Below are 1,153,433 nucleotides of genomic sequence, written 5' to 3' on the forward strand. Positions count from 1 at the left end.
AACGCAAATAATATTCTGTGTTGCGTTAAATTAGCATGAACCTGATAAAGGGTAAAACCTATCAGCTGTATCATTCTAAATTTTGCTGTTCACTGCTAGTGCGAGCAGTTGCAGCAGCAAGTTCAGAATGATAAACCTGATGAAGAAGTCCTTTAATAGAAGCTCTATATCTAAGAATAATCATGTCATGCCAGAAAACAAAGAAAACTTAAATAATTGAAGAAGTCACTTATGTGTTCATCTTGATGAAATGAAATATTAAATGTGGAAAAAATGTCAACCTTTAAAGGCATGTCTAAGTTTGGTTGGCTTTTGTAGAACTACTGATTTTGGGGTATTTTTGCATAGTGTTGGGGTTTTTTTGTTTTTTTGTTTATTCTTCTGTTTTAAGATGAGTTGTAGCAGATCAGGTATACTAAAGGACATCCTTAGACGAAACAAAATTATGGGTATGGATCATGACCAGGGTAGCACCTGAATCACAACTAAATAAAATTACATATGTTGTCACCCAGTTATTCTCAACTAATCTTGACTAATCATGAACTAGTTGTTCAAGTAGGCCTTTTGTTTGTAGATTTTAGCTTTACCATCTGCCTGGAATAAAGTACTGTGCATTGTTCTTCATAGTTTTCCCACATGTTTTGGGTAGGAATAAATGAGGTTGTACTTTCTGGGACTAGTTAACTTTCTTTGACTGTTGTACCAGCTACACCTTCTAACATTTGCAAAGGTGGTTCCTGGCCCCTTCTCATCCATTCTGTGTCAAACTTACATCACCTTCCTTACAGTGGAAACAGCAGAACTCCTTTCTCAATATTTCAGACCAAGCAGAGGAGCATTAACAAGCCCTCCTTTCCTTAAATATCTATGAGAGAGTGTGTGTTTATTCCTACATGCTTTCATAAAGGTAAATTATATTACTAATTTCACCTATAACCACCATCAGAATTCTCGCAGGCATTTTCACTTTAAGCTCTCTTATAAGGTCTGAGTTCTTTCCTTCTTTTCAGCATCCTCAATGTTTGCTATATCTCTCTGCTTCATCGAATACACTTTCCTCAATCTTTGCGAAGAAATAACCTATTCAGAAAGTTTTCTTTTGAACCACCATGCTAGCATATTGCCTGCAATAGCAGGTGACTGGAATATCCCTGTCTTATATTCTTATCTAATGAGAGAATTGATAATATGATGGATGAATGAAAGAGACACATCCTTTACTTATAAAATGGGATTATCAAATAAATCCCTCTTGGATTTTGCATTTAGTTCCTGTAATGATTTTGCCTTGTTTTTTTTTAATTCTACTAATTTTATTTACCACTCAAAAAATACATTTTAAATATTTCACATGTTTTTGTTAAAAGGATGCTGAAGTTACAAAACCAAAAACTCAAGAAGATACAAATGGTTAGAATTAAAGCTGCCTGTGGATCATCATTTGGTCCTCTACATTGAGATATATACTTTAACTGCTGGATCACACAGCGAGTCTTCTATTATTCAGAAATTTACTGCTCAAAAAGATGCTTAAGGTGAAATATGGGAATTAAAAGTGGAATTTAATGCCTGAATTCCAATCCAAAACACCACTGAAAATCCACGAATCCTCATTTTCAGGTACTAGATCTTGAAATTATTTGAAGAAATATGCTTATAGGCTTGAACATGCATGGTAGGCAGAGATTTGGTCTATGCTTCTGAGGTATAACTGTATTGTATGCAGTGATGGTCTACTATAAAATATGTAGCAACCTTGGGGGAAGGACCAAGATACACAGTGAGAATCAGTTGCTTTCTGGATCTGGATTTTATTCTGTGCTTATAAATCTTGCACTCCTGACTCCAACATGATTCAACCTCAGTAGTAGAGGTGGCAGAGGATGTAGAATAAAACTGAAGTCTGGGAGAAAGAGTAATCTCCTCAAATTTCTGGAATGATTTCTCCAGTCTTATGAAGTTAATCGCTATCCCTTAATCCTTCTTCATTGTCCAAGTTTTCAGAGAAAATTAATGAGTTAGGCTAGGAAATTAACTTTTACAAATGTGTTTATGCCAGTCCTGTGGGTAAGCACCTGTAAAGTTTTCACTGTGCTTGGCACTTCCTCTCAGCTGTCATAGTCATAATAATATTGTATAACTGCAACAGGACCAAACTTTCTGCACACCTCTAATGACCATTTGATAATTTATCTTACTCTCACTGTTCTTCAGGGTGTGCCCTAGGCCTCCTTTGCTTCTTACTTAAAACTTGTTCTGAAAACAGGACTTTCTGGTAGAATTTATTTCTGTGATTGTTTCATTATCAGTCTGTCAGTTTGGATATTACAATCTCTGTCTCAAAATGCAGAACTAAAAAACACTGGCTGAGGGTCAGCATTGTCTAGTTCTGTGGAACAGCCACGATGAACCCTAAAGAGGTGCAAGAAGAAGTGGGGTTGTTTTCCTGCTCCCTTGTCCTGTGTAGCAATGTCAGTTACTGATGCAGAAAAGCAAAACCTACATAATCTGATAAAATTGTTCAAACACTGCTCTTGCCATAGGTGGATGAAAGTCTGGGATGAAATCTCGTGTTGATCTACAGAGGTGTTCTCTTTCATCAGAAACCAGCTCCAGTCTTTATCTGATTTAGCTCATTGATTGCAAGCTTCTTAGACCATGAATTGTGCTCTTTTTCACACATAGCTAAGGAGAGAGTCAATATGTAACAAATGATAATGCTTTATTTACATTCTACTCTTTTAGCTTAAAACTAGAGTTTTAAACAGAGTTCAGAAAATGCGTGTGCAGGTACCACACAGGTGAAGTTTTCTCACTGGCATCATCACATTTTAACCTTATTTTAAATATTGGAAGTGAAAATTAGACTTTGTTGTGAAGCATGAAAGATAAAGCATTATAGATGTCAGAAAACATATCTTTCTCTTGCCAATGAATCTAAAGAACATACGAAAAAAGATTGTAAAAGCACATTTATAAGTTTGGCTGTCTCTAGTTTCAGCATTCCATGATCTCAGACATTTCCTCTTCACATTCAAAACCAAATCGCATAATATGTTAAATCTCTTGACAGTTGCCTAATAAAATAATGGAATGAATGAGAGTTGTTTGCAAATGGCGAGTGGACTATGTCTCACCTAGTCAGTCTGACAATATAATATAAAAATATTCCATCTGCTTCCAAAACTGAATGAACAGTTTGGCAGAAGGTATATCTAATTTATCTGATACCAACACTGTTTCAAATAAAATCAACTGAAATGTGTCCTTCCTTTCATGTAACTTGCAAGCTTTAAAATCTGTCTCTTTTATTATTTCATTATTTTCTGCTTATATAGCCTGACAATCACTGAGTTATTTATTATCCACTTAATACTTCTCAGTTGCTGGAACCAGTCTACTTTTTGTAAGAAAATGGAAAAGTGTATTAGATTGGTTTAGATGAGATAGATGGCATGTACCTGACTGCGTACAGAATAATCAAGTGGTGACGTTTGCTTGTGGCTTTGCTTGATCTAAATGAAGTTAATACTTTCTTGATCAATCAGACTGAATAATAATGATGTGCTTTTCAGTGACTAAAATCAGTGTTCCCAGGACAGCACCGTGTGATTTAACTCTCCAAACCAGACTACCAAAATGCTTTTACACCTGGCAACTTTATTTGCACATGTTCAAAAGGAATTCTGAACGTTGTCTGTCTCATAAAATGTTAAGTATGTCTCTCTCCAGGAAAACTCTTCCACCATAATGTTTCAAAAGAGTGTAAAATAAAATGGACAAAGAAAACACAGTGATTTGAATAAATGCTCTTATTCACTAGAGGTTGCTTATAGGCACACATAGGACAAGAAATTATACCTTACATTCAATTTAAATAAACGATTGCTGTTGTAAATGAGGAATAAACTGTGTCATGGTATTGACCGTATACTTAAGCCTGACCTTAAATTGTTCCGAAGTTAAGTACAGTTAAATTCGGGGCTTACTTTAAATTATATTACAACAAAACATCAAAGAAAATCACTTATTCTTGTAAGACGGTCTTCAAGGAAGGATTGTTTACCTGATGCCAGTCAAAGCCTTATTGAAACATGCATGGAAACAAGCAAAACCATAACATAAACCTTTCCCCAAAATGCACTTATAAGAATTTCTAAATATTAAAAAGTGATGGCCATACGTTAGGAATAGAGACCAAGCACAACTTGTCTTTATTTTGTAGACAATTCTAGATGATGTAAGTAGAAATTGTTATAGTTATGACTATGATTAAATCACTTGTTTAAGTAATTATTTACTTATTGAACAGTTTCACTAAACAACTATTCTTTCCCCTTACTCTTTTTTTCTCCTTTTAGTCTTCTCCTGATGAACACCTCTCTTTTTCATGGAGTAACATTACAAACAGTAGCACTTACGGTAATGCCACCAGTACTAACACTTAAAATAATAGCATCACTTCAATGAGGAGCTGAAAAGACCCAGTGGTACCGGGCTTGTATATCAAGAAGATGCTTCACTTTTTCAGAAACAGTTCTCTTCCAAAGTGGCTGCTGTTAACTTGTCTGACATTAAATTTTATCATCAATCATTCTTACTAGCCATGCAGCACTTTTTCTTATTCCAAGACCTTTACAAACCTCCTTCAAGTTCAACTCTTTCTTTAACAGGGTTTCATTCAAATGTGGAGAGAAACCTTCCCTTTCCTTCTCTCCTACTGAGATGACCTACCCCTACTACATTGGTGACAGGCCCAGTGTTTAAAAGCACATTGAGTGCAAATGTCATATCTAAAAGACAAAGTCGCTGTTCATGAAAACTCAATGTAGGGCCCCAATTCAAAGCCCATTGAAACACAAATCCCTAGAGAGAAAAAGAAGTACGGATTTCAGTGACCATGAATAAAGTCAAGAAATGCAAAAAATGTGTTAATTACAGTACTGCTGTATACAACATTAAGGTACATTCATTGCAATGAATGCAAGTAATGGACAAAGGAAATCCATAACAATGTACTTAGCAGTGAGGACAGCTCTCACAGTGCAAGCGTGGTTGAGGGAGCAATTTGACAAAGAAGAAGGTCATATAGCAGATGATTATTGGCTTGCTCTTGCAACACAGGGGGTTTCTTAATAGAAAGTGCATAGTGGATTGTGTCATGAAGAAGATTTTCTACTGCTAATAGAAAGAAACAAAATGAGAAATAGCAGAGAAGGTGGAGCTGTAGACTACTTTAAAGAGGGTGAATGTGAAATTAAATTAGTGGAGTCAGTGATCACGTTGTAGAAATATAGAAAATGAGTTCCAAATGATAAAACAGAAAATAATTTTAGCGGCAGCATGTCAGACCTCTGAATATAGATACTGATGAAAAGACGACAATTCTTAAGACAGAAAATAGCTATAACATCATAATCGAGAGCTTTAGCTGTGATGCTTTTTCTTCCCTCAGGTTTTGAAGGAACTCTGAAAGAAAATTGTATCACATTCTAGTAAGAGACTGATCTGAAGAATAACGCATGAAACAAGTCACACCATAACACCAAGCTCTTGAGCCTTGCAGTAAAACATTCAATTAAAAGTTCTCTATAAGGCCTGACATTTGAGACCATGGGTTTTACTGAGTAGCTCATTTCCCCACACATGAAGACCTCAGATCCCACACAGTGTGCAAGGAACTGCCTGGTATGCATGACGAAGGTAGAGATATATCAGGAATCCCAGTGTCCAGTAGGGCTGTAGTTGCACTTGTTTGTGTATGTGCACTTTTACCTCTTCATGAGCCATAGGTGACAGATGCATTTTGGGCACCACTTGACTAAACAGTCTGTGGTGATGGCAGACTTGTTCATTCATGTGACGGTGAAGTGGCAAGAATGGCTGATCAGGGAAGGATCCTTGCCTTTACAGGCCAAGAAGGTTAAATGTCACATCTTTTAAAGTATGGAAGAGTGTCCTCATCACTCTAATTTTCAAGCTACAGCCACTTCTAAGATGAGGATACTGTGCATTTCTTGATCTGAAGCTGTGCTCCTGCAAGCAGTTGCTGCTAGAGCAAGTGGCACTGAGACTGAAAACAAATGTTGATTTTTTGCTGGATAAATTTCCAGCAGGATCGACAGATTGATCTGCCTCACTGCATGGTTAACTGAACTGTGGGAGACAGTGGGAATATGTGGTTACAGACATGAGGGGAGGGTGGCAACCTCAGCATAGCACTGTCCCACATGGGACTGAGGCGCTCAAAAAGTCTCACTGCCAGGGGGAACAGGGAGAGAACAGAGCATGTTTTATCATGTTGAACAAGTAGGGAAAGGAAAAAGAACAAATGAGCTGAATAGCAAAACTGAAGTAAAACAACAAAGCAAATGCTAGAAGTTGGTGCATTTTGAACAACATATTTAACAAAAAAAAAATGTGCTTTACTGAAGAGTAACAGAACTACACGAGGGAGCACACGTGGGATGGTGTGGATAGTTACCAGGAACAACTGGTATGACTGCAAATAGAGGTAAGCACAGAAGATAGTGTCACACAGTTTGAAATCTTTCACTAAGGAAGCCTTACAGAAAAAATGAACATCAACAACAAAAAATCTGGAAGTTTTAATGTTTCTTCATCAGAAACTGAGAAATATATGCAGAAATATACCTTACTGTATTCCAATACGTGAATAAAAGCCAGAGAATAGAGATTTTCTTTTACAATGAAACAGACACATCCAGAATGAGAGTGCAGGGAAATCTATGAATATGAAGATATGCAAGTGTGTGGCAGTATTTGTACCAGACCCATGGACTCTTACTACTGGAGACCCTTGTGTTCCATTATTTGAAAATAAATTTTATTTTACTGTGCTTGGTTTGTCTTCTATTAGAGAGTAAAATCACATAGTGCTCATTTTGCATATTGTTCTGATATCATTTATTTTTTAAATTCCAAAGAAATAAAGGTTAACTTGTAGCAACAGAAGTGTTGAGCTATAGTTTTTCTGTATAAGATGGACATTATGTGACTTCCTAGAGGCCATTTAGTTTTTATGAAATGAGTGCATGCACACCATTTGAATATATGACAAATTTGAAGTCATATAAAAACCCCAATTTTTCAATTGTTATGTGAAAGGGCTGCTGTCCTGGAAATCCTAAGTATGACTATGTTTAGTTTTGATGGAAGACTTAGTGTATATCCTGTCTCATAATCCTTTTCTTTTTAATTTGTCACTTGCTTTTAACTTCTGGCTTTATAATCAGAAAGCAAATTTTCCTCCTGAATGACACTTGAAAGAGAAAAGATCAAAACAAAAAGGAAGAAAAGCAAACAAACACTACATACCTTCATTGTTTACCAATACCACATATTGCTTTACATTTCAATTTTTCAGGATCTTATAAAGACAGATGTGCATCATCAGAAAAATATAGTTCCTTACACTGAAAATCAATGATGCAGATAATAAAGATTCAGAATCTGTTTCAAAATGTATTCTGTCTTCATTGTCAGACCTAGATGTTTGCAAACCAGGAAACTGCGCTATAAAACAAACAACCAACTTGAAGGAAAGGTCTCCTTAGCTAGATTTATTAAGCAAGTTCTTTAATATGCCATGTGGTGGCTTGGCTCTTCCAAGAAGCACAGATCTGTGGATGAATGTACTGGAGTGTGCTGACCAGTGCCAGTGGAAGAATTGATGCCACCCAGGAGAAAGAATTGCTTTCAGCAGTATTTTTCACTAGTGTCACTTGTGATACATTTCCAGGTAGGCCGTTTTGCTCCAACATGCTTTCAATCAAACCAGTGATCTCCATTTAGCCTGCTGTTTAGAGGAATCTCTAGACATCTTGGTTACAAGGAATGGAGGGCATTTGTAACATTCATCATGTTACCTAACACAGCTTGCTTGTATCAGAATATTCCATGCACAAAACCCAAATAAAAGGATTTACAAAGGTTTTAAAAGCCATTATTCAAGTAAACTGAAAATAAGCAAAGCGCACTTTGTTTAAAGTGTTTAGCAACTTAACATATTTTTTCTTTTACCTGAAAATAAGTGAATATAGTTGATTTTTGCCTATCATCCAGAGGTAAATGCTTTTATTGCAGTGATTCCTAGCGGAGTTTTGTGCTTCCCTTTCATTAGCAATTTTACAGTTGCTTTTTACTGGAGTTTAGAATATACACTCTAATACACATGCTAAGTTCATCCTCAGTAATATGAAATACAGTCTTACCTTCTCTCTCCAAACTGCTGGATCTTATTTTGTATTATTTAAATGCCTTTTTTATTATGACAGTGGCAGAGTAAAAATGAAAAGTTACTGTTACCTCTCTCCTCTCCTCTCCTCTCCTCTCCTCTCCTCTCCTCTCCTCTCCTCTCCTCTCACCCGCTGCCCTCCCCTCCCTTCTCCCTTCCTTCTTTTCCTCCCTTCTCTTCCTCCTTTTCCTCCCTTCTCTTCATTCTTTTTCTCCCTTCATTCCTCTCTTTGCCTCTTCTCAGCCCCATCCTTTCTCTCAGTCTTCCTATCTCTCCTCCCATCCCCTCCTGGCCCTGCCCCCACCTCTCTTTCATTTGCCAACAGCTGTTAATGCATGTTACTAGTACAATATCCCTTGAGATATGGTAACTTTTATAGTAAGGAAGAAAATAAACACATTGTCAAGTGTACTTTTTGGCAGAGATGTTTCTCTTGATTTAGACTGAAAACAAGCTGTTTTGATAAATTCTATACCTGACTAGGTATCATTAAATTCACATCATGGTTGTTATCCAAGTGGATCTTGACTGTTTTCAGAGAAAACTTTTTGGAGATAGAACATAAGCTAATGCAAATAGCTATGAGACTCCCTTTGCTCACTTCTACACTGTCATAATAAAACTACAATTATTTGATATAGTCAAAACTTCCTGCCATTAACTTTTATATTATTTTTAAGAGGGCTTCTCCATCAATAAAGATAATGCTACTTGACAAAAATACGCCAAACAGAAATAAATATTTTATTTACCCTTTGAGCATTATTAAAGGTTATTTGTAGAGCAGTATTTTCAGGAAAGCTGTTGTGTTTACAAGTTGGCAAGCCATTAGCTCTTCTTCTTCTCAAGCAACTAAACTAGAAATCACTTGAAGATACTACAACAATCCTGGATTGTTTATTGCCATTTAGACCTCATTATGGTTAATTTCTAAATCCAAGCCAACACATTTTCTTGACTCAATATTTTAGAAAGTTTAACTTTCATCAGTGATATATGTGAATTTCAAATATTAATAATCCTGTCACAAAAGCACTTAAAGTTATGACATATTTACTTGCCTTTTTCATAGCAATTGATATTTGCCTAGAAGCAACTCTGTTGGAATTTATGAGCTAGTGAATGAAGAAAAATAGCCAGCAAATTAGTGGTAATATAGACTTGCTGTTAGTTTTGCCACTGGCAAATAGCGTTTTCAGTAAAGGCAACAGGCTCATTAGCCTTTTTATAAGGCTTTTGTGATACTGAGTCATATCCAGAGGCAACACTACTCTGTAGCCTTGCCTTCATCAGAGCTTTACCAACAAAAGCCTTTTTTTTTTTCCCATTTTGTTGTTGCTGTTGTCATCATTTGAGGTGGATTTGGTGCCTTTTATATTTTGTTTTTGTAAACAAAACCAGAGATGTTCAGCTCATCAGATTGCTGGCCAGTCTTGTCAGTTTTAAATATCATCTGAAACAGGCAAGGAACTCATAAATCCTTTGCAAATAGGCTGCTAATGTAATATTTAATCCATTAGACATTATGGCTTTGTTCATAAATTTCATTATCAAAGATCTAAAATGCAACAACCTTTTCTTTTAGGTCCAGATCATCTCCATTAATATCCCTTGGAAATGACTTCGTTGTTTTTGAAGATTACAGCTAGTAGCAGAAAGCTGAATTTATGTGTGCTCTTGCTAAACTGAGTTTGTAGCAATGCTGATTGTTAGATGGAAGGCTAGGTTATGATACTTTCTGCTCTCTAAGAAACTTTTTTTCTTTGCCTCATCTAATCATGTCCCTATGAATATAATCAATCCAAAGTCTTATTACCAGTTCATTTCTGCCACAGGGCTGATCCAGCTGCAGTATTGGTTGGAATCAGCACACTGGAAAAATAACTGTATTGACAGATGCAGTTAAGTCTATGCTTTTTATTTTGTCTCTAGACCTTGGAAAGGCATCAATATTTTTAATCTGTATTTGACATCAGTTTAATTTCCTAACATAATAATAATAATCAACCTTCTAATAAAGATTTTCATAATCATAACTGTATTTAGAATTCCTTTAGTTGAAAGAAAGTGTTGATTAAGGCAGTGTTGCTTTTCTCGCTCTGCTGGAAACCTGAGGTGGGGATGAGACTTGTTATTTGGCATCTAAAAACTTAGGTTACTTATATAATTTAGTCATCTAAGCTCTTTTTAGAGATAGTTGAGGAAGACATGCATCTCCAGAGGGCAATTCATTTTTTCCTGTCATAGAAGCTTATATTAAAATGACATGTACTGCAAATGTCTCACAGATGACTAAGACAGTGTCTGGACAGCCTTGGACCAGACACGTTTAGAAGACTGGGCTTAGGTGACATGACTTCTATCTCTTCCTTCTAATGGCTCAACTTATTTTACATTCCCATCAAGGTCTTTGACTGGGTATTCATTCAAACATTTCTAAATACAAGGGTTTTTGTAGTAGTTTTTCATGAACTGGTATGCTTCCTTTGAGCACACATGTATCCTAAAAGAAAAAAAGAAAAAAAATCCAAAGTACATTTAATCTTATTTGGTGGGAAAAAAGATGACTTTTCCTTTTAGAATTGATTTCTCAAAATTTTTTGTTCAATAGCTCAATTTTTTGTCCAGGGAATGGTACTTGTCTGCCAAGATACTACCAGATTTCAAGATACTACTTAGATTTTGATGAAAACCTCATAGAGTTTAATTAGGTTTGTTTTCTCACAGATGATTTTTGACAGAACAGATGACAAAGGCTTGGATATCTACACTAGAAGTTCCCTGCAAGGGAAGCAAGGACTACTGTTACTTCTAGAATTAACTACAAAATACGTAATTTGATCTTAAATAATACTGTTATTCCTGTATAGTTTTGGGGAAAAAATGTCATTGAAAATTAAGAATTATTTCCTTTATGTGGGAACTTTTACCTGTCAGGACCTCTGGAAGTGCAACAGGTGAGTCCTTAAGGTTACAGTGGAATATGAGTATCTGTGTGTTTTGTGTCTTACATATTCATTTTGTATTATGATTGCATCTCTTAAATTAAGATTTAACAACTGGAGAAAACACATTAGAAGAATTCCAAGATCTATGCTTACCTCTTCTGATATAGTCTTAGGGATCTGCTTGTGAATGCAATGTGCTCCATTTCATAGCACTACGCTACTGCATGCACTTGGAGATATAGACTTTCATTCATGGCCATTTCCATTTTTTTAAGATTAAATTTAGCCAGAAGAATAAAAAGCTTTTGCTTAATCCTCCCCGCCTCATCTTTTTTGAGCTTATTATCCTAGACTTAGGCATTTCGTCGATGCTAGAGGCTGAGATTTATTTTTTTCCCTAGGAACTCAAAATTAAGAGTCTTCTTAACTCCAATTTTAGCTAGGGCATTACTCCCTCTTTGAGAAAAAAGGAGAGAAGACAGGAAAAAGCCATCATTTAAGTTGACATTTCTTGATTGTGACTATGGATCTGTTCAGTCATTCATTTTTCAGGTGTTTTGGTGCAAACTCATATGCCTTTGATAGTTTGTACACACTACTAGTAAAACAGATAGAAGGTTCACAGTGAGCAGGGCTCCACCTTGTGCACTGGAGGAAGTCTGGATTTAATTATTTCTAGAAAGATTTAGAGTAGTATGACCTAGTGCACAAAGGCGTGGAAACTAGAAGCTTTTTACATTGATTCTGTTACTGTACATTATTTATAAAGTTGTTTTTCAAAGGAAGTAGTGAATAAAGTGTTTTTTAAAATAATTTTTTATTTTTAAAAAACACCTTTAATTGTAGCTGGGAGTAGGGGAATAATCTGATATTCTAAGGTGCGCATTCATTCACAATGTCCTAATATAAATGTAAATTAGTATGCAAAGGTAGAGAGAATTCTTATCATACTTTCAAAATTTTAATTAAAATGTGAAAAATAAAATAGATCAGGAGGTATGGTACATATCCTGAGTGCTGACCACATTCATTCAGTGTTAAGGATTAAATATGCTGTCCACCTCAGAGGGACAAATAACACATTTTCATCTCTCTATGGGAGGAAACAACATCTAAAGGCTTAATCTGTTAAGTAAAATCCCACGTCCCACAGGTAATATTTCAGTAACTTTGTACTTCCTGGAATTAATAGGTCCTTATACAAGGCATTGCAAGTTATTGGTACATCCACTTTCAATCTGTGGGGAAAAAAAAATGCTGTAACACTCTGTGTGGCATCCTGGATGCATGATTGGAGTAATTTCCTAAATAAGCCTTTTCATCATCTAAACCTGGACCATCTACCTGTGGTGGCACCAAGGAGTGAACCTCTGATAGTTTTTTCTCTTATTGGGGTATAAGATGGAATCTTTTAGGAATTTTTGTCTACCAGAGGTTCTCTGCCCATGAATCTGGTCATTGCTTACACTGTGCTGTGGATTTTCTATTTCAAGTTGAGTCTTGCTATGAAAGAAATAATATAAGATCTCACAATGTACTTACTGCATCATAAAGAGTAGGGCAACATTTATATGGGACATTTGAATTTGGTAAATTCCATTTCATTCAGACTGTTTTGAAGGTTTTTGGATAAATGAGATACAGCTTGAAGTGTAGAGAAATAAAGGGCAGAGCTAGGTCTGCAAGCAAGAGTTTTGTTTTTAACCTCACAATTTGAGAGACTCTCCATGAACATACATCATGTAGCAAAGATATAATTTGGTGAAAAGCCAGTGTCATGCTTTGATGTAAAGCTCTTTGAATACAATGCACTGTAGATCACAAATCCTGAAGGACATTTTATTTAAACCAGCTAACAATGTTTGAAAAATGATAACTACCAACCTTCATGAAATGCAGATTTAATTTTGCTTTAACATTTGATAGCTTTATGGGTCTTTCCTACAAGTCATTTTTGTGTTTCTGAAATGTGTCAGAGTGACAGTGCAAGAAACGAACATCTTTTATCTAGACACTGAACAAATAACACCCCCAGCAGCACTGCAGGCTTCCTGATATTGCCCTGTCAAAGCATCATCTTCAGCTCCATTTTGGAAGAATCAGTGATAGAGGCTGGTGCAGTTCAGCTTCTGCTTGTTCAAACCTCAGCCTCTTTTCCAAAACTGCCAATCAAATGTACTAGTTGCAATGTGCCTAAAACCACAGTGTTCTTTCACATAGTCCAGCAAAAACCTAGCGAATAAAGCAAATGGTGTTGTTGCTAATTTGCCTAAAACTGTACCACCAGTCTAAAACTGAAACACAGGAGTTATTGAACAAAAACCTTATCAGTTCCTTGGCTTATCCAGCTCCTGTGATAAATGGGCTGATTTCCCTGGAAAAAGCTGGTATATCATAGAAGTAAATATGTCCATCTGGATGGTAGGGTCTCCGATAAGACATGTTTTATCACCCTAATAAATGAAAGTAGAGGGAAAGTGGAAAAGGTGACTGTGATGAAGAAGATAGATGTAAACAGAAAGGCCAAACATTAGAATTATAGAATCATTTAGGTTGGAAAAGACCTTTAAAATCATCGAGTCCAACCATTAACCTAACACTGCCAAGTCCACCACTAAACCATGTCCCTAAGCACCACATCTACACGTCTTTTAAACACCTTCAGGGATGGTGACTCAATCACTTCCTTAGGCAGCCTGTTCCATGGCTTGACCACCCTTTCCGTGAAGTTTTTCCTAATATCCCGTTTAAATCTCCTCTGGCGCCAACTTGAAGCCATTTTGACAGTGGGTCTGTGGTGTTTCCTAGGATTTGAAATTGCATGGATACTTATAGTTTTCCATAAAGCTGGTCTTTTTTATTATTATTATTTTTCTTTTATTCTCTTTTATTCATAGAACACCATAACTAATCTTATATAGTTTAGAAACCTTTTTGTCTATCAAGAGTATACGTCAACATTTCTCATAGGAATTCCATTGCCACCAGCTACCCTTGGTCTTAGTGGTTTTCTAAAGTGTTATAGAAAAATAGGATTTTCAGGGCAAAAGATTGAAATAAAAGAAATTAAGACAGTATTTCAGAATATTCATTTAACCAGGCATTAGTGTGCAAGTCTACTTACATATTTGAGCACAAGGAGTTTCCTCTCACCCTTGCTGTTTAGATTACTAAATGCTGAAAATTTTAACATTTAAGTTACATATTTCATAGGAAAATACATTATTTTTTTCCTCAGAGCCGTATAGGTAAGAGTTCACAATACACATTTTTATTTGCTAAATTAAATTTTTATTTGTCATGGTATACAGGTAACCAGTATAGAGAAGAGATCTATGAACTGCTATTACCTGTAATGTTGTGATGCCTTTCTAAAATGTATTAAATGTATCAGTTCAGTGTGCATGCAGATAACACAAAGCCAAGCTATGCTTGCAGTTATATCCATGGCATTCAGTAGTATCACAAATGTTTAAAAGAACCTGGTCCATGCACTAATTATCAGTCCTACCGATGCTCTGAAACTACATATACAGTATTTTTTATAACCTACTAAAGATATACATGACAAGCAACATTTATTCTTCAGGATCATGTTGCTTTTTACCATTTTGAAGGCCTGGTATCCCATATTTTGTTTTAATTGATAAACCTCTGATCTTTTACAAATAAAAAGCTGAAAGAGAAGTATTTCACAAACACCTCTGTTGGCCAAAAAACCAGGAGTGTGAACAGACATGAAAAATATTTTTTAAGAGTCAGCACAAAGGTGTGAGCTACATATATAAATAAAGTACAAGTAAACAGGAAAACACTTTATCCTACTATACAATACCAATCTCCTATAGACACAGCTGTAAGGGACAAAGAAAGGGAAGAGGCTCAGGGTGAGGTATACTGGTATATATGTTGGGCAGTAAGTTTTTGCCCATCAGTGAAAGAGATCTGTTCTAGTATTTCAAGTGTGGCATGTATACGAATAAAATCAGACTTCGCTATGACTTTTTTTTAATGGCCGTATCCTGCTTTAGATACTGGAGTATGAATCCTTGCACAAGGGGCAACAAAAGGCGATTTTTTGCAGTATGTGTTTATGCTGTTAACATGTTTTGTTGTACCTACCATTGTGTCCACTTGCTATAAATGTGTGACTGGACTGCCACAAGCACTATGGCCACCCCATCTGCTGTACCAGTGCCACTGGCTGTGCACATGCAAGGTGAACTGGATCAAGGAGGTACTTTGGGTCAGTAACACCCCAACCAGTTTCACTTCATAGTCCTGTAAACTCCTGTACCAGCACAAATGAGAGAGACAGTGACACTGAGAGAAGCAGGAAGACCAGAAACTGCCACTGAGAAAAACCTCCATGTGACTTAAATTCAAGAGACTAACAATTGATTTAGACTGGCTGACAAACCTGGAGGGACACAGTTGTGACACCTAAATTAGGCATGCACAGCAGGTGATCCCAGCACAGCTCTCTGTGCTGTAAGGGGTGATGAGATGCATCGACCGAGTCCTCCCAGCCACAGAAGCTCAGCATGTTATTCCTCTTCGATGTGAGCTGGTAAAAGAGCTTCCTGGGGTACTAGGTATATTGTCTCTAGCATTTCACATTTACAAGTTCCAAAATAAAGTAAAAGATAAGGTTTCCAACTGCCAGACATGCAAATTTTGTCTGGCAAAATCTGTCAAGCCAGATTTTTTGTTCATATATCACCAGGAAGAAAGAATTATGAGTTAGAACTTTATAAATAACTTGCTGACATTTGCAAGAGTAGAATCTTAGGTTTTACTGGAGCTTTTTCGTCTAATGTATTTAGAAACAACTTTTTTTTTTAATCCCTATTATAATCAGTTGTGATTCAGAGCACATATAAAAAGTCATCCTTTGCTGAATAAGGTTAACATTTACACAACTATTTCAGAGTAGAACTGAAGTTAAAAAGAAACCCATAGCAGATATAGCTTCAACCTCTTATTTTAATTCATGCTCCTGAGGAGATGCTATGGAAATATTAAGATTAATCTTCAATCTTTCATAGGTTAATCTAAACCCTGTTACAATCTGAACGAGAATATATTTGAGTAAACATATAAAAATATAGCTATAGAGAAATAAATGATGCATCTGTGTATCTACCTATCTACAGAAAGAAAGCCAAAGATAACCTGTTACATGGCTATAGGTATGCTTCATCTTTTACTAGCAATGAAAGGAATAATGTTATTTGCTTCTCAAGGAAGTAAATGCTTTTTGTTCTCTTTCACCAGCTACACTGCAGAAAGTTGTCACCTTAAAATATTTATTTGAAGTGCTAGGACATTATTAATGAGAAAAAAAGTACCTCAGTACCTTTTTCCTAGAAGGTACAAACTACATTTAAATACAAAAGGTACATTTAAACACACAAGGTACATTTAAACATACAGGTACATCTAAAGAAAATAAAAAATAGACATTCAAGAATAATAGCTCAATCTTACCAATACAAATAACACGGATTTTTGAAATGTTGTATTTCTAGGATTGTTCTTTTACTAAAATATTTTTTACAAGTAACTACACTGTCCTGTAATAAGTTAATCCCTACAAATCTCTCTCACCTTATTCTTTCTGAATTTTTAATTGCACTGAGACCAGTTACACAATTTTAATAGTGATATCCATTGCAATTTTAGTATAAACAACATTTGAATGAGTGCCTGTTTGAAAAACGGTACATGTTGAGTAAAGCATTCCTACTTTAAACCATAATCGCTGAAATACATAAAAAGGTTATACACAAGAAAGAAAAGCAAAACAAAAATCTCTTTCAACAAATGTTTTGTGACATATGGAGAAGTTTTAGACTATGAAAAATGGCTGAGTACAAACAAATGAAAGCACTCAGAGCAACCTAGACCCAGATGTCATTTCTCAGGTCATCTGAGGAGCGCAGTGGCAGCCCTGTGCAGCCTGTATGACCTGCTGTTGGGAAAAGACTCTGCATCTCAAGGCAATTGACCCGGAGTGGCTCGTGTACACACTGCATATGGTCCGCTATTCAACATGGGTACACATGTTTTTACACTGTATTGTCACAATCTCCAGTTTAGATTCTTTTTTTCTTTTTCTTTCTCTCTTCCTGGCTTCTCTAACACACTCCGCATTTTTCTGCACAGTACTATTCCTCATTTCATTGCTGGCTTTAACACAGGCAATGTTGATTTTTTTTTTTTTCTTCCAGTTCCCAAATTTGGAGCTACACTTCAGCATCCTGCCATGTTGCCACAGTTTCTTGCAAGGGTGTCTCCCTTGCAAAGGAACCTTGAGACAAATTGCAAACCAGCCTTGGCTTCCTATCAGGCAAGTGTCCTCTCCTTGCTCTGAGACATTTTAATGGGTTTTTTACAGTTCTTTAAGAAACATGAATACTTCTTTATAGCATGTCAGATATGATGAAAGGGCCATGATGCAGCCTAGCAGATGTATGAGTCTAGGTAATGATGTAGAGTGCGTGGTGATGCTTAGAGACTGATGGGACAGGAGGGTGAATGAGATCTTGTGCCTGAGGGTCGAGTGAGGGAACTCCAGACCTGCCACTGTTGTATTCATATTGCGTGTAGTAGCAACGCCCAAACCTACATTGTTCATATGTGTCTGGGAGGAAAAGACTTGATTTTTCACTCCAGAAGGAATCTTAGAAATGAGTTTTCATAGGAGCAGTGTAGAAAATAAGGGGAACAGGCCATGAAAAAAAATGAGGAGTAACACAGACTTATGAACATATATTTGAAGAGGCCTTAGGACCTAATTACTATCACTATTTAAAAATGGGGCTTTTGTTTCCAAGGTGCTATAGAATAAACTGTTATCTCCTTGACTACCTGGTGCCATCAGTAAGGTCTTGAACTACACACAAAAGTGAGGAATGAAAACAAAGTGCTTTAGGATATAAATCAAATTCTAAATAATGGATATTGGTAGATTTTTTTCTCTATTTCTGATTCTCCTGTTCAAAGCTTTATTCTGTTTTTCTTGAAGGGACTGGTAATGGTCATTGTTGAAAAAAACATTGCTGGACTAGATTGATCATGGTTTGTGCTGGTATGAAAATGGAAAAGAACAAAATCAGATTTTCTTTCCCTGAATTACCAATGTTCTAATTTCAGTGTGTGCTGAGACAACAAGACAAGTGAATTTGAAGGACTGGTTTACAAAACCTGCAAAAGAAAAAAGATGTCAAATAAAATGTACACACTAGCATACATTCCTACTAATGATGTTTATCTGGGCATGGAATTGCTCTTAGGAATGTTCACTTGCTTTTTTAAATTTTATATCTGTTTACCTCTGTTATACTGTGCACACTAATAACTAATGCATGCATTGGGGAATAAAAATATTTACATATGTTTCCTTATATTAGACTCATATAAGATTATTTATTGCAGTCTAAGAAGAGTTCTAGGTACAGTATGAGTGAATACAACACTGCACAACAGTTTTTCTCCCCTCTTGTAAAGGACTGCAAAGGATAAATAACTACAAAATATTCTTAAATAATTTCTGCTTAAAATGACATGGGAATTAGTCCTGGCAGGATAATAAAATCTTATAATAATAATAATATATGATATACCATTAGTAGTGTGGAACACTTTAGCTTACCTTATTGTATAAAGCATGAGAACTTGAGCTGAGTTTTAAGCTGTGATTCAGATTTGCATTCATGTGTCACCACTTCGCTAGGTGTCTAACCTCCTAATATTACTGATGGAGACCTGGCGTATAACTCATGGGCCCACTTATCCATGTCTAGATCCATTTGAGATACACACCAGCTGCCACTCTGGATGGCTTCCATTAAAGGAAGCCTCTGGAATTTCCCACAAGTCCTGCACCATGTATGCGGGTCCCACGAGGATATCTTGGATACTCCAAGAAATCTTAGGTGGCATCAGACACTTACTTTTGGTTAATGTGGTTGCTTTTTTACATGTCTTTCTTCATATGAGCTGAATAACTCACTGAGTTTCATTAACTGTATTGACAAAGAGCTCGGGTCACTTGCCCACCAAAAGACCTTGGCCCCTTCATAGCAGCAGCTGGACACCAAGTGAGTTTTTTTACAGCATCTCAACTGGCACTTGTTGCTGGTCTTTTAGCAGCTGAATGTTACCCTGTATTTCCATTGATTGCAGTGACAGCTTACATGTGTAACACATACGCAGTAGATAAACAGCACATATGTAAATATCTGTATGTAGACATATAGATTGAGATATCTCAACTAAATACTGAATCCTAACCTTGCTGTTGTCTCTGGATAAAATGCAGTTGTATGTATATCTGTGTATACATATACTGTATTTAATGTGTAGTTTTTATGAACTATGAAAAGTAATTCCTACTAAAATTTGCTAACTTTACACTGTGTGGTTGGTTTTGTTTGGTTGGGGTTTTTTTTATTTTTTATTTTATTTTGGTTTTTGTTTGTTTGTTTTTCTTTTTGGAGAGAGAAGGGCAAATTCAACATTTTCTGTTTTACAGGGATCATGTCCCAGAAGGCAGGACTTCAAACACAAAACTCATAAAGTGCTGAGCAACTGTTTCATCAGTTGCTATCAGTTGTATGTAGGGTTGTGAATAACAGCACAAATTGCACATGGAGACCAGTTACTCTTGGTTTACCCCAGGAGTTAATACTGTTTGACTTCATTAATGACTTGGACAATGCGAGTACACTCTCAGCAAGTTCTCACAGAAGGTGCAAAAATGGGAGGAGTGGCTGATACACTAGATAGTTGTTCTGCCATTCAGAGGGACCCTGGCAGGCTGAAGAAATGGCTTGATAGGAACCTCATGAAGTTCAAGAGAAGGAAATGCCAAGTCCTGCATCTGGGCAGGAATAACCCCATGTACCAGAGCATGCTGGTGCTGACCAGCTGGAAAGCAGTTCTGCAGAGAAGGACCCGGGGGATCCAGATGGACACCAAGTTGAACATAAGCCAGCAATGTGCTCTGGCAGCAGAAACAACCAACAGCATCTTGGTCTGAATTAGGAAAAACATTGCCAGCAGGTTGAAGGGGGTGATCTTCCTGCTCTGTTCAGCACTAGTCAGACCATATCAGAGAGACATGGACATACTGGACAGAGTCCTGCAAAGGGTCACGAAGATCTTTAAGGGACAGGAACATGTCTCATACAAGGAGAGGCTGAGAGAGCTGAGACTGTTCAGCCTGGAGAAGAGAAGATGCAGAGGAGATCTCATCAACATGTATACATACCTGATAAGGGAAGTAAAGAAGATCGAGCCAAACTCTTCTCATCTGTGCCCAGCGGCAGGAGAATAGACAACGGGCACAAACAGAAAAGCATTATATAACATTTAAATGTAAGAAAAAAACTTTTTTGCTATGAGTGTTCAAGCACTGGAACAGGTTGCCCAAAGAGGCTACAGAGCCTCCGTTGTTGGAGACATTCAAATACCAACCGGACTTGGCCCTGGGCAGCTTGCTCTGTACAGGGTTGGTCTAGATGATCTCCAGGGGCCCCTTCCAGGACTCAGTGATTCTGTGATCTCTTTTTTACAAATTGCTTTTAAGAGAAAGATTATCATATTCAACTTATTTTTAACATGAAATATTATAAAAGGAAACCTGATTTCGCATAGCCATATAGATGTTAAAAAAATACCAAAACAAAACAACAACAACAAAACCAGAACACTAGAAAAATGTTACACAAACAACTTTGTTAATATTCAGGCCTAAGATCAGAGAGGCTGATATTACACAAGCTATCATAAATACTGCTATATCCACTGGATCTCTCATTCCAAGCTTGTGAGTGGGGATAAGCAGATGACAATGAGACACGTATATCAAGCCAGAGCTAAACAGTTACCAAAGACTGAGAAATAGTGTTACCAAACTAATCAGCATAAATGTCATGTAATCAGCCACTGTTGTACATCCTGCTCCAGTTGTGTCTAAAGTGCTGCCATCCTTGGTTTGATGGATTTGCTTTACGTCACTGAGGTTCGTCTTGTCTGGCATCCCTGCTGAGACAAATAAGAAAATACAGTTTGATGCATGCCTTGACACTACTGCCAACATGTTATAGCTAGAACAAATTTAAATATCCTCAGCACAGAGACTGCCACAGTTCAGTTTCTATTAATATATCTCATGTTACTGCCAAATTCAAAATCCTTTATAATTGCATCTAGAAACATACACTATACTATATGGCTATTCATCGTTGAAAGTAGATCAGAAGTCTGCCAGCTCTGAACAAAGTTGTTCTTGTAGAAATACAGCTCAACAAATATTTGCAGACTGAACAGTTTTGCAAGTCTGAGTAGTACCTAAAAGTCCACTACTCACATCTTTCTTGGATTTCTAGGAAAAGGAAAATAATCTAATGTGAAATTGCTTGTGTCTGGGTCCCAATATTATTCCAAAATAATGTATACCCGATGGAAGGTATACAGCAAAGTACACTTGTTGTTATATAAAACCTCAATTTTGGCACAATTTAAACAGACTTTACAACACTGTAAAGCAAAATTGTAAAGCTAACTTTAAACAGGAACCCATTTCCTGAGTTCCCAGCTGAATATTTGTACTTTTTTTGGACCAGGGTAAATATTTATCCATCTCAAAACAGTGCTTTCTATGCAAAAAGGATGTAATCACCCATTATATTTCCTCTGCCTGGTTAAACAATCGGAAACAGAAGGTCTTGCAGACACATTCAGATTTGGTGGCATTGTTAGCTGCTCGTACTTGCTATGAATGCTTCTAGACTAACTGTCTCATTCCATATAATAACTTGTGGCACGCCACTATCAATCAAAATTAACAAGTCTAAATTCAGTGTTATTACACTCAACAAATATTGACATTGTAATTACACTGAGACTGAAAAAGGCTTCATATAAAGCAAAGTCAATATTTATGTAATTAGGTCAATACATATATAATTCAGAAGGTAAGCTCTACTGTTGGAACAGCAGCATTAGAAAGAAGCTCAGCTCTACTGAGCTGACATATTGATTTTACAGTATGAGTTTCTGCATTATTATTCATTGTGTAGGTACTTCTTTTCTCTCTACCTGTATCATTAGGAAAGATGGACAAACTGTTTTTTGTTTGCTTGTTTGTTTTTTAATTATTTTTATGCAAAGAGACTGTGATGAAGTATAAATGGTCTAATGGAAGCTATAGAGGAGCCCCATTTTTAAAAGGAACAACTTTTTTGGTGCTTGTGTTAAAAATACTCTTTCTCTAAAAGCTGTTTGAAAGCTGCTCTTTGTGAACTTGCTGTATGTACTCAAATCTCCTTCCTGTAGCTTCGAAAAAATGCATTAAGGGAAGATCCAGCTAAAATCAGTCATACTGCCTGAAAAACCTGCTAGAATGAATTTGTCTTCTTTGCTGCTGTACTTAGAATATACTGCTGTTTTGTGTGGATTTATTGATCTAGTGCTCTTGCCCGGAATTTGTGAAAATTAGCTCTGTGACCACAATGCAAGAGGACATACAAAGAGGAGGAGTGACAATAGATGTTGCGAAGGAGGGGAATACAACTTCTCCTTATCACACACATTCAATAACCTGTCCAGAAAAAGATCAGTCACTCAACGCTTCACCAAATGGATGTTTGGTGGATCATCAAACAGAATATGTCAAGGTGCTTTTTTCAGGGAAGTTTTGGAACTAGAACAACAATAAAAAAAAGGGTTTGTGTCATTTCTCCAGAGAGTTAGTGAAGATTTCCCATATTTAAAAAGACTGACTTCAATAGACAGTGAAAAATTCAACTCTCACCTATACAACAAAGCATTTCACAGAGTGCTATACATATAACTAAGCAGATTTTTCCCCAAGTATATACAAACACACCATCACAGTAGTGAAAGATATGGCCTTAGCTTAAACATCCAGGATATCACTTATTACAAAATATAATTATAATATAAAGAAAAATATTCCTAGATCTGCAGCTAAAGAAATAACTGGCTTCAGTTAGAGTATGTGATCTGAATCCGAAGGCAACATGACTAGATATTAATTACTGGCTGGAGAGTGAGGTTTAATTTCTATTGAAAATTTCAATGACAATATTATGAAAATTAGGAAAAGAATATACTTCATTTTATGGGAAATGTTGGCAAATGTTGGCTCTTTTTTTTTTTTTTCTTTTCTTTCCAGCCTTAAATGAAAACCTCAGACTTTGGAAGTTTCCATGAAAAAATGAGTTTCAAAAAACTGTTAAAAACTACCAGTACATTTTCCTTCTATCAATCAAAATGCCATAAAGTATTGAATATAATCTCTGGTGTTACATGCATATACTGTAAACATACCACAAACGGTTCACTTACTCAGACTCACAGGTCTATGACACAACTTAGACTTCATTGACATGAGAAGTTCAAAAAATATACTTAGACAGGGTCTTGTGCAAAAAATCACTGAACAGAAGGACAATCCTTAAAATAGGCTATTTTAACAGAACTTGGGGTTTTATTATTTGTTTTGTTTGTACTTTTTTAGCTACTTCGAGTAAGTACAAATGTAAATTTAATTCCTACATCTAGGCTATGCTTTATATTTAAACGAGTAGTTTCTATTGTCCATTATGCATCAAGATTTAAACATATATCTTGTCTATCATATATCATAATCAGTAATGGAAGTGATCTTTTCCTCTAAATAAATTCAAATTTTGCAGTTGAAAGCAAACTTGAAATGAGAGCTATTCAAACCTTTATGGCAGAAAACTACTATTAAATGTTTCACAATTCTGCACGAGTTGTAAATGAACAAGCAAACAAAACTACCAACAAGTAGTACAGAGGGAAGTAACCTACACTGCTTTACCAGTCTTTCATTGTATTGCTTTTGAAGATGTGAGCAGCGATTATGAGTCAGGAATCAACGTAGTCAAAAAGATATGTCTGCTTTATTTTATTTTTTTTTTTTTAGTTTTCATTTTATGAAGGAGAGATTAACAGCTGATCCATGGAGGCTAAAGAAATATGAAAATTTTCAAGCATTTTTCAATTACTTTTTGGGAGCTTTTTAGGCTTTAATTTTTAAAAAAATAAATTATCTAGCATTGCACATTGGTTTGCCATATCTGAGTTGTAAATCAGCTTCCTCAGCTGAATTTCTTAATACTTCAAAATTGTTATCTTTCAGTGAAGCTCCATTTGCTGTAAGGTTCATGAGAAAAGAACAGAAGAGTAAACATTATTCATCTAGAAAGAAGGCTTTTCTATTATGGAACTTATTGTCACATAACCAGACATATAACTGCTGCCCTATCAATGAAACTAATGAATTAGCACAGAAAAGAGGCTTCGCTGGTACTAAAATTGTATGTTGTTGTCCTGGTTTCTGTTGGGACAGAGTTAATTTTCTTCCTAGTAGCTGGTATAGTGCTGTGCTTTGGATTTAGTATGAGAAGAATGTTGATAATATACTGATGTTTTGGTTGTTGCCAGGTAATCAAGGACTTTTCAGCTTTCCACGCTCTACCAGGTGCACAAGAAGCTGAGAGGGAGCAAAGCCAGAACAGCTGACCCAAACTGGCCAAAGGGATATTCCTTACCATATGACATCCTGCTCCATAAACTGGAGTTGGCCAGGGGGAAAATACTGCTGCTTGGGAACGAATGAGTTATCGGTGTCATAGGCAGCGAGCAATCACATTGTGCATCACTTGTTTTGTATGTTCTATTATTATCTTCCCTTGTTGTCCTGTTAAATTGTTATCTCAATACAGAGAGTTTTTTTTCCCCTTTCTGATTCTCTCACACATTTCACTGTGTGTGGGGGGAGTGAGAAAGTGGCTACATGGTCTTACTTGCCAGCTGGGGTTAAACCACAACAGTTGTGAAATCCTTTTTATTCCTATCCCCTTGTGTCCTTATTTGAAGTCTAAAATTTTAATGTGGGTGCAACAAATTATTGTGTCACTTCCAGCAGCTTGTCAGTAAAGGTGAAAGAGAAAAGAAGGTCCAAAACCAAAATGAATAGATTTTACCAAAACAGCAAATCTCTGTTTTACTATTTAAAACTGCCTGTGACCATTGCCTGATGCTTTTGAGGTGGGAGAAACAGTAAGATATACTGAAAAGTTTAAATAGTCAGTCCATTGGGACCCTTAACTTCTGGTATTTAGCGATTAATGTGTGCCTTGGAGCATAGGGATGCATATTTATTATGCTTGTAGAGTGAATGATTCTCATAATTCTCATGAATTAATGCTGTGTTTTCTACAGCCACTTTGCCTTGTGCAAGAAGCCAAACCAAAAGCAATGAAAAGCCAAAATAAAAAATAACAAGCCAAAAATGTGCTTGCACCTTCTCAGTTGTATGACATAATTTTAAAATATGAAGGCCAGAGTCCTTAAAATACATCCATGAAAAACAATTCAGTAGAGGGTTTTTTTGGTTTTTTTTGTTTTTTTTTTTTTAAATCACAGACAAGCTCATATTTTGGCAGAACAGAATTTCATATGCTTTGCTATAGTGGTTATGTGGGTCAGCTTATGTCAGCAATGATAAGCTTAATTGCGAGCACCATCCTGAATTTAGCATAAAGTAGCACTACGCCGATGCTGAAGTGGTGAGCTTAAGAAGATAATAACAGACGATATGCAAGGCGTGATTAATTCCACTTAGTTTTTCATATCTGTAGGGTCTACATCTACAGCTAGGGTTCAGTTGGTTAAACATAGCCATCTACAGACATTTTAGATGCAGGGGAGGAGGGTATTGCTGTTGTCATATAGCTGCCAATCTAAAAGCAGCCTGATTCTTATAAAACACTTTAAGGATGTCTTGGACATCCTAGAGCATCTCCAGTGGCTTTTGGCACTTCTGTTTAGACAAACTAATCCTGCCCTGCATCAAAGTTAGATACTGCAGCTCCCATTATAGTGAATGTAGAGAAATAAGTAAATGCAGAAGCACATGGAGTATTCAGATGTAGATACTTAAGACTGAATTTGGACAGATGAATCCTACACTTAGTCACATAACAGGTTCACCACTAAGTGAACAGTGAATATTTTCTGAAATATTCCCTGTCATTATGTTTTATATCTTTGGTGGGAAAAAAAAAAAAAAACAAACCAAGAACCAAATACTGAATCATGTAGCTCTGGCAAATGGATTGCATTTTAGAAATTCTAGAAGGGACAACAAAAGTGAAGTATTGATTGAGTTCATATTTGTTTCAGCTGTGGTCTGCTATTTTCACTTCTATAACTAAACTGCTGCCTTTAAACATCATTGGTTTCAGCATCTGGTGTTGAAAGGCAAGACGAAGGGCTGCCATATTGCCATGAAAATAGTGAATGTCCGATGTGTGCAAACACTTCGTTAAAGTGTTTCCTGCTAAAGTACAGAAAGAATCGTTGCAGCTCTATTTACGTAACTAAATACACATCTCAGAAGAAGATCCTTCAGGCAAAGTGGTGAGTGGCTTATGTCTACTGTGCTCAGAAATTGCAATGCCCAGAAGAAAGTGCAAAACAAATCTCTGCTATATAGTACAATGCCTTGCATCTCTTATAAGCCACACACAGTGGTCTTCTTGCCTCATTTTGTTTGCTTTGAGTTCAAAGTGCCTGAAAAAAACCATGAGGGCTGTGCTGCAACCCCCCAGGTGGTATTTTTATAACACAAAGCTGAAGGAGCACATTACAGGCTCTGGGATATGATATCCAGGCATGGGAAAGTGTTCTGAAAATAAAAAAGCCTGCTGTTCAGGAACTTTGTAGGGCAGAGAAATCCAAGCCTTTGGTCATCTGGTTGGTGTTGCTTTTTGGAAGCAGTTACTGGAGTGAAGTACCCAGAGAACTTGAAGTTTATTTTGGAGGGATGGAGATGGTTTTCTTTAACACCGAGCTATGGAGTGAACTAACATTTATGCAATATGGACGACAATAACTGAAACCAGGAGACAACTCACAAGCTAAGTTACTTGACAGTGCAGACATAGCCAGTGAAATCACTGAAATTTGGAGAATTTCTTAGTATCATAGGAAGGTTCTGTACTGTGATACAAATACTAGCAACAAATTCTTAATGTCCTCATGAGTCTCAACTCTGTAATTGGCTGGTCCTTTCTTTCAGTGAAATGCAATCATCTGGATTTTCATGGCTGCTCCTAAGAAAAGCAGCTCAGGAAACCTGAACGAGATCCAAGGCAGGACCTTGAGTAGGAGTACCAAAGGACTGAACCTGATCTATATGCCACAAGACAATGTGAAACAGGGAGATGATGCTCACTTAGGAGCCATGGCAACTGAAAATCTATGTTTAGCTTGCCTCCACAAAGCGAGATCATTAATGACTGGATTTTTGTATCCATATGTGAAGTGTAGTGATAATCAAGCCATAATTAGATTTGGTTGTCTCTCAGAGTAACCTGTGCTTTATCCACTCTCTTCTTAAGTGATCGAGCTTTGACCAGTTTCCCCAGGGAAAACTATGTCACTGTCCATACAATGTAGAATGCTGTAGCATGATGCAAGTAACGGCTCTTTGAAACACAGTGTATTGAGCTGTTGTCAGTTTTTGCTCTTTGTCTATGCACTAAACATACTGTTTATGCAGAAAGATACTGTTATGCAGAAAGTTTCTGGAATGGGTAACTGGTGCTTAATTGGAGGAAATAATTTGATCTAAAATCCTCCTTTTTGACTTCATATATTCTAATAATCATTGTAATAATACACGAATCAACACAAATAGCAATTATAATTGCACAGGGAATATCAAGATGCAAGTAATCTCACCTACAAAGAAAGGAATAGTATTACTGTTATTGTCAGAAAGCAACTGAGTAGTCTGCTTAATGGCATTAGCTAAGAGAATTCTGCATGGTTAACCATATATTAGGAAATGAATCAAACATATCATGTTTAACTGCATGTATTTTAAGAAATCTGTATATATGAGAAACAGAGTGTAACCAACGACCTTAACATTAAGTCTGGCAAGTCATTTTAACTACGACAAGCAGACATTAGGTCTCTGTTCTAGTATTTGAAAGTTTTCTTTCAAAGTTGACAGTAGCATTTGTTTCACATTATACATGAATGAACTCAGTATTTCCATTTAGAAAACAAAGCTTTTATGAGTTAATGTAACACAAACAAATGGTGTCACAAACCAAAACATTTCCATTTATTTCACATTCTTAAGAATTAGAAAGAGATAACATTATTTGTTGAAATGCTTAATGTATACTTTTATACTTGTAGGTTGGTTTTAGCATGTAGTAAAGTCTTAAATGTCTAAAAGACTTGGTTGTATTTTGCATACAGAGACTAAACCAACTATTTTTCATCTGGGGAGAGAGAACCACAGTAACCTTCATTAGATCTATTCTTATTGCTTTCTTATGCAATAGCTTATAAATACATGTTCATTATAACTTCAGTGCTCCAGTGCTGGAATCAGCATTGTCAATAATGCCTGTTTTAAAAGAAAAAATCCATCTGTTCAATCCTTTTCACTATTGAGGAACTTTTAACCTTTATCATTAACCTATGCAAAAGCTTCCTGATCAATACAAAATTAAAACAGGGCTAAAGTCCCATAAATTAGACTGGAAAAAAGTAAGCAAATTTTTAATTCTCTGAATTTTTATCTGATCAGTACTGATTTCTGCCCTCTGAGTCAGGTGTCCCACAGAAATTACTGTCCTTTGAAACAACTTATCCACGTGATTTTAAAACTCTTTTTGTTTTTCAATTTGCTGTAGGAGATTTATAAGCAATAGTTCTAATTCATACAAAACTACCATCTAGAAGAGAGCAGTGAATTTGAACTGAAACTCCTGAAAGTAGTGTGTGAACTTGGGTTGTAGCAGAATGTTACCTATTAGGCCCATTAAGAAAATGAAGTATTTTTGAGGGTTTTTTTAATATCATTCAGATTCCCAAGATTTATGGCCCAACTTAACTGTAGCAGTTCATTATTTCACTGTTTGTCTGGATGCTGTTTTAAAAACGAAGCTATAAAATCAGTCTTTTCCAGAAGAGAAATCTGAACTAAACAAATTTGCATTGTTAAGATCATGAAGTAATTTTGGAAATTTTTTTCAGGTCAGTTCACCTAGAATTCTGGTCTTTCCACTCTCTGTTAAAAGAAACATAGCCTGTAGATTAGCTTAATCCCCCCAAACACTGATACATTAAACTGTCCTTCTTAATTTTTGCTGCAAAGCATACATAATGGCATATTTCCACAATTTAAGCTGATTTAAGGCAGGACTGCTTGCAGTCATTTCCTCATCATGTCTGCGAGGTGGGGGCTATAAAGCCACCTGTTGCCACGCACTGGCATGTGCAAGATCTGGAGTGAAACCAGTCCCAGAGGTGAGCCATCAAATCTGTGATTTTTCTTGCTGAGTTAGTTTTACTGCAGCTTGAGTTTACTTTTAGAACCACCCCACAGTGGGATCAGATAAGTGCTGGCAAGAGGAAGAAGGATCATGCTGTTATAATCCAGGAAAGGACTTAAGCTGTCAGCTAACAATAACATCGTAAAGCACCCAGAAACAGACTGAGAAAAATGTATAATCCAATGTTGATATCTGACCTGAACCCACATCAAAGACTGGATTACTGACAAAAAAGGAAGTGTGGAGCAGTAAAGAAGGTAGATGTCCTTGTCTCTGTTCCTTCCCTGTAAACAAACGCACAGGTTTTCTCCTTATAAATAAGAATGCAACACAGAGATTCTCTTTGGTTGCTGATTTCTTTTCCTTTCTGGGATAACTATTGGTTCCCCACATTTTAGTTCAGCTATTATGTTGAGATATGTATCAAAAGCATGTGACCTAAAAGAATCTAGTTCCTGATGTCATCTTAGAAATGCATTTTCTAATCAGATTATGAGGTTTAAAAATACATTTTTTCAGATAAATTTTTGCTCTCCAATTTTCATTTCAGAGATGGTCCTTTCTGGCAGAGCATTTCAATTTATTTCTGGCTAGATGAATGTCTGCAATAAATACTGCGGTGCTTGCTGATGAATATTGGTCTTCATCCCTCAGTGTATTCAGTGCTATGAAATGCCATAGGAAGTATTGTGTATCCACAAGTACAAGATCTTTGATCTAAACTCACTAAAACTGGACAGTTAAACATCAAAGTAAGTGCATTAAGTTCAGAGGTAACCATCAGATGATTCAAAGACTAAACCTAGGAATTGTAGCAGTTTTACCTCTCCCTAGGATAGCTGACCTTGCAGAATTCATATCAATATGCATGTTTCACTCAAATATATGTTCCCATTCAGCAACACACAAAGAGTGCTGCTTCTGTTTGGCTCCTGAGAATCTGTCCGTGAACAGGAAAAACTGCTCTCCCTTTCATGCCCCCACAGCCTAAGAAGACTGGCCATTGACTTGATTTGCTCTGGTCAACTGACTGGGGAAAGCAGTTTCTAACAAAAGCAAGATACCAGTCTCCAGGCTTGTAAGAGAAAAAAAAAAAAAAAAAAAAGAGTAATGTACTAACAGGTCTCAAGATAACATGTGGGAAAAAGGAAAAGAAAGATTGAGGAAAAAAGATTATTTGTTTTCAAGACTGGTAGTGTTGATATGAGGAAAGCCAAAATAAAACCTATATGGTTTCAAGAGTTCCTTCTTCAAAATATATAAGCAGTGCTTGCTCCTTCTGACTGAAGGGGAAGGCCCATCTAACTTAATTTACTTAACTAAGAATAAAGAAAGAAACTGAACTGCTGTTTCAGTTTAATTTGATAATTTAGATATATTTTCAAAACAGTTTTTTAGTTACAATGCAGCTCTTCAAAGAGAACAGGAGGACAGATAGATGAGATAGAGCTGAAATTTCACAGTTTAGGTTTTTAGCCTGAAGATATCGATCTAAGAGAGAAAAAATTGAGTAAACAATGAATGACGGGTGAAAAGTGAAGAGCGCAGAAAAAGGTGACCTCTATTTAAAGTAACTCTCTGTGGACCTGTAAGCTAAAGACACAAGTTTTTGGTTTGGTTTTGGGCTTTTTTGGTTGGAAGGCACTAAATTTGGCTTTAGAGCTACTTCCAGTGGGGCACAGTAAGTTGAGCTATACCATAGTCAGTGGAGAGGCATGTGAAAATGTTAGAGACATTAGTTTTTTGTGCATGGCTGAGTCATGGGAACTAAGAGGATACACTGTGGAATCATTCTGTGAGCGTTCTTTTCATTTTAAGCTTCTGAATTCTTCTTCAGCATGTGTATGGGATGACGGATTGGAGTGCCTGGGTCTTAAAACAAAAAAAAGTTCACTACATAGTGGACAAAGCCTACATCTTAGGAAAACGTGAGGAATTTACTTAGATCTTCTCTTACACACTAAATGTCAAAATAACTTCTTATTACTTTAAAGCAGCTGATTTTGGAAACTATATCCAAGTTGGTTTATTTTTATTTTACTACTGATATACATCTTTTAAAGGTTTATAGCAAAATTGGCAGATAGGGTCAAGCCTTAAGGTAAGGCAGCAATGGAGATGTTAAGAAAAGTAGACTACTGAACTAGTACTATCAAAATCTACAACTAGTGTAAGGAGACCAAGACTGAAGTTACACAAACTAGAAATTGAGCATGAAAAGACAGAAATTCTTACACAATAAAAAGGCAGAATTGGAGCAGAATGAATGAATGCATTCAAAAGCTAATGTAAGTGAAATGACAAAGGAAAGTCTCCAAAAATAGTTCAGCAGAATAAGCAGATGAACTAAACTGCTGAAAAGGCAGACTCTAGGTTTTTAATAAATCAATAAAAATACAAGTCTGGGAAAGTCATGTAAGCTTAAGTGGTAGTCATGACAGCTCTTTCCTCCTTGTGGTGTGCCCTCCTTCTGTGTGCCCTCTCCTTCAGGCTTATGGATGAGTCATATCATGTCAAGCCTCCCCTTCACACAGTCCCAGGACATATTCAGTACACTCTGGTCATGCTCCAGCAGTTTCCACAGCCAGCAGGGAACTAGGGAGCAGCAGAGATGCTCAAGGTATGTAGCAGCAGAAGAGTATCAAACTCACAACACCCTCTTGGACATGAGATCAAGATGGTTCCTACTCACTTTGCCAGGAAAACTGTCAAGAAACATAGCTATGAGTTTGGGAGCAGGGTTACAGAAGGTTGAGAGGTGAGATGAATTCTCCCAGGGGTTGCTGCTGTGTCTATCTGGGCAGTGAGGATGACCCTAGCACAGGCCATGCTTTTGCTGGTGGGGTACAGTAATGCAAGACCCGAGTAGGCCTGGGTTGGTGACAGTAACAGCTTCTGTCACCTGTCCAATGATCCCCAGGCAAGGTGAGGTGCTGAATAAGGCCCAGATACATCCAGAAGACAAGTCAGGAATAACAGCAGGAAATGGGGCCAGAGACAGAAGGTGTCTTTCCACATTGGTCTGAGGCCATCCAGGAGGCAGTACTGGAGATAATTATATCCACAGAACATCTCAGGCAAGGCCTGAACTGAATGGGGCTCTCGGGTCCATGGCCAAGAAGGCAAGGGTGGAAGCCTGGGTAGGGTTCTTAGGGGCACTAAGGCTTAAAATAAGGGACATGCGTACACCTCTGTGGCAACTGTCTGAAAATAGTCCTTAATTTGTGTTTCTCAGCACTCTCAGGCAGCACTCTAAGACCTCATCCACTTCCGAGAAGGGTGTCTAAAGCTGCGAAAGGTTCTTGTTCTGCTTGAGTATGGCACAGGCACAGACAGATGTGACGAGTGACTGGTTCGGTGTCCCTCACAGCACAAGTGTCTCTTCATTCCTCATGTTGCAGGCACCTATCTCAGCACTCTCCTGCTGCAGTACCAGCTATGGGCTTTAGAAGAGACAGGCAGGTTGTCAGAGCCAGCTCCAGGCTGTTCCTGATGACCTTGGGGGTACATGAGACTAGTAGGGCACTATCTGGGGATTATCTCCAACATGTTTTTCTAAAATACAATCTGCCTGCGAAAGACTGTGGTCCACTCATCTATATATATATTGCTGTGAACTTTATCCCTCAGATAAACATACTGGCATGAAAGTGAGAAAGCATCTGGGGACAGCAGTACCGTAGTCAGTCACTCTGAAGGACTTACATGCTGCTTTTAATTCTTCAAATATATGTGGAGAGATCCTACATCCAGCTGTTCCTGGACTGCAACTGTATTCCCAGCCAACATTCAACAGAAGAGTCTGAGGAACACAATCCTCCCAAAGAAATGGAGGCCTTTGAGATACTTGTCTGCTGTCAACATGCAGTGAGTCAGTATCTCTTTCCAGGCAAGGCTGGTGGGTAGGAGGAGGGAAACTAAGAATTATTTCCAGACTCCTTCTGAAAGCTATTGTCTATGAACTCTTCCTAAGAACTTATCGGTGGTTCTCCGTCCGCCCTTCCTTGTTCCCAAATAACTTCTGTCCATGTTCTCCCATGGAAGTGAAGCCCAAGCACCATCCCTCAGTCTTCTAGGTGTCAGCCTTACAGCAGGCTGGCTGTATTTGGACTACACAGCTTTGAAAGAGGAAAAGGGACTAGTCAAGGCCTTTCTTTTAAGTGGATGGCAAGGTTTTTATTTTTAGTTCTAAATTATCCATTGCATATGTAAAACATCCTAGGAATTTCAGGGTTGCATGACTTTTCCTCAATGGCAATGGAGTGGGGCACTTTCTGTGTGGCTCTGTTCCCTGCTATATAGACCGAGTGTGTGGGAAAAAGGATAACAGTGTTAGCTACTGGAGAGGACCAGGACTGGAAATTACCTGAGGTTAGGAATGTAGCAAGTGAATGCAGCCAGGTCCTCCAAGAAGGACCTGGACATGACCCTCTGCCTTTCGGAGTCTTACGCAGACTTGCTGATTCCACCAAATGGGCAGAAGAACACAATCCTATCAGAAGATGCTAATCCCTCTGAGCAATACCACTGAAATTCCTTAGATTTACACGTAACAAAAGATTATTTCAATAGCCTAACAATTTAGCCAAATGTGTGCTGATATTGTCACTGTAATGTACATCTGCCACTTGATCCCATAATCCCATGCTGTAGTCTTTCCATTCCCCAAGTCTCTCTTTAGATTACTCAGTCTAGAGCTGATTTAAAGAGTAATATTTCTTTGGTGGAGATTAAGGGCAGATAAAAATATTGCAAATAATATCATGTTTCTTGCCATATTAATCACACTATTTTCCATGGCAACCTATTTCTTTGTTCAGTCTAAACTTTGAATTTCATATTGAAATATAAGGAACTGAGATCAGCCAAGACTATCTGGACTTGGACAAGCTTTGTTATGTATATACTACTATCAAGTAGAAAGTTGCTGTAAGCCAAAGAAAACAAAAAATCTCACTTATCGGCATAATCAAGAATTACATCACTGTCACAATTTTTGGTTTATGAAAAGAATTATAAATATGATAGAAAAAATTATGTACTAAATGGCTTTAAAAATAATTTTCTTGAAAAAATAATGTCTGAAAGACAATTTTAAGCAAGTTGTGTACATTCTCTGCATTCCCAGTGATGGCTTTTGCTTCCCATAAAACATTACCTTTACAAATTTAGTAATAATATTGTCGATTTTCAAGAGTAAGAAAAGAAAGGTGTGGCATTCATAATGTTTGAAAACGTTGAATGATGTACACATATTGAACAAAAGAGATCCTCTGTATGGCTAGGCATTACTGAAAGCAGAGAGGTATCTTGCTGTTTAATCCTTTTATTGTCACAGTGATCAACCTGCCAGATGCAAACTATTTTTAGTGGCTTTCTCTGCATATGGACTATGAAAGCATAAATAAATCAGACAATAAAACAGTTTTCTCCGCACAGGTGGTCTGATTTATAAATAGACAGTGGATAACTAACATATTTTACACCCTATATCAATCAAAATCCTAAGAAAATATGATTAGCCATTGTTACAAAATTGGGACTTTAAGGACTAATTTAATTCTGAAGGTAAAAAAAAAAAATCTTTCACTTTTATATTCAGTGAATTGCAACCCTAGCATTCTTTTAAAATGCATTAGTAAACCAGATTTTTTTTTAATCTGGCACATAGGAAAATAAAGAAAAAAGTATTATAGATGTATTGTATTTTGACTTTTTGGAAGAAGACTAAGTGCTATTTAAAACTGCCTATTGTTTTACACTTGAACTGTAATACCCAAAATAGCATGTTAGGGACAGTTAGTAATCTCATTCAAATTTTTGTCTGACATGAAAAGAAATTGTAAGCAGGAAAATGAAGATGCACAGACCTAAATAATTATACACTCCCAAGCATATTTTTAGATGATATATCTGGAATGTGCGTGGATATCTTAACACAGTGTGAAGCTGGGGAAATTTAGTGGCCTGTGTTATGCACAACATCAGATTAAATGACCAAAATGGAATCCGTCTGGCTGTAGATCTGTTAATCTATGTGCAGACTGAAATCCTCTTGAACTGGAATTAATAACTTATTAGCCAGGCTTCCACATTATCTCTTCAACTGAGAACTCTCTAATTATATGAAATGAGATCTAAGTGCTCACAAATGGGATAGCCTGACCTGATGAGCTTGTCTTGAGCTCATGGAGCTGATTTTTAATTCACAGAGTACTTTGAAACAGTTTTGGGGGGTTTTTGGGGGGTTTTTTTGTTGGTTTTTCTTTTTTTTTTAAAAAAGAAAGCAATTCAGACATTTCAAATACTCAATGTTTACCATTAAATTCTTATGTTTACTGACTTTGCCATATTTTGTTGAACTTTTACAATTTGCAAATGACAATCATTTTTCAAAGCCACACAAAATTAGAAATAAATTAAAACTATTCCTATAATGAGCACTTTTGTATCAAAATGAATTAATAAGTTCTAAAGAGAAATTCCTGAAAATAGGGCTTTACTAGGTAACACTTACTTGAAGCACTGCACTCAACACTGTCATAGGCGAGTCCCCAAGCACAATCTAGCCGCTAGAAATTCTGTACCTGCCTCCTGCCAATGCTTTGTATTCAGATGACATTTTTCAAAGTGTTCCTCTGTGCAAATACTTTCCCTAGAAAGATATTGTACCTCTGGGAGTGTAGGTGATTTCTGTGGGTTCTTTACTGGTGCTAAGAACCTGAGAAACAGATGATTAAATACGAGTAACCTTTCTCCATGCCCATTGTGTAACTGTTCTGTATCTTTCTCCCTATTTTTAAAGGACTATTTTAAAATAGTTCATGGTCTAAATGTTCAATAACAGTATTAAGACTACAGCTAGTCTGTGCTTAGCATTTTGGCCCTGTGGAGTGAGTATGAAGGAAAAACTAGGTCTGCCCAAATCTGCATCTCCTAGACCAAACTTTCAGCTTGTATAACAGAACATATGTGATTTTTTTTTTTTAATCTTTTCCATTTTACTGTGCTCTCAGCATAATACTGTGATTTAGAATCTGGCCCAGGTTTTCTGAAATGTTTGGCTCAAATTGAAATGCAACTAAAGATGATCATTCGGCTTAAGGAGTTTCATTATCTAAATACATTATTATTTTAGAATTCCCAGACATATTTCCAGATATGTTCCTTGTTTTTATGGGGGACTTCAACCTAGCAGATGACTGCTGAAAATACAACACAGCAGAGAGGAAGCAGTCTAGGAGGCTCCTGGAGTGCATGGAAGACAACTTCCTAGCACAGCTGGTTAGTGAGCCCATAAGGGAAGGCACTCCACTGGATCTGTTGTTTGTAAGCAGAGAAGGACTCATAGGCAACATGTTGGTTGGAGGTTGCCTTGGGCATAGTGATCATGAAATGAAAGAGTTTTCTACTCTTGGAGAAGTAAGAAGGCTGGTCAGCAGAACTGCCACTTTGGACTTCCGAAGGGCAGACTTTGATCTGTTTAAGATGCTGGTTGGCAGAGTCCCTTAGGAGGCAGCCCTGAAGGACAAAGGAGTCCAAGAAGGCTGGTCTCTCTTCAAGAAGGTGATCTTAGAAGTGCAGGAGCAGGCTGTCCCTGTGTGCCAGAAGGTGAGATCCGGGGAACTACAGGCCTGTTAGTCTAATCTCAGTGCCGGGGAAGGTCATGGAGCAGATCATCCTGAGTGACACCACATGGCACATATAAGAAAAGAATGCGATCAGGCCTAGTCAGCATGGTTTTATGAAAGGCAGGTCCTGTTTGACCAACCTCATCTCCTTCTACGACAAGGTAACCCACCTAGTTGATGAGGTAAAGGCTATGGATGGTGTGTACTTAGATTTCAGCAAGGCCTTTGACACCATATCCCACAGCATTCTCCTGGAGAAGCTGCAGCTCATGGCCTGGATGGGTGCACTCTGATGGATAAAGAACTGGCTGGAGGGCCGAACCCAAAGAGTTGTTGTGAACAGAGCAAAATCCAGTTGGCAGCCGGTCACAAGTGGCGTCCCCCAGGGCTCAGTATTTGGGCCAGTTCAGTTTAGTCTTTTTATCAATGATCTGGATGAGGGGATTGAGTGCACACTTAGTAAGTTTGCAGACGACACCAGATGGGTGGGAGTATTGACCTGCTGGAGGGTAGGAAGGCCATACAGAGGGACCTGGACTGGCTGGATCATTGGGTTGAGGCCAATTGTATGAGGTTTAACAAGGCAAAGTACTGGGTCCTGCGCTTGGGTCACAACAACCCCAGGCAGTGCTACAGGCTTGGGGCAGAGTGGCTGGAAAGCTGCCTGGCAGAGAGGGATCTGAGGGTGTTGGTTGACAGCCGGCTGAAATGAGCCAGCAGGGTGCCCAGGTGGCCAAAAAGGTCAACAGCATCCTGGCTCGTATCAGGAATAGTGTGGCCAGCAGGACAAGAGAAGTGATTGTGCCACTGTACTCAACACTGGTGAGGCCGCACCTCAAATACTGTGTTCAGTTTTGGGCCTCTCATCATAAGAAGGACATTGAAGTACTAGAGACAGTGCAGAGGAGGGCGACGAAGCTGGTGAGGGGCCTGGAGCACAAGTCTGATGAGGAGCGGCTGAGGGAGCTGGGGCTGTTTAGCCTGGAGAAAAGGAGTCTGAGGGGAGACCTTCTCACTGTCTACAACCACCTGAAAGGAGGCGGTAGCAAGCTGGGTGTCAGTCTCTTCTCCCAAGTAACAAGTGATAGGACAAGATTAAATGGCCTCAAGTTGTGCCAGGGGAGGTTTAGACTGGATATTAGGAAAAAATTATTCACAGAAAGGGTTGTCAGGCACTGGAACAGTCTGCCCAGGGAAGTGGTAGAGTCATCATCCCTGAAGGTGTTTGAAAGGCGTATAGATGAGGTTCTTGTGGACACGTTTTAGTGCTAGAGTTAGGTTATGGTTGGGACTAGATGATTCTGAAGGTGTCTTCCAACCAAAATGATTCTATGATTCTGTATTTTGCAAGAGAAATACGGAGCCATCTTCCTTATTTAACAACAACAAAAAAAAAGTCTACAACTGTCAAGTTAGGAATGTTTACATAAAGTCAAGATTAATATTAAGGATGGTATGTGTTGGAAAGGTGCAAGATCTGTTCACATCTCTTAAGTTTAATTATGGCTATTCACTACAACACTGTCCCCATAGAGAAGCAGTACAGACATTTATAGACATACTGCCTCTAACACTTTTGCATGACATTCAAGAGACTGAAAACCCAGAAAACCTATCACAGTGGTTACTCTGCATCAACAGAAAGTCAAAGAAAGCAGAACATGTGCCATTAGGTCTACCATAATATTCATTGTATCCACTTTTGAGTCTACCAGTGACGGTGAAAATGCTGATATTTCAGCTTGCTCTTAAGAGAAATATATAATTACTCTTTGGTGAGGTGCACTGACATTCGTTCCCTGAGCAAAACTGTAAATTTGCCATGGGGCTGAAACATAATATATTTAAAATTTTTTTAATGCACATATTTAGTCAAAGATGTATCAGTAACAGATGCCTTTTTGTGCCTGGATATATACTTTTATTACATTCCCTTCTGTAACTATTGAAATATTAACATTAAAAAGTCTTGATTATGGAGCCCTTTCTGTGCACAGTACAGCTTTCTATGTATCTGTATTTATTGGATTAACTTTCTTATAAGCTCTGTAAACAATGAAAAAAAGAGAACGATATAATCTTTTCACCATAAAACACGCTAGAAAGTCAACATCTAAGTAGTGTTGTTATAAATTATTTAAGTAGGAAATATTTTACTATTTTGACTCTTTCTTTATCCATAGAAATTGTTACTCTCCATTTTAAAAATATTGTACTGCAAAATATAACAAGATCTATTCTTATTTATGTTCTTCTAATACATGTAACAATGTGTGCAGTGTTGTTAGAGGTCTCAGCCTGAGACATCTCCATATGTATGTTGCTGCATTTCAGTGTTACAGAAGTGATGTTCTGTGCCAGTTCTTAATAGATACCAAAAAAGCTAGTAAGATAAATAGTTCAATTAAAACAATACATGTAAGGTATCATGGACAATTTTCTTGAAGTTGGTTGGTGGTTTTGTTGTTTGTTTGCTTTTGTTGTTGTTTGTTTGTTTAGAAAACCAATGTAATGTTAACATTAACACCTTTCATTGTGGATTCATTGTAATTAAGAAATTCCATAATGTACCATATAACTCTCCATTATATTAAATCTGAAAAATCGGAATTATTTAATTCTATTAGGGATAATGAATTTCTCACATTACCTGATGAAACTTGAACCAACTTCTCCTTTCCATGCCAAATGGGAAGACAAATACTGCTTATGGAAACTTTACAGCACAAATATTTCAGTGCTATTTGTAACGACATTTTTTAAATGACCCCTTCATCTACAGAATGAAATTAATATCAAGACCTAAACCTAGAGCAAACATGACACTTGAAGAATTCTCTTCAGCCTTCTAGACAGACTTGCTGTGAAACTGCCAAAATACAGCTTAGTGAAACAGAAAACTCACTTTTTTTCAAGTAAGTTTTGTTTAAAACTTTTCTGTATTAAATAGACTCCATAGTTCCCTGCCAAAAATTATTTTTGGTTTACACAACAATGACTAGCTGATGTGCAAGAATTATTAACAGCTGGTATTTATTTATTGATGTAGTGACTGGGCGACTGCTTTTTGTCTTGTATTGAAATTGAAACAAGAGAATTTCCTGACTACAATATTTCAGTTAGATGCCAATAAAAGCTGGAAAGTTACTTTTAAGAAGACTTTCATTTATATGTAGCATTTATGTAATTATGAATTGACAACGTTGAAAAGTATTGTATTCGCCGCAAATAACTGCTGCTCTCCAAATATTTTCAATTGCAGTACAAAGCTGTCTACTCTCCAAGACTGGAACTCTTTTGTAGTATTTTAAAAAATGTGAAGTGTAGTGAAAATCAGTAATGTTTGGACATTTTTAGAATCCCCTTAATTATTCAGAGAACCACTGTTTCAGAAATGTTTAGATTTTATCAAGTCTGCAGTAATAATATCTTGCTTGAGACAGTACTTTGTTTCTCTCTTACTAATGCTATCCAAACCACTAAACTATCCCAAAGGGAGAAGAATTGGAAGAATAGAAAACTGTCATGAAGCAATTATTACTGGACAAACTGCTTCATTTCCATGTGTTCAGCACATCTATTTCAATTTGTTTCTGGCATGGAGTAATATAAAATCAAGGATTCACACAAAGGAGGAAACAAGAATAGTATTCAATGACTTCACAGTATGCAATAAACGAATTTAGCTAACAAAATAACTATGGATATTTTCAGTTGAATGTAATGTCAGAACATCTGGATAAAAATTCTGGGGGCAAGAGGGATTTCTAATATTTAATCCAGTTAACCGTGTAGATCTATGTATACCTTGCCTTCTGGGAGTATAGATGTACATTAGGTAAATTATGTGTCTGGCTGACAGACAAATATATTTGAGGAAATTTTTTTATATTTATTTCAACACTAAGTGAAGCTGGATGTAAACCCCCATTCAACTGAAATACAAATTTCATAATTTTTCAACTCAAAAAAACGCTGCGTGTTGGGTTTTTCTTGTTGTTGTTGGGGTTTTGTTTGTTTGTTTGTTGTTTTTTTTTTCCCCTTGAGGAAGATAGTATATCAAGTACTTAAAATCAGTGATAAGCTGCCTGTGAGCTTGCTGCCGAGCACCTCCATGCAGAGATAATTAGATGAGAATGCTGGGAGCTGGGTAGCCAGGAAGAACATGAGCAGCCCCATTGCACTCTGCTGCCTGTGCCAGGTTTATGGTGGGGACAGGAGTTCATCCACACTACAAAAATTGTACAAACCAGGGAGACAGGTTCAAAACTTTGGACCTTCAAAGATATATAGAATGATGGGATCAATTGTGCCCTGAGATCCTGGGTATTGAAGGCATCTTAACAATTGACGATAAAGGGATGTCTGTATGGTAGTATTGCTTTGGAGACTTGGCTACAGACCACTGTTTTCTAAAGCAATTTCTGAATAAACTGCAGATATTGCAGTCTAAGGTGGACGAGCTTCCAACAGAATGTCATCTGACAGAAGAAAAACAGTAAATTTAAGCTTTATGGTATTTAACTGGAAGATGTGTTCAGCTGCAAAGAACCCCAACACTATCTACGTCATTCCCAGGCAGCAAGAATGGATTCAGCCTCTTGTGCCCACACGTCTCCCTGTGGATTTACTGGGAAAGTCTGGCACAGGCTAAACACATTTTGGGTACTGTTCAATTTACTAACACTGATCTACAAATTCCAGTGCCCAGCAATGTTCCTGGTTACTGCTGAATTTTTTGGTAGACAAAGAATCCAGATAACAAAACACAGCCTTGAGGCATTTCTCCTCAGTGTATGAGGTACCTTTTGTCATGTCTGAGACCTGTAGAGGCAGTATGGAAAGATCACACTGATCAGTCAATGCTATAAGAATCACAGAATCACAGAATGTAGAAATGAAGTATCAGCATATGCAGAAGTAAAGCAAAGTACCTAGATAAGAAGAAAAGCCTCATTTAAGCAAACACATTTGTGAGCACATCTGGGGCTGAACAAAGGGAAATAATAGTTCAGAGCAAAGGGAAGTAATTGCCAAGTGGGGTTGGTTTGGGATGAGAATATTTTAGATGAATAGGATCTTCAGAAATTATTTCAAACTTTTACTACCAGTCTGGCTGTTCTCACACCTTGATGCAAATAGCACTCTGTACCTTTCTGCCAGACCTCTCTAGCAGTGGAAGCTTTCAGCTCTTGAAATTCTTGAACAAAGACACTAGATTTAGTGCTTTTAAGCAATATTCTTGATGATCCATCCATTTTAACTTGGACATGATGCATGCTTCAGATGTATAAATGCCTTTATATCTGCTCCAGCTGTACTTGGTTTCCCTGAGATTCATTGCTAGGTGGTTTTTTTGTTTGTTTTGTTTTGTTTCTATTACATCTGCTTGTGCACTTACCCTCTGCCATTTCCTTAGTGAGTATTCTAATTTCATAAGCTGCACTTTAAATTTCCCAAGCAGCTTGTTGTGTTTAGAAGGAATGGTGATGGAGCTGATGGGACATGGATTCTGAATGGAGCTCAGAATGGAAATGAACAGAATATGGATTCCCACATTTCCTCATGTGCTTGTGCAATAGAGACCAGCAACCTACAGAGGGAGACCTTTCATATAATACCATAGAAAGTACCTGGCATGCTGAACCACACAGCGGGGCAGAAACTATGGTAAAGGGATGAGCCCCACATGGGAATGAAAAAGGGGCTGGGGCCTTTCTGGTGTTGTGTGCATCCCAGCTATGGAATCACTCATCTGGTAAGGTAGCAGCAGCACTCATCTGAATGTAGACACACACTATGTGATTCAATTGCCTACACAGAGACACTAAGGGCTATTTCAGGCACTGTCAGGTGTCCAGCTTAGCTACTTATTGTGAATCTAGAAGAATGCTGATTTCCTTTAAGACTTCTGTTAGTTACAGCCTCATATCTTGGATGCTCTTGTAAACATTGGATTATGCTAGGTATCTATGAATATAGACATAGAATGATCCTAATCTAGTTGTCTTCTACTCTGGTGTTAACCAAAATTGGTCTGAATCAGCACTATGACAATGTTAGCATTTAACATGCATTTTCTGCATGGTCCATCTCTGGTTACCAAAGTTTATGGATTTCATAGACATTTCTGCTCTTTGACATGATTAGTTTGTAATTGGGTTTGCTCTTTGCCTGTGGACAAAGCAATTTCATCAAATGACAATTAAGTTGAAATGAAGAGATGTCTCATCCAGATGAGCATCCAAATGAACATTTATCAGAAACAAAATGTTTCTAAATTTCTTCCAAGTCTGACTATTAGATCCAGTATCTGTCTGGGAGAATGTGCAGTTCTGTTGATTATCTGACTGCTTGCTGTCCTTGGCTTTCATCAATGGGATGATGATGGATACTGATGAAACACCCATGAAGTCATGAGAGAAAATAATATACTGGTTGTCTGAAAGAGCTAAGATGAGTTCCTATTTTTCTTAATTTCATAGATTGTGTAATAATTTGAAGACATTAACTTGTATCCATATGGAATTGTGTACAAGAGGACTCTGAATTTCTAGTGTTTCGTACATAACAAAGCTATTCTCATATTTTCTTATTCTTGGATTGCATTATATTTATATATTATCTAGAGTTTGTGATCAGTTGCTGTAAATCACACATCACATAGTTACAGTTATGATCATATAAGTTCAGAAAAAGCATTGATAATAGAAACTCAGGTTTTGTTGGTGTTTTATGATAATACAATGAAAAATGACATTCTGAAGTACATATGTTACTGACACTGGATTTTAGCCCAATACCTGTAACTTACTAAATAATTCTAGTTTTTTTCTAGACAGCTATATTGTGCATATTACAGTTAGCCCAGAAGTACATGAGGATATGTGTTTAGGATTGCAGATCCAACTGTAACTGAAATTAATCCTACCTAAAAGGTCTGTTAAAAAAGAATGACATACCTGAAATGATTCCTTTACTTTTTATGCAAATCAAAATAGAGTGATATATGATGGAATTGGAACGAAAAGAAATTCCAGGAACTGTTGAAACCTGTATCTGGGTCATAATGACCTTCAGTCAAAGTGACTTTCAGTTGCAGAGAGCTGGTTAATGGTTGCTTATTTATCAGTCCACCTCTACAATTCAATTGGCACATTAATGCTACATTCATCCCCTTCTGCAGGTTGTACCTTTCAGAACATAAAGAGAACACTTCTTTTGCAGGTGCTTTCTATCTCCTTGTTTTCATGAATACATGTTTAGCGTTATACAATCTTATCTTATAAAAGTTCAGAACATATGTTGTAACAACAAGACTGTACTCTTTAATCTACACTTCATTACTCATTCTTTGATAGTTTTATAATCCTTTTGAATTTTATACCTGCACAGGAAACATCTGTTTCTTCTTTTATTTTGAAGTACATTGTGATGCATATATTACAGTAACTGATTTACTTCTTGCTTTCTCCCTCTATAGTGCATGTAAAAATATTGTGCACATCAAGAGCAGTGGATAGTAGGACTACTAGGAGCAAAGTCAACATCTAAGGGTCTTGTTTTATTTCTGCTCCAATTGTTTTCACATACAGGTCAAACCTATGTTTATAGTATTTTCTTCAATATTTCCTGTAAATTTAATCTCTGTGGGGGGGTAAAAGTTATTTCATTTTCCACTGTCTTAGAGTCATGGAATCACTGAATAGTTTAGGTTGGAAAAGGCCTTTAAAATCATTGGGTTCAACCATTAAGCAAACACTGCCAAGTCCACCCCCAGACCATGTCCTTAAGTGCCACATATATGCATTTTTTAAACACCTCCAGGAATGGTGACTCCACCACTTCCCTGGGCAGCTTGTTCCAATGCCTGACAACCCTTTCCGTGAAGAGATTTTTCCTAATATCCAATCTAAACTTCCCTGGGTGCAACCTGAGGCCATTTCCTCTTATCACTTGTTGTATGTGAGAAAAGACTGACACCCACCTCACTACAACCTCCTTTGAGGTAGCTGTAGAGAGCAATAAGGTCTTGCACATTATTTTTCTGGAATCACGGGCTGATTTTAAGCATATACGACATCTGAAGTTTAATAGAACTCCCTTATTGAGATATCAAATTTCACATAGTTATTAAAACTGTGTAAAATACCTTTCTTGAATATATATAAAATAAGATTATGCATCCTGAATAATTCTTGAAAATACGTGTCTTGAAAGGAGCTTAATATTTCCTGCCATCGGATGATCACCAGTGTTGGCAATATCCCCTGTAATTAAGGCTGTCCGGAGTTTCCATTAATGATGATAAATTTCATTCTTGCCAAAACTGAGTTATTTAGACTCAAAAATCTCTGAGTATCAGCTGTAGAGTGAATTCCAATTCAATTATTTATTTGGAAATGGTCATAATGATTCAACTATATCTGAAAGACAGATTAGAGAAAATACACGTTCATTCCCAAACATTTACATTTTTTGTATTTACATCTCCTGAGGGATCGTTAGTCAAGTTTTGTTATGAAAGGGTTCCACTGGCTGAAAAAACTGCACTTTCAATGACTTGCAATGTTGTTTGGTTTTTTTTTCCCCCTCCAGTGCAAATCTATAACTATGCCCAACTGCCTAATTTTGAGTATGCTTATGTATTGATTTTGTCACTTAACGTTTCTGAAGAATCCATGTCTTCAGGTTCTCCTTGTTATGACTAAACTCTGCTCTCACCATCAGTCAGTTAATTGACCATGCTTCCTGCAGAACATGGGTGCAAGTTCAAAACTTTCCTCAAGACTTTCTTCCAAAACTGCTATTCTTAGATGTCCTTTGCTGAGCTGGAATTCATACCATAGTCTGAGCACCATCAGTGAAAACAAGGGTGGTCTTCCCTCTACAAGAGTAGTGGCATCGTACAGGACAGATTTGTGTCAGAGAAATAATCTGATTCAAGTGCAGTAGAAACAAATATCTTGTTGAGAAGGGAATTCACTAGTTAAAAGCATTAACTGAAACTAGGGAAGAGTAAAGAAGAACTTGGAACCTGAAGGAAATATGGAGAAGACTGGAAACAGCTTAGCTGGAAAAGGCCATTCAGTTCAAAGGAAGAAAGTGAAAAGGAAGGTGGTGGGACTGACAGGAAAATCAGACTATTGAATGAAGAAAGTAATGGAGCAAAAAGTGATAGAGCGAAATCCCATGAAAGGGAGTAGATCAACTGGTGGGGCAAATTGACTTTGACATGAATCTAGAAAGGAAAAGGTGAAGGAGTGGGAATAAGGTGGAAACTGAAAGAGAAGTACATTAGAAGTGTTAATTTTTGAAACCAATGGGAAATGGCTGAAAAGAGAGATCAAAGAAAATAAATTACCACTGGGTTAAATAAGTAGCAAAATCAGCACTAGAAAGAGAATCATCTTCCAGAATGGGAGGACAGTGTGATTGTCTAACTGCTGCTGTAGAGAATGTGTTGATTTCCTTCTGATGTTGTTATCTTTTAGTTCAAACAACAGTGTCTTTGCAGTAGATCTGAAACTTCAAGACCCACTGATAGCCAGTGTAAGCAGCTGTATGAAAAAATGAGGGAAAAAAACACATGGGATTTCTTTTTGTTCTGGGGTGGTTTTCCAGTTGTTTTTTTTTAGATTAAAAAAAATGCTCAAAGCTTAAGAGTAAAAATGTGTCAGAACATTATTTTCTGACTGAAAAGCCAACCAGTTAAAGAAATAAAATGTAAGAATCCAAGTGGCTTCTACAGAATTGGCTTGGATCTTTTATTACATCTTTGTTACTATTTAAGCACTCTGCTGGAGTGTTCTGAGCTGCGGCGAAGAGACCATTTGCAATTATACATCATCAGAATGGCCCCTGGCAATTTTTGCTCTGAGCTGATCAGAACTCTCTAGATCCACTTCCAGTCCCAGGCTGTATGGACCAGAGACATGTAAGCAAATAGTAATTTTGGAAATGGCCATCCTGTCCTGGAGAGCAAGAGGGTTTAAATTTTCCATGCCAGTTGGCTCCAGTGGTACATAAGAGTCCTACACATGTTTAGTTTATAGGTATAGACAAGCCTTATTATCTAGCCAAAGAGTTTTTAAAGTTCAAATTCACATACTACTATTTCTCTCTGCCCAAATTCAGTTAGAATTGTCCATTATTGCAATGATAAGTAACATTACCTATCCTGAATAAGTAATCTGTTGTACAGTCTACTACAAAATTGTTTCTAGAATTTTCATTGCAAACAAAGTAATTCAAGTTTAATGATGAAGCATACTTAGAAAAACAAGAAACAGTATATTTGCAGTAGTACTGATCAGACTAGTATGTCAGATGTACATGACAATTATGAAGAATCTTGAAGACTTAGATGTCAGATAAGATTTGGAATTTGGAAGTTCCTTTATAGCACTTAGAATAAATCTGCTCCTCTGTTATATGCCTTTTGTAACAGCCCTCTGTGCACCAGTACAAGGTGACAATCAATGACATCAATCTGCCTGAAAAAAACTGCACCCAGTTTGAATATGCCTGTAATAGTGACAGAAAGCGTGGATTGGACATTCTCTGGAAATGGCAGAAATTGGATGAGAGCCTTTTTCTAAACTCAGCAAGGAATAATTGCTCATAGCTATCCAACTGAGTTTGTACTTTAGGAGAAAAGAAATCTAAGAATAGGTTTATAAAACACACAATAACCCCCCTACAGGCATAACTGAGTTCAGGCATCTAAACGCCTTTAAAAATCTGGCTATAAGCTCAAGGGAACAAAAAAAATGCAGGGCAGTCTCTACAACCAGAACTTTAAAAAGAGTTCCAAGTTTAACATCGTTTTCTAACTGTGCGACGAAAGAAATAGACAAGCTTTGCGGATCTGGGCAGACTGGATTATTGGGCTGAGGCCAATTGTATGAGGTTTAACAAGGCCAAGTGTCAGGTCCTGCACTTGGGTCACAACCCCAGGCAGCGCTACAGGCTTGGGGCAGAGTGGCTGGAAAGCTGCCTGGCAGAGAGGGATCTAGGGGCGTTGATTGACAGCTGGCTGAACATGAGCCAGCAGTGTGCCCAGGTGGCCAAAAAGGCCAACAGCATCCTGGCTCGTATCAGGAATTGTGTGGCCAGCAGGACTGAGAAAGTGATTGTCCCTCTGTACTCGGCACTGGTGAGGCCGCACCTTGAATCCTGTGTTCAGTTTTGGGCCCCTCACTGCAAGAAAGACATTGAGGTGCTGGAGAGAGTTCAGAGAAGGGCCATGAAACTGGTGAGGGGCCTGGAGCACAAGTCTGATGAGGAGCGGCTGAGGGAACTGGGGCTGTTCGGCCTGGAGAAAAGGAGACTGAGGGGAGACCTTATTGCCCTCTAAAACCACCTGAAAGGAGGGGGTAGCAAGGTGGGTGTCAGTCTCTTTTCCAAAGTAACAAGCAAAAGGACAAAAGGAAATGGCCTCAAGTTGTGTCAGTGGAAGTTTAGATTTGGTATCAGGAAAAATTCCTTCACTGAAAGGGTTATCAAGCATTGGAACAGTCTGCCGAGGGAAATGGTTGAGCTGCCATCCCTGGAGGTGTTTAAAAGACATATAGATGGGATACTTGGGGACATGGTTTATTGATGGACCTGGTGCTATTAGGTTAAGGGTCAGACTTGAAGACCTTAAAGGTCTTTTCCAACCTAAATGATTCTATAATTCGATGATTCTATGCTTTGTGGGCTTTTTTCCCACAAAAAGTAGCAAAGTCATAAATGCCAGGATAAATATAGGTAGGCAGATTACTTGAAGAGAAGGAAACCCAAGTTCAATTATCTGCCACAGATACCACAGGGATTTGAAGCTTAGCATCTGTCAGCCCATAGAGAGTCCTGATATATAGGCTGTTTTTCTTCACATTTCTGTCTCCTTAACCATTATGAAAACTCCAAAACTACAAAACTATCATGTTTTCATTCATAACAATAGCATTTACTATGGAGAATAATTTCATCACAACCAAGACAACACAGAAAATCTTAAACAACTTTTGTCAAAAAGTAACAGGGATGATAGGCCTAAATCTCCCATAAGATAGTCACTGATAACAACTTTTTATAAACAAATCACCTTGTTTCTGCTATTCATTACAGCTTGAGGAATACTTAATTTCTTACATAAATAATTAAGAATAGATACGTATGTTTCAGAAAAGTAAACGGTGTTCTTCATGCCCATTTTAATGTTTGTATTGTTTTTACACTGGCCTTCAAAAGTCATGTTGTGACATCTGCCTTGACGTAGAATAAAGTAACCTTTCATGCACACTACCATTTCCCCTGTTGCACTGAATGATATTGATCCAAAATGAGGAGTAATGATTTTTCATCTTACTAACTGGTCAGCTTGAATTGCAAGCAAGTCACAGGCTGAAATATCAAGGCATTTGGAAGAAATCAGACTACTAGTACTTTTTCCTGAGGAACAGAGTGGCAAAACACTCAACATGAACAATATTGTTGCAGCTAAACCCCAGAGAGCAACAGATTACCATGGCCATGACATCTTAAAAATCATAATCAATTATCAGGGACTAATTCTCATTGTCTCACTGTTTCTGAGAAGGTTTATAATCTGAAAGAAATCCACTAAAAACTGGTGACTCATTAAACCAAGCATATAGTAAATGTAAGTGGATGTGCTACTAAAACATATTTTAATGCAGAGATTTAAGAAATAACAACAAACTACACAGCAGCAGTAGATTGATGTGATGACAACATTCACAAGCCTAGATCCTCAGCACAAAACCTAGAATCACAAAAACATCTTTCATTATCAGCCACTGAGGTGAGTTAATCAATGCAGCTTTCTTTTCCATTGCTTTTAGAATGATAGAGTTATACTTTATCTCTAAGGCTACAGGAATGAAAAAAGACAAAGAGTGTCCCAGATGGGGAATTAGAAAAAAAATAATGTTGCACAAAACTTCTTTCGCTGTACTCTAGTCCACCTCATGGAAGAGTAATAATAAGTGTTCAAAGATTCAGTATAGTTTGATGCATTGCGCTCAATAACATAACTTTGTCTCTGGTGAGAATGAATCGTAGAATGCACTTTCATGAAAGGAATCTTGTGTACTTGGAATGAAAGCTTCCTTAATTTTGTGTGGGTTTTCTTCTAGTTATTGTTTTATTATTCGGAAGACGAAATAGGAGGCTATAGGAGAAATAGAAGTCTGGAAGAACTCCTAAGCTTTTTATATGCTTGATGGCTAGAATTCTGGAAAAGTACATTATTTTTTGACTCATTCTTTTTTGTTCTGAGAGTCTCTAATACTTCTCATTCTGCCACAGTCATATTCTTGAATGAAGGAACCTCTACTATTTATGAAATATTTCAAGCTGTTGCTGTAATCTTTTTCTACTCATTTACTGAGTCTGCTCTTCAAAAATATGGCTAATATAGAAATAATAGAAAAAATATTCAAAATGAACATTGAAGACAGGTTTTTATATCCAGTAAAAGATATTTTTCAGCTGTGCAGAGATTCTATGATTTCTTATTTTTTAATCTTTTGTTAGACATACAAAAATACATTTAGTATCAATTAATTTTACTCGTCAGGAAGAATTGAATTTGCATGTGGAAATTTAAAGCAAAGTATTTACAGTTCAAGATGTACAGTTCTCTAGGTAAATTTAGACATTTATATGAAAGAAAAGTGTTTCTATTGATTTCAGTGCTACAACAAACAGAATGTTAGGTGAGAAACAAATCCAGCATTGGTCAAGAGAATATCTTGTTCCAAACTAGAGGACTTATTCATCACACTTCGCTGTAGGTTTTTTTCTGAAATCTTTCCGTACAAAATGTCAATCAAGATACATCTCAAAGGAGCTAGGTATAGGTGTGGTTTACGCCTTTTCATGGTCAACAATGCTCCTTGTTAAGGCGCCTTAGAATTCTCCGAATTTTTGTGCTACAGAGGAAGGCGAATGAAAAAAATACCCTGATTTAATAAACAAAGCCTCTCTGTCTCTCTTAGTAATGACATTGGTTTTGTATTTACCTACCTACCTACACGTATACATACATCTATATGTATGTATGTACATGTATACACATATGTGCATATGTTATATATGCTATTTATTCTGTATGTTTCATTTGGTTTTTGCTTTAGGCAACACACTGTTTCATAATTTCGTAAGGTATTTTTCATTTTAAAACATTTTATTCTTATTACATATTTCTTTTATTATTTTTTTAAATCTATGCACAAGAACGTGAACGCAATGGCCCTGTTCTCATTGCAAAATTTTAGCTATTTAATGAGGCTGATGCAAAATAGAAAACACGTGTCCTGGCAGCCGAGAGGGCAAAACACATCCTGGGGTGCATCAAGCATGGCATAACCAGCTGGCCAGAAGAGGTGATTGTCTCTCTGTATTCAGCATTGGTGCAGCCTCACCTGGAGCACTGTGTGCAGTTCCGGGCCCCACAATCTAAGAAGGATGTGAAGGTCCCTTAATGCATCCAGCAGAAAGAAACAAAGCTGATGAAAGGAATGGAAGAAATATCCTGTGAGGAGCAGCTGAGGATTTTAAGTTTGCTTAGTTCGCAGAAAAGGAGGCTGAGGGGTGACCTTATTGCTCTCCATAGCTTCCTGAAGAGAGGAACTGGAAAGGGAGGTGCTGAACTCTTCTCCCTGGGATCCAGTGACAGGATGTATGGAGATGGTTGAAAGCTGCAGCAGGGGAAGCTCAGACTATATGCTAGGAAACATTTCTTTATCAAAAGGGTGGTCAAACATTGGAACAGTCTTCCTAGAGAGGTGGTCAATCCTCCATGCCTGTCAGTGTTTAAGAGGCATCTGGACAATGTCCTTAATAAAATGCTTTAACTTGGTCAGCCCTGAAGTGGTCATGCAGTTGGACTGGATGATCATTGTAGGTCCCTTCCAACTGAAATAGCCTATTCTAAAAATATTTTTGGAGTTCGAGCTATAGCCATCCAAAGGGCCATCAGCATGAATTCGTACTAGATCTATGCAAACCTTAGCAGGTGTAATTTTCTGAGTTTTAAACCTCCTAATCACAGGTTCTATGGTCTTAGAGTTAAACTTTTGATTTAAATTTTCTAACTGACTGAATACAAGACTTCACGAGAGTGCCTAATTATTTGCCTGGGTTAATTTCATTAAGTTTTGCTGGCTAGTTTTTTTGTTTCAGGGAAGTCAAGGTCTTGTTTTCAAAATATATGCTCATTTAAAGAGACAGAAAAAATGTTTTGCTTAGTTTTATTTTCTATAAAAGATGCATAAGCTCCAAAATTTTTGTTTAAACTGTGTCCCATAGCTAACCCACATCTTAGTCAAAGTTGAGTTTTAAATGATTTCCACTTTCATTTAAATGTCTTTCTAGCTTTAATATTTGTGATTATAATGATGATTTTATTAAAATAAATAAATTAATAATGTAAAACTAGAAAAAGAAAGTATGCTAGTTGAGAACACTAGCAGTTTGGGCATCATTTCAGAAAAGCACTTAAATGTGTGCTTGAAAGGAAACTTACTTCATTCAAGACAGACAGTAGACAGTGCGTGAGACAATGTAGAAGACTGTCTCAAAAAGTAAAAGATCCCATGGCAGTTAGAATTTGGCAAGATAACAAAGCCTCAAAAATCAAGCAGACGGAATTTGGCCAAGACTGAATGAACAGAGTTTTTGGGCAACTAAGTTTGTACTTGAACCTATAAGATGTGTTTCAAAGTTTACAAAAAAATTACATCTGGGATATCCTAGATGTGGTCATCAGTGTAGAGTCCTAGTAGCTGGAGAGGTGACCAGATAATCAGGCAGTCTACAAAACAGTGATTAATTTAATAGAAAATGATTGTTCAATCTTCCTGCTAAAAAAAAGAATCAGAATGAAATGAAGTGAGCCATTGTTAGTCGCAAAGCATAGTAAGATGGAACAAAAACAAAGGAAAAAAGAAAAGTAAGCATGTCCTCATAAAAACATACATGAGCTGTGTGAAACACCTTGCCACAAGTTGTTGTGGACTTGATGTATTACTGAAGTTTGAGAAGCAGCTGCGTAAACCTGCTGCAGGACAAGTTCAGCTGGAAATATTAAATAACAAATGCTCAGCTTATTTGCTTTAATTTTGGCATTGAGTGTCATTTCAGACACCCTAGAAACTTGCAGATGGATGTTAAACCTGAAAAAGACCTTTACTTTTTTGACCGGAGCTGGTGAGATAAACTTGGGTACTTCAAATGACACTGGGCACTCATGCTTATGCATCTGAGCTCTGGATGTTTACTTTAGCATGAACTGAATCTCTCTTGAGGTTCTATTGACTGTCTCGACTAGACAGTTCATTAGCTATATGTCAGTCCATTAACTATAATTAAAGCTTAGACATCTAGCTCACATCTAAGAAGTTGCATGGAGACATCCAAATGAAAGTGTATTTATGTTTTGCTAAATACCAAAAGCAACTACTTCTGGCTCAAGAAATCCCTGAGTTGCAGACTGACAAGAACCGGGAAAATATTCCAGGAAAAGATCAATGATCATTGTATTCTTGTTGCTTTTGTAAACCCTTACCTAGGCAGCTACTATTAGCCAGCGGAGATAGATGACAAGTAAAGCAGATGAGACTGATGGACCCTGAACTGGTTTAGGATTATCAAGCAATCCAATGCAATTCAGGTGAGATGAGGAGAAAAGAAAAGTTTTCAAGTGTGTGCTGTATGACTGAAACTGTTTCTTCTAAAACGGTTGGAGGCTTGTTGAAATAGAAGACCTACTTGCTCCAGGTAGTGCCTTGAATTTTTTGGTCTGCTTTATATGAAGGTATGACACATGCAAAATATCAAGCAACTACTAAGTCTACATATCTGAAACAGATTATTTTTCCCATTATGTCTAATAAGTTACTTCTGTGCTGAAAACCTTTGTGCCTTTACCTCACAGCTATTTCCAACACTTTTGTGTTCCCTTGAGCTCCATTTCTAGCAAAATTTACACAGACCAAGTGCACAGGTTTGATCACTGACATATGGCTATCTGTACTCGGTAATGGCTAGCATACTCCTGGCATGATTTTGATCTGCTTTTCCAGACGGAGATTAAGCGTCATTTGAAAAAGAGAATACATCAATGACTGTTCTCAGCAGACAGGAAGAATAACACCTTTTTCTTCTTGAGGTGAAAAGGAGGAGTTTAAAATGACTTTTAAAATGCCTTGACATTAATTTTCTAATAAGGATGTATCATGTTTTGTTTACTAATACAGATGTAACTGAGTGGTGTGGTGGTTTAGTTTTGTTTGTTTGTTTGTTTGGTTGGTTGGTTTTTTTCCCCAGAAATTGTTTAAACCACTCCTCAAGCAAAGTTCCAAGCTACCCTGGGCTACCAGAACACATCAGAGGTTTATTATCCTTCTCTCTCTTTTCTCTGTGCTTTCCTTGTGCTTATTTTCACATTTACGTTTTAACTATCCTCTGTGGTTGATCCTACCATGAGCTTCAGGTGGTTAGGTCAATCATGGTGTTCATACAAAACCTCACTGCATTTTTCGTGAAGCAACTAGTTCAGATGTAAATCCTATGAATTCTGCTGCTGCAAGCCTCTCTCCCCACAAGGGTACATGGTTTTTAATAAGAGCTGCATCACAATGCAGTACAAAGACAAGGTATTTCCTGTAAATAATGCATGGATTCTTAGAAAAGTGTGCACCAAGGAAAGTTACAGCTTTATCTCTAGAAATATAGAGAACGAACTCTTTGGGGAAACAACATATTTTGATTTTTTTCTCACAAATTTCCTAACCCGCTGATGTCCACTGGAATGCAGATGAAACAAGTCAATCCAGTTACTGCATTACAGCACCAATATGTACTAAGATATATGCTACAGTTATATATCTGATCATTAATCTGTTAAGTAGACTGCCACTGCCTGTGAATATTTTCATTTTTGCAATCATTATGAGCATATTTGATAGTAGCAAAGAAAACTTTACATTTCCAACAAATTTTCAAGTGCAAAGAATAGGTTAAAATCTTAAAAACCTGACATAATGGAAATAATTTCTCAGATTACTACTGAGAACACTCTCAAAGCAACAGGTTGTTCACTGAAAAAACTTGAGAATTTGTGACTGGGAGATCTAAGATTATTATATTTAAATTCACACTAAGGGACCTATCATGTGGTCATTTCTTTTTTTCATAAATTGTTTTTCAAAAATTCCCAGCTACATGTGACAGTTTCTATGGCCTATGTGCCCTTAAAGAGAAATGTTATCAGGGTCTCTGGTTGACCCTGTGTGATAAGTAACTTGAACTATATCTCACATGATTGATTGTAGCAAATATTTTAGGAAGTATTATACACACAGGAAGCCACAATCCATTTTCTGTTTTTGCGAATAGTTACTTAAACTACATGCCATTTTTAATTCAGCAAGGTCTACAAGCCCATGCAAAGAAAAAATTGCAAGCAGATATAACTGAAATTCTGAGATATAAAATCTTAAGTGAACTGCAATTTGACCTTCATTTACACTGCTGGAATAACGATTTTCTTTGAGAAATTATGTGGTCAGACTAATTAAATGCACTTTTAGATCCACAGGGATCTTGGGTTACTTTTGCTTTCAAGGAACCAAACATTTTCAGAGCAGCTTAACATTTCTTTCTTTGTGAAAGTCATGTTATGGAAAAAGATATTTCAAAAAAAAAAAAAAGCTAAATGGTATTTCCTCTAAACAATATCAAGTCCAAAGTAAAATAACAGGAAATTTAGAGTTAAGGAGCGTTGCTTCTAACATTCAGTTGTATTACTGGCATAGCTGACAGGTAGGTTACAGGGCAGTAAAGTGCCCTTTAAAGTAAGTTGCATTTAAATAATGATATCTAGTGATTTAATTCCTTTGTGTGCTGGTTCCTGGTAACAGACCACCTATTAAGTCAAGAGATGAGTAGACCTAAAATGAGCTAGAGATGAATTCCAAAGGAAACAGAAAGCTTTAATTTACAACAAAGCTTAGCAGACTATATGCAAAATTGCTTTCATTTTTTTTCACTGCGAAATATAAACAGGCAAAATAAAAGACATTATAGATGAAATTACATTAATTAATCTGGTGTATGTTAGTTTACATAAAGATCTGGATGTTAATCATAGAAAACAGATTTTGAGGATGAAAGTAATCAGTGAAAAATGATGGCATGTATGTATGTACCATATTAATAGAGAGGGTGGTAAGCTTATTGTTCTTTTATATGTATCAGCAATATTTAAAAAGTCTAAATGTCCCCAATTTAAAAAATAGATTTACTCAATTTGATATAGCAGGAAATACCTAATTTTAGATTGTACTGCATATTATTTTTTTCTATGTGCTGTACTGGTTGTCCTATTCATTATGTGCAGTTAGGACATTTTAGAAACATTAACAGTCTGAACCTCTCTTATCAAACAGAACTGTTTGATGTGCACAATAGATAAAATATTTAGAATAGGTTTAAGTTTAATTCCTCCCCAAACATCACAAAAAATGAGTAGATCAAAAAAAAAACCCCACCCACTTAAACAACCACTGTGTAATTATCATCTCATATCAGATGGATGGAGGTGACTTCTTCCCTACCTTTCCCAGATATATGTCAATACCACCTGCAGAATGCACAAAGGTACAGACATGCACAAGGCATTCTGTGTCATACTCTTTGCTTCCATGAAAACTTGTTCAGGAACATGTAAAATTACTTATTCTTTGTTTCCCATAACACTGAAAAGCGAAAGTTTTCTGCTCTGTTTTTTTTTTTGGTTTTTTTTTTTTTCAGAATAAGTAATTGTTTCTGGAATAGTATTTCACTTCACGTGTCACCACTGGAAAATTTACCATAGTATTAAAGATAAAGACTTTACTTCTGAAAAAAGAACAACTAATCAGAGGACACAATCTGCAAATCATTAATGCTCTATATTTATAGAAAAATGGCTTGGGAGGAACTTTGAAGATGTGTCCATACAAATAAGTAAAAGGCCTAGTTCCTGACTATTCATAATGTTTAATTCCTAACACGGTTCCTATTAATGGTGTTGGTCTTTACCAGTGTGCTGGTTTGACTGAAAATGAGTTAATTTTTTACATGTAGTTAGAAACCTTTCTTTTTCATAGCTAGCATGGTCATTATTTGGACTTAGTTTGAGAACAAGAGATAACACCCCAGCACAGAGTTAATGTTTTTAATTGCTCTGCTCTGAGAGCCAAGGACATTCTGAGCTTTGCCCACAGGTGTGAGGCATCGAGGAAGGGGGGCATGGATGGGGCAGAGCTTGACTGACATCCAGACTGATCAATAAGTGTATTCCGGCCCGTTAGCATCATGCTTTGTATTTAAGGAGGTTCAGGATCTTCTGATCTTGTTCTCTTGCGTTCTCTCTTTGCTCTCAGACACCTGTTTGGGGGGGGGTTCTGTTCAGGAACCTGTTCTGTTCTGTTAGTTTGGCCTTTTGCCATCCTGCCGTTTTGCAGAGGCCTCTGGGCCTTTCTGCCTTTTTCCTCTATTTTCTCTCTCTGGGATCGGGTGTTGGGACCAGGTATTGTTTCCTGGGACTGGCTGCTCAGTGTGGATAGAGTTTGTGAGGAATTGCATTGAGTAGCTTTTATTTTACATTCTATTTCTATTATATATATATATATCTTATAGTAGTGTATTAGTATTTTGTTATTTTATTAAACCGTGTTTATCTCAATCCAAGTTTCTCCCTTCCCTTTCGATTCTCTCCCCTATTTGGGGGTGGGAGGAGGGGAGTGAGCAAGCGGCTATCGTGGTTGTATTGTTAGCTTAGGTTAAATCACAACAACCAGCTGCTACAGTTCCAGATGATGCCTGGGCGTAGCTCCTGAGATAATTTATGCCAGAAATATTTCCCATAAGTTTAAGTACAGTCATTGTCTCTTTTGGGTGCAAGAAGGTTTAGCTGCGTGTATATGAGCCAAGCTGTACCTGTGATTTTATGCTTTCCTCTTACTCTGTGTCAATTTACAGCATAAACATAGCTAGAGGGGTGGTCGTCTCATCCATCTTTGCACCTCAAAGTACGAACAGCTAAATCTAAAACATCTCTTAAATATATTTGTGTAGCGTACTGGGTCTGGCTGGGATGAAGTTAAGTTCCTTCATTGCAGCCCGTATGATGCTGTGGTTTAGATTCATGACCAAAAGTGTGTTGATAACACACCAGTGTTTTAACTATTGCTGAACAGCATCTGCACAGCATCGATGCTTTCTTTGTTTGGTACTCTGTCCCCACAACGAGCAGGCTGAGGTTGGGCAAGAGGCTGGTAGGGGACACAGCCGGGACAGCTGATCCCAACTGACCGAAGGGATATCCCATACTGTATGATATTGTCCTCAGAAACAAAACTGTGTGGGTATGGGGTCGGGGAGTATTTCTGAAGTAGCCATTGCTCAGAGACAGGGTGGGCATCAATCTGCTGGTGGGAGATGGTGAGTTTGGGAGGTGGTGAATGATTGCCCTTGCATCATTTGTTGTTTTGTGAGGTATTTTAGTTGTGGGCTTGTTTTTTTGCAGCATATCATATACATCAGTCCTTTTCTTTTTAGTCCCTCAGAAATTCTTGGTATATCAATGAAGGAAAAAACTACCATGGGCAGCAAAGTGGCCTAAGATTTAGGGAAGCTGAGTTAAGCAAGATTCTGGGACAACCACCTAGCTGGTGACTCCTAGAGTATATGAAAGATCTGTCAAAAAATCACTTTATTGCCACCAATCAGAGAAAAACAGAGGCAGAACAAGGACTTGTCCCTTGTTCTCTGTCTTGTGCACAAGTGATCCTGAAGAGATGACTTAGAGCATGTATGTTGAGTGAATGAAATCTACGAGAGTATAAGTGTGAAAAATCAGTATATTATATACACTGTGACGAAAAAAAAATCACCTTCCTTTTCTAGAAGACCTTGCTTTGCATTTGATTACACTAATTTTGCTACAATTCCTCTGTGAGCTACCAAAACATAACTGAAAGTTGTTATCACAGCATCTTCAGGCTTTCCTTCTTTGACTCTGCAGTCCAAATGTTTTATTCTTTTCTGCAGGTCATGTTTTCTAGAGCTTGTTGGTTCCTTTTGGACAGTTACCAATATGCCCATGTGCTGTCCACCTCCTGCCCATTCATGGAATCACACCACATTGGACTCAGAATAGTGGAAGGCCAAGTGGATAAAAATCCATCTGGATGATTGGGCTAATGGGTCACACCCTTCCTGGAGGCTGCTAGCAAGTGGAGTTCTGCAGAGCAGGAGGTTTGATTACAGATAGATCCCTTCTAATCTGAATTATTCTGTGTTTCTTTGGCTCAGTGCTCTAAGTAAGGACTTGGAAGGGAAGGAAATAAGGTGAAAACTCTTTTAAAAATAATCTATATGCCACTGTGGTTTCTGTGTCCCAACAGAGAAGCTGTTTCTTCACAATACCGAAATGAGTGTTGGCAAATGTTCATTTTGCAGCCCATAATAACCTTCAGGTCTTTTTCTGCAGAACCTATTATTTCCCATTTTGCATTTGTATCATAGTTTGTCCCTGCCTAACTACAAGCCTTTCTTGCTACTGAGTTATACTTTACCTAGATATATTACTACAACAGGTCATCTTTTTTTTATCTTCCAAAGTGCATGCAGACCTAGAGTTTCAGAACATTTGAAAATTTAATAAAGATGCTCTGTCCTCCAGTGTCATGAGTGAAAAATACTGCTTAGACTTTTGTGATATCACGCAATAACCATATTTTTACTCTGACAATGAGCCATGGTTAATCCTTTCCTAAAAGAGTTTTCCACCAGTTTTGTGTCCATATTACAGTTGTTTAATCTGGACAGTATTTCCCTTGACTGTTTATAAGGCTGTCATATGATAACTTCCAAATCCCTTTTAAAATAAAGATATACCATGATACTATTCCTCTATTCACAGGATGCATAAAAATGGACGTTTAATTGGAGAGTTCTAGTTTCTGCCCATATCTATACTGCTGACAATTACAGAATGGCAGAGTTCAGTATTTCTGGAAATTCATGCTTTCTGCTGGCATTTAATGGAATTCTAAATTTCACCATTATTTGATACGGTAAAGATTAATTGAAAGTACTGTGTGTCTCTTTGAATTAAAAGCAATTTAGCAGTACAGAGTGCTGACACCACTTTAATCACTTCATATTTAGTTTTCACTTGCAACTAACTGGATTTTTCTCCATAAAATAGTTTTAATCTAACATATAATGTGAATCAGTACTGAGATGTAACTCAACCTAAGTGATATTTTTGTTATGATGCATGCTTTCCTTAGCAGTGAAAATGTTTGGTTGTGCAGAGTGCTGGAAGTAAAGAATAGCAATAATTTCTACTGACACTATGTTGATATTAGCACCCAAGGATAAACTACCATTTATATAAGAGATATCCTAAGAAAAGTAAATATACAAGATACAGACTTCCCATAAACTCATTTAACTGTAGAATCTTTGGCTAAAGGCCTGAAACAACTTCCTTCTGTTACAGTAAAGTCTGAATTATTTCACCATACAATGCAATGTCATATTCTGTTAATGATGAACTCCTGTGTGTCATTCGTATTCCTGAAGATTCAAAGACAACACATGTCATAGCACTTGATGTCCATTTTCACCACTAGCTGCAATGCAAGTTTGCACTTTGAAGGTGCTGGAAGGAAGACCACGAGTTTCACCTTCCGTCTTTTACTTTACTATTCATGCAGCACTGAAGGTAACCTCAGTAGTAACAGAGAAAAGGGAAGCTGGTTGCAGCTCAAAGCAACATTTTACTTTAAAAAAATCCTTAATCTTTAAAGGACACAGAATAGAAGCTGTAAAGCTAGGTGTTGACTCTAAGCAGAGTCACAGATAGCGAGTAAACTGCATTACTGATGCAGCTATACTTCAGAGGTACGTTCCTGAGGCTTTTTCTTTTCCCAGGGAAAGGCACAAGGAAACTTTTTGCTGTTGAAGTAAAAGGCAGAAGGAACAGAACCTGATTATTCTCTGTTCTTTCTTCCCCCGATTCCCTGGCCTTCCCCATGTCACTTTGGTCGGGATTTAAGGACATCACGCCTACAGCCCAGCGCTACACTCCCAGATAAGGATGCGATAATGAGCTGACCCCCACGGGCCAGCAAGGTTGCTAGTATGTTTTCCCAGAGCTCCAGCTCTGCTGAAGCCATCTGCAGACTACGAGCTCTGTGTCCTACCCTATTTTGCTAGAAATTCAAATACTGCACAGACTGGCAAAGGATACCTGCAGGTAAGGTAAAATTCCTTACCTTCCTGCCTAGGCATAACCAAATGAGAATTTAATGCCTTCAAAAAGGCTTTCTGGGGAAAACTGCCATCATAGAAAGAACAGGATGAAAATGTTACACGATAACCTACCTTATCTGATAACACAGGATTTCCCAGGCTTTGCATAGGGAATAGATTTGTCCCTGCGGTAACGAAAAAATATGAGAAGCTGAACCCTAAACAGAAGCATTATTTAGAAGAATGCTGGGAGTTCCGCTGTTAAAAATACCAAAACGAATGGTTTATTTTGGGAGGTTGTTAAAAAACATGTGAGGAGAACAGATTAATTTTTCTTCTTGTTTTCAGTCTGTTTCTATTTAAGAGTTGGCAAGCACAGAACTACAATTATTTCTTTTTATTCAAAGAATGTAGATACGTCTGTGTTTGCTTCCTCTTAAGTAAAAGTGATCCCATAAGAAAGAAAAAGATGTTCCTTTCACTTCATTTTCAATGAACGGATTGCTTATACCTTGCTAGGAAGAGGTCAATGCCTGCCCCAGGGAGCCTCGTCTCACAGTGCAAGAAACATGAATCTGAACAAGGTGCGTAACAAGGGCAAAGGTACCTGAAAGAATGTACTTTTCTGGTGCCCATGGGATGCATTTTGCAACTCAGCATTCACACACCACAGGGTGCTGACACCTTAGAAATTCAGTTACTGATTTTTTTAATCTTATTACTGGTAGAGACAATGATATACTCAGTGAACAAAGGGAGAATTATTATTAAAAGCCTATTATCGATGTAAAGTTAAAAGAAAAAAAAAAAGAAAAAATGAGGTAGAGATATAGATCTGCTTTGTACTGTTCAGTTTCCCTATTAACAAGAAAATGGAGAATGCTCTCATTTCATCTTTCTTAGGACTTCACTGATCAGCTGCAACAGCTGTGTTTCATAGTGTAACTTGTAAATAATCACTCAGATCCATTTACTTTTTTCTACAAAGCTATTTGAGAAGGTGAGGACAGAAAAAATGCACATCACTGCATTTTCTCTAGTTGTTTGGGGAACCACAATGAAGTTTGTTACCCCCTTATTCTCCTTCCATCCCACTCTTTGCTCTATTTCTGACACATCAGAACTGGAAAACTTCTGAAATCCATGTCAAGATCTGAAATGAGATCTGCTCAGTGGTCAGGTGCTTCTGCGCATTCCTTCCATAGGAGCCTCATTCAGCTCTAAGGTTCATGGGCAAGATGCAGCTGAGGATTGTACTGTCTTCCTGCCCCATAGGAGTGGAAAAGCAAGTTCAATAGCGCAAAACCACTAGAGCTGTGGCACTGTATTGCACCACAGGGTGGTTTTGGTAACTGGTTTTAAATTCAGGCTTGAATCTTCAGAGCCAGCTGGTGCAACAGAGTTCTGTCCTGACAACATTTAAAGACAGAGCATTAGTCCATCGCATGCCTCAGTATCCTTACCAAAAGAGCTACTTGACTCAGAACAGATACAGGCAGTGCAACTGACCCCAAAGTAATGTTTGATTTGAGCCTAAATGCTTACTGCATCCAGTCCTGGGGTCTGCAGTATAAGAAAGGCATAGACTTGTCGGAATGGGTCCAGACGAGGGCCACAGAAATGATCAGAGGGATGGAACACCTCTCCTGTGGAAAAAGGCTGAGAGAGTTGGGGTCATTCATCCTCGAGAAGCCTCCTGGGAGACTTTATTGTGGCTTTTCAATACTTAAAGGGAGCCTATAAGAAAGATGGATAGTGACTTTTTATCAAGGCCTGTACTAATAGGACAGGAAGAAATGTTATTAAACTGAAATAGGGTAGATTTAAATTGGGCATAAGGATGAAATTTTTAGAATGAAGGTGGCAAAATGCTGGGACAGGTTGCCCAGAGAAGTTGTGGAAGCATTCAAGGTCAGGTTGGATGGGGCTTTAAGCAACCTGATCTAGTGAAAGATGTCCCTGCCTATGGCTAGGGGAGTGGACTAGATGATCTTTAAAGGTTCCTTCCAACCCAAACCATTTGATTCTATCATTCTATGACTCTATAAACACGATGCCATAGACATTCTCCAATAATGCAATAAGAAATAAGCATAAATAGAGTAGAATAGAGTAGAGTAGAGTAGAGTAGAGTAGAGTAGAGTAGAGTAGAGTAGAGTAGAGTAGAGTAGAGTAGAATAGAATAGAACAGAACAGAACAGAACAGAACAGAACAGAACAGAACAGAACAGAATAGAATAGAATAGAATAGAATAGAATAGAATAGAATAGGACTTCCAGTTGGAAGGGATCTACAGTGATCATCTAGTCCTACTGCAAACAATATTTTCCTGGATTCCAGTGTCAGTTACATGCAGAAAAAAGGCCATGTAACCCAGACTCTATTTCCAGTAGCCATTGGATAAAATGCTAATATTGCAATGAGAGAAGGAAAGTCTTCCTACAGTAGCTTGTTGTCCTTACTGCTAATCCCTCACCTCTCCATCTGCTCCTCTGAGCCATTTTGCTCTGTGCCTTCTTATAGAACTTCAGCAAGCAAGTGCTGAAGCACTTTGAGCGCATGTCTTTTAAGTCCCACAGGCAGAAGAGGGAATGACCTCCTGGACTTCCATTCAGCGTTCATCCCTCCAGGTTAGTATTCAGAGGGACTGCTACTAATATTTTTAAGACCTTGCCATTGGTCACCTTTTAAATACAGGCCCCAAACCAGGGGTGAAAAATTTTGTCAGTAAACACACATGTGACTTAAGTTCTGGTGCCTGTGTTAGGAAACACAACCCACTCCTCATTGTTCTTGCTGCTGTCATCTGCAGTTCATCTTGCAGCAACCTAGTTTCTTCAAGGCTGCTAGAAAAGGCACAATTCCTCCCATTCCCTTTATTAGGAACCCTGGTGTCTAAAATGGGCCTAAGAGAAGACAGATGCTAAAAGGCCTGATATTCAGAAAAGCCCCCAGCTCACTTTCAGCTGGATAAAAGTTACACATTTAAGTAAAAGCCACGAGCATAACCTAGGACAGATAAGAAAAAAACGAAGCATCCTTAGATATCACATTAAGTATGTGGCATGAGTCACTCTGTGGCTCCATCTCAATTTTTTCTATAACCAGTGGCTTATCAGTGTAGACTGAGGTTACTAACATTAGAAGACTAAAAGTGGGTGAGGTGAATCTCTTATCAATGTCACAGAGCCAGCCTTTCTCTGTGGATCTCACCCTAACTGTTTAATGCTTTAACCATCCAATTAAACTTGATTTAGATAGTAAAGACTTCTCCTATTTAAGGGCATCACTTGCAAATTCTGAATTGTTATTAATTTCTGTTTAAAGACATGCTTAATATGGCATGTACACAAAACACAGATGCAAATACAGAAATACAGCAGTATCCTGTTATCTCTCCAGAAGTTCCCTGCCACCAGAGCTCTACTATACTATACTATACTAGTATATAGTTCTAATATATACTATACTAGTATATAGTTCTACTATATACTATACTAGTATATAGTTCTACTATACTATATATATACACTATATTCACTCATACCATTTTAAGCTCACAGAAAATAAACTGTTTTGAAATAACATCTGATAAAGGCCTAAGGAAGGGCAATAAAGCAGAGTTTGCAGGTGACAGTTAATGGGGAAACACTGAAAAAGCTAATAGGTGTTATAAATGAATAGAAAAAACCCACAAACTTATCTAGTGATATTTACAGGAAAAAACCAAAAACAAAAAACAAAACAACAACAAAACAACAAAACAACAAAAAAAACCCCAAACCCGCCACAACTATTAGATTTCTATATATACTTCAACACTAAAGAAGGTTACATAGCAAAGTAAACCTTTAAAGTGCAAAGACCTTGGATTATTGATAATGAGATGTCAGGATAAACTGGTTTAATACCATGGAAAAGCTTCCTTACTCATGGAAAGGTGGAAAGGGCAGAACAATGGATATAATGGAAGTGTCATCTCTAGTTCCATTTAAAAACCAGATGCAACCTTCTTGTAGGCAGATGTGGCAGAAAGATGCCAGGTGGGTAGTCCCGAGTGTTGCCAACACTCGGGGTGCTGCGTAACTGAGGCTTGATTCCTTCTTTCAATTATAGAAGTGTAAGCACACAATAATTCCAGAAAAGTTCACAGCTGCTGTTAACTCAATTTAGCTGAATCAGGCTATATTTACTGAAACAAAGGCCAGCAATATTGTACTGCTAGTTCTCCTTCTCTACTAGAATTTTCAGCTTTTTCCCACACGTGTCTCAAAATCATAGAATATTTTTTCAGATAACAGAGAACTCTGTGGGTTAGAAGTCTAAGGAATTAACACTTGCTCCCACAAAATAAGTCATAAAACCTTCCAAAAAGACTGACTCCTAAGAGGAAGTGGTTGCACCTTGGAAATTATTTGTCATTTATCTATTCACTCCTTTGGATTTCAGTCCTAGAATATCCTTTTCGCACTAGCAGACCTTTGAAAGGACTGTTAGTTCAGATTGTATAAACTGATTAATTTAATCTAGGATGGTTAAATTTGGATATTGTAAAAGTGAGACCATAGATATACTTTGAAAGACGAGATTTTCCTTCAGTAACATAATATTTTTGGTCCAGGAAATTGTTCAGAATGTGAAGAGCTTTACCCTGATGTTTCAAGAAAACCTGCCCACATATTTTTAAATAACAAATGATCCTTTGGAAAATTTGATATCCCGGAAACTTTTATTTATCATTTAACAGTCAAATGGCATCTGAAACAGCTAAGAAAGAGCTTTAACCTGTCTACCAAAGTTATTTAAAAATTATAGATGTTTTATTCAATCAAGATGAATTATCCTTTTTTTTTTAACCTTTCATCCTCTACTTTTGTGTCTAGTCTGCTGAAAACTGTTTATTTTAAAGTAAACCTTGAAGTGATTACTCAAGATTCAGATCAATTACTTTTAATTTCAAAGCCAGTACAAAGCTTCTTTCAGCACTGTGAGACAAAATTGAGTTTTGCTTTCTCCAACATGAAGGCAAAATAAGCTTTTTTCTCCTTTTCTTGGAAACAAAGTACTAATCTGTGGCTGCAGATCAGGCGTAGAGCTGAAGGGGGTGGGCAATGTGAAAGATGGATGAAAGGAATCAGCCAGATTTCAAGAGGTGCTTGGCCAGGCTGGGAAGCTGCTGTGAAGACTGAAGATGTTCATGGCAGGGAAAGTGGACATTGGGTCCCTGAGGGCATCAAGTCTCCTGAGACGTCTGTGCATAGCCCAGGGGCTCCTTTAAGCTCAGCCTGGGCCCCTGATCCTTCCAGTCCACCAAGACACTTCTGTATTGCCCTTGGCAGCACCAGCAATAGCAAAGGATGGTGCCAATGGGAGAGATCAGTTCTTCAGGCAGTGCACCGTGTTAAAGCATCTGATACCCGAAGCTTCTGGCAAAGGCAAAAAGGGCAACTTTGGGGCAAGATTCCTGCTGTTGACCACACGTATGTTTCAGTATCAGCTACATGAATGTAAATAGGGGGAAGTCAACACTTTCAAAAGATTGTTGTTTCCAGTGTTCATATGTGAAACAGAGGCTGGCAGCAGGAAAGAGCAGACTCAGAACTTCTAAAAAAACGTGTATAACATCTTATTTTTAGTGATGACTCATTCATTTGATGGTAGAACACTTTTATGTATTCTACTTTTTTCGTAAGTATACTTACCTAAAGGTAAAATATTTATACCTATATTCCCTGTAAACAGTGTTTTCTTAATCAGCCTCAGCTGAGGGGTGGGGTTGGGGAGGGTGGCCCATGTTGCTTTAACACAAACAGCAAAATATCTGAAAGTATGAAAAAAGAAACACCAACCCAATCCATACTAGCAATTCGAACCAAGAAGTCATGCCTGAAGTCAGAAGGAGTTAAATCTTCACAATCTCAAATGGAATCCACTCATAGTGTTCTTAACTGCACATTGTACCCCGGAGCTGTTAGTTCAGAAAGAAAATGTGATGAAGTAGGTATGTTATATTGCAAGTAATGCCCTTTGCACAACATACAATATTGTCTTACACAATACAGTCCTCAAATTGTAGTGATAAAAACATTTCTACAAATATAGCGCTTCTGTAGGAAGCTCAGTCCCAGGTACTGCTTCTTTAAGGTGGGACTTGAAGAACTCCCTTTGGTATTTACATTTACTTACCACTGAGGACAGTGCTAAAAGGTTAGAACATGCAACCTTTTCCCAGTCACTGCTGGCATCTCCTCTGAAGGTTCCTGCCAGTTCCTTACTGACTGCACTTGTGAAGGAATCTTGTGTCACAGATCGGGCTACCGCACTTCTCATGGACTTCTATCAATGTGGGCTGTGTTTGTCTCTGAATCTATAATTTCTGCCCACTTCAAAATTAACTAAAGTAATAATACTAAACATTTCCTTGGGTGTTCGGGCACGTTCTGCAGCATTTTGATATTTGCTTTTCTTCCTCACATATTGACGTCAATTCCACCATGTTAATACTTGTTCTGGCACTCAAGTATTCACTGGACAAATTTGCTCTTATGACACTTTCATCCTACTGCTCTGGTCTCTGCCTTATTTTCTAGCACTTGCCAAAAACTTGTAAGACACCATGGACTAATCTGCTTGCCCGCCTGCTTTCGGTGTTCTCAAAAATCCATATATAAGTGCTTTATATATGTTATATTCTCAGAGATTTCAACACATACTACCTCTTTCAGGTACTTGACTCTTTTGATCTGATTCATTCCATCTTTTTGTGGCATCTAACACAGATCCATAAGGCAGGAATATAAGTCACCCACAGCTCCATATATAGTTAATGAGTGGCAGTAAAGACCTCACCAGAGCAAATGAGGATGCTGTACAAAATGTTTCAGGCAACAGTGCATTTTGTTTCTACATTGCTTATCTAAGAAGCCAATGTGACTGCAATTCTAAGTGAAAACCCTATAGTAAAGGGGTATGAACACAATAGTTACTGCTTGATTTGGCTTTTCTTCTCAGGAAGGAAAGACCTTTATATCGCTAGACCTAAGCTATATCTATGAGGGAGGACTATGCTTATTTGCTTGTCAGGGATTTTGTTTGCAGATGTCATCCCATATGCCATAAAATATTCGAAGTATATCATATCTTGTTTGAGCCATCTCAAGGAGATTTCTATAATCTGTCCTGATAATGCATCGGTACATGAATAATAAGAATACAGTATAACACACACAACAGTATATTCACACACGTATTACTTGTTTCTACTTGCATTAGTATTAGTATCCCTATTTTTCTTAGCATTAAAAATTAAAAAACTGCAAATAAGAACATGGGAATTTTATACTGTTACATAATGGGAGAAAAATAAGCATCTATCATGGATGTATGGTATATTTTTGCACTGCCAATGTCTTTTAGCAGAAGCTGATTCAATCTAAAGTGTAACACTTTCAGGTACATTAATGCCAGATATGAAAGTCTCAATAGTTTATACAATATTCCTAGTGGAGATTTTGATGAAACTGTATCTTCTTGAACACTGCTGGAAGAATTTACCTGAATATATACTTCCTGAAACAATCTCACCATATTACTATATTTTTATAATGTGTGAATACACCAAGACACTCAAGTGTCTGAGATGTATTTAATAGTGTGTAATGCCATTGTTTTTCAAAACAATGAGGTTTGACAGAAGAGGATAATGAGTTCCTTGGTTCATATTCACAGAAAGACTTTAAAATAATACAATAATCTAATCTATACACCTATGAATAAATGCATATGTATGCACAGGGATACTCTTTGAATTTCCTTCTTTTTTTTTCAATTCCATTTATGAATTTATGCTTTATTTTGCTAAAAGCAAGACAGCTATCATAAACTGCCAGGCTAAATACAAATTGTCATTGGACATCTGCTTTGTTTCATTGTCTGACTGCCAGTGTGTCTGGAAGCCCACCCTCTCTTATCCAAAGCATTGATTTACATTTGGGAAGTGTATGAATCATCCTAGGCTGTTAGACTTAGGAACTTTGCTCTTCCTTTCTTTTCTAAATAGATATGTTTGGTAAGTTATAAGCAGCCTAGAAATATCTTGTTAGTAGAAAATAGTTGGCAAATGTACGTTCAGATCCCCAGCCAGAATCTCATTAATGCTGTTCAGTGAGAGTAGCAGAGACTCACAAAGAAATGATCAGTCCAGCAAAATGTGGAGCATCTTCAGGTCCTTTTGAACATGGTGGAAAATCAAGTTACTCATCAGATCACTAGAAATACTCAACACATAACAGATAAATCTCAAATGGAGGAATTTGCAATGGTCTTGTGACCCATTTTACTTGTGCTAAGATTGTTTGTTTCTTGGTACTCCTCAAATGAGCTTCCAAAAAAGTAGAGAACAATCCCAGTTTAATTAGTAAGTCAGTGCCACAAAGGAGTAAGCTTTCTAGAAAATGTATAAAATAAGTACTTCTGATCCTTTTGCCAATCTATTAATTCCCCAATTAAAAGAAAAAAAAAGAAAGAAAAAAATCCAGGTTGATACTTCATTAGAGCTTAAAAGCAGCTGAGAAAAAAACTGCAAAAGAAAAAAAAATGCCTGGAAAATCAAAGACAAAACATTAAAGTAGTTTTGTAAAATAACATTAATGTTCATGAAATATGCTTAAAGTGGAAATTGCTTTGGGAAGCTGGGAAATGTTCACATAGTGCTAGATGTCACACACAAGATGCAAAGCACAACATGGTTTAAAAAGACGCAATTCAAGAGCACAATTAAAGTGAGCACACTATTAAAAGAATGTGGAAAGAAACTCTAAAAAGCCCTAAAAAAAGATATTTCACTTGGTAACTGCAAGATCTTTTTCCATGTTCAGTACTGCTTTTGGTTACAATCCCCCTTGACCTTTTTCAAAACAAACAACAAAAGAAGCATTTTATTCTGGGATTACTCATATTGGTTTATTGGCTTCTTTCAAGACTAGTGTTTTCTGCTTAGTTTGTTTGGGGAAGGAGGATGTTTCAGTAGGATTTTCAAAATGAAAAATATAATTTAAAAGCCTCTTTTTTGGCGAAGAAAAATTTCAAACATTTTCCCTTTTGCATTAGTTATAGTAACTTGAAATTCATATAATGGACAAGCAACATTGTTTGGATGTCCAGACTCACTAGGATTCTGTGAAATAATTAAAACTCACTGATCGAGGGCAGCCTCTGTGTTTCAACTATTTTTTTTTTTAACTGCAGCAGCTGGCATAATAATAGATATTCTCCCTACAGCCTTTCCTGCATTCATGTTTATATTATCACAGCTAAAACAACACGATTATAATGTTACTCAGATCCTCACTGTTGTATGCTATGTAGGCAGGAGAAAAAAAACAGGCACTGGTGTAACTTCACCAACTGAGCATCTCTTTTAGCTATTAAGATCAGGGGCAAAATGGGGCCTCAGGGTCCCCAGGGAGCACCTGACCTACCAGCCCCTCTTGAGCTGCACCAGTTCCACAGTGGAGGTGCTGGAGGACATCGGCTGTCTCACAGAGGTACCCCAAAAGTCTATTTAGGCAGGCAATAAGCTCCAAGCAGACCTTATTCTAATTAGAACTGTTTAGCAGAAAAACAATTAGAAACAGGGTTTATTCAGAATTATTCAACACTCTGACGACATTATGAAACACAGACTTAGATATGTGTTAGGAGTTCAGTTACTGCACAGCTGATTAAAACTCAAGGGATCAGATCTCAGACTCTAGAGTGATGATTCCAAATGCGTGTCTTCCCACTTTTATAAAGTGAAGACTCTCAAGCGTACCTGGATGCTTGCTTACCAAGTTGGTAAGGTGTCTCAGCCCTCAAAGAATGTTTCTTACATGGCCAGCCTAATGAGGAAAGTTTTTGACCGCACCCCTACTACTCCCAGAAAAACCAACTCAATGAGCATTCCCAATGGGCTCCATTTATACCATAATTGAATCTGAGGTGTGGTCATTTATGGTAGTACTCCAGAAACTTCTCTCAACTGAGGTATTTCATCAGTCAAGGGCCCTGTCTGTCAACCAAGGGGTGTGTGCATGACCATAATGGTATATCAGCCTAGAAGTTTCTGTTGCTTTTGGGGTGGGGATAGGGACAGTGTATCTGGCACAGGTAGGAAAGAACATGCGATGGCCTGAGGGTCATATTGGAGCTTGCTACAGCTCCTTCTCCTTTCAGAGCATCCAACCTCCTGCTCCTACAGACCTGCAGCCCCACCTTCTCAGTTGGGCAAGTGCACCCAGGTCCTGCTCCTCCTGCCTTGCACCAGGGCAGAGACCGGAACTGGTGCATGGGTTTGAGTATGGGAGTGGGACTGTCAACAGTCATCATTGTTTACTGATAAATTGTTAATTACTGCTAAATTATGAATCATTGACCAATCCTCTTTTAATTATTGGTAGATTCCCTGGCACAGTTTTGGCCCATGAGACTAGCTATCCCTCACGAATGCCAGCCATGGGGAAAGCTCTAGTTGACTGTTCCTGTTAGCAGTTTGGGTGCAGCGATCCTCTTCCAATGAAGAGCTCTATGGGATGTGAGACACCATGGCACTTAACTCAGATATGATCCTGGTGTAGTCTAGGTGCAGCCAAAGCAAAGATGGGTCTATCTAGGACTATGGCTGGGTGAAGAGGCTCCAGGTTTCCATAAAAATAATAAAAACCCCTCGCCTCACACCTGAAAACCCATGCTGAATTAACACATGCTGTTTTCAGAATAACAATCTTTCTCCCATGCGTACAGCACATTATGCTGTGTGACAAACTTCTGAAATGTATTTGTATATGGTTATACTGTGCCACCTGGAGTTTTAATAAACAAAACCAAATTATTTTCTCTCCATCTCGTATCGTTTTATTTATGAATAAAGTATTCATATTTTGAGCAAGTGTTTACTTCCATGAATCATGGATAAGGAATTCATGAATACATTTGCAAGTGTTCTGAGGAAGGCTCATCAGCTATCCAGAAAGCACTATTAACTGTGTAATTTGTTAGTATATTTTGGATACTGAAAAAAGGGGAAAAAAATGAGGTAGAGATGGGTGTGAGAGCATTACAGAAGTGGTCTTCCCGAATATCTTAGAATGCTAATATTGTAAGAGTCATGAGAACTACCACGGCAGAGAAATCCACAACAATGACATTCACCAAGTTAAAATACTTGTTCTTTTACAACATAGAGATGTAGCAAGTACAAAAATGTCGGTATAAATCACATTCATTTCCTTAATAACAAACAGAATGTTTCAATTTTAGTCACTTGAAGAAAATTCCCACTTTAGCAATATGAACAGCTCTTGAAATTGATAAAGGCTTTCCAAGATAAGAAAGTTTCCAGCTGAATCTGGAAGAAATCCAGCTATTCAGAAAATGAATATGGTTTTCAGCTTTGGCTATCTAGTAAACAAAGAAAAAGAACTACACAATCTGCAGAGATCTACAAGCAAAAAGCAATATATTCTTGCCAGTGCTGTGGAAATAAAAAAATTCTCACTTGAACTGTCAGTTTACATATTCTAATCCTTTTTCTCCTTGTGAAGCCAAATTACTACTAGTATCAGTAGTTTCAGAAAAAACTTCAAAATCCCCACTAGATGGGTTTTCAGTTCTTCCTAGAAAAATAGTAGGTTAATTTATGTGAAGTAAAAGGGAACAAAACTTACGCAAACAAGATTTTTAAATATAGAAGGTTTTTGAAGTCTACCACTTAATAGTCTAACCAAACCACATATTCCTGCATGTGGATGAAAGTTTTGAACACCAGCACCTGCTTGCAATATGGCTCAGTATCAAATGAGGCCATTGAGTCAGCTGTGTGGATTGCCATATGGAGTCTCACATATTTACTGACATGGATATAAAAGAAGAAATACTACCGTATCCACTATATGCCTCGATTCGAGTTGTTCTTTTTGTGCAACGCTGTACAGTTTTAGTCCTTGGCCATGAGTCTATCTCATCTTTCTTGGTCTATGGTCCCTAATGAGTTGGTGTAGCAAGGCAAAGGTACCCCATAGGGCAACAGTTTGTATCTTATACCAAGTAGTGAAGCCTGGGTATTGGGGTCAGAGCACCAGTTTTTTCTCACAAGGTGACCACAGCCTGCTTTCCTAATGGAAACACTTGCAAGAATGCATGGCTAGCTGAAATAATTTTCAATAAAGCTGAAGATTTATTTTTGCTTTGGAATTTGCTTTTATTTTGTTTGAATTGCAGCTTAAATGGAAATCATTAAAAGGAGTGTAGGCTGCAAGAAAGAAGAGTTAGACACAGGCCAGGAGAAGTGTCCCATGGCTCCTATCACCATCTTTGTAGATGATTGTCTGGGAAACGTAAGAAGAAACGCTACTTCACCCATTAAAAATTATCAAAGTGTACCTGGAAGCCTAGAAAGGGTATGAAACTTCACAGGTGATCAAAAGACGTGCATAGATTCAAGATGACTCTGCAGAACAATGAAGAAGAGGTGTTGCTTCATTACTAGCTATTGAAGAATTACTCTCTGATCATACTGAGGATAAAGCTCATCGGTGTTACATAGTAGAGAAGTTCTGGCTCACATGGACAACAAAGGAACAGCAAAGCCTATGGGATATGAAGAGGATCCAGTGAATCACAAGGATGCCAAGCTATCCTTCCCAGTACATGCGCATCTGAAGCAATCCCTGAGCCAGCTAGCACATGCTGCTATAAATGCAGAAAAGAGAAACAAAAAGATATATCTGAAAAAAGCTGAGGAATTCAGAGTGAAAGTACCAGTCCTAAAATCTTACATTCCTCCGATATACCCCCAGACACCATGAAGTGACTTTGGAAGAGGTGTAAGAGTAGTAACCAGTCAAAGTCAGTAGCCCTTAGCATTTGGGTAAGTAACCTCCCACACACGCAGAGGGCATCTTCATAGACTGTGGTGGTCATGAGCTGAACGTACTGGAAGGGAGTGGCTCAAATAGCCCTTCCATATGTGCTGCATCATGGGGCAGGATGAGCAAAAGCCCTTAGAAAATACCAGAATGAAGCCACTGTTAAGGGCCTGTGAGCTGCTCCAGCACTCGTCACTGGGACTGAAGAATCATAGAATCATAGAATTGCTAAGGTTGGAAAAGACCTTTAAGATCATCAAGTCCAATTATAAACCTAACACTGCTAAATCCACCATGAAACCATGTCCCTAAGTGCAACATCTATAAGTCCTTTAAACACCTCCCTGGGTGGTGACTCAACCACTTCCCTGGGCAGCCTGTTCCAATGCCTGACAACCCTTTCCATTAAGAAATTTTTACTATTATCCAGTCTAAATTCCCCCTGGTGCAACTTGAGGCCATTTCTTCTTGTCCAATCACTTTTTACTTGGGAGAAGAGACCTACACCCTCCATGCTACAATCTCCTTTCAGGTAGTTGTAAAGAGCAAGAAGATCTTCCCTCAGCCTCCTTTATTTTTCAGGCTAAACAGCCCCAGTTCCCTCAGGTGCTCCTCATCAGACTTGTGCTCCAGACCTTTCACCAGCTTCACTGCCCTTCTCTGAACTCACTCCAGCATCTCAGTGTCTTTCTTGCAGTGAGGGGCCCAAAACTGAACACAGTGTTTGAGGTACAGCCTCATCAGTGCTGAGTACAGGGGGATGATCACTTCCCTAGTCCTGGTTGCATGGTCTGTAACAGACTCCCATCATGATATCTGCCATGTTGGCCTTCCATCTGAATCTTACCCATAAACACTCAACCATCATCAAGCTCTAGACAGTTAAAACGCTCCCTAACAGACAGGGCTACCACACCACCTCTTCTTCCTTGCCTATCCCTTCGGAAGAGTTTATAGCCATCCAGTGCAGCACTCCAGTTGTGCGAGTCCTCCCACCATGTTTCCCTAATGGCAACTACATCGCAGTTTTCCTGCTGCACAATGGCTTCCAGCTCCTCCTGTTTGTTGCCCATGCTGCATACAATGCTCTAGATGCACTGGAGTTGGACAATTGGTCCTGCCACCTTTTTTAGGGGAGAAGCTCTAATTCCTTCTTGGCCATTCTCAGGAGCTTCCATGATTTCTACTACATCAATAATCCTTCTATCTTTGCTACCGCAAGGACCTCCGTCCCCCATCTCCACTGAGATGGCAAACTGAAGGATCTCACTGGCAGATCTTCCCTCAAACATTGGTGTGCTGCCCCCAGGCTTATCTCTAGTGAGACTGGTTTCATCCATTTCCCTCTTGAAATCTAGTTGAAAGCTCTTTCAAGGAGCCCTGCTAACTCCTGTGCAAGGATCCTTCTCCCTCTTTGAGACGGGTGTACCCCATCTGCCACCAGCAGGCCTGCAGTCGGAGGGACAGACATCAGGGAAGTCAGCACTGATGGCAGAAATGCTGCACACACCATCATTTCTTCCATGGCGTTAAACTGCTGTCTTTGCAGAACAAGGGGAAAGTCTGACTATGTCACAGTAAATTCATGCCTTTGATACAGGACAGGCAATCCAGCAAAGCCTCTAGCAAGCAGAAGTTCAGGGCTGGTCAAATTGCTGGGAGCGAGTGCCACAGGAGATGAGGGTTGATGGATGTGTACAAGATCAGACTTGGCTAAAAAGGTGCTGAGGAGAAATCTCATTGGATTCAAGAGCAGGCAGCTGCATTTCAGGTGGAAGGCAGGCTGTTTCTACTGGTGAGCAGTGAGTGAGGTGTTTTGGGATCTGCCAAGATTACAGGCACATGAGCTTTGGTTCATTTATATTTGAGAGAGGCAAGGTGAGGAAGCAGGAAGGAGCCCGCTCTGTGCCCAGTTATTGCAAGCATCTTCCAGTAGTCCAGACCACCGCATTTTGGAGCTGCACAGGCTGGCGGCTCCCCCTTCCTTTGGTTTCTCCCCTTATTCTTTACTTCCTTGTGCCCGGATCCTGCTAAACCACCCAGAGCTGGTGGGGAGGGATGACTCTCACTTGTCTTCACCTGGGACCACCTGTGCTGCTGGTGCCACAGGTCAAAGCTGCTGTCCCTGCAGAGACATGGCCCGCAGTAAGGCCTGGCGACCCTGATTTAAGCACTGCTGTTGCTGTTTTCTGACAGTAGTCCCCCAAATAGTTTCTGTGTTTCCAAGAAAACATACACAATTTTAAAATCTCCATCTGTAGACACAAATCCATGGATCAATCAACTTAATGGTTAGGCATCCCGGGTGGAAAGCCACGTTTATCTCTGTTATGCTAACTTCTATTTCCTCCTGTCAGAAAGCAGCAATAAAAATATTTTACTGCAAAGAACTTCAATTAACTTTTTCAGCTGAAAAAAATATTTTCATCAGGTACGTTTAACAGAAAACAATGTTTCTGACAATAAGTCAAGCAAGATATTTTTGTCTTCATTTTAAACACTAACTATTACCTATAGAGGTTAGTGGTTTCAAACATAGAAGTATCATTTAAATTCTCATTGCCTCCTCATCTTCATTTTGTGCTATTTTCTCTGGTGTAAGATTGGAAAACTGTTTAGCAATCAGTAAATGACTTGGTTTTACTTTAAAAATAAAAGCAAGTTCATGAATGTGAAAATATGAGAAGTCTCACCCATATTTTATTAATGAATGTGTTAATACACCTTCTCTAGGGAGTTTCTCAGTGTGAAAACATGCAAATGCCATTATTTTTAAAAGCACAAAGAGAACCTGATTTACACTGATAACAAAATAAAGCCTTTCAGAAAATAACAAGCAACTCACAGGGGCATCACTGACCTATTCCTTTCTCATTTATTAAACGAATCTGAGGATGGTTTCTGGATTGTATTGATTGTGGTTTTAAAATGACAGGTGACCTCCAAATCAGTTCACACACCAGTGTCTCTTAGTGGAGCACAGAGCTGCTTGTCAGTGGTGCCCTCAGAATTAAAGTAGACATTGATAGACAAGACCTTCAACTGGCTATTTAAAACATGCATATTTCCCTCGTGAAACTGATTTTTTTTTTCTGGATTTTTGCTGTTATTTTTTTAATGAGCTTTTATTGATTGTTTACTTCTACAGTAAATTAAAGGAATGTTTGCAGTGCCATAGTTAAAAGTTTGTAATCACTGACATTATAATACAAAGATTTTGCTGCAGGTTTATAGAAAGGTTTATTTTATTAGTTATAAATATATCCTTCTCTAGTACAGTACTAAGTGTACAAGCTTTATTTTTAATTCTGTTTTGAAAAAAAAACATATGAAATTTCTAATAGTTAAGCAAGGTATTCTATTAAAATATAATTAGTATTTTGCTACTTCTAACACAATTCGACAAAATTAGTTTAAGAGGTGTCAGTATAGTAGTAGTACCTCAAAACTTACTGAGTATTTTTAGTGAAAGATACAAACAAAAAAATATTATCTCTCTTTTAGGCTACATCTATGATATTGTTACATGTGCATGCATGTTTTATTTTAAACAGAGCAACAGTGCAAAATGAGTGCTTGCTTTAGAAATGGTGAGTATTACATTCATTTTCTCAGAGCCCAGTTTTGCCTTTATGGTATCCACTGTTTACATACTACTTCACCATGAATTGCTATTCAAAAAATGAAATCTTTATCACAATTACAGCAAATGCTTATTACGTATGAGTGAAGGAAGAAACAAACAGCTTATTTATAATCATTCCTTGTTTCCTGAGTTGCTCTGCTATTAAGTTTTCCTGGCTTTGTTTTTCCTTTAAGACAAAATGAATGCTAGAAAACTGTAATCAAATCTAGGTTGAACCACATTAGCAATTCCTCCAGCTTACCAAGATAATACTTTTCTGAAGTTCTGTCATCAAAAGCATTTTCTTCAAAGGTACTTGCATTTTCTCTCAGCTTTTTTCCCCTTCGAATTAGATTACTCTGTGTTTCACCCCAAAAAGCTGTTAATGAAAATGGTACTGGACCCAAAGCAGACTCCTGTGTGAGGTTATAGCACAGCACTTTCTGACTTGATAATTTTTCTGTAACACTAATTCTCTGGGTAATTCTGCCTCATGTCAGTTACACATACCTAGTCTTTCACACTGTAGGAAAATCTGAACTATTTCAGTACTTTTTTCCTCATTTTAAAGTTCGACTCTCATGATTTCTGAGTGAAATTTTCCACACCATTTCACATGAATGCCATTTATCCTTTCCCATATTTTTAAAAGTTTAAGTGAAGCCATGAATATTGTCTATTAATTCCTATGAAGGAATGAATTTCATCCCAAAACTCTGGAGATGACATTTAGACTATGATATTCTGCCCGAGTCTAGTGCAGACAGACTATGGACACATTTGCCTCAGCTACAGATGGGTTAGGGTGGACACACGCTTCTGTCTCTGCAATTTGAGCTGAACAACCATGTCCCAGCCCAGCAGCCGTACAGTTGCTTTTTTCCTGCCCCCGAGCTAATGCATCTTGCCTGTCAGTAAAGAATATCCACCCTGTGTCAGCATACTGTTAATGTGTGTGGAGCATAAACCAGACCCTGTTTAAGTCCAGCCAGCTCAGAAAACAGACAAAGTAAATTCAGAGCTGCAGAAGGCAATTCAGACTATTTATTTTTCAAATGTCACCATCAAAAATATGTAAATCAGGTGTTACAACTGCCCTTGGAAAAATCTGTTCAGGTGAGCACTCTAGAAACAGAAAATCTGTGTTCTGCCTCACCTTCTTTTAGCTTGAGAGAATTTGTATTCACAGTCACTGAGAGCACATCGAACTGCATGTGCAGAGACCAAATGCTTTCCTTTTCTTATTCCAGACAGACAGCACTTCAGCCCAGGAAAAGTGGGTGACCATAAATAAGGAGCCTGATTCTGTCACTTGATGATTAAGACATGCTATTTGGAGGAGGACAGCACCTGTTCCTGGCCCATTGCTCCAGGTACTGTTGTGCGTTTTCCATTGCCATCAGTATGTAAAAGAGATTTTGAACAGGACTGGGAAACACGATATTCATTTTCCTTACTGCTTTAGAAAATATGGTCATTTCTGGGTGACCTGAGCAGTTTACATCCTGATTAACTGAAAGAAACAAAATCACAAACGTATCAGAAACCAAATGCTTCTGTAAACTCAAGGATTCATTACCTTAATGTTATTTGTGGTGCATAGTTGCATCATTAGCAATCTGTAAATTTCTTGCTAATCTCATAAGGAAAACACAGAAGTAACTTTTGGAATTCAGAGAGAGGCCCTGAAGTCCAAACTGCTCACAACTCAGCAATATTAAAAAAAGAAAATGTGCAAGAAATAAGCCATTTCAGAAACCTGTGAACAGTATTCACAGTGTTGGAAAAGAATTCTGTGTCATCAGGGTGCCAAAATGCTTGTCCAGCATAAGTCCTTTAACAAAGTTCTTTAAAAACATGCATTTTTTAAACCTTTCCAGTTATGAGAAAACAATACTTTAGAATTTTAAGGTAGGTGAACCAATTGACAGATTTCTTTCTGTTCTTTTCAGGGCTTGGAATAGTTGGAAAATTGGTTGGAAAAATGTTGGTTTTAGTTTTTAAAAAAGAATATCAAGTTTTCATGGCTATGTTTATTTTTATGACCTTTCCATATACAGTTTTTGAATTTTTAATATATAATCTCTACATCTTTTCTTGAGCAAACAGCTTCATCCAAGGTCTTGGCAATGGTTGAAAAAATTATGTTATCTTCTGCTTCATACTAAGATGATGACCAAAGAGTAAAGGCACTTTAACATAAAAAATGAAATTCACAATGGAATTTTGTAAGTAAATTACTTTTACTTATCTCTTATTATAAGTTATTCCCACACTAGTTTTACATCTCTTTGTGGGATTCATAAGATATTTTCATGTACCTTGGAGTTTTGACTATCATGGGACGGAGAGGTGTTAAATGACATTCATACAGTCATTCTCATGAGTTTTAAGTGTTAATCAAAAGCTCCTGTGTCTAGTGACATAATCACTTCATTCTAATTAATCTGCAAGTGAAAGGATGCTATCCATTGAAATGCTAAAAGGTTTAGGAAAAGTAGGATTCAGAAAAGTTCATATCAAAGTACTGATGTTATCCAAATAGGTCTCAGATGTATTTCCAAGATCACAATGAAAGTAGAGACAAAGAGATTTCCTAGTTGCTTTCATTGTGTATCTATGAATAAAATTTTAAAGGGCTCACTAGCCAGGAGTACAATAAATACAACAGGACTTGGGGAAAAAGCTAATCCATGGCAAGGGCAAGTTTTCTGGGGTAACTATGGCTTCACAAGCTGACAGAGTGACCTTTCATCTAAGGTGAAAATAATAATTATTCAATTTTTAATTTTGGAAGAAAATTCATTTAAATACTCCTTTCCTTAGATTGTTTCTTAACACAGGCATGTATCTATGGAAAAACAAAGCAAAACTAAGGAGGCTAACCAAAATTTGTAGCTTCTGAGGCAACATACTCATACTCTTCATAGAATATAGTGACATGTTGTACCTGTTAGAGTTTACCTTCTGATTGCAACTGTCATATTTACTAATCTAATGCACATTTGTAATGGAAACGTGTTTCATTGAACTGTTCATTATCTTCATTGGTTCATTTCCATTAGTAAAACATTTGGGATGAAATTCTGCTCCTATATACACAACAGTAAAATTTCCATTAATCATAAAGCTGCTAGTATTTCATTCTTTCTTATTGACCTTTTAAAAATCTCGTATTATGAAAGCAGAATGAGAAGCTAGTATACCTGTACCATTAGCAATATAAGCCTAATCAGAGCTTTATGCTAATGCCAGGCTTTGTGTTGACATCACTCTAGAGGTTTCCTCACATTTCAGTGAAATAGAATATTCCACTGATAATAATATAACTTATCCTAATTAGGACAGTGCAAAATGAAACATGTTTCTGTTATTTCAAGGACCAAGCACCTTTTAATTATTCTATAAATACAGTGAGTACATGATATAAACAGAATCTGACTGTATAACATAGTGTGCTAAGCTTTACATACCACTTTCTGCCTTCAAACTCTTGAGCAAACACTGACTAAGTACACTAGGTATGCTGATAAATTTGCATTAAGTGAAATAATAGTTTTTCTGGCAAGGACTAGGAAGGAAAATTGCCATGATAGCGTGAGCTACATATAATGGCCAAAAATGGAGGCTCTAAAAAAGTAAGATGGAGAAGTTGACTATGGAAGGGGAAAGAAAAAAATTCCAGATTATACTTTTCAGCTAGCACAGGGTTTATGACTTTAAACAGTAAAAAATGAATGAATATATAAGTGTGAGACAAGTAGTTTGAGCAAACAGGAGAAAAAAAGTACTATTTAGAATTTCAACTATTATGTTCATAACAAACTCTGCTAAACATCTGAGTGCATTAACTTCAATTCCCCTGCTTCGTTTACACTTCTAGCTCCTAATGTTTGTTTGTTTGGTTTATTTTTATTTGGCACACCAAATGTCATGGGTCTCATCAGGAAAATCTTTAATCACAGCTTTATTTCAGCTGCATACTGACAATCTCAAGCACTCAAAAATAAGGAATCTGGCACAAAAAAATCATAGCATTGTCTTTAAATAGTAAAGAAATGATAAATAAATTTGAGGTCTCTTTGTAGGTTGCTATCTCATTTCTGAGCTGTTACATTACGCTTGCTTTATACATTATATTACACTTGCTTTATACATTAGGCTTTTTTTCATAATCAAGAGAGCTATACATGTATTTGAAAAACAAATAAAGAGATAAAAGATGAGGTTCTCAGATTACCGTGTCAGCACCTGGGGTTTGAAGAAAAATAGTTAATTTTATTGAGACCTTAAAATTATGAGTGTGGATAATACAGATTACTGAAAGAATTATCTTTATTCCTAAGTAGTTTTTTTAAGGTGTAGAAGGTTTTTAAAGATCAAGAAAATGTGAAGACTTTTGCTAACTGCTGGCTGAGCGTATTGGTTTGAAAGAACCAAGGTCAACATGTGCTGCTAAAAGTATCTTGTCCTGTATAATTAAATTCTAGTTATTATTGTATATTAATATAGTATTCTTGAAAATTATATACAAAGATTGATTATTTTAGAAAGAAATACCAGAATAATATCCATTATGATACATGTTCTAACTACCTCTTCCAAAAGAATTTGAACAAGCTGTGCTAAGTGATTTAGTGATTTCCCCAATGTCCTAGTGTGCATTTCATTTACAGCTAAGGACTGCAACAATCAAAGCTTTTCTTCTTTTTTTTTTTTTCCTTATACAAAACCACTAGAAATATCGAGCTTTTAGAGAAGATCAGAAAACATCCTGCAGTCCAGGTTATAAAATATCTTCATCCATTTACATTTTATAGATTTTAATAAAATTGGTTGTAGATAGTAAAACATAAGTCCTGAACCCTCTTCCAGTGAAAAGTGCATAGTTATGCAATGATAATATGGATCCATGTTAAGCATTTATTTATTTATTTAAATGGCTATACACATGGATTCAGGCAACTAGTTATACAATGTGTGGTGGCCAAGGAGTACTCCACAGAAGTCCTTCTGCAGACCCGGGGTGTTGCATGCAGCAGCAGCCTTACAGAAATCTACATTCCATGAAAAAACAGTGGTTTCCACTGGACAGTAGTTTCCTGAGTGGAGCTAAAATTTTGGGGTTTGCTCCATGAAGCTCCAAGTGGAGTGGTATTTGTCATGTCAGAACGTGCTCATTGGCACTGGTGAAAATGCCAGAGATGGATGAAGCAATCACAGCCAAGCTGCTTCTACTTGCAATAAAAGCATGTTCTGTGCACAGGACTGCTTCATTCAGCATGTGTGTTACCATGGTCTGTAATTTTTTTCCAACCAAAACCAAGAAAAGCTTTTGGGTTTGAGTGACTGTGCAGGCAACTGAATGTGGGGATTTCTGTTTACTAGGGAAACAAAAATAACAATTATAAACTACGCTCAAATTCTCAGTGGATAGACCAACAAAAAAAAGTATTCTCATCTCTTTTTTAATACACTCATCTCTTTAACGTTTTTTCCATGTCGAAAGTACCAAATGTTCCCAGTAGCACTGTGGCAGCACACTTTGAAATGTATCTGAAGCCAGAATCTAAACAAATAGATGTAGTTTATAAGCATCTTTAGTGTATTTTTGAATTTATATCTTAGCTTACACAATTTATATCTTATGTAAGATGGTCAGTAAACCACTAGTTCTGAGCAATATCACATCTGTTTACCTATAGTAAAACCTTAGTTGTACCATTAACTGCAGTGGAACATCTTTCTGTAATATACTTCTATTTTTAGCCATTCTTTGTAGTACTATATGGTTACTCAGTTTAGCAGTACAGAAGACGACTACTGTAAACACCACAATCCATTTAAGTAAAGATAATTCATGGAGTTTCTAATCCAAGAAAGAAAGCTGTGAGTGACCAAATGGAACTGCAGGCTGAGACTTAGTTACTATAGGTCATGCTGTGTTAAATATTTACTGGAAAAAAAAAAAAAAGGATCTAAAAAAAGTGGTTTAAATATTAGTTACTGATCTTCTCAAACATTCTGCCTGCCAGGAAATTTCTCTGGGGAAGCTGAACACTTTCCCAGTTAAGCTATATGGGCACAATTCCTATCTTTTGAAATAAATCATCTATAGGAGTGTCTTTGCAGAAAAAATCTTTACAGTGATTAAAATGTAATTGCTCACTGGGAACTTGTTGCATAATTCAGTATCTGTCTCTATAATGGGAACAAACTGTATGGTTTGAGCATGCTTTTAGATGCAGATTGAGCTTTTTTCTACATCCAAGATGAAAAGCAGCCTTGGACTTGCCTGATAACTGCATTTGATTTTAGAATGAAAGTAGACAGACAAATTGGGAAAGTAAAATTCCAAGATCAAAGCTCCATCACAGAATATTTTACAAGCCTGAGAAACAGAATACAATGGTTAGGTTGCTTTTATTCAAAGGTGTATCAAAAGCGAATGCTTGATTTGAGAGATAGTTTCTCTTTATTCTTGGGCTAGCATAGAGCAGATGCAACCTAGAAGTCAAAAAAATAGATGAGAGAAGTAACTGTGCTTAGAGAAACTTTTTGCTTGCCCATTCCTGAGGTCATTGATGTAAACTTCAAAGGAAGGTATTTATATCCCTTATACTTTAATATATTTATGTTATCTTTGTAATCTATCTGTCAAGGGTCATTAAGAGGTAAGGCCCAGCAATGCTCAAAGCAGCTCCTTTTAAAAAAATAAAAGAAAAAAAGAAAAAAATTCCACATTTTATTAGGCCCAGTCTAACTTTTTTTTTTTTTTTTTCCTATTCCAAGGCTTTAGAAAAGTAAAAAAAAGTGAAAAAGAAAGGGAAAGGTAAGGGAGCTCCAATAAGCCCTTTTCACCTAGCCGATCCATATCATGATTAAATCATTGTTTAGATAACCTCAACCACTCACTATTACTGCTGCTATTCCCTTGTTAGACAGTCCTAGTGAACATGAACAAAAATTATTTTACTCATATAAAAATGAAACTGAGAAATAAAATTTCAGAGAAAGAAATGCTCAAGATCCTAAGCACATACCTGCCATATGTTTATGCAAATCACAGCCCATTGGACCCAGTGCTCTTACAAAATTCCCAGCTTCTCAGAAATGCTGTCAGAATCACTAATACATAGACTAAAACACACAACTTTGCATCCACAATAACACCTTTGTCACCTAAGCTTTATTCACCATCAGTCACAGTGTTTTCCCAAAAAAATAGTTCATGAGGTGCAGTGTCTCTCCTGGAGCTCTGGGTGTTACTGCTTGTGAAAGTCAAGATAGATGGCTGTGTTTGCAGTTGCTGATGCATTTGGTGAGAGGTTGTGCCATAAATTGTGAAGCAGCTGAAGTTTCCAACAGGCTGATGGTTTCATGCCCAGGTATGTTGTGTTGTCTTAGAGCCCAGGTGGTAAACCACATATATCTGAGAGCAGGTCATAGCCTGTTAGGCTTTGAGTAACGGGATGCAGTGCATTCTTATAACTGCCGATCTCTCTTGGAAAGCAATGCAGAAGCCCTCCCAACCTAATTATTTGTGGCCATGACGCATCCAGCTGTATCTGCAAGCACACCCAAGTATTTGCTGCACTAGACAGAACCTGTGCCCTGTTTGCGTTCAGTATCAGTTGTTTGGTGTTTTAACCAGGGGCTGGTAACTGGTAAGGACTAGTTTATTTCAGTGGTGTTGGTTATGTTTGGTAAAGAACAGAGAGAGGGGTATGCGTGGTGTGTGAGAAGCGCTCATGCTGGAGTCCATAGTACTTCACAATACAAATTTTGTTAGATGTTGTATAGATGTAGACCTGCTCACTGCCCAACAGTGCTGTCTCTGTTGCCATGCTGTGTGTTTTCATGCTTGTGAATACAAATGTACACAGGTACAGAGAGCCTTTAAGATGATGAAGCTTATATGCAACCCCTGCTGCCTCCTCCACAGAAAACATTTGAATTTCAGCTTCCAAAGGGAAGTTGCTGAGCATATGAAATAGGATGGGAAGAAAGAAAGCAGGGAAATCAGTTCCCTTAACCTCTTTGATCTCAGATGGAGAAGTTTAGCAATTGAATATATAGCCTCAGCGTAGGAAACATGATTCAAGCCAGCCTGAGGGAAAAGAAAAATAAAAGATATGTGGAACAATAGTGATCAGCTTCTTCCCTGAGGATTTATTTGTTCTGCTACATGTTTTCAAGGCAATTGGTGGCTAGCTGTTCAGGCCACCTAGTGGCAATTTTTTACATCTTGGAAAAAATCTCTGATGTAACTATTCCATGACTTTGCAAATGTCAGTTGTGTTAAGGAACTGCTGGAGCTAGGGGCATTTCAGATAATTGATCATAGTTAATTTTGGCTTAATAAAATGAACGATTTATTTAATCAAACAGAAAATGTGGTTTAGACAATAAAGAGTGCATGGCAAACAATATAAGAAATCAGAGGGATTTTTCCTAGAGCAAAACTTTCATTACTTGGTTTTTTTTACAAATCTCAGTTTGAAGTGTACCACTTACTCCAATCTCTCCTCTCGGTTTTACTCCTTTCTATGTAAAAATCACAGAGTCGCAGCTGTTTCACTGGAAAAATCTCCTCCATTTCAATGCAAAGAAGTAAATCTGTTTAAAATGGCTTAGGTGGTAGATTAAACTAATGTATTTCACTTTGCACAGAAATGGACTGGAAATTACCATGATCAGTTATGGCATCTCAGCTGCGAGGCTGGTAACAAGCAGCTGTGAGGGATAATTTCATAAACTATTTCAGCTAGAGGCAGAAGAGCATTTCTGCTTGTGCCCTGACATATTGAAGAGTCCTGTAAACTCTTAGTGTGTGGGCTAGTTACAGCACGGCGAATTTATATATGTCTGCCTATAATTAATTATCAAATTGCCACAAACCTATTGTGAAAGCGGATTGCACTTTGCAAATGACTATGGATGTTTAGATACCTAAGGAGAGTTTCTGCAATAACATGCAGCTGGCCACAATTGAAGAACAAGTCAAGAAAGAAGAGTGTAAGTGGCAGAGAACATGATTTGTTAATAAAAAATGCAAAAACACTTCCAGCAAGGCAAAAACTCTTAGCACAAGGAGTGTGATGGCATGAATGAAGAAAAGCAAAAATCAGTGAGTGATCTGTCAGCTGTTGAATTTGCCATTTGACTGCTGTTTACCAACTTTATGGTAAAATGAAGACCCAAAGGGTGTGTCTCAGTTATCATCAGATAATCGATGCCTAACCGCAGATGTCTAATGATTCGAGATGCCCTAAGATATCCTCCCTGGCTTTTCAGCTGCTGCTTCTAAAGGGTGCAGAACTCCCATGGCTCATGTGTCATTTTTGCCAGCCTGGCGTAGATATCTTAGAAACACCATGACATCTAAAGTGGTACAAGGCACATCTGTCTAGGTAACTGAGTTTAGGTATCTGAGCTGAATTCTACCCATATGCCTCTGCAGGGGAGAAATACTAGATGAAACCGGTAGGGAGAAATGCAAAGTAAAAGACTTCTGGACCTCTGATCCTGGCAATGGTTTAACTCTGGTAAATGTTTCACATGGGTGACAACTTGGTGCTCAGCAAAATGACCTGAACCAGATTTTGGATTGTCTTCTCTGTGGAAACAGTACAGGAGTCTACAGTCTATGGTCATGAGGAAAGACTGCAAAATACGCAAAACTAAAATGAGTCTATGAATTTCCAGCTGTGTGATAAAACTCTTGTTTGGCTTGCTTAATACATACACACAACAAGACTCTCTAAAAACTTGGTGTATGCAGTTTGAAACAAATGCTAAAACATTGAACTTCACAACAAATAGAAGATCTGACATAATCACAGCTTTCTTGCAGATAAAAGCAGAAGCAGTGACATGCGCATGGTCCCTATTAACATGCTACTAAAATGTTTATCTTAAGGCGATAGTTCTACTTTTACGATCAAAAAATAGAGCTCACTGGTGGTGACTAAAAGTTACATTAGAATCAGAAAAAACTGAGTTGGCAGGAAATGTAAGTAATCATATAGTCCATTCCCTCTCTTCACAGTAGGCTCAGATGTGCTTAAATCGTTCCTGACAGACTTGCCTAGCCTGCTTCCTAACGATGGAGACTGTACAACCTTCCCAGTCACCTATTCCAGTGCTTCACTGGTCTTACAACTCAAAAATGTGTTTGGTTGTTTTTTGTAATACACCTTTCTTCTTTTCTGTTTGATTTGCCAGTTAAATGGGAACAAAATATTTCCTCCCTCTTACCTTGTTCCCTCCTCCTTGAGATCAGTATTTTTTTCCAATAGTTCATTGCTTACTAAGCAAACATGAGTTTGTCAGGCAAAGATTACCATTTGCTTAGAAGAGAAGTATGCTGTATCTACACAAATTCAGTCTTTCCTTCACTGCAAACACTGAACACATTCCACCACTAAGGCTGTAAGAGAACTAGTACAGGTACAGAGGAATTTAGTAGTAATACTCTCCTAGGGTGCATGACTACCTGTACCTATTTGTGGTGTTCGTGAATTATTTTGTCAGTAAGTAAATCATAACTTTATACAATCTTGTGATACAGTTTTCTTGTATTCAGTAGTTGTACCAGTGGATATCTACATTAAATGACTTTTGCGTAAGTTACCATCCCTCAAATTTGATGAGCAACCTTTGAAAGAAATTCCTATACTTACAGGATTTCTGTACAATCTTAGAAAGTAGTCATCTTGAAACCGAATAATTCAATATATATATTTTAAACTAGTTGAGACCCATTGGAATGAAGCCTTGGATGCTGCATAGTTATTAACTATTATTATGCAACACTTCTTCTTGAAAATTGAAGGTTCAGCTGCCTTGAAAAGTTGCTATAACAGCAGGACATTGCATAGAAAAAACAGCATTATCCCAGAACATAAAGCATTGTTTGGAGCCAAGTATCTGTTGTGGGATTTATCTCCATGGTTGATGTTATGTGAGCGATTGAATCAAGCTGAGCACCTTCCCCAAATTTGGGGAATTTGGTAAGCTAACTCATCGGGTACTAGTGCTTATTTTAATTAGACAACCATTAACTACAAGGGCATTCAGTTGTCTCACAGATAGGAACCTACATTTAGGTGCCCACAATTTGGAACGGCATCTTATGTATAAAGGATGAATATGTACATCAAAGCTAGTTGCTAGATTCTTCATGGCATTCGTGGAAATAATTATGTAAAGAAGACTATGACAAGTTAAAAACAAACCAAACCAAACCAAAACCACAAAAACAACACGAAACAACAGAAAGTAAGGCAAGCCAAAAATGACTTTGAGGAACACCTTGTTAAAAGCCTGAAGCTCATAATTTGAATTTTCCACATACAGTAATTAATCCTTTAAAGAACATCAAAACTAGGTAGTGGGTCTGGAGACACAATAGATGATTAAGTTGTAAAAGCAGCACTCAGAGAAAAGAAGGCAGTAGCTGAGAAGTGACAAACAGAAGAAGTTGGCCAAACTGGAGAATCAGGAGAAAAATTTTAGGAAAAAAAATAAAAAAAATAAACACTAAGAAATAGCCAGGACCCCAGAACGTTAATCCACTTACTGATTGCAGTGTATAACCTAAACCTTTGGGATTAGAAGGATGGAAGGTGATAAATGTAATGCCACTTTTTTTTTTTTTTTTTTTTTTTTTTTTTTAAACCAGAGATGATTCACAGTTACAAATCAGTACGGCTGAATACTCTTCCAGGCTACTAATAAAAATCATGGTAAAAACCATGGTTGAATAAAGATAAGTCAACAAAGCTTTCCTAGGAGGACATCTTGCATAAAAATTCCTACAAACAAAGACTGGTATCATATATTTTAAATTTTCAAAGAGAAATTTCAGGGTATCCTAGAAAGGCTATTAAAAACCAAACCAAACCAAACCAAAAAAAACCCCAACGAACACAAAATAACTTATTATGTCAGTCACAACAGATAAAATGTTAGGAAACAAACCATAAAAGAAGCAGTCTTTTTCCCCATTAGAAGGCATTCAAATTAGGTCCCTCTTTCTCCTAGTATGTGTTGTTCAGCATACTCATTAATTACCTGAAAGAGAAGGTAAGTAGTGAGAATAAAATTTGCTGATAATCCTAAATTATTCAAGATAATAAAAGTAAAAAGTTACTGTGAAGATGTGCAAAAGGATGTCAAAATATTGACTGACTAGGCAATAAAGTGGCAAATGAAATTCAGTGTTGATTAGTGCAAATTAGTACACATAGGAAAACAAGCCAAACATATACAATGACTGATTCTAAACAGCTATTGCCACACAGGTATGAGAGCTGTGATTTACTAAAGATAGTTCTATGAACATTTTGATTAAATGTTCATTGTTTAAAAAAAGCAATTTTGTAAGAAATATTAGGCAATGAATGGAAAAAAAAAAAAGCTGAAAGCATCCTTATATCATAATGTGCTGAATACTGAATGTATGGACTTCTGATTCCCCTTTGTAAAAAGAGTACAGTAAAACTAGAAGAGAGACAGAGAAAGTAAACCAGTTTTATTGAAGATTTCTATACAATTATTTCTGTGTGAGGAGAAATTAAATATACTAGAACTCGTTAAAAAGAGAGAGCTGAAGGAGAACATGAAATAGAATTGCCTGTATGAGAAATTATATTGGAAATGCTTATTCTGTTGCTTATAGTGCAAGAAGTGGGGTCAATGTGATTTTTCGGGGATACCTGACATTTTTTTTAAAAGTATACGTAATGAAACCATCGCACACATCATTCTAGGATGCTAATAAATGGTTAACCTCGTGAAAGACAATGAATTACTGGAGTCCAGCAGCAGGCTACAAAGATGATTGGAGCCTAGAGCATCTTTCTTATCCGGAGAGACTGAGAGATCTGAGTCTGTTCAGCCTGGAGAAGGCTGAGAGGGGATCTCATCAATGTTTATAAGTATCTCAAGGGTGGGTGTCAAGAGGATGGGACCAGACTCCTTTCAATGGTGCCCAATGATAGGATGAGGGGCAATGGGCACAGACTGAAGCACAGGAGGTTCCATCTAAACATGAGGAGAAACTTCTTTACTGTGAGGGTGCCAGAGCACTGGAACAGGCTGCCCAGAGAGGCTGTGGAGTCTCCTTCTCTGGAGACATTCAAGACCCACCTGGACACATTCCTGTGCGATCTGCTCTGGGTGAACCTGCTATAGCAGGTGCGTTGGATCGGATCATCTCCAGAGGTCCCTTCCAACCCCAACCATTCTGTGATTCTGTGATTAAGATACAACACTGGACTCTACTGCAGATCACCAGAAGTGGGAACTGTTTCATGCAATTGAACATCGTTGTATGTTCTCCTTTACATCTACTTAAACTTCACATAGGAGACCCTCTTAGGAGGTGAGTTACTGAATTAGGTGGGTCAGGCTATGAACTTGGTGAAACTACTGTAGAAGTTCTTATATTCTCATATCTGCATTCAGAGGATAATTCAATGATGGCGAGAGCAGGGTTAGAACAAAGATCCATCACCACAACATCCTGTCTTTGGGGAAGAAGTTTCAGGAGAGGGGAAGAATGCTGGTGATGAAGCAGTCACTCCTGGTTCATGTGTTTTGTCAAATATCTGGGCAGATCCAGCCCCCTGGAGGCCTTAGGGGAGTGAAGGGCTGTCAAGGGCAGCTGTGCTTGGTGGCAGCCTCAGCCTTCCTGTTTTATACTTTTCATTGCTTGAGCCTCATCCCTTTTCCATTTGTGAAAACTGTAGTGCTTTTGGTTGAAGAAGGAAAAATACAGTTGCTGTTAGAGGGAGGAAGCCTGGCTGGGCCTGTCATCTGCTGCTCAATGAGTGGGATTTCTGACTAAAACAGACGAAGGGCCTTCTGGTTTCCTTCCACCATCTTCCAGTTTCTCCAGCCCCCAGAAGAAGAATCAGAAGATGTTAGCAGAAAGCAGATGCCTAAAGAAGAATCAAATAGCAAGGAAAGAATTTAGTGATACTACTTCCCTGGAATAACCTGTAAGCCTCAAGCAATCTGGGTTTTCATGACTTCTGAGCAAAAGTAATGTCTTTCCACTTAATAGTCCTGACAGATTTTACTTCTCTAAATATGTCCACAGCCCAGACCGAATCAGATCTGTACTCAGAACAGGGAAAGAAGGAAGGCACAAGTGGTTTTAAGCTGCCTTCATTTCCCAATACCCTGATCTGAAGCATCTCTAGCACATCTAAGGGCAGCTGTAGAGCATTAGGATGTCCTCCAACATCCATGCCAATGCTGAGGCTCAGAGTGTCGTGCAGCCTCACACTGCCGGCTGTGTGCTGTGAGAGCAGAGCTCTCATTACTGGGCTTCACTAGCCCTCTTTATGAACACAAAGAAAAATACCAAAGTGCTTTGGCTATCATAGTTTCCTCCTTTTACAAAAGATATCAGAACCCATGGTAGAGATTGGATGTAATGACCTCCTCTTCCTTCTTTGGAGGATGACGGGGTTTGCAGAAAGCAGTCAAAAACAGTCTGCCCAGTGGATGCCTCCCAAATTACAGGAGCAGTGATTTTGGAGCAAACACAACAGAAATCAGGCTGCAAACATGATGAGAAGGTGCTTGTGTTTGCAGTATTGGCTTTTTCATGAAAAGCCAGTTTTCTTTCAGAAAGTGTGAGTCCTCTCACATTGTTAACCAGGAGGCAGTACATACAGCGAAACTACAGACCAGGAATGGGGAGACAAAAGACGCCTTTCTTGCTTTATAAGAAAAACTGGTGGCTCTTCCTTTCTGCCTGAATTTAAACTGGAAAAATATCTTAATACAAAATTACTTTAGCTGTAGTTATTACAGGCAGAAACCAGAGCAGGAAGCCTTACTTTTGCTTCTGTTTTAAATCTAGCAATTAATTCCTCTACTTCACTAACTCGATTTTGTTATGTTTATTACACAAACACTGTTTTACTTCAACATTAATCGTGTTCGGTTTTCCTACTTTTCCATTTTAGGATTTTTTTTCTCTATGGTTGAAATAAATATATGGATATATAAAGTGAAACAAAAGCAAATAAAGCTCCAGATAGTGAATCCATGCTCATATTATATATAAATGCTCTACTTTGGAGTACTTCTGCAACAGACTTGTGATAGAGGGTTGGTCTTACATGTTTCTAGGCTGAGCTGAGTTTGGAGACTAAATTCTATTACTTGTCTGTTTCACAGATGGAAATTGCTGGGAAAGTACCTAAGAAATCGCTTTCTTTGGAGTACATCTACTTTGGTAGCTGAAAACATCTGCTGCAACTTGGGATTTATGTCCGTTCGAGACAAACAGTTCTTTAAAGACCTCACAGTAATTTTGCACTGAAGTTTGATGCAAAGTTTTCACATGCTGTTTCAGTTTGGACCAATCAGTTTACAGTCTTAGTAGCGAAAAGTGGAGAAAGGTACCCCAGACTGGAAGTATAAAACTGGATATCTAAACCCCAAACTGTTAGCATGTGAGCCAGTGTTCATCCAAATACAAGCTGTACATGCATCCCACTCATGAACATGTTTAGTAGCCTGGTGTAGTGCCCAGGTAATAACGAATTCAGCGTGTTTGCCAGGATGCAGCAATAGGCTGGTACAGCCAGGGTGTATTTAAGGTGCATGCTGCTGGGTCCCCCTGGTGTAACACTGAGCCCAAGAACTTCAGTCAGCCGCTGTTGTGCTGTACTCTGTTATGCGGTGTAAGCATGGCTGATGTTTTTTTCCCAACAAACAAGTATTACTTGTTTTTAAAATCAAAGGTAAGGTACTTTCACATGCTTGGTTTTTTGCACCATCTTGCATTTATGTTTATATTCCTGCTTTATGTACAACCATAAACCCTTTTAGTGTTATGAACTATTTTTATGCACTGAATTCCTTGTTTATACATCATTGATGATGTCCAAGTAATAGCAAAATGTTTTACTTTTTTTCAGTTTTTTAAATGTTACAATATAAAACTGAGAGTCAGATATTTTATGCTTTATATACGCTTAGTTGAGCTATGCATCCAATATTTCTGTAACTGAATCTTCTATACTGATATGGCAGTAGCAAATCACACCCTTTAGAGTATAATACAACAATACTGTGTCAAACAGATACTGCAGGCAAATGTTCATATCATATCACAGAAAAAAAAGGGAGACTTATTACTTAAATATTAAGAAGAAAATCAATATACCTTCAACACTAAATGCCAATTATAAGAGGAAAGCAATACTTCATGTAGTTAATCCTTTATCCGTGCTCTTCTATTACATCTATTTGGGCAATATTACAGATTCCTGAGAAAAATTTAAGCCCAGGGAGGTGTACAAACTCTTATCCTTTATGCCTCTTATTTCAAAAGTGCTTTCACTCTGAAATGAGCAAGTTGGTGTACCCAAAGATAGGATCAGGAACATTGATCACATACAACCTCTATTCTAGGCATAGCGACACTATGTCCAAATATCAAGAGGCTGATATTTGCTATCTCCTTAGTGCTCCAGATTCCATAATCATGACAACCTCATCTTTCATTAAAATAAATAGCTGACTTTCATTTGACATCAGAGGGATTATTTAATGAGGGGTTTTTTCGTTCTAAAAGCTTATGAGAATCCAATCCACGGTTATTGTATGCTGTCAGGATAACAGTTTCTGTATGTTCCCATTGTTCTCTATTTAGCTTTTCAGTTTGTCATTAGTCATTACAAACTAAAGCTACTGCTGTGTTTTAATTTGAATACAACTCCCTGTGCTGACACTGTTTTTGGAAGCCAAACTTTGTCTCAAGAGAAATTTTACAGCTGAGTTGTTTGCAAAGCTCTCAAATAATAATTTCTAGATGAAACAGAATGGTAGATTCATTAAAAATTAACAAACTTACAATAACGGAAAAAGAAAGAATAATCTTGTGACAAAGTTAATTTAAATTAATGAAGTGGAAAACTCCTAGTTAATGAGCTACTGTTCTTACAAAATGGCAGATATTCCGTTGGTTTGTGAAGCTCCCGAATACTCAGATAATTCTTAATTCAAACATAGAAAGAAAAAGGGTAGGACATTCTTCACATAAGAAAGAAAGAGGATTGACCGTTCTCTGTCAAAAAGGCACAGAAACTCAGACGATGAATCTGCTGCTGTTTTAACATGACTGAACCAAATGCAGAGTAGATGGCGTGTATCTATGCCTTGTCAAATTCTCTAGTAAAGCTTTTCAAAAGGTCTGAAAACAAAAGATATCCCTTCTCAGAATACTGACAGCTGGAAAGTAGAATTTTTAGGAAATAATGCATCAAAAGAAGATCAGATTTTTTGAACAAGATGTAAATGTATGTAGTTTTTCCCTCTTTAAAGATTTGACAGTATTCAGTGGTGCACTATAGCCAACCAATAAAAGCAATTGGAGTCTGAATAAACATACCAATAAACTTTGAGTCTAATCCATTCTCAGAGAACTGTACTTCCTTTTAAAGAGCAACTAGTGAATTCCATATGCTAGTCTTTTCTAGTATTTTCCGTGCTATCTATTTACAGTGAACATTAATTTTCTGAGAAACAGTATGGTGCTTTTCTCTCTGTCTTACTCTAGCTGACTGTGAACTATTAAAACATGCTTATCAGAGTTTTATGGAGAATAGCCCTGGAGGTTAACTTCATGTAATGCTTCTGATAAGCCCTGAAAAGACAGAATTTTGGCTTGGCTTTCAACCAAGAATTAAGTAAGCTGGCATTAGAAAACAGGATTTAAAGAGAGCTATACCCAAGTCTGACTCATAATTGACCTTACCCATATATGAGCAGCAGAGAGTGAGTAAACATGATTATAGCCTCCCATTCTGGTTGTGCAGCATATATTTCAAATGGCAGCATCTTGGTGTGATATATTATTGTTTGTTTGCAGAAGAAAAAATTTGGAATAGAAAATCTGCTCACAATGCAATATTTTTCCTTAGTCCACAGGAGAGTCACAAAAGGGTGTCAGGCTTCTCTGCAGCATGAATTCCCCTTTCCAGTGCTCAAGGTGTTCCAGCAGAGAGTGTGGCATGCAGACCTGGAATAACTTTCTCTTGTAAACTGTATTTCCTCAATCACAGTGAGATGCCTGACTGTTTTATGTCCATTAAGCTGTGACACAATCTCCTTCTTTTATTCATCAATGTGATAAAAGATTTTCATAAGGCACCACATAGTGTTAGCGCAGTCTCTACCACTGTGTTCTGTATTTTGCATCCCAGAATGGACTCTGGGAAATGTAAACAAAGCAAACAAGCAAACAAAAACCTCCCTTTATCTTCTGGCCTTTTCCTTTCAATAGAACATGAATGCCACCTTTTATTCAAGCAAAACTGAAAACAGCATTGTCACTAAAAGATGCTGTCTGCTGTAAAGATCATGGTGTTTTGAGCTAAGCAAAAAGACAATTAAAACCAATAAAATAGTAATGGAAACCATGGGGAAATTTAACATGAAAGTAAAAAGCAATGCAGAATCCTGAATATCAGATTTGTAATGGAGTTCACTTTCTCCTCAGGGGTATAGAGTTAGCTATACAAAACTTTTACACAATGTGCTGAAGTTCCTCTCTATAAAGATGCATGCATTGCAAGAGTCTTATTCAGTATAGACATATCTGAGGCTATCAAAAGTTTCTAAAATGTGCTTAGCTTTGGCAGCATAATAATGCCAGCATTCCCATCTTTTAACAGACGCAAAAATAGTCAAAATTTATGATTGATAACATGATCAGTGTCATCTCCTCTAATACAAATACACAACTCCAGCAAAGATGGTCCTTCTTTGAAACAGCTACAGGCAAAAATGAATGTTTTCAGGACTGCAGGTTATTGCAGTTGCCATGGAGAATAAAATAGCAATATGCAGTACTCTTGTTGAAATAACCTGTGGACATGATAACAGAAGGATATAAGTGGGGTGAGGTTTGTTGGGAAGAGTAATAGTAAATTAATGAAGCTAAAAAAAACCCAGAAGAACATTTAAATTTGCAAGACCTAGCTCAGGTAAAAACTACTTAGTGGCAGATTGCAGAGCAAAGCTCCAACTTCATTGTGATCAATGAGCAAAAAGAGGTGCTGTACCAACATAAAGATACTAAAGGCTCAGTTGCATTGCCTAACCAAACGTGCCTACTGCTATTTGGGCTATGCTGGGCTATCCTCCCTCACCCTGGACTGCAACTCCAGAAGGACACAGGCGTCCTCCTATATCATATCTGCCAGCTCCTTGCAGGGTCCTGGATGCCTTATGAAATGCCAAACAGCACCAGATTCCAACTGTGTTCACAGCTTCATTGTTTGGTGTACATTTTAATATGTGCAGTGTAAATTAGTATTTCTTAGTCTTTCATCATATCATAGAAAATTTGTATTTACTCTTCCTGGACTGACTGTAATTCCGACCTGTCTTCCCCACCCCCTGCTGCGATGCTGCATTAATTATTAAATAATACAGGAACAGGAGCCTGAAAACAGAACAAATCACTCAGCAAACAGCGTAAGTAAAGTAGGTCAGACCAAAGTTCATGTAGCATGGGACCTTTCATCTAATAATGGCTTGTAGATGATGTTTAATGAAAAGTATGGGAAGTGTGATACTTTTCAGTCTATTTTCCGAGATTTAAACAATCTACAGTTCAGGGACTTCCCCAGGCATAAGTGATGTCTCTGTGTTGATAGATTTTTCTCACACAACTATCAGAGGTCAACCAATCATTTATTTCAAGTGAGTGACTCGATGGTTTGCAAGGAGTTTATTGACAAGAAAGTAAATGTGCTATTCTGATTAAGAATGAACTAATTGAGCAGTGCATGTGATCTAATCAGTTTCTGGATAGTTCTTTTGGAGGAAAAAATATCGGTTTCTGAACGCAACACCACAGTGTGACTTGGAATGTGTAGTTTCAAATATCAGGATGCAATGGTGGCAAAATGTGCTTTATGTTGGTTTCACTCTCCAAACTAAGATGTATTGCATTTTAACGAAAAGGACACTAACGTCAGCAAGATGAATGACAATATCTGTTCAAGTATGGCCCAGCAGAGAAAGAACTTCAAAAAAGAATTTGACGGTGCTATACAATTTAGTTGAAAGATAAATTGGTAGTGACAGACAGCTTCTTTTTTACATGATGTCAGAATAAAGTTGCTATCTATTAAGAAAAAAGCACACCAAAAGAGGATCAAAATCCAGGACCAGCTCTGCCCCACAGATTATATCAGTAACTTTAAGCTCATATGTAAATAGAATGGTATTTGCTCTTTGTTTACATACAATTTATAGAATCATCTAATGAAATCATACCATAACCTTTCTTTTTCTTCTTCATGTACTACGGGGTTTGTTTATGCCTACACACATTTTTCACATTGGAAATCTTAAATCCTTAAGATCACATGCTATAAAAACACTGAGACATCATACTTAAACATTGATATTTGACTGCCATGTAAGTCAGGGTAAAACTTTGCTTGGTTGATTTTAGATGAATCGTTTGTTCATGTAGAACATCTCACTTTTCCACTTCTTTCCTGAAGGAGAAGCCTGAAATGTAACTCTTATCAATCTAGCTCACTCACGCTCATTAAAGCTGAAAGAAAAAGTAAGAGAAAGAAGATGTGCTATGCTTTTCCATAATCATCAGCTAGCATATTGTTTCATCCATATGGCTTATAGCCTTATCTCAGGAACATATACCTTAGTTTGACCTCTGGATGACCTAAGATTAAACTGTTATAGGAAAAAATAGGTAACAAGAGACAACTAAAACGAACCATACTCCAGGCAGGGAGATATAATAGAAAGCCTGGTAACACATGCAGTGGAAATAGGCTGGCTGAATAAACCTCTCATGGAAAAAAAATGACGGCAGCTTTCCCTCCCCTTACAAAAAAATCCCACAGAAACTTTCATCAGTCCTGCAGACATTTTACTTGTAAGCAAATGAGCTATTGAAATGTTTCAGAGTTTTTACTGATAGAAAATTTGAAACATATTTATGCAATGTATAAACACTCTGTTTTAAACATGATGAGGCTGCTCTCCTGGAGAACAGCACAGTACCAGCATGGGATTTGCTACCAGACCTTCCTTCCAGTGACCAGTGAGTAAGAAGACATGACGACTCCTTGAAAGTCTCACCGAAGAACAATGATTACATTTCAGGATCTCTATGCTTAAAATACGTGTCACAGAAAGAAAACCATGACGAATATACTTTTACTGTTGGATTTCAGTGCATAAAAAATCATGCCCCAGCACATTTTGGTGAACAATAGAGTGGTGTCTGAGTGCCTAGATGTATCTCAGAGTTATAGCTCAAGACAAGTTAGAGAGTTTCATTGTGGTCTGGGTTTTTCTTTTTAATTTATAAACTTAGTTTCTTCAAGGTTTGAATTATTTTTTATTGATCTATTTATTTTTAATATTTTCCTGGTTTTTCCTTTTTTTTTTTTTTCTTTCTTCCTAGATTCCTACTCTCCTTTTCTCTGTTTCTGCTTTGTGTTTTCTTTTGTCATTGAAAAAGGAACAGGAAATAACACTGGTGAAGAAAAACCAAAAAAGTGTTTTCTGGTTTAAAATAATTATTTTAATGTTTTATTTTTGGTAATTTTTATTCCTGGTTTATCCTGCATCTTATTTTTGCAGGAAGCTATACTAGCCCTCCCACATTTTCCACCTCATACCATGTGGAATTTGTAGTGTGCTAGAATGTCTTTAGAAATAAAGTTCTTGAGCCCATGTCTCTCAAAAGAGCTGACACACCCCATCTGAAATACAGCGGGTGTTGAATCTTTAAGTGAAATGCTGGTATCACACAAAAGAATGGCAAAGCTCTCTCTGATATCAGCAGAGTGTGAATTTCATCACTGCTTTAATGAGACAACTAAAGAGCATTACATTAAACACATCTTTTGCTCTTCACAGGCACAGGCTTCAGACTTGGTTTTACTCATCAATATTTAACCTATCCTTGTTTTATCATCGCAGAATATGTTTCGCTGAATGTAGCACTAAAAAGGAGTCTAAGATATAGGGTGGATCATAAAAGCAAATGCCAGGGAGAAAAGTAATATTTAAATTTTTTAAAACTTTATTTTTTTAACAAAGCGCTATTCACTTCTTTTCTTGCATCTCTGGTTGTGATACCACACATTGTTTAACCATGATAGTAGTAGCAAATAAGGGTGAGTGACCGTGAGTTTAAGGAACACTATTCTGTATCACTTGATTTTCATATTACAGCAGCAAAGGGACCCTAGCAACTCATACATATAATTTTCCTTTTGTTCCTTGTTTTTAACAAACTTGCATAGACAGCATTGTCAGGTCTCATGCTGTTGTCATCAATCTTTTAATAGCAAATGTTTTACATAAATATCTAGCTCTTAAAAGAATTGACTATATAAATATTTCAGGTTTAATTAAAGAGAAAAAACCCCATGTCTAGTGTCTAATCTTTACAGCTCTGAAGACCTAAGTAGGCCCCACCTTACAAGGAAGAATTAGACCCGTTTGCTGCCTCTCAGATCTCATGATTTGTAGACATTTGGGATCAGGAATGCTGTATGTTAGGGCAGTCTTATCCTATATCATAAGGTTTATTTCAGTAGAACTCTGACTTAATTCTTCTTTCTTGGATGCCTTCTTTCTCTGCCAATACTTTTTTTTTTTTTTTCTTCCCTCCATGTACAGTTTTCCTTCAGCAACACTTCAGAAACTTGACTGGCTGCCAGTATCCACTTCCACAGAATTATTCATCTTACATTCACACTGGTGTTACTAAGATATGGATCATATTATGAGAGATGACAGTTCAGAGAGGATGGGGAAACCGAAACAACTTCTTGTCCCTGTCTTTTTGTCAGCTTACTGGTACCCCAACTCCATTGGTCCAAGGAGATACTTTTTCTAATTTGCAGGATGTCTCATACTTCAAAAGTGACGAAAGCTTCTGTAACTAATAAGCTAATAAGCTGTCTTCTGGTCTTTAAAATTCATGGTAGTAGACTTTATCCCCTATAGAAATTTGTTTGAAATTTACATGGTAAATTTTAAAGGTGAACAGGTAACTTTTTAACATTTAGGCCTTACATCTTATAACAACAATAAAAAGTCTAACAAATTAAGAAAAAACCCCAAACTATTGTACCCTGTTCTCAGATGTGTCTGTATATAGATCAACTGAAAGAAAAAAAGCAATTCAGTTGCAGGGAATTTGCAACACACACTATTACACCAGAATCATCTTACTATAGATTGTTATTGGCAGTAAAAGAGAATAGAACTCAATAAAAAGGAAAACGTGATAAAAAAAAAATCTTATGAGGTTTTTTTGTGTGTGCTATCTTATCCAGTACCATTAGAATTTTCATTTTTTTGACAACTAGAATGACTAAGGAAAACTTCATTTTCACATGGGTCAATGCTTTTTTGTCATGTTCTTCTGGTTTTATACAAAATTTTCTAGCCATTTTATTAGACACAATATCTAAACCATGATGCAGAAAGGTCTTCTGTTTTGTCCAGTAATGCATTTAAGCTAACAAAGGAATAATATCTCATTTTTGTATTCATAGGAATAGCAATAGTGTTATAAATGCATGCATACATGTAGATGCACACACACGTGTGTGTATATATACACATGATCTTCTTTCAATGGCATTTCAAGGCGCTGTTCTGTGAAGATTGTTTTCTTTACCCTTAACTTATGTTAAGTATTCCACTCAGGTTAGGGGAGATAGTTGTCTGATTGCCTGTCCTGTTTTTCTTCGCCAGAGCGCACAGAGTGTGCTTATCTATTAAAGGCACTCCAGAGCTACATTAAGCCTGGATACCTGTGGAGCTTGTCAGCACAGGTTCTCAGGCAGGTCACTGGTTGCTGGGGCAGCCTCAAGAACTGAATAACAAGCACTATTTGATATGGGAAACACACATCTCTCTGTCTTTTTCTTACCAGCATACTTATATTAAAAAATCCTTTGGATAATGAAATAGAAAAAGTCTCTAGACAAATTTAGGAGTGTGTGAAGTTTTTGGGGTTTTTTTCCACTTTTAAAAATTTTATTGTCTTTGACACAATTATTTTTATTCTTGAATCACAGAAATATATAAAATCTTTGTAGTGGTTTGGATATTGATGTATCACCTCTAGTTCTTCTTGGAGAGATGCCTCCATTCAGAAAAGAAAGCTCATAGACACAAATAAGTAATTGACCACATGAAATAAAGAGGAGTGGAAATAAGAGCCAGCAGAGATGATATGTCATCAAATCATAGTATGACTACAGGGTTTTAGGGGTTGTATTCAGCTGTGTAAGCATAGGTGTCTTCTGACTTAAGGCATCTGAGAAGGCTCTTTAGGTATCTACTACAGATCTGAGCTGAGAGCTACAGGAGACCTACGTTTTTTGAGAGATGGAAGCTAGGTGGGAGAACTGTCAATACCTAAAAGTGCATTACATATATACCCAGGAGACAAAATTGCTCCCTGCCAAGTTTTGCTTTTCATTATTGTATTGTTATTTAATGGCATAACCCTAGGCTCAATTCAGGTGCCCATGCAGGGATGATAGTAAAAGTTGAGATTCCCAGTGATAGCCTGCATAGCCCAAGATGGTCCTGTGGTGCTGGCGGGTTCTTCTACAGATCCTGTGTCACAACTGATAATAAACTCATGCTGTCTCATCTTCTCTGGAGCATCTCAGATAATACCAGATGCTTACATATGGACAGCCATGTCAAGCTTCTGTGTACGCCTATCCATAAAATGAAGTCCATAAAGAAAGCAAATATTGTGAAGATACAGGTAATTTTTTTCAGTATCGTGTAAGAAGATACTCCCTACCATTCTGAGCCACTCTTCATAATAGTGGGTGCAGGATATTGCACTAATTTTCCACAATTCTGGAACTTCCAGATTCCTTTTTAACTGAATGCTTTTATTACCCTTTCATACAGAAATTCTACCAGGACAAGAAGAATCCTATTATCATGTAAGGATCAGTGTATACATGTTTCTATTTTCAGGATATTCTTGAAATACCCAAATGTTTTTGTTTCATATATGCCTGCTGTTTTAAAACCTTGACCTTTTAAAGCAAAAAATAGCTATAAATTTACCCATTAATGTATTTTCTGGCACTTTCCTTTTAACATAAAACTCTTACTTCCACATTGTTCAAGTTTCAGAGTGTACCAGAATGTAGTTGTAGATAAATATTTATCCATACAGCTATAAACCATAGCAGATGTGCTATTAGTCTATGCTGCATAACCCTGGTCTCAGACAATCACCTAAAACAGATTCAGTAACTTGTCAGTGTACATCGTGCAGTGCCTGGTTATCATCTGAATGACCATCCCTCATTTTATATGTCTGTTTCTTGATTCATTAAAAATATTTTAGAAAGCTTTTCACAAAGTACAATTCCATTAAGCAGAAAATGGAAAAAATATGGTAAAAGACAAGCAAGTAAATCTTCATTATCAAAATTTTGAACCAATTTAATTTTTATTTATGTTTTTAAATTTTCTTATTTTAAAGAACTAGCCAGTTTGAATCCTTTCTTCTCACCCTTACAAACTGAGCTTCTTTTAAGCACTGGCACTACTGCTAAATTTTTAGTCTAAATGCATGAATTGTATGGCTGTTCCATCTCATTTTAGGCACTAAATTTGTCCCATCTTGTTTTATATGCTAAATTAGAGATATTTTCAGGTAAGACTCATCAGTAATTGAATATATTGCCTTCTGCAGGTGCTTGTCTCTGTAAGATGAATAGGTGACTAAGATTATCTAGCCTTCAAAGTGTTGGTTTCAAACTGGTACTGCACTTAGAAATCTAGGTAGAGAGGGCGATTATGTCTGGCCCATTAAATCAAAAAAAAAGGGGCCAGACATCAGTCTTGAGGCTTGGAGTCAAGTGGAACAGGCTTGACCCATCTGTACAACTATCTTATACCAATGTTGCTTAGACCTGTTTTCTTCTATAACAATTTTTTCTTCCGAAGTTAGGTCAGAGTGGTCCAAAATATAGTCAAAGAGGGAGCTAAGAGTTAAGCAGCCAGTATGACCAAGTATCCAGCACTCAAGTTCGCTCCCTGACTCTCTTTAGTTAGAAGTATAGGTGTGTGCATCCATGAGGAAGCTGAAAGTGCCACAAAGTGCCACATATTTGTGTTAATGCTTTAAGAAAAAAAAAAAAAGACCCTAATTTATTTGCATATGCTTCCCCTATATCTCCATATTTTTCTACCGGAAAGTTGTGTTGGGAATAGCTGGTTGTTGATCTTCTTGTGGAAAGTAATGATTTAGGGGACCACTTGGTTTCCTGCCTACTCTTAACTTTTGTGAAGATATTTAAATTTAAGGTTCACAACAAAGTTTCATTACTTCATATTAAGCAGTGACCATGTGCTGGACATAGTATCAGGAGAAACAAAGGAAGAACTCTATCACACTAATACTTATGATCAACTTTGTAATAAACTAATAGAGAATTAAAAGAGAACTACTAACTAGTACAAAAAACGCTGACATCTCCAGAACTTGAGTAACGCACTGTATAACATAGAACACAAGCATTAGGGGCACATTGTTACTTTCTCCCAGACTAAAGATTCTTGCCATACTTCATGTCGTTGTTGTTGTATTCTTCCATTTCTCTATAGTTTTTCCTCCTAGCCAGCAGACTTGAAGGGCAGCTGGAGGCAACTAACTTTCTAAACAGTATGTAAAGCAGCTTCTGTGGAACAGTATTTACTATGGTGAATTAAAGACATCTAATGTTTTTCCTGTACAATAATATTATACATTATTTTACTAAAGATCACTTGATATTCATTTCAAATATAAGCCAAAATGAACATATTAAAACATGTTTAAGAAAGCCGGTCGCATAACCTTAGTTTGGGAAGGAAATTTCAAGCCTTCAGGTCATCACGTCACCATAGGCTTTTCAGCTCATCAAGTCATTAGGTCACCATGGAATTTTAAAATTCCATTTCTTATTTCATAATTGGATTTTGACAACAGTGGCTTACTTTTTTTTTTAGTTGTAGCTTTTTTTTTTTTTACTTTTTCTCCCATGCCAACACTTACAACACTTACTATTACATTATCAGTCTGGAAAGGGAGATCTGTGAGAGCTGAATCTATTTGAATCAGCAAAGGAGCTTGCAAAGTGTGCAGTATGAAACGTTGAAGTTTCTAGAGTAGTCATAGGACAATAATGTTTTATCCAATTAGGACCTTCATTAAGTGACATTAAATATTTAACTTTGGGAAATGTAGCTACTGTAACAATCCACAGGTATAAAGAGCAGCAGCCAACTTCACTGTTTTTCCCCCCGAGCATATGCATCCTCAGCAAAGTAGAGGCAAAGTGCTACCAAACCTGAGCAGCAGCAACAATTGCTCTAGGAATATTCACAGAAGGAAGAGGTTAGTCTTCTAAAGGGCACATGCAAAACAGGGTATGTACGTTAACTCTGAAGACACAATTGAAAAAATTGGTTTTGGAAGAGTGGAGAGACATTATGTATTAAGAAATTCCTAACATTATTTTTGAGAGTCTTAATCCCTTGTAAATGCATTTGATCTGGAATATGTAAATATTTATATGACCCTGTTAACAAAGTCTGTCTTTAGTTGTGTGTTTGCTTCTTCTCCTGAAGTAATCTTCTTGATTCTTTCCGACCTGTATTTTATAAATGTCAGGTCATAGTTTCTGGTATTGTCAGAAAAGTGTTCACCTTCTATGATACTGTTTAAAAGTACTTAACACTCAACTAGAACAGGGTTCATATTGAATTGGAAATGATGAATAATTCATACAGTCCAATTTAACTTTTTTTCTTGGCATTAGATGATAATTTAGCACAGGGCATAATTAATGATTTCTAAGAAATTGTCATTCAAGGTTATGCTTGGTAACATCTAGAAAACATACAAAACCATGCTTTCACGGTTAATTTAATGCAGTAGGTACTCTTTGTCACTCTTGTGGTATATCAAATTGTACTTCATGTTTTTATAGTTTCCCTGGGTACTTAGAAGACACTCAGTAATGCTAGCATGGAAATATAAGATGAAAGATTTCTTAATATTCTATGGACAGGTTTTGACAACCTTGGCATTTCCACATTGGCTTTGGGAAGAATTCCAGACTGGCAATTTCATTTTATGTCTGAGTACACTGCCTTTTCCTTTTTTGCACAAAGATTATATATATTGTGTTATATACAATATACAACCAAGACCCAGGAATGAACTGAAGGAGATCTGTTACGAAATACTAATAACAATCCTATTAAAGATGATTGATCTTTGCCACTGTTTTAAAATGAGTCAAGATTTCACTCCTTTGTTCTGTCCCAGATTCTGCCATAGATTTTGTACATAACCTTGGGAAAGCAACTTGAGATCAATATTTCCATACTGGGTATGTGGATATGTGCCTAGCGTGCTGATTTGTTTTGAGTGAAATAGCTGTAATTCCTTGTACCCTAGAAGGTGTGAGACTTTGGGTGTTTAACAGCCATTGACATCAGACTGAGCTAGGGCATCAGAATTGGTCAGTCCAAGTTATGTTGGTTCCTCTTCTCTTCAGGAAGTAGAAAATCCTGTAGCAAGGACAAAACCTGATCAAGTTTATGTAGGTTGCTGTGAGATTGTGTTTTCAGCTTCAGTTTGATTGTCCCTGCCACAGAGACAACAGTCACTTAGTGTGTGTGTGGAGAGAAGCAATGTGGGTGGTAACTGCTTCAGGTGGCCTAACATTTTTATGATGCTGAATGTATGTTAGCTAGCCTGTGTTGCCATGTGTACTGAATATAAAATTTTATTCTGTTTGGTTTTGTTTTGTTTTGTTTTCTCACAATACTCAGAACAAGCTTAGCAGTAGAGACTCAGAAAAATCAGATTAAGATTCCTGTAGAATACCTGTCGTCAGCAAGTTCAGACAACCTTGAGGTTTCATGATAATACTCAAGACAGCTTTACTTCCACAGTTTTAAACCCATTTCAGTTACCTGATTTTCATGTTGCTGCTAATGAATCTGAGTGGCGGAGTTAAGAATTGTGTCCTAAAATATGTTCATTATTATTCTCTAAAGCTTTCTACTCTGGGAGGTGGCAGTGGACAGCAAATTTTCTTGAAGAACAATGCCTGTTGTGTTGTATAGGTCAGACAATCATATTGGTTTAGGGAATGCCACCGATGCTCATTTTTTCTTTCTGGAGACCCATTTATCTTCTAGGAGTCAACCCTTTTCTGAGCTAGAGTCAACCCATTAGTGATTGTCGTCAGAATGCTGCTGAGCTAGCTGAGGTCTGCTATCTTCTTGTTTTATGAACTATGATGAATGAAATGTACTTCATGACAGTCAGTCTAACGATTTAGGGCTGGAACTGCTTTGGAGGTTTCCAAAATAATTTATTTTCAAGTTGACTTACACTATTATAAACTACAGAATCTCAGAATTTATTTGGTGACAAATCCTTCAGTCTTTATTCTACTCTCAAGCAAAATACTGAAATGCCACACTATTTCTTACTTCTCACTTTGCATGGAAAACACAGTTTATTGGAATAGAATAATTTGTATTAAAATGGGGTCTAAGAAGGAAACTGCTTAGAAACTGTGTTACAGTTTAGACAATAAATGAAAATCAAAGGTGTTATCCTGGGAATCATCACTGTGCTTGATATATCAACACTTTCTTTCAAAGGAAAGTTGAAACCCTGCAGAGAAAATAAACATATTATTCCTGCATAGAAATATGTTTGGTTAGATTTTGCATTATTCATTAATAATGCTTTTTCCTCCATTTTGATAAATTTCTCATCCTGGCCTACTGTTCAGAATAACAACATTTTAAAAATGTAACATGTAGCATTTTTTTTTTAATCAAATAAACATTAGGCTGGGTGGGAAACACCAAAATTAACCTTAAAATATGTACAGTGCATTTTCTGGCATTTTTTGAATCTAAGATGCAATTTGCAGATTGACATAGGAGTAACATAGTGAAAATCACAGTGCTGTACGTAGTGCTCATATGTGATTTGCTGCTATGGCAATACACTGATAGTTACTTGTGCTATAGACAAATACCTCTAGACTAGTATAGGTAAAGAGAAAGACAACTTGGATGATCCAGAAGAATGAATGTCTGAATGAGGGGTATCTTTAAATGGACTAAAATGATTTTGTTCATACAGACTAACAAAAAAGAAGATGAGGTATATTTGCTGTCTATAGATACATTGGAATGTAAAAGAGGTAGACGCTTCAGATAAGATTTACTTTGGTTGAAGAACATGAGAAAACTGGCCTATGCATAAGACATTTTTCAACAGGAAATTAGAAAAAGGTTTTTAACCACTACAGTACTGTGACTGTTACAACTTTCCTGTAAACTTTATACTGTTTTTCAGCAGTGAAATACATGCAAATATTCATGTAACTGTATTTGAAGCCATATGTACATTATTGTGACACAATTTCAGTACCATCTGCCCTATAATCCAAAAAACTATAACTTCATGTTACACTGGATATTTAACAAAACAAATTTTTTTTCTACTGAAAAATTAATTTGTGATTTAAAATGTAGTCATTAGACTGCATACGAATATATTTTATTAATTTCATTTTATAATTTATGTATTGTATATTGTTAATCACAAAATTATAATATAAAATAATCATGTTTTTCATATAGCATATATACATTTTTTCTGAAATGTTAGAAAAGCTACTCTCCAGATTTTTTTGAGAGGGTCACTTATACATATATGTATATATACACACATACAGATAATAAACTTATTTTTTACAAAAAAATCCTCAACCTTCCTCATTTTAGTTTCTGTAATTTTAGAACATGGCACCAGCACAGCAAAAATAATTTTTTTTTCCCTGTTTTTCCACTCTGTATGTTGCCTGCCAAACAATAACAGAACAGCTGGAAAAACAGGAAAGACAACTGATTACTGGAGAGCAGAAGATCCTTAAGTAGGAAGATCAAGTTTAACTTGAAAGGAATTCTGAAAGAATTCTACTTTTTTCATGAATCATCAGGAATTTGTAATTTCTGAGTTATCAAAGGCAGGCTGAAGTTTATAATGTAGGTAACTAATACAACAGTGAAAATGAAGGGACAGAATGAATGATGTCAAAAGCAACCAAAAATTAATTAAAAAATTAAATTGGTCAAACTATTTAGTAGTTGAAGTTTTTGAAGCATTTGTTGATATTCTGTGTCTCCAATGATGTGCTGGATCTTCAGACAGTTTTAAAATTTCAGTTTTGGCCCAACCTAACTTTGATCCCATTTAACTGTTAAGGAGTTACAGTGTCAAAGTCTTTTAAGTGCAGAGAGGAAATGATTTGGGAGGAGATAATATTAATAAATTTGACTTTGTTTAACAATAAAAATCAGAGCTCATGTAGGGATTCATTGTATTAAATAGCACCATGTGGAGCTATCTTGACTTACACAAGTGGATAGAGAAAATAATTGCTGTTTGTTTTTATGACTTACTTATAAAGCCAATAGTCATGCCCTAAACTGCAGGTCAGAAATACAGTTGGGCTAAAATTTTGAATCTGTGAGGTTTTGATGACATCATCCCCATGTACTTTAACGGGATTTGGGCAGTGACAACCCAACAGACGTCCTGTAGACAATGGTAAGAGGTGGACTGTATAGAGAATTTCCTTTATAACTTGTCTTCTTGTATTTTAGCTGAAAGTCAAATAGCATAACTAAAATAGCTCAGTGGGTATAATGAAGAACATTTCACACGTTGGTGAGCTTCATGCATTCCAAAGTCTAATGAAAGGTATAAGAGAGGATAAAATGTATTATAGATAAGGAAGTCTGATCAAACTAGAAGTGATGGGTTCATTTCTGTGAGGCACACTCCCTGCCTACTGCAGACAATATTTTTGGTTACTCTATACTTTTAAAATTATAAAATACTTTCTACTACTGTTTTTCAGTCAACAAAGGTCTCAAAACAAAAGTTTTGTAGACCCACTCAGGAGGCCATTCTTGCTGTTCTAGCAAGATCCTAGTATAGCTACTTTTTTCCTAATGGAGAGGAAGAAGGTGTAGGCAAAAATACAGCAAAAGTTCTTGAAGACATGTCTCATAACAATACAGATTGACAGCGAGAAAGGATAATGACGCAAAGGAATTCCCCAGACCATTAGAAATCTTTCTAAGCAACCTGCTCTATTTGAACCTAGCTACTGAATGAAGTCTGCCTAAAATTATCTCTACTGTAACAACAGGAGAAGCGAATTGTAGAAATCTGTGGCTTTGCTCTAAGGAGGATGTGTCATCAGCCCCATGACATTTAAATTAAATATAGAGGCTGTCAGTTTCAATGTCCCAGCTGTTCTCAACTACTGATGTAAAGCAAAGAGACAGAACAGGTCTCTGAGATACCTAGGAGTCAAATGTTAAAAGGTTTTATGGGCAAAATACAGTACCTTGAACTGTAGTTGGAAAAAAATTGGAAGACACAGAAAACGTTGTAGGACTAGCACAACAGTTCTTTGAAGGTAAAACACTGCTAGTAGCAGAGCAAGTGTATTTTATCATAAATGTACTTTCTGCATGGTTTTCAGATGCAGATTTAACTTCAGTCATATGTATCTGTAAGTGTTCCACAAGTCACTCTGGTAAGATTTCGTAAACAAAAAAATACCCAACACATACTTGCAACAAGACCACATGCATTCTGATAAAAGCTGATTCAAACATTGAAGGTACTTCAAGGAATAACACAAATTGAGTAGAATAACAGACTTTTGAAAAGGTGCTTTCTTATTGTAATGTAATTAGACTGCTCTTTCTTTCTGGAACAAGACTCAGGTATATTTATTATATCTATATAAATCTCATGTCTGTTGCATTTGTGTTACTTCAGACATATTCTCATGCTGTAATGAGTGCACAGATGCACAGAAAACTCTGATGTGCAAATATCTAGATAAAAATGTATCCATTCACCTCTCTAAAAATCTATGACAAATGTCACACATATGCCACAAAAGTCTAAATGCCACAAAAATGTTTATTTAAAAATTCAAAGAAAGAGACAGCAAATGCATAACTCATCCTTCAGGACTTTGTACATCCTAAATATTATTATTATAACCTGCTGCTGATTAGCTGCAAAAATTTCTTCTTTTTAAATAACTATTAAAAAAATCCACTGTACTGTTTAGTGCATATTCATCTGTTAGAAAAAAAGTCTGTTTTTCTGCAACAACATTTTTACACAACACCTAAATTTTAGAAACAAAACAAAACAACCCCTAGCTATTCTTTAGGTGGCCAAACACTGGTATCAACTAGTGCACTAGAAAGAGTTGTCTTGGAATTTCTAAAAATCCATCAAGTACTTTCTTTAAAAACTGCAACTTTTTGACTCTAGCCCTTGTTTGAATGGCAGAAGTGCCCATTTTTTCCACATATATATAGCATTCTTAATTACTATGTGCTCAATAAAGCTGCTTATGAATGAACATCTTCACTTTTCAGATGAGAAACCTAAAACACAGAAAAATCTGAAGTCTCACATGTCATTAGCAGGAAAAGTAAAACAAAAATTCCTACAGGCAGGTTGATTTCTTTTCTCCTGGCCCAAATAAAAAGGAATCTCTCTTTCTCCTTCACAAATACATTGGCGAATACTAAGTGATAACTAAAATGAAATGACAGATCTCTTCAAATTTCTGTGCCCTGAAGTATCTACTTAAGAAGACACTCAGGTTTAAGCATTACTTTGAAGTGTATTTAAATTTCCTAATCTGTTAATTAGTGAGTCCTGGTTGTTGATTATATCTGCTCATTTTACTTAGGTGATTAGAGGTCATTGAAATGTTTCTTTCCTCAAAAAAATAATATTGTCTCCATAGAGTAATTCATGTTAATTCATGATCATATGGCCTTTCAATCCGTTAATTAAATTAATGAGACTTCACTGCTTTCACCTATGCGCCTTTAATTAAAAGTGCTGAGAGGGTGAGGGGCACAAAGAAATAACATATGGCATTATCAGTGTTGTGCCCAAGAGAACTATTTAATAACCGTTCAAGCTAATTTATTATTATAAAACCTAGTCACTCTCTCAAAATGCATATCATACTATGGACAATCTGTGAATATTTTAACTTATGAAATTTGTCCACTATTCTCTGCATCAGCCTTGGTGATTAATAATTCATTCCTCTCCGTAGCAGTAAGGTAGAATATTCAAAAGCCACAACTAAGAATCTGAATTTGATTGCAGCAGAACATACTTTGATTGGAAGCCTAGCTGCTGTTCATTACTGCCAATGAGTTTTGGGTAGCAAAAACTCTGTGCAGAATGAGTTAAGGATGTATTCTTGACAGATCTGCCTGAAGTCTGTTGAAGAAGATATTTACTCAATATATGATATACTTTGTTTCTTACTGGATCATTTTCTGAGGCTGTTGATGTAGCCTAAATAAAATAATAAATCTTAAAGACCAAAGGAAAGAGCCGAAACTGAAAAATAGACACTTCCCTCTGTCATGTAAACAATACACAAGTGAAGGTATCTGTAATAAAACAAATAGTGCCTGAAGATTCTGGGAAAGTGAAATGAATGGCTTCTCTTAAATTAATGGCTTATTCCCTTGCAATTTCCTGAGACTTACGAGAAATGAGTGTTCTGCAGAAACACTACTATAGTCTGTAATATGCACTCGCCACCATCCCGAATAGCTCCTGCTGGGCATCTCCGCAGAGGCTGTTGCCAAAGCCATGCCCGAGGTGCCCTTCAAGGCGCCTGGGGCACAGCAGCAGGGAGAAGCCAGCAGTGGCACAACCGTGGAGGTTCTTAGATAGATAATGGAACAGGGATAGAAAAAGAACAGCCAGAAACGGCAAGGCTTTTATTTACAAACATCTAAATTATCTGCGCTTGCCAGTGGTTCCCTGCATGCCACTGCAGCTAAAGAAATGTTCAAATTTCATTCACAAGAAAAACTCTTAATTCTTGCTATCTTGAAGCTGTATAATAGAGCTGTAAGTCTTCCCTTTCAAGGACAGCACAATCAATCATTTCTCAGTTGTCTTCGCTCACACAGAACCATGTAACTCTCTCTTGGTAGGATTTTGCAGGTTTCCCCTTTAGGAACCAAACTAATGCTCTGCAGATGGATTTTAGTGGCTGAATTCCAAGCTTTTTGTGTTCATTGGCAATCCATTATATCAGCGTATATCCAGAATAACTTCACTCAACTTCATGACTAGTTTTCATTGAATGCTTTAAAAACTCAGTGCTGTATTAGATTTTTACTAATATGAAAAAGGTGCAAGCTGTTCACACAAAATAAATATATTAATGCGTGTAATCGAGGAGGCTTATTTTAATTAAATGAATCTCTATACAAAGGCAAATAACAACAGTTCCAATAATTAATAATCAATGCAACTGGCTCTGTGGTGGATATATTGCAGGACGTTTTATAAATTTTTTCCTTCAGGTTTTTAAAAATTTCTTTATTATTAACAGAAAAATTAAAGTTAATGGCAATTTTTAGAACTGAATGATGGAACACTTCTCCTCACTTTCAATTCCTTCATAAAGTTTTTAGTGGTGGGAAATATCTAAGTCTTGTTTACTCTTTTACATCTTTTTAAATAATAAAAGCATGGGTTTTTTTTTTTCACAACCAGTGTGGGATTTTTCTGCTTGTCATGTTTATTTTATCTTAATTGTTCCAGTTTAATGTACCCTGGATGAGGAGACTTCCTGAAGATAATCTGTATCATTACTTAATCGTAAGTGTTTTAAAACTAAATCATAATTTATTTCATTAGATTATTCTGAGGTGATCTTCCTCCTTCTCAACACTTCATTTATGGTTCTGGACTTTCAGAGTGTGCCCCTTTGTCACCCACACAGACTGACTTTCTTCTGCTTTAGTTCTCTGAAATAACCACAAGTAAAGAAGAGTGCCAGTTGCTGCAAAGGAGGAGTCAGAAGTGCACAAACTACTACAGGAAGGGAGAAACAATTGCAGCAGCACCACTTTAAATCACCTTAAACTGTTGTAGAGCTGTACTTTAAGTTCCTTCAAATACCTGGATTATACATACTTTACATCCACTTTTAATTAGCATCCGGAGAAGCTAGACACATTAAGCCATTTTATGTATTTGTTCTACATTCATTTCTTTCAAAGTCTTAACCAAGTTGCGATTCTTCTTGAAACTTCATTTGACTTTTTTTAAGCAGTATTGATTCCATTAGAAATGTGCACAAGTAGGGAATTTCCTCTACAGAAACTTACTAATACATATCCAACCCCTGCCTAATTTGCATGACATGAAGAACACGCCACCTCATTCACTTGTGGCTTTAGGACGAATTGTTTGAATTACATTAAAAAAGCAAACAAGAGAATGAGAACACAATTGAATCTTTTCTCAGGTTTTTTTGATCCAGAAAGGGAGTCAAATTATGCCTACAATACTTCTGATTTTTTTATCTGATCACTTTCCTGGCACAAAGGATTTTAGCTACACCAACTCATAACATTTCAATGTGATCTTTTTAGCTCCCTTTTTCAAACATCTACTTTGAAATAGTATTTATTGCTTAATATAAAACACAGTTAGAGTCCACAAATAAAACTTTTAATAAATTGAGACCATCTGCTTTGGAGACCTAGGACAGTTGTTTTAGGAAAGAGCGTGTGCTGCACTGTGAAAACCCAGAATAATCTTTCTGACAAATACACACAGTAAATGTTCATGCCATGAAATATATGGGTAAGACAGCAGCCATTTACAGCAAACACCTTGAGCAAATCAATTGGACAGTACCAAAATTACCTCCTGCTTTACCATGGAAGAAAGCCAGGATCCTGCTACTTGGCCACTTCCCTTTCCGCCCTTGTAAAACACGCACACACATACCCAGCAGCTCGCTGTCACCACGACTTCCACTAACATAATATATTTGCCAAATAAACTGGAAGATTCCATCCAAATTCTAGCATCTTGAAACATTGTCTCTTATTTGGCTGGAGATGTTTGGTCTCACGTAGTATACAGTAAAAAAAGAAGACAAAGAAAGAGACTCTAACGGTTTGCTCACAAAGAGACAAAACACAGTCAATCATATGGAATACAAAGACAAGGGGATAAAATAACAAAGTTCTCCCTTTTCTGACCTATGAGAAGTGTCCATTCTGTTGTCTATGTGACAGTAATCAAAAGCATTTCAAGTCAGCTTTCAAAATCTGCTTCAAGGCAGCTGTTCAAACTACAAAGTACCTGTGTTTGACTGGCCTGACTAGTTCAGATCACTAAAGACAGGTTTCTAAGATGCTTTATCGATTATTAAAGAGGCATAATAAATGTGTCTGAGGAGGAGAAGAAACAAAGAGGAATAAAGTTTAGTGCTAATCGACATGTGGGAAAACCTGTGCTTCAGGTATTTCTCAGCTTAAGCAGGTTGAGGTCCCCTGCTCTTTGGTATGAACAAGTCTAGGCCAAGATGGAGACCCAAAAGAGGTGATTCTTTAGCCGTTCACTAAAGCTGAAAGACTGCACAAAATAAAAACAATATGAACAAATCCAGGGTTATAAAAACCAAGTGCAACTTTGCTTCTACATCTCAGTAAAAAAAAAAAAAAAAAAAAAAAAAAAAAAATCTGTTTTCTGATGTGTTCCAAAAGCTCTCTGTTTTATTTGATAACAAATACTAAACTCATAAACAGTACTTACAGCACAGATCAGTATATAAAGAAAAAAATACATTGCAAGGACAGATCAACAAATCTCTTTTCCACTGTTTTTTTTTTTTCTGAGATTTTGAGCAAGACCCCCCAAAAATGATTCAGAATCTGTGCACTTATCATCTCAGAATTTGAATGATTCTCAGTGTTCAGATCACAAGATACTGCAGTATAGCTTGATAAATTGATAATTTTGCTCTTCTAAATTTATAAGCGCATGATTTTATGTTCTTTTTCCAAATGCTGGCCTTAAACTGAGACACTTATGTAGTCTTTCACTTGAACTTTTATAAGGATCTGTTTGGTTTTCAATCTATTCAGGTGTTATTTTTGTATTTAAAAGGTAATTATTATATTCCTAATCCCAGATGCATTGTTTTCTCTTAGCTGAGGATCATAAAAATGGGAGAGTGGGGGACAGCAGAATTTTATTTTTTAAATGAAAAACTTAGCAGGTCACCTTTTAATTGATTTATCTATGCACAGGGATTTATACATATTCAGTAAAGACATAAAAGTAGAGATAGCAATTAAGAATTTTCCTATGGGATATTATTATGTGCAGCCTTCCCTCCCCATCTGTAAAAAGCAAGCGTTTCCTATTGGATGTCAAACACCCCAAGCACCACTGTCAATAGGCGTTAAAGGAGTAATCAGTTTGTAGGGCATGCACACCTCCATACAGGATTGGATCCTAGATACAATGAATAACCTTCTCATGTTTCAAGTTATATTTGAAATCGTACAAAGAAACAAAAGATGAAAATAATTTTACTGTTTGTCTACATGTGAGCAAAAGACAGAAGTGCTGGTAAAGCCATGAAAATTCAGTCCTGGAACATCCCTGTCCAGGGAGCTGGGTAGAAGGGGAGAACTGATCAAAAATGTATCTGGTCGAGCTAGCCTGGGATAAGTGATTCAGCAAAACGAGATGTTCAAAACAGCAAATCCTTTTGTTTCTTAAAATACAGCTGGAAGACTGTAAAGTTTTAAGGAAGGTGTCTAGGATAGAGGATGAGAATCGTATATCATGTCAGAACAGATGACCAGATTTTATATTGAGGCTAGGTGAGGCAAAATCTGCCTCAGAACAAGGCAGGACAAAACCTTCCTTTTATTGCATCTTTAGCTTTTTAAATCAGTCCTTTAATTTTCCCTTTGTAAGCATTCTGCACGGTACATCAGAGAAGGAAAGATGACCAGTGACTTTTGGAACAATGCTGATTTCAAGAATCCTAAGTGAAGATTTCCAGTAGAGCATTAGTATAATATTGGTGCTCTTAAGCTGCCAATTACTCTGACCTTTACGAAAATTGCCACGGCCAAGCCTTTAGTCTTGTAATTACAGGAGCAGTTGAAGAATTGGCCCTTATGACAAAACTCATAATTCCTTTAATCACTAGTCTCCGAAATCAATAGTGTTCTTCAGACTTCAGAGGAAAAACAAAATAGTTGAAACACAGGTTTATTATTAAAATGCTAAAGAACTCAAAATAGGGACAATCACAAGTAATGAAAAGTTTTCACATGTTTTTTTTCTTTAATTTTGTTGTTTTAGGAGTCAATGTTATTATTAATTTAGGAATATTTAAATGCTTACTTTCAGTGATTTATATCTCTATAATAATGTGTTTGATATGTCAGTCACCTTAGTATCTTTTTTTAAAGTGCCTTACACAAACGACAACCTTATTTAACTTTTTTTTTTTAATTAGAGTCAGGATACTTGTATTCAGAAAGGCACCTGAAGTAACTCTTTACAGTAAATAGTTGTACAGGGAATTAATAAAGAACTGTGAAGTGGAGCACAGATATAATAAAAGATTATATCACAATAGATAAAAGGTATGATGGTGCTTTTCTCACTGGGATTTTGAAAAGGAGTTGAGTTCAATTGCAGTGTTAAGTACTTTAATCCTCATTCCTATTTGCTATAAATAAATCAGGGACAAATTTACCAAGTCAACTGATGAACAATATTATTTATTTTAGGCTAACCCTCAAACTTCTACAGGGGTAGGTTTGATTCACCTGGATATGTCGTGTCTGACTGAGGCCATTTCTAAGAGCTTCAGAGCAACATAAAAGGGAAACACGTGCCTACACATGGATATTTTCTGTTTATTCCTGTATTACACAGACGAGAGAGAACAAAGCACCTTTTCTTTGCTCAATGTTTCTTTCTTCAAAATGTAATCTTTTATACTTTAACGACAAAGGATTTTATTGTTCATGTCTTATCAGATTCACCATCATCCCTTTCAGTATTTATCTAAGATAATGAGGTTTGGAGTCTAGAGTTGTCTTAGAGTACTCCTTTGGTCTCTGAGGCAAATACAGGCACAATATTGAGTATCGTCTTGCATTTCCCTATAGAGATATCGTTCTAATAATGTCAGTGTCTGGTGCATAAATAAAGTGAAATGAGTCTATGTGAGAGTAGTTAACATATCTATTTGTTTTGAATCTTCAAAAGCACTTGGCCTCCACACCCTTGTGACTTGAAGTGAGGGATTCCACAGGTTCTTAGTGTGCAAGACCACGTCACACCACCTGTGAGGGAAAGGCAAGCACGTTGTCTTAACCCTTCCTTTATGATCAATGAGGGCAGAACACTTCTCCAGGATTTCTGAGCACCAATGAGCAGTAGGTGCAGCTTTGATCAGTGGCCAAGTATTTAAATGTTCTCAGTAACAGACTGGTGAGCATATGCAACCAATACAATGCATCTAGAACATGTAAAGCATACTGTATATGTTCTGGCCATCTGTGCAGCTCACGGGCAAGTGCTCAAGTGCATCCCAATGTGTCAGGCTAACTGTATATGCCTTGTACATCACATACCCCCAGCTTCCCTGAAAGCAACAGTCACAGAAATGGAAAAGATGTATTTCATATCATTTGACGTAGTTACACAGATGTTAAAACCCCCTTTCCTTGATCAGACTGGGCATTACCAGTTACTTGTTTTACCACCATGAGAAAGGGTCATACTGCAAAGACTGTCATATAACCTAAAATTTATCTTCTGAGTAATTCGCACATCTAGCAAGTTTTTTTTTCTTCTCCAAAATTAAACAGCCCAAATAACTTAAATATTTCCTCTCTTGGAATCCTTTGTATTTTTTCTAAATATTTCTATAGATTATTTCTGGAAGCACGACCTCCAGGGGGCTGTAGGAAGCTGGATTGCCATGGACCGAGATCTTGCTTTTCAGGACATGCTACTGAGAACATTTGTCTTGTTCTCAGCAGTGTCATTTGCACCCAGACCTTTGTGATTTTCTCCCTGATTACTAGGACAACCATTTCAATGAGGAGGTTGTGAACAGCCTGAGAATAAGATGATATATCAGAGGGTTGCATTAGTTTCTGGATTCATTCAGAATGAGGCCTCTGAGTGTGATAGTAGATAATTTGTGTGACAATTCATCTTCTCCCCTCAGAAAGACCCCCTGCTAGACTCACATCCAGAGCAGTGCTAGAAATGTGGTGTATGAATACTGCTACAACAAGGCATGGGAGGGTAAATACTCCCCTCAGAGCAAGATGTGGATACTCCATGCACTGCAATCAGTGATAAGATGCTGGTCACACATATTCAGCTGATGAAAGCTAATTTATTAAACAATACATGAAAACAAGCTCTTAAAACTAGTACGCCACACATAAAAGAAGAATTATTTCTCACCTCACGCCTTTTCCTTCCTGTATGACTGAATTTTTTGTTTTCTTTCAGGTCTAACTTTTGCTGGTCACCAGAAGTTTATAAAATAAGAAGGCTTTGTCTACAAATTCTGTATAAGAAATGAATGTAGCTTGCAAAACAAAATGACTCTCTATAATTCCATGCTTATTGCTTACCAGGACTTCACTATCTTGCAGCTAGCTACTTGTGATTCTTGCTCTAAGGTATTGGTTCTAGTATCGCTGGAATGGGAGTCACATGTGTGGGACACTGCCCACTGTGTTTACATATTCCTCTTTTTAAAAAGAAAAAGCAAAAAATAAGACTACCTCTGCATTTAGTTTGCTGCTACTGCTCCTCATTATGCATGACTCCTCAGAAACAGCATCATAGAATTATACAGCAGCTTAGGTTGGAAGGGACATTGAAAGATCATCTGGTCCAACTTTTCATGGAAAAGTGGGCCTACAGGAGATTATTTGCATCCCATCCAGTTGTATCTTGAAAACCCACGGTGATGGGGACTTCACCACATCCTTGGGGAAGTTGTTCCAGTAGTTGATTGTTGTTACTGTAAAAAATTTCCATATTATATCAAGATGAAACCCCTCCTGGTGGAACTTGTACCCATTGCCCCTTGTCCTCTCCATGTGGCTTCTTGTGAAAAGAGAGCCTCTGTCCTCTTTGTAGCTAACCTTTAAGTACTAGAAAACTATGATAAGATCCCCCTGAGCTTTCTCTTCTCTAAGGTGAAAAGACCTAACTGGTGTCTTTGTTTAGTAGGTATAGCAAAATATACAGTCATTGGGCTCTTGACTATCACTGGCTTGCAGAGAGTAGGACACCATTTGTCCTTCATACCTTTGAAAATCTCTTCTACTTATTAAGCAGAACCATTGACATCTTGGGACACACAACATCTCAGCTGGCTGATTTGTACATCTTCAAGAGAATTTTCAGATGAAAATAGCATTTCAACTATTTTAAAATTACCATTTGTTTCATTGCCTGAACTATTTATTCTTTTAATAGATCTACTTTCTCTCTAGTAATTCATTTGCCACTGATGTATTTGTATAAGACTGTCTCTTTCACATTGACCTCTATGGTTAGCCTCAACACGTTTTGGTTTTTTTTCTGCTTTTATCTTATCCTCAACACCAATAATATGCATAATATTACCTGGAAATCCAGATAGCATTATTACCATTACAAGTCAATGAACGCTTTCACCTTAGATAATAGTTTTTGCTGGGGAGTAAATTCAAAGATAAGTGTGTTAAGAATGAATAAATGATTTTTCTTGAAGCCTCAGCAGGTACTGAGTCACAACCCATTAATCTTTTCATATACTCCTCAGCACGAACAATTAATATCCCACTATAATGACTCTATAAAAATTAGTCTAGTGATGTCAAATATTGAAACTTAAAACAAGCAGACAAACAAAACTTTAGAGAGTATTCACTGAATTTTAAGTATTGCGAGCCAGAACTAAAATCGGTTCAATATAGATACACAGAAGCATAGCATTAATAGGAGATAATGCATTTTCAACTATGAATACTGTCCCATAAGATCTAAATTACAAATGTGACTGTAGTTCGTGCAGGTGATAAACCAGATCTATACTGATGTAATTTCATTGACAGCAGCAAGGGCACATCTGCATAAACCTGGAGCGATGGAGCATTATTTGGTTCATTTTACTATCAATGGATGCAGCTACTGATGTAGCCACTGGTTCAGTCATAGAAAACAGAACAATGGAAGAATCATATTCAGAAAGATGATTTAATATTAAAAAGCATAAGCACTATCTTGTAAAATCTCATGATAGCCATTGCTGCATTTTTCTTAAAAATCTAAGTCCAGTGTGGGTCAACAAACCCTGTTCCATAAAATATTGTTGGATAATTTGGGTTAGCTGCTGTCAAAAAAATAAAGTTAAATACTGTGAACCGTTTCTGGATTTACAAACCTTAGTGAAGACTTTATTTAATTATGTCTATAAAAATCAGCCTCTGTCACTGTTTTAAATTGGAACATAAATCTATCTACAGCAGGTGCACAGCAGCAGAGACATTGGAAAACTTGCTCTGGAATTAAAGGTTGCCATTTGCACTTATGATATTGCAATATATTAAATTTTTGGAAAACAGGAAATTGGGTCTTGTCTTATCTAATTTTGTCTTGTTAATTGAACTTGCAATAAATAGATATAGTATCGACATGAACAAGGATTCCAATTGCTTGGAGGCTGATTTGTTTCAATTTGGAGATCATGGTTATTTCAACAACTGTAAGAAGCTCGGTAGTGATAGCACTCACTGTTCAAAGGCAGCAGGAGATCCTTGAAGAAAATCTCCATCCCTTTTTCATGAGAAGAGTCAATCCCTGAAATTCATTTCTTAATGTTCATTACTTTTTCAATTATAGTAGAAAGGCTATAGCAAATAAAATGAGGACTAAATACTAATAAAGTCAAACAATGCTTTCAGTTGAGATAAATTTATACTTCAGGCCTTTTATCTTCTCTATGAGTTCTTGCTGTGTAGGAAAATGTAAGCTGAGTTCCAGTTCAATGAGTTTTCTTCCATTACGTCTGGATTGTCATTAAACTCATATTAAAAGCTTCAATATAGCTTCATAAGGCTTTAGATCAGGTCTACATTAAGGAGTGAAAGACTGCTTTTTTCTCTCATATAGTTTCCTGAAGTTATCTCTCTCCTATGATTCAGAGATTAATATATGTAGCCTTTGGACTATACATTTGTCGTCCTACCTGGCACTCCTGAATGGCCCAGCTTCTGTTTAATCTTTATGAAAGCCACACTGCAGGAGCCATCTCTATTGCAGCAGTATGAAAACAGATCTTACATTTGAATGTAGATGAACTCTCCTAGAATGGGCAAGGAAAATAAGTTTATCTTGTCTATTATGGGGATAGGAAAAGGGCAGGAGAATCAAACACAGCATGGATATTACTCATCCTACTCTTGCCATGTCAAACAACTGAGACTATGCTAAGCCTTTCTGCAGAAAAAAAAATAAATAAATCTTTCATTACTTTCACAGGAATTGACTTGAACTGCAGCTGAGAATAAAATTTAACTCAGGTGTCTACAAGTGAGATATCTGAGTCAATTCGTCTAGGCTCATAGAGACCTTTACCTCAATGTAAAGTGTTTCCCAAAACAATCAATCTCCTTTTGAGAAGTACGCGTAAGATAGGTTAGATATATTAGATGCATTGGAATCACCCTATCCACTGGCTATAGAATCTTAGGTTAATGAATCTAGACATCTAAATTTAGGTGAAATGAATCGCAACATAGATCAACCACCTCTGGTAATTTGTATAATTTTATTCTTCAAAGTAAAACATACTTGCAGAAAAAAAAATAGCAAGAGATTGCATTAAAAATGTGTGGTTTGCTAGGTTTCCTTTTCCTAACAATAAAGTTGTTTTAGCAGTCTGGGAACATATGACTTTAGTCAAATGGCATATTAAGTTAGGACAGATGACAAATTTCTGAAACATATTTAGCAAATGTCACCATTTTGCTACATGAATCATCTGCATTTTTTTAAGATATTAGAATCACTACCCAAAGAATTTAGAATACAATTCTTACTTTGTTGTTTGTGGGAATTTCAGCAAGTTTCTAAGTTATTTTGGATACATTAGATAGGTCTCATGGAATATTTCTCTTCTCTGATGAGATGAATGTAAATCCTGAGATCTGATATGTTACAATATCTGAATATGAATTGGAAACTCACTTCTTTCTTGATTCATATGAAAAAAGTCATTGACAGAATATGTCTGAAAATGTTTGCTAAAATAGAGAAATAAAATTCAATGCATTCCTGCTTTCAGATTTCCTTCAGTGAGCTAGGCTGAAGTTATTTTTCCTTGCATGCTTCACAAGAAAGTAGCAAAAAAAGAGAAATAATCTATGGTTCAGAATAGATGCAGTATTATGGGAAGAAACATGCTGCAGAGTAAATACTGTCTGACCTCTGCTCTTATTCTCCCTTTTTGCCTCCATAACTTTTGGATTCTTTGCTATGTGCAACTCAGCTGCCACCCAGCCAGTGGTTGCAGCATCCCTCTGGGAGACTGAAACATCCAGTCTTCTCCTCCTGAACCCATGCTCTCACCGCAGCAGGTTGGCATGAGGAGAGCTTTTCACATCTGTCCCAAAAAGGATGAGCTGAAAACTTGTCTTCAGCTCCATGGGCCCCAGAAGGATGGCACCAGGTGTTGTGAAGACCCCAGACCAGACCCCAGTCAGACATGCTCCTGTTCTTACTGTTTGCTATTGGTAAGCTTATGGCAGCCGTACACAAGTGAACGAGGTGCCCGTTTGTCTCCATTAATTGTACCATGATAACCACATTCCAGCCCTGTGCTGGGTCAGATCCTGCTATTTACAGAGGCTATTATATTTAACAAGTCACTTCAGCAATGTGGTTACAGCCATATGATTGCATTGGCAATTTCAAGGCTGGATTTTTTTCAGTCCCACAATTGAATACCCTGCCGAGAAGCCACATCTTAAGAAAATCTTCTATAAAAAAAGAGATGAGAGGTGAACAGAACCACCCTCAGCACAGGAAAGACCTGGACCTGTTGGAGAGGGGCCAGAGGAGGCCACAGAAATGATCAGAGGGCTGGAACAGCTCTGCTGTGAGGACAGGCTGAGAGAGTTGGGTTGTTCAGCCTGGAGAAGAGAAGGCTCCGGGGAGACCTTATTGCGGCCTTTCAGTACTTAAAAAGGGCCTGTAAGAAAGATGAGGACAGACTTTTTAGCAGGTCCTGTTGTGACAGGACAAGGGGTGATGGTTTTAAACTAAAGGAGGAGAGATTCAGGCTAGACATGAGGAACAGATTTTTTACAATGAGGGTGGTGAAACACTGGCCCAGGTTGCCCAGAGAGGTGGTAGATGCCCCATCCCTGGAGACATTCCAGGCCAGGCTGGACGGGGCTCTGAGCAACCTGATCTAGCTGAAGATGTCCCTGCTCATTGCAGGGGGTTGGGCTGGATGACCTTTGCAGGTCCTTTCCAGCCCAAACTATTCTATGATTCTATGACATAAAGCAGCAAGACAAAGAGAGACTCTATAACAAGCATCAGTCCTCTCTATGCGCAGCATTTTCTTTCTCTCAGTTACAGAAAGCCAAACCATCTCATCAGTGGAAGTCAATCAAAATTAATTTCAATAGAATATTTTGTGTACATTGGAGGTGAGACACTGAGTCACATAGTTTTATTTTCTTATAACTTTTCTTTTGGCCAACAAAAATTAATTCATTTTAAAGCTAAATTATGTTTTAAAGCTAAATTATATTTTTAGATTAAAAACAACCAAGGATTTTATGCTAATAAAAAATGATTCATCCAGAAGTAAGTAGAACTGTAACTAATTAGTTTTATAAAACATGTTTAAATTTTATAAGTTTATTTAGCACAGAAATGAACTGGAAACAGTTAATTTATTTTTTAAAATTATTTATACTCATTTAACTTCTGCCTATTCATCTATGTTTTAGCTGTCATTTCCACAATATTTTCTATAAGATTTCTTTCACCTTAAAGCAGAATTAAAATCAATATTAGGGGTTAACTAATGACTGTATATATAGCATAAAGCTCATGAAATAAAATAAGGAGTGAATATAAAAAATGTTCAAGACATTCAAACAAAAAACTTTTTTATATGAAATCACATTTCAGAAATATTCTGTCACTTGAACTGACAGCTGCTTTTAAATGCTATATTTACCAATAACAATATATCTTTATTGTTCTGTCCTTTTGAACTCTTATGAGTTGTAATTCAAAACAAGAATACACAAATAAAGATCATGACATGCCAATGGTCACTTAGCAGAATTTGGATTAGCCTTTGGAAAAAACAAGAACAGATTAATCCTGGGTTGGGCAGGGAACCTGCCCGTGAAACAGAAAGGGTAGCACAGAGTCAAGGCAGAGAAGAAACAAACAAGAATACGCATTATGGGCAGAATGTTTAAACAGAAATAGTTCCTGGTAATTTCATAATGAGGATACACAGCTAATATGGAGCTTTTCTTTAATGAAAGCTCAGAATGACTTTGCCAAGAAGGAGAGGGAATGCGAAGAGGTTAATTACTATTTCCCAACATGATGGGTAGAAAGGTTGGGCTGATGTTTAGGTCTTCTGAATCACTGTCCAGTGGTCATACTAGATTGTGCTGGCAATGGCAAAGAAAAGACCTATACACTAATTGGTGCTTAGCTGGAATTTATCCCCAGGAGCTAACTTCACTACCTTTAAACTAAGGGTAATAATAATGGCTGCTCACTACTGACATATGTAACAGCATTGCTCTTAAGAGAGATACATTTGGCTGGTGTTATCCTGTTAATGGTGTGTGGCCATTGGTAAACAGATGTAAAATTTCCAGCCTTTCAGCTGGAAAATGAAAAGGGAGAAATAAAGACAAAATTAAGTAAACAGGATTTTTACTCCTGTGTCCTTATTTCTAAAGTGATGTAAATGCAAGATATATTTAAACTTTGCAAATCTGAACACTCCATTAGTTGGAAACAATGAGTGTGGGGAATCTACTGTACAGTGACATAAAATTTAATACCAGATAACACAACACCAATACAAACCTCAAGAATTTTCATTTAAAATATGCTCCCAGTATAAGGCCTGTGACAAACAGGAAAAAAGTAGAGGACATATTAAACTGCCTTTTGAATATGGTAAAAATACATTGAGGAAATTTAGGACTAAGTGATGACAAAAGTTCTATTTTTATCCAGTGGCACTTACACTTATTTCTAAGAACAGTGAGAAGCCAGGAGTTTTCATTCCTTGTTTTACCGTTTTTCTCTGCCCGTTGCTTTGGCCTGAGGTGCATCATGTATATGAACTATATGAGAGTTTCTTTAGTACAACGACTCTGAAAGATGTTTTTATACTGCCAAAATGAGAAAGTCCAACAGAGAAAAAAGCTGAAAACCTGAAGTTCCCATAGAAAGGAGGCTGCAGTTTGTAAATACCTTTGTTGACAGAAGTATCGTGTTAATTCAATAAACAAATTGCACAAGAAATACTCTGACTTTGTGGCATCATTTTTTCCCCAACAGAAATATTCTCACACAAGAAGAAACAACTGTGTTTAGCACATGGAGTTCAGATGCTGGAATTTACATATAGATGGTGTCAGCTTGTTTTCATGACAGAAAATGGCAGCAGAACAGGCCATTTTATGTGGTATTGTTAGAACAATTGAATACAAGCAGGCAACGCGAAGCCTCTTTGAGGGCTTAGTAAGGGCTCACCAGTTGCACCTGCTTTCTAGTTTTCCAAGAAACAAATATGGATACGTTTTAGCATATGCAGAGGCATCCAAAGCATATATACTTACATATGGACCAATACAATAGGAAAAATAAATACTCTTGATTGTGACTACATCCGGAGCCTTTGTCAAGTACGGCACTTTTATTCCCTCTTATTCACTCCTTGGATGAACAGATATATTTTCAGATCACTGTTCTAATCATTCCCATTGAGGAAAGAAACAGATTAAGTTAAAACCAGGCAGCTTATCTACACTTAGGATTTTTACTGCGTTCAGAAATATATAAGTACTCTACTTGATCAAGCAGAAGCAGTGAAGGTAGTATTGAAAAAGGACAATTCCTTTTTCCTGAACTATTCTTCATTATTTCCTTAAAATGTTTTCTGAGTAAAGCAAAAATAAGCTGTAAGAAAACAAGTCCAGATTTATCTAAAGAAACCATGTGAGAACCATGATGTCTTCTGTGGAAAGTGTCGTACTGTTCTAACTGCTTTGATAAGTGAAACAAAAAACCAAAAAAACCCCTCACAATAACAAAGACCTTCCAAATTAAAATGAATGCTGTGACCTCAGTAAAAAATATTAGGAAAAATATATTCTGTGCGGTTGGCTTACACTCTAAGCAGCTGCTCTTGAGTCTGTCGGCTGCAAAGGCTGTAATAAAGTTATGATATATACAGTTTATCTACTGCAAAGAGCTTTGTACAAGTCTCCATTAACCCTATATAAATGGAATTTGTAGTGAAAAAGTCAAGTGCTCTACCTCACCTTTAAAAAACCCCAGGCATTAGTGAAGTCACTAAATACCTTTTCTTCAGTGTTTTTGATGGTATTTTTAGAAAACAAAGTTGGTTCTACAGTTTGCTGCAAAATTTCCTTATAACCAGATGCTCTTTTGAGACCAGCATCCTGCTGATTGGCACAAGAAGCATCTGGCCAGCTGTCAGGCTTGATTTGGCTCAGTAGAAACTGGCAGCAATAGTGGAATGGAGTAAGGCTGTAATTACACTAGGCAGTAACCCTTCCAATTCCAATAGCTGGGAGAATAACTAAATACCCTTGACACCCGATAAAAAAAGAGCTGTTACAATGCTTGGTTCCCACGTTAGCTAAACCAGATTTCATATAGTTGCACCAGCGCTATGTTTTCAGTACACTACAAAAGTCCTGCAAGAGTAAAAAGTGGAAATCTGAGAATTATATTGAGAGAAAAAAAAAAAAAAAGCTGCACTCCATCCTTGATCCTTTTCACTAGCTGCCCTATGTTTTGTGTGCCTCCACGTTTTGTGTGTCTACCAACAGCTCAGATTTGCAGTGTCCTTGTAAGATGGTCTTCTGGAACTTTTTGGACTTTGTCCTCACAGGACGGAAAACCCAGAATCTGAAGAGAAAAAGGCTGGAAGGAATCTTTCTGCTGCCTGCAGTGTGAGCTGGCATGAACTGCAGCCAGCTGGCATGTGAAAGACTCCGTGGCAGTTTGTATGTGTCACTTGTGTGTTGTCAGCTCACGCTGACATTAACCAGACTGCAAGGTGAGAAGATGGAAGGGGCGAGTGGGAAGACGAACATATCTATAATACCTCTGTCTGTCACCTTGTTCAGCTCCTTCTATTTGTAGGCCATTCTACACTCTGATACTGAGAAAGCCTGGATAAGTAGATGGCTATTTCATTTGTAAGACTGAAAGATGTTGGGAGGATTTTAAAGTAAGAACAGAGCTGCTGCAGACAGCAGGGATGTAAAATACCACTAAATTATCTTTCAGAAATCTAGCTCCGTGACCCAAGCCAAAGTGGACTATTTAATACTTATCCAGGTTTCAGTCTGTTGCAGAGCCAATAGCAGCATAATAACCTCATTGAGAGTATGTGCTGAAGTGCAAGAGACTGCAAACTTCCTCTTGTCCTACAGGAAGGGAGTATTACTCTTTCAGTAGAAAAACTACACTTTTTTTCTGAGTAATGTAACCTGGAGGACATTAAATTCCTTATAGAACAAACAGAATTTTAAAACTCCTGGAAAACTTAGCTAAATATGCAGCTTGGGTAAAGAACAAGATTTTCCCCTCTACATAGCAAGTTTATCTCTTAAAAAAATAGATAGCTTTCAAAGCACAGATGTTTCACAGTAGAAATATTTCCCTACTGCTATGTATGTGGACTGTTTTTAATAGATGTCTGTTATACAAACAACCACACATCCTCATACATCTCCGCTGAATGTGTAAATAGCACACTAGTATTTTTCTTTGCCACTATTGAATATTGCTTTTCATTAGAACAGCCTGGACTCTTCTAAAAACTCTTCCTTTACACATATACATGCATCATTCTTTGACAGTCATGCTGGAACAAGTGTTTAAAAAGTCATCAAGCAAGGTGGTGAACCAGCCTGTATCCCTGAGGTCATGTTAATGGAGATGGTGTGCTTTGCTGGTTCCACTGCCATTGTCATAAAGACTTGGTGTTTTCCGTGGCTAAACATGCAAGTGCTTTGATACTACTCTAAACCTCATTACTTTTATTTATTGGTATTAAAAAGTCAAAGAAAAATTACTCCTGTCTTCTTTACTGCCATCTCTTACTATGCTTATTTACTTTAGCTGCTAAAATGCTTATGGCAGGAAGTTATCATTGCATTTCTTTCTAGGGCAGCACACACTATGAGTTCGGATTGACTCTGCTATATATCATAACTCAAGTGTAAAGTATGCATGAAAGACTTCCCCAGACTGACAAAAATCAGCATTATCTTGAATGAATGGGACCTCTGAGCTTTCTCCAAGTAGTGATTAGTAATACATGTTCAGAATTACCTAAGACTGAATTTTCATTAATTCCTTCACAGAATCACAGAATTTAAAAAAAAAAAAAAATGTAAGGCTGGAGGGCACTTCTGGAGGTCATGTGGTCCACCCATTGTTGCGCAGTCAGATTCACCTAGAGCCGGTGGCCCAGGGCTGTGTTCAGATGGCTTTTGAATAACTCCAATGATGGAGACACCACAACCTCTCCAGGCTACCTGTGGCAGTGCTCAGTCACCCTCACAGTCAGAAAGTGATTTCTGATGTTCAGAGGGAACCTTCTGTGTTTCAGTTTGTGCCCATTGCCTCTGGTCCTGTCACTTGTCACCACTGAACAGAGCCTGGCTCCCTCCTTTCTGCACCCTCCCTTCAGGATTTTATATACATTGATGACACTTCCCTGAGCCTTCTCTTCTCCAGACTAAACAGCCCCAGATCTCTCAACCTTTCCTCATATGTGAGAAGCTCCTGACCCTCAATCACCTTTGTCACTCTCTTTACTGCAGTCTCTCCAGTATGTCCGTGTCTGTCTTGTACTGGGGAGCCCAGAACTGGACCCAGCACTCCACATGTGGCCCCATCAGTGCTGAGTAGAGGGGATCGATCACCTCCTTTGACCTGCTGGCAACACTCCTCCTAATGCAGCCCAGGATACCATTAACCCCCTTTGCAACAAGGGCACATTACTGGCTCATGTTCACCTTGGTGTCCAACCAGTACCACCACATCTTTTTCAGCAAAGCTGCTTTCTAGCTGGTTGGCTCCCAGCCCATGCTGGTAGCTAGGGTCGTTCCTTTCCAGGTGCAGGACTTTGCAGTTCCCCCTGTTGAACTTCATGAGGTTCCTGTCAGACCATTTCTCCAGCCTGTCAAGTTCCATCTGGTTGGCAATACAATCTTCTGGCATATCAAGCAGTCCTCCCAATTTGGTGTCATCAGCAAACTTTCTGAAGGTACACTCTGCCCCATCATCCAAATTATCCTTAATATCCTCATACAGAACATGCTATGTATTTGAAAAGCACTATCATAGGATTACTGCAAATGTTACCACTGTTTTATTGTTGTCTTGAAACACAAGGATCCAGTATAAAATATAGCCCATATGAAAACTTCAGGAGATTTTGAGTATGTAGTTGTCTTTAGAATATTAAAATTATTACAAAAATGTAATACATGAATTTAAAAAATCTGAATAAATCTCTTAAAGATTAACAGACAAAAAAATGTGTCAACCAAAATTACATAGCAGCTGGATGTTCTGTAATCTGTTATTGGTCTCAGGTTTTACAGAACAACATAAACATGTAGAGAGGACAGAATACTATGACCTCTCTTTTCTAGAGTGGATTCTATTAAGCAAAGAATAGAGTGTCTGTTCGCACCCTCTTAATGGATTTAAACCATTGGATCAATAGTAAAGAATAAAACTAAACCAGTTAAGAAGGTATTGCATTAATAAAATCCCTTGCACCTGTCTCTGTAAAAGAGGATAAACAGAGCAGAGTTTCAGGGGGTGATTAAAAGAGCATCAGGTTGCAGTGAAAGGCTTAAAGGGGACAAATTAGCCTTTGCTGTACATGGAGATAAGGCAAAGGGCTGCAAGGCTGAGCTACACATTACAAGCTTTTACAGGCAGATTAAAAGGTTTTGGTTTTTTTTTAAAGATGCCATGGGGATATCTTATGACAAAATATCTTGAGGCTGTTTATATAACTAATAAAAAAGATGGTAAACTGCTGTGCTGGAGCTACCCTTAGGGCTGCTTGTTGATCTTATTTATTGGAGCCAGAATTATACTTGATTCATAGTTGTTCTTGTATTCATTCTGTAGAATGCCTACTGGGATATGTGAGGAAAAATATGAAGATTCAGTATGATTTTATTGCATTTTAATAATAAAATGTACAAGTAATACTTTTACGAGCTTGTTAGTCTATAAATGTGATCCTCCCTTTCTCAGGCCTCAGTGACTGAATCTCTTATATTCATGCCCTTCACACTCTAATTCATTCTCAGATGGCAGCTGTCCTCAGTTTTCACAGAGCTCTGGGCCTAAGAGGCCATTATGTCACCTACCCTCACTTCTTGGAGGTGGATGTCCACACAGTTTCCCTCTTGTGCTGTCACGATAGACTAATTTTCTGTAGTTATAGCAAGTGAGTGCTGAAGAAGGTCTTGTTGACTATGTCTGTCACCAAGGGTTATTAGGCAAACTACAGAGTAACAGGTCTTTACAAGTATTTAAAGATGGTTATAAAAGAGAAACAGAAAGCCGGAGTAAACCGTCAGTTTACACTGTGGATGGAGGATATCAGTGAAGTTCCATAAGAGTTTGTGTTGGGCCTCACATCATTCAACATATTAGTAAATGACCTGGAAAAGAGGGTGAGTATGACCTGGAAAAGAGGTGAAAAGTGAAGCGAAAATGTTGCTGACAATACTAAGCCATCTGAAGTAGCAAAGACCAGAGCCAAGTATGAAGGACACACCAAAGGACTTCATGGGATTGGGAAAGAAAATAGCTAACAAAATACAGTGTAGGTGAATATGAAGTGATGTCCATGAACAGAAGGCAAAGAATCATCTTCCATGCTGAGCTCTGAGTCAACCACTATCAATCATAGGAAAGATCTTGAAGTTATAACAGAGAAAATCATGAAAATATTAGGTGAATCTCAGTAAAAATAACAACTGAGTTATGAAACAGAGTATAAATGGAGAATGTCATTATAAAGCTGTATAAATCATTTTGCTTACTGCGTGTGGTCCAGGTCCACAGAAAACAAAAGTATAGGAGAACTGGATAAGGTTAAGAGAAGGGCAACAAAGAATATGAAAAGTATGAATCAGTGTCTGTACAAGGAATAAATAAGTAGTCTGGGACTCTTCTGCTTGAAAAAGAAATGACTGAGGGGGAAATGATAGAGCATGTAGAGAACTGATCTATTGTTCTCTGCCCCTTGACAGCAAAAGAACTAGCAGGCATCAAATGAAGCTGTCAGCTGTCAGGTTCAAAACACAGTTACAGATAGACTGTGCAGCACCTAGACACAGAGTGTTTTGGATGATAAAAATGTAAATGGGCTCGTAGGAAGACTAGACAAATTCATGTCAGAAAAATCTATACAAACCATTTCTGCCTCAGGTAGTCTTGTAGGCTAGAAGTATTACCATATGCTGTTGTGTTTTTTCTCTGGACATTTACTTTTAGTTGCTGTTGGAAACAAGATCTGGTGCTAGCTTAACCTTTGGTTAATCTTGTTTGATGTCCTGGTATCAATTGCCCCAGTGATGCCAAAATCTACAAAATCTTACAAGACAGCTACCAACGAAGAATGACGACAAAGAAGGCATTTATCAAAACCAAAATAACACTCATCTTTTTCTTCCCTTCTGAACTATCTTCAGTGAGGTGTTTCAGCTAAAGCTATCTTCAATTCGATTTATTCCTATAGGATTGCTATAAGGATAGAAGTTTGTGATAGAATGTAGGTAATTACTATTACCCAGACAAATTTTTCAGTCAACTACATTGTATTGTAGGAATTTGAGGGATTAATGATAACATGGGACAAAGAAATCAAACATCTTCTAACTTCAACTGTAGGTAACATGGGAGAGCACAACCCTAGAAAAATGACTAAGTGGCAAGCAGAAGCTATGAGATTCAACCTGCTCTAACACTAAAGGTGCAGATCTTTACATGTAAGCTATATTTGTCTAAATTACCATTATAGTCAACAGAGATTCAATACCTCCATGAGGAGTAAGGGAATGATTCAACCAATGGGAGTTTTCTTCAGATACAGAAGCAAAAGCGTCTCATGCCATTTGAAGTTCCCAAAAGAATTAGCTCAGAGATGACAGCTGTCACACTAGACCTACAACAGAACTGTATTCTTCTGGACTCAGCAGGAGGCCTGGCAGCATGCATGAAAGAATCTCAAAACTTTAAGCAACTTAATCACATCCTGTGTGCTTCCCTGAGGATGAGGTGGTCAGTCTCTACAATCCATCAACGATATGAACTAGAGTGCAATGGGGTCTCCCCTCAGTCCTCTTTACTGCAAACAAGGCAAATCCATGGTCCTCAGCTGCCTATCATAGGATATTTCTTCCAGTCCTTTCACTGGCTTTGTTGCCCTCTTCTGGATGCATTCAGGGACCTTCCCATCCTTCTTAGATTGTGGGGTCCAGAACTGCACACAGTGCTCCAGCTGAGGCCACACCAATGCTGAATACAGAGGGACAGTCACCTCTTCTGACCAGCTGGTTACTCAGTGTTTGTACTCCAGGATGCAGGTTGCCCTCTTGGCTTCCAGGGCACACACTGCTGACTCACATTGAGCTGCTGCCAACCAGCACCCCCAGGTTCCTTTCTGCAGGGCTGCTCTCCAGCCACTCCTCTCGCAGTTCATACTTGTGCCTAGTGTTACTCCACCCTAGGTGCAGAATCCAGCATTTGGACTTGTTAAATTTCATGTCATTGATAATTACCCAGTGCTCCAATCTATCTAGGTCCCTCTGCAAGGCATCTTGTCCCTCAAGACAGTGAACAGCACCTTCCAGTTTGGTTTCATCAGCAAACTAGCTAATGGTGCCTTCACCCGCTGTGTCCAGATCACTGATAAATATATCAAACAGAACTGGCCCTAGGATGGAGCCCTGAGGAACATCACTGGTAACCACTCCCCAGTCAGATGTAGCCCTATTCACTACAACAACCCTTTGAGCCCTGCCATTCAGCCAGTTCTTCACACAGCAGTTACAGTATTAGTAACATGTAAACATTTGCAAATAAATGCAAAAATAGATAAAAAACTAAAAGCTATAAGTCTAAACATCTACAGTGCACTTATGATTAGCATAAAATTCTACTGTGATAACATAAAATGCATTTTCATATTTCAAAATTCATTGTAAATACTTTAAATGTACTAGAAGCTACATGTAATCGAAATGGCATTTCCTGAAATTGAAGTAAGGAGAGTTGGAGTGGTTGCTGGCAGGTTAGAATAAACCATAACACGTTCAAAATGAAATAAAGACAGATATAAAAGCCATTTCATAATTCAGTAAGCCATTTGTAATGAAATATGCATCTTTTAAATAAAAATAATGCATTAACAGTAGTTAATATGTTAAAATTATTCCTGTCTGTAAATCTATTCTGTTATGCATGTTTATAAATGTACTAAATTTTCATAAGTCACTAACAGACAATCCTTTAAGACACTTTGACAAATGTATTTCTGATTTAAGTGTATTATCTTCTGCAGTTAAAGCAAGATTGTTTCTTGTGTAACACTTTAAAATGGCATGATTACTTGGAACTAATACTCCTTATTTTAAAAATCTATGAAATATGAAACTTAGAACACCTTTTTGAATTATTTGTAACAAGGACGATAATGCAGTTGTAATTTGAAAACAAATAATTTTTCTGTCATAATTTTCATTGTCTGAATCCCATTTGTAACTTCTGAAGGATATATAGAATAATGATAAATTTTGAGATTCTGATCTCAGGATACACTGGAATATCTCCTGCTAATTCCTTATAAAAATACAGACTGTTTGCAATGTTCTTTATTTGGACATACTATCTTCCCTTGCCAAAGTAATAAACCCACAATATTTATAAAGCTGCCCTGAGAACCTTGGGAAATGATATAGAAATCTGGAATATGTCACATTTTATTAGGTGTCTTTGCTGAATATACCCTCAAGTTCCTGTCTCTTTTTATGGCACATTATAATTTATGGCTTTTAGACTTCTTTACTATAGATACTGTATATTAGTAGGCCTGGAGAAGTGTTTTGTGGATTACAGAGGATGCAGAATTTCGGGAACTGGATGCTGTGCAAATGCTTCAGGACTAAATTTCTATTACATGTTTGCCTGCTGTGGGAAATAGATCTTTGTTCTGACCAAGCCCTTGAAGTGTTGAAATGCTGTTTGCAAAACCCCACGTGTGGAGCTCTGCAGACAAAGAAGGTTGCCTGCCAGAGCCTCTAACCAACACAAGCATCTCAGAATTAAGACCAAGGAACTTGCAGGAGTTTAGGGACAGAAAACCATTATAGATCATGCTACCAAAAGGTAGCATACCTTATGTTTTTGCACATAAGATATAACGTTACCTCGTGAGCTGCTTTCTCCTGTCATTTTCCATCTTCTACTTTCTTTCTAGAATCCTTTTTATCCTTGTCTCTGGGACTGTGAGATAAAGGCCACAATAAGGCAAAGAAGACTAAAGGAAAGGAAGGAAAGGGTATACATTTTGAGAAAGGTGTTGCTTCTGTTTTATAGAATAACAGTCAGAAGTTTTGTTTTGTTTTTGTCTTTGGGTTTTTTTTAAGGAACATTTCATCAAACATGGCAGAAAAAACTATATTTTTTTTTCCATTGTGCTTGTACTTTCAGCTCTTTTCCTTGCTAAACTGTCATAACCCAGACCTGGTATAGTACTGGGTTTATATATTTAAGTAATTTTTAATAACAGGATTTACTTGTTGCAGGAGCACCTTTTTTGTTCTGTACTTCTAGTTTCCTTTAATAAATTGCACCTCTGATCTTGTTTCCATATATTAGGTCAAAATTATCTCTTCCTGATTTCCTTCCTCAAAGGCCACTGAAGAAAATGTAGAGGGTTCATAGCTTTCCTGTTGTCCTCTGAAAAGTGTACAGGGACTAACACTAGTATTTATATCTGTAATATATTGAACAATCAGAGAAGTAACTTTCCTTTCAGCCTTCCCTCAGTAGAGACTGAAAATTAAATGACAGCACAGGAATACCCAAGAATTTTATTACCAGTTTCACCAGTACAAAATTAGCATAAGGACTTCTCATTTATTTTCACTATGACAGCAATTTGGTAAAATAATTCCATACTTCTATCTCTCTTTAGACAGCTTGGACTGGCTATGTATCTCTGAGTTGCGAACAATGGGGGTTTTACTTACAGTGCTCTTTCCAATGGGAAGATATAATAAATGACAAAAATGCACATTTGTCTTAGCATGATCTGTAGCTACTTGAATCCTAGAGAAGGAGGGGAATTAATGTTGTTTTGTAGAGTCTTAACTATGGCATAATTTCATGTTCAACTCCTACAGCATCAGGCACTGCCATAACTATATACATGGCAGCCGTTTTATGGAAGGAAGGTGAAAGGTGGAAAAAAAGACTCAGATACTGCTTTTTTTGAAGTGATTATTTTTTTTAGGGAAGCAGACATTAGAAAATTTCAGATTGACTAAGCTCCTCTTTAATGTAGATGTTCAAGAATAATTTGAAGCATATGCAGGGTGTTCATCTCTAAAGACCATATGTACCCTAATAAGACTTAGAGAATAAAAGTAGAAGCTAAGAAGGTCAGGATTCATCTCATCCACCCTCAGAATATCTGTTATAGACATAATATACATCATTGGCATCTACATGTGAAGTGATTGTTTTGATTCCATCTATATTCAGTGAAAGAAATTCTTCTGGTCACAGTTCATGCCATGCTAAGATAATGAAGTCTCCTGACATCTCCAGCTAGATGATGTGAATCCCATCCAGCCAGTCTCATTAAAAACGTTGGTGCTTGATGCATCTAGTTTAAGAGGAAGACAAATTAATGTGAAGAACAAGTAAGTAAAACAGTAAATAAAATTTTAAAATAATCTAAATTACTCTCAGGAACATTCTTTACATGTTTTGCCTCAGCATGTGTGAAAGCATGCGAGCTGGTGGGGGTCAAAGCTGTTGAGGAGCAGGGAAACAATTTAATTATGCAGACAATCAGTGGACAGCGCTTGAGCCTGTTCTCAGGCCCTGATTTATATACTAGCACAGATGTAGCTAAAGATTCTTCCAGACTAGAGCTAGATTCCATAGCATTTCCAAACCCATTGACAAAACAAGACTTTGAAGTTAGGACACTGAGTGGATCTACTGATACCTCTTTCCTTTGAATGCAACAAACTGCAGCTAATACCGCTATGGAGCAGCCTGTACCCCATCTCCAGGGTATGGACTATTCCCTAAAGTCCATACAAAATTCCTTTTGCAATGTCCCATTACTTGGGTTTTCACAGTATGTTATGGAGGATGACAGTTTAAAAGATCTCCACACATTTTCTATTACAGATTAATTCTTCTTGATTATCTGAGGTACAGATCAGTATAATCATAGACTAATATGAGGGAAAAACACAATTGCAACATACAGACAGATTCAGTCTTGTCCTGTGTACCACCTCACAAGTAGACTAGAAAAGGATAATGACCTATGGCAATGTTATATTGTTTCCTGACCCTCAAACATGCGCTGGAGAGAAAAAAAGAAGTTTTCATTTCATGATGAATATATGCCAATGGCTTCTTTTTGGCAGTTGGACTCTCTTATTGTTAGTGACGTGGCCTTTCTTTTCAGGAATGGACTTAGGCTAAATCCAGATATTTGAATAACATGGTCTTAATACATTCTTTTGGATGCCTCTCATACAAAGATATTTCACTCCATTTCATTGACCTTATTTTGCAACTTACTTTCTCTACTTAAGCACTCTAATTAAAAAGAAACCAGATATGTATTTGGAAAATATTAATGACTAAATAATATTTCTATTTGCTCAATGCCAAAAAGTAGATAAGGAAGAAATAGTGCTAGAGATAATTACCAAATTTCAATATTTATAGAAACCAGGCACTTATGTAGATAATAAGACAATTCTCAATGTGCTTTGATGATGATGAAGTGCCAGTTTTCTGTAAATATTGAAATAAGGTAATTATCACTTGAACTATTCATTATTTATCTGGTTTCAGATCGTAATGAATACAGTAAAATTGCCATTTTTTCGTAGGGATGTGAAGTTAAAAATAGATATTGTATTAACCTTTTATATACTTTTTTTTCCCTGCAAGTAGCTTGAGAAGTATCTTACAAAATGTAATGAGAGAGAATCTACATACACAATCAAGGAGAAATTTGTCAGTTTATTCTTGAAGATAGTAGGTTTCCTATAACATGAACAATCCAATAACTCTTTAATCTCTGATCCTGCAAATACTGACATCCAAAGATAAATCTATTTGCCATTTATGTACATAAGCCTAGCAAAATAATTGCAGAGGACATGTCCTGAGTCACTGATTTCTGCACTTTACACACCTGTGCAATTACATTACTCAGTCTGAAAAACATCTACACTCTTTCTAAAACCAACTGCCTTTGTTAACTCTGCTAATTTGATGAGAAGGCTGTTTCACAACCTACTTGTTCAGAAAGGAATCTTCTAATTTACCCTTAAAATTAAGCCTGAGTAGTTGATAAATGTTTGTTCTCGTGCAAGTATTGCTAAACACATATGCAGATATTCGCAAGAAAAAGTCTCGGCTTGTATCGTGCAAGGACTATGTATTTTCTATGTTCTTTATATGGTTTTAAACACAAAATTACTTAAATACAGCATAGTTTTCACAGATACTAAGACACTACATCACTCTCTAATTGTACGTATTTTCAGGGTAATACATTTTCTGATAATACGTCCAATGATACACAGAACTGCTTGCACAAGAAATCTGAAAATAATTTGGAAACATAGGGACAAGAGAAACATTGAAATGCAAGTTACCACACCAAACAAAAATTTGACTTGTGATGAAGTGATGTCTACAAAACATTAAGCTTTGTAGTATTATAGTGTCTAAGCTTACAGCCCCAGCTCCCTCTGCAGGGGCTGTACATGGGTAGACCTTGCGGACTTTCCTACACTCAGAGACATTCCTTATTTTCTCAATCATATGTTGCCCCTCCTCTGTTTCTCAAGCACATCAGTGTGGGATTCTCATTTTGCTATCAGTAGGTCCCTCGGAAACACTGCGCAGTTTGGATGTGGCTACGTGAGAGCTGGACATTGAACAGTCTTGATTAGCATTTTATTAAAGCAAAGATGAGTTACTGTCAGTCTAATATGCATAAAGATGACTTGAGATGAAAATATTCTTTTTTGTTTCCTATGAAAGCAACAAAGCTTTATAAGAGAATCTTTCAGAAATAGAAAAAGACTAAATTGCCATACAAAACCTTTCAAGACAGATATTTTATTGAAGAACACTTAAAAGTAAATAAAATATGCCCACATGCTCAGGGTTATAAGCTTGATTCCTTTTGAAGAAAAACTATGTTAATGTGTAAATTAACAAACCGGGGACACTGCAGCTTCTATAAAATTCTTTGGACACAAGCTCTTTTGTTTTCTTGCTAAACAGGGCAACAGTTTTGATGACAGAGATGGGGTTTATGCATCTAAACGCAGGCCACTAACCACACAGCAACCAAAGCATCTGCCCAAAGCTGGCAGATGTCACACAGGTCTCATGGCAGGGCCATGCTCTGCTGACACTGCAGCTAGAAACCTGGCCCGCAGGCTCCAAAAACATGAATGAATTTAAGCAACTGCTTCTAAACCTGATAGGCATCATCTGCTATTGGCAGCTGTAACTGGAGAGACATCAAATGCATGTATATACTTCAACCTACAGTGGGCAGGATGTTCTGCTTTTTGGTTTGTTAGAGGTACATGATATCAAAATAAAACCCTACGGTTATTATATGCAAGTGGTGGCAGCTTTCTTGTAAAAGAAAAAAAAAAGGCAAGAAACAGAATGCAAGAATAACATTACTACATCTTCAGCACTTAAAAACCTGAGAGCTTCAACCTAATTATTCTAAGCATTACCATTTTATATTTTTAGACAATAATTACCAGATTTTTAATACATATCACAAAGTAAAAATTATTAGTTAGTATAAGGACTTTGTCGGATGATGTACAAAATGTTTACAAAATAATTTCTACTTCACTTCTCTGGTCTCACACACTACAGTTCTTCTAAGGATATGTGGCTGCTTCATAGTTTTTCCATTCGCATCCTGTAAATGTATGTGCCATGGCTCGTAGTCACTCTTGTATTTGTTGGTGTGAGTAAGGGTATGTACACCCATTTAAAATTGCATGGGGAAAAAAAAAATTATGAGTATGTATGGTTGGCATAACAATATTGCAAGGATGTGTGCCTTAAATCCAGAAACAAAGAGTAAGGACAGTGGCTCAGTATGGATGAAGATGTGTAACAACCAAATGCATATCAGTGTTAACTCTGCAGTGCTACAGATGGGCAGTTCTTACTCCTGTTTAAATGGTTAAAATCTTGATTCCATGTGGGCTGCCTGCAGCTGGTATTTGTACCGAATCCTACCAACTTCAGACAAGTATCATAACTGTTCACAGTATATTTGTAGCACTATAGTTTGCTCCAATGTGTGTATTATTAAAGCACACATAAAGCATACCATGCATCCAACAGATTAAGAATCATTATTTTAACAGCATATTGGCTTTTAGTATGACAAATAGTAGCTTTTGGAAATGTATAAATAACTACATTTAGCTGACAGGTAGCTGTGACTTACTCTTGCCTGTGCTGCTTTCATAGTTATTAAAATAAAATTTTATTTCATATAACCTCTCAAATTATTTCAATCCCTACAGGTGCCTACCTGCTTTTCTAACTCAGAAATGCAAGTCTTAAGAGTCTGTAGAATAGTACCATACCGTGACTTGGGAATTCGCATAACAGTGAGCAGAAAGGATTTTTTTTTTTTTTTACAGAGTATCCCCAAGATACATATTATTTAGATGGATCCAAGCTGCTTAATTTGCATCACTGTCACTTGCCAGATGCAAGTGCCAGATGCATTTGACCTTTTGGGTTTGTACATGTGCGTATGCTACAGTCAAAAATATGAATTTTCTAAGCATGTACCAGAGGCAAGACTAATAGACAGTGTTTCTCTGGGCTCACTCATGGGCACCAGAGAAATTGTCTGGCTCAGTTCCATCCTTTCTACATTACCAGATCTAGACACCACCATACATATTGACCAAAAAAGCAAAAGCCTCCATCTCTCTCCTCTGTTTCTAGATAAGGAACCTAGCAACATGAGGTAGGTTCAATGTGCACCATTTGCTGGAGCTGACTGAGCATGCAGTCTTGCTACATGCAGACTTCAGAAGAGATATCGATATGATCTGTACATTAAATTGCTTTGTCTCTATAGTAACACCTATCTGAAAAATAAAGTGTAGCTATAGATAATCAAATCTTAAATCAATTTTTTCTGCATCTAATTTATCGCAGCAGAAATGTCGTAAGAGTTATATCATACATTTGTAATATACAACAGATTATACCTATTGATTTGTCAAGGTTAATTTTTAATCCTGGTTTCTTTTTTAAGAATAAGTGTATGGTAAGGAATGAGAAATTTTCTCATTGCTTACTCTACTGAAGACACGTGAAGTTGAACAGCTTGTGCCTGGATATTTTTTCTGACTAATAACTCACTGAATCAACAGAATAATCTTTAGTGAGAATTAAAAGATTAGGTTCCACTGAATCAGGCAATCTATTCTCCATGTCCTTCCCTTTAGTCTGTGCATACTGTGACAGTTACAGGTCACACTACCTATTTACCTATTAAGACCACGCTGTCTAAATAGGGAGTATAATACATACAAAAGGGAGTATAATTATTTCTGAAATAGTTACACATGTTTTCCAGGACTGTTGTAGCAAAACTTCAAGCTGACTTTTAAAACTGGTCAGTAAAAGCAGAAAGGTAATTTGTGGATTCTTACAGGTAAAGAGCCACAGCTAATGACCAAAAAAATCCAACTGTTTAGAAAGCTGAAGGAGGAAACAGTAAAAAGAATAAACTAAGTAAGTTAAGGCAGAAATGAATAGCATGGCAAAGAATTCAGGAAGCAAAATTTTTTCTGTTGTTAATATTATAAAATGAAAAACAATAGAGTTCTGTGTGACTTGACAGCTTTCATTTTATTATGAGGCCAAAGACATTCGCAATCTGGTTTGGAAAGTTACATACATGGCCAAGAGGTTGCAACCAAAACTTTTCCCTTGGAAATGCATGTACATGAAAAAGGATCAATAGAGATGTATAGCTCATTTTCTGAGCTAGAGCTTGCTGTAGTCTGTTTGGCACCTCCTGTAAAATTCTAATTGTGAATAAAATGAATCCAAGAGTGGGATCAGTTGCCTAAGAATAGGTTTTGAGTGCCATTTTAGATGCCCTGGGGTGTCCACATGGCCTCCAGCTGTGTCTCTGGAAGGACATAAAAGGGAAGTTCATAGTCACCACAGAGGAACATTAAAAAGAAAATTGCCTATTTTCAGGCTTATATAGCATTATTTAATGTTTAAAAAAGAAACGAAATACCAGGAGGTTCTCAAATACACACAGGCATCTATCATGTTTAAGTTGTGTGAAGCATGTTCTATTTCTACATGTCTTGGATTTACATAAAATGCCAGAGTCATCACACTCAGATTCAAGACCGTGCCTAATAACTCAGGCCATCTCCTATTCAGAATTGCCCAAAGCATTATAGCTGTAGAGACAATATAGACAGAGTTTTTAAAACATGGTATAAAAAATTGACTGTTTCCTTGAACTTTAGCCTGCTAGTTGAGATGGGTGAATTAGCTGAAAGTGTAAATATGACCCTCTGTGCATTTGCTTCCCTCATGGTAAAACAGGATATTATAAAACCTACCTGTCTCATCCGATTGCAACTGCAAAATTAAGTTTGTTACTATCATAATGTTGGTTTTTACATTTATTATTTACATATATCTTGAGGCCACTTTACAGAGGTGGAAAAATATAAGCGAATGTCGTTCCTTACAGTCAATGGAGAAAGACAGACACTTCTGGAGACTGAGAACAGAAACCCATTGCAAAAATTCTGAACTGTTTCTTCTTTAATCTAAGGAGGAGCCTAGGTAATTAGCTGCTGGAGAGTAGCCCTAGCCTCTTTAGTCCTGTCTGTACTTATACATAAAAGAGGAAGGAGGAACCTCAAGCAGGCATTGCCCATACTGACTCTCATCAGATTTCCTGGCATAGTCCTGGCACTTCTGGTGAACACGCTTCTGGGCAATGCTCAGGCACAGTTCAAGGGGTAGTGGGTAGTTTTGGTCAAGACTGCTCCAGACTGGCATCCTGTTACCTTTGCCAGTCCTCCAACAATAGGTAGCATGGAATCACAGACTGTCCTGTCCTGAGTTGGAAGGGACCCCCGAAGATCAAGCGTTGAAAAATCACAGAGAGAGGTCTCACTATGACATCAACTAGCTTTTTAAGCACCCTTGGATGAATCCCATCAGACCCCATTGACTTGTAGGGATCTAGATGGAGTAGCAAATCCTGCACACCTTTCTGGATTGATTGGGAGTTTGTCATTCTCATGGCCGTGGTTCTCTAACCAAGAGCTATGGGGGCCCCCAAGTCCATCTTCGGTGTTGAAGAGCGAGGTGAAGAAAGCATTAAACATCTTGGCTTTGTCTATGTTCCTCTTTATAAGGTGACCATGCTCATCAACGAATGGGCCAATTTTATTTCTAGCTTGCCTTTTGCCATTAACATATTTTAAAAAGCCCTTTTGGTTGTCCCTCACAGCTTCGTTTCTAATTGATCACGAATTTCCTCACTGCAGTGGTGAACAGCATCTCTGTAGTCCTCCCATGATGTCTGACCTTGCTTCCATTGACCATACAGTTTCCTTTTTCACTGTAGTTCAAGAAGAAGATCCCTGCTCAGCCAAGCTGTCTTTTTGCCTCGCCTGCTAGATTTTCAACATTTTGAAATTGGCTGGTCCTGCACTTTTAGGAGGTGGTGCTTAAAAATCAACCAATACAATGGACCCCAGCACCTTCAAAAGCCTCTTCCTGAGGGATCTTACTAAGTAGTTCTCTGAGCAACCTGAAGTTTGCAGGCTTTGCACCTTCAGCTGTTCCAGCCTGCCTCATGCTATAACCAAGACATCTGACACATGCCTATCCTCAGTCTCATACTATGAAAAAGCTCATTGTGATGAGCTACAAGTCAGTCTTTATACTATTATACCCTAGAAAAGACATTAGGAGCAAAAGATAATTGTCTTTTTCAAGGTCAGAGGAGGTCAAGGGCTAGATGCTATGAAGGGAGGACACAGCAAGTCTGTTTTCCCTCTGACTTTAAGGCCAGAAAATAGTTCATTGGCCTTAGCAGCAGTACGCTCAAATGCTGTCAATCCTCTCCTTTAGCTTCCAGTACACTCTACTCTTGAAATAACAGCAACATTTATATCATGTTTGTGTCTGCTCTGTTTATAATGCATATTAAAACACTCATGCTGCACTGTTTTCAGATCTTGTGAAGGTGTTTGTAGGACCATGTCCAAAAATACTTCTATCAGTACTTTCTAAATAATTCAACTGAAGCTACCTTCTTCTGAAGGTTTGTTTGGTGCCCAAACTATTTCAGATATGAACATGTATATTTATAATATCTCAGGTTTCTGTTTTGAGAATAAGTGTATATATATCTATTAAAAATAAGTAACAGAAATAGTATAGGTTATCAAGATGATTTTTAAAAGCTCAACAGACATGCGCTTCTCCCTCTCGCCCATAATATCTCTTTTCCTGTTAGACTATTTATTTCTGTAAAACACAGAACCTTTTTTGAAGTTTCATATATTTACTGCCACAATAAGTCTATCAGGAGGCAACATTGACACACATCCTTGATGGATTTTAATGAAGGAATAAACATACTACACTAGAAAGAGACGAGACCCACATTGTACCCTGCAGTTCTTCCAACCCCCACTTGATTCTCTCGGTTTCCCCTGAAATTTTTTCTTCACAGCTTGAGCATATAATTATTGGTAATCCTGTTAAACTGAGTATACTTCATGCATGACAATCTCTTCAGTGTCTGCCTTTCATCTGGGATTTCTTAATCTGGATTTATTTGAAACTCAGTTTCAGTTCGTAGTTTAAGAGCATGTTTCATCTGTAGTATCTGTCACCTAATACCAAACATTACTTTTCTTGTTGTTTTTTTCTTTTCAAAAAAATTGACCGAACAAAAAAAGATGTATTTTTCTTTTTTTTTTTTTTTTAGGTGAAATGCATTGCGTTTACTAAATTTCGAAGATAGAATTGTAAGTTCTTTATGCATACACAGGCACGTTTGACTGGAAAAGCCTTGTTTTCAGCAAGCTCCTAATAGAATGAAATAACATTTATCCTTATTGCAGACAAAAGTGAAGATGGGATGAAGAGATAAGCTAGTCACTTTGCTTTGTTGATCAAAAATCAGATAAGATATATAATTTCTTCTTTGGAAGTTTTGTGCATTTTGAAGTGTTGGAGTTGTTGCTATGCTCCTTCATTGTCACAATGGTGCGGTTTTGTAAAACTTTACATTTAGCAGAGATCCAACTGCTCATTTGTTTTGCAACTCTTTTTGATAAGAAGAGGGTTCTGCAGGATAAGTAACAGCAGGAATTGTATTTTTACTATTTGTGAAGTAACATTGCCTTGCCAGAACAGATTGAACTTCAAAGCCTGACTGAAAACACCATACATAGTTTATTTGTTTGGAAGATGCAAAAATAAAAGCCAGAGCTGGGGTTGCTACAATGGTATTTCAAATAAACTATTGTGACAGCCAAGTATTTGTCAAGGGCTGAATAAGCTTTTCATCAGCCAAACTATTTCTCTGTTCCTGAAGTTAGTAATTGATCGCTAACTTAACTGCTTTATTGCTGCTCAAACTGTCATACTCTATCCAGAGCACAGAAATAAATAATTCGTGTAGATGAATCTATTCCATCTTTTTATTTTTCTTTAATAAGCAGTGTTTTGAATGGTTGCCTAATCATATATTCTAGTCAGACTCTTTTAATTGGTTTTTGACCTACATACTATTGTGGGCCTGATTAACAATTCCCTAATCAAAGTTGCAAAACATTCTTCTTTGTGTTCAATAATTTAGAGATCCATGTGGGAGATGTGTTGTTGCTTATAGTCTCAATGTGAATTTAGTTCATTCTATGCCTGTAGTCTCAAGATTCAGTCGAGCAAAACCAATTTCAAATTAAGAAAAAAACCCTAGTACATCCAAGAATGCAATGAGTCTGTAAACTGTATTTCTTCTTCATTGTTATAGACACCTACAAATTCAATTCCCACGTATTTGGCTAATTAGCAAAATGGCATATTTGTTCTACCAGAGGCTCCTAGGACCAAGTCTTAGCATGATTACTTTGAACCATGAGGCCAGAGTGCTTTTGGGTTATCAAGCTGTAACAGGCATGTTCAGGAAGAGCATTCCCATTCATGAACGAGGCACAAAAGATGACGTATGATCCCCATTCACCATCCTCCTTCCCTAGTGTCAGGAAAACAGGAGCAAGATGCAGACATGTCCTGGCCACCAAATACTGAAGCATTGTGATTAAAGGTTTTTAAGGCTAAAGTTCTGTCTAAGCCCCACTGACCCACAAATTACATTGTTTCTGTAGCCTCCAGAAAATAAAAGAGGGATGTGCACAATTTAAAGGCCACTCAGTCTTTTCCCAGAGGAAGAAATGTCCCTCTAGAGAAGGTATAGCCTACAGTACGGGTGAGGAGCAAACCTGGGAAGCAAATAATCTGCCTTATAGGCTTTGATGACTTCTGCTCTCTTGTGTAGTTCTTTGGTCATCCTAAAGCTCTTCCTAAATCAGGGACCCTACCATGGCAAGAACCTCCTGCTTTCCCTCCAGCCTTTTTTCTTTCCCATTAATCCACACGGAAAAATTCTGGGTTGGTTTCAGAAGCATTTTAAATTTAGGGAACTCTTTCAGATTGCATCTTGGTTGTGTTGCAGTTTATGCCCTGTTCATTATAAACACAGGCAAGTATTATGTATCTGATCACTGTCCTTTTACACACTTCCAGCAATTCATTCAAACAGTTGGACAAGGTCTTTCACAACTTACCGGAAAAACAAAACAAAACACAAACCCCCAAAAAACTACCAAAACTCAAGAGTATTGTAGCTCAAACTACCCCTAAGTACACTGGAAAATAAATAATTTGGAGGAAAATGTGATACTGTGGACAAAGCTTTCCTCAGAAGATCCATACAGAAGGCTGAAGCCAAGGTATTTCAACTAATTTGCTGATGTTCTTAGTTAGCTACTTGGTGAGTTAAAATAGAACTCAAAATTTAGAATTCCTTAATGAGCATTTTGAAGACTGAAGGTGAGGGAACAAGCTCACTTGTTGATAAACCTGTGATATATTCTTCACAGCCAGGAAATTTTATGTATCAGAACAGACTTGTTAAGGAACAGAAAATATACCTTACATGCATATTCAGCCTGATGCCTAACGCTTTGCAAGGCAGTTTTTCCTCACGGAATTATGTTGAAATCCATTATAAATATTCAGTTTCTGACATGTCTGCAGACAAGTTAATAAAATCCAGTAGGTAATTCCTTTTTGCAAGAACCAGGCAAACTGTTTTCATCACCAAGAAGACATGCAACTATTTTTAAAATGTAAGCCTCCTGAATACTGTGAGTGGCAACACAATGTGATTTAAGTTCTTTTGAACATTGTTTTATATTCTTAGTTTTCTGCAAAGTTTAGTAGTGTAATGAATTTCTTCTCATTGTGTACTTTTGTACAAAAATGTACACACTTACTATTACAAAAGTGCATTTGGTCCTTAGTGTTATTTCCCTACACTGTGACAGAAGTAAACTTTACCACATTTTTAACAAACCTAAAACTCACATCTTGCATGGGTATAGGGATTCTAATGCTATTTATAGAATCAACAGGGATTCAAAATAAATATGATATGAAATTCAGAGCCAATCCTAAAATCAGCAGAAAGACTACACTAAAAAAATTTATACCCTGGCAGATAGGCATTATCAACACAAAGGTTATCAGGATGCTATTTGAATGTTTATATTAAAATCCCCAAACTTCATGCAAATGGTAGAAACTGTTAGAGAAAACAAGTGAAAAACCCAGCATGAAATGTTCTTTTATGTCAAGGTTATAAAAGCGACCCATTTATGTCCAATATTCATGATGTATCTGCAGTAAATTATATGCCATATAATTTAATCTAAAACACACATTATAATTTCTGAAGTTAATGAAAGATCTGGAAAAAAAAAAAACTTCAGAGAGCACACATGGAAATTGCCAAGAAATCACTAGGGGTCTCAGACTGCAGAAGAAAGTGAACTGTAATTGCTTAAAATCTTTATCTAAATGTTTAGTCAAGATAAATGATGAAGACTACTAACTCAAAGGACATTTCTCCCTGTTGGGTTTAAAGGCAGTTTTAGATAGCAACAGTGCAGGGTATGATCACTTTTGAATAGCAACAGTAATAATACATTCTATTAAATTACATACTGAGAAAACACTCCCATATGTGTCAGGTTTTGGTTAATGTTCTGCACACAAATGTTATTGAGCTCTTCACAATATAACCTTTCATCAGAAAAAAACCCAGAATTTTCAGACTATATAAAGATAAAATAGAATTAAATATTAATTGAAGAGAAAGATGGGTGTCTGAATTAAAACCACAGAATGTGACTTTATAAGATCAAATGTTGAGAAAGAAAAAATAAACAAGTAGGAAAACAAACAAACAAATGCACAACAGAAAAAGTACTTATTTTCTTATGATTGTGCTAAAATAACCAAGAGCTCTCATTCTATCATTTGCTTATGTATTCTTCCATAAGCACCTAAATGACAAAGCATTCAGAATTTTGAAGGAAGAATAGCTGCTGCTTAGAATGAATACACTAAGTAAAGAATATATATCTTCATGAGGTTCGCACAGGCCGACCTCTCTAGCCTAAGTCCCTCTGGATGGCATCCCCTTCCTCTAGAGCATCAACCACACCATTGAGCTTGGTGTCATCTGCAAACTTGCTGAGGGTGTACTCAATCCCACTGTCCATGCTGCCGACAAAGATCTTAAATAATACTGATCCCTTCTGAGGGACACCACTCATCTCTGCCTTCCATCATATAATGCAGTACACATGGTGGACCTTGTGTTTGCATCAAGATACTTTCTTCTGGAAAAAAAAAATCATACCTGCTGGAATTTATGTTAAACATGAGGTCTATTGTGATGAAACTTTTACCTCTCTTCATCTTTTTTTCACAAAGAGGAAACAACCTTTGCTCTTTCCTTTCTGTTCATCTTCAGATGTTCAAAATCTGTTCTGAGGATTTCTTATTAACAAAAAAACCGAAAACAACAACAAGAACAAAAAGTTTATTCTAAATGGTAGAAATCTAGGTTTAAGAATGCTGGATGTAAAAGTTAATTTAATATTTATCTTTAAGCTTTGGTGACTAGTGTTCTCTGGAAATCAGTCTTCGAATAGAAATAACATTGAAATATAATAGAACTAGTGCTCAAGGAAATGTGGATTTGTAAATGTTTTGCTGTTGTTTTGGTTTTAAAATCTATAACTGGGCTTTCATCTCACAAAAACTGAAGGAAACAAAATATTTACTGCTCAGTCCAGCTATACCATTTTTGCCCTGGTACTGTAATTCCCATTGATTTAGCAAGTAATGCTGTCAAATTTCACATAAGTACAGAAATGATGAATAGAAAATCTTCTAGCTTTCAGGAAGATTAAATCATAACTCTACTTGGACTGTTCTTTAGTTCCTGCTATTTCACGCTAATGGCTACATTTTATTAACTCCCAATAGTCCAGATGCGATACCTCATACCACTGGGATGAAATTGAAGATGGAGTGTATGTTTTCTGCTAGGGATTGGTAGATACTACATTTATCACAAACCATACACAGGCCGCACTAAAAGTTTTTCTATGCTTCAGCTATTTTCCATACAGTTTTACACATCTTGAACTCTGAAAAGAAAACATCATGTTCCATATGTTTAAGTGGAAAAAAAAAAAAAAGAAGAGATGCCATGAGAGTTCTAGACTAACAGTTAAAAGGTCTGCTTATACTCTGATAAAAAGCATATTGGATTTAGTATGACACAATGAGAGCATTTCCCATTTAACTATCAGAGTTTACATCATAAAGTGATCAAATAGCGCAAATAGGAAAAAAAATGTAAGAGAATTACCTGATCAATTTAACTAATTTTACATATTTTTTTAATATAAATGTTATAGCAGATTGAGCAGTTGTGGAAAAGCCATTTATATTAAGGGTGTTTGGGTGCACAGAAAAGATCTCCTACATACCCAAGTTCAATTCCTTGCTGTTAAAAGCAAATGTTTAGGTAATTGTTTTTCAAAACTGGTAAATATCCTTCTTACAATTGCTAAACACTAATTCTGTAAGAAAATGTCTGTTTTCAAATCTAATATACATGAATTAAAATCAGCATGCTCTTTTTTAATTTCCACACTTATTTAAGTAAATAGGAAAGGTATGCTTTCTTACACAGTTTAATAAACTTTTCTCATTTTTTAATGTTAGTGCATACAAACTTTTTGAGACCAAGATATGAGTCTTCCATGTTAGATGTGCTCGATGGGTAAATGGAAAAGCGTCTGAAGCAATGTCTTACCTGATTAGAGTTGAAGATAAGAAGCACATTTCAAATGCTGTGGAACTAGTGAAGAAGCATGGGTTACAAAGGTTAATTCTTTAAACATTAAGTGAAAAGATGTTCAATTTCACATTTTGACATTTGATCATAAAGTGTATTAACAGCTGGAGTATTAAAGAACTGGGAACACGTCTCGTGATATGCAATGGTACCTTCAGTAATACATTCCATAACAAAAAGAGCTCTGAATGTCAGAAAGCTTCACATTCAGTGAGCATTTCATGGACAGATTTATTAACAGCAAATCTTTCTATTTATTGAGAGAACTGTCAATAGTTTGTGAGCAGAAGACAGAGTGGGAACGCAACTCATTGAAAGGCACACATATTTCCTGCAGAAAAAGAAAATAATAAAAAGGTCTTCTTCAAAATTCTTCGTACAGAAACAATTTCTGTTTTCCCCTTCTACCCAGTGTTACATCTCAGACCTCAAACTGGAGTGAGATGGTATAGCAGTCGTCATGAATTTAGCCTGATCAACCTAACTGTTAGCATAAAGACTCTGAAATTTAACAAACTTTTTGGTGTAGCAGAGGTAAACAAAATATGATCAACCATCTGTCCCAAACAACAGAATGTTGGTTTTGTGAGCCCAAGGAGATAGATAGCCAAACTATAAATACAACCTGCCGATCATCATGTGCAAACATGTCCTGGGGTGTCCAGAACAAGTAGACTGAGAATGCAAATTGGGAAAAGACAGTACAATTTGATCAGACTAATCAACAATGAGTTGTTCTCTATCCAACCCTATAAATGAGAATGCTTAAGAATACTCAGAGATGTCAGAGGAACAGACTCCAGAGGCAACCCAGAAAACAGAGAAACTGTGAGACTTTGATGGAAATCCATGACCCTGCACCAGGATTTGGGACCGTCTCTCCAACACGCCTGTAGACCCTGTGGCCCAGCCCCAGAAAGGTACACGGCACAGCTGGGACTGCTGCACTAAACCTTTGACACTGTTTCCAACATCATTCTCCTTGAGAAACTGTCTGCTCATGGCTTGGATGACTGTACTCTTTGTAGTGTGAAAAACCATCTGGATGGTCGGGCCCAAAGAGTTGTGGTGAATGGAGTTAACTCCATCAGGCAGACCGTCATCAGTGGTGTTCTGCAGGGCTCAGTACTGGGGACAGTTCTCTGTAGTATCTTTGTCAATGACCTGGATGAGGGGATCAAGTGCATCCTTAGTAAGTTTTCAGGTGAAACCAAGTTGGGCGGGAGTGTTGATTTGCTGGAGGGTAGGAAGGACATACAGAGGGATCTGGACAGGCTGGTTAGATAGGATGAGGCCAATTGTATGAGGTTCAACAAGGCCAAGTGCTGGGTTCTGCACTTGGGTCACAACCCCAGGCAGTGCTACAGGCTCGGGGAAGAGCGGCTGGAAAGCTGCCTGGCAGAAAAGGATCTGGGGGTGTTGGTCAGCAGTGTGCCCAGGTGGCCAAGAAGGCCAATAACATCTTGGCTTGCGTCAGAAATAGTGTGGCCAGAAGGATTAGGAAAGTGTTTAGCCTGTTTAGCCTGGAGAAAAGGGGGGCTGAGGGGAGACCTTATTGCTGTCTACAACTACCTGAAAGAAGGCTGAAGTGAGGTGGATGTCTGTCTCCTCCCCTAAGTAACAAGCATTTGGACAAGAGGAAACAGCCTCAAGTTGCACCAGGAGGAGTTTAGATTGGATAACAGTGACATTTTCTTCATGGAAAGAGTTGTCAAGCCCTGGAACAGGCTGCCCAGGGAAGTGGTTGAATAACTATCCCTGGAGATATTTAAAAGATGTGTAGATGTGGCATTTATGTACATGGTTTAGTGGTTGACTCGGCAGTGCTAGGTTAATGGTTTGACTCGATAATCTTAAAGATCTTTTCCAACCTAAATGATTCTATTATTCTATGAAAGGCATAGCCTTGTGCCAATGAGTTTGGATTGATAGCTACAAAAATATCAGTGCTGGAATACAATTATTTTGGATGCTGGAAGTTTATTTTCTATTTAACCACCAAGCAATAAAAATAAATAAAGCAGTTGTATGAAAAAGCATAAGTCACAGAAGTCTTCTGTTCCATAGTGTGATTTGCACTTAAATGCAAAATTTCTCTATAATGGGAGAACAAAGGACTATCTGTTAATTCTTTGAAAGCTGAAAACACAAACCACATTTCTGAAACACTGTTTTCTCTTTCTTAATTTCTCAATCAAGATACAAGACTTGTGTAGAATAGAAAAACTTCAGGCTGAAGAAACTGCCTTCACCTATAGCAGAGGTAAAGTGCTTTGAACCAGAAATGTTTTGACCTAATTGGACATGTTGATGCAGCATCCACTTAAATTTTTCAAATAGATATGCACTCACTGGTAGTGAAGGTGACTTCGTTTTTTTCTTTCGGTTTTCCCCCACCCCTTACCTTCTACATATCCAACAAAAAATAAGTGGTACTTTAGAGAGTGGAGACATTACAGCGACCCAGTGAAAATGCAAACGAAAGCTTATGCCAACTGTGCAAAGATTCTGTGCTGACCTTTTAAGCTTGTTATGAGAACTTGCTGCGTGAACTAATGCTTGGTACCAGGTGTCTCTTGTAATGATGTAGAGTTTAAGCATGGGATAATAGCAAGTGGCTTGAAAATACAGTGGGAAACAGAGGACCTAGACCTATAAACAACCCACAGATGGTCAATTAATTACTGGTCATTGAATAAGTACAACCTTGACAGTGGGAAAAAGACTGCTTTCAGCATACCAAAGAAAAGAAGCAGGTGAGCAAGAAAAAACAGCTGAGCAACAGGATAAGGCACCTGCCTGACAAACTATGTAATACTCTAATTGTGCAGTGCATAGTCTAAGGTGTAGAGGTTAAAGGCTAAAACTGCCTAAGAATGCAAACATCATATAAAATGACAGGATTTGGAAGGGAGTGGAGAGGGGGAGAAGAAGAAGTAGTTGTCACAGGATCTGTTTTGCAAGATTTGGTGTGAGATTCCTGGAGCAGTGAGGGAGCTGCTTGCTTTCCCTGCCTGGTCCAAGAACAGCAGCTCTCCCTCTCTGCCCGCTTCAGGAGCCCTTCATTCCTCAAGGATCTTTTGACCTGCTAAGACCAGGATTGTGCATGGAGACAAGTGGCGGGGGGGAGGAGCGCACATGCACACGTGTATATGTCTGTCTTTCCCTGCAAATGCTGTGTATTTCTCCTATGGAGCACTAACTTGTTAGTAAACCTTAGTACACGTAAACGTAAGTATGGTTTTATTGTTTTCTCCCTTGCCATTTATTGACTCAGTTCTCTTCAGGTAGCTTTATATTATATAGTTTGGCAGTGACTATGCTATTTTACATCCCAGAATATATATCTTTTTGAGCCTGAGCACCAGTCAAAATGTTCTACACACCGTATGCCAGGAACGTATTAGGAACAGGTGACTATATATATCTGTCAGTCAGGCTGGTGTCTTCTAGCCAGTGGTCTAGTTGTGTGTAACCACTAACCTCATGTCTGTCCCCGACGGATCACTTTGAAAAATAGCCTTACTTCCTAAACCCTCCTTTGCAAGTCACAGGTCAGTTAGAGCCAGGACTTGTTCTGTTGCTTATGGAAGTTTATTGCCTCCTTGGGGGCTAAGAAGATATTGCCTCATTAAGGTTATGACTTTTTGAGACACTTAACAAGCCTCTTTATTTGTCTTAAATCCATCTTCTCTGTTTTTAATAAATCTGACTTGAAGAAATTTGACGGTTATGAGGATATATCAGCAATTCATTTTCAAGGGCAAGACAATCTTGCAACTACAAAGAAGAAATGTAGAATGAGAACTAAATGACACAGTCAAAGGGAATATGTAGGATTTGCCTTTACCTCAGGAAAATGTGATGAAAAATGCAACACCAGATTTCATACTACAGGAGATTAAGACAGTATCATAGAAGGAATGAAATTTTAAAAGAAGGAACATCTCTGGTTTGTAGTAAACTCTCCTGCTAACTTCTAGCCAATAAATATTTTTGCTTTTGTTATGTTTTTCCTCTTTCCTGTTTCTAAGAAGGTGAAATATCTTACCATGATCGAATAGGGTAAAGATTCCCAATAGTGAAATCTATTACATGGTGACATAGTCTCAGAGGGAAGTAGTATAAGCTTTATTGCTAAGTACATTTAAATCTAGATGAGACAAAGCACCGGAAAATATTCTTTAGGGAACAATCAAGTGACTATATGAAACAGAAGACCAAATAGATATTTTCAACTCTAATTTCTGCCATTAACATCCATGTTTCAGTATGAATTGAAAGTTATTCAGAGATGAATGTGTTACAGAGCTGCTAGATGAGATATTAATTATGTAAAAATTCTGTATTTCACAACATTTTGTTCATTATTACAGATTTCAGGGTTAGTAATATAAACATACTGAAAAGAAAGCATACATTAATAAGGACTGAGCTGCAGCCAAAAATACCCACCTGATTCTAAGTGGTTGCTTTTCACATAGCAACTAGAAAATCACATTACTAATGTGGCCTGTCCTCATAATCATAGATGTTGCCTAGGAATAGCAATTCAAATAGCATGTCAATGAATACATCTACTGATGTTCTAATAGGCTGGAAATGGACAACGGAGACAGAAACAAAGAGAAATAGATGATGGCTGATGAATATCTACCTCACAAAGGCTATTTTTGAAGGCTTGTGTAGCTGAAATAACTTTTATGGCTGTAGGCTATAATTAAGCAATATAAAAAGGGTGATATGGTATAGATTTTCTTTTTTACATTTCTGCTCACAAATGCAGCCATTTCAGATAGAATTGAGTACTCCTGAGACAACTGAAGGAATTTCCCAAATAACTTTCTACAATAAACAAAAAGCCTATCTCCCCTTCCCTAACACTTAGAACAGGATTAAATGGTCTTCAGTCTTACATTTCAGTTTCAGATCCAGAAACTAATTTCCTCAGTGTTTGGAAGACACTTTATGTTGTTTCTTCATTTGTAGTTAAGAGGGTTGGGCAGCTGGGATCTGCTTCTGAGCCTGTTTTGGCACTAGGCTTTCCCTTTAATCCATCTGCACATAAAAGATGTAACCTTATACATGAAAAGTGGGAACAAAAAAATCAGTCTTGCCTTTTTGGTGATATGTAGTCAGAATTATTATAGCTTCAGGTAAGTAGTAATTCTTGAGCATGTTATAGGAAGAGACAGATGGGTAAAAATCAGTACAATGCAGTACCATTATACTGACTCTGGCAGTGAAAGGAGAGTGTGAAACCATAGTAACAGCCACCTATAGCCTTTCTAACATTAGAGAAGATCCATCGTATATAAACGCTCCTCTAAATCACATAGGAATGTTTTAATGTTTAATATAGAACACCGCTGGCACAATGTTGAAGATAGGACTAGAAAAGATGTGGCCACATGCTCACCCCTGTGACAGCATGAAAAGTAATTCAGTAATATGGTGTGGAACAGGTGAAGGGGGGGAGTAAGGAAAGGACAAGGTTAATTCTTCCTCTGAGCTGCTGTCTTCTTGACGTCTGAAATGAGGTCAACACTGCAGAAAGAAAGTGCTGTTCTTACAGGATGGAGAAGGCAGAAAATTTTGCATGGCCTTGAATTCGCACTTTGAGGCTCTCAGGCATATGTTGACCTGCTGTAGTCCCATGTATTATCCTCACTGCTGATCATTTGGCAGGATAGCCCGTGTCTCTGCCTTTAGCCTTTGCCTACACCTCCTTCCCCTTTGCATATTCCTGCAACACCATATACATAGCAAAACAAAAAATACCTACAAGGAGAAAGAAATACAAGTTACAGTGTAGCTTACAAGCTGTCTAATTCATGTTGCCTAAAAACACAGATGGTGCATGAGGTGAAATATCTGTCAAGAACATTTTCTTAAACTAGCAATCAAATTATTTAAACTATGATTAAATTTTATCTTTCACTTGCCATTATTTTTCTTACAGTGTGAATCTTATTCCTTTTTAATGTTTAATTTGCAGTTTTTAACTTCAAAGAAAGTATAAAAGGAATATTCTGCACCTTTTGTAAAAAACCACTTCAGTCATTCTGAAGTTCCCACACATTCTCATTTGTAAAACTCTGTCCATTTACAGGCAGCTTATGACTCCTATAGGGAGCAAGCAAAAATATTTATATTTAAATAAGGTTCTTACTGAAGGCTAAACCTAAAAGTGCCCTACTAAAAAAGAGGTTCTGTTATCAGTCTCTCTGTCCCTGGATGGCCTCTGCTTTCAAATAAACCATGTTGATTTACCAACCTAATCCTTTGCTGGCAGAAATATAATGCTAATCTATACTAACTGCAGGGGTGGTGGTGGTAAAAGCACTGTCAGAAAACGTGCAGATCTCATCCAGAGGGAACAATGTTTAAAATTTACCTCACAATGGGGACTTTAACCTTTTTATTGTTCTGGGGTTTTTGCTTTCCTTTTCTTTTTCCTTGTGGTTGCCAGCTGGTTTTGAGACTGGAGCTGAAGTTACTATAGCGATTCATCTGTGCTTATAAACAATAAAGCTAAGTTACACATAATAAATGAAAAAGTGGGGGAGCTTAGCACTGGAAGTTTGGTAGCTTTAATGTCCTGAAACATAGAAGGATGCCTGACACTCACCCAGATGCTCTCTTACTCCCCCTTCTCAAGAGGACAGCGGGAGAAAATAGGATGAAGAAGCTTGTCGGTTGATATAAACAAAGGGAGATCGCTTACCAGTTACTGTCATGAACTAAACAGAATTCACTTGAGGAAAGGCCCATGAAAATTATCATAGGGCTAAAACACTTCTTTGAAGAAAGGCTGAGAGAGTTGGGGTTGTTCAGCTTGGAGAAGTGAAGGCTCCAGGGAGACCTTATTGTGGCCTTTCAACACTTAAGAAGGGCCTTATGAGAAAGATGGAGGGATTTTTTATCAAGGCCTGTAGTGACAGGACAAGGGGCAGTGTTTTTAAACTTAAAGAGGGTAGATTTAGATTGGACATAAGGAAAACGTTTTTTACAGTGAGAGTGGTGGGACATGTGGATGCCCCATCATCACAAAAGTTCAAGGTCAGGTTGGATGGGGCTTTGAGTAACCTGGTTTAGTGAAGGATGTCCCCGCCCATGGCAGGAGGGTCAAATAATATAATCTTTGAAGGTAATTTCTAACCCAGATCATTCTATGATTTTATGAATATGAATGGAATTTATTGTCAGTTAAAATAGATTTGAGTACTGAGAAATAAAGGCAAAATTTAAAACATCTTCCCCACCCCCTTTTTCTCAGATTCAACTTCAATCCCAACTCTTCTACCTCCCTCTGCCTCAAGTGGCACAGGAGATGGGGAACTGGGGGTCATTCATGATCAGTCCATAGCAGCTCTTCTCTGCTGCTCCTTCATCCTCACTCTTTTCCCCTCCTCCTGAGTGGAGTCTCCAGGGGCTGACGTCCTTCAGGAAATATCATTATATTCTGGCATGAGGTCATCCACTGGCCACAGTGTGGATATCTGGTCCAACGTGGTTCTCCACGGGTTGCAGGGGGACAGCCTGCTTCACCATTTTCTCCTCCATGTGCTGCAGGAGAATGTCTGGTCTGGCACCGGGGGTACCTCCTCCCCCTGCTCCTTCTCTGACCTTGGTGTTTGCACTGCTGTTTCTCCCTTTCAACACCCCCCTCACTCTGCTCTCTGCCTGGTATTCTTTTTCTTTCTTAAATATCCTTTCGCAGAGGCACCACGCACTTGGCTGATGGGGTCAGCTGTGTCCTGCAGTGGGTCTGTTGTGGAACCAGCTGGAAACAACTGTATCTGGCATAGCGCAGCCCCCAGTCTCACAGACACTACTCTGCAGCCCACTCACTACCAAAACCTTGCCACCCACACTCAACACAAAGCTACATGAAATGGGACAACCAGTCTGGCCACCTGGCCGACTATACTTTTTAAAGATCTATCTAAACAAGTTTTTTTTTTTTCCTTCAGATCATCCTCTACAGGTCAGAATAAGTCACCTTGTGAAAGGGTACCACAGTGTTTCAAGGCCTATTGGCTCCTCAGAGCTATGCTTCTCATAATACATGTTTGTGATCCTGCCTTGCATATGGGGTAGACAGAGTTTCAAGGAAGGCAACTGCTGATATTTGTGGTATTCCCAGCATTATTTGTTTAAACACTGGTCATGCAAGTATACCTGACTTTTTCTAAAAAGGAAGGACTAGACAACTGAAAGACATCTCTATATAGATTTTTTTGCCCCATATTTCTGAGTTACATAATGCACCAGGACCCAAAAATATTCCTGAACAAAATGTAATATTCAAGTCCACAACTTGAGATACCAGGGAATCTCTCTATCCAATACTGCTAGTAAGAATTTTGTATTTTCCTGGTTATTGTTATGAAGGAAAAGCAGAACAAATATAATTCAGCCAGAAGCTTGTAATATTCCTCATCATGAGATGGAGAAGAGACAGTAAAAGTAAATTTTCTGTCTGTTCTCTACCTAAATTTTTTTTATGTGTGTGTGTGTGTGTGTTTGTGTGTGTTCGGATAGCTAAGGCTTTTTTGAATTCAGAAAATAACTCAAAACAGGATGTTATCTTGCAAGACATTTACAAATATAACATCATAAAAAAAATGTTGGCTTCTAGCTCTCAAGGACAATGCAATAACAGAAGTAAAAGTCATCATCCAAAAATTCAAGAGTTTGTATGTGCATAAATTATGATGCCATTCCCCATCATACTCTGAATAATTTTGCTTCACCTTTCATAGAATGCCACTGTAGGGTTATTTGGCTCCTTAAATTATTATTATTAAGATAACCATTCATCTTTTTGGCATAATGAAAGATATTAAGAAGAGTTGTTTAATGTTAAATGTTTAGGGAAATAGATGTTGCTTGGGAACATGTAGTTCTTTTGAAGTAATTTCAAAATGTACCATCAAGTGCCGTATTTTCCAGCTAAGATTTATGTTGAAACTGATCTTTCTACAGGATAATGAAAGGATGAGCTAAAACACTGAGATATTCTTTTAGAAGGAAAATATTCTCTCTGTATCAGTTTAGCAAGACAGCTGTAAAACAAAATGCTCATTTAGAGTGCTTTTTCACTGTCTTGACTTTAGCTTCGTGTGACCATGGGTTTAGTGTGAGAAATTTTTACTGAGCCTTATATAATTTTTAATTTACATTATAGGATATATGGTCCAGGCACTTTCAGAGTACACAGATTTGTTCTTTGACACCAAGGGAAAGTCAGTTTATTTGCTGGTTACCCAAATATAACTGGAACCCAGAAAATATAATGTATGTGGTGGTGTTTTGTGTTGTTTTGCTGTTGTTGCTGTTGTTTTAAGAAAGCCATTCATCCATATTTCTGGAAGAGATCTGGATTAAAAAATCATTATTAACCTTAACATGAATACTTCAGAAACAATTTTTTTATAAATTTAAATCACTACATGGTAACTCATAAGACAGGAATAACCTCTATTGAGTACCTAAGTCTTTCACAGTCCTTGGAATATTTGCAAATGTACATTTAAATCTTCCTAGGAATTATAGGAACACTGTGCTATAAATTCCTCTAATACTAGAACTATAAATATGACTTTATTAAGCCTGCTTCTGCCTGTGTTTTATAGCTTGCCCTGGTTTGGCTCTTCTTTTAGAGACTTCAGATTTTACCTGTGAAAGACATTAGGCTTTTCCTTCCTAAAATATGTACTGAGAATCATTCCAAACATACAAACATAATTGCTAATAAAAAGGGTTTAAACATGAGATCAGTCACTGCTGAAACAGAGTTAATTTTAAGTCAAAACAGGAACAGAATTAAATCAGAAATCAATGAGAAAAACTTCCTGTAGTAGGAAAAAATAAAAGAAAAAAAATTTGTACCAGAAAAATGTCATCTGTGAAATAAAGATATGTTATTTCCAAAATAAATTATTTCTCAGATTCTGGACTGCCTAAGCTTTACCAAGAGCTTAAAGCGATAAGAGCAGGCACAGTAAAGTACAACACCTCTAATAGCAGGCTGTAACTTACATGTATAGAAGAGTATAAAACAGGATGTCTATAGGGCTGGCCTTGCTCTTCTGCTTCCAGAAATCAAGAGTATGGGACTTTTATAGTTGGAACTTGTGTCTGAAATGTGATGTCTGATGGCCACAGATAGACCATTCCTTCATGAACTTGTTGAATTCTTTCTTGACTTTTTGGAAGGTAATATCTCGTGCTGGGTGAAAAAGTATTAAAGTTGCTTATTTTAAACCTATTATGTAAGAATATTTTTAGATCCTTCCAGGTTCTCATATGGTATGACATAGTGATAATATTCCTTATTCACCTCCATGATTTATAGCACTCTTATATACCACCCAGGGTCATGCAATGCTTTCTAAAGGAGAGAGAGAAGATAAATATAGTCTAATAGTTGCAAAAATGAGGCTTTAAAATCAACCGAATGGAGAAGGCTTTGCCACATGTCATTTTTACACTTCCTGGGTGGAAGCCAGCTCAACAAAGAATAAGTAGAAGCTATTCCTTGCCAGCATTCTTCACTAAATTTTAATTGTATGATTGTAGAATTGTCCCTTTAAGAACAAAACAGAACAAAACAAAACAAAACAACCAACCAAACAAGCAACAACATCCCTCCTTCCCCAGCTGCCTAGTATGTAATCTCTTCAAGTACTTGTAAAATATTAAAATTCTTATTCTTTCTGCTTACTATCACTCCATGAACTCTCAGCTCCCGAGTCCATTTTCCATTATCCCCTATTCTGTTTAGTGTTAGGTAAAGCAGTTTTTGCCAAGAAAACACATCCTCCAGTATTCTCTCTTCCATCTCTGTTATCAGCTTGATAAGGGTATATTGACATCCACCTGCATTTGTCTTCACTGCAGTCACCATCAAAATTTTCATCATTACTCCCATGCATCTCAGGTGCTTTTGGAGATATGTGACATGCCTCCTGCAACCTCTTCTTGATTTCTCATCTGTTTCCTAGTTTCTAGTTCCTGGAAAACCCATGACTTCTATCCACATCCTTTTGCACTATACCATCTCTCCTTTGTCAAGTACTTTGCTCATTTATTTAAGCAGTGTAATGATACTCTTAGATATTTTTAAATCATAATGCCTACTTTATTCTCAAGCTCCAGAGATAGTAAATATTATCCTGCAACTCATTCTTTTAGAAGCCGTGTCAAAAGTATCTTAACAAAAGGAACAGAACAAAGGTATTTCATTTTTTATGACAGGTTTCAGGGTCACCCTTCAATTTCTAATACTAACCAAATCACTTCATTTTATATACTCAATTGCTTGTCGTTTTGCGTTGTGAAAGAGTCAGTGTAACAGAGCAACATGTTATTATTCCTTTGTTACAAAAGTTAAAGTACTGAAGGAAAGCATGCAGTTGAAAAAGCCAATAATAAATATTAAAATTGAAAATTATGTTTGATGGTGTGTAGTATTTGGAGGTTTGCTTTGGAATAATGTTTGAGACATACCGGTACAACAACCACAAGAAGCTTCCTTAAAGAGATTTTCTCTTCGAGCAAAACATGTCTCCATTTGCTAGGAAACCTAGCTGCAGACTATTGGACAGGTGCTTTCTCTCTCCTCTACAGTTCCGCAGACTGGCAGTTTTTTTCTTTGGTGGGTTTGAGATTTTTCCCTAAAGACAACTAGAATAAATACAGAGCTTTGGTTCTGCATAGTCATAGTTCCTTGAAATACTCATATAACTCACAATAACAGTGCAAGAGTATCCCTCCTCTGTCACTCTCCCTTTTGTGATTTCATGTTTGTCTACTCAGTTGCAGGTCACAATTTTTCAAACAGCAGTTGAATTATTTCAAGTTTTACTCTAACTTTTTCTAGACTGCCTGTAAAATCTTGTTCTTCTGGTTGTGAAAAGCATGGGGTACATTATCATATAGTTCAACAACTTGGGAAAAAAAATGTATCTCCTATATTTTACATCTAAACATGAGAAAAGAATAATCACTTGTACAATTTACTGAATAAAAGACCTCATCCTGCTATTCCCATTTTCCTTTGTCTGCCAATGAGACCTAGTAGTGTCATTAGCACACCTCATGGCAACAGCATTGAACTAGATGCACTTCTTATAAATTGGCCACAAAGACCACCTTATTGTCACCACAAGTAAAGAACAAAATACCTACTTGAAGAACCATCTGGGAGTCTGAAGCAGAGTGTAGAAAAAGATTACTCTGCACTGACTTTCTTTATTTCCCTTTGTGAATAGTTATTTTTTTGAACAGTAAGGGATTTGTTCCCTCTGAGGAAGATTTTGATGTTTTCCAATATACTGAAACACTCAGTGTATCAGAGGATCCTCAACAACATGGATTCACTTAATTAATACTGAATTACTCTGGAAATCCTACCAAAGTACTTACAACAATTACAGTTATACCAAATGAACTCATCAAGAATAATGTTATCACAACACATACTAAAGAAATTAATAGTGGTTGGACACTCTTTTTCTGGAAATGTTGAACCCACTGAAGGATCTTTCAGCTGAATTTAAAAAAGGTAACATCTAGAATGTTCATTTAACTTATGGAGGGATTAAATACCAATTTCAGTTATCACCTATGGACAAGTGTACAAATTAAAACATATAGCACATAAGTGGTAAACTGCACCCATATATCTCAGAAAAGACAGAACAGGGTTTTTGGTAAAACATTAGCAATGCTACAGAGAAAGATGAGTTAGAAATGTCGCCTTGACATTTTCCCTAACCTAGGAGTGCTTGAGAAAATAGGAATTTCTCATTAGTCTACTTCTATTGATTATAGGTGTGACCATAAGAACAGCTGGAACCTTATGGAGTAAGAACGCCAAGCTTTCCAGAAATGCTTTGAAGTTGGAGACAGCTAATCTACTTTTGGTTTGTAGTAAAAAAGTTTGTGTAGGTCAGTTTTCTTTCCCTGTCTGTAGCGTTTAGGAATAATAAAGCAGAAGGCCAACCATAATTAAGTGGTCCAGAATATAACATCCTTCACGCAGAGCCACAATAAGGGAAGATAAAGTGTCAAGTCACCTAAGAACACATTTTTTTAGTGCTTCACATATAGGCACAGATATTTGTGATGATTCAAATCTTGTCTGCAATTGCCCATGTATAAAAGTTACTCATACCTGAAAGCAGACATGCTATGCTATTTCAACTTTCTACAAGGAAATTTTACCAGACTTTTCTTTCTTTCCTTTTTACCTCCACCTTAGTAATACGATATTTAGCACAGCACTCAGCTATATAGGAAGAGGACAATTTGCCAAAGGGCTGTAGCAGAAGCAAGCTGTTTGGAGCCCATCATCAACAAGGGACCAAATAATAGTCAAGCTGTGTATTGCAATGTTTATATTGTACAATATTAATGGTAGGGGTGAAAAATAAGGTGTGGGTTTTTAACGTCTGACTCCCTCAAAAAGATTAGTATGAAGAAGGAATAAAAATAATTCTAAATGTTCTTAAAATCAAACAAAAAAAATCTCATCAGATGCCTCAGAGGAATCTTTTCTAACACTGTTTTGCATAGGGGTTGTATGGTTTTATTGGTAAGCAAAATAAGGAGGGAAAAAACTACACCTAAATTTAAATACTGGAAACTGAAAACACAGAATACGAAAAAATATACAGTCCAAAGCCAGATAAAAAAGCCTGTTATGGAAGTTCAGACAAAGTAGTTGTCAGAATTCCTCAATTTAAGCCCATTGTAGCATGATGTGCTATCCAGTCAGTAATTGTATATGTTGAGAAAAATAATTTTGTTAGGTACTCAAACACAAATTATTTACCTAAATGTAAATTATTCATTGGAATAATATATTAAAATCTGATATTTCTACTTTTTTAAAAGGTTCAATATGACGTATATAATGAATATTTTCAAGAAAGCTGGATTTGATATATAACGTGAATATTTGATACCATTTAATGTAAAAGATTGTTAAAGTAAAATTACATTTCCCTATTTATTTTTTACTACTACAATTACCACTAAAACACGAGCCAGATAGAGGAGAGTAATAATACAATATCTTTGGCCAGAACAAAACATTAGAAAAGTTTCAATCCTATATCTTTGCTGAGTTGATTAAACATTCACTATGTATTTCATGCTGTTTAGATGCCAAATGAATTCCAGGCTTACCATAGCACTTTTTATCATGGGAACTTCTACTTATCTTGCAGTATAACATAATTTAATAAAATTATATGTTCTTCTAAGTCATCTAACAGAAACACATAGCTTAATAAGAATATACCATTACCAATTAAATAGGCAACACAATACTAAAACACCAGGTATTTCTCAATAATGAAGACACCCAAGAATTTTCCAGGTCATTTGTGACACAAAGTACTTTTCTCATCGAACAAGCAGGGAATCTATTTCACTCAAATTGATTGGCCCTGCTCAAAGGGGAGATATTGACTTTTATTAACCTCTTTTTGCTTTTAGTTTTTTCTTTCACTCTCAAAGTCTTCAAATAAATTGTTTCAATTGACACACACAAAAAGAAATAAAACTACTTCGCCTTGTGATAGAACCTTTGCTACAAACAATATTCAGTGCAGTCATAATGTGAAAAACTCCAACAGAGGAATAATTCACATTGAAGTATTAATTTCACAGTGCCCAGAGAAATGAAAAAATACAAATGACAAATATAAAAAGAAACAGTGAAAAAATGCAGTGGCCAAATGGAGCCTTCGCTAGAGATTACAAAATTTTCAATACCATTTCCACATTCCTCCTAACACAAAACCAAAAAGCCTTTTTTTTTTTTCCTAAAGCAGATAGTTTAGTGGAGGTGTTTATAAACATTAAAGAACTGAAGAAGTGACATTCAAGTAGCTGATCTTCTCAAGCTGCACTTGGCTTGCTGCTGATGTCATTTTTATGGTGCTGTGTGAGTATGTGATCGGCAATGACGGAGTCCTGTATGCTTTCTGACTATTCAGAATCAATTCCTTAAAAATTAAAAGACTACAAAAAAGGTTAATGTTTAATCTTTTGTTATACTAATTAAGTGTACCAAGTAACTTAAAAACAAATGCCAGATGTGTAAGAACCAGATTTTTATACTGTTACCGACAGTGAAAACTATCTTTACTTTAGCAGTCATTTCATTGACACTCTTTACCAAGAGTGATGCTCCTCAATATGAAAAAAATGTTAATGGCTCAAATGAGTCTCTAAAATATACAGAATTATGAGGGATATTTGGAATAATTTTGTTTGGTTTAAATACTTTTGTTTTATCCTACATGTATTAAACCCTACACCCGAAGGTTTAGTAGAAATGAACATAATGTTAGGAAGCAAAAACCATGACTAATTATCTTTTATTAATTAAAGCAATCTGAAAAAGTTAGAATGTGACCTTGGATGATTTGTAACAGGAAAAAAGAATGTGATGTATTTCTTGCTAATTTTTTGTATCCATTTGAATCCTTTCCTGGTCAGTGTAAAAATCTCTGATAAAATTATGAGCATATGAATGACTGCAGAAGAGGTGACCTAGTGCTCTGATGTGTCTTGGCTAAAGAGCTCACATTCAGTTCTAGTTACCTTTTCTTTCTAGAATCTCCTGAAATGAGAAAGTTCCAAAAAGAAATCATGACATTCTTTAGTCTAAAGTATGGGTAAAATCTCTTTTCTCTCTCTCTCTTTTTTTTTTTTTCCTTCCTCCTGGAGAAATAGAAGACATAACACTAAGAATTTACTAAAAATGCAGGGTCTGTGAAATAAAAATTAATATCTGATGATTCCTATGCTGTCCTTTTGAACATCTCATTTTTAAGAAAAAAAGATAATTTCCTTCCTACATTAGAGAACATTATTGTTTCCGATAGTCAAATGCAGACATAATACACAAAATATGAAATTCATATACTCCCTTATAAAATAAATGTTATTTATTGTAACAATCCTAATATCTATAGAAATCCTTTGTGAATCTTACTGTATTCTCCCATAACAATGCATTTCATAGTCTAACTAGAAACTGAGGTATGTATTAATAAGAACTCAAAAAATAACAATTTCCGATGACAGTGTTCCTCCTATCAAAATATTGCATGAAACTGATGCAACTCTGTTCTAACTCAAAGAAAAAATGTCTAGCGGTGTTTTCTTTCCTTTTGAATTACTTCTCTATGTTTTTGCATTAAAAATTTATCCTTTCTTAAGACAGTAACTTCTGATTTTTATTACTAACTTATTTATAGGATTTAAAGCTATAAAACAGGGTTAAAAGTGCTTGCCAGATTCTGGCATATGTGATAAATTGTAGTTATTTCTATTTTCTAAACATATTTTTTTCAGCATTGAGAAGAGTTGGAGCTTCTGTTTCATTGGATGTTAGAGCCTCCTTCTGGGTAATTTCAGCCTGTCATCAGAGCACCATGAGGCTCCAAAAATATTGTTGTATGACTTCCTTTGTAGTATAATAAGTATCTCACCACTGTAAAAGAGATAGAAACGCACATATTAGAGTAGAAGGCTGATAACACTCAGAATGATCACAGGAACAAGGAAAGCAGCAGCTATGGTACTGCCAATGCAAATATAAATTAAAATAACTAAGCTTTAGGTCAAGCCAAAGGAAGCAGTGCAGGCAGTACTCTGCGACTGTTTTAAGAACAACTCTTCTGAAACAAAGAAAAGAATTCCCACCAGGAGTTGTTTTTACTATTTATTTTTGTAAAACCTTGCGTTATTTATCTTCTTCGTAGCTTTTCAGCTGTCCTAGCCTCATCACTTCCTCTTTCATACGACTCTTATTCTGAAATGTTGAACGTCAGGGCCGGGTTCACCTACTGTACTAGTGTAATTTTTTCCTTTGCTCCAACTCTCCCCATGAGTTTTTAAACCAGTTCAAGCCAAAACCCAACCTCACCAATCAATGAAACCAGTATTGATCATCATCATCAACAGATGCGTGTTTTTTAAAATGAGATCACAGATTTAGTCCAGGCACATAAAAGGAGAAACAAAATTCAAAGTAAAGACAAGCAAATATTTTATGTCCTCCTTGTATGGTATAGGACAGTTTTGAATCAGGTTCTAGCCTACGAAATATCTGATTCAACAGCCTTATCAACCAACACCGGAAATGGCTGATTTTTGGTGAAAATTCTTTGCCCTTCTCACCCCATAATCAGAAAAACTGATATTACAATGACAAGGAAGTCACAGATATCATTTGTAAACTAACGCAGTTTTTTGGTGACAGACACAAAACTATCATGAAAAAAAGGTTTGTCATTCAAACTCTACTTTTAGTTCTTTTCAGTATTGAGATCAATCTTATTTAAAAATGCATAACTAAACCTCCAAACTATTAGTTTCAAAATAAGGAGGTAATATTATTAGAAAAATGTGCTTAGTTTTACACATCGTAAAGCTGTGCCTGTTCAACAGATAATAGAGTTTCTTGTGGATGTATAGAGCCGTTGACACAACTGACCTCTTCCAGAGCTGTCACAGCTTGCAATGTAAATATGCATGAGATCCACATTTTTAAGCTGATAAAAGGCAAATTCAACGTATTTGAAAAGTAAGGCTCACAGGTAAGTGCTGAATCAATGAAAAGCCAAAGATCATCACAAAGCACAATGAGAATGAAGATGCCTGGAATTTGTTCAAGGACAGACTTTTAGATAGAATAGGGGACATTATACTGTCAGTGGCTAATTAAAAAAAGCCATAAAGACCACACAGTCCCATCTAATTTTGTAAATTCACAAAATATTTCCCAAAAATCATCCTAGCAGAGAGGCTGAACACATGAACAGGAAATAATCCCAACACTGACAGCGCAATAATAAAGGTGTCGTAATCAGAGAAATAAACAATATTAAACTCATCAAGATTAACCTCATTACTACCACTTCCCGCTGAATTTTATGCATTGTGACAATTCTTTTTCAAAGTGTCATCTGAGTAGAATCTCAGTGACATAACAGATGAAAAGGGCAGTACAATCATGGGGTTTTTATTAGTGTAGTTTTGCTAATCTAGAAACTGCAATAGGGAAGGTAAAACTTCAAGCATGTTGTTATGAACATTAACAGCATTAGCAAACCAAGCACAGTCACTGCCCTAAAAACACATGAGAAATATAAATAGATGAAGAAAAAGAGCAGTGAGAATATTACAAAAACACAGCAATCCAAACAAAAAGTGGAAATAATTTTCTGTATACTTGTCTTATTTTCCTTTATCTGTGAAACAAAACGAAGGACAGGTAACAGGAAAAAGGGAAACTGCATAATATAATCAATTGGTAGAGGAAAGGTAAAAAATAGCAAAGAATTAGGAAAGGTATTTAGTGATAGAAGGGAAGACAAGAAGATGTTAAGGAATGCAATAGATAAAGATTCTGATTTTTGCCATGGAGAAATTAATGAGACAAAATTAAGTGATCATTAAAACAAATGTATAATGTAACAATACAAGATCCATGATATTGGATCGAAACAAAAATCTTTGTCAGTTGCAAATGTGTAGGTAAAGAACATAAGACACAGGAAAAGTATAAATTAACCCTTCCCTAGACTGCCTCTCAAAATCTAGCAAATGGTAGTTTAAGAACTTGCTAGGCAGAAGAGTATGTGTAAGGGTTTCATGTAACGAACTATATTCCTGACATCACTGCTGTGCAAGATGCTGCTGCTTTTGTGATCCCAAACAATGGGGAGACAATGAGAAGGAAAAGGGAAAAATGAAAATATTTTCCTCTAACTTTCATTCCTTCTATACCTGCCATGTAGGAACTAAATTTTAAATCAGAAAGTGCAATCAGCAACTGGCTGTGGGAGAACGATCAAAGGTGATGTGCAAGCTTTTTCCTGGCAAGGACAGTGAGAGTATGAGAAGAAACCAATTAGCTTGGGATCCACAAGAATACAGAACCCAGGAAACATTGACCCATTTTTTTTCTTAACCTGTTAATCAGTCCAATTGCTTAATGAAAAATAAGCTTCTTTCCCACAGTACTTTTGATGTACATTATTACATCACTTTGCTGAATCCATGACTACAGGATGATATTCCCTGAATTTCTGTGGTACTGAATGAAACTCAGGCTCAAAGCTGGATTTGGCAGAACCCACACAATTAGCACTATGTCTACCCATATGTTTTATGATAATTCTGAATGTGAAATTCCATGAATTTTTCACTTGAGTGTCATATTGGCAGTTTAACCTGGTAGAAATCTGCTTTCTATTTTCAAAATCCATGTCCTTTATTGTAAAGATAGCATATTCATGGTATATGCAGATCCAAGATGTGGTACAATTTGGCAAAATGAGAAAAAAAAAAATCCATAAGGGTGACAGAGTTCTAGCTCCTATGGCTCAATAAGAGAGTTTTAGTAAGTAGAGTTGTTATAGCCCATTGAGAAAACTGAAGATGTGATAGCATTCTTAATGTATGTAAAATGCCTCTGTTCTCACAGTCCACAGTGGAGAAGACAAAAAGTATCAGACTTAAAATAAAACAAGAAAAAATTAGGCTAGACTTTAAGAAAGATTTTCTGTCAGAAGGGCTTCTAAGAACTAAATAGGTTACTGAGCTAGATTGTAGAAACTCAGGACTGGCAGCCCTTAAGAACAGGTTTAACAAAATCTGTCCAGAATGACCTTCCTAGAGATGATAAAGATTAAGTCAATGAAGTGGAAGGATACCCCTTCAACAGCTGTAACGCTGTCTGTAGCTTATTATTTCACCTGGGAGTAGATTTCACTTGCCTATTAAGCAAGAGGAAAAAATGGTGTTAAGCATAGCTTGAAAGTCATTAATGCTCAAATACTGCCAGACATGCAGCTTTCACAAAACAGAATGAATTTATTTACAGAGGGATAACCTTTGTATCTCATTTACATTAAAAAAATCGATCTCTTTGAAAAGAAATTACTACTCGTAAACAGGCTGACCCTCTAGCAAAATTTATGTAATGAAAGTTATAATTATTGTATAACGAGGAAATTCAAGTTATAATTCAGGAGTAGTTGAGTGTCAGGGCTGTGCCTGTGCACATATCCAGCACAGTCAGTCATCAATTCCCTCATGAGCAAACATGAGACAAGGGACTAATTGTCACTGGACCTCTTCGGGTGGGAATTTCAGACAGTCCTGGCATCATATCCTTCCTCTAGTCAGCTCCTGCTGGACTTGGACCAATAGATAGGCACCGTTTGTATGGATAGATGTGCTGATAATCATCCTTAGTACAGTGTCAGTCTGTCGCAGAGACTCTCCCAGACAGGCCTGGCTCCATGTGTCTAAGATATTTCTAAACAGTCAGTGGAATTTTTTCCTGCAGATAAGGAAATGTTCATTTAGGACACGATTTTTTACTTAGTGGAGATGACTGACATGTTTTTAACACTGTTTAAGATATTCAATAGAAATGGATCATGTATATCCTAGATTGATCATGTAGGACCTCTGACCAGCTCGATTATAAGAATTCAGCAAAACTGGGGAATGTCATTCAGTCAAGATAAAAGTCTGGTTATGGAGACCCTTGCAATGGAGGTTGCTGTCACGTCCGGACAGCAGCTGAATATCCTGTTCCAGAGATTAGATACCCCATATGAGCATTACCTTCTGGAAAGGTTGCTAATAAATTAATTTTCTTTCAGCAAACATTCTGTCAATAAGTGTCTGTGCAACTGACTTGTTAATCTAAAATTTGCAGAGAAAATGGCAGGTTTTGTTACAGTTTAGTTAAACCCTTCCACTGATATTGTGATATAATGGGCAAGAAGAAGACAAGATTTGTTCTCTAAAGAACTTCCACATGTGAGCTGTTTCAAAAAACAATAATAAATCTTCCTTTAGCAATGCTCCAGAAGACATTTTAAGTTGTCTTTAAATACATCATTGAGAGATGGAAAAAAAAAAAAAAAGAAATATAGGTAATTTTTACTTTTGGACAATATATCCTGTTTTGTTCTGCTTTGTTTGTTTGTTTTAAAAACACACACACAAACAAAACAAACCAAGAAAAAAAACCAAAACAAAACACTTTCATCTTTCAATGACTCATTCTTGAAAGTCTTCCCCCACTGAAATAAAGGCAAATGCAGTTTGGCAGCAATGCCTTTTGATACTTCAGTTACAAAAAGCAGAGCTGACACCAAATCCTGTCACACAACCATGCCAAAAGAAATTATGAGTTTGACAATACTTTGGAAGATCGTAGTTTTGCTACCAAAAGAAGAAAGTAAATTTGTTTAGTCTGCAAAGCAAACCTAGAAACAAATCCATACCCCAATATAGCACAAAAGAATCAGCTCTGCTGACCTCAGACTTCAAGGATCAAAGAGAAATTTATGTATAGCAAGTAATACAGGAATGAATGTGAATCCATTAGACAACAACTGTGAAAACACCTTTTAACAGTCCCTAGCAATGTACTAGACTACTTCATACCCCTAAAAATTCAACAGGCTACCCCTGGAAATGAAAACAAACTCTTAGGTACCGTCACCCAAGCAACAAAGAAATAATTTGAGAAGATGAAAGCAACACACCATTAATTACCTGCCACTACCCATACATACACTATCGTTCCTTTCTCTTGCTCTCCGTGTCACTTACGTGAACTGCAAGCCCTTGCTACTGTCACACTCTTATTACATGTTTGCATTTCACTTCAACGTGCAGACAAACTGTATGATGGAAGGTGAGGGAACATGAGCTCTCCCTCTGGAGGCAGACATCTCCCTCCTTCCTTCCTCTCTGGTTCTGGGGCTGGGGAATTCCATGGAAACATTGCGAGGACACGTGTAGTCTCAGAGTGCCGAGGGCAGCACCCAGACTTGCTGTCCCTGATAGGCCTCACCTGGGACCTCTTGACCCCACAGACTCAATTTTGGTTACGCTGGGCTCCATCCCAGCCCATGGGAATGCCTGTGCCCAGCCTCCCCTCTGTGCTGCCTCTAGCCAGGCCTGGGCTTGATGCTGTGGGAAGCTCATCTGCCACTTGGGCCCTTACCACGGCTCATCTCCAGCCTCATAGAATCAAAGAATTGTTTTGCTTGGAAAAGACCATTAAGATCATTGAGTCCAACTGTTGACCTAGCACTGCTAAGTCCACCTCTAAACCATGTCCCTAAGAATCTCATCTACACGTCTTTTAAACACCTCCAGGGATGGTGACTCAACCACTTCCCTGAGCAACCTGTTCTAATTCCTGGCAACCCTTTCTGTGAAGAAGTTTTTCCTAATATCTAATCTAAACCTCCTCTCACACAACTTGAGGCCATTTCCTCTCATGCTGTCCCTTGCTACTTAAGAAAAGAGATTGTCACTGTCTCCCTGCATGGTGGGCCAGTGTCAGCAGCTGTTGGTGGCCCCATTACTGTCCCCAGCTTTGCCCACTGAGCTCAGGCCCTGCGGGATGGTGCTTGCTGGCGAGGGCTTGGCCATCCCTGGGAACCCTCATGGTGCTGTGGACAGGCACTGCTTGACCACATAGCTGGCCCTCCTGGCTGCAAAGCTCAAGTTGGAACCGTTTCCTAGATCACACTGACTTTGTGCCTTCTTCACAGAGAAATGCCATGAGCGGTTAGAAAGGAAAAGGCTGCCTTGCACTGGTGCTGTCTCCAACAGCTCCCATCCACCACATGGACAGTCTGCTGACTGCTGAAGGCAGTCTTTGCAAGATGGGCACACACCTGGTTATATGCTGCACTATCATTGCCTTGGGGACAGCAGGATTCCCTATTCACGTGTTGTGGAGAGTCACATCCAGCCTCAGCTGGGGCTGTGTCACTAGGATGCACAGGGCAGGCAGCAGGTCTCATGAAGCCTCTCTGATATCTCTTTGGATGCTCCTCATCGGTAGCTTCAGGAATAAATGAGTTTCAAATCGAAATGCTATGGAAGAAAAGAACCATGACTGGGTAGTTGTCTGACAGCCAGCTTCGTGTTAATGGAGTCACCCCTCTTTGTGCATTGTAGTCCTATTGAGACTTTATATTTTATGGCATACTTTAAGTGAAAACATGATTGCTCTCTTAAAGTAGCATGCACTGCCAGATTCCTAGATTTAGTATTGTACTAGTTTCTTCTGAGATAGGGTTAATTTTCTTCATAGTACCTGGTACGCTGCTGTGGTTTGGATTTGTACTGAAAACACTGTTGATAACATACCCATGTTTTAGTTATTGCTGAACAATGCTTGTGAAGTGGAAAGGTTTTTTCTGTTTCTTACACTACCCCTCCAGTGAGTAGACTGGGGGTGGGCAAGAAGCTGGAAGGGGACACAACTGGGACAGCTGATCCCAACTGACCAGAGGGATATTCCATACCATATCATGTCATGGTCAGTATATATTTTGAAGGAAGAAGAAGGAAGTGGGGGATGTTTGGAGTGATGGCGTTTGTCTTCCCAAGTAACAGTTATGTGTAATGGAGCCCTGCTTTCCTGGAGATGACTGAACACCTGCCTGCCCATGGAAAGTAGTGAATGAATTCCTTGTTTTGCTTTGCTGACATACGCAGCTTTTGCTTTTCCTATTAAACTGCCTTTATCTCAGCCCATGAGTTTTCTCACTTCTACTCTTCCAATTCTCTCCCAGATCCCACTGTGAGGGAGTGAGTGAGCAGCTATGTTGGGCTTAGCTGACTATGGGGTTAAACCTACAAGAAGTGTAATGAAAAAAACCAAGTAATAAAAGTAAATAAAATGTTCAGTTTTATGACACATCTATATATGTCTAACTATACATATACACACTTTAGAACAAACCTTGTTTTGACCTAAAGAATGTTGGAGAAATTATTGGGTTCTTAGGATCATCTGATAACCTCATTTGTTTATATGCATTATCTTCAACACTTTAACACCCATAGTTTATATATTTATACTTACATTTTAATTTCTTGATTAATTTTGTAAATAGTGAAAACATAACTTTTCCACTTCTAAAAAAAAATAATATTATTTCCAATTACTTCAAATAGTAAAGTAACCTAATGTACTGCAGCTTTTGTACTGTAGCTCTTGCAACTGTTATATTTTAAACTTTTTTTATTATTTAACCCTGTTAGGCTGTAGTAAGTCATGGCCTTGCTCTTACATAAAATATTCACATGCTTAACTTTGAGTACAAGTAACCTCATAAAAATCAATGAGCTAAGCAGATGTTTAAAATTAATCATGACAATAAATCTCCGGAAATTTGAGGACTTTAAATTATATGTACCAGAAGTATTATAGTAACTTTCAAGGAATGACAAGAATTTTCATTTAAAAATGCAGCAACACCAAATTACAGAACAATTCTGTATACATTACCGAATAATAACTTCGGACATTTACTTTTTTCCCTTAAAAATCCAAGCCCTAGGAAAAAACAAGTGGAGATTGGAACTTTTAGAAGGAAGAGCTCTAATTAAGAAGCATCTGTGGTGGACAAGGGAAAAAGGGGGGGATTAGTACTCAGAAAGTCATAAATAACTTAAAAATAATTTCTCAGCTCAGTTTTCTTCAGAAGAATTTTAGGGCTAGATTCGAAGCCATGTTATAATCATGAAGTGCAACTCGTGAAATTTAACACTTAAAAATGTGATCCAGACTCCTTCATCTTACATTTTGTTTGAGTTTTTCCAGGTGCCTCAGTCCTACTGTGTCAAATTACTTACATACTTTGCACAAAAGAGCCATCAGATAAAATTCATAAATGGATTAAAAGAACCAGTCACAACACAGGACCTTTTCTTGCTCCTGGTATGCCCATAAGATCTGTTTACAATGTAATACTTATGCTTTCCTACTTTTCTCCCTGGTCCAGACCTTCCTGTTGTTCTTGGCTGTGTAATATGGCCCAGCTTCAACCTGAGTTGTTTATCTGTCCCAGCCTGTGTTCCAGCTGGTAAGGCAGGAATTGTATGTGTTCAGGTTAAAGAAGGCATTAGACCCAGATCTTTCAATCCCCCAGAAAGCCTGGTAATATAGAAGGTGAGAAGTAGAGGCAGTTTGCCTTGTGCACAAGGTCCTCCCCCTCTGTGGGCCATATAGTGAATGCAGAGAACCAACTGTCAATATCTGAAGGCACTATCTGAAGTACATCAGTATGGGTCAAGCTGAGGTAAGATGATAGCTGCCTAAACTGTTAGAGGACAAACTAGCTTCAGTATGAAAACGCTGTAGCTGCACTCTTTCAGGTGACAGCCAAAACAGTGACCTATTAAGGTCAATCTGATGGACCTATATGCAGGCACAAACTTGGAGTAATATATATACCTATTTTTGGACTGAGTCTGTCTTCTATCCTGCCTCCTCGAAGTGTAGGTAGAGACCATGTGTGATGTCTGTGCCTCTCTGTACTAACACGTCATTAGGTGCCAGAGTTAAATAGTAACAATAAGTTTTCTTGAGCAAGGATTTTGGGAAACTTATCTGGTTTCATGGATTTCACTCCGAGGTGCTAAGTACTGTTAATACATGTGGGTACACTATTTTGTTATACATAAACCCTCAGGGCCTCATTTTCTTATGATTTAAAAAAAGGTATTTTTCCTGTTCACACTAGGAATTAGAGATTTTTATTGAGGTCACATACATAAGACCAAGTTTTCACTCTTTCATACATTGAAAATTCTTCTAAATAAACCATCCTAGAGGAAACAAGAGAAAATAGCCTAGTAATCAAAATTAGAGAGGTGAACAAGTCCTGAATTCTTAAAGAACTGCTGATCCTGGAAAGACAATTTTTTCCTTTAACCTTGGACAACAACAACTATTACAGCAATTACTGTAGTACCTCTAAGATTACTTTGCTATGACTTTGAGGATGGCAAGTCTTTCCTCTATTCCCCTACCTCCTCCTTTTATGGCAAAAGACATAGTAACAATGGCCTTGATACCTCAAATAAATCAACAGGTCAGCCTTCACTATTAACTAGTGTGGTGTTAATTCCTACAGTCAGGAGATAAACAGGTACATTTGCAAAGTAACATTAGGAAAGTAATTCCAAATTCATGGAGTGCTATTTGTTCTTTTCCATTGTCAAGGCAATCCTGATAATGTGAAGATGTTTGCTGCTGCACTATTAATCTGTTTTTACAAAGAGCTGTCCTTTCTCTAATCTTGCTCAATTTAGTGAAGACATTCTGCTTCTTCACCACAAGAATTGCATTATGTACAGACCTTGTAGGTCAAAGCAAAGTTCTTGGTGCTTTACTTCTACCTTTTCAGTGATTTCTGGTCATAATCATACCTACATGGTTGTACACAAAGCTAATACTAATTGATTGGAGCATTAGCATTACTTGACTAATTCATTTGCCATATTCACAGTCAGTTTCCTTATTGTTGAATATATGTATCCATATGGAAAGCATACAAAATAACTTTCATAACATGTTCAAAATCAGAGAAAACTTTTGATGTCGCAGTTCCCTGTGACAGAACCTGGAGCCAAGCTTAATTCTGTAAAGTACTTCAAGTTCTCATCTCCATCAGAAAAAATGCTCTGATATTCCTGGCTGTATTAGACATATTTGCTTCTGTCATGCTATAAGCAGTTCATCTGGCATACTTACCCAAAATTATCTTGCTAGGTGGTCAGCCCTAAAGTTACAGGTCCAAAATTTTTACATTGACAAATCAGGGACTTGTAACCGGACACATCCCAAACCTAAAAAGGTGTTGAGTCTCTGGCTCTAGGGTAGCTGGTCAAGAATGTAACCTAGAAGTACTTCATAGGATTATTATAAGATCCACAGAAGTAAATATAGTAATAAAATCTAGAAACAAAAATAAAACATCTTGAGCTCAGCAAATAGATTTTCTGCTGCAAGCTGTCTCAGAAGCTATCCATTTAGTTCTGTTTGTTATGAAAATCATCATGAAGCTGTATGCCTCCCAGCCATAGGACATGTAGCAGATAAGTCTATGTATATGTATGCAGTTATGTGATATATGTATCAGACACATTTAACCTTTTATGACAATTTCCTGTGCCCTTTAAATGTGACAGAACTTGCCCCAAGTACGGAATTCTCAAAGTCAGTATGAATACAAGCACACACAAAAAGGTGAATACAAGGAAGTGGTATGTTCAATGAGGAATGAAAATAACAAATAAATCAGAACTCCAAAACAGATCTTGCATCTTCAGAAAAGCAATGATGTTCAAACTGACAAAAGGTATTGAGATACTTGGTCCTGCTTGCCCAGCATTAATCCATTAATCCACGAGTTTAGTCCTGAAATAAGCACTGTCCTACAAGGCTCATGGTTCTAAAAGGGCCTGCATATTCTCAAGATGAAATTGCAAGGCACAGGGGAAATCTCTGGAGTAATCAGACGTGTTCTAAGGAAGTACATTATGGCATAGAAAATAAGATGAAAAGAAAAAATATTAGTCGCTTATGGAACTTATATTCAAATATTCCTCTGGAATTAAGATGATCAGCTCTAAGAATGACTGACTGCAATTTCTGACCCATTAGCTAAGTCTTGTGCAGACTGACACAAGCTGAACAACGGAACTGGCACAGTGTGAAGGCTGCAATTGGCAGAGAAGACAATTCAGAGCACATTCTGGCTGTTTACATTAAAAGTCTGATGCAAAGCACAAACACAGTGTTCAAAAACACTGTGTGTGAGAGGTGCAACATGGACCACCGAACTGCTGAGACATTTTGGAAGGGCACAGTGGACAAGTGTCCTTGCCTCATCTGACATGGTGATATCATGATCCCAGGATCCTGACCATGACTTTGTTTAACCCCTAATCAAGCAGGGCAGCAGTGAAGACATATTTCCTTGAGCTGTCTACCTGAACTTTACTACCTTGTGGCTAGATAGTTGCAATCTCAATAATTGATAAGTAATAACTTCAAAGCTACTGGCAAACAATATACTTGACATTTAATAGCTATCCAGTGTCTATAACTCAGACAATGACAACGTGATTATAAAAACATTTGCATTTTCTTAAAAGACCCAGCTCTTGAATTTAAATAAGTATGGAATAATGTTATTTGCTTTCATTTAAAAAGTAGTAGTAGTAGTAATAATAATAATAATAAATGGATGCTGTTTCAGGTTTTCATTGCAGACACAACAACTTGAATGTACCACAAATCCTGACAATTAGTGATAATCATCTGAAGGAACCTCTCAATCTAAAGAGCTATTAATCACTAGATCTAAAAGAACTACAGAAAAACAACTGTGTTATCTCTGGACAGGGCAACTACAGCCATATTTTCGTATTTGGTTTCTTCTATTACTGCATTTGAAAGGCCACCTCAGTTTAGTAGGCATTACTGTTTGTGACAACATCCTCTACAGTGAATTAGTATCAGGTAACCAAAGTATTTTAGTTTAAAAGTGTATCTGACGGGGAAAAAAAAAAGGTTAGATTCACTCCTCATGTAACAGCAGAAGCCTCCCACATTTGTACTGGTTCAAATGAAACTGGGAAAAGGTATCTAAGAATGGTAGAGGAAATGAACTCTGTAAGCTACTGAGAAAGTGGAATAAATGCCTGATGCATTGAGTGGTGAAATGCCTACCTTAAAGTTATCCTGAAAAAAAGGATCATAAATGGTAGTGGATCCCACAGCTTCAGAGACTACTTTTTCTCTTAGTTGCTCAAAAACAACATGCAAGAAACAGATCCCTACTTTAAGAAAACAAAAAAGACAGTGATTTAGGCTAATCTCTTAAATGTTAATGTTTGCATGTGATGATATTACTAGTGCTCTGTCAGAAATACCTGCCACAGACTTCATTAGAGAAAATTAAATCAGTGACCTCCTTATTCAGTTTTAGAAAGGAAGACAGGTGTACTTTATGATGTATTAATTTCTTTAAATTACAGACTGCCAGATATACTAGCTTGTTACTTGACTATAGTGCTCTCTAGAAAATGTTTCAAGCAGAAATGCCATTCATTTATATAATCACTATTAGACCCTTCCTCTTTGCCTCTTTCAGGAAGGAAGTACAGTGAGTTTGCTCTCCATCGGTTTGGCACAACATAGAACATGTGGGAAATCTGCCAGCATTCAAGTTACTTGTGCCCCAGGACATACACTGATATACAGATCCAGAGTGGAAAGGCACATATATTCTTAGACTTCCTGTTAGTGCCCTGCTGCACACACGAGGGTTTATCCAATACATTTTAAACCACAATGTCAGCAAATTTGAAACACGAGATCTCAGCTGGAAAATCTTCTGAGTAGCCATTTAAAACATGTAATGGTAGCAAGCACAAAAGCACAGATTCCACAATTAATATAAACCATTAACAATAGGTATAGAATAGAAAATCTTACCTGGGTTAATCTAAGAAAGAAAAGCATCCAGTTCAAGTATCAGCTAAAATCCAGACTGATACCTACTTTGTTCGTGTAAGTTCAGCCAAGCATAATAAATCCTTCAAAAACTGTAAAAGCATGTATAAGCTCAATTTAGTGAGAAGAAATAGCATTGCTACTTGTTGTCATAATAGAAGATCATCATAGATTAATTTTCTTTTGAAGACTTCATAAGTGCTTTGTTGCCAAACCTTTGGATGTTTAATGACACGATGAAGAGCTTATAGTGAGTTACAATGCCTGCAATTGGTAGAGAATTTTTAAAACAGTATGATTTGATTCTATTAAACTAAATATCTAACATCTACTAAAATCTGTTTCAGTTCTGTTAAGTAATTAGAAAATTATTTTTAAGGAATTATAATGCACTGTTTTCTAAGCTCTCAGAATGAAGATTTTCAGCATTGTCTACAGTCTGGAAAACTTTTTTTACTAAACTGACATTTTCAAGATTTTGTGCAACAATAGTAAACTGTTCCCTTAAGCCATAATACAGATAGTAGATAACAAAACCCTTTTTTTCTTACCATAACTTTCCCTCAGCTATAGAAATCAGTGTTTCCCTTTAGGGTGCTCTACATGAATTACGTTTTAGACTTCAGTGTGTGTTTATGTAAGGAGAAATAATAATAGAAAATGTTATTCCTCATTTAGTTCTTATGTCACATAATTGTGATTTCTATAACTCCTCCACATAGTCATTACAAAGTGCAAACTTAAGTGCTCTATCTGCAGGATAAGTTAAGAACATATAATGCAATAATTAATGGAGTGTAGGTAGGTACTACAAGTATAATGTTTTAACCACCTATTTTTTCTGCAAAATGGTTATGAAGTGAAATGGTTCCAAACGCCAGTGCACTGTATTGGGACTAGCACTGTTTAATATCCTCATCCATCTGTCTCCATAGACAGTGGGATCGTGTGCATCCTCAGCATATTTGCAGATGATGCCAAGCTGAGTGGTGCAGTTGACACCCCTGAGGGAAGTGTGCCATGGACAAGCTTGAGAAGTGGGCCTACGCGAACCTCATGAGGTTCAAAAAGGCCAAGTGCAAGGTCCTGCACTTGGGACAGGGCAACCCTCAGTATGAATACAGGCTAGGGGATGAAGGGATTGAGAGCAGTGCTGCGGAGAAGGACTTGGGGGTACTGGTGGATGAAAAACTGGACATGAGCCAGCGATGTGCACTTTCAGCTCAGAAAGCCAATTGTATCTTGGACTGCACCAAAAGGAGCGTGGCCAGTAGGTCAAGGGAGGGGATTCTGTACCTCTGCTCTGATGAGACCCCACTTGGAGTCCTGCATCCAGCTCTGGAGCCCTCAGTACAGGAAAGACATAGACCTGTTGGAGAGGGTCCAGAGGAAGCCACAAATATGATCAGAGGTGGAACACCTCTCCTGTGATGACAGGCTGAGAGAGTTGGGTTGTTCAGCCTGGAGAAGAGAGGGCTCTGGGGAGACCTTACTGTGGCCTTTCAGTACTTAAAAGGGGCCTGTAAGAAAGATGAGGACAGACTTTTAAGCAGAGTTGTGATAAGACAAGGGGTTATGGTTTTAAACTAAAAGAGGGTAGATTCAGACTAGAGATAAGGAAGAAATTTTTTTACAGTGAGGATGGTGAAACACTAAAATAGGTTGCTCAGAGAGGTGGTAAATGCCCCATCCTTGGAAACATTCAATGTCAGGCTGGACCTGATCTAGTTGAAGATGTCCCTACTCATTACAGGGGATCAAACTAGATGAGCATTGAAGGTCCTCTCCAACCCAAACTATTCTATGATCATAGGAATGTAACTTCCTTATTATGGCATTCAAAGAGTAAACTGTTCTGCTCATGTGCATGCTCTTTTGTAAAACAGCTTTCAGGTATCTCTAGAAATCTGGGATTGACACTCAAAGCCATGGGCAGTAACTAAAGTCAAAGTTATGAAGTAGGAATACCAAGTCTGAGGTGATTATTATTTATAGAGCTCTCTCATTTTGATGTTCAGAAGACAACAGAGTTTCAGAACACCATAAATTGCCTGCTAATATTTTTTTGTCCTTTATACATAAAGGGACAGCTTGATCCAATGAAGAACTCGCTTTGCTTTGGTCATGTGGAAAAATTCACTACAAGCAAAATGGAAAGCCAATTTTAAGAAACAAGAAAAAATATTTGAACACGTAAGTTTTCTATTAAATATTCACTAGGACTATTAGTCAGAATAACTTGGTTGTTTTAGGCAAATGTACAAGGATGAAATAGTAGTCTGACCATTTGAAGAGGTAAGCTGGGCAAGAATGTACCAAACATGATCAAAGCAGTGAATGGATCTGTTACAAGCATCTGTTAGAAGTCTAGATCAAGGTGCTTTCTTTTTTCTGTCTCTTTACTTTTCCTACTAGTAGACACCTGCTCCCAGATAATATTTCCTTGCCGGCTGATTTTGCTGCACCCAGAGTAGGCTTACATACTTCCTTCCAACTCTTTGGAATTTATAGCCTAGGTGACTGTTGAACCTCTTTTTCCAAGGAAAAACTGCCTACAAGTCTTCTGAGAACAGTCATGGTCAGGTTAAAAGCTATGCTTAGGCACTATGAATGATCTTCTAGAATGATCTGCTTCCCTCCCAACTATTAAATGCAGGTGCACTGAACTAGCCTTGTAGCTAGAACTGTACAAGCAGAGTAAATTAATTATTAAAACAATCAGTTTATTAATGGAAGGTATAGCTCATTTGTAGTGAAGAAAGTTGTATATCCAGTATCTCCCAAATTAAATTATTCAAATGTATGCACCTTTAAAGACAATCTACAAAATGATCTTTAAGCCTTTTCCATATTTTGTGCTTGCAGAAGACTACAACAAGGTCACAGAGTCTACAGTGTGCCTTAAAAAACTACTTCCTGCCTCCTTTCTTCAGAATATTTCTGAAATTGCATACTCTTCTCGACATCCTAATGTAGCCACTAGTGCTTTATATACATTTCTATGGTATAGCTAGTGTATACAACTTTAGGCTTCTGTTTTGATATTAGATTGCTTGCACATCTGCAAAGCCTGTCTATAAACATTACAAACAGTGTTAGAACAGAAGTAGATCCAGGCAAAATATGTTAGTTCATTTCACTAGACTGTTCTTATCAAAAAGTACTTAAAGTGCTTCATTGAACAAAGAGGGCTTTCACCTTCACACAATTTCTAAGATTTTATAAGAAGGAGCAGGTTTTCCAACAGAAACAGACTGGCAGTCCTGTGGTTGGGGCACCTTTTAGCACGCAGAAGCTGTGAAAGCAGACTTTGTCAAGATTTTTATCCACAGATCTTTAATACATTTTTCTTCAGTTCTTTGGCTCTGTTCTGCCTTCTCTCTATCCTAACAGCAGCTAACAGAGTACAGCTGCCTCCTGGCTCTTTCCTTGGCTTGTAATTACATACTGCCCCCTGTGTCTTCTAATCTGTTTACTGACTGAGAGTATGTGTTGGCATTTTGTGGCTTTTGGATAGAATTTGTGAAAATATTTGCAAATATGCCTGCATTAGTGTTGCATAACCAACTGTATGAGGAACTATTTGAATTTATAGGCAGAAAAATGATTTAACTTGTAACCTTTCCAGCTCTCCTGTTCTACATATTCATTAAGATCATTAATCATCTCTCCCACCTCATTTCTTTTTTTTAAAGGTCACATTTGGTTTCATATCAAAAAAGACCCTTTCTTTAATATATTTCTATATTTACATATATAAAATTTGTCAAAATCTGTAAGTAACACGTTTCATGTCATCAGCTTCACTAGAAAAGACCAAGCAGTACTTATTTACCTTTCTACTCTCTCTCAGACCATAACCCTTTTAAGACTGATTTCATGGTCTGTATAGCCCAACTCACAGTGATAGGAAAGAATGCCTAGAATAACCAGTAGCAAGTATTTTGCAAATCAGATGAAAAATTAGGTATATGTAACATATATACATTCAAAACTTTTGGCAACCTGAGAGATCTCTAAAATATACTACGAAAAAACTTCTCCATCAGGAAGAAAAGAATTCCAATTGATGTGTATTTTTTCATATACTGTATTAATACCTTCTCTGTGATGTAATGTTTTATACTTTTTTTTTTTTTTATGTCCTTAGCTTGCATTCAATCTTAGTAACTAAAGTGTCTAATTCAGAATCTTAATCAGCAATGTTTTCCTCTCTAGACAGTCACCCCTCCAGGGAATAATTTAGCCCACCTAAAATCTCTGGAGTGGTTTATCACTTCCAATTAACTGTTGAGGGAGCTGAAAGAGGAAACTTTTCTAAATTACATGCACTGTACAAGGAGTAGCATGAATTCATTCTGTCATACAAAAAGGAAAACGTGAATCAGCTTGTCTGCTCTGTTTGAAAGAGCTTTGTGCTACAGTGTTCAACTTATATTTTCACTTCCCAGCTGGAGAAAGGCAGCTTCCTGTTGTCAATAATCTTTCTCTTTATTCTTACCATAGTAGCTGTTAAAATTTTGCTCAAGAGAGTCAGAACAGAGCAATTCAGGGTACTTAAGCTAGACTTCCAAATCACCTTCTGGTGGTGCTTCTCTCTTTTCCCATTGACTGGAGCCTACATATACAAATCTTGTGTCTGAGACACCTGTAGTGAGATTCAACTTCTGACAACTAAATTTCAGTGTGAATCTAGCCCTGAGTACTTCACTGTCTTAACAGAATGTCAGCTTTTTGCATGTACCCGATGCTGTCAACCACCACATGTGGTCCTCCTGTTTTGGGCAGAGATCTTCCAGATTTCTAGATGTTCAAAGGATGTCCAGAAATCTAGGTTTCCGTTGGAAACCAGGTAAGCAGGTTTCCAGTAACATCAAGTGAATGGACATGGTGCACAGCTGGAAGAGGTACCTCATGTTCTTCAGGGACACTGAAGTTCATCCTCACTGCAAATTCAATACAAGTCCTGCTATAGGATCTTCTGGGTTTACTGTACTTGTGCAGACACTAAGTCTGATTGATGAAGATGCAGCAGTTCTACTGTGTTTCCACTTGCCAGTGGTGGCAGGACAGAAGTAAATTCTGGAAGTTATCCTCTTCGTATTGTTTGAACACCAAGGGGTCCTTGTCTGACTTAGATAAACACATCACTGAAATCTGGTTAATCATTACTGTGCTTTAGAAGCTCTCGCACTGAAAACCCTTCTGTCATTTGACATGTTTTTAAACTTAGTTGTGTTGTTTCAGAATACAAAGTTATTATTTCAGATTTACTATATGCTCAGAAGTCTCTTTTTAATTAAAATGTTAAATTAGAAAACGGCATGTTAGAATATGTTCAATAAAATATTTCGTGCTCTGTGCTGGGCTAAGCAAGCCAGCTCATGTGAAATAAGAATATGTTTTCTATGTTCCTATTGAAAAAAATAAAGTAACAAAAGATCAATATTTAAAAAATTTGTAGATATTTAACCTCTTTCTATGATTTTTTCTAGTTTTTTGTTATAGCTCTTCTCAGTTCTAAGCCAGACTGGAAGCAAGAAGTTGCACTAGAAATTTTACAGGCTAGACAGTTGTCATGAGGGTTTTAGGTCAACTGTGAAATCTCAAAGGATTGGATTTTCAAATGTGCTTAGAACTGTCAACTAGGTAAAATCTCCAGTGTCCCTCATCCCATCATTTTTGTTGGGCATGATGTGTACTGAAGCCCAAGGAAAAGCTTCCAGTTTCAATTAAGAGAATAAAAAGGAAAAAGAAGGGAGCTTCTGTCTTTGAAAATACATCCAAAGAAGTTTTAGAAATTGCTATTGCGCTTGAAGTCTGGCCTATGGGACGTTTTGCAATTTTATTACAAAGATAGATGCTACTATGGAAAAATATTAAAAATTAACCCAGTGTAAAAAACGTGGCTTCTAATCATGAAGTTGGCCATTATCACTTTTTTATCCTTGAGAAATGACTCACATATGGTGATAACTAGAATCAATTGCTACCCACTGTCTTGTGCTGACAGATAGCCACTCTGCTCTGGAGGGCACTTGCACAGAGTAGAATTATTTTTAGTTGCAGATCCTTGGGAGCTTCAGGTCGTTACTATGAATCATGTGACATTAAACATCTGTGGCAAACTGCCACCTCTGACAAACTCTTTACTGTGACCCATGAGTATATGCACAATTAATATCAGATTGTACATCATTAAATTTTCCTGTCTGACTTATGAATGAGTTCTGCCCTACAGGCATGGAAAGAAGAAACAACAATGATCCTGCTTACTAACCCAGGAACAGCTAACCTACTTTTGATATGTCTTCCCCCTAGACTTATAAAAAGACTGTTAATTACACTGATGATATATCACCATTTTTTTTTCCTAACAGGGATTTCAGTAAAAACTTACAGCTATTTATATCAATTATTGCTTCTTCCATCACTGACTGAAATTTATGTAATTTAATTAACTTATACCTCAGTGATATTTTGGAAATGAAGTAGCTCTGAAGTAGGCATTGAATGAAATCTACTTAATATTCCATCAGAGTATACTGCAGCATAAACCTAATTCTCTCAATAAGATGACACTCTGAATATAAAAAAGTAGGAAAATTGGACCTTTTTACTTAGCGTGAAAATGATGAACATGCAGTTCAGATACACTTGGCAAAGTAATTGTGCTGGACAATAAAGACTGATCGAAAACTAAAGTTTACTTGAGAGAAAGTGGCTTCCAGAGAGGGTGCTCTCCCTGGCAGTGGTGATGCAGCATGTTTTACATATTCTTTCAGAACTGATGGGTGCTACTATTAATTCTCATTATTTTTTGGCACATGTTCAACACAGCCTTCTCATCCAACTGCAGACAGAGCTCAAAATATTCTTGGTTTTCATGTTTCATTATAATTTACTCTTTTATTTCTCTAAACTTGGACCTAGTTGTCCAGGGTACATCTGCACTATTTCCACTAGATTGTGATCTCAACTTCCTTTTCATTCACCCAGTGAAATCATATGCAACTTTTCTCTGAATTTACAAGCGGCTGTGTATGACTTTAGATAATGACTGTAGGATCAATGCTTATAAAAAATTAAATATCAAAAGTTCCTTTTTTCTCTCTCTCTCTTTTTTTTTTTTTTAAGATAAAGTAACTCCTGTATTACATTAAACAAATTTTCTGTAAATTTAAACGGACATTTTTCGGAGTAGAATTTTGCAAATAGAAACATGAAGACTTTTATAGCAGGGGAAGCAAATTATGTTATCTTTTGTAAAGGTAATTAGATATTTCCCATGTAAAGATAATTTTTAATATTGACAGAACACACTATGAGAACCTGAACAGGTAGACACGTACATAAGCAAAGACAATATTTTTTTCTTCTCAGATGAAGATATCAAAATATTTCAGGGAAGAAAGGGTATTAATTAGCATTATAGTGTCAATTTGTGAGATGGACAAAGCATGTAGTTTTTTCACTTAGAAAAAAATATTGGTCAGTGCAGATTTCTGTATTGATAGTAATATTCAATATGGGCCTCCTAATTAATGCAAATAAATGTAACATATGCACTACATATAAAGTAAAGCCCCTCTTTGATCTCTCTTATTATTAAACACCTACAGACTACCATTAAAGCATGCAAGTTCCACTGAGAGTCAAATGCTAGTCTTAATTTAATTTCTGTGATTTCAAGTATTTATCGTAGAAACCTAGAATAGCAGTTTGGAAGGGACCACAAGGAGCATCTGCTCCAACATTTTTTGGCAAAAGTACCGTCTAGACAAGATGGCCCACCACCCTGTCCAGCAGAATCTTGAAAGTGTCGAATGCTGGGGAATCCACCACTTCCCTGGGGAGATTACTCCAATGGCTGATCTCATTGTGAAAAATTGCCCCTTGTTTATTTAAAACCAATGTATATCCATGAAGAATCAGGCATTTTGAATGTTCCTACAGTGTATCCATTCTACTTGACCAACATCAACATGAGATGTGAAACAGATACTCAGTCTGCTTACAGACAACATACAGTGTGGACTGATCCAGCACGAGCCTTCTGCTGCCGTGATTCAGAGCTGTGCTATTTCTCTTTCTCTTAGAAAATAATAGGAAACTAAGTGCATTTGTAAAACTGCAAGTGCTCTGTGATTAAAAAAAAAAAAAGTTTTTTTGCAATTATTATGTACTTTCTTGCATCACGTCTCATGGTCTGTGAGAGAATCAGGGCAGCAAAAGTAGTTATGATCATTACAATAACTGCATATATTGTTGTTTGTTTCTCCAGTGAGAATTGTTCCGTGCCATTTTTCCATCTAAATAGTATAAATACATAGAAATAGTTAACACAAGAGGAGTCTGCTTTTTATCCCTTCCACACCAGGGAGCAAAAATACTGCTCCCTTTAACCTCTGTTACAGGAATTTCTTGTGCTTTTTGAAACACTAATATTGTTGCATATAAATTACCAATGGCTGAATTTTCAGACCGTATGGAATAAGGCATTAAAGAGATTCTTCAAAACAGACGTGAGCAGGAGATAAGTTGTGCACGAGCCAAGTGTGGGCCATATGCACCAGGCAGAACATCACCCGGTGTGAACAGGCCACGGTGTAACTCTGCTTCTTGGCACTGACTTTGCAATGATCCCTGTTGAGGTCATTCCAGTCCATTTGGTAACTGGGAAAGGGTGGCTTCCCTTCAAATCAGGGAGCACAGTTAATGAAGTCTGTTGCAAAGGTATCAGAGCCAGCTTGGCCATGGGATCAAATAAAACATTAAGTCATTTCTGATATGACTCAGTTTTCGGGTAATTGGTAGTTACCCTCTAAACTACCTGGCACTCAAAAGGCAACATATTCTAAATTTCTGGCAGCCGTTAGAATGCTAATGTTTAAGGTTGGCATAAATTGTGCCTACCTGAGCCAATCTATTACATGTTACTCTTACACACTTTGGCTGAATGGTTCATCTTTTTGTTACTGTTTGCTGTGGATTGCCACTTTTTTCTTTATTGCTGCACTCTGATACAGATGAATTTTGTTTTAATTTAGTCATTACTGTTATCTTGCAAATTCGCTTAGCACTTTCAATGTTTAGCTGTTATCTACATCTGTAATCTTCATCTCTATAACTAATGTTATTTTTATGTTATTTTAATGTGAAATCAGTTTGAGAAAGACATCTTTTAGCTACTAATATAAGCTCTAAAGAGATAAAGCCCTGAAGGCCAGAAATGGCTTTGATCTTCAAGGCTTATTAATGAGAGCAACACACTTAGAGTTGTGCTTACATACTCAAATATTTTCAGATAATCTGAATCACATCCTGAGGCTGTACAAATTTGTCTAAGTGGTTCAGATTTCCAAAAGCTCTTAATAAACTGGCAATGTTACAGAATAACTTGAACTTAAAACGACACATGAGAGGCGACACTGAAGTTTTAATAATTTGAAACAACACTTTTTCATTTTTTGACCAATAAAATGAATAAAACATGGGCAAGCTTAGATTTTTGAACAGAGTAAAACAGAGCATGGAGACAAACAGCTGGCATAGGATCTGCAAAAAAATAAAAGATAACGTCTCATTTTGAAAAGGACCTTTTGCCTCCATAACCAATTCAAAGCTGCCCTGCTTCAACCACCAAATCACTTTCTTCATTCAGTTATATCTGATTCACACTTACATTGTAACTATGCAGCTGAAATTTGCTCAGGGAGAAGGTATGTATAAAATGGCAAGAAATGAGATAAACTGCGTACATGCTCACTGCCCACAGGCATAAATGATGCAAAAAGGTGCCCAACTTTTGTGACTACTTCTTTCGACTCCTTTATGATTCTTCACAACAGTCATTTTCACTTTCATTTGCTTAGCATCATATGCCTGGGGATCTTTTCCATCCCCTCTGAGCTGCCGTAAATTTCTTTTTAAAATATACTGTGGCTCCCTTACCTTTTGATTAGATTAACTATAAACCAGATTGAGCATTAAACTTGGTCTATAACAACTGAATTCATTATGTATGTTATGTTGCAATGAAATTTCAATTGAGTTTATATTGTAGCTGCCCTAGAAATTTTAATCAGATTTCTCTCTTCCATTTCTAATATAAACCTGTCTATTAATAAATAAGAGAAGACAAAAATACAGCAACTTAAGATCATGCATGGAAGCTCTTTGGAACCAACATATTATTTTTGAAAGAATAGAAAGGTATCTTATATTATACAAGATTTATTTTTCTTTCCTGCTGGCAGTTGTTGGAGTTTATATTAAATTGCGACTCCCTGTAAGTAAGAGCCCTTGAACAGAGAAATGTAGAGTGTTTTCTTCTGAGATTAAAGGAGGCATCTTCTAGGCCACTGCACAACCAAATATTAATACACATTCATTTAAAAGCTTTATATTCCTGTCTGCTTGTTAATCATTATTTTATTAATATATTTTTTTCTCTAGAATTTAAACATAATGATTAAGTAGACAACAGTTCTTAATATATCACTGAAGGTGAAACTGTTCCAAGTTAGAATGGAAATGTAAGCTTTGAAAAAAAGGAGTCTTCTTATTCAATACTATAAAAACTAATTTGATTCCAAAAATTGTTTAGACTGATAGAATTTACAATTGATTGTAAAATTAAATTTTAAATTTATTAGACTAATTTACAAAACTACAAACAAAAAATTTGAGTTGTATCTCCATAAATGTTGAGAAGAGCTTATATAAATCATATTTTTGGATTTTTTTAATGACTGCTTTGTCAATACATAAGAAAGGAAAACTGTCCACAATGGAACAAAAGAATAGCTTGGCACCACTTAATTTCTCTACTAAGATTTCAAAATAACAGCTAAGTAATGCAAAAGTTTTGCAATTGTTCTCTATACAATAATGAAGACATATTACCATTTGTTACTCAGATAGGTTGTAATAATAATATATTCCTTTGGCATACAAAACCCCCCAGATATCCTACATTTCTTCATAAGAAATCAAAATGAGGTTTGTTTGACTGATGTGCACTATTGAAAGAAAGTTTAACAATTTTTGCTATCACAAAAGCAATTTACCAGCATGAGAGACTAGTTCACTGTATTAATCAGTAATAACCATGTAACTGTTCTGTACTATTACTTAACTGTTTTCATTTTGAGTATTTATAGTAAGAAAGAGCTGGTGTTTTGAAAGTTAGGTGGCTCAGTCTGCTTGACATACATTCAGATGGATAGACCTATTTTAGTCTATTTGAACAGGAAGCCAGGTCACTCAGTAAAGAATGGTCAATAAAAATAGTGAAATAGGTTTTCTCCTGAGGACTGATAGCTGGATAATTTGAGAAAAGGATGGAGAAGAATCACGAAATACCTCTGGATCGATGGCTATTAATTTAAGAGCAGCACATTTCCTGGAATGAAACAGTTGATGTTGTTATGTGGAACAATTACCATTTTCAATTAACTGACATTTCACATAGCTCTGAGACTGGAGAAAGACAATAACCCTCAGCACCTAATCTCAGCTCTACTGTTAGGTGAGCCTTTTGTCAATAGTTTTGTGGTATTATTTCAAAGGCAAACCCAATACACTGTGAGGAGTTACTTTCTTTGTCCTCAAACACTAAGAACCACACAGACACAGTTCAAGCAGAGTTCAGATGCAATGAGCACTTCGACAACAACAGTCTTCCATACTAATGTGTATATATATATGTGGGTATATAGCTATATATATATATGTAAAAATACATGTATGTGTACGTGGTTTTAAATACCTATATATGTGCTGGATTTTTTGTGCCATGGATTAATCTTTCTGGTACTCTTCTCTCCATACCTTGTCACTAGCACAAGCAGTTCGGTGAGTTTTTATGCTTGTTATGGTATGCACAATAAAATGGTAAAATAAATATCAGTGATACAGCAAGCTATTCCATTAGAATGAAATGAAGTTATCTGCTCGTCCACACTATGTTTTAGATCCTGCTGTACAAACTACTATTTAATTTCCTCAAATCACTAAATACAATCATTGGGACAATTCAATGAAATTGTCTCAAATGCCTTTCTTTTTCTTTTATATATATGGATCACAGTTTAAAACTAAAACAAAACCAAAACTAAACCAAAAGCAAAACAAAACAAACTTGTGGCTCAAACTGTAAAATGTATGGAAAAAGACATTAGAGAGAAGATTGAAAGCAAACTGTACAAAAATATCAACTAAACTGTCAACATCGTGCTAGTAAGGTATTTAATACTGGTATCCTATACAGCTATTCTGTACTACACCAAGGGAGCAGGAAACTATTGGTAATTCAAAGATTTATATATTTGGTAATTCCAGTGTGCTCACTTTAAGCCTTTAATAAAGTTCATAATAAAGTAATTTGGTATAATGTCTGCTAAAATTCCCTCCCCCCGCCAACCTGTGCCTGAATGAGTCATGAAAGCAAAGGATCGGCTGTTTTATACCAATGTTTTCAGCCAGAGTGCAGAGCAGCACTGGGCAAAGCATTCACACAGCCAATGGCTCTCACTCCAAAGAGTCTCGACCTGCAGCTGCAGCCTGTCCCAAATCCAGGACTGTTTGCTTTGTCTGTTTGGTTTGAGAAAGCATAGGGAAGATTCAGATACTTAGGCTGAATTAGGTACCTAAGTCAGAGAGATATTCGGAGAATTTACTGTCTGGTTTCACACAGTCGTGGAGGAGATTATGTCCAACCTGTGCCAACTTCATTTGGCAGCAAAACTGAGCATCAGGCATTTATATAAATGAGCTCCATAATGTCTGAGAAGAGGGGTGCTCTCATGTGAGCCACGATGATGTTTAGGCCCAAAGCATGGCTAGAGATCTAAGTAGTCTCTGAAGGGACGTAATCCACTTAGCATGCTCTGAACAAGCTTAGCAAATCTGACAGCACAGAGTTCAGAACAAGATATAGCCCTTCTCATTTAAAAACTTGGTGGGAAAACAAAATAAATCATCAGCCTTTTAGATGATAAAACAGACTAAAAGTAGTCACCGACAAGAGGAAAACCTAGGCTAAATTTTTACCTCACTTTGGGGAGATTCTGGTAATTCTCATCACATAGAAGATTGTCCTTTTTGGCTGAATTTAGGTCCCCATAGAATAAAAAATTTCAAAGAGAGAGAAGAAAAATCAGGAAGTAAGAGCCTAATGCAGGCTAGGAGTCCATAGCTGCCAGCTGGTGTAATTTTGCACTAACCCGAATCTCAACTGTGGGCTGATGTATCTTTCTTGGTAGTCAATTCCATTATTGTTGGTTGTGCCTGAGATTCAAATAGTGATATGTGTGGCATTAAACAGGTGAGTGGGGGACCCAGCAACCCCCAAAGCCAGCTTGAGAAATGGCGTGGAACACACGAATGAGAGATGCAGCAGGGGATGGGACTGCAGCAGCCAGTATTTACATCAGTTTAGGCTGCTGTGGAAACCCAGGCTTAGTAATGTAATATTTAAACAACTCATCTAGAAAAATGCAGCACTGTGTTAAATTCCTTGTGCTTTCCGTTATTTCTGCTTTTTATCAAGTGACTGTTTAGAATGAAAAGGATAAATACTGCAAGGATCAAGACAAGAACACAGAGTGGTTCATGCTTCTTAGCCTCATCCACTTTGAGAAGCAGTGTAGGCTTTAATTTTGATCTAAAAAAGTTATATAACATTTTAGATCAAAATAAAAGTTAAAACATTTAAGACATTTATGTGAAATGAGTCACGATGTAGGAAAAAAAATAAACTCACAACTCAACAAATTCTAATATATTATAAAATGACTAATGAGCTCAACTTTTCAGCTTCTGAATAGAGTTGTGGAGAATTCAGGTATCCACTGATACAAGGTTTGACTACCAACAGATAAGCATTTTTTCCTATGATGTAACTGAACAGCTTAAATGTCTTTTTAATATTTTGGGCTCACCTACAACTTGTAAAAGCATTGGCCCTTGGTGAAGTGTAGAAATCATAATTGGTGAAGAATGTCATCAGGAAATTAATAAAATAAAAAGATTAAATAATAAAAAGTAATAAAACCAAACATACCACTACTTCACTAACAGGTGGAAATGTTCTCAGTTTTAACCTATTTCCCTGTGTGAGACCAAATTATAATCCTAACCACAGATGTTAGTTCTTCCTAAAGAAACCCTCCAAGCATTGTTAATTTCTTTACGTGTAAAATAGATTTTAGAAGCAACTGTTAGATACAAAACTGTCAGAAGGTATTGGAAGTATTTATTTAGCCTAGATTTACAGCTTGAAGGAAATTTTGTGAATAACAAGCTAATTTTCGTGTATGTCCTTTAACCAGCATTATCTTAAATTTTAAACATGTGGCCATTGATTGTAAAAAAAACATATATTTGCAGAGTAGTAACAACAGCAGCATTTTTTCTATACTGTAGAAATTCCTATTTTATATTATTTTTCATTGTATGTGTATTAATGTGTATTGAGTATTTCCAATAGTATTCTAAACAATGGTACTAACATCTGTCACAAATGTGTTCACAGATGTGCTCTCTTTTCCGCTCTTTGAGGAGAACACACATGCCACTTCATTTTGACATTTCTAGTTTTGCTCTAAAATCAGCAGACAAACACTGAGAGAAGTCATGGTGGTAGGCAAGTGCCTTTCATTTTCAGGAAGGGGTGGCAGGGTTTGTGACGACTCCTAGATCCGTCAGATGTTAAATCCGGAATGTTTGGAAATTCTATGGCCAACAGAAACAATTTCCCTTTCTGAAAGGCTTCTGAATATTAGAATTGTGGAAATATCAGTCCTGGTTTTCAGCCTGGAACTCTTAGATACCATTGTCCTGGTCCACTGAACAAAATTTGATTATCATTCAATATTTGTAAAAGAAAATGGTTTCAGGAAGTAAAAGACGTGTTAGATATCGTGTAATCCACATGCAGTACAAGCATCATGTAATCAAGTCTTGTGCAGCTGTATCTTGCTGCAGTTAACGAAAAAGAATAATGATCTTAAGGTTATTGGCTTCTCACAAAGAGTGGAGTGATGTTCTTAGGAACTGGGTACAATTTATAGGCTTTCGTATTAAAATCAGGATGTCAGATGCCTGAGAATTAGAAGACCTCTCTTTGGAGGTCAAGACAACATCTAAACTGCTATATAATAAATATTGAGCACTAAGCTGGCAATCTGTTCCTGCATATTAATCTTCATCCTAGTATTTCCATCTTCTATGTTCCATTTCTCTAAATTTGAGAAAGAAAAATATAGCCTGTTGCAAATTGCCAGAGGATCCCTTGGTTTCAAATGTACAGTGCAACATCTCCCATACTACATACCATTCTGTTTTCTTAGTTATTGCTGGTCTTCTGACCTTCCAGATTTCTATAATGGCAGCTATCCAACTGGCTGATGCAAAGGAAATGGGGGAATACTCTTTGAGAACTCTTAGAGTTCTGTGGAAACTCTACTAAATAAAAATGCTTGTTTCATGTTAAAGTTATTTGTTTAACTAACTTATGCTTCAGTTACTTGTTAAAATGTCCAAGAAGCATCATTTATATATTTGTCAGATTCCTGTTATTAAGTAATTACAGTAAAATTATTCCAAATTCAAACTAAATTAATATCGAATGTAATTTAAAGTAGTTATCCATAGCATCAAAAATACGTCAGATATAAATGAAAAAAATAGAAGATTAATAAAATTGACCTATGTACACTCTGTCTCCTGCCTATCTATCTGATTTTCTACCAGTTTTCATGGCTTTGAGGTATTCTCTCTTTCTGCACACTTTGCATTAACTATAGATTAGATTTTCTTGCTGAATTGTGGTAACTAATCTCCCTTCTGAAATCCTCCAAGGTCCAGATAAATTTAATCTTTCTTCCTGAAACTTTTATTTTCTCTGTCCAGGAGATGGTTTGCTTATTCTTCTTAATTGAAGTAAGCACAGTTTTACTAGCTTAGGGATATCTGTTAGATTAGATAAGATCTCCTGTAATGCACTGACTAATTAACATTTCCTTAATGTGTTGTACAAAATCTCTTTTCTCTCTACTTTGCCATTGGAAACTAAGTTCATAAAGCCTATGACTTGATGTGCATTTGATCCAGTCATGCAGGTTATCAATGCCCTGTTCCTCCTCCTTGAACCCAGCTCCTTCCTTTTCTCTGATCCTCACCCTTCTCTCTCCCATTCTGCTCTCTCCTCCTTGTCTCCTGCCAAACAATATTTTTCCTTCTTTTATCTTTCATAGGCTCTCATCAGACCCTTCACTGAGCTGATTTAACTCACTAAAACTGTAGGAAACTTCTGGAATAGTTTTAGGAAACTAGATAAGGTCATAATGTGGTCAAATGAGAAAGTGAAAATGAGCAGAGTGGAAGGGAAGGGCAAAACTTCTTTTTGGGAAACCAGGGAACCAGGTATCCTTGCTAAAAATCAGATTCCCTTCCCCCTTGTCCATCTCTCCTTTCTTTTTCACCTAAGCTGCTGTGTCTGACACTTTTTGAACTCCTCTCTGAATTTGTTCACCACACTACATCAATGGAAAACTAAATTGTAAAGTCAAAACTGTATTGTGTTCAGCTGAATTAGCAACTTTAACCAAATCCTGGCAATGTCTGGATGTAGCTGGCATGGAGGAACAAGTGAAACTGCACAGCCAGAAGTGGGAGGACAAAGGAACAAGGAAAGAGACAGGAGAAACAAGAAACCCTGCTGTCAGCAGCAGCAAGCCATTAGATTGACCCATGGAAGCACAGCATTATTTTTTCTGTTTCAGGGGTAAGTGGCTTGTGCACTGAATCTTACTTTCTGTATCATCTGGACATTAACAATACATATTGTATAAACATCTAAGTAGGATAAACATACGTAACGTGGGTGGCTCTTGCTTAAGATCACCCACAACTAATTTGAGGTGATTATTCCTCATTGTCTTTCTTCTGAATTTGCTATAACTGTGAGTGGGATTTGCCTTAATTTACATGCCCACAGTGTAGGTGCCTACATGTAGTAATGAGATTAGTTCAGCCAGCTAATCATAGGTATTTAGTACAGTTTGAGATATATCACAGAATCACAGAATCACAGAATGTTAGGGATTGGAAGGCACCTCAAATGATCATCTAGTCCAATCCCCCTGCTGGAGCAGGAACACCGAGATGAGGCTACACAGGAATGTGTCCAGGTGGGTTTTGAATGTCTCCAGAGAAGGAGACTCCACAACCTCCCTGGGCAGCCTGTTCCAGTGTTCCGTCACCCTCACTGAGAAGAAGTTTCTTCTCAAATTTAAGTGGAGCTTCCTGCGTTCCAGTTTGAATCCATTACCCCTTGTCCTATCACTGGTTGCTACCAAGAAGAGCCTGGCTCCATCCTCCTGACACTCACTCTTTATATATTTATAAACATTGATGAGGTCTCCCCTCAGTCTCCTCCAAACTAAAGAGACCCAGCTCCCTCTGCTGTTCCTCATAAGGGAAATGCTCCACTCCCTTAGTCATCTTTGTGGCCCTGTGCTGGACTCTCTCCAGCTGTTCCCTGTCCTTCTTGAACTGAGGGGCCCAGAACTGGACACAATATTCCAGATGTGGTCTCACCAGGGCAGAGTAGAGGGGAAGGAGAACCTCTCTCGACCTACTAACCACCCCCCTTCTAATACACCCCAGGATGCCATTGGCCTTCTTGGCCACAAGGGCACAGTGCTGGCTCATGGTCATCCTGCTGTCCACCAGGACCCCCAGGTCCCTTTCCCCTACACTGCTCTCTAATAGGTTGTTGTGATATACTAAAATTTTACTCCTCTTAGCATTGAGTGTCAGTGTAAATTCCATGAGACAAAAACAGTTACCTATTCTGTTTCTTGCTATAGATTTTCATTTCATATATTCTGTAATTATGTGAAGTAAGCTTAAAAACTAATATGTTTTCAAATTTTCTCCATATTTTAAAAGGCATGAATCAGTTTCTCAATAAGTTACACACCCAGTGGGTTGGTTTGTCAGGATAATCTGATATTCTTTGTAAGACATCATTTTTGTGAAGATGAATAATAATCTGTCTTCCTACTATGATACTTAAATTCTTCCATATTTCTGTAACTAAACAGTCTTTTAACATTCTAATTGTTTGCATGAATGTTCCTTTGAAACGTTGCCTTTTTATTGAGACTCATACTCTGAGTCTGTCATGAAATTGCTACTTAAAGACTATATATTGCCATTAATGTTATGTCACAAAGGTCCTGATTCTATCAGGAATCCCTCACAGAGTTTACATAGTCACAAATGTTCTACATTATTTAATTTCCTTTTTCTCCAAGTTATTCTGCGAGGTATTTGCAGGCACAGATGTTATCTTTTCCAAGTATACACTTTGGGCTAAGTCTTCCATTGGGGCCAAATCAACTGAAAAGTTATTACATAGTGTGAAAGGAAACATTTCCAAAGCCCTAAATAATCTGAACATAAGCAGAATTGAATGTTGTATACACAAATGGTTCCAATGAAAACGTAGAGGCATTTTTTATTATCAGACACAGTCACATTTAGCTGCATGAACTTCTCTAAGATGATGTAGTTGTACTGTTGGAACAAAGCCATATCTAATGTTACAAATGAACTCCAGGTGTTAGAAGGAAAATTCATCTCAGGAATTTACCCAGAACTATTAGAAACAAGATGACATGGATAATTTCCTCTGTTACTTGGACAGTTGTTTAGGTCTGTCTGTTCTGGAAGCCTGCATTTTTCATTCTTGCCACCACAAAGGATATATCCTCAAGGGTACACAAGGAATTACCAGCCAAAAACTACGCGAAATTAATTTATTAGGTCAGTGTTCCATACTGAGAATTAAGAGAAAAATGTGTGGATCTAATGTATAGGACCCTTTACAGAAGAGATCAGCTACTACAAAGAGCCTACTCACTGCAAAATTACTTGGAGAAAAAAAATTGCAAACTTGAGCCAAAACCACAATCAGTTCCATCTATTATTTTAACACACTTGTGATCTCGGGAAATGGACTCTTTCCTTCTTTTTGTACAACTGTGGTGGGCGTTTTGGTAAACAAGATGCGATATTTGCAGAATAAAATGATGCAAGTCAAGTCTTATTTTAGCAATGTACAAGTGGGTGGGAGGTGGCAAAACAAATATTAATTGATCATCAGCTGCTCCATATGGCACACTGTATTACAAAAATAGCCACCCCGTAGCAATAACAGCCTCAAATCTACACTGTAACTCCAGTTCGTAATGATTATTAAATACAATAGGCAGAAAAATCGTATAGGGTTCAGCTTATTGTATGTGTATACATATAAGGCATACTATCACAGAAAAAGAGCGGCATGGCAGCTATAATTTATTGCAAGTCTTGGTACCCTTACAAGCAACTGAACCTTTCAAGAAACCATGCAAAAGAGTGTTATGTATAAACAGTCACTGTTCTATCATCAAACCCATGAGTTACTTCTAGAGGAAGAAACTAACACCCTAGTTCATATTTTGAGAGGACAAAACACCCTATGTACTGTGATAATAAAAATTATAGTTAAAGCTATACTTATACCAACCTCCCATTTTTATTTGTATGTAACAGTCTCATGTTTTATTCTTCACTGGCTGAGACTTTTCCTATCAATCTCCTGCTATTGGAAATACAGCCGGTCAAAGACATCAGTACCTAAAATCAGCATCTCGTATTTTAGGCTGTCAGTCACTGGGACAGAATCTAGAATCCTGCATTATGCAGTAAACTCCATCTATATTGTATTGGGAGAGTAAGGTGGTAGCTAATAAAAGCCTTAGAGAAAAATTAGTCCAAAACCAAAGTCCAAAAACTGTATCCAAAACATTTCTCACACGAAAACCTCTCCATTTACTAAATACCTTCCTATTTCACAGAATTTCCAAGGAAACTTAGAGTTATGCTTCTGAACATGCCCTGAGCTTTCCCAGTTTAAAATTTACAATATTTATTTCCCATCTAAATGGCTTCCATTATGATGCAGCAATGGAGAGTCGAATACTGCCTAACTGGTGCCTTGATTTTAGGCACCTAATGAAGACAATTATTACAGGAACTTTTTATCTTCCTCGTGCAGTCAGTCTAATAGCTTCCCTTTAAAGCTTCCAGAAGAAGGTTCTATTTTCCTAACTTAGGTTTCTAAAAGTAGGTGGTTTGGCTACTTTAAGGGAAAAAAATGGGAACTGTAACATTTTGTGGAACCTGATCCTGCCGATTTTCCTTAGACGCTCTCAGCATAAGCAACATGCAAGGCATTTGTGTGGAAAAGATGCTGATTCAGACCCTAAATTTAGCTTTCAACAGGTTGCCCAGATGTCATACTCCTGTTCTGTCAATGGCTGTTGCATAAATATAGTGTTACCTGAGATGCCTGTGGGTTTTCGAGAAATCCACATAAGGCTGCCATGTTTCTTGAGGACCTATGGAGGAATCTGAATTTTTCTGAGGTGAGAACTGGAGGTTACCTTAGATCAACCTAAGGTCTAAGAGGTTGCCTTAGGTTACCTCAAAATGAACTAGCTGCCTAAACTGTATAGGCTACTGTATTAAACTGTAGATCTCCATTGATCTGGGCACCTGGTTTACATGTAGACACCTAAATATGAACATCTTAATATGACAGGTTAATCTCTCTCTAGGTTCTGAAGCAAAGCAAAGAAGTAATGAGTTTGTTTTCAAATTCAGGTAATATCCATAAGTCCAATCCTAGATTCTTGTAAACTAAATGAAAGCTTTCTTTATAGTTTAATTATGTACTGAGATACAGTTTATGGTCCTTTCTAATTAGAACTATGGATTGTTACATAATGTTAATATTTGATTTGCCTGCAAAGGTGATGCAGTGTAGCAGTGTTTATGGATGGGGTACATATAGAACTTGAATGTACATACTTGTGATTGCAGACTTGATCCAAAATATCATCTCTATCTAAGATCACTCTTCAAAAAAGCTTCCACATTCTTTTCGGTCACTATCAATAGATCAGTCTAAACAAGAATATTGAGGGGAATATTATAGAAGGGGTAAAAGGAATTCAGTTGCAGACATGAGTATCACTGACAGAACTGTTTAAAAAGCTAGAAACATTTATAACTTTTGTTGGATAGCCATTTAAAAGGCCGAAAAAATTATATCCCATGAACGTCACTGGAATTTATTGAGGCTTAACTATACTTGGCCTTAGTACCACACAGATTGTGTGAATTCATTAAGAAAACAATATAAAAGAAGCTGGACAGTCACAGATTATAATTCTAAGTGGAGAAGCTTCCTCTAAAATATATGGCCTTGGCACATTCTTCCTGCTTTTGGCATCTTCATAGGGGCTTTCTATCAAATTGGTTAGGATTTCAATTTACCATACTTTCCCTAACTCAGCTTTTGTACTGTCCTTTGAGAGAAATGAATCTATCATGACCTATATAAACACATTCCCTGTGTTTTTCTCAAGGTTACCTCCACAGAAATTTGGTGAGAACTTGGCTATGGCAATGTATTGCCCATTGAAGATAAAGAAATATTTTCCTTATTTTCATGGGAATTGACAAATTTCCTTTCCTTTCCTTCTGACTTTAATGTTTTTCTATGGAGAAACATCTTTTCTGCCCCAGACTTTAACTGTTGTTCCCCTAAGCGGAAAGAACAACATCAACATTGAAAACAGTGTTAAAGCACTCTACTGCAATGCTTAATGTATTTGGCATTCCACTCCCCTGCTTTCCACTAAAATTAATTAGAATTTGGCAATGTTTCTTAGATTAGGAGAATGTAGAACACTTTTCACATCTCACTTTTGAACACTTTTGTTATTCTTCCACTTTATATTCTGCTTTAAATTATGTGGACCCAATCCTGGTTGTAGGCTCAAATACACCTGTCAAAAGCTCCCTCTGACAGTAATAAAATCTAACTGCATTTACCAGAGTAAAATATCAGGACTAGAGTCAAAATAGCAGAATTCACATGTGGAACTCCAGATGTGCACCTTCTCAGAGAACTTACTCCTAATCTTCTTATTGTGGACATGAGCATTTACAAGATTTTATCATTAATAATTTCTACAGTTGCAGTACAATGGTGAAGAAGGCTCACATTTTATGTAAAATAATTTTGTTTGTCTATCTTCTTGAGAATTCTTGTCAAATAATTAGTCCTGTGTGGGACTAATTATTTGACAAGGACAAGGACAAGGAATACTCCTAAGAAATTATGAACCAGCAGGAAATTCTTGTCTCATTGGTAGGCCTCTATGACAAACATGAGACTGCTATAGTTTCAACAACATCAACATCTGCTTCTAAAGACTCTGTCCATCTTGCATGGAATTGCATTACTCTATCACTTGTCTTTCCCAGTTCACTCTTATTTATCTGAGTATTTGATTTAGAAATCACAGCTGTCATTTTAAATAGAAAGATCTGCATCTCAGTAATAAATGGTAAAATAGAACAAATATACACAATATGCACTCCACCACTACAGTCAATATCATAAGCATCTGTAATTTAAACATAATCAAGTGTTTCTTTTGTAATCTTTGTGTTATAAAACCTAAAATCAATTTTATCCATCAATGAGACAGTGAAGAATTTCATCTGAACCATTTCACAGATGCTTTTTTGAGTTTGTTTTTTTTGAATTAGTTTAATTAAAATCTATCTCTAGACTCAATGCTTCCTGCAAGAACTTTCTTTGCCATGGATAACTATGTACCCATACTTTTATCATGCAATAAGGTACTTGCATTTGCATGTTCCATTGAACTTCATTTCTTTGTATTGCTCAGTTGTATGACCAGTTTTCTGGCTGGAGTTACATGGAGCTTTATGGTTGCAGAAGATTTTTAGACCTATATGTGGAGTTTTCCACCCCACAAATGTCAGGGTTAGTAGAAAAAGGAAGGTATTTGATAACAGTGATATGTATTCTGGTTTTTTTTCATTCACTATCAAGCTTTTCAGACTGATGTCATACAGAAACTCTGTTCATGCAGTTATGTTGTACATGTGTGTGTGTACCACACTTTTAACTGTGTTGACCCCCAAAAAATTTTAATCCAATTCTAGCTTCAACAAAAAGAGGTTGAAAAAGTTTTTTAAAAATGTATTGGTTACGTGTTTTGTGAAAGCAGCAAATGAAAAGAGGAGGAGGAGCCTACAGCTGCCCTGGCAGAGAAGCTGGGGCATGCACAAATACCTTACTCATGAGTTCACACTTTAGGATACATCTCAGTTAACCTTTGATGCACCCTGGCATATACCCCTGGAATTCTGATTCCCTGGTCATTCATGATGGAAGCTCTTTGGGATGTGTAACAAGATTTCATCTGTGTGCTTAACAGAAGGAAGAAAGGATGCAGCCCTGATGGAGACAGATGAGGAACCTGGGTCTGCAATCTTGGTAGACCTCCTAGCTGCTGGACCAGATGCCATCTAAACACAGCTGGAGACACCTTGTAAATACTTCAGCCAAAAATGGAAACTTCAGTCAGAAAGTGCAATCAACCACAAGACACAGAACTGTAGGAAATAGGCTTCTCTGTTTCTAATGTACATGGAAAAGAAAGTTGCCTGTATTTTAGTATTTTTGCTTTTACAGAAGCATAGGGTGTTTCTCTCTGGACTGTTCAGGCCTTTGTCACGGGAAAGCAACAACTTCACTTGAAATGTGTAGCAAGCATTGTTATGTTGGGATTATGTCTTTGCTAAAAATGTGGCTCGGTGCTACAACTTTTGCGTAAAACTTTTATCCCTCTTAAATGTCCAGTCCTTAAAACCGTCCCTGTTTTTTGCTGTTTGTAGCAATAAGCTTTAGCAAGTATCCCCTCAAAGATTTATGTCTAACGTTTGCATATGAGGAAAGATTTTAATTCTCTCCAGGATCCTTTGTTTTTACCTCCTTAAAGAAATACCAGGTTTCTATCCCTGTGCTAAAATTGTTAGGCCAGTTAAGGAGCTTGATTGTTAACGTCATTGTTATACAAAACAAAGGCAGCTCATTTTCTCTGTAGTAGATATAACAAAAGATCGTAATAGCTATAGACTCTGTGATAAAAATATAAAACCAAACTAACTCCATCTATGTTGTCTATATTCTTTAGACCATACACAAAACATTTTGAATTTTTTATTTCCTGGGCTTTGTGTAGATATTTATTTTGATTAGAGCTAAATTATTTTCTAACAAACTGACATTCTATTTAGTACTTTGCATGAACACCATCAATGCAGTATTTCTATGTTTCACAAACATTAGTCCATTTATTATTACAAAGTCCCATGGAGACAGGGAAGTATCATCTCCATTTCTACAGATGTGGCCAAAGACCACACAGTTAAGGCTACATCAGACCCTGGAACTGAACCAAAGACTCTGAGTCCCAGCCCAATGCCTTCCTGGTAAGACTATCTGTACAAATTTCCTTGCAGACTGTGTTTTCAGTTGCCATTTCAAGCAACACTCTACAGTATGAAGTGATAATTATGTAACCTTATTTACAGCTCATCAAGAGTTTCCACAACTTGAAACACAGAACAACGTTTTCTTTAGCATGAAGGAAGTCAGTCAGATGTTTTCATCTTTCCTTAGAGGTTAAAAGTCCAAGAAAAAATACTTTCAGTATTTCCATGTGATACTAATGCAACATTGCTGATTTTTTGGAGTGTGTATAGCACAATGACTTCTAATAGAAAGAGAAGAGAGCATTTTAATGGCTGTACTCTTTGGTACAGTCACCAGTGCTCTCAGTTCTCAAAATCCTTCATACTTATCTTCTTGTGTTTGCCAGATTGTTAAGGAAAGGTCTTTGTTAATGAAAAGAAATGTAAGAAATCTCACCCATAATACAGTCTTTTGTTATTAATGTTTATAAATATGTAAAGGGTGAGTGTCAGGAGGACGGAGCCAGGCTCTTCTCGGTGACAACCAATGATAGGACAAGGGGCAATGGCTACAAACTGGAACACAGGAGGTTCCACTTAAATATGAGAAGAAACTTCTTCACAGTGAGGGCAACAGAACACTGGAACAGGCTGCCCAGGGAGGTCGTGGAGTCTCCTTCTCTGGAGACATTCAAAACCCGCCTGGACACATTCCTGTGTAACCTCATCTCGGTGTTCCTGCTCCAGCAGGGGGATTGGACTAGATGATCTTTTGAGGTTCCTTCCAATCCCTAACATTCTGTGATTCTGTGATTCTGTAGTTTTCTTCTGTATCTAAAGTTCATGTTTTTTAATGGAATAATTACATTTTTATCTATTAGGAATTTGCTAGCTTTTAGATACCTAGTATTAGGTGTTTAAATCTGAGCAAGTTAATAATATCCCCTTTCAGTCAATGGAGAAGAATCAGCAGTAGATTGTTCATCTGACCCACCTTGGAATGAAATTCACTCTGGAAATGGCTGTATATTTCTACTGAACATATAAATATATTTTGGAAGACTCCGAATTTGACATCTAACTTTTGGATACCTAAATTAGGACAGATTAATTCTATCACTACCTGTAAAAATAGATATGTCTGATCTGACAGCAACATCCTCATGTTTTTCCACTTCACTGGTATTTTGCAGAGCAATGTGTATCTTGATACTGAATAGAAATACTGGTTTTGAACTGTAGTGCTTGGTAGTACAAACGCGGTTTATTTTAGAGGAAAATTAGAGATCGTTTTTAGCTATTTCAACTCTTTTTGTCCATTATGTATAATGCTTTAAGTATTTATTCTGTTTGTAAACTGAGAACTAACATTCTTTTTATTCTATCCAAAAGATCATACCACTTCACAAGAAAGATGGTCCTCCAAACTACATCTATCATATAATGTATATAACTTCACAGTTCACATCTCTTTCAACAAAAATAAAAAGAGAAACTCTTTAAAGAATGCACTTTCAGAGCAACACCAGGTTTCTAGATTTCATTTTCTTTCTGTGAGAATAAGAAACACTTTGTATTTCATGACTTGGGTCCATTTTTCAGGTAGTACTGAAAAAATGCTTTCCATGGTGAGCAGCTAAGACCATGGGGACACTTCACTGTGCAAAGATGCAAGATGCACAAATGCAAGTCATCCAAGGAGATATGGCTTATACCTCAAATTTGATCTGGAACCCCGTGAATTTGTCAGTAATTCCTGATAGAAAATGATTTTTAGAACATTATCAATAGGACTGGTGTTGTACTATAGTTTAGAGTGATTCTAAGGGATGATCAGAGCACTACCAAGGTAATTTATAAATGCGTTTTATTTGCAAAGCAATATACCAGTAAGAGACCCACATTTAGTAACTGCTTTCAGAAACAGTAGTAATCAGAAAATGTTATTAAATCATATTAACAAAACCGTTAACAGTAATCTGACCACAGCCTAAGCTGAGGAAGCATGTACATCAGGATGTAAACTGGAAACTCAGTCCCATAGGACTGTTTCTGGGCATTGCCACAGGAATAAGAAGTATCTATGATAATCCCTTGAGTAGTACATCTTCGGTGGTGTAGAGCAGTCAGTATGTTGGGCTCCCAAGACTGAATAATATAAACAGAAAGCATCCGTCAGTTGTCAGTCTCACCTCATTTTGGGCTGGTGCAGATACTGCAATACTCTAGTGGGAGGAACAAGAGGGAAAAACATAAAGAGGATAATTTTCTTTCTTGAAGGCAAATCTGAGTATAATGGCTCCCATGAAAAATATGTCCACTATTCACAGGCATTATATGAAGCTGTGGCAAGTATTTCACCTTGCCACTTTCTACTGTAAAACCGATTTGTTCTTACTCTACTGTATGTGGATATAATGATGCCTTTTAGCTACTAAAGGAAAATATTTATTTTGGGACAAAAGTGACCAAAATATTGAATGGTCAGCTGGTTGATGGGTATTTTCTTTACTAAGCTACTGCTGGGGTACCACATGCCCTATCAGTAATACGTCTAGTGTTACCTTACATCAGTATTTAGATATACTGCATTTACTATTTGATCAGCTTCCAAGATGTTATTTTATAGAAAGTCTGAATTGTATTTTCAGGCTTTCCCTACATTTAATATACAATTATGCCTGTGTTCAACATTTGGAAGCTGGTTTAGTTTAATATCTTATTTAATTACCACTTCGAGGTTTTTTTTCCTATGACTAACCAGCTCTTAGAAATGAGTAAACAATCTACTTCTCAGGTGTAATTAAAAATAATATTGTGTCTGGTAAAAGCCAGCTTCTTCCAGCTATCACCTTTCCTACACATGCTATGAGCATACACCTCTAAACTGATTTTATAAATTATATTCTTACTTGTGTTATGCTTTCTGCGTGTCACTACCAAGTAAATTATTGAATGAGTTCATTAAATTGTGATTGGGTAACTGATTCCTACTCTCTTGAATAAAGACTTCTGAGTAGGTTTACCAAACACTGAACTTTTTATTTTAAATTATATTCTAAAAAAGCGTATTAGAATGCATTCTCGAAAGCATATTGACTACCAAAAAAAAAAAAAAGTTTAGTTGACTGCTTTAAATCTGTGGTGTTTTTCAAATGTCTAAATACACAGGATCTGCCCTGGTGTACCTGCAACCTTTTTTCTGTAAAAGATATTAATTCACGAGTTCTCTAAACCCACGTATGTAAAGGAGCTTTATAGATCTGTTCCATTCTTGACCCACACAACTTGAAGGCACTTCAGCCCTATGTTAAAGTCTTTTATCTCTTTGCAAGATCTGTCATGAGACAAGGCAGAGCTCCACAAAAGAAAGTGACTGTGTAATTCTCAGGAATTTCAAGGGCTTTTAACATTCTAAATAAATTCAGGCACCTGGGCATTATTTGTTAAACCATTTGGGGATGTACTTCAGCATTCTGTTGAATGCACACCTAAAGTCTGAGTTTTTGGCATTCATTTTTTGCCACTTGTGAAAGGAAAGAATGAGTAAAGTAATCCCAGTTTTAAGCAAGTCTGATTACGTTTTAGTTAAATAAGTATAGCACAGAAGGAGACTGAGTTCCTAAAGTCAGTGGTCGTTTAAGTGTCAAAAATTAGGTAGGATGAACTGGCTCTCAAGAATGTCAAGCAATAGGGAACTACTGAATTTGGTACACTTTTAAGTAACCCCTTCATCATTAGAAGTAGGTAATTTTGTTTTGACAAAAGCAAATAATTGACTCTTTTTAAATATATATACACAAAACAAAGCTATCCTTTAGGTAGAGAAACAAAGAAGCAGCAAAAATAATTTAGAAATATTCGGTTTCCGTAATGAAAAATTTAGTCAGAGCCATTTCTCTCCAGAATACTTTCAAAGGTTTTAATATCAGTACAGAATTACTTTGAATAGGTAAATATATCCTTTTCTGCTAAGTGCTCTTATTTAACACATTCATTTATCCTCTCCAGTTTCCTCATCCTACAGAGTAATTAATACAAGATTATTTTTCCACAGCATAGCATACATGTAATTATTTTTCATTCACAGTTTACAAATTATATAGTTTTTTGATATAGCCTCTAAAGAACAATCTTGGCTGTTTATCTAGGAAAATCAGTTTATGTGGCTCATGACAATAATCTTAGTTATTTTAAAATTAACTCTTCACTCTGAAAAGTTAAATTCCTGCAAGCAACATGCATTAAGAACATTTTAGCATAATTCATGTTAATTTAAATGCTGATGAGGCAAGGACTGCAGACATACTGGAATACTACAAAATAAATATTAAGGTTTACTGTCTTCTTAGAATAAGAAATCAAAGAATCTTTTATAAAATATTAAAGGGGTCATTATTTGGTTTAAAACACAACATTACACTCAGCAAAGGTTTTATCTTCCAGTATCTGAATTGTGATGAAATCATTGTGGTACTGTTAACATCAATATTTATTATGCCACACTTCTAAGGAAATATCATGTAAAATTTAATAGAAAGGGGTAATTTTTCTATATGCTCATCGCAATTACAGGGTTTAAAGGATCTTATGGACTGCTGAATCAGGTCCCTTTATTTTACAGGTAACTCCATCAAAAAGTTGGCAGGCCTTACAAGGCAACGAATTAGATTTCCAGTCGCTCCTGCTTCTATTGCAAGGATATACTGGAATTTTGCTTACACACTGACAAAACATCTCCTAAAATTCCAGGCTAAATTTATTCACGATCAGGGCAAATGCTTGTTCTCATTCAACACCATCCTTCAGCTTAACATCTTCCTCTCTTCCCAGTGTTTACTCCCCCGATGTCTTTGTAATGTAACTATATCTCTTTGTCTAACCTTAATTTTGGTAGGCTAAGTAAATTAAATTCTTTTATTCTCCTTTTGTAAAATAAAATGCTCTTAATTCTCCTGATTGTATTAAGAGCCATTTTTGCATGTGTTCCTTCTTAAATTAACCTTTTTTGAATGTGAATGACCAGAAGTACACACAGGGCTCTAGATGATGTTTTATGAGTACAATGCCTTATACCACGGTATTGAAGTTTTTAATACAAACACTTCATCTAATAACTTAAAGATTGCACTTTGCTTTTCATCAGATGCATCACTTCAGTCATATGTCTCAGGTTAACCATCATAACAAATCTTTGTTGGATTTTTTTTCATTTCCAGCTGACAAACTCTCAGTTTATAGCAGAACATCTTCCTTGAAGATATATCTTAGTTCTGTGTCCAACATCAATAGATTTCATGATATTGTCACTGCTCCACTCCTCAAGGACAGTGATATTCTTATTGTCTTACATATAAATGGTGCTTCCAACTTAGCCTACAGTGAATTTCTTCAGAGTTTTCCTGTAACTCCTGTTTAAAGTCTGACTGAAAATGTTACGTAAGATAAATTGCAAGCGTAATCCTAAGAAACTCCACTGCTAACTTTCCATCGCTGTATTTCTCCTGATGGACCATTTGCTATCACTCATTTTCTCAGCCCTTCACCCATTTTATAACACGCAAATTAATCCCCAGATTTTCCACCTTGAGATATGAAATCTCATGTGGCACCAATAAAATGTGTTGCTGAAACTCAGATGATAAAGTTTGCCGTATTTTCTTGTTCTGGAGAGTCAGGTGATACAAAAAAGAAAAAATATTAGATTATTCTGGCATTATTTATATTTGTAAATAGATGTAGTATTTTATTTTATTTTATTTTTATTTTCCAGGTCTTTGATTATTCTTTTATTCCCAATGTAATCTAAATCTTACACAGGACAGCCTAGTGAGATTGCCTGGATTGCTTTTCCCAACTTTTAAAGCGTTTACAATTCTTCAGACATATGATAATATTTCAGATTTAAAAATAAGTATATTTAAACTGCTTTGGTTTCAAATGCCTTTTTTTCCCCAGAATAGTCAGTAAGATATAATTCAGTTTTCTTTAGAAAAGTGAATTTTAGTGCATTGCATGTTTTCAGTTTTATTTCTGTGTTAGAAGTGGTAGCTTTCATTTCTATACATTTATTCCTCTTAACAATCCTGCCTTTGTCTTCACATTTAACATCAATTCCTTGGTGAGAACTGAGGTAGGAGTAAATGGGCACTGATTTCCAGGTTATACAGCATGTGTCAGATTCAAGTCACCAAATTCATAGGAAAAAGAAAATCGCATAAGTGAAAAGTGGAGAATCCTGATGGATTTAGGGCAGTGACCTGAGGGAGAACATGAGGGAAGGATGAAATCAACAGGAAGGAATGCATGAAGAAACATGCCTATAGGAAAGATGAAAATTGTTCAGCTGATATAAAGACAAACATAGAAATTTGATTGGCTGATACAAGGAGGAGAGATTTGCAGATGTTAAGAAAAATCTTGCAAAGACCTATTTCTGGATTTGATCTTGGTTATAGCAAATAGCCTTTTACTGATGAGTGAGAAACTTTACTTTAGGTGAGAAACTTCAAAAGGAAATAGCAGAAATAGCATCAAACAAATTACTCTGAAAGTAAAGATAATATCTCTATTAGCACCTAGCGACAATAACAGGGCAAAACTACTTTCAGATTTTATTTTCTTTAATACTTAACAATGTTTGGCACACTGTATCCTCTGAATAACAACTTGAAAAATTATTTGTTTTAAATATTCATCCTGAGATATTTTTACTTCAGAAATTGAATGGTTATTGTGCACTGCAGGTATTATGTTTACTTGCTTGTTTTTTTCCTTTGCCTTGTAATAATATTGTGCTTCGAGCATTAGAAAGTATATTTTGTACAGTACGTGCTTCCTTGTAGATTATTTGTCACATGACTTTTTACCTAAGTATCATACAATGGCCATTCAGCTTTGTAGATTTTCAGAGAGGATGTTTGTAGCTGAGCTAGCTCCCTACAGGGAATATAGAGTGCATTTTTGAGATGCATTTTCCTGACACATCCCAGATATCTTATTTTTAAGGATGAAACAGATTTTTTCATATCTTCTTATTGCCTATACAGCTTATAGGGGTAGTTTAGTCCCATATTTTCAACACACCTGTTTATGTATGTATGTACAGGCATTTTGTGTGAACTAGATGTCTGATCTTCCATTACAGTAAATGGAGATTTTCCCAGGAATTTCAATGCAGCCTCAACATTGTTGAGCTGACAAAATCTACATGTTTACTTTAGGATGAACTGAATGACTTCTGCTTTAGGCTGAGTTGCAAGGTGTTTGCAATCTGGAGCAGAAGCTCTCCCTAAATCACAGAATCACAGAATCACAGAATGTCAGGGATTGGAAAGGACCTCGAAAGATCATCTAGTCCAAGCCCCCGCTGGAGCAGGAACACCTAGACGAGGTTACACAGGAATGTGTCCAGGCGGGTTCTGAATGTCTCCAGAGAAGGAGACTCCACAACCTGCCTGGGCAGCCTGTTCCAGTGCTCTGGCACCCTCACTGAGAAGAAGTTTCTTCTCAAATTTAAGTGGAACTTCGTGTGTTCCAGCTTGAACCTATTACCCCTTGCTCTATCACTGGTTGTCACCGAGAAGAGCCTGGCTCCATTCTCCTGACACTCACCCTTTATATATTTATAAACATTAATGAGGTCACCCCTCAGTTTCCTCCAAGCTAAAGAGACCCAGCTCCCTCAGCCTTTCCTCATAAGGGAGATGCTCCACTCCCTTAATCATCTTTGTGGCTCTGCACTGGACTTTCCCTGTCCTTCTTGAACTGAGGGGCCCAGAACTGGACACAATAATCCAGACGTGGTCTCACCAGGGCAGAGTAGAGGGGGAGGAGAATCTCTCTCGACCTACTAACCACTCCCCTTCTAATACACCCCAGGATGCCATTGGCCTTCTTGGCCACAAGGGCACAGTGCTGGCTCATGGTCATCCTGCTGTCCGCCAGGACCCCCAGGTCCCTTTCCCCTACACTGCTCACTAGCAGGTTGTTCCCCAACTTATACTGGAACCTGAGGTTGTTCCTGCCCAGATGCAAGACTCTACACTTGCCCTTGTTATATTTCATTAAATTTATCCCCACCCAACTCTCCAGCCTGTCCAGGTCTCGCTGGATGGCAGCACAGCCTTCTGGCGTGTCAGCCACTCCTCCCAGCTTGGTGTCATCAGCAAACTTGCTGACAGTGCACTCAATTCCCTCATCCAAGTCATTGATACTGAATAGTACTGGTCCCAGTATTGACTCTTGAGGCACTCCACTAGATACAGGCCTCCAACCAGACTCTGCCCCGTTGACCATGACTCTCTGGCTTCTCTCCTTCAGCCAGTTCACAGTCCACCTCACTACCCGATCATCCAGACCACATTTCAGTTTAGCAGCAAGGATGCTGTGAGAGACTGTGTCAAATGCTTTACTGAAATCAAGGTAGACCACATCCACTGCTCTGCCATCATCTATCCAGGTGGTTATGTCCTCATAAAAGGCTATGAGGTTTGTTAAGCATGACTTCCCTTTGGTGAAGCCATGTTGACTGCCCTTAATGACCCTCTTATCCTTGATATGCCTTGAGATGGCACCAAGGATAAGTTGTTCCATCACCTTTCCGGGGATGGAGGTGAGGCTGACCGGTCCATAGTTACCCGGGTCCTCCTTCTTGCCCTTGTATATCCAATGAGGTACCTTCATGTAGAATTTCATCATTGTTTTGTTTAATATATTAATCTTGTCCAGTCACGCTCATGTCAATTTGCTGCAGAAAGAACAAGATGGGAGCAGAAAATGAAATATTATTATCAGCAGGTTAAAAAGTGTGGAGTGCCTATGACAAACCCTTAGTGTCAGTGTCAAGCCTGAATTACAGAGTCTGATATTTATTTTTATTCCCTGAGTGGATGAATGTGAACTGTAAATCTGGACTGACAGGAATGAAGCTCGATCACAGAATCACGGAATCACAGAATCGCAAAATCACAGAATGGTTAAGGTTGGACGGGACCTCTGAAGGCCATCGGGCCAACCCCTCTGCTCAGGCAGGGCCCAGAACCATGTTCAGATGGGGTTTTTTTAATAGAATCATAGAATCGTAATAGGGGGTTTTTTGAATATTTTTAACTTTTATAGTGCTCTGACTGCTTTCAAAACATACTCTAAGATGGCATTTTGAATTAATCTTTCAGATTTTATACTATCTTTTTCAATACACAACTACTAACCGAGATAATTTTTTATTATTTTATCTAAACCGGGCAATGTGTTGAAGCTTGTGCACATGCTCTGGGTGTAAATGAATGACTTATAAAGGAAGATCAGTTGGAATATCAAGAAGGAATGATGACCAACTACAGAGAAATGGCAAAAGAGCTTTCTAAACCAATGCATTAACAAGTATGTACTGAAATTGAATTATACATAATAGCACTCAGAAAGTAGTTGTAATGAGAACCCATGAGGAAAAGTGTATGCAGTGCTTTAGATAAAAGGATTGATGTTTGGTCTTTTGGGGGTTTTGGGGGGTTTTTTGGGGTTTTGGGGGGCTTTGGGGGGGGTTTTTTGGGGTTTTTTTGTTTGTGTTTTTGTTTTGTTTGGTTTGGTTTTTTTGGTTTTGTTTGGGGTTTTGTTTTATTTGGTTTTGGTTTTTCTTGTTTGTTTTGGGTTTTTTTGGGGAGGTGTGTTTTTTTCCTATTGAATAATGATCATATCATGGAATTCTGGAAATTCATCTTTTTTTGTTTGTTTGTTTGTGAATTTTATGCAGGTGCTTTCTTAGAATCATAGTATCATAGAATAATTTGGGTTGGAAGAGACCTTCAAAGTTCATCTAGTCCAATGCCCCTGCAATGAACAGGGACATCTTCAACCAGATCAGGTTGCTCAGAGCCCCATCCAGCCTGGCCTGGAATGTCTCCAGGGATGGGGCATCTACCATCTCTCTGGGCAACCTGTGCCAGTGTTTCAGCACCCTCATTGTAAAAGCTTTCTTCCTCATGTCTTGCCTGAATCTCACCTCCTTTAGTTTAAAACCATTACACGTTGTTCTATTGTAACAGGCATGGAGAGTGGCTTGGCAACTACATCAGCCAGTTCCTTCAGGGCTCTGGGATGCGCCTTACAAAATCATAGAGTAATTTAGGTTGGAAAAGGCCCTTAAGATCATGGAGTCAAACCATAAAATCTTGTCAGGTCCTACAGACTTATGTATGTTCATGTTCCTCAGGTGGTCTTGAACCTGATCTTCTCTTACAGTGGAGGAGATTTGCTCCCCCAGTCACTGCCTTGAGGTTCTGGCAGCCCAGAATATCATTAGCCTTCTTTGTAGCAAGGGTACATTTCTGTCTCATGTTCAACAAGCTCCTCAGTCACCTTAGCGAAATTAGATCTTTTAAACAGGTAGATCAGGTGCTGATAATGGACGTAGGAATGATCAATGGGATACTAGCTAGATGAAGTCAGTAAAGAAGATCAGGAACACCATGAGTAAGGTAAGTAGGCTGGCACTGAGCAGGATAACTGGAAGGGATGGTATGACTTCTGTGAGGTGTTAAGATCAGGATGTTGTGAGGCCAATGTACATTTTGGAGAGTTGGTAAAGGGTATGGGGACACGTAGTGGGAGAAGGAAGCTGTAAAGTGTCAGCAGATTTTGGGGTATGTGAGAGTAGAAGTATGGCATTACAATGGGAAAGCACAGATCCTGCCATATATGTGCTTTTAGAGGACTCCAGAGCACTGGGAACATTCATGTCCTTCAATTTATCTTTCCTCAAAACCCCTTTCAGTGGCTCACTGTAGGTGTTGGAATGACTCCCTGTCTTGGTACTGGAAGACTACTTCATCCCATACACACTGTAAAAAGCAATTTCCTTTCCCTTCTGTCTCCTTCCATGCTACACCTATGTGAGATACTCAGACAAGAAAGAAGCAGTTATCCCCAGTGCACTTCATGAGCAAATAATGGGAAAGAATTTCTATTTAGTTGGATAAACTTAAAAAAAAAGGCCTGAAAAATGGTGCCTTCTATTTGAAAGGTTACCTCTTGTAGTAGTATTTGTCACCCTGTTTGCCCAACGCCTTCCTCAGAACCGAAGGAGAAGACCATGTTATCGAGAGCTAAAAGTCATCTATTAATTTTTATGGTGGTAGGCGAATGTGCTCTGGCAGCAAAGATCTGGGAGGACAGTGGAATCCTGGGTAGCATAGCTGATCTCCAGCTCCTCAGACACATAGAGCAGGCAATCTTAGTTTTTATTTTAGTATTTTCCCTTCTGCACAGCTATGACCAAGCTCTAAGGAGTGAAGCAAAAAGTAACACAAAAAATCCAGGCTCAGTTTCTGGAATTGCTTTCTATTGTTTTATGTTTCTTCAGAAAAAAAAAAAAATCTTTCAATAGAGCATAATCTCCCCATGTATTTGACTCTCAGGTTATCAATAGTAAAAAAAAACATTAAACAGCAGGGTGGGTTATTTATGTCTCATTATCAGAGGGATTTATTTATTTGATATTTATTTATTTGGGATTGATTTATTCAAGAGCTCTCTTTCCCACCTAGCATTCTTACTTCTACTTTCCACAGCATAGATGCGTCATATAAATCCCTATTTTAGTACACTTCAGCCTGGTGTAATCCAGTAACTCTCAATCTCTGATTTTGTCTGGGTTCCTGAACAAGGTATTGTCAAGCACTGATTCTCTGAAAGAGAGCTAGGCTATCTTAGCTTAAAGGTATATGCACAGTTGTTAAAGACAAATATAACATTAAAATCCAAAGTACAAGTAAATAATACTGAACTCTTCTAGAAACAGCAGCCAAAGCAACTTTACAAGAATATAAATGAAAACTCCAAGATGATTTAGTTTGGGGTTTTTTTTCCCTTGTTTTGCTTCATTTTCCAGTACAGGAAGCATCCCCCTATGACAAAATCATTTAGTAATAGTCAAACAGAAATTCTCATCAAAGGCCATGGATTTTTAAGCTATATAGGGATTAAATAAGTGTTGCACTTGGCCCTCTTAGAGGAGTGAATTAATACAAAAATAGATAGATGATATGGTATATGATATATGAGAGATACTAAGACGAAACAGGGTCTAGGAAGATAAGATTATTAAAAAATACTTTGTATTTATGATTTGACTATATTGTGTTCTTATAAGATTATGAAATTATTTCATTTAGTTTGGGTCTAAGTACATTAATTCTTTTTTGAGAGATTAGAAAGTCTTCTTGAAATAAGTACAAAACACAGCTTGTTCATGCTGAAAATAATTTCATGGTTATAGAAAAATAAAATAACTACAGAGCTCCTAGAACCAATTCCTCAAAGATCATGACACACCATTTTATCAGTTCCTTGAGAATTGAGGAAAAAGCACGAAAAAACAAAATACGTGTTTTGATACTTTCTGGTATCAGAAGAATCACATTCTAAAAGACAGGTCAAATACACTTTGGATAAGGCTAAGAAGTGCCAATAAAAGCTGTCCTAATACGCCCAACATAAAGGCAAGTCATGTCTGCTCTGGTTCGGTGCTCTCTTGGTCCACAGCATATTGCCAGAATAGATACTTTTCTTCAGAAATAGCAAGTTGTCAGAAAAACATTACTGAAGAATAGCTAAGTGTACATGGTACATAAATGACAGGCAGACAACTCTCCAACCTTGTAGATATTTACAGAACATTTTATTTGGAAAACCAACAACACTTTACCAGACTGTATAAAGATGTAAAAAATAAAACAGGGAAATATACAGTGGAGGAAGCGTATAACAGCTCAAGTTCTGCAAGACCCACATGGGCTTTAAGGATTTTTCCCCCAAGGAAAACTATTGCTTGCCTCTACATTCAACTAATGGAAATTTTTCCCTGATAGGAAAAGAAAGTTGTCTTCAATTTACTTCAATAAATACAATTCCCTTGATCTCTAGCATTTCAGAAAGAAGCAACTGTACCTGTTTCAGAAAGTAAATTAATCACAACAATTTATATGTATAATCATCCTTTAGTGCATTTCAGAACAACATTGCCATTTTTGGGTTGGTGTGTCTGTAGTTTTCACTGTCCTTCATGTTAAGCTGCACCACAGAAAGTATTATCAAGAAACTGACTCCAAAAATATTTCATGTTGGTTAGATAGTACTTGCTGTTCAGCAGTTCATTTATTTGGTAGCTCACTGTCAGGATGCTGATTAGAAAATGCATATCCTGCTTGGTATATGTATTGTTTCATCTAGGAATACATTCCAAGTTAACCTCTTTCAGTTTTACTGCATTTACAAGCAATTTTGAATGTGAAAAGATAATCAGATGATTGACAATGTGTGTTTCTTGCCACAGTAATATGTAGCTAGTGTATTCCAGCTTTTTTTTTCCCTTTTGAAGACATATGACTAAAACAGTGGAATGGAATGGAATGGAATGGAATAGAATAGTTCCAGTTGGAAGGGACCTACAATGATCATCCAGTCCAACTGCCTGACCACTTCACAGCTGATCAAAAGTTAAAGCATGTTATTAAGGGCATTGTCCAAACACTGTCAGGCTTGGGACATTGACCACCTCTCTAGGAAGCCTGTTCCAGTGTTTGACCAACTTCTCGGTAAAGAAACGCTTCTTAAACCTGCCCTGATACAGCTTTGAACCATTCCCACATGTCCTATCACTGGATACCAGGGAGAAGAGATCAGCACCTCCCTCTCCATTTCCCTCCTCAGGAACCTGTAGACAGCAATGAAGTTGCCCCTGAGTCTCCTTTTCTCCAAACTAGACAAACCCAAAGCCCTTAGCCACTATTAAAATAGCCTGAGAGTATTTTTGAGAAAACTACAACCTTTCACATTCTTGTCACCCCATGTTCAAAGCTGAATAACCAAATTACTTGATTTTAGCTGACATAAATAGTTGCTTTAATATTGAAAAGTTGAGGTGTTCTGTTTGTTTGTTTTCTTTTTTTTAATGTTTTCACTCTTTCTCTGGTTAGAGTGATCATAAGCACCATAATGGTCATTTAGAAGTCAACATAAATTACAATATACTTCAATGTAACTGGGTAATTTAAGCTTGCAATAGACCCAGAAATTTCATTAACAGTAATGTATTTTGTGAAAGGGACAGAAACCTCCTCAGATTTTCAGTCTTTCTCATTCTCTCCTTTTGTTAGTTCATGTCGTGGTTTAACCTGAGCTAGCAATATAACCACGACAGCTGCTCGCTCACTCCCCCTACACACACCCCCAAACAGGGGAGAGAATTGAAAGGGAAGGGAGAAATTTGTGGGTTGAGAAAAACACAGTTTAATAAAATAACAAAATAACACTAATATACTACTACTAACATGTATAAAATGGGAATAGAATATAAAATACTCAATGCAATTCCTCATGAACTCCATCCACACCGAGCAGCAAGTCCCAGGAAGCAGCACCCTGGTACTGAACAGTCAATCCCAGAGACAGAAGAGAGAAAAAGGCAGAATGGCCCAGAATGGCACATTTGGAAGAATCATGAATACTTTGAAATGCTGTCAAAACATTTATGTATCCCAGTCTGATGCTGAATCTCATGTAATAAAGATTATATTTCATTAGGCACTAGATCTACATTCATTCTTCCTAGTTCTAGATATATGATTCAGGTGACTGAGGAGATAAGTTATCTGAATTATCTTTAGAGAGAGACTGTACTCTTTCTTAAAAAGGAACACCCTTCAAAAGGGTTCAAAAGTACAAGGAATATACACATATGCACAGGTTGCTTACATATAGTGCCTCAAGTGAGATGAGTTGAATCTCTACTCTCAGTATCATGATGCACAGAGATAAAGACTTGTTTTAAAATATAGATTGATTTTAATGTAGCTTCCAAAAATTACTCATGCACTAAAGACTTTCAATTTAAATTAACATGTAAATGTAAGGTATGATATTGTAAAGTGAGCAAGCCAAACATGTTTTACACTTGTATATAAAAATAAAATATATTCCAGCTCTAAAATGAAGTATTTAAATAGACATTTAATCAGAGCAGTTAACCAGTAATGACACCAATTAATCAAGAAGTGAAAGCACATTCACCTCGTAACCCCTCCCCCATACCAAACCCATTACATTTTGAAAGAGATTGATTGTGTTTATAAAAAAACCAACATTGTAATTTAATTATTATAAGACAATGTCAAATAGCTTGTAAAATCTGTGAGTATCAGAGCTGCAGTCCTTGCTCAGAATAAAGTGTTGTACAGTCAGTAGAGATTTTGCTGTATGAGAAGTGCAGGATTGGGCACTACTTGAATAAACAGGAGCTACAAATTATCTTAGAAAGACAGGAGGAGAAAACAAACAACAACAAAAAAAACACATCAAAAACCACCATAGACTTTTTTCAGCAAAGAAAATGGGAAAGTAATGGACTTAAAATTTTCTTTTTTAAGTGTTCTAAAAACAGATTATACTAAACTTGAACATGTATATTTGCCAAGACACAATTTCATCCTGGGATTCATTTTTATACAGATAATCAAAAGGGGTTTTACAGCAAGGTAGGAACTTTTCTGAGTCAAATATGAGAGAGAGAAAGCTGGAATTCTACAAAAACAAAAGAAGAGTTGACTTGACTAATGAGTCAGCTGAGAAAATAGGCATACCTATAGAAAATACAATAGCAACACTTGTCTCTGACAGAAAGTATTAAGCCATGTTAGTAAGAAACTTAATCCTTAGGTTTCAATTTATTGCTACAGTGACTAATTGGCTGATGTTATTTAATTATTTTTCTCTTCTATACAACTTAATTGTATCAGGATTATGTATTTATGTGCACATATCTCTCTTGTTACAGAAACACTTTGATGACTGCTCAGCTCCTTTCTCAGTGTTTTAATTTTTTTTACAACCACTTATGATCACAATATGATCACTGTGTAGCCCTGCTATGCCAGCAAGAACAACCAAAAAATAGACACACGCAGGATTCTGACAGATGCAAGTAAACAGGAAGGGTCAAGAAAGAGAAAACACTTACATCTGGGTTACATTAGACTGACTTACTGATATGAGAAAAAAGACCAGTGCTAATGAACACAAGGAATGCTAAAATCCTTTTCCCACAGGTAAATTTCCCACCAGTAAATTTTGAATTCTCAGCTCATATATGTAAATTGGACATAAATTACTACGTTCCCTTGATGGCCTCTCTGCTTTCACATTTAATGCCTTCTTTGCCTCTGTCTTTAACAACGATGAGGGGCCTGGAACCCCTCAGAGCCCCATTTTGGAAGACCATGGCTGGGGGGATGATAAACTCGCAGCTGACCCTGAACTTGTTTGAGATGTGCTTTTTCAGCTGGACACATATAAATCTATGGGGCCCAATGAGATTCATTCCAGAGTACTGAAGAAGCTGGCTGATGTCATCGCAGGTTCTCTCTGCATTATTTTTCAATGGTCTTGGGAGTCTGAAGAGTTCCCGGTCAACTGGAAGCTGGCAAGTGTCATGTCAATTTTCAATAAGGGTAAGAAGGAAGACACAGGTCTGCCAGTATCACTTCAGTGCCTGGTAAAATTATGGAGAAAGTTATTCTGGGAGTTATTGAAAAACACTTGAAAGACAACACAGTCATTGGTTATAGCCAGCATGGGTTCATGAGGGGAAAGTCCCGCTTAGTTTCCTTTTACGACAAGGTCATCCATCCAGTTGACTAAGGGAAGCCAGTAGATGTTGTGCAAAACAAAGTAAATCATTTGATACTGTGTCTCATAGTATCCTTCTGGACAAAATGTCCAGCATACAGCTAGACAAGTCCATTGACTGATGGATCAGGCTCAAAGAGTTACAGTAAATAGAGTTACATCAGACTGGCAGCCAGTCACCAGTGGAGTTCCCCAGGGCTCTATTTTAGGACCAGGGCTCTTTAAGGTTTTTATAAATGATCTGGACACAGGAATCAAATGTACATTAAGTAAATTGGCTGATAATGCTAAATTAGGAGGAGCTGTGGACTCCCTTAGGGGTAGAGAGGCCTTACAGAGAGATACGGGTAGACTAGAGAGCTGGGCAATCACCAATCGCATGAAATTTAACAAGAGAAAATGTTGAATTCTCTACCTGGGATGGGGTAATCTTGGTTATACATACAAATTGGGGGACAAGAGGCTGGAGAGTAGCCCCATGGAAAGAGACCTGGGCATTTGGGTTGATGGTAAGTTGAATATGAGTCAACAGTGTGCACTGGCAGCCAAAAGGGCCAACCGTGTCCTGGGGTGCATCAAGCACAGCATCACTGGCCAGTTGCAGGAGGTGATCGTCTCACTCTACACTGCACTGCTGAGGCCCCACCTTGAGAACTGTGTGCTGTTTTGGGCACCTCAGTATAAGAAGGATATCAAACTATTAGATTGTGTCTAGAGGAGGGTGACCAAGATAGTGAAAGGTCTTGAAGGCAAGACTTTTGAAGAGCAGCTGAGGTCACTTGGTTTGTTCAACGAGGAGAAAAGAAGGTTGAGGCAGAGGGGGAGGTGCTGTTCTCCTCTGTCTGGTGACCAGCAATAGGACAGGAGGAAAGGGAATGAAGCTGAGTCAGGGGAAGTTCAGATTGGACATTAGGAAAAGGTTCTTCACTGAGGGGGTGGCTGGTCACTGAAACAGGCTCCCCAGGGAAGTGGTCATGGCACCAAGTCTGTCAGAATTCAAGAAGTATCTGGACAATGTTCTTAATCATATGACTCAGTTTTAGATAGTCCTGCAAGGGAGCAGGGAGTTGAACACGATTATCCTCAAGGGTCCTTTCCAACTTGTCATATTCTATGACCTGACTTTGCACAATTTTAGATTCTAATTTTTCTGGGGAATAAAATGTGTTTCTTATTCCATCTAGCTGAACAGATACTATTGCACACTGCAAAACTAACTCTTGATTGCTAAGGATGCAGTCAGCCCTTTGAATACAGGATGACATAGACTAAGCTCTAAAACTGTCTCAAAAAAAAACTTAGAAAAGACACTGAGCAGGCAGGCTGGCTCTCTCAACCCTTAAAACAACTGGACTGCTGCTAAATTTAAGATCATTTGAAGCCTAATAGCTCTTGGCAAGAAGCTTGACATATTCTCCAGCAATTACAGTAATTTAATTGTAGTTATCTTACAGTATGAAAGTGTAATAGGCAATTTCCTGTAATAAGCTTGATTAAGATACCTCTCGTACATCTACCATCAGAGTTTTAAGTCTGCTTTAGAAAAAGATGAATCATGCCCCATCGAACCTGTTTCTTTTCATTGCCTGTAAAGAGTGTCCAGATCATTAACTAATAGGCAAAAGACTACTTTGTGCACACATATACTTGGCCAGTTGAAGATTATCCTTCATGTCTACTATACATGTTTAGACAAGAATGATTCTCAGCCTTTGAACACATATTTTGCCTTTTTCTCCATGTAAGAAAAATCAGTGTTGCACTGCAATACGATTTCCTGAAATAGGACTTTCTCTGTTTACAGACATACCACTTTAAGTCCCAGCCATCAGAAGGTATAAAAGCAGTCTTAAACAACAAACAAAGAAAGATAAAGGCGGGATGTGAGTCATACGGCACACACAGGTAGTAGTAGTAGGCATCAAGTCATATCAGAAAAGATCTCTTCTGAGCATTAGGTACTTGAGCTCCTGGTTTATCTAGCGTGTTTCCAAAGAGTAAATTATGGTACTAAATTAAGCACAGAACCATTAGGTAAGTCCTAAGTAATTTATTTAAATAACCCAAGTCTTCAGAGGCCAGTTCTTTTTAGTTGTAGTGAAGTACTAAGTCTTGTATTGTGTGACTGAAAGTCAGATCTTTCTAGTGATTTTACTTATTAGCTGAACCACAGCAAAATTCCAGTCTTGACATTAAAGAATATCTCTGTATACAAATGCACATATGCAGAAAGCTTAATGAATGCAGATTTTTATGTTCTTACAAACCCCTTCATCTACCTATCAGTCACAGTCATCAGTTAGAGCCTATACAGCAACCAGAATCTCTTTTTTGAGATTATTCTTGAGTTTTGTGTTGATGCTTTTTTTTTTTCAGCTCTGGGAGTTGTAAATCACTAGACAGCCTTATTTAGAAATTTCCAGGCTCTTTGTTATTAAGGTCTTAAGATGAGTATCTTAAGGTGCTCTCTTTTCATTGATTTAGACTGAATGAAAAAGCTGTGTATTGAATCCTTGAAAAACACTTCCTCTCTTAAACCAGTCATGAGTACAGGAAGCAGGTTTTTGTTAGAATTGTCTCAGGTTTTAATATCCTTGAGCCTGAGCTGAAACATGACTTTGTTAAAGGTCACTTTCCTGTCCATCAAGTCATGAAGTTACCTGGAAATTCCTGAATTTCTATTTGTCTTGTTTCTCACATTGTTATCAACTTTATGAGTTTTCTGATTGTAATGGTTTTGTTTCACATTTTCTTTCCAAAAAGATAATGCATTGACAAAAGTGTGGATATCTTTAATATGTGGGATGAGGGTATATAAATGAGGCAGAGGTTGGGTTTTATGCTTATACCATTTGTACTTCACATTCATTATGACAAAGGCTAAAACACCGAAAGGCTAGAAATATGCATTGTTGCTGTTGAGAAAAACGTAGCACACAAGAAACAGTGAAGTAAAAGAACTAAGAAGGAGTTATAGGCAATAATTCAAAAAATAATATGGTTCACAGATATCCATGTCAAATAGCATTACTCTAGCTAATAATGCTGGTTGCTTTCTTCAGGTGTCTAACACACATGGAACCTTGTTTTCTCTATGATAGTTGTTCAGTCTTCTCTAGAAATAAAATGATCTAACAAAGGCCAGAAATCACTGTGACACAGCTACTCCAAAACTATATCGAGAACTTGTCTGCTCCAGCATGAAACTGACAGAAAATCATGAAAGAAGAAAAAAAATCTAAAAAAACCCAATTAAACACTAATCATTTTATCTTTCAGCAATTAAAGCTGGCCTATCAGTTCTGTTAGTGAAATACGTTTGGTCTACCCTTATAGTTCAAGCCGAGCTAGCAATACAACCATGATAGCCGCTCACTCACCCCCCGCCCCTTGCCCCCGAAATAGGGGAGAGAATCGAAGGGGAAGGGAGAAACTTGGATTGAGATAAACACAGTTTAATAAAATAACAAAATACTAATACACTACTAGTAAATATATATATATAAAATAGAAACAGAATATAAAATAAAAGATACTTGAGGCAATTCCTCACGAACTCCATCCACACCAAGCAGCCAGTCCCAGGAAACAGCACCCTGGTCCCGAACAGCCAATCCCATTGGAGAGAAAAGAGAAAAAAGGCAGAAAGGCCCAAAGCCCTCTGCAAATGGCAGGATGGCAAAAGGCCGAATTACGCATCCTGAACAGAACTCCCCTGAACAGGTCTCTGAAAGCAAAGAGAATGTGAGAGAGCAACCAGAAGATCCCAACTCTCCTTAAATCTAAAGTATGATGCTAACGGGGAGGAATACTCTTATTGATCAGTCTGGATGTCAGTCAAGCTCTGCCCCATCCATGCCCCCCTTCATCGATGCCTCACACCTGTGGGCAGAATTCTCAGAATGTCCCTGGCTCCCAGACCAGAGCAATTAAAAACATTAAGTCTGTTCTGGGATGTTATCTCTTGTTCTCAGACTAAGTCCAAATAATGACCATGTTAACTATGAAAAAGAAAGGTTTCTAACTGCATGAAAAAAATTAACTCATTTTCAGTGAAACCAGCACTCCTACCAAAGCTTTGTCAACCTAGGACTATGCATTATTTGTGTAAATTGTAAAATCTAGGCTGAGACCTCTTTGGAGCTTGCTAAGAAGCTAAGGAAACTGATCTTTTACAAATTAACTACCTTATTAGCTAAAATAATTTTATTCCTTGGGCTAGAAAGATTTCTATTTATCACTTGAGCCTTGCAGCTGATTGTTTAAAGCATGTTTGCATTGCAGATGAAAGCAGGAACTATAAAATAATTATCATAAGATATTTGAAAAAGAAGAGCAAATGAATTAACTTTAAGGGAAACATAGCATGTTTTTCCTTTGAGAAATGCTTCCTTTTACTATAGGTCAGCCTCATATTTCATCTCAGATGTGCTTTTGTTAAAAGAAGAAAGATACTACTTTTACTTTAGTGCCTACAAGTCTGTGTGCAGTATGGTAGAATATGTCATGTATATTATAGTAAATGTTCAAATCACTAGTGGTCTCATTTTATATTCCCTACAAAAAAAATTTATAGAATCGGAATTTTAGAAATTCAAAGCAATCTCAGTCTCCAGGTTTCCTCTTAGCTCTTGGTTTCTGTCTGAGTGCAGAAATCAAAGAGGACTTAATATTTTTATTGATTTTGTGATCAATTGGTCATTTGTAATAAAGATAAAAGAGGGAAGGGAAGGGAAGGGAAGGGAAGGGAAGGGAAGGGAAGGGAAGGGAAGGGAAGGGAAGGGAAGGGAAACAATGTAGTATATATGAATCCAGTAAATATGAATACAACACATTTATATATACCAATAAAATATTATCACTTATACAAGGAATCCACAGAAAATAAGCAAGATAAATTAAAAGAAATAGAAACATGATTACAGAATCTTTGAAAGTTTAAGATTACTCTCTGTAGCATTTAAATAAAACAACATTTTTAATGACGACTCTTATACCCACTGTTAATTGAATTCATAAGTGTACAACACCCCCAGCATTATGAGATATCTTTCCGTATTTGGTATCATGATTCCTGCCTGGTTGTGATGCAGTTGTACTTTAATATAGAGAAAGTAATAGCTGGTGAAAGAACCTTTTGTATAGCAGGCAGAAACATCATTTTCTTTGTGTAGGTGTTTAGCTATTATTAAGGGAACTGGTAGATTCTCCACTCCTTGAATTCTTCAGATTACAAGTTCAAGCCTCCTTGGAATGTATGCTTTAGGCAAACAAAGTTAAGAGTTAATATGTTAATTACTATAAGAGTTAATAGTTAATTTACATTATATGGAAAAATAGAATCGTAGAATCATTTTGGTTGGAAGAGACCCTCAAGATCGATGAGTCCAAACATTAACTCTGACACTAAACCATGTCCCTAGGAACCTCATCTATATATCTTTCAAATACCTCCAGGGACAGTGAATCAACCACTTCCCTGGGCAGCCTGTTCCAATGTGTGACAACCACTTCCATGAAGAAATTCTTCCTAATATTCAATCTAAACCTCCTCTGGTGCAACTTCAGGCCATTTCCTCTTGTCCTATCACTTGCTACACGGGAGAAGAGACCAACACCCTCCACGCTACAACCTCCTTTCAGGTAGTCGTAGACAGCGATAAGGTCTCCCCTCAGCCTCCTCTTCTCCAGGCTAAACAGCCTCAGTTGCCTCAAACACTCCTCATATTATTGTGCTCCAGACCCCTCACCAGCCTCGTTTCCATTCTGTAAACTCTATCTAGTACCTCAATGTCTTGTAATGAGAGGATCAAAACTGAACACAGAATTCAAGGTAGGGCCTCACCAGTGTCGAGTACAGGGGACAGTTACTTCCCTAGTCCTGCAGGCCACACTATTTTTGATGCATGCCAGGATGCTGTTGGCCTTTTTGGCCACCTGGGCACACTGCTGACTCATGTTCAGCCGGCTGTCAATAAACACCCCCAGATCCTTTTCTGCCAGGCAGCTTTCCAGCCACTCTGCCCCAAGCCTGTAGCGCTGCCTGGGGTTGTGACCCAAGTGCAGAACCCGGCACTTGGCCTTGTTGAACCTCATACAATTGGCCTCATCCTGTCTATCCAGCCAGTCCAGTTCCCTCTGTAGAGCCTTCCTACTGTTGAGCAGATCAACACTCCCACCCAGCTTGGTGTCACCTGCAAACTTACTGAGGATGTACTTGATTCCCTTGTCCAGATCTTCGATAAAGATATTAAACAGAACTGGCCACAGTACTGAGCCCTGGGGAACACAACTTGTGTCTGGCTGCCATCTGGATTTGACTCCATTCACCACAACTCTTTGTGCCTGGCCATCCAGCCAGTTCTTTACTCAGTGAAGAGTACTGCCATCCAGGCCACGAGCTGCCCCTTTCTCCAGGAGAATGCTGTGGGAAACAGTGTCAAAGCCTTTACTGAAGTTTAAATACACAACATCCACAGCCTTTCCCTCATCTACTAAGTGGGTCACCTTGTCATAGAAGGAGATCAGGTTAGTCAAGCAGGACCTTGTATGTATATGTCATATATATGAGAGAAATGAACAATTATGTCCTCATATTTTCAATGCCACTCATTATTTTAGAGAGACCTATTTTAGTCTTTTTTCCTCTCTCCCTTTTCTTCCTCTCCATTATCTAGTGTATTTACTGATTGACTATGCAGAAGGCACACCGCAGCTTTCATCACTTGCCTGTCTTTACGAACCTTATCTAGACCTTCTGCAATGAGAAGGTGGGGAGAAATTCCCTAACTACACTCAGTCATCCAATGGGTTTACACAATACCTTCAAGGATATTTTCTACTCTGTTTTCTATTCACTTCCTAATTATTCTTAGTATTCAGGTTACTTTCCTGTTTTACAGAATTACCTATCAAAGTGTTAAGATCTAATTTCTGAGTAATATTACCAGTAACTTGTTGCCGTGTAGTCCTTTTGCATCTGCCAGGTGGGAGAATCATTTGGCATTGTTAATAAATGTGTTCACATCAACAGTCGTGCTTTTTTCCAAACCTTTTATTAAGATGCTAAACGCCATGGAATATCTACTTCCAAATCCATAATGACCTCATCTTGAAGAACTAATAATTTGTTCCCCATGTTTTTTGTTGTTGTTCTCGTAACTTCATTCCAAGAGTTTTTACAAGTCTTTAGTGGGGACTTGGTCAATTGTTTCTAAAAATCCAAGAACACCATAGTAGACATTATGAGTCATGGGTTTCCTCTGCAAAAGGCATTTCAACTCTTTCTCAGTTTATCACATTAGTTTGTGTGCTGGTTAATCCATTCTTTTGAACAGTCTCTGCATTTTCCTTAACAAACATGTCAGGCTTTTTTGTCCATAGATCTCAGGATTTCCTTTGAAGCTCTCTTTAAAAATTGGTGTTTGCCACCTTTATGGCAGTGTCTTGGCTACTGCCAGGATAGTTTCAAGCAAAAGTGTCTGTCCCTATTTTATCCCTGAAATGCTTCAAAACTCTTAGGTGACTACCATGTGGACCTGGTAATTTGCTATAGTTCTTTTTGTCAATCTGTTCTGTAATATCTTCCAGCAATATTTTCCAATTTGAAACAAAATCTCTAATACATTTCACATCTCATTTGGGACTCCCTCCAAGCTTCTCGGTGAGGACCAAGGATTAAAAGAAACCATACTTTTTTATACGGTGGTCATGGATTTCTTAAATGCTCGCTCATGCTTGTATATTGATCCTAAAAAATGTGGATGCAATTTTAATGGCCCAAAGCTATTTGCAAGTGAATTTTGTAACTCTTTGGTTTAGAAAAGATAAAAAATATATGAAAATGAGGGCCAGAATTATTATTTTACAAAAGACATGTAGGATACTGGTATACTGTTATAACATAATTGTTTCTATAAGGCATGTACTTGTTTCACCATCGAAGTTGAAAATGGGACATTTTCTATTGAATTATATGTAATACCTCATATTGGCAGTTAACATTGCAGTCCAATACACACAAACTAGCATTTTGTGATTTAAACACTTCTAGTGGAGAGGAAGAAAACGTATATATCTCAACATTTCACACCCATCCCTGAGGAACCTACCAAACTGAAATCAGTTGTCAAAAATGCATTAAAAGCAAATTCTCAGAGACCAAAATTCACTGGAGTATTCAAAGAAAATAAAACATCAGAGCAAGCCCTCTGATATTTTGACCCACATTTGCTCCTGTCTAGTGTAAACAAAACTTGATGTAGGTCAAAACACTGAAAATTCTATCCTGAGTAAGCTTGCCTTAGGTAAACAGGATGTTTGCTTTGAATATTTGTATTTTTTCCCTTGTGTAGTATACTCTCTAAACATGCAAATATATATATATATTTTCTAAACATAATATGGATACTTTTATTTTAGCTAAAATTGTTCTGGTGTTATTTTAATACCCAAGCTCTTCAAGGTAATAACAAGAACCTCCTCTCTTCTCTTTATTATTGTGAAAATGGCTTTTCTAGTAATTTTGCCCCTTTCACATTATGAGCAAAGCTGAGACTAGATTCCAGCAACAGATATGTGTCAGCTCTTTTATCTTGCCAGAGTAACATAAAAATCTCTATGCACAAATGTGTCAAACCTTGCTATTTTTAATAATGTAATGGAAAAAAAGAACAAGCAGTCTCCAGTGAATTTGTATATTTATAAGCCAATTTATATAAGTGCTAGCCCTAAGAACTGAAGATGGACAGACCTACTTATCTGAATCAAATAAATATTTATTTATCAAAGATAAATTGTGAATATGTGATTCCTGACAACGGAAGTGTTACGGTTCAAAAACAATTTCCCACAGGATCTTTTTCACTGCATTCAGACTAATGAACACCTTCACAGAATTACTTCTTTCTACCTGAGGCAGTAGAAAAGATGGTAAAAATAGAGATTGCACTGTATTTTAGAAGTACTATTTGTGACTACAATACAAGACCATCTTTAATTCACAGAACTATGGCACAGATACATAAGATTTTTTAAAATTTAAATGAGATTTTAAAGATCTTACTGGAAGTCAATTAATTTAAAACAATTCTAATTAAAATTTGATTTGTTGTGGTATGCAAGTGGAAAGTCAATTTTTCATCTCCACGATTTTTCCTCAGAGACTATAGTAATTCTGCTATACATCATTATAACTTGAAACACTGCTGTAGTTTGATGAGATCAAACAGAAGACTCTGAGATGTGATGTGGCTCAATAAAACAGCAAAATATTTCACTAATTTTCAAACTCTTTGAAAAGTGAATGAGAAATCTTGTTTGGAAAGCTCTCAAGTGGTTCTTCAAGATTTTTTTTAAAAGCATTGATATATTTTTTTAAGTATTCAACTCTTTTTACATATAGAGTTTTACATAGAGAAAAAAAGTGCTAAAGACTAAATATTTTTCCTGAGATTCCCTAGAAGTGTAGAAGTAGGTTTTACCTTGACAAATAAGTGTTTTGTAAGTAAGTAGATTAATGTACAACATGAAAATGACCCTGCTAGTATATTAAACTGATAAATTGTAGTGAGCCAATATTTGAGGTTCATCCCACCTAATCTTAGACAACTAATTAACTGGCCTACTTTATTTACTGACCACAGAGAGACTTAGACCTTTTACCTTCATATGAATGTCAAGGACAAAGCTCTGAGCATCCTTGTCCAACCTCATGGCTGGCTCTGCTTTGAGCAGAAGGTTGGACTGGAGAGCAACTGAAGTCCTTCGAAACTGAATGATTCCATTATTCTAAGAAAAGAATGATAGTCTAAATCACATTATGTAAGGTTCTTTTTCCACTTTGGTATTTATTTTCTTCTGTTTAGATATTTCTACCCTGAGGATGGTCCTGTTGCAACACAGCCACATGACTATCAATATGAAAGGCGGCTCATTTAAAACTAATGTTATTACACAGCAATGAGTATAATGGAAACAAACACTGAGAATGGAATCATAGAATCACAGAATGTTAGGGATTGGAAGGCACCTCAAAAGATCATCTAGTCCAATCCCCCCACTGGAGCAGGAACACCTAGATGAGGTTACACAGGAAGGCATCCAGGTGAGTTTTGAATGTATCTGGAGAAGGAGACTCCACAACCTCCCTGGGCAGCCTGTTCCAGTGTTCTGTTACCCTCACTGAGAAGAAGTTTCTTCTCATATTTAAGTGGAACCTCCTGTGTTCCACTTTGCACCCATTACCCCTTGTCCTATCATTGGTTGTCACCGAGAAGAGCCTGGCTCCATCCTCCTGACACTCACCCTTTACATATTTATAAACATTAATGAGGTCACCCCTCAGTCTCCTCTTCTCCAGGCTAAAGAGCCCCAGCTCCCTCAGCCTTTCCTCATAAGGGAGATGCTCCACTCCCTTAATCATCTTTGTGGCTCCACGCTGGACTCTCTCAAGCAGTTCCCTGTCCTTGAACTGAGGGGCCCAATGGGAGGGGTTTCAAGCGAAACAGCTTTTAAACCATTGCACATTTGGAACATACAGGAAATTATTACAAGTAGAGGTTTCGAGTGCATTTTTCTCATCTATATATTGTGCAGTTGAAATTACCCTTAAGTTTAAATAGTTTCATTCCTTCAATACAGAAAAGGTAAATATCATAGAGGTTATTTATGAACTAATTAAAAATATCTAAAAGTATTTTGTTCACTGCTTAGTAATACGTTAATCAGTTTTTAACAAATGTGTAGCTATTCTGTTGCTACTTACTGACACGTATCACTTTGGTTCTCAGAAGATATATTAAAATCTTATAATGTCTGTTTAAATGAATGTCTGTGTACAAAACCATGTAATGCACTATATGACAATTTTTTTCCCTGCTAGGCAATAATGCATTGTGTCTGTTCATTTAATAAAAAATACCTCTGAAGGAAATGAGTGATAAACAATTTATGTGAAGAGTTCCTGATAGATATCATGGTCATCTGTAAAACATGCTTTAATCATAGGTGTGTTTAATGCTTGTAGTTTGTAAGTTCATAAAATGAAAGTAAACTATGCTAAAACAGAATAAAATGCTATTATATAAGAGAATATATATTGTAATTCACATTTTTAAATAAAAAAGTAAATGCTATTTGTCCTGTCAATTTTGGTCTTGGACAGGGATGGGTGTGTGTACACGCATGTGTGTGACAGAGCCTGAACTAGTAACAGTAGTAAACTCTGAAATCTGGAATCACAGATGTACATATAGGCCATGGAATCTTCATGCACAAAATTTTGGGGGAATTATGCATGCATATAAAGAAGAATATATATTTTTTTATATTTCAGCAGTAGAATGTTTTCAGCCTGTGTCAAGTTTTAAGGTTGCTGTTAACCTAAATATTGCATGTCTCTTTAGTGTTTATTTGCCATCTATTCATTTAATAGCTCATCCACTTATAACTGTAAAATACTGCAAGAAGGGGTGTGTGTGTATGTATCAATGAATATTATATAGTGGAAGAACAAAGTCAGAAAAATTAATTTAAATAAATTGTAAGAAATACATATAAGTAATTAAATAATAATAAAAACATCTTAACTTACTATTGGATTTCTACACAGACTGAATATTGAAAACAAAAGATTTTTTTTTTTTTTTTACCATTATTTTTCAGTTCTTCCCACTGTGCTGGGGAAGGGATCTTACAAAGCACGGGACAGAAAATAAGTTTTTGTCCTCATTAAAATTTACTAGGTTTAGTGAATTTTGTGTATCGTAGTTTGATCTTTCCAAAGATTTTTCCCCATTTTTTTCCATTATATGTAGAAAACTGTATGACTAGCATGAATAAACATGGGAGTAAACACCCATCCTATAGATAGGTGGTAAAATCTTGTGTATTGTTATGAAGAAAATGCAGAATATCCAGATAAATGTCCAAAAGCCTTCTGTTACTCAAGAAATTGCAGTTGTGTAAAATGTCTTTGGCGTTGTGATTCAGTGAAGATTTTTCATAGGTGAATTACCAATAATCTTCAGTGTGTACACACAGAGCATATATAAATGATTTTTTTTTTTCCCAGCAGGTTCTGCTGTGTTTTAGTCTATATTACAAAGTTTTATATTTCTAATGCTGGGTACTGAAATCCATTTCAATCGGAGCATTAACTGAAAATTCAATGTTGCAGCAGCCTTTGCCTGCAGTGACAAGCTCCAGCTGGGATCCAGTGCTGCTGGATGCTTTTCGGTGTGCGTGTGTGGGTGCAACATCTGGTGGAGTGTGGGGCAGAAGTGAGCAACCAGGAGGACTAGGGGAAGCCCATCTATTTTATTTTGATAAAACTATTAGCTTATGCAAGTTTAAATAGATTATGAGTTTAAAACTCTTAAGTTCCTGAATACCCCTGCTATATTCAGTGGGAAGAAATAGCACTTCCAAATGTGTCAGGCCTAGACATATATAATTTCTTCATTGACTGGGAGACAAAGGTTCCTCTTTTTGTATAATACTTCATATAACTACTGAAGTTAGCTGAAACTGAGCATATGTAACTGACAGAATTTTACTTCTGAATGCCCAGTTTTATTTTTCTCTTAAGAAAGGGTAGCTAACTTGTTGATAGACATAGTCATCACTTGAATTACAGCATAGTGCAAATATTATTCACATTCAGTTAGATTTCAAAGATTATAATGCACTGCCAGATTTTAACTGTTTTGGATCCACAAAAAAAATTAGTTTATTTCTAAAAGTCTGGACAATAATAATAATTTGAGTGATAGCTTTTTTTCCAAATACTCCTCATTATTTGTAATCGCTCAGCCATTGCCTCAATTCCCAGCTAACGAGATTGTGTTTATGTCAACAACAGACGTCATGCGCTATTAATTATTGCAAATTACCATATTAGTAACTTTAACAATTTCATATATTCTGTAGTGCCAAATGATCATTAACCTTAAAGGATGCTCCAGCTGTCTATGGCCTCCTTTTTTGCTTTAGCAAAATAGAATCATCTGAAGAAAAATAGACTATATCATACTATGTAATAGGCATTCTAAAGAAGTTTGAAGCACAGGATAGGAACTTTCCCAAAGCTACATGAAACCCATATCTGAGTTTCACTATGGTTAATGATAAAGGAAAATTCAGATAATTCCAAAATGTATAGTTCGTGGCATCTGAAAATTCTCAAATTTTCTCCCCAAAATTACAGCATAACTTTAGGAAAAAAACCTTTTTCCTCCCATCTACCCAGAGATCCACCTTCTTAAAACTGTGCCAAAGAGAAACTACAAATCTTTTTGTCTTTCCAGAGTTCCTTTTCCCCCAAAACCTATCTCACAAACAGCTTCTTCTCCAGTCTCCCCAGTGAGACTCTCAGCTTCCTTCTCACTCAATCCTTCCCTGACAGAGCAGACACTAAAACTGAGTCTTCTTCCCCTAAGACAGAGAAAAAACCAGACTTCGTTCTTTGAATGGGTGATGGAGAGAAGAAAAATCATTTAAAAAAAAAAATACAAAATGTTTAAAAAATGAAAATGATGCAAATAACTTATATCTAACACCTTCAATATCAGTAGTGGCACAAATCATCAATGTCACAGACATACTTAATTGTATTGGCACTTGATTTTTGTGGCTGACTTTTAAGTAACTTATTTTCTGGAACTCCTTTTGTCCTGTTCCCCCAGATCTTAAAATAAATAAACAAATGAATCCTGTCTCTGTATTTTTTACTGTTATGCACAATACTATCTAACGAGAGGATGAGATAGAGCAGGAGATGACTACAGTGGAAATTTTACAGGTGTTACAGAAATGAAAGTCTATCATGATGGTTCATTTAAGCTCCATTTATGCTCAAAGTACTTACCAAGAAACTAAAAGTGAACAAGCCCTGCAGGGCCTATTCAAAAGCATTAGTAATAAATCAGCCCCCACTGCGTCACTTAAAACTTACAAGTTCTAATTTCACGTGGGAGTTATGGGAAAAGTTTGTCTCTACTACAATTATATCAAACGGATTTTATCCCCCTCGTCATATGAAGTCTCCATTTTTTTCATGCATAATTGGCACACATCATGGATATGTCTCTAATCTGTACAATTATCTACCCACACTGCTTTTCAATTAAAGGATCACAGTACTCACTGCAATAGCATATTCTTGAAAAGCCACAGTTTCTGTATGCAAGCTAAGAGTTCTGCTAACAGGAAAAGGGTATGCACTGATTTTTGCCTGACATTTCATCTTTGGTATAGCTCAGCATGTACAAGAAGTATGAAAGAAGCAATCTTCAGTCTCTTTCACTGACAATTTTTAATAGAACAGCTGTAGCTGTGTTAGTGGCCTTAGCTCTGAATTGAAATGTCAGCAGTAGCACTATAAGGCAGTGTCTATCTGTTCAAATACTTCAGAGAAAAAAAAAAAATCTGAGTGCTATCCTTATAACAAGACACTTTAATATTTATCAATGCACACAGGGATGCACCAAAGAAACTAATGGCACAAAAATGTTTGATTTATTGCAAGAGGTTCTGTGATATATTAGTAGCTACATTTTCAAAGGTCAAAAAGTTATACATACTGAACATGGAACCACAGACTGCAATGTACTACATGTTAACCAAATTAAAGCATATTTAATAGTATATACTTTGTCCCTCCACAGATGAAGACTATATTCCAGAAAGTCAGTAATTACATTCTGGAGAAAAAGATAATGAATTCTGCTTAATTTTTTTTTTGGGGGGGAAGGCTTCTAGATTTTTGTAAATCTAGAAAAATAAAGCATTCCAAACCAGCAGAAGTTAAGTACCATCTTGCTTTTTGCGGGAATCTTCATCTTGAAGGCAAATTACATTTTTCCCTATGATGTCCAGATCAAGAGTTAATTCCTGTTGATTTCTCCTGCCTCATCAGACCAAGAAGGCAGGATCTTACCCACAGTTCAGCATGTCAAAGTCCAGTCTGAACAAACTCCATACGAATTCAGAGGAAAGAGTTTCTGGCAGCCCATCTAGTCTGTCATTTGGATTATGAGAGAGACACAAGTGCTGTCTCCTGTGCCCTTGTCTCTGTTTCCACAACTAATCTACATGGTAATTTGCTTTCCCAGTTCACTCTTGTGTATATGCAAGTATGAACTTCTCAGTTTCTGCTTTTCATTAAAAAAAACCCCAACATGCCATTGCGTAATTTCATTGTTTCCCTGTACATTCGCCGCACACTTATGTGTTTTATGTCTCACTTCAGTTTCTGTTATCTAATTTATCAGACTTTTTCACTTTTCATCTGAGCTTTAATATATTTAATATATTCTGCTTCACCAGTAAAAACCTCTTTCTCCTCCTTTCTGGGTTATCTGCATCAAAATCAAGTGCTCTTTTCAATAAATTCATTTCATGAATAAATAAATAAATTTTTTCATGTTATCTTCTCCAGAGTATTATTTATATGCACGTCTTAACTAGGTCTGGATGTTTTTAGACCTCAAAGAGCTGTAGGTAGTCTGGGATGTCGATATCACACTACCCATGTACAGATTGGACTACTATGTGACAAAAAGTTTTAGGATCCTACTGTCTCACCCCTACTTGGTTTATTTGTCTTGAAGATATGAGTTAACTCTGCCATGGTCACTCTTCTACCCACTTCTTTATTCAGCTGTGCTATTGTGATCGTTTAATAACTGAGTGTATTTTCTCTGCCTGCTTTCTCACCTTCTCTGATAAATTTCCTACCTATATGTTTAGTGTGGACATTCTCTAGGAAAAGGACATGAAGCAGTCCAGCAAATTTTACTTTCCCATTATAACCCCTTCGCCTATTACCAATGTCAATGCTTCTTATCTGACCTTGTAAAGAGGTTTTATTTTGTTTAACTGCATTAAAGTAAAAGATTTCAATGCACTGTTAAACAAAGGGCAGATGCTATGGATATTCTTCCATTTTGAATCTTGGTAGTAAAATCTAACGTATTAATTTAACACCACTCTATGTCCCAGAGAATAGACATAGATTACGTAGATAAAATGTGTAGCTGTCATGCCATCCTCTGCTTTTTTTTTCTCCAATTTATTATGCTGTATATGTTGTCATATATCAGCGTGCAATGAAGAAAGAGTCCTGTAAGTTTTCCCCCACGTAGAGGCCTTAGCAAAGTAGATTTTAAACCTTACAGACAATTCTAACTACTACCTCCTTAAAACTAGCATTAAATAATACAAATAAATACAAAGCCTATTCTTTGGCCCAGAAAAACAGTGATTATATACAAGGTTAGATTCTATTCTGTGCTGTCAACATCTAACTGCCTGGAGGCTGACTATACACAAACTATCTATGCATCTATCACAGTCAAAGGATGTCTGAGGATCTATTCCATTTCTTAAATATGGGCACACAGTGTAATTTGACATGCTTGGTCATCACCACAGCTTTTTTTTCATGTCTAATATGTGGTGCTGGACCACAATATCCAGGCTCATTGGCTCAGTGGACTCTAAAGACTCCAGATTTAGGTGACCTATTTTAGTGATGGAAGAGTACCTCTTCAAACTCTGTTGTGCCCATCTGGTAATATTTTCTTAGGCTCAACCAAAAAAAAAAAAAACACCAACAAAGGAAGAGGAGGAATGGATAAGGTCAGCAGGGTATGACAGATAAGACAGCAGGGGTGTAGCATGTGTATATCCTTCTGGAGAGCCAGCAGAGTCTAGGCAGGATAGCTTATCACAGAATCACAGAATCACAGAATGTTAGGGATTGGAAGGGACCTCAAAAGATCATCTAGTCCAATCCCCCTGCCAGAGCAGGAAAACTTAGGTGAGGTTACACAGGAAGGCGTCCAGGCGGGTTTTGAATGTCTCCAGAGAAGGAGAATCCACAACCCCCCTGGGCAGCCTGTTCCAGTGTTCTGTCACCCTCACTGAGAAGAAGTTTCTTCTCACATTTAAGTGGAACCTCTTGTGTTCCAGCTTGAACCCATTACCCCTTGTCTTACTGTTGGTTGTCACCGAGAAGAGCCTAGCTCCATCCTCGTGACACCCACCCTTTATATATTTATAAACATTAATGAGGTCACCCCTCAGTCTCCTCTTCTCCAAGCTAAAGAGCCCCAGCTCCCTCAGCCTTTCCTCATAAGGGAGATGCTCCACTCCCTTAATCATCTTTGTGGCCCTGCGCTGGACTCTCTCCAGCAGTTCCCTGTCCTTCTTGAACTGAGGGGCCCAGAACTGGACACAATATTCCAGATGAGGTCTCACCAGGGCAGAGTAGAGGGGAAGGAGAACCTCTCTGGACCTACTAACCACCCCCCTTCTAATACACCCCAGGATGCCATTGGCCTTCTTGGCCACAAGGGCACAGTGCTGGCTCATGGTCATCCTGCTGTCCACCAGGACCCCCAGGTCCCTTTCCCCTACACTGCTCTCTAATAGGTCATTCCCCAACCTGTACTGGAACCTGGGGTTGTTCCTGCCCAGATGCAAGACTCTACATTTCCCCTTGTTATATTTCATTAAATTTTTCCCCGCCCAACTCTCTAGCCTGTCCAGATCTCGCTGGATGGCAGCACAGCCTTCTGGCGTGTCAGCCACTCCTCCCAGCTTGGTGTCATCAGCAAACTTGCTGATAGTACACTCAATTCCCTCATCCAAGTCATTGATGAATATATTGAACAGTATTGGTCCCAGAACTGACCCTTGAGGCACTCCACTAGATACAGGCCTCCAACCAGACTCCGCCCCATTGATCACAACTCTCTGGCTTCTCTCCTTCAGCCAGTTTGCAGTCCACCTCACTACCCGATCATCCAGTCCACACTTCCTCAGTTTTGCCGTGAGGATGCTGTGGGAGACGGTGTCAAATGCTTTGCTGAAGTCAAGGTAGACCACATCCACTGCTCTGCCATCGTCAATCCACCTTGTTACGTCTTCATAAAAGGCTATGAGGTTGGTCAAACACGACTTCCCCTTGGTGAAGCCATGTTGACTGTCCCTGATGACCCTCTTATCCTTGATATGTCTTAAGATGGCACCAAGGATAAGGTGTTCCATCACTTTCCCAGGGATGGAGGTGAGGCTGACCGGTCTATAGTTGCCCGGGTCCTCCTTCTTGCCCTTTTTGAAGACCGGAGTGACATTTGCTTTCCTCCAGTCCTCAGGCACCTCTCCCGTTTCCCAAGACTTGGCAAAGATGATGGAGAGCGGTCCAGCAATGACTTCAGCCAGCTCCCTCAGCACCCGCGGGTGCATCCCATCTGGACCCATGGATTTATGGATGTCCAGATTGCTTAATTGTTCCCTAACCCAGTCCTCATCAACTGAGGCAGACTCCTCCATTGCCCTGCCTTCCTCTGGGGCCTCAGGGGTACGGGGCTCCTCAGGACAGCCTCCGGCAGAGTAGACAGAGACAAAGAAGGCATTCAGTAATTCTGTCTTCTCTGTATCTTCTGTCACCAGGGCACCCACCCCGTTCATCAGTGGGCCTACATTGCCTCTGGTGTTAGTTTTATCTGCCATGTATTTGAAGAACCTCTTCCTGTTGTCCTTGACCCCTCTCGCCAGGTTTAACTCTAAGGAGGCCTTAGCTTTCCTAGTTGCCTCCCTACATCCTCTGACAACAGCCTTATATTCTTCCCAAGTGGCCAGCCCCTCCTTCCATGATTTGTAAACCCTCCTCTTCCACTTGAGTTTGCCCAGCAGTTCCCTGTTTAACCACGCAGGTCTCCTGGCTCCCTTCCTTGACTTCCTGCGCATCGGGATGCACTGATCTTGAGCTTGGTAGAAGCAGTCCCTGAATGTTAACCAACTATCTTGGGCGCCTTTACCTTCAAGCAGCCTTGCCCACGGGATTTCCTCCAGCAACTGTTTGAAAAGGCCAAAGTCGGCCCTGCTGAAGTCCAGGGTTGCAATTCTGCTCGGTATTCTGCTCCCACCACAGGAGATTCTGAACTCCACCATCTCATGGTCACTGCAACCAAGGCAGCCCCCCACCTTTACTGCTTCAACCAGACCCTCCTTGTTAGCGAGGACGAGATCCAGCAGCGCACCTCTTCTAGTCGGCTCCTCCACCATTTGCATCAGAAAGTTATCATCAATGCACTGGAGGAACCTCCTAGACTGAGGCTGGCTGGCTGAGTAGTCCTTCCAGCAAACATCAGGGTAGTTAAAATCCCCCATAACAACCAGAGCCTGTGACTGTGAGGCCACGCTCAGCTGCCCATAGAAGGCCTCATCAACTTCCTCACCCTGATCTGGTGGCCTGTAATAGACTCCCACAACAGTGTCACCCCTGCCAGCCTGCCCCTTAATTCTCACCCACAGACTCTCAACTCGCTCCTCAACCGCACCTGGACAGTACTCTATACATTGCAGTTGCTCTCTCACATAAAGAGCAACTCCACCACCTCGCCTGGCTGGCCTGTCTTTCCTGAAAAGGGCATAGCCATCCATGACCACATTCCAGTCATGTGAGCTGTCCCACCATGTCTCTGTAATTGCCACCAGATCATAATCTCCTGACCGAACGCAGGTTTCTAACTCCTCCTGCTTATTCCCCATGCTGCGCGCATTGGTGTACAGGCACTTCAGGGAGCGAGCCGAGTACACCGATTTCACCCTAGGGGCCTGGGGGGCCTCCTGGTCTTTATTGATTCCAGCATATTGCCCCACTGATGCAAGCCCAGCTACAACCCCATCCCCCTTCAAATCTAGTTTAAAGCCCTGCAAATGAGCCCTGCTAATTCCTGTCCCAGCATCTTTTTACCCCTGTGGGATAAACCTTTCCCACATATCACTGACCGGACTGGTGTCTTATAAAACCAGCCGTTATCAAAGAACCCAATGGCATCTTAAATATTACATTTAGGTGTCCCCTAAGTCCCACCCTACACTGTTGATATTCATTGACTATAGTAGGATGAGGTGGGTTGACCCTGGCAGCTTGCTCAGTCCCCCCTGTCCCCAGCTGAATGAGGAACAGAATCAGAAGAGCAAAAGAGAGAGAAAAATTAATGGGATGAGATAAAGACGGTTCAGTTGGAGAAGGAAGGTGCGGGAAGGGAAGGTGCGGGAAGGGAAGGGAAGGGAAGGGAAGGGAAGGACGGAAGGGAGGAAGGGAGGAACGCAGGAAGGGAAAGGAAGGAAGGAAGGAAGGAAGGAAGGAAGGAAGGAAGGAAGGAAGGAAGGAAGGAAGGAAGGAAGGGAAGGAAGGAAGGGAGGAAGGCAGGAAGGAAGGAAGGGAAAGGAAGGAAGGAAGGGAGGGGAAGGAAGGAAGGAAGGGAGGGGAAGGAAGGAAGGAAGGAAGGAAGGAAGGAAGGAAGGAAGGAAGGAAGGAAGGAAGGAAGGAAGGAAGGAAGGAAGGAAGGAAGGGAGGGGAAGGAAGGAAGGAAGGAAGGAAGGAAGGAAGGAAGGAAGGGAGGGGAAGGAAGGAAGGAAGGAAGGAAGGAAGGAAGGAAGGAAGGAAGGAAGGAAGGAAGGAAGGAAGGGAAAGGAAGGAAAGAAGGGAGAGGAAGGAAGGAAGGAAGGAAGGAGGGAAGGGAAGGAAGGAAGGAAGGGAAGGAAGGGAGGAAGGCAGGAAGGAAGGAAGGAAGGAAGGAAGGGAAAGGAAGGAAGGAAGGGAGGGGAAGGAAGGAAGGAAGGGAGGGGAAGGAAGGAAGGAAGGAAGGAAGGAAGGAAGGGAGGGAGGGAGGAAGGAAGGAAGGAAGGAAGGAAGGAAGGAAGGAAGGGAGGGAGGGGAAGGAAGGAAGGAAGGAAGGAAGGAAGGAAGGAAGGAAGGAAGGAAGGGAAAGGAAGGAAAGAAGGGAGGGGAAGGAAGGAAGGGAGGGGAAGGAAGGAAGGAAGGAAGGGAGGAAGGAAGGAAGGAAGGAAGGAAGGAAGGAAGGAAGGAAGGAAGGGAGGAAGGAAGGAAGGGAGGAAGGAAGGAAGGAACGGAAAGGAAGGAAAGAAGGGAGGGGAAGGAAGGAAAGAAGGGAGGGGAAGGAAGGAAGGGAGGGGAAGGAAGGAAGGAAGGAGGAAGGAAGGAAGGAAGGAAGGAAGGAAGGAAGGAAGGAAGGAAGGAAGGGAAAGGAAGGAAGGAAGGGAAAGGAAGGAAAGAAGGGAGGGGAAGGAAGGAAGGGAGGGGAAGGAAGGAAGGAAGGAAGGAAGGAAGGAAGGAAGGAAGGAAGGAAGGAAGGAAGGAAGGAAGGAAGGGAGAAGGAAGGAAGGAAGGAAGGAAGAAGGAGGAAGAAGGAAGGAAGGAAGGAAGGAAGGAAGGAAGGAAGGAAGGAAGGAAGGGAGGGAGGGAGGGAGGGAGGGAGGGAGGGGAAGGAAGGAAGGAAGGGAGAAGGAAGGAAGGAAGGAAGGAAGGAAGGAAGGGAAGGAAGGAAGGAAGGAAGGATGGAAGGATGGAAGGATGGAAGGAAGGAAGGAAGGAAGGAAGAAGGAAGAAAGAAAGAAAAACAAGTGATCCCAAGGCAATGACCACCTCACACCAAACAGAGCAATGCCCAGCTGATCTCTGAGGAACTGGTACCTTGAAAGACTACCCCCAGCTTTTATTGCTGAGCATCATGTCATACAGTATGGGATGTCCCTTTGGTTATTTGGGGTCAGCTCTCCCAGCTGTGTCCCCTCCCAATTTCTTGCCCACCCCCAGCCTACTCACTGGGAGGCAATGTGAGAAACAGCCTTGGAGCTGTGCAGGCACTGCTCGGCAACTGCTAAAATATTGGTGTGTTATTAACATTCTTTTAGTCACATATGTAAAACACAGAACCATATGGGTTGCTATGAAGAAAATTAACTCCCTCCCAGCCAGATCTAGTACACAGAAGTTCAGACAAATCTTGCGTCTAAAATCTGGAGTTAAATCCCACATGCATAAACTTTGTTTCTTCCTTTCTTTTTTTTTTTTTTTTTCTTTTTTCCTCCAGATCTTACTAAGTAAGATATTTTACTGATTTTTGATAGACAAGTGAACTGTGGGCCTTTTCAGAAAAAAATGTGGTGGTGTGTATTCTGTCAGAAAGCAATATGTATCTCTAATGTTTTACCAATCCATATCAAATGCAGTCTACATAAAATACGTGTTTTAATGGTTCTTTCACCAGAGAAAATTTTTTAAAAGGGGGAAAGGGGAGAGATAAATGAATTCTAAGCTGATTAATTTAAGATATCCGTATAAACAGAGGTAAAATGATAAGATTTAGAAGAATAATTAGCCAAGTGAGCTGGGAAAGAAATGAAAGCTGTACCTGCCATACATTTCATCAGTTTCTGATGATTACATCAAAAGAATAATAATCAATATTACATTTTAAAAGAGAAATCAGTTATTTTAATTCCAGGTCATTGTCAGAGTGTGGCTATGGTGGTCAGAATTACGTAATTGCAAACAGGAGATAACTGGGAAGAAAAAGAGTTAGATTCTCAGGACAGAAACGTATTATTCTCAGAAAACTTCAGATCCTTCTATGCCTTTTTCTGTACTTTAAGAACTCTGAATTTTATCCCAGAGCGAAGATTATGGTCAGATTGATAAATAGTACTAAAGCAATCTATTCTCCTGACAAAAAATGATTGCAATAAGAACAGAGAAAAACAACCTTTATTTGTCCTTGTAGCTGGAGTACTATATTCCAAAAGAAGTCTTGTTAAAAAGACCTGTTATAAAGACCATAATGAGAGTGAAAAATGTTAAGGAATCAACCAATTTATCTAGCAACCTTTATATCCTTGTCTCATGGTGCTTTTCTTTGACTCTGGACATGTGATTTTCATGACTACTGCAAGTTATCTTGCTTTTTGGTCTGGTTAAACATGAAAGACAAGAGCTTGTTGAGCAAATCTATGCTGTTCCATTTCAAGGGTGAATTTGAGGAAAAAGCCAGCATACACTTCACAGAGCCATTAATCAACATTTACTTTGAGACATTCTAGGAGATTTAAAAACTCAGCAAGAATAGTGAAGAAGAGGCCAAAGTGGGAAGGGAAAGCCATTATTTATATAACTGAGTGAAATATGAACACATTATTGTTTTGGTTTGGATTTTTTTTCATCTCCAGAAAACTTTGTATGTTACTTGTCTTTGATAGGACTTATCTCAGAAAACTTTAGCTGTCTAAAAGTAAATCACTGTGTTAGCATTTGCCTCAGGCTCCTTGTAGATTCAGTGGAAAACGTAGATGTTTCCAGCTGAAAGAGACTATTCCTAACTCAGTAGGAACTCAATAGTATTCCATTTGTCTGTAGTATATGGCTACCTATATAATTCACACAATTAGTGCTTTCAGAGTGTAGCTTACACTTCTGTCCCTTCCATGTGCCTTTCACATATGTTTCCTTGGTAAGCACTGCTTCAACCTCCAGGAATTATTTTAAATTAAATAGTTCTTTAGTTTTTGTTTATAAGTGTCATAGCTTTATGTCTTAATTTCCCAGTGTGATTGCAGCTCACTGTCTATCTCATAGCTTAGTTTTGTCTCAGATGTGGATCTATAGCAAATGTGAATAATGATCACTTGGCAAAACTATCCGGGTTAGTGAACTTGAGTTTTTTGTAAAATGCCACTTTTACATATGATAAATATATATTCAATATAATAACATAACTAGGTTTAAGTGTATTTTAAGGGTTTATTTACATATTTCAATATTATGACTGCCACACAGAGAACTGTCAATATAGAAACATTCTTATTTCAGGTTAAAAGTACATGATAAAAAATAAACATGCAATTTACAGGAGAAGTTGTCCCAAAAGCAATGTGCACAAAATAAGTACTCAAAGGTACATAAATACAGCAATGAAGAGGCCTGGGTCGTGAACCTACAGCTTTTGCTATTTTTGACGTGTCTCAAGAAATAACTGGTGACTGTAAATTTTTAAGGCTAGTATAAAACTGTTGTGACTAGTTGAGAAATTGGAAATCAAGAGGAATCAGACAGTATTGTTACAAGTATCTGTAGACAATATAATTTGCAACTAAATATAATATTTTTGAAAACAAAAGTTTCTGCTTCTTAGCAAGGAATTTATCATCAGATCTTAACAGAAAGATGCCATCTTCATCTTTTCACCTGATGAAGCTGGCAAAAGTTGTATGTTTTAATCATCACCAGAACTCTAAAAAAAATATTTATTGATAGTTAGGAATCTCTTTTAGCATTCATGTTTTTTTGCAGAGTGTGGTCTTTGAGTCCATTTTGACTCCCACCTGTCATCTGGTGTCACAAGTAATCTTTCCATCTACAGGTAAAAATGAGGTTGCATACAGATTTTAGATACTGACCCTTATTCAGGCCTATTTCACCTTGACTGGAATTAATCACAAATATATTTAGCTGTCAAAGAATTAGTAACCGTACTTTAAACCTATAATTTGGCTTTTTTCTTTTATAGAAAGGCAGAGAAGAACCTCCAGAGGTTCATCCCATCTAAGATAAATGTCTAAAATAGTTGGGAGGAATCATGCTCTGAAAGGGTGTATTTCTTCCTTATGACTACAGAGCAAGTCTGTATGACTGTGAAAGGAATGAAACAGATAGTGAAAGGAATGTTACCCATTGACAACTGAGTGTAAGAGCAGAACATAACTCAAGGAAGAAAATGCTGAAATACCTGAGCAGCACAGGATGGGATTTATGTACACATCTAACCATCTGTTCTAAACTAGTCATCCTGGTTTTCTCTATAGACAAAGCCACTAATGCTTTCAGTGGCTCACTTCTGAGGTGGTGTTTCAGGATGTGAAAATACTAAACCCAGTGATGGTCTCCAAGTAATTTTGAAATTTGGGTATACAAAACCATACTAGTGTGGCCTTAACACCTAGAAGACTGCTTCACTTGCTGGAATGAACAGCTAACATCTAATGAGTACCAATGGTAAACTGTTCTTGGCATGGATCAATTTCCTTCTTCCTCAAGTCAGTAGCAATCTGTTTTTCTCCTTCGGCTCAGTGGTGCAGTATTCCAAAGAAATTGCATCAATTAATACCTACACTGATGTTACTTTTCAGTTACTTAAGGAACATAATATCAGTTCCCCTTTATTATAAATTTCAAATAGAAGAGTGAAAAATGAGCCAGTCGTCATTTTCTATGGTAAAATAGGTCTAGGTCTAGGTCTAGGTATGTAAGGCTTTTTCTTGTATGACTCATCCTTAAGTAAGTACTTAATTTTACACACATACACACACATACCCACACTCAATATTCAAGTCCCAGTGTAGTATTATCTTGAACTCGGACCTGAATATTAAAAGGTTATCCATGTGAATAGCTTCTGTACTAGATTGTTGAAAACAAAGACTGCCATTAAAACACCTCCAAACATGACTCAGTCTAAAGAATTTTGGCACAGTTTCAAAAAAAACCCCAAAAAATCTGCCCGATAATTTAACATAACCAAGACTGATTCCTTTTTTCACTCACATTAGCTAATCTAATTTCTTCAAATAGTCAGCTGAGTGGGAAGCAAAAGGAAATCTCAAAAATGTGTACTTTTATATAATCAGGGTCCTTTATTCATGGAAAATCATTGTACTTAATGGAAAATTTACTATGTATTTATAATTCCAGATAGTAGAACAAAACATCAAGAGAAAAAAAAAAATAAAGTTAAATGCTATATGTTCCATCATCATACTTTAGAAAATATCTAGACAAGATGAGAGTTTGTGAAGTCAGTATTTGTTTGTGGACTATGAAGAACCACTGCATCCAAGAGAAACATAGCCAGGCAAAAAAATTCATTTGAAGCTTATGCAGTGTGGCATCCATCTAGAAGATAGACCACATGGCAATGTAAAGAGGGACAACATTCACAACATCAATGAAAGTTAAATGGTCATACTAAATCCCTGGTCTGATCCACTCTGCTCATAGGAATATGGGAAAAGCATTTTCGTGTAAAGGTCAATTTCTATTGATTTTACCTAGCCTATGGATACTGCTATATTACTGCAAGAGTAGTAAGTCAGCAACCCCCAGCAACAGCTGAGCCCATCTGAGTTATGGGATCCTACCTACTATGAGCCTTTTCTCACTTCTTGCAGAGCATCTTGTGTTGAAGACAGACAAGAAGGGAAATTTCCTGGCCTGTTATTGTTGAGATGCTTCTGATAGGGAACTTCCGAACATACATGTTAGGGGCACTAAGAACAAAGCAATATTTAGTCCCAGTTGTTCGTTAAGACAACACAAATGCAACAAGCACTAAATAGAAAAAAGCCTGATAATGCAGGCATCACAGAAAGCATTCCATATAATACTTGACATTTCGATGTGTTAAGTATCTGCCATTTGTCAGATACTTTAACAAACCTAATAAACTCAGCCCTATTTGTATAAATTTTGGTGATGAGCTTACCAACAAGGAGGGAGACATTTCAGAGACCAATTCATCTCGTCCCAAGATTTGTCCATTTTTCTCATTGTTTATACAGGAGGTAACATAAGTATTGAGACTGCCGGTCTGTCCCTGTGATTATTAGTCAAGCACTAAATCCATAACAAGCCGTGTTCAACATTCACCTTCCTCCTTCTTTCACAACAGGCGTTTCAGTGTGCTTTTGAGTACCACTGTGTATATTCTATTTGAGCATTTAAAAAATAAAAAATAAAAAACCAAAACAAACGAAACCCCACACAAAACAAAGCAAGCAAACAAACAAACACACAAACACACACAAAATAGCTTTTGCAAAGCTAGTCAGCTGTTAATTTTGTTATTTGTATCACAGTATCAGTATCAGCTATATGCTTCTCTGTAGACAGAGGGTAGAATATAGTCTCTAGCCCAGAGCCTTTTAGTGCTTTTTATTAGTGATTTGGTAGACCCAGATATTGAGCTCGCAGAAACGCTTCATTTTCAGAATTTTTTTCTCACATAACTTCTTCTAATCTTCTGGAACAAAAGGTTTTGCAGTTCTGATGCTGTGCTGTAAGCACTTGAATTTATAGGAGGCAACATGACATGAAACCCATTTTTGTATATATTATATCAATAAATTCACACTTGAGTCAAAATATGCCCCAGCTACAAAGTTTAAATCATAATCTTGATCTTCCCCATGTTCAAAAGGTTCTGATACAGTCTTTCAGGTCAGTGTCACCTCCATCCTTAATAACAGTGTGATCGATCTGGAAGCATTAAGAAAGCTGAAATTGCTTTACATGAAAGAGTGAAAAACCAAAAAGTAGCAGAGCTAGTCAGAATCTATTCATCTGTCAATCATCTGCTAGGAAATATGAACTTAAATTCATAGTATTACTAGACTAAAATGATACAGAAATAAATTTGGCACAAAGTTCTTGCTATAAACTTAAGATACAAAAGAAAGATTTCTTAATGTTCAGAAAAATTGTTATCTCATAAACGTTCATAAAATAATCACCTACCCAGTTTAGGAATTTTCCAGTTCTAATTTAAAATTCCTAAGAACCAGACATCATTTCTGCATATGGAACTTTTTTATCCTTTCTGCAAAAAATTGTGCAACTGTAATATGAATAATATTTAATTTTTTTAACAAAGGCATTATATGAGTTTTTAACAGAAAAAACAGCATAGGATGGAAGCTTATTAACAGAAAATAATTATAAATATGAAAAAGAAATGAGGAAAATTTAGTCTGCAGAAGAAAAATATGTGGATGCTCTATTTCATTTTTTATTATGGAGTAGTTTATCTGAAGAGACTTCAAAACCAGGAAAATACTATATGGCTACTTCTCTCTCACTGTTTCCCCCGACTAAGCTCAAATTGTGTGTGGTTTTTGTCTGTTGTTTTGGGGGTTTTTTTTGGTTTTTTTTAATATTTCTTTTTTGTAGATACAGAACAGAGTCATAGAATTATTTTGGTTGGCGGAGACCCTTAAGGTCATCAAGTCCAACCATAACCTAGCTCTGGCACTAAACCATGTCTCTAAGAACCTCATCTATACATCTTTTAAACACCTCCAGAGATGGTTTCCTTTTATAAAGCTGGGTAGCCAACAGTTTCAACAAGTCAATACATTCTTTTGTTTCATTTCATATTCTGTTGTATTCATATTAGAACTTTTCACAACCACAAAAAAAGGAATCACTGACTGCCTTAAACATACTTGCAACATTATTAAGAAAATACTAAAAATAAGTTAGAGATTATGCACACTGTATCCTGTTACATTTTGTTCTCTTTTTCCCTCACTAATGTTTTTATTTTAAAGTAGATTATTTAGTAGTTTAGAAAAACTACTTTTAACAGTAATAAGTTGCAGCAGATATATAACTTACAGGTAATAAAACATATCCTTGGTAAGCCTTTCCTCATTTACCAACTTATTTTTAAAAATATTAAAAAACCAGAGATTACCAACAAAAAGCTGGTTTTGAAAATGCGTATATAAAATACACATGGATACAAAATGCACTGGTTTTACACAATAACACTGCTACTCTTTGGGGTTCCAGTGCTTTCCCAAGAGACAAGAAAATAATTTTGCGCGTCTTCATTTTACTAGTTCACCTTTTTCTTCCTCATTTCATTTATTTTCTCTTTTTTATTATGGTGTAGAAAAAAGTAATTCCCTTTGTACTATGTGTCCAGAACATTTACAGATACATTCAGAACTCTTTTTATAGCATTTTAAGGATTAGACAGTGTTTTATTTCCTCTATTTTAAAAACAATTCTTTCAATATCTGGCAGATATTCTGCTGATCAGATTCAAATAAGATAAATAAAAATCTTCCCTCTGTTGCACTGACTTAAAAGTTTTATTGCCTAAATCAATAAACTCAGAATATATCCTGTATGATATTAGACATTGGTGAGCTGTATGATATGAAGTGTTTTCTACTAGCTAGTTATATATTATTCAGTTTAGAGACAAGAAAAGTCCAATTTTACCATCCTGGTGATTTTTACTTTATTTAAACTAAACAGTGTACTTGAAAAGTGTAATGCTGGAAAAATTCGAGACCTACTTTTAAAGATGAACAGTTATCTGCAAGGGTAATAAGTAAAGTGGGAAAGAGCACTGACATACCAAAAATGCTTTATTTTCCATATGTCACTCTACAGTGGGTCCTAAACCTAATCACAGAATACCATTTTAATTCCGAATTAGGCCCCCTTGAACACTTGCTTAGAATGTAACATATAATGCTAATTCAGTATGTTAAGCTGGTTTACAAAATGATGGATTTTTCACCTTGGCACATTTTTTTAATGCAATTCTGTTCACTAGGCATCTGTATTAAAGTAATTAACTTATTCAGCCTTACCTATAAAATACTTGCTACTATTCCTGAGAAGTGTATCTTAACAAAAACCTGACAGTTATATAAGTACCTGGAAATCTGTCTGCCTATACTTCAGTTTCTGATTTTGTCTAGTCTGTAAAGTTGCTTACTGTGTTTTTGTACATCATGCAACCATTAAAAAAAAAAAAAGTTCAATAAACTCACTACTTTCCTATTTCAAACAGAGCAATGATGTCAGTAAGAATTATAGGCTGGTAAGCCCCAACTTGATCCTTGAGGAGGTGATGGAGCAACTAATCCTGGAAACCACTTCTAGGCATATGAAGGACAAGAAAATCATCAGGAGTAGTCAGCATGGATTCACTCAGGGAAAACCATGTTTGACCAACCTGATAACTGTCTATGATGAAGTTACTGGCTTCATAGATGAGGAGAGAGCAGTGGGTACTGTTTACTTTGACTTAAGTAAGGTTTTTGATACTGTCTCCCATAAGACGCTCATAGAAATGTTGATATAGTATAGAGAACTGGAACTGTTCAGCCCAGAGAAGAGGAGGCTTAGGAGGATCTCATCAATAGGTACATATATCTGAAGGGAGAGTGTAAAGAACAGGGAGCCAGACTTTTTTGTGGTGCCCTGTGACAGGACCAGAGGCAACTGGCAAAACTGGAAACACAGGTTTCCTCTGAACATGAGGACACACTTTTTCATAGTGAAGGTGATGAAGCACTAGTAGAGGCTGCCCAGGGAGGTTGTGAAGTCTTGATCCTTGGAGATACTAAAAATCTGTCTGGATATCATCCTGGGCAACTGGCTCTAGGTGGCCCTGCTTGAGCGGAGGAGTTGGATAAGATGACCACCAGAGGTCCCTTCCAACCTTGACCATTCTGTGATAAAACTGATCAGTTTAGCAGTAGGAAAAAGTTCTATTTGTATTCATTTATTTCTCTCTATCCAGCTGATCTTGTTAATCCAGCCCTACTTCAGTCCATCAAGATTTCTATAAAGGTACTTGTAGAAAACGTGGTGATTATATCACAAAATGCATTCGGAAGTCTTCCTTTCATTCAGGTTTTTCCATTTTTACAATTAGATTTTATCAGAAACTTGATAGTCTTTGTACCCTTTCCAGTTAAAGGTCAGCAGAAAAGTTCTGGCTTCTAGTATATCTCCGTTAGACTGCAGTTTTTCCTTCTTACTCTTTCACTGTGAGATGAATAGTGAAATGATACTACAGATATCTGATGGATAGATTACCCTTAGCGCTTTTTTTTTTTCCAAACCCAGAGTGCCCTTTTGAAGGGAATTTTCCAGTCATCAACTTTTCCTTGGCTTCAGTTCAGTTGGGTGAAATTGAACTGGAAGAGTCACTCCAACAGCTAATCATCATTCAGTCCACAGAACCAGAGTGGAGCTAGACTGCACTAAAATCCCTCAAATACGTATCATGCTAGTCCTCCAAAACATTTTTCTCTACAAATGTCCATGGGACATTTGGGAAGGAGGGGATAGTGCATTTTGATCTCATCTCTACTATTGAAATATTTTTGCTCCCATTTTTTGTATTATTTTACATCTCAGGATTCAATGACTGCTGAAATACAGACCATAAAAATATTTCAACACTTCACCTCTCTGTTTCATCTGATTTACTGTGCTCCACAATCTACCTTGCTCCACTTCATACTATGTTTTCACCTCCTAGAGTTAGACCTTCCTACTTCTTCCTGCTGATCCTCTCTCATATTTGTTAAGCAACACATTTTTTTCAGAGTTCACATTCCATAGACTTACAGCATAGAATCATAGAATCATTTTGGTTGGAAGAGATGCTCAGGATCATTGAGTCCAACCATAAGATCATCAAGTCCAACCATATGACATGGAAAAAAAAAATAGAAGATCTTATCTTTACAATTACAAAGTATCCCTTTCTCACTGTCTCTTTTGATACTGTCATTTCTAAAATTTTATGTAAAATCTTCTGATGAGATCAAACCTTCTTACTCTGTAAAGCACGCAAACTACCTGTGAAATTTTTACTGAGATCTAAATGGTTAGAGGACAAATAAAAACTAGGATATTCAACATTTCTCTGTGTTTTTCAGAGGTTTCCTTTTGGTAAGGTCTGATATAAAAACATGGATAGTATAACAAAAAGCTGAAACCACATTTTAGGTAAATTCTTTTGCCTTAATTTTAAAATTAATTTTTAAAATATATATAAATAAAGGGCTAAAAAAATATTTTGCTTCTGCTTCTTAAGCTTTCGGAATGTTTCCATAACCACAGGGTATTGCAAATTAATTTGATTTTTGACTTCAAATCTTACAGTTTATAATAACTCTGAGAATAGTACATTATTATATGTCCAGCATTCTTCAGGTCTTGTAGTACAAATATATACATATATGTACGTAAGTGTGTATATATATAAAAAATAACTCCACGGTTTGTAACTACACTGTTTACTCCTACATTTTATGATTATTTTTATATACTTTCTGGATGTTTCGTATTTATGTATATGTTGAAATTTACTATTCGACCTTAGTGTCATATGTCAGTCCATTCTATAACAAATAATGTATAAATATACCGTTAATTTTAGGTTTTGTTTTAGAAAGATGAGTTCCCTTTGTAGTTGCAGTCTAGTGTTACTATGAATTCTACTTTACTTTCAGTTTAGAACTAAAAATACATTGATCATTTTTGCAAGTATTTTGCCTCCTCCTATTTAATACCTCTGATTTAAATATTATGCCAGAGTCTACACATAAAATAACTAAATAAAGATCATACTGAAGTTCTCATACTACAGTGTTGCCCTATTTCTGAAACTAGGTTTACAGATTTCAAAATAAAGGCTATATAGCTCCTTTCATTTAAAAAAAAAAAAAAGTATCTCACTATTCTTTCTAGTGGATAACTGAACTGCATGTAATATACTTTTCATTCATAGATGACTTTCTGGGAACAAGTGACTGTAACAAATTCTAGATAAGTGCTCAACCTGCTAAGCATTCCTGTTGTTATCTCATTCCCATTTCCATCTTTATTTACAAAAATCGGAGGAGAGTTGCATCCTACTATTTGGTAAAAGATACACGATCTCTGCACTCTATTAAATTCTCATCATTGTCACAAGCTTGTTCATTCCACTGAAAGACAATACACAACTTCGTAATTTTTCCTCTGTGTGCAATAAGATGTAATCTGTGTCACACAGCAAATGCTTTTCCTAAATCTCAACGGAAACTCCCAGAACTAACTCTAACAAATTTGCAAAAGAATAGTGCATAAAAAAATCACTTCCTGAATCTGCTTTTTGTCTTGTTATTGTTCTACTCCCTTAAGCAATGACTAGTGGCATCACGTCTTAGTATGAAACTCTAGCAGAAAATATTCACCCACATTCAACTGTGCATTGTTGATCATCTCAGGGATCCTTTTCCCAGTCCTTTGGATGGCCCTGAAGAACAGGAAAAATTTAGTTCTTGAAGAGGCTGAGTAGAGCAGGTTACAAAGTATCCTTCTTCTCCTTCCACAGGCACTGAACAGTAATTCATGTGTAATTCATTTTTTGTTTTACTGAAAAGCAGCACCCAAAATGGCCAACTGTAGAGAATGGTATGTTTTTGTAAATATCTGTTACCAAAAATACTCCCAAACCTCAAAAGACTTGAAAAAATCCTTTGGACTGGGTTTGGCAGGGGCGACGTGCTTCACACTGGCAAGAAGGAAGCCCATCTGGGGAGGGGTTCTTCAGGGATTCCTCAGGGCCTGGAAGAGGTCATAGAATGGTAGAATAGTTTGGGTAGGAAGGGACCTTCAAAAGTCATCTAGTCCACCCCCCTGCAATGAGCAGGGACATCTTCAACTAGATCAGGTTGCTCAGAGACCTGTCCAGCCTGGCCTTGAATGTTTCCAGGGATGGGGCATCTACCACCTCTCTGGGCAACGTGTTCCAGTGTTTCACCACCTTCATTGTAAAAAATTTCTTCTCCAGGTCTAGGCCCTGGTTTTAGTTCCAAAAAGAAAATGGGAGTAGTGAGCTGTAGTCTCCCAAAGACTGAGTTGCACTAAGTTTTAAGGTTAAGGGAGTGGAGCATCTCCCTTATGAGGAAAGGGTGAGGGAGCTGGGGCTCTTTAGCTTGGAGAAGAGGAGACTGAGGGGTGACCTCATCAATGTTTATAAGTATATAAAGGGTGGGTATCACGAGGATGGAGCCAGGCTCTTCTCGGTGACAACCAACAGTAAGACAAGGGGTAATGGGTTCAAGCTGGAACACAAGAGGTTCCACTTAAATTTGAGAAGAAACTTCTTCTCAGTGAGGGTGACAGAACACTGGAACAGGCTGCCCAGGGAGGTTGTGGATTCTCCTTCTCTGCAGACGTTCAAAACCCGCCTGGACGCCTTCCTGTGTAACCTCACCTAGGTGTTCCTGCCCTGGCAGGGGGATTGGACTAGATGATCTTTCGAGGTCCCTTCCAAACCCTAACATTCTGTGATTCTGTGATTCTGTGAAGTCTCATGCTTAGTCTTAAGAATGTAGGAATCAAGTGATTTCATGGCCTGTGTAAAACTGCTCAACAGGACACTTACAAGTGGAACATTAAGAGCATTAAGCACTGTCAGCCAAGAAAATGGGTGCTACAAGATATTAGCTGACAAATTCAATGTGCCATGGAAGCTGCACAATGACTGCCTAGACTTGAGGAGGGTTTTTAGTATTCCTTCCATTGGTGGTCCCTATAACAGAGGGACAATAAAGAACCCAGGGATATGTTGCAGGCCTGAAAATGAGGAATGAATTTGGCAAAAAGTAGGATGGGGGAGAGAATCAAAAGAGGAAAAAAAACCAGCCTCATGGGTTGAGAAAAGAGCAGCTTAATAGGACAGCAAAGGAGGATAAATTAATAATAATAACTGAATATACAAAACAAGTTGTGCACAATGCAATTGCTCACCACCCATAGCACCAATAGCCCACAGTGGTATTTGCCCCCCAGGACAGCTCCAGTTTATATACTGAGCATGATGCCACATGGTAAGGAATAGCCCTTTGGTGAACTTGGGTCAGCTGTCCTGACTTTGCTCCCTCTCAGCTGCACCTGGCAGAGCATGGGAAGCTGAAAAGTCCTTGACTACCGAGCAACAATCAAAACATCAGTGTATTATCAACATTCTTCTCATGCTAAATCCAAAACGCTGCACTATATCAGCTACTAGGAAGAAAATTAACTCTGTATCAGCCAGAGCCAGGACAGGAAATTACTAGCTCTTACTATCATTTTTTCAAATAACTCAATTGCTCCAAGTAGCACGTGTATAATAAAATGTGAATCTGCTGACTTATACTAACTTTGACAATCAGTCTATGATATTTACCTGCAATATCAACTTTTATGTCTAATAAATAACTTCTAAGGTTATGCAAACTGTTAAATATTACTAAAAAGTAGTACAGAAATGATACGTACTTATCCAAAATTTAAAAAAAAAGTCCTGCCAACCACTAAAAGCTCCCCAATATTGAGTATCTTTATATATAAATTTGTGTAGCTTGTTCAAATTTATTAGCTGGCACTTCTCTGAAATCACAGTTTCATTTTCCTGTTTCGAATGTGTATGATTATGTGGGAGGAAGCTAATGTGGAAAGACAGAGCAGTATTTCCCTGCTACACATAAGCCTTGATCTGCATACTATTATGAAAGCTGTATGAAGAGAATCTGAGTAATACTAGATTAAGTTATTATTTTGCAAAATGAACAGAAAGTGCAAATGCTATAGCTGTATTGCAATTAGCAATAGTTACCAAATACATGCTGCTCTTATGTAGTTCACACAACCATAGAATTTTAAAATGTCACTTGGATTTCCCAGTAAATAAATATAACTCAATAAATGCTGTTATCTTGAAGTAAGACATTGTCTTTCCACTAGATTTCAGACTTCTGTTCCAACTCTGTGAATTAAATTGCACAGAATATCTGGTCAGTAAGTGGTGCTTCATTTTTACTACCTACTAAATATAGAAGTGAAATGTAAAGAATAATACTTCATTTAAAAATGTTTTATAGACACGTGTAATAATAACAATTAGTATCATCAAAGAATATTGAACTCAGCAGAATTTTCATGAAAATACATAAGGCACAGGAAATAGTATTATGGGAAAAATGCTGATTCAAAATCTACTGCATAGTTGCTTGTATGATGTTATACTAATAAAAGCAAAACATACAATGGTCACCCAAATTCACCATGTGTTACCTCAGTTTTACTCTGAATGTATGAGATATATTGCAATTAGTAGAGGGATTAGCTGGGGTTTAGTGTTAAGTCAGCTAATAATAAAACAGTTACCTTGTGTACTTATACCAAGGTAATGAGGATGGCATGTGAGCTAAACTATTGTGATTGTGAGGTGGCTTTTAAGAGCACGTATCTTGACTTCAGGTGTTCTCTTATATAAGGTCATAGAATCATACAATCACAGAACCATAGAATGGTTTGGGTTAGAAGGGACCTTTAAAGGTCATCCAGTCGAACCTCCCTGCCATGGGCAGGAGCATCTATCACTAGAACAGATTGTTCAAAGTCCCATCCAACTTGACCTTGAACAATTTCAGGGATGGGGCATCCACAACTTCCCTAGGCAACCTGTTCCTACCCTCATTGTAAAACATTTCTTCCTTATATCAAACCCAAATCTACCTGTTTTCAGTTTAAAACTGTTACCCCTTGTCCTGTCACTACAGGCCCTAGGAAAAAGTCTTTCTCCGTCTCTCTTTTAAGCCTTGTTTTAGTATTGAAAGACTGCAATGAGGCGTCTTGCAAGCCTTCTCTTCTCCAGGCTGAACAACCCCAACTCTCTCAATCTTTCCTCATAGGAGAGGTATTTCAGCTCTCCGATCACTTTTGTGGCTTCCTCTGGCCCCTCTCCAACAGGTCCGTGTCTTTCCTGTGCTGAGGGCTCCAGAGCTGGACACAGGACTCTGGAGAAGAGGGGCAGAACCACCTCCCTCAACCTGCTGGCCAGACTTCTTTTTTATGCAGCCCAGTATACAATTGCCTTCCTGGGCTGCGAGCACAAATTGCTGGCTCATGTCAAGTTTTTCACGTACCAATATCCTTCTCTACAGGGCTGCTCTCAATACATTTTTCCCTCAGTCTGTACTGATATTAGTGATTACCCCAGCTCATATTTACACTGTCAGTTTTGCAGACTGTCAAACCCAGGAAAACATTTTAAGGCAGTATCTACATTAGCAAAGACTGTAGACCGTTATAAGGGGGATTTGTACAGTGCAGATTTGTGGAATTGGTACTGTGTAGCCAAAGTACACATTACATATATTTCAGAGTGTTTTATTTTGGATTAGGCCTGGTTTGCTCTATATTCCTTACAGTTGCTGGAGTGTATTAGGTGTTCTCTTGGTGGGTATCTTCCAATTCAATTTCTTCTGAAAGGAATCCAGTTCGTGTATTGTAAGACAGCTCATATATGAGAAAAAAAGCGCACCGGCTGGGGCAGTCTAGAGATATGTTTTAAATGTGCATTCCTGATCCAAACTGCAATATTAATGTGGGTGAATGCTTATGACACCTTGCACATTAAAATACATTGCTTTAGTGCAGGAGAAGGCTGAAACTTTGGCAGAAGTAAAGTAAAAGAAAATCAAAGCTTGAGTCCTATTACCTACTAGTTAAAGTCCACTTTGCAGCTGCATTTCTTCTACCCCAGCACAAATTTGAAACCTGTATATCTGAATGCTGCAGCGTGTGCCAGGGCAAAACCAACGCCAGCAAGAGCATCTAGGTTAACTGCTTGGCTTAACTGGGAAACAGATAAAAAGTACTCATGACAGCTGAGGCTGAGAACCCAGTGCCTCTCTGCTGTTAGTGAGAGTCTCTCAGCCTAGAGGAGGCAAATGACTACATAAGTATTTCTAGTCTGCATCAGGATGAAAACAGGTGTATCTACTTAAACCAGTAAGTGAACCTTGCCTTCGCATGAGCTAAGAGAGCTCATCTCCTAGCTGAAGTGCAGTATCTGAATATAACATTGCAAATGGTTTTTTTGCAAACAGTAATATATTAAATAGCAATATAAAATAGTGCACTAGCAATAAGCTAACATAAAAAAGAGCAAAGATCATGGTCTCACACATGCTCAGATTTATTTTCAACAATTCACAAATGTAACTTAATTAACAATGTGCCTAAATTGCAGATGTTGTTCTCTTGAGAGCATAAGAAATCTTGCTAGTGACATTTTTTGTACAACAGTAAAGAGAAATAGCCTTTTTGTAAGATTTCTTGATGACAATGCAACCACATTGCTAGGAATCTCCTCCTACGTACTAACCATATAAGGAAAAGTAAAAACGTCCTACCTTTAATCAAGATTTAAATCTTAAACTGAGGGTCAGTAACCAATAAATCAGGGCTGGATCCTTTAGAAAGACGAGAGAGCAGCAATGTTATCTCTCCACAACGCTGCAAAGCTATTGACACATTCACTCCAGAAGTGGGCTGCCAGGTCCTCCTTGGCCTCAAGAAGCTAAAACTGACCTCTGAAGAGACGTCTAGCATGGAGCACTCACCAACCCTTTTGTTGATATGGCCAGCCAAGGGACCAGAAGAAGAGCAACCAAAAAGTATTTGTGACTTTCTACAAAAGAATACACAGAAGTGTGATTCTAGTCTTTGCTCCTTGGAGTGTGGATGCGACACTATTGTAGCAGAAAGAAATTGTTGATTTCAACCAGTCTTTGTGTTTATTCATACTTCAGCAACTCAAGACTTGGACTCTTCTCACAGTGTCTCTGCTATAATTACTGTAGCAGATATTTTGGTGGCCCACTGGGGACCCTTACTTAAACCTGGACTGAAAAGAATCCGGTTATATCTGCACTCCTCGATAGTGTTTGAAAGTTGTTTTTTGGGACACTTTCAGGCCAATGAGGTAGGTGACTTCTGATCCGGGTGCTTAAAGGGTTGGGTGCTGCTAGAAAGTAAAGGGAATGAAGTGGTGGCTGAGACCTGAATGGAAATTTAACTACCCAGTGTACAGGATAGGCAGGATTTAAAGGGGCCGGATTTAGTCCTTCCTGCCTGTAAACAAGTAGAACAAGCACCCCACAACCTGGATATCTCACTTTAATTTCAACGCTTAAAATCAGTTTGGGCTGCCTTGGGGCTTGTGCGTGTGTGTGTGCACGTGTGAGTGGCAGTCTCTAGAGTAAGAAGTTCTTTGATGGAGGCCAAACATTTAAGACCATCTGTCTAATGCACTGGCTTCAGGCTAATCTGGCTGCTGATCACATACAATTATTTGGTGAATGACTGGATGAGGAGGCTTCTACTGTGATTAAAGAGAGATTCAAGACAATGTGGTTTTGTGTGTGTCAAGGGTCAATATACAAGAAAAAGTTTCTTACAGCACTAAAGCTGGAATTCATTACAACCCTAGTAAAATACTTATGAGGGGAAAAAAAATCTATTCAAGTAAAGAGCACATTTCCAGTCTTTTCAGTAACTAAGCTAACACATGCAATACAGTCTAAAGGTAATATGGGGGAAATACTAAAGAAGGAAAATTAGCTAGGAAAACCACATACACAAAATTTAGCATTATTCCACAAAGCATATCTACAGAGATTTAAGGCAACAAAAATGTACCATATTACAGGTAACATACTTAGTGAATGCTCATATTTAAGCTAATTTCTGTATTTGTGTTTTTCATGTATCAATAATATTTCCTGTTCTATAGAAAAAGAACATGCTAAAATTGTCCACTGTATTAGAACATAAGGTCTTTAAAAGCTCTTTTCCTGTTAGCAGTTTGGAGAAGAAAAATAATACCGTGACATATCAGGCTTGTCTCATACCTGGAATGAATCGCTTTGAGTCACAGCAAGGAAAAGTCTAAATGATTCTGACTCTAATCTAGGTGTAATCAAGTTCATTCACTCTATATAGTCTTGACTTGGAGGAACATTTTTCTGCTGAAGAGCAGAATACAGCTAACTAGATTGAAAAGAAAGCTTTGTGTTTTCATCTGCTGGAGAAGAAATGTAACTCAAACTGATGTGAGAAAAACTGGCAGGGTAAGTCAAATATCATATCCCAGGGATATGATATAAATGGTATTAGTGAAACCTGGTGGGATGAGTCCTGTGACTGGTGTGCCATGACAGATAGTTACAGGCTCTTCAGAACAAATAGGCAGAGCAGAAGGAGATGGCGTTGTGTGTAGTGGAGGGACTATATTACATGGAGCTATCATTTGGTGATGGCAAAGTTGAGAGCCTCTGGGTAAGGATTAAGGGACAGACAAATAAAGTGGATGTCATTGTGGGAGTCGACTATAGGCCACCCAGCCAGGATAATGACACTGGTGAGTTATTCTTTAAGGAACTAAGGGGAGCCTCTAAATCATCTGCCCTTGTCCTTATGGGGGACTTCAACTTGCCAGATGTCAACTGGGAATATCACACAGCTGGTACAAACAAGTCCAGAAGATTCCTAAAGCATCTAGGCAGTAACTTCTTGGTACAGGTACTAAGGGAACTGACCAGGAAAGGTGCCTTCCTAGATCTGATACTTACTAACAGAAAGGATCATGCGGGAGAAGAGGCAATAGGTGGCTGCCTTGACCACAACAAGCATGGAGCAGTCAGGTTTAAAATCTATGCTAACAGGAGGAAAACTGACAGAAGACCTCAACTATGGATATGAGGAGACCAGACTTCTGGTTGCTCAGATAACTACTTAGTAAGGTCCCCTAGGAAGAAGCTTTTGAAGGTACTGGGGTCTATCAGTGTTGGTCACTTTTTAAGTACCACCTTCTAAAAGCACAGGACCAGGCAATACCAAAATGTCAAAAATCTAATAGGCAAGGAAAAAGCCAGCTTGGCTGAACAAGGATCTTCTTCTTGAACTATGGTGAAAAAAGAAAGTAATGGAAGCAATGTCAGGCATCATGGGAGAACTACAGAGATGCTGCTCAGTACTGCAGGGAATAAATTTGTGTGGCCAAACTCAACTAGAATTGAAGCTGGCCAGTACTGTGAGGGACAACAAAAAGGGCTTTTTAAAATATGTTAATGGCAAAAGACAAGCCAGAAATAACATTGGCCCTTTACTTGATGAGCATGGTCACCTCATAAACAGGGACATAAGCAAAGCTGAGAGGTTTAATGCTTTCTTCGCCTCAGTCTTCAACACTGAAGATGTGCTTGGGGGGGCCCATAGCCCTGGGCTAGAGAACTGTGGCTGTGATAACAATAAACTCCCAATGAATCTGGAAGTTGTGCAGGATTTCCTGCTCCAGATATATCCCTATAAGTCAATGGGACCTGATGGGATTCATCCAAGGGTAGTTAAAGAGCTGGCTGATGCCATGGTAAGACCTCTCTCCATGATTTTTCATCACTCCTGGGAATCTGGAGACGTACTGGAAGACTGAAAGCTGGCGAACATTGCCCCAGTCTTCAACCCTGGCAACTACAGGCCTGTCAGCCTCACTTCTGTGCCTGGCAAAATCATGGAGAAGATTGTTCTGGGAGTTATTGAAAAACATCTGAATGACAATGCAGTCATCGGTCCTAGCCAGCATGAGTTCATGAGGGGAAAGTCCTGCTTAACAAACTTAATTTCATCCTACGACAAGGCTACCCAGCTAGTTGACCAAAGGAAGCATGTCAATGTGATCTTTTTGGATATCAGTAAAGCCTTTGATACTGTCTGTCACAGTATCCTCCTGGACAAGATGTCCAGCATACAGCTGGATAAACACATAATGCAGGGGGTGAACAATTGGCTGACGAGCACGTCTCAAAGGGTTATAGAAAATGGGGTTATGTAGGGCTGGTGACCAGTCACTAGCAGGGTTCCACAGGGATCCATCTTAGGGCCAGCACTCTTCAATGTCTTCATAAATGACTTGGACATATGACTTGAGGGAACACTAAGTAAGTTTGCCAATGACACTAAATTGGAAGAAGCTGTTGACACTCTTGAGGGCAGAGAAGCCCTGCAGAGGTATCTGGACAAATTGGAGAACTGGGCAATATCCAGCCACATGAAGTTTAACAAGGGCAAGTGCTGGATTTTGCACTTGGGACACGGCAACCCTGGCTGTACATGCAGACTGGGGAACAAGATGCTGGAAAGCAGCTCCATGAAGAGGGATCTGGGGGTTCTGGCAAGTTGTACATGAGCCAAAAGAGTGCCCTGGCAGCCAAGAGGGCCAACTGGGGTGCATCCAGCACAGCATTGCCAGCTGGGTGAGGGAGGTGACTGTCCCGCTCTGCTCTGCACTGGTGCGGCCTCACCTGGATCTCTGTGTGCAGTTCTGGGTGACACAGGATAAAAAGGATATAAAGCTACTGGAGAGTGTCCAGGAGTGGGCCACAAAGTTGGTGAAGGATTTGCAGAGGAAACTGTATGAGGAGCAGCTGAAGTCACTTGGTCTGTTCAGCCTGGAGAAGAAGAGACTGAGGGGAGACCTCATCACGGTCTACAGCTTCGTCACAAGGGGAGGAGGAGGGGCAGGCACTGATCTCTTCTCTCTGGTGACCAACGACAGGACCCAATGAAATGGCAGGAAGATGTGCCAGGGTACGTTTAGGTTGGACATTAGGAAAAGTTTCTTCCCCCAGAGGGTGGTGGAGCTCTGGAACAGGCTCCCCAGGGAGGTGTCACGGCCTCAAGCCTGATAGTGTTCAAGGAGTGATTGGACAACACCCTCAGATGCATGGTGTGAATTTTGGGATTGTCCTACGCAGGGACAGGAGTTGGACTCAATGATCCTTGTGGGTCCCTTCCAAGTCAGGACATTCTATGATTCTATGAAACAATATGGTTCTGTGGGCTAAGCAGCAGAACATCAAGAGACAACTATGATCACTTTTTAACACATGGACATTCATTGTAGAAAGGGTAATCCCTTATAACTCATTTTGTAACTAGCTATGTTCCAAACATGAGAAAGTGATTATTTTAAGACAAAACAAGCACTGTAGTTTTAATAGGATGTGCTCCTGGCATTTCAAAAAGTAGGAAAACAAGGAGAATCTTCGTTAGTTATATGCAGGACACTGACAATTGCTATGATGTCTATAAAGACGTGGAAAGATTGGTAAATTGAAAGATAAATAAATTTATTTACAACAATAATTTAAGAGTACCATTACAACTTTAACTGAGGAAATAAGGTCTTTAATTTATTTACTATATATGTGGTCTTATCTCACAGGGGAACTGCATCTCATGCAAAAGAAATTGTGATGTAAGAAGTTTTCTCTTCTTTTCCCAATACTTGATGTTCTATTTCATTATTTGGAACATAGAATAAAGTCAGTTAGACACTGAAAAAGCAGGATGGGCTTTGAGAATAAACATTTATCAGCCATTTAGTTGGCAAGCTGAATGAAAGTTTATGTTCAACAATTTTTTAACGTCATATATTGAGGAAACCTTGTACTTCAACTTCTATATAATGTTTTTTTTACAGCTCTACTTAAAGAAAACAAAATGAAATTGTTTATAAATCTGTCATTACCCCAGATTTTCTTGTAACGATCTACTTTGAATTCCCATTTAAACTGGTATATTTGTTCAAACATTATTTAGTTCTGTATGTTCTGTTTCTCACACATAAACACTTTTTTTTTCCTCCAAGTTTGATATTTTCTATCTCCAAACTAACAAATGAGGAATGTTCTTGTCCCCTGTGCTTTGACAACTATTCAGTATGAAGCCCAATTTCATGAACTTCAACAACATCCAAAATCTGAGAATTTTGGCTGAATTTCTGAGACTTAATTTCAAGACTTATTTTTTCTCTTTCTGGAAAGCCAGTTATCTGCAAGTAAAAGCAAACAGGTTACGAAAGTCTTGCCTTGCTATATTAAGAGTTCTAATGAAGAGTACAAGAAGAGAATAAAATCAGAAGAAATTAATCTCTTAAATTTTTCAAAGTTAGAATAAGTATTGAAGGAAAATCTCTGAAGCTATAGTAAGGCCATATATGCTAAGATACAATATATATGAATGAAAAGTAACATATGAATTTCCAATGCAGTATCACAACAAATGGTTACATTGTATGAAGTATTAAAAAGTAGATCGATGGTATATGGGGGGGGGAATTGAATCAATACCAATTTTTCAGTGGTAAATAAAGGACTAATTGTCATGTCTTTCGCCTCTCTTACTTCTGCAGCCTGTGTACAGAGAAAGTCAGAAACTACGTTTAAAACAGTCAAAATATTATATTATAGCCAAATCTTTTTCAATTTTTTTCCCACATGCTGATAGACTATGAATTTCAGTGAGAAATGATGGGAGGAAAAAGTCTACCTAACTAAATTGTTATGGACCTTTTTTTCTTTACTGCAGTAACTAAGAAAAAAAACCCTAAAAATATTAAGAAGTTATTAAATCATGTGTCTTGACATTTAATAAGCTCTAAGTATGACATGAAAATCAAGGTTTTATGAAACATTTGCAACTCAAGCTCTGTTGTGAATAGTGCACTCCTATTTCTTAGAGAAAGAAAAACAGACAGTGGTCAGTAAAAGAAGTATTGTATTACAATAATGATCTGGCTTTGAATGCCTAGCAAACTTACTTGTAGTTGGAAAATGCTGAGTTTGCTAGGCCTGGGAGGAAAGTCTAGTTAAAACTAATGAAGGTAGAATAGGAAGGGCAAAAGAGTGAGGCTAGCACGTTCTCCTGAGAGCTGGAAGATTCAGCTCTTGGACCTTTGGTCTCTCATGTTTCCAGCAGCTGCTGTACAAACAAGGGTGCTTCCAGCACTGCCTGCCTCGCCTACTCTTTTGAGAGTCTATTTTACAACAAACCATTGGTCTCCTCCTGCGAAGGACTCAAATGTTTACACTAAGGCAAGAAAAAAGAGTTATATTTGACTTGCTGACTCAGGTCCCTGGAGAGGAGCTGCAAATACTTCTGTCACCAGCCTCACAATTTCTAATAAACTAGTTTCAGCAGCTCACTGTTCTGTGCTGGATGTTGTTAATATTATTCTAACACCTTCCAAAGGCACAGGCTATTCGGTAACTGCTGAACCCTTCTGGTTTGCATGTGTGGGTCAAAGCAGTCTTATATCTGCTCAGCTTTGGTCCAGAGTAGCCACATACCATTCAAAGACAGAGATGCGAGACCCAGATAGAACATCAATGATTCTTTCTAATGCAATTGCTGATGGCTATTCTCAGGCTTTTCCTGCAGTGGTGACAGTGCATCTCTAAATTATAGGAAGGTCCTGTTTGGTTATAAAATGGGACTTTAAGGAACACTACTTTTAAAGGGAAAGTCTTAAATACTAACTACTCTATAGAAGAAGTTAAAAAACTTCTTACAACTTCTAAATAAAAAATTTTCTATGATGTTTTGAAAGTCATGAAAAAATGTTTTAATTTATCTTACAGAATTCTATAGCAAGAAAACAAGTTTTATTTGAAAAGTCAGTTTTCTCTTGCAACGCACTTTTCAACAAGCTTATTGTTGATTAGGCAATATCAGTTGCCCATTAACAAGCATTTTATGATAAACTGAGCTGCACTGAAAAACTGAGCTGGATTGGAAACCACATTAGTGACATTACTACACTCAGTGCACAGAAAATAAAAAGGAATACTGCTGTGTTTTCTGTGGTAAGATGTTGAGACAACTTATCATTCTTCGCCCAGAATTAGTAAGTGAATGCAGATAGTTCAACTCATCTCAGCAAGGACAGATCAGATTTTTCATCCTTCTCAAATCATTTTACAGTTGTTTGCATTTATACTGGAATACTAAGACTCCCTGATTAATTCAAAACAAGAAATATAAACTATAATGGTAATTTTTAATAGAAGCTTGCATAAAAATTTATTGAAGGGTTGCCAGCCAAAGGCAACAGTACCATTATATCACAATTTGAAGTTTGTTTTTTTGATTTTGATTAATTCTGATATGGATTAATGAAGGCACTTCAAAAATTAAATTACAAAGCAAATCACAAACGCCTTCTGTCATAGTCCTTCTATCACTTAGACTTTATCAGATCTAGAGGAGTGCAAAGGGGAATGAACCTTGCTTTTTGGAACCTGGAATACATTTGGCTTGTGTTCAGTTTGGAAGCCAAATAAAGATTTTGGTTTTGAAACTGTTCCAAAATGTTGAGAATTTATAACTGTGTCCATCTTGAAAGTATTATTATATTGACAACTGAATAATGTTGATCCAAGTTAGATTTCAGACCGCTTTTACACTGGGGCAAATCTGCAGATATTAAATATAATTGTTAAAGAATATACTTAAATAAGAACATCATTAGATATCTCCATAGACTCATTTAATGGAATTGATCCATTCCATGCTGGAAAAATATTAAAAAGTATCAGCCACTGGAGAAAATGAAAAAAAATAGCCTCACTATATTGCTGGCAGCTTTATGGATTTTACCAGTTTAAACTTGTAAGCAGAGAAGCCACAACATTTTTTTTATCAATTCATGAATGTGCTTAATGTTTATATAATGATTTGTCTCCAAAGATGAAAGAATGCTTGAACAAGAAGTAAATTGTGACCTTCCTGCAAAATGACCTTACCTTTAAAGATGGATCATGTAGGGTGATGCTTGGCTGCATCCAATACATTAATATTTATTAAGCTGACAGAAAGTCAATTTCACCATAACTTGTTCTGTACCAGAACAACAGTAAAAGATATGCCAAGATTTAAAAAAAAAAAAAAAAAAAAAAAAAGCAGACATTCAATTAATGCTTTCTGTAAATATCATTGGATATTTTAATAGGAAAAAATTCCATAGACTTTAATGAACAAGCTGCACATAAAATGAAAAAAAAGTATATATATTCTTATCATACACTGATTCAGGAGTTCACTGATTTCCAAGTTCAATGATAGTCAAGCAGGTCAAGTGTCTTCAATAGTCAACAATACCTGACAGCAGTATATTTTCTGCAACTCCTAAAGCAGTACTGGCTGAATGTGAAATCATACCGTCTTCACTACTAAACAGGCATTTAGAAATAACTGATAATAAAGGGCAGCTGATATAATTTGTCATGCCAGTAAGTTACTGGATACTTGCAAGTGTTCACAAAATAAATAACATTTGACAGAAAGCAAAACGGTCATAGATGCATTCCCTAAAGACAGTGAAAGTATGCAAATTAATGTGATAAGAGAGATAACCCAAAAATGCAGAAAACAGGATATTTTGGACTCTGAAAATGAAAAATACTATCTAGATTTTACACAAGCATTGCTTTCTCATATTTTCACTGTGCTAAGATTAATGAATATATTTCCAGCTGCTCAGCTATGTTAGCTGGAGGCACACATGTGGTGCAAAAATAAACTGTTACATGACATGGTCAAATAATTATCTGGTTTATTATATTATTCAGTTCCAATTGATAGAAAATATAAAACCTAAACTTACTCCTTAGGCTGCAGTCAGATATTATGAAGGCATCAAAATTAAACAAATGATGGCAAGAATCAGGCACTGAAATTCAGATCCTGCTTTAGCTGTTCCTAAAACCATAATCTAAAACTCATCGTATGTTTCTGGTCTTGAAACACCAGTGTTTTCACAATTCAGCCATCGTAGAGTTGTTTTCTTCTAATGAAATGAGTAACACAAGCCATTCACAGAGGTTGTGAGAGCTGAGCTTTTCTATAAGATAACTCTAATGTGCAATCTAAAGGCACCTTGATGCACATTGGTGTTCCAAGGGGTCTAGAAATTCCTGATAAAGAAAAGAGAGAGAAATATTTCCCAATTCAGTATGATTAAGCACTCCATAAAGCTTTTTTGTTCACAGAGAACAGGCATTTTTTAGAGTTTAAGCTAAAGTGATAAACACTATCCCAAATATGGTATTTATAACTGCTACTTAAAAATTTAGTCTTTCAAGATGGCTTTTCTTGGTGCGGACTTTTAAACACGTGATTTATTAAAGGTATACCCTTATATGGTGAATATTACATTAAACGAAGATTGATAAATTTGTAGGCAAAAGCACAGTGCAAAGGGGTGATATCTGACTTGCAAACAGAACAATACAGGATATTATAATAAAAAAGCTAAATAGCAGAAAGCCACCTGAGGTAAGTGGCACCAAAATTCTGCAAAGACTCCTGTGGAAAATGACAAATCCTCTGGCATTTATATCTACGACAAAAAAGGGCCAAACTGAAATATTCTAAACAAATTACCAAACAGCTGTTAATTATTGATACAATATTATAAAGTTATATTAGGAATGAGAACCGTTAGAATAGGAAAGACTATAGAAGAAACCTGTTCTAACAGAGTTTCCATGAAAGTGCCTCAAAAGACAGATTAATCTAAAAGTACCATAAGAGATGCAATTCACCTTTATTTTAGGAAACACTTTAGTAAAGTGTCCAATATGAATCAAAGAAGTTCAAAGGTTTATACAGCATTGCCAGTGTGCAGCTTTGAATACAAACCTGTTTGATGTGACCCCCAGAAAAAGACTGAAATGGGTATAGCTAAAACTAACCCTTTGTAAGCTTAATAAAAGCACAACATATTGTGATAGCAATTAAGTGCTGTGTATCTGAACTTGTGGTTCTTCATTATACTTGAACAGGAGAACTGCATACATGCAGCACCCCAGCATTTTTCTGTGTTTTCACCTCCTCCTTGATATAATGAAGTTGTGATGCTGAAAAATGTTATTTAAAGTACATCCTTACTGTGGCCTCAATTTTTCAGCCTATAGCTGGAGTTAATTAAAAATCCATTATCAGTGGCTTATTGAAAATATTCATACATACCAGTTTTCTTCTTCTTTTTATCTGGTCTGTCCAAACAAGTAGATAATACATCAAGAAGAAGACTTGGTACCATATGTATGCAAAGTTTTCCCCATAGGGAAGTGTTTGGTGAAGTTTCTCAGTGATCATTCTTGGGATTGAAGACATTAAATATCTTTGATTATATGACCTTGGTACCAAGACCAGGACTATACTTTTCATATCTGATGATGACATTCTTATCAGTACAGAGAATGATTGGAACATTTCGCAGGAATAACTGGATGTTTCTGGTGACTGAATAATAGTAACAGGATGAAAACCATCAATAGTATAGACTGACAGAAATACTTAGGGAGTGAAAAGAAAAAATAAACAAACATTGCATGTATTAGCTAACTGCGAGTTGACTATGAGACCTGAAGATAAGGCAATGGTGGATAATAGCAAGTATAATTCTGGATGCATCATATTATTACCATTATGGGTGAGAATCAAGGGGAAGTGCAACAAGGTGGACATCCTGGTGGGGGTCTGTTATAGACCACCCAACCAGCATGAAGAGGCAGATGAAATATTTTGCAGGCAGCTGGGAGAAGTCTCCTGATTACTAGCCTTTGTTCTTATGGGGGACTTTTCTTGGTGCAGACTTTTAAACACGTGATTTATTATACCTACCAGATGTCTGCTGGAAATATAACACAGCAGAGAAGAAGCAGTCTAGGAGGCTCCTGGAGTGCACGGAAGACAACTTCCTGACACAGCTGGTTAGTAAGCCCGCTAGGGGAGATGCCCACTGCATCTGTGAAGGACTCGTGGGCAATGTGTTGGCTGGAGGTCGCCTTAGGCATTGTAATCATGAAATGATTGAGTTTTATAACCTTAGAGAAGTTAGAAGGGTGGTTAGAACTGCTGCTTTAGACCAGTAGGGCTGGGGAAGTGATTGCGCCACTGTACTTGGTGCTGGTGAGGCCCCACTTTGAATCCTGTGTTCAGTTTTGGGCCCCTCACTACTAGAAAGACATTGAGGTGCTGGAGAGAGTGCAGAGAAGGGCAACGAAGCTGGTGAGGGGTCTGGAGCACAAGTCTGATGAGGAGCGGCTGAGGGAACTGGGGCTGTTCGGCCTGGAGAAAAGGAGGCTGAGGGGAGACATGATCGCTGTCTGCAACCACCTGAAAGGAGGGTGTAGCATGGAGGGGGTTGGTCTCTTCTCCCAAGTAACAAGTGATAGGACGAGAGGAAATGGTCTCAAGTTGTGCCAGGGGAGGTTCAGATTGGATATTAGGAAAAATTTCTTCACAGAAAGGGTTGTCAGGCATTGGAACAGGCTGCCCAGGGAAGTGGTGGAGTCACCAACCCTGGAGGCATTTAAAAGGCATTTAGACGAGGTTCTTATGGACATGGTTTAGTACTAGAGTTAAGTTATGTTGGACTCAATGATCCTGAGGGTCTTTTCCAACTGAAATGATTCTACAATTCTATGATTCCATATGAACCATTTTTAGTATAGTTCTACAGGGTTTCTGTAAAACAAGATATTATAACTTCTCATTTGACTTAGTACATAAAAGGTACTTCGCTGAGGAGGAAATTAAAGAACTTATTTTACATAAAGAGATAAGAAGAGTTTGACTTCTTAAGTCAGCTGAAAGACAGGTCTATATAAAATATCATTGTTTTCTAGAAGCACATCTAGTGGATAAAAAACAGTTAAAGGCAAAAATCTAATTAAGCTAAAAATCAGTTTTCTTACAGGAACAGCTGATTAGTAACTGATCATCATTTTGGCATCAAATGCTTCTAGCAAAGCAAAAAAATCCTGGTATAACCTTCTACTATAGGTGATGGATGCCAACCTGCATTACAAAACCAATACATCATCGAGTGGAACATAAGATAGCCTTTGACTGACACCAGTGTCCCTAAGTAATACCCTACTTACACATTTGGAAATAGTTAGACAGAAGTTCATTCTGACTACAGCAGGCATGGCACAGCTCACCTACACACAGTGAAATTCTCTTCCCTTCTCCCAAAAATACTTACGTGTACATGGCCTATTCAGACTCACTCCGCATTTGTGTTAACATGCAAAACATGCCCAGAGTATTGATTGTTTCAGGCCAAAATTGTGCCGTCCCCATGCTAGCAATTCAGTATCACAGACCATCAAGTGACAGTGCCCTGGCCTGAGCTTTGACTTCATTTAGTGTAATGAAGTCACATAGAAACAATGAATAGAGATCATGAAGCTTTATAATTAACACTGCAAAACTAAAGGGGGCTGCTACATCATCAGTGACCTTCCCAATGGAGCAGTTGTAAGACAACACTGTATGTCTGTTGGGAAACTTATTAAACCTTTTCAGTTAAGCAAGAAACTCCCAGGCTCTAAAACTCAAGCAAACCAAGTGAAAAACAAATTAGAATTTGCTCATATAAACCACCAAAATTATAGATCCATACCTTCAAGCTATCTTTACTAGACACATGATTCAATAACACCGAATCCACTCCGTGGTGACCTACTGTTATGTTACTGCAAGTTTCTTGAATGCATTACAGACATTTGACCTATGCTCTTCAGTAGTCATTACTTGAAGTTTATCATGCGTGGAGTTCCTTTTGTTAGTTAAAATAATGTAAAGTACACACTTCCAGATTTGATTATGGAAATTTACTGTGACTGACCCTACTTCTAGTGTTTCTTTGGCACAGGAAGTTGCTCTTTGAAATTGTTTCCCTAATATTCTAGGGGTGGTGTTAGGAAAAATATTATCTGTGGTAGAGAAAGTAATACTGTTAAGCTAACTTTCATAAATGTGAATGCTAATTATAGCTGTTAATCCAATGAGACACATTTCAGAGGTGTGGATAATCACCATAAATTTCACCTTTCTGTGAATACATAATGAAGCATCAGAGATTTATTTCTAAGCTTGTCAACTTTTGTCAAGAGATTTTCATTACATCAAACATTGATTAAGCTAAACTTAAGTCTACCCTGCAATAGATGGCTTTGAAGTCCTTGTAGGCATCATTTAAAATGTACCTTTGTAGAGACCTCTACTACAGTGTGTGAAAAAAAAAAAAGGAAATATTTCCAACTTGCATAACGTACTTGGAGAAATCTTTTGTGCTCTTTCCTAAGTTAAATCTGGAGACTGGGAAGAAGTAAAGCATAAAGAAGTACGGAGATGTTTTCCCTACTAATGAAGAAATGTTAACAAACTGGGAAAAACTTGTCATGCTATTGATATCTATGTCGGATCTTGTGCGTGGGGACAAGAGCTGGTAGATGTACATAAACTGTATATACAGGGGAATGTATATACACTATACATATACATACACTGCTACATGGGAATACTTCTCTTGAAAGAGAAGGTTTTCATCATTTTATGCAAGTTTTATCTATTGCAGATATGGACGAATGCTACCCTAGTAATCTAGTCTTGAAGCATATATATATAACACATATATACATTTATATATTTGTGTGTGTGTGCATTTCTGTTTTCAAAATATTTTGTCTACATTTCAGTAACTCTACAGGAACATGAAGAACTATTATTCTGCTCCATGAGCAGCCTAGTGAATTCTCCCTTCATCCATCAGTCATATGAAGTGAATACATCTCTCTTAACCTCTGTGCCATAGCATGTACATTTCTGTCACAGCAATTTCTGCTTATTCATTTACTGAATAAAATATATAAATACATATATTCCAAGATGCTGTGTTGTATCTTCATCTGGTTCTTGCTGAAATCAATAAGAATGGAAGTACATTCTCAGTACTCTGCTATGCTATACATGTAATTCCATTTTTCTATTTTTACATCACTCAGTTTACTGTGGATTTCACTATTGCATTCAGTATAAATGAGAAATCCAAAGTACACAAAAATCCTACTCAATATTTCATTAATGCCTAGAGAACCTCCCGTCTTCGAATGCAATAAATCTTTTGGAAGAAAACAGAAGAATGATCCTTCAGTTTGTAGGAGGATCCTGTAGTGAGTTAAACTCATTTCACATAGCACTGAGAGACCCTCTTCTTTCACTAATTCCAGTAGCAGTTCAGAGCTTTACATCTTGCAGGAGTCATTCTTGCGATGTTTATTAACAACTTTTTTTGACGCAGTACTGTGCTCTGAGGAATCTTACACCTCTCAGTATGGTCAAGGAAAAACTGAGGGACTCAAAATAAGGTCTTTATTGCAGTTATTACCAGACTGTGTCCTCATGCATTATTTTTTATATAGAATAAGATTACTATTTTCTAGCCCTGTCCTGTCACCATCCTGCTGAACAGCCACAACACCACTTTATAACTAGAGAAATTTTATAGTACTTGTTTCTCATCAGGTTCCTGTTGTGGTCTGGCCACTGGTACTTTTACAGTCCAGATCAACTGTCAGGGACAAATGCAAAGGGAGCTCTGAGGAATACAAGGCCTGTAACTGGGGAGTTGCATACTCCAGGTTAAAGCTAAGTCCAACAGTGTTAAGGAAGGCCATTTTGCAACTTCCAAGGAGCATTCATCTGATCACATCCAAGCTAAGTGCAAAGGGTTCTTCCACAGACAATGGAGAGAAATGGGCTCATCTAGAAAATGACTCACCTCAGTTCCGGGGCCTCAATTAAATTGCCTAAACATGTTTAGTGACATCTGAGGTGATCTATCATATCCTACATGGTCTTCTGCTGATGTGTCAGAAGGGCAAATAATCTACTGCAGAACCTTTAATATCTGGATTTTTTTTCAAACATCAGGAAAGCAGTTTCAAACATCTGCTAGTCCCCAAGTTTTGGATGTCTTAAAGCACCTCAAATGGTTTTAAGTCCTTGAACTTAGGCAACTGAGATGTCTATATTAGAATGAGATGTGGCCTAGTAATGCCTATTTCTTTCCTTGGTGAAGACATTCAAGGGTAATTAGATCAGATGCAGATGACTGCTGTTAAGTGAGATGAATACCACTCTCAGTGGTAGTTAGATACTGCTTTGAAGAATACTGACCACAAATGTTATGGGAGCACTTCTGTCTTTACTCTCCTACCCTGCCTGTAGCTACATTGTAGAGACTGAAACTGCAGAACTTCCAGGTCTTTATACTGGAGAAATCATGCGGTGTCTGAATAAACTGGCTTGGGGGCAATTTGCTTCTGATATGCTGTATTTTATGATAACCATATCTTAAGATGTGTAATTACTGCACATTGTTCTATTTTAAGGAAAGGTTTTATCAAGCAAACTATATTTGTGGATATACAAGAATAGCAATAACAAAGTTATAAACATTTCAGTCAAAGCATCGCTTTTTTACCCCTTCCTGACCTTTTCTAATTTAACTATAAATCAGCAGTAAATGCAATGCTTCTCGCTATTGCTTTGAATCAGTGTTGTATTTTAATGCAATTCTGCTGATCTAATAAGATTGTCTGGCTGGCCATCTACAAACAATACAGACAGGAGAAAAAAGGGAAATGAACTCAAACAGATGCAGTTTAGTGTGGGCTGATTATAGATAATGGTGGATTTTTTTGTTTTCTGGTATATTTAAGATTATATGAAAACATGTAAAGGACCTTTGCTGTCTAGAAAAACATTAGTGGGTGACCTGGAGTGGTACATTTATTGAGTCTCCTTGTGCAGCTCTACAATACAGGAATCCATAACACATGCCCTTCAGAAATCGAAACATGACAATTGAGCATTGTAATGGAATTCCACAATCTCTATTATGTTTTAGGGATGTAATTTCATGTTGTGAAGTCTGAATGGCAGAACAGATTACTGGGGAGGTCATGTCTGCTCCATGAAATGTTGCTACAGCTGCAAGAGAGTGGATTGTTCAAACTGAACACTAAGGTAGCAGAGCTCCTGTTTGGCAAGAGCTTCAGAACTGTTGCACTTAAACCACAAAGGCGAAATCAAGAATCTTTCAAAGGAAATTCTCAAAACATATTTGTTTCTTTGGATGTTTTGGAACTGAGATACCCATGAAAAAAGGCTATACAAAGGCTATTCTTTTTAAAGTTTTGTTTATTTTTAATTATGCCCCTAATGTGGGGAGGTTGCAACCACATTCTTACATGCTAACCTTGGTTCAAGTTTTGCTGATGAATTGCTTGCTTTTTTCTTTCTTCAGTCCTGCCAATCACAATCTGGAATAAGCAAGTTTACATTTTTATGTAAACCTAAACACATAATGTACAACTAAAATGAATAATTTCCTCTAGTAAATCAATAATGCACTGTTTTACTGGGATTCACATTACAATTAAACTCTTGAAAAGCCTCCTAAACAGTAAAATGGATTTTTTTTTCCACTGACAGCCAATACCTTAGAGGATAATATCTCTGTTAACAAGAAAAGGGAGATAATTAAAATCTTTACAAAGCATCTGCCATCCACCTATATTGACTGGGGATTATAAAAGAACACAGATTATAAGAATAAAAAATAAATTTTAAAAAAGGAGAAGTTCACACACAAAAATAAAACAGAAACTTTAGAGGAAAAAAAAGGCAACGTTCTAACCTTCACACAAATGCACAGATGAACTAAATGAAAAAAAAAGCACCCTAACTTTGAGTACAATTTTGATGTGTAAACAAAACAATCACCATGTAGCATTTGCTGAGAAAAATCAGAATGATGAGATGCAGTGTGGATCACAGATTATTGCACTTTAATTTCTAAATGAGCTTAGACATCTGTGAAATTAAAACCCCAGGGTGGACAATTTATGTGACACTATGTTGAGAAAGGAACAAAGCTTTGAGATGCAAATTCCAGCTTTCCATTGCGTCAGAGCAGGTAACCTTGCAAACAACCTTCACAAGGACCAGTCCTCTCCTCTCTGACTGATGTCTCCCATATGTATCTATTTCTCCTCTCTGTTTTCCAATCAAGTTGACAGCAATTCCCAGTTCATTTTCTAAAGAGACCGGTAGAAGTCAGGCTGGACCTGTACCTGTTATTAACCTCTCTTGTACCATTGTTACTTATTTTTCTCCTTTGAGATAAGCAGTTACATTGCACTTGCTGATCTTTGCATGTGATGTGTTATTACATAAAAATGGTACTGCAAATGTCAGCCTGTTACTGAGTCATTAAAGTCAGGTCATGATATTTGAAAATTTGATGTTCTTAACCTTTTCAGGAGTTAACCAACATATATTATGGGTTTGTCTTTGTTTGTTATTTTTGTCATTGCTGTTGTTGTTGCTATATTAATTATTCATGAATACAAGGGCATATATTGTGCTATAAAAAGCCATGAAATTTAATTGATTTATTCATGTTATTGAATAAACTATGATTTAATCATTAACACTATTTACATAATCATTTTCACTGGCCAGTTTGAGACTCCTTCATTATTTTGAAGGAATTAATTTGAACTCTGTATATGCACAGGTAATTAGTTATTTCCCTTCCATGTGTATACTAAAGGACAAGATGGGATGAGATAGCAAATGGCATGAAGTTGGCCAGGGGAGGTTTAGGTTGGATATTAAGAAAAATTTCTTCACCAAAAGGGTTATTAAATACTGGAATATGTTTGAGTCACCATCCCTGGAGGTGTTTAAAAGATGTGTAGATGTGGTGCTTAGGCACGTGGTTTAGTGGTGGACTTCGTAGTTTTATGTAAACAGTTGGACTCGTGATCTTAAGAGTCTTTTCCAATCTAAATGATTCTATGATACACAAACAGAAATGGCACTTTTTTCTATATGGAAATAGGGTTTTCCTGCCCATCAGTAGCGCAACTGAATATACTTTTCGGTTGTGTGCACTTTTATACTGGTTTCAAAATAAGGCTAACGAATGCTGAGTTAGGCAGAAAATGGATATTTCTCATTTTCCATTACAAATGAAAATATTTGATAAAATGTATATATAAAAGTGAACCTGCATGATATTTTGCATATATGAATTAACTGCAAATCTCAGCTAATGTCTGAAACCTATCATATGTCAGAGAAACATTCTAAGATGTCAAAAATCGTGATGCTTTCTCATATAACTGCAGTCCCAAGAGACAAATATCTCAGAAGTTCATTAATTTTTGAAAGACTAGAATCACTTCGCCCCAACAGCTGGGGAAAAAAAATAAATAAAAAGGTGGGGTCCAAATACTTGCCATGTTTGATTTGAAATGGAACCAAAATTATTCTGGGAAACCATTCAGAACAAAGTTTATGAACCCAAACTCCATCACATACTCAAAGTCAGATTCTCTAAATAAATCAATCCAAGTAGTATTATTTTTTTAAAATTTCTTGGCTTCTCTATATACCATAGCAGTCTATGGTTTCTGCAGACAACATATTAATATGAGTTATCAGATGCCTTCTTTGAGGTATCACATTCAAATTATTCTTATGTAAACAACATATTGATAATATGTTTTCTAAACATATACCTAAAATAAATTAATTTAAATGTATATATTTTAAAATATATAAGTTTTATTCATCTGCTCAATATACTTGATGAAAAGAGGTCATTTAGAAAGTCTTCTGTAAAAACCTTCTTTGGTTGCTAGTATAAGTTTCAGGAAGTTACTGAAGAACCCTCCGTATATGTATTTTTACTAGATTTTTTTAATGGATGCTTTTATAGAGGAATAATACCAATGGCATGCTGGCCATCTGCTGTCCGGCTTTAAGAAGTGAATTTTCATTCCTCAACACTGAGAAGATATCACTGTTTTCCTAATATATCATTCATGGACAAATGCTCTTGATATCTCAAAAGAACTCCCATAGGCACAAGTCATTTTTTACAGTGACGATATTCAAACTCACTTAAAACATGCAGTTGACAATACCATGCTAGAGAAAATGGTTTGTGTATCTTTTTCACACTGGTGAGAACAACTACTGAAACAAAATCTTGACAGATGGAACAATAAAAAAGGGCAGTTTTACAAACTAATGGTTAAAACAATCAAGCAGTTTTTAAACTCAAAATACGAACTGCATAAAATTGTCATATTACTATGCAGTCACTCTCATTTATGAGAAAAATAGCACAAAGCTATCATAACTTCTAAGCAAAATAAAGTGTAAAAAAAATCACATAGTAATGACTCTAGCACTCAGGAAGATCTAAGCTCCAGAGGGGTTTTATTATCTTCTTGGGAAAGCAAATGAGCACCATGTGATGATAAACTAATTCTTAGTATGAATATTTTTATGGAAAGATTTTGCTTCGTATCATTGCAATAAGCTGTTACCTCAGTTGCTGGATGTGATGCAACCAACCAGCAACAGTTAGATCTGCATCAGAAGGTCATTTACATGGTGAAACATACTATTCTTCCTGATAGTACTGGAGTGGTGATGTTGTGTCCAAAATGCAAGCAGTATGGCTCCTTATAGAAGGCAGATGATGCTGTCACTCATTTCTCATTTTTTCTGGGGCATTTTCCATATTAAGCTTCTTTTGTCTTTTTTTTTCTTTTTTAATTGTGTTATTTCTACCAATGAAATCCAATATCAGTAGAGTGCTAAAGACAGAGACTCTGATGTTTGAACTGTGAGGTTTGTTTGTTTATTTTTCCTTCAAGAAATCCTCATCTTTTTTGTATTGACCTTAGACCTGTGGACCAAGGCTATATAGTACATTGGTGGCTTGTTCTCACCCACCTACAAAATCTTTGAGATCTTTGAATTTTTTATAAAGATGGTGTATATTCAGTTTAACTTTACTAGGGCAAAGCTGCATAATCTACCTTTACTTTTGAAATAAACAATTCTCCAGAGTTTTGACCCTTCCTTCAGGGAAATATTTCCCTGCCACACTTGAGACATAAATTGTCTAAATGAACTTTTTAATAACTTTTTACACAGTATCTAACTGTGGACTAGCTTAGCAGGAAGCCTCAGCAGGTGCATTTCTATCAAAAATAATTTCACTGCATCTTGTATATAATTGAATTGACTAAGTTCTGCTGCATCATGATGTTTTCTTTGATTATAATGACAGCTGTGATATATTGCAGGCTAGTTGCCTGAGTAGAAGAAAAAAGTGAGAAGAAAAATATATATTTCAACCATAATTCTTCTAAATCAAGCATCTGAGGGGAAAAGAAAAAAAAATCATTAACCCCAAGCTAAGTGGCAAATAATCTCGAATATTAAATATTTGTATTTGGAAAGTACCTAAACTGGTTTTGGAACATTCACCATATTAGGAGTAAAAAAATTCTTTCAACGTTACTACCTGCCCTCAAAGTATTATTCCTTGTGGGAAAAGAAAAAAATACTAATGCCTTAAAAATACTCAGTGTTCTTCAGTTTCTTAGCAGTGACATGAGTTCTGCCTTTCACTTTTCTCACGAGGAACACCCTTTTCAAAACATTCAGTTAATATAAATAGAAAATATCATATGAATCATCTGAGTGTCATACTGTAAATGCAATTTGCAGCAATTTAGAAAATGTCCTAAGAATAACTTACTCTTTAAAAAAGGGACCTTATTCACTAAAAAAAAAAAAAAAAGGAAAATAACTCTGTCTCTACATTTGTTTTCAGAAAAATACAAGGACTGATTTACTGCCATTGAGAAGATTGACTACTGAATTAAAGCAGCTCCATATAGTCCCAAAATTACAAGTAGTTTTTATACTCAGCTGTATTACAGTGTGTTCAATTTTCTGATAATCAGAAATAACCTTCCTGAAATTGGACTTATTATACTACCATAATTGTGATTTCTTAGTCTGGATATTACTTTCTCTATTTGTAAGCATATGTGGCACAAGATATATACAGTTAATAAAACTACTGGGCTATTGAGTAACATTTGTCATTACCAGTTCTCAAAGATTTCACCAGAACTGAGAAATTTCTGTTGTTCTAAACATCTTTTTAATGTTTATCAGAAGAAGCATTTCTATGATTCTATTATAACTGCTCCCCCACAACATGTTGCCTTTGTCAAAATCTTTTAGGTACACAGAAATACTATTTTTCACTACTCAATGCAGTACTTCTCAGAAACAGAAAGAATGATGAGGCTAGATACTTAAGGAAAACATTTAGTCTTTACAGAAAGGCAGGCCCAAAGGAGAAAAATGTAAATTAGTAGTGTGCAGCCTATGTGAGACCTTTCACATACACGTGGTCGGGGGGAAGGAGCAGGACTTTTATAGTCCTTCATATGAATGTCATACAGAGCACATGGTGGTCAGAGCTCAGTGGTCAGCAGCCTGCTCCCGGCTGCCCAGTGCTCCTCTTTGCTGCTAACACCAGCTGAAGGTTCAGGCATGTGCTGGTGGAAGGCTAGAGAAAGCTCTCAGGAAATAAAAATCCATTCTTGTAGGGAGATTGCTGCCTAATTGAACAGATTTACTGCTTATTCACTGCACAGACTGATTTTTTTTTTTGGGAAAAGATGACAAGCAGGAATAGACTTAAACATTTAGGATGTAACACTGGCTTTAGTGGCAAAGCCCTCTACGAACTGAACTTCCCTCTTGATCTCCATTGACTTCGCTAAAAGTTTATAAACCTAACTCATATGTAGACACAAGCACCAAGTGTCATTTGAGAAGCCAGAAGTATCCAAAACCTCCATTTGGGTTGCAATGTATTGCACATTTCTTACAAGAGATGTGCACTTCTGGACCAGCAGGAGGGGATACTCCAAGAAACCTAACTGAATTTCAAAGTGCAGTCAAGCAACTGAACTATGTCATAGCTGTCTATAGGCAAGTTAAGTATAATAACTGACATGGCCAGTGGACCCCCAGAACTCAGTTTAGTTGCTCACAGACACTATGCGTGGGCACTACCTGATTATCTTGGGACAACTGAATCAAGCTATTGCATTTAGTTACTTCATTGTAAAAGTCTGCAATCTGGAGTTTTACTTGAGGTTTGGCATAGTCAATTACTTGACTGATAAATGATCTTACTTTCAGAAAACATTAATTCTAGCTAATCTTTCTTAGAATTAATTGAAAAGAAAATTGCAATAATATGAAGATGAAGGTAGTTATAATGAAGGAAATGTATTGAGAATAGTGTTTTCATAGAATCATAGAATTATGGAATCGTTTAGGTTGGAAAAGACACTTAAGATATCAAGTCCAATCGTTAACCTAACACTGCCAAGCCAACAACTAAACTTTGTCCCTAAGCACCATATCTACACGTCTTTTAAACACCTCCAGGGAAGGTGACTCAATCACTTTCCTGGGCAGCCTGTTCCAACGCCTGACAACTCTTTCCATGAAGGAATGTTCAATAATATCCAACCTAAGCCTCTCCTGGCACAATTTAGGCCACTTCTTCTTGTCCTGTCACTTCTAACCTGAGAGAAGAGACTGACACCCTCCTCCCTACAACCTCACTTCAGGTAGTTGTAGAGAGCAATAAGGTTTCCCCTCAGCCTCCTTGTCTCCAGGCTGAGCAACCCCAGTTCCCTCAGCTGCTTCTCATAAGACTTGTGCTCCAGACCCTTCATACAATTATAGAATCATTACAGTTGGAAGAGACCCTAAGATCTTTGAGTCCAACCATAACCTAACTCTAGCGCTAAACCACGTCCCTAAGAACCTCGTCAATACACCGTTTAAACACCTCCAGGGATGTTGACTCCACCACTTCCCTAGGCAACCTGTTCCACTTCTCCCAGCTGCTTATAGAACATTTTGTCTGTGTCTTCAACCTGGTTGGGTGGTCTGTAACAGAATCCCACCAGGATATTTGCCTTGTTGGCCTTTCCGCTGAATCTTACCCATAAACACTCAGCCCTATTGTCACCATTATCAAGCTCTAGAGAGTTAAAACACTCCAGCCAGGTATTGATCTACTGGGTCTTCCTGTTTCTTCCCCCATCATTCCCTGCAACTGGAAGTACAGAGAACACTCCTCGTGCTCCTGATCTCTTAACCAGTTGTTCCAATGCCCTGAAGCCTCTCTGTATTGCCTCCAGATTCTCTGTTCCAAATTCATTGCTGCATACCTGAAAAATCAATAATGGATAATAATCTGAAGACCATACCAGGGTAGGAAGTTTTCTCTTCACATTTTTAACCCTGCCCTCAGGGAGGCAGCAGACTTCCCTAAGAAATGGGTCTCGTCTGCATGTTGGGCCTCTGTTCCCCTCAGGAGAGAATCTCCTATGACAATGACCCATATTTTTTTTTCTTTTTAGAAGTGGTTTTGATGCGGGGCATAGTCCGACTTAACTTTGGCGGCACCTCCAAGCTAGATGAACCACCGTCCTTGCTATTGTTCAGTTGCACTTGCAAAGCCTCATACCTATTATGCAAGGGCACCTGGGAAGGTGGGGTAGTCTCAGAAGAGATGTACCATTGCCACCTATCCCTTAAGTCACCGTGTTCAGCCAGGTGGAGACAGGACAGGTAATCCTTCATATCTCTCACTCCCATTCCCTGATACTCCTCAAAGATTCAAAGGTTTTAGCATGTATTTCTTTAGGTAGGTAGCCATTAGTTTCCAAGCGCAGATGAAATGTTTTCACAGATTTGTGGAAGGACATTGCATAGGAATCAGTGTAAGCTTGAGGTTGTTCCTCACAGGAATCATTCTTTACAGACAAAAGAATTTATAAAAGTCGCTCATCAGCACTTACTCTAGCAGAAATTTAATGCACTCCAGAAGCAGAAAAATGCATTTAAGTGATAACGCAAATTTGATTTAATAAAGCTTTGGTTGAAACCTTAGCATTATACATAAAATTTACTAGATAAAATATAGAATAATTCAAACTCCCTATTTTATGACATTGGACAGGCTACTAATATGGTAGAAAATGAATTATCAGATTCTGAAGCTGTTCTGGTCTGCGCTATTTTTGTTGAATCTTGTAAAGGAAACTATTGTTCTTTCATTTTCGTCTTTGCCACTAACACTCTTGCTGTCTCCATTTCTACCTATGACCACAAGTAAATTGTTATAATCTCAATCAATATTTAGAATATTTTGTATTAGTTCCATTTCATATTAAATAATCTCAGTTAAAAATAAACATTTATTTAAAGACAGTATTTTATTTCTAGTATCTCAGCACCTAATTTTGCTTCTTAGACAATAAAATCAATATCTGAAATATATCTGCTAGGTGCACATCATCTTGGAGGATATTACGTCAAAAAATGTGTGAACATTTACCACTTTTCTCAAAAGTATTTACGTATTAGCAGTCCTATTCCATATATGCCTTTATCTATGTTTTATGCAAATTCTAGTTCCATATCTTATGAGGATTTCCAGAGTTGAATAATCACTGAAAAACAGCAATTCCACTTTACATTAAAATCTCTGACTTCACTTAAGACCACAGTTTTACATGTCCTGAAACTTACTCAAGACCTAAGGAAGCTGAAGGATTGTGGGAACCGGTTAGGCTCTAAGAGACCTATAATAATCTTAAATTGGAAATGGGTTTATGTAAAATTCAGTAGACTAGAGACCAAAAGTTCACCTAACCTCTCAGACAGCGAGCATGTGGTTCATCATGTAATTGTCTACATCTGTTTTTATGTGCTGTATTGGGGAGCTTTTGGATGAACAAGATACAGAAGTCATCATGGGAACAGAAACAAAACCCTAGCTTTTCCTTTTCCTATGGAAACACCTACTTTATCCAGATGAAGCGTCTGGACTTTTATTTCTTGATTTCAGTTTTGCCCCTTCTGTCTAACACTGCTGGCTGTGCAGTGACACAACTTTAACAGAAAAGACACCATGTACCTGTGTAGTCTGTAGCTTGAGAACTGCCAGACTCTCACGTGGATGTAGGAAGAAAAAAATTCCAGATACTCCAGTTCCGAAGCTCTATTCCACCCCTCAGATAACAACTGTTTGTTGAGCAAATTTTGGCATGTCAGCATACATTATAATGCCTCCTAAAATGCAAATTATACCATAAAAAGTGAGATGCTGATGAAACTCCCTGAGTAGAGACAGGAACAAGCTGATCTATGTGACCCTATCAACCTGTCTTAAAAGTTGATGTGCCATTTCTTTACACATTTTGCCACAGACCAGATGTGCTTTGATATACAACATGTTTGAACAGCTATTTAATATTTAAAAGTGTCATTCTGGCATATTCTTTATAAACATACATTTGGAATACACAACATCCTGTCAAATACAATTTAAAAAAAAATCCAGCTAACTGGGTCATGTTCAGTGAAATGGCTATGAAGGCCTATAAGACTATATACGATGCAAATACGTCCAGCTTTATTGAAGAAAACACATTTTTCTGTCATTTTTGCTATTTCCTCCCTCAGAAAATTACATTCACCTTTAAGCATTTAAATATAGTGAAAACATATTTCTAATTAACAGTTTTTGGAAAAATATTGGTTACACCTATTTTCTTTAAAATAGTAAATTTCTTCTTCAAAGGCAAAAGTCATGCATAAAAACTTCCTTAGACTATTTTCAATGTTTTAATTTATATATAATTTTAAATATTAAGCAAACTGCCTCCCACTGAAGAACAGGAATGCAGTCATAATTTAACTTTGTAGAAAAGAAAAACAAATTTATATTTTCAATTCTGAAATAGCAGTCAGTTTGAATAAATATTTAGCATTTATATAATCATATTTTGAGTAAACTATAGTTAAATGAGGAATTTATAAAGTTATCACCTCAATGGTACTATTTTCTTCAAGTGTTTGCCACAAGTGTTCCATTTTCCCATTTTATTAATACTTCTTCAGGAATGAATTTAAATTTCACGTTATTTTGGTGTAGCCGCAAAAATTGGGCCACCTGCAATGAAGTCTTTCAAGTAGTTCAGTTACAGACAAACTTTACAAATCAGAACCATTCAGCTGCTCTACAATTGCAAAACAGCAGCCTTTAATCATAGCTGCAGCTTTGATTACAGAAGCACAAAGCATCAAGGAACTAGGCAGGATCTTCTCTAAAGCTGAAGCTGATATTGTTTTTATCTGAAATTGCAAAAGGGTAGTTAATGGCATAATGCTTAGTGGTTAGTTGGCATTCTATTTTTACCAGTTATTTGAGTTTTAACAATTCACTGAATAGAAGAATGTGGATGTTCAATAACATCTTAACTTTTATAGGTAAAGTCTTCAAGAGCTTTTCCGCAACACTGGTTATGGCACAGCTACAATCAAAGAAGATCAACCATAACATTTCCTTTTTAATTAATTAGCTAACCTTGAATATGATAAGCCATTTCCTCCTTTGTAACTTTTCTCAGACAGTTATATAAAAATTTCAGAATATATAAGAAATATTTACGTACCTGCATGAGTAAGCGTAATCACGAACAACTTTGCGAGCAGTAACTAAGTTGAAATTTTTTTTTTTTTTAATCCAAACGTACCAATTAATAGTATCAGTAAATTACAAAATGTGAAAGATAAGCCCCTCTGAAGCTTTTAAGTAAATTAGGATAGTTTGTGGAGCTGCACATATTGAAAAGATACTTTGTAATAAACAGATCAATGATGCGGGAAATAGGGGGTGGTCTGGCTATTTTAATCATAGATCGATCCCTCATATTCAGATCATGGGCACTGGCACTGTAGCTCACTGGAGGAATAGCTGAATAGTTTTGTAAGCTAGATATTTTCTACAAAATACCATAAAAAAGGCACCGACAAAGCAGAGTGAACAGAAAATAAATATAAATCCAAGATAAACAGTTGCATTTTAACAACTTATCCTAATAACAAACCCACACTTTATTATAGTATTTAATAGTACAGTAGTAATAAACAGCACAATTTACAAAAATACTAAATGGCAAGTAGTGATGGGATCCATCTTAGGGCCACAGCTTTTCAATGTCTTCATAAATGACTTGGACACAGGACTTGAGGGATTGCTTAGTAAGTTTGCCAATGACACAAAACTGGGAGGAGCTGTTGACAGTCTCGAGGGCAGAGGGGCTCTGCAGAGGGATCTGGACAAATTGGAGAACTGGGCAATCACCAACCACATGAAGTTCAACAAGGGCAAGTGCCGGATTTTGCACCTGGGACACGGCAACCCTGGCTGTACAGACAGACTGGGGAGCGAGATGCTGGAGACCAGCTCTGTGGAGAGGGATCTTGGGGGTTCCAGCAAATTGAACATGAGCCAACAGTGTGCCCTGGCAGCCAAGAGGGCCAACTGTGTCCTGAACTCTTCTCTCAGTGACAGAACTGGAGGGAATGTCAGGAAGATGTGCCAGGAGAGGTTTAGGTTGGACATGAGGAAAAGGTTCTTCCCCCAGAGGGTGGTGGAGCACTGGAACAGGCTCCCCAGGGAGGTGTCACGGCCCCAAGCCTGACAGTGTTCAAGAAGAGACTGGACAAGCCCTCAGACACATGGTGTGACCTGTGGGGTTGTCCTGTGCAGGGACAGGAGTTGGACTCGATGATCCTTGTGGGTCCCTTCCAATTCAGGACATTCTATGATTCTATGTATGCTATATTTTACATGAGAAAAACTAAGGATACCAGTAATTTGCTCTATATCACACAGTGTGTAGGAATTTCAGATCTTTGTTTCCAAGTAACCTGCTAAAACTTTGTCTTTCTCTTAAGATGTTGAATAGGTCAGATGAAGCATTGTCTAAATTGCTTATTCCTGTCTATAGATTACAAAATAATCTAGTTTAGTTAAAATATAGACATTCTATATCGCAGACAGTAGCTTAAGGAACTAAACTGCAATCAATTTTCTAAGTTAGTGAGTCTTATGTAGCCAAACCTCCCCGTTTTACTTTGGTTGGAGTTACCTGTGCAATCAGATATTCCGTAAGAAGATCTTAAAATCAAACACATATCCTCATTAGCATAATTGCAGTACTTTCTAAAGCCCTGCTTGGAGCTGGTCAACTAGTTTTAGTTTTGTAAAGGTACTGAAAGATATGCTGTTGGGTCTTTTTCCAAGTATATTTCTAAACCAGTACTATTCTACCCAAGGTGTACTGTATCTAAGCAACTTTGCGTTACTTCTGTATTTAATACAGAAGCAGTTATGTACTGAACATAGTGGTCAGCAGCAATGTGTTGATTCATTAGGAATCACACAGTATTGCTGCCTTTCAGAGATGCATTTGGTTAGGTATCATTCATTAAACATTTGATAAAGTTTCTGCCATAGGCATTTCGTTATTTATCGAGTCACAGTTTAAAATATATTTTTTTATGATGAAGTAGCTATCCTGCCAATTATGGGGGTTTTAACTATTTTTCTTAATAGTCTTTTAAAACTCACAGAGTACTTTTGCAAAAATAAGCTTCACATCCCTGATTACCAATTGCTTGTTCATGTGAGCTTCATATTCAGCAATTAGTGTCTTTCTAATTTTTTTCAGTAAGGAAGAAAAGGAATGTGGGTAACTACTGATATATAGGGTCTGGGGGGATTTTTTGAGATGTTTGTTGAAGCAAACAGCATCAGTAAACAAAATTCTCCTAAGTGGCACAACTCTATTTTCCTGCTGAATCCAGGAACTCCAGGTACAAAATGGCTCTGAACTATAAATAAAGAAATAACGTTGAATCACATCTTTCATAGAAAATGCACGATAAAGGAAGACAAGTTGATATTCAGCAGACTCTTTTCTCTCTGAATCTGCTATCACAGCAATGTGAAGCATAACATTAGATCATGAACTATTTTGATAGCCTTTCAAAACGGATCACTTGTGTGTATTAAGGACATTGACACTGTTCTCAAAATATTGTTTGCCCCACCGAATTATGCTTTAAGTAGTTTTGTCATTGAAATAACTGTGTGTTTTCTGTAGTAAACAGTTATGTATTGCTGGATTGTTATGTTGAAAAGTTTATACCTTTTATCTTTGATGCACTTCCATTTCAAAGAAACATGAACTCTGTTTATTATGTGAAGTTTCTAAAGTACTTCTCTGTGGAATACAGGTTGCACATAAAAATTAGATGCTACGTTATAAAACAGGAGAATTTTTCCATTGAGCAAATTCAGCTCATATTTCTGGGCAAAATCCTGACTCCAAATGAGGTAAATAGGAATGTTACCATTGACTTTGTTAGAGCTGGAATTTGACTCCTCAAATGTCTCCTTTTATCTTCAATAATCTCAAAAGGTTCTTCTTCCTTTTTCTGAGAGTCCTACTTATTGTTTACTGTCCTTCCTTTACAAATTGCCCTTCAGGCAGAAAGAAGGCAGTGTATCTGCAAACTCATTTTGCTTTTCCATTAAGGATGAGAGCACAAAGACACCTGGTAATGTCGCTGGTTGTCTGTATCACATCTAACTTTCAAGCTCCTGCCCTCAGTAACTTATAGCCCTTAGCTAGCATTTGAGTTAAAACTTTTTCTTTGATTTTATGCCTAAATTGCTCCTTTGGGGAAAGAATTAGCTCACTCTATTCTGATAAAAAATAGGTGGAAGAACATTATCATTTTTTTTATGTCATCACTTTGCAAAGGCAAAGTCTGAGCAACTATGGCCATATTACACTGTAGACAGTTCTATGATAATCCCTTGTACAGTCCATGTGCAGAATCAGGTATTTCTAGAGGCCAATTCATTCTTCAACAGATGTCTAAACTGGGTCACAACAGTCGAGGAGGCTGTATCAGACTGAATAAGGAATGGTTGTATACACCAAACAGTAGAACAGGGATGTGGTTTGCTCAGTCGTGTTACTTTAGAGCTTCTGTAGCCGTCACTTGCAGATTTGTAGCTTCTCTGAAGCAAAGTTTTAAATATGCTTGTATTAGTATGAAGAGCAAGCATCGTCAGAATATCTGGAATATGTCACATATACTAACATGACAAGATTACCTATCACTTTATCAAGAGAAGTGCAATAAGTAGGCACGTGGCAGAGCTCAGCCAGAACTCAATTTCCTTTTGTATCTTCAGTTTTCAAATATTACTGTAGCTAAATATAATACGAAGTTAAGTTTCATATTAAATTTTAGTTAATCTGTTGGTCTCTAATTTCATGTTATAAAAATTCCTGGGATACTTCAGATGAAGATCAAGAGGTCAGACTTCACAGAACCACAGAATGTTAGGGATTGGAAGGGACCTCAGAAGATCATCTAGTCCAATCCCCCTGCCAGAGCAGGAACACCTACATGAGGCTACACAGGAAGGCATCCAGGTGGGTTTTGAATGTCTCCAGAGAAGGAGACTCCACAACCTCCCTGGGCAGCCTGTCCCAGTGCTCTGGCACCCTCACTGAGAAGAAGTTTCTTCTCAAATTTAAGTGGAACCTCTTGTGTTCCAGTTTGAACCCATTACCCCTTGTCCTATCACTGGTTGTCACCGAGAAGAGCCTGGCTCCATCCTCGTGATACTCACCCTTTATATATTTATAAACAATTTACTGTATGTATTTGGTAACTTGAGAAAGCCTATGAGTGATAGGGGCTGATGAACCCTTAACAATGAAAAGAAAAAGGAAATAATCTGTGTTCCTCTGTCACCCGACATGTTCTGGATGCCTGGCTATGGTATTCAGATATTGTGAACCTTAATTGACAATGAATTCTGACATGAGATATTATTTAAGGAACACGTGTTGAATAGTATAGGTAATGAACTTCCAGCTCCAAAGAACATGAACCACTTCTACCTCTTCCATTACAGATGAGATCACTTCTGCTGTAAAGAACAATCCCTTTTTAATTTCATGCAGCCTATGAATTCTACCTGCATTATTAATATTTGCCCTTTTTCTGTTAGAGCAAGTACTCCCAGTAAGGATTTGAGTTGCTATAATAAAATCCTTATTAAAAGAAGTATGGAGTAATGAACAAACTGAGTCAGATAAAATGCACCCTGAAAGAAGATGCTGGATAAAATATATGCTTGATATCCTTCCTCCCATTATGTGCTCTGCTACATTTTGCAATGCAATTAACCTAAGAATATATGAGTAAATCCCACGCTCCAGTGTACTATTCTACTAGATAAATATGAAAACTTGATTTTTTTATAAATATTGTAAACCAGACCTGTAACTGCTATAAAGACATTAATGAGGATTTTTTAATAAATATGTATTAAAAACAAAGCCAAATTTTGCAGTATGAATTGTTTCTAAATTCTACCCATTACCCATTTATTTTCACCCTTTTTTTCACTGCAAATTTTCCCTTTTCATACTTCCATAGGGTTCATTATTTTCATGCAAATTCATAGTAAGTGTTTTCCCCTCAAGAAACAATAGTCTTCCAATCCTAAATTCTGTAACGTACATCTTGATGCAGTTTATCTGCTCACTCTCACCTTGGGTCATCTCAGGTCACTACTGCTCACCGGCCCATCTACCCTGACTGTGGGGTACTGCAAAAGCCTTACAGAATCACAGAATCACAGAATATTAGGAATTGGAAGGGACCTCGAAAGATCATCTAGTCCAATCCCCCTGCTGGAGCAGGAACACCTGGATGAGGTTTCACAGGAAGGCGTCCAGGCGGGTTTTGAATGTCTCCAGAGAAGGAGACTCCACAACCTCCCTGGGCAGCCTGTTCCAGTGTTCTGTTACCCTCACTGAGAAGAAGTTTCTTCTCATATTTAAGTGGAACCTCCTGTGTTCCAGTTTGCACCCATTGCCCCTTGTCTTATCATTGGTTGTCACCGAGAAGAACCTGGCTCCATCCTCCTGACACTCACCCTTTACATATTTATAAACATTAATGAGGTCACCCCTCAGTCTCCTCTTCTCCAAACTAAAGAGCCCCAGCTCCCTCAGCCTTTCCTCATAAGGGAGATGCTCCACGCCCTTAATCATCTTTGTGGTTCTGCGCTGGACTCTCTCAAGCAGTTCCCTGTCCTTCTTGAACTGAGGGTCACCTTACTGGTTATGCTTGCGTTGCTACATGGACACGGTCCATTTTCTAATTCTGAGGACAAATAAATGGCCTAACTGGGACATATACACACTATAATTGATCCTGCCTGTGCTATGCGTCCCCCTCTTATTTATCACATAATTCAAACTTTGCACCTTGTCTGGAAGTAGATGGTTCTAAAATGACCTCAAATTCTGCCTGTAAGATAAGAGCTTAACTCGTTGTTCTGTTCAGGCAAAATACAATTTGGTCAACTTTATAAATCACAGGACAACACATTCTCTTTAGGTCTCTCCACTCCACATATCATTAAAGCACTTTCAGATACAAATTAATAAAAAGTAGTGCAATATATTAATAGCCAGAATCTACAAGATATCACATTAGAAAGCAGAGGTCTACCCCAATTTAAGACAGAATTGTTTCTGCTGTGTTCTACATGGGTTAATCACAACAAATCTCACAGATATACTTTTTTTTTTCAGGTAAGCTGAGATAAACCAGGTTGATGTTAAGTGATTCTGTAAATCTCTTGGAAGTATCGGGGTTATTGATTTTCACATTTTTTCAAAACCAGATATTAATGGTGGTCCATTTTTTTAAGGTCTATAAAGCACATATACAAACCTTTAAACACAAATCATAATCCTGAAATTTCACTGGCCTCCTTTGTTCCTTTAGCATGCTCCTCCATGTCTAAATAGCCATTGGTATCTGGTAAACAAGTCAGACTGCAGAACTGGAGCTGAAATTGCTATGAAATCACAGTAGTGAGGACATAATTTAATGCTGGCATATGCACAATCTGGTATGCAGGTTTTGCTTGTTCTTTAAAAAAATCATCACCATATCACATGTGGATGGAAATATTTATCAAGATTGTTGTTGCTTTTAATCTCAGCAGCCTCTTTTTTCTTTTCTAGTTTTTGCTTATCTAGCTTCTATTTTCAAGTATTCAAGTGTAATATACCTCACTAATTTAACTGATACATACAAAAAGATTTAGTGAGAAGGAAAATAAATTCTTCCAATTTCAACTTGCACAGCATATCTGTTTTATTAATAGGTGAGAAATTATTAGAAGATATATACTCATCATTTATTCAGGGACCTATAAACATATATATATCACAGACAGAGGAAGTGATATAGTTTCCATTTCCACATTTTCAATATAGAGAATACTTTATCATGTTTTATTTTCCATGTTTTATTTCTGTTCAACTGCTCATATTTTCCTGGAATTAAGTTTTTATTTTTATACGAACCTCACAGAAAGTTTTGTTAACTTAAAAAATAAGGGTCTAGTCACTCTTGTATTTGTTTTTATTAGTTTGCTGCATCAAGACAGAGAAGATTATTTTTGAAAAGTACAGTTTCATATTGCCAAAGAAGCTCCAGAGAAGAATATATCATTTCAAAATGTAAGTCCATTTCATAAGGAGCTATTCATTGAAAGAAGTTTGATTATACAGGGCCAACTGCAAAGTTGAGACTACAATCTAGAAAATGCTGGAGCTCTTTTATTACCCTTTTTAATATTTTAATAGTATAACCAGAAAAAGATGCATGTATTATAGCAATAAGCATATTGAAAATTATAGTAACAAGTATACTGAACTATATACTCTTTACCTGTTTCCTTCTCTGTTGCTATACTTTTTATTTGCAATATATTAAACACTGAGCTCAAGCTCCCGGTATACCGAAAGCTGTGGAAAGTTGCTCAATACAGTATCAAGATAGACAAAAGTATATGCATTTTAAATGGATATTTCTAACAACTAGATTAGATTTTCAGTGATCTCACCTCCATTTAACTGTCTATTCAGAATGCAAGAAATCATAAAATGAAACAGCTTTAGTGGTGTTTGGATTAATAACCATTCTAGTCTCTTTCTTGCAGGTAAAAGGTGATAAATATAAACTGTTAATGCCATTCAGCATTCTGAATTGCTAATTTCAATTTCTTTGCCAGTATGTACGGTAATACTTTATTATTTTTGCTTCTTTGCATAACATAATTTTGGTTAATAACAGCAAAGTAATTCAAACTTGAATGAGGAAGATATGATATGCCTTATTATCATTCCCCATAAAATCTTACCATTTACATAAATTTCTAAGTTGCTTAAAACACTCATGGAAGAGTTATGCTTTTTTATTTTTTTAAGTAATCATAAAATTAGAGTACTGAAGTGAGAATGTTTAAAGCTCAGGGATAATTATATTTGTTATGCTGGCTGCATTGGTATAGAAGTACTATGAAAAATCACAAGTAAAACAGTTTTAAACATTCTTGATACATACGAATTAAACTGAAGCAAGACTGTTTAACAGACTATTCAGTAAAACATCCTTACAGAAAAGGAATATTCGCATCATACCATTATCACAGAGAATAAACTATACACCAGATGCTGAAAATTTTAGTATTGTCAGTTAATGAAAAAATAAGAATTAGTGTACCAAATCTTTTACAATTAAGATGAATTAATTTAAAAATCAGTGGTGAAAACTAATGGAATAAACTTGAAATGTAGTGGAAAATGGCTTTTTCTAACCTGAGATTTTATGAATTAGCATTTTCTGAACATTTAACAAAAGAGTGTTTAGGGAGTTTAAAGATATATATGTAATACTAAACAAAATGTTGGTCTTAATTTAAAAAGACAAATTACCAATTTTCAATTTCTAAAATGAAGTTTTAGGCATTACACCATATTGAGAGTTAGTGAAAATACAAATAATTTGTGTGTAAAAAAAAATTAATAATATTTTTTACTGACCCTCTAGAAGTGATATCAAGAACAATGAAATATACAATGAGTGCTAATAACAGACATTCATGATTATATTGGCACATTTTAACTTCACAAACCCAGCGTTCTCTGGATATATCCTAGGTGCTGAAAAATGTAGGTTTACACTTCAGTGCTAGTTTAAATGGTTGTCCCTTACTCTCATCTGCTTACTTTGGTGAAGTGTCCTGTGTTCACCTCGAAAAGCTGTTTGTGTGACTGCACAGAAAATATTTTTTTTTCATGGTCTTCATTTCAAATAAATCAGTTTCCCAGTCTAGATTTTCTCATGTATTGTCAGCAGAGAGAAACTAAGAAAAGTCTGAAACTCTGTGAGACCTGGAATAAAATCCACAAAAGCAATGACTGGTCTTTTTCAGTGGCAGACTACCAAGCTATATAGACACATTTGGGGCAATTAGCTGGTTCTCTGACAGAAAATACAATAAACACGTGACTTCTGGATGGACACTGATCCAGCACAAGTGAATCATTAAGCAAAATAAAGTCTTCACTTGACTCGCATATTCAGCTTGCTCGCTCAGTTATCTGAATGTAAGACAGACACACTCCAAATGGGGAAAAAAACCCCAACAAACCAAAACACCACACAAAACACACCCACAGCTAGAAGTAAGATGGACCTCCATCTTACCATAGGTATGTGAAGAAGAAAACTTTTTGTCATCACCAAGTAAGATAGTACCAAGGTCTGGCTACATATTAGATTCAACAAACCTGAAACTACGAGGCTTTGGAAATCCAGTAGGTCACAAGGCGAGTCCTTGCTTTTATGTTACCACCCATGTGCAAACTAATTCATAACTTACAAAATTGATCTAATTAAATACATTATATATGCCCACAAATCTTTCTTACACCCTTAGATCATTACAGTTGTAACAATACTACACCTACAGAGATAATTTTTCATTGAATTTAGACTGGATTGCAGTGCTTAAGCAGGTTATCATCTGGGCCCAAGTATTTTGGGGAAAAAAATAACCTGGAAGAGTCATTCAGAAACAGTGTGTGGGTTTTTTTTTAAATTTTTTGTTCCACCACCCCTCCATCCACCCAATCTAATCAAGTAATATTTGATTTACGTTTATTTCTCCCTATGTCTGGAGGAAGGCTGCAGGATCTGCCTGAAGTCTGGATATTGCAGAAGAGGAAGTAAGAATATGCAATGATCAATGTATGGTCAATGCTATGTATTCCTTTAAGACAGATTTTTCATTTTGAGGAACATCTTGTTCTTCAAATCCTTTAAAATATTTCCATGGGGTTATGGTGGATTAAGTGGCTGTTCAGGGCAAAACTGGCAGAATTAGCTCCTAAGAGATTTCCTGTACTATGCTGCGATCCCTGAAGAGAAGGATTAGGAATTACACTGCTAAAATTATTAAAACCGAACAGGATTTATCATTTAATATATACTTTAAGAAACATGCCCACGTCGGTGTGGGGCCAGACACAAGTTAGAACTACATATTTTTTCTCATGTCTAATTCATTCGATGCTTTAAACTTGATCTTTGTCAAAGTTATTGCTGTTTAATTTCATTTTTAAATCCAAGAACATATAATTATTTCTGTTACTGGAATATATTAAAATTAACAGCTCAAACAATAGACTGATTTACAGACAGGTTGGGTTTTTTTGATTACTTATTGTCATTTGAACTTTTTTGGGGGGAGTTGTTGTTGGGGGATGGGGGAGAGATGGGAGGGTATAAAACCATGGACCATGTGATGGGAAAAAGTAGAAACTGGAAAATTATACTGTGATTTATTTCATGAAAAGAAAATATAACTCTTCATAATATACTGAAAATCAGACATTTTAGACACTGAACGAAGTGAGTTTGCTTAATACATCACATCGATAGAGAAATACAGAAGAAATAGCTTGATATCCCATCCACTGTAAATATTTTCAGTGTTCACTAACTTTCATTTTATCTTATCTGCTTGTGCAGTACACAGTTTCTTACTGAAATGTTACAGTATTCAAAAATTATTCGAATTGCTTTCTTTAAGAATTTTTTAGGAGAACAAGTAAAGCATTGTAAGTTTGCATCAAGAACATTGTAGGGACCTTTGAAACTATAAATATTCTACCAAATTGTCTGTGGTCCTGATTTCTTTCATATTTCTTCATGACTGTAGTTAAAAGACAGAACAAAATATACCTCGCAACCTGAGATATTTGCAAAAAACAAGTTTATGAATGTAGGTGACCTAGAATTCACTTATTGTTTTCTTCTCTTACTTACTTTTCCGTTATGTTACTGCTTTTTTTTTTTTTTTTCTTCGTTTGGGGTTTTTTTGTTGTTGCTGTTTAAATTACCGTGTTCATGTTTGGGACTCTATTATGGTTTTTGTCTGTCAGATGGTTACATCTGATATAATCTATAAAAACATGCATAATCTATAACAACATACTCAACCACATTTAAATGTGAGATGGTATTGAAGGGCAGCATTTCTGGAACCACTGTAAGCTGGAGGGTGTTACTTACTGAGTTCAGTGGTGTGACTGAAGAAGTGGAATCTGCCAGTAAGGAGTGAGAAGACTGGAATGCTTAAGGGCAGATGCTTATTCAAGGAATAAAATCACCATGAAGAAGCACAAAGATGAGTAACTAGGATAAGCTAACTTCAAATCACTTTTGCTTTTACTTCCATTTTCTTCATTAACCTTGGTCCAGCTCTGTTTTCCAAAAAATCATAATAATTATATCTAATTGAAGGAGATTTTTATGATACAGGTATAAAACATGATGTATAAAATCGTTTCCCCTTGCACAAGAAGAAAATGTTCAAAAAAACCCAAGAGTTAGTGCATCATCCAACTAGTAATATAGGTAAAATATTGCCTACAATCACAAGTGTATGCCACCTGGTATGTGTTCAGAAACACTGTTACTGCATGCAAATCAGTCGTTATCATATAAACACACTCTTGAGTATGCAGTTTCCTCATCTGCATAGACAAAGTGAGGTGTCGAACGTATAAAGCATTTTTTTTTTTCAAAATGCAAATGGAACTCTCACACCTGCTTGAATCCCTGACCTTCTTTAGAGACCTATTCCTTTCTTTGTGTAGCCTCTGCATTTATTCTTTTTATTCTCACTGCTCATTATTTATATTCTTTCTCTAGGCCTCTGTTTCCTGTTTTTGTTTTTCTCTCCTTGTCTCTCTTGCTTGCTTATTTTTGCATCTCCTTTGTAAGAGCTCTGCCATCCCATGTAGCTTCTACTGATTATGCTTCCTACTTTCCATTAAGTATTTCTTGAGGCAAGTGAGATATCATGTGGCTATGAGACTTTTCAGAGGCATTAGCCAGATCTCAGGATATGGGAGTTCTTTCCCCAGGATGCCTTTTCCCAGGGCTTATTCTGTCTCCTCCTGCATCTCCAAGGCATGTGATTCTCTCATCCTCTCCTGAGATTCATTTCCTCTCAAAAGCCTACTCTTATTCTCCAAAACCTGACATTCTCCAAAACCTGCCCAACAGATGATACTGACTTTTTTTAGTTTGGTTTCCCAGTACAAAGCTGCTCAAATGGGGTAGGCACAGAAGCAAGGTCTTGGTTCAAGCTGTTCTACTCAAGGAAATGAGAAGGAAGAATAGGCTGGATCAAAGACCTCGTGGAAGGATTTACGAAAGCCATGCAGGGCTGAGAAACTGTGACCATAGTAGCATCAACCAGTCACCCATCTGCCCACGTATTTAGTTGCTTATGCAGAAGGTATATGGCTTTTTTTGGATTACAAATGCTTTGATCGCCTTTCCTTGGCTAAAGTCCTCAAAATAGGCACAGAATTATCTCTACTTTATGCTAGATCCATCTTGTCCCTATAGACATGAGCACATTATGCCTATACTTATGGGGGCCCTGACTGCACCAGTAAAGGTTTACAACAGCAGCAAAAGAGGGTTTTTTTACCGTTAATTAATCTATTTATGTGGCAGCAATAGAAATAAGAAGAGCGGATAGTTGTTCCACTGACATATACATGTTTACACAGAAAAAAGTTGTTATTGTTTCTGCAATCTATTATTATGCTTTTACTTTTCAAATTATGTTAAACAAACTATACCTAAAATATTTTTTGCATAGGTTAACGAACTACAAACAAGTATGAAGTGGCCTAAGTTGTAATTTAACATATTACTATTTTACCTATAACATTAAAATCCTGGCAAAGTGAAGGATGAGTAACGGCAAAAATTATCTTTGGTGAAATTATGCAGAAATTGGGGAGAAAAGCCAATTTTAAAACCTGCAGAGTGTCACTAAGTAGATGTGAATTGCCTATATCTTATATTTACCTTTTTCTATATATCTGTGTCTTTCTGTCATTCTGATTATCAGTGTCCCTTGGACTGTACTTTGAAATATGTAGACAGAAACAGTAATGAAGTATTACTGAGAGGAATTAACTGGACTAATAGGATATCCAAAATCTCCCACCCAGTATCCGACAGATTTGCATCTTTATGGCTCATTTCCCCTCATCTTTCTTTCCTTCACCCATTCAAACACCTTACTGACCACACAATTCCCTTCAGAACTATTCTGGCACTGTTCTCATTTTTCTTTTCTTTCTAATTTTAGTTTTATTTGCCTTTAGAGTATCTATTTTGAACCAGTACAGATTGATTAATATAATAACATGCCTTCCAGAAACCAGAAAACAAAACAAAACAAAACAAAAACAGAGAGAAAACCAGAGTAGTTAGGAGTAGTAGTAGCAGTAGTAGTAGTAGTAGTTAGGGTTGGAAACAGCTGGCAATGTATGATTAGCATGTACCACATTCTAGAACCAAGCAGGTTATTAACTCTGTAACTTACTAAAGTACTTAACATAATTCTGAAGTACTAAGCATGGGTAGTGATAGGATAGGACAGGATAGGACAGGACAGGACAGGACAGGACAGGACAGGACAGGATAGGACAGGATAGGATAGGATAGGATAATATTTTGCATTTAGGCATTGAGAATACAAATCACTACCTCTCTGTTATGTAGCTTCACCCTTGTCCAAATGAAAAGATCAGCCAAGTTTTGATAATATATCATCCAGAATGATATAAATGCACATCTCATGTTAAAATAGCCTTTCTTACCATGACAACATAAATTAAATTAGCCAAGTTACTATCTATAAAAAGTTTTCTTCTTATGTCCCATAAAGGTAAAAACTACAGACATACATGTTATGGTATTCTGACAAAGCAAGCAGATGTAAAGCCTTCTAAGAAATCTCACATAGGATAAAAAATGTACTTGCGGTCAAAACATACAAGAATGTTAATGATTAGGAAAAATAATTATCAGGAAACAATGTAAAGAACGTCATCATTTAAGCGAAGGTGTTGCTGCCATTTGCAAGAACATTAAGTTCATAGCCTTGGCCCACAGTCCTTGGTCTGCTACCTTTCTAAATGTCTTAGGAATTCCTCTAAAGAATTTTCATCATGAATAGAATTATAATGAAACTGTTCACACTGTTGTAGTTAACATTGCATTGGCAGTTTTACTGTTATCCTTGGTTTCATGAGTTCATAACTCTATGGTAAACACGAGCTTTGGACTGAAACTTGGCATACCAAAGAGTAATTATGAAAATAGTAATTCAAATATTAAGAAAAAATTGTTCATTCAGTTTAAAGTTTTGAACGGAAAGGAGTTCAGGTAAATATGGTAGTCTAAAAATTATTTTAATACTTGAAAACAAAGAAACATGTTAAGCTTTAGTGTACCTTTTTAGAGTTGTCCTGGTTTTTAATGAAAATAGGTTCATAATGACATACTGACAGTACTTCAAAAATTTCAGAAGTATTTAAAGTTGTCCATAGTCCTCCACACACATCTACAACTTTGTGTCAGCAAATATTCTACAGTGATTTTTAGCCTACTAATAAATGCCCATGTGTACAAAGAGTATTTTGCCAAGGTTGACCACAACGGTTTAAAGCCTCTATTGGATGCTTTGTTCCATTATCCATAGAATAAGATGAATAGCACTAAGTAAAGGCAGAGATAATGATGTAATGCTTTATACAAAGAATAATGGCTTTTCAAAATTAATACTATTGTTTTGCCGTATTGATCCTCACACAGCTGTTAAAGCTTCATTATATAATAACTGCACTGTATACCAAAACACAGATGAGGAGTCAACATAAAGTCAATAATTGCCTTAAAAGAGTTAGATATGGCCTTGAACACTCACTGAGTCCAAGGAGTGGATGCCTTGACTGCGCTAGAAGGCTTCCACTGGGCAGGAGGTGAAGATAAAGGGTCTGGTCCTATTCCATATTTTCTGACAACTATTACGGGACCTTTTCTGTGTCAACACAATTTGCCAAAGCAAAATGCATAGTAACTTTTCTGTTGTGGTCAGTAGCACTGGGGATCTTCTTTCAGAGTGATGCACCTCTATCCTCCTGTTAATGTCAAAGCTGATTGAGCCTTTTATTTAAGTACTTGCTAAAACAGACCTATGTCTGCTGCAGGACATCAGATGATCTGCAAGATTTTTTTGCCCACAAAGTCCCACATCCTGTATGGAGGACAATCTCATTTCTGTTGAGATGCCATATCACAATACACTCGTCATTGCATCCTCAACTAATTTTACATTGCACTGTCCCCAAATATATAAGGGGCTTCACAATTATAACCTGGCTCCATTTAGTTTATTTATTTGTTATATAAGGGCAAATAATATTTTAAGGGCCTCACAAATGTTGAAGAAGGCACATTGTTTAGAGTAATTCTTAATGTAGGGCTACTTTATAAGTTTCCATTTGAACTGTTGCATTAAACTAACTGTTCAAAAATCACCCAAAAGAAAAGCCACAAGACTTTCTTTCTGCTAGCAATACAGAAAAAAAAAAAAAAAAGTTATAAAATACAAAGTTAAATAGACAGTGGCAGGATAAATGTCATATTTTTACAGTGGATGTCGCTTCCTCTGTTGCTAATAACATTAGATTACAAGACTGAAAAAGGAAAAAATTGAATTTTCACCATTCGTGTTGTCCATTGGCAAAGGTCAGTCTCTTCACAGTGCAGTCTCTACCTGCATCTATCTGATAGTATGTGAATCAGCTCACAGTCAGCTCCACTCAAAGAAGCAAAGTAATATAACATAAAAAAAAATCTAATGACACAATTTATAAGTGATAGGAAAGATGCAGTTCTGCGAAGCACTGAGCTTTGGAGTGATATTAAGCAAACATACTGATTACAGGGCACATATCCACAAGGAACTAGCAGAGTTACGTATTTAGCAATAACAAAATAAGGCAAATTGCCAAATTTTCCATCTCAGCAGAGCTACTACAGTAAAAGAACTATTACAGCAAAAGAACTCTTCCTCTTTCCCACAGCAGCTGGAGGTCTCCAGACAGTTTAGAAATCCAGGATTAATGTTTACTGGCTACTTGTCATTTTTAGTGTTATGGTATGTAGATGATAAACTTAATACAAAGAAAACAGTTCACTTTGTTGTTCATTGCTTCCATAGTAATCCTGAAGAGAGCAATTAAAATCTATTATAGCAACCAATAAACGTGTCTTTTGCCTCAGATCATTGTCCAGAAGTGTCAGGCTACTATAACATTAAATATTGCTTTCTCCCCTGAAGAGTTAAGGCAATCACTACAAGTAGCAGGAAAGATGACAGCATGACAAGACAGTTGTGAGAGCTCTTGGCAGCAGGTGCACTTGGCTACAAAATGGAAAAAATTAATATAGAGAGACCAATGCTGTTGGGCTGCAGTGAGAGTATAAATAAAATAAAGCTTCTATCCAAATAAACCACTCCCATTCTAAACATGGAGTTGAATTGCTGGTTACAGAGCAACAGCTAAAGACAGCTGACTATAGTGGTGATGATACCTATGAATGTTCTTTATCTCCTAATCTCATAGTATGAAATTATTGTGTGACAGTTTCCTTTTAGATAGAGATTTCAGCAGGAAAGGAATTTCTAAATAGAAAAATACTATAGTGCTGCTTTGCAAAACTTAATACAAAAAATTTTCAAGACATTAGAAGTTCGTCATGTCTATGCAACAAGAGGAACAATTTCACTACAGGCTAAATTTTACATTCAATAAAAACTAAGTTGAAAAAATACATGAAAGTAAATTAAATTATATGGAAAAATAAACACATTTTAAAAGATTATTTATTTTATAGTTCAATTCATGTTACTCACAGAAGGCATGTTTCTTTTCACTGTCTCTATTGGGCTTCCTAACTCTTAAGTAGAAACAGATGTTTTTCTTTGAGGAACTCTTTCGGATAGTAAACAGTCTGCAGGTAATTGACAGGTCAAGTCTGCAGGAGCCCCTCAGAGGCTGGAAACATTCTTCTACATTTGTAGTATTAATGACTGGTTTATCCTTGCAAAGAAGCAAAGACTATGTTTCCTGTTTAAGTTAGAAATCTCTTTTTCAATCAATTATGCGAGCACATTGAGTTCCGAGCATGTACTGGCAGTGTCCAGGATAAGAAATGGAACAGACTGGATTTGATTTATTAGGTTCTTGTAGTAGTGTCATACTTACTGGAACAGACAGAACATGTGCATCTTTAGACTGCGAAACCAGCCATGAAAATGTATACTAAAAGTATTTAAATAAAATGACATGCAGTAATTGCCATATTACATGAAACAGTCTCAAGATATTAATAATATTCCATCTGTTTATTTATGTTCTTAGAATTTTTCTCGGGAATGTCCTAAAGATTCAGGTCTCCAGTGCTGCTAAGAAAATTTACATAAACAGTGAGTTCTCAAAGGACCTGTCAGATGTTATTAATGAAAACTTGGCAAGAAAGCCCACTATCACAGTTTAGTAAAATAAATACAAACAGGATTGTTTTTTTCAAAAAGACTGAAATGTCATGCAGTTATGTAATGCACTGCATGCAAGGTATTAGAGTTATTATTTTTTAAAAAATAAGAGTTTGACCAAAAAGCATAGATTATTATTAGCTGTATAATTTTCACTGACCCAGTAGACAGAGCGTTAAAAAATCAGGTAGTTTTCACCAACATCAGCTTCTTTGACCAAAAAAAAAAAAAAAGTTACATGTATTGCTCACCTCATCAAACATTTGGAAGTCCAAGTCTCCCATGTCTTTTCTAAAAATGCATTTCTATTTTACATATCTATAATCCGTATTTGTCAGTCAAACTCAACCTTTTTACAGGTTAAACTTTTATTAAATTCCTTTGGTTCATCAGAAATTAAAAAAGTATTGTTTCCAGTGCTTTCTATTATTTTGCTATGCAGTACCTGTTATTTCACCAAAAAGTATTCAGAAATAAATTAGATTCCTTTTCTGGAAAGTAAATAATGTTTAAGCACAAAATTGTCTCTGAGGATTCAGTCTGCAAGAATCCTAATTTCTGTGAAGAAAACAAAAAACGTTGGCAGTTAGGAATCAAGATAAGTTTGGTTAAATTACCCAAGTTATTTTTTGAAAATGAGATTTTTTCTTGAGACTGGACTTTCATCTGAATATATTTAGATATCTATTAGTTTTCTGAGTCATCTAGAATCTCGCTTTTGTCATCATAGAAAAATAGCCACATGTGGAGAAAAATTCATCCCAGTTTTTTTTAATTACATAACTTTTAATCAAGAAAATTTTATTTGGAGTTATCCTATTTTCTTGATAGAATACAAAGTGAATATAGATTACTCTAGATTTAGAAAATAACTTTTAAAGTGAGACAAATCACACTTTGTATCAGTTATATTAATTGCTTGAACATCAATAGAATAAAAAACACCCATATTTGTACATCTTTCATATTTGAACTGAAAGTTAATTATATATAAACCAGTGAATAATAAAACTTGGAGCAGATGTTTCAGTTATATCTTTGGATAAATAAAATGTTTGGTAAATGAAAAAAACCAAATTTATCTCTGAGCACAAAGACTTTGGAGGGTTTATAGTGTGATGCATTGCAGCTTTGGACTTTATTTCTTCACCAAAGGGAAAAGATCTTTCACTATATTGTAGGTATTTATAAGGCCATAGTATCTTAAATCCATGACTGCACACAGTTAAAACTCAAGATTGATATGGCACACGGCCTTATTTACTTAACAAGCTGAACAAAAACTGCAAGAAAATTATCTTTTCCCTGTACCCAAAGACATAGCATAACATTAGATGGGATCTTAATTCACTATTTAATAACTCACGCTTCATTATTAATAAAAAAGTAACATAATAAGAATGGGTTGAGCTCATGTAAAGCAGGTCAAAATTTTTCTTGTGAGATAAATGGCCTTACAAGTTACGTAGCAGATTAAAAATTTGATCAGAAATGCCATTGAATTGGATTTTAGATATTAAATGTGTAGTATTTGTAACTAGTGTGTATAGGTACAAATATTTATATATGTTTATATGGTGGGTTGACCTCAGCCAACAGCCAAACACTCTCCAAGCCTCCCACTCACTCTCCTCTCACACAGGATGGAGAGAAAGGCAAGAAGACTCAGGGTTCAAGGCAATGACAATATATAATACTGGTTTCTTTCAACGCAGTTCCTGGACAAGTCTACATGAGCATCTAGTTAGTAAACCCTTTTTTTAATTTCAGGTTCTAGGCAACCCACTCATTATTGACAGGAATGACAGCAAATAATTACTGGAAAAGCCATCAGTGAGACCAATATAACACAGTGGCAAATACTAAGCTATTTGACAGTCAGAAAATTCTGTTCTAGGAATGATTTTTATTTTATTCAGAAAAAATTATTTTACATGAAACGTGGATTTACAAATATATTATTTTGGTTTCTTTGCAAGTTAATGGTGCTTTAAGACCTTGGTAAAAAATAATAATAAAAAAAAAAAGTAACCAGTTTTCTCAAAGACAAGGATTTAGAAAACAATCCTGACATATTAAACAGCAAATAGAAAACTCTCTATAATAGAATCTGAAACAATTAGCATAACAGTGATTAAATAACTTATTCATTTACACTTTTGAAGGATAAAAAGAAAATAATTATACAAACTGAACACTCTTTGATATGAAATGTAGCATACTAAGGAAATATCTCCCCTTTCAGACTCCAAAATGCTCTATAGCAAATGCTCCCTCTCATTCATATTTAAATTATATGGATTCATAGCAACCTCAGAAAAATCAGAATTAAGGTTTTTTTCAATGTTCACAAAATACAGAACATATCAGGGGCCTTACGTCTACTAAGTCTACAGATCAGCGTTTATTTACACCAAACTTTGCAAGGGAAAATATATGATTCTGTCAGTAACTTCAGTTTTTCATTTATTTCTAAGTCTGCTAGTACGTAATCTTTCTTTGTACCAGCACCTGTAGCTAATGCACATTATGCTATAATCCATTATGCTATAATCCAGGCAAAATGGAAACAAATACAAACAAAATATGAACCTGTATTCAAAACGCCTACAAAAAAATTTCTTGAACTGTATTTTTGGAATGAACTCATTTTTAAGAATGAAACACAGAATTTATAAAGTCTTCTACAATAATAATGGGCTGAGAGTACTGTTTGTCACATAATATTTCTATAATCTAATACATAGAACGTAAAAACAGTAGTAGAAAAATCCTACACATAAAAATATGAACATTACAGAAATAAAATCCTACTGAAGTTCACTATATGTTTCTTTTAGAGTGTTAGAATTCAGTTCATCTGATCAAGTAAATTTGAAAGATAGGGTGTTTTTTAGCAGTGGTTCTATTTCTTTAGATGTTCCTTCCCAGGATTTTCTAACCAACCATGTTTTGGCGAAAGAGAAATAGCAGAATGCCAAAAGCATGCCAATCAGCACGAATGCAAGATAAAACAAATGGGAACTAAGGTTGAGCAGAAGTCTTTCAATTGTATTTAAGAATAAGGGCTGGTTTATTAAGAGTAAGTTGGGACATAGGAAAGGAGGTTATCGACAAGGAAGATAGACAAGGAAAAGTTTGGAAAACGGAGTCCTTTATTAAGGATAAGGCAGAGTAAGATAGTATAAAGAATACAAGATTTGGAAGCATTAGGTGATTCACAGAAGTTTAAAGTAGAAAAATGTTATTTAGTACTGTGAGAGTACAAGATTGGCACTGATCTAATGTACTTGAAAGAAAATGAGGGGGTAACAGAGAAAGAAGTATGTTTATTACATTTTTAGTTTGAATGTGTTCATGTGTGCATGCACAACAGTCTCTGAAGAAAAAACATGACTATATTCACAGATATTGGAATTACAGATGAGATGGTGAGATCCCTAAAGTGATTTACTAGCTGCTATAGCCTATGTTCTGACTAGAATGTCATTCATATCATTGACATACATTGCCTCACTTGCACCAGTTCCATGTTGCACATTCTGTGTTAAAAAAAAATGAACTGGAAAAGCCCAAATAAAGAAAACAATAAATAAAAAAAGAAAGGGTAAGCGACCTGATAATGCTGCCTTTTTAATTTTTGAAGACGTTTTCTTATAGGATAGGGCAGAAAAAAGTTATTGCACTCTCCAGAAAAAGTGAAGATTCCGCCTGAAAAGCCAGAATTTGGAAGCATTCCTGATGGGTAGCAGATTCACCTGGAAGATATCTTCTTGTGTTATAAAAGATGATGTGACAAAGGAGGGACATTTCTGAAACTAGTCTTGGTTCAAAACAAGTTATGGTATTTTGCAATTGGGAAGGGTTTAGAGCCTACACTGACAAATACCTGCTGAGTCTCAGTTGGGAAGTGATAACATGTCAAGCACCTAAAACTCTGCTATGGCTTATAAATTCCAGTAAAGGAAAAGATGTGCACTGATTTGGTTAAAAAATCCACCACTTACTTAATTCAACCTCATTTTCTTTTGTAGGCATTTCATTTCAGTTATTCACCAAGGAAAGATCAGATTGTTGCCCTTAATTTCACAGGCAACAAATGTTAACACTTGTGCAAGTGAAGATTTGAAAATCTCTCCAGATCTGCACAGAAAAGATAAACATAAATCTAGAATATGTTATTCAAGACTGTATTTCTTTAATTATGTAGGTTATGGAAGCATATACCACACTGCATTTGAGGGATTTGGTTGGGTTTGGTTTTGAGTAGGAAACTCACTGGCAGGAGCAGTCATTTAACTGAAATAAAAAATTATGTGGCCTTAGTATTTCCTCATATCCATTTTTACACATTCTCATTTATAATGATCTCATTTGAATGTCATTTTTTTCTCTAATCATCTTTCTGCTATGGGACAGTTTAAAAACATATGGGTATCTTCTTTTTGGAAGCTAAAATATATACTGGGATTTTTAGGGTCCTGTGAAGAGGTAATGGATAGCATGCCTTAGTATACTTCAAGTATTTTATTTTAAGTGTTGCGGACATACACTGAGGATAAGTATAATTTTATCTTCAACTGAGAGAACTGCGCTGAGCACATACTCCAATTGAAAAGTTCTCTTTAATGACAACCCAGAGCAAAATTACAAACCATGCATTCATTCCTATCGATCGTAGAGCTTTCAAATTATCCATATAAATGTTGTAGTTAACTGGGGAAGATAAGCAAAGATCATTATATCCACTAAGGGAAGTAAAGAGCTGAAATTTCATATAGGTGTTGTGGTCTAACCCTGGCCAGCAGACAGACACAGCCCCACAGAGACATTCACTCATTCCTTCCCAGTGGGACAAGGGACAGAATGGGAAGGGTAAAAGTGAGAATACTCCTGGCTTGAGATAAAGACAATTTATTAGGGAAAGCAAAAGCTGTGTGCTTGGGTAAAGCAATACAAGCGATTCATTATCTACTTTCCATGGGCAGGCAGGTGCTCAGCTATCTCCAGGAAAGCCAGGCTTCACCACATGTAACAGTTATTGGGAAGACAAATACCATCACTCCAAATGTCCCCTCCTTTCCTTCTTCTTCCCCCAGTTTTCACTGCTGAGCATGACGTCAGGTGGTATGGGATATCCTTTTGGTCAGTTGGGATCAGCTGTCCCAGCTGTGTCCCCTCCCACCCTCTTCTGCACCCCCAGTCTACTCACTGGCAGGGCAGGGTGAGGAGCAGGAAAGGCCTTGACGATGCACAAGTGTTATTCAGCAAGAGCTAAAACATGGGTGTGCTGTCAACACTGTTTTGGTCACAAATCCAAAACATAGCCCCATACAAGCTCCTATGAAGAAAATGAACTCTTATCCAAAACCACTACAGTGGTTAATTTTTTTTTTATTCTGGTCAGGAGAGAGAGATGTTAGAGGGAAACATGCAGTTGAAGTTTTATCCCTCCGTAGCATAGGTCTTATTGACGTCCTTATCCAACATGGATAAAGATCATCAGAAGCACAGCTTCTTGCACTTCAGATGTAAGATGTAGTTCTTTGACCTTGGTTTGTAGTGAATTAAAAATTCCAGTGCACACATACTTTTTCTATGAGGAGAGAAGGGGAAAAGAAATGTGATGCAACAGACTATCGGTCATGTTGCTTAAGGTAACTAGTGACCCTGTGGTGATAACCACGATACAGAAAACTTCGTGGGAGATAAAATCATAGCAAGCTCTCCTTTCATTAATCAGCTAGTAGAACAGAATTTTCTTTTTATCTATTTTTAACATCAGTTTCCTCTCACACATCTTCTTCAGACACTGTGCATTTCTAGATGATCAAAACAGGTCCACATAATTTTTACAGTACAGAAAAAGCTACTCTCTTTTTCAGTCTTTGCCTTCCCTTACAAAATACATTCCTATTCAGTCTGGGTGTATTTTGCTTAGCAAATCAAAGCATTGTATTATTTTATTATAAGGCTTCATCTTATTTTATTATAAGGCATCACACCAACTACTTCTGTGTGTTTCCCTACACTATATAAAGCAAAAAGAAGGGTGAATGTAGTTAGTCAGTGTATGCTATTGTATATATGCTGCAAAAACACTATATAAATAGGACATACATTTCAATATAAATAATAACATAATTCCAATAAATATAATTTATTTAATTAAGTCTTTAGTAGTTTATTTATATTTTTATTGGGCCTTATAATCAAAGAATCAAAACCTGGTAGTTGGAATGATTTTAGCAGAGATATTAAATGTGCTAAAATTTCATCTGATTGCTTTTTATACAAATAAGTGTACCCAGAGAAAACAATATAACTATGTTTATTCTTCACACTGTATGGCTCACAGCCAAATACTCTACTAATAAAAGAAAAATACAAGAACTGGTCATTTTTACAAAAACAGAGCCAGGCCTTTGACTGCTTTTTCACTCTTCATTGCCTCAGAAAAGCAAGAAAAAAAGGAGCAGCAATCCATTTGTTATTTCTTTGGTTCTTGAACTGTTGTCTGAAACCTGTTGTTTTGTTTATACAGATTAAGAGAAGGAAGACAGTAGATGTGTGTGTTCTATAGCCATTGAATTCATCAATATGATCGATATAAGTTAACTTTTTAAACCAATATTTACTGAAGCTGGAGATGGTTTATTAGGAATGGGGCTTGTTGCCCACATATGAATGCATTGCAATATCACAGTATGTAATATCTCCTTCTACCTTTCTTGCCCTGACTCTCACTCATTCTAAAAGGAAGCTTGGGAATGGGAATAAATACAGTAAGGCTTATGGTTAGGACTATATTTTGCTATGATCCCAAAGTCTGAAATCTGTTGAAAGGATTAGGTAGCTAAAATTGTGTCAGCTGTCTCAATTTATTAGAGTTTCTGAATATTTCCTGCCCTTGTAGAGGCAGAGCTCCATAAATCATACGATTACATGAAAATGTCCTTTAATACATTTTTAGCAGTGCTTATAGTTGTGGAGAAACTTTGGAAAATTTAACAGCTTAAAACAATAAAAGTGGAATAAGAAGAAACAAAACGCATTAAAATACTCAAGAGGAAATTCAAACCTATTAGAAATTTGATTTTTGAGCTGTTAATTTTTGCAACGGATATTCAGTGAAACCTCGTTAAAGCAACATGAGGGACTCCTTGTTCAAAACACAACAGCAGTGAGATTAGGTCCAAAGAAAGGAGCTAGTAGCTGGCTTCTGTGAAACTGAAATGTTTTGTGCTAACAACAGTCAAAGAAGGAAGCAGGAAAGCAAAGAACATGGTGAGAAAAAATACTGCTAATATACTCCAGAAAAAGTACCAAGGGATAGAGTACTTTTAAGACAGATATTCTGAAATATGAACAAAACAAACAAAGAAATCTGCTGTTTACTTCTTACTATACTCAGGAAAACAACAAGACGTACTTCTATTAATCAAAACAAGTTAGTTGATTTAAGTATCAAGTTAGATCCTTGTAAAAATGAACTAACACGAATCGGAAGACTCACTAAATGCTTAGGTCACAGTGAGAAATGAAGCACAGATAACATAACAAAAATTGACATTTCAAAGATTGCAAGACAAATTTTCCAGTTTTCCATGATAAGAAAAAAATAAAAGATTCACATTACAAGCAAACTTTATATATATATATATATTTTAATATGAGAAGAGCCATTCTCAATACTGAGGATCACAAGACCCACTAATTGCTAAATTTGCTAGTATACTAAATATACTATTCAATCATTTAATTGATATTTACAATTTTTAATCTTGCTTTAGTTAATTCCTGGATTACAAAGACTGGATACAATCTAAGTACATGCTAATAGGATATCTTTCAATGAATACAAAAGTTCCAGGGAAAAAAGACATTATGGATGACAACTGAATCCTTTGTAAACCAATAGTCCAAACGAATGAGGAGGAATACAGTCTGAAAAAAAACCCATCAACAGTGGTAACGCCTCTGGGTTAACATAGTTAAGAAGGGAAAAAAACGCTGTATAACAGCAGCTGGAGAGAGGAGAGAGAATACGTGAGAGAAAGAGCCCTGCAGACACCCAGGTCAGTGAAGAAGGAGGGCAGGAGGTGCTCCAGGCACCAAAGCAGAGATTCCCCTGCGGCCCGTGGTGCAGCCCATGGTGAGGCCACCTGTCCCCTGCAGCCCATGGAGGTCCATGCTGGAGCAGAGATCTACCTGCAGCCCATGGAGGTCCATGGTGAACTAGGGATCTACTTGCACCTCATGGAAGACCCCACACCGGAGCAGGAGGATGCCTGAAGGTGGCTGTGACCCTGTGGGAAGCTCATGCTGGAGCAGGCTTCTAGCAGGACCTGTGTCCCAGTGGAGAGAGAGCCCACATTGGAGCACGTTTGCTGGCAGGACTTGTGACCCCGTGGCGGACCCACGCTGGAGCAGTCTGTTCCTGAAGGACTGCACTCTGTGGAAGGGACCTACACTGGAGCAGTTTGAGGAGAACTGCAGGCTGTGGGAAGAACTCACATCGGATTAGTTTGTGGAGGAGTGTCTCCCATGGGAGGGGAAGCATGTGAGGAGTCCTCCCCCTCAGGAGGAAGGAGCAGCAGAGACAACGTGTTATGAACTGACTAGAACCTCCATTCCCCATCCCCCTGCACCACTTGGGGGAGGAGGCAGAGTATTCAGCAGTGAAATTGAGCCCAGGAAGATGAGAGTGATAGAGAGGGGAAGGTGTTTTAAGCTAGGTTTTACTTCTCATTACCATACTTTGATTTGATTGGTAATAAATTAAATTAATTTCCCCAAGTCAAGTCTGTTTTGCCCCTGACGGTCCTTGCTTAGTGATCTCCCTGTTCTTATCTTGACCCATGAGCCTTTCCTCGTGTTTTTTCCTTCTGTCCAGCTGAGAAAGGGGAGTAATAGAGTGGCTTGGTGGGCACTTGGCATTCGGCCAAGGTCAACCCATTACATAGTGAAATGTAGATAATTTCATAAAAAGGAATATTCAGTAGTAGTCCATCAAAGTGTTTAATTTGAATTACTTTCAACTTTTTATCACTATATTTACTAGTGCTGTTTTCCAAAATGAGAAAAGACTGAGAACTGGGCACATCTGTGACTTAATGCTTCATCACAAATGATTTTGGATCCATTACACTTTTTTATAGATAAGCATAAAGATGAAACCAATGCATTAAATGCAGAAATAAGCAGTTTATCATTGCAAAATTGATATACACAGTGACATAATATTCACTAGCCATATCACTTACTGTACCTATGATTCATCAAAACATTCTCTATTGCATACTACATGCCTCTAGCTACACGGTACTCTGACTCATAGGTACCCAATATTTTGCACTTCTGAATAATACATGGGTCACTGAACACCAGTAAACATGGAACCCATAGACTATGGTAGAAACCCGTAGACTATGGTGAGGAGTTTGCTAGGATCTTTTTTTTTGGGGGGTGGGAGGGTGGGCGGCGGTGGTCTCTTTTATTTCCAAATATACCTTTTTTCATAGACATTTTTAGCTGTATATAGGGTAGATATATTTTGAATAATTGCTATTTTCCAGGTAAAATTGTTGTGGTTACTGGTAAGGAGATCATATGTTTGAAACAGATGGCCTACACAATATATTTACTTTAGCACCTTTGCCAAAATGCAATGATGTTTTGTGCATAAAAAAATTTCTGCTGGTGTATTTATGCTATAATTTTACCTTTTAATTATATAAATATAACTTAGAAATGTGGTTTTTGTAGTCTTGGCTTCAGGGCATATGCTTAGTATTCAGGAAACCAAAAGATGAAAAGATGAAATGCTATGGAGAAGTAATGAACAAGGAGTTACCATGATAGTTAGCAAAACAAAAAGTCTCAATGTGTAATTATGATATAACATTTTCATGGTGAGTCTGGTAAGAAGGCTAAAGTTCAGTCCATAGGACTTCCATCATATAAGACCATTAGACCAATTTCCTAAGTGTATTAAAGCCATTTGACTGTTCCAGCAAAACCATTTGATATAAGAATATTTAATGAAAATTAAAACAGGCAGATAATATGTGAATTGTAGTTGTGTCTCATAGTAATCTACTGTTCAATATTCTGTCACTTAATTTAATATCTTTTTGGATTCCTCCCTATGTACTCCTTCACTAGTCTGAAAGACAGGACAGAGTGATTGGCTGGTGTTTCATGAAGATAACTAAGAAGGTATAAATTTCAGTGATATAAAGGACATCTCCTGTTTCCCCACCACCTGGCAGTGCTCAATGTGCCTTTCAAAACCCTGGCACAGAGACCAGGCTTTTATTCCACATGGTAACTTCTGAATTCTCATGACAAATTCTGTCATCACAGCTAAAGAGATGAAAGGTATTTCTGACCACGGAACTACTAAGCACCTTACCAAGCTGAATAGACGTGCTGGATGTGGAAACATTTATCATCATTTTTGATTAGCGGACAAAGAGGAGGCAGTGGACATCTTTGGTGGTTTTTTGTGGTTTTGTTTTTTTGTTTTGTTTTGTTTGTGGTTGGTTTGTTGTTTTTTTTTTTTTTAAGCAAAGCTTTTGATACTGTCTTTCACAGAATCCTTGTGCATAAAATGTCCAGCATACAGCTAGACATGCACACAATATGATGGATGAACAACTGAGTGAAGGCTCGGCCTCAAAGAGTTGCAGTAAATGGGGTAACACCTGGCTGGTGCCCAGTCATTAGTGGTGTTTCCCGGGGCTCAGTTTTAGGGACTGTTCTCTTCAACATTTTTATCGATGACTATGACACAAGAGTAGAGTGCACACTAAGTAAGTTTGCTGATGATGCTAAATTAGGAGGAGCCATTGATTCTCTCAAGGGTAGGGAGGCATCACAGAGAGATCTTTTAGAATAAATTGCTGGGAAATCGCCAACTGTAAGAAATTTAATGACAAATGTCAGATTCTGCACCAGGGATGGTGTATTCCTCTATGGACATATAGAATCAGGAACAAGAGGCTGGAGTGCAGCCCCGAAGAAAGGGATCTGGGAATTTCGGTTGATGATAAGCTCAATATGAGTCCACAACGTGGGCCAACTGTATTCTGGGTTGCATTAAGCACAGTGTAGCTAACCAAGCTAAAGAAGCAATTGATACACTGTACTCAGCATTGGTGCAGCCTCACCCCAAGTACTGTGTGAAGTTTTGGGATCCAGAAGGATATAAAATATTATAATGTGTCCAAAGGAGGGAAACAAAGACAATGAAAGGACTAGAGGGCATGACTTATGAGGAGTGGCTGAGGATATGAGGATACTAGGTTTGTTCAACTTATAGAAGAGACTGAGGGGTGACCTTGTTGCTGTGTACAACTTCCTCATGAGGGAGAGCTGAGAGGGAGGTACTGATCTCCTCTCTCTGGTTTCCAGAAACAGGATGCAAGGGAATAGCTTAAAACTGCATCCGGGGAAGTTCAGACTGGATATTAGCAAAAAGCTCTTCTCTGAGAGGGTGGTCAAGTGCTGGAACAAGCTCCCAAGGGAAGTGGTCACGGCCTCAAGACTATCAGTGTTCAAGAAGCATTTGGATAATGCTCTTCAATATATGGTGTAACTTTTAGGTTGCCCTGTGCGGAGTCAGGAGTTGGATTCCGTGATCCTCATGGGTGTCTTCCAATTCAGGATATTGTATGATTCTGTGACTGACTGAAAAACCCTTCCTCTTTTACCCCCAGCCCCATACAGAGTTAAGTTGGGCCTGCTTCTAATCAGGCAGGAGTATCATGAACTCTAAACATTAGCTGATAAACATGCTTGACCTCAAGATATGAAGTCTGTATATAATAACAAAAAAACCACCAAAAACAAATTTAAAAAAAAAAAAACAAAACAAAAAACCCCACAACAAAATAATATTGAAAATATAAGGCATAGAATTCGCATTATACATTGCCTGTGATTTTTTTTTTTTTTCACATTTCATAGAAGAAAACCCTGCACAGCTTAAATTTCAAGAATGCAATCTGGTCATCCATTTGGTGACACTCATATTTGACAGCGGATTGCAGCATCCCACTGAAAAGCATAAGAGCACACGCACTTAATATTTTTGCTTGCTTTCTTATGTAGGCACCCCCCTTTGTCTGAGGGCAAACAATTAATAGAGAGCTTGTTCAAATGAAATGCTTTTAAAATGCTTCCTTATATTGTATTTCTTTATAGATTACCAATTTGAGCTTTTTTGACCCTCAATGGAGCTCCACAGTAACCTTCCTCCCTCTTCTCCCCTGTAGCCAGCAAGTAGCATAGCTGTCAAGAGGTAAAATGCTCAAATTGGTCCTGAAATAAAACAAAATAGAGCACCTTTTCAGATAGACCTTTTGGGGAAGTATTTTTTGGCTGTCCTGTTTCTTTATTGCCTGGGGAAAACCCTAATTTCTAAAGCTAGTGATGGACTGCTCACTACCAGCATTTTTTTTAAAGAAAGAAAGAAAAAAAAAAGAGAACCATGACACTGTAGTAGATAGATGATATCAAACCTCTTTGCGATTAACTGGATGTAGAAGAAAATGAAATAGTGACCTAAGGAGACTATTTTTTTAACTGATTTATATAGCATATTAAACAGAGGGGAAATCCTTTCTAGAAAAACCCTTTGGAGAAAGAACATATACTCATATTGATGTTTGTTACGGTGTTGTAGCACATAAATATCCAAGCTGGTAAATACTGTACTAGTATTTCAGTTAATGAAATTATGCCATAAAATGGCTATTTCCTTTAATTCTCAATATCTAGATGCTCTATTTCTTTTCTGTAAAAAATGAAACATATTGCAGAATCTCATTCTCCTACCAAATTAAGACCCCATTCTTTTAGGATACTCATAGTAATATCTGCTCAGGAACAAACAATCAGATGCTGTACCTGATAATATTCATAGTCTTCTCCCCTGCCATCAGTCTTTGTTGTTTGTCAGCGAGTGCTACAGTGGCATCTTCTGGCACACAGAAGAATTAATTGCCTTCCGGCTGTGAAATAGCATTGTTATTAAAAGGGAAAGTTAAGAAACAAGCTTAAAGAACCGAAATAAAAATCTCCTGCTTTTCTTCAATTATTCTGTTCAGACCAATCGAAACAGTAATGAATGAAGAGAAATTAAAATCTAGTTATTTGCTAAGTGGCCATTTGGGCATGAGAGTTTATGTGTGAGGCAACTGCTTCTAGGGCTATTATTATCTTAAATAATGACTTATGATTGTGTCAGTTGACATAAGATGAAAAATGGTAGTTAATTAGAAAAAGGAGGAGCAATAAAAAAGGAGGAAAAAAGAGAACAAGGAGGACTGTCTAGAAGAGAAAAAAAATTCTGATTATTCCTCTTTTGAATCCATATCTCTAAACACTTGCTTTTATGGTTTATGTCTTACATTTTGTAGAAATTGCTGCACAGTAAAATAAATTAATGTTTATGTATTTGGGGATAAGGAGAGTTGTTGATGAACTGAATACTATATTGGATATTTTACTAGAAAACTATAACTTCATTAAAATGTTAGAGCTTTCACAGATCTTATCACAATATTTTAATTATATATTTTCCTTTTTATGATATATGCCATGACATTATACATCACACATCTTGCTCAGCACATTAAAAGAAGTGAATCTGGAGATACGGAAGCAGCAGCTTCCTCAGTCCACAAACAAGAGCCTCAGTGTGATCACTGGCAGCTCGGTCCTGGGGCACTGTTGCTCAGAACAGGTCATGAGAAATTACCATATATTTCTAGCATCTGTGGAATTTTTCCTTTTTCTGTAGAAGTGGTTAACAAAGGTATCAGTCGCAGGACTATTTTTCACAATGTGAAGCTACTGGGATTTTGGTAGTTGGTGACTGTCTCCAAAGATGCAGTCCTGAATCTATCAAAAATACTTGACATGGGAATGGAACAGCTGAAGTCCTGACTGTACATAAGCAGATATACAAGCAAAATATTCTCTCCGATTTTTACTTTTAAAAATCTGATCAAAGTAAATTAAAATAGGAATTAAAGGAGCAATAGACTTGTTAATTTACTGCAGGCAAAGCTGAAAAAAATAACAGCTTTTGCCTTCTGACAGGCCAAACCTTCCAAATTTTGCCCTTTCTGCAGTGTGAGTACAGCAGTAGACTCACAGTTGGGCCCACAGGGCTGTCCAGAGCTCCAGCTCATGACCAGGGATTGATTAAGCAGCAATTAAGCTGAGCTGATTACTTCCTCAACCTGTCCACCTGGCCCCACTTCCAAAGTGATTCCCCCTTGATAAGGACAGAGGAGTCCTGCGTGGCACTGGGCCCACTAGTGCCCAGTGCGCACTGGTTTACGTGGCCAGGTGCTGGCAGTGGGGGCTCTAGGGGCAACCTCTGTGAGGAGAGACCGAGGCTGCCTCATGCCAGACACAGTTAGTTCTGGTTGGATCCAGTGGAGCCACCACAGGACACAGATGGGCCCCATCAGTCAAGATGGTGGCACCTCTTGTAAAATGTATTTAAGAAAGGGCAAAATGCTGCCTGGCAGTGTGACGACCAAGGGGCTGGGGGCGGGGGGAAGTGAAACAACCACGTTAGCATCAAGGTGAGAGAAGAAGGAAAGGGAGGAGGTGCTCCAGGCGCCAGAGCAGAAAGTCCCTTGCAGCCCATGGAGAGGACCAAAATGGAGCAGGTTGTCCCGCTGCAGCCCATGCAGAGCATCACACTGGACCACACTACAGCCTGGGGAGGACCCCATGCTGGAGAAGGTGGCTGTGACCTGAAGGAAGCTGCAGCCTGTGGAGAGGAGCCCATGCTGGAGCAGTCTTATCCTGAAGGACTGCAGCCCATGGAGAGGACCCCCATTGGAGCAGGGAACAAAATGTGAGGAGGAAGGAGCAGCACGGATGAGCTGTTATGAACTGATTGCAACCACCATTCCCTGTCATCCCTGCAGCATTTGGTGGCAGGAGGAGGTAAAGGAGCTGGGAATGAAGCACCGAAGCTGAGTGAAAAAGTGTGGGTGATGTGGGGAAGGTGATTTTAGTTTTGTGTTTGCTTCTCACCATCTTCCTGGATTTTAATTGGCAAGAAATTCAATTACTTTTCCCCAAATCGAGCCTTCTTTTGTTCATCATGGTAACTGGTAAGTGATCTGCCTGTCTTTATCTCAACACATAAAATTTTTCATCTTATCATATTTTTTTTTTTTTAATCATTTGTTGAGGAGGGGCAGTGAGAGAGCAGCTGGGTGGGTATCTGGCAGCCAGCCAAATAAACCCACCACAGCCATATCGACATATAGCAGAAGCACATTGTTTGCCTTAAAAAGTTGGTATCTAAACAGCGGTTCAGCTCTACTGGCCAGAGGAGATATAGCTCCACAGGGTGGGCAAGATGGGCAGCAGAGGCCACCTTCTCAGCTAAATCAATTTGCAAATAATAGTCAGAGCTCTTAGTTTGCCTGTATTTAAGGCATGTCTAAGTGTCTTATGTGTCTAAGTCTTGGAATTATCAGAGACTAGCATATCATAAACTGGAAACCTATTCAAGTTCCTTATTGTCTTCATTTAAATATATGAGCACGCAAGTTTAATTGTTGAATATAAAATCCCTGATGTGCACTTTTAACCAGCTAACATTTAACAAACAATAAATGCTTTAATAAATCTCAACTACTTCTGCAAGTCACAATGTATGATCAATATTTTTGCCTATACCTAGCTTCTGCTGAACAATTTGATTAGGAAACCTTCACCTTAATTAATAGTTCCTTCTTTTTTTCTGGTAAATGACTGAATATATCTATGTAAGGTATGAACACAATATGTACTAAGTGATTATCTTGGAGCTACTTAGCTCATTCTTAGCTGCTTCTTTTAAGAACAATTGCCATTTTATTTCAGAAATAGTATTTTTTATCAGCCAGCTGTCTCTTTCTAACTGACATATTTTCCAAATTTCACTGTAAGACACTCTTAAGGGTGTTATGCTTTCTATATAGATATCACCTGTGTAAATGTCCCAAGCTGTCTTTCTCATATCCTAAAGCTGGTCACGGGATCCACCCTTTGGCCTTGGAGCTGGAGTCTTACACACATCAGCATTTCTATTTAAGCCTATAAACATTGAAAAAAAAAAAAAAGAAAAATGGTGGAACAGACATATTTCTCATATATCCTTCTCTATTCAGACTTGTTCTCACTCAGACATCTCAATCAGACTTTTTCTTCAAAAAAAATTTCTTCCTTCAGGCACTTTATTTCAGTCTTCCACCTTTTGTCAAGGCTATGTTTTTGCTCCTTCAGTTTGGGTCTCAGAGACATTTTGGCCCTGAATTAAAATGGCATAAAGTTTAGGGCATTATTGATAATAAAATAAAAACAAGAAGTCCATGCCCTTTCTGGAAACCTGGAACACCTTGACATATGATCTGTCCATGCTCACAATGTTCATAACAAGCTCAAATGATATGTCTGGATGAGAAACATACCAGCTACTCAGGGGACCCTTAATTTAAGCTTGTGCTATAAAAGCAGTTCCCCAAGAATGGCTGCATGCAACATATACTTAAGAAAGGAAGCCAAATGGGCTAAAAGATCCATGTTTCAGAGACCTAATGGATTTGACATTAAAAATACTAGTGACTATATGGTGCCTCAAAGGATGCCTTTGATGAACTCTGTGTCTATTGAGCTGTGGCATAACCCTCTGTTTCTGCAACTGAGTAAATCACAATGAAGCAGGAGATTTTCCCTTCCTTAAGCATGTCTACTGGCCCTGAGCAGAATCTGCTTAATGGGCCTCCAAGTAAGAAAAATGACCCATGTTTAGCCTGTCTGATTTCACAGCTACTGGCCAACATCTGGCAGAGAGTTGTTCTAGTTAGTTTGAAAACATAGAGTGGAATTTATCTCCAGATTCACTTATTTAAAAGTAGGTATCTACAGTGCAATGTTTAATCTGAGCTGCCTCCTGCTATAGTCACAGGAAACATAGCTCATCTTGTGCCTATTAGTAGACTTATTCTAGAAAAGAAGCATCACATTCGTAGGCCAGATTGGAATTCTACAGATGTCTAACCACATCCTTTTAGAAGAACAGAAAAAAAGGAAACTCGGTTGCTGCCTTGCAATTACAGAGAATACAGGTACTCAGGATACTGGGTATTTTAGAATATGTTCACTCTATTTGGGAAACTTTTGCTCATTTTTTTTGTTGTTGTTGTTATATTTGGAGACGTTTTGCAGATTATAAGAACTAGGTCTTGCAAAGTCACATCTCCCATATAGATTATTTCTAGGAAAAAAAAAATAGTGCCAAGTTTCTGTAACAAACAGAAATTAATTGATTCTTTTTTATTTAAAAGTTAAAAAATGGTCTGAAGATGAATTACTGAGAAGCAGATTATTCAAGGAATTGGAGTTATAATAATTAATAGTGGAAGATGCAAATATGAAATTAATTTAAGACTCTGCACAGGTTGCAAAGACAACTCTCAGGAGATCATACACTTTGATTTTTTTAAAGGATATAATAAAGACTGGAGACACACGACAGGCAGAGTGACTACCTTTGATTATAAACTACCTTTGAATATGTAGAAATATGACATTTATCATGGTTATAATCTGTTTAAAGAATAGATTGAAAGATAAAGGTCTGATGTGATTCACAGCTTTGAAAAAGAAGTAGATTCTTTCATAAACATTTAAAAATTTTTTACAGTTCCTTTTTAATTAAATGAAATAATTCATTTTTAATATAATGGTCATGGCAGTTTTGTTTTGTTGTAGTTTTAAGATTTATTTTTCTGTTTTCTAAATCTAGAAAAAATAAATGGGTAAAACAGATACCAAGAGAATTTGATAAGTGAACACACTATGAAATTCACTGCCATTCCCACCTCCTTTCGCACTACTAACCATATTCTCCATAATCTATGATGGGAAAAAGGAATTATTTCTTCTCCTAGCAAATGCAACTTTTCAGACAATGTGAATTCCATTTACAGGTCTTATTGGCTGTATTTGCAAGTAGCCCTTCTATTTTATGTTGCAACAAATCCTTTGTGATCTTGACAATAAGACTGTAAAGGACATTGGAAAATATTTAACGCTTACTTAAAAATAAGCAAAATTAAATCAAAACCAGAGCAAAAGCAAAAGTACCTAACTTAGAGAAGGATTGTGCAACTAGCTTTAGATATCTTTACTTGAGCTACTGAATTTTGAGTCCTTTTACAATCCGTAGAGAGAAATAAGGATCGTGGGGCACAATTCTCATCCTAACAGAGGTGCTCAATATATGCCTAATGAATTGTGTCTTCATATGTTTATTCATTTCCAGTGTTACATGTTTATTTGTTTACAGCGACTATAAAAAGGAGTCTAAATTTCTTAGTTCAACCGCAGATACTTACATTATAAAGAGCTACCAGGAAGAAAAATCCTGTCCCTGTATTTATTGTTATGAAAGTAAAACCAAAGTCTGAGGAAAATAAAGAACTGAACAGTAGTGTATAGCTGTTTTCCAACATTCATGTTTACATTTTGGGTAGTAAAAAGGTAGGTTTCCTACTGTAACATTAAAGTAGCTTAACCTTGTAACCTCATGTAGGTGTTCCTGCTCTGGCAGGGGGATTGGACTAGATGATCTTTCGAGGTCCCTTCCAATCCCTAACATTCTGTGATTCTGTGACCATTTGAGGAAATGGTTACCAGAATACGATAATCCTTTCAAACTGCATGGAGGTTAGCTTTTTATTTTTTTCCTCTCAAAGTAATAAGAGACCATTTCTACTAAAAAAAAATGTTTTCTATTTTCTTTGAGGTTTTATGTGAGTAGAGTAGAAATACACTGGAAGAGTAAAAGAATCATCAAAAGTGGATAATAAAAGCTATCACAGTATAAGAAATGAGACACCCACTGTGGGACGCCACTCTTTTTTTTTTTTCCTCCAAATAAAATTATATTAAAATATGGAATAAAAATACAGAACAGGCCAAATTCCCAAAGCAGATATTCAGATCTTTGCTTATTTTGTCTCCAACTCCAGCCTCTCCAAAACATGAACAAGAGTTTAAAGATCAATTGACTTGTGACAGACTTAAGAAGTAAAATTCAAAATTATGCGTTAAACAAAGATCTCTTAGAGATAATAAAATCATACATGAGGCCAACTGGAGATGAAAGTGACTTTTCAGAAGGTCTTTTTTTCAAAAATGCTTTGACTTTTGAATTGTTATCTAGAGTGAAACCTTATAACTTTTTGAGGATTAGACATCATCACTTAGAGAAAGAGATTGATTTAAACATAATTGCTTGAAAGGAACATATTTTTGCGGGAAAACTCATGCTCATTTTTCTTTTGTGTAAAGGAAAACAATATAACTTCTCATCCACTGAATTCATGAAAGAATTTGATAAAACAGGAAAGGTGGTTCAAACAGTGATCACAAGATTATGAAAAAAGTCTTATTTTCAGATCCTAAATACATTATTATAAAGTACATCTCAAACAATACATTAAAATAATAAAAATATTGATTGAATTATAATAAATGAATAATTAGAAATTATTAGAAGTATAATTATAATATTAGACATGGATTCATTGAAATAATACATGCAGGAAGAGGCTCAAATTTTTGGGTAGCTTCAGAATTAGTGGTATTATTATAAGTTAATTCATTTAAAATATAATTAGAACTTTGAAACTCCTACTAAAGTCATTATGTGGTCTCTGGAAAATACAAGCTCCTATGAAGTCAGTGAAATCATACTGACTTCAGAAAGAATTTGATCAGAACTCATTTAAAATGTAACATATATTAGCCTTATTATTTTCTAACTAGACAGACTTTGCATAACCAAGCAGTGTATTTTGACTTGTTTTTCCCTATCTCAGATGCACATGCAAAAATAAATAATACATAACTTAATCTAGAGTAGATAAGGAATTTTAATGTTTTGTGTGAAAAAAATGCATGCAGGTGCACTTCTTTTTTTAGGAGTTGGACATAACATCTTCTTTTCCTTTGATAAAATTTTCAAAGTTCTTATGTGTTAACAGGACAAAATATAAACCTTTTAAATGTTGTTTTAGGAAAACAAAGACCTAAATGCAGGTCAAACACTAGTGAAGTGGTTAATCTATTTTTCCCCCATATGCTAGCTGAATGGCTTTAACCACAGCTCCAGAGACTTAGCCTGATTACTATCTCCCTCTGTTTTTTCTTATTCTATCCAAATAACTAAAGGTAAAGACAGGAGACAATGTAATTGGGCATAATCTGCTTCTTTTCAAAGGGCTAACAACCAATTTTCCACTGGCTCATTTGGGGGGATTGGATTAGTAAATCACACAATTGTGTTGATATCACATAACATGTCAATAATGTTCTCATATGCTAATACTAACTGCGAGGCTAGGGGAATCACACTCTTCCTTCTCACAGGAACACTGTCACAATCTGAGCTATTTTCTCTCTTTCCTTTGCCTTTTGGAGAACTGAAAATCTTTTGAAAAGAAAGATTTACTGTAAGCAGTACATTTCTTGTGGAAAATCTACATTTCGATAAATCAGTATTTTCTTTCAGCAAGAAGATACATATCGTCAGCACATATGAAGTTCAGAGATTTTTCTATATGCATTATCAAGGCTGGCCACAGAAATACATAATGATATAAACTATTGAAGCATAAACAAAACCACAGTGATACACAGGTTTCAATGATTTGCACGAAAACTCCCAAATAACAAGCAAACTTGTGGAGTCCTATGCATAGATCTTTTACTAGCCTATGAAGTTTACACAGGTAAAGTTGTTAGTTTACACAGGTAAAGTTGTTGAAAGGATGACATGAAGCAGTGAAAGAAAAAACAATGCAATTCCATTTGCAGTGGCATGTAAAAACTGAGAAAAGTTACAAGACAACTTCCTTTTGTCTTATTTTGCAAAAAAAGTGTGACCTTCATATTCATATTATGCATTGGAAAAAAATATGACATTTCAATTTTAAGTTGTTCCCTATTTAAAGAATATCAAGTCTCTCTCTTGAACACAGTCTTTTTTCAGGAGTCAATATTTGTACTTCCTTAGTGATGAATTTAACCTGAGTAATGGATTAAAGCTGTACTGTCAGGTTGGATAGTTAATTCAAAAACAAATAAGGGGAAGAGTTACATAAAATTTGCTGAGAGAATTTACACAGAGGCAGAAATAAAGTCAGCTAATATAAAACTTTGTGCTTTTCAACAGTGCACTGCCTGGGATTAATGTGTTGCACTCAACAGGAAGATTGTTATGACAGACTCTACCACAAACACAAACAAAGAAGCACAATTACTCCTCAAAGGGTTCAAGTTATCGAAAAGCATTTAATGAGTGTACTCACTAGTCTAAAACATGGCACATAGAGCAGTGTAATTATTAGAAATTACCTGCATTAATAACGTGAGGTTATATTTTGATGGGAATTACCCTACAATAATACCACTAATTCTGAAGTTACCAGAAAATTGGAGCCTTTTACTGCATGTATTATTTAACTGAATTAATGTATAAATATTCACACTCACAGTTACCAGTAAAGAAACAAACTTTCCAGCAAAGTATCAATGTATATTGCTTTTGCATGCATTCTTCTATATTTGCTGAGGAAAAGGAATAAAATAATAGATGTTATAGCTATTTATCTGTCCTAAATGCTTTCTTATTTCCACAGCAGTAGAAGGAAAGTAGCCAGTGCCACTCTTACAAAACTGTTAGTTTATGCCACATGCCTGTTGAATGAATTTGAACTTACTACTTTTCAGGTTTTAGCAACTTTCAAAAAAAAAAATGAAAAAAGAACTGCCTACTGCTTTATACCTCCTGAACTTGAGCACACAAAATATACTCTGATATGTCCTATTCTGATCTGGATTCTCCTGTGAAGGTTACAGCTCTTCAGGAGCTCCGTTTTGGAATAATCAGAGAAATAGAAGATACGGTATTGCATGGTTAAGGTATGATGCAGCTTGTGTATCACCTGAACTACCTTTAAACTAATTTGCTGTACATAGATAAGAAAGGAATAAAGTTGGCATCCTGGACGAGATAGTCGTTTTATGTGGTACTGGAGTAATAAATGGGTAATTTATCAGTCTGGAGGATACTGGGGCTTCAATTAGCATGGAGGGAAGGAAAGATCACTCCTTTCCATGGATTCATTCACTTCCTTCTAAACTTTTCCTTCTCACCACCAGGGCCACCCTTCGAGCTGCTTCCTTGGATAGAGAGGGGAAAAAACACAAACTCTACTGATTGGCCTTCCGGATATGTAGGTACTTTTGAGCTGTTTGAACCAACAAGTGACAAACTGAATGAAGAAGTAATATGCCATTTGCTTGTTTTACCCAATTTTAGGTCAAAAAACACAGAAGCAATTACAGAAGACCAGAAAGAAAATTACGATACAGTACTTGCTCAAATAGACTTGACAGTGAATAATATGTCAAGTCTCTCACTTTGGACTATAAAATTAGTTCTGAATAGTACTCTTCTTAAACATGGTGAGTAAAAACATCTTCTGTGTGAAAGCATGTTTTTGTCTGGAATTAGTACAGAAGTCACAGCGGATGCTAATGGGGCAATGCACTCTCTTCTTGCATTTCAAAATAAGGTGGATTGTCCTGTAAGATCTCTCTTTCCTGCTCCTCCTCCACAATCATCTTTTAAATCTGTTCTTTCAAAGACAAACCACCAACTATAGACAGAATTATGAGATGAGGAACACACACAGCCTATTTCTGGAGAGTTTCATAAGGTTAAAGAAAGTCTGCAATTGATTCCATTAAAATACGTTAAGCATCATCATTAAATGTCAGTTCTTCTATCTAAAGAATAAATGGCTAATGATACCCCTTCCACAAAACACAACATAACATCTGGGTATAAAAGCAAGTATTAAAAGTTAGTGCAATATTTAGATCAAGACTGGGATTCACGGCAAGAACTTTTTTTTCTTTAAATTCATTTTTAAGAGAGTTGAGACATTCTGAACTGAGTGAACATAGAAACAGTGGAGTCATGTAGCCCTTCCAAAGACACCTGAATAAGAACAGTTCACATCAACAATGGGGGATTAGGAAGAATACTGTTGTATGTAAACAAAATAAAGCCTAAAATCCTGCTCAGGCCTAAGGCATTTTTCCTTTACTGAGGTAATAGAGAATGCAGTTGAGAGTTTAGAACAATATAACAGAGGGCATACATCATAAGCGAAATTTTATTGATTTCACTATCTGGCAGACACTCACAGACAGCAGAAATCTTATGAGAAGCCCTTCACATCACTTCCATGATGGTTTGGACCCTAATGCTTTACTTTTGGAGCTGAGGATGATGACTGGCATAGAAATAGTGGAAGAAGTTGCCCAGAGCATATAGGAAGAAATTAACTGTGTTACCTGATACCATGTGAAAATTTATAAGACTGTATAACATTTAGTTCCCCACTTATTAATCTTTATCTTCTTCGTTTGATTAGACATTAAATGTTTAAGTAAAGGGGCAGAGAATCATGCAAGAGACCCTAGTTTTGGACCATTTTTCTATTACTTTAATATGATTTACTTTCTGAGACAAAAAGCCTTCTAGTGCACCAGGATAGAGATGAACTCAAAACCACTGGTCAATAACAAGCCTATTGTTAAATAGCTGTGGTAGAAGCATTGAAGTATTTTGAAGCAAATCAGCAGATCCAGATTGGACTTTTCAAATTCAAAACCCTAAAAAATCCTTTGGAATCCATAAAAGCAATTGTTCATTAGAATGTTTAATTTATTTTATTTGTATAGATATATTTTTAAGTTTGCTTCCTAATGAGTTAAAATAGAGATTAAGACTGTTTTAAGGGTAAAAGATAATTTTTTTTAAGATGTCTTAAAGGAAGCCGGGGGGTCTTCATTCAGCATTTAACAGTTTGTGTAGTTATATATGGCTTCAACCCCAGACCGTGAACCCTCATTCTTCATATTCAGTCCCTTCAGTGAATTTATCTCAGTCTAGTCATGTGATTATTCATTTAAGTCCTATGCACCTAATGACAGATGGCTTTTTATAATAATCACAGTTCAAGATAAATACAATAATTTTGTCACATTTGGCTTTGCTGCCTAAAACAGTCTTTTTGTCTTCTTTGTGTCCCAGTCAAGTACTTTGAATGATCATTACTTCAGTGAAACCATGTGTTATGGCATAGCTAAGATTTGTACCCACACTAGTTCTTCTGTTCAGTGAACAGTAACTGCTCAATTCCAGCACATATAGGAGAGGAACGGTTGATGAAGCAACTGAGGCATCTGTACAAATGAGCAATACCATGATCACTGTTGCCATTGCACTTTCTTCGAATTCCACCTGCTCACGTGAATTGGTATTACTGAATTGATGTTGGTGTTCTTATTCTTATTCTGATTTAGGAAAAGATTGTGGCCTCCCCTGAGTAGACTTGACAGTGATGAGAAGCAAGATGGAAAAGCCTCTACAGAATTTGCACAGTTCCAAGCACAGCAGATAGTGACATTTGCTCTTCTTGAGTTAGAGAGGTTAAATGAATTTTCACATGTGCTAGCTTTAAGTAGCTTTGGTCACAGAAGAAGGCATCAGAAACAGATTAAAAAAAAAAAAAAAAAAAAAAAAAGAAAAAAGCAACTATGCTGAAGTGGGTGAAGGAGCAGAAAGAGGAGAAAGGTTGTTTGAGACTTGAGAATGCAGTATAACATCAGATAAGTGACAGAGACTACTTTATATACAGAGATCACAACATAAACCCTTTTCAGAGTTCTTTTCCCTCTACAGCATAGACTGAACAAGAAAATAATAATCTACAGATTAAGTAGACCTAGGAATAAAACATTTTGGGGACTTTTATCCCTCAGACAGAATGAATATCAGGTGAGATAAAAATCAAACAAGTGAGAGACAAGGCTTGCCTGTATATAAGTTAAGCAAAAAGATACCCTTGATATTTCTACATATATGAGCCCTGCACTAGGAGATCTCTAAAGAAACACCCATGTTGCATGTTAAAATGAGAAAAGAAAGACGAAGCAGTGGTAGAACGCTTTTCAGAAAATTAGTGGTCTTGCTAAAAGTCTTACGAGAATTTTGACAGATGGTATTAAGCACCTCAGAGGAGTGATATCAAGATTAGTCTTTCCCCACAGAGCTATTTAAAAAAAAGATTCAAATCAATATATAGGTGATAAGTATTTGTTGTTATTACCTCTTGCATTCTGTAGGGGGTTTTGAGGAGGTAATTCATTGTGACGCATGAAAGAGTCCTGTGGGAACTCCTGGGTTAGAGTAGAATAAAACTAGCAAATGAAGTGTCAAGACTTTATACTACTGTTTATTTTATGAATTTAAAGTGCACAATCCTTTCTTGTACCATTTCTTCAAATAAGAGCACCAATTTGCTATATTTTAAAGAGACTTAGGAAGAGCAAAGCATTCAGAATAATTGTAGGGCTTTGAAATATCTAATGTAATGTAAGGATTGACTGTTTGGTATGAAAACCAGAATTTTTCAAAATACAACATGTTTTGAACACTAGTGCAGTGCTAGGGATATAATTTCTGAGTCATAAATATCAAATTTCTTCATTGGCCTTCCAAAGACTAAACCCTGTCATCACACATTTGTCAGTCTCCAACACTGAGTGAAAAAATTCTTACATCTGTAGCACTGAGTGTAGAAATAAGTCATCTTTGACTTCAGAGGCTATGTTCTCACATAAAATAGCTGGAGGTTTGTCTTGGGAGAAATATATCTCCTCCCTTCCTCTCTGTTCCTTGCAGGTCTGAGGATTATACACATGTTCAGAAGACAACTACATGGTGTCAAATAAAAGGCAGATGTGTCTTTACACTTTATTTTAAACAAAGCAATGTACTTAAAAGGGCTACTTCGGCATCATGCTTTATCAGCTTATTAAGATTATGCATTTTTTTGTAGTCAGGATCATTTTCTTGGTGAAAATGTCTGGAACAACTAAGAAAAAAGAGGGCCAAGCTTTGGCTAGGACCTCCAGATCCTATCATAGTATGGAATAGGTATAATGTCCCTTTATTTCCTGGACAATTATGAGAAAATGCAAAATTGGCCAGAAGAAAAAGACTGTAAAAAGTGTATTTGATGAGGAAAAAATAATACTATTGGTATGTTTTTGGTTTTGTGTGTTTTGTTTTTTTTGTGTGTGTGCTGTTTTTGGTTTTGTTGGTGGTGAGTTTTTTATTTGCTTTGTTTTGTGCTTTTTGTTTGTTTGTTGGTGGGTTGTTTTGGTTTGGATTTCTTTTGTTTGATTTTTTTGGTTTCTTTTATTTGTGTTTGGTTTTGGTTTTGGTTTTTGTTGGTTGGTTGGTTGGCTGGGGTTTTTTTTCTCTTTTTTATAACAGTATGTTTAAGACTAAAAATATAAGTTTCTACACAACAAATCAAGTTTGATTGGTCTTCCACGGCATATATGATAAATATAATCCATATATAAACACAGAGGAGTACTCAGACATTTCTGTCTCTTTGTATACAAGCAAAAAGAAATCAGAATGGACAAAAAAGCACTAGAACTAACAAGCTGACATTGAGGATCAAATATACTGTACTCAACCTCTAGGTTTAGTTAACGTTCAGTCATGCTTTTCAAAGATCAGTAAGCAATATTGCCAGAGTAAATCTAGATTTCAGTTTAAAAACAGGGAGTTCAGGATCTAACTTAGCTTGAAATTGATACCAGTCACCTGAAGCTAAGAAAAGTTCACTAGATTAAATCATGATAACGTTCATATTTTATTTTTTTAATCCTAGTTTCACATGTAAAATCATAAATCTTGAGAACATAATTTTGTTTGCTTACTAAAATGTACTTATTATACCTCTTTTCCCTTTCAATTTCACTTTTAATTCCCAAAGTCCTACTCGCATATCACAATTATTCAAAAGAAGAATTGTTCAAGGTTTTGTTTCATTTATCTTAAATATACACTGAAGTTATTTCTGAAGAAAAATATTTTCCTGATGTATATTGTAACAAAATTCTTACTAATTGGAACGGTTTAACAGTTTTATTCAATGGAAAGTCCATGTCAGTAAGCATGTGCGATACCCTGGAACAAAGTAATGTTGTCTAAGACTCTTTCTGGTAGGCATTCAAGACACCTTGTAAGGTACATTTCAAATATTAAATGCATGTCAGCATAAATCCAGAAAATCACCACAGCTCATCAAAGGTACGAGTAACTCAAGATATATGCACAAGTCATAATATTGAACAGCATGAACTCCTATTTTTGTTAAGTAATGTCTTAGAAAAGGTTCAAATGAAACAGCATTACATGCAAACTTCAGTATGCCTAATACATAGTTTATAATTCTTGCGATTTATAATAGTGTAGTATAAAGAGAATATGAAGGCTAATTATATTTTTGACATTTTGAAAAGATTACACTAAATATATCAATATGAAGAAAATTCTAATGTGGTTGAAGAGGGTGAAAGAAAATGTACTATTCTTGTGATTCTTTTGTCATTTAATATTTGCTTAATAGCACTAGTCATATTCTAAGACTATTTTACAGTCTTTTCATATCATAGGGTGTCATTATCAAATAGATATAATATATCCAGTATTCCAAAGTACATCTGTTCTTAAATATTTGATCTCTAACTTATTTTTTTCAAAGTTAAATCTTCAAAGGCACTCTCAGAAGTCAGTGTCCAAACCATTTTGCAGGTCTCTTAAAATCCCATCTTGAAAATTAATAGACTAGGTTTCAGTGCAATAGCATCTTAGGCTGAATCCAAACTGACCTGAAAAGTCAGTCAGGATGCTCAGACTCTCATTTCTCCACTTGTTTAAATCAGAATTGGGCAAGCATACTGTAGAGCTACATTTCTAAATTGTCTTTTCACTGTCAGGTCAAGAAGGACCTGAAGTTCTCACCTAAGCTTGGAAGTTTGGAGTACACTTAAATTCAGTAAATATAGGTAAATTCAGGGATTGACACCAACCTTGACTTCTTATCTACTAGTATTACAGAGAATGCAGAAAAAAAACATTTTAAAAAAGGCAAAAAAATGCAGTAAAAAAAATGCAAAAAAATTTGCAAAATCAAGAAATGCAATTTTAATGATACCAGGCATCTAATCCCATCATTTCTACTTAAATTTCTACACTGAGAAGGGAAGCAAGACATGCAGTATAACTTCCTGATGCAGAGAAGTAGTTAACCTACTTGTGCTTCAGTCCAATTGCTCATGCTCACAGTTCCATACCACTGAAGTGCACAATTTTTTTTTTTGAAGGAAATTGTTACAAATGTGGTTCAGAAAAGAAACAAACAAACAAACATCCCCTTGTCACACACACCCCCCCTAAAAAAAGTTGAGAAAAGCAGGAAAAAGTGTAAGAAGTAATAATAGCATTGACGCTGACTGGGCTACAGTTCATCGGTTCCAATATTTCTCTGTGAAATTCAGCTACCACAACCAAACCTTATATTTTCCCATAGTTTCATGAACAATTAGAACAATTTCTCTATTTAATTGCCAAACCTTTTATGTTTAAGTAGTAACTCACAGGGACGTGTCATTATAACAACTTTTATTTGACTAAAATACTGTCTTGAGGTCTGTCTACTTTATGCCAAATATATATTAACGTGTCATGATGAAACTGATACTCGTGTTCATTCCATGCTCATAGAAATCATATAATTGCAGTTCTATTCCTGTAAATCTTGGAAACATTATACGGACAACTTTCCCACACCTTTGCCAAGATAATTCAGTGATATTTCTTAGTGGAAAATATGTCAATTCGGTGTTTAAGTGCATGAAGGAAACAGAATCATGGACTTACAGTCTGTAATTTTCAGGACTCTTCTAACTTCTCCACTTCCTGATCCTCCACAGCCATCTTCATCATCACAATCTCCACTGATTTGTTCATCCACACCTCCACCACTGCCTGTTTGTCGGAGATTCCATTTATCATATTTAGGAAATGACTTACCCCGTAACAGCTGAAGACAAGATAGGATATGCAAGTTAGTAGTACATATGGAAAACTTCAGTCAGTACCCAAAATTTCATATATGTCTCGCTAGCAATTACCTGATTTAAAAAGAAAATTCCAGGATCTGCGGAATGAGAATTATGTTTGGGGTTTTTTTGGTTTGGTTTGGTTTGGTTTGGTTTGGTTTGCTTGGGCTTTTTTTGTGTGTTTTTTTAATTGTTGTTGTTTTGGTTTGCTTTGGGATTTTTGTGAGTTTCGTTTGTTTGTTGTTGGTTGGGAGTTTTTTATTTGTTTGTTTTCTGGCTTACAGCCAGATTTTTAAAAGTGGTACTTGGAGAAGTAGACTGAATTTTTAATTTCAAAAAATTAATCCAAAACACACAAGCTAGTACAGGTGGAGCAAGTGCTAGCCTGGAGAGAACTATTTCCCAAATCACATCCAGGTATTGTTCAGTGAGAACTAATAAGAGAGGCCTCCTTTTTATTTATTACTATAGACATGGCTAATAATGCCAGCAGGGTCTACAAGACAGTAGGCAGAGATTTCAAAGTTTAACTCATTTCTCCATTCTGTTGAGCAGAGCTGAGCAATCACCTGAATGATGTTTATTTCTTTCATTTAGCAAATATACAAATGCTCTCATCCATCTTTTTAACTAGTAAGTGGTAGGATTGACATACATAGGTACATACACAATATGCCCTCTGCTCCATCCAGATTCAATTAATTTTATATGTTAGATACACAGAAATTTCATAATTTCTAAAGAAACAGATTCTTACAAATGTTAAGAATTCTTATAACTTTATTTAGTCCAAAATATTACCTGGTGCAGGCTCATGCATTGCACCTGCTTCAATCTAGCAAGATTTCTTTAAAGTAGTCAAAGCTTCGCTGAATCAAATTCTCTAATTTAATAATCAGATGCTTTTTTTCTTCTACAAGTAGCTACTAATTGGTCTGAAACAGACTCAATTTTTTTATACCTTCAAAAATTTTGCTGCTTTGTGGTTTAAGCAAGATGCCGGGTTCATGTTTCCACATAATATACTCAGTTTATTTATGGAGTATGGAGCCACTTCTCAGACTACTTGATCTGATAAGTGCTATACAGTGCACAGCAAAAATATTTTAATCACTACTACAAAGCCATCACTCAGAAAAATCTCAGTAGCCTAATAAAAGCCAGTTGCAACAAACCCCGTGTAAGAACAGGAGAATGCCATTCACCACTGAATCAGCAGAACCAATATATGAAGCACTTTTGATTTAAAAGTTTTATGAGACAGTAATATTCTACCTGAAAGAAAAAATACCTAGATAAAAGAAAAAAGTTCCTTTGTATAGCTGCCCTACTGTCTGCTCATCGTGTAGTCCATGCCATACTTCTGCCAACATAGTATTGATGGAAAGAAAACACAGCCAGTTTAATGAAATACGCCCAGTTAAACAGGACACTTTTTTTTTTTTTTTGGCCAAGTTCAAATCATGACACAGCTCCATAGCCAGCTGTATGATAGGGTATTCTTTATCCCTGAGCTCTGTGGTATAAATGTGGGAATGAACCTCCAGCAAGACAGTTTTTCTAACAAGAGTTGCTGCCAAATTTTCCATAGTATGGTGTGTGTATATATATATTTATACACATTTTTTCAGCCTGAGAACATGCATCCCCCTCTACATTCTGTATCTCTGTGTCAGTCTTAAAAATGTATTGGGTCCATAAGGTCTTTATATTTTGCTGCTTCTCTAAATTTCAGCCCAGAGTAGTTATGTTCTCTTTCCTGTTTTTCCCCCTGCTTATGTCTAGAGATCTGAAAACCCAGACATTCTCACTACATTGGGCTCTAGAAGGGCTCTAGAAGGTAGGGGGGGTCCAAGAGAGCTGGCTAATATTCAAGTATCACTTCCTCCAAGCTCAAGACGGATGCATCCCTATGAGGAAGAAATCAAGTAAAGGGAGTAAGAGGCCAGCATGGATGAGTAAGGAACTCCAGTCAAAATTCAGGTGGAAGAAGGATGTATATGTAACATGGAAAGAGGGACAGACGACCTGGGAGGGATACAAGGAGGCCATTAGAGTATGCAGGGATGCAGTGACGAAGGCCACGCTCCACTTGGAAGCAAATCTGGCCATGGATGTCAAGGGCAACTAGAAGCCAGAGTTACTAAATGCCTTCTTCACTTCCATCTTTACTGCTAAGACTGGCCCTCAGGTATCCCAGACCCTAGAGATAGGAAAGTCTGGCAAAAGGAAGGCTTTCCCTTGGTTGAGGAAGATCCGGTTAAAGATTGTTTAGACAAGCTGAACATCCACAAATCCATGGGCTCTGATGCGATGCACCCATGAGTGCTGAGAGAGTTTGCAGATGTTAGTGCAAAGTCACTCTCCATTATCTTTGAAAGGTCTTGAAGAACAGGAGAGGTGCCTGAGGACTGGAGGAAAGTCAATGTCATTCCAGTCTTCAAAAAGGGCAAGAAGGATGACTCAGGAAACTACAGGCCAGTCAGCCTCACCTGCTTCCCTGGAAAGGTGATGGAAAAGCTCATTCTGGATGTCATCTCCAAGCATGTGGAGGAAAACAAGGTTATCAGGAGTAGTCAGCATGGGTTTACCAAAGGGAAATCATGTTTGACCAACCTGATAGCCTTCTATGATGGTATGACTGGATGGGTAGATGATGGAAGAGCAGTGGATGTTGTCCACCTTGACTTCAGCAAGGCTTTTGACACCGTCCCTCACAACATCCTCGTAGGCAAGCTCAGGAAGTGCAGGTGGGATGAATGAATGGTGAGATGGATCGAGAACTGGTTGGATGGCAGACCTCAGAGGGTTGTGATCAATGGTGCAAAGTCTTATTGGAGGCCTGTTGTTAGTCAGGTTCCCCAGGGGTCAGTGTTAGGTCCAGTTCTCTTCAACCTGTTCATCAATGACCTGGATGAAGAGACTGAGTGCACCCTCAGCAAGTTTGCTGATACCAAACTGGGAGGAAGGGCTGACACACCAGAAGGCTGTGCTGCCATTCAGTGAGATCTGGACAGGCTGGAGGACCGGGCAGGGAAGAACCTGATGAAATTCAACAAGGGCAAGTGTAGGGTCCTGCATCTGGGGAAGAATAACCCCAGGCACCAGTACAGGGTAGGGGCGGACCTGCTGGAAAGCAGCATTGCAGAGAAGGACTTGGGAGTTCTGGCTGACAACAGGTTGACCATGAGTCAGCAATGTGCTCTTGTGGACAAGAAGGCCAATGGTATCCTGGGGTGCGTTAAGAAAAGTGTGAACAGTAGGTCGAGGAAGGTTATCCTCCCCCTCTACTCTGCCCTGGCGAGGCTGCATCTGGAGTACTGCATCCAGTTCTGGACTCCCCAGTTTAAGAAGCGCAACGAATTACTGGAGGGAGTCCAGTGGTAGGCTACAAAGATGATTAGGGGCCTAGAGCACCTTTCTTACGAGGAGACACTCAGAGAGCTGGGTCTGTTCAGCTTGGAGAAGGCTGAGAGGCGATCTCGTCAATGTTTATAAATATCTCAAGGTTGGGTGTCAAGAGGATGGGACCAGACTCCTTTCAGTAGAGCCCAACAATAGGACAAGGGGCAACGGGCACAGACTGAAGCATAGGAGGTTCCATCTGGATATGGGGAAAAACTTATTTACTTTGAGGGTGACAGAGCACTGGAACAGGCTGCCCAGAGAGGTTCTGGAGTCTCCTTCTCTGGAGACATTCAAAACCCACCTGGACACATTCCTGTGCAACCTACTCTAGGTGTACCTGCTTTAGCAGGTGGGTTTGACTAGATGATCTCCAGAGGTCCCTTCCAACCCTAACCATTCTGTGATTCTGTAATTGTTTTAAATGTAGGTTCAAGGTTGAAAAAGTGTTCTTCAACTTTTTCAAAACTTTTCACTGTACTTGAAAGAGCAGAGAATTAGGAATGAACTAGTTCATTTGTAATTTGTGTTTTGTTATTCTCTTCAGGCTCCTTAATTGTACAAGGAGAACTATTGTCTCCGTATTAGTTCATAAATCTCAGTGCTGGTTCTCTACTATGCATGCCTTAGATCTAATATAAATTCATTATTAAATTTATACATTCCATGTACTTCACCAAAGCTAGCTTGATTCACATTAGAAAGACAGATAAAGTGTATTTAAAATTATTATTCTGTTGTGCTGCAATTTTTTATAAAGCTATTATTTAAGAGGAAAAAAACCCACACTACTGACTAGACAATTTTGTTGTATACACTTACTGGGTCTTCCAGCAGAATAAGGAGGATTACTAGGTGTATAACATGTGCCCCAAAAAGCTAGTACAATAAATGTTCTTCCCTTTGTATCACAGGTTAAAATAATCTCTCTTTCTTTTAGGTGTCCAAAAAAGGTTTTCCAATCTATCAAATTTCGGTCTTTAAAGAAAAAAAAAATTCTTAATTGTGCATCGTCTTTCAGTTTCAATGAAAATGGCAGCAAACAGTATTGGCAATAATGTTAGTTTGACTGAGATTGCAGTAGGCATGCCAATATTCCAGGCTAGATTTGCTGGATCTTTCCCTTAATTTCTGTGAAAATTTGTTGAACTAAAATTTTTATATGAAAAACATGCCTTCTGCTGGGGGATTTTATTTTCACAGAAAGTTTGTGTTTTCTTACAACTACTGTGGTACATGTGCACAGTTGAATGATTCATGTGTAAGTCAATTGAAAGGTTCCTTGGAGTCTCCAACTTCACACCTTGACTATGTAGCTTTGGGAAGCTGAGCCTCCAGCTCAGATCTTTCACTGCCCAATTGTTTAAAAGCCCTTTGGGATTTTCACTGATGGCTTAGTGGAGCACTGTATTTGTCAAAAGTAGCAATTTTGAAAAAGGTTATAATACCAAAAAGAACCACTAATATATTTTGTGCAATTACATCTTTTAAAATGAAAATATATGTTTGCATGACAGAAGTTACATTGTTGTATTAAAGTACTTACAGGCTTCTGTAAATATATGACTTGGTACTATGTAACATTGCAGTAAGAAAAAGGACTGCTGACAGCAGCTACAGAGGCATCTATAAGGGTGTTCAAAGCTTCCTGACAAATCTCAGAGTGTAAGCATAATTAGGCAAATTATCACTAAGAATGTATGGTTGACCCACAGTCCTACAGGGTCTGGTAATTTTTCAAGATTATTTAAGGTTTTTATCAATGACCTGGGAAGCAGTATTAAACGCAAAACATTAATGATAAACCTTTCACTGCTACAAGAACTGGAGAACTACTAAATAACAAAGAAAAGGGACAAACTGTCTAAGAAAATACCTCATCTGGTAAGCCAGGCAACTGAATGAATTTTTAAACATATAGTATAATAAAATATAGACAAATGCAAACTTGCAAGCCTTTGTATTACATGCATAGTAGAAGACAAAATATACTGTTCTGTAAAATAATTGTGGGTGTCCTGGATAGCCAGCAAACTATGAATTATCAAGAATAGTGTTCTAGCCAAAGATTTTAATGAGATATCTTTGGGGACAGAAATAGGAATACTAAGTCATATTAGGGATGTTATATTACTCCTAAATCCAGTTCTTGTTTCTTCAGTTCAAAAAGGATGGTACAGAAGTGAGTTCTATTACAGTGGTTAAAAAGGAAAAAAAATACTTTCATTTTTAACCCAGCAGCTCATCCTTTAGTACAATAAAAAAACCAAAACCAAAAACAAAAACACCTCAAGAATTTATTTAACCAGTCTTGTAAATGCCTGTATGGCAAACACAAATTTGACAGACTTGTGTAGCAGGTCAAAGCATATGAAAATAGCAAATGGATGAAAACATTTTATTTACACATTCAAAGTGAATAAAACAAAACTATATTATCAATATTCTTTTAAATGAGGGTTTTTCTAAATCAAAATAATTTATTAACAGGTTTTGTCAGATACTTGTAAAATATATATATGTATATGATCTGGATCAAATAGGTTTTGGTCTTAAAGCATGAATTAATTCAGAGGTTCAAGGACAGGGCATACAGGAGGTTAGACAAAATAGCCAAAATGGTTCCTTCTAGCTCTCAAAAATCTATGAATTCATATAGGTAAATCTGTTTTAGATGAGAAGATTTTTTTACATTCCTGTGCTTGGAGGAAGTTACAAATGATTTCATCTGTCATGAATGATGAACACTCAAAGGCAAGCGAACTCATGTTTACACTATTGAAACTGATGTGATATTGGTTCTCTTTCAACAAAAATCTAGCATCCTATTATCTTACACATCATATACCTTCTGGGGAAACATTGATTTTATATGAATTTTATTTTATTCTTTTTCAATAAAAATATCTTCACGGTACTGTGTTGCAGTCAATGTGAAACCAAGCTCAGTCATAATATTTCCTCTTTTTCATGTAAGTGTGTATCATAAGTACTTGTGGAGGGAATCCCAAAGGAGCCCAGCTGTGAATCCAATTAACCTAATCAAATCAAACCTAGAAGAATTATTTCTAGATGTATGACTATTTTGAACTCTTTCAAATGAGAGGAATAAACTATGCTAAAGTTTATTCCTCTGCTTAGCATTACATATCTGAATACTTAAAAATAAATCATTTTTCTTTAGTGATCTCATTTAAAAACTACTAATGCCTCTGCAGGCCAGAATGTCCTGCAGGTTTGTGTTTCCAGTAATGCAAAAGATCCTTAACAAAAAATGTGTATTCCAAATCAGAAGTCCAGCTTATACCAGAGACTGCTATTTAGATAAATAGTATTACAACTCTTTTAGTCCCTCATGATAGTGCCCTGTAGTTTGGTTTTGTTTCTTTTGTTTTGTTGGTTTATTTTTTTTTTTTTTAATTAAAAGATGTAGTTTTGTGTGAAGTACAAGAGCCCTTTTTAACTTTTTGCTTTTTCAGTGAGGTTTTCAAAGAAAAAATGAGATTTCTAACCAGCTATAGCCTTTACATCCCTGTGACGACGCAGAGAGTACAAGCAATGCACACACTGCTGTGCCCAACCCATTGCTTTCTGCCCAAAATCCAGGGCTAAAACTCTGAGTTTCAAGCCTGCAGACTCATTCCGCTCCATAAAATCACCAGCCAAACAGCAGTCTGAAATTCTGATGGAAGTAATACAACATTTCTCTCAAGTCTAAGCCAACTGATCTGAACACAGAAAGAAGCAGAGATTAATTCTGCCCAGCGAGCACAAGCAAGAATCAGGAAGGTGGCTGGGAGCCAGCACTGCACCACACAGCTCCAACACCCTTTGTGCTTTCTTGATATACATTTAGTACCCCAGGATCAAAGCAGTTGCTGCTCGAATATTAGAAACAGGAATTACCCGTCTTATTATTATATTACTGCTTCAAAATTTCTTCTCAGTAGTTATTTATGTAGTGCTCAAGACCACTTAGTACGCAAACAAAATTTTCAGAGAAAGCTAACTACTGAAATAGGTAGAAATGACTAACAATTTTCACTGAAGGTGCAGTTCAACAAAGGCAGGTTGTGGGTCCAACCACAAGCATACATTGTCCATTTTGTTCCATCATTAGTATGCTTTCTGGCAACCAGAGATTTGAACTGACCCAATAAGCACTCTCCATAAAAATGCTTGACCCCAGTCCGAACCTTTAACATAGCCTAGGGACTGTTCCAAACAGGCAGCCTGGATATGGTTTTTCTGCTCTGGCAAGTAGGACACTTGTAGTCCTTGACCAATTTTATTTAATACAACAGATACAACATTTTTGGATCTCTACAGTACTGAATAAAAGAGAACCAGGGAATGTGCTAGAGCAATAGATACTGAATGTTGACATAGTCCCTGCTCATTGTAGGGGGGTTGGACTAGATGACCTTTGAAAGTCCCTTCCAACACAAACTATTTTATGATTCTGTGATTTCTCAGTATTTGTAACTTACATCTGTTTTGGATTATTTCAACCAGTTCCCACTAAGGTAAATCTCTTATTAAAGAGGTTAATTGTAAGCACTGGGAACGTGGAGCAGTGTGTGTTCTCATCGTTGATCCTTTTCTTATTTAGCAGAATAGATACAGCTCCTAAATGTAACTGTGCCTCAATAAATATCCTTTTCCTAATTTGTTACATGATTAAAGACAAAGTATTCTCTGCTGTAAAAATCTTGAGTGCATTTTACAGCTAAAACCCCTCCACTCAGATTCTCACATGAGTTCTCTCACGAGCTATTACTTTTCTTTCCACTGGTTCCAAGTGAATAAGGAAGCAAAAGCTTGGTGCCTTGGTGTACTCCCTACTAGCAGAATTATGCAAACTATAAACTGGATTTGTTTAAAAAACATTCAGGTTTTTTTCACCTTAAAAATGGCCTTAAAATGTTTTGCTAACAACTCAACGTAGGTTTAAATCATCCTCAGAAAATTAGGTAAATGAGTCAAGCATTTCTAAGATAACAAAGAGCAAAATTAAACCCCATGAAAATAGCTTGTACTCTTCTTTCTGTCAAGGTAGTTGAAATAACAGAACAAAGTCATATTATATATGATTAATGTTTAGAGACTAATGTTCTCCACCCACTTCAACCATCCATGAAGATAATATAGCTACAAGCAGAAGTAGTTGATAATAATAATAATAAAAGAACAATATATACATTTCAGGAAAAAAAACACAAACAAACAAACAAACATCACCATCAAAATTTCATTTAAAATATTTCTAAAGCTATAGTATGAGCATGTTCAATATTTCTTCTTTAGAGCCATGGATCTGCTTGGGGTTTTTTTATATCACTGTTCTGTTCATCTGTTTCATTGTGTATCTTTTAAGGTTATTGGTATAATCTCCTCTACCAGACATTACAAATAATTTTTCAGGTAATTTGCAAATAATTTTATCATTTACCTTATCCTCGTGCATTTTTAGACCTTTCTCCATGGCAAGGATGGATACTAATAGATATAACATATATTAGACCATTTTCTACTCTCTTAATAGTAGACTGAAATAACATTCTTCTTCAGCAGCTGAAATGCTCTCTTTCCAGAACAGATTTTGGGAAACACTAGATAGTTTAAAATCAAGTGGTTTCATGAACAATAAAGGTTCAACGATAACAAATAAAAGAATTGCTTTAAATAACACGGCATACTGTGATCAGATAAAGCTCATTTGAACAAGCTTACTCCAGAGTTTGGGTGCCTTTTGTCTCCAGATTCACACAACCCAGTATAGATGTCAACAAATCTAGGTGTTTTTTCTGTAAGTAAGGTGTCTAGGGTCCTCAGTAGTAATCTGCATGTTAGAGGTTTGATTCAAGTTTCTGGACGTGGTTGTCTAGTGCCATTTGAGGTGGCCTAGGGTACCTGGGTCGCTACATGCGCAGAGAGATGTGACAGAGAATTTGCATCCTGACCTTGAATGTTTCCAGTGATGGGGCATCTACCACCGCTCTGGGCAACCTCTTCCAGTATTTCACCACCCTCATTGTAAAACCTTTCTTCCTCTTGTCTAACCTGAATCTCCCCTCTTTTAGTTTAAAGCCATTGTCTCTTGTCCTGTCATAACAGGCCCTTCTAAAACGTCTGTCCCCATCTTTCTTATCAGCCCCTTTTAAGTACTGAAAGGCCACAATAAGGTCTCTCTGGGGCCTTCTCTTCTCCAGGCTGAACAACCCCAACTCTCTCAGCCTGTCCTCACAGCAGAGCTGTTCCAGCCCTCTGATCATCTTGGTGGCCTCCTCTGGACCCTCTCCAACAGGTCCATGTCTTACTGAAGGCTCTGGAGCTGGATGCAGGACTCCGCATGGGGTCTCACCAGAGTGGAGAGGCAGAATCACCTGCTGGCCACACACCTTTTGATGCAGCCCAACATGCAATTGGCCTTCTGGGCTGCAAGCACACATTGCCAGTTCATGTCCAGTCTCTCATCCACCAGTACCCTCAAGTCCTTCTCAGCAGGGCTGCTCTCAATCCCTTCATCCCGCAACATGTAGTGATACCAGGCAGGACCTTGCAGTTGCTCTTGTTGAACCTCATGAGGTTCACATGAGTCCATTTCTCAAGCTTGTCCAGGTCCCTCTGGATGGCATCCTGTCCCTCTGGCGTGTCAACTGGTGTCATCTGCAATCTTGCTCAGGGTGCGCTCTATCCTAATGTCTATGTCATTGATGAAGATGTTAAACAGTATTGGACCAAGTACAGAACCCTGAGGGACATCACTTGTTACTGGTGTCCATGCAGATATTGTTCCATTGATCGCTACTCTCTGTGTGTGACCATCCAGCCAGTTCCTCATCCACTGAACAGTCCACCCATCAAATCAATATCTGTCCAATTTAGAGAGAAGGATGTTGTGGGGGACTGTGTAAAAGGCTTTACAGAAGTCCAGATAGACAACATGGATAGCCCTTCCTTTGTCCACTGATGCAGTTACTCCATTGTAGAAGGCCACTAGTTTTGTCAGGCAAGACTTGCCCTTGGTGAAGCCATGCTGGTTGTCTCAAGTCACCTCCCCTTCCTTCATGTGCCTTAGCAGAGCTTCTGGAAGGATCTGTTCCTTGATCTTCCCAGACACAGAGGTGAGGCTGACAGGTCAGTAGTTCCTAGCATCCTCCTTTCCGCCCTTTTTAAAAATGGGTGTTATGTTTCCTTTTTTCCAGTCATCAGGGACCTCACCTGACTGCCATGACTTCTCAAATATCACGGAGAGTGGCTTGGCAACTATGTTAGCCAGTTCCCTCAGGAGTCTGAGATGCATCTCATGGGGTCACATAGACTTGTGTTTGTTGAGTTTCCTTAAATGGTCACGAACCCGATTCTCACTTACAGTAGGAGGCATTTTGCTCCCCCAGTCCCTGTCTTGCAATTCATTTTCCACTTAAGAAATGTGGGAAGAGAGCTTGCCAGTGAAGACTGAAGCAAAGAAGTTGTTAAGTACCTCAGCTTTCTCCTTGTCTGTAGTTACCAGTTTACCAGTTTTGCTCAGAGGGAGGGCAAACTTTCTTTGACCTTCCTTTTCTTGTTGACATACCTGTAGAAGCCCTTCTTGTTATTCTTTGAGTCCCCTGCCAAGTTCAGCTCCAGCTGTGCCTTAGCCTTCCTGATCCCATCTCTGCACAACCGGTCAGTGTCCCTATACTGTTCCCAGGATACCTGTCCCTGCTTCCCCTGCCTGTGCATTTCCTTCTTGCCCTTTAGTTTGACCAGCAAGTGTCAACTCAGGCATGCTGGCCTCTTGCCCTCCTTACTCGATTTCTTACACCTGGGGATCGAGAGCTCTTGCGCTCTATGGAAAGCGTCCTTAAAGATCTGCCAGCTCTGTTCTGCTCCCTCATCCCTGAGGGCAGTTTCCCAGGGGGTCCTATAGACTAACTCCCTGAAGAGCTGAAGATTGGCTTTCTTAAAATTCAGGGTCATGACTTTACTCTTGGCCTGTCCCACATCCCTCAGGACTGCAAACTCCATGAGCAGCCTAGGCTGCCTCCAATCTTGACATCACAAATTGGCTCTCTTGTATTGGTGACCATCAGGTCCAGCATCACATCCCCCTGGTTGGGCTGCCTATTACCTGGCTGAGGAAGTTATCCTCAATGGAGTCTCTTGGATTGCCTACAGCTCACCATGCTGCTTTTCCAGCAGATGACATTATATCATTATGCTATTATTATATATTTAGCCATTATATTGTTATTATATATTTATCCAGACATTGTATTTTTTGTTTGTTTCTTTGGTAACAACACAGGTCCTAGCACAACTGGGCCAAGTGGAAAAAAGCGCAATGGAATCCCAACCATTAATTAGATGCTATATGTATAAAATGGAAAATTTCATTAATTATTTTTATGTTCTGTCTATATATAAATGTACTACTAGCAAGAATAAAGATCAAATTATTTGTGAGAAAAAATACTGATTACAACTTAGGAATTAAACTTTGTGAAAAAAAATTCAGTTCAAATATTTTCAGTGCTAACAGCTAGAACTTACAAAACCACATGGAGATGTAATCACAATTAAATATATTGAACTCAGCCAGTTTCAATTAATCTGAAGACTATTGTTACATAAGACAGCTTTTCAAATATGAAGTCAATGCATACCAAAGAAGCTGTGAAAACCGAAGAGAATTCACCAACCGACAACGATTCATGTATATGGACATGAGTACGTGAACATTGGCTCATTATTATGCACTGGTTTGTACTGGTAACAGTATAAATCAATTAGTCTGGCTGTTTCTTCCAGAAAGAATCCTGACGGTAACAAAACAATAAATATTTATTTTATTATTTTAAGAAAAAAAAAAGTATTTAAAACTTCAACACCTACGTTTATGTAAAATTGTAACTGAAAATTAAGCTAATATTGGGTTATACAGCAAATAATCTATCCTACATAATTTGTCCATCTGTGCGGTTCCAGCCCCTGGCAATTCTGAGCTTATATCTACAAAACAGAAGACCCCTCACTTTTATGACATGAATTGTTACTTAAGAAGAGTTAACGATCTGTAAACCCTAGTTTCCTCTCAGTATCAGGGAAAACATAAGACTAAAGTTACAGCTGCAGTGAATTAAATGTTATGACAGATAATGAAAATTGCAGACGGACTATTTCAGGGTCTGATTTCTCCTTATACTTCACAGATCTGCAGGTGAAAGGACATGATATTGAGCCAGTTAAAAGAAGAATTTTAAAAATATCAACACTTTCTGGAATGCTTTTCACTTTAAAAGAATAACACATTACTTGACATTTAATCTGGAGAGTCAGTCAGAAGATGTTAGAGAAGAAGTCGTATTACCATGATCAGTGGTGCCATCATGAGCAAAATTATTACCAGATTATTAGAGCTACATTATATTCCCTATTGCTACTCTATTGTGAGGTGATAAATTGATGATTTATCCAGAGAACTGATTCTCTTGAATGTAATTCAGTGGATGGACAGTGGAGGGGACTCACCAGCAGTGCTGACTCACACTGCTTTCTCATATCCACCAGCAGCATGATAAAGCCATGTTCCTTTTTCCCTTGATAACATTTCCAGCTCTCATGTGAGTGGACTCTGGAGTGAGTGAGGCAGATCAATAGCTGCTGTGTAAAATCCATGAAGACTAAGTTGACAGCAGGGCTAGTATTGCATTTAAGGAGACGTTTTAATGATAATAACCTTGCCTGTAACTATTTCTGCTACATAATTCAACCCCAAATTTAGGGATCAAAAGGAAGAGCTTCTTGATAGTTGGATAGAATTCATGTCAATGAATTACACGTATTTACATCTGAGCTACTCCTCCTGATATCTTCTGGTCAGCAGAAAGAAACCGGAATATTTAAGGCCCCTCCTCTGACACATTTTAGGCTTATCTATAGGATGAGGTGGGTTGCATCATAGAACCACCTGTTTTTCTCGATTGGCAAGAGAGATCAGATCAGATATGAGTAGATATATAGCTACACGAATCCTACAATGTAACAGTGTTGAGAACGGGTGCACAGCAATTAAGGCATCTCATAAGGGATGCTATTTAGCTGTAAAGTTATGCCAAAAGCTACACACAGCTGATTCAGTTGGAAAACAGTTGTGGTCATTTGACCTGGGGAGTCAAAGACATCCCAGCCTGCTGCTAAGATTTAATTCTTTTGCTCCTCACTCTAAAAACTCCATGAAAGGCCTGTGGGCTGACTAATCTTTAAGTGAGACTTTCCTCATTGTAGCACACAGCACAAAATGTTGCCTTAAAGCAAAAAACCCTGAAGCTTCTGTTTTATCTGTATTGTTATTTGGTTGTATGAAAAATGAACAAATAAATTCAGGGCAATAGAATTATTCAATTTCCCTCAGACAAAAAAACTGACTGGATTTTGTTCAGCTTGAGGCATTTAGACTTTAATTTAGGCTATTGACTAACATTTAAAAGTCCTTTTTAATTGTTCTGTGCAGCTTGAGAAATAAATTATTTTCTATCTATTTTGACATGATAATTGAGCTTCACATGCACCATTTTATAAATTGAATAAGCTCCTGTAACAGAACAAAAGTATGTTTCATTCAGCTGAGGTGCTGTGTGTGTTTAACATACAGTAATGAGGAAGCTGCTTAGAGCTTGGAAAATAAAAAAAAATAGCCTGGAAGAGAGTACAGATATATTAAGGAAGTAGTTACAGAAATAATTTTTGCCATTTTCTGATGTAGAAGTTCTTTCTACAGTTTTATGACATTTTCAGAGATATCACTTGTCCAGTTTTTTGTGAAGAAATAGGAGAACAAGAAGCAAAGGAAACAAAACATTTGTTTAAATGAGATGGGAGCTGACTATCAAACAAACAAACAAACAAAAATCACTCATCTGAAATTTTGATGTTAGAATTTGGACAAAGTCATTGAGACCATGACAGGTAACAAAACATAATATGAAGGATGCAGATATGAGGAGAGCTAGCTCCTCCTAAGGCACACTATAGGGAAGGACTCCATAGTCCTATCTCAGATATAAGAGGGTCTCAGAAGGTAGTCGTGTCCACTTGGTATCTCTCCGATCATTTTTTCTGAAAACAAAAGGGCTAAAATAATATTGCAGTAGGAAATAAGAGAGTCAGAAAGAAGTAAATAAGTCTGTTTCTGTCCACACATCATGCCAATCTAACATTATATTAATTTGCAGGCTCTGTGCACCTGAGTTATTCTGACAGGTATTCTGCAAGTTGTAGTTTAGTTATGAAGTTAATGAATGTTTGGAAAGCCTGTTCTCTGGGAATTGATTATGACAATGTGAGATAATTCACCCATGGTTTATCAGTACAATTAGTGAGATATGATAGTCAGACATTGGAAAAGGCTGCCCAGGGAAGTGGTTGCATTACCATTCCTGGAGATGTTTAAAAAATGTATAGATGTGGTTCTTAGGGACGTGTTTTAAAAGTGGACTTGACAGTGCCAGGTTAATGATGGGATTTGATGATCTTAAATGTCTTTTCCAACCAAAATGATTCTATGATTTTCTTTGGTGCCTAGCACATAGCAGGGAATAATCAACAAATTATTGACAAATAAGACATAGTAAATCTTTTCATTCCTCAAGGAGACAAAAACATTTTCCTTTTAGCCCTGGGTAACGCATACTGGAAAATAGTTACAGCAGCAAGTGGTCTATGAAAGGTAGAGTTGACATGCATACAAACCGCTGACCTCCACAGCAGAAGAGTGGAAGTGAGCAGCTCAGACCAAGAGACAGCTGGACCAGTAAACATGTTTGTGGGGATCTCAGCATTTCAGAAATCTCGCACAAATGACAGCATACGCCTCCAAGACACTTATGTCTACCAACTAATAACTGATGTAGGATGTTAGGTCCACAAAAGACTTGTGGCCTGCACTTAATCAGGAATAAGGATTACTTTTCTAATCTATCTCCATGTAAATCATTGATCCTTATAGCCTCTAGGTCCAGAAGAGGGATGGCAGAATAATACTTTAGGTAGACTTCAGCTACCTCCAATAAAACTCAGGCATATACAGATAACAAAAGGTGCTATCACAAGTGATTTGTGCACTCAGAGAGCCAGATACCTCTAATGTACAGTTATCACTAAATTATTTACAACAAACTCTGCCATCCCATCTCATGATGACAGAATTTTATAGGTTTCTAAACAACTTTCAGCAAGGAAAAAAAAACATATTTCAAACTTAGTATATCTTTATAAAACTTATACATTCCCAGCAACATTTGAAACCAAGTTAAATAAAAGAAAGTAGAAGAAAACCTTTACTTTTGCATTAGCCATCGTTCTGTAGATAATGCAAGTTAAAAATGGTCCTTCATAGTTAACAAAATGTAAACATTAAAAACATATTTCCCTCTTCAGCACCTGCACATGTACTTTTTCCTTAGTTCAGAACATTTTAAAATGATGTAGAAGATGATGTGGGAGTAAACACCTATAAAATTTAATATGGAACTCAATTACTACGAAACAAAACCCTTCGGTGTTCATTTGTATCACAATGAACCACAACAAGGTTGTCTATAGCACAGTTTCAGTGGGGAGGGATTCTCTGTGCAAAAATAGTTTCCACCTCAATATAAAAGAAATTAAGTAGGACCTTCAAATAATTACTAAGAAAGAGTCTCCTTAGCTTAGAGAGATCAAGTATCAACTACAAATTGACCAGTCCCTATCTGTGATGTTGTCTGGCTCAATCTTACAAGAAGAGTTTGCCACAAAACACATCCAGAGTCTTCTGCATTATTTATCAAGTTTTTCTTAATGTCCTATAGATCTTGTCATTTCCAGCATATATCCTTCAGAAAGAAAGCTATTACAAGCTCACTTAAGCCTTACACTGAAAGTTTCCCAGTTGCTGAGATTGTGTGCTGGCACTCTTCAGAAAGCAAGTGAATTCTCAGTGAGGTTAAAACAAGACCTTCCTACCACAGAATTTACTCCTCATCCCCATTTTTGAGTTGTAATTTATTTTCATGACTTCTATATAAGTACATTCCTCTGGTTGTACTCATTGTGTAGTAAGGCTGCTTTGCATAAACTGAGATTTATCATGTATGAAGGGCTCTATTTTTAAATCCTCTTTGCCTCCAAACTCTTCTTAAAATAGTTGTTATTGTCTAGTCTTTCAAAATGCATCATGCCTGCTTTTCAAAATCTTCAGGAGAACTAAGGTATCCTTGCAGTGCAGAAGTGGTGGAGGAGGGGACACTTAAATTAGTTGAGAATGGCTTTCTGGGGCATAAAGAAGTGAACCATTTACAATCAGAGCCTTCTCATAAAGGTTTGATAGAACTATTCTTTAGATCCCATTGGGACTTTGTAAGTGTGATAGGATTCTAACTTCTCTCAAAAAAGCTAGCTTCATGTTCAAGTAGCTGCCTATGCTATTTCTCTGCGACATTACTTATTCAGATGCAATCAAATACCATGCAGAATATTATCAAATAGAAGAAGCCTTTTTTGAAATTCCTGAGAAAGCCTGGCTCATCCATTTTGCAGCTGTAATGTGTGCGCAATAGTCTAATTATAGCAATCCTAATCTATGCAGACTATGTTATTAAATGTGACATATACTTTAATTGTTGACAGATGGCTTTGAACCCTGTATAAATATTTATAAAGTCACATGTACTCTTATAGCTGGCACACACAAAAATTCCAGGTATATTTGTCTGGATCTTTTTATATGCACATGCAAAGTCAGGATTTCTGTTTATCATAACTATTTTATTGTTTAGGTTATCTGGAGACTTAAAAGGACCATTTCCTTTTTAAAGTGAAACGAATAGTGCATAGATTACAGACAGTTTTGATTACTTTGAAAATCAGAGTACTTTTTCAGCAGAACATTGTGTTCACCCATGTGCTCATAGTTATTAAATATTGCCACTGTGCTGTATATTTACAATCATCCATCTTCACAGATCACCTACATAGCAGATATCAATAGAGACCTTCAAATCTCCAAGAACAGTGCAGAAAAACAAAATCGAGCAATGCAATTCTTTGACATGTGAACATAGTGCACATATTCATATTTTTTAGAACTTAGAAATGCACGTTTAAATCACATATAATGAAAGACATGTTTATTAAAAAGCAAACAAACAAACCAACCACAACACGGCAACACTTACAAAAAGCACCATATAGAAATTGGATTCAATTACCTGATCTTTTTAAAGATGCCCCAGGGTAGCCTTAAACTAACAAATAAGTTATTATAAAGACTGAGGGATCACACAAGTCAGTAAAACTGCTTATCTATCTTTTCAGCTGTTAGGGTGAGAGTCAGTTCATGTTGCTTTAGCAATGTAAACTTAGGCATCTGTCTCTGCAGAAAGATAATCAAGTCCAGTGAGTAATTCACCTCCGCCTAAAGTTAATTGAAAGATGTTTATTGAAGTCAAAAGTCAGATTTCCTGCTCTATTCTCAGTTTTGAAAAAAAAAAAAAACAAACCAAAACAAGCATCTGTGCATGAATGAGATTTCAATTTTTTTCAGTGTAGCATTTGTCTACTCTGCAGGCTAGTTAAGTGATACTAGTCACCTTTTAGAGCCACTAAACCTTTCTAGTCAATGGAAAGAAACAAACATCTTCAGAAGACTGACATCATCCTAAAATAAACCATGTAAGAATGCATGGACACATGCATTACTGATTTTGGAAGGGTATCAGCTGGCACTACATACCCAAAAGATGGCTGATTTTTTTTCCCTGAATTCTTGCACTAAAATCTCATTCTGGTAAAAATTACTCCCTTTCAGAAAATGAAGGGAGGGGTGACCATTTAAAAGAACAAAGTGAAAATGAGAAACCTTAGCACCTAACTGGAAAAACTGTAACTGTGAAGTGATAGAACACTAAGTTCTTTCCAGAGCATATCATAATTTCTTCCTTGAAACTCTGGTGAAGGGATCAATCACAAAAGAAGGAGAGAAAGTAAATGTCACCCATGCAATAGCAGTCTTCTTACTGTCTCAAAGAGAGAGAAAAATTATTTTAAAAGATCTAACTGAGAGGAAATTTAAAATAATTTGGTTTAGTTATTTTCCTTACAATTAATATAGATTTTTATGACAAGTTTTACGCATTTCTGTAGCACAGCAACAGTAAGCATTGAATTGTTTTCCTCATATCAGAAATATTTCACACAAAGCATGCCAACAACTAAACATCAGAAATAAATGAGTCAGCATTCTAAAGCTTTTATGAAACATAAAAAATCTTGCATTCCTTTGAGATAAGACATGTTTATTATATTATTTTTTCTCTCACATAGAGCATCTAATTGGGAAAATACTAAAAACTCCTATTCAATGCTGTTATATATTTCATTTTATAGGAAGTATGAATTTCTAACATTAAAGATTTTAATACAAAATTAAGAAATCTTTGTTAAAGTCTAGAGGAAATATCATAAGACTTTCTGTAAGGCACTTTGGGTGTTTTTCAATTTGTCATAAACCAATTACATATGTGCATATCCTAGCTGCTCTGGGGATAATATATGACAGATGGAGTTTGAATTTTGTTTTAAATGCTAGTACAATTTATACATTGCACTTTACTTGATAAGGATTTCATTATTGCAATGCATTCATTTCTGCATGGTTCTGTAATGTAAATTTATGCAGAAATTAGAATCATTAAGAGATCAAGTGTTAATGCAGAAAAATACAGAATGCCTTTCATAAAATATGAGTAAATATATAAAAAAATATTAAGTCTGAGGTTTAGTTTCTAGAATTCAGTCTTCCCATTTCTCTTTATACCTTTTAAAAATTTAACATTTGCTAAATTATAATCCTAAAAGATCTTCAAGTCAGGAGTTTTACATACAATCATTTCAATAACACACTACTTGGATACACATAGTATAGATGTTAGTAAAATACAGTTACATTTATAAACTAATACTAACAGATTTCTGTTATAGCAAAATTTGATTTTTTGGTTTATTGTCATGTTCTTTTACATCCAGGGCGGGGCTGGGGCTATGCTACTCTATAAATTGCAAAGAAAACAAAGCAGTTCTAATGCGAGCTGGTATTGTATAGTGCAACACTGGGTACTACCAGTAGTTGTGCTCCAGCCTGGGAGGAAAATAACCCCCATAATGTCCCCAAGAGGCAAAGACTGTTGGTACAAGCATAGTGTTAGGAAAGAAGATACAGCTCAGAAATCAAGAATTTACCTGTCCACCCTTCCTTAAAATTCTGTCAATAGAAGAACGGATATCACTCATTTTCTTTCATAAAATATCTTCATTATTAGAGTTTTCATGCAAAAGTATGAGAGATTCAGACTGAAGCCCTTTCCCTGTCCGTAGTGATTCATATTCACATTTTCTTCTATTGTCCTACCTCTTATGTTATAGTCTATTTTCATTAAGAAAAGGGAAGGTGTGTTCTCAAGCTATTCTTACAAAAATGCATCAGTGAAGAATTAGTTCTTAATATTTGATGGGCCCAAAGAGTTGAAGATAAATCACAGATTTGTAACCTCATAGTTAAAGATCTGAAAGTTATACTCACTGAAGGATACATAAAGTTCTTCCTTCTCAAAGATCTTGTAGCATTGACGTAGAGGCACTATCACTGGGAGAAAATGTACTAGGATCTCCCACTTTGTAGGATAGCACTTAAATCATCAAACTGTTATTTCAGGGGAAAAAAAGGGAAATAGCAGCAGCTTCTTCTCTCAGGTTGATGTTAAAATGTGATTAAATGCTCATCGCCACCTATACGAAGGAGTACACAGACACAATGGCTAGAGGGGAACCCAAATAAGCCAGTTAGAGAAAAGCCCCTGCCTCAGCCCTCCTATAAAAGCTTCAGTCCCAGGGCCTGGGGGACATTTGTCACCCTGACTCAGTGGGAGAGGATCTCCATGTGTCACTTCACAGACTGAACGTCTTCCTTCCTAGGGGATGTGGGACACATTATGGGATGCAGGGAAGAGCATTTTGGTATCACAGAAGACTTAATATGAGATGCCTGTGGGAAAGAACTAAAGATGGGGAAAGGGAGACATCAAGGGTGTCTGGGGAGGAACAAGGGATAAATGGATGAAAAGGGCCAGTCATTTGTAAACAGGCCCTCAGCTGTACACTTGTCTGGGCATGCCCTGCATGTGACCTGCACAGCCTGCCCAGTTGTCTCATTCAACTCCATCTCTAACTACTGTTTAGGGTAAGAGACTCTATAGTCTGTGTGTAGATGCACATATGATGGTATGAGTGCCAGGTGCTGGTATGGCGACCATTGGTCACACAGGTCCATGTGTCCATGATGCTAGCGACTGGAGGGACTGGCATGCATGGGTGTTGTGTGGGTCCATATGTTGCTGAGTGATCACTGGACTGGACTAGTTAAAGAGTCAGATAAGAGCTCTAGAGCCAGGTATTGAAGCACACATAAATCTGAGCTGCATACTGGAGACATCAGAGGGTTTGTCAGTTGGTTAGTGGAGGGGCTTGGAGGCCATTTGCGTGTTCATGTTGGTGTGTGAGCCCTCTAGAGACCAGGGGATCCAAGGCTGCTGGGCAGATGGCAAGAGCCTGAGGGTGGCTACTGAAGGGATCTCTAGTGTGTGTGTCTGGGGATGTGTGTGGGCAAAGGGCACCTGTACCAGCACAGGACTGGGGCTGTGAGTCTGGGGGTGGGGTACCATGCCCAGGTGCCAGCAACGGGTGAGATAAATGATCCAGGGTTAATTAGCGGACAGGATAAGTGTCCAAGGCCAGTTATTGGAGGGACATTGTACACGTACATATATTTGCACACACACATATGTACATATTTTCCACTAACAGGCTTTCATCCTGACCAGTCAGAAAAGTGAACAGGACAAGGCAATTGGTCCTGTTTGTGTTTACATGAGCACCGTGTTTTCTATTTGTGATAGTACATTGCATATATCCCTATTGTGTGTATACGCACATGGGGGAATACTGGGAATACATGCTCAGCCTTGATACTGTCTGAACCTGGGGACATGATCCTGCAGCAAATTTGACAACTCCTAACATAACGCAATTGCATTCACACTTTTTAGGACACCTCACTCTCAGTCCATGTGTGTTCATCTGTCTTTGAGAATGCTTGCTAAAATGAGCTTTCTAGGACAGTTATGCAGAGGGATGTCTTATTTCTGTATCTACGTTAGCAAAACTTTGAGGAAGCCACAAAGTCCTTCAGGGTAGGGCAAGTTCAGAAATGCACAAAACTTCATCTTTCAAACCTAAGAAACCTCGAAGTGTCAATGCAGCCTACATGCTTCTGATGCAAACAGAAAGCAAATAGGGGAACAAAATTTTATTTAGATTCATCTTCTGTTTAATTTTTTCAGTGTGAGGGGAGGTCTACCCTTTAGGGAAGATGAACAAAGCTCTCAGGAATGGCTATGATCACAGCAGGTACACGTATCTTGTCAGCAGACTGCACAAGTTCTACAATTCTGTTAGAGCCCTGTGTACACCAGCCAATACAGGATGACAGTACAAAGTCAACATCAGAAAAATATCCATTCTTTATGAGGCAAATCACCTTCCTCCTGTCTTGACCTCTAGAGATTTTGTCAGACTCTGTTCCACAGAGCAATAACTTTCCAGACTTGATGTTGAGATTCAAATTCAAAAGTATTTTTTCCCTTTCTTTTTTCCCCAACTAATGGAAACAAATAAGCAAGGGCTAGGGGCCTGAACCTCAAGATGAAAACCATAAACATTTCTGAAGAGTTAATACAAACTGTTAGCAAGTCTGTCATACATCAATGGCTATATGTTAGCTAGGCCCCCCATATGCCCCAATATATCTTTGTTCTTTTAAACCAGTTTTGATATAAGCCATCACTCTTGTTGTATTATCACTTAATGTGAGAGGAAACGTCCCTTCTTTGTATAAAGAACAGAGAAATACATAACATAAATTAATGCTAGACTTCTAAAATCTTCTCTTTTCCTCTAGAACATACTCTCACTATTTTCTTCCTACTTCCCAAGCAAAATCTAGACTATGCACTATTTGGTACAGATCATTAAGTCAACATAAATTAGGGTTACTGTCTGGCCAATTAAGACACAGAATTAATAATTTCTTTGGTATATGATTTTGAGAAGACCCATTACCTTACTAATTAAAATGTAAATATTGGCAGAGTAGATTATATTTACTACACAGGTCCCAAGGACATGTTTGTACTTCAGCCTACATTTCAGCCGTACTTTTGTGAAATTAAATTTTTCATAGTTCTTTTAATCTGGAAACAATCATATTTTGCATAGCTTACTAATGATACATGATTTTTTCTATATTCCGTACTATATAGCATACAGATAATCTATTCTTCACTAAAAATCAGTTGTTAATGGTGGGAAAAATAAAATACAAAATAAAATTGAAAATAAACCTTGACCTATGACTTTTCAACAGGACTATTCCAAATAAGAGTTCTAGCACCTATTTCTAGCAAAGTTATTGTATTATTGCTGAAAGATATAGCATTGTTGTCAGTTATCATCTACGCATAGATTTGGACCAATTTCACAAATAATTTCACCATAAACTTTAAAGTAAAATCTCTGCTTATAACTCAGCTAATCATGAGATTAGACAGTTGGCATACACATAATGATATTAAATTCAGAAAATCTTTCCCTTAGTGCCAAGTAAGTTTACAGTATTGTTAATGATTAAAGGTTATAAAACAAGTAAACATTTGAACTTGAGTGACTCTTTGATGCATGGACCAGATCAACTGTGTGACTCAATAAAATGGAAAAGAAAGGAGGATATGGCATGTAAAATATATTTTTTTGTTTTTTCTAATACTCTTTCCATGAAGTTCACTAGATGGATTCTTATCAAAAGAAATATAAGAAGGATATACCTACAGGTATTCAGCACAAATTAATTCAAACCTTTCAAAGATTCACAAAACATCTTGAAGTATTTGTCTAGCTATACCTTCCAGAAAGAAAGAAAAAAGTAACTAATTCTTGATGTAATATCACAACTGTTTTTCTGTGCCTGTAGGGCAAGTTATAGCTGTCAAAGTTAGGTGTTTAATGGGTTGCTTGTTTCAACTTTCTTTTCTCTGTTTATTTGTGAAATATTCTTGGCATATGCAGTCCTTACCTAAAGTTAGCTTTGTTGTACAAAGTTTTCTGTTTGCTGTTGGCATAAAATAAAAAAATATATTTGTGGAGTAATATTTTAACTTCCCCTTCTCTGCTTCCATTAATGAAATTGAGCTCTCATTATTCCAAGTAGAGGATGATAGGGTTCAAATGAAGGAGGCAGGCCTAATTCATATCTAGCTTTTCACATGCCTTGGGGAAATACGGCCAAAGTTCCAGAATTAGCATATTGTTAGAATGAAGTATTAAGATCTCAGGTTTCACTTGCTTCTAAAAGTCTAGTTTTTGTCCTTCCTGACTTTTACGATGGATCCTCTGCTTTCCTGTTTGGAGCCTCATGATTCCAGCCCTATCGGCATTTGGAAGAAGTATTCTGTGTCCTTTACTTTTTTACTTTTCCTTGTATTAATTACAGCTGAAGGGTATCCTTTAGGTGGAACATTTATGGCAGATGTTGCAAAGTAAGGCAGACTAATGTCTTTGTTTTCAGGACCGTCCACTTTCTCTTTGTTGCTCTAGGAATGCAGTCTTCTCCCCAGGTGTATTGCACTGGTCTCTGGAAAACCTATGTGACAGCATGTGCTCACAGGTTCTGCTACATGACTGCTAAATAGTCCAAGCAATTTCTTTAAGCATCAAAATGCATTAAGACCATTTTGAATAATAATAATATAAAAGAAAATCTACTCCACAATCTATTGCTGTGCTCAGTGGCTACACATTTATTCTTCTATCTACAAATTGCACAATTTGCCTGACAGTTGGGTTCCTAACGTTTACTATAGATTCCTTTGCCTCTCTCCTACATGGGGACTTAACAGATGTAGCATAAGGTAAATGTTTCCTAAACTTCTGGTGTGCTCACATCGGTTCCTAAAAGCTTTGACTATCAATTAACTGTAAGTAGTTCTCTAAGTATATTTTATATGTTTGATGGTTAAATCATAAGTTAACAATAGAGAAAAATAAAATGCAGTTATCAATATATTAAGTAGTTAGTTCTTTTATAATTAATTACAAATGTACAATAAAAAGGTCATTAATTAAGAGATACTAGTGTGACCAAACAAAACCCTGGTTGGATAAAATTTAGAGATCACATAGTCAAGTGTACAAATTCACTTCACTACCCATGACTGAAATACATATTCAATTTCTAATTCTAGAAAATGAAGCACAAAATAGTTACCAAGGGCTCCAGGGGGATTTTATTTGTATTTGCTGTCTATTATAAAAGAATATATTGAGATGTGAAGCCATGTTGTTCAGCACAAGCCTTCTAGTCTTATAATTTTGTAAGTGCCCACAGTTCCGTTTCGGCACTGGTCTATACTAATAACTTATAATACATCAAAATTAATTAAATATACAGTAATTCAGCATTGTTTCTGGTTTGTAGGCTCCTTTAATTAAGCAAATATGAAGAATGAATTCCTTTGGACTCTGGTACAGAAAGAATGATTCCTCTAAATATAAGGTCTGCAATGAGAAGAAGCCTAAACTTTTTATCAGCTGGCTAACATGCTTCTTAATCATATCTCTACTGCATTCACCACCTACATAAATAACAAGACTATGTTTCTTGAACAAATAAATAAGAACTAAACAATATCAACATTATAATAATGGTTACATTAACATGTGATCTAGGAATTGGTTTTTTTTAATAAAACAAAAGAAGACCTAAAGAATGGTACTTCTCCTTGCTCAAAGTAAGGTAATGAAAAAAAAAATTACTCTCTGGATTTATATAAATGTACAAATGACATGGCATGTTTTCAAAATTAGGGACATATGAAGAAAATATTTCACAGAGCAGACCTGACAAAATACTAAGATTTTTTTTCCTCTGGAAATCTATTCCATTTTAAATGACATAACATTTTTCTTATTTGCTATATATGAATACCTCATTTATTGGACGAACATCACATAATAAATAATAAATATAAAGCAAATATATAGCAATGGTCATAGTAACTTAAAAAAATTTCAAAGTTCATTATCAACACTCACAGAGAATTCTAATAAATGTTGACAATACTTTATGAACTGTCAAAAGCTCTGAAAGACACTGCGTGAAAACCAGGACTCTCATCCCAGTAGCTGCTTCTAAAATGCAGAGAAGATGTACTGCATGGCGCACCCCCAGTCCTGGTGGCCTGACTGTCCCATATCCAGTAGAAGTAAACAGTGGGACACTGAGGTTACATCCATGCTAATACTCATCCATAGCATGCACTTTTAGCAGCCCAGGAGACAACCTTGGGCACCAGAATACAATGGTCTGTATATTGTAATTGCTAGTATGATTTTGGTTCGTGACTATCACGAAGTATCTTCTTTGGGAAGAGACTGAATCAACCCTGGGGTTCATTCAGAAGTTAGGAGTCTCAGAAAACAAATCCCAATTGTCAGTTTGGATGTAGCCTCCCTCTTCGGGGAGAGCAAGAGCATCTGTATGAAACCAAGCAGTTCCATGGCAGTTAGCCTCAGCAATAGAGAACAAGCTCAAGTATGTTTATTTTATTAGGGTACATACAACCTGAATGTCTTTCCTGTCAACTTTGTATCTTCAGAAGTCTTCCTAAACATTTTTTTATCTGAAAACTGCAATCTACCTCTGCAGCTTTCAATATTAACACAAGACCTCTTCAATGTGCCCATGAACTTTTTCCAGTTCAAGTGCATCAATGCAGTAAAAATAGGCAATATTAAGTCCCATTTTCCTTAGGTAGACTTAATGTCAGCTCATTTCCTGACAAATAAAAACATAAATAAAAACCAGCTTCTTTATGTTTACCCTCATTATCCCAGATACAATAATAGAGAAGAAAACAAAAGGAAAAAAAAAAAAGAAAACAAACCAAACAAACCTGTCAGCAATTATCATATTCAGATCAGCTAAGTGATAATACTTGAATGTTTTAGATTTGTATCCTCATTACAAACATCATAGCAGCAGCGAGACCATGAGCAACTGAAGAGATTGCATCTGTTTCTCCTGTTTCTCTTAAATGGTAACTGCTGCTGTAATCAAGGTCTCTATCTCACAACTGCAATATGCTGAATTGAGATGAATCCCACCTTAAGTATCAGCAAATCCGTGGTAAGTGTCTAAAGTGGATTATTTTAGCTGATACAATATTATTTGAATTAGGTGAGCTTTTTATCTCTAAAGGCTAGACTAACGCATCATCTCTCTTGTCAAGGATTAAGAATACTCGTGCTCATAATCACTGCATGTAGTAAGTGGTACAGTTGACACATAGCAATTCAATCCTGTATTTCAGCCTGAGGTCCCCAATTTTGGTTATAATTGCTGCTATAAGACTGCACCTGCATTAGCAAGTTCTGTGGATCAACAGAAAGAGACCTAAACAGCAAAGCAGTTGGTGCTGACAACCTACTCCTCGCTCTTCATACATTTGATTTTCTATTTTTGAGAAACTCCGGTGCAGTACCTTGTACTGGATTCCCCTTTGTGGCTGCATTGCATTAGATTTCCTCCAGGAGTGCATCTTCCAGCTAAATTTAATCCAAGATAAATCAAGTTTGTATGTTCTGAGATTCCTCTCTACATCAAGTGGTGACAACCAAGTGGACTCCTGATACACATTGAAATACTAATGCAGATGCACTTTTAAACACCTTAGAGTATCATCAAGTGTGCACGCATTTGTAATAACAACATGAGTAGCCATGAAACAGATACTTGTAGATTTTCAGAGAAGCGATCCATGTTTGTAGAGGGTGGTTTTGTAATACTAACTGGAAGAGGAGGAAAGCAAGAGAAGGAGGAGAATGCTATGATAATGCAGTTATCCAAATCTTTCCTGTCCTGCAAAACCAGGTACAATTTGGAAGGAATGAATATTTGTTTTGCCATCTTTTACTGTGTTTAAACAAAAATTCTTTACTCTCTAATTTGCAGTCACAGATGATGATGAGGATACACACAGTAAAATACCTAGAAAAATTGTTCATTTGAGGCAGTTTCAAATACTCAGCTCCAACAGAGTAATCAGAAATGTGACAAAGCTTGCAGTAGCCCATCAGATTCTGAAATAAAATTTGTTCTGGCGTAATATAAAACATCTGCTTTCACACTATTGTTACTTCTGTTATTTAATTGAGTCACTATCTTGTTTTCTTTTACCACAACTTCCAAGCAGTGTGAGTCAGGAATATCAAAATGAAGGCCAGATATTAGAGCAGACGTATTTTTTATCAAGAGACCTCAGAGCAATAGATGATCTAGGAGAACATAATTTCACCCGTGTAGTTTAGACACTGGGGCCTCATTTCATGTTTTTAATTATTCTGTTTAGCTATTACAGTTTTAAATGTTTTGTGGCAATCAGCAGAAACTAATTAGACATAAAACTATAAGACATTCATTTTCAAACACTTTATCTTAATTACATTGTAAATGCTGATATTAACAGATTACACAGCAGTTTCTTTGGTTCCTTCATTAAATGATTGCTAGAGAGTGCTTTAGAAGCAGTAATAAATGTACACTAATACCCTCAGAGTCTGCAGCGAATGTGGACAATTGAGAGAAAGACACGGAAATTGTGTGCATTTTTTTCAAGCACAAAATAGAGAGAAATGGCCATTAGTTACATCTCCAAAGTTGCAGAGTGACATCAGATGTCTTGAGGGCCTCTTCCAACCAGAATGATTCTATGATTCTATGATTCTATGACTCTATGATTCTATGATTCTATGACTCTATGATTCTATGAAATAGGTCTAGCATATTAGCTCTGAATTGTTAACGCTCGTAAGTCAATAGAAAAGTGAAGAAAACATTAAGCGAACAGAAAAAAATATGAAAATAGCAGCCAAATGTATCAGTGGAATAATTCTATCAACAGTGATAGTTCTACTTCAAGGGAAAACACAGCCCAAAACCAGAGAACATATGTTTTTATTTTATTCAGTTATTCAGGTATTTCTAAGTAATTATTCAGTTATTTCTAAGTAATTATCTGGCTTTAAAATACCATCAGTTTGCTTTGTTAATATCTCTGTGGCAAATTACTATCACACTATTCAGATTTTTCTTCCTGCAACATGAGGATTATAAAAAACTAAGCCAAACATACCAGTGTGACATGTTATTAGAACAAAACACAGAAAACCTTGGCTTAACCCTTGCAAATACCTCTTTGGGATATTGTGTTTTTTCCAGGGTAAACTGTTTAACAACAGGGTAAACTCTTGGCAAACAAAATAGAAGACAAAATGGCTGGTTGCATTCTTGCCAGGCAGTTTCATAGTTCATAAACCCCCCAAAAACAAATGAAATACATTAACATCAAATAACTCTTAGATTTTACCAAATATCTTTAGCTTCACATTTGAACACTAAGCATAACCTCATTTTTTCCTGAAACTGACCCACGGCCACTTCAAAGTCTTTCTGCAAAACGATCAGCATGCTGAGATTCAACAGAAAAAAGTAAGTACAGGAAATCATGGGAAACCATTAAAGGCTGGAGCGAAATTCAGAGCCACTTTATTTTCTCTGCTTTGAATGCAGGGCGTGAAAGTGAATTATCACATTTTTGTATGAGACAAAAGCAGCAAGTATAGGCAGTGACAGCATGTATAGAATTCTATGACAAGTTACTGTTTGATCAGTGATACTAAGCAATTATGCTATTTGTTATTCTAAATATAAAAGAAAAATCACCGCATATTGACAAAGCTGAATTTTAGCTGTATCAATGGTATATTAAATAGTCTACAATCTGAGGACTCATTTTGATGCTGGCACAGTAGAAAGCAGAACACTTCCAAAGACTGCCATGGAATCTATGAAATGTAACCAGTAAAATGTGAATCACTTCTGTGATTTAACAAAAAATATTTGGAAGAATGGGGAACAGGTGTTGTCTTGACATTTTTTTCACTCTGGGTTTAGGAATTTTTTCAAAAGTCAGCATCTTGCAAGGATTTACTTGTGTAATTTCTTGTATTCTGTAGACTCCATGGAAGGATGCCCACACCATTTAATGAATGAGCTGTGGCCAGTGGTCGGTTCTCAGCCATAATCCTCCTCTCTTCCCCCAGAATACTGTTTTCTTGGACAGCCCTTCATCTTCATTATCCTCCAGACTGTATCTGTTGGCAAGGGCCATGACTTCCAAAGAACATATTAACATTTAAACGATGCAGTTAATCTCATGTGAGTGCTTAGGTTGACCCTGTGCATTTTTCTAGTATGGATACAACCACCCAATCTAGCAGGGCCATATTTTATGTATCAACATGAATCCCATATTACAAAAAGAATATTGCCAAACGAATGACTCGGACAGTAATTATCACATAGCTGTTGATACCCAGGGTTAGACTGCCCAAAGATTTGAATCTCAAATTCATACAAAAGGGGATTTGGTAAAACTGAGTAGCAAAGTCTACAACTGTAAATTTTTGCACTCTTTATTGCAATGATTAGTCTCATTGAGGATCTATTCCTAAAAAATGAAAAGCAAAAGGCTTGATACAAAGCTTGTTGAAATCAATCAAAAGACTTTATCTGATTACAGAGCTTTGTGAATCAAACTTCGAAAGTGTGAAATAGGAGTAGTCAGACATAGTGAAATTTTTAAGTAGAAGAACATAATTGTTTAAATCTATCCTTTGTAAAAGTGAATAAGTGATTTAGTATGCAGAACTCAGACTAGAAGTAATTGTGAGAAATAAAAATCAATAAATAGGAGAGGAATCACAGAGAGACATTCCAGGGTATGACATACATTACATTAATATGTGCTACAGCCTCCTTGGAGAAGAGTTGAAAATTGAATTATGTGAAACTTGTTTATGCAAAACATGAAGAAATACCAGTAAAAGCTGGTATTTTCTTTTTCACTTTCAAATAAGCTTTTCCACTTTTGAATTCATTGTTTGAGCTCTAAGTAAGCCACAGCACAACTCAGTTTGGAATTCATGATTCATTTTGTACTCAGTGAAATGCTTCCTAATCAGCCATTATTGCCTATAGGCATGAAGCCAAAGAAATCATCAGACTAGAATGTATTTATTTATTAATTTTAATCAGTGCAGCTAATGCCAAGACCTTTAAACCATCTGCTTCAGTTAAGGAAAAAGTATGGACCACTGGTGATGCTACTAGTGAAAAAAAAAAACATTTAGAGGAGAAACATATGTTGTAATGGCAATTTGCCTCCTGAGTGCAGAGGGAAAGAGGCAAACACTTAAAATACAAGAGCAGGCTCTATGATTACTGTTTCAGAGTTCTCCATATTCTGAATTGCTTTCCAAGATGTTAAGGGTTTTTTCTTTCTATATGTCTGCTAGTGCTCAAGGGAGCAGAGGGGACAGAAAAACCCCGTGTAAGCAACCAAAAACTCTCATGATGTACATGCCTGCACATTTCAAAGTGAACACACAAGTGTTCATATGTTGACGACTGAAACAATTACCTAATCACTCAGACACATTCTGAGTACACACCCTGGCGAACCGACCTGGCAGGTTTAGTACAGATACAAATTTTTAACTTAACCTCCATCACTGCTATTTTACTGTTTCCTGGTTTATCCACACTTCAGGAATCCCCAGTTGAAGTGATTTTGTAAGGCAAGAAGCACGAGTAGAGGGCACAGGCTGCTTGTCAAGGCAGACAGAATTATTTTCTTGCCCCATTCTCAACTGACCTGGTTCTGGGAACCACATGGCACACATGGCATAACGTGGGCAACTTGCGTGAGATTACTTGCCTTGCCAGCATCTCAGCTGCAACTCTTTCCCTCCCTACCCTACTTTACTGTGACTAAAAGACTGGCACCACTTCTTCACTTGAGTTTACTCTAAGGCATGTCTTTCCACAGGACACATGAAAAGATAAACAGAAAAGGAGTCTCCCATAAAAAGGGAACAGATTGGAAAACTATCTGAAAAAGAGATATGCCTATGACCTTGGCACCGTGAACTAAATTAGTGCAAAGAACCAGTCTCTCCTCTGAGCTTCATATTGCTTTAAGCAAGCTCTAAGATGTAACAATTCTTTCATGGGATTTTTTTTATTTCAGTGTCCAGAATAACGAGTGAGCTCACCTGACATGCAAGACAGGAAATATGGTTATGCTTCTGCTCAGACATATATGGCATTTATAAATGAAAATATTTTCCCCAACAAATACCTTTTCAGTAACATTAGAGTAGTAGTTACAAGGGGACTAGCAATAATGAAACGAAAAAAAAAAAAAAGGATATTCTGGATTCCACAACAAAACGTCCATTGTCTCTAATGATGCATAATGGGGTCCTCAGTCATAGAAAGGCAGCCATATTTCTGTGTAGTACCAAGAACCCATTTATACTGTGAAAAGAAATAGCCACCTAGAACTAAGAGTTGTGGTGTATAATAGCTTTTTTTGAAAAAGACATATGACCCAATTTCATTTCGACAGAAACCACACAGTGAAATGGACATCTGAGGTAAAATGTTTCGATTAAAATTCATTTGTGCTGTGAGCTTCAATTCTTAATATAGGTTGGGCCATATAGCGTTTAGGTACAAATGCAGTAGCTGGTAGCTCATGCAGAATTTAGCACTGAAGTCATACTTACAGCTAGAGTCCTTAACTTAGAGAAAGCAATTGTCTACTGAGAGACTTTGCTGTAGTTACAACGTAACAGAAAGGCAAAAACCTACTGCCCTTCCAGACAGAAAAGTGAACAAGTCCAGATGAAATCAGCCACTTGGTAGTTCTTCGAAGGACTTGATTTTAAACAGCCTGAATGCACACGCACACCCTACTATAGCAAAACACCAATTTGAATGCTTAGCTTTTCGAATATTTCCATCAGATTCAATGAGATAATTCAAATGCTTTCAGGATGAAATAAGCGTGTTGAACATTTTATACCACTGAACAATCAGAGCAATGAATAGCCTAAACATTTTGAACCTGATTCTCAGTAAGCGTAAATTGCTATTACCCATTGAGTTAATTTTAACTACATAGATTTACAGCCATTGAAGAAATAGGGGACTTAAAATTGTTTGAATGCAAGATATGGAAGAAGTGCAACAATTTAATCATTATTTTCTTTCTAAGGAAGTGGAAAGATAATTTAGAAATTTATTAATAAGGCCACAGTCGCACACTGCTTTGTGATAATAATCCATTCGTTTATAGCATATAAGGTAAATATACTATTAAAAGTAATCTAATAGATTTTGTAATTTTCATAACATAGTAAGATCAAGAAAAATAGCTGAGTTATTAACAAATAAATAGCCATCTTATAATAGTTTTTCTCAGAGATTCAGAAACATTAAAGGACCTAACAAGATATGAAAATAAAATAAAAGGGATTTGAAAATGACATAATTTAAGCATTGAAATAAATTGAGTGTAGAATCATGCCGGATAATAGAATCTATTCTGAATTTATTTCTTTCTTATTTTATGATTAAATATATGAACTGGCCTCTACTGACATTTTCAAATGCTACTTTTAGAGTCATGCTTTGCTTCAAATTATTTCAGTTTGAAAGAATTGATTCATGAGCGGTTTATCTCATTTACTTCACTGCCAGATGGACATGAAAAGACAGAAATGTTCTGTGTCACCAGCTGTGCTACTGGGTCTGGGTAAAAGACTGAATTATTTTATGTATGTCACCTGTAGTGGCTTTCAGTAATGAGAACTCTGTAAATTAGCTTAATAAATAAAATTAGCATTTAGCTTGCAATAATTACTGATTTTTAAACTATAAGAAAAGTGTTTCTGAATTTATGTTAATGGTTATGCCGTAACAGGTTCCCTGCTAGGTATCATGGACATGCACTTTGAACAATGTCTCATTTAGTGTGATCAAATACAGGAATGCATGCAAAACCCTAATTAATAGTTTCCCATATGGGACATGTAAACTTTGAAAAGTCTAAAAGATTGTGAAATAACAAAAAATTTGAGTCTGGCTCAAATTCTGCATTTCAGTATTCAATTTGAAAGAAAACTTAATCTGGCATCAGTTTTTGGACCATCACAAACTGTCACATGAAACTTGTCTTATCAAAATTAACTGCCATCAAACAGAGTAATGCTATAAAACAGTATATTCATCAAAAAACATGAACATTAAAACTTCATATATATAAACACAGGTTTAAATTTTTTCTCTTTTTTTTTTTTCATCACATACTGCTTCATAACAATTTAGAAGACAAATACAGGAAAAACAGAATCAAGAACTGTAATTCAGAGAAAACATAGCATTTCATCATTTTCCCTCCATCACTATGTAAGCAAGCAGTCTTTAATATCTTCAGATTTATCTGTAATGCTCACTTCTGATATGCAACCTACAAAGCATTGAGTCAGTGAGCAGGTGATGCATTCAGAGTGTTTTAAACTTTGTTATTTTAATTAAAAATTTGTGCTCCTCTTTTCAACCTAATGCCTTAATTACGTATCTTAGTCATACCTCTAGATTTGAAATTATCACCTTTGCTGTACAATTGGAAATGACCAAGTGAAAATCTAGGAGCTATTACCATGTTAGTAGTATTAGTCATTGTAATCGGAATCTTCATTTTTATTCTCTCTCAGCTTTGGGGAGTTTGAGGATTTACACAGTTCTTTCTCTGAATAGAGTACTCACCTAAGTGAAATAATGACAATTAGATCAATTCAATGAAAAACCTAGACTGGCAAGTAGAAGAGGTAGAAAGAATATGTAGAGGACTTTCAATAGCCTAAAACCTCACTGTCATTGATTTAGCGGTTTCAGTCCACAAGCCTGGGAGAAAGAGCAGCTAGTTAGACTGTTTTGGACATTTTATCCATTCAGAACATTAAGAGAGACTGTTTTTCCTAAAGCCACACATAACTGAACATCTTGCCAGCATCAAGTTAAACACAATATTGAACCAATGATCTAACCAGGACAAGCCTGATGCACCCACTGAAGTCCCCTCCTGGAAAGTTCAAGAACAAACTCATTTGCAAAGTTGTTTTATTAAAAGCCTTTGCTGGCACCTGTCATAATGGAACTGCAGCAGCCTTTAAAGTCAAAATCTCTCATCTATGTAGTGAAAAGAAAAAGGGACAAAGTATCTTATAGTCCAGTGATGTTATTAGAGTTGGGAAAGTTTTCTGTTCTTGAAAAATATGGTGCTATGTACAATTTAAAATGAGCTGAGAAAAGATGCAAAAAGTTTTGAGGTAGATTCATTAGTATTAAAACTGAGTTCCATAATCACCACAAATATTATCTTGATCAGGTGTGATTTGCACGCTGAGTTAATTGTTGTGGGTTTGTTTTTTCTTTTCTTTCCTTTGTAGTCTAAAATAAAAAGGGGAGCAACGACTGGGAAAAAAATGGGTTTCTGTCGGCTCCTCTACCTACAAGCTGAAAGCAGTCGAGTAACAAATTGAAGCCACGTATGAATGTAAAAGGTACAAATATGGAAACATATACTTCTTCCCAAAAAGGGAACCGAGTAACAAGCAGGAGCTGGAGGTGAAGAAAGCAACAGATGGAAGTTAATCAGAGAGAAACCACGTTGGGAAATCCGTATCAGGCATTAAGGTTTCTTACCAGACCTGTGAAGTTTGGAAATATCAGTAGCGCTGTCTCAAATTATGCAGAATTTCCACTAAGAGGATGTCCCCAGTGGTGGAGCAGCTGGAGTTCAACATAGGCAATGAACAGACACACACAGCACTTTGTGATACCAGTGACCAGACAATGTATAAGTGACATGTAGAAGGCTAAACTGCAGAGTCTCAGCCTTCTCATCAGATTCCCTGCTTTGTCATTTGCTGAGGAGGAGCCCTGGATGACCCTAGGACATCTGGTTGTATCATTTTAGACAGATTGCTGAGGAGCTTTTCAGGGGGATCAAGGAAAACTGAGGGACTGCCACTCATTCCAACACTGTTGATGAAAGGTACACACATCTGATATCAAAGAATGGAAAAGTAATCCCCGTGAAATGGAAGTGTTAAGTATTGGACTATGCTTTGAGGCATGTCCTCCTATTGAAACTACTGGAGCAACAACTAACGGGAATAAACAGTGATAGAAACCACTGAAAAAGTTGTGGTTATTGAATGACAGCTACTTAAGAAGGTTGTATAGGTATTCCAACTAGATGTTTGACATGCCTGTTTATATGCAGACATTAAAGTACATTTATATACTCACTTTTAAGAAATGGCATGATGTGCTATGTCATCAGTTGAACCCTGTAACTCTTCTTTTTAATTGCTTAGAGAATTTTGACCTATACTTTATCAGATAAGCAAGCTGAAGAGCACAAAACTGTTTTCTTTATGTTATCTTATTTCAACACTGTCCACAGACCTTTAGGCTGTATCAAGACTACATAAAGTGGGAGCACTTCTGACTTCCTGAACTTAGGCATTAAAAACAACCATACTGTCTCCATCCTTGGGGATGAAAAAGGGTGATACGCGTTGTTAAGATCACGCTACAGATGAAGGAAAACCTTTTCACAGAAAATAAATTTATTTGGAATCATCTGGTGACAAAGATCTGTCCCGCCTCTGCCAGCTCTGGCATGTAAACACATCCATAGCCTTGATTTTATTTTGCTTTGAGACACAAGACTCTGACTTAACACAGGTGATACTGCTGCTGTTTGTGCACAGTAATAATACGCTCAGACTTAGTTTCAGTGCAGTACATTTGTGCATATATCTGCCTACATACCAATACTCCAGCAGAGTACATTCAGAAATTACGCCGAACATGTATTAACTTTAACAACATAACTATTTATTCCAGACTTAACAACATAACTACTTAATCCTGCTTGAAACTGCATATATGTTCAATTGCAAGAGAGAATAGTTTCCAGATTCCACTGGCAGATTACAAATTTAATCTTCATGATACATGGATTTTGTTCAGGGATCTACCAAGCATCAGGATTTTATTTTTCTATATTTCAGCTCATTTTGAACTTCAAATAATCCCTGTGATTAAAAGACTGAACTTCTGACAGTATGCCTGTGATGGTACATTTGTTCCTTGGGGTTCTTCAGAACTGTAAAGTAAATCACTAAAAAGCTTAATATTATCATATGTTGCTCACTGTTTAGAAAACCAGTAAGTCTAACATCTTAAGAAATCTAAAGTTATCCATTAACCAGTCCCATAACTTTTTCTGTACCAAGCTAAGTAGATTTTTAAAAAAAAATTATTATTATTTTACTACCAGTATCTTTGAAGACATGGAAAAGCAGCTCCAGTCTGTTAATGCAGTTTATGCAGATAACTGCCTTGTGCAACAGATAGCACTCCTGTGAATTTTAATTGATTTAGTCTGCTGTACTACCAGAAGACCAACACCATTATACAGATACTTTGAAGAGCAATCAATCAGTCAGTGCTCCAAGTGAGCAGGAGCTGAGCTCTGGAACCTTTCCCCAGCAGGATCACAGTTGCACTTCTAAAGGAAAGAAGGGTTCTTATGGCTTCTCTTGAACAAAACGATAAAAATAAAATACAAAGTACAAAATGGAAACCAAAATACATTCCAGTTGGAGGAAAGGAAGGAGAAAAATCAGCAAATTATTCATTGAGGCTCTCCTGCTTACATCTTTTTGCGCTGAACAATGTAATCAATCTCTGCATTATCATATGCACTTTACATTTTCCATTTTGACTGATTTTCAAATGGAATCACTGTCATGTAAGGGCACTAGGCAGAATTACTATGCCTTCTGCTAGCTACTGCATTACATTTATAATACAATATCTGGTCTTTTTTTTTTTTTTAATTCCTTTTTACGTCCTTATTTCAGCTTGTCTCTGACCAGTGCCAGCACTTTTCCTAATTACACTCAATCCTTTACCTGCACTTGAGGATGGATTTTCATTATTTAACAGTAATTTAGCTCCTAAGTGCTCATAATTTACAAGGTAGCTGTACAACACTCTGTGTACAGGAATACGCATATAGGAGTATAATAACACTCTTTGAAGACTTTTCTTCATGTTGTATTCCAAATCTTACTCCCTGTGACATCTTTGCTGCATTAGTCTTGACTCAGGAGAAGAAATAGACAAGCCTACTGTTACTACAGTTTTAGAGAACTTCCTCTCATTCCGTGAATAACAGTTGACATAGTTGATTTTACAATAGTTTTTAAAAAGTAACCAGCAGCTTTTACAATTATTTGGCTTATTTTGCTGTGTTAGGAAAACTGAAAACTGCAAAGATTAAATTTCAGCATGTCAAAAAATTCTGATGCCAAAACATGAAGTAATCAGAAAAGTTATAAATACAAAGCTTGTTAGACAAAATAATTTTCATGCATGCTTCCAAGTTTTCCTCTAAATTATAAATGCACACTAAATACTACAGTCTTCACAGGTAACGCTGGTGCTCACAGCTCTTGGTACTGGGTGGTATGGAGTGCATGTGTCCCAGATCAATTCCTTCTCCCATACAGGAGGAAGCCATAACCTTCGCACCCTACACTCTGATTCCTATACTAGGACTCTAATCATGCCTCTACTTTATGGTGCCCAAGTAGGAGTTTAATCCCATGCCATCAGTTTTTCCTACCACTACTTCAAATAGTATCCTCTCCAACCATTTAAATTCCTACCTATGTCCTTGTCACTGATAGCTGCAATCATCTATGGGAAGGTACATAATCCCACGACCAGAAGTCAGCACCTCCAGACAGTCAGTTATTACTCCAAGATTGCTGAGTCTCAGAGATTTAGATTTAGGACCTTCACCAAGGCAATTGTTAATCACTGATATCTCTGTTATCTAAAGAATCTACCATGCAACTAAGGTGAGTTTCTTCACATAGGCAGTGGGATCATATGGTATGTTTCCGGTAATACCATTTCAGAGCTAAAAAAATGTTTTCAAAGATAGGATGGCCAAACCAATAGCTTTTATAAAAGATTTGTAAATGAGTGATGCCATATGTTACTCTCATTTCCCAGAATTTCAAAATCTAATCAGCATACTGTTCCTGAAAACCATGCCTGGACCAGACTAGTCAAACCTAGAATAGTGGAAGTAACAGTCTGTAAGTGCTTTTTGTGTGGAACTGTATTTGCATATTTCAGCTTTTTTCCAAAGAGAGGAGAGCTAGAAATTTGTTGTCCTGGAATGAAAAAAAGAAGAGTGTTTTGCTTCATTGCCTGTCTGCCAGTGCCAGTACACCTCTAATAATTTTTAAAAGCATTAGTGAATTCCAGACAAATTTGACAAGGGACTGGAGTTCAACATTTCTGTACATGTTTTTGGAAATCAATGATTAACAGCCATTTTGAAAAGCAGAAAGTAAAGTTTAGATGTGTTTTGCCACAGCCAACTTATTAGTTGGGAAAACAGCAACCTAACAACACAGATATTAGGTGAAGGAAGTGGGAGTGTTCAGAGGACGTGTCTACACTATACACTAGTAACATGCCTACAATGGTCATGGGTTAGAACTATGCCTATATCATTGATAAAAAGTTCTTATGGACCAAAATATATGTGTAGAAATAATTAGAAACTTTAGCCAGTCTAATGAACTAATGCATTTTATTCCTTCTACAACTCTCATTTCAAATTAGAAATTACAAATGTTTACCTCTGTTGACTGTTTTCCTTTTTCCATTAAATTTAGTGTCTAATATCTGCACAACATCTAGAAATTGTGAAGTGAGAGTATTCTCTGAGAATGGGTAGATCTGGTTTTACAAATCCAGAAGGATTACAAGGTTTTCTTAAAAAAAAAATCTTTTTTTCAAAAATCTGTCCGAGTCTAGAGGACAGAGAAATAAAAAAATATGTCGAGAAGCTGTAACTCAAGAAAAATATTTTCATTTTTTAAATTAGCAATCTGGGTTGGTACTGAAATACCGTTTTCTCTTGAGTGAAGTATAAAACGACTCCAAATAGAAAAGGCTCATAGAGCTTTATTAGGCATGGATGCCACCTACTGGAAATCAATCAAGGCAGAAAAATCAAATCTAAGCAGTTCTCAAATGTCCAAAATAAGTGAGTTAATGTCACATACAATCTCTAAATGCATAAGCCTGGAGTCAACATCTAGGCAAGCTCACTGTCGAAATTAAAAATACAATACCATTTAGGTTGGTAACCTAAGAAAATACTAGCAATTGCATATACCAAAGCAATGTGTCAAATCCCAAGTTTGAACTCTAAACTAAATGACAAAAATGATCATCTGTGCTTACAAGATTCTGAAGTGTTCAGAGTTTTTGTGCAAGGGACAATCATACAAAAAAATGTGACCATAGGAGACATTTCCTTATAGCCTTAGGCCAGGAGCAAAGATATTTTCTTTGGTGAGAGTTGAAAGAGATTTTCCATACACATTTGGTCAACAATACATTAGAACACACAGCAATGCAGCAGACTTCACAAAATGAAGTCACAACATTGTATCATGAACAGAGTTAGTAGGGTCTCTAGCCTACCCCTAAGCAGCAATTAGACTAAAAATAAATTCCCTTGAATGCTATTTATTTATATGAATGGCAGCTAGTATAGCCACTTAACAATTTATGTTCTAAAACAAAAAGGGTAGCACTTCCACTCAGGCAATAAAGTTCTGCTGTTCTTTTTCCTCTCACAGATAAATTTTATTCACATATACACACACAAACAGAATATTTGAGGCATATATACTTTGTGGTAGTTAAAAGTTTTTGGGAAGTCAAGACATTCCAAGCATCCTAATGTTATAGCCCAGTTCAGATCCTGCCTGGGAAACAACAGAACAATTTTTAATTACAAGAAAAAGTCTAAAAGTACAAATTACAATGAAATAAAATTATCTTGAATATTCAAAGGAAATCAATTGAATGTTAACTGCTGCTTCCAAAATAGTGGTTTCTGGTTTTGTGTACTGCAGACTTTTTAACAAAAATTAAAGGTCATGCTTGGTTCTCAGTGCCTCAACTGTTCTAGTATCCCCAAACTATTGCAGATATATACAAATGTAATACTCTAAACAAAAATAGAAATGGCAAGAAGCAAGAAAGGACTAAGTGTAAACATGCTATAGTAACTCAACTGAAATATAAATTTTTAAAAAGCAAATTAAGTAAAACATGACACAAAGAAATCCTCTATCAGATGTTTAGTCAATTTAGAGTTAAATATGTTTTAATAATACACTATAACTCAAAATTAAATGAGAGAGTAGATTCACTGTATGTTACCAGCCTCATCTAGAGGATTCTTGTCAGACAAGACTTTATTAATTTGATACAGTATGTATTTCAAGAAATAAAAACCTATTCCAATGAGAATTCTTTTTCCCTTAGTCTCATAAAATCTCTGCATTTTTCTGATGCTGTTGGCAAAGGTAGCAGTAAAATACGGGCGAAAGATTTCAAAAATTATAGTATCTTGCTAGGCTATAAGCACATTCTAGTGGTTATTGCACAGGAAAAGCAGTGTGAAAGGCTGCACAAGACAGATACTTGCTGAACAGAAAGTGTGAAAAACAGTAAGTCTGGTCCCAAAACTATGTAGAATATACTTTACAATTACTAACTGATCTCATAAATGCAGTGACAGTGCATTCTTGCCAGCATGAGAGAACATGTATCCTGTTGCCATAATCTTAGCATAGTTATGGCAACAGCAAAACAGCTTTAAAGCAAAAGCAGAGTGAAAATCCTTTTCTCTCTGAGGCTGTATTCTCTGTGTATCAGTTCTCACTTATCTCAGAAAGAATTTTAGAAACAGGCACAGCAAATCCAAGCCCCACATCTGCTTATATAATGTTTTCAAGTACTACAGATGCACAGAACAGGGCTGACAAAGTACCACTGAACATAGAGGATACTCTGAGGCATTAAGTTGAGTTCACTGTAGTTCAGAAAATCCAAGCAAAAAAATAGATTTGCAAAAGAGGGAAAGGAAAATGTAAAAAAAAAAATTAAAAATGCAAATGTTGGACTGGAAGAAAAACTGAGAACTCCCTGCCCTCGAGACTCAAACACTACACTCAAAACTTAGACTTCCTCCATCACCAAGCATTTTCATATCCTCGAATTTTATAAACCATATGTAAGACTTTATCACAAAACTCATAACCAGCCTTAGCTACTGGGACAAAATGACTGATACAATAATGTAACCTGATCTACTAGGTATCTTCTCAGAACCGTACTTCCCCTTGCCATCTTCTCCATCTTAATTTGCATTACAAGTACAGTTTCTGTCCCCACTGTAAGTCCCCAGTACTTACTAAATCTGTATTTGCTTGCACAGGAAAAAATCTGAGACCATAAACTATTTTGTCCATACTGCTTCCTCTTACTCTCAACTTGCAAAATGATCTATACACATTCCATTCAGACATCAGAATCAATTCACTTTCTTTCCCCTCTGTTGCTTTTGTACTCCTCTCAGAGCATCAATCAGAAAGCTCCAGTTTTCCTAAATGGTGCAGACTATCGGTACACATATCTAAGTCTTTGGTATCTTCTTTTCTTGTTGTCTTTTTCTGTCATCTCTATTTTTCTAGGTTTATTGTCAGCCCCTACATGGCGTAGGCTTCCTTCCTTCCTTCCTTCTGTATTTCTTATTTCCTATTAATTCTTTCCCTCCCCTTTACTCTACTTTAAATGTTTGTCTTTTTCATATAAATGTTTGTATATCTGTAGCTGTTATCACTCTTCCTAAAAATTTCAAAGACAGCTTTTCTCTAGGAGCTTTAGAGGGAAAGTTTATAGTCACAAACATCATTCACTGTAAAAGGTATATATGTTTATTAAGACTTTATAACATCACTCGTATGTTGCACATGACATTAGCTGTCTTTATAAAAAATAATATAACCTTTAAGTAAAAACAATCATATGAAAAGAAAAACAAGTTGGCAGTTGTCTTTCACTGGCCATATGCCTGCTTCAGACCCTCTCCATACGTACTCATCTGCATAAGTCAACCTGGGTAGCAGAGCTGGAAAACAGTGATTTTTTTTCATCAGATCTTTCAACAGGCAGCTTTGGCCTCCTTGCTCTAAACTTTGTTTCAGAAAGAGGAATTTCTGGCTTCCTGTCAATGGCTAGGTATAACAATACACAAAATTAACAGCACATCTATTTCTTAAAGAGTAGTATTGATGCTTTTGATCAGACAAGATTTGGGACTCAAAGGTGCTGCAGGGTCAGGATAGAAGTTCTTTACTTGAGCTCTTTTGAGAGTAAGTGAGAAATGCATCCAATGGCAATGCTTATGTTTTGAAGATATTTCCCATAGCATTCCCTTACAAGATCTCTCCTGTGCATACTTACACCCATATACATTTTAGGCGAATCACTATTTCAGCTATAAAAATAATAATTTTACAACAAAATAATCTAAAACCATGAAATTAATATATATGTCTCACACACACACACATACATTCAATGATCTCTAAAGATATCGCAATAAATACATAAGATCCTGGGTCAACTGTGTCTGCAGAGATCTCTAACTATATTGGAAAGTTTCCATTTTAGATTATCTAATCCTGCCTTCATTTTTTTGTTACTTTATATTGGATTCTACTCCTGTTTCCCAACCTTGGATTTTTCCTTCAGTATACATTTTAACTGGAAATGGTATTTTGGATTAAAAGATTTAAAAAAAAAAATAACCAACAACAACAAAACAAAGCAAAAAACCAAACTTATTTAGAAGGCCAAGAACGTCAAGCAAAATGAAGAATTTAAATATTTCCGTTTCATTGTACAGCAGCATTGTTTTATCAGAAATAGAGTTTGATTGCCTCATGTCTTCACCATCCAACACAAATCTTATTTCCCAAAATGTAAAAATAGACCTCCACACCATACCCTATTTCAACAACAACAAGGGAGATCTGAACTGAAAGTACAGCCATAATAGGCAACTGAGCCTAAAGAAAGTGACAATTGTAGACACCTGACTAGCAACTCCTTTAGTTCATTTTTGTATCAAAGTCACCTTTTAAAAATTGAAAACAAATGTATGATCTATATCAGTGAAGCTATTCAGGTTTCACTGTGGAACTTAAGAATGAAAATTAAGACAATTAATGAGCTGATAATTACAGTATTTGTGTTTAGGTAGAACATGGACTGAGGTTCCAGACTTCTCTTAGATGAGCAGAGCACAGACAGGAGGGTGAATAGCCCACCTTCAGCTGAGTATTCTGATGATTAGAATAACTAGTTGCAAGTCAACATTCGATGACATGCTGCTGAAAACCAATACTATGAAAGAATTTGTTTTTATTCCCGTACAGAATAAAAAAAAAAGTTTTAATGTTGAAAATTCAACTTGGTTATTTTTTTACTGAAGAGTAGGTTAACCAACAGTAACTTTCACTATCATCTTGGACATTTTATCATGAAGTATTTCAGTTTCAGTAGGTTATTAAAAAGTCTACATTTGCCATAGTACCAAAATATTCTGAAGAATGACGTCTCCTTTTCAGTCCCCAACAACAGCCGCAGAGGTTTTTGTCACACAACCCTGCTTGGATATCACATATACATTGTTTTCACTGAGCCGCGCTGTTCAGACAGTTAGCACTCAATCTCGAAGTCTAGCCTGCTGTCACTCTTTAATGCTCCTGATCCCAAGAACCAGACATATGTTCAATTATATTTGAAGCATAGTTCGGCAAAATATTTCAATGTATGTTTAAATCTATTGCTATGAGTTATGTATTTAAATAACCTAGAAGACATGGGTTTTAAAGTATTTCACAGGTTTTATATAGATAGTATTCTTCAGCTTTTATATGTAATACATGTTTTTTAAACAAATGGATCTATCAAATCTTGTCCTTTCAGTTAGCACTGCTGAGAAGAAAGTGTGAAGAGTAAATACTAGCTGGTATACTGTCAAATTACAGCCAAAAGCTGGATTTTTTAATCTCAAAGAAATCAGTGCACAAACCCTGTACCACAATCAACCATAAAAAGAAAGCATGTATAAACTAATGAAGATTAAGTCCGGATAACTACTAATTGTACTGCACTCACACCTATAGACATCATGATTTGTCTTTTATTTTGATACATATAACAAGGCAGGAGAAAAGTCATCTCTGCTCTTATAAGCTTAACAGTCTAAACAGGTTCCCATAAAAAGTAATTGGAAGCATTTGTGAATTTATAGAAAGCAATATTCTTCTCACAGTGTTCTTCGGATATTACTAGAAATGGAGTTCTGCAAAAGACATACACGGCCAAATCAAACAGACGTCTGCCTGCAGCAGAATCAATAGTGAGGTGGGTAACTGGGCTTTGTATAAACCTCATTATAATAGTTCAGTATCTTAGACACTAAGCATGGCAAAGTCCACTGGCAGAGGGCATGGCTCATAAAGGAAATGTGAAGAGAAAAATGGAGGACTGTGAAATATCATAATTTTTTCCAGAGTTTAACTAACCATGGTGGATTCCATCACTAGGAATCTCAACCATTCTTTCAGATAAGTAACCAAAGCATCCACCCACTCTTAGGTTGTGACTGTGATACCACATCCTATGTGTACAGTGCTCCTCATTCTCCTCTTGGAACTGCTTTTACTGTTCAGAATTTAAGGAATTTAGTGAATAAACACATGAAAATATCACTTTGGTAGCCTAGTAGTTACGTCTGAGAACATACTTGATATGATATCTTGCTGCAAGGGCTGGGTGTACATTTTTATGCAGTAATGTTTAAAATAAGGACTAATCATTCCTGAAATAAAATGCCAAGTTGAGTTTTTTACCTTACGGATCTTATGAACTGCCCATGGTTCTTATATTTGACATGTATATTACAGTCAAATTCATAATTGTAGGAGAAAAACTCAACTTTGTTTTGTTTACAGAAGGAAATATCTTAATGATGGAAATATTACTGCTGTCAATATCTCTGCTGTCATTGTTATTGTGATCTTATGAATGAAAAACTTCTGTATTGTCCCACTAACCACAAAACTACAGTTAAACCTGGTTTGCCATGGACTTATGTCCACCTTCCCGTATGTTACCTCTGTTTATTTTCATTGAAATGAGATCTCACCTCCACCCTATCCTTACAATAACCCCACTGTAAGTCTTCTGTTCTCCCCTGACAGTTCCCCATCCAACAACAGTAATGCCACATTCTTCCTACATCCACATCTGCTTGTCATAATTCAGCAGACCTTCATCACTGAACAGTCCCTACAACACCCTTGGTTTCCTCTAGCAGAAGTTCCTCTGGCTTCAGTACTACCAGCTCCCTCCCTTCTTAGTGCATGAATAAAGTTAGTCAAAATCATTGTGATGTCTCATTTCTGAGCAACACCTATTCCTTCGTTAAATGTGCCTGGAAAGGCTAAAAAGTCCAGAAGTTACTAGGAGTATTGGTAGACATAGTGTTACTGCACAGGCTTCAGTTTGTTAGGAGGGTTCAAAAATGTCCATGACTAATTAGTAAATCCAATTAGTGAAGGCATCAGCATTTGCTTATTCATTTTTCTCTAGGCAAAACCTATTTGTTGTTGCAAATGTACATTGGACTCATGGTATAAATGGTACAAATAGAAAATAGATTAATTTAAAATATTTTGATGCTGTGCTGCTGGGAAACTCTTTATCATCTTGTATTTAATTAGGTCAGTGACTGGCATGTATCTGTACTGTAGTCAGAAATGTAATTTCTTTTTTTTTTTTTCTGCATTCCAGCAAGCATCATATATATATCTTACATATACACATATGCTTGTTGGCGATGCATACTCAGTTTCCATACTATAGGGATGCATGCTAGAGGCATGTCAGTTTTATAGCAAAAAAATTAACAGATTGACTCCATCTTGAATCCTAAGTGGTACTCAGATATATTCGTCTAGTTAGTAACACTGCCCGCTGTTCAGGTTCAGCTTGCAATGTAGTTTTGTGGAATTTTAAACCACATCTTTCCCTCATTTGAATAGGCAATTTCTCATAGATAAAATATATCAAGTCCATGTGAAATGCCTCAAACAGAACACTCATCTTGTTGCAGAGGCTTTCAATTTTACCTTTTATTCTCTGTAATACTTACAAGCAGTTTTTCCCTTCTTTTCTGTATTTGAATGGCGTATTTCATTTCACACATCCATTGCTTTCTACCCAGCACTGTAATTCAGCTAAAGGAAAAAGCTTAGTATTTGAAAATGTCAGCTGCCCAAAAGATATTTGGAAGTCTGTGAATGTTAACCTTTCTAACATTTGCTTAAAGCCATTTGAAATTAATTCTCCTCTCTTCCTTCCCATATCTAAATGAGGAGAAAGAACTATTCTAAGATGCCTATTTAAGCAGAAACTGATACAAGGTGTGTGATCTCTTTGGGGAAAATGGGCCTCCTAATACATGTAAATAACTCCCATTCACATTACCAGAACTGCAGAGGAACAGATTTTCTCCCAAGATTGTTACTCAGTAAATTAAAGTCATGCTTACCCCTCTCAGTTCCTCTTACTTATTCTCATTAAAAGTGGTTTTTTCTGATATTCTGCACACACCTTTTTACAGTTCACTGTGCATAAAATTAAATAACTAGACGGAGCTATATAAATAGCTTTAAATAATCTTAGAGCTCAGGATATTTGTTTTAACCACTGATCATCAATTCATCAAGTCAAGATTGCTGGCAAAGACATAAATCCTGAAGAAAGCTTTGAAGTGATTATAATTTCAAATAGGGCTTTACAGTTTAACCACAGAATACAATTGAAAAACAGAGTAAAATACTTCAATTTGCTGGATAATCATAAACACAACTCCGAGATTGTGTATTATATATTTGATTGCATCCTCTCAATATGAAAATAAATGAAACTACAGTTCTGATTGAAAAAAGAGAAAAACCACCATGTTATCATTTCAAAAACACAACAGAGCTACTATTGTTTGTAAAGAAAAAATAATAAACTTTAAATGATTCATGCTTGAAGCAAGTAACTTTTTGTTATTGATACAGTTTGTTTTCTCTATTGCAACAAGATTTTTAAAACCCTGCTCCCGAAAATAAACAGCATTTACTTGACAAAAATATGTTCATTTTGGATAAAACTATATGAGTCTACAGAGTTAAATCCGATTTTTACTTTTTTTTCTTCTTTCTGAGGTCTAGACAAAAGGAAAAGTTACACTCTGTCCTGCTGATATATAATCATAGCCTCCCATAGAAAAACTGCCTTAGGCCACATAAACGGAAAAATGACCATGGCAATCAAGGCAAATGTTAGAAAATGTGAGGCCACAACCAAGACTTACATAAAGCTCTGCTTTTTTCCTTCTGAAATACTTAGCCTCCTCTTTTCAAAGTCACATCTGAGCTCCATCTAGAACTCCACAACATCCATCCCATTTTCACACATCGTTATCTTCCCAAAACATGTGAGAGCTTGATGTCTAGCCTCCCACCTCCACTGTCCTACCACACATCCACCTCCTCAACCTATGACTGGTACATCCCAAGCCTTCTCCAAGAGAAAGCAGAGTTTCCCTCTTGCACAGCTGGGTATTACTCTCCCTGTCAGGAAGTCCCTCCTATTCTTGAGAGGAGATTTGGCACAATGGACATCTGTACCTGTGTGGGGGATCTTATTTTCTGCTACTGTTCTGAGAAGAACAGTAGTAATTGCAAGGCTTTAAATTATGAATAGCAACATTCAAGGTCCTTTTTAGGGGTCAATAGACACTCTTTAGCACTAACATCCACTTTTCAAGAACCCCTGCCTATTGAGAAAATGGTCCCCACTGTTGCAATCTATCAGACTTAGATTCTTAATGGGCAACGATAACCTTCTGAGGTGACCAAATACAACCTGGACATGGTGGTCATCAAAGTCTAAAAATGTTCTCTCTAGTGTCATTAGACTTATATGGTTTGCATCAATCACATCCAGAGCATCAGGCAGGCCTTCACTCAAGCTGAATTCCTCAAGTGTAAGTAGGCAGCAGAGCACTGATGGACACAATCTACTCCCAGATTCAAGATATACATTTTCCTTCTGCTCCCAGGTCTTCCACAGAGACATATCAGCTTCTATTTCCCTCAAAAAGCGCCAGTCTCTACATTATCAGAGTGCAAGGATGCACTGTGAACAGCACCTTCCTGCTGTTTTGAGCCATACACCCATGTTTGGATACCTCCAGTTTTTAGCCAAGACTGAACTTCTGTAAAGCTGAAGACAGATATATACCTTCAGGCAACTGACTAAATGCTGAAGGACTCTTAGGGACATTTATCATGTCTGCATTCCTAAAACCACAAGGATTACTGTGGCTTACTGCATCTTGCTTTATTTCTGAGAGGAGTCTGGAGAACCATACCATATACACAAAATCAAAATACCTAGTCCATAAAGCCTGGGGCAACTGTTATCAGCTCCCTGGTACTCAGGAAGGAAGACAAATAAATGACACCATAAAACATATGCATGTGCATAGGTAGTGTGGAGGCAGCACCACCACAGCTGACATTAATGGCCCAGAAACTTTATGACTTTATCCTCTGCTATGTTTCCCTGGAACCGGAAGTCCTCTCTGCTTTTCCTAGCCACACAAAAAAAAACCCAAAAAACCAAAAACCAGAAAACCAAAAAAACCAACAGGCAACAAAAACATGTTAATAGAGCAGGGCTCTACATCTCCCAAACAAAAGGCTTTTTTTTTTTTTTTTAAATCATTGCACACATATGCATGCACACAGGTAGATGATGTGAAGTCACCTAAATCCCCTCCCACGTGCAATGTAAGCTGGGCCCTCCCCCCAAACCCTCAAAAACTCACAAGGGGAAAAGGCCAATAGTATTTTGTTCTCCCTGCTGCACTCAGAGTTTGACTCAGACTGGATGTGGATTTCAGACAAGTCTGATGTGACAAATGTTGGTCAAATGGTTACATGCCAAATCAGAAAACCAAGTGTCTATGCACCTATGTAGCTGTGAACTCCCAAGGGCTCGTGCCTTCCAAGAAGGCTGCCCATCCATGCAGAGAAGTATAACTGCAGAGAGAGAAAGAAATGACTCTCACAAGTTTTCAGAGAAGAAAATGACAGCACACAGCACATACTATCAAAATGCAAATTGATTTACAATAAACCATTCTAAAAGGCTAGTGTAGCTTAAAATTAAGGCACTAGTTAATCTGTCATTGACTTATAGGATCAGCCAGTCTGGCTGGGAAAAATATAAAAAGGGGGAGGGATGGGGAAAGAAGGAACAGTCTGCCTATCTGCATCAGGTACACGATACATCAGCGTGACTGCTAAAATGAGGTGAGTGATAGCTTCCGTTCATCCGGCTGCAGGGAGTGCCAGAGCCTGCTGCTGCCGGGGGAGGGAGGCCAGCATTCAGCCCGCGTGAGGTGCGAGCAGGTGCAAGATCTGCTCGTCATGGTTGCAAAACTTAAGGAGGAGATTGAGACACTGAGGTCCATCAGGGAGTGTGAAAGGGAGACCGACTGGTGGAGTAACTCCCTCGCGTGCCAGGCAGAAAGGCCCCAAGGGGGAACCCCCCAAAGGTGATGGACCCCCTGCCCTGTTGGGCAGAGAGGGAAGATCTGAGACAGCCCCTGCCCTGTCGCTGTCGGGCAGAAGTAGGGGGCCAAACAGCTGAGGAGGGTTGGAAGCAAGTTCCAGTTAGGCGTCGCGGGCAACCCCCCTCCCTACCTGCTTTGCTTCCCCGGGTGCCCCTCCGTAATAGGTTTGAGGCCCTGGATATTGAAGAAGATGTAGGTGGGGACATGGTGCAAGGGCCACCTACGAGGTCACATAGGAAGAGGCGATCAACTCCACGCCTCAAGACTGCCTCCGATAAAAAAGAAAGAAGGGTAATTGTGGTAGGCAATTCCCTTCTGAGAGGGATGGAGGGCCCAATATGCAGAGCTGACCCTCAGCATCGGGAAGTTTGTAGCCTACCTGGAGCTCGGATCAGGGACATCGCCAGGGCGCTCCCCAACCTGGTGCGCCCAACGGACTATTACCCCCTGCTGATCTTCCAGACAGATGGGGAGGAAGCGGCATCCCATAGTCTGAGGGAAATGAAGAAAGACTTCAAGGCCTTGGGACGAATGGTGAAAGAGTCTGGGGCTCAAGTCATCTTCTCTTCCCTCCTTCCATTTTTGGGTGATGATGTGGGATGGAATAGAAAAATTAAGTCCGTAAATGATTGGCTTCAGGACTGGTGCTACAGGCAGGGCTTTGGGTTCTTTGATAATGGCTGGTTTTATAAGACACCAGTCCAGTCAGTGATATGTGGGAAAGGTTTATCCCACAGGGGTAAAAGGATGCTGGGACAGGAATTAGCAGGGCTCATTTGCAGGACTTTAAACTAGATTTGAAGGGGGATGGGGTTGTAGCTGGGCTTGCATCAGTGGGGCAGCATGCTGGAATACATAAAGACCGGGAGGCCCCTCAGGCCCCTAGGGTGAAATCGGTGTACTCGGCTCGCTCCCTGAAGTGCCTGTACACCAATGCGCGCAGCAGGAGGAGTTAGAAACTTGCGTTCGGTCAGGAGATTATGATCTGGTGGCATTAACAGAGACATGGTGGGACAGCTCACATGACTGGAATGTGGTCATGGATGGCTATGTCCTTGTCAGGAAAGACAGGACAGCCAAGCGTGGTGGTGGAGTTGCTCTTTACGTGAGAGAGCAACTACAATGTATAGAGTACTGTCCAGGTGCAGTTGAGGAGCAAGTTGAGAGTCTGTGGGTGAGAATTAAGGGGCAGGCTGGCAGGGGTGACACAGTTGTGGGAGTCTATTACAGGCCACCAGATCAGGGTGAGGAAGTTGATGAGGCCTTCTACGGGCAGCTGAGCGCGGCCTCACAGTCACAGGCTCTGGTTGTTATGGGGGATTTTAACTACCCTGATGTTTGCTGGAAGGACTACTCAGCCAGCCAGCCTCAGTCTAGGAGGTTCCTCCAGTGCATTGACGATAACTTTCTGATGCAAATGGTGGAGGAGCCGACTAGGAGAGGTGCGCTGCTGGATCTCGTCCTCGCTAACAAGGAGGGTCTGGTTGAAGCAGTAAAGGTGGGGGGCTGCCCTGGTTGCAGTGACCATGAGATGGTGGAGTTCAGAATCTCCTGTGGTGGGAGCAGAATACCGAGCAGAATTGCAACCCTGGACTTCAGCAGGGCCGACTTTGGCCTTTTCAAACAATTGCTGGAGGAAATCCCATGGGCAAGGCTGCTTGAAGGTAAAGGGGCCCAAGATAGTTGGTTAACATTCAGGGACTGCTTCTACCAAGCTCAAGATCAGTGCATCCCGACGCGCAGGAAGTCAAGGAAGGGAGCCAGGAGACCTGCGTGGTTAAACAGGGAACTGCTGGGCAAACTCAAGTGGAAGAGGAGGGTTTACAAATCATGGAAGGAGGGGCTGGCCACTTGGGAAGAATATAAGGCTGTCGTCAGAGGATGTAGGGAGGCAACTAGGAAAGCTAAGGCCTCCTTAGAGTTAAACCTGGCAAGAGGGGTCAAGGACAACAGGAAGAGCTTCTTCAAATACATGGCAGATAAAACTAACACCAGAGGCAATGTAGGCCCACTGATGAACGGGGTGGGTGCCCTGGTGACAGAAGATACAGAGAAGGCAGAATTACTGAATGCCTTCTTTGTCTCTGTCTACTCTGCCGGAGGCTGTCCTGAGGAGCCCCGTACCCCTGAGGCCCCAGAGGAAGGCAGGGCAATGGAGGAGTCTGCCTCAGTTGATGAGGACTGGGTTAGGGACCAGTTAAGCAATCTGGACATCCATAAATCCATGGGTCCAGATGGGATGCACCCGCGGGTGCTGAGGGAGCTGGCTGAAGTCATTGCTGGACCGCTCTCCATCATCTTTGCCAAGTCTTGGGAAACAGGAGAGGTGCCTGAGGACTGGAGGAAAGCAAATGTCACTCCAGTCTTCAAAAAGGGCAAGAAGGAGGACCCGGGCAACTATAGACCGGTCAGCCTCACCTCCATCCCTGGGAAAGTGATGGAACAACTTATCCTTGGTGCCATCTTAAGACATATCAAGGATAAGAGGGTCATCAGGGGCAGTCAACATGGCTTCACCAAGGGGAAGTCGTGTTTGACTAACCTCATAGCCTTTTATGAAGACATAACAAGGTGGATTGACGATGGCAGAGCAGTGGATGTGGTCTACCTTGACTTCAGCAAAGCATTTGACACCGTCTCCCACAGCATCCTCACAGCTAAACTGAGGAAGTGTGGACTGGATGATCGGGTAGTGAGGTGGACCGCAAACTGGCTGAAGGAGAGAAGCCAGAGAGTCGTGGTCAATGGGGCAGAGTCTGGTTGGAGGCCTGTATCTAGTGGAGTGCCTCAAGGGTCAGTTCTGGGACCAATACTATTCAATATATTCATCAATGACTTGGATGAGGCAATTGAGTGTACTATCAGCAAGTTTGCTGATGACACCAAGCTGGGAGGAGTGGCTGACACGCCAGAGGGCTGTGCTGCCATCCAGCGAGATCTGGACAGGCTAGAGAGTTGGGCGGGGAAAATTTTAATGAAATATAACAAGGGAAAATGTAGAGTCTTGCATCTGGGCAGGAACAACCCCAGGTTCCAGTATAGGTTGGGGAATGACCTATTAGAGAGCAGTGTAGGGGAAAGGGACCTGGGGGTCCTGGTGGACAGCAGGACGACCATGAGCCAGCACTGTGCCCTTGTGGCCAAGAAGGCCAATGGCATCCTGGGGTGTATTAGAAGGGGGGTGGTTAGTAGGTCGAGAGACGTTCTCCTTCCCCTCTACTCTGCCCTGGTGAGACCTCATCTGGAATATTGTGTCCAGTTCTGGGCCTCTCAGTTCAAGAAGGACAGGGAACTGCTGGAGAGAGTCCAGCGCAGGGCCACAAAGATGATGAAGGGAGTGGAGCATCTCCCTTATGAGGAAAGGCTGAGGGAGCTGGGTCTCTTTAGCTTGGAGAAGAGGAGACTGAGGGGTGACCTCATCGATGTTTATAAATATATAAAGGGTGGGTGTCACGAGGATGGAGCCAGGCTCTTCTCGGTGACAACCAACAGTAAGACAAGGGGTAATGGGTTCAAGCTGGAACACAAGAGGTTCCACTTAAATTTGAGAAGAAACTTCTTCTCAGTGAGGGTGACGGAACACTGGAACAGGCTGCCCAGGGAGGTTGTGGATTCTCCTTCTCTGGAGACATTCAAAACCCGCCTGGACGCCTTCCTGTGTAACTTCACCTAGGTGTTCCTGCCCTGGCAGGGGGATTGGACTAGATGATCTTTTGAGATCCCTTCCAATCCCTAACATTCTGTGATTCTGTGATTCTGTGATCTGTCTTTCCCCTGGGTCTCACATGATACTTCACTTACATCTCAGATCTTTCTAGGCGTTTGGGTTCTAGGGGTTTGGCAATGACTTTACAGTCAAAGGCCTGATAAAAGTCAATATAGCTATACCAAATGGCAGGTTTTTAGAATCTCTTTTGTCTGTAGCCCTCAACTTTTTTGTAGATTGGAATTGGACTACCATGTCCCTTGAACAGTACTCATCAGAGCTGACCTTCCAGGTGCCAGGAAATGCCCCATGTCATGAAGCCTGGGAAGGTGTGAAATTTCACTATATAGAAACCAGTGCCTTGATCCTTTCTGAACTTCGGTAGTTCCTCCCTGCCATGACACATGAAGGTCTCTTCTGCACCCACAATGCGGAAATTAAATAAGCACTCTAGACTGGAGCCAGAGAACAAAAATATATTAGATACAGTGTGAATGACTTGAGCCTCACGTCAAAAAGTAAAACAGAAAGCGATTCAACTTGTAATAAATATTGTCAAACCCTCAGGCACTTAACCTGAAAATGCACAGGAATGACTCATGGGTAAGTTCTGTATGCAGAACTTCAGCTAAGTCTGACCCCACAAAGTCCCTGAGGTGTGATGGCTTATCAGAAAAAAAAAAGAAGGTATCATCCTATGCAGCTTTATCTTTCTTTCTCTGTGACAATCTTTTCCAATATATCTAGCTTTTGCAAACATATTGCTAGTACTTTTTCCTTTTTGTGGAGTTTCAAATAATGCTGTCTAGAGTAAATATTGTAATTCTTTTTTCCTGGTTATTTGCAAAGTAAATAGCATTTAATCATTGGCAGAGACAATTTAGCCTGACACTTTGAAAACTGATTTATTGCACTTTTTACACTAAAACTAAACCAGTTCTAATCTCAAATATGCAACAGCCCATGACTCTGCTGGTAAATATGATCATAGGGCCTATATCTTGCAATCTACTCTGCTTTCTATAATTATTATTTATCGCACATTTCTCAGAAAAATGACATCCCCAAAGTGGAGGTTCTCTTCACCAGGATCGTGTATGTAACATGTATGTATGAATTAATTAAAAATCTTAAACAGACACAGTTTATAAAATTTCATTCTATCAAAATCTCTGAAGCTGTAGATGGCAAAGAACTGATAAATCATTTACTTTTTCTTTACAAATTGACAAAAATTTGCACTGGAATTTAATTATAATACCATTAACAGATTTGTTCTTTTGTTTGCATCTAATGCCTGTAAATATATTTAAATAAAAGTCATATAGAAAGACTTACAAGTGCTTACAAATATGCCTATTATTATTCACATATTTGTATAAAATAAAGAGTCTAGCCATTCTGTGAAATAAAACCACTCAAGTTTTAAAATTGCTCTTTACAAGACTGTTGTCTGTTCTTTATAAATAATTGTACTAATTATATCTCTGTGTTATGACTTCTGAGCTTTTAAATCTTAGCTTAGATGGGACATATTTTTTTCATACTGGGTAGGTTTGAGGTGTATGACTGCTTTTATTCATCACAGAATAAAATCTACAGGTTCAATTTGATAAACGACACCAAGCTTAACAATTTCATAATTAGTATCAGAATGGGTTGATTTTGATTTACTGTGCCTTGTTTTCATCTACTTTTCAGATATATGGGGAAAATAAGAAAAAATCTCTTTTTGTACAACTGAAAGAAACACGAAGTTCCCTGATTGTGATGGTACAATGTCACACGACAAACTTGAAATTCCTTTCATGTCATATTGAGATCAAACACAAAGTGTGATTAATCACTGATTTAAACAGAAAAAAATACCGTGGTTTTTTTTGTGCCTATGGGAAAAGTGAACCATGCCACAAGCGCATACACATATTGAAATGTCTTTAAGATACCAGGTGACAAAGTAGATTCATACAAAAGACTTTAGAACTGACAAACACAATGCCTTTTCTTCTGTATCATTATTATTATTATCATTTTATTATTAAAAATTCAGGCGTTGATGACTATTCCTCTCATTTTTTTCCTTTCCTTTTCCTTTCTCTTCCTTTCTTTTTCCTTTCTTTTCCTCCTTTTCCCTTTCTTGCCTTGCACTTGCCTTTGCCTTTGCCTTGCCTTTGCCTTGCCTTTGCCTTGCCTTTGCCTTGCCTTTGCCTTGCCTTTTTGCCTTGCCTTTTTGCCTTGCCTTTGCCTTGCCTTTGGCTTGCCTGTTTTTGAGGTCTTCTGGCAGCTTTTCTCAGGCTCTAAGTTGCAGTAGCAGCAGGGGGGTGCCCAATGCCCAGAACTGTGGCTGCCCTGGTGTCCCCAGCCACCCTGCTTCTTGCTGGGGGTAGGACGGGCCCTGGCCGATGGCTCCTGTCCTGACACCCCATGGGGGACCCTGCCACTCCTACCAGCCCAACTCCTGGGAGCAGCTGGCCCACACTGACAGAAACCCTCTTTTGGGGGAGTGGGGATGTGGGTTTAATCAGCTGAATTTACTGTCTCTGGAGCTCTGTGATCATCGGCTCCAGAGCAAAGGGAAATGGGGGGCACACAGGCAGGGTCATGGTGCTGCTCTGACAGCCTTTCAGCTTCGTTTCCTCTGAGACTTGAAAAAAAAGGTACAAGATATGTCTGAGCTAGCAGGTTGCTCCTATGAAAGAAAGAAGATTTAGAAGGCCTTGTTCCCGCCCCGTCCTCTCTTCTCTCAGGCGTGTGCTCCACCTACTTTCTGTTGATTTTTCAGCTCTCTGTGTCCCTGCACAAATTGATGTAATTATATGTTTGGTAAAACACAAGAGGAAAGGAGGTGAAATTAATAATGACTTTGTAGATCTTCACGCTGATACCAGTATCACAAACACTGTAATCATCATCATGCACTGCTACTAAAGATGCTGCCTTGTCCCTGACTTTCCCACTTTTTTGGCCCTCACTGACCTTGTGCAGCCAGGCAGGGAGCTGAATCTGAAAAATAACTATTGCTAAAAGAAATCCTCTAAATATGTCAGTTTTAACTCGCATCAGATGCCTGACCCAGTTCACCGTGTGGTGGGTAGATGTGCATGCAGATGCAAAAGGTGCAGCTGTGCTGGGCAGGGGAGAGGAAAAACTGTCTCTTTCAGAAGCCATCTCAGCAGATAACAACATAAAATGTGACAGCCCAATGAAAGGTGGGATAAAAGAGTACTAGCCATGTATTTTTAAATAGCAGTTGGGAAGTATACGTATCTAAGAGTTGTAGGAAAATGTAGCTAGACGTCTGCATCTTATTACAAGTCAAAGATAGGAAGAGCAAAATATAAATTTCAAGTGTGAAAATCTGAGAAGTCTACCAAAAATAATATGCTATTTGATCAGTCTGATATCACAGTGATGCTAACAAGCTTAAGTGTGTGGTTTTTATTTTATTGCCAACATGTGTAACAGAGATTGTTGTGGGCACTGGAAAACTTCCAAGCTTTACTGACAAAATAATACTCATAATGATGGTGGAAGGCAGATAACATTTTATCCTCAGCTGACTGCTCTTTCTTGGGTTTTTTGAATACTGGATTTGATAACAACAGCAATAATAAGATGTTTAGAATACTACACTCCTTCCTGCTCTTTTATGATAAAATTAGATTTTCTACATGTGACTTCAGCAAGATTTTGTTGTAAAATGTAACTAAAAGTTCTCAAATCCCTCCTCAAACTGATTTCTTCCAGAAGTTCTCTCAAAGATTTTTTTTTTTTATCTGACATACCAAAACCAGATATGATTTTACAACCTTCCAAGTATACTTTCTTGTATGGTGAAATGTCTATGACCAGGCCTTGCCTTCAAAGAATTCACACATAGCTCTCATCTGAAGTCAGTGCTTGTTCTGCTGTGCAGACAAGTCCAATGAATCAGATCCTCAGGTAGTAACTTATCTGAATAAGAAGTTTATTCATGAAACAAAATTTACATGGAGATAAGTATGATAGAGTTGAGTAACATTTTTAATATGTGGTGTTTTGGTATTTTAGAAATAAAGTAAAAATGCTTTAAAAGGTGCTAAAAACAAACAAACAGACAAACAAACACAACCTGAAAAAAGTATGCGGAGTTCTTTGAAATTTATTGTTTGTACAAACTGAAATGGTCCACAGAATTTTGACTTATCTGTGGGTTTAGGTAAAACTAATGAAATTAACTAAATTGGGGAAATAAAAGTCACTTTGGACTGAAAAATTACAACTTTTAATTTTGAAACAATCAAACTATTTTTATTCCTTTTTAAAATCATAAATTTAGTTAAATTATAAATATTCACAAAACTGGCTACTGTTTATTTTCATATTTTGTCAGCAGAAGTTTGGAACAAAAAATGCACATAATTTTAATACTCTGTTGTATTAGAGTATTCAATACTTAATATTATTAGTTTAAAATTACAATCTTGTGCACCCTAATAATCCATGAACAAAATAATGTCAGTAAAATTGAAATGTAAAGTGTTAGTGCGAGCTGTGCACCAAATGACAAACTATTTTTTATAATCAAAAGTGAATCCATTTTTCTCCATAAATTATACCAAGTGAGGTAACAGACTGGACACTTGGAGACAGAAGATAAAACAGAGATTGACCTTATACAGGTTGTATTTCAACTTCAGGAGTTTTCAAATAGGCTTGGCTAAAAATATGGTCTATTTTTGTGAAGTTCTTCTTCAGTTCTATATGAAGAAGAGAATCATAAAATGTTATATAATATAAAAAAGACATTATTTCTGTTTTATGAAGTCTCATTTCAGAGCATTCAATATGTTAGTATTGTATTTAGTAACAAATGCTGTCTCTTAACTTTTGATAATGATGTCAAGTGAAGAAAAACATAATAAATGACAGAAGTTCCCAGATGCTGCCTAAACTTTGAAGCACAGTACTAAACATACTGCATATTTTCCATCATAAAAACTGCAATAAATTCATGCACTCACATACTTAGAAACACTGGAAAATAGAAATTTCTACTAAGTTTTTCTTAAATTCCTTACCGACAACAAAGAAAAACAACAACAACCCACATCATAACACTTTAAAGAGAAATAGGCAGTCCCTGTGTTCGTCTATATATTTGTGCACACATTACTTTTTTTTAATGTTTGAACACGTGTGGATAAAAACTAAAATGAAAGAATCCCTCAGTTATTTTCCCTAGACTGTGCAGAGCTCCATGCTGTTAACACCATCTATTCATACTGTTGGAGCATAAGTTTGCAGTAACACTTCCAGTGTAACATAAAGCTGTATGATCTGTAGCATGTAGTTAATGATAAGGAAGACAAGCATCTGATCACAGAATCACAGAATGTTAGGGATTGGAAGGGACCTCAAAAGATCAGCTAGTCCAATCCCCCTGCCGGAGCAGGAACACCTAGGTGAGGTTACACAGGAAGGCGTCCAGGCGGGTTTTGAATGTCTCCAGAGAAGGAGACTCCACAACCTCCCTGGGCAGCCTGTTCCAGTGCTCTGGCACCCTCATTGAGAAGAAGTTTCTTCTCAAATTTAAGTGGAACCTCTTGTGTTCCAGTTTGAACCGATTATCCCTTGTCCTATCATTGGTTGTCACCGAGAAGAGCCTGGCTCCATCCTCCTGACACTCACCCTTTACATATTTATAAACATTAATGAGGTCACCCCTCAGTCTCCTCTTCTCCAAGCTAAAGAGCCCCAGCTCCCTCAGCCTTTCCTCATAAGGCAGATGCTCCACGCCCTTAATCATCTTTGTTGCCCTGATCTAAGAAGTAAGTATGTTTTCTGAAATGGCAGAAACTTTCTGTAAATCATAAGAAATCCAGACCACTTCCAGCTATCGGGTAATGGATTTTTGGTTTTAATGACTTAATAGTGCTACTCTCCTGAGTTTTAGGGAAGAAAACATTCAATTCTAATATGGTATTGGTGTCCTGTGGAGAGTGGAACAGATGCTCTGTGAGATCCTTCTAACCCAGGTGTCTGTTGCATGGTTGTGAACTGTGGGCATCAGGACTCAGTGACCCACATGACAACTTCCTAGCCTATATTTTCCTACAGAAACAATAATTACAGTTGTATAGTCAAAGACTGAGCAAATATCATGTAAGTAATAGTACTGTAGTTTCTGTTACTGCAATTTTTGTAAATTTGTATGTCAACAGGGAATGGAATACAGCTCACATATAAAAGACATTTAACACTTCAAATGAGCACATACAGAGATTTGCTTGCAAATAAGGAATATATCTGTTCTGACTTTCAGTCTTTGTGCAATAGATATAGGACACAGAAATCTTAGAAATTTGTCAAAATAAATTAGATCAAACATCTCACAACAGATTATTTCCATCAACTTCTCACTTTTCAACTGACCTTTTATGACCACAGTGTCTTAGTATAAAAGTATTTTGGCTTCTGGAACACTGAAAATGAGATTAGACAACAGTGATGCAGAATTAGGTAAATTGAAACCCATTTCAATATACATTAGTGTACAAAAATAACTTCTACCAGAGACATATTCATAATGAACAAAATAATACACATAGTTCAGTGTGAATGGACACAAATTATAATGTTGTAATAGTGTCACTGGGGAATCACAATTGTGATGACGAAGTATTTGTAAGTATTCTTATCAGCTAAGCTTTATTTGGAAAACGCTGTAATTCGATTGTGACATATGAAAGTAGGTTACAGAATTAAACCCTGCCAATTCAATAAGCAGATTCTCCTGGCTTCATCGAGTCTACACAAGGGGAACTAAAGTGATGTAATTGGCATTTACAGGTGTGGTCACATGTCTACACTTAGCAATAGGAAAATTATGCTAAATTGCTAACTGGTAAATATTACTTCTTTGATTACTAGCCATTAATAATGATTTTTTTAAATTTTAAATAAATTTTTTGTTTGTTTTGATTTGGTTTTTTGTAGTGCCAAACTTAAAATCATGATTACAACTCTTTTTTCAAAAAGCAGGAAAAAAAGAAAAACCCAGGGAAGTACCTAGCAATTGAGGACGTGACTTTTCAATATGAAAGCTAGTTACTTATAGCATTGCTTGAATTGACCTCCTGTAACCCATAGCCTTCAAGCCTGTTTTGCAGTATCAGCCTACAGATGTGAAAAATGTGAATTTCTTTAATCACAAAGAAGCTAAAAGCAGGATGACATTATAGAGCAGCAATTAGTTTGCTGAGGGCCAAAGAGAAATGTCACCATTACGTTTCTGAATCCTTACTCTTGTCTCCTTGCTAATTATATTTTGACTTCATTGCAGTTCTGTGATTTACTCTGGCAGGCTTCCTGCTGCCTTAAAGTTCAGATTAGATTACTGCACACTGGTACTCGTAATCACCATGGGCTTCATATCTGTTTTAAGAGGGAAAATAGTCAGAGGCCATCATGTTGAAGGCAAGGGAAGTAAAAGCTACCCTATGGGATACCTATGGGATACCTCATAGGCCAGCCAGGCCTTACATTTCAGCTGCATGTTGGAGTATAGACGAGGCTCTTAGGGACAGGTTTTAGTGCTAGCTTTAGGTTACGGTTGGACTCGATGGTCTCTTCCAACCAAAATGATTCTATGATTCAATGATAAACTAACACATTCCTGCTGCAAAATTCACCTGTCTGGTGTCTCGATTAAAGTCTCTATTTGGAAAAACAAACCAACAAAAACCCCACCATAGATATCTCAGTTTGCTCCTTAGGTCACAAAACATTTTTGTCCCTCTTTAAATGATAGTTAACAACTAATAAGTCATAACAAAACATTTCCCTTAAAAACAATTTGTGCAGTGAAGCAGTTAGCTACAACAACCCCTTAGCTAAAGACAGCTGCGACTCAGACTTCACAGCTTTAGTTAATGAATTAGTAAATGTCACGTAAAATATATTAAAAAGATATCTCACAATTAAAAGTAATTGCACTTATTCAGAGCCGAAGAGAGGTTTTCCCAAGCTAGTACACTAAAGACTTTATTAAAATATAAATATAAAATATAAACAGTGTTAGGCAACATGAAAAAAAATGTGTCCCTTTCACTTGCAGAAGCTTTTTGTGCAAATAAGGTCTGAAAATAAGGAAGAAATAAATGTAGCATACAGGAGCTATTAAAATTATTAGTAAAAGAGATCCCCAAGTACTCCTAGCAAATCTTCAAGTATAGCTCTCTCCAGAAGGAATAATACTTCAAGATATTTAGTTTTGTGTATATTGAAGAAACAGCTAGTCTTCAAAAACAAGTGTGTCCCTTCTGACTAGAGGAAGAAAAAAGAACACTGATGAATTGAACAAAAGACCAGATCATATCTTCATATCTCCCTGGGAACAAAGAACATTTACCTTTGGTACTCCACATCAAGATGTTGAGAACCACATTTTTTTAAAAAAAATTTTACTCTAAAATTAATAATTTTGACAAACTTGCAAAAAATCAATATCCTATGGAGGTTTCAAAATCAGACTAGAGGAGTTTAAATCCCACAGAAAGTCAAAGGGGCTTGTGCTTTTCAGTTATTTAGATTTTAGTGGAAATCCTCCCTTAGTACAAGTGTGTGTCTCCTGCCGTATCTATACTTTTCTGCAATTACAAAAAAATTGGTAGATAAAACAGACAAATGGAAAAGGTTCTACAGGGGAAAAAAAATCACCTGAAAAATTTAAAATAATCCACGTTACGTATTTCAGGTGTTATGTTGTCTCCATAAGAATCCAGTGTATGCACTCCAGACTACAGCAAAATTTCAGTCATGAGCAGTGCTTTTAATTGTTTCCATTCACACTGCATACATGCCAAATCCCAAACTCCACAGTTGTTCAAAATGAGACTCGTCTGTTACCTAATCTCTGACTCTCTAACCTGAAATATTCGAATCATATTCAGCATTATCACTCGAAAGAGATCCAACTCAATCTAATTCAAATTTCCTCTTAGAAAATTTCCGTTTATATATTAAAAAATGGCAGTCCTTTAGAATTTTAACTTGCACTTACAAGAAACAGCAAAATTAGACAAATTACCTTAATTTATCAAATTAGATGTTTTTAAATTATTGGCTTTGAAATTCAGTTATGAAAGGTATTTCCAGCCTTTCTCCAGCATTTTCCATCATAGAGGATATTTTCACGCTAGCAAAACAACAGAAATGCAGCTCAAGTCTTCAGAGAGTTAGAAAAAGGGTTATTCAACCCATCTTCTGACTTTGTATTCAGTAATGAAGGTGTGCAATTTCATAAGTGGATAATACTTTTTCACAAAATGTGTGTTGCTTCCCTAGTTCCTGCTATATCTATAGGTGGCCTTTAATTACAGCTATTTTTTTTCACTGACTTGCTGTGTAACAAAAAAATTTGGGCTCTTATTCCTGTTCTATACATATATCTCTTGCCGTTGCCAATGGCTTGTGAAATTGAACATCTAAAGGAGTTTTTGCCATCACTCTCACCATTCAACATGCTGCAGTTGTAGATCAACAGCGAAACTGAACTGGTCTGCATTGTCCTAAAGTAAAACTAAACCTTGATCTTATCAATAAAAGGCAGAATTATAGTTTTATTTTAAATTGTCATATTCTAAATTTATTTTGAAAGGAAACTTGGGGAGATACATAAGTTTCATAAATATAAAATATGTGTTTTAAGGATTTGAGTGTAGCTTCTGCAAATGATCTCAAGGTGTGTTGCTACAAACAGATTACCATTATCAATCAGTTCCTGAAGTTAAACAAGGCTGGGGAAGGAAGTATAACTCCCCCTCTCCATAACCAGAAAGAACAGAGAGTCTATTTTATTAAAAGGACACGTATACAAAGTGCAGGGTCCCTCTTTTGTTCTCAAAATTGGTAACTTCATGCTTTCTGGTGTTTTGTTTTCTTTGTGTGTGTGCGTGGGTGGGTGGGATTGTTTCTTTGTTTTGGAGTTTTTTGTTTGTTTGTTTGTTTGAGGTTTTTTTGGTTTTGTGTTTCTTTTTTTATCTATGAATTGTAGTAGTCCCCATAAATTAAAAGGCAGAATGACATGCTGATAAATCTGTCTCATAGAAATGTCAATGAAGCAAACCATATCTTTTAATGATGCAGGTTTGGACCTCAGGATATTTTCGTTTTCTACAGAAACTACTTCTATACAACATGCTTCTTTTAGAGGCCTTAGCATATAAGCAATATTTATAGCAAAAGCCTATTTTTTTTTCTCTTAAAGACTGTGGTACTGTGAGACAAAAAAATCTAATAAGTAAAACGTATTTCAGACTTGTTCATAACTGAGTGCTGTGTTTCCTTGTCTATAAAGTCCGGTCATAATGAAAACAAAAAAACCAAACCAAACAAAAAATAAAAAAAAAACCCACAACCTGCTTTAAAAGGAAAAAAGTTTCTATTAGATTACAAAAAAAAGAAAATAAACTTGGGACTCAGGATTTTTACAAAAAGCATAGCAGGGCATAGTTTAAAAAGCCATTGTTAAAATTCTTGATTGCCAGATGAGACAGTCAGTGACCTTGAACCATCAGTTATTCATTAACAGCAACATAAAACATACCCTGAAGCACGTCCTCGCAATTACATAATAATCTGCTTCTGTTTGCTTTTACAATTGTTCTTATTAAAAACACATACAACAAAGAGACTCATTCTAAAGCACGTTTTGAACTCTATCAGTGTTTTTAAAATTCATAAAAGTTCCCTATGAGAAAAACATACCTCAGTGCAGAAAGTGGTGTAGCTATTTCTGAAATGTTACAGTAAGTGCCAGAGACCAGCCTTGTAGGAAGCACTATGAAACACAGACTTTTATTTTCACCTGTGGAGTACATGGTGTTCAGTGCTTAGTGAAGCTTTAATTGCATTTGTGCCCCTTTCAAGTGGTGGTATTAAAAAGGCTTATTCTACAGCATCACACAGTATATAATAGGTATACTTAAGAATGGTAACTTATAGTCTGTGTGATAAGTTGGATGATATTTCCAGCTTCCTTTAATCACAAACTCAGCTACAAATATGCAGAAGCTTCAACCAACCACTCAGCACCCACAGTAACTGCAATAAATACCAAAGGTACAAAGAGATGAACAAAGTAAGTCAGATTTTTTTTTTTCCAAAGGTAGACCTCAAATATCAAAACTGGAACTCTGTTACAGACATAAAAATAAAATACATTGTCTGTAAAGCTGCTGCCTCAAAGAGCACAAAACATGTTTATGTATCAAAGAAAAAGAATAGAATGAAGAACTACCACCTACATTTCAGAAATCCTAAATTTAGACTCAGTGAGATTCTGTAACCAGCTAAACATTTATTAGAACAGGACAGTAATGGAGTACCAATGTCGGTAAGTACAAATGAAAAAACAATCATCTTTGCCTAGATGCCAGATCCATAAAGAGTCTTAGGCATTGGTATACTAAATTCCATCACTTCTACCTAGTCATGTATTCGACTGTCAGTTTACTGTAGAGTATGGACATTCTGTGCCACAGAAATCAGCCACAGAGAAATGTTGAAGAAAGGTCTATATAAAGCGATATCCTATTGTGAGGTCTAGGTACACAAAATGTGTGTTTTAAGGATTGCTATCAGAATACTATATAGCAGCATTTACTGTGAGGATCCAGCCCATTCAAAATCTATAGTTTTTAGAATACATAGAAAAAGAACTACATTTAGGCATGGATTTAAGAAGAAAATGCCTGGATTTAGGTGTCTAAACTGTAGCTAAGTTATATTTAGTGTCTTTGGGCCTTTGTCAATGTAAATTTTAACTTTGGTAACGTATGTTTCCTGAATTCCAAGTAAGTAATTCAACCATTAAACCCTCAGCTTTTTGTATAAAGCCTTAAATCTGCAGATAATGAATGCACTTCATGTTAAACTCTTTGATGCTCGTGATTCCTTAAAAGCTGTATAATTTCATTCTCTATGTGTCAAGGAATATATTACCTAGCAATCTTCTTTCTAACAGACAAGTATTGCATTTTTTTAGGTAGAATCATCATGGCTTGTTCTAAGGAAAAATGGCCACTCTTGTATCTTGCTGAGGCATCTCACCAGTTCATTAATTGAGTTGGGTGAGGGAAGGCAGAGAACAGGAAAAGGTGTTCCGCCCCTCAGATCTATTCATAACCAATCAGTCAGAACCATGTTATAGGTTTGTAGGATCAGCAAATGAGTTCAGCATAATAAATAAGCCCAATGTAGAAAACTCACAGTCGACCAGAGAGGACACCAAAAGACCCACAACATCCCAAAACTAAGCACACAATGGAGGTGGCAATATAAGGTGGTAGCTTGTCCTTTCGTAAAAATTCACCAGAAGATCACAGTTTTAACAATTGCATTTGGCTGAACACATTTCTCCATCAGCATTTTTTTTCCTCTAGTGGCTGTACATTTTCTTGCTGCCCAGACTAGAATCAATATTGTCAAAATAAATAACAAAAAATGCCCAAGTTCAATCTCAGACTATCACAGTAATTCTTACTAATCATCGGGTATTTTAAAGTTTAAATCATGAGTGCTTAACTGCCTTCTAATTTTCAGTTAGCTGTACTTGTAACAATTTGAAGCTTCTTCATTGATACATAAAATGCTACATTTCACACAGCATCACAACTTCTCCTGGTCTTCCCCTCTTTCCACAGATGAGGATATCTCATTCTCCCATAGTATAAATGACAGCTCAGTGTCTGAGGACACAAAAAAGGAAGTGGGTGAGGTGAGGACAGCAAGCATCTGAACCATTTTTCAAAGATGGAAAACCAAAAGAAAAAGAACTATACCGGTCCATCGTTGTGACCTTGCTGATGCTTTTCTATCTAAAAAAAAACCCAAACCAAACAAAACGACAAAAAAACCCCACCCCACCAAACAAAAAACAACAACAAAAAACCCCCCAAACAAACAAAACCACAAAACAAACAGAAAAATCCCTACCATCTCGATGACCCTGCTTCCCCTCCAGAAATCTCAACTCACACCAGGATTCTTGGCTACGACTCCTCCTTTACTTGCCAGCTCACTCATTAACTGTGAAAGCGTCTAGCAAAGCTTAAGTCTTAAACATATGCAGAGAAGCAGATAGCCTACTGCCTATTGCTGCCACTTAGGTAGTTCCACTGCATGAGAGCCTATGTGCAGACATGGAGAATCTAACATTGTTACTCTGAGGTGATTTCTAAGGGGATGTCAAACGGTTTCTGGTTTTGTTTGTTTGTTTGTTTGTTTTCTAAAATACCTGTGCTACAAAGCGACTTTCTCGAGAACTGAAAAGGTGAGAGAATTCAGACTTAAAATTGACACCTTAATTGTGAACAACACAGTCTGCCCAAGTGCTGTAGTAACAACCGGTGTCTGCAAATGCAGGATTTAACGTATCACTTTGTTTGGATGCAAATGTGGATTAAAAACAATACAGGTAATTTTTCCAGGCTTAAAGGTAAAAGTTACATGTGATTTTTCCCCAGGAATATATGTAGCAGACAAGCTAGTTGAAATAATGTCCTCCGCCTGCTTCCCCTGTTAATGGTGAGTTGCGCATGCGCTAAAAATCATCCCATGATGCTGATTTTGTCACTATGCAGAGTTCCATCTACATTCTGGATGAATCTTGCCCCACTTCCCAGTGTATATCTATTATGTATTACAGAGTATAGGATGCAATTTTTATAATAACTTTTTTGTGTTAGACAGTATTTCATATTGTCCACAGTAACATTCAAAATTGATCATTTGTTGTTTGTGGGGTTTTGTCTTTTTAAAAAAAAATAAGGGATATAATCAAATGAACTTGAGCCACTTAGTTTATATGTCTATTAAGGACATATATCATTTCCACAAAAGTCTCGTTCCATTTCTCAGATGCAAACAGATTGTGCTGTGGAGATGTATCCAATGCTGATTGCTAACATGCACCTCAGTTAGCAAGAATGATTACAATGTATAAAACAGAGGAAGTTGTCAGGGAAATTGTTAATGAAGAAAATACATAATGGTGAAAGATGCTCACACTGGGGTCAGAGAAAAAATTCTAATGGGTTCCTGTAGAAAAGATCACCAAAGAAGCTGCAAAGGGCTTTGCATGAGAACTTTCATCCTTTGGATCTGAGGTGGGGAAAGAGATCAAGTGCCCCGTAGTCAAGGGTGGTCAGCAAACATGATGCTGAATCTCCACAAGACATACAAATGTCAAGCAAAACTGGTAGGCAGACCAAATTACTTGGCACTGGGTTATCTGGCTCTGTAGGGAAATAGCAAACAAAAACATGGTGATGCTAAGATTTTTTGGAACGCTTATTTGCTGGCAAATAAAAAGCTGAGAGACATGGCATCTTTTCCTCTTATTTTAAACCAAGTAAGAAGTTGATTTGGCTCATGATGCCTGAAAGAAAAGCAACTGTGTCTAAGGAAGGGCTGGGGACTGCACACTGCAAAGTATCATTGAATAATGAGAAGTAATCAATCAGCAGAACGAAAATTTGCTCCTAGTCTGTCATGCCTGATATTTTGCCTCAATATACTTTGGATATCATGTCATCTCTGAGATCTTGGAAACAGTCTCTGTTTAAGCTACATCTCTGACAACTTCTTTGAAAGAAAATATCACCACTCTAACCTAGTACCTAAATCCAGTGTTTAGCATGTGCAACGTAATAATATCTTCCAGCAGTGATATTAATCTCCTGAAGTATGCCAAGATTCATTTGGAGACCTCCTTTTACGCAAACCCTGCTCATTCTTACAAAGAATTCAAATCAGAAATTGTATTATTTTTTAATTTTCTACATCTGTTTTCAGTCTTTCAAGTCTTTGTCCAGACTCAGTATCAGGACATCACCCAATTTTTGCTTTTGAGAAATACTGGTGCAATGTTATCAATTTACACACTTCTTTCAGTATAAAAAAAATATGCTCTTGATACGATTATCTTCCTTCCACTCTCGCAGTGTCCCTACCCCTCATCATATTTGCCACATGTTTCTGAAGGTTACCTTTAACCTCACTAATGACATTTTTCAACTCACGAATTAAATTTATTTCTCCCTTTTGTTTGTTCTATATAATTATACATACAGTTCTGCTCTTGTACATACATACGGAGCTTTTGAACTCAACTTCAAAATTCTGGCTTGATAGCAGTACGATCAGAGCACAAAGCAGAATAGTAATCATTTTTCGATAATTTTGTGGCTTGGTGATTGCCAGTGCTACATGGCATACTAGTCCATGCAGATTTTTTTTTATCATCTTAGAAGTTTTATTTTTAGTTCTTATCAACTGAATCAGATTACTTTTAGCTGAAGAAGTGTTCATACCTGTAAAATCGTAATTTGATGCTATACAACAAAGTTCTCTTAATTTAAAAGTCCACGTATCTTTCCTTGCACAATTTTCATGATAATTTTTGACACTGTTAAAACATCTCTGGTTTTGTGGTATATATTTTTGTCTCGCTTTTTCATTGCTTGTTACAACAACTTTCACTTTTGTCTCAATATTTGAGAACACAAAAGACTAATCTGTGTAAGTGCTGTACTTCCATGCTAAAATGCTTTTATGTTTTTCTGTTGATTAAGCAAGCATATGACAAATACAAAGGAAAAAAAAATGACCATGACCTTCCAACAGTCAAAGAAAAAAGATTTAGCTGTTTTAATCAACAGAAAAATGCTGTTTTGGATGATTCAATGAGTGAAAGTAAATAGAGGAGATTTATTTTCACTGGAGGCAGGGGTGAGAAATGACAGCTTGGCTACCCACTTGAATATATATCCACCTAACCGACATGCACCTGTCTAATTCAGATGCAGGTCCTTTTTCTGTTAGTACATTTGCTTTGTTTTTGCAGGTGAAGGAAACCATAGGGGAGATGTTTAATTGAACTCTGGTGTGGAGGACAGACACAGAGAAAGCAGAATGGCTTCTAGCTTTCACTTACAAATTAAACAAAATCCTCAGGGATCTTTAACTGGCAGACATTTGGAGGAAATTAAATGCTAATGTGTGCAGTTGTACTTTTTACACCCACCGACATCAAATATATAAAGACATTAACTTCTGTTGCTGCAAATTCATAATATATGCACAAGGTATAAGGTTAAATCTTATGAAGGTAAGAATTCAATATCAAATCATTCACTTGCAATATAACATGAGCCCAGACATTTTCAGCCTCTAACTGTTTAAATAAATGACTAACAGTTTTTTATGTGCAAAAATATGGCACTACTGCAGAATTAGAGAAGGTCCTTGTTGAATACTACAATGTGAATTATGCTCAGGAGAATACAGTAAATGAGGTTCTGGGATGGCATGAAAGCTGTTATGCATAAGCTTTCAATACCTCCATCCAGAGAAGAAAAACGTTTTGAATACTTTCCACTTAAGAGCTTCAAAAAAGACTTCGGCAACTAAGGAAAAAGAATGTCTACCAGTAATGTCACAGGTGAATGCTGGTCACAGTGATTAGAAAGCTCATGTGCTTTATCATACTCTTCATTTTTGCAGGTTATGAAAAATGTGTGCATTTGTCTAAATGACAATTTTTCATATTATTATGTATATTTTGTTACTGTCCTAACACATCAGAAGACTAGTATCTTTAGGAGAGACCAGCATGTAAACCATTGACTTAAGAAACAATTGTATAGCAAAATGGTTTTGGAAGGCATTAGATGACCACATGAACAGACTTTTAGAAACCAGTCAACAGCTGAATAAATAAAGATGTGATGAATTATATAAAAAATATGCTTAAAAATAGGAGGGAAAACAATGGAATTTAAAAGGAAAAAGTTAATTCTGTGGTTTTGGTTCTCTACAAAGAACAAAAAAACCCCAGCTGTTTCCTTACAAAACATTGGATACCAGCTGAAAACCTCACTGAATTCTCCTTCAAGCTTATGGAATGCCTGAAACTGGGATTTGTGTGACCTCAATGTTATCTATAACTGAACAAGACTCATTTTGTAGTCAATGAAGAGAAATAGCTATTGAAAAAACAACTTGAATGACTAATCTTCAGGTTTTCAAAACTAACTGAGACAAACTATGTCCCAAGTTCTTACCAACACTAATGCCTGACATTATTGAGTCACTTGATACGGAAACTTGTAGCAGTTAGCATAACTTAGGCCTAGTTGAAAGCAGTCTTAGTGTATATGGATAAGCTTTAATTGACTCTGTAAGATAAGGGAGTAGCTAATCAGAGAAGTAACTTAAACATGAACACTTGGAACATTGTGAAAATTGTGACTGTTGAGATCCTTTGAGACAGGAAGACTGAATGTCAGCACCAGTCACTTCTTCGTCGTCCAGTGAATCTGAATGAGCCAGTCCAGATTTGGGTATTCTCTACCCCATCCCAGCATGGACAGTGTCCAGAGTAGCTCAGGGAGAAAATCTCAGGGACCCTACAGCCCTGCAACACGGTTAGAGCCATATCTTTGACTTCCAGAAATGCCTGAGAAGAGCACCTGAAGTTAAAGAAGGATGCATGGCACACCTGGAACCCCTGCACTGACCCATCAGTCTCTCCTGGACTTCGTGTTCACTCACAAAGAACAGGAAAGTCATGTAATTTGTAAATTGTATAGAGAAGTGATGAAAGTGTTTAGGTATCTGAATCCACTCAATGCCCACACTGTCATTTTGTCTGAAACCACAACAAACCCACAGCTTGTTATTACTTAAAAACATGTCTCGTCCACATGGCTGTGATATAGAATACAGGAAGGCTATAATTTTGAGCCTCATAGAAAAAATGGACAGAGATGGGATTTGTTTGGTACTGCACATATATATGCTACAATAAATTTAATGCCATTGAAATTATCTAATCTTGAATAGACTCTCAGACAGCTAGCTATAACTTCATACACATAACTACATGGTTTCACCTACAGACCTGATTCGGTAGCTCCCATTCTTAGGTATATCTCTTTCCCACTTATATTTCCTACTTATTTCCCATATTTCGTAGGCTTGCAATCACTGACCTGAAATTTCTAGCAGCATGATAAATAAAGGTTAGGTGTTTCAATCTTAAAGTTCTTTTTCAAATCTAGTCTTTTGTAAGCACAGAAAACTAGAAGATAAACTTATGGTAGAAGCCTCACCAGAATGCTAAAACTATCTGATGAAGTAATAATCTGAGAAAACAAAAGAAGTCTATTGAAAATACCATAGGCAAAGTTAAAAAATAATGCAAAGAAATAACAGTCAATATATCTAGATACAGAAACATCCAGGAGAGGTAAATGTTAGTGATTATGCACAGCTTTGTCGGATTTCTGCTTGGTCCTCTCCCTGCATCACTGTGCAATATAAGTCTTCTGGTCACTGTTCCTTGCATGGAGTCTCTCTCCTCTAGCCTCAAATGTCTGTAATACATTTCAGTCTGTCACTGTTTTTACATCTGTTGTTCAGGATTGTGACAATTTTACTGGAACTGTAAAAGAGCATTTTCTGTAAAATATTATTTATTATTATTATTAGTGATAATAATAATAATAATGATAATAATAAATCCCCTACATTTGCAGTGTGTTTCCCTACTTGTATAAGAAATCCCAGATTTGGTTAACTTTCACTTTTTTCTTCTGATTTCCAGGAATAAGAAGATTACTATATGATCTGCTTTTAATAAAGCAAATAAAGATTCGGATTTTAATACTTGCTGTATATTGTTGCCTGGTATGGAGTGGAGAGAATGTAGTAATTGAATTTTTCCATGTTCAGAATTCTGTTGACTGTAAAGAAGAAAAAACATTAATTTCAGGACAAATTTCATTTTTAAAACTTGAAAAAAATGGAGTAATTTTGCTTGAAAAAAATCTGAAATTAATGTTAGATTATGAAAAAATACAGAAATTTTAACCTGTTGTATCACCTGTATTTTTAAAATTATCTGGTCATAGATTTTTAGAAAATGATCAAATGTTTTGCCCAGATAAACTTATAAAATTGTTTTTATTGCAGCAATCCCTATAGCCTAGAAAACACAGAAATGCCTAGCATTCTCCAAGCATGTTGTTCTCATCCTCAGGGGTAACTTATCAATGTATATAAATACCTGATGGGGGTGGGTAAAGAAGATGATACCACACATTTCTTGGTACCACCCAGTGACAGATGAGACGCAGTAAGCACAAACTGAAATTCAGTAAATTCCATTTAACTATAAAAAAACCCATTTAGCAGTGACAGTGATCAAAGACTGGACTAGGTTGCCCAGAGAGGTTTGGAGTGCCCATCCTTGCAGATATTCTAAACCCAACTGGACAAAGTTCTGAGCAAACTATTTTAGTTGGCTCTGCTTTGGGCAGGGATGTTAGACTAGATTATTCCAGTGGCTCCTTCTAGCCTCAGCTACCTGCTGTTAAAGCAACTAAAGTGTTAATCCAGATATTTAAATGAAACAAACAAACAAGACTCCCCAAACAACAGATTACAATCAATACTATCTTCCTGCTGAAAAGAGTTTCTTAACACAGATGATCAAACCAACAAGTGTCTTAGTGGAGCAGTTTTCATTGAATCAGAGCAGAAGCAAGTAAGGTCCCAATTTTCCATTTCTCTGCTTAATTCCGTGTTGAAAATGAAGGCTCTATACACATTGGTAGAAACCCATTCTGACATCTGCCAACTAGACCTATGGTCCTTGTAGTTTGTGAAAGCTGTTGTGAAATAGTTGGCCCGAATGAGAGCTGTACTGACAATGGCATGAAGAGAGAGAGAGATAATTACGACAACTCTGAACAGAATTTGATTGACTGGCCAAAAATTATCTTTGTCTTACTAGCAGCACATATTTCATCCTGACCTCCCACTCCTGCTGCTGCCAGGCTCAGTTTCTTGCAAATGTCTGGAAACAGAAGCCTGAAGGCAGTTGTTGGTCCTTTTGTTCTTGTTTAATAATAAAGCACTCAGTTGCTAGAAGTGGTGTTTTTTTAAAGGTGACTTCAGAGTTAAAGGTTGATATGCACTTGGAAAGCATTTCTTAGGGCTAGAAATATATATATACTATGAAAAACAAAGGAACTTGTCTTTTTAACATAAGATACACAGAAAAAAGTATGCAAAACCGAAGCACATCAACTAAGAAAGTAAACTGCAGAGTGCACTTTCCCCTTTAACATAGAATCATTTCAGTTGGAAGACACCCTCAGGATCATCGAGTCAAACCATAACCTAACCTAACTCTAGCACTGAACCATGTCCATAAGAACCTCATCTAAATGCCTTTTAAACACCTCCAAGGATGGCGATTCAACCATGTCCCTGGGCAGCCTGTTCCACTGCTTCGCAAACATTTCTGTGAATACATTTTTCCTGATATCCAATCTGAACCTTCTCTGGCGCAACTTGAGGCCATTTCCTCTTGTCCTATCACTTGCTACTTGGGAGAAGAGACCAACCCCCTCCATGCTACACCCTCCTTTCAGGTGGTTGCAGACAGCGATCAGGTCTCCCCTCAGCCTCCTTTTCTCCAGGCCGAACAGCCCCAGTTCCCTCAGCCGCTCCTCACCAGACTTGTGCTCCAGGCCCCTCACCAGCTTCATCACCCTCCTCTGCACTCTCTCCAGCACCTCAATGTCCTTCTTATGATGAGGGGCCCAGAACTGAACACAGGATTCAAGGTGTGGCCTCACCAGTATCAAGTACAGTGGCACAATCACTTCTCTAGTCCTGCTGGCCACACTATTTCTGATCCGAGCCAGGATGCCATTGGCCTTTTTGGCCTCCCAGGCACACTGCTGGCTCGTATTCATACCTTGTATCAACATCAAGGATCTTTTTTCTCAACAACCAGGATACCGAGTGGCACTGCCCCTTCACTGTCTTTAAAGCTGAGAATTCTGAGAATGGTTTCATCAAATAAAGTTAGCAGCAAGACTGAATGAATTGTAATGCTTTGTAAGAATACTCTTGATTTTCTCTGCATATTAAATCTCCCACCACAACAGGATAAGCTCCAGCCCACTCCTATGAGGTATGTTTTAAATAGTAGAACAGTTTAATAAAATTAGAGAACTACTATTACTTTAGAATTTAACCCTAGTAGGTAATGAGAATATTGTAGAGCATCTTTAATACACTACATGTAATTAGCTCTTCCACATTTAGGAATTTGAAAAGAAGTCTTCATTTAAAGAACATCAGTGGCATTCAAACATGACAACAGAATGGGAAAACAGAGTTTTTGGTTGAACTACTTTTCAGGAAGTTACGATACCAACTTGTTGCAAACCTAGTCATGCAGAGTACAAAGAATATTTCTCAAGAAGACCTTTCCATTTCAAGACTTTCTCTTTCATGAAATTCTGGAAAAAGTCTAGCAGTCAAGATACAAAGAAGCTTCGAGAATTATTTATTAACTGCTAGCTCTGAGGAGAATACACATTTCTATGGACAAAAGAATTAATATTCATGACTGTCGAAACATAGTCATATACTAGAGCTCGTATGCCAGAGTGTGCAAAGATGAGTAATTCGATTGAAATGCATATGATTAAAATGCAGATAGGCTAAATGTACCTTTTCATCTTTGCAGGTTACAATGTGTTTTGTGATCCAGAGGATTAAACAATAACTTTGCCTACAAAATGCCACAGGAGATCTCCACAGAGGCCGAGTTGCCTTTTAGAAGAAAGAAAGGGCCATTTCTCTTTCTTGACTTGAAAGACAGAGTAAGCATTATATCCAGCATTTTCCACCTCCGGAAAAATGCGCCAGTCCACAGTCATTGAGCTCTCTTTCCTTTCTCTTTGGCGTTCCCTGTCTTGTCTAGAAAAGGGAGATGTAGTTGATTACCATATTGGGTAGGTAAATGACCTAACTGTTGGGTGGTAGAACCTTTTTCTCTTTCTCTGATACAATGCCTGTATTTGGGATGGTGTGATGCATGCACTTGACCCCAAACACACGTCCTATAAACAGCATCTGCAGCTAAATGAAACAAGGGCCTTTCTGAGGACATTGAAAGAATCCAATGAGAGGCAAGAAGATCCCAGACTCAGATATTATTATTGAACGAAGGGGCAGATAATTGCGTAAGGGAAAGGTAAATAGTCTGTAAGGCTATACCCAGGGACTTCTGTGCTCAGTTTGACACTTTTTTGAGGGCATTCAGCTCGAGCCGACTGTCCTGCTGTAGTACTCCGTTAAATTATTTATTTGTATGAATTCTGATGCCTGAGAGTTTGCTTCAAGAGACCTGGGATCCAGACTTCAGAGCAACCTGGAACCAGATCCCTAGAGGGAAGATGAAGGTTGAGAGGAAGATTGATGAAACTTTGAAATCCTAGCCAAGCAATACAAAGAACTGAGTGTGCACATATAAACCTGTGGTCATTAGCATATATAATCCCTTACCTGTTTTCCTGTGCCCATCTATGTTTCTTAGACATGAACCATTGACCAAGTCTGGGACTAAGTTTGGATCCATCCACACCTAGACTCCTCTCTGAGAAGGAGTTTAGAAAGCAAGGGGGTCCATTCTGAACCTTGTGACTCAATGGGAGGGCCTCCCTCTACCCTTTCGCATCTTCTGTCCCCATATAAATCACTGTATAACAACCCTCACCCAATTCTGCTTGGCATATTTCCTCCAAGCAGTAAGTAATGGAGTGAACCTTGCCATCAAACTCTGTTAAGTTGCACTTTTCTTTAAGTGATCTAAACACTGCTCTGCAGCAAGCAGGACCCTAAATTACTCATCCACAACAGATGGGGACACATACCTATACTCAAATAATTTCTAGCCATTCCTTTCTTTCAAAATTCCCACTGGAACAAGCCCCACTAAAAAATAATCTAAATAAATGTATAGACTAAAAATGCCACTCTGGGTTTATCGATTTTTTTTTTTTAATATAAGCTTAATATAAGACTCAAGTTACTTTTCATGCTATTAGATGTCAAAATTAGTATTAGGAAGGAAGCTATTACCTAGTCTGATTTGGGGACTTAAACTAGTATTTCTATAGGACTCTGCACAGCCCTGTGCTCTACAGGTTTACAAGGTAGCTTGGAGATCTTGAACAAAACACACATGTTATGTTTCACTTCACAAAGAACATTGTTCTTCTCAGTGGTTAAAACTGCAAGTAGAACTGGCCCTGACACAAGGAGATGAGCTATGGCTGAAGAAGTGACAGGACCGGGGCTGGGAGCTCCATAGATAAGAGGAAAAAACACTAAGTAAAATCTGCTGGTGGTACTGACTGGGCAGAAGTATCACAGAAGAGGTTCTGCCTCTGGAGTGGCCCTGTATAGCAGTTGTGCTGTTATGACTGGGGTTAACAATTGAACTTCATGGATATGAATGCAGTAACCGTGGATTCAGCAAAATACACTGACATGGAAAAAAAAAATCACAGTTTGCATATAAAAAACATGCTTTAATTGCTTTGGCTTTAAATATTTTTAGTATCTGCGCCGAACTAGTCTTCCACCATTATAAGGAAAACAGTGTTGTCTTCTGAAGCACCTAACTGGTTTAGAAGCATAACGCCTATAGACTTGGAAGCATCTGGCAATCATACTCTACTAAACATGTCATTCTTTCTCAGATTATACGATGGGATAAAAAACATGTAAGTTGTGAAAGGTGTTGGTGAATACCATACTAGAAAGTGTAATGAAAAAAATTCAAAGTGCATTTTTAAGAGAAAAGCAATGTTGGAATAAAGAGAGCACACTTTATAACAGCGCAGAACACCCTACTTTTAGGAAGGAAAGGTCTCAGGATTCAATGACAAGCAAGTATTGCTATGGAACATTTTCTTGCTACTGGATAAACTGAAAGCAAGTTATAATTAGAATATCAGAGTTTCAGTAATGCTGAAAGTCATAATTTTCATAGAATTGCAAAATATTTGACGTCAGAAGGTTGGAGGTCAGCTGGTCCACTCCTCTGCTCAAACCAGGTAACCTGGAGTAGGTTGCCTGGGACCGTGTCCAGACAGATTTTTAAGATCTCCAAGGATGGAGACTCCAGAGTCTCTCCAGGCTACCTGTGCCAGTGCTCAGTCACCCCCACAGTCAACACTCACAAGTGTTTCCTGATGTTCAGAGGGAACCTCCCATGTTTCAGTTTATGCCCATTACCTCTGGTCCTGTCACTGGGCACCAATGAAAGGAGGCTGGCTCCCTCTTCTTTGCACCCTTTGTTTAGATATTTGTACACATTGATGAGATTCCCCCCTGGGCCTTCTCTTCTCCAGACTGAACAGTCCCATCTCTTTCAGCCTTTCCTCACATAAGAGATGCTCAAATCCTTTCATCATCATCTTTGTGGTCCTTTGCTGGACCACCTCCATGTCTCTCTTGTATTGGGGAGCCAAGAACACAGTGCTCCAAGTGTCGCCTCATCAGCGCTGAGTAGAGAGAAGGACCACCTTGTGGGACCTGCTGGCAACATTCCTCCTAATGTAGCTCAGAATATTGTTAGCTTTCTTTGCCACAAGGGCACATTGCTGGCTCATGCTCAGTTTGGTGTTCACCAGGACCCCCACATCTTTTTCTGTCCAGGTGCTTTCCAACCTGTACTGGTGCCTGATGTTATTCCTCCCCAGATGCAAGACTTTGCACTTCCCCTTGTTGAAATTAATGAGGTTCCTGCCAGCCCATTTCTCCAGCCTATTGAGGTTCCTCTGGATGGCAGCAAAAACCTCAGATGTATCACCCATGCTTCCCACTGGTCCCCACCTTCTTGGACTGGCTGTTCCACTCTTCCAGCCCGTATACTTCATCAGCTTTACCTCAAAAAACCAATGACAACAGTGAGTGGACAGTGCCAGACACTTTTAAGCATGGAATCAAATTTTTTAAAAGAAAACCTTTTAAAGGATTTCACACACTTATGTAGAGAGGAAGAAAGATAACAAAATGTTTGTCTGTTGGGCTCAGCTATCGAAACTAAGTACTACTTGAAAAATTCCACGGTATCCAAGACATACACCTTGAGCTGGAAGCTATGACACAGGAGGAAAATGAGACTTGCAACCTGTTGCAGAAACAGCTGGAAGCCAGCAGAAAATCCCAATTGACATTGGATGTTTTATGCTAAGGCAAACAGACAAATGGAAGACATTACTATATAGACATTACTATAACATAATACTTCATTTGCAAGAAAATACATTAAAATCTATTGCCTCTTTGTTTTATGCCCACTGCTATTTCTGTGCCTTTGTTTTCCCCTTCTGCTAATGTGCTTCATATTGTCTAAAATGCATTTGGTAATATTCCTGTCCATTCCCCATTCTGTTTGCTAAACTACTTTGAACTGCTTTGTTCTCCACCACTTATGGGACAACTATGATTTCAAACAGAAAGAACAAAACCAACCTTATTCTTGCAGAATATAATGCTCTCTGACTATCAAACTAACAACATAACAAATATGCCTAGCCTTTCACTTGTTAAAAGCAATCCAGCTAGCCAAATTGCAGGAATCTATCACTAATCAATGGGATGACCGTTCAAACAAAGAAGTAATAACAATGTATGCTATTCTTAACAGCTAGAGCTTCTAGTGATTTTTCAAACTTTCATGCTAGGCTTCCCTTTATTTCAATACAAGCTCAATGCACAAAGAGTTACCATGATTGGATCCAGAAATTTTTTCCTGCTTCTTTTTCCTAATCAGAAACATTAGACATTCAGTTAAATTAAATGATACCTTTAATATCTATGATTCATGTCTATTTATCCCATTCACTTTAAATTTCCTTATATACACAAATATATACATATATATACAGAAGAATCTTATGACATAACATGACATTTAAATCCCCAAAAATTCTTTCAATATTTTTACAAGTTTCACAAAATAGTATTTTGAAGTCATTTCTTTCATACAAATGAGCTAATCAGAACAGAAATCAAGATTGTAATACGTATGATCACAACAGAGTAGCGACCTTCTCTACATTTTTGTCCCTCTGTTTCAGTGGAACTTCTTCCAGGGTCAAGTGCTATCTGGAATAAGTAGATAATCTTATAATCTCTGATTAAAACTGTGTGAAGACTGTTACTTGGAAATATACCTATTTATCTATACTGGAAATAGGATTTATCATTGGCTATGAGATCAAGATTAATTTTTCTTTATAGTTTACTATTGATTGCATACACTTTCCACAACTACAACACTTTAAAATGTAATAAATAATAACAACGTTAGATTTTATTTTACCTGTTTCTATAAAAATAATCAGGGCATCACAAGTAAAAAGAGGCAATGGTAATTTGGAATAGTGGTAGTTTAGCAGACCAGGGAAGATGAGTTGCTACAATGCTCTTAAAGCACACAATTTTTAACACTGATCCTATGTCCAAGTATTCTGCCGGCTCCTTTGGCATGCAGGTTACCCATGCATTCCAATACTCTGCTTTTGTAGAAGCCTGGTAAGAGTTGTCAAAACACTGTTAGGAACAAATATTTGCTTTCCAGGATCTCTGTAGGGAAAACATGACCAGAGAAATATACAGAACCTGCATTCAGTTTTGACCTAATGACAAAGAAATGCAAACAATATATATCACCAATGGAAAAATGGAGAAACTGACAGTCATGTGTATACATTGACAACTGGGAAATACAAGAAATTGTTAAAGGAAACTAAATGTATTCATGAAATTTCCAAGGCAAGTATTAAGGCTAATAAGTACTACACTACATTGGACACAAAAAAATATTCTAGCACTGATATATGACCTAAAGTTGACACAGATCGCCAATTCATCAATCAGTCATAATGCAGCATGTCAAAACAGTATAGGAATATTTCTATGTTTGGAACAAAGCCAGGTAAAATATTCCACTGTAAGTGATAAGAAAATACTTTCTATTCCATCACTAAATAAAATTATGTAAATAACAGCTGTGAAATGTTTTAAATTCAGTATAGATCCTATTTTTAAATGATAAAATATGACTATTGAATTTCACCATGGTGCAAACCGAAAGGCTGTAGTAGATAAGTTAGAATATATACGCAAGCTAATCAGACTAACTTGCAGGGAAGAACATTAAAATTATGGATCAAGGAGCAGTCTGGATGACTGATGTTAATTCTTTAATACATTTCAGACTACGGTGTAGGGTCTGGGGAATTTGAGCAAAGCTAATGGTCTCCCCAACAGGCAACCAAGGCAACTATGGATCTGTTAGCTTCACATCAATCTCATAAAAAAAAAAATACTATGTGGTATAGTCTATAAATACTTAAAATACTTAACAGATGGCAGTGAAATCATTCCCAGTTTCACACAGCTTATGTATATATGTCTTCTCAGACAAGACTTATACATACGTGTATTCTGATATGCACTAATTTTCATGTGCACATATGATCATTTATATGGGTGCATATATTCATGAGCAGAATCATCATTCAAGACAAAGAAAACTACTGATAAAATAAGATTTCCATAGAATAAACCACTCAGGTTTTAAAGGTATTTACTAATCTTCCTATCATTCATTTCAGCCTTGCATGACATAATAATAAGCAGCTTATACTACATCATTCTTTTGTCATCTTAAAAACTATGAATCATCTATTCAAACAGAGGAATATACCATTCAAAGTTCTTATGCTGATATCTCAGGGAATAAAGTGCTTTAGCTGTCCATTGAGACTCAAGAAAAATAAATCCTGTGTGATTGTTATGTGGAGCTTTTTTTTCTTTCTTAGGAGGGAAAGGTGGGCTTCTGTTTCCTTATTTTCCCTCTTTGCTTCCATAAAGCAACAATGTATAATAAATATGATAATTTTATACTTTAACTATTTGTGGCTAGAAAAACAAAACTTTAAGACAGCTTTGTGGAAGGCAGACGTTATGTTCTTCCTAAAGAGTTAATACTGCAGTTGTTCTGGGAATTTTCTGCCCAGGACCAGGTGGCACTAGAAAAGGGAATGAAGGTTATGTATGCAGGTGAAAACCTTCCTGATTATAATGAAGCATCTAGTCAACTTAGAGTTTGGAGAGAACAAGTGGGAATGTAGGAAACAAGGTGTGCAGCACTTATCACAAGATAAGGAGAAAGATTACCAACTCAAGAGAAATAAATATGTGCTGACTCATCACTCAGTGGCTCTCCGCAGCACAGTCAGTGCAGAAGGAAGGAAGGTTCTAATTTCCATCTCTTTATGATTCCTCTGAATCCTAGATTAAATATAAATCTTCATTTAGCGGAATGTTGAGCTTGCTTGTTTCTCACCCTCACTAAATGCATCACATAGATCCAAATTGTAGTCTTATTAAAGTAGGTACCAAATTTCTATTTCATTTAAAACAAGATTTGACCTATAAAGCTTTAGAGGAAAAAATGCAGCCTGAGTAAGAAACTTCTGTAGACATTGACTAAGTAATCTTTGCTATTATATGCTTTCCCTCTTAGTAAGTTTTGATTTATTTTATTTTTTAAAGTGGATATTTAGAAATCATAAAGCATTAGTTCATATTTTAAATCTGTGAATCATATGAGGACAAATGTGCTAATGTGACATAAACCTGCAAAAAACCTGGAGTCACGTACCTTGCAAGGTTCCTTTTATGAGTGAAAATTTCATGCAGAATGTTATACTTCGTTCACCTCTGAACAAGTAGTGAAGCATCTTGCATAATGGATTTCCCTCAAAAGGTAATTTAATTTTTTTAATAGAGTTGAGAAACTGATCTGTGAAGGTTCTTAATGAGAATACACTCATAATAGCAGGAGGACAGATAATCTTTTCCAATTTTCCTTTTACAGCCAACAGATATTTGTAAAAAGCAGAAAGGCTTGCTGATATCGTGTACATGCAGTTCTCTTTTTTTTTTTTTTCTTTAAATGAAATGTAAACATTACTTTTTCAACCTTTCATTAAATGACTGGCAAAACATGTCTGCGGAACACAATATAAAGTTGCAGCATATTGTAACTGTCCTCCCTAAAGTCTACACCTCAGTATTCTGCTTAAGAAATTTTTGGAAGAAAAAAATAAAAATAAGGTGGTGTGGAGTGACAGATCTCCAAGCACGTTTTCATTCAAACGTGTTGAAGATTAATCTCACATGGCACATCTTTCAGAACTTTGTATTACTATTAAATAAAAAACAAGTCCAGTTCTTTGCCTCATTCAATAATAAAGAACAGTATTTACATCTACAGGAGAGACCTCTAGGTTTGTCCACTACTTAACATGTGAGAACCAAATCCCTCCTCTTTAATGGTCCCTCGGTATTATTAAAAGTAATCTGAAATCCCTGAAGTATTAGCTCTATCAGAACTTCAGAACTTCTTTATTAAATCCACTTTTACTCATTTTGACTTTGGCTTGCACTGATTTTTAGCTTATTTGGCTCCATCTTTATTTTTCTTGCAACTGCTACAGAAGGATCTTGTTTTTTGTAGTTTGCTTGGTACAGATTGCTTCCATACTAACCACAACTAGACTCCTCTAGAGCTACAACTCACTCCAGGACCAGGAATTATCCTTGGGTTGATACCTTACCAGCCCTATGGACCTACTCATCCACAAGGTCTTCAGTGCCTTCCGCATGCCATGCACAATACTTTTCTGTTCCACAAATGCAACAAAATGTGCCAATTCTTATATTCTTAAGTTTTTCATTGTTTCTTTAAGAACCTGTTAGTTTCCTCTCTTTCCCAAGCTTCTTTTTTTTAAAAAAAATTATTTATTTATTTATTATTTTATTTTCTTCCCTTCTTGTTCTCTCTTTTCACTGAGCTTTTATCAGAGAAATAAAGATTCCGACTTTTGACAGACAGGAGCTAGATTCAATCACCCCAAAGCCTATCTGTTCAGCTATCAGCAGTAGTCAGAAGCTCTTGCTAAGGCAACTTGCTTTCACTCAGCAAGCAAGTGGCTTTAAAAATAAAAATAAATATAGTCTTGACACAAAATGTAAGTAAAGATTATCTCATGGCAACAAAACCTTTCAATTCCAAACAGTTAATCACTTTAATGTTTCATGCTTATGTTGTCTTACGTGCACCTGAAATTACCAAATTTTGCTAAAAAAATAAATCATCACAAGTGGATAAGACTGAAGTCTGTTCTTAGGATATCACATTTTTAAGAAAGAGTTAGATGGTTCATTAAAATGTTATTTTTTGTCAGATTTATAAAGGGGATAATCAAAATACTAGTGACTGTATCAGTGTATTCTGACTTTTCTGCACATAGTTTTATATGCAGAGCTACTTGGGCAATTTGATTTGATAGGTATTATTGTAAAAAGGTGATTTACAACCAGTTTTGGTAATGTCAGTTCAGCCCTTGCATTTTGTGAAGGTTACCAAAGACTTAAAATGATACAGTTTGACGCAGAATTTCTGTTTCAAAAATACTGTCATTATTTTAATTCCATGTAGTAGTTTCTACAAAAATATATCAGCCAAAAACGGCAGTGAAAACAATACATATAAACAAAATAGTAATATCACAGTACTCTGTCATCATTAAAATGTCAAACAAGAACTCAAGCCATTAAGTTTTGCTCAAAATATTATGAGGACTTTATTTAAAAGAACTCAGACTTTTAACTTTGTTTACAGAACAAAAGGAAAGGCATTCAAAATGGATGTACGAGTTTTATTTTCATATACAAAAAAATTCAAAACCATTATTTTCTCTCCCTTGTTTTTTTTTAATTCTTTTGCAGAGGTAAGGGAGAAGTTTAGTAAAGCAATGAGGGTGAGAAAAAATATCATAGATCCTGAAAAATTGTAAATGTAGTAAGTGATCCATACTCGGGCACAATTTCTGCATTCTATTGATTGTGGACAGAGACTAGAAAGTGGCTGTGCTGTAATAAATATATATTCTCAAGAGAAGTCTCCTTACCATTGGTAAATGGCTAAGATCATTATGCTACAAAGAAATCTCCATTGCCAGCACAGTAAGTCATAAAATATGTTCACTGGTAAAGGGAATGTGCACTTACTATGGACAAGAATATAAAAGAATTTGTGAAACCACTACACTTACTCAGGGCTGTTCCTCTTTTTTTTTTAAATAATGTAAATAAATGCTTGAAGATTAATTGTGGTACTATAGACTATGGATTTGCCTTTTTTTTTAATTGATAAAAGTGAAAAATCATCCCAATTAAGCATCGCAATATTTATGATAAGTAATGCAATATTTTATTCACTGCACATTGTAATTACTCCCTTTTAATTTTCAATTAATATAGTATTCCTTAACTCACCTTAAAAATATGAAGATAAGAAATATGCATGCAAACCTAACCTCAGTTTTTTCTCGATAAGCCAAGCAACGACATATTGTAATGAAGATACTACTTTAATCACGTCCTTGCCTTCCAATTTTAGGCTCACCTGGCTGAGGACAATTAGACACACTGTGGTTTGCAGTAAGTGTTAAGCTGAGAGACTGTCTTAAATTAGGCAAATCAAGACTGATATTTTGCAAATATCACCCTCTTCCACCATATAGTCCTTCTGGTATTTACGAGATTCTTAACAACCTCCAGAAACTGCATAAATCTGATGGATTTTAAACCATTCAAGCAAACAGGAAAAGCTTAACTAACTTCAGTGCACTTAAATCAGACTCCAGATAAGAACCACAAGATATTTTTCCCTGAAAAGTGTTATTTCTTAATTGAGCAATATGGAAAAAAATAATTAAAAATGTAATACTGGCATAGAACTATGACAATAAAATTATTTTTCTTTTTAAAATCCTACAGAAAAAATACAGAGGCTTTTTGGATAGTGTCTCTTTAACCAATTCATTCACTCCACTTGGTTTCGATATGCCACACTGTTAATAGGCAGCTAGATCTTTTCCTTGTTATAGTAAATCAATGGAAAATGTATCATTGATTTCAGGTGGAAGTGTGCGATAGCAGGGAGTCAAGGCATAAAAGGGAAAAAAAGAGACTTAAACACATGTGTTTTATCGATTACTGTTGACTATAACTGCAAACCCATTAACAACTTGGCTATAGGAGAAGTGCCCTTGATTTTCTTCTTGTGGTTGGACAGAAAAACAGAGAGAGTGCATGCAAAAGTGAGACAGTTGCAGAAATTAAACAGTCTTGCAGAAATTATACAAGGTGTTTCAAAAAGATGAACCCATGGTGTCAAGTAACTAGTGCTTTGAAATTGTGTCCACCTTTTTGAAACACTCTGTAGTTAGTGAGTGATAGAAAGACTTAAATGGGAATTTTGTATATGTACATTTGCTTTAAGTAGCCCAGCTTTTTAAGTACAAATATTCCTTAATGCATTTATATCCTTCAGAAGAAAGTTAATAAAATAAGCTGAATTGCTAATACTTCATTAAAAGTACTATTCAGCTCCTCTTTATAAACCAGAATTGTTGTAACTTAATCCACACAAAGTTATACTTCAGTTATAGTTTGTATGATACAAATAGTTGCCTAACTCAAAGTTTACAAGAAGCCTAACAAATTAAGACATTAAATGATGCATGTGCATTTTAATATGTTTTTTATTTCAGAAGTTAAAATACCATAGCAGACTACAAATTAATAAATTGGACCCAGAGCAGATACACAAAAGCAGGATTTGAAATCCCAAAAGCAAGATTTTCACGGGGTGGGAGGGAACAGAAGAAAAAAATTAAAAAACCTTTTTTTTCTGGTAAGGAATTTTTAGGTGCTAGTCAAACTGTGGTGGTTGATAGGTCAGAGATTAAAGTGGTAGAACTCTCAGTTGCAGTTGAGACATCATTATCAGTAAGTTAGTGAAATAACGCATGAGAAGATAGATTTCCTTTGTCAGCATTGCCTAATGTACATTTGTTCTGCATGAAGAATTATTAATAATATTATTGGATTTCAGTAGTTTTGATGTTAAGCAACGTAGCCAACTTCTCTACACCTAGTTAGATCTGTATGGACCAGTAGAAATAAAAGGTTCAAGAGACATATTGTTCCAGACTAGAGTGGGTACACCTAACCTGAAGTCCTCAACTTAAAAAATAGGATTTTGTGCCACAAAATGAACTGCTAAACTTAGTGGAGGAGAATCCTGCTCTGCTTTTGCTTAGACAACAGGAAGGGGTCAAATACAACCTTATTGACAAAAGCTGGGGATGAAGACTACAGATCATAAGAACGTGCAGTTCTAGTGTTCAAACCTCACCTGCCCCAGGCACAGCCACACAGTTGTACAGCTGTGCCCACTTACATCTGAATTGAGCCTATCCTGAGCAAATGTCACTACTTCTCTGAAACTGTGAGAATGTAGGAGAGATTAAATCCAGAAGGTGCCGTAGGAGTATCTAGTCTTTCCCAGTGCTCCACGAAAGACATATAGCAAAACCTTAACACAAAAAAACTGAAACAGGAAGATACTATGAATAAACCAGGCCACTGTAAATATCCTGGACTATTCTCCTCAATAAACAAGAGAGACAATAGACAGTAGTACTTCACTTCTTTACTACATTTTGTTCTTTTGTAGCCCACATAGCCTGGATTCTACTGTGCCATGATGTACAGAATGATATGGAAGAGGGTCCAGGAAAGCAAAAGTGACTTCGTATGGCTAAAGGAATAAATGGGTATAAAGCAGGTTTATGTTCCCCTAAATTCTGAGGCTACCTGAAGGCAGCTCAGGCCAGCATCAACTTGAGCAGCTAAAGGTCTTCAGATTTACAGCACCCAATAATAATTCCCTAGAAACCGTTGTGGCAACTAAGGATTCCTGAAGCACATCCAGCTATTACCTAAATACTTGTGTTTTCTGAGAAAACCAGAGGGAAGTCAATACAGGGACAGACTAATGTGAAACAGCATCACCAAATCACTATCCTGGCCCTAAGCTCAAACACATTATAATTTCAGCAGAATTTTCTAGTCACCGTGTTATTCCAAATGACTTTTGCATTAAAAATAGTTTCGTCAGTCTGCCTTTATGGAATACATTGCTGGTCTCCTACCTGAACAGCTCTAAGAGTGCCAGAACAGAAATATATTCAATGTCATATGTCAAGGGAAAGAATGAAGCACCAATGTGTTGTGCACCCACGATACGCACAGAAGCACCTATGGTGCATGATTAGCATAATTTTGTGACATAGGTTGAATAATGAGGCAATTACAGCAACCATCCTGCATTTCACAATCACCACTTCAGAAAACATTTTGTATACACAGACATTTATGCTGTTTGGAAAAGAACCTAACTCTCGGGAGAGATAAGACCTGATTGACTGAACTATCTATGGAGAGTATTTTAACCAAACATGCTTCATTACAGCTGACTACACTTTAGTCTGTGTTTATGAACATGCAACACTGAACATTCCTTGACAGACAATGATGAAGTCTTTGTCTGACATGACTATTATGATATTGTGACTTTTTTTAGCATATAAATATTTTTTCATAAATTTTCTGGATCATATTCAATTCTGATGCAACGGTTTCACTAAGCAAGGAGATGAAACAGTGTTCTGCAGCCTAGTATGTTATCAGCCCAAAACTAAGTAAAAAATCTTGAAAACGGGATGTTTTCTACTGCTGAAATCAATGGTGGCAAATCATGCTATTTGTAAAATGTAATTTGAATTTAAAGTTCTCTTAATTATCAAATTCACTTAAAGTTAATTATACTTTAAATCCACTTAATCCTCTGTAATAAATGTTATACTTGTAATGGATAGGTTCAGCCCACTAAAACAATAACTTTTAATGAGTGAGATGAGGCTAATTTAAAATAAAATTAATCTATGGGTGGAGTAAAGATTGAATTCCAATTGTCTAATATCTCAGACACAATATATGCTTGCAAGGGCAACTCCATACGTATGCACCATATCATTCTGCAGTAAAAAATATACTGCATTGGAGGGTATTTTTATTCCATTACTATGGCCTCCAACCACTGGCTTTGGCTTTCTGTAGAATAAGAACTGTTCTCCATCGAGTGGTATTTTAACATAAAAATCAGAAGACAAAAATAACAACTTCAAACCTGAAAAGTTAATTTTGGAAACAGTTAATTTTTATTTCAAAAAGTTACAGTGAAAAATGGCACCCAGTTCTGGGCCTCCATATAACTAAAGTCAAGACCCTCAAGAGAAGCTTGCATTTTCTAATGCATTTGCAGACCACAGGGGACCTGCTGTTGCACTATACATATGCAAAGACATTTTTTGGCTTTTTTATATAAGAATTAATACTTTTGTTTTTTCATGGCAAATTTCCAGACTCCTTGGAAAAACACTAAAATAATTCAATGAATCACTCTTGCCAATTCATCAGTTCGTTCAAGACTGGCTTCATTGCAGACTTTAATAAATATTTCATATTTACAAATTAGCATTTTCACTACCTAGCTCTTCTCTGGAATTAGCATTCAGGTATTTCACCTGCTTTTACAACCAGTGTTGTATATAAAATTATACATTAGAAACTTTATTTAAATGTTACAGTTCAAAATCAAACAGAATTAAAGCCATTACATTTATTTAATTCAGTTTCTTACTGAATATGTATTATAACCATCTTACAAAAATTAAAATGAAAGTCCATGACATGGTGAAGAAGACACCTCCATAATACTTTCAACACCAAAGAATGTAATTTCTTATCTTGAAACCCTCTGGCCCAGTGACCCTGACCTCTTGCACATCTTCAGTCTTATCTTTGAACGAAGGCATATTCCCTAAGGCTCTCAGAAGACATTCTTCCCCTACTTGAAAATTTCAACCCAAAGCCTTTAGTTTGATTTCGATTAAGCCTTTTATTTCACAAAACAAAAGGAAAGATTACTTTTATTCAGAGTAAACTGGTAGCACAGGATGGTTGTTTGTATGAAACTGCGTTGCCCATTTTTATGCTAAATCCAGAAGTGACTGAAGAACTCCAAACTTTGGTAAACATTGAGTCACTTTTTTTTCACCTTATGGCTTTAAATATACATTTCTCCTAGCAATGCTGTAATGATCAGGTGTAAATATTTGGAGTGGGAGGGAAGGTACTTTGTACTTCTGCATCTGAATCTCATCCTCCACACATCAACATACACTCACAAATATTTCTTATGCTGGAACAAGCATCACTCTCATTTCTTACTGATTAACATACTCAAGGGAGGAGTTGTACAGCAGTCATTTCTGAATCTGCCATTTAAATGAATTAAAACTAACCATGATTTTCTTGTTTCAAATGCTGATTTCTTTAATGGTGAAGGCTATATTACTACTTGTTGTATGCACATAAAATACTGACCGATTTCCTCCTAGTCATTCTCTTTTCCATTCCTTTTTCCTTAGGATCTTATTCCTAGGTAAAGGCATTAGATAGCCTGTATAATGCAAGATATTTACACATTAGAAATATAAGGTTTATATCATGCACCTTGATTCCCATATAGGTACAAAGGAGAGGAAATTAAGAATCATTTTGAGTTCTCCTCTCTTATACACAGCCAGTAATAAAGCTCGGTTAATAAAACGCAACTATTGTTAGGGTACTGAGCAACTATGAATTATCCCAAACTGATCTGGTTCAAGCTTTATAGAGTTGCATGATCATAGTTCTCCAAGGAGCATCCAAATATTGTTGTGACCTGTTTCTTCAGTAGTTCTTATTTTGTTATTTAAAATAGGGTTATTATAAATGTTTCTGTGATAGCAAACACCCGAGTATTAGGAAGAAAATCAAATTACTGAGTACAATGTTCTAGCTGTACTGTTCATCAGTGGGGTTTCTGCCACTTTTTTGACTTCTTTTTCCATTCTTTCCATCATTAAAATGTCAACAATGGACACTTTTTCTTCCTATGCCAGAATCAACTGCTCTATATTAGATATTAATAGATAGGATTACCTGGACAGCAAAATAGAACTATATCATGTTTCTCCAGAGTTCAGTTTAAACCTGCTTCTTTATGATAGGTTATCAGATGTTATTTTCCTTACATTATATGTTTATGCTGTGTTCATTTAATACAGATTTTTAGTACTAATACATTACAGACTATTTTTATTACTGAAGAATATTGCTGTAGAAATCAATAAATAGATAATACCGAACTTATTTCACCCCTTTTATTCAAACAGACAATTTCTGTATTCATTTTGAGGTCTATTTCTGAACTGCAATGTTTTTACTATAGTAAATGGTCAAGGGTGATCTCTACAAAGTCCTAGAGATTGTGCACATATTAGTGTTGAAATATTTCATTCCTCTTTAACTTACCTTTGTTAAATCATGGAAGTATGTTAATGACTGGCACCATTCCTAGAGATCCTTGAAAATGCAAATGCAATTACACAGCTGAAACTGTAGTCTTCATGTAGCAATATTTTATATTTACATTTAATAGAAATATATGTTAAAAATACCAGGAAGGATTATCTGTTCATATCTCAGCTAGACATCAAAGTTGGCTTTGTAATCAGTGGAGAAAAAAAATACATTCCAACTGCTAGGAATTGTTAGGAAATAATCAAAAAATAACATAGAGCGTCTTAGAAAACACTGTTCACCACTTCAAAATTCATGAGTTACACATATATTTAGTCCTGTGTGCAGGACTGAAAAAGGAATGAGAATGGATTTGGAGGGGGTAGTGACCAAAAGTATATAAAGACTTTTGTACTATGAGCAATTACTTACACAGGCATTTTCAATACAGAAAAGAGATACTATCAGGGAGGTGATACAACAGAGATTTTAAAAATGACTGGCATGGACATGGTGGCTTGAAACTGACTGCTCATCATTTCTTCCAAAGCATGAATCAGGAAGATCAAATGAAGTTAGCAGGAGCCAGTTTCATAGCAAGCAAAAAGCGCACCTTCTGCGATGAAGCATGGTACTGTAGAGCTACTTGATATACAGTGCTGAGAATGTTAAAAGTTACACAGATTTAGAGGGAAAACTTGACTAGTCAATGGAATCTAATGGTTCCTGAATATGTAAAAAACACATTGCAGTTGAATGTGTGTTAAGGAAATGTATTTTTCTTTTTCTTGCTCTTCTTTAGGGATTTGTTTTAGCTAATATTGCAGATGGTATATGGGACTTCACAGACCTTTTGGACTGACCCAGGATAGCCATGTTGAGTTTTATTATATAGTCCATCTGTATGACATAATAAAGCTGAAACTGCCTCCAAGGGGTGCTTGATCTGTATACCACAAGTCACCCCATCAGACAAGGTACAAAAAATGAAGGTACATCAGTCAAAAGCAATTAATGTGTTCACTTTTTGTTTTATATTGCATCACAGTCAACGAGAAGGGAAACTTTCATATATGTATTTTGTGCTGGATCACCAAGGGATGTTTATTAAATCACTGTAATTTAAAATAAAGCACTATGATACTCTGTTTTGATTTACTTAAAAAAAATCCTCCTTATTTTACTACAAGAAATTCCCCATGGTTATAACATGGAAGGGAACAATTTCCCTGTAATACTTGCATGGATAAATAAGAGCTGACAGATGGTATAATATACAATAAAACTTTCTTTTAGGTTCAGAATACATTATTACACAAACACAATACTCATGTACGTGTATTCCCAAAGGCCCTGGTCTAGATCTTAGTGAAATGAACAAGACTATTTCCATTAAATCTGGTGCATAGCATAAGAAATTTAACTGTTTTCCAGTAATTTCATATTTTCAATAAAAATGAACAAAAATTTATTGCTTGTCTAGAGTATTGAGATGCATAGATTTTAATAATTTATGATCCCTCTCACTGAGTTTATGTAATGAAGGCTGAAACCACCTGATTAACCTAACGATATACACAGTTAGGAAAACAAGAACGTATAAAATATATTTAGTAATAGCAAAGGAAAGTGGTGTGTTCCTTTTAGTTTGACTCTCTGGGCATGCATTCACTCTATGATGCCCAGAAGAAACTCAAAACTATGGATCAATAAAATAACAGAAAAAATAGGCAAAGTTAATAATGACTAAAATGATAAAGAAGAGGGGAAAAAAGGGTAGAATTTCAGTTGCTGATAAATGTCCTAGCTCTAAGGATATCAATTGCCTAGAGAATTAAACCTATCAATACTTTAGTATATTCTTCTGAGGTTCTGTTTTAGCCAGTTAACTGTAAGCTACATTTGTTAAGCAATGCAAATTTGGAAGATTTTGCTTTTTATGTGTTACAGAAAAGAGGACATGAAACTGTTCTCCATCTTTATATGTGGAAAGCAGCTCGATAATTCTGAAAGAAAAAAGTGATTTCCTCAGAAATTATCTTTCTTTTCCCAGAAAATTGTTTCCTTGTGAAAAACTGAAGTAGAGAAAAAAAATAGCTTTTCAAGGAAAAAAGAAAAATATTTTATAACTGCAAAGGTCTTTACACTTCGGTTATATTAAAACCCATCAGCTAGTATACTGGATGAATGAGAAATTGCCAAAAAGACTTTTAAAAGTCTTTCAAAAGATGACAGACACTATAAACCTGGAGTTTCCTCTCTCCTTTTTTTACCTTTTTCCTTATTTTTTCAAGAATCAGGAGAACTTTTAGAAAAATGAAATGGTTCAATGTGACGTGTTTAGCAAAATGAAACTTCCAGCTATGTGTCAGAGTTCAGGTAGTGTTTTGTTGTGGTGTGCAGTTAGCTGTGCAAATGTTAACTTTAATGAAAACCCTGTTCACTTGTGGCTAACTGGAGTGAACTCCCAAGAGCCTCCTCTGCGTGTCACCCTCATTGTGCTTTTTGATCTGATCAAATCGAATCTTTAATGCTTGCTGAATATACAGGTGGTGTCTTGTAAAGTTGCCCGATCCTTGGATTTTTCCATAGCTGTTTCTAAGATTTATGGTTTCATGTTTTAACTGCCTCTGGGGGCATAAATGGCACCACCAACTTTACATTATTTTTGCAAGTATTTTTTATCAGTATGTTCTTGTTACTTTTTTTCAGCTTCTATTTTTTCAACAATTTTCAAGTTGAAATTCTTGTGCATTTTGCAGACTTGCAAGGAGAAGTTGAGAGGCCAGTCGTTTTGAAAGATTCTGACCCACCTAGCTGTGTATTAAGTTCTGTTGCATAGAAGAGAAACTGTAAATTTGTGAGGAAATCGTAATGCCAGAGAGAAGTGAATGTTAGAAAGGTGGAATTTGTCAATAGTGGTCTTGGAGAGAAGCACTTTTTTAATGGTAATCTGTACAGAAAATAATTGAATAATTGAATAATTAAAACAAACAAACAAACAAACAAACCCCCACCTAATTAGTTTTAAAAAGATTACTTGAATGACAAACAGTTTTCAAAACATAAAAAGGATCGTAAAGGGATTTTATACAAAATGACCAACGCTGATTTAGAGCTCAGATGGCTCTCTTACTGATCCACTCTGCCTGGGTTTTTAGATCGACACTTCACACCCTGCATTTTTGGTTCCTGCACTAAATGTAGAAAGCTATATGGGTGAGCTCCAGCTCTAGGATCCCTGATCTCAAAATTAACTATACCACTAAGAAATCTGAATGATTTATCAATGGGACAATGAAGGTTCTTGGATAATGAGCCAATACTGCTAAGAGAACTAAAGTGCAAGGAAAGGAAACTCCAGTAAAACCAAGATAGATCTGTCTTTGGAGAAGTTGGTTCACACTGCCATTTCTGCAGTTTTGGCAAGCAATAGTTACAACATCATAATGCACAGGTCTGTAGTTAAAAACTTGATTTCACTAGGCTTTTAGGATTGAACCACTTGAGCTTGGAATAAATGCATCAACTTCGATGTGACTGAAGAACACAATGGAGAAATACACTCATGACATCCTGATCTCATAGGATGAAGAGTTAATCTTCACTTTATTGCATTGGTCAACCACTTTTAATAGTAAACATTATTTTCCCCTCACATGGCTGGATCCTTTCTCCTATCACTATTTTCCACAAATTCCTGACTGAAGCTGAATTTCCAGATTTCCCTTCTGAAGATGATTATAAACCAGGAAAAGAATTCCCAAATCACCCTCATATTTGCTTGCTTTAATTAAGAGGCTCAATATGTTTAACTGAGGGTTATATTTTCTAAACATAACTTTCTCTGCATTCTTCTGTACTTTTCCACACTCCTTTCAAATCTTGACTTCAGCTCTGCATTGTAATATTAGTCTCCTTAATAACACATTTAAATGAAAAAGACTGTTTCCCATCTGTAGATGACACACTTTTGTTTACGCTTTCCAGGATGGCATTAATCTGCCTGCACTTATTGTAATCTAAGACCACTAGCCATTTTCCAGAAATACCACTTGCCAAGGTGCAGTCACCTGTTCTGTATGTCCTACTTCCTGAGAATAATATATGCATATCTATATTTTTTGCAATAATTATGCAAACCTAATACACTGACTTAAATTAATTGTTTATTTAATATTACTGAAACCAAGACACATCAGGGAATGGTTTGGGGGTTTTCTTCCTATTAGCAATGAATAAAATAACATTAGTTAATGAAAAGACTGCGATTCATTTTGACACACAGATTATTTGTAGCAGTATTACATAAAGGCATGTGTTTTAAGGCTAATGACCTATAACTCACCTTTTTGCAGCAACTTCTTAAGATGAATTTAGTGCTTCAGTTCTATTTGAGGGTGGTGGTTGGATAAAGTATTGCTTAGGTCACTACATCATTTAAACAAACAGAAAAACCCAAACACCACACACAGAAGAAAAACCCCCAAGCCTTAGTTTCAAACTAATATACAACAATTTTCTGTTTGGTTCCTAGGCAAAGTGAGAGGAGATGAAGAAGGAGATGAAAGGAACTATTTACCTGCATGTCCTAGTTCCTTGCTACAGAACCATTCACATTCCTAGGCCTGAAATGAGAATTTTTCAAGATGCTCAACTTAATCTAAAAGAGTTTTTGCCTGCTTGTGCTACAGCATGGACCAAAAGATGGAGACCAACGTGAGAAGCCAGTGCCTTTGCTGGCTAGAGCAACATGCTTCTCCACTCTATCATGCACATGAGGAAATTCACTTCTGCAAGAATTCAGATATAGCTAAAAACACGTGTCACAAGCATGTGTTTATCTCTAAGCTAGCAATCTAAACTATCATTATAGTCAATAAAGATCCAGTAAATGCAATCAATAGTCTATGGAACTATTTGTGTCACTGTAGAACCAGACACTGACATTGGGTCAGCTGGTTCCCTAGACACTATTTGTGTGCTGACAAGGGGCTCAATACACTTGACCACAGGTATTGATTTAGTGTCATCTGAGATGCCCAAGTCTGTCCTGTATGGTCTCCAGCTGTTGCTCCTGTATGACACCTGTAGGTCCCATATCATATCTGCCAACCACATGCAGGTGTGTGAGATATGCTAAATCATTTCAGAAGTCTGTGTGTGAGCAGCAGAACTGATGCTTCACTGTCCGAGTATTTGAATTGCGAAGGAGGTGAATTCCACAGCATACCCTGATTTCCCCTCACAGTTCTCCTCTCCCCTCCCCATCATCTAGACCAAAAGATCTGGGGACACAATGAAGCTCTTTCATTATTAAATATTGTCATTGAATCAGGGTTTGGGAAGCAAGGAGAAAAACTTATTTTCTGGTTACAGTCCCACCACATACTCTAAGGTACAAAACTGAGACACTAACTACCACTATTTAGACATAGCCCTCAAAAGCATGGTCAGTGGTACTATTCATATTCAGTCTGAGCATTCTTTTAGCACATTAATAGTGTATTTGGGATACAGAATTATTGACTATAGGCAATAAAGTAGCCATAACTACAGACAACATTGGCTTAAAGTCACTACAAAAATTATGTGTTTTTATTCCATTAAGTAAATTAGTAATTTCTACTAGTTTTATTCTAATTATTTGAAGTCTGATTTGGAACATACAGAAGTGGGGTTTTAGCTGTTTATATTTGAAAATCATGTTGTACACACTACATGAGGCAGCCATTAATCTTTTACAGCTGGGAAGCCTGGGTAAGTTAAGAATAAAATTCTTCTATGTGACAGGTATAAATTAACATGACAGCAATTTTTTATTTAGAGGATTTTAAAAATGCAGCTTTCTATTGTAAATTTTATAACTTTAAACATCTAACCTTCAGGTGTGCTTTGAGTATTTATTTTAAAACAGCAAAACTGGATTAAGTCAATCTGTTTCCCCAAATATCCATTAAAAGACCCCTCATTATTAGTTTTTACAAAATCTAACATAAAAAGCAGTATGAAAACCACTTTGGATTATTACAACTTAATTTCAGAAGCCTTATTCATTTTTTTCAATATTAATGCAATATATGATTCATTTATTTGTGTCAATAAAAACAAATTAACTAGTCCATTTTATTTTTCGTTATGTATATTTGAGTATTTGAATTGCTAGCTCCATGCCTCACTTTCAGCTGCAAAATGGAATTAGAATAAATAATTGAAGTATTTTGACTTTGGGTCCAAAATTGTACTTTTTTAATGCAAGGGCTACCTTTATCTATAAATTGCACTAACTATTAAAGTTTAATATGCTTTTTTCTAATTTAGTATTTGATCATACAAAAGCAGAAGCAGAGTCTGCAAAGAACTTGGAAACTCACTTTTTTATAAATTTAAAGAGATGTCTTTCTACTGATACCAATAAAATTACCTCTATATTGTTTTATTAATTCAAAAAGGGTGCTGGGTGTGTATTTAGATTAGGTAGTAATGCTCAGCATTACTGAGATAATAGAATTAAGAAAATGTTTAAGACTATGTTGGAGGAAAGAGAAGCTTGACATAAAGGCCATGTTTACCTTAGCTTCTGAGAAGACAAGCTATAATAATTTATGCAGCTATTTATTTATTCATTGTTAATTGGTGCACTGTGCACTGTCACAATGGAAGTTACTGAAAAAGCATCTGACTTTTTTAGACTCCTCGGGATATCCAAGAGTGCCCTAGGAAATCCAAGACATCAGGTCTGGCAGACATGCTGTGGGATGTGTGACCTACCAAGAACTTTTGTTGAAGTATTAGTAGCTGGGGGCCAGGCATTTTGGATGGCATGAGACACCTATATGCAGTAAAATGAATTGAACTCTCGGGACACAGAGCCCAACTCACCCTCAACTCAAAGCCTTAAGTGTCTACTGTTGCTAGGATTTCATCTCTGACTGTAACTTACCTACTAGCATGATCCCAGACAAACTTTGATTTGACTGATTGGAATAACTTCTCCCCCAGGATTTGTCTCTTCTCATGCAAGAGATTACCATTCCTAACTTAGAGGCAATCATAGAGCTTGTGCTGGTTGCTGAGGCATTCAAATTCACAGCCCGGCACATTCGTTTCCTATGCCACTGATTTTACTTTAAATAAAGATAGCAGGCCACGAACTGGGAGTAGCAGGCACGTACTTGCTTCTGGCAACTCTGGTTTCATTTGGACAGCTTCCAGAGAAAGATACAGCAGAAGAGACGGGGGAAATGACCTTTTAAATTGTGTGAAGAGTGAGTTTGTCTGGAGTTACTGCTGACTTCTTGGAAAATATCCAGACCTTGTTTTAATTCCTTTTGTGAGGCCTTCAGCTAAGTTTAAGTATTTTAAATTTTCTGGAACATATTTGAATTCTCCAAGCTCCTTTTTCTGTTTGATTTTGGTTTAGCGAAGTACAAGCCCATGCATTGTCTCCATGGAAACAGAATCCTATGGTTGTTATCAGTATTGCCCTTTTTGATCTACTTGGTTACCTGAATGTTGGGGCTGTGTGGGATCTAACAGTCCCTATGAAAACCTGTTTATTTACAAAGAATATACATATCTCTCCCTGAACACAACAGAACTCAAAAGAGACGCTATATTTCATGTCAAATCTCTTTCAGGCAACACTTGGTCCAAAATCTTTCTTCCCTAGCTTTCTCTATATTGCAGTCTTATTGCCTTTTCTCTCCTTTTCTTCAGTCCTCTCTTGATTTTCTGGGAAATATTGAGCTCCACAAAAAAAACAGTCAAATATTTTTTTTCCGTGAGTGCCAGCATATGCCTTTATTCTGGGAGGTGACACAGCCCTGAGTTTGAGGAAAAGGCTTCTATTGTTTCAGTCAATTAGCTGTATAGAATGTCTTCTTAAAGCTTGTATCAAATCAGGGAAAAGGTGGTTATTCAACCTCAGTGAGGTTGAATCTGGCCCATAATAGTTCCAGTAGTCATAGAATCATATTGATTCACAAGCTGGTTTACAGGATGACATTCCAGATTTCAACAAAGCAAGTTTTATTTTATTAACCATCAAATTTCTACCATTCTTCTGACACATCTACTATTAGTAAAGCTCATAACTTTATGCCAGAGTAATAAAAACTCCAATGAATGGAAGCTTGAATATAGTCTTGTTCTGGTATAGCTAAGCAACTTACTCTCTTTTCAATTATGTATTTAAAGAAGAGGACAAGAAAAGTTATGAGGAATCCCTACAGCTTTTCTCTAGATGCGTTTAGGATTAAGATATTCACTCTGGAAAATTCCATTATTTTGGTTGTTGATTTTCTGTTACTGAAGCTTCTAATATAATACCTTACTAAAATTCTCCTTGGGTGTACAGGGATGTTTCAAGGAGCTTATTTCTTCACATTAATGTCTAGCTACCTGATTATCAGTTCATTTTTGCTTTCCAATTAATCATTTATTTTTTTTAAGACAGCATAACTTTTGTGCAAGCCTGGTTGTTATCTCATTTACTTGCAAAATGACAATTAATTCCTGATATACAGCCTCTAGTGGTCAGCTAAACAATGAAATGCTCCATCAGTGTTCTTTTCTGTAGGAAAATATACTAAAACTTGTGTGAGGTTTCTTTTTTCCTTTTTCTTTTTTTTTGTAATATACAAAAAAAATTAATGTTGACACACAGGTTTGCATATCATTAACTCCAAGGCAGTTTTTATGAATTGCATGCTCAACTACATTATTCCAAATCTGATTCTGCTGTTATTTCATTTTGAAATTTTCCAGAAGAATGATGTTTTAGACAGAAAGTTCCTTTGTGCACTTCCTTAAGATGCTTGCTACAGAAACTGGCTGTCTAGGTTGTTAATTTATTCTAGAGCTATTTGAGTTAGCAAATTACTTTCAACCTGAAAATTACATTAAAAATCTTTAAAAATGTATATGAAACTTTCCCCAACAACTTAATTACTCATTACCACAGTTATTTAGGACACAGTGTTCTACAACTGAAGTTAATATGAGTTTTGTCTTTAAGATCAGTGGAAACTTTTTTTAGAGAAATCTGGTAGCTAGGAGAAAATCAGCTAACCCAGCAGATGTCTTTCTTTAACTTGTGTGACCGATAAACTTTTATGGACTGGAGCAATGTGAAGGATATAAAATCTGAGTATCATTTTTACCTGAGGAAAGATATCGAGGCAGACAGGCAGCTAGAGGCAACCTAAAGACACGTTAGCATATCATGTAGGAAAAAAAATACTGGGTAGAGAAGGGGAACATAGGTTTGAGTGAAACTTACACATTTGCATCAGTAGGAATAGTCCAAATTTGAAAATGTATGGGGGAGAAAAAAAAAAAAAAGTAAAGGACATCACACTCTTCTGCGACCCTGAACTGAACTTTGCTCCCATCCCCATACCTGCCTGGGCTTTTCTCCCAAAGTTTACACTGTATAATTAGTTTCTTATGCCTCTAACTTAGAACAAAGCAACCTGCTAAATATATGTCCTTTAAAAAACATTTTTCTATTAAGGTAAACAAAGTCTTCATAGCAATAGCATAAGGGGTCCCATTCTACTCCTGCTGAAAGTAGTAGTAAAATTCCAAGTGTTTTTAATGAATGTTGTCAGCATTAATGAATGTTTAACCAATGTAATACATCTGCCCCTTTATCTACAATAATGGATTCTAGTAGCAAAAAGACAAGGAGGAAAAACTATACAGAATTACAAGATAAGACATGAAAGAAGTCCAGAGCTAACATACATTATTTACCAGACACAGGCTCCAATCCAAAGCCTAGAGGAGTAAACAGGAAACTTTGGGCTGATATTGCTGAGCTTAGCACGACTACCATAATGGCCTCACTAATCTACAATTGCAAAGAAATAATTTCCATTTGATCCTATGTCCTATTTTTTTTCTAAAAGCTCCTAACCAGTTCCATTCTTTACAAAGGTAGGTTCTTATAGAAAATCTTTATTTATACACACACATCAACTCACAACTAAACTTGAAGATCACTAGAATAAAAATGCCAGGATGAGAAAATAACTTAATCGATGAAAATATTTGCAGAACAAATTTATCTTTGAACTCTAGCAGGCAACTGCATAAATGCATTAAAAATTTAAACTATGTACAGTCATAGTTGATATCATGAAGTGACAAGTACATGTATATATGCACAGTTTGCATGCTACTAAGAAAGTGCACACACAGTAACATTAACTGTCCCTTTTTTTTCCCTACCTCTGCTGTACAGTTTCTCTTTTCAACACCATCCCTTTCTGTCTTTCTTTCTTTCTGGAGCATACACAGTCTTGCATTTTTTTCCAGCATTTTTTCTTCTTGTCCATCTTGCCCCATTAAAAATTTACTAGAATTTACCTCATATTTCCTCCTTTTCCCTTAGATCTTCTGTTGAGTTTTGACATAATTTTTGTCTACCTTTCAGTGAATCTTTTTCAGATCTATTCATTTTTTATGCTTTTCCAGACCCTCTGTTCCCTTTTGTTTCTCCTCCATTCAGTTATTTAGCTATTACTATTCAGCTTTCCATTTGTGATATATATCTCTAGGTCAGACTTTCTGGGGGGTTATGCAATTCTTCCTGTGTATTTGTAAACTGCATGCAGCACACACACATAAGCATCACATGGCACTTTTAGGATGGGTTTCTCTGCAAAGCTTAAGTTACACTTCATTTAAATATGACAGCGATAGATGAGATTAGGCAGAAAAAATCTGCATCAGCATATCTGGGAGTTGTAGTGAGGGGGTATATTGCTTTAATAAATTATCTATTTCATTCAGTTTCAAGCTTGTTTTGAAACATGCCCCATTGTCATTCTGTTCATCCTCTGTCCAATGTAACACTTCTTGTTGATCTCAAAGACTGTCTATAAAAGCTACTGCAGTATTCCATAAACCTTGTCTGTCTTTTGTTTTCTGCATAGATATCAATTTGTTAAACAACCTCGATCTTTGACGACTTACACAACAGTTCAGCTAATGGTCCATGCTTTAATACATCTTATCAATTGCAAACATCTGCCTAAAAATGGCTGTGCTTTCATGACTGTCAAGCTCTAGGGGAAATGTGAAGTTAGATGTCATTTTGTTGATCATGTTTAAAACAAACACTGAAAGATAAAAGATTCCTGGCTCTAAGCAGAAATTCCCTGTAAATAATTAACAGTCCAAAAATAATGTGCTACTTAACAATCAGTGGATCTTTCTGTGTCTGTTCCATTCCTTTATAATTATTCCAATTAATATTCAAAGATTACCGACTCCCTATCTATAAATTAGTTGCTTTTTAATACTACATAAGCTGCCCTGCTTTCTTCTGAAGAGGCAGAGCACAACATGCTGTAAACAGTATTGACAGGAAAATACATGGTCTGGAACTGCAGTGAAGCTGTTTACCATTCATGAAGTAACTTACTAATAATAACTCTCTGCTTATGAAATTCTCAGTAAGGTGCTAAAAAGAAAACTCTAATGTTAAGGTTTTAACAGGGCACAGAGATCAAAACAGAATAGTAACAAATGTCCCAGAACTGAGTTGTATTTTCATACAGCTGCACAGAATGAAGTGTTCATTTTGAGTTTCCCATGCACATGTAAGACATGTACTTTTGGTTGGTTGGAAAATTCAGCAGAGTAATATGGCTTTATGACAAGCAAATGCAAAGCTCAGAAAAACACAGTAGCTAGTATGGACCTGTGTTTCGGACTTTTGCTTACACAGAGTCAAGGTCTTTTCTGCTTCTTACACCACCCCACCAAGAAGTAGGCTGAGGGTGCACAAGAAGTTGGGAGGGGACAGAGCAGAACAGCTGACCCCAACTGACCAGAGAGATATCCCATACCATATGACAGCATGTTCAGCAATAAAACTAGGGAGAGGGTTGGCAGGGGTCTGCTACTCAGGGACTGGCTGGGCATCAGTTCGTTGGTGGTGACCAATTGTTTACATTTGCATCACTTGCCTTTCTTGTGTTTTTTATTTCTCTCTCTTTTCTTGTTTTTCCTTTCATTACAATTTATTATTATGATTATTGTTTTTATTATTATTTTATTTCAATTATTAAACTGGTTTTTTATTAATCCACGAGTTTTCTTTTACCCGTCTGATTCTCTTCCCCATCCCACTGAGGAGGGAGTGGGCTGTGTGGTGCTTGGTTGCCAGCTGAGGTTAAATCACAGCACTTACCTACTGGCCATAGCTATCAATAAATAACAAAAAGGCATTTTTCCATCAGCATGCCTTTGGGGAAATAGGGAAACTATTCAAACAAGACAAATTGAAAACAGTTAACAATACCATAGTTCAGTGGAGGACAAAAGCTAAGTATGGGTTGCCTTCCATGATGGCTGTACAACTAAAGAAAAAAAAAAAGAAAAGAAAAAGACCCAGCCTACATCAAATACAATAGCAATAACTGTAAAGCAGAGATGTACTGAATGCAACTTCATACTACATGCTGATTATTTTGACAAGTTCAGCTGTTTAATATCATGCCTGACTGCTCTTTTATGGCTGATGGTTTTCTTTTGTTCAATATGACAAGCCTAAATGAATTTGAACCCAAGTGAATTAAAACTCTGATTCATTTACTTTGGCTGAAATCCCCTATGCACAAACCAAATGTGTGGTTTTGCTTCTGCTAATTCACTGGTAGAAATATATGACTATCTAAGAATACATCTAGTTGTTGCATATTCCATAATTCTTCTTCACAGGATTATAACAAGAGCCAAGAGACTCAGACACTGTTCTTCATAGGAGTGACCAAAACCAGTTTATGGCCAAAACTCATTTTTTTAAATAAATAAAGACGACCAAGACTTTGTTGCCTCCTAACGTAAATTCAAATCTGGTTTATAGATAGTAAATGTGATATAACATTGATAATAGAAACTATGTATCATTACAATAATATTTCCTAAAGGAGACAAAAGGATCCCAAACAAATGAGCAGTCTGTACAGGCAGCATTGCTAAACCATACCAGGATGCAGTATTTTAAAAACTAAAGTTAACCAACACAGCATTGGGCTGGGAAGGAAATCATACACGACAGTGTTTTCTCTAATTAAGAAAATAAACCTCAGGGACTATTTAATTCCTAGAGGATCTCTGCCAGAGTACTGGTTTTCAAAACAAGCCTGGAATGAAAGTAAATTTAATACAGTCTATATTTTCTTAGCTTAAAACATTTCCACAGCAATAGGCAGACACACAAATGGGAAAACGACATGGTTCTCTAAAGCAGCTCTTATTTTTGCCCAGTTCTTCTGACATAGGTGACGTATATGCTTATCACTGTATAATGTTGTCGTATCACCTTCTATATTTCCTCCATGTGTTGCAAAATGTTGACTGAATGTAGTAGGAGTTATAAAACAGTCATAATAAACAACAAACTGGGAGAGACAAAAGAACTAGAAGTATAAAAAATCTAGGAGCCAGCCCTTGTGCAAAATAAATAAGAAAAAGTATTCTTTTTTGAGTGAGAATTATTATGAAGTTTTCAAACCTACATAAATACTTGTGTTAAGCCAGCAGACTCCTAAACAATCAAACAAACAAAAAAACCCAGATGCACAAGGAAAAAGAAGAGACATGTATAAATTGTTCTTATTTCCATTTACCAAAGAGCACTGTTATATTCTAAAACATCCAGAAGCATTCTTGACATTAATTATAAATAAAGGACTTGGCTTAGCCAAGAAAATTAAGTCCTCAACCATAAATCTCTTAACAAAATCCCTTCCTCTCTATCCTTCCTTCTCCCTCCTCCATTCTCTGGAAAATCTTCAGATAAACACACTTTGCAATCTCCGATAAAGCATAACTCCATGCTTAGCACCATAATGCCTCAAAATATTATTCATTTTTTCACAAGGTGAAAAAAAAGCAAAATTCTGTCCTTTTCTACTTCACTTTCACCTTTTTAAATTCTAATGTGAAAAATTAAAAAAGCAATAACAACACTGGTAACTCTTCAAACGTACCATACCAAAGCAGAAAAGGAGCTATTCAGTAAAAAATATACATATGCCTGAGAAAACTAAGCAAAAAAATTTGTGTTCTGAGCTGCCTGGAGTTTCGAAATCAGACGTGCTTTTCACTCAGTAGAATGAATAGATAGTTTTATTTACCTTAACAGCAGTTTCCTACAGTATTTCAAAAATGTAAAAGGTATGGTCTTGCTCATCAATACTATTCAGGAGTGCAGCTAGGTGACAGAATAATTGCTGCAACATGGGATTCATTTGTGCACTTGTAGAGAAAAGGAACATCTGGTGTATATTTCTGTCACTTCCTCCTTTAACAGCACGATGAGCTGTGTCATCAATATCATGTATGTTTGTTCCTATGTTACAACTTTGTTTCTCCCCTGCATGGTTTCTATATCACATAAGCTATATAAAGTCATCTGGATGCATAAGACAGTAGTTCATGTGTAATGCTGTTAATGCTCCTGGGATTCATCTATATTTGAAAATAACAGATCAACTATGAAAAATAAAAGCATTTTGGTTTTAATTACAATTATGACTGAGAATACAAAATGAAAGTGAAATTTAAAATCTTAAGAGCAAAAAGCAAACAAGTATTCTTTCATATATACCTTCATTTCACTAGCCAATAAATTAGGAGTTAGCTTTGCATCTATTTGCACAAGGCTTTGATCATGCAGATACTACTATCACAGGTCAAAAAATTCTTAGATTCTTATCAGTTTGTACTGAGCAGACCCCTACTGATTTTAGCGAAAGTTTGATTGACTGAGAATTAAGTCAGGCCTTCACATTTCAGCTTGATAAGATCACCCTTCTGGACAAAAATCAGTAGAAGCAGGTCTCAAGGGCATTAATGATGTTAATAATTTTGTAATTTCTGTGTTTTATTGCTTTAACATGATAGAGACATAAATCATTGCTAAAATAAGGAAAAAGAGCTTTGATGAGATAGTTAGGGATGCTAGCATATATTTGTGTACATATACTAATATGGATACTTATATACATAAGTATGTACATATGCATACATATGTATAAAAAAACATAGCACTGTTAAAGAAAATAGAAGGAAATGAGTGTTTTGAACTTAGTTTTGAAATGACAAGATTATTCTCTAGCCTTAAAGCCAGTCCTACTTTGTAGATATGTTCTAAGATAATTTGTTTTGAGAACATGTGCATCCTTAAGGAAGCTATTCCCCTTCACTCCACCCCCAAACACTTCTGTGTAAAAGGTAGTAAACTTTATGTATTAAGAACCCATTTGCCATAGTCTCTTTTTCTTAGTAATTCCAGATAAACTCACAGGATAGTGGGTCCTGAGTACTAGACAGTAGCTATTTTCTTTTAAGAGCCCTAAGAGTCCATCAGGGTACAGATAGGAGAAACACAATTCAGTTCCTATCTAGGGAGAAAAGATAGCAGTAATAACTATGCCTTAATTGTACGCTTTTTGATCACTTTTGTGACGAGAAAGTAAAATAAGAGGAAGCCACGAAATCCACACAATTGCACAAAGTGATTTCTGGAGATTCGGTAAGACCATACGTTTCAGAATTCCAGTTCAAAGAAGCTATTAACAATCAGCTACAAAAGAATTAGTACTGTCATTAAATCAAATGACTTCTAAACATTTTCTTTTCTAACTGGTCAAAGGATACTGAATTTCAGTTTTCCAGGCTTTTTGATGAGTCTTTGTGAAAATCTCATTGGCTGCATGAATTTACAAGAAGCAGAAACCATTAGTGAATTCAATGCTGTTCCTCCCTACTTGAGACCCAAGACAGTTAGCACACTCTTAAAGCATCCTACACATTTTAAAATTTTGTTTGAGAGGTAACAAGATAGATAAAATTCATGACTTCTTTCTCAAAAATATCTTCAGTTCCTCACTTGAGAAGTTACAAACTAAAAATTCTATAGTTTCCATAATTTTAGGTTTTTCATTTTAAAACATACACTTAAATCACTCACCACAGTCACAAAGAGTTTTTTTCAAAATGTGTAGGATATATTAATTGTGCTTTCTTTTCACAGCACACTGCAAGAAAACTGATTTTAGATGCTTGACTAAATTTCTCATTCCTCAAACTAGAAAGGCCTAAGAGCACAGCAGAAATGATCCATTTACATCCCAGGGAGTGGAATTTCATTTGATTTGAAACTGACATTTTGTGGCCATTTGTAAGCAGCATGACTAAAAATCTTAAGTGCTCACAGTAGGTAACGAGAAAATGTATATGCATTCCCTGAAACAGCTAAGAGATTGCCTTTACCCTAAAAATAAATTATTAACACAATATAATGCAGAAAATAGCTTTCTTAAACAGTAGCCTTATAATGAGGTCAGTGTAGTCTAGGGTATTCTGACTTTAAGTGCAATATAGACTTATGAGGACAGTAATTACCGGTATGTATTTCGTGGAATTGGGGAAACTAGTCTGTAACACCTTGCCTAGGCCCAACATAAACAAGATATGAAGCCAGCAAGGAGAAGCTTCTCCTCACATTCTCCTCTGGGGTGCTTCTCCACATATACTCTTATTTTGGATTTCAGTAAAGCCCCAAGTTGGATACGAAAGTTTTATGGGAGTCAGTGTTGAATACCTTGCTAAAGTTGAGGTAAATTACATCTACTTCTCTCTCTTTGTCTGAAAATACAGTCATTTTATCACAGAAGGAAAACAGGTTGGTCAGGCATGATTGATTTACTCTTGGCAAGATAACTTCATGATTTTCCCAGGAAACAAAGTAAAGTTGATGAGCCTGTAGTTTCCTGTGTTGATAATTTTTTTTCCCCCCCACCCCCCGGTCACTGGCTACCTGCCCAAATCTTCATGATGTTCCAAAGATGACTAAGAGCAGCCTTGCAAAGACATCAGCCAACTTTCTCAACATACTTGGTTGCAGCCTATAGTGTCCCAAGGACGTGTATGGGTAGGTTTCTCCTTTGCAGCTGTCCCTGTTTCCACCCCTGGTACGCTGCCTTTCTGCACTGGAGCTCTCATGAGCTGCCAATTCAGCCAAGCCAGTCTCCTCGTTTGTCTACTTGTTTTCCTGAGCATCATGATGGACTGGTTTTGTGCTAGAAAGATCTTGTCCTTAAAAACCTGTTATCATTCCTGACTTCCTTTGCCGTTGAGAGCTGCCTCCCATGGGATCCCACCTAACAGTTTCCTGAATAAACCAAAGCCTGCTCAGCTAAAGTCCAAGGTCGGTACTTTGCTACTGTCCATCCTTACTCCCTTCAGGATCCTGATCTCCATGATTTCCTGGTGACTGCAGCCAAAGCTATCGCTGACTGCTATAACCCTAGGAAGTTCTTGTTAATGAATATCAGTTCCAGCTGTGAGTTATCCCTTAGTTAGACCATTTGGTACCTGTACCAAGAAGCTATCCCTGATACCCTCTGGAAGTCTTGCTTGCATCCTGCTGTGTTGCCTTTCCAGCAGTTGGGAGTTTAAACTCTCCTGTAAGAGCAAAGGTCTTTCATACAGAGAATTTCTCTAGTTATTTAAAGAGGAATTTGTTGGCTTCCTGACTTTGATCAGGTGATCTAGAATAATTTCCCATCACAATGCCGTGCGCAGTGACCTCTCCTCTAATTCTAGGTTACCACAAGTTCTCAATCAGCCTGTCATCTGTTGTACGCAAGAGCTACATACCTTCAGGCAACTCCTTATCATAAAGGGCAACCTCTTCACTTATTCTCTGTCTGCCCTTCTTGAAGAGAGTGTATCAATGCATTGCAGCACTCAAGTTATGCAAGCTATCCCACCAGTTGCAGGGTTTACAGGAAAAGCCATACGAGGACCAGCTAAAGTCACTCGGTTTGTTCAGCCTGGACAAGAGGAGACTGAGGGGGGATGTCATCATGGTCTACAGCTTCCTCACAAGGGGAGGAGGAGGAGCAAGGTGCTGATCTCTCTGGCAACCAATGATAGGATCCAAGGGAATGGCAGGAAGATGTGCCACAGGATGTTTAGGTTGGACATGAGGAAAAGGTTCTTCACACAGAGGGTGGTGGAGCACTGGAACAGGCTCCGCAGGGAGGCAGTCATGGCCGCAAGCCTGACAGTGTTCAAGAAGTGATTGGAGAACATCCTCAGACACACGCTGTGAATTTTGGAGTTGTCCCGTGCAGGGGCAGGAGTTGGACTCGATGATGCCTGTGGGTCCCTTCCAACTCAGGACATTCTATGATCCAATGAATTCACCACATCTCAAACATTGCAGCATCAATAATGCCACAATTCAGCATCTGCAGGTGGACCTTTGGTTATTCCTGCTTGTTTCCAAGGCTGCATGCATTCATGTATATTTTGGGAAGGCTTTCTTTTGCCTTATTTTCCTGGAGCACCTCTTGTTCTTGTCACCTTGCACCTCTCCACTCATCCACTGCTTCTGCACTTAAGTGGGTTGTAATTTTCCTAGACCACTGGCTGTGTAGGGAGCTCCTCACCAGGTTTGTCAGCCTGTTGGGCAAAGACACTTTTGCTGTGCTTTGCCAGGTGAGTCCTGTCTTTACTCATCAGTCCTCAAATTTGGACCACTATTCCTGTGTCCTTGTTAAAACAGAATGAAAACATGGCATATGGGACAGAAAGAATTCCTGTGAAATCATAAAGAAAAGCCTTTCATGTACAGAAGCAGAAAAAACACATTCATAAAACTAATAGTAATCCAGCTATTGAAGTAAATGAAACTGAAAAAAAGCACAAAGTTGAACATTACAAAACACTAAAAAATATACAGGGCCAACAAACAGGATTTTTCCAAATACAACAGTTTTTGATAAATCTCTAGCCCTAGTAAATGGGAACTTTTATTTTGGTAATACATTGCATCTTAAAAATGAACTCAGTTTTTATTGATTTTGAAAGTAACACTTGCAAGTATGAAGGTAATAGCTTTTTGATTGATTCAGTCAGGATGAGTTAGGCTTTGTGAATAAAGGGGGAATTAATCAGTAAGGGTTGATTTAGGACCTCTTTCATAATATGGATTTCCATTTTTTTGTGTCATTGTTCTGTTGTTAAAGACCTGATGGACTGTTTGCATAGAGGTGAATGATTAAGTAGCTGTAACATGGAGTGACTGAATTCAAAGTGAGGCCATCTCACAAGAATTAAAGCCTTCCTGAAATTAAATGCAACAATCAAACTTAATCTAAGAAAGTCTGCAGAAACCTATATAGTAAACATGCAGAAATTGAAACATTTTCCATTCCAGGCAAAGCAGCTCAGAAAAAAGACAGAACTATTTCAGAAAACAGCCTTCAGAGAGTGAAAGAATTGTTTAGGAGGCAATATATAAAGACATATACTGAGGTATTTGTGACAGGCATTCTAGCAAGTGACACACTTCCAGCGTACATAGGACTGGTTTGACAGGAATCACCATATAAAGTTGTTCCCTACTGGCCTTTGATTTTCTTTTTTTTTTCCCCCAATGTAGATAAATGCTATTTTGGCAAGGTGCAAAATATTATTAGGCTTGCAAAGTAAAGCTGTGGTTGAAAGAGAGTTTATTGGATTCTGAGCTGAAAAAGTAGCCAAAGAGTTTTTTCTTTGTCTTCTCTGATTAAAAATAATTATTCAGGAAAAGCTGAACTATAGGAGGTGCTTACTAGTTTTGTACCAAAATTTCTGAAAACAAATTTAGTGCTCTGCTATTGGACTGGCACTATTACAGGGCAGCAGCGTATATAAAAATCAAAACACTGCTGATTTCTTTTCCCTTAGGGAAAAGTCATAAGAGGCCCCTGTTATCTGCTGCCTTCAAGCAGAGGACAATTCCACCATAGGTATATATCTCTAGCCACAGAAGACAGATTGCATAGCATCTATGAGTGTGTATCTATAGTTAAATATTTTTTGTGTATGCATCTATGTATATATATATATACATAATTTGATAAAAAGAAATAACTTGATAAGAAGATAACCTTACAGCAACAGACATTAACTAGAAATTTTTATGCTTGTATATACTACCATATATTTTCTCCCATAAGTATCTGTGAGACAATTAACTTAAACAAAAGAGAATATAACAATCATGGAATAGTTTTGTTTCATAAGACTTGGTTAATAACAGCACATATTGTAATAACTTGTGAACTCATGGCTTTCAAAATGAGATTGCACCTATTTCTTGGAGCTGACAACTGCTGATGAACAGCTAGTCACTTTCAAAAATCAGTCTACTTCAGACCACATAGTTTAAGAAAAACAGTAAAATATGGCTTCAAGATCTTGAGCTGTGATACTGTGATATCAGAGCATCCGAACAGAGAACTTTATCACGGCAAACAGTTTATATGAGGTTCAACAATGTCAGGTGCAAGGTCCTGCCCCTGGGTCAGGGCAACCACCGGTATCAATACAGGCTGGGGGATGAAGGATTTGAGAGCAGCCCTGACAAGAAGAACTTGGGGGAACTGGTGAATGAAAGATTGGACATGAGCCGGCAATGTGCACTTGCAGACCAGGAGGCCAACCGTATCTTGGGCAGCATCAAAACAAGCAGGACCAGCAGGTTAAGGAAGGTGATTCTTCTCCTCTACTCTCCTCTGGTGAGACCCCATCTGGAGGACTGCATCCAGCTCTGGAGCCCTCAGCACAGGAAAGACATGGACCTGTTGGAGAGGGGCCAGAGGAGGCCACCAAGATGTTCAGAGGGCTGGAACAGCTCTGCTGTGAGGACAGGCTGAGAGAGTTGGAATTGTTCAGCCTGGAGAAGAGAAGGCTCTGGGGAGACCATATTGCGGCCTTTCAGTACCTAAAATGGGCCTGTAAGAAAGATGGGGACAGACTTTTTAGCAGGGCCTGTTATGACAGGACAAGGGGTAATGGTTTTAAACTAAAGGAGGGGAGATTCAGGCTACACATGAGGAAGAAATTTTTTACAATGAGGGTGGTGAAACACTGTCCCAGGTTGCCCAGAGAGGTGGTAGATGCCCCATCCCTGGAGACATTCCAGGCCAGGCTGGACGGGGCTCTGAGCAACCTGATCTAGCTGAAGATGTCCCTGCTCATTGCAGGGGGGTCAGAGTAGATGACCTTCAAAGGCCTCTTCCAACCCAAACTATTCTATGATTCTATGATGTCACACACAGAAAACAACCAATGTGGGTCAATATTGTGTCACCTCTGTTCCCCGTGACTTGATGCTGTGCTGTACTCCATAGAAGGTCAGCGGTACTGGGAATGTCACAGCTTTATCCTTGCAGACTGCTCTGCAAGATGCCACTGATGACAATATCTTGGTTACCACCTCAATATTCACTTGGTTACTTGGTTTCCCATTAACAACATACGCAAAATGAAGCCTACATTTTGGGTTCTTTCAGCTATATTATCAAAAAAGCATTTAAAACAGTGCTAAAAAAATTGAAAAATGTCATGACATGATTTAAATCCCTTTCTTTGCTGAAGTACATTTTATGAAAATTTGGGAGCATGAAGGATGGAATTAATGATTTTTCAGCCTGAATACTTTCAAAGATATTTTAATAGTAGCTTTACTGTGCTATTTATTTCCTACATTTAATTTTATTCTAATTTTTTTTTGCTAGCAATACAGCAATAGACTGTTCTCTGTAACCACTGTAATAAAGGTCTTTTTAAGAAAACAATTTAACCTGGATATTTCCAGAAGCGAACTATGCTATAAACACTTTTTTCCCCTCTTCATGTCAGATAGCATATTGCAGAGACAACTGTTTTACTAAACACTTCTTGAGGACAGTTCTTAGTATTTTCTATTACTAATGCTCTAGAAATAGGATACTTATTTTCTTTTTTTTAATTTTTTTTTCTTCTGAGGGAGACAGCAGTGTAATGGACTGGAGAGTTGGAGCTGCAATTGTTATGAACAGTTATTAGTTTTGGAGTTTAAAGATTGAAGACTGACCTAGATATTTTTCTCTCTGAAGCTGCAGTATCTATATTCACCGCTTTCAAAATATTTTTATATACATTTTAAATGAGTTACATTTAGGGTTGAAGTACGCATTATTTATTGTCTAAGTATGTGGATATATTTCTAATAATACAGTGCAATCAAACATACTGCCAAGAAATTACTATATGAATCCATGAACTCACAACAACACTCTGCTCCCAAATACGTGTTAAAGTTACAGTAAAAAAAAAAAATCTAAAAGAAAAGGAACAGTAAAATGCAATTATTTTTGGTGAGAACACTTTACATTTAAACAGAAGGATTCCATTATAAGAACAGAACCACACTGTCAGAGGTCTATATAGCCAATGACAATTGAAGAAGATTGAAAAGTGGCTGAACAGTCAGGCACAAAAGGTGGGGATCAGTGGCACCAAGTCTAGTTGGAGGCCAATAACTGGTCGTGTACAGGAGGGGTCAATACTGGATCCAATCCTGCTTAACATGTTCATGAATGATTTGGATGATGAGGCAGTGTGTACCCTCAGTAAGGTTGCTGATGGCACAAAACTGGGAGGAGTGGCTGATACACCAGACAGTTTTCCTGCCATCCAGAGGGATCTCAACAGGCTGGAGAAATGGCTTGACAGAAGCCTCATTAAGTTCAGCAAAAGGACGTGCAAAGTCCTGCACCTGGGGATTCAGGAACCCAGGCACCAGTACATGCTGGGGCCCGACTCACTGGAAACCCGCGTGGCAGAAAAGGACCTCAGGGTCCTGGTGGACACCAAGTTGTACAGGAGCCAGCAATGTGCCCCTGTGGCAAAGACCACCAACAATCTACTGGGCTACTTTAGGAGAAGTATTGTCAGCAGGTCAAAGGAGGTGATCCTTCCCTCTGTTCAACACCAGTGAGGTAACACCTAGGTACTGGGTCCAGTTCTGGGCATCATAGTACAAAAAAGAGAGGGAGCTACTGGAGACAATCCAGCAAAGGGCCACCAAGGTAATTAACTGACTGAAGTATTTTTCATATAAGGAGAGACTAAGAAAGCTGAGACTGCGTAGCATAGAGAAGGCTCAGGGGATCTCATAAACGTGTACAAATATCTGAAGAGAGGGTATAAAGAACAGGGATCCAGGCTCTCTTTGATGGTATGCAATGACAGGACCAGAGGCAACGGGCACAAACTGAAACTCAGGAGGTTCCCTCTGAACATCAGGAAACACTGTTTTACTGTGAGGGTGACTGGGCACTCGCACATGTTGCCTGAAGAGGTTGTGGAGTCTCCATCTTGAAGGTATTCAAAAGCTGTCTGGACATGGTCCTGGGCAACTTGCTCTGGGTGACCCTGACTGAGCAGGGTGGTTGGGCCACATGATCTCCAGAGGTCCCTTCCAATCTCAGCCACTCTGTGATTCTGTGAGAATTTGGTTTTAGGCTCCAGTGTTTTTAGTCTGAGTTCCACTTGGGTTGTGCATACCGCTGTGCTGCTGCAATACAGTTTGAAAGATAGCTGTGGTATTAAAGAGCACATTTTCAGCTGTGGACTTGTAGCTTACCTTTCTCATAACTCTTCCGAGGTTGGTCTAACACTATCTCATTAGTGTGTACATGCCCACACTAAATATATAGCAGTGAAGGAAATTCAAGGTTTATCTGTTTTCTAGTCAACACTGTCATCACTTCCTTTATGTTAATGGAGTAACTGTTTTCGAAATTATAATAGCATCCATACCAAAAGCCCCAACAGAAATTCAAAATGCAGGAAGACATAATTCACAATCCAAAGAGATTTGATATGAAAAACAGAACAACAAAAAAAAAAAGACAAAGGGGAACGAAGTGTTAAAATAAATCATTATGGTGTAAACACCATATATATTTAAGCTAAATGATGGAACTTACAGAACTACGCTTAAATGAAAATATATAGTAAAAGACGTCAACACTTTACAGACAGACAATAAACCAAATTCCACAAACAATTAGGAACCCATAATGTTCCATCTTCCAGATCGTGTTAAGAACACTGTCCTTTATTGCCTCTTTTTATCACACACACATTATTCTGTCTTACTGCATGCACTTTAATTCAAACTTCCATTAAAATCAGAAATTAAACACAAACACTGAGTTTATTCCTGACAGTAGACAACTAATTGTGATAAAGAAGCAAGAAACTGCATGCCTTTTCATAAATAATGGGTTCATAGTCACATTTTAAAAAATAAAACAAATAATTATATTAACTACATTTCCTAATAATAACTGACATTTTAAGGTGAAATATCAATTCAAACATTAAATATTACTTCTCAAGAAAAAAAAAAATATGATAAAGGGATGGTGATTATATAGATCCATCTGAGTAATTTTTATTCCAACACGGGTAACAATACATGCAAGATGTTCAGCACTTATTGAAAACAAAAATTACAGAAAAAAAAGTTTTTAATTTCTCTTCTTTTAGTTCAGATTTAGGGATCTTCTTGATAACAAACTGCACAACCAGTCATTTTAAGCTATGGTAATTTTACAAACCAGTAGTTTGGAAACCCTCAGTGGCAAAGGGATTTCTGAATGAAGTTCATGATTTTTTTATAAACAAAAAAATCACCAGTAGTTTAAAAAAATGGAAAAAGCGTAACACAGAAATTTTTTTTTTGTAAGAATAGCTAACATTCAGAGCTAGGGTTGTTCAGCCTAGAGAAGGGAAGGCTCCAGGGACACCTTATAGCAGCCTGCCAGTACCTAAAGGGAGCCTACAGGAAAGCTGGAGAGGGACTTTTTACAAGGACATGTAGTGATAGGACAGGGGGTAATGGCTTTAAACCGACAGAGGGTAGATTTAGATTAAATATAAGGAAGAAATTCTTCCCCATGAGGGTGCTGAGGCACTGGAACAGGCTGCCCAGAGAAGCTGTGGATGCCCCATCCCTGGGAGTGTTCCAGGCCAGGCTGGATGGGGCTTTGAGCAACCTGGTGTAGTGGAAGGTGTCCCTGCTCATTGCAGGTGGTTGGAACTAGATGATCTTTAAGGTCCCTTCCAAACCGAACCATTCTATGATTCTATGATAAATGCTGATAATTGATGTTGTATAAACCTATGCCTAAGGAATAATTGCTACTAAATGAAAACAAAGATTAGATTACTACTAAATATTATTCCTTACAATACTCATATTATTTGAATGAACTTCCAACAGCTGAGAAATGCATCATTCAAAACAATTACTTCAGAATTGCACTTGCAATATTTTTTTTCTGTAAAAGTGAATTCATAATTAGCACAGTTATACAAGGCTTTGAAAAAAAAATAATTGAAAACCAGATCTACATTAAGCATAATCCACTGAAAAATAAAACAATCATTGAATGCCATGGGTAATGGAAGTAGATACTGTAATTAATCCTTTTCATTGCTATTAAGCTTTATACTTAATAATGGGAGAGAAAGACAAATCTTTGATCAAGTCTGATGTGAATGAAAAAGACACAAGAGATAAATACTTAAACATCTTTACTCAAAGTCTGTTTGTACTTTTTTTTCCATCTCAAAACCACTTAATCAAATGATTACAAAGTACTTTGGGAATTTAACAGATTTTTTTTCTTCCTGGATGACCATTTTATTTCTACAAAGAAAAAAGAGGATATCTATTTTTAAGCCAGTAAAGAATAGATATGGGTTTACTAAGACATGGCAGAAAAGCAAGATGAAATTTTTCTTTTCCGTTTTTTTAAGTCCCACATCACCTACAAGAGTTTTACAAGAAATATGGCTCAAATTTCACCACTCCCACAGTTTAAAATGTTCATGGCCAACAGGATAGCAAAAGAAATTAAATGTTAACAGAAAGCTTTCAGGAGATATTTCTGTTTTCAGTTCTTTCCTATGAGAAGCTCAACAGAGGGAGAAGAAGTTCCTTATGGTTCAATTCTAACTTTTGTTGCCTATGTAATTTTGAAATTACATGTAGAAATATCAATAGAGCAGAAAATCATAAAAATAAATCTACATACCTATTCAAGAGTCAGCAGATACTCAATTTGAATAAAAACATTTTATATATTTTAGGGGAATATGTGGAGTTTGGGGAAAAATCTGAGCCTTTTAGTTTTACTGAATTTACTAATAGTAGGATTATTGATTCTGTCAAGGCAATAAACTTTGAAATAAAATCAGTTCATCAACAGCATCTCAAAAGACTTCAATAGAATGTGGAAGATACTGTTACAGTCATTTTTAAAGTAGTATTGGTTTTTCTCTAACTCACAGCCATTATTGTCTTCTTGGTTTCATGAAAAGCTCCTCAAAATAACACAATCATAATTTCCTGAGCTAAAAAAAAATAATTCATTTTTAATACTGGAAAAGCAGATAAAAGATTTGTAAACTCTTATTTTCAGGAAGTGGGCTATCTTAATCAACTCATGTTGTCTCTTAGCATGTTTTCTGCTTTCTCCCTTCCTCCTCATTTTTCCCAAAAGTGATTCATGGTGGTCTGGTCCATCTTTTAGGTACATAGCCTGAACTGAGGCTTAAAATTTTTTATTTGATCATCATCTACATTTTATTTCCATGACCTCATTGCCATAATTCACTCCCCTTCAAGTTGCTTATTTGACATCACCTTTGTTAGTGGAAATGGACGTATCAAAGCTCAGTTCTCTCAAACTGCCTTTTTACTAATCTTGCTGAAGGTTTTTCTTACTATTGGTTTTACTATTCTCCACAAGTTTTAGTCAGCTTGACTTTTGGCAATTCCATGTAATTCCTGCACTTTCTAACAACAGCCTTCCATCAGGTCCCTGATTTCCAATAGGCCTTTGCATTTTTATTTATCCGTTTTGATTTGGATCCCCAGTTTGTTACTTTATTTTTCCTCGTGTTTCTTGACATTTAAATAAGAGACAGTTTCTACAATTCAGAAACATTTTATATTCAAAATCATTAGATTCTCAGCAGAGTTGCTTTCATAGCCCTAATTTTTTTCAGTTTGCCCTTTGAAAAAGAAAAATGTTAGCTACAAAGCTCTTGTGTATGAATGGCTTCTAACTTTTTCAGCAGTATGTTAATTTAAAATATCAAAAGCTTTTTAAGGTGACTAAAGCACTTTAGTAACATGAGAAATGATCACCTGATGTCATTGCCAGCAAAGTATGCAGGACTGCATTTAGATTCCTTCCATTAAAGAAGTCCCCATTTGTTTGCCTGTGCGACTGTACAAAAACCCTAGTGGAGTGACACAACATTTTCTCTTTTCTTGTTCTTTGTCCATAGTCAAAGTATCAAAGTATTCTTTCTTGAAAAACACATGATACTTCCCACTCTAAATAAATACATATATTACTGGATTGCTAATGTAAACTTTTATTGTTTTAAATATTGGGGGGGGGGGAGCTGCTTTTTTGTTTTATTTTGTTTGTTTTTATGAATCGGTCATTCCTTCAATTCCATTTGGGACTTATAGAATCCCAAACTCTTTACAGAATGACTTTGGGGTTCATTCTTTCCCAGCTTTATAATTAGCTAGAACTGAGGGTTTACATTTCCTGGGCGAGTACTGTAATGACCAATTTATTAGCAAAAGTTATCTAATATGATCTCAGTCCTGTTCTTCTTCTTTTCAATTAATCCACTGCAATCACAGGATGTAGTATGCAACGTTATTGGTTTAAGTTGGTTTAAATTGTTTTCTTATCTCACCGGTCCTGAGATAACAGCATAGCAGATCAGAGCTGGGTAAAAGCAATCCTCTCCTGCCTATTCATCCCTCTAAATCACCCCAAAACAGCTATGCGAAAGAATCTGCAAAGAAGAATGAAGACAAGAACACTGAGATATTTAGCAGATGGGAATCCTTAATACTGGTATTTCTGCTAAAGCTTTGTGTCATGAAAATATATCCTGAGTTAATTAAGTACACTCAACTTACTCCCAAGAAATCATCTCATTAGGGTTTTTTAATGAAGTTTACACGTCTGGGGAGCTGCTAATAGGTTTTAAGAACCTACAGGATTTTTGCAATGCTGAAAAGTGGTCAGTCTGTTCTTGAAAGACAGTTGCCTAAGGTCCACAAGAACAGATGCAAACAGATTTTGTTGTTGCCCACAATGAATGACATTCCCTGTCTTTGGCCAAATATATCTAAGAATGATATCTCAGTTTGGACTGTGGTCATTCTACAGTGCCAAAATAGAAAAATGAGACATTCTAGAGTATGATTCAGACCATCTCAAGTCTGAATTGCCTCTAGAGGTGCTTTTTTGCTTTTGTTACAGGGAAAGTCTCAGAAAGATTTAAACGACTCATGACGGTTTGAGCCCAGGCTACAACTTTGCTTTTAATATCAAAGTAATGATAGCCATTCATGTCATTTTTTTTTTCTTGTATAAATACACACAATACCAATATACTATTTTCCTACCCCGAAGGAACTTGCATATTTCACACCCTAAATAATGGAACTGCCACACAAGTTAGAAAGCAATAAACATAAGACTAAAAAATAATTATTGTAGTGCTTGAAACTTATTATTTTAAATGCTTTGGGAAACGAACGAGAGAGAGAGGTAGAGGAACAGGAAAAGAGAAAGAAGTGGAGCAGCATTAAAAAGTATTTTATAAAATTAAGCCTTTTACTTGAGCCACCCATTCCTGTACAACATAGAAGCACAGAGCTAAAGAACACAATCTCAGGGTCTACAGATGACATTCCATGTCGACCAACAATACCAGAATATCTTATGTACAATAGCCTTGAAAATAATAAAATGTGGTTTTAGTTACAAATTCTAGAAAAAATAGGTAATAATGAAAATAATTTCCTGTAATTTGTGGTGCTGATCACTGTAAACAGACTCATTTTTTTATACCAGAAAAAATGTCTAAAACGTTTTTCAAAGTATTAGAAGACATATCCTCTAAATTTCACTACTGCAATCAGAATCCACAAAATATACACAGTCCTATGAATTCTGTTCCTAAAACTGGCCTCTTTCATTTTTCCAGAATATTTCCAGGTTCATTTAGACAAAGAAGAGCAAAATTAACTTATTTAGTAGGAACGGCATCGATGAAATTGAATAAGACCTTTTCTCCTTTTTTTCTCTTTTTCTTTTTCTTTTCTTTGGTATGACATGAATCATCGGCAGTTAAAAATCCTAAAACATTTTCTCAAAATTGTTTGAGGGCTTTTTTGTGAATAACATCTAGGATTACTAAAGATGAAAAATAATATATTCCACTTGCTCCACTTTTTGTTTGTTTATTTATTTTACAGACATTTATGCCAATATACATTTCTTTTAATTTCTTAAGAAACACTTCTTTCCCCTTACTTCTCCATTTCCCACCATTTCAAAGTTATCTGAGCCAGGAGGGTGCTCTGTAGCAGTTGCCCACTGGTGCCATGCGAAAAGCTGCATTTCATCCCGCAGATGATGCTCTTCCAACCAAAGCCTGTTTGAGGTGGGAGGGAATGAAGAGTAATGGGATTTATTGCTGATGAGAACCTGGTGGCGAGTGGAGTGCAGGGGACAGGGGACAATTCTGAATAGCATTTCCAGGAGACAATGAAGAGGTACCAGTGAGGGTAATGATACTGGTTTTCATATTAGGGTAAGGTAAAGTTTCTGGTGAAAAATTTTATACCTGGGGCATAAGGAGACAGGTAAACACAGACTGTTACATTCAAGGGACCTAAAAAGTATGGTTAGAGGCCTGACACACAGGCTGGGCAGTTCAGAAAAAAACTGATTATGAGTTGAGTAGATGGTCAACACAAAGGAACAAACGGAACAGATTAATTAAACAGCACATGAAAGAAAACTAGAAATCAGAATTTCAAAAGCACTATAAGACGTTCTGACAGCACTTTCTGTGAATTTCATAAACAACAACAGTGAGGTCTCAGCATGAAATAAAATATCTTAAAGTGGAGCAATACTATCTTTCTCATGAATATTAGTAAAAAAAATAAAGAACAGGAAGTATACAACTATCTGCAGTCTTTCCCACGAAAGTCATAGAAAGTTTTTAAAAACAAACAAACAAACAAAACCCCAACAACAACAACAATGAATACTTCTTCTGGTTTTAAAAGTTCTAAATAAAGCTTCCTCAGAATTCCTCAAAACTGCCATTCTTATTGTTTGTTATGTTTTCATACACCATCAATTCTTGGTAAAACTTGTGTCCTCCAAATGCTTCTAACTGAAGAGATGTCCTCCTACACAGGAATATACAAATCTTTTAATGGACAACTATGACAATAGTTTTCTTACAACTGAGGTTTTTTGAGGTGAATTCTTCATGTATTAATATATACCCTCAAGATATATCAAACTGACTCGTGTATTAGGTTTAATTTTACTTAATTCTAGACAACAAAAATGCAAATGTCCATGTGCAACATCTTCAGAGTTTAACTACAGTCATCCAAGAGAAAAAAAACACCTTAATCTGACCAACCCAGTGCCCTGAAATTGCCAAAGAAGGCAAATCAGTTCCTTGGTTATTATAGTGTGTTCTGGAAGCTATGTAAATGGAGATGTCTGCACTTCACCAGCTAAATCCTAATTTCGCACTCTGATCTTAGCAACTTCATCAAAGAAGACTTCCTTACAAGGAATGACAGAAAATAGAACAAACATAATAAGTAGTTTCTTGAAGGACCTGCACAGCATGCCAGCATAAGTTATATAAGCAATAACACATACAATCTTAATATTATATGTAATAACTAGTTGATGCTTGGCAATCAAGGCTTTCCCAGTTTTTGGTTGTTTTTTTTTGTTTCGTTGTTTGGTTTGGTTGTTTGTTTGTTTGTGGGTTTTTGTTTGTTTGTTTTGTGGTTTTGTTTGGGTTTTTTTTTCCCCAATATTCCAACGATATCAAGATAAACAATGTTACCTTTTTGCATTGTGATACGGGAATTAGAATATCACAACTGGGCATTTTTTCAGCTGTAGCCTGTAGCGACTGAACTTCTAATAGGAGATGCTTAATAGATTTGAATACCCGAAGCTGTTTCTGATCTTAGCCCCTTTGACTAAATACATGGAATTCTGTGCGTGAAGAAAAATGTGGACTGTCTCCAAAAGGATCTTAAGTCTTTCATGGCTCATATTCTGGCTTATCTGGTAGTCCTCTTACAAGGATCAGTAAGTGATTCTTCACTGCTAACATATTAAGGATTCCTGGAGAGCTTGACTGCTCATTTGACTCCTAGTCATAGTGGCCCATTTCATAAAAGTAATGAGTGAGAAAATAAGAAATATTCCTGGAATTCCCAGATGACTCCAATATCTGCATAGTCTTTCACCAGTCTTGCACAGTATGAGCCATACGTCTTCCTGATGACAAGCTTTATGTCTCCTTGACCATAACAGAGTTAACAAGATTAAAAGCACTGTTAAGGAAAGCAGAACATTTTAAATAAAGAGGATACATGAGAGTCAGCTGTTCAGATTGATCCTCCTCTGATAAGCTGCCAGAAACGTAAAGGCAGGAAAAGAACCCACTTTCTTACTTCCTCAAGTAAGAAGTGCTCCAGCTCCTCCAGAGCCCAGGAACTGGGCAAATATTTCAGCAAAAACATTCTCTCTTTTTAAACTCAGATGCTAGTCACACAAAGTCAATTGAATCAATCAGACACAGAAGTACATGAAGCCATTCATGCCCTGAAGCAGATCCCCAGCAAGACGGAGCAGAGTTCCCAATGAACATACATCTATGTGATTAGCTGCTTTGGGGCAGGCACCAGATGGATATGCAATGCATAAGCAGCCCATAGCCCTAAGAGACAAAGTCTTGACTCTTGAGAACTGGTTGTTAACCTGAAAAATTTCAGGGAGACAGAGAGGTTTATCAACAGTACTCTTTGAACATTCATCTCCAGCATTGCTGAAGAGCATGTTCTCGTAGGAAGCCCATAGTGAACATCTGGATATAGCAAACTCATCTCTAAGCTAGCAACACCAGAAATCAACCAGAACAGCAGTGAGATATTGAGGGGAAAAGTAATCCCAGTGATAGATCCTCTGCATCTTCTTGCAGTCATCCCCTCCCTGGAAGAAGAGATTCCTACAGGGACTAGAGGTAGGCTGAAATCGTGGGCAAATAGTTCAATGTGTGATGTCAGAGAAGAAATCACACTAAATTACCTGGCTGTGGTGAACCCTGTGAGTTGTCTAGATAAGATATCTAAAAATTGCTGGAGAGAAACAAGTACTACAGATACACACAGATTAAAAAAAAAAAAAATCTGGAGACAGCATTTAAGCTGTTTGGAAGAAAACTGAAGACCAAGTCCTCTACAGCAGCATTTATACTGACATACTTTCAGTATCATATATAGGGCCAAAAATATAAGTACAGAAGCAAAGCTTTAATCTACAACAGAAGAAAGAGTGCAAGTCAAAAAACATTCAGATTAATCAAGAACAGGAGACACTTCAGAAATGAAGGGAGCTGTTACAGGAGAGACTAACTGCAGCTGAGCTGTAAGGGAACCAGATGGCTGGCACTTCAAACAAGGCTTCAAAAAGGTTGTAAAGGAGTTCTTAAACAGAAGAATGGGGAAAATGCTGACAGCTACGACAAAGTACGTACTAGATACAAAGCATTGCACTGTGGCACAGAGGTGCAGAGGTTTAGAGAAGGACTTCTAGTAAAGGCTAAGATGGAGGATAGCAAAAGTCAAAAGAGAAGAACAACAGATGGAATGGATCAAATATTATAATAAATAAAGCATTTAATGAAGAACTTCCATGACACTATTGAATATCATGCTCCAGGGTTATAACCATATTTAACTGTTCAAAACCAGTATGAGACTCCCTTGGAAAGCAGATTTTTACACCTCTGAATATTACAAAGGCATTAAATCAGGGGATGAAGAAATGAAGAAAGTAATGATGGCTAGAGTTATGAACAGTAGCCTTACTGGGATGCAGTTTTGATATATGTTTGCATATCCTCCCTAAAAAGTAATGTTGTTATAATTTATTGACATATTGTACTGCAATTTTGTGTTTGTGCTTTGAAATTAAGCCTCGAACAGAAAAAAATCAGCACAGACGTAAGTAAACAGTTCTGTTGCAAGGCAGAGTCAGGGCAAAGTGGCTAACGTAAGAAGGAAATTACAGTTTAAGGTAACAGAATTTGAACTTTGTATCCTCTTTCAACCTTAACACTGTGTTTTTATCATAGTTATTCATTATTTGCCCTTTAAAATGCCATCTCTCATCACAATCAAGGCAAAAGTTTTCACAGAGTCTATAATACACTTTCTCTCCTACTTTCCTGTATGGATAGTTATTAGCTAACAGTAAGACCTTAATTCAGATATCTAAAACTAGCTCTTTCTGTTATGATTGACTGAGAAGCAACATTTCTGTGTTCGAGCTGGGCTGTCACTGACCTGCATACCAACAAGAAACATGGAAGGGCAGAAAACCATTAAAAGAAATGCTGGGTATAACAGAGAAATATATTATGGAATGAGAGGAAAACCACAGGATTCTTTAAGAAGATGGAAAGACGAACTGGGGAGGGCCAGGAAACAAAAAGAAGCAGCTGGGAAAATAGTACTTTAAGGAATATGGAAGAAGAGTAGGACACTTCTCTCTTCACTGCGGTTATACATCCCATCAACAGGCAGAAAAGAAAGACTTTTATTTAAAATTAACTTACAGCACACTTACACAGTTAAAACTTTTAGCCTCCACAAAATTTCTTTTGTGATTTGCACAGCCCGGATTATGCACCAGTGTACCTATGAGCAAATTTATATGGTGATCAAACGTTAAGTGACACTGGATGTGGATAGTGATTACTTTTAATGATTTTGCTCAATTGAAGTAACATGCAAGTTACAAGAAGAGAAGCTTCTAATCAAAACATTATCATACACGAAAAGCTGGGGCCTATATATTGTGTTTAAGAAATGATAGATGACAGGATTGTTTTGGAGTTCTCTTTGCAGATACAGTTCATTGTTTGTTGTTTGGGTTTTGCCCTTTTTTTTTTTTTTAATTCTCCTACATCTGTTTGTGTCAGTGCAGTGATGTAGTCTATAGATCTAGCTGAACTAGTCCCCAAGACAAAAAAAGCTCAGGGAAAAGAGGAAGCAGAGGTGCCTCATCAATGTCCTGCTACCCAAACGGCACTTCCTATAATTATCAGCCGCTCCAGGGTAAGAAGGAGAAAAAGATATTTCCATTTTCTCTACAAAGCATGACCTACAGGAATGGAGATAATGAACTTTGCAAAAACTTAGGGGGTGTCCTTGGCAGAAGAATATATAGATCTTCCCCAAAACTTTCATCTGTCTGCTTTTAAAGATAAGGCCTATGAGAAACACAAGAGGGTTAAGAAGGGCAAAAGACAGTAAAATTTATGAGCATTAAGGAACTGGCGAGTATGCTGGTTTCAAGCCAACAAATAAGATAATATTATTTTTAGGATGTAAGGTCTTGGAAAGTCATTTAAATAAATGAATGCATTAAAGTAAATTTAAATGAGACTGCACCATCTGTCTAATAAAGTATAACAAGATTGGTTTGGTTATACATCTTAAAGACAAAATTTGAAAAAGATTTTTCAAAAGTAGTAACTAACCTGCCTTGTAAAGAGATGAGATATATAAATATCATTCAATCATATTACTATCAAAGCTATGATTTGTTATATTGTCCTGGGTCATTGAGGGGGGACAACGAGAGGAGGTGGTCTGAGTCAGGTGACCACAAATTGACCAATGGGAGTATTCCATCCCATTCACGACTTCCTGGATTTAAAAGGTGGACCCGAGGGAATCTCTCTCTCTTCTGCTGGGTCTCCTGCTGCTTTGCTTCGTCTCTGCGTTTTTCTGCTGTCCCTGCAAGCTGAGGCCTCGTGGCTGTCCCTGCAAGCTGAGGCCTCATGACAAACTGGCTGGCTGAAGGATCCTGCCGAAGCAGCTGCTGGGAATTGCAAGACTGGTCTATAATATCGGTTCTGCTTTATTTTTCTCTATGTTTATTTAGTAGTGTTAGTAAAATGTTTTCAAATTTTCCAGCTTTCTTCTTTCTGTTCTTCTTTTCCTTTCCTCTCAAAATCGCCTGTCCTTAGTGAAAAAGGGGGAGGAGAGGAGGGGTGGAAAACGGGAGGGGGGAAGAGGGTTAAGGAAAATACATCTGCCGCGGTTTTTGATTGTCTCCCCACGATCAAATCACGACATATACGTGTAATGAATCTCGACAAGTTTTCTTCTGTTAATGCATTTTTTTAATTATGTGATTATTTTAGAAGGAATCTAGAATGAGCATATTTATCAGGCTTTTTTTGTTGTTTTGTTCCCATTCTTTTTAAATGCATCAGTCTGTTAAATACAGAGCAGTATAATAATTCTCTTTCTGGAGAGAACCTAACAAACCTAACCACAAACCTAATAAATAACCATACTCTGCCAGGACAAATTTGTATTTGCTTATATTATATCTTGAAAGAAAAAAAAAAATAAAAATTGCATAGCGCAGCTTGCTTCTGAGACTTTTCTTTAATCCACAGCGCTGAACAGTTTTCCTGAGGCTTCAGGCAAATCGTATATTTCCCCTTTGGTTCTGATTCTTCAACCATTCGCTGGCTGACTTCCTCAAGACAACACAAGGGGTTTGCTGAGCAAAATTTTTGCCCTGAAAATATATGGTACACTTTCAAACACGCATTTTGTTATCCATATAGATTTCATATGCACACTACAGGAGTGAAAAGCAGTTTAATGCACCATACTATGCTGCCGTTCTCTACAATTTCCTGCACTTACAGAGAACAAAAGACTAGGCAGATGGTTCTTTAGGCAACAAGTAGCCCTCATAGATAACATGGGATTCCTGTTTTTAAGATTTCAGAGCAACAGATTGTTCTCCAGACTGATATTTCTTATGCCTGTAGAATGCATTGCTTATTGTACAGACTGACAAGGAGAACAAATTATGGTGATGCCTGCAGCAAACTACTTGCTCTGTGTTGCTGTCTACACACCACTGACTCAGAGGATTTCCCAGGACTGAGATTAAAAGAAAATAGTAAGTCTCAAATAGGAAACATTTAAAATGTTCAAAACAGATGTAACACTTTCCAGGCCAGAAAGTGGACATAAACATTTTTCTCTCAGTAGTTAACTGCACACCACTGAAATATTGTTGCTTCTCCTGCTTGCAGTGTTTTGTGCTACTGTGGTACCTGTTTTGTTTTAGACATCATAGTTTTGTATAGTGACAGTTGCACATATTCTAAGAAATAGTCTTATGATCAGTGATGATAAAGCCTGTTTCCTAATTCTTTTTACTTTATAGTTGATGACAACCTGTGTTGATGGCCATAGCATTTATGATGACCGTTCCTATGTATATTACCTGGTGTTAACAAAGCATGAGTTCATGCTGTAGTGTTTTCCTCAGCTGTGACACTTGGACTGACAAGAGACAATGCATTTCCATTTTATCAACACCTACAGAAACATGATTATCTTTGAAGTGATCTCTGCTGCTGCACAGAATCCACACCCAGGACACTAACATGGGGAATGCACCGATCAGTCACCATGAACATACAAATGTATTCACAGTACAGATATCTTGCTTATTCCCTCAATACATCACCTTAGAGGAAATGCTCACTCAGTAATTTGCACAGTATTGGTGAGACCAGTACCCTGAGACCATCTAATTGTCACTTAGATCTTAATGGTACCTACTGTAATTCCAGTTACTACTCCACTCTTTTTTTTTTTTTTTTACTTTTAATGAGTTTGCTTGCATACAAAGTATTTTGTTAATGTTTTTATGACATTAACACACTATAGCTGTCATTAATTAGTACTAATAGGAATAGTAAGCTCCTTCTCGAATATTTGTTGATACTTTTCATTCCGATGTGATATATAATTGCTGAGCCTCTACTCAGAAGAGGCTGTCAATGAAGCTACTAACTATGGGTTGGGTTTGTGATAGGTATCAGATTTCCTAAATTATAACCACTAATTTGATTTTCACTTCCGACTAGAGAGTTGATTTCCTGCTTTACTTAAATCTTCTAAAGTCTCATTTGATATTGAAGTCTACTTTTCCCTTTTTACCAAGTCCATTGTTCAAAGTATGTCTGTTTGGGAATATTCCTCTATCTTTTATTAATGTGATCATCGAGTCCAACTCCCTGCTCCTCACAGGACTACCTAAAAGTAAACCACAGGACTAAGAGCATCGTCCAGACCCTCCTTGAACTCTGACTGGCTTGGTGCCATGGCATCTTCCCTGGGGAGCTTGTTCCAGTGACTGACCACCCTCTCCGTGAAGAACCTTTTCATAATAAGCATACTGATTTCAGAAGTAGGTGTTGTAACGCTGTATGGGTGCGGGTGCCCAGGTGCTGGCAACGGTGGCTGCAGGGTGGCCTCTGTGAGGAGAAGCCGGGACTGTCCCGTGCCAGACACAGCCAGCTCCAACCAACCCACCGCAGGGCATGGCTGAGTCCCTCAGCCAGGGTGGTGGCACCTCAGGCAAAACTCATTTGAGAAAGGGTAGGAAACACCGAGAAACCCGCAGAGAAGCAGTCTATTTCTAAAAGAGTGTAGAGGGAAAAAGTGTGAGGAGGAAGGAGTGGCAGAGATGAAGTTTTATGAACTGACCACAACCTCCATTCCCCGTCCACCTGCCACTGTTCAGGGTGAGACGACAGAAGAGTTGGGAACAAACGAGGGAAGTTGAGCCTGGGGAGAAGAGTTGGGGTTGGGGATCTGAGGGGAAGGAATTTCTAGTTTTTTCTTTGTTTCTCACCATAGTACTCTACTTTCAATTGACAAGAAATTAAATTATTTTTCCCCAATTTGAGTCAGTTTTGCCCGTGACAGTAATTGGTAAGAGACCTCCTTTTTTTTTATCTCAGGTGATGAGTTTTTTCATCTCATTTTCTCCCTTTGTGCTGTTGAGGAGGGGGAGTGAGGGAGCAGCTTGGTGGACATCTGGCATCCAGCCAAGGTCAACCAAACATAGATTGTATTTGCTTGGATGCAAATAAAACGCTTCAGTTAATGCATCTTCCTCCAGAATCACTTCTGTTAAAGGAATTTACAGTGCAAATCTGGGAAAACAGTTCAAATACAAAGACTGCTTGAAGTCTTAAACTCTCTCCATATGATTAAGCCAACCTTTCTAATAGTAAACAAGCTTATTCAAAGCTGCATATAAAATATTTGCAAAACAAACTAGCATAATATTTCAGAAGACATTTAGGATAAAAATGTTTTATAGCAAACTGCAGCCTGCTGCAAAATACATTTTGTAAAGAAAGTAACTAAACAGTAGTTCTACTCCTGCACAAGAACAGCACAAGTCAGTATGACTACGATCTGATATTCAAACAGATATTCACTTGTAACAATACTGGGCATGTATGTATTCCAGTGTAGTTCGCAGACTGTAGCTAAATGAGCTAGGGCAGTCCCAAAACTTATTAGTTTAAGTAAGATTCACTGTACTGTATTAAAGTCTAATCACATTAGTGATATTCTTGTCATTTCTAATGCGATAAATACCAGTGAATCCTTAAGTAATTTAAAAAACGATTAGTAGGGTAAGTCCTTCCTGTTTTATTGTCTATTATAGACACATCACCTGCATTTTGGTTTATTGTCAACCTGACCTGTGAATGTAAAAGACAGAATGAATAATGTTTGTAATACAAGCAGCTGACGCTTGTATGAGTCTCTAAAAAGTCCAATTATTGTTCCACAAAAGAAAAAAAGGATGTATTTTTTCAATCATAAGAAGAAAGACTTTACACAAATTCAGACCCCATTAAGCAGGACTCTTGCAAGCTGAATTCCTAAAAATCATTCCTAGTTCATTATACATTAAGTGGCACGGTGGCCATTGCACAATTGATTCTCCAAATGGGAAGGCCAACAGCAAAATACGCCATATGATTCCTTAAAACAATCCTACAGTGAAAGCAGAGACAAGCCATCGGTTAAACGGGTGTTCACTCAAAATTAGGTGCATTTCATATACCAGTTTTCTCCTCCCTCCTCACAAGACATCACAGAGGTTAAATAAGTTACCCAATTAAAACGTGAAGTCAGGCATTGACAGATTCTCTGTTCAATACAATTGAAATAGATAATAAATTTAAGAAGGTTTTTGCCTTTTTTTCATAACAATTAAAAAAACACACGTGCCTCTAAAAAATCCCAAGCCATTTTGGATGAGAGATTCTCCCAAACTGGATAGTTAATTAAAAATCTGGCAATGCATGCAATGTCGTACATTATGCGGTATGTCACACCCATCTATACAACTAATGGAGTACTACCTCAATACAGAAAGAGGGATTTTCTATTTTCTGATGAAATTATAGAAGAAAGCAAACATGTCCAGCCTTCACAGACCAAAGTTATTGAGAGGTTGAGTTAATACCATTCTGACAACTGCATCGGGGCCCTGAAGCCCTCTTGAACTCTCTAGTTTGTCCTATTATATATCAATGTATATTCCCTTCCTTTTCTAAGGTGGGATTGGGAATTAAGGACCTCAGAAGCTCCTTTTCACTTTCAGAATTGCTCCTATTTCCACAGCGTAGGTGGACAAAACTACTTGTTTTCTTTGAGATTTATAGCCAAAGTTTTGGAAGTTTGAAAGAAGCATTAAAAAATAAAATAAAAATCAATTTTTAAGAGAGTCAAGGAGCCTAAACAATAAATTATAAATAGAAAAAAATAATTTCCTTTCCACAGTTTTGAAAACAGTAAAGCAGATCATATCTTCTACAGTAAGCAAAATCTGTGCCCCGGATCATATTGTTGTAGCTATAACTCTTTCAAAATCTCAAAACTCTCCATCACTTAGCATTGTACTTAAAAATGAGATGATAGAACAATGTTCCTGTTTTGCTAAGAAACCTCAAGCCAAGCAGTTTTTACCAGCTATAGCAGCAAGCAATTTAGGTGCAAAATAAGCATTTGTAGAGAGCATCTGCACCGTAATGAATACTTCAGTTAGTGTCACTATCCACCTAAGTAGCTAGAAAAGGCTGTTGTGTTTTCTGTGCCACTGTTGTCTGCACTAAATGGATAAGAATTGATAGTATCTCTCTGTTGCATCAACGTTGAGTGCTTTCTCACTGTGTACTGTGCAGTGCTTTACAAGCAATGGGAGAGGAAAAAAATAGCAAAAATACAAATGTTAGGGTTTTAATTATTTTTAATTAGCTCATCATTAAGAGTTTTACACAAATTTGAACCTTAACCATAATTCCAGCAATCTTTGTACAATGTACATTCTCTTCTTTTTGTTATTCCCATTAAGAGAAATCAAAAGCTTTTCATTTAAGCACAAATCCTATTTTAAAAGATACTACAAAAAAAGGAGCATCATTTGTGCTAAACGAATGGGACCCTGATTAGCCTTTAATAACTTTGGTAGGCTAGTTAGTGAAAACCAAAACAAATCATGAAAAATATTATTGGGTTATTATTTAAATTACTTGCAAAAAGGACTATGTGGCTGGTGACCACTTCTTCTCTATTTACTCCCTCGGCATCCCAACAGTGATAGCTGTCTGGACTCAACTTCACACCCTCCTAATCAGTTTTTCCTTCTCTGCCTTCTACCTGTAAACCATACAGAGGTTTGAGTCTCCACGTAATTCCCCAGGACATACAATCATTTCAGAAGGTTCGTTTAACTCTTAGTGTTTTGACTTACAAATACAGAAAGACCACCTTTGTGAGCAACAAAAAGGGCATACACCTTCATTATCATCATACAACTGTGAAGAAAACCTTTTCACTCTCAAGACATACAAAAGTATCAGTGATTCTGCACTCTAATGTGTATTTTTGAGGCTGAAAGTTGAAGTGTATTTTAAGAAGACAAGGGTGAAAGTCAGAAACTAATTTCTCATCTCATTCCTAGCTCTTTAATAACTTTACAGAAATTATTCCAATCTTACATGCAATGGTGATACTCAGGTATTTAATGTACCTTTGGCACCAGCTGCCAGTCAGAAGGACAATACAGTGGGACAATACAGTGGGACAAGCCAGCTCTCCATGGATCTGCCAAAAGACAGGAACAGCTCACACAACAAATATGAAAAAGGCTTCTCTGTCAAGTAGGAATATCCTAATACGACACATCACTGGAATACTCTGCTATCATGCCTTGCCAAAGACAGAGTTGATTTCAAAAAGACAGTAACATTGTATTTATTCCAGAAATAAAACAAAAGAAAGAGGCGACACAGCAAATGCAAAAGGGACAGCCAACAAATCACTGGGGAAAAAAATAACATAATCAAGATATTGAGCTATTCTGTACCTACAGGATTGTTCTAACTATGGAAGAAACTAAAAAGTGAAAAAGGCAGTAAAAACAAAATCTAAAGCAAAAATAACTTTTAAGTATTTGTAATATGCAAAGAAAAACAAAACACAAAACGAAACAGAACTTGTGAGGCAGTCTTTCCTGTTCCAACAAAAATAATAAATAGGCAGTTTAGGAGCAAACGCAGCTGAAAGCAATTCTAACACCAGTGAATGTTGAATGGCTGTTGCACTGAAATTTTACTTCCCAATTACCTCTACAGGGTACCTGTTATTGAACAGTGCAAAGTGCAGGATACAATGTATCAACAACATTAAAAAAAATTAAAAAGGAAGAAAAAGGAAAAAAAAAAATTTGAAAACAAGTCTCCAAGAGTATGTTACTAAAGAGTGTATTAAACTAAGGCCCTAAGTATCTGAGATTTTTAAATGCTGTACTCTTGAGAATTCGCTCATTCCATGAGAAAGAATTGCATTTCAGTCATCAGAGTCATCAGAATGTATAATTCATCAAATTTATACAGCAGTTTGAACTATCCTAAGAGGCAGAGGGATTTTAACTATTAGATGATTAGCATAACACTAAAGAAGGCATAAACTTGATATCAGTGATCAAAAGGAAGCACAATTGCAAGTGTCACATCTTGTATATGAATAATTTAAAAACATGGTTCTTTGTGTGTGCGGATGAGGACTGAGATAATGTATTCCATCACCATTTCCAATATGTACTTGAACAGCTCTCATGAAAACACATATTATTTTGCCCATGCTGTGGTACCTTGATAAAAGCTTTAAAAAAACACAGCTGGAAAGTTTAGTTGTTAGTATGACAAATCAGTGTCAAAATCTCACCTCACTATTTCTGTAACCTTTTCGAGCTAGATAAATGGGTAAATGATGGCCTGGTGAAACACAGTGTATACTACATTGTATTAACGACCAGCAGTAAAGGAAAAAATAGATTGTCACCTACATTTAATGTTTTATGAAGTAGTGACCTCTATTCACTTAAAGGATGTAGGTGACACTTCCATTAGTGACAGTTTTCAGCCCTTTGTGGAGAAAGTATATATTATTCCTTGTATATCAGCTAGCAGTCCAGTGGTATAGCAGTATAAGACAGGATCCCTTCCAAATAAATTCAGGTACATCTTTTCCTGCACGCAGAAACAGGAAATCATTTATCCTAATAGAAGCATTTACATTTCTAGTGTAGTCCACAGAGTGGCAGGTGCCTCTGGAGATCTCCAGAGGGAGATTTGGTCTGCCTAATTCAGACAGGCAGACAAAGGGGTATTTTCTGTGATTGTAAGATTTTGTAAAATTAGGAACTCTTTATTTCACCTGTCAATACAAGCTCCAAGTAACATCTATTATTTTCAAAAGCCGTATGTTTTTGAGATTTTATGAAAGAAGAAATACATTGAAATGACCAAGATCCAACCACGTGTAATCACAGTGCCAAAATATCATACTTACTTCATAACCTCAGTATTTGCACTTGCAGGAAAGACAAATGAATCATGTTTTGAAATTATAGAGGAAGAAAGAAAAAATAATTACCATTATTATTGCTGCCATATGCAACTGACTTTGCTTGTCATGATTGCCTATTAGAGTGATAGCTGCAGATTGCAGTACATAAGAGACTATGCATTGTTTGCCTACCGTGAAGATAAATGAATGAAGAAGAGCCCATCATTTAAAACTCTCCAAAACACCAGTCTGTACAAATAAGGATTTTTACAAAATAAGGTGACTTTGTCAAGCACTGACTGGTTCAGCAGAGCTTATGTTAGTTCCTCTAATTGCACTTTGTTGCTGTGAATACAAACCTGTGGGGTCCAGAGTGGAGTTTATAGCAGTCAAGGTCCAATGGCATCAAAAAGTTCTATTGATTTTTGGTAAATCCACTATTTACAGAAAAAGAAGGAAGATTACTCTGAGTCTTTCACACAGAAGAAGTGCCCAGAAACTACAGTCTGCTGGGAAGGGATACTATCACTTATGCAACATGTGATTTCAATGGTTTAAAGTTTTTAATAAAATAGATCCCAGAAAACAAAGTATGTTTAAGTATTGTATGTTTATGTATTTTAAAGCAAACTCTTTGCTTGGATTTTTATGCACTTGTATATCTACCTTTCAAGAAAAGAAGAGATACTAAGAGACAACGGTTCTTTTCTGCATGCAGGGCAGAATAGCCTTTGATCTATTTTCTTATGTACACATTAAATATAAGCAGGAAAGGATCTTCAAGATGTTTGTTATTCTCTTGCTGTTTCATAATATTTAGTAATTTGTACAATAAATATGTACAGTCTGATTTTCTGAGAGCCCAGTGAACCCTCCCATAAATGGGCTCTCCCTTTACATCTCAGAATATTCACTTCTTATTGCTGTCATGCTGAGATTCTTGAAAGTAAGAAGGGAAATTTAGTGTAATTGGTGAGAAAAGGCATCATCTGCTTTGATAAAAAAGAGGAAAGAACATTTCAGAAAACCATTAAGCTTTCTAACAGAGTTTTCATACCCTGGATTTACTAGAGAGAATTACTTTTTTTCTGGTCTGGAAGGACAACATGTAATCAGGATATATTTTTAAATCTAACTAGAATTATGTATACTAAATGCAAAACTGGTCATCTCTTCAAATTAGTCCTTCTATAGTTTAATCATCTTTTTTTAACCATTAGAAAATAATGTATAATCATAAAATGAGATCTTTTAAGAGCTCCTCAAATGTATGTATATGTATATGTGTCTATGTATGTGTCTATGTATGTGCATATCTATATGTATATGTTTGTATATGCTAAATATTTCTCTTTAGAAAATAATACATTTCTAGTTTGTGTGTTCAAACTAACAGCGTCTTGGAAAAGGCTCAGAAACATGACACAAGGGTGAAATCCTTCAGACCAGACACCTAAACACAAGTGTCTACAGTGTAGATGCCAACAAAGTAGGCAACGTACCCAAGCTCCTTTTATATTGTGCAGAACTAAAGAACTACCATTCTTCTTATCCTGTGCAGAACTAAAGAACTACCATTCTTCTTATCCTGAAGCATATATTTACATATGGCCAAATTAACTACTCTCTAAGGTCCATGGACTAGATCTACACGTAAGGGAAGCTTAAACACCTAAATGCAGGTATCTGATTAAAGAACTGAATTCCACCCCTGCTGCAAACAAATGCCACAGGTTATCACTGATTAAATTACATTTCAGTTCATTTCACCATTTTCCCTGTGAAAACCATCAGAAGCAAAGCTTCTGAGTCTTTTTTGTGTATTGATATTTACGAGATGGCGAAGATTGTTCAGTCCTGAAGGCCTTGGAACCATGACAGGCTGTACAAGCAAAAGAAAATCAGTCTGTATCTACCACTGATAACACTGAGCTCTGACTGAGGTTGAGAAGGAAGGACCATACCCTGTCATGGCATCATGAGACAGAGAGAAATGCTACTTTGACATCCTGCATCTTGCACTGTTTAAAAGCTGACGTGAAAAGTCGTATAAACCTGAATTACCACTCATTTCCTTTCTCCTAACATAGAGAGCGAATCGCTACTTACAAAACACAACTAAATAACAGAAAAGTACTTGTTTAGCAAACAAGGTTACAGCAACATGAAATTTATATAAAAATATATGTAGTTGCTTCCATAAATAGTAAGTTATATATCACCTTGCCAATCTGTGTCATCTTAAAGCTAAATGAAAGTATATAAACATTTACAGCTTTCAGGAATTATTAGTTCTGAAAAACAAGACTATGATTTTTTCTACTAAATTAGCTATTTAAACTTTTGCAGAGCAGTAATACTGCTTCGACAGAGTACTAGACTTAAGTATGTCTCTGTCTATCTCTGAGGCAAGACCACAACTCATTAAGCTCCCCTTATTTAATCTGTCCATCATAAACTTAATATGTAATACATCCTTTTCATATCATAAAGGACAAAAAGGTGATCTTTTGTATTTGAATATCTAATTTATGCTCCCCATCCTTCTTTCCCAGGCAGTAAATGGTAAAGAAAAAAGCTTTTTCTGCAGTTTCTTCAGCCCTTTTATCTAAGGAAAAGCAGTTATATGTCAGGTCTCTAAGGAATTTGATGCTCTTTTTATCCCCTGACCCTATTTCCATACTCAGAACTGCAAGAAAAGAAACTATCCCATAGAAAGAGAACATATTTGGAGGTTAGTAAGACTTGCAGTATGTAAATGATACATCCCTCTCACCAAGACCCACTCTAGTCTTTTGGGACAAGGGCAAATAAGCTCTCAAAATGAAATACCTTATAATGAAATTGTTGTATTCCAGTCTTTTAGATCCTCGAGGAAGAAACAACACAACTCCTAGTCTCTAGAGGAAAACAACACAATAAGCTGAGCAGTTCAGATTTAATATCAAAGATAGAGGGCATTCCTGATGGATGAAGGACATTGAGACTTGCCCAGTAAGATTTGCAGTGTTTTTCTTTGCACAATAGTTTGTAGTTCTTAATTAAGTCATAGCATCTCTTTGGAGAGAAAACGGTATTCATTTTCCCACCATTGTAGTCACCATTTTAATAAAGAGAGATAAAAGCATGTTGAAGCTGGAGGGCTATAAAAGATATTTCTTTTAAGGAGGAAGGAATAATGACTGCCTTTGAGCTTCAATCTGGATGCCACTTCTCCCAGAAAACAACCCTACTGACAGAAAAAAAAAAAAAAAAATCTGTTGTTTTTTTGGGGTTTGTTTTTTTTTGGGGGTGGGGGGTTGTTTTTGTTTTTGTTTTTTCTACTTCACCACTCTTTCCTTTGGTGTCAGAGAATAATTATTTTTCACAATTAGAGAAATATGAGCCAAGAGAGTTTATAATGAAGCTATCAGTCAAGTTAGAATGTCTTGCTTCTTTCAACTCCAGAAACCATTTGGGAAACTGTGTTTAAAAGCTGCCAAGAAGATAGAAAAACAAAATTAAAGCAAGTCCTTAGATGGAACTAAACGCACTAGGCAAGGAAGAGCTGTCTAATATCTCTAACTCTCATACTTGAAGAACAAGGTAGAAAAGGGGAGTGAAGACCAGAAGGGTGCCAAGCTTGCATGTCCTCTCTAAGTAGCCTCTCCTTTCACCAGTGCAGATGAGAGGACACTGGATTAGATGGGTCACTGACACAAAATGCCAGTAGAAGATTTCTTATCACTGAATTTTCAAATCACAGTGGAAACTTATATTATGAAACTGAAATACAGAGTTGTCAGCAAAATAACTTGGTTTCAACAGAATCAGGTTTTTGTCCTGTAGTTCTGGCTATCTGTGCATATGGATTCAGCATATAACAAAACATATCTGTAATCCTTTAAACATATTACAATACTACGATTGTGCAGAACCATATTGGAACTGACTGCCTTGTAAGCCTTAAATTTGGTAACTCTCAGATATGCACATCAGGTAACGAACACCAACTCCTTTAGAAAGCATACTATTCTTGTAAAAACTTCCTACTTTTTCTGTCTGGCATCTAAACAGAAAGCCTTGCAGCAAAACTATTTAAGAAAGAACCCAGATTTAGCAAAGAGTGAAATTATGTTTTAATGTTTTTTAAACATATGCACCCAGTAAATATCCCTAAATTACATTGCTTGTGCTTCTGTATGTTCACTGCAACGCTGAGCTGTGGTACTCACAGTTAAAGATGGCCCAGCTGCCAGAGTCTTACTTCCTACACTTATCTACTATATGCAAACCTTTTAACTAAACAATTTTTAATAATTGAAGTGAGACAGAGAGCAAGTAGTGTTTCACAGAATCACAGAATGTTAGGGATTGGAAGGGACCTCGAAAGATCATCTAGTCCAATCCGCCTGCCAGGGCAGGAACACCTGGAGGTTACACAGGAAGGCGTCCAGGCGGGTTTCGCTGTTGATGTGCACTGAGCAGTAACTTGAATTAAGAATTCACCTTTAATGCACAGTAAATTAATACTTTCACTACTAGAGTGGTCTTTAGTACTATACTATTATCTATAGGTAAAAGCAGCTTACCTGAATAACGTGTTTCAGCTTGTCAATAATTTGACTTATTACAGGATCTGTTCCCTTCACTCTTACTTCTGGATTTGCAGACTGAGCTTTGATTCCACTGCCAACCACACGATGAGTATAGCTAGTTTAATACACAAACAGACACACAAAAATGGCTTAGTAAGTTATTCTACTCTCAGAAAATCATCTTCTAGTTAGCATTAACTCTCATGGCACCAACATTTTACTTTAATAAGATGCATTAATTTTGTGCACAAATTTTTCACAGAAAATAAATACAGCATAATATAATTACCGCATTCCACAAAGCTGTATTATTTATTATACCTTTAATTTTACAACAAACTTTAATAACAAAAGAGTTATGCACATTTTGAAGCAAGAAACATTCAGCCCTATATATGATTTTGTGTATGCAAAGACTGTCCTGCACTTTGGTTTTGCTAAATACAAACTATACTGTGATTGCCTAAATGCAGGAAATTGCAGGATTTTAAAACAAACTCCAGATTCCACACACACAATATGTTCAGAGCTACACCCGGAGTTTCCTAGTGTTTTTGTGAATGCCCATGTAGGTAGAATATTTATTGCAGGACAACAGCCAAATTGTGCATAAATTATTTAGCATTACATAACTGATATAAGCAAAGAGTAGGCAAAAATTTACTTAATAGATCTGTAAAAGCAGTAGAAGCCAGATATATGCATGTTCCAGAAAGAACTGCTGTAGTAAGTAGAACATTGTTTCTAGTATATTAAAAGTCAAGATACAGAGACAAAAATTAAGGACATAGCGGAGTTCCATGGCTTATTAAGATGAAATTCTTCATTCAACTTTCTGTGTTATATGTAATACTCAAGTTATAGAAGAAAAACCGGATATCTACCTTCTCATCACAGATACTGTACTACATTATGCAAATACTCTCCATATGTTAGGTTTTGTCTGCATACTCTACGAAAGGATAGATCTATATATCTCTGTCTCAAAAATATTTTGCCAGCTGTTACACTGTAAGAAAAAGAAAGGAAAGAACCCTTTCACGAATGGAGTAAATAAATTTTTAATTCCTCCCTATTAGAGCTGCATATGAGTGTAGACAACACAGCAGATTCAAATTTTGCAGAACCCGTTTTATGAAAAATATTGCAGGTCCTCTTAGTTCTGCAGACAATCTTCCATGTATGCTAAACAATGAACACTGTTCATTAAAGAAAAGTTGCTACATAACAACAATATATTGTCTTTGATCTTTGCTTAAATACCATAAGTGAGATGAGGTTATTTCTAAGGAAGCATATACAGAATCACAAACAATTCCCAAAATGACATTGGCTGTGCTCATAGATATAAATTAACCCTGTCATAAAAAATTATATTAAAAAGTTTTCCATAAGTCCCAGAGAGCATAATTTGCCTACTATATGCATGACAAAAATTAGTAGCTACTTTAGGAATTACAAGAGGATGTTTTTTGGACCACTTGTTCTGCAAAATGCTTCAAAAGCGAACTAATTTTAAGGATTAACAAAATTTTCCATGACTTCTAAGGTATCAAGACCCAGCAGCCTTTCATTGCTCAAGTCTTTCAAAACATTTGGTTTCACATGGTAAATACTAAAATTGCAGACCTTCAACATACAGCTTTGCATGTGCTATTTAGGACAAGTGTACTCTCTATATCTTCTGCATGCAATCAAGTTCACTGGAAGCTGATATAATATCAAATTTGAATTCAATTATGTATCAAGATATCACAGCAATAATCACCTAGGAATAATCACAAGTTAAAGATTCCAGAATTATTCATTCTTCATTCCAGAAAATAGTCAGCTATATCCAATATTCAGGACACATTTTATCAGCTAAAGGTGAATATTGAAAATAATAAGCTCATTACTTAAAAGCCATTATGGAACCCTTTACTGATTCACTAGCCATACTATTACTTGGAATAGATGTTAATGCTGCACAATCATGACAGCAAGGCTTAATGTACTTCATGTAGTTCACTGGAACATGGTAGTTGAAATGAGTTTTAAAAACCCCCTTCATAGCGCTGTTGAATACATTGAATATATGAATGGCTCGTATTCTTCACAAAGTGGTATTTTGGTTTATAAAGGACAGCTTTTTGTGCTGTCTCATAGTGATGTGGTAGAGCTTTTTTTATAGGAGTGTGTACAAAATCTGCATCCTTCCTGCTAGACTTGAGGGAAAGCTTAATGCAGTAATTTGAGTAAGGTAAATGAACCTTCTAGTAGCTTCTAAGGATTAAAAAGAAAAAAAATATCTTCTCCAAGTTTTTCCTCAAAAATCCTTATTTCAGTCATTTGTCTAAATCAAAATAGGTAATTCATATAGAATTTCTTCCTTCCCCTTTCCAACCGAACAATACTGCATTCACCAGATGGACAAGTGGTTTAACTCAACACACTGTTTTAATACAACACAGCAATTTCTCTTCATACTATAACACTATAAAAAAAATCTTAAAGGTTATGGTTATCATTTCTGTACAGTGCTCCCATTTTCGGTCTCACAGCATGCAAAACCTATGTTCTCACTTTCTGTCACTCAGAATTCTTCAATTAACACCTTATTTCAAATGCTGCAAACCCAACTATGTGTAATTTGCCTGTGAACTGCATAACTATGTGAAAAATAATACCTTTTCCCTGTTTTTACTTCAATTGACCACAGTCATTTCTCTAACCATGCTGGGAGAAATAAACCATACAGAAACTGAGACTTGCCTAGGCTACAATTTTATTAATTTAGCTCATTTGAGAATTATCTGACAATGACTCATTCAAGGCTGGCCATCATTTCATTTTCATCTATTTCCACAATGAAATCCACAGCCTGGCACAGCTGGCATTTACCATAGGACTAACATGCTTTTGTGAGGGAAAGTCACTGGGAGAGTAATACTGCCTTGCGAGTGGACCACATATTAGGAGTTTCAGCTGCGTATCCTCTGTAGAGTTGTCAACCTCTAGATCCTCTTCAGCTGCGGTTCATAAGGAATAATTGGATTTACTTACCATTTAAAAGTGTTGGCAATTAATTTGGTCATTGTTATATTGTTGTTATTGTTATCATTACTTGTTATTGTTAATTGTAATTGTTATTGTTAACTTAATCATTGTTATAGTCATTCTTTTCATATGGTCTCAAAGGCAAAATACTATCTGCTCCCCAGGTAGAGAGCTCTATTATCTAATTTTAACATTTCTTTCTAGGCAAAGGTTGATCCTCCTTTCCCATGTAAAAAATATACCCTTTTCCAGATTTACACATTTTCAGCATTGACAACCCTGTGTAGCCCAGCCCAATGGCTCTTTGCCATTTTGGGTTGGAAGCTTAAAGTTATCCCAGAAAGAAGTCCAAAATCCATTTGAACGTTCTTTCAGTTCTCATAACTAAGGCAATTCCTGTACAAAGTCCAGATGTTCTTTCACAGTAACATGGCCTGTAGCAAATCTCACTTAACCTTCACCTCTTTGCCCACTTCGGTCAGAAAAAGCACCTCTGCACAGAGAGCAGGTGCACAGTATGAGTGGGTATGCTTTAGGCTGGGAATATCCATGTCCATTCTTCTGCCTGCCCTCGCAGCTTAGTAAAGAAACTGGAAGTTAGGTAAGCACTTTCTTCTTTTATAGTCACCACCTTCCTTTCAGAAAGGAAATCCACCCAGTCACTTCCCTGCGAAGAACCTACTCACTTTAGTTACCCAAACTGCATCCTTGCTGACTGCTCAGAGGTGGGGTTTGCGTTTTCCAGTTGACAGTGGGGAAGGGTAAGAAGCTGAAGCACAGCTGACATGTGCATCAAAGCAATGACAAGCAGCACACTAGTGCTTCATAACACCACAAATTTAAGTCTGTTAGCCCTGAACAACTAGTAGATCACTAGATACTGGTAGTAACAAGCTCCATGTTATTTGTCCTTGTTCTGCTGAGCACCTTTCTTTCTACCTTCTTTCTCGCTCTTGAGCTTTCTCTCACCATAGCCAGTGCGATCCTTTCCAGGGCTGACAGAAGAAGTGAATTTGTGATTCTCCCTGCTTCCCACTGCCTGTGGGCCTCCTCAGCCTCCACAACAACGTTCCCAAGCAGAACAGAGCACCTCTCCACCTAAAACCTTCACAAATGCACAGGCTGCCTCCAAAACAGTTCAAACCCAGTTCAGTGACAGCTGACACATTTCAGCCCATCCTCCTGATGTTTTTGTCTGTTATGGACCCCAGCAGACCCCAAGTAACACACAAGGTTACATCCACAGAGAAAGCTTTGGGTCCAGGATTGATACAATCACTACTCATTTCAAAGGCTTCTGGTTCATCCTCAGGTTTACTAGATTTTTTACAACATTCCCCAGCTTGACTTTTAAAGGAGTTGCTACTTCTCTCTCTCCACAATTCAAAAGCTTTGTAAAGTTTTTATTAACTTTATATTCATGGAGTACCCAGCCTTGAAATCAATCATTCAGGTTTTGGATGCCAATTTTCACCCAGGAACATGCCCTATAAAGATTTTCCCCAAATGCATTTGGTTTGCATAGCAGCAGCTGGAGAGAGAGGCGAGAGAATGTGGGAGAAACAGCCCTGCAGACACTGAAGTTAGTGAAGAAGGAGGGCAGGAGGTGCTCCAGATGCTGGAGCAGAGATTCTCCTGCAGCCCATGGTGCAGCCCATGGTGAGGCCACCTGTCCCCCTGCAGCCCATGGAAGACCCCAGACCAGAGCAGGTGGATGCTCAAAGGAGGCTGTGACCCCATGGGAAACCCACACTGGATGTGACCCCCATGGGGGATGCATGCTGGAGCGGTTTGTGTAGAACTGCAGCCTGTGGGAAGGACTCACCCTGGAGAAGTACATGGAGGACTGTGTCCCATGGGAGGGACTCCAGGCTGGAGCAAGGTAAGAGTGTGAGGAGTCCTCCTCCTGAGGAGGGAGGAGCGGCAGAGACAAGAAGTGATGAACTGACCTCAACCCCCATTCCCCGTCCCCCTGCACTGCTGGTGGGGAGGAAGTGGAGAAATTGGGAGTGAAGTTGAGCCTGGGAAGAAGGGAGGGGTGGGGGAAAGGTTTTTTAAGATTTGGTTTTATTTCTCATTATGCCACTCTGATTTGATTGGTAATAAACTAAATTAAATTCCAGAGTTGAGACTGCTTTACCTATGACAGTAGTTGTTGACTGATCTCCCTGTCCGTATGAGCTTTTTATCATACTTTTCTCTCCCTGTCCAGCTGAGGAGGGGAGTGATAGAGCAGCTTGGTGGGCACTTGGCATTCAGCCAGGGTCATCCCAGTACATCAAATTTGACAATACTGACTTTGTGTACCTGTTCACAGCATAAATGTTTAACAACACGTTTCATGTGAAGTTGCATTGCTAAATGATGCTGGTGTCCGTATAGAACCCCTAAACGTGAATACACTCAACATACTGAAGTTAATGAATGCATATGCTCACATTTTTTCCTGTTATTGGAAATCCTAACCCATATTAAATTTGCTTTCACTGCAAGGTGATCTGGCTTTGATCAATTCACATTACAAACTATCATTTAACTTTGAGTCTTTTGTAATTACAGCTCTGACAAGTGACAAGGCAGGTTGAAAACCCTTTTTCTTTCTTCAGCTGTATAATAAGGCATTGACAAAGCCTTAAGAACTATTGCCTTATTGATTTTTATCATAAAAGTAAGATTATGGAAGTCAAACTCTTTTTGTTTAATCTGATCTTTTGGTACTTGAAATGACATCTTTTGCATACAAAAAATATAACCCTACTTATAAATTGTTGGTTTATATTCCACATATCATTGTGTTTAATTAACAAATGTCTATAAATCTAACATCATCGAAAATTCTAATGTGGACTAGATGAACTGTCAGAGCTAAATGGCCTACTGGGAATCTGAGCATGGTATGCAAAACTTCATCCCTGTAGACTTACATTTACAGGCAAAATATGTTTGCCTTTAGTTGGAGGGAAAATACAAAAATCTCAGATTCTTGGTTTGAGAGACTTCATTCATTATAAAGTTTTAATACAGCATTAATCACTTTCTCTTTCTTTTACTCCTAATGTACAAGCGATGGAAAAAAACATTTTAGGGATCCCCACAGAGGTAGCCTGACTTGAGCAAGTGTTGCTCAGACTTGAATCCTGGGGAAAAAAAAATGACGAATTTCTTGCTAGAGAAGTAATAGACCTGCCATCTGTGCTCATTTCTGTGCAAGCATGGTAATGTATCACATCCCTTTAATAGGCAGACTTGGTCCCCAAGTACCATTCATTTTCATCAACACTAGGAAAAAAAACAAGCACCAATACATTTGTATTCTATAAACATGTTTTAAAGTGATGAATAACAAGGTGCACATTTTCTGAGCTCGATATATGAATATTCATAGGAATTTCCTATTACTCTCTACTGTATCTATGAATACAGTTGGTAGGGTTTACATTTGATTGTATCGATATGTCTGTTAAAGGAGAAGATCATGCTCTATTGGCTGTCACTGATTTCTTGGTATATGCAGTTGGAAAAGCTATTAGAAATAATGAATGTATTAACTGCTGTAAGAATCAGCCATTTTGGACATGGTGCTAAAGGCAGATCTGTACCTCTAGATCCCTCCAACACAAATAATCTATGCGATATTGTGATGACAACAAATACTGACACATTGTATTTATTGTTAACAACTTATCATGATTTTCCATTACTTCACACTGGCTTTGTAGAGTAACGTGAGCCTAAAACAGAAAAAATAGAGAAAGAAATCAGTTCTAGAAATGGGTCTGATCCATAAAGTTTTGACGCAGATCCAAACATCTCCAGAGTTCAGCTCCCAGTGGTAACAGTATTTTGCTTCATACTTGTTGTTCTTTAAATTTGCTGCTACTTATTTCTACTATTACTTCAGTATGAAGAGAACATAAATTCTAATTTCAAGTAAAGCCCACCATATTTAGGGCAGCCTTTCATATAGCTAATAAGGAACTCTTTTAAGAAACCAATTATCTAACTACAAAAAAAGAAGAAACATATGAAGTTATGGAAATAAATGAAAAAATTTGAGTTGAAGGAATCTATTTCAGTGCTTTCATACAGAAATTCCTGCAATTTGTGAAAGTGGAACTGTGGTATACAGATGTGCATTAGAACAAGAACTCAAGCAGAAACAGAAATATGTTAAAGTTCAGAGCTTCACCCAGACTCATATTTGTAAATAGTACAATTGTTTCAGTTGAATCTCATTGTAACTAACAGTTAAAATGCCTAAATGTTGCCTGGGGAATCACGTAGAACTGGTGAATTGGACCTACTAGGAACAGGTACTGCTGAGCTCGCAAAGTGTTTCAAGATCCCAGTCTAAGCTTGAAGAGTCAATAGTTTTGATAGGGAGTAAGGATGGGCATGATCCAAACCTGCAGTGTGGGTAGCCCGTTGCACAACATAGGCCCTGGAAATATCCTCAACATCTGTCCTCAGAAACTCATTCTGGAATTCTGGACTCTTTTCAAGTCTGTGGTTCCTTTTTTGGTTGGTTTGATTGACCTGTTTTGCCCAGTTACAACCTGAAGTTAATCACTGAAGCAGGAAGCAAAGCTTCCTAATGTGGTCGTAGAAGCACGACAGCATGGCTTCTGGATCACAGCAGCATGGCACAGCCCTGCCACTGAAGAACACAAGTAAAATCAGGGCACACGCCCTGTAGACTTACAGTGAGTCTTAAGGACATACAGACAGTGTGATAATTCACTAGAGGTGGAAAGCAGATACACCAGTAAAGGGAAATTGGGAGGGAGATACACTTAAGATAAACTTCTTTCTAATAATCTGACATAAAGTTCTTCAGTGTCATGGTTTATGAAGAGAAACATCAAATTAAAAAAAAAAAATCCACAGCAACCAACCAACCAAAAAACCCAAACACCAAACAATGACAAAAACACCAAAGAAAAACTAACCAATGGTTAAACAGCAATCTCGTGGTTTTCCATCTTCAACATAATAAGAACTTGTGACATAGTGACATTAATATATTTAGTGCCAAGAAAAGGATGGCATAATCATGAAAAATCTAGATGAGCTCTCAGGCATGGTTTGACACTACATAAAAATTGCACCAGTAGGACCCTCTCCAATAGAGAAAAGCTGCATTTTTCAAGTACAGGAAAATTTTAAACTGCTAAATACCTTCCAAATGTTGACAAAAAAATACATGTTGTTAGATCAGAAAAATAAGTATTATCTAGTCATGGTAATAAGGGCCAAGATCCTTATATAAACATGAAGAATATTCACAACAGTCAAATATTATAAAAACACCCTGATTTTGACTTAGGCTCAAAGACAAGGTGTGGTTTTACCTGACAAAAGGAAAAAAAAATGAACAGATGTATCTACAAAAAGTATATGTCTATGCAAAATTTTTAAACATCAAGGTTTTTTCCCTCCAGGGCTGTCTCATTATGCTGACTGCCCGTAGGTTTGACAGGATTCAAATCCATGGGACAAACCTACAGAAAATTACTCCCTAAAAAAGAGAAATACTCTTCAGGTAGTTCCAAAAAGCTGGGAACTACTGTCTCTCAAAGCCATAAGTGTCTTACTATGATTTCACAGCTGCATAGAGTCTCAACAAGGGTCTAGCATTCATGACTGTCTTTGCCTAATTGTTCTATTTTCACGCCTTTAACAATTCTGGTTACAGAAGAACCCAGCTTCAACAGGAGAAAGAAAATGTCCTATGGATTTTAGAAAACATTTCTACTAAGCAATCAGGATTGGTTGACATGCCGTCAATGACAGGTTTACAGGGAAGCTACACACCACCAAACGCCATAGTTTCTTATTTTGTTTTTAGTGAAAATTATCCCTTTAAATGAAAACTAATTAACTCAGAGCCACTACAGACTTGACGTTTACTTTCATCACAGATCAGACTGTCAGAGAACTTGGGAAGTATCTATGTACATTTCTAGAAAATTATGTTTCTGCCTGTCCTTGTAGTCCTGCGAATTTCTGCAGACAAAAATGTAGTCACACGTCAAGATAGTCACCTCCTCCAGTTACTGGCAAAAAAAATTAACATTCGATAACAGTTTATAATAGTAAAATTCTTTTTTTTGTATTCGTAAGCTTGAAACACTGCACAGACAACCAGGTTAGAACTGCACTCTTCCTGATGATGCAGAAGAAAAGTGAAAGACAGAGGGACTTTGTCGTTAATATTTTCAGGTTCACTAGCACATACAATCATAGAATCCTTTAGGTTGGAAAAGACCTTTAAGATCATCAAGTGCAACAATTTACCTAGCACTGCCAAGTCAACCACTAAACCATGTCCCTAAGAACCTTCAGGGATGGTGACTCAGCCACTTCCTTGGGAGCCTGTCCAATGTCTGACAACTCTTTCCACGAATAAATTTTTCCTCATATCCAATCTGAACCTCCCCTGGCACAACTTGAGGCCATTTCCTTTTGTCCTATCACTTGTTACTTGGGAGAAGAGACCAACCCCCTCCATGCTACAACCTCCTTTCAGGTGGTTGCAGACAGCGATCAGGTCTCCCCTCAGCCTCCTTTTCTCCAGGCCAAACAGCCTCAGTTCCCTCAGCCGCTCCTCATCAGACTTGTGCTCCAGGCCCCTCACCAGCTTCGTTGCCCTTCTCTGCACTCTCTCCAGCACCTCAATGTCTTTCTTGTAGTGGGGGGCCCAAAACTGAACACAGGATTTGAGGTGGGGCCTCACCAGTACCAAGAACAGGGCCACAATCACTGCCCTCATCCTGCTAGCCACACTATTCCTGATACAAGCCAGGATGCTGTTGGCCTTTTTGGCCACCTGGGCACACTGCTGGCTCATGTTCAGCTGGCTGCCAATCAACACCCCCAGATCCTTTTCCTCCAAACAGCTTTCCAGCCACTCTTCCCCGAGCCTGTAGCGCTGCCTGGGGTTGTTGTGACCCAAGTGCAGGACCCAGCACTTGGCCTTGCTGAATCTCATACAATTGGCCTTGGCCCATCAATCTGGACATCAAGCAAGCAAACCCAGAAAAAGAAGAACTGAGAATACTCAGCTGTTTCTTTCACTGCTTGGAAGAAGTTATTTCGAGCTTTTTTTAAGTACTTGGACCATGTTCCAAGTGGGAGATTAAAGTAATAAAAGGTGTATTATCACAGTGAATGCTGATCTCCAGAAAAGCCCTAAGCATCTTGGCAGTCAAGCCTCTCCCAAGAAATCTGGTGATGCCCTGGGCTTTAGCAAGTTCAGCTGTTCGCCCCATCCTGGTGTATCTCTTCCAGCTGCTACCATCACATTCTACCACCACCTTCTTGGGCTTTTCAGTGCTTGACCCTATTGACTTTATTAAGAGCTATTCAGGAATCTTTACATTAATTTGCCAAGTTACAGGATCATGAGACTGAGACAACTGCTCTGATTGTGAAGGGCTTAGTGACTGGGGTGCATTATTTTACTTCTGAAATACACCCATGTATCAGTCACACTGCTGTAGGAGGTTCAAGTGGTTCAGAGCTGCTGCAGCTGTACAGAGACACTGCCTGAAAAAGCTTATTCTTTTTGTGATTTTGTGGCAATAGGATTCTCACCTCCATTTGCAATATTTCATCTCAAAGTGAAATCTTAACTGATAGCATTACAGTCAACTTCATGAGTGCAAGCAGACCACTAACTCCTCATCTGGTAACAATGGAGAAGTCTCTCCATTGACTTAATTTTCTGCATTTGAAACTAATTTGGTGTAAATTAAGCAATGCTGATTCTCATCAGCTGACTGTTTGAAGTAAGCACTGAAATCCCAGGGAAACAGTTTGAAACTAGATGTTTCCTTCCTGTGGGTTCTTTGGGAAGTTCTAGCTAGAGAGAACATAAAATGCAAGAGACCAAATCACTTCATCTATTTGTTTACTATATTTGCTCTCCTGTATTCATCTCCTTTAACTGGCATTGACACAGTAACCAAGATGCAACTTTTGCAACATGTTCCTCTTTCACAAACTGGATTTTCTTGTTTTCATGTTCTAGTTTAGAAAAGGCATTCATGTACTAGCATTGCTAAGGGGTTTATTTTGTTCAGCTTCTCACGTTAATTGAATTCTAAATTACTTCACAGCTTAGGCTGCTGGCATTTACAAGTTATAAGCAAGCACCTGTATTGATATAGTCTCACTGTGTTTAAGATTAGTAAGATAGTACAGTGTGCTCACTACATTTTGTTTTATTTCAAGCTTGGGACATGATTTTAATAACTCCTTATCAGCTTGCTTGCTTTATGATTGCTGATAATTACTACTTTACACCTACTATTGCCAGCATCTTCTTCACTGCTGGACATTTCAAAATTCTGGATAACTGTTAATTGAGAAATTAACGATTACCTGAATACTGGTAAAAAGTAAACATGTACAGCAACAAATAAGTCAGAATGTTTAGTGGTGTGAATTTTAATTAACTAAGCTGAACAAATGAAAGAATCACTGCAATCATAAAAAAAACATGCTTAATGCTTGGACAGGTGTGTTGGCTGTTTTTGTCAAGTCTTACGTAGCTTTTTTAAGAGTAGATATTGCAAAGTTAGCCTTAGAAAACCCATAAAATATTTTACACCTCATTATCTGAGACAGTATTTTCTGTAATTCTAGGACAGATTCCATTTGTCCTACACATTTCCAGTATTTTTAAGTGATTGACATTTATTTTAAACAAAACTAATGTCTTTGAATTTTTCAATGAGAATTTATTTTTAGATTTGTAATTTGCTATATATTTGAAAAAATGCATATACAGGAAATATAAAGTGTGGAAAACAACTGAGTAAAAGTTGTGTTATTTGTATTTCAAACAAAAATATGTTTCTGTAATCATTCAGGCTAAAACATGTCTATTTAAAATATGTGTATTTAATTTTTCTTCATTGACTAGACCTGCCCTGTTAAAGGAAAATATAGCAGGTCAGCCTTTGGGCTTTTCTAAGCAAGTAGCAAGTCTTTGGAATACTCCTTTTTAAATAGATATTTCATTAAAGACTTGCTTATTTGGAACTAGGTTCATGGGAGTAAGATGAATTACAGTGAAGTATGTAATAAAGTAACTATTACAGAGGCTTTCAGAATATCTCTTATAATTAATTACCAGGTGTGACCTGGGCCATTGTTATTTTGTATAGCACCAAATCTATCAACTCAATAATTTCCATTATGCTCTAACCCTACAATTGCTCTTCTAAAGCTCAAAATAAAAACCCATCGATGCTTCCTGATTTTAGTTTGAACATCAAAAATTGTAAGATTTTATATATATATGTGTATATATATAGTGATTGGAAGCTAGTTCATCATAATTTTCATGTTAGCTGTGTCTTCTAAAATAAGTTCTTAATAAGCAATAAGAAGTACTAATGAAATAACTAGATGTCCTGAAGGCTTCTTTAGGCAGACAGGTCTCCCTCTGGAGACTTCCAAAAGCATCAATTTCTCTCCAGCTGCTATGTTTGGAATATGTATTTAGAAGGATTCTTTTACTAAGCATCTGAAATTAGGTACAGGATGTGTGTCTGGCAAGTAAGACTATCCTTTTTGCGAAGAATGCAACTCCTACTGAAATGAAAACTGCTAAAGCTAAATTTTCTTCTTCAGAAGAAATGGCATAACCTACACACTGAAAATTCATGTTTTTAAGCCTTCTTCTAGCACAGTAAAAAATTCTGATCACACTCAAAAATTAACAGTAGCACAGTTATGACAGTTTTGAAATACACCAAATTTGCCTGGATCTGCGTTTAACATTAAGGTAATCTATTTCAAACTAAGGTTATACAAAGTGCTTTTAAAATAGCATATTCTCCTGCTGATTTTTCTTCTTCCTTTTTTGTGGACGTCATCTGAATGAAGTAGTCCACGTTAATTCAAAGAATTCTAGAACAATTCTATCTAAATGTTATGAAAGCTTAAACACATTTCTTTGTAACTACCGTTATTTCCTACTGTAAAGGAAATTTCTGTGTCATATTATCAGCATCAGAGAACTTTGTTTTGTTTTGCTTCAAAATTTAGTCTTTGCACTTTTTCAAAAGTTCTTGAATTTTGAAGAATTGTCACATGAAAGATGCCATGGAAATTAGTCTCCTTGTCAATTAATGGTAACAACTGTAAAAATTATCTATGTAAACATACCTCAGCAGTATGTTGCTAAATTCCAGACAGAGACATTATTCTTGTATGTGATACAAAACAAACAGCACAAAGAGCAAGGCAAAAAAACCTCCAGACAACAGCTCTGTTCTGCCAAATAGAAACTTAAACTGTGTCAGGCATCACACACTTGTGGGGGAAATTCCTCAGCCCAACAATTTCCAAATCCTCCACAGAGGCAAAAGAAAAAGCAACTGAGAAGGAGCTTCTATCAGTCTCTAATGCAACTTAACAAATAAATGTGTTCTAGTAATTGCAAGCTTCTAAGCTTCTCTGAAGAGAAAAAAAAAAAAAAAGGTGAGCTTTGAGACAAATATTTCATTTAAACTAGGTGCTTTGGGTAACTCACAGGTTTAAAATTGAGAAAATAAATTCTTATTACATTAGAAAATAACTAAACAGCAAACATATGCAAGCATACTAAATCTAGATAAATAAGGACAACATCATTTATTTCTTCTTGTAGTATTCTTGAAATCTTCTTACAACCTTAATAATTCTACTGTACCTTCATTTAATGGAGCAATGAAATGAGAGATATTAATTATCATAAACAAGCACATAAAGTTTTATAGCAAATAGCTGGCAAAACAAAAGGAATTATCTTTGAAACACAATTCAAACAACTTGTAAACACGAAGCTGTCAAGTCTAATTAGTCTAAAATTGAGTAATCTTTTTCCTCTACAGGGCATTAAAATACCTCTGCTTGGAAATGGCAAAAGGGTCATGTAACTGTGGTGTTATATAGGACACCAAACTTTGGAGATAGAAGACGGGCATTTCATATTTTGTCCAATATAATGTTTCAGTGCACAAACCAAAGTATCCTCTAGGAACTCGGTATGTACCTGACATTTTTGGCATTGATACCTGACACATTGCTGGCACAGCCAATATATACCACACAGCCACATGAGGACTATACCACTACAAATCATGTCAAAGGTGTGCTCTCACAATCCATTCTTTGTTATTGAGTGGTTTGTTTTTTCCTGAGGTAATTTATGGAAAAATAGCACAAAATGACAGTTAAGATATGGAGAAGGACTGTCAAGCAGATAATAAACCTCAATATCATTATTGACAAAAGGAAAGGAGGTCATTCAGCAAATAAAGGTCAAATGAAGGAATCAACCTGTCACTGTGCAATGCCAAGAGTGAAATGCTATTGCAGCAAATTCACTGACATGAGCCACTCAATAGATCTTTTCCTGTTTATTCTAAACAGTGAAATTCCCTGTAGCAGTGAAGCTGCTTTTTACTGGCCCTCTCTGTTGTGGGAGTACACTTGGAGTTAGCAAAAGATTGAGGGATTAATAATAAATCAGTGTAAGAGGCCAATCCATCTCTGTGGCTTTGGATTTATTATATCATCCTAATTTGTCTAAATGTGCACGAATGATGCTGCTGCAAACTAGAAATCGATGACACGTATCAAACACATGACACTTTTCATCTTAAATGTTTTATGACTCCTATGTGCTTAGAGTTAATCCTATGGGGTTGTGTTTGGTTTGTTTTGTTTTTTCTACAAATAAAATGCTTTTATCCAAACCGTTCCTACATTCAAGACTGTAAAATCCTAGAGAATATAACACTATCTTGAGGAGATACAGGGTGTTTCTTCATTTGAACCAGTTTACACTTACACAAGCATGCTTACTCAATTTACGTCTATGTGGGAGGAAAACCAGTCCCCAACTGTATTACTATACAATTTGGACTGGTTTTATTTTTATACAAAAGTTATCAGGCATTTTACTGAAAAGTAGTTTTCTCACAAACTAGAAGCTTGTTCAGCTGCTAACCCATAACTGTTTTCTTATTTCACATCTTTACTTTTCACAGCATCTTTTCTGGACACATGTGTAGTACTTGATTTGCGAAATACCTGCATTGCCTCCTCTCAGAGCGCAGTGAAGAGCTCATGTGAAGAACAAGTACAGACTTATGGATCAGAAGCTCTACAGCATGCTGTATTCTATTAAATAATAGAAAGAAGCATGACGGTTATGTGCTAGTGTCACTTAATCTTTACGGGAAATTAAGTGCTTTCTAGAATGCCATATTTTATCAATTAGAGTTGAGTAAACATTTCATTTGGTACTGATCCTTAAATTAGCTTATACCTAAGGTAAATATGGTTGCCGTCCCCTTCGACACTTTTCACCCTCAGTGATAGGCATGATGGGTAATTTTAAAAGTATTTCAGGACAAACCACAAAGAATATGGGGTTTAAAGTCATAATCAAAGATAATGGCATATGCATGAAGAGCTCCAATTTCAAAAGCCACTCATAGCATAGTAATCAACTGAAGTATCTGGAGAAGGCTGAAGAGTTGTCTGTGAAGCCACTAGGAAGGTATTTGAACTGGCCTATTAAGACACGTATCCTTTATTTCAAATTTTGTTAGACAAAATCATATCAGTATGACAAAAGTATATTTTAGATGCACATTGGTAATATCAGACAAAATAGGAATAACATAAACACTGTATACAAAGCACATCACAGTACAGGGGACATAAGAAAGGATAAAATCACATTTGAGAATGTATCAGTGTTTTCCACAACATTTCAGCCCAACGGCTCTTGCATGCATGTATTATGTAGCACCACTTTTTAATGTTTCTTTAAAAAGATGAACTCATTCTTCACCTTTGTGCGTACAACCAGTGAATATATGAGCTCAGCAAACTTTCATAGCAAATATTAAATTCTTTAAAGATAGGGATTGTATTGGAGGTTTAAGAGCTTTAATAAACTTTTGGTTTTCCCTTTCTTCCCAAACATCCCTTTTTGTATCTTCTTTTTGCGTCTTCTTTTTGCAAATTTTACTTATCACACTGATTTTTTTTTTCTTTTAGATGTAAATGAGTGGATGAAAATGCATTTTTTTGTCTTCAGTGGATAAAGGTTCACTGGACAATAGTAGTAAAAATACTTTTTACAGAAGGATAGAAAAGATCATATTTCCAAGTTCTAATAAAAATAATTGGTTCGGTTTTTATTGCCATGTTAATCTCTGTAATTGTTCTTTGTTTTCCTCTGTTGTGATGAAACTACAATGAAAATGCGGCAGTGACTCAGTTTCACCTTCCTCTACCCATTCATCCAAATCCTAATAAAATACAGACTTTAGACAAATATGGCATAATCTTCCCGTGACAATGCCCTCATAAGAAGAAGGAAGGTGACAAAATGATTACCAATTGCAATTTGCTCACCTATCTTTAGCTATTTAAAACCAAGGCATCTATTGCCTAAGCATCTATTGCCTGAACTTCCTCTACAATCAGAATGGGGGAAGAGAAAGAAAAGAGAAGGATGTCTTGAGGGAAATAAAGCACCTGCTGTAGGATGAAATGATGACTCACTATCTCCACTGGACACGTCTCCTAGACATCTCGTCTAGACACAGTACTGAACTTTTAAATAACTAAACTGAAATGAGATTGCATTAGCCTTGGGGTACTCATTGCCGAAGTCATAAATTCCTGTAGCAAGCCTATTATTCCCTCTGTTTTTCAGTTTTCCATTTGTAAAGTCATCCTAATTCTTACTTATCTGTATCACGGAAGGTACTATGAAAATACAAGAGCTAAATATTAAGATGCAACTAGCTACTGCAGTAAAGGGAACTGTGTACCTGAGCACCTGTAGGATGTCAAAGAACTTTGCATTTTTTCTGGCACATGCAGTTCAGTGTATTCTAGAAAACAGTGCAGCTAATGACAAGCCTTTATCTTTCTTTTTGTTCCTGAAGAAGCTCAAAGTATTTAATTTACTGAAATATTCAGTAGATCCTCACAAATTGAAAGACAAAACTTATGAGAAATTTACACAGATTTTAATGGACTGCTGGAAGCTAAAGCTCTTCCTAAGAAAAGAAGGGTTCCACTTTCTTCCTTTGAGATTGGAAGGAAAGTCTATTGTGTATTTTAAGTTTGGAAGCTCTGTGTGACTGCTTAGTATGCAGTCTGAAAGAAGAATCAATCTAGACAAGGCTATTCTCAGAGATTTGATTTTTAACTTCACTTGTGATATTGCCTTGGTTACAGAAATTAATGTCAAGTAAGTAACAAGAGGTTCAAGGATAATGTAAGTCAAAAAGGCTATCTTCTCTATGGGAAAAGCTGTCAAAAGAAGACAAGAAAATGGGGTCAAAGTGTTGCCAAAACTGTTCTTCAGGGAAACAGCACCCTGCAGCAAGTATTACATGTCTGAAAATATTCAATGAACCTTGTGTTGCAAAAATATGTGTATAGTTATATATTTGTATGGGTATGTATATACATATATATATGTACAGACGTGTACATTTCTGTTCTGATCTACACACTGAGCAAAACTTAAGGACCTCTGTCCTGTACCACAGAACCGAATGAAATGATCAGAATATTTAAGAACAGTAGCCAGATTTTAAAATCATTCTCATAATGAGGACCTCGAGTGAGAGAAAAAAACAGGCTTCGGTATCATGTGACTTGGGAAAGCAGGGTTTCAGTTGTGTCTCTACATAATACTGATTTAACATTGAACAGGAAACTGGAAACTTGGTCTTCAACACTACAAGTGTTGCAGTGACATTTTAGTCGTAAGTTTTAGGTCACTGGCTGATGTCAGGAAAACCACAGCCTATTTTCTTATCCAAAATCTCTGGGGAGAGAGCAGTTTAAGGATGGGATTCACAATGGCCAGCACATTCAGCTTTGGTAAACAGGAATTAATAAGTTTATTGAGATAAACATAATTTTATCTTTATTAACACACTCAGATTTCAAGCCACCTAAAAATCATTTCTCATCACTAAGCTGTTTTATATAAATTCTATTGATTCCATGGAATTTCATTGTCAACTGAAATGATTAAATATAATGATTCGGATGACTGATGTGCCTCCAATTTATTCCATGCTATAATACAAGAAAGAGCTGAATACAGGAAACTGTCTTCTCTGTTGACAGTGTTAGTCAGTGAGTCACATCAGTAGGTCATTCTTTTATAGACTAATTTGCCCAGAGAGAAAAAGGACTGTGGTTTGTTGTTAATAATTGGGGAGGAAATGGAGAAAGATAAAAACTCCCATACCTTTATACCAAGATACATATTCTTTGTTTTACAGCTACTGGATAAAATGATGAAATATTCATGACAGCAGAAACTGTGACTTTGACATCTAGTTCCTAGCCAGCCATCTCAATCATTAGGCTAGCGAGCCACGGTCATTCCCACAATGTTTTTCCAACATGTGAATCTCAAATTACTCCATACAAATGGAAGAAATAACAGTAGGACAGACTGAGAGCTGCCTTTTCTGATGCCTACAATGGTCTGTATCCCTGTGGATTTTGAGACAAACGGCGGCCTTGAACCCGCGGGCATTAGAAATTACCTGTACTCCCTACCCTGGTGGTATAATTCTAACTGCTGAATTAAAGGAAGCAGTAAACTACCTTTTTAACAGTTTTGTTTTGTTTTGTTTTTTTCAAATTCATCCTAATCAGTTACACTTGCTCTGATAACACTTAACAGATTGCATATTGCATATAAACCAGCCAAATCTTTTAAATTGTGGGGCCCAAAGAGGTTGGTGCTTGGGCTGGAATTCAGCTGTTCCACACTCTTATTCCTGAAATAGGTTTTTAACAGCCAAGGATGAAACAGAACTTGACAATGGTTTAAAGAGGAAGTGCCATATAAAGCAATAAATAGATGGAGCAGCATGAAGAGCTATGCAAACTTCTGATGTACAGAGGGTTGGTCTAGAAAATGAGGAAGAAAACAGAGTAGCTCTGAATGATCAGGCTGCATCAAAGAAGCAAGACAAAGTTAAGTTCATGGAGATTTTTGAAAACCAAGATGGTTCAACTCACCATTAAAGATTTGGATCTAGAGTGTAAAAATGAAAGAAAAGTAGAATTTTGAGTCTTCAATGTAAGGTATTCAGGTTATTAGGGTACAAATATAACCATATTGTGTTCCTGGCAAATATATCTTCCACTCTTCCAAGTCTCTACCTTATACAATGAGATGAGTATTCCACATAATTGTTGGCTCAAAGGACAACATATGGATCAGCAATAATATATGGCTCAGAACCAATTGTTTTGATATGAAAAATAAGATTGCTAAAGGAGATGACCTTATTACTCTAGAATGCTGATACATGCCACTTTAGACCCGTTTCAAATAATACACATGCAGCCCCAATTTAGAATGTAACTTTTTAATTATTTTATAGTGCTTAAAATAAATATTATATCCTTCGTGTATGAATCTAAGTGATAATAATCTCAAGGAGCCCTCTATCTTCATTTTCTTGAAAGTCTGATGCGACTAAATCAGCTGTCTATAGAGTCCACTGAGATGAACAATGAACTGTAAGGCAGATATTCAATATCTTGTATTAAACTGAACTGACTATTGGTATTTTCAGTAACACTTCAGAATCTGTCTAGAATGTACAATTATTTAGCAACACATCTCTTTTCATCAGCAAGTATTTCTTAACAGAAGATAATGTATCTGCAGTTTCCCTGAAAAGGACATGGAGGCTGAAACATGAGGCAGCAATGTAACCTTGCTGCAAAGTGGGCTGCATTTGGGGTGTTGCCAGCAGGTCAAGAGAGGTGATCCTTCTCCTTCACTCAGCACTGGTGAGGCCGCACCTGGACTACTGTGTCTAGTTCTGGGCTCCTCAGTACAAGAGAGACATGGACATAGTGGAGAGAGTCCATAGAAGGCCACAAAGATGATGAAGGAGCATCTGGAGCACCTCTCCTACAAGGAAAGGCTGAGAGGGCTGGCACTGTTGAGCCTTAGGAAGAGAAGGCTCAGGGGGAATCTGATCAATATATCAGAATACTTGAAGTGAGGGTGCCAAGGAGAGGGAGCTAGGGTCCTTCCATTGGTGCCCAGTGTCAGGCCAAGAGGTAACGGGCACAAACTGAAACACAGGAGGTTCCCTCAGGAAACACTTTTTCACTGTGGGGGTGACCGAGCACTGTCACAGGCTGCCCAGAGAGGTGGTAGAGTCTCCCTCCTTAGAGATATTCAAAAGCCATCTGGACATGATCCTGGACAACTGGCTCTAGGTGGCCCTGCTTGAACATGGAAGCTGGGACAGATGACCTCCAGAGATCCATCCCACCCTCTACCATTCTGTGATTATGTGAATGTATAATTGCTGATTTTCACTTGATGTTGAATTGTGTATTACATTCTTCACAGTGGTACTCATATACACAGTTCTTCATTATTGATCAGTAATCTTCAGACCAGTCATTGCAACCATGTGGTAATTGGGATTTCCCTCACCAGAAAAAATATTTTTTGTGTGCATAAATACTATTTCTGGTTAGAAGAATAAAAAAATGGAGATTTTTTGTTATTAGCAAAAGATAGTTTTCCAAAAATTCTGTGCCTGTTACCATCTACTTGGCTACTTTGTGAATAATTAAGACAGCTAGAAAGTTGAACAGCCCATTCACAAAGTAAAACACTTTACAGTTATTCTGCTTGGTGAATTTGAGAGAAAACAATTTTCTTAAATAATAGAATGGGATGTTAAACAGCCCAGGAACTTTGCTTTCTTGTAAACTGCCAGGCAATTTCGAGGACATGAGGACCTACCTACAACTGAATGATTTGTTTTGTAGCACAGTATCATTGCCAGAGTCCAGTGACCACCTCTTTGTAGCTGGGAGGTCAACAGCTTAGAAAAATGGCCCATCTAACCACACAGGAACTAAGAAAATCTGGAGCTCCACAGATTAGAAGGGAGAGCAGAAAACTGGCCAGGGAAACAGGTTTTCCAGTGGACTAGATAACAAAGGAAAAAATTAGGAGTCTATGAATGTTTCATTTCTAACAAACCATCTTTCTCCTACAGGAAACTATTTAATCAGACAACTTTTGCTCATACTTGCCTACTGGTAATAATGAACATAGATTAGCATATCAACAAGTTTGTAATTCTGTGACTATGACTAGTAATTGAAATGCATGAACATTTTGGTGAACAGGCTGCGTAGAGCAGAAAATTATAATGCCAGCTCTCCCATGGCCTTCAATGTTGGCCATTGTGTGGGCCAGATTCTGTGGACAAATTAAGAATAAGTTCTTTGGCTGAAGTTCAACCAGTCATTCAAATACTTGAAGCTCAGTGATAAGCATATCTCTTAAATTCTCCTTAAATTATCTTCAGCTCTTCCATATTCTGTCAAACACTACCTTAAGCCTTCAAGCAAAGCAGACATGAGGTTTGATTCAAATCCATCCAAACTGAAAGCAGTTTTCCGAGTGGTAGTAATACGGTTCCTGTCTCAATACACTAAATACTTTTTTCAAGAAAGCAAGTTAACAGTGCATATTTTCTGTTTTTATTTAAGGTTCTCACTGTGAATAAATCTACTGAAAATTTTCAGAGTACCTATTAGATCTTTAGAAAACTTCATAACATTGGTGCAGTAATTTTCAGAATGCAAATATGGACAAGGAAGTCTCATTTCTGATCCATTCTCCGAAAGAGTGATTTCAGAACTGCCTCATAAGGAAAACTTTTGTCCCTCAGAAAAAAACTTCGCTTTGAATTGCACATTTCTTCCTCCAAAAGTTTCCCAAAGCTTCTGGTTATTGCTTAATTTTGATACTTTTGAATATGCTTCATGGAGATCTGAATTGTAAGTTCTAGTTCTGTTCAGTCTTTTGTTTATTTGTCCCATATGGCTAAATCTACTTTTCTAAAAACATGCTCTCCTCATCCCTGCTCATGATTTTGTTCTGCATTTCATGCCTGGAAATAAATATTTTTGTTTATCTCAGGCCACCTGGTCTTCTTTCAGTATGTGCATGTTTACTGCACAGCCTCACTGGCATAGCCTTGAAATTTTTCTATGAGATATATTCTCATTTTGTCTAAATAGCGTGGTAATGCTTGCCAATCTAAAGACAGCCAAAATTCAGGATAGCAGTATTGTCTTATTTTAGTTCTCAGTAGTAGGTGAAGAAAAATCCCATCTTGTCCCCAAAATTCCTGTTTGTAGCCCTGAAAGCACATGGAAGGCTTTCACTTTCCAGATTGGATTTTGCTCCTCACTAAAAATCATTGCTGTTTACCAGACTGTTGGTACACTCTTCCTTGGGGGTTGTCTGAACAATTTTTTTTTTTTTTTTTTTTTTAATATTTTTCACCTTTTCTTATACCTAAAGGGTATTTCTTTGCATTCCTTCAGGAGTTTACTTCATTGTCATATCTTGTTAAATAATAGAGGTTTGTGACCAACTGCTGGCCATAAGCCCAATAGCACTTACGGTTTTTGTGGCCACAAGTGCCAAGGATGTACTCTCTGTAGAGCAGACTGGCTATGTCCATGTGACACAGAACTCGATCCTGGAGCCTCTGTTGAGGTTCTATGGTTCATTATAATTTTTTGTGTTTTTCAAAATAAGACTGACTGAAACACTGTGAGTACTAGGTGGCAACCTGCCAAAGAGCTATTTTTATTGTGTGAAACCAAGGGTATGCAATGGATGTACCATGAGTGTACCTGAAGGCATTTAAGGATGTAATACTTCATGAGGTAGTTCCTCAGGGGTGTGTAGTGTGGACAGAGCCAGACTTGCTGCCTTATTATCTTTTAGGAATGGTTCCTGAATTGAACTTTGTCATATACTGTGCATAGCATAGTTGGAGAGTGGGCTAACAAATTAGCCATGAGGATGACCCATGATAGTACCCAAGCTTGCTGCCTAGATACCTTTCATATAATGGTGTGAATAAAATACAGTATTTTTCTGGTAACTTCTCACTGTCTGATGGCCTCTATAGACTGGTAGCTTCATCCAACTTTTTTTCCTTTCTTTGTCCCACTATCTGCTTGTATAACCCCACCAATATAGACATTTCAGACAAGGATAATACATACTGCAGTCATGGTGCGTGAAAATACATTGCATTTTAGACTACTTCAGTTGCTGTTTCCATGCTTTTTCTCCTGCTTTGGACCTTCTATATGATTACATTTATCTACTGCTGTGCTTTCCTCTTTAAATGCAGTGCTGACAATTTTCTCCTGTCTCTGGGGGCTAGAACTGTTGTATAAGTGGGACTTAGCTCCTTATCTTAAGGCCATTTTTCAGACTTTCAGGTTTCCTCCACTGAATCTATATTTTCCTTAGGAGATTGTAGTCTGCCAATAAAATACATGATGTAACAACAGTATTAAGACCATTTAAAAATATTTGGATACCAATGAAGAAATACTTTCTTTTTTTCTTGAGCATCCTCCTTATAACATAAGGCCTCATTCAACTAATTATACAAAAGACATTTCATTATGAGGTAGATAAAAGCCTAAAACATCAAGAGGAGTTATTAGGGGAACTTTATCACAAGTACTGTGAAGCACTGGAATAAGTTCTGGAAAAGTTGTGGAGTTCCCATTTGTGATTTGATGCTGGCAATCCTGTACTGCCATGAGTCTACTGTAAACACTCTAACAAGGCTTGGAAGCAGCAATTTCATCTGGACTAATGAGCTCTACACACAAGACAATAACGCAAAATTCTAATGTGCCTTTTATCATAAATATTATAGTAACATGTCCTATTATTTCAAACATTCTGTCCCTTTCCTACTTAATTTCGAGTAAGCATTGGGATGTATTTTTCATTAGGATATCTCTTTTCAAACTACGTAGAAGGAATACAGTGAATAAGTCACAGAAAGAACAATTGGGTCAAAGCATTCAGGACACGTCAGAAATACTCATTTTTCAGGTCATTGATTTTGCTGCTTTGTTTTTGGAATAGCAGTGAGTCACCAAATGGCACTGAATCATTTTTTTCAGCTTGTGGCATTCACAGAGAGCAGTGTTAATGCAATATATGTTTTCTGACATAATCAAGACCCAATCTTATGCTCTTCATTCAAAGGAATTTTCAATTTAAGGTCCTGATCTTTTCATGAGTGTGTTCAAAGAGGCCTCTCTCCAGGCAGATAGTGGAAAATGCAGATCTCAATTGCAAATACGATTATTTTTGTAATATCATTGTTTGGGACAACTTAGACAAATATTGAAATAAAGAGGTGCCAACATAACCCGATTTTTTATTTATTTGTTGGAGCGTTTTTTAAATATAGCAGCAATATTATAAAACAGAAGATAAAACAGGGACTTCCAAAACAACCCCTGATTTATTTTAATGAGTGTGTTGCCCATCAAGACAGGCGTATGCACATCCTGCACTAGGACTTCACTTTCTTTTGTCTTAGGTGAATTTTGACAGGTGTCACCAAAGTTTATCTAATCCAAAGCCATTGTCCAGATGGTGAGAAGTAGCTTCAGACTCCTTTAGACATCTGCTTTTGATTTTCTAACTCAACTATGTTTCCAAGAGCTCTACCAACCCTCAGTAGAAGCAAACAGGGAGGGTACTATCAGTGCCATTGAACACTTTAACTCACTTTGGTGATGAAACATACATACAAAAAAAAAATTGAAGAAAGAGATTGAAATGAAGTCAGAGTAAATCAAGGAATTGAACTCAACTTTCTCAGTTCTTAAGCTGTGACCTAAACACTGGACAATTATTTCTCTATTTGTCTGTGATTTCACTAGATTATTGAAAAAAAGGAAAGAGATTCAAACTAATGGCTGTGCACCAAGGGAATATTTTTTTTTCTGTGGAGGAAAGTGGTTTTGTAATTTTAATATTCATATGAGATGACAGAAATCCAAACACCAACAGAAACTTTGTTGTCCCCAGAGAAAAAGGGAAATAAATGGCATCAATTTTTTACCAAATATTCAGATAAAATTGGACCTTCAATAAAAGTTAGGTGTATGATTAAGATTTTCTTCTCAAGTATATTTCTTTTGTCTTCATACATACAATGTTAACTATATATCAGTTTTCTTTACTCCTATTGATAACAACAGCTTATTTTTTTTCTTTTTAGTTTGTGCTTAATTCTGTTTAACTATTTATCACAGACTGTGATCCATAAATAGTACTAGGAAACATATTCCACAAAATTGTCAAGGGCCAAACCAATAGCAAGTTTTGAGTGTGAAGAAGATCTGCCCCAGGAGCAAGGAAAGATTAAAACTGTTGAAAAGGCAAGGTCAGACTGGCTGTATTTCTCTCTGACAAGCCTAAACTGAAAAGTTTGGTTATTGAAGGACTGACTTGAGGAAACTTAGAATGAAGAAGTACTTAATAATAAAAACTCTTCTTCCCAACCATGGACTGAGCATTTCTGCTTGCCTTTCTCTAACCTGTGGTTATTCATTAATTTTTGATTGCTTCTGGAATGGTTTCAGCCACCTGTGTCACTTTATTATATTGCAGCCCACATTGTGATCTACGGAAAATTAAATCAAGAAGGAACGGAAAAGTTTTGAGAGCTTCACCTTTTCTAAAGTTAACACAGGTTTATCCTGCAAATAGCATGGATCATGCAGTCATAGTCCTGGCAACAAACTGTGCTAGGATTTGATTTTCTAAAGACCTAAACTGTTTCTGAAAATCTTGTAGGTCATTTCACATAACTATTTCTGCACTGATTGTTCAGTTTTCTGTTTCCTTTAATTAGAAGATCAACCATGTCCAGAAGTATAATTTCTCTCCCTCAGCTATATTATTTGGGCAACCTGGGGTGCCTTAGCTCAGCTGCAGACATCGAGGATGCAGTTCAAACGTTCACACACAAGTACCTGGTGTAATTCTGAAAGCCTAGGATGTCTCAGACAGACACACCAGATTTCAGATCAGACAGATGTGCTAGAGGAGACCTGCACCCTTCTGACGCGCCACATGGACACGGGGTACGTGGAGTGCCTCCAACAGTGCAAGGCACCAATGTTTAGGTACCTCAAGCAAACCCTGGGCGAGAGCCATAGAGATCTCATCAATACGGGTAACAGACTACTGGGAGGATGTCAAAAAGGCACGAGACACCTCAGTTTAAAAGGCCCTGTTCCACACACGCTTACATGTCAGAACTGAACTCCTACACTGTGGATATTTCAAGTGCCTGAAGCTGAACTGACCTGACATATGACAGAACTAAAGAAACCAGGTCATTAAAGGGTATTCAAGTTAATCCAAAATACACCTCAATTTAATCCATTTAGTTAACCTTTTGAACTATGACCAACAGATTCGCACTGGAAGCGGAAGCCATAATATAAATTATCTGTATGAAATATAGAGAAACAGTTAATGTATAGAATTTGTACAGAAATACAATGGTTAAAATAGAGTTTTAAAATATTTTGATGGAAGCCAGGCCCTGACTGAGACACTCAAATTCAGATATGAAGACTCTCTTCCAGCTGCTGCTCCAGATACATAGAAGTATCTTATAGGCCCTGCACCACACCTGGTAGCCTGTGCCTGCCTCCAGTATCATACTGCTGGGGAACAAAATCACGTCCTGGACATCTGATGACACTCTCAGTGGAGTCAAGACAGCAACTCACCTCGGAAGTATATTTCATCAGCTGAACCACTTCATGCACATCACCAATTGTATTGATTAGGGACATGTTTGAATTGTCTACACGTGTCTAGTGCTATTTGAGATGCTCTCAGGCATCATATCTGGACAACAGCTGCTGCTCCACAATTGTGCAGATCTCCCATGCGATATCTACCTGCTTCATGCAGGTCATTATAGTTACTCTGGGTATTACAAACAGCACACTACAAGCATCGTACCTTACTAAATGAAAACTCAATATTATAAATCCCTGCACTGCGGTGGGAAAACCTGACATGCTTAACCATAGTTGTAAACTAATACTAACATTAATGTATTTAGCAGTTTTAAAGTTTCTAACATCTATATTGAACTGGATAGTTGATTTTTATTTATTATTTAACTCAAATCATACTCAAATAACAATCTGACATAAATTTGACACCATACATTCAACCCTTGGATTTGTTGAGGGGTTTTTTTCACATGTGAACTTCTCTGTTTTTCAGTATTTCCGTCTGGGTCTTGCATACCTCTTTTGCCTATGCTTCAAGCTGGATGGATGCCAGCCAGCCCTGATCTGAGGGGTTGTGAGCCGAAGCTAATATGGTAATCCTAATGAGAGTACGGTACCATGCTAACAAAGACACACAGCTTTCGGACTGAAGTTTGCTGGCCTTTAGCCAGCTCTAAGCACAAGTAAAATGAGTGTAAGTCTGTCTGCAAAAGGCCAGGAAGATATGCTATGACTTGCAACAAGGCAGATTCCCAGCGCTTCATGAAATGATCAAGTAATTGGCCCAGCCAGGTCTTGAAGGGCAAAATCTCTGAAAAAAATCTGTAGCTAATATTTGAATATATCAAGAGACCTTTATTGACATAATAAGACTTCTAACTTTAAAGAAATGCAAGAAGGAAAAATTAAGTCTCAGTGAGATCTAGGAAACTGGAAAGTGTCTATTTAATATAAGAATTATACATGCAGAATTTTTTTTACTCAGAGACACTATCTTAACTGAAGGTGAGGTACAAAGATAAAAAGGTTTATTCATTAGAATGTGTGGACCCGATATCTAGCCTATTTCACAAGCAGGCATTTTAGAAACTACTTAAGTTAAAATAATGATATACTTGGATTAGACAACATTTTATATAGATTTGACAAAAAATATAATTGAATGACCTGTGTAAATAAGGAGAATGCAATTCCCAAATGTCATACTTACATAGTTTACAAATATTCGGAAAATGAAAAATTTGCATGAGACAAAACACGACATAGGTAGTTATTAGAAATTATATTTATACCACCATGACAACCCATTTTGTCAAGACACATTACAGGAGAAAATAGTATTTTGTATATAAGCATAAATAACAGCACTTGAGAATTTTTTGTCTGTTGCCGTGCTTTAGCTTTTGATGGAAGATAACAGCTTGACATTCAAAATAATGTTATCTCATGCCTTTTGATTTCTGCAGTAAGAAACCTGTGACATCTTGCAATAATTTTAGTGACTGATAAAAGAAGCAAGTAGCAAAATTTTTTAGTTCTATGTAACCTAATCAGAATCAGTTAAGAACTTGATCAGTATTAATTCTATTGATGCTGCTGCTCTGTTGCATACAAAGAGGAAGTTTTCCTATCCTCTCTTCATTTGCCACTATATATGTTTGGGTAGTGGGAATAAATGGCACAAGATTTTTTTTTTTCTTTATATAAGCATGAAGTTAAAAAGTCAAAATACAAAAGTTTTTCACAATTTGGCATGAAAGAACATAATAAACAATCAACTGTGTACATTTTCCACCGATTATAACACTTCTGGATTTTATATTATCAACATCCAGTTGAATAGATCTCCTTATGTTTAGAGCAAAATCATGCAAGTTTATGCCAATCAACTTCTTCAGACTTAGCAGGCAGAAAAATGCCAGCAGGCTTTGACTGCTATTTAAGTGAATAATTCCAGGAAATGTACCAAATAACAAATGCATCTATTTCAAAGCAGAGAGATATTAAAATTCCTTTTGTTTGTTCCTTTTGTTTATCACAAACTTCTCACAGTGAAGTCTGTGTTATCTTATGATGTAATCCTATGATATTTTCACCATCTAGCATATACACAGATTGTCCAATACCCACACATGCAGTGAATGTGTACATAACCGGGGAATGCATATATATTCAAGAACAGACACGAGTCTAACAAACTAAAAATATAGCCATTGATGAAATCCCCAAGGTGGGATTTTACACACCATTTCTAGGGTTAGTCTGCTATAATGTACTGTTAACAGAACAAATTGTAGAATAAAGCAGTCAAACAGAGGTTGTAATATAGAGTAAAAAAAAGACTTTTGATTTGCTTAAAAAAGTGGCATTATCAGCTATTGGACAGCTCTGCAGTGGGAGGTCATTATCTGGAGGTACATAGGCCCAAGTAAATTCCAACTTACTAAGTAATTGGTTAAAAGTGCTGATGCTATATGCCCATTTCCCCAAAATCCCTGTAGTCAGTGAAGAGACAAAGGTGACTTTGAAAGGAAAATTATCCCATGTAGATCTGATTCAGCTTTTATAAGTGACTCTACCTCTCTACTTGTGATGACCAGCACACCCCCACAATAGAAGGCGGCTCAGACGACATGGTCAACAAAGATGAGCTCAGGGAAGAAGGTACAGAATGACCACCAGTCACCACAGATAACGCTGAACCTATCTCAGCACATGGGGGACTGGAGGGCAACCTTTGTTGCAGATATGTGGCTGTACCAGTGGGTCTGCAGGTTGTAGATTAGTAGAGAGCAATGTCTTCCTGAGCTAACCAGACCAGCATGGGGCAAGGGGGAAATGGATGGATCAACCCAACATAAAGTACACAAACTTGACAAGTAATTAAAGGAACTTTGAAGAGAGAAATGGGCTGGAGCTGGCTTCTACCATTTTACCTTGCTTCCTGGCAACTGGGGACGCCTGATGTCATGATGGTGAGCATATAGGGACCAGTCATGGGAATTATGTTTGTATTGTGATTCAACTGTATATCACAATCACTATATTATGCTTGTGTTATGATTTTAGTATATTGCTGTATCACATCATTAAATCAAAATTCCATGTAATGCCAAATATCTTCAAATAAGTAAATTTGATCTTAAACATTAAACCCTACCCATGTGGAATATCTAAAACAACCTAGTCAGACAGTATTGGACTACGACCCCACTGAACACAGGAGGCAGGAGGACACATAGTCTCCTTGTTTAGGAGACAGGCAAGACTTTTAATTAAGATTTGATGAATGAGGGCCAAATGAGATGTTCAGGATTCAGGTCACTGGGTTTCAAGTAGCATGGTGCCTAATATGATTTCAGGTACTATGCATAGCTGGGTTTGATCAATACAGTACAGTACAGTTACTTAGGAAAGAATATGGCATAATTACATTTTGAGCAGCATTTTTCCAAATGGATACACTAGCATTTTTGAGGAGCTTATGATGTTATGTGGATGATGAAAACAAGAAAATAAAAGAAGGCAAAAAAGAGTAAGTGAGGGGAAAACACCTCTTTTTTCTCATCTGGGGCTTACCGCTAAGTAATAGACATTTTCGTGATAGTTCTGTGAGCAAATGATGGCCAACATATGCACTCTAGAATATGTAACTATATTAATCACATTAAAGAAAATGCACATGTTCCACATGTGATGATAAAAAGACAGACATTACTGTCAGTACAGGAGTTGCACTTCAGCAATCACTTTTGGCTGTCAAAATAACTTATTCTAATAGGAAGGTTCAAGGGAGAAGAGAAAGCTCAACCATATATTATGCAGGGGAAAAAAATCATCACAGTATTATGTAATTTATAGACCAATGAATCGATTGCCCCGGGTTCTTGAATTTTAATTTTATCTACTGTCAGTACAACTACTGTAGTTCATGTCAACACCATATGTTACCTGACATGTATGCCACTCCATTACTATTCACTTTCATACAACAAGGATCTAGCAGAACTCCTCACTCACTTGGCTGAAGCAATTCTAAGGTTTAAAGGAACTCAGTTCCCTTTGTTCATGTGTTTTTACTGCACTAGGTCTGTGAGCAGGCTGTGACTATCAGGTAGGAAAATAGATACATAAATGACACATTTCTCTTTAAATAAACCCTTGAAAAAAGCTTGAAAAAGGAAGAAATAGACGTAAAACCTTTTCTAGATAGATTTTTGTTTTTAACTAAAAATATTCTTAGAAGTCATTTGAAATGAGAAGCAAATAATTTAGCTAAAATACTAATGAGAATAAATATGCAATAAAGCATTTTTCTTGTATGCTATGATGTATTTTAAAATTTATACAGAATTTATCAATATGGTTATTGAACAATTAAAAATACAAGCGAACTTTTTTTTTTTAAAAAAGAACTCTAAAATATAAACTTTAATAATAATGGAAGCAAAGCTCCTCTGTATAAGAACTCAAAAGACAAAGACAGACAAGAAAATGTGAATAGCTGTAATTTGTACCGGAAATTGTCTTAAAAGGCCTGGTGTCAATGAAGAAAATTTTAAAATTATTTTCTCCAAAAGCTGCAGAAAGATATATTTATCTGTGGCACTATCTCAAGTCCACAATTACAGATAATTAAAAAATTGTTATAATTTTATTATATTCCATTCAGGCTTGTTAATGGTCAGCCACAGAAACTGTCTGTTGACACGTATATCTATATAGGATTCTGCATATATGCTGCCTTATATATCTTGTAGTAAGTAATTTTCAGACTGAGCATTACTCTCATAATGTGTTGCAGTTATGGCACCTTAAATAATTTAATGCAAACTGGGTCTTTGTTCTCTTATGTACAGCATAAAGCAAAAATAAAACACGACTGAACTTTGCTTAAAGATGTTGTAAGCTATAATAGTAAATGGGGAAAATACTGTAAGTTTTATTTCCAAATCAGAAATGGTATCTCATTACAGTGCTGAGCTATGGAACAATTACTTAACAGAATTAACAGAGAAAGTGGCAGTTCCAACCTTTTTTAAAAATAAAACTGTTATGTTAGGTGTGGATCTCATCAAGAAAGGGTTTGATAGGTGTATTGAGAACATGTCTTTAGATAGAGCCTATAGGGGATTTGATAAGAAGAAAACCTAATTTAATGATCATTGTTCAGATTTGACATGATAGCTGTTCAGCTTCAAATTGCCTAAGATAATTTTGCATATGTACAGAAGCAGAACTTCTGGCTCCCCATTAAACTTTCTGATGACTGTTGGTGCCAAGGTAGGTATTTTGATCATCACAGTTTCTTACACGTGCAGGTGAATTCTTCTGTGGATCAGAGCCAAATTTATTAAATGACTTGTGGTGTAGAAAATCTCTGGCAGAGGCAGGGACTGACTAGATACCTGGATGTAAAGGCAGTTCACGCTTATAGACCCGATCTGGAACTAAGGGAATGGCTGGTTTAATTCCCTGCTCTGTCACAAACTTTCTGTGACCTTTACCAAGTCCTGCTGGATACATCTATTTACATGTGTAGCTATCTCCAGCTTTTTTTCAAATGAATCAGTGTGAATCTCTGGTGCAGCGTGGTTGCACATACATAGATTTACCTGTGAAGTATCGAGCTCACTGAAGGGTAATTCACACCATTTTTCTTCCAGTATTCCCTTATCGGCCAGACTGCTATTCAGATTCGTAGCTACGAGATCTTTCTCAATGAAAAAATAAGAAATTTAATTAGCTTGTTTTCTGTTCAACACAAACCAAATATTTATTTGCACATACTTCCCTTGTTCTGATTCAGACACAGGCCAGATGGTATTTCTGCTTAAATTTTACTTCTTACAGAGCCACTACTTCAGTATTGTTAAGTACATCTAGCCAATGGGGTCTTGGAATGCAGCTTCACTGAGTCCTGTGCATCAGAAAAGTAAGTTGTTCATTCGCATAGTAGACAGCCATGATTCCCTTGGTCTCTGGCACTATTGACTAGGATTGACCTGTGAAGTTGAAATTTGCTCTTCAAATATCTTAATAAAAACAAAGCAGAAGGATGACTAGAATTTTGTTTTGTCATTTCTTCAGTTTAAAGCAATAAAAACATTATACTGAAATTCAATGAATGAAAAATCAAACATTTAAAAAAGGATGAACTGGTTTAGTGTGATATTACATATTTCCAGAGGTCAGACACAACTGCATATGTGTCCTAACCAATGGTCTTAAAATCAAAAATATGGTTATCATTGCATTTATATTCCTATTGTAGCACTTTTGTTTCAGGCTCTGGAAGAGTTGGACAACAAAGCAACTGCATAAATAAACCTGTCATTCTTTTCAGCAGTGTTTTCAGAAAAAAAAAAAATAAAAATCATGGTAGTGAAATTGGAAGACTTAAGGAAGGCCATTCATGCTACCCAGGAGAATACAAATCAATAAAACTTCATGGCTCAGAGGTTCTCATCGATTGGAACATACTGGTTGCACAGTAATTTCAAAAACGAATGTAGGATTTGCCAACCACACCACATTTTGTGATTGTACACAATAAAACATTATGACTTAGGAACAGCTCTCTACAGTAAAGGCCTTTGAATGTCTTAATGTGTTTGACTTGAACATGGATCAGCTAAATACTGACTATCTGAAATGTATTTCAGAGAATTATAAAACTCATATAACATAAAATGTTAATATAAAAAAATCCTTTAAATATTATAGGCTGAAGAGCACAGACATTATAAAGACAAAAGAGAAAGATAACATTTAAAGGAAAACTGTATTTTGTAAAAAGGTACTTAGATGCCATGTTAGAACCTTTAAAAACGTACCCAACTAAACTCTTCTGTTAATTCACTAACTGTTGAAGACATTGTTGGTTGTCACAGTCAATTCATGCATGTTGCTATGCCAGTAATTAACTTCAAGTCAGCAAGGGAGAAAAGAAACAAAAACTCCTACTGCTTAGAGACATATCTCAGTTAAATTCTCAAGCAAAAATAGTCTACTCTATCTGCAGTTGCTGTGAAAAAAGCAGATTATGTCTGAGCTGTACTGTAGCTGCTTCTGACTCACAGCACACACTGGGAATGCAATGTCCACAGTTCCAAACCATGGAACAAAGTATTTCATAAAGAAATAAAGGCAAAAAACAAGAGGAAATTCTTCTGTTAGAGTCCTGGGATATGCAGTAATACACCGGATTTCTTCTTTAAGGCAGGAATGAGGATTAGAAAGAAGAAGAAGGTAGTCATAAGGTGCCTCAGACCTCAGACACAAATGTCAGAGGTATTTTAGGTTGAAATACAGAACAATTAATAATTTACAGTATAGGTCTCCTGTGGGCTGATGATATGGTGGCATTATGGGGAAACATTTAAACATTTTTGTATGCCTTGTTAACTCTTCCTGAGAGCCTGTAAATTTTGCCTCTTCAACAAAATTGTCTCATTGTCCAGTTCAGCCTCATATTATTATTTCTAATTATCAATTACCAATTGCCTATTATAAATTACCTATTAATTATAATCTATGGTTATATTATGATCTATGGTCTGAGCAGCAAAATTTTGACATAAACTTCAGAAACAAGGTCCTTAGAGATGTTACAGATGCTGAGACCAAGCTTATATAAAGCCAGAAAAAGTACCTTCACATGCAAAAGCAAACCCACCACCCTGTGAATCACTTATTTTTTGGTTTTGAGCCAAAAGAACAGCACATCCTACTGCAAGGAAAACTCAGTTTCCAGACTTAATAGGCTACAAAGTAAATTCCTCATGTTCCAAAACTGATCATGAATTGTTGAGATTTCCTTGCCTCAAATAATTACGACTTCTAATTACAGCATGGTTTCATTTGCCTACACCCCAAACTTACCATCCAAGCAAAGAACAGTTAAGGTACATTCCAAAAAGATATGTCTAAAAATAGACACCCAAGAGGATCATTATAAAACTATGTTTCTGTATCATCTGTCAGTTCAAAACACTCCTACATATGGTGATGACTTAATGCTTCCCATTGCACTTTTCATGCTCATGTTCTCCTTTCAAGGCCCCCATGCAATTACTAGTATGTTGGAGCCAGTGAGCAGGGTGTAAATCACCCCCAAACTGGTGCTTTTATGATCCCTCCTGCTGCTGTTCCTCCTCTTCCAGCTGCTTCTCCTTCTGTTATTTTGCCATTTTACAGAATAACAGTGATAATCTGAATTTTGCAGGCTCATCAGTTCACAAATATTTTTGAAAAAGAGTGCCAGCCTTTAAGAACTTCAGTTTCCATAATGTTTGTTTGGTAAGTCCCATAATAATTTCCAATCTGGTGGCCAGTTTACTACTGAACACTATACAGGGGGCTATTTTGGCATTGATTTTGCTACTGTAAAGTTATATAAGTTGCCAACAAGAGCACATCAACATTATCTGTAGTTGAATTTTCAACAGGAAACATGGTAGGATGGACTTCTAGGAATGGTACAGGAGTTTAAATATTTTATCTAAAACTATTGATTTTTTCTTTCGTCCAATTACCATATTGTCATCCAGTGTAATTCAAAAAGCCCATGCTATCCTCTTTACTATGCAAAAGCTATGGCAACTGAATAACCTTCTAGCCTCAGATTAAAGTTTGGGAGAATCATTTGGAAAAGACAAGTTGTCCCCATGTGCCATCTTTTCCTCATAAAGCAACAGCTTCAACAGAACAGCCATCAAGTATTCTTGCTATTATTTCAACTAATAGAGCTATTTAAGGCAGCAGATAATTGGGCACATCGTGGACTCATCTGCTTTTCATTTCCAGTACTTGAAAGATTAACAAAATGAATCCAACTGGCAATAAAATCTTTAAGAGCTGAAACAACTATTTGGAATACTGCCAAAACTACAGGTAGTAGCTATATCTTAAAATGCCTCATTTGCAAAGCAACTCTTCAGTATATCTTTACCTGAATGATATTTATCACATGCTTTCCCTTTAGATACTCAGAAAAAATAATGTGTGCTTAAAAGAGACCATGGTCTATTGGTAATGCAAGTATTTGGTTTTTGTCTCATCTTTTATTCTCTACCCCATGCTCCAGCAGAAATCTGTATGGCCACCTGTTTTACAGCCAAGATTATAATGAATTATACCAGGTCTGTCTTGATAAACATTATTTGAAATATTTTTTCTGGATTTGCCTAAATTGAAATAAATGATTTTTTAATGATAAACCAGAAAATTATATTTAAAAATAAAAACAGAATAAAAGAAAAAGTAGCAGGATAGGCCTATCATAACATATAGTATATTTCCCACTTAATGCTAGAACACTCTTTATATATAGTTTCTTCTACCGTTTTGACCCTAGTTAACAGTATCTTACTTGATGAAATTTTTTCCATTTTATTATAAATTATAACAGGCTCTCTCTCTCAATAGGAATATATTTCATTTCTTACTTTCATCGCCTTTATATTTCTTGCAATACACTGAAAAAAATCTTTTATCTTTCAGTACAAAAGTTTGTTATCACATCCAGTTAGTCAAGACTAAATTGAATTCTCTGTACACTGGTCATATCTTTTTGATGTCTGGGTATTGAAAAATGAACACAATATCACTAGATTTTATAAAGAAAGATACAGCCTCCCTGCTTCATGTTCATATTCTCTTCATATGCATTTTAGAAAATCACAATAGATTTTTCCTCTGCCATGTCAAACTGCAAGGTAATACATAATTAGCTAGGTAGGAAATGTAACAGAAAAAAGAATATTTATATCCTGCAGGGTCAAATCGCATTTTGAACTGTTCCTTCGGAAGGACTTTGAGTTTGCAATCTCCTCTTTAGCAGACTTATAATTTCTCCTTGTTCTATTCATTTCAAATGCCTGCAGAGTGCTTTTTCGGTCTTTAGAGAACAATTGAAACTTTCCATCTTTCATCAGGAATCTTTGATAGTGCATTGACTACAATGAGGTGCAGAATTGTAAAGGCTGCTTCTGTCCTTCTCTGACCTATTCATTACCTGAGATATCACATGAGCAGCCTTTAGAACTCCTTCTGAATTTCTGACCACATGGGAAAGAAATATGGTCGTAGAGCACAACAGCCTCCTCCTGCTTAAGTGATCTATTTTCAACCCACTCCCCTCAGGTTTTCTTTACATTCGTTTTGTAATTGAATGATCTCCCTGAACTTGGTTTTTGTCAATTATATTCCTAAACCTTAGGTCTCCACATTCTGCTACCGACCTTTGCTTTGCAAACCCTTTACATCAATCTGCTTGTTAAAGAGTATTCAGTAATAGTTCTATCATCACAATTTTTATATGCATAAAAATGCCTTCTACCTAAAATATCACACTTACCATCTGTGCAAAAAAACAGTCAAAACTGAATAAACACAGAATTGCATCTTTTCTATTATTATCTTTTCTCAGCTCAGATTCTACCTAGAGTTTAAAAAGGGTGTTCATTATATAGCATATGACTTTTAAAACATAAGTTTGTGGAACAATCCTTACACTTCCATTTTTCTGCACATACTAGAACATAACAGTAAGACCTGCACAATACCATGCATTAAAAAAATGTAAGATTTATATTCTACAAGCATACCTTTAAGTACAGTAGTGATTACCATACTCTGGTCTGCAAATAACATCATCATAATGTTTGAATAGCCAATTGAAAATCAGGATGCGATAGGTAATGAAATGAAAGCAGGGCCATTATATGCTTTGTTCAGTAATTAGGCTCTATTTAATTTGTAAGAATTAGTGTGAAATACAGTTTCCAAAATCTAAATAGGAAGTCAAATAAAATTAAAACTATTTCTTTAAACAACAAAACATCTTTTTGTTGTTGTTGTTATCTGTGAAAGCATCTTTAGAAATTTAACTGAATTTTGGAAAAATTGGTGGGTTCCTCAACAAGGTTGCAATTTTCAATAAAAGGTTTGTATTTTAAAATGAAAAAATCTTGTAAAGAATATTTGACTTAGTAATCATCAGTAATTTCCATAAGCCATGATAAGCATATTTATAGACATTAAATATACATGAATTAATTATAAGTCCTTACAATTCAAACTCATTATAAACGATGTGATCATCATTTTATATTTAGAAATGAAGCTTTTCTGTGAATATATACAGTCGTAGAGCAAATAATTCTGTTTATACAGGCTACATAGTCACATTGGTCTTGGCATAAAACAAATTTTTCTCTATCACCAACATAATTCTTGTAATCAAATGTAATATGTTGTTTCTCCACTTTCACATAAAAACTGTCCTGTTCTGTATCATGGGCAAAAAAAACCCACCATGAATTTAAATTCTAGCTATGTGTTTACTACATGGATAAAAATGAATTTATTAAAATAAATATATTAAAACCTTTTAAATATAGATATAACTCTCCATCCTTAAATTTATATTACTTTCAGTTCAAAGTAAAGGCAAGATGGCCTTATTCAACAGCAACATATCCCCTCAAAGCAGAATCATGCCCTCTGCAGACAGAGAAATGAGACATTAAACAACCTCGTTTTAAATAAATATAAATAAAGGATGTTTAATATTTAGGAAAATCAGGCTTTTCTGAGATAGTTATCTTCTCACTAAATTGTCACAAAATTCCTCATAGTTAAAACGTGAAGTCTTACTTGACCACCAATGTTTCAATTCTAATTTTTTAATACAAAAATTCTTTAGGGTATTTTTATAGCTTCTTTCTGCTGAATAAATGGAAGTTGATTACTGCATGATAATTATTTCTCTGAGTGATCTATTGATTATATTTAACAATACCATTTGTTGACTTTCTAATAAAACCTAAAATCCAAGGTGCAGATGTTTCTGGCTTTGTAAGGGCTGCAAGAAACTATTAGCATTACAGATCCCACGATCAGTCCCGTGTTTGCACTCCAGGATATGCCTATTCCCCGTTGCCAATACTGACTGCTCCACTGGATATGTGTAATCCCACCACTTCTAGGCATCAGACTCACTTGGCTCAAAACATACCTCAGATTTCTCACAAGGCTGGGATTCAGCCAGAGATATGGATACCTAAACTTAGTTGTCTATATGTAGGCTACGTTATGGACAATGGGAGCTTAATGCTCACTTGTGTAAATACAAGCATTGAGCATTATCTGAGACCTCATGTATCCAACATGTCTACATGGGGCTGGCAAATGTGACCCAGAACCTAATCTGTACACATAAGAGCACAGATTTACAATCTGGCAGCTAGAGGCTTGGCAGGAAACACTAAAGCACACCCAACAGTGCTAAACACCCTTTTTTGGACAACTCAATAGGGCCTCAGGTGTCTGACCAGGTGGATCACTCTCCAGGTACCACTGACCAGGCTGATGATTCATTGTCTACAACAGAAGTACAGGTACTGAACTTCTCTGTAGTCTATTGATGCCTAAATTAAGTGTCACATCAAATAGCAGCCCACCCACAAGTTTCCTTATTTAGGGCCAGCAAGTATAGCATTGTGTACTAAAAAACGGAAAGTAGATGACAGGAAACCTCAAGCCAAAGAATCTAATATATGGTTCTTTTTTTTCAATATGTTTAAGTGTATATATGTTTAATCAGTTCAACAAAGGATTCTATAGACTATTATGCTCACGTGAAAAGATCCCATTTTCCAATTCATTAACTAAATTGCCCATAAATATAAGCATTCTACAGTCTCTAGTAGCAACTTCATATGTGTAGCTCATGTTGTTTAACTTGATGTGCCATAGCTAAACATCTCCCACTTAATCTCCCATTTTTATATCCTTCTCTATAAAGTACCATAGGTATCTGGCAACTACCTCTGTTAAGGTTTTCATGAAATATACACATCCTGTTCATTAGCTCAGGGTTAAATGTTTAGCTGTCTTAAGCTCATCATTACTGCTGTTCCAGAGGTCTAGTGTCACTTGGCTCCTCGCTCAGAGAAAGGAAGCCTTGAATTGTCCCACACATCCCCAACTCCCTTTACACACAATAGGGAGAAGGCAGCTCCCACCTCAGCTTCTCTGAATTACTTTTTAAAAAGCTCTCAGAGGCCCTTTACTTTTTTTTTTTTTAATAAATAAATTAAAAGTGAGTATAGGCTTCTAATTTAGTCAGCATTAATCACATTGCTTGAGCATCAAATCTGCTATTTAGATGCAGGATCCAAAAGCATTTGGGCAGCATCAATGAATGGAATTCCATGACATGTAAAGCAGAGTATAATGTATACATCGAATTTTCCACATTAATTCCAAAGTTTTCTCTGCTAATATAACCCATTTTTCTTTATCTGCTATGCTTACTGTTGCAGAAACCTACCTCCACCTATTGCAAAGCATGGTTAGATGTGGCATGTGTTCAACTTATGGCAAGATTCGTTGAATTCTACACCCTAATCTGTGATTTCAAAAAGCATGTATTTTCCTAGCCTGCACTTAAAATCCATTTTTATTATCAGAAGTGTAGCAACAATCCCATCAGAGAGTATCTTAATTCATCTGTTTTTTTGAGAAACCACATCCATATGTTGTTTCAGTCTACCTTAATGGATAATTCTGTATGCATAACTATATTCCACAAATCTAGCATTCACCATACATTGAAAACCTGAAATGTTTTGCAGTTCTTTTGCTGGCAGATGCTGAATTCCTTGGTGTTTCTTTTTCTCAGAGAAGTAGGCATGATGCAAAAAATGTGTGTGTATTCTACTTAAGAGAAGCTTGATGCGTGCACCTGCTTTAAATATCTAGTTATTTACCTTGCAGTTGTTGCATTTCTCTCCAAATGTTTGTATGCAGTCCCAGCATAACAAAAGCTGGAAGAAAAAAAGTGCTGGTGATATTTAACAAAAGGAAGACTTTATTCTGAGAACCAGAAAGAAGACTGCAATACAGAAGTAATTTTTAATTAAAAATATAATAAACTTAAATGGAATCCCACAGAAAAATGTTTGTGGAATGGTACTTCAGCTTTTATTACAGATGCATAGATAGATTGATAAATAGATAAATAATTATCTATTAAATCTTTACCATATCAAGAATTTTATTGACATTTTAGAGAAAAATCTTGTACTCCTGAGTATTTCTGACTACTTTACAAGACAAGCGACTCTTAAAAATAACAGGCTATTAAAACATGTTCATTTTAATAATGGGTAGTCACTAAAGATTTAACACTGAGTATTTCATTTTCTCTTTATAATAATAATTAGGAGAATATTTCTACCAGTTAGGTAAACACTCTTGAAAAATATTATATTATTATGTCCCACATTATGGTGGTAGTGTGGTTAATGCCAAGACAGCCAGGTGAGTATTAGTCATGTTTGTTCCCTGGGGGAGATCACAACTTCTGTTTGACCAACTGTTTCAGATCTGTACCCCCAAAACCCATCTACTTCTTCACATATATAATTTGATTTACTACTTGTGTCCACAAACTCTGTCTTATAAATACTTAGAATGATGTTTTCACCTGTTCATCTGAGATACTATTTATTTGTAAAATGCGGTACACTGCATGGTGAATATCTAAGTCTTCTGATTCACATTAAATAGAAGCATTGGCCAAACTAGAGTCTCCTAGGAAACCCATTTTAAATTGCTATCAGTACAGCATATTCTCATTTACATATAACTCTGACAAGCTTGGGCTTGTCCTAAATTAATATATTTACTCTATTATGATATACAGACTGCAATTATTAAGATGAATTCTCTGAGTCTCCTCAGTTTCAAAATAAATGTTTTCAGAGTGCTGTACAGTATATAGCAAGGCTCTTAAAAGAGAAAGATTATCTTAAAATACTATTTCCATAATAATGTTGAAATTCATAAATTAACAAAAGGGAAAGGGAAAGTGAAAAGACTTAGTCATCAGTGCAAGACAACATTTAAAGATTATATTTTAAGTATCTTTAGTATGTGTAAGTAAAACACCCTCTAAACAAGTGATAGTATTTGTACACTTAGTTCCTCATTTGAAATATTTATCTTTAAAGTTCTAAAATTAAACAAAAAAGCAAAGCTTTGACTTCCTTATAACAAAATTCTGTAGTGAACCTGTTTCTCATTTACACTGAAGGCCATTTACACATTAATGGCAGGGTTAAGGGGATTTTCAGTGAGTGCAAATGTAATTTATGTTCAGCCAAAATTGAAGAGTTGATCTCTCCCCGTTCTGCAGTTACATTCTAATGCATAATTTACATATAGCTGAAACATTAATGTCAGCTGAAATAATTAATTTTCAAAATCCTATATAAACTTAGAACCAAACTTCATTTTTAAACAAGTTGCTAGATGGCCTTTAATTTATATGATGTACAGTAACCTTTTCCACTGGTAAATGTGCAGTTTGATCTGTCAATTAAATTAAAAAGCTGTTCATGCCAGAGAAGATGTTCAAAGGATGAGTGCATTCCTGATAAGAATACCTGTAAAGCTTCTTCTCTTTTCAAAATGTAACAAGATAACATTTCATCAGTACCTAGCATTAACACAGATTTTATTTTATTAGATCCTGTCCTTTAGCAAATTTCACAGAAAAAGAAAAAAAAAAAAAGAAAACCACAAACCATCTTGATAATAGATCATACTAACCATAGAACTATCTAAAACCATCCACTGCATTTGAGAAATTTCTGTGGATTATTTCTACCTCATAATATTTTATTAAAACAGTTGAGCTCAACATCTGAAGATGGAGAGAAAAAATTAACTTACTTCTGAAAAATGACGCTGAGAGTTAAGAATAATCACATGTGCTACAGAGGAGATACATAAAAACATAAAAATAAATAAATGTGAATTATGAAGTCATATTTTTTTTGTTGCTGACAGGCCTCAAATTTGTTGTCCTTCCTAAATCACAGCTCCAATCAACTTATACGCATGTCCATGCATTTGCATGTATTTCTCATTCCCTAGAGACTTGAAAATAGTACGAAGAGGGCAGAAGCTAGAACAGAAAGATTTGTAAAAATAAAATTAGAAGACAGGCAAATCCACGAGTGATCAGGAATGCTTAAAAGAAGCTGCCTAAAGACCTTTGAAAATTTTTACTGTAGTAGACTCAATCACTTTTCAATAGAAAATTTGCTAGTTTAACCCACTTGGATACTTCTACATCTCACTACAGGTTTCCATTGGCTCAATTTTTAAACTGTGGAAAAGCATGAAAGAGCTGAAATGTGCAGTAAGCTTGATCCAAACCTTTTTCATCACTTCAGTCCAAAGTTGGTTTTAATGGCAACTTGAAGCAGGGGGCAAAATCCATTACGTAGCACTCATATTGCTGAGTAAAACATGAACATGCAAAATTTTTCTTTTCACTAAATCATTGTGACAGCATCTGCTCAGCATTATTTTTGCACCTTTTGACTTATTTCCATATATGTAAGCAAAACGTATCAGAAAATAGAAAAAAAATATTCACTTCATAGTAAAAGATGAAAAAATAGTCATTGTTATGATAAACCTTTAACTCATCACAAAACCTTATTGAAACAACGTACCTAAACACAGAACCTACTTTCTACATTGCCAGGAGAGTCCATTCGCTGCTTATGGCAAACACTCAAAGAGTCACGCTAGCCACTTTTCAGATTCAGTCACGCTTTAATAAGCCACACATAGTCTTGTCAGCAATAGTGCAAAACACTGGAGACAAACCTAAATAAATAAAACACCCAAAATGCATACAACTTAACATAAATATGCATTTTAAAGCATAAGCAAAGAAGACACTAACAACATTAAATGCTTTTCCTTTTGCCTTACAACCAGAAAGAGAGTGGATGGCAGCAGAATGGCTGTGGTTTTAAACAGTGAAGGAGAAGCATGTCCCTTCCATCTTAATTCACATTTTCCTTTGTATCACTCTGAGACTGCATATCAATCTAATGGTCAGGCTTTCTTAGAGCCACCACAAGTATTACCAGAGGATGTGCCTGCACCCACCTACTACCACGCATCCAGGGCCCCGGCTATTTCGATCACTCATGCAATCAAATGCACTATTGCGCCTGTGTAATATCCCCAGATTTTATTTCTGAGGGAATTGGTGCACTGGTTTCTCTCACAAGACTTAATTAGGATGCAGCACAGATGTGCCATTGTCAGGTATTGGAACAGGCTGCCCAGGGAAGTGGTGAAGTCACCATCCCTGGAGGTGTTTAAAAGGCGTTTAGACGAGGTTCTTAGGGACATGGGTTAGTGCTAGAGTTAGGTTAGGTTATGGTTGGACTCAATGATCCTGAGAGCCTCTTCCAACTGAAATGATTCTATGATTCTATGACATATTAACAGTGGTAGACCTTGGCACTTTTGGGTTTTCAAGTGGCTTGCCAGATATACTTTATTTGCATATTTTGGTGTTTCGCTGGAATCAGCATATTCACTTTTGCTATGAAGTTCCACATCAACACTAATAAATGCACGTATCATTTGAGATGTGATGGAGCAAGTGGATCAGACATGACGGCAAAAGACACTGGAAGAGTGACTAAGCCAAAGGAAGATCCAAGGAAATGATCTTTGCAGAATGAATGACTGGGCTAAAATTAGACATGCCAGTCAGCCATCCTAGCTAGTGTAGCCATTTTATTAATCTTACTGTGTCTTTAGCAATCTGGAACTATGTTTGAGAGAGTTTTACAATACTTGGACCAGTTTCTGTGCTGCTGCAAACCCATACTGCCAGTTTACACCAAGTGAGAAGCCATTCTACTCATTACAGCAAATTCTGTCTACTTAACTGACCTAGTTTGTTGTGTTGAGTGTATTCCATTCCCTTTATTAGCTAGGAAAAGAAGATCTATGACCTTGGCTACCTTCCTGTGAAAACAGTCCTTTTCCTCAGGATACAGAGAAGTAGTGTGTGATGTGAATAAAGCTGCTAAATAGAAGCCTGAGCAAGAGAGTGCTCTATGGAAAATGTGCAAGTAACGTACTGGGAAATCTCCTATGAGGTTCACAGACTGGCAGGTGTGACTGAAGGCCTTCTTTCTCTGTAACGGTGACATTCTTAAAATCCTGAGTGTATTGAACAAGAGAGCTTCTAGGACAACAGTATTTTGATAGCTGCAAGCAGGCTAAGGCTATGACAAAATATAAAAGCAAAATGTAAAATAAACTGTCATTTTCCCACCATCCACCCCACCCTCCCCAGCCCGTAAATATCGCAGCAATCTCTGTCCCCAAATTACTTATTACAAATTTATATAGCACAGCTAGTGTTCTGTATAAGCCACTGGGCATTTGTTGACACTATACTGAGCAGGTATATTTACAGTACTCAAGAGAAAGTGGTATGGCATTTGTTTTCAAATACTCCTAAAACATCTGCAAGGTACAATGAAAAAAACAGTCTACACCACCTCACTTCAATCAGCAAATGCTGACTATTAGGAATTAATTTACTTTCTACTATACTCTTGATAGATTTAGTCATTTATCTCAACTGCCAGATAAGGGAAAAGCAAAAGCAGATTAAAGTTGCCCCAGCAATTCAGACATTCCAGGGTGGTAAAAACTATATGAAAGTACAAAAGGAGAATTGGAGACACTAGACAACATTGTTCAGCCCTAGTATAGAAAAAGGAACAGACACAATCTAGTTCACTTAGAACAGGTAAATCTAATAAGGGTTATAGGTTTACTATTCGAGGGAGCTACTTTAAAAATCACCACCTGAAACAACAAAAAATGTCACCTTAACCTACTCAGAATGACTGATGCCACATAAACTAAGGTCATGTTTATGACTTCAGTCATGTTACAACATTGAGTATTTATTATTGAAAAGAAATAGTAAAGTTCATGTTTGCACAGGAAATTAATCAAAATGGTTGGTAACTAGAAAAGCAGCAGGCACAAGAGGCAAGAAAACCTCTAAATATCAGTGTCTCTGATTACTGACGTGAGCATCAGTAATACTGTGGTTTAGTATACTTTGATTTGCCAAGAACAAATTCCTGGAAATAACTTGAATGAGAAAACGAAAAAAAAACAACAAACTTTTCAAGATAGGGGAGAGATTAGCCAGCCTAAGCACTCACAGAACAGCATTGGGTACACATGCAGCAGTGATTATGTGATTTTGCTTTCTGTGGCAGCTCACAGCTGAAGTTCTTTATACAGCGGACCTTTGTGGCTAGTTGGGGTTTGACTAAGTTGCCTAAACATAAGAGTTCAGCACAATTAGAGATATTTGCTTTTAAACCTTTCAGACTTCATCTTAATTAGGGCAACTAGATTTACTGAATGCCTTTAAAAGATTTAAGATAAAAGTATGTGGTTCTTGATGAGATAAGAGCATAGGGGAATCCCAGTCCTCTTAATTATCCCTCTACTGGTAAATAAACTGGATCAAGACCTATTCCTTCTCCTGGGAAAAAGTAGCATGATGCAGGTTTGTACAATCTGCTCTCCCTTCCCAAAGTGAGGTGACAGCCCACAGCGCAGGGATGGAGCTCAGAGTATTTCTCCAGTGCTTCTTGGCTCCTTAGTGTTACCATACCGGCTGGAAATACCTTGCTATATCAGTCTGCGAAGAGCCTTGGTCCTAACTATTAACTATTAATTGCATGCTTTAACTGCATTCAGTCTAATGCAGAATAATGATGATGTTGTGGACCCTGCTCTGAAATGCTTGCAGGATTGTTTAAGACGACTCCAAATAATCCAATTAATATAAAAAGACTGATTATTTCTTCCAGTATTTTGCAGTATCTGTCTTCTCCTTAAGAAAAACTGGTTCACGCATCTCACAATACAGCTTCCATACTCTTAGGAGATGAGCGGCACATTTGTGTATACTTTTTAAAGTCACAATTTTAGGAGTCATATGTTCAATGCTCTTAAGAGGTTAAGTGGCATGTTTCAGCCTATTTTAAAGCTTGCAGATGTTTTCGTTGTTGCACTGCAGGTGAAAAGTGCAAATCCTGACAGGTCACTAGTTCCCACTTGGTGGAAAACTGTGCTATGTGCTCTATAGGAGATTTCACACCTGTCTCTGAAACAGACTAATGCCCGGAGCCCGCTCAGGGGGGTAATATAGGCTCTACCTCGACATAATCTCTATTGTCAAAAGCTTCATTTGAAAATATTCTTCATTGATATTTTACTTGTCACAAAAAAATGCTCACTTTTGGGAGGATAGGAAGAGCACAAACATAATTTCATTTTTCCTTTGATTCTATAACCATATTTGTATAGATTCTAACTTAGAACAACAAGTTCATCTTCTGCTTTTGTAAATCAGAGTCCAGGAAGAATTTAGTATTATAACCCAACAGGAGAAAAATCAATAAATGTTAAACTTGTCTCTCTGAGTGTTTGCTAGACAATATTTATGAAAAATGCTGGTGCCAACAATATGGAGGGAGTCCATGCTTATCTGTAAAAAAAAAAAAAAAAAAAAAGGCATTACTTTTCCTTTTATCTTGCTTTCTGTTTCAGAAAATTGGTATCCTAGACGCTAGAGCACTTGCTCCACTCTCCAGGTTGATTACTTGGTAACAGAAGTCAGGAAAGAAAGAATTATCAGCATAATTAATTATTTGTGCCATGCATACAGTACACTGATGCCATCTACAGATGTATAAAAGCATTCTTAAATGCATCCAATTCAATCTATGAAGCTTCTCTCCTGGATACTAATTAATATGTTTACTTCACTGACTATGACTGGAATACTAATAGTTTAGCCACTGGAGATCAGATCTCCCTTGACTGAAATCAAATAAAAAGCTCTCACCAGTTTGGCAGAAACTGAATCAGGCCCTCAAACAGGTTTTCAGTCTTATAATATGCCCCACTCCTCCTACCCCCTTTCCTCTGCAAACCAAATTATTTCTTCTAATTTTGCTGAACAAGGCAAACAGTTCCCTCATGCATAGATGATTCACTTCCTTTGATTCAGACTGATCAAACCCTTCTGAGGGGTAAACTGTTCTGCTACAATCTTGTATATTATTTCAGCACACTGTCTCTTACTTGAGATTATCCCAAGAAAACAATTTTACCTGACAAACGCCAAGAAAAGACTAGGGCTGTAATGCATACCCTTGGGTGAAGCCCTGCATTGCTTTTACATTCACAGATCATCCAAACTTTTGAAACATTCCTCTTCCACTCGCTTTTCTCTATTTCAAGATTAAACAAATGCAGTCTGATCTGGTTTGAATTTTGTTTTGTGGCTTATTTTTTCTTTCTCTTAGCCTTCATTATATCCTTTAGGCAATTCTGTCATCTCGCCCATCACTAACATTTTGTTCGACATATACTTTGCACTGCAAAAACTGCAACTATTTATTTCTGGAAATATCATGCTGAATTCAGACACAGTCACTAGTTCATTCTCAACAGATACTGTTTATTTGCATTTTTAGTGAAATTGGCATTGGAAATGCACTGTCTCCTGTACAGTGTCTGATGAGAGAGGGAGGTTCTAGCTGAGATATCAGAAATGTGACTGCAGGAATGTAACTGCAGTGTTCTGGCTCTGAGGTTGTACTTTCTGAAATAAAATTATGCAAATAAATTTAACATTCTTTATTACTAATCATGGTATGAGCTGCTTACAAAATCAAATCTTTCAAAGTCATTGTATTCACAACCTCTTTTTTCTGTATGAGTAGAAAGAGGAGAAAATAAGAGCAGCACTGAGAACAGGCAGTCCAGGTGTAGGGAGGGAAAATTGTGCCTGACCCTCCTGGCAGTGAGGAAGGGAGAACAACCAATGTTGTATAACTTGACTTCTGCAAAAAATTTGAAACAGCTGCTTATAGTATCCTTATAGCCAAGTGGACAAGATACAGTTTGGGTAAATGGACTGCAAAGTAGGTGTAAAATTGGCTGGATCACTGGGCTTAATGTGCTGCTATCAGTAGAAGAAAGTTTAATTGGAAACCACTTCAGTGGAGTCAATGGTGGGGCTGATGCTGCTTAATTAGACTTTATTAGTGACCTTAACAATGAAAGGAAACATGCTGTCAGTAAGCTCATGAGTGATATCAAATTGTGGAAGAGCAGTCAATCTGCTGGAAAGCAGGGCTACAATTCAAAGGCATTCCTACAGCCTGGAGAAATCAGCCAGTAGGAATCCCTTAAAGTTCAAGAAAGGCAAATGCAAAGTCCTGCTCCTGGGAGGAATAACCCAGTGTCTCAGTACAGGCTGGGGGATGATGGGCTGAAAGGCAGCCCTGCAGAAAAGGACATGGGAGTCCTGGTGGGCAACAAAATCAGTAAGTTAGCAGTGTGCCCTTGCAGCAAGCAAGGCCAAGAGCATCCCGGGTTGTATCAGCAAGACTGGAGTCAGCACAGCAAAGGAATCATAGAATCACAGAATCTTAGAATCATTTAGGTTGCAAGAGACTCTTAAGATCGTCAAGTCCAGCCATAACCTGAATCCAGCACTAAACCATATCCTAACAGCCTCATCTATGTGTCTTTTAAACACCTCCAGGGATGGTGACTCAACCACTTCCCTGGACAGCCTGTTCCAATGCTTCACAACCCTTTCTGTGAAGAAATGTTTCCTAATATCCAATCTGAACCCCTCCTGGCGCAACCTGAGGCCATTCCCTCTCATCCCATCACTTGCTACTTGGGAGAAGAGACCAACCCCCTCCATGCTACACCCTCCTTTCAGGTGGTTGCAGACAGTGATCAGGTCTCCCCTCAGCCTCCTTTTCTCCAGGCCGAACAGCCCCAGTTCCCTCAGCCGCTCCTCATCAGACTTGTGCTCCAGACCCCTCATCAGCCTCTTATGCCCTCCTCTGAACTCTCTCCAGCACCTCAGTGTCTTTCTAGTAGTGAGGGGTCCAAAACTGAACGGAGGATTCAAGGAGTGGCCTCACCAGCTCTAAGTACAGGGGGAGGATCACTTCCCCACTCGTGCTGGCCACACTATTCCTGATACAAGCCAGGACGCTGTTGGCCTTTTTGGCCACCTGGGCACACTGCTGGCTCATGTTCAGCCAGCTGTTGAGCAACACCCCCAGGTCCTTTTCTGCCATGCAGCTTTCCAGCCACTCTGCCCTGAGCCTGTAGCGCTGCCTGGGGTTGTTTTGACCCAAGTGTAGGAAGTGATTGATTGCTTCTGTGCAGCACCTGTGAGACCACATGTGGAGCTCTGTGTCCACTGCAAGACAGACTAACACACACACAAGCAAGATCAGGGAAGGACCTCCAAGACTGTCAGGAACCGGGACACAAGACATATGAGGACAGGCTGAGGGAGGTGTGTCTGTTCAGTCTGGTGAAGAGGTAGCTTGAGGGGATCTCACTGCTGTCTACAGCTGCCTAATGGGAGGGTGTAAAGAAAATAGAGTCATCTTTTTCTGAGAAATGCACAGTGATGGGACAAGAAGTAACAGGCACAAATCGAAAGGTAGGAAATTCCATGAAAAAAAATCAGGAGAAATTGAATTAAGCACAGGAACAGATTATTGTGGACTCTGCCCTCAGAGATATTCAGAATTCAAACGAACATGACCTTGAAAAATCTGACACAAGCTGTCCCTGGTCAGAGCTGGGTGTGTGGCTGGGAGACCTCTGGATGTCCCCTCCAACCTAAATTACTCCATGACTCATATGCAGGATTTCTGACAAAACTTTATTTTTAATGTGTGATGAAGTCGCTTGTATCCATAATCTGTGTAATCCGCACATGCATTTGAACACTGTATTGATGCACAATTATTTCATGATTTATTTAATAAACCTTATCCTGCTTAATAGTGCACTTGCAAGAAAAAGATAATCAGAATCCAAGCCTTAATTAAAAAAATATGTAAATATCTGGAAAACACAACATTATTTCACTCCTGTCTCCAAAGTCATGTAATGACTATGGCTTACAAATACCTCAAACTAGTCTTAATATATCACAAAGTTCATAGATCTTATTATACATAAAACAGAACCAAATTACTCTCTTTTATATTGAGGGAAACCATTACATTATTTTTCACTGTCATGCTCCTGATTCACATGTTATCTGTTACAGAGATAATTCCAATCAGAAGAGTGCAAGAGTATGACTGCCAGGATGATGAAGTGAGGATTAATGCCACCAAATCAAAACATACACCAAGAAAGAATTCTTTTTAAATCTCAGCAACAGTCTAAGATGGAAGAAGTAAATAGCCCATAGGATGTTACAGTTCTCTGTAGAAATAGATAACTATTTAAACAGCAGGAAAATGTTGGAAAAAGAAAAAAATATTATAAACTGGATAATGAAAAAAGTAAATGGAAATTAAGATACTATTAACCATTACTAAAATATGGCTCATAATAGTATTCCAAACATGAAGTGCAGGAAAGAGGACTAATTAATTTTAAACTAGAACTTGCTAAGTTTATGAAAGGGCTAATATGGTACAGCTGCTGCTGACAAAACAGTATACAGTGATATGAATTGCCTATTCCAATGCTATGCTTCTTACGTTGGTTTGCCAAAGTAGCTCCAAAGCTGAAACTTTACTTTATCCTTTTTTTTTGTTTTTCAAAAAGGCTACCTATATCTGGATGAGGGGTTAGCCTTGGGATAGGATCTCACTCACAGATTGGCTTTGCAAGGATGTGCATCATTAGAGGCTTTTACAAATTTTATTCATGGTAGAGGGAGCTATAAGGACTGTATCTGCAAGAAAGACCAAGAACGTTCTTAAATAAAAAGGATTTGAAAAGACAGTACAGGGATATATATATATAAATGTCCAAAAGTAATAAGCAGGTGAGCGTAACATTTTTCTTTAAATACACTTTACGTAACACAAAATATTGGTGCCTCATAGTCTGGTGATGATGATGACTAACATTTTGCCAAAATTGGTGGAATTTCCCACACCCTTCATCTTTAAGTGCATCTACATGGAAAATTAAATATTCAGATAGTTATTAACCAACTAATCCCATTTCTTTATATCATACCACTGTGAAGAAGTGCGTGCTTTCTTAATACATCCCTCTTTTAGAATTGCTAAATGATTGAGCTATGAAACAGGCTGTTTTGCTTCCTATGGCAGAGCAAAGAAGAAAACAGCTAAATTTTCCCAGTTTGGATAGGTTTTGGAGAAGCTTTTTGAGTAGATGTATGCATGTAATCGGAATATACATTATAAAATAAAAGGGTACTAGCATATATAATCTTCCTTTTTCACATAATATTGTGAAAGATGTAAACATAGCTGTCAGAACCACAGCTCATATGATTTAAAGCAACTGGCATATATTTGGTGAGAGAGACAGAGACACTCAGCTGATGCGTGCACATATGAAAAATTACCATAGTACGAATGTGAAGTGACTTGTTTCATTAACTGTTCATTCGGAAATGAAAAACTGCACCCAAAATGCACTGGCTAGCCCGTTCATTAAAAACCATACAAAAAATATTATGTAGTTGGACAATTCAGACAAAATTTTGGTAAGGAGCAATGTTGAGAACAGAGCACTGATGTGCCCATTTGCACAATAAAATCTGTGAAAAATCAAAATAATCCAAGAAACTTGGGCTGAACTTAAAAAGGAGTTAGCCTTTGTTTACAGACAGAAGTGCAACATAATCTTGTGACCTGCCTAATGACAAAGTGAAGGTTGAAGTTGCTGCAGTAGGCAGACTGAGATTGCAAACTGACATTTCTATTGGTCAAACTGTCCTCATGATTAGAAAAACAGAGGCAGTTGTGTTTTCTGAAATTCAAATGGTTAAAGCTGCTATGTAATATTTAAATCCAATGTTTTAAATCACATTATGAGAGTCATCTTTTTTAGGCAAAAATTCCTCAGACGATAAATTATGAAAGGTCACTTAGAAAATTTCCTAATCAGATTTGTTTGACATTTAATTTATTAATGAAACAAAAAAAAATGCAGCAAAACAAATAAGAGGAAAGACAAACATATGACACACACAAAAAATAAGTGATTAATTGAAAAAATCTATAACATTTTCATAATTCCAAACTCTAAATACCCATAGAACCATATGGTTGCTACAAACTGACCATAACCAGCATACTCCTTCCAAATCAAAATATTTATACACTTGAATGGAAAACAGATATTTCTGCCGTTGGACTTCTCACAACCATATTATTATATGGGATCATTTTACTGTAAACATTCAATTACATTTTAAATTCTTAAAGAGATTACTAACATAAGTATAGTGTTTGCACCAGCTATTTTCCAGTCTTTAACGAATATGATTTAACAAAGTCTTGAAGCTGGATGTCATATGGATTGAATAACATTTGTAAAAAATATGTAAATACCAGTGTTTGAAAGTCATTTAAAACCATTCAGAAGAATATTATCTCTGAAATCTGTTTGAATCAGTGTTAATGGGAGTGCCTAAAATACTCTGAGGGTATATTAGCATGACTATAAAGAGCCACTATACCAACTGCCCTCCAAAACACATTCAACACAATTGCATCCATGAAATAAAAGTTCATAATCTACTCTTATATTGAGGCTAAATTTAAGTATTAAAGAGTTCCTTCTTAATAAATGCAAGGACATTGTATACCATATACTTTGCATTCACATTTATTTTTGAAGATGCTATGTACATATGACCTCAAAATCAGGAAAGTATTTATCTCTAGCATATTTTAAGGTTCAATTTAACTTAGTTTAAAGTAGACATCTAAAATAGGCCCCTTTAACAGTACTGCAGAATTGTACCCATACAAGAAGAGTAAGTGTGCCTGGGTAGCACTAACAAGATAATTCTTCCTACTAATAGGTTAGTTCCTCCAGCATCGAGCCAGTCAGATGTCTACAGTGAAGCTATCTTGTGCTCCAAGACACAAGTGGCCATATGCAGACTCACTATTCTGAATAGTCCTTCCACTCTGACTAACTCCAAATTATCAGAAGTATGTCTAGCCATGACCTGGGACACTCGTGCATAGCACAGACCAGAAGTGTCCCAAGACTTGTTCCAATAATATTAAAGTAATAATGATAAAAATTTCAGCACCATAGTAAACTAGCATACTGTATTTTTAAGTGTATATGCAATATAAAAAATCCTGTGTCTTTTCAGAGACACCTGTAAATGAACTAGTCTCCTTGTGTGATTTCTACATGGTAGACATCTAACGTCAGATTAATTTGACTTCTAAAATCAGAGATAATTTTTTTTTCTGCAGATTTTTAATCCCCTGATTCAAATTCAGTATTAGTGCATATGATGTTTGACTTTTTTGGGTATCCTACTGACTGGGAAGATGGCAGTGCCATCAGGCCAGGAACAGGCACCAGCATAGTGACACCAGGATGCTGAGTCTGTCTGTCTTGGGCGCTCACCCACTAGCCAGGAAAATCACTGTGCTTCAAATTAGACATCTTAAAAGTCTGAACTTTAAACATGAATTCCACATTTGTTTAAGTTACATTGCAATGAAATGGAAAAGTTTATTTGCATGGAGTCCTTTTGATGATGGTATGACTTCAGTGCAACCTGAAACATTCATGCTGCTTGTGTGTATGAAAACGTAAATCTGAAGTAGAGGTTCCACGGTGACCAATGTCCAAATAAAAGTCACCCAAAGACTGGAGGATCACAGAACTGATGTAAAATATAGGAAGCCTATGTCACTTGGATTGCAAGCAAGAGACTGGAAGCAGGTTAGCAGCAATTTAAGAAGTTTTGATGTATATTGGTTGTTTCAGACTGTTAGTGTAACACCTGGGTTTATTCAGTGCTGAGGACCATGACCTAGATATGGGAAAGACCACCAGCCAGCCAGGAGAAGGGCTGAAAGTTTTGTCCCCAAAAGACAGATTAGGAGAGCATGTCATCAAGAGGGAACACTGTTTGGAAGCAGGAAGCTTTTATGAATGAAGATGTATCAAAAGAAACAAAAGTCTACCTGGGTGTCACTAAACTGAAGCCATCTCAGCTGAATACAGAGGTCACTGCAGCACAGAGTTTATGGGAAGAGGCGAACAGTTTGTTTAGCCCATTAAAAACAGTAAAGAATTTAGGGAGAAAACAAACAGCAAACTAAGGAGGTGAAACTCAATGTTTGGTTAAGGAATAGAACAAGAACTCTAAGGCTTAGCTGTGTACCTCCATTGCATAGAGGCTGCAGCGAGTACCCATGACACACCGCACCCATTGAAGTTGTATCGCAAGGTTTGCAAACAAAGGTGCAGTCGAGGCTCAAGATGGGGAGTTAGACTAGAACTTAGTATTTAGATGGATGGTAGAGGATTTTGTAATTGAGGAAGAGAACTGATATACTAGACAAATTCCTTTAAACTCTTGTTTAAATTCCAGAAGCATGTGGAAGGTATAGCACAGTTGTATGGCGTTGGGAAAATCTCTTCAGTTCTTGATGTTTCTATTTTCCATCTGGGGAATGGCAGTAATATTGTCTTCCTCTTATTGAAATGTTGGGAAGACAAATCAGCTAATGGATAAATGACTGCCTAACTATACTTCAACTGACTATGGAAACCACAAACATAGGAGAGTTCTCAAGTGCAGTTGAGTATTTGTCTGAATTGCACATTTTTACAAGATAAGACAAAAGGATATTGTCCACCTTCTTATTCCCCTGCCTGGTCATTCCCCAAAAAAGTCCAGGAACATGCCCTAAGATAGCAATAATGGGATTTTCCAGCAAATACCAGATGTGCACAGTTACTGTGCTGCTGTAAATGTAGCTCAGAAAATTAAAAGATAGGTGCAATACAAAAACTTCCGAAATAAGAAGGAGCTCGTTACTCTAAACACACTACAACAGTTTGTTATCATGCAATTGTATTATCTGTATCACTACTAAAAGGAGAAAAAAGGATTTTACGTTTTCTAGCACTAACACCACGGATGCTCTTACCACATGGTGTTGCCACATCTCAGTTTAGACTCTAATTCAGAATGTAACTATTTAGATGTATTCAATTTAGGATACACTGTAATCATTTGCTTTAATGAAAAAAATGAAAAACTAAATGCTAAACTCTCTAGTGAAGACAACGTGAGTTTTGGAGACAGACAATTGAAAGAAAGATAATTATTTTGAAATGGTGAGTATCGAACACACAGAGACCCTGAATATTTCAATTCACTCTCTGGTATACCTGATCTATCTGTATTATATTAAATTCACATTTGTGTGCTATGAACATTCCCTGACACCAAGATAAAGAGGTGCGGAACAGCCTTTGCCTATGCTAGTGAGGACTCTCAGTGCCCAGAACATTCTAACTCCCTAATTAAGCCTGGGGATTGTTTGGGGAAGTGCAAGCTGACACAAATCAAAACTCTTCTGGGGACTGTTCTAACAACTCAACAGGATAGTTGATCATTTTCCAATGCCCAGGTACATTCCTAAACGCTATTAATTTTATATAGACATATTAAAAAATACATATATATCCAAATATTAAAAAATATATTTTTCCCATGTGACCAGAAGTTCTGTTTGGCCAGGAGCTCCTAATTTCCCAAAAACTCCAGTTAAAAATTTCAAAATATTATTTTGCTTTACTCACCTTCTCCTGTCAAACTGCACTGGGAATTGCTAACAGGGAAGCAGGACACTTCGGAATGGATACCAGCTCAGCCTGTTCTAACTTGGAACTTTTATTTATAGAAGCATAGTTCATCTGGATGTGGAACTGAGTGATTGGATAGAATGTAACAATAACTTAAATTTCTTTGTTTCTGGATTTTAAATACGAAATGAGAAATCACCATGAATAAATAGAAAACTATACCAGGAGGAGAGATGCATGTCAGACTCCACAAGAATGTTTAGCCATAAATTATCTGGAATTTGGTTAGAGCATAAAATTTCATTTTTGATCTAGAAATTTGCTAATGTCTTGCCATTCACTTGACAGACTGCTCTTGTCATTATTTTAAGCAGTGCTGCTGTGATAAGCAATGTGGGTCAAAGATTCCCTGCATATGTAAAAGGGATGGCTTCCAAGGCAGCTTCATATCTATAACCTGCTGCCCTCTGAAATGATCCCTTTACTCCTGGATCTAACACATCCTATAATCTTTCAAAAAGGCTACACAGCGCATCTTCTCAAGGCAGCACTGGGGTGGAATTTCTTTTGGGAAAAAGAAGGGATGCAGTGGGAAATCTTTTAAGTCAGTACACTGCTAACGAACACCACCTGGGTGGAAGGAAAGCAAAAAGCTGCTGGCTTGATCAAGTTTGTTTTGTACCTGCATCTTGTGTTTTGAAAAGGGATATACACAAACCCTGGACTGGCAATCTTTGGAGAGAACCTTCTAAAACTGAAAAATAAGACGATTTTAAAAATACAGAAAAAACAAACATGAACTTACTGATGGCGTCCTTAGTAAGGCTTATTTCTCCAAGTTTGCACTATATATGCCATATGCAAGGCAATTATTATCAATATCATTACTCCTTATAATGTACAGACGAAAGCACTATGACCGCACACAACATTTCCTCTCGTGCTCTCCTTTTGAAGCAGGGGCATAGCCCTGCTCTGAGCAGTGGTTGCATTTCCTCTGAATGACAAAGTACTCCAAAGCGACTTGTGTTTAACAGCATTATGTAGAGGGCAATATGCATGTGATGGTTTTTAAGTAAATAACTATCTAACCTAAAGCTACCACTTAGTGTAATCACAGACATGTCTATGGCTCGTATAGACTCAGATGACCGAAATCCTGACAGGAACGTGGTTGTAGTGGGGTTTTTTTGCAGCCACGAGCTTGATTACTCACTCAGGTTCCTACGCAAAGTGCAATATGTCCTGGACCCCACGCTACATAGTTTTAAATCAGTTCAGTATATGTAGAAATATCTATACTGGACACTGAATTGCAGCCATGTCCTTGAATGTAATACAAATAGAATCATCAATAACACCACTGGTGTTTTTCATTCATCCATTTCAAGAAGTTAGCTAAATATATACCTAATTCGATGCTACATATTGGGTCCATGGCCATTATCAGGCATCACGCCTTCCACGTTTTCCTTCCTTTCACCTCTGACAGTGTAAAAATGGTTTCAGTCATTGTTAAATTCAGTGGGCTCTGGTTTGGTTTAGTTTGTGGGGTTTTTGTTGTTGTTGGAGTTTTGTTTGTTTGTTTGGGTTTTGGGGTTTTTTTTGGTTTTGTTTGGTTGGTTGGTTGGGTTTGGTTTGGTTTTTGGTAGCTAACTCTATGCCAGCAATAAGCTGCGAGTCCCTGCTCTGCCACTCGTCTCTGCAACTGATCAGCCAGTGAAAATCTGCACAAAAATGAAGAATGCTGATACCTTTGCTCTGTTCTGGAGCTTCTCTCCCTCTGATCTGGAGTCTCTGGGCTGGCAGTACAAGATACTGCTATTGCATCACCAGACTACAGTGGCAGAAATCTTGGCAGCCAGACAAAAGATAATGAAAATTTCAAAGGTACAAGGCTCTTCTTGGAGCTGCAGAAAGTGACAGGGCTGTCAGTGGAATCATAACAGAAGGATCTAAGTAAAAAGGAAAACACCACCGATTAAAAAAAAAAGGCTTTCTTTTTTAAATCGAGATAGCTAAAAGTCAAGTCTACAAATACTCTATATGTATTTTAAGATAAAAAGTCCTTCCCAAAGCTCAGGAGGTTGTTGCTATTAAAGGAACTGGCAGAGGAGGGAAGGTGATTTTTTTTTTTTTTCAAAGGGCAGAAGTAATACCTCTCACATTAAACATTTAACAGCCAGTCAGGACTGAAGAGTAAACATACAAACATGGATGGCATTCTGTGTCCTGCAGTGTAAATGCCTCTCGAACTGCAAATAGTTAGCTGTTCCACAGTCTGGTCTTTAAAAAGAGAGCTATATTTTCAGCCCGCAGACACAAAGGGAATTAGATGCCATAGTTGCATATGTACTGGGTTTTATATTTAAAATTCCCCAAGTACTGCTCAGAAAAATTACACTAAGATTATACAAATTTCCATGTACCTGTGGATGGCTTTGTAATGATGATTTTTAAATTATGATGATTTAAATTTTTTTAGTTTTTAACCTAAAGATCAAGACTTTAATATCCTTAAGAAATGGGGTTTGTATTACATAACCTATATTTTGTATAGAAAAAGCTATATTCAAAACTAACATGAGTCAAGCTTTCTGATACTAACATTGTGAATAATTTTGAAAGGAAATGACAAATCACAGGCAAAATCAAAACCAATGCTTTCAGTCTACCCATGTACGTACATTTTATGCAATATTTACAAAGCAGCCAGATTCAGGAAGGAATTCAAGAGAGAGGGAAAACTTGGTTCCGCATGGCACGTTTCAGTCTGGTCCAAAGTTATGTTTCAAGTATGAATCTTTTAGGAACTTCACAAATAGTTGCATGGGCAAGGCAAGGGTTAGAAGAGAAGTAGCCAGAGAGATCACTCCAAAACCTTTCCTAAATCTCCCTTTCTGCTACATGGCTTAAATGAGCAGCACAGGCGTTCCTACAGCTGCCTCTGTGTCACAGTCAGTGCAGCAAGAGCTCCCCCCTTTGTTTTAATAAACTTTAACCACTTTGTTCTCTTCTGACTCTTGAAAGAAAGAAGACAGAAAAAAAAGAGAGAGCGGGAGGAAAGAAAAGAAAGGAGGGAAAAAAAAATAAAACAAACAAATGAACAAAACCAACCAAACCCACAACCACCAAAACTAGCTATTTATTTCAACAGAAAATATATAACCTGTGTACTTTGGGACCTTTACAAAACCATCCATTTCAAGCCAAGCTGAGCTTGCTTAGGGAACAAGCTGTTTTGAAGTGGTCAGCCTGGGGGAAAATGAGTTTTCATGGCAAATACTTCAGAAAACCTGTCTGATAAGTCAAAATAATTCTCCCTCCCCCGCCACGACCAGATAAAAACCCAGAACCTTCTGAAAACAAACACCTGGCATTTCTTTAAAGCCCTGCATTTCTCCAAGCTGCTACCACTTCAGCCAACAATCTGGCCACTGAGCCATGGCCTCTTAAGTGGTTTTTAGTGAAAGCTGAAGCAGATGTTTAAAGTCCTCAGGTATACCCTGTGAAAATCAGTAATGCGCATATATTGAAATACAGTAAAAACAACAAGAAAAAACAAACAGTTCTGGAAAATCACCTAAGACATTATCTAGGAAACCTTTCTAAATCCTATCTAAAGATATGACCAAACGTTTGAGTAAGAACAGAACTGCAATTTCAGTAAGTATAGTAATTAAGGCAGAGTCTGTTAATTCTCTTTTTCTGAGCATAAGCTGATGATAGAAAGGAAGATTTCTTCTGGTACTGTAACATTACTTTCTTATGGTAACACGCCGTATTCTCAAACTGTAGCTGCATGATTCAGGAAGAAAGTCAAGGTCTATGTTATTTTTCCAGAGAATATTTCATCTCAGTCTTAAAAATAGTAGAAGATGCTTATATTGTCATATGATTTTGAGAAAAAAGTATTTAATAATAAAATTAAAATGCATTTGTATACACTGCACATTATCTAATGCTCTGCCTCACACACTGCTGTTTCAGTGAACCTGGCACGGAGCTTCAAAGTTTCTGACTCATTTAGCTGTAGCTCCACAATGTGGTCAATGTGAGAATACACTGAAGGAGAGACATTTCCAGCGATTTTCCAGTTGCTATGTGCACGCATTCCCCAGTTTGGCATCAATGGCCTTGTCCACAGCCTCCTCTCCCAGCAGGAAAGATTACGGGCTAATGCAATCTGCTAATGGGCTTTTTTCCAATATTAACTTCAGGAACGTAACAATATTAACTTCAGGAAGCTTAATGTCATTTTATATCCTGTAAGATGATGACTTCTTTATAAAACACCATACCACAATAAAGAAATAAATACAATTAATGCCATATTGGCAGAGACAAAAGATACATCTGTCTAGCAGAACAGCTTTGTATTTTTTAGGCAAATTCATGGACTGGTAAGGAGAGAAACCGAATATTTTAAACACTGTAAACATGGCTGCTTTTTCTGCTGGATCAGTTTACCAAGCAAGATATATATATTATTTTGAATTATATGTCATCGATAATTAAATTCTTTTACGAACTATTATTTTCTTATGGTGAGTTATTTCTTTGAAAAGCTTAAAGGTAAATACATTTAGGTTATCTGTTCTAGTATCTCTGTGTGTGCAGAAGCTTGTTTAATTTAAAGCTGGACCACAGATCTAGATTCTATTATTCCCTGAGGGTATTTGGACACAATACAGATCCATTGTTCATAGTTCATTGAAATGAACTATTAGAACAAATGCATTAAAAGTTCCTTTACTGTTAACTGCAAAAATGATGAATGTTCTGAGAGTTTAGGAATACAGTTAATTCTGTGCTAACATTTCTGAACTGATTCACTCAAGCAAGAAAAATTTTAAACTGGGAAATTACGATGTAGTTAAGGTTGCCAGTTTGCATTATTTTATTCCTAGTTAAACCTTTCTGGCATTCATAAATTGACCATAAAGATTAAACCTTTCTGGCATTCATAAATTGACCATAAAGATTTGCTCTGCCCTGGGGCTACTGTGGTATATATTAGGCTGGCAATCTGTTCTTTATTCAGCTTGCTATGTCTAGATAAGAAATATCACACATTATCCTGAGACTGCTTGCAAAGTCTGACAAGGGTATGAAGTTAAGGATCTAATGACAAATTTTATCCTGTCTTTTCTTACATCAGTTGACAATGTTCTGTAAAATTTTGGTCACCCCGTTTTGATTATCCTCATGATAATCAAAACAGTAATGATACTGTATCAGAATACTTTACAAACATTATTTGATATTCATTATACCGCCATAGGCAGATAAGTAAGTGTTATTATCCCTACTTGTGGAAACAGAGGAAGGCAAAATGACTGGAAAAAGCTGTATAATGAATTAATGCTACATCAAGACTAAGACAAGGGCTTTTCTGACATAATCCTATACCTATTCTTCTGGATTACAGTTCCTTCTGCATTTATTAGTCAATCATATTTTTAATTAATAACTTTAAATATTGTTTATTAACATGCAAATAATTTTATAACACAAATTTAATTTTTGTCACTTAGAGTATTACATTTTTGCACACTAATGATTTACACAGAACAGTAATTTTTGCCTTCTGTCTGTCTTACAATGTAACAGAGTTCTTCCATGTTAAAGTCTTTGATACTAGCAATAATATTTTTACAGCATATAAATATAAGTACATTAGGCTTGAGATTATACCTTCTTGTTCATGTTTAGTTCTGTGATTGATATAATTTAAGAATTGGGCCTGAATTACAGTTTCAAATGTCTCTTTTAAAGGCTCACCAGCAACATACAATATACACTCCTTCCAGTCATCAAGCATCTGAAATAACTGTATATAAAAAAGACTGTAAGAAATAACATTGGTTTTCTAAGTCAGACTGTTCATTCTGAGAGCCCTTTGGGTACTTTGGGTTTAGCTGTTGTTACTGAACCTGGTAACGTCCTCTCAGTCACAGAAAATGCCGTTGGCAGGAGCATTGTAATAAAATCCCACCTCTATTTCTGCTGGTTTTATGATTGTGTTGCATTGTATACCCAGAATGACAGCCAAGATCCTAAAACATTAACTCCTCATTAAATATGTCCAAACTTTTTCATGTCATTTAAAGCAATACTTAAGAAAATTTCAGCCATCACAAGTATGTGCTGGTACTGTACAAAAACGGACTATAAGAACACAGTCACAGACTACATTTCACTTCAGTTTATATCATAGAATCATAGAACACCAGGCTGGAAGGGACGTCAAGGATCATCTTGTTGCCACAAAGACTGCCATGGAGCTAAGCTTTACCAAGAACTGTTTGTCCCCCATGTTGCAGCACACTCCTTGCTATGGCCTGACTCCCTCTGCAAACCATCCTGATTTAAGTGGTGTGGGGCTATCATCTCCCACCTGCATCATTTCAAAGAATTTGCTTCAACACTTCAGTTTTAGCAAGGTTTTTAGGAAAATTTAGTATTGCTAAATAAAGAGCCTTTTTTTTGTTGTTTTTTTTTTTTAAGAAAGAGAAGAACGTGAGAGAAATAGAAAGGGTTTTCAAAAGAAATGTATTGGACATTGCTTTAGCATAAGAAAATCCTCATAATTATGCACTGGTATTCTTTTTTGATTTAATGATTGCCAGTATGATGTTTAGCCAAGAAAATACATAGCTTTGCTGAGTTTTAATTTACTGTTATCTGTGTCTCTGTGGATTTATTTATCCAAGATCAGCTGCTGAAGTCATTGAAAAGAGTGTGCCTAACATTTCTGGAGCTTCACTGATAATTGCAGCCATATACTTATTTATAAGCGCTCTGTGCACATGTTTTTGGGAGTATCTTTCAGTGGCAAAGAGTGGATCATTTCCTTTTATCTTCCATTGTCACTTCATGCTCTCAAAGGCTGTGAATATACCCTGTATTTTAGTTTGGATAATTAAACATTCATTTTTGTCTGAAAGCATGAAAAAATATCAATTCAGGCTTTGTTTCATGCTTTCGGAGACAGGGAAAAAATCTAACTAACAAATTGAAAAATAAGAGATAATCTGGACTGTATTATACTAGCTTATAATATAGCATATATATTATCATAGCATAAAAACAGCATCAGAGAAGGAAATCTCTAAAGCATTTTGAGGCTGTGCTCAAAAATCATCCCAATTAAAAAAAAAAAAAAAAAAAAAAAAAAAGAGAAGAAAGGAAAAAAAATCCACATGGATGAGTATCCTTATTAAGCTCAAAGTCTGTCAATTAATATTTATCTTTATTCTCCTGCCCAGAAGGGAGGCTGGAGAAAGACTGAGCAAAACCACTCATTTCTGTCAATGAAGCTTAGTAATCAACTCCATCACCACAAGTCCTCTTACTGCCAGCTGTCATTCAGATGACAGGTTATTTCAATACATCAGCAGAGGGCCAGCTGGCAGGGGGATAGAAATGACAACCTTGCTTGAACAGTGAAAAATATTTTCAGCAGAATTAGCAAGGCTGAGATGCCTGTATATGCTTGGGGATATGAGCAAGGCCAGAGGAGGGATGTGTTTGAGCAAATAAGCTTATTTATTCTCCATCTTCTAGCGAACATAGAGAAGTATTTTTTCCAAATAGCAAAAAGTATGCCACTCATAGGTAATTTAATGTTTGATCTGTTTGACAGGTTACCTTTTCTCCTCCATGTTTATTTCTCAGTGTTATTCTCCTGTCTCATATGTTTAATTCTTCAAAGTTTCAGTTCATCCCTGTTTCATTGCATGATACAGTGGTTTCTTTGGACTTGTCACCTTATTGACTTTCCTTTTCCTCTCTCTAAAATCTTTGTTTTATTAGTTATTTCAGATTCTTCTTAGTCACTGCCATTTTTTCCCTGCTGTGCATTCATCTGACTTCAAACACCCCTAGAGGTTTAACTCTAGTTGACCTTAAAATTACCTGCTCAAGGATAAAACTCATATTTTGAGAACTTCACCACCAGACTTGCAAGGTCAGGTTTGCAATGCTGTAGTGCAATCATATGAGACTTGCACTGACTTTAGCTGGAGCTGAAGGTATCAAAAATTGTTTAAATTCAGGCTCTGACTGTGAATATAGGCAAATGAAAACCTTTCTTCTGCTGTTCATTTTGTGCACTTCTTTCATTTATATTTAGTTTTGAAAGTGTCTTTTGAATATTTCTTTTCAATCCTGACCTTTTTCTATCAAAGGGTTTACAAACTCCTTTACTTAAATCTCCATTTTCATAGGTAGAACATGGATTTAAAGTGACAAAATGAAATTAATTGGAATTCTGCATCTTAATTCCTGATTTCAATTGCACTGTTTTAAATAACTCTTTTCATCAATAAATCTAATCTTGTAGAGTTTAAAATGAGGACCCAGGATACAGATAGGTTCTATTTTGCTCAAAACCCTCAAAGTAAAAAACGGAATAAGCTCTAAAATAAATATTGTATTTTCTATACTCGTAGTCACCTGAGCTAAATTATATATTACACAAAACACATAAAGTTTTTGGAAACTGGACAAAAGAGGGAGCTCATATAAGGGTAAATCATATCGGTTACTTCTCGTGCTGCAGATTACACTACCTACAGAAGAAAGTATGCCTAGATTAATGTTTCTTATCACATACATGCCCTGTCCCATCTTTTTTCTATAGAGTAAATGTCACCCCATCAGCACGGATCAACGCATGCTTGCCTGTGAAGAAACATGAACTTTTGAGCAATGTCTGGGTTGAGTATCAATAATCATTTTGCTTTCTCAACAACACTTTAATATGCCATCTAAAAATTTTTAGGATGCCCCGAGGCATGTTTCGCTAGTCCATTTATATATGCCTTGTGTAGATTCAGAGACATAAAGTAACAAAACAGCTGTCTTCAAACATCCAAAGTACTTTAACACTTCACTAAATATGCCCTGAAGTATCCTAATGCTATTATGGTATAGGTTTTTAATTTTAAGATGAGATTTTAATAACAAGAGTTAATTTGAAACACAACACCACCTTTCCATTTTTAGATTATTTAATACACAAAGCATAAGATAAAATACCAGTATTAATAGCTTTCTTTCTGCCATCTAGGAGTCTTGAGCTTCTCCATATTAACTTTTGGAAATGTAAAGCTGATATCAGTAAAAGACTGAATACCCTTCAAAGCTGATTTCGGAATATATCTTACAATATCTTTAATCAGCTTCCGAATATTAGCCCCACATCTTTCTATTACTCAACATACCTTATACTTTATAGGCAAAACAAAAAAAAAAGTAAATTGAAGTGGTGTGTTCACACACAATAACAAAATGGATGCTTTCTTCTTGGACTTCCATAAGTACAATATCACTGAAAGTATGTGTTATTGAAAGCTTCAGTTGAGTAAGCAGAAAATGAGACTCAGAAACAAGCCAGTATCTACAGTTCTTAAAAGCAGATTGGTAGGATTCATCTGACCCGATCTAGATGTCTACAATTTGGATATCTACATGTAAGTGGTTGTCTAGGCTTTCTTAATAGTGAGGGGATTTAGTGAGTAGGTTTTTTTTATCCTGGAACTGATATCTAGAGTGGAATTCAGTTGCCTAAAAATAAGTAGCTATGAAGCCATTCCAGATTGCCATAGGGTATCTGAGACATTTCTATGGGACTAGAAAACATGACACAAAAGTGAGTAAACACCTGAGCAACACCTCGAGACCAAGCAAGATACCTCTGGCATCTAAAATGGCACACTCAATGGCTATATTTAAGAAAGTGAATTTCATATCCAAAGTAGATATGGTGAATTGAGTTCTGTAATACCACTTTTCTCCACTGACTCTAAAGGGACTCTCATCACTACTGCCTAAAGATGTACATTCTGTGGGCCTAAAATTACATGAGATTAATCACACCTTTGGTGTTAGCTCTCACAGATCTTATTTATTTTGAAACTCATAGTTTACAAAATAGTAAAACTTACATCACAGAAACACTGATCTTGCCCATGAATGGAAAGTGTTTTGCTGAAGTGAGGAAAATATTTCTCCATTAGCTTCAAGACACAAGGAGATATATGAATAAATAAATTCATACATCTACAAACATACAGAACGATAAATAAATTTATACTTCTAACTGTGGACATGTCAACCTTTAGTGGACAAATATCAGCAGTTTCCAGAAAGACTAGGAAGCTCTGTGTTTATCTCTAAGGTGTAACTCTATTGTGACATTTGCTTTCCTTTTATTTGCACAGAGGTATTTGCTCAGAAATGCCCTGTTGGGATTGTTATAGCAATGGAAGCAGAGCAACTGGCAGCGCAGAGGCAAACCCATCTGGGCTGCTCCATTGTGGAAAGATATTTCTGGCTGGGTAGAAAACTTGGTTGTAAATGTATGTCACGTAGATGTTAATGTACCCAAATGAACAAATTGCTCCTCAACATCTGGCTTTAGCCTGACTTGGCTTACCTGAGTTTATGCAAACAACAAAAATCCCACAAACAACAAAACGTGCTTGGTTGAAGGATGTATTTTTACTTCCAAGAGACTCTTCCATTCTGTTGCTTAACAACATCAGCTCCTTTTCAGGGTTTGGTTAGGTTGGTTTTGGTTTTTTTTTTGGTGGAGGGAAGGTGATATGTGGGTATGTGGGAGGTCTTCTCTGAGGCTCTACTAAAACACCTGTAATACGGCATTTGACCTCAAAGATAAGTACTCCATGCTTCTCTGTTTGACCAGACTGCCTCAGCAGTGCTTTGCTTCCACCAAGAGCCAGCAAGTCAATATAGGAATATCAAAGCCCATAAACTACCCAGTTACGCAGAGCACGCCCTGTGCAGAGTGATATTATCACATCTGAGGTCAGAAGAAGAATAAGAAAAAGAGAAAAACTGCAAATGCCTGTTTCCATCACTACCAAACATCTGTTAAAGCAAATAAACAAACAAAAAAATAAACCCAAATAGCGCAGTCTTGGTCTCCCCACTCGTAAATGAACATTGTCATTGCTCCCACTCAGTTGTGGGTGTTTTCTCCTTCTGGCCTCAGAAACCTGGTTTGTTTGGTTTGGGGTTTGTTTGTTGGGGGTTTTTTTGTTTGTTTTGCTTTGTTTTGTCAGTTTTGTTTTCACAGTTCCAACACAAGTATGGGCAGCATCTATAATCTAGCAAATCTCCAGCCCGCTGATTTAGGGCACTCTCCTTGTGAGGCAGAAGAAATAGGGCTGAAATTTCTGAAGCTGAAAAGGGCACTGAATCTCAATGCTGCAAGCATTATACAACTTATAAAGCACCCCCCTCCCCCGCCCTCCCGCTATAATCTGAAATGAAAAGGAGACAAAGCAAACATCCTGCAACCTATAAATTAAGTTTGCAAAGCATAGCAGTATCAACTTAAAAAAAAACACTCAAGAAAAGTCCCATGGTTCATGTTCAGAAATTTTAACATATTATTAAAACCATTTAGTATAAAATTCTCCTTACTACAGCAATCAAATAAGAAGATGCTTTTCCAAATACTAGAAAAACTGATAAAACATACATCAGTATTTTACAACAACTTCTTCAAGGAAATAGCAGTACCCCATCAAACTGTATAACACAGTAACACACATCTACGAACTCAGAAATAAATACGAAACTTTTCAGAACCAGGGCTAAGACTACCAAGAAATACATAATTTGTAAGAGAAAAAGTAATATTTATTAAAAAAAATTAGTATCCTAAAATAATTTAAGAGCATAAGAACAGTCATTTGGTTAAGGCATAGCCCAGTATTCTGTGTCCAACAGTGGCCTTAAACAGATGCTTAGGGAAGAATAAGAACAGGGAGCACATATACGAACAGTTTGCCCCTAACCTTTCTGTCTGCTGTCAGCTCAGGGGACCTATAAGTCCAAAGCCACTTGTAAATATTTATTATAACTCAAAGAATTTATCTTCTACGATTTGTCTAATTACATCTTAGGTCCTGATCAGTTTTTCTACACACAACATTCTAAGTAGAGAAAATACTCCAGCTGCTATATATGTAAGATTTTGGCAAATGTTATAAAATTTTTAATGAAATTCTTAGCCGTTATTTCAGTAATAAGCAAAATGTTATATTTTCTTCTATGCCACAATTGTAAAAACACCAAGTGCACCACTCCAACAGAACTGTTGGAAACCATCAAACAATATCTAATTAAGTTTTTCACAAGCACAAAATACTGTAATTCTTGAGTGTTTTTGTAAGGACCTATATAATTGACAAAAACACTGATATATGTCTTGGGATGGACAGTTGAAAAAGTAGAAAAAACTATTCAAGATGCTAATACGATCAGGAAAGACAATCTAAAAATGTTAGCATAAAACTGACTGGTACTAGAAAACCAGAAAGGTAAATAACTTAATTACAAGGAAATTTTTACAAAGATCTCCAATATAACAGAATCTGACCTGGGAAATCTCTAAAGTAATAATAGCAGTACATCTCCAACATTTTTCTTTCTCCAATTAATTTTTTTGAAGTAGTTTTTAATTTGACAGCTTTTGAAGCAAAAATGGTTTAGTACATTTATTTTGCAAGCAATATTGAAGACATCAACACAGGTATCACTTAATATTCAAACAATATATTTTATTCTAAGGGATAGATAGCTGAAAAGAAAAATAAAAAAGCAATATAATAAAAAATAATAAAGATGAGTAGGTTATCTTGATTAGTTTTCTACTACTGCAGAACTATTCCCCGTCATCAGTTTATCTTTTTATGTGCCCATGAAACAGTGAAAAGTCACAAAGAACTTTTTAATCATTTTGCTTACAACACTGTTCTTAGCACAAGGCATATTAAGATTTCTGAAAATTCACTTAGAGTCTTTGATTTTCCCATTCTCCTACCACAGCTGTAGCCTGTCTACCATCCTATTTCCCTCTTCTGCTTCCAACATTGCCGACTTCAAACAGTGGGGAAGGGATTTAGCTCCAGACTGCGGTCACACAAGTGCTGGTGTCTGCCCAGGAGGTAGGTATCTGCACTCCCACTACAGTAAATGAAAATCTAGAGTTCAATTCAGAAAGTTGAATAAAGGCATCTGGTGCCATTTGACAGTATCATGTAAGGCCTCCAGCTATCAATCCAAAAAGGTCTGGGTGTCTCATAGGTCTGTGCCACCAAGAGTGGAGAACTTGCACTAGGGCAATCCCCAGAGGTCATTTTCAATCTATTCTTGTCTGATTTTGTACCTGCCAGCCCAGCACAATGTTTCAGATACCTTGGCATCTAAACTTGTACGTGGTACCTGTACTTTTTACTCATCTGAACTAGGTCTCCAGTCAATATAGCTCACTCGAAAGAAGACAGTAACATTTAATCAGCCTACAGTCTGCAGCAGAGTCCATCCAAACAGTATGATCTTTCTCACTGTATTAGTTACAACTCAGCCCTAACAGAACGATTAACTTTTGCCCACATACTCCTTTCAAATTAAACCTTACAACCTCATTCTAAGTGTCTATACATTTATTTTTAACTCTTCCAAAAATATTCACCATTACTATTATATTTGCACGCAGACATGCATGTTAGCATGTTAATTATTAATGAATGTGTAGGAAAAGATTTTCACTACAAAAAGTATCAGTGCAGATGTTAGTAGGAAATCACATTCAATTACATCAAAGGTAGGCCCTAAATACTATTTTATGAAACACGTAACATTTTGACAAATCTCATGATCAGTTTACATGTAAGATGTTAAACATTGTAATTTCATTAAGAATTGTATCTTGCATATGGATAATGCCCTTCAACTCAAAAGTAAACCACAGTCACAGCTGACTGATAACAATTGTAGGAACTATCTTGAGAGTGTCTTGATAGAACAGAATATGTGGATTAGAGGTATTTTCTCACTGACGTCTATGACGTAAATTAAACTCCAATTCTACACACCATGCAAGATCCACTTCCTTTCATATTATCATGCTATCAGATAGCATACTATCAAAAATATTGTACTTCAGGAAGCCATAGGACAATTCTATATTGCCTTATAATGGTGTATAACAATGAGAGAAACAAAAAGCAAGCCAAGAAGCAAGGGGAAAACAATACATACCAAGTTTTACCAATCTCCTATACTGCTTCATAGAATCACAGAATATCTCAAGTTGGAAGGGACCCACAAGGATCAGAGTCCAGCTCTCTGCTCCTCGCAGGACTACCTAAAACTAAACCATATGACTCAAAACATCATCCAGACACTCCTTGAACTCTGACAGACTTGATACTGTGACCACTTTCCTGGGGAGCCTGTTCCAGTAAATGACCACTCTCTCAGTGAAGAACCTTTTCCTAATGTCCAGTCTGAACAACCCTGACGGATCTTTCTTCATGTCCTGTCACTGGTCACCAGAGAGAGGAGATCATCACCTCCTCCTCAGCTGCTCACCTTGAGGAAGGTATAGACTGCGATGAGGTTCCCTCTCAGCCTTCTCTTCTCCAGGATGAACAAGTCAAGTGACCTCAGCCACTCCTCATAAGTCTTGCCCTCAAGGCCTTTCACCATCTTGGTCGCCCTCCTCTGGATACACCAAATAGTTTGATGTCCGTGTTTGAGGTGATACAGTACTCGAGGTGAGGCTGTACCAGTGCAGAGTAGCATGGGACAATCACCTCCCTCGCCCGGCTGGCAATGCTGTGCTTGATGCACCCCAGGACACGGTTGGCCCTCTTGGCTGCCGAGGCACACTGTTGGCTCATGTTCAACCTTCCAGCAACCCAAAGGCCCATAACTTTTTCAATAGGAATAAAAACTACAAATGAGTAATATTGTCCAAACATACTATTTGACAAAACTCAGATAATGCAGTTTTAAGCCTTGTCTTTAGATAACTGCAAAACAACGGACTCTGAAAATCCTGTTACTTGAGATGACAGTTTATAACTTCCATAAGACAGTTACAAAAAGATAAGCATCTAGGGCATGCCAGGTTCCTCTATTTTAAATCACCTGATTTCATCAGCTAGGACAAGGAAAAAGATTACTTTGTACTAACATACAAACTATTAAAGGATTAACTGATCTTTTTTAACAAACTTTTTTTTTTTAATAGTGTTTTTTGAGTTGCTCTTACCTTCAAAATAGTGAATTCACTGAAAGAAAACAGGAAGTTACTCAGTTCTCAGGCATTCCTATATCAAAATTTCTATGAAGCTCACTGTCAGTATCTACTGTTTCTTCCTTTACCGGGATGCTGACACCGAACTCTCACTGAACAGATTTACTTGACATGCTTCTATAAAACATCCAGACTTTAAAGGATATCACAGCAAAATGCAAGTTTTCTCAGTAGACTAGCGATCTCTCTTCCTGGGTAAAGGGAGGGTCTAGAATTCTCAATGGTAACTGAAAAGCCTACTGCATCACATCTTTAACCACAAAATATTCTTTGAGAATGGCCTAACTCTACAACCTTAAACAACCTCAAGCCAGCTTTCACCCCTAAATGCAATGCTACTTTTAAAAAGTGCAACTAAGCAAACTGCAGACACAGCCATTCCCTTTTTCTCATGACAGAAGATGAAAATGCTGCTTATACTTTGACCTAGCAGTATTCAATACTGTTTGGTATTTGGATATCAGAATGACAGGTGCAATATAAATATAGAGAATTGCTTGAAAACATACAGTAAAAATACTGATCAATGGTAAACCAGTCTTTAAAATGCATGACTGCACTATGTTAATAATAAAGGCACCTTGGAGGTAATGTTACTGAAGGCACAGATTGGTTCTAAGTACCCTCTCCCAGTTCTCTTGGGAATTTATTACATTATAGAGGGGGGGAAAAGGTAGATTCTTCTGAGATTACACACTTGAGAATTCCATACTGTGGCTTACAGCACAGTCATTAGCATGTTATTTCAGTTATAAAAGGAACATTAGAGGATCTTGTAGGAAAATTAACATAAATGAGCCACAAATCATTAAATTATTTTCCCATTTTCCGGAATACATCTTTTAGTTTTCCCTCCTATCATCCTTTCCTTGTGTCCTGGTTTTGTTAAAAACAAGACCAGTTTCTCTTTTAGTGAATTTTTCTTTCAGCTAAATCCTTTTAGTAACTGCACTTTTCTGAAGTTGGATACATGTTTTGGTAGACATAGCAATGGAACGCAAAGTCACTGACAAGGATGCATGTCCCGTAAGTGAGAGGGGCAAGGAGGAGCGAACTGAACAGGTGACTAAAATTGACCAACTAAGTATTCCATCCCATCTACGTCATAACACCATATAAAATGGGAGATCACGAGGGTCTCGGCCCTTCTTTGACTATGGCCGACATCTGGGGAGGACCGTGTCTGCTGTCCCTGCAAATCTGAGGCCTAGTGACAGGCCCTGCATCCTTGAATCCAGTTCCAGTTTGCTACAGAGTCCAACCCAGGACTTCCGGGTGCCTGCCCTGCAGCTGCTGGAGCAGTGCTGAGCTGTGCCAGGGAATTCAAGATTGGTTTTGTAGATTTTGTATTATTTTCTCTATTTTATTAGTAGCATTAGTAAAACATTTTTAATTCTTTCCAACTTGCAAGTCCTCTCTCTTTTTGCCTCTCTTTGCCCTCCTGTTGCCCTTACTTAGTGGGGAGGGGGAGCTGAAGGAGGGGGGAAAGGGGAGTGGGATAACAAAGCATCTGCCACGGTTTATTGTCACCTTGCAATCAAACCTTGACACTCGGATATCATCAAAGACTGCTCCAAATCAAAACAAACCCAGCTAAGATGGAATATAGTGTATATTCAGGGCTGGAGCAAGCCTCAGTTTCGCTGGAACAGCTGCACATCGTGTGTTCAGCACCTCCATTTCCCACATTTCCGACACGTTAGTGTGTTACAAGAAATAATATTCAAGTAGTGATATCTTGCAGGTTACAAATGAAAAGTAATACAAGCTGAAAAAAAGTGATGATTTTTATAAAACTAAATTATTATGCCTAGGAAAAAACACACAGACAGACACAAAAATTGAAAGAACTCATCTCCGCAAGTCCACAGAAGTAACATATTAACCCACAACATTTTCAATTACTATATGGAATGTGTCTTGCTATATTTAAGTAAAATAGTCATAATTACTATTTGTGTTCTTAAAAACTTCTGAAAATGTAAGCTTTTAAAAGCTGATTGAATGGTCATGCCCAATGATTCAGAAAGGTCTAGGGAAACAGCGGATGCTACCAAGCAAAGCAGATAGGTACCCAAAATGCTGAGATGACTGTCAAAAGGCTACTTCTGAAAGATACAAACTGATAAAGAAACTGATAGAACTGAAGTCAGTAAGGAAACAAACTCCCTCATTTTTCAACTAATGCACAACTCTGCTTTCACTGACCTGGCTAATATAAAAGAGTGAAGGTATCAAATGAACACTTAAATATGTTCCAAGACATTTTTTCCTACTTTTTAGGAAATCTTGTGTGAGTATAGCAAGAAATAAAAATAGTCATTATGAAATATTATCTCACACAAATATTTAAGGAAAACAGTAAGTATTTGGTTGGCTGTACATTACAGACATCAATGAATACTCAGTCATGAAATTTGCTCAACAGCCTCTGCATTTTCTAAATCTCTTTTTCCTCTGATACCCACAGGGAAACGCTGATATATGAATTTATAACTCCATCAGATGATGACAAGTTGACTTAATTTCTGAGAGTCTTCTATAGTTTTAAAAATATGGATGTGACCCTCGTTTCACATGCAGCAAGCTAGTTAAAACCATGAAAGGATGCCATACTTATATGAATAAACCGATTTAAAGAATTGTTGCCACTATGCAATGGTCTTCAACAAAGAGGCTGGCTTTCTGAGCCTTTTCAAAATCAATTTCCTTTCCTCTTTTTTCCCCATTCCATATGGTTGGTCCACCTGTCCTTGTAATAGCTTGTCTTACGGTATCTTCCATCTTTTGTAATCCTACGTGAGCAGCAGTGAAAATCTAGATAGGTGCTCTTTTTCCTGCCAGCTACAACATGACAGTGGTGTCCAATTTTGCCGTTGCTCTAACTCCCACTCTGTAATTTTCCCATACAACCTGTGCTCTGCTGCAACTCAAACGGTGCCTTTTTCCACAGTGCATTTCCACCAAATGGCTGCAGCTATTATAGGTTTGGCCACAGCTGATCCACCAACCCGATCCTCAGGTGCTGGGTTGCTTTACTGGGATTTCACCAGGACACAGCATCGTGTTGTACACAACCCCCTACTCCGAGGATTTTGGCAGTCGGCCGGGGATGTTGGACCTTATATATACTTTCTGGTTCTGCTCAGTCCATTTGTAACAGCTTGTTTTGTACCAGACTTTTTCAAAACAAATAGTGTCTGGTAAGATATTCAGCAGTTAAGGAGGCTTCTATAAGAATAATTAAAGGTTGTACATGCAAACATAATTTAAATAAATTTACGTTATGCCATGTCTGGCTGTACTCTGTCCAAAAATCTCCAGTGAACTGAGCCTAAATTATGGTAGATTGACATAAAGATGTGTTTGTGGCTGTGCTGCACAACATCAGTAATTGCATTGTGTTTTTATGGTATTGTCAGGGAGGCTGGAAACAGCAGATATTTACAGGTGAATCTGGGACGCATTTTTATTAACCTCTTTGTTCAATTGATGGATTTAAACTACAGTTAATCAAATAATCTATGGACCCTATTCTGCATGTTTGACAGTTACAAGCTTAACTATAAATAATAAATAATTTACCTACAGGTATAGGTACATAATTACTTTTTTGTATAACAATTAAATTTACATCACCGGCTATTTCAGCTATAAACAGACAACTGTTTCACAGCAGTTTTATACACATTCCCAATGTTCACATACACTTGAATTCAAGTACATTGTAGAGACTGATAATTTGCAGGTACTTGATTTTATTTTGGTTTTTTTCTTGTCTGCACTTTATTATTTTATATAATAATTAGCATTTTGGGAAAAGGGTCAGGAAATATTAGTACACATCAAAATTTATTTTGCTCTAGATAACGGGATAGATTTAGTAGGCGAGAGGAATGGGAAGAAGATAAGCAAAATGAGTTAAAGAACTGGGTTTTATGACTTAATGTTTGCTTGACTGGTTTATGTAATTAGTGATTGATATTTCCTTCTAGAATAGAGACACACCGATAGCTGAAAACTTTAATAATAATAGCAAATTACAAAAAGCAATGTACTGCAATTCAGTATAAAAAGATCTTAAATTAATAAAAAATATGGACTAAGAAAAGGAGGTTAAAATTTTCAGAACCTAAAGATTTCAGACACACAAATGTTTTAATTGGAATCTTTTGAGCTCATTTTAATGTCTCAGGCATAATGGTTTCAATAAAAGCAGTTTCCCACAGATAGACAGTCACCAACTTCAATATTAATATTCTCAAGCATATGATTTGGGCATAATTTCCCACTGCTAGCAATTTTTCAGGTAGTACATTGCTACTCTGTGAACCTCACTCCCTGCTACCACATAGAAAATACTTAGAATCACACCAAGAGTTTAATTACATCTTCACAAGAGTTAGTATTTTTAGCATTTCTTTCCAAAGGAGATTGACATTTAAATTCCATAATTTTTGTGTTTATTTATTCTGCCTTCAAAGATGCTTGGTCTTTTAATATTTTTACCACCAACAGTAATTCCAAAAGTCAAATTAATCATATGGATGACATCTAATTACTGGTAAAGGTGCTGAGAAAAACTTGTGTTGCCTTCTGTGACAAGAAGAGCAAATAGGACAGGATTTTAACAGAGAGACTGATCTTCTTAAGCAAAAAAAATCCTATCTTGTGGATACTTTATCACTCTAATCACTTCCATGTCTCCTTCACAGCTTACAAAATACAAAGGTTATGCTATTAGAAAAAATTTCTAATCTTGATTTTACATATGACAAGTGTATCAATACAATAAAAAGTAATTACTTTTCTTGTGAAACTAATGTGAATTGTAATTAAACAGCTTGTGAGATATTAATGGGTATTGGAGTCTTGGAATGGATATTTAATCTGCAACACTAGGAAAAATCTTTAAAATGCTCTAAAATTGTTTTGACAGAAAGCCAAAGAGTTAGATTTCAGATAATCTCAATCAGCTCATGCCACATAAATATAATTTCATACTGGAAATGTAAACATTAATTTTATTCTATCCTGTTTGCTTGCATTGTATGTCAGATATTTCTACTAGAAATTGTCACAGGTGATTAATACGGGTAGAGTAGAAAGAGACAGAAACTGAGTAATAGAGCTCTGTATCATTACATTTCTTGCTTTTTTTTTTTTTTAATTTTTTTTTTCCTTCCCAAGATTAGGCTCACATACGTAATAGAAATTGGTTTTGGTCCCTGTCAAGTGTAGTTGATCACACAATCACCAAATGTTGTAGCCATGAAAATATGACCTTCCAATACAACAGTAGAAAGAACTGGTAGGCATGACTTACTTCATGAAAAGCTGTATTAAGCTATACGGCTGCCAGGGATTGGCATCTCCGTACAGTGCAGTGTGGACACGCCAGCTTGACTAGGCACTAGCTTGAAAACTTTCTGCATTGCACTCTTTTGAGCAGTGAACATGTCCTTAAAGATCTTAATTAGTTTAGGAGAGCAACACACTGGCGAAGGGAAGATGGTTGCTTCTGTTCAAAATCAGGAATGGACATGAGGTATACAACCTCAATTTAAAAGTGGGGTTGATTGTGGCCTAAGAAGAAATAGGACAGAGACTCAACTTCCTGCAAGTTGTGTAGAAATGCCTGAAGCTCAGCTTCCATCTGTGGCACCTGGAGGACCACAAAGTAGCTTAAAATATGCTTTCTGTTAATCTCAAGAGTCCTGCTTAACTAGGGAGAAAGGAAGAAAGAGCATACTCTGGCCTGTTCACAGATTTGCTTGGATGATTGTCATGGGACATGGTTCTGGGCAAAGGAGAGGTCCAGAAATGCTAGGTGATTTTCATGGATCGCTTCTTCCAAACTCAAGAGCAGCCCATCTCCTTGCACACGAAATCAAGCAAAAGTGGCAGGAGGCCTACATGGATGAACAAGGAACCCCTAACTACACACAAACACAAAAAGAAAATCTATAAAATGTGGAAGAAGGAAGAGGAATATATAGATGGGGAGCAAGGATGGAGGTAAAACAGTCAAAAGCCACCTGGAGTTGAATCTGGAGACATACACAAAGGGCAACAAGGAAAGTTTCTACAGGTGTATCAGAAGCAGAAGAAAGTCTAGGCAAAATGTGGGACTGCTGCTGAATCAGATGGGAGACCTGGTGAAAAAGGACATAGAAAAATGCAAGGTACTCAGTGCCATCTTCACCTTGATCTTTCCTGGAACAGCTGTTCTCCAGAGGCCCCTTTCCCATCCTATGACTGTGTGATGACCCCAGGGTACTCACCTACTATATTGCTGTAAAATCCCTGAGCCATGGCTGACTCCAAAGGTCTTCTTGTTCTGGTCCCCAGGAATTGCTGACAGTGCAGGATTCCTGCTGGCTTTTTCTTTTGCAAAGAAAATGTGAAGAGATGACAATGATTTTTATCCTCAATCAGATAAAGACTTTTCTCACCTGTGTAAATGTCTGTGAAACAACTGACTACCAAAATACAGAAAGTTGCACCTTTAATGTTTTGCATATCAGTGAACTTAGAGAAGACTTCTGCCATTACACCTATTAATTGTATAATAGACACAATTTACTGTGGAGTAGATGGAGAGCTGCCAAAATAAATTACACGGAATTAAGACATGTGAAGCCTCCATAAATCACAACTTTTTTCTCAGATATAACTATCATTATTTGTCTGCAACATAATCCCTGTTACTTCTTTCTGTATCTTCTCTGTTTACCTTACAGCAACTTCATGTGTCAGTACCTATGGTGCCAATATCACAAGGAAATGACACAAAAGAGCTAACTACTAAACAGACCCAAAACTCTGCGAGCATGCCACAACCTGACATTGTTGTGTGAACACCACATCTTCTACATATCAGCAGGAACTTGCACTTTTCATGCCCCGCTTACCCTGCCTGGACACACTATTCTGACTGAGCCTTTCTTAATGCTGAATAGAATTGAAAATACACTACTACTGTTTGGCATACAGCAATACATGCTTGAGTTTTCCCAACAGCATGTCTCTCTTGGAATATATTCTGATCAATCCAGTACAAGTTTTTTACCTTCTCTTCAAGAGCTACTATCTAATCAGTTCATCCAGTACATGCACAGCACTTACTTTTTTTGTCTACCTATACTTCCTTGGACTTTTTCCTAGTAAATTTCATTATTTTTTTCAGATATTTTCTTCAGTATGCCAAGATCATTTAAAAATTTTAATGTTATTCTCTGCTCCATGAGCCATTAGAGATCCTACACAAATACCCAAAGTGTGGACAATGTGAAGACGTAAAAATACCAGGAAAAAATGCAGCTACCTCAGACAAAGCCTGGTGATTAGGAGATGCCACCCAATATATGAATAATGTAGCATTTGAAAACTAACGTAAGAAATATCAGCTATGAAATTCACATCTGAAGAGAGAGGTGAGTTAGGATTAAAGAAAGGATGGCTCAGAGTGTAGTAATTAGGACTACAAACCTTCCTATTCCATATTTTCTGTTTGATTAGCACAGCAACCAACAATCGTTAACTGATCTACATAAACCTGATACCTTTGAGAAATAAATATGCGTGCAGAACAGGTCCCAGTACATTTCTCATTTCACTATGACTTACATTTTCTTTCCTGTTTCAATAAGCAACCCAAGTACTGGGTAGGCCTAGAAAATCTCATTCTTAGTTTCTCTTTCTTGGATGAAGCATATGCCAAGAGCACAGTATAAAGAATGTGTTTCCGTATGCATTTACGAGCATTCCGTATGCAAATACGAGAATTTCAGGTTAGAGTCTTATGAATTCAACTATTTTTCTTATTATTCATTTCATTCCAGAGAAGTAAAAACATTAATAATAAACTATTTTCTTTCATTAATTTGGGCAGGGATTACTTTCCTTTGTTATTGTGTCACATCAAGATTTAGTTCTCAGTTGGTTTACAATCTGCTTGCAGCACCCAGTGGCTCCAATGAGCAGACCTAATGAACTGACAAGGAAGGAAACATCTGGTATAAGAAATATGCTAAGTAAAACACTATTTTTTTGGTGATAGATCAACAGTCCTTATAATAGCAAATCATCCACAGTAGTTATGTTTTCAACACAGGACTCTCGTCCAGAAACGCACCAATGCTGCATCTTCCATCCTGTTTCAAGGTGCCATTAGTCTTCCACAGCTTAATTTGCTGTTTCTGTCATCAGGTAAATAACTGAATTACAGATTCAAAGGAGAAAATAAAATGGTACAGAACCTATGCTAACTTTATATGGATAATAGAAAAACGTATAATGGAAAAAAAAATATTTTCTAGAAAAGATTTTCCATTTTGACAGTAATCCCAGCTCTTGCAGTCTGGTGGAGTGCCTGACCTTCTTTCTCTCCCTTGAACAGGCATTATTATAGCTTTCTTCTAGATATCTACAAGCAAGAAGGGGAGCAAAGGCTACAGTCAATCACTTTCTGCTCTAGAGATCAGAAACGGTTCAAGCGTAACTGTCCAGTACCTGAAACAGTAGTGTTAAATAAAGAGGAATAATGTCTCTATGTATATGCATATTGATGTGGCAATATAGTTGAAAATTCTTCACAAATACAGCCATATCTATGAAATACAGTAGCATAGTTATTTCTCTGTTTATCATAAGACCCTTTACACAAAAGCAAAACTGTCATCCTCCAGTGAAAAGCACATGTGAAATATTTGAGTGACTGTGTGGCTTCTAAAGTTTCAGTCAATCTTTGCAAGAGCTTTACCATAAATACATTTTTATCTAAACACAAACACGAAAAGAAATATTACTGTTATTGATTGCAAAAGTAGAGCCTGCTGGTTATTATTTATTTAACAAATAATTGCCAAACAGAGAGCTTCTTCCTCAAAGACTTCATTATCTAACACTCCAGCTTTGCAAGTACTTTTTTATACGTGGTTACACACATAAGCAGTCCCTTTGATTTCAGCAGTATTCCTCTGACTGCATTTACCTTCCAAAATGCCTTTTCATTGTCTGAGTTCAGGCAGATAATGAAGTCAAGGGCAAGGAAGCCTGCAAGAAAGACAAATTGGAGGGATTTGGGCAAGGCTTCCTATGTTATCACAGGAGAGAGGTAGGTGCTTCTTCAAAAGAGCTGCTTTGAGAACAAGCTTAACTCAGGGCTCCCCAGTCACCTTCCTGCAGAGTCTGTCCAGCTCGATTTGCTATTTAGGAAGAAGATTCGTCTAAGAAAAAGCCCAAAGTCAGATGTCTAAAGCACAGGTTAAAACCATTCTCCATTATTCCCAGTGTTTACAGACCAGGAACCGAAACTCATAAACAACCCTGTTGTGGCAGCATTAACATGTAGCCTTTTTTTAGACTCTTGGTCCACTTCTCTAACTGGGCTAGAGATGTAATATCCTGCAGTAGCAACCATGAAAGCTTCATCCCCAAGATATTTTAAAACAGAAAAAGGTTCTGCTTTCTTTTTCTCCTATAGGCCAGGCATGCAGAGATGCCAGTTTGTGAAAATTTCCCTTCAGCAAGAAAAAGATTTCATCAAGTATATTTATGGTGATATTGTTAGTGTTGCAGTCTAGCCCTGAAAACATTTTCTGTAGCTAAGAAATACTGAAAATCAAACTGTTATGATATAAAAAGTTACAATGTTAGGCGATTTTAATTCCTACATATTGTAGGCCAGACAAATCCACTACTTGGTCTTTAATACCATGCTAAATTGATACACACACTCAAACACATATATGGGAATGACATATTCATTGAATAAGATTTTTGCTTGTAAGTGTCATGTTAGATTCCATTTATATACTAGGTCACATACAAATGACACAAACCTTTTAGTCTACTTGGCAAACGTATTAATTTTCTTTTTTCATACCTCAGATGAGTCAGCAGGCACACAAAGAACATAGATACACACCTCAGTACCACTCCATCTCTAACATATTGTATGCTTGTCATTCTGCAAAAAATAATGCCTTGGTAATTACTAATTTTATAAAAATACCATTACTTCTCATGGCTCAAGTAATTGTAAACAGTTGTTGTCTTTATAATTCTTAACAATTACATAATTTTAGCAATTGCTTATTTGTTTGTCTGAGATAAGAAAAATTATAAGATAAAAACTTCTCTAACATACAAATATTTGCTTGCCTTCAAAATTTAACAAAAAGCCTTGTTGAAAACCATTTATGTCCTTGTAGACTAATGATTCATTTCTTTTTCCCTATTTCCAAAACATTTTCAAATCCTGGCATCTCCCCTTGTAGAGCATAGGCTGAAAAGAAAAAAAAAACCAAAACAACCTTGCCACTCAGGCTTCACAGTCATTAAATTTAGATTTATTTAACTGCATATTGTACTGCATAGCTAAAAGAACAAAAATATGTTAAGGAGAAAATATTTCATCTGGATTAATCCCATTTAAATGTTGCCCTATAAATGAAGGGTTTCAGTAATCAGTTGTTAATCCAAAGAAACAACCAAAAACAATGACTGAAATTTTAAATTATTTCACTAACTAGTATATATACTTCAAAACTGAATAAACAGAGGATCTGTCACTTTACCTAATCATCCATCACTTGGTGATTATAATGAAGTGCCCCTCACTGCGTACAATTTACTTGATGTTCCAAGATTTCGGGCAACAGGATAAAATCATCCCACAGACTGAGTTTTTTTCCAACTCTGAAGCAAATAATAGGGAGTTTAATCCACTGTCAGAGACATTTGCCCTTTCAAAAAGCAATGCAATCCCCAAGACTGCAGAAATGCAGAGTAGCTGTTTCAAAACAAGACGAAGTAAGTCTGTGAGTCCCTTGAACAACTGGACTTAGTAGCTTTTCAGTAGTGGAAGAAAATCAAATCTAACCTACCACACATCCAGAAGCATTTGGCCACCCTCCTATGAATCTCCTGCATTTCATCTTTTTCTCAGTCTGTTACAGAGTATAGCATCATAGCATTTACTCATTCATTTGTTTTGTCCCTTTGCTTTATTTATTAGTGTTGGACCAGGAAACCTTTTAATACTCCTCACTGAAATAAAAAGACTAGCAAAGCACTGTCCTCAGTGCTCCACTTTCAAGTTCATGTGTCCTCCAACAGTTAAAAATTTCTCTGTCATTCCAGTAAGAAAATCCCTTTATTCTAGGTGATTACGGCAGTAGGATTTCAAAATATGTCAGCTCCTTTATTATAACAGAAAAAACAATGGCAAATGCCTACAGATCAGTAAGCACACATAAGATTGTGAAAATCACAGGTTTTCATACTAATAACTTCGGTAAAAACAGTATTTTTTCAACCAGTACAGCTATATGAATCCCTGTCATAGCTACAGCTATTTCAGGAAAAATGCCTAATACATGAAGATTTTTCCCCTTACTTTAAAGGATTAAATCATTCTGCTGCAGGCATCTTTACACCCATAACACTGACTCCACATCGAGTGAATAACTGTGCCTAGGGAGTATAACAAGCAAACCTTAATAACAGACTCAGCAAGAGATCTCAGTCATTCTGATATCGTTTTGTGCAAGACAGGCTGAGAATGAGCAAGGACCAAAAGCCACAAGTAATTTGTAGCATTTCACAGTTACATTAACATCTCTAATTGTAACTGACAGGGCAATTAAGGCTGAAAAACATCCCAATACAGCGGCTTGTACATGATGATTGTCCCACTGAAACAACAGATCATGTATTCTTTTCCAAGGAAAAGTGTATCACTTTATTTTCCTCCATTGAAGTAGAAGTCCCAGTTCATCATGCCTCATTAAAAGGTTTGCGTTGCTATAAACATGATTATTTCAAACAACCAGAAGCCTTTATAACAACCATATAATTTAACAATTGCCTTCTCAATACAAGTTTCAAGTTTCTTTTTTTAAAAAACTGTGTTAATTGCTATATATAATCCATTAAAATAATGAGTCTTAGAATAATGAACAGGCAATATTCTGAATACAAATATATTTAGGACACATCCTCCCTCCCCCCTTTTTTTTTTTAAAGAAATCCAGACAATTACCCTCATGTGCCTGGGTTTGCCAGGTTTCATACAGTGGTTTTCCTAGCAGTCTCCCTCCCACACACATGCACAGCTCCCTGTGGTGAGCCATTGCAAGTGATGTCCAACATCAGTAAGTAGTCAAATTCTATAACAAGAAATTTACAGAAATTTGTTTCTGAAAACTCTTGGTGCTGAGGGCCCAATATATACAATATATCTATGTGAAGGGGAGAGAATACTTGATTAGATCTACTCTAATCCCAAAAGGCTGAATGACCATTAGTAGTTAGGGTGTGTTAGGTGCAATCTTCAGGCACACCTTACAGCTGAGTTTCATCTGAAAGGAATCCTGTTTATTTGCCTCAAGACTGTTCCACACCACGAACTGAAGTGAAACAAATAGAGATGACTGAGAGATTTGCTTCAAAAATGCACTCCTCCTTATCCAAATTGAAATGCAAACGTAGATGCATCTGTATCTGCTTCTTCAATTAGAGAGCAGGTTGGTAACTTGTCCATAATTTAGGAGGAAAGAATTCCTGCTCAGTTTCTGCAGATATACTCAAGATTTTAAATGGGCGCGATTTTTTTTTTTCTTCTCTGAGAACTCCCCCACATCTTAGCTGTTCACTGTTTAATTTCCCAGTTGCATCCTCCTAACCATTTACTATATACATTTGTATATCAAACATTAAAATCTGGCCATACTTTACACAGCTGTGATTATAACCATACAGGGGAAAAACAAAAACAAAAAAATTAAGCCCAAATCCCACACCCTTATGCTGTATTGCAATCTTAAAGAACATATATGAATAAAAATCATTGGAAAGTTTAATAATGATATAACTAGTTCTGGCAATTAAAAAATAGATTACTAAAATGACTGGTCTTAGAAAACTACCCAGATCTATGTCCAAACTGTGAAGAGGTCATGTTAAAGGTGAGCAGCAGATTTCAGAGTGTGCTTTTGTTACCTTTCCCAAATTACACTCAAGACAGATTGACACTGAAGGGAAGGGAAAAAAAAAATTGCAAATGTCACTGCAACATATGGGCCCTTACAGGCCTGAAAAGCAAAATGAATCCATTAAGATGCAAACAAGATGTTTAGAGAGCTGGAGAATTTGGCATACAAAGAAAGGCTGAATGAATTATGTTTGTTCAGATTGGGAAAGACTAGGCTTAGGGAGTATCTCACCGCACACACTATGACGTACCTAAAACACAGGTACACAGGAAGGGGGGATACTCTCTTCACAAGGATGCACAGTGACAGAACAAGAGGCAACAGGCACAAGTTGCTCAGAGGAAACACTGTCTGCTATATGAAAAGAATATGCACCCTGTGATTAATTAAACACTGGAATAGGTTGCCTAGACCATTGGTGAAATCTCTGTCACTGAAAATCTTAAAGACTCAGCTGGACAGAGTCCCCAATAACTCAATCTACGGTCTTGACTTCTTACTGAAGTTTGGACCAGTAATTGCAGAGGTTCCTTCCCAACCCAGTCTTTTCTTTGTTTCTGAGCCCTGAGTAACAACAGAGGTTTTACACACAAGGTGAAAAAATATTATCAAAAAACATGATATTTTTTCCCTTTCCAATCTTTAACTGCTGCAACTCATAGATGTTTTTACTTTGAAAACGATAAATAGTCATATGCATTTGTTTGGTTCACTCTGCAAACAATGAGAAAAGTACTGAGGCATAGGTCTTATATCCTCTGAAGTTTCTATCTTATCTGCTACAACTTGGTTCAGTCAGTAAAAGACAGAGGTATGCTAATGTGAAGAGGACTTTAAAGAAGTTTGGAACCACTACATAAGCCATTACAGTCAGAATCAGCCTTGCTCTCGTTTCTTCTTCTCTCCTGACAGAGGCTTTTAGGGGAAGAATTTGAAAAATAGAAATTCCAGGTAATAGACTAGATAAGGACGCTTCTTTTCAGCTGAAATGTGAGAGACAGTTTGAAAAGCCTTTGAGTTTCTGTTGCTCATATGCTTTCTAACTTCACTTTGGTCATGGCAATGCCCTACTACAGACTTCCAAAGGAAAGATTGAGCCAATATCTTCTTCCATTTGTGTGCTATGGACACCCTTTGGCTCATGGATCAGGGCAGAATGATGGCTCAGGAATTGCTTCTGATAATAGTAATTACTGGTCACTGACTTCCATTTCTCTGTTCCTTAGAGTAATCAGCATCCTTGCGTTTTTTCTGTACTATTATTCACCCTTCTCTGGTGTCCTCCTTCCCTGAAATACTCAAAGTATCTCCTCATGACACTACTTAAATACTGGTGACTGCCAACACTTGCCTACATTGGCTTTGTATATCAATTTCAAATGAGTCAAATAAGTCTAGAATGAGTCAGATAATTCAGCAATACAAACTGGAAACTAGTTTTGGGTTTGGGGTGGTTTGTGGGTTTTGTTTGGTTTTGGTTTTGTTTTTTTTCCCCTCAAAGCTGTGAGCTGTTTGTTTAAACATAGCTAAGGCCAAATGAAGTTTGTGTTAGAAGATATTTTAACAGCACATGGTAAGTGAGAAGTTGAAAATAATGCAATCTTTTCATAGAATTCAAAACACTGTTGCAAATGACAGCTCTGATCCAGTGCCAAATTAATCAGTTTTCACATTAACATAAATGGAGCTATGATGTTGGATTAGGCTGTTATATAGCATACAACACACTGGTCAAAACCAGCAAATATCTAGAGAACAGAGGCAAAATGCAGATGCTTGTTTTTACCTTAAGATTCTGTGCTATTGTTAGCTCATCTTTTGAATTTAAATTAAAGCAACCAAAACCAACAAAAACAAGCACTGTTTTCACCAAACGTCCACCCACAGGTGGTCTTTAGCCTTGCAGGATAAAGGGCTGCTGGCCTAGGAGTAACAAGGCTTCATTCTCTTTTTGGGCCTGCAAGAAAGAGAATTTACAGTCTTCTCCACTAGGTGGCAACCTAGGATGCAACAACAGAAAGGACTGCTCTCTCCGGAGGACCACCAGAAAAAAAAAAAAAAGATAAATACTCTGCTTGTACTACTTACCTGAAGTTTTTGTTTCTATTGATGATGCACTTGGCAATGCTATGAACGTGTGGAAAAAAAAGCTTTCAACAGCCGTGACCGATTATGGCCTAATCAGATTGGATGCAGTTCAAAAAAATACTAACATAGCCCCCCAAAATCCCATTTTTTCATTTGTTTCTCTGCGATCATAATAGTGTTATGAAATGTGAACTACAGTTGCCACTAGAAGTCTTTGAAACTAATGCTGATTTCTGGTAAGTGTTTCTCACATGCATCATGATTATAGTTCTGCATTTTTTTTAGAATGAATGAATTTAATAGTCACTTGAATTTATAGTAGGAAAATGTAAAACACAAATTGGGAAAAAAACCCAAACATCATGTCTCTGATTTGTTTTAATGAAGAATTCACTTGCCCTGACAAATTTCCACAGAACAAGGACTCCTTTCCAGAATACTTGTAAACAGAATCACTTTTTCCATAAAAAAAAAAAAAAACAAACACATAGCAAAATGACAAAATCCACTTTGTCATTGTTGTATTATGATTAATGTGACTCTGGTGAAGTGAAAATAAAGAAATGGAGTGGAAAGAAGAAAGGATTGAACTAGAAGAAAAAGTAGAGACTAGAATATGGAAATCAATGGGAAAAAGATGTAACAAATACTGGATGAGAAGGGTGTGCAAATATGAGGTAAACTAAAAAAAAGTTATTAAAAATTAGAGGAGGATGACAGATTAGAGGGAGAGAAATGAAAAATCACACTGGTATTTGCTTCCAGAAATATAACAGGAAGAAATATATAAGTTTGAGCTTTTCATACTCTGTGGAATGGAGAAGAAAATGTTTGTACCTTTTTTGTCACAGTGGAGAAACCCATAAAACTTCAAAACATTTCTGCTATTACTTCTAGCTACCACCTCATAGTTCTGAGGGATTGCTGAAAAGTAGGACATTGTGGAACCACGGTTCATATGCCCTGAAGTAAATGCTCAAGTGTGAGTGATCATTAAATTATAGCTCTTTTATATTCGAGTGCCCAACAATATCTTTTTATTCTTTTTATAAGAAGAAAATGGTTCAGAAATAGCCAGTATAGTATCACAGAGAAGTTGCTCAAATGGAGAAATATCTCCACTCAAGCAGCTCCACTCTCTAAGCAACCGGTCTCTTAAGTTTCTGGCAATTTATAGAAAGCAGAATTATATTGTTACTATGTCAAGAGTCCTTGATACCATGAATTTGTCCAGCTGTTCTTTGAACACAGATACACTGTTGACTTCCGCAACATCCTGGGGCAGAGATTCTGTGATTTAATTATATACTATGTGAATAAGTAACTTCCTTTTTCAGCTGGTTGACCAGACATCGTTTATTGTTGGTAACTCTGAAGAACTACTGTCTATTCACTTTTTCAACTTCATGTGCTGGAAATTTGTTTTGGAGTTAGATCTCCAAATGTTCCAGGAAAATGGTCTCATTTAAACAGAAAACCACAGTCCCAGGAGTACATATTATTGCCACTATTACCCTGGTGTTACTTTTTTTTTTTTTTTGGGTGATGAAAAACATGCCCCAGGGTTGTTAGTTTTAACATGCTATAACATAACACTTTTTAATGTGGGTTCATCAGGGGCTACTTTCATAGAATCATAGAATTGTTTGGGTTGGAAGGGACCTTCAAAGCTATCTAGTCCAACCCCCTGCAATGAGCAGGGACATCTTCAACTAGATCAGGTTGCTCAGAGCCCCGTCCAGCCTGGCCTGGAATGTCTCCAGGGATGGGGCATCTACCACCTCTCTGGGCAACCTGTGCCAGTATTTTGCCACCCTCATTGTAGAAAGTTTCTTCCTCATGTCTAGTCTGAATCTCTCCTCTTCTAGTTTAAAACCATTATCCCTTGTCCTATCTTAACACACCCTGCTAAAGGTTGTCCCCATCTTTCTTATAGGTCTCTTTTAAGTACTGAAAGGCCGCAATAAGGTCTCCCCAGAGCCTTCTCTTCTCCAGGCTGAACAACCCCAACTCTCTCAGCCCGCCCTCGCAGCAGAGCTGTTCCAGCCCTCTGATCATCTTGGTGGCCTCCTCTGTACTGAGGGCTTCAGAGCTGGATGCAGGACTACAGGTGGGGTCTCACCAGAGCAGACCAGAGCAGAGGGGCAGAATCACCTCCCTCGACCTGCTGGCCATGCTGCTTTTGATGCAGCCCAAGATACTATTTGCCTTCTGGCTGCAAGTGCACGTTGCTGGCTCATGTCCAATCTTTCATCCACCAGTACTCCCAAGTCCTTCTCCGCAGTGCTGCTCTCAATCCCTTCATCCCCCAGCCTGTACTGATACGGGGGATTGCCCCAACCCAGGTGCAGGACCTTGCACTTGACCTTGTTGAACTTCATGATGTTCACATGGGCCCATTTCTTGAGCTTGTTCAGGTCCCTCTGGATGGCATCCTATCCCTCATGCATGTCAACTGCATCACTCAGCTTGGTGTCATCCACAAACTCGCGGAGGGTGTACTTGATCTCATTGTCTAAGTCATTGATGAAGGTATTAAACAGCACTGGTCCTAATACGGACCCCTGAGGGACACCACTTGTTACTGGTGTCCATCCAGATAACTGTGCCATTGACCACTACTCTCTGAGTGTGACCATCCAGCCAGTTCCTCATCCACTGAAGAGTCCAACCATCAAACGCATACCTTTCCAATTTAGAGAGAAGGATGTTGCGGGGGACCATGTCAAAGGCTTTACAGAAGTCCAGACAGACAACATCTGTAGCCCTTCCTTCGTTAGTGCTGATTTTTTTGTTTGGAAACAAAATTTTGCAGCAGAGAGTTTATCTATTTCCCAAATTTTCTCATGTTATCAAGGTATTATAATTAGTTTGAATTCATGGCGAACAGTAATGTAAAAGCAAAAATGTATTTTAATTTTACTACATGCAATTTTTTATAGAACAGCAATGATATTTTGAGACAGATGTGGGTAATAAAAATTGGAAACCTGGTTGGCTTTCAACTACGAGCGGATTTCAAGACTTTTAATACAATTTCCCATAGCTGGGATCTATTCTTTTGACAACGTCTGTCCTCAAACTTAGCTTCTCCAAATAGAAGCTAACTTCAGGGTGAAAACTCACTTTTGTCGAATTACGTCAGCAGATTTCAGTTGATGGATTTCATTTACCCAATAAGTTGACCTCCCCCAAGTTAATACAGTTATGGAATTCATCTACCTCCCAATGGAGCTAATTCATTATAGTTGTGTTCAACACCTAACTGACAGCAAAAAGTTAATCTGACTACAGTATGTATCTGTACCTCTTCATTGCAGGCAGACAGGTGAAGGTGAATCAGCATTACTCCTAGATGCACACAAGTTTAATGCATAAGCTCAAAATTACTTTATATACACATATAAAAGGGAAAAACAAACTTATTATGCTGCCTATTTATCAGAAGTTGAAATTTCCTAGGACAGAAGTTGTTCTGTCCCCAGAGAAAAAAATTGTTCTCTTCCTACAAAATGATCTTATAATGATCTTATATATTCAAGGTCTATTTTATGTTTACAGAAAAGAAAATTTAAAAAAAAAAAAAAAAGACAATGCACATGCCACCAGATAGTCTAGAGGTGATGGAAGTATTAGAGAAAACTGCTCATCTGAGCAACAACTGTAGGATCTTTTTACATATGGCTTCTCTTCATGTATTCCACTACAATTTGTGTACACAGCTGGGACAAGAGTTTTTCTTGTCATGAGCATCTATTTGACTCATCATATGTGCTGTATCTATCACTGTGAACTGTTCCAACGGCAGTGTTGAAGCATCTGCCATGTAGCCTCTCTACAGAGGAGTTCAAAGCCTAGAGAAATCTGAAAGAAAGCAGCAGTGAAAAACAACTCAGTGAGCTTCAGCTGATGTTCAGAAAACTTTTTTTCTTTTACCTTCAGTGGTCATTTTCTGGTGACATTGACCTGAGGACAGTGCACAATAGTGCACCTGTAACTACAGATCCCTGAGGCACAAGGTGGAAGTGACACAATTCTGTACTTTCTTTCAGATAGTCATGAAATATGCTTTGAATTGTCTCTGTTTGTTCTCTTAGGGTGGAAACATTTTTCTATCAGATTTACATGTGCTTGAAGGCAAGATTCAGATCACTGAAGCTCCACAGCTCCTCTGTGCTGCTCACTCCAAGTGATTACAGTGGTTAGAAGCAGCCAGTCCACTTGTACCACGTAGGATGTGTCTCCCTCCATTGACTATGCAGACCCAAGAAGTCCAGATTAGATGCGTAAATTCTACATAGCTAAAGATGTCAGCTGAATTTCCAAATGAAGTCTTCCTCATATGCTCAAACACAGCATTATCAACATTCGAATCCAAAATAATCAACTGTATTGACTGAAACATGAGCTAAATTATTTTTCATTATAAAATCTTTCACAGGTCTCTAAGCGAATAAACAACTTATGGCTGTTTGACCCAACGTTTGTTTTCTGCAAATATATTCCTTTACTAAGTAAACATACAAAGAGGTGGCAGAGTCTAGCTATCAGCTCTTGAACTGGCTGGTAAAAAAATTCTCATTTGAAAAATTAATTCTCTAGATATAAAAATATGTATTTGAAACTAAATGATCACTGCCAAGATGTCTGTGAATACAGTCTGTGCTGTCAAAAGGCTGAAGGGCAGTACTCCAGAATGAGCTTTCATTGGTCTGGATCACAGTCAAATCTTTCTTGTGCTAGAAATATATGCAATCAAGAGCCAGTTGCCCTTATCTTGGGATTCCTGTTCAAGGAACTCAAGACAATATAGTGATAATCTGCAAATATAGGAGGCTTCTGCTCAAAAATAACTATAATGGTTTATGTAATCTCTCTCCTTTAGCTGCTGTCTAGAATCCTTGTACCATTCAGTACTGCTCTTCTCCTGTTCGGTACTGCAGTTTGTTAACTGAATACGTTAAATAGTTTCCAATGGAAAATGACACATCATATCAAAAACATTCTTTGTTAGGATTTTTTAGTTAGCTTTTATTTATTTTAAACAGCTTCTGTACAAGGATTTCAGGAGGCACTGATAATATGTTTTTCTTCCCTGAGTAGAACAGAACATGTTGCTTTCACGTTTGAACTGAAAGCAATAATATTAGGCATCTACCATGCTATCTTTGTAGATTCCAGAAGTATTTTGTTAAACAAAAGAAATGCAGTTTTATTAGACTGTAACATACAAAGTGATTCAGAGGTTTTAGAGACATCAAGACATCAAGACATGAAAGTGAGACATATTAAAAGAAGGATTAGTAGGAACATACCTGTGTATAGGAAAATAAGCTTCTCTCAAACATAATTGTCATCATATTTGGAAAAAGGGCAGGAACATACTCATTTTTATAGCACTTCATAAGAACTAGAGACTTAAAACTTGGAGTTATAGATGCCATAACCCTGATACAGTTAAAATAAGCTTAGAAAACACTCTAACTCTCTCCAAATCCATTCCCAATTTTATCTAGCCTTTAAAACAACAACAACAAAACTTTAAGAAACTAGGCAAAACAGAAAGTTTTATACCTTATAGAAGAAAATGTTCCACCTTTGACCAAAGGTACTGAGAAAAAGCTAGATTGGTGCTTGGTCCTGCACAATCCTTCATACTGCTTACTTCAGCTACCTTCATACATCACTTGCACCAGAAGATCAGCACCAGTAAAAATTGATCAAGACTGCTATACAACGTTACTTTCAGCATATGGGTCAACATGCGCACCTAGTTTTCTGGTGAAATATCTCAAACATTTAGGCATAATGGTTCTGGATCAATCTCCACTTTAACATTTAGTGTGTAGGGTAGTTTGCTTTTTCATAGATACTTTGCATTAGTTATTTGAATATATCTGAGTTTCTAGATATTTTAAACTTATATAACAATAATTCTACTACTACCTTTAGACTGATGCCCTTTACAGTCAAGAGTGAGAAATAAGTCTTTCTAGGAAGTTCTGTCCATCTGCTTAAAGACTAAATGAATTGCACCCTACAAGGGCCCATTTATCTCTTTACTGAAAAAAGAGGCCAGGAGGCCCATTCAGATGTGCATTTCTTCACACAAATGCCTGGAGTACAAGAGACGAAGAATAAATACCACAATATTTAACATGGCAAGCGCTTATTAACGTAAGACAAAAATGTGTTTAAAAATTAACATGACACAGACAGATGCATCAAATTCGTTAGGAGAAGCAGCTACACCTTATTACACAGCAGTATGCTACAGCGCAATCCCTCCACCCATAGGAATGGGATTTTCTCAAATATACATAATGGAGGTCTTGCTGTTACTCCTCCCTATTACAAGAAGCAGAAGGATCTCTCTTATTGTGGAAGTAAAACAGTTCTTTCTGAGTTTGGACTGTGTTCTGTGCTTCATATTTTCTTTCTCTGCCTCATAGGTATCAACTATGTATTTGGGAGGAATCTGCAGTGTCTCCTGTTGCAAGAATGTAAAAATTTAATTCTCCTGCTTTGGTCTGCTCTTTGTAATAACTTCTCATACAAAATCTCAGGCACTGCCTGAACATTAAAATCTTTCAAATTTGGACCTAGCTAGTCACACTAGTGCTTGACTGGGTCATTTACTGAGCCTGCAGCATGGCACATATAAGCGTGTTCATGTTTCCTTCTCACTAGTTTTTGCTTCACTCATTTTCAGAGATAGTTGTCACTGAAGCACTCATAGCAGATTTGTGCTTGCCTACACGGCTAAACTCAAAACTTCACTTGGAACATATTAAAGACACAAATGCATTAACTGGGCTAGCAAAACATCATTACTTTTCTGTGTGGGATACTACACTTTCATAATTAAAACTCTTTCTGAATTAAAGTAGCTTCACTTCAGTTTATCATGGATCCAAGTCAAAGATGAACTAACATCACTGATTTCTAAATACACAGTTTTCATTAATTCAGCTTAATTTTCCTGAGTGCCCACATTTGGATGAGTGCTAAAAAACTCTGGCCCTGCAAATGCAGTCCCAGAACAGAAACACTGAGAACAAAATTATCATTTTAATGAACATAAGCCAACTTGTGCCTCCCATCATATAATTCTAAAGGAATATAAGAAGAAGTCGAGCTGCTAAGGAAGATAAGAAACCATAATTTTTATTAAAGAGAACAGACGACATGGAATTTTGAAGCAGATGCTCGCAGACTCAGAGTTGTGAATGGCAGATTAGTTTTACTTCATTAAAGAGGATATAATGATTCTTTCAACTAGTAAAGAGAAAGAAGAATTTGATACAATTGGAAAAAACAATATTCATTTCTAGAAAAAATAATAAGTGAACTCACTCTTTCGATGCATTAATAGTATTACATGAATACCATTTTTTTATCATCAGTATTACATAAATGACATTAACAAAATCAAGCTGTACACATAATAATCTGCAGAATATGCACCATAATAGGACTACATAAAGCAATTTTTTTCTTATATAAAGAAAAACTTGCCATAAACTTTCACAATTAGACACATAGGAAAAATCAGTGGTTTTCACATAGGACTCCCAACCAGTTTCCAGATCCCCAAAATCGCCCTGCTTGAGTACCTAATTCAGCTGTGAAAAATGTAAAAACCAAAAATCCCAGCATAATCTGAGTTTCGGTGGCATGTTTTCACAGTTGGTGCAGGATGCTCAATGAAAATCTGATCTATAGCTGTCAAGAGAAAAGTCTTCAGCAGATGCAACACAGCAATGTGAGGGTTGAAAGGAACCCCTGTAAATGCTGCGGTGCTGAACATCAGTACTCAGAAGTTTTCTGTCTGGACTGGTGACCTGCAGTGTTTATAGAGGACTGCCAGGAACACTACAGTAAAAGAGGACCCCACAGAAGATATTTCACAACCCAAAATATCTTTTGAATAATTCACTGAGAGTTGTTGTATTAAATTGCTGTGGCCAGAGGTGATAAATAATTTGGTTCGAGAAATATAAAGTGTTTAGGAACATCACTGTGTGAAATGTCACTAAACTTATTATTTGAAAGGTATCCTGTATGGCGAAGTTGAATTCAGTTAGATAATATTTCTTTTGTGAGAATTTCAGTGAGGCACAAATGCACAAATATTCTGTCTAGTATAGTCCTCTATGATTCATAGCTATTTATTTTACATTAGGCTTATTTTTAAACTATGTAGCAAAGCCTCTTGCATGAATTTTCCTTGGTATTAATATGAAAACTTATTATACATAAAGGAGAGGATAGATTTGTTTTTCTTCCATTGTTTTATGTCATGAACTATGGTAAAGTAGTCCTGAATTCCCTAGGAAAACCTCCAAGAGTCATTAGCTCATTTATACTAAATTCTGAAGTAAGTCTATTTTTCAATGGCTGTGAAAAATGAAAGAACAAAACACCCAAAATGAAGGTATGATGATGACATAATTCAAACACTTAGAGTATCCTTAGTCAGTGTTCTTTCTTATGCCTATTTTTGGACAGTCTTCTGTGACTCCATAAATGCTCTTATTTATTTAATGTGGCTCTAATAATGTTTTTCAATTCAAAAGTCAATATATTTTGTAAATTATTACCAGCTTAAAGAAAACTAATTCACCCAATATCAAAAATCTTCTACTATAACCCCTGCTGTGCACGACAAATGATTCAAATGTTTCTAGGACAAACACTACAGATAATTAGATATTTGCTCATCAAACAAAAAAACCCTCTGGATCATTTATTTTGAGGTCACAAAATGCAATACATCTTTTGTTGTTTTCACGTAATTAAATAAATTCCATCCTGAAACATCATGAGATTTATCTAAGCATATATTGAGAACTGATATTACCATTATTATAGGAGGAATGATTTTATTTCTATATTTCATGACAAAATAGAGGACAAACCCCATAATATAAACAAAGGGATTAATATAAACAAAGGGCTATGAGGATGATTAGGGGTCTGGAGCATCTTTCTTATGAGGAAAGACTGAGAGAGCTGGGTCTGTTCAGCCTGGAGAAGAGGAGGCTGAGAGGAGACCTTATCAATGCTTATAAATATCTCAAGGGTGGGTGTCAAGAGGATGGGACCAGACTCTTTTCAGTGGTGCCCAATGACAAGATGAGGGGCAATGGGCACAGACTGAAGCACAGGAGATTCCATCTAAACATGAGGAGAAACTTATTTACTGTGAGGGTGCCAGAGCACTGGGACAGGCTGCCCAGAGAGGCTGTGGAGTCTCCTTCTCTGGAGACGTTCAAAACCCACCTGGACACATTCCTGTGTGATCTGCTCTGGGTGAACCTGCCTTAGCAGGTGGGTTGGACTAGATGATCTCCAGAGGTCCCTTCGAAGCCCAACCAGTCTGTGATTCTGTGATATGCCATTTCATTCTCTACTCTAATGTAAGACTTGGATCTCCTAAAAGAAACTGACAGAGACATCTAAATTTCAGCTTTTATATAAACTACCTGGTTTTTGTACAATCTGTCATCAAGTCACTATCCTTCCTTCTTCTAATTTTTGTCTTTCTCTGGAATAATGTTTTCAGATTATATTCTCCACTATAATTTCCAAATTCATTAAACTATCTTAATGTTCAATGTTTCTTAAAACGAAAGACAAAAAAAGTTACCTCCAGAAAAACAGCAACTGAAATAACTACTATGTATTAGTCAGTTACATCTTCATACCAGAAATAGGAATGCATTTTGTTTTCTACGTTGACACAGAAAAATTTATCATAAGCCCCTCTCATTCTTCTGACAAGCAAAGTAGGATCAATATGAAATTATTTGTGACTGGGTGGGTGGGCAGTGGTAAAACTAATGGTGTTGCTGACTAGTCATCAAATATATTCTGATGTCGGCAGTTTTCCAAATGAAAATGTATAAATTGTAATGAAAAAAATCCTCCTGAACTTAGGGAGGACCTTTGCAGCCCTATGTCCTTATAGGTCAGATGTCCTGAATTTTTCTTACAGCCCAGGCACCATATGGTGGCGACTTCATATCCAAGCATGACTAAAGGGGCAGCAGCAATTCAAAACAAAAATATTTCTGATTTCAGGCATTTGGATTTAACAATATATTTAATTTTAATGTTCTTTACAAAATATTCATCCTATAAGTACCTTTATCTACCATTTACCTCTTAAGTTGATTCAATGTTTTGGTATATGAAAGCTCCTGGTTAGCTTGCCACGGAATGCTACTGGTGTTAAGATTTTATGAGTTCATGGGAAGACTGAACACTCACAATTCTGGGTCAGGCATTTCTAAATTTGCGGATTCTGTGGAAGCACATATTTACAGTTGTTTTTCTCTATGCATCTGTTGCTGGTCCTTGTTGGCAATAGTATATTAGGCAAAGCAGTAAGAGCCATTATGAGCTGTTTTCTCATTTCACATTGCTCAGGTAAATCTTTTGCATAGGTGGCAAGTGGTGCCTTTGATGCCAGTTTACATTCTGCCTCATTATAAAGTGAGGACTTGTTCAAATAGAGGAAAACTATGAGGAATTCGTTAGAATTCCTTGTATCATCTTTTATCTTCTTTTGTTGTCTAAGAATGGATTCAGGATTGTACTTGTTTCAGAATATTTAAGAATCAAAAGACAAAATTCCTTTCCCCAGTCTACGAGCTGTACTAAAGCTAAGCATTTATTTGATGATAGATGCTTATTATAATCACTTTCTAACAACTTGCTCAGCAATTAAAATCAATCATGCTGTTTAATTCCTCTTCATTTGGTTATTCAGATACATGTTTCATATGAAACTCTTCCTTCCAAACTTGATTAGCTGTTTTTAATAATCTCCATTACTCTTGAATCCTTCTTCAACATGCGTAATTTTACTGTTTTCTTCTCTCACATCTATTTTTATTTCAGTGGAATCACTAGTATCAAAGATGTACCCTACATATTCTGCTCTCCTCTGTGGATTTTTAACCCACCTCTCTTCACGTTCTAGTCAGGCACCTTGGACTGCCAAAACTGTATAAATATCAGTTAAACCACCTCTCATTCATGAATGAGAACAACATCAGTCTATTTGCACAACTCCTATTATTTTAGCTTTAATGTTAAGGTGCCACTGAAATTCTGAACCAATGCGTGCAATTCACCTCATATGCTTTGGTAGCGTGCAACTTATTAATTGCAATTACTTTTTTTTCATCGAACCTAATGAATCCCACAACACTAAATTCCAGGTACTTCATTGTGGCACCCAGTTATGCCTTTAAAAGTAAACTTTGAATTTCATGCTCAACCACGTGTAGTCACACAATTGGGTAAAACAGTGGAAGAGCTAAAGACTCCTCTGATATGTCCTCTCCCTCATTCTGTGGTGATGTGAACCTTGCAAAAGCAGTTTTGCTCCTGCAGGTCCTGCCTCCTACCAATCTTGTCTGACATGAATACAAGAATTTGGGGATTCTGGTCTCAGTTTTTGATAAAAGCATGAGCCTACACCATGTGACAGGTTTGACTCAGAACAATTTCTAGTTTCAGAATCAAGGGCCATATTGCAATGGCACCGCCATTTGATTAAAAAAAATAATAATAAAAAAGGCTTAAATCAAAAAGGAAACAGCTGAAGTATATGAAAAGTAAACTGTTAACTAAGCTTTCATTTCAATAATATCCTGTTTTTCTTTTTCTGACCTTTTCTCATCCAGGCTTGATAATCTCTTAGGTGGTATTAGAAATGGCAAAGGCTATAAGATTTGTCTGAGATATGATATTACAGCTGTTAAAACCTTGAACCGCTTCCTTTAGAAAAATGCGCACAAAATGAGAAAAAAGAACTGCAAAGATTTTTTTTTAAAAAAACATATCTATCTTCTGTCTCCAGGGCTTATTGCTACTTACAGCTTGAAACACAGATACAGCAAAGAATCTTAGTGATCTCTTCAGGTCCTGATACACTGACACAAGTGTTACGTAGCTTATGATATTGCTTTCCCATGTCAGACCCAAAATTGCTGTCATCATCAGCTGTGGCACATGATTTTTAAGTCAAAGGCAAAACCAGATAGAAATTATGAAGAATCTGAAAACACATACAATTTATTTATTTTTACCTAAATTGAAGAATACATACTTTCTCCCATCTGTGCCAGGAACACTGCAGAGATGAATTCACCAATGTTTTTATTTATTCATGTATGAAGGCAGGGGAGAGAAAAAGAGAATAAGTGCACAGGTTCAGGTGTTCTTCAGTATTTACAGAGAAAAGCCATGATGCTTCCTCAAGTCGTTATTGCTTCTAAAATGTCGCAGTATCCTTGGATCATGGCCACAGAAATTGAGCAACACAGGATTTAGATAATCCTAGATTCAGAATCAGAGGGCTAGAGATTTAAAGATGTTATCCTGTTTATCTCCATATCTCTAAGAAAAAATGGGGTTTTGCTCCATCCTTTCTCTGTGCCTTCTTGCTCTGTTCTTAAATATCCTCCTTCAGGCAGATGATGGACCCCAAACCTACCTATTTTTTCCCTTTATTCCCCTCACCATTAGAAATGTCTCCTTGATATTCAATAAGAATATATTTTAAATGCTTGCTATGTGTCGTAGCCGTTATAGAAGCAGACAACAGATACTTTTCCCCCTGTTAGCAACAGCCTGTTCGCACTTGGCTTTTTCTCCCAACAGTCTTTCTTCTACAGATTAAACAAATCTAATTCTTCACTCCTTTTCTGTAAGCTCAATTTCCTAGATCTTTCGATTGCTCTCATAATGCTTCTGAGAATATTCTTCAAGTGTGTCACAGTTTTCCTGAAAATGCTAAAAGTGGACTCAGGCTGAGTGTTGTCAAGGTAGTTTTGAATTGCTTTCCCTGGTTTTATGGATGTTACTCATCCCTTCTAATCTGGTTTGCCTGCTCAGTGGCTCGGCTCACTGCCTCCTGTCCACATTCCCAATGCCTGACGTCGTCATTTCCCTTCACAATATCCCCAAACACAATCACTTGCAGTGCTGCTCTTCAGTGGTTGATGGATTCATTGATCCACTTCAAATGTCAATCCTCAGCACAATCTGTGTGGCAGATCAAGAGCCTTTCTTGCTCAAACACAATCTCCTTGTTTCTGAATTTGCAGGATTTTTTTGTTTGAGTTTGTTGAATGTGTTTCTGGGGCTGAGTTTGACTTTCCATTTCTAAGAGAAATCTCCAGGCACCGCACATCAGATCTATGTGCTCCTCTTTGGCATGCTTATGTCACACGCGCCTTACTTTCACAGCAGGCACATAGACGTGCCTAAGCACAAAAAGACAAGAATGTCCATTTTCCCCTAGATTAAGAGTTCTGTAATAATAATAACAATAATAATAGTAAAAAAACCCCTGACCTCATTCAAAGTGCAGGAAATATCTTTTTCCCCTTCAGTTACAAAAGGACAAATATTAACAAAACTGAACAAAGGACATTTTGACTGAGAAACAGGGCAAAATGAAGAGGAGGAGGAGGAGGACAGATGTGAGCACCTTCATATAGCTACTGAAGCAGGAGAACATATACCACGATAGATCTAGTGTACAGGTAAAGGTATTGAGATGTAGGAACTAATCTGCAGGTCTCAGTTCCAGTTGATAACCTAGAGCAACTCAGAGTATCCTGCTCTTCTGGTTTTAATAAGCACCCTGTACTTCTAAATATTATCTATATATCAGACCAAAAAAATAAGAATAAATATATATTAATATATATATGAAAATACAACATTTCAGTAAGGAAATTTACAAGATAAATTAATATCAAAGTGGTCTTACTTTTAAGATACAGTGCTTTTGTCACCACTTATATTTTTTGGTTGATTCACAAATAAATAAATCACATTAATCAAATATTTTTAGTCAAATCAAATTACTTTAAAAAAACACTATGGTCTAGAATTTAGTAGAATGTTTCATTTCTGTATAAGTACTGAAGTGTCCAACCAGTCAAAATCAAACAGCATAGTATTATAGTATGAACACAGTAATAGTATAATAATAGGACAGAAAAAGAACTAAAATGTAATAGTACAACATAATTGTATAATATAGGTTTGAAAAGATGTAACATATTAACAAGAAGACTATAAACAGCCAAAAGTAATGACACAAGAAACTTCTTCTTAGGAAAACTCTAATTACAAGATGCATATGTCAAATTTTTACTGAAACATTTGGTAGGAGTACTATAACTCATTTGGGGAACGACAGGAAAACAAAGACCAGGAGGTAAAGCAGAGACTAAATCTCCAATATTGATATCTAAAGAAAGGACATGTTATCCTGAGAAAACTCAAAACTTTAGGATGAAGATTCCCAATGAGACTCTCAAGGGAGTCAACCAGACATTGGGCCTCGGTGCTGCCAAAGCATTGGAGTACCCACGAAGATAAAGAAAAGTAGGATCGCAGTTGTTTGCTGAAAGGGTATTCATTAAGTTTCCTCAGGTATCATTACCAATAAATTACAGCTCCTACCTAACCTTTTTTGAGATACCTGAAGGCTGTCACTGTTCCTTTGTACTTGGTACCAGCTACCTCCCCACTTTACTAACTCACCTCACAGCCTTTGGCCACCTGCTTTGATATGACCTTTGATATCCCCTGCTAATGCATGCTGTATTAACAGCATGATTTTTATTAAAAAAGTAATTGCAATGAACCTTTTAATATTTCGGTGTCTGTCACCACAAGGACTTCCTGATCAGAGAAATACTTGTTTTGGTGATGAGAACAATAAAGCAAAAACATAGAGATCAGCTCTCTGAAAATCCTCCTGACATCCACAAATTCTACTGGTTTTGTAAGCTGTGAAATATATTGATTCCAGAGATACACATCCATGAGCACAGCAGTCTATTATTATTTCTTCTTTTCTGATGAATCATGTCTCCCAAGCCTCTGTATACATAGAACTATACATGTGTTTCACCTTTAAAATGCTTTATCTTTGTGTCTTAACTTTTTGCTGTCTCCTGAGAAACCATATATATTGAGAGATTATTCCATTCTTCAGAGCCAGAGAAAGTTTTAAGCAAATAGCTTGAGTCTGCTATCACACATTCTGTATTAAAAGGAGCATTTTATAAAGATCAAGCTCAAACAAAAATATTTTTCTTTCTCCAACTGCATTTTGTAAATGCCAATCCAGCTTCATTTCCACTATATGTTTAGGTGCCATAAATTTGAGCGAAAAATGTCTGAAGAACAGTAGAAATCTTTTTTTTTCCTCAAAACACATACACAGGGAGACTTTTTATACTGATTACAAATCAAGCCTGAGAGAAGGAAAGTCATGCAGCTTTTGTTTTCGAACCGACCTTAACACATACCAGTTGGAGGCTACTTTAGAGAAAGAAGAAATATGAAAGAAAAGACAAAAATAACTCAGAAAGGTACCTTCCGACAACATCTTCTCCATTCCAACACGGGTGTCCATCGGCAGCTGCCAACTCATTACCGCACAGCTGATCGGCCAGGCCACCGTAAAAGGCTCTGTACAGCCGGAGGTGGCTGATAAATTCTCTGCACAGGGCAACATGGGAAATAATTGACAGTGTCAATCAATAACTTTAAGCACTACTGCTGTTGTGTGTTTCTACAAGAAGATAAAGAATGTGTTTATTCTATTAGTCTTCATCGATCCCACTGATTTTTTAAATCAATTTTTCAGTTTCCCGTTAGATAAGTTTGATTTTCTCAGATACACTTCAATAGTTTACAAAGTTGATATTCTCACTGGACAAAGTCATATAAAATACTTAACTCATGCTCTGGACTAGGAATTATTTTGCTCCAACCTGAAATTTTCTTGCATAGATGTGATACAGTTTGCAATGCTACACTTGAATATACAAAAAAAATCAAAAATCCCCTCATAGCAAATAGGAAAATAGGTGTCTATGAATAAGTCATGTATTTTTCAAAAGCGCTATCAACTAGTCCCCTACACAGTGTTACAAATACTACAAAGAGTATTTGGTAGAGTTATAGAGCAACTCAAGTTTTAGGTAAGATGGGTTTAAGATGTAGGTGTTAAATATATAGTGGATATTGAAATTACTGTCTGAAAAATGACATCAGTTTTATCATGTGCTGTAGTGGTAGGTTATAAATTATTTATTGCTATTTTAAATAATTGTCAAGATGCACAGAGCTAATGATAAGTTTTCGTACTTAAAATGAGTGACTTTTTAGTTAGTATGTTTTTAACTGCAGTGTGATATTTATGCTTATAAATTGTTTGCTTATGTATTGAAAATCTCTTCCTGGGAGACTCATTGCTGCTGTGAGAAATTAAAATATTTATTCATTGTGGTTTAGAACATACACTATACTGAGTTATCTATGACCTGGAGGTACAAAGAAAGGCACCAGCAATTGCTATACTTATTGCTCTGTAAGCTAGCAAGCTTCACTATGTGTTAACTTCTTGTATGGTGTCTGGAGTCGTGAAAAAATGCTAGAAATATTCTATATGTTTACCTGTATTTAGTCAACGTAGACCTAAAGTAGCATAAGGAATTAAATTCTTAAGTATTGTTCACTCCAAATTAAAACAGATAAAAACAGTCCGTCATTTAAAAAGCCACATATTCTTTCTTGTAATTGTAGGGCAACTATTTTCTACTAATCACAGGGATTTAGATTTACTATGCCTATTAAATGTGATATGAATGCCCTACTAAGTGTAAAACTGCAGTTTTGAATATCTCAAGTAAGGTAAATTTTCACTGTGCATCATGTAATTGTTTATGCACAATATATTTTAAATATGTAAATAAGATTCATCCACACTCTCCCAGCCATTAATAGACATAACTTGTATTTCTCCATCCCAAAAACTGCATCCAGTGTGCACAGTATGTTTGCAATTTTCCTCCATTTTCCATTGAGTGGGATTGATTTGGATTTTGTCTATACTTTGGATTTACATTCCAGATGAAAACTAGTGTTTAAAGGGTCCTCTCATAGTAAATAGTTGGAATTTTTTCTTCTGCACAATAAATCCATGTATAACGCAGAAAATGAAATAAATACAGCTGCCATAATATCTTGTGACAAACCACATTCCAACAGAAAGGTCATTCAGTTTATTAGTAAATACATCCTGCAGCAAAGCTAAAGTTAATACATAAGTAATGACTGATTTCAGCCCTGGTGATGTCTGACCAAAGCAGTTAGAAGGGCAGATGGTATGAATGTGAATTTTCACATCATCATCTTGTAGACCAGATAGCGTGTAATTAGAGGCAGCTGAGCATAAATGTGCAATTACAGCCAGTGGAAGTTGTAGATACTTCTTATCTGTTTATTTGGAAATGTTCGTTTTCTTTTCAGTTTCATTCTTCCTGCTCAAAGCTGTCTGCATTGTTAAATTCTGGAGGAAAAAGCACTATATACTTTCAAGTTTAGATGTTACTATGAAAGGTTCTGCTTAGAATTTTTTTTAAATTCATCCGACAATTTTGGTGTTAAAGAGAAAGTTTGGTTTTTTTATTCTACCACATAGTAATAGAAAATCCCAGCTTAGTTCTGATGGTAAAAATAATTTAGGAAAAGTTCAGGCAGAGGCAGTCCAACACGTACTTCAAAATGTAAACTTTCATCTGAAGATGCATTTCAAAAATATTAGGAAATCATGCAACTCTCAGGAGTCACATTTAATGGATTCTTTTTGTTAATTGTTTTCACTCACATAACTGTCATTGATCAAGTCTATGCAGTTGTGGAGAAGCTTTTTCTTTTCTGCTAAAGCCTGTGAAAGCTGCAGAGAGCGACCTGCTGCCAGAAGAACATGGAAGGTAAATAAGGTGGAGTTTGACTCAGAGAACAGCACTGCCTTAAAAGCAGGCTGCAAGAATTTGCAGATGTCGCTCTTCCACGCGAGGAATTGTTAACAGTTGCCATGGGAATATAAAATGAAATAGAAAGCGATTGTGACTAATAAGGAAAGAGGTGATCCAGGAGGCAGCAAATGAAGATGATACTAACTATGAGGTTGTTAAAAAGAAATCTGTGTCAATGGATCTCGAACTTTCTCCCTGCCCCCCTCACCCTTTGGTGTAGTATGGCATACCATAAAGTGTTTCCAGCATCTCAAGCAGAGGCAAGTCACGGGAAAACAACATTGATTTGTGTTTCTCACTGCCTCTTGTGCCCCTTAAGTTCTTCTGGGCAACTTCCCTGAGGTCAATCCAGCCACCACGCATTTTGAAACATGGAACAGTCCTGGATTAAGTGGGATTTTAGAATGCGATTTCATGTTTGCAGAGTGCTAGCAATCAGAAAACATCAAGAACTTGCTTAGTTACACAACACAGAGAAAATGTGCTCGTATAATTGGTATTGCCTGATGAACTTCTGTGCTGGCTAAAGCAAATTTCTGGTTTGCATCTCTTTCCATTCTCACAATGTTCTCTAAATCCTGTGTTTGTTTGGAGGTTGTTTTGTTTTATTTTGTTTTGTTTTGTTTTGTTTTGTTTGTTTTCTCCACTCTTTGGAACAAGAAAGACCCTGCACTAACTAGAACGGTCTGCCTTTCAGGCTTACAGGCACTTTTTCTTCTCCAGACATCAGGAGTGAGCAATTATTCCCTGCAATTCTCTCACTTCAGTTTCTGCACTGCGAAGTGAAATAAAATGAAAAAGAGGACAGAGAAAACTTCTCTGTATTTTAGCAGACACTGTGATATAAATGAAATTTCTGATTTTAACTTTGTACTTTATTTGCATAATGTAATTTGAAAATTTACACATAAAGATAGAGCTAATGCTCATATTTTACCAGTGTTATCCGCTCTTTTAAATACTTTAAACTGCATCAAATTACTCTGGCCATATGCCCATTACTTGAGAAAACAAAATCTAGTAATGAAATTACTCTTTCCAAAATGTAACAGAGCAGATCGTGTTGCTGAAATGCTTCATTCTTTGCAGACCTTGTTTATTCTGTAGTAATATATGCCATTGCATTAAATATAACCTATTCTGTTGTAAAATTAATGGCTTACTTTATTCTTGCTTTCTGGCTGTAAAACTAATGTCTTACTTTCTTCTGTGGGCAAGGGTTTCTTCACTGTCTCTTGAGAACATCTTCAACCCTTGATTATCTTTGTTCTGACCAAAGGAGCAACCTGGAGACTGTGTAGGCTTCCTTACAGGAGGACCACATACCTTCTTCACCTAAACGGAAAAAAGCCACAAGAAGAAGGAAAGAACACATGTAAAAAGAAAAAACCAAACCACTCTGTATCTCTCAATTGGCCATTTTAAGAAGAAAGAAAATTCTGTGGACCTTAAGCTAAGAAAGGTGACATTAACTATCATACTTCTCAACTTTTTACTCATAATGAATGCAGTAAGCACATAATTAGTCATTTTATAGTAAAAAAAAAATCACACCTTTTGAAGGAATACCAAGTGTATAAGCAAGTCACCAAATGTATTATTTTGATTGTGGCTTTTTTTTTTCTTCCTGTAAGGAAAGTGTATTGTTACGCAGACAGTAACAATAACCTCAGATAACATGATGTGTTTTGAACAGCAGCATATTTCCATTTTTTCTGTAATACACCCCAATCACATTTTTAATATGCATTGAACTTTGTGATTTCTTTCGGGGTTGATGAATTATTATGGCATGTTCAGCACAGTTACCCTGAGCACAGAGTGAACAGTTAGCATGGTGGAAACTTGCATTACTACTTTGCAAGATGTAAATTTAATGATCCAAGATGTAAGTTTAATGATTCGGACCATAGATGTTGAAAATATCAAGGGATTTTATACGTCTGGCTTTTTGATCTAGATGTCAACAGGTACGAATTCACATGAACTCCCATTTTCTTCTTTGTAAAATGTGATACTGAGCATTTTGGATGATAGAGGATATCAATTCATGTTCATAGCTTGTTATTCTCCCTAGTCACTTGTCCTGGTTTTGTTTGTTTATTTTCACCTTGTCTTAAACCTTGACATCACTGAATAAAAATAATTAGGGCCATATGTATTTATTAAATAAGAGATACTTCATGCTGGGGATCACATCAGACAAGATATTAAGCAGACTGAATAGCACATACCTTTTATAAGCTAGCACAATATTGTATGTGATTTATGAAAACTTGGTTTCAATAGGTAGCCAACTTTTTTTAAAAAGAGAAAAGGAGAGAGGAGATCACTATTGGCTCTGTGACAGGGATCCAATTTTTGAAGCAGAAATAGATTAAAAACACTACCATGAGAAAGAGGAAAGGATGCATATGTTATACAGCAAGGATTATTTTTTCCTGTTGGATTTTATATCCCCAAATGTAAGAATGGAGAAAGCAAATAAATCTCATGTTTCAAGTTACCACCACACACATCAAAAAGTGCAAGTCTTAGGGACTGCCTTTCCAACTGAGACCTACTGTAGTGTCAGCTAAGGAATACATTTAAAATTTAAAATAAAACGAACATAACTAATTTTAATGACTTTCTTTGTTATTATGCACGGTGTAAGTGGCAATAATGAAAGACTCATGGAATGTACTTGCTTAAGCCAATTAAAAGAAGAAAGAATCAGTGTTATTACTACATACGGATAAGTGTTCACCTTATGAATTCAAAGTGAGGGTAACATTGAAAGTGAATAGTCCTTTTTGGCTGCAATCCATGTCTTAATTTAGGCATCCAAGTTATAGTCTGGATCCCCTTCAAATGAGATGCATGAATTTACCTGCAAGATAATAATCCCTGGACATATGGCTAATGTCCTTCAAATGACTTAATGGCATACACTTCAAACATCACTTGAAGTATTCGCCCCACCATTTCTTATCAGAGGCAGTGCCTTCTTGGACAGCATCTCAATACATTTGTTCTTGTCCTCGAATTCACTTTCAAACCTTCCTCACACTTCTTCCGCTACTTCCCTCATTAGCTCTTCTTAAGAGCATATTATCCCACACTCTTCACAAGCTTAACTGGACTCCCATTTTCCCCCATAAGTGTCTACACTCTCTCTAGGCTTCACCCACACTTGCGTGAGTCTGCTCCTTCAGCGCTGCATTTCACCAGCCTCTGCAGCAGTCTATCCCGTCAGCTACGCTACATCAATATAATGCAGGTCTACCAGGGACAAAAAAATGCTTTTACTTCTCTTGTTTTGTTCATATTCTCTTATGCTCACTGATGTGACATGGAGGGTTATGCTTACGATCAACTTTTATGACAAAGCAATTGACGGTTTTGGTTGCCTCAGTTCCAGCTTGCCACACACACTTCAACAACTTTTCGTCTTATGAAGAATAGAAATAAGTGTTTAACAGACAGAGGGAGTCAGAGTCAAATGTTTGGGAAGGAGGCTTTGTCTTATGACAGGCATGGATTAGGCATGTAGGTTGTGCAGGTCTTAGATGCCATGCATCTCTGAAAGAGGCACCTCAGAGACTGACTGCAGGGTGGGAGCCTGCAAGGGGAGGAGAAACACGGTGGAGATGATTCACTGGCCAGCACAGACCCTAAGCAGATCAGTACCAGTCCTTTGGGTTGGTGGGGGGGGGCAGGTGGAAAATAAATAAGTTAAAAAAATACATCTATCTATATATCTATATCTATATCTATATCTATATATCTATATCTGTATCTATATCTGTATCTATATCTATATCTATATCATCTATATCATCTATATCTATATCTATATTTATATCATCTATATCTATACCTAAATATAAATTGTCTCCACTTAGAGGAAACTGAAAGAAACATATGCATTCAGCTCCACTAAGAAAGCAGGAAAATCCACAGCTATCTATATTTCTTGAATTTACAAAAAAACTCATTATTTTTTACTCTGACTAAAATGAACAAATAAAGAAAATAAATAATTTTTACAGCCACAGTGGCTTGGAATATGGATGATATTAGTTTAATATGTACTATACAGTTGCTTCAAAATACTGTCTAATGACCTTTCTCTCTGTTTATTCTGTTTGAGTGAATGTCTCAGGAAATGCCTTGTGCAATACTGGTAAATTTGCATTCACTGATGCATTTAAAAATAAATCTCGAGTTTCAAAAATAAAATCTTAAAAAAAAAATCTTAAGCAAACTTTATAGGTATAAATATCAAAAATCCAGTCACTATCTGAAATGTCTTTTTAAGAACTGTGGAGTTGTTTTGTTTTTTGTTTTTACCAAAAATCATTTTTGGAAAATTCTGAAAAAAAGCATTATTTAAATGAGAAAAAGCGTTTGTACAGCACCACATACAACTCTGCCGTTCCCACAAAGAAGCGCGCGACAGTAATGATGCTGCTGAGAACTCCGTTCTGTTAGTGACAGCAACACCTCCCACGAAGGAAAGTTAACTCACCGACCTGCAGCAAAGTCACTTCCTCAGACACAGTTTCGGCAGGGTGAACAACCTCAGCATGTGCGTGCACACACAACGATGACATCGTCATGTTATCTTTCTCGTATGTCTTAGATTTAAACCCCTGGGACCACTGATTGACTGACTGGCTTTGTGTGGTGTCGGTTCTTGCCGTGCTTGGTGCATCGCACTTGTATCACTCACCCAGCTGAACCCAATCTGTTTTTTTTTTAACGTTTTACCAGTGGCTGTCACTTTTATGTCGTCTTTAAACCATTAACTGTATATGCATGCCAAATGTACTTTTGCATCCCTCATTAACCAAGTCTTTGTTGTCACCAAGTTTCTTCAGTAAACTGTTGTGCACATGAAAAGGTCATACAGTCTAAACTTGCCTTCAAGTGCCTGTGTTATCTGTGAGCCAAATAATTTAAAACCAAAATTTCAGTATCTCATTTCCCAGTACAGGGCTGATGATAGTCTAAAAAAATAGATAAATACACTTTTCATAATAATGTCTGCCTTTTTTGGATGCATTTTTTAGGTCTTCAGGAAGAGGACATGGTATAAGTGTAATGACAGTTGTATTTCCCATATTCTTTGAAGGCCTACAACTATATCCATTAGCCACACTGTTTATTTTTACCCTTTGGGCTGCAAAATTAACCTTTCAAGTAAAAATTAATTCAGTGCTGTTAATGTCAGTCTTAAGAGACACAGACTGGAATCATAACTTTAAAAGAAGGGGAATGCTCTCACTACATTAATGATCTAGCAAATTACCATTTTGCATCACTATCTGATCAGAATGTATTCTTACTATCTTCCAATTTCACTGAAAGGGTATTCCCATGGAATTTTTTCACAAACTGAGAATTTTTCTTGGCCTCAAACAAAAAAATCCTAAAAGAGAGCATGAAATTATTCTCAAAGGGGACCAAAAATACTCTGAGAAAAGTGAGACTGAAAAATCATCAAAAATATTTTTCAGGAGAGAATTGCACATCTCACTGAATTTCAGGAAGAATTAAAGATTGCTACCAAATTTTTAAACAGACAAGCCTCAGCAACTTACCAGGGGGTTTTCTGTTGGATTTTCTTTTCTTTTGCTCAAATGTTCTTAAATACTGCACAATATTTAAGGGCATAAAAAGAAACCTCAGAAAATTATAAAACTCCTGATTTTCACAGTTCAGACAAACCTATTGTCATTACACTCAGCATGCTGTTATTATGCACAATTTGTATGCCACAGTATGATGACTGGGTTAATTAAAAGCTCTTCTAATAACCATGCAGTTAAATTGCAATTAGTGCCACACATGAACTTTATGGCAGTTTGATTTTGCTTGGTGCAGTTCTGTAGAATGTCTACTTATGGTTACTTACAGTTTGGAAAAATGGAGCATCGTAAAGCTTTACATTTACACAGGGCTGGACGACGATGTGGCATCATATCGATAATAATGGGACACTTTGCTAAGTTCCCATGCTCCATAGGATAAATCAGTCACATTCTTTGTTGGTTTGGTTGGTTTGGTTAGGATTTTTTTGTTGCCGTTTGATTGTTTGTTTTGTTTTGTTTGTTTTTGTTTTTCCCACTATAGAAATGGTTCTTTCTGACCTCAGCATTTCTACTGAAATGATTTTACATCAAATGACTGAAGCAAACTGAATGCAGAATGAATGCAAACTGAATCCTGTGGTGCACTTTGAACTAGATATGCCAAGTCTTGGTGATTAACTATGCCATAATCTTTAAATGCTGCCACTGTGCCAGGAATCCTGAGACTCTCTGCTCCACTTTGAGAAATCCACTGAAAAGATGAGCATCCTCTAGTCTTGCAGTGTGTCTCCTGCCTGTATTCACTAGTTCTTACTGCTGTGCAGGGACTAACAGGGAAGAAAACACTTCTCTGACTACAAAACCTCTTGGGCTTAGGCTCAGCTCTAGCAGGGAACCAGAACCAGGAGTCTGAAAATTGCCCTTTCTTCTGCGTTTAACTGTATCATACTTGTTTTGGTAAGTTTAGCAAGCACTTCAAGTTTTTGGTACATATACCTCCAGGATTTCATGTAAAAAGGGTATGTGTCAAGTATTCACCAGGCTGACACAGACTCTCAGAACTGTAAACCATCAGTGTGGCCGTAGTCTGTGTAGCCATTTAAAAGTGCTTTTATGTAACACATGTTTTAGTGATTGGCCTGGTGGCTTTCAGTTCTAGCTATCAGATCACAAATTAGCCACCATTCCTTACAGTTAAATACCTTCAAACACTCATGAGCGAATGGACAGCTGGAGCCCAATAGCTCTAAAACAAAGCTAGAAGGAGGTGGCAGGGATGGACTGATTGAAAACACGTTTGTTACTAACAACTACAACAAAAAGTTTAAGTGAATTTTATTTGATTTTCTAGGAATACTTTCTTCAAGAAACAGATTCTTGATGAGTCACAAGCAATTCCAGCAATGAATTACTAATCAAACTACCTAAAAAAAACCCAAATGGATTAAATTTTTATGAAGCTTCCTTGATTCAGATTTAATCCTTGCAAGTGGATGTGTAATACTTTCAGGTGCATGGCTTTCTGTCAGAGGAGAAAAAGAAGACCAACACAGCATACTCTTTTTTTGCACCTTTCTGCCGGGCAGCCTCCGCGAGCAGCACAGGAGGTTCCACTTAAATTTGAGAAGAAACTTCTTCTCAGTGAGGGTGCCAGAACACTGGAACAGGCTGCCCAGGGAGGTTGTGGATTCTCCTTCTCTGGAGACATTCAAAACCCGCCTGGACGCCTTCCTGTGTAACCTCACCTAGGTGTTCCTGCTCCGGCAGGGGGATTGGACTAGATGATCTTTCGAGGTCCCTTCCAATCCCTGACATTCTGTGATTCTGTGAGAGGGCGGCTGGTCCGTCACCGTCCAGCACAGGGGTTTGGCACTTTCGGATCGTCTGAGCAGGTGAAAATGAAGGTTTCTCAAAGTAAGATTAGCTTCTCCTTTTAACTCGTCTCGATCTCCAGCCGAGCTCCTGCTGCAGGAGCCGATACACCCGCACACCCAGGGCTGGTTCGGCTGGTTTGTCGTCTTCTAGTTCAACCACGAGAGGGAGCACCGGCCTTTCAGTATTTCCAAGCACTTAATGACGCTTCTGTGCCTTGCTGCTTAAAACTTGCTGCTTATTTAGTATCAAACTTCTGTTGCAAAGAAAAATGGGGCTTGATACGTGAGAACGTGCACATGTGAATGGTAGATCAAAGTATTCCCTACTGAGACGAAATTCAAGTTCTTGAAAACAAGGAGCGCAAGATTTTGGTACAATTACCTGTTTTTCCTTCATAACAGGAAAAAGACGTTAATGAGATTGTCTTAGGAAACGGCGGTGGCGTACAAACAGTGTTTACAACACAGGAACATCATGCAGAAATTGTGTACTATTTCCTTTCTTTTCATTATAAATTTTGTGCTCTTATCTGTGACTGGTTCTCTCTTTTTCCCCCTGCAGCCTCAGGACCCTTGACAATACATCTCAGGCATGCAGAACTCTAAGCAAGATCTGGAATTACAGCAGCAACTTATAATTTTATAAGTTTCATACATAGTTTTAATCATTTTACAGAACTTGAAAGAGAAGTCCAAGACAAGCTGAAAGGGGCAAACCTTGTGAACAACAGCCTAGACAATTACAGAGTAAAGCTGATACCTAAAATAATGCTTGCACAAATTATGAAACACTCAAGTTATAATCACCTGCAAGAAAAATCTTAAATGGACTTGCCAAATAATGATAATTTCTAAGCCATTTTATTCACAATTGTAATTAAAAGCTCAGGCGATACATTAAAAAGCGCATTTATAGTTTTTCAAGTGAAACAGAGTTGGACGTGGTTTCAAGCTGAAGAAATAACCAACCTAATTCAAAGTAGCCTTGTTAAATGTAATAGTTTGCTCCACACCCAACCAGATGTTATTGAGCAAAGATATATGCAAACTGCAGATAAACAAAATGCAGACCCACCAGAAACGCAGTGGTAGAAAAAACTGAGAGGATTACATGTTGGGGGAGGAAAAAAAAAAATGTAATATATAAATAAAAGTACAACGTGGAGATACTGAAATAATTTTTCTACTCCGTCATTAGTATGGCATCAGTGTCACTGCTGCACATCTTGTGGGGAAAATTTACAGTCAAGGCGGAGGATCAAGAAAGAGATAAAAATGCTAAAAGGTTGCAAACCAATTTTTTTAAATCGGTATTTTTTTTAATATGGTTTTGCAAAAGGTTCCTGTCCAAGTTGTTGGATTCTGGGAGACACAATCCACAACCTTCATGTGACTGAGACTCGTGCTGGTCCTGCCACTCTATCTACCAAAACCAGCACTCCAGCCCAAGTTCTTGAGACTGTTCTCATATCTTGTCAATTTCTAGTTATCTCTGCTTTCCTTCATTATTTTGCATTTTCTTATTATGAAATAAAATCTAATAGCCTATTAAATGTGAGTTATTTAATATAATTTTGATTTGTGTCTTCTGCTCTTTAATTACTAAAACCTTAAATGGTTTTAATTCTGCTGCTCCTTTCATGAGGGACTAACACTCACCAAGTCTGGCAATAAAAATAGTTTCTCCTTGTGAATGGGGGTGGGAGGGAAGGAAATGATTTTTTTTTTTTTAAATGGGTTAATGTCAGGGGAAATCCTGATGTTCTCAGCCAAGTTACCCTGCAGCCAGAATACAGCACTGCCAGTTCAAACTCTTCAAAGGCAGTTCAACAAAACTGCTTCTTGTGAGAGGCTGCCAGCTCTCCCGATCCAAGTCTGTCTGCTTCAGTGGATGCCAAGGTGTTTCATTTATGTTCAGTGGAAACACTCTGTGGTTCTCCTCTGAAAAGCAATTATACGAAACTGGCAGTAGCCGTTTTCAAAGATCAGCTGCCTGTGTGTAGTTAGACTGATTTATCTTTGCTCTCTAGTGGTTAAAATATACTTTATTGCTCCTTACTTCTGTGTGCCCTGCAACATTATGCCTTCTTGTCTGATACAGGCAAATTCGTTCATTAAATCTGAGTATAAGTCTATCCAGGGTCACCTGTGTAAATGAAAAGAAATTCAAGAGGAATGTGACTGTCAATGAAAGCAGAAATGAGTCTCTGTATCGGGCATATTACTCACTTAAAACAAAAAATATATTACAACTTACAATATATAAAGGATTTGTGGAAGCAAAACAAGCTGGCTGTGCCAGTATATCTGGCACAATGTGTTTACACTTTGTGGCAGGCTGCAATTTATGTTCCAAAATTGTGAAGAGGAGAGCAGTTTTGTAAGTGTAACTCAACAAAATCATGCATGCTTACAGTAAGAGTCATAATGCATTGTTTCATTTTGCATAAGACACTGCTAACAACTCTTTAGATAATGGGAGGTTCACCTTTTCATGATAATAAAGAATCAAAAACCATCCAAAAAAAACCAAAACCAAAACCAAACCAAACCAAACCAACCAATCAAACAAACAAACAAAAAACCAAACCAACCAACCAACAAAAAAACCCCACAACAAAAACCACAAACAAACAAACAAAAAACCCCCACAAAACAGATGAGGAAAAAAACGACTACCTAGTTAGTCAGCATTTCAGAGAATGTAGGTGCTTCTCCTCCCCTCCAAACTACATCTTATGAGATTAGTGGGTTTGCTTCCTGTGTCTGTATATTAAGCATTTCAGTGTCTCCTCACCCTCTTGTATGAACCTGGACAAACAAGATTTCTTTGAAGATATTTTCTGATGTACAAGACAGTCACTTATTCATACGTGCTCATACCATTTCAGGGACGAAAATATTATAGTCTGAAAACCTCATTTGTTTCAAAATCTCTGGATTTGCCCTCAGAAAGTTCTTCTCTTCCAGTACAAAGGGTTGGTAGTGATTTAAGGGCCAACCGAGACACCAGAAGTCTGCTCAGCTCAGTAGCTCTCTTTGTGGACGGTTTTTCTGTTTCACAATGAAAAAGGAAGAGCAGAGAAAAAAAGAACACACATCCACAGCCTACAGAAAGGATTCTCAGTTGACTTCTTCCTTTATACTTGTTTGTGCCTCTTACTTGGCTTTTAGGAAGGAGTGAAAAGCCTCCTTTCTTCTCTTTCTGCAAATATGAAGAACTAGACCACAGCAATTTAGATGCTCTTGGAGCATCTTCCTTATCTTCAGTTCAGCTCCACAGTGGACACATTCAGGCAAGCCTGCCATGGTGCCAAAGCAGAGTTACACATCTCGCATGTCACCTAAAACCAGAACATGATGGAGCCCAGAGTGCTTACTCCACATTTTTCAGACCTCTGAGTTCCTCTATAGTCAATGGAAAGAGGAAGGCCATTTTGGATCTGTGTATTTTGCCCAAATTTTGCCTAACCTGTTAAAAAAGAAAAAAAATGAGGTGCATTAAAGATCCTATGCTTTCCTGACACAACAGACCTCAATCTTAAGAACACTTAACAAAAGATCCAAGACATTTCAAAATGTGGATTTGCTCTAAACACATTAAATAGAAATGCATAATGCATACCATGACACGTTCCTACATAATTTACTTGGCAGTCTATATTGAACATACCTCATACCTTATGCAAACCTGCACTACTCAGCGATGCTTGCCAAAGCCACGTGTGTGTGTTGGTAAGTGCGGTGGGTCGACCTCGGCTGGCTGCCAGACCCCCACCCAGCCGCTCTCTCACTCCCCCTCCTCAACAGGACAGGGGGAGAAAAACAAGATAATAAAGCTTGCGAGTCGAAATAAAGACAAGGAGGCCACTCACCAGTTGCTGTCATGGGCAGAACAGTCTCAACTTGGGGAAGATGAATTCAATTTATCACTAATTAAAAATAGAGTAGGGTGGCGAAAAACAAAGATAAAACTAAAAGCACTTTTCTCCTGCCCCTCTTCCCCCTGCCTCCCACTCCATCCTAGGCTCAACTTCATTCCTTCGTTCTCAACTCCTCTGCCTCCCCTCAGCGCCCCAAGTGCTGCAGGGGTGATGGGGAATGGGGACTGTGGTCAGTCCATAACACCTCATCTCTGTCACTCCTTCTTCCTCGCACCTTTCCCCGGCTCCAGCACGGGCTGCAGTGTGTAGATCTGCCTCCACCATGCTCTACTGCACGGGCTGCAGGGCCACAACTTGCTTCACCGTGGTCTTCTCCACAGCCTGCAGGGGGGATATCTGCTCTAGCACCTGGAGCACCTCCTCCCTCTCCTTCTTCTCTGGCCTTGGTGTCTGTGGGGCTGCTCCTCTCACTTTTTCCCCTCACTCCTCACTGCCACGCATCAGTTTTGCACTTTCTTAAATACACTGTCACTGAAGCGCCACCACCTTGGCTGAGGGGATCAGCATTGCCATGCAGTGGGTTGGTTGGAGTCTGGCATGGGGCAGCCTTGGCCTCTCCTCACAGAGGTCGCTGTAGCGCGCCCCCCAGCACCTGGGCACCTGAACCCCATACAAGTAACTTCACTGTAGGAGCTGCAGAGGAGGAACCTGGGCAATTTGGCAAATGAATTGAAAAAGCAGTTTTCAGAAAAACGTGAGACATGAACGTGACACTGGATTTGAACCTGTTCTCACCAAGGGTGAGAAACAGGTCCTCTCTCTTTTCCATAAATGAAAGGAAAATTGGCCGAAAGATGCAGAATTGGAAATGATGTATCCTGAAATGGTACCATAAGCTGGGCCACCATATATTCAAAACGTTCGGAAGCTGAGAACACAGCAATTGACTTTGTTTAGACAGACATGGTTTCATGGCTTCATACTCTGCTATTATATTCAAGAAGTTCTTGACAGAAATGGGTGTTTCCAGCGTTTGCCACACATCTGCCAGCGTATCATGAACCTCAAAATAAAGACACTAACATTTTTCATCAGCAAGTATATATCCAGCCATGTGTATAATTTTTTTTCTTTCCAATTTGCCATTGAGAAGTACAGCCCTGACAAATGAAAGGAGCGGATCATACACTAGCATACGTTTTTCCAGAATGTGTACATAACTATGGAGGTATTATTCTCTCCACTAATATTCTATGCATGATTTGAAGCCCTTTTTCTACACATTAAAAGCAAGTAGACCAATTGCACTGGACAAGGAAACCAATTTTGAGCAGAATTCTGCAGCACAGAGCTTACAACACGGATTCCAACATACAGGAGATGCTCCAAGATGTGATTACCACTATTTTATGTTAAATATTGTAGCAGAGATTTTGTTGTTATTTGGAAAACACCAATTTAGTTACAAAATATGTAAAACAGCATGGGTATTTATAGTGGTAGTATATAGTGTGTGGTATAGAGGACAAGATTACAGAAATAAGGGTAATACTTCAGATCTCAGTAGGTGCAAGCTACTGAAGTATATAGCAATGATAGATCAAAGCAGAAAAGATGGGAAGAGCTGTCAAACCACTAGGTATGTTTAGGTAGGAAGAAAGCCTGGTATTCGACGAAAGCAACTTTTTATTAGTTACAAAGAAGCCATGAACACTTGGTTTATTGATTTTTGCTCTGTTTTCAAAGTTCTCCATTCACTTTTCTGATGAACGAAGCCCAGTTTCACCTCAGAAGAAAATCTTTTGACAGCAGCAAGAAGCTTTTCTACTTTGAAACAATGTGTAAGTGAAATATAACACTAGAGGAATCTGATTTAGATGGAGGTCGTGACTGCAGTACATTTAATCCATGCTACATTTTTAAAAAATGACTGATCTATAAAAATATGCCATACTTTATTATAAAAGCACCACAGTTTTTCAGAGCTACAGGTGGATGCATATCTGTGAATGGAGAGAAATGGAAGGTGATAGTAAAGTATCAAACCCTCCTTTACAACACAATGGTATCAGAATACAGACATGTATAAGATGAAGACTTTAAATCCAATTACTGTTCCGCAGTTTCCACAAATCAGTTTATATTGATCTGGTGAAGTAATTTAAATTCATCAATTTATCAAGTAATTTAAATTCAGCAAAGTAATGATGGCAGAGACATACATTGTGTCCGGTTCTGGGCCCCTCAGTTCAAGAAGGACAGGGAACTGCTGGAGAGAGTCCAGCGCAGGGCCACAAAGATGATGAAGGGAGTGGAGCATCTCCCTTATGAGCAAAGGCTGAGGGAGCTGGGGCTCTTTAGCCTGGAGAAGAGGAGACTGAGGGGTGACCTCATCAATGTTTATAAATATGTAAAGAGTGGGTGTCACGAGAGTGCAGCCAGGCTCTTCTCAGTGACAACCAATGATAGGACAAGGGGCGATGAGTACAAACTGGAACACAAGAGGTTCCACTTAAATTTGAGAAGAAACTTCTTCACGGTGAGGGTGCCAGAGCACTGGAACAGGCTGCCCAGGGAGGTTGTGGAGTCTCCTTCTCTGGAAACATTCAAAACCCACCTGGACACATTCCTGTGTAACCTCATCTCGGTGTTCCTGCTCCAGCGGGGGGATTGGACTAGATGATCTTTTGAGGTCCCTTCCAATCCCTGACATTCTGTGATTCTGTGATACACCAAGAGCTTCAGGCAGAACTCCACAATTTTATTCCAAAGCCTGCTTTGCTGAAAATTACATATTCAATTTTTTACTCTTTTCTTTTTTTTTTTTTTTTAAGTATGAAAGAACTATGTGCCATGTTGCTCACTTGGGGTTTGTCTTTTACAAATTAGTAATGGCAATACAGACTTGCCGAAAGTTGAAGGAGTACAAGGCTGAGTCCAGTTTGGTGATGGGGATAATATAATTAATTTCCCCACATCAAACTTAGGTTGTATCTGTGCAATCTCTAAACCAAGGCTCATTTTCCCTCCACAGCTTATTATCAATACCTCCACTTGAGAACAAAAACACCTACTGTTGATATACACTTTTGTTAAAAATTCCTTTGAGAACCTCTTGGGTGTCACTCTGTTGGCCTCCATTTTTATCATCCTGTCCTGAGGAATTTCATCCAGGCTTTATGATTGTATAAGGAGCACTTAATTCACTTTTGCTTTGACCCAAGATTTGTGAAACAGACAACGGGTATTGTCTTGTGTAGACAGTTTTAACAACATACTGTGGTGGTGAATACTTTGCATGCCAGTGTTCATCAGCCATGAGATGAAGGCAGTGCCCACATCCTGTGCTAGAAGAAGAACACCATGAACATGACAGGTGTCTGCCGTGCCTATGATGCCCACATGTGGGTCCTATCCCACCACAACTACTGATTCAAAGATGACTGGCTCCTCAGCAAGAACATTTTGTGATTCTGTGAAATGCCTTAGAAGACGGGTGCATCAGGGGAATATTCATAGAATCACAGAATCATTTTGTTTGGAAGAGACCCTCAAGATCATCGAGTCCAACCATTAACCTAACTCTGGCACCAAACCATGTCCCTAAGAACCTCCTCTACATGAGTAAGAAAGGGTGAACAAGGACAGGCCCACAAGGACATTTCTCCCTTGCAGACCTAACAGATCCTGTAGCAGAGCCCTGGCAGCAGTAGCACTGCTACTCAAGAGCTGGTATGCTGGATGACAAGAGAACAGTGTCACTCACTTCGCCATGGAAACAAGGCATGAAAACAACCAAAAGATGTCTGCTTTTAAAGAAAACAGCACAGGTAGGGAGACAGGTTAAAAGCCAAGTGAAGTAGCTTGTATGACATATAATCTCAAAAATGAGAGGAATAGCTAAAGATGCAACACATCTGAGCTACTGTATCTCTCAGATCACATATGGTCTCTGCCCATGGAGACTGTGGCCCGTCCTTGGTGGGGACTCATCTGAAAATCAGCAGTGTCTACATCATCTCCCCAGGGAAGCAGCATGATCTGGCCTGGCAGTGGGATCCTGATGCTGGGTACTCTGCTGACCTCTTGTTACCAGCTGCCCAGCCTCCCTGCCCTCCCGCACGGTGACAGACTCTCCCTGGTTGATGTCAATGAGGTGCTTAAAAACAGCTACAACTGACCCCACTTGCAATCTGCACTGCATTCTTGGTAAGCTATGGGATGTTGTTGACAGTGAAACCTGGCAGTGCCCTGACTCCTGTGCTGCTGTTGTAACCTAAGCCTGTAAAGAGTAGAGGGTCGGTAGAGCATGGGGGACCTGCACATCTTACCCAGGACCCTAATCCACTTCCCTCACCCTCACACTACTTTCCTCCCCATCCCTCTGCATCTTATGTCAGAGATGTCTTCTCCCAAGTAGCAAGTGACAGGACAAGGGGAAATGGCCTCAAGTTGCACCAGGGAAGGTTCAGATTGGATATTGGGGAACATTTTTTCAGGGAAAGGGTTGTCAGGCATTGGAAGAAGCTGCCCAGGGAAGTGGTTGAGTCACCACCCCTAGAAGTGTTTAAAAAACATGTAGATGAGGTTCTTAGGGACATGGTTTAGTGCCAGTGTTGGGTTAATGGTTGGACACCATGATCTTGAGGGTCGTTTCCAATCAAAATGATTCTGTGATTCTTGCACCTCTTTAAATGCCTTAATCTGTAACAGTATGAAAGTTACCAAATATCCAGGCACAGCACTTCCCACAATTACAAATGCTGTTAATCCGGTCCTTTGTCGACAATCAAGCTTTCTCCTTTACAAAAATTAAACCTGCAATTATACTATAGGCTGCAGGTGCATGTTTTGTATGTATTCAGGGTTATCAAAAGAGGTTTTTCATCAACTTCTTTCCAATCCTTTTATAAATGTAAAAAATTAATTCGTTTAGTGCACTTCTACAGCACTTAATTTTCTGGAATAGCATGGAATAAGGCTGTGCGACTTTTCAGTAGAGAGACCTTAATAAATGTAGCTACATAAAACAGATCCTAGAACGAATAGACAAAACCCCCAAAATATTCTATTTATAATGTTTGTGAATATGTCTCTTCATGGGAGTATAAAATGTAGAACATCACTGTATTACTGCAGCTCTGACTGTGTAAGTGTTTATAGCTAGTCATTTCAAGCAAAAATGATCAATAAGGAAATAAAGCTCTAAGTAGAGTCTATTAAATTCTTCTTCCTGCTAGCATTATATGACACAAGAAAGATCTTGCTTTTTTCCTAGTATTGATGACAGACTGAAAAAACAGCAAGACAAAAGTCTCTTAATACTATATAATTATGCATATTTTTTAGGAAACATGTAACTTAGATCTTCTTTCAGGATTACATGAAGATCATTGAAAGGACTTGAGAACTTCCACAAGTTTGACATCTTCATTATCTCCAACTGTTCGGAAAATGAACGTGCGGAAAGTCCACATCAATTAGAAAACAGTGAAGACATAGTGCTTTTGAAATTCCATTCCAAATTTTTGTAGGCTTATATTACATACAAAAATATGTACAAGAATTTTACCAACCCTATAGCACAAACTTCCCACCTCCAAAATGAGAAAATGCCAGAATTTGTCTGTGTCATCTAAATTTTTTTCTGGTTTTTTTTCTGATTCCCACATTTTTATATGAATATTTAGCTTTTAATATGGTCAGATACTTTGTTTTCCTCCAGATCCCCAAATCATCAGTGTCCAGAATACACAATGAACAACTAATCAATATTCCTTTTCATGCCTTTTATTCAATATTATTCCCAAGCACCATTGATCTTTTGGGAATCGAGAACAATACTTTCATGTAAATTTTGGAGGAAAGACTTAATTATAAAGCCTCGTGACTTTTCTCTTCCTCTTCTCTCCTATTTCTTTCCCCTTTTCCTTCAGCTCTTGCCTCAGAGCCATTTAATCTCCTCTCAGGTTCCACTCCAATGGACCTCTCAGCTGCTGTGCTACCCAACATGTGGCAGCACGAGTCTTCATACACTGAAACAAAACTATGGGTAAGGGAGATTGTCTCTCACAGGCAGCTCCCTCAACCAGTTTGACTTTCTGCTGCCGAAGCAGCGTGCACACAGGGAAAGGGGTGGAAACACACAGCCAAGGATGGTGACGGAGCAGGACTTGGGCAACCCAGGCTGAGACTGGCTTAAGCTGCCGTTGAACCACACTGTGAGTGATACAGGAACTTGCTTGTCCATGGCATGGGGCCGTGCCATTGAGCCATGCATAAAGGGCACAGAAATGCACTCGTATACTGGAGATAGTAGGCGCCATCCAACCCAAAACTTTGTAAATCTTGCTAAAATCTCTTTGCCCTTCTGTCTTAATGGAGACAGTGGCTAGACTAACAAAATGGAGGTAACATGACACAATTTAGTACTACTTGTAAACAAGTTTCCATATGTTTTTTGTTTTTTTGTTTTCTTAAATAAGGCTTAGATGTGTTACAAAGTTCTTGTGCATTCCTTAGCCTGCACAGATGCCCTGAGTGGGTATTTCCCTGGCTATACGCAAGCTCAGAGACCGGCATGTGGCAACTCAGGCTGGGCACAAAGGGAAGCATAGGATGAACCTACACGGTCCTCTGCAGCAATAAGCACTTTCACCTGTTGTCCAGTGCGTAAGAACTACATATCGTCTTTTTCAGATTACCTTCATAGTGAATACTGGTCTTGTTTTGTATAATGCAGCTCTTTCAAACCTCTACTATATTATATCTGCATGAGCATACATACAGATGTCTACCAAAAATGTTCTGTTCTAACTTCTACTAGGTAAAAAGCATAGGGTTCACTATGAACTGAGCATAAATTGTACATACATGAACATATATAGACCTCAGGAACAAAGAACTGTCATCAAATATATGTCTGTATACATGTGAACATGTATAAATACGTGAATGTTTGCACAACCCACACATTTCCCCTAGATTTTGCAGAATAGCACAGAATAATGCCAAGGTATAGGGACAATGCTTCACTTATTTGTCAGCCAGTAAAGCTCTGGGAGGTAGGAATTAAAGATGTGAATTCAAAACAGGAAGAACAAAGGGAAAGAGAAATTCCAGCCAGAGGCAGCGTGGCACTGCTCTGCTGACCCAAGCAGAAAAGGGAAGAAGTTGTAAATTACTGAAAAACATAGTTTTGTAAAAAGAAGCCATGTTATATAGGCATTAGTGGTCTTTCCACACCACACAAAGTTTGAAGTATGAATATATATTAGATTTAAATATGGATGTCCATGAAATGTGTTAGAAAAAAGTCTTTTCCGTATGGTTATTCACACGAACATACACATGATTAGATAAAGAGCTGCACAAATATACATATCACTAAGCAGGATACTCTGTTGATTCTCACATTAACATTTTCATATGCATATATCATAGTCCCATACATTTAAAGTTATCTTCTCCTCTATCTGCTTCTTTAAAACTCATAAAAGTACTTACTGCGATGAAATTCAGTTCTAAAATTGCAGAGACTGCTGCATGCCTAAGCGAGCCATTATTTGTTGGCTCATAATAATCTTTTCTGTGTCTGTTAGAATCACTGATGCATTAATTGCTTATCAAAATTTGAAACAGTTCATGAGTCACTCTGAAGATAAATAAATATTAATGAGCCAATTTCAACAGAATTCATGTCCTCTGCCTCTAAAAGCTGAAAGACTGTATTTACTACATGTTAGAATTAGGTCTTGATACCTAATGTATGAGCAAATACAAAAATATACTCAGGCCATACCCAGCGAATCAGAACTGACTGACTAGATCACCATGTTTCAAGGGATCAGTGCATCTTAGTCTTATTTGACCCAATTACAGATCAAAGAGAGAAAGGACTGATTAACTGTAACACAGAGATTAAGTGAAAGTTATGTCTAAATGCATAAGTCTGACACAAACGGAGTGAAAAATGAAAAGTTTGAAGTTTGGAAGTGATTCTATATGAGAAGATCTTACCACAACAGAAGTAAACCCTTGATCTCCAAACAAAGACATTTGCACCAAATATCACTACAGAAGAAATTTTAGTATTCTTTACATTGTATGAGGGAAGAGAAGGAAGGCATAGAGTCTTGAGGAATATAAAAATAAAGCTTTTGGGTTTGAATCAATCCGAAATTTTCATTAAGCCAAAACATTGGGCGGAGCGCTCTTCACCCATTTAATTTTTCAATAAAATTGAGTGAAATATACTATTTTGGAGAGTAAAAGCTTTCATTTTGAAAACATTAGTGTGCTGAGAGACTTTTAAGTCTTGTCCAATGCCGGTTCACTCTTGAAAATCCAAGTCTAAAACTTTTCAAAATAAATGACCTGGGATGAAACAGGAAACAGAAGTCCTTCCCTCGAGCCTTTACTTTCTTATTCTAGCTTGTTCCTGAAAATTGTAGGCAAAAAAGATCCCCCCAAAATCTGAGGAAGAACAGGGAATATCCCTAAAAGCAACTGTACCTCTGAAACATTAGGAGTTAGACAGACATCACTGAGCCACCTTTGAGACAAACTGACAGTGAAAAACCTTTTAAAAAAACCCCACAGTTTTTCTCAAGGAAGTTCAGCAGCAAGGGATTCTGGCTAAGGTAGCTGGCTGGTATAAAGCAGATAAAATGGGAAATTCATCAAAATGGGCAATTTGCCTGTTACTCACTGACTACAAGTAAGACAGAGAAACCTTTTCAATAGGCTGTGGGTCTTAGTAAGAAATGAAGAATCCTCTCTTATCATAGAAACATAGGATCATTTTGGTTGGAAGAGATCCTCAAGTTCATTGAGTCCAACCATCAACCTAACTCTGGCATTAAACCATGTCCCTAAGAACCTCATCAGCGTCAAGTTGTTTATTGTCAGAGGTCATATCGGCTGCTTAGCAGAAGTCACTGCTTCAGCTTCAGCTAGTCATGTAAAGAGCCAGGTTGTGGTAGTCCCAGAAGTCTTACTGCACCTCAGCTGATGCCACACCACGGTGACACCCAGATACTGTCTTTACACCTGTGTGCACTGTAAATCTAAAGGCATCTCCTCAGACCCAGATATCTAGTCCAGCATTAAATGCAGAATATGTCACTGTCAGTGAAGTCTGCGTGTAAGAATACAGAGAAAAATACAATTACAAAACTTATTGTGGATTAAGTAAAACGCACTGCTACTTACATAACCTTCATAAATCTGCAGATATACTAGCTTTCTTTCTAATGTGTAGCTAGATAACGTGCATTTTCCCTAACAGTGTCTTAAAATTCTTTACTTCATGCATTAACAGCTAACACAGCTCTAATAGAATTTGCTTTTTCTCTTCAGTATATGTAAGGAAGGACTTAGTTCATGTTACCAATTAACTGCACTACTTTCTCTGAAATCTACATAACTGTGCAAACAATATATGCAAAGTCATAGGTTCCTTAAGACAGGGCACTGGTAACTAAAAGAAAGGTTGTTTAAATTTATTGTTATGTGCATAGAAGATAACAATGAAGCGATTAAACAATTTTCTTATGTTCATGAAAAACATTCTCTTGCGCTCCTAAAAAGCATTCTCGATATGTCATATCGCAAGTTTCCAATCTGCAAACAAATACTATTGCTGAGATTTAACACTCTCATTTACACAAATGTCAGGGTCTTATTCTCTTTTTCACCAGATAACTTATTTTCCTCTCGTTAATATTTTAAGCTGCCAAACCTAATGACACATTCCATTGTTCACCTTTATTCAACAGAAATTAACAGACACAGTTGTCAAGTTAAACCTAAAGCTATTCAGTGGATCTACTGAAAATGTTAACTTCAATATAAAAAGCGTGAAGGAATAGAAGTTTCCATTGGATTGTGAAACAAAAATTTTCACTCAGTAAAATTTTGAAAAAAGCTGTGCTTTCACAAGAAATGGGAAAAAAATAAATTCCACACAAGAATTCTTTTCATTTTGAAAAGCTTTTACTGCAAATGCTGCTAAAATGTTGAATCTCCACTTGATGTTAAACTTGTGAATAGAATACGGGAAATTAGCAGGTCATGTGCATGATTCAAATAAAAACTGGCAGTGCTGGAAAAATGCATTGTCAAATAATGCTGAACTCAGATACAAATGTGTTCATCACCACAAAAATGGCCAAACAAATGCTAGTTATCAGTGTTACTTTTCTTAGTGTCATGTTTGCACCGAGCATGGATAAAAACAGCTTCTTACCTGCTCAGTTACTTCTGGTCCATTGACACGAGCCTGCAGGAGAGCATCATCAACAAGTGAATGAAAGTTTAGAAGGATGTGCTCGATGGCGTGCGTTCCACTCATGGCACTTGAGAGCTCCTCCAGGGCCTGAATATATCCCCGCCAATGCAGATCAACTTCTGCCACGCTGGCTAAGCAGCCTCGGATGACGTTGAGGCAGTAGCCCATACAGGGCCTACTTAAAGTCAGGCCTTGGCAGTGGGGACAGTATTGCATCCTCAGCAAAGCTCTGCCACAGTCTTTAGAGAAATGCAGATGATCTGTCGTATTTATCACTTCGATCCCCAAATTAAGAGCCTGCAAGAAAGTCCGGCTAGGTAACAGTGATCTTCCCATTTGTCTTACGGCCTTTTTGGGAACGTTACCAAAGGGCCTGATGTCTCTTCTCGCCATTCGGAGGCACTCTGCATATTCCAGTGAAATGTCGGTCAGACCAGGGTTAATCACATGGTTGTAGACTACTGGGAACAGGGTGTCAAAAAATTTGTTGACAAATTCCTCTGTGCTAACATCCGTGCCAAATATGAAGAGTCCAATGTCTGTGAAAAGCTCCTGAACACGTCTAGTAGCCTCAGCAGCCATGTTTCTATATGCATTGCAGAAAAGTGTGCTTGTGTAATTCTCAGCCAGTCTGATAAGTGTTTCAAAGGTTTCTGTAAAAATAAAAAAAAAAAAGTTCATTTTTTTAAGGTTTAAAAAATAAGAAATTGGAGTAAGAACTTAAACCAATTACATCAGGACATCTTACATTTATCCTGAATGCATTTTTTGCATTAGGATTTATGAAGAGACAAACTTCTCATGAATTGTGACAATTGTCTTTTTTATATGAACAAACACCTTACAAGTAAAGTTACAACACAATTAATAATTTATATGTTTTCTTGGCAGGATACATTGATCATACTCTAAAAAAATATAAAAGGCAATCAATTGTAAGCTGTGTTATGATGTTAGAAAACACAACAAAGCCCTACTGTATCTGTCTATGTATATATGTACATTAGGTCATCTCATGACTCATTCTGCAATTTGCAACAGAAAGTTAAATGCTCTCAGTCACTCCGAGTCATTCCTCCTGCCATCCTAAATGGATGGGTAAAAGTAACATTAAGCAATTGAAAGAACTCTTCCATTCCATTAAAACATAACCTTTACAAGATATGTCTTCCAGAGGAGGAAGCTCTACCAAACATAAATGAGAACGTGCTTTTAAACCATGTTGTTTGGTCTGGCAATTATCATGGTCAAGCAAAGTGATAGAATATACAGAATTTCTCCCCTCGAGCACTGTGATAGATACACCCTCTCTAAGCCTCAAAATCTGCATTATCAATAAAGCCTGAATGGATAAACTTGGCTTTTACATGTTAGGTGCCAATCCTTGAGCACACTGAGTAGTTTTTTTAAGAAAACAGTTCAAGTATACTGGAAAAGCATTCTCTTCTGACTTGATCTGTGCTGGTTTTTCAAAACAAAAATAGAGTGTTCAGATTGAGGAATTTCCTAGATCTGGCTAAGCAGTTTGTATGTCACAGAAGGCAAAAGAGCAATATGTAGCTTGAAAGAAAACTTAAAGTTCAGAATAAAAATACACAGAAGCACATATTACAAGTATAAACCCATTTCATCCACTGGATGCCTATGACTCAGTAACTCTTTTTTATTAATCCATGGAGAAGAGGAGACTGAGGGGTGACCTCATTAATGTTTATAAATATGTAAAGGGTGAGTGTCAGGAGGATGGAGCCAGGCTCTTCTCGGTGACAACCCATGATAAGACAAGGGGCAATGGGTACAAACTGGAACACAGGAGGTTCCACTTAAATATGAGAAGAAACTTCTTCACGGTGAGGGTGCCAGAGCACTGGAACAGGCTGCCCAGGGAGGTTGTGGAGTCTCCTTCTCTGGAGACATTCAAAACCCACCTGGACACATTCCTGTGTAACCTCATCTGGGTGTTCCTGCTCCAGTGGGGAGATTGGACTAGGTGATCTTTTAAGATCCTTTCCAATGCCTGACATTCTGTGATTCTGTGATTCTGTTTTACAAGTTCTCACATATTTATTTTTTCACACTTTTTAAAATGGGATTCTATAGAAATAAAGTAAGGAAAAGCACAAAGTACAGTTAATACAGTCCAAAAAATGTTGTTAAAAATAGGCAGAATCAAATAGTGTCAACCTGTGTCAGGCAATTACTGAAAAGATCTCAAGTCCGATGTTAAGTCACCGACTGAAAGGAATGGTAGAAGACTCAGAATAATTTTAACATAACAACCAAGACTAGCTATCACATCTTTAGTATATATATATATGCATACGAATAAATGTATGAAATTCTGATAAAAAGCTTGTTCGGGTCAGTGAAATAATTATCACTGACTTCAGTGGGTTTGAGACTGTACGTTTTGTGAAAAGACCACAAAGAAGACAGGAGCACACTAACCTGCTTATACTACCTATGCATGCTTTTTTTTCTCCAATAAAAATGAGGTACATGCTTATAAATCAGAGTAATTACTTCTATTCCTGTGCTATTATCTATAAACTCGTAGTTTCATATGTCACACCACTCTTAAGACTGACTTTGCTATCTCTCTCTTTTCTGTTCCTCTAGCATTCACATAAGAAAAAAAGCATTGACTGTCCATAGTAAAGAATAGGACAGTGCATCCCATTCATCTTTTTTTTTTTTTTTATTACTATGGCACATACATATGTTCATCTCTCCTAAAATGATTTTCACTACAAGCATTCATACATGTCAGATATCACAGTGATTCAGTAAAGGGTTTGATCTCTTTCAAAAGTCAGACTCCTGAAGTCAGGACCCTGCATGGAGCTGGGCTGCCACCAATGGAGACGTATTCAATACAGCAAAGCTTCTTCAGCTTATCCCATGAGTTGACAAGCAGATGTGTCAGCTGAGTAACTGCAGACCACAGCTGTCTGCATCACCACTTGCTCTTTGACTTCTCTCAACCTTAGCACTTCATGCCAGATCATACTTGAGACAGCTGCACTACACCTCCTGTTTGTAGGTGTGCACATGTGTATGGGAGACCTATGTCCTTCTGGAGCAGCAGATGAGACACAACATACAAGACAGGGCATATTAGATTGGTCAAGACACTCACTTCCAGGTGACTGAACCAAAGATGAGATCTTCACCACCTATAAATGCAGTTTGGACACCTAGCTCACATAGAGGCACATACAAATGGACAGCTGAATTACAGCCTTAAATACCATCACTGTACATTATGTACCATTTTTACTGGAGGGAACAAGGAACGCAAAGAAAGTACAGTCCTACTATGGAGGCTTTATTTAGTTGCCTAAGAGTGTTTAATACCATTTTCAATGGTAGATGCCATTTATCTGCCTGTCCGGAATCACAGAGGTATTGTGCAGGTTCTGTGTCAAAGCTGCAGGCTTTGTGTGGAAGTTTTGCATTCAAAATTGTACTAGATGGGTGCACTTAGACAAATGAACTAAATTCTAGATGCCCAGTCATCATTGATTCAAGATCCCTTAATATAAAAGCTTGAAGCAGCCAGAATACCAAAGACAAAAATTAAGTCAAATTGATTCTTGGTTTAGATGGTGTAAAATAATAAAGTCTGAAAAATATTAAAGCCTTCTAGGAAAATGGTGATTTTTGTAACTGTAGATTCAGTCTTTTACGCAAAGTTTGCCAATGCTTCGAATGAAACTTGTTAAAGTGGTAATGTTAGTAAAATAATGATGTTATAATAATCTCTTAGAATGACATGAATAAGGTTTTTATGACCCTTCTCAATTTTTTATTATTACATTTTCCTAGATGAAAACCATAAAGTATGTGATCTAAAATACCTGTTACAATCCATGGCTGCAGTATCCTATTACCAAGAGCACAAATATTAGATGAAAAGACAAATCATGCTGCACATGGATAATCAATAGATTTTACAATTTGGTCTAAACAATAACAAACCTTCAAGATTGAATTACATTGCTAGTTTCCAGCAACTCATAGATGAATGAATACAATAATCAACTGCATGATTTATTGAATATTTGTACTTTTCTAAAAAGCATATGATAAAACTGGCCCCCTGTGTTTACACTTCTGCATCATGCTGTTTAATTGACATTTCAGGATTTCTTACAAAATTTGCTCATCAGGTTTATTCTACTGGCACATTTCCTACTTTATAACTGGCACAGGTATTCCATAGATTGGGTCTGCTCACAGACAGCTTGAAGAATGACAGACAGCGAAGCAGACCTATGTTTACTTTCAATACCGAACAACTCCTGTGAACACCTTATGATGGTAATCTATGTCATTTACAACACTTTTGGAGACTTCAGTGACAAATCTAGTCATGCTGGTTCAATACTGCAAGCATATCACAGATTTAACGTGTTTTTCTATCTTTTAAGTCTATGGGTCCAGACTAACATCATCAGTCTTCTATTATTCAGCCATGTAAAGAGTGGTGAGTTTTCAATAAGTCCAATACATATAAAAGAAATTTTAAATGTAACGAAGATGAGCCAGACAAGCTCTTTTACATGTTATTAGATTATTTCTTAATCTGCAGGCTCAGTGCCTCTTATCTCCATCCTTTATGAGATCTTTGTAGTTACTGCTATACAACATCCTACAGATACCTTCTTCAGCACTACTGTGAATAATGTCTAGTGTTTACCATGATTACACGTCTATTTTTCTTTGGCTACATTAAACTTATGATTTGTATACTCCTAAGTCAAAAATTAACCCATTAATTTTTCAAAAGAACAGTAACATCTCTCTTCTTGGTTTTGCTAAGAAGGAACAAAACAGAAGGCTAGGAAAAAAATGTAGATGAGCACTTGTTTTATGTATTGCATTTATTCAGCTGATTCTTCACATCAATACATACATATATTCTTTTTTTGATAGCAGTATATTTAACAAACACATGGAACTGAATAAATTATAAACAGACAGGTTAAAATCCACTCTTGAACTATGGACATAGAATTTAGCTAGAATGCCTTTCATAGTTTCTAAAACTATGATCTAAAATTGTTTAACCTGGATTACCTTAAGTATCAGTCTATAATATAAAGGTATCCAGATAACTAAATCCAAGCAAAAGCTGAAAAAACTAATAATATTATTAATTTATTATGACTTGAAAAATCCTGCTGCCCGTTGCCATTAATGTTTGGTGATCTCACATGTTTTCCTTCTGTTTATGGGCAGCACAAATAATCCAGCATTATCAAACTCTCTCTACTAAAGATTTATAGACTAATCAAATGCATCTTGACTAATGAGTTAGTTGAGAAGAATGTCTCAGGTACAGTTTGCGGCCTAACTAATAAAAAGCATTCAAAGTTATGGAAAATAAAAATTATGGAAAAGAAATTAATCCACCTGGTACTACACACATCTTTGTTTAAAATATATCAAATAGGGAAATACATATAGGTGGGAAATTCAGTGTAATTATCCCTAACTAAAAAGTAGTACACAGTGTCAGATATGCTGCAAAATCCCCTAATCATTTATCATATCAGAAAAATGAGCTGGAAGAATAAAGGCTTTGGGACAGGACATATAAATCGATTATAAGGGATGAATCCATTAGGGCATTGCCTGTGGAGGTTATATGGGAGAGAGATCAAAAGGGTAAATGGCAGCAGAAGAAAATTGAGACTCACTAATACTGCCCTTCATTAAAACATATTTTAAATTAATCCATTTCATAGATTATAGATTCACCATTGAAGTCAGTAAGAAAACAAGTAGAACACATTAAACCTGTAGCCCGATCAACTTCGTGTTGCCAAGTGTTAGTGAAACACCTCAGGCTTTAGAGCCATAACTACTCGTAACAGACTTCAGAATTTGTCAAGTCTTGTTTGGTCTTAAACTTGTTGTAGTTTTATTTGAGGGGAAAAAAAAAAAAAAAAAGAAAAAAACCCCAAAACAAACAAGCTTGAATTCGAATCAGTGGACCATTGCCTAAGTTGTTTTGTGTTCAGTGGCAAATTACTCAGATATCAGGAGTTTCTTGTATATCCTGTGACTTTCACTTTGGTTTAGTTATATTGTTTGGTTTGGTCCGGGATTTTTTGTTTGTTTATTGGTTGGTTTTTTTCAAGCTTTATGCAATTGCATAACTCTCACTCTTTAAAATATTACCCAGAGGACAAAAAAATTAATAATCATGGTGTAATCAAGCCCTATAACCAGAAGGTAGGTAAGAGTGTGCCCCATCAGCAAATACAAGATTGGAAATTGGATCAGAAAAGATTGGAACAAATAAAATTAACCCTGAGAGGGACTAAGACCATCACAGAAGAAACCTCCACCAGCAGCATCATACTCCTGCCAGTGGAGAGCTCAGGACTGATGCTTCATCTGAGCAATGCACAGGAGGCATGAGCAGAGCACCAGAGAAAAGCATAGACATGAGGAACTTGGTGTATAATAGTATTGGTTGGAATCTTAATAGGAATTAATAATCACAGATAATTTCGGCTGTAAGCCTTAGTGTCACTGCAATTACACTAAAAAGAACTACTGCACTTTGAAATGCTGCTAAAACATTAATCAGAGAAACAGCAAATTCTCTCAGATCCACATATAAGGTGTGCTCTCCTTTTTGTCCATGATGAAATTGTGTGGACACATAAGAAATTGATTCTTTTTAAAAAAACTGCTTCTTTTAAAAAATCATTTAACTTTTTTTAAAAAAAAATTAATATCCTAAAGAATCTAGATTCTGTCCCAAAGCCAGGTGAGGTGAATCTCACTCATGATTGTGCTACATCTATTCACTAGTCTGAACTGATAATTGTACTTCTCATTGTTATTTTATAATCTTCTTACTATCATCACTCAGTGTTATTCTGTTCTTAGTAATCCTGATACTGATTTTTTGTCATGTAGAACTTGCTTTCTGAATCAACAAACCCATTTTATTTTTCCTCTCCTTCTCCATCTTTCTGTTTATACATTCCAGAACAGGTCCAGCACCGCAACAGGACACACATTCAGCTGATGTGACACTATGATCTCCAACTCTTCTACTTGTGTTTTATACAATGTTGGAATAAAATTATCTTTTTTTTCCAGTTATCTGGAGCTTCATTAATTAACTTAATGAAAATCATCACTAATGGTTCAGAAAATTCTTTTTGCACTTTTCAGTGAAACTTGCTGCTGTTGATTTTAAAATATCTAGCCTTAGAATCTGCTATTTAACACACTCCTAAATTGTAACTGGAATGTAAAGTGTTTAACGATACCTTGACAGATGATACTTTAATATTGAGTGCCTGTCATATGAACTAATGAATGAATATCAAATGGTTATTATTTTGTCCAGTTATAACCACTGATTCCACTTTTCTCCCACAACTGTTGTTTGTTTGTTTGGTTTTTTTTAGTCTGTCATTAATTTTTTAATAGTGATTATTATGGGAAGATTAATCTTGCAGTTTTGAAAACAAGAGAATATTGTTTTGTATGGTATCAGCCAAAGAAATAATTAGCAGCAAATAGAGGTCTACCAAACTCTTTTTTTTTTTCCTTCTTGGATTCTGTTTATCTTCTCTCTGATTTTGCATTATTCTGTGTATTTCACAGGCAATGCTTTCTTGTTGGAGGAGAATATTTCCAAATTCTGAATGTATTGCTTACTACCTTGGAATGAAGTATACTCAGAGTTGCAAGCAGAACACTCCAGGGGATCACAGCTTTAAAACTGATATCATATAATGAAGTTGTATGAAAATCTCTTGATGTAAAATGTTGTGCATGGTTTGCAAAAGGACATTAAATTGATAATGATTTATGATGTGCCTTTTTACACACTTGCCATAATAAATAAGGAAGGCAAGTAATCTCAGATGTGTTAAAGGGTATTTTTTGTAAAGCGAAACTTGGAATTTATAGTAGGATGATGCTGAAGGTCAGAAAACTTAATCGATAAGAACAGTAAAATTCATCTCAAGTAACTTCAAACATACACATGTAAGCTAGTCACGCAAAGCTCCTCAAAAGTCAGGTGAGAGAAACAAGCACTTCTAAAGCATGAATCATCTGTCTGACCTCAGGTGACTACTTTTGGTTGAGATGAACTGCACTCTGGAAGTGCTTATCCCCCTCCCTTGGCTATAAAGGGACATTAGAACAAATCACTCAGATTAAAAGATCTACATTTAGTCAGGGTGAATCCCTAAGATTTCTGTAAGGAACTGGTATTAAAAGAAAGTGTCATCAAATATAATATGATACTGCAATTTATATGAATAAAAAGCTGAGATGATCATGCTTCTATGAAGTGGTTTTAATGGCAGATAAATGACAAACTTCCAATATATTTATGCAAATCCTCTTTCCTTCTGCACAGATGGGAATGTGTTTTTCTCAGAATGAAATAAAGTAGATACTTGATTTCCAAACAGTTGTCTGAGCATCGCAACTTTACACGCTACCTTTATAAAAAGTAATTATCAGGGAATCACAGAGGAAATGAAGAGAAAGAACAACCTCAGGAAGATGTCCATAAAGCTATGATGATGACTGACATCAGATGAAGCTTTCATCTTTATACTGAAAGTTTAGAACCTGATTTTTTTTCCACTTACCCCATTTTTTTGCTGGCAGTACTCACTCAAATTCAGTGAGTTTTTGATTTACGCAGGTAAAAGTGAAATGACAATCAGATTCTAGCAGATGCAGCACTAAAGATCAACATTTCTTGCACATCAAACAAGTAAATATATTCATTTTGTATCACTGCATATTTAATCTGACAGCTTTCTTCTAAGTGTTGGTTGAAGTCTGGTGAATTCCTGCATCTGATAGTCCGAGGAATTCCATGCTAAAAATCATCACACCAGTCAGTCAAAGAAATCTGAGGAGTTTGTTTACTTAACTTATGACTACATGTCATGGGTTTCAAAGAGCCTCCAAAGAGTTTGATAAGGGATTAGAGGCATTTATTATCTTTCACTTTGCTTCACTCCATTTTTATTGAGAAAAAAGAGAGGAAAAAATTTCCTTTAAGGGTACATTTCTTAAACAAACATACATGTATGCACTTCAACTTTCAGATAGGTTAATAATGTATCATTTCTAACTTGACAAGACAGAAAATCTCAGGAGGTGGATAATCAGGCAGACAAATATGCTCATTCCCAATTACAAGAGGAAAATAGCACCTGTCAACCACAACACAAAAATCCAGTTCTATAAACTGCTTAGGCAAAGATGTACAGTTTTAGCATATAAACTTATTAAATTTAAATGAAATTCAGAAAATATTTCAACACTAAGGAAGCCTCAGGAAAGGGAAAATGTTTCTAGAAGGGCTTTTTTGTGACAGTTGTACTGAATATTCTGTGTAGCTGCTTTTGATGATAACATCTCAGGGTCAAATATTGATATGGATTGGAATAGTCCACTCTACTTTGACTCACCCTTTCTTACACCGTATGATTCCTGATTTTAATACAATTAACTTCTACACTAACTCATAACCCATTTTTTAGCAACTAAGAACTAAACAATATGTATTAAATGCTCCATTGCTGTTAGTAGTGTTGACACCTGCCTTCAGCTCTACTTCCAATTGATGCACACTTTAGAATGCAGACACAGCTGAAGTACAACACATGAATCCTCTTCGCTTGCATTCTGCTTGCATTCACAGGTTTTTGTGCAGTCATTCAAGCCTGCAACAGAAGCTCTTGAGTTGAAAGTTCTGGGTATGCTCCATGATGTTCCAGCTGTTTTGACAGAATGGCTTTTACCATGAAAAAGGCAAAACCACATCACATACTGTTAATTGTAAGCTTCCCATGTAGTCAGTTAAGACTACTGAGTATACCCACCAGAACATATCTATAGGGAAAGAAAAAAAGAAAAAAACCCCACCTGGCAAAGCGATGTTTCTCCCTATAAATTCTGGGGGACCTACTGCACTTGTAGCTTGTAATATGTAGAATGGCCTTGGCCAAGGGGAAATCCCATCTGATTTTTCAGTCTAGCTCTCTGGCCTCATGGCACTAACAAACAAAATGTAAAAACCTGGATTTCTTTATATAGTCTGAATTTCTTTATATAGTCCATGTGTGTTGTCAAGACACAGTCTACTCTATTTTTGACATCCTCTTCTTTAATACCAATCCATTTCTTTCATTAGATTATCACACTTATTATTAGCTGATTTTGTTTGGCAAGATACTTTTTAATGACTATTAATGTTTAGCTAAAGCTCACTCAACGGGCCAAAGAACAACAGAAGTTAGATGTAAATGTAAATCAATTATGCTTACTGTAGTATGAATAATTATGTAAATATAGGTTCATGAAATTATTCCCTTCAGTTTTATATCTTCAGGCTCTTTAACCTTTAACAAATTCTTTCCAAATATATTTTTAACGCTACATTTTTTTGCCTTTAGAGATATCACAAGTATAACCAGTACATGATTTACACTTACTACACAGCTTTACTGGGGATGCCTTTCACCCTACCACTATTTGTAGATGCTCTAATAAACCCTATTTTGCAACTCCTGCAGCAGCACTGACAACTCATACATTCTCAAGGCATGGAATACTTTCCAGGAAGGAGATGGAGATAATAGCTGCTGGAAATGTGTACCTCTTCCAAACTATAAACCCACTGTGATTTCCACCCCATCATGTGATCTGCACCATCATGCAATGTGACAACTGGTGTGCGTCTCTTGCATGACTCAAAAATGGATGGTTACCTCCCCATTCCCTTTACAGCTGTGTATCCCAGCTTATATAGGACTATAACATCCCTCGCTAAATAATAAAACCACATAGAAACAAAGGCTTGAGCTGTCCTCTAACCCATCCTTTGAAACCAGAGCAGGTTCAACGGGATTTATGATCTTACATTTTAACATATTTATCTAGCCTATTCTTTAAATATGCACAGTAATAGACAGGCCACAACCTTCAAGAAAATTATTCCAGTGCTTCACCACACTCTCATTTGTTCTCACCAATGAGAACACATTATTTACTTCTTCCTCCTTTTATTTCAGATTAGGTCCTCCCCACCTGATAGCAGACATCTCCAAAGACCAAATCCATCTCCAAAGTAGATGAGTCTACATCTCGGCTAATCAGTAGAGGATGATGGTATGATTCATCTCACCTAGGTTAGGTGTCCAGATGGAAATAAGATGAATCACGCTGCTTTTCTCCACTATTTATACAGAGAAAGAGGGTGGTCAGTTCAGAGAAGTTAGGTGATGAATCTTACTCATGAAAACTATTAGAAATATCTTTTCTATTATTTTCTTTTAAGTGAACAGTCCCACTTCTTTCAGTCATAAAGGGGGTCCATTCTACTTCTACATAGTCAAACTTAATCCTAAAGACTTCCAAGGGAAGTGTAAGTTGCCCAAATTACGTGTTCAAGTAGACAAGCTATATGTTTAGGAGTTCCAAATTCATATATAGCTCTACATGTATAAGTACTTAAAAATGGTTTGGTGATTTTTTTTGGAATAGCATCGCTTCTTTAACTCATGTTTAGTTTGGGAACCACTAAGGTCTCTACATCATTTCAATAGAACAACTGCTGAGTCAGTCATTCTCCAGTCATAGAATCATCTTATTCCTACTTAAATGCAGAATTTGCATATGTCCCCATTGAATGACATCCCACTATTTTGAATTCTAGATCTATCTTCCAGCCTGTGCATGAGCTCTTATTGCCCTCTCTCGCTTGTTGAGAGCACACCAATTATTTCACCATTCAACATTCAACACAGTAGTGAAAATGGTGGCTGTATTTGCCCAAGAACTGCAACTGAAGTGTCTTTTGATTCTGACCACGAACATTTGTTAAGCAATCAAATACAGGTTTCCAAAAAGTTTTGCATGTGTTTAGTGTCAATTTAATCAAGATAATTCCCTACTTACTTATGAGAATGGCATGTTGAACAGTGTAAAAAGACTTTGGAAAGATAAATGATTCAACATCTGTGCTTCTCGCATACCCACATTTTGGGTTCATTTCCATACAGGAAAATTAGATTAGCTTGACCCAACTTGTCCACTGTAAAAATAATTTCATTGTTACTTAACAACTTGATATTTGTATTTCGTGTATTGGCTTCTTGTATTTGGCTTCTAAATATTTCAGCTTTTTATTCCCAATAATTGAAATGAAGCTATGAAGTCTAAAAGACTCTAGCTTCCCCATTTCTGTTTGTTGGTTTGGGTTTTTTTTGAAAGACCCTTTTCAGTCTTTTGCTACCTCTACACATCCAAAGACATCTACTAGTGCACTTCAGAATGCGAATATTGACTGAAGAAAACAATGAGTGTAAACGCTCAGAAAAACAATTCTGAAGTGAAGATCCTTTATATCTTACCAACCCTGCTCCAGAGCTGTGCAAAGAGGTCCCTTCTCTGTTTACAGTCTGATCGGCATTGGTGACAGCCGCGCTTGAGCAGAATTAACTATTTCCAATGGAACCTGTGAGAACATTTGGCCCTTTTTTTGCTTTTTTTTTAATGAGACTGTGTGAGAATCTGATTTATACTATTATACTTCCAGAAGAACATATACTGTGATGTCAGGTATTTATACACATTTTACTTTTGCAATACAAAGTATAAGGTTCATTATGGAGCTTTGCAATTTATACTGTTCAGTTCATATATAGTCTTGAACACATGCATGCCAATATGGATGAAAGCAGTGATGTTTACTAAACAATGCCAATGCCAAACCCAAAACCCACAAGGAAGAAGGCAGTGAAAGAACACATCATTTTATCACACGTATCACACAAGTACACAAGGTGATGATTCATCTCGGCTACCACCTCAGCTAAATACTATATTCTCTCTTTTTTCAACAGTAGAAAGTTGTGGGGATGTTTAAGGCGTGATTCATCTGATCTATTTTAGATGTTTATGGGAAGATGAATCATGCCAAAATATTTATGAGGAGATGAATCATGCCTCAAAAGTGCCTCTCTCACTTAATTTTCTATTGAGGGAGCTGATAGTGACAAGCTCAACAATCCAGTCTATTATACTAATCATCATTAGTTTTGCTATTTCACCTGTATAGCTTGGTTATCTTAGTTACAAACTTACTAGTAACTTCTGTATTATTGACATATTGGCTCACAACTTCTGTATTATTAATTACTTAGAACTTCTGTATTATTGACACGTAAAACCTACATCTGAGTTTCCACTGTAGAAAATTAGATCAAGCTATGTCTCCTCCAGAGATTTGTTTGTCCAGAGATTATTTTCTTGCTACTAGATCTGTTTTTAAAATTATATGTTCATCTAACTTCAATTGCATGAATGCAATCTATAACATAGAACAAATTCCTGGTGAAAGTAATGAACTCTTAAAGAAAACATACATCCTGTACAGAAGCTGAACAATATACCTCAGCAAGGTGGAAGTGATGTCATGTTTCTTTTTGATGTCAACAGTTAGTTTAATGTTGACCTAACAGTCCCACAAGATACATGTGTGTGCATCTCCTTTTATACATACATATTTAACATACACAGGCTTGTATACCCATATGCTATTCCTTCACTACAAGAGGCAATTTTGAAACATATGCATTAAATTATCAACCAAAGTTATTTTATTTTTTAATTTGTTTCTCTGTCAAACCATTCTGATTCTGTGTTAATAAACAAAATACATAAGATGAAAAGAGTGTAAGACATAAAGGAGGCTGCATTTTGCTTATGTAGACAGACAGATTTCAGTGACTTTTGAATACAACTGACTCAACTAAAAGATAATCTGATATTTTCAACCAATCTTGATACGTAAATTGTGTCTTGAAATTGTAGCCTAGATTTTAAAAATCTATTCTCTATGCATTCCCACCTCTGAACTTGACTGTCTTTCAGAACACTACCACAAAAGACACATGCAATACGTAACTGTCAATACCTACATACTGTAACATCAAGAAACAATTAAGCTGGAATCTCAAAATGATCATGTACCCGCAGCATTTACAAGATATACATGCAGAATCACTTTGCTTGAAAAAACTCTATATTCTAAGGTACTGAAGAAAGGCAACATGTTTGTAATGTTAAATTAGACTGAACTGCCAGCATTTAAAGCACTCCTAAAGCTATTCACCAATAATGGATAACAAGCCTACTGAAGAAAAAAGGTCTAGGGAAATAATTTGACCGCTGGACCCATAACTAATAACTTACTCCCAGGTTTATTTTGGATCACGCCTCCTAGTTCTTTCCAAGATAATATGTGTGGTTCTATAGACAGGTCTACTACAGGGACCACTTAATAAAAACAGTACGTATGAAACTGTAAGCTTTGGCATTCTCCACACTCTTCCAATATTGCTCCAGAAAGCAATTCCCTATATGCTGCTGAAATCCCTGGGCATATAACACAAACAGCAGCCGAAATAGCTCAGTTGGGAGAGCGTTAGACTGAAGATCTAAAGGTCCCTGGTTCGATCCCGGGTTTCGGCAAAAAGGTTTTTACAGAGTGATCTGGACTGTTGGGCTGAGGCCAACTGTATGAGGCTTAACAAGGCCAAGTGCCGGGTCCTACACTTGGGTCACAACAACCCTAGGAAGCGCTACAGGCTCAGGGAACAGTGGCTAGAAAGCTGTCTGGTGGAAAAGGAGCTGGGGGTGTTGACTGACAGCCAGCTGAATATGAGCCAGCAGCATGGCCAAGAAGGCCAAGAGCATCCTGGTGTGCATCAAACGTAGTGTGGCCAGCAGGACTAGGGAAGTGATTATCCACCTGTACTCGGCACTGGTGAGGCACCACCTCGAATACTGTGTGCAGATGTGGGCCTCTCACTACAAGAAAGACATTGAGTTGTTGGAGGGGCCTGGAGCACAAATCTTCTGAGGAGCGGCTGAGGGAACTGGGGCTGTTTGGCCTGGAGAAAAGGAGGCTGAGGGGAGACCTGATCGCTGTCTGCAACCACCTGAAAGGAGGGGGTTGGTCTCTTCTCCCAAGTAGCAAGTGATAGGACGAGAGGAAATGGCCTCAAGTTGTGCCAGGGAAGGTTCAGATTGGATATTAGAAAAAATTTCTTCACAGAAAGGGTTGTGAAGCACTGGAACAGGCTGCCCAGGGAAGTGGTTGAGTCACCATCATTAGAGGTATAGATGAGGTTCTTAGTGACATGGTTTAGTACCAGAGTTAGGTTATGGTTGGACTCGATGATCTTGAGGGTCTCTTCCAAACTAAATGATTCTATGATAATAGCTTGGTTCATTTTGGTAGGTTTGGTAAATCATTCATATTATTGTAGACTGAAAAAATGCATTTTAAGGAAAGAAAGGTCATGTAGAATCAAAAGTGCACAGACATCCAAGTGGTACATAAAAAGGATGTGGTCATTCTGCTCTAGAAGAAGGTAGCCCTAAGTGGTGTGGACATGAGCCACACTGCATTATTTGGCCTGCAGTCTGACAACGCCTCCCTAGGCCTGCGTAGTTAGCAATGCTGATATAGCTTACATCCAGTTCTGGGCAACCTTTCTTCTGTAATCTGGAAGACAGTGCTGTAATGCTCTGACTGTCTTGTGCACCCTTCGTCTCACTTCTGAATTTTGTATTTGGTTCTAGAACTCCTGATGGGCCTTCCTCACCCTCTACTAATAGAGATCAAAGAGATAAATGAGATATAGGAGAGAAAAGCAATAAAATTTGTGTGCCCTCTACTAAAGATTGAAAGTGGTAGCCCTATTCTCCACTCAGTTTAGCAGATGCTGACTTTTAATCCCCTGCCAAATCCACTTTCACGTGATCACATATTAAACTATTCCTGAACTGGCTGCTTGCCTAGCAGTGACAAAATGGACATGACCACAACTCTTCTCCAGACTGTAGTTCATAAAAAATGGGATGGGGGATAGAACACCAAGAGCACTGACCTCCTGTGACCATCCAAGGAAAGAAAACTTCCATTTCAGTTCCAACAGTATGTTTCTTTTATAAAAAAGCCATGTAAACTAGTCCTACTTTAATCCTAAGGGATGATAGATAATTGCAGCTCTTGAAAAAAGACTGTTACTCTGAACATAGGATATTCAAAAGCTGTAAAAGCTTTCTCCATGACCATGAAAATCATGTGTCTAGCGAACAACAAAATATTCCCTTCTTGCAGCCCATGCATGCAGGAACTATGTTTCTGAATCAGCAAATAGCGTACTGTGAAAACAAGAGGCAGGGGAACAGCCAGGGAACTTCTCAGTTTCTTGAGACTCTTAGAGCTCTGCTATTCTCTTCTGTGACCAGAAGTTCACATTGGAAGCTTGTGCATATTAAATACTACAGGAATGTTCTGTTGTGAGAACTAATTTCCTCTATTCGTGGGCATTAGTGGGATGACATTTACGGCAGAGATACAGGATCTTCTTGCTCTTTCTTAAGGCTCCTGTGTATTGTTATAAGTGGTTCAAGGGGACTCCTCAAACCAGCATGACTGCTAATGGTGGACTCTCTTCTCAAGGATGGGAAATTTTCCTCAGAAAGCTGACATTTGACTTGAAGCAAATTGGTATGGAAGGGATCCCTTTCTCCCCTAGCTCACAGATGATGCAAATTAATATAGCATAATATACCTTAATGTTGTTCTATAATAAATACGTGAGCAATCATGTGCTAGGAGGCTGAAGAACAGAGCATGTGTGCAATGAGTAGCACTGACGTGTACTTCTAAAGCTGCAATGAGTATTACTTCTCTGAAGTTGAGTATAGCATGAGCAATAATCATTGGTCATTTAGGAACCATGGAAGAAAGCAACATTATAAGAACCATTATGGATCAACTCGAAAAATGGGGCTTAGGAAACTTTCATCTACATGAGAAGAGATGACCCCCATAACTATTTTTTGTGGAAAAATGCACCATAACATAAACCATTCCACTGAGCAGACACAGGTCTGTGAACACTCATATTATAGTCATATGTCTTTATAGATGGCACATACAAAAAAAAGACTCAGAGGAATAATTTAAAAAGGCCAAAAAAAATCTGTATGAAAGACTTTTTTTTTAAAATTTTATTTTCACATTCAAGTAGAATGTTCCTTGCTTCTTGGGCTTTACTGGTTTAAGCTTTTCTAAATCTACAATAAATAATAACATAATTTTAAACCTGCAAAATTCTGGCTTTATTCTGTCTTTTAACTGTTAATGCAGTATTTTATTTTATGCATCACTAACAACTTGCTGATAAAATCCCACCAAATCTATAGCCTTCAGTAACAAGTAAGTAAATAAATAAGTATAGTTTTAAAATTTCTCCTGGATGATTCAGTTTTTACAGGTATGTAAGACAATGATGCATTTGTATTTTTCCTCAATGATGTTCTGAGATGGGGGAAAAATAAAGTGGATAATATTTTCTCATTTCTATATGTTTAAGAATGATGATTTGTAGTATCATAATAATGAAACAATTCCCGCCGAAGTGTCACATTTTCAAAGTAGAAAGCGGGATTCATTTCACCTTATGTTAGCCACCTAAAAGTCAAATACTTCACCTATCCTGGCTATTTGGATAATCAGTGGATTCAGATAGGCACCCCCTCGTATTTTATCCCTGAAGCAAATGTAAGATTACTGATTAATTAAAAAGATGATTTAACCATGCAAGCCATAGTTCCCACTCAGACAGACAACTCTGAAGGACAATTCATCCCAGTTATGTCAGCCATCCACCTTAGGATGGGATGAATTGCACTCTGGACTTCTGTTTCTTTCTTCATGAACTACACTGAGCCTAAGTGAGGCAACAGATCAGACATTCTTTTAGCTACTTTATAGGTGGCTAAAATTTGAAAATTTTAATCCCGCTCATAGGGTTTGCAAATTCAATCATGTTTAGTGCTAGGTGAATTTAGTCCTGAGTTTACCTACCTCATGGGTCTTCAACTGCAACAAAATATTGTCTTTGAATTAATGTATGGAAGAAAAAACAGAAAAGGAAAAATACTGTAAGATTCTCTGCTGTTTGGGAACCCTTGACTGTTGAATTATTTTTGCAAGGGCCTTCAAAGTGCAAATGACTAATGCAATTACGAAATATAAATTAGCCTCTCACCTGATTATATGCTCACCCCGCTGAAGCCTAAAAGGTCTAACCTAAATTAATTACTTTCAGCAAAGGTTCCCCAAAACTCAGGAATCATGACGGAAGAAGAAAAAAACTCTGGTAAAATCCGTTCCTGCTGGCTGTACTGATTTTGTCTGGCACTAATAAGATTTGCTACCACTGACGATTTATTCAGTCAAACCCTGAAATTTTGGTTAGCACTGGAGAAAGGACAGGGGAAGCTCTAACTGATATCCTATTAATCATATCTGACTCAGTGATATACTGTTAAACAAATCCTAGCACGTTTAGTGTTTTGTAATTATTTAGTATATATCTACCACTAATATATTTATTTTGAATCTTAATAAATGTGTGTTACTTGATATACAGATCAGTTATCACCCATTTAAGTATTTAATAATAACAATTTTCCATTACCAAAGTAAGGTTGCAGTACACTATTTCAATATATTTTTCCTAAAGAATACTCTACCATGTTGATATGACCGTTTCTGATTCACCCCATAGAAACAAATAACTGGAAAATAAATATTGCAGTGAAAAAACCAGTCTGCACTGCGCTGACTTTATTCAAGGTACATTTTCTAGCAAAAAGTATTTCCATTGCAGTCCAACTTGAAATGACTTTCTAAACTACATCTTTACTTCTAAAAAAGTCCATGTACAATTAAGTGTTCTGAGTATGTTTATCTCCATGTGCATTAAGACTCAGGAATTGTTTTTTCCTGGGTCTGGCTGCATGACTAGCTTGTTTCCTGAATCTGTGTTGGGATAAAATCCAGGTGTGCAGCAGTTCCCTGTCCCAGAAAATAAACTTAAATTCCTTCCCCTAACAAGGCCCATGATCAAAACACCCAGCAGAGCAAGACCTGAAGGTAGGAAGAGACTGACTATTAAATAATAACAGTCCAACTTTTCAAGAATGCTTGTATACTAAGTTGAGCCAGCTATAAAGACAGATTTCTGAGTAGCGTTCTAGCACGATGAAGGCAAAAGAAAACCTTATAGTAAACTGATGCTATCTGGTCTTTCTAACTTAGGAAGACTCCAAAGAAGACTGTGAGTTTTATTAACACTTCGGCCAGCAGAGATTTCTGCCTTCAGTGGAAGATGGAGAAAATAGCTTGCCTAATTCTTCAGAGAATTTCCTTTTCTAATCATCACTTCCATCTTGCTTGTGGAAGATTATTTATTATTTAAAAGCTAATATCCCAAAGATATTCTGATAGTTAGTTATGTGCATCAGTTGAAAATAAGACACAACTTAATGTATTGTTAATGTCTAAGTATAGCCAAGGTTGTGGTATCCATTTATCTCGCACACTGGCCTTCTGTACGGCAAGGGACAGAATAAATAGCCTGGTTCCACCCACACTCCACAGATAATGGTTTTTAGACCAGTTGAGAAATTACCCAGTAACGGTTTCTAAGTTCCCCTGAGAAAAACAACGCAAGCCACTGCTGGGTTGGATCATCTGCTTCTGCTTTATCGCATAATCATTTGTTGATCTTTGATCTCAAAGGCCAAAGGGGAGCATGAGCTTGGAAATCTCATAGTGTTCATAGTGATAAGGAAGTCATGGTTTATTGATGTTATTGGCCCTTGATCTTTTTTTGTTGTGCTGTACTGTGGTCAGGTCCTTGACGGTGAAACACACAGGAAATTCATTCGTGTTGTGTGTTAGTGGAACTCAGTGATCACTTGTTTGCAGGAATGAAAAACTGAGCCTGGAGTGCTAGCCAGAGAGATCCTGGATCAAATGCGGACAAGAAAAACTGCTGCATTTTCAAATAATGTGTTTAGTATTCTTATCTGAAGGAAATCACTGATTTGGATTAATAGTGAGAACAGTGTTGTTCTTTTATTTAGCAGGCAGGAAATGCATCTATTTTGGAGAATGCAGTTTGTGAAGTTTTCAAAGCTGCTTGAGTTTCAGCTTGCATTTTCATGCTGAAGGAGTCAAAAGTCATGAAAAGAACTTACCTAATTCCTTCGGGTAGAAAGCAAGTCTACCTGGATCTCCTGTAGTCCATTCAGTATTATTGATTAGTATGCAAAATAAGACTTGGTTCCACGGGAGCCTCCGAGAAAAGCCAGGCCTGCTACAGTACTTCACAGTGAGCCTAATCCTGCGCAGTTTATGAGAATCAGGATCCAAGGGGTTTTGGCATGGGGACCTCCAAAATTTGCACACCACTATGGTTACATTAAAAGCTTTTAAAACATTAGAAATTGAAGCGTTTCTACATATTTATGGAAGTACACTTTTTGAGCACCTTCGGCAATTTAGAAACTGCAGCACCTACAGAGTTAGGTATCAGCTAAATGGCAGATTTTCAGATTACAGTTCTGAACGTAGACCATCAAATTTCCTCTAGCTTCTGGCATTCACTATCACAGGTAAGTTTGTGAATGAGCCATCCAAAAACATTACTGTTCAATACAATTTGACTTCTTCCTGGCATCACATGGAAGTCAGTAATCAGCTGTAAACATTAAGTCTACTCACACACTTGTATCAAGAACATCTGTCAGTTTACGACTTGATATAGAATATCTGTTTCAGCAGGCTATCACACATCACACACAAATTTAGCTGTCAGATCGTAATATGGGAAAGATGCCTGAACCCATGGAGGTTGGTGTTTCACTAACATGTTTGGTGTTTAATTGCTTCTCTGGACTTAGCTTCTTGATACAATGTTTAAAAAACTACTTACAGACTTTGAAGCTTTACTTTCACTGAATGTTTAGTCCTAAAATCTGAGAAAAAACTCCAGTTTTCTTATTGTGCAGTAATAAACAATACAGTATACAAATCACTTGTCAGTCATAATTACAGCACAGTGAGTGACTAAATGGCACTTTGAACTGTGTATTTCATTGAGTGAATAGGTTAGACTGCTTGTGCTATTAAAAGCTATCCAATCTAAGACTGGATCTATTACATCTTTATTTGTGTTAATAATACTTTGTAAAAAAAAAAGGTCCAACAAAACAAGGAGGCTTCTGCATGATGCAAAATTGACTTCATTCTCAGGTAAAGTTTTACTACATGTCCCATTTGTGTTTCTGTAACAGATATACTAGCAAACTGCATAGAATACTAGAAGGTACTCTTGTCATATACACTGTTATGATAGGGTATTGTACAGGATCTGTTTCATAGTACTGCTGTATAGTTGAGTTACAGTGGGAAGCTGTCTTCTGAGATAATAGACTGAAAGGTATGATATGTTATTTAGGATTGAGAATTGAGCATATGGAAACAGAAGTAAAATAGTTAATATTTCCCCCAGTATTGCAGAGTATTATTGTGGGAAATGAGATTGACTGCACCCTCAGCAAGTTTGCGGATGACACCAAGCCGAGTGGTGCAGTTGACATGCTTGAGGGACGGGATGCCATCCAGAGGGACCTGGACAAGTCTGAGAAGTGGGCCCATGCGAATCTCATGAGGTTCAACAAGGTCAAGCGCAAGGTCCTGCATCTGGGTCAGGGCAACTCCCAGTATCAGTACAGGCTGGGGGATGAAGGGATTGAGAGCAGCTCTGAGGAGAAGGACTTGGGGGTACTGGTGGATGAAAGATTGGACATGAGCCAGCAACGTGCACTTGCAGCAAGAAGGCAAATAGTATCTTGGGCTGCATCAAAAGCAGCATGGCCAGCAGGTCAAGGGAGGTGATTCTGCCCCTCTGCTCTGCTCAGGTAAGACCCCACCTGGAGTCCTGTGTCCAGCTCTGGAGCCCTCAGCACAGGAAAGACATGGACCTGTTGGAGAGGGGCCAGAGGAGGCCACTAAGATGATCACATGGATGGAACACCTCATCTATGAGGACAGGCTGAGAGAGTTGGGGTTGTTCAGCCTGGAGAAGAGAAGGCTCCTGGAAGAACTTATGGCAGCCTTAAAAGGAGCCTATAAGAAGGATGGGGACAGACTTTTTTGGAAGGGCATGTTATGACAGAACAAGGGGTAATGGTTTTAAATTAGAAGAGGGAAGATTCAGGTTAGGCATGAAGAAGAAATTTTTTACAGTGAGGGTGGTAAAGTACTGGCACAGGTTGCCCAGAGAGGTGGTAGATGCCCCATCCCTAGAGACATTCCAGGCCAGGCTGGACGGGGCTCTGAGCAACCTGATCTAGCTGAAGATGTCCCTTCTCATTGCAGGGGGTTGGACTAGATGACCTTTGAAGGTCCCTTCCAACCCAAACAATTCTATGATTCTATGATTCTTATAGCATTGGCAATCAGGAAGCCTCATGTTCCAGGAACCTCAAGCTGACCAGAGGTTGACTAGCTGTGAAGATCTGGAGAAGTCCTGGGATCTGTTTCTCCTCCTTTGCAATGTTAGGATATATACTTGCATGTGAAGGAGGCTGTTAGGATTATGTATATTTGATCAGCAGGTTTCATACATTAAGTGCCATAAAAATTATAGCTACTCTTACGACTATACAAAGCCATGAAGTTTGTCTGAAATATGATTAATCTTACATATTTGTTTTCATATTAAAAAAATCCACAAAGTATATGACTTGCCATATGTCACTACCATGTTTTCTGTTATTGATTGCTTATTCCGTTATGTGTTATCTTCTATAACAATGAGGAAAGGAAGGTGGGGCGCTGTTGCACTAGTGTCAAACCAGAAAGACTGAACAGATAATGGTAATTCTTAAAAGCATCTAAGAAATACTGCCTGAAACACAAAACCAGAGATAATTCTGATTTCTAACTAAATATTTTTTGGGGAAAGGAATATAGTAAAATGCAGACTAGACAACAATTTATTTGGATGGACTGATTATAATTTGTTACACAAAATAGAAAGCAAGAAGACTTAGACCTAATGAAAGAAGACACGTGATAAGAGATTTAGGTGAGTGTCCATGGAATCATAGCATTTTTAAGTCTTAGGATGGGAAGAAGGAAGAACAATAAAATAAATATAAAAGACATTGAAAAAATACTTCAAGAAACTCACAAATAACAAGATGCCCCGGGGAAAAAAATCAATTAATATCTTCCTTAAAGAAATTCTATTTAAAATGTGACTGCAAATTATCTAGCACAGAAGACAGAAATTGTGCAAGACCAACTCTGTAAAATCACAAAGTCATTACTTCAGACACAAGAAGAGTATGTACAGAAAATGAGTACTATTCAAATCACTAAGGTGAGAAATGAAGAACAAAAGAACAACAGAACTACCAGGAACATAGAAAAACACACTAAGAAAAGTGAAGGCACAAAATGTGAAACAACCAGCAATGAATATGCAAAGAACAAGCAAAGAAAAAGATCAATAAGCACATTAGTTGCAAGAGAAAGACAAAGGAAAAAGCTGGCCCACTACTCAAGAGGGAAAAAGCTATTAAATCATGGCACTAACAAAACCCTAAATGTTTAATGCATTTACTGCTTCAGTCTTCACTAAAAAGGTTAGATGAAATCAGGCAGATAATGTTAATTAACACAAACAACGAAGCATATAAGATAGAAAAAAAGAAAGCCTAGAGAAGACAAACATAAGTTTGTTGGCTTTAAATAATCCAAATATGATGAAATTCATGGAATATAGAGAAATTGCTGAAGCAAATTCAGAAGCACTTAATAAACTCATGGATGATGAGTGGGATTCTGGAAGACTGGAAAAAAACCCAGTTACTTATCTATCCTTAAAAAAGGGAAAGTACAAAGAGCTGGAAAATTATGTATCAGTCAAACTCCTTTCCATTTCTAGAAAAATAGTGGAATATATTAGCAAACAAAAAGACTGCAAACCTCAGCAAAAGAGATGATGACTAGGCAGCAAAACAATCTTTCAAAAAGAATTTCTGTAAGTGAGGTGGAAGGGTGGAGGTGTAGGGGGGTGTGTAAGACAGAGTGTAAAACAAGATTTTACTTGTTTCGTAGTCAAAAAAATCTTTAGTGAAGCTTCTGATCCTAACATAATGTTTACAGAAGCTGACTAAAAATCATCTAAATTGTTACTCTTATATGCAAAGCCAGTTGGAAAACTATATTCAGAAAGATGTCAATGGTTCCCTGTTAAATAAGAATATACTGATTTGAGATTCCTGAGGATCTACTGTTCTAATAAACACTTTGCTTATTAAGCAGTATGATAAAATGAAAGTTTTAAAAAATGTGAAATTATGAAATCTGAAAGTCTAGCCAAGCTGAAGAAAGCTGTAAGCATTTTTGCTGACAGAAATAAAATTCAAAATGATCACTGCATATTGGATACATGTTCTGTAAGAACGGATGAATTTCCACAGAAAAAAGTGAAAAATGCCACCCTTGGGCAGAAGCAGTCAATGGCACAAATCTAGGTTCTAGAATATCTGTAAATAATCCTTCTGCTGTAGCTGGCTTGAAGACACCTTTCACTCGAATATTATATTTGATTTTGGTACTAGAATTCCAAAAGTATGTGGACTGCCTAGAAGGAACGGAGGGCACAACACAAACATCATCGGAGATGATGATTTAAACATGACTTAAAATGAAAAATATAAGTCATATAGGTTGAATCCAGCCTGAAACTCAGGAAAGACATGATAAAAGGCAACTGCAGAGAGGAACCGTATAAACTATTCTTCATGTCCACTGTAGGTAGTACAAGTAATAATAAGCTTTAACTGTGCGAAAGGAGACTTATTAGGACATAAAGAAAAAGCTTACTAGAAGTGATAGCTAGGGTCTGGAACAGATTGTCTTATGAGGGTGCAGAGTATCCATCAGTGAGATTTTAATAAACAAGCTAGATAAATGCTGTCTAGTTTTGTCTGTTTTCTGTAACCTATAAAATTTTGAGAGATTATATCTTGAAAACGTAATACTGCCTTCGTTTCCCAGCCTTCACAATTTTCTGACTTCTTGAGCTGGCTGGGGTGCTCAGAACCCTTGTGACAAAGCAGCAGGGAAGTCTGGCGATCCTCAAGCCCATGTAGAGGTGGGAGGGCAATGCTCGGAGGAAATGCTGACTATTGCTTGCACAGTCAAGGGAGATGAGAAGCTGAGGCTGGCACTGGGCTAGCAAACAGCCCAGCAAATGCAGAACCAAGGGTCTAACCAAGCTCAGCAGTCTGATAGCCAGGACATCTGATAAATGAACTGTTCAGCATGGATAATCACAGGACGGTGAGGAGCTTGGAAGACAGGTCAGTACTAAAGAGGGAGTAAATTAGCCACAAGATCCAGAAGTCAAAGTCCCTTGAGACTAGCAAGCTTGTAGAAAATGAGACCAGAAACAGGTCAACTGAAGAAGGACAGTTGCTGAGTTCTACGCTGAAAAATTTTCTTCAATCAGTATGCGCCCATGGAATGTGTAAACTGCCACTGGATCAGTATTTTCCAGTGAAACTGCTCCCCCTATGAAAATATGAAAAGCAGTTTTCTGTAATGCAATGAGATCTCAATGAGTTGCAAGGGACCTTTGCTGCTCCTGCTGCTGAAGTCTTAAGAAGTCTTACAAACATAAAAAGATAAGCCAGAAACACTTCTCTGTCTGAAAGATACCAGTTCATAGGCTCTTGTTAGAAGACTTGTTTCTTGTTTAAAGATTTGTGTTAGATGGCAATGAAATTATTTTCAGGTACAAGAGTCTCAGTTAAGTGAATGTGAGTAACATCTGCATAAAGAAATGAGAAAGAATTGTTGACTGTTAATGTTTGATGCTCCTCGCTCTTATTCATGTCACTTATCATTTGAAGATAATTATGAGGCTGATTGGACCACAGGTCACCCAGATGGTTTGCTCTCTTTTCCTAACGGTTCTATGTTCCTTACCTGGCCCAAAAATTTCAGCTGGAAGAACCAAATCTAGGGATTATTTTTCTCAATAGTTGCACCAATGGGGGAGTACAGCAGCTGTCAGCAGTGCACGGGTGCGCAGACATGGATACTGGCTGCACATGGGTCAAGAGGAGTTGAGCAGCCCCGCTGATGGTCATCACAGAATAGTTTAGGTTGGAAGAGACCTTCAAAGATCATCTAGTCCAGCCCCTCTGCAAGGAGCAGGGACATCTTCAACCAGATCAGGCTGCTCAGAGCCCCATCCAGCCTGGCCTGGAATGTCTCCAGGGATGGGGCATCTACCACCTCTCTGGGCAACCTGGGCCAGTGTCTCACTACCCTCATTGTCAAAAATTCCTTCCTCATGTCCAGCCTGAACCTCCACTCTTCTAGTTTAAAACCACTACCCCTTGTCCTATTGTAACAGACCCTTCTAAAAAGTCTGTCCCCATCATTCTTATAGGCCCCTTTTAAGTACTGAAAGGCTACAATAAGGTCTGCCTGGAGTCTCCTCTTCTCTAGGCTGAACAACCCCAGATCTCTCAGCCTGTCCTCATAGATGAGGTGTTCCATCCCAGGTGTTTCAGTCTTGGTCCTGGGGTGAGCAACCAGCACAGGCAGAGCATGGATTTGGAGGAATGGGGAAGGCCTGTGATGTATCAGAGGCATCACAAGAAAGTGGAACAAGGTCTCAGGACAGAACATACTGGGAGACTTGATGTGGATAAGGTTTGGGAGACTTCAGGTAGAGCTAGAGTCTCAAGCAGGATGGAATATGGGGTGTTCTGCAGAGAAGGGGGATTAAGAAGAGTTGTGGGGCTTTGGTTTAGAGAAACTTCGGCTTTAGCACTAGCAGGACAGAGAGAATTACATGAGTCTTAGTGAACTCCTGAATTAAGAAGTCTGTAAGGCTCTAGAGCAGCTATGGTGATAATTCAGTTCCGGGCAGAATTATGATTCGGCATGGGAAAGGCTCTGGCTCAGGAGAATAATGAGTTTTTAAAACTTCCTCCTCCTTCTAACCATCTATAACCAGAACGTGGATATGCAGAGGAGTCATAAACACAGGCAGGTCCTCCTCAAGCTGGCATAAAACTACTGTGCATCCTTATACCTCCCTTCCACATTCCTTCTGGTTTTTTCTTCTTCTTTTTTTTTTTTTTAAAATAGGAAATAGAGCAGCTTTGCCTCATAGAGGACTCTGAATTTCACTTTCAGAACGATTTCTAAATTTCAAAAGCTTCTGTGCTGAACTTTTAAATTATGAGGAGTATTTCTCTCCCCTAATTTTTGACATCTTCAGTGTGAACATCAATATATGGGTTAGCTGTACAGCCTCTCTTTATGGAGAGAAATACACTGAAATATACTCCTGTATGAATCCTCCCACTGTAAAATGAACAACTATTATGGAATAGATCAGCCACAACCTGCAGATATCCATTTACATCCCAAACTGTAAAAAATACTGACTCAGATGTGGAAAAGTAGACTGAAAACATCAATAATTAGATGAGTTGAATCCCAGCTCTTTGCACTGTAAGACCACTTCAGAAAATGTTACTGAGAACCATTCATGTACATCAGTAGTTAAGCTATTAGCCTAAAAATGGATGAATTCATGCTAGAATTGAATAGGTATAATTTTCTCGTTGTCATAATGATTCTTGTGGTCTAAATACATGGTCAAGGATCATGTATTTTTCTTAAGTTAAATGTATTATTACGTTCCTGTATTTATGTGAACTTAGTCTGGTTACTATCTATAATTACACGCCCACAAGTGGCTCCTAGGTCTTGATTAAATATGGAGATCAATCTTGCACAAACAAGTGCCTGTCTAGACTGGGATATCTACAATTCATATTACAGGAGCTGATCTGTAAAACTTTCCTACTACTCTTTGTCATATTAATATAGTTTATTTTCACTCATACTGCCAATAAATGAATCCCTGTGAGACCTTAAAAGCATAACACAATTTCTGCATATCGCCCAGAAAAGCCAAGGATGGTAAGTAGATCATTCTTCAGAAGCCCTTCTGTTTTGCATTCCAACGGCATCTGCCAGTGCTCCCTTGTGCCTTCGTTATTACAATACTGGATGGAAATTTCTTTCATTAACTAATAACATTATGTCATTTGTTTTATTACTGTCATTTGGAAGCACAGTTCTGCTGTGCTTTGCAGAGTCAGTCATGTATGCAAGCAGGTAATCAACGGGTGGCAACCACTTTGTAAAGCTAGATGTCTACACTTTTACACCTGTTTCTCCCTCTTGACAGAAAACACCAAAGCAATTATCAGCACTGTTCATGATAGCACACCACAGTATTTAGTTAAATCACTTTACTAGACATATTCTATTTATTACTTTCTCTGTACTTTAAAAACCCAAGACAATATAATATTTCTCATCTGAAATTACCGCTATATATCAGGCATCTTGAAGGAAACATCTTAAATTCACAAAACTGTATTTCTAGAACTTCTCTACAACAGGAAAATCATAAAGTATAGATGCTATTTTCAGATAGCATTTTCAATATCATGCTTGGATTTTTTTTCATATTGAAAGATCCTTTAAATACATATTCTTCTTTCCTCATTTTTCTGTGTCATGCAGTCATGTTCTTGATACCATGACCTAACAAATTTAGTAACAGTAAACATAACTCAAACAAATGACTAAGAACATAATTACCTTATTTTTTAAATGTCTCGAATACTTCAATTTGCTTCAGAAGTAATATTCAAAATATAACAAAATTAGCTTTAAAATAACCCAGTTACTGAAAAAAACAGTACCTGTTTTCACCTCAAACTTCTTCAGACTCACATGTAATTCCATTAGTTGACATAATATGCTTGAACACAAAGCCAGATACTGCTAGAAGCATTTACAATTACCAAAGATGCCAACAAGAAAGTATTCACGCTGCTTTTAGTTACTTCAAAATACTCCTTAGGTCTTCCAAGATGAGGACTAGGCTGATTACTGGGATTATTACGGTCAAACTATTAATGTCATGAACTGAAAAAAAAAAAAAAACAAAAACAAAACCTGCACAATTCTTAGAGAAATTATTTATGTTCCCTGGAAGAATGATTTGAGCAGGGTTTGTATAGGCTAGCTAGGCTGATTACAAATATTTGTGAAGAGTCCGTGTCCCTGAAGCCTATTCAACTTAAAGGAATTCTTTCTGCTGACTTAAATGGACCTTGAACCAGTCATTCAAACTGGTTTTATCTTTTGTATACACTGAATAGGTAGTATGTACATATCATGTTGAGGAATACTATCAGAGACTACATTTTCTTCCAAGAACATACTTCAAAATAATTTTTGAAGTGCAAAGTGCACAAAATCTCATGCATTAAACTAATTTCCATGTTCAGGAAAAAAAAACAGTAAAAGGACGGAATCTACTGGCATGGTCTGGAAGGACTTGATGACATAACAATTAGAAATATGTCTTCTTGTTTAGTGGAGATTCTTTCACCCTTAAATTATTGTATCACAGCTGCTTTATCAATGTCATGCTTATTCACTTTCTTGCACAGCTGGCTGAAGAGCCCAGAGCAGCCTGATAAATAGCAACTATGAGACAATATACATTCACTTCCTTCTTTGCTAGCTGCAGTAAATGAAAGGCAGTTATCGGATGAAAAGTAATTTAGAATCTGGGCATATATGAATATTTTGAAGAAATGTTTTATTATATGAATCTTTTGAATGATGAGAAACTTCTATGATTCTTGAAGATTCGTTCACAACTAAAGGATTTTTTTAACATACTTGAAAGGAAAACAGATGACCAATTTAATTCAGAAGGTAAATGGTGGGGTGTTTGATTTGACTTTGGTTGCTAGATGAAGAGTTCTACTTCATATAATGTATTATTGTTATTTTACTCCCCTTCCTTCCTCTCAAAAAATAGTTTTGTAAGTATAACGTCTACAACATTTGAACTTACTACTGTACACACACTGAGTGGAAACACAGCTTATAACACTTCATTAACTAAACTATATCATCAATATGATGAGCACATACACTTTTATAAAATGAGGTTAACAAAATGTTTTTGTGCATCTTAATTTTTATGTTCATATATTTTGAGCAGTGGTTTCAGTTTTAAAACAAGTTGTTCTAGAAAATAAAAGGTAAGAGATGTAGACTAAAACACAAATTTAAGGACATCACAGAACTGAGATTAATTTTGTGTTGAGGAATGTCTTTGTATATATGCTAGTTATGCCCACCCTTTCATGTACATGTTATAAATACTGCCCTTGTGTGAAAAGCTTCACTAAGCATAATGTTTTTTCTTACTGAGACCATCTATTACCTTGCAGTGCTTTTGCTCTGACTACTTCCCCTTAACTTCCATTTAACAGATGTAGCTAACATTCTTGTCCTTGCGTATTGATGGGGCAGAGGGGTCCAGAAAGTGTTCCTCTGTTTGGCTTTCTAGATTATTCTGAATTTAAATCTTCCTGGACTTCTCTGTCTCAATCCATCTTTCTTTCTTTTAAACAAACAGCATTTTTTTCTCTTGGTACTTAGTATCATGAACTAGTGCTTAATTCACAAAAGCGTGTCTTGCTTATCCATGTCTGCTGCATAAGCCAGTGGTATTGTGAAGCTTCTGAAGTGGGGAGCCTAATGATTGCAGGCTCAGGTTTGAAACACCAAGAAAATCAGGTATAAAACTCGGCCCGTCAACCTTGTATCTCTTCAGCATCTGTATTATTCCACATTTTTTACATTCCATATTATTATTGTGAATAAACACTTCAGATCTCCTCTCAGTATATGTTCCAGTGTCTTTAAAATCCATAGGAACTAAATATTTTTAAGTGGCCAGCAAGGGTAGCCACGTAACAACAAATATGTGAGCTTTCTTATCACGTTTCACAACAATGTTAAAAATCAAAAATTCACCTCTTAATCTTATCTCTTCATCAAATTCAAAGTATACCACTCATGGTCCTATTAACCTAAGCAAAGGTAGACATCTGCAGTGTAGATGTGTTACGTCAGCTACCAATTCTAGATTTTTGTTTACAGTGGCATCTAATGTAGTTCCAGTGGAGTAAGTCTGTAATGTGCCTCATTTTTTCCATTGACTATAAAAGGAGTGAGGATTACTTACAATACAAACATGAAGGGTAAAATGGAGAAATTTTAGATTAAGTTTCTGAACATAATTTTTCCTATTGCTTACTGTAAGGCAAACTTTCTCCTCAGCACTTGGACACCTGCACTTTAGTGCCTCTACATCTTGGAAGGCTTGTAAAACATTTAGTACACAAGGTACAGTAGCATTGCCTGAACTTTCTTTAATTCCAACATATTCCACTTTCCAGCGTTTGTTATGTGGAGAATAAAATTACTTTAAAGGAAACGCAAGTAAAGCATTATAAAAATGACATAAAGCAACGTCCTGATAAGTTTACATCTGGATAAAATGTGGAGAAGGCCAAAAAGCAGTTTATGACAATAAAATAAATTAATTCATTCCAAATGTTACGCTACAGTAGGTTATATGATTCTGCCAGATGTTTCTATTTACATAAATTTTATTATGCCACAAAGGGCAATTTGTTTTAATGAGAATATTTTTTGATGATAATATTTGTTCTAGAAAGTAGTATTTCTCTAGCTTCACATTCTAATGAGACAATTTTGTTTGATTCATTGGTGTTACCATTATTTTGTTGACTCAGTCAAAACACCAATTAGCTGCACACATGCTGCAAGAGTGATAAAGCAGGAAAACGCTGATTAGGGTCCCGATCCTGAAAACTCTTGAGCAATATCATGAACTTAGCAGACTTCTTTGCATGAGCTGCTTGAGTGATTAGGAGCTTAAAAGGTGCAAAAATAATGTAGAATTCCAAACATAGGATTATATTCTTTGCTTCTGCATGTGCATATATAATACTTCTCAAGTCCACTTGGTAGCTACCTTTTTATGAAAAAGTTTAAGGACCTCTGTTGCTTAGGTTGTGTTATCTGTGGCTGGCTGTTTTTCCAGGGTGTACCATTGTTGCAGTCCTTTTTCTTCAGCATATATTCACTCTGTATTTGTCTCTTTAGTGTTACATATTACTCAGCTACGGCTTCAGATTTAGAATCTGAGCTCTCTCCAATACAGAGCAGGGACAAGATTCAAGTAGATACATACAAGTGCTCGCTTATGTCCACCTATGTCTCCCTGCATTTATTTTCACTCTTACAAGTTGTTACCTAAAAGACTACAGAAACCTAAATTATATGCTCAAAAGACAAAATTTAAAATAAGTGATCTTACTCAAGAAAATGAAATTATTTTCATTCTGCTTTAGCTTGCAGGGATTTATACATCTTCTAGTCACTTTGGCCAACATAGATTTTCTCATTAAAATATTAAAAGGGCGTTTGTTACGTTCAAAAGACTCAGATGTTTAACCAAGTCAAAGAGAGCCTAGTTTATCTTTCAATGCACAAATGGGTCGCTTAAATTTCTGTATGTTTTATGAAGTTCCTGTCAGAAGTGGGGATCCCACAAAATTTATGCAGCACAGGTACCATTCATAAAAGCGGAATTGATCATTTCTTAAATTACCAGAGTAAATAAAATTGGTTTGTTGTCTACACAGTAATATCTACAGGTAAAGCTGAATTCTAAAACTACATATTGAAAATGAATTATCTTTTAGTACATAGTATAGCTTGTCATGACAATTTTCACAACTTGATTTCTAAAGGTTTCTCTTCTGATGTTGATTGAATTTTATAGCAAATTATAGTGTCCTCTTACCCCAAATCTGAATAATAAAAAAATCTTATAGAGAATGCATACTAGCAAACAGACATATAAAAAGAAATTACAGTTACAAAGGAGTCTTCAATTTTTCTGTTTAAATTCCAGTAATATGCAGAAAATAAAACAGAGCTCCTGACTTAATGATGTTTTCATATACAGTACCTCCAAGGAACCACTTGTAATAAGTTAATGCAGTCAACAGCTTTATAATAAACTCAATAACATCATTATAATGTAAATGAGATTTTTGCTTTCACACAGAAATTAAGCAAGGCCATTAATCAAAAACTTTTACTAGTTTCTCTGGGTTGTTTTGGAAAAAAAATCACAATGTAGCTCTGTAAGAATCAGCTTGCTTACTACATAAAGGAACTGGGATTTATTTGACATGCATGATTTTTTAAAAATTTCTTAACAGAAGCAGGCTAAAGCTTATTAAAAAAATATAAACTTCAAGCCTTCACGACTATTATTTAATAGTAAGATCACTGCAGCACAATTTAAAAAAAAAAGGATTGTTACCCCTGCTACATCAATTTATTTTATGCTTCAATATTATCATTCAGGATGAAACACAGTTCATCTTTCCTCTTCAAAATTTCTCTCATTGGTAGTTTTGTACCTACTTATGTAAGTCCTATTATATTTTATTTTATATTTTGTATATATTTTATTATAACAGCATTCATTCATCCCAAGCAGAATAAGAGCCTCACCATGCTAAGCAATATTAAATATAAACTAGATGCAGTTTATTGTCTATATTGTGCAGTATAAACATGTAGGTTTATGCTTCTTTTTGAGTCCTCATTGAAGTTCTCATAGACTTTATGTGTTCTCCTGTAAGGAATTAACAGATTTTTAGAATAAAATAGAAGAATAGAATATAGAATAAAAGAAAACGCATTTCATAGGATATTTAAGGAAAAACTTTGAGATAAAAAATTAATTACTTGGAAAATGTTTTCAGTTACAGTGAAAACAGTGGTTTTATGAAGATGGTGATATTATGATTATACTTAACGAATCCTATTATGATCAGTTTTCTTTGTTTATTGGCCCCATTAGGTGTTACTAATAATATTCCCATTATAGCATGCATGTGCTATATATCCTTTTGGTCTATACATAAGGCATATTCATGCTATATGTATCACAATATGCAGAAATCTAGATTTGCATGAAAAACATGGTTGATACATAGAATCGAGTTTTAAATTCAGAGGCATACTAATGAAATTTCAATAGACTGTCTACAGACACTATCCACATCCGTTTTCAGCACTGCATTTGTTCTAAATAAATACAATCTCTCGTTGCAGATAACAAGTATATTATCCGTGATTGGGTGTTGGTTGATGAGAAGCTCAACATAACCCAGCAACATGCACTTGCAGCCCAGAGAGCCAACCATCTCCTGGGTTTCATGAAAAGAAGCGTGGTCAGCAGGTCAAGGAAGGTGATTCTCCCTTTCCGCTCTCATGAGACCCCACCTGGAGTAACACATTCAGCTCTGGGGCACCCAACATAAGAGGGACATGGACCTGTTGTAGTGAGTCCAGAGGAGGGCCATGAAGATGATCAGAGGGCTGAAGCACCTCTCCTGTGAAAACAGGCTGAAAGAGTAGGGGTTGTTCAGCCTGGAGAAGGCTCCAGGAAGACCTTATAGCAGCCTTCCAGTATCTAAAGCAGACCTACAAGAAAACTGGAGAGGGACTTTTAACAATGGCAGGTAGTTACAGGACAAGGGGTAGTGGTTCTAAACTGAAAGAAGGTAGATTTAGATTAGATATAAGGAAGAAATTCTTTACCATGAGGGTGCTGAGGCACTGGAACAGGCTGCCCAGAGAAGCTGTGGATGCCCCATCCCTGGGAGTGTTCAAGGTCAGGTTGGACGGGGCTCTGAGCAACCTGGTCTAGTGGAAGGTGTCCATGCCCATGGCAGGGGGGTTGGAACTAGATGATCTTTAAGGGCCCTTCCAAACCAAATGATTTTATGATTCTGTGATTCTATACATTAGATATTTAGATATACCAAACGCTATATTTATTTTGAATTGTTACATAAGATAACGTAATTCAGAATGATTGTGAGGGAAATACAGCATCATTTTCTAAATCAGAGTTGATTTTATGGGATCAGATTGCTCCCCTTTGTAAATTGATGGCACATACATTTAATCAGATGCTACAGCGTTTCAAGAGGCAAAAATGGGCAATTTGATTTCTCTCACGTCCCCCAAATGTACAGGCCATTTGTACAAAAACATCTAGATGAGAACACTGGCAGCAGAAATACAAGAAAGACTAATCAAAGCTAAAGGACCGAAGTCCGGTCCCAGTTACATCAATATAAACACCTTTGAAATCAAACAAACTATTCCTGATTGAATCAGTGCAAGATGACTGAACCAGAATTAGCTTTTTCTATGTAATGGCTGACACCCTTTATACCTAATTTAGTGACAGGTGCCCTCAGCGGTGACAAGTGCAATGAGGAGGCTGCTTCACTAGGCTCCTAAATTTAGGTGCTAATTGGGGGCCTAAACACCACCAACTGAATCCCCTCCTGGTTTCTTCTGCTTCCTTTAGGGAAGGCATTTGCTAGAGAATTAAGATCCTAGCAAGTAAATTAACTCTGTCTGTGTCTTGTAGTTTTCTCAAGGTTTGTGATAAGATTACATGTATTTGCTATTTTTTTCTGCAATTTCAATCTGAGAAGTTATGTAAATTATATGAGAAGAGTTATGTGCACGCATGAGTATCTCAGCTTCTTTTTAAAGCCTGATGGTTATGTCTCATGGTTGTGACCCAGAAACGTAACAAAATCTCAGGAAAAATTGCTGCCCTCAGTTTTATCATAGGTGTTTTGAGCCAGTCTCATACTATTAGGGAGTTCTGCTTCTTTCTGAGAAGTGTAATACAACAGTTGATCTAAGTTATATACTTTTTGCCTAGAAGACACTGTACAACAGCTAAATACAACAGTCCTGGCAAATGTTTTAATCCATTAGTGTTTATATCTATAACACTACCCTTCAGTGGCCACACTGCTGTTTGTAGAATATCTGCATAAACTGTTCCTCAACGTGGTATCATAGGATGCTTGTTTTCAGAGACCACTGAGTTTTATGTATTTTTTTTTAATCTACAGAAAGAATTACCATTTACAAGCAATTTTCGCTATGGAAACCAATTGATACATTCCTTTTCAAGTTACTTCACTGTGCTTTTTAATAGCTAATTATCTAATTACAGCAGTTCTTTTTTTAAAAAAAGGGCTGTTTGTTTTAATTTCTTATGCTTGCTGTCTATTTTGATTTTTAAATTACTGTGGATGCATATTATCTTAAGGTAATGATCCTAAGCCCACAAGTAAAATTCAAAAGGAACTACAGATGCAGGAAACTGATTGTAATCAAGAAAGGTAACAAGAACCAAGTGCCTGAAGGCTTTTCAGTAATTTGATACATACGTGTAATAGCGTATGTAGCAAGTATATCATGTTATACTTTGAAGTGAGGTTAACCCTGTAATACTGTTGGCTTCATCAGCATGATAGCCACCGCTGGTTATCAGAGCACTTCGCACAGGAGGCGAAGAAGGGAACAACTGGAACCTGTTGAAGAGGAAACAACCACAGACTTGACGATAGGTGTAATTTCTACTTTTGCTATTGCTATCCAAAGATGAAACAGAAAAAAAAATGCTGTTAGTCATATTGCAGGAGTAACTCTTAAGTGACTGGCTAGTTACTATAGCTAGTGGTTTCCCTCATGTGTCGTATGTTTGGCTGCCTTAACTAGAAAACTAACCGTGTATTCTTGTAAAACTTGGCACTGTAAGCATTTGTGGAAAATTCACACAGATACTTGAATTTCCTGGAGGTTTACCATTCCTAGAAATATTCCTCAATATTAGTGAAATCTGCAAAGAGATGTCCTTCAGCATTATTTGCTGAAAAGTGGCATCCATTTCAATAAATATTTTCCAAGATGAATGAAAATATTATAGAAAGAAATGTAGGTTTAAGTTTTTTTAAAGCACCAAACCATATGATGTTAACTGTAGAGAAGTTAATCACTCTTGGCTGTGTTTGATATTTGTGTTTGTTTCTGGTTTTCTTTTGGTTGGTTGGTTGTTTCTTTGGGGTTTTTTTCTCTTTTTCTTTCAAAAGTAACTTCTCTTACTCTCATTGCATTGCTTATATCCTAACATACTCTAAATCTAATTATTATTAAATATGTAAAATGAAAGTTGATTTTAAATAAACCCATTTGTCTTACCCTTTGTTCCTCCTTACTAGATGAATAGGTTATTACCTCTTATTAACATTATTAGTCTGATTGTCCCATTCCAACTGCATAGCCTGAGAAATATATAAATACATATATATATATATTTCAGCAGAGGCAAAAAGACAAATACTGCAAATATACAGTGCTAACCTATATGTAGAAAAATTATAAGTACATATACATACATGAGTTTGTATACAATGAACTTGCATTAAAAATATTTGCTTTGAGTGAATACAGAGTAAGCGGTGCCTTCTGGTTATTCTATAATAGACTGCTTAGGGCTCTGAAGACAATTACCAATAGCATGAATTGCCACTCAGGAGAGAAAAGGACTCTACATCTATCACATCTATTTCCCCTTCATTCTTTTCATTTTTTAATCACTGACAGTAATAACATTCTGGGAATGTGGTTCATTACTTAAAATATCAGTCTACTTAGTGCACATGGGTTTTTTTCTTAACTACCTGCCTGCTACTCTTTAATTTACTATTTGTTTCTAAGCGTGTTCTTCTCACCCATAAGAATTTAATCTAGACTGACAGAACAGGATTTCTGAGGATCATTTCCCTCCCACCCCCTTCTCTTTTTGAAGATCAGTGCCACCTTACCTTTCTGTCCCAATCCTCCAGTGCCTTCGAAGTTTTTTTTATTTTTTAGAATAGATTACAGTCATAATAAACTATGTTTGAATTCACCGAGTCTGTTCATATTTATACCATTCGCAAATTCCTTTTTGTATAATTAGTTTAAATCCAGCTGCTATTTGCCCCTCTTATTTTGCTAAGGGCCACACCATAGCACGGGCTGTAAGAGAGTAAAGCAGTGTAAGGGGTTTCCCTGACCAACCAAACCCCGGTACCGAACAGTTGGCCACAGCGGAGGCACCGACTCCTCATCAGCTCCCACTCCTGGCTGCACAGCCTCCAGACCCGTATAGCTGACACAGCGTGAACTGGGGTAGATCCCAGTGTGCAAACCCGCTCCTGTTTTTCTTTCTTTTTTTTTTTTTTTTTCACCAAGATTGATTTTTTTTTAAAATCATTTAGACACTTGGCCACTTAGAGACATTAATCATTAATTTAATCTACCTTCTCATTTATTAATAAGCTTACTTTCTCTCAAGTCCTTAATTTTCCCCCTGATATTCTTATGAAAATTTTATGTTCTTCAAAGGCAGGATGTAATTTTAGTGGGAAGAGACAGGAAGAATCACTAACAGAAACAATTTAATGTCCTACATAAGAAGAACAAAAAAGTAACATTTTCTATCCAATAAGCAAGCTGCTGTCATAAGCAGCTACAAAAACATATAATACAGCTGTGTGGCAGGAGTAAAGGCTTGTCACAGAAAGGATGTGTAAAGGAGAGAATGTGGATAGGATTCAAACAGGTGTGAAGAGACAAAAAGTAACAAAACACACATAATAAATAATAGCACAAAGAATGAGTTATGGCTGAGAGATTTATGTAGATGTACAAAAGATAAAATAATTAATGTAAACAAGAGATGACAGTAAATATATAGCTATGGATGTTACATTACTAGGACATCTATACTGAACAAATTAGCCATGATCTTACACTTTTCCACCATGAAACAAATCTTAATGGCATTTATCCAAGTGGCAAATGCACGCATATAAGGAAATAAACACATTGATGGACTTTAAATTAAGTATTACTTTCCTCAGGAAAGAAATCTTGGAATCATTGTGAGTCATTTGCCAAAAGTGTCAACTAGTTTCTTGGCAATTGTCAAACATGGGATATTAAGAATTACTGTGAAAAACAAGAAAACAACTAATACCATCTTTCACAGTGTAAATGATTCAGCATGAAGTATTACAAATAATTAATACTGTACACAGCCCTAATCATCACATATCCAGAAGACAACGGTAGGACTGGAGAAGACAGAGAGGAGGGCAATAATGAGCAAGAATGGACTAGCTCCTCCACAGGGATTAAACACACCAGAACTCTTCAATCTGGAAAAGAGAAACAAGAGGAGGGTGGGAATGCACAAAGATGTTTAAAATCATGAGGACAATGAACAGAGAATGAGTCTTCATAACTTCTAACAAATATATGAGGGTATACTTCCTCTTGAGGTGCCTCACGGAGCATAATTAAACAAACAGAAGCAAGTGCTTTTCATAGAGCCCATAATTATATCTCATCCTTAAAGGGTTCTGTGAAAAACTAAGTAAAAATGAGTTCCAACCATAGTGAGACAAATCAGGGAGAATCAATCCACCAGTGGAAATCTCTGAATGCTGCCTTTGGCTCATTTGCCAGATGATGTGAGGCTACTGTATGGCAAGGACCTGCAAATAATTCTGTTTCTCATATTCTTTTCCCAAGCACATTGGAACACAGATGGTGTACAAGGCTCAACATCATTTTGACTCTGTGGAACAGTCTGGACATTATTTATCACTTTGAGTATTTTTTGCAACTCATTCACATATATGTACTTTAATTTCAGCTCCAATACTAGCTTACTGGTATTTCATGGCTGATGACAAGTTAACAGCAAGAGTGATGTTTTGTAATGCAAACACCTAAAATGTTATCAGCAAGTGAAAACTGATTCTATTCTTCCTTCATATTTCTGTAAAGACAACTCCACAAAATTTTACCTTCAGCAATTCACTTACATACTAAAAATTAAACCTAAAATAAACTAACAGCTAATTATTTTCATGGTCACAGTATACTCCCCTTGTTTGTCAAACGCAAATAGCCTACCACAGTCTAGAGCACTCAGCTACTAGACGCATTACAGTCTAGCTGTTCATACCTGCTTTATGAATCTTTTGCTACATATACTTTTGCATTAACTATAAATATTCTGAGTTTGCGCACCTTTGCAGTTTCAGAAGGTGAACATCTGCTGTCTTGCAGCAGACAGCACTGGGCAGTCCTACAGGTTCCCCTGCAGTGAAATACTGACGCATGCTGTATTGGGATGGAAAGGACCACTTGATAATAAGCTTTCTTTTTACAAGTTACCAACATCAACATTTTCAAAGACTTTTTCCTAATGACCTGGTCACAAACTGTTACTGGAAATTCTCACGGTTTATCACAATGATGTGAACTTTCCTACTACCCCCGGGTATTAGACAAAAGTCTTTGCTTACTCAAGATATTCCATGCTCAATAGAAAATCTCAAGAACAAAAGAACTAAAAAAAACCCCAGCTCGATGCAGTTCAAAAGATGCAAAGAAATGCCTAGGGATTCTGCAATATTACAAGAATGTCTTTGCTGATCTACATGAAGCATGACAGGTATAATCCAAGCTTCGACAGGAAAGATTAGTAAAAATCCTACCACAAAGACATGCAAAACACCAAACTATGCTGTTAATAAAACATTGCTTTTTAAGATATATGCAACAACATTTCAAAAGAAGTAAATGTCTCAATATCACTACGGGGAATCTCTAATGCATTTCATACTATATTGCATCATTCATTAAGAATGTGAGGTGTAGAATGGAATTAAAATAATATTGTATATGTAATGAAATATAAGTAATGGATACTAGATTGAAATTCAGAAAAAGACTGGCTTGGTTGTTTAAACTGCTACTGCTGATGACCTGTGGGACTTAAACGAAATAATTTTATTGTTTCTGCTTAGCTTCTCTTTCTCATTTACTGACACTGCGAAGTTTTTATGATTGAGATTCCCTTTATTACATGTCTGCATAGCACCAGAAGCACGGGAGTCTCAGAGAAACACATACTTTGATGTGATCCAATAGCTATTTTAGTCATAATGAGCCCTTTATTTTCCAGCAGCACCTCATCTTACAGGTTCAGACACTCCTTACATATTCCTTTGGTTGTCCTGACAGTTTTTGGATAGCCATTGTTTATTATTTGCATATCCTAGGTCAGAAGTGTCCTGAACCAAGCGCGCAGCTGGCTGTTTCCATCTTACACTCCAAAGTAACCTAATGTCAAATCAAATGACAGCTTCCTCCTGCTTAAATGCCTGACAGAACTCCCATTATTCAGAGTCTTTCTGAAACCACCTATATCTCCTGCAAAGTGATGCCAGTTAGACAAAACTTTGCTTAACTGCCGAGTTTTTAGACCATTTTCCTAGAAAGTAAGACAATTGTAATCCAGCTCTTCAGCTTGATAAAGTTTGAACATAAATCTCAAGTGGATGCCCTTGTTAGGGTACATGGCCACAAAGATCTGACCAACACATGATAAGGGAGGTCACGACAAGAACAAACCTGGTCAGTGGTGTGAACTGATGACGACATACAGTGTGTGAGAATGTTTATTTTTTTCAGTTGAGAGGATAAGGAAAGGAGGGAGACAAAACACACAGAGACATCAAACCTGACCAGTTAGCACTAACAAACAATAACCAGAAACAAACCTGGCCAGTCACACTGACGGGCTATCAAGAAACCACAGGGAAACTGGGACTTTGCAACTGCTAAGGATGCAAACCTGGGGATCTTGCATGTTGGAGGGGGTCAGTGGGACTGTGCCAACTGATGAAGGAATGGGTAGGGGTAGGGGAAGAGGGAGCAGGGAGGAGCAGAGAGGAGGGTAGGCAGAAAGGGGTATAAAAGGGTTCGTTTGCATGTTACCAGAGCTGGTCTGTACATTTCTTTGGCTGAGCCCTGCACCTCATCACCACAGTCTGTCCTGTCTTCTTATTAAATCTTTCCTTAACTCTCCCTCTGTGTAATCCCACTCTCTATCCCACGTGCATGTGTGTGCTGCAAGGACTCAGGGCCAGCTGCTGGTGAGACCTGAGTGTGTGTGAGTGAAATTTGGAGGCAGCTACTGGACTCAGACCAGGGATATGGGAACACCCAGCCTGTGGTGTCAGCTACTGAACCCAGTGGGATCTCAGCAACAGCTACTGGAGCTGCTGGACATTTTAACCTCCAGTCACATGGGTGTGAACGGCGTGTGTCCCACAATTCAGCTTCTGGGGGACCAGGGTCAGTTGAAGGGCTCAGAGCTGGTCACTGGAGCTGGACAGCACATAACAGCCCATGTGCCTGGAACCAGCTGCTGGGAGTGAGTGTATGCTTCCCCAAACTGGGTGTTTTTCTGTAAGAACAGATCTAAAACATTTGCGAGTCAAATAAGGAGAAGAGTCTGTTTCACAAAGGTCAACTACCTGCTCAGAAATTCAACTTCACAAGTTAATTTGCCTTCAGAGGATATTCCATTTCAACCCATTCTTTACAGCAGTTGCTTACAGACAATGGTAGAGCACTTCAGAAAGGAAATACAGCTCTGAAAGGAAAGCAAGTTTCACACTTTTCTTTGGTTTTGTGTAGTTTGTGGTCACCCGATTTCCTTAGAATCACAGAATCATTCCGGTTGGAAGAGACTCTAAAGATCATCATGCCCACACATAACCTAACTCTGGCACTAAGCCGTGTCCCTAAGAACCTCATCCACACATCTTTTAAACACCTCCAGGGATGGTGACTCCACCACTTCCCTGGGCAGCCTGTTCCAGTGCTTCGCAACCCTTTCTGTGAATAATTTTTTCCTAATATCCAATCTGAACCTCCCCTGGCACAACTTGAGGCCATTTCCTCTTGTCCTATCACTTGTTACTTGGGAGAAGAGACCAACCCCCTCCATGCTACACCCTCCTTTCAGGTGGTTGCAGACAGCGATCAGGTCTCCCCTCAGCCTCCTTTTCTCCAGGCCGAACAGCCCCAGTTCCCTCAGCCGCTCCTCATCAGACTTGTGCTCCAGGCCCCCATGTCCCCCTGTTCCCCTTCCCACCACACACTGCTGCTTAAACAGAAGGGTAACTTAAGATACTCAGGATTCTGCTGTCTGCCCAAGCCAGCCGGGGATGAACTAGTATGAGCCCAGCACACAGCAAACAAAATTAACAGGCCTGGTTAAGCTTTGAGCTCTTCTTACAACTTTCCAGGTCAATGGAAACAGAAAACAGGCCCACGCAAAGTTGCCAAAATAGAATAATATATATGAGGGAGACACACTATATGTAGCATAGATACCTGTACACACTCTTATACAAACAGACTTGTTTCCTCTTTTTTTTTTTCAGAAGTTGAATTTCCATGATTTTGTGCATTATAGATATTAATATTAACACAACACTTATTTTTCACAAAAGGAAAGCTAAAGTGACATGACAAGGAACCTCTGCTGTCACACCATCTAAAAACTGTAGTGCCTGCCTGTTATAGTGATCCCAGACAGCAAACAACATTGCATGCTACTTGTGTAATAAGCAGGAGGCAGCAGTATGTACATAGCCCATTGACAGTAACAGTTCTAGGAAGTTCCTTTGAAACAAAACATTTCCATTGTTTTTACTTACGAAATACACTGATTTTTAAATGGATAACTTAAAAAAAAAAAAGTTAAATAAATAAGGAAAGTCAGATACTAATATCTGCAGAAATATCTGCATGTAAATATCTTATTCATTAATTGATTAGAAAAGGCTATTTATCTCCCAGAAAGACACTTCCACAAATAGGCCACAAGGCCTCTCCACAGGACAGAATAATTTTCTGAAGAACTTTGTAAATTTCCAGAAATATTGACGCAGAAGTGAACTCATTATTCAGTATAACTGACACTACAGTGAAAGCACATCTCAACTTGCATGCAAAAAGGATTTTTAAATTTCAAATTATTGTATCAGTAAACGAGCCTCTGAGGATCATAAAATATATACACATGAACATACACACACACCCCTGTGTATGCTAATAGAGAATATATTGAATTGTTGAACTCAGCAAACTGTTCTTCAAACAGGTACATGTTTGTAGCGTATGGGCTACTCTACAGAGAAGATGCTGTTTGGAAGGCAGTGGTGTCAGTCTCTACACTTATGGGTAAGCTCAAGATCATCTCCATCTCTCCAGGGACACGCACTGTGGCTGTGTCCTGGGTACATGTTGTGATGAGGTCAGGGTGTGCACTCCATGGTTGTCCTCACTGCCACTAACCAGCTGCCATTAGAAGAAAGCACTTAAATGTAGGCAAAAAAAGAAGCCATGGGTAGGCACCTCTTTTCAGACACTGGCTGTGGCTTCCCAGTTCTACAAAAGTTTCAATACTATCCTGAAAAATTTTAGAATTAGCTCTTCAGTTTTCTCTGTTTAAGAATTTCAGATGAACAAGACTGGAGAGATGAACATTTTAAAATAATCAGCAATACCACTTAATTTTGGGTGATGCAGAGGCCTGAAATTACCAATTGGAACAAAGGCAGACAATACATCTGTGTTCTCACATAGTTAGAAATTTATTAACATACTATTCTGTTGATCTCCATAAATAATTAATCTCTAAATTCAGTTAGGAGGAATCTCTCTCTGGAAATTTTTGTTTGAAAATGCTGTTACAAGAAAAATGTATTTCCACAAGGGAAGCAGAAATTTCTCTCCCAGTTTAAAAAGCTGCTCCTCCACTCCTTATTATCTGTAGTAATATCTTGCTCTAATATCTCTCTGCCTCACTAGCACAATGAATTTTCAAGATTTTTTTCTAGAACATCATCTTTTTATTATAATGGAGGTTTTTTTAGTTTTGAAAACAGTTTTAAGACTAACGTTCTGTAAAATGTGAACTTTTCATTTATAGAATGATAAAGGAAACTGAAATGTGAAAGTCTTTCTTATTGTGAAGTTAATGATCATGAAAATACTATAGAATGTACATTAGTAAAGTTATTATTAAAATTATGATATTCTAACAACTGAGAAGTCAACTATTATATAATTAATTTTATTTTATTTTTTATTGCTGCCATTAAGTTAGGAGGAAATAGACCAAAATAAGGTGTAACACTTGCCTATTAACATACAGTTGATGTAAGAAGTGACACATGAATGCAGTGGAAAAGTACCTGACTTTAACTTTTCACTTATTTTTTTTTTATTAAACCAATTATTCTTGCACCATCTAAATCATTCTGAAATAATTTCCTACTGCCTGAAGCAAACCCCACTGTGGGGAGCAAAATCAGCTGATTCTTTGAAAGTTGCCTTGATGTTGAACACACACACACACACACACACACACACACCCCCAACATACCCCCCCCCCACGCACACGCACACACACCATCCTACAGAATTCAATCAGATGTTTCCAGTTTCTAGGATTAAGGAAACTTTGTATTAATGTCTTCCAGTGGAATTATTCACGAAACCAGATGTTCTTCAGCTTCAGTGGGATCTGAGTTCAGCAAGAAAGTGATATAAAAATATTATGGTTATTAATCACCAATAAGTAAAACTAGGAGCTTGTACAAACTCTAAGAGAACAGCATTTGTATTGCTGTTTAACCCATTATTTTTTGCAATGCAGCAAATTGAAAGCCTTCTGTCATCACAGACTTTTGAAGTGTACTTTTTGTAACTTAAAAAAAAAATACACCCCACAATCAACTGTTGCATACTGAAAAATAAAAACTGAGTAGTATCACTAAATATGGCAAGAATTATCACCAAAATATTTCAAAAGTATACATCTGAAAGTCTGCAAGGAAGTAAAATTCTTTACAGGGATCCTCATAATATAAGGATGGCTTTTCTCTCTTATGTTAGCTTTAGGTGAGGTACAAGAAATAGAAGTACTGGCACTGTAAACACATTATAGTTACAGCTTTGTGAGCCAACTGGCTCTGAAGTGATGGTTACCACAGATAACTGCAGATCAGTCTGAGCAACAAAAAAACCCCTGTTGCTTATTCTCATTCTAAGGCATTTTTCATCAGTTCTCTTGGTAATAAAATTTATTATTTGCTTCTAGATGCACTTTCAATATTTGGAAAATCGGAAGGGAGGATGAAAGGCAAAAAGAGTGTGAGGGACTTTGTTTTCCATGGTACCCTTGTCTTTGGAAACTAAGAAGTTGTCACTTACTAAAAGGATGGCCATGAATACTAACTATTGCTCACATTAGCCAAATGACCAGTCCTGAAATGAAAGCAAAAAACCTACCAGATATGCATTCATCCAGTTTTTAAATGAAAATTTTTCTTTGACCTGATAATAGAAAATGGGTATGGGAATCAATTTATGTAAATCCTATTTATGTTTCTACAGTGTGATGAGAAGTTACCCAGGACACGGTACAGTCCCCTACTTTCTAGGTCTGCCTAACTTTGTGAGAGCCTATTCATGCAGCAGCGTCTTTGCCTTTCTGCTTTGGAAGCTCCTTTGCCATTTAATTGCAATCCGCTGCGCTTGCTTATTTCCAAGAGATTTACACTTTGCTCCTGTTTAGAATGGCATTTCAATACATGTTTAGGTAGACAGGCATCTGAAGTCCGCCTAAGATCCCTAGGGAAATCCCCAAAACTTGTGTCATCTGCAGCAGGATGGGTAACAACTATTACCTACATTTTCCATAATATTTTTGATGTCAGAAACAGCTTCTAACTCCTACATGCAAACTGAAGGAGAATGAATCCTTTTTGGACCCTGAACGGTCAGACTGATTTAGAATTTTCAGCCAAAGAATGAAACTAAATTAGACAGATTATACTGCCTGAGGCCACTGTCTTCATTAACTGTATAGGAAACACATGGTTTTGAACAGCAGACTAGATTATTTCCACTCCCAGGGCCCAGTAATCTAAACTTCAATTGAGACAACGCCTGCCTTAGCATCTTGAATTAGACAGACTGTATTCCAAATTGTATTTCTTTTGTGACCTTTTTTCACTTTCATGAGGTTACTTTATTAAATAAAAGTTGAAGTTGTGTGTTGCGTGGCCTTACAGGAGTTGAAAGGCTTCAATTTAATTTTATTATCCAAGGAATGAGAATCAGCAGTTCAATAATTCAGCGTTAGCAGAAAAAGAAGAGTAGGCAAATACCAGGTCCTTTTCTAGCATATCCAAAAGATATGTATACAGACTGTATAAAGAAGGCAACATAAAGATTTGAACATTCGGATTTACTTCATTTTATAAAAACATATACCTGTAAAAGTCCTTACCACACAAGTCAAAGTGCATGCAATAGCTTCTCAAAGACACACACATGTAAGAAGAGTATGATTAACTCTTAGCTTCTCTGAGAGTGACATAGAATATATAAAAGGACAAACAGCGAGAACTGAAACTGAAAATAGGGAAGCCAGGAAACATAAAAAAATATAAAGGCTACAAATCTGGACAAAATAAGATACTGGCATTATTGCACTGTCAAATTTAGTACTGAATATACAACCTAGTACATAACTGATGATGATGAAAATGTAGTAAGGAAAACACAATATTTGCAGCCAATTTTGCAACAACATGGTGTAAGCCCCTTTATCTGATGAGGAATTTTTCTTTTATAGCCCAAAAAGTGAATTTACGTGGGATAAAATAGAGCCCAAGTACACCAGCGGACAGATTACACCTGACTTCTAGGTAAGTGAGATAACCCATAGTAAGAGTTTTGAGACAAGTCAGCCAGTACTTTTTCCTTAAACCACACATCCCAAAGGCACCAAAAGGCTTTGAATTTCAATACCTCTGTTTTACTAAAACAGTGTCGTTTTTAAAACAGACTAACTTTTCCATGAGACAAAGCAGGGGGAAAAAAAAAAAAAAAAGGTAAGACAGGTCTGCTGCCACAGCAGTTCTTCAAGAAAAGTCTTTCTTTTTGTCATTTTTTTAGCCTGGCCATATACCTACTTCTTGCTTCCTTCTTGCTTCCTACCCTCTCTGCATACTCACTGCTTCCTAAATATCTCCTTCTCAGCTTGGCCTTCCCTGCATCCTGGAAGACTCTCCCAGCTGATATGCTCAGAAGCACCCTACCATCATGTTCCAGGAGGTTCGCCCTTACCTGACACAAAGAAATCAGATTTTTTACTGTCGTTATTTATTTTGTAATATAATTCAGGCAGGAAAGATGTGTAACAAACCTGGGTTTGTACCGACTCACGGTAAAAAAAAAAAAAAAAAAAAAGTCAAAATAGTTATAAGCTTTTTTCCCCTCTTTAGTTTCTGTCTAATTTAGGTTCATTTAGTTTCTCAAAGAGAAAATAGAACAGCTTCCACAAAACTGAGTCGACCCCTAATAATGCATAATGATCTCAAAAAATTCAGGGATTTTAGAAATTTTTATTTTTCTCAAAGTTTTGCAACACAGCATGTTTTATAATGAAGAAACTCCATAACAAATCAATACTATTCCAAGGTCATCACTTAAACTAATAAAAATTCCACCACATGTTAACAAATCATAATTTTAATTAAACAAGATTTTTTTTCATGATTGAGATGGTCATATTCACAGATTATTTCTCCAAAGCTAAATAAGACAGCCAAATCCAGACTAATACATGTGATACTTCTAAAATTCAGGAAATTCTGAAGATGTACAGTGGCTCTACAACCCAATTGAAGACTAAGTATTTGTATAACAACTGAAATTTTGAGGATTACAAAATTGAAGCAGATTTAAAGTAATTTTAATTGTATTTTTCCACCAAATAAAGATTATGCCTCAATCTTTAAAATTTATAATATTTTGCTACTTTGGTTAGGTTTTGGTTTAATTTCCTCAATCACAATGAATAAAGCAATGAGGAGTAAAATAAAATGAGAATCCTAGGTTTTTTCCTCATTTTAGTCATCTATTATAAGCAAGCTTTTGTTTTATTTGAATTTCTTAAAGTTCCCACCTTGCAAAATTCAGAAACCATCTGGAACAAAGAAGAAAAAGCACAGAGGAAGGAAATGAGAGCACTAATATTTGTGTGACATTCTGTGCTCCTAACCCTCTTTGGATTTTTTTAAGTGAATCAAAGAACTTCCCAGATTTTTTGTACAACAAATTCCTCTAATATCAAAGTCCTATAAGATGTCACTATTTTCCTGTACTCATCGCTGAAAAAATCTCATTGGTTTCAAAGTTTGTTCTTGCTACGCAAGAATGAATTGTAGTCAGATAAGTGACATGAAACAGCATACATTCTCTTAATTGCTTGATTTTTAATTCATTTGCAAACTTTTATCTTCTACAGGCTAAATTCTTATATTCTTTCAAATAGCACTGAAAAACCTCTAATTTATGACACAAATGAGAGAATAAGTCCACCAAGATGAATTAAAAAATAACTTTGTTGAATAATTCTTGCTAAGTGAGGAGTAATCTTACTTACCTTCCCCATACATAGGCTTCCTAATGCAAGTTATTTTTCTAAAGAACTGCATGGATCAGGTTCTAAGTCAAAGCTTTACTGTCATTACTTCCATTTAAATATCTGCCGGGTGAAGACAGAGTCCTTAATGTTTCTTAAGTTAATAAGCATGCAACAGAGGTCTCTTTAACATCAAGAAGTACAACAAGATCATGCAAATACAGTAAACCTTTTCCTTGAGCTTCCACTTGAGAGCAATTATCTTTGTCAGTAACTGACAGCAATTGATTTACTGTGATCTCAACACTAATTATGTCTATAGGGAGTCACTGTTCTGATAAATTACTATTTACCTTCTCTTGTGGATTCTAAATAACATGATCACAGTTTTCTGAATAGCACTGTCTCTTTATAACAACCTCACGCGCCTGTGTGAAAGTATAAAGAACAGATCACTTATGAGCGTCCCTTATTTATTTCATTATCCAAAGCCCTGGTGGTGATGGACTTTGAAAAATATGAACAGAGGAGCCACACTGTGATACAAGAGGTGATCATTTTTCTTTTTTTCAAGATATATTCAGAAAAGGCAAGTTAACTATAGGCTATTGCTGCACAGTACCCATTAGGATGATAAAATGAGGCTGAAATAGCCTAAACTGTGAGTTTTTGATTACTTTAAGGATTTATTATGCTTTCAACTCAAATCTCAGTTGAGTCCAAAGTGTAATGCTTGAGTTCTGGGAGAGCAAATCTGCTTGAGGGAAGATGCTCAAGAGCAAGCAAACTAAGTTACACTGTAATTGGTGCTTTGACAATCTGCAGTACGACGACCTCACTTTCAAAATGTCAACCTTCAGCTAAAAAACAGAGCATGAACTATTGAACAGTGTGGATCCTTTGACCTTGTCTCATAGAAACCTAGAAATTGCCAGGACAAACAGCTCCTGTCAACATCAAGAGTGTAGCTTCAGAAATAACACACAGAAAGAAAACATTTCAGATGAAATTCAGGAACCATTTTTGCAATAAGGTTAGTCGTCAGTCGTTTCTCATCTATGTGAACTTTTGTGTATGGTACATCAGCTTTAAGTGCCTGTAATCTTTGGTTGCTGCCAGCTAAGAAAACTGTGAAATGATGCAAGCAATATTACAAGAAATAATAAAATTCATGAGAATTCCTATCAGGATTTCAGGCAAAGGTACAATCTGATATGTGCACAGATTGTACGTATTCTTTAAAAAAACATCACTGCCATTAGAAAAGACAAAACATCATTGGTGTCAGATAAAACATTTACCAATATGGAACTGAAAGCAAAGAACTTGCAAAGTTCTCTCTGAAATTACCTGCTCACATTTTTTCACATGTTGCAAATGTGCATGTTGTATATTTCTAGTAGATTTATTAATAAGGATGAGTCAGGAGATAATTTGCGGGCTGATTAAAAATGAAAATGTCTTGGGAAAATCCCCTTTCCTGTCATTCTAAATTCTAACTAGACTCCTACCTCAAATATTATATTACCAAGCAGGTAAAGTTACCTGTAAGGTGCAAAAATCAGTATTTGTTAGCATACACTTCATTTTTTAAAAATTTAGACATGCCACACCCCCATTGCAGCCAACACATCTCAAGCCTGATTAAAAAAATGTAGTGAGCTGAATATAACTTAAACACTCAATGGTTAAATTTCATGGCTATTGCATATTGCCAGTGTGCTGTTCATATTTTCCCTCTTCACACTATAAAGCAAAATCTTTCCACAGATCATAATAGAGGTGATGATTTACATCACATATAATATCAAATTTTGAACAAAGAATACTTAATGTTTTTAACAGAGAAGATACTGAGTAATTTAATGAGAAGTGTTTACTTTTAGTAAGCTACTAAGATCATTAGACCTCCAAAACACACACTTAAATCATCAAATAAAGCAGGGCTTTCTTCAAACTACAGGGGTAAACAGCACATAGGAAGAAATTTATCAGTACTTAATGAGGAGCATGGCCTGTTTCAAGTGCAGAAAGTATTTACGGATCTTTGACATCAGTGACAGCATCCAGTCCAGATCCTGCTTAATTGTTTCGAGACTTCCAGATTGAAAAGTCAGTTACTCTGGTCAATGACAATTTTCTGCATAACAGCCTTGATTGGCAAAGAAATTTCTGTCGATGGTACCAAATAAATTAACATCCTGCCAGAGAGAATAGTTTTGTCAATAAAATGTGGTTTTGCAAAACCTCAGTCACAGAAGCCTTACAGAAGGATAGGCTATAGAATGACCTATCAAATGAATCTATCATGGACAGTGGGAAACATTAAGAATAATTTTTTATTCTAGAGTTTTTAATATCGCCTTCCAAAATAGTCTAATCAATAGACACTTTCACTCCCTATCTATAAAGCAACCTATAAAATATATCGTAGTAGACTTAGTAGGAGTCCACCAGTCAAGTAGTTACTGTGGCTGGAAAGACTGATACAACAGGTGTAACTACAGCACCTGCAAATGAGATCTGGCACGCTATGTATTTACATGCCAACCTCTGACCTTATTTTACTTCAGTTGGTTTTGATTCTGTTCTGAGGAACAGAAAATGGATCTCTAATAAAATGTCCCAAGAGGGTATTTCCAGTTCTGTAAAGCACTGAGGAACAACAGAAGCTTTTTCAGGAGTGAATTCCGCATGAGACAGGCAGGTACGACACGGTGCCTGTGAGACACTTTCTGAAGCCACGCTTGTGGTCAGACAGGGCACTACAGGGGCCTCTATAATGGTACCATCTCTTTTTTTGCTACTGAATCCTGCACAATTATCTGCTGTATCTCCTATATCCCAGTATCTCTTCACATATACTGGATAAGTGAAACCGTGTGGCTCTCTGTGGCAACCACGTAATTATCTTTCAACCACAGTAGACCAAAGCTACTTGTTACAGCTACTTGAAATGGTGTTCTGCCAGCTTCTGCCCTCTCTGATGATTTCTTCCGACTTTTTCCTTTTACCTTTGAACATCTTAAAGTAATAAGAATGTAAGAAGAAACTATTTTATTACAGGAAAAAGCAGTCGCCCAGCTTAAATGTCTCCAAGGAGAGTGATACCCCTTGCAGCTCCACAAGATGAACAGTGACAGCAACTTGCAGAATGCTGTTGACTTTTTTCTCCTCTTTCTGACATCTAATGGATCTCGATGCCTTAGCGTGGTGTGCTGCATTTTACCACTAGATTAATTTTAGTTGAACAGAGTAGGATTTTAGGTTTTCAAGGAAGAACCACCTTCATTCCAGGAACTTGCATTAGTTTGATGGAAATCAGCTGGACAGGGTGAGTTTCAGCTCACCTAGTTTAATATGGTTGTTTAATAAAGTTGTTTAAATCAGTCATACATATTCAGTTCTTAGGAAATAAAGGGAAAGAGGTATCTCCAGAAGACAATTCACTCAGTTTTTAAACAGGTTAAACTATTTGATCATTGGAAAGTTCTCATCATTCCACAGGTCCAAAAAGAGCCTTTTCCAGAAATATGGAAACTGAGATAAGATTAATCTGCCCTGATGCAAATATCTACATCCGAATTAATCATACTAGTCTACAGTTGTAGAATCGATATGGGGACCTTGGCATTTTAAAGCACAATTCATCTCCTCTTAAAGGATATGGCAAAACAAAAAGCTGTGCAAGTGACTCTTTCTCTCCAGTGACTTTAAATGAAGTCTGGACACCTAACCCAGATACAGACCTCCAAATCACTGATATCTAAATTTGGACAAAATTAAATTCCACACAAAATACAAAATAACTCAGACCTGTTGTGAGGGACTGACCTCCCTGTGACAGCAACGGCAAACTGGTTTACATTCATCAATTAAAGAGAAGTATTGACAAACTCCAAGAAAACTGACAGAAAAAGGAAAATTCTGTTACAGAATTAGAAAATGAAACTATATTGTGATAAAGACATTTTATTCTATATAATAACGATGCTGGCTAGCAAGTATTACATTTTATTAAATGAACAGAACTATTATACATACTATAGATCCAAGGCTATTGAAAATTGCCTCTGGAATAAATAATATGGATCTTTGAAAAATATTTGATTCTGCAGAATTTCTGAAAGATTGAGAAAAAATGTATATTGTGATAATAATTACTAAATAAACAAATATTTTTTAAAAATATTAAGAGCTCATTCATATAACCTATACTACCCTGATACTGATTACAAGTAAAATGATGTAGGATTTCTGGAAAAATGAAATCAGAATGTTCTTAAAAGGTGCAGAATAAAAGCACAATTCCAAAAAGCATAACTTTGTGGAAAATAGGTCTTCTTGGCAAGGTTGCTATTTTTTAATGAGATCACAAGAACTTTTAGCTGATAAAGGTAAATGAGGTGAGAACCTAAAATCTTTGCATTAATAATTAAGACAAGAACAAGCACTGTCTGAAGTAAAAATGGAGTAAATATCCCTCTTGGATCACTAAGATTAACCAGGTTCCCTAAGCTCCTGTGTTGTGGCTAACTGTGCTTATTAGAACAAGAGATAAAATGATTGCTGATATAATTTGCAGATATAAATAATGATGTGGTGAGGCCAATCATACAGCTAAATCTGGATCTTTTGGTAATTTGCAGTTATTTGCACAGCCTAAGACAAAACATAGCTGTCAAATGCAGGGCCAGAGGAATCTAAGACAGCAATGCAGTATCTTGAACTAAACTGATACTGAGGGACCTAGGAATACTGGCATACAGGTAGCTGAGCTAAGACTGCTTTTATGACAATGCAGTTATAAAGGGTAACCCAGTCCTTGGGGGCATATAGAGTCAGAAAGGATGCATCCACATCTGAAGACAGTGGAACCAGTATTAAAATCCTGTGCTTTTTAAGGAGAATGCAAGAAAGTTGGAAAGGATTCAAAACCAGCAACAAGATCAAATCAAATCTGTGACCAATGGTTTATACCAACAGATGGAAGAAGTTTAGCCCAAATTAAGGAAGTCAACAGATGACATGAGCATAAACAATAGATTTCCATGGGATTTTTCATATTTTTACAGCTTTAACTCCACATTAATAGCAGCTCCTATGCCTATTCAATTCCTCAGATATAAGGAGTGTACAAGGGTTATGGTTGCAGGACATTTACACCAAGTTATCGCAGTAACTTATTACAGACTAAGCACACTCATTATGAGTGCATTAACCAACAGTTTATTTCTTCTTGCATAACGCACATATAACAGAATTCCAAACACCTGAAAATGGTGATGAAAGTACAGAATCTTCAAAACTGCCTAGGAAGTCTCTTACCCTGACCTACACGAGTAAGAGATGTCTGACAGTAAGTGGCAAAAAACAAGACTGAGTGAATGGAAGCTAATACTAGGCTACATTATATCAGAAATAAGGTACACATATTTCAGTATTGAGGATATTAATCACTGAAGTAACTTACCTAAAGAATACCAAAAATCCATCACCATTTCAAGTTTTTCGTTCAAGAAAGGAAATCTCTTTTAAGATTCAGCTGAACAGAGTGCTGGTCCATCTTGTCTAGACTGTGCTTTTGCCAAGAAAGGTTGGACCAGATAATCCTTGTGGTCACTTCCAACCTGGTATTCTACTATTAGATATGCTATACATCAAAAAAAAGCTACAAGTGACAATGCAAAAATTACTAGGTGAAATTTGATGCCAAGTGTATTGCAGCTATTAACAACAGATTACTACTGGCTTTTAAAAGCTCCCTGTATAAATCCTTTAGATTAATAGATCCTTATTAACATCAAAATGCTTCCAAAATGTTTTAATTATATCTGAATCCTTCCATACTCTTCAGTGGAATTGTATCTCATTGCTTTTCACAAAATAGATAGATGTCTTTTTTTCGTATTTTTTCTGCTTCTTGTTTTGTGTTATAATTTAACTTAAGATTGCAATAAGAATTTGAAAGTTCTTAGAAGTGATATAATGAGGCTATAACATGAACCGAAACTACATTTCTTCTAGGTAAAGACAGAAATGATTCTTTGTAAGAAGATGATAGTGAAAACAAAGAAACAAACCTACTCTGCCTGTGTAAGAACAGTAACAACTACAGCAACATCTGACAAAATAATTTGTGAAATGTCATCTCTTAGAAGTTGCATTTAATATTAGTAATCTATGAGAGATTGTATATGCATATACAAGAATAACTATGTTATGGTGAAGTATATACAACTCAGTAACCTAATCCATCAATTCCAGAAATTTAATTTACAATACAAGGAATCACATTTATCCTATATCAGCTATGTCCAAGTTTTGCTACTAATTACAAGGCTTACAAATAAATTGGAGGTTCAAGGTGGAGAGGTGAAATAGATATATTTCAGGTACCTGACTTTGTCTCCCACAAGGTTCCATGTTTTCTCCACAGTGTTTAACAGTGACAGAAATCTCTGCTTCAACCATTGTCAAAGACATACAGAAATAAGATGAGGTTAATCAGGCAGAGATTAGTCTGTGAACATGACAGCAGCATTTTAAGTCATCGCTCTTTCTGCATGTAGTATTGACAGGCAGTCAAGGACTGAGGTCACAATACCTGATTAAACTAATTTTATTCATTCTTTTTTTTTCCTTCTAATCTTATTTCAAGTTAAATAAGCAATTTTTTTCTATGTTTTTTATCATTGGCAAATTTCTATTTGTTTTATCAGCAGAGTCGATTTTTTTAACAGTGTAAACATCTCATGAAAATAATCTCCTTGTCTAGTCAGTTTTTATCAACTGAGATAATCAGAATCAATTTGTGAGTGTAAATACTGTTTTACGAACTTCACCCTATTCAGTTAGACTTTCTGGTTAGACTGTATTTTCAGAGTATTATGCTTCACTATTAATTGGAAATTATACAGAAATATTAAAACAAGTGACTTCTGACAAAAAGGTTGAGATGCTACACTTATGCAATATATACATGCCACAAATATGTTACAAAGAAGCTAATAAATAGAAAAGCCATATCACCTAAGTCTTACAGGCTATAAAAGTTTATAATTATTTTCAAGAATGCCTAATGTATATGTTCTTTCTATTATACACCTGGAGAATCTATTAACATCCCTCATGCGAGTGCAAATACTTTCAGTTCCATGTTTTTCTTTATTTTCATTTCAGAGATAACATCTTTTGATTATAAAAAAAAAACATGTAACTTCATCCTATTTGAGTCATGTCCAATGCTTCAGCTAACTTCAATGGAGAACAAAATATGCACAAAAGCAACCATTACAGATCCCATACGTGCTGGAGTTTAGAAGATCTACTACACACCACTACATGCTTTCTTTTTAGACACATCGTAGAGGTGACAGAACACTAAAGTACTTCTCATGTTTGTTTTTCCACACTCCCAGGGCAATGCAAGTTATCTATTTTTCTAACTCCGGCAAAGACTGCAGAGTAACTTCCCATTAGACAGATTCTAGCCTCCCAAGAGCCTCAAGAATCACCTAAGCCATCATTTGACTACTGAGAAATCATTAAGTCATTATAAATAATTTAATATTTAAACATGTGTTAAATACATAGAAATTACTGGACTCCCAAGGACTTACCAGAAAAAAACAAGCCGATTGTTCCCCTACTTTTCTCAGCCATGACTGGTTATTCACTTCTGAAGCAGATATAACGTAGTGCTATTGCTAATGAACTACTTTTTCATTAGGATTCAGTTTAAGACTTAATCACTTTTATGTTAGAAAACAATGATAGGAGTATTCCACTGAAGTTACTGAAACTCTGAGCTATGGTTTATCACATGGTATTGCAAAAATCTTTTCTGAACAATGTCAGGCTCACCTTTTGATGGAGGAATGTTTTAAAAGACTTCATGAAATACAAAGCATATGACCACTAGACTTCAGCAGTGATTCCTTCAAACAATAATGAACAGCTTTGCAAGCAGTTTGCTATTAAATGGCTTTGTGAACCCTTCACGGGTGCTCAGCGCATTCTTTTGCCAAGTCTAGGAGACTTATTCAATCGACCAAGATGTTGCTTGGTAGCAGTTTGATCATTTGATTCTTACTGGGAAGATTAAAAGTAGAGCATTTCGTTGTTGCAGTCAATTTCTACCACAGCGAGTCAAGAGAGCAAAGGCAAAGAAGAAAAGACCTGATCTGAAATTCGTATTAGCACAATTGCTAATCAGATGCAGCTTCTGATAAAAATCCCACATAAAAGCTTTTTGCTTTAGATATCACAGGCAAGAAGAAAGCACAGTTCAGCACAATATTAAAATACAGCTTCAAACCTCTTTAAAAAAAATCCCAACAAACCCCAAATGCAAATGCTAGTAGTTAAACTTTGTAAGAATTTTAATTATTATGTGCTGGTATAATAGTGTTCTATTAAAAGCAGACTATGAACGGATTGATCAAAGCAGTGCGAGAGTAATTTCCAGAACTTCAAGTCTACAGATATCTGTGACATTTAAGCTTCATTTCTACTAATAAATTAAACACAGCTGTGACTGTCCTTTGTCAGTGAAGACAATTTACACGGAATGACTCCAAACCAGCACACTGACTGCCAGTGGTAGATGTTCTTGACCCATACTAACTGCAGAACCAGGCACGGCAAGTTTTTGGTATAGTGTTAGATAGCATGGCTACCAAGCAACCAAGGGACCATTCTGACAATTAAACAACACAGACAATCAGTTCCAGAACACAGCCATGTGCCCTGATATTCTCTGATTGATTAATTAATAAAAACACAGCTTTAATTTTCATAGACTCAAAGTTCTTAGCTGGGACTTGGATGGAGCACAGGTCAAGACTGCCAAGTGGAAAACCATTAGTAAACATATAATGATGAATCCAGAGAAACTGCTTTAGCATCTTTAGCTTAGACCACAATATTTAAAGGTTAAGCCTCTGACTTTGGGAAGGTAATTCACAGGAACAGCAATAAGTTACTAAGACCCCACACGAATGGTGGTGCTGGGTGTAAGCCTCTGAACTGTAAAATGATTTAAAATTTAATGATCTAGTATTTTATTAACACTGGTTAGATGAGTTCTTCTGCTGTGCAATCCACAAAATGTAACTTACCTTGAGAAAAAGCTGGAAAATCCTGAACAAAAAATATTTTGGAGTTCCTATCTTCTGTGGAGTTTCAGTGCCTTAGTCAGAAATTTCTATTAAGTACCTCCATTTACTTGCCAGAAGTATTTGTCACTTACTCTCCATACCAAAGAATACTTTCAGAAATTCTGAATCAAACTGATTAAGCCTTAAAATGTCACCAGTGGTGGCTGTTGCAGTGTACAAAACCTCTGCCTCAAAGAAAAAGCAGCATGGTATTAACTCCCTGTACTCAAGAAAATAAGAAACCTATATCTTCAAATTCTTAGATTTAATTTTCAAGGAAAAGAAGAAACTTTAATGTGTAAAGAAATTAAATTTGGAGTGACTAGTAATTTCTTGTTTGGGAGAAAATGCATAATATTTCTAATTTTCATTTTAGAGAAGTCTGCACCTTAAAACATAGGGCTAACTTTAAATAAAATAACTGACATATGCCAAAACAGAAATAGGTCACTACTGACCACTAAGAGAAAAAAAAAAACACCACGTGTGCCCTACCCAAGAAAATTAATTATTCACAGGACACACACAGGATATATTTGGTAGGATGAAACATCATTTGTTTAGTGAATAACAGATAAGGAAATAATGATAAATATATCAAAGCATGAGATTAGCAATCCAAAGGCATTATAATTTGCCATCTTTTTTTTTTTCATTAATAAGAATCTACTGACCTCTGAAACAATAAAGAGAGAAGTCCTGCTTTGATAAATTTTGTTACAGAAGAGAATCTTGTTAGGTCACAATAATATCTGGCTTAGCAGTTATGAGCACCTAAAACACTGCAAATTAGTACATAAATGCAAGATAAAGTATCATTCAGCACGACGATCCTTTGGAAGATTTTGAAGTATACCTTAGTTTTAATTATTTATTATAAAAAAAATACATTAATGTAGTATGTATTTAATAAGTACTCCACACAATGCTTGAATGAAAAAATCTTTGTAACATGACCTATCACTACTGTATTCTGGTTTTAAAATCTTTAGCAAGATCTATGAAGTGTAAATTATGGTAAGTGTACATGTGATTACTCTCATGTGAATTCATAAAATTATTCCTCAATTGAACACAGCAACATTAAAGAAGGTAAATTTAATTCTGAGTTTCTAAAATGTATCCTTTAAAAATTATAAATATTTTGCCTGATTATCTCCTGTTTTAAGGAAACACATTTCAATTTTAACTTACATTGAAATTTCCCAATTAGCATGTAGCAAACACAAGGACACTTAATCCGAAAGAAAATTAAATTCATTTTGCAGTGTAGTTCTCACAAGTGTGATAGTTACAGGAAAATAATGATTCTTCCACTCAGAGGAACATAAATGGCATCTTGATTCCATTTAATCTCATAAAAGCCTCATTGGCTCCAGTCTTTTTTCATAATAACTGAAGGGGTTGTGAACTATCTAATTTACTAATAAAAATGCGACATTTTTGTCTTCCTTTCCTTTTTTGTACTTTGATGCTAAAACATTTTTCCATCTTAAGATACTCATATAAAGATGTTAGAGAGCCCCTTGACTCTGTTTTATGCTCAGGAAAGCGCTTTTTTAGAGAGGAAAAAAAAATGTTGAAAGGTTGCCGCTGATGTAGAGGCTGAACAGAACAATTAGACTACCCCACTTTTCCAAGGAAAGAGTTTTATGAGCTTTAAAAGATATTGCCCAGATCACCAAGATGTATAAGTTCAACATCTGGCCCGTGATCCTTCCCATAAAGCTGTAGTGACAAAAATTATCCTTCACCTTAGAATAAATTATCCTTTCCCAGTAACAAACTGAGGGGGTTCTTTGTTTATTATGTTCTATTTTTCAAGAAAAAATGTGAGATCTGTATCAGACTATCCATTTTACATTTATTTGAGGCAAGGATATAGATCCAAACAAATTCCACATGACTAATGGAAACAAGTTAACCTCGTTAAAACCATCAGTAGAAAATTAGTTCAAAATATTTATATTTAAAATTACTGTATTTAAATGTGTAAGTAAATAATCTTCTTATAAGGAAAACATGGCTCCATCTTATCAAGCCACTGCTTTTCGTTTTTCTCCAGGTCTGCTAGAAAACCACATTATATTGGATTAACAGGTAAAATCTTTTCCCAGGGAAGCTGATAACAAAATCTACATTAATTTCTTACTCCTAAGATTCAGAGAGGCAAAGAAAAAGTGAGGCATGAAAGTGGAAAGTCCCTTCATCTTTTCAGATGGATCTTCAGAAAAAGAACAAGAGTTTCACGGAACAGAATGTACAAATACACGGGAGATCCGCTGTTTAAGGTTAGGGCACTCAACCATAAAGCAGAATATCAGGTCTTTCTCCCCTCATTATTTTTGTTTTTCTTTAAAAAAAAAAAATAGTGACACTTTTTATTATTTTTTTTTTAAAAAGGAAGGTTTCTACTGTCAATAGACAAGTCTCTCATTTTTTGGTGTCTTATACCCACATAGCAAAAAATAGGAGGCAGTGCCAAATCACTACATACACTTTCAAAATGAACCTTCTCAACTCCCTAAGGCAATCTGCATTTAAGATTCTTCTCTAAATGTCAGAGTAAAAACATGAGGTGCCATAGAACTTTGACTTGCAAGTAGGGGCTGCACACAGCATTTCATCTGACTCCACAAAAAAATTTGAGTTTTTCAGCAAGTTGTACCTCAGCCGATATTTTAATATGAAAATCCGAAAGTATTTGTCAATAGTCACTCAAACAAAATATTAACAAATCCTCCAGATTGTGATTATCATTTACTATAATTTCTAAAAGATTCTTTTTGACAAATACTGCCAACATGCCAGTGCAAGATATTACATACCTTGTTACGAGAATATACTAGACTTGGCTAGAATGTACAAGATTTTGCATGCTTGTCTTTCAAAATAGAAAGCAAAAATATATGGATCATGAAGAAAACGTAATGGTGCTAGTAACTAAAAGAAAAGTTATTCTGTTGGATACAATAATTAGAAACCCCGATGGAAAGTATTTCTTACAGTGCGTAAAGAATTATATAATGAATATTCAAAATTTTGTTTTGTGTCTTATGACAAAGATCAGGCATTTTTGTTCAAAATGCCTAATTTAATAAGTACCCATTAATGATTATCTGTAAGAAATAACTCTGTAACATTATTGTCATTTGGGATTTTTTATTTTCCTCTCTTTAAATAGTTGAGTTTAAAAGTGCAAAGCCTACCTTAATCTTACCCTTAGTCTAGTAAAAGTTTATATAATTTTATGATCCATATCAAATATAGAAAATTATTGCATCAGCTTGTAATACTATGTGGACAGGATCATTACAAAGATCCAGGTATATTCATATCCTGTCTGAAGTTACTTTCTGAGTTACCAACCATTTGAGACTGGAAGTCTTCCTCAGCCAAAGGTGGCAACTTTGCATTTACTAGCGAACTACTCTGTGGAACTGAACTGATGTAAAATTTCTGCAACCACTCTATGCTGATGCCCTTAGTGTCACAGCTTATGTCTTGTGAGAAGAACCACGTTGTAAGAGGTTCATTTGATGCCCCCTAGTTCTTATGCCAGAAAGTGAAAAATGGTTCTCTATTCTCTCCATGCCACTCAGAATTACAGACATCTCTATCATATTCTTCCTTGTTAATCCATTTTCCAGGCCAAAGAGTTGTAATACTATTCCAGAACTACGTTGTCACTCCTCATATAGATGCCTTGCCTTTCTGCATCTGTGACTCCTTGTTTCTCTCTCTGAATCTTTTCATTTCCACAGTCTGCAGCAGGGGTCTCAAACTCATCTTCACCGGGGGCACATCAGCCTCGCATTTGCCTTCAAAGGGCCAAATGTAATTTTAGGACTGGAGATAAATGTAGGAGTAATTACATTTATCCAGTCTCAAAATTACATTCGGCCCTTTGAAGGCAACCACGAGGCTGATGTGGCCCCCCGTGAAAATGAGTTTGACACCACTGGTCTACAGTATCCATTCTAAAAGAGATAGAAATGAGCTGAAAGGTTTTCAAAATGCAAGCCTACTGGGCCTTTCTGCTTTAGTATCCTAACTCTGTTTTCTTCTTTGTTTTGTTTGGGGTTTTTTTTCCTCCCTGAGTGCTCTGTTTTTTTGACCACCATGGGCCATTGAACTGACATAGTCATAGAACTATCATAAACCCAGTGGGAACAGCTTAGAACTACTATTTTTACATAAAATACATATTTTCTTTTTCCATAATTCCATTAAATTTACACTGAGTGTCATCTGACCTTCTAACCTGCAGTTACTCTACTTCCCAAAAGATACATATGCAGCCCCACACAGTTGGTCCTTATTTTTACTACCTTAAAACAGTATTGCTAGCAAACTTGTCATTTACTCTCCCTTTTCCAGATTACTTAGAAACATGATGAACTGTATCCCAAAACATATCCATCTAGAAATCCAATGGATACTTCCTTCCACTCTGAGAATGAAATATTTATTTTCATCTCACATTCCTTATCTGTCAACCAATTATTTATCCATACAAGAACTTACATCTTACTTATGGCTGACTTATTCCTCGAGAGACTTTTGGATAGATTATAGATTATATCCATTGTATCTCCTTTATCCAGTTAGCTGCTGATTGCTTCCAAAAACTGTAACAAATGTGAAGAATGACCTCTATACAAATCCATGTTGACTTCCCCCCATTACTCATCTAGGTATTCACTAATTATATTTTTTATTTACAGTATCTACTAATTTGCCCAGTAAATCCTTTCTCAGAGAAAAATATCTGCAAACCCTAAACTGAATGAGAAAGATCGTGGAAGCTCCTAAACACACAGAAAACTTTCCAAGCTCAGTAGTATGATACTTGATTCCCTATGTAACAGAAATTATGTTAGCCCTGGTGTCATACAGAACAAGCTGAAAAACAAAAAGTAGGAGGAAAAGCTTACTATGGAGGTGACATGGTCTTATACATACCCTTCATATAATTACATAAAACCTTACAATACATAATTCAAGGACACACATTCTTCTTGTATGTATTTGAGGGGAAAAACAAACAAACACACACACACACAAAAACCCCTGCAGTCTATGGAAGCAATATCATATTAAAATGTACCAGCACAGTGCTAGGATGTGCTACTCATTGTAGTAGCACAGTGTTAAGCTTTTCTATGAAAATATCCCAGATTCTCTTTGCACTTTGAGGTAAAGTGTTTGTTTCTTGAAAGTGTTCTGCACTGCACTGATAACTCCACATAGGGTTTGATGCAGGACTGGTTACATAAGTTGCCCTTAATGAATTCCCTCAAGGCAGCTATAACCTGTGCTCCCACTGAAAGAACAGACTAACTTATTTTCAAACTAAAAGGTTGAAATCGCAAATCAATCTATAAATAAAAGGGTATTTTACACTGAGAAATCTCAGGTCATTTTAAATTTCAGTGTTTTCTCTTTTATTTTAACAGAGCCTCAGCTGTAGCCTTGTCAGAAAATCACAGTACTTGATTCACTACAAAGACATGGAGAATTGTTTCTCACGTGTTTTTTGATATGGTTCTAAAATATATATTGGCATTTGATCATGCTTTCATTAACTGGTAATAGCAGCCAGCTTTCCAGAACAGGACTATCCTATAAATCACTGAAAAATATTGCAGTGGATTTCCAACAGAAGACAAGTGTGCTGAAGACTGAAATCAGAGTTCTCAGTCTGACATTGAGCTCCTTATAGCTGCTCACGTTCCTCTTAAGTAAACCTTAATAGGAAAACAAAGTTGCCCTTCCTTCTGATTCAACACCTAAAAGTCCTCATCTTTTTTATCAAATTTCATATTATTTTCAACTACAATCTGCCACCTCCCCACCACCCTTATTCCTTTAGAAAGCTACACTCTTTTCTATCTCATGTTAACAGAAATCCTGTCTCAGTCCAACTTCATTCCCACAGTAACTGCAAAATATTGTAACAAAAGTAATTTGTCAGACTTTATTGAGCATATTTCCATTGAGGTGCAGTATGCTTATATCTTCTGTTATAAATAGGAACACTTATATGATGATATTCTCATATGAATTAATGCCTTTTAACTCAAAAAGAAATAAGACAAACTTAGATGAATTTTGAGCTAACAAGCTAACTCCAAGTTGCCACTATCAGCTCATTTAAGCACTTTCTTCCGCTGTGCAAAATCATCTCAGGAAAAATGTTTTCTAAAAATAATAAAGATTTTGGAAATAGCCTCATTAGGCCTCTGTGGAAGCAACTGACGTGATCTCTAAACAACGAAACTTTGAGTTAAAACGTACTTTGTTTAACCATTATGGCCTGAAAGGGACAGAACAGAAAAATAAAAATCCAGTGAAACACTGAAGGGTCTATTTTATAGGGAAGGTCTACAGTAAAGAATTAAGATTTGTGTGCATGACAGTAAGCAACTTTTTCTATCAGCTGCCAGCACCGTGCAATCAAAGCCAACAAAACACACAGGATGTGTACCCAAATCCAAGGAAGACCTTCTTGCACATACATCCTGTAGACATATATCCTATGCAACATTAAATTCTTCCCTCCTGTTTGGCTTTAATAATTATTAGCTGTTCTCTGACACTTCTGTTAACTGCTAAATGAAATGAATCTCCATAAACAGCCAAACCACAGTCACTTTTAATGTAGAAAATATTTCAGAAGGAAGACAAATATGCCAGATAACCATTATTTTCATTACTATCAAGTATTCATTAACCTTTGTAAAGCTAAATGGTGTATGGCTTCGAATACCTAAAGAATTCTCACCAGACATGCAAAGCAGAAACATACATACACCATTTAAAGCATAATCCTTACAAAACCATTATTCTTTGTGTGAATAGGACTCTTGAGGCACAAGCAATTAAGTTACTATAAATAACCTAAAAATTTAAAATACCTTAAAAAAAATCCACATACACACATAAAAAAAAGTATATTGTCAGAGATACCAATTAGCTTATGATCCCAATTGTTTCTAAATCACCCTGCATCTCACAAATAAACATAGAATATCAGAAAGTCCAGAAGGAAATTACTAAGAGACTGTTTTACAGTCTTAGGACTGTGTTATACAATATTCTCCTTGGAGATTTAAACTGTCAGAAGATAAAGGGATCTAGCAAGACTGTAATGAAAATAAAAGATCATATTTTCCCAAAGGAATTAGAATAGCTTTGTAAATTAATAAATAGAAGACATGAATACTCCCCTACAAAAGAAAGGCTTCTTAATTTACTATGATTTATGCACAAATGCCTTTCATTCCGACTGTTAAAAAGAAGATGAGCAATAGTTAAGGGCAAGGGCTACATTTCATTTCAATAAAACAAAGTGTATATGAATGTGAATTAGATGAATTAGATGCAGATAGAATATATTATTTGGAGAAAAACTTGTAATAGGGATCTAAAAAGGAAAGGTTTTGATAACATATTACCATGCAAGAGCAATAGATGTGTGATTGTTCACAGAGGCACACCACTTTCAGTCATCAGATAAATCAGAATTCAGTGTGGCAAATTTCCAGAAGGGAATTACCAATTAAAAGCCTGCAAACATTAACAAAGATTTGTAAGAAATAAGAATGAAGTGCAGAATGCTGCCCTGATCCAGTCCTCCTTGCCAGAGCAGTTTGACTTGTGGTGTGGTCAGAACAAGGGGTTTGGTTTATGGTCCCACTCCATCCATGGTGACACCCGTGACATCCACAGGGCTGTCTGACAGGCACCCTTGGCCACCATCCACCACCTGAACTGCATGGCTTCTTACCCCTTCTGCCATTTTTTGCCCTCCTTCAGGTTTTGCAAAACTTGCAACCTCTGTACAACCCTAAGAGCACAGAGTTTCCTGTGAATTGGCTATTTATTAATTTATGAGACTCCACCTGTCACTGCTACAGTGTAAAGTCCCTTTGTTTTGATGGACAAAGATAAAGGCAGATACCATGCAACCGTTCCCAGGTGTACTGCTAAGTTATATAACATCATAGTAAACGCAATCACAAGTGCAAACCCATATTATCCACAACAGATTTTTTTCTCTCTCACTGGCAACAATACTTCCACTGTTTTGACAAAAAGTTATGCCCAGATGTATCAGGTGTGATCCCTCTCATTTGATTTTAGATGCCTCCAGTGTATACACCTACATTTGAGATGGTCATTTTAGACCCTGCAGAATCAATGGAGAAAAACAAGCATCTCGGCTCACCTCTAGCATAGGTGACTAGAACTTAGCCTTTTTTTTTTTTTTTTTGGTGGGGGGAAGGAGAGGAATATTGGAACTTGATGTTAATCAAATGTGTCTGACAAACTCCAGCTGTCATTCCGAAAAAAAGCTATATTCATGGTAAGATACTTTTTCCTCTTTATTTGATACCTCAAGTACAGACCTCTATAGAAAACCAGAAAGCTCTTATAGAGTGAAAGCACAGACATGAAAAATGTGCCAGTATCATTCAATCATCCATTTTTTATACATTCAGGAAGCTCTTCATAAAGCTTAGCAAATTCAGACATAAAAAAATACAGAGTGAACTGATCTCACAGTAAATTATGGTTGGGGTGCCTAAACGAGGACCACAGCCACTTCAGACTGCCTCTGGTCAGCTTTGGGTGGTCTGTGCCACCTCTGAAGCACAGGTTCAACCCACCAACTCGCTGAAGCTACAGCATCAGAACTTAATTTTCACTTTGTGTTCAAAGTGCCAGTGTGTCACAGCCAGTTGCGGCGCCTTTCCATAGCATATAACGGAGCATACTGTCTTATGGCAATAATGTCTGAGGACCATGTAGGGTGAAGATAGCCAAATTTACCACAGTCTCATCCAAATGGCCTTTAAGGATTAACATTTCAGGAGAGCATAAGGTGGCATAAGCCAAAACATTAGCATAGAAAATACCAATGCTCAAGCAACATAGGTAAATAATAGTTTAAATCTTCCTCCCAGACTATGTGTGATGTATCAGTACAGATGCAGCTCAAACTAAAGCGAGGGAGGATGAATATGAGCCTAAGATCATAATCTTTTCACCGTGGGTGAGACTAGCCAGGTGCTGAAGGCATGGCCATGGCGTGATGGCACATGCCTGTGACCACATATGAGTGTGTGTCTTGAGCTGCACCTCTCTCCCTTACTAGAGAACTGTCAACATAAATCTACTCTTGTGCTCTCTAGATGAATTATGCTTCTTTATGTTCAAAAGCCTGCAGATTTCCCGTTTTATTCAACTGCTATGGTTTCATTTGCAAAGAGCTGGGAGATGGTGCATTTGCAAGCAGCAGAGACTTTTCTTAGTTAGGACAACAGACTTCTAAAAGGACCTGCCACATCTGGATCAAAAAGGATGTTTACAACAGCAGCTAGTATAAACATATGCCTATCTGTTTCCCTCACATTCAAAATCTCTCTAGAAAAAAAGGCTTGCCTACACCACATTTTCTGGGAGACTTTCTCCCCTGGAATGGGGGTGAGGAGAATGACACTCCTCATTTGTTAGAAATACGGTCTTATTGAAACAATGACAATAAAGCCATGTAGGCTCAGGGTACAACGCTACTAAGAATTATTACAGATCTACTGAGAGTCACATTATGCAATATACCTTGACTAAAGACAATATATGCATGTATGCTTATTTACTGAAAAAATTAAAATACAAGAATTATTTCATATCCTGATGCAAAAAAAATGAAGATACTTAACATACATCCATTCAAAAGCTTCTGCTGTCTAAGAGTTCCCAGCACTGAATGTATGGAGTATATGTCAACCAAGAGCTGGATGGGAAAGACTTAAAAGAAATATATAAAACAGAAATAAAGCCAAAGCAAAGAATTGCTGGTACTCAAGTTAATTTCTAAATATATATTTAGTTATAGGTTAATTCCCACTTCTGAGATTTTGCTGGTCACCTGCAGGAGTAAAAAAACATTTTCCTTTTTCTTTGATTCATAACTGTCTTCTGAATTATTACTTATCACCTTAATACTCAGTATTTATATTGGGTAAACCAGATCTCTGTTACTTTTAAGTTGAGATAGATGATAAACTTCAAAATTTTATTTTCTTCAGATGAATGAGACTTTGAGCAATGAAGAAATACTTTAAATGAAAAGTTAGTCACATCTTCTATCGCCATAACTTCAATGCACCTTAGCACTTCTTCTGAGTTTCAGTTCTGCTGAATATCCAAGTTCAGTTCAGATATCCTACAGTAACTTAGAGAGCTAGTTTGTGCATCAATCACACTTTATGTGAGCATAATTGCTGTCTATAAATGCTACTAGATTTTCAGTCTGCACTGTAGACTTATGCAACAAATTTGCAAACATATCCTTATGAAGTAGGATACTGTTCTGATGCATTTAATTTTGCATTTACCTGGTTATAAATATCCAATATGAAGCATAGCATATTGTGGTCAACTTATGTGAATTTTTAATTAAATACATTTTAGCATTAGTTACACAAAGCACTCGAAGTGTCAAGACTTCCCTACTACTACCATTCCCTGAACTTAAAGTGGCCTATTTGACTTACAGTAAAACAGGTGTGGTAATAATTATATCTTGGGATGAATGTAAGTATCAATTCCAATAATAACGACTGTAAAAACAGAAGTTATTACAGACCTGTAATCATAGCTGCCTTTTTATCGTAAACCCTGGAAGCAGCTCAAAAGCACTGTGACAGGCTATGGTTTCACAAGTCTTTGGCTGCAGGATCAGACAGACACACAACTGTTTGCGCAGCTGCTCCATGAAGCAGATCAGGGAAAGCATCCAATTTAAATATAATACAGAAGGAAAGATTATCCAGCGTCAGTTTCCCAATCTAGTTCACAAAGCAGCCACAAAAGGGGTTGGGCTACTATGGAGAGGAGAGCACAACAGCACATGCTGTCAAAGAGGCAGGAGTACAAAGCAATGAACAGAAATACCTTGAAGTTCATATCGATGCTAAAAACAAATAAATAGAAAATTAAAATAGCTTTATGAACACCCATGATCAAAACTGGTACTTTACTGAAAAATTGTCAGTCAAAGGTATCCCATGCTGTTTCAGCAGAACACTATTCCTCAGCATAAATGTTTCTCATACAAATAAATGAAAATAAAGCGGGGTAAGTCAAACAAGAAAAAACCAGCTATTTTTGTTAAAAGATATCTCCAATACTCAGCTGGCCCATAAGCCTTAATGAGTGTATTTTATCCTTCCAGTACCACAGATGCTTACAAGGTAAGTAGGTATTATATGCAAACATGGAAACTGAAAATAAGAGCTGTGCTCCCAAAAGGATGAAACTCATACTGACTTAATGTAGGAACCCATGTCAAATAAGAAAATCAGGATTGCAGTCATCCCACAAAGGCAATAGAGAAGCAGATTCCTAACTGAATCAGCTGAATCTCTGTTTGCACAAAGAGTCAGACATAAATGTTAGAAACCAAAATATTTAAAGATAGTGAATATGCCTCTTAATACCTAAATTCACAATGGCAACCCAATTCCTACCAAAATCCATGGGGCTTGATACCTCGGTTCATGTTGTCTAACTTCGGGTATCAACTGAGGCTCTGGGGCAGGAGATGAAGAAGCAAGATAATCTTCCTCTGCAAGTGCCTTTCTCTCACTGTCAACCACAAAGGAACCCAGGAGAGCCAGGCCCCTAACTCAGGTGTCCCAGTTAAGTGGAAGGAAGCCAGGTTTTCATACCTTTGTGGATTTAATCCAACTACTCAAATGCAGTCCACTTAAGTACAGACAGAAAGGAGTCCTACAGCCCTGGGCTCTTTCTCTTGTTCATGGAGAAAGGAGTCTGACTCTGGTGCACAGCATTATCCTTTCTCTCCGCACACTATACTGGCAGTTAAAGTGCTTAATTTAGCACTGAATTACTTCAGCAACTTTTCTAAAACTTATAATCACTGAGTGTGAGCAGACAACAGTAAGAGACAGGTACCTTTAAATGGCAAATTCATATGACTTGTCTCAGAAAAGCCTTTCAGCACATCCTCAACAGATGAATTAATTATCTCAGTGGTTCTACCACTCAACTGTCTTGAGTGACTCAATGCCAAATCGCCATGCTATCTATCTAATTTCAGTGAGGTGTACCCTCCCACTTATCACCTCTCGGCTGAAAAAAATTTAAGTCCTGAAATTCAAAGTCTTCTTACATTCAGTGTACGAACATGAGGGTGGGACAAACACATATCCTTTCTAAGCAAATTTACAAAAAAAGAGAAAAATATAGATAACCTGGATACAGTCATGTATATTGCAACAAGTCCTGCTTTTTCTGTACCAGAAGAGACAATGTAAATTGAAATTTGCTGGGTTATTGTTCTTGTAAGTTCAGAGCTACAGGAGGAAAAAGTGTTAAGCTATAAAATGTTTCTCAAACTACTTTTTCTTCAGACTGATACTGCAGGCATTCAATCCAAATATTTTTAACTTCTGAAGCAAATGTAACCACAATAGGCTTTATATTCTTCTCAAAAGAAAAGTATTAGAGAAACTATATTTATAAACCATTACATGCAGTCTTTCATGGTTATTTTTAAGTGAAAAATTTATAAAGAACAGAGAATATTGGTTTTCACTGTCGCGTATTTATAAGTGTGAAGGAAAGGGTCAAAGGCAAGAGTAGAATTTCTCACAATACAATCCTTGTGAATAACAGCTGAGAAGTCTGGAAAGCAAACTAATTGCTTAACTTTCACATTATCAACAAAGCTGTCTTTTGAAAGTACAGTTAAAATCTTGGTCATCTGTTATGTTTGATCAAGTTAGTTTTAACTGAAATGCTCTCACTGTCTAAATTAAAGAGAGCTCTTCATTTTCTTTAAAGAATTTCAGAGACACCTAAGAAAATGCTGTTTCCTTTGACTTCTAAACCTTTTAGGGAGAGGATGCAGGAAAAGGCAACCGTAAGTACTGCTATCAGAACAATCTAAACGACAAAACAAACCTGTGTCTAGTTAGGAAAAAAGTACATTGAAACAATGAATGTACATATATTATGCCATCTCATGTTTCTAATACCTTAGCATGTGGTTCCATCACTACATATGGCGTGTCATACACAATTCATCTTTCAAGTCCTGATCTGCAATTAAGGTGTTGTCCAACACTCCCCTCGACAGGACTTGAATCTGGGTCCTAGGTATTTTAATGAATAACAGTATCTGGAAAAGGAAAACTTCCAAAATATACCTGACCAGGTATTAGCCCATCTGTGCAATCCTACCTCTGACATCAAATCTGTCTTTGCAGGAATCAAGATACGTTCTAGTAATTATGGGCCTTTGACAGCTGGCCTCTTATCCTGGCAAAACACCTGTGTAACTTCAACAAAGACCCTAAAAAGATGCCACTGTATCATGTATCTGCTTACTCTTACTTGGGAAGCCACAGTCCCCCATGCATTCCACTAAACTATAGACATGTACTAAGCTTTTCATGTCTTCTAAGTAAAGAACGGCTTATTCTCCCAGTCTCATTGCATTCAGCTAATTCCTAAATAGCAGCGTCAAAAATGCTGTTGTCTGTCAGTTCCTCCACCATCAACACTACCGTCAACAAAATCTGCTAAAAAGCAATTTGAACAGCATTCAGACACCTAACCATAGACATGTTGTGCCACCGCAAAAGCCCCAGAGTACCTGAGATCGGTGGGAAGATGTGTCACAGGATCCACAGAACACCTGAACTTCTCCAGAAGAGCCCTGGAGGCCAGGTAAGAAGTTCCAGTAACCAAACATAGTATTAAATATTTGTGCTTCGGAAACTAAATAAAAAATTATTAATTTGTCTAACACACAAGAACACAACAGCTTTGCTCTTAATACTCCTGTTTTTAATGTCACAGTCAAATGAAAGTATTAACTAAAAATAACCAAAATAAAAATAGATATAGAAAAGAAAGTTATGAGCGTAAGGAGGAATACCACATAAAACACACAGGAAATGTACATGCCAGAGCAAAAGAATGAGGTATTTAACTCGAAGAAGTACTGGAAAAAAAGTGAAAGAAAAAAAAGAACGAGGACTCCTCAGGCTCTGCGAGCTGGCTACAAACTACTATCTTTTCATGACTGGTATGTCTTTGTTCCTCTTCATTTTTTCAGCTGAGGAACTCAGCACAGCTATCAAAGGTGCTATCAAGGATTCTCTCTAACCTGAGAGTAACTACCATCTGTGTTTCCTTGGCAATATAACAGGGTTTACCTTTGCAATAGATTTACTTTCTGAAATTGGTGTAAAGATGATGCAGACAGACCACAACCTCTTTAAAAAAACAAACAAACAACACTTATCCATAGAAGGAAAATTATTAAAACAGAAGGTCTGCACACACTCTGCAGCATTCTCTTGAAGTTAGATATGCCAGAGCTTCTGAGGACAATATTTGGGAATGAAGTTTAATCTTCTTCACTGAAGAACACATTTCTCCCTTCAGCTTAGCAACACGCCTTTAAATCACTTTCTAGTTCATTGTTCAAGGTCTCCTATTTGCAGGGCCCTGGCTTTGTCCTCAGCCGAGCCAGCTGTCTGTGGCCTCCTCAGGCAAGGAATAATCTGATATCTGTGGTGTACATAGACAGGGAAAAAAAAAAAAGGTAGCAATAGAAAATATCTGGATTTCCATGTTAAAATATCTAACATCTAAAATATTGACTGTTTTCTTTAAGATGTATTAAAACCAACAGAACTGGATTAGCTCTTTGCACGCATCACTCAAAGGAAAAGGAATAAAATGATTAAAGTATACATAAGTATCGATTAAAAAAAAAACCCCATTGTTCCGAATCCCAAACTAAGGGATAAGTGTTCTGCTCCCCTCGAGGTTCCTATGACCATTGTCACCTCCTTCTCATACGTTAACCTTCCTTGTCATGTTTCTACCTGTCCATAGGCCTCACAGGCCCTTCCTTAACACCTTTTATATAATAAACCACTGCCACAGGCATGTTGTCCCAAAATAACCGTTACTATGGGTCTCTGCACTGTGGTTTCTGAAGCTTATGATCCCTAGATTCTCCCATAAGTTTCCTTTTACAAAATTCCTCTGTTTTATGCTGAGTTAAGCCCAGCCTATACCTAGTCGTAGGCCTGTTCTGAAGAGCTAGTGCCTGGACCAAGGATGTGATGGTCTGCTTTTAAGGAGTCTTGCACATACAATGTCATACTAAGAAAAAATGTGCACTCAAAAGGCAATCCAATAGGATAACTTGACTCCTCCAGCACTACCACAGTCGAATTTCTAACTTTGTTTCTTTCTTAATGAAGGCAGTTAACTTCAGTTATCATTAAAATCCCTTCCAAGTTGAATATCTAGCTTTACTAAAGCCTATCAGAAGATGGCTAAATTCTAAAGATTGACCAACTTGTGTATATTTGGCTGTGTTTCACCCATCAAACATATATGCTACTCAGGCATTTAAAAAAAAAAAAAAAATCCCTCCAGTCTCTTGTGTTTAAAAGGCATGTCTATTCTAAAGGCAACCCCAGCTTCTGTCCCTTTTGGACCTAAACTGTGTGTTCAGTCAGGGAAATGCAATCCAAGATGAAAAAAGACCTGTAAGGGAGTTGACACAGTGGGTCTATCTCAGCTGGGTTAGAAGACACTGGACAGTGCAAGAAGTTGCCTGCTGGGCTTGCTATTGTAGCAGGGCAGAACAGGCCTGTGTCTGATTTCCTATTTCACAAATGCCTAGAGAGCACCAGTGACCAGGAGCCCCAGCACCATTGCACGCTGGGGTGGATGTGGTAGTTAACATGGACTTAGCAGACAGGCTGGAAAGGAGCTGTGCAGGGGACAGCTGGAGCCAGGGCAGAGCTGGCAGTGGAACGCTACAGGAGGTGGCTGCTGGTACAGGGAACCTCCTCAGAAGACAGAGGCAAGACTATGCACAGCTGCACCACAGCAGATAGCCCCTGGCACACACGCTGCCTGCCCATGAGCAGCAGAGGAGGTAAACGAGTGGGTTACAGAGGAGGAGTTACACAAGAGACCTATAGTGAGTCATCTGACTCCCACTCCTATGTTTAGGTGTGTTAGCACACTTAAATTTTGTGAAGCCATCAAGAATGTTAAGGAAAGATTCACCTCTTCCAGTTCTGAACCCGTAAAAGCACAAAACAACACAGCAATATTAGCTCTGGATAAATCTAGTCTACACAGTCCTGGCTCTCTCAGCCTTTACTCACAGTAGAGGTGCTCCAGTCCATTAGTCATCCTTACCCTTCTCTGGACTCCTTCCAGTAGCTCTGTGTCTCTTCTATACTCCGAAGTCCAGAACTAGATAAAACTCCAGGTGCGGCTTCACCACTGCTCAGCAGAGGGGAAGGATCACCTCCCTCGACCTGCCAGCAACACTCCTCCTAATGCATCCCAGAAGACTGTTGGTGGTCTTTGCCACAAGGGCTCATTGTTGGCTCATGTTTAACTTGGTGTCCACCAGGACCGCTAGGTCCTTTTCTGTCAAGCTGATTTCCAGAACATAGTGGTGCCTGGGATTAGCCTTCCCCAGGTGCAGGACTTGACATTTCCCCTCTATTTAACTTCATGAGGTTCCAATCAGCCCATTTCTCCAGTCTGTCTAGGTCCCTCTGGATGGCAGCAAAACCCTCTGGTGTATCAGCAGCCACTCCTCCTGGTTTTCTATCGTCAGCAAAATTGCTAAGTGTAAACTCTGCACTATCATGCAGATCATTAATGAAGTTGTTGAGCAGGACTGGACCCAGTATCAACCCCTAGGGTACACCGCTAGTTAATGGGCTCCAACTAGACTTCACGCCAGTGATCATCACCCTCTGGGCCCAGATGTTCAACCAGTTTTCAACCCACCACAGACTGCTCATCCAGCCCACACCAGTTTCTCTGTGTTATTTCCAGGTTACTCATCCTTGCTTTCACTCTCTGTATACTTCCTTGCTGTGTTTCCATTTTACCAGAAAATCACTGTTCACTGGCATATGCCTCCTGGCATTTTTGCGTGGTTTCCTGCTTCTTGGGATGAACTGCTCCTGTGCTAGGAGGCGATGAACCTTGAATATCAACCAGCTTTCTTGAACCGGCTTTCCTTCTTCCATCCAGGGCCTTATTCCTTCACATAACTCTATTTTTATTACAAGATACTATCCTAATTTGTGAAAAGGAAAATATTTGAAATCAATATCCTTGCCACTAGCAGTTATCAAATATCGCAAGATTCTGTGCAAAAGTAGTTTCATGAAAACTACTTACCTCACCACATTCCTACTGGAATACACATACTTCTCATTAGATAATTTTCATTCTCCATTTAAATATAATGTATTTTTTGCTCTATTAGTTGAGTAGCGATAATTTCACTCAAAGAGATTATTACATTCCCATAATGCAAAAAATTTATTCCTGTGGAAGGGTCACTGCAAAACACAAACTACTTAACCTGCTTTAAAGCTATCTGTGAAGTCCTAGAAGATGTCTTAAATGGCCTTCTGCCATCTTTCCGTCATGATAGAGGATACATGAATATAAAAGCAGATATCATCAGTCTTAAAGATGTTTTGATGAATTAAAATGAGAAGCCTTTAAGAATTTGATCCCTAAAAATTCTAAATCTCACTTCCAAAAATGTTCATAAGGATGGCCAGTTCCTTGCTGATGGGGCTACTCTACTCAAGATCACATACGTTACATACATTAGCAAGCCCAATGGCATAATAAGAATAGATCTACAGAGTGAAACAGTTGGTGCGGATGATCCAGTGTTCACACTACTTGAATCTGGGAGGACTTCAAACAAATTCTAATTCCACAGAGCCCGTGCCCACTAGTGGATGGAGAAAATTAGACGTAATCCTGAAAGACAGTTTCCAGTTTAGATTCATCTATAAGGAGTTTGTGAACTGTGTGACTGCTGAGTGATGCAAACCAAAGCAGAGTCTGTGAGGACAACTGCTTAACTCTGTTCAGGTAGGTCTTACGCTATTCCCCCAGAATGACTAAATGACTTCTCAGTTAATGTAGGTAATCTATGATGTTACTAGCGATTGAACACTGTGGTCTGGTCTAACACTTCATTAAAATATAACTGTTGTTCTGATATGGTATAATTTTAAAAGAACAATTCTCAGGTTTCCAGTCAAACTACTTAGAACTTACTAAAAAAACAGGTGCTCCATTAAGCTTATACATCTCTAAATAATGTATAAATAAACAGATAGATCAAACCACCAATGTATATCTACTGATACACAGAAATCCAAACATTAAGTTGGATTCAGTCTGGAAACACACAAAATCTCTCCTTTAAAACTGAAAAGAGCCAGATGAGTCCCCCTCTAAGGACTATCATGCAATGTGGGAGAAAACACCTTTCACTACTCCTGTGAAAGTTCAGCCAGCCATTCTCTGGCCTGGAATGCAAGATTCTCAGGGCAGGAGGGACAGCAGGCAGAAGAAACCTAGCTCCAGCTTAGTGATCAGAAACTCGGATAACGGCAGAAAGACCTACTGATTCAGTCCCTGCTTCCAAGACACAGCACAAGGATGCCGTGTCAGCGTTGGAAGCATTCCGGTTTCTACTGTTGTTTTTAATCCACTAGCTGTTTAAAATAAAATACATAAATATCACAGAGAAGAGAGTCCAAGTCCCGCTACTGTCCATTTCTAGGTAAGCACCTTTTCCCTCGAATGGAAAGGGATGAGATACATGTTTTCATAAAAGTACCATAATTAAAGCATCAAGAAAGATTTTTACCATTGTGCTCTCACCAAGTACATACTTAGACATAGCTGCTACAACTTATTTTTAAAAACTTATCAAAGTGACAAGACAAAAACATAAATCACAGGTAAAAATGCTAGTCCTTAATGCATTTTTCAAAAGGTCCTCCAAGGCATAACTTTACTAGGTTAATAACAACAGATTAGAACAGGCCTTGGTCTTCACAGAGCATCTAGATACCGGTGTTGGGAATAGATCTGGGAGCGGACAAAGCAAAACACTCTTTCAAAAACTCCTGAAGCAGAAATTAATTGAGACGGTATTGAGTACAAAAATTTTCTCGTTGGATTAATTTTCATACATGTAAAGTATGCTATGTAATATGCTACTGTTCTTACAGCTGGTGACCTAATATCCTGGTTTTGGCTGGATACCTAACAACATGGAAAATGAAAATGATACTCACTAGAGAATCACATATACAAAATAACCTGGTTTCACTTAATATGTAGGTAACTTACAAGACATGTTAAGTTTTAGCATGCTAAAGAAAGGAGACAAAATGTTATTCCATGTGAAGACTCATTTAACAAGTAATAATAAATCATGGAAGCTTGGTTCCAACTTTATTCTTTCCCTCTATTATGCTATGGATTTCATTTGATAACCTGAAGAGGACTCCAAGGGGAGGGCAAGGATTCTTTCTTCATGGTGAAATAACAGTGTTGCAAGGTTTCAAGATGCTGAAAGTATCTTAGATTGGTAAGAAACAAAGTAGTTATATATAACTTTTCTTTATTTGTGATTAAAAAAAAACGTTGGCCAAAATCTTTAAAGTCCAGTTTTGTTGCAGAACTTGATGGTTTGAAGTTCCATTGATGGAACTCAGGCTCTTAATAGCACTTTCTTAGAAGCTGGAGCCAAATTCAATTAGATAGTATGAATCATGGTGAAGAGTGCAAAGAGAAATTGAAGAAATTTTGGCCATTATCTGTTTTGAAAAAAAAAAAAGCCTTAATGAATAGTTATACAAAAACTGACAGCGTAGAGCAATAATTTCAGTGGTGTACTGGTCTGTGATGTTGAAAGAAATAAGTGAAATAAGAAATAAGTAAGTGAAATAAGAAATAAGTAAGTGAAATAAGAAATAAATGAAAGTGACCTCAAAACTTAAATGTGTAGCATTACCTGATACCCCTAAGCCTAGCAATCCAGAAAGGATTCACTAAGGATACAAAAAAGCATGAGTCCTAAGGTCCTTAAAAAAAATGTATAAAGCATGCAAAGAGAATACAAAGCAACCATAAACACTTGATTTGATATTTATACTTGACAAGAATTTCATGATACACATACCACATTAAATCCCACTTAGTCATAAAACTGCTTGGAGAACTTGAATTTGATGGTCTTCCATTAATTCTTTGCATGAGGAAGAAAACTGGGGGATGTAAGGGGGGAACATGTGTGGGGTAGACTGCATTCAGTTTTGTGATTAAATTGACATTATTCATCTTTCAAGGAAACATGCTAGTGCCAGACTGCACTACAGTGAATGCCTTCATAGATTCGCAGTCACCATTTTTAAGACTAGAGTAGGAACATAGAATCTGACAGCTGTAACATATCTTGAGCCTGAAAAATATTTCTTTAGAAACTAGGGCAGTGGCTGGCATTCGATTACAGCGTATCTTCAAATGCTAATGCTAAACCTGAAGAACTTGAGATGAGGTTGATATTCTATCACCCCCATAGGTAACCTGTTCCAGTGCCTAATCACCTTGACTATTAACATTTATGGCTTATTTCCCGTCTGAGTCCATCTGGCTGAGCTCCCAGACACTGGCTGTTGTTACAGCTTCAGTTATTAAAGTCCTCTTTAGTAACCAAGAATATTGTAGCTACTGATAAGCTATAAAAATAAAATCCCAGAACAAAATATAGATTGAAGCAACTTGGAAAAGCCATCAAACCTCTCATCCTTCCCCAAGAAAGGACAAATGACAACTGTAACTTTCCTGACAGGTGATGTTGAGGGATTTTTCTGTTTAGAAGTTAGAGAGCTTCAATGCCAAGAGATGCCGAAGTCTATGTCAGTAGTCTACTGCACACAGTATTCATAATGCAGGAGGACAGTGATTTATGTAACAACATACAATGGTTCCTGCTTTGCTACCTGTTCCTTTTCTAATAGTTCCTAATATGCAATTCACTCTTTTACCTGCTACAGAATATCAGTCTGCATTTTTCACAGAATTACCTATCACAATCACAAGATATAATTACTGGTCAAGCTAGAGACTACCATTTTATACAAGAAACAACGTTTGGGTTTTTTTCTCCATATGTATCACTTGACATGCAATTTAACTGGATTTTGTTTGCGATTTTAGTTCCTGTTGAGCTAGTCTTGTAAAGCCTTTCTGTGCCTTTTTGTATTTGGCTCTCTTCTATATTACCCTGTAGAGCTTATGATCATGAGCATCGCTTTACCTTTCGTTCCTTCTTCCAGGTCTGTTGTTGTTGTTCTATGCTGAACAGCACACACCCTTGAAGAATGCTTTGGTGACCTCACCCCACTGTAAGAATCAACCATTTCTTCCCACACTGTTCTATTAACTTGTTCTTTCTTCTCCTTCCCCGTCCTAGTTATTCCGTCATGTAAGGATTTTCTATCTTATTTATCTTGTCTACTAAACACCTCTGTTGACGGACTTTGTCAAAAGCTTCCTAGAATACTAATCAGAGTAAAGCTATGTATACAAGGCCGAGCACGTTAGTTCCTTGGTTCATTCCCATCTACCCTGATCATCTGTATTGTCTAAATGCCAGCTTGCTTCTAAGACTGATGTCAGCCAACTTGTGTCCACTGAAACAAAACCCCACTTCACTCCTGGGACTAAGAAGCAGTATAAATGAGTTTGGCTCCCTCCAGTCTGTACAGTTCATCATCACTGTTCCAGCAGCTTTTGCCAACTCAAGGACCACCATTTGCCCCGACACCACACATAACACATAGGTTTGATGCCGTGCTCAAAAAATGCTACTCTGGTGGGTAAAACAGAAAACCTGTGAAAACAAACACATTACAGAGCATAAGGGCAGTAAATGGTACAGCTCAATGCCATGCACATGGATGTGGTTAGTCTACCATGGAAGCATTGGCCTAGATATTGGATATTGCATATGCACCTCAACCAAGCTGGGTGCCTCCTCATGGCCAGAGATCACCCCCGCGTAGAAGATGCATTTACCAGTGTACATTTACTTAATACCTCGCATCAACTGGATTCATATGCCAAGTCCTTCAGATAACGGAGTATTTACTCTGTGAAAGCGGATACAAAGTAACAGCAAAGAATGCCACTAATGCTGTATCTCCATATTAAATAGTGGTGACTACTGAAATTTAAGGTAATGGAAAATCCAGATGTAGAGCAAAACAGCACACGTTCTTCCCGACTTTGTACAATCTCTGAAGTTTTGAGTCAGAGTAACCCCTTTTACTTTTTCTGATATTATTATGGGAACACAAGCAGGTTAGCAGCTTTTTTTTGAGAAACTATTTATCCTTTGAATTCAACTTGGCATGCTCTATTTAGAATGTTTTTCCTTCTTTTTGCTACAACATCAAATAGGCTTTTCTTGGTTTTAAGAGTCTTCATTCTAACTTTTCAGGAAAATGTTGTAACACTGTTCTCACACTGTATGAGGTATCACATTTTCTAATGAGAAGTCAAAAAACTGTTGTTCTCTCTGTGTTCTCTACACACACAGTGAGAAGATGCCCTGGTTGGCCTTCTTTCAGTGCTACAGAAGATACTTGCGTGTAAATGGACCAGGTTAGGGAACTGCTCCTTACAGGTTCTAGCTGCAATGTGTTTCACTGAAATCTAAAGCTAGAGAACATAGAGCAAAGACACGAATCATAGTCTCTGAAACACAACTGGATTTTCTTTACTTCAGGTTACATAAGTAGTAGTGTCCTCATTTGAAGAGCAGAAAAGAAACTTCCCAGATTCTCTGTAACAACCAGCTGATTAATTGGATACACTGAATTCTTAATACTGTCTTTGACTTCCCCCTTCCTTTCTGATACTTGAGAGTCATTTTAGGCTGTAATCTCCTCAAGAAAGGATTGTCAGTTATGGTTGTACACTGCACAGGTGAGGGAACTGAGGGTGTAAAGTTTCTATAGAAAAGAAGAAATGAAAAAAATCACACCTATTTCCCCCTTTCTTCTTCTTTCTTCCTAATGTCCTAATTCTATACTTCTCTCATTACTTCTCTAAGGTTTGGCTTTTGAGGATTTATTAATTTCTGGTTTGTTTATTTGGTTTTTTGGGGGTTTGCTTTTTTTTAATCCATTCCCTAGTTGATTGCCTTGATCAGTACACAGACGTAAGCTGATGCTTGGATATTTTTTAAAGATCTTTAATTGACACAGATATTTTTCATTATTTATGTCACGAATATAAGTGCTCTTTATTGGTTTTATAAGAGGAGATGAGTTTTAAGAAGATATCCAAAAAGCTTGAGCCTGAGTGTATCTTCCCAAATCTGCTTGACAATATGTTCCTGTTCCAGTTGCATTAGGTACCATAGCAACTGCAGGGAGGGAAGCTGAGTATCAAATAACTATTTCAGCTAGGGAAACAAATCTGTAGTTAGAAGCAAGAACAAACTTTTAACCATGATTTTTTTTCACAATGTTCCTGAAGTGCAGCAATTTGAATTGCAATTTTTTTTTTAATCTTTTCCCCCTCAGGCTCCAGGGACTGTTCTGTAATGGTGACATTGTCAAAGGCTTTAATATAACTTACTTTTAAAATATAAATATACACTATATATAGTTTATGTTTAGTAAAAACCATTAATATAGGTGTAGTCATTTGAGCTACTTAATTCCACTTAAAATAGACATATTTGATATTATTTCCTTTGACCATTATGGGACCAAATGCCCCTACCTCACATGTAGACACTAAGATGTGAACATCTACAGTCTGAAAGAGTGAACTTGAATCTTTTCCCCAAAATATAGTGTTATTTGCTTTTCTCGAGGTTATGCAGGACATCCTCCACAGGATCAGCAGATATGACAGAGGACAAACAGCACCAGCACCTCTCTGCAGGGGTGGGCCCGGAGGACAGACAGAAGACCCTGTGACAACTAAACCAGCACCAGACAGATGCCTGTTGTGCAGCTGAATCAAGCCCTGAATCTCATATCCCACTGATTTACTGTTAAAAACTTTGCCTCTGGGAGGGTCACACTGCACTATATCACTAAAATTTTTGTTCTGATCCAGTTACCTTCTCCTCATGGTCCCCTTCTAACTTCACACTATTTCATCTTCCATGTTCTTGGCTATTTTGTCTCACAGTAACACAGCATAGAGAGAGAAAGCAAAATTAAAGTTTTCTAAACCAAAGGGGTCATTAATCTGTTTCACAGTAAGGACTAAGCATAGCAAGCGCAGGAAAGGCTATATTTAAGACTTAAATTATAGTAAATACTCAAGAAAGCATTATCTTTAAAAGAAAACAGCAGGTTTATGATCACCAGGTGTGAAAGAAAAAAAAAGCCAGCTTAACGAAGCATTGAATATAAAATGGAAGTAAGAAATGAAGAACTAAATCTTTCCCGAGGGAGTAATCGCTACAAAATTTCCTTAAATACTAGTTTCTACCTAATAACACAATAAAGGAAAAGCCCTTGAATAAAAGAAATTACAGATTTTAATCCTCTTCTCTGAAGGAAACTCTCAAATTATTTGGTTATTTCAATTTATTTTAAAAACAACAAGAATAAGTCATGAAGAATCAAGTCCCTCATGGGACTGATCGAAATTGAATTTGCAGTTTCCTGTACTATGCTGACAATCATTTACAATAAAATCAGAATGAGAAAGGGAAATTGTCTGTGGGGACCACTGAGCCAGGTAATAGCTTCAGTATAACACAGTCACACAGCAGAAAGCAAATTAACATGGAAATAGGATTTTAATATGGTTGAACTAGGCTGTACTTTGCTTACAGATTTCTTGCTTGCAGCTTTTAAGTAACATATTAGGAGTGACAAAACTAAATACTCATCGGCGATAATCAGATATTTTACACTACCAGTAATTTGTTCAAAATAACATGAGGTTTAAACTGTGTTAGGCAAAAGCAAGGAAATTAGTTTACAAACTACTTACGTTTAAAATCACCATGACATAACAGGAGCACAATGCAAAGCCATGCTATAACTTAAAATTTCTAGTCCTATTCTGTACACATACAGACCTTGCAAATTATAAATACCCCATCTTACAAATCCCAAAGACCTTTAAGGTACACCATAAAGAACACGGAATACTTAAAATATTTAAATATTTTTAGATATCTAACAATAAATAAAAATGTATACATACATAATGCATTTTACACAAGCACAGTACAAAGACATGCTACATTCCAGAATAAAAATAGCACATTAATTTGATTTGGAAGAAATTTTCTCAGCCACATCATAAGCCTGATCCTGCAGAATATCTACGCTGTACTTTGCAGAAGTTTACCTCATTCAAAACAAGCAGCCAGCCCACAGCTATCACAGTGGTGGTAGTGGAGGGGAACATCCATTGGAATTTAGATGCACCTCTCTGCATTCTTTAAGAAGCTAGTTCTTAAGAGAAGTTAGTTGATTGGCTCCCATTCAGTACATAATTCCTTTTTTTTAAAGTCCTGGTGACCATAGAGGATCCATTGAAAAGGGCAACAAAATTGATGAGATATGGATGACTGGAAGTATATCCAGCCCAGAGTTCATACATGCCTTGAAAAACACTTGTAAAGTGCTTCGGTCCTGGCAGGTAAAATTTTATCAGTGCAGACTATATCTATAGGTTATATAAATAATCAAAAATATTAACTGGAGTAGCAACATGCAACTTTCCTTTGCTGCAGATGAGTAACCTAACCACTGAACTACATAGTTATTTTTTTCACTTTGCTTCTGTCACAATAAATATTAAGTAGTTATACAGACCAGAACAGCTGCAACAGGGAAGTCTAAGAGTTATACACTGCAGAACAAATAACACAGAAAACAGCCAACATTCCTCACTAATTTGTTGTATTTTTAGATACTATCCAAAAATGCTACATAAACGGCTATTGTACAGGTGCTGAACAGCTATGCAGCTGATCTACAGTAAATCTGTAGCATTCTGTATTGCGACCTGCTATGCATATGCATTTTAAATGCATTTAAATAAAACATTCTCTTCTGGAACTCCAGGATCAGTAGATCTCTATCACAGCACTCCTCTAGTCTGCACAGACTTAAGTTGAAGCCCTTAATGCAAGCTGAGATTCATAGATTTATTTCATATTGACACTAGTTGTATCAATAGCTCTTTTAAGACTCAAAGTATAGATACCTACACCTGCCAATGACCTGCTTAATATTAGTAAAAGTCTGTTTCATTACCATTGTTAAAATCACTACGACAACTACTTCATTACACGACACAGACACACATTTCTGCTTCGTTCCAGAAGAAGAGAAAGAAAAATAGATAATCACTTCCTATTTTGCATGTAAACAAATTGCAGCATGATAACCAAAGGGGTGAACAAGAGATTTCACACCACACACACAGAATCTACTCGCACGTTTCCACATCTCTGGCAGGAGGGAAGCAGTATGCTCGGAGAGGTAAGCCAGCTTCCATTTACTCCAGGATTAAAGCAATCACCTCCAAGTAGCTGATAGCCTGGAAACTCAAATATTAGCTTATTGCTCAATAACCAATAATTGCTCAATAATTGCTGTGTTGCCAAGCCTTACGCCCTTGAGCTAACATTAGGCAGCGTGGCTGGAAGGTTTCAGAGAGGAGGGAAGTTCTGTGGGCTCTTTCTTTGGTGTGTGTAATATACACACTGGGGCAAAGCTTCAGACACCTCAGTGTAGGTATCTAAATACATTAAACTACATTAAGTGTCCAAGCTTTCATTACAGTCAAGGGTGATGCTGGGCTCTGTTCAATCGTCTAACCATAGGTTTCCAGTGACATTTCATAAACTCCTAGGTGTCTAGCAACAACTTTGGATTTTTTTTTCTCCACAGGAACAAAATTCTCCTCTCAGATCTATGTTTGCTGTACAGTTTTGGTTTAGTTTTCTGTTTGTTTGTTTGGGGTTTTTTTCAGAATTCCTGGATTAATTCTGTTTTTATTACACATCTACTTTTTAAAGTACAGGTGTAGTTATTTACAGGAAAAGCCAGTACTTTGTTATAATAAATTTTGTAATAATGTATTTTAATATTTATTTGATTAATTTGATACAATTCTACCCTCCCTGACTTTTTGTTGTTGTTGTTTTGACAAGAGGGTGGTTTTGTAATTTAAAGTGTCACTTAAAATGCAATCAGATTTAACTGTTTTAGATGTAAACATATCTGTTCTTAAAAATTCCACCTAAAAATAGGCAACTTTAGTTTACTTTTCCTGGGAAAGAAACACAGTTTTACATCTCATAAAGCCTTTGAAAATGCAGTACACAATTCCAGTTCTCCTAAGCAGTATGCCACGTTCACTGAGATATAATCTGAAAAAAAATGATGTGAAAATAAGACTGTCTACATTGGAAAAAATGCAAAATTCCTTTGATTTCCCATGTGGAATATGTAGTTCATAACAGCATAATTACTGTCTATTAAAGTGACAGTATAGAGATTTAGTAGATTTATACACAACAGTTCAATTGCAAGAATAATAAATAATAAAGAAGTACAAAGTTTTGAACAAATTAATGTTCTTTTAATTCTGAAATATAGTATTCTAAATTTAAACCCATTCTGCAAGCATCTTTATGACTGAAACAGTCCACCACATCATGTTACAGTAGAGAACTGTGTTATCTTCTTGGAGATAAATTGATGAATAAACCTTTTTTTGTTAGAGCATAATACCCATAGATTGAGCTTAAAACTAGTTAAAAGATTTAATTCCTTTAACCTTTATTTGTAAATCACATTTGAAATCTGTGGTAAGGCTGAGAAAAGTCCGCTGAGCAGTCTAGTCTAACCCCTGGCCCTCAAAGCAAAATCAGTCATATCTACAACATAATTATTGGCAGCTGTTGTCTTGTCCAGCTTGTTTCTTAGACCTGTGGACATGGAAACCCCCAAGAAGTTTCATCAAAAGCATTTTAATGTTATCATTGGAAAACATTTTCTCATATCAAGCCTACACTTTCTTGACTACGTTATGAAATCATTGGTTTTGTATGTACTAGATGACAGTGTACAGATCACTACTTTCTTCTATGTAGCTGTCACCTATGTTTTTGAAGAAATAGCATAATTCTTCCCTCGGTTTCTCATTTTAAAGAAACTAGGGCTGTCCATTTTTTTAAAGTTACACTGGATTTCAGAGCATAAACTACCCACAACTGAACTCCAGTTTACCAGTGCAAAACAGAGAAGTTTCAGCCTACAAATCTCTGCTGTCTTTCTGTTTAAGAATCCTACAATGATAGCTGCCTTTCTCACAACAGCACGAAACTGCTGACTTCATCAGCTTTTGATCCATCATTACTCCTAGAACTTTTCCTACAGAACAGATCCATTGCAGGTTATCTCCCACCCTGTTATATTTCCAATGCTTCTCACCAGTTAAATGTAGCACCTTGCATTTGTTCGTGCTGAACTCCATGATTTTCAGACTTTGTCTCAAACTTGTCAAGATTATTTTGAGTTCTATCTTTCAACAAGACTTGAGTTGCTTTTTTTTTTCCTTATTTTCTTAACAGAGAATAAAAATACTAAGTGAAAACTTTTCCACATATACTTTGAAATCTTGGAAATCTAAAAGGCTACAGAAAATGCTATATTTGAAACAACAGAAAACATCCATTGGAAACCAACAACTTTATACTGCCTTTTTCTGTTGGATTAGAGTCTTCTTTCAAATTCGTACCTTTTGCCAGCAATCAGCTTCCCAAAATTCTCAGAATAAGCAGGAAGCATCCACAGTTCTGTGAAAATGCAAACTTTCTATAGCCACTGCTCACAAGGGAACGATGCCTTACATTTGTATTTCATAGGTTTTTTCTAATGTATGAGCACTACAGAAAGCATAAAAATTCTAAATTAGCATATGTCTACACTGATCACCATGTTACACAGATATAAACCAAAATAATAGTTAGTCAGGTACTAACAAAAATATGATTATGAAAAAAAAATCTTAGTGTTAACAAAGTATGTGAATCTGAACAGTGTACCTACATCAGCTTAATAGTAACTCAGATATTATTGCAACTAGGAGAAATAATTAAGTGATGGTAAATAAACGTATACTGTGACAAGAATTCACAAGTAGAATTTAAGAAAAGACTGGTGTGATCAGAAGCCCATTAAACCCCTGTGTGTATGTATCCCAGGAACAGCTATAGCACAGCATACATGTATGCAAATAAGTATCTAAAAGATAAAAATGAGATACAATAGAAGCAAATCCCTCTGGAATGATAGAAGGCTTGCTTGCAATACAGAAATAAAACTCAGGATTAATAACGAAATATTAAGCATTAATCTAAATCTCGAGATTTCTGCACTTACAACAGCCCCATAATGCTGTGGTTTGTGTATATATAGACGTACTCAGTCCAATTCTGAGTTACACCAGCAAACTGTTTATCCTGGTTTTGCATTACAAAGGAATCAAAATAGCAACTGAATAGATGATTTCTGAAATTAATAAGGTTTGTTTAACAGCTTATCCTTAGACCAACCAGTAGGTACAATCATTTTCCCTCATTATTAAAATTCCCAACGTCCTCAGTCCACAGGGGAAGCTGTGGGGAAGGTCTGCAGTACAACAGAGAACAAGGCACATAATTCCAGTGAACCAGAGACATTTTTGAGACCCTCTTCCCTCAATTTAACAACAAAATGGCAATCAAGTCTCTTAGTCTGTCCACTTATTTGACTTTGAAAAGAATAATTTGACTTCATTTTATTAATAGAAGTTGAGATTCACAGGCATTTGGATTTTGGCTTATTTATATCACATTTAAAATATAAAGGATTATGGACCCAAGAAAGAAGAAAATGTGGGAACTTCAAAGTAGTCCTTCACATTGCAGATGATCTAGAGGGCAACATATCATTTGAAATCATAAGTGAGATACAGCAGCTCTTATGCAAAGTTTTCTGATCTTCAAATCATTCTTCAGAAAACTTAACAAACGGAAAACAATTGAATCAATGCCAGGGAAGATTTAGTTTTACAAGGATGAACAGATACTCTGGTATTTCTTATCACAGAATCACAGAATGTTAGGGATTGGAAGGGACCTCAAAAGATCATCTAGTCCAATCCTCCTGCCAGAGCAGGAACACCTAGGTGAGGTTACACAGGAAGGTGTCCAGGTGGGTTTTGAATGTCTCCAGAGAAGAACATTCCACAACCTCCCTGGGCAGCCTGTTCCAGTGTTCTGTTACCCTCACTGAGAAGAAGTTTCTTCTCAAATTTAAGTGGAATCTCTTGTGTTCCAGCTTGAACCCATTACCCCTTGTCCTATCATTGGCTTACCATGCTACCAGAGAAAGCAGCTCAGAAGATTTCAGCACATTTTCTAGTTCACACTATTTATTTTAGCTACTGATTACAACTTTATCATATTTAAATGTAGTAATTGTACTGTGACCTAAAGCAACACGATATAACAGTTTGACTTCACTTAATTCTGGTCTAGGATAAAATGGACATTGATGTATTGGGCAGCAATAATTTCACAGAAGAACAGGAAACTGCATCAGGAAAATCTGATTCAATATACTCCAGAACTTACAAAGGCATTATAGTTTTCCTATGTAACAGGGAAAGTATCAGGAAATGTCGTATTGAAGAATTTATTGCGTTTTTCTTACAGAGGCACACTTGTCAAATCCACTGTTTTGGTGACAGGTTGCCACATTCATAAATGATTCCCAGTTCCATACTAGCCAAATATCGTAGCACAAAAGTCCATTTGCTTTCAGACTTTACAGCCTAATTATTATCTCTAAATTTCCCATTCTACCAGACAAGCTGCTGTTTTGTTCTGTGTCATATATTGCCACTTTTTAAAGGGTTATGAGCTCTCTGTGTGGAAAAATAGTGAAGAGACACAAGATCTGCTATTTTGTTGTACAAAGCTTCATCCCACTCCAAATCACCAGATTCTTAGATGATGATTCAGTTCTTCTCCACAGTGTTACAAACTGCAGGGAGTTTTTTTCCCTACACAAAAAATGGCACTGCATTGTGACTATACAAGGATTGACCCTGGTGGTCCTTGTTCCTCTTCTGTTTGGAGGTAAACAAGGGTCCGTGTAAACTTTGTGTAACATCTAAGAACTGTGCAAAAGGGGTGGGGGGTGGGGGGGCGGGGCGCGGAGCACAAGGAGAGAGAAGGTAGATGGGTGGGGGTGTAGGGGTATTGGTGGATGTTGCTCTACCAGCATATAAAATAAAGGTTAAAAAAGCATTTGTGTTTATGGTTTCCACTATAATGGAGATGCTATGACAATCCCTGTACAGCATTCACAATCTCTTCTCAGTTATTCTTAAGATAATAAATATTAAAAATGCAGAGATATGTAAGAATGTTAACCTATCAAAATAGCTGTCTTGAAACACAATTATCATATGCTTTAAGTTCTCTAGTCACCTTTCCCAAGGGAAGAATGATTTCTTGCTCTCCATAACATATCTCCCATTTACCAGATTAATATCTTATTTAACTTCGGTCTCACCTCTCCTACTGTCCCTTCACCACACCTCAAAGGTATTAAAAAGAAACAAGATTTACAGTGAAAAATTAAATATGCACTCCGAAACATTCTGAAATGTAAGGAAAAAACTGTAACAGTACTTGCTAGGAAGCAGTACACAAGTGGTGCAATTAGCACCACGTAGCTTGAAATAGAATGGAGCTGCATGGAATTTTTGCAACATTTGAAAAATGTCAATAGAGAGTTACTCTCAGCAAAGCACTTACCATGATATAACCACAGGATTTTAACAAACATTAGAAGATGACAAAGACATGCCATATATATCTATATTTACTCTGGTATAAAGATATACGCATACACATACAGTTAATAGATAAGAAAGGCAGACAGATGCCTCATTTCACAAAGTCAGTGATGCTAAAGTACTTAGCACCTCATCATATTGAAGGACTCAGAATCTCTAGAGTGTATGTAATACAGAGAGAAAACACCCCTCTGAAAACATTCAGAGGCAGATACAGGTTAGTTTTTTAACTGCCTACCTCTTTCTACTGAACATGTAAGAAACTGAAAAAAACCCCCACATTCGCTATTTGCTGTGTTTGGATGCAGTCCACCTCTTTTAGGCCGAGGCATCCAACCTCAGCAGACTTTGAATAGAGGCAGGTGAAAACAGTGGCAAAGTCCAGGACACCTGCTCCCCTCTGCACACACCCCAACAATCCCTCTTCCTGCTCTCTGCACAACTGCTGAGATGTCTGCCCAGTTGCCAAAGCAGCAGAAGTAATCACACTCCTGGCTGCACATCCCAGACCCAGCGAAACATACAGGGAGTGAATGCCTAAAGATTCCGTGGTGAACACAGACACACTGTCATACAGTGGTTCAGATTGGAAAAGACCTTCAGGAGGTCTCCAGTCCAAAAGTCCTGCTCAAAGCAGGGCCAAAACTGCATTCAGACAAGGTTTAATGTCTTATTATGTTCCTAGAGTACAAAACCTAAAAAACATCAGCAGCACTTTTTAATGGTTTCTGAATCTGAAATAATTTAGTTTGAATTTTAGTCACCAATGGTAGCAATTCTTCAAAAATTAGTGGTATGTTCAACAGCATGTTTTTCCACAAATAACTAATTCGAGGTTAAACAAGGTTTTAAATTTAAATATTAGCATAATCCACAGAATCTTCCCTCTCAATTATACTTCTTAATGTAAAAGGAATTTTAAGACAAAAGTACTAAAGCATGTAGTTAAGAAATATATGAAGTATATAAGGTATATAATACATATATCATAGAATCATAGAATGTCCTGAGTTAGAAGGGACCCACAAGGATATTCGAGTCCAGCTCCTGTCCCTGCACAGGACAACCCCACAGGTCACACCATGTGTCTGAGGGCTTGTCCAGTCTCTTCTTGAACACTGTCAGGCTTGGGGCCGTGACGCCTCCCTGGGGAGCCTGTTCCAGTGCTCCACCACCCTCTGGGGGAAGAACCTTTTCCTCATGTCCAGCCTAAACCTCCCCTGGCACATCTTCCTGCCATCCCTTTGGGTTCTGTCATTGGTCACTAAAGAGAAGAGATCAGCGCCTGCCCCTCCTCCTCCCCTGTGAGGAAGCTGTAGACTGCAATGATATATGTTAAAGTATATGCTTTGAAAAGTATTTGTTTAAAAGCAAATGATGAAAGAAAGCCAGTGGGAGAAGTAATTAATGTTGAGCTACATAAGTGGGAAGGATGGCTTGTGCTCTTGCACAAGAACTGCTCACAGGTGTTTCGCCAAAAAAATGAAAAACTATAATTCTCTAGCAGTCCTGAAACCATCCTTCTATAGAGAGGACATATCACTACTAGGCTACAGAGACAGACTCCCTTCTTTGGGTCAGTGTTTTTATAATTCCATTCTACACTGTAAAATGAAAAGTGCATCTGCCCCACGCAAGCCTTTAAATTGGTGTTCAGGGCACCCTCCTGGACCGGCAGGCGATACAATTTGAATCTTTACAAGCTGAGAAGGGCCCAGAACCCTCATTTTGAATAGTTGCTCAGATAGTACTCGAGGAAAGCACAACCATTTCTCCTCGAAGGCACGTGTGTATCCCTGTCTTTCAGGGAGAACTCAGCTACGGGAGAGATGTACACTGCACACACTCTGAAAATACACCACTGACTGAGCCCCTCAGGATGTAAATGCAACAGAAATGTAGTTTCTGGGTCCTGATTTCACTTAAATTCACTTAAATGTCACTTAAACCCCATTTTTGTGAAGACTAAGAAATCTTGGGATTGCAAAAGTATGTTATCTGAATACCTAAGCGGGGGGTTAGTGCATTGTTGTTTTCTTTTGTTTTTCTATAGGTGAGGGAAAGGAAGAGATGTTAAAACACCGAGGCAGAGAGTAGAGTCCTCACTTAGAGGGAACCCAGAGTTGGTTCCTGACCTCTACAGAGGCTACAGCCCAAGGTCAGCAAAGCAATACAACATATTATACTGTTACGGTCAAAAAAAAAGAGCGCTAATATACAAAAGTTAGAAGGACGAGCAAAGGTAGAAGACAGGGAGGGAGAGATTTCTTTGCACATTTTATCAATGATCTCCTGATCATGACACCGATTGACAGCTGTGTTAGGCAGGCTAAATGACAATACTCCCAGAAGGCAGGGGACAATTGCAACTTGTTTTCAGCATTAGACAGCCCAAATTTCAAAAAGAGAAGGCTTTAGGACCCCGGAGTCAGCTTTGCTGCCCATTTTATGACTGTAGGCAGCTGTTTTTGTTCTGCTAATCATTTTAGCTTCATAGGTTAAAAACAACAGAGCCACCATGAAGGACAACTTCCTAAGCTGGTACGAAGTTACCATCTTATCCTGTCCAACCAGGCAGTCATTGAGGCCATAAGCACACATTAACAGACAAATGACAAGACTGTAAGGCTTTGTCCTCAACAAATGTGAACCGCATAACCCTTTCTATCACATACAACTTCATATTGCCACTATTTCTCACATCTTCTCAGCTCCTAATCAATTTCTGCAGTAACTTATGCCTTATTAATTCAGATAAAACTGAATAGTATGCTGAGAAAGTGCAAACAGGCAATTCCACCACCAGCCCAAACTATTAATTTATCAGACAGCTTCCTATTGGGCATTGGAACAACTGTCGCTCAACCTCTAGATCTAAAAACTGAACCTCAAAACCAAACTACCCAGGTATTTCTATTAGAACAAGACAAAAAACATGGTGGGCAGAAATACCAGAGTAACAAAAATCTGTCTTTCGTAGCATTCCAGGCAATAATTTTGCATTTTAGTATTGTCCAAACTAAAGCAGTTCAAGAGGAACACCAAATTCTTGGTTTACAATTTAAATCAAAGCATCTTACTAAAACAGTTATTCCAAAAGCAATACAGTTTCTAATCACTCGCATGATTTAATACTCCTTTGAAAGCATAAAAGCATAGGGAGAAACTAAAAATTAACAGAAAACTTCTATTATATGCATAAACTAATCAAAGACGAAAAGCATGAACAAATTTGGAAACAAAAAGCAGAAAGCCTTACCTTGAAAGGCAGCTGCATTATGAGATATTAAAAATTTTAATGTAGCGCTTGATGCTTGAAGCACTTGCTGTATATCTTGCTTTGCTGCAGTCTGATATCTATCTTCCATCTTCTTAGTACAGCATGTCGGTTTTTTAGAAGTACAAACCTGGAGATCAGCCCCTAGAGAAAGAGATAATTACATTGATTGCTATGAAAGAGGAGTATGCAATACACAAATACACAGAAAACAGTTACATTTTTTTAAACATAGGAATAGACACATAACAGAAATACCCAAAGCTTTACAGACATCTGGTTTTGGTAAACAAAAAATAGAAGGAGATACTAACTAAAATTCTGTGGGAAGAGTACACTTACTACAGTCAATTTATGTCACATAATATAATTTCACTGACACTATAATCTTATTCCAGCTGTGAATAATGCTAACTAATGTTGGTAAAATACATGGAATACGCATTGTACATCACGCAGACTACTGCACTGCTGGGCCGGCTCATGGCTGGCATTCTTGTTCTTCTGTAAATCCTGGACTGGAGAGAGCTAACTACTGCTAAATAGTACAAATACATCAGTGGAAAGCCCATTCCTGATGAGTTTATAATTAATATTCTCACATTAACTTTTATATGGAGCAGTCCTGAATTCCAGTCTAATCTCTCTTACTGTGTTTCTCTGTAACGTCTAACATTCCCATGTACCTGTCATGCCAATTCACTCCTTCATTAACAGGTTGGGAAATATTAACAGAAAAGAGTATCTTTTCAAATTTTGGGCATGTTGAAATTCAAGAGGGGCAATTCAGTACTGTTATAACAATTGTCCGTTTCATTTTTTTTTAATAACTGGAGCATAATCAAGCATAAAAATACTTTAATGCATTGTTATCATATATTTAAAGTCTTTTTCGCGCGGTATGTAAACAAGGCTTTCTAAAATGAGGAAACAAACATTTAATGAAAGAAGAAAGGTGTGATAATTTAAATCATATTAATACGATATTTCACTGTCCAATCCAAATTTTGTTCTCAGATACGCTGTTTCGCTCACAGTTATCACAAGATTTCTACCAAATATAGTGAGAAACTTTTCTTATCTGCTCTGTGGACTAAATTCAACTTCTGGGGTTGTGCACGTATGCACTATTCTTTCTTCATAATAGGTAAAAAGGTAAGATCATGATCAGAAGAAAAAAAAGTAAGAAGTTAAAAAGTCAAAACTTAAATCCACATTGCCCTTGCCTCTATATTTGCTTTCAGCTCTTACACCACCTCTTTGTACTCAAGCTTTAATTTCCTACCACTAAATTCACAAGATTTAACATCCCTTTTAAATCTTTCATTTTTTTTTTTCCCCTATTTTTCTCCAGTAAATCATTCTAAGGTAGTATGACCATAGTTATGGGGAAAAGGAGGACTTACACATTTTGCACTCTAAATATTCCATTAATTATCTTACATAAATTATATGTTTTAAATAAAATATTCCAGAAAGCTAAAACAGAAAAGTAAAGCTACTGACGGCTGGACCAGAGCATTCTGGAAGAATGGCAAAGTGTTTAAATTCATTATATCAAACTTATGTCCCTTTATCCATGTGTTGGTTGAAGCGATCTTAATGAAGGGACTCCCACCCCTGTAAATTAACTTCAGCTACACAGTGGGGAAAAAAAAATGTTATTACTTACAGCAACCCAAATCATGAAGTAGGAACCCACTGTGTCATATTTAGACAGGTAGAAACGATCCAGAAGATTCCTTAGAAATCACATTTAGAAAACCACAATACCAGAATGAAATACATAAATGATAAGGGCCACAAAAATGAAACAAACAAATGAACCAAAACAAACAAACAAACAAACCAACCACCAGACCACGCACACACACACACAAAAAAACAACACACCACACACAAAAAAGTTATTCGAGCCCTGGATGAACACTTATATCTACAGTACTACACAAAAGTAACTTGATTCCCATGACAAAAATACAAATTTCCCTTGCTAATTGCAGATAATATGGTCTCGGATTTGCTGAACATTTTCTTCTGGCATCAGTGGTTTCCATCTTCAAAATTCCTGGTCCCTCCATCGAAAAGCAGGCGTGGAAGGAAGATATATTTGAACTTTCAGTGGTAAATGCTACAAAATTTCTCTTAATTCTTAAAGGATCTTTTCTGCTTCATGCTTTAGGTGATATGATGTAGGCTTTCAGACAAAACTAATTCATTTTGGTGAGAAGTGCTACCAAGGAATTGATATAACTCCTTTATATTTACAAAGACAAGCATTTGACTACATATATGCAAGAACAGTTTAATGCCCATGATAAGAATGTGTACCTTGAAATAAATCCATTCCACAGACATGAGCAGAAGTAAATGCCACGTTAAAGGAAAAGTAGCACATACTACTAAAAAAATCCTACTTACTACCACACAGAATTCATAAATCTGAGATTGCCTTCATGGTAGCATGCAAAAGTAAGAACATAACCTCTGGATGTGAAAATGAACTAAGCAAGTGATATCCCTGTAAATCTCCTTGAAGTGATTTCCAGTAGAAGTTCAACACACAGTGATTAGTACACCTACAAACAACAGTCCCGGAAGCTGAAACCCTTCACTATCACAAGAAAAAGTTAAAACATTATTCTAACGCAGGTACAAATCACTGAACTTCTGCAAGTATTAAGAAATTTTATTTCTTAAGTGTTATACTATTGCTACAAGGTATCTTTTTCCTCATACAGCTTGATGGTTTTGAAGGTTATTTATCTTCATCATTTATTTAAAAATAGAATTTCCATGTTCTTCAGTATGTAATTTTTTTACGGTTTACAAACTAAGGTCTCCCGGCCAGCTACATTTACAAATCTCTTGTCATGTGAAAACTCAATATATTTCATCCTCCAACATTCCAAGTCAGAAGAATGAAAATAATGCTGAAATATTAAGATGGTCTATTAAATTATCTATTTATTAACTACTCCAGTATTTATGTTATGCAAGCCAAAGAAAATGCTTAGTATCAGAGTCAGCCAAAAACAAAGTTGTTTCCCTTTGAGCAACATTAATAATCATCTTAAAAATAATTTTCTTACGAACATTGAAAGAAAGAGAGTTCACCAGTGCTCTACAACCTCAGAAACCACGTAAACATCTCTATACAGCCTCACTCTCCTCCATCTCCTCCTGCACACCCCATGCTTCCCCAAGCCACATTTCAATCCTTTGACCCCACTGCGTCCAGCCTCCCAGTCCATACCAGCTCTCCAAGCTGAGGACCCTGCACTGCTGACCATCCTGTCCTTCCTACAGAATTCCCACATTCCCGGTCCTAGACATCACCACCCCACTCCCAAAATACTGAAGACTTCTCTCATTGTACCTTTCCTTACAAAATAATGGCGTATCCTGCAATAGTCCAAATCACAGCCAAGGATAAAACAAAGCAGATGTAGAAACCGCTACATCATGTAAGAGCGGTATAAGTTCAACAAGGACAACCGTACGGTCCTGCACCTGGGAAGGAATAACCCCAGGCACCAGCACATGTCAGGGGCGGACCTGCTGGAAAACAGCACTGCACAGAAGAACTTGGGAGTTCTGGTCGACAACAGGTTGACCATGAGTCAGCGATGTGCCCTTGTGGTCAAGAAGGCCAATGGTATCCTGAGGTGCATTATGAAGAGGGCGACCAGCGGGTTGAGGGAGGTTATCCTTCCCCTCTACTCTGCCCTGGTGAGGCTGCATCTGTAGTAGTGTCCAGTTCTGGGCTCCCTAGTTTAAGAAGAATAAGGAACTACTGGAGGGAGTCCAGCTGCGGGCTATGAAGATGATCAGGGGTCTGGAGCATCCTTCTTATGAGGAGACACTGAGAGAGCTGGGTCTGTTCAGCCTGGAGAAGAGAAGGCTGAGAGGCAATCTCATCAATCTTTATAAATATCTCAAGGGTGGGAATCAAGAGGATGGGACCAGACTCTTTTCAGTGGTGCCCAACGATAGGATGAGGGGCAACGGGCACAGACTGAAGCACAGGAGGTTCCACCTGAATATAAGGAAAAACTTCTTTACTTGGAGGGTGCCAGAGCACTGGAACAGGCTGCCCAGAGAGGTTGTGGAGTCTCCTTCTCTGGAGACATTCAAGACCTGCCTGGACACATTCCTGTGCAATCTAGGTGTACCTCCTTTAGCAGGTGGGTTGGACTGGATGATCTCCAGAGGTCCCTTCCAACCCCAACCATTCTGTGATTCTGTAATGCAGATGAGCTACTCTGGATACAGGCCTCTGTGCAGGGGGAAATTGCTGCAAAGAAGCTAAAACACAATAAAAGTTGGGAATGAGCAGCAGTGGGAACAGATCAAGTCATAGGACCCCAAGCAACCACTGCAGATGCTTGTGCTTAAGACTCGCCATGTGTAGGACTTAGGCAAAAATGGAACCTGAACTACATGAAAATTTGTTTTTCTGCAACCTATAGCTGTAGCTACTATGACAGTTGTTTAAAAGTTGAAATTTTTTTTTCAAGGCACTGGTAATGGCTTCGGCAAATTTTAGACCTGGAAAGAGATAGTAGGTTAGTCAAGGGAATGGGTCAAGAGACCAGATTAGTAGTGCATGATTTAAATAAAGAAATGTAAGGATTAAAGCTATGTTAATCCTACCTGTTCCAGGGTTGACTTATGCTGCATGTGTATAAAACACATACACCTTCAGGTACAATTACCCTAATACAAAACATGTTTAAATTGACATTATTTAAGGAAATAAAACACTGCAACTTTCTATTAAACTTTTTAATTCCTCTCGTTCGTGATTAGATATATTTGCTGTCATATTGAATACTAATTAATTTAAATATTAGCTGCAGTAAATGAGACTTTGAAAATAGCATATTGTTAAAACAGCAAGCAGCAAACTGAACTAATATACCACCCACCTACAAACAATTTAAAGGAAGGATAAATAAGCCTGCAGCAATATTTACTTGTCACACCAGAAAGGTCTATCCACAGGTTCGACACATGGTTCTCTTTCTCCCATTTTTTTTAATTCTCAAAGAATATCACAGTATGAGATAAGCCAAGGTATAGTCTGAAGTATGCCAGCAGCAATACACCTAAGAAATAGTGTTTATACTGATAGCGATATTTACAGTATTACATTACAATGGCCTTTTTTCCTTTTTGGTTACTGAATATTACCTTCTGGTTGTAATGAAAAACAACTCACTATGGTAGAAAAAAGGCAGGCAGCTGTCTAGTCATGTAATAGACACTGAAAAAGAGAGGAACCACGTTATTAAGTTGTTTGGACACATTTCAATACCATACCAATTTCAGACGTACTGTATTCTTTATTCCCCTATATATGTTCTTTAGGTTCTCTTCTGAAAAGGAAAAGTTTTATTTATGTTTGCTTATTTTAAAATAGATTCTGTATTTTTAAAAGTTATTTCTGCATACGATTTCTCTTTAACCTTCAAACAAATCAGCAGAAAGCTCAGAAAGAATTAGTCGTGTAACCTGATCTATTAGTGTTTGTCTATTGGTCTCACATTGACAAACCAAGCAGTTTTACAGTTCTTTGCAGTACTTGTTTTTTTGCTGAAACTCCAATTCTGCTGTTCCAGGAAAGTCTTTTATCTTCATAAAGAAGTTTCTAGTCAGCATGGCTTATGAAGAAAAGAGTGTGGGGGGGACGGGCGGAGGGGGCAGAAGTCAATCCGTGATATTACAAATCTAGGACAGAGAAATTTTTAACCCTCATGCATGGATTTTGAGGTGTCTGGTACGTCATTATATTAATACGGCTGCTCAAACTTGCATTTGGTAACTAACAAATCCATTAATTTAAGTACAGCTGAATTGGGACTCTACAATGGAAATATCCTATTAAGATAATATTTTTGTCCTCTAAGATGGCCTCAAGAAATACAAGCTGAATAGCTAGGCACAAATTCATCATTTCATCAATATATCTAATCAGACAAACATCTGGATTAAATTATGAACTCCTATGTTGCTGAAACCTCTTGGGTTATTAGAAATTTTACTATGTGATATGTGTTGAAATTAACATCTGACCTTGCCCAAAGCCCATCTTTGTCAAGAAACATGCTCAGCACCTACTCAAGAGACTGACACAGAAGCTAACTCGGAGCAACCTGGAGTTTGGCTTTTCCTCAAAGCTGCCTCAGTTTTATGGGGACAAAAACACTAAACAAATTATTTCATTAAGAGATATACAGAATATAACCCATTGCTCCCATATTATTCTGAAAAAGGTCTCTCCACTCTTCCTGCAACGTGCTCCAGTTTACCATTAGCTTTGAGACTCCTCACAAAGGCTTTGGTTTCCAAACCCTTGTACTCTACCAGGCCCTGGAAGCAATCATTCTCAACATGCTCCTTGCTTCCAATTTCACAAAGCAGCCTAGGAACCCAAATCCACTCATCTCATGTATCTCTCTTTTATAAATATTTAATATAATTACCTAATTTTTATAGTTTATAGTTTTAATTGTAATTATATAATTTAATTATAATTATTTTTTTATACTTTATATTTAATATAATTACCTATTTACCTATAAATTACAAATATTTTCTAGAACAATTCTCAGTAATTTTCATCTTTCTTCATTTCATACTTTAATATTCCTAACTATGCTTATTTTCTTCTTAACCTCCAAAAATTTTAAGTACAATATAAGACCCCAACAAATCTGACAAAATATGAAACACGGCAGTAGTTTGAACTAGAATTAAATGACAAAGAGGAGGATAAATTAATATAGGTGGAACATAATGAATACACTCAAATCTGGTTTTCAAGGCTAGGTTAGCTATTTTAGTATAGTTGAAGTGAAAAGCATTAAGAATCACAAGGATAATTAAAAAAATAAAATTAAACACTTGCATTAACATCATCAACAAGAACTTATATTTTCTAGCTGTTCTCTAGGGGCACATAGGCAGAGATCGATCACAGTCTTTATTTACCATAGCTTTGAACGAGGTCTATGATCTTAAATACTAGTCTGAAATATCAAGTATATCTCTTTTAGAGCATCACAGAAGTGTTTCCATGGTATTCAAAGTACTACAAACAACTATTCTGCCCTTCTCTATGACATATGTCATTGGTTTGTTAAATGAAGAAGCGAGGTTTGTACTTGGCTGGAGTTAAGTTTGACCCAAATAAAGCGTGGACAATGCCTTTGGGTTTTTTGGTTTTGGTTTGGTTTATGACATCTTTAAACATCCTCTGCTTTTTTTTCTCTTCTGTGTTGGTTTTTTGTTTGATTTGGGGGGGAGGGGGTCGGTTGGTTTTGATTTGTTTGGGTTTTTTGCGGGTGTAGGGGGAATCAGCCATATGATTCGGCAGTTCGCTAAATTGCCTCAACTGTTACTGAAGAGCCAGAGTAAAATTTTTGGCATGTTGCCCCTCAGGGAAAAGTATGACAGCAGCCACAACACAAGACAGACAACACAACTAAAACCCAACTAATGAAGCAACTCTTCAAAGCATGCAGAGTGCCCACTTGAAGCTGATAATTCATAACTTATGTTTCTGCTGCTCTTTTTTTCTGCTTTGGAGTTGTCTGCACAAGGGCAATGCACAGTAATCAGAGCACAACAGTAGAGAAAAAGGGCTCCTGAATTTTAACCTTGGCAGCACCACGGTGGTGATGGGATCGCATGATAATTTCATTTGTGATTTCTTCATGAAGTACAAATTCTGTTAGGTGGTTATTGGTCTGGGCTTTGCGTGGGTCTGGGCACATCTTAGCTGTGGGATGCTGCAGCACTTCCCAGACACTGGGTCCCCACAGGGGTACTGGCCATGTATCAGCTCCATACTGAGCTCCAGGCACTTGATGTTCTCCTCCAGCACAGGAATAGGAAGATTTACCCACACAGGCTGCGAGGGAGCTGGGGGAGACACCAGCCAGTGGATGAAGTGGGTCCTGCCAAGCAATTTTCACACAGCCTCTCTATTTCCCCTCTCTCCTCGTGTAATTTCAGGACTACTGTACACTATGGTTTAGTTGTTATTGTAGTGAAGATTAATTCACTGATGTTAAAAAGAGGAAAGTGCCACAGTTGTTTAGCTTCTTGCATCAATTAAAGTCATTGATGTTAAATACACACACAGATATCATGCTTCTACCTCAAGCCCCTTCTCTGAAAATGTGAAGTGTTAAACTGTATATCTTCCTGATTGGCTTTAGGCTCTAGATTTCCTGATCAAAACTCATTTTTCTTCTTTTTGACCTTCATTTCGGAACACATTTATCACAGTAAGGTCACTACATTTAACTCAAGTCTATTCCTAGTGCAGAACAAAAAGAGAGAAAAAAGAATGCCACGTTTTCCTGACGCCACCCTCAGTTGTAACATACACCATTTTGTTTTACTAACAACATGAAAGCATTCACATTTTACAGGGCCCAGAGTCCGGGTATTGGGGAAACAGAGCCCACGCTAATATTCAAGGGATCTTCAGCAGTGGAGGAGCTTGTGAGACTAGTGAGCGGGTGCACATATCTGTTCGCTAGCGAACATTAAGCTGGACCAACCTGATGGAGCAGAGAGCAGGAGGTGACTGGCACAGCAGTTAAGGGGAATGGTTATTAGACTGGAAGGCCATAACACTGACATTCGTGTGCTTGTAATTTGGAAAGGAAGAGAGTGTTTTCGCTAGCAACCGTCACCAGTGAACTCTCAGAGTGTACCCAGCAGGGCTTAAGCAGCCAGGAGGAATTTCCAGGAGCAGCACCTGCTGGATTTGGCAGTTCCTATAACATCCTTAACACCAGGAAACAAACAGGCAAAGCTGGAGTTCTGCACATGCCTGAAAGACACAGCTGGAATAACTTGAGATGATGAAACAGCTTTAGTGATCACTGTGCAGCAACAGATGGCTAGTATTTAAAAACAGTAAAAAAACACCTCACTAATGTGTATATAAGATGACCTACCTTACCCTCCAAATCTTAGCAGATAGTAACTACATATAAATCTCCTCTCTCTGCTTGGAACTGAAGATTTATGAGAGAAAACCTGATGAAGTGTTATTATCAGGTTGCCTCAAATGCAAATAATATTGTGTTGCATATAGCATCATTTTAGTCAATGGCATTGTTGTATAATAAACCATGATTTCACAATCAGAAGTGTATCACTGAGTTGTTAAACCACGGAAAAATTAGAACTTCCATTATTTCTCATTCTCCTACTGATTTGATATGTCTCTTTCACAAGTAAACAGCTTTATTTCTTAGAAGCAAATTATCTCCTTTTTCCTATTAATTTCAGAAAAGCAGATCTTGCACAAAACCTTTGGGCAATTTTTCTACTATGTATGACCTCTCAACAACTACATTTTAGTTATTAACAAATAATACACATGTCATCTGCTCACGTGCAATTCCATATATATATATAGGTACAGACATACCTAATACTTGTTTAGTATTAAAATTAAATAACTTAAAGATTAGCTCTATTACCCAAAGTGTGCTTAATATTTTAAACAAATGTTAGGCACTACTTAGCTTTCAAATCTTCTGCACTTTGCCTCTTGTAAAGCGGGAGCTAATATGAAATTTTTTCTAGGCTTATGATGGGCTTTAGAATAGCTTCGACATTTAGACTTAGAGCAAAACTCTAAAATAATAATGAATATTTGTTTATGGTTTCAGCTGACTCTTCAATATTCTTTTATTCCCTTGATTTTATGATAAAAAATTTTTAAGCAGCATCTTATTAACACGGATATCATTCCCAACCCTAAGGGAACTTTTTTTTATACTTTAAGACTGCTAATCACGTACATATAAAGAACATTATATTGATCTACTTCTGTTCCAGTTCATTAAACACAGCTGCTTTCACTGGTCAGGAAGAAGTAACCAAATACAACATGGAAATGAACCGAACTGACTAAGAATGGAGTGGTTGCTCAGAATCCACAGAGTGGCTTTGTAGTTGTTTCTTTATTGAGCTACAGAACAAGCAACAGCTTACGGATAATGTTTCAAAAGAGAATATGTAAACCAGCAAGTGAAACAGGTTATTAAATTTCAGTACGGCAAATGTTAAAAAAACAAAACAAACACCACTTATTTTCTGTGTTTTCACATCTAAAAAGTCATCCTATCTTCTAGAAGAATTGTTTTGTCGATAACCAATTATTTTGAAATACAGTAAGAAAACATTTTCTGCTCCAATAAGGAATATTGGCTCTTTTCAGTACCAAATTCTGAAGGCTCTACACTGCAATCTATTTTTAGACAAAACCACAAGACAGCAAGAAGTGAAGTAACTCAGGCTATAATAAATGTTTATTAACATAAACAGTTACAGTATAGGAAAAGTTCTACAACTGAAAACAATCTATATAAGTGCAGAAAAGGCAGTTCAACAATAATAAAATGTAACTATTCTCGGGTTTAGGTTTACCTGTTTCTAGAAGATCTGGAACTGATTTCAAACTTTCGTTCATGGTCTCAACCATACACCTCCATATTTTCAGTACCTTGAGATAAACAAGTGCTGACAGGATGAGGATGTAAATTGCCAAGAAGAGAAAATACCAGATGTGTGGTAAATTTCTGCCTGTCTACTTAGACAAATACTTCCACGAGATCAAATCCAGAGTCTAAAAAATCCCAGACCTGACCTAAGATTGTCATGATAAGCAGTGCCTGAAAACAGTTGTTCAAACCAATGGTTTATCACAAAATGGATTTGCAACCTGTATCAGACATGAGTCCTTCTCATGCTTGCCCTCTAATATCTATTAAGTTATTTTTGTTACAACCACCACTCCAGACTCAGCATTAATCGCCAACATTACGATTGCTGTAAAATACTTCAGCATTGCTAAATAAAAGAGGCAGGGCTCAGCCTCAGGCCCCTGGCCTTGACTGTCCACACTGTTGAACTATCACCTCACCTCTTTCTGTGACTCTGCTCAGATGGCACCAGGACTTCTCTCAATGCAGCGTCCAGCTGCCCTTCTAGAGATGGTGCGTTCTTCAAATTGCTTTCAGAGGATACCACAGGCAACACTGCAGTAAAGGTCTGGCTCTTTCGTAACATCCTTTAAGACCATCATCCTACCAGCAGGCACCCTAGCGAGGTATAGACATCCCTCCATGCACCCACGTAACGTGCAGTCATGTTACACCACACTCGCTGCCTGCAAAAAAGCTGTCCTTTTTTTTAAGATTGTTTGACTTGCAGGGAAAGGGAACGCCAAAAATTCATAGTGCCTTGGCATTACAAGAGCATTATACTGGACATAGAGAAGACTCAAGAGCAAACACTATCAAGTGAGGACAGTCAGTCCCTTCTACAACAATGTAGACGTGAGCCAATCTGTTCCACTCTGCACAAGAACCAGGAGTTGGTCTTCTGCCCTCTATTTAGCAGCATGGACACTGAAATATGGCAGATAGAAGTGGGAAAACTGCTATGTAGTTGAGCTCATTTTTTGTTTTTTTAATCCCCAAATGTTTTAAGAATTGTTTCACAGTGACCTTTTTGTGGATCCAGAGGTGCTCGCATTCAGGAACCAACAGTGTATGTTCACACACGCACAAAAATATGTTGTAGACAATGGTCCTTAAAAAAAAAAAAAAAAAAAAAAAAAAAGAGAGAGACATGATATAATGAACATCAATAAATGATATGACAGAGCAATTCAGTTTTTGTCTCCACCTAAAACTTTATCTGGAGATCTGAATGTCAGTTTGACAAATAGAGTAACGAGGAGTGCCACTGTCTGCACCCATCAAGAAGAAAAAAATTTTCTCAATTAGACTTCAAACAGAACAATAATCTAGATTACCTGAATGTAACTCATATTACAAAACCAAATTAAAATTCAAAGGCAATCTGATCCGGCTTTTAAACTGACTTCCATTGTTAAATTAAGCTGCATTCTCAAAAATATTTTAACTTGAATTAACAAAAGAGTATTACACACCAGCTTTTTCTGATATCACCTCATCCTTCAAGTAAAGTTTGTCTTGCTCATTCGATTCCATATCCATAACAATTGTCTATCCAAAAGCTTTTGCAATCACAAAGTCTTCACTCTTTATTATGCTTCTTGTTCTCGTAACTGTACACATGACCTCCTAAACGCGCTGAAAAGAAACCTAGATTGATTCTTGGGAGGGGAAAAAAACCCCACCAAACACCCACACCCACCAAAACAAAAACAACAACACAACACCCCCCCCCCCCAAAAAAAACCCTGTTGAGAACTTAGAAAAATATCTCCAGCACTTTTTTCCACTTCATCAGGAAGTGTTTGTTTGATTCTACAGTTCCAGCGAACTTAACGTTTTTCAATAAGCCATGGAATTCAGCTTTTTGGTGCAACCAGAAGCCTGACAGTTTGTTCACTGATGTAACAACCGGAAGCCCTTTGTCAAGAAGGCAAGGGTGACTGGTTTACTGTCCATCCCATTCTGCTGTTCTACATATTCTGAGAGAAGGAAACAAAAGAAGAAAGAACAAGAATCTGTCTGAAAAATTAGCAACTGAAATCAGCTAAAAGCTCTAGCTCTACTAGCATATATGCGGTATAAGAGTAGAATTCTTCCATAAAGTTTTTTAGGTTACAAAACCAGAAATTAAGCAGAGAAAATAAAAATATGTTTAAAAAAAAGCATTCTGCAGACAACTAGTTTTTTTAAAATAACCCAAGTTGCATATATCTACAAAAATAATTTAAAAAAAAAAAAAGAAAAAACACCACACACACACTTTGAGGACTTTTTATATTTAATTCATGCTTTGCACGTTGGTTGATTCTCCAGACAACAAAAAGGGTCTGTTAGGATTTTTAATTATTGAGGCTTTTCTGTACAGTCTCAACAACACGGCACTTGTAGCACAGACCACACAAGAAAAAATGAAGTATTTTTGCAACTAACACCTAAAAATCAGTATGAAAGTGTTTCAATATACTATGCAATGGGGGTGAGCATAAGTCTGTACTACAGTTCACAAATCACTGCTACAAATACTGAGCACAGCCAAGTTTCTTCATTGCTGGGAGGTCGCAAAAAACCAAAAACCAAACAAACAAAAACAACAACAACACAACCACCACAAAACAAAAACACAAACAAAAAAAACCCACAACCACACAACTTGGTTTTGTTAAAGAAATTCATTTGTCTTGATTATTAGTTGCTGGTTTCAACACCAGGATATCCTGTGTTACATGAATGATAACACGAATTCAAAAGAACACCTTTGTGCACATATCTGGCATTTTTGCATATGATAACAGATATTTTTGCTTCTTTAAAGATGCATGAACTACACACAATCGCTGCAAAACTAATTATATAAAATAATGCATGGTTTTTTGAACTAACATATCTTCAAAATATGAACACATGGCAGACCTGAAATGAAACAGAATTATGATTTCCATGATCTGCAGATAAGGCTGCTTAGTTTTTAAGTACCACTAAGAAAAGTAAAAAATGACAATTGTGAATGCTATAGTCTTTTATTTTAATATAGACAATGAAAACAAGGCCTATATAAGCCAATTTCTTCCCTATAATTTTATTGACTGTAGAGGTAGCCTTCCACTGTATACAAATCCATACACCAACTAACATTCCCACTCTTTCAGCTGGCGATCCTTCTCCACGTAAAAGGTGTGGTTCAGCTTAAGACATTTAAACAAAGGTGTCCTTGTACAAGCTAGGTCAAAGGGACCACTAAAATAAAGAAATGTCAGCAATACAAGAGAGGCAAAGGGTCTACACAGCTTGGTCTGAAGTCAACACCTACCATTTGATAGCTGAGTAGCTCCCAGATGCCACCGGCTGCACTGACTGTGCAGAGCAGCTGCCCACAAGGCAGCATCTGAGATGCCACAAGTATCCCACCTCCTGCTGCTCTAGGAAAACCTGAGTCTCCCAGAGGTATCGCACCTGCTGGCTCCATGGGGATGTTCCAGAGACTTTAGGGAAACTCAAATGGTGCCAGATGCCTACATTTAAGCAACTGAGTTAAGGGCAGATTGGACACCTGCTTTCACAAGTGGACATCTACATAAAGTGTTTATGTGTATGTATTACACACAAACACATTTCTAAGTGCCATCAGAAAAGGTTTTAAAATATTTTTCACTTCTTGCCTCATAAGAAGGCTTAATATAGATCAGTAGCAAAAGTGACATTTTTTTCCTCTTCACATTCTGTTTCCAGCCTACGAATACCTTTAATCACACCTAAACCTTCTAAAATACTCATTTAATCCCCATTTTCTTGTCATCTCTAATTCTGAATAGATTTTATTGCTCGCAGGTATTTGTTTCATGTACCTCTGCAATCAAAGCTGCTCAGAGCAAGAACTCTGATGCTTGTCCTCAGCTCCTTGAGGGCTGGTGTTTCCCAGGTTGCCCACAGCCATGTAATTCCTTCAGAGAGTGACAAGCTGCTGAGCACACAGCTGCACCGCACCTCCTGCCAACCGCTGCTTGCAGGGCCAGCAGCGGAGAAAAGAATTATTTTATTACTCTTATAATTCAAAGCCAGATTTTGATTCAGGAACAGGAAATACAGAAAAGTCAAAAGAAGAAAAGGAGAGTGGTGTTATAAAAATATTATAGGGGGAGGGAGAAAAATCAGAGAGCAGGGCAAAAGAAACATACTATAAGGCACCATATTCTTTTCCTCTTGAGACATGTTTCCTCCCTACCCCTGCTATATAAGTGAATGTATGGTATCAAAATAAATTACAATGGCAGAGAAAGTGTAATAGTTACATTAGCCTACGGAATGAGAAGAATATAGACAAACTCATACCATATCATTCATACCGATGCTATTCACAGAAATCAACACCAAAAAATGCAAATCACTGACAGGACTTTGACTCAGATTTCTCTTTCCAGACATCTTCATTCACACAGTGTCTAATCATGCTTTCCAATTAAAGTGTTTATTTTCTTTTTAGTGAAAAGAATAATAACATCTTTAGCTAAGGACAATGTAAGAACCCAACATCTGTCATCAAATGTACTGGTAACCTAAATATAGTACTTTGATTTGTAAACTGCACATGCAATATTGAGTGTCTTAAGTTTAGAATTATCCGTTATGTTTTAAATTAGAGTCATTTAAAAAAACCTGTATTTTGAAGTGATTCCTTTAGGAATAAACATAGTATGCCTTATCTCAGCTCGTAAAAACTAACAAAAAAACTCACGGACTATCCTATTAAAAAAAAAAAGAAAAGGAAGAGGCTATTGATATTTTAAAGTGAGGAGAATGTTAATTCAGCTTTTGTTACATGAAGAAATTATTTTCTGGCAGGAAAGCATTGACTCACATGTTCTAGTTAACTTGTCATCTAAACACAAACACACTTTACAGATGTGTGGGGGGAAAAAGAAAAAATCTCTGACCATGAAAATATCTGCATTTTAGTTTTGTGATTAGCACATCTGAAATCAATTGAGGTTTTCACAAGTCTGAAAAAAAACCCCAGATCTAAGAAGGTGTTATTACATATACACTTTGTCACGTCATTTAGTATCCACTTTTAAAAAAGTTCCTTTGTTGATATCAATGTTAGGATGTACTCGAATTGTCAGGAAGACATTACTTTCCAGGAATTTTATTGTTACATCTATAAGCAGACGTTCAGTAGACAAAACGTGCAGGTCCACTACTTCCAGTGGTGCAAATCATTCTCATTTCACACAACGGCAACTCCACCAGCCCAAGACGCAGTTCGGTGTCTTTCCCCTTCCTTCAGGGTTTGCTCGGGCACCGACGTACCTGTGCCTGCCCACGGACGGCTGACAGCAGGGTGACCCCCCAGCTCAAATTGGCTCCCTCCTCTGCGCGGCACCCCGTACGGCATGGAAATGGGCACCAGGGGATTTTTGGCAGGTGTCGGGGTGCTCCCATTTTTGCAGAGCCCACACCCCGAGGAAGGAGTCAGACATCCTCCCCTCCACCACAACGACCCCATCAACCCCCGATGTCGCTACGGAGCCAGGTCCGGCCGCCCGAACGCTCCCCGGCCGCGGCGACGGGCGCAAGGACGCGGACAGCGGGTGACAAGAGATGCCCAGCGGAGCTGCAGCCCCGCTGCCGGCACCAGCCACTAATCACCACCAGCGGCACCAAATTCAAACCCGCTGTCCCCGCACACCGGCAGAGCAGCCCCCGGCCCCCGCCGCTCCCGGCGACCTTCCGTCCCCGGCAAGTTTTCCCTCACCTGCCCGCGGGGACTCCGGGATGCCTCTCAGGGGGCCGAGCTGCCGCAGCTGGAAAACTTTCCGGACGCCCTCGCAGCTCGGCGGGGGCTCCGCATCCCCCGAGGCGGCGGCCAGGAGCAGGACGCCGAGCCTGAGGACGCTGAGACTCTTCCCCCCCATGGCCCGCCCGCTGCCGCAGGGACCGCGACACAGGCGCCCCCGAGCCGGCCGGGCCCGTGTCCGCCGCCGCGGGGCGGGGGGGGGGAGGCTGCCGGTACCGCCCCCGCCGGACCCTCCCCCGGCCCGGCCCCCGCCCGCTGCTCCCCCCGCACGAGGAGGGGCACCCTGGCGCCGGGGGCGACAGCGGGAGGGCGCTGCCCACTGCCCGTGTCGCGGTGGCTTCACACCGCCCCGTCGGGGATTGGGGGCGGGCACGGCCCGTTTGGGGAGCGGAAGAGACCCCACCTACTAGCCGGAGTGTTGGGGGTGCGGGGTGGGGAGGAGAAACCTGCAGGGGAAGGAAGCAGCGCATTGGTATGTAAGCAATAAACCCCAGCAAGCATCAAAAAAGAGATATTTAAAATAATTTGGAGTGCTTTTAGGAACTATTCGCAATAGCCTAACAAGCAGGCAGTAACATACACAATTCAGTTTGGCTTCAAATGCCAGATTTTTGCTTTTCCGACAGAAGTCTCCGAGAATTCAGCTAACTTCAAGAGGTCTTCAAAAGTTTCAGTTATCTCAGGCAAAAGTGACAAAGGACCAGTTTACAAAACTCTCTCATGTTTACAAGCCAAAGGCATCTGTCAGAGCAGACAAGGAAGCAGCTGGGACTCATCAGGTTATCTTCCAAATAGCTTCCTTGATGTCAGAGTTAAGAATTCCCTCCATGCACAAATTTAAATAGCACACCTTATAGCCGGAAAATGTTGTCAGTTTTGAAGCAGCTGGTGGTCGTTCAGCACTGTACAGCACCAGTTTATCCCAGCTTTCACTTAAAAATAAATCTTTTACCTGTGGCAGCAATTTCAGCACAAGACTGCAAAAATATTTCTAAGTGTGAATTATTCTATGCATCCATTTGAATACAGGCAACAAACTGAAACACCGGTTATTACAACTTGCACTAAAGATCAACCATTTCTCTTCCGAACAAAGCTATAAAAAAAGGCCATTAAATTAACATTATCCAGTCTGAGTGACAGTTTGTGAGAAGCAGAGAGGACTACTATTTCCTTTTTTGAACCATCAATACTCCTGGACTTGGCAGCTTCTTTCTGTCAGCAAGTTCCAAGATATATTATCCAAAATGTCTTTTAACAGAATTTGTTCTACTGTTTTATACTGTTGATATAGGGTGAACACAGATGACAGGTTACAATCTTCTTGATAAAGCAAACTACAGAAAAAGACATTTTATAGGCCACTCATGAGGAAAAAGATGGGGAAAACACAACAGGGAATCCCACTGCAAATAACATTTGTTTTAGATAAATAAGTAGAAATAATTTTTAAAATGCAATACTTCACGTGGAAGCTGGTAGTAGGTAGTGAACTCCTTGTCAGTCAGTAAAACACTCACTTATTTTTAACTATTGAAAAATATCACTGGGGAAAACAATCTGAATGCGGGAGCCAGAAAATATAGGATCTTATTCAACAGCTTGAGATAGTAGAGGAGGTTTGGGGAATCATGAAATGCCAGCCTCAATAGCCAGTACAAGATGTGGAGCACTCACAATAAACGTGAAAACAAAGTATTAGGAGACAGGAGAAAAAAAATAATCACAGGCTAAGAAATACAAACAAATATTGCTACTTTTAAAAAGTAAGTTTCTCGTCTACCTCACAACTGTACAGAAGTTTGCCAACAGCAACAAACAAGTTGGAAAAACCCAAAGCCATGAGGTTCTAAAGTTGAATCGGTACTTCCTCCCATCTTCCACTAGTAGCAATTCAGAGAAACCTCTGTCCTCCAGTCCTACATGCTAAGGGAAAATGGAGCTTTTTGGTGAGAAATTGAATATACATGTTTTAACTAGCTCTTTCAAGATGAGGAAGATTCCAGTTTAGTGCAAAAGGTGGGGTTTTTTGTTTGTTGGGGGATTTGGGGGGTTGGTTTCAGGTTTGCTTGTTTTTATTACTTTGGCATAAGGACTGTAAAGGAAATAATTAACTTTGTCTTAATTGCAAGACTGAAATTAATTTTCTTGCAGGTTTTATGCTTTGAAGCCTCCCTGATTTTAGCATTAAAATGTATATTTTAGCTAACAAGTTGCATGAATCCAATATTCTGGAAAAGGTTTCTGCATATTTGCAGTTATACACAGAAAATGAGATTTGTCTCATTTTAACATGAGAATACATACAAGAACTTGATGAGAGAGAACATTAACATTGACTACAGACTTGTCTCTTTCCTTAAAGCCTTGACATGTGCCCTTGGTGGCTTCTCATGGATACCTAGCTGTCAGCTCACAAAGACTAAAGAATACCACTTCCACAAATTCTCCCTTTGTCTCCTTTTCTTAATTATCATGAACAATACCACTATATTACCTGAAACAGAGGAGCAATGTAAGAGGAGGTTGCACCTTCAATTAATCCATCTGGATCACATCATGCTAAAAATGAAACTTTCTATTATTTTTGGCACACAGAACTAAGTTTCCTGCTCAACTACATAAGATGACATTCTCTTTTGAACAGTCATCTTCCAGCTACTGAAAACACTTCATTTGGCTGTGCCATCTTCCCTGTTCGTATTCTTTCAGAGAGCTGCTACAAAACCAACTTATCTGACTTGTTCTGGCCACATCCACTTTTCCTCACATTCTTTGTCATGCCAAACACAAGTCGCATGGCTTCAATTGCACATTTTTTTGCTGTTCCCGTCTCAGGATGCAAAGGGGTGTTTCCACTTTGAGATGACTACAGCACTTGCCACCATCTCCACCTTCTGAAATGATCAAATAAATACTTTCATACTATCTCCTACTTTGTCTCATATATGTGAAAGTCGTTCAAGCATCCATTATGCTGCTTCATTCTTCTAAGTCATTCTTCAAAACTTTCTTTGAGTCTTTTATTATTTTTATATGTATCACGGCAATTAAGGAAGTGTTCAATTAAGAACACAGACTGCTGTTTTGACTAGTATGTTCCCATCCAGTCCCTGTGGTGAATTCCATCTATCTATTGCTGGTATTTCATTTAATACGTGCTAAGCTCTTGATTCTGATAATACCCTTTTGCTTTTTTATACAGGTTTGAACAGAGCAGGGATCCTAGCATTCAAATGGAGCTCCCTGAAGTTACAGCAGGGAAAGGAGGAAAAAAAAAAAAAAAAGAAAACCACAAAACAACAGAAAAATAACCCAACAAACCAAAACAAAAACACCCACCACCACACACAAACACCAAACCAAATGTCCTCTTATTTTAGGTTGACATAATTAAGCTAGTAAACTAGGGCTAAAAGTTATACAGCATTTGGTTTCATGGTATTACCATACATTGTTATCAGTGACTCCATAAATTTAGAGTGAGACCAGTAAAACTTCACACACAACTCTAAATTTCACTAACCTAAGAGTATATTAACCATGGCACTAAAAGAGTTGAGATTAGTATTGCAAAAGTTTGACTGGTATTAGAAGATAAGTTCTCAAAAAGTGTATTTTTTTCTTCTTAAAAAAATATGAGTTTTAACTGAAAATATTTATGAAATATGAATGAGAAAACAGCTATTTTTTTCATGCTTGCAATTACAAAGCGTTGTCAGCTGAGACCTCAGGTTGGGACGGAAGAAAGAGAACACTGGGGAAGGAGTTGCAGGCCACAAACGACTATCATAGCCCACCAGCATTGCCTACTCCCACCCCCAAGTGCATAACCGATGTTATTCTGTGTTCCAGTCTAAACTTCAATCGCTGCTTCCCCCAGTGCAGCACGGCCGCAGCATCCCTCCTGTCCCAAAACAACAACAACAAAAAAAAAAACACACAACGAAAACACACGCTGGCAGACCCAAAAAAGCGTGACCGCTCGTGCCTCTACCTGCGAACCGCGCCTGTAAACGCCGCTCACCGGGGTTTGCTGCCGCTGACCACCGAGTCCCGCCCGCAGCGGAGGGCGCCGCCCCGCGCTCTGCCGCCCCCTGCTGGAAGCGGCGCTGGGACGCAGCCAGGGTGAGCGCCCCCACCATGCTGGGGAAGGGTCCTCTTCTCCCCGCCACCCCGAGTTGCATTGCTCAGAGCTCTGCAATCGCTGCCTTGTCCCGTAAAGTGAAAGAGAAAAGGTTTTGCAGAGGCAAACGCTGCACCCCGCCTGCACAGAAAGAGCTTCGGCTCTTTACAGTAATGCCAAGTATTCGCTTCAGAGTATTGCATCTAGAGTGTAATTGCACATGTATTTTCATAAAGGTTTTCCTTCTTTCATAATTTATACTTCAAGCATAGCTCAGCACTCAGCCATTTACTTTGAAAAGTACTTCTCCTTACTGCGAGGTACACTGTTTCCATGGAGACTTTCTCTGATTTTCTAGAGTGAACATTTTTAATTTGTCATCTTTTCATTAGTATCACTTGTCTTCCCTGCAGAATAGTTAACTCCAGCCTGTACCATTAAGACATCATTTAAAAAAAACACAAACACACACAAAAAACCCCCACATCTAAGAGGGAATGCCCAGTAAAGGGAGACAGCTGCAAAGCAGCAGCTTCTACAAACTACTAGCATGTAACACAGAGGAAGAATCTGTCGTGTAACTGGAGAAGTACAGTTCTGCACACTGATCCTCAAATGAAAGAAATCTACATGCGCTTTGAGTTTCAGTTTAGCATCATCAGTATTAAAAAAGCCAGACTTCTGCAGATATTTAAAAATTATTCTTTGAAACATCAACAAAAGGTCAACACAATTTTGGTCATCTCAGAATACACAGAATACACGGGGGATACCTCTTCTTTTCCCCACATGCCACAAAGGGACAGTTGTTCACATTTTATAAACTCAAACTCATGTTTCATCATGCCTAGAGATGTGAATCAATTTCCCTTAGTCCATATCTGATGTTTACAATACTTTTACTTTGTCATAACAAGGATGGCCCAGGAGGTCTTGCCAAGAGGACCAGGTACCACCTCAGTAAGTCAGCAGGTAGGTCAGTATGCACATGTGTAGACACTCCTACTGTAAATGGCATCACTCACAGCTTCGGTTACTATTCCTCATGCCCCTGCAACTTGGGAAGCATTTACTCTACCTCTGTAGTTCATGCCCAGCTTCTTAGTTTTTGTTGGTGGGCAAAACATGTTAAAAAGCATTCCTAAGAGGTATAAAGCACATGACTTGCACCTAAACAGAACACACTCAATATTCTAGCTTTCTGCAACTAGACAAAAGTGTTTGTAGTGTACCAGGTTTTATTATAGCTTCCTGTCTTTTTTCCCCAGGCAGGTGGGGGGACATCAAAAGATCCAAAAAGGTGCAGCCCCTCAAAATAAAAAAAACGACACAACACAAAACAACACACACACAAACCACAAAACACACACACCAAGAAACCCCCCAAAAACACCAACCTCAAATGTCTTGGTTTTGCCTTGTAAATATACTTACCTATACAAGCTCCAAGGTAAGTAACAAGCTAGAGTCACATTCACTCTCTACTTAAAAGACCAGTAAAAAAAGTGAAAAAAATACGCCTCTCAGGACATTCCACTAAGACAATAAAGCCCAGGTTACAGCATCCTTCAGAACTTCAGACCCTACCTAACAGTAGCATGCCACGTCTGCTAGTCATATAGTCTTGCAAACAGATACTCAAAGATAAAAGGTGTCTATGTTCTTTCTTCCTTTTTGTCCCTGCAACCCTAACATACAGCAAGCCCGAACAGTGAAGTCAGAAGACACCGTTTGCCCATAGTGTAATTTCACTACCCATACAAAAACTTTATCCAGAGAGGTATAACCCTTGTTGGTGGGTTTTTTTCTTTCAGCTCCCATGTTTTTCAAAGTGTGGTTTATTGCCCACAGAACAGAACTGAAGATGATCCTGCCACAGCTCTCAAATTTAATTCTGCACTGAGTTTTGCCCTTAGGAATCAACTTCTTATTTCTTCTTAACTCTTCTCAACTGAGCCCAAGATCCCAACTCATGCAATGTAATCCAGACAGTTACAGGTGCATGTTTCTTCGCTGGCACTAAATCCAGCATTCTGTCATTTAAAAATCAGGGCAAACATAGGCACTCCAAAAAGTCATCAAGGGCTTAAGTTTTCACCACTCACTCCCAGGCACTTATTTTTAGATCATTAGTAGCTACATGCTGCCAGTGTTGAGCAGGCAACCTACCTCACCATTAGGTCCCACCTGAATCAAACTCATGAAAGAATGCCTACCAAATCCCAAGTTCAGACCAAAAGGCAGTAATTTGGTCACATGAAAATGAATACAGACACCCTCATTTTCCTTAATACCATTCACACATTCTAGATGCAAGTGACTGGCTGTCTCTGTCTGCTTGACACAGATTCAAACTTTCCACACCTCTCCCAGACGAACATGTGAGATATTAATGTATTTTTAAAGTGACAGCACTGTGCAATGAAGTCTCTCACATCATCCCAACATGTACTGTAACAGTTGTATCAACTGCTCTGGGGGAGAGCAGAACCTCAGTCTACCAAGTCAAGGTACTGGAAGGAAGGAGTACTGGGCTCAAATCTCTCTCTACAGACGATCAGGTATTTTATCTCAAAGTGCTAGCACTGATCTCCTTCTGCATTATAAATCATATAATTACAGAATCATTTAGTTTGGAAGAGGTCATCAAGTCCTACCGTTAACACTGACAAATCCACCACTAAACCATGATCCTAAGCACCATATCTGTATCTCTGTTCAATACCTTCAGGGACGGTGACTCAACCACCTCCCTTGGCAGCCTGTTCCAATGCCTGATAACCTTTTCAGTGAATTTCTTTTTCCTGATACCCAATCTAAACCTCCCCAGCCCAACTTGAAGAAAAATACAGCCATAACTTTCTATTGAAAGGCTGTTGAACCTCCCAAACTACATTATATTCTTTTTCTATAGATCACTCTATATTTAGCAAGATGCAATTTGAATCACAGAAATCCCAGAAATCCCAGAATGTTAGGGATTGGAAGGGACCTCAAAAGATCATCTAGTCCAATCCCCCTGCCAGAGCAGGAACACCTAGATGAGGTTACACAGGAAGGCGTCCAGGCAGGTTTTGAATGTCTCCAGAGAAGGAGACTCCACAACCTCCCTGGGCAGCCTGTACTGATTTCCATCAGTACACAAAACCTTCAGGAACTTGGTAATTAAAATCACAATACAAAAAGTAAATTTCCAACCTTACACTTCATTAGAAAAAATAAAAATCACATTGTATAATGATGTTAATGCCTATCTGCCCATAACAACTTGTTAATGGGTATTACTCTGGTGTTATATCAGAAATGCCTCAGTTACAGAAAAAGCTTCAAGTGGAAACCAGATTGCTTTGAATACCTAAGCCAACCACCATAGAAGGTTTCATGAATACTGCTACCCCTGAACTACTTCTGAAGCTGTACTTCAAGTTTACTTCCCACTTTTTATTAAACAGATAAATGAAACTGGTGTATGGAAACAGCCCCAGGTCCTCATAATAATTAAAAAAAAAAAAAAAAGGCACATCTTACTGCCACCCAAAGAAACTACATTTACTCTTACATGGGAACAAAAAGCTTTTACAAACTGGAAACAAACTGCTCCCCCTTAATGAGCGGACTAGTCATAGCTCAAGGCATATCCTGGATGAGGATCTCCGAATTGCACATTTTTCCTGTCTCACCAATAGCATTAACATAACTTTCATGGAAAGTATCTCTTACATGTGAGTGACTTAGAAGTCCACTGTAGGAATAAGAATTAGACATTGCAGCATGTAAATATTTTGAGAGGTTAGCCCGCTGTTATCCACTGACTGTTCCAGAGCATTATAAGGACAATACAAGCACGTAAGCTTAATCTTAGTACTACTTGGTTTCAGTAGAATATATGAACACTTAGTACCTTAAAATGGTAGCAATATTAGGAAATACTAGTCAAAAAAATGAACAAACAACATACTTGGAAAGTGGTTTATAGGATTAGAGGGAAAGCTATGGAGGTTCTTCAGCAAATACTGTATGTCTACATTCAAGCCTTGTCTTCAAGTGCAGCTCTTATGACTTTTGTATAAAAAATTAGTTCAAAAAAATTTTAGAAGCAAAAGAAAAAAAAAGTATGTCAGGGAAGGTGTTAGAATGATACCTTTTTCTGGCTCCATTTTGCTAGAATATATTGTTTGATGAAACATTGCTACAATAATATGATGCTATGCAGCAATCGAAACTGACAAATTCTGATCAACAGGGCTATTTTTGTTTGTCTCCTCCAGGAGACATAAAGAAATAAAAATGAAGTATGTTGGAGGAATTTTGTTTGTACATTGCAAAGGCTCCTCACACACACACCACCCTTTTTTTCACCCCCAAACAGAACTCCATCAGCACGTAACATTCAACTCTGCAGAAATAAAATGCTACACGCAGACTTCACCTGCGTGTAGTTTTGGGGCACTATAAGATTTCATTGGCCAGTGTCTTGTTAAGCTGCTCTCTACCTCACTCTAATTTGGAGGGCTAAGCTGTACCTGCAAGGCTGCGCTCCCCATTAATTTGTCCTGCAGTGTTGTTCCCACCATAAGCTACAGAGGATTCAAGAACACAGCACAGTAATACAATCCAGATGAGAAACAAGGCATGAAGGAAAACAGGAACACAGGGTACCCAGAGTAGTTCAGGATGGCATAATACAAATATTTCCATCAAAACAGACAAACTGTAGTTTTCCAACAGAGAATGAGGAGAGTCTACATTTTCCTTTTCACTAGAACACGGAAAACTCAGGGAGAAATCTCTCCAGTCATTTTCTGGGGCCAAAAAATTGGAAAAAGTCATCACTGAAGTTTCTAGTTTCATTTCCACACATTTATCCAAGGCTTTCTAGACTTCTAGGACTAACACTTTCTACAAAGTTGTCCATCCTGTTGGAGTCTTGTGTTTATTAAAAGTTCCTGCAATGGCAGCTAATCAGCATCTGCTCTGTCAAACTCCACTGCCCACTAAATCCATTATTTCAAAGTCTAAACAAAAGCAGTTCCCTTTTTACATACATAAGCAGTTGTGTGATTCAGTTTAAAGATTGTCTTCACAGTTATTTGCTCATCTCTGGTTCTTTTCCGGCAATGAATTCTTTGACTATTCCCCCTCTCATTTTTTTTTTTTTTGTCAGGAGAGGTGTCACCTGTCTTACCTGTATAATCCTGCAATATGGAGCAGGAATGTTGTCAGCTATGTTGGTTTTAATAATATTGCTACTGATTGTAAACTAGTACTTTGCAAAGGAGACCCTTTTATTTTAAGCTAGACAGAAATACTGGAGTTTACACTTATTTAAAAAACTAAGAAGGGTATTTACATAGTGGCTTAAAAGGCAAGTTAGAAGTGTTTGGCTATTTACTAAAAAAGAAAATCAGAATCAGGAACTTAAATTTCTGACTAGTTCAATACAGCTAGAACTGAATTACCTTGTTTTGGCATTATGGATAGTGACAGCTGCAAAGCATTGGAGCCACCAACTGTTCAAACATGGCAACAGCTACCTAACTTCTATTCCAGAGTAGTTTATACAAAACACAACATGCAAGTAAGTTCTGTCACCACTGAGTTCCTTTCATTACTTAAGACACAACATTATCATGTTTATCCTATTAAAATTCTGAAAATTTTGTATTTGATAAAAAGCATGTTTATCTCAAATTATTATATTGCTAACTCTAAAGACATGATGCAAACTTAATACTCCAGAACCTCTTCCAGTTCTCCCTTCAACTAGACACTCAAATTAAAGACAGTTACTAACAGAGGTACAGAGCAGATGCAGTTCCTTGTGCATCAGTTCATAGAAACAAGTTTATACAAGCCTTTTATAAAGAATTTAACACATTTATAACTGCAAACGATTATTTTCATGATTTTCAAATACTTACAGGAAATTAATTAATAAATTAAGCAGCAAAATAGAAACAAACTCACTTCAGAACATACTGTAAAAAACTCTGCATGTTCTGCTCAAAGTATACTTCAACACAATAGCCAGTATTTTTGATTTTTTCAAGTTTCTTTAACTTTTATCTTCAAATCCAGATATGTAGTAGTTCCTCCTATTTCATTTCTTCATAGCACCTACTTTAACCATAAATTTGTCACCGAGCTGTACCACGTGAGTTGAGGCAGCCAAATGCCTCAGCTGTTCCAAGGTCTGCCATTCTGTGGCGCTGAAGGCTCAACAAGTTTGCTGAGGACATCAACACCGGGAGGCGCTGTTCACTCTCAAGGGACACGCCTTGCAGAGGGTTCTAAATAGATTGGAACACTGGGCAATCAATGGCATGAAATTTAACACCTAGGACAGAGTAACTCTAGGCACGAATATAAATTGGGAGAGGAGTGGCTGGAGAGCAGCCCTGCAGAAAGGAACCTGGGGGTGCTGGTTGGCAGCAGCTCAATGTGAGTCAGCAGTGTGTGCCCTGGAACCCAAGAGGGCAACCTGCATCCTGGAGTACAAACACAGAGTAACCAGCTGGTCAGAAGAGGTGACTGTCCCTCTGTATTCAGCATTGGTGTGGCCTCAGCTGGAGCACTGTGTGCAGTTCTGGACCCCACAATCTAAGAAGGATGTGAAGGTCCTTGAATGTCTCAAGGGCAACAAAGCTGGTCAAAGGGCTGGAAACAATGTCCCATGGGGGTGGCTTTGGACTTGGAGAAAAGGAGACTTGGGGGCAACCTCATTGCTGTTTACAGCTTCCTGAGGAGGTGAAGTGGAGCAGGAGGTGCTGATCTCTTCTCCCTGGTATCCAGTGATAGGACATGTGGGAATGGTTCAGAGCTGCACCAGGGAAGGTTTAGACTGGAAATTTGGAAGCATTTCTTTACCAAGAGGTGGGTCAAACACTAGAACAGGCTTCCTAGAGGCAGCCAATGCCCCATCCTTGTGAGTGTTTAAGAGGCATTTGGACAACCCCCTTAATACCATGCTGTAACTTTTTGGTCAGCCCTAAAGCCATCAAGCAGTTAACTAGAACATCATTGTATAATAGGTCCCTTCCAACTAAATAGCCTATTCTATCCTACTGTCATCTGAATTCAATCAGCACAGGTGAAGTAACATCTAGACAATGTGAGCTTTTAAGTTGAGAATTTTAACCAGCGTACAGCAGTATCTACTGCTAATTTCAGTTTGCAAAGCATCTTGAAACAACCTGAATTTATATTACAGCACAGCAGTCTTTAAGTAGCAGGCATGACAACTAATAAACTACAGAAGTAGGCTACTAGATAAGGCAACCATACAGCTCAATTATGAGAAGCCCAAAACTTCTTAAAAATCCTATCAGTTTTACTTTGCATTAACACAATGTTACACTTCACACTATGAAGTAATAGCTCACGCATCTAAGAAAATTATTATAAATCCAACTGAGGCAGACTCCACAGCAAGAAATATCTTATTAGATCAACTATGGAAAGTTTTATAACAAAAACCTTTCTTCAACTATTTAAGCCATCCTAGCTCTTGTACTATGCTATGCCCACCTAATTCCCTGATGGAGAAACAGGACTTCTCCATGAGCAGGTAAGAAGGGCTGTGGCAAGGTCATACTACAGCTCTATTCACTCAGTACCCCAACTGCAAAAACAGATCCCTAGGAAAGAATATGTGTCCCCTCTGTGTCCTTCCAGCCCTCTGCAACTTCAGAACTACTTGAATTACTGATCACACTCTCTTCAAACATCCCTTAATGGCTTCTGCTCCACTCCCCCCTCCCAATTTTGTTCGGTTGCACCCCCCACTGCTTCCAACACACTTGGCAACTTTCCATGTCTGCAATCCAGCTAAAGCAAAAAAGCTCACCCTGCCAATATTTCAGGATTTCAAGAAGAGGAGAAAACCCTATGTGCTTCCAGGTTCAGCACCTGCACTGTCCACAGCCATCTTCAGTCATCAGAAAATGCATTCCAGAAAAAGTTTCTTTCCCTCCCACACAGGTTTTCCTAGAAGACTTAAGTTTCATAGACACCACCAATGAAAATGAGGGAACATACACAAAATGCTGATCCTTTGTCAAGTTACAGTGATTCCTTATCCGTTTCCTGATCACTTGTAGCACACATTACACAAGAAGTCATTTTACTAAACTTGTTCTTTGCCTTACATTGTGTGGATATAAATATATACTAGCTTTTGTATATTAGTAGCATTCTCATGCACATAAATATATGTACCTATACAGAGACACATATACATGTTGTAAGACAGAAAAAGTGTAGACTAGGTAAACAAAAAGCAGCTGTGAAAAAATAACATTCCTGAAGTTTGAAGAAAGAAGGAAAGCTCCTGGTTTGTTTATAACACATTTCTCAGTCCCCCTCAAGGACAAAGATGTAACGTCATTGGTGAACATAGTTTTTGACCTTGTATGCTCAAGGAAAGGCTAGCTCTTAAACTCAGGAGAAATCAGAGAAATTTTAAAATCAGAGAAATTGCAATTATCTGTAGCTTTATTAATTGCCTCCCCAAAACATGCTCTGGAATCCACAGTAGTTATTAAGATTCTGACTAACATGCAGCAAGTTTAAACAAACATTTTAATATTACTAAACAATGCTAGAAAAGGTTCTTAATTATCTACAAGTGAACAGTGGGATGGATAACTATAGGTAAGGGGAACAACATCAGCACTTCTTGCAAAGACAAATTCTGACTCTAGAGAAGCATAGTCGTGGTTTAAAGACAAAAGAACAGCACGAAATGTTAGCAGTACCCAAGCACAATAATTTACTTGAAGCTAACTGAAGATGAGCTTCCAAAGTTGTATTTAAAAACAAGATTCCCAGCATCTTAAAAACAAAACACCGAACACATCGGTGAGTCAGGAAGACTATATACATACACCTTTCAACCTCAGTCCTAGAATTCTGAAGTCACAACCTATGGAGAGAACACACCTTTGCAAAAAAAAGTTATATAGTCCACACCTCCATACATTCTGTAAAGGACCTTCCCCCACCCACAACCCTGACTCCTGTTACTCATATTGTTGTACAGGTCTTATATATGAGCACAAAACCACCTGCTCAAAGTGATTGACAACCTGTGATGGGAATGTGACAATTTGGCAGCTGTAAAGTAAAAGCTATCTATCAAACATTGCATCAAAACGATTGATCAGCTTAGAAGTAATAGAGTTTCATTAAATAAAAGTAGGTTTATTACAATGAAAGCTATTTGCATCTTTTATGTTCATCTTCATGAATCAGACTGTGGTTTTGGAATCATATATCTAAAAAACATCTATTTTCTCTAAGTCCAAGTGTTTAATCTGTGAGATCATACCTAACTATCTTCGAGTTAATTTCTGGTATCCCTGGACGTATTAGTTGGGAAGACTGAAAGCTCCAAAGGTACTCAGGTTGGAAGCAACATGTTAGACACCAGTCAGTTGTGATTTTACCTGGTCATGAGGCTGCCTAAGGAATCCAAGCATTACTTCTAGGTCTGAAGACCTATTGTACATTTAGCTAGAGACTGTTCAGAAAAATAGGAAATACGACAGGTACACCTCTTTATCAACACTTCTCAACACATTCCCTCCAAGTTCCTTTTTTTTCTTCCACTCATAATTCACTTTTACTGTCAAGACAGTGCTACAACATTCCCTTGCACTTGCACACAAAGAAGTACTGGTCCTCAGACCCGCTCCACATTTGCCCAGGAAGTATTCTTAGTATTCTGGTATTTTAGGCAGAAAGTCTCCCTTTACACTAGTGTCACAGTGGACCAGAAAACTTTTAAACATAACTTTAAACATAAAATCAAGGAAGACTAGCACAATGCTGCACTTTCAGACCTGTTGGCAGATCGAAGAAAAGGAGTCTGAGAACTTAGCAAAAGCTGAACATAACCTCGATACCACAGACCAACCAGGTCAATCAGGATTATCAGTGTCTATGTCCTTACCATTCATGAGACTGTCAGAATACGGCACAAACAAACTTCCCCACTGTAAATCAGGTGTGCAGAGACCCAGACACTAAGGAAGTCATGATTTTGACGGGGCCATGAAGAGCCAATAGATGAGGATATTCCCAGTCAGCAAAACATAGATAAATCTCTCATTAGTGAACAGAAGAGTGAACCAGCTAGCTGTAGCTCTGAGAGGGTGTTCAAGTCATACGGCAGGTTCGGCTACCGATTAATGCACCAGTTCTACAGGTTAGAGTTACCACATGAAAGAACGCCGCACATGCCCTGCCTTGCCAAACACAAGGTGGTGTTGCTGCCATATGGAAGTGGCACTTTGGTATGTTGAGCACACTGCACACAAGCGCAAGTACTGGCATACTGAAACACTGCCTTTACTTCTCTGAATATCAGTGAATTTGGACATCAAGCGAAATACTGACAACACACAAATTTCTTATTCAAGGCAACCTGAGTAAGCAGGAGACTTTGAGAGGTCACGCATTTAAGTACAGAACTGGTCTCATCACAACAGCAAGGAATGCCTCTGCCACAGCAGCCCCCCTGTCCCAATCCAGAACCATGGTCTGGGAGTACCATCTGGTGGAAGCCATAACAAAAGCTGTTACAACAGTGGTTTCAAGGGTAATTGATCTCGAGGCTTTAAGCACAAAGGAAAACTTAACAGGTTTGTCACTGTTGCTCATTCCCTGAGGAAAAAAAAAAAAAAAATTAAGATCACCAACCCACAAACCTGAGAAGGGACAAAGGGACAGGTATTTTAATTTTACTTAGCTTTTATAACTTTTCTTCTTTCAGCATGTTAAGGTGACCTGCTATAACAAAACAAAATCTAGTCTTTGCCAAGGAGACACCTTTACTATTCCCCCACTTACTCTTCCTCCTTCCCAGCCCACAAAAAAAGCGGCTCTGCATGGAGTCTCTGAGAGGCACTCAAATAGCCTTAACGCTATTTTGGTAGACTCCCTACAGCATCTAGCTCTCAGTTATCTCCTTCTCTCCCTATCTCTCAGCAGGCAGGAAAGAAATACAGACGCACATTTGTATACAACTTCAATCTAGATTTTGTTCCACTGTGCTTTATCAGAACTCTAGATCACTAGTAAACAGCCTTTCTACCCATTTGTTGATTATTTAGCAAAGAGTCTCTTACAGTTAACTTTTATAAAGGAGAGGGAAGGGGCAGACTTTCCAAGCTCCTACAGGTTATAGAGGGAAGACTCAGTTTACCACTAGCAGAACTGTGAAATACATAGCCCATATACTTTATGAATAAATCACATCCCTTGAATTTTTATTGAATGCTCAACAGTTTTGTTTCTGCAACTCCTGCAAGAATATTCTTGTTGGCTCCCTGTGCTTCTTATAAAAGAATTTAAGGTGGAATGTAACCTAACCTAAACATCCTCGAAATCTGCAGATTTCTAGAAGCAGGCAATCCCAAACATACTTACAGCTTTCCTAACCTCAAAGGGGAACAGGCCTGCAAATCAATACACATTTTAGATTGAACTCTAATTCTAATTTAGTACTAGAGAAGCACTTACTAAGCGGAATTGTACATACGCATAGATAGAGTAAATAATTTTCAGGTGTAACTCCACAAGGTTGCAGACACCTGAATGTGACTCCGAGACACGGACACTATTTCACCAGGTGTCAATACTGAATGCTCCAGTACATACAGTTCTGTTCACAGCTCCCACAGTTTCCCAGGGAAAGCACTCACATGTCAGAGCATGAAGTACGTCTGTCAAAGCTAGTGATGCTGCTTAAGTTTAGGTGGGAATTACACCAGTCGATAAGCAGTAGAGCTCAGATTCCAGGTTGTGTCCGGACATGCTATTTTGACAATTGCTACATGAAAGCAACCCAGAGAAGCATCCAGTCAGTATAAGAAAGCTTACTTTTTGATATACCAGGCTGTGCTGCCAGGAAACAACTTTACAAAAGTAGTGTTAAAACAAGAGCATAGTCATCTTCAGTTGGAATTCAGGACTGTCACCATCACAAAATACTGCAGAATGGATCCTCCAGAGCTTTGATTACTTTTTTTAAGCACTACTCTTTTGAGAAATTTTTTTTTAAACCAAACAACTTGAAGTAGCCACCTATAAGGATTCTCAGTGCCTGAGAAACTAAAACAAACTCATGTCACAAGGAAGGCAAACTCTTCACTTACCCTCTTCATGGAATAGTTCAAAACTATAATACTCCCACATCTACTCCTCATAGTGCCAAACCGCCCTCCCCCCCCCCCAATCCAAAATTTCACACCTCCCCCCCCCAAAAAAAACAACCCAAAAACCACCACAAACACTCAAACCTCCCTATGTATAATACATAACCAGAGCAGAATGGGATACCTTAGAAAAGTCAAAATACTCTTGGGCACACTCAATAACCATGGTAGGATATGACAATAAGTAGGAATTGAGAACAATGCACTGGTCCATCAGACAAAGCTGTGCAAGCTTTTTTTTTTTTTACCTCTCACTACTTTGAAAAAAGTAAACAAAACACAAACGCACACAAATAATGGATTTCACTCTTTTAATGAAGCTAGGTTTGCAATATATGCAACTGTTGCAGTATTATAAACCCAGGGCAACAAAACTGTTTATCACTCCAAGCACAGTCTTTGTCAACTCTCTTTTAGAGAAAGCATAGTTCTAGCCTCCTCAACATACAAGGTTCTCTTCCAGTAATTATTAGCTTCAAGTTTTCACCTCCATCTACCTCAACCTCCTCTCTTGTTTAGAAATGCTTTAGTCACACAAATATGATATGAATAAAGGTATTTTTCTCCTCCAAATTCCAAGTGCAGTACACATCTGAATCCATGTGTAACTGCATCTCTCTAGGTAATTATTGGCTGAATTTAATAAACAAACCTTAAAAAGGGACAAAAATAACTTGAACAGTAGATACCAACAAGTGAACATTTGTTGTCAAAGTGCTAAGTATAATCCTTAGACATGAGTTGCTAGGAAATAAAGGTAAAAAGAAACATTTTAATTCAGAATACAGCTTCAAACAGGAGCTGACTCAGACCTGGCCAGACAAAGAATATGCTCACTTTTGTTTGTACTGATCTGCGTGGATAACCCATACTGCTCATGCAGTCTCCCTCAGCAAAACCTGCTTTCGCTACTCTGGTAAAGCAGCCTTTCGAATACTGCCTACCAGGATCTATTCATAATTCAACCATACGATTTCACCTGGGATCGCCCAGTTTCTGCAAAGAGAGACATGTGATTGAGGATAATGGGAAATAACTACTTTCCCCGACTACTTCCCCAAGCATCCAGATATTAAAGCATAGAGACCCCGATGCAGAATTAAGAGCCAAAATTTTTTTTGCATCTCTAGTCCCAGTTTGCCACGAAGTCAGAAGTGTTCCAAGCTTACAGACTAACTGCTGAAAATATTCCAAGGACTTCTGGTACATTTGTTAATCATGACAACTCCAAAATACTTTCTACATTAATTCTTGCAATTATGTCAGTAAGCATATTTTGGCTTCCTAACACCTAAGGAGTTATTACAGCACACTCACCTGTACAGAAATCCAGTTCAACACTTTCAGAAACACTAGCTATCTGTTACTCCAAGATCAAGGCTGGATCTCTACTAGAAGATGCTGACAAATACAAGGAGCAGTTATTTGGTGATATACAGAACAATATTAAAAGACAGCTGTATGACCTTCAGACTAGAATCAAATTATGAACTGTGCAGTTCAGAGGGCACAACTTGCTCATGAAAGTTAACTACTCTGTGAAATATACTGCAACAGAGGCTTGCAGAATTTCTATGTGATGGCTGAAAGGGGGCACTTCTTAACAGAAAATGCTAAGAATGACTATTTTCTAGCACAGACCTCAAGAACATAAACATGTCATTTTGAAGAGATTTATGACTTGCAGTGGAACAGCTATTTTGACAGACACGTAGATACTCATAACTTGGTTTTATGCTTCATCTGATATATTGATGCAAATGAAAGAAACTACATCCCAGAACTGTGGTATTTTGCTCATTACACTATGTCATATCAAGAACTACTGAACATAATGCAACCACACAGCTCCACCCCACATATAGCAACTTCCCATCATAAAAATCTAGGTATCAATTACTGTTAAATCAGCATGTTTTTCAAAAGCTTTTGCTAGATGAAAGTTAAGAACATTTTACCTAAATTAAAAACCCATTAGCAAAGCTTATCACACACATCAACACTCTCTTATGCAGTTAGGAAACTTGTTACTAAACCATTCTTGTTTCATTATGAAATTTCTTATTTCAGTGTTTTTACTGGATAACAAAAAATGTTATCAGCCACCTAGTAGTGCAAATTTCTAGAATTTGATTGTAAAAAATGAGATACTTAAAAAGAAGCCTAACACACAGCATTTTTAGCCTTTGGAAAACAACTAGTAAAAACCTTAACCCTGCAGAGGTTTACAAGGTTTAAAAAAATATTTCCTATTTCAAAGTATTCATAAGCTTTTAAAGCTTTAGAGTAATATTCAGAAACTATGTTGATTTCCACATAAAACATGGGCCTTTGCCAAAGTTGTGTGGGGTGAGAAAAAAAAAGATGAAAAAATACATATCAAAACAACTAACTAATGACTCAATACTTCCTAAATGCTCGTATTTTACATCTCTGCAGAAGACAGTTAAAGAGCTAGAAGTGGCTAGAAAAGTCCCAGTCCTGTACAACAGTAGAAGCAGCTTTCCTCTGCAGCAAGTCCAGTAAGCAGAAACCAGTTCATCTGGTCTATAGCAGGGAAAAGCACTGTCATAAACACACTTAAAAGATGTGGGTATCTGGAATCTTTTAAAGATTCTATAACATGTCACCCAAAGGATTTCTTATTGTTGTAGAATGCCTTATCCATTGTTAAAATCCAGACCATTTCTATCCAAACTGCTGACACGTCCCACAGCAGGACAGTTGCTCTAACATTTCTGTCAGTCACAGCAGTGTACAAAGCACAGAAAATACAGATTAAATAAGCCAAGTTAAACTAGTCTCCTGTCTTAGCTGAGATTTCTACTTTTTCTTTTCCCACTCCTTGTTTTTGTTTCCCCATCTTTAATTTCATCCCTGATCACCTCCAGTCTCCCAAGTAATATCACACTTTTTCCAGAAGGACACAGGCCTATACATTTATAGTGCCCGTAGGACATGACCAGCCACTACTTAACTGCAGGTCAGATTCTACAAGACAAACACCTCTTCGACCAAACTCAAGAGAGCAGACATACTTTCCAGTGACTACAATACACAAATACTAGCATTTAAGCATTTGTCACAGACTACTTTTTGTCTTTTCAAACATTGGCTTGTTAGGAGTTCAGACTATACATTAATAGCAAACATTTATCAGCTACCCCAGCTGATAGTAATCAAAACGACAGTCTGAATTCCAGATATGAACAAAACACCAATCACTGAAATAAGCATTTCTTTAGTTAACAGTCTCTGCTAGCTCTGTTCAAACTTGTTAAATAATCCTGTTCCATGCAAACCATGTTGGCCACATACAAGAGCTTTTAACTAGGGAGCCTCCTTCCCTCAGTCACAGCGGGTGCCTAAACCTGGTAGATTTGTGGTACTTAAAGGAATCAGTCCTCCTAGAGATGAACCTAAGTGCTTTTCAAGTCACAATAAAAACCCTAAAGCTGCCCAAATTACAGCTATTCACATCTGCTCTTCTGTCCATACAGTTTGCAACCCATTTAAAGAATCTGATCCAGTCCATAACCTGAAGTTGGCTTATAACTGAGCATCAGCATTTTATACTTGGACACACTTTAATTACCCACGTCATGTCACCCTTGTGAGTGAAGTGTAATGAAAAAAAACCCCAACGCCCCACTCCAAGAAACAAACAAACTACATCAACAGGTGAACCCAAAATGAGACTGAATTCACAGAACTGTTCATCCATTAGGTTATACTGGGAAGCTACACAAAATTAACAGTAAGCATGAAATTATTTTTCCTTATAAAGGTGGAAAATCTAGAATAACTGAGAGAAGTTCTATTTTAAAACTTTTAGTCTCTACTCACAGGGTCACTAGTCAGTTCCCCTCCAGACAGGATACCTACTGGCTGTAGCAATTAACCTTGTATTAAATCCTCTGTTAAAAACCTAAGTTCACTTAATTTAAGCAACATTTTTGGTTTGCTCTGTGTTTCAAACTCTGACTTCCAAAACAGGAAGCTTCGGAACTGGCCGCATGCAACAATGCCTGAGTGGGAACACGTGTTCAGCCCCGCTGATTCCAGATAGACTGTCCTCATGCATCATGTTAACAGGTTACCAGTCTCAACTCTTCTGCTGACCACATCAACTGAGGGTGCTTGTTAACACTACTGCACGCATGTAAAAGACAAAGCACAGCAGATCCATCAAGAGTAGTATGTAGTAAATGGAGTAGAGAAAAATCCTAATGGCACGTTTTTATTTTCCCTCAGTATCCATCACCCAAAAAGGGGAACAGGAAAGCAAATGACCAGAAATGGTCATCTGAGAACATCTCTTTGAGAACAGAACTATACATTTCATAGGAATGCTATGATGAACAGTCACAAAATGATGCAGTCCACTACATTATGATCAGCTGCTGTATCTCATGTATTCATGACATTTTTTGTTTTATATACTGAATGCTATTTGCCTATTCATCTGAAGCTACTAAAACCAAACATGTAGAGAGAAGACTTCACGGAATAAATTCTAGTCTAGAGATGGGAGGACAGGGAGGGGAAAGATAGTATGGAAACAACCCTCTAAGATAAGTCCGAGGTTTAAAGAAAGCTGTGGGCTTTTATGTAAGACTTCATAGACAAGGGCACTCATGAACCAGACAAATACAAGTGGTGTATTTTAAAGATGGGAATTAGTGAAAAGCAGAAGATGGAGTATTGAATTTATTCTCTCATGACAGTATGTCAGCTATGCAGCAGAGGTAAAAGTCTGTGTCACCACAGCAGGAGATGTCCCCTTCTAGTCCTATGTTCATTTAGTGCCTACAAAGTAGCTGTTACTCAAAATGTCTGCTCCTGACAGTCATCTCACTAGTTGCTCTGATACTCTAAAAAGTCAACACAAGTCAATTCTAAAGAACCAAGCTGGTTTTTTTCAGTATCATTCAGTGACAAATTAGTGAAAAACAACTGCTTTAATTTCCCAGCATTCTTTCAGATACTAAGAGTGTAGAGAGAAAAGTTTTCTATGGTTAACAGACAAGATTTTCCTTATAAGGCTAACTGTGCTACACCAGAACTTCAGGCAAGTATTAATACTGCTTGGAATTTCTTGCTTTTTGTTTAGAAAGACAGACTAAGTTATGACTTTCCTGCATAATACACATTTAAAAAAAAATCATTTTAGGCAATTCCTAAAAATCCATGCAGGCTTATCTTCATTAGTGCCAAGCTCACAGAAGTTCATATGGCTCAGACTAATTCATAGCAGGAGTTCACTTGAGAAATTATTACCTGTATCAAAGCCAGTAGAAAGAAATAAGCTCCTCATCCACATGCCAGTGTTTTAACAGACTCAGCCAAACACATCTGCAGAAAATGCTTCTTGGTATTTCAGCAGGATTTTTGAACTGGCACTTGTTTTAGCTACCTAGCCCACTCCACTCAACCTTTTACAGGAACAGTGACAAGACTTCAGTAAAACCAGCTGAACTCAGCAGCATTACTCCTCTCTCCACCGTCTTCTATCAACTGAAGTTCAATGCCTCAGCTATGCTGAAACTAACATACCCAGGATTAACAAGCATTTCTTAGGAGATGTTCAAGAAGAAAAAAAAAAAAAAATCACTTACATGGAACGTGATGTACAAGGCAAGACTATATTCACTTATTACATACCCATGAGAAAGTTGCTATACATTAGAATGAGCTGAAACAGTATAAAACAAGAATTCCACATATTTTCAGAAGAGCATACATGATTGACTCAAAACTTCTGGTAACATAAATTATATAATTAAGAAGCCAAAGCTATACTGAAAACATGCAAATAAAACCCGTAACTACAGTTTACACAGGCATTACTGGAACTGCTCCTTGACTAAAACATAAGCTTACCATGTCTTTAAAAGGCTGTATGACAGTTACAAAATTATTCCTCAAAGATTTGTACCATGTAAAAGTATTTTTCTCAAGTCCAGGCAATTAAAACATTGAATTATGAAAACACTAACAAATGTCACAGTTTTCACACAAAGGTATTAAAAAACTAGGTACACCCCAACTTATCCGATGGGCAATTTAAGGCTCCATGGGCATAAAACCTGCTTCTGCAAGCACCATTTTACAAGCTTAATTGTCTAACTGTAAGATACATCTTCAGACATTTCAAAATGTGATGCTTACATGGCAGTATAGACATGATCACATATTAAAACACTTTCTGCACTTCAACTTTTAAGAATATCGCTTTCACGCTCAAGGAGGAGTTAAAAATCTCATTACCAGCAGATTATTGCAGAAACTTATGGTACAGAAATTGGGACAAGACATGTGTCTTCATCTGCTGACTTCACTGGCACGAGCTTCCTCTACTCAGCAAGAGTAAAGTTTAAGTTTGGGGAAAAAGTATTTTGAGTAAGAAACCTGAACTATACAGTCTGAAGAAATAGGGACAGAAAAGGGGCAGAAATTGAGTACTACATAGTAAGAGCCTAAGTTGGCCTGACTACTTCAGAAAGAAACTTAAGACATCACAAACACATCTAAGAATTTTGAACATCTTGCTGGAGGACAGACTAATGTTCCAAGGCAGCATTGCAATACACATTGACTGACTCTGGAAAAGTGTTCAACACTCTTAGGAACAATGACCCATTTAGCTTAGCATTCCATTTTCATTTCAAGTAAGAACAGCAAGTGCAGCATTGACCCAAATATTCCTAATTTTCCTACCATAAAGGTACTTGAGAGTACTATATAGAGTCTAGCGGCTGTAAGCAACAAACTGAGTACTTTGAATTTACGGCATTAGTCATCTGGAAGCCTGCTTTAAAAAATAGAACCCTTAATGTTTGAGCTACAAGCGTAGTTTAGTAACACACAGCTCATTCAAAGAACAGTTGAATGCTCCACTTGCAAGATTTTACATTGACACTTCTTAAAAGAGCCAGTTACCATGTCTTCCCCAACCAACCTCATTTTCATTGAAGCAGTTACAGAGCTGAGTTTTCCCCCAGGTAAGTTCTTCAGGTAGCTCAAGACATGTTTTATTTCATTGCCATGCATCACATGCTAAGTGATTCACTCCAAAGGTTACGAGTTGACCACAGTTACACTCGCCACAAAGGCAGATACTCAACAAGAAGAAGTGAACACCTGACTAGTATTCAGGATTCCATAGATGAGGAATTGATTAAGGGCTCTGTCTCTAACCTCGTTTATTGGTCCTGAACTTGACAAATTCCGGATGGAAGAGCTACAGCTAGAAATGTGTCCTTTTACCAAGTAGAACATACACAGTTTCGATATAATAAAAAGCATTACAAAAGAAAGCGCCAAATCCTTCCTGTAATTTGAATTCAAGAAGCAAGCTTACACTGAACAAGTTAGAACTGTCATCCAGATTTTCTGATACCTAAAATCCATTTAATCCCAACAAATTCATCAAAAAACTGTATACGATTATCCACCTCAGTTTAATGGAAAGATAGCAACAGCCTGAACAACAACAAAAACATTCACGCTCAAGGATTTCAGTAAATACATATTGTCAGCAACAAATCCAGTACATACAAACAAGAAGCCAGATACAGAAAATGAAAGTCTAGTTACACAGAAAGTTACACGACATTTTTTCTAAGAAGAAACTTGGGAAAAAAAAAAAAATTCCTTAAAGCTACGAAGGTGTTTCAGCCTCTATCCCCACCAACCTCAACAGGCCGGGACAAGTGCAATACCAGAGACACACACAGCATTGCAACTGATCCCAACCTGTGTAGAAAGGGGTACAATTTTTCCACACTCACTGACTGACTTGTCACTGCCACAGTCAGTTTTGCATGGATTTGCACAGCAGAGTATCATACAGCTGGATGCAAACCTGCAAAACTAACCAGAGAACAGTGTTCAATTAAACAACAAATAAATTGTAAGACATGCTGAATATGTAGTTCTACAGCTAGCAGTACTTTAAGTGCTTATAATGCAGTAGATTAGTGAACACTACCTGCACTATAAGCACTTTAGTGCTACAAGAGCTGTCATTCACTAGACTGCTGTTAAAATAAGGAAGGCCACAAAATATCCCACAACCAGCAGAAAGCATTCAAACTCCTTGAGGTAGATTATAACAGGCCACCATCAGTTTTGCATAGATTTGCACAACTACACTCTTCTTGTAGTGCAACTATGCAAAACTAACAGAAGACTGCAAAGCAGAAAACTACTGGAACATCTACAGTCTCAACCTGAGTGACTGGATGAAGACATAACTTCTTATGCCAGAAGGAGCACTTAGGGCAGTAGATGCTAATCTACTTCACTATCTGCACTAGATGCACCTTAGTACAAAAAGCACTTGACACCACCACACTGTACCTTTCCAATCTCGGAAGTCCTGCAAGATCTCCTGAGGCAGCTGTCAACATAATGCTACAAGTGCCTTCACTGCAGTAGGTTCTATATATCACTACCTGCACTGTAAGCACTTTGACATTACTCTGACGCAACCAGCGTTTTTAGTAATTCAAGATATGTTGTCTACCTTGTACCTGAAAGAAAAGAACAAAGTGAGTATTTGATGAGGTTTTGAATTGCACACCTTCGACAACCAAGATTTGGAGCAAATATTCACACTTAACCTCTGGGCTAAAGACCTCCTTCAGACCAAGCTGAAGCAGTGCATCAGCCCAATCCAGGACTCTTATACACAACACTGGGAGCATAAAAAAAATCAATGCTGATTTACAGTAGAAGAGCCCAATTGTGAAAATGAGTCAACTCTTTCTCCCATAAACACCATCTCAACTTGTGGAGATAAAAGTAACTATTAGTTCTTCCCTCTACTTAATTTAAAAAAAAAATATATATATAAGGCCAATAACAATTAAATAGTGTATCAACAAATTTTATGCCCAGTTCTATGTAACAGCAAATTTAAAAAATACATTCACCAGATCATACCATCAGCTTTCTCAAGTCCAGAAAGTATCCTATAACATGCCAGGTGTACTCTAAGTCTTCCAATTGCTTGCTTTGCTGGTAAGTTAGAATATTTGCTGCTACTGTCACAGACAGTGGCAAAATACAAATTCCTGTCATTGTTTTTAGATTGGCCTACCTAGCAACAAAAAGCAATTTGTAATGATGGCCGTAAAATATACTACCACAACAAAATTACAGCTACTAATTACAGATCCAAGAGTCAGTAAAGCAGGACAGTGCTATATTCAGAATCTGAAAGTACATTTTATTGCTTCTTTAAATTGAATATATACTTGAAGGATCATGTAAACTTAAAGTGTCTCTTACCTGATATTCATAGTAAGCTTACTATACTATACTTAAAAACGACAACAAAACTGAACTTTTGTTGGACTGAAAAAGGAGCTTTACTCAAAAAAAAAAATCCCGAATATCAAATTTAAACATTTTCAGGACTCTCTCTCACTGTCCAGCTGCTTTATTTGGACAAACGAGTGCTTGGAAAACATGCATTATTCTCCTCTAAATACACGAAACAGTGGACTGCTACACATGCCTCCAGTCCCAAGGAACTTTGGAATTTAGTGCTTCTAACCAAAGTCTCATGTTCAGCCTCAAAAGCACCGCTTCTGCCTCTACATTTTAAAAAATAAATTATTAAGAAATTTAAAACTTACCGTTTTCTGTAAAAAGTAACTTCCTCCGCAAATACGCTACTGCAACATCCACAGAAAGCTTCATTATTTCCTGCTGCACGTGTCGATACTGCAAAAAAAAAAAAAAAACAACAAAAACACAAAACAAAACAAAAAACACCGAGTTATTTGCTTTTTGTTGCTGAGGAAAGAACAAAGTCACCCAGCAAGTTCCCAAACGCCGGGGCCCCCCATCCCCACTTCACCCCCGGGGAGGGCGCGAAACGCTCCGGTAGCCCCTCAGGCAGCAAGAAACCGCCCCGTGCGGCACTAAACACGCGGGCTCCCTCCTTCCCGGAGACCCTCCCGGACAAGGACCCCCCACCCCAGGCCGGCCGCTGCCGCTCCGGAGGCTCGGGGCGGCCCCGGGAGGCCGGGGCGGAGCGGGGGCGCCGCCGCTGGGCCCGCAGGGCCTGCCCGGGCCGGGCCCGCTCCCCGCACCGCGCAGCACGTGCTCCTGCGAGAACACAGAGGCGGCCGCGCGCCCGCCAGGGGGCGCCGCCACCGGCAGCGCGGAGGTCACAGCCCGGCTACGGCGTGACGCCCCCCCCACCCCTCCGCCCCCAACCACCCGGCCGGGCCCGCCGAGCCCCGCAGCCCGGGCGAGGGGAAAGGGTCGGGCCCGCGGGCTCCCAGGGGCGGCTCGGGCCGGGAAGGGGTTTCGGCGGGGAGGAGGGACGCGGGTTCCCGCGGCCGCAGCTGCCCACATGGGGCTCCGGGCCTAACAGGGAACAATCGGCCCCAGCACGCAGCCGCCGCCATGTCCCCCGCCTCCTTCCCCCCCCTCCCCAGCAACATGGCGCCGCCGAGGCCCCGCAGCTGCCGCCGCGCCGATTTCGTAATGAAGCCCGCGGCTCCCGAGCGGCGGCGCGGGGCCCGCCCGCGACCCCCCGCCCGCCTGCTCGGGAGAGGCGGGGAGCCCGCGCACGGCCGCCCGCGCCCCGGCGGTGAGGGGTGAAGGGGGGGAAGAGGAGGGCCCGCCGCCCCCGCCCCTCCTGCGAACAAAAGCCCATGCGGAGGGGCCCGGGACGCGCTCGCAGCCCGCGGCGCTGCCCCCTCCCCGGGGCCCCGCGCCCCCTCCCCCGGGATGGGGGGGCGGCGGAGCACAAAGCGCCTCCGCCGGGAACTCCCCGAGAGCCACCCCCGCCCGCGCCCTCCCTCCCCGCCCGCCGCCGCCTCTTTTACCGCCGCTGCCGTTCCCCGAGCTGGGCGTGGGCGGCGAGCGGAGCCCCCGCGCTGCCGCGGCCTCTGCCCCATGTGCGGCTTTGTTCTGGTGCGGCCAACTCCCCCCCCGCAGCCGCGGTAGGCAACGGCGCAAACTTTCCCGGACGGGCCTTCCCCCGCGGGCCGCGGGGGCAGAAACCCCCGCCCGCTCCCACCCCCGGCCCCCGGCAGCTGCCATTGTGCCGCGCGCGCCGCCCTGCCCGCCCCGGGGGCTCGGCCGCCGCCGGCCGCTCCCCACGCTGGCCCAGCGGGCCGCCCCAGCGGGCCGCCCCGGGCCCGGAGCGCGGCGGAGGGGGGGGGGGGGGGCGGGAAGGGGGCGGCGGGACTCACTGCAGCAGCGAGCGGCGCGCACGCTTTTTCAAATCTCCCTCATTCCGGCCCCTCCCGCCCCGTGTGCGAGCTCGGCAGGCGCCGCCGCCGCGGCGGCCGCTGCCATGCGCCCTGCTCCCGCTTCCCCCCGGCCGCCCACCCACACCCTCTCCCGCCGCCCCGGCCACTCTCAGCGGCCCGCCAGCCCCCCCCGCGCCGCTACCGCTGCCCCCGCGCCGCGCTCCGCCGCCAGCGACCCACCCCCCCCACACGCACACACCGCGCTGCCTCCCCGGGCTCGCCCCCCGCGCCGCGCGGCCGCCGGCGCCTCACAACAGGTTTCCTGTCAGCGACACGCGCGCGGCAGCGACACTCACCAGCCAGCGGCGGCCGCCGCCACCATCTTCCCTCCTCCCGCGGCCCCCGGCGCCCTGCGCGGCCGGGCGAGCCCAGCCGAAGGGAGCCGCGCCGCTCCCCGGCGGGGCGGATGGGGGAGGGCGGGGGGAAGGGAAGTGGCGCGAAGGCAGGTCCCGGCGGCAGCAGCGGCCGGGCTCGGGGACCATGTGGGTGAATGAAGGGCGGCGGCTCCCGCCTCAACGTAAATATCCACAAGCCCCGCTCCGCCCTCATTAGAATAGAAAACAAAGTGCTTCCGAGCGCCGCGCCGCCCAATCGCCGGCCGCGGCCCCCCGCCCCCGCCCGCCGCCGCCTGCTGCGATTCATCCACACGCCAGGCATGCACCGAGCCCGCCGCCCGCCCGGCCTGCGCCGCGCCGCCCGGGCACCTCCGCCGCCGCAAACTTTGTCTCCGCCGTTCCGCTGGGGGCCGGGCCGCGGCAGGGGAGCGCGGTGCCCGCCGCGCCGCGCAGGGCTCCCGCTGAGGGATGGATGGCGGTGCGGCGCGCAGCCTGCCTGCGCAGGCGGTGGGGAAGGGGAGGGGAGGGCAGCAGCGGGGTGGGGGATGCACATGGTGGCCCCGCGCTCACGGGAGGGCCGGGGGGAGGCCCGGCCGCGGGGGGGCGGGCAGGGCAGGGCTGGGCCGGGCTCGACCGCTGCCGCCCCGCGAAGTTGCCGGTGGTGGGAAGGCGGGCGGAGGCGGGGGGCGCCTGTCCCGCCCCCTACTCGCGTCCCCGGCCCTACGCGGAGTGGAGACGGTGTTCCCACGCGTGGCTGCACTTGCCCGGGGGAAACTCCTGCACTTGCGCCCGGCCGAGAAGCGGAACACCAAATCGCAAGGATGCGAGTGGGAAGCTGGCGGGGCGGGGGGCGGAGCGGGAGCATCCTGCGCCGCTGCCGCTTCGCTGCTTTCGGCTGGGAGTCCCACCCGCGACCAGCGGTTCCCAGGTGGCAACCCCGCGGGGGCCGCGCTGGGCTCTGGCCGGTGCCACCCGTGGGGTCCGCAGCTTCCCCCCGGACGGGCTTTCCCCCCGGCAGATGTGCCCTTCCTGGAGCCACCATTAACCGCGGCTTCGGGGCGGGGAGCCGAGGCCGGGGCAGCAGAAACTGGGCAACGTGGTGCTGCAAGGGCGGAAAGTGCCAGGACCTGTGGGATGCTCCTTGTAGCAAAGCTGCGTGGATAAGGGAGGTGGGGAAATTGTATGAAATGACATGTGCGTTAAAATATTACTGGGTTTTCCTGTGGCGTCGTTGCTTTCGCTGCAGTTTTCTGGACGCAAAAACAGATCTAAAATGATGGTTACATAGTTTTCCGTCACAGAGTTGCTTATTTCACGAAGACTTATTTAACCTCATATTTTAAAAGGTGAAAGTGCCTTTAATTATGTGTATTTTACAGAACACTAACGTTTTATAGACCAACATTTCTACGTTTCATTACATTGTCATAAATGGAGAAATCACTTCATCTTCCGAATAAAAAGATCAGAAAAGCTGTATTTAGAATTTGCCATGTCCAAAGCACTTTGAGGTTTTTGTCGTCGTATCATTCCAATGATTTCTGCAGGCAACAGAATATTTGTTTTTTTCAGTTATTCTAGTTACCTTTATAGCAGGAAAAGTACATTTGTTCTCAGTTTGTCTTGTTTGGTAGTTGTTGGGAATAGGGCATGGGTCGTTCCTACTCCTGTAACTCTATTTCATTAAAGGCGCAACATTTTCTTTTAGGTAGTTTTGCTGTGTTTGAGCCTTCAGAAAGTAATAAACCAGAGAGTTTGTGGTTTGTCGTGGGTTTTTTAATGTTTATATGTGATGTTTAATGTCATGGAAGTTGACTGTGAGGTTTTTTCACCCACACTTTTTAGTTTGTTGTTTTTCTTTTTTAGCTTAAATATATATTTACTATCTACACAATAATTTATTTTATAATACTATATTTGATAAAGGACAATTTAAACTTAAAAGGTTAGCTGCTTTTAAAAAACACAGTAATGCAAAATGTAGTTGGTTTTGTATTGTATTTTAGTAATATCAATGTTGTTCTCTGTTGCAGCTGCAGCTCCCTTCCCACTCCATAACCCTGTTCACACACACACACCCCCTTCTTTATTTTTCCTTTTTTTTTTTTCCCTCCCTTTGGCAAAAAGGTCAGCAGAAGGTAATCAATATGATGCAACTATAAGCATATTTTTGTTCTTACTGCTTTGGATGAACTCCAGGCCGTACCAAAGTTGGTGGCTATAGTCCTGCTGAATGAACAGGTAAAATTTCAATCTTTGTCTTGTACCCAAAGATTCCAAATTGCTTCTGCCAAGCTGTGCAAGTATGATCTCCTCAGAATCTAGAGTAAATGAAATGTTAGGGAAGGTAGCATCACATTATATCGAACTGTCCGCTGGCTGAAAACAGCCAACAAAAGCGTAAGCAAGAAAGAAAATAAGACTTTTTTTTTCAGTACCTTAATTCATTTGCAACAGAGGCGATACACTGAATTCAGGACCTGTATTTCTCTCACTCCACCGAGAAGAAACATGCCATCGATGCAGGAAATTAAATGTATTATTTCCGTGATCCAAGTGTTTATGCCCATAGGATTCAGTCTGGCTCCCACTGAAACCCGTGGACTGGTCTTAAAGTCCCTGAGCACATATGTTGCCCATGAGCACACATGTCGCTGTATTTTGTGTTTCCAAGCTCTAGTGGGTTCTCCTACAGATAACTTTCTTTGAATGTAGCTTTGGAATAGAATCAGATAAATGAGAACAGATTTTCTAGGAGGAAAACTCGCAACTTAGAATTCCCTTAAAGCGGAAGTTTGTTAAGCGCTGAATACTGCAGAAAATACTAAGAAATGAAGGCCCTAAGGTCACTCTCCCTTAACATGTACTAACTCATCTGTTTGTTCTTTATGGAGTGCTGCTCATCTTTATTTTTCTTTACTACAGTAGCTGAGCACATCACATTTATCATATTTGCCTTCACAACACAGTGTGACATGGCAATTACTATTCCCATGTTACAGACGAAGAAGCTGACATAATAAGGAAGAGAATTTAGCTCTTTCGAAGCCAAGGCTGACACCTTAACTGGGCAGTTTTCTGTGTTTTAATCGATATAAAAAGTATGGAATAAATCAGTATCCTACATACGTCACTCAAGATCTCAGTTAATGTGTAGATTATGAAATACTACTGAAAAATGTTAGGAAATAGCTAATTTAGCAAGCTACCCCTAAAAAGAAAAGAAAAAATATTATCTGAAGTATAAATAAAACTTTTATAAGTTTGTCAAACACACATAATTATCTACCAAGATGTACATTAGTAATGCTAGCTCCTTGTCCATTTGCAGTTCCTAAGATAGAGACATCAAGGGTTATTAAAAAAAAGTTTGCAATATTCTTTTTGGTGATTTTAGAGTCATTTGTTTCTAAAAAAACTAACTGAGTAGTGACAGGCCAACAGAAGGTGCTCTAGTTTGGTGGTTTACTCCCAACTTTAAAAATTCTCCTTTTTAAAATTTCTATTACTATTATTTCAAAAATTTACAAATTGTTTATCTGTAGCAGTGGTGACATTTAGTAGATTTTGGTCAGAAAGAAGAAAACAGGATGAAAAATCCCCCAAATATCTTTTTATATTTACCTATCATTGCTAATGCAGTGATGCTAATGCATCAGTTAAAAAAAACCCAAACAAACCAACAAACAAAAAAACCACAACCAACCAAACAAAAAACCCCATTTGTCTAAACCAAAACATTTTGGAATTACTGATTCTTCAAAGCTAGTTCTTACTATTCCACTTGTAGTTTCAAGAACACCCAATAAAATTGACTAAACAGCAAACAAAAACAGTGTAAAAAGGCGTCTCTGTTTTTAGGATCAAAATATACCTCCCAGTTATACTGTATTTTTTATTACAACCAAAGCTTTAAATTCCTGCACATTTTATCATACTGAAGTACACTTGAATTATAATTTCAAATATTTATATTTAGAAGAAGGCATGTACTCTGTAGGGAGGTGAGTTATAACAAGATACAGGAGTCCTCAGTCACAGGCAGTTAAACTTCTATATCTGATTTTTATTCTTGGGAGTTTAGTGCTGTTATCATTCAACCATTAATTTTATATCCCAGTGTTTATGATGTTATCCTGTCTGCAGATCAGTATTTGCACAGGCTCTACCTATTCATTTCACTTGTAAAAATGTTCCCCTTTATATGTTAGCTTCATTTGAGGCATAGAAGTCCCTAATTTGTGAGTATACTTAAGCGTCTGTGGAGAGATGAAAATTTAACAGTTGAAACAGCATGGAAAGAATGAAGGTTTATAACTGGAGGGTGTTACATTTGCAGCAGTGTTGCCCTTACCTCTGTCCTCCTCTACAGCTCAAATTTTCATGTTCTGAGGCTGGAGCGGCTGAGTACAGGCAGGAGGACTCTTACCTGTCCCCCTGTCTCAAGCTGGCCAAAATCCTCTGCTTCTGTGATTTTTATGGAGCCAGGTTTTGCTGCAAGGTGTGCCTTAAGTGTCTTGAGAATGCTAATAAAAAACCGGAAATACTCCTCATCAGGATGTTGGGCTATTCTGAAATAACTTGGGGGAATGTCACTGTCAGTGCGATCCAAACTCAGCTGTAGGAGGCAAATGTGTTGCTGGGAGAAAGGCTGAAGATGAGCTGCTCCATCTTCAGCTGTTCTGTCCTCCATCTCACAATTTTACTTTCTTCTGAATCTCTCTCACTGTTTACTGTTTCAAGCCGCTCACTGCCTTTCCTTTTTTGCAGCTCCTAAGTATCTTCCCTGTGCTCTCTTAAATAAGCAGTCTAGGGGGAGGTAACATGAAAAGCACTGAACAGCTGGAAAATAGGAGAAGCCACAGGATTTGCTTCTGAGCCAAGCAGATATGAAAGCATGTGAGGAAGAAAAGCACAGGTGTAAGAGTGGTCTTTAAAAAGAAGGGATTTGAAAAGTAAGAAAAAGATGCTAAAGAAAAGGCTCTGAAAAAAAGGGGGAAGAAAAACTTGACAGTGATAGGACAGGATCTCTCCAGAATGGAGTTGTGTTCTGACACTGTTTACACAAATGTTAAATAAATCTGTCCATACTTTAGACTTTCTAGGTACTGGCAGGCGTAATTCTTGGCTTCCTTTTGCATCCATGCAAAAAACATAGACTATTTTTTTCTTCTGCTTGGCGAACTTTTGCAAGACAAAGAACATGGTTTCAAGCCTTACACTGCTTTATTGAGGCTAAATCAAAGAACATGCCAGGAGAGGTAAAACTGTTGTACCCTTCCCCAAAATCCCCTCTCCGTGCTACATGGGACAGTTTTTTCCACTGTTGCATATGAATGAATACTGGTGCACTGAGCCATATAACTCTGTAATGTACCTTCACAGATGTGTAAGAACAATTACTGAAATAGACGCAGTTATAGTCTCTCTGGAGACATTCAAGACCTGCGTGGACACATTCCCGTGCAATCTGCTCTAGGTGTACTTGCTTTAGCAGGTGGGTTGGACTAGATGATCTCCAGAGGTCCCTTTGACCCCAACCATTCTGTGATTCTGTGATAGAGACATGTTTATCTTTTAGGGATTCCTGTATCTGGGTTAGGTAACCCAAATGCTTCATGCAGCTACCCCTCTCCTGGATTAATTAGGGAATGGAGATGAACAATAAAGGAGTGGCAAAGGATGAAAACAGTAGATGGAAGGACTGGTACAACACGTGCACTGTAGGGATTTGGAATTATGGTGATTAATAGACTAAGGGAGAAGGAGAACAAGTGTGTAAGAGGGAATTATTGTGTCATGAGAAAATTATGAGTGGTCAAAAAGTGGACATTTAGGAGCCACTATGTGTTCATGTGAGAGCAGTAGCTGAATGCCAAGGGGCAGTGAGACTTTTTGAATGTTCCAATAACACGTCTAGATATTATTAGTATAGATATTCTTCAGAATAATATCTATCAACTCTTGATATTTGGATTTAAGAATTTTACACCTCTGGTTGTCCCCTGAATCTGCAGGGATAATGCTATATTGGACTTCAGGTCTTCTTCTGAGATCCCTGCTCTGCTGGTGGCCTTTGACCCTGAAATTAGTAAATGAGTAAAGCACCAGCATGGCATCAGGAACAAAGTAATGCCTCAGAGGAGCCAATGCTAATGTTTTTTGAAGCACTGGACAATTTGGTTGGCTAAACATAACCCTGTTGTCCAACCAGAGGCCTGAATATTTGGGCTGCACAATGGACTGAGATGACTTAAACATCTGTTCATGGACCATGTGCAGTAATAGATGTTACACTTACTGCCTGCATCTCTACAGGCCATGACTGTTACGTATCTAAGACATGCTTTGATAACCCCTCCCTGGTGGTGCATCTGAAGCCGGGTAGACCCGGGGTGTCCTCTTTCTGAGGGAGAATTAAGCTGTCTGGCCTCTGCAAACTGCACGCTCTCCATCATGTCACCCCCTGCTCTTATTTTGCACTTCTGCAAACGCTCAATTCTTTTTATCCTCTTCAGTGCCAACTTCAGCTCCTACAAAGCCATGTACTGCAGACATTCCTCCTTCTGAGGTAGGGAACTATGAGAAGGATAGAGATGAATAGGATATGCATAAACCAATATTTTCTTCTCATTTTAAATCATTTTGAAATTAATAACATTAGTCAAAGTAGGAAAAAACTTCAGTTACTTATTTCCTCCCCTTTTAATGGAGATTTAACTCAACCATCTTACTCTGTCTGTCATAACAAATTATAGTAACTTCATAATTTTCAACATCACCTGGGCAGCTGGGCTTGCTCTGTGTAGACTTTTAAAAAGCACTCTCTCTTGTTAAGTGAGAAAAGTCACTCAGTAAATTCAAGAGAGTGGCTGTTCAAACATGTATTTTGAAGAACACAGTGACTCTACCCTTCACTGAGGGACTGTGCTTAAAATACTATACTAAAACAGTATAGGGATGCATGTATACATCAGTAAAAAGTGGTAGTGATTCCATAGCATTCAGCTTGTCCTAGTCTACTGTAAAATATTTGGCCAAGATTTTAGATATCTCAGTAACTTTGTGTCAATGAGACTAATGGTTCTTGGTGGCGTCAGTGTGCAGGTAGATGAATATCCTTTGTTGGGTCAGCAACTTATGAGAATTTATGACTGTTGCAAGATGGGTTGAATACACTGGTTCTAGAAGAGAAGGACGATGGGGCTTCTCATAAGAGGAAATTCTTCTAAATTGCTTAACCCCATTTTAGATGGATTCAGGCATTTAACAAAAAACATTTTCATTATTTGAATGGTGATTTTCACTAGATGTTACTAGCAACAAGTTGTCTGTGTCAGCCAGTTCAACTGACTTGAGGAGCGCTCTGTAGCCTGCAAAGTATTCCTGACTGGCCTACAGCCCTCCGTAAGTGTAGAGTAAACTTAATTCTATGACTATTCCTTGCCTTCTCTTCTTTCCTCCTACTCAAAGTGGTAGGGAAACCCTTGAGAGATTTAGAAGTGAGATACTGGACAAGATGCTGTCACTGTGCTGAAAACACAAATTTTCGTTCCCCGTAACTCCATTTCTATGATTCATATTGCTTCAGTAGAAAAGAAAATATAGTGTCTGCCAGAGACTGAGGCTTGGACAAGAGCTATCTAGTCAGCTAACATTGCAGTAGCAGAGTGGGAAAAAAGGAAAAAAAAAATGCTTTTGTGTCAGCACCTTTGATTAATGCATTGGATCACCATTTGTGACACGTGCAGTCTGCTTGTGCAGATAGATACATATCAGAAGCAAATAAAGACGTTTTCAACTACATTTAGGCAAATTCTATCACTTTTTTTTTTTTTTTTTGGTCAGCAAACCCTTCTCCAGTTGTGCACATCACTCTTGTATCTCAGGTACAGTTTTGCAGTACAGTCCGCAGTCAGCTACTCTGCAGTCGGTCCAGATTATTTTGTGAACAGAGATTCGTCTTTACTGAATATAGTATATGCGTTCAAGAGCTGTGCCAAATTGTAGCATGGAACTTAAAATATTGACCTACAGCAAAACAAATGTCACATTCTATGAGTTTTCAGATACTACAAGTCACTTTCATGCCCTTTACATATGGTGTCTATGAGCAAAGTAAATTTGAAAAAAATTGAATCTATATCTTACTGGCTTTTTAAAATGAAATAAATCCACATTGTTTCATTATCATAAATTTATCTGAAAATTGCAAAGTATCAGAACAATTTTAAATATGAATGAACTGAGTGAATGAAAACACAGTTATAATAATGTCACCCAAAATGCTCTTTTGAAGGATGAAAAAAATGTTATTTGAAAATTAAAAATTCAGAAATCACTACTTCCATATTCAGAGGATAAATTTTTATTAAATGCTATCATAGGACTTAATGAATTTTAAAAAATAATTCCATTTATTCAAACATACTATTAACTGTTTTGCTTTAAGAGATTCCTTTAAATTCCGTGGCTCATAATATTGTTTTAACATAGACTTAAAATTTTACTTTTTATTGTGTCTTCAAAGACAATGAGGGAGCCTGCAGTTTGTTTTAGTGGAAGAAAGCAAAACTCCACTGACACTTTGGGAGTTGTTCTTATTACGACAGAATTGAATATGACCAAGCTATTATATAGTGTGAAGTATGACTGTAGAAACAGCCTCTGCTTATTCAGTGGATCTGCTCCTTGCATTTAATCTGTGTCATATCTACTCTATCAGTTAACAAGGTCTGTTTGATATAATCATTATTCATTAAACCTGAAGGAAAAAAAAAGTGTCCATTAGAGACTGAGAGGTTTTTTCCCCAATTTTGTTTTCATCATCAAAAGAGCTGCTAAATGAGTTTAATTTGTAAAAGCTGCCTACTTCTTCAGAGACATGAACCAACAGCATAGTTTCACATATTTCAGTGTTCAGAAGCCACTACTTTAAGAGCAAAAAAACCCAGAAAACAACCCCAAACTTTTATGCAACCAATTTCATTTGATATCTTCATCATTTTATTTAGGAAAATTTAACTACATGTACTTCAAGTGATGAATTTCCTTAAATGAAAGAAAGCACATGAATAAAGTTAGACACTTTCAAAACAATGTGTTATAACAGTTAACTGGCAAGTTAAAAATAGAAGCCAATAATGACAAATTCTCAGCATTATACATGTGTACATGTATTGTAATAAGATTAAGCATCTTTGAAAATGCATGAGCTGTTGCAGTTTCAGTTATTTGTTTATTTATTTTTACAACGAAAAAAATCTGACAATAGTGTTAAGTTCAATAAGTACACTATGATCACTCAGAATCATTAAAATTAAAAAACCTATAGACATTACACAGTGAAGAAATCTAGCATCTTTTTGTCACAGAATGATACACTAAAATTAAAAATGTGCTAAAAATTTGGCTGATGTGTCAAATAATTTGAAATATTTTAACATAACATTATGATTCAAATGGAACCCATACAAGACAAATGTAGAGGTAAAAATAGAATTCTTATGAAGAGAAAGAAATAAAAATACCTCATCATTCCCTAATAAATCGTTGTAATAATTAAGGCTCATACCAGTTATGGATGCTAGATATACCTTTAAAAATGTTTTGTAGAATTAGACATTAATTAAGCTTAGTCTTGTTCCTTTTGGAGCAATGGTGAAGCTATTTTTGACCTCATGTGAAACTATTTTCCCACATGAGCAAATAATATTACATTCTATATTTTCAGCTCTGATCAAATGCTAATTGTCAAAAAATATCCTGGCCTTTTTTTTTTTTTTTTTTTCCCCAACATGAATCAAAATGAGCAGTTTTTTCCCACCTTATAAGACAGAAAGTGTTTCAATGAAAACATTTTCAAGAAAAGTCTCAAATATATACTTCCTCTGCTTATCCCCAAAATATTCTCTCGTTTTATATTATTCCATTATCTTCTTCCATCTGTATCACACTTTCTAGGTTTTTCCCTCAAAAAGACTTTTCAGCCCTATAATTAGCCCAAGCATAATGAGCATGGTAATACTGTTTCTGGTACACAAACTAAGCTCACTAACAGCTACTTTTGGTATCGCAGCATCACTCTGCATTGTATTACCCTATGGACACACTGGCAAGGTGCATTTTTTTCAAAAGTGCCGAGTACCAGAAACTTGCAAAATGCTGATCGTGTGCCCAAATAAGAATAAATCAGAAATTTGAGCACAACATTTTGACCATGACACCTTAATTTGTTATTATGAAGTTCAGGAATGTACTTAGAATATTTATCATATAGCTGTATTTACACGCCGATATGATCAGCATATCTGACTGTGTCTTTCAGTCTCAAAAACTGAAAATGATGTTTTGATGTAATGTCAAAATTAAAAATACACAAACTTATTTTCACAATGCACGTGTACATATGGTATTGATAAAATGATCTTGATGACAAGAAATCTGTAGTGGTAATTCTGGTTACAAAGCTATTTCTTTAAAGATTGTCTCATTTTTCTCTGATGAATGCAGCATGGAAAATTATCCATACCTTTTATTTCTACAAAACAATGTCAGCTTTGGTCATTTGCACTAGTCAACTTCCTTCAGTAGGTTTATCGGGTGAGGACACAAGCAGTATCAACAGCTTACAAGTAATCTGAACTTAAACTCCTGCATTTTGTACAGGATTAACTGGATATACTTGGGGTTTGAAATGTACCTATGCCATTGTGACAGCTGCAAAAAGGTTTACTTTTTATCACAATGAAGAATAAATTATTTGGGACCTCTGAACTGAGAACTTCAGGCTCAGTCTTTTGAATAAGACACATAAGCAATGTGAAATAATGAGTTTGTACAATATGTACTAATTATTGATTTCTTTTTTTCAATTTGTAACCTAAACCATTTTAAGTTACTGCTTTACAAAAAAAAAAAAAATTTTTTAAAAAAATTGCACTACTCTATCTTTTTCCCCAGCCCAGTATCTAAGCACAATATTTAATATAAAATTGATTTCTCAGTAGCTTTTTCTGGCCAGTAACTATGGGACAGATTTATCGATAGCATGAATTTAGTAGACTTTTGATACCTTATGGTAGGTAGGAACTTGATCCAACAAATGCAAGACTGAAGATAAAAACAAATTACAGAATGTAGAAAAGGATGTAGTCAAACTGATATTGACAATATAAAGTGAATTACAACCCAAGTCCTTAAGGTATATCAGAGGAATCAACTTTCATAGACAACAGAAGACAATAAGAATATTGTAGAAGTCATCACAATAATAAGGACAACTAGAAAGAACAATGGGACAAATGTGATGATATTTAACTTATTCATAAGATACAAAGGTGTTCAGTTAGTGCATCTTTAATATCTTTGTCTTTATTCTGATTTAGAAGATTGTGGTTAATGTGAGATGTGAGTTCTCCCATTTCTTTCCATATGTTCCTCAACCAAAAATAGTTTCCTCTCTTCATATGGATTTCTCCAAATAAGGAGTGAAGAAACTGTAAATTAACTCCTCATTACTACAGAACAAATGCGTACTTCCAATATGCTGAATTGAGGTGTGAGGAAGAATGAGGAGACAGCTCTTTAGAAAATTCTGTTGAAATCTGTCTTCTAGAAATTTCCCACTTAATTACAGATTTTTTTTTTCCAAAACCAGCATTTAATTATTTGTCTTTATACGTATGAAAGAAAAAGAGAGAAAGAGAGAAAGAGAGAGAGAAAGAAAAATAAAGAAAAGGATCAAAACTTCCAACCTCAGCAGAAGGTCAATAAATTAATTAAACTGAATTTTCTGATGGGTTTCATTACATTTGTAAATCCTTGATTCTGTTTGGAATGTGGTAAAACAATGAGATAGGAAATTTTTTTGAAAAATCCCACACTACAGGACAACAGAACTGAAACAGCAGAGGTGACCAGATAGTAAACCAAGATGAGAATGTCAGGCCAGAACTGAGCTACGGGTCTGTTGTGAAGAGATCCACAACAGACAGCTAAATAGTTTTCTTGGCGTGTGATGTTACCTAGACCTATGGAGCTCTAGAAATGGTCTTTGGGAATGGCAGATTCTACCTTCTCTTTCTGTTTTGTTGATTTCTTCAGCACCACTTGTACTTGAATGTACAGGAAATACAACATCTGTTACAAGATGTAACAACATCTGTTGTCAGATACTGAAGGCAAATAGACTGGGCTAGATGTGCCAAATGATCCAAAATGACAGCGTTTATGGGTCTCTAACACAAATATATACCATTAACAACAAACGTAGACTTTTATGTACACTAGGACATGAATCTCTAGTGTTCTTTTCTGAAAAAAAGATGATATATGGAAGGAATTTTTTCAAATGGCCATGCTGTAGCTTTACGGAACCCAGATCTCAAAGTATAGTCTGTTCAGGAAATTATGTATATGGATATGCACGTATATGTTTAGATTTAAAGACACCAGACATTATATAATGATATTGTTGGCTTTAGCATCATTATAGTCTAGAAAGTACTAATGTGTTTTTTTTCCTTTCACATATATAAATCAATATAAATTTCTGTAAATGAAGTTAATATTCAAATAGTTAAACATATTTTTGTCTTGTTAATTCAAATATTTTGACCTTTACAAACAACCTATTTTTCTGACATTCTGACTTGATATTCTGCTTGAGTTCAAAACCATAATCTGCTTCCCTGTTGTTTTATAACAAGTCATCTGCAGAGCAAATAAGTGCTGCATTCATTGCAAGGTTAAAAACAAGTTCTTGACCTTAAAAGTCAGGACAGAATTATCTATTGATATTATAGTTCTGTTATTTTTGTCATCTTTCCTTACATCAACAAAAAGAATCTATTGTCACAGCACCTTTAGCCTTTTTTGTTGATGCCACTACATTTCCTGGTATCTTCATCTAGTTTATTTTGAAATCCTTGAATTTTTAGTATGAATGAATCTGTACTTTCAAAGTGTAAAATGTATATTTTAATTTCCCACATGTAAGATTTGCTGCCCTTGTTCCTGCATCTTCTTTTTACATAATAATCTCTGTTTTACCTACTTCCTTGAAATGTGTGGAAGTTGCTATATGAGATTACTTACGTCTTTTCTCTGAATCCACTGTGTTCTCAGTCCATGGTTTTGAGAATTATCTGTCCTTCAATTATGATTTACTGCTAAGTAGAGCTGAATTTGAAACTTCTATAGTGGGCTATCTCATTATTTGATTCCATGTCTTACCAGATACAGATAATTTTTGTGGAATTTTTTTTAGGTGTTTCTTCAATCATATGGTAGTTCAACTTTCATTTTTAAAAGTTTTCATCTTCCTGGATGCCGAATAAAACCTGAAGCCCTATATGCTGTAAAACTGAATATAAATAAGAAAATAATATTACTTCTTATTACTTTGCATCAATGTTTTGGCTTGGTTTGTTTGGGCTGTATTTTAGTTCTGTATTTTGATTTTGCAATAATTTGCACTTTCAGTATGATTTCGGATTTTGACTGATGCTTCATCTTTGTGTATTTTATGTTTTATTTGGTATTGATGTCTCTTTTCTTATAAATGATAATTTAATTGTTAGATTGATATGCATATCTAATTTAATAATAGATCGAAGCTTATAAACCCTGAAAATGGAAAAATAGGAGAAGGCTGCTGCTTATAGTACTGGAAACTACCATTAAGGACTGAGCTTCCCAAATATGCTGGACAGCCTACATGAAGACTCTGTCCTTATATATACCTAGCTGGAAATGGACAGAAAATAAAAAATAACTCTCAAGCACTTCAAACATATAAATCCTTACAATGTTAACCTATACAGCAAAATCAGTTATATGTATATAGGTATCCTGACTGGCAACCAGTTCTTGTTCCTGTGCAAAGATATCCAATGAAAATGAAAGGCAAATAACAAGATTAATGTCTTCAGCTAGGAAAAGGTGAGAAACTGAAGGCATAATTTAGATGCCCAAATGCTGATATAATATGAAAATGTGTGCAGTTCTCTAATTTGCCATTGGATGACTCCAGGAATGTTTAGAAACTGGGTCCTTTTTGTATGGATGAAATAAGACATATAGTTTACGCATCAATATTAACAATGCCCGAGCATCAGCAAGCTCAAATAGAGAGGAAATTTCATTTTTATTTTATTCATGTAACTCAATTTATTTATGGAAGGGCATGTGTTATTAACTGACATTAATCAGAAAACAAATACTACTGTTGCCAAATAATATCTATCAAATGCCTTATTGTACCTGATAATATGCAGTTTATTAATAGTTATAAATACAGAATATAAAGACCACATACAAGTGAAATTAGATGAAAGAATCCACATGAATGACAGAAGAAAAATGTTCTCAACGCATATATATATTTCTACATTTCTTTAAAGAGAAGAGAAACTTTTATTTGTTCAAGACTTTTTCTCGTTTTCAAGCAGTAGCTCAAGTAGAAACTAAATATGTGATTGCACATCTGGTCTGTTTTTATAGATGCTTAACACTGTTTGATTGTGATTTAATGTTCATTAATTTTCTTTCTTTCATTTGAAATAAAAAATTAGATATACAAGCATGAGTCCACATTTACTTTAATATGATTTAATCATTATTAAAGTACTTGGTAAAAACTGATGGCAAAATAGATTCTAGTCCATCTTTAGCATTTAAGTTGTGGAATGGCACTTAGAAAGCATGTATTATCTTCTCTTGACTTTCGTTCAACAGAAACTGAAAATAAAAGTTGCAGAATCATCTCTGCTCATGGATAAGTGGACAGACAAAAAAATTAACCATTAAATCTTCAGAGCATGTGGGACTACACAGCCTCAGTACACCAGGGCTTAACATCTGCAGGCTACAAGAAGGCTGGAATTCTGGATGTCTCTTAATAATGACTACTTTCCCGCAGTGTTAGCATGGTTGGTGTCAAGCTGGTTATAAGTATCCGTGTCATGTATTTATCTTAATGGTAGCTTTTGGCATGTTACATTTTAGTTTGGTACAAAAGACAGTCTGTGGCCTCTGAGGGTCAAGCTTCACAGAAAGGAATCTGGATGTTCAACATGAAGATTCTATTTTTATCAGCTTGGAACAAGACATAACAAAACATAGGTCTTGTATGTACCGTGAGAGATAAAAGTGAAGTCCAAAAATGCATTTTCATTTTGCTTCCAGACATGCTCCTGTAGCTGAAGTTCTGAAGCCTGAAAATACTGAAGTTCAGAGCAAATTATTTAGCCACCTATCTTACCTACAGCCATTTAAGACTCAGAAACAAAGTGTTTCCACAACTACATGCCAGAAGAATTCTTTCATGGATGACATTACCTTTAACAGAAATCATTGCAAGCATGGCTTCTATCACTCAATATGGTGGCTGGTTCCTGCCTTTTGCTAATGGTAATTACACCACTAGTTGGTAGTGAGAGACTAAACAGAGTAAGAGACTTGTGTTCTTAAGTCTAATAAGAATCTAATCTTCAGCTTTCTGGAGAGAAAAACAAACAAACAAACAACAAAAAACCCCAACAAAACTGTCGTGTAACTAAACAGTGCTGGTGTGAGATACCTCCACTGCTGTTGTCAAAATGTTCCCCTCAGTGTACAGGATAGTTTAGCTCATTCATAGGAGCACAGGTCCTTCTGATCAGCACCAAGGGAGCCTAGCTTAGTACCTTCAGTACCGTTTCACACGTTTAATACTAAGATATTAAGATATTAAGCTTTGCCATGTAAAGTTACTTTTTGGATGTGGATCCTGGATAATCAGTGATACTTCTATACTGCCCAATTTTTATCCTACTGCACAAATTTGGAGGTACTATAGTCTGCAGTTTTCACAGAATCATTCCTTTTGTCATTGTTTATACTGAATTTTTGGTAAACTCCAGTATTTTTTGTCTTGGTGTTTTTCCACCCTGTGCAAAATTAATCCTTGGTTTTCTCTAAAATCTATAGGGTAGGATTTATCTCTACCTTCCAATATTCTTGTGAAGTTAATTTACTGTATACATGTTGTATTTGTTCTTTTTTAATAAAGACTATCTACACATGTTCATACTGCAAGGTAGACACAAAAAAACCAAACCAAACCGAAACACACACACAACGCCTTTCCTCCCAAAAAACCCCAACCAACCGAACCAACCAAACAAAAAAGCTGTTGCCATACAAAAAAATAATTAAAGAGGCAAGGTGAAATCCAACCCATTTCCTCATGAGTCACAAACTCAGAAACAATTCTAGTGTTTAGTTACGATCAGGTAGTCAGCCAATATAAGTCAAGATTTCAAGGTGAAGTCAGCTCCAACACTGTTGCTGGGATTCACCTTATTAAATACATATATGTAAGCTATAGGTGTCTACACTTGATCTAGTTATCTAGACTACCTGTTTACACAGTAGAGAAGGACAGTTTCTTCTAGAGTGGACTTTTAACATTTTAAAGTCCATAAAAAAATTCCTAAAATGCCTTTTCCTTTCCTTTAAGTGTAAAGGAAGTTTACCCTGACTAGCTCAAGTTTAGGTATTGTAGATACCTAAGACTACATGAGATGTATTTACTACATACTGGCAAGATATTTCATTCTGTTTTCCAATCAAAATTGCATGTGTTCGTATATATGTGTGTATCAGTGACGAAGATCTAATCTAAAACAAGCAGCCTTCTATGCTGCAAACCACAAGTACCTTTGATCACACTCTGGTCCCAAAAGGTTAACACTGTATGTAGGCATTCACAATAACTGATATATCATGGATCTTCAAACTTCTCCCAGACGTCTGCTGAACAACACTCTGTCATGCTTTGGCATATAATATACTATATTTACTCTGAAATCTCACTAAATATGATACAACTTCCAAGTTCCTTAGTGTCTACATTCCCATTTCACTCAATCTTTCTTCAGGTTTTATGTCTCTAGAGTTTGAAACAACAGAAATATTAGTTTGACACACAGGATTATTACAGCTACATGAGTGTACTTAGTGTCTGCATACAGAAAAATTTTGAAGAGCTTCAAACAGAAGTGAGGAAACTGTACTGTTTTAGAAGTTTGAAGAGGAATATTGAACTGTGTCAAAGTATACCTCTGCAATTTCAGTCTAGGACTACATAGACAGGATGCTTCTGTAGAAAGAAGATAAGAAGGCTCAAGGTATGTTACCAGAAAGGAGCAGAGGCAGAAATAATGATATTTTGGTGCCTTACCATTGTTAGTCTTATGATCAATTGTGAAGAACGTTGATGTGACCAAACAGATCCACAGACTGAAAAATATGGCAAGGGCTTGCAACCTCATTCTCGTAAAAAGAAGATATTTTCTTTATAATTGTCATGGGCAGTGTTATGAAAAAATTGGCATGTTACTAACCTTCAATCTTAATATCAGATGAGAATAGCTGAGGATACCAACAAGCTTGTCCTTTTGCCCCCACCTCTACTTCTTTTCATTTCTTTCTTTCAGCTATGCTGTTCCGCCTAGAGAAAGATAAATGTATTTCAAGATTATTTTGAAACTGAAGAGAACAACAGGGCTTTAATGGAAAGAACAACAATATCTATATAGAAAACAATGTTTATATATATGTTTAAGACTATACAACTATGTCCTTAGCAAACAATAAATTACAAGAAAAGTGTGATTAAATACACTCAGTATTATCTCAAGCTCCTTGAATAACGCAACAGCCTCTTGTCAGCATAGCAGTTGCTCTATCATTATTCTCACTCTAACCAGTTTCTGAACAGTGATGAAATATGCTTTCTTAACTCAGTAAGAGATCCTTGAGTTCTGAAATTATTTGATAAAGCAAGCTTCCTTTTCGCTGTCATTGTAATTTGAAATCTCTACCTGTTACTTTTTTTCCCAGGGCTCATACAAGATGTTTGGAATAATTAGCCTTTCCTCCACTGGTTCTTGAAGCAGAACATCAGTTTAAGGTTGCAGATGCAACTAGAATTATAAGCTGGTACCCTTTATAGGCAGTGATGCATCGTCTTTCAAATGGATGACTCCTGTCTTCTAAGATAGCTTTTTAGGATAAAAAGCACCCTTAGAGGTTCCTGTTTCTCAACACTGACAAACTTGGATGACTAGTATAGGCCAGCTACAGATTTAGACTGGTACAGGTGGACTGTGTTAATTCCATCCTCAGGAATTAGACTCCCATTAGTTATCCTTCCCAAATCCCTTTCCCTCCAGAAATGTTTTGGTTAGATGGAAGGCAAACCCAAATTTCGTATGTCTTCATATTCTATTTTTTGAGAATGACAACAAAACTTTTTTGTTGCAAAGTCATTGGTATGAGTATGCCACTGGGGACTAGTTTGACATTGTGAGGAATATCAAGCCAAGTTTTGACCACTGGATAATCACTTCAGTGATTGCATAATGAATCTGAAGCACAGCCACGGAACAGGATGGATGACTTGATGGTGGTACCAGCAGTCAGATATGTCAATGAGATGAAAGGAGACAAGAAGGAAAGAAAGTAAGAAATTAAGAATGGAAGGCAAAGAGATTGAGGAGAATCAAAAAATGACCATCAAATGCTGCTTCCAGAAGTTCTCTAACGTGATTATGAAATGAATGGGTAAGACACAGATTTTTCATGGGACGTGCTTATGCAGTTAGAAGAGGGAAACCTCAGTAATATAAACATCTGTGGTTTTGTTTCTGCATAATCATGGACGACAAAATATGCAGGCAATATTTTGGAAAGGGAGAGCTAGGAAACGAGCCACAAACCAACAAACCATTAGCAACACAGACTTCATTCTAACTTTATTCAAGGCCCCGAAATAAGAGCAGATGCAGTATAATAATGCTTACAAGAGCCCCTGGTTACAAGGTTTTATCGTGTATCCGATGCTTGCACATTACTGACAAGAGTTTAGTGGAACTGTGCACCCACTTTTCTAGATGAACTGAATTTAAATGGAAGTGAAGAGAAAGGAGATTTTATTTTCTCAGTAAGTAAAAAATATTAGAGTTGAATACAAAGACACTGGACTCAATGTACTATACGACAGTCCAAATTTGCCATGCCACCTGATTATTCAAGTTGATTATAGTCTCCAGGCAGCTTGCACATGTGACTTAAAATAGCATCTGTGGTGTCTTTGTAGTAACAGACCATGTCAGGAAGAAATTCAGTTGATTGTTTGTATGTAAATGACACTTTTGTAGCCCATAATTCATAACATGCTAAATTTAGGAAGGTGATCCACCCTCCCTAAAGATCATGAGCATCATGATGTACTCGCCATGACCCAATCGAATGAAAGACAACAATAATACTATAATTCAGATGAGTCAATTAGAAATGCCATCTTGCTAGAGGGCACCTTTCACCGCAATCTGCATTGCTCAGAAAGCAGTTCAATTAGACAGATAACACAGTCCAAACAGAAAATTTCCCAGCTGTACAGTTTAAAGAACAAGTTTAAAATTGGTGTGCATCTTATTTTAAATTTGATTGTAACAGAGATTTCTGCTCAAAGGCATAAAAGTTTGTTTTAAAGAAATATTTCAGCGGTATATATTCATTTCTTCCAGACATAAAGGGCAGCATAGAAGAAACCATAAAACTGAAGGTAAGAGAATTTAAAATGGATTGTTTTAGACAGAAGTTTTTGGGGAAGGAGCTGAAACAAAAAAATTATTTTCCATTCTGTTTATGTAAGGCTATTGCTGCTTCAAGCTTGTTACAACATTTTTTGGCCTTTGGTCTTATGAAATGGCATAAATGACAGTAGCTGAAGTTGAAAGGTCTCAAAGAGAGTCAGTAACCTCACAGCATGATAAGCTGGGAGAAAAACACATTTCAGGGCTTTTGTGTGTTTTGTGATATGTGGAAGAACGACACTTACGAAGCTTTCATTTTGCTCTGACTCCTGGAAAAAATGTACTGCTGTTTGAGTCTATTATCACCCTGTTGGGCTCTCTCTTGTAATAGTTCACAAACACTCAACTTAAGTGAATACTTGTAGAAAACCTTCAGAATGACCAGTCCTGTGACTCTAAGGATGGGAGTGGATGATGATAACATTTGGAAAATTCTAATATATAATGTCTGATACCTTTCTGTATGTTTAACATGCTTTATTATTCCAGTAATTTTCTTTCCTAACATGCCCAGTTTATAAAAACACTGGTATAAGTAAGCGAGCATGATAGGCAATAATAAATTATTATCAGCCCAACTGTGCATGCATTCTCATGAAAGCTGGAGGCATCCTGAAAGAACACTTATTTCTTCACAAATATCTGAAACTAGCTATCAATAAAGAGATAATGCCAGAAAGGATGTCACCATTCCCAACAGAAGGCCATAGGTTCTTGACTGCTGTCACTTTTTAAAGTTTCCAAAATGAACAAGGGTGTTTATACCAGAAAAATAAAAGAGCTGCAATACTTAGCAGAATATTACATTGTCATTGCCTTTATTGGTTATTGCTAAAAAGTTTTCAGATGATCGCCTGAGGAAACAAGACTCCTGTGGGAACCCTTACTGTGTGGGTTTGGTAGTATATATGCTGCTAACTTAATTTCAGTCACTGCTTAGTGTCAGTCACTTCTGACAGAGAGCTGAAAGTATGAAAAATGTGTAAGTTCTTAGAGTTTTCATGAAAATAGGTACCTGTGAAGAGAAGACCATATTAATCTAAATAAAAGAAAGGCTTCAGCATGAACTCAGCCTGTCATAAATGCCAGGGAAGGCAGAGGTGAAAGAGGTATATGATTAGAGTTGTATATGCCACTGGGGAAGAAGTAAACTAAACCAAACAACTCCAGTAAGGGCTCTCAATTCACCGCCAGCTACAAATTTGTCAGTTAAAGAATCTAATTTCCCTGACTTAGACATCTTATTTCCACCTATAGCTTAGATAAGAGTTACCTCACCAGCACTGGCCATCTAAGAGTTAGTTATTTACCCCAAACTAGTCATATAGTCTATGTCTGCAGTGCTGAATGAAACAGGGCTGAGGACAAGCCCTCGGCCCTGGAGGTGAATAGCACTGAATATCTGTGACTAGTAGCACTATTGGCTCTCCAGGAAACTTACGTACTTGTTTGAGAAGGACAGCTTCTACAAAGACATGAAACTGGTGTGTAAGGTTTCTAATAAAGATGGATGGTGTTCTGCTTCAGATTTTCATTGATTCTGGCGCTCACTGAACAACTTTAATATCATTAATTGCATTCACATCTTATACAGTGCATTTGGCTGGGAGAAAACAAGTTGTAACCATCCAAGGTACTTCCAGGAAGACGGTAAAGAATTAAGTAGTGTGAGTAAGTAGGTATCCAGTGTTTGATCTCATCCCCTGACAACCTTTTATTTCACAGTAGGGTGTATATAGTCAGTGGAGCTAAAGGGCATCTCCAGAGGATGAGATGAATTATCCTCAGAAAGATTTACCTTTGCAGCTGATCATAGCTGAAATGTAAGCAATAAGCTTAGACTAGACAATCACCTTTTAAACAGTTTAAATTAGGTATGATTAATCCCATCCTGTAAGCTACTGAACTGCTCTCATGGCACCTGAGTTCCTTGTACAGTCAATGAGGAAGGCTGGGTTTTTTTTGAAGATACCATAAGGAAATCCAATTAGTTTAACTTTGCTTGTTAAACTGAAGCAGGCAGAATCACCCTCTTGAGGCCTTTATATGAAACAAACTCTTACTACTGACTATCCGGGAAACCTGTTTTAGAAAGATTGCTTCAGCAAACTCAGCGCTTTTAGGTGTAAGGTGTATAATAAAGGTGGACAGATTTCTCTTTCAGATTTCATTAGTTCTGGTGCTCAGTGAAGAATCTTAACATCATTAAAGCTAATAAAGTTTAATATTTAGAATTAACATTAATGTTTATACTGACATTTTTTACCATCTGCTACCACAATGGCAGAAGATAAAAAAAAATGCAAAAGGCATTCAGGAAGAGACAAAACATGCTGAAACATCACATTTTTCAGCCATATTATTAACATCATTTTTATTATTAACGCGGAGGACTTGTCTAAATTGAGGAACCTAAGAACATTTCCCAGCTAGTGGATCTAGGTGTATAATCCAGCTGCTTCCTTGTTTTATTACAGCAATTATAGTCCTTTGGATGAGTAGAGAAGAAGTTGCAATATACTGAAGAAGGCCCCTTGCTTTGCACACCTCCTTCATAGTTTAGGCTCTGAAGATTTAAACAAAAGTTTAAGAATATCAGTTTGGGGGATGTGTGTATATACACACACATAAACCTACACCTACATGTAAGGATACACATACAAGTCACATACGCATTTGTATATATACATCTATGCATAAAACACTTCTTTAGGTACATTCATAAAACATTATAGGAGCTTTGAAAACATCTCGTTAACTTGATGGTCATTTAAGCTACAAGCAATGTGCAAATCAATAATACAGTAGGAAACGAACAACCTCTCTGAAAGTCAGCTGAGGTCTACTTGATGAATTTGCTCTGAACAGCAGGATAAGTCAGGCTGAGAATAATAGCAGATAAAAAAAAAAAAAAAGAAAGAGAGGATATATTTGTTCCAAAGGGAAATAAAATTGCTCAAGGCTGCAGCACTGTGGAGGCTTGGGAGAAATGGTAGTGTTTTCTCATCCCTGGGGAAGCTTGGAACTGATTCCAAAAGGCAATACACTGGGATGGGCTATAGCTGAATTGTTCCCTCAGTTTTTATAGCTAACATACACATTAGGAAATCCTTACAGACAAACATGAGCAGGCTTTAAGGAGTTATTTTAAGGCAAATTCTAAATTTGACTTTTTTTTTTTTTTTTTTTTTTTTTAATGACTTTAGTAACTTTCACTGAGCAGTTTGTCCTTCTCATTTCCTGGGACAAACTTGTTTCCTCCTTTAGGCTTATCTGCAACCTTAAGCAGGATCTCAGGTGACAAACATGTCTCAAGCACTCCCATTAAACTGTTGCTTTTTTATTTGGTTATCCTCTGGCTACCAATCGTCTAGGGCAAACCCTGAGGATACATCTATATGAATAAATAAAAAGGACAAGGGCTGCTCTACTGGTCCTGATGACAGTGGCAAACACACCCATAAAGCTAAAATTGTTTTTCATTCCCACATGGGATGGCCTCTTGCTTACTGCCTAGCAGAGAACAGTCTCTGTCGAGTGGTGTTTCCTAGAAAGAACCTAAATATTGTCTGACAAACCCTTAGTTGGCAAGGACCAAAAGCAGAAGAGCTTATGTTCCAGCAAACCACACTGTCCAGGAGATTGCACACCAGTAGTACTGGAGCATCTGCTATATGTGCTCACCCTGTTTATTAGTACTATAGGCATAGCAGCAGGGTCCAAGCATGGATCAGGGAATAGCATTTTTAACAATTCTTGTTCTTTAATTTCCTTGAGTTATTACAGCATTTGCATATGTCGTGTAATAGAATTTCTCCACACTAGGAGCAGAGAGTAGAGCTAAAAGAAAAATATCAATGCCATCCACTTCCCCCCTGGATATTTAGGGCTTCTTCCAAGCCTGTTTTTTCCTCCATCTCCTTCCTCGAAAGGCATGCTAGAAAAAAATAGAGGGAAACAGCAGCCTTTAATATAGCATCACTATTTCCAATATAAAACCAAAACCAACCCCTCCCAAAAGAACAGCAGCAGAGTTATGTAGAAAGTCCACCTTAAAACATATAAAAAAGACCAGCTTTATGAATCAGTAGCATTGAGAAAAAACCCCACATATTAAATTACATTACATTATAGATAGCTATGTTCTTAAAATTTTCAGAATAATCAATTGCTTTAGTTAATGATGTACAACATATTACTTGTCTTAGCTATTACATGTCACAAAATACCTAAAAGATTCTAAAGTATTCACAAGTAGCTGCATTCATCAAATTCTATAGTTTAGGGAAAAAGTAATGAAATACAGAGAAGAACAGACATGTTTGGAAGTGGATCTATATTTTTAACACTATATTTTCAGTAATGCAATTTTTGGCTGGAAACCAAAAATCAAGAGTTTTAGCTCATCATGGGTTTCTAAAGAATCTGGTTCAGATGAGCTGCCACTGTCGATGCTGTCTGAAGGCTGAGATTTTAACTCACAAAGGAGGATTTCATCTTAATATATAAGGATTCAGTCATTTTAAAAATCTGTAATATCTGGGATCTTTCTTTTGCTCATTGGAAAGAAATAGCTAACAAATAATTCAACTGGAATTCAGTTTTGGTCGGCAGAGTTTTGTCTGCAATGTCATATGCACAGTACTTTCTCTAATGAGTTCAAGCATCCTTAACAAATACATAGGATATTAGGCTGTCAATTCCTCAGCCAAACACTATTTACTAGTGCCACTGTATAAATTTCAGGCAGTCTGAAGTAAAACTGATCCATACAGTTTTTGGTTTCTGGACAACCATTTGTTTAAGAAAGACAGAAATTTTAGGGTAAGTGAAGTAAGTGGGTGCAAAGCCAGCCAAAATTAAATGACTTTTCCAAACAGACATAGCAACAGTCACTGCTCATACTTTGTCAGTTCTATAATTTTCATTTCTAAAAATAGGAAAGCTAGTAAGTTAAATAATAGTTTTTTGAAAGTTTCTATTGGCAATATTTTGATATAGGTGTCATTTGAAGATGACAGTGCTACTGAAAATTTTAGAGCTGCAAGGGTGGGAAATTAAAGGTTCAGTCTTGAGGAGATATATTTATTTATCTATGAAAATATTAATAATGTGTTCATCATTTTTTCAAATTGATGGATTACTCCATGCCTGCTATGACTATCTCTATGGTAGATTTCAGTCTGTAATCACCCAATATTGCAGGTTTTTCCACTGAAGGAAATATTCACAGAATAGATGTCTTGTAAAACAAAACCTGAAACAGCTCCTCATGCTGATTAGCAGATAGCTGAACATGACCAGTGAGTTTCCTAAAAATTTGAAGGGCCAGAAAAAATCATTCAAGAGATGAATGCTTAGCTGAACCTTTTGTACCTGGAGCCTTGGTCTTGAGAATTTGCTGAAAAAACTCTGATTTCAAATGGATTAAACAGAAGAGCAGAGCAAGACAATGCAGTCAGAACCTCAGACATGGAAATATCAGTGAGGAGACAGCGGAAAAGGGAATGATGTGAGAAGAGAATAGAAGAGAATAGAAGAGAATAGAATAATTTCAGCTGGAAAGGACCTACAAAGACCATCTAGTCCAACTACCTCTGAGGATTTCTCTCATCATTAGGCTGATGTGAACAGCTGTGTGTGCTGTTCAGCTGCCTGCTGGGTTAAACCACAACACACTTGTGAAGTTAGATTTACTTTACTGAAGATTTCTCTCTTCCCTCCCTACTGCTGTAGAAACGTGGAAATAGGTCTGTATAATTTGTTTAAAATAAGTTGTATTAGAAAGTCAGGTGACAATAACCAACAAGAATTTTGCTGAGTTTTTGGTTTTTTTGTTTATTTGTTTGGAGTTTTTTAGGTTTTAGTGAAGTAGCTGCCTTAATACAACTTCACATTTATACAAAACAAAATATTGTGTTACATTTTTATTTTCAGGCTTCTTTTCTTACAATGAATTGTATTTCACTGATGTACATGTTGGTGCTGATTGTTCCCAAAAGCTCTCATAAATATATATAATCCTTCTTTACCTCAACAGTCTCTGATGACTTTGATCGTATTTTCTAGCTTTGCATACAAGGTAAAGTTATGAGGTAAAATTCTGTAAACTGATATGTCTGTCAGTTATATTGATCAGATATACCTCAAAATTACAGAATGTGAGTGCTGTACTCTTTTTAGATGTATGTTTTTGAGGTAGTCATGGCATCTTCCAAGCACAGAGGAGCCCCAGGTAAATGCAGCTTTTGAACATGCTCTTGTTACACTATGTCCTTCCCAAACTCAATATTTAGTACAACACATACTCAAATGCTAGTTCATATAGCACAGTGCCAGTTACATACACAAGTCTTCCTGTTCAGCTATTTCTGTATGTATTGTAGTTATCATGCAGACGTTCGTTCTCTTGAAGTGGCGAATGTTTCCATTTGAGACGTATAGATACCTGTAGAAGTGACTTTACAATATCTGTAAATATTTGAGAACAACTGCTGAAAACCACAGGAAAAAAAACCATCATACCAAATAAAAAAAGAAAGGCTAATATTCAGTAATCCGAGATACTGTAGATAAAATTAATGCTGCCGTATTTCCACAATAATTTAGGTTCTGAGAGAGTTAACGCAAATGATGGTGAAACTGTTACATGTCAAAATACATAATCCAATAAATCTAGCATTCTAGGAGTACAGACAAAACTTACTCTATTGATTATTTTTAAATACAAGGCAAAGTTCTAAAGGACTGCTGGGTGAAAAAGGGTAGGCTGTGTGCCAGTCATTTCTTTGGCAATCCGTGGAAAGAAACAGGTGATTCTTTGGCATAATTTATCACACATTAATAAAGAAACCTAAAGCTGGCCAAATGAATTGTACTCCGAACGTTCTTCTCTCTTTTGATTAGAGGGAGAACCTAGCGTTACTAGCTCAGATGCAATTGCTTATACAACTGATGCCTAAAATCTGCTGAGAGAAATTTTACCCTAAAAATCACTGTGGAACAATGCTTCATCGGTTGTGCATACCTGGAAGTTTTAAGTGTAAAAAATTTGAAACTTTCATGAAGATTTCAAATGAAACCTGAAGGTATTAATTCTGAGATTAATTTAACATGTAAAGTGACCTATTAATGGAAGAATAGTTTGTCTTCCAGTTCTAATTTTAAAGAGCATTTGAGCTTGTACTATTTCTAGAAGTTTTGAATGTAATGCGTATAATATATAGAGTGTAATCATGCTCTCTATGCAGCTGGAATAAAGTGACAGTATTGGCTTTGTTTTATTTACACAATTAACAATGCAATGTTAAATTTAGCTGAAATAATTTATTCAAATATGTATTTTCTAGAATTCCTTTCTTAATTACCACTTTGTACACATAACGAATAAGGACTCTTTGGTTAATTTTCATAAGCACCGCTTTCCAGTCTTAATGCATAATACTGTCTGTAAAATTATCTCTACAATTTTAAAATGATTTATATTCTCTTTATATTCTGAAGAGATACAACATTATACTTCTCATTAAACCTAATTTCTTCCATATATATATATATATGTATATATGGTCTTTTACTAAACCCATGAGGTGGTATTTGTTTCATTAATTCTTAAACTTTAAACATAAGGCTTTTGGCACACTCTTAAATACAAAGAATAACCCTTTGATTATCAGAAAGCTGTTCAAAATTTAATGTATGACTGGATGTTACAATTATTAAGTGATCACTGAAACCTTTCTAAAATGAAACCACTCTGGTTTTAGACTTGCCTCAAAAACACACTCTCATATAAAAAAAGTAGAATCCAACATTATCAACAGCAAAAATTCCCACTTGATAAAACTGGGAAAGTGATCTCTGTCCAAATGTAATTAAAATTACCCATCTAAGGCTACTTGCAGGTCAGCTGTGTTTAATTCCAGAAGTGCTCAGGTCTGTTATCCATTATAAAAGTTGTGTGTTGACTTGTTCATTCATGTAATGGTATTTCCTTACCATTTTGAAAAGCTGAAAAAAAAAATCCATACAAACCATTAAACCTTATTTAAATTTGGTTTTGGATGCTTGTGGAAGTCTTAAAATCTCAAAAGGTACATCTACATTATGAAATGGCATACCTCCCTTGTTCACTTCTGAGCCCTTATCTCCTTATCACACAAAGTAAATGTTAGCTCATTTATGGGCTTTTTTCTTTTGAAAAACAAAACAAAACAAAACTGTTTCTTCTGAAACGAAACCAGATACAGTTTTGGGGATAGTTCATTCTACTGGCAGTTCTACTGTTTTTTGGGTGTAACACTACGTGGCTATTAAAAGAAAACTTCGTAGTCAACTTGTGCATACATGCAAATGCATATCCACGCCAGAGGTTTGATAAAACAAACCTGTACACAGCACAAACGGTACTGGTTATCCACCATCACAGTGCTAACAAGATGAGAACATTCAGTTGTTTTATATTGGAAAACAGAAAAAATGAAAAGGTTCAGGAACTTTTTCCTACGGTCCCTTTTTCACAGTGGAGCTGCTGTACACCTGTCTCTGTGACATTGGAGACAGCTGGTGAAGTCCCCGTGGAGGACGGTGCACGCTTGCTCTGGCATTTACGGCTCATTCCTGTGTGTTGCTGCGCCAGGTTTGTCACCAGCACCTGCAATGTCTACACTTAGCACAAGAGGGAAATAAGACTGATTAAAGTTTTTACCAAGGCTTCTAATAGTTTGAGGGGATGGACCCCGCCATCCGCAGAGGAAGAGCCACCCCCTGGCTCAGCGCAGAGGCTGTGTGGATGCAAACACAACCCTTCCACCCTCTATGATTCTCTGATGTTACTCCATGCTCTCAGATATTCCCGTATATCTCTATTTATCTGGGTGACATGACAGGTTTTGCCTTTCCTAAAAAATACTTGACATCACTAATAGTGCTTGAATAAAATCTGCAAGCTTTTTTTGTTTGGTTGTTTTTTTTTTTTTTGGTGCTCCAGCACAGGCTGTAGAACAGTATTAAAGTCATTAAGGTGAAGAAAAATGTCATTCAGACATACCATTTTTTTCTATTACCACTTTGCTTTCAGAGGGGATTGAGAACTGGCATCCCATCCATGGGTAAGGAACTCCCTTAGGCCATTCTTCACCTCTTAGAAGTGTGGTAGTACACATTTCTTTCTTAGTCATCTTAAATATTGAAAAAGGAGCTTGTGTAGGTAATATCTACTTCCTAAAGAAAGCTGATATTCATGATCTTTCATGGATGAAGTTAAAAGACTAAGTCATGGCACTCCTGATGGAGGTCAGCTGAGGGCTCAGACCACAGATATGGTGCAGAATGCAATGAGAAACATTATTTGGCAGGAGGTCTGATGTAGGAGGAGTTCACTTTTCCTTCCATTTATTCCAATTGACAAAGAGCCACTAATCTTTAAAAAAATTTCCGGAGGTATCTTGATGTTGAAGAAACAAATATTGTAGGCTGTATTAAGTCACTTTTGTAAATGAGTTTTTTGAAGAATGAGAAAAAATATGGTCTGAGTTGTACATTTAATTTATAACAGTTTGTTTGTTTGTTTTTGTTTGTTTTGTTTTTAATTATTATTATTAACACTTTGAAATGTATGTTAACTGCATGGCTGTTGAATCACAAAGAGAGAACTTTTCAGATCAAATCTTTGTTACTTCACTCGTGAGCTCTCACACTTTTGGATCTTAAGAAAAAGCACCCTTTTTCTTGGCTAAAATGCAGCAAACCCGGGATGCTGTTTTCACGGATTGACTGTTACTTACTAATCAGTATTGATTTGACAAAACCACCTTCTTTCTTAACTATCACTTTCAAACACCATTTGCAAAAATGTAAGGAGATTTCACCTGCTTACTCTTTTCTTCCTTGCTAAGTACTGCAGCTGGATATTTTTCACTGTAGGTGCTGACAGTAATGCTTCAAATTTCTACTTTTGACTAAAGCTACAGTTTGTGAGGAAACTGAGACTCGATTTTGCTTCATAACATAAGAAGCATGAAAACTCATCCTTTCAGGACTCAACTAGGTTTTTCCAGCTTAGCTTTTTGTTGTTCAAGACTCATGTCTTCTTCCGGAGGAGGTAACTTGAATATAGTCAATATAGTATCAAAAATTGTTATCAAAAAGTTATCAAAAAAGTTATCAAAAATTGAATTGAGTTTGTGGTTTATATGGCATCTTGATAAATTAGGCTCTGTAGTCAGGAGTTAATAGTTGCAGTTCTCATCAGTAGTTCTAGTCCTTGGTGATACTGAGGTAAAATTTCTGTGTTGTCCAGATTCAGATCTACCATTTGATTACTCCCAGTGTGTATTCAGAGATCTACATCTCACAACCAGGAGGCATAACATAACACCTATTTCACAGAATTGTTATCTTTTAACAGCACGTGGTGCCTAAGGCAAATTGATGGTCTTTTTACTACTAAGATTGAAAGTGCTTTAAAAATCCTACCCATACCTATTGAGCCAGGAGATTCAAAATAGGTCCACTAATTTATTTCATAAGCAGTTGCAGGACAGGGCTACTTATAACCCAATAAAGCCTGTGTTAACGTTTATGTCAAAGGAGTTTATTCCATCATAGAAACAAATGAATGCTTAGTCTCATTCACCCAGCTATGTGTTTACAAATGCAGGGACGTACAGCATTAACATGCAACAGTAATAAACCATGTATTGCACTGTATACTTTGTACAACAAAAATACAAAACTTATTGGTAAATTCCAGTAATTTTTTGTGCTTTTCTGTATATTTTTAATCTGTGTAGAAAGCCAGAACTGTCAAATTTGACAAACATACACACCGTGTAATCACAAAACATTGGTTGGAAGAAGTTTCTGGAGATCATCAAGTCCAACTTCCTACTCAAAACAGGACTGTTACCCCACTCCCTGGTCAGCTTTGATGTCTGAAACCCTTCAAGGACAGATTTCTTGATGTTCCTGACAACTTCTCCTGACTTCCCCCCCACCCCCCAGTGTCCAAATGAAACCTACCCAGAACAAATGTGTAGTGTTTGCCCACTCTTTACATCATCTGGCACTATTGTCATCTTCATAATGGCCCTTCAAGTGGTGACAAGCAATCACTAGGTCCCTCCTTAGCCTTCTCTTCCCAAGACCGCAAAAGCCCAGTCCCTCAATCCCTTTTTTGTAGGGTATGTTTTAAGCCCTGACCATCTCTGTCACCCATCACTGGATCAGTTTCTCCTGTAACTGGGGGACCTCAACGCTGACTGTTGTATGCCAGTGTCAAGTAGAGGGGAGCAGTAACTTCCCTCAGTCCATTGGCCGTTCTCATAATGGAGCCTAGCATGCAGCTGGCCCACGAAAACACCCTCTGGGCTCAAGTTGGCCATGGCCTCTGCCGTAACACCTGATGCTTTCCTGGATGCCAGGCCTGGGCCAGTTGCTTACAGACCAGAGGGGCTGCAGGGTGATTGTCATCTCAGGTGCAGACCTTGGTCCTTCCCCAGATGGAGCCTCAGGAGGTTTCTGTTGAGCCCAATACTCTTGAGAGATTTCTGGCCCATGACCTAACACAGAGCAACTAATTATTCCAGCAGCATCACCAGATGGGAAATATTTAAGCGATTACTGTTAGTTGTGGGGATTCTGGAGCACAAGTCTTATGAGGAGCAGCTGAGGGAACTGTTTGGCCTGGAGAAAAGGAGGCTGAGGGGAGACCTGATCGCTGTCTGCAACCACCCGAAAGGAGGTTGTAGCATGGAGGGGGTTCGTCTTCCAAGTAGTAAGTGATAGGACAAGAGGAAATGGCCTCAAGTTGCACCAGGAAAGGTTTGATATTAGGAAAAATTTCTTCATGGAAAGGGTTTTGGAGCGCTGAAACAGGCTGCCCAGGGAAGAGGTTGAGTCGCCATCCCCGAAGGTGTTTAAGAGACATATAGATGAAGCTCTTAGGGACTGGCTTAGTGCGAGATTTAGGTAATGGTTGGACTCGATGATCTTAAAGGTCTCTTTCAACTGGAATGATTCTATGAAAGTAAGAGTTCTTTGTTCTCGAAACAGCAAGTAGCGTGATGTCAGTACTGGGCGTGCACATTTGACTCGTGTTTGGCTCCCCAAAGCTGTCACCTGCCGAGACAAAGTGACTGGGAAACGCGGCCCGTTGCCGACTTCCCAGCTTTTTCTCCGTTCCTCACAGCTCCCTTCCTCCCGAGACACCCGTTTCTTGGCTTTGACGGGGAAGATGCCGCCACTGACCGCGAGCGGGACGCGAACCCTGGGACACACCGGCCCGGCTCCGCGCCGCCGCGCCCGCCGCCGCGCCTCCTGCTGCCCCCCAGCGGCGGCGGCGGGCGCGGCGGCGGGACGAGCCCAGTGGCGCTGCCCGCGGTCCCCGCCGAGCCCCACCCGGGGCAGCGGCCTCGGGGGTGACGGGGAAGAGGCCGGGGCGCGGGTCCGCTGGGGGCTTCGCTTGGGCGGTAAGGAGGGCACCTCTCTACGGGATGCGGTAACGAACCGTTTGAGCCCCCCCATACCCCGTACCCCCAACCCTCGGTGAGCGAAAGGCTGTGAGGGCGCCAGGCTTTTCTCAGAAGAAAACGGCTCAAATGAAATCAGGGGAATTAAATGAAATCAAAGGAATTAAGCCAGAAGGGAATTTTGTCTGCAAATTGTGACTGTCAATAATCCCAAACTGCTGTCAGCAAATTGAAAATCTATAGCTGTTTTATATCTAAATTGGCTGACACTTCAAACAACCCCTGATCTGTTAATTCTATTTATTTGTTTCACGAAAAGCCTCCCATATTATTTAAAGAGGGGAGTAATTTATTGCGTACTGTCTCTTTAAAATGCTAGATGTAAAGTTTGGTTGCTAAGTCATTTTTTTATGGATACCAGATGTAGGAAAAAAAAAAAAAGCAGTTTATGTTCCAACAAGTCTACAGAGTGGATGTACATTTCTAGCTGTTAGCAAAATATTTGCTAATTACAATACTTCTTCCTTCCTTCTCTTTGAAACATTGATACCTTGCAGAGTGTGCTTTTTGCTTAAGTGTGACTGAACAGTACGGTATCAGTGCAGTTTTCCAAGAAATAGTTCAATAAATGTTGAGTATTCAACTAAGTTCAGTAACTACCTTAACTGAGATTGGGAAGAGCAAGTTTTGCCTTTGTTTTCCCTATTTGAAAGCTAGAGAAAGCAACATCTGAGTCGCGAACAGATGGCATTAAATCAGTCAGCACAAATCGTGTTTAACGTTGGTGTTACTGTGTAGTACTTTACTCTAATTAACACTCATTTTGAACACCAAAGTGATTTTTAAGGAAGTTTGTTGGAGTAATTTTGTCCATGCAGTGTATTGCTTATTACAAATTTTTGGTTTTCAAGTGGCCAGATAAAACTATTTTTAAACTCATTTATCACTCTTAAAAAGACAGAACTTCTTTTGTTTTATTTGACAACTCAAGTTTTAACTACAGCATCTGGTGACTCTGATAAGAATTATCCAATTTATTAATTCTGTTCTTCCTATTATACACTGGGCAGACTGGTCTATCCTTACCTTTGGTCTAATTTTTTTTTTTTAGTCCTATTTAGTCTATCTTGCCTTTTCAGTAGCATATCAACCAGTCTTTCTCCTATTTTTTCCCCTTGCCAACCCACTCTCTGCCCACATGCATGGGAAAGGGGAAAGTTGCCTCACATATTCTTGTTCTCCCAGCAGGTGAGTAGGAGGTGTTTTGTGATACCTTATTCCTCTGTAATAGGGAAGCCACAGATATGCCCTACTACTTACACTTATTTAAATATCTTTTTAATCCAGAAGTCTATGTATACAATTTAGGGAAAAGCTAGTTTTCAAGAAAGTAAGCAAAATGTGTAATTTTGGTCAGAAACTACTTTGTGTGTACTTACTGATTTAGGGTTATGTTTCCCCCTTTTTCGATGAACCCTTGCGAATGAAATGACTGGAGTAAAGGCTCATCATGATTTGTTTTATTCCCATGCAAGCTGCTGATGCGGTGTGAAAGAACCTATAGACCTTTCTCAAGCTTCAAGATGGGGGAGGAAGCAAAACTTTCCCTGTCCAAGGAGACACAGCTTCTTGTAACACCCTTTTGCCACGCAAAGCAGTACGCCTGGGAACCCAGGGCAGCCAAAACTTCTCCTCTACTACAGCTCCTGGAACTCTGTAATCACAACCGCAATCTGCTCTATGTTCGCCGGTACTCCTGGCTCACGTTTCTCATGCCAGCTACCACGCTGCCAGCTATCATGTTTTTATTACCAGTAACAAACTACTTGCTCTTTTCAGTTATTGTGAGCAGACCCCAGGGCTCCTGCTTTCCCACAGAGGCCAGAGAACGAAGCTGCTTCTCACTGGTTTTCTCTCTCGAGCTCATGGTACTGTTTTCCATGGGGCGACCCAGCAGCTTTGCCATATTTGCTTTTAAAGCATCTTCCACGAAAACAAAGTCAGGTCAAAATCCCATCTGAAGAAGGCTGGCCAGCATCGCAGCACCCCAGTTCCCCAGGTGTGTACTCCAATCATAAGCATCTCCCGCACCAATGGTCCTGCTGTTTCCTGCACCGTGCCCTGGGAAGAGGATTTTGCCTCCTGCATAAGGAGAAGTGCTGCGAAGCCTGGGGTCAGGACCTTTTTCTGTGTCACTTCTGCTCCTCACATCTCCTGCTGGCCTGCTTTGGGAAACTCGAGGTGCAGCATGGCAGAGCTCCGTCCCTCTGCAGAGACACCCAGGCTTACAGTCAGCAGAGAGGCGCTGTCTCCTGATTTAGACACTGAATGACTCTTTGTAGGATCTCAGAGGTGCCTCAGGAGGAGCCTGGAGAGTTTTCTTCGCTGATAGACTAGTAAAGAGTTCGTATTAAGGTTTTAAAATCTGATGAGTGCTTCATGTAACAACAGTTAGGAGGAAAACATTCAGGAAAAATGGCTTGTGAGGGAAGGAAAAAAAAAGTCTCAGTCATCGCAGCTCCTGACATTAACAAACAACATGTAGTTTGTTGTAGTGGGTGGTAAATTTCAACCAAAGTGTCTTGAAGAATCAGTTATAGGTGTTTTTTTGTTTTGTGTGGGGTTTTTTTGTTTGTTTTGTTGTTTTTTATTTTGTTTTGGTTTTTGTTTGTTTTCTTATTGTTATTGTTGTTTTTGTTTGTTTCGTGTGTTTTTTTGTTTGGTTTTTGGGGTTTTTTTTGCTACTGATCATATTCAAAATACAGACTTCTAATTCACGTGCTAAGAATCAGGTTGTTAGGTTTAGATGGCTGCCCTTTATGTCCTGCAAAGTGAAAATGAAGAGCCTAGGGCAGACAGATTGAACATGACCCAGAGGCAGCTGCCTATCAGAGAACAACCTGTTTAGACCCTCTCATGGCTCAATATTCTTAACTCTGTCAGCTCTACCTATATCAGCTATAGGTACCACTTATTATGCACCTAACAAAGTACCAGCTGCACAGGCAGCATACAGAACAGCCCCATCATATGAATTGCACTTGAGGTTCGTATTCATGGAACTGGAATTTCAGAATATTTTAGTAAATATAAAGATAGAAAATTATTCCTTCTCACAGTATGCTTGCTAATGTGGACCCAGACTAATGTTAAATGACAACAGGGATTATGACTTCAATGGGTTTGTCTTCTTTAGGGGAAGTCATATTGTGCCTCATAGCATTTGAAGCAGGAGACATAGCTGTAATTACACTTTTAAAAAATTGTACTTTTCCCCTTGGATGAATAATCTGGAAGGAAAACAAAGTCATAGATGTTGAAGGAATGAGAAAAAAAAAAGAAATTGTGAGTGTTCAGCTGTAACCAAACAGGAGGCGGTATGTTTTTTACTCTAGACTCCAAATGTTGCTGCTTTTCCAAATCCCACATTCCTGATTACTAAGGAAATATACTCTTTCCCTCAAAAGTACTACTAGTTTTCTTTTGAAATTATTTTCAACCAGTCAAGAACCCAGAATATTTTATTCCACAGCATTCCACAGCAAATTACTTCTACTTAATTTGAGAAGAGTAAACAAAAAGCTCCAGGTATGATCATATTCAAAAAAGATATTAAACAAACCACAACCAACAACAACAACAAAACAACCAAAACCAACCAAAATAAAAGCCGAGAAAAAGTATAACAAAGAAATATTTTCCTACAGTAATTAAACTTTTAATGTGAAAAATTTTCTCATTTGTATGATGTAGATGTGTATTTGTGCATGGGTGTGTGCTTGCAGATGTATGCTATAACTGTGACAACTGAGAGATGTATTTTCAATTATGCTGTGAAAAAAGAAAAAAACGTTTCTCAGTTGTTGGTCATTTTAGTCATCTGTATTATAAACTGAAGAATGTGAAATCATCCAAATTATGTTAGAAAAGAACAGTCTAGAAGGAAAGGTAACCATTTTCTTTCAGAAACTGTATAGCAAGAAAGATTATATATGCACGTTTTGTTTGCTTTAGAACTAACTTTTTTTATCTTCCAGACAAATCATCAGTAAAATGCAGTGGAAATGAGAGCAATCTCCTATGGATATTAGCAGCCTACCCACATTCTCATGGTTCTGCAGTAAGATCAGAAAAAATCCTGATGGAAAGGAAGCCTTAGGTTGCTCTAGAAATAAACTGAAAACTGAGGAAAGATGTTTTAAAAATTCTGAGGAGACACAAGTATTTTATCATCAACTTATTTTTTCATCAGTCACTCCAAATTCAATTTGTCCAATCCAAAAGAGATTCCTGGTACTTCAAGAACGTGAACATGATGTAGATAGAACAGATATATTCTTACCTCTTTTGACTTTGATAATGGTCTTCGGTGATAAAGTAATTCAAAACCAAGATTCGCAATTTTAACACAATTTTAAGTCAAGAGCCACAACTTAGCTCTTTTTTAAAAGCACAAAGTGAAGTTGAAGAAGAAATATACAGCTGCAGCAACAATAACAGGAAATGAGAAAAAAAAAAGGGGGGGTGGGTTCTACCTCTTGATCTGAATATATTCAAGATAAAAGTAAATTTGTCTTGCTTTGATAAGTAGTTGTATAACAGACATCCTGCCATTTGGAACTTTTCTTTTTTTCCAGGGTATCTGACAGTTAAAACTTATCTTCTTTAGCTCTTTGGCAATTTTGGAAGTAGCTTCCCAACTATTTAGACCTGGACTGATTTGAGGTCCTGAATAACAGGACTTTTAAGTTTGACTGAGAGCTGAAGAAACAGTAGTTGAGGAGCCCTACAAAATGACCTTTTGGTGTAAACCCAGTTGTCTTATGGCTGAAGGACAGCGGAACCATGCTGAGTCTCCAGGAACTATGTGCAATACTGTTTCACTTTGGAAATAGCTCTCCTCCTGCTTCTTCTCTCCCAGATTTTCAGTAAACCTAAAATTTGAAAATCTTGATGTCACTCATCTTAGGAATGAAATAAAATATTTGAAAATTAGATTATTTTCCAAACCAGAAAATATGTTCTATTTAAGACTGGGACATTTATAATTTCCCTGAAGCTTTCCAGTTCCATTAGGAGGTGTAACTTCCACTGCAGCTGTCTTATAGGATGGCAGCTATGTTCAAACTGTAGCACTCCTTAAGTTTAAAGGTTGATTTTGACTTTGCTCATTTCTCTCAGACAAAAAATGTTTTTGAAGAATATACAGGAAGTCTATAGAACAAGAAAGATCTATATCCTCCATTATATTATGGGTGCATTCAAACTTTTTTAGATTGCATGGTCTCTCTGAGCTGTACATGCTATGCAGTATGTAGGAATGTGTAATTTATTAATACTCTTGAAACTTCTGAATTTTGGCTTAAACAGGCACAGATTCTGGGATCTACCTGAAACATACAAACAAACTAAAAACCCCAGATGGCAGAGCACTTCTTCATTTCCTCCCATATATTTATATAAATTGCTTGGACACCAAGAACTGTAATAATGAAGGACTGTGGCTCTCCACACTTGCAGTGTGCAACACTGGGAGTTCATTCTGACATGTCCCAGCTTCCACCTTGATCATAAAAGAAATAGGGACAGAAGCTAATGAATTCTGGTCACCGATACTTTCCCAGCAAATGGAATCTGCATGCTGGATAACAATCTGGGATAACATTTGTACTAAGGTTAAGTTTCTACAGAGTTTACATGCTAATATTATTCAGTGTCTTTGGGTATTTTAACACTAAAAGGAATATTAATTATTTAATTTATGGCTCTATTTACTGAATTTTCCTTGAAAAAAAGGGCCAGATGCTCAGGCAGTGTACCTATGGACAAAGAAGGCCTGATTAAATTAAACTGTTACAAGTGGAAAATTAGATTTTCCTTAAGGACTCAAAAGCTTCCACAAAGTGTTAAAACTTCATTGAAAGTAAGGGGGTAACTGATATTTCTGATACGGTGTCCTTTAATTTTTTATTTTTTATGTGACTATTAAAGACAGGTAATTTAATCCTATGTTTTTTTTCACTCAGGATGGCCTCTGTCACCTACAGTTCTCATGATACACACAAATACCAGTTAACTTGGAAGCAACAATAAGCATGAGCTCAGTAGTAGAACTGAAACCAGCTTTTCATTGCTCATTTTAAAACTTCAGTTAAAATAGCATAGTACTAAATAGAACACCAATAAAATACAAGTGGTAATTTTAAATATATTTGTCTATCTAGAAGGTATTTCTATCTTACCCTTTCATGTTGACTATGGAATTTGGAGGATTTTTTTCTGAAGCGATCAATACTTTTGCTTATAATGAAAACAGGTGGCCAAATAGTAAAATACAGCTGGAAAATGGGCAATGCTTCAGTGTTGTGATGAGTGACATGGTTTTATGTAGACTTTGGGGTTTTTGTTTGGTTTTGTTTTAAACTCGACTGTAGCAACAGAAGAAGTGGCATGATATTTCCTGTGTGCCTTTACTAGAGCAGATACTTTTGCGGTGTCCTCAACTGAACTGGAACAAGGTTTAAGACAAAACTGACACCTTTATTCCTTCTTCAAAGGGGAAGGCAATTGGTTTTAGTACTATAAAAAAATGGCTACCTCAGTCAATTGTTTCAAATAAGTTTGAAGCAGGCTGTCCGTAATTACAGATGCACAGTGAGGACAGCAGTGCAGGTAGCATTTTACAGCAAATGTAGTCCTAGGGGAAGAGTGATAGTGCAAAGAGAAGGTGGCAAATGAAACATGAGAAAGATACAGAAAAGAAGCAAAAGAACGAAATATAGGTTGCCATGAAGCACTTTGAAGAAAGTTATGCTGTGAAAGCAAGAAGAGGAAGATTGCTAGTAGTGACATACAGGACTATGAGGGAATAAGAGTTCATGAGTTACTTGTGAGTCTTGGGAAGAAAGTTCTTGTTAGAAAAATATTTGAAGCTCTCAGCTGTCACTTCTTTCACTGACACCCTATATGATAGCCAGTTATTAATTATCAAATGTTTAATTACTATTATATTTTGCATTGAATTAAAAAAAGATGACCATTACCTCTATGCTAACCTAGATGAGGTATGACAAAAGAAGAAATACATGGACTATATTGACTTGGTGTGTTTTTATATATAAAAAGTATGTTAGCTCTCTTATTCTTTCAAATCACTAAAATAACTAATGAGGAAATAAGAGGTGCTTTTGGAGACCTTGTGTAATGATACAGGTTTAGAGATGAGGTTTAAACAAGGTGAAGGAACTTACATTGCAGTTATTCTCAGTATGCTTCAGTCACACGCTATATACCTGTATACATCTTTGCTTTCAGGAACATACAAGTTGTCTGTACCAGTTTTTCAAACCCTATGCTTATCTTTTTCTCTGTGTTTGGTTGCTTGCCTGTAGGCAGGGTTTTCAGTATTCGTTCTCTATCTATTAATTATCTATTCTAGTTAGATCCTGTCATAATATCTCAGGTTCACTACTGAACAGCCATGTCACTGCACCTAAAAGTCACTTCTCAAAAACTTGGTTTTGACTATCAGAAAATGCTCTGTAAACAATGCTTACTTAAACTTGGCAAAGGGATGCTTTTAATGGCTGCGGTTTTGTTTTTATGGAACACCTGTAGTATTGCATTTATGGGTATTAACACGACCAGCCAATCTTTGATCTTAGATTCACTCAGTAATGGAATATAAACCAGGTGTTTTCTTCATGTTTCTCTTCATGTGTACAAATTAAAGCAATCAACACAAATCATGTGCTGTCTTTAACAAGTCTCAGTGAGTCGATGTCATGTATAGTAAGAGCAGATTGTGCATCACCCCTAACTTCCTAACATCCTTCTGGATGCCCCTGGAAAAATCGCATGGTTGGAAAAGGTTTCTAGCAGGTGTCCTGGGCTGGAGGGTGGAGGATCGGGACTGCAGGGCACACCATGAGTGCAATTCCTTTCACTTTAGGTAAAGCTGTACGTTCTCCATGGTAATAACAACACAGGAACATAAAATGTGTTCGGCATATATTTTCTAAATGAGGTGGCAATATTACGGAAAATTATAAAGAATCATTAAATGTGGTCGAGACTGCTGTCAGGTCATGGTTAAGTCACCTCCTAGCAATGCCAAAGCACATGTAGGTAAGATAATAAACCAATATCAACCACTTATGAAAGTGCGCTTTCTTGTGCTCTTGTTTAGGTGGGTAGTGTTCATTGATGTCCACAGAACTTTAACAGAAGCTGTATGTAATATATCTAAATACGCAAAAAAATCTAACTATTTCAGATCAATGGTGCCTTTTGTTAGACTCATAAGCTGCCTATTTGTATAAAAATATGTATCAATCACCAGCCAGTAAGTCTCTGCATGTTGTCTAAAAAATAGTTTTCCAGTTTGGTCGTTTTTTATGAAATTTTCTTGAATTATATCATTTACTGTCTTCTGTCTTAAACTTAATTACTTTATTACTTACTTAATTTAGTAATAATACAAAAAATCAATCAAAATTTAGACTTGCTATTTGCTTTAATTTTTTTTCTTCTTCCCACCCTGCTTTTTCAGCTAGGTATACTGCTGACTACAATTTTTGTTCACTGAAAACTACCATTAAATGTAATTTTTTTGAGATATTTTTAGGCAATTAAATGTAATACATTATTTTACCTGACTTTTAATTAAAATTGAAGACAATACAACTACATCTTTATGATTAAATTATTTTCAATTACTAACATTAATATTGACTACAAACAGATGCTGTCAAACTTAAGTCTCTGTTAGAGGTATTATTGTTATATAATTACCTAAGTTACTATTGTTTATCTTATAAAAAGAACAGCTTTAGGAAAAGTGAACAAAACATAACTGAAATAATTTAGTTTCCAGAGGCCATCCAAATGCAATACCATGTCAAAAAAGGTAAGTTTTTATTTTCCTTTGTTTTAATAAAGTCTAAGTGTTTTCACTGAAAAATCATTGAGTTAGCCTCTTGATAAACTACCAAGATCCACACTTCTTTGTGGGCTGTTTTTTAGTTTTAGGAGTCAAAGAGCTTCAAATGCAAGGAAGTAACACATAAAAGACATCAGTTCTTATCACTTTGTGTTTTCCAGGAACAAAATGACCTCTGACCAAACTCCTTGCTGTGAATGCATGATTTGCTTTATTTCCTGAGAGAATATAAAATTATATGTTTATATTGCTTTGCTTTACCTCAGTGAAAAATAATTTAATAAATTTATAAGGTACGTCTCAGAAGGAAACCAGAAGTGAAAATTAGTGAGTTCTCCATCTCCTCTGAGAAAGATACTAAGATAATAATAAAAAGCAGTGGAGGTTGAAGTTTTCCCCACTGTCTGCACTGATTGTCAATATATTTATATTTTTTCCTTCTTGAAGTGGCAGAATACCAACTGTGCATATTCATATCACAGAGTCACAGAATGGTTGAGGTTGGAAGGGACCTCTGGAGGTCATCCAGTCTAATCCCCCTGATCAAGCAGGGTCACCTAGAGCGAGTTGCCCAGGACTGTGTCCAGATGGCTTTTGAATATCTCTAAGAATGGAGACTCCACGAGCTCTCTGGGCAACCTGTGCCAATGCTCAGTCACCCCCACAGTGAAAACGTGTTTCCTGATGTTCAGAGGGAACCTCCTATGTTTCAGGTTGTGCCCATTGCCTCAGGTCCTCTTTGTAATCTCCCTTCAGGTATTTGTACACATTGGTGAGATCAGACCAAACAGTTCCAGCTCTCTCAGCCTCTCCTTATAGGAGAGATACGCTAGTGGCCCTTTGCTAGACTCTGTCCAATAGGTCCACGTCTCTCTTGTACTGGGGAACCCTGAACTAGACACAGGACTCCAGGTGTGGCTTCACCAGGTCTGAGTGGAAGGAAAGCATCAACCTGCTAGCCACATTCCTTCTATGCAACCCAGGGTACCATTAGCTATCTTGGCCACACGGGCACATCAGTGGCTCATGTTCAACTTGGTGTCCACCAGGACCTCCAGGTCCCTTTCTGCCAAGCTGCTTTCCAGGTGGTTGGACCCCAGCCTGTACTGGTGCCTGGGGTTGTTCCTCCACAGGTGCAGGACTTTGCACTTCCCTTTGTGGAACCTCATGAGGTTAAATGCTAGTGTCTGCATTGTTTTTTTTTTTTTTTAATTTATATAGAAACAATTCAAATTCTTGTTTATTTGACATAGTTAAAACTCGTATTTATTGTCATGTTTTGAAAAAGTAAGATCACTGCCTTGCAAATACACATCAGCCTGTATTTAACTGTACTTTAGGAACCTGAGGTAAAGAGTCCTTGCCATAGAGTTAGGTTGTGGTAATTGAACTCATACTGTTTCAGGGGGTTTTATCCTCAATTTGTTTATTTCCTAACGTGCTCTGTTGTACTTGAACGTATTTTTCAATCATTTAAAACAATAACTAGAAACCTTTAATACAAAGGAATTGTGAATGAAACAGAATAATTCTAGAGAGATCTTGACAGGCTTGAGAGATGGGCCCATGTTGAACCTCATGAAGTTCAACAAGGCCAAGTGTAAGGTCCTGTACATGGCTTGTGGCAATCCCAAACGCAGAACAAGGCTGGGCAGAGAACGAATTGAGAGCAGCCCTGCAGAGAAGTACTTGTGGGTGTTGGTTGACAAGAAACTCGACATGACCCGGCAACACGCGCTTGCAGCCCAGAAAGCCAACCATATCCTGGGCTGCATAAGAAGAAGCGGGACCAGCAGCTCGAGGGAGGTGATTCTCCCCCTCTACTCCACTCTGGTGAGAACCCTCCTGGAGTACTGCATCCAGCTCTGTGGCCTCCAATGTAAGAGGGACATGGACCTGTTGGAGGAAGTCCAGAGGAGGCCATGAAGATGATCAGAGGGGTGGAACACCTCTCCTATGAGGACAGACTGAGAGAATTGCAGTTGTTCAGCCTGGGAAAGAGAAGGCTCGAGGGACACCTTATACCAGTCTTCCAGTACCTAAAGGGGACCTACAAGAAAGCTGGAGAGGGACTTTTTACAAGGGCAGGTAGTGATAGGACAGGGGTTAATGGCTTTAAACTGAAAAAGAATAGATTTAGACTAGATATAAGGAAGAAATTCTTCACCGTGAGGGTGGTGAGGCACTGGAACAGGCTGCCCAGAAAGGCTGTGGATGCCCCATCCCTGGGAGTGTTCCAGGCCAGGTTGGATGGGGCTTTGAGCAACCTGGCCTAGTGGAAGATGTCTCTGCCCATGGCAGGGGGTTGAAGCTAGATGATCTTTAAGGCCCCTTCCAACCCAAGCCATTCTTTGATTCTTTGATTCTAGTTCATACCTAAATATACTTAAGGTAGTCACATTTATAATCAAGAACAATAGTTGAAAATAGAGGTCTTGATTCAGCAAAATACTTAAATACATAATTTAGTTTTGAGGCCTTGATAGCCCAAATTAATTCAGTGTGTAAACTGTTTCAGTACTGTATACTGTATATTTCTATTTTCTGTTACGTGAGAGTCAGAACTCACACCTAATACATTCAGTTATTTGGATTAGACTTGTATATCCCATTTATTTCCAGATATACTCAACTATGTAGCTACACAGCTGTCCTGCAGTGCATCTCACTTATTTCCATTCATCTAATCAGTAAGTTTAGTACTTTTGATGCCACTGTCTGAAAAGAGTGTTACTTAGCCTTAATTAGAAATTCAGTCACAGGTTTTGGATGCACAAAGTGAATTGTTTAGAAACCCTTTTCTTTATTTGTTGCAACAGACTGAAAATTCCAATAACATGTATTTAGCATATATATGTGATTGGGTCATATACAATATTCAACATATGCATGCATATGTGTTGTTGCATGTTATGTATTTATGCATTTAGGCTTTTTATGTCTAGCTGATTTTGTGAATAGGGTACATCACTTTGCCTAGAAAACACTGTGTGTTTTTCACAGTAAAACATAGGAACTATAACTAACATCTAAACCCTCCTATTTGTTTTGCAGCAACATACATTTTTTTCCTCTAGATGGCAATATATTGCAAGAAATATGGTCAATCTGTTTTGCAGTACTTCTAAACATTGAATTTGACAGTCTCCAGAAAATATTTAAAGTGAAATTACTCTTTATTTTCACTTGATTTTTTTGAGGGTTGATAAGTGTAGCACAATAAATAATGAAGAAAATAGGTATAAAACTGGAAGAAGTAAGCAAGTTAAATAAAACCATCGGTAATAGTACATGTAATACTTAAATACTTACCTATAACCAATGGTCACATGGACTTTTATATCAAGGTAACTTGTGTAAGTATTTCCCCAGTATATTATTATTTTCCACACACAATGCTGTAAGAAATGGGGCTTTTACATTTCCATATCAAGACTTCAAAATTCCATATTGACTCATTAATTTTTCTGCTTTTATCACTAATTAAAATACAATATAGAAAAAATATTCCAAAACTGTGATCAATACTTATATGGAAAATTATGTACAGTATATTAGAGGTAGCAATATTATTGTAGAAGCAATTATTAAAGAATTTAGCAAGTAGTAATCTGTCAGGAGTGGTAGTATCTTTCTTATGCAAGTTGATATAAGCAGGGCATTAAAATAGACATGTTTCCAGGCATCTCAGTCAAAAATAACGATATTGTATTTTGCCCTTGTCCATATATTTTAATCCTGGCTATTCTTTTTCTGTTCTAGCATAATATGATAGAGAGATAGACTGTATTGTCTTGAAAACATTAGACAGAAACTCAGGAGTTCATGATAGCAATGCACCAGCATATAGAAATCTGGAGCTTACAGATTTATATGTATGCTTTTAGAAAATACTGTGTGCACCTACTGAAAAATAAATGAACTGAGACACTATTTGAATTCAGCTATACTAACCCACTTGAGAAATCCCTTTTCTATACACAAGCTTGTTTGTTTGATTTTTTTCTCTATAAAAAGAAAAATAAATACTGATACTTTATCAGAAATTTTTCACTCTTTTCAGCAGAATCTGACAGAGCAGTGAAACAGCCCAGAAGGTTTATTTATTGTTTATCTTCCTCTGAAACTTCTAGTATGGATTCTTGAGGAATTACTGACATAAAATGTTATTTCTTCACTTTTGTTAAGTGAAGAGATGATCTCGTGGCATCATCATGACAACACTGAGGATAAGCTCTGCAGCCAGGGAGGTCAACCAGCTATGAAGATGGCCATAAGAAAGACTGGGAGGGGCAGGGATTGGTGGCTGAAATGGCAGTTTTATTGCAACATGTCTGCAAATTTATGTAAGTTAGTCATATACTTTGCCTCAGGAAAATTGTGTGGGTTTAAGGCTAGATTTCTTGTCACTGTACGTCTACCTTTTTGAAAAGGATGTGTCTAAAAACCTTGTCTTGAGCTCGTATTGTTTGCCTTTTGTGTCTGATTAGGAGAAAAGAGTGGTACCCAAGGCTAATAAATATGGAAAGGGAAGGTACAGATCAAGACAGGCTGGCATTGGTGGTTACTGATAGCATAAAAGCTGTGGACATTTCCTTTGAGATGGCAAAAGGATGAAGAGGATCTGATTGTCGACTCCACAGATTTTAAGATGACTCAAGTAGGAAAAGAGTAAAAAACCTGTTAGCTGATTTTGCTGTAGCAAACAGATAAAGCTGCAGATACGTGAGACTTGAGTGCTGTAGAGGAGTTTGCTAGCTGGTTTCTTTGAGATAAAAACCTGCAGGTTAAAAGACTAGCAGAGGAGCTGAGCTGTTCAGGGTAAAGCATAAATAGCACAGGGACAGCTATGCATCTTTTTCTGGACAAAACACTGGCAAAGCCAGAAAGTTAGTGCAGGAAGAAGGGAAAAGAGGGGAATTCCAGGGTCGCTGTCAGCTGACTAGAATAAAAAAACCCCCTTTGAACAGTAGCAGTTTCAGAAACTGTTGAATATAATGAGTTACCGTGGTGTACTCAGACTTCTGGAGCCTGTTTGTGGTGTCCAGCAACAACAATGTACTGCGGGCATAAGCAAGACTGGAGCTAAGCTCAGTGGTGAAATCCTTGATGTACTATGGAAAGAGACAGGGTATAACATTGCTACAGTGGTGCGTTTTCTGCAGAAGGTGTTGGTGTTTGGTCAGCAATCTGAATATGCTTCATGCAATACTTCTCCTTTCTTAAGCTCCTTAAAACTCTAGTGTAATGCATTAGCAATACCATATGTGCCATTAGGACTTAATGCTATGCTCTTGCTGCAGCTAGTAGGAAGCAAAAATCGAAGTACTTCTTAATAAAATCTTGCTCTTGATGGCAAAGAAAGATGAGCATTTAAGGCAGAGCCCTTTGTATGAGCCCCTTTGTATGACCCTACAAGGCTGTAATAATACAGGTGTGTCATACCCATGGCCTCTGTGCTGTAGAATACATCTGGAGTATATTTCTCCTGCTATAAGTTTGTTGGAGAGCAAGTCCGAGGGTAAAAAAGAGTATGTCCAACTTCTGGTCTAGAATAGAGACATGTAACTACCAGATGCCTGTTCTTCCCCCTGTCTCACGTCTTCCTCCCCTGACTCAAGAGACTGCTTTCTTTGGGACTTAAGGTGGTACAAATACCCAGGTGTGGTGCAGCTCTTACTAGATAACCTTTCTTTTTTTGTAACTTAAGGGAAATGTATTTGCAAACCTGCTGTACTTTGGTGATCTCCAGCTGCTAGGTCAGACCTGTAGGATAACTTGCAAGTCTCAGGCTTCTCCTATGAGTACTGAGACCTTTTTGCCTTTCTCTGTCTCTGGAATCAGTGAGCTGTGTAACAAAACCATCGAACTGTCTTTGCCACCACCATCTTTGGCACTTATATTGCTTAGAAAGATTAGATTAGGGAATTATCATGACAAAGTGTTAATCAGTAATTATAAAAATATACATTATTTAAAATTTAACTACAAATCAGAGGTGGCTGCATAGGAGTAATGTTCGTGATTCATCTGGCTAAACTAGATTTCAAAGAGGTAGTCAGTCATCCATTGTCAAAACTGACTACTTCAGACTTCTTTGATTGTTACTATAAAAAATCAAGAAGATCCAAAAAGTAATTAATTTCATCCTAAATTAAGCCTTTAAGACAGATTTGACCAGAAGGCGACCATTTATCTCTATTGACAAGTTTTTTAGGCACTAAAGTTAGGTGAAGAGAATCTCACTCAATGTCTGCTCTGAACATCCCTAGTCTGACTTGGTATGTGTTGTCAAAAAAACCCTTTAACTGTTCTAAGATCTATACCTATTAGGGCTTTTATTACTATTGTAATGAAGTTACAGCAGAGTTACAGCAGTATAAACAGGGGGAGCGCTGGCTTGCAATGTTTTTATAATGTCGGCCGCACTATATAAAGTCATCCCATTTTACTTGAAGTAGTACTGGTTTGTAATAAATACTTGCTAACCTGTTATAAATTGGGTTTTGCACTAAGGCAACTGAACTTGTTAGATATTTTCATATGCAAATTTCCCTAATGAAGACAGACCCTTGGATGCTGTGAAAATAATACCCCACTGCCTTGAAGCTTTTAAACTCATTCCTGTCTGTGCTGAGTTTGAATGTAAAATGCTGTAAAACAGCAGTATCTACTCAGCACTTGTTTGAAGAGGGATAGTAAATGAGATAAAGAGCAGGGAAGATAACAGTGATATTACCTTGCTGCAAAAGGTTGTACAAAATTGAATTAACTCATTAAAGAATTGGTTCTTTACTCCATATTCAGAGGAGAAACTGCTTATATGAACTGTTCCTTAAGAAATCCAATTTTTTTTGTTAGTGCTATCATACAGTTATTCACTGAGAAATGTATTTTTTCTCCTTGGAAAAAACCTTTCTGATAATTTCATCCGGAAGATTCCCTTTCAATAACTGTTTTTTTCCTGTGTCACCTCTGACATACCAGGGAATGCATCGTTCTTGAAATTCACAATGTCTTGTCTGTATTTTTAAAAATGTCATTTAGTATCTGTGCTTAATTAGGGACCTATTTCAGTGTCTAGGAAGTGTGGAACATCTTTAACTCATTTAAAAAGAGATTATGATGGATGCCAGAGTATTATGTGCGATAGTAGGATTCAGTTGAAAATTCAGGAATTAGCAAAATTTCATGTAGCTTTTGAGGAGCAGATGCTCCTCCAGGAGCATCATCCTGAAGAAGGTGGCTGCTGTTAGGATCGTGACCTGTACCAATATTTATCTGTGGATTCAAACCAAGTCTTAAAATTGTAGAGAGCTTTCTGCAATACCGCATTGGAAAGGGTCTTTCCTTCTGTACTTTACCTATAGGCTCATTCAACCTAGTCCCTGGGAACTAGGGGACTAACTTGCCTTTGGGTAATGGTGTTCATAGCTGAGCTGTTGCACGTGATACCAGCTCCTGAGCCAGAGGATTATATACAGTTATCCAGTGAAGTGGATCTAGTATAGTATGAGTATAGTATGGCCCATTTAATGCTAAATATGTGTACTCTGGATGCTTAAATATGAAGTTTGCTTTATTCAAGTATTAGACTGAATTGTGAATGCTTTCTTCTTTAAGATATTTAAATAGAAAATGCTGGTTAGCCTCTCTCCTCCAAAACAAGTGACCGTCCTCACCTGCCTGCACCACAATTTCCACCGGTTTGCTTTTCCTGGTACTGGTGTTTGCAAAACCATTACCAAATCAGGGAACTACACTGGCAGAGACCAGACACCACATAGAGTTTGTTGTTGTTCCCGGTGCTGTCAGTTCCCAGAGCTGTCTTGATGCCTGAATCTTTGTGTATGCACAAGGAAGACAATTGGAGCAGGGATAGGGTGACCTTCTCATCAGCAAAGTCAATTTAGTTTAGATTAAAGTAACTGTGTCTTTAGTCTGCACCAGCATAGTTCAAAGTTTCGTATAACCAGTGTGTTCTTCTCATCATATTACTAAAACTCCCTGCAGAAAAAAGGTGTTAAAACTTTCAGAATAATATCCTTTTGCACATTTAAAAGGAAAATAAATCAGTCAAACATTCTGACAATATACTTCTAATTTAAAGAAAAAAACAAACCCAGTGGGTCAGACAGCAACCTCTTCCTCTGTTTTCCCATCTGTCTACTGATATTGATTAGTACTCAACTCCTATTTTTCTAGGGTAATTATATATGACAGATCATTAGTACTGCCTAGAAGGAGTGATGGAAAATGTTATAACTTCAGATATTTTTTAAGACACCATTTTCAAGAGGTTCTGTTTCCAATGGTAAGAGCCAGATAATAAGATACAAATTATTCTAACATCAGACGGAGACAATAAATAAAATATATTGAAATAGTTAAATTTTTTTTCATTGAGTTGCTATCAGTTGCTGCTTTTTTGCTTAATGGAGTTGAAAAAAAATTCTGCTATTTCTAAGTCACGTATTTTAAAAGTCAGAATACTTGAATATGTTTCTGTAAGTTTTTTGTAATGATCTGGACCTGAGTTTCCTCAGTTGTAAAATGGGAATAATTTTCCACAGATGTATAGAGAGACAAAATTAACTAATATTTAGGAAATACTTTGAAATCCACAGATGGAAAATTTTTCAAGTTAGTGCTATGTAAGTAGTGTTCCAAAGAGCTGTCTGTGTTACTCGTATAGTATTCTGCCAAAATATTCTGCTAGATATGTGTCAATCAATCTGTAAGAATGAAAACAAATTCAGAATTGCTAAAATTCTGTACATGATGAAAACTAATTAAATTAACAGAAAATGGAATGGCATACTCTTGATCTGGAACAGAAACTACGTGACATGTGGCTATTATGAAGGAAACTTCATCTGCCATATGTTGAGAATGGGTTTTTGTTTTAGGAGACATTAAAGAAGTTATTTTCTTTACAGAACAGACCATCATTGGACAAGATTTGAACATGTGATAGTAAAACAAGATTTTTACTTTTATTAGCAAAGGAACAGGCGAAGAAGCATCCTGTCTCTAACAGTGCTTAAATAAAGCTTGACCCACCTAACTTTAAAAGGAGTGCTTAATTGAGAGTGTAATTGTTCAAACCTCCCTGAATAGCCAATTAAGAGAAATAAATATCTCTCAGGACAAGAGTGATTGTAAATGAGTTGAATCACCTTTAAATCTGCCTGTTTCCCTCTACTTTGTGTATAGGGAACTTATATTCCTTCTATGCTTGACTGCATTCCTAACATAGTGCCTCAGTTGCTGAATCTATGGCATGAAAGATATCACCTGTTAAAGGAGAAGAAAGCAGTGCTAGCAACAAGTCCAGCTGTTCTACCTGTTTTTAAGAGGCAAAACATGAGGAAAACAAAATACGGAATGTAAAACAACATCGACAACAAAATCCCAAGACAAAAGTTGGCTTTCTAGTTATTGAGATCTACTTTATTTTTATAGTGTCATACTGTTCTTGACAAGGTAAATCAGTAAAAATATTAAAAGAACCAGACATAGCATAAGCAATGGATGAAATGCTGTGCCAAAATTCTGTTTGTATAATGTTTTATACATAATGGCATAACACCACACAGCTCAAAAGCACACAGATGAGCCCTTGGTTTGTAGAAGTTCAGGAAAAAAAAAAGCAGCCTGCAGCTATCTTCCTCCACCTATGTCTGGCACAAACACCTTAGCTAAATGCTGTATTCTATTGCTAAATAGAAAAAAACAAACTGTGAAATTTTAGCATCAAGAACTAAAGCTGCCAGCAGAAGAAAAACAATAGCATTCAAAGGAAACAACAACAACAATAAGAGAGTAATATGGTCCAAAAATGAACAAAAGACAAGGAACCCCATCCAAGACCAGAATAGGTTATGAAACATGGCCAGAGATAAAATATTCCCAATGGAAGTAAATGGGAGAGGCACTATATCTCATATTGTGGCCAAGTAGAGAATTCTGCAAATCATCCCTTATACTGCCACCAAATACCACTTTGTATCTTCACTGTTATCCATTTTTTGGCATTGTATATTTATTTCCTTGCTGTTTTGGGGGCTACTATTTTAATATTTTTAATGCTTTTTTTGTTGTGGTTGTTGGTGGGTTGTTATCAACAAAGATTTGTGATAGATGCCTACTACTGGGCTCATCAATTGGAGCACAGTAAATTTTGGATATGTTAACATGAACTGAATGAGGTGTGTGAGTGAAGCCTTTGCCCTTCATTTAAAAGAGTTTTAATTTTAGAGGCTTTTAAAGACCCGTCATAAGTTATCTCTCCCACAATAAAAGAGAAAGAACCCAAAACTCAAATGCTGCATGCAGCACCCAGAACAGACACAAATGTGAGGCTATCTCACAGAAACGTAAATAAAGTAGGTGTAGAGGTTGTAAATATCGTTCTAGTATAGAAGCTGCACATGTACAGATACAGTTCAACAAAATGGCTAATGTAATATTCAACTGCCACCAAAATGAGATGGTTCTGCTCCTCCTATCCCCGTCCCTGTGGTTCCCCTCTGCATCCACTCTAGCACTTACTGAACATGCTTGACAGATTGTTTGATAAATTAACAGAAAACGTATGTGATAAAGAAGAGAGTAGTTTTCAGCTCTTTTACGGGGTGAAATCAACCAAGTGGGCACTTGCAGGAAGAACCAGAGACGTGGCAAAAGAGGGCAGAGAACTGCACAGCTGGATATGCAGGCAGAAACCCAGTAGAAGGGCTGAGTGTCCACAGCCGCTTGCTGTGGCAGCAACTGGCTCAGCTCTGTCACTGAACTGCACCCTTAGACAGAGAAAATCCCCAAGAGCATGAAAGAAGGAAGTAGCAAAACATGACATAACCGCCCGATAAGGTATCTGCCATTGAGCTAAAGAAAGAGAGCATTTATGTTGGATGCTAATAGTTCCAACTTTCTAACTCTAGGGAGGAAGACTTTGTACTTCCTCTATAAGAAAAAAACAGAATTACACCAAAGAAGCGATAGATCCTACCATCAGTTTCTTTTCTGACTCGAAACAGTTTATGTATTGTGAATATTTTCTACCTGTTTAGCTGACAGAAGTGATAACAAAAGTGTCTCTGATGAAACTTTTTTTTTTTTAAATAAACCTGGAAGCAAGTTCTGCTGAACTGAAAATGGATAAGCGATTCAGGAGAAATGCCTGGAGAAATCTAAAATGGGCAAAATAAGCTAAAAACAGTATCCAAATGGAGACCAAATGGAATTAAAGGCTATCTGACAGTTCCTAACCACCTGTCCATTAAAAACCAAAACAAAACCAAACCAAAACCACAAAACAAACAAACAAAACCACCACCAACAAAAAACCCCAAACAAAAGCAAAAACACGAGAAGAGATGCAATAAAGTTTTTGCTGGAACGGTTTGATGAATCGCATCTGCTTTATTTGTTTACTGGATATGTGTTTCATGCTTTGTCAAAGAAATTTCTCTGGGTTGCCAGACAGACTAGTTTGCCTAGTTGACTTGTCCAGGCTGAGGCAGAATGGGTCAAGGGAAATTGCAGGGTAGTGTGCCAGGCAGCACCATCCCAAAGAGCCACTCAACAGGACAGGGTAGGCATGGGTGGGAAGCTTTTACTGTAAAGTGTTTTGGAAGAGGAGAACAAAAGAAAACACATAGCCTGATGCTTAAGGAGGGAACAGATGAGTTGCCAAACTCAAGACAGTGGTCCAGAGGCATTTCTTAGGAATGAAGACCTCAGATGAAGTGTGTATGGCATTTTTTTGCAAACAGTGAAAACCAGTGAAAGCTGCTAGATTGAGAGCAAGATTGCAAAGCTGTTGTTGGCAAAAGTCATTTCTATACTTTGTCTCATCTGCCCTATTTGATGGGTTCTGCATTTTCATAAAGTATCTTGTTTGACTTAGTGTTACAGTGAGACTTGGAGATATGTTTTCTTTAAGAAAAAGTTATCTTGAAAATTCTGGCCCACTGTAAGCATTTTCTCTAGCTGGATAGGGAAACACAGCTGAAAAACTTCCATGGTAAAACACACAGACAGAATAGGTGGCCAGCAACCTAGCTGCTGTTTAGAAAAGGTTTTCTCCAAAGTAAACTGGTCAAATAGCTAACAAATATGAGCTGCAACAAAGACCGACAGAGCTGAAAAATCAGAGCCATAGATCTTCCTGAAAAAAGAGCCACTTGGTTTTTACATTTGGACCAGCCAGAGAATTTGCATAAGATAGGGGTTTTTTGCAAATGTTCTCTATTTTTTGTAAACTGAGATCTTGCTGGAGCAGGTTCAATTTGCAGTGAGTCAGTTTTACGTATTTAGGTAGAACCGGAATTGCACTTGAAATTGATTGAAAAAAAGATTAGGTCATTCTGAGTTATGAAATATGCTAAGCTACAAATCTTAGAAGTACAGCCCTGTGACAGAAAATGACTTTGGCTTTTTGAGCGAGTAGACAATCATGTTAAATTCAATTTGTGGAACAAGGGAGTGTAGCAATAATGGAAACTTAATAATTGAGTGCTAGTAAGAGATGAAAATATATCCATGAAAAGGGATGTTTAAAATATAGAGTCAGCCAGACCTGAATATTATTAGTTTTTAAGAAATCTTATAGCAGCAAAAACTAGAGGAGTAGAAACTGGCCAGGAAATTTCCTTCTGTCATTATTTGTTTATTTAAGTTTTCATAGTTGAATGACAGGGATTGGAATATGTGGTGATGCCTTGGAAAACTTCAAAAATATTGGACAAGTGTGGAAACTGAAGGTTTTAAATCCTGCTTTATTCATAAACTAATCAATAATAGCTGTGGAAAAAAACTATTCAGTTGGTCATAAGTGGAAAGGGCAAAGATAGAGCATGGTCTGCCTGAAAATTCATATTTGAAACAAAATTTGAGAAGATAAACCACATTACAGTCTTCTCCGAGTTCTTCAACATTCAGTGTTATGTCTGAGTATCTTATCTCATGCTAGAGATTCTCAAGTCCCTACGACAGTCACTGGAAGACACTTGTGTCTGTTCTCCTAGCTCCCATGATTCAACTGAGATGCCACCCTCATCCCTTGGTTGCAGTGCGAGATGTGCTGGTGAGCTGGTGCACTCTGAACTTTTACTCATTCCTCTGTTGCACCTTTCAGAGAAGAATGTTTTATTATTACCCAGCTAACTTAAATCAAACCAGGCTAAGGAAGTAAGGAAAAAAAAAAAGGCATTTCTTTTTAAGAGACATCAAGGAAGAAATTTTAAAAGATATTAATTTAATTTATTTACACTAAAATTATGTAAAGTCTTTACCTCAGTAACCTGACTTACCTCCTTACCTTCAGGCTTCTTGCATGACTGCCTTCCTCATGATTTCCAGTACTCCATCTCTTACAGGCAATCTCCTCTTCAAGGTATTTTAATGGGTGCAATCAAAGACAGCTTGACCCTCCTCTTATCTCTTTCTTTCACTGTTTTCTTTCATTATTTTCACTGTTTCCATGAGAGGAAGTTTGTGGTCAGGGGAAAACATGCATCTCAATACAGATCTTGAAATACAGACACAAAGAGAAGGGCAACTCATGAAGAGACTGGGAAAAAATGTGGTTTAAAGATTAAAAAAATACACAAAGACCTCATATAAGTTTAGCCTTGTTGAGACACTAATTATAATGCTCTGAGCAAGAAGGGGAGAAAGTGCTGAGATATTTACTCAGGTAGAGAAATGGTCCATCCTTGTTTTTTAATTTCAGAATTGAAAATTTTCCTGCTTCGTCTTACTAGCTGCGGGAATGGTATTCAGAGAAATTCAAACAAAGACAGGATTGTGCTAACAAAATTGTTGTTTGGAAATTACTTGGCAAATAGTCACCCAGAAGTCACTAGTTGTGGGATTTTTTTTTGGTGGGGTTTTGTTTGTTTGTTTGTTTGTTTGTTTTCTTTTACACTGTCATGGTGCTTGAAAAGGCTCAGCAGGATTTTAAGGGTTAAGCTGGCTCCTTCTCTTGAAGAGGACGTAACTTTGTAGGGCTGGTACACTGCATTTTTTTTCCACTGATTTTCCAGTATATAGTCAACAAGAATACCATGTGTGCCACTTTACTCCCAGTCCATGAGTTTGAGCAAAGAAAGCCATCAGCTCATCTGTGTGAGATACTGAGGTGATCAAAGAAATTTGGACTTTGAAACAACATCCTTGTTACAGTTGGAAAAGTTCACTTTTTTTAAGAATTGCCATCGATCTATTAAAGAGACTTAATGGGAACATTTAAGAGCAGAGGTAGCCTTGCCATTAGTTGCACAAGCACTGGAAAGGATTATAAACACTGCCGATGTGAGTATATAATGTGACAAGAACTGATTGGATCCTGAGCCTACCCCTGTGGGTCTATAAGAACTGTCTAAACAATTGATAATCAACATGTCTGAGGACAAAGCTACAGGAACTGAGATTAGCTAATAAAACAGAGATAGCTTTCTAAGAAATAATCTGTCCCTGTCAATAGATGTTTGGGCACTGATACGCAGATCGTTGGGACTTGCTGCATGGGGGAGCTTCTTAGTCTGCTATTAAGGAACCAGAGGGAACTCGATGAAAATTTCAGTGTTAAGAGATTGTTGTGAAAAAACGATGAAAAATCTCTTGACAGAAAGATAATACAGTTGCGTAACTATAAATTCATTACACTGGTTCTTCTTTTTCTATTTGTAGCACAGACCAACAAGGGCTGTGTTTCTCAATACCAGGGTTTACAGGCAGGTGCCAAGAGGTCAGAAAGTGTTACGAAACATTAGATCATTTTTAAAGGTGAAAATATTTATAAAAACTGAAAAAAAAAGGTTTCTGATCTCTTTCTAGGATTAGCTCAATTATTTCGGAGTGAGGAAGTAAAAAGCACCTGTAACTACTGCACTGGGTGTAGTTAAACTGCCTCTAGTTACTACCAGCCATGCACCTACTTGATGGAGTTGTGCATTGACACCTGCAGTCAGGAATTACAGCTCTTGGCCATGCAAGCAATGAATTGGCAGTACTCAGCAGCAATTTTCTGGTTATTGCATCTTACTGACAGGAATGCACCCCAGAGTAGACCAAGAAGGAGTCTTATTTGAGCAATGCCTTAAAAGGCTTTATTGTAAAAATGAAGACAAGTTGGCTTGTATGAGACATCATGTGGAGGCTGCTGTGACTAAAAGATTAAGAGCATGTTTCTGTCTTTCAGGTTGCTCCCCTCCTCCCAGTAGTTATACTGTGGTGCTTCTTCTATGACACAACAAAACAAAATAAAGTGCTTTTGTCCTCGAGAGAGGTTCTCCGCCCCTCCTACTCTGCCCTGGTGAGACCACATCTGGAATATTGTGTCCAGTTTTGGCCCCTCAGTTCCAGAAGGACAGGGAACTGCTGGAGAGAGTCCAGCGCAGGGCAACAAAGATGATGAAGGGAGTGGAGCATCTCCCTTATGAGGAAAGGCTGAGGGAGCTGGGGCTCTTTAGCTTGGAGAAGAGGAGACTGAGGAGTGACCCCATTAATGTTTATAAATATATAAAGGGTGAGTGTCAGGAGGATGGAGCCAGGCTCTTCTCGGTGATGACCAATGATAGGACAAGGGGTAATGGGTTCAAACTGGAACACAAGAGGTTCCACTTAAATTTGAGACGAAACTTCTTCTCAGTGAGGGTGACAGAACACTGGAACAGGCTGCCCAGGGAGGTTGTGGATTCTCCTTCTCTGGAGACATTCAAAACCCGCCTGGACGCCTTCCTGTGTAACCTCACCTAGGTGTTCCTGCTCCGGCGGGGGGATTGGGCTAGATGATCTTTTGAGGTCCCTTCCAATCCCTAACATTCTGTGATTCTGTGTGAAGTATATGGCATATGTTTTTCTCTGTCTTTTCATGATTCAATTTGCAGAAAATACTAAATGTCACCATGGTATTTATCCATGTATTTTTTTTTTCAGTCACATAATCTTGTTACTTTCCTAGACCTAGATTGGTCTTCCTCAGGTAAAAGCTGCCTTTTTTTTTTAGGCAATCCCTTTGACCACAGTGGAACCAGTAATGATGAACATTACTATTCAGAGTGAGTAAGGATGTTGCAATCTTTTCCTTAATGTGTATCTTTTCCACAGCTTTTTTTTTTTTTTTTAATTTTTATTACTATCTTTGGAAAAATGAGCAGAGGAACATTTTTTCAATTGTGTATATTAAATTCTTTATGATATACCTAAGGGTGAGGGGAAATTTTCTAACATTGTTTCTTTACATGTTTACTACACACAGAATTTCACTGTGGGTTTTATTTTATTTTTTTTTTTAAGCAGTTCTTGATTCTAACAAATTTAGTTGACACAGTAGTTATTAAAGACCAAAATTAGTGAAAATGTTAATGTTTTGTAAGCGACCACGCAGGGAAAATGCAATAACCATTACTGTTAAAGCTCCTGCATTGGCAGATAAACCGTAATGTGTCAGTACTTCAGTTCGGTTAAATTGAAATGTAAAGAGTCCAAAAGAAGCTTTGTTAGTTTTACAAAAAGCCAGCACTTGGGTTCAGTCCCAGCTGCAATGGCACAGTGCAGTACTGTCTGTTGCTAGTGTCAGTTTCAATGCCATTGTGCAAAAAGGTTACTGAATATCCCAAACATCATTTGGTCTGCAAAATGAAGCCCTCACTCAAATGAACATGCCTTCTCTTCTCATTATGAAGACAGTACAGTGAGAGCATTTGCTAATTCATTGTCCTTCTGTTGTGTTTAATTATCACTTTCATCCTTTTTTCTTTGGTACTTAACTCTTTTTCTATTTCCCTCTATTTTATACCTGAAATACAATCAGTTTCAATATGATGAAATGAAGTGTTTATAGACATTACCTTCCAATTACACACTATACATATCAACATTTAATTGATAGATTTCTGTTTTAGTCATTAAACTGAATGGTAATCTGTGTATTACGGCTTTTAGAAAAAGAAGTCTCTGGCTCTGTGCAAGAGAATCAGATTGGTAGAGATTTAATTTGAGTTTTAGAGAGTTAGCTGTAACTGCTAGGATGGTGACTCAAATATGTGGGTGGATTTAGCTGGATTGGGTCTAACCCACTTGTTTTTCCCAAAGTCTCCCATTCTCATGGCGTTTTACTACAAAGAATTCTGTTTGTTCCTGAGCAGGTGCAGCTTACAATCAAGAGTGTAAAACACAACAAACATAATTTTCAGTCCAAGTTCACAATTACTTATACTGGGGCTGTTCTATTTACCCATATTTTTCCTTTCATAGGTGAGAACATCTAGAAACAGGTCATTTACTACGTATATCTCCCTGTTCTAAATGGCATCACGCCAGCAAAGAACAATTTTGAGTTGCAGTTGGTTCTCACTGAATTCAGTAAAGCCTCATTTGTCGTAAAGTTGGGAAATTCAGTTGCATATCAGGCTCAATATATTCTGTCACTGAAAAATTCAAAGGCTTGTCCTGTTGTACAGAATAGGGGAAGATGTGGAAAAGCAAGATCTGTGGTGTATAGAGTGGTATAGTAAAGTTTTTATCATGTTTTATAGGCAATTGCATAACTTATAATGTAAAGCAGTGTCAATATTTGAGTCTACTTCACGTAGGAGGAAAGTACAACTCTGCAGCAGAATTTTAAGGCCGAATCGGGTGCGGTAATGTAACCCTAAGTAATTACGAACAATCTACTTCTACCTGTAGATGGCTAATGGTAAGCTAGTTTTCTCATGGTTCAGTATGTTCATTCAATAAAATTGTAAATCAGAGTACATTAATGATTTTTAAAAAAACCTGTTGCTGACCAAGCATTAGTCTATTTTAAAGGTAAATCTCAACTATGGCTTGGAGTGGTTCCAACCATATTGTCTGGAACATCATATGAGAGGCCTGGGGCTCAAGCATGACCTACAGTGTGAACAAGCCCTAGATCATAAGTTTATAGGAACACATAGGTTTCAGGCTAGTAGGGCAGGGAGGGATGTGTGTGTGTCTTTCTATTGGGATATGTTGTAGTGTTACATTCAATATCCTTTTATGTGTGATTTAAAAAATACCAAACAACAAACAGACAAACACAGAGTGTTGTTGTCAGAACTGTAAATACTCAAAATTGTGAAGTTGTGAGGAGTGCTCTTATCCTTGCTTCTAGGGAATGGGATTATGCTCTGTGTTTTCTTCTGTATTTATTGAACACTAAGTACACTGGGACACTGATCTTCTGTTGCTGCCTCATATAAGCAAATGTATTTTTTTAAATAAAGACCATAAATATTTATGTAATTAATACTTTTTGATGATACAAATTACCAGTTCATATTTACATTCAGACCCTTACGTGGCAAGAACACCAAAAGTCAATGAGAATTGTATATTTTTCTGTATATGTACTCATACAACTAGAATAAAATATAGGTTTGTATTTTGAACAAAATTTGTCTGTTGTTATGTTTAAACTATGTAATTTTAGATGTTAATTTTACTTATAGATGATCTGCTAGGACTACAAGTGGAACAGTTGTGCATTACTTTGTGAGGCAAGGGTGAACAAGTTGATTGAAAAATGTAATCAAAGAAGGCAACTAAATCAATGTTTTCTCTGCTTATCTGTAGTTTGGACATATTACTGTCCAAAAGTAAAGGTACAAATTAAGTTGGATTAAATGCTGATTTGTTTGGAAAGGTTCTCTCCCTTTCTCTGCCCTCCAGGTCAAAAAGCATTGATTAAATGTATTGAAACAAAAATCTTGTAATTTCCAGTGTTCTTTAGGGGAGTTCCTATGGAAAGCATCTATGAAATGGTATGATTTATTTTTTTCATAACACTAACTCTATCCCCAGAGTGATACAATTGGGAAATCCCATCTGTGCATGTCATCTGCTGCCTGTTAAATTACTTTACTCAAATTGGTTTTGGTCATATCTATCAACCTGAGGCTTAATGCAATTCCTGAGGAGGTGTTTAACCTTAATATCAGTTACTGGCAAGAGTTTAAATTACCGTTGTTCACGGGGTAGTAGGACAGATTATTTTACAGGAATATTTTAGGTTTCCTCCAGTTACACCTAGTACTGAGATATAGGTCCAAACCCACAGGTTTGGGAAGGTACAAGTTCAGCTTAGTCACAAAACAGTAACAAGTCTATCTTTGCATTTAGAACAATACAGAAATCCTTGAAAGACTTAATGCAATATTAGTATTTCAAGTATTTCAAAATACATTTAATTATTTGAAGTTGTGGAATTAAAGGATGAGAACAGGTATCTCACTACCCATAGAAAAGATATAGTTGTTTTTAAGCCTAACTTACTGACTTTATTGAACTGACAATGACCAGAGACAGCTGCTAATGGGCTAATAGATCTCCTTGAATCCTCTGAGAGTGGATAACTGAAACCTGAACTTCATGGCAGACCCTTATTTCTGAAATTGGATGAACCAAAACTTGGGGTCTGATCAACCAGAATGTATTCATTTGTAGATATTAGCTGCTATAAAATCAGAAATTTGAACATTCTCATACCACTAACGCTCCAAAGACCTGACAGTGACACAGCAGTTTATCAGTACTATGTTTCAGGCGGCATTCTACTTTCATTATCTTTTCAGATTGTAAAAAACATGAACCGTTAGAGCAAACCAGATATTAGATAGTACAAATCAATCCCTTTACTTTCTAATGATGTTTTTCTGACTTGTTGAAAAGATCGTATGACAGAATAATTTCTTTACTTTTAAAATGTATGTACTAAAAAAAAAATCTAAACCAGCAAAATTTTAGGACATAGTACCAAATAGGCAGTAATGGTGACACCAAGCTGTAAAAGGCAAAACAGATAATCACAGAGTGAAGGAACAAAGTTATTTAAAATAGATCAAAAATAAAAAAGAAAAATCATTCTGTCTATTTCATCTGTCTAAAGGATGACTGAAAGGATGACTTACGGAAGATCATCTTGAAGATATGTATAAAATATTGATTATTATTTTTATGTTGAGAGAAATAAAATATCAAAAATTAATTCAATCAAATTGACTGGACTTCTTTTCCAAATAACTCCTAATGTATATTAAATATAATACACTGAAAAAGACGCTATGGTGGAATTTATGTAAAAAACTGCACACAGTTGAGTAAAAAAAGGTAAACATCTACATCAAACTACATACTGCTCTGGAAGGAAGTTAAACAGTGTTGAGGTTCACCCAGAGGGATGTCAGAGATGTAATCTAACATGTACTAAGAGGTGTCCCTCTGCAGAGGCCTTTGAAAGAAAATGTGTTTCCTCCCATTCTCTCAAGATTATACAATATTTAGAAACAGTCAGCAGTTCCAGCTTTAGTACTTCCAGTTGGTCCCTGATGTGGGTTACTCATGTATTACTTAAGACTTGCAATGCTGGTATAGTGAAACTCTGGAACAAATTTTTAGGATAGAAAGTAGCTAACATAGGCTTTAGTATGAATGTAAGCAGAACTATACAAAAGATTCAGCCTGAAACTGAAAATACTCAGTCTTTTACTTCTCGACAACTAAATGTATGAAGACTGTGGAACAGTCTTTCAAGGAAAGCAGTGAAAACTCAAATACTTGGTATTTTTAAAAGTAGGTTTGGCAAATATGCAGTAGATGTATAGTAGCAAACAATACTGCTTTGACAAGCAGACAGACTATATAACTGTCACTCAAAATGGTATCTCATAAGCTTGAGGAGTTCAGTTTCTGTTAACACTGGCCCCAGCATATACCTTTTGTTCAACCGAGAGCAAATAATGCCAGTTCTGAGGAACGAGTTTTGCAGTTTTTAAATAGAATGGATAGAATTGACCGAATCAAATGGAGCAAAGAACTTTTTTATCCATGTGAAAAAAAGCATGTAGACTCTGGTAACATTTTGTTTCTTTCACTCCCACTGAGTCATAGAACACTTTTTTTGTTTTTTCTCCTAGATAACAACCTTGATGTTCCCTTCTGTTCTCCTGAGTGTGTGATGCTTTGAGAATGCATTTATGAAACATTTCTGAAACATACATTTCTGAGAATGACCTTTGGCATTTCCACAGTCGGGACTTTGGAGTACTTGACTTTAGAGGTGACTTGAGACTGTCACTGTTTCTCTGCAGTGAGGCTTATGTCCCTGTCAATGAGAGCAGAGCCATTGGTTTCTTCTGCCTGACACCAAGACCCAGTATTTCACACATTCCCATAGAAATGTATAGACAGTTTCCCTGTGGTGAGTTCAACTGGCAGGTCTCATCAGCTAACCAAGATTTCTGCAATTGTTTGACACACTTTTTTTTTTTTTTTAATTGTAGTTTCTCAGCTGGCTCCCCATTTGTAACATTACCATACCTCAGTTGCATCTTCAACCTTTTTACACTGTTGTTGTCTCAGTCACTCCTAGATGTCCTCTCCTATACTTCAGATAGGACTGAAGCTTACTTACAGAAATTTGAGCTGGTAACACAACATGCATGATTTCACAGAAGTCCTAAGCAGTACCTGTTTTTTCTCTGCAAACTTGTCACAGTCTCTAATCCTAAAATATCTGACTCATAGGCTTTGTCTCTGATAAGGAGGACATAGCTGCCACTGTCTTACTCAATGCCTTCAGCTGAAACTCTTACAGCATCAACAGTAATTAAAAACTTTAGTGTCCTGTCCAGACATTGGTATATTGCAGGCAGCCTTAGGAGTCCTGTCGTAGTCACCAAACCAAGCAGTCAGTTGTACTGAGAAAAGACAAGGCTTGTAGGTAGAGGTAATAACTTTTTCCAGAATAGCCTGTACAGTTCAAAAAAAGAACATACAAGCCCTTAAGTCTAGTGTAGAAGCAACAGACTTCAAAGCTAAATATGAGTTGTCAACACCTGCTCAGTTTAATTTGTGTTGATTTGTCTTTACATTTGTGCCAAATTGCAGGCTAGTAGTAGTAGAAAAAGTAAACAGAAATAATTAAAAAAATTCCCTTTTTAAAAGCTCATTTAGTTCATCTTTTATTTGGTTAGTTCTTCTACTTGTCTCTGCTATCAGCTGCATTATTTACTCCTGCTTTGTGCCAGCTTTAGCATTTTATGTGATTGCAGCAGATTCAGATCTTTAACCTGGCCAACCCCTGTGCTGCAGTTCCTGTTATTTTTCATTTTCTGCAAAGTTAGAAGTTTTTTTACCATTTTAATGAGGTGAATCAGTTTATCTTGTGATCAAATTAACACCAGCATAAGTAAGCTGTATGAGTATGGGGTAGCGCAGATGGAAGCTAAAATCAAAAGTTTCTCCTTTGAGAAACAGAAAGCTGTTCAGTTCAGGCCATGCTGCAAAATCATAACCTGAAGTACGGTTGAATGTTTCTGAAGCTTACGGATATAGCTTTTGCTATATATTCAGGGTAAATGTGAGAGCTAAATACACTGGTTGGTGAAACAGGTATCTGAAAAAACAGGAGCTAGCATTCAAAATACAGACTAGCTGCCAGAGGTGGAAGTAAATTCTGCTGTTGGAAGGGTTTTCCTTAAGACAGTAATTCAAATGGGGCACTGTGCCAATATTTGCTGGAACTACATGTATGACAAACTAGAAAAGTTACTTACGCATGGAAGACACCAAGGAAGACCCAAACACTGACACATGAGCCCTTACCTTGTGACCCTCTGCCTATGTATGAGAGACTAGAGTAACAGCAAAAGTGAGATTTGGGATTCTAAGCAAGAGTGGTTGATTTAATTTGTTGATATTTAGAGAAAAATAAAGGTATTATTTAGATAATTTAGACATAAAGAATATCTCAACAAATATTATCTTTACCTAATAGAAAACAAAACAAAACAAACTTATAAAACCTCAGGTTTTGCTAATTGCTCTGTTTAAAAAAAAAGGATAAATTTTCATTATGGTTAAAGATGTGGACTCAAATCCTGGTAGCACACGCTTGTTTTCCTTAAACACCTTATTTAAAAAGAAAGAAAAGATGATGCTTTGATATTTCAGAATCTGTTTATCTGATCCCTCTCATCAGTTGCTCCCTCTCATCTTCAGAAATTTCGTATGGAGGAAAGCACATAAAACCCCCACATTTTTTGTTTGGTTGGTTTAGTTTTCTCTGAGTCTTCTAATTGAGTGATAAAGCAGTTCCTCCAGGTATGTATGTCCTGATCAACTGCTGGTGCTGGATGAGTACAGCTCTATAAACTTAATGAGAAAAGTAAATCGTATTAAAATATTCCAGTCAACACTTCGATCTTGAATTGTTTTTGCTTGAAGTGGTAAAATAAAATGTTTTTGAAACAGAGAAATGTCCTTATTTTCAAAATCATAGCTTCTGTTTAGAATTCCAGGGCTTCTTTGTGTTTCTGTTGTTTCCTTGTGTCTCATGTTTTTTTATCTTATAGAAGAAGCTATAGTTGTTGGAAAAAAAGTAACCAGAGACAAACTGAAGATTTTAAATGTTCTTTTGATGTTTTTACCTCCCTTTTCTATCCTCTGGAAAACTAACTAAAAATACGCCTTTCAAATCCCACTTCTATCTTTCACTACTCATCCTTATCCTGTCTTTCAGTTTTCTTTGAGAGTTATACTTTTCTTTTTATTTTTCAGTGAGGAAAAAGGGAAAGAATAAGTAAGCGTTTTGGTCATGTTCACTAATATAACTTTTATTAAATTTGTAGTTTTCTAATGGAAAAGTGAAAGTGAACATGAAAGGAAAAAAAATCCCCTTAAAAACATTATTCAAAACCAGAAAAATTCAAAATAATTCAAAATCATAATATTTTGAAAATTAATTTTGCATAATTACTATTTAGCCATATAATATTGTAACATAAAAATAATCTTTTCCCCTTCTTATCTTAGATTTTTCCTGTGCTTAGTGTAAGCACGATAATTCAGGATGTCTTATTATCACATATGTACAGCACCCAGCACAGTGGAATCTGGATGATTCTCAAAACCTTACATATGCTAGAAGCAAACAGTAAGTAAGTGAAGAAGGAAACACAATCTTTAATTATTTTGTAGTGGACATAAATAGGTAGAAATAATGATGTAGAAGCTAACTACTGAAAATATATGTCACTACTTAAGTAAAAAGTTCTGTAATACTTTAAATAAATCATAGTTATGGAAATGTCTGTTTTTACATAAAGAAATTCTGAGGAGTTAGTATTTCAAGGCACTACATATTCATCAGAATTTTGCACTTGCTTTGAAAGAAATGCAATGAATCTGGATTTATGATGCTAATTATAGAGAACTAAAGAAACACATGGAACTGCGGTATTTGTTTGTTTGGTTTTTAAATCAGATGAACATTGACAGAATACTCATATACAATTGGTCCTGAGAAATGAACAAGCTGAATTTTCTTTTCATCAAAACATCTTGTGAGGTGAGCAATAGTTCTTAATGTAGTAAAAGACACAAAAAAATGCTTGCATCAAATTTATTTCAATATTATTGTAGTTTAGACTTAGTCAGAAATACTAGTAAGTGCTCCAGGGTGATACTAAAATTCTGGTACATTCTGTTGCCACTCAAACCCGTGCTGCTCTGCCCCCTGCCCCGTCCTGTTCTGTCAACAAAGAGCTTGTTTTTCCTCCCCAAAGCAGCTTCCTGCTTTTCATGAAAGCACTTCTTTCAGCTAGCACCTTAATATTCCTTTTTCTGAAATAATTTGTGTAGAGTGTGGAGTTCCTCTGAAGGGCAGAGAGAAGCCATACAGAGAGCAGGACTGGGAGAAGAACAGAGATAGCTGCCATCTGCCACTTTAGCTAAACTGAAGCAAATTGAAAAGGCTCTTCAGCACAAGTTCTTCTTTCTATTTATTTGCTTAAGCCCATCTTATGGACTAAGGAACAAAACCTCTTCAGTTAAAAATGTACCTTTTTTTTCCTGACATTGTATTTCGCTTTTATTGATTGAACAGGCATATTTTAGGAGAACAATGTCCTGTGTATGATACAAAATTTAGTGGGGACTGTGAGCAAAAGATGTGATCCAAAGCCCACCAACACGGTTAAAAGAACATAAAGGTTTGCTAAATTATATACAAACAAATCCAAAAGCTGCATATTTTCAATTTGAACATTACAATGAGCAGGAAAAGTAGTCCTGTAAAAGAAGGGAATATGCTGTTAGGGTTAACACGTTGAGAGAGCATTGAGAAACTCCGCAAATTCTTGCATTAAGCTACGTGAGTAGTCCCGTTGTTCTTATTATCCTCAGAGCAAGTAGGAACACAGAACATATTTATGTCTTTGCAAGAACACAATGTGTTTGGGACTTCGATCCGTCACTAGCTGTAGTCATTGTGTGAGTCTTTTGTCTCTGTGAGTCACAAAGACTAAAATCACTGAAGGCAAGGCTCAGGCTTATTCCGTATGGTTCTGGAAGAGCTGTAATTTTTACATCATTATCCTTTTCAAATCTGTACTTCAGACCTGAAGAAAATTAAACTAAAGGCAAATCTTGGCCAAATGTATTGGTTCATAATAATAAAATAATGAGATTCAAAAAGGTAATAATTATTTCCAGGAAAGTGCCTAAGAAGCATACCGTTTGTGATGTATGCACAACCAATTTAGAATCCATATCAATATCTGGATAAACTTGTGCATATAACACATAATAAGCAGTAGCTGTGACAATTATGAAGATGAAGAGGAAAGTTATAAAATTGGAAGTCCATTTCTTAGCTGTTGAAATTTAACTATTTAGCTGATAAACTAATGGGACATATAGTCTTTTATGTAATATTTAACTCAATGCACATTTCCTTTCTGAAACATTCTCTTATTTTGCAGGAGACTATACCAATAGAAATGGAATAAGTCCTAGAACTATATTCTCAATCTGAAGCTCAAGCATAAATCAGAATATGAAATGAAGAAAAACAGTGAGAAACTAGACTATGTAAACTGTAGACATGTATTATAGTGTGACCTCAGAGCTATGGTTACCTCTGGAAATCCCAAGAGCCATAAGAAAAATCTTAATTTGGAAAAATAATTCAACTCACTACATACTGACATACTGATTTCAAGGTATTCCAGATGATATGTCTCTAGGTGTCTTGAGAAGGCTGAAAAATAAGAAAATTATGACTATCAGAGTTTCTTTTTTCAGAATACTTCTTTGCCTACTTCTTTGCTAATATATAGTTATATATATAATGTCACTAAGAAGAAATGTAATATATATCTTCAATGTTCTGATTTTTTTTCTTCTTTTTCTTGTGTGTGTAGTGGTTTTTTTTGTTTTTGTTTTTGTTTTTTTGTTGTTTGTTTTTTTTTCCCCAGTGCAATTGCTTCCTTTTGGAACCAAGAAGATTTGTTTCTCTCACAAACATTGTCTTTGCTTCCAATTTAAATATATTTGTATCATGCTATTTTTGAGAGAGAGCAATAAATGTAAAAACTGCAGACAAAGTATGTCCAGTCATTATCTGTGGGATGAATTAACTTTCAGAAAGATTTGTATGAGCAGAGGAAAAAAGTGACTATTTTTAAAGCAGTCATTTGTAAGGCCCTACGTATACACACAGTGAAGGAAATTTGTATTTTGAAAATCCTACAATTTGAATAAAGAAAAGCTCTAGAAGTTTAGAAAGGTTTAGATAATGTGACTGAATCTGTATTCATTGAGGGGGAAAACCACAATTACATTTGTTAAGAGTTATAGTCATAGATAGTTGTAGAAAATTGAGGGAAAAAGAGGGGAAAAATTAAACAAAACAAAGTAATTAATAGGCATAATTTATATTAGATTATGCATTTGTAGAATGTGAGAGTGTACATCAAATAGATGTTTTTCATTTTCTATCAGAATCTATGAATAAGTTCCTTTAATAATAGGAATAGTATCGTAGATCTTACTAGGACAAGCTGTGTAGACAAAGTGTTTGTATTTGATTGATACAATGTTCTCCAAAAGAGAATTCAAGCTGATTCTACAGACCATCGAAGTCAAGCCACTCAACTACAGTTGTGGAGAATATAAAGGAAAAATCTATGGTAAAATGAAGTTAAGAGCCCAATAGGTTTTTTAGTAAAAGATATAGGTTACAATAATCCGATAGGAGACAAGTCTGAGTAGCTAATCGTTGTGGACTCAATATGACTTGAAATACATGGAGAAACATTAGTTGGTCACAGCACATTGACACTGGCAAACAGCAGGGAAATTAGATTTTTTCTTTTTTAATGTGAAATCGTTGAAGTGAAAATTAGTTAAAACTTTTCAACCAAAATAGAGTTGAATTTGCAAAAGGCTTTTACTTTTGATCTAACTCATTTTCTCATTGTCAATGTAGGTTTTATAATTCATTTTCAAAAGCAACAGATACAAGCCATAACTCAAGGCTTTTAAAAAATGTAGTGTGCTAACTAGGATTTTCGAAGTACTCTGCAAGCATGAGATCCAGAAGGAATTGGGTGGGTGGTAGAGGTCAGAGATTCCCCCCTGCAAGAGATGGAGGCCAACCAGACATCTTTTCATGGGAATCTTGTTGCTTTGCAACATCTGGGATGCTTTTACTAGATGGTAATTGATAGGTTATGGAGACTGGAGAAGGTGCCTGATGAATGGAAGAGGTAACTGTTGTACTCATCTTCTAAAAGTGGAAGAAGATTGATATCTGGCGAACCAAAGGGCGGTGCTTTGACAGAAAGGCATTCCTTCCTTTAGTCTCCGGGAAAATCGTGGAGCTCTGGAAGTGTTGGGTGTCTCAACATCTGTGAGCAGTGTGCCCTGGCAGCAGCAAAAGCTAACAGCATACTGGAGTGACTGTAGCCAGGAAACTGAATATTCCATTTTGTATTCCATTTTTCAGGCCACATACAGACAACTGCAAACATTTTCTCATATGGAGCAAGAAAGGCATCACCAAACTGGGACAAACCTAGAGGATGGTCACCAGGATGGTTGGGGGTGTTTTACTTGCCCTGTGAACAGAGGCTGCATGTCAGAATATGACTGAGGTACAAACGTCTGTAATAATTAACTACTATTTAAGTAGTACACCAAAAGTTTTTTAACTAATACAAAGTGATGAAACTTCTCTGTCCATTAAAAATGGTTATACAAAAATATTTAGTCAATATTTAGCTCATGCCAAAATCTATCAAAGTGGTTACGGGGTTGTTGGCCCCCTTGAGTCAAGCAGATTCAGGATGTCTGTCAGAGAACAAAGGTAGTCCACCCAGACTGTATTACAGTATAGATGAGGGATCATAGAAACCAAATGCTAAATAGAACAAAGAAAACCCTTTAATTTAGGTGAAGATCGGCTGTTTAGCACTGCATCAATAATTAAATTGAGCTGTTTAGAGTCTAGGAACCAACTGATTGTTTGCTATTGCTCAAACAAAGCTTTATTTTATAATAACGTCGATATTAGACCTGATATAAAAAGACTCTTTTAATTCCAACATAAAGCAGATGAGAGCTTTGGAAGAACTTACACACATGATTTTTATATGAATTACTGCAATTTGCATTTGTTTTCAAGCAGAAATTAAGAGATGAATTGTACTTTTCACACATTGGTCAAGAACACATTTTAATAGTTAAAATCAATTGCCTAAGTCAAGCATTTCAACCTGAAAGGTTAAAATGGCAAAAACCCAGAAAGGTTTTTCTTTTCTTTGCCTTCAGTAATTTCTAGTTAAACCCCAAGAAGTTACAGGTTATTGCACATGATGTTGTTGCTTTGCATGTAATTAAGAAGATATTTATGGATTGTGATATAACAATTCCATGCAGGGCCAACACGCATCCTGGAAGTGTCATAGGTAGTTCCTCTTAATGATTTATTATGGCTACTAACAGTATACCACATTGGCCCGTGGTTTGCATTGAACACCAACTGCCATCTGCTCTGATGTTTTATCTGCTAACATCATTGCCTCCAGATATGCTAACACATTTATTTGAGAGTGGCAAGGCATTTCCTGTTTGTGATGTTCCAGGTCAAGGGAACTTGTGAAATGATTAGAATAACTAGCAGGCAGTTAGGTTGAACTGAATTCTTACTGGGCTGTGACATGTAACGAGACTAAAGAAAGCAAAAGTACCAAAGATTGGGAAAATATTTTAATTTCTCTTTCACGAGCTGCAGATTTCTTGGTTTGGGCTGGAAAATGAGATGTCACAATAAAATGGGAGTTTCACGGTTGTGGCATTTCTGATTTAACTGAACAAATAAGCTTTTCTACAAGTGTAAGCAGACCGTAAGATTTACACAAGACTTTCAGATTTGGTTCCATGATTTTATTTAATCACTCTACAACAGTGGTAGATCTACTTGTTCTTCATTTATTAATGATTAGTTAATATGAAAGCAATGAAACCAGTTCACTGTGAACCAAAACATATCACTGACCAAGCCAGAGACACCAGAGTAAGCTTTGTGTATCATCAGTACAAAACCAAAAGTTCTGGGAATACGGACCAGAGAAACCTGACTTTTTTTTCTCCTGTTTTGCTTTGGACTCAAGCTGTCCATAAGTGGCAAGATACTCTGATATAGTGATTTGTGTGATTAGGATTTACTATCTTAAATTATGCTTGGATTTTAGTGGGCATTAGGGATGTCCCGTAACTAATGAGATAGGAAGCATGAAGACATGCTGAAGGTTCTCTCCACAGTGACATAATTTGATAGATTTTGGTTTGTATGAGTGCAACGGAGTCACTGTCACAGATGAAGTCTAGATTGTTTCCTGTGAGAATTCCCAGAAGGAAATAGTGCTGAACGCTTTGTAAAATCACATGCAATAAATCTGGAAGTTACAGAAGGTGTTAGTTCAATGTATGGTACCATGTATGCAGCACACAGGCACTTCTCTTCGTGACTGGTAAATCCACTTTTGGAAGCATTAAACTTCCAGTGCATGTGCAGGCAACCTGTGCACTACACAGAAAAACCCCAAACAACCCAAACATCTCCTGGGAGCATCAGTCTCTAACTCTGCAACCTATCCATCTGCACAGCAAGATTATTCCTTTGAGGTTCTTACAGTAGAAACACCGATTTAGTATGAACATTTGGGTCCACCATATATTGGTGGAGCTATGTTTTTATCTGAAATCCTGGTGAAATATGAGAAATCCTTCAAAAATATTCCTGAACAAAATTATAGGGAAAAATCTGTGGTAATCTAAACTCAGAAATCTGCATTCTTCATTGATTCTGGAATTCTACTATGCCTATCATTTTACATTTGAGGTGGAATAGCTTTTTCAGGTTTTTTTTCTAGTCTCTGTTAGTAATCCAGCTGGCAATTTCTTTTGTATGCATGAGCCTGTGATTCTTCTGTATTAAAGAAATACCTCTCATTTCTCTCATTTTTCTAAATCTTACCATTTCGATGTTAAGTGGGAGAAACATCACAGAATCACATGCATATTAAGAGGAAGCCTTGAGCCCATAAAGAAGAGAAAAACTAATGAGGATGAAGAAAAGTGTGTGGAAACGTAATACTTGCATATTTTGTTGTGGTAAACCACCTTTTAGTAATTTTTTCATTTTCCTTTTAAGTTAATTGAGGGGTGGTGGAGAGAAATTGCAATAGAAAATGATATTGTAGGCTGTTTACATTATAAAGCTAAAATAAAACTAAATGGAGAATGCAAATTAAGGTTTCCATAGCAATAGTAGCTTACTAGTATTGTGGATCTGAAGTGTTTGCAACTGTCAACTGGACTACTGTGTACTTTGATGAATAGTTCGTGCATCTGATGAGTTAATGGCTCTGTGGAAACCTTTAGCTGTTATGTTTACTGACTCTAATGGAACAAATCAGCTCATTTCCAATTTGGTATTGTTTTCCATCAGTTTTTCACAGCTGAAAAATTCCTATTCATTAAAGAATTAGAACTTCAGCTTTTTTACTATAGTTTGTCTTAGTTTCTGTCACGTTTACTCGCCAGTAAGATGTAGGTATACTCCCCTTTCTGTCCTTGGAGACCTTTATCTCTTTCTTCCCCACCCCCATGCCTAGTTATTGTAACTAAAAATAGTTGAAAAGACAATATTTGGTTGTTCTCCATTGTCCTTAATAAGTTAGAGCTAAGTACACTTAATTGGTCTTGGTAAGCATGTCCTCTCCATTGGTACCACAACGATCTTTAGATTGTTTTTGAACTTTATATATCTATACGTATACATATATTTATGTATTCATAAACCGTTTGACCCTTTTAATCCTGAAGATGTTAACAACCTCAGCCTTGGTTAGCTGATTACCTAACTAGCTTGGTTAACTTCTCCAACTAAACTAAGGAAATGCATAAGAAGACTGTTGCTTGAATTTCATAACTGAACCCTCAAAACCAAGTAATTTTATAACCTGGAAACTTTAAAGGATGTGGTGAGAGGCATGTCAATCACAACCAGAAGACCACTGTTACCACCGAATCTGATTACTGCTGGCCGTTGTCTCCAGGAGGACAGGACGTTTCAGTTCAGCTGTATTACATACAAGTCACATCTCACTGACTCATAAGGAAACCTTTTACAACCTCTGGATAGATATTTAGGCATTGAATAAAACTTCAATACAGTAGTCAAGATGAAAATGAGAAACTAGGCTTTTTAACTTGCAGCTGAGCCCATTTTTTGATTTTTATTGCTGAAGGAACTGAGGGCATGGACAATGATCTGGACGTACAGAAGGGATTTTCTGGAGACATTCTGAAAGAAGCTCAATGGATAGTAAAGAATCATCATTTTCTTTTCCTGTTTTACGAAGATTTTAACTTACTACTGTAATGCTCCAAACCACTGCTGGTGTATGTATGTGGACCTTTGACTGCTCTAGAGTAAATGAATACATTATATTAGCTGCAAGCTAGTCATCTACATATATATGTTCTATAGTCAAAGGAAAACCAATTTATATTTCAAAGTCCTGAAAGGTAGAAGAATATTATAAGTCTATAATTAAAACAAAAACGAAAACAAAAACAACCAACCAACAAAAAAAAACCACAAAAAGGAGAGAAAGAAGTTTAGGAACATTTTTTGCTAAGTAAACTAGTTAACAACAATGAAATGGGGATTCTGTGTGGTAGCCAATACTGCACTTCTGTTGCATCACGTGTTGTGTGTTCAAAATTAGACAATGATGAATACATATGGGATTTCCACAGATACATTAAGTAAAAAGAAATAACAAGCTTCTATTAAAAAGAAAGACAAAAAAGTTATGTATTAACATTCTTTAAATGAGCACTTTGATTTTTTTCTTCTGTTGAAATAATATTTTTCTGTACGTAGAAAAAAATTAAGAAAAAATATTTTAAAAATATCTTAAAAAAGAATTCCAGTATGATTTTGCCAAAGAAAAGGTAAAAATAAAATCTAATAAGTAAAATTGAGAAATTATTTTATTTTTTTTCCCTGCTGTTGACAAATCCTTAATGCAACATAGACCTGTACATGCACAGAAAATTGAAAGAACAGTTATTTGTACTTGTCTCAGTAAGAGTGAAGTTCACCTCTTCACACTTAACTAATTAGTAACTTTTAAGAACTATGTGTTTTATTAACTGTGCATAAAATGAAGTAAGATTGCCCAAGCTTATCCAGCATTGCTCATTCCTTTAAATAATCAGTAACTCATACATCTTAAATATTTAGCTAATAGAAAGGGAAGAAACAGCATATTTAGTCTGTCTATGTAAAATTAACTAGTGCAGCTTGGATAATGGGTATTCTTGATGAATGAAACATCCAACACTTACTTACAGTAACTAAATTAATGGTTGTTTTTCAACAGTGTATGAAAATACTAGAACTTACTGATGTTAGTTCACAAAAAGAAATGGAATTTATTAAAAAAAAAGTACAACTGCACATTGTAAAAACACTGAGAAGTCAGAATGTGACAGTAGATATTTAAAACCACTTTGCGTCATCTGTGTATGTCCTGTTATTTACAGAGACACATTTTATTTGTGTATAGTGACATACGTCATCAATAGAGGCCTGGTGACAGCAATTTAAGGACCTCATTAACATGGACTACTCACATGAATTTCATTTACTTTACTAGAATCCATTATTCTCAAATAAAATTTAAAACACAGAAGTAGCCCTAAATACCCCGTACCACACGCAATGTGAAGGTATTCATTCTCCCATTTTATAGACTGCAAAATGAAATTCTTTGTATACACACATAATGATGTATGCAAGGATATGGGAAATGATTGACAAGGCAAGAAACACATCAGGATAGTCTTAATGACAATTTTATCCGTAGGCCAATTCCAATTTCCAGATAATTTAAGAGAAGAATTTAAATTTTCATCATTGAGAGCTAGATTAAATGATCATATCTCTGCTCACTAAAATTACCTATACTGATGTAACAACCTTTAGTGACTTGAATGCTATACTCATTAGACATTCAGTACTGACTGCTAGGCATTCTGTTAAATAAATACTTATTTTTTTTAATCTGACAGTCTTTGTCTGATTTTCTGTGAACTTCCTTGTCCTCCAACAACAGTGCCAGGTTGTGAAAGAGAGGAAAAATATATTTTAAATAACAATAAGAAGTAAAAATAAATGGAATGTAGTACTGAAAAATTAAATAGTGTAATGAGGCCTTTTAGACAGGAACAGTCGAAAGAGATGTGCACTTCAGAGGAACTCTATCAGGAAAAGTATATTTGAAAAGCAGGTTGATAGCTTAATGTGAAGGGTTTCATTGACTTTCAGGATAAGCTATTAACCCTGTTAATATTTCATTAGGAAACTCTTACAATAACAACTATGTCCATAGCAGGCTGAACTTCCAAGACCGTGTTTATCTGCATGATATCAGTGTGAGCTGGCACATTGTCTCCAGCCCCAAGGCTGCTCTGGTTTGACAGGGAAATGCAGCATGTGAAAACATATGTGTATGTCTATATAGGCGCAGCTTTTGGTAGACTGGCATCTAAACTGAATGATGCTCACATGGGCTTCTCCCTAACACCACCGACTAATTCTACATAACACAAGCACAAATCTGGGGACCATGCCCCAATATCTGGTAATTACTAGACCTTGGAAACAGAATGAATTGTAAGACTGACTTTTTTGGCTTAAGTGATCTTTAAGAAAAGAAAAGAAAGAACAAAAAAGACAAACCCAGGTAAAGGCATGGTTCAAAGAACAGGCAGACAACTAATTATTTTAAGTTCGCAGAACTGAATGACAGCACTTGTTTGAAGGATAAAAGTTGTGCTCATCTTCTGTCATATTTTTCTGGTGTGACAGATAGTATAAAAACATCACTGTGGTCTTAGAAATAAAGGTTTTCATCTCAGTCCTTGCCAGACAACTTATTTTAAGGGAAGATTGCTATGAATTTGTCTTCCAGTAAGGAAATGCTCTTGTCACTTGATACAGCAGAGGCATTTTGGCTGTTTCCATTACTGATAAGATAGAGTACTTGCCTTTACAGAATTTCTGAGCCCAGGGTGTCACAGGTAGTATTATCTGTAGGTAGGTTATGAAAGTGTGTTGCATTGCAGTTTGCTTGCTGAGAATGGAAAATCAGTATGGCATCACATACAAGATACACACATCACAGCAAGACTCAAAGGGATAAAAACAACTTGCTGATTACCATCTCTTTCTTCATTACTTGCTAATTATCTGCCTTTTTTTTTTCTTTCACTGCCACATTGCTGCTTCTAGACACAGAGAAATTCTCATCCATGTCTTCTAATCCATTTTCTGCAGTTGTCAGCTGTAGAGCAATAGAACAAGAGGTACTAAGGTCTGAAATGAGGTCATGAAAGTGCCTGGCTTTCGTGGACGTGCTGAAGAGGAGAGCTGAGCATGGACTAGGCAAACTGAAAAAAAAGTATGTGATCTTAAGATGAATATAAAAAAAGTAAATATGTTTCCTTCTCCCTCATTCCTAACTAAAGTATTCTCACCAGAGGAGTTTAGACCCATTTTTAACTTATTTTTAAAACCTGACTTACTTTATTTTTTTTTTCCTCACTTCAGGGGTTTTATTATTTAGACGGGAGGTTTTTTTGGAAGGTGGTTTATATATGACCTAATGAAGATCTTCTGAAAACTCAAATATTTTCAGACTCGTTGATGTTAAATCAAAACCAATATCAAAATAGAGTGCTATATTTAGAACATTGGCAAAGAAATAGTTTAATTCTGTAACCAAGACTGAGCACTGATAAGACAGTAAAAAAATTGAATAAACCCTGAAAAGCAAGTGAAACTATATCAGAGTCAACTGTGCAAGTAATAGCTTTGAGGCTCCACTTAATAATTTTTTTTCTCATTTTTTTTCATTTTTAGACTGATCCCCTTTTTTCCCTTGTGGGTCCATGTCCCATTCCATCGCAATCTACAACTCAGAACACTGTCCCACGCAGACACATCCTTCCTCAGGAGGCATAGAAGTTTACATGGCATCATAAAGACAGCTCCAGCATAGCTGAGCTAAGAGAAACATTCTGAAGTCAGCAGATATACCCAGAGTCAGAGGCCTTCTGTGCAGGTATGAGGACTTAAGAGGTAGGATGGAGATAAAACCATTACATGAAAAAAATCTGGGGAAAACGGGGAGGAATAATCCAGGTGCCTCCAAATTAGTGTCCATTCTAGGCACACATACACACCATCGTATCAAGTGACTAATTCTAAATAAAAGATGAAGACATTAAGTAAGAGTAAGCAATATAACAAACTCCTTGTGACTTTTCTTCTTTCCACCTATATTTGACAAAAGTAATAAAGGATACAAAGGAAAGCCTTTTTTTTTCCCAAGGAAAATACTTCTTTGTCATTTCTAGTAAATCTCCTTTCCTTTTAACGTAGAATGAAACAAAAATTAGACCAACTATTTTGTTGTATGCTGTCTGAATTTCATACAGATGTATTACATACATGTTGTAAAATAAATAACAGATTTTAAATACATGGCTTCAGACAGATATTGTGGAGACATCAAAGATGGAAATCATGATGTTAAAAGATGTTGCTGCTTAGTCTCATGCATAGAATATGTTGTTAATCCCTGTTTTATTCAAGTTAAGCATAGTTAAGTGTTTTTTCTTTATCGGTGACTGAAATGTTAGGACACTTGTGCCCAGACATAGGTCAGAATCCCAAATTGTGAAGAAAAACTGGCCTACATAGCTGAAGAGATTTTCTTTTGCATACATGGACATGATAACTGCAATATATAAATTAAAATGAACAAAACAATGCATGTGCTCACACATCCATATCCATGTGTAAGTAAGTATGAAGTCAGGGCATATTTACATGAGTGTGAAAACTGAATACTGAGGGAAGCAGTGTGAATGTTGCTCCAGGAGGAAACCAGTAGAGAGACAGAGAGAACTGCTTTTAGTCACTGAGCTGACTGTAAAAATAGAATTGGATTTTTGAATAAAGAGATGGGCTCTTATTGTTTATTCTCTTTGAAGAAATGAGACTCTGTAATCTTCCTTTGCAAAGAAGCAGAGCTGTATGAAAGAGATACCTGAAATAAGATTTTTTTTGGAACAGCCTGGTAAGGCAATTAATATTGGTTCATTTCCAGCAGCAACAACAGCTTATCTGAGAAGGTGTCTTTGTAAATAGCTTTGCATATCTTGAGATTATCCACTTACATTTGGGTTAAGATGCAAAGGAGCACTTTTCAGGAATATGACTTGAAAATAATTTATATTAAACAATACATGCTTAATCATCACACTTTGAATCAAAGCACGTTCTTGCATGTTATTGCGGAATACACAGTTCCTTTGAAAAAACAACCTTTTGTCTCTGTACCACTTTCTTTTCCATTCTTGTACAGATCCCATATCGTGCTTCTTCAAAGAGTTGTGCATTGTTCTTTGGGGGAAAATAAGCCTACCAGCCCAGCTTGTGTGATGGTCGTATAAAGCTTCATGTGGGAGGATGCCACACAATAAAAGACTACCATCTCTGCTGAGCCATGCAAAGGACATTAGTCACAGTCTTGGGAGGGGGGATCTGACTTCTACCTGCCCTCAGAAAACAGGAAGATCAGAGATAAAATTCTGTACTGGAAGGAGGCATACATACGTGTATGTAAACGATGTATATTCCCATAAAAGTTTTGCAAAAAATGTGGTTTCTTGAAGACATGACTATTTGTAGGCAATGTAGTAGTCTGTCTCCTCTGCTGGTATGTTTAGAGGTATCACACAAACCTGTTCTCCCTGGGATAAAAGAAAAAGATCAAATAAAACCTCGGCATATTCTCCTGTTAACGACACAGCATTTTCACATGCTTCTAGTCATGCGGCTGGGCTGAAGAAAGTGTTGCACAAGGTGTGTGAAGATTTTTGGGTGACACCCTATATTATGAGAGGGAGAGTCCCCGTGTGGACAGACCTCCTTGGATCACACTGGCTGAGGCTGGTAGAACAGTTCTTTTGCTCTTTAACAAGCAGGGTCAGGCTCCCATCTCACTGATAATGCTATAAATTTATGCTATCAGTGGAGCTACACAATTTTAAAATAGGTGACAGGCAACGTCCAAGCCATGACCATAAGTCTTAGTACTTTCCTCAGCTGAACAATATGCTATTTCTCATAGTAATTTTGCTTTTTTTTTGGCATAATTTATATATTCAGTGCAAATGAAAACGTTTCACATCACGGAAAAAAAATGAGAGAAGACGTCGGAAGCACAGAATCACGTTGAGCAGACAAACTGAGATCCCTTTTACACATTTTTAGTGCTTCTCTGTTTAAATTGTGTTTGCTATTAGCTACCACAGTGCTAAGTGCTTTAGATAATGTACTTTACAAGGAAATTAAAAAAACCCCAACAAACTAGGGAGTGTGTAGGTAGCTCCCATTAGCATTAATGGGAGTTTCGGCACATTTGCAACTTACAAAATCCTCAGTTTAAAACCTCTTTATCAGGTAATGGTTGCAGGCATGGAGTGAGAGCATGGGAGCACTAAATTAACACAACATCTTTTCAGGCCCACGGTCTCTGGAAGGAAATAATTTATTAGTCCTTCTTTGTTTTAAGTCCAGAATGTGTTTTGTTTTCAAGTTTTAAAATCCTGAATAATATTAAAAATATATACATATACAGTAATAGGGGAAAAAAAGTGGTGCCTTTTTTTTTTTCTTTTTCTTCCAGCTAAGACTGGCCATGGTTATTTTTATTCTTCCAGTGTCATTTAAGGCCAGTCTTTCCGCATATGAGATTCAACGCCTTAACAAAATGCTGGAAGTATGTTGAGTTATTTTGCGTGTGAAACTGATTGTTTTGTGTAAGATGTAGTACAGAGTGTGCCTTTTGCACAGGATTCGTGAAATGGACACATGCCAAAAATCCACCAGATGTAATAAACTGTCTTGGGAAGTTGCTCTGTTAAATATTTCAGGGTAACCTGAGGCTGAGTAATCATGAATTGGTCCATCTTAAGTGAATGTCTTAAAAAAATCATTTACATTCGAGTATTTGAACAATATTTTATGTAACAATGAAACTCCCTTCTGACCCTTGAAAGGAGGATGATCGCTTTTAAACCAGAGGCACTTGAGGCTGCCACCTGGTGAGACAGAGGGAAAATGCACTGAATCACACAACCGGGCAATCCATTACATCAGTGCTATAACTTCATAGGTTTTCCCATTTCAGGACACTGCAGGTGGATTCTTCCTCCTGCCATTGAATTTAGGAATAGACTCTGGATTATCGCTGGTGAAAAATCTATCTGTCAGATCAAGAGTCTAGATTTTTTTAGAAGTATTTACAAATACAATTTTTTAAAAGTATTTACAAATGCCATTAGGCAATGACATTTTCTAGAACTCTTGAGTTGTGCATGAAGGAACATGTATTCAGCACATCTGAAATCATCCTTGACAGTAATAACTACAATTCAGGCATTGCCTGCACAGGGTCTCAGCTGTGGGATCTCAGGGTCAGATTTAGATAGTGATAGAGGTATTAGTTTTGGGAGACAGCTGAATATTACTCACAATTCAGTGGTTAAGAGAGATACTAACTTTCCCGTTATTATGTGGCAAATAAATATACCTAATACTTCTGCAGAGATCTGATTGTTTTGCGTGTGATAAAAAATCCAAGAAGTGGAGTAGAAAAAATATTTTAAAAATTGATTTAAAAAAATAACATGAGATACAGTGATTTCAGGATTCAGCTTAAACGGAATTGAAAAAAAAGTAGTCAGAGTTCAATTTTAAATTCTTTAGCAATCAAAAACCCCCCTTAATTATAAAAATTAGTAAAAATCATCAAAACAAGAGGAACTTGAAGATAAGGATGTTAACAGTTTCGTAGGTAAATGTTGAAATAGCTGCTTAGAATTTGTATCTATTCCAGACTCTTTTTCATGTTTTCCTGACTTGTCAGAGTTTTTTAACTTGCCAAATTTGTAATAAAACATATTTTCTGTATTCTTTTAAAAAGCAAAATTGTACCGTTAATGTTGTTTAAAGTGCAACTAAAACAGCGAATGGAACTGCGATTTTGATGTGCAGAGATTTGTCGATGTAGAAGTCCATCTTCATGGAAGTGAACATACTGCATCGCACAGAAGATAATGGACCAAACAGCTATCTTATAGTCAGAGCTGATGCTGGCAGTGTGACCCAAAGTGTTAATTATCTTGCGGATATGTATAATGGGAGTTTCTTCTGAAATTCAACATCACAATGGCAGAATTTGGTCCACATACTTATTATCTCTGCCTCAGGACTGTACAGAGATCAAAAAGGATACACAGTTTGATTTTTGTCACTTTGTTTCCACTGGACTCCGTAATTGCAGCAGCTGTGACTTGTGTCCGCTCTTGTGAAAGTCACAGAACAATTCCATCATATCCCAGTGTTCTCACAACTTTCTGAAATGTTTCCCTTTGGTGATGAAGTGTTTCATGCTTGGTCTCAGTACCAAGAGCAAAGTCTCCGCAGTTGGTTTAAAGTCCTGGGAGAATTAGAAGAAGGACATTTTCTTTTTAAATTGACCTTTTTAAACAACAGACCGGAGAAGTTACAGTATTGAGAGCTGCTGAAAAGCTGGTCCTGGATCCTATGGAGTAAGCATTTTATATTATCATAATCCTATACAGACACTAAGTGTAATAGAAATTCGAAAGCATGTTTTGGAGCATGACTTACTGTTGCTCTTACTATTTTATAATATTTTGAAAATGCGTTCCGATCTTATAGGAGGAAACAAAACATAAGACAAACTTTGGAGTTCTTATGAATATGTCCATGTCTGCTGTAAGCTGGCACTTCGTGCTAACAGTCCTGAGATAACTGCATTCTGTTTTACTCCTGACTCTTGACAGAACAGAATTCCCACTTATGCCTAAAAGATACATGGTTTGGACTGTGATTAAAAATAATCACTGGATCAATCTACCGATTCATTTTCATGTTTTGTCTCAAAGGACTTTAAAATCACATTTCCAGGTGTGAAAGTGTAGTACAATCATTTAATGCTTGAATTGCACAGTTGTAGTTGCTAATGTTAAGCATAATTTCCAGCTGTTCCCAGTTGTAAATAAGAACTGAAAAGAAGCTGAGAAAAGGAAGTTTTTGTTCTTTTCAAAACCAAGTACCAAAAAAATCCACCTAAGTTGCTTATAATCATGTAAAGTCATGGCCTATACTCTTTGATCAGCCACATTGCTGACTTGTATTTGTTCCTGGCTGTGTGGTTTCTGAACAGGATAACCTGGGCAAGAGAGCAGATCAAAGAGGAATTCTCTCGGAATTCAGCTCTGATCTCATGTGAAATATGAATGCAACTGACTCGATCCACAGTTTGTTTTGTTTCCTTCCCTCTCTCTTTTATGTTTCTTTTAAGATTGGCCTACCATTAAAATTTGGGACAATCATGTAGAAACAACAGAGTAAAGAGGGAGGTTACATAATACATTACATTTTACACCAATTATAGTTTTATTGATTCCAACACATTACATTTTATATCAATTATATTTTTATTAATTAGCATAACACCCAAACGTAAAGTACATGTGGGAAAACTTCCTGGATTTAAGATATATCAATAGTCATAATACAGTCAGGTCAAGATATTGAAATGTAAATTTCTCATTTTTATTTTCTGTGATGAGCAAAATCTTGAATCATTTACTATTTAATAATTTAATTAAAAGATAACGGATTTTTTCCTAATTTTTAGCCGTTAATCAGCAATTACTTTATGGTGAAGAAAATCCCTACAATCAGAATGTTGTATCTTCAAAATCTAAAAAAACTTAAAAAAACAAAACCCGTCATCCAACATTGTAGATCAACATGAAATATGGAGAAATGTGAATGTAAATCCATTTGGATTAGTATCAGAAGGACAGTTGGTCCTTAGGTTCTCTGGAGATAACGAGCTGGTGATTTTACGGAGTTTAAAAAGGGCATTACTAGCCCTGGATGATGTATTCTTCTCTCTCACGAGTGTCCTTTAAAAAATCCATAGCATTCATCTCATGAACTGAAAGGAACATATTTTTTTTTTATATGAGGTCATTGTTAACTAGACATCTTAAGACAGATAAGACAATTGAATATTTTCATTTATGACTTTCATATATTAGATCAACTCAACTGACATAAACAAGCACTTTGTTATTGGTCTCAGAGGAATTAAATGCCTGGGTCATTTTGTGTATGGAGATATACTGCTCTACAACAGTACAGTAGTATCTCACATTGACATATTTTATTCTGATGGCTGAACCCTTAGGTACATTGTCAGTATATCAGACATCCTTTTTTTCAAACATTGAAAAAAACTTGATAGTGAAAATATATTTTTTTTTCAGTTTCCAATGTCATATACTTCTCTGATGCATGCCATATTTTGTAACTACACAAACTACTATATCTTAATGCACTTCAGTAAAGGGTAATAAAATGTTTGAAATTCAAGGAGTGTCATTTTAAGAATAGCAGCCTTATTTATTAGTTTATGGGATTTTATTCAATTAAATGTATCATAGATGACTGGGGTAGTCACTATATTCACAAAACCACGGCTTTTCTTTCTGAGGTTCATTAGACATTACAAGAAATTAACTTAGCAAAATTAATTGTCTATGGCAAATTCATGTGCTACTCAAAATAGAAAATAAACTCTCATAAAATCTGGCTTTACAATACCTCACAATTCTTGAAAGAGATAATGGGGAGGTACCCACTTAATCACTTATATCTACATGTGTATGTAGCTGGATGTGCTGATTTCACAGTGATAATTGTGATTATTTTGTTTTGTATTGAATTAAGAAAAAACAATGTGAAATGAATGTTCCAAGGGCCTAGATTCTGCATGCATATACAAAGGAACAATTACTAGTTATGGATAGTTGTTAGAATATTAACTGACTATATATTTCTGTGTCATTTTAAAAATTCATCTTAGAGTTGATTAAGCAGCTGTTAATAGCAAAGTTTTCATTTATTTGCTCACCTCTCAGCCCACAGTTATTAGCATCATTGTTTACATACAGCTAACAAAAGGAAGTTAAAATAATTTGTGAACACATCTACAAACACTGAAAAATGTTCATCCTTTTGCAGTCTGTGTGTAAAAGAAGGAAAATATCAAAAGCATAGTCTGTATGTAATGGGCTTGCAAGGACAGAATGTGTCTATAAATGAAGTTAATTGGGCAGTATTCATTCTTGCTCATCATAGTGTTTCATGGCATTTCAGAGCCCTGTACAGCAAATGGTGAAGGCTGTTGGTTTTATATGATGCTTCAGAATTCCAAGCTGTAAACAAAAATTATAAAATGGATAATACAGTCCCAAAGTGCATGCATAGCTGCATTCATTCCTTTGGATTTGCTGATTCATATAAACTGATTTCAGTCATATTCTTATGATGATATCTTCTGATGATAAAAGGACTTCCTAAATAATTTCAGTCCTTGCATTCATTCTGGGGCTATTTTTTCATCCTATGAGAACTGCAGATAACATGCGCAGTTCTTACTTTAACATGTACTAAATAAATGGCTCAAACCACAGCTGCTCTGAGTTCTTTCTGCATCTCTGTCACAGAATGGCTTTAATTTTCTCCTGACTCTATAGTACCTGGGGAGTGTAGTGCCCCACACAGCCTCAGTTTTAACAGGTGTGTGCTAGAAACATGGAGTGAGATTCACCTCACCTACTGTATTCTAGAAGTCCATTTATTAGCTAAGCATTCAGTATGCACTTCTGGGATGCCATTTATTTGATGTTGCAGTACAAACTTGAGACAAGGCAGATAAATCCCACTTCTTTCTGTTGATTGTAAAGGGAGCCTTAGGTGACCAGCTGAGAGATGTGCGATCTGAATGTGTGACATTAGTTGATATAATTAGACATTTACATTGTGATTCAGCTCATGGTAGGCACAGCTGAAGAGTGAAAGTCCCTAGATCCTGGTAGTACAGTGCAAAAAATAGCTTTATAGAAAAAGCTACAAGTAGTTTTAAAGTGATGCTGGATGGAATGATTGCTCAGGGATCAATCTGTCAGGTTAAAACCACTAGCCTTTTTCATTCTCTTCTCCCCTTGAATTCTCTCTTCAGTAGAAGATAACAAAGCAGAACAGACAGTATATATCTGGTTTTAATCACAAAGAATGACACTTAAGTTCTCATTGTTCACTTCTTTTCCAGTAAAAGAAGTAAAGGGCCACAAATTATATCCTTTCTCAGACTTTGTTTCACTGAACTAGGTAAGCCTGGTCTTTCGGGCTTCTTCCCTTGTCTTGTTAAACCCATGTGATCTCCTCTATATGTGTCTGAAATTTTGTTCATCATTCTTCAATGGGTTTATCACAATCATGTACAATACCTCAAATTCTTAGCAGGACAGCCGAACTAATAGTTTCCTTGCTGAAAAGGATTATATTTGCTGTGGCTATACTATGCTGTCAACTCATAGGATCCAGGGAAACATAATTGTTCTTCTTCTATCATTTTAGGCTGCTTAATTTTCAGTTCACAATATCAGCTTTCTGGTATGGGTCTCTGCATGATCTAACATTGCTTACTTCTATATTTCTTCCCATTTCACTAGTCCAGCCTTTGATCTTGATACCAGTATTGAATATTTTCAGCATTTACATCATGTTCAGATTCCATCTACTGCTCCCAACTTTTAGTGTGAGGCTCGTACAATGGAAATGTTAAATAAAATCAATTTTGGGAATGATCTGGAAAAATCTATTTTTCACCTATTTTCAACCTGGTTCGCAAAACTTCCCTTTCTGCATAACCTGTTGCCCACTCCACTTTGTCTGTTTAATTTATGAATTTTTTTACTGAGCTCAACTAATTTACTAACTCATCTACTAGTCTCAGTGTCCTCCATTAAATGAACAGCTTTTCAATGTGGTATCACATCGAAGGTTTTGCTAGGATTTATATAGCTGAGACCTTTTCCACCCCTTTCATCCAGTCATCTGTCTGAGGCAGCTGATTCTTATCACTGTTGATAAAATGGTGGAATTAAGTATAGAAGCAGCCATTTCCCCATCCCCTTTTCTGTGAACTGCTCTTAATGCTAGTTTTATTTAGATAGCTGTCAGGGAGGAAATAATAAAACAACATGTCTGAATGAAAGCCTACTTATTAAATGCACGGTACTACTTTACCCTTGTTATTTTCTAGGAGCTGTTTAGCACAGTGATAGTGACTCACAGCATTATGACTAGATCTGAAAGTATCTAAAATAGTTAGGCTTCTAGCTAAGTTAACTCATAGTGTAATTCTATAAAACATTACAGAAGTATATGGGAACAAGGCTTTTAGACAATAGATCCTTTTTCCATTCCAGAACTAGATGAATTGGGGAAGATGACTTTTTGATGACAAGCAGCTGCACTGTTGTTTACTAATACAGTAATTGGACTAAAGATTTGATTTCTAAGAAGTCATCATGGAAATATAGGAGGAAGACCAATAATGTTCTTAGTGATGAGAACGTTTTGGAATGAACAAATTATAACCTCTTTAGGAGGATAATGAGCAGATTCTGCTCAGGCTTTTCATATTCATTCAGAGATGTATTATTTTTTTATGATCTCTCAACCAGTTTGTGTTCAAGAACAGGCTCATCACTTCCACCTCTTTTCAGTCCACCACAGTGTCTGTCTGCCAGCCCATGCACTGACATAAAACATATGCAAGCAATACAGCACTGGTTGGTAGGTAAATGATCTTAAACTATGTCAGAGCCTCTTAGTAGTAGTAAAAATAGTCTAGCAGGGATTCAGCCTGCTGGGGTAAGGAGTTTCAAATATTAGGACACAATACTCTTAAAGCTAAGGTTTAGCTACCTATAAAATCAGTGGAGAAAAGCAGAAGTCATTGAGAGACTCCTGAGAGATATTTATTCAGTATTATAACTTTGAGTGTAAACATGACTGAAGTTATTCTGGGGAAAAAAAAAAAATATTCATGATCTGTTAAGGTGGAACACTTATGCCTAAGATTTATTCTCAAATAAATGTATGTATTCGCAATAATTTTATGTTTTTGAGACATGTCTGGGCTTGATTCCCTGAAATAAATGGTATTTATCTGTCTGTAATTTCATTTCTTTCCATATACTATAAGAAAAAATAATTTACCATACAAACTGATGGTGAGAAATCTAGATATTCAGGCAAACCAAGTATATAGAAAGTGTTAGGATAAAAATATTCATATACCTGTTATATAGCAAATTGTTGATTTCCTTTATTTTCATTTTATCTATATATATTCCTTTATGGGAGAAAAATGAAAACAAAACACATTTCTAGTAACTGCACTGTTTAGCACAAAACCTAAATTCATCGCACGAAACCAGAATATAATGTTAAATGACAGTTTTGGAGCTAACTCCTTACACACTTCACTGAATGTCTGCTCTGAAGTAATTGAGTCTAGGAAAAAGCTAAATAGGTCTTAAATAGGTCATGGAGCTGGAAGACTGTGTTTGAACGAAGTGGGTTTTAATTTCTCCCATGGACGTTAGATGGCAGCATTAATCAAGATATACGAGACCGCGTTACATTACAGTTTTCTAATCAGGGAAAAAGACCCTCAGAAAATTGTGATGAAACATTTATTTATAGGTTTTATTTTCCTATGTTGAAGGAGAATTCAGATTAAATATTTATTTCAAGTGTATGGAGGTGACAGGGTGTATGACTTCACAAAATAGTCTGTTTGTGTAAGTGGTACAGGAAGGGGCAAATAGTGCCTCCACAATGGAGAGGAGTAAAAAAATCCCATGAGAACAGAGGGAAAAGGAACAAAGTCTTGTTATAGGACTAATATAAGTGGAAGGAATAAAAGATATAAAAATTTTAAAATGAGGAATAAAGTTTGGAGAGGTTACAGAAGATGCCAAAAAACCCAGTGGATATTAGTGGAAAAGCATGGGGGATCATAGGGTTTTGAGTAAAGAATCTGGGCATCAAAACAACAGATTTCACTTCTTAGGTGTCTGAATTACTGACGTACTGATCACTTAACTGACTCACCTTCAGTGGCTTCTTACTATTGAAAAAAATTATTAGTCTTTCTGAATTCAAACTTCATATTGTTTCTATAACTGACAATGAAGAAATCATAAGCCATGCAGTTGTTGCCCAGTGCCTGCGTTTTCAATTGCGTCACTACAATTTATCTGCTTGACTCATGAAGTACTCACGTCTGATGGCAAAACGACTCACCCAGCTGAGTCACTCCCAAATCTTGGCAACACTTGCTTCAGGAGAAACTTTTACGTTGAGATCCATCTGACTGTATAGCTGCCGCAGAGCTGCTGGTCGAATTTTAATTCCTAACAAGATGCTAGAGCAACCTGATGAGCCATTAACCTCTGAGCATCTGAAGCCTAATAAACTGGTAAAAACTCTGTGAATTTCTAGCTGCAGGGTTAACTCCGGGGTAATCTCTTTCTTTGTGACCATGACCTGCTTGTTCATTAGAGGGCAAATAAGAAATGCCCTATCTTGATCTAACAAGGCTCTTCAGTTTGTTTCTGCTCAGTAAAATGGAGTCGTGATGAATCAAAATTTAATTATGGTGATGAGATTACTATGAAGTTAACGTACAACATGGTCACAAAACTATAGACAAAGAGGAGATTTCGGTCACTTCTGGTCAAAGTGGGAGTTGGTTTTATGTGGGTTTGCAAGAGATCGTGGCCTGGGCCTCAGCTCACCAGGGCCACTGGTGGCCAACTCACCTGGGCCAACTGCACCCCAGAAAGGGGTTTGGCAGTGGGCACACAAGGCAAGCTCTGACACAACATGGGTCTGCATCCTTTATCCAGGCTGCTGGGGAAGAGCGGGAGGAGAAAGAGCTGGGAGAAGCTGGGGAGAAGCAAGGGTGCTCTCCCTTCCTGCTCTCAGGAGCTGCACTGGAGCCAAGACCCTTGGTCCTGGCCTGACCTACCATACCTCTGCCTGGACTTACTCCTGCTGATCCTGAGCCTGACTCTTATCTTGCTGACTTTATGTCCCGGCCTGGCCTTGGCCAGGGGCCATGTCCCCTTGGCCTGATACCCAGGGCTGGGTCTAACCCCTCAGCTTGCCGTGCTTCTGGCTGGGGTGGTGGGATGGCCCCTGGCTGGTGAGCCCTTGCCCTGCTGCCCTGTGGAGAGCCCCCAGCCTGAGGAAAACCTGGACTGGCAGCAGTACTGGAGAAAATAATTTTGAAATCATACTTGAATACCAATTAAAAATGAGTCATTCATACTGTGTGCTGCGAAACAGTCAGTTCTCACTCTGAGATGCATTAGCAGCAACACTACACGTGAACCATGGGGAGAAATTCATTATCACACTTTGATCAAAATGGAAAGGTCTCAGATAGAGTACTCTTTCCATTTTAGGCACCCTATAATAAAGAAGACATAGACAGACAGGATTCAGAGGAGAGAAATAAAAAATACTAAAAGGTTTGGAAAGCATGAACTGGACGGGAGGGTGCGGGGGAGAAGCCTGATCTGCACAATTGTATCTTGCAGGTATTTAAGACTGTCAATATTAGGAAATGTTCAGTTGTTCCCTGTATCTAACAGGTCAGTACAGAGAAGAAGAGTATGATACTAGTTTAATATTGAGAGGTCCTTTAATAAAAATGCTATGATTGATTTTGTCCTATCATGCATGCACGCTGCATACACAGCTCAAGCCCTGAAGATCAAGGTCATCCATAATTACAACTCGTTAAATGCTGTGGAAGTTCCTCTAGATATTCCAACATAGGTGTTAGTAGCACCGAGTACACATCATTATTAGACATTCACTGAATTACCTGAACTGCACAGATTATAGCTTGAAATTTTATTAATTAGAAGCTCAGCGATATTTTATAGGGTCTGGAAATATATCTGTTTGTTGGGTAGGCTAAAGACAGCTAGATTATTTTGTGGCTGAAGCTTGTGTTTATTGCTTCATAAAACACGGCCTGTAGTTTTATTACAACGATCATCCTTGGTTTTCTTTGTGACTACAATTCTGGTTTTTTTTCCCCCTGTGGAAAAAAATGCTGCATGGCTTAAGAGGTTGTTATCATCCCTACAGATTTTTACAGGATTCTGTGGCAGGTATACTAGATTCTACAGAGTGACTTAAAGCTCCACAGGAAGTTGCTTCTTCTATACATTCTAAGCCATCGTAGTGCAACAGAGACATTCCTGCCGTGGAGTTCTTGCTGTATATAGAGGTTATTTTTCAATCTTAAATTCCAGGAAGAACTACACTGAAAATATTGTTGCATAGCCAAAATCAACTTGGAATAAAATAATGAAGTAAAAACACCCCTGTATGTATTTTAGGGGTAAAGTAAGATAGAATAAGAAGCTAGAGATTGAGAGGAGGAGGGAAGAAGTAAGAGTTCTTCAGTTATTGTGGTTCAATTTTTACGTTCAGCTAAGAATGTGATAAAACGCTATAATTCAGAAGTTTCTCACTGCTTTCCTGCTTTGTCAGTATCTTCTCTGTTTTCCATTCTGGCCTTTTCTTTCTCTGTCTCTAGATTAAAAAAAAAATTATTTACTGCTTTAAAAAAGTATTGTTATGGTTTCAATATTGAAAATGTTGCAGTTTATTTTAAAAACAAATAAATATCTCTGTGATTTTTTTTATGTTGAAATTGAGTTTGAACCTTACATGTTAAAATAAGAACAGTGCCTGAAACGATGATAATATCGAAAAAGTCATTTCTATAAATTGTGACAATGCAGGGTTCTACCAATAAATATATTGTTAATGTTCCTAATCATGTCCAGATAGGCGCCCTGCAAAAGCATGAGAATGCTGCTGAAGTCGGTTTTGTGAATACTTGTGCCAGCTAATCTCGAAAGAACCATTAGATGGCACTGTTCACATGACAGTACCTTTGCAGCCCTACTGGAAACCTTAAGGCATTCTGTATTTCTCTACATTTCGTTTGTGTTTTATTTTAAACATTACTGTTTTATCACTTTTCGGTATTTTTTTCTTTTTTTTTCTTTTTTTTTTTTTTTTTTTTTTTTTCCCCCGAGCTAAAAGAAACCACACATAAAAAACCCCTGAGATCCTCTTCCTCTAATGTCATACATTGCAGGACTGCTTCAGCCTTTATCACCATAATTTCTCCCATATACCTTCGTTTAAGTAATCAAGGCCAGGCCAGGCATCAGGTAGTACAGATTTATGCATGTTTGAGGTGTGTAATGAGGGATGAGGCAAAAGTACATCACCACCTTATCTGATTTTTCATAATGAAAACACAACCACCATGAAAAAAATTTAAAAGTTGCAATTTTAATGTTTAGATCTCAATGTGATTGAGTTTTAAAATTCTGATATTTTTTTAATATTTTAAAAATGTAATATCAAATACCTAGTAATCTAATTTCCCTGAATCTCTGAAGTTCTTAGATTGCAATTTCTTTTATTTTAATATGTTCGTATTATTAATCCTTTTTTTTTAATGCTAAAACTAAAAGGTTCTGTGTTAGACTGATACGTTGCTTGTCTCTGCTTTATACAGGCTGTAAAGTCCAAAGATGTAAGACGTTATAATGCTGATATCAGGATTCACACTGTCTTCATTGTCAAGATATTACAGTGGAACTTCTGCAAAGGTCAGTGGTCATGTTAAGCTACTTGGTTGGATTTTGTCTATGGATCTGCCTGTGGTTTTCAAAGAAGGGATCAGATCATCCATTGATGCAGAACAAAATAGTATTTTGGAAGAAAGTATTCGAGTATTCTTTGTGGTGATCAGAAGGAATAATGTAGAAAGACAGCATTTTGAAACACTGAGAAAACAAATCCTCTAGAGCCAGGAAAGAAGGTAGTACATTTAAAAATATAAACCGCTAGAACCGCTGTGTGTTATATATGCCAAAGATTCCAGTAAAGCTTTCTCTGTTAATAATAGGCCTGAAATATATAGCGGAAATGAACAGTCGCATGAAGTCAATGTTGTATTAAGAAGTATAGTTATTTCAGCTCTTGAGTCTGGCTAAATGTAGATGTCCTCATTATATATATATCCAAGTCAATAATCTTAGACTCCTTGAAGAACAAATGGAGAGAAAAAAGGGTAAATAAACTTACAATAGGGGACTGGAACACCTCACACATGAAGAAGGGAAGCTGGACTCTTTACCCTGGAGAAAAGAAGGCTCAGGGGGGATCTCATGTATGTATGTAAATACCTGAAGAGAGAGTGCAAAGAGGAGGGAGCCAGGATCATTTCAGAGCTGCCCAGTGAGAAGACCAGTGGCAATGGGCACAATCTGAAACACAGAAGATTCCACCTGAACATAATGAAAATCTTTTTTAATGTAAAGGTGACTGCGCACTGCCATAGGTTGACCAGAGAAATTGTAGAGTCTCTCTTCTTGGAGACATTAAAAAGCCAACTGGACATGGTCCTGGGAAACCTGCTGTAGGTAGCCCTGCTTGAGCAGTGGGGTTGGGCCAGATGACCTCCAGAGGTCCATTCCACTCTCAACCATTCTGTGATTCTGTGATTCTGTGATGATTCTTTGACACTTTTTGTGTTCTGTTTAGCAGAGTCACTTTAGCTAGATACTTTAAGATGAGTTGAATATGCAAAGTAATTTTTCTTTTACAAATACCACTTTTTATTTCTAAATTCTAAAATTTAAAATTCAGGATTAAAATTTAATTCAATTTTGGCTACTTTATGAAGAGGAAGACAACTTATCTCATTGTTTGCACCCTGTGCCTGTATTTAATCTCTAGCTAAGAAAAAGGTAGAATGCACGGTGAAAGAAAGAAGTAAGAATTAAGGTCCTTCATTCCTGCTACTGACTCTCCTATTTTATAATTTTTTCTTCCCCTCTCTTAGGCTACAAACTCTTCTGCATAACTCATAAATTCATATCATAATTCCATAAAAAAGTGCCTAGTCTTTGGAGAACACAAATCTTCAAACTCAATACTTTTAGAGTCTTGGACTACTATCTTGAAAACACCAAACCAAAGTTTCACAGAGGAAAAGTATATCAATAAATAACGTATCATTGCAAAGGACAGTTGCAGCAGCATATACAGAACTAAGGCAGATGTCCATTAAATATAGGGTTTTTTTTTGTCTCATTTTGGCTACCTCATAGACTTTTTTTTTTCTTTTAAGAAGAGCAGTATCTTGTCAAGGGGAATGCCATAGACATTTGGCTGATATTAGAGCTCTCTTAGGGAAAAAAAATGCATTTAACACTTTTTCTCCTCAGGATATTATTTCACCTGCCAAAATAGCAAGCACTCTTCTGCACTAAATACAGTGAAATGAGCCTTATAAATCAAGAAATAAAAAGTGATAAACTACATCTGTAGTTTTCTACACTAAGTAAATAATTTCATCAGAAAAAAATATTCAGCAGTTAAGGCTTCCCAAACCATGATGAAGACCTACCATATAGACTTGAGTCTGGAAAGGATCCAGTTCTCTTCTGTAAGGCCTGTATAAATTGATCATATAAGAGGAAAACCCATCCCTTCAAAAATTTAAGGAAATACTGGGTTCAACCATGATATCAAGCAATTTTAAAGAAAGACAGCATATTTACTTGAAGCAGCTCTTCTGCTGTTATAAACGCTCATCATTTTTTGCTTGCTTTATAGCTGTGACATTTTGCATCTGTGGACCATTTACCTCACAAATTTCAAATGTTGTTTATGGAGATTTCCCATTGTCTTCACTAGCATTTTGAGATGGAGATATCAGGCATGGACAAAAGTGACCACCACAGAGGAAAGGAATAAGATCTGGTAGTCTGATATGAAGCACTCAGGTTCTTCCCATAATGAGTGGCAGGAAATGGCTTCTGTTTTGTTTTAGTACACCTCTATCTCAAATGTGAAGTTGTATGAGAGAAGGTCTTCATTGTCCGAGTTTGTAGTAAGTTTATACTATGTTTACCGAAAATGACTTTTTAATTCAGCTGACTTTGAAGTGCCTGTGAGATTCAAGCACTAGAAACTAGTTTTGAAAAAGACAGTCTCCTTCAACTTCCTAACAGATACTTTCCTTTGCTGTAACTTGCTCTAGCACCAGATCCTGGGATTTCAAAATACACCATCTCAGATGTAGGATGAATTTAAAAGTGTCATTTTCAACAAACAAGACATTAAAATATGATAAAGAATTGTGTTTTGGAGCTAGTTTTCACTTCACCCAGTGTGGAACAAGGTGATGGAATCAAGAGAGGGGAAAACTAAAATGTAGTCAAAGCCACTGTATTCCACACAGAGCCACACAATGCCACTACACTAGAAAAAAACCTCAGCAGACACTATTAACTTATTTTCCACAGTTGCTCCTTTAGCAATTTATGAAAAAAAATATCCCTTGGCTCTCTTTTACCACCTCTTCAGAAAATAAATTCAGGGAGAAAGATGTATACATATAGTATATATTGTACATTTTCTTGCTTTCTTTAAAAATGGAATTTTAGTGAAGCCATGATAATTGTAAAGGAATGACCTATTCAAAGGGACTTGCTATTGTTTATATATTTTTTTGGGGAAAATGAAGACATGGAATTAGTATAGTAATCCTTTATGTTGTCTCAAATGAATGAAGGAAACAAATGTAATGTCTGAGGACTCTGTCACAGTTGGTCTTCTGAAACTGTAAATATACTTGTGGAAAAAAAAAAGATGGGGAGAGGCCTTTCAATATTTCTGAGAAAGTTGAATATTTGTGAGAAAGTTTTGGCCTTTGAGGGAAAAATGTTTCTATATTTTCAGTTATATTTAAGCAACTTCATTATATTTTGTGTAATTTATGTGATTTGATTCCTGAAAGACAAACAGGCATTTAAAAATATTGCCAGGAAAGAGAAATAGATGTCTTAAAGAAAAATATTTCTCATGACTCCTCTGTGATTGGAAGGACTAGAACATTTTATTTCAGAAGGAAATGGCAAAAAACTAACTTGAAAAACATTTATTCTCAACTTACCTACAAAGCAGACATCAAAACATGATCTAGTTCATCACAGGTCACCTTAGTGATCAATGGAGAGAAAAAATGTCACCTACGAAAGGCAGTGTATCTATCTTGCACATCTGCCTTAAAATTAGATACATCACCTCCTGAAATTGCTTACGTCTCTCATTTGGTAAAAGGGGCACATGCAGCGATGAACTGGGACACAGAAGTTTTACTTTAAATTTTCCATGTAAGAACAGGTTGCTTATACCTTGCTAATTGGGTCTTCTGTGTTATTCTAAGGTCAAGTTCACTTTCAAGTTGCTTTTGCTTCAGATCGGAAGCAATGTAATTTTTTTAAGGGTTTGGCAGTTGAAAAAATGTAACAATCATGTTTTTCAGGTGCAGTTATCCATTTCCAAATATGTGGTGTTGGCCCACATACAACTTAGATTAAAACCTCTCTCTTGGGGTCCATATGATGTGATTCTCTCACACTGATTTCGTGAACAGGGTTTGTCATGGTGTCTGCTTTTGGAACTTTCCCGTTTGGGGGAGCAGAGACAAAAATGTTGCTATTCTACCTTGGTGGCTTCCTTGAGTGTCCCATCTCTTGCTCATTCCTGCATGCCAGGGAGGTCTCAGGGCCAAGAGAGTCACAAAATATACTGTTTAGCCTCTGGCACTCCCTCCATAGATTAGCTGTAAATTTATGTTTGTATTTCTGCCTTGCTTTCTGTACAGAGTTCTGCTCAGTTGCAGAAGTGAATTATGCTCTTAATCTTTTCTAAAGCAGAATTATAAAAGCAAAAACATTATTAGGTAGAATATATTTCCATTTTTTAATTCTCATTTTTATTCATACTGCCTCATCTGAATTACATTAGTGTTAGTATCAATCTCTTTGTACCACATTTAAGAACACAAAAACTACCATACTGACGCTTAGCTTCCACGCACAAAGCAAACATTTCATTTTGTAGATAAAACAGTTTCAAATCTACTTTAAGATAACCTCTTCTTCTGTGAGTTTTTCTTTTCCTGAGGAATATACACTTTTATTTAGAAATTCAGTATAAGAAGAAAAAAAATCTTCAGGATTTCCAGCAAATCAACAGAAATTTTGCAACAAGCTTTTGGAATCACTGTCATTTAATAATCCATAGTAGTATGGTTTACTTTTAAAAAGTTTATTTTTTGGCTGTAGGGCTACCCTTTCTAATAAATCAGGTTAGAGGTCATGTAGTAACTTGTCACTTCATGATTGTTTATTGTTGATTGCTAACAGAAAATATAAGTCCAGTTAATGAGAAATAAATCTGAGTTCAAATACTGTTGCACATATTCATTAGTCATTAAGCTTAATAAAAAGCTTTCCTAACATGTCACTATACTTATGATTTTTAGAGATATTCCATTTTATAGAATACATACATTTCCTGAAAGTAATGAATCTACACATTATCCAAACAATTTTGATTAATTTTTTAATCATTTAACCTCTTCCTTAAGTACTGTCTTAATGTATTCTCAGGCAAAATAAAAAACTACGTTTTGATAGAGAAAATAGATCACTGTGTTGCAAAGCATTATATTTGCTTCACTCCACTAGTAAAGCCTATGCCCAAATCTGTTGGTCCTGAAAAGCAAAAAATTCTTTGACTTCAAGATACTTGTCCCTGGGAAGGTGGGTAGGACCAGGCTCACTAACACAAGAACAAATGAAACAATAATCAAACGATAGCACATACAGAGCAAAGGCCATTTTGCCACCTTCGCTGCAGGAAAGGCCCGAGTGCCTGCGGCTTCCCTTGTATCTTCAATTTCAAAGGCTGACACTACAGCAGAGTTTTTGACCTCTCCAGAGTGGTCTGATCACAAGAAACCCTGAATGTAGCCTTGTGTTCAGTGAAATAGCCTAAGTGAGGATGCTCAGCATTAGGAAATGAGCACACCCACAATTTCATTGAGTTAAATCAGGTTCCGTTGGCTTCAGTTAACCCTCCAAATACTGCGGTGCTGGTATTGGAAATAGCCCACACACTCAGACAGAGCTTTGCTTTTTGTTATTGGCGAGGGCAGACTTGCAGCAGTGCTGACCACGGATACTGTGCTTGGCACTCTTCACTCAGGCACATGAAGGAAGACAGCCCATGTTCTGCAATTTCATATTGGAGACAATCAGGAAAATACAAAGGAAAGGATAAACCGAAGATTTTTGTAGCAAGGGTGGATTACTAAAGTGAACTTCCAAGGAAGTGATATAATGAAGGTGAATTATTAAGATCAGTAACAAGTAGGTAGAAATTAGTTGTCTACAGTTAAGGAAAGATCAAAGCTATATCCAATCATCAATTATGGACTTAAAATCCATGAATCTCCCAATTCTGATCATTCAAAATGTTTAAGGACCATTGAAATATTCAGATCAATGGAATTAAGGATAGATTATCTCCAAAATAATGGGCAAGAAAAATCATGCTGCAAAGGATAACCATGGTTTTTAAGTCATGACTGTGACTGGCCACTGCTTCTCTCTGGAAGGTCTAATGCGTTCCCAGACCATATGTCATCTAGTTTTGAAGAATTTCTCTAACACAGTGATATTTATATATGTAGAAAGTGTATGGTCCATCTTGCAAATCTGCATAAGCTGCTTCTCTGTATAATCTGTTTTCCATTACAGTCAATGAAAAGACTCCTGCCAATCTTAATGAAATCTTCATACGACTTTTATAGCCTTCTTGAAAATCCTGAGATTTATCTATTCCTGTGAATCTAAAAGGGTTCCTAAGAAAAATCCTAGACCTGACTTCCAGGGGAAGTAAAATGCTATTACGATGTTCTATGCCACGATCTTCATTATGTACAAACAACTAAGAGAAATAATTAATATCAAATAATCTGTAATGTGATTGTGTTTTGTCCTTAGAAAGAGGATATGCTATTTATTGACTATCGTATTGTTTAGGGAAGATCTCAGGTGATTTGCAAAAGATCATATAAAGAAGTAATTTATAACCCCTTAGAGAGATTTTAGACACTACAGTATCGCAAAGAATTAGTTATATACTCAGAATCACAGCCATCAGAAAGCTTGTACGATCACAAAAATATTGACTCTGCTTCATTTCCTTGTTTTTTTCCAGAGAGTTTAATTGATCCTGCACAAATCTGTATTCATGTGTGAGCATCCCTGGACACTGAGAGCTGCAAATTCCTAATAAGTAAACCAACATTTCCCTTGTTAGCCACAATAAAAGCCTTTTTTTTTTCCAAAGAAGTTGAACATAAATTTTTCACGTTATTCAGCTGGAGTTTCTGCACTTCAAAAAGTCTTAATATCAGGCTCTAAACCTTCTTTCCGTGCTACCAGCACATGCCAGAGCTGTTTACTTGAGACACTGTTTTTTGGCAATAGACTTGTCAATTTAGGTTCAGTATTGAATTGAAAGGGTCACGTATCTGGAACTCTTTAGATTTCCATGTCTACACATAAGGAAGTCATCGACTAGGACAAAAGAATCTTAGCTAAGTTCTTACAGAAGTTTTTTCTTTGAAGTTGTGAAATCCAGTAAGATGTATAGTAATGATTACCTAAATATAGGTTGTCACTGGACTTCTTAGCTCTGCACTGGTTTTTATCTTCCTTGATGTTACGTTGCCTCTACAGCACCAAGGCAGAAGCAGAACTTGCTGCATTGATAATTTGGACTAATTGCTGTCTCTGATACTGAAGTGTATTTGTAGAAAGTATCAAATAAATACAGTTACTATGTAGAATACTCTGCCTGAATTCCTCACAATGATAATCTGTCCAGTTTTAAAAATGCCTTTTTTTTAATAGAAATATGCCCATATATATAAGTAAGTCTAAACTATTTCTTTGTATCCAACAGTAAAGCCTGGACAGAAGGGATCTCAGAATAAATAACTCATAAAGAATTTCAAGTCTAACTGTCATGGGAAAAAACACATTATATCTGTCAGTTTCCCTTCAACTCCTGGGCATAAACAAGAAACATTTTTTCAGAGTGGTTTTTTTTTTGTGTTGTTGTTTTTTTTTAATCAAATGGTATCTGTAAATAAAGGCATGTTCAAGAAACCAAAGTAATGGTCACAAAAATAAGCCGGAATTAATCTTGCAAGAAGCCCCACATAAACAAATCCTGAAGAGTTCACCTATAGAGGGTTTGTTGCCAAATCAGTGCTTTATTGAACTCAGAAGCTATTCAACAGCAAGTATATAAAAAGACCTGTATAGAAAGTTTTTCTGTAAATGAAAGATCTTTTTTTCAAGCATACCAAATAACTGATTCATAGAGTTCTAAAACTTTTCAGAAAGAGAGGCAAATAAGACTGTTTTTTAGTTCATCTAACAACTTACAGGAAAACTTAGTGTATGAACTCTCCCTAGTCCCCCTGAACATTTCTTCCAAGTTCCAAATCTCCTGTACCTTTTGTAGATGAATCAAATCTGGAGCACATCTCTGCAAACTCACTGATTTTGCTTTCTTGTTAGAGTTACATAGAATGCCAAATAGCATTGCCTTCCTCCATCTTCTTACATAATGGCCATATCTGCCTACTACACAGTAATTATCATCTCTAAGACACCTTTTTCCTGAAGCCTGCAAGTTCATTAAAAGCGATTCAGATTAGCTGATTCTAAGTGAATGCACTGTTTACTCACTCAAAGGAATACAGCCAATGAGATATGGTTCTATGAAGAGCATACACATCTCAGAGATGTTTGCATCTCATCTATACCTCCTCAGCTCTTTCCAAGCCAAAGTGAATCCCACCTTCTCAGATGGCTTGTAGCTCCCACCCCTCTGCTCCTTGCTCCATATTTATCAGTGCCTCTCTCTCAAAATCTTCTCCTCTCCCTACTTGTAGGCTGAAAATTTTAGCTGCCTAGTAGGATTTTTTTTTTTTTTGCTTGATTGCTCTCTAGCATTAATCTCTGTCTGGAGAAATCAGTTGATTGTCCTGCTAGTAAGACTCAAATAAGGATTTTTCACCCTTTCCACCTCTCAGGGTTTCTAGGGCCTCTGGGTTTTTCTCTCCGACGTGGTTTATTTCTGGCTTGTTTCTTTTTTTTTTACAACTCCTTTCAGTCAAATCACATTTTTTCAAATAGATAATCTGAGTCATAGGTAATTTTTTCTTTTTAAGTAACACAGATTCCTTGCTCTCTGTGATGCTGTCAAATATCTGAAAGTGAACACAGAGACAGATTTTAGCACCTTGATACTTTTGACGCTATTTTACATATGTAAACATGTTTTAAGATATAATGGATTTTGGAAGGGAATATTTTCAACCTTGTTTGAAATATACAGTGACATATTGAAAACCTAGAGCCTAGAAATACTCTGCATAACAACAAAAGAAGTCTGAATCATAGAATACCACAGAGGGTTTATGAGTGCCTAAGTGGAGGCAAAAGACCCATTGATGCATGCAGGTTTTTGGGAATGTCTAAAATTAAGGGACAGGGACTGTCCATATGTTAGTGTGTTGTGGGTTTTGTTTGTTTGTTTGTTTTATTTTGTTTTGATTTGTTTGTTTGTTTGTGGTTTTTTTGGCAGGTGGTTGTTGTTGTGTGTGGTGTTTGTGTATTATTACTTTTTTTTTTTTCATGGGAGACAGTACTTCGTCTCCCCTACCGGGTGATCTTAAAGGATCCCTGTAAGGAGATCTTGGTCTTTCCTTGATTTTTCTGGTTTAGGTTATAAGGGTTATAAGGTTATGAGATTCGAGGGTATCTTATGACAGAAAGTATGACTTATATAGAAGCAGACTCCTGCACTTCCAGCTTTTACACCTTTGGGAGAACCAGTAAACCTTAATTATTCAACTATTGTTTTCAAGGATATATCCATGCAAATTCTTTCCTTTGTCCTTTGACCACATCTTTCCATGTCTTCATAACGGTGAATATGATGCCTGAGTCTATCTTCCACCTCTTTGCTAGAGTCCTAATTTTCCATGGGGGCTCCTCTGAAACAAAGGAGAATTTAGTCATTACTGAAGGAGAATAGATACTGGACTTTCTCATTTGCTTTAAGCATCTATTAGGGCCAAGTTTGGTGATAAGCTTATTGAATGAGTTGTGCAGATAGTCAAAAATCAATAACAAGTTCACAGTCCAAGAAGAAAATTTACGACAAAGAACTAAGAATAGAGGACAATAGAAATTCTATTTGGTTTGGTTTATTTAATAGTTCAAGGGGCAGATTCTGATTTCTAACAGCATAATTCAAAAGCATTTCTATTAAAATGAGATTTGTAGCTTCACAACTCAGATTAGAATCTCTGCCTCCTTCATTTTAGTAGTGCTTTGTTTGTTAATTTAAAGTTTGGTATTCTTCTCAGTCTTTCTGGTGAGGTGGAAAGGCTTGTGGAGGAGTGAAGGGGTCCTGCACATTTAAGTGGTTGTGCAGCTGGTGTCAACAACAAGGTGTTTTGGTTTTTTTTTTTGATCATGGAAGCCCCTCTGAGGATTGAGGACTGCTTGAAAGAGACAGTAGGGGTCTGGATTAGTGGGCAGACTATTGTCAGTGATGTGGTGGGTGCCTGCTACAGACCACCTGATCAGGAAAAAATAGCTGAAGCCTTCTTCAGACAACTAGAGGAAGTCTCCTGTTTGTGGGGCCTGGTCCTCATGGAGGATTTGAATTTCACCCATCTCTGCTGGAAGGAAAACATAGCAGGGCAAAAGCAAGGCAGGAGATTTCTAGAGTGGATTGATGACAACTTCCTTGACATAGATGATCAAGGAACTGATGAAGGTAGGTGCGTTGCTGGACCTGATACTAACAAACAAGGAAGAGCTGGCTAGTGGTATGAAGGTCGGGGGCAGTCTTGGCAGTGACCACAAAATAGAACAGTTCTCAGGAGTTCCTCATGGGAGGATGGAAAAAGGCAAATAGCAGTATCACAACCCTGGACTTCAGGAAAGCAGTGCGGAGCTTTAGGCTGTTCATGGATCTGCTTGGAAGAATCACAGAGCAATGGCCATGGAGAGAATGGAGGTCCAGGAAAGCTGGTTGTTTTTCAAAGGATCAGCTTCTAAAATTGGGAATAGTCCATGGCCCCAAGCAGGAAATAATGCAAAACCAGAAAGAGGTCTGCATAAATGAACAAAACTCAAATGCAGGAAGGAAGAATACAAGAGATGGAAACAAGGACAGATGGCCCAAGGGGAATACAGAGACACTGTGCAAGCATGTAGGGAAGGGGTAAGAAAAATCAAAGACTGTCTGGAGTTAAACCTCATGAAGTATGTGAATGTCAGCAAGAAAGCCTTCTATTGATATATAAACAACAAAAGGAAGACTAAGGGAAAATATAGATCTACTGCTGCATGGAGCAAGGGATCTGGTGACAAAGGACATGGAAAAGGCCAAAGGATTGTCTTCTTTGCTTCAGTCTTTAGTGGTGAGATTTGCCTTCAGCAATCCCAGTTCCCTGAAACCTGTGGGAGAGTCTGGAGCAATGAATACTTATCCTTGGTGGAGGAGAATCAATCTAGGGAATATTTGTACAACCTGTACATAATTAAGTCTGTGGGGTCTGGTAGGTTACATTCATCAGGAAGCTGGCTGATGTCACTGCAAGGCCATTCTCAATTATCTTTAAAAGGTCAAGGCAATCTGAGGAGCTTCCTGAGGACTGGGAGAAATGTCACTTCTTTCCTCAAGAAGGGTGAGAGGAAGGATGTAGGAAACTACAGGCCAATAAGCCTCAGCTTGATCTCTGTGAAGGTGATGGAGCAACTAATCCTGGAAACCATTTCCAAACTTGTGACGGACAAGAAGGTGACTGGGAATAGTCAGCATAGATTTATGAAGAAAAAACCATGCCTGACCAACCTGGTAGCCTTTTTTTTTTTTTTTTTGCTGTGATGATTGTCTTGATGGATAAGGGGAGAGCAGTAGAAGTCTTTTATCATTATTTTTAGCAAGGATTTAAACACTGTCTCTCATCACATCTTAATTGACAAACTGGACTGCAGCACGGGCTAGATAAGTGGACAGTGAAGTGGACTGAAATCTGGTTGAACTGCTGGGCTCAGAGGGTTATGATCAGAGTCCAGTTGAAGGCCAGTTCCTATTGTTGTAACCCAGGCATTGACACTGGGGACGATACTGTTTAACATCTTCATTTATGACCTGGATGATGGGACCAGGTATAGTCTTGGCAAGTTCTCATAGGTCATACAAAATAGGGGGAATCGTTGGTATGCCAGATGGACACGTGGCATTAAGAGGGCATTAAGAGGCTGGAGAAATGGGCAGGCGTGAACCTCATGAAGCCCAGCAAAGGAAAGTGCAAAGTCTTGCACCTGGGGAAGAATAACCCCATGGACCAGTGTGCTGGAGCTGACTGGCTAAAAAGTAGCTTTGCAGAGAAGGACCTGGGCATCCTGGTGGCTAACAAGTTGGACATGAGCTCACAAAATGCTCTTGTCACAAAGAAGGACATTTGTCTCCTGGGCTGCATTAAGAAGAGTGTACTGGATATATGTGGAAATGTTTTGGTAGCAGGGGCGGCCTCTGTAAGAATAGACCAGGGGCTACCCCAGTGTCAGAGCCAATTCCAGTCAGCTACAAGATGGACCCACCACTTGCCAAAGCTGGGCCAGTCAGCAAAGCTGGTAGTGCCTCTGTGATAACACATTGAAGGAAGGGTAAAAATGCTGCACAGCAGCTGAGAAAGCGGAGTGACAATATGCGAGAGAAACAGCTCTGCAGACACAAGGCCAGAGAATGAGGAAGAGGAGGTGCTCCAGGTGCTGGAGCAGAGGTTCTCCTGCAGCCCATGGTGAAGACCATGGTGACACAGGTTGTATCCCTGCAGCACGTGAAGGACCATGGTGGAGCAGATATCCACACTGTAGTCCATAGAGGACCCCATATCTTGGCAGGTGGATGTGTCTTGAAGGAAGCTGCAGACTGCAGGGAGCCCATACAGGAGCAGGCTCCTGGCAGGAGCTGTGGTCTGTGGAGAGGAGCCCACTCTGCAGCAGGTTTTCTGGCACAAATTGTGGCCCATGGGGGTACTCGTGCTGGAGCAGTCTGTTCCTGAAGGACTGCAGCTGATATGAAGGACCCCTGCTGGAGCAGTTTGTGAAGGATTGTGTCCTGTAGGAGTGACCCTGTACTGGAACAAGGGAAAAGCATGAGGAGGAAGGAACAGCAGAAATGAAGTGAGACAGAAGTGAAGATTATTCTCTACTCATGGGAAATCTAAATTATATATATTGACAAGTATGAGGAAAAGAATGAAGATTTCAGAATAGGTGAATAGTTTATATTAAAAATAAATTACCTCAGCTTTTCTGAAATACTAAAATAAATGAATGATCTTGAACTTATCTGAAAGATCTTATTTAAAAGCTGTTTGACATTTTCAAAATTTTCCTCCATTTGGTACTAGTCACAGTTTAATGAATCAAAAAGACAGATTAAATGAAACAATACAAACCAACAGAATAATTACTGAAGTCAGTCATAACTTTGGCAAAATATGGAATGGTTTTTTATCTTAAATTGAATTCAAGCTTGACAGTAAAAAATGACAGAAGCTCAGTTTGAAATTATAGAAGATGTGAATAAAAAGTTTTGTATCTCTTAAACAGTCTCTGGGGAACAACCTGACTATCTCAGTTCAGTTTCACAGTGAATGTTTACACTGCAGAAATTCCGGAATAACACTCTGATATTTCAGTGGGCCAGGGATCATGCAAATAGGTCTTCCCAAAACCTGGCCATCACTGAATGCCTCTAGAGCTCTAAGTAGCCAGCCACAAGCTGGACTACCTCAAAACCCATTCTGAATTATACTGGGAACTGCAATAACTCTTATTTGCTTGGCCAGGTATGCCTCTGCTTGTTTTGTGCATGTCCTCTTCGTAACGACTAATCCTTCAAGGCAGTTTATACATTTCCATCAACAATGATTGTCAGCCCACAGTGGAATAAAAAACCAGACCAGAGATGTTAGCAAAAGCTAATAGTAAGAGTAGGCACTTTCCACTTTTATGAGTAACATAGCTATATAATCTTTGGAATGGCATCATGATTTTACATCGAGCATTAGTGATTTGAGGATGTATGACCTTTTTCATTCAGAACAGTAATATAATAGTGTGCAATGCTCAATCAAGGCCAGGGAAAGAGATGAAATAACAATGAAAGCTATTACTCAAAACCATATTTAGTAAATAATAACTTAATCTTGCCATCTGCATAGCCAAAGTCAGATAACAGAATGTTGTAAATATCTTAACATATGCAATTTGTAAGGAGACTAGAACAAACATAGTTACAAGATGTAAACAAAAGTTCTCTTTACACTTGAGGTTTCCATATTTTCTCAAATCAGTTGAGTCGGAGTCTGAGAATATGGAAAACAAAAAAGATAGGCTAGGATATTCAGTTGTTGGCTTCATTTTTGTGGCTTTCCCTGTAATACTGTTAAAGATTTCAATCATAATATTCATCACCTTAGAAGTAAATTTAAGAGTATTTCTGAAAATATTTCAAAAGATTACCTCATTTTCTGAACAAATTAAGAAGTTTTTTCAAATAAACTGAGCTAAAATGTTGTCATGAGAACCACACCCAAACTTAAAAAATAGGAAAAAAATATATTTAAAGAAGTCAGCAAAGTCTTCTTCATATAGCCATCTTTTTCTGCAGTCTTTCATGATATATGATAGTGAAGTAGGGAGAAGAACACTGATAAAAATGTCCACTGGATACATCTAATTTCAGCAAACCACGCCTCAAGGAACAAAGGTCTGCTGCCTTTTTAAACTTGGAGAAGCAGTAAGACAGTCAGTAGGATGGATGACGGTAAAATGAGTTACTGGATTAAGAAACTCAATTTTAGATTCATGAAAGTGCTTCTGTCTTTTATAGACAGTATCAGGCAAGCTTGTTTGATTTATTACTGAGGATCTCTGGTCTCAGGAAAGGCAAGAATGGCTATTTCTGGTCTTCAAAATGCAGGACATGGGATTAATTTTATATATTGCAATAATGTCAATATCAAAGTGCTTATTTGGTCTTCAGTCATTTCTCTTAAATAATAGTCATTGGAATAATTTGTCAAAAATCAAACCTATGAAAAATGTTGGGGAAATGTTATGGAATACAGTTAGTATTGATTTTCTTTTTTCTTTTTCTTTTAGGAAAAAAAAGGAAATAAAGGAGAAATAAAAGCATAATTATATGATTTTTCAAGAAGTATTTGTATTTATGTTCCTTCTTTAAAATTATGTTCCTTTCTGAATTCATAAAGTGATATATTTTCATTCATTTTATTTTCCTTTAAAAAGTCCCAGATTCTACCAGGCTTTGATTACATTTATCATACACATAATTCTTGATCCTGCTCTAACACACATGACCAGCTGAGGTGAAATCTTTATGCAAGTATTTTCATTTAAGTTCACTTCTATTCAGAAGTTTCAAATACCTCATCTAGCCGATAAGTGCCACATTTATAATCTGTGTCTAGTGTTCCCATGCAAATTTCTTTATTCCATTTTGTTCTTGTCATGATTTGGTCAGGACGAAAAGTTCCAAGGTTATCATTAAACAACATATACAAAAAAAACTTCTGTGCAATTGTCAGCAACTTATGGTGGCTACTCAAAATGTAAAGAAGTACAGCACTGGTAAATAAAACCTGTAGAAAAGAACTTGCCTGCTTCATTCTAGCACTGTGTTGTAATTTGTAATTTTGTGAAATAACCATGACCAACAGAATTAGTAATGCACTTTCCTCTTTTTAGTATGCAGCCCCATTCTCTCACTACATCTGGAAACTTCCTTTAAATAATAAGCAATTTATTGCAGGAAACCAAACAGTGACCTTTTATTTATCTGACAGATTAGTTTATAAATGGAATTTAGCCTTGGGAGACGTGATATTGACAAGCTCTCTGGAATCAGAACTGGACAAAATTTCACTAAATGGAATATTTTTTTTATTTAAAACAAGGAAGTCACAGAATGGTTGAACTCTGTAGAAACCCACACCATCTTTTTTTTTTTTTTAAATGACTAACAGCATTTTTGTTATATGCATAAAGCCTCTAATTATAGACTTTGGGATCACATTAAGGTTTTATTTGATTTCCTCCATTTCACATTGTTGTTTGAATGAGTGCAAGTTCTGTTTAGGTAACAACACAATGAAGCACACAAGCTGTAAAACTGAAAGATTTTTAAAAGCTGCATATGAAAATTCTTTTTAACTTAATTTCCCTATTCAGAATTGAAATGTATTAGAAACAAATGAACTAACAAGGACCTAATTCTGCTTGACTTGATTACTTTTCAGTTAGTTTCAGTGTGTGATTTTCACATTTCAAGATCCTTCTGTCTTGCACCAGCATAAATGGATAATTACAAAAGATACAGCTGAAAATCAGATGTAGAAAGGGCTTGGAGTAGCAGTTGATTGCAATGTAAATCTTCAGATCTTCAGTTGAGAAATGAAAGTGGAAGTGAATGTGAAGTGGAATGTGAAGTGGAATGTGAAGTGGAAAAAAATGAATATTAAATATATATATACCAACAAAATCAATATGTATATTTTAACATGCATATATATTAAACTGGGGAAATCACAGCACGTCAAAATTTAGTTACAGTTCAATAATACAGGTTCAAGATGCAGCTGGATTTCTCTCACTGCAACCTCCTTTTTTTTTTACATTACGAAGAAAATAATTTTTTAAGCTCTCTCTCAAAATGACAGCATGCATTTTCTCATTTGCTCTCAACTGTGATTTTATTACCCATGCAAAGTTTTTGAAGGGACACTTTTCTAGTAATCCTGGCCAAAAGAGTAAGGTGAAATAATATTTTTATGCTACATGTGAAACTGATTTAGTGATGTTCTTCTCTTTCTGTTATAGCCTTGTAATTTCAGTTTATATGTTACTGGAATAAATACTGCAGTTTAAAAGCTGCCGAGATCTAAAATTCTTTCTGTGATTAACAAATATCTCAGTAAATACTTGTATTTTATATCCCTTTAGTTAATAAAGGTGTTAAATAAATATATAAAAACCCACCACCAACAAAAAGCACTTTTTTTCAGAGATCGCTCTTCACTATACTCCATTTCGTATTAAAAAACCTAGGATGTCTGTGACCTTTGCCACCTTCCCTGAAAAAGTATGTATGTTACATATAACAAAGACCAAGGTTTATGATAGCTGCAGGTAAGATGAAATCTATTTTGTAGTCCTAGGCAAGATTTAAGACCTTAGATGTATATGCAGAAATTCCCAGTTTTAGCATAGCCAATTGTCCTTTATAAACAACTAAACTAAAAATTTCTGGCCCTACTGTTCTTCTGGTCTCAAAGGACCATCAGTGTTCCTGACCATGACTAAATTTCTTTATAGATCTCCACAGTGTCTCTGTAGATACAGCCATAGTATCTGAACTGTAGAAAAATGTGCAGGCTTACTTTTCAACTCCATTGGTTCCTAACCTTTCATGGGCACTTAATTCCTCACACAGAAGGAAACAGTCACGCTGCAGAAGCCTGTGGACCATGAAGGGTAATTGGATAAGATCTTCTGAAAGATTTACAAGCCTGCCAAGGATTTTGCCAGCTTTAAAACTGACTGATTCAGTGTGAAAAGATCTGAACAATTCTGACCTAAAGGTTTAAAGAGAGACCTTTTCTGTGAAAGTATAATTTAGAGCCTGTAATAAAAGTGCATTGAAAAACACCACAAGGGAGAAAACAGCCATAAATTCTAGAGCTTAGTATTACATTACAGGACATTTTCAGTGACATATCCTCTTGTCTCGCAACATACCTCTGTTGCCTTAAACTGTGTTTAATTGTTTCTTTTAAGGGTTACAGTGGTGGCTCCTCAATAAAAGGATAATAAAAAAGCCATTTATTTAATACAGCTGAGAGTGTTGACTTGCTTTATTTCTCCCGATACATAAACATACATGAAGTAAGACCAGGTCTTTGTACAGTGCCATAAGTAAGAAAAAAGAGGAAGAATCACACACAAAAAGGGCATTTTATGTGCAAAACGTAGGTTCTCAAAATTCCTGTTTAACATCTGTACCACCTTGAACACCCAATATGCACTCAGAGGTAAAATTCTCTGTGCTCCTTCATTTCTATTGCTGTGCATGCAGTTCACTATGGACCAGTGCAGTGCCTAAAACACTGTAGGATACAGAAACAAGACACTTTCTCCAGTCTTCTCACTTGCAAGGCCCAGGTGAGTCAGCCCACCTTTCAGATAAACGTGAAGTGAGGCTGCTTCCTCCTCCTTTGTGTCTTCAGAGTTTCCTAGCGGTAGTGCAGTAACAAATGATGCAAAAGTTTCACTCAAAATCCTTAGGGGGCCATTAAGCCCTGCAAAGAGACCGTTTTGCTGATCTTTGATTGCAAAAACTCTACACATAAAATAACTTCAAAGCCTTTGCAAATAAGCTGTATTCATGCAATGAGAAATACGATATAAATTGTCTCTGGAATTTCTTGGAGATCTGTTTGTGTATAATATCATAAGCATCTGTCTATATTGTAAAGACCTCTGCATTTTCACCAGTTCTTCATGTAATATTCAGGTAGTTTAAAAATGATTTAGGTAGTTGTATTTGGTTTTAAAGAAGGGGACTAATCCTCTGTTGCTTTTGAGATCTGTGATTAAGTCAGTCTTGGGCAAAGTGTATGTAGGGTGGCAGTGTCTCATCTGAGAGCCATTTACACTGCTTTGCACTGCTCAGACACAAAATGCCGTTGCTTTCACTGAACTCCTAGCACTTTTCTTCATTTTTTTTATTACTGACATTCAAATAATATTTCCCTTCTTCCCTCATTTCTTCCGATTGTAAGATTTCCAGGGTTGTTATTCCTGCCTTCTAATGTTATGCTGTGTGCCCACGAGTAGAGGTTTTTTGGATGCATGTGATATGAACATAACAGCGAGTAATAACTTCATGCAGGCTCACAATTACTGAATTTCAAACTAAGATCTGCCCTCAGGCTCTGGCTTGAATTGCACTGGTGTGAGTAACATGTCTCAGGACAGTCAAGAGCAATCTCCTTGTGAATACTGGCAGGGAGCATATCCAGAGATAATCACAGCATGGACCTGCAGCGCTGGCTGAAGAGCTAATCCTGTGAGTGAAAGATCAAATTGTAACCATGAGATATGGGGGAAATATCTGGGTCACTTACAAATCAGAAAAAAAAGCAGCAGAGGCTTCGCCGCAACAGTTAGAAAAGCACGGGGAGAGAGTCAGCGAAGCTGCTTGAAGAGGATAGATTGAATTAATTAACTCGCAAATTTAGACTTTAGACTAGGTGATCTTTCAAGGTCCCTTCCAGTCCCTAACATTTGGTGATTCGGGGATGGGAATTTAATAACCTAACTAATTTGGTGATTTTTTTTTTTTTCCCTAATGAAACTGAGAAAGGTAGACTTCATTCTGATTTGACATATGCTGGCATATACTTTAATTCTATTAAAAGGAGTACAGTTCCATAGGTGTCAAAATACAAAAAAGCAGGCCAGTATATGACCATAGGGCTAAAAATGAGGAGTTTATTGTTTTCCTGAAATAAATGTTGTTCCTACTATGTTTCTACCTATCAACTCCCAGGCACAGTTTTCTAAACTAACTGAAGCTACATAAATATGAAGGGATTTAGGATTAGCTCCATAACAGATCAGATCACTGCCCTGTTTTCACACTCCAGCAAAATTTAGACAAAATGGCATATGGTAAAGATGACAGCTGAGCATAATTTGTTCGATGTTTCATTTTCTGTAGATAAACCTTCAGAGTGAAGGATTACCAGAGTCAAATCTGAGAAACATTGTCATGGAAATAATTAGAGTTTGACATTTTGCAGGTACTCTGTGACATGATGATTGCTGCTTTAGGAAGGTTCCAAAGTGCAATTAAATTGCATCTTTACCAACAGACCATAAATCATTATCTGTAGTTCAGTGGGATATCTTCAGACCATACATTTTAGAGGAATTATTGTAGTTTATCCTATTGTGTACCTTTAGGGAGCCTTAATCTTTAAATAATTGCAGTAGTAATTGGGAGGAGACATACATTAGATGCACTTAATGAATCGGGTTATTGATGCTCTAAATCAAAGGAATTATGTTGTATTGTTTTCGTGATGTTTGGGCATATTTGTGGTGGCAAAAATACATTCTCCTATACAGTATTATGCAAGATAGTCTTTATTTATCATCTTTGCTTTCTTAAACATTTTAAAACAAGTAAACTACTTATTACAAACATTTTATACTCCATGAGTCACAGAAGTATATTAATGTTGTGCAAGCATGCAGGTCCTCTTCCAGATGGAAGATTTCCTCTCTAAACACTACTAACCAGCCATGTTTCTTTTGCAATATTATGGTGTATTTTACCCCATTTTAAACAAACCAGAGAAAATCTACCAGTGAAACCTGGAATGCAAACCTCATCTAATCAGTGCCCTTTAATAATTATACTGAATGTCAGCATTCAACTTGACTTACTTCTCTCTGGAGACTTGTAGATAGTGGGCAACCCCATTGAGAATATAAAAAGGAGGAGTCCTAAGACCGCTCCAAAAACAAGTATGGCAGATGGAGCAGTGGAGAAGACAGCAGAGTGACCGGTTGCTTCCAGAGTCAGTCAATGGTAAACAATTTCTCTACAGTTTCACTGTTGTGCATAATGAAGACTGGAGTAGAAAAGTCAGAGGCATGCCTACCATGTTGAACAGATGTGGAAGGCTGACCTTGGCTACGGGCCACACTCCCACCCCGCCACTCACTCACTCTCTTCAGTGGGACAGGGAGAAAATAGGACAAGAAAGCTCATTGGTCAAGATAAAGAGAGAGAGATCATTTGCCAATTACTGTTGTAGGCAATATGACTTGGGAAAAAAATAAAAGATTATTGCCATTTACAACAGATTTGGGCAGTGAGAAACAAAGACAAACATTAAAAAAATAATTTTCCTCCCTCCTTCTTCCCAAGCTCAACTTCATTCCCAGCTTCTCTGCATCCTCGACAGCAGAGCAGGGTGAGTGGTGAATGTGGATTGTGGTGCTGCCCCTTCCTCATCACACTTTTCCGTCGTCCCTGTGTGGGTTCTCCTCATGGACTGCAGCTTCCTTCAGGGAATGTCCAACTGCTCCAGCATGGAGTCCTCAATGGGCTGAAGAGAAACACCTGCTGCAGCACAGGTCCTCTATGGGCTGCGGGGGCATCTCTGCTGCCTGGAACAATTCTTCTCTGCTTCTTCTCTACTTTGGTGTTTCCTCTGTTGTTTCTCACTCCTTTTTTTTTTTTTCCCCCCCTCCTCCTCTGCCTTTGCAGTGTTTTTCCTCTTTCTTAAATATGTTGCCACAGAAGCACCACAAGCCTGACTGATGGGTTTAGCTGTGTCCTGCAGCGGGTCTGTTATGGAGCCAGCTCTGTCTGACATGGGTCTTCCCACAGAGGCCATATCTGCAGCCACCAATTGCCAAAACCTTGACACCTACACATAAAACAGCTGCATATGCACTGCCTATTCTTTTTGCTTATAGTAAAAATTCAAAAATTCAAAATTCTGCAGAAGAGCTAGAAATAAGATGATCCTGGCTATAATATTTTTAAATAAAAAAGTGTTCTGAGTTTTGTTACAGACATGATCTGGGTCTGTTATTAGATTGCTTCTCTGAGGTGTTTCTAGTCAAAATGCATCTATAAGCCCAGTCCAATGTGGGTCCCTTGCTGAGCAGAACACAACTGGGAAAGCATCGAGAAGACAGGAAGCACTGAAAGATTCAGAGGATCACATTAATTTAGGCCCAGCTTGTAGACACCCACTAGCTCAGCAAAAAAAGTTGTTAAGGTTTTACTCATTTTGATAATTTCTTTAATAGGCAAAAATCACATGCGGATCAATAGAACAAGTCAAGTGAGTATTTCATACTGCACCCCTTGGAAACCAGTCAGCTTGCACCCATCACAGAGGTACCACACTGTGTGGCTGCAGGCTGCACGGACTGGCCCTTAACTGTTCCTCTTCTGTTCTTTCACACAGAAACTGGATGCCAGGTGCCCACCAAGCCACTCTATCGCTCTCCCTCCTCGACTGGATAAGAGAGAGAAAATAGAAGGAAAGACTCATGGGTCAGGATGAGGACAGGGAGAGAGCACTCACAAATTACTCTCATGAGCAAAACAAACTCGACTCAGTGAAATTAATTTAATTTATCAATAATCAAGTCAGAATAAGGTAACGAGAAACAGAACCAAATTTGAAAGCGCCTTCCCTGAACCTCTCCATTCTTTCCCGACTCAAATTTACTTCCAAATTCTCTAACTCCTCCCCTCCCTGAGCAGCGCTGGGGGATGCAGCAAGGGGCTTGTGGTCAGTTCATCACATGTTGTGTCTGCTGCTCCTTCCTCCTCATTCTCTTCCCCTGTTCCAGCATGAGGTCCCTCCCAAGGGAGATGGTCCTTCATGAAGATCTCCAACGTGAATCCTTCTCACAGGCTGCAGTTCTCAACAAGCTATGCCAGCATGGGTTTCCTCCATGGGGTGCAGTCCTTCAGGAACAGACTGCTCCAGCGTGGGTTCCCCATGGGTTCACAAGTCCTGCCAGCAAACCTACTCCAGGGTGGGCTCCTCCCTCCATGGGACCACAGGTCCTGCCAGGAGCCTGCTCCAGCATGGGATTCCCATGGGGTCACAGTCTCCTTTGAGCATCCACCTGCTCTGGTGTGGGGTCCTTCCCAGGCTGCGGTTGGATCTCCACCTCCTTCTTCATTGACCTCAGTGTCTGCAGAGTTGTTTCTCTCACGTATTGTCACTTCTCTCTCCCAGCTGCTGTTGCTGTGCAGCAGGTTTTTTTTTCCTTCTTCTTAACTATATTATCCCAGAGGTGCTACCAGTGTCATTGATGGACTCTGCCTTGGCAGCAGAGAGTCTATCTCAGAGCCGGCTGGCATTGGCTCTGTTGGACATGAGGGAAGCTTCTTGCAGTTTCGTAACGAAGCCACCCCTGCAGCCCCCCTGCTGCCAAAACCTTGCCATGCAAACACAATATACTCCAGCATCCTGGTCTCCAATTTATCATCTTCTCCCTGTGGTGACATTTGATCAGACTGGTATTTGACATAGGTTAATAACCCCAGACATTACAAAATAATTTGAACAATGTGAGAATCTATAGATTGGGATGGGGAAATCAGGCATCACCCAGGAGCACCCGGAAATTGTTTGTGTTTTGGGAAAAAAGTAAGGCCTTTGAAACCTTGATGGTTTGGTGTTTCTGGGTAGTCAGTTTTGTGGTGCAGCTGGTATAAACTGCTTGAGAAGACTGATATAAGCTGGTGTATCTAGATGAGCTATCCCTTCTCAAAGTCCTCTAAAGGCAATGTGGGAATATCAGGAAACTTTATCAAATAAAATATCCAGTTGTCCAGATGAGGCAGAAAGAAGCACCCTAGGAAATTATGAGAAAGACGGAATTTAAATGCTTTGGTATGACTCCAATTACACTTCCTAGATTTCTTTTATGACTTCCATGTTTGTACTTAAAATTTTAGGCTTCTAGTCACTGACTTTTTTTTTTTTTCTTTCTCTTAACAACTGTTTCTGACATTGCAACCTTACTACTTTCTCTAGTTTTGTCAAAGGATATAGTAAATTAATCCACAGTCACATGTATGCAATTACAGATCTAAATTTTAATGACTACTCATCACAAGAAAACACAGGGGGCCCTGTATTTTGCCATTCCCCAAAGACTGGTCTTTTTCTTGTTCATTTCCATCAGACAATATTAACAGAAAAATGTGCTTATGAAATACTCTCGGGTTATGACTTTCTCAGTAATCATTAATGCTATACCAAAGCACAGAACAAAAATTACAGTCATGATTGGGAAATGTTTTTAAAATGAAAATTTTTCTTCCTGTCTATTTCAAAAAGTGAAGACTGCAGTAGGCTCCTGCTCGCACACAGCCCCTAGCTATAGCACATTTAAGTACAAGTCTATTTTCTAATTTTATTACTTTTAACTAATATTCAACTAGTGAGTTTCAGACACTTCTAAGATAATTGTGTCTATTTTCTTAATATTTTTGTCATATTTGGGCCCATTATTTTTCCCTCATGACTTGCAGAATTCTCCTTTCTTAGCAAAAGTAAGTCTGCTACTGTGAGATTGTACTACTTCTGCAGAAATATGGATTGGTCCCAATATTCATGGGCTTTGCCTCATTCACTTTTTCACAATAATCCAGGTTTCACAACTAGGAGTTTTATATATTCAACCACAGCTTTATTTCTTTCTTACATGTGGCTCCTAGTTATACACCTTTCTTCCAGTTAAATCATAGTTACTTTCTTTAAGTACTGATCTAATTCAGTAGGTTTCTAATTGTGACATTTCTTAAAATTGCAGCTGATGAGAGAAAACGTATTAGAGCTATTATATTTTTTAGTTAATGTTCATTAAAATATTCCCTAGGTAGCCTAAAAAGTAGCTAAAAATAGACATTGAGGATAAAGCCTTTTAGGACATCCTTGTTATTCTGCCGAGTGATGTGTGATGTAGTATTAATACGTAGCGGGCAGGTATAAGGAAGATGTGAATTTAGTGAGAGTGCAGGGTTATTCTGAGATGACCAAATAACTGACATGAGCAATGTTGACATCACACCCAAAGAGCCAGTGTATACAAACTCACCACTAACATAGTCTTGTGGACCAGAGCTGACCCATCTTCTGTCTGTTTGGAAACTGGGGAGAATAACTGCAGATCTGCTCAGAGCTCAGGCAGCATGGCCTTAACGTATGGTGCACGCAGTGCTGTGTGTGAACAGATTGCATCTCCCACCACAATGGATATATTTGTCATGATTGGATATACAGAAGAAATTATGATGTAACTGCTCCCTGGCCCTCTGCTCCCTTGAGTCTGTAAAGCAGCGGCTCTTCAAGATGCACTAGGGACTTTTTGCTTTTGTGGCTTTCTGGTGAACATGTCTGGAAAGACCTTGTACTTGTACAGGACTTTATTTGTGACAGCTGAGAGTATTCTTCTTACCCAAGGAAAGAAAAGCTGTGACCAAAAGAATTCTGACCTCTGCACTGTGCATGATGTCTCAAATGTATCCTGATAAGAAGATTCCTAGGAATAATAGATTTTAAGGCCAGCTAGCTCGACCCCTTGCACAGAGCAGGTCATAAGATTTAATTCTGCAACTCCTTCAAAACCCATAAAATCGTGTTGGTTCTGAACTCTTATGTGAAAGATTAAATCTTTTAAATTAGCTGTCACACTTAACACATTTTCCAGCGGAAGTTAACACTGCTGACAGGGAAGGAAAGCATGTGAACTCAGACCAATGGATGTGATATAGCTGAGGTAGGAGTGAGGACTAACTTCACTGTAACACAAGGTGAAGAGTAGCAAACCAGAAGGCTGTTATTATCCTAGTATCCTATTTTGCATGGTTTCATTTTTTTCTTCTGCTTAGCATTCATCATGTGGCATTTAAGAACTTTCTGACTGCTGTCCTGGAAATGTCGGTTGCTTTTACGTGAACCAATATTCTCAAATGCTTTATTTTATAAACCCGAAAGGCATATGTTTGCTTTCTCTTTAGTTTTTAGCATATATATCCAGTTGCCCCATCGTATATTAAATGATACATAGCAATGAATTCTGAACCAGTATAAGAGCATGTATACATAGAGTGCTTGCTTTTCTTAAGTATGAAAAAAGTCCAGGTTTATTTAATAGGCAGTTCATTTCAGGACAATAGTGAGCAGAAATAAAATGTGAAGATATTAAACCATGTAGTGGAAAGGCATGAATGAGAAGTAAACTGACTGGTAGTTAAAGGGACTTTGAATCTGCTAAGATTTTGCTCTATCCACTTTCAAGACCTTAAAATTTAGCTGTACAGAGTATCAATCAAGTTTTGAACTAATCTTATTTTCTGAAAACAAGTTCTCCTTCATTGAACACATTTAGTAAATTCCTTTTTCACTGGTGGAACACTGGGGTATATACAAATTTTCTTTTAATTGTGTCTATTTAATTAAGATTTTAATCCTAGTAGTTCATATTAATAATACAGGTCATTTATCAGCTACTATTGCAAACTTGATTATATTCTTAACTGTCTCAATCAACATAATTTCATGAAATTGGAAGAGAATCACAAACCAATTAAAAAATGCACATCGTTCCTATTATACTGCTGGATGATAAATGTGCTGGCCTGAAGGTCAAATTTCCTTTGGTGAAAACTTTCCATAGAAATCTTTTGTTTCTTATTGGTATCTCTTTGGTTACCTCTAAATCCAAGAGGCCATGTACTTTTATTTGTACTTCCACAATTATTTTTAGTAAATACTTGAATATCCAATGCTACTGACGTATGAAATTAATAAAGAGACTGAGTGTTTGATGACTTTGTTACCGATAATAGTTTGGGAGGATTTTAGGGCTGCCTCAGTTTTATTGTAACCTGCCCTATTAACAAAACTAAGTAGATCATGATGAATGTGTACACAGGTACATACACATCCTTTTTAATCCCCTTTCAGAATTCTTTTAATTCTGACTTGTTAAAATGAAAGTGAAAGCTATAATCATCCTGTGAGGAAAAAAACGATGCAAAACTGGTGCAATTTACACATCTCTTAAAGTGAAGCTAGAAAAAGTATCAAGCAGAAGGATTAAGCATAATTATATTTGTAATTACACTACTATAAACTTGAACCAATTATGTGGCTTTGAAAGAAAACAAATTCTTTATATTTTCTTTACAGTTTCCTTACTGGAGACATTTACTTCTCATATACTATTGTAGTGGTTTAATCCCAGCCAGAAACCAGGTGCCACACAGCCACTTGCTCACCCCCGCAATGGGATAGAGGAGAGAGTCAAAAATACCTCTTGGTTTGAGATACAGACAGTTTGATATGACAGTAAAGGAAAAGAAACTAATAATAATGATAAAAGAATATACCAAACCAGTGATGTACACTGCACTTGCTCTACCACTCCTGACTGATACCCAACCCATCCTCGAGCAGTGACTGCCCCCCTCAGACAGTTCCCCCAGTTTATATCCTGAGCATGATGTTATATGGTATGGAATACACCTTTGGTCAGTTTGGGTCAGGTGTCCTGGCTACACCCTCTTCTAGCTTCTTGTGCAGCTCGCTGTTGGCAGAACATGAGAAGCTGAAAAGTCCTTGACTGCTTAGCAACAACTGAAAACATCAGTGTGTTATCAACATTATTCTCATGCTAAATCCAAAACACAGCACTATACCAGTTACTGGGAAGAAAATCAACCCTCTCCCAGCCGAAACCAGGACAATTATCTTGCATAGTAGGATTATCAGTTTCAGCTCTCTTCTTTTACAGTCTGGCATAATAAAGAATAACTAAATGGAGCAGAAAGATTTAACCTCTTCAATAAAGAAAGTAAGTTTTAATATCCAATTGTCTTTATGAATGCAAGTCGTAACTACAGTACTTGACAGGAAAAAAAAATGGGAACTCTCATTAATCCTCTCCTGTGTTGTTTCAGTAGGTTCTCTCTTTCTGTCATATTATTGCAACCACCTTGTTCTTTCTTCAGTCCCCCAATATTTATTTCTTCAGACACATCAAATCTGTAATTAGGAGTAGTGACATTGCTGCAGCAGTTAGTGCAGGCTAACCAACCTTGTATAGCATATTGTGTGAATCCAAATGGTGAAAAAAATACCTATACTGCTTCCAGTTCTCAGTGTATTTAGGCACAGCAGAGTGCTGAATTGCCGCAAGCAGGTTTTCTGTCATTTGAAGTCTCTGAGATACACGTGTCTGTGAATGTGCCTGGGGAAAGTCAGATTCTGAGGATGAATTTAGCAGAGGTCATTTGTCATGGTTTAACCCCAGCTGGCAACTAAGCACCAAACAGGTGCTAGCCCATTTTCCCCCAGTGGGATGGTGGAAAGAATTAGAAGAGTAAAAGTGAGAAAACTTGTGGGTTGAGTTAAAGACACTTTTATAAGTAAAGCCAAGACTTTGCACACAAGCAAAGCAAAACAAATTAATTAACTACTTCCTATCAGCATGCAGGCGTGCAACCATTTCTGGGAAAGTCAGACTCCATCATGTGTAATGGTTACCTGGGAAGACTAAACACCATAACTCTGAATCTGAATACCACCCCACCATCTCCCTCCCACCCCGTCCTTCTTCTTCCCTCAGCTTTTTATAAGTTGAGCATGATGTCATACGGTATGGGATATCCCTTTGGTCAATTGGGGTCAGCTGTCTTATCTGTGTCCCCTCCCAACTTCTTGTGCACCCCCAGACTACTCGCTGGTGGGGTGGTCTGAGAAGCAGAAAAGGCCTTGACTCTATATAAGCACTGCTCAGTAGTAATAAAAACATCCCTGTGTTATCAATATTGTTTTCAGTACAAATCCAAAACACAGCCTCATACAAGCTATTATGAAGAAACTTGTCTCTATCCCAGTCAAAACCAGCAGATCGTTCTATCAAGAAGATGTATAACTTAATCAACAGAAAATATTAAAGAGGAAGATAGGTTCCTTAGGCTTTTCCTCAGTTAAGAAGCACAACAGGATTTAAGATAGTTTTGAAGATCAGAAAACTGTTTTTCAGTCTCTATTTTGACCAATTTGAAGCAGGTTCTTGAATCCTAATTCCAGCCTTACAAAATTGCTACCTATTTGCCAGGCTATGGAGTATTCTGAGCTTGTTCTTAGTCTACCTCCTTGGATGTATTTATTCCACTTTGTATAAAAATATGTAGTACCTAGCAGACATGACTTAAACTTGTATAAGGTTCTGGGCTCCCCAGTTTAAGAAGGACAAGGATTACTGGAGAGAATACAGTGGAGGGCTATGAAGATGATTAGGGGTCTGGAGCACCTTTCTTATGAGGAAAGACTGAGGGAGCTGGGTCTGCTCAGCCTGGAGAAGAGAAGGCTGAGAGGGGATCTTACCAATACTTACAAATATCTCAAGCGTGGGTGTCAAGAGGATGAGACCAGACTCTTTTCAGTAGTGGCCAATGATAGGATGAGGGGCAACGGGCACAGACTGAAGAGTTCCATTTGAACATGATGAGAAACTTCTTTACTTTGAGGGTGCCAGAGCACTGGAAGAGGATACCCAGAGAGGTTGTGGAGTCTCTTTCTCTGAAGACATTCAAAATCTGCCTGGATGCATTGCTGCTCTAGACGTACCTGCTTTAGCATGTGGATTGGACTAGATGATCTCCAGAGGTCCCTTCCAACCCCAAGTATTCTGTGATTCTGTCTCTTGTGTTCCAGCTGAAGCTTGTCAAGTCCACACCACCAGACTGTAAAATCAGTTTTGTGTTTCCTTTTAATTTTTCTTATTGGATTATTTTTTCTCCTGTCAAATAAGCAATTTCAGGAAGATATTTCTGTCATAAAATAACTTGTATTTGTGGGTTGGGGATGTTCTATATCTCCTCAGGCACAGCTGGGAATTAAACCTCTGAATGTTATCACAGAATGACATGAACCTGGCTGCCTTCCCTGGCTGTGTTTAAGAGGAAGCTCAGTGCAATGAGTAGGGTCTCACTGGCTACGGCCAGTCATTGCTGAGTCAAGAACTGATCTCTGGCTTTATGAGATGAGTGATGCTTATTTTCTCCAGGCTAGTGAGGGCTAGCCCACTGTGTTGTAGATTTATCCTTAAGGGAGTTAGTTGAGATCACACAAAACGTAGCCAGGGAGTAAATGAAGGGACAGTTTTGATGTGCAGGGTCCCAGTGCTTGACCTGATTCCCCAGCCCTGGTCTACCTGGGGTGCATCTTTCTCTGTGCCTCCCAGCTGCCTGAGGAAGAGCAGGTAGGAGAGTATATAGTGTGTAAACCCCTGTAGGACATAGCTGTGAAGTAATCTTGATGGCCATGAACACGATGTTGCCCAGGGATTTGTGGGCATGTCTGGAAGCAGAGGCTCAGCTGCCAGCCTACCTGCTTTGCACAAGCTGTTTGCATAAGTGATGCAAGGGCCCTGAGGATGCCCAGCAGCTGAGACAGGCTACTGAGAACAGACTTTTTAGATGTAGGCAACTACTGACAGATAAATGGCACTTTTGTGGTTTTATGAGCCCCAGCTAACATTTCAAGTTATTGAGGTCTGAGGCTGGTAAGCTTTTCAAAGAATTTAAAATAGGATTTAGGCAAATACTAAGAAATCTCAAGAGGTGCCAAAATATTTTCAATATATGCTACCTTGAGTTCTTTTTAAAATGACACCTTACTGTGAATTGCTATCAGCAGTGAAGAAATAATTTTTATGACTCTAGTGTAAAGCACACATTATATTTGTTTTTTTCTTTGTAGGAATAAAAAACCTAACATAAAAAAAAGAAAAACAAAGGAAAAACCTTTTCTGTTTCACATACAAAGCATTGCTAGTCTGAGGCTGAAGTGGATGCAAGGTATCCGTTTGAGTCTAATTACTCAACCAGGTTGAGCACAATCAGTCCAACAAAACCCCAGCTGTAGTTTTTAATTGCCTTAAATGAGCTCCTAAATAACTATGTGGAGTTAAAACACAGCACAGAGAACACAATATAAGTACATGGAAACTCTGAACACCCAGGGCACTAGAGCGCTCAATTAAAGTTTACTTGATTATTCAACAGAACAGAAGTGTGCAAATTAAAGGCTTTCATGCTACAGCAGGCTACGACCTCATTCTCAAGTTTCAATATTGCAATGGAACTTAATTAAGATATTCCCCATACAAAGCATAACCCTAGAGGTAAGTTTTGTTCCAAATACCTCATATAGGCATCTCTCCTGCTGTTAAGTGAACGGCTCTTGGTGAATCAAAATAAATGTTGTTCTGGCATAGGCTTGCTTTTATTGTGTACACTGTGAGAAAGTGACAGTATGAAATCATTAAAACATTTAACTCACCATGATGAAATACAGTTGCTAAAAAGCCTTGCTCTCATTGCATTCAGACTGTAAAGTGTCTTAAAAATAGTTTGGTGAGCACTCACACGAATTCCTGATCCTGTGACAGACACTTTAACAAGGAGTAAATTGTATTTCCTCGGGTACGGATAATTGCAAGTGTAATACTTTTGCCCCATTTAGGTCAGCGGTAAAAAAAAAAATCCAGCAAAATCAATATTCATTGGAAAGATTAGCTTCATCTCAGAATATCTGTTGATTCATATAGTGTCATATGCCTTTTTTTATTAATAACTACAAAGTACCCTGGAGTCACTGCATGAAAGGCATTTTAAGTTCAATGTGTTATTAATTATATGAACAGGATGCCAAACACATTGGACATGGTCATGTAATGTAGAGTTTTTGTTATTTATACTTTGTTTAGAACCACAGGATATATTAATCTCTCTTTTTAAATTGCACCATTAAGATAGACGTCTTAGACAATAAAATTATTTAATCTCAGTGCCTAGTTAGTTTTCATACCAGAAGTCTTTCTATACTATTGGAAAAAATTGTGCACCTCTGAATGTTTAAATTATGTCCCAACTTACATGGCTAATCATGATGTAAACAACATACTGCTACTTTGCTTTAAACAGTTATTTCTAAATAATTATTAATGAAACCAATTATTTAAAGAAAAAAGACTTCTTAATTTTATTATGCATTTTGTTTGAACACATTTGTCTAAGCAGACTGAGAAAGCCAAGTCACTTTAAAGTTTTGCCTCAATCATTAGACAAATTTATCTGCTGCCTTAAATTATTCATACCTGTCTTTGGCATTTCTCTTGTCTTCCATTATTTTATTGTTGTCTTTTATTTTCCATCCAAAAAGGAACATTAGAAGCTGATGGTTTGGTACGGAACATCAGCTCATTTTTTTTATTTCAAAATTAAATTTTCAATTTAATGTCAGGAAATTAAAAAATAAAACAGTTCAACACTGACACAAGGGTTATTCCATTTTTCCTGATACTTTCTTCACGTGGTATATGTTAGCTAAAATAACTTTGGAGGCATCTAAAAGCTATTCATTGTAATTGCTGATTTTAGGCACCTACGTGCTGTATTAGATCTAACTAATGACACAGAAGACAGAAACCTCAGTTTAGCCTAAATACACTTCAACAGGCTAGGACTAGATATAGATATTTTACTTCTGAACATTTATCATAGAATCACAGAATATCTGAAGTTGGAAGGGATAAGGATCATTGAGTCCAACTCTCTTCCCCCCACAGGACCAACTAAAACTAAACCATGTGACTAAAAGCACCGTCCAGATGCTCCCTGAGCTCTGACAGACTTGGTGATGTGACCAGTTCCCTGGGGAGCTTGTGCCAGTGACCAACCACCCTCTCAGTGAAGAACCTTTTCCTAATGTCCAGTCTCAACTTCCCCTGACTCAGCTTCATTCCACTTCCTTGTGTCTTATTGCTGGTCACCAGAGAGAGGAGATCAGCAGCTCCTCCTCTGCTGCTCCCCTTGAGGAGGTTGCAGACTGCGATGAAGTCTCCCCTCAGCCTTCTCTTCTCCAAGTTGAACAAACTAAGTGATCTCAGATGGTTTAATAAGTCTTGCCCTCAAGGTCTTTTACCATCTTGGTCATCCTCGTCTGGACACCCTCTAATAGTTTGATATCCTTCTTATCTTGAGGTGCCCAAAACTGCACACAACACTGAAGGTGAGGCTGTCTCAGTGCAGGGCAGAGTGGGACAATCACCTGCCTTGACTAGTCAGTGATTCTGTGCTTGATGCACCCCAGGACATGGTTGGTCCTTTTGGCTTCTAGGGCACACTGTTGCTTCATGTTCATTTTGCCACCAACCCAGACCCTCAGACCTCTTTCCACAGGGCTACTCTCCAGTCTCTTGTCCCCAATTTGTATGTATAACCAGGATTACCCCATTTCAGGTGGAGACTCTGGCACTTGGTCTTGTTAAATTGTTATGGCTGATGATTGCTCAGCTCTCGAGTTTATACAGATCTCTCTGTAAGGCCTCTCTACCCTTGAGGGAGTCCACAGCTGCTCCTAAATTATTATTGTTGGCAAACTTCCTTAAAGCACATTTGGTTCCCATGTCCAGATAATTTCTAAAAACATTAAAAAGCAGTGGCCATAAAACTGAGTCCTGGGGAACCCCACTGGTGACTGACCACCAGCCTGATGTAAAACCATTTACTATAACTTTTTGAGCCTGGTGCGTCAACCAATTGCTCACCCAACATATTACGGACTTGTCTAGCTGTGTGCTGGACAGATTATTCAGAATTCTGTGATTCTGTATGAGACAGTATAAAAAAACTTTTCTAAAATCCAAATCTACCACATGTACTAGCTTCCCTTTGTCAAATGGATGGGTGATCTTGTCATAAAAGGAAATTAAGTTGGCTTAGCAGGACTTTGCCTTTGTGAACTCATGCTGGCTATGACTAATGACTGTGCTGTCTCTCAAGTGTTTTTCAATAATTTTCACTTGTATTTTTTTCTCAAATTAGTTCATGTGTGATAAATTCCAATTGCATAAAAATAAATAAATAACCACATACAGGTATAGTTTTCTGATAATTCTCTTAGATTTGTAAACAACCACACACACAAAAGGCATAAAATGACTATGTAAGTAACTACTGTAACTTTGAAATACATCCTGAATCAAGACTGAAAAAAACCTAAATAAAATTGGTCCAATTGCTATGATAAGTGTTAAGGCATGTCAAGTGAGTTCAGTGGAGAAGCACACTCACTTCTTCATAGGCTGAGTATAAAGATTACAATTGATACAAGGAATATATTTTAGAGTGTTGACATTGTTTAGCAATGGTGAAGACATGAACACATAGTGACTGAGTAGCAGTATGTAGGGGTAAATGGTTACCAGAGGTTTGGCTGGAAGCTCTGTCCTGGTTAAGGGTCTACTTTCAGCAACAACAGCTCAGAGGAGAGTTAACAAAATGGTTGCTGTGGTCCCACCTGAAGCCTCTTCCTTAGAGCTACATATACCATCAACAGCTGATGATTATACTTTCTCACTTAGTGTTTGGGTGTTAGACCATGTCATCATAGAACAGCACAGACTTTTTCTCAGTCTGTTCAATCCTGCCAATATAGTTCACACACTTTTTAAAAGCAGATTGGGCAAAGACCAGAGGAGAATTAGATTAAGAAAAGAAAATAAAAAGATAAATTCTCAGAAGGTACAGATAAGTTTGAGGTAAATATTTTCTTTTATATGTATATTTCATCATTACATTTCACTTATTTTTTAAAGAGGTTTTTGACATAATCTGTGTGATCTATACCTACATTATGTACAGTGTGACTTCTGGATGTAGGTGTAAATCTGTTTTCCTTTCTAAAGAAGTGGGAAGTCTTTCTCTTCAGCTTGCTGTCAGGTACTTCGGTAGTAGGATAGTCAATCAAGAGTACGAAAATGCCTTTTCACTCAAGCTCTGTCTGCAAAATGGCATTTACAAAAATAAGATGATAAGGCTAAAAAATCTTATACGTGTTGTATGTTTGAATGTATATAATGTTAGCATTGGTCATTAGGCAACCTCTCTCAAATTATCCTGAGAAAATGTCAATCCTAGTGCTATAAAACGCTGGGGTGGCAATATAATCCTTCTAAGTATTTAACTTGTTGTAAAATGAATAATATAAAATACCTGGTAATTAAAACATTTTCTGGAAAGAGAGACTAATACTGAGATATTGTATCATTAGGACTTGCCTGGGCCAGAAAGAATGGAGGAGGAAAGCACACTCATTAAGTCAACAGATGATTCTCTAGGAGACTTTTTTTGTTTGTTTCCTCCATAATATGATGATTTCTTTAGAAACTATAGTTGAGAAGTATTGTTTAATGTTCAGTCAGTCTAATGAATAACTGCGCAATAGCCACCCAACTGATGCTTAAGACCAGTGCACAAATGTTCAGAAATTATTTTTATTGTGCAATTCTATAGTATTATGAAGCTGCTAATTGAAGTATTATCTCTAGCTTCCAATTTATTTTATGAGTTAGCAGTAATGTAATATTTTCAGGAAAGCAAATTAAAAACAACCATTCTTTGTTAATATAGAACTAATACAGAAGTAATGTTAATGAACAGCTGTTCTCTTACCATTTTCAGCTGCCTCAGTTACAAAAATAATCCCTTTTAATTGCTAAACACCTGTCTTTTGTTATATTTGATAGCAATTCATAATTTAATTTCCAGTCTCTTTTCTGATTTTTAAAATGTTATATTTCTCAAATGCCCATTTACATGGTTTATTACCTTAATTCCTTTATTTAATCTTGAGAACCCTAAAAGTTCTTATGGGATTAATTGTGCAGGGAAGTAATGTTTCTCCCTTAGAGTCTAAACCAGATAGTTGCTCTCCAGTCTTTCTAGAACAAAAAAGATAAAGGTGTCCTGAGAATTAAAAGTTTCTTCTCGGTGATAATCATAGTTTAGCATGAAGATCCAGTCTTGCTCCTTAAACTACTGCCACAGGAGCTTGTAGTTGTTAGGCCTGTTGAATGTCTGACTATCACAAATACAAGAAAGAAATAAAATTGAGCTAACATGACTATTTGTTTCAATAAAGAGCAACAGTGAAATAGAATCCATAACATCTTATTCTCACTTATAACACCTTATTCCCCCTTGCTGTCACAAGCTGACCATGAAGTGATTTTTGTGTTTTGTATCAAAACCCATGACACAAGACAGTTTTGGTATTCTAAATGAGCTACTGTCACCATTTAATTGCAGGGTAACTATAAACCGTGGCAGATGCTCTCTGTCAACCCCCTCCCTCCCCAACCCTCCCTCTCCCAACTAAGGAAAGGCAATAGGAGGAAAAGAGAGACAGAGTTGCAAGTTGGAAAAAAGTTAAAAATGTTTTACTAATGCTACTAATAAAATAGAGAAAATAATACAAAATCTACAAAACCAACCTTGAATTCCCCGGCACAGCTCAGCACTGCTCCAGCAGCTGCAGGGCAGGCAGCCAGAAGGCCTGGGTTGGACTCTGCAGCAAACTGGAACTGGATTCAAGGATGCAGGGCCTGTCACTAGGCCTCAGATCGCAGGGACGACTGGCAGGGTCCTCCCCAGATGCTGGCCATAGTCAAAGAGAGCGAGACCCTCCTGATCTCCCACCTTTATATGATGTATGACGTGGACGGGAGGGAGTACTTAGTTGGTCAATTTTAATCACCTGTTCAGTTGGCCCCTCCTTCCGAATATGGGACGTGCATTCTTATCAGCGACCTTGCATTCCATTGCTATGTCTGGAAAAGCATGTATCCAACTTCAGAAAAGTGGAGTTACTTGGAAGAACTTAGCCAAAAGGAAAATTCACTAAAAGAGAAACTGGTCTTGTTTTTAACAAAAACAGGACAGCTACTTATCTACTGTACAAGATTGCCCTTTTGTATGTGGGGGAAAAAAAAGCTGATTAGTTACTTCACCATAACAAATAAAATTTAGGTCTTCCTTACTCATAGGTCGGAATGGGAGCATAGGAAGTGTCATATATAATGTGGTATAGTAATTATTCTACCATAAAATCTGGCTCATCTCAGATAGATAGCTGATATAGGGAATCTTTCAGTCATCAGATATAGTGTGCCTTAGGGAAACAGTTTTTCCTCTAACCTCATTATTATTATGTGCCCTGAAGAATGAAAATTGATATCTATTTTATAACTTCTGTTTGTTTGCTTTTTATTTTTTATGGAGTTGGGTACAATATTGTCTCTGTAGTGTCTGTGTATATCCACGTTTTTTTCTTTGTATATGTAACTATACAATGATTAACTGTGAAGATTCACACATCATCATTCTAAAGGAAAATACTGTATTCAGACCTATAATTTCACAAGCTAAATAAAGTTAAATATTAATATCTCTGTTCATCCAAAATACTGTTGGATCTCCCATTATCATTTTCATGACTGCTGAAATATAAGGAATGCAATAACAAAGGCTCATTGGCTACAACTGTGGCACACTCTTTTCAGTACTGTGTGCCTTTTATCTCCTCATTGATGTCTCTGAAATTCATGCTGCTAAACAACCTGCATAACATCATTACATATTTCTATAGTTGCTTGCATCAGTAGATCTTAAAGTATTTTATTAAAGGATGGCATAACTTTTTTATTAAACGTGCTAAAGGTAAGCTAAAGAAATTTTAACATTTTTGCTCTAAGACAAGTGGAAAAAGTGGCAGAAGAGTTTCCTCTCTAAGCTGGATCATTTGCAGTCCTCATTGTAATTATGAGTCCTCCAGTTCTAGCTCTAGGCACAGACATAGAAAGCACTGGCTCAGAGCAGCAGATTTCTGGGAAAGGCCTGGGCAAGCCTGTGCCAGGCTAGCTGGACACAGATCTGTGCCACCCCACTATGGACACTGTAGAGCTGTATCCATAGTTATAAGGCACGCAAGCCATAGATCATACAGGACCCTGCCCCTGGGCCTGCAGCACACTAAGCTGTTCAGGTGCAGCCACAGAATTATGGTAAAAGTCAGGAGTTCACCCACTTAAGTTCAATAACATGACTGGTTTCATATCTCAATTACTTTTGCCTCTTGTCAATATATGTCACTAAGATGATGGCCTTCACACATTATCAGGGAAAAGAAAAATATGGAAAGTACTCATTGTTTTCAGGGATTTTATTGATCATAGAATGTCCTGAGTTGTAACACCCTTCTAAGGGACACACAAGGATCGTTGAGTTCAACACCTGTCCCCGCACAGGACAACCCCACAGTTCACACCATGTGTCTGAATCACAGAATCACAGAATGGTTGTGGTTTGAAAGGACCTCTGGATATCATCTAGTCCAACCCATCTTCTAAAGCAGGTACACCTTGAGTAGATTGCACTGGAATGCATCCAGGTGGGTTTTGAATATCTCCAGAGGAGAATCCAGAACCTCTCTGGGCAGCCTGTTCCAGTGCTCTGTCACCCTCAGAGTAAAGAAGTTTTCCTCATATTTAGATGGAACATCCTATGTTTCTGTCTGTGCCCGTTGCCTCTCATCTTATCATTGGGCACTACTGAAAGGAGTCTTTTGCCATCCTCTTGACACCCACCCTTGAGATATTTATGAACATTGATGAGATCCCCTCTCAGCCTTCTCTTCTCCAGGCTGAACAGACCCAGCTCTCTCAGTCTCTCTTCATAGGAAAGGTGCTCTAGGCCCCTAATCATCTTCGTAGCCCTCCACTGTATTGTCTCCAGTAATCCTTGTCCTTCTTAAACTGGGGAGCCCAGAAGTGAATGCAATACTCCAGATGCAACCTCACCAGGGCAGAGTAGAGGGGAAGGATAACCTCCCTCAACCTGCTGGTCAGACTTTTCTTAATACACCCCAGGATACCGTTGGCCTTCTTGGCCACAAGGGCACATTGTTGACTCATGGTCAGCCTGTTGTCCACCAGAACTCCCAAGTCCTTCTCTGCAATGCTGCTTTCCAGCAGGTCCACCTCTAACCTGTACTGGCGCCTGGGGTTATTCCTCCTCAGCTGCAAGACCCTACACTTGCCCTTACTGAAATTCATTAGGTTCTTCCCTGCCTGGTCCTCCAGCCTGTCCAGGTCTTGCTGAATGGCAGCACAGCCTTCTGGTGTGTCAGCCCTTCCTCCCAGTTTGGTATCATCAGCAAACTTGGTGAGGGTGCATTCAGTCAGTTCATCCAGGTCACTGATGAGAAGGTTGAACAAGACTGGACCTAGCATTGACCCTGGGGAACCCCACTAACTACAGGCCTCCAACCAGACTCTGCACCATTGATCACAACCCTCTGAGCTCTGCCATCCAGACAGTTCATGATCCATCTCAGTGTGCATTCATCCAGCCTGCACTTCCTGAGCTTGCCTATGAAGAGTTTTTGAGATACAATGTCAAAAGCCTTGCTGAAGTCAAGGTAGACAACATCTCCTGCTCTTCCCTTGTCTACCCAGCCAGTCATATCATCATAGAAGGCTATCAGGTTGGTCAAATATGATTTCCCTTTGGTGAACCCTTGCTGACTACTCCTGATAACCTTTTTTTCCTCCACATGCTTGGAGATAACGTCCAGAATAAGTTGTTCCATCACCTTTCCAGGGATGGAGGTGAAGCTGACTGGCCTGTAGTTTCCTGGGTTGTCCTTCTTGCCCTTTTTGAAGACTGGAGTGACGTTGTCTTTCTTCCAGTCCTTAGGCACCTCTCCTGTTCTCCAAGACCTTTCAAAGATGATGGAGAGCAGCTTAGCAATAACATCTGCCAAGATCTAAGTGCGTTCACAGGGCATGATCTCATTCCTATTACAGAGATGTGGTGGGACAGCTCACATGACTGGAATGTTGCCATGGAAGGCTATGTACGTTTTAGGAAAGATAGGGCAGTAAGGCGAGGTAGAGGAATTGCACTTTATGTGAGAGGGCAACTTGAATGTCTTGAACTCTGCCTGGGGGGGAAAGACAAATGATTTGAGTCCTTATGGACTTAGGGGGACACTGTTGTGGGTGTTTACCACAGGTCAACTGATCAGGAAGAGGAATTCTACAGACAGCCGGAAGAGGCCTCACAATCACATGCCCTGGTTGTCATGGGAGACTTCAGTCACCATGACATCTGCTTGGTGGGCAACATAGCTAAGTACGCACAGTCCAGGAGATTCCTACAGATCACTGATGGCAACTTTTTGACACAGATGGCATTATCCCATCACTTTTTGGTTAGTGACAGTCTTGGGGCTGTGACTGCCTCCCTGGGGAGCCTGTTCCAGTGCTTCACCACCCTCTGGGTGAAGAACCTTTTCCCAGTGTCCAACCTAAACCTCCCCTGGCACATCTTCCTGACATTCCCTCAGGTTCTGTCATTGGTCACCAGAGAAATCAGAGCCTGGGCCTTCCTCCTCTTGTGAGGAAGCTGTAGATTGCAATGAGGTGTCCCCTCAGCCTCCTCCAGGCTGAACAGACCTAGTGATTTTAGCTGCTCGTCATACAGCTTCCCCTCCAAACCCTTAACTAACTTTTTGTTGTGATGTTCTACTTCCCTAGATTTCCAAATTAATATACAGAGTGTTTGTTCCTTTTCTACTACTGGCAATCTCTTTTTTTGTGCCTACTTTATCTTGATTACTGGTACCATTTTTGTTTAGTTACAGACTTTATCAATCAAGCCAAAAACCATGAGCTATACTTCATTAATTGAAAGTATAGTCTCTGTTTTTAACAAAAAGCTTCACATCCACTCTTTAATCATCCTCAGAAGTGGTTAATTCCTTCCAGAGGTGCATTTGTTCCTCTTCTGCTTTCTGTTTCAGATCTTAATGGCAGTTTCATTATTAATAACTAGGAGACTGCAAAGTCTTTAATGTTATAGTTGTGAAAGGTAGGTTGAGTTTTTATCACAGCTAACATTGGCAAATCTTAACCCTAGGCAAAATCATTATGCTGTAGCTTGCAGGTGACTTTGAAAATACCTTGATTTGGTTATTTCTCTCTCTTTGTAACTTTTACTGGTCACATAGCTGCTAATGAACTGAATGAGAGTTCTCCATACATAAAGATTGCTAGATCCAGATTACTTTAAGTATTATTTTCATCATTCTGCTTGTCTAAAAAAGGAAGTGACAAATTCAGATGTTCAGATGTTTTATGTTTTTACATATTGCAAGGTGATTACTGGATGGTTCAACACTTAAGTTTGCCAAGTGCTCACTCCTTTGGGTACACTCATGAACTTGTAAAGAATACTAAATTTGTCTGCTACCATGAATAAAATGCTGAATAAGTCACCAACATACTGAATGTTATGCCAGTCATTTTGCCTTATGGGTTGTGGGGTTTTGTTCTGAAAAATTAATTGATCAGCTTCAGAAATGTCTAAATACATAAGTAGGTGTATTTACTTATCTGAAAGTTTTTGGTAATATTGAATTTTTAAATCATTTCTGATCAACCAGCGTTCAATTTAATTAAGAACTTGTGGAACTTTACACGTGAGTCTTTCCTGCAGGAAGACAAGCGGAAGGGTGAGAGAGGGATGTGGGAGGAGACACAAGGAGGAGGTAAGAAAAGAAACTTACAAAAAAACCCCTCTGGGTACATTTTCTCCTACTACAGAGTAATACCGTTTGGCTTTGAAAAAGTATACTTTGAAAAAAGTGCACAATGTTAACTATGATTAATGCTCACCAGTAGGTCTAGCTAACATTTTTGGGACTGAAAAAAATGGAGAAATCTAGAGAAAAATTGATGCTGTTGATAAGTGTACGTGTGACTCAGAAGTGTGCTATAATAACAGGTTGACTTAAGATAATTGAGAAATTAATTTTACCCTCTGCTGTGTTCTAAGTAAAAATGCTTCTAAAACTTGTTACCTGCTGTCTTTTAATATAGTAATTATGTCTGGGCAGGGTTTTTTTTGCTATTAATCTCTGCCTTGAAAAGCCTGATGCCAGTATGTAAATATTAAATTTTCAAACTGTGGCTCAGATAATTTAACCATTTAACCAGGGGAAAAACTGTGAAAATTAGTACTCGATTCAGCACACAAGAAGAATATGGTGTTTGTTTATATGTAACCAGGTCGTAGCTAACTAAAGTTGATTTCTTCCTGGTCTTAGATTTTAACTGCATCTCTTAGGCTGCATGTTTTAAAATCCTAAAGGGTCGTGTTTACGTGTGTTTAGAAGGAAGAGCAAGATGAATGCTGGTGGCACTAAACAGCCTCTCTTTTCTTATGAAGAAATCGTATAAACATTTTTTTTTCTATGAAACATCTAAATGCACATTGGTGTAGGGTCTTTATTTTAGCCTGAGAACAAAGCTAAAAGATCAGCATTAATTATTAAGCACATGGCACAAGAATGTTACAAACTCACTGTTAACTTTCTGCTGATTGAAAAGCTCCAGGCATGCTGAACGTAATAGGGGAGCTTCACACTGATTAGATCTCTACCCATCAAATACACAGAGACCACTACTGTGAAGTATTTTATTTTTTGTTTTCCAACCGAACCCTGTAATTTCTTGTGGGCAATGAGAACTGTGGCATGTGTTATATTGTCATAGTTTTAAGCATCACTGGACTGAAAATTTCCTCTTATGTACCTTATAAGATTCATGTAGCTTAAAATCATTATCATGATTCTGCTTTAACTAGATTTATAGTGTTTTAAGCAACAAGAAAACGCATGTCTTAAGATCAGTAAAAAAATGGGATTTTAATACGTTGCAACTATTCTCCTCATCCAAATGGTGTGTATTTAACAATGGCATCTACCAAACAACACACAGCTTCTGATACAGAAAGGAAAATGAAGCTGCTGCAACTTTCCACTTGGAATCCACAGTCTGGGAGCAGCCAGGCTCTGCTCCACAAGCAGGACCATGAATGGTGCACTCGGCTACTCAGCAAGTTCTTCTTCTGAGGAGGACAAACAGTGAGTTTCTCCTTAGGCTGTGAACTAAAACGGAGCCTATAGTTTATTGGAAATATCTGGGTTGATCTCAGCACTTGAATTCCACTATGCTTTGATCACTTTTTTACTGCTGTTTTCAACATTAAGAAATACATGATGGGTCTGTGCACTATACTGCAAGACCAGTTTGTGGTCCCAATCGACAACGATGAGCCCATTTGTATAATACAAGCAAGAGAGGGGAAAGACAGAACTAAAAGAACTTTTTACCTAGATCCTTTCTCTATATATCTTGAGATCCAATAAAGTCGCCTAGAAAATCATAGAAAGCTGTTTCTCAGATTACTTGATCTTATTGAGTATTCACCTACTCTTAAACAGAAATTAAATGTTCTGTTTATACAAGGGTAATGTGCTGAAACAATTATATGAAAAGGTGTGGGTATTTTTTCATATTAATGTCACCAACATATTCTGAAAGTTCCAAATAGTCTTTCCTCTGTTCTTTGGAAGGCCTTTTAAAGGGCATAACTAACTTCAGAAGTTTTAAATTGAATTGACTCTATAAGGATAATGATAACTTCCACATCTCATAGAGTGGCCCTCTCCAAAAATCAGCTCTTTTCAATGCAAGGCACATTGTTGCATCAACTCCTTGTCTGAATTGTTCTTTGGAGACTCTGTAAAATGGTTATATTAGAAATGAATAAGATCAAACCCTAGACACACAATACAAAAGCCCTGAAAGCATTTGTATAATATGAAAAATGAGTTATTAAGTACAGATAAAGACAGCTATTGCTCAATGGAATGTAATTCAGTAGAAAAGAAACAAAATAATAGTTGAATTATGATTTTTAAAAAAGTTTACTTTTATTTTACATTTGAGTTATAGGTGGAGAACAGGAAATGACAGTGTTCGATAAGGAAAAGATTTAATGAATAATTAAATATATTATTCATTTGTTTTGAATAAAAATTGGATGCCATCTCTGTTCAGTTGCTTTAAGTACATTTTATATTACTGATGTCTGTCAGGAATGCACTGTATAGGTCCATAGGGACCTCTTTTGTCTTCTATTTGGGAAACCATTGCCATATAGAATTACTTTGTTATTGTTTGCTGTTGAACTAATGTTTTTACATGAATGTCTAAGTCAAAGAAAAACAAGCAGTAGCAAGGGGATGCTGATTACATGACAGAAAAATTATTTCTTTGCTCCTATCTGTTTAAATTGAAAATCTTTGCTTCACACAATCTCTCTCCCTCTTTTTTTTTTTTTTTTTTTTAACATTTTGCTGTTCTTCCATCAAAAAGTAAGGCTTGTCTTGCACAGTCCCCAGGGGTCATACAGGAAGAGTAAGTTGAAAAAGGAGCACTTAATCATTGTCTTGTTGCTTATGAAGTCATTTGCACAAGTGTAAAGCAGATAGAAAATGCTACTGTTTTGTTATGAGTAATATAGAGAAATAAATGGGTGCACCTGCAGCTGTGCTATTAATGATAGGGAATTGTGCTTCTCTGTAGCCACTACTGTATTTTGTAAGTAGAAGCTTGTATACTGTGTTGACCAATCATATTATCTATATTATTCTGATCTTGATTTATGCAAATTGTAAGTTGTGCAGATATAGGTTTAAGACATCAGCACAACACGGGATCATAGACTTTAAAGAGTTACAGGTATAACTATTTAATGAACTAAAATGCCCATTTTCTTTTCTTGTAGATAAAAAATTATTTGTTCAATGTAGTTAGTAGCATAAGGAAAATCAATACTTTTTAATAAGTGTGTAATCTTCTTTTACCTTGATATTATATTTAACTGAATTAGTTTCCTGTGTATGTGGTTTAAGATTATTAAAAATGGACAGTAAAGCAGGTGATAGCCTCCTGAAATACCTTCTATATGCACAAAGCTGTAATTGATATATTACCTCCCAGCAGAAACCTTGAAGACCTTGTGACAGTTCTCTGACAACACCAACTCAATGCTCAATAGAAGTCAAAATGCAGTGCAATGTTAGGAATTTTTAGACTTACTGGGAAAGGAAGTAATTGTGTTATGGTGCATCCACAAATGATGCACCCACATTTTGATTAATGCATACAGTTAAAGTCCACAGGATTTAAAAAAGACATAAAAGGCCTGCAATAGAATCAAGGAAGACAATAAATATTAGGAAGTATGGACTAAGGTATGGAAGAGTTTCAGGCAAAAGCTTTGTGGAAAAAGTATCATTAGTGAAAAAAAAATCCAAGGTGTCACCCGATGAAATAATTGTGAAGTAGATTTTAAAAAAGCAGAAAGATTTTGTTTCCACAGAGAGAAAAATTAAATTGTAGGGCTCATCTGTGACAAGATATTCTGGAAGCCAAAAGTGTGTGTTAGTCCAAAAACCAGCATTGAACAAATTTATCTATCAAACACAGTGGTCTGGATTCAACCTCTAAATCTGGAAATCGTAAAACAGAGGATTGCTAGAATTTGGAAAGATGCGCCTGTGGAAGTTTTTCATACACTTTTCCCCTTAACATCTGCTACTAGCTACTGTTGAGGAGATGATGATAGGCTAGATGGGTGCAATGCCTGCTTCTCTACTGCTAAATAAAACATGGTAAGGGACCTTTCTCTGACTTTGAGGCCAAGTGTTACATCTTGGCTGTAACCAAACTTTGCTTGGCTCTGTGTCTCTTCTGGGCTTCATGCCATGCTTTTTTTGTCCCTAGGACATAGTTATAATTTGGGGAGGATTTTGTTGTTGTTGGTTTTTTTTGGTTTGTTTGTTTGTTTGTTTTAAATTCAGAGTGTTGGAAACAAAATGAAGGCTGCCCACTGCATTGATATTTTCATACCATAAATCTGAGAATATCTTTTGCAGTCTCTGGGATGTGACATGAGAGCCAGCAGGGATGCTTGAGGGTCTGCAAATCCTGCTGAGATATGGAGTGTGAAGGGAGCCAGAGCTGGTGCAGTCTAGTTCAGACTACATAGTGGGAATGGCAGATGGCATGTACTGTCCCCTGAACTGTGCCCAGGCACTGTCCCAGTGAGTGCTACTTGGCATAGCCTAAACTCAGCCTCTGTAGCTAGGAGTTAAGCAGCTCAGGTAATGAGACCACCACTGCTCAAGCTTCTTGCCTAGAGTGTTTTTATTTACCAGTATTTCACATCCACAGACAAAAGGAAACCTTGGTTTCTCACTGAGGTTATAACATGGCTTCTGTTTGAGTTTCTGGGGAAGTTAACTTAAAAATGTGATGCATTTACTTTTTATCCAAGGAGAAATCCCTGCATAAGTTTTTAAAGTGTGGTCAAGCACAGCTAGGTATTCTGTTGTCCATAAAGACATGTTTATATTTTGAAGTATTTCAGGTTAGGGTAAGCTAACCAGAGACTTCCTTTTGCCCAGAATTTTTAAATCCTTGTATGAGGATCCCCCATACTCCTTCATTGTTTCTTCTCTAGAATATAGAGGTTTAATTTTATTATTCTACTGTTTCAGTAAAACCCTTGACAATTTATTTCATATGCTGTACTTCCATTTTCTGTGCCTTGGAGATGTAAAATGTCCTGTACTGGCTGGAGTAATCTACAGTTTGTCTATAATATATGAAAACAGAAACTGGATGTGGCTTGTCAGTGACTTTCACTATGGTCTGTGTTCCTATTCCCTTACATTTTCAACAGTTATTTTATTCAATGGAAGAGACGATTCAGTGAACAGTTACAGTTGCGTTTTATGCAGAACTAAGGTTCTACCAGAAGAAAGAACTGAGAAGTTTAACGGAGCATATAAATGAAGCTGTGAACAAAATGAATAATTTGTCTGATCTAAACCAAAACTTAACTATCTTAGAAAATGGTAAAGAGGCAGTTATAAAAAAGACACAGTATAGTAGGGTTTTGCAGCTTTTTTGACAATTAGATTAATATTTTTAGTTGGTTGCAGGCCTTAAAACACATTCCAAATGCTGAATGCATCTGTGGGGACACGGGACATAGCAACAGCTACATGAAGAAAGGGACCTTCTCCCCCCTAAAGCCAGGCCAGATGGGGTTCCTGGCCTCATGGAGTGTATTTGCCATCACAAGAAAGATATGTTGCTTGTGCCAGTAGAAAGTCTTGTGACTTGAATGTCTCAAGAATCAGAAGTTGCCCAGGAGCCAAAGACTTTCCACCCTTGCATTACGAGAAAGGTGAAATGCAGAAGAAGCAGATGCTTCATACTACAGAAATAACTCTGGAGGGCAAACCAGAATGCTGTCCCAAATTTTCACTTGTGACATGCAATAGCAACTGGGCCTGAGAGCAGTGAGTGTTTTAGGAATCATAACAAACACATGAAAGTTGAAGAAAACAAAGGAAACCGGAGAATGAAGGGAAACTGGAAAGAGACTGTTATTTACAAGGTAGAAAAATGATGGACGTATGTACAGAAAAAAATGCAGCAGCTGGAAGAACAAACAAACCAACCCCTTGATGTTAAAAATTAGCCCAGGAAACTGTGTTTTATTTGGGTTTGAATAGCTTAGTTTTCAGGTGTAAGTGTTAGAGCGAAATGCAGTACACAAAACAGCACCTCTTGCTCTGCAACAATGTGCAGTCTCTGCGGCAGCTCCTTCCAAATCCCTATGTTTGCCCCATGAAACGACTGTTTCATTGTTCTTAGAGCACATTAGTAGTCTGCAGGCTCCATCTCAGCTATTCTTTGCATTCAGCAAGGCACTGAAGTGCTACTGCAGGCCTTCGGCTGGTCATTCAGGACCACAGCGGGTGTAATTAGGCTCAGGCATGCTGGTAGGAAACCCAGGACTGCTCTTACAGTATGTGTGCCCTATAAATGAAGCTCCTGTTGTTATAAAAGAGTCTGTTTTCAGTTTCCTGCCATTCCTATTGCAGCACAGGACTGTTCTGCAGCAGGGAATCCTTTTAGATAAGGGCAATAAGAATTGACTACTATGGGTCAGCTTGACATGCTTTTGTAGGACCTGAGTAAGGAGTTCAAACAGTAAGATTACAGGTTTTTAAAGCCATGAATACCTAGCTTAACTCTTTGATGCTTACAGTGAGGATTTTCTGATACTAAAGCAGCACCAAAATAATTCATGTTAACACTGAGATGATTGGTATCACAAAAATCAGAGCTTATATGTGAACTACTGGACTGCACAAGTATGCCGTATCACCGTGCATGGTGTGCTGTTTGAAGAACTTGCTTAGTATTGAACTTTTGTCTGAGGAAAGCCCTAGTGCAATGTGTGTGTAGATGTATGTCTAATTTGTAAGTGCCCTAATTAAAATGAGTAACTGTTTCTAGTAAAGTTCACTCCGTCTGATATGCATACAGATATGAATGTGCTGTACATTAAAGCTAAAATCTCTTTACATGCCACCTTAAGAATATAGCTTGTTGAAAATTTAGTTTTCCTCATGAAAATTCAATGGAAGGATTTTTTTGTCCTTAGAACAAAACTTCGATTCCAGATTTTTTAGAAGAGCTGTAATAGTCCACTTATACTCTGTGGGTGGAACATCCACTAAACTGATCTTAGGGAGAGCAGAATATTTGCCTTCTTCAAAACCCAAACCAGCTCTATAAGAATGCATAATAACCTTGGCATATTCAGCTGCATAATAACTTTTTATTCATTTAGGTCCCAGCTCACTAGAGTACCAGAGAGAGTACATTAAATATGCTCAAATAGTCCCACTGAAATTAAAGAGTGTGTGCCTGCAGTTAGCTACCTGTTAATAATCCCTGGTGAATCAGAATCTTAGTATATGAGCTGCTCTTGCAGAGACTTGATATTTAATTAACCTCTTTTATGCCACTGTACAGATGTTAGAGTACTATTGAAATGCAGTACTCAAATCGTGCAGCCTGAGAAAATAATTTGATTGTCATATGGTAGGTGCCATATCAGCAAGAACTCTAACACAGTCTTTTTTCTCAGTACTGGACAAAAACTCCTCTATCCTCTGCATACTTGGTGGTGAACACAAGTGCACTAAATTTGAAATACTGTATACAGAGAGACATATCTGTGTACTTAAAAATAATGATTTTACTGCTGGAAATTTTATAGAAAGCAACAGTGTTATGCTGTGCTCTCAGGTGAATGTTGTTTTACTTAATATTATTATATAAAAGCAATCCTACAGCAATAGCACCTACTTTTCCTAATAGGTACATTAGCCACTGCTTCTGAAATAGCCTTATTAGAAAGGAATAAACTAGCTCAAAGGAAATAAGCTTCTAAAACCAGTAGGAAAAAAAAAAATGAGGCAGTCAGCAAACTACACAAGGTATTCCCTGATTTTCTATCCCCTTCGGAGAATCCCTATTAAAAATGTCTGGATGTCTCAGGAAGATTCAACCAACAAAACTATTAGATCAACATTAGCATCAAAAATAACTTCTGATTCACAAAAAAACCTTTAATATGGAATATGACTCTTATATTTTGCAATCACAGGAACAGATATAATTTTTCCAACCAATCTAACCCTGCCTATCATGCTGCAATTCAGTATGAGTTCAAAATGGCCATCAGAATCCCCAAATCCCAGACTTTTTTTCATTTGTTATCACTCCATCACTTTCACGATTAAGGCAGTTTGCTAAAATAGTGGCTGAAATGTTCTGAGTCTCACAATAGCAGGTAAATTGCAACCTTAATGGGCTAGTTGTAGAGGGGTAATGACAGTACAAATTGTGGCCATATTTGTAATCTTTCTCTGCAGCTGTATCAGGAAATGAGCCAGTTGGAGCAAAATTCTAGGCAGGGCTCTTCGATGAAGCATGAAGACAGCTTTAGACCATAAGTCGGTTTTGGAGATAATACTGGTTTATTACTTATTTTTCTATTTCTTTATTTTCAGATTTGGGAAAAATTCACTCATTGAAATCAGAATCCTTTAATTAAGAATAAGAAGGGCACTATGGATACAAAATCCCCCCAAATCCAGTGTGTTCAGTGTGCAGAGCACTGAGCCATGAGAGCACTGCTATAGTTTGCCAGTGCTTCAGCTTTTGCCTTTTGCCTGCCTAGTCTGTCAAGATGACGGGCACTCTGGAGCAGAGACCATGAGTGGGGTTCATTTACCAAATGCAGACTTCTACATCTGATCTAATCACCCTAGACCCCTTTCTAGGGTGCAGTTCATCTTATTCTAATTTGTAGACCTAAAAGAAGTCAGATGGATTGTGCTCTAGAATTGCCTCTTTGTCTCCCTGGATTATATATAGAGCCTGCAGTGAAAAGCTCATGCTGTTGGCATTTCAGGTTAGGTGAGACAAACCCCATCCTTTATGTTGGTACAGCAGAGCATAATGCACATAAGGACCAGTTCTTAATGTGAGGTGAGGCTACACTATTATAGTGCTGTATCTAATAGTAATAAATATGATTTCTTTTGTGATATTTAGGCATTTCTGTAGGTTACACGTGGGCTTTTTCCCCCTGCAGATTTGCTCTGTGTATAAGTATTTGCACAGTAAAATATAATAATGATAATAACAATAATACTCTTTTTGGCTAGCATTTTATATCTGTGCTCACTGGCCACAGTCTTTATGGGAGAGTAAAACACATAGGTGCTGCATCGTTGACTTTTAATTGGTAATGACAAAGACTAGGCTTTTAGAAATTTTAGTTCTGAGACAGAAGAGGTTACATAGTATTTCCTCTCAAGTGCCATCATCCTTCTGTTAATTTTAGTACTACACTAACATTTCATACCGTAATTCTTACCCTTAAAGTAGAAACACTTAAAAAAGATAATTTCAAGTAAAATAGAATTCCTCAAAGGTTTTATTACATGTAAAGGGCCATGTATGGCTACCTGTCTCTTTTTAATATGCCATTATGAAGTTGGCTCATTTCTGTGGCAGATTTATGGATCTAGTGGAGAATCCATCACTGCTAGTCTCAGTTTCCATTGAAAGAAGTGTATATGCTAGTGCAGAACTATTGACATGAAGTTGTACACTTATCAGAACTGTATGCAGAGAAGACACCACTAGTTGTAAGAATTAATTACCTTTTAAAACTTGTTTAAATAACTTTTTCAGTGTTCCTGAAAGTGCAAATGAATTGCCTTTACTCTGTTTGAATATCCCTTGCTGGTTCTGCCCCCTCTGCTGGTTGATAAGTGCAGGGTCATGTTTAATGTGGTCTTCTCAGTGGGTAGCATCTGAAGTCTGTATTTTAAAAATGAGTGCTTTGATATGCAGGCGAACTTATCCTATGCTATTTAAAAAGTGCATTTTATTTTTATTATGCTGTGGATTTTCTTGGTAAATCTCTTTTTTAGAAGCAACATAGGCCTTTTGTAACAGAGCTACTAACATAACTACCAATGATGAGTCTAGCAGTCCTTCAAGTACTTACTTTCTCTTCAAGAGTCTTTATATTCCAAAATAAGGGTGTAAAATCACCTGGGTACTCCCTGTATTGCCATTCTTGTCAGTAAAAGGAATAGTTTTGCAGTGGATGGATGTCATCTATGTGGTCCCTGGGGAGGAGGGGATCCTAAAGGAGATGGATTCACTAACTCAGTCACCATTTTGCTCCACAGAAGCAGTACAAAGGAGCTTTATCTTTTTGCAGGAGGGAAACTGTGATTCGTATCTGTGTGTGTGTTTTCCTTGGGATAATCTGTTTAACCTGAGTGATAAAATACACATAGAGATTCTAGGTGAGAAACTAGCTATGTGGCTTGCTTTATCAATAGATGTGGAAAATAGAGCAAAGAATCCAGCTTTTTACTTTCTTTCTTTTTTTTTTTTTTTTTGTTGTTCTTTTTTTCTTTTTTTTTTTTTTTTTTCCAGAGCCTCATAGTACAACATAAAGTGAATGATCTTGCTGTATTGCCCTTGTAACTAGGAGCAAGAATGTTTCACTGATCAAGGCTTAGAGAAAAGAAAGTGGAGGAAATTAGTCCATTCTTTGTGATTGTGACAATGGACATTTTTATTCTCAAAGGATCTGTGTCTTTGCTGCATTCTCTAGTGGCAAACCTGACACTTGATATTTTATTAGCAAAGTGTCCTTTTATAACATAGTCCTGTCTTTGTAAGGCCACGACACTCACCGGGTTGTTATATTTCTCATGGTTTCCTCAGTTGTAGGTTAATTTAAGTGACTTTAAAACGACAAGTCAGTCTGGTACGGAGCCTTCAGAAGCCTGATTTTTTTTACTTTTTTTTTTAAATTAAATACCATTTCTTTATAATATATCTTTTTCTTGCACTGCTAACTTGTTTTATGTTCAGTTTTGAAGAAAGAGACTCAAAGACAGAGATGCCTAGAAGCTCACCAGTTATTTTGATAGTTAATTGCCATGATTTGCAGCAAAGTACTGGGCCAAATTTAGCCTTGCTGAGTTAAAGAATAAATCTCTGGGACAAAATTAGTAGCAAGGTTTATACATGCACATAAGATACGAACTTGAGTTTTGTGTCAGAAATAGAGAAGTCAAGCCTTGGATCAATATTTGGAGGATGAAAAGTAGAAGCAACTTCCCTCTTTACCTCCTACCATAATTACAATGAAGGTTATGTTTCTATGACATCATGAATATTTCTTAAATATATATTGAATAGAATTTTTTATATTTTTAAAAATAACTATGTATTTTTGAAATCTTTGGCAGTTGTTGAAATAACTGCAAACCATACTTGTTTTAATAAGAAATACATCAACTTGTTCTTACTTTTCTTGTTCAACTCCTTCAGTTATTAAGAAACTTAGCAGTCGGGTGAGCAAGTTACTGCAGCTAGTTGGCTGCCTTAGGGGGATACTGCAACTGTATGTGAGAAACGGTGTTTGTATACTCACCCTGCAGACTGAAAAACAAGAAAAACAAATGGCAGGTCACATTCAGACCAAGATGTGCTATAGAAGTCCTTTGTAGTGGTAAATAAAGCAGTTACCATATGTAGTCTTACAATTTTAGCTATATTTGGGGGAATAATTTTTTGGCAATAAAACACAGATATGTAGTCTTCTCAGTATATTGGCAGATAAAAATTTACTTTAAATTGAGAAATGTCTTTTCAGATTTCAAGGGAGGCAAAAGTTTGTGCATCAGTAATTTCTCCCATATGCACCTTCACTTGATTTGTGAACAGAGCAAAGCATTCCCTCCCCATGAGACTGGGCATTTTGACTGTGTTCAGATGTGATTTGCAAAGCAACCCTCTCCATAAGGATTGAAGTTCCCAATGCCTCTTGGTGTAGCACAGCAGTTAAAGAATGGCTCTTCCAAAACTGAATGAGCAGGTAGAAGCAAACTTGCAATAAGAAAAACAGAGGGGCTATTTCTTAGATATTATTCCTTCTAGTAGAGTAGTTTTCTGTTTAAATTTGTGTCTCCTACCTGAAATGCATAGGTGCTTAGCAGTGTTGCATTATGATGAGTGATGATATCTGCAATTGAAACCCCCTTCCCCAGAGAGAGAGGGACAGAGAGAGAGAAGGAAATTCCTCTTAATGCAAAGCTTGAATAGCAGCCTTATATTCAGTTATACAGGTCACTGCCTTCTGCATTTAGATGGTAGCAAATCTTTATAAACCATGCTGTACTTTCTCTGCTGTTCAGAAGTATACAGTAAATCCCCTGGAGACTATACTGAATTTCTAGGACAGGTATGCCTATTGCAAAATGTGATTGGATTTTTAATATTCTCAAAATCTTCTAATGTACTTTGATTAACACTGAGCTTTCTTGGTCTTGTCTGTATGTTCTAGATGTGAAATGAGGCATTGTATTTGCATTACTCCATGCGTTTCCCCAACATACCTCAGCTGGAATCCTCATTATTTGTCTAATGTAGCTTCTTGTCATGTTTGGGAGGGAATCTTGTCATGCAGAATTAATTCAGACACTCTGCTCATTTAAGTCTTCAAGCAAAAGATAGACCTTTTTACATTAATATGACTTTTTTTCAGCAGAAATTAGTGCAGTAGTATGGAAGAGGGGTTGGAATTTTCACTGAGCACCTGAGAAGAAGCAGCAAGTGGGACAGAAATGTGCTGCCAGGCCTGAGACTACTTTTTAGTCCAAGTGACTGCTTCTGTTGTGTCCTGATTTTGTATGAAGGTATGACGTATGGTGTACATCACCCCCTGCTCTCTTGTTCCCCAGTCTCCATGGAAGAGAAAAAGATGGGTATCTGAGCTAGAAATGAGTGGCAGCATCTCCCTGATCCAAAAGAGTGGAAAACAAGTGCCTTGGAGGATGAAAAGCCCATCAGATAACTCTGGAAACAGCCTGTCACGTTGATCTGTCTTGTTGCCTATAGTGTTAGCCAAAGTAAAATCCTCAATGTCTCTTTTCTTCCCAGGAAGACTGAAGTAAATAATGAAAGCAACTTTGTTCATTCTGGTATTTTAGTGAAAGTCTTATTGTTTCCTGAAAAGAGACCAGTGTGATAGTTGGACTTGGAGAGTGGGAACTGAAATATAACCCAAGAGTAGAAGAGAAAAAGAATAGACTAAATGTTGCTTGATGTAATCCCCCCCAACTGGCACATTGTATGCTCATGATTTAAAAGCACTTCTGAGCAATATTTAAAAAAAAAAAAAAAGAAAAAAGAAGCATAAAACTTAGATGCTTACATAAAAATTTATGTATTCTATATACATTCTTGAAATAGTTGACTTTTTCAAATGAAACACATTCTGTTAAAGTTACTCTTTTTCAAAAACATTGTCTTTTTTAAGTTAGAGGGCTCATTTATGACACATCCACATACACAAAGAACAGTATAAAAAGCTTAGAACTATTGTGTGAATAAGAAATGTCTTACAAATTTAGATAGATACCTGGAAAATGCAAGCTATTATCTTCCCAGGTAGAAATATAATAGAAGATTTTTTTTGTGATTTAGAGCAAAAATAATTCTGGTATCTTTAACGTGTCACAGGCTTAATTCAGCTAGTGGATGTTTTTTTCTCAGACATTAGTCTGTGAAAGGGTAGCTTTCAAATTTATGTTGTGTGCTAAGATGAAGATGTCTACATTTGAATCCGCAGAGAAGAGGGACTGAAGCAATACCTCTGTGAGGGCTTGTCACAGACTTATTCCAGGTTGACTTGATTTTATTTTAGAAACCTTCTTCAGATGGGATTCTAAAAAAAAATATCTTTGAAGCTTAAGAAAGTCATATTGGTTTTCTCCAAAGTTGACAGTGAGAATTCATTAGGAGGAGCTGACCACTGAAGCTTCACTCCTCAGGTTCTGGGTCCCTTGATGGGTACGCAACAGGGAATGTGCCCAAATCTGCGTAGGTAGGCTCTAACATTTTGCCTGTGCTCTAAAGTAAGCTCTATTAACACAGCACCAATGTGCTGTATTCAACAGCATCTCCTTTCCCAGGTGATGTTATTACTGGCCTAAACAGGTAAAAGAAGCTGATGACAGTGCATCACTACAGTCGATTCACACAAATTGGGTCTCTCCTGGTAAACAGGATGGTCAGAAGAAAGATCCATAATCTCAAAGCCCATAGACCTGCAGATATGTAGTTGGACTGATCTTTTTTTTTCCAGAGAGAAAGCTAAAAATGGTATAGATGATAGAGAAATCAGTGTTTGGACTTCTCCTTAGAGTGTGGACATAACTATAGGGGCTGTCGAATAACCAAACTGCACCACAACTTGAAGATATCTTTGCCCTCTATTTCTGGAAGATGGATATATTAATGAGGTTTAAAGCTGGAACTGTATTTATATATTAAGAGAAGTATGCAAGCATTGAAGAAAAAGTGCAATAGTTCAGACTTCCAGTATGATGCTTATAGTGGTTACTCACACACTGTCTCTCAGTGGTGCTAAAAACTCTAAAATTATAAACTCATTTTCCTTGTGCTGTTTGAATCCCCAGTTTCAAATTTACAACAAACTGAGCATGTGGTCTGTTTTTCAAACAATGGATTTATATTTATTTTTACGGTAAATCAATGCTGTCATTTTTAAATTGATGTGTATTTAAACAAGTCGTGATTTGATTTCAGAAGTAGGTCTAAATGGTAAAGACAATCAAATATTATTTTTGTTTGTTTGTTTAAATTTTGGGTTAAGTAGAATACCTGCAGTATTTTCTTCTTACAGTAGATGGCAGATGTAGACTACATATTCCTTTGCAATTTAATTTTGTCAATATCTTAACAGGAGGGTTATCCTGTTTTCTAAAAATTTGTATTAGTGTTTAGGAGCACCTGCATGTTAAAAATCTTATTTCTTCCTGAACAATTCTGTTTTAAGTACCACTAAAGTGTTACAATGCTGAATGATAATAATAATAATAAATAATCACAGGTTAGAAAAAGAATGGATAGGAATTAACCCACTCTGCTGCATTAACCTTGAAGTCAAACTTGTTTGTTCCATATGTTTTCATTTTCCTGTAGTTTAGTAAGAGCAAAAATGTTCCTGTGGAAGAACAGTTGCTTTCATACACAACAAGCAGTATGCTAGATCTAGCATGCAATATGTTGTCTGGACCTGGTTTGATTTCTTCTGGTAGCTTTATGCAACAATATAGAGCCTCTGTTGATTAGAATAGAGTTGCAGCTGCAGAATTTTAAAGAACAGATTAAAGTATTACACATATATTTTCAGCGGCAGCTAATGGAGACATGGCAGACATTGTACCTATCTTGTTGAGCCATAGATGACCTTACAGAGGCACATAATTCTTATGTAAGCTGAAAGACCAAGATAAAGTGAATCAGTCTGAAAAACAATAAGGATGAGTGCTAATATGAATGTCAGGAAAGAAGTGTGGACATTAGGTTTCTGAAATCTGTTAAAGAACATTTTTTTTTCTAGTAGAGATATTAACATTTGCATGCTGCTGCAGCTTTTAATTTACTGCAGCTTTGTCAGAGTCTTGCAGTGTGGGTTGTTCTATGATTTTTATATGTGCTCTTACACTGTACTTATTATCATAATACCTGAGTGCCTTATGGTAGCACACTGAATAATTAACATCCACTGCATATTTGTACTGTCAGCTTCTCACAAGGAGACAAGTGTGTGTGAGAGAGAGTTTCTCTTCGCAATTAAAGCAATGCACAGATGCACAGTGATACGTGCTAGAGAGGGCACGCTACAAGAAATATGCCTTGTAATTAGAGTGATTTGATGGTTCTTTAATTCCTGTGGTAGGATTTCTAGTTTTTCGTTAGCTGTATTTTCTCTACATTTGGCTCTTTTGCAAAAGGGTGAAGCACCATTGTCTCATGAGAGCATATTTATAGAAATTTTAACTCGTGTGTGATTACAGAAATGGTGGATGCTTATTTAATAAGCTTACAATGAAATCAGTAGAATTAAAATGGGAATCAGAAGGAACTTCTGTACTGTTCTCTATAGAATTTGTATTTCATTAATTGTTGCAGCCTTGCTGTATGGAAATTCTTCAAAGAACTATTTAAAATTCTACAGCAGGAAGCAAGTATTTTATCTTGAAAATGCATCCCATTTTATTTTTGTTTTTTCCTTTCATCATTCCTTCTCTTCTTGCACATCAGATGATTGTTTTGTCACATTCTCCAGGGGCCATACACCTTTGTATGATTGCCGTTGCAGGGAATCAAGGATATATACTGGAAAATGTATGCATGAAAAATTATTCTTGTTTAGGTAACAGCCTGATCACTTTAGATAACAATTACTGCTGGGAATGGAATGGATAGTAACTCTCCTTCTGCAACCAGAGAGCAAAATCTGTTAAAATACTGATGCTGGATCCTATCCAAACCTGGTTTGTATTTTATTCTAATTACATTAAAATATATATTAAAAAAACCCCATGTTATCCCTTCCTTTATAGATTTCACTCTTCACCATGTCTTCTTATCCAAATTACAGATGTTTTCATTTGATCTGATTCTTAATAATGGTTGATATTAGTTGAATGTATTTGTCCATCAGTTACCAATGTTTTCAATAATAAATAGAGAGGAATAGCAAATTCTGTGATCATTTGTATGCCTTATTCTCATTACAGGGCCATTTAGAGTCTGGAATCGCAAACTAATCATGTTCCTCCAGCTAATGAACAAAAATAGGCAAATCTCATTTTCATCCCTCATAAGAAAAATGGAATAACTGAACCAGTTTTTTTGGGTTTTATTTTTCTTCAGGTAATTATTTGTATTATCATAGAATCTAAGAATCACAGTCCCAGTATTCCCATTATGCATGGTACTGTAAAGACAAGACAGAAATAATTCTCTGAGCCTGCAATCAGTGTATAAAATAAAGAAAAAGAAGTGAATTTCTAGAAGGAAAAGTGAGTTACATTTTGAATGTCAAATTGTCTTTATGTCCTGTAAAGGCTGAATTAAGGATTTATAGCTTCTAAAGGACATTTTAAATTTAATTACAAGAAGGCACTGCAATCCTGGCTTTTTATTCATCCACAGAGTGAAAAAAATAACACTAAAACCCACACAGTGGAAATGATGTCTGTAATAATGTTAAACCTTCCTTCATGAGCCACTTAGGCTGAGAGGTTTCCTCTCATGTCTGTTTCTTGGCACCTCTGCTGAATATTTACTGGGATGCTGGGATCTTCACAGGGTAAAAATTTCCTGCATCCTTTCTTGTAAACTATAAAATGGCCTTGAAAAGAAAATAATAATTCTAGTCTACATTCCATCTCAGCATCTTCCATGAGACTTGCTAGATGCTGGCCTTAGATTTGTCTTGAGAAAAGGTAGAAGTAATAAACACTTTATTTCTTTTTGAATTGCAAATTATAGGTTTCATTAAAACTCAAATAGAATCCGTCCTCTTACTAAGCGAACAGAATGTAGTCTTTGTCAATTAGCAGTAATTTTCCATAGTGGAAAATCAAATTATGGGCCAAAAAAGATAATGACATTTAAAAAAAGTGTCTGTTGACTTTAGTTGCCTCCAGACATGGAAAATTTATTACAATCAACCAAATTAAATGCAAATGCATTAATGCTTGCCCCTGAATATACAGGATTTGATCTAGTTCTTGGTCTGTATTTTTTGTTATTTAAATACATATTTATATTGTGGTTCATTGTTTATATCTGCATTCTGCTTATTTTGCCTTGGATTACTGTGCAATGATTTCTCATTTTTTATTTGCCTGACTCCGTTTAGACCCTATGTTTAACTCTATTTCCTTTCGTATTCTTATATTAAAACGTTACTGCCAACACTAATTTGGGATTGTGAAAATAAATTGGAATTATGCAATTTATTTCAAATTAAATACTGAGATTCATGTAGATCTAGTCCATCTGCTTTGACTCCACACAGTCATGCTAATTTAATTCTGCTCACTGTATTTAAATTCTTGTATGTATTTTGTTCATGGCCATCCTTCAAGCAAGAAGGTAATTATCTGGTAGAGCTGAAAACATCTCAGACTTTTATTCTAAATTAGGTCTCGGAAAGTGCTTCAGTGCTTTTTACATAGTTTTTTGTTTGTTTCATTGGCTTTGCCTTTTTTTTTAAAGACATATTATGCATTGCTATTCTTCTGGGCATGACAATTACACTGAGTGGATGTCTACTTATTACAGTCAATTCAGCAGACTATGTGTATGTGTCTAAATTACAGCTAGAAATAGTCTTTGACTTACATGTAAGGGCAGGGTAAGCTCAAATTGCCCAGTTCCCTACTTCCTCTGCAGTTTACAGTGGACTGTGGGCTTGCTCTTACATGTTCTGGATGTGAAATGAATTCAATAGTTGACATGACCTGAAAATCACATGTAATCCAAGTCCCAGGACCTCACCATGAGCCTGAAAAGTACTTGTTGCTTGTGTATTTTCAGAAACACATATTAATTTTTTAAATCACAAAGAAAACCAAAAGACACTCATCCAAAAGTTGTTTGAAATAAAAAAATACAGTTATACTAAGAAGAAAGAAAAATGAAGATCAGCTTTGAAGATAACTCTTTCCTATGCTGTGTGAAATAAAACTATTTCACCTAGTGTGTGTGTGTAGGCGGTGGGAAGAGATGGAGCTAGGACAGAGAAGACTTTCAGAATTGCCAACAGGAAAATGCTGTTCTAGAAATTGAGTGGCAGATGCAGAGACTGGTAAGCTGCTTGTGTTCTTCACACTGTCATGGAAAATATAGAGTACTGCAAGGATGAGATGGGGATATTTTTTTTCTCTGTCCAGTTTTTCCAATGACAGAAATAAAATGTGGGCCATGGACCACTGAGAGAGAATGCAAGAAGGGCTGTGGTCTTGTAATCAGGCCTTGTGGACGGCATTTTTTCCACTGGGGAAGGTGGGACAAAGCTCCAGCCCTGGACTTGCTCTGGGAACCTTTTGTAAGTTTTGGATTAAAGTGTTAGCAGATACAGTGGAGGAACAGAAAAAGGAGACCAGAATCTGGGCTAGAAAGAGGATATGTCCCTTTTGTCACTGTCATCAAAATGATACTTAAGATCTACAAAGGATTTAGGAGGATATTTAAAAAAAAATAATTGTTTTTACTTGTCTGTATGTAAATTTATTATTCCAAACACCTATTTGTTTAAAAGCAGGCACACTAAAGCTTTAATTCAATAAGCTACAGTTAATAAGGCCCAAGTTTGTCCTACTTGAATTTAGACAACTGACTTTTGAGTGTCAGGAGTGCGTGACCTCTCTACAGTCAATAAACACTTCCGAAGGATGACTTGGCCCAAGTAAAACCTGAATTGACCTGTGGAAATTCCTCCCTGCTGACAATCGAGGGAACCTGGAACAATTACTCATATTTAGGAGACTGAAGTTAGGTGGAAGGAATCCGAGTCAAGTGTGTTAATTTTTTTTTTTTTTTTTTTTTTTTTTAAATCATGGCTATAATCAAGCACTACTCAGCCTTGGTTGCAAGTGTTCAGTCTACTAAGAAAAAGATGAGAAAGGTCTGAGAACAGAAAGAAGGGAAGACAGTTTTTTTACATAGTACTCTTAGCTGCATTCATGTCAAGCTCATCATTACTATGAGAAGCAGCAGACTCTCTTAAGAATTGAAAATCTTTCTGGGCTTTTGGCAGGTATATAAAGCTAGAATTTCAATGTGTTTACTCTAAATTCTGTGCTTTATTCAAGAAGGGAGAAACATAGTTACATGAAGTCCCAATATTGGAGAAAAGCTGCCTTCACTTTCTTCTGGCAGAAACTGTAATTGGTTACAAAATACAAGTCAGAAGAGCTACATATACATGCCTGCAGAGTATTCTTCAGTTTGAAAGCTGTGATGGTGCTCTATATGGGTTTTCAGGTGACAGCTTATTTCCCTCAATTGGCATGTAAATTATTATAATAGTGTAAGGGGATACTTACGTTCCTGATATTTACATCCATTAATTTTTGAGCAGCTATTGCAGACTTCAGGGCATGCAAATCTTCCTAGGCACCAAGTCAAGCTATATGGAGTTTAAAAAGAGTTTTATTTGAAGTCTCAGCAAACTTATTTATAGAATTCAGGTGTGGCATCTAGAGATACCATTTTGGTTACTGTAATTGTTGGTTGTTGTTAATATTATCAATTATCATTATCATTGTTATAACTATAATTATAAATTACAAGAATGGGTTGTAATGCTTTACTGAGTTCTTATACATATAGAGATCCCCTGGCATCAATTATTGTCTGTTATTATTGTCATCAATGATTATGATGAACGATATGTTGAAAAACATTTCAAGAACATTTGGAGTCCCCAGCTGAGCTCACAGTCTCATTCCGCCAGGCTCTCCAAAAATACACAGTGAAAGACTATGCCTCTCTTTTTTAGTTGACTAAGGCCATGATTGCAAAAATGCAAGCCATTCTGACTTTAGTAGAGCTTTAGTTCTGTCTTTTCTGCATTGTTCCAGAATACAGGGGATAATTACTAACTTGTTTTCTATTTTAGTAATTTTAAAATACATTAATCCAGTAATATGACTTTAATTCGACTACCTACAAAGGTCCACTTGTACAAGATCTAATAGTTTTCGGCAGTCAGCTATTTATCAGATGATATAGAAAAACAAGTAATATCAGGAAATTAGCACCTTGAAATGTTCTGTTTATATCCTCAGGTGATACAGTATGAATTAATTGGAACTGGGTGAGCCTGTGGAGGATCTAGCTCAGTACGGTTATTTGGCAAGTTAGTGACTTTTTGATCATTTATGTTCACAAAGAACAGAGAAAAGATGATTTAACCTGTAATATTAATATCTATAGGGTGACATATTCAGAAGCACAGCAAAAAATAGTACTTAGGATTTTAGATATCAACCATGCCTAATGAGAGCAAGATCCCCATCAGAGACTGATCATAGAAGATATTAATAAGTTGTTTTTCTGACTCTTCATACATGAGAGGAAATGGAGCCACCTTCCATCAAACATAAATCAATAAATGTTTCCTTTCTCTGTTCCTCAGAAAATCCTCTCTGAAGATTTAAAAAAACCTCGTTTGATATTCTGTGTATTTACTTCCTTTGAAATGCCCATCTCCCTTTATTTCCTTTCTCATTTCCACCAGCCCCCTGAAAATGAGCAATTGCTGGTTTTAGTGATTACTTTTACACTAGGTTAGAAATAATCAATCCTGAGATTAAACTCAAATCATTTTCTGGACTACGGCAAAGTGTGGGTTGCTTTAATTTTCCTTCTCTATTCAACAGCATGGTCTGGGAAATTGAGAGTTTGAGAGACTCATTACGTTTCAATAGCAAAATGCTGCAATCTGTTTCAGATGTGTAAAGCTTGTACAGTGACCTCCTGCAAGATATATGTCTCTGCTCAGCACTGAAAATGTTTTATTTGCACAGACATTCACCTTATTGGTTGCAGCAGAAAAGACAACAGACAATAAATGTGATAAAAGTCAGTGCTGCTCAACTGAGTACGTGTTTTTAGCTTGCATGAAAGCTCAGTTGGAGTTTCTGTGATAGGGCTAGTCTCAGAAAACATTTATGTCTCTCAAGCATTTTGTAGAAAATCTGCATGAAGTGATATATAAAACCAAAGGAAATCACAGCTTTATAGTCATGACAGCGAGACAACACCATAATTTGAAAATGTGAATGTACTTTTCTTGATCTGACATCTTCAAAACATTTTGGCTACTGTGCTTTGCAGATATCCTGTGGCACACCACATGCATTTTTGGTCTGTATTACAGTTGTAACAGCTTTATATTTCCCACAGATTTTACAGCATTCAGACAGATATTATGCCTTGCCCTATGCCTTGCTGTCTTCTATTATATTATCTAGCAGTTTAAAAGGGTGTCCTGTGTCTGCACACAGAACAAGCTTTGAATCTCAGATTCACATAAGAAATCTTGGAGAACAGTGGATAAAATGTTTTTCTTTTGTGCATGTTATCACCTTTGTCTCTAAGATTCTTAATGGCAGGAAAATAACCCTTCTTAGAAACACACTTCTTAGACGTTTCTATTGTAGTAATTCATAGTGCCAATTAAAGCCACAGGTGAATGATTGACTTCATCTGTCTTCATTTAAACATCTGAAAGTCAAATGCTTAAATATGAGCTAGTCAGCCTAGACTCCTGTCAGTCAAGCAAGAAAGATATGTGCTTTGTAAGGGTGATTTATTCCTAAGGAGTTTTTAAGGTAGATCCCTTGAATTGCCTAGAAGTGTGTCTTTCTTGCAGCAAGGGAGTCTCTGGCTTCAGAAATGAATGCATGTTTTTCAAGTCTGAAACTAGTTATGCTGAACCTGTCCTCGTCTGCTTCTAGACTTAGATATCGGAAGACACCAGAAACTTAAGGTGGTACACTCCTTGCCCACTTCATGTCAGATACAGTGCAGTTTAAACAGCTGATAAAGATGACTTTATGCTTTGCTTATTTTTTTTTTCTTAAGTGAAATAAGGAGCTGTCACAGAGGGCTCTCACCGCTGCTCTTGTAGGGCTGATAACTGCAAATGGGTATATGTAAGTGGAAGCGGCTCAAGTGCTTGTCATCTAGTGGGAATCTCAAAAGAATACAGGGTGTTTCAAAAAGATGGACCCAATTTGAGCAGGATTTTCTTTGAAATTGGGTCCACGTTTCTGAAACACTCTGTATTTTGTGGTGGGGGTTGCGTGTGCGAATGCTTACTTATAACACAGTGGAAATTTAAAAGAAAGGTATCACACAAAACGAGAACAGTATAGTTACGTAAGTTATTATGACAGTACTAACTCCAGGAAGATATTTAATGGTTGGATGTTGGAAACCCTCAAAATGACCATGATCAAGGTTAAAGGACATTGCTACTTTCTCCTGTTTGCCTCTTTTCATGCTCAGCCCATGCTGCCACATGTCTGTTTCTGTATATGAACTCGGGACGGTCAGCACTCAGCAGCCCTGAGGTCTACATCACAGGTGCGTGAAAGCTTGGGAACTCTGTAATGCTGTCACTGAACTTGTTTAATCAGTACTAAAAATCTGTCATTCAATTGCATCATAAAAAGAAGCGTCAAAGCATGCAGTTACAGAATAAATTCTCACAAATCACCTCAGCTGTGAAATTACAGGATAAACAGGGTAGCAGGACCCAGCAATTAACCGTTTTTCATGCTCAGCCTATGTCGTTGCGCACCCACCTCTGTGACACAGCGGGGAAGACTGCTGATGTCTAGGCTCCCTGTGCTGGTGGGTGCTTCCTCTCATGATGTGTCATGGTGCTGGCACTGGTGTTAGCATGTGCCACCAACCCTTAGCCCAAGAGAGAAATGAAACTCAACAAGATTTTACTGAGGGCTATCAACTCCTGAACGTGATGGATCCCACTTACACGCAAGGTAAGAGACGCACCTGAGTTACAAACCGTTCAGTGGTCACAGGTTTTCTGAGTGCTACACTTTTTTCCAACATACTGATTTGGGTGCAGCTTTATCACGGACAAAACCTGCAAAAAATGGTAAATAGCCAGAAGATTTGCAAGTCTAAAATACAAGTGAAGCACAATTCTTTCAGCTGGAATATGAAGGACCTGATCCAGGGCTAAGTCTTGGGACACCATGGTAGAATCCACTGGAGACTGGACCATGATCAAACTAACAAGTAAAAGAGTAGAGAAAGGGGAGAGCTGAATTCAGAAATTAAATCCAGGCTTTTAAATTTCAGCCTGGTGTCTAAACCATCAGACTTATTTTTCCTTTACAATCGAGTGTCTGGTTTCTGCAACTGAAAGTACATTTTATTGATACTTACGATAAAAGTTGGCAACTTTCCAATACTTTTCTACTAAAAGAAAAAGCTGTGAACACAGTTGATATTTCATGCTTATTTTCTCAAGTTGTCTTATCCTTGAATATATGTCTGCTTTATGGTAAAGTAACATATTAAATAACATGGAATCAAAGTCTTTATTCTTGGTTCTGCATGAAGGGAGAATGTTATGCTGACATAAAAAGTAATCTTTATTTTTTTACATCTGTCTATCTTACTGTTCTGCTTACACAACAGACGTTGAAATACAAATAGCACAAAGTCTAATCTTCAAAAGTGAAAAATAAAGGGGAAAATATATTTTTTAAAAATTTTTTTATTCTTATTGAGACCTCATAGCCTCCAAAGAGATATTGCTTTGTGTGTATGACTGTTTTATGGGTTTCTCATTATTTTCTTCCTAGTTTGGGTATTAGAAACTCAGAATTGAAGCCTGTGAAAATCTTCGGTTCTGTTTACATTTTTCTTTCACGATCACTGAAAATAAAAGCCTGGCTTTGTAGTGAATATATTAACTATGGATTGTTATGAAAATATGAGAGATACTACAACTATTTAGAATGTGATAAAAATCTTCATTCTCCTTTTCTTTGCAAACAGAAAATGCAAGATGTATTATAGATTCAATAGTGAGTGCATATATTTAATGTTCAGCTTCCTTGAGATTACTGCAAGGTATTATCTTTTTTGACATTAAATACCATGATTGGTCCAAAAATAGTTTTCTTTAGAAGTAATCTGTTAGTATTTATGTTAACATTAACATGTTAAAATGAAGGGCAGTTAGATTTATTATTAGTAAATGAAAATACTGCTAAGTGTGTACATTAATATTTTTCTTGAAACCATATCTATTTTAAAAATTCTGTAACATAATTATATAAAAGCAAATTCAGTTTTAATATGTCAGATAGTGTTATCATCTCTCAGGCAGCCCTCCAAGGTTAATAATGTCAGGAAATATAAAGTGTTTCTGACTATAAGATTAGACTTCTTATTTGGAAAAGGGCTTTACATTTCCTTTCAAAAGTAGATTTCATGCCCCATGAAATTTAAACCATGACATTTAGAAAACATTCACTTTATTATAATGTAGTGAAAAAATATAGTGTACATGCTTCTTGCTCAATCTATCAAGGCTGCTTCTGGAAAGACTGAAAATCCTTTCACAGGTAAAAAAAAGTGAAATTTACTGAATAATCGATGCCACTGACTGTTCATCCTCAGGAGACGGATAGTTAGGTAGAAATACTTACTTCCTTGACTATGTTCACTGGAGTTCAAAAACAAAACCTTAAAATGTATTCAAAACTCATTTATATTTAATGACACTTCTTTCTGGAAAGGTTTCAATTTCGCATAGAAACTCAAAAAATATCTCATAAAAATTAAACAGATAATGCTGGTAATTCTTTCTGTATTAATTGTTAAGATTGACTAAGCTTGACTAGATAGTGCGATGACCCCACACAGTTTTTTCAAAAAGTGAGGGTTGTGCTATCCAAGAAAGATATGTACTTACATTTTTCCTTTAGTTGTTTGTTTGTTTTTTATGACAGCTTTCAACAGAAAAAAGAAAAAAACAGGCTTAGCATTTGATATTTGTTTTTGTTCCCAAAAATATTTACCAAAACCTTAAAACAGGTATTTGCTGAAATGTATTCTGATTTATTATCAGACCGACTCCACATTCATGAACTGGTTTACCTCCAAAGTTCAAATTAGGGACGTAGATTTTTCCAAATTATTCTTTGGTCATGGTATTTGGGAACCCAAGACTATAGGGCATGCAGAGCCCACCTCTACTACAGTCTAGAATTAATCAGAGCAGATGTGAATGCAATGACATTTGTAGGACAGGAAGACATCATCAGGCAAAATATTACCAATGGAACTGATGTATTACTGATATTTTTGAGGAAGCATAGAGCACACGATGCAACTATACCTATAGGAGGTTGGTCCCAAGTCCTTAGGAAAGAAAAATTATCTGAAAAGATGTAGGGAAGAATTGCCAGAATGGTAAGGAGATTGTAGAGTCCACCTAAGAGGCAGTAATTCAAAGAACATATCTTGTTTGGTGGAGATTAAAAAGAAGACTGACCACTATCTCTATATATCTGAGACATACTGGAGAGGAGGGAAAACCTGCTTAACCAATGGCTCAGAAATACGGTTGAAAACTGCCATTTAATATATTTAGAGTGGAGATTAGGAAAATCTTAATTTTGAGAAGAATGAAATCCTAGAACAGCCTTCTGTTAAAAGTACTAGAAGCCAGACATTTGACTGAGGATCTTGGTAAATTAACAACCTGATTATGTGGTTTCAATACCAGGATCACAGGAATGAACTTCCTTCAGGGCTAGCTTGAAGGGTAGAAAAGTGCCTACTCTGCGCAGACAGAGATCAGTGGAGGAGGTGAGGGAAGATGCAGAGTCGGAAAATCATTTCAGCAGGCTACCTTCAAGAATTTTTGCTAAAAAGGAGATTTGTTGGAAGGAGGAAAGAGACTAATTTACTGTTCTTTGAGCACCTTGGCTGTTCATCATGCAGAGGTGGGATGTAAAAGCAGCCATCCCTTACATGCTTCGATTGCGCTCTTAACAGTACATTTTTGTTAAGCATGTAGAAGCAGCGCAACTGTGATCTGTGTTTCATTAGTATTGTAGTTGGAAAGTTATGTCTGAATCATACTGCTTTACTTAGCATCAGCCAGCAACTGACCACTAATTTCATTAAACACAGACTGTGCTTCATGGACTGGTTACGATTAATGTTAAGTAAATGGTGTTTAACAACATCTATAAGCCCCAACAGATGTTGTGGTTCTCACTGTGCTTTGTGTTTTTTTTAAAGAAATTTCTTATGCCTCAAATAACATTTTGAGAAAAGATAAAAGGTGAAAGAATAGATATCTTAAACAGAAAGTTCAAGACCCAGAGCCAGTTAAGAATATAGATACTCAGCTATATCCTTCACAAACTTTTGGTAGAAGTGTTATAAAAAGGAGATTGGTATGTCAGCCAATAAAAATGTGAAGATAAAGCTCTTGGATACCTAACTACTACTGAGTTTAGAGCCTCTTGAGACTCAATTCAGGTCTAGAACAATTTTTTGCACTCAAGAACACATTTCTTCTTATCTGAGTAATAACTTCAGCCTTGTGTTTTAAGACAAGTTTCTGATAGTGTTCTTACTTAGCTTATGAATAACAGTCCAGATTACTTCATTTAGTCAGAAATTTGGAGAAGGTGAGAAGTTGAATTCAGTGCTTTCCTCAGCATGGAAGTATTCGAAGACATTTTCCCTGATAGTGCATTCAGCAGTAGATTATAAATTAGTATGGATGGAGTCACCTTTCAGATCTTCAGTGGAGCTGAAACATGGTGCAAAGCAGAATTCAAGACTTGAAAGCCCAAAAGGCAGAAGATGAGAGGAGAAATCAAATGAGAATGAGGAAAAAGTCATGAGTTTGTTGAATAAAATACAGAAACAGGAATGCAGTGGATTGTCTCTCTACAGAAACTGCAGATCAAATGGGGAGAAATTGTTATGCTGGTTTGTCTTGGTAGTTTAGGAGGAAGATTCAAGACTGTTAAGGAACTTACAATTGATTTATGCTCTGGAAACCACCCTGTGTAATTTTGATAGAATCAGTTAAATGGAGCATGATTGTTCTATCACATTCTCAAAGGAGGAAGGAGTGTTATGACAACTTTCTGCAGTTTTTTGCAGGTTGTCAAGTCCAGTACCTTATCAAGTGCAATAAAGAATCCGGAGGGTCTGAAAATAGGGGTAAAATACACGGGCATAAAGCTTTAATCAAGGAACAAGGTCATATAAAATGAAAGTGACTATTAATTCCTAAGTATGGAAAAGCAGAAAATTTACTGGTCTGATTTATGAAGTGGTGGATAAACAGAAAGATTTTACTGGTAGGTGGAAAGATGGTGTGTTAACTGCCTGTTCCAGGTGAGGTATCAATGATTAAGGACCCACATTTTCCCTATAATTACTGATTGATTATTACCACTATTTATTTTTTATAATGGGTGGACAGTCATGATATTTTATCAAATCATTGCAAATTCTTCCATAAACATAAAAGAAAGTTATTGTAGGATAAAGAGAATGTGTGAGAATGAGTAGGCAGAGAAATCCAAGGAACACCGCAACTGCAGAGCAATTGAATAGTCACAACATAAGCATGTTTTATTAAAAAAAAAAAAAAAAAAACAACAGTAAAAAGCACAGGAAAAAATAATTTCCTATACCTTAAAATTTTATTGTTATATTTTAATGTATTTTTGATTTTAATCAGAAGAGCAACAAAACTACAGCTGCTGAACAAAGCTGCTGAAGAAGAACACAATCTTACACACTCGCTCTGACACAAATTGTACCTGAAACAAATTGTAACTTAAACAAGAGTTTCAGTGATATAGAGTGTTCAAAAATCTTTAGTAAGAACAATCCTGACAGCATTGATTAATTGATAACAAGATAAGATTTAGAAGTACTAAAACTTTTTGCCAATCTCTTTAGTTTATTCAAATGGAAGTCTGGCTTCCAATTGTCTCGTTTTCATTTTCTTATATTATTTCTTTCTCAAGTTATTGAACAAATGTTTTGTGAGGGTATATTTCTCTAGATATGAAATGCCATTACATACTTTACACTGCATTACATAATGGGCATTACAGGAACTACCATGCCTATTTGATTCCACATCTCAACTTTCCAGGTGCTCTCAGAAAAATAAAAAAAAAAAAAAAAAAAATTTAATATGCTACCATAACTACATAAAATTAAGATGCACTTACCACTACTGTATAAATGATTGATTTTTAATTTTTAATGATAATCAAATGCAATCCATTGTAATCTACTATTATACCATGGTTCCGTATGTTTTTTGTTCACAAAAGCTGCTTTGCAGACAACAAAACTATACATGCTTTCGACAACATTCTCTAAGTACTAGCTGAAGTTTCTGTTGCTTTTTTGGTCTATGTATTTCTCTCTCATTTTATTATGTTTTCACTCTTGATAGAAAACTATTGCTGTCCTTGTCACTTTGGAAGATGAATTATTTTTAAGCATAGATTGATAAAATATTGGTAAAAGCCATTGTTATGTGCATGTGACTGAAGTGAACAAAAGTAACTTCATTCCTCTAGACTTTTTAAAGCTTCAGCTTTATTGTCTCTCTCAGTCTCATTGATTTCCCTCACGTAAGCACATGGGGTTTTTTTAAGTAATGAAATGCTAGGGTTCAGTGTGGTGCATCTTTCATTAAATCTGTAGTGATGAAATCTGTTTAATAATGTCTATGTCATTCTTTTCCCCTTCCCCAACTTTCATCTGGGATACAGATGTAATTGAATTGTTTTTCTTTCATAATTTCTATGGACAGGTAGTAAAATCCGTGGTATTTTTAAGACAGTGTGAAATTCCACTTTTGTTTCAAATTAGAACCTTGCTTTTATATATATATATATATATTTGTTGCTAGCTAATATAAAAAGGATTAGCAAAGATATCTGTTAAAACATCAGATTAGTAGCCACAACTAGGCAGAGAGTAAAACAAAAACAAAAGGAAACTCATTATCAAAAAACACAGACTCGGTCCTCAATCCTAAAAACACTGAAGCTTGTGCATACTTTTATATAAAAGAATAATGTGTTGAAAGTTCATGGGTCATTGTTATAAATAAAATTGAAGCTTTGCTTACTATCTACAGCGAAATGATTAACTGTGGTTAAAGTTTCAGTTTTATCTCATGAGAAAAAAAAAGTAAGCTCTTATCTTTATAACAATGGGTAATAATTCATCTTTTTTATTGAGTGCTTGGACTATAAACCATATTATGTTAAAACATTCAAGTTGAATTTGTAAAACAAGATTCTGAATATTGGTCAGTACTTTAGATCAGTAATCATGTGTTATAGAGAACTGGAATTGAAAAGATTGAGACCATTGCCCTTTGCATTGCATACACAAACATATGTTAGTTCAGAGAGAATATTTTGTTGGGTAAAATACTTGAGCTTGAATTATAGTTTTGTCTAGGATATTGATGAATTGCAGGTAAAAGTTAAAATGCCATTTTCTAGGAATAACTAAGCAAACTGTCTCTTTTCATATTGATCATATTGACTTATTAAGCTTAAGACTTTCTTTATGGTATAGACAACTTTATTCTTTCAGGTAATGATGGTCTGCTCATAGATTACTTTAGTGCTGTCCTATGTTAGAATTTTTGTGTCCATTTCAAATTTCGGATGAAGCTCATAAAAAGCCTGTTTCTATAGCTTCTTTCCTTCTATCAAATAGGGAAGAGTTTTATATTTCAATTACACATTGACATGTTAGATTTTCAAAGCAAATGTAATTCTACACCATAGCATGAGTTACTACATGGTTTTGACAGGGGTAGTGTAGGGATCCAGTTCTTCAGCTTCCTCTAGTTTGAATCAACTTATTTTTCAGTATCATCAAGTATAGATCCTCTGGTCTCCTTTTCTACTAGTTAAATATTCATTGAGGTGATACAGGTCTGAAAAAACTGGACTCATAAACTTGGGTAAACTGAAAGAAAGGAAAAATACATTTTAATCCAAGAAGGAAAAGCTGTTGCAGAACTATGGTTTTAAGGGGAAAGAAAGACACTGTTATACAGCACAGCTGAAACATTAAAGAGGTTGTTTACAAGTGTTCTTTAGTTACATGAACTGTTAATACGACCAATGGTTACCTGTTTGATCTGCTTTCCATAGGGTTTGTGTGTTAATAGATAGAGTGCTCAGGGGGTGGACACATGACTGCCCTAGCTGCCTAAACGTTAGCTTGCTCCCTGGCACTGGGCTGGGCTGGCTCTCTCCAAGACAAAGTTTTCTACAGGGATTTAAGGCTAAGCAATGTGGATACAAACTAGCTGATGCCACTTTGCTTAGGATCATCCCTTGCACTTTTACTACAAATCACAGTAGAGAGTCAGTATGACCTCACATTCGTGAAATACTCTTTCTTACAAATCTGATGATGCTGGAGGCTTTTCCGGATGAAAACTTGTGTGACTTGCTTCCCCAGCACAGATGGGATGATACAAGGACAGACCAGTAGACATTGGTAAGTGGAGGACTGCACTGGGGATCATAGATGTACCTAAGTCTGTCTTCTTCAAATGGTAAGGTAATGGGTACATGGACTGAGGGGAAGTATTCAGTCACCCACCCTCTTCCTTATTCTGTGCTTAAGGCCTGAGATCAAATGAGTCTGCAAATATAATATTGTATGGGCCTATTCTCTGTATTCTCTCTTTAAGATGTTACATTTCTGTTACCCACAAAATGGCAGCTGTGTCTTTTAAAGCTGGATTCCTAGAAACATGATGCATCTGAAGGCATGAGCATGTATGTATGTACACATTATAATCTTGGTTTATTCCTTTGTAATACTGCATACATATTTGTTCAAAAATGAGTGTAAATACTTTAAAAACATTCCATAATATTTAAGAAATCATCTCTGTAACTTTCTGGTGTTACTACATAATAGTCCTGACTAAGGTTCAGAGTAATTTCAACAGTTTTCAGAATTTTGCCACCTCTAGTATAGGTTAACCCCACATTTTTTTCCTATATAGACTTTTCTTTTAGCTGTCTGAACAACTATTATTACAGCTTGGGTTCTTATCTTACCCTCTGTGTTCCTTTCTGTCACTTTCCCTTTCAAGTGAGCTCTCTTCGGAGATAACTAAAAATATAAATAGCACTTACAATTTGGTCTCTTTTAGAAGCACTTATAATTTGGTCTCTTTTAGAAGAACACGTCATTAATTTATCTTTATTTGTATCTACTCATGTAATTTGTGCACTCTACTATTGTGCACTCTGCTCTTGTTTGCTTTATTACTCCTCTTAAGTATCACACTGAAGGTTTTGGAGATTTATTCTTTCTCCTGTGTGATGCAAGGCCATTCGGTATGTGTTCCCTTTTCTAATCCTTGGGTCTTTGGCTTTTTTAAGCATTTTTTTTTCTTTCCCCTACATATAAGCCACTTATCTGAAAAGTCTGAATGTATTTTGACTGAATACAATACATGCTCTAACAGTTATATCTTCCTTATACTCTGAAGACACAATGAAAAATCTGGTTAAAAAAGGAATGGAAGCAAAACAGTCCATCTCTATGTACAGGACAGAAAAATATGATTAAAATAGTCTGAAAAAGTCCAATTACAATTCTGATATTTTAATCTGAAACTTACATTTATTGGAATCAAAATGTGAAGGCCCATTACTAAGGCAGTTAAAGTTCTGCAGTTTTGACTGGTTTATTTTACAGACTTTGTAGGTATGGCACAAAAATTATCAGCATTTACACATTTCCCAGATTATTCTTTGCTAGTAATGAATCTAAATTGCAGCTTATTTCCAGTTTAGGTAAAATTTGATTGGAGAGATAGAAGAGGAACCAACTGGAGGAACCATCTCTCACACAAATGCTTAAACCTATCATTGATTTAAATGCCTTCTGCTGCAGTTTTCTGCTTAGAATGCACCACGGTCGAATGACACTTTTTGGAAGCTTTTTAGGACATCTCACTGATACTGATTTGCCTGGTTGGATACAAGTGCAAATTCCCATAAAGTTTAAAAATATATTCTGAAAGAATCCAGTCACCTTCAAAAAGCTTTCTAACTCAGATAACACTTGTATGCAGCTCATGTGCTGGCCATAAAGTTCACTCAAAAGCTCCATTAAAATTGTGTCTCACCACATATTTGTTCTCAACAGAAAGAAAACTAGGGGAAAATCCATCTTTGCTCCAGAAATTTGTTCTCAGATATTGTTTGCTTTGAAAGTCTAGAATCCCCAATTTCTTGTCATCCAGTGGCATCTAAGGCATTATCTTTTTCTGATTCTTCTTTAAAACAGCTTTCTTTTAGTAAAATCCAAGTCAACAAACAGGTATATCACAGGATGGTTGAGGTTGGAAAGGACCTTTGGAGGTAATTTGGGCCAATCCTCCTGCTTAAGCAGGTCCACCAATCTATATACTTGGATTTCAACTTTTTGATGAAATGTGTGGAAATAAGGAATGTTTCGCCTGGATCCAATACAGTCATTGTCTTCCAGATCCTGGGTTTAGCCACACATGTTGTGCTTCATTACTTTGTATTTAGGTGTCTTTTGGATCAGAAGATGTTCTGGTTTCCTCCTAAGGTCTAAACATTGGAGAGCAGTGGAACAAAAAGTAGTAGTTCATGAGAAACAAGAAACAACAAAAGATTATTCCTAGATTAAAGGGAAAGCTTTACAATTTTACTGTAAAATGGCAAAGCAGTTCTGAAATTCACAAAACCTGCTTTTCTAGGAGGGAATTTAGTTTACCCATGCAGTCTTAAGAAGGTACTGCTGTCAACGAACAGGAGAGATGGTTAGAAGAAATGGGACCAGATCAGGGTTCAACATCTTAGTGAGGAATCTGGAATGATAGAGAGTGAAGAAAGTGAGGTGTACAGATGTTTTGAAAGGGAGTATGTATGACTTCTGGGAAAGCTACAGCTCACGTCAGCATTTATTAAATGGAAGTGAATTTTTTTACTTCTGAGGTGTGATGTACTTCTAAGCACTCAGTTATTAGTAGGCATAGTCAGAGTGCTGGGTAGCGGATCACTTTCATCTTCTTTGAAGCTACATCAGAGAAGGTGGAAGGCCAAATAGCTGTTCCAAAATACTAGCAGTTTGATATCATAAAAGCAATCTCAAGTAAAAGTACAGATGACCTGGTTATCACAGAATCACAGAATCACAGAATGTTAGCGATTGGAAGGGACCTCAAAAGATCATCTAGTCCAATCCTCCTGCCAGAGCAGGAACACCTAGGTGAGGTTACACAGGAAGGCGTCCAGGCGGGTTTTGAATGTCTCCAGAGAAGGAGACTCCACAACCTCCCTGGGCAGCCCGTTCCAGTGCTCCGTCACCTTCACTGTGAAGAAGTTTCTTCTCAAATTTAAGTGGAACCTCTTGTGTTCCAGCTTGAACCCATTATCCCTTGTCTTACTGTTGGTTGTCACTGAGAAGAGCCTGGCTCCAACCTCGTGACACCCACCCTTTATATATTTATAAACATTGATGAGGTCACCCCTCAGTCTCCTCTTCTCCAAGCTAAAGAGACCCAGCTCCCTCAGCCTCTCCTCGTAAGAGAGATGCTCCACTCCCTTCATCATCTTCGTTGCCCTGCACTGGACTCTCTCCAGCAGTTCCCTGTCCTTCTTGAACTGAAGGGCCCAGAACTGGACACAATATTCCAGATGAGGTCTCACCAGGGCAGAGTAGAGGGGAAGGAGAACCTCTCTCGACCTACTAACCACCCCCCTTCTAATACACCCCAGGATGCCATTGGCCTTCTTGGCCACAAGGGCACAGTGCTGGCTCATGGTCATCCTGCTGTCCACCAGGACCCCCAGGTCCTTTTCCCTTACACTGCTTTCTAATAGGTCATTCCCCAACCTATACTGGAACCTGCGGTTGTTCCTGCCCAGATGTAAGATGTTATGTAGTACTAGTTGCCCTCATAGTCCATTCCTCTGGTTTAACTGAGCAATTACTATCCTTTAGCAAAACAGCTTGACTGTTTATAATTAATTATTGCTGTATGGTAGTGCTTTAAATGCCAACACTAGTTGTACTTAATGAAGTCGATGAAAATGATATGGATACTTCCTTGTCAGAGGAATAAAAAGTACAAAGAAGACAGTCTAGAGGAACCGTGTTTAAGTATAGACAAAAGAAAGCAAATATTATTACTTATGAAAGAGGATAAGAGAAATGTTAAAGAATAAATCAAAGTATGTGTATTGTTGTTCAGCCAAGAAGGAAGCCACACTACTTAATAGGGCAGTTATTGCAATATGTGCTACTTGTTAATGTTGAAAAGCAAACTAAGATAAAACAGAGACATGTCAGAGGAAGATATTCTAAGAAGTCTGAGGTAAGAAGTTAGTAATGAGAAGTCTTCTGGGAACACTAAATAACGAGATAAAAATGTTGCATAGTACTTAAAACTGGGCTAATGCAAAGACGTAATTTTTCAAATCACAAGGACAGTTACTGCAGAGGGAAAAGCATTTGGTGATAAAGATCTGAACAGTGATAAAGAATGCTTTTAGAATCTGCAGAATCCGTACTTTAAGATTTGAAAAATAAGGATGAACTTTTAAGAGGGGTAAAAAACCCAGTAATGATACTGTGTGTCATCAGATCTTCCATTTCCCAAAAAAACCCCAGCAGAGTAATTAAAATCAAAGGCCATTTCCACTGCAGCTGTCAGCTTAGCATGTGATAAATCAACATATATTAGAGCTGTAGATTAGCACTTTTTGAATCCATTGTGTCAGTATTAAAAGCTTTGGAAGCTCAAAAGATCTATTGTCTTTTCAAACACTGCATGTTAGAACCTGTGTACAGATATAGTTAGTTCTGTTCATTTGGACTGTAGTGAAGAGAACATCCAGCTAATCCCTGCAGTTACTTTAAATCCAGATGGAGTTTACAGTCTCCCTGGAAAACTTTTGAACCTTGCTTTTGTTTCACTGTTGCATGGATTTATATGGGCTAAGTTTACCACACTTAGAGAGGACAGATCTGATTCTGTGATCCGGACTAGACTCTAAACTGTAAAAATAGTGCCTGATTGAGGATACCATCATGATGAGGGGAAGAGAATATCTCAGACCTGTGGGACCTCTTTGTATTGAAACAACTGTGCACTTACACACTGTGAGGAAAGGCCGGTATGCTGATGCGTACACCATCTACTTCTATGTACCCAATCTGTCCTTCTGGTTAAGTCCCATGAATAGTACCAGGCCTTTGGTTTAGCCTGAAAGCTTTACTAGATTGGTAATAATTGTATTAGCTTCGGCATAAGAACTTTATTTCCTTTCCTAATTCAAATAGGGCAGCTCTCACCAGATTTTTTGTGACTTCAACCAAACCCTTGCTGACTATGCCTGCATTAAAAAAATAAAAGAGAGCCAGAAGATGGTCTTCAGCATTAACCTGTGATTGTTTTGACTAAAATCTTGGTGTCATCACTGGTTCAGTTTTGACTGTGCCAGACAGCATTCTTTCAAATTTTATCTGAGCACAAACTGAAGATAGTAGATGCCAAGGAACAATCACAAAAGGCATTATGGACAACACTGTTTTGTGTTTGGGTCCCTCTGCTCTGTTTTGTTCCCTCCCACTATCTCAGCAGGCTTTGAATCCTCACAATCCCCCACATATTTTTATTCAGTGTATATATCATGGAATCTCAGTGTCAGCTGTAGAATTTTTGCCCGAGACTTTGAACTGATAAAAATAAAATAGCAACTAGGTCTCCCTGCCAGCAATGCACCACATAAGGCCTAGAAAAGATCGGTAGCTGAGTGTTATCCTGTGCAGAGGTGGCCATGCCACACCACCAGACCTCAGGGACAGAGAATGGTTCCTTGTTCTATTTGGCTTACAAATATCTGTGTGTCAATGTCTGCTGGTCTGCTGGCACCTAAAAGAACACTTGCTGTGTGCCAGCTCTCTGAAGTGGGAAAGTGTTCAGCAAGTTCCCAGCTGACTCCTTACTGCAAAACAGAGGCATTTTGTGTTGTCTCTTTCTGTTTTTCACTTCTGGCACCTATAAGAAATCACTGCAGGTTCTGGAATTGTGTGGGGTAATCTTTCCTACCAAACCACTTACCTTCCGTCTTGATGTCATTTACCATCTACCATATATAATTGCCAATTTCAGTTTAAAAATATTTGTCTTAAACTATAACAAAGCAGGTATGTATCCTGATGCATCCAGTCAACTGTCTTCACAGAGAGCTCCACCTTTTCTGGAGAATCTAAGGTCTTCTGTTACCACTCTGCTACTCATTTAGCAAGAAACTCCAGAAATGAACTCTCCATTCCTAAACTCTCACAGACTTCATCAACTGTCTAGGGAGAGGGGACAGAAATCTACATGCAATTTTCTACAGAGATGCACAGTCTGTACTGTTGGTGAAAGTAGTGGTCTTGTATTTACTTTCAGTCACATTTTAGCTTAATAAATCACCACTTGTAGACAAAGCGAATGTCATGGTTTAACCCCAGCCACAAACTAAGCACCACACAGCTACTCATTCATTCCCCCTGAGTCAGAGGAAGAGAGAATCAGAAGGGTAAAAGTGTGAACACTCGTGGGTTGAGATAAAGACAGTTTAAAAGGTAAAGCAAAAGCCGTGCATGCAAGCAAAGCAAAACAAGGGATTCAGTCACTCCTTCCCATTGGCAGGCAGGTGTTCAGTCATCTCCAGGAAAGCAGGAGATGCATGTAACAGGTACTTGGGAAGACAAACACCATCACTCTGAAGGTTCTCCTCCCCCAGAAGACTCTGAAGGTCTTCTTCCCCCAGCTTATATAGTGAGCATGATGTCATATGGTATGGGATATCCCTTTGGTCAGGTGGAGTCAACTGTCCTGGCAGTAACTCATCCCAATTTCCTGTGCAATACCAGCCTACTTGCTGGATGGGCAGTGGGGGGAGCAGAAAGGACCTGGATGCTGTGCAAGAACTGCTCAGCAAAATCTAAAACATTGGTGTGATATTAACACTGTTTTCATCACAAATCCAAAACATAGCACCATACAAGCTACCGTGAATAAAATTAACTCTATCCCAACCAAAATCAGTACAGTAAATCAGCTATCTCACTAAGCCTTAATGCCTGGTAACTGTAGCATGCCTCAAGGAAATGAGAGGCAGAACCATCAATCCTTTGAAGTGGTAAAGCAATTTAAACACTGTGTCACGCTGGATACAATGTAATACCTTCCAGATTGAGCTTCTTGGGGAAACTTAGAGGTAGACTCAGTTTGTGGATAACAACATATATTATATAAGAAATATATGTGAACACCATAGTCTTTCAGAGAAAAAAGACTTGCTTTGGGGCATCTTTAATCTGGAATTAGATGCCTGAAGGTCAGCTAGGGGTCTGAAGATTCAAATCATACTATGATTACATTATAACCTCACTTTAATTCTGGTTAAGTGGCTAAGCCTGACAAAACATTAAGGTACCTAAGTTCCTTTATGGGCACAGACAGTAACATGACAGGATACAACAGTATTGAGGGAGAAAGGCAAGGATACCATGTACTGTTGTTTCACAATGAAGAATGCAAAACCTATAAAAATTAACAAGACAATATTTGTGGAGCATTTGGTTTAGGCTAAAATTCAGTAATGCATGCTGAACTTTTAGGACTGCAGTCTTATTCATGGGTTAAGAAGAATGAGTTGGTCTGGCAATGCATTTTCATGGGAAAAAAATAATTCAAGCACTGTTCACGAGAGAGCAGGGATTTATATTTGTGTGTACTGCTCAAAGCAAGTTATGGAGCCGTCAGTATGTAATTAACATCTACCAGTAGCAAAGTCGTTCAGGGCAACTAGTTAACACCTAAATAAAAGTGTATGGGATGAACAAAACAGTAGCCTAGCTTTTCTGAGCCATATATCCTACCACAATAGGAAATATAAACGACAAAGGGGCTTCCTCCTCCATTTTAGCTCCTTTCTCATGTCTGTATTATTGGTAAATGCTCCACTCAAAGTCATAATTTTGTGTCTTTGGTAGAAATAGTGATAATAGGAGAGGATAAACATATATTAGAAAGTTAATATACATAAAAGGACTATGTAATTTTCTTCTGAGAATTCAGTGTTTGAGTAACCTAAATCTTTAAATTTTGATACAAAAGTACATTGCAAAAAAAATGGTAAATAGCGTTTTTAGCAGAAGGATATTTCTATAGTGTATAGTGCACCAGAAGACAAACATTTAATAACTGGTATCTTTTACTTCATAAGTCTAGAGCTTTTACATGTAAAATACCAACGACAAGATTCTGACATCATTACTCATAAGAAGCAGTGTCTAATTTTGTGTGTATTTCCCATGGTTTCAAAAGTATAGAAAATTATATTTTATGTGACTATGAAAATGTGACCCCTGGGTGCCAGCTACTACAAATGCTATAAATACCAAAGGCAGACAAACTTTATTTCAAAGTCTCAGAAGAGTGTGGAAAATTTCCCACAGGTTTCAGTGAAAGCTGGATTAAATCCCAAAATAAAGAGGCAGATATATGCCTTTTTTTTTTTTCTCTTGTGTAGGTACTTAATATGTTAGATTCACAGTGATTTCAATTTACTACAACTTCCTTGCTTGTAGATCTATTTGACTGAGGTTTGAGAAGTGTAACATTGTGTGTGAACTAATGACAAAAACTGAAAGACAGCTGCATAATTCTATGTTGTTCCTTTGAGGTCAGTTCCCCAACAGACAGTTTAATATAGACCTCCAATTTTTTAAATATTAGAAGGTCTTTGAAAATCACTGAAAATTTAAATAGTATTGCAAAGCTTCATGTGGTTTCATGGGATCACATCTAATTGAACAAATGCTATGGAAAAAAAAAAAATCCTTAGTCCAATGCTATGAGGCAGAACAAATGTCCTTTGATGAAATTTTCAAAGCTACCAAGGAAAAAAAGCCTGATTTTTTTCCTTATTCACAAGACCAAATTAAAACGTCCATCCTGCCCGCCCCCCCCCCCCAAAAAAAAGTTTTGAACACAATAAATTAGATTTTAACTTGTATCTCTGAAAAGTTTTTATCTAGATTATGCAGAAAGAGCAGGGTAGATTTTTCTGGTGACTTTTTTTTTTAAATGTATGTTGGGAACTTAGGATCAATGAAAGAGATTTTGTCTTTAACATAAAATAAGACACCATCTTTCAGAGTATAAATACAGAAGACTCAAACACCATGGTTTTGTTGTTGTTGTTGTGGGTTTTTTGTTTTTTGTTTTTTGTTTTTTTTTTCTTCCCCAGACTATGGATCTATTCCATTCATCGATACAGAATGCTAGGATTTATCTACATTATTCTAGGAAAAATAAAATACTGCATAAAATTCTGTTCTGCTGAGGGGTAATTAAGGAAAAAAATCATTTTTAAAAATTGTTTCACTAGCATTGTTTATGTTTCTCTTGCTTAATACTTTCATTGTTCCCAAAGGGCTCAAAACAGGATTTAAATACAAAAATATGTTTACTAAAATCTATTAAATCCCTTTTGTCATCTGTTATTTCATATCTTCACTCTTCTGTTGTTACACAGTCTATATGTTTAGACTTCTAAGTGATTTTTTAAACAATATTTCCATTATGTATACCTTTTACAATATCTTTGTCAGAAAATTCATTGTTTCTGAGCATATCGTCAGCATGTTGCTGCATGTATATCAAAATCTTGATTACTTTGAACAGCATGCTACTTATATTCTGCTTGATTCCTTACACATATGTTTTCATTTCATAGCTGGAATTTAACATTATTGCTTAGTCTGCTGTCTAAATCACTGAGGACTGCAGTCATTCATTAATGTCCACTGTGTTAATTTGCGAAAATAGTGATACATATTACATAAATGTTCAGAGGAGATGAGCATCATCCTCTAAGTCTCATTCTGGAGTACTAATAAATATACAATTTTCCTCCCAAATAAATGTGTGGAGGTCACTTTAGAATTGTGTCATGAATGTTCTCGTAGCAATAGTCCCTAAAAGTTGTATCCATAATCTGTGTAATGTTTATTAATACATACCACAGTAAGTGCTGTAGAGGATGCATATGATGACCACAGAGGTTTTTTCCTGCATTGGCACCCAGGCCACATGTGCCAGCTGGAGTGAGTTATGGTCTCCCAGACCCCTCCCTGTCCCCAGCATCCTAGCGTTAGGATTGGACTGGAGTCCTCTCTGCTCTGCCCACACAAGTTTCCTCCCTGTGAAAGCAAGGTGAATGTGCTCGTTATCTCAATGTCTGAGGCACATGCATGTGGATTTTGTGTGACAAAGTTTCTGTGGGCGGCTTGATTTCATTTGCAGCAGTAGCTAGGGGTAGGGAAGGGTACCCAACAGGACTCCAAATGATGCTACTGGCCTGTGCTTATGCAGCTGGCTTGGACCCTTTCTCTCGAGATGGTCACTCCTCTCAGTTTTCAATTTGCTGATTTTGGGATGGGATTTGGGTGCCTATGCATGGGCATTTAGTGCCATTCAAGATGCATAAATTTGCCTAGCTGTCCTCCAGCTGCCCAGCAGGTTGGAAACTCCTGTAAATTCTCTGCTCTACCTGCCAGGTTTGTGCAGACATCTTGGACACCTCCCAGATGTGACAAGTGTCCATTTCTGCACAACCGAATTGAACCATGGGTCTCCACTGATTACTGCGAGTGCCTGTGAATAAATATTCTTATCTAGGTATCTGCATTTAGGTGTATTAATCTCCAGCAAATTCCAACTGAGTTCTACACACACGTGAAGAAACATTAGCCTGAAGTAGTTGGCTTATTAAGGAGAAGGTAGTCTATCCTAGGCTAAGAGAATATTGCTGAAATTAAACATTTTATCTAATATAAACAATGTAAAACATGGTGCGAAAAAAAAGTCAAACTCTTGTGTGAACTGTGTGTTTCTCTTTACTATTACTTGTTAATACTGTGAAGTCTCATTATGATCAGGCTTTGTCAAGATTGCAGCTGCAAACACAAAGCCTCATATATTGGGACTTGCTCAGACTGTGTGTTACAAGTGCAACCTGGAGCGAAGAGACTGCAGAGTGATGCTGATAATGTTTTTGTTACCCAGAAAGGACAGCTACAAGGGATCAAATTAAGTTTGATACTTTTGCATGGTGTCTCCGCTCTGTGTTTTCTAAATCTATGAAATCTGGGGTTGCATTGCTGCTCATTTGCACTTATCAAGGAATTGCTAATGCTGAGTAGGTACATCCTGAATAGTTTTGTCTGATAGCTCAATACACCACTACTAAGAAGTTAATTTTGTGGAGTCAAGATTTATGTGACGAAAATGAGAGTACCCAAATCTGGCTTCCAAAATATGTTTTCTAATAGGACCATTATATTTCATAAATTATGAGATTAATTTGTATCTTGTATGTTCCACTTTTTCTACGTGATCTTTTGGGTAGTTAAAAGCTTGATGTTCCTTGAATTTGATAAATGCCCAGCCAAGATTGCTGCAACTACTATTACACTATGTATGTTTCCTTTCATATATTCTGTATAGATAAACTACAGATGTTTTTTAACCTATGGTCTATTTTTTTATTTGTGTTGGACCTGAAAAATGAATTTATGGCTAATAAGAAATGCAAAACTAAAATTCAACCCGCACAGTAAATAAAATGTAATGACTTAGAGATGTAGTAGCTGCTGTCAGCTTGTGGCAGATTATCATAATCAATCACTGGGCTTGTTTAAGTTGAGGATGATACACTCTGAAAGAGACGGAGTTGCTGGCAGGCATTTTTAATAATGTTTTAGGAAGCTGAGGTAGGATATTGGTGTGGTATACTAAAGCTGGATGAAATCTTCTGTTTCAGTAGTGGAAAGTTCTAGGTGTGGATCAGTAGCATTTCTGTAAGTGTTCCAATTCTGTTTCTAATAATACTATCTCCTTAAATTACTTTTCTGGATTAAAAGTATGTTGTAAAGTGGCAGAAAATTCTGTGTGCTGGTGAAAAATCTTTTGAATGCTTTTCCAGATGTTAAAGGAACCAGATTAGTTTGTTTCCCTTCAGTCGCACATTTAACTTCACTGAGACAATAGATTTGCAAAAATTTACAGAAATTTGCAAAGCCAAAGCAAACGTGTAAGCTTATAAATGTGCTCAATGCACAATTTTGTTTAAAGCAGCCCCTGTCTTGGCAGACACTGGGAATTTGACCTGGAGACTTCTAGAGACAGTAGTATGGGTTTCTGTGATACAAACTAAATCACATTACTAAGATCAGATCTGTAGCTGTATCCTATGAAAAGCTATATAGAAGGGTACAAATTTAAATTCTACACCTACAGTCTTAAGAAACTCCCAAAAAAGCTATGCTTCAACAAACATCCCAAGCGTGGGATTCAGTTATATCCTTTAAAAGCTTGATGTGGCTTCCTCAGTTTGGAGCTGAAAAGCATCCCAGAGTGTCGTTTCTGACAAAGACTTTAAAAACCTAAAAATTGCACTTATGTTCATGTTCCTATTCTGACTTTGGTATCTATGATGAAACTTTTTATTCGATTTCACCATTTGTCAGTGTTCTAGATGTCTGTAGCAATATCTTTCAATTATTTTTTTATTTTAAAAAGTATCCACTAATGATCTGCTTTGAGTAAAATTAAAAACAATTGACATGTTGTTTATTTTTTTTCCTGGTTTTATGATTGTTGTGGAACATTTGTGAGAGCTTTTTTTTTAAAGCTATTTATTATTTCTGTCCTGTACAGAAGGCATTGAAGCTTGCCATGAAAAGCCTGTTTTCTTCAGGTTTTACAGAAAAGAAATTCACAGAGAAGTTTCTGATAGATCTAAAATGTTTGTTTTTAAGACTAGTGTGAAGCTAGTGGCCCTCCAGTATAGACATTAAAACTTGCTTACTTAGCACAAGAACTTCGTTTGCCTTGAAACCTCAAGGTTTTTCTCTTCAAACTTTTAAAAACTATGCTAATTGATCGGATGGTCTTCATTAAAGAAAAAAAACTGCCTACCATAGAGAACTTTAATGGGGTATTGCTGTCTTTAAAAGCTTTATAAAACCTTCTATTTGAAAAATATTTGCTTCAACATACAGCAATACCCTAAGACTACCTCCCACAGGTGGCTGAATAATCTGTTTCACTGACCATGATTTATCAGCATCTCTTTAGTCAATTAGGTAAGCTTTGCTCCCTTTGCACAAAAAGAGCATTTCTTATTTAGATTCTTTAAAACAGTAGAGCATCGTTTATCTGATCCATTTGGTACACCAAAATAATTTAATTAAAGAATCTACAGGCTGTCATGAATGTACATACATGCACAATAGAATATTAGTAATGATAATATAGAAAAATCACATAACTTCTAACATATATTTTTGTAAAATTACTATATTTCTGTGAACCTGAGCTTTTTTGTGTTTAAGGTATATGTTTATATTGTGGCATGTCTATCCACAAGTGTTCCAACAGAGGACTTCAAAGCCACTATCTCTGTCATCACACGTATTACTAAGCTGAAAAACTTACAGGCATGGTATGGCTGCAAATTCAGTTGCGGAGGCAGCATTTCAAGTTCTAATTACAGGAGTTATTCAAGCAGTTTTACTTGCATGGCTAGGCAAAATATAATCAATATCGTGGCATGTAAACATAAATGGATGGGAAAATTATTTTCGTTGATGCAGAAAAATTGCAGACTACATCACACATAACCCTGCAGTGGTGATGAAGTTTCCAAAAACACTAAAGCCTAGTGGAGGCAGAAGATCATGATGCAACTTCAAAGAGAACTCACTGAACCTGAAAATACCGTTAGCCGTATTTATTACGTTGCATAAAAAGGAAGCATTTAGCACAATTTAATTCACAACTCGACTAAGCAATTTGGTATTAAGCTAGGCTTTTGTTGCTGACTGGGAAAATGGTTTCTGAGTCAAAAAAAGAAACTTAAGGGAAATGCTGAAGGTGCTGGCAAAATTTGAAATATTTATTTGTCTCAGCAATTTTCTCTAAATTATACACTCACAATTCTGTGGTGGTAAACCCAACACAGTTATGTTAGAATGTAGCTTGGCAAAAGGGTTTATTGCTACAAGAAGGGGAAAAATAAAATAAAAAGAATGCCAGTGTTATTTATAAGACAATTAACCCATTTTAACTTCATAGACCAGAACAAATTGCCAGAGCTGACAGTTTAAAAGGAAAAAAAGTAATCCCCAGAAATATTCTTTTTCTTTAAGAAAACAGTAAAAAACCTTACAGCTTCTCATTTGGGTTACAAATGTCCTTGGAAATCTTGATGTTTAGACGTACTCCATAGTGTCCATCTACACATTTAAAAACCTATATTTCAGACCAGGCACTGGGAAACATCTCTTTCAGAGCAGCATGCTACATTGCTTCCTCACAAAATGGTCCATGGTGATTATTAAGAGAAAAAAACATTGATGTTCAGTGGTTCCTGTGGGGTACTGTACACTGAAAAGATGCTTTGCAACCTGGTTTTTAAGATTTTTTTTTTCTACATCAAAGAATGGAAGGTACCCCTTTTTGCTATTTTAGCCTGAAATTACACTTTGCAGCAGACAGACTTGAGTAGAAATAAAGCAATAGTTTATTCTACATTTTATGCACCAGCAGTTTAGCATCAAGCTCATAGTTATCTGTACCTTACATAAACTCTAAGTTTCTTCTTTTGTTTCATCCAACTAGCAAGTTGTCAGAATGATGACAAAGATTTCTTGAGGCTGGTATCTCATCCTTATCCCTATTTAAAAAAAAAAAAAAAAAAAAAGAGTAAAAACATTAAAAGTATTTATCTTATGTACTGTTTCACTGAATAAGATCTGGATTTGAAAATTCATGTATTGTGGTATGCACAGATTAAAAACTCCTTCCTACAGATTCTCAGAACTAAATCTAAATATTAGCTCTGGCAGCTCTCTTGAAAGATTACTCACTTCTTATCTTTCAAAAGTGACATTATCACTCCACTGTGAATGCCAGTTAGGCATAAATAAGTAGATCTATCTCCCATCCCCATTACAGTTAAAATTTGCTGATAATAGTCTTGGTAATTGTCTGGGCTGCAACAAATTTCTAATATGTTGTGAATACTATGTATTATCGAGGTGGGGAAGAGAAGGCTCTGCTGTCAGTTTATTGTGTTTGTATACTTTATATACTGAAATCTATATGTGAATTACATTACATAGTTACAAGATACAAAAGACATTAGTTTAGATGTCTTTATTAGCTCTTGATCAAGACTAATGACAGTCACAAAAAACATTCTGTGACAGTTTCAGATCTACAACTCTAGTCTGACTTTTCAGAGACCCTGAAATCCCTAAAATGTCATCACTGAAGAAAAATCTCATCTGGAAATGATACATAGTAAGTGTGAAATTTGAAAAAGTGCTGAAAGAAATATCCTTTAAATAATGTAAAACCTGAAAAAAACCCCCCAAAACCCCTGATGTGTAGATTATTCTTATTAGCTTACTAAAGAGGAGCCAAGTCATAGCAAGATCTATGCTAAGCTCCACTCAGATTTTGAAAATCAATTCCAGAGGACACATGAAAGAATTTCACTTGTATTTGTTTCTGTGCTAACATCCTATATCTATACTCCGCCCACCCCACTCCCAATTATTCATCTGTCCTGACTGAAAATGCTGCTAAAAATGACATACTATACTGTCTAGCTGAATGATTTTGGTATAATGTTTCACACATCAAATAGTTGGCATTCAAGTTCAAGAGATATCTCACACTCATAAGCATGTCTAAATATAGAAGAAATTCCATTCTGTTCTGTAATATCTTTTCACATGCCATTATTGGCATTTAGACTGTGAATGATAGTCAGGTAAAATCCTTATTGGCATGCTAATCAATACTAGTGCCTCAAGAGGATTTACAGACAGTCAGAAGTGAGAGAGAAATCATTTCAGTGAAATGAGTTTTTTAGTTTGCAGATCTTAACCTCAGGACAGAGACCTGGAGGAGTGACTTTAAACAGATCAAGGAAGGCTTTATCGAAGAGATAACAGACCCTGAACTTCTGCTCCCTGCTAAACTTCATGCTGTTTCTGAGAAGAAATTTTCTGGGGTATAAAAATCTATCACTTGGTAATCTGATAAAATCAGAAGAGACTATACTCAAGTTGATGAAAGAGTCTGGAGAAAGATAAGCAAAAATATTGACAATATGAAATCTCCATTGCACAGCCAAGATCTTCTCCTCCCAAGTAAACTTCATGCTGTTTCTGGAAAGAAATTTTCTGGAGTATAAAAATCTATCACTTGGTAATCTGATACAATCAGGAGAGAGTATACTCTGATGAAAGAGATAGCCGAAAGGTAAGCAAAAATATTCACAATATGAAATTCCCATTGCACAGCCGAGGTCAGGAAAACTAAGTTTTTACTTCCCTTATTTTGCCTTTTAAAAATGAATGTGAGATTTAATAGTTTAACATTAATTATAGGAAAAATTTAGGTTATGTTTGATCGATTTCACTGAAATGAAAAGAGTTACTATATGAAAAGGCAGGTTTTGGTAGAGACTAATAACCAAGTAGTTGAGACCTTTCGTACTTCATTTGTCTTCACCTGGAAACCAGCAGGATATATAGTTAGAATAATTCATTGGAACAGCTTCCAACTTACTGAATAAGGCTTGAAGAGATCATTATTGCTGTATTTCACAAAGATTTTCTCCTACAAACACAAGTAAACTTACATTTTTAAGAACCTGTGCAGTTTTAACATAAAAGATCAACAGAAGGGCCAGGAATACTGAGGCAAACTACAGTTCCCTTCTCCTGTTCACCCTGAGAACAGACTGTGCTCTTGCTGTGACACAATAACAGAAATACATAGTGCTTTTATGCATGCAGTGTACATGAATATGATTCTCCCAAATTTACATGATTTTTTTTTCAAGTCAACAGCATTACTTTTAATAAGAAAATTAGTTGTTCAGCATCTGTTGTCTGAGGTTTTGAGAGGTCAGAACGACTTCAGGCAACCTGAAAGAGTATCACTGAATGAAAAAAAATGTAGAACACATACGATCTTATATCCACTTAAAGTGTAACAGAATTAGTGGAAAACATGCATTATAAATTAAGTTGCCACTGTATGAACCCAATCAGAAAGATGCACAGAAAATGTTCAATTTTAAAATTTACACTGATATTTTCAGAAACAAAAGGTCCTCATAAAAGTCATGGTGCTGTAACTAGAAAAAAGCTAGAATAATCACAGATGTCATAATAGTTCATACTGAGGTCAATATTTTTAAACTTCCTATTTATAAAGTAAGGTTTCTCAGTATTTCTTTTGTCTGGCTATCAACTAACCCACTACTGTCATGAATAAGTCTTGGCACGATAAGAGACATAATTTTTACTGCTGTCTTTTTTTGGATTGTGCTAAACACTTCCCCATGTACACATTGAAAAGTAAAAGAAATCGTAAGTCACAAATGAATGAAGAATAAAGGAATTGCTTTATCTCAGTCAGCACCTGTATATGTTGCACAAGTTGTTAAGCCATATGCTAGCAGTTAAGTGTTGGATCAAAAATTAGGTGAATCTCCTCACATGTGTTTTAGAAATTGCTTCCAGATCCTTTCAAATTCATCTGATGTATTCTATAAACCACAAGTTATCTCCAGATATGCACAGTGGGTATTTGTGTAAAATTTGCAATTCATTAGTTCTTGCTTAACTCTGTCATGCCTGTAGGTGTCTGAACAAGATTTATTCTTTTGAGTGTCACAGAAAAACTCATTCGGCACCTCAAAAATGTCTTTAGAATTTGAATAATGTGCTAATGCAAAACTATTAACACTGTGGGTCTGTTATTGTGTTAGATACTTATTCATATAAGAGAGCTTCCAGGCAGATTTGTCTGAACTTCACTTTTTTTGGTCCCTTAGAAATTTTTAGTGATTTTAATGCTGTTGAAAAATAAATGTATAGGAAATCTTGGCTAAATGTGTCTTAAAATTTTACCATCTGAATCTAGGCATGTGCGATATTACATTAGCAAATCTCTTTGATTTGAACATTGAACAGTCCATATGAGAACCTGTTATAATAAAATGGGATAATATAATTTTTTTCCAGTTTTAAAAATTTTTTCTTAATATCCTTAATTCTACTGACTGAAATACTTACACCTTACAGTTATTTTAGACTGAGATATAGATTTCAGTTATTTATGTGCGATCAAACATCAAGACTTTTGTGCCTTGACATTTTTGTTCAGAATTAGCTGTATGAGGTCTCGTTCCCCTGGTTTATTTCATTGTTTCTTTCTCTTTAGCCATCTCAGTCTTTCTTGAATGAGATGTTTTGATTCCTTTCTCTTGTTTTCATTTGGGAATCTCATAGTATTACAACCTTGAGCTATTGTCTCTTTTCACCCTGTAGGTTTTTCCATTAGATCTGTTCTTAAACTGATTTCTTATTTACATTCAAGCAAAAAGTAAATAACTAAATTCAAATGTGTGTAAATATCACACCAAATATTTACACTTAAGAAGTTCTCATCCATGACTGTTATCCAATGGGAAACATCTAACATGAAATTCAATTTACTATCACTTGATGATGAAGATTCAGTTTGTCAGGACTTGGTGGGCACCACCAGGCCTCACTGTCCCAGCCCAGCCTCCACCGGGGCTCCCTCGCCCCTGCCCATGTTCCAGGATCCATGTCATCCCCCCAGGGCCATCAGCTTCTGTCCCAGTGATGCCATAGCAGGGCTGGTCTCCATCTCCACATGGTCCTGCCCTGCCCAAACATGGGCCGCACGGAACTGGGCCCACCCACAAGCTTAAGTTTTCTGTAGGTCCCATCTTGTGTCTGTCAGCCCCAGGCAAATGTTTTCGATATCTTAAAGTATTTCATATGATATTAAACTCCCATATTTAGGAAACAGTAACAAGACCCTGATCAATACAATCATGAGTCCAGAAGGATATTGAGATAAAAAAAATTCAGATAATGTAAGTCTGTCTTAGTGTATGATAAATATACCTAAATTCCATGTACTGTACTTATTAGATATTCACTAAGTATAATAGAAACACAGTGACCTACATTTAAGTGAACTGAAATCCACTCGAGAAATTAAGATGGGCTGGATTCAATTGCTAAACATTGCTATGTGGTCTGTCATTATGACATACAGGCTGTTTGCAGGTATAAAGCTTTTTGAAGTAGTGTTGGAGAGCTATTGACGGTAGAGGGAATCAAAAGTGGACAAGCCTTCCCCCAGCTGTTCCTTTTCGAAGCAGTGTATGGGATGAACTTTCTCCAGAATGTGCCCTACCTGGAGTCAGGAGAGTCACTGGAGCACCCCAGAACAGGTCCAAGGACTCATCCAGCTTTTAAATGCTGTGTGGATCTGATCAGCATTCCAGGCCTGAGCGTGGTTTTTTTTTTTTTTTAATCAGAAGAGACAGACCCTTGAATTACACAAACCTGAAGTTATTGACCTAAGCCATTTAAACCTACAAAGAATGTGGGAAGAGCAGAAAACCAGCATGCTTCCATTCAGTTTCAAAGAAACTTAACACACTTGCAGAACTTATTATCTTCATAACTGAATAACACAACTTGTCCTATAAGTTTGATTAGTAAAATTTAGTTAAACTGACACATGGTTCATTCTTCCCAATTATGCATTTAGATTCAAAAATTACATCAAGTCAATAGGATTCATTGCTATGCACATGTCTAAATCTCTGATTTGGTTTCATTTTTAAGTAGAGAGGACAGCCTGGAGTCTGAGCACATAAACAAGCCTCTGTCATTGCCATTCTGAATGGACTAGTACCAGCAAAATTTGCTAGGAAAGCAGAACAGCCACCTACTTTAGCAAGTCTCAAGCCAGTAATACGTGATTACAAAGCTACTGAATTCACATAGGTTTTAAAAGTAACAAAAATTATTTGCTAGATAATGTCAGGAGTGACAAAAAGGAGGCAAATTCCTGTAAGTGTCTGGGTACATTTTTTACAAAGTTGTTGCACCACATTTTGTAAATGGATAGATACACATCATTTACATGGAATTCATAATAATTAATTGTCTGTGCTCTAGAAAATGTTGTAATATAATGAAGGAAATAGCTAAGTAGAATGATCATATTTAGCTTAACTACAAGAATTGATTCCCATAATAATTTTTTTAAAATATAATGAAAAATGAGAAGTGTATCTTCTTAACAATAATATAGTAAGTGTCCATTTGACTTTTTAGGAACTTTATTTATGTGAAGTCCATGGGGTACTCAGCACAGAGAATTTACTCTGACAAAGAACCACAAGTGTTTGAATATATTCCTGTAATAGAACCCTTCTGCTAAATGTTTAGATTGCAGTTTTGAGGTTAAAAAGAATGGCTGTTACGGCATTATCAGTCTAGCAACTACTGTAGCTTATGGCAGACACCACTCAGTTTAATGACTTAGATTGGTAAGTCTTATTTCATTAATTTTTCCACATTGAAAATACTTAAATAAAAAAAGTATTTCTTAAAAGGCCTCACAGCTCATATAGGCGCCACATAGCACAAAACATATCAGTATGGAAACAGAAGCTGTTACATAGTGTGATTTAAGCAACTATCTTGGCATCTGGCCTAGTAGTATGGAAGACTGAGCTGAAACCACAATCATGACACTACGTACTGCTTCTAAAGGATTAGCAAAAGAAAAATAGTTTTTTTTGTAGGCAAACCACTTAGAATCCTATTATCTGTTTTCCAGAGTTTACTCTTCCAGGGTGTTCTTCCGTTACTATTCCTCTAGTATGTCCTAACTTCTGGCATCTTATGCCAACTCAGGTAGTATGAACATTTGTTCTGTTTGCAATGTTTGACCAAAAGACAACAATGTGTTTTCCTTCAGAAATGGAGGAACAGTTTATAGAGAAGAAAGTTCTTGCAAATAATTTCTACCAAAATTTAATTCCAATGTATGAGATCTTCATATTCCCTGCAGTATCTGAAATCTCTGCTCTAGATTCCACTGGCTCCCACGAAAAGGTCAGACTTTCACAGGTGTTTGAAAAAACTCAGGAAGTATAGCTCTCAAATAAGTCAAATTTTGCTATTTACTAGGCTAGTGTGAAAATTAATTCTGCCTAGAGTATGCAAGTTAGAAATTAAGACCACTTTATTTTTTTTTCCCATGTTTTTCTTCTTTTTTCTTATGTGGAAAGGCTCAAGGTCCTGCACAAGGCCATAACATAGCAAAGCAAGGTAAAAGGTACCTCTAGTTCTTGAAAAGTAAAGACAATGAACGGACACTCACTGTTCACCTTCTTTGTACCATTCATGAATTCACAGATTTCATCACCATTATCATCATCATTATCATCATCATCCTTCGTTCTCTGTCTCTGCTTTTCCTTTTTCCAGTTGAAAGATTCTTAGTTCCAAGTTCCCCCAAATTCTTTGATGATCCCTTTGCTTCTCTTTGAAGATTTCTCTGTTAGTGTTGCATTCTTTTTGAAATAGAAGGACAAGAGCTGTACAAAGTATTAAAGATCCACATGCAGTGTGAATTTGCAGTGGCATTTTTTTTTATTTTTAACTCTCGTCTTTCCTAGAAACTCCTAAAATTCAGTTGAATTTCTGGTTACTACTGAACACGAGACTGATCTTTTCAAAGAACCACACATTGTACTTTTGAGATCTTGTCACTGTATAGCAGCAATAAGCACAGAGCCCATCAATGTATAAGGAATTATTTTTTTTGGGGGGGAGTGTGTGTGTGTAGCTATCATGTTCTTGGTGCTATACTTTTTCCATAAGGGCAAAGAAGGACACTAACCACTTATCTCTGTAGATGTTGTATGTACTATCTAAATCATGAAAACAAAAGGGGGAAAAAAAAAAAAAAAGAGACTAGGGAAAAAAAAACCCAAATAAACAAAAACCAGAAGAGGTAACACATACTGCAAAACCAGGTCTGAGAGACCCAGAAGAACGCTTCACCAAGGAATTGATTCATATCTTTTTCATTATTCAGTTAATTACATTGAAAAATAAAACGCTTTCTCAAAATTGAATCATAATCAAGTATAAGATGACTTCCTAGATTTTCAGTATCAAGTCACAGGGAATTCTAATCTTAGAAATAAATGAATGACATTCAATGTCAGCTAAGCTCTGCTAGTTTTACATAATTAAATCTGGGTGACATGACAAAGCAATTTCCCCAAGGGCTATCTGATGTCACTTTTTTATCAGCATAATTCCATTGTACAGTGCAACTCATTTTCAGAGAGAAAATAAGGCAATGCTAGGCAGTGACCCCAAATCTATCCAAACCACCAATCCATTCCAGAGAAGGGAGAAAAAACAAATTAAAATTCTTAGCTGGTTAATATCTGGCAAGCTATACAGAGTTATCTGTACTGACGCTAATGCGCAATGATGACTTATACCAGCTAAAAAGTTTCTTTTTCATAATGGTTCTTAGCTTGAACTGCAGATAATTAGTGTGTAATGCTATTTTAAACTCAAGTATTTATACAAACAACACTCCTAATTATCTATAATTATTCTTAAAAGTAGCTAGTAAGGGAATTTCCCCTAAACAGTGTTTCTCATTTGTTTTTTGTAGAACTTGCCAACAATGTGGTTTTGTCCTCCTGGCCTTTAAGACTTCTGGTGTCCTAGACTGACTTCCATTTCAATCATTCTGAAGTAAATCAGGAATAATTACACCAAGTCACTGGAGCTGCAGGACAATCCTAAATAATATTTAATAAGGATGACATTTAATATGTATTAATGAACAAATTAACCAAAAGTGGTAGCGTGAAGTATTTCAAAGTGTATATTAATACTTTCCACTAAGATATGCGTAAATCATGTGGTGTGATGTCTAGAAAGTAAGAGCCTGTCTCGGAGAGGGAAGACTTGCCGGTGATGTCTTTGAATACAAAGATGAACAGTCCCTCCTTATACTCCAAGTGCAATGAGTCCCTCAAGTGAGGAAGGAAAGGACCAAAGTAGGGAGAATGTGGTGCTTCTCCAGCAACCACTTTTGGTCCGAACCAGAATATGGCACTGAACTAGGAGCTGAACCAGTTACTTTAAGTGTTTGATATGTGAGCTGCAATTCCCAATCAATTTTTCTGTGCTAACGTAACTTTGTATTCATGTTGGTAATTTCCTGGGTGTCTAGGTGGAGGCTCAAGTTGCTTAAATGTTTTTAGAAAGAGTTCACAGAAACTGACCTTGGACAGCTTGGCTGTCCGTCAACATTTGGCCGAACCATTACTTGTGCTTGTCTTCAAAAGGAATTAGTCCTTCTGTGAAGTATTTTAGATGGAAATGGATAAACTGTTAGTCAATACAGACCAAAGCAAATTGCCTCTATGTATTAAATATTAAAACATGCCTACTGGCTAGATCGACATGGGGACTTGCATGAAATTTAAACATCTAACTATGTCTACTTTTTTTCCCAATCCAAAACTGCTGACTCCTGCATTCCAACCAACACTAGGTGCTGACAGACTCTGAGAATGTGTATTGTTACAGAACAGAGAGATCTTTAATATCAGAATCTCAGCATGTCAGAAACATTTTACTTCTATTATTGCAGAATAGGTCTGCCTCTACTGTAATATCTACAGCCTGCTCCTTTGCATATCTTATCTGCCAAGTCAGATCTGTCCTGTGTTCTCAAATGCTAATAAACCAGGCTTTTGATGAAAGAGAGACAGTAAAAAGAGCCAAGTGGAGACTCCAGTAATAGGAACAACTGCAGAAACATCTAACATGGTGTTTTTCACATTCAGATTTGTGCTTTGTTCTGGGCCACTGATCTGTTTGGTACAAAACGTGCCACAGCTAAAGGAATACTTGGACTTAAAATTGCAGAGCCTGAAGCCCAGTTGCCTGTTTGAGCTATGGCTGGTTGAACCTACCTTATCCAGTAGAGCACCCTGTTACATCACAATGTATTCTGTTATAAATCTACTGTGATTCATCTTGGCAAGGTTATTTTACTTTTTAGGAAGCATTTTCATAAAGCAATTAGAGTGTGATTTCCACGTTTAAGTCCTTGTTTTTATGGTAGATTATATACTTAATCAGAGATCACTATATGTGTTTACATAAATGAAAAGACAAGAATATATTTTAGGACTAAGGAATGGAAATCAGATCTTGCTTCTAGCTGCTCCTGCAATATTTTGGAAGTCACAAGTCACCTTTTAGAACAAGGGATTGAGATAACAATTGCTGTTCTGCTCCTAAAGCTGTGAATTCTGAGTATAGACAGAGCATATTGCAAGATATGTTCTGAAGCCCAAGAGTACTCTGTTCTGATCTGATGTCTAAAAGTTAGCTGGTCATGCCAGTCAACCTTTATATTCAAAAGAGAGACGTCATCATCTCTAGGAGGTGATTCATATATTCATCTCCTCATAAGACATTAAACCGAGACAGGACAGGTGAATTAGCCTCTGAACATGTCTGTTTCTCTCCAGTGATTATAATGGGTGGGTAGCTTGCGCATAAGGCAGATTCATTCCGTCACTACTTGACCAATTAACTCTTTTTATGCATTGGATATAGAGCCTGAATGTTTAGCCTGGATGTATAAAACCAAACTCCACTAGACAACTAGATGTCTAAAAATAAGGCATATAGTAATATAGGCAAAGAACTTAAAAAAAAAAAAAGGGGGTAACTTACAACAAAAGAAGGTAGATAGGAAGCTTTTTCAGAGATGGAAAAATCTGCTAGAAAGGCACCTTCGGTTTTGTTTCTGCAGCAGAGATGCTTTAGTAAGCACCTTCATAGAACAGTGCATAATAAATAGAGAGAGGAAGAACAAGTCTGATGAGTTTCACCTATGGGGAGCTGTTATGTCTACTTTTAATTTCTAAGATTTATAACTTGATTATAAAATTGTACCTGGTTAGTAGCTGAGTTTATGTGCAAAACATGTTCTGTTAAAGAGAACTCTATAAAGACTGCTTATATTTGAAGTGCCAAATGCTTGCTTTTGTTTTCATTATGAATACTGGCTGGTCATTACTGCCTTTGATAGGGTGGAGGAGACGAGAATAAAAGTTGCTTTGCTTAAAACTAGTTTTTGCTAGCAGAAGGAAGGGCACAAGTGAAGATGTTCTGTATAGGAGAGGACATATGATATGAGATAGGACAAAAGTTGTTTCTTACTTTCTCCATAGACAGAGAAATTTAGTTTGTAGGATAATATTTTCCCTCATGTTCTCTACAGTTCAGACTACTGTGACTGGAAATAAAGGCCAAAGTATTTTTTCTTTGGTGATAACTGTGTGTACTGGGTCTGTCTGGGATGGAATTAACTTTCATTAGAGAAGCCAGTATGGTGCTGTGTTTTGGATTTCTGACTAAAACAGGCTTATAATACATCAGTGTTTTGGCTATTTGTTGAACAGGTAGGTTCTTATCCCACTCCTGTCCCACTGGAGGTGTGTGGAGGATTGAGCAAGCAGCTGTGTGGGTGTTTAGCTGCTGGCTGTGGTAAACCTACCACACAGTAGAAAAGTTTCCAGTAGATAAATACTACTGTGGAATTAGCCAAAACAGACTACTTTCAAGTGATTCAAGTAACATGTATTGTTGCTTTGTATTGCATAGGAGAAACAGAATATGAGTCATCTAACCTATTCCAGATTTCTATACTAATATGAGGTGAATCATCCTCTCAAAACATGTTTCTTACAATTCTTTGTGTCAGTGAATGAGGACTGGTCTCAGCTAAGCAGGAAGCTTAAATGTAAGAAATTTATCATGACAAGAAGAATAAAGTGGGTAACTGCAGGATGATCTGGGTTGGCTTGGAGAACTGGAAAGCTGACATTATTACACACCAGAAGAAAGTTCCATTTTGGGAATATACACTTAGTAATTAGCAGTAAGCCCACATATTTCTTAGTTTCTTGCTATGTGACAGCCAGACTGATGCTGGAAGGGATTATAGTATTCCCCTGTGGGTGGGATATAAAACTGTATTGAAAAAAAGAATGAATTAATGGGCTCATTCAAACCATATATTGCATTTGCTGAACTAGAATGGGAAAAAGCATGTACGTAAAAGCAGATGACTCTGGAGGGTGAAAGCCATGAATGACAGCTGAGGTGATATAAAATAAAAGATTTGAACCAAAGACTCTTGTAGGAAGTAAGAACTGTTATCTAATGCAGCAGAACAGAATATTCATCAGATAAACTTGCTGGACAGTTATGAGACAAAGTTGTCATAAGAGACATTTGAACAATTCAGTGAAAAAGGTGAGTGTCAAGAAGGCCTCAAGGGAAAAAGAAAGAACAATAAGAAATTATAAGGGATTAGACAAGAAACAAACAGTGTATTTTATAGATGTTTTAAAACAAAATCAATTGAATATCATCTCAGTATGAAGGAATTAATTAAAATTGTGTTCCATGTAATTCCTTAGATGTTTGATGTCTCATGGTGAGACACAACATCTGTAATGTATTAATGACAGGATCAGTTGTTTAAATTAAAAGTTAATTTAAGTTCATTAGGATTGTACTTTAAAAAAGAGGCCTATAATTATTTTAATGAGATGATAGGGGAGAAAATCTATTTCAGTACCTTGTCTATATTAAAACTGAAACGAAGTCAACAGCTGCAGGTTTAGCATGAAATTTTATCTAGTTCAGCATGCTAATTTAATTATAATTGCTATTGCTAAACAAAAGGTTAATTATAGAGCAGGAGAATAATGTTGTGGAAAAGTACATCAAATCTCTGTAAGCAGATCTGTACTTAAACATTACAAAAGGTAATGAACAGGTAGATGAAATGAGAGAGTCATGCAGAAATTAAAGCAATTTTAAAATAATTCTATTCACTTTGTATATTCTATGTCTGAGAGTAATAAAATTCCATACCATAGCAGAATTCATCTGTTGTCAACAGAAGTAGTACGTAGCAGACATCATTTTCATCCAAGTCATTCTGGCCAGCTTCATAGGCAATGTTCTGTCTGCCTTCTAGATGCAATTGAATAGTCTTTACTTTCCTCTTGAATTCCCTCCTCAATCCTGTATAATAACATCTGCCAATGCACTCTTCTATTTCAACCATTCTCATATGAAGTTGGTGGAACAATAAACACACTGTGCTTTTTGACTTCTGAGTACTTAACCACAAGAATAACAGAATTACTTTACTGATTCAGACCAAATGTTTATGTTGTCTAGATCTCCAGCACAGACCATCAACAGATGCTTAGGGAAGCATGTAACGATATATTTACTGTGAAATGCTAATTTCATCACAATTCTGCATTCTTGTCTAGAACATTACTTTAATGAGTCGAATATGGAAAAGGAGTGAGAGCTGCTGCTTTACTTTCTGTTATCTATGAAAATTCATAAAGTTGGTATTTTATTTTCAGTGAACCACACTCTGCTCTCAGGTGTGCATACATGACTTTTTTACTGCAATTGTAGTTGTCTGTCTATATCTTCAAGATGATTTTGTTCCATTGATTTTTCTTGAGATTTTGTGTAAGCCTACAGAAAAAACCAGTAAACATAAAATTAAATGTGATAAAACTTGTGAATTTATCAGCAGTATGAAGCTTAGAACTGTTCAAAGCAATTTTCCATGTTAGCAGTTATTTTTGAGAGAGGGTGCTCTTTGAATGTTATTTGAGTAGCTGCTTTTATTTTTGGGAAATGGAAGCCATGGAAACATGCTTTTAAGATGACTATTAAAGAAGTTACCTTAGAGCAAGATACAACATTCTAGCAATAACACTGTCAGCTACAATGAAATACTTCCAAATAATTACTGAAAAGTAAATTTCCTTTTGAGAGCATCAGTAAGCTCAAATCAATGAGGTTGTTTTATTATTTTAAATAATGAATGAGCCTAAAACTTCTCAGTATGTTTTAAACACAGAGATATAAAGAATTTTAGAAATACTTGGTGTTATTCATGGCTCCATGGTGATACAAGTTTTATTTTCGATGCCTTAAAATTTTCTCTTATATCGATAATTTAATTTGCAAATGTATACACTTAAATTAGAATACATAACATATATAAGATTCTTAATGAAAGACATTACATTATCAAGGATTAGCTTTACGTAATTTTCCCTCAGACATTTTGCAGCAGTGAGATTTTTTTTCTTCTTTCTGTATAGTCTGGGACCACAGAGAGGAGTACTAGATAAAGTTACACGAGACAGTTTGATTTTTTCTATGAAATATCCTTTTGCTTCTTCCTATCATTTTCACTTGTTCTGGATGACAATAATATCTCTATGGAGATGAACCAAAGGAGGACAAATCCGTGTAAATAAATCTGGGTATTGAAGTGAAACCCTTAAGAAACTGCGTGGTATGGACTGGACAGAAAGCCTGGCCAAAGTAAGTGCCAAACAAAACCTACGTGTGAAGAAACGTCTTATACAGGCGTTAGAGAGGAAACAAATGGAAAAAAACCAGACTAACGAGGGAGAGTCGATTTTCCAGAGAAGAGAGGAAAAGGTGGAAAAGGAATGGATGTAAATGACCATAAAGCTAAGAGCTCACCTCTTTTACCCATTGTTGGTTTTCACTCTACTGCTGTATGTTTATTTCTGCAGTTTTGGTGCTCTGTGTTAACTTCTCCCCAGTATTCCATAGGCTTCTGAAATCCAAGGGATTACAAGAGAAAGGATTTCTTAATGTCATTTGAATAGACAGGAAATACTTTAATTTCTTACAGTAATGCTTTTATCTCCCTTTGTCCTTATTCTTACAGCCTTACGTGTTCTGAAACCTCACAAGGAGGTGACGATTTCTAATTATGCACATATATCACTCACCACTCATTATTTTCTATTGATTTTGACAACATCTCATTTTTGCCTAGGTAATATCATCACTACTCTTCTATTTATATTAAATACTGCTGAACTTCAAATTTTATAACTTAAATCGAGTTTTAGAAATGATTTTTGCATATTATTGAAAAGCTTTGCTATTTGTTATTATTGGAAGGAGAATCAGGGAAAGAGCAGAACATTTTAATTCAGAAGTGGTACACCATGAACCTCTGTTGCACATATGCACACTGGTTTCTTGTAGATGGTTTTAAAACTAGTTTAATTAAACGGATGGAAACCATACTATGGACACTCTCCAGTTTAATTAAGAATTTATTTTCTGCATTTAATCCAAATGGAATGAAAATTAAACTTTCTATTTCACAAGGGTCTGCTTGGACAGTTGTTACAGTTATTTATGGTACAAGTATTTATCTACAGTAGGACTATTTGTTCCACTGTCCTTATGCCAGTCTTACATCTGATATCCACTTATTCTTCTCAACTGGCTTTTAAATTTTTCTAGTTTTCTCCATTAGTTTCCATTTGAATTTTTCCAAATATTTCAAACACATTAATTATGTTTCACAGCATCCCTTTGAGGGATAAAGACTATGTAGAAATAATATAGTTGATTACTGAAATTCAGCCTACAGTAATGTGATATCTGCAGCTGACTAAATAAGGTGTGCAAAATAACTAGTTAATAATTCTGAGAAGGAACTGAAAAGGAGTTGTATTGAATAGAACACCCAGAGGGGTTTTAGGCCTATAGGTTGCAATTTAGTGAATTAGAAATCAATTAGCACAAGGACTCTGTTGTAAAAAATGTTACAGAATCTATGACAGTCACCTGGTGTAATATTCATTAAATGAACTTAAGCCGCCCAAAACGTAGATGAATTCTGCCAGGTGTTATTACTGATGTTCCTATGGCACTTTTAATAAGATCTTGTTCTGCCAGTGGATGTAATCTTGTGTCTGGTGCCATTTCACTCATCCTTGCTTACCTACTTGCCCAGAAAGACTTTGTACTCCCTTAGGTCAGGCACTATATCTGACAGTCTTTGTGGATATCTTGGATGCCTTAGATGTCTGAAATTAATCTAGATGTCTATGTTTATGAAAACATGGAACAAACACTAAGGGTTTCAGATCAACTTCAGGTTGAGATGCCCAGGGTAGGATCCAGCTCCAAGTCAGGATACTAAATTAAGAGGAGAATACACAAGCTTTTCTATCTGAGTTACGTGTCTAAGGTCTTATGGTCATTGGAAGTGAAGGGCTTAATTCACTTGCCCAAATATAGGCATCCACCACCCTCTGATGTGCCCCAGGATATCCTCCTAACTGTTCTCTAACCATATCTTCAGAACAGCACAGGTCTTCTGTTGGTGCCATGTTGCATCTGCCAGCCATATGTAGATGTTTTTCATTCCCCAGAGCATATGAACAGGCACTAAATGCCCACATTAATGGAAGTAAATCAAGTCCCTAATCAACCTAGTGCATAGAATCTAAAGGTATATTTAGCTGGCTATCTATGGGTACCCAATTTTAGGTGTCCATAATCTAGAACTGAATTGTATCCATAAAGTCTGAAGGAATCAAATTTACTAATATCAAAAATTTTGCTTTTGCATCCCACTCATTACATGTTATAAATTTTTTTTAAGTTTTGTAAAAGTCATTGTTGCCCAGTTCAATGTAATAATAACAGAAGCGAAGACTTGGTCAGCTTGTTAGCAATTTAGTGTTAAATCAATTTTATTTCCTAAGGGAAAAAGAACTGGAATATGACTTGAGGGAACTCTGACTTCAACTACCAGAAACTAACTGGATCAGTGTGGCCCACCCACTCACTGTACAGGGCTAACACAGAGATTAATCATATCTGTGTTACACAGCATTTGCTCCTGGGTCTTGTTTTGGCCCTGTGTTGTGCCCTTCTGGCCTTAAGTCATAATTATTAATGTGTGTGGAAATGACTTTTCTCTGTTAAAAGTGCTAGAAACAATGTAAAATTAGTGTTTGGCCAATCAGCATCGTGTTTTTATAATACAAAACTGAAGATATATATTGCATTTGCAGAAGTCGGGCATAAGGGGTAGGTGTGGACATTTCAGGATACAAAATCTTCTGTACTATTATAGAATACTGTGAGATGCAGTGATGCACATCTGCTGTAGTTTTTGTCCACATCCATTCCTAGTCTTAGAATAGTCTCTAGAGTGGACTCACCTTCAAACTCTGCTATGCTTTCACCCTAAAAGAAACTATTTAGGTGACTCTGGAAGAGAGGGTGGCAGTGAGTGAACCCTTAGCATAGGATATTGTGGGAGGAGGATTCAAGGAATTGGAATTTTGAATGAACCAGAAAGTAAAGTCATTTGACAGCCTAGATATGATTGAAGACAATCTTTCTTTAATGAATAGGAGTCATTAATATATTAAAAAAAATTGGGATGAAAAGGTAATGGACTGAAGAAATGTTGGTAATGTTAAAATAATATACATTTCTTTTAAATTAATTTATTAATTAAATTAATACTACCCTACATGAAAGATATCTTTTTCAGACCAGAATGAAAATTGAAATTTTCACTATACAGTTCTCTTTGGCAACAGAGAGCAGTGTGATTTTCCTTGTTCTTCCTGGGCTATCACATCTCACAGAGTTTATTAGCCAGAGGATTTAAGAGTCTAGAGATGAGAACCATTAGGCACATGGTAAAATTCTTATATCAAATAATTGGAAAAGCCTCAGGGGGACTTCTCTTATTTCTTGCTGAGATCAGTGTTTGTCTATTTGTGCAATAAAATGAATTATTAAATACTGTAATAACTGTTGGCTTTAAGGTCTCAATGATTAAACAACAAAAAATGTATCTCCCCACCACCTAATATCCTACGAATTAGAAAGGCTTTTATGTCTTCGTGTCTTGTTTCTGTTCTCATTTCTGCAGGTGTTAATCAGCTTTAACCTCACCAATGTTAAGGAAATTATATAGCATAAAGATACCAGATATGGTAAGACAGTAACCAAGCTAAAAAGAAAGAAAGGAAGTTGAGCGTTTTGCACTGATTACAAATGCAGAAAAAAGGAGATCTTGCCAGTGGCAATAAAGCAGACTGGTGCTCTCTTTTACATTTACAATTATAACTGTGGATAGATCCTCTCTAAATGGTCTATAGTGCCTGGAAAAATACCCAGGCATAGTAACGTGCACATTTCACTATAGATACTATATCCAATGGCATTTAAGAATTGTTATTCAAGAAGATCAAAGAAAGTTTTAATGATGTTAGATTAATGTTAAGTATCACTTCCTTCAGGTTGTGAGAATCATTATTCTCATAGTATGTTTTGATAAATATGATTGAAAAATGAATTTCTATGCAAGGACCATAACTTTTTTCTGCCATGCCATTTGGAAGTAAATATCAACATTCTTTAATTGTACCTTTAACAATTTTATTATGAGTGCAATTTTCCTGTAAAAGTAATTATGTTGACCAACATTTAGCCCATCTAAATTTAGGCATCTTAATGATGTACTTGAATTATCATTCCAGTTTTTTCTACATAGTGTATTGGGTTTGCATGGCAAGGTTTTGGCAGCGGTGGAGCTACAGGAGTGGCTGCTGTAAGAAGCTGCTTGAAGCTTCCCCTGTGTCCAATAGAGCCAATGCCAGCCAGCTCTGAGATGGACCGGCTGCTAAGTGAAGCCAAGCCCATCAGCAGTGGTGGTATAATCTCTTGGATAACATAGTTAAGAAGGGGAAAAAACTGCTGCACAACAGCAGCTGGAACAGGAAAGAGGAATGACAATATGTGAAAGGAACAGCCCTGCAGACACCAAGGTCAGCGAAGAAGGATGGGGAGGAGGTGCTCCAGGAACTGGAGCAGCCCATGGACATCCACGGTGGAGCAGAGATCCACCTGCAGCCCATGGAAGACCTCATGCCAGAGCAGGTGAATGCCCAAAGGAGACTGTGATCCTGTGGGAAGCCTGTGCTGGAGCAGGTTTGCTGGTAGGACTTGTGACCCTCTGGTTGAGCTATGTTGGAGCAGTCTGTTCCTGAAGGACTGTACTCCTTGAAAGGGAACCATGCTGGAGCAGTTCGTGAAGAACTGAAGCCCATGGGGAGGACACACACTAGAGAAGTTCATGGAGGACTGTCTCCTGTGAGAGGGACCCCATGCTAGAGCAGGGTAAAAGTGTGAGGAGTCCTCCCTCTGAGGAGGAAGGAGTGACAGAGACAACTGATGATGAACTGGCCACAACCCCCATTCCCTATCCTCCTGTACCACTGTGAAGAGGACATAGAGAACTCGGGAGTGAAGTTAAGCCCGGGAAGGAGAGAGAAGTGTGGGGAAGGTGATTTTAAGATTTGGTTTTATTTCTCATTACCCTACTCTGATTTGATTGGTAATAAATTAAATTAATTTTCCTGAGTCCAGTCTGTTTTTTTTTTTCAATGATGGCAATTGCTGAGTGATCTCCTGGTCCTTATCTCAAACCATGAGCCTTTTTTGTATTTTTCTCCCCCTGTCCGCTTGAGGAGGGGGAGTGATAGATCAGCTTGGTGGGTACCTGGTGTCCAGCCAAGGTCAACCCACCACACATAGCAGAGACACAGATACACATAGGCTATTCAGCCTATGAACAGGGCCCATCTTAGTTCTCCTTCCCTTTCTCCCTCTCCACTGGCTATAAATGCAATCCTCCACTCAGAAACTTTATGGCCTTAATCCAGGGAACCCTCTAGGTCCCTAAAGTTTTGAGAAATTAATGCAGATCAAAAGCTGAATAGTAAGAAAGCTTACTGATCACATTAAAGAATTTAAAAATAAGAAAAATGTTCTTTTGATATTCATGAAGTAGAGCAATCCTGAAAAAAAGACAGTAAGGATTTAGTAAAGACAAAGAATGGAATTATATACTGATTAACATGGACTGTGACATGGAGACTCATTCATTTTAAAGCAAACCAGCAAAAATACATCTGTATATCAGGGGAAAAAATATAGTGGGTATGTAATGGCTAACTTAACCTTTGATTTTTTTCTTTTGCATTTATTAATCACATCCAGCCAGAAAATGATAATTGTAAAACAAACATACAAATTTCTTTTTTTTCGCCCCCAAATACACTGAATCTATAGTTCCAGATGAATAAAATAATAAAAATATTTAAAAAATAATAAAAATAATAAAAACCCAAACCAAAACAGAAACCCCAAACAAACAACAACAAAAAACCCAAGACATTACTTGAAAGTAAACATGTTGCTTGGTAATTAAAAAAAAAAAAAGGAAAAAAAGTTTAAAGGAAGAAAAGTGAGATAAAATGTATATAAAAAATACTAATTAGAAAATGAGGGAGATAATGTATCCAATAGGAGGATAATCCAGAGTGCTTTAGAAAAAAAAGTGTGAAAAGAGCAGAGTAGCCCTTCTGAGAAAAAAAAGGCAAAAGCTAGGACTAGAATCAGGTATACGTATGTACTGATTAAGACACTAGAAAAGATGTCTTGTACAATACTGTCATGTAATCAAAACTGGACAAGTAAGAGGTAAGAACTAATATTTATGGGCACTAAGCTTCAGTATTGATTTCAAACTTGCAGAACATCTAAGGCCACAGTTCTTTTGGGAGGTTGAGAAGAGTAGAATCAATCAGAAAGTACATCATTTTTACAGAAGAGTGTGACTGGTTTGGTTGTTGCATCCCTCGTTATTCTCTGCAGAAGGAAGGAGAATAGGAAACCTAGGAAATACAGACTTCTTTGACACTTTAGGGATCTGGGGAGTGGCTGCATTTCTAAACTATCAACTGATCATGGCTAACTTTAACATTATATGACCTGATTCTGTGCACATACTGAAATCTACTGAAGGTAGTAGGCTTCCATATATGATCAGTTGGAGGACCAAGGTTATCAGAATCCTAATCATGGGTTACACACAGATTATAATCCCAATGTGATAACCCCAGTACTGAAGTTTTTGCTGAAGTGATCTTTGGAACAGGATTCATTAATGTCTCCTGTAGAAGCTCTATAGCACATTTGTATTATTTCATACAACAAGAAGTGTATGACTTCTTGCTATATACTTAGATGGATATGTGTGCTTCAATCATAGCACATCCTATTAACCTGTGACTCCTCTGTTGTTTTCACTCATTGGTTTAGAGGAAAGCTGAAGCATTATGTTTACCTAATCTCACCATCTAAAATGTGACTTGACACAGAAATTGACCTACAGTTCCTAAGATCCAAACTAAGAATGATGATGATCACATTTGCAAAATAGAAAACTATCTGTTGGATTGTGAACATTGTCAATAAACACTTCAAAAAGAGTTCTTATTCAGTTGCTCTAAGTAAAATAGAAATGTGCAAATACATAATATTGGAGAAAAAAAAAAACACAACAAGGAAGTTGTCCTTATCTCTGTCTCTAGTCCTGATTAACATATTCTGCCCATACATGTGAAAAATACTGGAAATACTTATGGATTCAGAAAAGAGCTATGAGAAGTTCTAGACACAAGAAAACCTGCTTCATACAGACAGACAATAAAACAATCTGCTTAATTTATCCAAATAAGGATAAAAAAATATTTTGATGACAAATGCTTGTGAAGTAGCTGAAGCTAATGAGTGAAAGACTTTTTAATCAGAATTTTATTTAAATTATTTAAATTTTTAAATTTATTTAAATTTAAATTTATTTTTTAATTTATTTAAATTTAAATTTAAATTTAAAAATTATTTAAATAAATTTTAATCAGAAACTTTGCTAAACATTTGTTAACAATCTGAAGAAAATACTGTAACTAAAATGGTCATAATTTCCTTCATTGAAGGACATGGGGAGCCAGCACCACATGATCTAATTCTTTAACGGTTGATAAAATAGTTCAAAAAGTTTCTGAAAATATCCTTATTTTAAACAGGTAAAGGAAAGTGGCAGTCTAGTTTTTCATGAGTGCATTCTATTATTTTAACATATATTCGCATCTGAGCTCCTATGTTAGTGATCTGATTTTCATAGTACTGCAACATAACTAGAATCTCTAGTGACTTTGGAAAGCTGAGAGTTTACCTGGAAGCTTTCCGTAACTTTTTAAAAGCTTAAATGCAAGAATCTAATTTAGAATCATAGTGAGAAATTATTATGTATGCTGTGTATTACTCTTTCAACCTATTGAACCTCTACCTCTTGAAAACGCAGTAACTTATTTCTTTAGTGAACTACTGCTCCACAGAAGCCAAACATGCTCAAATAATGACTATTAATTAAACCACAACCCTTTCAGGGATGCACAGGAAGATGCAGAAGTGTGGCTGTGCATATCCAAAGAGAAAGTTTTGGTGTCTATCAACTTTCTGTTGGCCTGAAGAAGGAAGTGAGTCACCCACAGGCATGGATCTGAGGTTTGATTTAAGGTGAGTAACTATGGATATAGATGAAAATTATACATTTGTAGCTTGCGGTATACATGGAAAGGACATTTAAACAAGTTTTTATTCTTCTTGTGAAAATACTTTTATTTTATGCATGTCTTTTCCTACCGAACCCAAACTAAATTTGACAGTAACTGTCAGTGTTCATGTAGCTTTTCCATAGCAGCATATCCAGTTATATTAGCAAAAAAGCATGTTTTGGAGAAGTTTTAATATGGTGACTTTCTAGACATTTATTCTTTTTAAAGACAAACATCAAAATTATGCACGTATTTAGCTCCGTTTTGTCAGTTTATGCATCCTGTAATTAAAATATATAGTCTGAAATGCAAATTACCCTCTGTCAGGGTAATTATTATTCTGTAAAGTGACTTGTGTGCTGGCTGCTTGCGGGGCTGCTGGGAGCAGTAGGGAGTCCCTGTGGGTGGTCCCTATGGGGTGTCAGAGCAGAGCCTGGCAGCCAGGGTCTGTCCCACCACTCCAGCCAGGAGTGGGGCAGTCAGGGGACACTGGGGCAGCCCCAGGCATTGGGCATCTCTCTGGGGAGAGGGAAAAGCTAAGGCCAGGCTGGGACATGGACTGTGGTGGCTGGGCAGGGCATGGCTTTGGTGAACTAGAGACTGTCCCTGATGCATTGTCACTGGGAAAGGGGCTTCCACACAAAGAGCAACTTGTAAGAACATTTCCAGACGTTGGGCAGTGTTTCAGGAGGACATATTGTCTCCCATAAAAAGGAACTTACTGGTGCCTGTTACTATTTTCATGTACTTAGACTCAACAGAATGTCTTATTGCAATAAATTGATCAATAAATATACATAAGTTTATTATTTTTAAATTACTTTGTCTGGTCTTTTAAAACCGTAGGGGCAAAACTTCGAAGAATGATAAATTATGTAGTGTGCAGTACACAGTGATGGATATGCATAAGTACTGTAATTGCTGCTCATAGTAGGCTGCTTGTTTTGCTGCTTCCAAATGTTCCAAATGTTGACGTATAACATTAGTCATGCACAAACATTTCTTATTTCAGACAATATATATTTTTTCTCCAACTGAATCTTTCCTTCTGGGTTTAATAATTGCTGGCCTCTTAAAATGGTCTTAGAGTATGTCTCTTTACTCCTTAAGATACCACTAAAATTCTCCAAAAGCATCAGATGATGGAGGTTTAATTCTTACTTAAAAATAGAAAAACCTATTTAAATAATGGAAATCCTTTTCTATTTTTTTAATGAATGACAATATGAATTGCAGATCATTGAGATTTTGAGCACATCTCTCCATTGCTTAGAGGGGCACAGAAAATCCTTCTTAAACCTATTCTTCACTACTTTAAAGCAATTAGTAAAATAAACTGTTCTCGTAATCTCTCAATATGCTTTGGATCCTGGAGAAACCACCAGGAGACTGGTTCTATACCAGAAGTAGAATTCACTTTCATGTCTCATAGAATCATATAATAGTTTGGGTTGGAAGGGACCTTTAAAGGTCATCTAGTCCAACCCCCCTGCAATGAGCAGGGAAATCTTTAACTAGATCGGGTTGCTCGGAGCCCTGTCCAGTCTGGCCTGGAATGTCTCCAGGGATGGGGCATCTACCGCCTCTCTGGGCAACCTCTCCCCATGTTTCATGACCCATGTATGTGTGGGAACAGGATGGATTTATTTTGGAGTCAGATATGTAACAATATCAACATAAATCTGGTTTGTTACAGCAAGGAAACCATTGCAGTGGTAGAAAACCTCTAGAACTAGTCGCAAACATGTCTTAGGTATGGACTTAGAGGCCCATGCAGTATGGAGATGGATTTGCCTGTAGCAGATTTGTGGAATAGTTGTGGATGGGAAACCATCTGGAAACAGCATATAATTCTCAGGAAAAATGAAATATTTTGGTAGATATAAGTAATTGAGATGTGGATCTTTTAGAGAAAAGGCACAATACGGTGTCAGTTTCTAAAATTTTAAAATATAAGACTGTTATTTGAAGAAAAGGGTATCCTCATCCAATCCAATTGAATGATGAGAATTATAATTGCATCAGTGCATGGTCTAGGCCTTTCTGATTTTATTTGCCTGCTCCTGATTGCCAAAAAAAGTAATTCTAACTAGGGAAAAAAGAAAACAGGATGATTTTTTTTTCTCTGTTTTACTGAAGATTGTGGAAGAGGTGTTTAAAAAGAAAAAAAAAAAACTAGTTATTTTCATTTTGTTTCTTTATTAGATGGATATTTCCCCCCTTCTTTTTCTCTTTACCGAGTCTCAACATGACTGTTTTTGGTACAGATCTGAGGGCTAAATACACGTTGCATTTAAAATCAGATTATAAATCTTTTTCAAGAGCTGGAAAATAGATGACAACCTAGGGTTTACAACAGCAGCTGTGGTTGAATAAACCATGAACTTTATATTATCAGGCGAATATCTCTGCTGAGGCTTTAGGCACATCTCAAAGCTGTAGGATATTAAAAAATAATTTGTTTTTTATTAACCATGGCATCCTACTGAATAAATTAAAAGTAACTTTTGATGGATGTTGTATAAGAGTTTTTGCTGTGCACCATGTGTTTCTCTCAGATTGACAGGGTTAGTTAGTACCTGATTATCACGTGTTTCAGCTTAGTATGCATCATTTGCCCTATTAAAAATGAGAACTCAGTTTATCATTAGACAGCACTGTTTCTGCTTTTTTTTTTTCTGCAAGTGCAGACACCTGTGTATCTGTTCATTTTTCATAACTATAATGCATAGATAATGGGGTAGGCTTGTCCAAAAGGATTTGTCGAGTCGCTGTGAACACAGCAGAGATACTGGTGATGCATTTTCTATGCTTGTCACAGAATGTGGGAATGGTAGTAAAGAATGTAGAGAAAGTATATTGTCCTTTATTTTCCTGGGGAAGGCAGACTTCCACTGAAAGGTGAAATGTTTATACAAGGCAACTAAGTAAAAGTGATGTCAGGATTGGTTAGCTCTTGACTATTTTTCTGAAGATATACTCTACTATTAACTATTCAAAGCAATAAAGTTTAGTTGGAGGTACACATCCAGAAATTAAAGAATAAAATATAAAAATCCATGGGGAAAAAAAAAAGGAAATGCACCTTTGCTATAAAGCATAGATCCATACAGTTTGGATGTCTTTGGACCAGCTCTCACCTCGCATCACCATAATTTTAACATTCCTAATAGTATTTTACTAAGGCATCAGGTCTCTGTAAGTAGTGAATCATTTGCTTTAATATTTTACCTGGACCAGAATGAAAAAGATGGGCATGAGCAGCATCATGGACACATCTATGTGCTATGTGAATCCCTTAAACAATGAACAAATTTATACTTGAAGAGACACCTATGGATAAAATATGTGATTAGCCATGAACACTCTTTCATTTCTCTCAGGAAGAATGGAAGAAGTGTCATGCAAACAAGGACAACTGTCAACTGCTCTTGAGATCTGCAAATGGATGAATGTTGCATTTTTAATACTCTGGTAGATTAAGTACATTTGTCAACAGACTTAGGAGTTGCTGTGTAAATTGTGAGACACAGGTGAGGGCCTTTGCATATTTTTATAAATACTTTATGTCTCCTGCATAGTGTATGTGTTTTTTCTGTATTTACAATACTTGATAGGTCATACACCTTCTGTTTCTCAGTTTTACACAGAGAGTACTTACCGAATTGTGACATATTGCTGTTAAATATGCTGTTACATTTTCAATGAAACTGTAGCAGCCATAGTTTCAACAAAACATGATTAGATGTAAAGGCAATTACTCTGTAATTCTATCGTGCAAGTTGTGCACCTTCTGGATTACTAGGGCCCTAAACCTGCTCCTGTGCAAGACATGAATTTTCTCAAGTCAGGTATATATTATTAAATCTTTCTTATGATACACTACATGCACAAGGAAGCACACACTTACGTTTTGATTCTGAAAGATATATTTCTATGACTGAGTGACAATCTATCTTTTCACAGTAAGTCTTTGCCAGATAACTAGGGTGGAAAAAACTAGCTAGCAGAATTTTTTCTCATGAATGTGCTCACAACCACTCAGCTCTAGAAATAAGTGATTTACTTCAGTTTTTCTGTCATGATCTTCCAAGTCTCATCTTTTTTCACGCTGTTACCAGTTGATGGCTCTTTCTTCTGGCAAAATGGTGCCCAGAAGTTTGGTTTCTAAACCCAGTTTTCAGGCTCAGTTTGATTTTTGCAGCAAAAATATCGATAGGTCTCCTCAAATCAGGACAGTTCTTACTGCTGAAAGAAATGAGAACAGTTTGATTGAATCTCTCAGTCCTTATCACAAGAACAGTTCAATTACATCTCTCATTCAGTTATTATGAGGTAACAGATCTTCCACTGTCCAATTAATCCCCTTGAGAATTAGCTATTTCTCCTGTCTTTCCCATATTATGTAGCCCAGTAGTCCGCAAGTCAGATCCACACAGTATCCACTTCTTGGAACATCTTGTGAGAAGAGGAAGCCACTGTTCTCCTAACCCTTCAGAATTATTTATCTGTTCCCGCATGTTGCTTGAACCAATTTAGATCTCCCTCCCTACAAAAATGTCACCATTTGAGTTTTTCACTCAGTTGAGTGGTTTTGTTGTTGTTTTGTTAGTTAGTTTGGTTTTGTGTGTTTTTGTTTTGGTTCTGTTTGTTTGTTTGTTTGTTTTGTTTGTGGTTTTGTTTGTTTGTTTGTTTTTTAAGTTCTCAACCAGAACTGTCCAGACAGTGTTATGCTGCAATTTATTACTGACTTTCTCAAACTAGAACTGTAGTGGGTTGTGTGACAGATGCCCTTGAACTTCCCCCAGCCAAACCAGCAGCAGTTTGGTTCAAGCTCCAAAGGAGGTAAAAGCCTGAGCTGCAGCCAGGCCAAGAACTCCTTTTAGGCAACTCACAAGGAAGCAGAATGACAGAGTCAACACTGATAACTTGTGCTTGCAAGGACTCTCATGCATATCTTTCCCACTGTATGCAATTTGACTACCAGCCAACCACTTTATTCCATAAATATGACAACTTGGGTGAGCCTACTTTGAGCTCTCTCATAAGATGGCTGTATGGCAACGATCTTTTACTAATCACAGATCACTGGATGAGCCCAATTTAAGTTTTGTATCAATCGTTTAGCTGAAGTAAGTGTATATCAAAGAGAATGAATCACTTAGAATTACAAGGTTGCGTGATTTTTAATATACTGTCTTCTTCGCCTTACTTAGGAAGCTAAGTTTGTTGAAATCTTAAACTGTATTTTGTGAAGTCCTGCTCATATTTGCCAAACTTGTATCTACTTAATGAAAACAAAGCAGCTACAAACCATGAACACCACATCAAAGATAAGGCCTGTTTTGCACCTTATTGAGAAAACCAGAATTTACTTGGGCAAAATAACACCTTCAAGGCCAGCACAAAGCTACAGACCTTCAAGAACACCTGCAGGACAAGGTCTGTCTTGTACTTTGTTCAGCAAAACAGAATCCATTCGGACCGAATAACACTTCCAAGGCCAGCATGAAATGGCTGTGGGGTAGCAAAGATGTCTACAGCTAAACAAAACAAGGGTCTATCTGAAGACTATGAAAGAATCCAGTGAGAAGTAAGAAGATCCTAGACTCAAATATTACTATGGGACTGAATCATTGCATGAGGGAGAGGTAAATACTCTCTACGGGTATAATTACCCAGGGACATCTCTGTCTAGTTTGGCATCTCTGAGAAGGCACCCAGCTCGAGCCAACTCTGCTGCTGTACTACTCCATTAAATTATTTATTTGAACCTTGATGCCTGAGAGCTTGCTTTGAGAGACCTGGGATCCAGACTTTGAAGCAACCTGGCACCAGGCTCCTAGAGAGCAGGTAAGAAGGTTGAGATGCAGAATGATGAAACTTTGAAATCCTAGCCAAGTGATATAAAGAATCAAGTGCACACATATGATCCTTTGGCCATAAACACGTATAATCCCTTACCTGTTTTCCCTTACCCTTTATGCCTCTTAGACATAAACCGTTGACCAAGTCTGGGGTTAAGTTTGGATCGAGCTGCAACTAGACTTCTCTATGAGAAGTAATTTAGAAAGTAAGGGGGTCAATTCTGAACCTCGTGACTCAACGAGAAGGCTTCGCTCTACACTTTAGCATCTCTTGTCCGCATATAAATCCCTCTAAAAAAACTCTCACCTGATTCTGCTTGGCATATTTCCTCCATGTAGTATGTAATGGAGTGAACTTTGCCATCGAATTCTGTTGAGTCACACTTTTCTTTAAGTGATCTAAATATTGCTCTGCAGCAAAGCAGGACTCTAAATCACACATCCATGACAGCTTGCCCCTTTCTTACCATTTAACAGTCTTTCTTACTGGCCAGGCATTATCTGTGAGTTCCATGAAAAAGGAATTAGTCACACAAGACCTTGACCTTTTCTGACATGTTTGATCATGCCAGGTCAAAGAGTTCCACAGCATTTTGCCTCAGAATATTCCAAGTGATTTGTCACTATGTTGTCAGGTTGTGTGTGTCCACAAAAGCAAATATCAGGTTTAACCACATCTAAGATTACTATCAGACTGAAAAACAAAGACGCATTTGTTGTCTAGCTGCAACTTCCTCTGGTTCAGTATGCCTTATCATCCACTTGACGAACAGCCAGACTATCTCGATCTCTGTTTCGAAGTTGAAGAAAATTATATGTAATTGTCAAAGCATCCTTATCAGACTAAGCAACTTCCAGGTAGAAGCAAATTGAAATGGTATATGATCATGAATGTTTTTACTGAAGAGTAGGAGAGTAGTCATGAAGTAATTAAAATATAGCAAACGCACAATATAATGCCTTAATTTCCAGAAAATTTGGCCATAATACTTTCAACCTCCATTCTATGTGATTATGTAATTACTGTGTATCTGGCACCATTTCAGTACCATCTCTCCCTTCTTTGTCACTGTGCTGGGTCGGCCAAGATAGGGTCAATTTCTACACTGCCAGAACAGCTGACCCAGAACTAGTCAAAGGGGGTGTTTGTTACCATATCAGGTCATGCTCAGTTACAAAGGGGGTGGTCACATTCTCTCTCTTGCTCTTGCTGCTGGGAGCAGGGCAGCCTGGGATGCTCTGGGCTCTCTCTGGACCATGTGGTTTGGTGCTTTTTGTATTTTGGGCATGAGCTGAGGTTCAGGGTGGGGAGGGCATGGTTTCAGCCTACTTGCTGATTTGGAGGGGGGCAGGCTGTTGCGGTGGGACCACCACGTGGTTGGGTTGCACTGTGTGTCCATTGCTTTGTAGGTTCTTTCATTGCTGTTGTTGTTACTGTTTGTTTTTTCTTCGCTGTTCCGTTAGACTGTTCTTATCTCAACCCAGCCACATTCCTGAAAGTTGCAGAGAAGCCACTAAGATGTCCAAACTCCTCAACCATTTAAGCAGAGCTCTTCACAGTCAAATCACAGCTGCCCCATTGCCCTTGGACCTTGCCTCCCTTATTGTCCACAGTGCATAAATCTTGGCTCACTTCTGGCTGTGTTCTTGGCAAAAAAGAACAAGTTCCCTCTAAAACAGAGCCTGTGTGTGGTGACCTGATGTAAAATCATCACTCTGATGGGATGTGCCATAGCCCTTACATTATTCGAACACTGGTTTGAAAAAAGACTTGGTGTATGCTGTCAAGAGCTATGCAGTGTGGACCTTTACAAAAGTTCTAAAAGGGGCTAGGCCTCAGAAATGTGGACATGAGCCACTCTGCACCACTTGGTCTAACAACCACCATCAGCCCCTCAGATGAGTTCATTGCAGGTCTGATCACACACTTTCACAACAACGTAATTGAAAGTAAAACAAGGAATAGGAATACCAGTGAAGAAAAGAGCCTGTCCAAGTCCTTCCTGGTAGCTTGTCGCCTAAGCATAAGGGTTCTGCCTCAGACTGAACCATTGAGGCTGAGTCAAGTGTTCATGTGTGAAGCCACTTTCTCCGCTTATCTCTTGTTTTAAATATTTATCATTTTCTAAATTAGATTTTCAGCTTAAGCCAGCAATAGCATAACTAATTATGTAGCCTCTGGCCAAGCTCTTGGACTTTCTCTACATATAAGGCCAATTAACAGTTGTCACGAGAGTTTCTGCCAATACCTCTGTCTCCTATCTCAAATGTGTTGCATCATGTGTGAAATCAGTAACAATTATATAACATTTGTCTATTGCAGCTTTTTTCCAAAGGATTTGGATTAACATAGGCAATTAAACTTCATGACAAATGTTAGAATGAGAGGAAAAAGAGACCTGTAATATTAAGAAAAGTAAATTTTAAGAGAGCCTTCCAAACACAATGGTAGGACAAAAAATGGGAAAGTCAACAGCTTTAAGTATGAAAGAGGTTATGTTATGGAATTGGTCATATGATATGCTGTCTGCAAGAAAATAACTCTGAACTTAATTCCTTTTAATACTATACTCTTGTTTGATGCAGTTTTGTAAAGACTCATCAAGAAATACCTCATCAAGAATTCAGCTCCTTATAGAGATTCTCATGTCCTCCCCAAGCAGAGTCATATGCAAATATCCTGGATCCATAGCTTATTTTCCTTTATATATAAATTATTAATATTTATGCAGTCTCAAATGATAGTGTCTTTTTGACAGATTGCCTGTCCTGGGGAAAAATGTGTAGGTTTTATGGAATTACAGCAGTCAGTCTCATTCTAGCTTCATACTTTATTAAGCCTCAGCACTTCCTTGGATCTCTATGGGTTATCCTTCAGCAGAGTGACAGATTCTCTTTTTCATACTTCATTGTAAATTGGAATACATCTCAAAACTGTTATTAGTCCTGTTTCCTGTGGAACATGAACATTCTTTACCATATATTGCCCCATCATCTCTTTTTAAAGAGTCCTCAATTCATCTGCTACCTCACTTCTATTGTGTAATATTTACTTGCAGGTGTGCTTTTTTTGTAAAAAGTCTCACAACTATCGAAAAGATATATACTTTTAGATTAAAGAAAAGATTCTTCTCCCTTCTCCACATACATTTTTATGTGTGAATAAAATGCTATGTAGGAAAAAAAAAAGGTAGAATTTTCTTTGAAAACATAAGTTGTAAGGAAGGTAAAAATTCTTCCTAGATGCAGGATTATATAATAAATTCTGCTTAGTAAAGACTGGCTAAATTGTAGTTTTCAGTCAAAATACCAAATCCTTCTCAAATTTGTTTGCAGTCTCATTAAAGGTACATGAATGTATGATTCTTATCAAACCAGAAAAATAACAGGAACCACTTGGTGCCTAAAACAGCAAAAGTGATGGTTACAAAGAATTCAACTTCTATAGTATGAACACGGTTACGTTTTTCAACAATTTCCCCTACAGAGTAGCAGAGGAGCAACAGATTGTTACTCATTGTGGGTGCCAGTGACACTACCGATTATGTTCATCCTTATCCTTTCCCTGACAAGAGTTGCCAAAAGTAGATACTGAAGGATTAATGCAGACTTAGGCCACTTAACAAGACTTGTAGAAAAGTAAACGAAATTTAAGCAAGAAGATGCGTGTTTCCAGTTACAGCTAATCCCCTAGGTCCTGAGTCCCTACTGAAGTTCCTTATCAGCTTAAGTACAATTTGTGGAAATCCAGGCATGGTAAACAATGATTTTCTTGCTAGATATATTGACTGGAGCAACTCCTTAATGTTAACTTTCCAATTTAATAAAATGTTCCTACAATTTTTTTTGAAACATTGAGAAAATAATACAAGGATAATTTTATTTACCATGCAAACAATGGTTTGTGAAAGAGCTTACTATTTAGAACTTGCTATAATAAGGATTCTTCTGCTACAGAATGTAATAGACATTTTATTTTACACTGCTTTCTGAGTGTATCCACAGAATTTTTGAAAGAAGTATATTCTTACCAAACCATGCAGAATTCTATTAGTTGCTATCCCATTTTCTGCATCAGTTTCTTAATGGGGAAATCCAACATAAAGAGGTTTATTAAGAATGCCCTTTGACTGAACTGTCCTGTGAAAAAGCCCATCTCTCTCTATAGATTTACCCCAATTAGTGGACTGAAATTAGGAGAACTGAATGAGAAAATAATTTTTTAAATAGTCAGCAATACTTTAACTGAAGATGTACAAGTGGAGTATCACATGAACTCCTTAGAGAATTAGGGGTCAAATATCACTTCTATCAAGTTCAAATGAGAAACTTTCATGCTTTTTGCTCAGTTCCTGCTTTCAAGTTCAACTCTGCACATTTTAAATTCGAATTTAAACTTATGGCAATTAGAGCATAATGAGACTATGACAAAAGGATACATACAGGAAAACTCCTTTGGTTTATGTCTTCTACAGTGGGAGTTTAAATTCCACCCATAGACCCTTAAATTAGTGATGCCTCAAATTCATCTTTATAAACAGGGAACAGGATCACAGGTTTAACTGAAGGGCAGAAGGGCATGGTTTCATAACACACATCAGTGCATTTGCATTTGCATGAGCATACATAGGGGCAGTAAACTATTGCTACAATGACACTCCTCTTTAACACAGAATTTCTTTTTGTTGTAATATATTCCTGATTATTTTTAATACAAACCACTAGTCATATTTTTATGTTGTAATGCACACCACACTAGTCAAGACATAAATCATACTTTGTTTCACCTGTTCAGTAGATATATTGCATGCATTAAATATATTGTGTATTTCAGCTCTTCAGCATATGTGAATATATTTACAGAAATCAGCATCTGTTTGCAAACAAATTCCTGAGAGAACAAAGAGACAAAATGATTAAATAACTTATTTTCATGAATAATACCACTAGTGCATTTGTAGGTTTTTTCCTTTTTTTTTTTTTTTTTACTGCTTTTCATTATAATTATGACCATGAGCCAGCACTGTGCCCTTGTGGCCAAGAAGGCCAATGGCATCCTGGGGTGTATTAGAAGGGGGGTGGTTAGTAGGTCGAGAGAGGTTCTCCTTCCCCTCTACTCTGCCCTGGTGAGACCTCATCTGGAATATTGTGTCCAGTTCTGGGCCCCTCAGTTCAAGAAGGACAGGGAACTGCTGGAGAGAGTCCAGCGCAGGGCCACAAAGATGATTAAGGGAGTGGAGCATCTCCCTTATGAGGAAAGGCTGAGGGAGCTGGGTCTCTTTAGCTTGGAGAAGAGGAGACTGAGGGGTGACCTCATCAATGTTTATAAATATATAAAGGGTGGGTGTCATGAGGATGGAGCCAGGCTCTTCTCGGTGACAACCAACAGTAAGACAAGGGGTAATGGGTTCAAGCTGGAACACAAGAGGTTCCACTTAAATGTGAGAAGAAACTTCTTCTCGGTGAGGGTGCCAGAGCACTGGAACAGGCTGCCCAGGGAGGTTGTGGATTCTCCTTCTCTGGAGACATTCAAAACCCGCCTGGACGCCTTCCTGTGTAACCTCACCTAGGTGTTCCTGCTCTGGCAGGGGGATTAGACTAGATGATCTTTCGAGGTCCCTTCCAATCCCTAACATTCTGTGATTCTGTGATTCTGTGATAATTAATTCTAAATACTTTAAAGAATTTTCATTGAAATATTGATAAAATGCTGGTATGTAAATTTACCACTGAATATGCAACAACTGCTTTTACCTTTCAAATTAATATAAACAATACTTTATAAAGTATGACATAATAGTCACAATTTAAATTTATTCTAGTTATTAATATGGTCTATGAAGTGTTCTTTGATTCTGGGGCTAACTGACATAGTGCAGCCAATACCCATTCAGCTCATGTACATACATCATGCTTTCATTTTCTTTCCCTCCCCAAATAGGGGAGGGCACTCAAATTGCCTGTTAGGATTAGTTCTAACAGGTAACTCCAAATCTTCTCATGTATTAATGCTAGTCTGTGTGGGCTAAAAATGTGCCATGGCCTGTTCTAATAGTCAAAAGTGTGGACAACTCTATGTCATCGCTAAGGCCCATGTCTGAGTCCTTTTAATTTTCTTGATGTACACTTAGCCTTCCTGAGAAGCTTAAAAAAAATCCAGCAAAAAAAAATCCCTCCTCCAAGAAGCAGAAGTGAAAAATATAACAAATCCTAAATGCAAGAAGGTTGCACAGCATCCCATAGTAAGCAAGGAACCAATGTACAGCCATTTTAGTTTATAGGGTGATAGATAGTAACATTATTCAATTCACAGAGCATTTCAGTCCTAGACCTTCCACATGCTTGGGACATTGACAGTATAGCTTCTAATATCAGATTTTCAGTTACATTCACAGGAATACGTCAAATAATATGTTTGTGTTACATTGATTGCACTGTGAACCACTAGAAAAAAGAAAAAAAAACTCCAACTCATGTTACATATATATGTACTTAGTGAGTGATATAAAAATTATCCTCTGTGTATCAAACACAACCACTGAGTTCAGAAACTGGCATGAACACAAGCCAAACACATATTCTTTCAGGCTCACCTAGTGCTATCTAGTTAGCAAATTGCTTCTATCCTGTAATTAAGCAATTGAAAATTATTTCCTTTTAACACTGCTAAAATAACACTTTGTATCTCACATTGTATATTATATTGAGCTTTTGATAATTTCTTTGATGATGACTGATGTGGCAACATTCACCCTTTCACATCATGAGACTTTAAGATGGAGAAGAGAGAAAGGAGAGGCTAATTCACAGCAGCAAGCTAGTCCCAACAGCTGAGTGAGAAAGTGTTTTGACAGAATAGTTCAAAAGTCACATTCAAGTAATTTTTCATTACATGTTTTATGCTCTGTAACCTATCAACAAATAATATAGAAATCTTTAAGCCCATATATGATAAATTTCATTCAATATATATACTTTCACTGAAGCCAAATAAACTTTGAACTGTTAATACATTTCCAAATTAAGTAATAAAACCCTTCAGGAAATGTGCAGACTATCTAACTTAAAACTAAGCAGAAAGAAAAATTCAAAGGCAGTGATTATGTCTGGAATTCTGACATTATAACACATAGTACCTTACCAGAACAGTATCCATCCCTTTTTATCTTAACTTTCAAGAGGTTTTGTTATGTGTTTAGAAACCAACAACAACACGAGCTCCACGGCGAAAACCTCATTTTGAGATTAACATAAAAGCAGAGAGGCAGCAAAGAAGGAGCCAAATAAAAATCACTTTATCAGAAATTTTGGATTAAAAAGTACAGCCAGATGAGATGCTACTTAAAAATGGTAATTTTGAATGATGTTCTAAACATCTACAGAATCCACATGAATTCACATGGAGTGGACAGATATCGCATGGACCAACAGGAGATTCCACACCCTTCCACAATAACAGCTAGCTAGGCAGCTAAGTGCATTTGGACCTTTGGATAACTATATAAAAACCCCTCTGGTTAGATGTCTGAACCCCTCCAGTAGTGTCCTTAGGGCCCAATGTCATGATGGAGACTGTAAACCTTGGTTGTGTCAGAGGAATCTCTGTGAGGCAGAGTTCTCAGAGAAGCAAAGTGCCTATTGAAACTCCAACAAGGGGTGCAATACCTGACTCTGAAGGAGCAAAGTGGGTTCTGTCTTTGGAACAGTTGGTGTCCCAAGGGATAAAGCTAAAAGTAATTTTGGTAATAAAAGCTTATAAATGAGCCTGGTGGCATGCTTTATGTTCTCTCTCAGTTTCACGCATATAAATGTTGATCAGAGACTGTCTGATGATTCATATCAGACATATAATAATTAAAAAGTTAATGTAGTGCTTTTGTAGGTTGACAGATTGGCAATATTAATGACTGCAGTGCTCCCTGTATTTAGAGAGTAATACAAAGAAGAAATAGTATTGTGAGCTGCTTAACAGAAAGATATCTCAGTGCTAACACTGGCTGCAAGCGCAAGCCTAATCCCTCCAATGAAATTGGTGATAGTTTTACTTTTTGTGGAGCAATTGTGCTACACGAATTGAATTTCAGCCACGTTTTTTTTTTTACACAGATCACTGAACAGCAAGAAGGCCATTGGAAAACAAATGATTCTATACTCCAGGACAAGTCCCTTGAGATAACTGAGCTTTTGCTTTAGAATGAAGAGAAGAAACCAAGGAGTGGAAATAAATCTTTAAAAGCATATGAAGGGCATAGCTTGGATACCCTGTAATATTGGAGAATGGTATCCCAGGTGAGATTGTAAAACCTGCATCTGTGCTGGAGAAGTAACGAGTAACTACTTCCAATAAACTGTGTGTAAATGAATTATAACACCTTAATCTTTGTACCAAACTAGTTACAACACATGTACTCAAAGTGCTAGAGCCCATACAGTAACTAGGACAGAATTAGATTTAAAAACAAACACACAAGTAAACAAACTAACTCCCCACCTAAATATACATTTTATATCACATTTATGCTTTTCATGGTTCAATTAAGGATCATTTTATATCTCACTCATTGTAGACCAATTGGAATCAACAGTATTCAACTCCTGGCCCAGTGACTGACTCTGTCCCTTATGCCATAATTTTTGGAGCTCGTATATCATCCACAAATTCACAGGCACAGGGATTTCTCCTATGCCTTATTGTGTGATCGTTATGATTATTTTGAATGAATGAAGCAACAGAAACCTAAGAAGATCCACATTCTGTAGCCTTCCCTTTGGGGTTGCCCATTTAGAGAAATATACTATAAATGAGTTTTCTTCCCTGATTCCTTCTAATGTTATTTTTAGATCACAGCTTTGTCCTTTCAGAATTGATATGCTTATATTCAGAAGACACTGCTATGCCATCCTTTCAAGGAAATCTATTTTCATCCTGCTTCTCATCTAACACTTTCAAGTGATAAGTCTGTGCAGAGGTTCTGTGTCAGCGATTAAGGGCACATGCCATAAGCAGTCTTGACACTGAGCAAGATTAATTTCAAAAGTGAAAACAGTAACTCTCTTTGACTCTATAGAGGGCATTTTACTTGTGTTGATTCCGACCATCAGTTCCCAGTTGAATATAATTATTTTGACTACCTGTCCTAGAAATGCAGAATAAGGCACATAAAATTCTGTGGGCTAACACTTACTGAATATAGTATTATAATGATATGCGTGCAATTATATAAGTTTGAAAGTCCACTTATGATGGCTGCTGAACAAGGAAATGTTCGCCTGCAAATAGCTTTTGTTGATATTTGCATTTTCATAATTAGATTGATGAATCTGTAATGCAAAATGTTTCAGTTTTCTTTTTAACGAATAAGTAAAACGGCGTACCTGATACAAGCTACAAACTGAATGTTACAATAGCTGCACATTTAAAAATAAATAATAAAATATGTCCGCTCTAACACTGCTTATTGCAAAAGTACCATATGTAGCAAATTAGCAGTATTAGATACTAAAAGACTGCTTAATAGTGTGCTATGTAACAACACTTTTTTCTATTGATGGTTTGAAAAGTACATTTAGGTGTAGAACCTAAAGCTGTACTAATATTAAGTCATGGCTCCTTTCAATTCTTAAATGGGTTGACTAATTCGATTGTCAAATCGGAAATAATTAAATCTGTTGAATCTAAACAAAATACCCTAATTTCTTTTGCTTTGTTTCTTCCCTAGAATCTTTTTGTGAAGGAATTTCACAGCTGCTAAGATGGATCTTTTTTTTTTTTAATCTGACCTTGCTCTCATGAAAATAGAACTGACAAGAACAAAGTTGAAAGAGAAAGATGATGTTCAACAAAGATGTATTAGTGTAAACCTTCATTCTGAAAAGGACAGCAGCCACTTCTGAGCATGTCACCTCACAGCTAAAATATGCATATCAATATCAACCACACAAAACAAAAACACACTGTCATGTACTGATAAGGATAATGGCCGAAACACTGTGGCAAAACCAGTTCATCCAGCCACAGAAGATGATACATTCCGTATAGGGTGAATTGCGATTTACATATCAACGACAAGCTAATGAGCCACAGGCAAAGGCCAGCTGGCTGGTATAGGAGGTGGGGGATGTGCTGGAGCATCCATGCCCAGCATGGAACAAAGGGAGAAGCTGAGACCCTTCAATATAACCAGAGACTTGTCAATCTTTTGCAATCACCCCTTCCCCACAGACTTTTCTCTCATAATAACCCCCCTACAAAAGACTAAAAGTTACCCAAGCGGGCAACCCAGAGGGCTATAAAGGCCCACCTTGTGCAAGCACTGGTGGTGCCCACCCACCATCCTGAGGACCACTCTGCCCACCAGTCTCATCACGTGAACTGAACAAGACACCAGAGGACGCCACACATCGCTGGACCTGAGTCTGCGAACTCCATCACACATAAAGCGGAGCCATAAGGATGGTGAAATCTTTCTCTCTCTTTTCTTTCTTTCTACTACTACTACTTACCTCTACCTTTTGCTTTCCTTTTTATATGTAACATAGTAACATAAGATTTACAGCCCCTCATATGCTGCAAACTTTTAGTGTTTACTGATTGAACCTACAATAACGTAAATCCTTCTGCCACCAAATCATATACCATTTGGGCCAAGCTGCTAAATAAAAACCTTTCGTTTGTGGACATTAAGTAGTGTGTGTACTGTTTTCCAACAGGGGTGGACCCACGAACCTGAGTCACTTCTCCCTGCCACTCATACCTGAGGGTGGGACGTGATACACGCATGGAAATCCAGGTTATTGACATCTAGGTTAGTTTCACACAGGAGTTTCACACCAAGAATTTCTAGTGTGGTTTCAATATTCTGTGATCAATAGCTATAAAAATAGTAAAAGCTATTGAGGAAGAGGTGAAATTAATTTAAAACAATTTAAAATTACACAAATGTTAAACATGGATTAATTGGGCAACATTTATAAGTTTACTTTTATCTCATTAAATCATATGAAAACCAAGTATTTTTCAAAACTAGCTCTATAGCCTTTCTACTGGTTCTATTCTGTCTGTATATAGATCTCCCAGCTACTATTTATCTTGCTTAAGTACTTTATATTCATTAAAAACTTCTAGTAGTTTTGTGGCTATAATTAAATTGAGATTTTAGTTAAAATGCAATTCTAGTTTAACCTGCACATCTCTTGGTGTAAACATAGAATAAGATGATCTCTGTTGCTGCAACTTGAAGAAATCTTGGAATACAGCTTTAGGTGACTAGTTGTAGGTTGACTAGTTACTAGGTTGACTAGTAATCATTGCTCATTGCCTAACTAAAATGTTAGAAGTGTTCCCAAATGGGGGTGATCCATTCTACCTAAAAAACCCACTTACATTCCCTGTAGTGTCCAAGGAAGGAAGAAGGTACTTCTAAAAGCAGAGAGTAATTGTTTCTTAGGCATCCACTCTCCATTGACTACTGGGAAGACAGCTATGTCAGAATGGTCCTATAAGCATGTACAGGATGAGTCCTGTTCTGAAGAGGAATGTCAAATAGAGCAGTATAATAAGGCAGCATAGTGGCAGCACTGCCGAACTTTCCCATAATAGTTGAGTTCATTCAAGCATTCCTCTTGAAAGTGGAAAAATTCACTTCTGCTCTGTTTTTAACCTGGCACTGAATCAAAGCCTGTGGTATAACAAGGTGTCATGGAGTAAAACAGAAAAAAAAAAAAAAAGGAAAAAAGGCAAAACCAGTAAGGAAGAGTACAGTTATTATGTAGTACACGGGCCAGTCATTTGGCTGGTCAAAAAGGTCTATGTTTCGCTCATTAGAACATTTTTTCTCTTTATTCAATATTCATCTAACATGAAATGTGTTTAGGGGAGCACTGTTTTTAATACCAGGTCACTGTACTGCCGTGTCTCTTCAAGTGCTCTCAAACTCAAGGGGAAAACTCTGGTTTTCCCACACTGTGGATTAACATTTTTACCAGGAGACTATTTTTCCAAAACACAGTCCAAAAAATAGATGGTGTCTGCTTTCCTAAACCTGAATTTCAGTGCTGTTCTCTTCAAGATGCAGGTGTCTATGTCCTCAGAACAAGCAGGTGTGATCATGCCTGAGTGACACAATTAGCTTCTAGATAAAGAGGGGGAATTAACAGGGTTAGCTGATCTGGAAAAGCAGGCAGACTAAATAGCTGTTTGACACTAAGTGAACTTTAGGCAGACATGCCCTGACAGAACTTTATTTATACAGAATTGCATATACATCAGGGGACTTGAGAGTTTTTAGAAGTGGGAGGATTTGGGGACAGGGAGATATTTTGTGAGATCTGAGAAAAATTGCTTTACCCTGTCACCTTACTGCTCCAGAATAATAGCTGAATACTTATGAGTTCTGCACTTATATTAGTAATGGAGATACAAAAGCTTCCTAAGGCCTCCTCCATTTGCTTTTAAAGTGGAAATAAAATTTCACCAGATTTTCATTCTGTCTTCTAATTCTACTTTCAGTAGTTATGTGTTGTAATAGTACTTATCACGATGAACTCATTTGATTTAATGTAGATATGTATAACAGACTTTTAACTTTAATTCCTAATTAAATGAAATTAATTAAATATTAAATACTATTTCCACATAATATAGCTACTTTCTGAAAACTTGTTTATAAAAAGCAGCAAAGAAGTAATTTGCACTACATAGAAGAAGATAGAGGTACTGAAACTATATCTTGTTTTTTAAAATATTTGCATGTGCTAATATTTATTCTTTGTGAGCTGTTCCAGTAACTTCCCTGTGGTAATTCATGCTGTGTAGAACCTTGTGAAAATGTTTGCAGGATTAATATCTTCCACATTACAGACAGAATAAGAGTTAAAGGAGATACACAAAATATCTAGATTTATTACTGGAACAGATTCAAATACGTAAAGTGTAACCTTGTCTGCATATACCAGAGGTAAGTTGCCTTGTTTTGGAGGGAACATTTGTATGACCTAATGATTAAAGAGCTTGGATATTTTATGGCTGGTTCTGCTACTATTAGCTGTGAAGCATTAAACAAATTTTGTAACCTCTCTCAGCATCTTTTGTTGGCATTTGAAAATGGGAATATAATCAAAAAGTTTACTTCATATTTGTCGAATACTTTCAAATTTTAAAAAAAGAAACTACAATGGTGGCAAAGTTTTGTTAGTGGAAGATTTACTGTTATCACCTCTTTCCATGATCACAGTAAGTAAACAGAATTAACTTTTCATTTTGCATTGTATGTATTACATCATTGGCATATAATTTGATCTCATTTTCAAATCTTGAAATGCAGCTCAAACATTCTGAAGGTCTGAAAAAATGAAATCCTAAATATTTTATTCTTAAAAGTCAAAATAATATACAACAGTGTTAGAAACTTGATTCGCACATTAGAAACAGATGTTTGCATTAGAAAATATAATTCAGAAAAGCATGAAGGAATATAGTATTAATTTCATATGATTACAGATCCAAATGCAAGGGGGAAATTAGTGTAGCCTAATTTACATTTTGAAATGAAAATGTACTTAACAGATTTTTTTCTTATTAGCTCTGAGAGAATAAAATTGCCTATGTCTGTACCACATTTGCAAATCTTTAAATCAGCTAACAAGAAACATTGTTTTAACCAGTAAAACAATCTCTTAATTTGTGACATAATTAAGTATGCATATTCTGTAAGCGTTCACAATTGTAAGCATGTTTAATGAAATATAAATGTCATTTATTTTGCAACTCCAGATATGTTATTAATAAACCGAGTAATTTAAAACTAATTTACATAGTAAGTGAATATAATTAAAATCAAACCTTTATTAAAGAGTCGCAGGAAATCTTTAATTTCTAACATATTTAAAGAAGCAACAAAACCAGATTATTTCAAGAATAACTCCAGTAATATGTATGAAACAAACTTACATGAAACTTTATACTGCACATGTCAAACTATGTTAAATACTAAAATGTTTTTTGAATATTTAATCTTTGCTAACAATTTTTGTTTTCCAGGTGTATTCCTAAATTTTGTTTTGTAGTTGAGACATATTTAACAATATGATTGAAAATATTAAAAAGTAAGAATATTAAGAAGTGTCCAATTTCCAAGATTTTTTTTTTAATTGCTAATGTTTGAGATGCTCAAGAGCCCTTTTTTTCCTCAAGCATTTTCTTTGCAGCTATTCATTATTAATAAATAAATAAATAAGTACATGCAGAAGAGCTTTCATTTCATTAAAATTCCAGGAGGTTGGACTTCCAAAAAAATATTCAGTGTTGGATGATTTATGATAAAGACATGTATGTTGACAAGAAATGTATAAGTTGTACTACTGCTCCAATGTGTGTAAAATTATTATCTTTTTGTCATCATTATGAAGGAAGAAAATTTCATTTCGTAAATAAATTGTTCTTTCAAGCCGTTCTTCAGATGAATGAAATAAAGGTCCCTCAAGTCAGTGAAATTCTACTGGCTTAGTCAAAAAATCATAATAAACTGTTTGCCACTAATAGGAAATGTGCCTTCAAATTACATGCTAACATGATTTTCAAAGTTTCCTTTAAACATGCAGTAGAATTAATTAAATTCTTGATACAATGCTTGCATATTATTTTAGATGTTTCTGTCACTAGTTTTTCATGTCTGAGAAGCTGGAAAACCTGAGACTAAGTCTTTATATGGCTTCACAAGGCAGAGAAAAAAAATAAAATTATTGTTCATTTCTTTGTGTTTTGGTCTCCTGGTGTTTCTGTACAGGTGCCCAGGAGAATTTTGTGCTTTGTGCACTTAGCGAGCACAGACTGGAAGAACTCCAGCTTGAACTGTATCTGGAAATAGTAGCAGTGAATAGGAAAGGGCAAGGAAGACCTGGAGTGATGACAGACTAATGGAGCTGGCGTGGCATAAGTGGAACCACAGCACAAAGTGCAGCACATCATTACTTTATGAACAAGTTTTCAAAATTACACACAAAATCTATCAGTTAGGAAGTGACAGCTGAAGAGGCTATGACCAGTGGGAAATAGTAAAATTGTTCAGACCTTTCTGGCTTCTGTTCTTTCTGTTGTAGTACCAGATCTTTACTGGCTCTGCCTGATTCAAGGAAGGTTTGAATAATGAATTTCTGCCTCCAAAGGTTTTTCAGATCTCAAAATGTGAAACAAAATAACTGGAGACTATTGAGATGTCCTTATTCCAAAATCTGAACACTTGCAAAGCTCTTAGTTTGTTCTCATTTATAATATTGCTTTGGGCTTATCTATTACATCAAGTAGCATGAAAGTAGAATGGATAGCAAACCAGTTGCCTTGATGTGATTTTATCCTTTGGTTTAATTTGCCTTCTTTGAAGTCTGGATATCAAATGCTATTTTGAAATTGAAATGGACACATTTCAGATTGAATAGATTTATTTTCTGTTATGGTACTCTTTGGCATAGGACAAATTCTTACCGAGAAACTAGAAGAAAAAGAGAGATGCCCAGCAGCAGCACCACTGTATTTAATGTTTGTCAGCATTTCTTTTGACGTTTTTCTTATTCTGTTGGCTTGATACAAGGAACTAAGGATATCAGCTGACGTGTATCTTATTAAGACAGAACAAAAAGCATGACAACTGTTAAATTGATTCTGATGTTAAATTTTTTAGATATAACAAAATTGTAAAGTTATTATTACTAAATCTTTATTCATCAAAAATACTATTAAGCTTTCTCACAAAGAAGAATGCCAGTGGAGGTGAAACATACACTTGTTCTAATCTCGCCATTACTTGTTATTACAACTAGCACAAGTAAACCATTATGTATTCTGTATTGACTTCTACCTACTGTAAGTTAAAATCTGTATGGCAGACCTGATCTCGTAGTCACTTTAACATGTGCTTATCTTTATTATCTAACAACACTTTTTTCACTAGTAAATTTAAGTACCCAAATAAAAGTTTGCAAGACTGAGAACTCAGTGATGAAAAGGTATATAAAATGCTGTTGCTGTCTAAACAAAGTAGGAACGTCCCATAAAGTCAGTCATCATTAAGAAAAGCCAATACTGCTGATGTTTATTGGGTAAAAGCAGATTTATCATGTCCCAAGGTAGGAGTTATATAAAGCACCAGTATATGAAAGTGTATAATATAAAAGTAATATTATGGCAAATATTTATTTACATAAAGTCCCCATTGTCTATAGAGACTGCAGTTGTCACTTCCTCATGGTCTTTCTCTCATATCTAGTAACACAGTTATGAAGAGAATATAGTATTATTTTAATTTGAATGTCAATGCTTTTGCTTTTTTGAGCTTATGTGCATTGGATCTTTATGCCCAATAATTGGATTATAAAAAAAGCCTCAATAGTTGAATATGGGTGTGAAATAAGAATATAAAAAAGAATACAAATACTATGATTGTATCCATATACAAATGTACCACACAAAAATAGCAGCAAAGCATTGCAATACTTAGTTCAATTTGGACAACACAGGTGGAATTTAAACCACTTTCATCAACATATTATTCAAGATTATATCCTTAGTGTGGAGCTACTTGGTCTTCTTTTAAATTACAGTGCAAGTATATGGGTACTTATTGTTGCTTTTGTGAAAACATCATTCATGTTGCTATACATAGTGACAACTAAAACATACACACCAGATTTTATTATTTCATTCACTATTAGGGAATAGAGGTTGTATCCTATATAAATTTTTTATCATCCACAAAAAGCTGTTAGCAATGCTAAAGCAGTAATTTACTATGACATTTTTTATATTTCTAATGTAAATATTTTTCCTTGTAACAGCACTCCGCTGTACTTATTGCAAGCCATGTTATAAATGGAGAAAATTTGTCCTGTATTTCTACTATTATATACTATAATTTTCTCTCTATTTTGTCTTTACTTTGTCATGTGTTAATTTTTGTTTTGCTGTTAGTGGGGTTAATATCTTACACATTTATAGTTACATTAACCTTTGAAATTTAAGTGTTGTAATCTACTTAATAATTTCAAGACTTATCAGTATGCAGAACCAAATAATTTTCCTACAGAGGTGCTGAAAAAAACTTTTTACAACACAGTTAGGGATTCACTTCCATATCTACTATCTGCTGATAAAAGCACTAATTTAAAATGGGAGAGCTCCGCCAACATCGCCCTTGAAAACATTTGCAATGTCCTTCATCTTCAGGCCGTTAACAATGTCCTTTCATGGCTCATTTTACTCGATTTAACATCTTCTCGTCATTGACCCTGGCATCATTTTACATCATCTTAAGCACCTTGTAAGTCTCACTGGCACTGTTTTAGCCTGGCTGATATCTTTATCTAACTTGACCGTAACAGTGTAAATTAATTACTAGGTATCTTCACCCCTCAACCCTTGATTTGATTGCTTCAGGGATCTAGACTATGTACTATAATTTTGTTACCTATATATTTGTACTTCCTCATATTTTTGTTATAATTGATACTATGACAAATGTGAAACACTTATATATGAACTCAGTGTTAAACAAGTTTTACTATACTGTCTTTGAAAATGGACAATTATATAACTTAAATTCAGCATAATCAGGTGTTTTTGAATGAGATAGAATTTTTTATTTAGCAATTTTCAGTTAGGCTTCCTTCTTTACTTGATATCTGTAATGAGAAGTATATAGTAAGCTAAAGGAAGACAATATATCCTGCTGGCAACACTGCAGGGCATTATTCAATGTTATCTATGAGTTATTTCCAAAAGAAAAGCATCTTCCTGGAATTTGATCATTCACCAGGGGTCCATCAAGTTCCGGACTCAGGTGTGCTCCCATTCAGTGATATTTGCTGTCACCCTATAAGTCGGAGCTCACATAGCGATATCTAGTGCACGGTCATGTACTTAGTCTTCTGGTTACATTAGTTCTTCATATTCTTTCTCAGTAAGTGGTTCTGTGAGCACATCCCCTGCCAATAAATTCCACCCTGCTGATGGAACCAGCTCCAAAATTTGATTTAGGTGGAAATAACATGTCAAGGATCAGTAAGTTCAGTAGTGACAGCTGGCCACAGGATTTGGCTCTGCTTTTGTCTTCTAGATCGAAGAACTCTCAAATACCAGATTTCTTTTTCCTGCATATATGTTTATAGAGAACAGCCATTTTCCTTCTAGCCCTTTTCTGTCCATTTGGTATACTGAATCTTATAAGGCCTGACCTAAAACCTTAGAGAGCAGTGGGAATGTTTTCGACAATGCTGCTAGGTCACCAAAATGCCACTGACCTGTTCGAATGTAAAGGTCACTCCCATTAACCTTAGTTCGTATGCACAGCCTTTCCAGCTAATTTGGGCTAAGTATGTTTAGATTAAGTCACAGCTCTCTGAATTTCACTCTTAAAACTTAATTAACTGGTTAGTTAGTTACACTGGCTACATGCTAGTGCACTTCACCTGGCTTTTGTGGTGACAAATCATGAGTGCAGGAGAGATTCTATCCTCAAATAGAATATTCACGTACTATAAGGAGTCTAGATGTTCCCCTGGTCAGCAGACATACAGCCATTTTCACATAACTTGTTTCATTTGTACTCGTCTACTGGCTCATTTAGGGAGGTTCCTGCTTTCTGTTCCTAAGGATCCACATATAGGATTTTTTCCAGGTAGCATACTAAATGCTGAGATATCACACTTTTGGTTCCAGGTTTTAGGGCAAACAGTCTGTGTCACTTGAGACACCCGTGCCAGTTTCAACACTCTGTTCTTTAACCTGTAATGCTAAGTCCTCATCTCCAGGCATTGTAGTTCATTCCTGAACCTTTTTCAAAATGAACAGGAGTAGGAGAAAAGAAGTTCTAAGCAACAGCTTAAAGGAAGACTAGGACAAAGTATGTGGCAAATATACAGAAGTGACTGGAGAGAAAGAAGGCTAAAAGGAAATTGATATAGAAAAACACAGAATAAAAAATAAAAAATAAAAAAGTTGAAGTGGCCACAGCTGAGCATTTCTAAGATAAAACCAAGGATGCTTAAAAAGAAATGAGAAATATTAGGGAAAACCAAAGTAAAAATAAAAAATCTCTGAGAACCAAGAAAAGAGGATTATGTGCAGCAATTAAGTACAACTTCTAAAAATTTGTATTTAGAGAAAATCAAAATAAGCCGTGTAATTAATAATAGCTGTTAATTGCATTATTGCCTTAATGAGGACTTTTCACATTAGTCGAAATATTGGTATTTTATGGGATTAACTTCTGTCTTACAGCCAGCCAGTACTGTCTTTTTAGCTTACTTGTGCTTGTGTCAGATGCCAACTTCAGGGTTTCTCACTCTGCATGCAATTATTTGGTAGCTCAGCTTCCTCTTTTGTTACATTTTTTTCCCCTTTCCATCTCTTGAAACGTCTTATATTTCTTCTATTGACAGTGAATCCTTCTTTCTGTCCTCCTCTGTGAGAAAGCTAACGGTAACATGAGAGAGAACATGGCAAGAAACACTCTCTGGCAGATGAGGAAAAGGAAAAGGAAGACAGTAGAAAAGGAAATTACTAGGAATTTTATATATTACGGCACTGAGACGGTAATTCCTTCCTTACCTAAACTTCACAACAAATAATCATCTCAAGTATCCCTGCACTGTGCCATTGCAGCTGCAAGTGTTGCTGAGTATGATGGAGCAGCACAGGAGCAGTAAGAATACAAATCAGACAAGTGATTAACATTTTTGATTATATATGTATGCTTTTGGGAATGGCAGGAATGAGCGCTTGCCCTGTTTAATAAAGGAGCCACAACACATTACACATTCATTATACCTTATTAGTTTATTATTTCCAGAGACAGCTGAGGTCTTAAAGTCACTGATACCACTCCACTGTGTTCCTAGAATGAGGAGCATGAAGGAGAATGGCAGAAGCAGATCTAAACACACCATTGGTTTCAAAGTTGCACAGCTTATTTGCTCTGGTTCAGTGTTAGCCGTGCTTGTCTGTGGTCTCCAGAGCACCAAGTTCTAAGTAAGCTTATTAGGCCAGTCACAGTACTGGGCAAGAACTGGCTCTGTGTATTTTTCCAGTGTCCCGGGTAATGAGCCCTTCTGACTCTCTGGAGCTCAGGAGAAATGGCTGAGTTGCTCTGCAAGAAACTGAGCCCAGCAAAGCTGAGGCTGAGGCAGAACTAATAAGCCTTGCTAAAATGAAGCTGACTGTGCGTGTTGGGATGTCTCTACACCTGACTGTACAGTTCTTTTGGGTCTGGGAATGTAATAAAATTGTCCTTTTTATGGTGATGGATAGTTTTATTCTCTGCTTGTGGCTTATTACATGCTTATTGTACAGCACATTTTCTTAGAACAGGAATAGCTGGGTGGTAGAGAATAGGACTGCCTGTTTTGTCCCACTGCGGCTACAATAACACTAGCTGTGTTTCGTGGTTGGTTAGCATCCATGTTGCTAAAAAGTGGTTCTTTCCCTTCTCTTTCTTTAGCCCCTGATTTTTTTTGCTTTGGGCACTAATGTTTCCATGGCTGCAAGGTAGTTGAATCAGATATGAGTGAATTTTTTTTTTTTTTTCCTTTTTGGAGGGATGAGTTTCAGCTGAGTCAGTTCCTGGATGTCATGACTGTATGTCATGACTGGTGACAGTGTAAGAGAGATAGATAGCAAAGTAAAGAAGCATAGACTTTGCCTGGTTTGATTATGAAACTGCATTTTTTGGCTAACTGAACCCCTTTCTGGTTCAACTGAAAGCAATTGTGCATGTTAGGCTTGAGGAACCTCTGGGAGTTCAGTACAGGCTGAAAGATAATGAATAAGATAGCAGGGAAGAAGATTGCAACAGAAGCAGTGATCAACCACAACCTGAAAGTGCCCACTAGGCTGCTTGAATTAGGAAGTAAACCCAGAGCTAAGAAATGTATCTTAAACATAACAATAAAAAAGATCCAGTGACCTGGAAAAGACGATGTGGAGTTTAGGCAGCCTTAAAGAAATCATGAAAACTGCTGGACTTAGGAGAGTACTGATGAGAAGAACCCATCCTGAGAAGACATAGTGGACAGGAGGAATCGCTTTGCTGTCCAACCTATTGTTTTGTCTCATCTAGAAGATTGTCTCCATTTTAATGAGATCCTTTGTAGCCAAAACAGATACATCTGGCAACTATAAACTAAAAATGCACTAATCAGTACGTAATTTAGCCTGTGTTAAATACAAATATGTGCAAAAATAGTGCAATTACCAACGCTATGTATTTCCTAACACTATGTTGCCGTACCCAGACAAAACCCATAAGAATTTTATGTAAATGTGTGAGCAATGTGATCACAAAAGAGGCAAACAATGAAGTCTGCAGATGCATGTGCATCTAAGTAACAAAAATTGCAAGACAGAAGATGGCATAAACACTGGTGACTGCAAATATTCAGGATATTGTGCTGAAAACAAAGAGGGATGAGCAGCAAAACTGAAAGCAAGACAAGCAGTACAACAAGCAGTTGAGATTCTCCTTTGAAGGAGGGAGGGTGAGAAGCATAAAATGCAAAGGATGACCCAAGGAAGATGGAAATTAAAAAGGACAAGCCTCTTTCAGTTTGAAATTAAAGAGTTGTTGGGTCTGGTTACCTTGACTGCTGCTAGTAAGACCTACTGTGAACCATAGCCATCAATGCTAAATATAAGACATCAGCTCCATGTTATTGCATATTCACAGGTAATTTAGGAAATTATTGTTAAAGACTAAGAGTTTTGTATATGTAGAGATAATGATTAATAATTTGTAAGAACATACCAATATAATGAAGTGTGTTGTTAATGAGTGAATTTATTAAAGTATATTTTTAAAGTTTAAAACTGATTCATCATCTTCTAGACACTCCCCTGAGTGTTCCAAATTATGTTCAACAACAGAATAACTATTTTATATCATAAATACATAAATTTATAGAAATTTATTGTAAATGAAAATACATATTATTTTCTATATCTCAGCTTCAGAGACTTTAATTTCTTTGGCATCTTTTGGCGTGATAATTTTAAATAAAATTTATAGCTAACAATACACTGAAATTCTATATTCCCATTTTTGGGAGCTATAGCTGTACACACTACATTTACTAACTGAGAAACACACTTTCCTTGAGGTCAGATAAATTTTCTTGCAGAGCTAAACTACTACAGTTAATCAGCTCTGGTTTAAAGAGCATTTCAGCTCAGTTCAAATGTCTGAATTGTTGGAAAGGTAAAAAAAATGCTAAAAATATAGCAAAAATCAAAAGCCAACAAAATCACAGAAGCATAGGTTGGTAGAGGTTGGAAGAAACCTTTGGAGGTCATTTGGTCCAAATGGTCTCCTCAAGCAGGGTCACCTTCAGTTTGTGCCCATTGCTTCTGGTCTTGTCATTGGGTACCACTGGAAAGAACCTGTCTCTGTCTTCATATATTTGTACGTGTTGCTGAGATTTCTCCTGATCCTTCTATTCCCCAGGCTGAACAGTCCCAGCTCTCTTCCCCTTTTCTCATTGACGCAACTCTCCAGTCCCTTAATCACCTTTGTGGCCCATCACTGGACTGTTTCCAGTAGCTCTACACTTCTCTTGTATGGGGGAGCCCAGAACAGGACACTACTTCAGTTGTGGCCTCACCAGTGCTGAGTGAAGACAGTGCTGTAGTCTATTTTTTTTTGTGTCTCTAACACGTCACATAGTATCTGGCCAACAAGAATTTTGTGTTTGCTTTGTATCACCTGGTATTAATATTGTGCACCCCCCCCCCCCCCCCCGCTATGAACTTCCTTTCTATATAATCTTACCATAGGAGCAAAATATCCAGGTTACAAACTTAGATTTTTCTCTCAGTCATAGAATCATAGCATATTGGGCTCTCTGTTCCCTTCAGAAGGGAATCACCTATGACAACTACCCTTCTTTTTGTCTTAACATGCAGTTTTAATGGCTTTGATGTGTTTCACGTGGGGTGTAGGTTGCCTAGACGGCCTCTCCATCCCAGAAGGGGTCTTTATCAGCAACATCAGTTGTCTAGTCATTTCTTTAATGGTAGAAGCATTAACTGGGTTACAGCAAACTATTCCTAGCCTACTCAAAAAGGAATGTTTTCCTTTTTTTACAAATTGGTTTTCAAAGTCAGCTATGATCAGAGAACATATTTTAACAAGAAAGGCCAGAGGAAAACATTTTTAAAAGAAAGAGAGAAAAAAGGCTTCTCCCTCAAGGGCTCATTGTAAATTTGAAGATGTTTGACAGTTCCAGGACAAATTTTTGTATCTAGTCTTTGATAGGCAATGTTCCTGGTCAATCTGAGATCCAGTTGGATAGAAACCCATCTCAGTTGGTGATTTAAGTTTCCTGTCTTTTCCTAGTGGTGTTAACTAGTGTAGAAAGCAACAGACAGAGAGTCAAACAAAGCATCAAAGCCTTATTCCAGAACTAAGTTACACTGTTAAACTTGAAATAAAGCTTTGACTATTCACCCAACAAAGTAAGAAGAAAATATTTTTCTTTTAGAAAAGGAGAGATATAGAACAAACATAACAATGCCAACTAAAAAAAAAATAGGTAAATCCCTTTGAATTACTCTATGGAAATAACCTAGCAGGAAGTTGTTGGTATTTTGCTTTTTTGTTTGTTTGGTTTTTTTTCTCATCTGGCTTGGTTTTTCTTACTCTCACTTTCTTCCCCTTACTTTCTTCCCCTCAAGAATTAGATCAATTTGAAGTGAAGGTGTGTATTTTTTTATCTTCTAAATAAAATAAATAATTTGAATCGTGCAACTACTCTAACAGTACACTGGAAAACTGATATAGCTCTTGTTGAACATATGAGTACTTTTCAGGAATCATAATAAAGTTATCTAAAAGGTGCAGAAGGGGTAAAAAAAAAAGTCTCTGAGTCCTGATGAGAATGCCATGGCTAGTGGCTGCCATAAACTATTGAAGAGAGAAAAGGAAAATATAAGAACAAATTGATTAGACAGAGTTGGTTAGACTTGCAGAACTTCCAGAAGAAGAATAGGACATCTTAAAATTGTTTGAAACTGCCTACATAACTTGTAAGATTTGGAGTTCAGCTTTCATACTGAATGATCATGTTGGCTTCATTTTAACTGAATATGTTATTGATTCCCAAGTGGCTAATGCCAAATTCAGAAGAAGATTTGAAACTCGCTTTCGGTCCTGAACTACTGGATATTCTATTGCTTCTGTAGGTATGTGCGCGTGTGTAGCCATTGATTCCTTTAAGCTTTCTTCTATGCCATTGTATTTGATTAAAATGAGCAGATAATCCAAATAATTGCTCAACAGAACCATCAGGAAGATGATGTTTTTATGTTTGCTCCCAAAGACAAAAAGTATCACGTAATCACGGAATGTTTGGAGTTGGAAGGGGCCTCTGGAGACCCTCCAGGGCAACTCCCCTGCTAAGGCAGGTTCATCTAGAACAGGTTACACAGGAAAGAAACCAGGCAGGTTTTTAATATCTCCAGAGAAGGAGACTCCACAACCTCTCTGGGCAGCCTGTTCCAGTGCTCTGGCACCCTCAAAGAAGTTTCTTCTCATATTCACATGGAATCTCCTGTGTTTCAGTTTGTGCACATTGACACTTATCCTGTTGTTGAGCACCATATGTTGGTATTCAGTTTGAAAATAACTTTGTTCTAACCTCAGTGTACCATATTACACAGAAGGCTGTATCTATGTTGGTAAATAAAAGAGGGATCAGTTACTGATCCCAAAGACAAAAAGATTTGAACTGAACACTATGTCTCTGTACAGGAGATGAGTTTCATTCACACTTCATAGCAGTTAAGCCTCAGTCTTTTCTAGTTCTAGGTGCCAAAAGACCCAAAGGCATAATTATTATTTACCAGTATTTTTTCAGTTGCCAGTTTTGAAAAAAATTGTGTGGCCTTTACTGTAACCCACTGAAGTGTGAAACAAAGAATACATGCTGTGTATCCTGGGGTAGAATGGCACATAAAAGCATGTAAGAGTGGAAAAGAGTGGAAAGCCTGCAGAGTCAGTGCAGCAAAACAGTTTAGGAGCGGCCTTTGGTGGAGTCTTATCCCTATTGCTTATCAGGAGCAGTTCCTGTAGTGAACAAATACACAAGGCACGTTCAGTTATTGCATGGGGCAAAAGACATGACCTAAACCAGCCAAAGACTAACAGCTATGTGCATGAAAAGGGGTCTAGTGATCAAACTTGCTCCTTGACACATATTACTTAGTAGTGCAGAAATTTCTGTGTCTTTAAAACAGTTTACTAAGGATTATAGACTAACTACATGAGACTCACAACCATAAATAATTTTGGCTTTGCTTAATTAACTGCAAGGAACCAGAAATGCTCCAAAGCAAAATACAAAATAGTGAGTCAGAGACCACTTTAATTTTTTAGCTAACATGACTTATTCCAAATAAATAAGAAAAAAGTAAAAGCAGGATATGGAATAATCTAATACTGATTTACTCTATGTCATTTAAATGGAAAGCCAGCATTTCTGTTTCAGAGGATGTTATTTACATAATTCACTGTTGCTAAATGGTTATATAGCTGGAAGTGAAAAATCATGAAAATTAACTTAAAATGTTGTTTCGTTTTTTTCTTCCCAATCTCACTCGATGATTTGATCAAAATGCAAAGTGTTGGTTTAGATTTTGTTTTCTTTAATACATTCAATTAAATTTGGCTAAAAAGTTATAAGAGACCATGAGTTCCGTTCAAAACAGAAAGTTGTTTGCCACCAAGTCAGTGAATCAGTGCTTCATTTTCTACACCTCAAAAACATAATCCAGAATCTAAATGTTGCTGCCTACGTGCCTTATTCAGTACACAAGGAGGGGTTTGTGTTCAGATTGATCCAAAAGACAAACTAGACATTAGGTGGATTAGAGGTGGCCAAGAAGAAAAGTTAAGCATACAGGTTTGTTCAAAACCCCACCTCTCCTGAAAGGTTAGGCATTTAAATTATTTAGAACAATCTACCTTGAACCTTTTTATTATGATGAACACTTAAAACTGTTCTTGCAGATAAAGGAACAGTTTTCTTTCCACTTTCAAAAAAGGCAATGCATACCTCTATTCCCCTCATTCCCTAGTATCAATGTGAGCATGAAGTGCAAGGTCTGGTCAAATTGCTCCTTCTTCCTGTGTATTGGAAAAGGTTATTTAAGGTTATACCTACAGCCTTCCTGTTTAGGCTGAGAAGATCATCAAGATCAGATTGAGGATTAACTGTACTTCTGCTGCAGGTAAACATACAATATTGATGGGACCATGAAGACAGAACACAAGAAAAATCCTATGCATATCCTAGCAGGTAAGGAACTTTGCTGAGAAACAGCTATGCTTATGTTTGCTCCATGGAGTTTTCTTTTTTATTTTTAATTTAGTATCTGTATAATAAGAAATGCAGTTTGTGTCTCTCATTGAGATCAAAACAAAAATGCTTAATGAAAATCCCATGAAAAATTCCATTTTATAATGCCTTTGAGATTTTTTCTCATGTTTGACTCTTCTGGAAAAACAAAGATGACCCACTAGGTCAAGGAAAACTATTAGAGTTCCACTTGTATGATAGAAAACAACATCCTAGCATACAATTATTGGCTACAGAGTGAGTTAAGGGTTCTGGCAGGCTTTGTTTTGGGATTTTTTTTTTTTTGAGGTGATACAATCAAAAGAAATCTGGGAGAGAGGAGCCCAAATACATTCACTTTCAAGCAAAAACTTAATTTAGACCTGGAGAGGTTAGAGAGAGAGAGAGTTACAAACAGCATAGAATCAGTTAAGTGGACTGTGTGCCAACAGTGCCTGTCGTGAAGAATGCAAAGAATGCAAGAAGGCAAAGAAACAACATGATTTTTTATTAATAATGAATCCCGTTCAAAAATAATAGGCAAATATTTACAGCTGTGTGCTAGAGGCACAAATAGGTATGCAAAAAGCAATTAAAATGCAAAACTATATAAAGAAGTCAATAAACACTTGCATACTTCTTGTGTACTTCTCACAGAATTTCATTTTGTAAGGCTGTACTGAGAAACAACACTCAGTCTTGCCCAGGATAGTAAGCTGTGTGCCAAATCTTACAAAAGATTCCTGTAACTCAGAATTTCTTAGAAGATAATATCTTAATTTTGAAAAAGAACACAACTGGAACACACCTGAGCATTGCAGATTAAAAAAAATAATAAGAGCAAACATGTTTTCAAGAGTTAATAATTAAATGTACATGTGAGACACCTGTGAAGGCTAGATTTGTTCATCTATTACTTGATTTTTTACCATGTTAGGACAAAAAGTAACTACAGTGAGGAAAGTTCCTTACTCTATAAACAGTTGTAAAACTACATATTTTTATTTTGCAGGATTTATAAACTATTCTATTTCTCCCAAATATGAAAACATTTCTTTTTATATCACTGCAGCTATTCTATAACTGTAGAAAATGACAGCCTGTTCAGCTGCATCACAAAAAAAAAAAAAAAAAATCCAAACTGCACCTGATTTCAGGAAATGAACTAGTAAGGCCCAAACACTAGCTTGCACTGGTTATGTTTCACAGGCAAGATAAGTCTTATTTGAGTCCCGTTCATTAATATGTATGTTTAGACAAGGAGATCCTCATATTAGATTAGAAAGCTTAAACATTTCTCAAGTATTTGTAAGAATTACTTTTTTCTTTTCCTTAGTAATTAACCATCAGCTTTTGGTGACCACATTGATTGCCTGAAAAGGTATTCCTTAAGATGTCTTCTTCTATATGCTGAAGTACATTTCTTGCTGAAAACTAAAATGGCAAATTATGTATCAAGATCAATCCATTTTGTTTTTGCAAAAATATTCCTGCAGTTTGCTATTTTTTGAAAAAAAGTTGAACAGAAATAAGACAGTACTGATGCTCCTTTTCATTTTGATCTTCTGTTTATAAAAATCCATCATGAAGTTAAAAATCTCCAAGAATTATTCATTCATGTTTTAGTAACCAAAACGAATAATTTGGGATTCTCTGTGTAATGAAGATTTCTTACTATTTCATAATTTTTGAATGATGAAAATTTGCAATTATATTAATGGTCATGAAAGTAATTATTACATTAAAGCACAAGGAATTCATTGAGACAAAAAGGGCTCTATCTGCTTAATTATTTGTCACTAATTATTCATATCAGCTATTCTGTGACTTGAAGTTTGAGTAGACACCTATAATTCCTTCTGTTTAAATGCTACCATCAGTAAGGAATACAAAAAATGTCAGTATTTTAACAAATTGAAATGCCCTATGTATTCATTACATTTACTAACACTTTCACCAGTAAGATAGGAAATAATTATTTTTTTCCTCATGTTTTCACACCAAAATTTTATTTTTCATTGATTTTGCAATCTGATTATAAGCAATCTTTCAACTTAATGATTTCACTTTTAATATCAATCCATATAGGTCTGCGGTGATTTCAGGTGTCTATTAATGGCTGATAGAACAGAAGACATTGACCATTCTTAATTTTGTCTTTAAACAACAGAATATATGACCTTATCAAGCACATAATCTTTCACATTACAGTAATAAAATGGAGACTCTCTTTCAGAACAGACTCTCTTTTTGGAATATTATGTGAAGATGAATTGATAAATGAATTCAAATAACCTCCTGAGATCTGAAGTCTTTACCTTGAAGGCAGCCTAAAATGTTGTCACAGAATGTTAACAGGAAGTAATTATTGTTTCCAAAATTCCTATAACACAGAAATAGAAACCACTCAAAGTTCAACCATCTGTGGCCGTAGTCCTTGAAAAACTCTTTTACTGTCTAGATACATGATATAAACAATTTGTGATCTGAGCTGCAGTTACAACCTTATTCATTTGAAGTCAAATAAAATACTTCCCTATGAAAAATTCAGGGGAAGCACTGTCTGTCTATGATATAGAGTTTTGATGTTATAAAAATGTTGCCTTATACTAGCTTTTGAACAAATAAATACTTATACTTCAAGCATAAGAAAAAGTTCATACCAAATATAGTTTTTACACACATTCTTAACTTGTAATATTTAAGTAGTACTACTGAATTTAGCAGGTCTATTCATGTTCCTATTTCCAAAAGATGTTTTTTCTTCTATTAAGCTTAAGAACATAAAATCAGGATGCTGGTAAGATTAAAATTCAACCTATTAGTGATGTTACTAGAGATGGTAGCAGATCATTAGAAAAACATTCTAACCAGCAGAAGATATACAGACCAATCCTGCACATCATATATCTTTCCAGCTTGTGGAAGTCAGAGGTTTCTCATTTTCCTGAGCAAGATGTTGCATTTTGCTGATTGTTTTGAATAGCCCCTTGCATTTTTCTTTCATGATTTTGCTGACTTATTCCTTACTTGAATTCATATATAGTTTTAGAGTTCATGGCATCCTGCAGCTGTGAATTCTACATCAATTCCATACTGTACACACTTCAGTGGGAACCAGTGTTTAGTTCCTTCCGTCTGCACAGAAATCTCATCCCATGTAACCTACTGAACTGGAGACAGAATGTGGAAGTCACTGCTGAAATGTAGTGAGACGGGCCTTTGACAAGTAACCTATAACTGGACAAACAATATACATGAAGAGAAAGAAATGTACTCTTTCTGAATAGACATGTAATTGTAAACACCGTGAATTGATGATAAACTCACATATATATGAACTGTAATGGTCTGTTTTTTCTTAAAGTATGCTGCTTATAATTTTCTATTATTATATTATTAACATTCAAATGTTAAGTGATAGACTTTTACTGATAATAAAATGCCTTGTGCCAAGGTTCCTCACTCACCCACTGATTGGGGTTCCTTAGTTTTTGTTTGGCAAATATAAGGCAATAAAAAACCAGAATTCTAAAGAGTACTGAACATGTTTCTTCTGAAAAGAAGAAATATCTCTTGAATATAGAACAAATCCGGCAGTAGATGATGCTTGCCTTGATGTTGGTAAAATGTTTGGCACTCTCTTCCACAACATCCTCAAATATGAGCTGACAAACTATTAGTTCTGTAAGTGCACAGTGAGGTGGAAGAAAACTGGTTAAAAGACCAGACCCACTGGATTTTGATCAGCAACATAAAGTCCAGCTGGAGCCAAGTCACTAGTGGTGTACCCCAGGGGCTGATACTGAGGCCAGTACTACTCAATCTTTTAATTAGCAATGAGAATGCTGGGACTGCGTGCACTCTCAACAAGTTCTCACCAATGATACAAAACTGGGAGGAGTTACTGAAAGCTGGTTGTGCTGCCATTCAGAGGGACCTAGGCAGGCTGGAGAAATGGCTTGAGAGGAGTCTCGTGAAGTTCAAGAAAGGGAAATGCAAAGTTCTGTGTCTGGGGTACAGGACACATTGAGTGCCAAGTGTCTGGAAAGCAACTCTGCAGAGAACTTTGGGGTTCTGGTGGATGTCAACTAAACATAGGCCAGCAATCCTCTCATAGCAAATAAGGCCAGCAGTGTCCTGGACTGCATTAAGAAGAGTGTTACCAGCAGTTCAGGGGAGTCAGTCCTTCTTTTCTACTTAGCACTGGTGAGATGGCAACTGCTTTATTATGATCAATGCCTAATTAGTGACTTTGTCTTAAAAAAATATTTATGTACTTTCCGATAAAATAAAATATAATTGGAGTTGTTCTATGTACCTGGTTACAAACCTTCTAAGTGAATAATATAACAGTTTGTATACTTTTTTTTTCAATTTTAAAATGAATTAAGGAAAAGAAAGAGCAGTATTATCTGTGCGTTGTTCCTTGAAAGAGATTTTAGAATTTTTTTAGCTACTTACGTGATAGAGAAAATCATAGTTTTCAGATGGGCCACCATGGTGTGCAATTAGCTGAGTAATGTGGACTTTTGTGGCAATTACTGAAGTCTGTTACTGTGAATGATGTATTTTGGTATGGTATTACAGAATTAAAAGCTATGAAGAAAAAAAAAACTTATTGCGGAAAAAAGAGTTAATGAGATTTATACAGGTAATGTACATAGAGCTTTAAAATGTAGTATTTGGGATGTTATATGCTCAAGAAAATGAGGAATGGTCATATGAGGTAATTCTTAATTTAAGGCCATAAAAAGGCCATACAAAGTGACATACAAGCACAAAAGAGACATTCTAGACATGCAATGTCCTAGGGAGCATTATGTGCTGGCTACAGGGCCATTAAAACTCTTTAAAAAAAGTTACATTAAATTTAGAGCCTTGACTGAGCATTGGCAATGTGTAGATCTAAATATCTGTCCAGCCTAAATTCAAAAAAAGAACCAAGCCCTACTTCCCAAAACAACAGTATCAGTTATATTTTATAATAGCACCGTGGTCATCAGAATTCCTAGACTGCTTATAATAACTATTTTAGTTGGTCTGTAATATCGTTCTTCACAGCACAATTTTTCAGCTTTCTCAGTGTGCTACTTCACGAAATAAAATTGTGTTTTGCTCTTTTCGGAGTTATGATTTTTGCACAAACGTATGGTTTCTGCCTTGCCATTTCCTAAAATTTCAAGGCGATATCTCCTTTTCATAGATGATCTGAAAATACAGGAAGTAAAAAGTTTTTTTCCATATCATATTGAGTTGATCACGTATTAAAGAAAAGCATAGCTAGGATGAAGAAATACTGACTAGAAAATACAGGAATACATATACATTTTTTATTTTGCTTCTAAAGCTTCAGATTATGTCTATGCTTGGACATGTCTGTGTCTCAGGAGTGGCTTGTGTTAGTTCTGTCCCATATGATTATTTATGCTTATATTATTCGTGCTTGTTGTCCACTTCATACTCTGAAAGACAACATGGTAAATTGGAATGGCAGGGAACACTGAGAACGAAGGCATGGCAGAACTTAACTGTCATGATTCTGTTTCATTTTCAAAGCTATGTAATTTATAAATGATATATGGAGCCAAAATGTCTCCACAGTGAAAGGAAGCTCAGAAATACTATCCATCAGTATTGTCCTGAAAAGAATTGTCTTTCTGATCCTAGCAACCATTCAGCCACATTTTAAATTCAGTCAGGCTGATGTAAACCCTTTTCAATATAATAGCTTAAAGTAGTCTTAACTGCTAGTAGGACTGAGATATGTTTTTGCTTCTCACCATTCTACAATGTTGAGCAGATTTTTAGAGGTATTCAGACATGTCAAGATACAGCAAGTCATCTAGTGGGATTCCAGTGGCACGACTTACATGCACAACGTTGTCTATAATAAATACCTAGAAATTTTCTGTCTACTTAGTATTTTAAAACCTGTCCCAGTTTTGGAAGCATATAACAAAGAGCTATGAAATGAGTAGCACAAAGAGGGTAGATGAAAGATAATTTGTCTTTTCCAGAACAAGAACTAGAGAAGTATTGAAGGACAGTGTCTGCCTGTAGCCTGTGCAACTCTGCCAAGAGGTATTACACATTCAAGTTTGCAATATTCAAGAAGGCTGGACAAGTATTCAAGGACTGCTCAAATATGGGTTACTGTAAAGAAGCTTTGACAAGCCTAAGACAACCCTCAATCCATATATGGTGTTTGAGAGCTGAAAAGAGTTTGAGAATGGGAGAGTTCTGGGAACAGTAACACGTTTGTCTAGTTCTTGCTCTTCACATGAGTCCATGAGGCATCACTTCTGGAGATAGGTTATCGGACTGATCCAGTACAGACATGCATATATGAATGCGATTATAGTCCTAACCAGAGGAGTAACATGAAAACAAGCAAGGCATGACTTTTATGCAGAAAGATTTGCATACTCATCCATAAAGTCTGAAGTTTAAGGAAGACAGACTAATTACCTCTTGCCTGCAAACAAACAGGGGGGAAGCAATTGCCCTTTGTGTCATGGGCTGGTGGGACATCTGCTTCCCTCCCCCATGGGCTCCCCAGAAGGAAATGGTAGGGAAGGAGAAGAAATGTACCCTCAGAGACCCAAGCGGGGCTCTGGTCAAGGGTGCCATACCTGCTGTGAGTGCCCCATTCACACCAGCAGGGACCACAGGGCACCGAAAATATGACCAGGTCCCAGGCCTCGGCCTTCCTGAGGAAGGCTGAAATGGTCAATGGAGAATCTAAGAAAGATTTTCCCTGTAATAATTAGACAGTGGGGACTATTAGATAGTTAAAATATTAATTGAGCTAGTGATAAATCCCCAGCCCATATGCATAGTGAGTTCCCAGCTGCCCATAACAAGGCTCTGAGTGTTCGAAGAGCTACAGATCTGCCCCAGGCCTGGTGCCATAGGGCCCATGGCTGAGCTAAGCCAGGGTGCTTATGAGCACTGGAGCATCACACTGGAGTAGCTCCATGGCACTAGAAATGAAGACAACTCTCGCAGTCTTAAAGAAAAGTCCCTTTTCTCATAGTGTAGTAACTTAAGTTTATGTATTAATCCAGCAACCAGTCTTTCCACCTAGCCTTATACTTCCAAGCCAGTTTATTTCCCTTGTGACTGAGTCATAACATGATTATGGGTACCATGTAAGTACTTTATTGATGGCACAATATAGCAGATGATCCACTTGTTGAAGTTACAGATGTTTCTTTTGCCGGCCTATGTGGTAACAACAGCCAAGTTTCTCATCAATATACTTATATAAAGCAAAGAAAGAGTCAAAGAATTAGCACAATTACCTTAGAAACCAAGTAGTTGGATGTTTGTTTGTTTTTTTATGTTACTGCTGCCCCATGAATTATTAAAGTATTTTACTTTTGAGAACACCCCAAATTCTTCAAGTTGGGTTGAGGGGAATGTTAATGTAGTGAGTGGCACCTTGGTCAGAAGAGGTATGTGCGTTACAAAAGGTTTCTCTCACCCATGACTTGTTGTTTTGTGTTTATATTGAATTAACTACTACAAAACCACAGAGGAAAGACATGGTGGAGACTGACCATTTTAGATAAGAACAGAGTGGTTTATTCTGCTGGAGCCCCCATTTCCCCATGAGAAGATCACATTGCTCAGAAAACTAGAGCAGCTGTAGCTTTAACTAGCACTGCTAAGGCATTTATCTCTGACTGCCACCAGGCTTTTATGATTTTTCTCCTAACTGAGATAGAATGATAGTTACTCATTTATCTATAAGATACTTCCTCATCTTGTAAAGTCATGAATTTCCTTCCCCTATTGCTTATGAATTCATCTTGAGGGCCTGACAGTCTTTCTCTAATCTTTTTGATTTCTCTTTCTCTTTATTCTCTTCCAGAGGTCTTGCTTCCTGCCTGAGGTCATCAAAATGCTTCTGGGTTATCTACTTCTCTACAGCAAACTCTCTTCAGTTACATTAGAAAAAAACCTCAATTTTGGTAGGCAGTCTGTCTTACCAGACAAGTTGTCAGGCATATGATTGTCTTATTTTTTTTCCCAGTTAATAAGGATTTTGTAAATAGAAATTTTGTCAATGACCATACTTATTAGGGTATCTGGGCAAATTTTCACAAACAGCTTTGTCCAGAAAAGGCAGATTTTATTTGGATATTTTAAACAAACAATGTTTTAACTTACAGCCTCAAGAAGACAGTTTGATTTAAAAATCCACTTACAAATGACTAATTTTGTTATCAAAATAACGTGGAAGTCGAATGATATATTTCATTTACAGTTAACGACATTAATGAGAATTTTTAGACCATCAATTATCTGAGAGACAGCACTCATTTTTAAAGACTGAAGAGGAGTACATATTTCTATATACTCCATAAGTAAAACCAAAATCTGTTGATTTATGCAAAAAATCTCTCTATTGATTTTATGAAACATTTAGGATTGTTTGAGTACTATTTATCATACTTGCTTATAGAAAATATAATTATTTCCATCGTATATTATAAATAATATTAGACCGTCTGAATGGTGTTTTTATAAGATGAGAATCATGCCACAAGGGGTCTCCCTTGTTTTACTTTTCTGTATTTTCTTGTACATGACTGATATCTTACAAAATATGGTTTTCCTTGGAATTTTTCAGGACATTCTTAAAAAGTCTTTAATGCTGATTTAAGGGTGGGTTATTCTACTCTGAAGGAGAGAAAAGTCATCTTATAATTTATTCCTTTTGTTCAAAATAAATCATTTTTCTCAAATTCAGGTTGCCACAAAACAATTACAAAAATGAAAGGCTATTAACTAATATATATTAAATCTGAGATGTGTGAAGACATTAATTTCACAAAAATATTTAAGCAGATGGATGAGATTACTTCAGTCTTTGCAAACATGTATGGACCTTCTTTGACCTATCATGAACAATTCCACATTTGGAAAATGATAAAAGCTTTCACCAAAATAAATAAAGTAGGTTAAATAAAGCATTTCATGATTACTTGAACAAGACTGACTCCTTTTTTATTTTAGAGAAATAAAACCATTGCTCTTATATGACACAGTTGCTTTGCCAGAGGTAAAAAACACCATCCTCTTCCTGTATTTCATCTGGTTGCCTATATATATACTGAATATGGTGATTTCTTCACAGGAAGATCTGTTGAGGGTTTTTCTCGCATGGATCTGTTTTAAGCATGCAGTCCCTTTGTCTCTGACTTCTCGTGCAGAAAATAATTGTTCTGCAATGCTTTCTTCTAGTTCAGATTTTCCTGTGCTTGTATTTAGGGCAGAATAGATCACTTATTTTTAGTCACATTACTTTGTACCCTTATATTATCATGAAAAAGAATAGATTTCCTCCCTAAATGTTTCAATGTAATTTCTTCCTCCAGAAGAAGAAAACTCATTAACAAAAAACAACTTGTTTGCCTTTTATGCTCTTAAAGCATTCATTGACTAATATTACCCCAGATGAATTCTGACATTTTCAATGATGCTGAGAGAAAGCAGGGATGCATAGCTATAGTGAAGTGCTTTTAAAATTACACAAAGAAAAAAATTGGACCCATTTTAGGTATATTAGGTAAGCAGAAAAAAGGAACATAGTTTTGCAAAATGGAAAAAGATGAAATAAATGTCAAGCAAAATATTTGCAAGTCTCTCATATCAAAACCAAGAATGAATATATCCTAGTTTTACAGAGATGTTAGAGAATTCATGAATTTGAGTTTGATGACAAACTTATAACATGTTTCTAAAATGTTTACTCACCTTGAAAGATGAACTTCTATTTCAGAGAAACCAACTTCAAATAACTTACCTGTTGAGGCGCTGCTTGGTTTGAGGCGTCTATTTTTGCAAAAGCTCTTAGAAGTTTTAGGTCCCTCTGGGGTCTTAAAGCTTGTGGTGAGCTGGATAAAATATTTGAAAGTGAGATAAGAAATATGGTTTAATAGCACTGGTTACTGGGCAAAGCCATGTTTCAGCCAAGGAAAACAAGCTCTGAACAAAGTGTGGCTTGTTTACAGAAATAAAGGCAGGCTATTGCATTACCTATCCCTGTCCCGCACTCTACCCTCCTGCCCAAATGAGATTAATTCCATCAATAGAAATTAGGTATGCTATTAATACTAGCTTTGTGATTTTTTTTTCCATACCAATAAGATTCTTTGAAGGAATTATATTTATTTGCTTCTGTATGTAGCTTAAAAGATCCATCACCACATTTTTTCCTCAGATATTTCCTCAGACATATTCATTAGGTTTGTATGGCATTTTGCCAGAAGAAGGAGTTCAGGCTCCTGCACAATGTGGGGTGGTTTTTGTTTGCTTTTTTCTTTGTTTGTTCTTTCTGCGTCAAATGGATTTTGAAAAGTCCATTAACAAAAATTTACAGTTCAGCACCGTTAACCATTTTCTTCCTAGATGGCCAATTCCCAGTTCAACTGACTTGGCTTCTTCTGTGCACAGTCGTGAGCTGTTCAAGCACCAATGGCTCACCAGAACACCAGGTTCCTGGAACAAAAGCAACTTCCCACTCAAGGTTTTTGCCTGAAGGTTACCCTCCTTCCCCTGTTATACAGTTATTTTTTTTATTATTTTGTTTCAGCCTCCTCTCTGATTATTCAGAACCAGGAGTCACTGTTGTACAGTTACTGGGAAGAACTGCAAGTCTGACAGTGTCAGGACACTGGAGAAGCAGGTTGATGGATCTGTTGACTTTCTTTATTGTGGACTCTAAATAACTTCTCATGAATTAAGATAATAGATCTAGGTATACTTTAAAAAAAATCTACTATTAAAAAATTTTGTCACAGTTTGTCTGTGAATGATGTGCATAGGCATGACCAGAGGAGTTTTTAAGAACTGTCAACTAGATTTAATGAAATTAAGTTACCTATAAGAGCAGTTGAACACTTACTGAGGTTTTCAGTAGAGTCCTTGGGAGTTACAGGGTTTATATGGAACAATCCTAGCAGATATCTCTCTGTGGCTTTAGACATTTATATTTTTTTGAACACTGGCCCTGAATTCTTTGCTACCAGAGATCATTGTTTTACTTGTATATCAATCTATTTTAAATCACTAAAACCACACAAAAAACCTTATCAGCACTTTATCATATTCCACTTTCAGAGCGTGTGATTACCCAAAATGTACTGTAGTAAAGCACATAATGCTAGTAAAAAGCACGGATGACTTGTTTTGAATTTTGGATTCCTAAACAAAACATCCATTGTTTGTGGTAATACAAATTACAATAAACACTCAAATAGATATGATTCAGTCAGTGAATGGCAGAACTCAATTGATACAGCTCTGTTGAAATCTAAGGGGTTATTTTGTTTATGTAGCACAAGGATCTCACCTTAACAAGCATTTCAGATCACAGTATCTTTTTAAATTCTTCTTGTCAACTCACAATGATGTCAGAGGACATGTTTACACAGTGAAGTATGGTAGAAAAATTTCCAAGTTAGTGAAGAGCTGGTATTTATCAATAGCATTTTACAATAATGTCTGGATCAACTCCTACTTGAAATCAAGATACTTACCATTATCGTGAATATGAAATTGTGCTGAACTCCTGTATGTTTTCCTTCTGGATTGGACTCACAGACTTAAGCACATTGCTATTCAAATTTAGCCACAGTGTTTACAGGACTAAGCTGATGTATCCATTAGGTATTTTGGAATCATTGCAAGTATCTTTGTACCAAAGTGTGTATAGCCTGAGCATTAGTGCTATTTTTATATACTTTCATATAATGAAGAGTATCATGACTGCATAACAGCTAACTAGTGAAATATTCTTGGTTGACAAATAATTTTAGAACATCTAAAAAAGATGAAGCTCCTGTGCCAGATGGCGAAATCGATGTCATATAATTCTCTATTTAAATGTGGGTTATATCGCAGCTTTGAGTAACCCGGCATGCGAGAGGCTGTCTGAAACACATCATCCAGAAACACAAAAATAGATATTATTGGGAAGTGGTATGGGAAGAACTATTGAATATTTCTCAGAACATAAAGGTTAAAACTGTCAGTTATATGCAACAGGCTGACAGTGTCATTAGAATTCTTTAGTGATGTCTTAGAGAAATTTTGGCAGTATATCAGAGAGTGAAGAACTAGTAACTGAATATGCAGATTTTGGAAAACCCTGTCTAAAGCTTATGCCACTATACTGCAAACAAGGCTCCATGTGCCTACCAGAATTAAAAAAACACTAAAGCAAAAAACCAAAAATAGTTTGGACAGCTGATTCATTGATGACATAGTCTAAAGTAATTATAGAGTGTTACAAAATTGCAGGGTAAGTTTATGTATTTTGAGGATTTCAGATTCCAAGGTTGCAGTAGGTATTAAATAGAGTGTTAGAGCAAAGTAAAGTTGACAGATACTACATTATACAAACTACAAAATAGTGTAGACTTCTCATCTCATCTTGGGCTCCATACTTTGAAATATTCAGGAGTGAAAAGGAACTCAAAATTTGTCCTAGTAATTCATCAATGTGGAAGAATAAAATATAGTTTATAATTCTGAGGGGATATAGAAAAAGAAAATTTAACTTTACTCATTACTATAGTGTTTGTATCTTCTTATGAAATATAGGCCATATTTGTACCTGTTTTTTATAATGGAGATAGAACAATATTTTAATGCAGTTCCATGAAATATTGTGGTATTTACATGTATTATTTTATTTTTATGACCAGACAACCCTTTTTATGCATCAGACTGAAAGGACATTGCAGTTTAACACTATTTGAAATGTTGTTTGAGAAGCTGTAGCCAGAATGCATGGTTCTAACAGGCACCATCATTTAGCATTGTTATGGTTAACTTCTTCAGTGGTTGTATGAATAAGTTATTAAGTTTAGAAAGCTGTTATTCCTGGAAAACTTTTGTTACCTAAAAGATTTCAAGTGTAAAAATAATCTAAGGGAGTAGAAAAAAAGAAGTTTTACTATCTGGTTCAAGTCAATTTTTAAGATTTTGTTTTAGGAACTGAATACTCATGTTGGTCTGAGTTCCCTGGAGGAGTGGTTTACCTACTCCAAGTGGTATTGGGTTCTCTTGTTGCAGGAGTAAACATGTATCAAGGTAACCTTAGTTTGATATAGAACTTTTGGCATTCATTGTCCTATCCTTCATAGTATTAAAAAAATATCATAGTAAAGACTTACTTTTGATTTGAAGTAGTATGTACATGCAAAGGTATACTGAAATAAGTGAAGAAATGAATTACAATCAATGTTATTTTAAATGTAATTAACATCACCAGTAATTACATTTATAAATTAATTGCATTCGTTTTCTCTAACCAAAAGACCAAAAATTTCACTTTTCATGGCATTTAAAACTAATATTTAACAAGAAAAAAATTGTTTCACTTTCTTTTATTTCCCTTTTATTTCACTTTCCTTTATAGATTACCCAGACACAGGAATTGAATGTACATTAAGGAAGTTTTCCAACAATACTAAACTAGGAGAAGCAGTGGACTCCCTTGAGTGTAGACCTGGACATACTAAAGAGCTGGGCAATCACCAACCATATGAAATTTAACAAGAGCAAGTGCCAGCTTCTCCACCTGGAATGGGGTAATCCTGGTTATACATACAAATTGGAGGACAAGAGGCTGCAGAGTAGCCCCATGGAAAGAGATCTGAGGGTCTGGGTTGATGGCAAAATGAACATGAAGCAACAGTGTACCCTGGAAACCAAAAGGGCCAGCTGCATCCTGGAGTGCATCAAGCACAGCATTGCTAGTCAGTTAAGGGAGGTCATTGTCCCACTCTGTATTGCACTGGTGCAGCCACACCTTGAGTATTGTGTGCAGGTTTTTTTTGGCACCTCAGTATAAAAAGGACGTCAAACTACTGAAGTGTGTCTGGAGGAGGAGAGTGACCAAGATGGTGAAAGGTCTTGAGGGCAAGACTTATGAGGACCGGCCGAGGTCACTTGTTTTGTTAAGCTTGGAGAAGAGAAGGCTGAGGAGTAACTTCATCACAGTGTACAGCTTCCTCAAAGAGGACAGTGAAGGGGGTGGTGCTGATCACCTCTCTCTGGTGACCAGTGATAGGACATAAGGAATTGTGATAAAGCTGCATCAGGGAAAGTCCAGATTGGACGCTAGGAAAAGGTTCTTCACTAAGGGGGTGTTCAGTCAGTGGAACAGGCTCCCCAAGGAAGTGACCATGCCACCAAGTCTGTCAGAGTTCAAGAAGTGTACTCGATGTTCCTTATGAGTCCCTTCCAATGTGAGATATTCCATGATTCTATCATCCCTCCAAAGTCTATCGTGCTTTTCTTGTCAAAGAATACATTATTACTTTGAGAAATTCAACCCTGTGTTCAGCAGTAAAGGTGACTATTTTAAGCATCCGGTTTAAGCTCTTTTTTTTTTTTTTTCTTTTTCTCCTCCCTCTTCCATTTCTGATAATGGCTTTACAATGCCTAGCTTGACTTAGGTAAATTACTGCAACATTAACTAGAAGTCAGAGAATTCAGTGTTTGAGCTAGACAATTCGGCTTCCTTCTGCATTTGCTGTATAATCTGATATTTTCTTACTGAGATGGATAGGTCAGAAAGTTTTGAGTCTAAAAAAAATATTTTGGCTAGTGATATTAGACAAACTACATGGAATTCTGAAGAGCTGGGTTTGTCCTTAGCCAACTTATACCAAGAATGTTTTATATACATCCTGTAACATTCAATTTTTTTCAATGATTTATTTTCATTGTTTTGTTACAAAAAAAGTTTTATTATTTGAATGGATCTTAGGCATTGATTTTTCCAGAAGTGCAAAACAGTATGTTATTTATATGTGCAGTAACTCAACGTAAGCCAGCAACTAGTGGTTCATTACCATATGCAAAGGTTTGCACAATGGCTGAATATTATTAGAAAATAATTTTGATCCTGTGTTGGCAGTTGCACTTTCCTCCCCCCCACGCCCTGAGAACTGGTGCGGCAGTTGCACTGGTAGCTGCCCATCCCCCTCTCAGAACTGGGGCCTTCAATGGGGCAGTTAACGGCTCTTTGTGGAGACCCAGAGTCGCTGGGCAGGGTCGTCAGCAGAGGAGGGGCCAAGAGTGCCCACAGCCCAGAGAAGCTGAGAAGCTTCTTGAAGGCCCACACTCGAGGGAGCGGGGTGTAGAGAAGCCGAGAAGCTTCTGGAATGCCCACAGCCAGATCTGATCAGACTATAAGTGGGGTTCCCGCTGGTGACTCCCCTTTGTGTGGTCTCCTCGGAGCTGCGGGTCTGCCATGCTGCCGGAGTCCCTCCCCTTAGAGGGAGAAGCCATCTGAGGTAACCTCCCGGGATGGGGAGCACCTCACCTCCGCATGTGGGTGAGTGATAAATTACCGAATATATGCTTTAATAAGTCCTTGCCTGGTAGGCAAGTGTACCTTCCTCGTCTGGGGCAGGCGAGTGTAAGTCCTGGCTGCAGTAAGCTGGTGTTTATCTATTATGGGCAAAACGGGGCAGAGAGGGCTCTGGTTTGTTTTCTTGTGAGTGCGTATATGCACGCTGTGGATCCTCATTCTTATTTCGCTGCACCCCAAATAATTTCCTAACCTAATATCTGAACCTTTATCTTATGTTATCGGAGTGCTAGTCTGCCTAAACTTATATTTGGGATGCCTCCATGACAATCCTGTCCTGAAAGACAAACTTATGAGTTCCTGTGTGCTCTGAAGGCAAGATCCCAGGCAGGATTAATCTCAGTTGACTTTAAACATCTACAGTTGGGATGGTTGCTGTTAGATCCATTTCTGTTCAACCGAGAGAAATATGTATATCTGTTACATAGTTTATCTGACCAAGTGTAGTCATCCCCTTTAGAATGAAATGAGTTGGACTGTAGAGGTTGTAATTGCTTCCCATTTTCTGTAAGGAGAGCCTAGGCAGATGATCTGAGATGCATGTCTACACTAAAAGGAAAACAGAAATCTTCCTTGTCCTCCCACTGCAAAGCTGATGAATTTGTTCTTTCAGCCCTTGAATGCTGAGAAACACTGTCTCTCCTCCAGTTCAGGCTTGTCTCATTCTCCAGTCCTTCAGTAACTCCCCCCAGATGGTTCAAAAACACAACCTGAAAACTCATTCACACATGGAGATGATAACATTTCAGCCATGAACGTGACTTCTGGATTTGTTTTTGTCTTTGACCTGTGCCTGATGGGGATATTCCTGCACTTGTTGGTTCTACAGCTCTGCTAGAGAAGAACAACAGTTTTTGAAGTACGTGTCCAGGCTGTAAGGATAGACCATGGCTGGTTTGTCTAACAGTATGAGATACTACTATTTTCATACACAGAAACTCTGTGGTTTTTATTCATGTGCTGATGTGGTGGAAGTCACTTGCACAGAACCTTTTATATTTCTTATTAGAGAACTGTATTGGGTCTGACAGAGATGGAGTTAACTTTCCCCATAACAGCCCTCATAGTGCTGTGCTTTGTATTTGTAGACTGGGATAACATATTTAAGAAGAGGGAACAATGCTGTACAGCAATTGGGTGGAGAGGAGTGAGAACATGTGAGAGAAACAGCCCTGCAGACACCAAGGTCAGTGAAGAAGAGGATGGAGGAGGTGCTCCAGGACCTGGAGCAGAGATTTCCCTGCAGCCCATGGTGAAGACCACAGTGATGCAGGTTGTTCCCCTGCAGCCCATGAAGGTCCATGGTAGAGCAGGTGTCCACCTGAAACCCATGGAGGACCCCATGCCAGAGCAGGTGGATGTGCCACAAAGGATGCTGCAGCTGGTGGAGAGCCAACACAGGAGCAGTCTCCTGACAGGACCCGTGACCCTCTGGAAAGCAACACACACTGGAGGAGGTTTTCTAGCAGGACCTATGACCGCGTGAAGGAGTCATGCTGGAGCGGTCCATTCCTGAAGGACTCTACCACATGGAAAGGACCCATGCCAGAGCAGTTCTTGAAGAACTGTGGCCTGTGAGAAGGACTTACGTTGGAGTAGATCATGAAGAACTGTGTCTCCTGGGAGGGACCCCACGCTGGAGCAGGTGAAGAGTGTGAGGAGGAAGGAGCAGTCGAGACAATGTGTGATGCACTGATGACAACTCCATCCCCCTCCACCTGTGCCATTCAGGAGGAGGAGGTAGAGAAGTCGGGAGTGTAGATGAGCCTGGGAAGAAGGGAGGGGTGGGGGGAAGGTATTTTAAGATTTGCTCTTATTTGTCATTATCCTACTCTGATTTGATTGGCCATAAATAAAATTAATTTCCACAAGTTTAGTGTGTTTTGCCTGTGGCAGTAATTGCTGAGTGATCTCCCTGTCCTATTTTGACCCATGGGCCTTTTGTCATATTTTCTCTCCCCTGTCCAGCTGAGAAAGGGAATGATAGATTGGCTTGGTGGCCACCTGACATCCAGCCAAGGTAAATCCCCCCCAGGAGCCCACATATTATTACTTAATTTTCAAACGGAAGAAGAGGATGATTTTTCTAGGAAAAAAATGATTAGCTGCAAATTGTTTATTCAACTTTAATTATCGGATGAAACTGAAATAAATCATTTAGTAAAGCTCTCATAAATTTTAAGCTGCCTTGAAGCTGTGGACATTTAAATTTTCCTCTTTAAATGTCTATGTTTAATTAATAAGCAAATCTTCCATATATGTCATAAATGGCTGGCTTCCTTTTATTTGGCACTGTGGCCAAAGTTTATTGCTTGCTAGTGCAAAAGTGAAAGTTTACCATTCGTAAGTTAAAATAAACTGAAACTGATGAGCCTGAGACATATAATATGAATGGAAGCAGGACAGAAAACATGATTCTGAATCTTGCTTCATAAATAATTCATGATTTTTCTAGAAATAGTCCATGATGTTTTTATGGCATTTTGTAAGCCCTAAAGTTTTTATTACCATGAGCTCTATACTGCTGCAGTTGTAAGTTAGTTTTGCAAATATATAAAACATATAGTCAGAAGGGCAGTAAAAACAGGCACCTTACCTCACAGTGCACATTGTCTTAATTTAGGTTGTATTCTCAAGCACTTCTAACCAGCTGACACATTCAATATAGTTAAAAAATGTATTAGCTACTAAGTTCTAACTAGCTAAAAAAAAGAAGACAAAAAACAGGTAAAAAGATGGAGCTTCATCTGGAGAAGGGCTTAGAGCTGATAGGGCATTGCACTATGAATTCACCAGAAATAATAGATGCAATTAGTTTTAAGGTTCTTTCTCCTTATGTAACATATCTAAGGCCAAAGAATGACTTTGGAGACTTTTACTCTCCACTTGGTGTTTTACCTTATTTGCATTTATTGTTATATTTCAAAGCCTCATTTCTATTTCATAGCTATGATTGAGCAGGTAAATAGATTTGTGCAATGGCCAGTTAAGCATAAACCATTTCTGACACATTCACGTTAATTTAAAATGGGGTTCTTGCAACAAGCTTCCTATAAAAATTCATTGACTGCAAACATTTTTACTAGTAAAATTTTGTCATTAGAGCATTTTCAGAAATTAAACGTGTAGGAGGGGAAGGGAAAAATCATGTGTTTTGTTGTTGACAGTGCTGTTTTTAAATGAAGTTTTCCTTCTCCCTTTATTTGCCCAGTTGTAATTTACAGCAAGAAGATAATTTGAAGAATCTAACAGAATTATCCATGCTTTTTGGAAGTAATAGGAATAATATAGCACAGTATACTCATTTGAGACATGGAAAAATGGGAATTCTACTTCACCAGAGTATCAAAGTTAAACTCAAAGATACTGAAACCCATGTCACAAGTCACATTAGGATTTGCGAACCATACTTCAATGACTTTCTGAATGTTCTTACCTTGGGAATCTATCTTTCACATGTTCAAATTTATTCAAGACCTCACACGGCTTTAGATAGAAAGTTATAAAAGCTTTCCATTTTGTTTCACAGTCTTGGCAGAGAGTAAGCCAAACTTTGCACTCTCAGAGATTAATGTGAAGTTGTGTAGTAAAAACCCAATAAAATTGGTCTTATGGCAAGATAGCCTTCCATTCCATATTTTTCTTATATGTGGTTGTGACCTAGATCTCAAAGTCAGTCTCCACTGATTTATGTGGTAGCAGCCTTGCTTTGACAGTCTTCCTTCTTCCGTTCCAATAAAATTTTCTTACCTTCCCTTTACTCAGTCTCTCCTGCTTAGACAATTCTTCACTTCAGAGCATTCAGATAATTTTTTCCATTTGACTTACACATAGAGACGATTGAGACATGCACACAGTCTACCATTATCAGAGTAACGCCTATCATTTTTAATAGCCAGTGAGACTCTTCAGACACTAGAAGAAGCTTTTGAATCAAACCTTAGACTTTGGTTCAAATGTATCTTCTAAGTATATTCTTAAATTCATCATAGAATTGTAGAATCACAGAATCATAGAATGGTTTGGATTGGAAGAGACTTTAAAACCCCATGCAAGCTGGCCTTGAACACTTAAATTCATCTTTATTAAGCAAAACACAATAACCAAATTCTAAGAGCCTGTGATTTTACGAGGGATTGATCGCATGCCCAATACAAAAGGAAAAACAAATGCCACAGCTTCTGAATTGGGATATTAACAGGGATGATAGTTCAACTTTGTATGTAGGTGGCTGGTAGGTGAGTGTTATGAATGTGTTTTTGTTCATCACTGTTATCCTTCTTACAATCTTGGTTTTGCACCAAGCTGCCAGTTACTGCCTGTGGCTCCTAAATACCATATACCAGAAAGCTATGTTCAATAATTTGGTCTGACTTGCAGGCTCTCCAACTGCTTGCTATGTAACGGCAATAAAGAAGAGAAATAAGTGCATTCTCTGTGTTCCACCAATAAGCATGACTGCAGACAAATAAATCTGTCTTCAGGGCTAGTATTATTTAAAAACCAAAAATCTTTGCACTTGATCATATACTGCCTGTTTTAGAAATATGGTAGTTTGTTCTGTTTGGAAGAAAAAAGGAAGTTCTATGCAAAATTACTTAGACAAAAAATATCTTAACGTGTTTTCTGGACAAATAACACAATCTCTGTTTTATTTTCTTTTGTATAGAACAAGAGGTGTCATGTAAGACAGATGGAGAAAGATACAGCGAGAGAGATGGGAGGTGAAAAGAATGAGGGGCAGTATAGAAGTCATCCAGGCTGATAGACAGGCTATGTTTTCCAAAAGATATGAAAAACAAAGAGTAAAAATTGTAGCAAAATCTGTAAATGAGGAAGAAAGATAAAAATCAAAATAATATCAAAGCAATATGAACTTTCACATATAGAAGCATGTATGGCCTATAGTGTTGCATTCAGAGATAATGGGAAGTGAAAACAGAGGGAAGATGGAAAAATCATCATGGAATAAGTAGAATAAAGCAGAACTCAAACACCTATGTATTTATCTTTCCCTTCACCTGGCAGTTCAAGCTCAACATAGGCAAAGCACAATTAAACCCTTACTCGCAGTAAACTCTACTATCAAGGTGTGTCTCAGAACTACATGGTCTAATTCCATACTCTCAGATGTGAAGAAGTGTCAGGACATTACTTTTTATGCTGTTTGGTTTGTCTTTTTTTTCATTCCTGAAGCTAAAAATCTCTGCTTTCTCATCACATTCAGTATGAGAGCAGCTGACTGGGAACATCCAGAGAGACACCTCACTACTCTCCAAAAAGAAGCCTCAACTGTTAAATTCTCTTTTACAATATGTATACATACATATACAAAGTTTGATGATTATTTTGCAGACAAAAACCCCAAGGGCTTCTCATGTTTGTTATCAAACTGATTACTTGTGCTTCCCTTTTGATTTGCAGTATTCACTATTACCTTTTGCATTTTGAGCAAACACTCTTTAGTATTAGAGTTTTCTGGTCATAGATGCATTTGGACAATGCAAGAAAACTTATTATCAACTTCCTTTTAATAAACTAGACAGAATGACTTCTATTTATCAACAAAAAAGTTTCCTCCCATTCTTCCTCCAACTTCTCCTGGTTTTTAGCATCTTTTTGAAAATGGCAACTCCAGGACATTTTTTCCATACTGTCTCATCAGTGATGTATATAATGATAAAATTGGTACTCTTTCTCATTGCTTTAAAATAAGTATGACATTTAGTCACGTGGCTATGGCATTGCCCTAGAAATTCATGTTCAATTGCATGGCTAATTAGGGATTTCCAGAACACATCCTCCATTAACTTGCATTAGTTTTTCCTAAATGTTCCTAAATATGTTGCTTTGTACCTGACCTTCTATAATTAATTTTGTTTGAATAGTTAAATTTGTTCAAATTAATTCAATCTGACTTTTCTGTTCTCTTTGCTCTTTACCTTTCTATCAGGCTTTTGGAATCAGAAAGTTCTTTGTTACTGTATTTTCTTCCTGGACAACACTGAAGATGTATTTACTGCTCTGAAACCCATGGAAACCACACATTGATGATAATTTCTCACTGATGACTATTTGGGAGATAGTAGTCAGTTCTCAGATCTGTTTGACATAATAAATACTACATTTTTATTTTGAGAGAGTATTTAAATAAGTATAAATCTCTTCTAATAAGTTTTATCAATGCCTTAAAAAGCCTGTGTATCTGTGTCTATGTGAGCTGAGTTTGATGTTTCTGAAGAAGGCAATGTCAAGGGAAGCCCTCCAAAAATATATACTAAAAAAGATTAGAGATGAGAGAAAAATCATTTCAAAAGGGAAAGTAAGTCAGAATAATAAATGACAATAAAGATAGGCTGTATCTGAAAAAAACCCCTATGACTGAAAGTTAAGATGATATCTTTTATAGTTGGTTAGAGAGAAAAGGGTAAAATATTGTCCAGGGAGAAGACACAGGTTCAGTGTCAAGTAAATATATCATGGTGTACATCATGGTGCATATCAGAGAATTTACAGACTGGCTTGAAAGAAGATGGAGTATCTTCTGGAATATATTACAGTTACCCTCTGGAAAATGTGTCCAAGTTTCCCTGTGTGGAAACTAGAGTCCAGAAGAAGCCTGCATGGATCCATGTTTTTTCCTGTTATGGACTCAGCATCTGTATGGAACAAACACTGAAGTACCTAAAAGCATCTCTGTTTCTGGTAGTATAGATGTTTATTTCTACACTCTAGAGAAGAAGCAGACAAATGCATATGGGAAAGAGGAAGAAGTAAAATACTAGATAATAAAAGAAATCATTTTTATCCAGATGCTTTTAACAAGATATTAGTCTCCAAACATTGGTATTTTAATTGTCACTGATTTTAAATAGAATGCATTACAGAATTTTCAAGGAGGCATCAGCTTTGATTGCAGAAATAGCTGGAAAGGCCTTAACTGAAATGTATTCCAGAGAAATCTGAAGAGATAAAAGGATAACAGAGGCCAATTTAGATAAGTAGGAACACAAAAAGTAATATAAAGCTGCAGACTCTTAAAAAATCAAACAATATGCTAGTGGAGAAGATGAAATACAGAAATAAAATTAAATAGAAGCTAGTTCCAAATCAGAAAGAATGAATGCCTCTTTGGAAAATGTTGTGTGTCAAATAGTTATGAATTTTTCAAATATATACAGAGTAAACAGAGTATATGATATTTCCCCTGTTCTAAATATCAAGAAAATGGTTAGAGAGAAGACAAAGAACTACCAGATCTGTCAATTTGCTATATATATTTTACAGAATATGAAAGTAGAAAATCTCTCTGCTAAGAAGTATGTTCTTCTTTCAAGCTGTTGATCTCTTATGAATATGATCTTTCTTGTAGCTGCTAAAGAAAATATTTAAAGACTTCTATGTGTGCACATTGATATTCAGGTCCCATAAAATCCAAAGATCAGGAATGTGCAAAAGATGACATGGAACTGATTGTCTCCTGCCCTCTCTCTAGTCTCAGCGAATAGTTCTTGGAAGAACATTGTAAGACCTCCCCTGATTCACTGCTGAGAAATGGAGTTCAGTTTTTAAATGTGAAATAGAACATGCTCATAAAAGTTTGTTTATGCTAATTTAAGAAACATTGTAAATGTTAATGAAACAGCAATACAATAAAAAGAAATGGAGAAGATTAGAAGTGAAAACAACATAAGATTTGTTCAGAAAACAAGGCATTAGGACATATCTATTCTAAACCACTGATATTCAGTATGAAAAGAAAAATGAATAATTTGGAATGAAGAAACAAGAAAAAGACTTCAAGGTCTGTACAAGGAATTTGCATATTTGTATTAGGAAAAGGACACCACAGTTTTTGTCATCTTTAAAGGTACAGAATCACAGAATCGCAGAATGGTTGAGGTTGGAAGAGGTATCTGGAGGTCATCTGGTTCAGCCCTCTCTCAAACAATCTCAGCTCTCTCAGACTTTCTTCATACAAGTGATGTTCTAGCCCCTTAGTCATCCTGGTGAGTCTTTGCTGGACTATTTCTAACACAGAACTAAAAATTTATCCTCCAACTGAAATATTCTTTTTGGTCATTAGGACCACTTGCCCGAATGGTACTGACAATTTAGACAGAGTTCAGAGTACAACAAAACAATCACTTTCAGAAGAGTAGAAGCAATGACATCTGAGGGGTTAACTTTAAGAAAAGAGTAAGATTTCACAGCAACTACAAATATTCAGGAGACTAAACTCCAAGGAGAAAGTGAAATGATTTAGAGTGACAAATGGAGGTTAATTAGGAATAATGGACTGAAAGAAAGGGCAGCAAAAATTAGTGTGAGGAGTATAAAATTTCCTGACAGAGAGAAATCTCTTAACCTCTGGGCTGCCTTTATAAGGCAGTTACAGAAACTGATTTGCTAAGGACTATTATTACTGCTCTGAATAAAATGCTATCAGATCTTGCAGGGATAACTTGTACATTAACAGTGCAATGCATTAGGTGATTTAGTGGATTTTTTATCTTTCGCTTGGATGATTGTGATTTTCATACCTTTCTCTCTGTTTACGGTAACATGTTTTCAAAAACAAATTACTCTTCGTTATTAGACATGATTCATCATGAATACAGGATAGATGAAATTGATAACATGTCCAGATGTATGCATTATGTTATCATTTAAACAATAAAAATGCAATAAAACCAATTTGCTTTGATAACAGTTTCTACCACAGAACTGGTGAGGCAGTGAAATGTTAAAGAGAAAGCAGATTATTTCATAATCAGTAAAATCCATTGTACCTAGTTTCCTACAGATTCCTGTTCTTTGCTCTCTAGAAACAAACACCTTAATATCATCAGGCCCCTCTGTTTGCAACCATCCCTCTTCAATGTCTATAATTATTCTTTGGTCTTTTTTAACCTTATCTCCTTCCTGCCTTTTCCTTCAGTCTACCTTCACAACATCTGGTCCAGTTAATACATGATCATGTTTCTCAGGTTCCTAGTTTATGTTCTAATCTCCCCGCCCCTCCGTAATAGCAACAAGCTATTCCATGTCCACTGTTTCACCTCCCAGTAAGTCACACACCCTAACTAAAGATTTTTTCCCATAAGTGGACAAAAAACTGCAGAGAGTGTAGGTATTTTGCGGCTCTGCAAGTGTTACCATAGCTGGAACAAAGGTCTGTTATTTGATCACTTGCCTGCTATTGAATGCAACAGATAGTGATTAAGCTTTACATTCCTCTCTCAGTCAGCTAAGGAGTAATGACTTTGGACATCAGTAGCTCTTTCTACTGGTATTTGCAAGAGACACGAATAATGAAAAATGCATTTGATGCAAAAGCAGATACTGCAAGTATCCATTTCTGTAGGAATTCCATTGTGAGGCAGCATCAGATGTTCTGTTAGATTTAAATATTTTGTTTGAATCTCGTGTTGCCTTATATTGCCTAAAGACAGATGAAGCATGTCCTCTGTTTGCTTAAAAGAGTACTTAGTTCCTTGAATGAAAATGTAAACTTCTAAGGTAGTGAAATAAATATTTTAGTTTTATTATAGTGAGAATCTTTAAACAAAACCAGTTTGTGATAACACTTTATTATTCTAGCAAATGATCACTGTTGAAGATAGCTATAGAGACACATGAACAACTGCTGGAAGAGTGGGCTTATGGGAAGATTTTTTAGACACAAAAAATGCAAAGGGCCATTTTTTTCATCTTTCAAACTGAAGGTCTAACTCTACAAGAATAATTTCTGTCAAAAGAAAAAAATAGAATGAGAGTAATGTTGATAATGTTTTAGTCGTTGCTAAGTAGTCAAGGACTTTCAGCTTCTCATGCTGTGCCAGGTGCACAAGAAGTTGGGAGGGTGCACAGCCAGGACAGCTATGATAACATAATGACTCATAAGAATTCAGCTTAAAGAATAATAGAAAAATACTTAGTCTTGTCACCACCTCTTTTTAGGTCATTTTTTTTTGGGCATAGAATCATGGAATGCTTTGGGTTGGAAAGGACATTTAAAGAACTCTGATGCCATGGGGAGGGACATCTTCCACTAGATCAGGTTGCTCAAAATCCCATCTAACTTGTCCTTGAACGCTTGCAGAGATGGGGCATCCACAACTTCTCTGGGCAACCTGTTGCAGTGTCTCACCACCCACATTGTAAAAATTGTCTTCCTTACATCCAGTTTAAATCTATCCTCTTTCAGTTTAGAAGTTTGCCCCGTGCTCTGTCACTACAGGCCTTGGCAAAATGTCTCTCTCTGTCTTTCTTATAAGCCCCCTCTAAGCACTGAAAGGCCACAACAAGGTCTCCCTAGAGCCTTCTCCAGGTTCAACAACCCCAGCTCTCTCAGACTTTCCTCATAGGAGAGGTGCTCCAGCCCTCTGATCACTTTAGTGGACCTCCTCTGAATGCACTCCAACAGGCCTGTGTCTGTTAGCTCCGGGGGCCCCAGAGCTGAACACAATACTCCAGGTGGAGTCCCACAAGACTGGAATAGAGTCAGAGGGTGGGAGGGAGAGTGGCCTGCTGGCCATGCTTTTGATGCAGCCCAAGATACAATTGGCTTTCTGAATGCAAGCACACATCACTGGTTCATGTCCAATTTTTCGTCCACCAGTATCCCTGAGTCCTTCTCTTCATTCTCCAGCCTGTATTGATACTGGGGGTTGCCCTGTCCCAGGTGCAGGTTCTCGTGGACATATTCCTCAACCCTTTCAAGGTTCCTCTAGATGACATCCTTTCCCTCAAACATATGAACTGCACCAGTGAGCTTGGTGTCATCCACAAACTTGCTGAGGGTGCACTAAATCTCACTATATATGTAATTGAAGAAGATATGAAATAGTATTTGTTCCAGTATGGGCACTTGAAGGACACCATTTGTTATTGGTTTTCACTGGGACAGTAAGCCATTGACTGTAACTCTTTGAACACAGTCATTCCGTCAAATCCTTATCCATCTCTCCAATTTAGCAGCAAGGATGTTGTGGGGCATGGTATGAAGTGCCTTTCAGAACTCCAGGTAGATGACATCTGTAGCTCTCCCCTTGTCCACTGATGTAGTCACACCATCACAGAAGGCCACCAGATTTGTCAGGCACAATTTTCCCTTTCTGAAGTCATTTTGGCTGTCTCTAATAATCTCCCTGCCTTCCATATGTTTTGATACGTCTTCCAGGAGGATCTGTTCCATGATCTTACTGGGCACAGATGTGAGACTGACTGGACAGTAGTTTCCAGGGTCTTTATTTTTAATCTTTTTAAAAATAGGCATTATGTTTCCCTTTTCCCAGTCACCAGGGACTTTGTCTGACTGCCATGACTTTTCAAACATGACAGAGAGTGGCTCAGCAACTATATCAGCCAATTCCCTTAGGACTCTGGATTGCATCTTGTCAGGTCCTATGGACTTGTGCAGGTTCATGCTCCTGACCTTCATTTAATACAGGAGCAGATTTGTTCCCCAAGTCCCCGTGATACCATAAATCGACCAATTAAAAAAACTTCCTAAACCAAAATTTGCAGATTTAAAAGTAAGCATCCTTTCATGGCGTGCCGCCAACCCCAGGAGATCCATCCTCCTAGTGGCAGGGAGTGGAAGAAGTTCCAGGCACAGGTTATACCCATCCAGATCATACATATTCGTCGCATTTCCAAGAAATCCTTTGCATATACATTACATTCCTTTGTTATTTGGCTTGTAACCTGCTTGCGCTGGTTTCACCACCTTAACTTCTGAGAGCAAGGGCATTGTCTCCTACCCTTGTTCTGCTCATTTTAACAAATACCATTCTTGTGACTTAACGCCTAATAAGTGCCTAAAGTCTAACATGTGAACCTTATTCTTATTAACTTAGTAAATGCCTAAAATCTATGACTCTTATTCATATAGACTTATTTTATTACTAATTGCTGATTTTAGGCATCATCTGCCTTGAGGTTCAAGGACTTGGGGGATATGAAAAGAGTGATTATCAGTGAAAACTGAGGTAAAAAAATTGTTATTTCAGTCTTCTCCATGTTCATTGTCACGAGATCTCCTGTCTTATTTCTTAGGATGAGGGGCTGGGTACCTTTTATTTAATCTTCCTTTTCTGGCCAATGTATCTGTAGAAGCTCGTCTTATTCTTTGCATCCCTTATCAAATTCAGCTCCAACTGTGTCTTAGCTTTCCTGATCTCATCCCTACACATCTGGTCAGTTTTCCTACATTCTTCCCAGGACACACATTCCTGGTTCCACTGGCTACACATTGCCTTCTTACACTCTAGTTTGACTAATAAGTCCTTACTGAGCCTTGCTGGTCTCCTGCCTTCCTTGCCTTACTTCTTACACATGAGAATCAAGAGCTTTTGTACTCTAAGAAAAATGTCCTTAAAGAGCTGCCAGCTCTTTTCTGCTCCTTTATCCCTGAGAGCATCTTTGTCTGTGCACTACAAAAGACTACAGATGTCTTAAAAATGCAAATCAATTATTTATTCATAAAACACAGAAAACCAGATAGGATTTAAGGTATTTCTGTGCTCATCATCCCTGATAAGATAACTGGAAACCTTTACTGGCAAGGCTATCCTTGAGATAGAAATGTTTCCTATCTCAACCATCTGAATTCTGTCTGAGATTTTACCTTTCTTACCTTTCTACAGAGTTTCTAACAACTCTTCCTTCACACAAATTAGCAATTTACTCAGAAGTCTGAGTCAGGGTAAAGTTGTGCTGGTTTAGTGCTGGGCCTTGGATCCTTGGGACACAAGCAACCAAACTCCCCAAGGTGATGGAAGGTGGGGGAATTTACAGAAGGAGTAACAAGGAGAGAAAGTTACAGCGTTAATCAGAAGCTGAATGTGTTAACTTCTTACATTAGGTGGTGAATTCTACTGTTTCTCACTGAAAATCAGACAGTGCTTTTTGTCCACGTGGTTCTTGAATGCACTAGTAAAAGCAGAACAGAGAAGAAGTTTCATCTTTCCCAAGTCTGATTTTTAAAGTAAAAACTTTACTATTGTAAACAGCTGTAAAGACAGCTTCCATCTCTTTGTTTCACAGATACGAATATCAGATCTACTAGCTAGAGCTAAACGTGAAATCATGCAAATTTGTGTATATATAATATCAGGCAGAGTTACAGCCTCACTTAGATTTTATGAAAAATATAATTCCTAAATTAAGCATTGTTTGTTTTTTAGTTCTATAAATTTCTGTTTATTGACTGATATGAAATCAACATATAGATTTGTAAGAGGAGACAAACTGAATAGTATTTCTGTAATTATTTAAAAGTTTGCTTACTCAGTTTCAGGCTAGATAGATAACTCTTACAAAACCAATGCCAAAATAAAGACAAAGGATGTGTTCAGACTCTAATTCATTTAAAAATATATACAGCTATCTGGTATTTGGTGCTATCTATGGTACTGGGAATTACACTTTTAATTGATGGAGATTCATATCAGAGAGAAAGCACTGAAGAAGGGATACTGCAGAAGCATATGTTCTGTTAAAGTAGTTAATACTTCCTAACTGCAAAGATAAAGCAGGTCTCTATCAAGCACCTTGAGCTAGAAGTGGTTAAAGAGCATGACACCTGTCTCCCAGACTTACAGTAGTGAAGGCAGGATTGTTCTCGTTCAGTTTCTGAGAGAAAATGAAGGGACTACAGAGGAACACTTTTTTTTTTTTTTCAAGGACAGACTGAAGCACTTTGCTATTTGTCTTCATAAAAAGGAGAACTCCATGAGAGAAGGAAACTATGTATTTTACAGCTATAGAAAATCAATAGTGATAGTAAGAACCTTGCAGGAATCTCAACTCCCACACTCCTAATAGTTTACTTTCTAATTTTCGAGCAGCTGTGATGAGGGTGGATTGATGAGTATACTATGGTCATTGAAGGGCTTACAACTGGGATTTTGAAACCCAGACACAATGATGGGATCAGAGTTTCAGATTGGTCTTTGACTAAAATGATGTTCACCGTTACTTAATTGATTTCCTGTTTATGTGAGCATTTACAATGAAAATTCCTCTTTTTCTTTTTGTTGAAACCATATGCAAATGATGAAGTCAATAATCCTTTATAAGCATTTTCCATGTTTAGACATAAATGATTTTCTAGATGAAAAGAGCAATTTTGTTCTACTGGCCAGACCAGAAAAAGAAGCTGATTTTATGCATATTTAAAAATAGAACATTGTGTTTTGTAGCTGTTGTTTGTTTACGGTAATTGTGTTACAACTGGGCTGGATACCCTGAGGCAAGGACAAGAAAGCAATTTGTTTAGCTGATACAGTCTCTAAGAGGCCAAGTAAGTTTCACATCTTTTGTGAAGTCTTTATAGCAGTCTGAATTAAAGATACATGTAAGAAAAGAAGTACTTATCTGCAGTCTTCTTAAACTCTTTTGCATGGGGAAATGAATATTGCCCTAAATATGCCCTAAATATCTGTTTGAAACAAAGAAACAAAAATTCACCTATCAGCATTCAGTGAATATACTGTCCTTTTCCAGGAGTGATGAGTATAAATAGACATTATCACCAGATCTGTTGTTGCTGAGTTTTTCATTTTTTTTAAGATGACCCTCCATTGACTTCCATAAATTGTAAAGTTTTGTAGTAGCTCTTATCATAATTTTATAAATGAATCATGGTAAAATTTTATACATATACTTAAATTTTAAAATTGATAAATTTTATTCACATTTTTATATGCTCAGAGCATTGGAGTATTTGTTATGTTACTCAGGAATGTCAAATATTCTATCAGATGAAGCCTTTTCCATTTTGGCCTAAAGAAAAAGTAAAAAAATCAAACCAAAACCAAATCCATAATCTTAATTTCTGCTGTTCACTTAACTACCATTCGAGCAACACACAGCTGAAAGACAGGAATGCACTTCAAGTAGTGATCTAATCCAATCCCAGGCATTAATTCTGCATCCCTACAGTCACTGTCAGAGACATTTGACTAATCTACTCCTTAAAAATGTCTTGTAAAGAAGACAGATTGGCTCTACCAGTACTTCAATACCCTTTCCATCATACAGATTTTTCCTGTAGTTTTCTGTAAGTCTTCACTGCTGTTTGTCATCAGAACATAGGTGTTGTCAGCCTCTGCTTTCTGCTCTGAAAAAGTATGGCTGAACTCCTCATGCTCTAATATCTGATTTAAAACAGTATGAGAATGGGAATGAGATTTTCAGCCAGGATAATAGAATTCATATCCGGATAGCCTCATGAGGGATTCATCTGCCTAAGCGTATCTGTCTAGTGTCATTATAGATGCCCTAATAGTTTCTGAGGCACCTGCAAGTGTTTGAAAGATAAAACACAGAACTTAGGGAGGACCTGTGGCTTTCTTGGTGGCAGCAGGAGACCGGACAGAATATAATGAGGTACATAAAATGTATTAGAAATCAATTTTTAAAGAACTGAGTCCTGCCTACAATATCTAAGTAGGTATCTACTTATGAGACTGGTAATCTAACTTAATGGAGTCCAGAGAGGTGTCTACTTTATCACGAGACCAGACTACAATGACTGTTTTGGTGATCTCCACAAGTTATGGTGAGATCTAGATGCCTAGCTCACATGTAGATATAGGTATTAAATTTATTTAAATTTAAGTGAAACAAATCCTGCCCCATTTATCCAAATCCCTTTCCCTTAGGTACATGCTAGTGAGTATGTGCAAGTCACCTGTCTTTTGAGACCACTGTCTAAGATTACACTTTAGTGTAAATCCCAGAGCCCAAAGTAGGATTCTCAAGCTAGAAAGTTTATCTTTCAGGTTATCAGGAGTCTATACTTTATGAATGCCTTAAAGAAGCCAAAGCTAGTTATGGTCCATATATTAGCGGCAACTAAAAAATGATTATAAGTAATGTTTCTAGTTTTTCAGCTGGACTAAGGACAGCCAATATTTAGAACCCTGCTATGCTTGTGAAAGGTTGTAAACATGGCTGCAGGTTTTTTGAGAAAAGTAAAATACATCTGCCGCAGTTTTTGATTGTTTCCCTGCAATCAAACCACGACAGATAATTGGTGGAGAATGCGGGCAAAACTGGGGCTCAAGAAATTGTTAACATTTTGGCACTAAAAAGGAGAGGGCTGGGGCCACCCGGCACATTTTTTTTAGTTTGTGTCGGCATGGCTCTACCACATGTTGCGCTCAGCGTTTCACAGCGCGGCCACGAAGTGGTGCAGCCTGCCATTTTCTTTGTGCACGGCTCAGCTTGGCACAGCCATGTGTTGGGGCTAAGCATGGTGCGGCGAGAAATTTGGAGATCTTTTGGCTCTTAAAACTGGTCAGACGTACTTTTCGATTTTCTGCCGACTCATAGAGTTATAAGACTTGTGGGTCTGGGTGCTTAGGATATTATTTAGTGGTAATAAGGCAGAAGTGAATTACATTGGTTTGAAAATGCTGTGGTATAATTTGTAGCAGCTATTTTCTACATTGTGGACTGCTATACCCTATTTATGTTGGGTGTTGCTTGGGAATAGAACGTTCTATTATATAACAACAAAGAACTGGACAATGCTTATGATTGTACTGTGTGGTTTGGCATTGGCTTACTTTATGATAATGAGTTTCTATTCGTTTCTGCTTTACTTTGAGAAACCTCCGAGAGAGATAAAATCCAGATATGTGTTTGCTAAATGGGCTAGCAAATCTTTAGAAAGGTTGACTACCCATACTTTTGCCTTCTTGTTAGAGCAGATTACCAATGTTTTTGAGTGCTTTGAATATCCGTGGAGCTTTGATAGAACTATAACAGTGTTCTCTGCTGTGACAAATGTGCTAGTACTAATACTAGTGTTAAGAGAAATTAGATTAAATCAGAGGTTTGTGTCCCTTTTGAGCAAAGAGAGTTGCACGGTGTCTGTTGAAGCTGGTAGGGCAGCTGAAGCTGCAGCTGCAGCCACTGCCCCCCCAGTCGCAGACACCATGGCTACACAGGCTCAAGCTTCTTCCTTGACTGCGGATGATGTCGCTTGTCCAAAGGCTAACAGGGCCCCTCCTTCCTCAAACACGGGGCATGGTTGCTGTTGTAACAATAACAACCCCTGTGATGATGGTGAGCCCATGTCAGCATCAGTTGCCAGTTGTAAGAAAGTCACTAGAAAGGCTACTCGTGCTGCAGATGATGGCAACAATACTCATCCCAAGGGGCATCATCAAGGGAGGAAGTGACCACTACTCCGTCCTTTTCTCCAGGTGAGCTGAGAGATCTGCAAAAAGACTATAGTCGTCGTGATGGTGAGAATACTGTAACCTGGATGCTCCAATACTGGTGGTAGACGAAGTGTTTCTGACATGATCGAGCAGCTCCGGGAATTTGAGGACAGCCTTGCTGGTTCTCTACGGGCTTGTGTGTCTGCTGTGGAGAAACTGTGTGAAAAATGTGATGACTGGTTTGAAAAGCTGTTGCAAGAAATCAAAGCACTCAGAGAAGACACACACGATTCATGACTTGTATGAAATAATGTTGCAGCTATTAGGAGAAGGCGTTTCCAATGTCCGGAGAGAGAACAGAGGCAGACCACCACCAGAAGTTCACTGTGGTCATTCCTACATGAGCAGGGAGAAGATATGAATAAGTGGCATAAAAGACCTACTTCAGAACTTCAAGAACGAGTATGTGAGTTAAAAGTGAATCCTAGGAAAAGGATTGATTGTTTCCCCGTGATCAAACCATGACAAAAGCCTACCTACCTCTGGCCCTAGCCAATTTGTCACCAATATTTTTCATGAGGCTACCAAGAAATACTCTTCTAGAGTTGATAAATAAGAAGAAATTTTTAATTTTCTTTTTGTCAAAGATTAAGAACTTGACAGAAACTTCCTTTATTCCTGTACTAGAATTATTACTTGTTTCAGTGGATTTATAAAGGAAAAATTGAAGACAGTTTGAAAAAAAACCCCATAAAGTTATAATTAAATATCTTTATACAGGACATATTTGGCACATCAATAATAATAGGTAATAAATACTGACAATCGTAATTGAAATTATATAAAATTGATTTTTGCTTATAATTTTACTTCTAAGATGCCCGTAAATGTAACTGTAAAATTCTCAGTCTAATTAGTTGGCCTGTTTGAGCTGGAGATTTTCTTTCACATCAGTGGAAGTCCATACAGTTTGCAGTGGAAGAAACCAGAACTTTTTTTTTTCCTCTCAGACCAAATATAATTAATACATAATTTAACCAAGTCATGTATTTGAAAGATTTACAAAACCTAATCATTTTAAAATCTTTCAAACTGTTATGATAGCTGTCTAAAATTATTGGACTGAATTGTTTGAAGTTAATGAGCCTTGAGATGCTTTTAAAAATGAAACGGATATATTGCATAGTTATCCAAAATTAACTTCTATCAGCCACCACAGAACTGCATAGTCATGCATATAATGTCAAATTTATCTGAGAATGATTACAGTGGGAGCTTCTAACACTAAAGAACTTCCTGACATCTTTTTTGTCTCTGTAGGTTACAGTCATGATCTTTTTCTCATTGATTTGTATACAGGTGAGAAGAATAGTAATTTTTAGTTGTTAAGTACAGTGGGGCACATTCAGGACACAGTTTCATTACATCTCTATTCACTCATTCAGAGCAGAGGCCAGTCATGTATGTCTGGAGTTAAGCCTACAGTGATACTTCACTCTTTGGATAATCATGTTAATAAAAACAAACAAAAAGGTAGATTAATAGGAGGTTTTATAAGTCTTCATATTGTGTAGTGGAGCAAGACTGATTTTACTAGGCTTAATAATTGCTCTATTTAGGACTCTTTTAACCATTAAGCCCTTTTTCTTCAATAAATTGTGAGGTTCACAGTCATTATTAACTAAAAACGTGTGTCTGCTATCATTTTTATCAATCCTGTCGTTTGGGTGAGGATTAAGGGGCAGGCTGGCAGGGGTGACACTGTTGTGGGAGTCTATTACAGGCCACCAGATCAGGGTGAGGAAGTTGATGAGGCCTTCTATGGGCAGCTGAGCGTGGCCTCACAGTCACAGGCTCTGGTTGTTATGGGGGATTTTAACTACCCTGATGTTTGCTGGAAGGACTACTCAGCCAGTCAGCCTCAGTCTAGGAGGCTCCTCCAGTGCATTGACGATAACTTTCTGATGCAAATGGTGGAGGAGCCGACTAGGAGAGGTGCGCTGCTGGATCTCGTCCTCGCTAACAAGGAGGGTCTGGTCGAAGCAGTAAAGGTGGGGGGCTGCCTTGGTTGCAGTGACCATGAGATGGTGGAGTTCAGAATCTCCTGTGGTGGGAGCAGAATACCGAGCAGAATTGCAACCCTGGACTTCAGCAGGGCCGACTTTGGCCTTTTCAAACAGTTGCTGGAGGAAATCCCGTGGGCAAGGCTGCTTGAAGGTAAAGGGGCCCAAGATAGTTGGTTAACTTTCAGGGACTGCTTCTACCAAGCTCAAGATCAGTGCATCCCGACGCGCAGGAAGTCAAGGAAGGGAGCCAGGAGACCTGCGTGGTTAAACAGGGAACTGCTGCGTAAGCTCAAGTGGAAGAGGAGGGTTTACAAATCATGGAAGGAGGGGCTGGCCACTTGGGAAGAATATAAGGCTGTTGTCAGAGGATGTAGGGAGGCAACTAGGAAAGCTAAGGCCTCCTTAGAGTTAAACCTGGCGAGAGGGGTCAAGGACAACAGGAAGAGGTTCTTCAAATACATGGCAGATAAAACTAACACCAGAGGCAATGTAGGCCCACTGATGAACGGAGTGGGTGCCCTGGTGACAGAAGATACAGAGAAGGCAGAATTACTGAATGCCTTCTTTGTCTCTGTCTACTCTGCCGGAGGCTGTCCTGAGGAGCCCCGTACCCCTGAGGCCCCAGAGGAAGGCAGGGCAATGGAGGAGTCTGCCTCAGTTGATGAGGACTGGGTTAGGGAGCAATTAAGCAATCTGGACATCCATAAATCCATGGGTCCAGATGGGATGCACCCGCGGGTGCTGAGGGAGCTGGCTGAAGTCATTGCTGGACCGCTCTCCATCATCTTTGCCAAGTCTTGGGAAACGGGAGAGGTGCCTGAGGACTGGAGGAAAGCAAATGTCACTCCGGTCTTCAAAAAGGTCAAGAAGGAGGACCCGGGCAACTATAGACCGGTCAGCCTCACCTCCATCCCTGGGAAAGTGATGGAACACCTTATCCTTGGTGCCATCTTAAGACATATCAAGGATAAGAGGGTCATCAGGGACAGTCAACATGGCTTCACCAAGGGGAAGTCGTGTTTGACCAACCTCATAGCCTTTTATGAAGACGTAACAAGGTGGATTGACGATGGCAGAGCAGTGGATGTGGTCTACCTTGACTTCAGCAAAGCATTTGACACCGTCTCCCACAGCATCCTCACGGCAAAACTGAGGAAGTGTGGACTGGATGATCGGGTAGTGAGGTGGACTGCAAACTGGCTGAAGGAGAGAAGCCAGAGAGTTGTGATCAATGGGGCGGAGTCTGGTTGGAGGCCTGTATCTAGTGGAGTGCCTCAAGGGTCAGTTCTGGGACCAATACTGTTCAATATATTCATCAATGACTTGGATGAGGGAATTGAGTGTACTATCAGCAAGTTTGCTGATGACACCAAGCTGGGAGGAGTGGCTGACACGCCAGAGGGCTGTGCTGCCATCCAGCGAGATCTGGACAGGCTGGAGAGTTGGGCGGGGAAAAATTTAATGAAATATAACAAGGGGAAATGTAGAGTCTTGCATCTGGGCAGGAACAACCCCAGGTTCCAGTACAGGTTGGGGAATGACCTATTAGAGAGCAGTGTAGGGGAAAGGGACCTGGGGGTCCTGGTGGACAGCAGGATGACCATGAGCCAGCACTGTGCCCTTATGGCCAAGAAGGCCAATGGCATCCTGGGGTGTATTAGAAGGGGGGTGGTTAGTAGGTCCAGAGAGGTTCTCCTTCCCCTCTACTCTGCCCTGGTGAGACCTCATCTGGAATATTGTGTCCAGTTCTGGGCCCCTCAGTTCAAGAAGGACAGGGAACTGCTGGAGAGAGTCCAGCGCAGGGCCACAAAGATGATTAAGGGAGTGGAGCATCTCCCTTATGAGGAAAGGCTGAGGGAGCTGGGTCTCTTTAGCTTGGAGAAGAGGAGACTGAGGGGTGACCTCATCAATGTTTATAAATATATAAAGGGTGGGTGTCACGAGGATGGAGCCAGGCTCTTCTCGGTGACAACCAACAGTAAGACAAGGGGTAATGGGTTCAAGCTGGAACACAAGAGATTCCACTTAAATGTGAGAAGAAACTTCTTCTCAGTGAGGGTGACGGAACACTGGAACAGGCTGCCCAGGGGGGTTGTGGATTCTCCTTCTCTGGAGACATTCAAAACCCGCCTGGACGCCTTCCTGTGTAACCTCACCTAGGTGTTCCTGCTCTGGCAGGGGGATTGGACTAGATGATCTTTCGAGGTCCCTTCCAATCCCTAACATTCTGTGATTCTGTGATTCTGTGATTCTGTTACCTTATCAGTCAAGCATAAATAGTCCTGCATAAATTAGATTTTAAATTATTAGTTTTATTTTGAGCAGTTCTATATACACTTTTATGGAATTTAAGGGCAACTAGTTCTATTAAACAACAAATTCTTCACAGGATTTTCTTTAATATGCCTTCCAGGCAGTTTCTAAAGAATTTCTGTAGGATTTTTGCTTTTTTTTTTACAAAAGAACAGGACTCTCTTATGGTAGAAGACACCAAATAAGCACTCGCTTGTTACATTAGGTATTGCTTCTACCTGGCAACGACAATTACATTTGCTCAGAAGAGATGGAGAGAATTGCTGGACTATTGACCATTATGAACAGTCATGTAGGTGTTATCATAGTCAGGACAAAATAACCTGTTATTTTCCTTAATTCAGTTTCTGGTTTTTAATACCAGCTGTTCAATAGGATGAACAGAATGGGCCTTAACAATATTGTTTTCACCTGTGATATTTTTATTTCAGATGATTTGTAGGAATCATTTAAACTCACACCTCTTACATCTGAAGGCATGCAAAACCCAAGCACTTTGTTGTTTTCAGATTGGAATAGTTGCACTTTCTATTGATAATATTTAGGTTATTTTCCTTAACCCTATTCCCTCTTCCCCCTTCCCGCCCCGCCCCCCCCCCCCCCCCCCCCGCCTTTTCACTAAGGACAGGTGATTTTGAGAGAAAAGGAAAAGAAGGACAGAGAGAAGAGAGTTGGGAAATTTGAAAATGTTTTTCTAACGCTACTAAATAAACATAGAGAAAAATAAAGCAGAACAAATATTATAGAACCAGTCTTGCAATTCCCAGCAGCTAGTCTGGCAGGATCCTGCAGCCAACCGGAACTAGATTCAGTTTGTCACAATGCCTCAGCTTGCAGGGACAGCCACGAGGCTTCAACTTGCAGGGATGGCAGAAAAGAAGAAGCGAAGCAAAATTGCAGAAGACCCAGCAGAATTGAGAGACAGAGTCCTTCTGGTCTCCACCTTTTATATCCAGGAAGTTGTGAGTGGGATGGAATACTCCCATTGGTCGATTTGTGGTCACCTGACTCAGACCACCTCCTCTCATTGCTCCCCACAGTGGCCCAGGACAGCTTTGCATTTGTGGGGATCATGCAGTGTCACAGCATTTCCCATCATGTGGAATGATGTGTGTACCATCCTCCAGGGAAGAACAGTAGAAAAGGAACTCTACAGCACTCTTCACTAATTCCCACTCTGTGCCAGTAACTATGCCTCTACTACATGCATATTACTCCACATTCATCTTGCATACAAATTATACATATGTATAGTTATGAGAAAAAATAATAATGTAAAATTATTAGCTCGCCTCTAAACGTTTTCTGACTTGCATTTTAATGAGTAGAACTTGTAGCAGTTTTGACATGTCAGCCTCCTTTTTATTCTTACATTTAACTATTTCTGATTGCACTTTACTTTGAAACTATGTATGATTCAATTACCACAAGAGGTATCTGAATAATATAGTGGCAAGTAGTAGCAAAGGGTGGGACAATTAAACACTTCTCAAAGACTACATTAACTAGTAATAAGAATATTTGTTGAACCAGCACAATTTTTCGAGTTGGTAAAAGTAGTTTAAGGTGCAAGTACCATAGTCAGGATTTATAAAGTTCAGTGAAGCAAATGATTTATGACAATATCTTAAACAAATCGATCTAGTGTCCAAATTGTAGCAGTTTAAAATAACGGTTTTACATTTTCTCTCACCACAGTACAGTAGAATCAAGCACGCCTTTGAGGAACATGAGAAAAAGTCTCTGAAAGTGCATTTCCCAGTTTAACAAGAAATCATCTTGTGGATTTGGTGTAGCGATAGCAACCCAAACTGTTCACTACTTAGATGTGTTACAAAATATGTCAAGTAGCTTCAGACAGAGAGGTGGTGGTAAAAGTAGAGTGAAAGGAATCTATAAAGAGGAGTAAATATGCACAAAATCATTGTAGTTAGAGCTATGTTTCTGCTGCACGTAAGAATGAGAACAAAGTACTAGAAGCAGAGATGGGGTAGAGAGGGAATGCTGCTTCTTCCTTTACTTCCCAGATAGTAGGTTAAATACTGAGTATTATGCTACTTCTCAATCTGACTGCAACTTCTCTATGTGGTACTAATTAATAAAACAAATGTTTCAGCTTGACATCTAAAGTCATGGAGGTCTGGAGAAAATGATAACACAAAAGCTGCCCACTAAAATGTGCACAGAAAAAGGATAGCAAAATGAAAAGGGTAAAGCTTCTTCCTAAAGAAAGCAAGATCCTTTCTGTTATTTTCAGCCTACACTTAATTTCTACAGTCTTTGCACAGAAAGAGATTGTCTTGGCAATAGGCTTCATCAAGGGGCTTTATTAGGTTGCTGCAGATTAGGGAAACTATTTAATTCAAAAGTCATTCACAATTCTCATCTTCTCTATGAGATAACTCTATTGTCCAGTCTTCCTTATTTGAACATATACACTAGGGAAATATCTTTTTCTGTATAATATCATTGTGGTTTTAAATGTTTATATATTCATAGATATTCACCATGCTAGCAATTTAGACTAATATTTTGCATTTCCCCTTTTGGGAATATTAAAAGTTTATCATGTTTCATGGATCACAGTCATAATGACGCTTGATAAAAATTACTGGAAGAGAAATCTGAAGATGTATTTTTAAGTAAAGTTTTGAGACATGAAGAAGAACTTCACCAGAACCGTCATGTGAGGACTGTGGATAAATTTTTATAAGAGATCTAGCAGACATGAGCTTTGTCCCTTTGAAGTGTGTTAGTTTATAAATCTTAAAATCTCAAAATATAATTTTAGGGGAAAAAAGCTTTTCACACTGACTTACTTGCTATATAACATTTCTGTTGGGGTTTTTATGTCAAGCGTACTGTTGAAAAGCAGAGTTATGAAAATAAGGAGAATTAAAAGCACGCTATGTATATATCTATAAAGAGGATCTGTCTTTATCTGTAGCAGAATAAATACATAACTGGTGTATTCTTCTGGTTGCAACTTTTTTCAATAACTTATATTTTAAAAATAGTTTTGAATTTTGAGTCTTGAATTTTGAATTCGGGCTTTCATGGAAACAAAAATAATACCTTAACTTTTCCAATTTCCAACATGTCTCTGACAGGTGATTTACCTAATGAGCCTATTTTTTTAATATATATATATATAATTTTTTTTTCCTCACCCCAAATGGCTGAAATGGGAAGATCCTTTTTAATGATCAGGTAGGTATTATTCCGGGAAATTATTATGGTGAGAAGAGTGCCCCCTAGTTCCTTAAACAGCCCTTGGAGAATTATCTTAAAAAATGCAAGAAGAAATACTGTTTTCTATTTGAAAACTGTTTTGCTTTCTGTTTTGTTTTTTTTTTTTTTGGTTGGTTTGTGTGTGTGTGTTCTTCTTTTCTGCAATGATTTCTACTCTCTAGCGTCTTAATATAACTATACCTTATACAGAGACTTGTGATTTTCTGCATTGTCAAAGGCCTTTAATGGCTTCAGCAGCATCTGTGATTAGACACTGACAAGCAAGTAACCTCTAATCCATCAGGAGATTCTTCAGCATTTAATCTTGGAGTCTTTAAAACCATTAACTAAAATTCTAAGTTATCAACTTCCAGAAAGTTCTTGAAACTCCCCCTTCTATAATCACTACTCTGCAAAAGAACCAAGCCTTCTGGGTGTGTGTTGTTTTCCTCTGCCTCCACCCTTCACCCTCCCCATCATTGTAAGCACACAAATTTGTCTACTTGATTATTATTATTTATTGCCTTTTTTTTTTTTTTGGTCAGTCTACATGAATTATAACTGCATTTGGCATGGGCTTTTTGTAGAGCAGAGTTTTTTCAAACATCTAAGACAGTTCAACTGGAATTGTTGAACAATGTTCAACATTTACATACAATAATTTCTCTGTATGTTCAGCAGCAGATGTTTATTAATGTATGTAATTTGATTCTTTCTTTAATTTATATTTGTCATTTAAACAGTACCTATACTAAGTACTATGTAGGAAAGTTCAGTGTTGGGAATCAGGTTATTCTCTGACACTAATCAAAATGTAATTCAGGCAAGCTGCCTTTAAACCATGGTATCAACATTTAGTTTAATCTGGGAGTGACTTTATTCACCCTGCATCAACTAAATGGCTGGAACTTTCCTGTACCAAATGTCATTGAATTGATAATAGTTATTCTGAGGACTGATGGCTAAGCAGAACTACTGCAATCCAAATTTGTCCTATGGAGCTTAAGGGATTAATTTAGAAAGAATATTATCAATCTGATAATTGGATTAATTTCATAATTTGATATAATCCTTTTTTCTAAAAAAGGGATTGTGTCACCCTCCTGCCAAGACTTGACAGACAGCAACAAGGGCTAGAATAAAATTTAAGAGCTTGCTTTTAAAACATCAGCTCAAGAATCTATCAGCAAACCTAGGATAATTGTATTAAGCTTTCAGTACTCAAATAACTAAGTCTTCCAAGTGCAGATATGAATTAAAGCTTAATAAATAATATTTTTATTCAATAGATATACAAAACACTAACAAACACAAAAGTAAATAAACACAGTAATAATAACAACTAATTCTTACTATATAATCATAACTATTTCATAGTCTTTCCTCTGTGAAGGCAGGCAACAGACCATCTAGTTGACCTGGCTTTCCTGCAGTAACCTTCACTTATATCTTAAGGTTTTGAAAACCTTCTAGTGGGAATTGCTTTCGTTAGCTGTATCTACACACATAGCCTCTTCTACCAGAATTTCCTTGTTCTACTAGGAGATACCACTGCCCATTCCTTATGCTGCTCCTATGTCTTCTAGCTATGGCTCTATCAACTCTACACTCTTCCAGCCCTCTAAAAAACTCCAAAATATGTACTAACATTTTCACATAGTTGAAAATAAAAAGCGCTATTATATTTAAAAGAATATATACAGAATTGGAAAATAAGTTCAAAAATAAACACTGTCTCCCATCATACAAGATGTGTGCGCACAACTTCTTCCACTTCCTCCTAATTTAAAGGAGACTTACAGAAAAGCTGATGATTTCTTTGCCTCTTGGACTTTTGTATGCCAATACCATAAGCTATTTTTTTAGGCTGAACGACGGCTCACCTTACTATGCTTAGGTAGAGTTAGGTGGCTTAGATTTCCATGTACTGTTAACATTGCAAACACTCATATGCTATAGCTGGCTTTTTAACAGGAATGCCTTTCAAACATAGTGATGCGATACAATCAAAGCAACCATGTGTAAGGTCTACCCACTGGCCTTTTCATTTGTTTTGTTCCCACAACCCCACCTGTCACTCAAGCTACTCCCTTTTTAGAGTTGTCCTCTTCTCTGGAGTTCTCTGAAATCAGGTTGGAGGATGGGAGGGTTTTGCACACAATTTATAATAAAACTCAGCTAGGTTTACATGTAATTAGTGCTTCTGGTGGTCTGAGACAATAAAATCTGTAAATTGGAGTGCCCTGCAGTGAATGTGTTCCCTTTGCAAGGTGTAAAGAGTGGCTGACAGAAATAAAAGGCAACTTAATATTCCACATGTGCATTGAGAAATATTTCATGCAGAGACAGAGGAGTACCACTGTGATCCCCTAACCCCTCAAGCAGCATTCATTCATGACAACCAGTTACTGAACATGAGATGGCCAGATTGTAGATGCATAGTTGAAAGTCTGTAGACTGTACATTTCTCAGTGAGATAAATCAATGCAGTCTTCATTTAAATAGTTGTAATATTACTCTAAAAGAAGAAGGTGGTTTTAGTTCACCTGAGGCCATTTTGATTCTTTGTAAGCACTTGGAAATCATGTGATTACCCCTTTTCCAAGCTGAAATAAGGGTCTTTGCAATCACTGTCCATCAGCCTACTCCTCCAAGTAGAATCCTTAAGATTATGACAATTTGCAATGTATAAGCCTTTTTAATCACAACTCTACATACTGCTTTTACAGATTATGTGAATTACAACGGAGAAGGCAGTGTTAAAAAAAAAAAAGTTGACATTTCTGCAAGAGACCCACTTGCCTTTTATCATGAGTATATTTTAAGAGATTCTTTTCTTTTCCCATAATAAAATATATAGGCCTGACTCACTCTTTTATGATTTTCTGCAAGTGTATTTTTGCTGAACTCAGTCCAGTACTTGTATAAAGTAGGAGTAACAAAATGAAGGATCATAGTATTTTTAGTTTCTGATCTGCCAAGTTGCTTTCCATCCTTCAGCCAAATTTAGATGGTTTGTCAGCTGAATCTGCATTTTTAGTTGCAGTGGCAGATGTAATGAGAGCTATTATCGCCTCTCAGATATGACAGCCATCAGCTCTCAATCCTCTTGTGTGCTTATCATATACTGAATATGAAGTAAGTAAAGCAAATGAAAAGGACACTGCTAAGGCTCTTGGCTTGAACATTTCTATCTAGAAGGTCAGTTCTTGCCTGACGTGCAACATCAAGCATATGGTCCAGACATTTCCCAGCAGATTTTCTTGACACTGTTAGAAATATATGCTAGGCAGATTCTTTTATACAAAGCTAGGACATCTGTTTTGCTGCTCTACAGTTGTATACTCCTAAACCAACAAATCAGAAGGGACCACTGTGATCAGGTCATAGGACAACCCTAAATTAATTCTTAATTAATTAAATTGAATTGCAGTATATGAATAAGGGCAAAAATCCTGTCATCCTCATCTGTGTTCCTGTAGGACATCTGTGCTGCATGGAAATGGTTTGGCTTAGCATGTGCAACTGCATGTAGGAAGAAGGGGTCCAGAAAGAAATATCATGATAGATTAAAACATTACATTTTTTCTTTTTCTGTTCTTTCAGTAGGCATAAGAAAGTTATGTATTGCCAGTTTCTCCTGATAATATTTTGTTTTTAAATAGAGAAACAGGAATAGACTCTCTTCAGTAAAATGACAAAATGAGCTAATATGTTAAGGAAATATATTAAAAAAAATCATTTAAAATCTCAGGTCAGATGAAATGAATATAGTATGATACTATACTCCTGGGTCATAAGACTTTTACTAAAGAAAAAGATATTTTAACTAAAATAACATACTCCGTTACATAATGTGTCTGTATCAGTGCACTCACTCAGGAGTACATGTACATGTGTATTACTGAACAATAAAGAAAAACGAACAACTGGAAATATTTATTACACCATTTAGCAATAAAGTCAAAATTATCTTGATAATCTGTGAGAATTTTGCCCGTGGTCCCTCTTAGATTCTTTCACACATATTGTTAGCATCCTTTCCTTCTGTGGATAAATCTTTTCTGCTTAGTATGAGAAGAAGCAGAACACTGTCAGACTGGCAGGTCCCTGAAACTGCTTTCTAGAAGTTGCAAAATGCCTTAAAGAGAAAAAAAAAAACCACACCACCTGCAAAATCTCCAGTTTACTTATTTTCACCATTGCAAAGGAAACTCATGGACAGGAATGCACAAAAATGCTGATTGTACTAGTCATTAATATTTATCCTGTTAAGGGGCTCTTCCAGGAGTAGTGAGTTTCCCAGGAATCTCTTTAAATGTAGAATAAATGCAACAGAAAGTATATTTATGCAATAGAAATGAAACCACTTAATCCTATATGCCTTTTCTGGTTAGTTGTTCATGCAATTTTGTATCTTCTACAAGTTTCCTGAGCAAAGATTTATCCTTACTCCTGCATCCTGCTTAGTCTATTGCATTTTAATAATTTGCAGCACTGTGAACACAGATGAAAAGTGAAATCCTCAAGTAGTTTGTTTCTATCTACAATTTTTAAATGTTTCATAACAGTGAAAGGGCATTTATCACACGACCAGAGTAACTTAAAATGGAGCATAGTGTTTAGTCTTATCCCTTGGGTTTGAAAAATTCAAAATGGTTTAACATTTTGTCTTGGCAAAAACTCCCACAAACCTCTCCTTTGTTTAGACTTCAGTCTCTGTGGTGGCCTGTATTAATCAATATCCAACATGATTTCATTGGAATAAAAGGGAAACAGAAACAAGGGTGATATTCATTTGGAAAAGAACGGTAGCAAAATATGACATGTCATCACAAGAGTGCTGGATAGGTATGAAGTAGTTTTCAGTATGAAAAAAAGATCTAGTAGTAACAACTTTTGAGGTGTCCTTGGAGTTTGCTGACTCATCTAAAACAGTGTTCTATGGATGCCTGCCTCCTGTTATTACTTACTCTCCATTATTCTAAATCAAGTAGTTTGGCAGATCATGAAGACTCAATCAGTTTAAAAAAAAACCTGACAGTCTTTTACTTTGCTAACAGTTTCAACTTATTTCATCAGAAACTGAAAACCAGAATGCTTGTGGAATACAGCCATTAACATCATAACCAGACCTATCTTGAAAAGCAAACAGAAAACATCAATAATTATCAATTTTGAAAAAAGACACTATATTCACAAAGAGGCAGGAAATAATTGAAGACTTGATGGAAAAAATATCTGAGCTTCTTAACGGAGTTCACCTAGACTTTGCACTGTGCGCCAACATCTTTGTATTCTTCAGTCTACATTCTGTCTATAACTTGCCGACAGAAAAATCCCATTTTCAACTCTCTATACAAAATGGAAGACACTGATGCTATAAAGCTAAGAGAAAGAAATATTCTTGAGTCTCCTTAAAGGTGTGGGGGATGTGTGCTGAAACACCATGACACTGTGTATGTCTCAGAGACAGTAGAATGCTACAGTTATGATGATATTGCTAAGGAGAGTTGAGATATGGTCCTTGGTCCAAACCCAGAGGACAACAAACTGTTTTGCAACCACACTGCTGAGGCGTGGGCTTCTCTGTGGCATATTTGTTTTGAAGAGAGCTCTTTAGGATAGTTTGAGATGATCCTGACAGTGAGCTGACAGTTAAATACTATGTGTAAGGGATTCAGTGTAGGCATCCTAAGAAGCCATTTCTGTGGTTAATTTTGAGCATGACCTAGAAAAGAAAAATAGAGGTATAATAGGATTGCTACTGGACTGTGCTTGTTACAAAAATATAATTCAAACTGAAGCAGAGTCAAGACCAGGATTTCTAGTTGGAATGTTATTAGCTGCTACTTGGTATAAGGGACCCTGGAATATAATGCTTTATAGGAAAAAAAAAAATCTCTCTTCCCAGGTGTATTCTAATTAAGTTCTTCATTTATGAGGGTGAACATCGGATGAAGTTCTTAAAAGTGTGATTGCTGAGCTCACCCAGTATTCAGTATTAATATTTTGTGCCAAATTGCTTCTTAAAGTAATCTGTTAAATGAATGTGGCTTTTATCAGATAATACATTCTTTTGCATTTGAAATTGTAGTTTGGAAGTAACATAATTAAATTGAAACAGAAAAATATTAAAATTGACAGTCAAAAACTATTATAAATTCTTTCACATTTTGCTGACATTAAATTCCTACTAAACAGATCAAAACCTTAACGCTGGCTAACCCACTTAACATTTTTAGTTACTATATGGATTCACAGAGCAGTGCTTATACACGCTTGAGGTATGTACCACAGAAAATGACAGGTTATTGAGACAGGATTATGTTTGATTTTCTCCAAATATGACTTCCTTTGTAGTGATAAATAGCAGTTTGACAAACAACATATTTCACTGTCAAAGTGTCTCTTGCTATTTTGAAATAATTGTAAAAATAATTCAGTACTTTAAGTATTATGAACCATTCAGATGATTTCATATTGATACTGCTTCCCTCAGGAACTGAAAACTATTTTCCAAATGGGTTCATGTTTTAATAAAGAACAGATTTTCTAAGTAAAGTGATACCTAATTCCATATTTTGTAGAATCTGAAGTGGCTAAAATTGCTTATTCACTGCTGGCATTTTAGAAAGAGGAAAAAGTTGCATGGGAATTCTCGACTAAATCATGAAATATGTTTCAGTAAAAGTTTGCTGAAAATGTGAGAAGTGTATTTTCCAGGTTAACTGAACTTTATCCATTTATTTATTTATCGAAATGGAGGTGATAAGTTTAGGAATGCCTTGCTTTGTTGTATGGGAAATCTTGGATGTGTACCTCATGATGTAAATACGAGGACAGAAATCATATTTCCCATAAGATTAGTACAAATAAAACATCTAAACCATTTAGAATTCTACTCCTTTACAATTACAATATGCCAAACATTTTCCAAAAGCATTATACAAACCAGAAAAAGACTGAGAAGATCAATAATAGTCTATTTGTGAGACGTTTTTGTGCCACAGAGAGGATGCTATGGCATGCTTGGTTTATTCTAACACACACAGGTTGTTCTAAGTGTCCTTTCAAACTAGTCTGTCCTTTCTGATTTCTGCCCCTAAAAGAATGCTTGTAAATCTCATAAGACCGTATTCTTCAAGAGGTTTCTTCAATGTCAGTTTTTCATCAAGAAACATCTGAGGCTTTGATGACAATTAATTTAGAGCCTTCTGAGTGTGCAGTCCTGGCATTTTTTGTTATCAGGACTTGAGTGGTGATTGCTAGAAGCCATCTTATGGAATCACCTGCCTTGTGTCTCATCTTACTCAGACAGGATTTTATTTGAAAACATCCATTAAAACACTTTCGAAAGAGATACCTAGCTGTAAATGTTATCGACCAGGCTAATAGCAGTAGTAGGTTATTGTGCTGTATTTTTTTCCATGTGGGTGCATAAGGATTTATGCAAATGGCAAGAGATACATAATGCTACAATAATTTTAGACATAGTATGACTGAAGTGGTTGACACATGAAAGAGAATGGATATATAAAATAGTGCAACTGCTTCAAGACTGAAGTATTCCCTATCTAATTTAAAACTTTTTTTTAAAATTCAAAAAATCATATTGAAATTAATGACATTGTTCAATAGAATTTTTCTGAAGCCTTTAATTTTGTGTAATCTTGATATTTTGACTTCTCATTAAAATTCTGGAGGAAAAATAATGTCAAAGTATTAATCTTGAAATATGGAAAAATAATCACTGACTCAAGTTCTTTATGGTGCTCATCACAATGATTTATGAGCATATGGAGGTGGCAGTCCACACCTTTGAAACAACATGATTCAACATAGGTGAATGATAACTTAACTTGGATCAACAGCTGTGTAAAACAGAGCCTGTCACTGTTCTCTAACCCTGAGGCCAAGTCTGAGTGTCTTCATAGTACTTGGCTATGGGTTTCCCCTGGGACATATGTGATGACCCTAAGTAAAATTGTGTGGACATGTTGGCTGGGAGAGTCTTCGGTAAGGATAAGCTGTGCCTTAGCCCAACAGCTGCCAGGATAAGGACATGGTTTAGTGCCTGAGTCAGGTTATGGTTGGACTCTATGATCTTGAGGGTGTCTTCCAACTGAAATTATTCTATGATTCAATGAGGATGGAGGGAGTATAAATTGATACAGTCTTGTCCATACTGTCTTTAGAGAGAAGTAGTTGTCAAGGTCTGAAGTGAGCCAGGAACTGTGCTATTCATACAGAATACACCTGTGAGAGTAAATAAAACAGACCAGAGGCAGTCCTCTGACCTTGTGCCTACATTGATCGAACAGGGTCGCCATAACCAAGATATCTACTGAAAATATTATCTGTTACATGCAGATTTTGTCTTGTCTGATAACTGGTTCAAGACCACAAGTTAGGACAGGCTAATCCTGGATGAAGGGTAATGTTAAGAATTTAACAGTATGGAAATTACATTCCAGTGCTAGAAGCAGTGGTCTGTCCCTGTTTAGTTTGCAAATATATCCATAGAAACCAGGGGTAAGCTTTAATGGTTGCATGATTAACTTTCTGAGTTGAGCTGAAGGTTATGAGCATCCACAGTTACACAATACTGAGCACTAAACCCTTCCACACAATTTCAGCACATGCTTTCAGGTCTTTTGCAGTGAGGCCAGACTTATCCCTGTCAGTTTGGGCTTTAGACAGGCTGACATATACAGGAAGATCAGATGGACCTGCTTTAGTTAAGTGTAAACACCTAGATAGAACGAATATAAACTTCTGTGAATTTTCTTAGTCTATTTGAGGGCTAAATCAAATATGTGAGTTTTCAGAGACAATTTAAAATGTTCATTTCTGACCTGGTCCATAGCATGGTCAGATGTATACAGTCACTGGCTGGAAGTCATACAACCAAATGTGGATAGCAAAATCTGAGCTAGGCATTTTAAACTTTTCGTAAAAAGTAGAGATGAATAGGCACTATGAGGTCACTTTAACTGTCTAAACATAGACATCTTGGGGTATTTTAGAGTTTTAGGATGTCTACCTGCATAGGGCTGGCACATGTCAAAAGAAGTCCTTTACAAGCTGCGACCTTTAGAATTAGCAGATGGTGATGAGGTGGAACATCTTAGTTTATCACAAGTGGTATTAGATATCTGAGGTCAGGCATCTGAATGTGACCTTCCTGCACAAAATTAATCTATTTAGATTAGAATGATAAATTAGTTATTGGATATTACTTATTGGATTCAAAATGATATTAGAATATGTGTTTGTAATGACTTATTCACCGGTACCGGTTTGGTCAGATGAATCCCAAATTTCACAAAAACTGATGTGATAAATGATTGCTGTGATGCAGTTAGGGAATGTCCACCTTAACTTTCTAAATTGTCTTTGTAGACTATTTTTGAGTGAAAGCAATCAGATTTTAATCAGATTTTTTTAATAAAGAAGCTACTGGGAATGATTCCTTTATTTCTGAATCTCTGGCAAAAGCTAATTGTTTTAGTGACTTCATTGCATCTAGATTTTGGACTCTAGTCTGGTATTACAAAGGTAAGTAAAAATCAAATTAAATCTTAAAATTGCTGAAAAGATACATTCTTGAAAAAGTTGTATACTTCTTATGAATACTATTCCTAAATCACCATATACTGATTTCAGAGGGATTTTACTTGAATAAAGGTGCCAGGCCAGGGATATCTTGCCATACTATAGTTTTTATGCTGTTGTGATATCTTATTACTTACTTTTATGAGCTATACTGTATTCTCATTAGACAAGTGAAAAATAACCAAACCAAAACTTTATTTACAGACAATATTCTTGATTCTGTCCCCATTCTCCTTATTTTATTCAGAGTGCTTTGAAATATATCTACATTTTTTTCAATGAAATCTTCCAACAGAAGATTGCAAGATTGTAAATAATAGAATGTCATTTTTTTCATTATCACATGCGTATGCTTTACCTTTTCTGTGGCTATATAACATGAGGGTCATTTTATTTGAATCTCAGTGAGAGAAAAAGTGCTAACTCCTCCTGCCAAGAAACAAATTAGCTTTTTTACATTGTTTAATAACTACATCCAGTTCCAAATGTCACCAAACGGCTATTAAACAGCAAGCCCCTTGAACAAAAGCTCGATGGTGCATAACACACTTGATTAGATGTACTCTTTTCTGAAAGGGCCATTATTCTTAGTAGGCATATCTCATTACTGTTAATCTGAGTCTAAGTCTAGGCATCCATAACCTCATAACTCCATCTGAATTGTCTAATGTTACCTAGCCAATCTTAGGACAAGTCTTCTGACATTTGTGTGTTGTCTTGAGAGATTTTTGAGGCTGAAGAACCATTCTCAGTGTTCTCTATTGCTGTTTCTTAAAACTTAGATCAATTGCACCCAGGAAGGAAAAGGTTTTGCTATTTTAATGCCTACTTTATTTTTCTCTTCAGTTGAACCAAAGTATTCTCAGCAGTTTCCAAGCAAACACATCATTTTCAATTACTGCTTAGTATTGGGTTCTGTGCCTGGGTTACTGAATGCCTTTTTTTTTTTTTTTTTAAAGTAAGTCAGTCTTTGCCATTTGCAAAGAGTAACATAGGTGTATTACTATGAGGACCTAACCTGATGTATGTTGCTTGTCTACAAATATCAACAAAAAATCTCAACAAAATATGCTTTCTACAACAATATCAGATTGTATGATCTGGTTTTCTGCTGACAATAAGAAGTTTCTGCAACTGAGAAGGAAGATTTGCTAATTTTATTGGAACCTTGATTTAAATATATTTCTTGATTTGTTAATGAGCAGATATAAAATGATTTTATTGAGCCAACCAATTTATGTCCTTGTATTTTACAACTCCTTAAGATACTCTTATTAGCAATTAAAAAGTTATACATTGTTATAAAGCAGTCACATAAAATTTGCTTTAAAAAGTAATTTGGCATCATGTGAAATTTACTACATTTCACTCACATGAAAATTTTGATAAATTAATTTAGACTCTTATAAAACTATGTCTTCTATGTAATAATTTCCTTGGGAAAGAATGCACTAAGATATGAGAAAGGTAGACTCCAGCATTGAAAAACCATCTAATAGCTCTTCTTATACTGTAGAGCTTGCACAGTATTTGATTTTAAGAAGTCATGTGTGTACATGTCCAGATTCATGTGGCTGTTGCTATACTACAGACTTTCCTTCTTTGAGTTACATTCAGCCTCAAAACAGACCAAATTCAGCATGTTAGTCAAGTGCTTGTTGTGAACGTGACTGACTTGCAATTTTCTTGTCTCTACAAACCTTTAAATGCTTAGTAGTTCAGTCACCAAAGAGGCCTTATATGTCAGCAATCATTGAGAAGTGAAATCTGAATATTTATGTAGATTGGGAGAAAATGTCACTGATAGAGAGAACGGCAATTTAAAGTGACATCTTAGTCACAAGTCTCTTTAATCTTCACATTTAGTTTGGGAGCTGGGGGGTAGGTTTATTGGTTCTAAATTAATTTTCCTAGCCTTCCTTCTAGGTTTGATTTTAATTTTTTTTTAAATAGAAAATCTATTACAGTTAGTTAATCTCACTTTCTTTAGCTTTTCGGAAAAAACCAAAAAAACCCAAAAACCACAACAAACAAAAACCAACCGAACAAAAAACCACACAGAAACCCCCACCAAAATAAACCAACATAAAATAAATAACACAAAGAAATTGTTTAGCCTTCTATAAATTAAATGTAGAGAGAGACCATCTTTGAAGGTTGATAGGTTGATCTGCATAAACTACTATCTTGGGATGAAGGTGCCTATATCTATCTGACTTAGAGTAGAACCTAAGGGCATTTATTCAGTTGCTTAAGAATAGTTGTCTAGTGTTATAAAGGGCTAGTCTTGTGTTGTATTTGCCAGTTCTGCCAACTGTGATAGCATCTGCACAGTCTGGCAGTTACAACAAAGGACCCAGGGGTCCCGTACCTCTTTCCAAACAGACTCGTGGATGCCAAACTCTATATCTTAGACCTCTTCAATGGCACCAGATACCAACAATTATTCAACTGTGGTCATCTCCTAATGTCAGCTAATTTGAAATCTTCTTGCTATAATTAAAAATATTTATACTGAGATTTGGTGTCCCACTGTACCTCAGTTTTATATATACATGATGAAAGACGATCCTTTCCCCAGAATAAAACAATTGAAAGGATAAATAGGAAGAGAAATGCCAAAGTGTAGGATGTATTCTGGTTTCAGTCAACCTTGAAAATTTAGATGGAGGTTCCTAACCTGAGCATTGTAACTTGCATGCTGTCAAAATTCAAAACAAGTACTTGAGACCATCTTCTACCCAAACTTGTCATATCAGTAAAAAACATCAGTGAAAATAACAGCCAGTCTCATGTTAGGAACTTGTAAGATACCTGAACACTTGCCCAAAGACACAGATATGGATGACAAGTTTAACATCAAATACCAGTTTAACAGAAGAGTGGTCACTGGAGCCACAATAAAAAGTAGATTTACTCACTTAAGTGCTTCCTCTTGAATGACCGAACAAGGAAAATAGTCCCTATTCTTAAAAAGAAAAATTAAAACAAACAACCCAAAACAAACAACAACAAAACAACAAAAAAACTCCCTGCGAACCTCTGTATTCCAAGAAAGATTTGAATCCACAGTCTCTGCTTTCTAGCTTGTTAGGCCACCAAGGCTGCACAAGGAACTTGAACTCTTTTTAAACCTTAATGAAAAATAGAAAGAAGATCATGTATGTGTGTTAAAATGAATTAAAATTTTACCTGTCCATTGTTTTTAATGTAATTCTAAGAATGATGTTTTTAGGCAATACTGCCCATTACAGTGCTATTTCTTGTAGCAAGAACTGCATTTTGTTAAAAATATTGACTTGGATATTTTTATTTGTATTTACATGAAACTTCCATTGCAAAAACTCCATATGTGGCACAGTATATTAGAAAAATAGGAACATAGCTAAGCCATAGTTAAAATTTAAGGGTTAAATTAAACAGTTATCTATATATATTAGGAAATATGTGTCTATTTTCCTATGTCTCAAACTTAATTTAATGAGAAGAGAAAGTTTGAGACCTATGTGACCAGCCAGGTCCCTGTGAACAGCAGGCTAGAATCACAGAATGTGTTGAATTGGAGGGGACACACAAGGATCATCGAGTCCAACTCGTGTCCCTGCACAGGACAACCCCACAGGTCACACCATGTGTCTGAGGGCTTGTCCAGTCTCTTCTTGAACACTGTCAGGCTTGGGGCCGTGACACCTCCCTGGGGAGCCTGTTCCAGTGCTCCACCACCCTCTGGATGGAGAACCGTTTCCTAATGTCCAACCTAAACCTCCTCTGGCACATCTTCCTGCCATTCCCTTGGGTTCTGTCATTGGTCACCAAAGAGAAGAGACGAGCACCTGCCCCTCCTCCTCCCCATGTGAGGAAGCTGTAGACTGCAATGAGGTCTCCCCTCAGTCTCCTCTTCTCCAGGCTGAACAAACCAAATGACTTTAGCTGCTCCTCATACAGCTTTGTCTCCAAACCCTTCACCAACTTTGTAGCCCTCTTCTGGACACTCTCCAGCAGCTTAATATCTTTTTTATACTGCGGCACCCAGAACTGCACACAGTGCTCCAGGTGAGGCCACACCAGTGCAGACCAGAGCGGGACAGTCACCTCCCTCGCCTGGCTGGCAATGCTGTGCTTGATGCACCCCAGGGCACGGTTGGCCTTCTTGGCTGCCAGGGCACACTGTTGGCTCATGTTCAACTTGCCGTCGACCAGAACTCCCAGATCCCTCTCTGCAGAGCTGCTTTCCAGCATCTCGTCTCCCAGTTGGTATGTATAGCCAGGGCTGCCATGTCCCAGGTGTAAAATCTGGCACTTGCCCTTGTTGAACTTCATGTGGTTGGTGATTGCCCAGTTCTCCAATTTGTCTAGATCCCTCTGCCCTCGAGAGTGTCAACAGCACCTCCCAGTTTAGTGTCATCGGTGAACTCCGTATTTGCTCAAGTCCTGAGGCTGGACTTGAATCACAGTGGAGTTAGTTGACTTTTTGAGAACCCTATAAAATATGCAAGGAAAAGGCTAGAATCTAACACTTTGAGCATTTACAACAGTCTTCTGACATATATATTATGAAATATTTTGCAATATGCGATATGTAAAATGAATAGCTTCTGCTAAGGGATGAAGGGAGCAAAAACCAGGGAATTGCTGGAAGTCACTCTTAAGTGAACATAAATGTTTTAAGTCACTGTAGGATGATCCTTCTACATTGTGAACTAGAATAATTTTATAGGAACATAGCTAAACTTTGTCAAGGCTCTACTTCTTGATTAAGTATGTATGTCAAATGCTTTTACCTTGCATGTTATTTCTAGCATAACATAATTTGACAGACACTAAGGACCTAATTCTAAAACTATTGTCCCATATCAGTTGGTTCTTATGTAAGAGTTCCCAAAGATATTATGGATCCAGGTTTCAGAGATCTCCTTAGTGTCAATAAAGTTTGGGAGAAGGCTTACAAGGTGCAGAAAGGCAGGAAAATGATAATGAACAATGTAATAAAACACAATGGTTTATATGTGCCTTCTGTTACAAAACAAACACAACAATAGAACAAATTAACTACAAAATAAGACCTGTAGAATTATTCTAAGCTCTTCCACTGCCTTTTCCTTATGCTTCCTATTTCTGTAAAACTAGGACATCTCAGATTAGGCTGCATTTAATATTTCAACATGTGCATGTTTATGATGCAACAATTAGGCCACTTCCATGAATCTCCATATAAAAGTATGTGTGAGCTTCATAGTCTTTACAGAGCTTAACCGCAGTGTTTAATATTATGTATTTCTTCTTCATTTTCTTTTAAACTGGACTCTTGCAAAATCTACCAACTTGGATTTATGAGCAAATAATACAATAAAACCAAGTTGCCTGTGAGAAGTTTTAAGAGTTTTTTTACCCCAAGTGATGTTGTTACCAAATGTTATAAAAAATGGTATAAATATTTATTTTAGCTCTTGACTACATGATCTACTGTTGTCTTCCAGATGCATTTCGAAGTATTTATTCAGAGATAGGTGGATAGATGCTTCTATCTTCTCACCTCTAACTCTGTTATGAAAAAAAATTAAGTAGACAGACTATCTGAAGGCCAGCTAAGTTCCACTGAAAAGATAAAAAGAGGTATAAATTGCCTAGCAGTTCCATAACTCACAGAAGAAAAGGGAAATCTATACCCACTTAAGTTCTGTAATGACTAGGCTCTACATTATTTCCGTAGAACTTTATCCATCATTCATTTCTGCAGAAGATTGTGGAGCCAAAAACCAGAAAGAAGACATAAATTATCCTTGATCCAACTAGTCTAGGAAACTGAAACCAAGATCCCTGAGCTGCTGTTTTTGGTTTACTGTTGTTTTTTTTTTAAAAAAAAACCTCTAATAAACAAATGTAAAAAAGCAGAAAGACATCTGAAATCTTAATTATCTTCCCCTTATCTGAGTCCTCACTACATTTCACTTATTACAAAACAATTGCATTAGTGCCAAGCACTATGGAAAGACATGAGACAATTATTTTCCTTGGGGATGTTTCATTCATTTTTAAAAAAATAAAATGCTCAAAAGAATTAGAAAAGAATAAGAAATACAGTAAACTGGCAAAGATCACAGCTCAGGACAGTAGAAAAATGTTACCTGAAACAGGAGTTTGTAGAGCCTCATCTTGGCTGGGAAACCAAGGGAAGAAACATGACATTTTGCCCTCATTATATTGCACGTAGCATCAGAAGATGAGGAAAACTGAAAGTATAAGGTTTTCACTGAAAGAATGAGACTTTTTCCAGATTATGGTGGTATAACTAAAAACCTAGCCTAAGGAGTTATCATGGGCTCAAACAGGACACATAGGCCAGCCTCTCTCAGCCTTCATGCTCTTTAACTGAGTGCCAAAATACAGGATCTTACACTTTTCAGTCCTATGCAGAATTTGTTTCTTGGCTTGCACAATGAGCAAGATTGGCCTGCCCCACACAGGTTTAGAAGTTAAAGAATACAAGGCAAGAAATAGCCATATCTGTGTTTGTAATTGTCAAAAGGGAAAGTAATAGAAATTCAAAGTCAAGGTAAAACTGTGAATTTGGAATTATTTTTAACTACACAGATTTTTGGCAGAAGAAAATCGACCAATCAGCCAAGCCCTCATTACCTGAGTTAGCAAACATGAGCCATCCCCTAATATGCACCAGTCCTGAGAGAGGGACAGGTCACTTTCACTGTGAGGGTGCCTTGTGGGCCAGATGCTTCCCCTGGGGAGATATGAAATGGGCTTGTGATTGCAGCTTGGTGTTTAGGAAGCGGGTATACATGCCACCACTGCCACTGATAATAAATATTTCTACTTAAGGGAAGGAGGAAAGTCTCAGGTATCTTTGTAGAGGGTGGTGTTTAAAACCTTGTGCAGGAGTAGTCAAAGACTTGTTCGTGTCCTCAAGCACGTAAACTTTGAGTAGGACCATTGACATCAGTAGAAATACTTGGAGTGCATGAAATTAATTATACATATGCATAAGTAAGACCAAGAATTTATTTAGCAGGGAGAGCAGTATGAGGAAACTTTCGCTGTAGATGAATATGTACTCTTTATTAGTGAGAGGGCATGATTTTAGACTCCAAATCTAGTAGCACAGCACTACAGTGATGTTGTTAGACTTGGAAGATTTGGTTGGATTAAAATTTTGATAGGCCAGATTTGAAGTAAACTGGAACAGTGTTAACTATGTGATTCATTTTATGTGGATTAATAATAAATTAGGAATTTTTGAAAAGCACTAAACCGTATTATCTCATGCATGACTTACAGCTTGCTGGGGCTGGCTATCCAGTCTGCTGGATTCCTTCAGATATTGATATTGTATCTACTGAAAAATCCACTCATTTTAGTAGGAAAATGATGACCCTTAGCCAATATATATTTATAAGAATGTAAATAAAATTCCATGCCAGTACTAACTTTAAAAGTAACTAATAATAGAATTTAATGCTTTTAAAGAGACTAGTTCAAGGTTCTTACTCATACATTCATTCTACTGAGCATGATTGCTCTCAGAACTAAAAGGAAGGTAAATTAGTGTAACAAAAAAATAGAGACTAAAACCAGAAGTAAAAGTCATGTTCTAGTTGAAGCAAAAGAACAGGAAGGAGAGAAAATGCTAGAAGAAAAATCAGTGCTTTGGATATTTTTGAGACAACAAGAAGATTAAAATGACGAGGACAGCTTTGTAAAGCATGTTTAACTCCTCTATCCTCATACCTCAGATGTGAAGTCCTAGCAATTTTCCTCAATAATTTTATTTAAAATTCTGTATTAAAGTTTGTATTATTTATTTTGTCAATCTCATAACTTTCACTGAAAGAAATGGCATGCTATTGTGCTATCAGATCCTGTGTTGTATCAGTATACATTTATTTAGGCATCTTTACAAACTTCTATTTTTCAAGTAGAGCCTTTAGTGCATTCATAAAGCACACTCTTAAAAATATTCTATTAAAATGGTGTTATTCACCATTTATTATTTTAGTCTCATATTGGTATACTGCCATTGACATTCAATACTTTGCTGCTGGTGAATAAACAAAACATTTTGTGGCAGTTTAAAATGACTTTGTTAACTTCAAAACCATCAAACAGATTTTTTTTATAATTTCTGTATTTTTATGACATGAAATAACTTTGCAACTTTCTTTTTATAGCAGTGAGAAGAATAAAAAGTGGTTTTATTTATGAGTCAATGTTTCCTATTATGCTTCTTATTCTGTAACAATTTATCTTCTATTACAAACTGGAGAAGATAAAATGTGAAAGTAAGTTATATATTCAATAAGTTAAATAAATGAAAAGTTACATATTTTGCTATGCATTGAAATACTTGAATAATTTCTGCATTACAAAAATTATACCATTTGTGCACTCCTACACTGCATTGGGAAAGGGCAAAACGGTAAAGTATTGCCATCAGTGATATGATTGACCTTGCACCTATTCATACTTAAACCAGAAGGTATTCTCCTTATATTTATAATTTAGATACAGATTCATAAAAATGATGAAATTATATATAACCTTGTTAAAAGCTAAGCCTGAGGAAATACTGATAATAATAATGTGCTATTTTTTCCTGATAAACCAAGTTGGAATTCAAGTCTCTTTTCTTCCCACAGAGGACATCACATCTCTCATAGTTCTGATGGATGCCACAGACATGATGTGGTAGAACAATGTCTTCGCCACTAAAAAAAAAAAAAAAAAAGTCCAGAGTATCTAATTCAGGAGTGTCTTCTCCCACTCAGACAAAAGCATATTTTTCAGTTGGACCTCCATGTTTTGGTGTCTCTCTTTTTTTTTTTTTTCAACTTCAGAGAAGCAGACGTGGGTTTCCTGGGTCATTGGGGGGAGCAACGAGAGGAAGTGGTCTGAGTCAGGTGACCATGGATTGACCAATTGGAGTATTCCATCCCATTCACGACCTCCTGGATATAAAAGGTGGACCGGAAGGACTCTCTCTCTCTTCTGCTGGGTCTCCTGCTGCTTTGCTTCATTTCTGCTTCTTTTTCTGCCGTCCCTGCAAGCTGAGGCCTCATGACAGACTGAATCTAGTTCCGGTTGGCTGCAGGATCCTGCCGGACTAGCTGCTGGGAATTGCAAGACTGGTTCTATAATATTTTTTCTGCTTTATTTTTCTCTATATTTAGTAGCCTTAGTAAAACGTTTTCAAATTTTCCAGCTTTCTTCTCTCTGTCCTTCTTTTCCTTTTCTCTCAAAATCGCCTGTCCTTAGTGAAAAAGGGGGAGGGGGGGGGGGCGGAGCAGAAAACAGGACGGAGGAATAGGGGTAAGGAAAATACATCTACCGTGGTTTTTGATTGTCTCCCCACGATCAAACCATGACAGTGGGAAGGGACGGATTTTTTTAGTCTGGGTACTCCATTGCTTAAAGATTACCTTCAGACTCTCTCAGGATGATGCTATGTTTAATATGGAAAATGTTGAATTTATTGCAATGCTGAACTTCTGTGCAAAAAAGTTGGGTGTTATATTTGAGTTTCAGGTGTTACCCCCATTTGCAGAGATACCCAAATACATTTCTGAGACAAGCACCTAAGCTTATGAAAGAGATCTTTGAGACATCTGTTAGTGTGTACATTAACTTGGTTTAGAAACCTTTACTTCATTAATGTTTTCAAGACTGTCTCCCATAACATCTTCATACTGAAGCTGATGATGCATGGACCGGATGAGCAGACAGTGAAGTGTACTGAAAGCTGACTGTACAACTGGGCCCAGCTGGTCATGATCAGTGGCACAAAGTCAAGTTGGAGGCCAGTAACTAGTGGTGTACCCCAAGGGTCAATACTGTGTCCAATCCTGTTCAACATCTTCATTAAAGATTTGGATGACGGAGCAGAGTCTATCCTCAGCAAGTTTGCTGATGAAATGAGGAGGAGGGGCTGATACACCAAATGGTTGTGCTGCCATCCAACTTGATAGGCTGGAGTAATGGACTGACAGGAACCTCATGAAGTTCAACAAGGAGATGTGCAAAGTTCTGCACCTTGGGAGGAACAACTCCATGCACCAGTTTATTCTAGGGGCACCCCAGCTGGAAAACAGCTTTGCAGAAAAGTACCTAGGGAACCTGCTGGACACAAGGTTGAATATGAGCCAGTAATGTGCCCTTGCTGTAAAGGTGACAAATGGTATCTTTAACCGAATTAGAAAAAATATTACCAGCAGGTCAATGGACATGATCCTTTCTCCCATTCAGCACTGGAGAGGCCACATGTGGAGCATTGGTCCAGTTTTGGACTCCTAAGTACAAGAGAGGTGTGGACATACTAGAGGCAGGCCAGCAAAAGGCCACAAGGATGATAAAGGGACTGGAGAATCTCTTTTATCAGGAATGGCTGAGAGAGCTGTGACTTCTTAGCCTGAAGAAGAGAAGGCTCAAGGGCAATCTCATCATTGTGAAGGAAGAGTAAAAAGAAGACACATTCAGGCTCTTTCCAGTGGTGTCCAATGACAGGACCAGAGGCAATGGTCAAAATCTGAAATACAGGAGGTTCCATCTAAACATCAGGAAATACTTTTCTACTGTGAGGGTGACTGAGCACTGTAACTACTCAGAATGGTTGTGGAGCCTCCACCCTTGGAGGAATTCAAAAACCATCTGGACATAGTCCTGGTAAACTTGCTGTAGATGGCCCTGCTTAAGCAATGGGGATTGAAACAGATGACTTCCAGGAGTCCCTTCCAACCACAACCATTCTGTGATCATGGTTTTGTTATAGTTCTCATCCAATGGATATTGCAAATTCCAAATTAGTAGACTGTGTCCTCCTTCATGTTTAGAAAAGTTATATTCTGACTCAAATTTGTGAAATGTAAGTACTTTGTACCTAATTGTCCAACTTTTAGGTCCTGCTTAATCGATTATTAGGTCTTTCCTTATAATCTTGTACCTAGTAGTCCAACTTTTAGGCCTTGCAGAGCTGGTTGTCATGATACCAAAGTGTATTCCCAAGATCTGGCCTCAATTTTAAGATGTCAGGCCATGTTAGTACCGAATCACGCAAAGCTAATTACCACTAAAAATTTGAAACTATCTTTTCATCTGGAAACATAGGATACCAAAATAAATCTTACAGTGAATTACAACAGGGAAGAAATATGTAAAAAAGTTATTCAAAACAAAGACTGAAAAGTGATAGTCATAAGTTTAAGTACTAAGAACATTTCTTCATTTTCCAGTCTCAGTATGATATGACTAGAATTAAGTGTGTTGTATTTTACTGGGATATTAATGGAATCCCTCATATAAGGAGAAAAAAAAAATTGGGAGTATACGGAGACTAGATTTATTTGGGCATTTGAAGTTGTTTGCGTTTCTCAATGTTTTGATTTTATATGTGATTATACTTATTTTTCTTCAGTTTTCAGGGCTTCCATATTTTTGCCTGTGTTCTTGAAAGAAAAAAAAATAATATCCAAGACCAATACTAAACCAAAATATAGTTATTTTCATGTAGCTAGAATTTTACTAGAACTGAAAACACTTATATTATTGTTCTGTAAACTCTCTGTTTATATGGTTTCATCTGGTCAGAAAAAAATATGTATTCAACTTCACACACAATTTTTCACCATATTTTGCCCAGCAATCCTTGGAGAGAGATACCTAGTGGATCTCAAATAGACTCGAGGAAATGACCAAGATATGATAACCTCTGGCTATTTCTTCTCTGAGTCTCTAAACACGAATATGAACATGCAGAGCAGCTGGAGTAGGGCCAAAATTCTGCAAGAAGAAGGTGATCATATCATCCTATAGAAGCAACTGTAACTCTTTTGCGTTCAAGAGAAAAACATATATTTACAGTATGTTTAAAACTGTCACAGCAACCTTAGAAAGAAATGTTAACTTTGACTCAGTTCCACAACAGGAGACTTAGTGAGCTGTTTTAATGCCTTAGAGCATTTGCTCGCATTAGCTGAATTGCTTCTAATTATGCTAGAGACAAGAAAGGACTAAAATCACCTTTCTTATATGAGTCATGGCTAACGTGTTTGAAGAAAAAAATCAGAGAATCTCTGAGAGAAGAGATACACAAACACATTTACTTACATAGCTGAAAATATAACTAAATTAAACTGCAGATACACTTATTCATGCAGTAGATATTTAAATAGCTGCATAACCTGGCAAATCATTTCACTTCAGACAAGATTTTTGCATTCTTTAGAATAAATATACATTCCCTAATATAATATATAAATATGATATCTCTAACATCATTTTCATTTGAAAGAAGAGGAAAGCACACCTTGATAAATACAAGCACCAATGTATTTGCTGGCACCTAAATGCTTGGTTAAAAAATTCATCTGGAAGCTTAAATTCCAGGTAATTCATTCATCAGTATCAAATATGAGAAAATTGAAAAGTAAATTTGTAGAATCTTACTGATATTTTCTTTTTTCCAAGTCGATCTTACGATTTATTCATATCATCATGCACTTTTTTTCTCTTTTCAAATTCTATATTTTCCAGTCTTGTGAACTCCTCTTCAGTATTATATTTCAAGAATTCTGACTGTTGTTAAAACAGTAGCTATAAATGTGTAATACTTTTGAAAATCACAAAAATACTTAAAAAATAAGAATTAATTATACCCATCCTGTGAGATAAGTGAGTGATACTGTGGGGTCGTTTTACTCGGCATGGTGTAGAACTAAGCAGCTGTGTCATGGTATGAATTAACATAGGTTAAGACAATTACCACTCATTCAAGGATAATGTTGGTATTACATATTATGGATGTAATAACAATTCTGAAGTTGGACAATGGGTTGCAAGTAGAAGTGATACAGTTGGAATTTATGGTCACACAGTAAAATTAATTTGTTTTCTGCTTCAGAAAGTGAAAATGTGAGATCTTTAATGACTGATAGTAATCAGGATCTCTTTCATGCTTGGGTCTGGAGAACAAGTTTTATGAGGAGCAGCTGAGGCAACTGGGGCTGTTTAGCCTGGAGAAAAGGAGGCTGAGGGGAGACCTTCTCACTGTCTACAACTACCTGAAAGGAGGTTGTAGCAAGATGGGTGTTGGTCTCATCTCTCAAGTAACAAGACATAGGATGAGAGGAAATGGCCCCAAGTTGCACCAGGAGAAGTTCAGATTGGACATTAGGAAAAATTCCTTCAGCAAAATGATTGTCAAGCATTGGAACAGGCTGCCCAGAGTACTGGTTGAGCCATAATCCCTGGCAGTATTCAAAAGATGTGACATGGTTTAGTGGTAGACTTGGGAGTGTTAGGTTAATGGTTTACTGATCTTGATATTTTTTTCCACTCTAAGTGATTCTAGGATCATTAGAAAAATTAGCATTGTTACCGCAGGAAGATAGCGGTTGCACAGACTCTGCTGATTTTGGAAAACTGATAAAATCTAAAAGAGAAACTTAATGTATTCATATAGTTATTATAATTCTCTCCCAGAGAGTCTTGTTCATTTTGTGATTCATGTCTGTCAGATGTGATATTCTTGGTTTCTTTTCTCCTCAGTGGGATAATGCCAAGAGTTGTTTGCAGCTGTGCTTGCTGTATCTTTTTGTTACATAAAGCAAGATTGAAAATATATGACTGTCATGGAGTGAAAAAGTGGTGGGTCTTGAGACAGTCCTTGACTCCTGATGGAGGTGGCCCGACGAACTTGCACTAGCACATGGGAAAGTCATGTTCTGACCAGGTAGGCGTTACCATGGACAGATCTATGGAAATTAGGATGAAAGACTTGAATATAAAGAGAAATAAGGGTGAAGGACAAGATTGATATAATTTTAATCTATTTTGAGGTGGAGGTATGCTTCGCTAATTGGAATATTTGAAAGGCCAGATGTTCAACCTGCAGGTATACTGTATTTATTAAGGCAACACAGAGAAGATGGAGAAGATATATGTAGGAGTTAAAAAACAAAACCCAAACCAAACAAAACAGAAAAAACACCAAAACCAAAACAAACAGGGCATTGTATTCCATGCTGGAGTGGAGTATTCCAGCTAAAGAAAAGAAAATGTTGGAAAAACCATTGATTTATATTAAGTTGTCCAGCTCTATCCCTGAAATTATCTGTTCAAAATACTAAATTCAATTTATATACTCAAAATACTCCTTGGGCAATGGTCCTCACTTCTAGTAATTTGAATACTAGTAAGAAAAAAATTATTTCATCTGTGCAAAGAATACTTATTTGGTTCCAGCTAATCACTATAATTTTTGTTGTCAAAACTAGTGAAGATATCCAAGAAGAAATTAAGAAAATTAACAGAAAATATGACTACATTGTATTATTATCACCCGTAAGACCATCTTGTAAAGAAGTTAACATCTAACCCAGTGACTACCATCTGGAGTTCAAACTCCTAATTTGCCGTTTTGCCATTCTTGGAAAATAACATTTATCTTTTTCTTTTATTTTTCTCTGGACAAATAGATGAGCTCATATACACAGATCCTTTTTTTTTATTGCTATAGTACAAGTTTCCAAGATAGTAACAATTTATACAAGTTCATTATTTTACTACTGAAAGCAGATTAAAACTTACAATTTAAAAGATGAAAACAATAAACTAAACATGTTTTTTCTGAGGCATTTTCACATGGTCTCCATCTTCATTTCAATGGAATCTATATATTTTCTCAATTATCTACAAAGAGAAGTCAGAAATTTGTTCTGGCAGCTGATGGAGCTAGGAGGAGTCACAGCACTCTTCGTGAAATTGTCAGCAACGTTTTTTTGTGGAATATTAATCTTGGGTTTGTTTCTCCAAATTTTTCATCACTGAATAGTACAGCAATTGGTAAATTGGTATTCTTTTTACAGTAACATATCCTTTCTAAGAATATTTTGCATTTGTATCTTGCATATCTGTTAATATTGCATTTATCCTTTGGATGTTTTGTCTAAATAAATTCTAAAGAAAAGAGTCTAGCTCGATCTTCTCCATTACTCTTGTGAGGTAATTGTAGATAGCAGTAAGATTTTCCGTTTTCATGTCTAGGATGAAAAACCCATCCTTTCAAACTCTCTTCCAACGTCCTGTGCCACAGGCCAAGGGCCGTCTTGGTGACCTTCTGCTGGATCTCCTCCAGTCTGTCTGTGCCTCTTTTGCCCTGGGCAGTTCAAAACAACACAGCACTCCGGGTGTGATCTCACAAGAACCAAAGAGAAGGAATGTCATGGTTTAACTCTGGTAGGCAGCCCAGCCCTGCACAGCCACTTGCTCACTCCTCACCAGTGGGATGGGGGAGAAAATCAGAAGGGTGAAAGTGAGAAAACTCTTAAGGTTATTGGTGACTGTCTGCCTCAGGAGGAGAGGTGGGCCAACACAGCAAGTCATCACTGTCTAAAGGTATTTGCCTGTGGGAGCCCAGTACTGGTCCTGAGGGCCCATTCCACTGCAATCTTGGGTCTGCCTGAATGATTTTTTAATATATTTTCTTAAAACAGCCTTCTGCCTTCTCATTATCAGCCTGCTTCCTTCTCATTAACAACCTGCTTCATTCTCATTAAGTGCTGGCTAAACCGTGAAAGTTGCAGAACAGCCTCCCCCACTGTCGCCTGGCACAACAGGGCTCTTGTTTGTTTTGCAGTGACTGCTGGGTTTTTACCGTATCGAAGACACAGTTTAAGCTAAAACAGTTTAGGCAATAGGCATAGACTAAAAGTCTCTCAGGCAAGTCCTGAAACACTGCTCTGCCCAGGGAGTGCATAGACTGTGGGCTGCAGGTTTTTTACATCTTGAGCAGTGGGCTGGCTCCCACTGGGATAAGGAAAAAGTGAGTGAACAAGAACTGTAATTTAGTGCTTATGATTTTCTTCTGGGACATCTGGAGTTTGGATTCAGCTCCGAGGGCTGATTAAGTATTTGAAGTGTAAAGTGCATAAATAGAAATTCTGGTTTTAAGTCTCCTCACGCAGAGGAGAAATTAAACCAAGAATATCTCCTGTCCTGGATGAGAGTCCTAAGCACTAAATCCTTATCTAAAGGACGCTGACAACTCTTCTGGCCTCCTTCTTCAGGAAAATGGTAGTAAAGTCTACTTTTTTATGGTGCTCATTCAATAAATGTATTCTGTGAACAGCCTCTTGCCTGTGCGCCTCTCAATCACCTTGAAAGTGAAAAAAGTGAAAAAAAAAAAAGGCTTTTGTGGATTCTTGTGGAAGATGTATTCTTATGGAAGATGGGCTTGATCTAGAAGACATCAAATCATTACTGTCAATTTCAAAGTGCCTTCAGACAAAAAGATAAGCAGAATTTTGTGTACCTGAGGAATTAGAGTATCCCAAGGATTCATATTCTTAAGAGTCTTGAGGGTCACAGTACAGATTTAATTATCTGTATGCCACCTGTATTTGTCTCTGGACATTGTTTTTTCAAATTGCTTGAGCATTGAAATAGTAATCCCATGTATGGCTAAATATTTGTGGATATCTGTGGCGGCATCTCAGACCTTCTCATCTAGGAAAACAATGCAGCCACTTTTTTTTTTTACCATTGATACATGAATGTGAAGACTCTTGTGTGTGCCATTAAAGGGATAGTATTCTTCTACAGTATAATATACACACAAATTTTTTAATATGAAATGTGAAACAAATTGGCAAGTGGAAATAGTACCTAGTGATGACTACCAAACCTGCAACATTTTGAGACTATATGCACTGTTATCCTGTTCATTTGAGTGACATGATCGCAATGCAGCTCCTTTCAGGGCCTTGCAGTTTTTCATTTTAAATATGTTGCCTTCAACACTCAGGAACCTTAGCCATCACCATACTAAACCTTGTTGATTGCCAAAGAAACCTGTAATATAAACAAATTTATTTGTTTGTTTTTATTCTAGGACATTAATTTAATAAAAAGAATCTCAATTTATATTTTTGTGGGTAAACGATCTGATTTGTCTAGGTTGATGAGGGTTAATCTAGGAAGGATTAAAGTGTTTGTTCACGAAGAACACCAAGATATAATAAAGACTAACTTAACAAGGATCCATCTATCCAGTTTTATGTTTTCTGTAGTGTTCACACCCTTCATACCACTGCCCTAGAATTTACAGAGAACAGTTTGTTCTTGTCCATGCTCTTAAAACCACCATTTTGCAATTTATTATAATATGCCCGTAGGGTAAGTTATCTCTTGTAGCCCGTTGAAACTCTGCACTTTCTCCTATATCCTTTTCAGAGTTCAGGGGGCAAGACCTGCAGAAATGTGGGCAGACCCTGAGTTTGTACAGTGGCATAATGTTCTGGTTATATTCCTTAATTCTTTCCTGATAATTCTTTACTCTTCACTTGTTTTTATCTGATTTCTGCAAGCACTGAGCTGATGTTTTTTATTAAACGCTCTGTCTTGTTTGTGAATAGTAGTGGTCATTGCTAAGACCAGCTTTTAATATATGAAGCTGGAATAATTTCTCCATGTGTGCTACACTTCACATTAATCCGCAGTCATCTTCATCTTCCATTTTATTGCCTTATAATGTCTCATAATGTCTTTCATAATCTGCTGCATCCTTACTCCCTTGAATACTTTCCACTCTTTACTCATCTTTCCGGGTGGTTTTAGATATACACACACATATATAAAATACAGCTATTTTAATTTACATATGTATATGCACACAGCTGTTTTAATATATATGTGTGCATCCATGTGTATATACTAAACAGCACTGAAACTATCTAGGTGACTTCCCTAGACATGACAACTAACATTTTACTCATATTCTCTGTTTTCTTGTCTTTCAACCAACATGTAATGGAGTGGGGATACATGCCGCATTCAACCAAAGCCTTCATTCTCAGCTGGTAGCAATGACACTGGCTCTATGATTTCAATCATAAGAACATGTGGGAGCATAATGTTGCTGCCAATTGCAGTCCTGTTCTTGGGTGAGACTCAAGCACAGGTGATGCAGCTAATTCACCTTTCAAAATGTCTGCCAATATCTGATTATGGCACTTGATGCCAGAGACACACTCCAGCCTAGTTCAGCATGCCTCAGAGTACTTTATTGTATAGTATGGATTTATCCTTAGGTTGTTGAAAGTATTTTCAAAGTGACTTTAGATGCTGCAGTTTGCTACTGACTGTCCTTCTTACAAAAATTTGACCTATTGATTGTAATCAAGTCCAAGCATTAAATCGATTGTATAATTTATATAATGAGTCCATTTTTCAAAATAAGGGTTTGCTTATTGTGAGATGTTTCATAATTAAAATGATTTATAAAGACTAGCATACCCACAACAAAATAAAATACTTCAATGAAATCTGGTAAACATATGGCAAGGTATTGAAAGTTGCGACTTCTTATAGTTTACTGGCATGTATGTACCATTTTCTCTTGGTTTATACGCTAACATTATTGCATTTTGGCACAGATGAAATAACAGATGCAGTTGTTTTGGTTCCTTTACTTCCAAATATGTTCATGGTGAACAGTAAAATTGCATCACTATAGGATTTTACAGTTACAAACATTTTTAGCAAGATAGGTCCCACAATGCAGAAGGAGAATAAGAGTAATAAATTCAGAAACTGACTATGGTTCATATAAAAATTATTTTTCTCTGTATATGTATTTATTTTTAATTTCTATTCTGTTTTACAAAGCATATGCTTCTTGTAGTTGACAGGGTATGCTATATGCAATGTTTGAAAATGAAACTAGTTTAGAATCATCAGGGCACGAAGAAAGTCACATTTAGGCATGAAAAAACATTTTCATGCTCAGGTAACTGCAAAGTAGCCAACTCATATTTTTCTACACTTTCAAAAAAGTCATCTTTAAGTTGAAAATGAGCATGGAAAAATTTATCTCAAAGGGTTTCTGGTCTGTTTTGAAAGCTATAAACAACAGCAAGCAGTGCTTAAAAGTCTCTGCTCAGGATGATACTTTTGGTATCATATCACTATATGTACTAATTCTACATTTATTGATGGTAGACGTTGTGATCCCATTTTTTCAGAAAATAATGGAGGACAGTACCCATTTCCAAAACACACTTGAATTCTTTGTCGTAATATAAGCACTTGAAAATTGTATGCATGAGGTAATAATGATCTTATTAATGTCTCATGAATCTGAAATAAATGCTGCTCTCTGGAAACTCAGTCTGTCATTCTGCTTCATATTTTTCTAGAATGCCTTTTTTCCCATTTATTAATGATTTTTCAGATTTTCTACTGTATTTTTATCTTTGTCTAATCAGAAACTTCCCTTTTCTGTCTTCCTTTTTACTCTCATTTATACAGGCATACTTTTTTTTTTTTTGAAACCATTGACACCAGAACACTTATTAGTATTTTCTTGGATTTATTCTTTAAATCTAACTTTTGGATAGATAGTAACTGAGTGTCAGTGCTATGTTGACCAGTATTGGGAGGATGATTTGCTTTTCACTCTTCTCATTGCTAAGCATTTAGTATCATAGAAATTTCTCAATAGATAACAGATAATTTACTTCCAGATATAAGGAAAAAATATTGGAATTTAGTAAAGAATTCACAGTCTATATGAACTATTTTCTTATAGGTCAGTGCTTGCAGAGTTCTCCAACTTCTCTCACAACCTACTATCCTGCAGTAACCCAACTGATGTGGACAGGAATTGGTGTGTATCACCACAGTATTACATGAGAAAAATGCCATGCCTTTTCAACACCTTTTATGGAGAGGTGAACTTTTCCCTCAGAACATGGCATCAGTAATTTTGGGAAGAGTGTTTGGGCTTTACTTTCCCTTGTTCTGTGTGTGCCTATTGTCTAAGAGATGTTTTAACCTGCATAGACCAAAAAGTTGCGAATATGCTAATGATGAAATAGTACAGATTATTCTGTACCTGTGTCTGCACTCATGTCCTTATTCTGTTTTATTTGTTAGTATAGATGTAACCAGGTTAAACACTGAATGCTAACTAACTGCTCAAAATGTCTTAATCACCCATGAATTTGAGCATGTGCAAAAGTTAACTAGTTTGCCTAGGCAAGCTCCTAGGCTCCTGTTTGAACTCTGTCATGAGTTAGTCTCAAAAAAAGTACCTCATCTTTTTTCTAGGTGTCTGGAATGGCAATATTAATTAGTCTTGCTCTGATTGGCCAACACACATAGGCTATGTATGCAATAGCAAGCAGTGTGGTGGAATAGATGTAGACTCACAGAACAGTTGGTTCTGAGGACCTGATGTCCCCACTGCATGGTTCAGGTATTTACTTTTTGAAACTCTTGTCTGGTCCTGTGAACTGAATATCTATTAGCAACTAGACGTGTCCTTTTGGAGTGTGTTTTCTTGTTTCATTTGAAAAGGAACTCATTTCTGTGATATGAAACGAAGAATAGTAAGTAGGGGAAATTGAGACATTTGCTTCAAAATTATCTTGATGGGAAATAAAACTCAAAGGTAGACATATGCACAGCAGGCAGCAGTGAGTTCAGTGTACAGCAGCTGCACTGGTTGTCGATGCAAAACAGACAAAATACTACTGTGTGACTTGGTAAAAATGTTTTACTGGGAAAGAGTAACAGCTTGATTCTATCCCCCATATCATTTGTTGCCACCCTCCAAGAAAAGCCCTTGTCAGTTAAAATACTAGTCTTGTGCACTACAAAATACTCTCCTGCCTTTTTTTTCTGTGGTGGATAGTTGTAATTGTGCAAATATAAGAATAGAATCAAAATGAAAGCAGTAGGTCAGATATATTGATCTATACTCCTAGAAGTTAAGGCACAGCTAGTGGGAAATGTTTCCAATCCTCCATCCAGGTATATCTCTCTTTTTCAGTCAAAGACTATGGCTCTGGGGGCCACAGGTGAAAGGTGTACATGCATTTGTTCGAAATATAATTTTGTACATTGCATGTGACTTTGTGTGTTTGTGGGATAAATGCTTTGGAAGCTAGATGAGTGTGATTAGGCATGTAATATCTGTACCTGGTACTCAGATGAGCACCTGTTTGCAAGCTGAGCATCAGGTCATCCTCAGAGATAGAAGATGAATTTTTACCTGAAGTCTCTGTCTGAACTGTGTTAATGTTTGAGAAAACTTACAGAGATATTATCTTCCTAGAAGTTTAAAATCAAAGCAAATCTTATAACATGAAATAAAAATAAAGAAGGTAGAAAGTGGTTGGCTTATCTCTCAGAAATATTTATCCTCTCATGCTGGAGCAATCCATCAATTCAGTGTCATAAAGCAGAGATTTTTTCATCAGGCTGAACTGTTTGTCTTGTGCTCTGAAGATCCACTAGCACAGGAGATAGGAGGTTCACTAACAACCTCTGGAATATCCTACTGTCTTCCTGCTGTGTTTTCCACCCTTTTGTCAGAAGGTCTCAACTTATGATTCAGGATTCAACCATACACCATAAATATAATACGAATTAAAGGATCTGAAAAAAAGAAATCTGGCAACAAATAACTGTATATGCCAGCTTATAAACAGTATAGATATTTTTATTTAACCATTTATTATACTAATATACAGAAGACAGAAGACTAAAAAATGTTCTTAGTAAATCTTATTTCATCTTACATCTTATTTTCAAGTCTGACAGCAAGATGAATCTGCATTGAATATTCTTTGCTAGTGCCTCACAAAGTAGATGATACTTATTTTTATTATTTAGGATTCAGGAATATCTGCATTTCTCTGTAGTATAAAGTTTCCAACATTATTTTGAAAGCTCACTTTTTCCATGGAATGGAATTGATATGCTCAGTAACTGAGAGACTGGTTTTGAGAGTGTACTAGTTCTAATTTGGAAGTATAATTACAAGTGCTGCTGGGAAGGTCATATTTCAAAAATAATGATGTTAAATCTCTCCTGTAGGAAAGGTCTTATGGTTTGAGAATCTCTTTCTTTCTACTTAACTGATTGGTAATTCCTTACTATCATTATAAACACATGAGAATTGCCTGGTGGCAGAATAAAATATTCAAGGCTTTTGGAATTAGCAGTTTTCTGTTACTTTCCTTCTGATCTAACACATGAAGTTGATGAATGTCAGTTCTTCAACTTTGAAACATTTAAACAAATAAAAAAGAGATACAAGACAACGCCATGAGCTTCGTGGGCTGATGTTATAAAATGTCTTAAGATGGAAATTAAACAGTAGTCTTCCTCTTTGTTCAGAACAATATTTGATGGAAGGAAAATATAAATATATAAATCTAACTGTAAAATATTTCTCTTTGAATTTTAGTTTTAAGCTTCACACTACTTTTCATTTCCCTCACTGAACCAAAAAAACCTGATCATATGAGGTATTTGTAAAGATATTATCCTGGTACAGAACTCAGCTGTCAAAGTTTTATTTAAGGGAAGACTAGGAAACTTTTTAAACTTCATTTCAGATTCAAAAGAGAAAAAAGCATGAGTCACTCTCTGTCTAACTATTCAGACTATTTTGGTATAACCATGGCAAAGAACAATTAAGACTTTAAAATTCAGAAGAAGATCTGATTTTTTTAGTAGAGATTTCTAGAGCAAAGTAAAATCCTAAACTATCTTCACAGGCACTAACCTTTCTTAATTTAACCAAAATGTTGATCTATTTTCACAAGAATTCAGAAATGTTTGTCTTTCTAGTCATTAGTAATGTAGGTTAATATAATTTGTGTGAAAGAGTATATATTCTTATCCTTTTAAGTCCTTCCTTTTTTCGTCTGGAAGGATCAGAAAGGTACCAAACATTATTTTGTAAAGAAAGTTGACAGAAAAATTCATTTTTATTTCCAGAGCACTGAAGAAAATAGTCATCAATCAAGGGAACTTGAAGTTGTCTATTGATAGATGCGAAGCTGCTCGCAGTTCCCCAGAGGGACTAACAGAAGGAATAACACGCTGACTAAACAGGTAACTGTAGCCTTTGTGCAAAGCTCAGTGACAACAATGAGAGATTTCTATTTATCTTTCTGTGATTTATATCAGGTTCTATATTTCTTGCCTCCTACGTTCAATTTCCTTTACCAGCCTGGAACACATGGGGTTTCTAGCATTTACAATATAAACTCCTGTTCTTGCCCTTTTTGATGACACACTTTATATATTTTCTGACTCTTTCCTAACATTCAAAGATCTTTGCTCCTCAGGGCTTACACAGAAGGTGCAACACTGAAAGCTTTTTGTAAGTAGCCTGTGAGATCTTCAGGGCAAACAGTTTTTCTTGATTCTGCCTGCAAAGCGTAAAGCACACTTTTACCAGTATGAAAATAAATCTTCCCACTCACCATCAGCCCTGCTAGGCACCTGGACAAATGTCATATTAAGTGATTGCTTTTGGCTTGCTCCTCTGAGGTTCTGAGTGCCTTTCAGTTCATGCAGAACTTCAGGGGAGGGAGTGAGGTTTCTCAGACTCTTGCTGAAAACAGCTAGGGTTTCAAAATTGAGTGCTGTCCAATAACATAATGTTTGTAGGCTAAAACAAAAAATCCTTTATTTACATTTAAAATATTTGTGGTATTTAAATATGAATTTTAGTCAGCCTTCTGTTTTTATATGGCAACTGAGTTACTAAAGTAGTATCCTTTTATATCACGTTTTTTTTCTTCCCTTCTGGACGTGCAAAAGATGATTGAATTCATAGTGTAACATCCTAAATACATGCATTGCAGACTAGTCTTTCTGGATAAATTAAGTCTTGATTAGAAATACAATTCTTAGAGAGTGGCCAAATACTGCTGTTAATATAGCTGAATTTTAATAAGGGCTAATATGGGCTTTGCATAACTTTCACGTTTCAGCTTAGAAAATGCTTTGACATTGCTCATGACATTATGAAATCATTATCAGTGTATGTGTTAAGTTTTAAATCAAAAGTAAATGAGGCAATAGAAACAGTAACTTTTTATTCATAGTATCCACATGACAGGAGTCTGCAACCTGTGAATGACATAGTAAACAGAAATCCTTTCATTTTCCATATCTTAAAAAATAGTACAGAAAATATTTTAAAATAAGATTTCAAGTACAGATTACAGAGCTGTATAAATAGCTAAATATACACTGAAATTAAATGCTCTTAAAATACAATTTAGAAAGAGGTGATTTTTATTCACACTTTTATTAAAGAAGACATCCCACAAGTCTGCATTGGTTTCACAGTATGGACTACATTCTCAGATTTATCAGTCAATCTGATGGCCAGTCTAAATATCCACAACTACCTAATTTGTCCTAATGCTGTGAGTAACTTTCAGTGATTAAAGAACATCTTTGCACTTATGATAAGATCCAAATTATTTTTTTAACACTTAGAATTAAATTCTGAAAGACTTTAGATGAGTCAAAAAACAAAACCACAACCCAACAAACAAAGTAAAAAAACCAAACCAAAACACTTCTGCAGCCTTTTTTGACATCTAAGAAGGCCTCTGTTGAAAACTTTGAGAGAGACAGATGAATGTCTGAACAAATATCTTCTGTCTGAGAGTGTTTGGGATCTACAAAGTAGAGGTCCTCCTTCTAGGTCTCTGAAGTATGATTGTACTCAGAAATACCATTCAGAAATACAGCAGTTGATAGTATCTATATTTTTTCTAATAGTATTGATAGGATTAAAATCTACACATTTTCATTCCCTGAATAGTCTTCTCATTAAGAGGGAATATCTGATGAGACTTCAGTCATTTTATTAGAGGGGATAACTATGATGCCAGGAATGTAAAAGAGCTGTTTGTCTAAATAAAAACTGAGGAAAAGCATGAAAGTGTAGAGGGTATCCTTGATGGAAAAGCTTAGACTCCCATTCTGTGCTTCTTCTCTTCCCCATTTGCTGATGTGTTAAAAAAAAAGAAGTCCCTGCACAGTTATTTCACCATCTCTTTTAACTGGGGTGTAAGTTTGTTGCTTGCCTGTCAAGTATGACCCAATTCTGATTTATAGGTCTGCCACCTGATATAGAAATAGTTTTAGAAATAAATTATGTTCTCTTTCATTTTTCCTTGCCCACTGAATCGGACAGGAGAAGAACTACAAATATCATCTACCTGGACTTCTTAGGGGCCCTTGACATGGACACTCACAACATTCTTACTTCTAAATTGGAGTCATATGGTTTTGATGGATGGACTGTTAGAATGATAAGGCATCGGCTGTATTGATTGCTTAATGACCAAGTAGAAAACAGTAATGAGTGGTATTCTTCAAGGGTTTGTTCTCGGACAAGTACTATTTAATATCTTCATCAATGACATACATAATGGGATTGAGTGTGTCCTCAGCAAGTTTGCAGATGACACCAATCTGAGCAGTGCGTTTGATTTGCTTGAGGGATGTCGTCCACAGGGACCTTGAGAGGCTTGAGAGAACCTTGTTAAGTTCAACAAGGCCAGGTGCAAGGTCCTGCACCCAAGCTGGGGCAACATACAGTATGTATACAGGCTGGAGGATGAAGGGATTGAGAGCAGCCCTGCAGAGAGGGACCTAAGGGTACTGGTGGATGAAAGATTGGACATGAACCGACAACATGCACTTGCAACCTAGAAAACTACTTGTATCCTGGGCTGCATCAATAGAAGTGTGGCAAACAGATCTAGGGAGATTATTGTCCACTTCTACTCTACTCTCGTGAGACCCCACCTGCAGTCCTGCATCCAGCTCTGGAGCCCTCAGTACAGGAAAGTCATGGACCTATTGGAGAGGGTCCAGAGGAGGCCACAGAAATGATCAGAGGGCTGGAACAGCTCTGCTGTGAGGACAGGCTGAGAGGGTTGGGGGTGTTCAGCCTGGAGAAGAGAAGGCTCCAGGAAGGCTTTATTGTGGCCTTTTAATACTTAAAGGGTTCTTATAAGACAGAGATTTTCACAGAATCACAGAATCACAGGATGTTAGGGATTGGAAGGGACCTCAAAAGATCATCTCGTCTAATCCCCCTGCTTTTATAGACCCCCCCAGGTCTATACCCTGTTTCCCCCAAAATAAGATAGAGTCTTCTTTTAATTTTTGCTCCAAAACTTATTATTTTTTTACTTCTATAGCTGCCTGGGCACTCTTTAAATTGATTTTTTTTTGTGAACTGTAACTAGGGCTTATGTTTGAAGTAGAGCTTATATTTCGATCATCCTCAAAAATGATGAAAAATCATGATAGGTCTTATTTTCAGGATAGGTCTTATTTTCTGGGTAGGTCTTATTTTGGGGAAAACAGGATAGTAACAGGACAGGAGGCAATGGTTTTAAACTGAAAGAAGGTAGACTTAGATGGGATATAAGGAAGAAATTTTTTGTGATGAGAGTGGTGAGACACTGGAACTGGCTGCTCAGAAAAGTTGTGGATGCCCCATCATTGGAAGTCTTCAAGGCCATGTGGGATGGAGATTTTAGCAACCTGATCTAGTTAAAGCTGTCCCTGCACATGGCAAGGGGGTTGGACTAGATGATCTTTAAAGGTCCCTTCCAAGCCAAACCATTCTATCGTTCTATGATTGTATGATTTAACTAAGATAAACAACACAATGCAAATACTTTTTCCCATAGACTTGTTCATATGTAGACCATATGAAGATTTGTATGGTTTCTTTTGCAGTCAAAATATTGTTCTCTGATGCATCTTAATATATGCTTGTTGGAGTCGGAGGATGTCAAGTAGAAAAGCGTAACAGTTAAAGGAAGGACAGGATTAATTGTGATATAAATGGATTAAATGCATGTTTTGGAGTCAACTGGGAGGATGGAAAGAAGCAGGAAAAGTGATTGATGTTTCTTCCCACTTGCATTCAGAGGAGTCTCAAGACCGTTTCACTATTAATTTGCTACTAAATATACCACAGCTTCTAGGCTTGTCACAGTAGCAAATTTTATAGGCTTGTTTTGCATAAGCAATCACTCGTATTCCTTTTCAAAATACATTTATTTATTTATTTATTTATTTTACTCTCTGCATGAGGTTTCAGGCAGGATCAAAGTCCTTAAGTGTAACATTTCATAGAATGATTCAATACGCTGCGTATTGGTACTAGAATTCAGATTATTAATTTGCTGTGTTCTTTTATACTGTCCTTAATTAGTCCTGCTAAGCTGCTTGGGCATCATTTGCTCCAGAAATTTCAGTCACAGCAGGGAAGGGAGAAGGTGTTTTCCTTTCAACTGCATTTCAGAGGTCAAATACTAATACAGCTAATATGTTTGAGGGTGAAAGTTCCTTTATGTGGTCTCTTCTTGCTCACTGAAGCCAATAAAGGGGTCATGGATTATCTGTGGCCATTCTTCGCTGTTCAGAAAAACAAAAACAAAACAGGTGTCCCAAGGCTTTAGATGCTGGTTTGGAATTTCTTACAAAAAGGACAGTATTTATTTTCAATAGCGAGTATCTGTTTTTTCATCAAGAAACTCTCCAGAAACTCTTTGCCCTCAAAGAAATAATTAGCATATACTGTTCGGGGAAATTTGTACACATCCATAATTTTGATTTAATTCTTTGGAAAGGCATGATATGAAAAACAAGGAGAGAGAATTAGCAAGCAATAGATGAATACAATCATCTTACATGATTCACATCTTAAATGATTCAGATTTGAGTTAAAGTAATCAATGCATGTGACAATTACCTTCCATATTATATATAAGTGCAACTCTCATGCATTTTAGGCCCATAATGGACAAATTACAGTCATTAGAATGTACAGTAATAGATACCACAAGTATCAGTTTTGGTCTATTAACACGATACTATACTAAGATTTAAAATGAATTTTCTTGTTTTTTAAATAACAACATTCCAGAAAAAAACCTCTACTACGTAGTCATATTTCCTATTGACAGATGTCTAATAATTTAAAGCCATCTATTGGTACATAATATCCACTAAGCAAAGGCTATAGTTACTGAGTGTGGAGGAAAACATAACTACTTTTCAGTAAGATTGGATCATCAAAATGGGATTGTCCAGATGAAAAAAGTCACTAAATTTGAACTTTAGAGATGTCCTGACAAAACCTGAGACCTTCAGAGGGATGCAAGGAAGAAAAGAATGTGACACTGCAAAACAGAAATCATATATTCCAACTGCAAAAGTTGCAACAAACTTTAATAATGTATCTACAGTTCATAAATTGTCTATTGTGGTTCATCATGTAGCTTCTCTTTTAATTAAATAGGGAAGATGCAAAATGAGTTAAAACTCAAGTATTATACCTCACTGTCTCATAGATGCTAGGAATTCGGTACTGACAAAACTCCGTGCTGATGAAGAAAAGCAAATCACTGGCTCTTCTTGCAAATACTTACTGAATTCGGATGTGATTTTGGGACATGCAGGACATGGTTGTACATCAAGATCACTTAGATTACAAGCAGCCTCTTTGACATGAAGAAAGTCAAATTTGGAAAAAAAAAAATGTTGTGGTTTAGCCCACCAGGCAGCTAAACACCACACGCAGATGTTCACTCACTCCCCTTAAGTGGGATGGGTGATAGAAGTGAAGAAAAGGTAAACTTCATAGTTTAAAATGGAGGTAGTTTAATAGGACAGGAAGGAAAAATAATAGTAAAAATATTAACAATAACAACAAAACCAACAGTAACAATAATAGTGGAATACATAAAACAAGTGATGCACAATGCAACTGCTCACTGCCCATTGACTGAGCCCCAGTCAGTTCCCAAGCAGCAGTCACTGCCCTTCAGCCAACTCCCCAAGTTTATAAACTGAGCAGATGTCATATTGCATGGAATATTCCCTTGGTCAGCCTGGGTCAGGTGTCCTGACTGTGTTTCCTCCCAGCTTCCTGTGCACCCCCAGCCTACTAGTTGAAAAGCCCTTGACTTGGTATAAACATTGCTTAGCAATATGTGTGTTAGCAGCCTTCTTCTCGTACTAAATCCAGAGTACAGCACTATACCAGCTACTAGGAAGAAAATTAATTCTATCCCAGCTGAAACCAGGACAACCAGCTACAACATATCCTGAAGCATAGGTCTATATATAGAGATACCTGCAGACACATGTACGTACAAAGATATACACACACTTATGTAAACATATGTGTTAATCTTGTCATTTGCCTGGAAATTTGAATGAATTAGGTAACTGAGGAAGTGGGAGTATGACCCTGATCTTCTGTTGAATCAAGATTTGCAGTTTTGCAAAAACTGGGCTTTTTGTGTGAAGCAGCATCCCTGGCACTTACTGACTCGTGATCAACTAATTGATAGTATCTTACCTTGCAGGACTCCTGCTGAGCTCTTGACTGTAGAAATACTGCTGCCTTTCATATCACAAGCCTGGGCAAAATGGTAACTTTATAGAAACCATTAGATAGGAGCAGGTGCCTTGTTAAGTGTAGACAATCATCTGTTCTTGAAAAGGAAAGTCTTCCCACTGTTGCTGAGTTCTTGTAGATTATGTGAAACAGACTGCCTTTCTCTTTATGAGGCAAAAGCTAGGTGCTGTCAGAAAATAAAATAAAAACATAGAAATTGTCATTGAGAATCCAAATCTTTGTTTGAAAATGCAGTGGAGTGACATACCACCTTGCTTCACCTCCTATGCTGAATCGTTTCAGATTTTCCTTGGTTTCCATGTCTAACTTCATATCTCTTTCTGTAAGTCTAAGTATCGTGTAAAAGTATGCTTCTTCACTTTTCTCTTAACATATCTTTTATGTCCTCTAATCCTCTGTAGATTCCATCCAGCTACAAACAAGCTATGCTTTTAGTGTCTTTTGTTTGCTGATGTTAGGACATTATCCCCAGAGCAATGAGCAGGCACTCAAAGGCACCTACATCTCTCTTGAAGCCTCTTAAAACTAGATGTATGCTCCACAAGCTCTGGAGCAACCTTACTGTGGCAGTTGTGCATCCCCTGATAAGATCTGGAGCCTTCAATTTGACAGTTGATGGCTCTTTAGTACTTTTTGTGCCCCACTGTGCCTGTCCCCATATATACAACTAGGATGGTGCTGACAGTAATGTCCTCCCCCGACTGGAGAGGCAGAGTGACTACACCACCACCTCACTGGACGGGGGAGCAGGAGAAGTGGGACCCTCAGTCTGTTGACAGAGTCCTCAATAAAGGAGGTGCCCAGAGAAGCTGAGAAGCTTCTGGACCATGTTGTAATGCCCACAGCTAGATCTGTAACAGGCTACAAAATGGGTTCTCTGCCGAAGGCCCCCTTTGAGTGGTTTTCTTGGAGCGGTGGGACTGTGAACTGGAGCCCTCCCCTTAGACTGGGATGCTGTCTAAGGAGACTTCCAGGGATTGATTGAGTGCGCCTCACCTCTTCGTTTGGGTGAGTGGTTGTTTTTTTCTCTGCTGGACGTGTCCTTGAGTGAGTCCTTGCCTAACCCAGGAAAGTGATTAATTCTTCTGGGTACCCTTGAGGCCTCTGGTTTGTTTCTTGTGAGTGTATGCATGCACGCTGTGGATCCTCATTAATTTTATGTTGTTATACCTCAATAATCTGCTCAACTGATAATTGAATCTGTGTTTTATGTTGTTGGAGTGCTAAATAATTTGAATAAATCCTGTTTCTAGTTGGTTTATTTGCTATACTTTTCCAGTAGAATAAAGTCTGTTTTGGAACTTGTTCTCTGCCTAAATTGACTTTCGGGGTCCATCCATGACATTTACGGCCAAGAAAGATAAATAAATAAATAAATAAATAGATTTAATGACTTTCTTTCTCTTCAGAGACAGCAGGGGAAAAATATGGAAATAACATCACCTGCTTTTATCCAAAACAGTTTTGAAGTACTAAACATAGGAAGCATTGGTTCTCAACCTGTTTAATAGGTTGAAAGGCTTATGTCTTTCCTACTATAAAAGCAGCACATGTAAATAGGGAACTCTTAAATTTGATGAACAAGCCATAGAAGATATTATATAGATTTTGCCTGAGGATCTCATCCAATGTTAACACAATATTTCTTTCTAAATTAAAGAAGAGGACTTAATCTAGGAGACCTTAAAAGATCTGTTTTCAAAACTTTAAGATGATTTATTTCCAAGTTGTGAGTTTTTGTTTTGGAAATAAACAAGGCCTTATTTGAAAGCATGGTGGTTTTTTAGTAAGGACAGCATTTTGTCCATCTGTAACTGGCAAAACTGGATGTTGTAGCACTGGGTAAAATACGTCAGTAGTCCAAGCCAGTATGGCAGCTAGCCAGCCTGCTTTTCAATCCTGCTCCATTTAAGACATTTCTTATTTTAAGTTTTATGAACTAAGCATATCTACAGAGGTGTGTTAACTAATTCGGTTACTAGAGAATGTGGAACTAATATGAAATGAGTAAAACATTTCCAATTATTCATAGTGATTTCAACTGTATCCCTTTCTCTATTGTTCACCTCTAAAATGTCAATCTAGATTAAAAATATTTGAGATAACAACAGTGAGTCTGATTCTTAAATCTGCTGCTGTGGTACAACAAATACCCAGTGGATCTTTCTTTTGCAGGATAATTCATTCACTATAGCTTTTAATGAAAGGGACAGATGATAGCTTCAACTTGATTGCACATGCTTTTTCAGTGGATACTGCAGTAGTCTTTGAGGATTTTTGCAAATGGGTTTTCAATAGATGCACTGTATGTCCCTAGATTGGAGGGCCATGAAGACAATTTTCATTGCTCTCTCTCACTAAATTTTAAGCCGAATATAGTCACCTGAGCCTTCTTTCAATTTCTGTTTGTGTAATATCTAGTATATAATGTTCCCCACATATACAAACATGTGACTACAAGGGTCATCCTACTCAATATTAGAGAACCTAGGAACATGAGAGAGGAAAGAAAGATATGATGGCAAATATTGAGTTGCTCTTGGCTATTTTGAGTTCAGATTTTTTCAGTCATTGTGGCTATTTGTGCATCCAAGCTCAACAACAACCTAGTAAGAGTTTAAGACTGTCCATAACCTTGGAACTCCATTGGCAGGTGCTTTCATCAGAAAGTGCAGTCATAGCCATCAGCCAGTACTTGAAAGATTTTTTCTTGCCAGGCTACATCACGTCTTTTTAATAGGATTTAGGCTAAACCACCCAGCTTTCCCTCGAGACCCTGTCTATGCCAGACACAGAGTTACTAGACAATCAACTCTATTTGGTTTTGAAACACAGAACTGAACATCACTGGAGTACTGATAACAATGGAGTTCACCTCACCTCACACCTGTGTTTTACAGGTTTGTGCAGCAAGTCAGTCTCAGCTCTGTGTCTGGCAAGATCATGGAGCAGATCTTCCTGGAAACTATGCTAAGGCACATAGAAAATAAGGAGATGATTGCTGACAGCCAGCATGGCTTCACTAAGGTCAAATCATGCCTAACAAATTTGGTGACCTTCTATGATGGGGTTACAGCACTGGTGGATAAAGGAAGATCAACTGACATCAATCTATGATGATTCTATCATTGTTTTGTCATGTATAAATAAATAAATAAATAAATAACAGAATAGACGAATAAATAATACATTGTGAAGTTGCAGGAGGTAATTACTCTCAAGGATCAGTCTTTGAGCATTCAAATGTAAAGTTGAATTATTTTTAATAGGATTTCATTTTTGATAAGTTTGATAACTAATAGTGGATGACAGAAATGAAAATAAAGTGCCTTATAAGAGCCAGGATTGGGTGATATTCAAGCCTGTTTCCTCAAATCAAGTTATTTCTAACAAACCTTGTTTCTTTCCCTTCAAATATATTTGCCATATTCTATCATCAAAAACATGGAATATCATAAAGTATGGATGTGGTTCACTCAGAAAATAGAAAAAATCCAGTTCTGGTGTTAATGCAACATCTGGGTGCTACTTGCTGGATTTTACTAGTCATGAAAGGCATAGATTAAGTTATCTGAGTAGACATACTCTAGAGAATCTCAAATCTCTGGCTCTGTTATTTAGCGAAGGTGAAATAAGGACAGCAGTGCATTAGCACTTTCATGTTATTACAAAGCTTTTTGACCACCAGTATGTCATGTCAAGTTTGGTGGATTTCTGTTTTGTGTGTATCAAAAAACATTTGCACATTCTCTTCATTTAGCTATATTGCCTAATATAACATGTAATTCAATTATTTAGTTGGTTTTCAGCATATATTTATTCTTCAGTGTGCCAAATCACACTTTTAAGTAACTAATTTCCATGTATTTCTAACATTTTATTTAATGTAAACTACCTTGAAAATAGGGATAGTCATGTAATATAAGAACCTTTCAATTATATCTCTGAAAGACTGTACTTATTCAAATACTGTGTTCCACTAAAAACTCAGCATCTTATTTACTGGTTTAGTCTCTTTCAGAAACATTTTTATCCAGCCATAACTGATGTGTATTCATACCTGCAATGCTGGGAGTTGAAGTGCTGTCAGCTTTTGTTGGGGTTGCCCTCCTTTATCCATTAAATTACCTCAGGGGAAGCTAACACTTCTGAGGCAACCTAAATCTCAAGCAAACTTCTGTCAGACAACTGGTTTTTTTGGTAAAAGTGGTGTGACTGAGCACTGGGCAGAAGACAGGCTGGACTTGTCATGTTTTGTCCAGGTTTAGAGCAAATGCTGGGAACCCTGACAACTGCAGGCAATGCTGTCAACATTGTTCTACCCAGAAGATAAAGAAAATATTTATGAATTTATTTCTCTTCAGCTCCAACCGGTGGCTGCTGGATAAACTGGCTGGTGGTTTGCTTTTGCAAACTCTGTACCTATAGTAGTCAAGCATAATCCTCCTCTTCTTTCCTTCTTTTATCTCCTGTTGTTGCTGGTGAGCTAGGCAAAACAAGGAATTGTTAGAATCTTTAAAGTTTGTTCTTTTAGAGGTCTTATTTTACCTGAAATTCTTACTTTTGAAGATATCATTTTACCTTGGTTTTACAACAGGATTGATAAAACAATAAAGTCCCTTTGAAGTGAAAACAGCCAAAAATAAAGCTGCTTCTGTTTAACCCACTTTTTAGGAAACTTTTCAACAGACAAAATGGCTTAAAAGCAGACATTTTGTCAGGAGCCATGAGCTTCACAAAAGCTGAACACCAGCTCTCTAGCACATTTCTAATTAAATATACAATTAAAAAGCTTTCAGTGGCCCCTAAGGCTTCCCAGCCTAGTTAATAGAAAACTTCTCATCTTACTTTAACAAGCAAGATAAAACTTTTTTTTTTTTTTTAATTTTTCACTGTTAAGTAAAATGCCTTCTTTGTTTCCTCACTGTGCTTCAAGTATTTACTGTGTGCTGAATCAAGTGGTTCAGGATTTTAGAAGTAAAACCAGCAAAGATGATGAACACTAAATAAGGTTTTTGATAACTTACAGTAATATAGACAATCTTTCAGGTAATTTTTTTGGTGAAGTAATATGCAGGTAATGTGAAAGAGTACCATGTATCAAGTAATTATTTGGTTATCTTAAAGTATTTAAAGATTTGTATTTTAGTACAAGAATTTAGATTAGCTCTTTTCAGAGAAACTATTATTAATATTATTTCAATTGGACTATGAAAGTTGTTCCATGTCCTTCTTAATTGAATGGGAATGGTGCAGAAGGTAGAAGTTTGATTATAGTAGCATGAATTATATGAGTTTGTTATTTTAGATTTGATCCTCCAAAGGATTTTTTTTTTCCTTTGGGCAGGGCGAATGGTTTGTTGCAAGAACAGATGAAAGATATACAGGAAATTGGCACATGGACACCTATGATGGGTGAGATCAGTCAGAGTACAAGGGAGGAATGGACACGGCCCTGATTTCAATGGGGAGGTTAAAGCAGAACAGTGAGCAAGTTGATGCTGGAGAGCAAATCCTATAGGAATGAGCCTATGGAAAGTGTCCAGGTGTATAATGAAAGGACTTTGTACAGCCAAAGAGGAAATAAGATAATATCAGGATGAATAAATGTTAAAATTAATCTATGCTGTAAAAATTCTTACACAATATTGCTGCTTTGGACTGTGGTGGTTGGAATATTTCTCACACTAGTATTAATCATAATAATCAAGGCATTTAAGTTTGCTGGCAAATCATACATTCCATGTATTAATTTCCTTTCTTCACTGTTGATGCTTCTTTTTCACATGCAAATCCTTCTTTGTTCTCAAAAATAGTAGACATCAGCTCAACCCACCATATATTGATAGGACATGAAGTGGTAAAGCAGAATATATGTAGGTTCTAATTCTTCACATCGTATGAAAACTACTCCTTAGGTCCTGCAATAAATGTTTTGTACTATAGTCAAATTTCTGTCACAAAAGATTTTGTGCAAAATGTTACTAGAATGTTATAGTATTTGTGTTGTGGTTGTTTGTTTTGTTTTACGTAATAAAATTATAATTAATTTAAAAAAAGAGCCTTACTGGCAGATTTGTTTAGCACAGTAAATATTTTAAGGTGTTTTTCTCTTGAAAAACACAGTCACTTTTGGAATGTAAAAACTTGCCAACTCTGTAGAAAATTTCTGTAGTGTTTCAAAATTTAACAAAATAGGTTACATAGGAAAAATTTGTCATTTATTTCTCCTCATGTCTGTATTTCTTAAAGTTTCTTTTCAGTGTTTTAGCTTTGCCAGGAACATTTTTTGACAGGTAATTAATCTCTTTGTGTGACTACTTAATTTGAGTATCTGAATGTAATGTAGATATCTGTGATCAAGTAAGAATTAGTTTATTAATACTGAACTGCACCAACAGAAATATCTATCTTAAAGATAAATGCACATTTTCAATCAATGATGACTAAAAAGGGAACTGCATAAACATATTCAAATAAATCCAACAGAATCAATCCATGATGATCTCAAGGAACGATGATATGCCAAGTAAGTGATTTTAAAGATCTAATTTCCTACAGCGTTCTGGAAATACAAAAACATGCAGCACATTGCAGCCCTGATCTACCAAGCCTTGCCTAAAATAAATCCTTCTCCTTTGTGGCTGCATTTCTGCCGTGGTTTAACCCGAGCTGGGAATACCACCATGATAGCTGCTCACTCACCCCATCCTCCTCCCCACCTAATAGGGAAAAGAATAAAAAGACAAGAGAGAAACTTGGATTGAGATAAACACAGTTTAATAAAATAACAAAATGCTAATATACTACTAGTAAATATATATATATAATAGAAATAGAATATAAAATAAAAGATACTCAATGCAATTCCCCATGAACCCCATCCACAAGAAACAGCAAGTCCCAGGAAGCAACACCTGGTCCCAACAGCTGATCCCAAAGAGAGAAGAAAGAGGAAAAAGGCAGAAATGCTCAGAGGCCTCTGCAAAAACAGCAAAAGGCCAAACTAAACATCCCGAAACTCCCTCGGCTCCAGGGAGAAAGTACCCAAGAGCAAGCAAGAGCAAGGACAACCAAAAGAGTGAGAGTGAGAATGTCCCAGAGAGAGAGCCCAGAAGGTCCCCCTCCTGCTTAAATATGAAGCATGATGCTAATGGGATGGAATACTCTTATTGATCAGTCTGGACATCAGTCAAGCTCTGCCCCATCCATGCTGCCCTTCCTTGATGCTTCACACCTGTGTGCATTAACTCTATGCTGGGGTGTTATCTGTTGTTCTCAAACTAAGTCCAAATAGTGACCATGCTAGCTATGAAAAAGAAAGGTTTCTAACTGCGTGAAGAAAATTAACTCATCTTCAGTCAAACCAGCACAGCTTCTTAAAAAAATATTTGGGATTCTTTGGCCTTGCACATATGAAAACCTCTCTGTAATGCAATGGACCAGGTGTCTGTGATCAGTCTTCTACAATAGTTTGAGATTTAAACTCTGTTTCTTCCACTTTCGATTTATTTACAATTGAGTTCAGGAGCAAAATACAGCAGAAAATCATGAATCAAGTGTTGCCTTCTATGTTCTAACATTTATATAGTTATGTTGTGATGAAGGCATATTCTGTCTTGCTCAAGGAGTATGACACAATGAAGAATACATAGATTGTGCTTGTTTCCTTTGTTGACTGATCTATTCTGGGTTTTACCCATTGAGAATAAATAAGTTGGAGTTAAATGAAAGTTTTCAATTATGCAGCACTTCAAAATCCTTAGCTAAAGTAGCAAACTCTTGGGACTGCATTTCTGTATTGAATATTCATGCTATTGCGTTGAAAATCTATGTTGTAGCATTATTTTCTAGTATTCCTGGAAACATCCTTGTACTCTAATCGTTTACTAAAACACTAGTTTCAAAAGATGAACTCAGCTAAAGCAAAGTCCTTACAAAGTTGAACTTTTTAGGTGGTAGGGATAAAGGTATGAATAAGCGTTGTTTGACTGTGTATCTTGAGCAAGAGTTATTGCCATGGAATTTATATTTTGGATTTGGAAAGACACTTAGTGTAAAGTTAATTTTACATAATTAATAGAACTACAGACTGGGAATGTGTACCTCAATGACTCATTCAATGACCAATTTATTGCTATTGGAGGAAGACAAATACTTCTTGAGTAAGTTTAATTTGACCTATAATATTCTTGCAAAAGATAAAAAAGACACAGGAGATTTCAAATGAGAAAGGAATAAAGACACATAAACAGAATGAGAAATAAAAGTAATCTGCTTGAGACAGTGTTGTGGTTTAAACCCAGGAGACAACTAAGCACCACACTCACTACCCACCCTCCTCCCACTCCCCCACCCCAGGTGGGATGAGGAAGAGAATTGGAAGGGTAGAATAAGAAAACTCATGGTTTGAGATAAAGATAGTTTAATAGGTAAGGCAAAAGGCACACATGCAAGCAAAGCAAAACACGGGATTAATTCACTGCTTCTCATCACCGGGCAGGTGTTCAGCCATCCTCAGGAAAGCCAGGCTCTATCACACATAACAGTTACTAGAGAAGAAAAATGCCATCATTCCGAACATATCCCCTTTCCTTTTTCTTGCCCCAGATTTCTAAATTAAGCATGATCTCATACGGTATGGAATATCCCTTCAGTCAGATGTGGTCAGCTGTCCTAGCTATATCTCCTCTCAACCTTTTGTGCACTTCCCACCTTCTCATTGACAAGCCAATATGAGAAAAAGTCCTTGGCTGCTTTGCAACAACTAAAACATCAGTCTGTTGTCAACATTATTCTCATCCTAAATCCAAAACACAACACTATACCAGCTACTAGGAAGAAAATTAACTCCATTGCATCCAAAACCAAGACAGACAGTGAAAACTACCAAGGAGATTTCTGCAGCAACAGTATTAGGACTGTATTAGCTTAAGGGAAATAATAAAAATAGAAAACGGGTAAAAGTTGAAATGAAGTCAATACATTAGAAAATGCAACTACTGCACTTATATTTTCTATGGCTTTGAGGATAGCTGTCATTTGCTTTTTTACGGATCATGGGGCAAACATGTCAAAGAAGTATAGGTATAAGGACATTGATAGTATCAGCTTATGTTATAACTAATGAAATGGCATAGGTGGACAATATTGCTGGAATAATCTGGAGTTTGTCAGACCAACATGAAGAAAAGGCATTAGCTTCATTGCTATTGAGACCTCTGTCTCAATATCCAAAACCTCCAAGTCACGAACAGTGCTGAATAACAGGTAGTACTGATGCCAGAGAAATATATCAGCTACCGTAGATTAAATATTGTTGAGACTATTCAGAGTAAATATGATAGCAGGAAAAGGAATTTGATACAATATGATAAAATAATGTCTAAGAGTTTTCAGAAAGATTTTTTGCTGAGTTGAGCTGAGCTATTTCGCGGGCAAACCCATAAGGCCAAAGAATTGTAAGACTGCATTCCAAACATAAAAAGGTGTAACCCTTCTCGCTTTCCTCAGTATAAATTATTTATTTAGCAGGAGTTGAGTCACAGACTAATATTATTTAAAGAGAAGTCTAGAGACATGTATAGACAAAGTAGTGCTTTCTTGTATCTTCACAAGACTATTGGTTTGCCTTTTCCTTAATCTTTGTCTTGAGACTATTTAGATTTATAATGATAAACATTGGGTTGATTTAAACAACATGCCATATTTTGATCTCTGTATAATTTACAGAACTTATTAAATATATGTAGAAATCCCAAACACATAAAACCATTTTTTGTATATAATTATATAATATGAACATTATTTGCATTATACAAAGACATATTCCTAGGAAACAAAACAACCAAACCCTTGCAAAAAGAAAAAATATCTTGTGTAAAAAAGGGAAAAAGTAGCTTTAGATCTATTCATAAAAAAAGGTCAAATAGTTTAAACCATTTATCCATCATAATAACAATAGCACTATTATGAATAAAAGCTTCAAATACCTTTTCTTCCATGTCTTAATTTTCAAGGGGATTCGCAGAGATTTAGCAGCATGACTCCCATTAGAATATATCACATATCTAAATGAACACACTCTACTCTGAAAATTGAGATGCTAGGTCCTATTCAGGAAACATATATTCAGGCAAGTAACTTCACTGACATTTGCATTCTCATTAAATTCAGAGGAACTACTGAATTCTGCATTTTCAAGATCAAGCTACTAAATGTAACCAAAGAAAAGAAACAGCTTGCAATCCTAATTCTAAATGGATTTTAAAATGCAATTATATTGATAATTTACTATAGCATTGTGGAGTCATAGTTTCTGAATTGAGCACAGCTTTCTTTTTCAGTTATCAGAAAATTAGCTAGATTAGGTTTCCAATGTTGAGAATTGCTTATTTTTTCCTCTTTGAAGTTTTCCATACATAATCAACTAGCAATTATTTGCTATTAAACATTTCTACAAAATAAAAATCAAGGACTTTCACATATGTAACAGGGATATTGAACTGATTAATTGCTCATTTTAATCTGTACACAAAGGAAGACACTATGATATTTTGTGGGAGTAGCTCCAAATGTGCATAACATCTACATAAAATAACTACTCTACCTCACGTCTTCACTTCTAGGGAATTTTTGCCGTACTTTGAAGAATTAACTTAAGAGAACTTCATTTGGAGAGTTCTTTGGAAAGACTCCCAATGGTTTTCATGGACCTTGGATCACACTCTAGGTGTTGCAGTGGATTAGAAAATAAAGTATGTTGCAATTATGTGTATGAAAAACAAAACATGCAAATAAATATTCCTAAAATAATTGGAATGTCCCTAGGTGTAAAATGAAGCAAATATTTGAAGAATTTCAGTATTCCATTTAATTTAATTTTATCTGACCACGTATTTATAATAAGAAACATGGATACAGATCAATTCCCACTGTCACCAGTAAAACCATTTTCATTTTCTACTGTGGGGTTATGATTTAATTGTGGAATGGATTAAAGTCCACAGCTAAGAGGGAAGACATGAAATAAAAATTTTCATTTCTTAAATATTCAATGCCATTGTTTTAAAGGACATGATTCTCTTTCAATGTTGTCATGCAAACATGCAACCAGGTCACAGTGGACATCTTCAGCTGAGGTACTGTGACAACACTCAAATAATGAAAGTATTTGTACATATGATGAAAGTTTTGTGTTACTGACTTGTCATAGAGTAACAGAATCATAGAATCATAGAATAGCTTGGCTTGGAAGTGACCTTTAAATGTCATATAATCCAACCCTGCTGCAATGAGCAGGAACACCTTCAACTAGATCAGATTGCTTAGACTCAGCCCGTCTCACAGTCCATTAATAACCATATCTGCCTGCAGCTGGAGAGGTAACATACCATTATTATTTCTAGAACAAAATATCAGACAAAACTCTCTTTTGTTTTACCTTGGCTTCAGTAAGGCCCCTTGATTTCAATTCACCTCTTCTACTTCCCCCAAATTTGTAAAACATGCTTTTTCTTGATTCCAAACCACTTCAGAGCCAGAAATGCAAGAATTTAAGGGACTGCATAATGAAGGAAAAGTATAATAGTTCTTAGCCTTTTTGTTGATGTGCTTAAATGAGAGAGGAATTTTTCTGATTCGTTCTTTCTGCTATTATTTCTGAATTTCCACTCTGATAAGGTCTTTTATGTATTATACATAAAGCTGCATAATATAAGCAAGGATGTCTTTTTTATGTGAAATCTCAGATTACGAGCCTGTGTGATCTGTGGAAATATATTTTTTATTTGCTAGCTTTTCCTTCTAACAGGATTTCAAATTTTGAGAGATCAACAACACAAAGCCTGGTCAATAGTCCATTGTCCAAACGTAAACATAAATCTACAAAAAGGGCTGGAAGGAGGATTTGGGGCAATACAGACCTGTCAGTCTAACCTCGGTGCTGGGAAAGATCATGGAGCAAATCATTTTGAGTAACATCACATGGCACATACAAGAAAACCATGTGATCAGGCCCAGTCAACATGGATTTATGAAAGGCAAGTCCTGTTTGACCAACCTGATCTCCTTCTATGACAAGGTGACCCACCTAGTAGATGAGGAAAAGACTGTGGATGTTGTGTACTTAGACTTCACTAAAGCCTTTGACACCATATCCTACAGCATTCTCCTGTAGGACCTGGCAGCTCATGGCCTGGACAGGTGTACTCTTTGATGGATAAGGAACTGGCTAGATGACTGGGCCCAAAGTGTTGTGGTAAACAGAGACAAACCCAGTTGGCACCACACAAGTGGTGTTCCCCAGGGCTCAGTATTGGGGCCAGTTCTGTTTAATCTCTTTATCAATGATCTGCATGAAGGGATTGAGTGCACCCTTTGTAAGTTTGCAGACGACATCAAATTGGGCGGGAGTGTTGATCTGCTGGAGGGTAGGAAGGCCATACAGAGGGATCTGGACCAGCTGGATCATTGGGCTGAGGCCAATTGTATGAGGTTCAACAAGGCCAAGTGCCAGGTCCTGTACTTGGGTCATAACAATCCCAGGCAGTGCTACAGGCTTTGGTAAGAGTGGCTGGAAAGCTACCTGGCAGAAAAGGATCTGGGGGTGTTGACTGACAGCTGGCTGAATATGAGCCAGCAGTGTGCCCAGGTGGCCAAAAAGGCCAACAGCATCCTGGCTTGTATCAGGAATAGCGTGGCCAGCACGACTGGGGAAGTGATTGTGCCACTCTACTCAGTGCTGGTGAGGCCGCACCTTGAATCCTGTGTTCAGTTTTGGGCCTCTCATCATAAGAAGGACATTGAGGTACTCGAGAGAGTGCAGAGGAGGGTGACGAAGCTGGTGAGGGGCCTGGAGCACAAGTCTGATGAGGAGCAGCTGAGAAAGCTGGGGCTGTTTAGCCTGGAGTAAAGGAGGCTGAAGGCAGGCCTTATCGCTCTCTACAACTACCTGAAAAGAGGTTGTAGCATGGAGGGTGTTGTTCTCTTTTCCCAAGTAGCAAGTGATAGGACAAGAGAAAATGGCGTCAAGTTGCACCAGGGGAGGTTTAGACTGGGTATTATGAAAAAATTCTTCACAAAAATGGTTGTCAGGCATTGGAACAGGCTGCCCAGGGCACTGGTGGAGTCACCATCCTGGAAGGTGCTTAAAAGGCGTTTAGACGAGATTCTTAGGGACATGGTTTAGTGCTAGAGTTAGGTTATGGTTGGACTCAAAGATCCTGAGTGTCTCTTCCAAATGAAACAATTCTATGATTCTATGATTCTAAGTATTCCGATTATCACTAAGGACTAGAAAATCTAGACATTTTCCTCTTTTCTCTATGTTTCCCTTTATAACCACAAGTCATGAGAGATATACTAAAAGAGAATAATTCTTTAAAGCCACTCTCTCTGTCTCTCAAATGATACGTCTCTTACCTAATTCCATTTGTCATATTGTCAAATCACTATTAAGAACTTTTATACAGTGGGAAAATGAAAGAAATTTACTAAAACAAATTTATAAAACAGGCTATTTAAATTGCATTATATTATAAGCATATTCAGAATCTTGCTATTTAGTTTATTTCCTTTACAAAGTGAAGGAAATAAACTGAATGTTTTGATTCTAGTTGACAGATTTATTAGAGTTTATATTAAAAATATGGTATATAATCTATCACATATAACGTATACCCTAAATTAATCACAGAATCACAGAATGTTACGGATTGGAAGGGACCTCAAAAGATCCTCTATTCCAATCCCCCTGCCAGAGCAAGAACACCTAGATGAGGCTACACAGGAATGTGTCCAGGTGGGTTCTGAATGTCTCCAGAGAAGGAGACTCCACAATCTCCCTGGGCAGCCTGTTCCAGTGTTCTGTCACCCTGACTGAGAAGAAGTTTCTTCTCAAATTTAAGTGGAACCTCTTGTGTTCCAGTTTTCACCCATTACCCCTTGACCTATCATTGGTTGTTGCCGAGAAGAGCCTGGCTCCATCCTTGTTGACACTGACCCTTTACATATTTATAAACATTAATGAGGTCACCCCTCAGTCTCCTCTTCTTCAAGCTAAAGAGACCCAGCTCCCTCAGCCTTTCCTCATAAGGGAGATGCTCCACTCCCTTAATCATCTTCATTGCTCTATGCTGGACTCTCTCAAGCAGTTCCTTGTCCTTGAACTGAGGGGCCCAGAACTGGACACAATATTCCAGATGTGTAATGCATGTATTTAATTCCCATTCATGTTCATGTGTAAAAAGGGAAAAAACCCCTAGATGGCATGGATAAGAAGAGATGTCATTTTTCTGTTTCTGATATTAAAATAACATCTTGTTACACCTTTTTTCTTTAAGCAGAATGAAAATTTAATCTAATCAGAAATTCTAGTGTTAAAGTTCTTTAATTATTTTAGTGATATGCTTTCTCTAGTCTTAGTCATTATTTAATGCCTGATAAGTACACAGAAACTTTATCTCCTTTTAGCTGCCTTGGTTAATTTTAAAAGATAAATTGATACTTACATAACAGTATTTCAAGTGTGGCATTTTAATTCCATTGAAGACTGTATGCCTCTTTTATTGGCACCTTTACTCTTCAAGACTGACATAGAAACCATCTTGCTATGTAGTCATAAAAGACCAAAACAAAGGATACTGGAAAGTTAGGGCTCCCACAAATTCACACATTTTGAAAAAGTGGCAGAAATTTCCACACTAAGATCTGCTCTTACCTCAGTGAAGAATTTCAACTTAATAACATACCTGAAGTTAGAGAGGCTTCTTTTTGAAAAGCACTTGTATTATTATTCCTACAGCTGTTTTTATTTGAAGGACTTTTTGAAATTGTGTCTGTATTGGTTTTGTCTTTAGTGGAAAAACCTAGCAGGACGCAGATAAATTGTGTAAAGGTGGATACACTGTTCCTGTCTATCTTAAGAAAACTAATCAAATTAATTTTTTTTTTACACAGATGTAGTCTGATAATTTTAAAGAAGGAAACTCAATTGCATCTTAAACTATTAAGCTAGTCCTTTGCAGAAATAATTTTTCTGACTAGAAGTTAAAGGGAAGAATAACACCTCCAAAACCTAGGTTGAGTATCCAGTCTTCAGAAAAAACATAGGAAGAGAATAGTTTAAAATCACAAGGGAAAATAAAGTTTTGCAAAATGTGAATATAAACAATGTAGGTGCAATTTATTTAGAATTAAAACCAAAACCAAGCAAACTAATAACAAACCAAACCAAGCCAGTCATGAAGGAGGATTAAAACAGACAAACATAAATAAGGGTAAAACAGACTTATGTAAGTGGTATAAAATGCAAAATACACAGTGTAGAGAAAGGACCACAGAATGAAGTTGAGTGTAAAAGAAGATGAGAAAACCAAAAGTGAAGAGGTAGAAAGAAGGCCACAACAGGCTATGATTAGGAAGAAAATTTTCAAGTATAGGAGGAGTAAAGTGTTAGCAGGAGAAAAAGCACCCCTTATGAAAGATTGCAAAGGTAATTTATTGTCAAGGAAGGCAGATATCACTTAAAAGAAGATGGATTTGCTTCAGTGTTTAAAAAGGGTGACAGAGGATAGCTCTAAGAAATAGACATTAATTTCCCAAGGGAATAAGCAGAAGGAGAAATACTAAGGGTAATCATATCAGGAGAGCTGAAGTATTTAGGACATCTAACAGCTGATAAGGCTGTTGAGCAAGATAAAGTCCACTGAAGAATTCTTTAAAGCATGTAGCAAAACCAGACATTTTTTCTTTCTGAATCCCTAAGAGTTCTGAAGAAAAGTAGATATAAGTAGCATGTGCATAACTATTAATAAGATGACAGCAGTAAACAGAAATACAGTTTTCATTTCTAATTGGTATTTCTAGTAGTAACTCATAAAGTATTCACATTCAAAGTCAATATTGTTTCCATCACTAAAAAGTTAGGCACTGCTAAGTTGAAGTAGGACCTACAAAGGTGATTATATCTCCTGAGATGTGATGTAAGAGCCTAGGGAAATATATTTTTAAACCAGGATTACCAATTTCCTGTAAAAAAACCCAACTGATTAACATTAAGTCAATCTCATCTTTTATTTCTTCTTTGTGTACAGAAATTTTTAGTAACTTTATCATGAAAAACAGAAACCAAAGAGTTTTCCAAATTTGAAATTTTAGAGTTATGAATTGTCTGTTTTTCATGAAGGTCAGTGTCAAATATCATAAATATCTATAACTTACACTTGATGCATTTTTCCCCCATTCATCAAAGGGATGGACCATCATATGAACCAATACAAAATCCACTGAAGTGAGCGAGATTGTGTCAATTGACTTCAGTTGCCTTTCAACCAGATCACATTACATACCTGTGTATTGAGATATGTAAGACATGCTACAGAATTTTTCAAAAGCTTTGGTTTCCAAAGAATACATTAAAACCCATAAAAAGTCACAGAAAATGCACTTGTAGACATATTTCATTGGGAGTTATAGTTATGCCAAGCAGAGATTTTTTGAGTTACTTGGTATTTGACACCCCTGGTACTCATCTTGCGATGCACTGGCTTTTGACTTCTGACTATGTAACTTGCACCCTGCAGGTTTCAGAACAGTAGCCTTACCCAGGTTATTACATAGCCAACCCTAGTCTATAACTCCTTTTCAAGTCATGATTTGGGAGACTCAAGGGGTGGAAATGATACTCTGCCTCCTAACACCCTGCCCCTTGGCTGACATCATTGGCACAGGCAGACTGCCAACACCCTGCCCCCTGACACCCTGGCCCTTGACTGATGTCAGTAGCGTAAGCAGCAGTGATTGAGTGAGTCACCGTATGGATCTGTTGTTTCTCATCTTTCTTACTGCCTCAATAAATCTTTACTCTATAATGTTGTCAGACTCCATTACTCTTTAGACCACAGTCAGCCTTACATCAACCAAATTTAAATAACACCGGCAATTAAAGACAAATTATCATTATAGAGAAAATATTGAACATGGACTTATTTGACATGCATGGAAGTCAATAGCTATTAAAATATTAAATTAAAGAGTTCCTAAAAATAAGCCCACTAGTTCAAGTATGTTTTATAAATGCTTTTTTTAAATGTTTTTTTTGAGTTTTAAGTATATCAAGAAACGTAATGTCCAGTTCTTTTTCTAATCTCTGATTCTGTACACCCCTTATCACTTCTTTTAAAAGCAGTGCTTGTTACTTATGAATTCAAAATAGTAGAGGCATGTCATATTCTGAATTTGTAGCCATATGCTTTTGCTATTTTTGTGTGTGTGTGTAAGAACTACAGCTAAAATACCTTTCTTCTTTTTTTCATAGCCATGTCTGAAGTACTGCAGAAAAACTGAAAAACATTGAGTAAGTTGACTGATTTTTTGATGTCTTTAACAAGGGAAAATCACAAAAGGCAAGTTCTGTGGAACTTGTCTCTATTGTGATTTGTGATATGAAGATGCAACAAAGGAGACAGTAATGGATGTCATTATTATTGGAGGTGATCGGTAATTTCGGAAAAACAAGATATGGGCAAATTCCAAGTATCCTGATTCATTCAATCACTCTCAGATGACAGTGACATTAGTGTCCCCTGAAATGATAGCATGCACAAGAGAAAAACAGTAGTTTCTATACAGTAAGAACTTATTTTGAATGAAGTGGTCCATGTATTATTAAAAAGCCTCACAACAAACCGAACTAAAAAGCCACAAACCAAAACCCAATCAAACAAAATAAAAAACCAAAACAAACCAAACTAAAACAACAAAACCACTTACTCTGGTTTGCTGTGAAATGAGAGCTGGATTAGCATGTTGATTGCCCAGAAGGCACTGACTTCTGCATACATGTGTACATGTCTGTTTCCCGAATCAACCTATAAATAAAAGTATCATGGTGTTTCTCAATGTATGGATTCTTTAGTTATATTTATTTTAATTTCTGTAATTCACAAATAGTTTGTTGTAAAGACTAATGGGAAGTCTGTTTGCTTCTTCCATGGTACAAGAGATGATCACATTCTAGCTTAGATAACGTGATAAACAGTTTTTATGCACAAATGTCTCTCTGAAATTTAGGGAGAATTTTCTCTGAGGCAGACACCTATGTATTCAACTCATTTATCAAACAGCACTGTACCTGATACAGGATGCAAGCAGCCTTTTTAAAAACTGCACACATCGATACAGTGTAATAAATATAAAGGTGTACTTTTTTCCTCTTTCTATTTTTTTTTTAAATAACCTGGTTTTAAAAGTTGCACTGTACAAATAGTGAAAGTGATAATGAGATCATCTGGTATTTGGTATTGTGGTTTCAGTTTTCATGGGGTTTTTTTGTTGTTGTTTTGGTTTTGGTTTGGTTTGGTTTGGTTTGGTTTTTTCACATATTACAACCAAAACTTAAAGGTTCATAGTGGGAAACAACTGGTATGAAACTAGAACTATTATTCCTGATTTGTGTGCTCTTATGCTCACATGCTGAAAACTTGTATTTAGCTTGTGCTGACTTTTCAAAAAGCAACACCAAGCATATTTCCACTTTCATGAAGTCTGAGTTTTCTCAACATCTTTCTGTCACGTTTTATCTTCTCTTATTGCTTATTGCTTCTAGACCAGAATCAAATGTAGCAGAAAAGATCACTAGAGATCTTTTATTTTCCTGTTTATTTTATAAGAGGTGTGAATGTGCAGATGCAGAAGTATAGTCTCTCCTATATATAAAACATGTCAATATTGCTGAGATTTCTATGTGTGAATGGAACTTGCAGCATCTTGGAAATTAGGATGAGGAAAAGTGATTAAATATCAGTGCTTATCTTAATATACTTGGAAAGTTTGCTTCAGTGCAAGAATACTTGAGGAGGACAATTGAAATACAGAACTTTTGGACTATCATGTCACTTAGTCATCTTCAGTAGTACTGCTCCCTCCAAGTTGTCCTAACAACGGCAATCCTACTTTTTGTGAACAAACATGCTATTAGCTGAGGCAGGAGAATCTAATTCTTTTACTAATTATATGTTTTTCAGTCACATTAAAAATAATATTTGGAATGTCTTTTTGTTCAGAAACTGCAAATAAAAATAATTATAATATATTTTCAGTTATAGTCAACATGTATGTTGTCTTTCTTGATAACCCTGAACCTGTATATTTAGCAAATGTCCGCTGCATACAAGTATGCTGAAAATGAAGGATGCTTCACTGAAATTTTCATGTATTTATTATACAAGATGATGCTCATCAGCAAGAAATCTGCAATTAGCATATTCTCAGCAGAAACAAAGTAGTGCTAAATTTATGGTGACCTAAGGGATGCTGTGATTTATTTTAAAAACATTAATTTGAAAACTTGTGCCAATCCCTCTGGGTCAAGGAGAAATAAATACATTGTATTTTCTTGAGCAATAAGATTTACTACCTTTCACAGTTCCACTTAAAACCCAGACTGTTACTTTTAATGAGTCCAAAGTTCTAATGTAGAGCAATGAAAGATTAATGAACAGATGCAGCATCATATTTCAGTAAAGCTACTATTGGCTACATCTAGGCTGCGTAGAGAAAAAGTATCTCAAGACCTTTTTGTTCAGATTAACAGCCTTGGGAGCAGGCCCAGCAGTTGCAATAGAAAAACACTTCCATTCTTTGTATTTTTTTTTTAAGTTTTCAGATCACAGAGTCATAGAAGACCAGGTTGGCAGGGCCCTCAAGGATCATCTGGTCCAACCTTTCTTGTCAAAAGCACAGTCTAGACAAGACGGCCCAGCACCCTTCCCAGCTGTATCATAAAAGTGTCCAACGTTGGGGAACCCACCACTTCCCTGGGAAGATTATTCCAGTGGTTGATTGTTGTCACTATGAAAAGTTTTCCTAATGTATCCAGTTGGAATCTCACCAGGAGTAATTTGTAGCTATTGCCCCTCATCTTTTTCATGTGACTTCTTGTAAAAAGCAGGTGATAGTTCTCATTTACATAAGAGATTTAGCTCTGGTTTGTTTTTACATTTAGACAGCTTTAGCAAGTGACAATAGTTTTTGCTGTTACATGCACTTATGCCAAAGTAAAAAAGCATTACAAGAGTATCTGTTTGTAACTGTGGTGACATATTTGTAAATAATACAATGTTAATGAGCTTTGTAAATCAACTTACTTTTATGAAATTCAAAATCAATTATTTCCTTATTTAATGAACCTGTCTGCATTGCCAAACTGCAGAAAATGTCATAGACTGAGAAAAGGTAAGCAGAGCTTTTGCAACTTTAAGATTAATGATTTCTCACTTACAGGTAAATTCTGCTTAGCTCTTTACTAACATCTGGCTTAACAAAATCAAGCATACTCCTTGCTACCTGCTAATAGAGTACTAGTCTCCTGCTGCAAATTCTGAAGTATTTATGATATCACTAAAACCTTTCCTTCACATTGTTGAATAGATTCATCTGCCCTTCCTCTGAGAAAGGAGGAGTGAAACAACTGAGGGAAGTCCTGGAACCTCTCTTCATCTCCTCTTTTGATGATGGGAAGGGAACAAGAAAGACTTTCTTCCCTGCCACTGTCCTGTCCCTGCTTCTGATGCCGACTCCCTAGAGCCAGGTGAATTCATCTTCCCGCCTGAATTTTAATACACCAAGGTCTCACCTAACTTTTTAGGTGGCAACATACATTTAGCTTCAGCTCTGCTTTGAAGGCTAAGCTGAAGCTCTAAATAGCACACCATGAAAAACCTAAATACAGAAATGAGTGCCTTGAACCCATTTGCACTTCCAATGTCACCAGGGCAAGGCAACATAAATGTGTTTGAGCAAGTACCCTTTTTCTTGGCTGTTTTAGACTTCAGAGTAAAATGTTTGTGATCACCTGCTTTTGCTATGGAAGTTCCCAGTCCTACTTAGTCCTTGAATCCTGTTTCACAAGTTGTCAAGTGGAAAGAAAACACAAATTCTCTGTAGTGTTTTAAATAATTTACTGTTATCGAGTAGCTGAAACTTATCCTAGCCCACAGATGCAGTGTGAATTAACACTTTAACTGATTGCTAAAAAAGCTGGCAATATTAAATAGAACAGCCAATAGTCAGTCAGAAAGCATATATTGTAGTAAATTGACATACAGTTGTAACCATAAAGCAAAATAGTAACGTATTCCACACAACTGGAAAAAAACTCGATCAGCAGCAGCAGCCTGAAACAAAATTTGCCTCCTGTCTTCACCATCAGATCAGATCAAAGAGTTCCAGGAGACAAAATGTCTTCCCTTAGTGCAGAATATCTTGCCATGCTAACCTTGCTCTGGGCTCTCTTCCTGTTTAGCTTCCCCCCATTTGGTAAGCCCCCATGATGACAATGCAGATCACACTAGCAGCAGCTAGGCTGTGTGTGGTGGCAGTGCTGGGGGCTGCTGGGCTGCTATCTTTTGGGCAGATGAACCACCCGCCTTGAGACCCCCTGTTGGCATGCAGCCCACAGCCTCCTCCCCAGGAAGGGTCCAGTGGGGCCAGATAGATCCCCGCAGGAGGCCGCACGCAGCCAGCCTCCAAAAGAGGAGCCTGTAGGTCAGGGGTGTCAAACTCATTTTCACTGGGGGCCACATCAGCCTTGTGGTTGCCTTCAAAGGGCCAAGCATAATTTTAGGACTGTATAAATGAAGGAGTAGTTGTAGTAGTTACCTGCTATAGGTGTTGTTAGCTCTCCCAGCTGGGATGTGCCACACTGAGCCATTGAAATGTAACACTTTTGACCACAGAGATGGCCTGGGCGTTTCCTCACCTGACAGTGTGCCTTGTGGTGTGTCTATTGCCCTGGATCATTTGCAGTCCTATGCTCTTGTGCACTTCAATGCCAGCTTTAATTGCATCATGTTATATCATCCTTCTTTTCTGACTGCTGTCTTCTTGCTTGTAACTTGTACGTGATATGACTATTCCTTTGAAGAAGATGGGAAAGACATCAAAGATGAAGAAGTGAGAGAGGGAGGAAGAGAGGGAGGATGACTCAGAACTTAAGAAAGTTTTTGAAATATTCTGCAAAATGGATTATGTGGTAAAACCTTTTATAAATATCTGATGTGATACTGAGCACATCACTGACGTTTCTCCCTTTGCTTTAATGTAGTCAGAGGTGCATTTTTCAGGATGAAGTACATAAAATTTATTTTCAGAAAGATTTCATCTTGACAACTGTAATATTAAATCAGTGAGAGCCAGGAGAGCTCTGAAAATTTGTCCTTAAATTGAAGGGGTTTTAATGAGATTCTTCCCAGAAGAATTCCTAACTATGGCTTTATTCCTAGCTACTAATGTATCCAATAAAAGAAAATATTACTGTTTTCCCAGCTATGTTTTCTATGAGTTTAACCATCTCTGAGAAGATCTATTTTTCACCCTGCATGACACAATGGGTAAAATCCTTAATACTAAAATCCAGTGGTGGCTGAGAAGTGGGTAATGTCTGTTCATTTTGACAAAACATGTTAATTTGATGTAGATAAGCACTTACAAAAAATGTTACGGTAAATATTAGGCAACTCCGAGGTTGAATGGCAACTGAGCAAATTATTTGAGAAACTTAATTTTGGAACTGGTGTATCTCCATGCAGACAAAAAACAGCAAGGGGAAGAAGCATTTGTTACCTCCAAAAGTAAGAGTTACTGAGCTATTTGTCTTTCTGAGAAAAAGGAATGAACAGCTCAGGTGAACTACCATTTTCAAATGGTAGTTTTGTAAAGTGCAGCTAATATATTTGCATGGCAGTTTGCTCCTTTATATCAGCCTGGATTTTGGTCTTGCATAGGTGCCTTTGTGCTGCATCTGTGCTCCAGTATTGGCAGCGCCAGTTGGACATTTGCAGCCCTGAACTGTAGTCCTCAAAGATAAAGCAATATTTCGGTGCAGTGTGTAGTTCCCACTACATTACCTGGGATTTGGATATTAAATATCTTTGTCTTTCCAGCCCTTAAATCCTTTTAAAGATCTAGACCTCCAATACAGAGATGAGCACTATAAAAAAGCTCAAGAGGAAATGAATAATTCCTTATTCAGTGCACATTTTGCATAGGCTATAGGGATATACTGCAGGAGGAGGATAAAGGAATATTGAGCTGCTCTTTCTTCATTCTCTGAGCAGTGGCCACCATCCTGTGCACAGAATAAAGCAAAAGTCTTGTGAGAAAAACAACAGTATGTGATAATGTTATCATTCCTCCTAATACTTTGTTACAATATGTTAGAATTTAGCCTGAGACTAGAATTAAGCTGAACAAAGTAATTTTGTGACCAGTGCACTTCCTGATGATTTGATTTAGTATACTTTGGCACAGGAGTTATATAGACACACATATATAAATATTTACACCCAGTAATCACTTTTTACTCTGGTAGCAGTATATATGGGATAAGTAGCCTCGTAGTTCACTACAGACTTTTTAGGACCATGTAAGCTACTATCTGGTAGTTTATATGATTGTATGTATGCATCTTCAACTTCTGCCCTTCTTCCTTCTACCTGTTTTCTGAAAGATTTTAAAAAATTTTTAATAGTTAGTTCTGAGCTGCAGGAGAGTGCCTAGTGCCTTCACTCATTTTCAGAGCCTTTTGATATTGTTATAGAACAAATGAGTAATGGTAAGTATATAACGAAATGAAAAAAGTTAGTAACAAAGGGTTCATTTATGTAGTGTTTGAGCCAGCAGGAGTCTCTCTTGTTCTATTCTTCACAGAAGCACATACAATACTACAGAGGAAAGGATTTCCCAGAAGATAAAAACCAGTAAATTTTAATACATTTCTTACTGCAGAACTAATTACAACCATTGTAATACTACTTACATCTATATATTTTCTTATGCAGCACAAAAACTCATATCTTCAACATAATGAATGTGTTTTTTGTTTCTCCTTTTTAATCTCAGCATTTTAGGGAAGTCATCTTGATGCAGGATACATTAGTCATAATCATACCTGCTGTTATAAGGAGAGCGTATAGAATAACTGAAGCCCTGGCAAATCTTTAGGCTTTTTGTTTGATCAAAGTTGCACAACACATGTAAGATAACATGTTAGGATAGTACTTTGTCAATAATAAACTGATAACAAACTTCCCAAATGTTGTATTTGTATGGGTAATAACTTTGGCTGTTTACATTTCAGATGAAAAGAATAAAATTAAAAGTCTCATAGTAAGAAAGTGGTTTTTCTCCTCTTGGAAAGAAAACTTAGGACAAAAATAAATTTATGCTTATTAATAAAAGTGCAGTATGTATGATTTTCCACAGAAATTATGCATAGGTTAAAAACTAATGTTGAAAAATCGATGTTAAGATTTTTTAAATATTTTTTTATGTACTTATGAGTTTGGACAATTTTTAAGAAAGGTTATTAACTTACATCAACACTTCTGACTGTTTGCAGATGTGAAAGTGAATTCTTAGGCACTTATTTACAGGGAGAAGTTAGTGGGGATTTTCTAAGATGTTGTTGTTGTTCCCCAACAAGTTCTGTAAGAAACCCAGGCATTTGGGAGGAAAAATAACATAACCAGGCAAAATATGAACTTAATCAGTATTCAGAGAGCATATCAAGCATGTTTAAGCAAGAACATGCAACATAATGTCAATGAGATTGGCTTTCCTGAATGTGTATACCCAGTAATGATTCTCCAAACAGAATGTAATTCCCCAGCTAAGTAATGACTGAAGAGAGAGCCCACACACTTTTTAAAATAAGTTTTTGAAGAAGGCAGGGGACAGGAGATTGACAGGAAGATGGAGTTATGAATACGATGGTAGGAGATGGCATTACAGGTACAGCCATGGTAGTGTTGTATAGTAAGAAATTGTTGAGGGGCAGAAATTGAGCCATTGTTGAGAGAATATATCCTTGCATTGGTTTAAAGGCCAACTCTCTAGAAGCCTCCAGTCTATATGCATCATGTATCCGATACAGAGAAGCCTTTATATAAAATATTATATTATTGTTTGAAACATGCAGGAGCCGGACTGCTGTATTTTCCTTCTGCAACAACTGAATATCTGAGGCAGCTCATTTGGGTGATCCAAATGCTATGGGCACCATTTCCCTGTTGTTGTTACCCATCTCCACCATGTTTGAATTAGGGTCAGCACCCAGCTGCTTCCTCACAGGAGGCTTTGCACCAGTCTGACACTCTTTCACCTGACCTTTTCAGAACTGTACAAGATGTCACAGACACAAAAATTCTCCAAACTTTGTCAGAGAAGCTAGGCAAAAATTCAAATCAGTGTCATGTGCACAGGCAGGAAGATTCAGAGTGTGTGCACATAGCTGATTAGCAAAGTTCATTGAAATCCTATTATGCCAGCCTTGATTCCTCGAATAGTTAACACTGCAAGAGAGTCACAACACTCAGAAAATGTCATGTAGTTATGAAAAGAGCAGGTGTTCACGTCGATGTTGGAATGAGGAGAAAGTCAAGAGCAGTCGGGTTTACAAATTCCCATTTTCTGAATGTTCACCTCTGCTTTGAATGTCACCCCAAATTTTAATTTTTACTTTTTGGAGTGGTGGGGTAGAGAATTGTACATGATCACATTACAAAATCCACTATTCTTCTAAAAGCCTAAATGAGTCAGAGAAGTACCCCATGAAAAATTTCTCTGCTTAATTTGTTCAACCGTTCACATTTTGCATGAGCTATGAGGACATCAGATAAGACCAGAAGTAACTTTCCAGATGCATTTCTTTGCAATGTTTGATATACCCTTCCAAAGGACACTACTTTTTATTAATGTTTCTGTCATTCTGTAAGAAAGAAGTAAAGAAAAGATACTGAAGAATTTCAGGGAGTGGTGAGAGGTATTTTATTGGATGTAAGGCATTGGATAGGTTTTGGTTTGCTTTGCTTTTGAAAAATGACAAGGAATCTGTATTACAAAAGCACTAGACACTCATCTAAACACTCTTTTGCTTATTGAAACTAGGCACAACCCCAAGTTTTTAAGCGTCCACTCGGTATTAACTTGAAGCATGAGCTTCTAGAACAGTACATCTCATGTCTGATATGCATTACAGACTGATTTACAGTACATACTTATAATGTAGATTGTAAACTTGTTCTGAAGAGAGCTACCATGGTCTCTGATGGACTGTCTTAATAAACTCACTCAGCATACACTTTAAAGCACTGCATCAGTTTAAAAATGAATAAAAGGCAGTATAAACTCAACTTGATCCCAGAGGCAGTAAGCCTTGTAGATCTAGCATTGGGTACAATTTTGTCTGCCTTCATGCAGTTTGCAGGATGTACAAGTACTGAACTGCCTGCCTTATTTACCTTTGCCCTTTGGGTAATCACTATCGTTTTAGTGAACTTCTGACTGTACTCCAGGGTATAGGTAATGAAAACCAATATCAGATGCATACAGTATTAGACAACCTTATTGCAGTGCTGCCATCACACATCATTACTGTCAATTTGACCTTGTCAGCACACTGTGCAATATGTTCTTTACTTTGGGTTTTATTACTGCTATTCTTGCTGTCTGCAGGAGTTACGTGATCTAATTGATCTCAACAGCACACTCACCCATAACTAGAATAAGTGCTATGTCTTCAGGCATAATTTCATAGTGATTTCTTGCATTTTTCCACAGCCCATATCTGAGCAGACCTGTTATGAACATTATTATGCACTATGATGTATTTCGTCTTTTAGATAAGATCTTGCACTCCCTGTCACTCATTCTCCTTTAACATGAGTAAAGAGCTTATTAGGGATGCATACTTCATCCTCTGAGATTAGCTTCTCTCAGTGCATTTAGGTCAACATTTATTCTAAAAATGTTGTATGGAAAATGTTATTCAATAAACATATAGTTTTCGCATACTTATCTTTAATATATTAAAATGGTATTCAGGTCACTAAGTCAAATTGAAGAGTTCCAGAGACAGAAAAAGCACAACATTTTCCAGTTCCAATAGCAGTGTAATGAAGAATTAAATGAATTAAGAAGGAAGAATTATAGAATTACAATATGTACTTTATGAAAGTGATTTCAGATTGTGAAATTGCAAGGAAGAACTAGACTACCTGTTACAGCATTTGGAAAACTTTTCAAGGGACAGAGGAGGAAGACATTTTGTTAGAAACAAATATCAGCATTTGTTAATCACGTGTTTGAATCGGGAGAGGGGAAAATGGAGAAAGTTGATGAAGGAAAGTTACTGAGATATCTAAAGGGGAGAGAGAGTTTTAAGCATGAAACCAATAAATACCAAAGGGCCCTTGAAAGAATTAGGATAAAGAATATAGAAAGTTGTGATAACTTTGGCATAAAGAGTGAGTTCCAATTAATTAACTTTAACCTGTAAAAGCTAGAATGTCATCTAATGTAATCATCTGGGCTTCCTCAATAGTCTGTAGAGTGGGCTCTTTCAAAGGCTGATTCATGTGTTCTCTCAGAGATACCTGTTGTTAAACAGGATGAATTAGAGATGTTTTCTTTTTCCCTTTCTAGAATGTCAATGGTGGGAGTTTGAACTGTCAAACTTCTACATGGCTTCAATTAGGAGGGATGCATTTCCCTAACAGTATCAAGATGGTTTTGCATCCACAGCAGTACAGCTAAGGAGCATCTGGGCTGATGTGACTCAATATGACACAGAACTAAAGCTAAACAAGGTTAAACCTAGCATGAAGCTGTCAAAAACCAAGGGAAGAATGATTCCTCCGCATCACTTGCAGGAGACCTGACAAAAAACCCTCAATCAAACAAACTCATCTTGTTCTAGAGGAAACACCACGTTTTCCCATGAAACACTTTTTTCCCTTTGGGATAATGTGTTTTCTATCCAAATTTTGAGAGAAACCATTTGGTAGATATAGGTAGCTTAATAGTTTTCCTCTTGCTTCTAGAGGCAGCAAGTTAGTGACAAAAAAACAAACCCAAAAACACACATAAAAAACCCCCAACAAAACAAAAACAGACAAAAAACCAAAACAAACACAAACCTGATGACAACTTGCAAAATAGATTATTTGTGAATACTTGTTTGATTTGGAGGTGGCTTTTATTTTCAGCCTGGATCACAACCCTTTCATTTCGTATGAATGGGAGTCCCATAAATGATGTGTTTGGAGGAATGGTTATGTTTGGCTAACATTTGCTAATGTGGTTTGTTACTACATTTTTAAATGTAATAGCTTACATTTATAGATAAAAGTTATTCACATAAAAGAAAGAACATCTGTTATTTACCTGTGCCCACACTGGCACACTTGCTAAGAGCAGTAGAGAGGTTTCAGAGTGAATCCTCTGGCCATTCCTGAGCACTGATTCAGTTTGAAAGTGATATTCCTTCACAAGAACCTGGTTGCTTTTGGAGGTAACCACAACATGAGATCTGCTCTCAGGTATGCATCAAATGCTCTCAAACCACTGGGCCTGGTTTAAGTGAACCAACAATCTGTCCTTTTGGATATCTTCAAATCACAGGGATGTTGGGGATGTTCATCCAGGTGAACAGACTAAGTCTAATCTAGAGAAATAAAAAGGTATACTGCATTCAAAACATTGCATATATTGTCAGTGTAGTCTCTTTACATTTCGTATTTTGATCTAGAGAGGCCCCTCCACCTCGGTACAAAATTGCTTTCTAGTATGAACATAGCATTTTTTCATAGACGGTTTATCATTTACCTTTTACCTAAATAAGACAGGGCAACCAGAAACAGAAACAATTAAATATAATTGGTCACCAGACACCAGGAACATGTAACACTGACTGCAAATACTTAGTGGATAATTTGTGAAGAATTCCAGAGATTAATTTGCTTTACCCATACTATTTAATGAACAATTTTCAAAAATAATTTTCCACAACTGGAAGAGAAAACAGAATAATTTTGCAGCTGTTTATTACGTGAGAGAAGAAAAAAAATAATAAAGCTGAATACTTTATTTAATTCTAATGGATAATTTGAGCAGATCTCAGTTATTTATGTAAACAGCTCTACTGATTACCTATGAGAGGAAATTTCACATTCTTTTTCCCTTAAATTTCAGAAGGAGTGCAGCTGATGTGACCACTCTGCAGCTTAATTACTGTGGATAGACAACACACAGAATGTGTCTTCCCTACAGATACTGAACTGGATTTATGGATTTTATGTGCTGGTTCAGTGTCAAGAAGTAAAAGGAAAACTAGTGTCAATAGAATTCTGTGCGAAAATATCATGTTTAATTTGTACTTCCACTTCTCTTTCCACATTCCATTTCAGTCTTCTTCCATTTTCAAACAGCCACATCCCTTTCATTCAGCAATCACTTTTGCTCAGCCAAGACTCCTCAGTGCAGACATTAATCTCCTTGGCTTTTAACGCTGAAGCGCCCCTGATGTTATAATCTGCCTTTTATTTAGGAGGAATGGAAGGCAAGTCACAATAGCACAGATGGATGATTTATCTTAGCAAGTAAGTAAGACTGAAGGTCTCTTGGTAAGAAAAAAATTCAAGGCACAAAGAGCTCAGTGTATCTGAACTGCACACCTCCAATCCACACAATTTGCTTTATGGTTTAGACAAAATTCTAAAAATAATCTTTGCAAAGATGAAATAGATATAAGCAGCACTTGCTAAATTGTATGAATTATGGCAAGATGGAAGGCTGGAACTTGGAGGTTTCTACCAGCCCTGCTTAGAGAGATACTGGCTGCAATGCCTTTGCCAGAAAAGCTCTATGCTATTTGGATAACTAAAATGGAGAGGCTTTTGTTTCAAGAAGCTTAAATGTTTCACAGCAGGCACCGGGACAGTGTCTTACAACTAATTGTAGCCAAAACAGACTCCTGTGACATTTACGAATTATAAGTCTATTGACTAGGGTGTGATTAATACTAACTCAAATAAAAGTATACTGAAATAATGTAACCAACACCAGTATGTAAGCATTTTGTAACACTGAGGGCATAGTCAGACACAATCCCTAAGCATTTTACAGAAGTATGGGAACACTGTAACTACCAAAGGGAAAAAGACAAGTTGCACATAGGAGGCTTCCAAGTAAGAAAAGTTGCAGAAGACAATACAAGCACAAGCAGCTGAAAACTCATAGGACTTCCTACCAAAAACACCAAGATAACTGGAGAGCCAACCCTCACCTCCAAACAAGCAGTATCAGGATATCCCTCCTGAGGGTGGGAGGGGCAAGGCAAGTAGCAAATACCATGAAAACATCAGGCACAGGTCAGGAAAATTGTGGAAGAAACAAGACAAGATGCTGTGCTTCTGACTTATCCTGTCAAAGAGCTCTCAAACCTCATCCCTGTGATCTCGATAAGGGTCAGCACTAACCATAGTCATTGGTGGCATCAGTACACAGCATCCGTGATGTGGTGCTGTGTACACACTGCTAACTGATGACACTTTGTATGCTTTGCTTGGGTGATACTTGGCTGGAGACACTGATACATTTTATATCAATATTGATTTTTAACGAGTGAGAGCTGAGCATTAGCACAAAGTAGGCTGTTAATGGGTGAATTTAGCAGAGATTTATTTCAAAGTTTAAAGGCAATCTTACTTATCTGTCTTCTAAGCATTTTCACCATAGTAATAATTTTTTTTCTTTGTGTGTGTATACATACAGATATTTTCAGTCACAAAATAATATGGAGTTGTCCTCAATTTATTTTATACTCTGATGTAAAGAGGCAGAGGTATTTTTCATAACAAAAGAGGAAATCCGAATCTACATTCTAAATCTCTTTTGAGTTACAGGTAGGTTTTCACGTGTTATGCCACATCATAATATCTCAAATCTTTGCACCTGCTATTTGCTGGCTTGCATTTCCACTCTGCTTCCTCTTCAGATTATACAGATTGGTTGTGTCTTGTAAATTGCTTAAATAGAGAGTTTAGCTCTTAAGTTTGCTGGGTCTTCTGACTTCCTTAGATCAGAAATCATCAAGTCAGTGCAACTGCTCAAGCAAGCACAGTAAGTTCTTGTTCTCTTATGGCTTAAAGGGAGATAGTTGAAAATTTTCTCTAACTTGGCTCTGAACAGAATTGAATAAATGACTCAGAGACTTTCTCAAATTATTTATGACATATATAAATGAAAACATCTTAGGTACATGCTCTTTGTTCTTTCTTGGTTGAAAAATGAGTTTTAATATTGCCAGTTAGACAGTGTTTCAAGAGATATCAATTTTAGCTCAAAATGTTAGGCCTAGTTTGTTGATTAATGAGCTGATTCTGGGTCCTTCATTGTGATTTTTATGCCTACACATTCAGCATTTCTCTAATGCCTCACTGTCTGATTGATTCTTCCCTTAAAAAAAAAAATAAAAAAAGACTCATCCTCTTCAAGACACACAGCAGGAAACAATGATAGTGAACATGTACATCTGAATTATTTCTCTTACAGCATAGAAAAACAACCTCACATAAGCTGATAATATCAACTGATAATATCTAGTAATGAAACATCTAGAACAAGGTACACGCACACAAACAAATCTTTATTCATTGTCTGGTAATTTTATTCCTTTTCTGATCTATAGTCAACTGTTAAGATGGTAAGATCAAGAGCAGTCCTAAACTTTGAATTATTTTCTTTGTCCTATATTTTTTTTTTCATCTACCTCTCTGTTTCCCCTAACTTAGCAATTCTTGACTTCAGTTAATTACCAGTCCACTTGACATTGCTTTTATTTACACGGTTCCAAAACACAAAGCCAGAAAGAAAGGAGCTGCTTTAGAGATATCTTCTAATGTTTTTAAATGAAAAGACCACGCTGACTGGGACTAGCTTTCTGTTTGAGACACTTCCGGGAAAAGGCAGCAAAGAAAATAAGCTTACAGAATTGTACTGAGCTCCCCTATTGCAAACAAGTAGTGGAGATGTGAAGAGGAGTAGATACAAGAGTGTACAGTATAAAGTCAACTAGGATAAATTAATGAAAACTTACAGTTCAGCGGGTATCAATTCCACTGAAATTCTTGTGCTTAACAATCTTATTGCTTGGCGCTATGATTTCAAGGGTACCAACTACAAGGGTTTGCAAAAAGTTCTTTTCAGACATGTATCAGATTAACAACTAGAACATCACTAATCATAAATCACTCAGATTATGCTCTTATCAAACTACGTATGTTATTATTTTATGTATGAGATGTATCTAATAAAATTAAACAAAACTTATTAAATAAATGAAAATTAGAACTAAAGGAAACTGGATATTAATTACGAAATGCCTTTGCTAATAATGACAGATAAAATAATTCACTGAAGAAAAATTAGAAATGTAGCAATCATTCAAATTTTCTTCTTTCTGAACAGGCTTTTAAAAAAAATCAAGCTGGCAATGAACATGTTGTCACATTTCTTAAACAGTTTTGCTGTTAAAAGTTACATATGGAAACCTCAGCTGCTCATAATATATATCAGATGCAGATACAAACAGCTTATCTGAAATTTAAATAAAATAAAAAAAATTAAGCCAACGAATTGAAAAGCACAAGCATAAAGCTGAATCACTTGACAAAGAATTTAGTGGTTTAGATATCGTAAGCCAGACATTTGCTTTTGAGCTAGAAATAGCAGATTCTCTTCTTAGCAAGTGGAGAAAAGCTTTACCTCTAGAAAAGGTTTATTTTCTTTAATCTAAAATTAAGTGTCCAGGATAGCACCTCTGCACAGAAGACTTTTTCTTCTCAGTAGATTTAAATAGAGAGCTTAGAGCAACTTGCACAGTCTGACATATTTCTCTAAGACAGGGGTATCAAACTCATTTTCACTGGAGGCCACATCAGCCTCGTGGTTGTCTTCAGAGGGCTGAATGTAATTTTATGTCTGTATAAATGTAACTACTTTTACATTTATGCAGTCCTAAAACTACATTCGGGCCTTTGAAGGCAACTGCGAGGTTGATGTGGCCTCCAGCGAAAATGAGTTTGACACCCCTGCTCTAAGCTATCTAGGTTTTAGGTGCTTAAAGTCAGGTGAGAAGTGTCTATGATTTTCTAATTGCTTGAGTTGCAGTAGAAAACCTGGGGGAGCTTGATCAGCTGATTACTACATAAATATGAAGGTGGTGAAAGACTGCATAGAAAATGTTAAAATGAACAAGACTTTGAAATGCAATACCTTGTTTCACTGCCTTGCTCTCTACTGAATCAAAGGGTTCAGTCTGTATTGCTCTTTATTCCATAAACAGATTATTTACAAGCAAGAAAATAGCTTAAAGAACAGGAGCTTGAAACAAAGTAGTTTAAAGAACAAAAGCAATACTGTCATCCCTGTAGAAGACTAAAATAGAAGAAAACTATTTTCTAGAAACTAAAAAATATATCAGTAACAGGAAGTTAATAAATGTCAGGGACTAGTGGTAAATTACTGCAGAAAATGAGGATAACATCAGACAACCTGGGCAGAAAATGCATATCAGATTCTTCTTTCTAAAGAGCTGAGAAGCTGGTAGCAGTGGGGTAAAAAAATGAAAGCCTAGTGAAGTGATATTGTGGAAAAAAACAGATGCTATCAAGGCATTGGAAATGTCAGCTGCCTGCTCCCTCATCTTCTCAGGTGCAATAAAGAATTCTCTAAACACTTTCACACCTTATATCTTTGATATTATTCTCACCATCTGGAAAATAATGGTATTTCAGAATGCACTATCAAACTTAACCCATAAAGAAAGTTCACATCAAAGTTTTTGTCAAGTGAAAGTGAGAGTTCTTTTAGTTTTAAAATATAGATGCCAATTAAAAGTTTGCTTAACAACTTTTTTTTTTTTTTTTTTTTTTAAATAGATAATACATTTTAATGGCAACTGATATCTAGCTAGCTGACTCGGAAATATTGCAGATTCAAAATCCTAAACAGACACTCATTGTACATTCTGGGTCTATTTATTTATTTATTTGTTTGGGGTTTTTTAGATTTTTGAATATATAGTGATAAGAGAACATTATTATACATAAAATTTAAATCTGCTTAAATTCTATTTTTTGACGGAATATACATTTTTTTATCCTGTATTTTGACAGAAAACTAGAACTTATGTTGGAATATGAGTTTGGATTATTTTTGTTATGGAGACTCAGTCTCCCCTGAAGCAGAAATGATTTCTTTACTTCCTTATTTCAAGCAGAAGATTCTACTTTCAGATGTATCCTGAAGGGAAAAATAATAATAATGACAGATCTTATTCGTAAGAATTCCAGAAATAAAGAAATAAATTCTTTTTTCTACTCAGCACAAATACTTAGTTGAAGCCAAGTGTAATACTACTGCTTGATCTAGAATATGAATTTAGGTGATGTATTCTGACTCAGAAATTTCTCAGGAAGTCTCTGGATATTCTCAATTCACTTTTTTTTTTTCTTTTTTCTTAAGAGTAATAAATACATTTTTTTTCCTTGCAAATTATGGGAGAATTTAAAAGTATTTAGATTTCGACTATGATTAAATTATTGGAAGTCGAATCAATGAAAAGAATGAATTCAACACAATGCAGATACTAAATCTTTTTCTCTTTCATACTGGTAATAAAATGTTTCAGTATCTTTACTCTTAGGTGAAAAAACCTATAATCTAATGAAACAGAAGAAGCAGCCAAGGCAATGAATGTCATACAGTAGTGATACCAAGCATGCAACTGACTCCAGACCCCTAAAAAGTAAATGCTTTTAAGAGATGTATTTTCTTCATTTCATCAACTATCAACCCAAAATGTTTCTTCTTTCTTATAAGAAGGATTCTATTCAAATAGTGTATAGAGAAGCTTTACCCAGTATGGAAGTGTATCATTCCCTCAAGTTGAACATGGTAAGAACAATTCTACTAAGCAGTTTAAAGCAGGAGATGGTGAATAATAGTGTTGAAGTCTGTGGGAAATTGAAATGGTCTATGAAGGGATTTGGGGTATTCTGTTCTGCCTTGGAGAAAACAATGTGGTGTGTGGATTAACTTGTAGTTTAAATGCTATTGATTTGGCATAGTTGACCACAGAATATTTCTTCAGTAACTTTAAGGCAGAGAAGGAAAAGTGAAGTCACAGTAATAGCTTGATAAAGGGAACTTGAGTTTATTTAAACAAACCAGAATCTACACTGCACTTTAATACATTGTTACGCAGATATCACAAAATATCATTAGACTGAGAAAAAGAGAAAATTCTACACTTAAAACAAACAGGCTCACAGATAAAGAATGAAAAATGTTGAGAAATACAACAACAGAGAATATGATTTCCTCTCAGTCAACAAAAAGTCTTACTTATTGCATTTACCTTATGGGAGAGAGATATTTAGTGCTTCTTATACTATGGTTGGGAAAGCAATATTAGCAATCAGTGCCTCTTAGAGAAGAAATATATCCAAATATATATTTCAACACAGATAATCTATTCACAGTATGTGAATTTATTGCAAAATTAAATTGTGAAAATAAAAAGTAGACATATGTTACTGGATAAGTATAAGAAGCAAGATCTCCAAAAAGTGATAATGCACCTAGTTGCCATCATATATAATAAATAAAAAATTTTGATTTTTGAAACCTCACTCAACTGTTGCTTGATATTCAATGTGATGGCAGGTTTCTTAAGTCTCTGTCCAGTGAACAGCTTAAATGTTGTCTATGGAAGCTGATACATTATTTAGATCAAACATGGTTTTAATATATAACATAATACACAAAACAAAAGGACGTGCTGATTTTATACCTTGAAGGCTGGGTTATAAGCATTCACCTAGGATATGGCTAATGTGTATTATTTGGCCTATTAAGTAAGTTAAAATTATAATAAAGTCTTAATTTTTAATTGTGGGCATTTTATCCTAAATTGTCTTTCCTGCTACCTTTAAGAATACCCCTTTCTTAAAACTTCTGTCTTTAAATGTTTTATTTTTTTCTAATTGTCAAAATACCAATATCCTTTTGTGTGTTTTGCTTTCTATCAATGTGTAAAAGCAACCTCAGTATTTATTTTTCTTATCAACTGTTCCTAGGAATCCTGATCCACACATGCACAAAAGAAGCAAATGGCACAAATACTATCCACATTTCCAATCAGAAAATGTATATATTTGCTTTAAAGAAAGATTCAGAATTCTTATGTATCGTGCACACAAAATCTCACCTTTCAGTCTTGAACTTCTTGAACAGATTTTGTGTTTTAGTTGACTGTCAGATCTTAAACTAATGTACATTAGCAGCAAGTATTTTTATGCCATTGGAGCACAGTGCCGTTGCCACCCGAGGATCTAATTACCCAGCCAAGGCCTTGTGAAATGAGTCATAAACTCATGTCAGAAATACCTGTCTGCTAACTAATGTTTAACCTGTGTTTAAAGTTCTAAGTGTGGCTGTTGAGAATAATCTCCATCTTATTGTTCTCATTAGTTGCAAGCACAATTAGGACACACATCCCATTCAAAGTTTTTGATGGGGTTTTTCACAGAATCACAGAATGTTAGGGATTGGAAGGGACCTCAAAAAATCATCTAGTCCAATCCCTCTGCCAGAGCAGGAACACCTAGATGAGGCTACACAGGAAGGCGTCCAGGCGGGTTTTGAATGTCTCCAGAGAAGGAGACTCCACAACCTCCCTGGGCAGCCTGTTCCAGTGTTCTGTCACCCTCACTGAGAAGAAGTTTCTTCTCAAATTTAAGTGGAACCTCTTGTGTTCCAGCTTGAACCCATTAGCCCTTGTCTTACTGTTGGTTGTCACCGAGAAGAGCCTGGCTCCATCCTCGTGACACCCACCCTTTATATATTTATAAACATTAATGAGGTCACCCCTCAATCTCCTCTTCTTCAAGCTAAAGAGACCCAGCTCCCTCAGCCTTTCCTCATAAGGGAGATGCTCCACTCCCTTCATCATCTTCGTGACCCTTCGTGGCCTTCGTTGGCTCTTTTAAACTCTTAAGTTGTTCAAGCATTCAAATATTCTAAAAAATGAGGTAAGAATATTTGAAGTTCTGCCCTTTTATCTATTTAGAAACCTGTGCCCTTTTCAGAATAGTGGCAATTTTATATATGGAAAGATCTTCTAAAACACTTGAAACATCTCACCTGAAAATGAAGCTTTTTTAAAATTTTAACCTTAAAGATAGAATAACTTTGTAGAGAAAACAGTAAGTTTATCTTTGAAAGAGAAATGATGATCCATATTGCCCATGACACTTAGAGAGATATAAAAATACCTATTAGGGAACTTTTTACTTCTGTGTCTCAATCAAACAACTCATGATAGCTTATCATGTGATAACACATCCTACATTATTTAAGTTACAGTGACAATGCTGGTTTTATGATAAAATTTTTTTTTTTTTCAAACAACCTCAACCTTGCTACAAGTGCTTCCCAAGCCAATAAACATAAAGTTTCTTGATGAAGTAGACTGTGCATGTTGGAATTATCATCAGACTCAGTCAAGTGTATCCCTTTTTTCAATAGAAGTTTAAGATATTCGGAAACAACATCATCTGAGAAAGGGAGCAAAAAGACAGGCTTAGCAAAACAATATTTGCTTCTAGTTCCAGTATCTTGAATTGTAATTTGTGTAAATCCATTGATTTTGGCTATATTACTACATATTTACACATTAGTGGGAAATGGCAGGCATTTCCTCACTTTTATATATTTCTACATTTCTTTCAGTATCTGTTCAACATTGTTTTAGGGAAACAAAAACTGGAACATAGGTCTTCCTAGATAGTGATCCTATGCACTATGCTACAGAGCCAGTCTTTTTTCATAACTCCTCCTGTAGGGCTACAGCCCTGACTTTTATACCTGCAGTGTTTGTGTGATTCTTTCTCCTGTTATTACAGAACACAATGATCCTTCTCTGAAGGATTCGGTCACTGTATTGAGAAAACATAGCACTCTTTTCTCAACTATGGATGATAATGGCAATGTCAAGGCCTTAGATATTCCTTTAAGAAACCCCATATTTCTTAACAATTTTCTTGTAGGTTGACCAGGAGCTGCCATGCCCTGTCATACGCCCAGACACCAAAGGAAATCACAGTGTTAAGGACTATTTTTATAGTGTTTTTCTAACACACTACATCATACTGAGTGGACAAAGTTTCCAACTGGACTTCAGTAAAAATAGTGTCCTAATCCCTTGTGCTCTACTACCATGTTTCTCTGAAGGAGATAAGAAACCTTCCCACAGCAGAGAGAATCACAGCAACATTACTCAAGTCTTCCTCCTTGCTGGTGTGAATCTTGCAGCTTACAGTTTGTTTTTTCTCCTGACATGGAAAAAAAACTAACATGAAACAGCACTTTGGCACTAGCTGCTGTGCGCTTGTTTAAAGACTGGGGTCCATTGCAGTTTGACAAATGATATCCACGCTGCAAAATTCAGAGCATTCAGCTCAAACACAGTCCTGTAGTTGTGTGTATTTAACTATCAGGAAACACAATTCAGTTTTATGTTGGCTGTCAGTCTGCCAGTGCATAGGTAAGTTTCAAGGTTCAGAAGAGATTGTCTTCCCTGTGCAGTTTGGGTGAGGTCACCTTGGGTTGGGAGGAAGAGCCTGAGGCACAGAATTTGAACCCTGATACTTCTCACAGAATAAAACTTTTTCTGTTTTATTTACATGGATTCTATTTTCTGCAGCTGAGAGGAAAGAAATATTTCCTTCCCAGACTCAACCAAAACCTCCCACATTTTACTTAGTAAACAGACTATACAATCAATACAGAGATGTTTATAATACATTAATATAGTAACAGGCACATAACAATTTCTCTGATTGCATGTTGTTTCCATGTTTTTGTATCATGTGTGTCCAGTAAGGAAAAAAAAAAAAAACACAACAAATTGACAATTATTTCTTAAATAGAACCATCCCTTGATTACAATCAAGATACAACTTTTTCTTTTTTAAAAAATTTTATTCCTCAAGTGGTCTATTTATATGTGGTGCACAAATGTTGACTTGCAGTCTTCCCACTGGTATTAAATCCCACAGAGATAAACACAGTAGCCTGCTTTAGTCAGGAAAAAACATAGACTGATTTTTTTATTATTATTTTTTTTTCCAACATAAGTTATAACTCTGTACCTGGCTTACTATCCCTGTTAGAAAAGAGAGTTCTTATAAGAAATTCATCCCATGTGCAAAAGGTCAGATGCAGAAGCTAAGTGTTCTACAGCAAGCCTCTAGGCTTGTTGTTACAAAAGCCCAGAGGAGCAAAAACGTGTTCAAGTCAGGCAATAATGGGAAAAGAGAAACACAAAAAAAAAGCTCTGGAGGAAAAAATAATACCCACTTCTGTGTTCTCAGAGGAAGAGCAGACAGGAAGAAAAACATCCAGAGAAAGAGAATCTCTATTTTAGAAGATTTAAGTGTAAGAGCCTGTATCAAACAATGTAAATAATTTATATATTAAAAAAAAATCCCAACGAACCAACCATCCAACAAAAAAGCCTCCTTAACTTCATCCCCTTAAATGGTTATTGGAATGTATTCTAATTATCCAAAGATGAAACTATAAAAAAATAGTAATTAAACATTCAAAGAATATTAAGACATAAAAAAGCACAGGAAAATTATCTATACAAATTAACCTTGTCCCAAGATGATATTATGCAATAATCATATGTTTATTTTTTATTTGTGGTCTTGAGTGAACCTGAGGACTCCCTTTACTTGTGAAAACACTACTTCTTACCCCCTTTCACTCTGCATGGGCAACAGTGGCTAAAACACAGCCTAAAATGACAAAGTTTGTATTGCCATGTAGAAAATTACTAACAGATTATATTTGTCATATGTATTTCATTGTAGAGGCAAAAATATAGAAATTATTTCTCTCTCACATGAACGTGCTGTGTGTCTGTTTTGTTTTGAAATCGGTTATCAGATTTGTCACTTCACATTCCCTCTTTTCTCTCATCCTCTCACCTCCAGCACATACCATGACCATTATTGCACAAATTAGAAAACTGGTATTCAAGGATGGCTCTTACTGTTACAGTCGATTGTCCAAAGAGAGAAGGCTTGTTTTTGTGACTTGTGCCTATGAGAACTTGAGATGGTTTTGGACCTGTGCCTGGCAGCTGGGAACCTGCGTATTTTAAAACTAACATCCTGATTCACAATGAAATAGAGAAAAGCCAAAGGAATAAAAAGGATGATAACTAATTTTATTACATATAAGTAAATTTGCTTACTACTGCAGTAAGCCTATATGCCATGCTAAGGATGACAGTAGCATTTGTCCCAATTAAATAACTGAGAGTATAAACAGCATACAAGCAGCTGCCAGTGAGACTAGCAAGACTCTGTACACTGCCTATTACAGGGCTTACAGTTTTATATGGCTTGAGCCAAGGTCACTTTACTTTGCCTTATGACATTATGAGTTATGTACTTTCTTACCCTTTGTGGGGTCCTCATCCAATTTCGGACTCAGGAAGGTTCAAAAATGATTCCAAGAGTGAGATTAGACACAAACGAGGTCAGATGTTGCTAAACAATCTTATTTTATTTTTTAGCCTAAAGACAGAGAAAATCTATTTCGTTTTCACACCTAAAGCTAGAGCAACAATGAAAAAGGGGGGAGAAACTTGGAGGAAAGTTAAGCAAGCATGCAAGAAGATAAGCAAGAGATTATCACTGCCAGGGATGCAAACGTCGTCTCTTGTCAGGCAGCTCTCAGGTTTCAGGCCTTGGTAACACTTGGCAGTTTGCAGGTCTTGGGCCGTGGCGCTATCAGAGTCCAGGTCCCGGTAGGCGCTGACAGTGCTCGGGTCTCAGGTCCGCTGGTCTCAGGTGACAGGTTTTGGTCCTGGTGGTGGATGGCCACGCTTGCAAGTCGTAACTTGGTCATTTGATGGCAGTTGGTGGCGAGCGTTCCCTGAGCACACTGCAGGCCTGGTTGGAGATGTTGGTGGCTGATATCGCTGGAGCTTCACTTGAGCTTACACAAGCTTCGAGCATGCTTTGAGTTTTAGCAATTCACAGTGATCATGCCTTTTGCACTTTCATTCGCTGTATTTAGGCCTTTACAGCAGGCTCAATTAGGCAAGCAACGTGAGCAAGCATTTTTCTGTAACAAGCAGGCTTTAAGCATATTATTTTAGTAAGCAAGCTTTGAGACAAATAATTCACAACATCCCAGCCTTCCTTATGCTGTGGGTTAAGGACCACCGTCTTTCACACACACTCAAACCATATGCTAAGAGCCACCGTCTCTCACACCTTTATAAATGCAAAATACATTATAATGGTTGCTATGAGTGCCGTGACTATATACATATGTAGGAGTTGAAAGAATTCTATGAACAATGTAGTTTATATATTTCCTAAATATCAGACTAATTTTTATTCACTTATACTGAATGCAGGACATAATTGATAGCTATTAATCTGTACAGTAATTAGCATTAGTCCTGCAACTTTGAGAAAATGCAAAAGCTTTTGCTGAAATATAAAACGTTCCAGGGCTTCAGAATTAACAACTTCAGTTTCTGACAAATAATTCTCCCTATTATTACAGGTTTTGCCTAATTACTGTGAACGAATAAAAATGTATTATCCTGTTCAATAATATAGCAATATTTTTGACACAAACATTTCTCCTGTGTGTTCATCTTTCTTTCAACACTGGCAAGAAATTTGAATTTAGTCTAAGTTATGAACACCTGCATGAAATACAGGAAAAATAATGATAATGCTACTGTTAAAAGAATAAATTAGAGTCTTGTAAATAAGTTCATACTATGGCATATGATTTCTTATGTCATAATTTATGAAATGTCCTGATACTGAAAACAAGCTTAATTATGACATTATTTTCTGATGTGAAATAACATGACTCTCATTCTGTTGCTATTAAAAGAAAAAGTGTGTGCAAATCACCATGGCTGTTGGAAAACACATTTAACAATTAGAATATTATTATTATTATTTTGAAAGTATTCTGTGATGGAAACAAACTTCTCTAATAGTTTATATCTAATTCAGTTTCAAGCCACTATCTTAATTAAGAATTGCAATCTCTCATATATACTTTGCTTATATAAACTGTATCTATTTTTTTTTTTAATGTAAACCATACATATACCTATACACATAGAATCATAGAATCGTTTTGGTTGGAAAAGATGTTTATGATCATAGAGTTCAACCGTTAACCTAAAACTGCCAAGTCCACCTCTAATGTTCCTAAGAACCTCATCTACATCTTTTAAATACCTCCAAGGATGGTGACTCAACCACTTCTCTGAGCAGCCTGTTCCAATGCCTGACAACCCTTTCCTCATGTTCAATCTAAACCTCCCTTGCTGCAACTTGAGGCCATTTCCTCTCATCCTATTTCCTTTAGTAACAGCTTAGCACTCAGGAACTCTTGCTTTATATCACTGAACAAGACTAAACAAAGAAAAAATATATAACAATGAGGAATAAACTGCACATATGTTTAATCAAGTGTTGTTTGTGTGATATTATATATCGACACCTAATGTTGAACTATCATACTTCAGGCCAGTTAAGGCTAACCCTTTCATCATACGAAGAAAATGCATTGCAACAAGCGGTCCTCCTTATAAGCTGTTTTGATCAGACCATTTGTGCATGGTTACAAGCATGACAACTGAACACCATGAATAATTTAGGGCTCAGCATCTACCACAAGTCTTCCAAATGAGTAATTTTCCTTCTGAAAAGTCAGTTCATCTCTAAAAGTAGAAAACAAAACCAAATAATAAACCAAAGAAGCAAAACCTACATGTTAACACCCATGAAAAAATTACAGGTTGCCATTAAAATATAAAGTAGTACATGATTCATCCTGTAATTTAGTCACTGGGTCATACTGCCTTTTTCTTCCTTGGAACACATCACCTAGTAATGTAAATGATTCTTTTTTTAAATTATTTTGATTCCTAAACAAGTAATTAAAACAAATGTTTAAACTTCTCCTTAACCTGCCATTTACTACACAGTGAATGTCTTATAAAATACATGGAACTAAATAAAATTGTATGTTTCTTCCTTATTCTTCCAGTTCTTAATATGATTCAGGTGAGTCAAACTGTAGATTTATTTCAAAAAATCATCTTCTTACTCTTCAATAGAGTTGGATGTGGTAGCGTAATGTCTGTTGACAAGAACTTGTTCTATTTCTAGAATAATATGCCATACACCAACCCACAGGTCTCTATGGTCTTTTTACTGTTTAAGCCTCCTCTGTGGTGGGTGTGATGTTCTATTTGCTATCAGATAAGCATATTCCTAATGTCTTGGCAGCTGATAAAAGAGCATCTATTCTAACCATCCAGCAGTGACAGTGTTGAAAGTTCGGAAAATACAGAAAAATGTAAAATACTACCTGACAACATGAAGCAACTGATGACATTGAAATAAAAGTATAGCTGGGCTCTGTTTCTTCAAAGAAAAATACTAGAAAAGCTTTGTTTTCCCAATTTGTCACTGTCAACTCTCTTCCTTTCCTTCACAGATAACCTCAGAACTTACAAGGTCTCCAAAAAGGAGTATCCTCTCCAAAATCAAAAACCTAACCCCATTGATGATTTAATGTGTCCTTTCCTTACTTACATCAGCTTTCTGTGCCCCAGCCTGAAGTTCAAAGAACTGGTGTTTAGAAGAAGTTTAAAATTTAGGTTTTTTCTGTTTTGGTTACCTATTCATTCCAGCCCTTGCTACCATCCCCTTAAGCTTCTGTGCCTAACCATGGGATGCAACGAGGCAGCTACCACGAACAGCAAGATAACTAACACCCTATGGCTACAGGGGTAAGTTTCCCCAATTTACCATCCACGTTTTTAAGTGACATTTGGACTTTCTTCTATATAAAAAGATGTAAGTGCTACTGGCATTCTGCAGCATGAACCTTAAGACGTGACATCTACTGTCTTGAACAAGAACTGAATGATTAAATACTATATTAGAGATTAAAATATTATAGAGACATTGTAGAACACAGAGGGATGTTCTGCTGTCAAATAAGTGCTTCCATTTCACAGATCAGAGTTCTAAGGAGTGCTTCTGTTTGGTTTGGGTGTAATATCGGAAATGTACTTATCTCTGGAACAGTTTCAGATAAATGGACTATAAGCCATCTCAAAGGAAATAGTGAAGAAAGAGGGAATACATATCTTTGAGAGCGTCCATATGTCATGTCCCGCTCTCAGGCATGAGTAGAGGGGAGAAGTGACTCAGTATCATGGGTCCCCCCCAGGTTGAAAAACAGTACACACACTACTTAATGTCCGCAAACAAAAGACTTTTATTTTGCAGCTTGGCCCAAGTGGTATATGATTTTGTGGCAGAAGGATTTACGTTATTTTAGGTTCAGTCGGTAAACATTAGAAGTTTGTGGCATACGCAGGGCTGTAAACCTTATGTTACTATGTTACATATAAAAAGGAAAGCGAAAAGGTAGAAGTATGGGAAAGAAAAAGAGAGAGAGAAAAATTTAATCATCCTTATGGCTCCGCTTTGTGAGTTCGCAGTCTCGGATCCAGCGATGTGTGGCGTCCTCCGGTGTCTTGTTCAGTTCATGTGGTGAGACTGGTGGGCAGAGTGGTCCTCAGGATGGTGGGTGGGCACCACCAGTGCTTGCACAAGGTGGGCCTTTATAGCCCTCTCTGTTGCGTGCTTGCGTAACTTTTGGTCTTTTGTAGGGGGCTTATCGTGAAATAGAGAAAAGTCTGGGGGGGAAGGGGTGATTGTGAAAGATTGACAAGTCTCGGGCCATATTGAGGCGTCTCAGCTTTTCCCTTTGTTCCATGCTGGGCCTATCAGAAGGTGGAGCTATGTGCCCTCTGGCACATCCTCCACCTCCTGTGTCAGCCAGCTGGCCTGGGCTGTGGCTCCTTAGCTTGTCGTTGATATGTAAATCGCAATTCACCCTATACTGAATGTGTCATCTCCTGTGGCTGGATAAACTGGTTTTGCCACAATGTTTCATCCATTATCCTTATCAGTACATGACACCATATTTTGTACATGGAGATGTATTTTAGCCTGTAATCACATATCAAATCAGCTACAGATACAGAAAATGCGTGAACGTGAAAGCATTTTAATTTTCTCTATAAATTGGTCCTTCAAGAAAAGGAGTAGACTCCATGTTTTTGTAATACTTTCAGAATAGATTGCAAAATATAATGGTACGTAGACAAAGACAGGCTGCCAAAATGTTTATTTCAGAAGGAAATTCTTAGAAAAAGACCCTAATGACAAAGAAATGCTTTTAGAGGGAAATGTTAATGTTTTATTTAAAAAATGGCAAATTGTTCTTCTCATGAGTGAATATCAACCAGCCCCACTTTCTTAAAAGGAGTGAGAAAGGAGAAAAGTAATCTCTCTTATTCTATAAATGGAGGTACCTAGCTTCCTCCATTTAATACACAAGGAACTTGATTAAACAGTAAACTTAGTGACCTGAATTTATACACCAAAATTTAGTGAGATGAATTATATGTTCTATGATTCTTATGAGGAAATTTTCTTTCTAAACTTTCCATCAAGACAGAAAAAATTAACACATTGTTGAAATTATGGTGATAGGGAAAAAAGGATATCAATAACTGTAAAGAAAGACAGTGATTTCTGGTTGTGTTTGGTTGGGTTTTTTTGTTAGTTTTTTTTTGCAACTACTCTTTTATATATATATGCTTGTACCTTTAAATAACATTTACATAAAAATAGCATAAAATGTCAACATCATTGCTTTTTAAAACTAAATGCATTTTATTGCAGAACTAGGGCCATCATTCTCTCACCTGGTCATTATTAGTGGCAAAATTTATGAAATCACTTACAAGGATTTTTTTTTTTTTTTAGTTAATTATACCAAAAACTTAAAGGTATGCAAAAGGTCAAAACTGTGAATTACTTTGAAACATTTTGGAACTAGAGAAATGGGCAATGAATTTATACTCTGACCTTTTGCAATGATTTGTGCTGTCATAAACAGCTCTTAAATGTAGTTATACCTTGATGAATATGATGAATATGAAATGTTTTCTAAGATTTCTGAACCAATGTGAATTTTAATAATTAATTCCACAGATTTAATTCTATGAGCTCTCACATTGCGAAAATAGTGGTTAAGACTGTTTTTATATGCAATTTAAATATTATTTTCTTTTGAGATTTTCGTGTTTTAAGACAAATTCACTGTAATTTGTAAGTAACGATGTAATGCAGCCTTCTGAGCAGAGTACAAACAAGAAATTTATAAAATGGGGCCTGAAAAAAAAAGGCACAGAATGGTTCTGCAAAATGTAGTGGTGTTCCGATGTAGGAAAGACATTATATGTTCATCTTTTATCAATTTACATAATTTGTTTTATCGAATTGTTTATAAGGTATCAAAATATAATATATTATTAGTTTTACTCCATATGCAGTACTACTACTGTGTGATGTTAAGCAATCTCATTCTACTGACAGGAGAAAAGATAATTTAGCGTTAGAGAAAGTATTGACAGTTGTAGGACCTGGAAAAAGGAGAAGTGGGGTAGATTTACATTTCCTTGTCTTCTTCTTTATGTAACATGGTGGCATGAGGAGCTTATGGACTTTCTTAAGATTACATAAACAACTGTAGTGGTTAGAGAGAAAAAGTAGTAATGAATTATTAATATAGATCCATTTCAGAATAGGTTTAGAACACCCACGTGACATCTACTGAAAATCCAGGTCACTGGGTTGACCAGCGTCTCTGTCAAGCAGAGGATCAGTCCCTATGCACAATACAAGCTCTTTAGGTCCCAGTTTTCCCCTTCAGTCAGTTGCCTGAGTAAACTCTCATCAGTTTGGCTTCAACTTTGAACATAAAATGACAATATCCCTTTTGAAAAAAAAAATCCATTATAGTTTTAGTATATATTTAGATTTTAGATTTTTGCTTTCAGCTGTGTTGAGTAGCCTTTTCTTCTAAAAAGAAAAAAAAAAAAGGATAAGATAGGAAAATTGAAGCAGAAGGCAAAAAGCAAAAATGTTAAAGTATTATTGATGCTTTATATAACATTTTCTGAATTTTTTAAGTTTGATAAGTAGAGAAAAGTCTGCGCTTATCCGTAATATAATGGAATCATACTGGTATTCTAGAATAATGAGTGTACTGGGAGCAGCTGTAAAACCACATTTATTCAGGGATAAGAAGAACTACCCTTCTTAGAGATAAGGAATATTAATTGGCCTGGCAAGGTTTGAAGAGCAAAAAGGATAACTGCGCAGAACTCAGAAGGAGTAAATAATCCTTCTACGGAGCTTTCATCACAGAAACAAATCAGCAAACAGAGATGCTACTGAATGTTATAAATACTGGAAATGCAGAATTATAGCTGCCACTTAATCCTTAGTGAGACAGTATCCTCAAAGTAACTCCATAACCATTACATATTTTTAGGCTGAAGAGAGCAAATTCATGACTTCCCATTTTTTCGTGTGCAAATAATGAACTTAGTAAGCTACTGAGTTAAACGTACAAATAGATGTATTTCTCTGTGTAATCACCATTGTAATGTGCAAGCCAAGTCACTCCATTACAATAAACTTTGTTTCTCAGCTTGTGTTGCTACTTATGCCTTGTACAAAAATGGATGAAAAAAACTAACGAGTCAGTACTTGTTAGGTACTCCTACTTGTTGCATGGTCTTGCTTAGCTTGTTAGATGACTATATAGGTCACCCAATACAAGACAATGAGAATTAAACAATTTTGCATATTTAATTTATACAGTTTCTCTCATCTATAATATGAGTTAACACTAAATTGGGCATAAATTTAATTTGCTCTGATTATCTGACATACACTGGTCTTGTTCATGAGACAGATAAAAGTTACAACTTTGCAGGACCCTAACATGTTATTTGTGAGACACCAGGAGGGTATATGAGGTCATGAATGAGTTTTAAAGCACAGCATTGATCATTTTGATTTTTAGTTTACCAGAAACTATTATGCAGACTTACAAAGCCACTCATCCATGTAGAGCTCAAAGGCAGGAAAGTACACCTGGTACATAATGAGACATTCTGTCCCGTGGGGGAAGAAAAAAAAAATTGTCAAAACCATACAGCAAAGCCAAGGAATAGTGGGTAAAGAGGGTATGTTTGCAAGTCTCAGTGAACAAGTGATAGTACTCACCTTGTTAGTATTAGTTCTGTCCCTTTTTTCAGTAAGGCAATTCAGTGAATTTCTTGACACATCTGAGAGAGCTAGGTAGTTAACAGAATACGAATCATCAAAGGTCAGAGAGAAACTTGGAGAAATAGTACAGTAATACATCTCAGTCACCAGCTGTGGAGGCAAACTATAAATGATACAAGGTAGGAGAAAAAAAGTGTGTTTCCTTTTTTTTCGGTGGCGATGTAGCTGAAGACACAACAACCTACCTGCTATTTGTATTTTTCTTCTAATCAGTAAGAGGACTCTGCAGCAGCTGTGCAAAAATGCCAGATGCTGCACACACGCTTTTTCTTTTTCCTAATTAATTTTGTTGAGTATCCTCTCTGTTTTGCCATTGACTGTTCTCAGTAGTTCTCAGACTTAGAGCAGTCACCTATGCAATCACATCTATCTCCATTATTGCCTTCTCCTCTCCCTTCTCCTGAGTCCACATTTCTCTGTTTTCTTCCATTTACCTACTGCCTTAATCCTAGAGCTCAGTTATTATATCACAATTCAGTATAGTCTATAGATGTTCCCACAACTACAAGAATGGTAGTTTCCTTAAGTGAGTTTCCCTAAGTGAGATCCAGGACATTCCAATTAAAGACAATATTTTTCAAATAGTTTTTTTGCTAAATATTTTTACCAAGTTCTGTCTCTTAGTTATATTTATGATGCCAGGTGCCCTTTCCTTGACTTGTGAGACTTTATGTACCATTGCAATGGCACATGTGGGGCTTCGCTATTTAAAATCTTCTGGCTTTCCATATATATTTAAAGATCACAGTCATTATCAAAGTATTTGAATACCTTCCTGAAACATCTGAAATACCAGGGACTATTGATTGTATCCCCATTTTGTTGTTTCCTTAAATGCTATGACAATTATTGAGGCAAACTTAACTGTAAGCTAACTCAATAACTAAATTTATTGGTTTCAGAATTATATGAAACATTTTATATTTTGTTGTATAATATTAACAAAAACTGTTATTTAAATTATTTTTTCTCAGTTATTGTAACAATAGAGTATACAAAAATAACTTGAAAATACTGAAGACATTAATAATAAAACATCTAATTGATTCTATGTTTAATATGATTATTATGAAATCAACTTCTCATAGAATAGCCAAAGGAAAGAAAGATTTCACATAAAAACGTAGTTGTGAACACCCACTAAAGAAAGCCCAACTCAGAAATACAAGACAAGTGTTTAAGATAGCTTATATAGGTGACACCAAAGGAATAGATGATAATTTCCATAGAGAAGAAAAAATGATATTTGTTCTATTAAAAGAGCTGTATATTGAGCTATGTACTGCATAGTTCCCTTCTGCATTAAAGGAGAAAACAAAACAGAACAAAAATATAGTGGCTATTAAGCACCTAAAATACTTAGTAATAAACATATCAGCAAATATGTGCAAAAAAATTTACAAGTGTTCAACAAAACCTTTTTTTTTAATGAAAGAGAGGCAGAAATTGTGCATTTCAAAGAATAAAAAAGGGACAGAAAAACAGAATCTGGATTTTCTCTTATGATTGCTGTAATGTTGAATTGTTACCTCAGTATGTATTTAGCAGGATGCTTATATTCAAGTATGAGAGATGTCTGAAGGAATTACTGTATTTGGCATTTAAAAATGATGAATTAGGGCCTGATGTTCAAAAATGGAGTATATGATTTTGAACAGTGATAAAATATGTTCTATAATAAATAATGTACTAAATAATTCCTGGAGATTAAATCTTTGTAAATGTTAATTGAGGTAGTGTTGGGGAAAATAAAAAAAATAAAAAAAATAAAGAACTGGATTACCTTTTTTTTTCAGAATCCATAGAATATTTTCTAAAAGACATGTGCCCTGCAAGGCATTCAAATGTCAGAAGGTTCAATTCAGAATCCCAAGACTCTGAATAAGACAGAAAAATGTCAATTTTTACCCAATGTTCTAAGTTATTTTCCATTTATGAAAGGTACACATACCTTTACTGCTGTAATATTTAATTACGAAAGAGAACTCCTTCTAATGTTAGAAATTTTGAAGAACTGGAACATGCTGAAGATTTTTTTCTCATTAGAGAGTATTCGTGTCTTAAAGAGAAAAGAAACTACAGTTTTGCTTATGCCCAACTTACTAGAATAAACATGTTCCTTACGGAACTTATGGCTTCAGTCAAAAATTGTTTATCTCTGACTCATCAGATTGTAATGTGATACTTGTAGATAAGCATCACAAAGTATGCCCATGATATGCAGAAATGTTTGCTATATAGGTTTTAAATTGGTTTTACTGTAGGAGTTTAGGACTAGAGTATTTTGAAATTTCAGTCTTTATTTGCCTCCATCCTACCCTAAAATTAATAAAAGCTCAGAGCTCTGCATTTTATATATAACAAAAAAGACTTTGTTAGTTTTATCTTGTTGTTTAGTACAAGAAACTCAAAAGCTTTGCATAAAATTTATGAACCAGCATACCCTGAGGTGTTGAGAGAGAATCTTGTTCTAGAAGTCTAAAAAGATACTGCAGCTATATCATATGAAGTGCAAAAGACCATAACTTGCATAGCGGTGAAGGAAGCTTGTGATCTTTCTCTTTTTGACACCAAAGCGGAGTTACTTAGCTGAAAGACCTTATATTCAGATATCTTCTGTCTATGGTCTTTTCCAGTTAAAAAGATAAAATAAAATAAAATAATAACAGTAATAGTTAAACAAAAGTACTGCAGTGAATGTAGAGATCTGGGTAATTCCCTAAAAATGACTCTCACCAGATATGTTGGAGCAGACCATCCTCTTGTATAAAACAGTACAGAACTAGTGTAATCATGGATCAGTGAAGGTGATCCAGTAAATGAGTCTTTGCTTCGCAGTGGCATCAGTGGGCTTGTGGGCTCTGAGATTGTGTTTACACCTGGTGAGCTTTTAAAACAATCTGTTTTGCATAGTAGGACAAGCTTATCACTGCTACTGGACTTCTGTTTTTGCAGGTTATGTTAGGGCATAGCAGAAGGGCTAGTATTTTTTCATATGCAGAGGCACTTACAGAAATGTATCCTGTTTACATGACTTCTTTTTCATCCAACACTGATTTAATCAGACCTCAGACATGTTTGTTCTTCTCTGTACTAGGCATGATAGAAGATAAGTTAATTTTTAATGAACATTTTCATGTTTTCTCTTCAGTCACAGATGGGTTTCTGTTCCAGGTTTCAAACAGGAGTCTACTGCATATGGAACTTCACATAAACTATTACTAAAATTTTGTGGTCCCTGCAGAGATCAAGGATTAGATTCAGCTATTTAAATTGTACAAAGGAACAATCGAGACATCCCTGTAGGGTTGGCAGGTATGACAAAGAAGGAAGTCTATGTCCTTTAGGAGCAACGCCTGAAGGTGTGGTAGAATTTCCTATGGTGTATTAAATGTTTATGGCAATATAATTGTGAAGGGAAAAGCTGTGTGGACAACCGTCCGGCTGTACTGGCTGAACTAACCTGCTGAAACACTGGCATTTAGTGTTAACTGACAGGTGGTGCTGCGTTCAAGACACACGTATAGGACTGGCAGGTCTGTCAGGTCCTGATGGAGAGAACTACAGCTTCCACTGGAAGATGGGGAGCCAGGCTCGGTTAGTCTCATCTACAGTGATGGAAAGCCTGCAGTCTTGGAGTGGAGTTTTGCAGAGCAGAGGCTGAAAGCTGGAAAGACCACACTGGAGCAGCCCGAGGCTGAGCTGACAGCAAACCAGCCATTAAGCAATGTGGAAAATTCTGGATCTATTAATTCCTTTTCCTTTTTTCATCTCTGAGTGTTCATATATACAAAGGTTATACTATGGCGTTGCTGCTGCTGTTGTTATTATTAAATGGAGCCATAATGTGAGATCAAATATTGACCCAGAGGTGACATGCTAGAGGCATGTTGATACATAGAGACGTTGCCCCTCTGTTTTGGGGGATGTTTTAGGAGGCCTGCATGCAAGGTACTCTCTTCCAGGGACAAAAAAAAAAAAAAAAAAAAAAATCTCCTGCCCTTTTTTATTTCTTTGTTTGTTTTACAGCATAGATAAAGCCAAAGAAATCAAACAAACATCATGGATAATTGTATTCCATGCCTTTCATTTAAATGTTATTTGAAAAGATCCATGATAGCAAAGGTGGTGAGTCTTTACTGCCACATATTGATAATTCATCTTTATATACTATGTTTTAAATTGCTACTTCCTCAACATTCTCAGAGTGGCCAGAGGTTTTGTACTTGGATGGAGCTGGGGAGGGTGGAAACTGGAGAGCTCAGTGGCAGAACACTCTAGATGAGGCAAACACTGAAACTCAAAGGAGTTATACAAAACTAGTCTTGGACTGTGTTAAAAGACTATCATTCCTCCTCCTCAGAAACTGCCAAAACATACAGAAAAGCTTTCAAAGGCCTCATCAATCTGGATTCCACTCTGCCCCAAATATTTCTTTAAAAAAAAAAGATATCGTCACCCCTATGAACTAACTCTTTCCCAAAGATATGTCCTTGCAGGATTAATCCAAGAGATGTGTGCAAATGACATACTTAATTTGTCAGGATGATCAAAACCAACTGTAAAAATCTCACTATTCCATTTTTCCTGCAAGATGAAGATATGAGCATTACATAGGAAAACAACCACAGAGTAATACTTTCATTTCAGAAGTTCAGTTCTCCAAGTTAACTTTTTGTTTCTCAAACTATTTTGTTACTAAAGTGGTAAATTTAATTAAATCTTTCTAGAATTTATATATTCTTTGAGTTCTGAGACTGTTACTTGGGACTAAATTGTGGAAGTTTTAGAAATGCTCAGCAGAAATTAGCAAAAATAGTTATTTTTCTTCCTGTGATGTTATCCTCAAAATAAAATACTGGTCAGTACGATTAAAGTATCAAACTCTGCTGGAAGTAACTACCAGCTTATACTCTTATTTTCTGTGAGGTTTAATATTTTCCAGTGTTTTATAGTTTTCCACTTCTGACCGAAATGTTAGCTACACGGAAAAATAGATCACTAAAATTATTTATTTGCACACCTTTTGTATTTACTTCCATAATGTTTCATACTCTACATTAGTTTGTCAGGACAAAACAAAATCCTTCAGGTTGTGTTCATTTCAAGAAAAATCATACAGTACTTAATTTCCACTCAAAATAGAGAGCCATATGAGAGTTCTTTACTTAAATTATAGACTATAACTATGTGAAAATCTGATGATGGAAAAGGTCCTTTGTCTAAATGGACTATGTTTTTTAGACAGGAGCGATAAGTACTCTTTTAAATAGTATAAATTGCTCCATGGGATAAAAATACTTGCTTTTTCTAGTGATTGCTTTATCGTTTTGAACACAAAATTTCTAAAAATGTTCAAAGCTGTTTTCTGTACATGACAAAAATAAATTATTTTTTAATTTGCTTTAAACAGAAACTCTAGTGTTTGGAGTCTATGCAATCAATCCAGTTTCAAGAGAAATACCATTCTGTTAAAAACATCATATAAATGAAAGGGGGTTTTGTTTGTTTGTTTTGTTTTCTTTAAATGCCACATCTTTCCTTTCTTAGGTATGATGTACATCTATTTTTCCAATATTTTCTCAATAACAAAAATTAGAATTGAAAAATCAGCAATGTGGTTAAGACTGAATTTGTAATGTGATTTTGAAGATTAATTCAGCTGCTACAATTGTCTGTACTTATTCAAAGAACAGCAAACTTGGAGAGTTTGTTTACCAAATACAGTGAAACAAAGACAGGATAGTGTTATACACACAGCTCCTAGTATCCACTCCTTCCCTTCGTGCCATGTTTGCTCTTCCACTGTCCCTCTGGGCCCTAAGATCAATGGCCTCAGTTTGGTGTGTTTGTAGGGGAATGCAGGGAGTTATCAGCACCTCAAGTTCTTCACTGGAAAGAAGCATAATGTTGATGTTGGCTGTTCTCTTTTCTACCTTCTAAAATTCCCTTGGCTTTGTTTTTATATAATTGACAAAACACTTTTAAACTTTGTTCTTGGTCTTCAAGTCACATCCAAACTTACTGTATGATGTGGTGCATTTTACATATGTCAGGGCCTTGCTTAATGTTTCCATCGTGCCTAAAACTAGTTGTTTAGATCCTGGTCTGCATTTCTTTAACCAGCCATAAGTATGTTTCTTAGAGCCATGGGATCTCCAGCTGTCTCCTATCACCCCATGCCTGTGCTGCTTCTTCCATATCCTGTGTACCCTGTTCTCAAGGCTTATTCTGTCAGACCAGGACTATATTTTCTACACAAAAATCACTATGTCAGTCATAAATATCCTGTTATAAAAGGAGTAACTGCTTACTACTACTATTTATGCAAAAACTATAAGCCTATCATATAGAAATAATCAAAGGTAAACTAACTCAGGCACAGACATTAAAAAAAATAGAAAAATGAAAAAAAATAGAAAAATAAAAAAAATAGAAAAATAAAAAAAATAGAAAAATAACCGTTACAGCTAAAGCAAGTAAAAATAAGGCTGCAAGCATTCAAGACAGGTTCAGACAAGTCCGACAAGCCTCTGCTCTGAGGACCTGCAAAAACAGTGGCTTGTTCCTGTGATTATTGTAGCAATGGCAATACAGTAGTACTGGGCTAGAAGGCTATGGTAGCTTAGCTGCCTTGCAGCTCAGACATCTAGTGTGCCTTTATGGGCTTGTGATTAGGGAACTTCACAGCTTCTGTTTCCTGCACTACCAAATTTTTATAAATATTATTATTTTTAAAATAATTGAAGTAGAACCTGTAACTCAGCACTCTGTTATCCTAGGTGCAGTCACATAGGATGTAGTGACTTATTCCAGGAAAACAGAAGACTTCTGTTTAGGTGCAGGGATTAAGAAACTTCTTACCTATGTCATCCCCAAGTGGCCTGTTTTTTTATGTGTTTTCAGTGAAGATAGCAGGCTTAAATCCCTTCAGCAGGAGCAAAAAGATCTACTCCATCCATATTCTGTACGAGATCTTTAAGCAGTCAGCAAGCCACTGGATAAATTAAGAGCACTTCGCTTCCTTCTTACTATTATCTGCTTTGACTAAGAGGGTTGGAGCACCTGTTTATGCACAACAATGGTAAATATGCATGCAATAATTATTGCTGTTATGCTATTTAAACTATATATATGGAACCTGAGCTTTTAATGTATTTATGTATTAGCTGCAATTTTGTTGACCTAAAACAGGGATCTGCAAAGTAACAGTTAAGCAGTTAAGCAAATATCCTCTAGTCTTTGCCTTTAAAATATCAGAGCCATGTTTGTTTCTGAATATAGAATTACTCATTTTGAAACATGATATATAACCTACATTCTCAAAAGAACGAAAGAAACTTTCTTTTTTAAGAAATATGTTCTTGATTCATACAGCAAAACTCTGAATATTATTAGGCACAGTAGTCACCCAGTAGGATGTGTAGGTGGTTGCCTAATGCTTGGCAGTAGTATTAAGTTTTAAATATTCATTTCATGTAACTCTGTTTTTTCTCACAGCTTGAGATACTATAGACAGAAATGTTCTTCCAGTAGATGTTTCCCCCATGAGAGTAGAAACAGCTTTTTTTTTCCTATCCTTTTTTGTTTGTTTTGTTTTGTTTTGTTTAGTTTTCAAAGGAAAAGTTCCCTGGTCCACAGGTAGCTAATTAGATTTAGGTGTATCAATCTTCACCTGTGCAAAGTGAAGGGCAAAAGGAGCTGGATTCAATTATCCTGAGATAAATACTATGTGACATATGAGCTTTCCTTGTATCTTCTTCCTTGGTTTCAGCTCTACTTCAAAATTGTGTCATTTTACACTGATAATTTTAAGAAAGGAATCACAGAATTATAGAACGTCCTGAGTGGGAAGGGACCCAAAAGGATCATCAAGTGCAACTGCTGAACCGATATGGCAGGTTACATATACTGGTGCAATGACTACACCTTTAATAAAAATGCTTTGATACCAACAATAATGGTTTAGAATTCTACATATTCTATAACATATGCAGCTTATATGTAATTATAGGACTTTTGCTCAGAGTGATTACTGGACTTGGCTAGTTGAGATTAAATTACAAAAAATCCATGTAACAGAGGAAATGTTAGATTGCCAAGAAAGTTGTAGGAAAACATTTAGTTCCAGAAATAAAATCTTCTGGTTCTTTCTTAATGTCAAAGAAGCTTCACGGTAGAACAATGATGTAGATGAGAAAGCAGAGGGTTGGAGAAGAAAATGTTAGAAGAAACAGACATACAGGTCTTGGATTTAGATATCCATTGCATTTGAGAAGGAAAAAATGAGTTATATGGAAGAAGATCTATTAGAGAAACATAACAGTGACATTAAAGACCAAGAATTACTGAGAAACAGACTGCAGGCATAAATTTTAATAGCGTTTCATGCAAGTTAAAAACAAAGCAGCAGCAGGCAGTTTGAAAATTATGATAAACTTACACCTGTTGCTATTCTCAACTAGTAAAAGGGATTAGCGATTATGGGCTTGTCATAAACATGTTCAAGCTCTAGTTAAAAGAAATCTGAAATAAGCCTAGAACCACAATATTTGCAGTTTTCTGTTTCTAGCTCACAAGTCACAAGTAACAACACAACCAGAATATATATATCTAGAACCGGATAATACTGGTGTGATAGTATGCAAAGAAGATAGATGCAGCTGGCTGCATACAAGCCAGCGGTGTGCCCAGGTGACCAAGAAGGTCAACAGCATCCTGGCTTGTATCAGAAAAAGTGTGGCCAGCGGGACTAAGGAAGTGATCATCCCACTGTACTCGGTGCTGGGAAGGCCCCACCTCAGATATCACGTTGTGCGAGCCAATGCAGGCAGGTCGCAAGAACAACCAGAGGCCATGAATGCAACTGCAAAGAGCAAATTTATTTTAGTTACCTAACTACTGGGGGATCTTCAAAACAGCACCTAAGCTCCTGGGCTGAGGTGACACAAGCAGAGATGCAGGCGCTGCAGAATTCAGCCCTGATCGAAGATCAGTAGTGCTGCTGTGTTCACCTGTATTTCAAGGCTTCAAGCAGGGGCGGCCTTCTCCTCTTTCTCACAACAAAGCAGGAATCTCAAGCACAATGATAAGGTACCTCAGATTTTCTCACAGGCCTATGTTATCTAACACAGAGGTTCTACTTGTCAAGCACACAAGGTCAGTAAAACAATTAGTGTGATGTATGGTTTTTTTTCGACACCCCAGATGCAGCTGTTTGATGGTATTTACAATTGTCCTCCTAGCCATTCTTCTGCTATTTCCATGCATGTGTTCAGTTTTGGGCCCCTAATCGCAGGAAAGACATTGAGGTGCTGAAGAGAGTTCAGAGAAGGGCAACGAAGCTGGTGAGGGGCCTGGAGCACAAGTCTGATGAGGAGCGGCTGAGGGAACTGGGGCTGTTCGGCCTGGAGAAAAGGAGGCTGAGGGGAGACCTGATCGCTGTCTGCAACCACCTGAAAGGAGGGTGTAGCATGGAGGGGGTTGGTCTCTTCTCCCAAGTAACAAGTGATAGGGTAGAGGAAATGGCCTCAAGTTGCTCGAGGGGAGGTTTAGGAAAAATTTGTTCACAGAGAGGGTTGTCAGGCGTTGGAACAGGCTGCCCAGGGAAGTCGTGGAGTCACCATCCTTTGGGGTATTTAAAAGATGTGTAGACATGGCACTTAGGGACATGGTTTAGTGATGGACTTGGTAGTTTTAGTTTAACAGTTGGACTTGATGATCTTAAAGGTGTTTTCCAACTTAAATGACTCTATGATTCTAAGTAATTCTGTTGTAATTTTTGATTGTTTTTCTTGTACTACTCTTCTTGGAGGTTATAAATTTGCAAGCTTATATATTTAAAGAGATAAGCATGGTTCCTGTCTCATATTTTTTTAAAAAGTAGAAAAAGCAGCAAAAGACTCAAAAGAGGAAAAGAACACATACATCTTGTTTGCTAATTCATTTCTTTTATTTAACTATTGCATAACAAACCTTAGTTTTCTTGGGTGGCCCACTTGTAAGTTACATATTGACTGATTTACTGTAAAATTGCATAAAACTGGGCCCTCAGAAACAACTGAGGGTAGGAATGTAGTAAACTAGTCAGTCACTGCCTCAGTAGGAAGTGCAGAGATACTTTGGGCAGGAATATGGCAAACAAACCGGTAAGGCTGACATCATCTGCAGAAGAGAGAGAGTGCCTTGATGGTAATGTGAAAAGAGGCAAAAATCAATTAGCGGGGTGCTGAGCTGGGAAAAGTCTTGCAAATGAGAACGAGACCTTAATATAGCGAAAAAAGTGAGAATTTTCTTAATAGAACATTAGTTAGGTTGAAATAATATAATCATGAAAAGTCTCATTTTAACCATTTTTTTTTCTAAGTAGGTGACAAAGTGCTTTGCAAAAGACTTTGGTAGTATTATCTTAAAGCTGAAGCACCAAAATGTAAAGCAAATTCCAGGCTATTTCTCTACTGCTACATAAATGAGCCAGGAACATTTTGGTGTTTCTGGGACCAAACGGCATGCACAGCTCTCATACCAGGCTCTTTCCTGTGCCCTCCCTCCCACACTGACTGGGATGGTTCCCTTTAGGTTGCCTGTCAGCAACAGTCCCTTGTACATGCAATTCCTTGAAATGTGCCTCAGCATTATCTGGGAACAGGCTACTACTCCAAGACAAAATCATGCCAGTTAATCATAATACCAAACCACGTTTGAGCATGACCACATTTGCTGGTGCAAGGAGATTGTTTTCTCAGTAAATTGTAGATGCTCTTTTCAACAAAGCTCTTTGTTATCTGTATTATTAGTGTATCATGTATACATGTAAAGTGTATCCCGTATTAACGGGAGAGGTGCCTGAGGACTGGAGGAAAGCAAATGTCACTCCGGTCTTCAAAAAGGGCAAGAAGGAAGACCTGGGCAACTATAGACTGGTCAGCCTCACCTCCATCCATGGGAAAGTGATGGAACAACTTATCCTTGGTGCCATCTTAAGACATACCAAGGATAGGAGGGTCATCAGGGGCAGGCAACATGGCTTCACCAAGGGGAAGTCATGTTTGACCAACCTCATAGCCTTTTATGAAGACGTAACAAGGTGGATTGATGATGGCAGAGCAGTGGATGTGGTCTACCTTGACTTCAGTAAAGCATTTGACACCGTCTCCCACAGCATCCTCACAGCTAAACTGAGGAAGTGTGGACTGGACGATTGGGTAGTGAGGTGGACTGCAAACTGGCTGAAGGAGAGAAGCCAGAGAGTCGTGATCAATGGGGCGGAGTCTGGTTGGAGGCCTGTATCTAGTGGAGTGCCTCAAGGGTCAGTTCTGGGACCAATACTATTCAATATATTCATCGACGACTTGGATGAGGGAATTGAGTGTACTATCAGCAAGTTTGCTGATGACACCAAACTGGGAGGAGTGGCTGACATGCCAGAGGGCTGTGCTGCCATCCAGCGAGATCTGGACAGGCTGGAGAGTTGGGCGGGGAAAAATTTAATGAAATATAACAAGGGGAAATGTAGAGTCTTACATCTGGGCAGGAGCAACCCCAGGTTCCAGTACAGGTTGGGGAATGACCTATTAGAGAGCAGTGTAGGGGAAAGGGACCTGGGGGTCCTGGTGGACAGCAGGATGACCATGAGCCAGCACTGTGCCCTTGTGGCCAAGAAGGCCAATGGCATCCTGGGGTGTATTAGAAGGGGGGTGGTTAGTAGGTCGAGAGAGGTTCTCCTTCCCCTCTACTCTGCCCTGGTGAGACCTCATCTGGAATATTGTGTCCAATTCTGGGCCCCTAAGTTCAAGAAGGACAGGGAACTGCTGGAGAGAGTCCAGCGCAGGGCCACAAAGATGATGAAGGGAGTGGAGCATCTCCCTTATGAGGAAAGGCTGAGGGAGCTGGGTCTCTTTAGCTTGGAGAAGAGGAGACTGAGGGGTGACCTCATCAACGTTCATAAATATATAAAGGGTGGGTGTCACGAGGATGGAGCCAGGCTCTTCTCGGTGACAACCAACAGTAAGACAAGGGGTAATGGGTTCAAGCTGGAACACAAGAGGTTCCACTTAAATTTGAGAAGAAACTTCTTCTCAGTGAGGGTGACGGAACACTGGAACAGGCTGCCCAGGGAGGTTGTGGATTCTCCTTCTCTGGAGACATTCAAAACCCGCCTGGACGCCTTCCTGTGTAACCTCACCTAGGTGTTCCTGCTCTGGCAGGGGGATTGGACTAAATGATCTTTTGAGGTCCCTTCCAATCCCTAACATTCTGTGATTCTGTGATTCTGTGATCATGTACTGTCTCTCCAGCTGTAATTATAGAACACATGTTAGAAACTATACATTTAGTAAAATAACAGAGACCAAAGAGAGAGTTCTTATGGGTTAAGATTTTATGTCTCAGTATACAAACTAAGCAATTACCTACAAGAAGGATCACACTGCTAGCTTGACGCATATCAAGAAAGCTGTGGCTTTCAGAAAAAAATGTGAGGAGAGTATTGGCTTGGAGAACTGAAGCACAGATGGATAATCTGACCATGCCTTTGTAACTGGACTTCTTTAGTGAATAGAGACCAAGGTGCAATTTTTTCAAGTAACTTTCTCAACACAGATTCCCCTAAAATTAATGTTTAAAAGTTTAGCAAAATTACTATTTTAAATAAAGCTAATTAAAAAGCAAATTCTAAATACATAATTGAAACTCAGGAGTAATTACAAATATCAATTATGAAAACAACTTTTGATGCACATTCATAAAATAAGAGTTGAAGAGATAGCCATGGACTATTTTTCCTTGCAGTAACCTCAGGGCATAAGCTACTAACTCTTCAGTCTCCCCAGTTATCCACCTAGGAACAGAATTATTCCTTAGTTAAAAAGGCACAGGACTAATATTATCCTTTAATCATACCACTGATATGCCACATCCTGTTACATTATATCCAGTGTGACATCACATGGCAAACAGTATATAGCTTCAACCAGCAATTCATTTTATGATGCCTGGCAGCTTATAAATCTAATAAAGTTCTGTCCTTGATGATGTAGATGTCATTCCTTTGCAAAACGGTCTTTTCAACAGAATACTCAGTCCCTTAGACATGCACAATTTTCTATAAATCTGCTTTGATTAGATGATGAAGGCAGAGTTCAGATAAGGTTTCTGGTCTGCTGAAGTCTGTAGATTCCCTTGTAACAGAACTCTGCTGATAAGAATAAAACAGTCTCTTACTCACGACATAGTAATTAGAAATCAGGCTGTTTGGAATAGGACCTTCATTTTACCTAAAAGAAAGACACTTTTCAGAACAAGGCATGCAGATTAAAGCCTTTAGTTCTGTGTCCACTTTATGGCTCCATAAAATGAGAATCACCTTGGAAGACAAATCAACTTTAATGAGTATTGAGGAAAATATTGTATTAAAGTAACTGAGGAAAGATAAGAAAATGTGTTTTCTTCATCCTTAGGTAATCAGGAAAGTCTATGGACCACATCTGACTGAAAACAGACTTCTATGCAAAGGGCAAAGCAGGACTACATTTCTGGAATCACTGTTAAGGAGGCAGTTATTCCAATATTATTAATTGAAAGAGAATAGAGATAATACAAAAAAATATACTTCTGTATTTCCTTTCTTGCAAACATGTCAGGTTTTTTACTCCCTCCAAGGCATTTTTTTTGCATTGCATTCCCTGCATCTGTACTGAGACTTTTTTGTTGCACTAGTGTCTTACATTAATCTACAGAATTAAGAAGTGTCTTCTGTAAGAAACCATACCTATCTTGAGTTCAGAAGCTAGGCTTTAGAAAAACTTTAGGGCATGATCTTAAAAATAACTTAAGAAAACAAGCCCTGCTGAAAGTCATTTAAGCGTGCTGGGAAATTGCCTCTTTATCAATTATGCCTAAGCATTTTAATAACATTTCACACTGCTTGTGATTGCACACAGAAGATGAAAGATGAGCTGGCTGCTGAGAAGAGGTAAATAAACTGGAAGTGTAAATCAGTCAGGTAATTAAAATGCTGACTTACAGTAGCACTCTACACTATGATAGAGGCTCTTCTGCCCAGACACTTAACCTTTGTGAAAAGGTCAGTTTTCTACTTTCTAAACCACTTAAAATGTTTTTATTTTGATAATGATTATGCATGTCGGCCATAATATTCTTGGTTTCCCATGCTTTTCTATCCTTAATTGGTATAGAATACACTCATGGATTCATTTACCAGCTTGATCAGTGTCTAGTGCCATTGGTACACAGTAGTACATTAAAGATGTTTGAACAGGGCTGGGAGATAAAACACAGGACTTAAGGAAAACCTTTCCTTGCTTTCTGGGCTAGCAACTGCATGCTGTGTGGAAGGTAGTAGGGCACATCAAGTAGCACTGGATAACAGAATGCTGCTGTTAAATACCTTGGTTGAACCAATAATAATCTAGTTGAGAAATAAGTCAATATATGAAATATATGAGTTGTGAGCACTGATTCTCCCTTGGTCACTTTTTTTTTTTTTTTAAGACCATCTTAGGAATTTGACTTAGGAGTTTAACAAATATGATATCCGCTTTTTCTCAGTTTTCTTTGTGTGGATGAAAATACTATCTGATTGGAATTTGCTTTTATTTCAAATTATACTTCATTCTCATATTACCTAGACCCAAATAAAAAGAAATATCTATGTTTCTGTTGCCTCATCCATTGAAAATGAACATTCTTTGCTTCAACACCATCTCACTAAGTGACTTTAGAAAGCTTATTTTGTATTTTCTTTGTAGCTCTGAAGTTGACTAAAACTCCTTATGTAGCAAAAACTCATTCCAGTTTTTCTGAGAGATTTAATTAATATTTTTTCCCATAGTTCTACATTTTAAATTTCGTTAATGTTCTCTGGCTTTAACAGATTTCCTAACTACTCATACAACATTTGCTTATCCCATAACTTTTATCTTTAAGATCTGCATCCATTACAATTGTTATCTGTTTCACTGTTTTGTACCAACATAAGAACTGATTCCCTTCATTTGCATCAGAATGTTGCTTTCTAGTGAAAACTTTCCTTTAGTTTTCTTTTCCCAAGTATGTAAGTTCTTCTCATTTTTTTCTTATTTTTGTTCTGTTTCTACATAAACAGATAGTAGGTCACTGGTATGCCTGTGCCTTTCTGGTGTTTCTTAGTTCACTGTTTTCTGCTGCGGATTTCTGTATCAGGACAGTACTCCTGAATGGACCTTTGTTGACCTTAAACATTCGTTGTCAAACTATGCAGGATATGGATATTCAAGGAAATATACTTCTCTGCATAGCCATAAATAAAATCCGTTTCTAGTTTGAAATGTTCCTGGATTTTATCTTTGTTGGCTGACATACCCAGATGATAATACGTCTTCTGAGGAGAGCTCCTAATTGCCATTCTAGGAGGGCATGGTCAGTCCTGTAGCATATCTGCTAAAGTTATGTATCTGTCTTAGGCACACTCTGTCATCTCAAATAGCACAAGATACCCATCTTCAGGCAAGTAATTGAGTTGCTGATCTCCATGAGGAATTCGATCTTCAACACCAAACTCATGTAGACACCTACCTGACCTTGGCATTACTTCTAGCCTATGATTCTAAATAAACACACATTTTCAGATGTCTCAAACTTTTATTGAATCATATTTTCTTACTCCTGTGGAGTAACACCTGAATTACTAGTTCAACAAAGCTGTTAGATATATATCTGAGTTAATCTTAGTTTACAAATGCATTTATTCATATGCCATTCATCAAGTATGTGCCTAAAGCTAAGCACTTAGAAACTTTGCTGGATGTAATTAGACTGTGCGTGTCATGCTGTGGCAACAAATAAAATCATTTGTGTGAGGAAATACTGGAAAAAATAGAGCAAGAGTAGCAAAATTTCTATCTGGAAAAAGAAAAAACAAAACTCCAAAAACCTGGAACAAACCCTCTCTATGTGCAACTTGATTTAAATGGTCGTGTTCCTTTGAAGACCATTCACCTCTTATAGCAAAAAAAGATTAACCTCATATTTAAATGTGATTCTGCCACCACAGTTTTCTTCAGTAACTGCAAAAAGTTGCAATCAAAAGCAAATGATTATGCAGATCTGAACAGGCTTTAGAGCTTTTCTGTCTTTTTGCAGCAGAAGCATAATGTTTAACTCATCATCAGTCCAGCAAGGACAGGTATTTATACTCCAAATGCCTTAAATACCCATCTTTCATGTCATGGCTCACTTCATTTTTAGTATTCTTGCTAAAAATTCTGAGGAAAACATATTATGTACACTTCTTTCAGTTTGCTGAAATTCATATGCTTGGTTTAAGAGATACTTTAGCAAGCCTTGACTTTTATGTATGTTTTCAGATTAGAAGTTACTGCCTTATTCTAAGTCAAATGGTGAAAATCTTTTCTTTTTAAGAAAAGGAATAAAACCATTTTACACAAATCAAAATAGACATTCCTGGCATTCTTTGAAAATTAAAATATTATGTACACTTGCTCTAGTTAACTCCTCTGCTGGAGAAAGGAAAATGAAGAACACCTACTGCTGAGCAGTTTATTTATTTACTAGCTTATATGAAACATGTCTTTGCGAATTGCCATGTCTTCAGATCTTTCTCTGACAAACACCCAGTCACCCAGTTCAATAAACTTGATGCAGTGTGAAGAGTTCCCAGTTGCTCTTTTTTTATTTTTTCTTTTTCAATTCCATGAGATATATTTAAGGAAACACATTTCAGGGAATGGTGCAATTTGTCAGATATCTTTGCTTTGGGACTTTAAAGTGATAAGTCAACAATACATTTCTATGTCCCTACATTCTCTTTTTCATCTTTTCTTTTACCATTTAACTGATACACAGACCACCTCAGACACCATTGAACAGTAACTTTGATTCTGAACTGTAGATACTTGTGCTAGGATTAGATCCTAATGTTATTAAAATTGATGGGACTTCTGACATGCTCTTCCCTGGTACATTTTTCTGTCTTATGAAAGTAGTCAGGTATGTCAGTGTAGTCACAACCTACTGTTACTAATCTGTTGTGATTAGCATTTGAAGTGGTTGTAGCCTTTTGTATGAGAGAAACCCAGATGAGTCCCACTGTCTACTCTTTCCAGTTTCTTTTGTTTAAAAGTGGGAAGCCAGGTGGCCAGTAGAAGGATAGGCAAGGGCCAAGGATACAGGCTTGCATGCAAAAGGGGCTGAAGAAGAGAAAGATGACACCAGTTAATGATGAGAAAGGGGAAAATTAAACCAAGGAGCAGCCTGAGCTGAGAAAAGGTGGGAAAGGATTGAAGGACAACTGAAGAGGCAACTGAAGGGGTGCAGAAGGGAAAACATGGTGTCAGCAGCAGTGAAAAGGAAGTGAATACAATACCAACATCATCCTACATGTTTCAATTAGAGCAGTTCATATACATTCGCAGCTGGAAAGGAAAAAAGGTGTTTCTAGAGCAGGTTAGGAAATACACGTTTCTTATTTTAAGAGCATATTTATCTAGTTTACTGTATTAAAGCTTATGAGAAAGAAAGGTGCAATAAAAAAGAGCAAATTCCCTAGCTTCTCTAAACCAAAATAGTTTTGCTGAAGACAAAAGAATAATGTTTCTCCAGCTTCAGAAACAAGTTAAAATTTTAAATGATACAGCTAAGGATTTGGAATTATAAACAATGTGTTTTCAGAGATATATTAGTGCCAAAAGCCATGTACAGTCATAACCATAATGAGTAACTTCTTGGTAATTTAAATGGAAAAATTACATTAAAAAATAAAACTTAATGATTTCTTAATGCAAAAATGTCAAAGAGAAAAATTTAGAAACAGAAAGCACATGATAATGATTATATAAATTATCCTAGTTAGGAGTTAGTCTTGGAATGAATGCAAATTCTATGTGATATATATTATTGCACCACAGTTCATTCAATCATGTTACTTTCTAATTTTCAAATTTTGAAACGTAATATGTAATTATGTTCTACTTAATATCTTCTATTTAGCTGTTGCTTTAACTAAGGCCAGATGGATTGCAATTAGATTTCATAGGGGAACATTTAGCACTTTCAAAATTAAACTGGTCATTCTAATTCTTAATCAAGTGATAAAAATAAGGATGAGGATGAAATGTGCAAAAGTCTTATACAAACCAGAGTACACTTCAAAAAGAAAAGAAGACCCTTTCACAGTTGCTTTCAGAAGAGCTGAAATCTTAAAAAAAAAAAAAAAAGTTTTATATTGCAATAGAAGATAAACAGAAGATACAACAAGGACCTAAGGGGTTTTTTTTAATAGACCATATATGTACTCTTGCTAATTTTTAAAAAAATGCAATTAAAATGAAAATACAGGTGTTAGAATGAATCAAGCCCTGCTTGTACATTGTTTAAGATGTATACAGTCTCTGCAGATGAGGTGACCTAGGAGTCTTTCTTACATCTTTGATTTCCCTTGTAGTGCTCCTCTGTTAATGAAGCTGATACAGGAAAAGAAATGGACAGGTGAGAAAGTAGGGAAGCAAAGAAGCCATGCCCTGTATACCTCTTACATTTGCCATTGTATATGCTGTGGAGTCTGATAATTATCTACCTTTAGACATAACTTGAACTAATGGTTTGGTTTTTTTTTTTTACGATCATTGTGGTGTTCTTGTTTTACCCTGTCTTTCCAGTCTCCTATAAATCTTTGGTTCATTGTGGTAGATATAGATGGGTGTTTAAAAGCTACAAGCCATTGTGTAATCCTTTGGAATTCCTACTGAAGTGAGGTGATGTGTTGTAAAGAATGAAAGACTCATAAATAGAATAGAAAAAAAAAAAGGAAAAAGAAAAATGACTTTGCAGTAAGGAAGTTCATATGAGAAATGGAACACTTATTGCTCTTTTGCCTGGTTTGTTTGTACATACTGTAGTCAAAAATCACTGGACAGAAAGCAGAATTTATGCAAAGTGTGGAAGTTGGTGAAGTTTACACACCTGTTTTGGGTACTATTAATATTCCTTTTTTTTCAGTCTGAAGAAGGCAAAAAAGTATTCCATTTCCTGAATGAACATGACAGCTTCTGGCATTGATCCAAATCTACATATCTATATATATGTGAAAACAAAAATGACATTTACGATTGGCTAAAGGTAGGAAGTTCTTTGTGTAATAAAGGGAATTTTGTGTTTCATATTTTGAAGCAACTAAGCACTGCTTAAGTCTGAATTCTGAACTTCACACTATGGAAGAATTGTATCTGGTTAATGTGGGGTTGGGAGGGTAGGGAGAATGGGTTGTTGAACCAAACCTCGTCAATGCAATTCAGCTTACCAGCGTTTTATTTGGAACTTTCTTTACCTTTGTATTTAGCAAAAAATTTTAAAGAACATAACAGAATTACATTATTTATAGACAGATTCAATCATTTTAAGTGTTCCTTTGTGTCTGCTTTTTAATGGTTTTTTTAACAGTGATACACTATTATTGAGATATTTATTTATTTTCTAAGATTTTCTGATAACAAAAGGATTACACTTGAACCACTTAAACAGATTTTGTTTTACTTACCCTTCAAAAAGTAATGCTTCATATTTAATCTATGATTAAATATTGAACTCATTACCCATGTAACTATTTTTTCATAACTCATATAATTTAATTATTTACAGTGACTGATATGAATTAATTACCATTATCTAGATTAAAATAAAACAAAATAAAAGTAGCATACTAATGGTAATTTTTGCTTTTCTACAGGTGATGTTTTTGATTAATTTTTCAATACTTGTGACATTCAAATATTTAATTTAATATTCCTCTTTTGTTTAAGACAAAAAACTTAAGGGAAATAAAAATTCCCTGCAGCTATTCAAAGACCAATACAGGTGGTTTTGAGCTTAATGTATTACTATTACAAAGTCTCTGGAGGAGTTAAGGGAATAGTCCTTTGTAATAAGTAGGAGAGAAAGCGTATTGTTATGAGGAAACTGTGGAGGGGCAAAAAAGTGTAACGATGCATACTAATAGAGCTTTGTTTTTACCTTCAATTTATACCGCATAATTGAGGATGTTCGTTCTTCAAGAAATCAACATTAATATTACTGTCACATAGGGACTGATCAACCGTCCAAAAGGCAGGAGGAGTGGAAAGTTAAAGATCTTTAAATATATTTTTTTAGTTTTTCTGCTGTGGGATTTTAAACTGTTGAGTTTTTTCATACTAGTTGAAGGACTTTTGACCTTCATGAATTAATGAATTATAGATAAAAATAAAATGAGAGGAAAGTAGTAAAAATCATATCATCTAGAAAGACTATAAGTTGTACTGCTGGTGACATTGCCAGTTGAAGACATAATATTTGGAAATCTACTTGCAATAAGAAACTGCTGTGGTAAAAATCGATGTTCGGGTGATATTGATGCATAGAATTATAAATCATAACAGAAAAATATATGAGCTTTTGGCTATTAATTTATTATTTTAACGTATGAACTGTATACTATCTGTATAAAATCTTGATGTTACGTATGTCAGGTTTTCTGTTCTAACTACTTCACCTGGAGCCTTTAAAAACCAAAATAGCTCCTCTCAGATTAAGAAAACCAAACCGAACCAAAACACGCACAACAGCAAACAAACAAACCAAAACAAAAAGCAAGGAACCAAACAACCAAACAAAAAAACCCAAAACCAAACCAAACCAGGAAAAAAAACCCCTGTACCTCTAAAGTTCTTGTGACTTATATTACACTTCTTGTGACTTGTATCTTAAGCATTACAGAAAGTATTAACATATTAACATTGAAAATGAAAGACTGATTAAACAGAGCAGGCTCATTTATTACTCAGTTCTGATAATTTCTATTATTTTATGTTAAAGGTTAATCTCACAGAGAGATTCTCTTAATTTTCATTCTATTTTTTTAACATCACTGATATTTTGTCGTATTTTCCTTTGATATTCATGCAACATCTTAACTGCAGATTAGTTCAATTTCTTGCCAAAGATGTGCCTTCAACTTTCAATAACTTTGTCAAAGAAAAATACTGCTATTCTTTCTATATGGAACTATTCATTCTCCAAGAAATATAAAAATTATATCACCATGTAGATTTTAATTGTAATCATTAGCTTATGTAGGTTTCCCACTTGCTAGAATAGTACATATACCAGAATCTAATAACAAGTTTCTTAATATAATTTAGCCTGGATGATTTGCAGAAATCTTGCAGAATGTGCTTATGGAACCTTGAACTCAAAGGATGTGAGTAGATTATTTAATTTTAAGATATGACATTTGCAGAAAGAAGTAGGTCTAAGTGGGGACACAGTCACAGCTTCAAGAGATTTCACTTCAAGCACTTACCATAAATGATACATAACCTCAGCCAAACCAAAAAGTTACTACTATCTTCTTTTAATTTAACAAAGTGGATAAGAAAATATCTTCTCCAAAATAAGAGTGATCTGATACATGACATGGTCCTGGGGAAAGAATCTTTCTAAGCCAGCATGTGTAATTATCCAAAATATTATTGTCCCTTTGTTAAATCCTTTTCAAAAGTAAACCTTAAAAGAATCTGAATTTTGTGTGTGTTTATGAAAACTTCAGTATAATACAGAAGTCATATTATTCTATTAAGTAAAGAAGTTTTTAAAAAGGCCCCCATACCTTCTCCTTATTTTTAAAGTTTTTGAGTTATTGACAGTAATTTGCTTAGCTCCTATTAGCACTGTCAGACCCAACAAGGAGTAGAAGCCATGAGTTTTATTTTTTAAGATCCATATTTGTTGCAGCTGAAACGTAAATGGCTTAAATTTTGTAACAATTTAAATTACAGCTTCTTAAAAAGCCCTCCTACACGTATATGTTAGTGGGTATCTGTACATACATACATACATATAATATAAATATATAGAGAAATGTACATATGTTCTATAAGTATATATATTTTTAATGTGTATATACATACATCTTTCAGCCAGGAATTTGGTACATATTTTGAGATTTTTTTCTATTAAAAAGCATAGTGGAATATATGGTACAGAACATGCAGATGGTGGGCATAAAGGTAAAAACTTGTCATGCTGTTAGTGCAATCACTATTCTTCACAATGTAACTTAGGGGTCTATCTTGTGGTTTGCATTTAAGCAAACTGAATGAATGAGTGGGCAATGAAGATATCAGAGTAAGTTCTGACCATCTGTGCTTTATGCAAGTACATTTACTGTCACCTTGCTACTAAAGCTTCCCCAGATAATTTCTGATGAATAGTTTTTCTAAAATTTTTTTCAACATGTCACATTTCACAGTCTTCCTCTTAAGAAAGCATTCTGATAAAAGAATGGCGTAGACAGATAAATTGATATTTAGGATTAGAATCAGAGGTGGTGCAAAATGAGATAGTTTAATACGACAAAGACATCAGCTTCTAACCAATCTACTTAACAGGTCCTTCTCCAACTTCTAAAACCAGAAGAGTTATATACGCTAAAAATAAGAAATACTAAAGGCAATTTCAATAAAAAATGATAAAGATATGGTTTAAAAGATATTGCGAGCAAATTTAAACAATGAAAAATCACTGGAACTGCTGTCTCGATTTCTGTAAAATTTTGTTACCATTTCCCAAATTCTATGAGAAGGTGGAAAAAAGGGGAGAGATATTATGAGATGGAATGAAAATAAGCCATTTGTTACAGTGGAAATAACACTGTGCATTTAATTTTCCCTGTTAATAACCATCAAGTGTTGGCAATTATATGAGACGTGGTTGCAGTTACGTGATATTTGTTCTGTGCAAATAAAAGAATCCTGAAACTTGGTTTAATCAGCAGCTTTTGCAGGATATTGAAGTCAAGAGCAATACATACAACTGGTCCAACTCTGCTCCCCAACTGGTGACTCTTAGCCTTTCTTCTACTGAACTCCTAATATTCAAACTTCACGACTTACATGATGTCTTAGATGATATCTTACATTATGTTTGTTATTTATGCTCCTTCTGTGTTTATCAAGCAGAAGTCTAGCCAGAGCATTGGGAAGCATGTCATTTCCAATCACATTGATGAATCATAGATTTCAAAATGCATGTGTTCTCTTTTTGCTTTAAAAGATAAATGATCACCTCTGGAAAGTAAACAGATTAACCTTTTAATCAAAGTTTACAATTGTTTCTCATCGTATTCTTACAAAGTAATCATACACATGACTAGTTTTTGTGTATAAGTATCTGTGCTTTTTTGTTGTTGTTGTTGAAAATCACACCAGGATATTAGTGAAAAGATTCAGAATTACTTTATTAAGTAGTGTATACCCCATCAAATATACTACGATTGCATGTCTGTCAAGGGCATTGATCATCTTCAGTAGTTTGCATTATTCATTACAATCAACATTTCATTAAAAATGATTAGCATTTCCACGTGTATTTCAAAATAGAGATTGCAAGTATAAAAACTCTCAGTTTTACACTTGCAGGATACATGTTTATACGCAATCTGACATGAATATTCTAGGAACATTAGGCACTTTTTTTTTGTAAGAAGAAAAATCCTGTCTTTATGTGTTATGGGAGAAATTTTGAATTTGACTTTTGCTGCAAGATTTCATATATTCTTCACTACACGTATAAATGTAAACCGCAGTCAGATTACAAATCTATTAATTTTATACTTCACTAATGCTCTTTTGGAAATATTTGAAGGTCATCAGAATTTGTATTCCTTTGGTTTGGAAACATGTATTTATTAACATATTTGCAGAATTACAGTGTTAAAGATACCTCTTTTGTACAAACAGCATAATTTCAGACTAGGCTAATCATGAAACAAAATAACTCAAGTACCACCTTCAAGTGTTTCTTCACTTGAAAAATACGCGTCAAATAAAGTAACTGTTAAAAGAAAATAAACATTGTCATCAGTAGGAATTGGCTTTGTATTACGTTTAGTATTTTAAAGTTTTCAAGTTACCAAGCCCTCTTTTTCCTGGAGCTCTCCCTTTCCATTTAAGTGGCGATGAACAATCTAGATAAGTGTTCATAGTTTGTTCTCAGACTTATCAATCCTGAGAGCACTGAATCTTCCACAGAAGAGTAAGGTAAAGGTAATGTGAGTAAATTATGTGGTAAAAACCCAAACGAAGTCTTGAAATAAATAAATTAATTAATTAATTAATTACAGAGCAAAATAGTAGCTTAATTGGATACTTCTAAGAAAAGTCCTGAAAACCAGAGCTTTCACATTGATACACTCTAGCCACTAAAATATAAGATGAAGATGCATTTATTATTAAGAATAATTTTAGTAACTGTTTCTATAAAGTAATGGCTCTATTGGTATAAATAATCTTAGCATTCTGAAAGATGACTAAATTAAATAACACCTATGAGACTGCATGACAGACTAGTGGGAAGCTATTTCAAATTGATAAGTATTATAATATTGAGGAAGAATTTCATGAGCGATATTAAATTCCCTTGGAGAGGCTAGTAAACAGAATAGTCTTTTAAATAATTGAAAGGAGTAAAACAGGAAGGAAAAATTTAAAAGCTAGTACTGTAAAGTAGATTTATTTGATCTGGACTAGTTTACTCTATTTTCTTTTTCCTGTAGACCACTGATGAGTGGTAACTAAAAAGACTTACCGTTTCACCTCAAAAGTGGCTTTTGAAGTAAATACAATGTTAAAAATGAACCGAATCAATTAGCTTTCTTAAATTCACTGTCAGTCAACTGATACTTCCTCTGCAAAAAAATGCATTTGCATCTGATTTAAAATGTAATAATGTTTAAAAGCTTTTTTATGTATACAGCAGATTTAAAAGCAGAATTGTGATCGATATAACCTGTGAACAAATCACATTTAGAAAATAAGTTCTATGAGAGTATACTGGGTCAGACCCTCATCAGATGTACAGTCAAGGTTCTGCTAAATTAATGTCATCAGGCAAGTTTATGTTACTGTAATATTTTTCTATCTTCATGCAGTTGATTGATGGGTTACATGGGTGTGATTCCCTGTTGAATCTGTTGCTCACAAAGAAGGAAGATTCCATAACATATATGAAGGCTGAGGGCTGCCTCAGCAGCAATAACCACGAGATTAAGGAGTTTAAAATCTGGGAAGAACTGAGAAAGATCAGTAGTAGAACTAGAGCCCTGGACTTCAGGACAGAAGATTTGAGCTTGTTCTGGGAATTTCAGCTCGTTTGGCAAGATCCATTGGGAAACTGCACTGGAGAGAGCAAAGGGGTCCTGGAGACATTTGCATATCAAGGATAAACTCCTCAAAGCACAAGAAGGATCCATTCCAACACGCAGAAACTTGACCAAATTCAGCAGACAGCCACCATGGATGAACAGGGGACTCCCCACTGAGGTCAACCACAATAAAAAAATGAGTAAACAGAACGCAGAAACAGAAATGGGCTACCCAGGTGGAACAGAGAGACATCTTCCAAAAGCTGGAGCTAAAACTAGAAAGAGTTGTGAAGTGCAGGAAGAGTTACCATAAGTACAACAGCAGCTAAAGAAAAGCCAAGAAAAGTATGGACCTTCTGTTCAATGGGGCAAGGGGCCTACTAACCAAGGACATGCAAAAGATTAAGGAATAGAGTGCCTTCCTTGCCTCATTGTTCACTGGCGAGGTTCATCTTCAAGTTTCCCTGACCCTAGTAAGAGAGCCTATAGTTGAATGATGCAGCATATTTATATAGCCATTACCATGTTACTTGAGTTTCCAGAGTAGTCATAATTTAATGTAGCCATGACCAAAAATGTACTAAGCCTAAAAAAATGTTGATAATATACCATGTCTTGAAAGAATGTTAATTAGTACCTAGAAAAAAAAAATGCTGCCTTTGTATAAACCAGATTTCACACATTAACCTTTTCATGCTAGTCCTTTTTTAAAAATATCTAAATCTCTCTGCCGAAAAAGACTGTTTACACAATTACGTGATCTGGAATGGCAATTCGTATATTATTGACGGTAAGTGATATTTATATGTGATTTTATTACAGAATAATCTCTAGATACTTTACGGGATAAATAAATTAAAACTAACCTGTGAAGGCAGTAGGAGTTTGTATGATTCTGTTCAGTACAGGATGAAATGCTATAAACTGGAATCATTATGACATTTATAAATGCATTAATTTGGACCTTTCTGAATGCTTTTGTTCCTACTGGCAAAATGAATAAAAAATCTACAAAAATAAACTCTGAAGTTTCAGTACAGGATTCAGAAAGTTAATGATGAACGTTGTAAGAGGTATAATTACTTTTTCATCTAAAATAATGAGATATATAAAACAGAATTTAGAGTTGGAATTATGAGCTCTATAACTTTGGATGTTACCAGATGAATGAGTGGTTCTGAATATGTATCTTAGAATTGTGCACCTCAAAATTCAGTTTGCATTAAAAATGGGCATTATGCAAATCAGTTTTGCTTTCTTTTTAGGTTCAGGTTACAAGTTTTGCTTCTTGTTGACTTAAGGAGATAAACTATTTATTTAGGACTCTGAACAGCATGAGCAGAAGAAACTTTTAGTGTTTCAGTATGTGGATTCTTTAGGATATATTTACCATTTAAAGCAGGATATAATAAATATTTATTGAAATAAATTTTTTCCTGTCACACATACATGAAGATAATTTGTGAAAATTTGGAGTAGCAAACACATATACGCTGGATAGTGGGTAGTCTGAGACCGATATTAAAAATTAACTTTCTGTTATTGTCTAATGAAAATATAAAGAAAAATATAACAAAATAATTTTAAACTTCAAATAATGATTTAAAATGTGCTGAATTACAATTCTGGATTTTATTTTTAGGATAGTTTTAAATGCTTATCCTCTTCAGATCATTTTTAGATATTGAGTAGTTCTTATGCGAGCTCAGAAAGGGCAAAATGCTTTTCTGCATGTTAATAAAAAAATAAAAAGAAATAGTCAATCTTATTTTATGAAAGCTACCTCATGCAGACAGTGAAAATTCAAAATGTGTTATTATTCCTGTAGTACAAAATGGATAAATTCCAAAGTTTATTAGCATATACTTAGGAAAACAGTATGTAAAGGGTAGCCTTTCTACCGTCATGGCATTTAGAAATAAGTGTCCTAAGGACTTTTTCAGATACAGATTATATTTAGATTTATTGTTCTTGAAGGACACTAATAAATCTGTCCTCTGTGACTTACGTCTGTTCCTCTTTTAATTCCATTATATTTTTGGCTTGTATACACACTATGGCAAATTTCACAATTTAATTATGCCAAGTGTGAAGAAAGGCTTTCACATCCTTCATTATTTATTTTCATTTAGACACATGATAAATTAATTTGCCTCTTTCCTAAAGTGGTAATAATTCATTTGGCAGACAGTATTTTATATGTGTAGTTAAGACATTTTCCTCCATTAGCTTTGTTGCATTTATAGGCATGGAATTTGATTTTCGTTGTTCACTGTGTCAATATAGTGGGATTTGTGTTTGAAGATCTCTGTGATCATGTGTCTCAAATAACTGAACATTGCCAGCAAACTTAGTAGCCTTATTATTCATTATTTTCTAGAACATTTACAAATATATTGAGCAACATGGTTTCCAGATAGCTACAGTGGTAAATTCCCTCCAGGGTGAAAACTTCACTTTTATTCATATCCCCTGTTTCCTGTCATGTACTAAGTTGTTAACGTTTTACAGAACCTTCTCTTTACCTTATTTGTCTGTAAAAGCCTTTAGAGATTAAAGCCATTTTGTCAGATTTTGGAAATTTGAATGCATTAGGACTAGATGACATAGACTGATGTGCTACTTGATTTCTTTAAAAATTCCTGTAGAGTTGTGAGGTAGGAATATTTGATATTATAATATGTCTACTATTTCCATCTTTTATCAAATATTCAGGTTGACTTGCTGGTTTCCCCTTCACTGCTGAAGTCTTTCTTTCAAAAATGTGCTATTAAATGTAATAATTTTCACTTTCTACCAAATCTGGTTTAAAGAGATAGGTTGCTGCCATTTATATTATAGTTTCTTAATTTCCTTTTGAGATCTATCTACTCGGGTAAATGTCATTTGGCCAAGATGTTCATTCTGTCAGTTTGTTCTAAGTTTCTCCAGAAACCTCCCGTGCTGCTTGCATCCTGCTGTAGTGCTCTTCCAGTAACTAACAGGAAGTTTCACATCTCCATAAGGGCCAGGGTGTTCTGTACAGGGATACCATCCACTTATTTTAAGATGAGTCTGTCCATAGTTCCTTGCCTTGATTGACTTTCTGCAACAAGCTCCCTGCACTATGTCATCCTCACTGTTCTCCCTCCAAACAATAGCCACTGACTTTTGCCACCTTGTTAGCAGTTACCTTTGCCTCAATTTGACAAATAGATCCTGTCTCTCACTAGCAGTCCTTATTCTTCAAAGAGAGATCCATGGTCATAAAAACTGAAGCACTACCTGCACCACCAGCTGCACTTACCATTGTTAATTTACAGGATGCACTCAGTTCCACACAGTCCTTTCCCCTCCACCTGTGGGAAGGAGGAGAAGACCATCTGTTTGCAGCTCATCTTTCCTTAATGGAGTCTGATCCCTCTCTTTGGTGATTAGTACACTGTGCTAATTGTGTAAATTCAGCTCTGAAAGTGGAGGCTTTCTGCAATTGAAAGAAGTCACAAGCTTCCAAGTGCTTCCATCCTTAGAGTCTCAATTTTCCACTTTTTCAAGTACAGCCTCTAGCTGGCCTTACTTCCATGCACTATGATGTTCAGGTTCTTGTCTTTGTAGGCTCTCTGTGGAGACACTGTCAACTTCCTGTTGCTACACAGCCTGTTCACCTCCTTTCATAGCTCCTTCACCTGGTGACCCAGAGCCTGGACCACAGGCTCACTCCCACAGATAATGGCGCATTTGCCCCAGCCACTGCAAGGGCTGCGATTGAAGACCTGGGTGATGGCATCTATCCTCTGGAGGACCATCTGAGTTAAGGCCACAGACTTCTAGGAGAGAATGTGCTGCTTGAACTGATAGATTGCATTAGCTCAAAATGCAGATTGTAAGAAGTAGTTAGGCAATGTAACAGAATTATGTGGGAGGTGTCTGCAGTGAGACAGAAGGAAAGTGTTAGTGACATACTTTTTGTCTCCAACTTTTGTCATTACAGTAACTCACCTCTTTAATTTCCCTTACAACGTCATAAATATAATAAACACGTTATTTCCTTTCTGGAGGTGTGTAGTCAGAACCTATCTGACTGAATTTTTCACTTTCCATTATAAATAATTAGATTTGCTGTATTTTACAAAGACTTTTATTTCTAAATGTACAGTGCTGAACAGAAAACAAATATAATACGTACTTAAAAGCTGTATATTTATATTGAAAAATAATACCAAACCAAATGTTTTAAAAATATTTGGTTCCAACTTGGCTGTAAATCAGCAAGTGCATTTTAATTGATTTATTTATTAAAAAAGGAGTAATTAAGTCCTTCCTCCTAAAATGTTTCTGTTTAGAACTTGTTGAGTAATACTGAAATGCTTTCTGTGACTGAACTTTCAATGGGAAAATTGTCCAGAATACATTTCTGAAAGCAGAACATTTTAAATTAGCAGAAACTGTTAAGCGGCATTTGCCATTGGGTAACAGCTAGGAGCTATGAGTTATGTCTTCTTTTTGGTTGTCTCCAGTGGGATGGCATGTCAAAATATCTGTAATATATCACTGAATCTCAGCAACATTTGAATTAAATTGAAATGTTTGGTAACCAAGGTTACTTATTATTTAGAAAAGGAAGTTAAACTCCAATCAAAAGAAAAGGAAGTGAATACTTGAAATAAAACTGCCTAGACAACCCAGCAATTTAATTTTACAGACAGGAATTTAGCAAAGACATGCATTCTGTTGTGGAAACTGGTATTATCAATGCAGCATACAATAACCCAAACATTAAATTTTAAACAATAACATTTTACATATTATTCACAACCAGTATGGGAAACTATCACATGGTGGGGAAGCATATCACCAAGTAAACATTTTATGAAAAACAAACAAACAAACCTTGTTGACAGATTTATTTACCTTTAGGTTTTTTTTTTCAAGATTCAGGATTGAGTGCTTCTTGGTAAGGGAAATATGAAAACATACTGACTTTTATTTTGCTGCTTTCCTATCATAACTGCTATATTTTAATTTATTGATATAAAACATTATAATAATGATTATGTATTCAGAATGTAAATCTAATACATTTTGTAGTCAAACGACAGCTTTCCTGGAGGCAAAATGCTTATCATGCATACACTGTAAAATATGTGTTTGCTTCAGTCTTTTGGGATTCCTCAATATACAACCCAGATCTCAGCTGAAAAATGTAATAGGAATTTAATTTTATAGCTGTCACCTGGGAAAGAAAAAATATAGCTGAATAATATTTACATGGAGTCCTCTTTTTTTATGCTTCAAGTCTTTGAACTTACCAAGGAAAGGCTTAATCAAGGACTTAAAAATATTTGTTAAGACGTGTCCAGATGCTATTGCATTTGAAAAGACAGTTGCAAACAGAATCTCAAGTTTATCATGTTTAAGACCTCTTGCAGAGACTAGAAATGAAAAATCTTGAAATAAATGTAGATGATCACAGTGAAAATTCAATTTACAAGATTTCTGAGCTCTTTGACTAGTCGTATCAGGATTGCTTTGAAATGTTTAGTATTTTTAATTACATGTGTCAGATACTGTGCATTTCAGAAAAAGACATTCTAGCTTCAAATGATAAGGTTTTATACCTACAGTACAGTCTTGATTTTCTTAAAATGTGCAAGGGAATTCAACAGGAATTGGGCTCAAATCCCTCATACTGTAGTAAATAAACAAGTCCATATAAAGAAACACTGTCACAAAGCTGGGAGGTAATGTTAACACGGAGAAGGACTGGAATATCACATGAGAAGAAACAACTCACCTGGATTATACTGAAGTAGGGCAACATGCAATATCAAGGACAAAATATAGAATGACTTTCAGCTAGAAAATGGTAACTTCTCTCTGGAGGTAAACAATGAAGAGAATAAGGAGGCAAAGTTATTAATAGCACAATGTGTCATCAATAGAAATCAAATTTGGAAACAAATGTGACCATAGACAGATTCAGCTGAAGTATATCCAATAGAGAAAATGAAATAGTGATTTCTGAACCACAGTGAGACTTAGTTTCCATAAGCTACTCTGATCATGTAGGTGCAGGAAAAATTATCTGAAATGAAACAGATACAAAGATGGAAAGTAAAAAGAAAACAGATCTGTATAAATTAAAGGAAACTAAAGAAACCTGGAGGAGGATATGGATAACAGAAATCAATAGATTAGAACAATAAATAATTATAAACAATTATAAAAGAAAGTGAATTTTTTTAAGTACTCAAGGCACAAAACAGGCACAAAGTAGCTATCTGCTGGAGAAAAAAAGTATTTTCAAAGGTTCTGGACACCATTTCCATTTTTAGGTTGTATAGACTGTACTTCCCCTCCTTTTCTGGGTAGTTTTATAGTCTAAGCATTTTGACAAAGACTGTCATGCAGTACGTGTATGCAAAAGGCTGAAGAAAATAGACTTTTTAAATTGCTTAGTGATTCTAGGTAATATAAAATTATCCCATTCTCATCTTTATTATTTTTATAAGAAATATATCTTTTTTATTTTTCGTAGATTTCAGACAGACATGAAAACAGCCTGTACTCTTTCAGGAAGAGGTTTTTTTCCAAATTATAGTTTTTGTTTTAATAGTGGACAGTATGAAGTCTTATATAAACACCTGTCTGATATTCCTAACATCATTGATTTATTTTATAGTTCATGTTCCATTTTACATATTACATTATCAGCTTGTAAAACCACTTCTTTACAGAGATATTTGCATGCTCATATGCATACATTTTCTATCACATGCGTCATTTGCCTGTGACCTTCACAGGCATTGAAACTAAACATACTGTATTTACCTATACCTAATTCCATTGTTTCACTCCATGGTCTTTGGTTTCTTAGAGTACAATGGTAACTGAAATCCTAAACTAAGTGAGAACTGGATAATCCTCCATAGAGGAATCTGGCAGCAAAGTACAGGAATCTCTTATGTCTTTCTCTACCTGGTCTGACTGCAAAGTGCTTTCCAGAATTTTCTAGAGAAAATATAAATGTTTTACATATCAAAAATCTTGTAGAGAAAGAAGAAATAAGACAAGATCATGAAGATCTTTCTCAGTAGATTTATGAATTACAAGAGTTTGGTGGAGATTCAACATAAAGAGAGAATATGTTAAAGGTCTTTAAGTCATTGGCTCAGACTATGAACCTACAAAGACATAAATAATAAACAAAACCAACTCTAGTATCTGCAGGTCAGGTGGGTGTCTTTGGTGGTTCTTTTTTGTCATTGTTTTTATTTGTTTTGTTTGGGGTTTTTTTGTTTGGTTTTGTTTTGTTTGTATGTTTGCTTGCTTTCTTTTTTTTTTTTAATTTGCAGCTGTGTATTCTTATAGATGTGGTACAGTTCAATGATATTCCCAGCTGTATATTAGCTTCAAGCATAGCCTCTCTTCTCCCTTTCCAAGATCAATAAATTTAGTTATTGTCTTGGGATGTGGCTACAACTCCTTTCTTAATCTAAAAGTGAAATGTCCTGAGAAGAGACTGGAACTCAAGTATGATGGATGAGTACTCTGAACGGTGCATTCTCACACAAAATAAGAACCACAGCCTTAATTAAGTCAGCTACAGATCTGACAACAGATAACTTTAGGTTCTCCAGCAACATAAGGAAAGTTTAGGTGCCTGTTCATTGAAACTCGGTTTGCAATAGTGACTTATTTGCCCAGAAGAGACATTTCTGGAGATAGGAAAGTTAAAGCAGCTTTAGACAGAGCAGGGAGTCACCTGAATAATTTATGTACTCCCAAGAGTAGGAACTGTGTCTTGGATGGAGTCCCACTTGAATAGTATCTTGAGCTGGTGATAGAGTTTAGTTAAATTTGACTCCACCAGAAGTCTTTTTTTTAGTTTTGAGCAAAATATATCCAGTGTAAAGTATAATCACAATGTAAAAGCATAGATTCTATTTCTGCTTTGAGTTTTTACTTCTACTATTCTTTCTTTCTCATTCCTCACCTCCACTAAGATATTTTTATTATCCCCTTTCGAAAGTATCAGGTCTTGGCTCAACAAGACTTGGCTGAAGGAGAACAAAACAGCATTCTATCAAATGTGTGGGTAAAAACATAAAAAAACCCCCAACCAAACAAAAAAAACCCCCAAAACCACAAAACACTCAACAACAATAAAAAAAAAATCTAAACCAAAACTCATATAAAGCAAATTCTAATTATCTCAAAAACTTCTGATGCTGATATATACACAATAGATTATTCATTTAGTGGAGAAGTGTTAGGAAATACAAAATTCCATAATGAGAAATAATCATTCAGGTGATATGTTACAATGCTGGCACTGATATCTGGTATGTATTATATTCCAAGACAACAAAAAACTCAGAATCACAGAATCACAGAATGGTTGGGGTCGGAAGGGACCTCTGGAGATCATCTAGTCCAACCCACCTGCTAGAGCAGGTACACCTAGAGTGGATTGTACAGGAATGTGTCCAGGCAGGCCTCAAATGTCTCCAGAGAAGGAGACTCCACAGCCTCTCTGGTCAGCCTGTCCCAGTGCTCTGGCACCCTCAAAGTAAAGAAGTTTCTCCTCATGTTTAGATGGGACCTTCTGTGCTTCAGTATCTGCCCATTGCCCCTCATCCTATCATTGGGCACCACTGAAAGGAGTCTGGTCACATCCTCTTGACATCCACCTTTCAGATATTTATAAACATTGATGAGATCCCCCCTCAGCCTTCTCTTCTCCAGGCTCAACAGACCCAGCTCTCTCCGTCTCTCCCCATAAGAAAAGTGCTCCAGGCCCCTGGTCATCTTTGTAGCCAGCTGCTGGACTCCCTCCAGTAGTTCCTTATCCTACTTAAACTGGGAAGCCCAGAACTGGACACACTGCTCCAGATGCAGCCTCACCAGGGCAGAGTACATGGCAAGGATAACCTCCTTCAACCTGTTGGTCACACTCTTCTTAATACACCCCAGGATACCATCGGCCTTGTTGGACACAAGGGCACATCCCTGACTCATGGCCAACCTGTTGTCGACCAGAACTCCCAAGTCCTTCTCTGCGGTGCTGCTTTCCAGCAGGTCCGCCCTGTAAGAGTCGGTCTCAAGAACAGTTTTTGCCTGAACATCGCCGTCAGAGACTCAGAAAACAGAATGCTCTGGTAAAGGAATTAGACAATGACTTGGGGAGAGGCCCAAAGAAAGGAATTATGTTGCACAGGACTCTCCGACTTCGGAGCTGCAGGAAACAATAGCTAAAGGTAGATTTTGCTGCTGCCTCAGCCAAACTTGCCCCCCCACCTCCTAAAAGGAATTGTGTTACGAAGGCCTCTCCGACCTGGGGACAATAATTGCTGTCCAGAAGATGGATTTTCACCTGTTGCTTGAGCCAGACTTGCCCCCTACCTCTTCCCTGTAACAAAGACCAACGAAGAAGAGCATGCGCAGAGGCCCGCCAAGGGTCTTGAGGTCACCCAACGGACCGGTAAGAGACCCCTGAACCGAGGCGACGCAGATGCAGACAGGTTCTGACAAGCAAAGCGGGGACTCTTCAGGCCTGCGCAGTTAAGCCTGGATTGCGAAACAAAGGCGAAGATTAGCCTCAATCCATGGGAGCGAGGCAGGGTGAAGAAGCATAAAAGATGATTCCCGACTGGACATCGTTGAGATCTCACCACCGAAGGATCCCGGATCATGATGGAGGACTAGCAGGACTGTTCTCATGGGACCTGAGACCAGAGGGACGCCTTTGGAACTCGTGGTGGTAGTCAACCTTTTTTTTCCCCCTTTTCTTTCCTTTTCTCTACTCTATCGCGTGCCGCTTTGTGGGCAAATTAATAAAGTAACACTGTTTGATTGAATATAACCCCTTGGCATTTCGGTTGCCTTAATTTTGCGCTTGGAGATCAAGGTAGATGAACCATCACGAGTCCCTCACTGAATAGACTGTGACGTGCCCCTAACCTGTACTGGGATTATTCCTCCCCAGGTGCAGGACCCTACACTTGTCCTTGTTAAACTTAATTAGGTTCTTCTCTGCCTAGTTCTCCAGCCTGTCCAGGTCTCGCTGAATGACAGCATAGCTTTCTGGTGTGTCAGCCCTTGCTCCTGCTTGCAAAGAGGATAATGTCTGTTTCTACAGCATGAGGCTGTCAGCACAAAAGTCAAATTATTCAATTTTTTACATTGCACCTAGGAAACATTTATTTGAATGACATAAGCGTGTTTTGACTGCTGTCTCATACACATATAAATGGTCTGCATAGATGGCCTTCATAAGTTAGTCTCAGGTAAGTAGCTGAAAGACTGAGTTAACATTCTCATGTTTGCTTTGTAGAAGGACTACAGTGTGATAGAAATCACAGCTCTCCCCTCTCTTGCTTTTTTAGCTACCCAGATACTGCACTACCATCTTGTTAAAAAATTTAAAAAACATTCTTTCTCTATTTATGGAGGTAATAAGTTACTATATTTCCCATCATATAACACCTACACACATACATATATGCACACACAACATGCACATCCACGTACATGCACAAAGGGAAATAAAAGCTCCAAGTTTCAGGTCCTTTGCCAACTACTAACTAAGAAAAATTAAGGAAATATTTCTCTCTAGATGACAGTTCAGCAGTTGTCTTCAGAAGCTTTATGCATATGAAATATATGAACTTGCTGCTGTCAGGGTTAAGACAGTGGACCAAATTCTCTGACCCAGTATGACAACACAAGAATTCTAATGCTACCCAGCTTGGGGGAAAGCATGCAATACAATCTGAAGTAGCAGCCTTTCATGCAACTGCTCTTGAAGTAGGACAGCAATATGGCAAGCAATCTGTTATTATAAGCCTTTGTAGCTAGCAGTCATAGTTATATGATTGTCACTTAATGAATAAAAAAGTGGTTTCCTTTTTTTTTTTGATTATTGTATTTCTCAGAAGCTTGTTAAAGTGAAACAGTTGGCTATTCAAAATAACTCATACCTTTCAAAAGGACTTATAAGTTTTTTCCTCTTCCCGAAGTTTTAGAACAGCATAAGATTGACAGATTCTTAAAATTATTATTTTGTTTATATTGCTTTTGTTGTATGTGCAAGATTTCTATTGTTTGGGGTTTTTTTGTTTGTTCATTTGTTTTCTCTCATTTTTTTTCTCAATATTGTGTAGGATGATAGTTACAGCTAAAGTGCATGCTGTTGCACTTCAGAGTTTATTTATTTTTAATGATGTATTAGTCTGAGGAGAGGTAACTTTACAGATCACATAACCACTTTTTCTTCATCATAGTTTGGTACCCACATTTTGCTCTGCCATGAAACAAGTGTGATAGAAGTGAAGATAGTGTTGGTTACCCAAATACTTACAACTTTATGGCTTGCAGATCTGAAAAGCAAGGCAATTCATTTTATGTAATCCAACAGAGACGCTGAGTGGTACTTGATGCACTTGATGTAGTGCAAGGTGGACAAAATACCAGAAATGAATCACTTAATGAAAAATGGTCAGCACTAATCCTCTGGAAAGTTCCACAGTTATTCAACTTCTGTGTATTTTGGTTATTGTCCAAATATACCTATGGTACAGAACTATGAATTGTATAACCAGCTTTGTAGGCTATTCAAGTACTGTATAGTGCGTTCCCACAAAAGTGCTCTCATTAAATTCAGTGAGATTGTAGCTTAGTATTCAAACAAACTGTGAAAAAGATTTCATCTGTAAGTACTTTGAAATGATATCTTCTTATGTCAAAGAAGACAGTCTCCTGAATGGTTCAGTGAACACTGAAAGTAAGAAAGGTTTAGAAATAATCCTGTACACAAAATATTAAAATAAAAAACAAATTAAAACATATGTCAAGTACTACCTGTGCCACCTGCATAATAACATTTTCATGTTATTATGTATGCATTGACTAGAGCAATTACGTATTGGACATTTTCACTCAAGCTTTTCAATACATAAAATGAGAGTTGTTCTTATTTAACTTTTTACTTGTGTGATATATAGGCAGACAGAAAAACAGACTATTTTTCAGACTGTACCTTCCTGATGAGTTTTTGGGTTTGTTTCATCCAAGGTACAGTATTTCTCTGAGACATTTTGGACTTTCATTATTCTCAGTAAAATACAATGAAAATAAGTAGGGAAACCTTCAAAATACTTATCTAAACAAAATATACGATCTTCATTTATTTTTATATTTCTAACAAAAATGGTGTGGGAATGGGAGATTAGATGAATAATGTTGATAATGTTCTCATGTTGCACTGGAAAGTTTCACTAGCTGAATAGAACACAAAGGAGACTTTGCACCATATCTTCAGAATTTCTTGTCTTTTTTTTTCTTAATTAAAAAAATATCCTTATGATGTATTGGTAAATAGGTTACATTTGTATTCATTCAGTAGGTACTGACAGACAAAATTTCTTGGATTTGCTAGGATTCTAATAAACATAACTATTCTTCAGGATTGTTTAGCTTGATAAGAGAGAAAATAGTACCATGGTGCTGAAAAAATGATGGGAAATGGGCTTATCTGATTATTGTATTTTTTTCCAGTAATGTAAATATACAGCAAATCTTTATTAAAAGTTATTCAGAGAAATTGACTGTATTTTGCTGACCTCTAGTCTGTGCAGCTTAGTTTGAATGCTTTCAAATTTATGATGGTTTACACATTTCTCAGCTTTGTCATAGGCTATTTTGCATTAAAAATTCTCCACTTCCATGCAAGACATTCTTAGCTTGTGGGATGTGATTACTACAGTATGGATACTGTTATTTAAAACAAGCAAGGCAGAAGACCAGCCTGCCTGAACAGGGAAATCTTGGAACTCAGAAGGAAAAAGACATTGTGTGATCTCTAGAAGTGAGCATCTGCAGGGAGAAGAGATGAAAAACCAAAGCTCAAATGAAGTTTAAACTGGCCAGTGTTGTGTCAGACATTAAGTCTTTTTAAGTATGCCAACAGTAAGAGGAGGTCCAAGGAAAACATTAGACTGATACTCGTTGAAAATGATGAAGAAAAAGCAGAAACATTCCATGGGGTTTTTTGCCTCATTCTTTAATAATACTCATAGATTTTGCATTGCCAGGTCCTCTAAGTCAGAGGACCAGAAGTGCAGGAAAAGTGGACACTGAATTTGTAAGGACCAGCTGTATCAGCTGAATCTTCACAAGTCCATGGGGCTTGATGGGATTAAACACAGAGTACTGGAGGAGCTAGAGGTGTTACGGCAAGATCCCTCTCAATCATGTACCAAAGGTCTTGGGAGTCTTGAGAGGTCTTCGTTGACTGGAAAGTAGGCAATGTTATTCCAATTGACAAGGAGGGCATGAGGGAAGACCCAGGGAACTACAGACCTGCCAGTCTAACCTCAGTACCACGAAAAATCATGGAGGAGATCATACTAGGTGTTACGCAAAGATATTTAAAGAACAATTCAATCATTAGGCACAGTCAACATGGGTTCAAAAAGTCCCGTTTAGGTAATTTGATGTCCTTCTATGAAAAGGTCACCCTCCTAGTGGAGGACGGGAAGGTGGTGAATGTAGTTTTTCTGGATTTCAGTAAGGCTTTTTATGCCATGCCTCACAGTATCCCCAAGTGCTCTTGGTATTCCATACCTTACTTTCACTTTTGCCAGTCATCCTTCTGCATTCAGCAGGAGGAGTGTGTATTTGAAGTCCCTTTTGCTTGTATTTTTCTTCATCTTGCAATGAAGATGCTTCCTGTGTGCAACAGTACTCATCGTTGTTTGCCTTCTTTGTGGTCATATTGCTCACATATGTAAAATTCTTAAGCATTACACCTGGGTATTCCATCACAGTGTTAACAAAATACTTACATACCATTGCTGGTTACACTATTTTAGTATACCTCTAATTGGGTCTAAGGCAAACTAATACAAATTATGTCCTAACTAAAACACCTATGATTTTGAAACGTATTAGGTATCTGCTTTGTTTACACAATTCCTAGGGAGGATGGCTGACACCATGCAACTTGTCTGATATGGTTCTGTTATGGAGGAGCCTTCATGCTGAAGAAAAATTGGCTGCCTTTAGCATCCCTTTCAGAGCCAAAAATCATCATTCCCGGTATATGCGCTTCCTGACTTTCTTGGTGCTGCATTAATTTGTAAGCGGAAATGTTTGCCTTCTTGTTCCTGCTGTAGTTTGTCTGAAAAGGGCAAAAACTGTTAGGGGTTCTTAAATGGAGAGTTTTATCTGGAAAAATGTCGAGTGCTAATGCACAAGTGCCTAAATTGGAAAACTGAACTGAGTAGTTTTTGGTTTTCAAAGTTTACCACTTCAGTTATTCATCTCTCACTACACTGGTAAGGAAATATGCTAACTTACAGAAAGAATCTTAAGTGGTCCCTACAGCTTCTCCAAGTGTCTCTCAAAGGTAAATAAAAGCAGGTGCAGCAATTTTATTTCAGTTACTTGGTTTTATTTTCATTCTTTGTAAAAGAGATACCATCATTTTTGAAGCGAGTTTAGTCTCTTGTGGTTCCTTCTGCTCTTGCTACTGGTGACAGATCATTAAGTGCTTCTCATGCTGCCACCTGCAGAAGAATAATGTTTGGTAGCAGGAGGATGTGAGATATAGTAAACATAATATAACTATCATTCATTTCAGTCTAAAATAAGTAAGCAAGCAAGACAACTCCATCTTGTTAGGCTCCTACAGAGGTGCCAAACTAGCCACATTACTGGCCAGATATTTCAATCTTGTCATACACTCCCCAATGATCATGGAAAATTTAATTTAATCAAATACTTAATAAAACCTTGGTCTTTTTCCTGACCTTAAGTTTTTGGGAGTTTTGGGTATTTTTGGTCATTTTTTTTTGTATTTCTGGGGGGTTTTTTGCTTGTTTTGTTTTGTTTTTGTTTTAAACTGGAACAGAAACTGTGTATACTTCGTTCATTGTCTTTCCAGCAAAGTAGTCTCCTTGTGCAGCAAGCCTAAACAAAATTCAGTTAAATACAGCAACTCTGTTTTGGCAGAATACACAAGTGTAAGCAGTAAAGTAGCTAATCAAATTTCCATGTGTTTATGCTGTTTTCAGTTTTAAATGAGGGTTTATATGTTGAGATATTATATTAGAAATTAAGTTAGACATTTAATTATAATAACTTATGGATAAAGCTAAACTGAACCATAAAATGTCACTGCCATTCTTGGGGAAAAAAAATCAAAACAGAAAAACCTATTAGCAGTCACTCTAGGTATCAGCTATGTTAGAATACACTCAAATCCATGAATCATGAAATCACGATTAAGAAACATTGAGATACTGCAGCTGTGTGATTACATTTAAGTAGAACTCAACTTTGTAACCTGAGTAGATGGATTTCTGATATGATTAAGTGTGGGGTTTTTTTGTTTGCTTGTTTGTTTTGTTATTGTTTGGGGGCTTGTTTGGTTTTTTTTGTTGTTGTTTTGTTTTGTTGTTTTGCTGGGTTTCTTTTTCTGGAAATAATTCTTCCAACATGCTAGTGTTGTATTAATTCTAGAAAAATACTCCAATGTTAAAAGTTCATAGTGATGTTCATGAAATGCAGATCACATCATTATTTAACAACAGTCTTTAACAAGATTGAGAAATATAATGGTGTGAAGCAGTAGAGAGAGACATATGAACATTAAAAATGATGTTTCTCAGAGAGTACCTAGAGAAGAGCAATCACAGTGATTCACTGGGGCGGGGGGGGCGTAAAAGGAGGGAGAGGTGGGGAGAGTGGGCAAGGGTGGAGAAGTTTTCTAAAAAGGTATATTATTTGATCAAATGGTCAATATCACACATTATTTTGGAGATATTCTTAAATATCCAGCCTCAGATGGCTTCAATTAATACATTATCAATTTAATACATTACCAATCAGTTATGTTGAAGGTAAATTGGCAAGAAAAAATATTTTGGTAATGGTGATAGAAATGACAGTAAGTTATATTAGTACAATGTCCATCATATTATACAATTTATAATGTACATCTTAGTTCTTAGCTAGTCCATCATCAATTACAACACATTCATTTACAGTATGGAAACATTATGTTAAAAAAGGTCAAGAACTAGGAAACTGCTTGAAATAATGCCTTATGAACAAAGTATTATTTTTAACAGAATCATGAACTTTTGGTTATTTGAAGGGAGTGTGCTGAAATATATAATCTGTGGATAAAATATCTGATTTATATACATGTTGGGGCTAAGTCTTATGGAATTGGGGTCCTGAAACAAACACATCATCAATGTCTAATGTAAGCATTGAATTTTCTTGGAAAACCTGAGAAAAAGAGAGTCATTTCACATGGGTACATCTCTCAGGTGTCTGCTTTGACTAAATGATATGGATCAAAATATATACTGTAAATAAATATCAGAGTCCTACTAATGTGGGTCAAGGGACCACAAAATAGAAATAAATATTTCTTTACTTTTTAAACTGATTTACAAATAAGAATTTTGACTTGTAGCTATTATGGCAGAGTTTGGGTTAGTTACAAAACTAGATAACTTTTTGTTGTTGCTGTTCTTTGGCTAGATGAATTATGCAAAACACCAGAAGAGCATTTCTGATAAATATTTGAGGTGAAATACAGTCCTTTGTATGAGTACATGTGCTTGTTATACTTGAACACCCAAATGTACATGGAAAGAAAGCAGAAAAAGGTTTTGAACCTGGCCAGCAGATCATGTCTGATTCATATCTACATATGAATGTTTGAAGATTTTATTTCTATCTTTTGATTACCTGTCAAAACAATACAGAAATTCCCAATTTAATTTATGAATTATAAAGCTATGGCTACCAGCAAAGTTGCAGTTAGCAATACCTGTGAACTATGAAAGGATTTTAAAAGCTATTTACATGGGGTAGATAGAAGGGTATTTTATTCTGAATGACAGCAGAAATTTAGATGAGACATTAAGTTTTTATCCTGAAGAACAGTAGTACTTTTGTCATAACTACTTTTATAAAGAAATCTAGTAAGTATCCTTTATTTAATAGCTCTGCGCTATTCATCTTCCCTGCAGTGGGTGAGTGATGACCCTTGCAACCGTAGCAATTAAACTTTTCAGTTGCAAAAAGGGCCTCTGACAGTCTCAAAAGGAGAATTACAAATTAGAACTCTGACAGCCCAGCCCTCTGAAAAGAGTCTATTTCCCCTTGGCTTTTTAACTCCAATTTAATCTTGGCAGATAGAGTAGGTGTGAAGAAAAAAAAAAAAAAAAAAGGATCACATAATAGATCATGGATTTTCGGCTGGTAATATATCTGAATGTGCATTTTCTATTACTCGAGTCATGGTGATACAAATATAACATTACGCCCTACAAGCTCATTAGTGGGAGAAGAAGCAACTCATTCTGGACTAGGCAGTGACAATGATACAATAAAACTAAGTAGAAAGACATGAAAAAACCAGTGGGTGGAACACAACCTAATGGGAGATTTTTTTAGCTGTGACCACAATGTACCACACTGGACTCTTCCCTGGCAACCCGTACAGTTCAGTTGTGCGCAGAGACAGAAGTAGTTTGCAAAACAACCTAAATACTAGTATTTACAAGAACTAGTGGAGATGTCTTAACCTTTTATCCAAGGTGTAGTACAGCTGAGATCACAGCTGTAACCATTCACAGCTCAGCCTACTCCTGAGAGGTTCTCAGCTGACCCTTAATATCCATTCAAGACTCTGCTTAAGCTGTCTTTTGAATGCCTGAATTAGAACCTCTGTGCTGGGTTACAAAATACAAACTTTTTGAGACATGACTTGTGTCAAAGAGATCTACTATAGCCCCTTACTTCCTGAGTACATCGTACTTAGGTCCTACTTCACCATTTTAGTCACAATATGCTAGTTATTGTTATAATAATTTCTTAAAATAATATGCATTAAAAGAAACAATTAAATTCAACTTTGCTTAAAGCCTCCTAAATTAAGACTACCCTCAACTGCCTTATTAGTTAAGTAACAGTAATACACAATTAAATAATAATTAGATAATTACTTTTGCTGAGGTGAAATTATAATTAATAAAGTTTAAATTAAAGTATTGACCTTGAGGGATAATTAACCACGTTAATTGAAACTAGAAGTTAATATATTATACCATAATTTTAAAAACACTAGAGACTTTAGGGAGGCATGACTTTCCTCCATTCCTCAATGACATGGGCTTGGTTCACCCTTTTTTTTGCCTTTAAGGGATGGACAAATGTTTTCTCATAGATTCAGATGTAGCAGTTAAAAAAGTTATTGCTGAAGGTAAATTAATTTAATCCATTTCCTAGCTTGTATTCAAATGACCTGGAAATCTTCATGCTGTCTTGCATCTTGTCACCGTTTAGAGCAGGTGATAATAAATGAAGTGACAGATGTTTTCTATTAACCCCCACTTCCCCCCCAAGGAAAAGGAGGAAAAGAAAGAGAGACTTACAAGTTGAAAAATTAAACCAGCTTTAGTAATAATAATATTAACGAGAGAATAATGCAAAATGTACAAAACCAATATTGAGTCTTCCGGATGATCACAGAATTGCATGCTGTGGGGGCTGACATCATGCCAGTGGCTGCAGGGCAGACCCCAGGAAGTCCTGGACTGGACTCAGCAGTAGACGGGAAATAGATCCAGGAGTGCAGGGACTGGAACCAGGATCAGGATGACAGGCAGGGCAATGGGCAAGGTCCTTTTCGCATGCCAACCATGAACAAAGAGGAGCAAGACCCTTGTGTTCCCTCAGATTTACACTGAATATGACACACATGGAATACCTCTTTGGTCAATTTGGGTCACTTGTTCTGTCCACTTCTGCCTGCAAGTACAACCCTTTTATGACCCCTCATTTGTGGAACATGAGGTCTATCAGTGACTTTGGCTGCTATAGAAAGAAGGGTATACATGGGCCTTTTCTGCATTCCTACTGTTAGCTCAGTAAAACTACACACACCATGTGTTATCAGCTCTGGAGTGGCTACTGTCTGAAAAATATGCAGCCAGCCTCAGAAAAATGCAATTCCTTAGATGAACCTAGCTGAAAGAAAAAATCACTAAAAGAGGATTGGTCTTGTTTTAACCAAAACCAGGACATATCTGAACTATGGAATCCTACAGCACTGAATAACATATAGTGGCTTCAAAAGCTGTTATTTCCAGGTTTGAAACAGAACAACAATGATTTCTGTAACTTTATCTTGGTGGCTTTTATGCTCTTACCAAGGTCAAAAAATATTGACTATAATGATGTACATCAAACCTGACAATTAATTAAAAGACTAGGAATTTAAAAATTAATCATAGCCCAAAATTATTTGCATGTGTGTTCAGTTTAGTTTCTCCCTCCTATGCTCATAAAGTGTGCAAAAGAAGCATGGCCAGCAGTTGATTCTCCTCCTTTGCTCTACTGTCATGAGACCCCACCTGAAGTATTATGTTCAACTCCGGGGTCCCCAACATAAGAAAGACACGGACCTGCTTGAGCAGATCCAGAGGAAGGCCACAAAGACGATCAGAGTACTGGAGCCTCTCTCCTATGAGGACAGGTGGAGAGAGTTGGAATTGTTCAGCCTGGACAAGAGAAGGCTCCAGGGAGACCTTCTAGCAGCCTTCCAGTATCTAAAGGAGGACTACGAGAAAGCTGGAGAGGGGCTCTTTACAAGGGCATGTAGTGATAGGACAAGTATTAGTGGTCCTAAACTGAAAGAGGGTAGACTTAGATTAGATGTAAGGAAGAAATTCTTTACCATGAGGGTGGTGAGGCACTGAAATAGGCTGCCCAGAGAAGCTGTGGATGCCCCATCCCTGGGAACGTTCAAGGTCAAGTTGGATGGGGTTTTGAGCAACCTAATCTAGTGGAAGGTATCCCTGCATATGGCAGGCGGTTGGATTTGGATGATCCCTTCCAACCTAGACCATTCCATGACTTTATGATTCTATGATTAAAGATGGTAGGCAAGCTGTTAACACTATGCTATAAAAGTATTTTAATTTATTTATGGCAGAGGGCTTTCTAGTAAGGAGTTTTAGGTTTTGATTTTTGGAAAACATTTTTTGTCTTTTTTGCATTTCTGCTTGAGGTTAAGGTGAGTGATAGGTTCAGTGGCTGACTGGTGCCATGAAATTCTGTGAGAATAAACACCAGTATAAGAGAGGCTTTAGTTTTCCTCTCAACTATGTTTTTTAAAATTACATCCTCAAGTGACACTACAAAGCTTCCTCTCTCTTAAAATAACATTCATCAACCTACTACAGAAAAGTGGTCATATGGATATTTGGCATGAGAATCCACAGAGTGCTTGTAATACAAGTATATTTGTATTTATTATTGAAGAGTTTTTCAGGAGCATGTAGCAGGTGATACCACCCCACAGCTCACCTTGAAAAGTAGTTTGTTTTGTGAATAGTCCCATTGATTTCAGATAAAGTCAATAAACAGTGTTCTTTTTTGAACAACAGAACACAGTCCAGGTCCCCTGTTGATGTACAACAACATACATCTACTGGATTTAGTAGAATTGGACTGATTTAGACCATCTGAAGATCTGACACATAAATCATGTAAAAATGCTATTCCAGGACGTTAGGAAATCAGTAGGGCTGTTTGGAAAGTAAAGATCATCTGGAAATTCTGGAACTGTCCCTGTGAAACCTAAGCATAGTAATTATTATTGATGGTATACTGCTTCTCTATTTCCAACAGTGAATAAGGATGGCAGATTAATGTATAAGAATAGATATTTTGGGATTAACTTCCTCATGCATAAAACACCTTCCCTCAATTCTGATGAAGGCTTTTTGCCAGTGCTTTACTAATGGTAAGTGCTGATGGAAGGAGACAAAAATAGCCTTCTGCAAGATATACTGAGTGGCCAGTATGACCGAATAAATCTAATTTGTTTGTGTCCAAACCTCACACTTACATTGCTAAGACTTTATATTCTTGGCAGCATGGGTCCTGCGTCCTGAACACAGATCCCCTCTCCACTTGCATTTATAATGCAACCAGAAAGGCATCTTGGTAGAACAGTCGCCTTCACTTTGACTTACAAAAAGGAAATTGTTTAGACTGCAAGGATAGTCAGTTGGAATGTGCCTTGAAGCAATATTTCAGTGCGGCATCCTGTGCTTAAGTGCTGCCATCTTTCAAATAAAGCATCTACTCTTATTCAGACAAAGAACAACAGATCATCCTCCTCTTTATATTGTCTTTGTCCTGCTCCAGTTTTAACTCTGACCTAGGAAAAATAGGACGCGGAAATTTTAGTGAGCCTAGGGAACAATTTTTCAGTCTTCGTTGAAATGTACGATAAAAATGTTAATTCAGAAGGGGCTGTGGGGCTTAGCAAACATTTTGTTCCCAGAGACAAAATGAAACAGAACAGATTTTATCTAGAAGAAAATTGTATATTTAAGTTAAAGCAATTTTAAATTCTGATTTGAAGGCAAACTAGTCCTTGCTTTTACTTCATGAATTCATTTCTGATAATCTCCCAGTTACTGAAATGCTTGTTATTAGGTAAATAAAATAACAGCATAATGATTCTAGTTCCTTTTATTTAGAAAAATAGGTTATATAAGTTATTTATACATTTTAAGGTCTGAATTCAAAATTTTTCAAGTGTACTTTTTGATGAAATTATATGAACATATATTTATTTTCCATTATTTTACTAAAGCAGTGATTTAGCACTGTTCTAAGCATCAGCTTTATGAAAGATTATAAATATATATGCATATACGCATATGCATATACATATATGCGTGTGTTTGGCTGTTTTGAGGAAGAAAATGTGTTACTTCTCCTTGGAGTGCCATGACAAGCTGCATTTGGACCAAAGCAATTTCAGCGTGAATACTGTGGGGCATAATAATTTTTGGCTCAATTCTGGAGAGCTATGTGAAGCACTGAGCATCTACAACATTCACTGCTTTCATTGGCTTTCACTGAGAGAGATCGAGTACCTGCTCAGATTCATTCCTATGCTCAAGGACATTTAGAGGGCTATGTAAACTCTGAATGAATGACTGAGTTATCAGCTATAAAGTAATGCATTCAGGTAATCATGTCAAAAAAATCCCAACCCTCTGTCATCTGTTACACATGCAAAGCAAGAGAGAATTTTTAGTATCACCTAGTTTTCATGGACTGAAGCTCCTTGTAATTACAAACTCTGTATTAATCTATATTAATGTATTCACACTGGATTACTGTGATTAGTGTTTATATATATATAACACAAATATGGAAACACATCTCATGTGCAAAAATAGACAGTGAAATGGAAAGTGTAGAAGCTGCAGTTCTGCACAAATGACTCTGATCACTTAATGACTCATAATGGCTCACTGAGAATCTGAGGCATAAAGTAGTGAAGTACAGCTTGTTGACAGCCACCCACATTTGACAGCCTCACCAGTAATCCAATGATACAGCAATGGTATTCTGTTACAAGATTTTAAAAACTTTTGACCGAGTCAAAGTGAAGTTTGGACATATGACAGAAAGTCCAACTTGCAAGTGCCTTTTCCTTTATGAGATACATCTTAATTAGCAATTGAAAATGAGCATGCAGTTTCTTCTGGCAATGGGCTTGTGGTTTGGTGCCTATTGGGCAATTGCCCGCATTGGAAAACTTGCACATTATTTGCTACAGCTCAGTACACATTTCCATCTCCAGTTTCAGGCAAAACCCTTATGGCAAATTTCCATACAGTGAGTGACCTTAAAGCCCTGAGTGAATGGAAACTGTCCTAGAAAAGTATGGTCCCATGTCTTCCCTATGTTCTCTATTTTTGCCTGTAAACAAGATGCCTAATTTGCAGTCCTGTCTAACTTTGAACAACTGATAAAACAAGGAGAATGTGCTCTCGTGACACACAGTGAGAAAAAATGTTTTCCTTTCCTAGCTCAGTAACAGCGAGCAAGTACTATTGATAAAAAGAACATCATCCTTCAAATTTGTAATTTTTGGGAACTATTTCTGAATATTCTTGTAAGTAAAATGCAAGCAGTATAATTTTTGGGGAGCAATTATAGTTCAAGTATCCTTACATCTAAAGCTTTTTATTTAGAAAGAGTCAACTCAGTATTTCAGATTTTTAGGTAACTCCACTCTCCCCCAGTTTCCTCAGTATTTACTTAACACTGATAGGCAATTCTGGGTATTCAAAAATGTATGGACAGTCAGAAATGGAAGGGGAAAGAAAGAGTACTATGCTTTCAAAAGCATCCTTTCCTGGATCTTCCATTACTTCCCAATATTCTTCTAGCAGTTTTCATCCCAGACTGTTAACCTCATTTTTATATCAAGAATGTTCTTAATCGCACACCTATTTTTATGCATGTAACTTTCCTTATTGGATCTGGACTATTTTTTTCTTAATTTTATTTTTGTAATTTGTTCTTTATAAAAATAGAAAATTTTATCTAGAATGAAACCCAGAAGTAACTATCAAATATGTGTGTTTTGAAGATGTTTGGATCTGGGGTTTAGTTCTAAAGTATTCCTAACATTTTTCTGAAAGCACTTGTCTGTTAGAAAAATGGAAAATGGAAACTGTATATAGAATAACTGTACTTACATGACATCCACGTAAGGATTATGACATAATAAACCTGATGACTCTATGAGAAATTTGTTGTTCCTGCAGGTACAAGGAACATCATTTGTTAACAGAATGTTCTGTCCTTTTGTCCTGTACCTGACTGAATAATAATGCAGAAAGTATAAGTCTGAAATGTTTGGGATTATTAAAATCTCCTTTAAACTGAACAAAAAATGTGATGGGTTGTCTAGTGAATTGGACCATGAAGAAGTACATAACGATGGTTAGATATTAAAAATCACCTGTGCTGACTCTATTCAAGTGTTCTCATAACCATTTAAATATAAAGTATGAAGTAGAATAAAATACAAGGCAATTCTAATTGACATGGATTTTAGCAGGGACTTTCTGCTAGCAGGCAGATGAAATTTCATCCGTAACCAACAGTGCAATCTGATAGGCACAAAATCAAATCAGAACAAACACTACCTAGAGTTTGAAGTTATATATTCTAGTCTTGTAATGAGAAAATGAAAGGATTTTTTTTTAATAGGAAATCTTTTGGCATTAAACAGTGTTGCATTAACAGCAATTCTAATTCTGTGTTGCTCTTGACTACATGTTGCTACTGTATTGTGACTTGAAGAAGCTGCAGGCAATATTTTACGAAGTAAATGGAACGAAACAGCACATAGGCATGTCCATTTGTACATACACCCAGAACACCACTCACTAAAAAACTTAATATCATTGCAGAACAACACTTACAGTATAGTTACTTCTCGATACACATTTTAGTTTATAGATTGATAGTACTTGTTTGTTTATTTAATAGAATGTCATTAAATTAAAAAGAAATTGAAGATTTTTCATAAAACATAGTAAGTCATCTACAGAAGACAGCGACATGCTATGGCTTTTCTGCAATGATACAATATCATCATGCATTATTCTTTTGCAATAGGCATCATTATAGCTGCATAAATGCTTTTCCTCCTGCTGTACCATTCACAAATATATAGCCCTGTATGCTTCTGATTTGCTCAGAACTATGGACAGATGGATTTCCAGTCTTGCCTGACACAAGTGTACTTCTTCCACTGGAGAAGGCTCTACCATTTTCCGTACCACTCTTGCAGGACAAGAAGGTAATGATTGCCATACTGATGCATTTGTTACACCATAAATACCCTGACAACTCTGAGATGACAATGCTGGTTTTGAACCTCTTGTCGTGTCTCTCATCTGGAAAACAATCTCTACATTATTCTATCTTAACACTGTTTTCATTCTGTGCTCCATTTAGATAGCAGCAGGATATGCACTAACTGAAAACTTCCACTAAACATGCATGCATACAGGGGCATGAGGGAGCTAAAATGTTGATGGATCATTACTTTTGCCATCTATCAGTTGCCCATGCAAATACAGCCTCCATATGCAGAGGATTGCTTTAAACCCTCTTAGCCAAATATAAACTGTTTTTCACAGGTCACTAAATGTTCCTGCCAAATTTCAGATTTCTAGCATTTACCACACAGCTCAGATGCTACAACACTTAAAAAGTAGGATGCAAACATTACGTTAATATGCCAATACTGTATTTTATTGACATTCTACAGTTTTATGCATAGTTGAAGCATTTTCATTCGAACACTTGAAGACATCAATTGTGCGTGGCAAGATGACAAATTCAATGCAAATCACTCTGGAAAAGACTTCTGATTTCTCAGAAAGCTGTTGCACTGTTAAATGTGGGTAGAATTCTAGACTGATGACACAAAAGGGTTTTTATTATTATTTCTGACTTGTGCAAATAGGAGCTGCCTGTTCGTGTAGAACAGAGCAGCCAGGCAGCAAATGTGGCTTCTATCAGCTGTAAGAAGCAGTTAATTACCTATATCAGCACCGCAGCTGTAGCTGCTTGCTAAGGACGAGAAATTATGTACCCACCTTTATACAGGAGTTCCTTCAGTACTATTTCATGCACAATTACATTCCTCTATGATAACCAGAGTGCCTAGGGAAAAAACAAACAAACAAACCACAAAAACAAAACCCACAAAAACAAACAAACAAACAAAACCCCAAACCAAAACAATTATTTTCTGAAATTATCTGAATAAGTACCAAACATGGCCATCTCTGTGGTAGACACAAATTCAAAGGCCAAAAAATATTCAAGAGCACATGATGAGTAGCAAGCCATGCAAGTATTTGTCACTTTAGGAAACTGCAATTATTTCTAAGTAATAATTCATTTTTTCAGGAAATACATCTTAAACAAATACATCTTTCGTGTATTTATTTAAGAGCATCCACTTTTGCCAGAAATGCCTCAGATATTTTTCCCTTTCCACTTGTAAGTGCCACATTGAGATTCTACTACTTTTACTCTTCTTATTTCGTCATCTACTCATTAAAATAAAGATTAAAGTCAGAAACACTCATTTACTGAGAAATCCTTCACCTTTCATAACATTCAGTCCTTAAAGATTTAATCTAATAGAAAGTATCCATTTTATTGAAAGAGATGGAATTTAGCTTTACATGTTCCAAACCATGTTTTGCTCTTTTCCAGCTCTTCACTAACAGGCTCTCTGAGAGCTGCCTGAAACATATGTGCACTAGTTGGGATGAAGGACTTGGTGCAGCCTGAAGAGAAAATTCCCTAGACATCTTGCCTGGTCTGTGACATGGAATACTAAAGAATAATTTGCATTGACATTGCTGGCATTATTTGAGAGTTACGATAAAACTACATTAAATGTTAAAGTGTTATGCAAAGCAACCACAGGCTAGAAAATTAAGCAAAGACACACAGTGATTGGAGGCTATCCACCCTTGGAAGACAGACCCATAGGCATTTTGCTTTATTATTTTTTTCAAAGACAAATAAAATTAATACTGGATGTGTAGCACAGATCTTAGGATGAACCTGTTTTACTTCTGTCTGGTTTCTTTCCTAAGTTATAAGCACAATAAGAATGAGGTATTTGTTCGCTAAAACATTTCAGTTGTGCTGAAGACATTTGATCTGAATATTAGCAGCAAAAGAAAAATGTGAAAATGACATAGAAAGTGGACATATTATTTTATTCACTGATCTCTGAGGAGAATATATTAGGTACCTCACATATTTTCTTAAAAAATATATTCTGCTTATTATTTTATTTATTTTGTGACTGCTGTTAAATAAGAGCTAGAGAACTATTCAGTTAATTCTGAAGTAAATAGTTGTATTTGTTCTACTGAGTAGTTCTCACTGCTAGCAGTTCTCACTGCCAATGACTACATAAGTCCACTGACTAGTTCTCTATTATCTCTAATGGAGATTCAAATGACTGACTCAGCAAGACACCTAAACTGCAGACCTCTAAGTGTGTGTTTGGAGTTGTATCCCATTTCTGAATTACACATGCAAAAATCTTAATGTACAGCTGTCCCAGCATCACTTGTCCAGAAAGAGTCACATTTTCTGTGGTTTACCTTTCTGTTGCTAAAGCTGATTTCTTAATCTCTATATAGGTAAATAATCCCAAAGCTTCAGTATCCACTGCTATTGAATCTGACGGATAGCACGCAAGATGAAGATTATTGGCATGCATAAGATTAGGTTTATCAATGAATCAATGAACCCTTTGTGATCCTGAATTGTCCTCTCTTTATATCTTAGTCACCTTCGGGAATCCATTGATCTTTCTTCCTGAACTGCAATAGACTCTGATCTTTACTTTATTCTGACAATTTCCCATGTAAACCAAATAATGAAAACTGATAAAAGCAAGATAAGGACACACAAGATAGTGTAAGGATAAAAGTTTTCCTATTATAATGCTCAGAATACTTATACACTATACTTGGTTGGAATAGACTGTCTTCAGATTTATGACGTTAAACATAAGCAACAGATGAAATTATGATGTCATGCAGTACAAACAGACTTTGCAACTATTGTAAACAGCTCTTTTTGTACTTTGTTTTCATGGATGACTGCTATTAGCTTAGTTTTGCTATGTCAGTTAAATTTGTAATTGTTTTATTTTTCTAATGCAAAGCTACAGGAGTGTCAGGCTGAATATTTTCTCACTGAGTAACAGTTTCTTCTTCACTTTCTCATGAAATACGGGGTAAGACAGGCCTGTACAAAGCCCAGTGAATACACCATTAATTTTCAACAGCCCTACATCAAGGTTAGAAATAAAAATTATGATAGTCTTTTGTTAATTGTTTTATCAAGAACTTAGAATCTACATATTTGAAGAAAAAATCCACAGTCAAACAAAACCACCACTATTACTACATAGTTTTATTGTATGTAAAGTATTATTATCATTATTGTATGCAAATTATTGTTATCATTATTATGATCTATGACTGAAAAAGATCATTCTGTAGAAAAGTTGAAATACATGTAAGATAAATGGAGACATCACAGTTCTACTTGCTATTTACAGCTTGACCTATGCTGTTAAATAGATATCCAGGGAACTGCTTGTTCCTCTTGAGTTTAGTCTTGCAGAATGGCTCATGCCTGTATTTTTCCAGGGACACACCCAATGGCAGAGTGGCTGCACCTACACTGCATAGAACTTGGCTTTAGGTCCCCTCTTGCCTCCATGTGGTGTCTTGGTAGCCCCAGGAGCTAATTAGTGTTTTGCTTACATAGGCATAATGGGAGTTTTTCACAGTTAAAAGTTTCTCAAACAGTGTGAGGAATGTGCTTTAATTAAGTGAAATAGTGCTTTTACATCAATAATTTTGAGGTATTTGTATCATGTCCTGTGGTATGACGTGAGAGCATTATGGGGATATTGCAGGATGAACAGTTTGCTGAGATGAGAGAGTAAGACTATCTACAGCAGGCAGAAGATGTTATGATGTTGTCTTCCAGTCTGCCTTTTGGGAGCAGCCTCTGGTGTGAACTATCCAGCAGAATTGCATCCAGATTTGTCTTAGAGAAAGCTAGAAGTTTCCCTAAGAAACTTATGAATAAATTAAAAATTAAGCAGTGTGGATAGTCAAGAGACAAAGACCAAGGGGATGCAATTTTTTTCACAGTCTATACTACAGTGTTGTCTTTCTTAAAGCTGAAATGTTTGTATTGCAACTCTTAATAGGGCTAACATTTGGATAAAGCTGGGGTAATAGAGTTTAGGGAAATGAAACCAAAGAAAAAAATATGTTAACAGTTTTCATAGACATTGCAAGTTTTCAACCAAAGGAAATAATGATAAACTGGCTGGTAATAAATACTGGGTTTAGATTAAAAAAAAAAAAAATAGAATAATGAAGTATTGAATTAGATTTGCTACATGTATACTGTTCTAATAATATCATTCAGGGAGTGGTCCCTGTTTCCCTTCTAATAGACCCACATAGGCCCATATATTTATTTACCTAGTGTTTGTTAGTAGTCTAGATTTGTCCACATGACATACATCTTAGAGTACAATCTGTCTCGGTACTACTAAGGTGTTTGTACCTACTCATCCAGAGGTTCATCAGGCAGACAGCATACTTGTTTGTTACTGCTCATTTAATGACTATGGAAGATTTCATCGTGGGCCTTAATGTTTTGGGGTAGGGAGGGGCTAATTTTACATAGCAATTAAGGAGACACTGGAATCCCTCGGGTGGGAAGCTGTCCTGCAACGTCCTTTTAGTTGGATAGGAAGAATCATATCATTCTTCATCCCTTCTCCCTAGGCTCAGTTTGGAGTAACTCGAAGCACGTTGTAACAGATATGTTGCTCTCTTAGCCCTCTGGAGCCTTCTTTGAGCTGAAACATTTTGCAATACTTAAAGTGTTGATGATGTTGTTGTTTTAAAGTCATATTCTTCCTAATGTGGCCAAGATAAACATATTGTTTTGGTTGCCTCGCATACAACAATGGTTCTGTTTCTAAGGCAAGATACCAAAGTGCCAGCATACAAGGAAAAAAAAAAAAAAAGGCATATCCTGAGAGTATTTGTGCTGTTGGAGGGCCAGCATGGCCTGAAAGATGAAGACAGTGTGATCTAGCGTACACTAGTTGTTGGAGAGGTTTCTATAGGGAACTAACTTGTGAACCATAGTCATACAGGCTTTGCTAGGGAGATCCCGAGTTGTTTCTCCTCCTAAAGGAAATGAATTCTGGAAGGGATCTCAGAAATGCTTTGCGATTGCAGAGAAGATGAATTGAGGACCAGTATACTGGAGCAAAAGTGGGACTATTTCCAGGTGATGTGTTTCCTACATAGCTGCTGAATTTACATAACTGGAGATTTTTAAATATATCTTCAGTAAATACCTGTCAAGAATGGATTTAGTACAGTTGATCCTGACATAAAATTGCTGACCGCCTGTAATCTTATCCTGCCCTGTTCTTATGATCCTATGATTAAATGTATGAAGAACTTCAGGAGCAAGAAGCTTAAATTTGGATGGCAGCAGGCTTTTTATACCCAAGTAGTCACAAAAGTAAGGTAGTAGACCACTTTCAAGGCTTTCCCAACATACCAATATATGCAGCCTTCTGCAAAATCAAGCTTTGGGTGCATGATTTAATGTTTCTGAGTAAAACTTAGCTTTGTCAAGTACTTCAGCATTTGCAGGAGGTAGAACTTTGACGCTACTTTGGACATCGACTCTTAAATTCTGCTTAATTTGCACTTCAAACATAAAAGCTTGTTAACAACTTCACCCTAGCTGCACAGCAATTCAAGGTTTTGGAATATCCAGAGGCAGAACTTCAGGTACTCTATCCTAATTTGATTTAAGAAGGATTATGAGATGTGTTAATCAAGCTGGAAATATACTCTCATTGCATAAAACATTCCTCTTTTATGAAAGGAAAGCTTGCACAAAGCTTTTTGAGGTAATATATAACAAGTAGACTTAAGTAACTAAATTAAATAGCTTACTGAGTGTTCAGTCTGATGCAAATTTGTTTCAGCTGGAAAGAGGTTGTAATATAGAACTTTAAAATCACAAGCAAGTTCTTTTAGGTTTAAGTTGGACCATCTTTAACAACAAATTTACCTTGATTTAAACATTTTCTGTTACATCTAATGTTCTGAGTAAATCATATCTAATGTTTATAAATCTGAAAAAATAATAGACTGTAGATAGTATACTTGAATATGCAAATTTTTTGGAAGACTGAACGTATTCTTATGAAATAAAAACTTAAAGATCTTCATGCTAAGTAAGGCAGAAAAAAGCCTGCCATGGAAAGTATCAAAAAGATAGGCTGATAGGAATCTTCTTCCTTTCTCCTAAAATGAAGAAGGGCCTGGCTGAATAGGGAGTTTCGGCTAGAATTTGAGAATAAAATAAGAATTCATAAGCTTTGCAAGAAGGGGCAGGCAACACAGAAGGACTACAAGAATGCTGTGAAGTTATGAAGGGGGAAAATTAGAAGGATCAAAGCCCAGCTGCAGCTGAGTGTAGCTACTCGCTGTAAACGGGAACAAAAAAATGTTTCTGTAAATACATTAGCAAGAAAAGGAGGGATAAGAAGAATATTCTTGGTGTGTATCAAGAATACTGTGGCCAGCAGGACTAGGGCAGTGATTGTCCCCCTGTACTTGGCACTCGTGAGGCCACATCTCAAATACTGTGTTCAGTTTTGGCCCCCTCACTGCAAGAAAGACATTGAGGTGCTGGGAAGAGTTCAGAGAAGGGCAAAGAAACTGGTGAAGGGTCTGAAGGACAATCTTATGAGGAGTGGTTGAGGGAACTGCAGTTGCTTAGCCTGGAGAAAAGGAGGCTGAGGGGAGACCATATTGATCTCTACAGATACCTGAAATGTGGTTGTAGCATGGAGGGTGTTGATCTCTTCTCCCAAGTAACAAGTGATAGGACGAGAGGAAATGGCCTCAAGTTGTGTCATGGGAGGTTCAGATTAGATATTAGGAAAAATTTCTTCATGGAAAGAGTTGTCAGGCGTTGGAACAGGCTGCCCAGGTGTGCTAGTTTGACTGAAAATGAATTAATTTTCTTGATGCAGTTAGAAACCTTTCTTTTTCATAGCTAGCATGGTCATTGTTTAAATTCAGTTTGAGAACAAGAAGATAACAGCCCAGGACAGAGTTAATATTTTTAATTGCTCTAGTCTGAGAGCCAAGGACATTTTAAGCCCCCTGCCTACAGGTGTGAGGCAGCTAGTAAGGGGGGTGTAGATGTAGCAAACCTTGACTGACATCCAGGCTGATCAATAAGAGTATTCCATGTCTTTAGCATCATGCTTCATATTTAAGGAGAATCTAGATCTTCTGGTCTCTCTCTCTCTCTTTGTCGGAGCTGGGACAGGTTATATTGCTAACTTGGGTTAAACTATGACACCAAGGAAGTGGTCGAGTTACCATCCCTGAAAATGCTTAAAAGATGTATAGATGAGGTTCTCAGGGACACTGTTTAGTGCCAGTGTTCAGTTACGGTTAGACTCAATTATCTTGAGGGTCTCTTCCAGCCAAAATGATTCTAAGATTCTATGATTCTGTGATTCTATGTTTTGATGAAACAGTCAGAAACACTGACTATGTTTATGGCAAACGGACAAATTTCAACCTAAATCCTGACATGGCTTTAGCATTTACAGTTGTCTGATTTTTTTGAGGTGAATGACATGGCTGTTGGAAGAATTTCAAATACTTGATTGTTAGACAAATTCTGTCATTGCAGGGTTTGAATTTTTACAGAGTGCTTCCCTTTTGTTGAAAAGACACCTTTGTGGAGTGTTCTTCTATGTTTGAGACAATTTTTAATCAAGCTACAGAATTAACTAATTTGCTCAGCATTCATGTCTGGTGAAGTCATACCAGCATGTGGTATAGAATCATCATCACTATTACCTTGGGCTATCTGAGGAGTCTCAGCTCTCACATGTCAATTCACTCAATGCCTTATACTTCCAGCATATGATTGCTTTGCACAGAAGTTCTGGCTCCTCCTCTTAAATTGTGGCATGCTATCAGTATGTTTAAATTTCAAACTGGAAAAAAGAGCAATCTTGAGCACTGAAAACCAGTTAAGCCTTATCCTAGACTACAGATTCTGTTCTATCTTCTTCTGAACACACTAATACTGAATGTTTTCTTTCTGCAGGAGTCTAATTTCAAAGGTAGAGTGAATTCACTTGTAAACATCCTTGCAGGGAGGATGATTTCCTCCAGCAGGTGATACCCGAGGACTAGCATTCAGGCATACCAGGATACGAGCTTTATCCCATTTCAGAAGCCCATCTCCAGTGCTGTGTATTGCTTAGCTTCCCTTAATTTGAGGGGCCCTGAAACATCAGTAACTGATATTCTTTCAACTATTTCACACTTCAGTTATTATTATTATTTATTTTCATCAGTGTTTAGTGGCTGCTACAAAAAAATCCACAGGATAAATAGACTTCCAATGATAACCGCAATGACTGGCATATAGCCAGCATAAATGACAGCTTTTGAATTTCAGTATAATTTCATATGCATCTTCACTGCCAAGGCTAAACTACTAATTAAGCAATAATCCCACAGTACTGTCAGGTGTACAAGAGAGTAAGAACTTCCTGGGCTCAACTTTATGTGAGTAGAGATGCTTATTCCTAAATTATGCAATGTCTCTATTGAGTTTATCACAAATCCATTACAGATTTTAATAAAGAATGTAATGAACTAGATAGAAAAGGTTCCTTTAGGGCCCTGTCCTGAACATCTTACTCACACTGAACTCCAATTTGAAACCAAACTCCCAGAACTTCTTCCTGGATGTCTTTTTCCACTGTTAGTGTCTATGCATTTTGCTATTCTTTCCCTTATATTCTCACAAAAATTAGACATATTGTGGCACAAAAAGGTCAAATGGGAAGATTTTTAAAGGATCTTTTAGCTCCTTGAACCTGGGAAAATTTTCTCATCTTGGGGTTTTGCATATTTGTTTTTAAGATTCAATTCTGAAGGAGATGAGACTTAATCCTTGTGTTTCATGGTTAGGCACAATGCTCAGGTTCTTAGGGTTAAACATAAGAATGCACAGACTAACACACTGAAGACTGTTCTAGTTGAAAATAAAAATAGATATGAAACTTCATGGTATGTTTGCCAGTAAAATGTACATACATTATTGTGAGAGCCAGAATACAATGTAGGATTCTGCAGGTTTGGATCCAGAATCCGTAATTTAATCACAAAGGATTTCAGTTAGTATGAAATTGGGAAGTTTACAAAAATTTTCCATAAATGTTTGAGCTATGTATCTTTAATACTTATGAAGAAAAAATAAAAGGAATTCATATATTGAATGTAAATACTGAGTGTTTTCTGTCCAAATGTATGTATGATAATTCACCTCTTCACTGTAATTTGATGTGCAAAAGAGAGATTTTATGAGACACATCTAAGCCACTGTTCGGCATAAAAGTAGCATGTATATGAATATTGAAAGTGGAATGGACTCAAAGCTTCTCAGGAATACAGATAAAATAGAATTTTGCCATTCCATTATGTAATCATGTTTGGAACCACAAACTAAAATTTATCATCAAAATACTTTTTAGGTTGTAATGGAAGGAGAAAGACAGATATTAAAAGGGTTTGGGGCAATATGACCAGGGGGATGATATTACACTTACAAGAGTATTCTTCCCTTCAAGAGTCTACTCTGTCCTGTAGCTTTCCATCTCTTCTAAAGCTATTGACTATCTAGTTCTCCATCTTGTCTTTACAATGATTTTCATCTTCAGTTGTTTCATTTGAGTATTACCAACATTTGAGTAGGAGGGAGAATACATTAAGTATTTCTAAAGAGCAGGGTTATTGAGATTGTTGTCCTAATAAGGCTGAAGAAACCATGAAGCACTGACTTTTTGTCTGTGTATTGAATTAGTTACTGTGAAAAATGCAGTTACACCTTTTTCATAGGATTTTTTATTCTAATAAAAGTGCAGAATAATTGCTTTCAATTTTCATCATAATCACTGGGATAAAAAAAAGAAAAAAAGATTGTTTCTTGATCTAGAAAATTTCCGGTATCAAAGACTAGATTTCACCTGCCTGAGATTCAAATTAAAATATGTATTTGTGGCAAGTGCGTTACTCATTTCCATGATTGACACATAACCAGTGGAAGAGTCAGTTGTAATTGTCATTTGTAAAAGTGAGGATAATTCTGAAATCTGCAGTTTATTTGAAGATTTTACTTGTTTCAGAATAGAAAGAATAAACAGAAGTTTAATATATTCTAAGCATAATCATACTTTTTCTTGTGACATCTAAATAAGTTGATTATGATATTATAATAGATTAAATTATGACAGGGACATCTTAGTTTTACTGTCTTTTAAGTTGTATTTTTATAATTATTATAATAAAATGACTTACATAAAATAATTACAAATTACTTTCATTACATATATAGAGATGAGTACAAGCATTGTTACTGTAGAGTAGTTAACATATTCCTTTTATATTTCTTTTTTTATGCTATACAGAATTGGTTGTGCATTAGGTTAAGACACTCTTAGACTTGAATGTCATTATTATGGTCCTCAAAAGTCTGTTCATTTTCCATGTAAAGTTGAGTCAGCTTTCAACAAAAATTCCACATCTGGGGAATCCCAGATAGTTATGAGTGTTGACAGGGCCAAACTCAGCATTTATGTACCAGGTAAGTCATCTAAAGGTCCCTGGGCTTGACTTTTTTAATTTTCTTGTCTTTCTTTAATTTTCTTGTCTTGCTTTCTCCCCTGGCAGACACAATTACTGTTCAAGGGATATATTTGCAGAGAAAATATTAGCAGACCTGTATGAAACTGGTTCTTTTTATCACAGACTTTATCAGAATTCATTTTTATCTCTCAAATTAATGCTCAAGATTCTAGGTTCACAAACCAAGTGTCATTTTTAGTTCAAGATTTATAGACATAGAAAACTCCAAGAAAATTCAGTTAAAGCTAGCATGTTTTGCCTGCTATTATAGGGAAGCCATTAATCCCTATCCTGAAATTACTATTTGAGAGGAATTTAAAGTTACTATTTGGATATATCCAACCATGAGAGATTTG

General features: G+C 37.1%; 1 protein-coding gene and 1 non-coding gene across 2 annotated transcripts; one reads left to right on the forward strand and one right to left on the reverse strand.

Annotated features, from left to right (window-relative positions):
* Positions 1-21,100: 21,100 nt before the first annotated feature.
* Positions 21,101-706,993, reverse strand: GPC5 (glypican 5). Its single transcript, XM_065655261.1, has 8 exons — positions 706,834-706,993; positions 690,547-690,708; positions 597,032-597,726; positions 576,647-576,780; positions 572,996-573,121; positions 471,041-471,161; positions 332,361-332,523; positions 21,101-21,258 (listed from the first exon to the last, which is right to left on the reverse strand). Exons 1-8 carry the CDS (start codon positions 706,991-706,993, stop codon positions 21,101-21,103), a joined length of 1,719 nt encoding a protein of 572 aa, XP_065511333.1.
* Positions 611,545-611,617, forward strand: TRNAF-GAA (transfer RNA phenylalanine (anticodon GAA)). Its single transcript has one exon. It is a non-coding gene; the product is annotated as a tRNA-Phe (tRNA).
* Positions 706,994-1,153,433: the final 446,440 nt, after the last annotated feature.

The sequence above is a fragment of the Caloenas nicobarica genome, chromosome 1 (genome assembly GCF_036013445.1).
Source record: "Caloenas nicobarica isolate bCalNic1 chromosome 1, bCalNic1.hap1, whole genome shotgun sequence".
Lineage (NCBI taxonomy): Eukaryota > Metazoa > Chordata > Aves > Columbiformes > Columbidae > Caloenas > Caloenas nicobarica.

Bases quoted from the DNA above. Each gene is read 5' to 3' on its own strand.
- GPC5 (XM_065655261.1), bottom strand. From the start codon at position 706,993: ATGGGGGGGAAGAGTCTCAGCGTCCTCAGGCTCGGCGTCCTGCTCCTG. The intron at 573,122-576,646 runs GTAAGACATTAG...TGCCCTGTGCAG, and splicing joins ACCCTTGCCCACAGAAGAAA to AGAATTTATCAGCCACCTCC. The intron at 21,259-332,360 runs GTAAGTCCATGA...TTGTCTCAGCAG, and splicing joins AGTCCTGAAAATTACAGACT to GGATGCCAGACAAGACGAAC.